At 51.2% G+C, this 896,071-nt stretch overlaps 332 protein-coding genes across 332 annotated transcripts; 169 read left to right on the forward strand and 163 right to left on the reverse strand.

Moving 5' to 3' along the window:
* Positions 1–1,168: 1,168 nt before the first annotated feature.
* On the forward strand, positions 1,169–3,249 carry NUU61_002607 (FAD binding domain protein; the record flags this gene model as incomplete). The annotated part of the gene is made up of 3 exons (XM_056653189.1): positions 1,169–1,172; positions 1,252–3,167; positions 3,238–3,249. 3 exons carry the CDS (start codon positions 1,169–1,171, stop codon positions 3,247–3,249), a joined length of 1,932 nt encoding a protein of 643 aa, XP_056514256.1.
* A 1,810-nt stretch (positions 3,250–5,059) lies between these two features.
* Positions 5,060–6,474, forward strand: NUU61_002608 (uncharacterized protein; the record flags this gene model as incomplete). The annotated part of the gene is made up of 4 exons (XM_056653190.1): positions 5,060–5,257; positions 5,341–5,445; positions 5,545–5,921; positions 5,991–6,474. The coding sequence occupies 4 exons, from the start codon at positions 5,060–5,062 to the stop codon at positions 6,472–6,474; spliced, it is 1,164 nt and encodes a 387-aa protein (XP_056514257.1).
* Positions 6,475–7,284: 810 nt separating this feature from the next.
* Positions 7,285–7,792, forward strand: NUU61_002609 (DUF3716 domain-containing protein; the record flags this gene model as incomplete). Its single annotated transcript, XM_056653191.1, is given in 2 exon segments — positions 7,285–7,638; positions 7,652–7,792. The coding sequence occupies 2 exon segments, from the start codon at positions 7,285–7,287 to the stop codon at positions 7,790–7,792; spliced, it is 495 nt and encodes a 164-aa protein (XP_056514258.1).
* Positions 7,793–7,983: 191 nt separating this feature from the next.
* NUU61_002610 (alpha/beta fold hydrolase) lies at positions 7,984–9,223 on the reverse strand (the record flags this gene model as incomplete). The annotated part of the gene is made up of 2 exons (XM_056653192.1): positions 7,984–8,830; positions 8,898–9,223. 2 exons carry the CDS (start codon positions 9,221–9,223, stop codon positions 7,984–7,986), a joined length of 1,173 nt encoding a protein of 390 aa, XP_056514259.1.
* Positions 9,224–13,203: 3,980 nt separating this feature from the next.
* On the forward strand, positions 13,204–14,291 carry NUU61_002611 (homeobox domain-containing protein; the record flags this gene model as incomplete). Its single annotated transcript, XM_056653193.1, has 3 exons — positions 13,204–13,305; positions 13,363–14,088; positions 14,145–14,291. The coding sequence occupies 3 exons, from the start codon at positions 13,204–13,206 to the stop codon at positions 14,289–14,291; spliced, it is 975 nt and encodes a 324-aa protein (XP_056514260.1).
* An 8,576-nt stretch (positions 14,292–22,867) lies between these two features.
* Positions 22,868–23,881, reverse strand: NUU61_002612 (uncharacterized protein; the record flags this gene model as incomplete). Its single annotated transcript, XM_056653194.1, has 1 exon — positions 22,868–23,881. The coding sequence occupies one exon, from the start codon at positions 23,879–23,881 to the stop codon at positions 22,868–22,870; it is 1,014 nt and encodes a 337-aa protein (XP_056514261.1).
* Positions 23,882–24,682: 801 nt separating this feature from the next.
* Positions 24,683–25,179, forward strand: NUU61_002613 (uncharacterized protein; the record flags this gene model as incomplete). The annotated part of the gene is made up of 2 exons (XM_056653195.1): positions 24,683–24,819; positions 24,894–25,179. 2 exons carry the CDS (start codon positions 24,683–24,685, stop codon positions 25,177–25,179), a joined length of 423 nt encoding a protein of 140 aa, XP_056514262.1.
* Positions 25,180–26,301: 1,122 nt separating this feature from the next.
* Positions 26,302–27,516, reverse strand: NUU61_002614 (SDR family NAD(P)-dependent oxidoreductase; the record flags this gene model as incomplete). Its single annotated transcript, XM_056653196.1, has 4 exons — positions 26,302–26,525; positions 26,589–26,808; positions 26,861–27,340; positions 27,460–27,516. The coding sequence occupies 4 exons, from the start codon at positions 27,514–27,516 to the stop codon at positions 26,302–26,304; spliced, it is 981 nt and encodes a 326-aa protein (XP_056514263.1).
* A 3,003-nt stretch (positions 27,517–30,519) lies between these two features.
* Positions 30,520–31,443, reverse strand: NUU61_002615 (uncharacterized protein; the record flags this gene model as incomplete). The annotated part of the gene is made up of 1 exon (XM_056653197.1): positions 30,520–31,443. The coding sequence occupies one exon, from the start codon at positions 31,441–31,443 to the stop codon at positions 30,520–30,522; it is 924 nt and encodes a 307-aa protein (XP_056514264.1).
* Positions 31,444–36,430: 4,987 nt separating this feature from the next.
* Positions 36,431–38,676, forward strand: NUU61_002616 (uncharacterized protein; the record flags this gene model as incomplete). Its single annotated transcript, XM_056653198.1, has 5 exons — positions 36,431–36,651; positions 36,785–37,186; positions 37,254–37,667; positions 37,717–37,946; positions 38,012–38,676. The coding sequence occupies 5 exons, from the start codon at positions 36,431–36,433 to the stop codon at positions 38,674–38,676; spliced, it is 1,932 nt and encodes a 643-aa protein (XP_056514265.1).
* Positions 38,677–39,417: 741 nt separating this feature from the next.
* NUU61_002617 (alpha-amylase) lies at positions 39,418–41,474 on the reverse strand (the record flags this gene model as incomplete). The annotated part of the gene is made up of 9 exons (XM_056653199.1): positions 39,418–39,699; positions 39,775–40,015; positions 40,101–40,247; positions 40,310–40,472; positions 40,552–40,780; positions 40,857–40,965; positions 41,031–41,146; positions 41,201–41,239; positions 41,316–41,474. The coding sequence occupies 9 exons, from the start codon at positions 41,472–41,474 to the stop codon at positions 39,418–39,420; spliced, it is 1,485 nt and encodes a 494-aa protein (XP_056514266.1).
* A 1,252-nt stretch (positions 41,475–42,726) lies between these two features.
* On the reverse strand, positions 42,727–45,849 carry NUU61_002618 (glycoside hydrolase family 31 protein; the record flags this gene model as incomplete). The annotated part of the gene is made up of 5 exons (XM_056653200.1): positions 42,727–43,917; positions 43,962–44,406; positions 44,460–44,630; positions 44,686–45,093; positions 45,152–45,849. 5 exons carry the CDS (start codon positions 45,847–45,849, stop codon positions 42,727–42,729), a joined length of 2,913 nt encoding a protein of 970 aa, XP_056514267.1.
* A 1,509-nt stretch (positions 45,850–47,358) lies between these two features.
* Positions 47,359–49,303, forward strand: NUU61_002619 (putative C6 transcription factor (AmyR); the record flags this gene model as incomplete). Its single annotated transcript, XM_056653201.1, has 3 exons — positions 47,359–48,308; positions 48,365–48,815; positions 48,881–49,303. The coding sequence occupies 3 exons, from the start codon at positions 47,359–47,361 to the stop codon at positions 49,301–49,303; spliced, it is 1,824 nt and encodes a 607-aa protein (XP_056514268.1).
* A 434-nt stretch (positions 49,304–49,737) lies between these two features.
* On the forward strand, positions 49,738–50,832 carry NUU61_002620 (3-demethylubiquinone-9 3-methyltransferase; the record flags this gene model as incomplete). Its single annotated transcript, XM_056653202.1, has 1 exon — positions 49,738–50,832. The coding sequence occupies one exon, from the start codon at positions 49,738–49,740 to the stop codon at positions 50,830–50,832; it is 1,095 nt and encodes a 364-aa protein (XP_056514269.1).
* A 1,063-nt stretch (positions 50,833–51,895) lies between these two features.
* NUU61_002621 (putative RING and UBP finger domain protein) lies at positions 51,896–54,251 on the reverse strand (the record flags this gene model as incomplete). Its single annotated transcript, XM_056653203.1, has 2 exons — positions 51,896–53,140; positions 53,199–54,251. The coding sequence occupies 2 exons, from the start codon at positions 54,249–54,251 to the stop codon at positions 51,896–51,898; spliced, it is 2,298 nt and encodes a 765-aa protein (XP_056514270.1).
* Positions 54,252–57,656: 3,405 nt separating this feature from the next.
* Positions 57,657–60,052, reverse strand: NUU61_002622 (Zn(II)2Cys6 transcription factor domain-containing protein; the record flags this gene model as incomplete). The annotated part of the gene is made up of 2 exons (XM_056653204.1): positions 57,657–57,757; positions 57,823–60,052. 2 exons carry the CDS (start codon positions 60,050–60,052, stop codon positions 57,657–57,659), a joined length of 2,331 nt encoding a protein of 776 aa, XP_056514271.1.
* A 1,546-nt stretch (positions 60,053–61,598) lies between these two features.
* On the forward strand, positions 61,599–63,636 carry NUU61_002623 (CAAX farnesyltransferase subunit beta RAM1; the record flags this gene model as incomplete). Its single annotated transcript, XM_056653205.1, has 7 exons — positions 61,599–62,080; positions 62,259–62,414; positions 62,498–62,572; positions 62,653–62,780; positions 62,849–62,966; positions 63,021–63,296; positions 63,375–63,636. The coding sequence occupies 7 exons, from the start codon at positions 61,599–61,601 to the stop codon at positions 63,634–63,636; spliced, it is 1,497 nt and encodes a 498-aa protein (XP_056514272.1).
* A 2,445-nt stretch (positions 63,637–66,081) lies between these two features.
* NUU61_002624 (uncharacterized protein) lies at positions 66,082–66,626 on the forward strand (the record flags this gene model as incomplete). The annotated part of the gene is made up of 2 exons (XM_056653206.1): positions 66,082–66,106; positions 66,211–66,626. 2 exons carry the CDS (start codon positions 66,082–66,084, stop codon positions 66,624–66,626), a joined length of 441 nt encoding a protein of 146 aa, XP_056514273.1.
* Positions 66,627–67,556: 930 nt separating this feature from the next.
* On the forward strand, positions 67,557–67,799 carry NUU61_002625 (uncharacterized protein; the record flags this gene model as incomplete). The annotated part of the gene is made up of 1 exon (XM_056653207.1): positions 67,557–67,799. One exon carries the CDS (start codon positions 67,557–67,559, stop codon positions 67,797–67,799), a length of 243 nt encoding a protein of 80 aa, XP_056514274.1.
* An 84-nt stretch (positions 67,800–67,883) lies between these two features.
* Positions 67,884–68,384, reverse strand: NUU61_002626 (alpha/beta hydrolase; the record flags this gene model as incomplete). The annotated part of the gene is made up of 1 exon (XM_056653208.1): positions 67,884–68,384. One exon carries the CDS (start codon positions 68,382–68,384, stop codon positions 67,884–67,886), a length of 501 nt encoding a protein of 166 aa, XP_056514275.1.
* An 881-nt stretch (positions 68,385–69,265) lies between these two features.
* NUU61_002627 (uncharacterized protein) lies at positions 69,266–69,978 on the reverse strand (the record flags this gene model as incomplete). The annotated part of the gene is made up of 2 exons (XM_056653209.1): positions 69,266–69,592; positions 69,664–69,978. Coding segments are annotated over 2 exons (642 nt in total), but the record flags the coding sequence as incomplete, so codon positions are not given.
* A 5,960-nt stretch (positions 69,979–75,938) lies between these two features.
* Positions 75,939–76,889, forward strand: NUU61_002628 (uncharacterized protein; the record flags this gene model as incomplete). Its single annotated transcript, XM_056653210.1, has 1 exon — positions 75,939–76,889. One exon carries the CDS (start codon positions 75,939–75,941, stop codon positions 76,887–76,889), a length of 951 nt encoding a protein of 316 aa, XP_056514277.1.
* Positions 76,890–77,323: 434 nt separating this feature from the next.
* NUU61_002629 (phosphotransferase family protein) lies at positions 77,324–78,813 on the reverse strand (the record flags this gene model as incomplete). Its single annotated transcript, XM_056653211.1, has 2 exons — positions 77,324–77,603; positions 77,690–78,813. 2 exons carry the CDS (start codon positions 78,811–78,813, stop codon positions 77,324–77,326), a joined length of 1,404 nt encoding a protein of 467 aa, XP_056514278.1.
* A 2,205-nt stretch (positions 78,814–81,018) lies between these two features.
* Positions 81,019–82,590, forward strand: NUU61_002630 (uncharacterized protein; the record flags this gene model as incomplete). Its single annotated transcript, XM_056653212.1, has 4 exons — positions 81,019–81,361; positions 81,411–81,491; positions 81,547–81,790; positions 81,846–82,590. 4 exons carry the CDS (start codon positions 81,019–81,021, stop codon positions 82,588–82,590), a joined length of 1,413 nt encoding a protein of 470 aa, XP_056514279.1.
* A 217-nt stretch (positions 82,591–82,807) lies between these two features.
* Positions 82,808–83,540, reverse strand: NUU61_002631 (uncharacterized protein; the record flags this gene model as incomplete). Its single annotated transcript, XM_056653213.1, has 3 exons — positions 82,808–82,887; positions 82,990–83,302; positions 83,439–83,540. The coding sequence occupies 3 exons, from the start codon at positions 83,538–83,540 to the stop codon at positions 82,808–82,810; spliced, it is 495 nt and encodes a 164-aa protein (XP_056514280.1).
* A 3,498-nt stretch (positions 83,541–87,038) lies between these two features.
* NUU61_002632 (Hpt domain-containing protein) lies at positions 87,039–87,727 on the reverse strand (the record flags this gene model as incomplete). The annotated part of the gene is made up of 3 exons (XM_056653214.1): positions 87,039–87,384; positions 87,461–87,633; positions 87,692–87,727. 3 exons carry the CDS (start codon positions 87,725–87,727, stop codon positions 87,039–87,041), a joined length of 555 nt encoding a protein of 184 aa, XP_056514281.1.
* A 3,579-nt stretch (positions 87,728–91,306) lies between these two features.
* Positions 91,307–92,150, forward strand: NUU61_002633 (protein tyrosine phosphatase-like domain-containing protein; the record flags this gene model as incomplete). The annotated part of the gene is made up of 3 exons (XM_056653215.1): positions 91,307–91,794; positions 91,855–91,994; positions 92,077–92,150. The coding sequence occupies 3 exons, from the start codon at positions 91,307–91,309 to the stop codon at positions 92,148–92,150; spliced, it is 702 nt and encodes a 233-aa protein (XP_056514282.1).
* A 265-nt stretch (positions 92,151–92,415) lies between these two features.
* Positions 92,416–93,837, reverse strand: NUU61_002634 (adaptin-binding domain-containing protein; the record flags this gene model as incomplete). Its single annotated transcript, XM_056653216.1, has 3 exons — positions 92,416–92,495; positions 92,560–92,877; positions 92,946–93,837. The coding sequence occupies 3 exons, from the start codon at positions 93,835–93,837 to the stop codon at positions 92,416–92,418; spliced, it is 1,290 nt and encodes a 429-aa protein (XP_056514283.1).
* Positions 93,838–94,414: 577 nt separating this feature from the next.
* Positions 94,415–95,100, reverse strand: NUU61_002635 (putative small nuclear ribonucleoprotein SmD3; the record flags this gene model as incomplete). Its single annotated transcript, XM_056653217.1, has 4 exons — positions 94,415–94,517; positions 94,613–94,742; positions 94,870–94,930; positions 95,044–95,100. The coding sequence occupies 4 exons, from the start codon at positions 95,098–95,100 to the stop codon at positions 94,415–94,417; spliced, it is 351 nt and encodes a 116-aa protein (XP_056514284.1).
* Positions 95,101–95,459: 359 nt separating this feature from the next.
* NUU61_002636 (phosphatidylglycerophosphatase) lies at positions 95,460–96,230 on the forward strand (the record flags this gene model as incomplete). Its single annotated transcript, XM_056653218.1, has 1 exon — positions 95,460–96,230. The coding sequence occupies one exon, from the start codon at positions 95,460–95,462 to the stop codon at positions 96,228–96,230; it is 771 nt and encodes a 256-aa protein (XP_056514285.1).
* A 992-nt stretch (positions 96,231–97,222) lies between these two features.
* NUU61_002637 (homeobox domain-containing protein) lies at positions 97,223–99,163 on the reverse strand (the record flags this gene model as incomplete). The annotated part of the gene is made up of 3 exons (XM_056653219.1): positions 97,223–98,532; positions 98,592–98,791; positions 98,844–99,163. 3 exons carry the CDS (start codon positions 99,161–99,163, stop codon positions 97,223–97,225), a joined length of 1,830 nt encoding a protein of 609 aa, XP_056514286.1.
* Positions 99,164–101,307: 2,144 nt separating this feature from the next.
* Positions 101,308–102,712, reverse strand: NUU61_002638 (transcriptional regulator family TF; the record flags this gene model as incomplete). The annotated part of the gene is made up of 3 exons (XM_056653220.1): positions 101,308–102,488; positions 102,555–102,619; positions 102,669–102,712. 3 exons carry the CDS (start codon positions 102,710–102,712, stop codon positions 101,308–101,310), a joined length of 1,290 nt encoding a protein of 429 aa, XP_056514287.1.
* A 1,138-nt stretch (positions 102,713–103,850) lies between these two features.
* On the forward strand, positions 103,851–104,520 carry NUU61_002639 (C40 family peptidase; the record flags this gene model as incomplete). Its single annotated transcript, XM_056653221.1, has 3 exons — positions 103,851–104,173; positions 104,248–104,349; positions 104,403–104,520. 3 exons carry the CDS (start codon positions 103,851–103,853, stop codon positions 104,518–104,520), a joined length of 543 nt encoding a protein of 180 aa, XP_056514288.1.
* A 1,092-nt stretch (positions 104,521–105,612) lies between these two features.
* NUU61_002640 (uncharacterized protein) lies at positions 105,613–105,997 on the forward strand (the record flags this gene model as incomplete). The annotated part of the gene is made up of 2 exons (XM_056653222.1): positions 105,613–105,715; positions 105,741–105,997. The coding sequence occupies 2 exons, from the start codon at positions 105,613–105,615 to the stop codon at positions 105,995–105,997; spliced, it is 360 nt and encodes a 119-aa protein (XP_056514289.1).
* A 394-nt stretch (positions 105,998–106,391) lies between these two features.
* Positions 106,392–107,300, reverse strand: NUU61_002641 (SDR family NAD(P)-dependent oxidoreductase; the record flags this gene model as incomplete). Its single annotated transcript, XM_056653223.1, has 1 exon — positions 106,392–107,300. The coding sequence occupies one exon, from the start codon at positions 107,298–107,300 to the stop codon at positions 106,392–106,394; it is 909 nt and encodes a 302-aa protein (XP_056514290.1).
* Positions 107,301–107,944: 644 nt separating this feature from the next.
* On the reverse strand, positions 107,945–109,548 carry NUU61_002642 (uncharacterized protein; the record flags this gene model as incomplete). Its single annotated transcript, XM_056653224.1, has 4 exons — positions 107,945–108,187; positions 108,241–108,686; positions 108,773–109,114; positions 109,248–109,548. The coding sequence occupies 4 exons, from the start codon at positions 109,546–109,548 to the stop codon at positions 107,945–107,947; spliced, it is 1,332 nt and encodes a 443-aa protein (XP_056514291.1).
* A 668-nt stretch (positions 109,549–110,216) lies between these two features.
* NUU61_002643 (SDR family NAD(P)-dependent oxidoreductase) lies at positions 110,217–111,192 on the reverse strand (the record flags this gene model as incomplete). Its single annotated transcript, XM_056653225.1, has 2 exons — positions 110,217–110,404; positions 110,463–111,192. The coding sequence occupies 2 exons, from the start codon at positions 111,190–111,192 to the stop codon at positions 110,217–110,219; spliced, it is 918 nt and encodes a 305-aa protein (XP_056514292.1).
* Positions 111,193–113,005: 1,813 nt separating this feature from the next.
* NUU61_002644 (NAD(P)/FAD-dependent oxidoreductase) lies at positions 113,006–114,431 on the reverse strand (the record flags this gene model as incomplete). Its single annotated transcript, XM_056653226.1, has 3 exons — positions 113,006–113,270; positions 113,334–113,577; positions 113,627–114,431. 3 exons carry the CDS (start codon positions 114,429–114,431, stop codon positions 113,006–113,008), a joined length of 1,314 nt encoding a protein of 437 aa, XP_056514293.1.
* A 1,656-nt stretch (positions 114,432–116,087) lies between these two features.
* On the forward strand, positions 116,088–116,669 carry NUU61_002645 (uncharacterized protein; the record flags this gene model as incomplete). The annotated part of the gene is made up of 1 exon (XM_056653227.1): positions 116,088–116,669. The coding sequence occupies one exon, from the start codon at positions 116,088–116,090 to the stop codon at positions 116,667–116,669; it is 582 nt and encodes a 193-aa protein (XP_056514294.1).
* Positions 116,670–122,873: 6,204 nt separating this feature from the next.
* NUU61_002646 (oleate hydratase) lies at positions 122,874–124,558 on the reverse strand (the record flags this gene model as incomplete). Its single annotated transcript, XM_056653228.1, has 2 exons — positions 122,874–123,936; positions 124,011–124,558. The coding sequence occupies 2 exons, from the start codon at positions 124,556–124,558 to the stop codon at positions 122,874–122,876; spliced, it is 1,611 nt and encodes a 536-aa protein (XP_056514295.1).
* A 1,226-nt stretch (positions 124,559–125,784) lies between these two features.
* NUU61_002647 (uncharacterized protein) lies at positions 125,785–127,193 on the forward strand (the record flags this gene model as incomplete). The annotated part of the gene is made up of 5 exons (XM_056653229.1): positions 125,785–125,869; positions 125,930–126,115; positions 126,176–126,265; positions 126,321–126,841; positions 126,957–127,193. The coding sequence occupies 5 exons, from the start codon at positions 125,785–125,787 to the stop codon at positions 127,191–127,193; spliced, it is 1,119 nt and encodes a 372-aa protein (XP_056514296.1).
* Positions 127,194–127,629: 436 nt separating this feature from the next.
* NUU61_002648 (Zn(II)2Cys6 transcription factor domain-containing protein) lies at positions 127,630–128,805 on the forward strand (the record flags this gene model as incomplete). The annotated part of the gene is made up of 1 exon (XM_056653230.1): positions 127,630–128,805. One exon carries the CDS (start codon positions 127,630–127,632, stop codon positions 128,803–128,805), a length of 1,176 nt encoding a protein of 391 aa, XP_056514297.1.
* A 2,053-nt stretch (positions 128,806–130,858) lies between these two features.
* On the forward strand, positions 130,859–133,524 carry NUU61_002649 (uncharacterized protein; the record flags this gene model as incomplete). Its single annotated transcript, XM_056653231.1, has 3 exons — positions 130,859–131,270; positions 131,327–133,340; positions 133,398–133,524. 3 exons carry the CDS (start codon positions 130,859–130,861, stop codon positions 133,522–133,524), a joined length of 2,553 nt encoding a protein of 850 aa, XP_056514298.1.
* Positions 133,525–138,439: 4,915 nt separating this feature from the next.
* On the forward strand, positions 138,440–139,460 carry NUU61_002650 (uncharacterized protein; the record flags this gene model as incomplete). Its single annotated transcript, XM_056653232.1, has 4 exons — positions 138,440–138,545; positions 138,638–138,738; positions 138,795–139,055; positions 139,245–139,460. The coding sequence occupies 4 exons, from the start codon at positions 138,440–138,442 to the stop codon at positions 139,458–139,460; spliced, it is 684 nt and encodes a 227-aa protein (XP_056514299.1).
* Positions 139,461–139,901: 441 nt separating this feature from the next.
* NUU61_002651 (reverse transcriptase) lies at positions 139,902–142,586 on the reverse strand (the record flags this gene model as incomplete). The annotated part of the gene is made up of 1 exon (XM_056653233.1): positions 139,902–142,586. One exon carries the CDS (start codon positions 142,584–142,586, stop codon positions 139,902–139,904), a length of 2,685 nt encoding a protein of 894 aa, XP_056514300.1.
* Positions 142,587–143,003: 417 nt separating this feature from the next.
* NUU61_002652 (uncharacterized protein) lies at positions 143,004–143,977 on the reverse strand (the record flags this gene model as incomplete). Its single annotated transcript, XM_056653234.1, has 2 exons — positions 143,004–143,683; positions 143,755–143,977. 2 exons carry the CDS (start codon positions 143,975–143,977, stop codon positions 143,004–143,006), a joined length of 903 nt encoding a protein of 300 aa, XP_056514301.1.
* A 552-nt stretch (positions 143,978–144,529) lies between these two features.
* On the forward strand, positions 144,530–145,447 carry NUU61_002653 (NmrA/HSCARG family protein; the record flags this gene model as incomplete). The annotated part of the gene is made up of 1 exon (XM_056653235.1): positions 144,530–145,447. The coding sequence occupies one exon, from the start codon at positions 144,530–144,532 to the stop codon at positions 145,445–145,447; it is 918 nt and encodes a 305-aa protein (XP_056514302.1).
* A 1,219-nt stretch (positions 145,448–146,666) lies between these two features.
* NUU61_002654 (DUF563 domain protein) lies at positions 146,667–148,229 on the forward strand (the record flags this gene model as incomplete). The annotated part of the gene is made up of 1 exon (XM_056653236.1): positions 146,667–148,229. The coding sequence occupies one exon, from the start codon at positions 146,667–146,669 to the stop codon at positions 148,227–148,229; it is 1,563 nt and encodes a 520-aa protein (XP_056514303.1).
* Positions 148,230–148,425: 196 nt separating this feature from the next.
* On the reverse strand, positions 148,426–149,442 carry NUU61_002655 (alpha/beta hydrolase family protein; the record flags this gene model as incomplete). Its single annotated transcript, XM_056653237.1, has 1 exon — positions 148,426–149,442. One exon carries the CDS (start codon positions 149,440–149,442, stop codon positions 148,426–148,428), a length of 1,017 nt encoding a protein of 338 aa, XP_056514304.1.
* Positions 149,443–150,265: 823 nt separating this feature from the next.
* Positions 150,266–152,810, reverse strand: NUU61_002656 (uncharacterized protein; the record flags this gene model as incomplete). The annotated part of the gene is made up of 5 exons (XM_056653238.1): positions 150,266–150,670; positions 150,733–151,128; positions 151,224–152,213; positions 152,259–152,360; positions 152,451–152,810. 5 exons carry the CDS (start codon positions 152,808–152,810, stop codon positions 150,266–150,268), a joined length of 2,253 nt encoding a protein of 750 aa, XP_056514305.1.
* A 972-nt stretch (positions 152,811–153,782) lies between these two features.
* Positions 153,783–158,720, reverse strand: NUU61_002657 (aminophospholipid-translocating P4-type ATPase DNF3; the record flags this gene model as incomplete). The annotated part of the gene is made up of 1 exon (XM_056653239.1): positions 153,783–158,720. The coding sequence occupies one exon, from the start codon at positions 158,718–158,720 to the stop codon at positions 153,783–153,785; it is 4,938 nt and encodes a 1,645-aa protein (XP_056514306.1).
* Positions 158,721–159,849: 1,129 nt separating this feature from the next.
* On the reverse strand, positions 159,850–161,736 carry rfeF (uncharacterized protein; the record flags this gene model as incomplete). The annotated part of the gene is made up of 5 exons (XM_056653240.1): positions 159,850–160,051; positions 160,150–160,295; positions 160,367–160,434; positions 160,497–161,382; positions 161,509–161,736. 5 exons carry the CDS (start codon positions 161,734–161,736, stop codon positions 159,850–159,852), a joined length of 1,530 nt encoding a protein of 509 aa, XP_056514307.1.
* Positions 161,737–163,073: 1,337 nt separating this feature from the next.
* On the forward strand, positions 163,074–164,405 carry NUU61_002659 (Gfo/Idh/MocA family protein; the record flags this gene model as incomplete). The annotated part of the gene is made up of 1 exon (XM_056653241.1): positions 163,074–164,405. The coding sequence occupies one exon, from the start codon at positions 163,074–163,076 to the stop codon at positions 164,403–164,405; it is 1,332 nt and encodes a 443-aa protein (XP_056514308.1).
* Positions 164,406–164,709: 304 nt separating this feature from the next.
* On the reverse strand, positions 164,710–166,838 carry NUU61_002660 (signal recognition particle subunit SRP72; the record flags this gene model as incomplete). Its single annotated transcript, XM_056653242.1, has 5 exons — positions 164,710–165,249; positions 165,303–165,918; positions 165,989–166,133; positions 166,193–166,457; positions 166,518–166,838. The coding sequence occupies 5 exons, from the start codon at positions 166,836–166,838 to the stop codon at positions 164,710–164,712; spliced, it is 1,887 nt and encodes a 628-aa protein (XP_056514309.1).
* Positions 166,839–168,401: 1,563 nt separating this feature from the next.
* Positions 168,402–169,841, forward strand: NUU61_002661 (glycosyltransferase family 31 protein; the record flags this gene model as incomplete). The annotated part of the gene is made up of 1 exon (XM_056653243.1): positions 168,402–169,841. The coding sequence occupies one exon, from the start codon at positions 168,402–168,404 to the stop codon at positions 169,839–169,841; it is 1,440 nt and encodes a 479-aa protein (XP_056514310.1).
* Positions 169,842–174,117: 4,276 nt separating this feature from the next.
* Positions 174,118–175,498, forward strand: NUU61_002662 (putative C2H2 finger domain protein; the record flags this gene model as incomplete). Its single annotated transcript, XM_056653244.1, has 4 exons — positions 174,118–174,395; positions 174,466–174,527; positions 174,586–174,725; positions 174,785–175,498. The coding sequence occupies 4 exons, from the start codon at positions 174,118–174,120 to the stop codon at positions 175,496–175,498; spliced, it is 1,194 nt and encodes a 397-aa protein (XP_056514311.1).
* A 2,446-nt stretch (positions 175,499–177,944) lies between these two features.
* Positions 177,945–178,453, forward strand: NUU61_002663 (uncharacterized protein; the record flags this gene model as incomplete). The annotated part of the gene is made up of 3 exons (XM_056653245.1): positions 177,945–177,996; positions 178,060–178,188; positions 178,221–178,453. 3 exons carry the CDS (start codon positions 177,945–177,947, stop codon positions 178,451–178,453), a joined length of 414 nt encoding a protein of 137 aa, XP_056514312.1.
* Positions 178,454–180,686: 2,233 nt separating this feature from the next.
* Positions 180,687–182,813, forward strand: NUU61_002664 (uncharacterized protein; the record flags this gene model as incomplete). The annotated part of the gene is made up of 1 exon (XM_056653246.1): positions 180,687–182,813. The coding sequence occupies one exon, from the start codon at positions 180,687–180,689 to the stop codon at positions 182,811–182,813; it is 2,127 nt and encodes a 708-aa protein (XP_056514313.1).
* An 808-nt stretch (positions 182,814–183,621) lies between these two features.
* On the forward strand, positions 183,622–186,069 carry NUU61_002665 (RMD1 family protein; the record flags this gene model as incomplete). The annotated part of the gene is made up of 4 exons (XM_056653247.1): positions 183,622–183,675; positions 183,776–185,459; positions 185,519–185,704; positions 185,795–186,069. 4 exons carry the CDS (start codon positions 183,622–183,624, stop codon positions 186,067–186,069), a joined length of 2,199 nt encoding a protein of 732 aa, XP_056514314.1.
* An 815-nt stretch (positions 186,070–186,884) lies between these two features.
* Positions 186,885–187,199, reverse strand: NUU61_002666 (uncharacterized protein; the record flags this gene model as incomplete). Its single annotated transcript, XM_056653248.1, has 1 exon — positions 186,885–187,199. One exon carries the CDS (start codon positions 187,197–187,199, stop codon positions 186,885–186,887), a length of 315 nt encoding a protein of 104 aa, XP_056514315.1.
* A 4,867-nt stretch (positions 187,200–192,066) lies between these two features.
* NUU61_002667 (uncharacterized protein) lies at positions 192,067–193,709 on the reverse strand (the record flags this gene model as incomplete). The annotated part of the gene is made up of 6 exons (XM_056653249.1): positions 192,067–192,168; positions 192,227–192,286; positions 192,354–192,641; positions 192,729–193,369; positions 193,438–193,516; positions 193,590–193,709. The coding sequence occupies 6 exons, from the start codon at positions 193,707–193,709 to the stop codon at positions 192,067–192,069; spliced, it is 1,290 nt and encodes a 429-aa protein (XP_056514316.1).
* An 870-nt stretch (positions 193,710–194,579) lies between these two features.
* Positions 194,580–196,601, reverse strand: NUU61_002668 (U4/U6-U5 snRNP complex subunit SNU66; the record flags this gene model as incomplete). Its single annotated transcript, XM_056653250.1, has 1 exon — positions 194,580–196,601. One exon carries the CDS (start codon positions 196,599–196,601, stop codon positions 194,580–194,582), a length of 2,022 nt encoding a protein of 673 aa, XP_056514317.1.
* Positions 196,602–197,366: 765 nt separating this feature from the next.
* NUU61_002669 (aminoacyl-tRNA hydrolase PTH2) lies at positions 197,367–198,082 on the reverse strand (the record flags this gene model as incomplete). Its single annotated transcript, XM_056653251.1, has 2 exons — positions 197,367–197,671; positions 197,755–198,082. 2 exons carry the CDS (start codon positions 198,080–198,082, stop codon positions 197,367–197,369), a joined length of 633 nt encoding a protein of 210 aa, XP_056514318.1.
* Positions 198,083–198,805: 723 nt separating this feature from the next.
* NUU61_002670 (uncharacterized protein) lies at positions 198,806–199,727 on the reverse strand (the record flags this gene model as incomplete). The annotated part of the gene is made up of 3 exons (XM_056653252.1): positions 198,806–198,878; positions 198,948–199,345; positions 199,422–199,727. 3 exons carry the CDS (start codon positions 199,725–199,727, stop codon positions 198,806–198,808), a joined length of 777 nt encoding a protein of 258 aa, XP_056514319.1.
* A 1,476-nt stretch (positions 199,728–201,203) lies between these two features.
* NUU61_002671 (uncharacterized protein) lies at positions 201,204–201,877 on the forward strand (the record flags this gene model as incomplete). The annotated part of the gene is made up of 2 exons (XM_056653253.1): positions 201,204–201,330; positions 201,543–201,877. 2 exons carry the CDS (start codon positions 201,204–201,206, stop codon positions 201,875–201,877), a joined length of 462 nt encoding a protein of 153 aa, XP_056514320.1.
* Positions 201,878–202,633: 756 nt separating this feature from the next.
* On the forward strand, positions 202,634–204,288 carry hcsA (homocitrate synthase; the record flags this gene model as incomplete). Its single annotated transcript, XM_056653254.1, has 5 exons — positions 202,634–202,688; positions 202,742–202,977; positions 203,050–203,130; positions 203,200–203,267; positions 203,319–204,288. 5 exons carry the CDS (start codon positions 202,634–202,636, stop codon positions 204,286–204,288), a joined length of 1,410 nt encoding a protein of 469 aa, XP_056514321.1.
* Positions 204,289–204,845: 557 nt separating this feature from the next.
* NUU61_002673 (sphinganine-1-phosphate aldolase DPL1) lies at positions 204,846–206,779 on the forward strand (the record flags this gene model as incomplete). The annotated part of the gene is made up of 4 exons (XM_056653255.1): positions 204,846–204,940; positions 205,033–205,510; positions 205,578–205,711; positions 205,768–206,779. The coding sequence occupies 4 exons, from the start codon at positions 204,846–204,848 to the stop codon at positions 206,777–206,779; spliced, it is 1,719 nt and encodes a 572-aa protein (XP_056514322.1).
* Positions 206,780–207,406: 627 nt separating this feature from the next.
* On the reverse strand, positions 207,407–207,691 carry NUU61_002674 (mitochondrial 54S ribosomal protein uL30m; the record flags this gene model as incomplete). The annotated part of the gene is made up of 1 exon (XM_056653256.1): positions 207,407–207,691. One exon carries the CDS (start codon positions 207,689–207,691, stop codon positions 207,407–207,409), a length of 285 nt encoding a protein of 94 aa, XP_056514323.1.
* A 632-nt stretch (positions 207,692–208,323) lies between these two features.
* On the forward strand, positions 208,324–210,600 carry NUU61_002675 (SNARE-binding exocyst subunit SEC6; the record flags this gene model as incomplete). The annotated part of the gene is made up of 1 exon (XM_056653257.1): positions 208,324–210,600. The coding sequence occupies one exon, from the start codon at positions 208,324–208,326 to the stop codon at positions 210,598–210,600; it is 2,277 nt and encodes a 758-aa protein (XP_056514324.1).
* A 611-nt stretch (positions 210,601–211,211) lies between these two features.
* Positions 211,212–212,786, reverse strand: NUU61_002676 (uncharacterized protein; the record flags this gene model as incomplete). Its single annotated transcript, XM_056653258.1, has 1 exon — positions 211,212–212,786. One exon carries the CDS (start codon positions 212,784–212,786, stop codon positions 211,212–211,214), a length of 1,575 nt encoding a protein of 524 aa, XP_056514325.1.
* A 318-nt stretch (positions 212,787–213,104) lies between these two features.
* Positions 213,105–214,076, forward strand: NUU61_002677 (uncharacterized protein; the record flags this gene model as incomplete). The annotated part of the gene is made up of 1 exon (XM_056653259.1): positions 213,105–214,076. The coding sequence occupies one exon, from the start codon at positions 213,105–213,107 to the stop codon at positions 214,074–214,076; it is 972 nt and encodes a 323-aa protein (XP_056514326.1).
* A 1,498-nt stretch (positions 214,077–215,574) lies between these two features.
* Positions 215,575–217,286, reverse strand: NUU61_002678 (uncharacterized protein; the record flags this gene model as incomplete). The annotated part of the gene is made up of 2 exons (XM_056653260.1): positions 215,575–217,063; positions 217,141–217,286. 2 exons carry the CDS (start codon positions 217,284–217,286, stop codon positions 215,575–215,577), a joined length of 1,635 nt encoding a protein of 544 aa, XP_056514327.1.
* Positions 217,287–217,931: 645 nt separating this feature from the next.
* NUU61_002679 (putative ubiquitin-protein ligase E3 component (UBR1)) lies at positions 217,932–224,470 on the reverse strand (the record flags this gene model as incomplete). The annotated part of the gene is made up of 2 exons (XM_056653261.1): positions 217,932–218,199; positions 218,292–224,470. 2 exons carry the CDS (start codon positions 224,468–224,470, stop codon positions 217,932–217,934), a joined length of 6,447 nt encoding a protein of 2,148 aa, XP_056514328.1.
* A 676-nt stretch (positions 224,471–225,146) lies between these two features.
* Positions 225,147–225,646, reverse strand: NUU61_002680 (cytochrome b-c1 complex subunit 9; the record flags this gene model as incomplete). The annotated part of the gene is made up of 5 exons (XM_056653262.1): positions 225,147–225,206; positions 225,295–225,343; positions 225,408–225,473; positions 225,546–225,565; positions 225,635–225,646. The coding sequence occupies 5 exons, from the start codon at positions 225,644–225,646 to the stop codon at positions 225,147–225,149; spliced, it is 207 nt and encodes a 68-aa protein (XP_056514329.1).
* A 258-nt stretch (positions 225,647–225,904) lies between these two features.
* NUU61_002681 (putative RNA binding protein Pym) lies at positions 225,905–226,531 on the forward strand (the record flags this gene model as incomplete). The annotated part of the gene is made up of 1 exon (XM_056653263.1): positions 225,905–226,531. The coding sequence occupies one exon, from the start codon at positions 225,905–225,907 to the stop codon at positions 226,529–226,531; it is 627 nt and encodes a 208-aa protein (XP_056514330.1).
* Positions 226,532–227,156: 625 nt separating this feature from the next.
* hem14 (oxygen-dependent protoporphyrinogen oxidase) lies at positions 227,157–229,079 on the reverse strand (the record flags this gene model as incomplete). Its single annotated transcript, XM_056653264.1, has 3 exons — positions 227,157–227,997; positions 228,124–228,716; positions 228,774–229,079. The coding sequence occupies 3 exons, from the start codon at positions 229,077–229,079 to the stop codon at positions 227,157–227,159; spliced, it is 1,740 nt and encodes a 579-aa protein (XP_056514331.1).
* A 366-nt stretch (positions 229,080–229,445) lies between these two features.
* Positions 229,446–230,979, reverse strand: NUU61_002683 (mRNA-binding protein NAB2; the record flags this gene model as incomplete). The annotated part of the gene is made up of 2 exons (XM_056653265.1): positions 229,446–230,499; positions 230,561–230,979. The coding sequence occupies 2 exons, from the start codon at positions 230,977–230,979 to the stop codon at positions 229,446–229,448; spliced, it is 1,473 nt and encodes a 490-aa protein (XP_056514332.1).
* Positions 230,980–233,307: 2,328 nt separating this feature from the next.
* gprI (putative cAMP receptor (Car4)) lies at positions 233,308–234,623 on the forward strand (the record flags this gene model as incomplete). Its single annotated transcript, XM_056653266.1, has 3 exons — positions 233,308–233,585; positions 233,638–233,817; positions 234,023–234,623. The coding sequence occupies 3 exons, from the start codon at positions 233,308–233,310 to the stop codon at positions 234,621–234,623; spliced, it is 1,059 nt and encodes a 352-aa protein (XP_056514333.1).
* A 230-nt stretch (positions 234,624–234,853) lies between these two features.
* Positions 234,854–235,423, reverse strand: NUU61_002685 (Transcriptional activator protein acu-15; the record flags this gene model as incomplete). The annotated part of the gene is made up of 3 exons (XM_056653267.1): positions 234,854–235,070; positions 235,123–235,197; positions 235,314–235,423. 3 exons carry the CDS (start codon positions 235,421–235,423, stop codon positions 234,854–234,856), a joined length of 402 nt encoding a protein of 133 aa, XP_056514334.1.
* Positions 235,424–236,177: 754 nt separating this feature from the next.
* On the forward strand, positions 236,178–236,492 carry NUU61_002686 (uncharacterized protein; the record flags this gene model as incomplete). Its single annotated transcript, XM_056653268.1, has 1 exon — positions 236,178–236,492. One exon carries the CDS (start codon positions 236,178–236,180, stop codon positions 236,490–236,492), a length of 315 nt encoding a protein of 104 aa, XP_056514335.1.
* A 713-nt stretch (positions 236,493–237,205) lies between these two features.
* NUU61_002687 (uncharacterized protein) lies at positions 237,206–237,659 on the forward strand (the record flags this gene model as incomplete). The annotated part of the gene is made up of 2 exons (XM_056653269.1): positions 237,206–237,272; positions 237,364–237,659. 2 exons carry the CDS (start codon positions 237,206–237,208, stop codon positions 237,657–237,659), a joined length of 363 nt encoding a protein of 120 aa, XP_056514336.1.
* An 833-nt stretch (positions 237,660–238,492) lies between these two features.
* On the forward strand, positions 238,493–239,455 carry NUU61_002688 (short-chain dehydrogenase; the record flags this gene model as incomplete). The annotated part of the gene is made up of 3 exons (XM_056653270.1): positions 238,493–238,616; positions 238,805–239,134; positions 239,313–239,455. 3 exons carry the CDS (start codon positions 238,493–238,495, stop codon positions 239,453–239,455), a joined length of 597 nt encoding a protein of 198 aa, XP_056514337.1.
* A 1,198-nt stretch (positions 239,456–240,653) lies between these two features.
* Positions 240,654–241,771, forward strand: NUU61_002689 (uncharacterized protein; the record flags this gene model as incomplete). The annotated part of the gene is made up of 2 exons (XM_056653271.1): positions 240,654–241,076; positions 241,139–241,771. The coding sequence occupies 2 exons, from the start codon at positions 240,654–240,656 to the stop codon at positions 241,769–241,771; spliced, it is 1,056 nt and encodes a 351-aa protein (XP_056514338.1).
* Positions 241,772–242,719: 948 nt separating this feature from the next.
* On the forward strand, positions 242,720–244,486 carry NUU61_002690 (cytochrome P450; the record flags this gene model as incomplete). Its single annotated transcript, XM_056653272.1, has 3 exons — positions 242,720–242,879; positions 242,932–243,496; positions 243,586–244,486. The coding sequence occupies 3 exons, from the start codon at positions 242,720–242,722 to the stop codon at positions 244,484–244,486; spliced, it is 1,626 nt and encodes a 541-aa protein (XP_056514339.1).
* A 248-nt stretch (positions 244,487–244,734) lies between these two features.
* NUU61_002691 (glycerol kinase) lies at positions 244,735–246,817 on the reverse strand (the record flags this gene model as incomplete). The annotated part of the gene is made up of 4 exons (XM_056653273.1): positions 244,735–245,316; positions 245,375–245,541; positions 245,609–246,594; positions 246,666–246,817. Coding segments are annotated over 4 exons (1,887 nt in total), but the record flags the coding sequence as incomplete, so codon positions are not given.
* A 1,890-nt stretch (positions 246,818–248,707) lies between these two features.
* NUU61_002692 (MIP/aquaporin family protein) lies at positions 248,708–249,882 on the forward strand (the record flags this gene model as incomplete). Its single annotated transcript, XM_056653274.1, has 3 exons — positions 248,708–249,036; positions 249,104–249,650; positions 249,718–249,882. The coding sequence occupies 3 exons, from the start codon at positions 248,708–248,710 to the stop codon at positions 249,880–249,882; spliced, it is 1,041 nt and encodes a 346-aa protein (XP_056514341.1).
* Positions 249,883–250,938: 1,056 nt separating this feature from the next.
* Positions 250,939–251,984, forward strand: NUU61_002693 (phosphoglycerate mutase family protein; the record flags this gene model as incomplete). Its single annotated transcript, XM_056653275.1, has 3 exons — positions 250,939–251,123; positions 251,221–251,517; positions 251,603–251,984. The coding sequence occupies 3 exons, from the start codon at positions 250,939–250,941 to the stop codon at positions 251,982–251,984; spliced, it is 864 nt and encodes a 287-aa protein (XP_056514342.1).
* A 170-nt stretch (positions 251,985–252,154) lies between these two features.
* On the reverse strand, positions 252,155–253,501 carry NUU61_002694 (putative inorganic diphosphatase; the record flags this gene model as incomplete). Its single annotated transcript, XM_056653276.1, has 5 exons — positions 252,155–252,320; positions 252,390–252,490; positions 252,548–252,892; positions 252,987–253,106; positions 253,307–253,501. The coding sequence occupies 5 exons, from the start codon at positions 253,499–253,501 to the stop codon at positions 252,155–252,157; spliced, it is 927 nt and encodes a 308-aa protein (XP_056514343.1).
* A 517-nt stretch (positions 253,502–254,018) lies between these two features.
* On the reverse strand, positions 254,019–255,508 carry NUU61_002695 (glycoside hydrolase family 16 protein; the record flags this gene model as incomplete). Its single annotated transcript, XM_056653277.1, has 3 exons — positions 254,019–254,749; positions 254,806–255,366; positions 255,415–255,508. The coding sequence occupies 3 exons, from the start codon at positions 255,506–255,508 to the stop codon at positions 254,019–254,021; spliced, it is 1,386 nt and encodes a 461-aa protein (XP_056514344.1).
* A 1,362-nt stretch (positions 255,509–256,870) lies between these two features.
* Positions 256,871–257,979, forward strand: NUU61_002696 (uncharacterized protein; the record flags this gene model as incomplete). The annotated part of the gene is made up of 4 exons (XM_056653278.1): positions 256,871–256,924; positions 256,963–257,257; positions 257,360–257,810; positions 257,853–257,979. The coding sequence occupies 4 exons, from the start codon at positions 256,871–256,873 to the stop codon at positions 257,977–257,979; spliced, it is 927 nt and encodes a 308-aa protein (XP_056514345.1).
* Positions 257,980–258,951: 972 nt separating this feature from the next.
* Positions 258,952–265,545, forward strand: acyA (adenylate cyclase acyA; the record flags this gene model as incomplete). The annotated part of the gene is made up of 3 exons (XM_056653279.1): positions 258,952–259,124; positions 259,223–265,157; positions 265,219–265,545. The coding sequence occupies 3 exons, from the start codon at positions 258,952–258,954 to the stop codon at positions 265,543–265,545; spliced, it is 6,435 nt and encodes a 2,144-aa protein (XP_056514346.1).
* Positions 265,546–267,758: 2,213 nt separating this feature from the next.
* Positions 267,759–270,117, forward strand: NUU61_002698 (putative sister chromatid separation protein (Src1); the record flags this gene model as incomplete). The annotated part of the gene is made up of 2 exons (XM_056653280.1): positions 267,759–269,326; positions 269,484–270,117. 2 exons carry the CDS (start codon positions 267,759–267,761, stop codon positions 270,115–270,117), a joined length of 2,202 nt encoding a protein of 733 aa, XP_056514347.1.
* Positions 270,118–273,882: 3,765 nt separating this feature from the next.
* Positions 273,883–274,563, forward strand: NUU61_002699 (Zn(II)2Cys6 transcription factor domain-containing protein; the record flags this gene model as incomplete). The annotated part of the gene is made up of 2 exons (XM_056653281.1): positions 273,883–274,035; positions 274,216–274,563. The coding sequence occupies 2 exons, from the start codon at positions 273,883–273,885 to the stop codon at positions 274,561–274,563; spliced, it is 501 nt and encodes a 166-aa protein (XP_056514348.1).
* Positions 274,564–276,008: 1,445 nt separating this feature from the next.
* On the forward strand, positions 276,009–278,469 carry NUU61_002700 (Zn(II)2Cys6 transcription factor; the record flags this gene model as incomplete). The annotated part of the gene is made up of 4 exons (XM_056653282.1): positions 276,009–276,901; positions 276,968–277,402; positions 277,465–278,365; positions 278,425–278,469. The coding sequence occupies 4 exons, from the start codon at positions 276,009–276,011 to the stop codon at positions 278,467–278,469; spliced, it is 2,274 nt and encodes a 757-aa protein (XP_056514349.1).
* A 119-nt stretch (positions 278,470–278,588) lies between these two features.
* NUU61_002701 (ATP-binding protein) lies at positions 278,589–281,314 on the reverse strand (the record flags this gene model as incomplete). The annotated part of the gene is made up of 3 exons (XM_056653283.1): positions 278,589–279,011; positions 279,078–279,677; positions 279,752–281,314. The coding sequence occupies 3 exons, from the start codon at positions 281,312–281,314 to the stop codon at positions 278,589–278,591; spliced, it is 2,586 nt and encodes an 861-aa protein (XP_056514350.1).
* Positions 281,315–282,143: 829 nt separating this feature from the next.
* On the forward strand, positions 282,144–285,407 carry NUU61_002702 (putative NRPS-like enzyme; the record flags this gene model as incomplete). Its single annotated transcript, XM_056653284.1, has 3 exons — positions 282,144–283,174; positions 283,238–284,237; positions 284,295–285,407. The coding sequence occupies 3 exons, from the start codon at positions 282,144–282,146 to the stop codon at positions 285,405–285,407; spliced, it is 3,144 nt and encodes a 1,047-aa protein (XP_056514351.1).
* Positions 285,408–285,757: 350 nt separating this feature from the next.
* NUU61_002703 (FKBP-type peptidyl-prolyl cis-trans isomerase) lies at positions 285,758–287,304 on the reverse strand (the record flags this gene model as incomplete). The annotated part of the gene is made up of 3 exons (XM_056653285.1): positions 285,758–286,666; positions 286,727–287,164; positions 287,218–287,304. The coding sequence occupies 3 exons, from the start codon at positions 287,302–287,304 to the stop codon at positions 285,758–285,760; spliced, it is 1,434 nt and encodes a 477-aa protein (XP_056514352.1).
* Positions 287,305–287,691: 387 nt separating this feature from the next.
* Positions 287,692–291,239, forward strand: NUU61_002704 (putative DNA damage repair protein Mus42; the record flags this gene model as incomplete). Its single annotated transcript, XM_056653286.1, has 3 exons — positions 287,692–287,746; positions 287,801–288,806; positions 288,848–291,239. The coding sequence occupies 3 exons, from the start codon at positions 287,692–287,694 to the stop codon at positions 291,237–291,239; spliced, it is 3,453 nt and encodes a 1,150-aa protein (XP_056514353.1).
* Positions 291,240–292,078: 839 nt separating this feature from the next.
* NUU61_002705 (uncharacterized protein) lies at positions 292,079–294,474 on the forward strand (the record flags this gene model as incomplete). The annotated part of the gene is made up of 5 exons (XM_056653287.1): positions 292,079–292,172; positions 292,273–293,003; positions 293,069–293,873; positions 293,938–294,057; positions 294,110–294,474. The coding sequence occupies 5 exons, from the start codon at positions 292,079–292,081 to the stop codon at positions 294,472–294,474; spliced, it is 2,115 nt and encodes a 704-aa protein (XP_056514354.1).
* A 292-nt stretch (positions 294,475–294,766) lies between these two features.
* On the reverse strand, positions 294,767–295,669 carry NUU61_002706 (uncharacterized protein; the record flags this gene model as incomplete). The annotated part of the gene is made up of 3 exons (XM_056653288.1): positions 294,767–295,012; positions 295,078–295,310; positions 295,378–295,669. The coding sequence occupies 3 exons, from the start codon at positions 295,667–295,669 to the stop codon at positions 294,767–294,769; spliced, it is 771 nt and encodes a 256-aa protein (XP_056514355.1).
* A 461-nt stretch (positions 295,670–296,130) lies between these two features.
* On the forward strand, positions 296,131–299,243 carry NUU61_002707 (serine/threonine-protein kinase; the record flags this gene model as incomplete). Its single annotated transcript, XM_056653289.1, has 4 exons — positions 296,131–296,374; positions 296,432–298,311; positions 298,368–298,430; positions 298,488–299,243. 4 exons carry the CDS (start codon positions 296,131–296,133, stop codon positions 299,241–299,243), a joined length of 2,943 nt encoding a protein of 980 aa, XP_056514356.1.
* Positions 299,244–299,980: 737 nt separating this feature from the next.
* On the reverse strand, positions 299,981–303,319 carry NUU61_002708 (DUF3591 domain-containing protein; the record flags this gene model as incomplete). The annotated part of the gene is made up of 1 exon (XM_056653290.1): positions 299,981–303,319. The coding sequence occupies one exon, from the start codon at positions 303,317–303,319 to the stop codon at positions 299,981–299,983; it is 3,339 nt and encodes a 1,112-aa protein (XP_056514357.1).
* A 418-nt stretch (positions 303,320–303,737) lies between these two features.
* NUU61_002709 (RNA methyltransferase) lies at positions 303,738–304,634 on the reverse strand (the record flags this gene model as incomplete). The annotated part of the gene is made up of 4 exons (XM_056653291.1): positions 303,738–303,982; positions 304,049–304,341; positions 304,415–304,513; positions 304,561–304,634. The coding sequence occupies 4 exons, from the start codon at positions 304,632–304,634 to the stop codon at positions 303,738–303,740; spliced, it is 711 nt and encodes a 236-aa protein (XP_056514358.1).
* A 157-nt stretch (positions 304,635–304,791) lies between these two features.
* NUU61_002710 (uncharacterized protein) lies at positions 304,792–305,986 on the forward strand (the record flags this gene model as incomplete). Its single annotated transcript, XM_056653292.1, has 3 exons — positions 304,792–304,965; positions 305,021–305,104; positions 305,171–305,986. The coding sequence occupies 3 exons, from the start codon at positions 304,792–304,794 to the stop codon at positions 305,984–305,986; spliced, it is 1,074 nt and encodes a 357-aa protein (XP_056514359.1).
* Positions 305,987–306,237: 251 nt separating this feature from the next.
* On the reverse strand, positions 306,238–307,139 carry NUU61_002711 (MICOS complex subunit MIC26/MIC27; the record flags this gene model as incomplete). The annotated part of the gene is made up of 3 exons (XM_056653293.1): positions 306,238–306,864; positions 306,953–307,045; positions 307,113–307,139. 3 exons carry the CDS (start codon positions 307,137–307,139, stop codon positions 306,238–306,240), a joined length of 747 nt encoding a protein of 248 aa, XP_056514360.1.
* Positions 307,140–307,379: 240 nt separating this feature from the next.
* Positions 307,380–309,761, forward strand: NUU61_002712 (mitochondrial intermediate peptidase; the record flags this gene model as incomplete). The annotated part of the gene is made up of 1 exon (XM_056653294.1): positions 307,380–309,761. One exon carries the CDS (start codon positions 307,380–307,382, stop codon positions 309,759–309,761), a length of 2,382 nt encoding a protein of 793 aa, XP_056514361.1.
* Positions 309,762–313,990: 4,229 nt separating this feature from the next.
* NUU61_002713 (M protein repeat protein) lies at positions 313,991–317,957 on the reverse strand (the record flags this gene model as incomplete). Its single annotated transcript, XM_056653295.1, has 3 exons — positions 313,991–314,138; positions 314,210–314,280; positions 314,394–317,957. 3 exons carry the CDS (start codon positions 317,955–317,957, stop codon positions 313,991–313,993), a joined length of 3,783 nt encoding a protein of 1,260 aa, XP_056514362.1.
* A 1,220-nt stretch (positions 317,958–319,177) lies between these two features.
* NUU61_002714 (uncharacterized protein) lies at positions 319,178–320,822 on the reverse strand (the record flags this gene model as incomplete). Its single annotated transcript, XM_056653296.1, has 2 exons — positions 319,178–319,275; positions 319,349–320,822. 2 exons carry the CDS (start codon positions 320,820–320,822, stop codon positions 319,178–319,180), a joined length of 1,572 nt encoding a protein of 523 aa, XP_056514363.1.
* Positions 320,823–320,995: 173 nt separating this feature from the next.
* NUU61_002715 (serine/threonine-protein phosphatase 2A activator) lies at positions 320,996–322,569 on the forward strand (the record flags this gene model as incomplete). The annotated part of the gene is made up of 3 exons (XM_056653297.1): positions 320,996–321,627; positions 321,688–322,039; positions 322,099–322,569. The coding sequence occupies 3 exons, from the start codon at positions 320,996–320,998 to the stop codon at positions 322,567–322,569; spliced, it is 1,455 nt and encodes a 484-aa protein (XP_056514364.1).
* Positions 322,570–322,869: 300 nt separating this feature from the next.
* Positions 322,870–324,184, reverse strand: NUU61_002716 (Saf4/Yju2 family protein; the record flags this gene model as incomplete). Its single annotated transcript, XM_056653298.1, has 3 exons — positions 322,870–324,031; positions 324,094–324,103; positions 324,172–324,184. 3 exons carry the CDS (start codon positions 324,182–324,184, stop codon positions 322,870–322,872), a joined length of 1,185 nt encoding a protein of 394 aa, XP_056514365.1.
* Positions 324,185–324,541: 357 nt separating this feature from the next.
* NUU61_002717 (uncharacterized protein) lies at positions 324,542–325,342 on the reverse strand (the record flags this gene model as incomplete). The annotated part of the gene is made up of 1 exon (XM_056653299.1): positions 324,542–325,342. The coding sequence occupies one exon, from the start codon at positions 325,340–325,342 to the stop codon at positions 324,542–324,544; it is 801 nt and encodes a 266-aa protein (XP_056514366.1).
* Positions 325,343–325,605: 263 nt separating this feature from the next.
* Positions 325,606–326,343, forward strand: NUU61_002718 (uncharacterized protein; the record flags this gene model as incomplete). The annotated part of the gene is made up of 2 exons (XM_056653300.1): positions 325,606–325,974; positions 326,014–326,343. The coding sequence occupies 2 exons, from the start codon at positions 325,606–325,608 to the stop codon at positions 326,341–326,343; spliced, it is 699 nt and encodes a 232-aa protein (XP_056514367.1).
* Positions 326,344–327,513: 1,170 nt separating this feature from the next.
* NUU61_002719 (pyrroline-5-carboxylate reductase family protein) lies at positions 327,514–328,434 on the forward strand (the record flags this gene model as incomplete). The annotated part of the gene is made up of 1 exon (XM_056653301.1): positions 327,514–328,434. The coding sequence occupies one exon, from the start codon at positions 327,514–327,516 to the stop codon at positions 328,432–328,434; it is 921 nt and encodes a 306-aa protein (XP_056514368.1).
* A 93-nt stretch (positions 328,435–328,527) lies between these two features.
* On the reverse strand, positions 328,528–329,648 carry NUU61_002720 (D-isomer specific 2-hydroxyacid dehydrogenase family protein; the record flags this gene model as incomplete). Its single annotated transcript, XM_056653302.1, has 2 exons — positions 328,528–329,048; positions 329,135–329,648. The coding sequence occupies 2 exons, from the start codon at positions 329,646–329,648 to the stop codon at positions 328,528–328,530; spliced, it is 1,035 nt and encodes a 344-aa protein (XP_056514369.1).
* A 737-nt stretch (positions 329,649–330,385) lies between these two features.
* Positions 330,386–330,826, reverse strand: NUU61_002721 (YjgH family protein; the record flags this gene model as incomplete). The annotated part of the gene is made up of 1 exon (XM_056653303.1): positions 330,386–330,826. The coding sequence occupies one exon, from the start codon at positions 330,824–330,826 to the stop codon at positions 330,386–330,388; it is 441 nt and encodes a 146-aa protein (XP_056514370.1).
* A 2,161-nt stretch (positions 330,827–332,987) lies between these two features.
* On the forward strand, positions 332,988–333,602 carry NUU61_002722 (uncharacterized protein; the record flags this gene model as incomplete). Its single annotated transcript, XM_056653304.1, has 1 exon — positions 332,988–333,602. One exon carries the CDS (start codon positions 332,988–332,990, stop codon positions 333,600–333,602), a length of 615 nt encoding a protein of 204 aa, XP_056514371.1.
* A 586-nt stretch (positions 333,603–334,188) lies between these two features.
* NUU61_002723 (uncharacterized protein) lies at positions 334,189–335,878 on the reverse strand (the record flags this gene model as incomplete). Its single annotated transcript, XM_056653305.1, has 2 exons — positions 334,189–335,630; positions 335,692–335,878. The coding sequence occupies 2 exons, from the start codon at positions 335,876–335,878 to the stop codon at positions 334,189–334,191; spliced, it is 1,629 nt and encodes a 542-aa protein (XP_056514372.1).
* A 942-nt stretch (positions 335,879–336,820) lies between these two features.
* NUU61_002724 (uncharacterized protein) lies at positions 336,821–337,477 on the reverse strand (the record flags this gene model as incomplete). The annotated part of the gene is made up of 1 exon (XM_056653306.1): positions 336,821–337,477. The coding sequence occupies one exon, from the start codon at positions 337,475–337,477 to the stop codon at positions 336,821–336,823; it is 657 nt and encodes a 218-aa protein (XP_056514373.1).
* Positions 337,478–338,065: 588 nt separating this feature from the next.
* On the forward strand, positions 338,066–340,259 carry NUU61_002725 (uncharacterized protein; the record flags this gene model as incomplete). The annotated part of the gene is made up of 2 exons (XM_056653307.1): positions 338,066–339,963; positions 340,100–340,259. 2 exons carry the CDS (start codon positions 338,066–338,068, stop codon positions 340,257–340,259), a joined length of 2,058 nt encoding a protein of 685 aa, XP_056514374.1.
* Positions 340,260–340,361: 102 nt separating this feature from the next.
* NUU61_002726 (uncharacterized protein) lies at positions 340,362–342,230 on the reverse strand (the record flags this gene model as incomplete). Its single annotated transcript, XM_056653308.1, has 1 exon — positions 340,362–342,230. The coding sequence occupies one exon, from the start codon at positions 342,228–342,230 to the stop codon at positions 340,362–340,364; it is 1,869 nt and encodes a 622-aa protein (XP_056514375.1).
* Positions 342,231–345,609: 3,379 nt separating this feature from the next.
* On the forward strand, positions 345,610–347,380 carry NUU61_002727 (S-adenosyl-L-methionine-dependent methyltransferase; the record flags this gene model as incomplete). Its single annotated transcript, XM_056653309.1, has 4 exons — positions 345,610–345,714; positions 345,795–346,284; positions 346,371–347,122; positions 347,267–347,380. 4 exons carry the CDS (start codon positions 345,610–345,612, stop codon positions 347,378–347,380), a joined length of 1,461 nt encoding a protein of 486 aa, XP_056514376.1.
* Positions 347,381–347,609: 229 nt separating this feature from the next.
* On the forward strand, positions 347,610–348,239 carry NUU61_002728 (uncharacterized protein; the record flags this gene model as incomplete). Its single annotated transcript, XM_056653310.1, has 1 exon — positions 347,610–348,239. The coding sequence occupies one exon, from the start codon at positions 347,610–347,612 to the stop codon at positions 348,237–348,239; it is 630 nt and encodes a 209-aa protein (XP_056514377.1).
* Positions 348,240–348,502: 263 nt separating this feature from the next.
* Positions 348,503–351,228, reverse strand: NUU61_002729 (beta-glucosidase; the record flags this gene model as incomplete). Its single annotated transcript, XM_056653311.1, has 3 exons — positions 348,503–350,083; positions 350,161–350,391; positions 350,443–351,228. 3 exons carry the CDS (start codon positions 351,226–351,228, stop codon positions 348,503–348,505), a joined length of 2,598 nt encoding a protein of 865 aa, XP_056514378.1.
* Positions 351,229–351,822: 594 nt separating this feature from the next.
* NUU61_002730 (peroxiredoxin) lies at positions 351,823–352,735 on the reverse strand (the record flags this gene model as incomplete). The annotated part of the gene is made up of 3 exons (XM_056653312.1): positions 351,823–352,260; positions 352,333–352,514; positions 352,573–352,735. The coding sequence occupies 3 exons, from the start codon at positions 352,733–352,735 to the stop codon at positions 351,823–351,825; spliced, it is 783 nt and encodes a 260-aa protein (XP_056514379.1).
* A 323-nt stretch (positions 352,736–353,058) lies between these two features.
* NUU61_002731 (uncharacterized protein) lies at positions 353,059–353,684 on the reverse strand (the record flags this gene model as incomplete). Its single annotated transcript, XM_056653313.1, has 2 exons — positions 353,059–353,563; positions 353,611–353,684. 2 exons carry the CDS (start codon positions 353,682–353,684, stop codon positions 353,059–353,061), a joined length of 579 nt encoding a protein of 192 aa, XP_056514380.1.
* A 794-nt stretch (positions 353,685–354,478) lies between these two features.
* NUU61_002732 (FAD-dependent oxidoreductase) lies at positions 354,479–356,387 on the forward strand (the record flags this gene model as incomplete). Its single annotated transcript, XM_056653314.1, has 3 exons — positions 354,479–354,734; positions 354,799–355,328; positions 355,419–356,387. The coding sequence occupies 3 exons, from the start codon at positions 354,479–354,481 to the stop codon at positions 356,385–356,387; spliced, it is 1,755 nt and encodes a 584-aa protein (XP_056514381.1).
* Positions 356,388–356,858: 471 nt separating this feature from the next.
* On the reverse strand, positions 356,859–360,611 carry NUU61_002733 (glutamine amidotransferase subunit DUG2; the record flags this gene model as incomplete). Its single annotated transcript, XM_056653315.1, has 8 exons — positions 356,859–358,576; positions 358,627–358,813; positions 358,869–359,414; positions 359,465–359,596; positions 359,657–359,782; positions 359,833–359,984; positions 360,343–360,362; positions 360,559–360,611. 8 exons carry the CDS (start codon positions 360,609–360,611, stop codon positions 356,859–356,861), a joined length of 2,934 nt encoding a protein of 977 aa, XP_056514382.1.
* A 1,240-nt stretch (positions 360,612–361,851) lies between these two features.
* Positions 361,852–363,273, forward strand: NUU61_002734 (uncharacterized protein; the record flags this gene model as incomplete). Its single annotated transcript, XM_056653316.1, has 1 exon — positions 361,852–363,273. One exon carries the CDS (start codon positions 361,852–361,854, stop codon positions 363,271–363,273), a length of 1,422 nt encoding a protein of 473 aa, XP_056514383.1.
* A 430-nt stretch (positions 363,274–363,703) lies between these two features.
* NUU61_002735 (argininosuccinate synthase) lies at positions 363,704–365,483 on the reverse strand (the record flags this gene model as incomplete). The annotated part of the gene is made up of 9 exons (XM_056653317.1): positions 363,704–363,991; positions 364,046–364,201; positions 364,254–364,742; positions 364,804–364,856; positions 364,911–365,054; positions 365,107–365,127; positions 365,186–365,227; positions 365,287–365,329; positions 365,469–365,483. The coding sequence occupies 9 exons, from the start codon at positions 365,481–365,483 to the stop codon at positions 363,704–363,706; spliced, it is 1,251 nt and encodes a 416-aa protein (XP_056514384.1).
* Positions 365,484–366,103: 620 nt separating this feature from the next.
* On the forward strand, positions 366,104–367,402 carry NUU61_002736 (uncharacterized protein; the record flags this gene model as incomplete). The annotated part of the gene is made up of 3 exons (XM_056653318.1): positions 366,104–366,663; positions 366,732–367,297; positions 367,365–367,402. 3 exons carry the CDS (start codon positions 366,104–366,106, stop codon positions 367,400–367,402), a joined length of 1,164 nt encoding a protein of 387 aa, XP_056514385.1.
* A 2,485-nt stretch (positions 367,403–369,887) lies between these two features.
* On the forward strand, positions 369,888–371,753 carry NUU61_002737 (uncharacterized protein; the record flags this gene model as incomplete). The annotated part of the gene is made up of 3 exons (XM_056653319.1): positions 369,888–370,075; positions 370,182–370,608; positions 370,662–371,753. The coding sequence occupies 3 exons, from the start codon at positions 369,888–369,890 to the stop codon at positions 371,751–371,753; spliced, it is 1,707 nt and encodes a 568-aa protein (XP_056514386.1).
* Positions 371,754–372,264: 511 nt separating this feature from the next.
* NUU61_002738 (uncharacterized protein) lies at positions 372,265–373,719 on the forward strand (the record flags this gene model as incomplete). The annotated part of the gene is made up of 4 exons (XM_056653320.1): positions 372,265–372,519; positions 372,592–372,805; positions 372,867–373,536; positions 373,605–373,719. The coding sequence occupies 4 exons, from the start codon at positions 372,265–372,267 to the stop codon at positions 373,717–373,719; spliced, it is 1,254 nt and encodes a 417-aa protein (XP_056514387.1).
* A 77-nt stretch (positions 373,720–373,796) lies between these two features.
* Positions 373,797–374,675, forward strand: NUU61_002739 (uncharacterized protein; the record flags this gene model as incomplete). Its single annotated transcript, XM_056653321.1, has 1 exon — positions 373,797–374,675. The coding sequence occupies one exon, from the start codon at positions 373,797–373,799 to the stop codon at positions 374,673–374,675; it is 879 nt and encodes a 292-aa protein (XP_056514388.1).
* A 1,036-nt stretch (positions 374,676–375,711) lies between these two features.
* NUU61_002740 (putative C2H2 finger domain protein) lies at positions 375,712–377,176 on the reverse strand (the record flags this gene model as incomplete). The annotated part of the gene is made up of 3 exons (XM_056653322.1): positions 375,712–375,729; positions 375,798–376,992; positions 377,058–377,176. 3 exons carry the CDS (start codon positions 377,174–377,176, stop codon positions 375,712–375,714), a joined length of 1,332 nt encoding a protein of 443 aa, XP_056514389.1.
* Positions 377,177–377,718: 542 nt separating this feature from the next.
* Positions 377,719–381,914, forward strand: NUU61_002741 (HECT domain protein; the record flags this gene model as incomplete). Its single annotated transcript, XM_056653323.1, has 4 exons — positions 377,719–377,927; positions 378,009–380,137; positions 380,176–381,719; positions 381,792–381,914. 4 exons carry the CDS (start codon positions 377,719–377,721, stop codon positions 381,912–381,914), a joined length of 4,005 nt encoding a protein of 1,334 aa, XP_056514390.1.
* Positions 381,915–382,478: 564 nt separating this feature from the next.
* NUU61_002742 (uncharacterized protein) lies at positions 382,479–383,614 on the forward strand (the record flags this gene model as incomplete). The annotated part of the gene is made up of 4 exons (XM_056653324.1): positions 382,479–382,514; positions 382,656–382,994; positions 383,098–383,257; positions 383,325–383,614. 4 exons carry the CDS (start codon positions 382,479–382,481, stop codon positions 383,612–383,614), a joined length of 825 nt encoding a protein of 274 aa, XP_056514391.1.
* A 1,910-nt stretch (positions 383,615–385,524) lies between these two features.
* NUU61_002743 (uncharacterized protein) lies at positions 385,525–387,150 on the forward strand (the record flags this gene model as incomplete). Its single annotated transcript, XM_056653325.1, has 1 exon — positions 385,525–387,150. One exon carries the CDS (start codon positions 385,525–385,527, stop codon positions 387,148–387,150), a length of 1,626 nt encoding a protein of 541 aa, XP_056514392.1.
* Positions 387,151–388,070: 920 nt separating this feature from the next.
* On the reverse strand, positions 388,071–389,986 carry NUU61_002744 (uncharacterized protein; the record flags this gene model as incomplete). Its single annotated transcript, XM_056653326.1, has 3 exons — positions 388,071–389,392; positions 389,463–389,678; positions 389,734–389,986. The coding sequence occupies 3 exons, from the start codon at positions 389,984–389,986 to the stop codon at positions 388,071–388,073; spliced, it is 1,791 nt and encodes a 596-aa protein (XP_056514393.1).
* A 730-nt stretch (positions 389,987–390,716) lies between these two features.
* Positions 390,717–392,442, forward strand: NUU61_002745 (Zn(II)2Cys6 transcription factor; the record flags this gene model as incomplete). Its single annotated transcript, XM_056653327.1, has 2 exons — positions 390,717–390,773; positions 390,853–392,442. 2 exons carry the CDS (start codon positions 390,717–390,719, stop codon positions 392,440–392,442), a joined length of 1,647 nt encoding a protein of 548 aa, XP_056514394.1.
* A 602-nt stretch (positions 392,443–393,044) lies between these two features.
* NUU61_002746 (hydroxyacid-oxoacid transhydrogenase) lies at positions 393,045–394,650 on the reverse strand (the record flags this gene model as incomplete). Its single annotated transcript, XM_056653328.1, has 3 exons — positions 393,045–394,051; positions 394,107–394,165; positions 394,229–394,650. The coding sequence occupies 3 exons, from the start codon at positions 394,648–394,650 to the stop codon at positions 393,045–393,047; spliced, it is 1,488 nt and encodes a 495-aa protein (XP_056514395.1).
* A 477-nt stretch (positions 394,651–395,127) lies between these two features.
* Positions 395,128–397,809, reverse strand: NUU61_002747 (SGNH/GDSL hydrolase family protein; the record flags this gene model as incomplete). Its single annotated transcript, XM_056653329.1, has 7 exons — positions 395,128–395,651; positions 395,842–396,206; positions 396,270–396,509; positions 396,570–396,781; positions 396,841–396,916; positions 396,990–397,269; positions 397,374–397,809. 7 exons carry the CDS (start codon positions 397,807–397,809, stop codon positions 395,128–395,130), a joined length of 2,133 nt encoding a protein of 710 aa, XP_056514396.1.
* Positions 397,810–399,881: 2,072 nt separating this feature from the next.
* On the reverse strand, positions 399,882–400,745 carry NUU61_002748 (NAD(P)-dependent oxidoreductase; the record flags this gene model as incomplete). The annotated part of the gene is made up of 1 exon (XM_056653330.1): positions 399,882–400,745. The coding sequence occupies one exon, from the start codon at positions 400,743–400,745 to the stop codon at positions 399,882–399,884; it is 864 nt and encodes a 287-aa protein (XP_056514397.1).
* A 918-nt stretch (positions 400,746–401,663) lies between these two features.
* Positions 401,664–402,248, reverse strand: NUU61_002749 (Bys1 family protein; the record flags this gene model as incomplete). Its single annotated transcript, XM_056653331.1, has 1 exon — positions 401,664–402,248. The coding sequence occupies one exon, from the start codon at positions 402,246–402,248 to the stop codon at positions 401,664–401,666; it is 585 nt and encodes a 194-aa protein (XP_056514398.1).
* An 803-nt stretch (positions 402,249–403,051) lies between these two features.
* On the reverse strand, positions 403,052–403,762 carry NUU61_002750 (uncharacterized protein; the record flags this gene model as incomplete). The annotated part of the gene is made up of 1 exon (XM_056653332.1): positions 403,052–403,762. One exon carries the CDS (start codon positions 403,760–403,762, stop codon positions 403,052–403,054), a length of 711 nt encoding a protein of 236 aa, XP_056514399.1.
* Positions 403,763–405,620: 1,858 nt separating this feature from the next.
* NUU61_002751 (uncharacterized protein) lies at positions 405,621–406,789 on the forward strand (the record flags this gene model as incomplete). The annotated part of the gene is made up of 4 exons (XM_056653333.1): positions 405,621–405,779; positions 405,875–406,161; positions 406,217–406,430; positions 406,523–406,789. 4 exons carry the CDS (start codon positions 405,621–405,623, stop codon positions 406,787–406,789), a joined length of 927 nt encoding a protein of 308 aa, XP_056514400.1.
* A 682-nt stretch (positions 406,790–407,471) lies between these two features.
* NUU61_002752 (zinc-dependent alcohol dehydrogenase) lies at positions 407,472–408,740 on the forward strand (the record flags this gene model as incomplete). The annotated part of the gene is made up of 3 exons (XM_056653334.1): positions 407,472–407,607; positions 407,697–408,070; positions 408,105–408,740. 3 exons carry the CDS (start codon positions 407,472–407,474, stop codon positions 408,738–408,740), a joined length of 1,146 nt encoding a protein of 381 aa, XP_056514401.1.
* Positions 408,741–408,792: 52 nt separating this feature from the next.
* Positions 408,793–410,572, reverse strand: NUU61_002753 (putative C6 transcription factor; the record flags this gene model as incomplete). The annotated part of the gene is made up of 3 exons (XM_056653335.1): positions 408,793–409,173; positions 409,232–409,679; positions 409,731–410,572. Coding segments are annotated over 3 exons (1,671 nt in total), but the record flags the coding sequence as incomplete, so codon positions are not given.
* A 471-nt stretch (positions 410,573–411,043) lies between these two features.
* Positions 411,044–411,703, forward strand: NUU61_002754 (DUF967 domain protein; the record flags this gene model as incomplete). Its single annotated transcript, XM_056653336.1, has 1 exon — positions 411,044–411,703. The coding sequence occupies one exon, from the start codon at positions 411,044–411,046 to the stop codon at positions 411,701–411,703; it is 660 nt and encodes a 219-aa protein (XP_056514403.1).
* A 185-nt stretch (positions 411,704–411,888) lies between these two features.
* bipA (Hsp70 family ATPase KAR2) lies at positions 411,889–414,037 on the reverse strand (the record flags this gene model as incomplete). Its single annotated transcript, XM_056653337.1, has 3 exons — positions 411,889–413,566; positions 413,625–413,789; positions 413,856–414,037. The coding sequence occupies 3 exons, from the start codon at positions 414,035–414,037 to the stop codon at positions 411,889–411,891; spliced, it is 2,025 nt and encodes a 674-aa protein (XP_056514404.1).
* Positions 414,038–415,144: 1,107 nt separating this feature from the next.
* Positions 415,145–418,027, reverse strand: NUU61_002756 (putative translation elongation factor EF-1 subunit; the record flags this gene model as incomplete). The annotated part of the gene is made up of 5 exons (XM_056653338.1): positions 415,145–416,352; positions 416,406–416,588; positions 416,639–417,334; positions 417,618–417,686; positions 417,799–418,027. The coding sequence occupies 5 exons, from the start codon at positions 418,025–418,027 to the stop codon at positions 415,145–415,147; spliced, it is 2,385 nt and encodes a 794-aa protein (XP_056514405.1).
* A 370-nt stretch (positions 418,028–418,397) lies between these two features.
* Positions 418,398–422,110, reverse strand: pan2n2 (poly(A)-specific ribonuclease; the record flags this gene model as incomplete). Its single annotated transcript, XM_056653339.1, has 4 exons — positions 418,398–419,373; positions 419,442–420,557; positions 420,617–421,914; positions 421,982–422,110. The coding sequence occupies 4 exons, from the start codon at positions 422,108–422,110 to the stop codon at positions 418,398–418,400; spliced, it is 3,519 nt and encodes a 1,172-aa protein (XP_056514406.1).
* A 541-nt stretch (positions 422,111–422,651) lies between these two features.
* NUU61_002758 (DUF3632 domain-containing protein) lies at positions 422,652–423,687 on the reverse strand (the record flags this gene model as incomplete). Its single annotated transcript, XM_056653340.1, has 3 exons — positions 422,652–423,046; positions 423,153–423,207; positions 423,292–423,687. The coding sequence occupies 3 exons, from the start codon at positions 423,685–423,687 to the stop codon at positions 422,652–422,654; spliced, it is 846 nt and encodes a 281-aa protein (XP_056514407.1).
* Positions 423,688–424,368: 681 nt separating this feature from the next.
* NUU61_002759 (ESCRT-0 subunit protein HSE1) lies at positions 424,369–426,931 on the reverse strand (the record flags this gene model as incomplete). The annotated part of the gene is made up of 9 exons (XM_056653341.1): positions 424,369–425,009; positions 425,066–425,266; positions 425,320–425,979; positions 426,041–426,161; positions 426,224–426,322; positions 426,382–426,475; positions 426,560–426,594; positions 426,691–426,740; positions 426,892–426,931. 9 exons carry the CDS (start codon positions 426,929–426,931, stop codon positions 424,369–424,371), a joined length of 1,941 nt encoding a protein of 646 aa, XP_056514408.1.
* A 1,165-nt stretch (positions 426,932–428,096) lies between these two features.
* pakA (mitogen-activated protein kinase kinase kinase kinase STE20) lies at positions 428,097–430,722 on the reverse strand (the record flags this gene model as incomplete). Its single annotated transcript, XM_056653342.1, has 4 exons — positions 428,097–428,201; positions 428,257–428,591; positions 428,649–428,748; positions 428,821–430,722. The coding sequence occupies 4 exons, from the start codon at positions 430,720–430,722 to the stop codon at positions 428,097–428,099; spliced, it is 2,442 nt and encodes an 813-aa protein (XP_056514409.1).
* A 1,479-nt stretch (positions 430,723–432,201) lies between these two features.
* Positions 432,202–434,149, forward strand: NUU61_002761 (Zn(II)2Cys6 transcription factor domain-containing protein; the record flags this gene model as incomplete). Its single annotated transcript, XM_056653343.1, has 3 exons — positions 432,202–432,314; positions 432,368–432,412; positions 432,466–434,149. 3 exons carry the CDS (start codon positions 432,202–432,204, stop codon positions 434,147–434,149), a joined length of 1,842 nt encoding a protein of 613 aa, XP_056514410.1.
* Positions 434,150–435,096: 947 nt separating this feature from the next.
* Positions 435,097–435,306, forward strand: NUU61_002762 (uncharacterized protein; the record flags this gene model as incomplete). Its single annotated transcript, XM_056653344.1, has 1 exon — positions 435,097–435,306. One exon carries the CDS (start codon positions 435,097–435,099, stop codon positions 435,304–435,306), a length of 210 nt encoding a protein of 69 aa, XP_056514411.1.
* Positions 435,307–436,858: 1,552 nt separating this feature from the next.
* On the forward strand, positions 436,859–438,008 carry NUU61_002763 (putative extracellular arabinanase; the record flags this gene model as incomplete). Its single annotated transcript, XM_056653345.1, has 4 exons — positions 436,859–437,119; positions 437,181–437,651; positions 437,714–437,799; positions 437,855–438,008. The coding sequence occupies 4 exons, from the start codon at positions 436,859–436,861 to the stop codon at positions 438,006–438,008; spliced, it is 972 nt and encodes a 323-aa protein (XP_056514412.1).
* A 2,064-nt stretch (positions 438,009–440,072) lies between these two features.
* Positions 440,073–444,154, forward strand: NUU61_002764 (putative RNA binding effector protein Scp160; the record flags this gene model as incomplete). Its single annotated transcript, XM_056653346.1, has 4 exons — positions 440,073–440,472; positions 440,537–440,784; positions 440,848–443,125; positions 443,178–444,154. The coding sequence occupies 4 exons, from the start codon at positions 440,073–440,075 to the stop codon at positions 444,152–444,154; spliced, it is 3,903 nt and encodes a 1,300-aa protein (XP_056514413.1).
* A 941-nt stretch (positions 444,155–445,095) lies between these two features.
* On the reverse strand, positions 445,096–445,766 carry NUU61_002765 (cytochrome b5-like heme/steroid binding domain-containing protein; the record flags this gene model as incomplete). Its single annotated transcript, XM_056653347.1, has 3 exons — positions 445,096–445,260; positions 445,354–445,480; positions 445,648–445,766. 3 exons carry the CDS (start codon positions 445,764–445,766, stop codon positions 445,096–445,098), a joined length of 411 nt encoding a protein of 136 aa, XP_056514414.1.
* Positions 445,767–447,456: 1,690 nt separating this feature from the next.
* Positions 447,457–448,263, reverse strand: NUU61_002766 (enoyl-CoA hydratase/isomerase family protein; the record flags this gene model as incomplete). The annotated part of the gene is made up of 1 exon (XM_056653348.1): positions 447,457–448,263. The coding sequence occupies one exon, from the start codon at positions 448,261–448,263 to the stop codon at positions 447,457–447,459; it is 807 nt and encodes a 268-aa protein (XP_056514415.1).
* Positions 448,264–449,462: 1,199 nt separating this feature from the next.
* NUU61_002767 (NAD(P)-binding protein) lies at positions 449,463–450,510 on the reverse strand (the record flags this gene model as incomplete). The annotated part of the gene is made up of 2 exons (XM_056653349.1): positions 449,463–450,097; positions 450,156–450,510. The coding sequence occupies 2 exons, from the start codon at positions 450,508–450,510 to the stop codon at positions 449,463–449,465; spliced, it is 990 nt and encodes a 329-aa protein (XP_056514416.1).
* A 1,566-nt stretch (positions 450,511–452,076) lies between these two features.
* Positions 452,077–455,510, reverse strand: NUU61_002768 (putative ubiquitin C-terminal hydrolase; the record flags this gene model as incomplete). Its single annotated transcript, XM_056653350.1, has 3 exons — positions 452,077–454,932; positions 455,030–455,227; positions 455,286–455,510. 3 exons carry the CDS (start codon positions 455,508–455,510, stop codon positions 452,077–452,079), a joined length of 3,279 nt encoding a protein of 1,092 aa, XP_056514417.1.
* Positions 455,511–455,940: 430 nt separating this feature from the next.
* Positions 455,941–458,302, forward strand: vps27 (ESCRT-0 subunit protein VPS27; the record flags this gene model as incomplete). The annotated part of the gene is made up of 5 exons (XM_056653351.1): positions 455,941–456,008; positions 456,111–456,243; positions 456,308–456,589; positions 456,647–457,415; positions 457,470–458,302. 5 exons carry the CDS (start codon positions 455,941–455,943, stop codon positions 458,300–458,302), a joined length of 2,085 nt encoding a protein of 694 aa, XP_056514418.1.
* An 830-nt stretch (positions 458,303–459,132) lies between these two features.
* NUU61_002770 (uncharacterized protein) lies at positions 459,133–460,995 on the forward strand (the record flags this gene model as incomplete). The annotated part of the gene is made up of 1 exon (XM_056653352.1): positions 459,133–460,995. The coding sequence occupies one exon, from the start codon at positions 459,133–459,135 to the stop codon at positions 460,993–460,995; it is 1,863 nt and encodes a 620-aa protein (XP_056514419.1).
* Positions 460,996–461,456: 461 nt separating this feature from the next.
* NUU61_002771 (cytochrome P450) lies at positions 461,457–463,180 on the forward strand (the record flags this gene model as incomplete). Its single annotated transcript, XM_056653353.1, has 4 exons — positions 461,457–461,675; positions 461,736–461,933; positions 461,991–463,058; positions 463,115–463,180. The coding sequence occupies 4 exons, from the start codon at positions 461,457–461,459 to the stop codon at positions 463,178–463,180; spliced, it is 1,551 nt and encodes a 516-aa protein (XP_056514420.1).
* Positions 463,181–463,792: 612 nt separating this feature from the next.
* NUU61_002772 (AAA-ATPase Vps4-associated 1 family protein) lies at positions 463,793–464,627 on the reverse strand (the record flags this gene model as incomplete). The annotated part of the gene is made up of 3 exons (XM_056653354.1): positions 463,793–463,894; positions 464,099–464,407; positions 464,517–464,627. The coding sequence occupies 3 exons, from the start codon at positions 464,625–464,627 to the stop codon at positions 463,793–463,795; spliced, it is 522 nt and encodes a 173-aa protein (XP_056514421.1).
* Positions 464,628–465,034: 407 nt separating this feature from the next.
* Positions 465,035–467,155, reverse strand: NUU61_002773 (nucleoporin NDC1; the record flags this gene model as incomplete). The annotated part of the gene is made up of 3 exons (XM_056653355.1): positions 465,035–466,604; positions 466,659–466,926; positions 467,023–467,155. 3 exons carry the CDS (start codon positions 467,153–467,155, stop codon positions 465,035–465,037), a joined length of 1,971 nt encoding a protein of 656 aa, XP_056514422.1.
* A 462-nt stretch (positions 467,156–467,617) lies between these two features.
* NUU61_002774 (SNAP receptor PEP12) lies at positions 467,618–468,494 on the forward strand (the record flags this gene model as incomplete). The annotated part of the gene is made up of 2 exons (XM_056653356.1): positions 467,618–467,914; positions 467,976–468,494. 2 exons carry the CDS (start codon positions 467,618–467,620, stop codon positions 468,492–468,494), a joined length of 816 nt encoding a protein of 271 aa, XP_056514423.1.
* A 388-nt stretch (positions 468,495–468,882) lies between these two features.
* Positions 468,883–469,364, reverse strand: NUU61_002775 (uncharacterized protein; the record flags this gene model as incomplete). Its single annotated transcript, XM_056653357.1, is given in 2 exon segments — positions 468,883–469,267; positions 469,285–469,364. 2 exon segments carry the CDS (start codon positions 469,362–469,364, stop codon positions 468,883–468,885), a joined length of 465 nt encoding a protein of 154 aa, XP_056514424.1.
* A 10-nt stretch (positions 469,365–469,374) lies between these two features.
* NUU61_002776 (uncharacterized protein) lies at positions 469,375–469,649 on the reverse strand (the record flags this gene model as incomplete). Its single annotated transcript, XM_056653358.1, has 2 exons — positions 469,375–469,408; positions 469,465–469,649. Coding segments are annotated over 2 exons (219 nt in total), but the record flags the coding sequence as incomplete, so codon positions are not given.
* A 560-nt stretch (positions 469,650–470,209) lies between these two features.
* NUU61_002777 (cytochrome c1 heme lyase CYT2) lies at positions 470,210–471,058 on the reverse strand (the record flags this gene model as incomplete). The annotated part of the gene is made up of 1 exon (XM_056653359.1): positions 470,210–471,058. The coding sequence occupies one exon, from the start codon at positions 471,056–471,058 to the stop codon at positions 470,210–470,212; it is 849 nt and encodes a 282-aa protein (XP_056514426.1).
* A 194-nt stretch (positions 471,059–471,252) lies between these two features.
* Positions 471,253–472,536, forward strand: mvd1 (diphosphomevalonate decarboxylase MVD1; the record flags this gene model as incomplete). Its single annotated transcript, XM_056653360.1, has 2 exons — positions 471,253–471,323; positions 471,393–472,536. 2 exons carry the CDS (start codon positions 471,253–471,255, stop codon positions 472,534–472,536), a joined length of 1,215 nt encoding a protein of 404 aa, XP_056514427.1.
* Positions 472,537–473,920: 1,384 nt separating this feature from the next.
* NUU61_002779 (Elongator subunit IKI3) lies at positions 473,921–478,331 on the reverse strand (the record flags this gene model as incomplete). The annotated part of the gene is made up of 9 exons (XM_056653361.1): positions 473,921–474,936; positions 474,995–475,274; positions 475,329–475,462; positions 475,521–475,789; positions 475,841–476,183; positions 476,235–476,388; positions 476,439–476,998; positions 477,049–477,141; positions 477,194–478,331. The coding sequence occupies 9 exons, from the start codon at positions 478,329–478,331 to the stop codon at positions 473,921–473,923; spliced, it is 3,987 nt and encodes a 1,328-aa protein (XP_056514428.1).
* A 423-nt stretch (positions 478,332–478,754) lies between these two features.
* On the reverse strand, positions 478,755–479,109 carry NUU61_002780 (cytochrome c oxidase VIIc family protein; the record flags this gene model as incomplete). The annotated part of the gene is made up of 3 exons (XM_056653362.1): positions 478,755–478,780; positions 478,845–478,877; positions 478,938–479,109. The coding sequence occupies 3 exons, from the start codon at positions 479,107–479,109 to the stop codon at positions 478,755–478,757; spliced, it is 231 nt and encodes a 76-aa protein (XP_056514429.1).
* Positions 479,110–479,417: 308 nt separating this feature from the next.
* Positions 479,418–482,761, forward strand: NUU61_002781 (ATP-dependent RNA helicase MTR4; the record flags this gene model as incomplete). Its single annotated transcript, XM_056653363.1, has 3 exons — positions 479,418–481,895; positions 481,956–482,521; positions 482,581–482,761. 3 exons carry the CDS (start codon positions 479,418–479,420, stop codon positions 482,759–482,761), a joined length of 3,225 nt encoding a protein of 1,074 aa, XP_056514430.1.
* Positions 482,762–483,212: 451 nt separating this feature from the next.
* NUU61_002782 (cut8/STS1 family protein) lies at positions 483,213–484,238 on the forward strand (the record flags this gene model as incomplete). The annotated part of the gene is made up of 3 exons (XM_056653364.1): positions 483,213–483,288; positions 483,380–483,771; positions 483,849–484,238. The coding sequence occupies 3 exons, from the start codon at positions 483,213–483,215 to the stop codon at positions 484,236–484,238; spliced, it is 858 nt and encodes a 285-aa protein (XP_056514431.1).
* A 1,078-nt stretch (positions 484,239–485,316) lies between these two features.
* Positions 485,317–486,778, reverse strand: NUU61_002783 (DUF3984 domain-containing protein; the record flags this gene model as incomplete). The annotated part of the gene is made up of 2 exons (XM_056653365.1): positions 485,317–486,720; positions 486,773–486,778. The coding sequence occupies 2 exons, from the start codon at positions 486,776–486,778 to the stop codon at positions 485,317–485,319; spliced, it is 1,410 nt and encodes a 469-aa protein (XP_056514432.1).
* Positions 486,779–488,005: 1,227 nt separating this feature from the next.
* NUU61_002784 (SDR family NAD(P)-dependent oxidoreductase) lies at positions 488,006–488,945 on the reverse strand (the record flags this gene model as incomplete). Its single annotated transcript, XM_056653366.1, has 3 exons — positions 488,006–488,754; positions 488,808–488,828; positions 488,882–488,945. The coding sequence occupies 3 exons, from the start codon at positions 488,943–488,945 to the stop codon at positions 488,006–488,008; spliced, it is 834 nt and encodes a 277-aa protein (XP_056514433.1).
* A 1,960-nt stretch (positions 488,946–490,905) lies between these two features.
* NUU61_002785 (uncharacterized protein) lies at positions 490,906–492,325 on the reverse strand (the record flags this gene model as incomplete). The annotated part of the gene is made up of 2 exons (XM_056653367.1): positions 490,906–491,170; positions 491,289–492,325. The coding sequence occupies 2 exons, from the start codon at positions 492,323–492,325 to the stop codon at positions 490,906–490,908; spliced, it is 1,302 nt and encodes a 433-aa protein (XP_056514434.1).
* A 182-nt stretch (positions 492,326–492,507) lies between these two features.
* Positions 492,508–493,125, reverse strand: NUU61_002786 (uncharacterized protein; the record flags this gene model as incomplete). The annotated part of the gene is made up of 3 exons (XM_056653368.1): positions 492,508–492,633; positions 492,682–493,056; positions 493,111–493,125. The coding sequence occupies 3 exons, from the start codon at positions 493,123–493,125 to the stop codon at positions 492,508–492,510; spliced, it is 516 nt and encodes a 171-aa protein (XP_056514435.1).
* Positions 493,126–496,396: 3,271 nt separating this feature from the next.
* On the reverse strand, positions 496,397–499,540 carry NUU61_002787 (uncharacterized protein; the record flags this gene model as incomplete). The annotated part of the gene is made up of 4 exons (XM_056653369.1): positions 496,397–496,707; positions 496,771–497,862; positions 498,391–499,006; positions 499,073–499,540. 4 exons carry the CDS (start codon positions 499,538–499,540, stop codon positions 496,397–496,399), a joined length of 2,487 nt encoding a protein of 828 aa, XP_056514436.1.
* A 588-nt stretch (positions 499,541–500,128) lies between these two features.
* Positions 500,129–501,271, reverse strand: argB (ornithine carbamoyltransferase; the record flags this gene model as incomplete). The annotated part of the gene is made up of 1 exon (XM_056653370.1): positions 500,129–501,271. One exon carries the CDS (start codon positions 501,269–501,271, stop codon positions 500,129–500,131), a length of 1,143 nt encoding a protein of 380 aa, XP_056514437.1.
* A 288-nt stretch (positions 501,272–501,559) lies between these two features.
* NUU61_002789 (uncharacterized protein) lies at positions 501,560–504,435 on the forward strand (the record flags this gene model as incomplete). Its single annotated transcript, XM_056653371.1, has 5 exons — positions 501,560–502,364; positions 502,424–503,368; positions 503,441–503,755; positions 503,816–503,994; positions 504,094–504,435. The coding sequence occupies 5 exons, from the start codon at positions 501,560–501,562 to the stop codon at positions 504,433–504,435; spliced, it is 2,586 nt and encodes an 861-aa protein (XP_056514438.1).
* Positions 504,436–504,958: 523 nt separating this feature from the next.
* NUU61_002790 (acetolactate synthase regulatory subunit) lies at positions 504,959–505,989 on the reverse strand (the record flags this gene model as incomplete). Its single annotated transcript, XM_056653372.1, has 2 exons — positions 504,959–505,136; positions 505,193–505,989. 2 exons carry the CDS (start codon positions 505,987–505,989, stop codon positions 504,959–504,961), a joined length of 975 nt encoding a protein of 324 aa, XP_056514439.1.
* Positions 505,990–506,407: 418 nt separating this feature from the next.
* Positions 506,408–508,418, forward strand: NUU61_002791 (KH domain-containing protein; the record flags this gene model as incomplete). Its single annotated transcript, XM_056653373.1, has 9 exons — positions 506,408–506,618; positions 506,686–506,765; positions 506,822–506,983; positions 507,179–507,200; positions 507,263–507,315; positions 507,370–507,534; positions 507,592–507,800; positions 507,854–508,331; positions 508,395–508,418. 9 exons carry the CDS (start codon positions 506,408–506,410, stop codon positions 508,416–508,418), a joined length of 1,404 nt encoding a protein of 467 aa, XP_056514440.1.
* Positions 508,419–508,998: 580 nt separating this feature from the next.
* On the forward strand, positions 508,999–510,582 carry NUU61_002792 (FAD-dependent oxidoreductase; the record flags this gene model as incomplete). Its single annotated transcript, XM_056653374.1, has 3 exons — positions 508,999–509,630; positions 509,705–510,423; positions 510,482–510,582. 3 exons carry the CDS (start codon positions 508,999–509,001, stop codon positions 510,580–510,582), a joined length of 1,452 nt encoding a protein of 483 aa, XP_056514441.1.
* A 982-nt stretch (positions 510,583–511,564) lies between these two features.
* On the forward strand, positions 511,565–511,966 carry NUU61_002793 (uncharacterized protein; the record flags this gene model as incomplete). The annotated part of the gene is made up of 2 exons (XM_056653375.1): positions 511,565–511,717; positions 511,838–511,966. 2 exons carry the CDS (start codon positions 511,565–511,567, stop codon positions 511,964–511,966), a joined length of 282 nt encoding a protein of 93 aa, XP_056514442.1.
* Positions 511,967–512,528: 562 nt separating this feature from the next.
* NUU61_002794 (putative RecQ family helicase RecQ) lies at positions 512,529–515,441 on the reverse strand (the record flags this gene model as incomplete). The annotated part of the gene is made up of 7 exons (XM_056653376.1): positions 512,529–513,908; positions 513,968–514,002; positions 514,087–514,205; positions 514,267–514,376; positions 514,629–514,685; positions 514,836–515,110; positions 515,177–515,441. 7 exons carry the CDS (start codon positions 515,439–515,441, stop codon positions 512,529–512,531), a joined length of 2,241 nt encoding a protein of 746 aa, XP_056514443.1.
* Positions 515,442–516,578: 1,137 nt separating this feature from the next.
* On the reverse strand, positions 516,579–519,014 carry NUU61_002795 (pentatricopeptide repeat protein; the record flags this gene model as incomplete). The annotated part of the gene is made up of 1 exon (XM_056653377.1): positions 516,579–519,014. The coding sequence occupies one exon, from the start codon at positions 519,012–519,014 to the stop codon at positions 516,579–516,581; it is 2,436 nt and encodes an 811-aa protein (XP_056514444.1).
* Positions 519,015–519,374: 360 nt separating this feature from the next.
* Positions 519,375–520,247, forward strand: rsm25 (mitochondrial 37S ribosomal protein mS23; the record flags this gene model as incomplete). The annotated part of the gene is made up of 2 exons (XM_056653378.1): positions 519,375–519,799; positions 519,896–520,247. The coding sequence occupies 2 exons, from the start codon at positions 519,375–519,377 to the stop codon at positions 520,245–520,247; spliced, it is 777 nt and encodes a 258-aa protein (XP_056514445.1).
* Positions 520,248–521,042: 795 nt separating this feature from the next.
* On the forward strand, positions 521,043–524,230 carry NUU61_002797 (uncharacterized protein; the record flags this gene model as incomplete). The annotated part of the gene is made up of 5 exons (XM_056653379.1): positions 521,043–521,247; positions 521,298–521,451; positions 521,529–521,640; positions 521,692–522,041; positions 522,115–524,230. The coding sequence occupies 5 exons, from the start codon at positions 521,043–521,045 to the stop codon at positions 524,228–524,230; spliced, it is 2,937 nt and encodes a 978-aa protein (XP_056514446.1).
* Positions 524,231–526,576: 2,346 nt separating this feature from the next.
* Positions 526,577–527,432, forward strand: NUU61_002798 (uncharacterized protein; the record flags this gene model as incomplete). Its single annotated transcript, XM_056653380.1, has 2 exons — positions 526,577–526,607; positions 526,705–527,432. The coding sequence occupies 2 exons, from the start codon at positions 526,577–526,579 to the stop codon at positions 527,430–527,432; spliced, it is 759 nt and encodes a 252-aa protein (XP_056514447.1).
* A 274-nt stretch (positions 527,433–527,706) lies between these two features.
* Positions 527,707–529,359, reverse strand: cp9 (putative serine carboxypeptidase; the record flags this gene model as incomplete). Its single annotated transcript, XM_056653381.1, has 2 exons — positions 527,707–529,064; positions 529,119–529,359. The coding sequence occupies 2 exons, from the start codon at positions 529,357–529,359 to the stop codon at positions 527,707–527,709; spliced, it is 1,599 nt and encodes a 532-aa protein (XP_056514448.1).
* A 1,416-nt stretch (positions 529,360–530,775) lies between these two features.
* On the forward strand, positions 530,776–532,732 carry NUU61_002800 (TCP11 family protein; the record flags this gene model as incomplete). Its single annotated transcript, XM_056653382.1, has 2 exons — positions 530,776–531,690; positions 531,749–532,732. 2 exons carry the CDS (start codon positions 530,776–530,778, stop codon positions 532,730–532,732), a joined length of 1,899 nt encoding a protein of 632 aa, XP_056514449.1.
* A 500-nt stretch (positions 532,733–533,232) lies between these two features.
* On the forward strand, positions 533,233–534,540 carry NUU61_002801 (uncharacterized protein; the record flags this gene model as incomplete). The annotated part of the gene is made up of 1 exon (XM_056653383.1): positions 533,233–534,540. One exon carries the CDS (start codon positions 533,233–533,235, stop codon positions 534,538–534,540), a length of 1,308 nt encoding a protein of 435 aa, XP_056514450.1.
* A 132-nt stretch (positions 534,541–534,672) lies between these two features.
* On the reverse strand, positions 534,673–536,139 carry NUU61_002802 (uncharacterized protein; the record flags this gene model as incomplete). The annotated part of the gene is made up of 1 exon (XM_056653384.1): positions 534,673–536,139. The coding sequence occupies one exon, from the start codon at positions 536,137–536,139 to the stop codon at positions 534,673–534,675; it is 1,467 nt and encodes a 488-aa protein (XP_056514451.1).
* A 1,709-nt stretch (positions 536,140–537,848) lies between these two features.
* Positions 537,849–539,173, reverse strand: NUU61_002803 (uncharacterized protein; the record flags this gene model as incomplete). Its single annotated transcript, XM_056653385.1, has 3 exons — positions 537,849–538,202; positions 538,254–538,460; positions 538,511–539,173. 3 exons carry the CDS (start codon positions 539,171–539,173, stop codon positions 537,849–537,851), a joined length of 1,224 nt encoding a protein of 407 aa, XP_056514452.1.
* Positions 539,174–540,715: 1,542 nt separating this feature from the next.
* Positions 540,716–541,579, forward strand: NUU61_002804 (nicotinate-nicotinamide nucleotide adenylyltransferase; the record flags this gene model as incomplete). The annotated part of the gene is made up of 1 exon (XM_056653386.1): positions 540,716–541,579. One exon carries the CDS (start codon positions 540,716–540,718, stop codon positions 541,577–541,579), a length of 864 nt encoding a protein of 287 aa, XP_056514453.1.
* Positions 541,580–541,846: 267 nt separating this feature from the next.
* On the reverse strand, positions 541,847–542,324 carry NUU61_002805 (uncharacterized protein; the record flags this gene model as incomplete). The annotated part of the gene is made up of 2 exons (XM_056653387.1): positions 541,847–542,178; positions 542,258–542,324. 2 exons carry the CDS (start codon positions 542,322–542,324, stop codon positions 541,847–541,849), a joined length of 399 nt encoding a protein of 132 aa, XP_056514454.1.
* A 492-nt stretch (positions 542,325–542,816) lies between these two features.
* Positions 542,817–543,991, forward strand: NUU61_002806 (J domain-containing protein; the record flags this gene model as incomplete). The annotated part of the gene is made up of 3 exons (XM_056653388.1): positions 542,817–543,087; positions 543,145–543,399; positions 543,453–543,991. 3 exons carry the CDS (start codon positions 542,817–542,819, stop codon positions 543,989–543,991), a joined length of 1,065 nt encoding a protein of 354 aa, XP_056514455.1.
* Positions 543,992–544,702: 711 nt separating this feature from the next.
* Positions 544,703–548,266, forward strand: NUU61_002807 (ubiquitin-ubiquitin ligase UFD2; the record flags this gene model as incomplete). The annotated part of the gene is made up of 7 exons (XM_056653389.1): positions 544,703–544,732; positions 544,828–545,471; positions 545,538–545,748; positions 545,813–546,268; positions 546,325–547,912; positions 547,969–548,118; positions 548,172–548,266. 7 exons carry the CDS (start codon positions 544,703–544,705, stop codon positions 548,264–548,266), a joined length of 3,174 nt encoding a protein of 1,057 aa, XP_056514456.1.
* A 162-nt stretch (positions 548,267–548,428) lies between these two features.
* Positions 548,429–549,856, forward strand: NUU61_002808 (3-oxo-5-alpha-steroid 4-dehydrogenase family protein; the record flags this gene model as incomplete). Its single annotated transcript, XM_056653390.1, has 4 exons — positions 548,429–548,542; positions 548,627–549,581; positions 549,663–549,703; positions 549,836–549,856. 4 exons carry the CDS (start codon positions 548,429–548,431, stop codon positions 549,854–549,856), a joined length of 1,131 nt encoding a protein of 376 aa, XP_056514457.1.
* A 218-nt stretch (positions 549,857–550,074) lies between these two features.
* On the reverse strand, positions 550,075–551,903 carry NUU61_002809 (uncharacterized protein; the record flags this gene model as incomplete). Its single annotated transcript, XM_056653391.1, has 7 exons — positions 550,075–550,636; positions 550,739–550,837; positions 550,935–550,997; positions 551,062–551,116; positions 551,190–551,295; positions 551,351–551,385; positions 551,495–551,903. 7 exons carry the CDS (start codon positions 551,901–551,903, stop codon positions 550,075–550,077), a joined length of 1,329 nt encoding a protein of 442 aa, XP_056514458.1.
* Positions 551,904–552,980: 1,077 nt separating this feature from the next.
* On the forward strand, positions 552,981–554,344 carry NUU61_002810 (tyrosinase family protein; the record flags this gene model as incomplete). Its single annotated transcript, XM_056653392.1, has 3 exons — positions 552,981–553,400; positions 553,462–553,547; positions 553,615–554,344. The coding sequence occupies 3 exons, from the start codon at positions 552,981–552,983 to the stop codon at positions 554,342–554,344; spliced, it is 1,236 nt and encodes a 411-aa protein (XP_056514459.1).
* Positions 554,345–554,576: 232 nt separating this feature from the next.
* On the reverse strand, positions 554,577–556,011 carry NUU61_002811 (metallophosphoesterase family protein; the record flags this gene model as incomplete). The annotated part of the gene is made up of 4 exons (XM_056653393.1): positions 554,577–554,871; positions 554,984–555,267; positions 555,343–555,791; positions 555,879–556,011. Coding segments are annotated over 4 exons (1,161 nt in total), but the record flags the coding sequence as incomplete, so codon positions are not given.
* A 937-nt stretch (positions 556,012–556,948) lies between these two features.
* NUU61_002812 (uncharacterized protein) lies at positions 556,949–558,127 on the forward strand (the record flags this gene model as incomplete). The annotated part of the gene is made up of 3 exons (XM_056653394.1): positions 556,949–557,840; positions 557,900–558,018; positions 558,071–558,127. 3 exons carry the CDS (start codon positions 556,949–556,951, stop codon positions 558,125–558,127), a joined length of 1,068 nt encoding a protein of 355 aa, XP_056514461.1.
* A 449-nt stretch (positions 558,128–558,576) lies between these two features.
* NUU61_002813 (5-methyltetrahydropteroyltriglutamate--homocysteine S-methyltransferase) lies at positions 558,577–561,069 on the reverse strand (the record flags this gene model as incomplete). The annotated part of the gene is made up of 4 exons (XM_056653395.1): positions 558,577–559,332; positions 559,392–560,609; positions 560,677–561,004; positions 561,059–561,069. 4 exons carry the CDS (start codon positions 561,067–561,069, stop codon positions 558,577–558,579), a joined length of 2,313 nt encoding a protein of 770 aa, XP_056514462.1.
* Positions 561,070–562,024: 955 nt separating this feature from the next.
* On the forward strand, positions 562,025–564,127 carry NUU61_002814 (uncharacterized protein; the record flags this gene model as incomplete). Its single annotated transcript, XM_056653396.1, has 1 exon — positions 562,025–564,127. One exon carries the CDS (start codon positions 562,025–562,027, stop codon positions 564,125–564,127), a length of 2,103 nt encoding a protein of 700 aa, XP_056514463.1.
* A 264-nt stretch (positions 564,128–564,391) lies between these two features.
* On the reverse strand, positions 564,392–566,283 carry NUU61_002815 (SANT/Myb-like DNA-binding domain-containing protein; the record flags this gene model as incomplete). The annotated part of the gene is made up of 3 exons (XM_056653397.1): positions 564,392–565,946; positions 566,012–566,129; positions 566,190–566,283. The coding sequence occupies 3 exons, from the start codon at positions 566,281–566,283 to the stop codon at positions 564,392–564,394; spliced, it is 1,767 nt and encodes a 588-aa protein (XP_056514464.1).
* Positions 566,284–566,548: 265 nt separating this feature from the next.
* NUU61_002816 (p24 family protein) lies at positions 566,549–567,455 on the forward strand (the record flags this gene model as incomplete). Its single annotated transcript, XM_056653398.1, has 3 exons — positions 566,549–566,744; positions 566,842–567,224; positions 567,306–567,455. Coding segments are annotated over 3 exons (729 nt in total), but the record flags the coding sequence as incomplete, so codon positions are not given.
* Positions 567,456–568,463: 1,008 nt separating this feature from the next.
* On the reverse strand, positions 568,464–571,349 carry NUU61_002817 (ATP-binding response regulator; the record flags this gene model as incomplete). The annotated part of the gene is made up of 1 exon (XM_056653399.1): positions 568,464–571,349. One exon carries the CDS (start codon positions 571,347–571,349, stop codon positions 568,464–568,466), a length of 2,886 nt encoding a protein of 961 aa, XP_056514466.1.
* A 1,631-nt stretch (positions 571,350–572,980) lies between these two features.
* Positions 572,981–573,456, reverse strand: NUU61_002818 (uncharacterized protein; the record flags this gene model as incomplete). Its single annotated transcript, XM_056653400.1, has 2 exons — positions 572,981–573,318; positions 573,393–573,456. 2 exons carry the CDS (start codon positions 573,454–573,456, stop codon positions 572,981–572,983), a joined length of 402 nt encoding a protein of 133 aa, XP_056514467.1.
* Positions 573,457–576,207: 2,751 nt separating this feature from the next.
* On the forward strand, positions 576,208–577,707 carry NUU61_002819 (epoxide hydrolase; the record flags this gene model as incomplete). Its single annotated transcript, XM_056653401.1, has 4 exons — positions 576,208–576,529; positions 576,600–576,727; positions 576,806–576,864; positions 577,002–577,707. 4 exons carry the CDS (start codon positions 576,208–576,210, stop codon positions 577,705–577,707), a joined length of 1,215 nt encoding a protein of 404 aa, XP_056514468.1.
* A 252-nt stretch (positions 577,708–577,959) lies between these two features.
* pup3 (proteasome core particle subunit beta 3) lies at positions 577,960–578,787 on the reverse strand (the record flags this gene model as incomplete). Its single annotated transcript, XM_056653402.1, has 4 exons — positions 577,960–578,103; positions 578,179–578,633; positions 578,692–578,710; positions 578,785–578,787. The coding sequence occupies 4 exons, from the start codon at positions 578,785–578,787 to the stop codon at positions 577,960–577,962; spliced, it is 621 nt and encodes a 206-aa protein (XP_056514469.1).
* Positions 578,788–579,127: 340 nt separating this feature from the next.
* NUU61_002821 (putative UBX domain protein) lies at positions 579,128–580,719 on the forward strand (the record flags this gene model as incomplete). The annotated part of the gene is made up of 2 exons (XM_056653403.1): positions 579,128–579,264; positions 579,330–580,719. The coding sequence occupies 2 exons, from the start codon at positions 579,128–579,130 to the stop codon at positions 580,717–580,719; spliced, it is 1,527 nt and encodes a 508-aa protein (XP_056514470.1).
* Positions 580,720–581,391: 672 nt separating this feature from the next.
* NUU61_002822 (60S ribosomal protein eL36) lies at positions 581,392–582,360 on the reverse strand (the record flags this gene model as incomplete). Its single annotated transcript, XM_056653404.1, has 3 exons — positions 581,392–581,475; positions 581,749–581,934; positions 582,313–582,360. The coding sequence occupies 3 exons, from the start codon at positions 582,358–582,360 to the stop codon at positions 581,392–581,394; spliced, it is 318 nt and encodes a 105-aa protein (XP_056514471.1).
* Positions 582,361–582,700: 340 nt separating this feature from the next.
* Positions 582,701–587,292, reverse strand: NUU61_002823 (MDM20/NAA25 family protein; the record flags this gene model as incomplete). The annotated part of the gene is made up of 13 exons (XM_056653405.1): positions 582,701–583,453; positions 583,507–583,619; positions 583,689–584,448; positions 584,500–584,776; positions 584,840–585,180; positions 585,284–585,460; positions 585,549–585,824; positions 585,893–586,016; positions 586,093–586,248; positions 586,745–586,772; positions 586,823–586,839; positions 586,885–586,992; positions 587,222–587,292. 13 exons carry the CDS (start codon positions 587,290–587,292, stop codon positions 582,701–582,703), a joined length of 3,201 nt encoding a protein of 1,066 aa, XP_056514472.1.
* Positions 587,293–588,099: 807 nt separating this feature from the next.
* NUU61_002824 (uncharacterized protein) lies at positions 588,100–589,193 on the reverse strand (the record flags this gene model as incomplete). Its single annotated transcript, XM_056653406.1, has 4 exons — positions 588,100–588,203; positions 588,260–588,442; positions 588,517–588,924; positions 589,010–589,193. 4 exons carry the CDS (start codon positions 589,191–589,193, stop codon positions 588,100–588,102), a joined length of 879 nt encoding a protein of 292 aa, XP_056514473.1.
* Positions 589,194–590,597: 1,404 nt separating this feature from the next.
* NUU61_002825 (uncharacterized protein) lies at positions 590,598–592,096 on the forward strand (the record flags this gene model as incomplete). The annotated part of the gene is made up of 4 exons (XM_056653407.1): positions 590,598–590,636; positions 590,700–590,799; positions 590,876–590,967; positions 591,029–592,096. The coding sequence occupies 4 exons, from the start codon at positions 590,598–590,600 to the stop codon at positions 592,094–592,096; spliced, it is 1,299 nt and encodes a 432-aa protein (XP_056514474.1).
* Positions 592,097–592,999: 903 nt separating this feature from the next.
* Positions 593,000–593,287, forward strand: NUU61_002826 (uncharacterized protein; the record flags this gene model as incomplete). The annotated part of the gene is made up of 1 exon (XM_056653408.1): positions 593,000–593,287. One exon carries the CDS (start codon positions 593,000–593,002, stop codon positions 593,285–593,287), a length of 288 nt encoding a protein of 95 aa, XP_056514475.1.
* Positions 593,288–594,763: 1,476 nt separating this feature from the next.
* On the forward strand, positions 594,764–595,540 carry NUU61_002827 (FMN-binding negative transcriptional regulator; the record flags this gene model as incomplete). Its single annotated transcript, XM_056653409.1, has 1 exon — positions 594,764–595,540. The coding sequence occupies one exon, from the start codon at positions 594,764–594,766 to the stop codon at positions 595,538–595,540; it is 777 nt and encodes a 258-aa protein (XP_056514476.1).
* Positions 595,541–596,721: 1,181 nt separating this feature from the next.
* Positions 596,722–598,649, reverse strand: NUU61_002828 (ribosomal RNA-processing protein RRP9; the record flags this gene model as incomplete). Its single annotated transcript, XM_056653410.1, has 2 exons — positions 596,722–598,230; positions 598,287–598,649. The coding sequence occupies 2 exons, from the start codon at positions 598,647–598,649 to the stop codon at positions 596,722–596,724; spliced, it is 1,872 nt and encodes a 623-aa protein (XP_056514477.1).
* A 391-nt stretch (positions 598,650–599,040) lies between these two features.
* Positions 599,041–599,756, forward strand: pre1 (proteasome core particle subunit beta 4; the record flags this gene model as incomplete). Its single annotated transcript, XM_056653411.1, has 4 exons — positions 599,041–599,137; positions 599,204–599,453; positions 599,503–599,626; positions 599,679–599,756. 4 exons carry the CDS (start codon positions 599,041–599,043, stop codon positions 599,754–599,756), a joined length of 549 nt encoding a protein of 182 aa, XP_056514478.1.
* Positions 599,757–600,011: 255 nt separating this feature from the next.
* Positions 600,012–601,965, forward strand: NUU61_002830 (ubiquitin carboxyl-terminal hydrolase family protein; the record flags this gene model as incomplete). Its single annotated transcript, XM_056653412.1, has 2 exons — positions 600,012–600,735; positions 600,791–601,965. 2 exons carry the CDS (start codon positions 600,012–600,014, stop codon positions 601,963–601,965), a joined length of 1,899 nt encoding a protein of 632 aa, XP_056514479.1.
* Positions 601,966–602,221: 256 nt separating this feature from the next.
* On the reverse strand, positions 602,222–605,137 carry NUU61_002831 (uncharacterized protein; the record flags this gene model as incomplete). Its single annotated transcript, XM_056653413.1, has 4 exons — positions 602,222–604,118; positions 604,170–604,414; positions 604,481–604,837; positions 605,102–605,137. 4 exons carry the CDS (start codon positions 605,135–605,137, stop codon positions 602,222–602,224), a joined length of 2,535 nt encoding a protein of 844 aa, XP_056514480.1.
* Positions 605,138–605,442: 305 nt separating this feature from the next.
* NUU61_002832 (U3 snoRNA-associated protein UTP13) lies at positions 605,443–608,460 on the forward strand (the record flags this gene model as incomplete). Its single annotated transcript, XM_056653414.1, has 3 exons — positions 605,443–605,616; positions 605,681–605,708; positions 605,762–608,460. The coding sequence occupies 3 exons, from the start codon at positions 605,443–605,445 to the stop codon at positions 608,458–608,460; spliced, it is 2,901 nt and encodes a 966-aa protein (XP_056514481.1).
* Positions 608,461–608,821: 361 nt separating this feature from the next.
* spp2 (spliceosome ATPase-activating subunit SPP2) lies at positions 608,822–610,483 on the reverse strand (the record flags this gene model as incomplete). Its single annotated transcript, XM_056653415.1, has 1 exon — positions 608,822–610,483. One exon carries the CDS (start codon positions 610,481–610,483, stop codon positions 608,822–608,824), a length of 1,662 nt encoding a protein of 553 aa, XP_056514482.1.
* Positions 610,484–611,259: 776 nt separating this feature from the next.
* On the reverse strand, positions 611,260–615,773 carry eaf1 (MYB and HSA domain protein; the record flags this gene model as incomplete). Its single annotated transcript, XM_056653416.1, has 5 exons — positions 611,260–612,381; positions 612,433–612,590; positions 612,673–615,428; positions 615,528–615,659; positions 615,730–615,773. The coding sequence occupies 5 exons, from the start codon at positions 615,771–615,773 to the stop codon at positions 611,260–611,262; spliced, it is 4,212 nt and encodes a 1,403-aa protein (XP_056514483.1).
* An 851-nt stretch (positions 615,774–616,624) lies between these two features.
* Positions 616,625–618,188, forward strand: NUU61_002835 (putative 60S ribosome biogenesis protein Mak11; the record flags this gene model as incomplete). The annotated part of the gene is made up of 2 exons (XM_056653417.1): positions 616,625–617,548; positions 617,619–618,188. 2 exons carry the CDS (start codon positions 616,625–616,627, stop codon positions 618,186–618,188), a joined length of 1,494 nt encoding a protein of 497 aa, XP_056514484.1.
* A 3,168-nt stretch (positions 618,189–621,356) lies between these two features.
* On the forward strand, positions 621,357–621,764 carry NUU61_002836 (uncharacterized protein; the record flags this gene model as incomplete). Its single annotated transcript, XM_056653418.1, has 1 exon — positions 621,357–621,764. One exon carries the CDS (start codon positions 621,357–621,359, stop codon positions 621,762–621,764), a length of 408 nt encoding a protein of 135 aa, XP_056514485.1.
* An 830-nt stretch (positions 621,765–622,594) lies between these two features.
* Positions 622,595–624,485, forward strand: NUU61_002837 (translation initiation factor eIF2 subunit gamma; the record flags this gene model as incomplete). The annotated part of the gene is made up of 5 exons (XM_056653419.1): positions 622,595–622,868; positions 623,035–623,056; positions 623,112–623,376; positions 623,435–624,393; positions 624,455–624,485. 5 exons carry the CDS (start codon positions 622,595–622,597, stop codon positions 624,483–624,485), a joined length of 1,551 nt encoding a protein of 516 aa, XP_056514486.1.
* Positions 624,486–625,149: 664 nt separating this feature from the next.
* On the forward strand, positions 625,150–626,797 carry NUU61_002838 (zinc metalloprotease; the record flags this gene model as incomplete). The annotated part of the gene is made up of 5 exons (XM_056653420.1): positions 625,150–625,164; positions 625,241–625,423; positions 625,487–626,233; positions 626,314–626,506; positions 626,565–626,797. 5 exons carry the CDS (start codon positions 625,150–625,152, stop codon positions 626,795–626,797), a joined length of 1,371 nt encoding a protein of 456 aa, XP_056514487.1.
* A 375-nt stretch (positions 626,798–627,172) lies between these two features.
* On the reverse strand, positions 627,173–627,736 carry NUU61_002839 (uncharacterized protein; the record flags this gene model as incomplete). The annotated part of the gene is made up of 1 exon (XM_056653421.1): positions 627,173–627,736. The coding sequence occupies one exon, from the start codon at positions 627,734–627,736 to the stop codon at positions 627,173–627,175; it is 564 nt and encodes a 187-aa protein (XP_056514488.1).
* A 555-nt stretch (positions 627,737–628,291) lies between these two features.
* On the forward strand, positions 628,292–628,879 carry NUU61_002840 (mitochondrial 54S ribosomal protein bL34m; the record flags this gene model as incomplete). Its single annotated transcript, XM_056653422.1, has 2 exons — positions 628,292–628,362; positions 628,534–628,879. 2 exons carry the CDS (start codon positions 628,292–628,294, stop codon positions 628,877–628,879), a joined length of 417 nt encoding a protein of 138 aa, XP_056514489.1.
* Positions 628,880–629,275: 396 nt separating this feature from the next.
* On the reverse strand, positions 629,276–632,534 carry NUU61_002841 (putative zinc metalloprotease; the record flags this gene model as incomplete). The annotated part of the gene is made up of 3 exons (XM_056653423.1): positions 629,276–629,446; positions 629,513–631,584; positions 631,640–632,534. The coding sequence occupies 3 exons, from the start codon at positions 632,532–632,534 to the stop codon at positions 629,276–629,278; spliced, it is 3,138 nt and encodes a 1,045-aa protein (XP_056514490.1).
* Positions 632,535–633,316: 782 nt separating this feature from the next.
* On the forward strand, positions 633,317–637,749 carry NUU61_002842 (uncharacterized protein; the record flags this gene model as incomplete). The annotated part of the gene is made up of 5 exons (XM_056653424.1): positions 633,317–633,472; positions 633,545–635,076; positions 635,140–635,948; positions 636,145–636,333; positions 636,407–637,749. 5 exons carry the CDS (start codon positions 633,317–633,319, stop codon positions 637,747–637,749), a joined length of 4,029 nt encoding a protein of 1,342 aa, XP_056514491.1.
* Positions 637,750–638,138: 389 nt separating this feature from the next.
* NUU61_002843 (mitochondrial 37S ribosomal protein uS13m) lies at positions 638,139–638,800 on the reverse strand (the record flags this gene model as incomplete). The annotated part of the gene is made up of 3 exons (XM_056653425.1): positions 638,139–638,183; positions 638,322–638,588; positions 638,798–638,800. 3 exons carry the CDS (start codon positions 638,798–638,800, stop codon positions 638,139–638,141), a joined length of 315 nt encoding a protein of 104 aa, XP_056514492.1.
* A 314-nt stretch (positions 638,801–639,114) lies between these two features.
* On the forward strand, positions 639,115–640,307 carry NUU61_002844 (peptidylprolyl isomerase; the record flags this gene model as incomplete). The annotated part of the gene is made up of 7 exons (XM_056653426.1): positions 639,115–639,228; positions 639,288–639,365; positions 639,428–639,444; positions 639,516–639,619; positions 639,672–639,752; positions 639,807–640,049; positions 640,135–640,307. 7 exons carry the CDS (start codon positions 639,115–639,117, stop codon positions 640,305–640,307), a joined length of 810 nt encoding a protein of 269 aa, XP_056514493.1.
* Positions 640,308–641,138: 831 nt separating this feature from the next.
* NUU61_002845 (DEAD/DEAH box helicase) lies at positions 641,139–643,216 on the forward strand (the record flags this gene model as incomplete). The annotated part of the gene is made up of 2 exons (XM_056653427.1): positions 641,139–641,311; positions 641,383–643,216. The coding sequence occupies 2 exons, from the start codon at positions 641,139–641,141 to the stop codon at positions 643,214–643,216; spliced, it is 2,007 nt and encodes a 668-aa protein (XP_056514494.1).
* A 1,754-nt stretch (positions 643,217–644,970) lies between these two features.
* NUU61_002846 (uncharacterized protein) lies at positions 644,971–647,446 on the forward strand (the record flags this gene model as incomplete). Its single annotated transcript, XM_056653428.1, has 4 exons — positions 644,971–645,397; positions 645,486–646,025; positions 646,089–646,142; positions 646,221–647,446. 4 exons carry the CDS (start codon positions 644,971–644,973, stop codon positions 647,444–647,446), a joined length of 2,247 nt encoding a protein of 748 aa, XP_056514495.1.
* An 853-nt stretch (positions 647,447–648,299) lies between these two features.
* On the forward strand, positions 648,300–649,513 carry NUU61_002847 (INSIG family protein; the record flags this gene model as incomplete). Its single annotated transcript, XM_056653429.1, has 2 exons — positions 648,300–649,037; positions 649,145–649,513. 2 exons carry the CDS (start codon positions 648,300–648,302, stop codon positions 649,511–649,513), a joined length of 1,107 nt encoding a protein of 368 aa, XP_056514496.1.
* Positions 649,514–650,270: 757 nt separating this feature from the next.
* NUU61_002848 (phosphoribosylaminoimidazolecarboxamide formyltransferase/IMP cyclohydrolase) lies at positions 650,271–652,377 on the forward strand (the record flags this gene model as incomplete). The annotated part of the gene is made up of 5 exons (XM_056653430.1): positions 650,271–650,289; positions 650,399–650,525; positions 650,659–651,721; positions 651,756–652,145; positions 652,222–652,377. The coding sequence occupies 5 exons, from the start codon at positions 650,271–650,273 to the stop codon at positions 652,375–652,377; spliced, it is 1,755 nt and encodes a 584-aa protein (XP_056514497.1).
* A 1,079-nt stretch (positions 652,378–653,456) lies between these two features.
* On the reverse strand, positions 653,457–654,222 carry NUU61_002849 (uncharacterized protein; the record flags this gene model as incomplete). Its single annotated transcript, XM_056653431.1, has 2 exons — positions 653,457–653,514; positions 653,585–654,222. 2 exons carry the CDS (start codon positions 654,220–654,222, stop codon positions 653,457–653,459), a joined length of 696 nt encoding a protein of 231 aa, XP_056514498.1.
* A 3,849-nt stretch (positions 654,223–658,071) lies between these two features.
* Positions 658,072–658,884, forward strand: NUU61_002850 (uncharacterized protein; the record flags this gene model as incomplete). Its single annotated transcript, XM_056653432.1, has 1 exon — positions 658,072–658,884. One exon carries the CDS (start codon positions 658,072–658,074, stop codon positions 658,882–658,884), a length of 813 nt encoding a protein of 270 aa, XP_056514499.1.
* A 1,789-nt stretch (positions 658,885–660,673) lies between these two features.
* On the forward strand, positions 660,674–662,215 carry NUU61_002851 (universal stress protein; the record flags this gene model as incomplete). Its single annotated transcript, XM_056653433.1, has 4 exons — positions 660,674–660,987; positions 661,052–661,442; positions 661,497–661,847; positions 661,871–662,215. 4 exons carry the CDS (start codon positions 660,674–660,676, stop codon positions 662,213–662,215), a joined length of 1,401 nt encoding a protein of 466 aa, XP_056514500.1.
* Positions 662,216–663,443: 1,228 nt separating this feature from the next.
* Positions 663,444–668,280, reverse strand: NUU61_002852 (putative eukaryotic translation initiation factor subunit eIF-4F; the record flags this gene model as incomplete). The annotated part of the gene is made up of 5 exons (XM_056653434.1): positions 663,444–663,591; positions 663,652–664,037; positions 664,097–664,180; positions 664,240–667,458; positions 667,621–668,280. 5 exons carry the CDS (start codon positions 668,278–668,280, stop codon positions 663,444–663,446), a joined length of 4,497 nt encoding a protein of 1,498 aa, XP_056514501.1.
* A 1,051-nt stretch (positions 668,281–669,331) lies between these two features.
* On the reverse strand, positions 669,332–670,435 carry NUU61_002853 (HVA22/TB2/DP1 family protein; the record flags this gene model as incomplete). The annotated part of the gene is made up of 3 exons (XM_056653435.1): positions 669,332–670,195; positions 670,255–670,351; positions 670,407–670,435. 3 exons carry the CDS (start codon positions 670,433–670,435, stop codon positions 669,332–669,334), a joined length of 990 nt encoding a protein of 329 aa, XP_056514502.1.
* A 614-nt stretch (positions 670,436–671,049) lies between these two features.
* On the forward strand, positions 671,050–672,066 carry NUU61_002854 (NRDE family protein; the record flags this gene model as incomplete). The annotated part of the gene is given in 3 exon segments (XM_056653436.1): positions 671,050–671,115; positions 671,171–671,593; positions 671,608–672,066. 3 exon segments carry the CDS (start codon positions 671,050–671,052, stop codon positions 672,064–672,066), a joined length of 948 nt encoding a protein of 315 aa, XP_056514503.1.
* Positions 672,067–675,290: 3,224 nt separating this feature from the next.
* On the reverse strand, positions 675,291–676,941 carry NUU61_002855 (cytochrome P450; the record flags this gene model as incomplete). Its single annotated transcript, XM_056653437.1, has 2 exons — positions 675,291–676,457; positions 676,537–676,941. The coding sequence occupies 2 exons, from the start codon at positions 676,939–676,941 to the stop codon at positions 675,291–675,293; spliced, it is 1,572 nt and encodes a 523-aa protein (XP_056514504.1).
* Positions 676,942–677,609: 668 nt separating this feature from the next.
* Positions 677,610–679,303, forward strand: NUU61_002856 (bZIP transcription factor; the record flags this gene model as incomplete). Its single annotated transcript, XM_056653438.1, has 3 exons — positions 677,610–677,930; positions 677,995–679,147; positions 679,200–679,303. 3 exons carry the CDS (start codon positions 677,610–677,612, stop codon positions 679,301–679,303), a joined length of 1,578 nt encoding a protein of 525 aa, XP_056514505.1.
* A 265-nt stretch (positions 679,304–679,568) lies between these two features.
* On the reverse strand, positions 679,569–679,933 carry NUU61_002857 (uncharacterized protein; the record flags this gene model as incomplete). Its single annotated transcript, XM_056653439.1, has 3 exons — positions 679,569–679,614; positions 679,675–679,736; positions 679,793–679,933. The coding sequence occupies 3 exons, from the start codon at positions 679,931–679,933 to the stop codon at positions 679,569–679,571; spliced, it is 249 nt and encodes an 82-aa protein (XP_056514506.1).
* A 981-nt stretch (positions 679,934–680,914) lies between these two features.
* NUU61_002858 (alpha-hydroxy acid oxidase) lies at positions 680,915–681,861 on the reverse strand (the record flags this gene model as incomplete). The annotated part of the gene is made up of 4 exons (XM_056653440.1): positions 680,915–681,159; positions 681,221–681,301; positions 681,349–681,501; positions 681,573–681,861. Coding segments are annotated over 4 exons (768 nt in total), but the record flags the coding sequence as incomplete, so codon positions are not given.
* Positions 681,862–684,618: 2,757 nt separating this feature from the next.
* On the reverse strand, positions 684,619–685,033 carry NUU61_002859 (uncharacterized protein; the record flags this gene model as incomplete). The annotated part of the gene is made up of 2 exons (XM_056653441.1): positions 684,619–684,828; positions 684,914–685,033. The coding sequence occupies 2 exons, from the start codon at positions 685,031–685,033 to the stop codon at positions 684,619–684,621; spliced, it is 330 nt and encodes a 109-aa protein (XP_056514508.1).
* Positions 685,034–686,325: 1,292 nt separating this feature from the next.
* NUU61_002860 (uncharacterized protein) lies at positions 686,326–689,402 on the reverse strand (the record flags this gene model as incomplete). The annotated part of the gene is made up of 2 exons (XM_056653442.1): positions 686,326–689,190; positions 689,247–689,402. The coding sequence occupies 2 exons, from the start codon at positions 689,400–689,402 to the stop codon at positions 686,326–686,328; spliced, it is 3,021 nt and encodes a 1,006-aa protein (XP_056514509.1).
* Positions 689,403–691,679: 2,277 nt separating this feature from the next.
* Positions 691,680–693,538, forward strand: NUU61_002861 (GMC family oxidoreductase; the record flags this gene model as incomplete). The annotated part of the gene is made up of 2 exons (XM_056653443.1): positions 691,680–691,898; positions 691,946–693,538. The coding sequence occupies 2 exons, from the start codon at positions 691,680–691,682 to the stop codon at positions 693,536–693,538; spliced, it is 1,812 nt and encodes a 603-aa protein (XP_056514510.1).
* Positions 693,539–693,971: 433 nt separating this feature from the next.
* NUU61_002862 (UbiA family prenyltransferase) lies at positions 693,972–695,006 on the reverse strand (the record flags this gene model as incomplete). Its single annotated transcript, XM_056653444.1, has 1 exon — positions 693,972–695,006. One exon carries the CDS (start codon positions 695,004–695,006, stop codon positions 693,972–693,974), a length of 1,035 nt encoding a protein of 344 aa, XP_056514511.1.
* Positions 695,007–695,505: 499 nt separating this feature from the next.
* On the forward strand, positions 695,506–697,340 carry NUU61_002863 (cytochrome P450; the record flags this gene model as incomplete). Its single annotated transcript, XM_056653445.1, has 5 exons — positions 695,506–696,342; positions 696,421–696,539; positions 696,603–696,886; positions 696,943–697,044; positions 697,132–697,340. The coding sequence occupies 5 exons, from the start codon at positions 695,506–695,508 to the stop codon at positions 697,338–697,340; spliced, it is 1,551 nt and encodes a 516-aa protein (XP_056514512.1).
* A 532-nt stretch (positions 697,341–697,872) lies between these two features.
* On the forward strand, positions 697,873–699,565 carry NUU61_002864 (uncharacterized protein; the record flags this gene model as incomplete). Its single annotated transcript, XM_056653446.1, has 5 exons — positions 697,873–698,066; positions 698,123–698,529; positions 698,750–698,964; positions 699,044–699,199; positions 699,482–699,565. 5 exons carry the CDS (start codon positions 697,873–697,875, stop codon positions 699,563–699,565), a joined length of 1,056 nt encoding a protein of 351 aa, XP_056514513.1.
* Positions 699,566–700,022: 457 nt separating this feature from the next.
* On the reverse strand, positions 700,023–700,384 carry NUU61_002865 (uncharacterized protein; the record flags this gene model as incomplete). The annotated part of the gene is given in 2 exon segments (XM_056653447.1): positions 700,023–700,051; positions 700,063–700,384. The coding sequence occupies 2 exon segments, from the start codon at positions 700,382–700,384 to the stop codon at positions 700,023–700,025; spliced, it is 351 nt and encodes a 116-aa protein (XP_056514514.1).
* An 853-nt stretch (positions 700,385–701,237) lies between these two features.
* Positions 701,238–703,513, reverse strand: NUU61_002866 (sugar porter family MFS transporter; the record flags this gene model as incomplete). Its single annotated transcript, XM_056653448.1, has 8 exons — positions 701,238–701,398; positions 701,473–701,759; positions 701,822–701,916; positions 701,975–702,132; positions 702,184–702,564; positions 702,624–702,880; positions 702,939–703,315; positions 703,382–703,513. 8 exons carry the CDS (start codon positions 703,511–703,513, stop codon positions 701,238–701,240), a joined length of 1,848 nt encoding a protein of 615 aa, XP_056514515.1.
* A 2,784-nt stretch (positions 703,514–706,297) lies between these two features.
* Positions 706,298–708,295, forward strand: NUU61_002867 (uncharacterized protein; the record flags this gene model as incomplete). The annotated part of the gene is made up of 7 exons (XM_056653449.1): positions 706,298–706,579; positions 706,644–706,737; positions 706,810–707,009; positions 707,057–707,130; positions 707,183–707,847; positions 707,905–707,978; positions 708,032–708,295. The coding sequence occupies 7 exons, from the start codon at positions 706,298–706,300 to the stop codon at positions 708,293–708,295; spliced, it is 1,653 nt and encodes a 550-aa protein (XP_056514516.1).
* A 102-nt stretch (positions 708,296–708,397) lies between these two features.
* Positions 708,398–710,053, reverse strand: NUU61_002868 (MmgE/PrpD family protein; the record flags this gene model as incomplete). Its single annotated transcript, XM_056653450.1, has 4 exons — positions 708,398–708,539; positions 708,600–709,378; positions 709,471–709,608; positions 709,694–710,053. The coding sequence occupies 4 exons, from the start codon at positions 710,051–710,053 to the stop codon at positions 708,398–708,400; spliced, it is 1,419 nt and encodes a 472-aa protein (XP_056514517.1).
* Positions 710,054–710,468: 415 nt separating this feature from the next.
* Positions 710,469–711,503, reverse strand: NUU61_002869 (uncharacterized protein; the record flags this gene model as incomplete). Its single annotated transcript, XM_056653451.1, has 2 exons — positions 710,469–711,238; positions 711,284–711,503. 2 exons carry the CDS (start codon positions 711,501–711,503, stop codon positions 710,469–710,471), a joined length of 990 nt encoding a protein of 329 aa, XP_056514518.1.
* Positions 711,504–715,007: 3,504 nt separating this feature from the next.
* On the forward strand, positions 715,008–715,763 carry NUU61_002870 (uncharacterized protein; the record flags this gene model as incomplete). Its single annotated transcript, XM_056653452.1, has 2 exons — positions 715,008–715,233; positions 715,312–715,763. 2 exons carry the CDS (start codon positions 715,008–715,010, stop codon positions 715,761–715,763), a joined length of 678 nt encoding a protein of 225 aa, XP_056514519.1.
* A 157-nt stretch (positions 715,764–715,920) lies between these two features.
* Positions 715,921–718,190, reverse strand: NUU61_002871 (biotin--[acetyl-CoA-carboxylase] ligase BPL1; the record flags this gene model as incomplete). Its single annotated transcript, XM_056653453.1, has 4 exons — positions 715,921–716,420; positions 716,489–716,760; positions 716,809–717,375; positions 717,427–718,190. 4 exons carry the CDS (start codon positions 718,188–718,190, stop codon positions 715,921–715,923), a joined length of 2,103 nt encoding a protein of 700 aa, XP_056514520.1.
* Positions 718,191–718,975: 785 nt separating this feature from the next.
* Positions 718,976–719,988, forward strand: NUU61_002872 (putative mitochondrial genome maintenance protein Mgm101; the record flags this gene model as incomplete). Its single annotated transcript, XM_056653454.1, has 2 exons — positions 718,976–719,634; positions 719,715–719,988. 2 exons carry the CDS (start codon positions 718,976–718,978, stop codon positions 719,986–719,988), a joined length of 933 nt encoding a protein of 310 aa, XP_056514521.1.
* A 442-nt stretch (positions 719,989–720,430) lies between these two features.
* On the reverse strand, positions 720,431–723,614 carry NUU61_002873 (serine/threonine protein kinase; the record flags this gene model as incomplete). The annotated part of the gene is made up of 2 exons (XM_056653455.1): positions 720,431–722,914; positions 722,979–723,614. 2 exons carry the CDS (start codon positions 723,612–723,614, stop codon positions 720,431–720,433), a joined length of 3,120 nt encoding a protein of 1,039 aa, XP_056514522.1.
* A 973-nt stretch (positions 723,615–724,587) lies between these two features.
* On the reverse strand, positions 724,588–725,838 carry NUU61_002874 (phytanoyl-CoA dioxygenase family protein; the record flags this gene model as incomplete). Its single annotated transcript, XM_056653456.1, has 1 exon — positions 724,588–725,838. The coding sequence occupies one exon, from the start codon at positions 725,836–725,838 to the stop codon at positions 724,588–724,590; it is 1,251 nt and encodes a 416-aa protein (XP_056514523.1).
* Positions 725,839–726,394: 556 nt separating this feature from the next.
* NUU61_002875 (uncharacterized protein) lies at positions 726,395–728,419 on the reverse strand (the record flags this gene model as incomplete). The annotated part of the gene is made up of 4 exons (XM_056653457.1): positions 726,395–727,230; positions 727,305–727,893; positions 727,959–728,280; positions 728,361–728,419. 4 exons carry the CDS (start codon positions 728,417–728,419, stop codon positions 726,395–726,397), a joined length of 1,806 nt encoding a protein of 601 aa, XP_056514524.1.
* A 1,085-nt stretch (positions 728,420–729,504) lies between these two features.
* On the forward strand, positions 729,505–731,340 carry NUU61_002876 (RING-H2 finger protein; the record flags this gene model as incomplete). The annotated part of the gene is made up of 4 exons (XM_056653458.1): positions 729,505–729,705; positions 729,770–730,172; positions 730,227–730,767; positions 730,833–731,340. The coding sequence occupies 4 exons, from the start codon at positions 729,505–729,507 to the stop codon at positions 731,338–731,340; spliced, it is 1,653 nt and encodes a 550-aa protein (XP_056514525.1).
* Positions 731,341–731,988: 648 nt separating this feature from the next.
* NUU61_002877 (uncharacterized protein) lies at positions 731,989–732,923 on the forward strand (the record flags this gene model as incomplete). The annotated part of the gene is made up of 2 exons (XM_056653459.1): positions 731,989–732,052; positions 732,130–732,923. The coding sequence occupies 2 exons, from the start codon at positions 731,989–731,991 to the stop codon at positions 732,921–732,923; spliced, it is 858 nt and encodes a 285-aa protein (XP_056514526.1).
* Positions 732,924–732,970: 47 nt separating this feature from the next.
* Positions 732,971–733,288, forward strand: NUU61_002878 (uncharacterized protein; the record flags this gene model as incomplete). The annotated part of the gene is made up of 1 exon (XM_056653460.1): positions 732,971–733,288. One exon carries the CDS (start codon positions 732,971–732,973, stop codon positions 733,286–733,288), a length of 318 nt encoding a protein of 105 aa, XP_056514527.1.
* Positions 733,289–734,364: 1,076 nt separating this feature from the next.
* On the forward strand, positions 734,365–735,926 carry NUU61_002879 (aspartate aminotransferase; the record flags this gene model as incomplete). The annotated part of the gene is made up of 4 exons (XM_056653461.1): positions 734,365–734,595; positions 734,679–734,810; positions 734,883–735,725; positions 735,831–735,926. The coding sequence occupies 4 exons, from the start codon at positions 734,365–734,367 to the stop codon at positions 735,924–735,926; spliced, it is 1,302 nt and encodes a 433-aa protein (XP_056514528.1).
* Positions 735,927–736,340: 414 nt separating this feature from the next.
* NUU61_002880 (uncharacterized protein) lies at positions 736,341–737,738 on the reverse strand (the record flags this gene model as incomplete). Its single annotated transcript, XM_056653462.1, has 3 exons — positions 736,341–736,581; positions 736,649–737,514; positions 737,610–737,738. The coding sequence occupies 3 exons, from the start codon at positions 737,736–737,738 to the stop codon at positions 736,341–736,343; spliced, it is 1,236 nt and encodes a 411-aa protein (XP_056514529.1).
* A 586-nt stretch (positions 737,739–738,324) lies between these two features.
* Positions 738,325–740,291, reverse strand: NUU61_002881 (putative PB1 domain protein; the record flags this gene model as incomplete). Its single annotated transcript, XM_056653463.1, has 5 exons — positions 738,325–738,354; positions 738,426–739,562; positions 739,615–739,950; positions 740,006–740,155; positions 740,217–740,291. The coding sequence occupies 5 exons, from the start codon at positions 740,289–740,291 to the stop codon at positions 738,325–738,327; spliced, it is 1,728 nt and encodes a 575-aa protein (XP_056514530.1).
* A 4,399-nt stretch (positions 740,292–744,690) lies between these two features.
* On the forward strand, positions 744,691–745,330 carry NUU61_002882 (PaaI family thioesterase; the record flags this gene model as incomplete). Its single annotated transcript, XM_056653464.1, has 2 exons — positions 744,691–744,780; positions 744,842–745,330. 2 exons carry the CDS (start codon positions 744,691–744,693, stop codon positions 745,328–745,330), a joined length of 579 nt encoding a protein of 192 aa, XP_056514531.1.
* Positions 745,331–745,829: 499 nt separating this feature from the next.
* NUU61_002883 (copper chaperone CCS1) lies at positions 745,830–746,821 on the reverse strand (the record flags this gene model as incomplete). Its single annotated transcript, XM_056653465.1, has 4 exons — positions 745,830–746,362; positions 746,452–746,601; positions 746,665–746,737; positions 746,804–746,821. The coding sequence occupies 4 exons, from the start codon at positions 746,819–746,821 to the stop codon at positions 745,830–745,832; spliced, it is 774 nt and encodes a 257-aa protein (XP_056514532.1).
* Positions 746,822–747,158: 337 nt separating this feature from the next.
* Positions 747,159–748,658, forward strand: NUU61_002884 (uncharacterized protein; the record flags this gene model as incomplete). Its single annotated transcript, XM_056653466.1, has 2 exons — positions 747,159–747,709; positions 747,791–748,658. The coding sequence occupies 2 exons, from the start codon at positions 747,159–747,161 to the stop codon at positions 748,656–748,658; spliced, it is 1,419 nt and encodes a 472-aa protein (XP_056514533.1).
* Positions 748,659–748,974: 316 nt separating this feature from the next.
* NUU61_002885 (uncharacterized protein) lies at positions 748,975–751,335 on the reverse strand (the record flags this gene model as incomplete). Its single annotated transcript, XM_056653467.1, has 3 exons — positions 748,975–749,523; positions 749,582–751,169; positions 751,232–751,335. The coding sequence occupies 3 exons, from the start codon at positions 751,333–751,335 to the stop codon at positions 748,975–748,977; spliced, it is 2,241 nt and encodes a 746-aa protein (XP_056514534.1).
* Positions 751,336–751,911: 576 nt separating this feature from the next.
* Positions 751,912–752,973, forward strand: NUU61_002886 (uncharacterized protein; the record flags this gene model as incomplete). The annotated part of the gene is made up of 3 exons (XM_056653468.1): positions 751,912–751,957; positions 752,035–752,648; positions 752,710–752,973. 3 exons carry the CDS (start codon positions 751,912–751,914, stop codon positions 752,971–752,973), a joined length of 924 nt encoding a protein of 307 aa, XP_056514535.1.
* Positions 752,974–753,553: 580 nt separating this feature from the next.
* NUU61_002887 (uncharacterized protein) lies at positions 753,554–755,312 on the forward strand (the record flags this gene model as incomplete). Its single annotated transcript, XM_056653469.1, has 4 exons — positions 753,554–753,703; positions 753,777–754,040; positions 754,092–754,317; positions 754,387–755,312. The coding sequence occupies 4 exons, from the start codon at positions 753,554–753,556 to the stop codon at positions 755,310–755,312; spliced, it is 1,566 nt and encodes a 521-aa protein (XP_056514536.1).
* A 309-nt stretch (positions 755,313–755,621) lies between these two features.
* NUU61_002888 (phosphatase YCH1) lies at positions 755,622–756,103 on the reverse strand (the record flags this gene model as incomplete). Its single annotated transcript, XM_056653470.1, has 2 exons — positions 755,622–755,932; positions 755,992–756,103. The coding sequence occupies 2 exons, from the start codon at positions 756,101–756,103 to the stop codon at positions 755,622–755,624; spliced, it is 423 nt and encodes a 140-aa protein (XP_056514537.1).
* Positions 756,104–756,391: 288 nt separating this feature from the next.
* On the forward strand, positions 756,392–757,060 carry NUU61_002889 (mitochondrial 37S ribosomal protein bS21m; the record flags this gene model as incomplete). The annotated part of the gene is made up of 1 exon (XM_056653471.1): positions 756,392–757,060. One exon carries the CDS (start codon positions 756,392–756,394, stop codon positions 757,058–757,060), a length of 669 nt encoding a protein of 222 aa, XP_056514538.1.
* A 279-nt stretch (positions 757,061–757,339) lies between these two features.
* NUU61_002890 (glucose-6-phosphate isomerase) lies at positions 757,340–760,760 on the reverse strand (the record flags this gene model as incomplete). Its single annotated transcript, XM_056653472.1, has 4 exons — positions 757,340–758,414; positions 758,525–758,674; positions 759,049–760,206; positions 760,261–760,760. The coding sequence occupies 4 exons, from the start codon at positions 760,758–760,760 to the stop codon at positions 757,340–757,342; spliced, it is 2,883 nt and encodes a 960-aa protein (XP_056514539.1).
* An 861-nt stretch (positions 760,761–761,621) lies between these two features.
* Positions 761,622–764,142, forward strand: NUU61_002891 (uncharacterized protein; the record flags this gene model as incomplete). Its single annotated transcript, XM_056653473.1, has 5 exons — positions 761,622–761,640; positions 761,699–761,758; positions 761,813–762,408; positions 762,480–763,991; positions 764,050–764,142. The coding sequence occupies 5 exons, from the start codon at positions 761,622–761,624 to the stop codon at positions 764,140–764,142; spliced, it is 2,280 nt and encodes a 759-aa protein (XP_056514540.1).
* Positions 764,143–764,736: 594 nt separating this feature from the next.
* NUU61_002892 (L-fuconate dehydratase) lies at positions 764,737–766,321 on the forward strand (the record flags this gene model as incomplete). Its single annotated transcript, XM_056653474.1, has 4 exons — positions 764,737–764,781; positions 764,849–764,953; positions 765,047–765,652; positions 765,719–766,321. The coding sequence occupies 4 exons, from the start codon at positions 764,737–764,739 to the stop codon at positions 766,319–766,321; spliced, it is 1,359 nt and encodes a 452-aa protein (XP_056514541.1).
* Positions 766,322–766,712: 391 nt separating this feature from the next.
* tim21 lies at positions 766,713–767,597 on the reverse strand (the record flags this gene model as incomplete). Its single annotated transcript, XM_056653475.1, has 4 exons — positions 766,713–766,898; positions 766,968–767,022; positions 767,079–767,263; positions 767,328–767,597. 4 exons carry the CDS (start codon positions 767,595–767,597, stop codon positions 766,713–766,715), a joined length of 696 nt encoding a protein of 231 aa, XP_056514542.1.
* A 307-nt stretch (positions 767,598–767,904) lies between these two features.
* NUU61_002894 (ADP-ribosylation factor GTPase-activating protein) lies at positions 767,905–769,700 on the forward strand (the record flags this gene model as incomplete). The annotated part of the gene is made up of 6 exons (XM_056653476.1): positions 767,905–767,970; positions 768,050–768,185; positions 768,260–768,443; positions 768,506–769,230; positions 769,299–769,616; positions 769,672–769,700. 6 exons carry the CDS (start codon positions 767,905–767,907, stop codon positions 769,698–769,700), a joined length of 1,458 nt encoding a protein of 485 aa, XP_056514543.1.
* A 654-nt stretch (positions 769,701–770,354) lies between these two features.
* On the reverse strand, positions 770,355–771,856 carry NUU61_002895 (folic acid synthesis protein; the record flags this gene model as incomplete). Its single annotated transcript, XM_056653477.1, has 3 exons — positions 770,355–771,311; positions 771,382–771,603; positions 771,653–771,856. The coding sequence occupies 3 exons, from the start codon at positions 771,854–771,856 to the stop codon at positions 770,355–770,357; spliced, it is 1,383 nt and encodes a 460-aa protein (XP_056514544.1).
* Positions 771,857–772,812: 956 nt separating this feature from the next.
* Positions 772,813–774,112, forward strand: NUU61_002896 (nitronate monooxygenase; the record flags this gene model as incomplete). The annotated part of the gene is made up of 4 exons (XM_056653478.1): positions 772,813–772,825; positions 772,929–773,190; positions 773,257–773,758; positions 773,822–774,112. The coding sequence occupies 4 exons, from the start codon at positions 772,813–772,815 to the stop codon at positions 774,110–774,112; spliced, it is 1,068 nt and encodes a 355-aa protein (XP_056514545.1).
* Positions 774,113–774,270: 158 nt separating this feature from the next.
* On the reverse strand, positions 774,271–776,094 carry NUU61_002897 (uncharacterized protein; the record flags this gene model as incomplete). The annotated part of the gene is made up of 1 exon (XM_056653479.1): positions 774,271–776,094. One exon carries the CDS (start codon positions 776,092–776,094, stop codon positions 774,271–774,273), a length of 1,824 nt encoding a protein of 607 aa, XP_056514546.1.
* Positions 776,095–779,750: 3,656 nt separating this feature from the next.
* Positions 779,751–781,455, forward strand: NUU61_002898 (cytosine permease; the record flags this gene model as incomplete). Its single annotated transcript, XM_056653480.1, has 3 exons — positions 779,751–780,017; positions 780,081–780,297; positions 780,353–781,455. The coding sequence occupies 3 exons, from the start codon at positions 779,751–779,753 to the stop codon at positions 781,453–781,455; spliced, it is 1,587 nt and encodes a 528-aa protein (XP_056514547.1).
* Positions 781,456–781,939: 484 nt separating this feature from the next.
* On the forward strand, positions 781,940–782,935 carry NUU61_002899 (Hsp70 family protein; the record flags this gene model as incomplete). Its single annotated transcript, XM_056653481.1, has 3 exons — positions 781,940–782,050; positions 782,100–782,256; positions 782,475–782,935. Coding segments are annotated over 3 exons (729 nt in total), but the record flags the coding sequence as incomplete, so codon positions are not given.
* A 30-nt stretch (positions 782,936–782,965) lies between these two features.
* On the forward strand, positions 782,966–783,861 carry NUU61_002900 (uncharacterized protein; the record flags this gene model as incomplete). Its single annotated transcript, XM_056653482.1, has 4 exons — positions 782,966–783,358; positions 783,475–783,533; positions 783,590–783,622; positions 783,711–783,861. The coding sequence occupies 4 exons, from the start codon at positions 782,966–782,968 to the stop codon at positions 783,859–783,861; spliced, it is 636 nt and encodes a 211-aa protein (XP_056514549.1).
* A 753-nt stretch (positions 783,862–784,614) lies between these two features.
* tif35 (translation initiation factor eIF3 core subunit g) lies at positions 784,615–785,681 on the forward strand (the record flags this gene model as incomplete). Its single annotated transcript, XM_056653483.1, has 4 exons — positions 784,615–784,631; positions 784,697–785,318; positions 785,389–785,560; positions 785,629–785,681. 4 exons carry the CDS (start codon positions 784,615–784,617, stop codon positions 785,679–785,681), a joined length of 864 nt encoding a protein of 287 aa, XP_056514550.1.
* A 6,608-nt stretch (positions 785,682–792,289) lies between these two features.
* NUU61_002902 (uncharacterized protein) lies at positions 792,290–794,559 on the forward strand (the record flags this gene model as incomplete). The annotated part of the gene is made up of 3 exons (XM_056653484.1): positions 792,290–792,444; positions 792,973–793,063; positions 793,147–794,559. The coding sequence occupies 3 exons, from the start codon at positions 792,290–792,292 to the stop codon at positions 794,557–794,559; spliced, it is 1,659 nt and encodes a 552-aa protein (XP_056514551.1).
* Positions 794,560–798,398: 3,839 nt separating this feature from the next.
* NUU61_002903 (uncharacterized protein) lies at positions 798,399–798,723 on the reverse strand (the record flags this gene model as incomplete). Its single annotated transcript, XM_056653485.1, has 2 exons — positions 798,399–798,603; positions 798,710–798,723. The coding sequence occupies 2 exons, from the start codon at positions 798,721–798,723 to the stop codon at positions 798,399–798,401; spliced, it is 219 nt and encodes a 72-aa protein (XP_056514552.1).
* Positions 798,724–799,206: 483 nt separating this feature from the next.
* faa4 (long-chain fatty acid-CoA ligase FAA1) lies at positions 799,207–801,565 on the reverse strand (the record flags this gene model as incomplete). The annotated part of the gene is made up of 5 exons (XM_056653486.1): positions 799,207–799,296; positions 799,368–800,512; positions 800,569–800,964; positions 801,017–801,042; positions 801,126–801,565. 5 exons carry the CDS (start codon positions 801,563–801,565, stop codon positions 799,207–799,209), a joined length of 2,097 nt encoding a protein of 698 aa, XP_056514553.1.
* Positions 801,566–802,239: 674 nt separating this feature from the next.
* Positions 802,240–803,886, forward strand: NUU61_002905 (S-adenosylmethionine-dependent methyltransferase; the record flags this gene model as incomplete). Its single annotated transcript, XM_056653487.1, has 3 exons — positions 802,240–802,525; positions 802,841–803,585; positions 803,802–803,886. The coding sequence occupies 3 exons, from the start codon at positions 802,240–802,242 to the stop codon at positions 803,884–803,886; spliced, it is 1,116 nt and encodes a 371-aa protein (XP_056514554.1).
* A 465-nt stretch (positions 803,887–804,351) lies between these two features.
* Positions 804,352–805,675, reverse strand: NUU61_002906 (uncharacterized protein; the record flags this gene model as incomplete). Its single annotated transcript, XM_056653488.1, has 2 exons — positions 804,352–805,236; positions 805,307–805,675. 2 exons carry the CDS (start codon positions 805,673–805,675, stop codon positions 804,352–804,354), a joined length of 1,254 nt encoding a protein of 417 aa, XP_056514555.1.
* A 3,111-nt stretch (positions 805,676–808,786) lies between these two features.
* Positions 808,787–811,049, reverse strand: NUU61_002907 (Hsp70 family protein; the record flags this gene model as incomplete). The annotated part of the gene is made up of 5 exons (XM_056653489.1): positions 808,787–809,269; positions 809,305–810,572; positions 810,698–810,763; positions 810,821–810,944; positions 811,023–811,049. The coding sequence occupies 5 exons, from the start codon at positions 811,047–811,049 to the stop codon at positions 808,787–808,789; spliced, it is 1,968 nt and encodes a 655-aa protein (XP_056514556.1).
* A 1,026-nt stretch (positions 811,050–812,075) lies between these two features.
* On the forward strand, positions 812,076–814,563 carry NUU61_002908 (uncharacterized protein; the record flags this gene model as incomplete). Its single annotated transcript, XM_056653490.1, has 5 exons — positions 812,076–812,098; positions 812,160–812,228; positions 812,305–812,781; positions 812,837–814,429; positions 814,479–814,563. The coding sequence occupies 5 exons, from the start codon at positions 812,076–812,078 to the stop codon at positions 814,561–814,563; spliced, it is 2,247 nt and encodes a 748-aa protein (XP_056514557.1).
* Positions 814,564–815,384: 821 nt separating this feature from the next.
* NUU61_002909 (SKI complex RNA helicase subunit SKI2) lies at positions 815,385–819,530 on the forward strand (the record flags this gene model as incomplete). Its single annotated transcript, XM_056653491.1, has 5 exons — positions 815,385–815,614; positions 815,682–818,205; positions 818,269–818,548; positions 818,608–818,795; positions 818,850–819,530. The coding sequence occupies 5 exons, from the start codon at positions 815,385–815,387 to the stop codon at positions 819,528–819,530; spliced, it is 3,903 nt and encodes a 1,300-aa protein (XP_056514558.1).
* Positions 819,531–819,944: 414 nt separating this feature from the next.
* On the forward strand, positions 819,945–823,649 carry NUU61_002910 (putative nonsense-mediated mRNA decay protein (Nmd5); the record flags this gene model as incomplete). The annotated part of the gene is made up of 10 exons (XM_056653492.1): positions 819,945–820,034; positions 820,100–820,178; positions 820,293–820,753; positions 820,825–821,009; positions 821,082–822,117; positions 822,165–822,273; positions 822,328–822,459; positions 822,522–823,067; positions 823,131–823,424; positions 823,477–823,649. The coding sequence occupies 10 exons, from the start codon at positions 819,945–819,947 to the stop codon at positions 823,647–823,649; spliced, it is 3,105 nt and encodes a 1,034-aa protein (XP_056514559.1).
* Positions 823,650–824,541: 892 nt separating this feature from the next.
* NUU61_002911 (uncharacterized protein) lies at positions 824,542–824,757 on the forward strand (the record flags this gene model as incomplete). Its single annotated transcript, XM_056653493.1, has 1 exon — positions 824,542–824,757. The coding sequence occupies one exon, from the start codon at positions 824,542–824,544 to the stop codon at positions 824,755–824,757; it is 216 nt and encodes a 71-aa protein (XP_056514560.1).
* Positions 824,758–825,216: 459 nt separating this feature from the next.
* vip1 (putative actin cytoskeleton protein (VIP1)) lies at positions 825,217–826,151 on the reverse strand (the record flags this gene model as incomplete). Its single annotated transcript, XM_056653494.1, has 3 exons — positions 825,217–825,844; positions 825,932–826,018; positions 826,072–826,151. 3 exons carry the CDS (start codon positions 826,149–826,151, stop codon positions 825,217–825,219), a joined length of 795 nt encoding a protein of 264 aa, XP_056514561.1.
* Positions 826,152–826,373: 222 nt separating this feature from the next.
* NUU61_002913 (uncharacterized protein) lies at positions 826,374–827,385 on the reverse strand (the record flags this gene model as incomplete). Its single annotated transcript, XM_056653495.1, has 3 exons — positions 826,374–826,997; positions 827,067–827,140; positions 827,202–827,385. 3 exons carry the CDS (start codon positions 827,383–827,385, stop codon positions 826,374–826,376), a joined length of 882 nt encoding a protein of 293 aa, XP_056514562.1.
* Positions 827,386–828,226: 841 nt separating this feature from the next.
* On the forward strand, positions 828,227–829,861 carry NUU61_002914 (uncharacterized protein; the record flags this gene model as incomplete). Its single annotated transcript, XM_056653496.1, has 1 exon — positions 828,227–829,861. One exon carries the CDS (start codon positions 828,227–828,229, stop codon positions 829,859–829,861), a length of 1,635 nt encoding a protein of 544 aa, XP_056514563.1.
* Positions 829,862–830,733: 872 nt separating this feature from the next.
* NUU61_002915 (carbamoyl-phosphate synthase (glutamine-hydrolyzing) CPA2) lies at positions 830,734–834,484 on the forward strand (the record flags this gene model as incomplete). The annotated part of the gene is made up of 4 exons (XM_056653497.1): positions 830,734–831,076; positions 831,238–833,504; positions 833,531–834,292; positions 834,377–834,484. The coding sequence occupies 4 exons, from the start codon at positions 830,734–830,736 to the stop codon at positions 834,482–834,484; spliced, it is 3,480 nt and encodes a 1,159-aa protein (XP_056514564.1).
* A 538-nt stretch (positions 834,485–835,022) lies between these two features.
* On the forward strand, positions 835,023–836,661 carry NUU61_002916 (S-adenosylmethionine-dependent methyltransferase; the record flags this gene model as incomplete). The annotated part of the gene is made up of 3 exons (XM_056653498.1): positions 835,023–835,286; positions 835,380–835,676; positions 835,738–836,661. The coding sequence occupies 3 exons, from the start codon at positions 835,023–835,025 to the stop codon at positions 836,659–836,661; spliced, it is 1,485 nt and encodes a 494-aa protein (XP_056514565.1).
* A 239-nt stretch (positions 836,662–836,900) lies between these two features.
* NUU61_002917 (uncharacterized protein) lies at positions 836,901–838,448 on the forward strand (the record flags this gene model as incomplete). The annotated part of the gene is made up of 3 exons (XM_056653499.1): positions 836,901–836,937; positions 837,028–837,282; positions 837,937–838,448. 3 exons carry the CDS (start codon positions 836,901–836,903, stop codon positions 838,446–838,448), a joined length of 804 nt encoding a protein of 267 aa, XP_056514566.1.
* Positions 838,449–838,796: 348 nt separating this feature from the next.
* pex1 (AAA family ATPase peroxin 1) lies at positions 838,797–842,674 on the reverse strand (the record flags this gene model as incomplete). Its single annotated transcript, XM_056653500.1, has 4 exons — positions 838,797–842,026; positions 842,081–842,159; positions 842,217–842,450; positions 842,507–842,674. Coding segments are annotated over 4 exons (3,711 nt in total), but the record flags the coding sequence as incomplete, so codon positions are not given.
* A 242-nt stretch (positions 842,675–842,916) lies between these two features.
* Positions 842,917–845,552, forward strand: NUU61_002919 (DNA replication licensing factor MCM7; the record flags this gene model as incomplete). The annotated part of the gene is made up of 4 exons (XM_056653501.1): positions 842,917–843,234; positions 843,299–843,429; positions 843,487–845,404; positions 845,481–845,552. 4 exons carry the CDS (start codon positions 842,917–842,919, stop codon positions 845,550–845,552), a joined length of 2,439 nt encoding a protein of 812 aa, XP_056514568.1.
* A 383-nt stretch (positions 845,553–845,935) lies between these two features.
* Positions 845,936–846,286, reverse strand: NUU61_002920 (putative adhesin; the record flags this gene model as incomplete). The annotated part of the gene is made up of 1 exon (XM_056653502.1): positions 845,936–846,286. The coding sequence occupies one exon, from the start codon at positions 846,284–846,286 to the stop codon at positions 845,936–845,938; it is 351 nt and encodes a 116-aa protein (XP_056514569.1).
* Positions 846,287–847,824: 1,538 nt separating this feature from the next.
* On the reverse strand, positions 847,825–849,205 carry NUU61_002921 (ATP-dependent (S)-NAD(P)H-hydrate dehydratase; the record flags this gene model as incomplete). Its single annotated transcript, XM_056653503.1, has 6 exons — positions 847,825–848,706; positions 848,772–848,804; positions 848,855–848,865; positions 848,921–848,967; positions 849,016–849,055; positions 849,112–849,205. The coding sequence occupies 6 exons, from the start codon at positions 849,203–849,205 to the stop codon at positions 847,825–847,827; spliced, it is 1,107 nt and encodes a 368-aa protein (XP_056514570.1).
* A 361-nt stretch (positions 849,206–849,566) lies between these two features.
* Positions 849,567–850,650, reverse strand: NUU61_002922 (uncharacterized protein; the record flags this gene model as incomplete). The annotated part of the gene is made up of 2 exons (XM_056653504.1): positions 849,567–850,583; positions 850,645–850,650. 2 exons carry the CDS (start codon positions 850,648–850,650, stop codon positions 849,567–849,569), a joined length of 1,023 nt encoding a protein of 340 aa, XP_056514571.1.
* A 610-nt stretch (positions 850,651–851,260) lies between these two features.
* On the forward strand, positions 851,261–851,641 carry aspf8 (ribosomal protein P2; the record flags this gene model as incomplete). The annotated part of the gene is made up of 2 exons (XM_056653505.1): positions 851,261–851,419; positions 851,477–851,641. 2 exons carry the CDS (start codon positions 851,261–851,263, stop codon positions 851,639–851,641), a joined length of 324 nt encoding a protein of 107 aa, XP_056514572.1.
* Positions 851,642–852,332: 691 nt separating this feature from the next.
* Positions 852,333–853,333, forward strand: NUU61_002924 (40S ribosomal protein uS19; the record flags this gene model as incomplete). Its single annotated transcript, XM_056653506.1, has 5 exons — positions 852,333–852,350; positions 852,412–852,430; positions 852,649–852,706; positions 852,915–853,211; positions 853,264–853,333. The coding sequence occupies 5 exons, from the start codon at positions 852,333–852,335 to the stop codon at positions 853,331–853,333; spliced, it is 462 nt and encodes a 153-aa protein (XP_056514573.1).
* Positions 853,334–855,615: 2,282 nt separating this feature from the next.
* On the forward strand, positions 855,616–856,840 carry NUU61_002925 (uncharacterized protein; the record flags this gene model as incomplete). Its single annotated transcript, XM_056653507.1, has 2 exons — positions 855,616–856,263; positions 856,328–856,840. The coding sequence occupies 2 exons, from the start codon at positions 855,616–855,618 to the stop codon at positions 856,838–856,840; spliced, it is 1,161 nt and encodes a 386-aa protein (XP_056514574.1).
* Positions 856,841–857,442: 602 nt separating this feature from the next.
* Positions 857,443–859,269, forward strand: NUU61_002926 (acyl--CoA ligase; the record flags this gene model as incomplete). The annotated part of the gene is made up of 3 exons (XM_056653508.1): positions 857,443–857,542; positions 857,622–858,257; positions 858,320–859,269. 3 exons carry the CDS (start codon positions 857,443–857,445, stop codon positions 859,267–859,269), a joined length of 1,686 nt encoding a protein of 561 aa, XP_056514575.1.
* A 152-nt stretch (positions 859,270–859,421) lies between these two features.
* NUU61_002927 (uncharacterized protein) lies at positions 859,422–860,389 on the reverse strand (the record flags this gene model as incomplete). The annotated part of the gene is made up of 2 exons (XM_056653509.1): positions 859,422–859,993; positions 860,140–860,389. The coding sequence occupies 2 exons, from the start codon at positions 860,387–860,389 to the stop codon at positions 859,422–859,424; spliced, it is 822 nt and encodes a 273-aa protein (XP_056514576.1).
* Positions 860,390–860,602: 213 nt separating this feature from the next.
* On the reverse strand, positions 860,603–861,283 carry NUU61_002928 (uncharacterized protein; the record flags this gene model as incomplete). Its single annotated transcript, XM_056653510.1, has 2 exons — positions 860,603–861,061; positions 861,131–861,283. Coding segments are annotated over 2 exons (612 nt in total), but the record flags the coding sequence as incomplete, so codon positions are not given.
* A 1,844-nt stretch (positions 861,284–863,127) lies between these two features.
* Positions 863,128–865,120, reverse strand: NUU61_002929 (uncharacterized protein; the record flags this gene model as incomplete). Its single annotated transcript, XM_056653511.1, has 3 exons — positions 863,128–863,905; positions 863,979–864,664; positions 864,716–865,120. 3 exons carry the CDS (start codon positions 865,118–865,120, stop codon positions 863,128–863,130), a joined length of 1,869 nt encoding a protein of 622 aa, XP_056514578.1.
* Positions 865,121–866,643: 1,523 nt separating this feature from the next.
* On the forward strand, positions 866,644–868,898 carry NUU61_002930 (flavin-containing monooxygenase; the record flags this gene model as incomplete). The annotated part of the gene is made up of 10 exons (XM_056653512.1): positions 866,644–866,812; positions 866,876–867,283; positions 867,338–867,402; positions 867,461–867,680; positions 867,754–867,800; positions 867,852–867,947; positions 868,055–868,257; positions 868,334–868,481; positions 868,542–868,649; positions 868,725–868,898. The coding sequence occupies 10 exons, from the start codon at positions 866,644–866,646 to the stop codon at positions 868,896–868,898; spliced, it is 1,638 nt and encodes a 545-aa protein (XP_056514579.1).
* Positions 868,899–869,711: 813 nt separating this feature from the next.
* On the forward strand, positions 869,712–871,001 carry NUU61_002931 (uncharacterized protein; the record flags this gene model as incomplete). The annotated part of the gene is made up of 2 exons (XM_056653513.1): positions 869,712–870,555; positions 870,643–871,001. The coding sequence occupies 2 exons, from the start codon at positions 869,712–869,714 to the stop codon at positions 870,999–871,001; spliced, it is 1,203 nt and encodes a 400-aa protein (XP_056514580.1).
* A 1,815-nt stretch (positions 871,002–872,816) lies between these two features.
* On the reverse strand, positions 872,817–873,357 carry NUU61_002932 (uncharacterized protein; the record flags this gene model as incomplete). The annotated part of the gene is made up of 2 exons (XM_056653514.1): positions 872,817–873,071; positions 873,130–873,357. The coding sequence occupies 2 exons, from the start codon at positions 873,355–873,357 to the stop codon at positions 872,817–872,819; spliced, it is 483 nt and encodes a 160-aa protein (XP_056514581.1).
* Positions 873,358–874,190: 833 nt separating this feature from the next.
* On the reverse strand, positions 874,191–874,583 carry NUU61_002933 (EthD domain-containing protein; the record flags this gene model as incomplete). The annotated part of the gene is made up of 1 exon (XM_056653515.1): positions 874,191–874,583. One exon carries the CDS (start codon positions 874,581–874,583, stop codon positions 874,191–874,193), a length of 393 nt encoding a protein of 130 aa, XP_056514582.1.
* A 909-nt stretch (positions 874,584–875,492) lies between these two features.
* NUU61_002934 (zinc-binding alcohol dehydrogenase family protein) lies at positions 875,493–876,542 on the forward strand (the record flags this gene model as incomplete). Its single annotated transcript, XM_056653516.1, has 1 exon — positions 875,493–876,542. One exon carries the CDS (start codon positions 875,493–875,495, stop codon positions 876,540–876,542), a length of 1,050 nt encoding a protein of 349 aa, XP_056514583.1.
* Positions 876,543–876,837: 295 nt separating this feature from the next.
* Positions 876,838–877,592, forward strand: NUU61_002935 (uncharacterized protein; the record flags this gene model as incomplete). The annotated part of the gene is made up of 3 exons (XM_056653517.1): positions 876,838–877,000; positions 877,070–877,161; positions 877,218–877,592. 3 exons carry the CDS (start codon positions 876,838–876,840, stop codon positions 877,590–877,592), a joined length of 630 nt encoding a protein of 209 aa, XP_056514584.1.
* A 124-nt stretch (positions 877,593–877,716) lies between these two features.
* On the forward strand, positions 877,717–880,184 carry NUU61_002936 (general substrate transporter; the record flags this gene model as incomplete). Its single annotated transcript, XM_056653518.1, has 3 exons — positions 877,717–878,432; positions 878,610–879,393; positions 879,453–880,184. 3 exons carry the CDS (start codon positions 877,717–877,719, stop codon positions 880,182–880,184), a joined length of 2,232 nt encoding a protein of 743 aa, XP_056514585.1.
* Positions 880,185–880,662: 478 nt separating this feature from the next.
* On the reverse strand, positions 880,663–882,000 carry NUU61_002937 (uncharacterized protein; the record flags this gene model as incomplete). The annotated part of the gene is made up of 4 exons (XM_056653519.1): positions 880,663–880,964; positions 881,058–881,327; positions 881,434–881,586; positions 881,658–882,000. 4 exons carry the CDS (start codon positions 881,998–882,000, stop codon positions 880,663–880,665), a joined length of 1,068 nt encoding a protein of 355 aa, XP_056514586.1.
* A 2,855-nt stretch (positions 882,001–884,855) lies between these two features.
* flbA (developmental regulator FlbA) lies at positions 884,856–886,979 on the reverse strand (the record flags this gene model as incomplete). Its single annotated transcript, XM_056653520.1, has 4 exons — positions 884,856–885,002; positions 885,059–885,246; positions 885,300–886,425; positions 886,488–886,979. The coding sequence occupies 4 exons, from the start codon at positions 886,977–886,979 to the stop codon at positions 884,856–884,858; spliced, it is 1,953 nt and encodes a 650-aa protein (XP_056514587.1).
* Between the last annotated feature and the right edge of the window lie 9,092 nt (positions 886,980–896,071).

The raw sequence follows: 896,071 nt of genomic DNA on the forward strand, positions 1-896,071 counted from the left end.
AGGAATCACCGATCTGGGTTATTCTAGAATGACCCACCGGACTTCCTTTCTTCCCCGGTGGCTGGGAATGATTCTTGAACGGGTGATGAACGGGCAATAAAAGTACCCAGTCAATATAGACATCTACGAACCCGGAGGACCGGCATGTGGAGGTATCTGTTCAGCTGGGCGCAGCTGTTCAGCTTTCCAGAAAGGCCTTGGTCAGGGGCGCTTCCTTTTTTTTTTTTTTTTTTTTTGACATTGAAGTAGATCCTCCATATATAGACTTGACGTATCCTCTGTATACAATATGTCGATGTGTTGAAAATATGGGACCTTTAATCATCTTCTGGGTAAGCTGACTGTGCATCCATGGATAACCACAGTAGCACGGCATAGGGAATACCGATGTTGAAACGGGCAGCCTTGGAATAATCAAATCTCTCGCAAGGGAGGGTCCGTGCGATCCGGTATCTGATTGATTGATATGATAACCCGGTAATTTACACGCCAAGCCCCAGCCGCGTTTGCGACATCGGCCTTTTCCGGAACATAGAAAGGAGTGTCGGCAAGGTCCCCCTGCAAAGATGCCCGAATGTAAATTGTAAATTGCTTTCGGTGATTATCTGCCCAAGGTGTGCTGCAGTTATACACCTCAAGTAGTCCCCTTATCTCCAACTTCTGGTAATACTTTCCCGATGGATCCGGGTCAGAAACTAGCGGCAATAGGCGTCGGCTACGCGCCAGTCAAATGATGATTATTCCGAATAACCCGAGGAAGTCCTTAGCTGCAGTCATGCACCGTCGATCTGGGGGGAGGTTTTCACAAATGGATACGATTCCCCGAAACCGCAGAAGTCAGCACCGTATCCAGTAGTTAATTCCATGCCAAGTCCCGGAATGTGGCAAAATCTGATAGCGAAAAAAAGAGTTCGAATTTTGGTATCTGATTGTAAGGCCTTGTCCCGTCATTTTGGACCCCAGCGAAATTCCTCGGGCCCACGCCCTCCATCCTCATCCCACTCTTCCAGTTTTCCCTCGCTTGCGACCCTTTGCACTAGTTTTCAAAAAGGGGCCATTGTTTCCTACAAATACGTTGCACGCCGTCACGATCGCCTCTCGAACAGAGTCTGCCGTTTTCTCCTCGCGGTCCCCGATCATCCGGACTACCCTCGGCCCACTCCACTCCATGGGTATGTGATTTCCCTCGGCAATCACCCATCCATGACTTCCATGCCCTCGACAAAACTCACCCATCTCTCGATTCTATAGTCCACGCCGTTCCTAACATGCCATCGGCGACGATCACCTCGGGCTCGCGTGCCCGCAAGGGCACTCACCAAGAGATCCCCGTGTCGGTCACCTCCCATCCCGATAACCCCATTCCCGAAGAGCCGCGCGGCGTGCGGTCTCTGTCGGTGACCGACATCAACTTCAGTGGTAATAGCACGGCCAGTTCCCAAGAAACCGACTCGACCTCGTCCGAATCCCCCTCCACCCCACTGACGCCACCGAGCGACGGTCCCCCCGAGGAAGAATACCATCTGAACAAATCCGACCATGGCCGGCAGCGACGGGCATCGACGGTCCTCATCTCGCAGAATTCGGCGGATATGCGACGGGTGCTAGAGAATGTTGGCACAGGTGGCACACAGAAGATCCAATCGCTCTGCTGTGGCGGGGGATGCTGCCGAGGTCAAGCGTTGCGGCCCGTAGACGGGCCTGTTTCCGGATTCAATTCTATCACGCCGCCCTCGGATAACCACGCCTTTGACAGCCTGCAGTTGAACCTGAATCTCCTCACGCTGGACAGTAAGCTTTCCAACATCGCCCCGATCCCAGAGAAGACTGTCTCGTTCTCTCCGGCCCCCACTTCTGTTGTCGATACCCCGCTGGGACCGGCGGATCACCCTCCTCAATTCGTGCAGCCGCATCCCCCGTATGAGGTCTATAGGGCACCGCTTCACCATGCGCGGGAGTTGACCAAGGGCGGCGCCGAGAAGCGCACCTATCACTTTGATATCGACGTCACCGATTACCCCGCCGAGAGCGGGATGGTGGATTTCGTGGTCGGTGGTGCCATTGGCGTGTGCCCGAAGAACAAGGACGAAGAGGTCGAGGATATCCTAGATAAACTGGGTGTGCCCAAGTCGATGCGTGATAAAAAGATCTTGATGCGGACCAGCAAGGGCCGGTGGCCCACCATCTGGGGCGACGATAAGCCGCGCGAGCTGATCACGACGCGCCGCGAGGTGCTGAGCTGGTGCTCTGATATCCAGAGTTATGCTCCGACCAAGCCTCTATTCCGACTACTGGCTGAGTACGCGAGTGAACAGAACGAGAAGAAGATCCTGGAGTACCTCTCCTCGGCACAGGGTCAAGGCGCCTTTTGTGATCTGCGGACGAGCCTGCACATTAGCCTCTCGCAGCTCCTGCACGCCTTCCCCTCCACCCAACCCCCGCTCGACCACCTGCTCTCTGTACTTAACACCTTGATGCCGCGATTTTACTCGCTGTCCCAAGATCCCCTAATCTCGTGCCAGTTCAAGGGCACCGAGTGTCGCCGGTTGATCGAAGTCGCCGTGACGGTCGCCGAGTCCGACGACTGGAAGCGTGGCTCACGCACCGGCGTGGGATCCGGATACCTGGAGCGGTTGGCTCGGCAAGCCATTGACGCCGAAGCAGCCGGCAAGGACCTCCAGCTCTACGTGCCCATGTTCCGTGGCCTGATGGCCAACCCGCTGGCCACGCGATTCGCTTCGGACGGGCCCATGCTCCTGATCGGCGCCGGCGTCGGTATCGCCCCGTTCCGTGGCTTTGTGCAGCGTCGCCTGCAGTCGGCCAATTGCGCCAACAAGGTCTGGGTGCTTCAGGGCGTGCGCGACTCGCTCCTCGACGAGCTCTACAGCGGGGAGTGGGGTGTCCACGAGGACAAGGTGCGCACCGTCGTACAGAGCCGTCGTGGCGAGAGCCGTTATGTCCAAGAGGAGGTCCGCCACCAGGCTGATCTTGTTTGGTTCGTGATCAATGCCTTGGATGGCCGGGTTTTCGTCTGCGGCAGTGGCAAGGGCATGGGCGAGGGCGTCGAGGCTGCTCTGGTTGATGTCGCCATGGCCAAGGGGAACCTGAACTCCAAGGAGGCGGAGCTGTTCTGGCAGCGCAAGAAAGAGGCGGGGCAATACATTGCCGTAAGTTCTATACCCTTGTTCATTCTTATTCTTATTATCTTTGCCGAATTTCTGGCTGACATGCTGCTAGGAAACCTGGTAATGCATTGATTGCATTCCACTATTGCTTCTCACCCACTGGCATTCTTTTGTTCTCGGCTTCGACTGTATATAGTGTCATGATCTGCATCTGTGTCTTGAAGGTTTGCATTCGTTTCTGTCTTCTTCATGGGCTTTGGGAAAAGACCGAGACCAAACTCGTTCAGAAGGTCCTCGACTAGTCTTCTTCCTCAGTCTCTTTTGTCTTTTTTAGCGGGGTGGTCTTCTGTCTTCTGTCTATTGTTCTGATGCATTGCTTTCTCATTTCTGGGTTAACCCCGAGTTTTGCCTTTTGTGGTTTTTCCTTTATAACTTCGTGCAAAGCCTGTCGATGTATCGGGCGATCCTTCGTCTTCATTTACAGCTCCAGGTTATGTTAGGCATCCCGAGCGTCTGGTCCGCTACTCTTTCTTTTCCTTTCTTGGTGCTGGAATCCTGTGGGGGTCTGTAGACGCGTCCATACTCCGCATGCTGTCAGCTTTCCCCGCATGAGAAATTCTGCCGGTAGACTGACACGTTTCGCAGCGGAGATGGATACTTCTTCCACCTAATATAAACGAACTCCCCCTTTTTTGCGAATGGGTGGTGGAATATGTCAGACAACAGGCGAACAACATCATTCTAATGTTCAAGATATCCAACCCCTTAGTGCACAGTATTGAGCAATTTGCTCTCCACTTCAGCACCGATCCGATCGCCAAGAGATACCCAGGGGCCGCTGGAATATCTCGTGTCTCCACTGTGGCTTTTCCCACGAACCCTCCTCTCGGATGGAGCTAAGCATAAAGGCATTGATCTGAGCGGTCTTTCTTTTCTTTTTCTTTATTGTCTATTGTCTATTGTCTAGTAGTTGTGCCCTATCAATAACCCCCACAAACCTCCCTTGTCGACAGTACATATATGTATGTGGGTCGTGGAATATAGGGCACGAATGACACATTCTCCCGCCTATTAAAAAGCCCTGTCAAAACCAGGGACCCAAAAAAAAAGGCTCTTGACGGCCCCAACGGGTCTGCATTGACAGTTGTGTAATCCTTATAATGTGAAAAAAACGCCCAGACAAATAATAATAGCTGTTCCTTCGCTTAACCCTGGCTCGAGAGTGTTTTTGATCGACGGATTCCACGGGGGCCGAAATCTCACGCTTGCGAAGTGCAGCTTGCAGCTTGTTCCTTCAGCAGTGGATCTGCTCTTGTTATTAATTCCCAGATTCTCGGGACTCGGTTCGATTTCGGATTCCGATTGATCGATCTCACCACCGAGTGTGTATATGATCTATATTATGGCATTCCAATAACTTTTTGCGAAGAGTTAGACTGATATATCACTGATGTGTATAAGATAAAGTGATTGATAGTTTCCTCGACGCTTAAGATGCAAGAGCCCTTGAAGTGCGATCGAACCAACTCCAATAATGCAACAACAATAGTGTCCAGTTCACGGCCCACGTCTCCACCACAGTGGAGACGGCTATTGACAATTCTCCAACCACGCGCGCCCCAACAGGCCCCAGGAACAATATCCCAGCATTTACGCCCCGTTAAAACTTGCACGCCGGAAAATCCCCGCAGCTGCACCAACTCGAAATGAAATGAATCCCACACACGAGACCCAGAGGGGGCGCGAAGAAGGAATGAAGACCCTTGTTCCAGACCCAGGCAATTGAAACCCTGAACGCAAGACCCGATGCCATCCTTTAGGGAAAGAAAAGTACCTCCTTGGCTACTCGCTGGCAATCGGTCCCTTTTCTTTTCGATGATTGTGCTGGCATGTTCTCACTTTTCGCAAGTGGCCTGCTCTCTTGATCTTGGACCATGAGCGCCGTCGAGAAAGTCTTTGGTCCGCCGCCACCGGGCATCAATCTGGCCGATGATCGCCTGCCTCGGAATAATGCCGTGGTGATTGCTATGTTCATCTTGTCTATTGTCACGGTGATTCTCCGGTTCGTGGCGCGACTCCGTATCCAGAAGGCCAGGGTCGAGGCTGATGACTGGACAATTACGGCTGCGCTGGTGGGTGGTCTCAATCTTTCTTGTCAAGTTGTTCTTTTTTTTGGCCGGGATTCGTATCAATTAACACGGGGTTTCGCGCGCAGATACCAGTCATTGCACTATTTGTGTCGACAATCACGGGCGGGTATTATGGCTTGGGCAAGCATGTGTGGGCCGCAACGATGGCCGATGTTGTGGGCATGGAGAAGGTAAGCGTGCACGATGTTGAGAATATGCTGGCTTAGGTTCCATTTCTATGACACTTTTGAGTCATTCAATGGGTAGACTAATCTCATCCTGGATCTTAGATTCTGTTCATCTATGGATTAATCTACTTGTTTTGCCTGCCCGTGATCAAAGTCTCGATCATCCTCTTCTACCGGCGAGTATTCGGCATGAACTGGCAGATGTGGGTGTGTCTCTTCCTCTCCGTTGGCTGGGGAATAGGCTGCATCATTGCGTTTTTGGTGGCATGCCAACCACTATCCTACTTCTGGACGCAATACACCGACCCGCAGAGCGGGAAATGCGTCTACAATTTATATGGGTTCTATATCGGGAACGCCGCCGTCAACGTGTTCACGGATTTCCTGATCCTCCTGGTCCCGATCCCGATCGTCTGGAGGCTGCAAATGCGCAATGCGCAAAAGATGCTGGTGTGTGGTATCTTCTTCCTGGGCGGGTTGTAAGTGTATCAGCATGACACCCATCCAGCAGCCCAAAGAAAGTTAAACTAACCGCTTCTCTCGCTCAGTGTCTGTGTCGCCAGTATCATCCGTATCTACTTTATGACCTTCCTCGCCCGCTCGCCCGACATCACCTGGATCATGGGCGACGTGTACCTGTGGTCCGAGATCGAGGTGTGCGTCGCCGTTGTCTGCGCCTGTCTGCCGACCCTGCAACCCCTGCTGCGGGTTACGCTAACAACCCTGATCGGATCTTCGCGCGCCCGCGGCTTCGGGAGCTCGTCGCGCCGCTTCGGTCGTCATGGACACAGTCGCAGCAAGGATGGTAACGGGCCCTTCCAGCAGCTGTCGGCTGAAGAACGCCGTGCTGCCAGTCGGGGTGCTCGCTTGCGGACGGATGATGACGACGAGGCGGAGCTGACGGCTGGCGGGGCGCGCGTTGAGATGGATTCGTTGCGCAGAGGCGAGAGTGATCTGGAGGAGCATGATCCTGGGAATGTGCCTATCCAGGTGAAGGGGGATGTCCAGGTCCAAGAGCAGCGCGTTAAATAACGGGGTATGAGTTTATTTTTATTGCCTTGCGTAAACAAGATGAAGAGGATGATGGTGAAGTATGTAAATTATATATACCCAAATCATATCCGGCCTGCTATGGTTAGTGTATTTAATAAATTCAAGGCAGTGTGTACTGCGCTTGGATATAAGAAAACTGCAATTTCAATATCCCAAGATGAAGTAAAGGTCTAGGCACCTAGAGCAAACCAGGAACTAGTGTGTGCCCTAGAAGAAAATCGACTAAGCTATCTTCTTGGTTTATTGAAAGTTAGAAAGCCTAACCTCGTTATAAAATAGCATTCAATGTCTTTGATATGTACTTAAGTACCAAAGTCAAGCTTCAACACTTAAGTCGTAAGCTCTAAACATGTGCCAATCGACTTCCTTTTAGCGGTAAGCTCCAAGTCTGATAAAATTCATGGAGATCTCCGGGGACTCAATCATTTAAGAGTGGGCTGTCTTCGATTGCAAGAGGTATTGTTGGGCCTTGACCCTTTCTCACCTATATATAATCTTCTCTTACTCTGCCTCACTATCATTTACTCACCCTGCTATAATTTACTCTTCTCTATATTATTCACTTCTCCCTCGATCATTGCCATGTCATCTACCGTCACAGACCCAGCCAAGAACCCGCCGGCTCTTCTGGCCAACAGACCCCAAAGGCTCCGGGTCATGTCAGAGCTCCTACATCATCTGAAGGGGCTGCCATCTTGACGGGAGTCCGTCGCCCAAATCAACCAGGACTGAGATGACGAGACCCAGCATCAGGCCGTCAACAAATTAACCCAGAAGATTTACTCGATCATGATCCAAGTTGACGGCAAGCGGTCCGAGAACCCTTGCACCTCATGCCGTGCCCACCACGGGCCCTGGGATAAATGCATGCTCTTGGACGACTTTCTCGGGTTCCAGTGCTGCGCCAATTGCCACTGGCGCAGCCAGGAAGATCGATGCAAATCCACAAGCAATACTCCGCCGCTGAAAAGAAAAGAAAAAAAAAAAAACATTTCGCCTGCCTACCCGGGTCGTCCTGCTCAACTGTCCCCCATCCCGTTGCAGGATTTGACCCCGGTGGAGCGCCGTCAGGCCCGTGTCCAGGCTCGACGCCAGGAGATGGAGGTGCTGGATCGCCTGGAGACCGAGTCAGAATGGCTGACTGTTATATTTCAAGAAAGGCACGCCGGAGTTGTCTCCGCTGGCCAAGGCCTCGCAGCTGCAATTTGGACGGCTGGTGGTCTTGTTACGGACCAGGGCGCTGGACCAGCGTCGGCGCCATTCGACTCGAAGAACATACAACTTCCAACACGATTAATGCAAAGATCTATACAAATAAGCGGAACGAGCATTTGTTTCTCGTCATGGTTACGCTATTAAACTCGAAAGAGCATTATATCCAAAGAATGTAAAGTCCATATAAGACCAGGATCTATAACTATTGATCCCCAGTTCGAGTCATTTCAAACCTGAAGGCTTGACTCTAATCCCCCAGTGGTTTCTGCACACTTATTTCTTCTCAGCCGCAAGGCCGTGGGCACCCAAGAAGTCGGAAATGTACTTGTAGCCCGCCGTAGCATTGTAGTGCATGTTAAGGCCATGGCCAGTGTTCGGCTGGATGTGAGCCGCGAAGGGCTTCGCAGCCGGGAAAGCCAGCTTAGCCTCAGCAGGGATGGAAGGCGCGGCGCCGCCGGTAGCGAGACAGTCACCACCACAAAAGGGGAGGTCACTGGAGCCGGTAAGGACAAGGACAGGGCCCGAGAACTTGCTCTGCATGGGCAGGCTGCCGACAGTCAAGAGCTCGCCGACAGCGACGGGGTGCTTGTTCTGCTCGGCGAAGAGCAGCAGACCGGGGTCGAAGTAGGGGGGCTGGAAGAAAAGGAACTCGTTGTTACTGGTGTCGGCGCTGGTCAGGTAGCCGAGGCTGTAGTCCAGGCCCTTGCGGCTGGTCAGGTTGCCGGGGGACTGGCGGTTGAGGCGGGCCTGCTGGAAGCTGGCGCCGGCGAGGAAGTAAGGAATGTAGGTGGCGTTGGTCGAGAAACCTGTCAGGACCAGGCCGTCGGAGATGTCCGGGTACTTGGCGCTCAGGGCGTAGCTCTGCGTCGAGCCGAACGAATGGCCGACGTGCACGATCTTAGCGGGCTTCTCGTGGATCTGGGGCACGGTGCCCTTGCGCAGCTGGCGGGTGAGCTCGGCCAGCGCCTCGATTTCCAGGAAGGCCTGGATCTCGTTCTTCGGTTCGCCGTGCGACGACTTGCCGATGCCCAGTCGGTCGTAAGAGAAGGTGTGGTAGCCGCGCGACAGTGCATGGTCCACGTAAGAGTAGTTGTAGTTGTTGTAGGGCAGGTCCCAGTATCTATATTCCACAGCATTAGCGGACTAGTCCGACGATATTGCAAAATATAAGTAAGGGTGCAACTCACGTCTTGTCAAATCCAATACCGTGAGTGAGGATCTGAAGCGTGTGGCCATTGCCCTTGGCCTGCTTGGGCACGCAATACTGGGCCGAGATGTTGTAGTGGCCAGAGACGGTGTGGTATCCCGACAAGGCGGCCTGGGTTCCATTGCCACCCTGCTTGGTCGCGGAAATGGCAAATGCGGTGGCCTCGCTGTTCGTCTTGGGGGTTTGCACCTTGTCGAACAGACCGTTCCGTGCGGTGACCGGGACCTCCACGGTGATGTTGTGGCAGGTCTTCGCAGAGACGGCACCGGCCGTCAGGGCCCAGAGGAAAATTCCAGAAACCAGCATAGTTGGAAAAGGATCTTAAGGAGAGTGGCTGGTGGCAAAAACTTGGGATTTTGACTTTGATAGTTTTGGATGGAGATGGCACGGTTCCTTTATATCGACCTGTGCACACCCCTTTTAAGGTGTGCTGTTGACACGGCATTGGGTGATTGGAGGGCACCATGATTCGTGGACGATCTTAGGAGTCCGCAGATGTGATATTTGTCAAAGCCCCAGGTTTTAACCTTAGTTTTTGGACTTAGTAGTCCTTAGTTTGAGGGGCGGGTGGAGTGCAAATGGGGTGGGCTCCATTGGGGTCCGAAGGCATTAGGGGGAATTAAGATCCGCAAGAGATTCGATAGGTTCGCTCTCAAAGTCTTGATAACTTCGATTGAGACGCTACAATCATGATTCGGCATTCGGGATGATCGACGTCGGTCACCGATCACGGAAGACTGGCGGAAGTTCAATCTAGTCCTATCCGACATTGCGTCAGTAGAAAAGTAGGTTACGGCGTGCCGAGAAAATCACCGGGAATTAACCTTGAAGAAACCATGGAAGTCATGAACTAGAAAATACGATGGGTTTGAATCATGCCAGACCCCGAGGCTGCATATGGGTGCATCAATGGATCATGTTGGATCAATAGCGTCTCCACTGCCAGTCGTGGGGTGCTAGGGTGCTGACAGGTTATGGATGCAATCCTATCACGAAGACTGGACAACACTGTAACAGGAGATGATTTGGACTTCATCGCCAAATAATGCGTTAGAGGTGTCCGAGAATCGTAATAATTGAAGAAGAATTTGGTAATGGCCTACGATGGTCACCGTCTGCTCAAATACTTGGCCAGGTGTCTGCGATATACTATCGCTGCCTAATGGACGTTGGACTTGGTTTGCTAGGGGATACACCCCCCACCAGTTCATGAGAAAAGCAGGGATGGCAGGATGGCAGCGCATATTTGCTTTTTCCACGCCTTGCCCGGAAATTAAGATTCCTCCCCGGGGTAAAAAAGAAAAAGAAAAAGTGGTGATGGGGATCGATGGTAACCCCCTAATTAGGGCATTTAGGGCTAAGTGGGAGAGCGACCGGGAGGTTGAGATCTCAACTTTACCCAACTTTTTTCGCCCTTCACTTTTTCTATTTTGTTTCCATTTTTTCTCAGTTCTTCTCCACGGATTCTCCACGGAAGTAAATAAGGTTCTTTTGAAAGCCCCCCAAAAATGAGGATTCAAAACCCAGGGACCGGGAAAAGGGGGGATTGAGAAATGACAAATTAGTGCATGGCGCATTGCGCTATGTATTCCCATGGGTGTGAAGTAATTCCTCCGTTTACGCGGTACCCATTCCCCGGTCAAGAAGAGACACGGAGCGATCTCTGCGAGATCCGATGATCTGCATTCCTCCATTTTCATGCACGATCGGGGATCTGAATTGGACCTTGTTGGGGCGTGGCACGTATGACGATCCCGCCAGGATTGCAATTCTGCATATCCCTGGAACTTCGAGTTGTGATTGTGTTGAGTCTGATCTGATGAATATTTGTACAGAGTACCTTGGCAGTTTAGTGGTTTTATTCTCTAGTTCTATTTGAAGAGAAATAGATGTTCGGTTTTATCTTCGGCTTTGTCTTCGGCATGCTCTGTATGTTTCATTGACTATGCTCCAGGGAAACGTCACGGCGCAAGGAGCAACCTGCCAGATCAGCTTTAAGCGCTGAACTCCTAGAATGATGAGCCAATCCTGGCGGATCCAAAGCTTCCACGAGGCTGGTTCCGAATTCCAGGACCGAAGGGGATTAAAAAAAGGTGGATCACCAGAATCTTAGCCTCAGTTTTACTTCTCCCGTTGGTCCAACATCGCCAGTGAAACCAGAACCCAGAGAACCAGGAACCCTCTGCCCTGTTCAGTCTAGTGAACCGATCTTTTTGACAGACACCCTCAAAATTGGAAGTTGGGGTTGCCTGACCGAGTAGTTCATGCGAGATTGCCCGATGTCACGGCAATCAGGGTCGGGACATGATGGGTGTCAGATGAATTAGACCGGCGTCCTATCCTGACTCCTCTTTTCAAGTTTCTTTTCTTTTCTTTTTTTTTTTTTTCTTCTTCTTCTTTGTCGTTTTTCATTTTCCCCTTTGCTCTCGTGATAGAAGTTAACCTAGGTATAACACCCCTGTCATCACCAGTCAACACCCCCATAATATGACTTGAATCACACATCAAAATTGTTCAGCTTGCATCGGAAGGGGCCCCACATGGATCTCCGATCACAGACAGGAAGGTTCTGCGCCATTATTGTCAGAATATGCTCCACTCTCCTGCGGGTCTCGACGCCCGTCTTGTTTTTGGAATGGGGGCGAACTAGTCACTCTCACTCTCTGTGGGAAAAAGGGCCGAAGGATGGGAAGATCAACCTAGCAGGGCCACAAAAGACTGTCACATCGAGGGGTAAGCAAATCCCGCTCCCACGTCACCTCCCCCCCTCCTCCTCCCCCTTCTCGTGTGCCATTTTCGAGATATCATATGCACCAACACTGCATTCACCCCCCCGGATCACAATCATTCGGTTGGGGTTTCTTGTTCAGTCTGTGGCAGCATCACCATATCCTGCATCCATACTCTCGGATCAATGAAAGTGAAAATGCCACCATGGAAGAACCTCTCTCCCTAGGATCTGTTCATCCCTGTCCGATGTGTGCCAAGCCTACCATACCACGGATCCCACCTCGAGTTCGCTCCCTTTCATGTTTGGTCGATCGATCTCCGGGCTCTCCGATCAGAGGCGACATCTGGGATCGAGCCGAGGTGGACATTGGGTCTCTTTATGTATTACCCTAGGTACACCCTAGCATTACCCACCCAGATACCCATACCAATCGGGTTAAGCTCTCCTTGGGCCACAAGTGGATCTTTCTTTCCCTCCCCAAGACCGGCGATCTTTTCCCTGGGATTTGGAGAGACCGGATGATCCATGATTTTCTGGTTTGACTTTTACCATACGAGGGCGGTTCCATGATCCTTTGAAGACCCACTGGAAAAAAGAATTCATTCATTCATTCAGAAAAAGAAAAGAGAAAAGAGAAAAACATCGAACGGCAAAAAGCAACTGCGATTTGATTTTATTAACTTTGGACTGACTCAGGTGAACCTGGGTGGCAAATCGCCAACCCCCTGCCTGTGATCTCCTTCCCCAGCTTCCCGGCATGCAAAGGGCTGCCATGATACTCGATAATTTCGATGCCTGGCATCAACCATGAGACCTCGGGTCCTGAAAATAGGAATCGTGAATTGGGATCTGCTTTTTCCGATTCCCCCCATTTGACCCAAAAAATAGCAGACCGGGGTCAAGTTCCTGGCTGGATAGATCCGGGCGCTAGGCCGACGAACTATGTTGACAGGAACCAGAAAAGAGATCCCTTGGCGCTATCTGTCAAAGGTCAACCTTAAGAACCGTAGGCTTCTTTTTTACATACCTCGGAACAGCGCTGGATAGTTTGTGGGCTCGTCGTCCCCACTTCACTACGATCGCCATTTTTTCGGTGGCCCCTGTTCTTCCCTTTCCATGGACATGTAACAGCTGGGTCGGATGTCTCTTTTTTTTCTTTTGTCCATTTTTCCTCTTTGGAATAAATTTTTTCTTTTCTTTTTTTTTTTTTTTTTAATTTCTGGTTTAAAATAAAATGTACGGGCCCTGCATTATTTGGAAGACAGTTCCTCATTCCTCCAACCTTGCATATCATCTTGGCCTTGGGAGATTCGGGGCCATGACAACGTAAAATCAGACTGTCCCCAGGTAAGTTTGCCCGTCTTTCCTCCCCTCTCCCCCCCTCAATGATCTTCATCTGGATGTGTGGCTGTGAGATCTGGTTTCTGACTGTGTCGCGAATGCTATAGTTCCCTTCTCTCTTCTTTTCCCCCTCCATTTCTTTTTCTTTTCTTTTGGTTCTTCTTTTCCCTTTTTTGGTGTTTTACTCTTGTGCCCTCCCCGCAATACCTTGTCTATGTCACAGTCCCAAAGCTTGGACGAAGACACCGATATGGCCATTTCATACGCAAGCCGGCCACCGACTGGCCACTCGCAAACGCTGCCGTCATTCCGAGAGGTGAGACATGGACAGAGAGGTTGGCTTCTCGGGATCGAGTACTGATGCAATACCTAGCTTCTCCCTCCACACCTCCACGATGAAATCGAGTCGACATCCTATTACACGTCACCGCGGCATCAGTCACAGGAGCGCCCGGGATCAGGCCACGAGATGGCCGACCCGCGGTCTATCCCGGGGTATCCGTCTCCTGCGCCACCAAAGATGGCATATGGGGAGACACACCGCGAATATACCGTATCGCGACCAGGCGACCAGCGGCCCATGGAGCAGGGCCATCTGCCCATGCGATTGTCCGAAGGAGCCTCGCGAGGCCCGAGCCCGATCCTGCCGCCGATCCGCGACCTGCAATCCGTGTCCGAGCGAGGCATGACCACGCCCACCAAAGCCGCCTACCCGGATAGTCGCATGGCGCCGCGGTCCGACCCGTTCGTCGCACAAGAGTACCACGCGGGCCAACCATCCCCATTGTCCGGCATGGACCGTCGCAGCGACCACTACCCGCCAGCCCTGATGCATCCCCAGTCGCCCTACGGCCATCCCATGGCCTACGCCGGTGACCCGGAACAGATCTCGCCGCAGATGCTGACGCATCCCCATCAAGCCAATTTCGGCATCATGGGCGACCCGATCGATCCGAAAACCAAGCGTCGCCGCGGCAACCTCCCCAAACCTGTCACTGATATCCTGCGCGCCTGGTTCCATGAGCATTTGGATCATCCGTATCCCAGTGAGGAGGATAAGCAGATGTTCATGACCCGGACCGGTCTATCTATCAGCCAGGTAGGCTTACAAAACCAACTCGTATTTCTTGGGGAATTGTCTCTAATACCACACAGATCAGCAATTGGTTTATCAATGCGCGCCGAAGACAGTTGCCCGCTCTACGGAATCAAATGCGCAGTGGCGGCACTGACTCCGAGTCTGGACGGCACTCTCCCTTTAGCGATGTCGACCAGGGCTCCGAGTCTCTCTCGCACCCATAGACGCCGATCGATCATGAGCATTGCTGGGTTTCGCTTTTGCGTCCGGAACCCAACGTTACACTGCATTGGCAACGTCAAGCGTTTTCTTCTAATCACGACTGGGAACGTTCGGGGAACTCCTCGCTCTTCTACCATTATCATGAGTTTACGGGGCTGATTATACGTCTGGATAGACTGGCATTCTGTGGCATTTTCTCTTGAGTCTTTTTTTTTCTTCCCTTCTTCCAAGTCTTACGAACTTTCATGTGTCCCAATGCCCGCAGGCACGGAGACCTTGATCAGATATCATTTTTGATACCCTTCTTTCTTGTGATTATCTCTTTTCCTTTCTCTTTTCTTTTATTTCCTTTTTTTATTTCTTCGACTAAGCGGGCTGTTTTGGAATGGAATGGGGCAACAGGGGTCTATGGGAATTTCTGGGAATTGGGACTTTTGTTACTTTGGGTGGTCATGGTTCTGATCTCAATCTGTCGGGCGCGCTTGTCGCAGCGCATTGCATGGCGTCGCGCCCTGCCGATTTACCTGCGACATTTTGCATTACCAGGTGTTTTCTGTGAGGTTTTATTAGCATATACGTGTTTTTTTTTTTTTTTGGACTTGATTACACTTTACAATTTAAATTCGCTTATACAACTCATACAATGACTCAAGGTTATAGTTTCTTTCCTGATACTACTTATACATACTACCTATGTGCTATACTGCCTATCCCTGGAATACATAAACCAAGACTTGATATGCACGCTATACCTTCCTTGCCTTTCCCCACCAACATGGGCCACACTGGTCGATCCCTATGATTGCACGCATCATGGAGAAACGTGGATCTGGCCTTACCAGTGAGTGGCACCGGGCACCACTTTTTGTGCCGATCCGCGGTCACGGCGATCCTATGGCCCGTCAGTCTACAGTGTATTACTAGTGGAGAGATATCGAGTCTACACGTAGGGAAAATTTGGTTAAGGTGTTATATTGTTATATTGTTATAATGATCATTGTATTTGGCAGTTCCTTTAGGGAGTGTGTCGATCATTCGCGAACTTGCACCTTTTTTTTTCTAGGGGATCGGAAAAGACTTGCCCGCCCCCAAAAATGCAAATGCAAATCCGCATTAAAAGTAAAATTAAAAGTAAAAGAAATCGATGAGGGTAATTTGCCGGTCTTCCGCTGTCGGACCCAATAATTGGGGTCGAAGCCTTGATTCGTTCATGACGTGTTCTCAGGGCAACTTCTGTAGCATCGTCGGAAGTGTACGATATCCATGGATGGGGGTCCCTCTCCCTATCTCTCCTTTGAGACTCAGATTCGTCCGCCCGGGGAGGACGGGTCCATGGGAATAATTAGATGGAGTGCTTGCAATTTGCAATTTCCAATATTTAATCCTTTTTTTTTTCTTCTCGTTTTCCACCTGCCAGTTTCTCCATCAGACCCACTACATCCACGGATTTGCACACGCTGATTGACCCGAAAATTCCAGCTGAGATCGAGATTGCCAACTATTTTCTTTTCTTTTCTTTTCTTTTCTTTTTTACATGACGTCGCGCTCTAACTTTACTCCCCCCCTCCTTTCCTTTTTTTTTTTTTTTTCTGACAGCGCTTAGTGTTCAGCCCGCGCGGTTAGGGTGACGGGAGTCATTTGCCGAAACCCTCAGGGCTCAGGAGAGGCTTCTCTTTCGGAGAGATTCCATTCTTGTGAACCCACTCGCCTGTCTTGTCTGTGTGTGTGCGTAGATGGGTTTTGTTGCCCGTTCGCCACTTTCTTCGATTCAACAAGAAAACAAGAAAATTGAATACAGTCGGGGCAACGCTAGACCTCCATTGCTGCCTATTGCCTTATACTACTATCCTTACCTACTGTAGTAGGCAGTAACTATGCCTACACAGGCAGGAGACAGCTGGGATGCTCATCCTGCGCGACTTCAAGATGATGTTTTTTAGGACCCTGACACGGGGCGCAGGCACACACCGGGGGGGGAATTTTCTAAAGTTTACAGAGGATTCGTATGTCGTATTCCTTCGTAGATCATAAGAAGGGTGTGTTTCCCCACCCCCAAATCCTACCGTACATTGGATTGTATTGTATACCCAACATTAATCCTGTTGTTAACAAGATAGGTATGGTACGATGTGAACACCCTTGGAGGAACCATGGAGGGACCATTCGCCACGTGAATCCTCCGGATTTCTGGGATCGGAGGCAGATATCGGGGGAAGGATGGGTGATCTACTGCCGAGACGGAGGAACCTCGGAGACTTTTCTTTTTTTTTTTTAATGACAACTCGGAATTTGAGGCCAATCCACTCTTGTGTACAATAGCTTGGGCCCGGCGGGGGCCCCTTTTTTTTCAACATTCAGCTGCTGTTCCTCGCTGTTCTGAGACATGTTGGGCTGAAAGGTACACGTACCTTTTTTTTTTTCTCTCTCTTTTTCAGCTCTTTCTCTTTTCGTATTAGACACACTCTTCTTCTCTGCACTTTATGAACTCCCCTCCTCGGTGACAGAAAAATTGTCGATCGTTGGAGTTTGGCCGAGCACCCGAACAGGATCATTAGGGTTAGACACACGTCTCGGAAGAGAGAAATCGGAATGCTCCAACAATTCAGGGTTGGACATGTCCAGTTTTCAACTTTGAGACTCCGTGCCTATTACTATGTACCATACTCGTACTGGATGTACTGAATGTATGGACATTGGGTACCCAGTCGTATATACTTCATGCCCTAAACTCTTCAGAGTTTAGGACCTACTTACTTAGGCAGGAGTTCCTCGCCCAGCCCCAGACTGCGGCTATGCAGCCCCTAGCACGAGCCGCCGATCTCCTCTGCCACTACAGATATATCCATTGTCAATGTATGCAGGCTGCCGTAGTGCCGAATCACCCGGTGTGGAAAAGCATGATCCCTTCCTCGATCGACGTGCCCAACCCTGGGTGGTGCGATTGATTCAGCCCTGCATCGGATGATCCGATCGATCATATAGCGGTGAAATTAGCATAAGAAAAAAAAAATAAACATATCAATAATCAAACTCAATCCACAAAATCCACAAAATCCACAAATAAACAAAGTACAATTGAAAAAAAAAAAGCAATCCATTTTATATGCTGCTCGATGATGTTGAGGCGCATGATGCGACGTTACCGCTGATGCGAGGGGGTGTTTTTTTTTGGTTTTCCAGTCGGAGCTGTCATCTGCGCGAGTTTGCGAGGTGTCTCATGTCAGGTTGCTGTCGATCGGGTGGGGCGATTGGGCGTTCGTCTGTGCATTCTTTGTGTTTAGATGGAGTACACGGAGAAGCCGTCGCATACACTCTAGATACATTTCACCCTCGCATCGTATATTCGAAAGAACGTGAATGTCCCCAATGAAAAGGGAACAATACATGATATGAGATCAGATTCTCATCTCAGATGCACACTTGTACTTATGAGGTAGGTGCACAACGCCCCCTATAAAAGCTTTGTACAAGACTATTGATTCATGATAGTGACAGGCCCACCGTTCTCTTTTTATGCAGTCTAGCAGAATCACAAATCACTAGTGTCGAGTAGCACGCCTATAGCCCAACCTCTTCTGGAATACTGGCCCATCACATCCCCAGGAATGCAGGCTGGTGTCACGTCCAACAGTACCCGGAAGGGGAAGATACTCGCCGGGTGGGTAATGTTGTCTATGCAGCATTAACTTTGTATCAACCTTGACAGTTGGCTATTGGTGACTCAGATTCCTCGGCTCTGTACTTCTGCGAGCCACTGTACCTCGGGATTCCGACTACGTACTTTGGGCTGGATATTGTCGCTTACAGCGGGAAAGGGATGGTGTTGCTTAAACTAAATGCAGAATGATTAACTTGCAACCACAGTTCGAATCGTCAAACTCGAAGTTACAGGTCTTCCATGCATGATTTCTAGTTTCGGGCCAGCACTAAGGACCTCTTATACAGCTCAGTAATCTGTACATAATGCATTTACCTAATCCACTATTATTCTATTTTTGCTGCTTTGTTTTCACACAAAGGCATTAAATCTGCATGATAGTAAAAGAATGCAGCAAAGGACACAGGAATTGGTATCTGCACTGACGAAAGGGGGCGTTGGCATTTGGCCTGCAGATCAATCTGTTGTACTACCTACCAACTCTTTCAAGCTTTGAACGATCTTTAAGATATAATATCAAATATGAACATTTCTTTTTTTTTTCTGAAAGGGGGCCATATTAAGGTTATATCCACCCAGGACCAAGCTTACAAATGACAGCCTGACAGGCCATGGCGCGGATGGCGCCATCTACTGCAGACCCGAGGCGGAGTGGCGTCGATAAACCCTGGTAGCTATTTAGATCTAGGGTTATCTGTGGATTTCTGGAAGGTGGATGATTCTATGGGGTTTCCTGTTTAGGTAATAGTCATCATGCGTGGCTGGATTATAGGGTTTGATTTTATTATAACGTCTTTGAGATGATACTGAAGCTTCTTTTAAAGAGACTAAGTAATCTGAAGATCAAGAATAGCTTTAAATTATTTATTCAAATTCACCCTATTAGGTTAACAAGAATAGCAGCGGTGTGAATATATAAAGGGTCTACCAAGATGGTGAGGCATGAGGTTATTCCCAACTAACGGAAGGGGTGAATCAGGTAACATCATATGATCCTGAGGGAAGTCAGAACTTATTACTTGATCCACTCTATAGTAGAATGATCACGATATATAATAGAGACCTAGTCGTTTATATTATCGATAATACGTGGAGTTACAAAGATATTGTATAATAAATTAATACTCTTATATCTAGCTAGTAAGATAAGATTTAGTCTTAATAGTAATAAAGATATATTAAATTTTCTTACTCTCTCTCTCTCTTATTTCTTTATCTAATCGATAGGCCTTATACCTTACTAAGTATATTCTTTATAATTCTAAATCTTCTTTTTCGATTACCTAAAGAAATAAGATAACCCCACGAACCTAATCTATTATAATACGCTAGAATTATACCCCTAAAGAGATATCGTAAACCCCTCTATCCGAAACTAACTAAACCTAACTAGATAAAGACCTATAGATTACCTAAGAAATAATTAAAAAACTTTAATATCTATAAGAGTTATAATAAATAGTCTAATAAATAAGAAATTAGATTAAATAAAAGAATATTACTAAATCTTTGATAAATTAATAATAAAATTAGGGTTTATCTTCTATAGAAGATAAAAATAAGATGAGGATTTAAAATATTCTAATATTCTCGATTTATTCCTCTTTTTAATAAAAAAAATAGCTTTTAAACCTCTCTTTTATTAAAGATACTATAACTCTTAAAATCGATATTATAGAGTAACTATAAAGGGCTTATTAACGCCTAAAATAGAATCCGTAAGAGTTTTATATCCTTTTAGATTTATTAGAGCGATATTTCCCTTATTAAAATAAGAAAAAAAAGGTATTTATAATATTCTTAAAATTTACTTATAACCTTAGATAATATATATAGAAATATATATATAAACTATCTAAAAACCAAGATAAGATAATATCCCTAGCTATATATTACTAAAGATTACTATAATTGATATAAAAACGAAAAGGCCCTAAAATCCTTAAAAAACCTATAAATAAGTAATTTCGGATAAATTAATATTAATTAAACTATAAACCTTAAAGACCTAAAAAAAGGATCTAAAAAAAGGAAAGGAACCTAATTGGAAAGAATAAAAAAACCTTCGATATTATATTTATTAAAATAAAACCTTTCTTATTAATTATTACCTTAATAAATTAAATAAGAAAGCTAGTATATAAATAGCTACTTAGATTAAATTAGAAAATAATAATAAGTTGGTCTAAATCTTACATAGCTAACTCTATTACTCTAAATAAGAACTATAATTTATTTTTATATTCTAGTATTACTATAGAAAAAAATTAAAATATATATATATCTACGTTAAAATTAATATTATTAATTAAATTTGTAGAAAAATATAAATTATAAAGAGTAAAATTATTATTAATATTATTTAGAATAATAGATAATTAAGAAATCTTTTTATATAATACATAGAAGATATTTATTATATTTATTAACTCTTAAGAGACTACTAAATTACTAATTCGCTTTTATCTCGCGATTAATAAAGATTTTTATAAATAAAGAAATCTAATCTTACTCTTGATAATAATATTTATTAAATATCGCGTCTATATTTTATTATAAAACTAAGTTAGTAATTTAAAGCTACTAATATTAAATTAGTACTAGTTTAGAAACTTATAAAAAAATATTATAATGCGTTATTATCTATATTATTATAAAACTTCTAAAGGAAGTCTAATTACTCTATAAAAAAATAGAGAACTAACTATTTATCCTTTAGAAATACTACCGGAACTATATTAATTTATTGATATCTTCTTAGCGAAATAATTATAAATCCTTTAATCTAATAACTTATAAAATTATATTATTAAGCTAGAAAATAACTATTTATTATTTTATAGACTAATATACTTTTAGAAGTAAAATACTTTAATAAGATTAATATCTAGAATATCTACTACTATATTTATATCTAAGAGAGTAAAGAATAAAAAACTATATTTTATATATATTATAGTTACTTTAAGTATGTAATTATATTATTTAGTTTAACTAATACTCTTATTACCTTCTAGAATTATATTTATACTATTTTATAAGGATTATTTAATATCTCCTATCTTATATATTTAGACAATATTCTAATATTCTTATTAAACCACGAGTTATATACTCGTTATATCTAGTAAATCCTTAAAAAAATAAAAGAAATAGGACTTTATAAAACCTTTAAAATATATATTTTACTAAAAAAGAGTAGAATTTCTTAGATTTATTATAAATTTAGATAGTATATCGATAGACTAATAATAGATTAATACTATTATTTTATAGCTAGAACCTAAGAGCTACTATAATATCTAAATCTTTATTAGGTTCTATAACTTCTATTAATAATTTATCTATAACTTCTCTTATATTATAGTATCTTTAACTATATTACTTAAAAAGAGTAAAAATAGTAAAAAACCTAGAAATTACTATTATTAAGTACTATTTTCGTTCTAATATAAGTTATAATTATAACTCTTATACTTTATAAAAAGAATATTATATAGTAATAATATATTTAGAATATATAATATATTAATTTATTAATTTAAGACTTTAAGGTAAAAATTATATTATATAGTAGGTATATATAGGCGAAAAAAGATATTAGCTAACCCTTTCTTATACTAAACCTAAAAATATATATTTAAAGTCTATAGTAGTACATACAAGAGTGGTCCACACTTGGCGAACCAATCAGTTGCGGGCGTAAATAACGGGTCCATTTCCTCGACACCTATCGTTATAACTTGGCATCGTACCAACACACTGCCAAGAGAGTATTTTGGGACCAGGGTAACGGCGATAGGTATAGAGTTCTCTTAATCTAGAATTGCAGAATTATTCGAAGGTAAATGAAGTAGGTAAACTAATCTCGAGTAGATCTGTACAGCTCCCACTATGTGAAGATCATTCCAACTGATCTGGTGCCCTGGGGCGACATTTTCACTTCGCCATCGTAATCATTGAATTAATATTCTAGTCAAATCATTCATGCCATTGTGAGCTTTCTTTCAAATGATGAAGATCAAAAAATAGGGGAGAGCGGCGCAAAATTATACTTTCTGATAATGTTTACAGACAGCCCTTGTGCCACCATTTGTGGTATTCATTGTCATAATCGGAGTGCCGGTTGGCGGAGTACAAGCCAGTGGCTCGACACGAAGACAGATGGTAGCCCTCTGATAGGTAGATATAGATCTTCAAATTCACGATGAAAGGAAGCGGCTTTGATGAGCGTAACGTGCCACTTCTCCCTTTGTATGGGGTCAACATAGAGGAAAATCCAGTGTCGTGGCAGCCTGCGAAAAAGATGTGTCGGCATTGATTGAGATCTCCGAATAGCCGGAATATTCTGCATTCAGAAACGTAATTAGCGCACAGTGGATGAATAAAAGCAAGGATGCGTGAAGAGAGCTGGTTTTACCCCAAAACGAACCCTTGAACGTAGCCTAGGCAAACCGCGAGATTTATGATGGCAGAGTCTGACCTTTCATATCTTGCATCATCATCACAAAATAGAGGTGCTTTTAGTCCTTTACTGCGAACAATTCTGTTACTACAGTGCCTTGGTATTGAATTTCCGCTACCTAGTTTACGATTTCCCCATATCATCCAGGGGTTGGTAACTTGCTACCTTGGCGGAACCAGGACCGTCATTTTCCCAGCCATTTAGACGCCCACCCCAACCATGTAGCGAATGTCATCAAGTAGGGCCTAAAGAAACGCAATATCTTAATAGATCTAATGGATGGAAATCTCAACGTAATGGCATTCATGGTTTAGATTGCACAAAACATGATGAACAGTCTTGATTACGTATAAAAAGGTCAGGACGGGGACGGGAACTTTAACAAATTGGGCTATACACGGTGATGAAATAAGCACCCTGACCCAATCTGCTTGACATGCAAGGTGGCCATACGCCTATGCGGTTAGCACAGTCTTGCCCGATGTGACACCCTCGAGAATATCCTTCATTGCTCTGTGGGCGTCTGATAGTGGGACAACAGCACCGATCATGGGAGAAATCCTTTTGCTAATGACAAATTGAATGAGATCCTTGAACTCCCTCAGTGTCCCTGCATATACTCCATGGATGCTGATTTGATCATTGAAAATACGGAGTAGATCCATCGAGACCTTAAATCCCCTATGGGCACCACAAGTGACAATCGAGCCCCCTGGCTTCACGGATGCCAGCGAATGTTCCCAAGTAGCCGCGCCGGATGTATCGAACACTGCATCGACTTGGGAAGGAAGGGGCTCACCCGGGGCGAATGTTCGCTCTGCCCCAAGCTTCACAGCAAGATCTCTTTTTTCCGCTGACCGACCGGTGCACCAGACGCGTATTCCAGCGGCGGCACCTAATTGAATCAGCGCTGTGGAAACCCCGCCGGATGAGCCCTGGACAAGCATTGTCTGACCTGGCCGGAGACCAGACTTTGTAAAGATCATGCGGTACGCGGTAAGCCAAGAAATGCCTAGCACCGCACCGTGCGTGGCATCAAGGTCAGATGGCCGCGGGAGTACGTTTCGTGAAGGTGCAATGACATATTCAGCCAGAGTACCCTCGGTGATCTCATGAAAGACATGTCTGTGGGGATCTAAGGTCTCGTCGCCTAGGTAGTCCGGATCGTTCATGACGGGATACAAGATAACCGGCGTGCCATCATCAAGGGTCCCGCAACCTTCACATCCCAGGATTCGTGGAAATTTGAGAGGATGAACTGCAACTCCCTGAAGTGTAAAAATATCATGGTAGTTGAGTGCAGCAGCAGACAATCTCACTCGAACCCAACCCTTAGGGACTTTTGGGAGAGGAACGCGGTCAATTTTTAATCCTAATAGTGGATTCTCAGCATTGGGTGCCGTGGCAGAAACGGCCAACATTGTCTTTGGTTCATGCGAGTCAACGGAGCAGGTTCCGGTTGGAGGCATATTTTAGATAGATAAGGTATGAAAACTGCAAACCGAAATTGCAGAGAGTAAATGCAGAGACAAGAAATAAATCGAAAAAGAAGAATCACACGATGATTGCTAGCTGTAGAAGATGACTTGGTCTGCTATACGCTTTTTATACGTGAGCATACTGCTCTCCCTGGCTAACGTTCCTTTCGTGCAGAATCTCTGCGGAAGACGTCGCTCGGCCCTATGTACTACGTTAATTAACTAGTAGATAATCCCGTCCTTATTCGTCGCCAAGATTTCCTGGCACCCGTGGCGCGATGTGGCACTTCCGACCATCCCTGATTGGCTTCGAATCCAGTTTGTGGAACACCTGGCGGAACTCCTGGCGGGACTTTGTAACAGAAAAGGGCAAGCACCTGGTCATTGGTTCTTTTTCCAGTGTTTGTTGACTAATCCTCTGCTCCTCACGCAGAGCTCCGCAAGCACATCGAAAGAGGCTCTTCCACAGTCCCCACCCAAGTCCGCTGCGGTAATTACTTATGACGTCATATTACAGTCTTCCACAGTAGAGATGGCACCCACTGAATTGTTACGGTTGCACTTCCGCAGCCTTGCAGATCGAGTCGTGTATTGAACAACCGGAGGAACTGTCTTCCGCTGCTGGCAGACCTTGCCATAGGGACGTTATGATGAGACTTATTGTAAAGGCTAATATACTCATGGGTATATATAGTTTGATCTTAACTACAGTTTTCCTTCCTGTAATTTTCCAGATTCAATATTTAAGCGTCTGTACCAGTTTTCTCAGGTTCACAACAAACACGGCACAAAATGTCCTCACCATCACAAAACACCACTCCTTTGGGTGAATGGGTTGATCATATCCTCCATCTCGCATTTTTTCAGCCCGATGACGAACTATCCGAACAGACGATTGAAACCAGCTTCAGTCGTGATCTTAAAGTAAGGTATGTGAATTTTTCCCAGCCCCCAGAGCATCTTCGTTGGTCCATGGTTTAAGGCCTCCTAACGGTGACATTAGGATCAACGGCACCGCCCTGGCCTACGAGGACTACAAAAATGCCATCGCCAGGAACCGTGCACAGTATGAACTTTCACTCGAAAGCAACCGGGAACTGCTTGCAACTCGCGAGGCAAGTGAGGCTGTCAATAGCGGGGGCTCGGTTGCACATATATCTACATTCATTTTGAAGGATAAGCAAAATGGTCTAGAGAAGCGGGAATCAACTGTTACCTTGGCGACTGTGGCCATTGTTGATGGAAAGAAGTTACTGATGGAGTTAACTGAAGTTTTCCGTTCAGCTTAGAATAATGATGGTCGCAGTCTAAGTGAACTGTCAATTCGTTATGAGGCTGATGTCGCAACCTGTTTGGTAGCCTAGTTGCCTAAGGCTCAGGCTCGACTACATGATATGTCTCACTCACTCTCACACACACTCTTCCCCATGTTCAATATTAGTTGTTAGCCACCACATCGTACAATCACTAAAATGAATATGCATAAATTAAGTTTGCCCCATACGACTGCTGTCTTGTTTGAAAATCAAGGGTACCTGCATGATTAATTGACTGTGAACGTTGGAGGCATTTGGCTGAATGAGGTCAAGAACGGGTTCTTTGAAGGAAAGCTGCTTTTCAATGCGCAGGGCTCACCCCCAATTGGTATATTTGAATATTTCATGGCCCTCTTGAATTGTCCAGCACCATTTCTTGACAAATGCTTCGGACAGTTTCCAGTCCTTTAACCTCCATGGTTGGCCCCAGACCATCAGTGCCGACTCATCCTTATCGGAATGCCAGAAGCCCATGATATCAATACAGAGCTGCTAATCGTCAAAATTGTCGCCAGTAAAATTAATTGATCGCGCATCGTAGAGTGAGGGAAAGGTCTAACCGGGGGTGATGCGGCACAGCACGCTATATCGTGGTTGGTTGTAGCTAGGCTGAAATGACCCAATCGAATACCATTGGCTGAAATGTGCAAAAAGGAGAGATTGAATCAGTGTGCATCCATGTCTTCAGCCAATGCACGCTATACATTATGCTTAACCGCTGTGATTAGATGGTCAGCTTGAGGTGTACCCTGAATATAATCGCGGTTTACGGCCATTTCAGTTGAGGGCCTCATTTTCGCTCATGAGAGGGCGCGGGACGGCAGGAAATTTCCTTCATGCAGAATGAAGTTTGGGGAAAGAATTGCTATTGAGGTGTCTAGATCGTAATGGAGACATATCATGTTCTTCAACGGCGACTCGGGCAGGCAGCATCTGAACAGAACTGTGTCCTAAGGAAGCATCTTAAATCAAAACAGAATACTGAGGCCGACTAGCATTAACTTATGTGATCGTCATCCTCACAAAAAGCAATATTGGGAAAATATCCTGCTAGGGAGAGGGAAGTAGTATAAAATTGCCATCAGATGCCACCACCTAGACGGTGGATTTCTCCTTTTCAATAACCTTCTGGAAGATGTTTCGTATGTCAACATACTCAGCACCTTGTAATCCGATCTTCAGCATTCCGGCTTGACTGCAGATCTCAGTGTTCCTTGCCATCAACTCATCCACATCCCAATTTGCCCACACAAATCGGCCATGCAAAAATGCAGCTGCTTTCGTAGATGCCCAAACACAAAAATCTCCTGGCAGATTTTCTTTAATGATAAAATTAGCTTTCGGGTCTTTATTTAAAGTACCATTCACATTTAGCAACATACCATCATCCCAAGGAAATGAATCTTCAGTCATGCCCACTGAACGGGCTGCGTCAGTTAAGATGGCTCCCGGGTGGACATTGATGATTTGTGCATCAATAGCTGGGATCTCCTCCGCAAGATGCTGGAGCAAATTTGCCAACGCTGCTTTTGAGGCGGAGTATGCACCTTGTCCAGGAGCCGGGTTGGAATGCGCCATAAATGAGGAGATTGAGATAAGTGCCTAAATTTGTTAGTGTTCAATCTCCACTTTTCAAGGCATGTTTTGATCTTACATGGCCTTGTTTGTTTCCCATCTGATCAACAAAGCCTTGCACCATTCTGAGATTTCCCAGTACTGTCGTCTCAAATACCCCCCAAATCTCTCTCCATCCTGTCTTTAAACTTCCAACAATAGATGCCGCCGCTGCATTTAATATCAGCGTGTCCACGTGAATGCCATCCTGCTTTAAGCTGTTCCAAAGCCCTTCCACGCTCTCAAGGGATGATATGTCGCACACACGCGCCTCAGCATTGGGGATTGTGAGAGCAGCTTTCTCTAAGGTAGCCAGCGTACGACCAACTAGAATAGTCCGAGCTGCTCCAGCAGCCGCGAAAGAGCGAGAAATAGACCGGCCGATTCCAGTGGAGGCACCCGCTATAAGAACGGTTCTGCCAGATTGGGAATTAGGAAGTGCGGAGGGGGAAATCGCTGAATAAGAATGACGGTGGTAGATTTTCGTGAAGTCGGCCATCGTTCCAGTCTTCAAGAATGTCTTTGTGGCACAGTAATCTGTATCGGGGTAAAGAGCGAGTGATATATGTAGGAGGGGAAGTTCAGGAAATTATAATTCTACTATCTGGATAATATTTTAGGCATTCCATTGTTACAAACCTCTGCAGCGGCTGCTGCAGAAGGTTCGGCGGAAGACTTTGCGGAAGCTTTGCTCATCCTTGGCAGACCGACTGGTGGAAGCTTATATCCCTTACTCGTAGTAATATTGTACCGTAGTTACGAAATCGGCCAACTCATTACGACATATTGAACATTTGTTTAGCAAAAAATCAAATACAGTAGTTTTCGAATTCAGTTTGACCCCAAACTCTTTGGATTGATTCCCGGAAAATAAATCAGAAATACGCTAATCCCGTTTGGGTCACTGCTCTATTAGTTAGGCAGAACTGTGGTGGTAAGACTTTACCGTAGTGCAAGAATTATGGTAATAATACTGTAATGTCCATTAAATCACACTGGAATCTTGTGTAAAATACATCCATCCATCCTGGTCCTAACGACGTACCGTAATGTACACGGATCATTATAGAAAGCGGTCTGGATGAAAGTGCTTAAAACCTAGCCGTCCCCTCGAGTCGGACCCACAGCATTTTCAGCTGTTGGTCCTCCCCACCGATACGCAAATTCCCACCGATACGCAAATTTTTCTCTTTATTCATCAATTATTCAACAATTTCACCAACTGAATCAAAAAAAAATAGCGGAGGGTCCTCAGTAGTCAATTCGCCTTCTTCTGATACCAATATCTCCCTATTCTGATCTCGTTGTGGGATGTGGGGTGGCTGCGAAACTGCCTGCTTTCTCGCTTGTCGAATATTCTGGTGTATCTCTTTTGTCGTACGGTCCGTAATTCGATGATTTGTATCTTTTACTAAGAGAGGTCCTAATGTAGGGATTCGTCTACAACTTTTAGGTGTCTTTTTGGGTTAAATTTGACGAAGATATTAGGCGAGAACCGACTGCGAATGCGAGGCGAGTTCAGTAGCTTCGATAGAGGTTTTGAATAGACAATCAAGGCGACGTCGATAGCTATTATTTAGCTGCGGACTCTCATCGATTTGACCCTTCGCTTTATTAATATTTCGCCGTATACGACGAATTGATAAAGGAGGCGAGTTTGTTAAACTAGAGGGAGGTGGGGGAGTTATATTCTTATTATCGAAAGGCTCTAGACCTTCGATGATTGGCGAGTCTAATTTTAGGAGTCTATCGAAGACTTTCTGAGGATTGAAAGGGTAAATACCTCGATCCTTAAAAGCATCTCGAATCGTCCGAGGGGTAAAGGCTTGCTGTCGAATTCGGGGCAGTTCTCGAAGAAAATCTGCTTTATTATCCACGCTGCTACCCTATCTCGAAAGATCACTATTTCGACTTCGAAAATAGTGTTTTAATGCTTAAAAGGGTGTTCTATCGAGCGGCTGAGCAAAATGAGTAGTATAAGAGATAAAACAGATCGGAATAATATCGAATTGTTGACAAAAATCGATAAATTCGTACGTTAAATGCGATCTGTAATTATCCATCAAAAGTAGCCGTTTTTGACCCTTCGCGCGAGAAGCAGTATGAATTTGAAACTATTGAAGCCAGTCGTATACGATTTTGTTATTTATATATCTTTTTAGGCTTGTAGCGATGCGATAATCGTCTAGGAGCGAAGTCGTTATATACCATCGTTCAAGATAATATTCGCCGCGAAAAACGAGATAAGGAGGGAGAACGAAGCCGTCAGCAGCGATACATTCGATAGATATAAGAGATTCGCCTTTCTCTATCGAAGGATTACCTCGTTGTGCTCGCTGTGGGTTGGCTGTAACGACCTTTTGCGTTTTACCTTGACCAAGTTAGAAACTAGTTTCATCGAAGTTATAGATGTTTTTTGCCCCAGTTTCAGCTATATACAGCTCTAGACGATCGAACCAAGCTACTAAATACCTAATATCCTCTACTTATAGACGGCTTCTCTCGATTGGTTTTTGTTTTATTAGCTGTAGGTCTGGTGGGAGACGTTCGATAAAGCGATATATCCAGTTCTTCGAAACGCGTGGTATAGGGAACGCGTCGTTCGTAGAATTCCGTTTCAAAATTTGATTCGCACAATCCTCAATCATACTAATTGTAGGCGAAACTTGTAGAGAGTCAAGATGTCGAATCCAGCGAATAATTGCCTTTTCTTACGAATCGTCAAGTGTTTTATTAGTAGGAGTAGTGGCTGTTCTTAGTGGACGACCATGAATTCTAACGCGAAGTCGATGATAGGGAACGTCGAATTCGCGCGCCAGCGACGCGATTTTTGGTTTTTTATCGCGTTTTGCTACTTCGTAGGCCTGATTAAGGCGATTTTCGGTATTTTTGTCGAATTTTGGCATACTGAGTATATAATGAAGAAGATGAATAAAAAGAAAAATTTACGTATCGGTGGGAATTTACGTATCGGTGGGGAGGACCAACAGCTGAAAATGCTGTGGGTCCGACTCGAGGGGACGGCTACCCTATATAGGAACTTCGCTAGAAGGTGGAAGAAAGCCTCCTAGAGTTGATCAATACGTGACCAGAGCTGCAATGCAGCTGAATAACGACAGTATCACTTGCTTCAGCATCATTTGAAGTGTGGAGCCTTGTTTTGTAGTATTCAAGACGATGGCCGTAGCAGGGAATTCGGTGGGAAAGGTGGAAGGCGCCTCTTGTGATGTACACCCGGAACGTTGCGTGGCTACAGAGGGGGTGGTGAACTCTGCAAAAAAAAAAAAGACACAGAGCTTGAATGAACTTTGAATCTTGACATTACAAATAACAAAGCACAGATAGACTGAAAAAAAAAAATAGATATAGGTAAAACACAGAGGCATGGAAGAATCTGGTATCGCAAAGTAGAGACAAAATCATAAAAACCGCTCGATAATGATGAAATTGTCCTATCAGCTGGGGGGGATATTCGGTCGACGTCCCGACAATGAGAAAATAAATCAAGAATCACAAGTCAAGGCCGAGACGCCGACTATATTGGTGACCTGCCCAGCGCAAGCAGAAATCAACCCCTTTCATCAACACCATCATCATCATGCCTAGGTCGTCCACATCAGTTGGTCTCACATCTCTGAAATCGGTATCCCAGCTCAGAAACCTAACAGGAAATGAGGGACAGCTTTGCAGGGCGGTCTGCTATTGATAATCTGAAGAGGCATCCCACAGAGCTTTTTGAGTGTAGAAAGATAGACATTTGAACTCATTGTGCGAGTTATCCCACCCATTTTTGAGATAGCTGTACATCCCTTGTAGTGTATAACAGGTAATAACTGTGCGTCGCACACTTTCATCCAGTAGCCAGTTCTGCCAACGGTCGTTGTTTTTCTCCACAGCTGGACAATCCTCTGCTTGCAGATCACTATCAGCAGGGTTCATATAGAGCTGGAGCTGCTTGATCCAGCTACTCATGGTTCGGTCTGCTCTTTCAGCTTCTGCCCTCTGACGAATATCACCATCAAACAACCTGATGATCTGATACAATATCAACGCTTGTACGGCGGCCAGCTGCTCAAGTACCAGCTGTGGACTTTGCGCTAATCTGTCCAGTAGACTGGCCGTCTTTGAATTGATACAGCGGAAAACCCACGCCTCGTTGGCCTCATTCTTTTCCTTGTAGAGAGCGCAAAGCATCATAGCGTCTTGAATGGACTCAGGAAGAGAGTCGTGGTATAGATCTGGATGGATAAAGGGTGTTTTGCCTTCCCGTACAAACAGGTCAGGGTATGCCTTTAAACGCTTGACTGCATTCACGATCCGTTCTTGAAATATCTCGCCTGCCAGCACGGTATTGTCCGGGGAATTACCCAGATCGATCCGATCGGGAACGCGGAAGACATCGATATCTCTCATGATATCCGCCCAGTCGAGGTTGTAATCTGGGAATGGCGGGAGACAGGACGCCTCGTCTATCAGGTAATCATTAATGCTGACGTCGATATCCCCCTCCGCCATCTGACCGGGTCTTCCGAGGTTATGCCCTGAGGCCAGTCCCGGAGGGGTAGTACTGATGGCTCCTCCTGGCATCGCATCCTGGGCGGTCATGGAGAGAGGCGGCGTCATAGCTTGCAATGGAGCACCGGCTGACTGGGGCTGGTGGTATTGACATTGTAAGGATCGGACCCGGCAGCGGTAACAACTGGGCAAGGACAGGTCGCATCTTCGTTTTGACCTGACACAGTTGGAGCAGGCTTTGCGATAAGGAGCGGGCATTCTGTGGTACCACGATGGCGGACGACGTGCAGGGACAACAGCAAAACAGCCTGAGTATCGTAATGAAATATGAACTTCCGCTCCGCATTTATTAGTAATACAGAATGTACAGTAACCATCGGGACATTGATTGGTCGAGACCCATCTTCAGCTCTGTCATCAGTCCTTTGGCCTAACGAGCTAGATATGTATAAGGTCCACCAGAAGTTCCGCCAGTTTTCGCAGGAGGGGATTGGGAGCCGATAAGGTGTGGTCGGAAAGGCCCCGTCGCCCCCTCCCCTCTTTTTCTGCTGTTCCACCCTCTGCTTTCACCACCCAAACCCCCACCCAGGTTGGCTGTGTCTCGTCAATCACTTGGTTCTACCGGGAGATGAAGCTGCAATTGGACGTTCTTCTGAGATTGGCGCCGCTTTTGGGGAACTACACGTTGAATCCATGCCGTTGATATTCAAGGTGTTCGCTCCACGGCTCCTCCGGAATCCCTAGACCGAACGGCCCAGTCGACCTGGCCAAACTCATCATAACCGTTGAATCGTGCTATGTTCTGAACTCTGAGAAATTCCTCGGGCGCTAGGGAAGTGGGATCAAAGTCAACGACACAGAGAGTGGTACTGGCAATAGCGTACTGGCTTCAAGGCCGATGGGATGAGGCCGAGAAGCTCCTTGTGCAGTTGATGGAGAGACACAAGACCGAACTCGGCGAGGACCATCCCTCCACGCTGACGAGCACGGTCAACCCGACGATGACCTATATGGACCGGGCTCCATCGTTACGAAACATGCCGCTCACCGGACTGTAGGGTTCAGTGGAAGAGGTGCACAGCTCCTAGCGACTGCAACGGATTGTATTATAGGATCTGCAAGCGTTGTTCTGCTCACCCTGGAGGTATCCCGGAGGATTGGATGTCAACAAGCGATATTCCACGTGGTGAAACTTCGTAAGACTGTGTGGCAGGAAAGGGGTCGATCAGAACTCCATAGCGCGCCAAAAAGATAGATAGGTATATATAAGAACTTATGCTTAGCCAGTTAGGTATCTTGTTACCCAATTTTATTGAGCCAAGATTTAATTTAAGCTTTATTTTGTCCGCCAAGTTTTTAAGTCTCGTTATTATCAGCAGGGTCCGCTTCTATGTCACTTTCCTCCCAAATTTCCTAAAAACCTTGCGATGCATACCCACACCTGTCATCAGGCCGTTATCAGCCCGTTCGTCAATCGATAGGTGGCGGTGGGATTATGGCATGGTTTTCGCAGTCGCAGTCCCGACACGGACCAGAAGGTGCAGCATCGGCCGAGGTCAGGGGCGTGTGCGGTATTTCGCTATTGGCCCACATCACTGGGCTTGGATTTCGAAGATTCATCGACTGGGTGTAGAGGAACCAGAGAAACCGACGATGACGACAACTGCGCACCACGGTATTTGCGACCATGCAACCGCGAGCCATTCTGCGACGCCGGGGCTGTGCAATGTAACCTCAGATGAGCGGGGCATGCGGCATCGAATGCATATTGGCACATTGCAGATGCGAAGGAGGGCGGCGGGCTCAGAGACGAGCAAGGCGTACTATCGGGGGGAGACTTAGATAGCTTCGTAGCATGATGGTTTGGGAAGAACTAGGAGTATCGACACGAAATCACACCAATGCGGCTGCGAGCTAGATCATCCCAGCGATTCTGCTCCTGGGCGACTGCTCCATTCCAGGGGCGAGAACGAGCTAGGCGTCGGATCGAGCGGCATCTCCGGTAAAATGAAAGGGGCAGTGCGTCGGGCTGAAAGCCAAGGGGCAGCGGTCGGTGGGGGCCAGAGTGAAAGAAAGGCGCCGGCGATGAGTGCAAGATAGAGGAGTTGAAGGGAGGGAAAAGAAGGGGAGAAGGGGACGAGAGGGCAGGTCGGGTCTTTTATGTCGAGGCGACGGAGGGAGAGGTGACAAGACGATGTATTGGGGCGCTAGGCCAGGAACGGCAAAACTAACCGGATGTAGTAAATCACAGGTCCCAATATTACATTATACATATACTTGCTATTGACCAACTTGCTATGGAAATCTCAAGGAATAGTTGGGCTTTATTAGGTCTAAGTGTTGTCTAATACCAATCATTAACAGGGCATACTGTTTGATGCCTATTGATTTTTCTCGGGTTGCTTATATCAAAGCCCTTGACATAAAATTCAGTCCTTAATCCTACTTCAGCAAATCTATAGCGAGGAACTTTAACCCCTAAGATACTGGAATGCATAACATCAGGCAAAAGACCAAGGAGAAAAGGAAAAACGCATATATTACAAATATTCAAGCACGAGGAAAAGATTATTGATGATAAATGAGCTTTGATTAAGCTCTTGGAGTCCAAATTGGTAGTTTCGGTTGGTTTATTATAAGGTGTTACAATAGACTTGACTGAAAAGAAAAGAAGAAGAAGAAAAAGAAGAAGAAGAAAAAGAAGAAGAAGAAAAAGAAGAAGATCAACTACGAAAAGTATAGAAAAGTAAAATCTCAAAGCTTACTCTGTTCACCTCTTTATCCACACTTTGTCGCTAAAGTCTCATGGGTCACTATGGAAGATCGGTTTTATTTTACTTGATTCTTTATCCGCTAGATAGGTCTCTCTTTCTTTTATTCTTATCAGAGCAAGGATTCTGTAAATGAAAGAAACGTAATACCCAAATGCGTTGGCACCAAGAACGACAGTGTTGGCCTAACCAAGTGACAACTCTCTACATGCCAAGAATCTATATACGCTCCGCTCTAAGCATAACAGTCTATGCCCAAGCCTGCGCGAGTCAGTTCCCAAATACCAAGAGCGACTTCGGGTGATTGAAAGTGCCAATTTCACACCCGGTCTTATCTCTGAGACATACAGGGCTTGGTCCGCCAGTGGGATTGCCGTATCCACCCAAGGCTAAATTGAACGTCCTGGGGTGCCGGGAACTGAATCAAAACGGCAGACAAAGGGCCTTCGGTCATTGGAAGACTCGATGACCAAAACATTCTTGCCAACACAAAGACCCAGTCTATGGAATATTTGCTGGATCCAGAGCCCCTTTTAACCCTAGAGATAATTCTCATTGATTGGGGACGGCAACTACTGAACAAAGATGTTGACTAAATCCAGAGTGTCATGATCTCCAGGGACTTCTGCTTATCCCGATGTGTTTGTTTGGTCTTGTCGCGGAGCTAATCAATGGCGAGGACACATTCACACGCTACGAAATCTTCTCTTTTGTGTCATCGCAAATGCTATCCGCCTAAACGTACAACGCGTGATCAAGATCACTTATCTAGATTCACTGACTGCCACACGGCTAGGCATATCCGATGTTGACCGTGATACATTTAAGCAGGTGATATCCTGTATTGCAAACACAGAGGGGACAGCGAACTCATTTTTGAGTGGTGGATGCACACTAGATCCTTCGACCTGGATAATGGGTGTGCCCATGGCTTGACTACCCCAGAATTCAGCGAGAAAGCCAAGGCACTACGATAAGCCACCGAGATGGGCCCTGACCGCTGTTTTAATCTTCAGAGGAAGACAAATAAATGAAGAAATAATAACACGCCGCGGTTGGGTCCGAAATTGGAAGGTGATGATACTATATGTTGGCTTGAGGCCCAAGTGGAGACCAGGGAACAGAGTGGAGATGGGCCCATCAGCCTCGGGGAGGCCGTTATAATTTCCTCTGTGGGCCAGTCAGCGTGCGAGTCGGGCGTTTTATTGATATTGGCTATGCATGGCGGAATCAACCCGACCAGAATAAATGCAAGTGATTCGAGCGATCGGCACTTGTCATACGATAACCCCGATAATGCGAGGGAAAAGAAAAACATCGCATAGAGCGGAACACTTCTACGAAGCGGGGGAGAGCCTGGGTATTTTCAAGCTCGATATCAAGCAGGACAAGACTAGGGGGACGCTATGCATTAAGCGGCAACATATCCGTTGTTAACCGGGTCTAGAAAAGTTTCAATGTCACATTGTTTTGCATCCTCAGGTCCAATAGGCGATTGTTCGTCTGGGAAAATGGCCGATTCTTGCACATGCCAACTTGCTCTCCCCCTTCTGCCCGAATCCCTCTATCCAGGGGGCCCACTTGATGCATGATATGATTTTGTCTCCCCCACTTGACTCTGGTGAATCTGCTCCGACAGTGGTAAAACCAATGGCTTGAAAATCTGACCTGCATACAACCCCCTTTTATACAGAGGGGGAGAGGCAACGGATATCTCCGAAGCATAGAGACCCTGGGCGTAGGAACCTATCCGTGATGGACGAGATAGGGGATCTCCTAGGGGTTTTCTAATTCTCACGATAACGAAAGAGCTAGTGTCAGTGCATTCACCTAAAGAGTCCAGGTTTCGAAAATCCCCTCTTCTTTCAGTCGGCTTACGCCGGGGGGAATACCGTGCAGGGACCAGGGGGAAGCCAATGCGCGACACTATCAACCCCTCCTTCTCCCTCTTTCCTCTCTTTTGCTGAAATCTGCAGACCCGGTTAGCTTTCTAGAAGAGAGACCCTCGGGAAGACTTCAGATTGGTGGACTCCTCTACAATTACCCCAGGTCCACGGGTGACCGCAATCACGTACCTGCGCAGCTGGCATGGGTTGATATCGTCAGTCATCCGCGGCCTGTCGCAATTGCCCGAGATCCGCTACTATAAGGCTGGATCTCCTCTCGAATGATCTCCATGCGTTAAAATCTCCTTGGCTTGTTCAGGGTCCAGGTGTTGATCAGTGATCAGCTTCGACTCTGCCCATCTTTCCCTGTCGATCTTCCTGTCTACTTGTCTACTTGTAAATGATTGTTATGCCCAGTGCTCAACCCCTACCAATGCCATGACGAGAACCGGCCCTGCCAATGGTACATCCTCGTGGGAGACTGCCAGTGTCGCTCCCGATGATGGCAGTCGAATTGACTCGGTCGTCAGCCACGACGCTGCTCGGCCTCGAGGTCGTATTCGTCGGTCAATGACTGCGTGCAATACCTGCCGCAAGCTCAAGACTCGGTGCGATCTGGATCCTCGTGGCCATGCCTGTCGCCGCTGTTTGTCGCTCAGGTTCGTCTCTCAGCTTTTATGAATTTCCTGTGGTTGAGGCTGTCACTTCTTGATTACTTGAGCCAGCCCTATCTTTGATCGTCCGCATTTTCTCTGGTCCTGAACTATGCGCTGACAATCAGTTCTTTCACAGGCTTGATTGCGAGCTGCCAGAGACTCCGGAGCGGTTCCAGGATAGCGCGTCCATATGGTCTGACGCAAACGCAGCCATTCCCTCCATCGAAGAGCGGCTTGTCTCCCTCGAACGGGGCATGGGGGAAATGATCAACCTCATGCGACAGATAGTGAACCAATCTCCCAATTTGTCCAGCAGCCCGACCTCGCAACTCCTACGCAACAACAGTATAGACGATACATCGTCGTGCGATAGCGGGCTCACTTCGCTATTCACACTGAAACCCGCACAGTTGATCCAAGATCTGCAGGCCGAATGCTTCGGGGAGAGAAATCATTTCTCCACCGATGCCGATCTCCTGGGTGACCTAGTGACTCAAGGTGTCGTAGACTATAAATTCTCTTTGAAATTGATTGAACTGTGGGTTCTGCACCCGAGTAGTTCTGTGCTCTCTTTATCTATTGCCCTTGCTAACAGTACGCGAAAGCTTTGAGGAATATTTTGGTCCCTGGGTCTCAATAAACCATGCGTCTAGTCTTCAGCCGACCAACACTCTTCTATTCAATACCGCGTGCCTCTTGGCATCTCGATATCTGCCCGGCATACCTCCGCAGACAGTCCGTGATATATCTCTCCGGGTCCAGCACGCCGTCGCCAAGACGTTGTGGAAGCCGCCGCCTTTAACAACCGATATGCTTCAGGCACTGACACTTTTATGTCTCTATTCTACCTCAGTCCACAAAGAAGGGCCCATGGATGGCTGGTTACTGAGCGGGATCTCAGTCAACCATGCTCTCCTCTCTTTTGGGTTTCTAAACATCGCACCCACTGAGCTTGTCATGACCGAGAAGGTGGTTGCCCAGCTACGATTGTGGAATACTCTATGCTTGACTCATTTGCAGTAAGTCTTGACATTCTGTTTTTGGCTCAGTCTTAATAACGACGAATAGTTCCGCGCTTGGGAATGGCCGCGCCATCAATATCCAACCGCAATACCTTGACCACTGCCCTCGCATCTTGGACCATGCGGGCGCCACACAAGAAGACGGGAAAATAGTCGCAGAGATCCAACTGCACCGGATTATGTCAAAACTCCAGAACAGTCAACAGCGACTACAATTCGGCGAAGCCGAGTACGAAGAGATCGAGCGATGGAAAATGGAATGGGCCCATCTTCTTAGTACAACACCTTGATTCCCTAGCGCACACCCTTGGAAGTTACCTCTCTAACAACATTTATCACAGCCAACGACGAGCAACCCACATTAGAGCTCAGCCTCTGGTTCTGCCAGCTCCTCCTGCAGCGCACAGCCACGCGTCTCCAACCAGACTCAGACCGACTGGAACCAGAGATCTGCAGCAACGCACGCCTGATCATCACCAAGTTCCTGCAGACGAGGTTCTCAGCTGCACCGGGGCTGATCGATCATGTCTATTTTATGGTTTGCTACGCTGCCCTCACGCTCTGCGACTACAACCTCTCCGACCCCCTCATCGACCAAGTGCGCGCCTTCCTGCTCCAACTCGCCCCAGGCGGCGACCATCTTGCTTACCGGATTGCGTGCATTGTCACCGAGGTCCAGCGCCGGTACTCCGAGGCGACAGCCGTGCATGCCTCATCGCCAACCACGGAAGTGCCAAAGAACAGTCTCTTTGCAACATCGCACCAGAACCAGCACCAGCACCATAATCCTCGGGCAACCAGTCTCGATATGGCCCAGCTTATGCCCACTGCGGGGGTTATGGATACCCTCATCGATGGGTACGGATGTCTCGATCAGCTTCTGCCGGGCTATGTATCTCCCCAGCCTGCTTTCGAGGCGCCTTCTTTGTTTCAGCAGCACCCTGTGCCGGTCACAGGCGGCGCAATGCCTATCGGCCTGGTACCGCGTGCTCTACATGATTGGTAATGTGGTGCATACCTGGGGTTTACGTTGATGGTGACGATGATAACGATTCTGTGTATGGGTTTCTCATGGGGTGTTGGTCTGGGTTGGGTTGGTGGGACCGAGGCAAGTTCGGTGCAGCTCAGAAAAGCCGGGATACGTAGTTTATTCATTACTGCGGGTTATATAAAGATTCGGGGATGGTCGAAAGCAATGACAGATATTGTGGATTGAGCAGCTGTGATTGGATTTTATGAAGTCCCATCGAGAATCTCAGTTTCACCACAAAATCGTGATACATATGGATTTTGTTGAATCTCTCATTGAAAATTTCCCGGCGGAAGATGAATTGATTCAATAGACTGTGGTCGTCTCGCGAATTTTGCCGTTTTCTGCCCATCCAAACCCCCAACCAACCAACCTGAGCATATTGCTGCTGACTTGAGCTGCAGGCGCTTGTCATCAAAGTCGCTTTCATTCGGCCAGACTCGGATGAATTGGTAACACTTATCATAATAGCCGGAAATAGCCAGCTGCAGTCAGAAGACCTACTATCTCGACAAGAAATCAGTAGTATAAGCCTAACTGGGCTATTTATCCTCGCTTATATTGCTTTAAAGCCGTCGCGCATGGTGAGGAAAACCCTTGGGCATAGTAACGTATTACTATTGCCATCCACCCCAAGCAGAACCATCGAAGGATAAATTCCATGTGAGAACGTTCATCCAAAATCATAGACACATTAACCATCATTTCCCACAGAAATCACGAGCAAACCTTGGAGCCCTTCAGCTCAGAACTCGGATACAAGATGCGCGGCTCGCCCCCAGCCATTGGAACAGGTACCTTCCCACTCTCATCCACGGTAATGCTAGCACAGGTATAGATCTCAGTCAACTTTGTGCCAGCATCGAAGCCCGTGTCGGAGAGAGAAAGCGTGTATTTGTTTCCCTGGACACCGAGGTTCGAAAGGATGGTGACGGTCTGCGTGCCCTTGTAGCCCTTGCGCATGGCCAGAGTGGATTTGTCTTGGTAGATGGGGTAGTTCTGTGCATATTTTATTAGAATGAGATGAGAAAGAAAAACAGCATAGGGTTGGGTATATGTAGTTCAGAATCATACCTTGTAGTCCAAATATTTATCGTTGTGGTTGATGGCATGGTTTCGGATCGCGTTCGTCGCTGCAATCAGCTTGTACAGCTTGCTGTCCTTGTTGTATCCGGACAGCCAGACGGCCTCGCGGTTGGCTGGGTCGCTGTTGCCGCTGTAGTGCTGTTCTTGACCGGCATAGATGATGGGGATTCCGTCGTCCATGATGGTGAAGGCGGCGGCGTTTTTGGCGAGGGAGATATCGTCGGTGTATCTAGACTGAGTCAGTGGGTGTGCTTGTAGAATAGTAGAATGGACTGGGAATGCCACGGATGATGGCAGTAAAAAGAAACACTTACGAGGCAAACCGAGGATTGTCGTGGTTCTCAATGAAAGAGCCCAGCAGGGTTGAATCAGCGCACTTCGATTTCACGGTGTTGATCATGTCGTAGAGGTCGCTGATACTGCCACTCGTCGACTGGAAGGCTTTCAGGAGAGGGAAATAACTGTTCTCGCAGTCAGCCTTGGTTCTATAGGATGTCACAACAGAGAGAAAAAGAAATCTCACATCGGGTAGTTGAGCACCCCGTCCATAACCTTTTGGTAAGGACAGGTATAGTCTGCATCGCCTTCAAAGACCTCGCCAACACAGTAGACCCCGGCAGCCTTGTTAAAGTCTGGCCAAAAGTCCTTTTGGACGTGTCTGACAGTGTCGATACGTAGACCATCGACTAGTTGCGACAATCAACAAATCAGTTTTTCGTCCCCATGAGAAAAGAACCACTGGATAACAGGGTAGATATCACTTACTGGAATATTTGGAAACAAGAGATTTAACCCAGTCGTACCACATTTTCTTTACATCTTCTCTTTCCGTGTTCAGGTCTGCCAGGGCAACCGTCGAGTCGCCGAGCCAGCAGTCCTGGACTTCGGTTTGGTTGTCATAGTTCGAGACCTTGCAGTAGGGGTGGAAATATTTCTGGGAGTCGAATGGCTTGAACACACTGTAATCGACATTGTCACCGGAGCCGGCATATCCCTATTTGGAGAACGCGTTAGTTGATTCGGGCTATGTGGAAATAGACAGAGCTATATATATCATTGGAATGACAAACCATATGGTTGGCCACGACATCGACCATCAAATACATTCCACGGTCGTGCAGGGCCGAGGCCAGATCTTTGAGGTCATCTTCGGTGCCGTAGTTCGAATTCAGAGAATCGCTGTTGAATAGATTAGTTCAGCTGGATCTTGGGTATACGCATTCCCCTTGAATTACTGGACTTACATATCCTGCTGCCAGTAGCCGTGGTACGCATCCCCATATTTGGTTGTCTTGGAGATTTGCTTGGTCACAGGTGTGATCCAGATGGCCGTGAATCCCATGTCCTGGATATAGTCGAGCTATCATGGTGTCAGTAAATACAACTCAAACTGGCAATGAGACAGAGCCTTTACCTTGTTGATAATGCCTCTCCAAGTACCACCGCAATATTTCTGCCCAAAGTAAAAGCCAGAGCATTAGCCATACACTTTTTCTTCCCAAGATCAGTATCTACGGGAGCGGGCCCACCGATTGACTAGTATCGCAAGGAGAGGTCGTCGACCCATCCGTCCTCGCGAACCGATCCGTGAGCATGAAGTAAATCGACTGCGAGCGCCATTGCTCCGGAGAAGTGGCGATCGCCGAGCCAGCCAGACATGCAAGCCACGACAAGCGCGAGAGCAACATTGTGTTGGTCTTTTTCTCTTTTTCCTTTGAGTCTCGGTCCAGGAAATACTCAAGTCTCACAAGCGACCGACACCGGGCTTATATAAATAACAGCCAAGAGAGATCTAACTCGACAGTTCAATTCAACGGTTGTTTGGAATTCTGGTGATCAGTGCTTCGCAGAGGGACACGAGCCAATAAATCCAACGGCTGGACGTGGACCTGACGATCAGATGGAGCGATCAGCGTGCACTTCCCTGACAATCTCCGTCCCTGGTCACGGACAGAGCAGGGCATACAAGCAAGACAAGAATGGAACCGGCTAAGAAGGGGGCGAAAATCAAAACCAACTAAAAGTCGAGCGGATAGAACCGCACCTGGGCAACTGCGATGTCTCGAAACCCTAATGCGAGCGGCGCGCGGAGATCGCGAACTCAGATTGATTAAATAAGAATGCTTCAGGGGGATTAATTCGGTGAGATCCCGATCCCTGCACGCTTTGACTCTGCAGGCCGTTTAGATTTAAAGATATTGCAGGACCAAAGAGAAAACAAAACAGGGTATCTAAACGCATGTTGACTGGGGGCGGGGGCCAAGAGAGCCACGACTCATGACAATAAGAAAAAAAAAAATAATAATATCCTGGTCTGCAGGGCCCTTTCAGCTGCGCTGGGATCTGAGCAATCAGCACCCAGATTCGCAGACGCCAACGGGCCCAGCTGCATGACGTCGCAGCAAGACATCGCGGGGGCGAAAAAACAAAAAGCTATCGATCGGGACCTGACCGAGGGACCTGGCAGGATTTATAGCCTTACCTGAACTCGGAAATTCATTTGAGGAACAATGAGGAATAGCCAACCAATGCTTGTTATCTTTACGCCCGGGATACATGTTGAGTATCGTAGACACATCTACATCGAGTTACCTGCCTCGGTCGTGATTCGGCCTGAGCCTGAACCCCTCTGATCGTCAATAGATCGGGATTCGTGGATGCTGCGACGGGCTCTTTTTGAACAGGTCTAGTTCGTTATGGCGAGAGATCTGAGAATGTGGGACTTGTTGAATCCAGGTCTGAGACAATATGCGAAACCATGGTCCGAATGTTTTTCATATATCTAGGGACCTACTGGGTCACTAGGGATAAGAAAAGAAAAGCATAGATCCGTCTGATCGACCAACCATTTTAATGTCAACTATATAAAATCTGGGCTCAGAAGCATACTCAAGCACCAGAAGCCAAAGTCCCGAAAATCTACCTCAGCAATCTAGGAATCTACCACTTCAGAATCCACTTGTTGCTCCACGCCCCCTCACTGGTCAAGTTTTGCAACCCACCAACGGACAGCACACGCGAAGTGGCATTGTACTGAACAGATGAGGCTGGGACCTTCTTGCCATTCAGAGTGACAGAGAGAGGTTTTTTAGCCACGCCCAACACAGTGACATTCGCCAGCGAGTTCTTCTCCTTCCAAGTGCCGCGAGGCGAGGCACTAAGACTGGAGTCCGAGGCCTTGAAGTCGACCTTGAGCGTGTCTGTGGGCGACACACTCTCACCGTCGTCGAGATAAAGATTCCCAGATGCGGTGCCGTTGCCGCTGAGCGCAGTGAGCAGCGACCACGGGCTCTTGCGGGCTTTCTGGGTAGTCAGGGCAGGCTCCTGCATCGGGAGGACGCTGCCACCGCGCACGTAGACGGGGATGTGACCCAGCGGAGCCGGGACGGTTGTGTTAATGCCGGGTTTCGCGTTGACGGCCTTTTGCGTGTGCCAGTCGTACCAGACCTCGCCGTGCTTGACGCCCGGGAAGACACCCTTCACGGTGTCCACCTGCGGCGCGAGGACGGGGATCACCATGATCGAGGGCCCCAACAGGAACTGGGTGTGGACGCCAGCCAGCAGTGGCTCATGCGGGAACTCCCAGGCTAGAGCGCGCATGACGGTCGATCCGGTGGTGTGTGCCTCGTGGAACAGGGTGTAGATGTATGGCAGGATGGCGTACCGGATCTTCATTGCCGCCTTGGACGCGCCGATAACCGACGCCCAGCGATACGGTTCCTGCGAGAGCGCTGACAGGGTGTTGTGGTTGCGGTAGAATGGGAAGAAAGCTGACAGCTGCATCCAGCGGTTGCAGAGCTCCTCGTCTGTGTTGCCGTTGAACCCGCAGGTGTCCACGCCAAACATGGGAATCCCGTAAAGCGAGAACGACAGCGCCTGTGAGATCGAGAAGTACATGTTCGCCCACTTGGAATAATTGTCGCCGCCCCAGTGGCCTGCCCATTTCCCGGACCCCGCAAAGGTTGAGCGCCCAATGATGAACGGCCGCTTGTCGGGAATAGCCTGGAGCAGGCCGTTGTAGGTGGCGTTGATCGTTTGGTGGCCGTAGAGATTGTGCACATCATACTCCTTGACATTGCCAACATGGGTGGCATTCGGAGATACGGCGTGGATAGCAAGGTCATGGCCTTCCTGGACGTTGTTGATCACGTACGGGGGTGGTTGATGTTCCGCACTCCCGGGGTGGGAGTCGTACGCAGGTAGGATGTGGACGAGCTGGATGTTGCGGAGCTGGAGGCCGCCGCTTGGCTAGATGAAGCCGCCGAAGCCGAGGCAGCCTCGGTTTTGTTGGTAATGTTGAATCCCTCCGGGTAGTCGAGGATGAGGTTGGTGGGTTCTCCGGGCAGCGCAAATGGAGGATGGGCCGGATTCATGGAAAGATTGTGAGACCCGCAACTGCCGACGCAAAACGACGAAACCTCGTTCATATCTACCCAGATGCCGTCGTACGCCAGCTTCTTTCGGTAAGTCACAAGTTCATTCGACCAAAAGTCAGCTGCCTTGGGGTGCAGCCAGTCTGTGAACACGGTGTAGCCGGGCCAGACGGCGCCAATGTAGAGGCTGCCATCGGGGTTCTTCAGGAAAACATCGTCTTTCGCACCGCGGGTGTAGGTGTCATAACTATATGGGTATTAGCAAGCTGCCTGTAAAAGATTCATGGAAGGACGACTTACGCATCCGAGGCGTTGTGCGGGTTCGGGATGTATAGAGCAGCATCCACAATGGGTACATAGTGGCGGCCACTCCCATGCAACTTGTCCAGGAATTTCTCACCCTCGTCATAACCAAACCTGACGGGATCATTCTCGAAATCTCGGTAGGCATGCATCCAATCAATATCGGTCCTAGAAGAGGGTTAGAAATGATACTTGGATCTCAAATGTCAACGACTTCACTGACCAGATAGTCTCCAACGGAATTTGGAATTTATCGAAATTGGCGACAACTTCTTCAAGCACCGTCCAGTTCTCGTACCCCCAGCGACACTGGTGGAAGCCGAATGTGAAATACTGCTGCAGCGCTGGCAGTCCAATTGTGCTGACTTGGTAGTTCTTGGAGACGTCGCGCTGAGTCGGACCCGAATAGAAAGTAAGGTCGACGCTACCACCCAGGGTGCGCCAGGTCAGGCTTTTAGGCTTTGTGATAACCTCCTGCCCGTGGGCATTTCTCAAGAAGACACCATGCGAGTAAGATTTGTACTCCTTGGAGGGGTCCGCCTTGTCACTCGCGACGAGGGTATGAGCCCCGTGCGAATCAACTTCATAGTAGCGGGTATCCAAATAAAAGGGATGCGACCCATAGATATTGCTGAAGACATCGACTATTAGTATGTATTAAAACCGCCACGTATGATAAAGCGACGCACCTGTCAATTGGATCACCACTGTCCGCCGCATAGAGGGTCAGGGTGAGATTATCAAGGAGTCGCAGCTGCTGAAAGTGCTCCCCAAGCCCGTACAGGTTGTAGTCCTTGGGCAAGGCGGTCACAAACTCAATAAATTGGTTCTCATACACCAACACAGTGCCTGTGGTATCGAACAGCACGTCGCCAGTAGCCTTGCGGGTCACCTTGAAGCTAAAGCTCGGGTCATTGGACCACGAGACCTCGAGATCGCCGTGCGTACGCGACACGCCCTTGTCGGCCTTAGCCCGAGGAACCCGATCCTCGGGGAGCAGGTACCACGACGCGTTCGAAGCATCGACATGGGTTGGCGTGATTTGGATGTTCAGTCGGTCCTTTGCGAGGTGCTCAACAGCCAGATCCAACGAGTCGACGTCTGTTCCGTACGCGTTGCACGGCTTGCCAGCCAGCTTCAGGGTGGCCGAGAACCCGCGAGTCGAGTTTTTCACATTGGACGCCTTGTACCCGGGACAGACTGATTGAGCATTCACAGCTTGGTGGTCATCGATGTTGGCGATCAACTGGGCACCGACGTCTGCAGAGGCAGGGATGGTGAACTGGGTGTGTGCTGCACTGGCCGAGGAGGTAGCTGCGGGTGTTGAACTCGCTCCGTAAACTGCCGGCAATAGCCACGCGCCGACAAGAAGATTGGCGAAGCCCATTATGACGACTGTCTTCGTGCTAAGGTTGTTGGGCGAGTGTGGCGTTGAAGACTTCCAATCAACCAAACATTCCAGGGGGAAGTTCTACGATGGTCGCTTTTATAGTCTACGGGGGGTTGACGCACTGGCTATGGTGGTACGGCAGGACCGGTTCCTCGTAAAATCAGGACTGAAGATATTCGCGTATCCAAAGCGCCAAATCTCCGTTGAATGTCCGGGGCAGGCAAAGTGGAACATCCATGGATAGATCCGACTGAATGTTTTTGCGGGGCTGGGGATGCGAAAACTGGGGGAGCATTGCGGAGACGGAGGCCCTTACGTCTCGGGGGCATTCTGGAGGAGAGAGTCTCTTTCTCTTTCTTGCTTTCTCCAGCTCCACTGCAGAACCCAAATCGATGCAGAACGAAAGGTCCATCGCGATTGGCCTGTCGTCCGATAAATGGCCGAGATGACCATACCATACACACTATCACCCTGGTCGACACAGCCAAAGGTGTGACGTATCGTACGGGATATACCGGGCCGGTGACTGCATTCTTCCTAGCAAAGACCGTGCTCTCTCTCAACACGCGAGAAACAGCTTCGGGCCGCAAGAACTTCGGGGTTTTTGGATCCTGGGGAGCGGTGCCCTCCGACAAGTATTCTGCGTCGAACAATGTGCATTGATGGCACAATGATGGAATGTTATGCGGGGTTTCTTGTTCCACGCTCTCGGCTTCCCGAGCCAAGGGATGCGTCTATACAAATCACGGGGCGAGATCGCCAGGCACTTTGGATCTCATGCATGTCCCGGGAAGTATTTTGGCGCAAGAAGGGCCATGGAAGGTTGTTGGATTGGACCAGCCATGATGCTACCCTGAACAATGGACAGTCCTGAAAGACTGCGGAGAAGGCCAGTCCAGGGGTGTCCACTGCTGAGATGAATCCGAGAAAATCGCGCATCCCCGCTAGACCCCCAGCTGCAATTCGAGTGGAGTGTCCACCGGGGCTCAGGCGCTTGGCGAAAGTCCGTCATTGCTCTGTGGCCCAATGCTGGCAAATGCGCGGTCCATATCCGCCCAGGTGTATTGCACGGGGACTCACCGGGACCTCGCTTAGGTGCCGACTGAACTCTGGATGATCCTGGTGAACTGACATCATCCCGATCATTCTCTTTCCAGAATGATTGTAGAGTTATGGCTGGCATAGCGTGGAGACTAAAGATGAGCATGGACGGGGAAATCATACCGATATCAAGGTAGCCTGCAACAAGTAGAATGTAAGGGCCTAGGGCCTTGTAGATGTCAATGGCAAAGCAAAGTAGTCGTGCTGACACGAGATGAAATGGCCTAAGTCGATGTCTTTGCGGGGTTTACACCCGGCGCTTCCCCAGGTTCTGTTTCTTCTGGTTTCTTGCCTCCTAATCTTTTCCTTGAAACTTGCCCTGGACTGTCTATCTTGTCCACGACAATTGAACCCATATCTTTCTAACATGCGCCCTCTCGTGTCAATTTAGCCCTCAATTTCATCATGGACCTTGCCTCACCCCCTAAACCATCGAAACAGGCGTGCGACAACTGTCGCCGACGAAAGATCAAATGCTCGCGCGAGCTGCCCTGCGACAAATGCCAACATCTGCTACTCTCCTGCTCCTATAGCGACGTATTGCGCCGAAAAGGTCCCAAGTTCCGCACTCTCTATCCCCTGGCTCCCATCCATCCGCTGTCTCGGCGTGATGCAGTCCCCGAGCAGGTCCATCCCGACAAAGACATCACCGATCCACCCGCATGCCGGATCAGCTCACCCACCTCACCGGCTTTCACCGTGCCCGACCCGCAATACTCGACGCCCGACTTGTCGGAAACATTCTCGCAATTGCCGCCGGATCTGGTCTCGTCGCCAGACTCAACCGATTCAACCGTGGAATCGACCAATGGATATGCCCTGCCACATGCGCGGCGTCTCTCGCCTCAGATTCTACTAGCGCACGTCAATGTCTACCTCAAGTACCTATTCCCGATTATGCCTGTCGTGCGCAGTGAGCAGCTGCGATTGGACAGCCATCAGCCCGGGCGGCTATCGGCGCGACGATATGCCTTTCTGGCATCTCTGTGTGCGGCCACGCATATTCAATTGAAGCTAGATGGAGCGACGCCAGTTCCGGACCCGATCCGACTGCAGAAATTGGGCAGCGCTCATTCGGCGATGTCAGGAGAAGAGCTACTATCAGAAGCTGTGCGGGCGCAGCGCGAATGCGATGTGGTGGAGGATCTGAGCCTCGAAACTCTTTTGACTTCCTTCTTTCTTTTCGCTGCCTATGGGAATCTTGACAAGCAGGACCATGCGTGGTTTTACTTGTGTCAGGCTACCTCGATGGTGTTTACCCTGGGCCTCCATCGCGAATCCACATATGCGAGATACGGTGCGGAAGAAGCGGAGGAGAGGCGGCGCGTGTTCTGGCTGTTGTTTATTACAGAAAGGTGAGTATCCCATCATCTGGTACTTTCCCACCATAGTCCCCTAATCATCGCCGCAGAGGATATGCGCTCCAACAATCCAAGCCAGTCATGCTCCGCAGCTCCATCCACAAGCCGCATGTGCTTTGCTCCGAAGATCCTATTCTAGCCTACGGCTTCATCAACCTGATCAACATATTCGAGCAACTGACTGTCAACCTCTATGACTGGGTCTCAGCCGGCGGCGGCGATGGGATCCTGGAGCGACCACCCACATCCGCCATCCAATCGAGTCTGTGCAAAACAATTTCACTAGACGGGGTCCTTGAGATTCAGCAAGTTGATATCTTGATCACGCAACAGTGGCTGCAGGCGATGATGTGGAAGTTATCGATGAACCATGCCACACAACCCGGCTCGCGCGACGACGCAGTCCTTCCCTTCCATCTACCAGTGCTGGTTGGCAAAGCCGTAATGAGCGTCATCGGAGCCGCATCCCAAGGGGCGGTCGATGCGCACGGCATTGGTATGGTAAGTGATTGCCCAGCGGCCGAGCGCCAGACTCACATGCTGACCGTGGTATTCTTGAACCACAGGAACAAAAGCTGTTTGACATGGGCACCTCCGTCGCCGATGTGACACGGTCCCTGGGGTCGAAATCAGTCCACCGACTGGCCGAGTCGGCTATCGACCCTCACGAGCTACTCTGGGGAATCCTGCAAACCCTCTCTCAAATCCGCGGCTCGCCCTCCTACCTGTTTCCGTCATTACTGGAGCGCTGTAAAACTGTTCTAGGATTGGACTGCACTATCACAATAGGCAATTTCCTTCCGACTCTGGGGGCTGCCGAGCTTGACTACCTGGCCTCGTGGTCTGGCGAGCATCAGTGGCCTTTGTCGGCTGCCGGCCCTGATGACATGGATATTCCCATTGATCAAGAAAGGGCTCGAGGACCTCATTTGCCCGCTGCGCCAGAAAGTTCGCCAGGCATGGGGTTTCAAGCCTGTCTGCTGAAATGAGCAGTCAGTGTTTCGATGTTGTTTTTGTGTTATGATACCACCCGGAGTTTATATAGACCTGATTTTTGTACATGGCATTGGAGATCGAAGATGCATCGAGGGCATTTCCTTGGGTACTTCAATCAAGTGCCAATTCAAACAAATTCGAGCAAATAGATGTGCAGTTGACGATCGATCTTGAGGATGCGGTAGCTGCGAGATCAAACGGGCTTGGCGTGTTTGTCTCGGCATCGGAGATTCTAGCTTCATCTTTTGAACTTCCGCCATGGTCCAAGTGTGGTAGGAATTGCCTTGACATTTTTTTAAATTCATTAGCTTTGCTGACTAGGAAAGTTACAGAGACCAATTTCGAGAAGTCCGTTACAACAACGTCCCAGCAGGCCAATTCTGCTCTGAGGCTTCATTGCTCACCCCGATCTCTTCCTGGCTCCGAAATGGCCTCCCTGCGACTTCGGTCCCTGCCTCTGCGGGCACGTCGCTCTGCGCCAATAGTCGCAGCAACTCGATCCTCATTATGCCGACCTCGACCTTCAATGACAACCAGCACCTCAAGCACCCGCACCCACTCCACATCCTCCGTTTCCGCCGATGAACTCTCCCACTTCTCCGCGCTCGCCAGCTCCTGGTGGGACCCAATGGGCCCCTCGCGCATTTTGCATCTGATGAACCCACTCCGGCATGAATTCATCGCCTCCTGTCTCGCAGACGGCTCGCCTGCGCCTCCCAGCTCTGATTCCAACTCCACCAATCCGGCAGACCTCCACTACCTAGACGTTGGCTGCGGCGGCGGCATCTTCGCCGAATCACTCGCGCGCACCATTCCCCTCGACTCCTCTGCTTCCGCACCGACAGCAACGCGCGCCGCCTCCATGACCGCTGTCGACCCCTCCACAACACTCATCCAGATCGCGCGCGACCACGCGCGAACCGACCCGGCGGTCGATGCGCACCTGCGCAGCGGCCGATTCCAGTATCTGAACACAACACTGGAAGATGTTATTGCACCGCAATCTTCCACGTCTGCATCTACACCCGGCGCACCTTCACCACAATCCTCTTCTTCATCTCCGTCCTCACCCTCACCCCAATTCGACATAGTCACCCTCTTCGAAGTCCTCGAACACATCGACCCCACGACCTCGTCGCCCCTCGGCTTCCTAACCAACTGTCTGCGCACCCTCAAACCAGGCGGTTGGCTAATCGGCTCGACCATCTCGCGCACCTTCCCTTCCTTTGTCTTGAACCAGGTCATCGCCGAGGCGCCCTGGCCCATCGGCGTCGTGCCGCGCGGGACCCATGAGTGGAACAAGTTTGTGAACCCGCCCGAGGTGCATGGCTGGGTGCAAGAGGGACTGATGCGTGCGGCGGATACGTCGACAAGGCGCGGTGGTCCCAGTGACCTGGAGGGTATGCAATGGAAGTGTGTAGGTGCCGTGTATGTGCCTGGCTTGGGGTGGAAGATGGTGCCCGGGGCTGAGGAGTGGGGGAATTATTTCTGGGCTGTGAGGAAGGGCGATGCTCCTGTATAAATAGCTGGATATCTCAATATCTCATACTTTGTCTTTTTTAGGTTAATTAGCATAGACGCGCATAAAATTCCGCATTTACTATCAGAAACCATTGGATATTTGAGCATCACACATAGCCTATAGAACTGCATCTGGCCATCCCCAAACTCCACTCACAAAGCCCAGCCCAGTAACCCAGCCTGAAGCATTCACCACGAACTGTTCAGCGAGTGGAACTGAAGTAAAAGTCCAAGTCAAGGCACCCAGCGACACAGCAACACCAACATATCATTACGCTGGTGATGATGCACTGGATCAGGGGGCCACGCCTGGCTTGCGCTTCTATCGAGAAGCCCTTGGGCGTGGCATGTGCGAGGCAGAGAAGACATTTGAAACGTACGTGTCGACTCCCACGGGGTTCAGTATGTATGCGAAAGAGCAGCTGCACGTTAAGTACCCTTGTCAGGGCTTAAATGTCTTGCGAGAGTTTTGACTGATTACATCTAGTGTTCTTGTGACTAGGCTGCACAGGCGGCCAACATTCAGTACTGGCAAGAGCACGAGAAAGGCGGACATTTCTCGTCTTTGGAGAGACCGGACCTGTTTGTGGTTGATCTTCGGCAATTTTTCTCTTCGCCTGTGGTTCTCAAGGCTCTTTACCGCAAGTAGATTGATTAAACTGTACTGAAATAGTTATTTGAATAGACAACATTGAAGTGCCTTCTCATGTTGAATGTAGGGGTTGATTATATTGCATTTCTCAACGACTTCTAACTGCTATGGCATCACATTTGATAATGCCATATATCTTGGGGCCAATCTCGGAAGCACGACTATATACTGGATTGTTGGAGAGATAAACTGTAGATGGCAAGGGAAAGAGAGGATAGAATGCATGATGATTTTTTCCTGTCCATAATTCATAAACTATTTTAAAACAAAGAACAGTGATACCCCCAGTGCTAAACTCCAATCAACGCCCGAGCCCATCCCAGCACCATGAACATAAAACAACTCATGCCAACAGTAAAAGATGCAAAAAGGTTCTACCAACGTAGGTTGACATACCCCCCCTTCCCTCCATCTAGTCCTGGTTCTCACTCTCCGCAGGCTTCTTTTTCTTCTTCTTGTTGTTATTCTTCTTCTTCCCACCCGCAGGAGGCTGCGGCACACTGAGCGTGCCCTGCACAACATCATCGCCTTGACCCTGCAGACGCTGCGACCCGCTAATGAAAAAGGTCAAGTCGCGATTCTGCTCAACCAAGTCCGCATGCGCGGCATTGAGCTTATCAGCCTCAACGGTAAGTGTTTTAATCCGGTCCAGCATGCTTTGGTTCATGGTCTTTTCCTCGTTCCAGTTCCTTTCCATCTGGCGCGCTAGCGACTCGAACTTGTCGGCACGCTTCTGGGCGCGGTCTCGTTGGCGCTCCAGCGCAGGAACAGTATCCGTGGTCAGAGTGTCGTATTGGGACTGTAGATCTGTGAGCTGCGAGCTGGCGGCGCTGGCGGCGTCCTCGGCGGCGGTGGCAGCGGCGCTGGCTTGAGATGCTTTGTCGGCGGCGCGCTCAACGATCTCTTCGAAATAGGCGCGCTGGCTTTCCAGTTGGTTGGTGAGGAGGTGGGTGTATTCAACGCTCATGTTCTCGAGTTTCTCGCGCGGGACGGCGTCGGCCCAGTCGGGTGGGTCGAGGGCGCTGTGGTCGGCGGCTGGGAGTTCCACGAGCTTGCCGTCGGTTTTGCTCTGGATGATGCGGTGCACGTAGGCGTCGCCGACATAGTCCCATACTCGTTGCGAGTTCAGGTCCATTGCGAACGCGTGTGTGGTTTCTTTCCAGTGTTCGAAGGCGTGCGCTCCGTCATATCGACCGCAGCCGACTTTCCCGCAGATGAGGCATGCCCATAGATTTGCTTCTGAGTGGCATACGCTGCACTCGGCAGGTTCATCCTCAGGCTGGATGCCGGCGCTGCTTTTCCGGAAGTCGTCCTGCGTGTACCGGCACACGGGACAGCCGCTTCCTTTCCATTTTTGAAGACATGTGCAATGAAAAACGTGTTGGCAAATAATCGTCAAGAGCCCCGTCGTCTCGTCCATGCGCTCAAGGCAGACAGGACAGGTGGGTAGCTCGATCAATGCGGGGGTGGGTGGCGCAAGAGGTTTCATAGACAGAGTGGCCTGTCCTGTCCCCGAGACCGATGGGCGTGGCCCCGGTGGCTGGTTCTGGGAGGGAGGAAGAGTACCCAGTTCAGCGGGTGACAAAGCAGACGGAGATCCGGGGTCAACGACCTGGATCTCAACCGTTTTGACGAACACCACATGGCAGGTTTCAGGCTAGCCGAGTCAGTAAAAAAAGAAGACAGCGAAGAGTGCGGGAATTCTCAAAGCTTACCTCCATACTGTTGAACACCTTACCATTCCACTCTTTCTGCCAGTCTTGAGCCTTCCGCGCACTCCGAAATTTCATCAAAACCATATACCGATTGGCGCGCGCAGTCCTGATCATACGGAAATGGCTAACATCGTCCATCGTTCGCTCGCCCATAAACCCCAAAAAGTCCGACGGAGAGAGATACGAGGGCACAGCGAGGATGCATAGCGTCGTGCAATCAGCATTCTCCGAATGAGCAGACGATGCCACAGTGGCAGGAAACGGGTACGCCGCACGACCAGAAGTATTATTATTCCCCACATGAGACAGCCCGCTGCTCGCGCCACCAGCCGGGGCAGTAATCTGCTGCTGCTGCTCACCCGGATGCCGAGCGGCCGCAGCAGAGCCCTTCAGGTACGTGGGGTAGTCGTCATCGTTGCCGGCAAGGTAAGGCGATTCCTCCGCATCGCGGTACAGATGCACGATGCCCCAGATACTGTCGGCGACTTTCTGGTCGAGCGGGATATAGCGGCCCTTGGTGCGCAGGCCACCCAGGATATCTGTGCCGATGCCCGCGGCGACCAGGTTATCTACCTCGACGGCAGCGGGCGCATTGCCGCATCTGGGGTTGCGTTTCGGGGGTCCAGCGTCCGGGGCGACCATGTCAATGCATTCGATGGAGATGGCGTCGAAGCGGTGGTCGGTCTCTATGGTGCCAGAGCTAGTTGAGGGTCGAGTGGATGGGGAGGAGGATGAGGAATCTGTGTCGGAGGGAGCGGGGGTGGGATAGTTGGTGTGGGGAACGGTGGTATGAGAAGAGTGTCGCGTGCGCTGCTGCTGCTGCTGCGACAGATGGGTTGCTGCGCCAGAAGGAATATAGCTCTGAGTGGGAGTATGCGGTTCGCGTCCCGTTCCTGGCGGGGCACGACTGGAGCGAAATTGGATCGGCGTCTGGAATGGCAGCAGAGCTTCCCTTGCGGAGTCTAAGGCCAGAGACAGGGAGTTTGCGGCGCTCGTGTGGTCAGATGGACGGAGAAGGAGTTCAAGGCTGAGATGATAGAAGTAAGCGGGCATCCCGGGCGATGGCTCACATTATTCCCCCAGAAAAGCCCGGAGGGTATGAAAGCCAAAAGTGTCGAAAAGTGTCCCGGTTGACCCACCGATAGGCGATAAGCAGTGTACTTAGCTAAGCCGTTGTAGCCTTCCCAGAAAGGAAGTCGGTTGGTGGCGAGAGGCAAAACTAGGGTGGCATTTATAATATGAGATGTAAAAGCGTGCTTGTTGTACCACAAAAAGACTACGTGATATATTGATTTTTGAGTTTCTTGGTGTATACGTGACGTTCATTTATTAAGTAACCCTGAGTATTCTCTTTGGAAAGCGCACCCCCCAAATCGCTCTAGCAAAAATATTAGAAAGAATATCTAGAGAAACAATTAGAGAAATTCTCTAAAAAAAGAACTTTAAAGAATAAGCCTATAGTATTTAACTCTTACTCTCTATCATGCCTCCTACAGCTACCCGAGCGAAGTGAGGGTCAACGGCTTATATGAGGGCCTATTCTGTTGTGGCGTTTAGATGTAACCACAGAAGCCCATGATATGCCCGAATATTGAGGCTACAGAAGCCAACTACAAATTACGAGGGAAGAACGCAAATGACTAGCAACTGGGCCTTGAGTCAATTCGTAGATAAGAAAACTATGGAATACCACATTCGGTGGCAAGAAAGAGAAGTATGCCCAAGGTCAACCGTGTTGAAAAAGAAAAGAGAAGCCTTGGCTTCGAAACCGACCAAACGCCATGCAGGTCATGTAGAACCCATCGTAGTCGAGAGAAGCATCGTAAATCAGATCAGGAGTTTAGTGACCGCCACGCAGACGGAGCACCAGGTGGAGCGTGCTCTCCTTCTGAATGTTGTAGTCAGAGAGCGTGCGCCCATCCTCCAGCTGCTTACCAGCGAAGATAAGACGCTGCTGGTCCGGGGGGATACCCTCCTTATCTTGGATCTTCGACTTGACGTTGTCGATGGTGTCGGAGCTCTCCACTTCCAGAGTGATGGTTTTGCCGGTCAGGGTCTTGACAAAAATCTGCATACCACCACGGAGACGCAGGACAAGGTGCAGAGTGGATTCCTTCTGGATGTTGTAGTCGGACAAGGTGCGGCCATCCTCCAGTTGCTTGCCAGCAAAGATGAGACGCTGCTGGTCAGGGGGAATCCCCTCCTTGTCTTGGATCTTGGACTTCACGTTGTCGATCGTGTCGGAACTCTCAACCTCTAGAGTGATCGTCTTGCCAGTGAGGGTCTTGACGAAGATCTGCATACCACCGCGCAGGCGAAGAACCAGGTGCAGGGTAGACTCCTTCTGGATGTTGTAGTCGGACAGAGTACGGCCATCCTCCAGCTGCTTACCAGCGAAGATAAGACGCTGCTGGTCAGGCGGGATACCCTCCTTGTCCTGAATCTTCGACTTGACGTTGTCAATGGTGTCGGAGGACTCAACCTCGAGGGTGATGGTCTTGCCGGTGAGAGTCTTGACGACTGTGGCAAAAGTCAGTATGAACCAAATAATAGAGGTGGATAGCTGGGAAACGTACAGATCTGCATGCCACCGCGCAGGCGCAGGACCAGGTGCAGGGTAGACTCCTTCTGGATGTTGTAGTCGGACAGAGTACGGCCGTCCTCCAGCTGCTTACCCGCGAAAATCAGGCGCTGCTGGTCAGGCGGGATACCCTCCTTGTCCTGAATCTTCGACTTGACGTTGTCGATGGTATCGCTGGACTCGACCTCGAGGGTGATGGTCTTGCCAGTAACTGAGGGAGAAAGTCAGAAAGGGGAACAGGTGTCAAAGAAAGATGGGAGACTCCTGATTCGGAGGCTCATCCAGGCTGGAGATAAAACTCACGAGTCTTGACGAAGATCTGCATGATGGCGAGATGAAGAGTGATTCGGAGTTGATGGAGTTGGCAGGTTAGAAGAGTGGGAAGGGTGAAAGGAATTGCGGATAGTCGCAAAGAAGGGGGAAAGAGAAAAGCCGGTGGCAGGAAGAGAGGGGGAAATGAGGTTTAAGTACGGATGAGGGGGCGAAGGGTCTTAGTCAGAAGAGTGACGCGAGATGGGCTGGCGATGGGAAACTGCTAGAAACCCGGATGAGTCAAGGTGCCTGGCCTTTCCGGCTTCTACCTATCTTTCATTGACGCCACCACTGAAAACTCCGACAACCCAATCAGAAAAATAAAATAATTATAATGAATATGGCGGTGCCTTTCAAGTACTATTATTATCCATCCGCCACTGTTCCTGCTAAATTAACTATGGATGGCCATAATGATCTCGGGAGCCTGGTTGCAGCCTTCCCCATTCCAAGACGATGACGTGTGAGCGGCTTATCGCAAAAAGAGGGGGGTGGACCTTGATGGAGCGCGCTAACGAGGTACCTGTACGGGGCTGGACACGGCCGCCGCCCTGCGCCCCTTTGTACCCGTACTTGGCCTGTACTCATCAGGTGACCCGGTGATCACCAGATCCGGCACTCGGGCAAACCTGCCTAATTGGTACCTCAGGCACAAGAGTACACCCTGCCTCGATCTGTGCCAGTCTACTGATGGGCTACCATATTCTCCCAAAGACCTCATCGCATAAGTCGAAAAACAATTGAGGTATTGGCTATGCACGGTCAAGACGGAAAGTATATCACAAAAAAAGATCGGCAAATCCTCCCTGGTCCGACGCCGGGTTCCCTCCAGCGCTCCGGATCCAAAACATTCAAGATCAACCACAGAGAATGTGACAACCGGTGCAGGAAACAACAACCTGTCTTCGGCTCTGAGGCTCGTCATCTTTTTTTGGGCTTTCTGTGTCTTTTTTGGGGGGATTTTCTGGTTTGGTTTCGGCGGTTGTTGATTTGGTTTTTTTTTTTTGAAATTCTTCTGCCCGGGATATGGCTGGGTCTCAAGAGGCGCAAGTGAAAAACATTGCAAACAAAACAGAAAACAACACCTTCGGCCGTACACAGTCATAAGTCGTGATCCTCGTTCATCGCTGGTGTAAAACTATGCGAGAAAGAGAAAAAGAATATACCACAAAAAAACAAGATAGAAAACAACTCGGCTCAGAAATAAAACACCAGATCGAACACACAAGAGATATGGAAAAGGAAAACAGTAAAGAGTAACGAAAAAAAAAATAAAAGAAAGTCGGTTCCACAGGAACCATGCAGACAACACTCGCGCAAAACACATAGACACAGACATAAGGGAGATATCGCTCGGAGTCTCGTCCTGGAAATCATAAGGACCGGAACAGACGCGCTCGCGCATCGTCACGACCATGCATTCGCATTTTTCTCATCCAGATCGTACGAAGGAATTTCAATTGCTGGAAGAGGCACTCGCTGTGAGAAAACACTGGAAGTGATAGACCGTGGAAAGTATCATCGTCATCATCATGCGCATGCGCATGCGCATCGTGGGATCGTCTCTAGTTCGCGCGAATCACAAGTCGAGACACAAATTTATTGGATAAACAGTCAAAGTCGTTACGGTTGAATTTGGAGTTGGTGCGGCCACGCAGGTAGCTCTCTGTGAGATGGTCAGCCTTGAACGGGAACAACATGAAACAAAAGTGTCGTTGTAATAGAACCTACCATGTTGTTCGACATGCTGGCGGACCTCGGTCATGGTGTTGCACACATCGGGGTTCGAGTACAGCAGCTGGTGGTGCTTCTGCGAGTCCCACTCGGTGAAGGGAGGCAGCTTCTGTGAGATAGCCTGGAATAGGCCAACAATTACACCGACGGGCGTAGTCTCCATGTCATTACAGAACTTCTCCACGGCAGACTGGTCTGGCGTGCGGTAGTGGCAGTCGAACTGCATCTCCTCCCACACGGCCAACAGAATCGAAGCCAAGATAAAGATAGTCGGCCAGTTCTTCAGCTTGTCACCGCTGTACACGCTGGAGTAGAGCGATGAGAGCTCCTCCAGCACATCCTTCTGCAGCTCACGCCACATGCTCGCCATGGCGCACTTGATCTGGAAGTTGATCATCACCGGGGCCATGGTCTTGCCCCTGAATTTGGAGCTGGCGCTATTGATCTTGCCCAGGAAGCCTTCTTCCTCGCCAATCCCTTCCACCATCGTCACATGCAGGGTCAGATTGTAAGCGATGATGAGCTTGAGTGCTTTGCGAATAACGGGCAGCTTGGTGCGGTAGTAGTATCGGAAGGCGGTCTTGAGCATCTGGGTCAGGAAGGGAGTGCCCTCGAAGTAGTCATCGACAAACTTTTCAAAGGTGCCGTTGCCATCGATGTGGCGGTCCAGATAGTCCGACAGGGTCGCGTGTGAGATGCCCTCCATGCCTGCGGAGAGCTTGGCTGTCTCGACATCGTACTGCGTCGGCTCGCGGTGCATGCTCTCGACCCAGTCAATGCTGAAGCATTGCTCGTCACGCACGTAGACCTCACGAGCGTTGATGGGCAGGACCTGTCCGTACCCATGGGTGATAAAGAGGGTGCGCTCCTGGTCCGAGAATCCCTTGATGTTGCCCACCGAGAAGCCCATCGAGATGTGGCGCTCATAGTCCGCTTTCCAATCCTTCATAAAGTACCCGATTTCCTTGATATCAATCCGGGTACACGGCACCTGCCATAGCCGAGCATGGGACGGCTGGCATCCCCCACACGGCTCACCCTTGTCACAAGTCTTCTTGAGGAACTTGCAGCGCAGACATGCCCGCAGCTTTCGAATCTCGCTGGCTTGCTTCCGCTGGTCGGGCTTGAGGGGACCCTTGCGTTTCCCGACGCGCTTCTCGGAGTCGGGCTTTCCGACTTGAGACTGCTTGCGAACCTTGGTCTCGGCGGTTTTGGCGGCAATGGGGCTCTTACGGGAGGGTTTGCGGCTGGGAGGTGATGCGGAAGATGCGTGAGAAGAGCCAGACGAGCGAGTGGGCGAGGTGGACTTCTTGAGGGGAACCGGGATCGGCCGCACCATGGCACTGGGGCTGACGGCTGACGGGGAGCGAGACCCTGAGGACGAGTGCTCGTCCGGCACATGCCGCGGCATTGAGCTGGCTGTGGGAGGTGTGCCTGTCAGACCGACGGGGTGGTGGTTATAGGGCAAGTCCAGGTTGGTATCCGAGATGGGCGAACTGCTGGGGTTGGCGATATCCACAAAACTGCCATAGGAGGTCGAGTAGGACGACTCGGAGAGACTCCGGTCATGCAGCGTCTGGGTGGGGTTGACAAAGACGCCTTGTTCGGGGAAGCCGAAATCCAGCGAGCGACGGTGGTCGACAGTGCTCCAGCCATTGTCGCTGCTGGAGCTAGTGAGGGAACGGACCTCCAGATAGGTATCGGTGGGCGAGCTGCTTTCCAGGACCGGGTGCGGGGCACCATAGGGCGACACGTCGGGCAGGTCACTGGGAGGGAAAGCCATCAGATCGGCCTGGAAGTCCTGATAGGTGAAGGGCACCATGTCGACTGGCGCAGACAGCGGCAGATAGGGACCATCGAGCAGACCGGCGCTCATCTGGCCCTGGGGCCCGGACATGAGATCCACGGGCGACGACTGGATAGGCATGCCATAGCTGGCGTTGGTGAACTGAGGAGCTGACGAGGGGTCCTCAGGCGAATAAGACAGATGCTGATGTTGCTGAGTCTGTTGCAATGGTTGGAATTGCCAGTCGACCATGAGGTTCGGGTCCTGGGCCACCGACTGTTCCAGGGTGTGACCGCTGGTTTGCAACGGCGAGAGACCGTGGCCTTCTTCAGACCGTGGGGCTTGGTCTACGGCCACTGGCCATGTTTGAGGCTGGAGATAGCCTCTGGAGTCATAATCGACGCCAATGAGGCCGTCACTTGATATATCGACATTGGACATTGCGTTTCGTGATGAAAGGGAAGGGAAAAGGCAAAAGGGCCTGGATGAAAGGGCCTTCTTCAGAGAAGAGTCACACAGGCCATGGAGAAAGAGGAGACTGTGAGGCGGTGGGGGGGGACAAAGCAGCGGTGAGCCGGCGCTAGGGGAGTTGATCGTGTGGAGAGTGGAGGCTGGCTGTTTAGTGCTGTTACTGTTAGTGCCACGCTCTTTTTCTTGCTTTTTCCCAACGACTACTAGGAATGTCTTTAGCGGGTCATCTCGGCTTTTTCTTTGTTGGGATTTTGTGAGTCTGAGTCCAAGGGATCCAAGGAATCCAAGGAGTCCAAGGTAGTTCAAGGTTCTGACCGAGATGTTCAAGTTATGTCTAATCTAATGTTGTTTGTTTACATTTAGGCAGTAGTATACCCATAGATCCAAGTGTAAAGACACAAGATACCAAGGTACAATCTCAATATTGAGAACCACGGAACTGGCGAGACATACGGGAAGACGGGGAGATCAGTGGAGCCGAAAAAGAGAAAAAAAGTGTTATCGCCTAGACAGGCCGTGGCAATAAGCGCGATCGGATGATGTGATGCCTGGACAGTCCTGTCCATACTGTAATCAGATCCAATCATATCGGAGGCTGCCGACCCCCAGTCCCGTGATTCGCTGAGTGTTGGGTTCGTGCTGACCAGGCGGGGGAGTGCAGGGATTGCCTGGTTTGCCTGGCATCTGCCCTTCATTTCCTGAGCATCTCGACAATCTCAACTATTCCTCGAAATAAAAATAAAAAATCGAATATAAACAAATCGACAGGTCATGGCCTTTGTTCACATTGCCACATGCAATGAGCAGCAAGGGAGAACAGGGTGCCCGCTAGCTCATCGTGTGCATGGCAGTGTGGGATCTATCACATCGCATCTCCGCTGTGGGACTTGACATGCAGAACCCTCGGGCAGACATTTGCTGCCATGATATAGACAGCTAGCTAGGTGGCATCTATCTTAGTTTTATTTTTCTTGTAAATAACCTTGGAAGTTCTCGACCTAGAAACTAATCACGGACCATCTTTCCCAATAGTGTGACCAACTATATATTCCCGGATATATATAATCGACCATTTTGCCTCGAAGACCACACTACGACTTTCAGATCGAATCTCCGATAACCAAAAATTCCCTCAAACTAAACATAAGACAGACACTTGCAATTAGATCTGTCCTGCATCTGACCCAGAGCCATGATTGCGTCTGTGCTCCTCCACAACTAGCTATATCTGGAGCAAAAAACAAGCAGGAAAAAAGAAAAGAAAAGAAAAGTAAGCGCATGGAGATGCAAAACATCCATCTTTCCATGGATAGTACTATGTCTAGTAGCTCTAGTATCCATGGGTGCCAGAAAATGTCGAGGCAAAAAAGCACACAAAGACCCCGCAGAGTGGGGGAAGAACAATAGCAACAATATCATCCCCAATGCATTGATGCCATCAAAGAAAAAAAATCCTGCCTGCCATCAACATAAAACCTCAAGGAATCTCAAAGGCACTCCTTTCTCTCTCCAATTCATGCCACCTATCGCCGCAACGGGCCATCGACGAAAAGTTCGGTTCCCAACCACCAACCTCCCAGCAAAATCATCCATCGCCACCGCGCACAAGACGCGTCCCGTCAACCGTGCCACCTCATCTCCCTCGATCGGCAAAATGGCAAGCCCCAGCCAAGATCCGCGCCCGGGGGTCCCGGCCTTGTTCACGCAGCCGCCGCCCCTCCGCGACCCGCTGGTCACCGAGACCATCGATCTGCAGGACGCGACGCGGGAGAAATGTTTGCCGTTCCTCAAGGGCATCCATAGTAGCCAGAAGGAGCCCTTCAATGCATGTGGGGTGCCTACCCTTCAACGCGACGATCATGTAGGCTATCTCTATGACTCCCTCGAGGACTATCCCGCCGGCTTCGTGGCCATGGACTCGAGTCGCCCGTGGATGGTGTACTGGGCGCTGGCGGGGTTGTCTCTGCTCGGAGAAGATGCTACGCGATTTCGAGAACGGTGAGTTTGTATTCTGTGTTGACTTTCCCCCCCCCCTTCTCCTATCTCTTATTTCTTGCTTTTTACCTTTTACTTCTACTTTGTCCCTGTTCATGATCTCAATCGGGTATATATCCCTCGCAGCATCTATTGACCCTCCGACATGACACTAACAAGCATCCATTTTAAATCGTCCCAGCGTGATTGTAACCCTTCGGCCGATGCAGAACCCTACAGGCGGCTTTGGCGGCGGCCATGGCCAGATATCGCACTGCGCCGGCAGTTATGCAGCCGTTTTGGCGCTGGCCATGATTGGAGGCGAGGACGCATTTACCTTGATCGATCGCCAAGCAATGTGAGTTGTCGACAGTTTTGTTGTTGTTGCTTGGTTGCAGAATGCATATGCAAGACACGGTGCGTCTGACCGACTTACCCCAGGTGGCGATGGCTGGGCCGGTTGAAGCAGGCCGACGGAGGATTTCGTGTTTGCGAGGGTGGGGAGGAAGACGTGCGGTAAGTAATGCCCCGTGCATTCTGCCTCCCATGTGAGCCATCTAGTGGACTATGGAACTGACGTTTGGGGGCTGGGTCAGTGGTGCATATTGCGCGATGACCATCATCTCGCTCCTCGATCTGCCGCTGTCTCTGCCTCATGATGCCGAGGCGCGCAACGCTGGACTGGAGAGCTTCAACAGTGGTCTTGCTGAATATTTATCAAGATGTGAGGAAATTCGATCATCTTTTTGCATAAGATCATCCTACATTCGAGTCGTGCTGACGGCGCTGCAGGCCAAACCTTTGAAGGAGGCATCTCCGGGAGTCCCGGGACCGAGGCGCATGGGGCGTACGCTTTTTGCGCACTGGCATGTCTGTCAATCTTGGGACCTCCCGAGGAGACAATTATCCGGTGCGAATCGCGTCTGATCAGTATAAGCTCGCAATGCTGACCATCTTTCGCCAGGCACATGAATATTCCTCTACTCCTGTCCTGGTTATCTGCCCGGCAGTATGCCCCCGAGGGAGGATTGTCCGGACGAACGAACAAGCTAGTCGACGGCTGCTACAGCCACTGGGTCGGTGGCTGCTGGCCCCTACTCCAGTCGGCTCTCGATGGGCGGCCACAGACGGGTGCTCCCGAGACCTCCGTAGGCAGTCTCTTTAGCCGTGAGGGACTGACCCGCTATATCCTGGGATGCTGCCAATCGCACCACGGGGGGCTTCGTGACAAACCGGGAAAGTAAGTTTTATCTCCCTTCTCTCCTGGCCCCGTGGCACGTTGCTTGGGCGTTGCAGATGTCGCTGACCGGGAACCTAGGCATGCCGATTCATATCACACCTGCTACGTGCTGACAGGCTTGAGCGCAACACAGCACCACCACTACCGCACCAACTCGAGTGTCTCCTCCAGCAAGACATTCTCCTCGGCCTTCTCCTGGCGGTCGTCGCCGATCCGCGCTGAAGACAATGTCTTCGAGAAGAACGATCGGCTGTCCCCGGTTCATCCGCTGTATGTGATCCCACACCGAGCAGTGGAGAACATGCGGCTCTGGTCTGAAGCCCGGCCCCTCCGTGTCTAGTGAGCGGAAGGGGCGTGAGACTGCTACAATGAGCAGAGTCTGAGACAAGGCAAGAAATGCCACGACGTGCCCGATTGCTATGAGTGGCTAGAAGCGTAGTAGAGCAAAGCTCGGCCGGAGTCGGCAGGATTTGTAGTGAACAGACTCTAAGCGAGCCTTCAAGCTACTTTCAGGTACAGCTGGATATGCGATCAGGAGGTCCAGAGCGAACTGTGGAGCTCTGTGTGGGCATTGCATTTTTTTCTCCGATCGGTAGGGCCCACCGTGGCCATGCTGATGAGTTGTTCTGGAGCGTGGAGAAGACGCAAGGGGTTGATACCTTGGTCTAGAGCTAGTCAGAGAGAGAGAGAGAGAGAGAGAGAGAGAGAGAGAGAGAAAACAATGGAAAGCGATAGAGCGAATGGCTAGGTGCTGGGATATGGTGTTTCTGGAATATAGTTTCTTCACCGATCTTGGTTCAAGCTCGAGTGGATGAATCTCAACTTGTCTGCTTCTTGTCGATCTTGATTTCCCGGACAAGACTGACTTGCTGCAGCACGCCCAACGGGGCAAGCGTCAGTGAACTCATAGAAAACGCCCTTTTGGACCCCCCCCCACATCTGCCAACTCATCCTTGCGTCTGCGTAACTTTGGTCTTACATTGTAGGGTTCCTGTTATTGTGATTATCATTGTTATTGTATATTCCTATACTTGAATGAATTGATATTGTCTATTTCGTTGTTTTTCTTTACTTTTTCTCTATAGATAATATTTTCTTTCCAATAGCTATGATATAGAGACAGCCCTAAGCCCTGCCGAGCTTTCCCAACCTCCCCGACGCGTTCTGCACAATATGAACAGCCCAGCTTGGCACCAATCAGGCTGCAGATGTAGTGGATTCCTGCAGCGCGCCTCCAGGAGATTGAGGGCGGCAATTTCACTTCTCCTTCTGTTTAGAGGTAAGTAACATGTTTTTCTTTTTGGCGATATCTGCGGGGCACAGAACAAAGGATCATGGCCAAAACACCAGCCTAAACTCAAAACCACCAAAAGAGTAACGATGCAGCAACTAAGTCAATCCAACGACTCCTCCCAGGATACTGCTAGGATCCGTTCTCTTCTTCTGCAGCGCTTGTGCATGAGCGTGCCCGTTTTTAGTTCAGCGGGCCCTTTATTGTCTCTGAATCGATCGGCGAATTGCAGGCGGGGGAAGAGAAAAAGAGAAACTAAGCAGAAACTAAACGCAAACGCAAGAACAGCCTGGCTTCTTACCTCTCTACACGGAAAAAAAAAAGAAAAGGCTCAATTCGGTTGAATTCGACTGGCGGCGAGAGATGCCAGCGCAGCAAGTCCATCAAACCTGCCGAGATGCTCCCCTCTCCCCTCTTCCCCCTCTCTCTTCCTAACCAGCTAGGTATTGATCAGAGTAACCTGTCCAGGTAGGCGGGGCTTTTTCTCTTTTTCCTCTGATCCTTCCTTGAGCCAATCTCCTGCCAGCGTGTCCGGGCAATTCCTTTCGGTCTGTACGCTCTATACCAGATGTACCTCCGCAGGATGTAGTCTCTACCCAGACCCATGTCCCAGGGTCTGTGAAAGCTTTGGTTTCCCTTCCAATACCCTGTTGAGGAAACCAAACGGTTCATTATTCTTTTTTCTTTTCGGTGCTGTCATCTCCCTGCCCTGGTCCAGAGACTAGTGATACCGGCGTGAGACCCTTTGAAGCGAGTCATTACTCTAGTTTTTATTTTAATTGTGAAATCCCATGCTTTTTATTCGCTCGATCCTCGTCTCAACTTCAATTGACCTCCCTTCGACGTGTCATGGTACTTACCATCTGTGTACAAATGGCCAGCGCACGGTATGACTCTGGCTTGTATCGCAAAGCCCCACCGGTTTTCCTCGAAAAGAATAATGGGCATTGAGAGCTCGACAGCATCTGGCACATTGCCCCCCGCTCATTGATTTTCTGCAATTTTGATTTTTCGGGAGATTCTTTCGGATTCCGCACGGGAAGGGAATGGGGTGTATTTCAAGCTGGTGGATGCGGGCTGTTCCATTTTATTCTTGGTTTTCAATCTTTTCTTTCTACTTCTTCTTTTCCTCGCTTGTCTCTCTAACTATACTGCCTTGGTATTTTTTTTTTAACAATTCCCCCCAAAGCATCTAGCGAGGAAACCAAAAACGCGAGCAGAATATACCGATATATCTCGAACCGTCCATTGCCAGCATTCAAGCAAAGGCAACCACTTGACTAGTCGAGACACTCGTTGGGCATCGCAATCCGCATAATTGACCATCTGCACCTCCGCCTCAGCCCTACCCGCTCCCTCGTCGCACACCCAACCAATCCATTCAATGGTGCCGGCGTAGCCACGATTCGGTACGAGTCGACAGCGGGGCCAGTTGGTCATTCTTTTCTTTTTGCTGCACCTTCTTGGGAATCCAGAGCGGGGGTCTCTCCAAGGATGTACTATATCCTGTACCTGGCAAGTATGTATTGCCACGATATTATCGTGCATAGCACAATCCCAGAGAACGATCACGCACTCCAATGACCCAAATCAATTGCAATTAACAATTTTGTTTTATGATAGGCCTCTGTCGCCGGCGCCGCTGGCCAGAACCCTCCTACGAATCCAGTCCCAGCACAGCAGGCTATACCTGCGTCGTGCGCGTCAACAACCGCGAGTACCAGACCGACGCCATCTGTCCCTCCGAGACTCTGGCCCGCGAGAGCGCCGCCATGCGCGCGTACCTGATCTGCCGCAATTTCTCCGTCAACGATGGCATGTACCCTACGGGCCATGCGCACGGCGGCCCCGTGCAGGGCATTCCCGTGGCGATTGGCACGGGCCGCAAGTCGAGTCGCGACGACGATACCGATGCCTCGGTTAGTAGTGGCAGTCGTGGTAGCTGGAGTGGGGGGAGTAGTCCTGAGAGTCGGGACCGCGTTGGTGTTGTGGAGAGGCCTGGTGTCGGTGACGATTACTGTTTTTCCGGGGGTGCTTGATTACGCTGGGCATGATGTCTAGAATGCCTTGTGTGGAAGGAGGGAAACAATTGCAAGATGGGGGGGGGGCATTGTACTCTTGCAATATTTGTGGGGTATATCTTGGGGGGAGATGCTTACGACTTACGACTTACGACTTACGACTATGACTGTGACATGACTGTGACGGACTGTGACTCCATCCTGTACCTTTGAGACATGGCTTGGATTTGATAGATGGGATTGCGGCAGCCCGGATGTTTATAACTGTCGATGATGGGCTATGACCAGAATTCTGATGCATAGAGGGTGGGAGTGGGTCGAACCCCAGATTGTGCTTGTGAGCTTTTGTGTCTTTCTAGCGGAGGTCAGCGATCTACCTATGTCCTTGCATTGTTATTCTTGGAAAATTGGAAGGGATTTGACCACTATGAGTGGAATGACTTCGGCTCTTAGTTCTGGTAGTATATCCAGAAGTATTTCCGTATCTTCTTCAGCAATATCCTGACTCTGATACATTAGACACCCAGTGCTGGAATATTGATCTACGTCTAGAGCCATCAAAAGCTTCATCAAGAGAGGTGGACAAAAGAATACAGCAGAATACTTGGTAAATGGTAAGTCGACACTCCCCGGTCAATGGTCATTCTTGGGCTTTAGTACCACAGCGTTGAGAATACTATCAGATATATGGCCCTGTTGTTCTTGGAGCTAGAGACGAGAGTTCAAGTTGACTGTAATTACTTAATATCATTTATATGCATTGGATAATACCAGCGAGGTCAATCGGATATCAAGGCCATCAAACATCCCCCCCAGAAATCAGATCAAAACACCAAAGTATTGACACAACAGTAAGGAAAAGGCAGATTAGGTAAACAGCTTCTTCAAAAAGGCTAACTGTCCCTCCATATTCTTTTTAAAGCCAACTCCCCCGGCATAAAGATCAAAATGCCCACCCGGGACCCGAAGTCCCTCCCCAAGCGGCGCCAACCGAACAGCATCCTGGGCCTTGTTCAAAGGAGCTTCATTATCCCACGTCGGCAGCACCACCAGGATGGGCTTCACGCTTCAATGGACCCTCGACACGGGACGGGAAAACGGAAGAGTCAGCAGCGTGCGGGCGGTGATCTTGTTGGGGAAATATGCGTCCGAGTCCATGGTAAGTCTATGCCATCCCTCCACGACCTCTGATCCGGTCATGATAGCTGGCGGCGATTTAGGATTTCCGTCAACGAGTGAGAGGTAGATAGGGCTGAAAGAGAAGAAAGATAAGAGCTAGTCACCCAATATAAACGGTAGCATTCGGAGAGTCCTCCACAAAGACACCTTCATGACTGCCGCAAGACCATCCACACAGGGACACTGCATGATTCCAGCAGCAAGGCCGTGGTCCTCGGCCATCAACGCGGTGATGTGCATGCCACCGAAACTCGTTCCCCAGACAATAAGACGGTTTACGTCCCATTGATTGTCTTGCTGACGAGCCCAGGCTACCACGTCCAGGAAATCCTGCAGCTCGCGCGGAATCGACATGAGGTTTGCTGGTTTGCCTTCACTCTCGCCGAAGAAGAGGTAATCGAACCTCAAAGTGGCGTAGCCAGCAGCAACAAATCTCTCAGCAAATGGAAGTGGTCCTGCAGCTTTGACAGCTCCAATACCAAGGCCCATGATAATAAGAGGTGGCTTTGGATGTGCATTCTCGGGAATCAGATATGTTGCTGATATGCGGAGGTCGACTCCTGAAGCTGGGATCATTACGTTCTCACTTCGCACCATGATGTGTCGAGTTTTGGGTGGTTAGAGGTTTTCGATGGAGAATTGCTGTGGGTGTTTTTCTTAATTTTTTCCTAGGTTTATAATATCCAGTAGAAGTAACTTGAGGTGAGCTCCATTGTTCCGAAAGTGGAAATTACCGAGGTACGGCGAACGGGGTAATTAATCGGCCCCTTGATCATCGAAATGAAGATCAATTGCAAGGCTTGTATTGACCCACAAACTGGTCTCCCGATATCGAGGTAAAGAGATCGAGGTTCCAATACTGCTGCTCGGTCGCTTCAGGATCTGCACGCGATTTCGGGGTCTGCATGCAATCTCCTTCCCGAGAACATTGGTTTTGAACTAGCCGGATAGAATATTGTTGATATTTTTATTGCGTTTAGTTCATTTTGGAAAGTTTCTTTAACGTGTAATTTGAAACAAGTTCCACAAGGCCTCCGTGAAGAGTGCTTTTGACCCGACAGACAACACTCGCACGTAAGTCGGAGATCTATCCCACACCCCGTTTATTGCCAGGTCTCACGGCCAGGAGATCTTTTTAAATGACAATCAGCTCTTTTCTTCTGGATCCTTTAGTTTCTTGGAAGCCACAAGGACTAGCCGGATTGTTGGGTGGTTTAGTCATTGCTGAGGCTTTCGATCCTTTTCCTGGCCTCTATCCTAGGGCGGTTGAATGGGTGGTGGCGGCTTGATCAATCAAAACGACCTGGCGACGAAGACCTTCACGCTTTTGTGCTTTGGAGCCGCTTCTTTTCTTCTGCTAGCAGGCTCATGCCGTGTTCACTCTTCTCTCGGCAGACCGTGCATCTACAATAGACGCGGGATTCGTGAACACCGTTCTTCCGAAGTAAGTTTGAGTGTCTTCAATTACTGCAAGCTTTTCATGACGTTCGGCCTCGTTTGCGTGTATCATCATTTTCTTGCTCGTGTGGTCGCTTAGCGTGTTCGTTGACAATTTTAGAACCAGTTCCATCTAGTTTATCCGAGGCATGCGCCGGAAGTTGGTTGTCCAATAATGCAGTCCAAATTCGGTTCTGGAAGGTCTCAAAGGGTCTGAACGGGATTTCCCTCCTCCGAATGGTAGGAAACTTTGTTTGGATTGTGGCCTTCATCGGGTTGTCAAGCATTCCAAGGAAACTGGAGGTGATTTGGGCCTCGTAAATATGGATGAATTCTCGATCTATAGGGCTTGCAACGATAAGACGAGTCTTGAGAATGTGAGCCATGGCAAAACAGAGACGATGAAAGTATAGACAGGCTCGATCAGCGAGGAACTTACCAAATGGCTGGTTGGCGTTGATTGCTTTATAAGGCGCTCCTGGAGTTGAGCAAGAGACAGTAGAACACACACAAAGTAGGGGTCCTCTTTCCATTCATTTGGAGTGACCCGGGCGAGCTTTTTCTTGGAAATTCGCAAAACCGCGGAATTATCACCTCTACCACGATGCGGACGAGGTTGAAACTTGTGCCAACGAGGACCACTAACGTTTGTGTAGTTCAAAAAACCAACCACGGGCAGTGGATCTTGACAGGCAGATTGATTGGGTTGGTCGCTGCGATAGAACACGGTGTAATCCGGTCGGTGAACAGACTGGCCTGCGAAAAAAAATCTAGGTCCCTTGCTGTTGACATAATATGTCAGTGATCCCCGTGGACCTAATATGTTTAACGGGAGGTCGGGCTGTATCTTACCTGCGTTTGTCGAATATGCTTCCTTTGGTCAGCAGAATATTTGTTAAAGCTTTCAACTTCACGTCGAGCGAAAAGCTCCTGGCTAGTGACTGCACTTCGGTCACTGCTTCATCAGGTAGGTCTCCAGAGGGTCGTTGATCATGGATCTGCTCCATTGAACGAGCATTGTCAATGTGCTGGAACTGACATCCCATAATTTCCAGGTGATGAGATGTCCACAATAATGGATCCACTAAAAGCCCACGATGATTTCTCATGAGCTCAGCGAGCGATATTATACCGTCGCTGGCCGGCATGCTGGAAGTCATGGCATGGAGAGAAGGCAAGGAATCGCGGCCCGGTTTAATAATGCCGGCAACTTTGAAGTTTGGTTAGACCGCCCTTCCGACCGCTTTTCATATTAGGTTTGTTGTGTTTGCACGTATATTGCTGACTGGTTTCTAAGGCGCTCAATTTCCCTACATTTCAACCCGCCAACGCGTCTTCATCCTCCTTTTTCTAGGGTTTATTGAGTCTTAGCTACAAAGGGCATGTGTCTGGCAATGTATCATGCTACTCCAATTTCTGCTATCTTAATACATCAAGATTGGCCACGATGCTCTCCACTAGACCTGGACAGACCCGCGGACAACCCATATGGGTCGACCCGTGGGTCAGCCCATGGGCGGGTCGTGGGTCAGACCTCTTGACCCGTGGGCGGGTCAAGATTTTTTTGACCCGTCCCGCGGGTCAATAGGTCAACCTATTTAACCTATTTAGGTAGATACTTTATTAACTATATAACTTTTATAAATTATATTGTTCTTAGCTATATTTTTAGGTATTATATTTATTTTAGTTAAATAATTTTTTATAGTAATTAGGAGAATAATTCTTAAAAAATAATTCTAGAGAATATTATTTTAAATATTAATCGATTTCAATTTTAAAGCTTATAATTATTAAGTACTCGTGGGCGTTTACGAACCCTACTAGAAATCCGCGGGAGGCTATAATTATCTTTATAATCACTCCTTAATTTTTCTTACTATAATTAATAAGATATATCGACTATAATTATTAGATCTATAGTATTCTCCTCCTTATTATTATTAATTAGTATAATCTCTTTATAAATCTTTTAGGTCTCTTTTTCCTTCTATATAATTTCTAACTTATCCTACTCCTAAAGCTCTTAAATAAATATAAGCTACTTCTTCTCGACTTCGAATTTAGTAATATATATAAATATTATTAGATTCTATATAGTAGATATATTTAGCGTCTCTTATCGATAATAATAAATATTACACGCGGAATTAAATAATCGCTTAACGCTAGCGTTAATAGCTAGGATTAAGAGGAGATTATAGACAAGGCTTATAAATATAGGAAATTTATACTAATGATCCTTCTAGAACTAATAAGGTAGGATTAGGATAGTATCTAGATAGAAGACGGATTATAATAATTAATATAATATTTAGATAGATTAGAACTAACACTTTTATTAAAACCGGGGTTCTAAGATAGGCCTTAAAACCCTAGTTCTAATAAAAATAGAAAGATAGAAACTTAATAGATTAGAACTAGGGTTTTAAGCGATTACTTAGAACCCTAGTTTTAATAGGGATATATATAGAAATTTACCTCTTTTAATATACTATATTACCTTAGATTAGGAGCTTAAGATAGAAGAATTAGCTATTAAAAATATATTAAGCTTATTAGTTTAATAGGACTATTTTATTTTAGATAGTGATTAAGAGCTTAGAATATTACTAGTTTAGTAGCTTAGAAACTGACCCTTAAGACTTCGTTAGTATTAGATACTATAATCTATCTAAGGGTAGTCCTAGTTTTTAGTTTAAAAAAATTTAATCTTATACTAAGGGGCTAAGATAGTACTAATTATATAGATATTACTAAGCTTTTTATTATCTATTATAAAGTAATACTTATAGAGTTTATCTTTAGCTAATTTAAGGGCTTAATATATCTATTACTTCTATCTAACCTTTTTTTTACTAAGCTATCTAATTAACCTTTTAAGATGATTAAATAGCTTATTATAGATAGTAAAGATAGTATAAATAGTAATATCCTTTATTTTTAAGAGGACTATAGTAAATTAGAAAAATAGCTAAGTAATATTAAGAAGGTAGTCGATCTAGCGCTATTTATCTATATCGATTTTAAGATAAGGATAATTATATTTAGAGCAAAATCGATTAAAGACTAATTATAACCGCTTTATACGCTAGAGTATTAAAAAGGTTAAATTCTATCTAGTTCGGATATTTTGAATTAGAACTAATCGAGGGTGGTTAGGCTAGAGACTAAGGAAGGACTCCCGACGTTAAGGGCTTATATTAATAAAGATTGTAAGGTTTCTAATCTAAAATATAAAATAGGTTAGTATTTTAACTAATAAATAAGGAGTATAGATATATACCTTTATAAGAGTTATCGTAATATCTCGTTTTTATATTTTTCGATAGATATATTAGGTATATTCCTCGGACTAAATAGTCTTAGTTATCTTATTCTAAGGGTTTACTTTTATCTAGCTAAATAGTTACTTTAAACTTAATTAAATTATATATATAATATATAGAACCTAAATAATTATTACTTTAGAGTTAATATCTAATAATTAAATAGAATCTTAGATATTTAAAATAAGGGTAGAGTTATTTAATATATTATTAATCGTTACTATAAATACTTAGTCTTCGATCTAATACTTCTAGAGGATATCAAGAAGGGTTATATTAAGATTCTATCTAGAGTATATACTAGAAATAGGTTCAAAGCTAAGTAAAACCTCTCGATAATTCTAGTTTATATTAATAAAATAGCTAGAGATAGCTATAAATACTTATTAAAATAGTGATATCTAATAGTTAAGACTAATAGAGAGCTTAGCCTTAGGCGGAAGCTTCTAAAGTAAATCTTTCTATTAATCTTAGGTTATTCCCTAGATTTAACGCTATATAGTTTAATAAGAAGGGAAACTAGGGATAAACAATAATAATTAGGTTATTTAAAGAAGGGCTTAAAATTTAGGATACTCGATAGTTTAAAAAAGAAGCCGTAGGGTAATTATTATAGTAATTAACTATTGCTCCTATAGCTCTTAGGTAACTAGCTAGGCTATTTAAAAAGAGTTCTTAGCCTAAGAAAGATTAGCCTATAAATTAAATAATAGCTATATAATATACTATATATTCTATAAGACGTTAGATTATTAAATATTTAGTAGTACTTTAGCCTTTCTAGTATATACTCCGATTCTAGTAATGTTAGAGACCTATTATCCTATTCTTAGTATAGACTAGATAGTCTATAACCTTACTATATCGCTTATATAGGAGCTTTAGCTCTCCTATTACTAAATATATAATTTAATTAAAATATAACTATATATTAGTCTATCGTGGACCCTCTTAGTTTATCTTCTTTATAGTATTATAAAAACCACTAATTTAGGTATTAAGCTACTAGTTTAAAAACTCTGTTTTATTTATACTATTAAAAATCACCTAGATCTTTTTCCGATTATCGGATCGTTTTAGTATTAGTAATATAATAGGAGGGAGGCTTTTCTTAGTTTACTGGCTTTCTAGTGGTTCTAAAAAGGTATCGAGAAGTTGATCAGAATAGAAAATAGATGATTTAAACCCCTTACTCTTAATAAGAGAGGGAAGGTACAAGATAGATAATTAAGATATAGAAGAGATATAGTAATAGTATATTAAAATAAAGGACTCGAGATATAGAAAAATAATCTAAGATAAATCATTGTAGATTTAGGGGAATATATAAGTCTAATACTTATTTTTTATTAGTAAGTAAGATTCGGTACTATTCTAGTACTAAATTTTATAACTAATCAGAAGATACTCTACTAATATATATAAAGCTTATTAGATAGTAAGAAATAGATTAATAGATCAACCTATAGGCTAATCTGTTAACCTAAATAATTAAGTAAGAGTAATACCCTAAGATTTTTCTTTTTATCCCCAAAAAATTTCAACCTAATCAGCCAACCTTTTTACGTAGGTATATTAGAACCGGGGCTATAAATAAACGCGTAGATAGATTAAAACCAGGGTTTTAAGTAATCGCGTAGATAGATTAAAACCCCGATTTTAATAGAGATAGAAAGATTACTATAAAAAGATATATATTTTATTATATCTAGTAAAAGAGGGACTATATAATCCTTTTATAGCGAGAGACTCGAGATATAGAAAAATAATCTAAGGTAAATCATCGTAGATTTAGGGGAATATATAGGTCTAATACTTATTTCTTATTAATAGGTAGAATTCAGCACTATCCTAGTGCTGAATTTTATAACCAATCAGAATAGTGTTACGAACCAAGCCACCTCACTCGCGCCAACAGGGGTACGAGAGGAAACCAGAGCCAACCAACCCCGCGGTGATGATGCAGGACAACAAGGGTATAAGTCACGTGACAATATACCACGATCCATCGCCAAGGAATGGTATATCGGATGGTATATCAATGGGACTACTACATGCCTGCATGCAGTATACCACAAACGAGGGCGTGGAATACTGGGCAAGGGATATATAAGGACAGTCTTTACCACATGTATTTAGTTCTTCGTGATCAATCCCATCATTGTTACTTGGAACCACCCTTTGGTACTTCACAGTTCGAACATAGCGACAACCCTCCAACGGTCTTGGGAGCTTACTTAGTGATCCTCGATCCCTAAGTGACTGACTTGACCGGCGCTCTAACTGGCACACCTTGCAAGCACCCTAGAGACCCGAGCCCATAGAAGGCCCCCGAGGCATTGGTACGGTTGCGGATACGCTTGAGGCCTGCAGTACTCCTAGAGAAGTATCACCTTTGCGGACGTTACTCACCGTGACCAGTTAGCAGTTCGTAACAAATAGGCTCTACTAATATATATAAAGTTTATTAGATAGTAAGAAATAGGTTAACGGGTTAACCTATAGGCTAATCCGTTGACCCAAATAATTAGATAAGAGCAATACCCTAAGATTTTTCTTTTTATCCCCAAAAAATTTCAACCTAACCAGCCAATATTATTATTTTATATAAATTCAGAAAAAATATTTAAAATAATTCTTTTATATAAATAAGACTATAATATACTTATATATTAATAAAGAAATATTAGATATTAGATTTATATCTATTTTATTATTTCTAATATATATAGTTTATTTATATAAAAAGTAGAAGTACTACTATAGACTTTAAATATATATTTTCAGGTTTAGTATAAGAAATAGTTAACTAATATCTTCTTTCGCCTATATCTACCTATTATAAAATATAATTCTTACCTTAAAGTATTAAATTATTAAATTAATATATTATATATTCTAAATATATTATTACTATATAATATTCTTTTTATAAAGAGTTAGAATTATAAGTTATATTAGAACAAAAACAGTATTTAACAATAGTGTATTATTAAAAAAGGTAAGCAAATTATCTATCCTAATTAAGAAATTTATGCTAAAATGGGTCAAAAATGGGTTGACCCGTTAACCCACGGGTCAACCCATGGGCGGGTCAGGATTTTATTGACCCGACCCATGGGTCGTGGGTTTGGGTCATGGGTCAAGATCTTTGACCCATGGGACGGGTCTGTCCATGTCTACTCTCCACTATGAGTTCAGAAATGTTCCCGATCCTCCACCTCATGCGCTACTCGAGCAGTCGGCATGGAAAAAGAGACTCTTCAAGTGGCATGTGGCTCAGCTATTAGCGTCTTGGGTGCCTGTAGTAACTATGGGCCCCACTCATCCCCCCGCCTTCGGGTCCTCATCACCCTCACGTATTCTCTACAGGTACCTATACACTATGGCTGACTCATATTTCAACAGTATAATCAACGAATCAACCTTCCAGGCATACTTTCAACACGATAATGGGAAACTTTTTTCTGATCTTGAACTGGTCGCCGCGAGCGAATGGGGGAGAGATCATCTATTTGCATGTCGTGTGATCCGACGACAGACGCAGCGCCCTATTCTTCCGATCTTGTCAGACTATACACAGCCTTCGGATTTGAAGTCTTCAGCGGAAATTATCAACTTCGTGAACGGGCCACCCGGCCCGATGTATATGGCTCAAAGTGAGCATCGACTTGTACGAAGCTCTGGCCATGGGATGTCTCTTGGACAGATCTGGGCGGCGTTGGCAATGTTTAAAGGTGGACAGGAGCGTCGCGGAAAAGAACTAAAAGCCGGCTCTGATGATGAAGTGGATGAAAGGGAAGAAAGAGCAAAGCGGCCCCGGCGAAGCACTCTTCAAGAAAGCTTCATGGATTCCCGCACGATTCAAGTTGGCTCAAGCAGTCCCCAGGATACAAGTTCTCCGGGGATATCTTCTATCGGCTATGTCGACCCCGAGTCACATAGGCTCTTGGCCTCGCCGGAAGATGAAACGTTACGTCTGGCATCGTGCGTCATTCGACATATCCTGTACTTTGGTGCCCCTCAGGACTCGGTGGACTTGCCGACCGTTGTCGAATTCCGAGATGCTAAAGTGAGACTTGCCGGATACACCCCTATACTTAATCGAAAGCTAGTAGCCATCGACGACGGAGGCCTTTGTTTACGGAAGCAATCAAACGGCCGTTTTGCACTTTTCAAAAATCATCTGGCGATCCTTGAGGGTAAAAGACATTTTCAGTGCCTGAAGAATGGGCAGCCGATCATTTCGGATGGCTGTCTTGCCCAGATGACTTGCGAAGCTCTGGTTGCCAGCATTGCCGATCCATTCGATGAATTGCGGCCAAATGGGTACTAGACACATTTGCTATATCTAAAATCTCACCCTTTTCTAATAAAGGTCATACGTATACTGACAATGGTATATAGAGTCATCGTGATTAATGCTACGCAGCACTATATGTGCTTCCTACACTTTGAGATCAGTGAAGAATATCTTTTGGATTTTGAATCACCTTCTCCTAGGTCATATTTATATGTGAACACCACTCCTTGGTTTGACCTGGATTCTTCGTCTGGGAGGAGGCAGGTGGTGTCAAACCTGTGTGCCTTGATGCGCCGGGAGCTTTACATATAATTCCTTCTATTTATTCTTTTCCCCAACCCTTCTCTACTTTTGATTTTCACAAATACATGTCATTCTAAACAATCAATTTCTCAATAGGCGTCATGTAGAGAAGGACTAAGTCACATCTGATGATGCTCCGCCAGAGACGGCCTCGGTCTCATGGATCACTTTAACTCATCATTCTCGACCTTCGCATTCTCTTCATTTGCCTTTTGCTCTCGACCCTTCAGCTGTTGACGAAAAGCCAAGGTATAGTCATCCGGATCCCATGACAAAACTCTAGTGTTCATCTCTTTCAGTTTCTGAGCCACTAGTATTTCCATCTCACTCCTTTCCTTCTCATCCAGTAAATGAAGTCTCTCTCTCCATGCTTCCTCGGGATTTTTAGTGGATCCAAAAAAGCGCGGGTCAATCTTTTGCCAGTAGATTGCATCAAAGGCAAAGCTGTGCGTTGCCGCATACATGACCCAGAAACCCCCATTCTTCCAACTCTCGTGCATATGACCAGAGAGTCGCTGGTCTTCTCTAACCGACCATTCTGGATGACTGAGTCCTCGCAACCCTTCATCGCCTTGAGGAAGGTTTTCAGACGATAATCGAACACCCTTGTCCAGTCCTCGAGGCCCTTTGACCAAAGCTCAGGTTTTTCAATAAGAAGCCACCAAGGCGGCGCGTGGGAAAATTCAACGGGTGCGGCGTATGTAAACTCCCAATCTACGACGCCGGTAATTTGCTCATTCTTATTGAGCAGCACATTGGCCGGCCGTAGATCATCACACCAGAGTTTGAAAGGGCCTTTCTCGAATAAGGGGTTTGTGAGTCGCTTATCCCTGGCAAGCTTGCGAAAAAGATACCGCGCCACGAGTTTTCGCCGGCAGTCATCTGCTGATTCCACAGAGTCGTTTCTTTGGTGGACCAAATGCTCCATATGAAGACTCGCAAGCATTTCAAGATATGATGAAGACGTGTCGAATGTAGTATATAAATCAGGTAGTCTTGACCGAGACAAACCTCCTAGTCGGACAAGTTCGTTCATATTCATTGACAAAGGCCGACGTGTGACTTCCCAGGTAAAGTCATCTACCTGGTTGAGAGATCCGATGCGAGGCAGAGAGGGGGTATAGAGTTGAAGCAGAATATCTGCGAGCTGCTGATAAAGCATTTCAAGCCTGTTTTCGTCGATAGTGGGATTCAGAACCCCGCGTTGCTCTTTCGGACATCCCGGCGTATTGAGAGCATCGTACATTTTCGTTTCATACTCGATATAATCCATCATAATGAATGGGCTAAGCTCGAGGGGGCTGTCCTTTTTCGTCCCCGAGTGAAGAATGAAAGGAACAGGTATCGACGTCTGATCCAAGAGAAATCGCATGATAGCAACCTCATTCGCGACTTTTTCCTCAGGGAAAAGGGTGGCACCGGGCTGCGATAGCCGGATCACAGTAGCACTGCTTCGGTATTTTAAACGCAGGGAGATATTGTAAGAGCCTTTTCCGAGTATAGCGAACTCGGTACCATTGCCTCTGTTATGACTAAGGATGAAGTCTGCAATTGGTCTCAAAATATCGAGTTCAAGGAATTGAGCCAGCCAGTTATCCGATGTTTCCTCGGCTTGCTCCCAGGCCATATCGTCAGGGCACATTTTTGTTTGCATTTTTGCCGCTCCTTGTCAATTGGTGGGCAAATTTCCGATGGGAGAAAAGAACACTCCTTATATGCAGGTTTTATTTATTTCGGGAGGAGAGACGCTGGAGTAAACAGGCGGTGTGAACCTCCGTATTCTTGTTTTTACTGTATAGTAGCTGGTCTAGCTATTTTCACGCCGCTAGACAGTCCAAAATGACTGATAAGACGTTGCCCCCCAAAGTTCAAGTGACAACCGAGAATATTTATTCAATTTAACTGAGCCACGCTAACAACTGTTAGTACCATGTTTCAGGGTTTGTGTCTACTATGGAACGTGATGTCCAGGAACTATCTCAAGACGTTGAGAATACAAACAGTAAAAATAATAAATAAATAAAAGTATGTAGACCTGGGATATTTGCTGTTCTAAGCAAGTAGATTTTCTCTTTTCTATATAAATAAGCTAGAAGCAATTGGAAGACTACAGTGTACAGTATTTCCATAAGTCATTTAAGTCTATTCATGAGTGAGAGGTATGTAATATATACCACACCTCAGATTCACGCCCTTATTTCGGGCCCCATTCTCTCATCCAGTCTGACGCAACAGCCGCGCTTGCAGTGATGCGTTTCGAAGGTTCATAAGCTAGTATGTCCTTCAACAAACCCTCCAAAGAAGCCATTTCAAGTCGACCAACTCGCAGGTCTCGGGATCCTTTCCTCTGCCCATTATGCGCAACCGCTCTGCAAGTGGCCGAAAATACGGTGCATGGCTGCGATGCGTGTCCTTTTTCCATGACCCGTCTTCCAGAAAAAAGTCCGATCTTTTGAGCCATCGGTTCCACCAACGTGTAGGTGGGTGTCCTAGTGTACTGATCATCTCTGCGACGACGTGGTCTTTGTCGGGCATGAAGCCCTCGAACAAGGGGCTCTCGCCGAGAACCTCGTAAAGGGTACAGCTCAAAGTCCATACGTCGACGAATTGTCCTAGGGACTCATGAAAGACCAATTATGGTGGGATAAGGAGAATTGGTGTATGGAGGTCCTCTGGTTCTTCGTTGCGCATGAACGCTTCGCCAAATTCGGAGATGATCAGTCGAGGAGATGTCACGTCCTCACTTGATTTACAAATTAAGGCAGGTGGCACACAATATCGAGGCACCTCTGGTCCATTTTCCTTTTGATAAAGCTCATCGACAGTCAATTTGTCAAAGCCCTGAGATTCGAAGAGAATGTTGTTAGAGTGTAGATCTAATCAGCCCCTAATGGTCAAAATCTGTCACAAAAACAAGGGCGTAATTTCCGAGACCTACCGCCATGTACCACTTCATAAGCGTGAATGTACTCTTGGTAATGACATTTGTTCAGACATTTGTTCAAATATTTGGGTTTGCCCTTTCTCCTCACAAACGAACGAGGTCGGCTCCTCAAAGGAAGCAACACTGTCACCGAGAAAAGGCGGGGTGTAACTGACGAGAGGTTTCAGATCTATAGCTTGTTGGGAAAGTATGTAATTATCACTGCCGGTATTGAGATAAGAGGACTATGTATTGAGGCTCTCCTGAAGGACACGGCTGAATTCGTCGTTACTTGGGCGCGCGGCATCGCCCATCCTCGTACACACTGGACGATGAAGCTGGCAGGTGTTCAAAATCCTCAGGAGAAAGTGATGCAAAAGAACAATTCAATATCTGTTATAGGTCCTGTTCGGATTAAGGTGAAAAGAGATGAAGTCACCGACAACTGCCCGTTTGTTTATCGAGTGGCGCAGTCGCTATGTTTCTGTGGCGCGTGTGGCTTCGCTTCTTTGCTTCTTCACCGCCTCCATTCTGCCCGATCACTAGATCGCTGCGCCTCAGTGACGTCAGACCGATCTGTCAAGCAGGGAAATTGAAGACTGCAATGACCGCTCTTGGATTTTAACGAATTACGACTGTCATCAAACGCCCCAAGCTTGCTAGACATGGACAGTCTATTCTTAGTTCAGACACGTTATCCCCAGTCCACTCCACAATAATCCAGACTCGCCGTTGCGTCATGTGTTGAACCCCCTGCCTTTTGGTTTCCTTCCTCTGGACGATACCTCTGCTCTTCGATGTTCAGAAAGCGAATTCCGACTGGAAAATAACATGATGCGCCTTTCGACGTGCCATTCTGCCCCCTTCGTGCCAATGGGATCTCATCGGGCGTTGGATAGATTGAGGTCATGCACGCTATCACGACAAGTGGGATCTATGGGATCAAGCTTCCGTGGTTCTCCTCGGTGCAGCTCAAATTCCTTCATCAATCGCAAGGGGCAGTGGTCACCTCCAATTACGAATTCCGCAATTGAACCGGGCTCTCGCCAGCAAGTTGCTGGTCCCCGACAGTGGTGTGGGTGGAAACAGACACGGAGCTTTACAAAGGCCAATCGACCATCTACCAGTAACAAGGAGAAGACAGAAGAGCTACTGGAGAGTTTCGAGGTCAGGGAGGATGAGCACGATACTCAGCCTCAGCGCCAGGTGCTTGAGGAGGGTAGGCGGCGGTCTCAGTCGGGGACCCAGACAGATCAATGGTCAGAAGGGATAACACAAGGTATGAGACTATCTAGTGCGCAGAGAACACAACGTCTAACTTCAAACAGGGAAGATGTTGACGACGCCTTCCCGGCTCTTTAAATTGATTATCCCCTTGACCATTGTCAGCAATCAAGGCCAAGATAAGGGTAAGAACCCTTAACCAGTTTGCATAACTGTGCAGTACACTGACCAACCCCACAGGCATCGAGCCTATTGCCATACTGGTTCACCCGCAGCAGCCACTCTCATATCTGGAGCGGTTGATCCAGTCAGAATTGCCGCCCATCGAAGGAGAAAGGGAGAGGCTTCGGCCACCAGCAGTGTCATTTATCGCGCTGCAACATGAGGACAATGCAATCAAGCCCAAAAAGCGAATTGAAGATGACCATGAGCTGGAAGGCGATAAAGAGCCCCACCTCAGCGGGCCAGCTAGCGAGAACCACGGGTCCCCGGTGGGAAAGGCGGCGACGGTCGCGAGAAGAAGACGTCGAGACATACAGCTACCCGCGGCGGGCCGACCCAGATGTGGATTCCAGTGACGCAAATGCTGATCGATTCGTGCGGTGGTCCCAGGCCACGGAGGTGGGCGATTTCATCCGCGACGCAGCTCGCACGCGCGAGTTCATTGTGACGATCGAGGGCGCGCCGTCTGGACTCGGACATATCCGTGTGGCGGTGCCGTCGTTCAATGAGCGCACGTATTTCCTGCGGATGCGGCTGCGCAAGCTTTCGCGCCGAATTCAGCGCATCGCCGAGGTCAAACAAACCTGCGATTCTCTCGCCCACCGCGGCGCGCAACGTGTGGCTATTGGCGGTTTCGGCATTCTGTCCACGTGGTGGTTCACAGTCTACAAACTCACATTCGAGACGGACCTCGGTTGGGATACCATGGAGCCGGTGACGTACCTAGTCAGTTTGTCGACGCTGATGGGCGGTTACTTGTGGTTCCTGTACCACAATCGTGAGATCTCATACCGGTCCGCGCTGGACTTTACTATCAGCGCACGCCAAAAGAAGCTCTACCAGCTCCATCACGTCGATCTTCACATGTGGGAGTCACTCATTGACGAGGGGAACCTGCTGCGCCGCGAGATCAAGAGCATTGCCGCTGAATACGACGCCGAGTGGGACGAGCGTGCCGACGAGCAGGATGACCGGGTGACCAAAGTGCTCAGGTCGGAGCGTCGTCAGAAGAATGGCAAGGGCCAGCGCGGGGAAGATAAAGATGGCCATGATGACGATTAATGGTCTGGTTGGATATTCTACCATGTCTGCTGCATGACTTATGTAGGCACAGGGCTGGCTGAGATTCAGATTTGCATTACATTTTGGGCGTGTCATACCTCGGCGATGATCATCTTACATTGGAAACAAAAAGGGATACAGGAAACAAAATGCAATAGACAAACTCCACATCAAAAAAAAAAAAAAGAAAGGAAATACAACATAGCAGATGTGTCATCTAGAGCGTCCCATTTCGCACCGGGTCATAGTAACCCTTCTTCGGCGGCGCCGTCTCCTCGACCTGCTTTGTTCGTCTGTCTATAGAGAATCAATTCTTGATCCAAGCAACAAACCAGAGCAGTAGAAAGAGGAAGAAAGAAAAGAAAAAGAAAAAGAAAAAGAAAAAGAAAAAGAACATACCGTCAGTAACACCCCCATTCTCCCCCTTCCTTCGATTCCGATTATTGCGCACATCCCGCGACCGAAACACACTGTAGAGCAACCACCCGGAAACCCAGTTCGGCCCGTACTCGCCATTCGTGCCGCCGCGGTCAAACAGCGGGCGGGTCAGCGGGCCGGCATTGCGCCAGATCTCCAGGACAGCCCAGCGCTGGTGGTCCGGGCGGATGTGGTGCCAGAAGAACGGGGGGCGGGTGCTGGGGTCGGTGTGGATGCTGTCGAGGAGGTGCGAGGTGTCTTGGTTTAGGATGTTGTAGACCATGATTGCTTCGTCCTGGTTTGTGTTAGTTATATAGCAATGGATGTATTCATAGATTTATCCATAGATATATAATTGTTGTTGGTTGGTTGGATTGGGGTGTGGAAAGGAAAGGCTTGGTGGTTAGGGCAAGGGGAAAGGGCCGTCTTACTCGCATAGCGCGATAGTACTGTTCATGCTGGGGGTCGTGTGGATTCAGCCCCAAGGCGTGCATGAATTCTTCCTTGGACACGCGTGGACCGACGGGTGCCATGGTCTTGTGAGGAATAACTGAGTATATATAGATGGGTAATAGATAAGTGGTGGTGATATAAGACTGCTGCGATGCAGAACACAAATTAAAAGAAATTAAAGACAAGTCTCAACAAATATATGGGAAAAGGTACTCGAGTCAATAAACTCCGAGTATGAAGAATCCACGAAAGACAATTGTGCCAGGCAAAGCCAACGGGCAGGAAAGCCCGGCTTTATATCTCTCTTTTGAAGGCACGGACGAAAGAGAGATCCAACGGCCACTAACCTCTTTTCTGCGTTCTTGCACGAGGGGTAAGGGGACTGTTGCTGTCGACAGAGCCGATGCAATCAGATGCGCTTTAGCACGCCGGGACGAAGCAGGACCGAGAGCGAACGAACGAGGGAAAGAAACAATCGCAGACGGACGCAGGCAATCCGTAATCCATCCAGGTGGGCAAGCAAAGACTTGACTGACACAGAACCCATGAAATTAAAATGGTCGAGGTCAGTCGATGACCAGCAGACTATCCGGTTCTTGTTTTATCTTTTTACTCTTCGCATGCGCGCATGTGTACACCGGGAAGTAGAGGATCGGGGTGCTGAGACGGAGCCGAGAGGGTATGTGTGGGGGCGAGGACCTCCAGGTGGCTCGTGTGTGTTTTCAGATACTCCATTTCCCAAGATACTTAGACCAAGAGAGACGGAAGTACGGTACTGATCCTTGGGGTTTGCGGTTCACTGGGCACTGGGGCTTGGTTTGAAATAGGTAGTACAAGGTATCTCTTATTCGGCCACCTCTTGCCTCTCCCTGCCCATTAACCACCCCAGAGAGATCCAACCCCGGATTACATGTACCTCAAACCGTGTCGCGGGCCGGGGAGGGTTGCGCAGATGAGAGGGTTCTGAGTGGATAGGAGTATATGGACTGTACTTCTTCTGGTAGAATGAAATAAGACATAAAAGATAGTAATAAGATTAAAGTAATGAAAAAATAAAATAAAAGATTTGAGTAGAAGGCAAACGGTAGCACGGGTTACGTTACAGGAAGATACGCGGTTGTACACTGTCGCTGGCGAGATAGAAGTGATTCTATCCGAAAGACAAACAGACTCCGTAAGATTGTTGGGGAAGGGTCGAGGACTGAGCGTCGATCATCGAGGGAGGGAAGAGAAGATATTTTTGATGTCGAGTCTGCTATCCGAGACAGACGGGTAGGAGATATATGTAGTAAAGGTATAGGTGCATTGCATGAACAAAAGGAGGGAGAGTAGTCTTCGAGGCCAACCGATATACCTCGGATCGCTAAGTGAGAAAAAGTGGCTGGAGGCCATAGCTAGTTCCCCACATCGATGTGTGTATCCGGAGCCTAGAATAGCAAGTTCAATATATAAGAATCTGGACTTGCGAAAGTACTTCCAAGTTGACATTCAAGTAAACAAAGCATGTCACTACCGCGCGGCTATTACGGGGCACAAATCTGGGGAGCATTTGGAGAGTAAACTCGACATCTCGAGGATCACTGAACTCCCCCAGGAATAAATTGAATCGTTCGTTTCTTTTCATGGAGAAAGGGATATGTACCTGCCCGCCGGCCCGAGGGTAAGAAAGACTCGTTGGCAATGCCGTGCGACACGCCAGGCCGGAAAGCCCAGGCCAGGATGCAATGGGTAGGCAATTTGTAAAAAACGACCAGCGTACTTGCGTCTGCATTAACAGTCTGCATGCTGCTATATTGCGATCAACGAGGAGTTGCATCCGTTGCGGGGGAAAAGTCTTGTTCGTCGCAAGGGACTGCTGGACTCGATGCTGATTCCCTCGTTTGCATATCCCCAGAGGTTACAAAGAGGTATCTGTGAAAAAGAGAAAGTAATTTTGGAAACCGGTCATGATTTGAAATCGAAGCTACCATTAGAAGAGATATGTAGTTACTACAAGATCCATCATCTCGAGTTCGTGCAAAGGATATAGTCCCGGGTTCCTGAAACACGGTGACTACACGTGCGAAAAAACCTAGATTGCAACAGAGTAAGAAGGACAAGGAAGAAATGGAAGTATAATTTAAATCAACTTAACTAATAATAATAAAAACAAGGAATAATGAAAGCATGGAGAGGGTAACGCGAACCAGTCTTCCCCCCCGGCTAATCTCCGTGTCGGAGCTTTTCCTCGTTCGCTGTGCCTTCGGTTACTCTTCGAAGACGGATGACACCGGGAAGCGTGCACGAGGCACGGATGAAATAAATGCACGTCATCTATGAAGTTTCTGATTCTGCACGATCCCACGAAGAGGGGGGAGATATTGTGGCTGCGGCATATCATCTGCCAATATCGATCCAGAGAGATATTTGTAAAAAAAAAAAAGGAACGCAAAACCAAAATATCATGGGAGTGCCTTCGGAAAAAATACAGAGTCTCTCCTATCTGAAAGAAAGTCAGAGTTGGATTTCTACTTTATTTCAATCCGTGTCACATTGTCTCCCAAACAAGCTTGCCGCTGCAGGTTCTCGATGCGCGTTTTCAATCTCTTCTCCCCGATGCCACTGCAAGGCTGGATCGCAGCTGCAGTATTTCCCCAGCCTCTCCTCACTAACAGCGGCTATTCGTTCGTCGTTCTCGGCGGTGTTGCGTTTGACTGAGGCTCGGGGGCGTGTACATCGGATACTGGGTGGAGAAATGATGTTGAGAATGGGGAAGGTGATCTTTGAAGGATTTGCCAGGGGAGTTTTATAAATGCTCTCTCAAATTATCTTGGCCGAATAGATAAATTGGTATAACCTAAAGTTCCCGCAAGAATTATAATTCTCGCAACCAACGCCAAAGTGGAATAGGGCAGATAGATCAATTCAAGCTTATCGACTACTGCCAATGGCGATGCATGTGGCTGAAGGAGGCTTTTTAAGACGCCAATAGCTGGCTCAGAAACAGCGGGTTTCATCCACAGGTTGTAAGTATACATCCCAGGTCGAAAATAGCCCCAAAGCATCATTCGAGCACGGTTTTAGGAGAGGCTGAAGCCTAGACGGCGTAGGTAAAAGACGGCACCGGAAGGCTTGTCTAGTTCTTGAATTCTGCCTGGTCTCTTATCACTTCGAATCGGGAATGGAGGATTTAGGCCTGGATAAAGTATCATGGCAATCTCATGACTACAGCTACGTGTCCAGAACCAGGTAAATCCGTTCATGCAAAGACCCAGCCCCAGCCCGAGGGGGAACGGAAGCGAGGGGATGAGGGCAGAGGGGAAAGAGGCGGAGGGGGAAGGATTTTATGTACGTCATATGGGGAAACAGAAGAGCCCAGAGGGAGAAGGAAAGCAAAGGGAATAAGAAGGGGGGGGGGGGGAAGAAAAGAAAAGAGCCCCATTGCAATGCTCCATCCGTCGCTAAGAGAAAATAAAAAAGAAAAAAAAGCAAAATAAGAGAAATAAACAAAAAGAGAAAAAAAAAAACCGCTAGAATGGGCGCATATCATATCATGCAGCTACGCCCTCACACATCCATGGATAAACTCGCACTCGCGTTTATTTCGAGTCCTTAGACTCAGCCTTCGGCTTGGCCTCCTTGGTCTCCTTAGTTTCTTTGGTTTCCTTGGCCTCCTCTTCCACTGGCTTGATATCCTCGCCATAGAGGCGGCGCAGGAAGTTCTCGACCTTGGCGTACTCGACTTTCACTTCTTTGAGGGTGGTGTCGATGTTCTTGAGTGACACCTCGTCGTCGGGCTCGTCGACGGCGCCCGTCTCGTCCTTGCCGGCGCCGTAGTGCTGGATCTTCTCGCAGCCGTCCTTGACGTTGGTCAGGCCCAGGGTGGCGGACGATCCCTTGAGGAAGTGGCCCAGAGACGAGAGCTCGTCGAGCTTCTTGTCCTTGCTGTATTGGGAGTTAGTAATAGATTCAGTATGAGATATGAAGGAGGAGAAGAAGAAGAAACTATCGGTGCACGTACATTGCCTTCTCAATTTTGTTAAAGGTGTTCTCGGCCTGGTCGAAAAACCCGTAGACGATGCCCTTGCTGAAGTCGCGGTCGTCGTCATCGTCCATTTCCAGGATTTGCTCGAACGTGCTCGCATCAATCAGCTCCTTGACATCCGAGAGCTGGGGAGGGCCCTCGGTCTTGGCCTGGTATGGATAGTCAGAGCTTATGGACAAGTTGATGACGGGCTGCAAAGGTCCTCACAGGTTCTGCCGCCTTCTTGGGGTCGGTGGGTGCCATGGCGGGGTATGTGAATGTGGGGGAGATGAGAGAGAAAAGGGAAAAGAAGAGATAGTGAGGAAGAGATCTGGATCCCAGTGCAGACTATCGGATGATGGTTGGATTGAACGGACCCGGTCTGATGCCTAGACAGTCCAACAGTAAGATGGCTCGAGGGATCTGCTTGCAAGTCCAGTTAGCCCGAGAGTCCATGGAAATATCACGTCTTCATTGGAAACAGCGCAGCGAAAGCAATTTGCACGACACAGCCCAAACCAGCAAAAAGCAAAGATGATGAGAATTATAGCACCGGTGTCTGTGCTTCTGGAAGAACCGCACACAATCCACGGATCCGGTGCCTTACAAAAGAGCCAAGGGTGGTAGGTGGATTACAGATCAAGGCACCAATGCAAGACGGAGGGGTTGAGAGGCTGTCGAGAGATCAAGGGCAAAAGATCTCGATCTATGCCACGGGGAGGTGAGTTGCTGTACGCCACAACACCCAGGTCAGGATCAGACCGTCATGCCTGGGCTCATTGGTGGGGAAGTATGCAAGCGACAATCATATCCAGAAAAAGGGAATCATATCACACACAAGAGGTTCAAACACACCGCGTGGAAGTCGACCCAGGGAGAGCAGAGAAGGGGTAGATGCCAAAACCGCTTACGGTGCGATGCCAGGGAGAGAAAGAAAGGGGATGTGGGAAGAAAGTAGGGCTCCGATCAAATAAATCTTGGGGCCCATCCACCTTTCATTTTTGGCGTATACTCGACCAGACTAGGCGGAGGAGAAGGCAATGAACGCACTGCTGCAGCCGGGTTCCACTTCCGCAACAGCAAGAAACCAAAAAAAATGGCAAGAAAAGATAAAAACGATAGATATGCTGCCTATCAATCGGGTATCGCGTGTAGGGGGATTTATATCGGCAAAACAACAAAAAAAAATGGAGGGGCAGAAAGAATGCGTCTCGGGGTTGGGTTCATCCCACCTTTTTTTTTCGACCTGTCCTTCTCGAAGCTCTTGGCTTCAAGGTCACCACCAGAGTAAGGGAAGAAAGAAGAAGAAAACGAAGAAAAAGAAGCGAATCCCAAGGGAGATCAAAGACAACAAGAAAGAAAAGACGGAGACTCCGAAGGGGGAAGAAGAGGAAGAGAGAGGAACGGAGGGGCGGAGAACGGTTGGTGGGTAAAGTCGATGGAGACGAGCATCGGCACTCACGGCCAAATCAAACGGGGACCTGACCCCGAAGGAACAAGTGGAGAGATGACAATCGCAGAAAAAAAAAAAACAAATCTCAAATAAAAAACTCTTCAAATGGTTAAGAAAAAGAAATAGCAAAACTATTCCCACAGCTTCAAAAAAAAAAAAAAGCGACACTTTCACCGATTTTGCTTGCGAGGGGAAAGCATGGAATGGGTCTGTGATGGAGTCCGATGATACAATATCCCTACACATTGGGGCCATTGAAGTCGGATAGAGAGAAAAATCTATTTCTATATTTTTTTTTCTGCCAAGGATGTCTCCCAGTTAATACTGTAGCAGTCACAATCCGTATCACAAATGTCTGTATAGTTAGTTACTTTGCTCCTCTTGACATGTAGATTTTTACACCCCAAGACCCCAGACCCAGGCAATGCTTTTGTGCTCGAGCTGTCGGGCACTGAAATCATTGCTGAATCATATCTGGTCAGCTGCAACCGTGGCAGAAACTCCGGGAATCTCCACAACGCTTGAGCGCATCGGGACTGCCTTCCAGGCGGATTCTGTGCAGGTGTACTAAAAGGGAGATGAGTAGTGGAGAGGGGGGGGGATAACAGTCAGAGAATAATAGAAGGAAAGAAAAGAGAACACGTATTTTTGACCGCAAGTGACCGACCAAGCTAGACCAAGACACGAGATCTGGCAGGGCGAGCCGCGAAACGACATCATCGGGGCGCCGATCCCAGTGCCAGGGACGTCATCTGTCTCCCCTTTTTCCCGAGTGTGCGACTTTTTTCTTTTCCAGCCGCGCGTGGAACCGTCGTGTCCAGACCCAGTCGAACCTGTGGTAAGCCCAGGCGAACAAGAAAGAAAAAAGACATCTCCACTTGGAAGTCTGTTGGATTGGGACTTGAGAGACATCGTGTAAGACAAGGATTGTAAATCTTCGGCGTCGGCACCCAGTCAATGGTCTGGCCCCTCGCGCACCAACATAATGAATCCAAGAGAGTCAGACTGCATATAATCTGCGTTCCTGGTTCTGGAATTCTAAGCCGAGTGGGTTTGAGCTTGCTGTTGCGGGGGCAGTAAAAAAAAAGGCGAGGGTCAGGGGGGTTTCGCGCTCCGAGGGATTATGCTGTCACCGATGACGATTGCTGAGAGACAACTTTTTTTTTCTGTCTAGGTCTGACCAGAGGGGAAACCTCGAAAACATAATAGACAAAGAAACAAAAAGGGGAAACCGTCTAAATAATTCGATCCCAAGGAATCCCTCTCGACATGCGGGTGTTTATATAGCGAGATGGGCATTTTGTGTGTGGTTGGTTCTGAGTTTTCTCCGCCAATCAATAGAAATGACATCACCGGTGATGTCATGTATTCACGTTGACAATACCGTGTAATTTGTAGACTGTCCAGTTGACGGGTCTGGCAAGGGGTAAGGGTAATTGTATCTCTGCTTAATGATGTCACCTCGCATACGGCATCTACAAGGCAGTTGGGGGCTGAGATGTGTGACCTCGGCGGTGATACAGGCTCGGAGTCTGCTCTTCGGCAGATATCCAACCATTTGTTACTTACAGTTAGATATTGCCGATCAATCTACTAGAGATTACCATACTACGTATACAGAGAAATAGTAGTAGTAGTAGTAGTAGTAGAGAAGGAGAGAGGAGCATTCCACCTGACTCGAGCTGTGGACGCCTTGGACGCCCGCTAAATCTCGCCCTAAATCGTGGCCCGAGTGGACCCACCATGCAGATGTTTGCTATCAGCACGCCATGGAAGTGACAGGCCCTGCGTTTCTGCAGGGATTGGATATTGGGTGAGACACTATAGCGGGGCTTTCTTATCTTTTATGTCGAGGCTATGCGAGAAGTAGGTTGTCCTTGTAAGGCAGTCGGTTATTTCTTTCGTGCCGTCACCACAAAGCTTCGAATCATTTAGATTAGCACGCAGTGCTGCCCGGATCAGTGGAGAAATACGTCGCGTTGTTGGCAACCAGGACCATGGACTCGGCTTCGTCTTGTTCCCCTGCAGGAGTGAGATTTGGAGAGAGAACCAAGCGAGGCGCCACATTGAGCCCACGAATTAGCACATGATGTATACGCTAGTGGTCCCAATGGAGTCCATGCAACGCAAAAGCCAGAGAATAATAAGAAGAACCGCAGACATACCCGTGGACAGCGGCGTAGGTGATCTATCGATGTTTAACTTCAAAGCTTCGACGGGCCTTCTGGAATGCTGAGTCATCCACCGAGGTCCCTTTTTCCTCTGGGGAAACTGCATAGCTCCTGTGCACCTCGATCCCGTCGCCAATTGGCATCCAAGCCAAGCAATCCCCAGACTCGATCTCTAAACCACACGCTAAGCTCAATTACCACCATCACACACTTCTCAAGATGGCCCCGTCAACAACCACCGCCACAACGCGGTCCTCCGCCCCGACAGGCCCAACAAAGGCCTACCTCTTCGCCTACAACACGCTGAACCTCGTGCTCTGGGGATCCTGCGTGGTCTACACCGCGAGCCAGATCCCCTTCGCCCTCGGCCTCAACAATCTGCCCGCCGTCTTCAAGCGTACCTTCTCGCCTCTGTTGCTGGCAACGCAGTCACTGGCCACGCTGGAGGTCCTGCACAGCCTGGTGCGCCTCGTGCGCGCACCATTCCTGACTACCGCTATGCAGGTGGCCAGTCGGCTGCTGCTGGTGTGGGGCATTATGGCGCCGTTCGGCGGCGAGATTGTTGGACGGGAGGGGAGCGCGCAGCTGGGTGATTATGCGTACTTGGGGTGTGTGGGTGCGTGGGGGATTACGGAAGTCATTCGTTATGGGTTCTTTGCGATTACGTTGTCGGGGAATTCGGTACCTGCGTGGTGGACTTGGTTGCGGTATGTTGTTGACATTCTTCTTTCTCAGATCAGTATCAAGAACCAGCTAACATCTAGCAGGTACAACACCTTTTACGTCCTCTACCCCATTGGCATTTCCAGCGAGTGCACCCTTATCTTGCAAGCCCTCGGTCCCGCTGCGGAGCTCAACCCGCTGTTCCAGTATGCCCTGATTGCCATCCTTGTGATCTATGTGCCTGGTATGTCTTCCTATTTCGTGGATTGATGCATGTCCATGAATATCGACTTATCTGAGGATATGGAATCCACTGACTTTTCTAGGCTCGTATATCCTGTACACACACATGATTGCGCAGAGGCGCAAGGTCATGCGCGGCAAGCAGCGCGCCGATTAATGGTGGTAGTGGTAGTCTATGGGCGATGAACTGGTGAGGGAGTGCCAGCAGGTGTGTTGATTGCAGACGATAGGGCCAAAAGACATAATATGTCTCCTGTAATTATATGCTCAGCTACTTTTATAGATACTAAATACAATATGCACTCGACGAATTTAATGTCTTAATGATGTCTAGTTTGGGCTGAATATAAGTCTAAGATGTCTTTCTAATTATCATCGTGCCTGCGTAAAAACGCAACATATGTTGAGATGTAAGCCAGTTACTATATTTCTCGCATAATATCTTGCACAGCTTTGGCTGCGAACCTCTTGCGCTCGCTTTCCGGCAGTTCAAAGCTCATATCTAGGGAGTGTCAGCCGATCACCACCCCATCCATGGATAGGTAAACCAAAGGGGAACAACGTACCTCGAATTGCTTGCATCCGCATCATCAGCCCTTCCATAGACTCAACCTTGATCTCGTCATCGCCCCCGGCCTGATCCTCCTCGCCGTCCCCTCCACCCCGCTCAATAGCCATGCGCAAACCGAGCATTTCACGCTCAAGCTCATGCACCTCGTCATTAAAGCCGCGTGTATGTGTAGAGCCACCAAAACCCAGCAATTCTGTTTCGAGGTCATCGTCGATATCAGCTCCAGCATCGGGGTCCAGATGGGGATCGTCGCTGGAAGCAGTCCAGTCGTGTGTTTCGAGGACCTCTTTGATGCGCGGCATGCCCTCGAGTTCTGCAATGGGTCAGCAATGAAATAACATAGTAAGGAAATGGCAAATGACTCCAGAGAACAAAACTCACCCCCAGACTGATTCCGCCTCGTCTCTGTACTCTGCTCCTTCGGGTTCCACTCCACAACCTCCCACCCCAACAACCCCATATCAAACAACCGGTCCTCCCACCACCCCACTGAGAGCGGCGCATCCTCTGCACCACCCCCGAGATCCGTGTCATCCACCCCAAGATCCAGATCCGGCTGCGTTTGCGCCGACCCACTCGACGGTGTTTGCTGGGACCGCGACACAGCGCCATTCCCACCCCCAACAAGCACAAACACACTAGGCACATCACCGACGCCCCCACGCTCCTCGTCGATGCGCTCCTTGACGGCGCCGACGCCGCGCACTAGCTCGCACAGCGCGCGCACATCCGGCCGGTTGGCTACCGAGTCTGCGGTGGTCGTCCCGCCACTCGGATCTGGATCTGGATTCTGTGGATTGTGCGCGCACACAACTAGTGCACCGACGGCATCGCGCACGATATCTGCTTCCTCGCTCAGGAATTCGGTTTGCCACTGCTGCACCGTGGGGTTTGTAGATGCATTTGTCTTGGTGGCGGTGGTACTGGTAGTCGTAGTGGTAGGTTGCTCGGTCTCGAGTGGGATTTCGTCGACCCAGACTGGGACCTCGGCGCTGTAGTATTTTGTCTCGATGCGGAATGGGCTGTGTGTTGTGTACCCGGCGAACGTGGTGGTTGTAGGCGTGGACTGGGGCGGGGCGGTTGGCTCTGAGGAAGAGGAGTGAGTCTTTTGTTGCTGGGGAGGGTCTTGGACTGAGACGCCGGTGAGGGAGTGTAGAAGGGGAGGGATTATCGATATTGATTGCGAAGTTGGCGAGAGGATGAGCAGGCGGCGTGGCTTGGTGATGTGTCGCACTTTTGCGGGGGATGTTGTGGCCTTTGCGGGAGAAGCCATCGCGAGGATCTGTTTTTATGGAAGAAAGCAGGGAAGCTTAAGATTGCTGTTCCGTGGGTGCTGTCCTGGCTGAGGCAATGGCTGGCATTGGGTGGGTTGAGGTGTGGAAGTGGGCAGTTGGAATTCGGTCCCGCATCGCAGAATCGGAGGCCTGGATCGCGTCTCTCTTGTCCTTTTTACGTCGGATTCAAGAAAAGCCGATTTTTACAATCAGTTTCATGCTGGAGGTCTATTGCAACACAATTTACTGGCCAATTGATACTTATGAGCCCTCGTAGTGGGATTGGAGACCCGATTTAACGTCCAGCCTCAATATAGTACAATATCTTGATCCTTTCCGGAATACACTGAGCCGGGTATTGATTCATGATCTAGAGTGGTACGACACAAGCTCCAAGGAGAAATGCTAATATGTAGCCACGGCCCAGCAAGCCACAAAAGCCCGGGACATTTTTGTTCTCCATTGACCAAGTAAAAAAAAGCAGAATGAACGCCAACCACTGGAATTTGCCGGGTCTTGAGAAAGAAAAAAGAATCATACCCTTGCCCCATTCGTCTCCGCTTCATCCTCTTATATTCAGCCCCTCCGCTGGCCGCGCGCCCGCTGCACCGTGGCTTTACCACGCGCCAAACCGACACCGCGCCCGCGCTGGCCTCGTGAACGGAACATGGGAGCGTTCCTATAAAAAGAAGAGTGGTCAGAGGTACTCATAGAAAATGCGCGACTTGGCATAGGGGGTAGATAAGAATTGTGGAGAGGAAAAGTCCAACGCACCTCAGCATGTCCGGCACGATGAAGAATCGCACATGACTTCCCCGGATGTAGACCTGGTCGAGATGCGACACACGGCCGTCGCGTGCGGTCACGGTGATATCCTTGAGCTGGACGTTCATGTTGTCTTCGGCTGTAGGGGAGAAAATCAGCCCAAAATATCGGAGAAATGGTTGACTCGGCCAGATAGCATCGAAATTGTCTTCGAAGTCAAGCCAAGGTGGAAGCGCAAGAGAAGAAGAGATCCAGATATCACGCACCTTCAAGCAGTTTCCCTCGGTAGACAACACCCGATGTAATCTCGAGCGTCACGACATGGCCCTGTTCGAGGAAGAATTAGCGATCTGCCCAACGAACGACCTTATCCATTCCCTCATAACGATCCTGTATCCACGGTGTGTCCCTGTCAGAATACTGGGAAGATCCAAGCGCACCTGTGCCTCGTTGAGGAGCTTGATCGGGATGCCGATGGTGCTGGTGAGCTTGCCCATCTTGAGTGTGCGACACGAATCGAGTGTCGAAAGGAGGCAGACGATATGAACGGAATCACAGCGGCAATCTGCTCATCAAAGAAAAGTCTAGCAGAGGCAGCCCAAGGAATTGAGGGGTGAGGTGGTTTAGCGGGAGAGTCGAGGGGAGAAGAAAGGTGAAGTTTGCGAAGCTCCTTCTCCGCCTTCGGCCAAGATATGGTCTCCGCCTTACTCGACTCTCGTGGTTTTTATGGACGCATTGTTTTTCGCATCTGCGCTTCTTGGATTTTGTTTTTATAATGCATTTTCCATAGCATATAGCCTCGGTCTTTTTTTTTTCCCCTCTTCCTCTCTCCCCAAATACCAGACACTCGTTCACCATGGCCGGCTCCCCCAACACCAACCTACGCGGCTTCAACCACGCAGTCCACACGCTCCTCAAACAGCCCACCCAATTCCTTCCACACCTCACCATCCCAACCTTCACGCACCTGCCCGAGGATCTTGGACCCCACCTCGTATCAACAGGGTCAACGCGCAATAACACCACCCCACCGAACCCGGAAAAGCACCCTCAAACCCCATCAGCGCGAACACCCACAATCCGAGCCCTAGTCCTCGACAAAGACAACACCCTGTGCCCCCCAAAAACAACCACCTTCCCACCCAAGATCCTCACAAAACTTCACGAACTGCGCACCTCCCCAACATCCCCCTTCCATGCCACGCGGCACCCACACTCAATCCTAATCGTCTCCAACCGTGCCGGAAGCCACCCGGCCTACGACGCCGAGGTGCGCGACCTCGAGGCGCAGCTGGCACACCTGTGCATCCCTGTATTCCGGCTGCCGGCCGGCGCGGAAAAGAAGCCGTTCTGCGGTGACGAGGTCGTGCGCTGGTTTCAGGAGCGCGAGGTTATCGGGTCGGCCGGTGAGATTGCGGTTGTGGGTGATCGCTTGGGCACGGATGTGTTGATGGCTGGTATGATGGGGTCTTGGAGTGTTTGGTGTAAGGAGGGGGTATTTGAGCCGGGCGAGGAAGGGAAGCCTGAGCGCAATATACTGGAGAAGATGGAGGTTTGGGTTGAGCGATATTTGCGTGAGAGGAAGGGGTATTCGGCGCCGGCGCCAAGGGGGTGGGATACTGACTGATTATTATCACTTTTGGGGAATGCCTATGGGCATATGGTTGTGTCGATAATGTGTAGTCTATGGACATATCGAGGTAGGCATCCTACTCAGATGTCACCCTGTATAATTATGCATCTACTGAAATCTATTGAAATCAAGAACTACGAATCATCTCCGCGGAAGTTTGCGATACAAAATGAATTGTTTCAGGCCTAGTGTCAGTCCCCCACGCTCGTTTACCGTCAGACCAGCGCCTTCATCCGGCTTCTGCTCCCACCCAGAGGATATCACAACCCTGAGCAGACAGCAGAAGCAACGCCAGTAGAATAGCAGACCCAAACAGGTGCCGGTAGGACACTGCGCGCAGACCGACTCCAGACCCATGGCAAGAAGGATGGCCATCGCAACGAGGTGGTGGGATCCAAGTAGTGTGTGCGTGAACCAACCACCTCAAAAGTAAATCACAAAAAAGAGAGCACGAGAAGAAAAATTGAGGGGAATGGAGTCGCCGTCCAAGTCGATCTGTTTGGCATAAGCACGTAAAAAGAAAAACAGACAAACAAAAGCCAAAAAAAAAGCCAGGGCACTGCAAGACAAAACAGTGCTCCCAGCCAATAATCTCCGAATCGAGAACACTGACAAGAAACAAAGAAAGAGCTCAATATTCAACCGGAACATCCAGGAACCCATGAGCATGAATGTCAAAACAACAAAACGCGTCAGGACCCGCCCCAGAATGAAAAGGGTATTAGTACAGCAAGGCAGAAGGGATATATAAAACAGAAACACAAGAACGAATCCCATCGGTACAGCTTTCCTGGCCAATGCTAGCGAACTTCTCAGAGAACCTTGATCAGGCCCAGGCTGAGAGTTCACCCACTGGGCAACGGTTTCCGCCAGGGTATCAAAAAAGCAACCATTAACCAGCTCTAGCGCCAAAAAGCGCCACCAGCACGCCAAAAGCCGTAAAACATCAAAATCAAGAGGAACGCATAGCCTTCACCGGCAAAAACTCAGGGCCCAGATGGCAAACCGTGAGAATTCATCTCGTCGAGGTTGGCCATACCATGCGAGTAGTCACCCAACCCTGGTGAGGGGTGGCCCGGCAAGCCATGCATAGGCAATTCGAAGCTGGGGCCATCGTGCGAAACTCCAAATTGGACGTGATGCTTGGGGTACATCTCATTCATCGACATGCCATCCTCAACAAAGGCAGACTGGGGATCGTGAGCGAACCCATACATGTCCGATGGAGCATGCGACATATTCGACAGCGGAGGCGAGTGATCGGCGATCAATGGATCGGCCGGGCCGACGTTAGAGTACGGCGATGCGGCATGCGATCCCATCGTGGATGCATCCGTCGAGCCTCCCGGGACGAAGGGGACATTGAATTGAGGAGTCATGCTAGCAACTGGGGTTGACTCTCCCTGAGCGGCACTGCTGAACATGGATGGGCTAGCAAAGTCCGACGGTGATCCGGCCGTGGCCGCAGACATAGAGTTTGTGCGGAAGTCTAGTCCATATCCTTCGGTATCAATGCGGAGATCCGTGGGAAGAGCATGGGTCGATTGCGGGACAGGCGCATAAATGCCCGAGTCGGCACTGCTGAACGGCCCCGAGGGCGATGGGCCGTGGAAAGAGGGCATTGGAGCCTGCAACGTCGAGATGTCAACAGCGGCAGGCACGGAGCGACTCCGCTGGCGTTTGTGTCCACGTGGTGGAGGCATGTTCAGTCCCAGGTGATTGTTGTCCTGATACAGTCCCATGTAGGCGGGAGGGGCAAAGTGATTGGGCTGGGAGGCTGAGCGCTGGATAAAAGGCGGTGACATCGCGGGGGTGGCCGACATGGCGAAATTGTTGTTGGCGGCGTTGTTGTCGTTGTTGTACGCCAGGCGATTCTGGAAAGACTCCAAGGACACCAGCTTGGCGAGTTGAACACTCAAAACCTTGGGATGGCCTCCCAGGTGATGAACCATCATTTGGCTCGCCTGCTGCTCCTCAGTGAAGTCTCCACACTGGTAAAAGCCGCCGGAGTTGGAGGAGTCCATGTAAAACATCGGTGGGCGGTTCAGTTCCACAACAAGGCCACCAGGGCGAGGCGGGGCGCCGTTCGGCCCAGGAGTCGGATCACCAGTCTCCAGAGAGATGTTCTTGATGTAGGAGAAGGGATACTCGATCTTATAGCCGGCTGCGTCATTGTTGATGTAGTAAGTCATGCAGGCCTTGTCGGGCGAGTAGAAGACCACCAGGTCCATCGCGTTTTGCCCAATGCGCCGCCAGCTACCGATGGTCAAGGAACGGCAGGTGAAATGGGAGATCACTATCAAAGTTAGTATTTTCACCCAACACCTGGCTTTCCGGTGAACCCAAGAAACATACCAACTTTGCTGGACGGGTTTGCGTCGTTTGCATACATGCTGGGAGCCCCGTAGCTAGGTGTGCGGCTGAAGGAATCCCTCGAGGCAGGCTTGTTGGGGTCAATCTGCATCGCAAGGTAATGGCGCATAGACTCGGGGATTGAATCGCAGCCCTCGCCCGTTTCAATACTCTTCTTCGCAAGCATCTTAATTTTGGCACGGCTGCTAAAATCAGCAAAAAGAACGCGGCACAAACCACTCTAGAAACGCCTACCGATTCTGAAACCAGATCTGGACGGATCGCTCGGTCATATTAATGTCCTGTGCGATTCGCTCTCTGGTAGCCGCTGTGGGGGTGGGGTTCTTGTTGAATTCAACTTCGAGGGTAACCAGTTGATCCTGGGTCGCCCGCTGTCGCTTATTGTTTTTCTGCTGTTGAGTCAACGTGCTTTTGCGAGGAGGGCGACGAGTGGCCGACGAGGGCGCCGTATTCGCACTCGAAGTCGACGGCGAAGGAGTGGAGGTCGGGGGCGAGGACGATGCCGTCGTCACCGCGCCGGCCGAGAGGTCAGGCGTTTGGATGAATGCCGACATCGTTCAAGCGCGGATATATATACCAGAATACAGCGAATTTGCAAAGATCTTTCTGGGAGTTGTTCGATATGTTTCTGTTCAAATGTACGTTCTTCGGAAGAGAAGGCGACGATATGACGATCCGGTCGACGGGTGATGGATGCGATGCGGGGGATGCAGAAAGAAAAAGAAAAAATGGTCGGGTAGTCTCCAGAACCCAATTCTCTCAAAGCAGCGTCAAGCGCGAGAGGACTGGAATGGGTCAAAGAACGAAAGCGCTCTGGCGTAAGGGTCGACTCGCGTTGGAAGCCGTCCACGTCAGAAACTGAGGGGGTTGGGTGGTAAGGGCGCGTCGCAGAGGCGCCCAGGGAAAAAAACGAGAGAATATGTATAGAAAAAAAAAAGGCTGGCCTAAGCAGCTCAAATCAAAGGGCAAATCGATTGTCCCCGAGTATACGAGTCGATCAAATCGCGATCCCGGGGTTGAATCGATCAACGGAGAACGGTGCCAAGATAATACCGTTCGAGAAAGCGAAAGGACGGGACAGAAAGAGCGAGATGGTCGTCGCGAAAGAGTGAAACGATCGACCTGGCAAAAAAGAAAAAAGAATGAGATAACAAGGAATGAAGAGACACACAGAGAAAGAGAGGGAAGAGGAAGAGGAAGAAGAGGAGATCAGGAGATGCTGACTACGCACGGAGAAGCGCACCTGGCCTCGTGGGGCGCTTCCGGCCAAACACCGGGCCTCGATTCTTACTTGGGCTTCATTCATTCTCTCTTTCTGTCTACACATATACACACACTCTCTCTACTCGTGTCTATCATTTCTTATTGTTCCGGTAACCGTGGCAATGCATCATGTCGTAATTCAAACACCTCGAGGGCGCGTTGTTTTCCACAGAACCAGAGAGGCTGACCATCCTGGTTATTTTGGCCCCTGCATCGGCCTGCATGCGCCCAAGCACCTTCAGAATCCCAAGCCTCTCGGTCAGTCTCTCTCCTTGCGCGCTGTACTCGCCCACCAAGTCTGTCCCACACTGGAAATTGTGCGACACGCAGAGAGAAAAAGTGGGCATTGGAGAGACCCGGGCAAAGGGCATCGTGGCGTCGACAAAACGCAAACTCTTTTCACGCATCCCACAGCCGTCTGATCGTCGCCAAATGCCGCCGAACGGCAACCTCCACGTGAGATCCGTGGGGATCTGAAACACCGGCACTCCTGTCCACCGGAACATGGTCAGGCATTGATTTTTTTTTCTTCCCCCAACCCTGACTACTAATTATCTATTCCATTTGCTAATTGCTAATGACTTGTTACTTCTCCCCTATCCTGAGGCGATTCGAATTCTTCCAGTCTTTCCAGTCTCAACTCCTGGTTTTTCAGGAACCTCTTATGGTCCAAGGTTCCAGGGGGCTGAACCACTCTGCGCAGGCCAATAAGCGGACCGTGACACCGAGACCCACGGAACCCCCCGAGGGTGTGGACTGTCAGGAGAGACAAGAACCACCCCATTCAGGTACCCGCCCTGGCGCTGGTTATGATTGGCGCTGCCAGCATGACAGGTCATTCCAGACCGGTTGCAATCCGGTCTCAGGCATTCAGGCGGGCCCGGCCGACCCCCCGGGTTTGGGTAGTCTTGGATCTTGCGCTTTTTTTTTCTTTTTTGCTCCGTCTGATTGGTCGCGTCAGAGTCGTTCAGGGGACACGGCAATCCTGGGTTCCTGTCCGCACGTCACACAATGGCCACCGTGCACACCTCCGTAACATCCGAATGATCTTCGACGGTTCGAATTCAAAACACAATCTCACAATGTCAAGGTCGCTCCCGTTCAACAATAGTTCGAACAGCAACGGAAAGCTCCGAAGAAACTCCGCAGTGGGAGTCGAGTCTTCACTCAGGGCAAGTTTTGGACTACAGTAAACACGCATGATTTCATACTTCCAGGGTCTTTGTCCGGCTGCCTATCTGGGAATGGTGTTCCTAGCAGGGTAAGTTGATTCACATGGAAGGGTCTTGCCCTCACGTCAATTCCTAAAAGTGGTTTTTAGTTTCCAGGGGTGCTTTAGTTGCCGACTAAACCCGGACTAAAAAAAAGAAATGGTGACTTGAGACGGCGAGGACTACAACGACTCAGTAAGAAAAGGTCACAGAAAAATTATGTGTCAGAAGATAAACAAACAGGACTCCCTGTCCAGCGCTTTAATATACCCATCCGCCATAGAAAGCGCACTTTCATCATTTGCCGTCACCGCATCAGGTCCCAGTCCTCGTAACCCATCAGTCGTGTCCCAGATCCTTTCCGTAAGCTCCATCGCCAGATTGCGCTGCGGCTCTCGATAGTACGCGGTCATCGACGCGTGTTTGCGACGCACCCAATTGCGATCTTGGAGCGTAATAGCTTCTCGCGCTGCAAGATAAAAAGGCTGCGGCAGCGAAGAATCCGGACCACAGCCGGTAGACAAATGATCCATGAGTCCGAAGCAGGTGTGAGCCAGGTGTTGGACTCGAAGGGAGCAGGTTGCGTCTCGAAAGACGCGGCGCGCGAGCAACAGATGCGCGGTCCAGTAAAAGCACTCGGTGAGAATATCTAGCGGCGCGCGCAATTCGTCTTGGGGGATATTCCCCGTGTATTGACAGCCCCATGCACGCAGTTCACTGTCAAGACGCAATGCTTCAGTTAAAATGTCGTTCGTGGCCGTACCGTGCTCATGTCGCTCGTCCACGTCGCATGCTAGATGGGATATCCGCACGAGAAAACACATCAACGGCTGGGGGCATCCGGTCATTTTGTGGAAGGATGGCTCGATGGTGTCCCACCGCGTCGGGTCCGGCTGGTAGATGATGAAGTCGCCAGGCGCATAGGGCCGGCGTTGTCGGGAGATGGCCAGCATCAAGTCGACCATGGCAAAGCGCTGCACAGCCATGCGAGTAAGAGGGTTTTGTGGGATGTTCTGGAAGAAACCCAGTGTCTGAAGAAGGAATGACGCGCACTTGACATGAGGCTCCAGTACACCATCCGGGGTCTGGGCAACTACGATACCCTGCAGGACCACTGCAGCGAGTAGAGCCTCGTGTTCATGGTTGTGGTAGTCGACGATAGCCCCTGCATTGGGATCTCCGGCGTGAACTCCCAACAGTTTCTGTCCAATTGTTCTCAGCATGCGCTGTTGCCGTTTTGCTGCTAGAGAAACGCTGCCGAATCCAAAATTGAGCATGTGCTCTGTGGCTATACATAGAATAGTGTGCAGCAAAACCGGCGACGAGAGGGCCGTGATCGACAGCTGTCGGTAAGGATTATCAGGGCCATCCAATGCAGGCACATTCGACGAAACGAGCCTGACATCTGAGTATGCGAAAAGCAATTTTGATCAGTCAAGTTCTCGAACTCGGATATAGTGTCAACACCTACAGTATTCCCAGGCCGATTGCTCCTCCGCACATCCAAATACAGAATCCACAAAAAGTGTTGGCAATCTGCCGATCTGGTCAGTATCAGACCAGGCTTCGCGGGCCTCTTTAGAACGAGGCCTGTGTCTCGAGAGCATCGGCTCCGTCTGCCGGATCCATTTCAGGCCCGAGGGATATCTGCAGTCTACGTCCCGCAATACGCAGAATGAACATGCGGGGCGGATCTCATCGCACTTGTGGTGCTTCTTGCGGCACTGAAGACACCCTGTTCGCACCCCCCACCTCCAAATATCAGTGCCTGCTTTCTTCTGCTTTCTTGCTGGGTCGAGCCGTCATACCAGTCCGCGAGCGTGAGAATCCTTCTCCGCGAGGCATGCTATCTACGCCGTTTCCTGTAGAGAGACATCGAATGAGAGCTTTCAGAGACTTGTCTTCGAGGATCCGCAGAGGAAGATACTCTGGACTCCCCGCAGGTCTACTTGAAGAGAATCACATGATGGATGTGTCCGCCAATGAAAAGAAGCCCGAGTAGCATTTCCTCTTTGGGCTAGCGTGGATATTAGGTTGGGTTCTTCTGCCTGAGGCACAAATATCACGTGCATTATATGCAGCGAGGGATGCACGTCTGATTTCTCCTGATTTCCAGATTTCCCGATCGAGTGGCATTCGACGAGTCTAAGGACGAGCGGGGCATCGGCTGCCAAGCCTGCTGGAAAGGGACAAGTTTCAAAAGAGCGAAGGTGCTAAAATTATCGGAGAGAACACGAATGCCGATCCCCAAGCCTTCAGCCACACTTTATTCCCAGAGAATGCCGGCTGTGATTGACCGAAGCGATCTTGGCCCTCCACTTCTCGTGTTCATTGCCCCTTGGTCGGTTGACTTTGTTCCTCCTTCGATGCTCAATAATGTGTTCACGAGGTACTGAACCTCGTGATCTATACTCGGCGCTGTCAGTCTGCATCATCTGCGATACTCAAGAGATGGCAGTGCACATGTGTGATCGAAGTGTTTTAATCAATTTCATTTGCACAGACGATACGTCGGACTCTGTCCCTACTTTTGCAGACGCTGATCGACTCTCTTGGCTTCCCGGCCACTGGATCTGAATACGATGTTGCATAGCCTTAGATCGACAAGTTCCCAACTCCACAATGTATCTTTTTCAAGATCTCCACAACACTCAACTCGAACATAAATAACGCCCATTGCACCCAGATATCTGGATTAAAGGACATCTCAAACACATCTTCCATCTTTACATTCTCTCAAAAGTCAAAAGTCTTCCGATAGACAACCATGAAGTTCTTCGCCGCCGCTCTCCTGACCAGCCTGGTCTCCGGTGCCATTGCCGCCCCATCAAACAACACGGCCTCGGACGTCGGCCAAAAGATCCTTTCGACCGCCATGACGGCCAAGGACACTCCCTACGCCTGGGGTGGTGGCTCCTGCAAAGGTCCCAGTCATGACCAGCCCCCTTACCAGTACGGCGATGTGGGCTACGACTGCTCAGGACTGGTGTGCTGGGCCGTCTGCAAGGTGACGGGCCGGGACCTGTTCAGCGAGGAGCTGCGCGTCACGTCGTCCATGTACTGTGCTTCGGAGAAGAAGTTGGGGTACAAGTGCGTGGTTTTTTTTTTTTTTTTTTTTTTCCAGTTTGAATCGAGTCTCGAGTACTGACGAACTGACTTTATAGGAAATACCCCTACTCGCAGCGCAAGGCCGGAGACGCCGTTTTCTTTGGTGGCAAATGTGACTGCAAGGACACCGAAAGCATCCACCATGTTGGGCTGATGATGTGAGTTTCTTCAGTGCAAATGCTGCGTTCGAAGAATTGCTAACACTCAACAGGGACTCGGGCGATCGTATGTGGAATGCTCCTAACGATCGCGTCAACAAGGTCCAGGAGAATAGCATCAAGGGGTTCGGGGAGCAGCCGTGTCCCTACGTTATTCGCTTCACCCAGTAAGATGGGGTGGTTGTTGAGAGGATGAATAGGTGCCTGGAGCTGAAAAGCTGCTCTTGGCTTCTTTTGGCCTCATAGTCTTGCCAAGGCTGTGCTATCTTGGGTGAATGAGGGTTTAAAATTACATTTCTCGCATGTTTGCTGCTATGACGAAACTGTCTGTTGCAGCATTCTGGAATCATAGGAGGTTGTATTCCCAAGGCCTCTCTTTTGTGGGCGTCAATATAAATCCATTTTTTGGGTCAAATTATTCAACAACATAGAGACATGATATCAACAAGGGCCTCCACGTCAATGATGGAGAGTCTTAGTGAGTCCATATTTCTGACTAGCGGACATGCTCATTCTAGAAGTATATATTTGGAGAACGCTCGACCGAATTTCCGCCTTTCTGTGCTCCCTACAAGTTCCGTGCGTGATAAGACCCCTTTAGATTCTGAATGTTCCTTTTTGTTGTTCTATTTTATTTTATTTATTTCAATGAAGAACGCCTGCCTCATTCAGTTGGCCTGTGGTGGCCGAGTAAAATTGAGCTCGCGTCTAGCGCCCACAGGGTTGACTCGTTCCCCTCCAGCTGAACTCGTGTCTTCTTCGCTCCCCCAACCCAAACAAAGCAAAAGGAACCTCCCCTTGAAATCATGTCACAAACGTGTCTGGCCTTTTCATGAGATGACCGTTGGTACTTAGCGACTAATGAGCACCAGATCAACAGCAAGCATCGAAGACGCTATTTTGTTCAGCAAACTGCTGGTGAAGGCCCAACACAGTTGCAAGGCCCCTTAAATCATTGTGACGAATCTCTCCTCAAGCAGGTAGCAGGATCTGCTTCCGTTGCTGGGATTTAATGTCTCCTCGACCGCATCTCCCCTAGCTGACCAGCCGCGGAGCAGATTGTCATGGTAGATAGAGCCGACTTTATAACGCCAATTCGCAAAGACAAAAGTTTTTGGGGAGAACCGAGAAAGAACGCCGATTTGAGTGGACCTTAGATCCCTCGGCTATTGATAGCCGCTAGGAGAGCATATCTGGGATTGGACCTTTTTTCCACCATCAATCGACTTGTCATTCTGGGAATGGTTCACTTGCCTCTCCAACATGCAGCTCAACGCGGATATCCTCCTTGTCAGTGCGCAGGCTGTCTCGATTGCCGCAAGCGCTTCTGATGAATACTCTCTAGCCGCCAATGCTCGTGTCGAATGTGTTTCTAATAGCCCCTCGACTAGGCCCCGGTGCTCCCGCCCTGGACAAGCGATCCACCGAGTCGCCTGGCTGCAAACTGATGAATGGCGGCGATTACGTGGCACGGGCCTCGTGCAAGGAGGGCAGGATCACTGCTGATGACTACAATGAGGGTGACTATTGGTGCTGGATGACCCACGAGACTGATGACAACTGGGCCATCTGTGATCCTGATAGCAAAAGCACCCCGCTTGGCCCCTGTGCCGCTGCTGGGCGGCCTCACGGAGGATGCAACAAATAATGAATCATGGAAGTTGTTGTATGGAGCGAGTGGTTGATTCCAGGCTTGCGAAGGCGAGAGAATGTTTTGAGCAGTGGATCTAAACGACAAATTGGTTTTTCTGCCTATTTAATCATAATCCTTAGGGCTCTATCTGGAACTGGTCTTGTTGCCACCAAGACGGGAAAAATCCCTTGTAGTATGCGATATCTACAGAAAGAAAAAGTGGTAGATGAAAGCCGACTGAGATAGTATTTACGGGTCCAAGCCACACCTCACCGGTATCTCTTCATGGCTATGATGATTATGTGTGTTTTAAAGACTCCTCGAATAATGATACATTGCTATATCCAAAAGCAATATTTCTCATTGCAAAGGCGAGCAGACATCCTGCACACCCAAATCTAGACCTCGCTTAGACGGTGATGCGGAATTTGAACAAATCCCGGTCGACAACCTCATTCTTCTTGCCCTCCAGCTCCTCCATGTCCCAAGTCGCACAAACAAATCGACCATTCAGCCACTCCCGCCGCTCTTTAGCAAGCCAGATAATGGCATCGGCGGGGAGGGCCGGCTCGTCAACCAGAGCAGAATGGAGCATCTCGGGGAAGTTGTCGCGCATATCGGTCTTGATCCCACCGGGATGCACCGAGATAGCAATAAGATTCTCGTCCTCGTGGTCTCGGGCCAGAAACTCGGTCAACCGACAATTTGCAAAACGCGACGCCTGGTACGACGACCCGCCATATGTCAAGGTATGAGCCCCGACCGACGACAGATTGATAACAAGCTTCGTTTCCGATTTCAAGACGAATGGAAGGAAGTAATGGCAGCATAAGAAGGTTCCTTTGACGTTGACATCCCAGCCTTTCACCCACTCGGCTGGGTCCGATTCAATCACGGTCTTGAATTCGGGTAGATAACCTGCGTTGTTGACTAGAATATCCAGCTTGCCTCCGAATGCCTCATCGACAACCTTGGCGGCGGCACGGACGGATTCATCCGAGGTCACGTCGACTTGCAGTGGCAGGATATGGGGTGTCTCGAGGTTGGATTTACGAGCCTCTTCCTCGATCTCCTTCACCACATCGCCCAGGCCGGGCTGGGAGCGGGCTGCGATCACAATCCTCGAGCATCCGGCCTTGGTGCATCGAATTGCCGTGGTGCGCCCGATGCCCTTGGAGGCACCGGTGATCAGAATAGATTTGCCGGATAGCTCTGATCCTGTGGGTGTGATGTAGGGGTAAGTGTCGTGGTGGTCTGCAACAAAGGACAGGTGTGCCGGTGCATTGTTCAGACGGACAAATTCGGCAATGTCAGGCATCTCAATTCGAAGAATGGAAGGCTGTTCGTCGAAATCGGGTGTGTGTTCGAGGTCGACCTGATCGGGCTCGGTGAAGATTCTTTGGTATTTTTGGCTGACTTTTTGATCACCTCGTGAAATAAAAGGCTCTAATGTTTGTGATGTTCTCTGGTATAGTATAGCTTGTTTACTTTTATATATAGAGTTGTGGGTCAAGACTGTCTCCCAAAGGACCCTCGGATGTAAATGGAGTTAAGAAGGCGACCGTATTGCTTCACGTATCTCCGGAGCGCGCCAACAGTATCTACTATTGGAAACCCCACATCTTTTGTATATCTCTTTCCTATTTAGTTGCTACAGCCTTGCCTAAAATACACTGCTTGGCCTCCATTGTTGTTCTAGTTATTGTTATACTAGAAAATAGCTATCTGCCCCCCGTTATTTACATTTTTTTTGACATCGAGTTATAAGGTGGAGTGCCACGGGGTTAAGAAACAGTTGTCGGTTTTAGGAGTTTATGAATAAAAAAAATATCCTTCCACCAATCTTTTGAGAAGGATCTTTCGCATTCAGACATACCAAGATCCATCGGCTATATCCATTCCCTTGTCATTAAACTCACAGAGACTTGATTGGATTGACAATAGCAGTCTTTAAAAAGACTCTCATCCTAAAACCTCTTGAATGACACGAGCCGTCCGATCAACGATCAAATCCACTTCAGCACGCGTCGTGGTATATGGTGGCGCCAGAATAATATGATCACCATTAATACCATCGGCACCACCATTGCCAGGCATCAGGGAGATTGAATGCTGTGGTTTCAACCCGGTAGTATGAAGAGCCCAAGCCAATGCCCTAGAAGGAGGGAACGGCTGCTTCGTATTCTTATCCTGAACAAATTCAAGCTTGGAGAAAATAAGCGATAGTCCAAATTAATCCAATAGAGGAGAAGACTTACAGCCCAAAACAGACCACGGCCACGAATATCGCCCACATGGGGATGGTTGGCTAGTCGCTCGTGCAGAAGCTGACCAAGATACTCCCCCATTGCACGCACATTTTCCAGGAGATTATCTTCCTGTATGATCCTCTGCACTTTGTATGCTGCGGCACACGAAACGGGATGGCCTTGATATGTTTGGCCGTGAGCAAATGCTCCCGTTCCCTTGGTCAATGTGTCAACGACATGCCGGTTGATCAGCAGCCCTGCGATCGGGGCATATCCTGCTCCGAGGCCTTTTGCAATGGTTTGCAGGTCTGGAACAACGTCTTCTTGCTCCCAGGCATGGAGCGTTCCCGTTCTTCCCATTCCAGACATGACTTCATCGAGGATAAACAAGGCTCCGTGTCTGTCGCAGACTTCTTTCATGGCCTTGAGATATCCAGGCAAAGGAGGAACAGATCCTAATGTCTATTTTATGTTAGTAAACATGGAATTTCAAACTCAAAGTAATCAGTCCAATCAAGCTTTCTGGGTATACTCACAGCACCCGCCATAGTCTCTGCGACAAAGGCACACACAGTATCGGGGCCAAGGCGTTGAAATTCGTCTTCCAACTCTTGTGCTAATCTACCAACATAGCTCTTAACACTTTCGTTCGCCATCATTCCACGATAGGGGTAGCATTGAGAGACGTGGTGGATGTTCTTCGACATAATCCCTTCATAGATGGCTCGGCGGGCAACGTGATGACCAACAGCGAGAGATCCGAGCGTATTGCCATGGTAGGACTGCTTGCGAGAAATAAAGTTGATCCGTTTAGGTTGTGGGACTGGCACCTCCGTAAAATATTGAATTGCCATCTTAATCGCCGCCTCCACGGCTTCGGTTCCTATCGATAGAAACTGTTAGTCGTCGACATCTTCAAAATACACAAAGCCCTTTACCTGAGCTGACAATAAATGCGCGGGACATCTTTCCCCCCGTAGACTCAACCAAATACCTGGAAAGATCTTCTGCGGCACTGTTGGTGAAATACAACGAGTAGCAATAGGGGATCTTCTTCAGCTGTTCCAGGATGGCCGCATGCACACGCTCATCGCTGTGGCCCAGACAAGAGACAGCTGCCCCGCAAGTTGCATCGAGGATTTCAAGCCCATCATCTGTAAGTAGGTAGCTTCCTCTGCCCCCGACAATGTTCAGAGGCTTCTGGCGAAGCTGGCGATAGAGGACGCCACTCTGTGCCTCGGCAACCGTGGGCTCGGCTGCCTTTTCGACCGTGGCTGTTGCCAGTGGAGCGATAATTTCTGGCTGGTAGTCGCCCATAATGGTGGTAGACTCAATATTGAAGTAGCTTTGGAATTGTGATGTTTAAAGCGAAGTTCAGTGAGAATAGAAGGAACTATGAAGAGCGGATGCGGATTCTGAGAGCGTGGATGGAGCTGAATTTATACCATGGAACCCTGCCAAGCTACCAAGACCAAGCTAGATGTTTTGAAAAGAGATGTGATCATTCCAGCAAGCTGTATCCCAAGGACTTCGCCGTGATTGGTGACCATCGCCTTGTCCTACACTCGGGATCGCGATAGTTATCGATGGAGATCCATACTCGAAGGGGAAATGTTAGTCGGACCCACCTAACTTGACGGAAATGCGGACCTGATAGGCTTCTGGCTTGTTCATAATCAATGCCAATGGCGATAAGCCGAGTCTATCGGGGATCATGAGATACATGGTTCTCAAGTGTTTGTTGTTGGAAGGATGAATCGACATGTCAGTGCGAGTTGAGGGCATCCGTGCATCGGCTCTACCTACAATCATTTACAAATGTTTTAAGTAAGAGGAATTTTGGCAGCAATGACTGTTCATGGTCTTTCCCGAGACATACGCATTCCCCCGCAGTGCCCTGAGGTCATATTATCTCTGCCCAGTCGGCCAAAGGGTGTATCCAAGAAGAAAGCAATGTCGGTTTACGCACAGGGCAACCCAACGCCTCAATCGACAGCAACCCGGAGTCTCAGCAGATCCTTCTCCAGGATCTCGTCGAATCTGGTTTCCAATTCAGTCACATCCCATTTGCAGGAAAGAAAACGGCCATTCAAGACTTCTTTCTGTCGCGATCCGCCGGTTTTTGTCAGCCAGACAGCAAAGGCACCAACTAAATCCGGGCTATCACACAAGACTATTTAATTTGAAAGTTAGCGCTGTGAAGGAGAATCCTGTTATGAGGAAGTACTTACAATGCAAGAAAGCCTTCGGCACGTCCTTCGAGAGTTCACTCCGCAAGCCTCCGGGGTGGACGCTGGCACAGAAAACTCCCCGACTCGCATACTGCTCGTTGATAAGCTCCACCAATCGCGCTTGCGCTGCTTTACTGGCACAATAATGAGAGTGAGCAGCAAACCCAGTCACGATGGGGACAGCCATGGAGCTGATCGCAACGAAGCTCCGTGCTCCAGACTCGGTCTGTAGAAGCAACGGCAGCAGAAAATGAGCCGCATGGAAAGCACCCACGGTGTTTACGTTGAAAGCCGTCTGAAAGTCCGAGGGTGACTCTTCCACGACGTCAGTGATTGGACCCGTGTAGCCGGCATTGACTACCACGACATCGAGATGTCCGTCGAACTCGGCTTTGGTGGTGTGGGCCAACGCCTCGACGGCATCACTTGAGGTAATATCGCATTCGGCAACGATGACTTTGGTCGCCGGGTTGATTGAGCGGATTTCGTTGGCAGTCTCTTCGAGTGCGGAGCGATTTCGGGCGGCGAGGACGAGTCCGGAGGTGCCTGCACGGGCGTAGGCGCGAGCAAGACCGCCGCCAGCGGCGCCTCGGCCTCCGATGATACACACCACAAATGGAGAGGGGAGTTTCACTTGCGAGGGGTCGATGGCGGTATATGGTGTCGTGTGGAGAGTAGAGACGAATTCTCGACAGCGCTGAGCGTTGAGCTGACTTGGAGTTGGTGGCATCTTTTTATAACGATTTTATTGCAATATAAAGGAGCTGTCTCTCAGATTAAGATGGGACTTTTATTCTGGGGCGTCCTGCGTGGGTTTGAAGCGTCATTATTCATGGTGATAGAGATCGGAGTTAACTGGAGATTGGCTTATCAGCGAGGCTTCCCTCGAGCATCCGCCCGGCATCTGAGCATCCTACGACTCATACACCCTCGGCCTAGTAGGTCATACAGTGTGTGTGTGTGTGTGTGTGTGCGTGCTTGGAATCATTGAGAGTGCCATGGTGTAAAGAGATTCAAAAAAATAGAGAAGAGAATCAACCGACGATATTTCAATACTGTGGTTGCAGTGATTATAAATAACTCGTACATCTATAGATACGACCCAAGGGTATAGAGAAGAAGACTTCCCGTTCAAAAACGGAAATACTGGGTTGGGAGCCAAAGAAGATGAAGACAAAAGAGCGAAGTGAGAGAGAGCCTCCCTGGGAAGCAAGTACACGAAATTTCCGGGCTCACTCCCACGTCCAGTCCATGAATGTTGTCACAAGGTGCTATATCCGACAGGCGAAAAGCAAAACGAGAGCAAATGGCAACAGAGTCTGAGCTTTTAAGCTGCGAAGCAAAAGGCACGACCCATAATAACCCCCATACCCTAACTCGTTTGGTTGATATTCCTAGAAGCTCTAGTAGTTGCATTGCAGACCATGCGGAACGACCTATGAGGAACATCAAGTTAGTTATTGAGAGGCGGAATTTGCGGGATTTGTTTACCTTGAGCTTTTTCGCGCTTCCCTTCAAATCACGCAGCCGCTGCCGAGTAAAATTTGACAGCGAGTGTTGCGGTGGTCGTCCGGAGACCAGCAGAGGTTTACATCATCGTCACCATCAAACTACAAATGATCAGGACTGGTATCAAATCCAAAACACTGGCCCGACAGGGTAATCATCGTGTGTATGAGACGAACCCATGCAGTTGGCGAGCATTTTAAAGGTTCCATCTGCCGACACAAGGGCGGAGAAGAGAGCGATCGGGATGAGGAATCGCATGATGTCTTGATAGTGACGTGTAGTTGGTAAGATAGATTGAGGGGTATTTGGTGAACCGGTCGCTGATCTCGTCAAACAGTGGCCAGCTAGCGAATAGATTAGTCCCACGGATTGTTTTGAGGGGGAAATATGGCTTAAGGATCTAGTAGCATCGCCTAAAGTCGAGACGACAATTCGCGTTGGTATACAGAGTAAAGACTGGCAGTTTCGGATGAACACCTGTTGATCATTATAATTATATCACATGGAAACTATATATAGCATCCACACTAGCTCTCTCTAACTTTACCCTTTTGGAATCTTCCAACGTCGATGAAAAGGGATGTCGATCAGTTTCATTGACTTCCTCGACAGGCATAGTGGTAGTGTCGATCCCACAGTATCCCAAATGCCCGGATAGCTTCAACCTTCTCACTTCATTGAATCCTATGCAGAATTCAACTTTTTAGTATTATGTTACACCCCCACGTGCTTCAGCCTTCATGGTACTGCGGTTACCTTTCGGCAATGATCCGCAAGTGATATATGCAGATATTAGACTGTTTAGGTATTATTAAGATATATGGGCAGGATATCTCATCATTACTATAAGATGGTCTCACAGTATTGCGAGGCCCCTTTGAGAGAATCTCTTCTCAAGCTCTTCGGCAGATCCGACCTCAGGGGCTCATTCCTGATATAAACAAAGTCGACCATGGATTCTGACTGCATTCATGCTTTCAATAACAAGATGATTGAGATCTAAATTACTAAAGTAAGAGTCCCTTGGAGCTTCCCTACAGCTTCGCTGTAACCCCCAAGAGATGCTTCATCTCCGAATTCGGATACTCGACATTTTGGGACGAATCAGATCGCTGTCTATCCCAAGCCCACTTCTCCACCAATTCAGGCTCCAGTTCTCCCTCAAGCATCTGTGTGATGTACTTGCCAAGAACGGGGAAGAACTTAAAGCCGTGGAATGAACCGCAGGTTGCAACGTAGAGTCCCTTGGAGGCAGAATGAGGCGAAATGATAAAGTCAGATGAGGTGGTGAAAGCGTCCCTTGTGAGTGTTAGATTTCGATTGTTATATTATTCAGCTGTTATTTTATTGAGCAGTACTCACCAGCAAATCCGATGTTTCGTCATCTCCCAATCCGCACTCTCTGGTCCGTACCATAGATTTCTAGACTCAATAATGTCCTGCTTAAGGGGACCCGGTACCTTCCATTGATTGTAGTCGTGTGTAGGTGGAGGAGAAGAAAGGTAGCGGCCAGGAAGTACTTCTCGAGTGTTTTTGAAGATCTTGGACCCCCACCACTTGAGCTCCCCATCCTTGGTAGGCGGGAGGCTACCAATAAATGGCTTGCCTGGGAAAAGGTTAGTACGGCGTTCATGCAAATATCTCACGCTACTTACCCTCATCGGGTGTGTAACCCTGAAAGCCAACAGGCATATCCTTAAACTGTTCATATTGCTCCCTCTTCAGCTGTGCCATTCCCGTCGTGATGCCAGCGGCCAAAATTCGTTCGCCCGCACGGAGACCGGTATTTCCGCTCTTTGCAGCGCTCCATTCCAGCAATGTAGGCGTGAAAGCGCCAGCAGCGACGATAACATGTGTGGCCGACAAGATCTCACCGGATTTTGTCTTGACACCCGTGCAACTGCGGCCATCAAATTCGAGCGTGGCAACATCAGCTGCCACGTACTTGACGCCCAGTTCCAGACACTTCTTTGTGACCGCTCGAAGAACATCTCCCGCGGCGGCCCAACCACTAGCTCTGTTGATGAGAACCTCTTTGACGCCGGTATAGTCCGCATGGTCGAAAAGTCCACCGTACAGCTTTCGGGCCTCAGAAACAGGTAAGGCAATAATATCATCATTGCGGCCGAGCTCCTTGTGGTTCGTGATCACATTTTGGGCGTAGTTGCTGCGGCACGTCCAGTAGACGCCAGTCTGGTGGAAATAAGGCTGCCACAAAGGATCCGACTTGAAAATGTCTTGTGCCTCAAGAGCGAGTCTGCAGTAGACCTTGTCGTCGTAGTCTGCGCGAACAACTTTATTCCAATCCCATGATGCAGCCACGCGAGACTCGGCATCATATGCATCTCGGTCAACCAGCGTCACCGATGCATTGGGATACTTCTGGATGAGATAGTAGGCAGTTGACACACCGAAGACTCCGGCGCCGATAATGAGGTATGAGGGGTTATGTGGGGCCATCTCGAGAACGTGGACAAGTTTTTGCTGGAGCAAGAAAGTAAGTCTCGGCAGCTGCTCAATGGAACAGTCTCTGTGAGGCTCTGGGTAGGAAGAATATAGATGGTGATAAATATGCTGAGGTTTTATTTGCACTTGGAGCAAAATACCAGCTTATCAGTCAATTGAGACTTGGACTATATATGCATCGTGGACGGTCCGGTTGGCGGACCGTGTCCGAACCGACCCGATCACGTGGAACTAGCAGTCTTTCATATCTCGTTCTCAATGGCCTAGAGAGCTTTCAGATATTTTTTTCTATGGCCTCATTTGATCTTGTATATAAGGTAGTGGCTACATAAGGATTCCAAGATACTGAAGTGCATTGGCAGTGATCTCACTTAGCTTGATCACTACGTAAACCATTTAGATGTGATTTCCAGTACATACGACCATAGGGTGAGTATAGGTAATATAAATAAGAAATTTAAGGACTAAGATAATAGAGATAAGAATAGGGTAAGAATTATTACTCTCTAAAAGTAAGAGGTAAATCCTTCTCTATTCAAAAAGATAAATTTATATACTAGAGCCTTTTATTTACTTATTTATATTCTATCAATCCTATAAAAAATATCTACTAAGTTAAAGATATAAAAAGCCCTTAAAGAGTATATTATATATATTATATCTAGACCTAACGATTCAAGCTCTCGATACCTTGCCTTTCCTGGACGCATGTCTCAAAGAAGGGTTGCGGCTCTCCGGCTCTCCTCCCCTATTCAATGTCGGCTTCCACGAGAAGTCCCTACTGGCGGCTGGACTTTCAAAAGGGCGTTCTGTTCCACCGGGAGTAAGCTCTGCGTTTTCCCTCTGCGTATCCTCCTTGAAGGGGCTGATACTAAATCACCCATAGGCGGACGTCTGTACGTCCCCGTGGTATTTTCACCACAACGACGACGTTTTTCCCAATCCGGCAGTGTACAAACCTTACAGATGGCTGGTTGAGGGTGAGCAGAGAAAGAAGATGATGGCTTACTTCCAGCCATTTTCAAAGGGCAAGCGACAATGCATAGGACAGAAGTAAGAGCCGCCCTACATATTTTCTCTGATTTCACCGAACATTTCTAATAGCCTGTCGCTTGTGGAGCAAAAAATTGTACTGGCGCTATTTGTGCGACGATTCAACCCTGCTGCAGTACTCAAAAGGAAAAATTAGATAGGTAGGTTAGGTGGGTAGAGAGAGAAGGTAAGTTGGTTTTGGTGTGGTAATACCAAGAAGTAATTTTTAATTGCACCATTTTATTTCCTTCCCTATTCAAACCACCCACTATGCCACCAGTTCGCGCTCAAACGAGGTGGAAGGCCAAAATGTTAACTGAATGATGATTAGACTGTGGAAGGCCCGACTGTAGGGGGCGGGTATTCATATTCCTTTATTCCTTTTGCAGCCCTCTTTCTGGATATGCATATCAAGCGGCGACCTTATTGGCTGGGGGCGAAGACGCATGTGGATCATCTCAATCCAATAGATGACACAAATTCCATCCTTCTCTGCTGACATGGATTACTAGTTTCAAGGATATAAATGCCTTTGGGTTGTACCGAGACCCCATTCCCTGACCATTCCAATCCATCTCTCAGATATTGAAAAGCTTATACCTTGGTCTATTTCCAAATATGCCTCCCATCACGAAATTCTGGCTTAGTACTCTCAAGGATAAGAAATCCACAGACTCCCCCGAATTCACTCAACTCCTCGCAGACATCCTCACATTATGTTCATCTTACACAAACCCGGACACCGCATCACCTCGGATGCATGCATTGTATCAAGATATCAATAACCCGGCTCAACTTGTGATGATCACTGGTTATCCGTCACAGGAGCTGAACACCGAAGCGGACAAGTTCTACGCCGCAAAGTACCTTCCTCGAATGTTTGAGCATGTCCAGCACGTTTGGCTCAAACAATTGGACATTGATGTGACAACGCTGCACCTTGACGACGACAGGCTAGTCGTGACCCATGGGACAGCACCGTCGACCTGGAAGGATGGCAAAAGTCCAGGTGGTTTGGACGTTTGGCAAAAAACAAGACAAGCACTGGATAACGAAAATGGCGCGAGAGGTGTTGAAATTCTTGACAACCCTGTTGACGCGGACTGGCTTCAGGTTTCAACATGGGACGGAGGTGCCCAAAATGCGGCAAAGCCAGAGGCGGGAGGTGTCTTTTACCCCAGAAAGGTAATGGGACGCTAGGCCATGTGGCATCTTGGGCATGTGGTTTGTGTTCTATGTGTGGAATGATGAATTCGTGTTGCGTATAAAAGATTAGTTAGTAGCCATCGTCCTTGCTCCGAAGCTCTAATGAATCCAACGTCAGCACAATTTTGCCTATAAATTCGCCGAATACTGGGTCCCCAATCAGAAGGCCAGCATTGCTGCACGACGCATAGGAAAGTGTTCGTCCCCACTGATACCGTCCCTATACACTTCACTCATCAATGTATGATGAGAGGTTGAACGAAGGAGAGAATATGAAATCTGGCCAGATAGCCTGACCAGGCAGGCGCCCCTCTTGTTTGGCATGTTTACAAAAATCTGTTCTGGATACCCAAACACATCATACAAGGCTAATACGATATATTTTTATACTGTTATTTATAAATGTACTTCAATACTACCAAGAAGTTAGCGCGTTTCTGGAGAGGGTTCCAGAAAGAATTATGAGAGTAAAGCGGTGAAAAACCTCGCGGAGAAGACTACAATGACAATTCTGAATTTTCTTTGTTATAACTGAGACATCGCGTATCGGATCAGAACTTGATTAAACATAGTGCAAATGAAACTCGGCGAACAATACAGTCAGTTTCTATAAAGATATGTTACTCCGGTTTTGTGAGGAGCCATTCCGCGTTTTTGAAATAGATTTTGTCCCGCAACTCCAGGACCAGAGAGAAGTCGTCCAAAATTTGCTTGAGGCCAAGTACGACGTAGGGGGGGGGGGCCTAAGAGTGGTCAGATCCTGTTCACAGCATCAGCGACAATAAGAACAACGCCTGGTTGCCAGCAGCATACCGTAAAGAATAAGCAGTGTCGGGCAGGCGGTCGGTGGTGGCAGAGAAACGGTGCAATAGGAGCCGTTTCTGGCGCCCCGCTCACCGTGTCAAACATTACTACGAACTCCTATCTTAATACTCTTAAAGAAGGTCTTTTACTAATATATAAACTATAATCGATATTCTAATAAGATAATACGAGGATTTATATAGCAGAAACCTTGTAAGAATAGTTCGAAAATTATAGGATTTAGGTAATCGGCTAGCCTCCGTATTCGTCTGACAATCATCCTATCGAACTAGTATAACGACTTTTAAAAATCAAAATTCTTTAATTATACCCTTAGCTAGATAATAGAAGGTCTAAATTAGATTAGGAGGTCTTTAAAAAGGCTATATATGAAGCATAGGAACAGCTTGATTAAAACGTGATTAATAGCTTGATTCAATCTGTGTGTAAAGAATATACTTGGCAGGCTATAAAACCTGGTGAGAATTGTCACTCCTAAGGTTAAGGGCAGTTAGTCTGATCTCTATTTTAGTTAAGAAAAACCCCAAAATTTAAGTACCAAAGTCTTTTAATCGCTTTAGCGATACTCCACCAATTCTGCAAACACGACGATATCTATAGATTAAAAGAGCTCTTGAAGAGTGCATTATACATATTTCATAAATTCACACAAGATGTAGGGAATATACTTTCTTGAATTGAAGTGGGGTAGTAGAAGCAGTATGAAGGAGTTTCCATAACTTAGTTAATTACGTATTACGACAGATTGCTCTGACTGGTCACAAATGGCAGGGATAAATTCTCCCCCTTGTCTTCGAGCTGTCAGCTATGTATATCCCTAGCTTACACCTATCAATAAAAATGTGCAGGATGAATACTCAATGATCGTCTGTATATTCCTCAAGCCACCACCATATCTAGGGTCATTCGATAATATTTCTAGGTCTTGACTAGTATTGGCCGAATATTTTGATCAGTCTTTTCATGCTTTTGCTTTGTTGATATTGTATGCATTCCAACATAGCAGCTTAGGAGCCCCGCATAGCCTTCTATCGCACCAACTAAGTTATGATTACGGGTCGCCTGAGATATGCTTTTAGTGGATCATATCTCATATATCTCTACTGCTAGATATGGCCTTGGATCTGATTTATTATTAATGACCACTCAGCTTGTTGGTTAAAACTATGCGAATGACATTAGATCTTTACGCACACTATGAGTCCAAAAAGCACTAATAATACTTTTTAACATTAAGCTAAAAATTGAGCAACTTTCGCGTATATATATAGATCGGACTGTTTAGTTAATCAGAAGACCTACCCAGATAATATATAAATGTATAATGATTCTGACAATTGATATATTGTTTATCCAGCAAGCTTTCTTAGGTATAGAACCAAAGACTACCCTCATTGGTTCCTTCGCAGTTGGCCTCGGCTGTCAAATATTGTACTTTCAATACTGACACATCGTATTCTGTCATACCAGGATATCTATTTTGATTGGTCGGGCTATGAGCCACCTATAAAATTGTGGAGAAGATCATTCTTGAGGTTGTAAAATTTTGTTTCTACTTCTATCTTGTTGCCATGTTGAGGTATAAATATAGACATGCAATATACCCCAAACAGTGAGTTTTCGATTAATTGTATAACGTATAGCTAGTGATAACAATAGTAGAGAAAGAATAGGAAAGGACGATAGAGGGATTTGTGAGGTAATACTTCTTGGTGAAAGCTTCTGCCTATTAATTTTCGCCTACGTAGAAACTAATACACCCACTTGTTCGTAGATACATAGTGTTGAAAAATGCGTCCTGTCTACCAAGATTAGGTACTCTATTATGCCAAGTATACATACAATGAGAATCAAGTACCTTGGTATGAGACCTTCTTGAATCTTGGAGGCTATTTCGGTACTATCATTCTCAAACTAAGCCTAAGTTGAAATGAATAGGAGCAACGCTAACGGGATCAGCATTCCTGGACTCGTAAACAGCAAGCCACGTGATACAATGGGATATACAACTTAATAGATTAATTTAATCTAAATCATGTTGGTTATTTCGATATTTCACTTTAGAAGAGGGCCTTGTCGCTTGGTTATTTCACTCATTTCTCCCTGGGCATACTTGAATGAGCTTTCTGAAGCCCACCACTGGTATGATATAGACTCTCGTTCACACAACCCCAACTCTCTAAGGTAGCCACAGGTGTAGATGCTCCTGCACTCTCCTTGGTGGTTTTCATACCAAATATCACTAAAACCGTCCTTCATCGTGATGGTAGTTGAGATATGCTAACGCTTATAATTCTTCCTACCTACAGAAAAGGGTTTCTTATTCGACGGCACAAACAGACCCAACAATCATATAACCGTTAATGCGAACCTCGATTTTCGAAAATTACATTGCCAACAAGCAATTGCCTAGTCAATGGACTCAGGTTTCCCCACCACCCAGGAGACTATGACTAGTCAACCCTCCTTGTCTCCAGCCACAAGCGAGGACGCAAGCATAACAGAGGCATTAAGCATGCTTCCACCGCCACCAGCCAGACCAGAATCACCAGACAAGCTATATATTTACGCTATACTTGGTATCACGTTGATCACATGTGGGATGGCAGCATGTGTTCTTGTTTGGCTGCTCAAATAGAAAAAGAAAAGAGCAAGACAATACTACGCGTGCCTAAACAAGTAACCGAAGGGAGTATAGCAGAACATCAAAATAAGAAGCAGGGCATCATTTAAGACAGCCAGTGAGGGCATCAAGAAAATCATGTGATAATTGTGAGTCCAGATCCATTATTTGATCGATGGCGGATCTGAGGAGCAGTTTAAAACGTAGCTAGCTCAAAGCTGCAAACCTTAAAAAGAGAAAATAAAACCAGGCACTGATTTAAATAAGCCAAAGTAGCCTGTATGACTTTTCCCCCTTGATCAAAGGCTGCCCAAATCCGGATATAACGAAATATTGCCATCGACCACTAATAATAATGTTAATGTGATTGTCTCTTTTTTTCTACAGCCTAACTTCGAAAAGCAATGCTCATTGTATATATCAACAAATCCAAGCTCCTGTATTGACAATCTTACCAATGCAACCACACCCCTCGGATCCTATTTGTTTCAAGGACATTCTATTAGGCCAAGTGAATGAGTGTAGTCTCTTAAATAGTCAAACTTCCTACAAGGTGAATAGGATCTTCACTATGTCGACCCATCAGGATTGAAAAGTCCAAACAAGAATAAAAGAATATCCTTTTACCAACAGCTGAAATGCTGTAGGCCCAACTACCGGGCTCAGATTCCGCCCAATGTTATTAAGGACAGATACTAACCACTTACTCGACTATGATGGTTGTCAAAATATATTCCAGGCTTTATTAGACTAACTCAAAAAGGGAATTATTTCATTGCAGAAATATGGGTCGAAGCAAGTACCGTAAGACAACATTGCCACCATCTGACCTTTTAATCATAGGAAATATTTTCCCGCTTTTCTTTGTATACTTGCGTAGCTCTTTAACGCTCGGAAATATGTGCACCTGACCACTCTCGTTATGACGAGCCCATTCAATAAGATCAACAATATTTACGTGGATATCTCGAACAGCCTATGAGTCCGAGTTAGCCACAACGTATATTTAAAGACTTTTCAAGCATAATACCTTTTTGAACTCGGAGGATGTGGTCGGGAGAGGCTCAACCCGCACAGCGCGACAAAGTGAATGCCACGAATCGAGATCATCGGCGGATCCAAACCACAAATTGATTTCTTCCATAAGGGCTATCTGATAATTTTTCCAAGCATAATCGGCTTCCCGGTCACCTTTGTGCCATCCATGGAAATTTTGTAAACGGGCATAAGATTCCGATGGATGCAAGGTTCGGTCAAACGGGAATCTTGGGAATGACTGGAAGAACCTGTCTACAGGCGTTTTAGGTTGTGGAACGTGGGCCGGTGAGTCTCGGTTATGCTGCCTGAGAGCTTCCTGGCTGTTGAAAAATCGGTTACACTGGTCACAGCTGAAAGAAATGTTATGAGTTGGCGAATCTCGGGTATGCTGTTTGAGAGCTTTCTGGCTGTTGAAGGTTCTGTGGCAAAGATCACAACACGCCATAACTAGACACAATAGTAAACCATTAATGACTTGGGATACTGAATAGAATGTCTAAGTTATTATAAGAGATGACTGGTGGCTTATATATAATAGTACAGTTGGGTAGAGGTGTTGGCAGTGCTAATGAAACCCCTGTAAACGAAAGCAGCAATAATGCCCAACACAGCTGCACATCCCCAAGAATGGCTAAATATGACGTTATTAAATCTATGTTAGCTTAAAACCGTTATTAGATCGTGTAATTAACAAAAAGATTCCTAGTATATAACTAACTTAGTGGATTACTGCTTACTCAAACTTATTGCTTAGGCCTTCACGCGCAAAGCAAATTATGACGCAAAGTTTATTTAAAATGAAACATAACGTATTATCTCTATCTAACTAAGCTAGAAGTGGGCTGCCATATAAAATATTTCCTCTTACCAGGGCGGGGGGCTTGTCCTATTCTAGGTGCCACCGCTTTAATATACTGAGCTACTCGGTACGCTGTATTGATCATGTGATATATCCGTAAAATAGCGTACTAACCCGCAAGAGAGTCGGCTATATACATAACTAAAGCGTACCCTGGTCTCTCTGGCCGCATATATGCCTCCCGCATCATGCATGTAAACGTGGCATATATGTGGCATAAGTCGTTTGGCTCTTAACTTTGTCTATGAATCGGAACCATTATAGAATTTTAGAAATCTCAACAAAGAACTAAGATATAAAATATAATATACAGCTAAACATAATGTCGAACTGACTGATCCGACGAACGGATGATCTACCCTAATATCAATACTGCGAGCAGCTACATAGGACAGTCCTTAATTCTCGAAATTCTACCACATAAATACTGTACATAGACCCCACAGTCTCGCTTAATTTACCTTATAACTATGGACTTCGCGCGTAGCTGATTCATGAATCCGATCGGCCTTCGCATCTGCCCCGATAGGTATCGAGGCATGCCGGTCGACACATAACTTTCGGCAGAGTGGTATAACCATGCCTATAGCAGAGGTCCTCCACAATCTTGTAATATGATCCAACTTCCCAGTGGCTCAAAAATATGGAGGGTAGCTAAGATAACATGCTTTGGATGACAAGCCGATAAAACCCTCGTCCAATTTCAAGTAAGTTCTCTCGGAGGTTTCCGGCTGGAAGTCCAACCCACAAAATCAGTCCTACAAAATAGGAAAGGAAAGTTTTAAAAAGACGTGTTACCCTAGTTGTTCTGGTAATAAAAGTTCAGAAGGTAATCTGTGCCTTACCAGGCGAATCAATCCCAGAACAAAACCCTGAGAATATCGAAGATCAATGGTTTCTTCGATTCATCACGCTGTCGGTGCAAGCCCATGAGTTGGGACACAGCTAACTGTGCGGTCCGAACACCATAACTGACGTCCACACAAGAATACCTCGGAATTTCCACGAATGGTCCAATTAAACCAAGGTTGCAAGTTTCCTGAGGAATAACCCCAGGGCGGTCGTTCGACGAACGCGCAAGTAAGCCAGCGCTCATTCGTGGCATCACACGTGGAATGGTGATTGTGTGGTGAACTAAGGAAGGGTAGTTGAGATGTCCAAGAAGTTCAATCGTCACCTCCATACCCGAGCAATCCGTCATCGGCTTTTTGACGAATTTCCCTTTGCGCCTAGGTTCGAGGGCACTTCCCCAGAGAACGCGAATGTCGCTTGGTTGTTGGTCGAAAACTGGTTGCCAAGGGATACACAAGTTTAGCCTCCACGGGCTCTCTGGGAGAGTTATGAATGCTCCAGCCTGGTTGCTGTGAGATATTGATTGTAAGTGATCGAACAGGGTAAGGTCCGCGGTAGTGATTGTGAACGACTGTAGTGTTGATTCGGCCTGACGAGTGCAGAAATTATAAGGATTACCAAACGCATGACTCTTAGTGCCGATTTCCAACCAAAGGGACCAGTTTTCGTCGAGCTTGTCATTTGGCTCTATCGATTGTCCATCAGGTGGACTATTATTTGTTCCCCTGGTTGCGCCTGAGATAGTGGATCCTATTGAGATGATAACAATATCATGCTGGCCAATTTTTTGCTGCACTGGGAATCCATTTTGAATCAGATTCAGCTGGGAAACTGCCTTGTTATTGTTTTCGCCAGATGTCAAAATATCCGTAACTGTTGTGTCGAAGTGGAAATCCACACCGAGGCTTTGAAGATAAACGTATAATGGGAGGAATATCGACTCGAACTGGTAGTATCCCGTGATGTCCAGACATGTTATAATACTCAAAGTGTGAAACTCGCGTAGGTATTCGCGGACAGCACGTTTGAACTCTGCTGCGCTATGCCAGGGTTGAAAGCCAAACCTGATTGCACAAAATTTTGTTCTTTTTAGAAACCAATGCCAAAAGTTTTCATAACAGGGCAGAAATATACATACTGTGCGCTCCAGATGGCCCAAAATGGACTCTGAAAGAACGAATTAGGCAAAAAGTCTCGTATTTGATTTCGTCCTAGACGTTTCTCGCCCTTAAACATGAGAGACACCAATCTTAGTCGGTGCCTAGTGCTCATGCCCAGCTTTGTTGTAGCAATATCCTTCAGATAGCCATCTTTTTGGACGAGAAAACGGGTATCGTTCCCATGTTTTGTAGAGACATGCTTGGCTTCTGCCGATTGAATTTCTTCCCAAAGACTCTTTCCTTGGCCTCTGACAGAGGGAACCAAATCGAAAAGTTGCTTTATAGGCTCCCCTGATGGAACGGGCAAGCATGCTGCAAATTGATCGTATCCATTGACAGGATCTCCATTGTGGTACACAGCTTGACCCATTGAAATGTGGGAATCCAAAATATGTACCTTGGATGGAGGTAACTTGGCCTCAAACACCAAATGAAGCGCTGATGCGAACGAAGCTGTTCCTGTTCCAAGGATCCAGGCTTCGGTCAGCTCCGGGGAGCGGTTTACTTGAGCTTTGGGTTCACTCATGGTGATTTAGAAAGGGGACGGGGTGAGCTAGCATGCTTGAGCTCTGGATCGATTCGTTGCATTATATAGCACCGAAGGACAGGAATTGATAGCAAGAATAAGAGTAATCTAGAACCTCTCAGACATTGCATTTCGAAGTGATGACGATACCAGTTCCTATTGAGCTTAAATGGACCAATCCGACCAATCAGGATGTATCTTTATATCCAATGCCCAGGGAAAATATATTGTCAACCATGGTTCCCGATGAAATATAACATCATCTGGGTCTTACTCGCCTGTGGATTAGGTTGGTTAATACCGTGCCACTGTGTCAGCCTATATTTGATCTAGATTCCTTCCTTGAAATAGCGGCACCCCTGCCAAAAATAGTCAGCCCCTATAGTGTAATCCACAAGCGAGTGCCTCACTATATCGATTATATCGAATCCGAATTAATCTACTCTTATTACAATACCTTTATAAAAAAAATGCATTTCACCACCTACCCGGCCACACCCCCAGCCACCCAAATATATTCACCATAACGCCTATATACAAAAAGAAAAGAAACTAAGATTGACCTCGCTTAGGAATTGGTTTCTTTTATGCCCCAACTCAAAGCACTCACTACACCGCGTCGCTTGTATGATCAGCTCGCTTGTGGATTACGTTAAATCGCTTTCGTTTCTGCTCGTTTCTTCTCGTTCTCGCTCGGTCTCGCTCGGTCTCGCTCGTTTAATTAACATCTTGATTGGGCAGAAGCTCACATATGACCCACTTCTCAAGAACTATGAAGATCGGGGGTTTATCAACATGCAGCCGGAAGGCCGGCTACTTGACTGAACCTTAGTTAAAGCTTTCCGGAGTGAGCTATCGCCATCTTTTCTCCGCATGCCAAGGTTGCCGAAGGTTCATTACTCGTGGAAGTTGCAGCATCTCCACATTTTCATACAGCTATCACCTCGATCTAGCAGTTCCCCTCTCTCGACCCTGTTTGCAAGGTCACTAGATCGAGTAATTCCATTGTAGATCGCTATATCCGGTATGTTATCCATAGGAATCAGACGACAGAACCATAAGAAAGTCCGGAAATGAAGGGAGGGAAAGGAAAGACACAGCTCGGCACCATGACAAATAGCTCTGACGCCTCTTATAAAAGGCTCGGTTAGCCCGTCCTGAAATGCATCCCAAAACTGAATTTTCTCTTTGCTATTCTACAATATTTTCTCCGTCTTCCCTACAAGATGAAGCTATCCCACGTTACTGTCCTCGGTGCGATCACCGGCCTTGCCCAAGCCACTCCCATGGCCAAGCGCGCAGTCACCAATGGTATGTTATTGTGACTCAAGAAACTATGTAACAGCACACTGACGCCTTTTCCTTTACTAGCGGACATTCTCAACTATGCCTTAACCCTTGAACACCTGGAAGCCACTTTCTATGAGCAAGGCCTGAAGAATTATACTCAGGAAGCCTTCATGAAAGCTGGCTACAAGGATCCCTTCTACTCCAATCTGAAGCAGGTTGGCAGTGACGAGAAAATGCATGAGGAATTCTTGACCAAGGCCTTGAAGGGTATGTGTGGGAGACAAGCCTATCTTTAGATCTGGATGTTGATTGTGTTTTTCCTCCTAGCTGCTGGTGCCCACCCCGTGGAGCGATGCACCTACTCGTTCCCCGCAACGGACCCCAAGAGCTTCTTGGCCCTGGCCAGTGTCTTGGAAGGTAAGCGATACTTGAGTCCTGTGTACCTGTCTACTAGACGCTTACTGTGTATAAGGTGTTGGAGTTAGTGCCTACCTAGGTGCCGCCGGCGAAATCATGAACAAGACCTACCTGACTGCTGCCGGCAGCATCTTGACCGATGAGGCCCGCCACAGCGCCTACCTGCGCGCCGCCCTGAAAAAGGTGCCTTTTGCCCAGCCGTTCGACAACCCCCTGGATCTGAACGAAGTCTACACTGTGGCATCTCCCTTCATTGCCTCCTGCCCGTCCAGCAACGGGAAGCTTCCTGTCAAGGCCTTCCCAGCACTGACCATGGACTCTGACAAGTCTCTCATGACTGGATCGATGGTTCAGCTCATGGCTGACAAGTCATTCGATGGCTCGAGTGCCAAGGACATCCATGCCGCCTTCATTACCGTCACCGGCCCGGTTTGGGCGGAACTCAAAGACAACGGCGATAACAAATACTCGGTGACCATTCCCAAGGGTGTTGCCGGCCAGTCCTATGTTGTTCTCACCAAGGACAACACCAAGGCTACCGATGACAACATTGTGGCGGGCCCTGCTATAGTCGAGGTAAATTAAAACGAAACAAAAAGTTTCCTGGCCATCTTGAGGATGCTTGTTTTTTTTTTTTTTTTTTTTTTTTTTTGTGTTATTTCTAAAAGCTCTAACTTGCTTAATTCAACAGATTGGCCAAGAGCAGAAGATGGGTGGAATGGGGGAAATGGATGGTATGTCAAGCATGAGCATGCCTAGCACGGCCATGTCCACCTCGTCGATGCCATCGGGCTCTATGACCTCTGGCTCTATGACTTCTAGCTCTATGATGCCATCCTCCTCCTTCAATGGAGCCCCAGGGAAGAGATCAGACATGATGACCAGTGTTTTGGGGGGTGTCTTCATGGCCGCTGCTATGCTGGTTTAATTGTTACAAGTGCCTGAGATTACAGCTCGCCATTTCCTGGACATTGATATTTTTCGGGGTGGGTTTGGATGTATCTTTCTATTCTCTATATTTTGTCGGCATTTCTCTGTACATTGCCTTCTTTGCATAATTTATGAAGATTTATCGGTGTTGGTTTCGCGGTCTGTCACAGAAGATGTACTTCAAGGCTTTAATACAAAACAATCTTGTGAAAAGCAGAATGAAAATAAGATAAGAATCCATCAAACTAGAGCTTTCAGTACCCATATGTATATTTACTTTATGATTTATTCATCTCTTAATCTACTTACGATTCTTTTTTTCTCTTATGTTCCAAGTCACTTGCCCCCCGCACGACGGAGCATGTATCATGTGACTTGGCATATTGAGTCTCTTTGGACTTCTCTGAACAGCTTCATCTCAAATTGATCCTACAATGTCTGTTCGTAAACCCCACACCAAGTCTCGTTACGGCTGCGATAATTGTCGGAAGAGACGGGTCAAGTGCGATGAAACCGGTCCCCCGTGCACTAATTGCATTTTGCGGGGACTGGATGGCTGCACCTTCTCCAGAGTTCCACCCGCGCGTCTTCTGGCAAATACCCGACGCGCAAATCCAGAGGACCCCGTTTCTCCCTCCAAAGAACGCTTCAAATCCGCAGCCGTTTTAGAAAATATTTCACCAAGCACTTCAAATTCGCCCAGCAGTGGCACTGTTGACCCCCTCGAGCTGATGCACAAGTTCTCCACAGAGACTTATCGAAGCCTCTGCGTCAGTGAATCGGAAATCCATGTCTGGCAAATGATTGTGCCGCGTCTTGCGCTTGATTACCGGTACCTAATGAACGGAATTCTGGCACTGGCGTCTCTGCATATCGCCACGACGCTCGAGGCGCCGCCCAAGGCACTGGTCTATATTGACACAGGCCTGCGGTACCACAACCAAAGTTTCACCCCCTTTCGGACGGCAATAGCCAATATCGCTCCACAGAACTGCGATGCCATCTTTGCACAGTCTGTCATAACCATCGCGATTAGCATCGCTTTGCCACAGCTAACGGCCACGAGGAACACCAGTCCTAAGATGACCGAGAACATCATCACGGTGTTTGAGCTCCTCCAAGGCGTGAAGAAAATTCTTTCCGTTGGCCAGTTGTGGATCAACCTCGAGCTTTTCTCTCAGGGTGAATTCTGGAAAGGAATTTCTACAAAGCTCGATGCTGACACAGAGACGGCATTCAACCAGCTCACAATATTGAACGATAAGGTGGTTGGCAAGGTTGATGCTAGTCAGTATTGCATCAACCAAGAGGTCATTTCTCATTTGCGGCACTGTTTCATGAAGTTCGGTCACTCCGCCGATCCTGCTCCGGTGCTGGCGTGGCTTGCTGCCGTGAATAAGAATTTTGTGAATAGCCTACAATGTCGCCAACCGTTCTCGTTGCTGGTTCTTATGTACTGGGGTGTCCTTCTTGGTGAGCTGGATGGGAGCCACTGGTGGGCTCGGAACTCCGGTCGAGCTTTGGTATCAGAGTTACTGGATGAACTAGGGACCATGGATCCTTTGTGGGAGGATTGTCAGCTATGGGTGCGACGAAAAATGTCGCTATGATAGTTTGATAAAAATGGCAGCGAATATCTGTCTTCGACTATATAAAGCGGGAGAGTATTGTAACTTTAAAGGTCAAGCTGATTTTCGATCATTAAGAAGAAGAGGAAAAGGAAGAAGAAATACCCACAAAGTAATCCGGATTACCCCGCTCCAAATAAGAAATTGCCTCAGGACTCCATTTACCCCTGAAAAAAACGCCATTCAAAAGCCTTCTTTATATCGTTTAAAAAACTAGTCTATTTGAAAAGAAGAATTAATGTAATAGTTCAAAATGCAACCTTTTTGGTGTTGAATTTCCTGCTGCAGCAGAAATTTCTATTTTCTCTGAAGGATTATTCTTATTTTACGATCTTCGATAAAGGATTCAGCCATTCCACCCTTAGGCCCCTCTTCCCACTCTAATATCACATTAGACAGTATATATAAGAGATTTAAATAACAACCACAACAACAACAATGATAATAATAGATATAGCAGAGGAAACCGTTAATGGAGTGTTATCCTTAGAAGGGCCGTGCCCAGGTGAAAACACCTACTTGCTAAAAATAAAAATTGAAAATAAAAATGACAAGAAAACATACCTAAGGGAGTGTAATCTTCCAAGGGTGGAGGGTTCCTGCGTACTACACATACCAGAAAATTTTTAAGAGTTTAATTTAATTTCACGTTCTTTTCACTATAATACTGAAATATATGGAATCAGCATTTAAGAATCTTACTAGAGCTCACACAATAATTAATATTAAAAGGCCCAACTAGAATTCCTTAATATAGAAGCTGTGGGCTACAGGTCATTTTGAGGGGATAGGTTTGCCTTTTGCCCTCGCCTCGGGGATCTTGCGTTAAATCCATCTTAAAATGCTATTTTTTCCTACTCACGGCGTAGAATCGAGCACGTTCCTGAGCGGCCTCACCAGATGGGTAATAACCTCGAAGCATCACCTGATCGCGAGCTTAGCATCTGCGCGTCCTGATCCCCCCACACAGCCCTCATACCTGTGAACAGCCCCCAAGCTTCTTACGTGGAACTCTGCACTCCATATTTAGATATTAGCACTCGTGCAATCAAAGCAACTCAGCTCTATTGTGGGAATTCTTGGCTGTCTAGCCACAGGACATGGATAGAATTAAAAATAAATCGGAGTATTTTGTGCAACTTATAAATCTGTATATTCTAAGAAATGCAAGGGTCAGGTAAGACGACTATGGTCATACTTGTCCCGTGGGTCAATGGGAATTATTATCACTCTGGGACCTAAAGCGCAGATGCTAAACACATGCACGATATTATTTCAAAAACCAGATCAAGGATGTTTCTCACTAGCGTAGTGGATACTTTTTTTAGTTTTGTGCTATACATTAATTACTAGGGTTTCTGGCCTATTAAAGGGCCCGAGCGAGTTTAGACTACCCTAGTATTACCCTAAAATAGTATCAACCAATCATAGCTGGGGACACGAGGCTGGATAAGTGGATTTTGCATTAAAAACACGTCAGGCTCTTGGGTCACTTTGATTCCATTGTCTTGATATACCGTCTACAGCCTGTGGTGCATTCGGTGACGAGGTCGGATCCATCATTCACCCTTCAGACACGTTTCTCCAGAAATTCGTCAATAGGCAGGATATTTTCAGATGAGCCCACATTCCAAGTCGAGTTGGCCCCCAGTGGCCCCCGGTGGCCCCCGGTGGCCCCCTAAACGTACTCTAATCGACGTGGGGGCCTGCGAGCAAGCAAACTTTGGAAAGTTGTACGCTAATAAGTCACTAAGTATAGGCTAGTGTTGTTGTGGGAGAAAGCGCAGGCCGATCACTACTATTTATCGCATGAGAAGATGCTGAGGTCGTATATCATGCTGTAAATGGATAAAGACGAAATTTGGTACCTGATACCCGAAAAATTGAGCCCCATTCCCAAGGACCGTGCATGGTGCTTGAAATAAAGCCAAGCAAAATCCGTTTTGATCCTTTTTTGTTACTTTGTAGTGTCTTATAGTCTTCTGTCGACTACCGAATATCCCAACCCATCGTCAAGGGACGTCCAAGTCGGATCATGAGGGTTTCAGTGGCTCTTTTGTTCCTAGCCAGCGAGGCATTCGCTCTCGCTGGGGACACATATCTCACGACTGCCGGCAGGTTCACAACGATCTCTGATAGCCAGGCTACCGGCGCCAACTCGGCTGGCAATAGCGGATCAGTTCCCCTTCCATCGGCCTCTGCGAATGCCCACACTGGGAATGCTTCCTCAACACCCACGGCGAATCCTCACAGTGGTCCACAATCAAATGGCCCTGTTAACCCTGCCAGCACTGGACGAGCTGGCACTCAGTCCGGTGGAAAACCTGGTACTCAACCACCCGGCCCGGGAGGCACCCCTTCGAACGCACCAACTGGCCCTCCCAAGGCTACTTCCAACCCCCTAGCTGGTGCCGGTGCGCACACGTCCAACCCGCCCAAGCCCCACAGTAAGATCTGGTCAATCTGGTTTTCATAACCAAGTCGGATACTAACATTGCTGCAGGCACCAATGCCGCTGGTGCCGCAGGATCATCAAGGGGCCCTAGCCCTAACAACCCCAACGATCACAGCACCTCCCAGAACGGGCCCAAACCATCAGGCAATTCTGTCTCCGGCTCGAGCACCCCGAATGGACCTAAGCCATCGAACAACGATGGCTTCGCCTCGGCCACTAAGAGTGGATCTAAACCCTCGGACAGTGGTGTTTCCGCCTCGGGCACGCAGAAGGGATCTCAATCGTCGGACAATGCTGCTGCTGCCTCGGCACGCCAGACAATTCACACCAGCACGATCAAAACCATCGACGGCACCACTACGGCAATTCCAACTGTGATCACCCAGGCAGGCGATCACAATCCTTCGACAATCACCTCTTCTGCAGTGGCTGCCGCGGCAACTGGACCCAAGCACGACCTCGACATGCTCGTGGCCTTTGGATCCAAGGCTAGCTCCGCTTCGCAGCTGTTCGCGAAGTTCAAAGACAGCCCAACGAAACAAAACGCCCAAAAGGTGAAAGACTACGTGGAGAAGAACCTGAAGAAAGACGACAGCGGCGGTGATAATCACGATGGTGGTGGTATCTTGGCCGGCGTCCTCAACTTGGGCAAAAATGCTCTCAAGGGATCCGCAGGCATCGATGCCATTAGCAAGGCCAAGGATATTGGTAACACCATCAGCGGTTGGACCGACAACATTTCCAAAGGCATCAGCGGTGGAGGCGGCACTCTCGGAAGCATCGCGAACACAATCGGTGGCGGTCTCGGCAGCCTTGGAAAGACTCTGGCGGGTCTGGGTTCTAGCACCACAGAAGCGAAGAAGAATCCTGAGAACGAAAAAAATGATGAAAATGATAATGACAGCAGCAGCGATTCGTCCTCGTCATCGACAGAGTCGGAGTCGAGCAGCTCTTCATCATCCGAGTCCAGTAGCTCGTCATCCTCTAAATCTTCCAGCCAGTCCACATCATCTACATCGTCCAGCAAGTCGTCGTCATCTACATCGTCCAGCAAGTCGTCGTCTTCTCGCTCATCCACATCATCGACCTCGACACCCAGCTCGTCCGTGCAAGCATGCACTCGCCGTCCTACCTCGAGCCCCCCTACCCTCAACCTGTCAGGGACATACACGCCACCCCATACATCCAACCCTTCAAAGACTTCAAAGGCATCGGAGACATCAAAAACCCCCAAATCTTCGACGACCGGTCCTCCTTCATCGGCGAGTGCAAGCTCCCGTCGTGTCAAGTCTGGTTCGCTCAGTCTCGCTACCGGCTCGATGACCAGTGACATGAGCGATCTCAGCAGTACAGGTAGCCAAAAAAGGACGTCGACCTTCAAGACTGTGCCCAAGACGTCCCAGTCTTCGAGCTCCACATCGAGTGCTAGCCCTAGCCCCAGTTCCACGTGGCTCCCTCCTTGCGATTACAACGGAGGGCCAACCGACTTTTTGCACCAGGGCAGTCCTGGCCAGGGAAGCTGCCAGTGCTCCTTGGTGACTTCAACAACCTTTGGGGATAGGACCGACACACAAACCATGTTCACTTCGGTCTCCGCCAGCGAGGGACATTGCGAACAGTACAAGACATACCCCGGCTCGATCACCTGGACCACACCCTACGCAACCTCGACTGTATTCAAGCCCACCGCTGTGTCGGCTGATAGCCTGGCCAAGATCATCTACTACACGGCCCAAACCACCAACGGGTTAGGGTCGCTCACGCCGGCTGGTAAATCCACCGTTGTGCAGGAGGAACTGCCTATGGAAACCCCGGACACAAACCCTGATGGGTCCAGCATGTGTGACGAGGTCCAGCCAGATGCCTGCAAAAGGGCTGCGGGTAATTTGCCTGTTATGAAAGCGCTTGGCGGCGTAGGCAACAACGACAAGTGGTTGCGGTGGACTTCAACCGTCTATGGCCATTCTGGCAATGGCAGCCCTCACCCTGGATCGTGTCTACTCAAATACTGGTGTGACAACAGTAACGTATTCGGGTTCACTAGACAACAGATCGAATACTAGTAAGTGACTCCCATTGATATCCTCGCACTTTTGGTCCATCACTTACAAAATGATAGTGCCGATTGGACGTATGACGAGGATGTCCACAACGGAATTGGGCATTGTGGAACACTGGATTTCGAAAATGGCTGCCATATGAAATTCGACTACTGCGATACTGACTGTCACGAGGATGGGACATGAACGAGATAGACACGAAACGAGTTATGGTTTGATAGATGTATTTACTTTATTTTCTGATAATATACAAATGCTTATCTATTACAAGTCGCTTATTTCTTACTTTGTCCCCCCTCAACTCGGTTGGTTCTAGGGAAAGAATTCAGTCATTCAAATCTCTATTCCCAAGTCAATCCTTCATCCTTTATTCCACGTTTCCCAGAAATCGAAAATTGAGGCCTCGTCCATCACAGCATTGATAAAGTCTTCCGATATTGCAGGACAGACACACAGCTTCATCCTGCCCCATGCGGTTGTTGGCAGGAACTGAGTTATCGGTTAAGTGGCTCACGGCAAGCCCAGCTGCAGCATCATCCGTAGTGTCAGTCTGGATTGACTCGGCCGTGCTTATCTGATACCCAGGACAGGTTTGCTGGATGACTTTTGAGAAGATTGCAAGATAGATCGACGCGATAGTGTACATCTTTTGCAGCTCTTCCAATATCAACATACACATGTCAAGTTTGTTAAGTCGGAGGCGCTTGGAAATCAGTTCGATCAAGATGATCCAAAACTCTGTGCTAGTCTCGGCAGATCGCTGGGGACATACTCAGCCAGCGAGGATTCGGATATGCGATCAATGTCATTGAGAATATCCGTCACCAGCGGCCTTGGGGTATCGCAATGACTCAGGTTAATCCGCAGCGGTCTCCCCAGGCTGAGACTCAGCCAACGATCCCGAGGACCGGGCATTCACCGGGGTCACCCTGCTTTGAATATTGAATATATTTGTTATATTTATGCGTCAACAGCTGTAGCTAGGACAAAATAAAGAGTACTAAAGAGTAAAGGGCAACTGCGGTAATAGTATCAGGCTAAATTCGAGCACCTATTCTACACATAGCATTGTGGTTGATGTTATGAGTCCAAAGAAAGTGGTGCAACTTTATAGATTGACTTCAAAAGTTGTTTTGGTCTATCATATTATGTTAGCAAAGTTTTTTCATCCTTAGTCAGTGTGGCCGAGTGGTTAAGGCGATAGACTAGAAATCTATTCCGTTCGCGGGCACAGGTTCGAATCCTGTCGCTGACGTTCTTTTTGTTCTGAATTTTTATTAATTATTTTTATTAGAACAATATTACCAGTATTAGTATATCTATTAACGAAATACTAGCTTTGTCTGGTATTTAGAGCTTAAAAGTATAATTAATAGTGGTGGTTACTATAGATTTATAATAATAAAGAAAAAGTTCAAGGTTATTGTCACTAAGGGTTCCTATTGACTATCCAGATAGCGCGAACACTGATTTATTATTAATTGTATTAATTGGTTGATAGAACACAAAGTTAACTCAACAATGTATTAGTCAGTGTGGCCGAGTGGTTAAGGCGATAGACTCGAAATCTATTTCGTTCGCGAGCACAGGTTCGAATCCTGTCGCTGACGATGAATTCTTGAATTTTTGCCAGACACTTCTAGGCAGGTGTCCTAGACCGTCTGAATTTTCTTCTTTATCTGGGTAGACTCATATCCTTCCTTATATGGCTAGACTTTTAGCTAACCTATCACAAGTCAGTGTGGCCGAGTGGTTAAGGCGATAGACTAGAAATCTATTCCGTTCGCGGGCACAGGTTCGAATCCTGTCGCTGACGTTTTTTTATTCTCTTTTATTTCTTTAAAAGAAATAGTTCAATTAACTTAATAATTTCGTAATTTTAACTACCTAAGACTTGCTACCTTTACTCAGGTTACCAGCCCTAATCCTAGATTCTGCCTGCACGCGCACTACACTGACAGGCCAGCGAACATCACCTTGACCGAGAGGTCTGGAGCAGTAATTATTACCTTCTTATAAATGCCTAAACATATTAGGAACCTCTACCTAGGCAAGCACTCTGTTTCCTAATTATTTATATCAAAGATTCATGAAGATGGCAAGGTATGAATATCTTGCTTTCTTTACCTAATTGCGACTTGTATGTCTCCCCATCAACAATATATTGCACATAGTAATTCCCTGATCATATTACTCTTTTTACTGACCTTGGCTGTATACAGTAACTTGGGTAATGTGCTCTGCTCCGTTTAATACGTATACCTAGTCGGTTCTCAGCAGCGAGAATCTTCACTACCTTGTACATTCTTCTATCATCCCTCGGTTTTTATTCCCCGCTGTAAATGTAGTAGCCGCTTCAACAACTCAATCCTTATCTTAACTTTTGAGGTGCGTTGCTATTCACCACCGCGTGGAGCAATAGAGGACACATGACGCTGCTTCGCGTTCAACGACACAAAACGACACAAGAAAACACAAAGATCACTATCACTCTAGTCAATCCGGTGAAGATAACCCCTAAGCCTAGCGTGACCCGTTCCGAGTCAATATGGCCAGGCGGGGCTTTCGTACTCTACCCCGTGACCAGGTACTGTGGCTTCTCTTTCCGTGTGGAGGTTCGCCGCAATACTCGTTTTGGGTGCGTATAGGACAACTAATATCGGTGCGTTAACGCCGCAATAATTCGGCAGCCATCTTCTATAGACGAAAATACCAACGTAATTAGTGTCCTTCTTTTGCAGCCGGAGCCGGGCGATGTAATAGCGAGAGGAAAAAGAAAACAAAGGCCACCAGAATATAGTGGTGATTGCTGTCTGGGCAAAGTATTTGAGTGATGTTTACGATGCGGAGATAATCGCATCAGAACTGAAATACGATGTTCCGGATTCGCACCCTCGACAACAATTTCGAAACTATTACGGCGAGTATCTCGCCGACGGGGATATTGCGGTTCTATACCGCATTCTAGCACTATTTGAAGGTGGGGGTCGTCTTCGAGGTGTGATTTTTGAAGGTCCTTAGTATAGAATCGAAACGGCAATCCCCAGCGAATATTCCGTAGGAAAAGGTGAAAGTCCACTGAAGGATCTCGAGAATGAAATATACAATCGTACTACACAATGCTATGATCTTTGGCGGGATCAGCTTGTGAAATCGATCAGTGGTTTATTTTCTATATCGTTCCAGTTTTCTTATACGAATAGCATTGTTTGTTAAGCAGTGTTGGGCCATTTTATTCAAACCCAGGATACGGAGGCAGCGGCTCACATTCAGTCTTTGGTTTTCCTCCAAAAGAGAAGACCCACAAGAGCTCTTTAAGAAGAGGATACCAAGCCGTCATGCAATTCATCTCCCCTTTTGCGTAGAGGAATTTCTGGCCCATTGGGCGGAACTTGTTGATAATCATCCCGGGTAGCCCAGCGTTCAACGCAAAGAACTCGGCATCCTTTCGTGCACCCCTGCAGATTGTGCGACTTCTCTCTTTCACTCTTCGAATTTTTTTGAGGACATCTATTTCGAAATCATCCTCCATTTCCACTCATATATTTTTGATACTGTTATGCTCCAGTAGCATTCGGTGACAGACAAAACGCATCGCTTCAGCGCAGGTTTTGATAAAATTGGACCGGCTGTTCATGCCTGCAGCTTTATATTGGTCCCACTTGGCGTATAGATGAAGATCCCCGATACCGACGGTAAGTGCTATCTGCTGCCAATAATAATCATTATCCCATCTCTCAGGGTCAACGAAATCAATTTTCATAATGGTCACACCATCACGATATTTCTGCGATACTAGATATTAATGAGAATATTTAAAGTCTTTCTCAGGATCGTGTGCCGTCTGGTGAATTTTATTTTCGGTTCGAAAGCAGGCTTGTGTGCCTCCGTATTTGTCTAATCTTAACCCTATTGAACTAGTATAGCGACTTCTGAAGATTAAAGCTCTTCAATTATACCCTTAGCTAGGTAATAGAAGGTCTAAATTAGACTAAAAGATCTTTAAAAATGCTATATACGAAGTATAGGAACTACTTAATCAAACCGTTATTAATAGCTTAATTCGATCTATGCCTCGCAGAATAGTTACTATATGCGTAGCGAAGGGTTGGTATACTAGATATTGACCTATTTTCTTTGTATATTTAGTATAAATTTATATTAATTAATATTAGGGGAGTTATTCAGTTTTTAATATGGTGGGGTAAATCTGAATTATAGAGTGTACCCAGACTTTTGGCCGCGTAGTGTACCTCAGCCACAATTCCGCCTGACTATCCAGAGCCGAGGCCGAGTGCCGTCGAAGCTCCTTATGACCCACTTCCTATAGCGCCCGGCCCTTATCCCGTATCTATATTGCCGTAACCCGGATATCGAAGCAAGCGTCTTAGATGCGGTGTTGTGATGAAAAAGGCGAAATAACAAAATTTTTAAATACATAGGAGAGGGAAGAAAAGAAAACAAAAACAAACGACCGTCAGCGACAGGATTCGAACCTGTGCTCGCGAACGAAATAGATTTCGAGTCTATCGCCTTAACCACTCGGCCACACTGACTAAGATACCGGGTACCAAACTTCCTTTCTCTTAAACCAAAGTAACTGCCTTGGATAGTAAGAAAAAGAATATTTACCTCAACCAAAAAACCATCAAAACGTTAGCGACAGGATTCGAACCTGTGCCCGCGAACGGAATAGATTTCTAGTCTATCGCCTTAACCACTCGGCCACACTAACCTAATATGGCTAGGGCCGTTGGGAGTTCCTGTCCATGAATAAAAAATCTTTCATTATAAGCCAAGAGAATTAACATATATTGATATCGTAAAGCAATACTTAGAGAGATATCAGTAAGTGATTTATAGGGGTTCTTAAATAGAAGAACTGTGGAATACTAGGTAATATATGGTTATAGTGCCGGGTATTAATAATTTTGTTCTGCCACTATGTTTAGGGCCTGAATCGCGTACGCCACGATATCGCGTCTCCCCTGACGATCATTAATGACGTTACGCGAAACAAAATCCTCCGTCTAACGTCTTAAACTGCCGACTCGCTGCTTTCCACGCTCACATTTGTTTTGCTGCGCAATCAATCTTCACCATGCCTCCTAAACGCAAGTCGGATACAGGGTCCGGCGGCGCGCCTAAGAAGTCCAAAACCGATGGTGACGACACTGTAGCCCTAGCAGCGCGTTATCGGATCGCTCGTTGAGAAAAGATATCTGCCTCTGGAAACGCAGACGCAGAATATCGGATGGCGACGGGCGATCCAGAGGAGGCTTAGTATCTCTGTGTGCAGGACCTTCCGCAATCTGCCCACGCTATCGCCCTGCATCTGAGGCCGAAGAGGAAGAGGAACAAGAAGATGGTGGTGCAGGAAAGGCCAGCGACCCGCAGAAGGTTAGTAATGAACATTCCATCAATCATTTTTATCTGGACGCTAAGCCCCACAAAAGAATGCTATTTGGACTCGCAATAGCGGCAAGCCTTGTGTCTGCATGAAGCCATCGGCCGAAAACCCCGAGCATATTTGGGTCATGACCTCGGCAAGCCTCAAGAAGTTTGTCGCGTTGCAAAACCAGACGTTCTTTCGTGATCCGGACAACTTCGGCATATATGTCTACAACGACTTCTACGCCTACGGTATCACCGAGTTGGTGCAAAACGTGCTGCTGGATTTCGACGAGGCCAAGTACAACTGGAAAGAGCAGTGGGCTGTCTGTGAGGGGACAGGGACAGTCATGTTCTTCCTCCGTGGATTGGCCGACCCAATGTATATGTGTTTCCCCCACTCCCCCTTTTTTTTTCCATGTCTACCTCTTCGTCTTAATATCACCGGAAGATGTCCATCCGGAATTGAATCACCCAGGTCTGAGGATGGCGACCATGTGATGTTCCTTTGCTAGCTGCTTGGAACCACGTTCCTCGCTATTTTGGCCACTCTGGAACGCAACGATCTCCTGAAGCCGGACTCGGAAATCAAGAGTCTCCGCGCAACCATGGCGTCTTGGATCCAGCTTGCAAATGATTCGACGTGGGAGGACGGCTTTGATAATGCCGATGCTCGGGTCTATGCCTATGCCACTAAGCACGGCATTGACTTGTCCGGATCGGGCATGTAAGGCCGCCTTGAGGAATTGCAGGCAAACGTAGGCAAGGTCCAGCTCCCTGCACCTGAGGCTAGAAATAATGACCCCTGGCAATGAACAAAGAACTTCAGGGGTTACAAATGCATGTACACACCGGTCCCCGGTGCTATCGGGGGTAATAGTTACGATACCACGACCTGGTCCAGTGCTGAACGCAAGAAGCAAAGCTTCAACAAGAAGGATCCCCTGGATAAGAAGGCAATTGCTTGCCTGAAGGAGGGCTTGGTTATGAGCCCAGCATGGGAGGGAATCGGGTGGAAATGTATGCATCCATTGTTTATATATACTTACAGATACTTTCTCTTTCCCATATGTATTTCTATTTGTGAATAGGGCCCCGGATGCGTGAATTATATTTCCATTATAAGAAGCTGTTCCTTCGGGGATTCGAGCATAGATCAAACCGAGCCACTGCTACAGGACCATCTGCCACTTCACCTTCTTTCCCTTGATCATATCCAACACCCCCATAGGCAAAAACTGCTTGTCGACCAAGTTCAACCCTCCGAAGCGGGACAGCAAATCCTCCCCATACAGATATAAAATCCACCTCATTTCCGGGTCCTCATTCTTGAGACGGAACCGCCTACGAATGTCCCTCACCGCCATGGGAACCCTGTCCGAGTCATTCAGTTCAACACCATTTGGCTCTGGCACTTGAAGGAGATGTTGATAGAGCTTGGTAAATTGCGGACTTGTTTCCTCACGGAACCGGGTGTATTCTTCAAAGCTCATGAAGGTGTCCATCTCTCGTTGGCTGACAACTGGCTTGACGTTGACAGCGCCGTGGGGATGGATATTATCAAGCCGTTTCCAGCGTGCTTGTTTGGAGAGGTCGTCGAACAGTTTCTTTTCAATGGCGTATTCATGACGCTCCTCGGCCACGAAATCCTTGATCAATTTGAGAGGCGGGTCTCTCAATTGGTTGCTCACTAACAGGACCGAGATGAACGGATTGCGCAAGCCCAGCCCGCCCAGCTCCTCGGGCAGGAAGAAGAATGCGTCGGGGATATCGGATACATCGAAACGGGCCTGAATCATCTCTCGGAGATGCTGTGTCAAGGTTTGTTGGGTGTGTGTGCCGTTAGTGTCAAGAATAGTCTTTTGCATATCTTCATACGCGGCAAGAATCGCGTCGACGTGCGGTCGCCCGAAACAGTATGCAGGTTGGCCAAAGGTGTTCTTGAAAAACCGTCCGATACAGCTGTTCCAGGTGCGGACCCACGAGATCACACTGTCGCAGTGCTCGAGCTGCGTCTTGAGCTGCTGCACATGCGCATTTACCTGAGAGTGGTCGATTGCCCAGCGCCCCGATGCGGCATCCAGCATCAAGAACCCGATTCTAACGGGGCCTTCAGGCAGCAGAGACAGAACATGGGGATCAATCGAATCTCCTAGACAGACTGATCCAGACTTGCTCTTGTTGAACTGTAGGCCAGTGACCCTGGCATACGTCTGCATGACCTGCCATGCCTGCGCACATCTGGCTGGGTCGCCAGAGAGCCACACATCATCATGAAGCCGGTACAAAAGCATGCCCGTCTCGCGATTGACTGCAAGGTCCATAAAGAACAGAATCAATTCACCAATGACTTTCTCCGACGCGTGCGCGATGGGGATACCCGTTCGACGCTTGCGAGGTCCCGTCTGTTCATGGCCCTCGAAGGACTTGTCCATATTCAACGGGGTCTCCAGGTACTTGCGGAAGAAATCGACCCATTCAGGGGGAAAACCGAGGAATTGTAAGATGGTGAAGACAGTGCTGTGTGGAAGAGACGTGGCGTACCACTGCAGATCCGACTGCACTACTGCTGCCTGTCCATGGAGTCGATGCTGGAGAAGGGTCTCAGTGACAATCTTCCTCAGAAGCTCCTGCTTGACACTTCGCCGCGCCTCTGGCGGAGTGCTCTGGTCTCCGACCTCGTTGTCTTCGTCGTACCCACCTCCACGATCTGCCAACGAAGTCTCGTCGGATGGCAGCTGCGAGAGGAAATAGGTGTCGATGAATTCATCCCGGCGGAGATTTTTCACATTCTGACTCGGGCCGCTATAGCCGCAGTAGTATTGCCGTCGAAGGCGATCATTCGAGTCCATCTGCTGCCGCTGATGAAACGTCCACACCGAGCGTGTCCGGATGAAGTCCTTGAGGACTTCTTTGAGCATGCCGCAGAGCCGCATACAGATATGCTCCATGAAAATAGTTTGAAGCACATCCTCATCCATCCAAATTCGGTATTTGCCGTTCAGTTGCTGCCGGGGCAGCACAGGGACACCGTCTGGTCCTGCATGCCAATCCCAGTTCCGTAGGTCGGCATACCGCATGTTCAGGACGTCGGCGATTTCAGTTAGAGCAACATTGCTGTTGAGAAACAGCTTGAGGGTTTCTTGCTTCTCCTCGCTAAGGATATCTTCATTTCTAAGACCCTTAATACATTGGGAGAGCGACGCGATGTCGAAAGGTTCTTTGTCCTCCCAGATATTCGTCATGCGAGTCCGAATAGTTTCCCGCATCTCTTCAAGTGGCTTGAGGCTCTCTTCACTTGGGAAAAGACCATTGAGAAACGTAGTAATTTCCGTAGGATCAGCCTCACGCGGCTCGAAGACAGTCGCCTCAAACCGATCGCACAGCTGCTTCAGCCTCTCCTTCTGGCGCTCATCCACAACCAGAAAATCCTCCTCATCGCTTGGACTGCCAGCTGTATTCTCCTTTTCCTTCGAAGGCGGACTTATCCACTCGGTCAGGAGACGCGAATAGAGGTCCGCCATGCTCATTTTGCGACTGTGGGCATCGAGCCGGCCAAGCAAGTGTGCCTCGAAGCCATCCAGCTTCTCGGGTGTGATGGTCGAGTCATAGCGAGCCTGGTCGACCCAACGCTCGATGCTTCGAACGGACTCGTCCCACCTGGCCCGCGGGAACAGTCGTTTTGTGCCTGCCAGGATCTGCGCCACGCGGTCCCGTTGGCTGTGACACTGTGCGGCAGCTGCGAGGATTTCTGCTTTCTGCGATTCGTATGCATCGCATTGCTTGCCCAGCTCGTGGATCTTGCTCTGGGTTAGCGATTGGAGGGTTCGTGATAGGTAGGAGTCGGCGGGCGGCATTGTTTATTGTGCCCACCTCCAATGCTAGATTGTCTTGTCAGAAGAAAGAAAATAGGAAGAGTCAAAACAAAATAAAATTTAGGATGTCACGTAAAAACGAGAATCGACTGCCAATTTATGGACGATGACTCTGCAGCCTCGCGCAAGAGCCTCAGTGGAGCTGTTGCCTGCGATCGGCCTTGTAGCGGTCTATCGTGGAAGTGCCCATCTTTGCCCCGCAGGTTGATGGATCATTCTCGAACCGAGCGCAGTATGATTTGAGCCTCTGGGTACTTGGACTGTTCTGTGGGAGACTTGAGAAATATTGCATATGATGGGTTGAGTCTATACTTCATTCTCGCTCATAGCAACAGTGCCTATGTGTTATTGATCTTTCTATTTAATACCACTCAATTAGATGATAAGTTCTTTTCAATCTCACAATAGAGCCCCTCGTGAATAAAACCAAGCTTTGGCCTCGTCAATGCCTAGAAGAGTAACCAACCACATCCGACCAAACACATCCACATCACTCGGCTGCGCATCGCACAACACGCTCGAGAAATCCGCATCATAAACCACAAAATGTGGTTTCTCCATCCAGGCGATTGCAAAGTCAAACGCACTCTGAGAATTCCACAAATGCGCGGAAAGGTACCACGCGTGGGTGAGTCCCAGTTTCCCATCACAGACCGTCGGTATCCTCCCCTGCAGCACATTATATACTTGATGGAAATAAAGTGTGAGCAGGACAGTCCGCCACGCGGATTCTTGGAAGATCCATGTGTCCCAGAAGTTCATAATTGGTTCCATGGATGTCGGGAAGAGTTGTGTCGGGTGAGAGGGATCGGGGAAATGAAGATAGCCGTGAAGTGACATTGCTGAGGAGTCTAATGCTGCAGAGAGCGATTCAATAGCGAAATGGGACCGGGTATTGCCATCGAACAGATGCATAATCTTATAAAGGATAATCGCCTGCGTGCGGGCGAGGATGTCGAGTGGGGATGTTGGGATCGGTGATGATAGAAGATCGCGGGTGCGGGACTCCAGTATCGACATGACCACCGGCGCATTCATTTCATTCTTGTTGAGATGGAGAGAACAGCATGTATAGGCATCTAGCGAGGATTAGTTTTGAAAGAGATCTGACGGTGGATTGGTCTCCCCGAGTATACTGTGACGGGCTGACCTTGCATCACTCTCGGCATGCCGTTTTTATACAGCTGACGATGGCACCACGGAGTTTGATTCTCGGCGACCATCATCCGCGGGGCATCCTTGATCAAATCAATGGCGAATTGCAGCCGCGAAGCTATGATACCCGAAAGTGACTTCGGCGGGGCCGCCCTTGGCACGGTCAATTCAAAGCTGGGTGATATTTCTAGATCTAGGGTTGGTTCTGTCGCTAGCATTTGGAGCGGGTCAAGATGATTTAATTGTGCCTCGATGCCCCCAGAAATTAGGTCGGCTTCGGCGGTGCACTCAACTAAATCTAGAGGTGGGAGCTCTCCGGGACAGTCGAGAATTGAGGAAATCTCGGTGATCATATCCAGGTTAGGTTGAGGCTGTCTTCCAGGATAGACGCACGGCACGTTCCTATGAGTGCATCGCGAACATGTGGGAAATGCGAGGTCGCAGCGCCGCTTGGCCGTCTTGCATGCTTCACAGGACTTCCGCCGTGGCGGGGCTGTGGTTTGATGCAGTGGGTCATACATGGCGGGTGGATGGAGAAGAGCAAAACCGTGCGACGAGCAAAGTCGAGGAGGCGTTGCGGTGGATCCAGATCGGCTAGCGGAATTCCGCACGCTAAAAGAATATCCCGGTCGGGAAGGTGGAGTTCCGCTCGTAGATACAACTTGCGTCGGACTTAACGAAAGATATAAAGGACCTTGGTCTTGTATAGACAAGACTTTGAGTACCGTCGCTTTGTGTTTCATTTATCTTCACTATTTTACCATTTCGTAATGTCTTCGCCAACCGTTTTTGTCTGCGGTGCCACCGGCACCCAGGGAGGCGCCCTCACCTACAATTTGCTTAAGCAGGGCGCCCAAGTGCATACCATCACCCGCAATCTGAATTCGCCTGCCGCCCAAAAGCTGAAGTCCCTTGGGGCCTCCATCGCCGAAGGCGACTTCGACAACGAAGAATGCTTGACGCGCAGCATGACCAACTGCACAACCCTCTTCCTCAACCTGATGCCCAGCTTCACCGATTCTACCAAGGAAGTTAGACAAGCACAGATGATTCTCTCTGTGGCCAAAAAAGCCGGAATCAAGCATGTCATCTATTCCACCGCGCTGGCCGTCAACGACCCCGAGCGTCTCGCACACTGGGATCCCAACAGCGCCCTAGGCATGGTTGTTTTGTCCAAGCAGGTCATTGAAAGAGAAGTCCGAGAGGGTGGATTCAAATACTGGACAATTCTTCGCCCAGGTAACTTCATGACCAACCACCTGGCTCCCCATGTCCAAATGTATCAGGGACTTGCCGAGACCGGCCAATTCACCACTTCTTTGACGCCGGGGTCCCTGATTCCCATGGTGGACCCCAATGTCATCGGTCAATTTGGGGCCGCTGCCACCTTGGACCCAGTCAAATTTCATCAGGAGGAGGTTGAGATCGTGTCGGAGCTTCTGACAGTGGACGAGGTGATGCAGGGACTGTCGCGTGCGACGGGACGCGAATTCAAGGCGACTTTCTTGTCGGATGAGGAAATCAAGGAGCAAGGTCAGACAAACCCATTTATCTGGATGCAGCTTGCGCTGCGCGACATGTCGAAGTTTGTTGATATGGAGAGGATCAAGGCGTGGGGCTTGGAGCTGGGAAGTTTCGAGCGGTTTTTGGGGAGAGAGAAAGAAAGGGTTGAACAGACATACTTGTGAATAAACTCAGACGGTGACCAGTCTTCCATGGAGGATAATTCAGGAAATATAGGGTCAGATGTGTTGATTGAATTTGGCCCTGTTCTTTCGGGAGGGATCATCTCTACTGGCAAATGAACCAACTTCAGATCAATAATATTATTCAATAGGTATGTCAGGTCACTCTCTCTGAAAATATACCTTTTTTCATGGATTCCTTTATTTAGTAGTAGTGCATCATGGGGTCGAAATTTCCCTGTAGCGAGATGTATACACTCGGTGGAAAAGCAAGTTGGATGGGGCGTCACTGCGTTAGCTAAATTTAACTCTGGTGTGTACAAGTTGTTTCCAACCGACAGACTATCTAGTTTTTGTTGTCTGGCAACCTGTGATGGGTTCAATAACATGCCTGCTACGCGGATCAACCCACGTTCCGACATCCTCACCTCACCTCCCCAGAATCCATCGTCTTTACAACCGACGCGAGTCCACATTGATTTAATGTGAATATGGCCAAGCGGTCCTTACAGTCTCTGTTTTCAAGCTTCCATTCGCCAGCAAGCACCGCACAACTTTCTACGGTGCTGGGACGGAGCTTCCCACGGGAATTCCCATTGAAGAAGAGACAGTGCCCGGCTATAAAGCGAGGTCCTATTTTCCGGTCAAGCCAGGGCATGTTTTCAATCGAAAGACCCAGTGATAGAGATCAACGTTTCGACTTCGCGGGATCGTTGTGTTTATGCGGCTCTTTCCTTTTGGGGTCTCGGGGGGTTGAGTACTTTCAACATCTCCCAGACAACCCTAAAAGAAACCAGCATTAAAAGCTGGCCACATTTCTTGTAAGCTTGGCTGCTTTCTTTTTATTTTTTTCTTCTTACATCCCCTTTTTTCTTCAACCTATATGTGCTCACCCCCACGCCCTTAAATAGCTGACATGGGGTAAGTGTCTACCTAAGTACATATAAGGATTCAGGCTGCTGACCCTTGCTACTTCCCTGCTAGTTGCAGCTGGGGAGAAAAACAACTGATGACACTAAACCACATCACGCTTCGAGCGTTCCAAAGGGGGCATCCTTGTGCGCATACCTAGGTAAGTTGGAAGGGGCCTTGAGCCAACAGCGCCCCTTGTTCTCCAGGGCAGACATAAATACACGGACGCCTCCGTACTCTTCTCGATTCGAGATTACTTTCTCGCACCTTCAGACCGGGTTGAGGAGGTGTCTTTGTGTCTTTGGTCAAAATGTGGAGTTGTGCATCATGGCGATTGCGGGCCACCCTGATCGGCATGATTTTCCTTGTCATCTTCTGGTTGCTCAGCCCTACCTCACCACAGAACGCCGGTTCTCCCGACTTATCTCCTGACTTGTCCACATTCGATTCGAAGGTCCAGTTTGATTTGAAGTCCCAGGACTCTGTGTTTGAACACCTCCCCGATCTCCCCGCCCCTCAGGAGCCCCTGGACCCCCCAGATCGACATACAATCGTTCCAACCGCGGTCGCCCAGCCGTTGGTGGCGTCGCATCCGCCTCTGCCCCAGGAATATACGACAGTGGCCAAACAAGTGCGGTTCTGTGCCGATCGCTTTAGCGTTCGATACCTGGAGAACCTGCGTGATTCCGCGACCGAGTACTGTACGCCCAATTCCTCTTCGCCCTTGACGTGTTTCCACAGCCAGACCGCCGGTGAGCGCGTGGACACCATGTGCATCGGCCAGAACGCCATGTTCTCGCCGACCAAGACGTTATTCCGCATGGATTGCAAGTTGGGTGATCTGGCTCACCCGGAAACTCCTGTGGCGCCGCCGCCATTTGGTTCATTCCACAATTACTGGTATGACACCGGCCCGGAGGAGGTGCTGTATCGGTATGTGTATGTAGCAGCAGACCCCGGCAACTCCGTGCCGTCCCAGACGCCGAATTATACTATCCTCGTCAAGCGAGAGGGCGTGGATAATCTCTGGCATTGCCTCATGGAGGTTTTCTCCGTGGCTCTGACCATGGGCGTGTTGAAGATGAGCTCGCGGCCAGGCGACAGTCGTCCGTTTTTTACTTCGGCCGACAAGGGTAATACCCAGGCCATTCTGCTCGATGATCATGCCGATGGCCCGTATATCGACCTGTGGTCTATCTTTGGCGATAAGCCCACCGTGCGCATGCACGATCTACCTCCCAATACCACTTTTGAAAACATCATCGTCCCGCTGGCCGGCGCCAGCAATCCACTGTGGCAGGGGGACTGGGAATCCCTTCCGTGCGAAGGCTCAGCTCTTCTCAACGCGTTCTCACATCAGGTTATCGGGGTGTATGGCCTGGGAGAGACCCAACCACGACCAGGCCTTGAGATCAACATCACCTTTATCGACCGCGCTGGTTCGCGGAAGCTCCTCCGCCAGACCCAATATCTGCAGGAGTTACAACAGGCTTACCCGCAGGCCGCTATTAAATCCTTTGACCTGGCCGCCCTTTCCTTGAAAAAGCAGCTGGAAATTATCCAACACACCGACGTCCTCGTCGGGGTTCACGGTGCCGGGTTGACTCATGGCATTTTTCTTCCACCGTTGTCCACCATGGTGGAGATTCTGCCGTTTGGTGTCAACCACAAGGGATTTCGCAACGTGGCCTCTCTTATGGGACATTCCTATTTCCCTATTCATGGAGCCGAGCCGTCTGAAGCAACTGTGGACGCCACGAGTGATTGGCATAACCAGGATGTCTTTTTGGCTCAAGACAAGTTCATGAATCTCATGGGCATGGTGATGAAGTCTATTGAGATTAAGAGAAAGGGGAGTAGTGCGGTTTTTTGAAATGCTGTTCCTGGTGCGATGCTGTGAAGTTATATGATACCCTGTACGTCGAGCTATTTTCTTAACTTGCGAATATTACCAATTATATCATTTGATCAAGGTTTAGTATACCTAGATTGACACTCGCTAACCTTCTAGCGGCTGTATCTGTGTTGTAGCTATAACACCCCAATTCACAATCCCCCAATCAAGACCATCACTTGCTTTCAACCTTTCCCAAAGCAGGCAGCGATTCCAAAGCACCACAAGCAACCGACCAAGCCTGATCCCCGGAATAAAGAGTACTGCGAAGATATGCCCAAGTCAAACGCAGCACCATCGCCAACCGCTGCGGACTCTCATCATCCGTCGCCTCAGCGGTATCATAACCCGAAACACCACCCAGCCCATGACATCCCCCCGCAACAGTCAACAGCGCCTTGGGACCCCTGCTACGGTAATAAGCATCGGCATGGTACTCAGCGCCACGGGTAGACAAATACGCCGAGGCATCGCTATCACCAACAACCACAAGCGCAGGCCCCGCCATCTCTGCATGGCTGTGCTCCGCGAGGAAAGTATAATTCTCACGCACGAGCGGCGTCAGTCCCTCGCCGCCGTTCCCGTCTCCGGGTGGAGCGAGCAACACGCCGGTCTTGATGCGCGGATCTGACAGATCGAGTCCCTCTGGGCCGGTGGTAGAATTGATCTTGCGTGCGCCGAGGAGCATGCTCGCCGTGTGCCCGCCCATCGAATGGCCGACAACAGCAACGCGGTCGTGGTCAAGACGCGTCTTGAGGACTGGGAAGCCCGCCTCAATATCGTCGAGTCGGTCGAGGATGAGCTTCATGTCGAGGACACGCGAGTGCCAGAAGAGAGGGGCGTCGACGCCAGCTTCGGGGCCGAGATTTAGGGTCTTGGAGCTGAGGTGCGTTGGCTGGATGACGACGAAGCCGTGGGCGGCGAGGAAGTTCGCCACGGGGCTGTAGCCGTTTAGGGACGAGAGGTTGTTCGATTGGCCCTGGCCGTGGGATAGCAGGATTATCGGAAGGTTGGTTCCTGTGCTTGGGACTGAGACGCGGATGTGAAGGTCGATGATACGGTCTGGGGCTGGGAGCACGAGTGGGTTGATGGAGATGACGGGTGTTGCTGGGCTGATGGGGATTTTGTCGGCATCGCCGATTAAGGCGTGGTCTTTGAGGTTGGGGAGACGGGCGGTGGTGTTGGTGGACATGGCGATGGATTGTTGGAGTGGTCGTTGTTGGTTGTTGATATGACAACATGAGAAGAGAGCCCTTATTTATGTCATTTGCATATGGATGTTGAGGTCGATCTCCGAGATCTATATTCCGACATTTGTAAGAATCTCTGTTTGAATTGTAAGCATGCTGTCGTAGAAACGCAAGACGCAAGTCGAGGCGGCGGATTTAACCGAAGTCCAAAAACCGAGCGCAAGTCAAGGACTAACAAAGCGCAGACTGACTCGTGTTGCAGAACACAAGAGACTATTTTCGAAATTAAAATTTCACCGCAACCAAAATAAAACGGGGCGCATCAATCATTTGCCAAAACCCGGGGGAGGGCAGTACTCGGACTTTAGAAGCATCTCTGGGGCTAGGGTTTTGGACCGGAGATACACAGCATCAACAATCTAACTTGTGGAATGGGACGTCCCAGTAACTTTTTTTTTTTGACTTTTGATGCAACAAACGGGATTCAGCCAAATTATCTAGACGCACATGCATAGCTACAGGGCAGGGATCGAGGCAACGCCGAGCAACAACTGAACAAATTCCCCGAAACTCGCTGCGAACTCAATTTCACTTTCAATTAGCGAACACCGAGTCCAGTATCTTGGAAGTACTTATCTTGCGCAACTGGTTTTGACGCTTGTTGGCGCTCCCGGCAGTCAAAAACCCATAGCTGGAAGGCGCTTGCCATAGACCCAGGTGATCAACAGACTTGGAATCAGGCTTCCACTTGTCAACAGGCTCGAATGAAGCCTGCGACTAGGTCTTCTCGGCCTTGAGTTGGTCGCTATCTCTAGGCAATAGCTCCTAGTACACATGCGGCGCCTTAGCCCGGCCGCCGTTGCGCTGGAAGGCACGCTTTAGCAGCTCCGTGTGCTGCACGGCGATTGACCCCATCTCGGCCGACGAGATGCCATCGTGCGCGTGGGCTAGCTGACGCAGTGCTTTCTCATGCACTGCCATTGCGCTTGTGTAGTTGCCCGTCACCGTGTACAGTTCCGACAACAGCGCGGTCAGCTCCAGTGCAATCCGATCGAAGGATCCCCACACGCGCCCGATGTTGTAGCAAAGGTCGCTGCACAGCCGGATGGCTTGCTCCTTGCGGCCACAGGAGAAGCGCACTTCCACAAGGCGTCGCCTAATCCAGATGATTGTGTCGGAAGACCAGGTCTTTTGAACGATACGGGAGGACCAGAGGTCTGTGAGAACAAGCTGGAGAGTGGGTTAGTACTGAATTCAAAGCTTGAATGAGGAGGAAATATCGGATTACATACCTCCAGATCCTCAAAGTTCTTCTGCTCGCCCAGCAGCAACGTCACTTCGCTGACATCGTTCACGTCCAGGTCCGTGAACCGGACGCCGGTGACCCGGTACACATACAGAATATCCTGCAGCACCGCGCGCAACAGTTCCGACATTGCCTTCGCCAGCTTAGCATCAGGCGACTTCTTGATACCATGACCAAGCAAATATTTGGCGAGCTGGATGCCTTCCCGGGTATTGATGTGTGTGCGGAAGCCATCAACATGCTGAATAAACCTGTGTAGGATACTAGCAAGCTCATAGGCCTCGGCGAAATGGCCCTGCTCAACCTCTTGGTGCACAGTCCGAACAGTCTTGCCAATGATGTGCACGCCATAGTCACGTTTGGATATCTCAGCGAGACAGATCTGTTAGAAGGCCTGCACGCTGCCCTTTTTGGTCTGGTTGCTGACGGAGAAGTGCTCGAAGAACAGGCGGAAGAGCTCGGCGTCGGTCTCTGCACTTCTTCGGTGGCGTTGCGCGTGCGCTGGAAGTTGAGCAGACGGACACCGCTGACGAAGATCGCGAAAAACCCCCTTTTCTCCTTGGCTCCATAGAACGACACGTACAGGTTGATTTCGGAGACGAGCTCCGTCATGATCGACGTATACGTCCGTTTCTGGTACAAATTCTCCTCGAAGGCCACAATAAACACGGTCACCTTGCGCGAAAGTGCTGATTCCTTCTGGCTGCCAGGTGTCTCGCGGATTAGCCGGATCCGCAGAGACTGCATCAAAGTCCAGGCAATGTCCGACTGGCCTAGCGTGGTGTACAGATGGGCCAGTGACTGTGCAGCCTTGTGCAGGTGCTGAGAGTTGGTCTCTTTCTCAAATACTGATACAGTGGCCGACTGTAGAGTTTGCACAGCCTCGGTTGTTGAAGATGCCGTGTTCTGTTTGTGATACGAGTGCACCAGCTCCTGCAGCGCCGAGAGGGTGGTCTGGGATGCGATGCCCTCCTGCTTGACCAAACTCTGGTAGTCTTCTTGGTAACAGGAGAGATACTTGGTAACCGTCTTACTGTTGCTGGAATACAGCTTAGCAAGATGCTGCTTGATGACGCTGGTAGTCGATGTAGTTGTGGTCGTACTGCTCTTAACAACCTCGCGCGTCAAAACAGACGAGGAGAACTTCTCGTTCATTTTCAACACCGCCTCGTACAGACTCAGCGACTCCTCTTTGTATTTCTCGCTTAAGTATCTGATCTCCGCCAGTCTCATCGTGGCCTTGTAGGTGGTGACATGCGAGGCACCATACACTCGCACACAGACTTCGTGGTAGCTGGCAGCCCGGTCGTGGATTACGCTTATGTCGGCCTTGGCCTTGTGCTCCAGGAGGGCCGAGTATTGTGAGTAGATAGCCTCGATCTCCTGACTATCCACGGACCCGTCCTGGCCGTGCTGCACAAAGGTCTTCCACAGGACCTCGTACACCTGCTGGGCCTTCTTCCAACGCTAGCTATCTTCATAGATAGTACACAACTGGCGGGCGGCACAGACTGCTCGAGATTCCAGTGTTTCCTTCTTGCTCAAGGCCATAAATATCTGGTAATAAGCCGTCTCGGCCTCCTCCACCTGGTGGTACTTGGTGGCCCGGTCGCCCTAGGCATACAATGCCTGGATAGCCTGGTCGTCGGTCTGGCCAAGCTGGGCCGACAGGGTGCTGTACAGCCGACGGTATGTCTCTATCACCTTCGTAAACTGGTAGGTCGTTTCGTAGAACGACACGAGCTCCTGCGTCGCGGTCATGACCAGCTCGTCCTTGGCAGATACCGAAGAGAAGACGGATTTGAAAGCGTTCTGGTATACGGTCGAAGCCTTCTCAATCTGTAGACTCTTGAAGTGACACTGGGCGAGGCTCAAAGCTTGATGCACAACACGAGGAGTGTCTTTGGTAAACTTGATGACCGAGGGCTTGGTCTCAATACCAGACCAGGTACTTTGCAGGGCACGCTGGTGGGTCTCGATGGTGATTGGGTTGCGTTGATTATTGCGGCTTGAGAATATTCTTGTTTCTTTGGTGGGGTGATGTCCTGACTTTTTGAGGATCATGGTGTTCTATAAATCTTTATACAATTGACCCTTCGATCGAATATCCCATGCATCTGAATAACAAAGATGAAAATCAAGAAAAATAAAAATCATGGAATAGAGGAATAGAAGGGTCAAGAAAAAGTAATTATCTACACGTAGATACCTCAATTTTGCATACACCTACATAATTTAGAGAAATCCCAGTAAATGATTATTAGCATGGCAGCAAAATAAGCTAGTCAAATCCATACACCCATAGAACCTTATGCACACAGTAATTCTGCAATTCAAAAAATAGAAGAAAAGAAGAATAGTAGTAAGGGCAACAATAATGTTGATATTAATTTAGTGAAGGAAAAAAAGATAGGTAGACACATGCCCCCGACGAGATTTGAACTCGCGATCTCCGGTTTACACTTCAACCACAATCAGCTGGATGTCCATCGCGCAGATGAAACTCGGAGACACCGTATTACTTACAGACCGATGCCATAACCACTAGGCCACAAGGGCTGGCTAACATGCTCAAGGACGTATTTGCATACTCCAGCTACTAGGCATCAATCTTCCCTGGGAAATGAATATCTCCACCTCACAAATTGACTGAACAGCCAAAAACCTACCCTAAATTATTCGAAATCTTGTTGAATTTGAATTTGATCAATTCTGCAATAATGCAAAAACAGAAACCGGACTGCCAACTGAGTCGGGGTATCTATGTATGTGAAAAGGACCGAGCAAGCTGGAAAAAGAGACAAGAAAAAAAAAAAAACACCAACGCCTTTTAGCCCTCGCTGCTGCACCGAAGGAATGATCAAGCACATGGAGATGGATATCAAGGGAGGAAAACCAAGTGCAAAACAAAAAGGGAGAGAACAGACGCTATGAGGGAAAAGACAACACAAACAAAAAAAAAGCACAAGTCCACACCATAATACATATACATAATAACACACAGGCAAACTCGGGACCGTAACATATAGGAGGCGATTATTTAAGTTGGCCCTTTCGGATAGCACCGAAGCCCTTGCTGAACAGCTCGTGGATCTCGACTGAGCGGCGGCGCGCCGAGGCGCCTTCATCGGGGGACATCGGTTCGGCAGCCGCAGGACGAGTATACTGGACTGCACCAAGAGCACTGGCACTGGCATTGGCACTAGCACTGGCACTGGTGCTGGTATAGCCGTCCATCTCAATCTCTTGGGTGGCGGGCTTGGCATCGGTCATGACACGCGGGCGAGCAAGCAGTTCCTGGACATGGCGCTCGCGGGCATCCATCTCGGCAGTTTCACGATCGACCTCGAAGCTCGACTTCTTATTGCCGTGGTCCCAGCCCTGCTGCAGCTCGGCGGCAGCGGCTTCCTCGAAACGCATGCGGATGTCGAGATTCTGCTCGTATTCCTGGAAGATGTCGACGTCGGTGGGGAACAGATTCGCGCGACAGGTGCTGACAGTAAATTCAAAGAGAACCACCGCCATGATGGCAATCAAGAGAACGACCCAGAAAAGAAGGTTGTCTCCGGTGTGGTGCAGGAAGTTGTCCGGGACATCGTACACGCCTTTGCCCGCGCCGAGGTTGTAGCGTTGGGATAAAATCATGTTCCACAGGAACCAGCCACCGACCGAGATGATGATCACCACAAGCGATAGCCAGGTCTTGTTGTGGACCTCGAGCGCCTGCAGCTTCAGGTTGATCACCGTGACACACGCCGAGAACGTCAACAGACCAAGCGCATAGGTTCCATTGTCACTGGGGTTGATCTTGGCCATGCCGAACAGACCATACATCGTAAAGTAGATGATCATGGCCTCGCAAGTCGCCATAAACGTCCAGCCCAGGTACAGCTTGATATTGAACCCGCCGTGTCGCTGGCCCTTCGTATATAGCTCTGGCACGGCCAGCAACGTCGACGCCGCAAGATCTTTGGTAAAGATACCCAGGAAGATCACGGGCAGCGAGGTGAACAGCGTGTTGAACATACTCAAACTCCACGGCTCGTACAAACTGGTTCCTGTGTAGCCGTTCCATCGCTGGAAGAGCGCCTGGGTGAGATAGAACAGCATCTCCTTCCAGAACGTGCCAAGCGTGTACTTGCACGCACGCATGTAGTTCCAGCGGCCGTGGACGAGAAGCAGTTTGAGAAGGAACCGGAACTGCGCGATCGAGTAGTCCGAGATACGCGCCGCCTGAAGACCCTCCTTGCCAGTGATGCCAATGCCCACGTGGGCCTCCTGAATCATGGCGATATCGTTGGCGCCGTCGCCAATGGCCAGAGTGATCGAGTCGTTGACATACTTGCGGATGGATCGCACCAGGAAAGCTTTCTGCTTAGGGCTTGCGCGGCAGCAAATAACCGAATCCACGCGGACGGCGAGCTGGAAAAACCGCTCCCGAACTGGCTCGTCCGCTTCAATATTCGCCATAGTCTGGCCATCGACAACCACCACAGAGTGGGCCACACGGCCACGACGGATATCCGCAATGAGGCGCACGATTGTCTGTTCCACGTCGCCGTTTTCATGGTCAAGGATAGTCAGAGTCGAATAGTCCTTGACCAACCGGCAGGAGTGGCCAACATTGATAGCAGTCTCGCGCTTGTCGCCAGTCAACATCCACATCTTGATGTTGGCCCGCCGCAACTTGTCAATGGCCTCGGGCACGCCCTTCTGCAGCTTGTCTTCGATAGCAGTGGCGCCAGTCAGCTCAAGCTGCTGCTCGATCTGTTCGCCCGCCTGCTCAATCTTGAGTTGCCGGTCAACAATGCTGATGGAGGCATCATGGTACGCTGCCTTCCAGGTCTGGTACGTCGTTTCATCCAAGTAGCGATGGCCATAGAGCAAGGTTCGCAATCCATCCGTGGCAAAGTCATTCAGGTGCTGGAAACACCGCTCGAAAACAGCGGCCTCATTCACCACCAGGGCCTCCTCGACCAGTTCGTCCTCCTCCTCGCCGTTGGTCGAGCTTCCAGAGTCCGACAAGGCCCCTGAAACCCGTCCCATTTGCGCCGAGGGCCGGGGACTGTAGTACGCGCTGTCGGCCTCTTTCTTCAAGATGCCGCCGTCCGTTTCGCGGTCACGCAACCAGAAATCAATGCTGTCCCGCAGCGTCGACGACTGGTGGCCAGAGACAGATGAGCGCCGACGATTCAAGCTGGGCCGGCCGATGCTGCTTCGGACTCCACTGTCCTTCCGGCTCTGGTACTCGCTGTTGCGCCGAATAACCTGGTTTGCCTCGGCGGCTTTGCGCCGGCTCGCGCGACGCTCAATTTCACTCGACTTCTCCTGCGCCAGTGAAGCTTGCTTCAAAAGACGCATGAGCGTCGTGTCGGCACCCTTGCAGAATAGGCAGATGCGCTGATCGGGCATACGAACCACCACAGACATGCGCTTCCGTGCACTCGAGAACTCGATGACGTCCAATATCTCGTAGACCTCGTCGCAAGCGGCCTGCTTAGGGCCATTCGGGTATGTGCGGATAGTCAAGGTGTTCGGCTGTCGGTCCAGGACCAGGTATCCCAATTCCTGAGCCGCAAGAACTAAGGCCAGCTCGTCCGGCGAGGCGGCCTGGAAGGAGGTAGAGCCAGTCTCATCCTCCTCGGGGATACAGGTGTGACATAGTGCCATGGCCAGAATGAAAAGCTTGGCCTTGCGAGCGAAGACTGTGTAGGGCTTGCGCTGGATAAATTCAAGCATTTCAGTGGTGCGACAGGAAGTGTTGGAGCGACCCAGTCCGCGCACGCCATCCATGCCCGTGGAGACATTCGAAGGCCGCGGGCCCATGCGAACCTCGGATACGTTAGATTTGCGGGACAGGGCTTTCTTTCCCTTGACGCTTCGCTTCTTGTGAATCAACTTGCTGTGATCAGGCTCGCGAGCGGCTTCCTCTTGAATATCGGAGTCGTGGAGCCAAGCAGTCCCGGCCACACTCATCTTGCGGAAGCGCATGGAGTTGTTCGTCAAAGTACCGGTCTTGTCGGAGAAGATGTAGCTCACTTGACCGAGCTCCTCGTTGATGGTCGAGGTTCGGGCTTCAAGCGGGGTGTCGGTTTCAGGATCGTACATGTCGATGTCGTTCAGCAGGAGCATCTGCGCAACCTTCACAATCTCCATACTCACGTAGAGTGAGATGGGGATCATGGTGTTGAACATAATCAAGAACGAAGTGAACACAGGGCCGTATTCCACCTTGGCATCAACGAGATACCATGAGTATTGTTCCACGTCCTGCGACCAATACTTGTAGGCGATAGTGCATGCAACAGCCAGGACGACTACCAGGACCACAATCAACATGACAACACGGTTGACCTTGTCCTGAAGGGCAGGCTTTTTGATCCGCGGGTTCTTGTTGGCGTTCATGCGGATCTTGCACTCCTCGCCTGTGTAAATGACCATTCCGACGGCGCGCTCGGTGTTGCGCACAATACTTCCTCGGTAAACAATCTCATTGTTGGTCAAGGGAAGCTTCTCCTGGGCGTTGACCGTGACATGGCCGTCGAATTTGTAAAGATCGATATTCGGATCCTCCAACACAAAGTGCAGGGAGTTTCTGTTGATGTCCTCCACGGTGGAGCACGCTTTGGAGACGGGCTGAGACGGCTGCTTGTTCTTGAGGTTGGTCTCCCCATCGAGGGCCATAGTTTCGATGTAAGCCACACCGTTCGGGCCGTTGGCATGCAGCAATGCAATATCGGCAGGGACTGGTTGATCACGGTGAAGCTTGATGACGTCTCCAACTCGAATGTCTTTCCACTTGACATCGACCCAATCTTGGCAGTTGCTGGCCACGGAGGTGCCATCGGAGGGAGTGCCCTGACCCGGGCGAAGCACCGAGGCATACCGGTTGTTCTCTTCTTTGTCCAAGCGATACCGACGCCAGTCATCGAACCCTTCTTTGCCCATAGAGATGCCAACGAAGATCAAAAGCGGAACAATGGTAGTATACGTTCCTGTGGTACTCAGACCAGGAATCATCTGCAAAACGGCAACGATCAGGAAGTAAAAGTTGGCCAATTTCGTGAACTGCGCAAACAGCTGGCGGGGGAAGAAACTCCAGAAACTATATCGGCTCGAGCGAATGGAATTGCCAATGTAGGGCTTGCCAGTGCGTTCATCAGTCAAAGTATCCACCAAAGACGGATTCAAATCAAGATGGCGTCCGTCCTTTGTAGGCGGGATCTCCTTGATGCGCAAAATCACCTTCCGAACCGCAGCGAGAGCACCCTCGATGCGACCGACGATCATTGCCGAAGTCGCTTTACGCCTCAGCCATCGGTCATGCGCAACAGACATGGAAAAGCGGTCTTTGAACCCTTTTTCCGACGGCTCGGACGAAAAATAGGTCGACACCTCTTCTCGGGAGGTCGATTCGACGGTCGCCGTCGAAGCAACCGTCAACTCGTGCTTCTCATCCACGGGACTGGGCGCATGCGGAACAGCAGGTGCTGGCTCCAGCGCCTCGTCTGTGGACGGGCCCTGGGCCTCACCCCGTTCCGCAGTCTCATCATCCTGTTCGGCCTGCGATTGGATATTTTTGTTGAAGAGCGAGCGTCGAAGCGAATACCCACGGTTCCGCGATCGGGATCGACCGCCCGCATCCGGACTCGGCGGAGAAATGGGGGAGAGGGTGGCACTGGCGGCGCGCGGGGAGAGCGGAGAGGTAGGCGATCGACCGGCAGGCGAACCACTGGGAGGTGCAAGCGTTGTATCGATAGTTAGGCCTCGTGAACTGGGCCGTCGACCGTCCCGGTTCGTGCGGCGGTGGTCGTCGGCGGACGGGTGGTCGAGATCGGTTGAGAAGCGCACATGTTGTTGAGAGGTTCGCCGCCCAGCGTCGGAAAAGGTGCGCGACGAGATAAGAGACGGCCGGCGCACGACGTCGGGCTGCTCTGGGCGATTTGCATCGATGGATTCATCGTGGTTCGACATGGCGACCGGGCCAAAATCTTTGCGCGGAATGTGTCTGTGCGGGATAGACCCCGACAATCACTTTTTTCTTTCCCTCTCTGGTCTCACAATAGAATGAGATGATCAATCGAACGAGGCGAAACAATCAGGCGAGAATTCATTCTTCGCTGAAAATTCAAGACATCTGTCCGGGAAGTGTGTGGGAGGCGAGTATTCCCATTCAAACGAAGGACGTCCAAGGCGGGTTGCAAAGCGAAAGGAATCCCGTATAGATGCAAGGATAAGAAGCTCAAACGAGGGGGGTAATCAAGGATCCCAACGGGGGGGAGTATAGAACCGTGGCAGGGCGTCGAGGTGTCCTTGATTTTGAAAGTGATTTTGAAAGGGGAGAGGGAGAGAGTAGGCGAGGGAAAAGAAACTGAAGAAAGCTAGAATTGGAGATGGAGGCGAAACCACCGAATCCGGCAAGGTGGCCGCCTGACTATAGCCTCTTTATCTTTTTCTTTTCTTTTTTTTTTAAATCTTTTTATGGAATCAGAATAGAATTGTGTTCAGCGATTATGAGAGGGCCACCAAGCTCAGAAAACTGGGGGGGGGATTCTCCAGGAAATGTCAGGGTACGCGCAATTCGATGCAACCAGACACACAGCCACGCGCAGAACACTGCGCTTTTAAATAGCCATTCAAATAGCCACTCGCCCCACACCCTCAGGCAACGTGCAGACGGGCGAAAACCCTGTGCGAATGAAAGAAAGTTTAATAGAAGGTTGAAATAAAATAAAATAAATCCGTGCCCTGGACATCCCCAACCGTACTGCGCCCGTGGGGTCCAAACTACTCATACGCCCTTGGGCCACTGGACAGCCTTGGGTGCCGTGGGCGAAGACCAGGCGATGCCGATCCCTTCCCATGGCTACGATCTAACCGTCCACAAAGTTTCCCCGGGTCCGTTTCAAAAAATGCTATGGAGTGGAGAAGGGAGTTAAAGATACAGTTCCAGTTTCCCCGTCCATTCTATCGTATGAATGCAGAAAAAAAAATCGTAAAAAAGAGAAAGGAATCAAAGAAAGAGAAACAGAGAACAAAAGAAAAACCACCTGCAAGACCACCCGCAATCGAGGGAAAACAATCTGACGTCATGTTCCAACGGCTAATAACGTGGCGGTGGATGCCCATATGGTCCAGACGGCGGATAGCCTCCTGGTCCACCGGGTGGCGGGTGCGGTGACGAAGTGCCATACCCATACGGCGGTTGTCCATAGGCAAGCCCGCGGTTCGCCATTGGGTAAGGGGGATGCGGCTGGTAGCCGGGCTGCGGACTGTAGGTACCCGGTCCCGGGGGTAGCCCGGGCCTGGCGGTGCGTTATAGGGCCCAGGTGGTCCAGGTGGTCCAGGTGGTCCCGGGGGTGCATTGTAAGATCCAGGCGGGCCCGGCGGAGGCTGGCCATACCCACCGTAAGGGCCAGACGGGGGTGCTCCCGGGGGTGCTCCCATCGGTGGTCCAGGCGGGGGACCGCCGCCAGGGCGCCGCCCGCTATCTTTCTCGTCCTTGGTGTCATAAGAAGCATCAATCGCACCCAACATCAATTTGGCACACTACAAAAGCAGTCAGCCGAGCTCCTGCTGGCAAAGAAAGACAAGAAGAGAAGAATGTCAAATCAACTTACCCAAAGCTCCCGGGTCAAGTGCACTGGTGGATTGGCACGCGACATCTCATCCTGCTCAACCTCGAAATCTAATGAACCCCAGATGATTAGCTCCAAATACAGACTGTAGACCATGACGCACACAACTTACTCGAAGTGCAGTCAATCAGATGGCCAATATGAGGATCCTCGTCCAGCGCCGACAGGAAATCACGAGCACGCGTATCAGATCCCACCTGGGTGAACTGGAAAGAGACGGCGCCACGACCGTACCGGGTGCGCGAAACCTCCTCCACGGCGAAGCGGATGGAGTCGCCCACGGCACCGTGAGGCTCGCCAGCCGGCTGTCCGTCGGTGATGGTGATGACTAGCACGGGCTTGTCAAGGCGGTTGGCACGGGCCGGGCCCAGCACCATCGGATCGAGGACCTTGTTCCGCAGACTAGTACCCAGCGGAGTCAGGCCCGAGAAACGGACGCGGGAGACCAGTCGGTCTACGTCTTCAGCGTTACGGATCCCGTCTCCCAACTCCATGGAGTTCATGAACCGCACCGAGATTCCATCCTGATCAAAGGTCGAGGCCGCAGTAGCCACGATGCCCAGAATCTGTCGCAGCTGGTCCTTTCGGAGCCCCTTCTCCTCAAACTCAATGGACCCGCTGTCATCCACGTAGAGAATCACGTCGAACAGCGAGAGCTTCATGACATCGGTCGCAACCTCCATGGGGACGGACCACTCGTGTGTCAGCTTGTTGAGCCTGCCCGGTGCATCGTTGGCAAGCGACTGGACGAGTCGGTCCAACCGTTCCAAAGGATAGAAGCTCTGGAGGTTCTTCTCTTGGATGGTACTAATCAACAGCTGTCGGTAGGCGGCAACCTGTTGTGGGGTGGCAGGAGGAGCTGGGGGCGCAGGCGCACCACCGGGCGGGCCGTACGGGCCAGGCGGTGGCCGATATTGGTCGGGAGGAGCTCCAGGTGAGGGTCCGGGGCGTCCCTGTGGTCCAGGATAAGGAGACCCCTGAGGCGGATAAAGCGGTGCCTGGCCCTTGTTTAATTGTCAGCCTTTTATTCTTCATCATTTCACAAACGCAAACTCCGAGACGCGCTCAAAACACGAAACAAAGCACAATGCAGCAGTACAAAACACGTGGGACAAGTATAATACATAAGGTGGCTGTTGTCCAGGGTATGGCGATCCCGAGACACCATAGGGCTGTCCCTGAGGTGGGGGCGGCGGGGGACGCGAGTAGCCCTGCTGGGCTCCGGGGTAAGGCGAAGGTTGTTGCGGGGGAGGTCTGGAGTAAGGCGCAGACGCAGGAGACGGCGATGAGTTGCATGGCTGGTACGGGTGAGGTGAGCCGCCGTACGGAGGATAGCCCGGGTACCCGGACATTGTCGATGAAGGCCTCGAGAAAGCCGAAGGCAGAAAACCGTGTGGAGGGGTAAAACAAAAAGGAAAACAAAAAGAAAATAAAGCCAAAAGCTCAAAAGAATCAAGCGAAGGCTAGATACACAAGGCAGCTTACCGATCCCTGAGATGGAGAAGGGGAGCCTGGGTAATCCTGGTATTGTTGCTAGAGAGTTGCTGGTGAGTGTTGTTCTTTTCTTCGTATGACGTCGGGCTTCTTGGAAGTGGGCAGGTGATCGCACTTACGTATCCACCAGGCTGCAGTGATGCAGGAGGACCCCCAGGGTATCCCGAGGAAGGCGCGCCTCCCGGAGTGCCAGAGTTGGTCATATTCTGGTTTTGGCTGGCGGCGAGCTTCGAAGCAAACTGGGGATGAGGTTAGAGAAAGACAGAGTCTTGGGGGGTGTTCGTGGAGGGGCAGAGGTAAGACACTTACACCCATATTCTTTCGGTGGGAAGTACAAGAAGAAAGAATGAGAGAAAGAGTAGAAAGAGTAGAAACGGAGAGAAAAAGAAAAGGAGCCGCAGTCAGCACCTTCGTCACTGGTGGATGCCGCCAGTCCCAACCCGGCAAGGCTGAGGCTGTACCTGTACTTTCCACACTGCCGGGGCCCCCACCACAGCGGATGTACCGTGCCGTACTATACTTATACTTAGTGTTGTACTACCAGAGCACGTATACTGGTAGTATTTGCTACAAATACCAATGTAGAATGTACTCAGGAATATTCAGAAGAATCTCATATCAAGAATTAATTCTTGCAGAGATACGCCGATCCCAGCATCGAGTCCACCTGACATCGAACACGAACCCCCAGACTCCACCCACCACCTGAACACGATCGACGAGCAACTGCATACTTCAGCAATGCCACCAACTTGGTTTCCCTCTTCTGGCCCATGGATCCTGTCTGGGGAAAGTTTGGACCCAACCCTTTTGGTCCCTGGACCAAGCCGGGCCTTAGGGGGGCCGCTGATGTCACGGCCTGGCATGTTGGCCCTTGACAGGGAACGGCTGGGCAACGAGCAAGGGCCTGAGCGAGTATCTGCTTTCTTTTCTTGCCCATCACGACCTAACACAATCAACAGGATGAGGGCAGCTCGGAAACGTTGATCTCTTTTTCTGGAAGCTACGTTCGCAAACCCTGGAACCGACCTTGCTTCCCTTGTACTCTATACACATACATCCAAGTGCCCTTGATCGCGGTGCGCCACACAAGAACGTCAGTGTCAAGTATATCACGCATCGCTTCTCCCTCTGCGTCTATCCGCATCAGGGTTGACAGCTCTCTCTATACTTGTTACCCCTGACAGCTGTCACTATGTCCACCCCGGTCCTTCGCGTCGGCATCCTCGGCGCCACTGACACGGCCCAAGCCACCTACCTACCCATCCTACACTCCGATCCAACCCACTTCCATCTCTCCATCATCTATGACCCCAACCCCGAGGTCACGCAGCACTGCCAGGCCCAGTTCAAGATCCCATACCGCACAAGCGTCGCAGACGACGTCTTGCGCCATGCAGGGATCGATCTAGTCCTGAACCTCCTACCCATGGAAGACCGCGAGCAATACACCGTGGCAGCCCTAAAGGCAGGCAAGCATGTGATGGTAGAAGCGCCTCTGAGCCTCAGCATCCCGGGCTGGCAGCACATCCGCGGCGCAATCAAAAAGAGAAATGCCACCACCGCCACCGGTGTCACCACCCAGTCCAATGGGGATACCAACAACAGCGTCGAGAGCAAGAACAATCCCAAGATCTTCGTCAGCTGTGCGTACCGCTACGCACCATGTTTCACAGAAGTATTCAAGAAAGAGCTCGCCAGTCTGGACCGAATATACTACGCACGATGTCGCAACATCGCAGGCGCGCCGAGTATCAACCCAAGACCAACCACGAACGGCAATAAACCCACCAAGAACGGCACCAACGGAGCAGCCACAAACCCAAACACAACCGCCCAATTCCGCGCACTCCTCGCAGACGTCTTCGGTGGACCCGAAGAAGACCTCACCCCCGACCGCGCAGCATTCTGCCGTTTCCTCGGGACACGCGGCGGCCACGACCTATCGCTGATGCGCGAGTGTCTCGGGCTGCCAGACGCCGTGTCCAGCGTCTCGATTACAGTCCCGTTCTACTCGGTTGTGTTCCACTACACCGATACCGCGGGACAAGGACAAGGGCACCCGTTTACGCTTCTCTATGAAGCCGGTGTGGACGGCGTGCCGCGCTGCGATGCGCATCTTACTATCTACGGCGCAAACAAGACTATCAGCGTGCAGTATGATTTTCCGTGTCCTGGTGAGGTGGGGTCGATTGAGGGGTTGTGTGTGCGGGTTGTTGTTGAGGAGGCCGAACCTGATACTGCTGTGTGCAGTGGTCATGGCCATATTAATGGCAATGGACATGGCAATGGTATTGCCAGCAGCTGGTACACCGACAGCTGTGCCCGTGTCAAGAGAACCGAGATAGTGAGCAGTGCCGACGACGCGTATCGACAGGAACTTGCTGCCCTGTATTCGTATCTGGTGGAGGGGAACACGGCGGGGAAGACGGATGCCGGGGATGCCCTGATGGATTTGAGGTTGCTGCGCTTGATCTTTGAGCATTATAATCGGCAGTGCGGGACGATTCGCACGCCGTTGGGTTAGTGGACTTGCTAGTCGCTTGGTGAACGCGGGACGATATTTGGTGCTGGGATTGCTTTGGCACAGTGTGGCTCTATCCATGGATGTGTCTATTGTGGGTAGAAATCGGCCACACTAACTCTACCATGTAACTGTAAGAACCTTGAAACTACTGTTAAAGCAGTGGACGAGAATGCACTGTGTTATTCTGCACTCAGTGCAGGCATTCAGCCATAAGGCTTTTATTTCTTGATGGATGCGAACCATCCATGGATATAAAGATCCATCCATTCCACCATATATTCCCCGCCCATTGTCCAAAGCAAGATCACCGCTTGCCCTTCTTCTTATTCTTTTTGGAGCTGGCCCCTCCGCCACCAGAGGACTTCTGTTGTTGGCTCGCAGCCTCCTCGGTCTTTTCCGTGACGACACCACCCTGGGTGCGTTCAGCAGCGCGCTGCTTGCCCTTCTTGCCCTTGGGGCGGTAGGACGAGCGGTCACGCAGAGGAAGCCAGCGCTCGGGGTCGGGTTTCTTGTTGGGGTCATAATCCTTGGGCAGACGGGACTTGCGCACGCGCTTGGCAGCGCGGTCTTCCTTGCCGGCTGCCGTGCGCTTCCGAGCCCCAGCGAAAGCGGCGGCTGCAGCGGCAGCCGAGGAGGCGGAAGGAGAAATACCCGCGGACTCCAAGGCAGAGATGTCGACGCCAGCGATAAGCTCGCTGACGGCAGGAAGTTGGTCGATCTGCGACTCCACCTGCGAGTAGTCCAGCGTGGCCTGCGACGCGACGTAGCCGGCGACTGCAATACGGTCCTTAGGATCCTTCTGGTGCAAGGAGCGGAAGAGATCGCGGGCGGTGGCCAGGTCAGACTGGTCCTCCGAGTACAAAAAAGGGAAGCAGCCGCGGCGCGCAGGAGAGATGCCGGCGGCTCGGGCTTGGTGCGCCAGTACGAGGCCGCTTGGGCGAGGGTGGAGCGGATCTGGACCTTGCGGCCCTCAAGCTGATACAATGACACCAGAACACTGAGAAGGCCTGGGTTAAAGCGAGCGTCTTGGTCGGCTTCGGAGATGGATTCCTCGAGGCTGTGCAGCGAGCGCTCCACAGCTGTGATGGCAGAGGTGGTGTTGCCCACGCTGACGTAAAGTTGGACCACCGTCAGGAGCAGGCCCAAATCTTTAGGCCTCCGTTCCAACAGTGGCAGGATCTGTTTCAAAGCTTTCGGGCCGGTTTGCCCTTGTGCGTGGGCCGCGGCGTTGTAGACGGACAGGAGGTTGGGGGTGGCCTCGACGGAGGGACATGGGCTTTGTGCAAGGCCCTTAGCTGTGGACCGGATCATACCGTCGTATTTCTGCACAAAAAGATCCGCAGCGTGTGAGTTACCCGCCAGATCATGACTCTGGAAATCAAATAGCCGGTCATTGTTGATGGCATCTGGGGTCTCGTGGAGGGCCTTGTAGAGGATGTAAGGGTTAATCGTCGTCTGGCGAGCCAAAAAAATGTTATTCCGCGCAATCTTCTTCGTCGAGAGTTCGGGGATACTAAACACATCAAAGTTAGTCCGCGATTTATTTTTGACGACTCCACGAAAGAAATGTCAATTAAACTTACTCCTCCACACTGATTTCCTGAAGGACTGACTCGGCCTCCTCCGTCTTCCCCAGTCGGTTCAGGACATACAACTGCTGGACAGCGATAGGCAAAAGCTCGGCAGCTCGGTCTTCGGGGGTGAGGTCCTCCGATGTCCGGCAAACGTCTATACAGTGCAATCAGTCAAACATGATTCTTGCAAAACGTATGCAGTGGGTTTCTGACTTTTAGCGCGTGACAGGAGCACTTCGGCTTGTCCAAGGGCCCCCTTGGCAATATTCAAGCAGGCGGCATTATAGGCCGTCTCGAATGACTCCAGCTCTTCCCTTGACAGTCGGTCATGGCGCACAAATTCCGGTTGTCCCTTCCACTGCAGCTGGGCATCGGTAGCCCACGCGTTGATATTCAAGTCATTTTGCTCATCGCTCCTATCTTGTGACAAGGTTTCGTAGATCTCGGCGGCTCGGTGGAACTGTTCGGCGCGGTAGCTCTGTGACGAGGAAAGTCAGCGCAGGGCCTCGAAAGAATATCAACGAAAATCATCCCATACCACTTGTGCCTTCAGATGGCTGGTCCCTCTGCTAGCAGCTGCTCGAGCCACGGCGGCAGTGGCCTCCTCCAACTTTCCAATTTTGTACAAGGCGTATGCATATTCCAGACCGGCTCTCTTCTTGAGTGCATCGCCTCCTGCCTCCACCACGCGCACACAATCCTCAAAGCGATCCAATTTTAGGAGGGCAACCACTTTGATGTGCTGGGCATCCAGATCAGATTGGGACTTGGACAGGACGGCATTGCAGGATTGAAGCACTTCTTCATGATCGTCAATCGTCGCCTGCTGCAACAGCGAGGCCAACGACTGCGCAACCATGGTGGGGAATGGAATCAAAGGCTGAGATCAGACTGGCGTAGTCTGGCACTCCAAACTCGGTCCCGGGGGGGAAACAAGGCGCAATTGCTGAGATGTGTCCCGCTCCAGTGTGTGGAAATGGTCTTTCCCCATTGGGGAATTTCTGCGTGTAGGGGCCACATGGTCTGCCGTAGTAGTCACGTGGATATTCTTGCCTTTCCGCCTCAGGTATCACAGCCTACCATTCTCGGAAACTCCCTCGGGGTATCCGTGGATCAGAATGCATTGCCTGGTGGGTTCCCTGGGAGATCTTGGATCACCCACTCTGGCTCAACCAGACAATGATTGTTTCAACCAAGTCTCATGTTGGAAAGCCTACGTGTTGTGATACTCGATCTCTCACACTCACCGACATAGACTTCCATCAGCGGGGTCTTGGGTTTCACCCTGTCCACCCTGTCCACCCTATAGCTGCCAAGTCCCACGACCATGTGCCTTACTGTGGGATGACGTGAGGCTATAATGTGACTCGAATATCCCATTTACGCATGGATTTCAAGCTGGGACCGTCCTCGCATGACTATAATTAGTCCGGTGCAGAAGGGCCCTGTCGAACCCCTTATGTCCTCGGGGCGCCTGAGGCTCAACTTACAGCTGTACACAGCCCACCCGATCGGCACTTCCAGAGGCAAATTTGATGCGGTGCAGGTGATCTGTCGCGGCGGCCTAAGATGATCTGTGTACATCCGAACAGGCCAGTTTCAACTTGAACCCTGAAAAGCCTATTCGCCTGTGGGGCCGGATACAAAGTATCAGAATCCCAGATCATCGACAGGGGGTGATCGGTCCTTGCAAAGTCGAACGAGGTGTTGTGGAACCAGAAAATGAGATGCTCTCTTGCCTGGAGATATCCGGGGATGAAGAATCGGGGAAATGGTCAAAACCCCTGGATTTTTGCCTGCACATGAAGGCTGAAGGCAGTGTAAGGATGGGTGACGCGCGGACGTGGAGCAGGCGGAGAGGCTGACGAGGCCGAGCATTGGCTGAGCGATACGCAGGACGTGGCGTTTGGTAGAGTTTGGGGAAGATCGCAGGAATCAGATATTAGAGAGTATACGATTATACTATGATACTATGATACTCAGATAATAATAGAATAATAAATAATAAATAATTGGCTATATACTATATACTACATAAATAAGTATCAAGTAACTAATAATATAGAGTAATCATATCCATAGAGGCACACGTGAGTTCACGTCATGGCCATCTGGAAAACCATGATCGTCGCTGTCCCGTCCCTTTTTTCGCTTTGGCCTGCACTCCACGGGAGAGTCCCTTTTCTTCTCTCTCCACTTCTCTGCCTCGTCCCAATTTCTTGGATTTCTTGGATTTCTCCTTTATATTTTCCCATATACTCTCCCTTCCCTCCTCCTCCCTCCTCCCTTCAAATCACCCCTGTTCGCCCATCTTCAACCCCTCGAACTGCTCCAGTCCAGCGCAGGAGTGCCTGTCTCAGCAATGAGGTAGTAGCCGAAAAAAGAAACAAAACAGCCGTGGATGACATTAGACAAGTGGAGGATGCTGAACGGTCGCGAAGGGTCGCTCTTAGGTGCCTCCTGGGCATGCAGGAGGATGCTGCGATTCGTGCTCATCATTGTGGTGAGCGCGACATTCGTCGCTCTCCTCTGGCCGTCGTCCGAGCCACAAAACACCGTGTTGGGCCGAGCCAACATCACGATATCGTCAGACATCAAATGCGAACTCAACCTCGACATGTTACACAAGCTGCACGTTCGCAAAGTGGGCCAATACATTCGCCGTGAAATTGTGGTGGACGTGACCGACGACCCCGTGCCCATGACACAACGACTGGACCAGGCCTTTATGGACTTGAAGCCTCCCAAGGAGCCCATTACCGACATGCAGGATGGGCCGCACGACAGCTGCTCGATCCCTATCCCCGTCGCGGTCCAGGTCCCCAAGCCCCCGAAAATGGTGGATGCCTCCCACATCGACTTTGGCGTCGCAACGTCCGTAGAACGGTTGAACGAATCCCTCGACCAGATGGCTCACTGGGCCGGGTACACCAGGACTCGGATTTTCGCGTTAGTCGAGCCCGAGGAAACCCCCAACGCAATCGAGCGGGTTCGCGCCAAGGCCGACGCGCTGGGGATCAATCTCATTGTCACCGAGTCCGACGACGACTTTCTCACGCGATACTTTGCTCTGATCTCACTTTTGGAAAGTCACACCCGAGAGCAGACCAAGTGGGCATGCATGATCGACGATGACACGTTTTTCCTGTCCATGTCGGACCTGGTCGAAACGCTGAGCCACTACGACCACACCAAGTCGATCTACATGGGCGGCGTGTCTGAGGGCGTGCCGCAGATCTCCGTGTTCGGGCTGATCGCGTTCGGTGGCGGCGGTATCTTCCTGTCGCGACCGCTCCTGCGCGAGTTAGACTCGGTGTCCGGAGAGTGCCAGCAAATGCCGCTGACGGGCGACCGCCGCGTCGCCAACTGTGTTTACCAATACACCACCACGCGCCTGACTATCGAGCACCGACTCCACCAGCTGGATCTGATGCGCGATGCCTCGGGCTTTTTCGAGTCGGGCCGCGAGCCGCCGCTCTCCGTGCACCACTGGAAGTCGTGGTTCAAGGCCGACATGCCCAAGCTGGGCGTGATCTCAGAAATCTGTGGTGATACCTGTCTGTTGCGCCGGTGGCATTTCAGCGACGGCTGGATCTTGACCAACGGATACTCCATCATCCACTACTCGTGGGATCCAGAGCCCGGCGATGTGACCATGGAGAAGACATGGGAGTCCCACAACGGCGCCACCAACGAAAACTACCTCCATGAACTGGGCCCGCTGCGCAACAAGGACGTCGATAAGGTCACCTACCAGCTCCGGGATGCAGTGCTCGAACCCAATGGCCGGGTCACTCAGTGGTATGTCCGCCCTCATTACAAGGGTGATCGGGTTTTGGAGCTATCTTGGCGCAAACGGTGAGAAAACAAGACGAAAAGACTAAAAAAAATGGGGGGGAGGAAAGGCCGTGTATTATTTCTGTCTTGTATCGGCTCGCTTTATATTCATTGGGGAGGACTCGGGGGTTTCTTCGCTGGCTATACCCCGTCCTCTCTCATCACGGCGCATGGGCATCTATCTGGGCGTAAGCACTTTGCTTGGGGTTTTGGGGTTGTTTATAGATCGGAGATACACCTTTACGCATACTTGATATTAATGCCGTGGGATGATTGATTCCTCATGTGACATGGAATTCTTTAGTATCTCGTAGCTGTATGCTCTTGATATAAGTATTCTTCTCTCCACGTGGTAGTGATTGATGCTTACCATTGTAGATAAAGTGTCTAGTATAGGTATTTGTCATTGCACGATCAACCCACCTACTCAGATCAGTCTCTTGCATACTAGGTATATTCAAATACTTCGTCCACCTCGCCTGCATTTTATCCTTCCCATATCTTGACCCCAGTAATAGAGTGCAATGATCCACTAGTCTCGGTGGTTCTACCGCAACCGCAAAGGAGCAGGATTGACCGATCTTCGCTAAGACTTCAGGATGAACATCAATGGGCCAGTGCTCAATTTCCCGGGGAGATGGCGGCAGCAGGATCGGAGTGGAAAGTAGGTCATAGCTTTGCTTGTTGACAATTATTTTGTGCATTGTCTGCGCTGTCTGGTTATTTGTAAACATATCCCAGTAAAGAAAAAGCCAAGGGATACAATCTCGGGGAGTATACAAATTCCCTAATAAGTACGAGCAGTAGCTGGGCAGTATATAACCCTAACTACTAACATAAAGTTAGAACCCTTACAAAAGAACAAAACAGATTAAACCATGTGGCAAATTGCCCCATACTCTATCCGTATAGTACTGTGCATCCAACGTGGGTTCCACCACCTCCTTTCTTTCTCTTTCTATCTTTCCCCCCTTTTTGCCCATGTGTGACTCGGTGATACATCCAATCATCAGACAATAGGCGATTATTCCCGATGATTGGCTCGCCGAAAAAAACCTGAGACACAATGAGATTATGAGCAAGTGGAAACTATCCGGCCAACGGATTTACAGCCGCAGATAATCTCCGCAAACCCCCGCAGACACGCCCCGAGATGAGCAACGACCATATAATATATTAATTATACACTATGATATGCACTCCGGATGATGTCGTCACAACTAGGGGGAGGGGGTGGAGGTTTATTCCAAGGAGGGAATGAGAACAAGACGATCACGACAAACAATAGGAGTAAAAACAATCTGGTAACTATACTTACTCTACAACTATACTAGGGAGTCTACAGTACTCCCCGGGTACCCAACCTCTCTTACCCCCTTTTAGGCATCTTCCATCCATCATTGGGCACTAAATAAATAAATAAATGATAAATCTTCGCTTTGATCGCTCACGGGTCAATAGTGACTTGATCTCTGATATAGTTGCATATATGCTCGGGCTCGGCTCGAGAACAATAGGTACGTACCCAAGTACCCAAGGAATATCCATAGTACAGGGCGCAGGCGCAGCTGCATTAGGCAACCGGTATCTTGGCCCTTTTCTATTTTCACGCAATCCTTCTGGAAGGCCACCAGAAGGTCAGGAGAAAGGCTTGGCGGACCCAGTTCTGAGCGATCGCGAACCCATCCCGTGTGGCAGTGGGATTCTTGTGGTTTTTTTTCTCGGAGGCTGAAATCCTGCCGGCGTCTGCTAGTGTCTTCCAAGAAACGAAAAAAAAGGGGGTGGAGGAGTAAGAAATAGACCCGATAGCAGACCAGGGGGTGGAGGGCCCACTCGTGGGATCGTCGTCATCAAGATGGCGTTGTTGACATACCTGCATTTATTTACTTTAGGGGAAGAACATGAAAAAAGCAAGAAATCATCATAGTTAGGATTGCCTACATCCAGCTACAGTGGAATGGCTGTACAGACATTTGCAACATGAAGGATTTCATGTTTCAGCCCAACTCTGGGAATGTCTGGAAATCGAATTCTTCATCCTTCTAGAAACGATCATCGGGGATTTAGCCTTCCGCCGTTTGGGATCGGCTAGCAATAGTCGGAACAGACTATCGAGATGGTGAAGCAACTCCGCACCGGGGGGTAGATCCAGAGACAATAATGCCTCTCAACATACTGTATATACTCTGTAGACCTAGTGTCGCACCATTCCATCTTGTATTTGGACCGATTTCCTCCAGTTGCCCTGCCCTTTCTTTATATAAATATAAATATATATGATAATAATAATCGAATGTAAAAATCAAAACAGAAAAATAACTCGGGCGTCTGGTCACACCTCTTTTTATTATCTTCCTCAGGGGCGTCTTTCGGGCAACCCCCTTTTATGCATCTGGGAAACCGATTTCCCGGAGTCCACTTGGTTTTTTTTATTTATTTATTTATTTATTTTTTGGCCCGATCACATCTCCTGAAGGAAATGCGACTTGCGTCATATTCTCGAATCATTTTTCTTTCTATTTGCACTAGGTTCATTTGGGGAGGGAGATTGGGCAGTGAAGATCAGGCAAGTAGAGAGAGCGAGATATTCGAACTATAATCTACAAGCGTGGTTTTTCTCGGGTTTCCTCCGTGTTCAAGGCTTTTTTTTTTAATTCAAAAATGAATCCAGAGAAGGAATAAAAAAGAAAAAGAAATAAATTCTCGTTCGGATCGGCGTCACCCTCTCGTATCCATCGAGTTTTCGCACGGCCACAGGGAGGCAGGCGCACGTTGTGGAGCCGGCATTGCTGACGGGGCTTCTGGTGCCAGGTTTTCCCTTCTAGCGGGCTTCGCTGGGTCCGACTAGGAGAACTAGGCTGAAGTGTACGGTTGGACCTTGCAGGGACATGGCTTTAGTGCGACTATTCTTGTCTCTTGGGCAAAAAGGTGTTTGGGGGTACACTTGGCAGGAAAAGTGAGTCCTGGATATGAGTTGTGAGTATTCAATTTGATAAATTTGATAGATGCACAGAGTAAAAAAACATGCTATCCATGGATATATGAATAGAAGAGTTGCAAAGCCGAGAGAAAAACAACAGGAAATGTAAATAATGATGTATGTAGACGGCCCGACACGAGTGGCACCTACCACACCTAAATAGAATAATAATATTATGATTTTATGATTTTATTATTATTGACTATTTATGATTTATATTTCTGATCTAATTTATATATTTATTAAATCACAATCATAAAACTACATCATCTCCCCTTTCTCGCAAATCTCCGCGCACTTTTTTTCTGCCGGCACGACTCGGCTCCCCACCGACTTTGTTTGCGCGATTTCCCTTTCCCTCTTCATCTACTCTTCTCGCCAGTCCCTGGGTTGCCTGCAGGCGGGAGTCTTGGTTTTCTGTGAAGGTATGTCCGTGTCTGTCTTTTGGTACGATCTTGGTGATTTCCCATGGAATCGTCATGACGAAAATGCTATCCCCAAGCCGGCCTTCTCTTGGTGGTTGCCATTGATTTCAGGCAAGCCCTCATGGGCGTCTTGTCTTCCGTGATGTCCTCTGGAACCCCGTGGGTAGATGGCCCAGCATCCCAAAGACTGCGGAGTACCAGGGGCGACAAGGTCACCTTGCGATTAACAATCGCAGCATCACTCAGCTGGGCTCGGGCAATCTCACCGGGGCAAGGTCTTTGCCATTCCAAGTTGATTTTTGGGGCTGACTGTTTCTTGTGTCTGCCAGAATCCCCGCCCAATCGACCCGACATACCTCTCCTTTCCCAAGACCCCGTCGCGCGGTTCCCCTCGAGCCGACTGTTCTATCGAATCCTACTTGATTTCCGCGAGAATCGTGACCCAAGAAGCTCCCAAGGGTTCTCCGAGACGAGAAAGCACGTGTACAATTCTGCCGCCCAACCCTCATCCTGGCAGAATACCCTAAACAATCGCGAAACCAGGTGTTGGAACCTGTGGCAAACTTTTGCTTCCTGCCACAACACAGTGAGCTGGATCTGTGTTTCGGCGTTGGCCCAAAACCTGAGAATCCTCCGCTACCGACGCGTCTCCATCCTCGGGCTGATCGACAGTCAAGTGGCGAAAACCTCGATACAGCAGGATCGCAGTGGTTGGCAATCTATCTGGAACGACTGAAATTGCCCTGGAACCAATCATTGCGCGTACCGACCATACGGTGGATGAATCGGTCGACAGTCAACATTCAAGAGTGATCTACTCTAAGCTACAATCTTCCAACGGTCTGCTTGAGAGCAGTCCTTGACTACCGTCTCTCGGCTGTTCGCTGGGTCGGGTCATGGACATCACGACCATCCTGAACAGGAAGAACTCTGTCGCCGCAGCCGCAGCCGCCGAAGCGCAACTCCAACAACACTACATGCAGCGGAGTGCACAGTTGCACCCCCAGGCCTCTCCAACCATGAAGGCCGAACCGGGTGCCTCGGACACTCCTGTCAACACATATCCTCCTCATGCTCCGCCCCCCGTCCACATGGACTCGGGGATGCCCGATCCCTTCTACTATGCACAGCCTCCGGGTTCCACGCCCCGGAATATGGCCTATGTCCCTGGGGGGTACGCTGGCGATACTCCGATACATCAGGGGCCTCCTCCGGGGAGCGCCAGTGCTGATCCACCGCCGAAGACCTTTCATTGCTCAACATGCAACAAAGGGATTCGCTCGACGTAGCGACCTTGCACGGCATGGTAAGTGTCTCGCCCAATACATTGGAGACTCGAAGCCACTAACCTTGGACGCTTGTAGAGCGAATCCACACTGGAATCAGGCCCCACGCCTGCGACTGGCCTGGATGTGGGAAGCAGTTTATCCAACGCTCAGCATTGACGGTACACTCTCGCGTACATACCGGAGAAAAGCCGCACATGTGCGAGCGATGCGGCAAGGTATGCTCTCCCAGTGCCTAAAATTTGTATAATCGAGTCTAACACGGTGTTCCATCTAGCCCTTCAGTGATTCTTCATCGTTGGCCAGACATCGCCGCATTCATTCCGGGAAGCGACCCTACAAGTGCCCGTACGCCAATTGCCAGAAAACTTTCACTCGACGCACGACATTAACACGGCATCAAAACCATCACACTGGGACAATCGAGGAAGCGGCCGCTGAAACTGAGGCTCAGCTACGCCAAAACAAGGATCGGGGGCGAGGACAGGAGGGCATGTTCCCGGATCATGGCTCAATCCAATCGACTCCGTCTCCTGCACACCACCCGTCCTTGTCGCCCGGCGGTGACCTTCCTCCACTGAATATGCACCGGTCAGGCGGAGACTACTATATGGGCAGTGGTCCTATCCCGCCGCACGTGCGAGGTGATTTCTCACAAGGCAGTCCTCGGGCATCTCCCACGACAACTTCGCCCTCTCTTTCAAGTTTCGGCAGTGCACCCCACTCCCGGCCAGCCATGACCTCGCATCCTTATGCTCCGCCGCAGCCTCTCGAGCCGCCGGCCAACAATGACCACCGGCCGAACAGTGTGAGCGGAAGCCCTCACATGACTAGTTTGGGATGGGCCTCGCCATCTCATGCCGGCATGCCTTCGCCGGGATCGGCCAACGACTTCACCTATCCCGAGCCGAGTGGCCCGGCCTACCCAACGTCCATGCCCCCCACACATGTATTTCCCCAACTCCACCATCCGTCGACCGACCAGCACTGAGCCAGAGAACTACGAAACGAGGCCCAGAATGGGTGACCACACTTGGTCGACCCCGGTATGATGCGGGGCCACATGGACGAATTTCACTTTGTTTTTTTGTTCAATTTCCTTTGTTAAGTTGTTTCGATGCAATTCCCTCCCCTTGATTCCCATGGAAGCAAGTTTTTTTTCCTTCCGTTTTGGCTTGTTTTGTGCATTTTTAATGTTTGTTTGTACTTATATCGATGGGAAGGAGTCGGGACTGTCTGATCGTGTCCCAGGTATTTGGAAAGGAGGGGTTATGGGTTTTGATTCGGATTGTCATCCCAGCTGTCCTCGCACATTTGATTTTCGATTTGCTTGCGTGCGGATGACATGGCTTACCGAGACACGACCAGACGAGAAAACAGCATAGATAGAGCGTGGGAACCGGATCTTCATGGGGCTAACATTGTATGGATATGGATATGGGATCAGGGAATGGGTTTTCTTTTCGTTGCTTTGCTTTGTCTTTTCTGCTTTTCTCCATTATGGTGTCTGGTTGGTATCTTTTTTTTTGGTTTCCTTTGTCTCTTGGTTTGTTTCATACCGCTTACCCCTAATATCTGTTTCTTTTCTCTGTTGCTAACCTTCTTTCTTGTGTTTTATTTGCTTTTTTTCTTTGCTGTGCTTGCTTTGTTCTGAGTTTTTTTTCCTTTCGTGTTTTGCACCGAATACCACCGTGTAAATGAGGTTGTTTTACTGATCAGTGTACGATAGAACTCTAATATACAATCAAGTCCAATCAAATCAAATAAAATATGAAGCTATAATTAAAGAAGCAATTCAAAGAGGATTGACTATTGTCAGTGACAATCTAACCGTAGTTCCTCAGACTCAAGACCCGAAATCTGGAATCCCATAGCCACAGCTCAATAACCCACAATCCATGGTTCTTGCTCCTAGCTACCAGGGTATATACATATATACCATTCACTTTCTAGACAATGGTCTTTGTTCTATAATTAGTATTAATGAGGATCTACCGAGCAGGCATCAGCATGGTTACTAGTGTGGTTAGTATACAATATGTACACAACAATCCGTTGTATTTATTGTAGTTAGTAACTCGAATACAACAAAGTCGAAAAGCTGAAGGATCCCAAGACGTGGTCTGAGCCGGTGTTTCAGAGTCAAAGGAAGCCGCTAGCTCCAGCTCGAATCTGTGTTTTAGTGCTAGATCCACGGGGGGCCGAAAACTAGTTATTGGAATGAATTATCAGGTTGTGGATGAACCTTGCTTCTAATTACCATTGAATAAGACTTGGAAGATATGCCTGGGATATATAATACATATATGATTCTTCCGGGATGTGCTATTAAATATGATAGCTTCCATGGGTAGAAGACTATAGTTACAGTATGTGCAGTGAGAGTGGAGTTATTTATAGAGCCCGATAGGGCGGGAATCGGCTTCCTTCCCGTGTCTAAGCCCCACGAGGCTGGGCGTGGATCGGTGCCTACGAACAGGATTTTTTTATATGGGTATAAATATGTTAGCAATAATTATGGTCAATTCTATTGATTTCATTAGTGTCAATTTTGTATACTTTTGTATATGTATTGACTTGGACAATTGAGATAGTAAAAGTTGTTAGATTTCAAGCTCTTAAAAATGAATCATGCGAAAATACATAGCCCCCAATATATAGAAAATGGCCCCTATCAGAACAAATTTGATGGATTTTTTTACAATTGGACTCTCTCTGTAATACACAGAGGCTCTTATCTTTAACATGGTTTTTGTTGAACTATCATGTATGCCGGGTTAGGCGACCAAGGATAGATAGTCGAGCGCCTAGACAGAATCCGGGGTTGACCCAATGGAGAATAGGTGTGGATTATACATAGAGGTGAGCTCTTTGTATTTGTTTTTTAGGTCTGTATTTGCTGTAGTTGAAAATGCCCTCGTTGTGCTCCTATGCATCAAGGAGATATACTATATAACTTGAACCGGTTCATACTCAAGCTGGTGTCTACTATACCCAACAAATACTTCTAAATATACCTCCATTCCCACTCCTATCCCGTCTGGTCAATGTCTCAAAAAATTGCCAATAGAGCCATGGCACGCCTATCTAGTTCGTGTCACGCCCCGTATTCCCGTGGCGAGAGATGGCAGTGACCGCGGTTGGATATCTTCTCCCTCCCGCGAACGGCAAACAACATACCCCAGCACTAGGTATGCCCAGCCAAAAGCAGTGTGGTGATGTATTGCAGCTTCGTATTTGGCTCATCTGCTTTCGGTTCCACTGCTGGTATCTTGGTGGTTATTTTGATGTGTATGAGGAATCGATGGGTATATATATAGTCCTGAACCTACAGATGTTGATGGGAATATTGATTACACATAACTCAACAATCTGAGAATCAGTCACCTTGTACACCTACGGTAACTCAAAAAAAGCTTGGAATTATTCTCGTCGCTATGCATTTCTCAACGCCTTTGGCTCTTCTCCTTTCTCAGGTCGCCCTGGGCTGTCTGTATCTACTATACTCATTCCTCTCCCTCAACTCAGGATCCTAACTGACATCTCTCGTAGCGGCCGCTGGATGCGGTGATGCCGATGCCTGTGTCGGTACCGAGTTCTGCACCACGGCTGTCTTCACGACGCCTACGTCCACGACTCTGACCACCTGTGTGCCTACCGCTACCTGTCTCGGGGTCTATGGTAAGTCATGCTGATTTCTCCGGAAGGGATAGAGTTTGTCTATCTACAGATGTTTTTCCTGCTTCATCTCCTTCTGACCACACCAGAAAACTGCGAGTCCGGTGGCTCCGGCCAAAGCTGCTGCTCGGGCTACTGCGCTGCCACCAAGTGCCGGTCGACCGACTCGGACTGGCCTGGCTGCAGGGAGGACAAGGGGCCGTGCCTTGTTGATGAGAACTGCTGTTATGGGAACAAGTGTGTTGATGGGCTTTGCACTCGGCCATAGGGTGGGTACATACACGCTGTGCTGTTGGGCAATCGATTGATTTAGCAAATGTTCAGACTAGTAGTAGTATGGATTGGATTTGAGTGTTAGGCTATTCATCCTAAGCAATAATTCCTCCCTGCTACTTATTTACCTACATCTGTGGATAACACCAAGGGCTCTACGAAGCCAACAACGGCTTGGTCTGCTCCCTAGATGTCCTCCCGCACTCAATGTCGCCCCCCTCATAAGCCAGCACGTCTGTACAAACATTGACCACAAAACCCCACCACCAACCGCCGCTCTAATGATCCGCACGCGCCTCTTCTCCATGTCCTCGGTGTGCCATCCCACTGCAGCAAGCGCAATGACTTCCTTGACCGTGGTCGCTAGTTCGGCAGCAGTGTCGCCGTCCCCGTCTGGCAGATTAACGGTCAACGGTTTGGATGGCTGCGACCGCTGTGAGGTTCTAGGGTTTGGGCGAGGGCGGACTCTGGGATAGCCGAGGGTGGAGGCGGTTGTGAGAATGCGGGCGGGAAGCGCGGCGATGATTGACGCAAAGGGGGGGGTGTCGTGGACGGTGACGAGGAGTGGGTTGCTGGGTGGAGCGAGTGGTGGTTCACGAGGGTGTTTTGGGTGGACATTGTTCTTGATTTTGGTTTTTCTTCTACGGTAATTTACCTAGGTAGTATAGGAGAGATGGTTGATTAATGGGGTTCTATTTATTTTCTATTCAAATATCCAGTCTACCGATCCGAATTGCTCTCGATATCACGATCGATCAAGCCACCGAGGGTTGTACGCACCATTGGCAGTGGACACAATAAATGAAGCAAGCCAAGCACGGCCAATGTCTGTCTCAGCACTATCAATCCAATGGTTGGGTTGCAGCAAGGGGATCCACGGGCCCCCTCTCTAGTTTCCGTGAACGGACACTGGAAGTCAGAATAATATAACCCCTAATGCTCTAGTTCACAGAACATGATCTGTCTGTAAGAAAGAAAAAGAAAAAGAAAAAGAAAAAAAAAAAAAGAAACGAAGCCCGTGAAAGCGGCCAAGCCAATCAAAAGTGCCCGACTCAAACCAGGTGCGACTCCCGGCGAGACACATCATCGCGCTAGTGGTGGCCCTTTTTTAATTGTTTTGTTACATACTGATAATACTGCATAGATTTAGAATATAAGTATTAGTATATTAGTAGTAGTAATAGTATAGTAAAAAGATAATACCAATCACTTTGCCACTCAAGGAACATTCCGCAGTCTGGATGATCGGCTGTCACTGGTATGTTCATACCAGGTTTGGGCTCTTTTCTTTCTTTTTAGGCTAACATGCACTCTCGATATAATAATCCTGTAATAATTCCATATCATACAATATTCTATAATATCATAATATAATTATATGAGGGGAACATCCCGGCCACACCCGTTTTGCCGAACGTCTCGACTCGGGCCTCATTCTTGGAGACTCAGCTACGGTATTGTTGCGGTACATCCATGGATCTCCATAGTAATATATTATAATATTATAAATGTATGATACATCCCCAGGTGTAATCTACCAAGGTAGTCCCCATAGACTGTGAGTACCTTTGAGATCTCTTTGTTTCTTCTACTCTAGCTATAATCAGAACAAAAGAACTGAACTTGCTAATTTTATAGCCTTGGGGCCAAGGGGAGAGAGAGATCCTCCAAGACAACCCGGATCGCTTCTCCGACTGTAAGAACAAAAGGGCAGAGTCGCCACCAAGCAACGGGAAAATCCCTGTAATTTAAGGGAATCAAAGAATTAGGGAATAATCGAATAATTTAAGCCATGTTTTTTTTTTACTAGAAGAAACCCGACCTTAATTATTATAAGATTTATAATATTAGAATTATTCGAAACGAAAAACACCGGGAATCCCCTGTAATTTTACGGGCATCGCCCGTCCAGCTCTCCCCACTCCTCCCTCCGCCTTGCTCATCCTCTTCCTTTCTCCTCATTCCTCTCTCACTTCCATTTTCATTTTGACTTACACTCTCTTTTGCTCCCCAATATTCTTATTTTGTCTTGTCTTGTCTATATCCTGTCTAGAACCCTTCTCTCTGAGTGTTTTCTTCTTCCCGCCTGATCTTATGGCGTATGGTTCTACCTCGCTTCCTCGTGCAGTTGGCCGCCTGACCCGCAGCTCTCACGCTGCCATCCGACCCTGCTCACAACCTCGAAACCTTCTCCCTCCCTCCTTATCCTCTCCTTTGTCTGATTCACCATGACGATGGCTCTGGATATCCCCAAGGCCGGGCTGTCTCTCCGTCCTGGAGATCAGTCCGGTGCGGCCTCCGCCAAGCCTTCCCAGATCATGCGGCTGAATCTGGTTCAGCACACCCTTGATGAGCTGATCCAGGACCTCCGAAATGACCAGCCCGTTCGAGTTCGATTGGGCAAACACCCGGCTCTTCACTACGGGGGCAAGTCCCAGTCCTTCCACACCTACCCCGAAACACACCGCTCCGAGATCTACCATAGCTCGCCCGATAAACAAACCCTCTACTTCACCGGTGTTCTGAGCCACAGCTTAGAGGTAGAAAAGGCCAAGGAGGCGACCGCGTCCACCGATCAAGCACTGGCTAATTTGGAGGAGAGCCTCAATGCATTCGAGAGAGGGAAGGAGTCGAAGAAGACTCACATCATCTCACACCCGGATGAATTGAAGGCTCTCCGAGGAGGCAGATCCTCTCATCGAGGTCCTGCGAGTAAGGTGGAGTTAGAGAAAGATCGATTCCTCAAGTCTGCCAACCGACCTCTCACTTCGAGCCCAACTCTCGGTGCTCCCAAGTCTCCTGTCCCCATCCCCACTCCGACCTCGGTTCCCCTCCCTCAAAACAAAGATCGCATTCGCCTCGAGGCTCTTAGGACACCCTTTATTCACTTGCTTGCCGTCCGGGCCGTGTCTACCAAGTTCCTCGCTCGCCAGACTCGTGCCTCGGTTGACGACTGCCACTCCCTCGCCCAGAAATACGGGATCGAAAACCGCCTCAACCGAGAGAAGTTTGATCTCAAAGACAAAACCTACAAAGACCTTGACGTCTGGAGTTTTCCATACCCGACGCCGGAGGACCGACAAGAGGCGATTGAGAACGCGATCTCCGCTTACGATCGCATGCGAATCTCTCGCACCGACAAACTCTGGCAGTCACTTCTTCCCAAGGAGGAACGCGGCAAAGGGAAGTGCCTGTCACGACTCAACCTCAGCACTGGTCCAATCAAGAAACCTCTCACTCCGCGAATCCAAGCACACGGGTCAGAGGACCCAAGCAAAGACGACTCGACCACCAGCAACGAGACCGATCGAGCGAGTGGTTCCAGCATGAAGCAAAAGGGTTCGGAGGCCCCCGCGCCTCGGTCCAACGCGACCACCCAAAAGCCACGAGCGACCGACAAGGATGCGACCAAGCGATCGGCCAAAGCCAAGAACACCAACAGCACGCTGACGGGACGGGTCACAAAGAAAGCAGAGCGGAAGCCCGCCGCCAAAACCGATGGCAAGTTCAAATCTGCGGAATTCGTTCATGAATCGGACGATGAAGACGATGAAATGCCCGATGCCGCACCTGCTCCCGCGCCGGCCAACCCGCCGGCCAAACAAGCTCCAGCCAAGTCTCAGGCGCCGGCTAAGGCTCGATCGACCGACACGCCGCCTGCACCTACGCCCAAGGTCCCCAAGGCTGAAGCACCTACTCCGAAACTCGAGCCATCCCAGCCATCTGCCAAGAATGCAACTTCCAAACGGCCTTCCTCTCGTCCCTCCACTTCTCCCCAGAAGCCATCACCGCTCGGCTCCTCACCTCCAACCAACGCTTCCGAGGTTCTTGGCCGCAACCGTTCCGATAGCCAGAACAACTCCTCGAGCTCGTCCTCGTCCTCTCCGCTCATTTCCCAACTCTCGCGGACGAACAAGGCTGGTGCCAAGGCACCTCGCGCCGCGAAACCGCCTGTCCAGACCAATGGGGTTTCCAAGCCCGCGTCCACCGTGAACCCCTTGAAGCGCAAGGCCGAACTCGATCGCCTGTCTGTGCCGCAACCCTCAGCGGGGCGCTCGACAGGGAACTTGGAGCACAAGCGACGCCGAGCGGTGAGCACCTCGAGCGGAGGCAGCACGGGGAGTGCGTCTCCACCCATGAGCCATGCACTCCTGCGGCAGCAGCTGCGCGAGAAGTCGCAGAAATTCAAGCAGTATTACGCCAAGTACCGCTCCTTGCATGATACCCTGGAGGCCCATGCCGATCCCCCACAGGCCGATCTGGATCGACTGCAGCGCCAGCACACCCGGCTGCAACGCATGAAAAAGGAGATCTGGGATGAAGATCGCCGACTGCAGAGTGGTCTTCTCTCTTAATCTTGTGTTCTCCAACATGGCGACGACTTGAACAGGTTGTTTTCGGAATGGACGGTGACAAATCTTCCCACAATATCTCGGAGTTTTATGGTTTCTTTTTCCCCCTTGCACATCTCGTGCATATTTCCTGCATGGTGACGGCCTGGAGTGGTCGCCCTCGAGACTGACAAAGGCCCCGTGGATGGGTCCATGGATAAAACCTTCTCGGCGTTTTATGGATATCTTTTCTGATTCTTGCATGCATTTCACTGTCCCCCCATTCGAAACATTCGTACATGATCTCTTTTTTTTCTTGTTGGTATAGACCTGCGTTCGACTTTCGACTCGGGACATAGTTATGAACCCCGTACACAAGCATCAGCTCCTTCTAAATAGGACAAATTAAACCAAATATGACAAGCAAATCCAATCAATCCGAGATAAAAGTAGCTCTTGTTTTTGTTTTTATTCATTTATTATTTATTTTACCGAGTTTCCCTCGGTTACAACCACCGTACCAGCCCAACCAGGCGATCACCCGGGTTACCCCGGATCCGCGGTGGCTCTTTCCGTCTGCGCTGATTGGTGCACAGACACGTGGCCCGGTCACGGGATCCAAGAGGATGACAGCTTCTATCACGTGATATATTTCACGTCATCGGGCTATTCCGTCTTGGGCGTAGGGGCGGTCGATGGTGGCTCGATTCGAGACAAGTAACCCCATCTGCCGCCAGCATCAACGCAACAATTGCCCTCGCCACTTTTTGAACCGACTGTTTCTCTGGGGGAATTTTCTTTGAAGGCTCAGCTGGGCTGAGTCTCTCTAACCATGACGCCCCCCGCGCGCGGACGGGGGACTAGCCAGCGCAGCCCGACCGTATTGGTAAGATATTGATTTGACGTTGTGGAACCAATTGGCGCAAAACAAAACATAAAGGGACAAAAGGAAACTCAAATTCTAATCCAAATGGCAATGAGTGTAGGTCACAGACTCGCGCGACCAGCAACCTCCCTCGACACCCCGCCGACGTCGATCGCCTGCGACCCGGTTCATCACCGTCGATAACGTCCTGCAGTATGCCTCGGACATCCCTTCAATGCAGCAGCGCCATCCGCCGCCCACCTCCCGCTCGCGCCGGCTTGCTTCTGCTGCTGGCGGGCTCATAGGGAGCTCGGGCGGCACCAGTAGCGGCACCGCAGCCAATGCGGCGGGCACGATTGGACGATTGGCGGCGCAGCCACGGCTTCCACCTCGAACAACAAAAGTCAGCGAGAAGCTAGTTCTTTTGCCCGACACTGGAGGGGTTGGCGAGCCGGATACCGGGGAAGAGGACGAGGACGAGGATAATGATGTGGACGGCCGTCTGGGTGGCGAACTCGTGGACGAAGAGCTTGTTGCGCGGCTGGCTAAGGAGAAGGATCTGGACCCGGATATGGTGCGACAGCAGTTGCTGATCCAGAAGCGGCTGGGCGGCGATTTCGGGGTCGATAATGACCTTGCCCCGTTGCTGGCTGAGGAGGAATTGCTGCGTAGGCGCCGCGTCGGGCCTGAGCGGGCTAAGAGCTATGCTGAGCGCCTGCCCAAGGCCCGTCGCACTGAAAAGCTGGCGCGCGTCACTGCTTATTGTACGGCCCAGGCGTACAAGATGGGCTCTGTTGCGGCATTTGTGAAGGAACGGCATGGTGCTCGGACGAAATTGTATGATGACTGCCTCTACACGGCTTATCACCTGCCTTTACTACCCGGCCACGAAGGGTATCGCTTGCGCAGCAGTCCAGTTTTGAAATACCCCGGTGGGAAATCGCTGCTGGATGAGGAGATTGAGCGGAACGAGCTCCGTGATCACCACGACGACTACATGGGCGAGGCGGAGGAGCACTCCGTCGGTGGTCACAACCGTCCGGAAGACGATCATCACCACGAGGCGTCACCTCGAGACTCTGGCGATCACAGCCCGCGGGAGCATGGTCATGAGGAGTTTCTGAATCGCATCTCTGAGGAACACCCAGAAGAGCACGAGCATGCCGCAAGCTCGAACGAGAGCGATGGGATGCATGTCCCGCAATCAGATACCCGCGAAGAGAAAGAAACCCCCGACCCTCCCCCTCGTCGTCGCCGACACAGTACAGATGACAGCCATGCACTGCTGCGCGACCGCCCTTCTCTGCCGTCGCCGCAACCCTCGTCCGCGCAACTCCCAGCCCGGACCCTGTACAACGTCGCTGAGATGTTTGTGTTCAGCTACGGAGTGGTGGTCTTCTGGAACTTTACAGAAAGGCAGGAAAAGGATCTTTTGGCGGATTTGGCGTTTGCCACGTCGTCCGCGACTGGCACGCCAATCCCGCTGGCCACGATGCCTCTTCACGAGGAAGATTTCGAGACCGAGGAGTTCCACTTTGAGTACTCGACTGAGATCTCGCGTCCGCGCGTCTACAACGACATGATCACCCTGCGCAGCGGCGACCACATGATCAAGCTCGCGATCAGCCACGGCATCTCGCAGAGCACCAAGCTCTGTTTCTTTGAAGAGGTCATGGCCCGCCAGATGGCAGACGCCAAAGACGTTCCGCGGCGGCTCGCCATGACAGGGCAGCTCGGCATGAAGCGGGAAGAGGTCTTCCGGATCTTAGGGCGGCTGTTCAAGAGTCGTGTCGAGGTGAATCTCTGTATGTTGTTCATCGATTTGTCTTACTTCTTGCTTCGACCTTTGCTGATTCTTTTGCAGCTTCCAATATGCTCGATGTCCCGAATTTCTTTTGGGAAAGCGAGCCGACTCTCTACCCGCTGTACATTGCTGTGCGCGAGTACCTGGAGATCAAGCCGCGCATCCAGGTCTTGAATGAGCGGTGCCGCGTGTTTTTGGATCTGGCGGAGATTCTGTCCGACTCGATTGCGGACAACCGGACATCTCGTACGTGTTTTCTTTTTCCCTACATTGCTCTCATCCCACATAGCATTACAACACCAGTGGAATTCCACTCACTAACGTTTTTTTGTATAGATCAAACCTGGATCATCATCGTCCTCATCCTCATCTCCATCATCGTCACCATCTCCGAAGTCTTCCTCCGCTTCGGCCTGCTGCACACCCGTGAAGGCGCCACCGCTACACCATCGCGTCTTCTCGCCCGTGCTTTCGGTCGCGGCGTCGCCCCGTCCCCGTCTTCTGGTTGGTATCCGTACTCACCGGCCAATGCTCCGCCGGGGTGTCTGTGTCCGTCTTTGGGTCCGGCTGCGGGCGGGTCTGGTATGGGAGTCAGTGGAATGGGGATATGATGGCTTCTCGTTTCTTTTTGGGGGGTGGGAGCCTGGTCTAGGGCTTCAGAGGTTCTTCTCTTGTACAGCAAAACGGCGGGCTGGCGTGGGGTGTCTGTGGGTTACTTGGACAAAGTCTTTTTTTGTTTCTTATGGATATTTTCTTACCCTGGTGTGGGCTCTAATATAACATCATCATCATCATCATTTTATCTTGATTATCATTACGTTGGAATAGCATATAAGTCATTATCTTTCAATTTTCGATTCTCGGGTACACTATTCAAGGGTAGACAGCCCTGTCCAATACATCTTCAAACCACCGCTCACTCCCCGAATCCAGAAGACTGCATTTAGGCCATCTGATCCAGATCCGGGATATAGCTGTGATTTCTATAGCCTGTAGTCGTATGTACCTGATACTATAAAGACACATGACATGTATAGTTAAGTTGGTCATGGGACAGCCAGGTAAGGATCATCCTATGAGACACTCAGATGAATTGAAATCAAATGCAATGGATGAGATGGTGCCCCTTAGTCTGAATCTCTCCGTTTCTTAGTATCTCCACACAACATGATTTATGATGTTCAATGAGGATACAGCTGATCTTGAGCTGGTTTGGGAGGATGGCAGCAAGGCCTCAAGCAATCAGGAAGTGAAATCAAGCAGAATCAGTCAACAAAAATATCATATATTGAGTAGAGCGAAGATACTCAACCTACATAATGAGTGGATGCAGGCCAAAGCCTACAATCTTCAGCTTGAAAACATGGCAGACAGGAACGGAAAAAGGAAAAAACATCAATCCAACATCGGCGGATCCAATTCTAATTCACAACTCCTTTTCCATAGATTCCTGGTCCTGTAGGCTCTCCGGATTCTCAAGCACCGCATAACCCTTGCAGCTGATTTCGTGTCCGACGGTATCAGGCTCGTTGATCCATCTGTGCGCAATGGCCGGGTGAACTACAATTAAGACTCGACGACCATCTAATTCGGTGCTGCCTTCCCGGAGGAAGTGCAGGGTGTGTGACTCGATCTTGTCCTGGGCGAAGTAATAAGTCTCGGGGAGACGATCCAGCGCATAGAACTCAAAGTGGCCTCGGCATATTTTCCTGGGCTGTCGCTCGATCGGCGGCCAGTTCATAGAGCTCGTATAGCTCTTCGCGCTGTTTGGTTTCCTCTTCCTTGTTTGACGGCTTCTTTATCAGCCACTGAATCGGCTGGAGGGAGAGAGTCTCGTCAACTATCTGGTTGAGGTATCTGGTTGAGAAACTTGCGCCACTCACGATGGTAACGCCCAATCTTGGTGTTCGGGGCCTGGTTTCTATCGACAGAATTTGCAAGATGGAAGGTTTCGGATCTCCAAAGTGCCGCGCTATATGGGTTGGCTATATGTAGTTGGAATATTTCGAAGCTATGGGTATTCTAAACGCTGTCTAGTATTGTCTCTGGGTAGGAACGGCCTTTTTCTTAAGACGAGGGGCAAAAAAGAGAGCTGGAGACCTATCAACCGAGAATAGGTCAAATTCGATGAACTGTTATTTGACCGGCTCTGCTGGACACTTGGGCTCTTTTCGAGTCACGTAGATTGTGAACGTTGCAGCCTTTTTTTTCAAGTCGCCGGACGAGTAGATGATGTGACTGAAATACAGTTGAGAGGGTAGGAAGCCTGGTTCGCCACACCTTATAACTTGTATGTAAGTGGCATCTCAAAGACATAAGAACATGATGTATATAGTCTAATTGTATGGCACAAATAGATAGGCCTCCGGCGGGGGTGTGGACCCCCGTCGCTACCAAAAGGCCCCCTCTTTTTTTGTGTGCCCTCCTCTGCATCTTTTCTTTGTCTCTTTCCTGTGTCCCTGCTTTTTCTCTTCGGTTGTTTGCTGCCATATGGTTTGCCGTACTCGAATTCGTCGACTCCAGACTTTGCAAACAGAAGAGCAGGGCCCTCCTCTTGACTGGAAATTAACCTGCGGCGTTCAAGCCCTGAGTTTCCACAGAATCCTGACCATGAAACCAGCAACCCGAAGAAAGGGAAAAGAAGACACATCACCCATGCCCTCGACACAGAATACCAGAGAACCAACGAAGACACCACCACACAAACAAATTTACCACTTTTCACCGTAACACACTGCAGGCACCCTGACACTCCCGACAGGGGTATTGATAGGGGCACCCCAAAATTTTCGCTATTGGCACCCCAAAAAAGATTACATAATTTTTTCTTATGTAATCTTTTTTTTTCTCCCACTTCCATCACCATAGCAACCATATACTACATATATACTCTATCTTCTGCTTCATCTCTTTTTCTACTCTACTATTACCCTACTAGTTTGATATGCAGCGAATCTATGCTAGTAGGGTTACCCTAGAGGCCCCGCTTGGTATATGCACCAATTATTGGACGAGTACTATGGGGTTACCATGCAAGCATCGAATTGCTGATTTGCTCGCAAAAAAAGAAGCAATCCCATTGGCTGATATTCATCCATTCTGGCGAATTAGGGTTGAAGATTCATCTGATATCGCCTGGCAGCCACTGCTAAATCCCCGAATTCAGCCTGCTGCTTTCCCAAAAAGGCAATCTACGCAGATATCAGATGGGAGCGAGGGGGCTAGACCAATCAAAAAAAGGAAGGCCCCCCAAAGTGTTCGAATTGCGGCGAAATTGGGCATACATATCGAAGTTGCCCTATTGCCAAATAGGGTAATCTGTTTTTGGTGGTTAGGATAAGAGGATCATGTGATTAGAGATGTGGTTGAAAATTATCATGTGATTAGAAAATAGATCAAAAAAGATTACATAAGCGTTTTGGGGTGCCAGGGAATTGATCCGGACACATCAACTTTTCGGCTATTGGCACATCATTTTCTGACATAATCAACTTTTTGACTTATGTAATCAAATTTTACTAATCACATGACTCTCTTATCCCAACCGCCCAAAACAGATTACCCTATTTGGCAACAGGGCAACTTCGACATGTATGCCCAATTTCGCCGCAATTCGAACACTTCGGTAGGGCCTTCTTTTTTTTGATTGGCCCAGCCCCCTCGCTACTATCTGATACCTGCGTAGATTGCCTTTTTGGGAGAGCAGCAGGCTGAATTCGGGGATTCAGCAAGGGCCGCCAGGCAATATCAGCTGAATCTTTAAACCCAATTCGCCAGAAAGGATGAATATCAGCCAATGGGATTGCTTCATTTTTTGCGATCAAATCAGCAATTCGATGCTTGCATAGCAGCCCCATAGTACTCGTCCAGTAATTAGTGTATATACCAAGCGGGGCGTGGGGGGTAGCTTGACTAGCATAAAATCGCTGCATATCAATACAATTAAGCGAATATCGAGATGTTCGCTTATTTATATAGACATATAGCCAATCAGATACAAGCAAAGTAAGCTGGGTTATCTGATCAAGATTGATCTGGCGATCAACCTCATCATACTAGCAGCCAATAGAATCATGAATAGACTTCCATACAGTAAATAAATCACTAGTAGAGCCACTCATATATCTTTTTAAGGCTGAATGGCCACCTTCCACACGTGATGATGCATTATTACCAAAATAGGTATAATTTTTGGTCCATGCATAGACGAATCTCTGCTTATAGATTAGCCATGTGTCTTCAAGATAGCGCATTATTAGTAGATGAGACTTCCCGTAGGTCTGATTAAGCTTATTCAAATTAAGCTTATATTCATCCTCAGTAGATGATTGGACCAATTAGTTCCATACGCGCATAAATTCAGCAAATTGAGGCTTCATAAAAGGATTATCTTTGTCTGATTGGCTGATATCTCGTTTTGCCCTCGCTAAAACTGCTTTGTTGATATGCCAAATACATAGTAAATGCGGGGTATCATATCCCCAGATACTATATATAGCATTCATCAAAGCTAATTCGCGATCAGTTACAAAAATTGGACGAAAATTGGGAGGGAGACTTAACCAATCAAAAACAGTTCGAAGCACCCATATATAGCTTATTTCAACCTTATCTGGCATAAAACATAGAGCTACAGTAAATATATGGTTCGACGGCGTCATACCTACTATATGAAATAGAGGCATACCAAACTGATTTGTTTTATATGTGCAATCCATGATAAAAACCCTATAAAATTTATTAGCTAATTGAATTGCGCGAGGATGAGAGAAAATAAAAAATCTGATATAGCCTGTATTATCTTGATTGAATAAATACTTATAACCTTCCTTTTTAAGTAATTTTTGAAGATATTCAAGAACACTCTGCTCCCCTACCTTATTTCGTCGAATTCGTGCTCGTATATTATAGACATCGCGCGATATAATTGGCTGGCAGGCTGGGGCCTCACTGCGTAGCGCACCAATAATATGCCGAGGTCTGATATTAGTAGCAGATAGATGTTGAATTAAGGTATTCTACGGTAGGGTAAATTGACGTACGATTGGGTGTGCTATCATATTAGTATCAGCTGTATGATTATACGCGGGGTTCTTTACCCGAAGCAGCCAATCAGAACTCCTCTGGCGACTCCCATATACTAAAAATGGACAATTTTGCCGCCGAGTACTCGTTCTGCGCCGTTTAGCGCCAGCAGGTGCCTGGATTCGGTCCGAATATACCCCAGATCTATCGCAGTGTATATAGATCTGCCTATCAGCTGATGAGCTTTTGATAGTGGCAGCATACCCCTGCGCTATACCCCATTGGCGCACGAATTCGACCAATCCATCCCGATTAGGGAAGGTTCGTTGTGGTGGGGGCAGCAGACCGGGGGCAGCAGGCGAATCAGCAGGCAAATCGGCATGTAAATCGGCAGTAGCAGCAGTAGGCAAAGCGGGGGGTCTAGCAGGCGAATCAGCAGGCAAATCGGCAGTAGCAGCAGTAGGCAAAGCGGGGGGTCTAGCAGGCGAATCAGCAGGCAAATCAGTATATAAATCAGTATACAACTCGACGGCAGCAGCAGACGTGTTGGGGGTAGGCATGGCGAGGTTGGTTTGCATGGTATGCATGGTATGGTAGACGAAGCAGACAGTGTAGGCAGAAAGCGAAGAACTAGCAGGGTAGTGGTAGAAGAGAAGAAGAGAAGTAGTCGAATATTTAGCATATATGCAGTATATGGTTGCTATAGTGATAGAAGTTGGATGAAAATCGATTATATCAGCGATTTTGCTTATGTCAGAAAATGATGTGCCAATAGCCGAAAAGTTGATGTGTCCGGATCAATTCCCGGGGTGCCAATAGCGAAAATTTTGGGGTGCCCCTATCAATACCCTCCCGACAGACGTGGATCACATAATCAGGCGGTACAATTCTGCCACATGTTAGGGTATATCAACAACTTTAACAGAAGTCCAAGTGCCCTTCGGGGCATTTGGTCAAATGAAAATATACAGAGAAGATTAGCATGGCCCCTGCACTAAGGATGACACGCTCAATCAAAGAGAAGCTACCAGTTTTTTTTCCCCTTACACAAGCCTCTTCGAGGTGTTGGTGTCATTGCCTCTGTTTTGGGGTGTTGTTGTCGATGGCAGGTTCGAATCTCACTGGTGACGTTTTTTTTTTTTTTCGTCATTTTTGTTTTTCCATGGTTGGCAACATCTGTAGTCTACAACTTATAGGCATTATTTAATTTTATTTTCTGTATGGCATGATAGAATAAAAGTTATTTTTGCCTACACAATATCGTTATATTGAATTATAAATGCTTGCGTGGTTCTTCGCATAGGCAGGTGGTCGAGGTATATATATCTTAAGCCTGGGACAACATATCTTTCCACACCTACTCCAACCAAGAATCCCTACGAGCAGCTGTCTACAACTGAAACAAAATCAAGCCAATCCGATCTCCGTTTGATGCTAATTATAAAACACAAGAGACACTAGATATCAGTACAGATGCACCGGTCCAAAAGCACGCAGTCTAGCGCGAGCCCCGTTTCTTTTCCTTGCTCCATTCTTGTTCACGTATCTTCCAATTCCCCAGTCGCTTCGTTTTCGCATGGCCTTTAACCGGTCACCTTGAAGATGGACTCGGCCAGGCGCTGGACGTTGCCGGAGGTGATACCGGCGACCGAGATACGGCCGTCCTTGGTGGCGTAGACGGAGTGCTGCGGAAGTTAGCCACTGCGCTCGAAACATCAGAGGATGAAATATCACAAAGCTTACCTCCTTGGCAAGAGAATCCATCTGCTCGGGCTTCAGGCCAGTGTAGGCGAACATGCCGATCTACGCAGAAGTCAGTAACCGTTATACACCCTTCCCCCCCAAAAAAAACCTATGCGAGATCTCTCACCTGGCTGGTAATGTGGGACCAGTCGTGCTTGCTGCCGAGCTGCTCGAGGTTCTTGCGCAGCAGGGCGCGCATCTCGATAATGCGGTCGGCCATGCCCTTGACCTCGCCGAGCCATTGCTCGTTGAGCGCGGGGTCGTTCATAATGGCCGAAGCGACGCGCGCACCGTGGATGGGCGGGTTCGAGTAGAAGGGGCGAATGAGGATCTTGATCTGCGACTCGACGCGCTTCTTCTCTTCGGCCGACTCGCACACCAGCGAGAAGGCACCGACACGCTCGCCGTACAGACCCTACCGAGCAATACTGTTAGCGATGTGCTCCTTCGTAACCCGCCATGCTCTCTTGCACCATATCCCTCGCCCCAAAGCTCAACTTACCATGTTCTTGGCAAAACTCTGGCACAGAGCAATGTTGTGGCCCTCCTTGACAAAGTGGCGAGGAGCGAACGCATCCTTGTCAGCGTTACCGCTAGCAAAGCCCTGGTAGGCCATGTCGAAGAAGGCAAAGTGGCCCTTCTGCTTCATGACATCGCTGATCTGGCGCCACTGGTCCTCGGTTGGGTCGACACCGGTGGGGTTGTGGGCGCAAGCGTGCAGCAGGATAATGCTGTTGTCCGGGGCGGCCTTGATGTCGGCGACCAGACCCTCAAAGTCCAGACCAATGGTGTCCTTGTTGTAGTAGCGGTACTTCTCGACCTCGATGCCCGCGTCCTTGAAGACGGCATTGTGGTTGGCCCAGCTCGGGGTTGGGAGGTAGATCTTCTTGGCGTGGGGGTAGAAACGCTGCAGGAAGGCTCCGCCGATTCTCAGCGCGCCGGTACCGGAGATGGTCTGCGTGATGACGAGACGGTTGTCCTTGATGGCGGGCGAGTCGGAGCCGTAGGCCAGCTCGGCGGCCGCGTTGGTGAAGGCCGGGACACCGGTGATGCCGGCGTACTCCTTGTCGAAGCGCGACGCAACGACCTTGTCCTCGGCGGCCCGGACCGAGGGCAGAACGTAGGGCTTGCCCTTGTCATCACCTGCCGCGACGCAGCTGCATTAGAATCGTCCGCGATTATGGTGTGCCAATGTCAAGGTTAGGACTCACGGTAGGCGCCCACGCCCAGGTTGATCTTCTCCTTGAACGAGTCGGCCTTGAAGGCCTCAGTGATACCGAGGATCGCATCCTGTCAAGTCCAATTGATTAGCATTGGCCCTTCCATTCTCCCAATCCATGACACTGCTTAATTGCAAGCTTACCGGAGGACCCTGGGGAACGTTGGACCAGGCCGAGGCGTGTCGCGCGCCGATGACCACAGTGCGCAGGTTGGCCTCACGGGGGGCAGCCGAGCGGCCGGCGACTCTCAGAGTGGAGAGCATAGTGACTGATGGAAATGGAATTGAAGATCAAAGCGACCGAACCTGATCTTAGGGACCGCAATGGGTGGATTGCTGGGGAAGGGGATGGGTAGGGAGGAACTCCAGGTGAGGTCGGAGATGTTTGGCTTTTGACTCATGTGATACCGGTACTGAGTACTTGGGGGTTGGTATGGCGAGTGGCGGTGGGACAGGTACCGGGTACCTCGACGCCCGGCGAGAAGTGCGACCGGGTCGGATTGGCTGCTTGCTCCGCACGAAATTGGGGCGAAAGCAGGGCAAATTTGGGAATTTGACGATGTGGGTATTTATTTCTTTACTAGGAGTTGGAGATAGTGTAGCTAAGCTTTGTGTTATGGCGGGAAGCCGTATACTTGAGGTGCTTCGAAAGAGCACCATATCAATCTGTTCTGTATCTACTTGACAGCCCGACATTGCGCGACATCGGGATGCAAGGCTTCGGTGAACTGATTCAGCCAGCTCCACTTGACATTTTCCCCTCACGCACAGTTGGGGAAAGCTGGAGTCGGTTAGTTTTTGATATACACATACTTGGGTACTCTGAGGGCACCTAGCACTGGTCTATCAACGTAAGAATTAGCCAGGAACCTCGTAGGTATACTTCTACTGTCCTGAAGGCTTCAATTTCCTTCTTCGAATTCCAACCAAACCGTGCGACCCGAAAATGGGCGTCGGTTAAATACCTCACCCCCACACGCGGAGATCTTTTCGTGTTTTTTACGTGACATTGGCAGGACATGACCGAAACAGCTAGCAGAACCATGCAGAAATATGAAGCAATAATAATTTTTTTAAAAAAAAAATTAATTGGAGAATGTTGTCAAATGAATTCCATGGCTCTATACAGGAATATTAGCCCAGCCGCACACCAGCCTGGCGGTTTTTGCGGGCCGTGGCGCCCATGGCATTGTTCATGCCTGTGTGCTGGCTGCTGTCCAAGGTGCTCATAGACTCGCGCTTCTTCTCCTCCTCAATCTTCTTGAGACGCTTCTCGGTCTTCATCTTGCCACTGCCCTTGCCGTGGAACTGGTGACTGAGTTGCTTGAACGCCTCTTTCTGGTTCATCGAGCGACCATACTCGTCCACATACTTGAGTTGCACGTCGGGCCTGTACTCGCGGTTGAACACCTCGGCCATCTGCCGCGCCTCCTGTTGGTCGCGCTGCTTGTTCTCCCAGCGTGCGTACTCCTCGCGCTCACGGGCCGACATGCGGTCGAGCTTGCCGGACGCGCGGTCTCGCTCGCGCTGTTGTCGTGCGCGTCGCTCGGCGTCGGTCTCGCGGTGTGACTTCTCCTGCAAGAAGCGTTGGCGATCGCGGTGCAGCGCGTTTTGATCACCGTTGTCGGCTCCTTTGACCAGCCCACGCTGCTTCAGCATTGACAACGTAGCTCCCAGACCCTGATCCAGAGTGGTCTCCTCTTCCAGCCCGGTACCGGTAAGCTCTTGCTTGGCCTGGGATGATTCCTCCCGCTGGATGCGCTCTTTCAGATCCTCTTCATCTTCAATGTCGTTGTATGTTCGCTCCATATCCACATCCACACCCTCTTCCTCGGGCTCCGGCTTGACAGCCTCTTCGGCCGAGGTTTCTGTCTGGCGTTTGTCCCTCTCGGGAAGTGTAGGTTTCTGCAGATTGGAGACAAATTCCGATGTTTCGTCGATGACCAGGCCGGGTTCCTCTGCACCCTCTTCGGGAGTTTCCACCTCCATGGGGGTTTGTGATTCTTCTTCTCGAAGTTGCCGAGCAAGATCCTCGGGGCGCATCTTCTTGCGCTTCTTAAACGCTGCGCGCCGCTGGACGGCAAGAGAGGCTTGGAGGTCGTCGTCATCCACAAAGGAAACATCTTGGTTGGCAGGTTTGCGAGGCGCGGGGGCAGGTGCTCCGTTCGCCGAGTCAATGTCCATGGACGAGGCTCCATTGGGGGTACCTGCCGATTCCGCCACGGGGAAAATATCCTCGTCGTCCATGACGGCTCTTTGCTTAGTCGCCTTCGCCTTCTTCTTCTTTGGCTTCTTGATCTTCACCTCACTGATATCCATGTAATCCGAAGCCGGAACCTCCGGCTCAAAATCGAGGTTGATGATATTTGTCTTCAGCCGACCCGACACTTCTTGTCGCTTTGCTTCTCTTTCCTCAGCAGTTGAGCCCTGAGTATCTAGCGTAAAGCGTTTTCGTTTTTTGCCCTCGATCTCTTCGTCGTAGTGGGAGAGAATGCCCTGATTCTCGGCCGTAGGGTCGTAGACGGGCTTGCGCTTTTTCAGCTCGAGCTTTTCCTCGGTTTTCTCTTTCTCGACCAAGTTGATGTCCTGGAGTTCATCGCCCTCCTCGTCATCCACGGTCGCATCTTTAAGCGTAAGAATATGATCCTCGCCGCCCTCAAAATCAGTCACTCCGTGTCCAACCTTGACTCCAGCCAAGTCCGCCGCCGTGTACTCGGTAGCCGCCGCACGTTCCCGCTCCTCCAGTTCTTCGGCGAGTTTGCGCGCGCGCTCCTTCTCGATTTTCTTCTGGCGTTTCTTCGACTGCATCAACCAACTCTTGGTGTCGAGTTCGGGGCCGGCAGAGTCGCCCAGCGTAGTCCCCTCCAGCTTCACTTTTCGTTGAGCGGCATCGCGCGCCTTCTTGATGGCGGCGTTCTTTTCTTCTCGCCTGCGCTTCGCATCGGCGTCATCCTGCAGTTTCTTCCAGTTGTTGTATCCTTGCGCTTGTCGGGTCTCGAGGGTGCTGGCGGGGTCTTCTTCTTCGGATGCGCTCTCGTCGTCTTCCTTGAAGACGGGTCCGGTGGCGTCGGGCTCGGCACCGGGAACCTGGAGCGGCTTGAGGCCGAGAGCCACTCGAATTTTGTTATTTTGCTCAACGGAGAGAGCATCCGCCATAGTGACGGCTCGAACAGGGAAAAGGAAGGTGGGTGGGAGAGCAGTTAAGAGATGGGACAGCGCCAGCGATATCTGAATCTCCGATACCAAGACAGGATCACATGACCATTCCCCATGCGGCCTAGCGCCACAAACTCTGACCCGCCCATAAATACGTCGCGCGCCGGCTTTCCTCTTCTCTTTTTTTTTTCTTTTCTTTCTTCAGAACATAACCACGGATCTGTGTCCAGCACTCCTGTTCATGGTATTCCAGTCTGACTGGGATGTCTGTGTTTCGGTTGAGAGCTGGGCAATTCGACGATAAACGGAGCCATGCACTTTTCAACATGTGTGGTACCTTGCGGTTTCCGGTCGACAGATCTCAGAAGAAAGGTCTGCGCTGGGCGATCTCGGGTCTTGAGCTCCCATCTTGGTGAGCTCGACTTGAGGGCCTGGTTTGCAGACGGCGTCATATTCCTGATCTCTTTGCCGAATGGCCGTTGGCCGGTGAGGCTAGGGAAAAACCATGACTGGCCAACATACTTTTGATTATAGCTTTATATATGTAGTGATTTAAGATGTAGAGAGTCGGATTTGTGATCATTGTGATCCGTACAGGCAGAAAACTGTCTGCTACATTGCTATGGAAGAATCTTCCATATAAGCTGTTGGAATACTTGCGCCGCAAGTACGTCTTCACGGCGCTGGATGCTGGTTGAGCGTCAAGATCATGGTCATCATTGCCTATTCTTATACACACAAACACATGAAGGGTATGCCAAAACCCTAGAGCAGCTTTAGGTGCCCCGTCACGCTGTCCACGACGCTCTTCGGCCCTAACACTCCCAGTACTGTCTGGCTGCCGCTGGCAATCTGAGTCCGTCCTGCATCCTGGATGACACGCGCACACAGCCCGAGGCTGATCGCCTGCGCCTGCATCACTAGCAGCTCGTCCTCCGACTTGACCTGCAGCGCGATCTTGGCCTGGCCACCGCGTTCCCATTTCCGGAGGATGGGCGAATCGGGCGAGTGAGCGAGGAAATATTTGTAGCAAGCGAGGGTGGCATGGGAGCATTGGGCGGCGATTTTGCCTGAAGAGAAAACTCGTTAGCTTTGAACAAGCAAATGAAGTCCAGAGATCTTATTAGAAGGATAATAAAAGTCAGAAGCATACCCTTGGTCATGCCCAGGTCCATCCGAACAACCAACACCAGCTTCACCTCCTCGGTGTTATCCTTGAAAGAGGCCAGCTCCTCGCCATTCCCTTCGTCTTCCTCGCTCTCGTCGCCAGACTCCTCCCCTTCCTCATATTCTTCGTCCGATGAATCCCGGTGCACCTTCACATTGTAGCTATTGGGCCAGCCCTCTTTTTCACTTGAGAATAGTTTGAGCGATGCGCCTTGGCCGATGAAGTATCCAGTGACGCCAGCAACAATAGCCGTCGCAACCACGTAGGCGGTTGTCGTGGGGGGTATGCGATCCAATGGTACTGGAGCGGCCATGTTTTTGTTCTTGCTGGAGGGTGGGGAGAGGAGAGGAAGGTGGGTTGAAGCTGAATTGTTTTATGCGATTGACTTGCGATTTGGATTTTGGGCCGATAGCTTTGGTTTCCCGTTTTGGTGGTTATCTCTCGCCGCTTTTGCGTACTGGCATTGAACATTGACAGAGCTCGTTTCTATGTTACTGATTTTTTATTTATTATTTGTATATACCGTTGAAGATATATTTGAAGAATACCTTTTGGTATGTCAGGATTTTTGGTCGCTTTTACCACACCGACGCTTCTGCTCTTCTCTCAGAAAATCCACTGCTTGGGTAGTAGATGGCAAGAACTATTCGAATTGCATCTACTGCTATCAAGCCCGACAACAGTTTCTTTGTCCGTGCAATGTAATATTGTAATCTAAATGCAGTACAAATATTATAGACCGCCATATAACGCTTGAATGTTGTTATGTCTCCGGGGCAGAGGTTAGAGGTTAGCTAATATATGCCCACTCGGCACGCATCAGTGGATATATCAGACCCATAGAGAGAATAGAACCACTATGAAGATTGCAAGAGCAATTTTTGGGAGAGTTGATTAAATTAGGCAGCTAACGCCATAGATCCATAACCATCGTCTTCCACCAAGCCAAGTGCACAAGCCAAGTCGAGTGCAGGGACCCATCACCATAAACTACCGCTCATTATATACAACCCAAAAATACACCCATGATACACCTCTAGTTCGCACTGCCGGTGGCAGCAGCAGGGCGGCCTTGCGGGGCAGCTCCAACGTTGCCCATGCGGCGGCTCCTATTCATCGAGGTCAGAATGACGATAGACTTCAAATGAAGAAAAACACGAGAGTATTAGAGCACTTACATCACGGTGCGGCTGAAGAAGCTGATAAGGACCATGAACAGCCAGCTGGGGATGGAACTCAGGGCCCAGATGCCGTAGCCCACAGGGACGTTCAGGTTGTACTTAGCCAGCCAGCCATCAGTCGGGTGCAGGACACCCTCGTAGACTGGAACCTTCTCCCAGAGCTTCTTGGAGTGGATCTGGTAGATCTGCTCCGGGGTGATGGTGGTGGAGTTCAAGTAGACAATATGGAGAGGAGTCGGGGGACGCTCTTCGCCGAGCTGCGCCTGAGGCACCTGGTAGTGGTAGACCGTGGGAGCACCAGACGACCAGATGGCGCACAGAACCGGGTTGGACTCGCAGTCCAGGCGACCCAGGTTGGGAGCAGTCGGGTCAGCCGAGAACAGCAGCACGGATTCCTAGGGAGAAGAAATATGTTAGTGTTTGTTTTTATGTTTCTAGGCTGATGGTGCGGCAAAGTTGCGCCACACTTACAGTAAAGGCCTTGTCAGCTCGCTCGCAGCGGCCAAAGCAGGTCTTGTTGCCACCGGTCACAAAGACAAACCAATCCTGCTGCTTGTCACCAGGGGTCAGGATGGATTGCCAGTTACCCAGGTTGAGCTGGGTGACGCGCTTCTCGGTGACCTTCTCCGCCATCTTCTCAATAGGGGCGGCAGGGGCAGCAGTCGGCAGGTACTCCTTGGCCTTGTTGAACCAGCCCTGCACACGGTCGGCGAGGGGTGCCTGTTCCTGGGCCAGGGCCAGGGCAGGGAGAAGAGCGACGATTGACGTGAGACGCATCGTGGTAACTGCGACGCGTATCGTACGGGATTAGTTGAGTAAATGATGGCAATGCAAATACAAAAGCAAACGCGTCAGAAACAAGCCCAGATCAAACGCGCAACACGTACCTTTGACTGAATGCTGCAATGGCTAAGGGAATGGAAGAAAGGAGGAAATGGATGAGCCGGGGGACAGCTGGCCTAAGCGTTCCACCAACCACATTGCTGCAAATTGCACATTTCGCGGGGAGATCTACTGCTGGTTACCACATCTCTGCTACTTTTAATATGCCTAGTGATAATACTAGATTTCCTAGGACTGATATTCACTATTCTGAATTACCAATGGTTAAATTCCTATATTCAACACTACCGGGTACAGTGGAGGCCAGGAAGCTTTCTCCACACTTCAACTACAGACCTAACGTGCACAACGCGCGGCAATTTCCCTCTTGCCAGCTGGATTGATCAAGTACAGACTCTAACTATGAGTGAACATATCTACTTTTAACTATGATCAATTGGAAGCGATAAATATTTACCTCCAGCTGCTACCTATCCTAATAGTGGCCTTGCTAGAAGCAGCAGCATATCTCATATCCTATTCTGTCTTGTTTAGTCTGGTGCCATTCCTTTAGAAATAACTTTCTGGTAAGCCCTCACTGGGTTGGGATCAGAGAAATTCCCGGAATATATGCAGCATGGCTGATATGTTCTAGACCTGACTATGATATCCCACCCAGGAGCCCGTCAATATGGCCAAGGATAAATTATTTGCTATTGCCTGGTAGAGGTAATTTATTGAATGCCTCAAATCTTGATATCTAGGCTGTTCGTCCACAAACCCTATGATCGAGGTCTGGGGTCTGGTCCTAAATCATTCCCTTCCTATCAGATATCACATTGAAGCTAACCAAAAACATAGAGAAAAGAATTCAGTTCTTCCATCTGCCAATGGACCTAGCAGCCTGAGAGCATATGGCCTACCACAACCCTATTACTATGATGAATGGATATCAACCTGCTCTACTTGTCTCCTTGATGTAGCTCTGCTGTGGCTTCATTTATAGGACCATTCACGCAGTTTTCCATGGATTCATGCACGCAAAATGAGATCATAAAAAATAAGAAACTAGATGATTTAAGTACTAAAGTTCTAGACATCGAACACAATCTTTATAGTTGCCCTGTATACTAAGTCATTATTCACGTAAATCATTCACGCAAATGATTCACGAAAAATAAGAAAATTTAAAAGATAGAAAACTAGATGATTTGAATACTGAGATTCTAGGCATCAAGTATACCTTCATGGGTGCCCTACATGCTGAGTCGTCGCACGACTCAGCATGTAGCCAGCGACTCATTAGGGCGTGAACCCCGATCTCCCACGAATAAGATAAGTATTTTATTCTGATGCATCCCATCTTCTATTTCATACCCTCCTACTCCTCTCAATCTCCCCCCTCGTCTGCGCGTTGCCGCCGTTTCCAAAATGAAGGGAACCAACGCCTGCCAGATCGGGTTTGCGGTGGTTGTGTTTGTCCTGCTTCTTGCTGGAAGCATACTGTCTGTGTCCGGCGTGGCCCTGCCCGCCAATTCTCTCATCCCCACCGGCCTGAGTAAGTGCTAAATGACGTGGATCTGCGAGCAAAGAGAGGACTGGCATGCTTTCAAACCGAGAGGATGATCAACGAGCTGATATGCGAGTAAAGCTATCTCCCCCATCGCCACCAAGGTCGGCCGTGACTCGGTGCCGGGTGCCCCGGCCAAAGGTAAGCATCAAATGAAGCATCCCCGGTTTACTTCCGAGGGTTAACTAAGCTGGGATTAGACGCCATTCCCCGGCAGAAGAGGACGTCGACCACGGACATCGCCGGCTATATCACATGGGCAGTCTTTGCCTGTGTATATGTCGGCGTGTTCGTGACCCTCGCCTTTCGGGCACAGATTCGAGAGTTTTCCGGCCGCTGGAAGGGATCTCTCGTCTCTGCTGCCCGCTGCCTGGGGGAAGCTGTCGTTGCTGCTCCTCGCCGCTTGACGGAAGCTATCGCCGCCGCCCCCCGCCGCCTGAAGGAAGCCTTTGCCGCCAGCTGGGACTGGTGCCGCCGACGACCACCGCGTGTGGTGCTCGAGGGGGTTGAGCTGGATGCTCTCCCCCTTGTGTGATGTTGGGCCTGGGGTGGAAGGGAAGGGGGAGTCTGGGATTGTTTGTGCCGGGGCGATTTCAACCCGTCCTATAGATGGTGGAATACCAACCGCGCGGATTGTGTTTCTGGGCGTGTTCCTTTGTAGAAAATATAGTCCCGGGCCACTAGTGTAGAGTAAACAGGGTTGACGTAGATCGGACTATAAGAAAGCATCTCATAGATGCTGAGTATGATTATCACTCTAGAACCAATCCCACATGATAGAAGAGTATAGAGAGATGCGTAGACATTGATTATCAATCGCAGGGGCTGGCCCATCGGTCCGGTTGAGTCGAGTGAGGGCCGATGTCGGGTCCCTCTGTACTTCTCACGAACTACAAGAAATGCGCTGAACATGCCACTGAGTCATAAGAAAAATAAGAAAAAGCAAAGTTAGCTGTAAATGCAAGTTGACATACTCAAGAGAATCCGGCAATGATAATCGCCCTTGAGTCATTGGCGTTCTGCAGCGCAATTTGGCTTGAGCGAACATCGGCCTTCCCCACCGGCGAAAATTTTTCGTCTTGCCCGACAGGGAGCGACGATTACTACGCACCGAACCACACCGCCCACTCTACTTATGACTCTTTCTTTTCTTTTCTCCTCCAGAAATCATATTTAACGATACTTTGCCGTTTCTCGCTTCCAATAACCTGACCACTCCGTCACGGGCCTGTTTCGTCGATCCGACCTTGGAATACTGACTCTACCCCTCCAACCCCACCATCTGCGCACAATGTGTCCCGGTGCCGACTCGGAGCCCAATGGGCAAACCAATGGTGCCAATGGTCGTATGTTGACCCGTGACAAGCAACATAATGGGATTTCATACTAATGTCTAAAGTAGAGGGTGAACACCCCGGCTTCACTGGCATCGAGACCCGCCAGAACCCCCACCCATCCGTTTCGAGGAATCCCTACGGCCACAACGTCGGCGTCACCGACTTCCTGAGCAATGTCTCGCGCTTCCAGATCATCGAGAGTACCCTGCGCGAGGGCGAGCAGTTCGCGAATGCCTTTTTTGATACCCAGAAGAAGATCGAGATCGCCAAGGCTCTGGACGAGTTTGGCGTGGACTACGTGAGTCATAACGGGCAACTCGGGAAAATTCCACATCGTCAACAGGGAGCTGACCCTTGCTTCTCTCTATAGATCGAGCTTACTAGCCCCTGCGCCTCGGAGCAGTCGCGCCTGGACTGCGAGGCCATCTGCAAGCTCGGCCTGAAGGCCAAGGTACGTTTTCTTGGTCTACATAGTTTTGCGCCATGTTTTGTTGGATCAAGGCTGATGGTGTTGTTCTAGATTCTTACTCACATTCGTTGCCATATGGATGATGCCCGGATCGCTGTTGAGACTGGTGTTGACGGAGTGTGAGTTATACGGGACCATTTCACCGGAGTTCGTGGACTGATTGTGTGTAGCGACGTTGTCATCGGCACTTCTTCTTATCTCCGTGATCACTCCCACGGCAAGGACATGACCTACATCAAGAACGCCGCGATCGAGGTCATCGAGTTCGTCAAGTCCAAGGGCATTGAGATTCGCTTCTCCAGCGAGGACTCGTTCCGCTCTGACCTGGTCGACCTTCTGTCGATCTACTCCGCCGTGGACAAGGTTGGCGTGAACCGTGTTGGTATCGCCGACACCGTGGGCTGCGCTTCTCCTCGCCAAGTCTACGAGCTCGTCCGTGTCCTGCGTGGTGTTGTGGGCTGTGACATTGAGACTCACTTCCACAACGACACCGGCTGCGCCATCGCCAACGCCTATTGTGCTCTGGAGGCGGGTGCCACCCACATCGATACCTCGGTTCTGGGTATTGGCGAGCGTAATGGTATCACCCCGCTGGGTGGTCTGATGGCCCGCATGATGGTCGCCGACCCCGACTACGTCAAGAGCAAGTACCGCCTGGAGAAGATCAAGGACATTGAGGATCTCGTGGCCGAGGCCGTCGAGGTCAACATCCCCTTCAACAACTACATTACCGGATTCTGTGCCTTCACCCACAAGGCCGGTATTCACGCCAAGGCCATTCTCAACAACCCCAGCACCTACGAGATCATCAACCCGGCCGACTTCGGCATGACCCGTTACGTGCACTTTGCCTCGCGCCTGACTGGCTGGAACGCCATCAAATCCCGGTCGCAGCAGCTCAACATTGAGATGACCGACGACCAGTACAAGGAGTGCACGTCCAAGATCAAGGCTCTGGCCGACATCCGCCCCATTGCTGTCGACGATGCCGACAGCATTATCCGTGCCTACCACCGCAACCTCAAGTCGGGCGAGGACAAGCCTTTGATGGACCTGACTGCCGAGGAGCAGGCCCAGTTTGCCGCCAAGGAAAAGGAGCTGGCAATTGAGGCCCAGGCCCAAGCTAGCAAGATCGCCTAAGTGGCTCGCAAATTGGGCGCTATTTGACTGATTTTCTGTGCGCAATAGCGTGCTTATTGTTCCAGATCATTTCCCGCCACCCGCATACTATCTGCTCTGTGGTTTCCGCGGAAAGATACATACAGTGGAATTTCTGATGATTTGATGTTTTTACGTGTTTGGGACATTGCTTTTTTTATTGGGTTTGAAAAAAAAGTCTTCGCTCTCTCTGGAAACCAAAAAGAACTGGTGTTAGGAGAGAGTTCTCTCTATGTATATAAGTGCAGAAGACAGAAGCCCCTTAGGAGGTGGCAGCAGATTTCGTTTCTTTGAGCATTTCATGTTTTTCAAGTTTCTTGCAGGTGTCGTGTCCACAAACTAAATTATGTAGAATATCTCTAAGGGAAGTAGAGTAGGAAGCGTAGATAAGTGGAGTTGATGTAGAGCGGGTTCCTTCTGCATGTGGCGGCCGAGGCACGCTAACGGACTCCACGTCGGATTGCCGCGCCTCCGACCTTTTCCCACTCCCATTCCTGGTCCCTTCTCATTCGTTATTTCTAGACCATCCCTAGGGCATCATGAGCTCTTCGACACTGCCAGTAGCTCTACAGAGCAAGCTGCTGGGCTTCGGCAGAGCGTCCAGCGCGCATCTGTCCGCCTTCAATCTGGACCTGTGAGTCTTTATCCTTCCCCCCGCAAAATCTCTCCCCCCCCATCCCGATCATCGTTGACCCATCCCGGGAAAAAAAAACCCCTGGCATACAGACTCCGCAATATTGTATTTATAATCTTTGTTCTTCGGTATACGCGCAAGACTTTCTATTCCCTTCGCGGATATGGCTTGGTCGGCACCGTTCGCAATATCTACATTGCCGCCCGTTTGTTCTGCTACTCCATCTTCCTGCGCACCCCCGGCGTGCGCGGCCAGGTTGATAAGCAGGTCTCTACTGCTATCGAGAACCTCCAGTCGAAACTCGTCTCCAGCGGCCCGGATGTGAATCGGTACCTCACCCTCCCCAAGGAGGGCTGGTCGCCGGAGCAGGTTCGCGCCGAGCTTGATAAGTTGGCTGGCTTGAAGCATACTCGCTGGGAAGACGGTCGCGTTAGCGGTGCTGTTTATCATGGAGGCGAGGATCTTTTGAAGCTGCAGGCCGAGGCCTTTGGACAATTTGGTGTCGCAAACCCCATCCATCCGGATGTTTTCCCGGGAGTCCGGAAAATGGAGGCTGAGGTGGTTGCTATGGTAGGGGGGTTTTTTTGATATTTTTGGTGTTTTCTTTAGGGTTCATTGGCACTAATTTTCGCTATAGGTTTTGGCTCTGTTCAATGCCCCTTCGGATGGCGCTGGTGTGACCACCAGCGGTGGTACCGAATCCATTCTTATGGCTTGCTTGGCTGCCCGACAAAAGGCATTTTTGGAGCGGGGAGTGACGGAGCCCGAGATGTAAGCTCTCAATTTATCGTGTGATGGTTGCATGAACTGGCTGACAAGTCTGGTAGGATCATTCCTGATACGGCACACGCCGCATTCATCAAGGCCTGCAATTACTTTAAGATCAAGCTACACCGAGTACCCTGCCCGGAACCCGATTACAAGGTCGACGTTCAGGCCGTGCGCCGCTTGATCAACCCCAACACCGTGCTGCTTGTGGGCTCATCGCCAAATTTCCCCCACGGCATCGTTGATGACATCCCCGCCTTGTCGCGCCTTGCAACCAAGTACAAGATCCCTCTCCACGTTGACTGCTGTCTGGGATCTTTTGTCGTGGCTCTCTTGAAGAAGGCCGGCTTCGCTTCGCCGTACGAGGAGGAGGGTGGCTTCGATTTCCGCCAGCCCGGTGTCACCAGCATCAGTGTCGACACCCACAAGTATGGATTTGCGCCCAAGGGTAACTCGGTTCTGCTCTACCGCAACAAGGCGTACCGCAGTCACCAGTACTTTATCTACCCGGATTGGTCCGGTGGTGTCTACGCCTCTCCCTCCGTGGCCGGCTCGCGTCCCGGTGCTTTGATTGCCGGTTGCTGGGCCAGTCTGATGAGTGTGGGCGAGGACGGCTACATCAACAGCTGCACAGAAATTATGAACGCCGCACGCAAATTCGAAGCTTCTATTCGAGAGCACCCGCTGATCTCGCAAAATCTCGAGGTCCTGGGTAACCCCATGGTCAGCGTTGTCGCTTTCCACAGCAAGAACGGTGCCATTGATATCTACGATATCGCTGATGACCTCTCTGTCAAGGGCTGGCATCTCAATGCCCTCCAGTCCCCTGCTGCCATCCATTGTGCCTTTACCATCCCCACTGCCAAGGCAGTCGACCAGCTGACCTGTGATGTGGTCGAGGTCGTCCAGAAGGAGCTCGACAAGGCCGAGGAGCGCCGGCGACAGGGCAAGGCGTATATCCTGGAGCGTGGCGATACTTCGGCGCTCTACGGTGTCGCCGGCAGCATCCCTGACAAGAGCATTGTCAGTCGTCTGGCAGAAGGTTTCCTCGACACCCTGTACAAAGCCTAAACCCACAGTCTATTCATTTCTTGTTTTGTTTGTACATCATCAGCGGCTTCGACCTCTCTTTTTTGGGGCCTGAGCGTGTTTAATCCACGATGGAGATTCACCATCTTCTACCTGACCACCTCTTGTTGGTGCAGTGGCGTTTTGCGGTGTGTTGCCGAGGGCTTCCCTATGCATTGTATGCATGTGGAGCTGATTGGAGAGTGTTTAGCGTGTTTATTCTTACCGAGTTTTCAAATTGCACATATTTTGATTTGATCTTTGGCTTCTGGTCAGTAGATTGGAAGCTGTCCCATATAATACAGTAGTGCAAGAAAAAGACAAGCCCACCATCGGGGAAGTCCATGTGGGCGTAGAGTACATTGCCATGGAAGAAAACAGGGAAAGAAAATAAAATCGCTCCATGCAAAACAAAAGGAAACCCAATGACAAAAATAAAAACACCAATGCCACTCAGGTGCATCGAGAGCAAGGCAAGGTAAGCAAAGAAACCCTCCCACAGAACCGAGTGCAATGGATACAACAATGCACCATGTAGGAGGAGCCTTGTAGGAGTCCATCATATCCCATGACTGCCCTCGTTTTCTTGAGGGAAATGGAAGTAGATTATATCACCCCTTTCCTCTCATCTTACTGCCCCCGCAACTCCGTCCGTTCAGCAACACAGCTCTTCTCCAGGTAATACCCCGGATCGGGCTTGCGCTCCAGATGCACCTCCTGTTTCGTGAGTCGCCGGTCCACCTCTTCGACCGAGACCAGCTCTTTGACTTTCATGATCTGACCGGCCACTGATGGCGACACGGCGTGGAAGACAGTGCCCATGCGCTTTTTGAGTCCTAGGGCTTTGAGGACGTCTGTCGAGCGGCGTGGGAGTCCGATTGCGGAGCGGAGGAGGGTGATGCGGAAGAAGCTCATTGTGTTGGATTCAGAGTGTGAGAGAGGATGTGGTGTTAAGCTGGGAAAGAACTCTCGGGAGAGGTCTGACAGGAGATAGAATGGAATGGGATCGATCGGGTTGGAGATAGAAGGTTGCGTTTTTCTTCTTTTTTTCTTGGTCTTCGGCTTGTGGAGGGATTGCCCGATTGGGGTTTCGCGATGGCCGTAGTGATTGCGGTCGAAGGCTATAGACCAATTGGGGGGTATATGAACCAAAAAGAAGGGTCAAGGAACACTGGATCTGCAGCGCAATGCTGATTTGCGCGAGTCTCCGTCGCGGTGGTGGATTGGAGTCCCGCAAAACCACGGGCGGTATATCACGTGGGAATTCTGCCAGGAAGCGACAGGATGATCCACAACAGCTGGAGGACCTGGAGTCTTCTGCATTCGACGACTTGGGATGATGAGGTGCTTTGTGTGGATGTGACAGCCTGGTCATCTCATTGTTTAGGCTGTTCTACTCCCGTGTACAGCTCGACCTTGTCTTATGCCCGTGTTGTTGACACCTCTCAACGGGGCATTCCGATAACCGCGCTAGACTGGGGTGCTACTCCCCAACTAACCCCGATAATTATCGACGTTATTTGATCGTCGAAACACATACCGCTATTATGGAGCAAGCCAGTAACACGGAGGCGACGGTGGCCATGCCGCGGCTCGAGGATATCCTGCGACATCCGGAAGACCTGGACAAGATCGGCGGCTTGAAGGCCGAATACCTGCGCAAGAAGGCGGCCGTCGATTCACGGCTTCGAGAAGGTCTGCGGGATCAGCTGGAGGCTGTGCAACGCAGCATTGGGACTCTGACCGAGGGCCAGCGACAGGTCTCAAAAACTAAAGACGAGCTCCAGGGCATCGACAAGCTGTGCGCTGAGTCCCAAGATAGCGTCGAAGATTTCGCGCAGATTGATCAGCTGGCCCGGATCCAGCGTCATTTCGAAGCCACTTTGATGATGAAGAAGGGCCTGGAGAGCTTCAGCTCAGATATCCAGGAGGTGGAGGAACTATTGAAAGAAGACGACGAGGACCCAGAGAACCAGCCGAATCTGCTTCGAGCTCACATGCAGATCTCACGGCTGCGCGACTTCCGGGACGAGGCTATTGATCAGATTCGCAAGGCCAAGGACGCTAGCAGCGAGCAGACCTTGACGGAGTATTTCCAAGGGCTGGACTCGGTGATCGATTGGTTCGATGAGCACCTGGGAACCGCGTGCATGAACCTCATTCCGCTGGTACAATCTGATAATAGGAGCATGGTTGTGCGACTCGCAGTTGTGGTGATGAACGAGGAAAAGAACGACGATACGGTGCGGGCACTACAGGAGGCCCAGAAGGATCACAAGGACCTGGCCAGCCGCTTCAAGTCTATGAACATTGGTCCCAAGACCGTCCGTGGATACAAAGAGAAGCTCATCCAGGCGATCGAGCTCTACGCAGAGGAGCAGTTCGAGAATACCAAGGAGGAGTTCCTCGAGGACCCGGAGCATCTGGAGAAGAGCTTCCGGTGGTTTTTCAACGATTTGTTCACCGTCCAGCAAGGCATGCAAAATCTGGTTCCGAAGAAATGGAAGATCTACAAGACCTACACAAATATCTATCATCGGATGATGCACGATTTCCTCGTCAACATGATCGATGATCCGGACGTGCCTGCCGACAACCTGTTGACCATAATCCACTGGAGCGAGAAGTACTACAAGAAGATGAAGAAACTTGGCTGGACGCCGACCGACCTCCACCCCAACATCTTGGACGACCGCGAGCCCGAGCTCGTCCGCCAGTGGCAGAGTGTGATCATCAATGCGGTCGAGGAGTGGATGGACCGGATCTTCGAAGCCGACAAAAAGGGGCTCGTCGAGCGGCTGCCCGATTCCCTGGACACCAACGCCGATGGCTATTTCCGGACGAAGACGCTGGCCGATATGTGGCGCATGCTCCACGAGCAGGTGATGGCATCCGGGGCGTCGGATCGGGCGGACGTCGTCGAAGGCGTGATCGATGCTATGTTCCGAGCCCTCAAGGGCCGGCAAAGCGCGTGGCTGGCGCTGATCGACGAGGAATGCGCCAAGCACAAGGCGGGCGGCGATCACGCCGAGGGAGTCCAGATGTTGCAGGACTATCTGGTGGGAGTGGCCAACGACCAGATTGCGTGTATCGACGACAACGAGGAGACCGGGCAGTTGGGGTACTTGTCGCGGTTCAGACAGGACCTCGAGCCTCTGGTAACACCCAAGTATATGGCAACGCGAGCCCAATCGGAGCTGGATGCGATTCGCGACGGATACGTCGATCTGAGCACGCATTGTCTGGCACAGTTTGTGGCCGTGGTTTTCAGCGTGGATTTGAGCTCGGTAATTCCAGACTTCTTCACGCCCAGGTGGTACGGCGAGTACGCCTCCAAGCGCATCACATCCACCTTCGAGGACTACATGGCCGACTACACGCCAGTGCTGCACCCGTCGCTGGCAGATATCCTTGTCGAGGAGCTGTCCGACGAGCTGCTGGTGCGGTATCTGTCGGCCGTGCGCAACAAAGGCGTCAAGTTCCGTCGCCACGTCGACCCATACACAGACAAATTCAAGGACGACGTCCTCACCGTCTTTGCCTTCTTTCAGAAATACCCGGATTCCTTTGCCGGCACCATCAAACAGAAGTGGCGGCTGGTGGATTGGCTGGTGCGGCTGCTCGAGGCCGAGAAGGGCCCGCCATTGGTCAATGTCTACGAGTCGTTCAAGATCGAGTACTGGGATCTGCAGCTCTCGTGGGTCGAGGCTGTGTTGCGTACTCGAGACGACTTTGAGCGCAGTATGGTCAGCTCTATTAAGGCCAAGGCTGCTGAGTTGTCGGTTGAACGGGGCATGGAGACTATTATGAGCCGAATGCGGTGATTTTGTCGCTGTTTTATGAAACCTGCTCGACTCGTTTACTATTTGTCATGCCCCCATGCCATGTAGCTTCGATTGTTCAGTGTCAATCCGCAAGAATGGCTCTCATGGTGAAGTGACTGGTCATTGCGTCACTACTCTTCGAGGTTATTCGCAATGCGAATTGGGTGACTTGCTCGCTCAGTCCCTTACCACCAGATTCCCCCAGTCAAGATATTAGGAGCGAGTTATCATTTCGCTCCACAATCTTGAAGATACCGAGACAAGACATCTTGGCAAAAAGCAGCAGCGGGACAATGACCGAGGTTAACGATGCCTGTTTCAACGCAAGAGTTTGCTGCTGAGACTGGTAGCCATTCTGATGACTATACATAATGCATGTGTTTGGAATCCCAAGCAGGCTTGGGATACAAGATTTGATTTGTTTGATCAGCGAGGTAGCAGTAGAGCCACGTAATGTCATGAGCTTCCAAGTTTATTCAAAGAACCAGGTACCTAGGCACCACCAGTTTGGAAATTCATGCTCCATAAACACTCACGTAGTGTCATCGACATTGTCATAAATCTCACCATACAACCAACAGCCTCATGAACACAGTTTCTATTGATACACCTCAGCCCAGATGTACACCCCCATCCACACTGCCCTCAGTCAACCCACTCGAAGCCGATGACACCGGACGAGGCGACCCCCGCGAGAAATCCAGACTCCGTTGCACGACGACGGTATACTTTTCTCCCAGTCGGGCATTCAGCTCGTGACTTTGGGAGAGACCATCATCACCATTGTTGGGGTTTGACTCGGTGCTCAGCTTCTTCGCCCCCATTTCACAGATACACACCGAGTCCAGTAGGATATCCTTTGCCCAGACGAATGGATATTGCGGGGGTGTTGAGGATGGGGCTTTGCGCTTGGAGCCGGTTCCCTCGCAGGATTCGGTAGAGATGGATGGAGACCCCGATGGAGAATCGTTATTCAAGGGTTCGTGCTCTGTTGCTTCTATCGTCTCAGCCTCGCCAATAGTATCAGCATCAGAAGAAGAAGCGGCTATGAACCCAGCCGCACGAGGCGTCGTCCGTTCCTCGTCGGCATAGTAGTCCCGATACCGAGAAAGCAGATCGCGAGCATCGAAGAAAAGACGCTTGGAGCCATTATTTGGCTGTTGTTTGCGGGGCCCGTTCGTTTTTCCGGGGTTGCTTCCGTCTTCGCCGCGCCGTCGTCCTCGGACGTAGATTGTATTCACGAGCGTGGCGTGCAGCAAAAGCGGGCGCGGTTTCGGTTTGCGCATCAGCGCTGCTGTGTAAGGATCTAATAGCTTTGGCTGAGCTGGCGCATGTTGTTGAGCGTGGGAGGAGGGTCGAGATGTGACTATTTGTGCTGCTGCTGCCTCTTCGGCAAGGTGTGTTGGGAGCTCCTCGAGCAGAGGGTGAGTTTCTGCTACCGGCTCGTTGTAGTGGGTTATTGCTTGCGATTTGTTGGGGTTGACATGTAATTCATCTTGGGAACCTTGTGGAATTTCAGAATGTTTATTGTCTGGCTGCTTGTCTTTCGACTCGCCTTCCAAATACCCTGCCTCGAGGAACTTGTCTCGCAGCATCACGCAGAACGGGTATAAGCGTGCTGTGGTATCCACGGGAGACGCATGCAAGACTGTTGCGGCTTTGGCGCGTGGAAGCGCATGCAATGATTCGAGGGAGACGGTGAGCGGTTGCGTCGTATCTGACCCAGGGTGGGCGAGATGCTGGCCATCGTGATGACCAGGTTTCGAAGCAGCAGGTGAAGGCTGTGAGCGCGTTGATTTCGCTCGCTTCTGAGCAGCGACTCGCTCCGCCTCGTGCATAAGGCCAGCAAGATCCAGCGAGTGGAAAAAGGCCACTGCCTCAGCGAGCCGCTCCCGCGTCGGAAGACTCATCACCCCGAGGGTGAGATGAAGCGTGCCGACAGGTCGCACGGCACCATCCGGAATAAGCGCACTCGGTGCATCTTCGGGCTGCGTTCCTGCAGGTGCCGAGCCATGGACCGGGGGATGAGTCCTTTTGAATGCCACAAGCGACTGTTCCAGCTGCGGCAGCGAAGAGGCGTTCACCAGCGGCAGACAGAGGAAATGCGTGAGCGGTGTGCGTTTTTCTCCCCTCAGCGCTGGTTTCCGAGGCTGCAGCCGAGGCGCGTTGGGTTTGGAGTCTGTCATGATTGACCGGGACTCGTTGGGATGAGGTGCGCTCATCAGTTTGGACGTGCGGAGAGGCCCGCCTGGCCAGCGGAGTTTCATGAAATAAGACCCTGGAACATACAGAGACTAATTACTGGATTTAGATGCGACCAGGGGTCTCTGGGCCTGTTGTCGGTGGTTCAATTGGATGCTCCGTATACTCTAGGAGGCCTCACCTATGTACCTCCAGTAGCCAAGACCCATTACAATACGTTACGCCCGGTATCATTTGGACCGGTGGCCAGAAGAGAAAACAGTAACATCCCACCCTTTCCCTTCCAAATATTTCACCACCGCATGCTACTTGGGCAGATTATGTTGTCCACCACTACAAAACTCATCGGAAGAAATCCAAAGGCTCTCAAATCGGCTTTTACAATTGCAAACATCGCGACTGGCTCCCCAATTAAATCCTCTCCACCCCTTACACAGAGATACCACTGGCAGTTTCGAAAAATGGCTTCGAACTCCTCGGAAAGCACGCATGAAAAAGCACTAGCGGCACTTGCGAGGTTGACTAGGCGCGATCCACCTCGAAATCCGTCTAAACGGACCGCTAACAAGGAATCTCGTAATAATATCGCTGATCGCATCGAGAAAGCTCAACAAGAAGCTGGCCTGCACACATGGGGATTCCCTATTTACCGATGTACCTACCAGAATGACGCCAATTGGACCGAATTTTTGCGTAGGTACCAATGGCATGTCTCTCACTCGCTGGAATACTATAATGGCCTAGATATGCTTGATAGCTACCAGGCAACAGTTTTTGAGGACAGATCTCTATTTGAGGGTGCGAGTACAGCGACTATCCGAGACCATTTCCAAAAATGGGCAATGAACGCGATTCAGGAGTCAGGGGGTTCACCTGATATGATTCGGACGTTTAATGTCAGAGTTGCCCGTTATCGATTCTGTCTCTTTGTGAACGAAGAATCTTTGCAGAGTGTTCTCCGAGCACCGATTGATGATTGTATCAATAAAGATGCATTTGTGAATATGTTGTACGGTTGGTGGAAGCCAGAGTCTATTGAAGATTTCAGTCAAGAAGAACTTGAGGATGTTGATCAGCCAGAGGACTTACTTGACGACGGCTATGATTCCGTCGAAGGGTGTACTTTGAAGGATGTCGGGTGGATGAAAGTGGCTTTATGTGACGCGGGGCTAGAAGGATATCAACAGATGGGCGAGGGGGGCGAGTGGCAACGGCTATATGAGCGTCCTCATGGGATTTGCTATCATATATCGAACTTCCATGCTCGGCGGTGAATCAATCATGTTTATGTTGAGTCCAAAACGAAAAGACTTGCATAATCTTGGCGCCCAAGTAGTACGAAATACGCCTAAATATTATGATTATTCTACTACAGGGTAGATTAGGTAATAAGGCCTAATTTCCTATTTTTCGTAAGGTTATATAATATTACCTAGTCATCTCACCTGTGCACTTGCAGGTATATATGCAAGTGATTGAGAAGAGCCATGATGCAGAAATTCTGAAAAAGCGGAAAAGAAGCCGTGTCCTAGAGCAGAGGAACCAAAGTGACCCTGCGTCAGCATTTGCTGGTGAGGAAACCACTGTCTTCGCGATGCAATGCCAAAACAGAGAGGAGAAAGGGAAATAGAGAAAGCAAAGAAAAAGGAAAGAGGAGAGAGTAGGACGGGAAAGAAGAAACAAAATATGCAGAAAAGGAGAAGAGAAGAAAAGGATCGGAGGGTCGGAGGTCAGAAAAGAAGAGAGTGGACACATTCCTATATTCAGTAAAGAAGAGTGAAAAGGAAGAGGGGGAAGAAAAGGAGGAAGGGAGGGAAACGGGAAAAGATAAAACAGCAGGAGTTGGGTAGAAAAGAGAAGAGGAGCGAAGAGGCGAAGAAGCTCAAGCTTTGGTCTGACATGAACTTGGAATCGCTCGAGCCATCTCACCTGAATGTGAAGCAGGCCAGATAGTCCTGGCACAGCTCCTTGAAGACACAAGTGCCCAAGAGATGTCATCATGCATTAAGAGCATGGAAGAAGTCATCTTGTTGTGTTGTGTGGATGTTGGAACCTGGAAGGGAAAAGAAGTATCCATCAGCCGGGGCCCTCAGCTGAGCGAGACTCATCATCGTGATGGCAGCGAAAATACGGTCTACAAGAGAGAGGAGAGGGAGAAAAAACCACTAGAGTACTCGCCTGTGATGTGACAACAGAGTGACGAATCTCAGAAGGTAGGTCAAGCAAAGATGGAAAAGAAAATCAAGAAGGCCTATAAGTGGGAAAGAGAAGACAAGAGGGAAGATGCATGATGGAAAGTCCAAGGTGGAGTGGGTGGGGAGGATGAAGAAAAGAAAAAAAAGTTGGGGGAAGAAGAGATGGGAAGGGGAAGAAGGGTATTTATAGTGTGGGAGAAGTCTCAGGGAATCAGGCCGCTGCCTATTGAGGAAGGCAGCGATTGAGGGCTAGGGCTCCTTCCGAATTAGGAAGGCGTGATCTGACGAGACTTCTCGCCTCACGACGGGATTGGCTAATCACCGGAAAAATCGCTAATCAGGCAAACACCAGCCTCCCGGATCACAATGAGACTCGCTAATCGCCAGGAGAATCGCTAATCAGGCAGACGCCGACGCCAGATCGGGTTGCGGAGGGGATGCAGCAGAGGATCGCCGACGATATATTGGGAATAGGCTACCATGGTATGGGTGGAGAGGGTCTATGGTTGATATTATTGCGTAGTATGGGGTATCCAGAGCAGCTTCAGGATGAACTAGAAAATAAGAGCAGCCTAGATCAGTTTGCCTCCTTCTTTCGTCCTTCGACCACCCGCATAACATCTGCCGCGCTGTCCTTGTCGCCCTTTTTCTTCTTCGGCCCGCGCTTCCTCTTCTTGCCGCCGCGCTGGTCTTCGAATTCCAACAGTACACCCTCCTCCTCCGCCTCGTCCTCGTTTCGACTGCCGCCGAACCCGAGATCCATGTCCGCTGCGTCCTGAGCATCCCGTCGCCGGGCCTCTTCGAGGAAGCGCTTGCCTCGAAGGTCCGCATCGGAAGACTGGCCCTCTTCATCACCGGCCGATGGAGACGCTTGTCGCAATGCCGCCGCTCGCTTGAGCGCAGCCAATATCGTGGGGTCCTTGGTGAGGGGATTGGAGCGGTCCTCTGGTTCTTCAGCGACTGTAGAGGAAGCACCCGAAGCGAAGTAGTCGCGCGGCTTGGCAGGAGCGGCGTCGGGAGCAGGTGGTTGCTGAATTGCTTCGCTGATGGGAGCTTGCTCGCGTTTGGCAGTGGCATCGCCAATCTCGCTGTCCTCGTCAGAAGATGACCCGTCATCTTCCTCAAGCCCGGCGAGAGGGTTGTAGTCGCCAACTCCGGCAAAGATATCATCGTCTTCTTCCTCAGCCGCGGCATCGGCAGCGGCTCGGGCGGCGATCTCGGCCGGCACTTCCATGCCCAGCGGCTTGGCAGCCTTACCTGGCATTGGCATGGTAGTAGCAGCGGAGCCACTTGCCTCGCCCGGCTTATCAAGCCAGCGCACCTTTCGCTTGGTTTTCCCTGCGGCGTCCGTGATAAGCAGCACTTCTCGCCGGCGGCCATTCTCGTCCTGCTCGACGAAACGCTTCTTTTCGGGTTTGCCATCTCCAAGCTTTTTGAATCTCGAGCCTAGCGTCGACTCGGGCAGTGGTGCTGGAGCTTCCACAGCTGCAGCACGGGCAGCTTTCAACTCCCGTAGGATCTCATCCCGGGTCTTTTTCGGGGGAGGCGGCGGGGCCATCGTGCCTTTCTTCTTTTCCTTGGTCTGTTTAGGTACTGCATGAATCTCCTCCAGTCCCTTTTCTTCCATCAGACGCTCAAATTCCTCATCGTCATCTTTCTCGGTTGGTGCTTCTTCTGTAGGCGGCGGAGCCGACTTCTCCGGTGTCTGCGAAACATCCTCGCCAGCCTTGACACGCTTTAGAAGCTTCCAATCGAGTCCCTTGATCATATGCGTGCTTGAAGTATCACCTCCCACCCCAAGTTCCGCGCGGAGCTTCTCAAAGGTCGCCTGGTCGATTTGTCCCAGCTTCACCATCTCCTCCAGCGCCTTGATGCGGGCCTGGAGATCTTCCCCGGGCTGATTATCTGCCTCGGCATTGCGCTGCTGAGCGCGATCTTGGTATCCGGAAGGCAGCTTGGTGCCTTTGGGCGCGGCCGAAGACTTAAATCGCTTGGAGGGTCGCTGGTCGCCTTCGCGGCGGTGCTCTGCGAGCTGGCGCGCAAAATCTAACCCGGTAACTGAGCGCCTGCATTTTTCAGATGTTAGCTGGTGCTGAAAATGTAAGACAAGAGATTGTGGATGTACGCGAAAAGGGGACCGTACGGAGTCATGGGAATGCTGGAGCGCATCCGCGAGCCCAGCGCGCTGGGCGTTGCGCCCCCAGGAGCGGCATTTCGGGGTGTGGCGCTCTCCTTGGAGCCTGAGGGCGACTTTTCCACCAGCAGGCGCCGGAACTGTTCGTTATTCATGGTTGCGGGTCAGGAATGAGGTTGGAAGAGGCTCAGGCGTTGAGGTGCAGATCCGGCTTGGCACCGATAAGATACATCCAGGACCCACTCTTTCTCGAGGGGTCTGCAGTCGAGAATCGATCAGTGCTGTGATTGCAATTCAACAGTTTTCATCTCAATAAGTCACAGAATAAAATGTGCCGAGCTGCAACCTTTGCGCTGGATGATCGACCCCAGCAACAGTCACCGGGACCGCGACGCGTCATTCATGAATTGCCACGAGACGTGAATGTCTTCTAGATGGCCCTTGGCATCTCTCTCGGCCCAGGGATCGTTACACTTCCAAATGAGGAGAGACTTTAATCTTTTGGCAGTTGCAAACTTTGGGTAGGCTAAGAAATGATCAAGTGGTAGTCAGATGAAAACCGCTCTCGATGGGGGCAAAGCTGCAACTAATGCTATATCGGAGAGCAGCTGCTTATAGATCCAACATGCCCAAGTGAAAGATACACACAAGAGACGAAAAAAGAAGAAAAATAAAGACAATAAATCAAGGTCGCCGTTTTCATATTCGCCTGCGAAAGCAAAACAAAACAAAGAGAAAGTCTAATACCCCGGCCATGAATTCTCTTTCCCTTTTGGTTTTTGGTTTTTGTGTCGAGTTCATCAGATAGTCTCCCAGCCGCCGTTATTGATCTCAGATTCGAGCTTGCGGCTGATCGTCGCCGGGACGGCGTGCGAGAGCCAGACATCTCGTAGCAACCGATCATATCGCTTCTGGTTGAGGATGAGCTGGCGGTTGCGTCGCAGGCCTGGGTCGACCTCGCCGTGGCGGTCCAGGTATGGGGCATAGTGCCAGGAGCCGTTGCGGTTGTGCAGGTAGAGAACGGTGCACTTGCGGATGTTGATGAAGAGACCAATGTCCTTGCCGCACCTATTGTGGGGTGAAAAGCGGGTTTGTTAGCAATGTTGCTACAGATAGGATTGGATGAGAAAAGGGAAGGTGGGGTGGAGGGGTGGACAAACTTTTGAACATGCTGGTTACAGCCGCCCAGCTTGTTGTGCATGCAACATACTGCCTGCGAGCAAAAGATATCTCCACAGAAAAGACAGATACTGGGATCGCTGAGCTCCTTCTTGGAGTTGGGACAGCGGCGTCGGTTTGCCTCTTCGATCAGACTGTCAAAGTACTTGGGCAAGCCGACCAGCTCATAAATTGCGGGGTGGGACAGGCTTGGCCACAGTCGATGGTCTTCGACACGAACCCCAGAGCGCGACGCGTTCCAGTGGAAGATCCATCCCGAGATGACGGCGTCGAAGGGGCTGTTGCTCTTCCGCGCGGGGTTGATCGACGTGAAGATCTCATCGAGCGAAGGCAGGTGCAGCGCTGCTGTGAGTCGGTCGAGCTCCGACGTACCCACATCGGTGAACCCTGTGTTGGGAAATTCAACGCCGTGCTGGACGCGAAGAAGAATAGTGGTCTTTCGCAGGAAGGTCAAAGCGTAGCTCGAAACGAGTCGTCGTAGCGCAATGATTATACCGGGGGTGGCGGATTCCTCTCCATCTTTCACGAAGCCACTCTCAGCAGGGAATGAGGAGCCCTCGGCACGTCCCACTGAGTTTGCCTTGAGCTCGGCGACGACCGAGTCGAAGAAATGTCTTGTCGCCGTATAGCGTTCCTCTGAAAGTTCAGACCCAGACAGATATCTCTCACCCTGACCAGCAAGTTCTTCCTTAAGCCCCAGCGGCCAGAGAATGAAGGTGACCGCGACCTTGACAATTTCAGCCACGTAGCACATCTGGACGAGATGGCGCACATCGATCCGAAGCACCGGCAACAAGGAAAGCGAACACTCCGCCAGGAAGACAAAGGTGTCTACGGCAAGCAGGGGCTCGATGTTCCGGACATCGTTCAGCAGTGGCGTGCCACTCAAGCAAGGATGACCGACAAGCAGCTGACAGATCCTCTGGCGGTGCATCTCCTGGAATTCGTGCGTCGCGCGGTTCTTGGGTGCGCCAGAAGAATGAAGGCAGCCGACCGCGGCATATGTCAGTGCCGTCTCCGCCAAGACACGTAGATGTGTTAGCGTCAGCGGAGGTATCTTGTCCAGCAAAGTAGATCCGGGCTCCGATTCAACACCACGCTGCGCGATTTCAACAGCAGCGATGCTAAACCCAAAACTCCGGATCAAAGAGTCTGTATGTATGAGGTCATCATTGTGAATGACCTCAGGGCCGGCGTTGAAAATCGAACCGATGTGGTTCATTTTGAGTGTCTTCTTCAGCCGGTTGTAGATCTGGACAAGCTCCGACATAGGGCTGTCCGTAGGGCTAGACACCTGTTGAAGAGGGCTAGATGGCGAGATGTCGTCGGCGGTAGGGAAAAGACCCGGCATCGCCATCCGCGATGACGAAAGATAATGCGCGGTGGTAGTTGAGGGAAGCGAGGAAGCCATGAGTTGATCAATCTTAGTGGAAAGGGGAGGGACCAAAGTCTTGGAGAGATAGTCGATGAAGAGATCGGAATATGGCTGCTGATGAGCCTTTTCTTTCTCCATGAGCACAGGGAAATTTTGCGGCTGATTCAAAGCGTTCCTGAGACCGGTAGTGATCCACTGGTCAAATGAAACGGTGGTGTTCAGTGGTCCGGGATAGGACTCTTCTTTGCCCTTCCAGGTGATGGGAAGGAATGCATTCCCCAGAGCCTTGCACAATGGACACACAAATTCCTTGAGCATCGTGTTCTCGGGATGGTTGCGAGCGATTTGTTGACTGTGCCGCCTTTGAGTGGCAGTATAATAGACCTCAAAACAGGAGTAGTGCATAATGTGTCCGCAGCCGGTGGTCACCGGTCCACGCAGGGTACTCTTTGGATTGAAGCCTTTGCTCAACCCAATTTTTTCGCTGATGACTTCACCCCCGGAAGAGTCCAGTCGCCGGATTGTGGTATGGTTCTCCCCGGCCACACCAAATGGCCGCACCTCCTCAGCAGATCTGTCCAGGCTTGAGGGTGTCTTCAGAGCCTCACGGATTCGATCGGGGTCCCTGATGTCCGTCTGTCGCAAGATCGTACTCTCCTGAACCAACGCAAAAGTGCCAAAGAGCCTCGAATCATTCGTCTCCTCCTGACAAAGAATGCAGGTTCCACTGGGATACTTCCAGATTTTCGTCTCAGGGGTGGCTTCCCCTTCAGATTCGAGGTCGCTGAAGTCTTCCTCGCCCCAGTCGATATCGCCTTGGCTGTTCAGGAAGTTTTGCTGTTGCTGCTGGAACTGTGCCATCACCTTCGCCTGTCTTTCCAGAGCTTGCTTCTTCTTGCTCTCCTTTTCATTTTCCACGTCAATGGCAGGGGAATTGGTGTCGATCCGGTCGAAGGGAAATTTGAGAGAGGCAGTTGCTGAGGTATAGGTTTGAGGGCGCTTCTGCCAGAGACGTTTGAGAATATGGCGAATCTTAGGGCCGCAGGCAGCAAACTCGTTCATAACAGAGATCTTTTCCAACAGACCAACTATAGTCAAGTTGCCCGCTTTGATTTCTCGGGTCTTTGACAAGGCATGCCAGTTGAATGACTGACTCGAGTCTTCAGTCATTTCTCCTTCCTGGGAGTTGTCTTCCAAAACTGAGGCAAGGATTAGATGCAGGATGACCTGAAGGAAAGTCTCAACACGTGTCGGAGGAATACTTGGAGTACATTCCTGGCATGAGAGAGCATACTCCAGGCATTGGTGAACTATTTGGGCAAAGAGCATAGTCCCCGTGAAGCTAGGCAGATTAGAAAAGAAGCCGGAGCTGATGGGTCGCAGCTTCGGCTCAAAAACAATGTCGGAAGCCTTCTTGCCAGTCTTTTTGGCCACCCATTCTTTATATATGTTCTCTGCCTCGTCCCGCTGGTTCTTTGTATAGTGCGCACTGTACGGATCAATGAGATCGAGGTATTCAGGTTTCAACTCAAAGGTGCCCGAGTCGCTCAGGCCCTCTGGCGGACGGAAATTGGCGATCTCCTCCAACACATCCTGGAACATGTCCGAATCCAGCAACTTGTCACTCAGACGAGTTGAAAGATCAGAGAAAGAAAGTGGCTTGAAGCACAAGACATGAGCAATGTCACGGCTGATGTTGTCATGCGTCAAGTGCGTGCTGTCATCGATCGCAGTCAAAGAGGTTCGATCCGTGAGCAGAATAACCAACAAATGAACGAACTCCTCAGCAACATCGACAATTTGGGCATCCTCGTAGCCAGGACGAGGCAGATAGTTGCGAGACATCCAATCAACCACGCCGAATCGATGCGCAATGGATGCAAGGACTCTGCTGGGATCACACGTCACCAGCGCAGTCTGCAACAAGAAGATGTCCCGGTAGTAGGCAAAGTCACGGGAGGAGACCCCGCGGTACTGCGACATCTGATGTCGAAGACTGAGACCATTGCGAACCCACATACCGGCCTTCATCTGTGCTAACCAAGCACAAACTCTCAAGGGGTAGTCAAACATGACCAGGAGCAGATCCTCCGGCCCGAGAGCAAGCAGGTTATCATCAACGGGCTTGTTTGCAATTTTGGCAGCGTGAATCTCGTTCCTGGCCGACCAGGCGGCTTCAAAGAGAACATTGCGCATCAACGCAGCGTTGACATTGCGGCCGCACTCCACAAGCCAGGACAGAGTGTAGTGCAGGGCATGGTGGAAACTGATCGACCCGCGCTCAACAACGAATTCGACCACCCGGTGACATGGGACCTGACCAGAGGGACCAACTTCAAAGTCGAATGGTGGCAACGTTTTGAACCTGACTTCCTCTTTGATTTCTGCCTGCTCGAAGCGCTTACGCTCCACACCCGCGGAGTGAAGAATAGCAGTCATCGTTGTGGTTCTGATTGCTCTCACAAGATTATGACCGTTATCACGCTCAGGGTCGCGGAAAGATTCACAGAACTGTCGACAGAGCCGGTTGATCTCCCGCATTAGGATTGAAGCACTGATCCAAGCGTCGGTCTCATATTCAACATGCTCACCAACGGCGCGCACGTTGGGGCAGATACCTTGAGACAACTTGACTAGGTCTAGGAATTGGGGGAGATACTGCTCCTCGGTTCGCACACGATGCTGAACATACTCGGACTGCAGGAGGTAGCGGAGGTCTAGGAAGAAGTGGAAGAGACGTCTGTTGGTCACAGAGCCAGCATCGAATGCCAGCGTGGCGTTTGGATTGACGACTTGCGGTTCACCAACTTGCCTGGTGGTTAGGAATGTATATAGAATGGCCATGACTTTAGTGAGGAAGTTTCCTCGCAGCACAATCTCTTCGGTGATGGAAGGTGTCGTGAGAAGCTGCAGAGAGAGATTGACAATAGAGTGATCTGGCTCACGATCTGCAATGAGATAGAGCTGAGCCAGAGCCGTATACAGGGCGGACAGACGAAGACCCATGATGCGCTTGAACTGAGGAACATTGACGACGGTGCTGATATAAAGATCGCGCAGATCGGTACGCGTCTTCTTCCACAATCTCAGATCAAAGAGAACCAGCCAGTCCAAGCGAGTTCGCTGCCAGAGGTCTTCGTATGGAGGAACCTTTTCGCCTGCAGCTGGCATGGGTGGACGTACTTGCCAGTGACCTTCCGTTCTCGCAGGTGACGGTTTTCGTACAAGCGAAGGTGTTCGGGGGATGGGGATGTAACCGGGAGGTTCAGATGGCTGGGTACTGAGCTCGCGAGAGGGCGTAGCACTGGCCCGTTCTGGTTGAGCCGGTAGCTGCTCCGTGGCCTCAGGTGGTGGGGCGGGAGACGGCGGTTGTGGACGAGTAAGCCCTGCCAGAATACGCTCGGCCAGAGCGAGTTCATCGTCGTCATTGCCCATATCCATATCTTCGTCTTCCTCTGCCTCAGCCTGAAGACGGGTGAGCTCGATTTCCATTTCATCATCTTCATCATCCGCATCATCGTGCGCTTCGACATAGTCCTCATCGTCATCCTGTTCGTTGGTATCGTCGACCGCATCATCTTCATCATCGTCGTCGTCATCAGTCGCCAAAAGCACCTGACCATGGACAGGCAAATTGAGCATAAGTGTTCGGCCCGTAATATTCTCAGTCCTTTGGTGATCATCAATGCCCTTGGCTCCAATATCCGCATTGAAGCCGCCGCTGCCCTTTCGCCAGGGAGTGAGCAATTCTTCGCAAATGACCTGTCGGAAGATCTCGTTGTCTTCGAGAATACTGCATCCGGCAATATCGGCCAGCCATTCCACGATCGTCCCGCACATCTGCTCACGGAATGTGTCGCGTGCAGAGCGCACGGTGACGGTGACCCTGATCTCCTCGATGATCTTGGACACGGCCAGCAGCCGATGCAGATCCTTCGACCACTTGACCACACTGCGTCCAATATCATTTGTCTCGTGTGCCCGGTGCACACCGAAGCTGTCCCGCTCGCGACAAGCGCGAGTGACCTGGCGGGCGACATCCCGGATGGTATGCTTCTCATCGTTCCACAGCATGAGCGCAAACTCAGGCTCTTCCTCGGCTTGGTCGCCCGCTCCATACCAATCTGGACGTAGTCGAGATGCCTCCTCATCTTGTTTGATACCTTCGATGGTCTTCGGCAGGCGCAATTGCTCCGGGGAGCACGAAATGACATCACAGAAATAGTCCAACACGCGCGAGATGGTCAGTCGGACCGAGGCCACCAATTCTGAGGGCAGCTCTCGTCGTTCGCGCTCTTTCCCCTTGGCCTGGTCGCTGTCGGTGTGGATGGCGCAGAAGAGTGGGAGGCGCCAAGCCTCGTCATCGCCGCAGTCACAGCAGCCACAGTTCCCCGAAGATAGCGAGATCTGATACTGGTGTCCGGTGTGGTCGGAGGAATCGAAGCATCGGCTGCATAGCACACAGGTATCGTCGGCGGCGCAGGTGACGCATCGGTATGTGGCCTCCCCCGCTCGGAAGATGTGACCACATCGCTTGCCCCGCGCTGCCTCGCTATATTCCGCTCCTTCTCTGGCACCCTGGGCCTCAGCTAGCTTCCATGCACCTGCTGGTGTGCCATCAGGGAACAAGTGATGTACCAGCTCTTCGTTGTGTGCCACCAGCGACCGGAACAGAAGTTCTAAGAGGTCTCTTTCAGCCTGTGGGCTGTATCGGTAGTTGTGTTGCGAGGGCAAACGGAGAAGACCATCACCGAGTATCCTCTCGCATTCTGTGAGCATGTGCATGACTTCTTAGTTGAGGAAGATGCAAGATGTGTCCGCGGCCGCTCGGCTGTCACAGGTGACGGGGAGGCCGTTGGCGACAAGGCGCTAATGGGGCGAGGAACGAGCGTGTGGGATCGCCCCAGTTATGCAGTCGCCAAGTAAAAGCCCGAGCAGAGTTAATCGCGATAGGGCAGCCAAATGGTTGGTGTGGGAGCTATTCTCGGCTCAGGTTCACGGACGATTCTCGTGGTGGGGGGAGAGAAAAGTGACGGGCGAAAAAGAGATCGACCTCGAAGATCAGAAGGGACAATCATAAATCGGCTACAATGCCATAGGAAAGAAAAGAAAGGGCTCTGCCAATCCTGAAGACCAGAGATGGAAAGAGTGAAGAAATCACCAAGATCGGAGTCGAGGGATTGAGCATTTTTACTATGACATCGATGGAACCAGCGGTCTCCAGCGGTCTCCAGCGCCACACCGATCCTCGCTACGCCTCAGCCCACCTTCAAGCAAATCAACCACGCAAATAGAGAGATCTGAGATCTTGTGTGTGAAAATATAGATGTCCAAATTCTATCGCATACAAGCCCTCAAGTGGGGAGAGGGATAATAACATGGAGTCCATCGCACCCATTCGGTTCCATCGCACCCCCCTGGTACCAGCGTAGATCTACACCACAGCAAAACCGGGGTTCCTTTACTCTTCCTCCTCCTCGTCTTTGTTCAGATAACGGTACTTGATGTCCTTCCATTGCCGCTGTAGGTCGAAATAGTGGTTAGCGAGGGTTCTGTCCGGAGCAGCCGTGGGTCCGACCAGGGGTAAAAGGTGCGGGAGAGCAACATACGCCGCGGTTGACGGAATCCCAGATCTTGTTGGAAGTGGTATCGAAGGCACTGTTTCGCAATTGCATGGTCAGGGCTTCTGTATGACTCGAGAGAGGGTCCGAATGTAACGCACAGCTCAAACGCGAAAGCACTCGCGAAGATGGTCGTTAGGAAAACGGCATTCCTGCGAATGAAGGTCCTAGAAGTAGTGAAAAGCGGCGGTTAGAATCCAATGGCGCCATTGCGATCACGGTCGGAAGGGAAGACGGACTGGTAGATCACGTTGGAGATCTGTCATGAGAGGGTCAGTTCCTGCGAGCATCGAGACTCGAATGAGGTAGGAAAGGAATAGCAACATACTGAGCCAGCCATTGTGGGCAATTCAGAGAGGGAGATTGGCACGGGGGGTGGGATGAGGTCGAGGCGAGAGTGAGAGAAGAGTGGAATCTGCGAAGTTGCGTTGAAAAGCTGCGGGAATTCCCGGCGCCCTGATTGGCCCACCCGCCCCCGGGCTTCCGCGACGTCCACTGTGAATTTACATTTGTTTTCCTTTTGGATTTCCCTTTTCCCTCAGCATCGCACGGCTCTCTTCAGCAGTTGGTGTCTTTGATTCCGCTGCGCTTGCCTACCATGGCTTCAAACGTTTCCTCCTCGGGGATTACCACCGATTCTGCGACCGGGGAACGGTACATTCCCTCCTCGGTCCGCGCTGATGGGACCAAGCGTCGCGAAATCCGCGTGCGCCCAGGATACAAGCCGCCGGAAGATGTCGAACTCTACAAGAACCGTGCTGCCGCTGCATTCAAGAATCGCGGGAAAGGTGGGGTGCCTGGTGCAGAAGCACTGAGCAGTGGGGAGGACAAGACTACGCCGGGAGCCGGGACTGCCGCAAGCAACAAGAACGCCAAGCGCCGGGAGGCGAAGAAGAAAGCCAAGGAGGAAGGGGAAGAACCTGCTGCCGCCGAGAAGAAGGGCTTCGAGTCAGAGAACTGGCGTGCGTCGGCTGGTAAGAAGGACGAAGAGCCTGCCGACGAACCCGTGGATATCGAAGCCGAGAAGGAGAAAAAGGCCCGAAACCTCAAGAAGAAGCTGAGACAGGCGCGGGACCTTCGCGACAAGAAGCATCAGGGCGAGGCCTTGCTGCCCGAGCAACTGGAGAAGATCATCAAGATCCAAGAACTGGTTCGTCAGCTGGATTCGCTGGGCTTTGACGCCAATGGCGACAAGAAAGACACCAACGGTAAAGAGAACGCCTGAATGAACCATGGGATGTCTTGGTTTCTACTTGGAGGTTACTGGAGTCGAGCCCAATTCCCCTTAGAGAATCTCTCGATGGTTGTTCCATACAGCAAGACGCAGACCGGATCTTCTATACATGCTGGAAGCTTTTTTGCCGCTAGACTCAATTGGTTCGATGTCGCCTGGAGTCAGTTCGAGTGTTCAGCTGCAACGTTCACTACCCAACTGCGGCGGCCCATCACAGTCCCATGCCCATCCACTCCCAAGGCGAGCAATGGTGTTGCGAACTATCCACGCAATGAGAAGCGGCGACTCGATGGTGTTTCGACATGCATGACTTGTGGAGGATGGGCACCACTTGGTTCGTTTGCGCCAAATGCTTGGTCGTGGGTTGATAGCAAGGGCTTCATCAATTTGTTACTAGCAGCGCAGAAACAGAGAACCATTGCCAGCCTGTACTTTGCAGAAAATGGGGTCTGGAAAATAAACAAGATTGTCGCAACATGTGGCGATCTATTTACACACTCGAGGCTTCTACTATCTAATGCATACATACTTGAGAACAATCATCCCATCTGTTGTACACCAAACCACTCCCTGGCAAGATATGTACCATTCAGATAGAGGGAACCGTATCCACCAATCAAGCGAAATCCTTTTTAGTGCTTTCAAAAAGTCGCACGGGGGGCATGGTGATGCCACCCTCCAATTCCCAGTTGTGGTAATCATACTCCTTCCACGGAGAGTTCCCATCGCCAATATTAGTTCGGAGCTGACGCTGGCCCACACCGTACGTAGCAGCCAAGATGCCTTGCCGGACACATTCGCCCACACCCACGCCGTTGTACCAGTTTCCACCGAGAACGAGCCGGTGGTCAAATTCCGATCGCACAGCGTCGGACAGCTCGTACATGCGATCCAGATGGCCCACAGTATACTGTGGGATAGCATTGTGCTGCAGACGGGTTCGAACGACCTTCGGGGCCTGGGTGATGCCGATATGCCTTCGAAGCATGGCGCGAGCCATGTCCACGGCCGTGTCATGGTCTGGGTAATCATTCTCCTTGAACCCATCCCAATAGTGGCCGCCCAGCATCACAGTGAGCTTGGTGCCTGGCGCGCTGTCTTGACTGACCGAGAGCGATGGCATTGAGGGGTGTTGGCCGGTACTAGACGACGAAGCGAAAATAACACCCAGCCCGCATTCCGGGTTTTGTTCGAACGGGATGGATCGTGGGATCAAATATCCAAAGCCCTCCGCGGGCAGGATATTGGGGTCAGAGTAATACAGGTTGACCACCATCACAGTTGTGGCATAATTATGTTGCTGTAGTAGTGCCATAGACTTCTGCGGGTTCACGTTGGTTGGGTGGTTTGTAGGAGCAATGAGTTTGGCCAAAGCAGGTGCGGGGATAGCAGAAATAACCCGGTCGTACGTCGCGCGGCGCTTGTCTTCAGTAATGATCTGGCCCAAATTAGCATCACTGTCTTCAGGGGAATAGTAGGGCCCGGTTGAATCAATGAATCAACGTACATCAAGATTAGAAGCATTTTCCCTCTTGCTCAAAGCTCGGATATTCGTGCTTTGCCTGATATTGACCTTGCCAGACTGTTTTAACCCAGCGACCAAAGCCTCGATAAGCTGGCGAACCCCTCTCTTGAACGTGAAAGTACTTGACTCCTTAGCGACTCTATGAATGGCGTCCTCATGGTCTAGCACATCGCGGGACCGTGGAGCAGCATCCAGTGCCATAAAGTCATCCATCAACCTGGTACTCGAGCCGGTGAAGGCCTTGAGGCCGAGGCCAGCCAGAATCCCGGTACCTTCGAGATTGCGGATACCACCCATGAGAGTCTGAGCACTTAATTGATCAATATCACCGGCATAAATGCCATGATAGACCGATGAAACCAGATTGTCGGCGACGTGGGAGTTGAATCGGCGCGATATAAAGCTTGCGACAGACTCATCTTGAGCCCATTCCGACGGGTCTCGGGCTGGTTGGGCATGCTCCCAGAGGAGTCCCTGTAAGAACCCTTCAAATACCGGTTCTTTCAAAGTGCTGCGGAGGTTGCGGAGACCCTCGCGGTCTAGCGAGGGGAGGCGCACAAGACGATCGGGATAGTAGATGAAGCGATTGCGCGCTGCGGGGCTAAGCTTCGATGTCGCGATCAAGTCGTCAAATATACCTAAATTCACAATCTTTGACATATGATTAGCCTTACGCGATCATTGCGCACGGGCGGTGTGTGCACTTACCAAGGAAAGAAAGGGAATGGATGCGGGTGAAGCGCTTCTGAGAGTCCGTGGCCCATACTCGAACACCACTTCTCCCCCGTCGACGGGGATGACTTCAGAGTCCAGCCAGCCACCAAGCCGAGAAGACTTCTCGTACAATGTTACCTGGGAGCATTGGGGGTCTTGCGCCAATTGCCAAGCAGCCGTGAGTCCGGTGATGCCAGCTCCGATCACCGCGGTGTTGTACGTGCGATGTTGGCCATGAAGAACGGACACCAATGGCCGCCGACCTGCGCGAAGTCCACTAGCGACACATGGTAACCGCATTTCAGCGACCGACAATTGAATGAGTGAATTGAATCAAGCGTGGGTTCTCTGAGGACGAAGCTCCCGAGGTCGGATCCAAGGAAGATCCGGGGGGGGGGGGGGGGTCCTCGGCCTCTTACTTAATCCCGAGGATCGACCATGTCCCCAAGGTTGACGGATTTAAATCTCATCTTCAAGCGAGCTGTTTCGCTTTGCATTCTTGCCAGAGGGGATATCTATGTACACATTCAAAACATCGAAAAGATACAAGCAAATGCATGAAATAATATCCAACGCCCTCCCCGACCAGCTGAGCTATTCGTCGTCATCCTCAGATCAAATTGTACACATTATTCCTTTTCAAAATGGGCTTCAAAGCAGGCGGAGTCAGGCAGTCAACTCCTGGCCTTGTGAGCCCTCGTTGTTGTCCTCGGGCTTGATCAATTCCTCGGGAGCGTTCTCGTCCACGAATTTGCGCTCGCTGACATGGCCACCCGACTGTGGTGTCCACACCTTGTCGGAGAAAGCACCCCGCTGGCCCTCGGCATGTCTGTACGGGCAGCTAGGGTTAAGACAGGGGGTGAACTTGCAAGCCGTTTGGAGGTGAGTGAACTTGCACCCCTCGGTGGAACAATCGGCTCCATTGCGGCAGAGCGGCATGTCGGGGTGTTTGAATGTGCAATGGGGGTTGGTGCAGTTGGGGAAGAACCGGCACATCGCCTCTGCCTGGTGAGCAGACTTCACTGCTGGGGACGGGTGACGCCCAGTACATTTTCGGTTCTTGCAAGCCGCTCCGAACGAGCAGATGTCGGCCACGTCAATCCCCGTGCCTTCCGGGGCAGCAGGAGACTGATGGGCGTACGGGCAGTCCTTTCGAGTGCAACGAAGATTGAAGCGACAGGTACTGTCGGTGTTGTTCTCGTCTTGTTCACCATCCATCGCCGTGTCCATATCCACGTCCGCTCCATTTGCGTTCTTGTTTCTCTGTTGCAACCCACGTTTGGAAAAATGGCCTTGTCCTCCACGATGGCCCTGGCGTTCAACCCGATCGAAGAGCGAACGACCGTTCTGCTGACCATTTTGCTGGAAAGCGGGGTTGATGGCTGGAGGCACAAAGCCAGGCATGAGTTGGGACATCATTCTTGCCTGCTCCTCCAACATCGACATAATCTGCATCTGGTTCTCGGGGCTCATTTGGCCCATCCCGGGGCCCATGTTGCCGTGCATTCCCATGCCGCCCATATTTCTACCTCCGCGACCACCCATGTTCTGGGACCGGGGTCCTTTCATTTGATCTCGACCAATGCGACCACTGCCTTGTTGTCCGCGAACACGATGAAGGGGTCCGTCGCCCGCGCGGTCCATGTTCCTATTGATTTGGTTGAGCATTCTTCCTCGACCGCCCGGTCCTCCGTTGCGCATCGCTTTGGGTCCCGTTGGTCTATCGACGAACAGGGTCAGTATTCCGAGTATCTCCAGAAGAGAGGAAAAAAGAAACTCACATCCCGTCGTTGGTAACAGTCGCATCACCCATCTCCGCATCCTGCCCATCTCCCTGGAATCCCGATGCGGGGCCGACAGACTCCTGGCCTGTGAATGAAGGTACTTGTTGTTCCACGATCGGGCCGTTTGATACAGGCACACCGTTGATTTGCTGGTTGAGAATCTCGACCTGCCCAAAAAGCCATCTGGAAAACTCGAGAGCTTGTGTGTCGCCTTCCTCCAAACCCAGGAAATCACTTGACAGCTCAGTTGCAAGCTGCTCTTGGGTCTTTCCGTTGGCGAGCATCAAGACAATGTAATCGATGAGCGCCGACTCTTGACCATCCTCCGTGCTCCAGCCCATCTCCACCAACTTGGGTCGAATGGTATTTGCCACCGCCAGCGCGAGCGGCGAATTTGGGGAGATTTCAGGAAGCATGTTGAGGAGGTGACTTGCGAAGACGATGTGCGACAAAGGATAACGTATCGGCAGTGAAAAAAAGGGCCGGTGTCGCGCGCCACCGGAAGAAAGACGTTGTGTTGAGTGATTCGGCTCGACTAAAGATGAATGTAGGAGGGGTTAAAAATGGAATATGGTAAGGATTCCGGGAGGTGACTGTTTTGTGGACCAGATCTCGTTGTGGTAGCGAGATATGATCTAGGTAAGAAGTTGATGCGATGAATGCGACGGAGACCAAAATGGAAATGTCACATGACTGTGCCTTGTTTCCGTGCAAACAACACAAACGTCCGTTTAAAATAGCATGGCTCTGCCTCGTGGTTTAATGATTTGTGAGATCAATATCCTTCGAGTAATTTTCAATATTGCACTGGTGTAGTTCAAGGGAGTTGACCGCTGGATTAGTATATTCGTCCACTGAATATTTCTAATGATACTTCTAGTCTTCAAGAACCTACGACCTGAGAAGTTATGGAATGTCAAGCGCAGGCAGATATCGCTGCGTAAAAAAACACATAGAGATTTCGGGCGCCATCACCATTATTCGTCAAGTATGTTATACCCATATCACTTTCTCCACGTCAGACTCCCTTGTTTCTATGCTCCACGGAAGAACATATCCCCGCTGGTTGCTCACAACCCTCATGCCATTTCCCCTGCACTCGGTTGAGTAGTGTGTGTGCCCAAACACCCCGACCTTGACCCTTTTCCACTTCTCTGACAACAGATCCGTTCCAAAGGCAACACTCCAAGGATTCTGGGAATGTTGTGTGCTTGAGGTACCGCGAAGAGAAGGCGCATGATGGGTGACCAGCACAATAGATCGGGTATCGGCCTTGAGAGTATTTTGGGCATTTTCTTGGCTGACCTTCTCTACCTCACTCCACAGCCAGGCCAGATCTGAGTCGTGAGCCGCATTGTGTTGATCAGTTGTCCAGTTATCGATTTTTCTTAAAATCCTGGATTTTGGATTCGACAATTTCCTTTGATTCCTCTGTAATTTGGGACTATAGAGTGCAGCCTAGCACTGTGATCGGCGAGTCTGGGATATCATATCTACGTCGATGAAGTAGAACGAGCCGTCCGTGTAACAAAGGTTCCTGCTCTAGCTGCTTTGCTTTCTCGACTGCTGTTTCGTAGGACGCATTGTAGAGCTCGTGATTCCGAGTACTAGAAAGGCGAGTTCAAAGTTGCTTATTTGTTTTTCGAGAAAAGCAAGGTAGTCGTTATAACCATGTAGTCGACCAATGTCGCCTGCTAAAATGAGGTGTTTTGAGGAGGCAGGTACCTCAAATGAAGAGTATTGTTGATTTATTTCGAGATTGAGGATCAGACAGAATCTGGAAAGAGGTTGAGTGCTTCTGGAACAAGGATCGAATGGTCTGAAGCTTCATTGAGAAAGCCCTGTGCGTGGCAGGATGGAAAAGCAGCTAACCGACTTGCTGGCATCGAGGACGAAGTTAAGAAAGAAGCTAGCAATGTGTTGCAGCGGAGCATCAACAACATTGCATGGATCATGTGACACGTTTTCTTTGTTGGCTGTCGTAGACTGTGATAAGATGATGAAGAAACAGGTCAATATGGTAAGTCATATATCGTCATCGAGAAGAGAAATCGACTGCCCTTGAATGATTGGTACTCGCGGCTTTATGAAAATTGTCCTATCGCTAGATATATGGGTATCCGAACACACGACTGAGAATTATCTTTCATGCCGCGGCAAGCGCGGTCAATTAGGCAATTTATCATGTGCATGGTTGCAAGTGGAACGCATTGCTTGCTTTTTCCTACAAGATCGGTTGGAGCCGAAGGAGCATTAGGTATTCTTCATCTACGTATGCATTATGATGCTGTAAATGCCAGGCCCAAGGCTAAGACAGAGAGAAGCAAGTAGTTATACAAAAGTTAGACTCATCAGTATGTCTTTTTTAGTAGAAATAAACATAGATCGAGGGCAAGGAGGGCGGTTGTGTTTCTGGTTGAGACTGCGGTAGAAGAACCCTAGAACTTCCGGTCAGCTCTCAGATGATGCCACGGTGGATACGCATCTGCGAACACGAGAGTGATTGGGGCTCACAACTCAGGCGATCGACAGATGGCACGATTGACTGTTGTTCCTGAGCGATCTCTCGCTGCCGCAGGCTCCGCTTCACATAATCACGCCATTTGGGCTAAGCAATTGCCATCATGCACGGCCATGAGATCGTGGTTTCTTTTCTTTTGGCTTGTGGATAAAACACCTCTGAATCCGGACTTCGATCTTTTGATAATGGCATTATTCCTCCACGGAGGCCACCATCCTGCACCATGTCGCTCTCTCATAAGCAGCTCAGCACGATAGGCACCGTGGGGCGAGTCTGCTCGGTGCTCTCTATTCTAGGTATTTTTACGATTATCGGTGGCTTTATTTTCTCACGACATTTTCGCAGCCCCATACATCGTATTATCTTTTTTAATTCCTTTTACAACCTGGCCGATTCCATTGCGACCATGATATCTGTCAGTGGGCCGGAAGCTGGAGGCAGTTCATCACTGTGTCAATTCCAGGGTTTTGCCCTTCAAATGTATGAGATCGACACTTATTCGTTTGTTTTTTTATGGCTGGCTATGAGCTAGTATCGTTGACAACCACTACAGGTTTCCACTAGCGGATGTGCTCTGGACATTTGCTATGGCCTTGGACACGTATCTTGTTGTCTTTCATCACTTCGATGCTGAGTCTCTGCGCAAGCTAGAGATTAAATATGTTGGAATCATTACCGGACTTACATTCATTCCTGCCTTGGTGTTTCTCTTTATCCACACTTCCGACAGAGGGTATATCTATGGCAGTGAGATAGTAAGTACTTTTCCTTAACTAGATGTCATATGAGCGAAGGAACTAATCTGGGCTTTCTGACAGATCTGGTGCTCAATATCTCAGGACTGGATGTTCATCCGTCTAGCCTTCTACTACGGTCCTATATGGTTCGTGCTGTCCACACTTTTATAACGCCCTTCCCTAACATTTACTTTCCAACAGGTTCATCATCGCCATTTCCATGTTATTCTACTGCCTAATCGGCATCGAGATCTCAAGGCTCCGCGACGAGTTCAAATTAACCGAAGACGACCACATTGCCCTAACCTCCGCCATTTCCGGCAACAATCCCTCCCTCGACAACTCCAACGCCACCACAACGACAAATATTGAAGCAAATCCCCAAAAGAACCCTGGCCACATCTCTGAGTCCAACATGGCAAGTGATTCTTCCACCGGGCGCATTACCACCACCACCCGCGCTCCTCCGTTCAACTCCAATCCTATCCCCTTAACACACAAGCCCCCGAAACAGCGGCGTGTGTCGTTTAAGCAATATATACTTATGCCCTCGCTCTTTTTCCTGGCCTTGTTGGCCACCTGGGTCACGCCGACAATCAACCGCGTGTCGTCATTTATTCGCCATGATCACCTGTCGTATTCGCTGCTCGTTGCTGTCAGTGCGTTGGGGTCGTTGCGAGGGCTGTGGAATGGGATTATTTTTATTACTATTGGCATGAAAGGGTGGAGGAGACGGGCGTGGGAGTGGAGAATTGCGAGTAGGAAGGTAAGTCAAACGCTCCGTATATCTACGGCTGAATAGGCGCTAACTTTCTGCCATAGCATTGAATTATCGCTGGTTTCAATTAAAGCGAGTTATATAACTCAATGCCTGGAAATACACTTTGTACAACATGACTAAATTATCAGCGGCGTTAGCCCTCATACCTTGAACGGTATTTGCGGCTTGTAGATCCCGCTCATGATGCAAGAGTAAGATCAGGAAATGTGATAACTTCATTTCTATCAAAAGTAATCGTAGCCATGCATTAATTACCTTTGTATCGTTACAATATTTGCCTGCAACATTTTCTTCTTATTCTGAATAGCACCAAGCATCAAAGTCATCGCCTCGATGCAAGAGCCCAGAAAGGCCCAACGCCCCATCGTAGAGATAGCAAACTTTTGAAGGTCTTCAATGTCTGGAACATGCCCCACCAGCCAGGGGTTGAGAGCGGCGATGGTGATGATAACCGTAGAGGCAAAGACCCTGCCATTGTAAGTTGGAGCTCTTGAATCAAGTGGTATGAACCAGGACTCACGAGTGTATCACAATCTCCGTCGACGCAGACTGCTCACTCAGCCTAATCGCAGCAAACCGAACATACTGGTGACGGCTGTACACTGTAGTGTGGCATATCTCCAGAAGGGACTGTGGAGGCAGCACAGTAGGCGGAAGACAAACGCAAAGAGCAGAAACGGCCGAAAGATTATATCCTTTGATGAATGGTACCGTAGGACCATTAGAGTATCTCGGATAGTGCCAGGCGTCTGCATCAAGTCGGGCTTGATCACCTGCGGAATCAAGTCATACCAGTTGTTCAGCTGGGCGTCGAGTTCCATTGAGACATTTAGACTGGGGCTCATCAGTCTCTGGATAGCCTCTTCTTCTCTTCCGTCGGAACCGTGCTTGATCACATAATCTACATCAAGCAGGTACTCTTGATCATTGGCGTATATGGCGTGGTGCACTCAGTTCAGTAGTCGAAGGGCAGACAGTTCGGCTAGCCAGGCAAGTAGAGAGAGACTGGGTGGATCGCCGCAGGCTGGAAGATGTAATCGATCCACGAGATTCTCGATCCCACTTCTCGGTAAATGATGTTTTGCGATGAGGTCGCTTCCCTGGGGTCAGCTACAAATGTACCAAGAGCGATTGGGGGACTCACCGTTCAAGAAAGGAAATAGCCCAGCATAGCCGGATCAAGAACTGGGTTTGGGCTTCACTTGTGTCGGAAGATGGCTTAGACCTGGAGTCAGAAATCATGAGATGCTGTCACATTGAATAAAACCAGGGAATTTCACCTAATCCACAGTCGTTGGAAGGAATCGCTAGTGAATCTGCCTCGCTTGCCGGCCATTTGAAGCTTGGCAACTGGGTGTGCATTTATCTGATCATTCCTCTGAGCGGTGGCTTCCTCAACTTTGCCAGCTATGCTACAGGGGCAATCCGGCTTGCCGCATTGAGCCGGCTTCGGGTGATTCATATCGCTACACACGATTCCATTGCTCTAGGCCAAGATGGCTCCACGCACCAACCGATCGAAATACTTGCTCATTTCCGCGCTCTTCCCAACTGCTTGCTCTTACGCACCAGAAGATGTCTCAGCTTCAGGGTTCTTCTGTGGAGAAGGCTTTGAAAGGGGGCTATGTTGTCCTGGATACGCCGAACGCTGCCATTAGCCTCGTTTCCACTGGATCTGAGGTCGGACTTTGTCTTCAAGCGGCTGCTAGCCTCGAACGACAGAACCTCCCTCACCAGCAATTCGGGATCAACCGTGTTGGGGCTTCGGGACCTTGTGATGAGGTTTTCCAGATGCTCGAGCGGACACCGGAAGGTGTCACCAGTTTGGCGTGCATTTGTGCACATTGTTTGATTCATGAGATGGCAATATGTATTAATGGCCGCTACTAGGGGAAAGGGCAAAATTTAAAACAAGCCCTGATATAAAGGGTTGGGAATGACAGAATCATTTTTGGCAAGATGTTTTATTTTCATGGCTATTTAACTGAGATCGCAATGCGCAGTCGTGCTATGCCCGTAAAACGCATAAACCCATAGCCGTCGCCTCGCTCGGGCGGCTTTGATGACGTGGCAAGGGATGGAACGGATTTTTTTTGTAAGGCGTCTATGTATAGTCTTAGCCTATATTGACTGGAAGAGTTGGACACACCCTACGATGAACGTAGCGAATTACATATGCTACGCATGGTTGAGTTTATTGTCAAATGGATAAACCAAGGCCATAAATATTCTCTTATCATTGGCTGTTCCATTTCCTAACGTAACAGGATGACGGAGCGCTAGTGAAAGAATTGCCACAATCGTGGAAGGCGACCTAAGAAAGACGTTAAGTGTCAGGAAAGCAGAGTATTCTTCTGACTGCTGCTTTACTCGCTTAGAAGCGTGCTGCCAATCAAACATAAATTCGATGGGCAACGGGAGGATATTCATTAGAAATTTCCATAAATAGAAGATATTGTGGATCCGGTTCTATAGGCTCGACGCAATAGTTTGCATAAATATGGGGGCTGATCCTCGTGGACTTTTTAGTGTCTGACACTTTTATCTGGATGCAACTTCCTTGCCTAATTCCTTTGTTCTTCCCCAAATAAATTGCGATCAACATGAAACTCAACTTGACCACCCTTCTTGGCATCGCTTTCTTGACTGTCGGCACTGTTTCAGCCGTCGGTAAGTACACACACACACAGAATATCTCAATAGGCCCCTATCATTTGCTCTTCGTTTTCTAGTCAATGTTCTGTGCTAACTGGTGGCCCAGGCTTGTTGGACAACGCCCCTGGTTGCGGAAGTGCCAGCGTGGACCAACCGAAGATGTGCTGGATGCCGTGTGAGGCCGACGGCGAGAAAGTAATCCCGGGCACATATTGGAAACCGGACACGCCGTGGTGTTATGCCGTATCAAATGACGAGGGCGTCCCTATCAGTTGCCAGACCCCCGAGCAGTGCAAGGCTCGGCTGACCACCACTGGTCTTTCTTGTGTACCTTGGTTTATGAAGGGCTCACAAGGCCACACCCCGCGTGGGGGGTGCTATCCCGGCAATTTCCACCCCTGAAAGTTGCCTTTGGAAGAACTCTTGGGGAAAATCATTTTATTTCATTCATCTTTGTATCTCGATCAGACTACTCTGTGTTTTACTTTGTTTTGACGGAGCGAACAACTCGCATGGCGCTTGAGCAGGTTTAGGGAGCATACGTTGAGTTCAGCTGCAATATCAATTAAGCTTATTTCTTGGGCATTAAGGCTTCAACGCAGACATAACAACGTGACCGCGCATTTTTCCAGGCTATACATAAGATAATGGTTATTGATGGAAAGTGAGACAATCTCAACGCTGATTGGTCTTTTCGAGGTAAAACAATGCAGCATTTAAATAAAACCAGAGAAATGGATTAAGGGGCATGCGAAAAAATGCCACGCGAGGTCACGTGATGCTTGATCCAACCTGGTGAGCGAAGGTCACATGATAGGTTCGAATCAATGCAAACACGGGGATAATTGAAATCCAGCAACCATAGGAAAAATGAGAGCTGATTCTACTCCACCTATTTCTTGCCCCACAGACAATTGCATACCAGCAGATTGAATACCCCTCCTTCCTGAGCGACGTAGAAGCCGCTGCAGCGTGAGTGCACCGTCGGGCCACCAGCCGCCGATGACTCCGTGGGCTCCACTGGGCCCACAACAAGACTATATGGCGGGCCGCCTACCCGTCAGAACTTCCAGGCAGTGTTCGTTCGAGCAAGGTGGAATGCATGCTGTCTGAAGCTTCCTCGGGGAAAGCCACCACCCCACATTGTTTTTCAAATATGAAGCCGTCCCTAGAGACACCAAGATCTTGCATACCTCCTGACTTTTTAGACAAGCCGAACACTTAAACCGTTCACAATGAGTCACCAACGAAGCGATGGCAATGTACACGGCCTCGATGTGAGAGAGGCGAAGCCATCACAGGGTGATCGCCCACGGCCCGTGTCAGAGCTTTTTAGGCTTGACAACCGCACGATCATCAGTCAGTTTCGCCCAGCCGCACAATCGCAGAATCAAACTAACAAGCAGTGACGCGGTCACCGGCGCCACTGGATTCTTTGGAACAGCTCTTGCAATCGCAATCATTGAGAGCGGCGCTGATGTGGTCTGTCTGGATCTTCCTCCCACCCCCCACAGCCGCGAACTGGGGTAAGTCTGCTGATTGAACAGGCGAGGTCGAGCATGCAGCGAAGAAATACGACCGTCGGCTCACCTATTGCTCTCCCGATGCGACAAACGAGGACGCTGTCCGCGAAACCTTTGCGAAGTTTATGCCCGCCCTGCGATTGCCCTTAAAGGGACTGGTTGCTTGCGCCGGCCTGTCACGAAACGGCCCAGCCACCGAATTCCCAATCGGGGACTTTCGACGAGTACCGAATACTAATGTGGGTGGCGGGGATATTCCTCATTGCTCGAGCTCCGGCCAACGAGTTGATCAAAACCAACACAACCGGCAGCATGGTGCTGGTGGCCAGTATGAGTGGATTCGTATCCAACAAGGTATGCTTCTACCATCCCATAATATATCTCAATCCATTTTAATGTGCCGACCACTATTAGGGCGTGGATACTGCAGGATACAACGCCTCGAAGGCAGCTGTTTACCAATTGACCCTCACTTGAGAAGGCGGCACTGCGGCACGTCGAACTTTCCTGACGCCACTTCATTCACTGGCAGCCGAGTCCGGGGAAGGCCGGCGGGCCGACCTCCGCTTCAAAGCATACATGCCGATTCACCGGAGCACTCGCCAAGTTTTCTCCACGCCGATCGATAATATGAACTCGGAGAAACGTCGAAATATTGTCGATCCTGTTACTTAATATCACAGCTTAGGGTAGCGGGAGAATTGAGAAGGACGGGAAAGACAGGAAGGCCATGGCTAGCTATATATCTCAAATGCACAAACAATCTAAATAAAGCGGTATACCGCTTCCCCGCCAAGAATAAGTCACGCATAAAACTGTTTGTCGTCAGTACAAAGAGCCCGAGTCTTATGCGAATGTTAGAGAACGATATAGGGTGAAAAAGAGATAGAAGGTTTATTCCTACGTTTAGATGCTGAGGGTGAGCTCAACAACCCCTAAGTATACAGGCAACGGTGTACGGATAGGTGTGTATGTATGTAAAAGAAGTTCAAACAAAATATCATCTCTCCTTGAGCTAGGCAATCTGCTACTCAGACCCTCTTAGTGGTCCTACCTCGTGTTGAAAAATATGATTTCATAGGACCCTAGTCATGCATCCTCAGCCTTATTCACTCTTTATCTCTATGAGCCCTTAGAATCCAGACATGCTGTGTATTATATTTTTTGAGTGGGTATATCCAACTACATCTTTCATACAGGGCAAAGAATTTTTAAGAGCCTAATCAGTCCTGGGCCTTGATAGTCCTTGGATCGTAGCCAAGGGAGAGTCATTTGCGAGCCCAAAGAAATATTGCCGCTCCCCGGATCAAGAGCCCTGTCAACACCATCTAATTTGATTCATATACAGAAAGGGCGCAATTAGACCTTGGCAACAGGGTCCACTGTTTGGGTGTTTGAAAGAGCCTCTTTGACGTCGAGGTCAGATGAGGGAGAGAAGTGATTCCCTGGGCTATTGAACCCCGTTCCCGGACATGGCGTCGGCCGCAAGCGCGGAAGCGCGAAAGAATCCACGGGGCTTATTGATGGCAGCTTTGGGATGTGGTGGTGTAAACACTTGCGAAACAAAGAAGGGTTCGAGGATGCCCGGACGCCAGTGAGATATTGGTCTTTGTTATAAACACCCGAAGATCGGGTATTCACCTGTCAAGACTCCATGATCTCCCGGATACTGGAAATGAACAATGAATGTGATGCTAAAAATGGCTTTTGCTGTGTTTTACATCAACACCACCCCTGTCATCAAACGTCCCTCGAGGAGTATGCGCCGCTCACCCTAATCATGCCCTCCATCGCTGGATGGTTTCGGAAATGCATATAAAGGCATATTCCTACGTTCAAGAAAGATGTTTATATTCATGTGCATCTTTGCAAAATGGAGCTCATTCAACTGTTCACCTTCTTCACCCTCTTGCTGATCTCTGCAACGGCTGACCCGTTGAACGACATCTATGATTCTGCTTACAATACCTCAATCGAGGAACACAACATTACACAGATAGCGACCAGAGATTCCGACTGCCACTCCTACACTGTGCAGGGTACGGATTCCTGCAAAAGCATCGCCGAGGCAAACAAGATCACCGTCAAGAACATCGAGGACTACAACGCTAAGGCTTACGACTGGCGTGGCTGTGACAAACTCAAGCAAGGTACCTTTATCTGTTTGAGCGCCGGTGTACCTCCGATGCCAGTTGCTCTGCCAAATGCAGTCTGCGGTCCCCAGGTGCCGGGCACAGCCAGGCCTCACAATTATTCGGATATGGCCAAGCTCAACCCGTGCCCTAAGGATCAATGCGTGAGTCCCGACCACAAAATCAATTTCTTTTTTGTCTGACAGGATTTGACACGTCTGTATAGTGCGGCCCATCAGGACAGTGTGGCACGACGGCCGAATTCTGTGAAGCAGGCAAGGGCTGCATCTCCAACTGCGACAAGGGCAAGGAAGCTGCCAAAGAGAAACCCAAAATGAAGACAACCACGCGAGACGACACCACAAAGCCAGCCAAGACCGAAGAAAAGGCAAACGAGACCACAACCACAGAGTCAGAACATACGATAGAAGTCACGCTCGTCACCAAAACGACGGAGGTCACAAAAACCACCGAAATTGCCCCCATTCCGACCTGGCAGTTCACCATCTACCAGGACAAGAAGTGTTCGGGCAACTACTACTTGCTCGAGGGCCACACCAAGGACCGGTCAGAGTGTATTGACCTTCACGGGGATATCACCGACAAGCTTTCCGAAAAGGGCTCCTCGTGCCGATGGTATACTAATGGGGGTTCCTCGTGGACTAGATGTTCTGAGGCTAAGCTTTGGAAGCCCAAGTCGTATTATATCAATGCTGGGCAGTGCTGGATCTTCAAGGATCGGAAGTGCTCGAAGCTGGAGGGCACTGTGTTTCGGCCTTCTCTCAAATGTCAGCGACCGTGGCTTACGACTTGGTCTCCGATCAATTTTGGGTCGATTGCGTGTGGCAGTATGCAGTAGAATGAGTTTTGCAAGGACGTGAGAGGGGTGGGGATTAGTTGGTTGTAGCTGTGGAGGGTGGTTATACTTCAGAGGACTATACTCGAGAACTACGTTGATGGGACAGCAATTGATAATGAAGTTCTGTTCATGGGTTTGGTTGGCAATTTGAGCAAGTGCAGCTGTTGATATGCACTTTCTTGTAGAGTCTCAATATGGTATACAGTAGGGGTGCGTGGTGTGGTTGAATGGAATCATGCTATCGTTCTCCCCCGAGCAGAGAAACTCGACTGCTCACCATGTGATGAAAAGTTGAAGACGATCAATCAATGTATCGTGACTAATAGTAGTTGGTCAACGGTGCCAAGCAGAAGAGATATTTATGAATGTCGATCATCGAGGCATGCTAGTCTATGCACAAGGTGAATGCACTATACGTGCCAACACAATCATATGCACCGCAACCGAGGTTCCCCGGCTACCACAAGACCTCTTCCCCGGAATGTCAACACTGGCGGTATAGGCGACAGTGAGGGTATTCGAGATACACAGTAGACCAGAAATATATCGGAGTCGGGATCTGCGGGTTCCAAGGGACACTGCGCAGAAATACTGGGCATCACAGTAGTCACAAAAGAATCACAATCACCAAGGCAGAGGTGGATCTCGGATACAGAAAGTGGAGGCCCAGCAAATGAAGTCATACCCAAGCGGGGCTCGCAAGAATGCCTCGATGGAGCTCATCCGCACAAACATCACTGGTCGCGAGGGTGTTTCTGGGGGAGCCGGAGGGATGGTCGTTCCGATTGTTAAAACCCACGTCACGAGAGGTGTATACCTCAAGTCGACCATATTCAAGTCTCTCGCTGGCATTCTCTCCTTCTTCAGACCTGCTGTAAATGTCCCACGTTGATTGAGCACCCGACTGCACACAGACAGAATCGATATTTGTGTATCAGTCTGGTCAACATGATTGAAGACCTGCTCGCTGGGATGACGCCCGGCCAGGTGTCTTTATGGCTCCTGGCACTCCTCTCCCTGGTGTGTGTGTTGCGCAAGATTCAGGTGTCTACTCAAATTGCGCGACTCGGTGCCAGAGCCCCGAAGATCTCGTTCCGACTCCCATATGGTATGTTGTTCAGTCTTGTGCGAAATAAAACAATGTTGACAATGATGTACAGCTCTCGACTTCATCTCCAAAGGCCACCAGGCCAACCTGGAAAGCCGGGACCTTGAATTTTGGCAGCATTCTATCGCCGGCGCCGGAGGACTCAGCAATGTGAAGACTGCAGAGCTCGACGCGGGTATCTCGTCTCGGATCATCCTGACCACCGACCCGGAGAACATCAAGGCGCTACTCACAGGGCAGTTTGCCGACTACGGCAAGGGTGAGCCCTTCCATCGCGAGTGGAAAGAGTTCCTCGGCGACAGCATCTTTGCCACCGACGGCGAGTTGTGGTCACGCTCGCGCCAGCTCATCCGGCCCATGTTTGTGCGCGAGCGCATCGTCGACACCGAGATCTTCGAGAAGCATGTCCAGAAACTCATCCCTCTCCTCGGCGGGAGTCGGTCGGCGACTGGCAGCAAGGTGGTCGATGTCGGGTCGCTCTTCTTCCGCTACACCCTCGATGCCGCCACTGACTACCTGCTCGGCCATGGGACTGACAGTCTCGAGAACCCGGCGACGAACTTTGCTGAGGCTTTTAGATTCGTGCAGCAGCGCCAGGCTGAGCTGTTCCGGTTCGGGTAAGCATATTCCTGGGATCTTGGGCGACGCAGACGCTTTGTCGCCATCGGCTTCAAAAGCTTGAGCTAATCGAGTTTGTCCCACCAAGCGTTTTTAATGTGTTCATGTCGCGGACGGACTTCCGCCGGAACCTGAAGGTCATGGATGATTTTATCCAGCCGTACATCGAAACCGTGCTATCGCTTTCGACCGCCGAGCTCGATCAGAAGCTGTCGAAGCGCGAGACATTCTTGGATGCCCTGGCGCGCTTCACGCGCGACCCCCGGGTTCTGCGTGACCAGCTCGTTGCAGTTCTACTGGCGGGTCGCGATACAACCGCCGGCACCCTGTCCTTCTGTTTGTTTGAGCTGTCCCGCCACCCAGAAGTAGTAGCCAAGCTGCGCGAAGAGATCCATTCTCGACTAGGAGTTGGCGCAGATGCGCAAAGGCCGAGCTACGTCGACCTCAAGGAAATGAAATACCTCAACGCTGTGATCAACGAAACCATGCGCGTCTACCCCGTCGTACCATTCAACGTGCGCTACTCGCTGCGCGATACTACCCTCCCTCGCGGCGGTGGCCCAGACGGTCTGACTCCCGTCGGTGTGCGCGCAAACTCGCGTATCATCTACTCGACCATGCTAATGCAACGCGATCCGGATCTCTATGACGGTCCCGACTCGAAGAACTACCTTGATCCCGGGAAATGGATCCCCGAACGCTGGGTTGCCGGCTGGCAGCCGCGTCCCTGGCATTTTATTCCCTTCAATGGTGGTCCGCGTATCTGTATTGGGCAGCAGTTTGCGACCATCGAGATGGGGTATACCATTATTCGCATTTTGCAGGCGTATGAGCGCATCGTTGCATTGCCGGTCAGTGGGAAGGATAAGGTCGAAGACCCTGTGTTGAGGTTCGAGGTTACGCTCAGCCCGGGCTCCGAGTTGAACTGTGTCTTTGTCAAGGATGGTGAAGATGCCGCGCGGAAAGCCTCTACAGAAGGTGCTGTCTAAGGGAAAATTGAATTGGATATGATTTTTTTATGGTGGGTTTGAGCTTGAATTCTGAACGTGATGTCTTGCGAGGCCGCCCTATGTATATGAGACCAATGAACTGCTCACTCTACGATTAATTGTTACCTTCGCTGATGATACATAGACTTGGAGTTATTTCAAAGGCCTGAGAAGTAACTCGGAGACATCATTATATGAATCTCATAACCCTCAACACCGGGAAAGGCCACATCACCAGCAATAATACATCAGTAGTAGCTCAACTTGAGCTTTTGCAGCTTCTTTAGCTTCTGCAGGATCTCCACCTTGCGAAGCTCCAGAAACAAATCCTCTTCATCAGCACCATCCAGCTCCCCCGAAATACTTATCATCGGCATCTTGGCCGGCGGGAACTCGCCGTCTCCATTCGACGCCTGCGCTATCACTTTCACCGTCGTCGCGGCGGCGTGACCATTTTTGACAACCTCGGACACCAAGGGCATCTGGTCCAGATGCCTGACAGCTTTGAGCGTGGAAGCTCCACGACTCTCGGGTAATGAAGTAGCCGGCCCATTAGTCGGCGAGTCTCTTTTCTCTTCTTGCGCAAGCCCAGAATCAACCCAGCCCTTGCTCATCCGCACAGCCTTCTCCCACTCCCTGAACTTTGATGCGCTCTCCTCGCGCGTGATCCGGGGCTCGAAGACGGCTCCGCCGGATCGGTTGATGTCTCGCAGTTCGGCGAAGTTCCTCCATAATCCGACGGCGAGACCTGCTGCGATCGCGGCGCCGAGCGCGGTGGTTTCGCGCATCCCTGGTCGGTAAACGGGGATTGAGATGAGATCTGCTTGTGTCTATAAAAGATTGGTGTTAGCTACATTTGACTTTTGAGCAGGGTTTAATACTCCATACCTGCATTGCCAACTCCGAGTTGCTCATGCCCCCGTCGACGGCTAGTTCGGATAGCGCGTGGCCGCTGTCTTTCTCCATTGCGTCGAGGATTGCTTTAGTTTGGAAACAGGTTGCTTCCAATGTTGCGCGCGCGATATGACCTTTCTGGGTGTATTGAGTGATGCCAACTGCCAATGAAGCTATTAGATTTGCCAGAGAGAGGGGGCTGGGGGGTTGAATTAGAGTGGGAAGTACATATAGTTCCTTTTGCATCGTCAATCCAGTAGGGTGCAAAGAGGCCACTGAACGCAGTCACGAAGACACATCCGCCATTGTCCTCCACAGAAAGAGCGAGATCGTTGACCTCCTTGGGCTCTTGGAAGAAGTCCAAGTTATTCTGCAGGAACATAACCCCTGACCCTGCAACGGCAATACTGCCCTCCAGCGCATAGACAGCCTTGCCACCAAAATTGTATGCCACCGTGGCTAGCAGGCCATGCGTCGAGAAAACGGGTTTCTCGCCGACGTTGTAAAGCAGGAAGCACCCCGTGCCATACGTATTCTTCGCCATTCCAGGCGAAAATCCCTTCTGCCCAACCAGAGCAGACGACTGATCCCCCAGACATCCCATGATCGGAACTTCAGCCAGGGCCCCCGAGGCAATAGCGCCGTACGCTTTGGCGTCTGACGAGGGAACAATAGCCGGGAGATGGATCTTGCCCCTGATCCCAAAAAATTCCAGGAGAGTATCATCGTATTGCAACGACTCCAGATTGACAAACATCGTGCGCGAGGCGTTTGTCGAATCCGAGACAAAGACGTTGGCGCGCGCGCCACCGTTCAAACGATATACGAGCCAGGCATCGACAGTCCCAAACGCCAAGGTGCCCCGTTCATACACCTCCTTCACTTTGGGCACATGCGCCAGCATCCAGAGCAGCTTCGTGGCGGAGGAGTATGTCGCTAGCGGCAGGCCACAGATTCCCTGGAGCTGCGATACCCCCGGTTTGCATTTCAGCTCGGCCACGATGGACTGCGAGCGCGTGTCTGTCCAGACAATGGCATTGTGGAGGGGTTCGCCGGTTTCGTGGTCCCATACCACTGTTGTTTCGCGCTGGTTCGTGATTCCGACGGCTTTGATGCTTGAACGGGTGTATCCGCTGTCTTCGAATTGCTTGACGGCTTCGCCAATGCATGTTTCCACGGAGCTGACCAGCTCAAGTGGGTCGTGTTCGTGCCAGCTGTTTACCAGAGATAGTCAGGATGTAAGATTTTTATTGTATGATGATAGGTCCTGTAGTCCTATACTTACCCCGGATGCGGGTATATCTGACGGAACTCCACCTGGTGTGAGGCTACCGGCTCACCGTCACGGTTGAAGATGAGGAACCTGGTACTGGTCGTTCCTTGGTCGATGGATCCCACAAAGATCTCGGAGGGCTGCATGGCTTTACGCTGAGGTCTCCTCGCGGTAAACAGAACACAGGTTTAACAGTTTATTGGTTCATCGAGTAGGATACAGAGAGGAAGGAAAGAAAGACCAAAAGTAGAGATCAAGAAAAAAATGAAAAGAAAGTAGCAACAACTACCTGCGCAGTGCATCGAGGTCAGGGGAACCCTCCGTGTTGTCTTAAATATCACGCCGTGACACCATCCTCCCGCGCGGGGGAGCAGAAGACATGGGAAGATTGGTGGGATTTCCCCGGGCCCGATCCAGAGGACCAGGAGTGAGCATCTCGCGGAGGGCTTGGAAGAGACTGGGCCAATGCACCTTGCTTTGAGGCTATGGCGACTCGAGGGGATTTTATACTTGGTGTTGCATTCACTTTTTTGAAGCTATTCGACTCGCAGCAAAGTAGCAGCCTTCCCTGTATGCATGTTTGAGTATCAAAAGAGTATATCGATATGTTTGGGGCTTTTGCCGACCTCTCTCAACAGACAGGAGGCTCCCTCTTCAGAAGAACCCCATTGTGTGACCACGTCGCATCATCGTTGCCGAACGGTCCCCCACCGTCGACCCGCTCATTTGCTTAGCGCGTCAACTAATGCCGGCGTGACATTGCGTGGACGCTGACGGACGACTCGGCTGCGTTGACGAAGGGCTCTAGCGCCAAGTGCACGCCTGCCAGTGGAGGGTTGACACGACTCCACCCGAATGCGATCGATCTGACATATGTGCGAAGAGTCTATATCCCGGGATCGTCATGTCCCCAGGAGCCAGCAGTGCGTACGAGATGTCGGCTTCTCAACTACTCCCAGTCGAAATTGCAATCGAGTCTGGTTGGAATCAAAACCCTGCACCTTCTTGGCTGGTCCTTGGTTGTCGGTGAATCTGGTTGCTGCGGCGGTAACCGAGAGATTCGCCGTGGAAAACCACAATCTTCCGTTTCCCATCTCTGCCCTTGACCGACACAAAGTCCAGTACACAATTTCCCACTCTCCCGTCTACCATGACCCTGGCGACGCTACAAATATATGGCTGGTGGTCACACGAAGAGCCAGGTGTGCCATCGCCGCGTCGATAGGCGTAACCACAAGACACGAAAACTGCTACCGTCAGCGCTGGATATCATCGCACAGATTGAGGGCCACCAATCCTCTTCTCTCCACCATGACGCCTGTCCTCCTGCCAGCTTTCTCTCCGCAATAACCTCCCCCAGGTTCGAGGTTGCACGACTTGAGCTTCTAGAAACTGCAGTCGGGTCTGTGGATGTGGAGAGTTTCCCGACAGTCTGACAGCGAGTAACAGAAGCCATGAAAGCTTCTCTGTCTGCTGCCAGTGCCCATTCCCAAATGGCGGTCTTACGGGATGGACACCATGAGGAAATTGCGGTGACACTTTAGACAGTTTTGGGCAGGGAATAAAAAAAGAAGAAGAATGGGCCGGTGTTTTCCGTCTGCCCCAGCTCAAACACGCTTTTTCTTTGATGCAAACGAAACCACCACTATGAGCCAAGGGAATCAAGAAAAGGTCTGGTCATATTGCTCTCGCAAGAGAAAAAGGGGACTCCATCCAGTCTGAGCATCTGGGGCAGTCTGGCACTCTGGGCACATCTTGGCTTCATTCTCGGGCTTTTCCGGCTTTGTGTCAAGCAAGCTGCTCCCTGCAAGCGAGAACACGCGCCTTTTGACAGAGAGAGGGGAAAGGCACCGTCTCTTCCGAGGACCCTGCATTATCCAATCCCACTGCCTGTTTCTGGAAAAGAGAAGCGGCGCAAAATCGGGTGGACAAGGGTTACACGGCGGCATCTGGTTACCACTCACTGATATATCCGGTTGAAGACCTCGCTGTGGTCATCGCCTGTCCTTTATATGTCTCGGGAGGCAATTCATACCTCCAGTCAGGTCCTTTTCATGGCCTCCTGGCAGCCGGACTCGATCAATATGATGTCAATCACACCCAAGGAGATGGGACCACCGGGCAGCCAGAATAGTGGGTGTGCTTCCACGTGTCTCGGGACCAAACATGAACCATCTCTGCACGATATTACCTTAGAGACTGAAGACGCTCCGTCCACTCCACAGCCACTGTCTTGGTTCAAGTTGAGGGAATACTGCCGCGATGCCTTCTCCGAGCTCTTCGGGACCATGATCCTCATTCTGTTTGGCGACGGGGTGGTCGCCCAGGTGCTGCTCAACCACGGCCAGAAAGGCGACTATCAGTCGATATCTTGGGGCTGGGGGTGAGTGTGTTTTATCTGTGCTGTTATGCCTCTGTCCTCTGCCTAATGACCAGTCCATTTTCTTCAGGCTAGGCGTCATGCTCGGGGTCTATGCTAGCGGCACCTCTGGAGCACACATCAACCCCGCCGTGACCTTTGCCAACTGTGTATTTCGTGGCTTTCCCTGGCGCAAGCTGCCTGTTTATGCACTGGCCCAGCTCCTCGGTGCCATGTGTGGTGCCGCCATCGTCTACGGGAACTACAAATCCGCCATCGATGTCTTCGAGGGCGGGCCGGGCATTCGCACTGTGCCGGGGTACTCGACGACAGCAACAGCGGGGATCTTTTGCACATACCCGGCTGAGTTCATGACCAAAACGGGCCAGTTCTTTTCAGAGTTTCTGGCTAGTGCCGTGCTGATGTTCATGATCTTTGCTCTCAAGGATGATGTTAATTTCGGCGCAGGGCCACTGACGCCCCTGGCTCTGTTCTTTGTGATTTTTGGTATTGGTGCTTGTTTTGGGTGGGAGACCGGGTATGCCATTAACTTGGCACGCGACTTTGGGCCCCGGCTGGTGTCGTACATGCTGGGGTATGGAAGTGAGGTATGGAAAGCGGGCAATTATTACTTCTGGGTATGTTTTTTCTGTCTTTTGGTGCTCATGCATACTGTTATTTGTGCTGATTTATATCTTTGGTCAGATCCCCATGGTTGCACCGTTCCTGGGCTGTACATTTGGGGGTTGGGTCTATGATGTGTTTTTGTATAGCGGGTTGGACAGTCCAATCAACACGCCCTGGATGGGAATCAAGCGGCTGCTAGGGCCATTGCACCGGAAGCACGTAGTATTACAGAACCCAGTCTGACAGGGTATTCTGGAAAATAAACAAGCCAAAAAGTGTTATTTTACTTTTACTCTGAACAGTGCCCCATGAACAAGGGGGAAAAGTATGTAAATGGGAGTATCGCTCCAGTATCATTTTCCCCCCTTTTGGTACGTAGCTCCCTCCTTTGTCTTATGCAGTCCTCAAATTGCCCATGAGACTTGGCTTGCATGGTTTCGACAGTGGCATAGCCTCTCGAACACAAACGACGTAATTCTATTCGAGACCGACCTGCATCAACCGCGCCCACCACTCAGGAAATTAGGGATTTCCTCGTTTTCCGTCAAAACAGCAGTAGTTCCATGCGGTTTATGCTGTAGTATTTGTACCGTGTACTCATTTCCCTTGTATCACTCATACCATTCAACTCAAGGCACTCTGTCTGTCTACTCGGGTTGCACTCGAAAACTGAGTACAGCATCTACCAGTCGAAAACTCCCACTGGCACATGACAGAGAGTCTATAGTTTCTGCAGTGATAATAACCATTGCATAGCCCTACGCGACAGCAATCGGGTCGCCCGAGACGTAATCCAGTCTGTGCTTGCTGGGCTCACAACTTCAATCACGAGGCCATAGTCGGAGTTTCAAGGAGGCAGTGAACGGTGTTATACTCTTCATTGAACGATTGCTCTCCACACATCATAAAATCATTTTATTTTGGCTTAATGCACCACCAGTACTATGTATTCAGTCCAAAAATGGGAAATCAGCTGATGGTCCTGTGGAGAGGAATAATGTTCCGCATCTTGTCAGTCGCTCCCACCATACTGACCTCAACATTAGGTATGTACAGTTAGTTCTTCTGCCAACACAACAGCGCCATGACGCAACCCCATAATGATGCGCGGGTGAAATCACTCGCCGAAATACCGTCGACATTCACCCAAGAGAAATCTTCGCTCACCCGACATATTACCCAGCCAGCGTCGCAGCGTGGCTGTTTCTAGTGATTGAACTACTTCGGCTCTCGTCGAGGGATCTTATCTCCAAGCCCTATTCTCATTCTGTTGCTTCTATTTTTTTTTCTTCTTAGCAAATGGCATCGGCCTCGGCTCGCATCTTCCTCGTCCGCCACGGCGAAACGGACTGGATAGTAGGCGGCAAGCACAACAGTCGCACCGAAGTGCCACTCTCCAAGACCGGCGAGAGAGAGGTGGACCGGATCCAGCAGTTTCTCGTGGGCCCAGATGCTCTGATTGATCCTCAAAACGTGGCGAGGGTGTATGTTTCTTCTATCACAGAACCCCAACCGCCCCCTTATATTCGCATTGTCTTCGATCAGTCCATATACCGATAATAAGCTGCTTGTTTGGTATAGATACTGCTCGCCCCGATGCAGCGCCCGTCGTACGGTCGAGCTGCTCGAACTCGGCATCCACAATCATCAGCACTTCTACGACCGCGAGAGCAATTCCCGCGAGACGACTGGGTCCAAAATGCGAGTCGAGACGGCGGAGCCTAACATCCAGGTGACACCCTGTCTCCAGGAATGGGATTACGGCGATTATGAGGGTTTGACGCTGAGGGATATCCACCAACTGCGCCAGAAACAGGCACAGGAGCAGGAAAGGCAGGAATGGAATATCTGGAGGGATGGATGCCCTGGGGGGAGTATGTATATCTTTTCTTTTCTCGCTCTCTGTTCTTTTTCCCTGGTCCTCCAATCCTTTGGCTAACAAGTTTTTTTTTTTTTAAACTAGGTCTCCCAAGCAGGTCAGCGATCGCCTGGACTCGCTCATCCAAGAAATCAAATCCTTCATCGAGAAAAGCTCAACCACCTGGCCAAGCGGGCAAATTGAAGGCGCCCGCAGCCAGCAGGCGCAGGATATTGTCTGCGTCGGGCATGGCCATGTTCTGGCTGCGCTGGCGCTGCGCTGGGTCGGGTCGTCGTTGATGGCCGGGCATATGCGGCTCATTTTCGAGCCGGGAGGTGTGGCTGTTTTGGGGTATGAACCATTATTTCATATAATCAATACCTGGCATTTCACTAACTTATACAATTCTAGTTTCGAGCACGATAATCCCAATCATCCGGCGATCTTAGTAGGCCGGAAGCCGGGCAAGTCGGATCGGACGCTGTAGAACTGCAGAGAAATACGCGAAGATGGGAGAGGAGTTATTGGGGATCATTTCAGCTGAGTTAATAATAGATCTATTTTCATCGAACTCTTAATTCGTTGAAATCCCGTTCATTATCGCCGGTTTTTTAAAGAATAGAGAGCAAGTAGAAGCAACAGAAAAGCACGACATGCCTAAACCTCCATAGCCCGGTTCGGGCACGATGCTGCGAGCGGCCAATTCGGCGAGAGGAAGTGGTATTTCTCCACTTCTGTCCGGTCTGCCAGCTGCAGTCTGTCGCTGTGTGATTCGTCTTGGAGCTGTCGGGCGAGATTGATGTCTTTGATGTCAATATCGGACCTGTCAGTTTGGGATTAGCAAATGCCAAACACAATACAATTAAATATCAGTGAAAAGGATATAACTCACATTGACACCTTGGTCTCCATACCAGGTTCTGCCAGGATTTTCTTCCAGCTGCCGTGGCACCTGGTGATAAGGGCCAGCGTGAAACTGATAGATATAATCAGCTTGCATTCAACCCAACACGCCAGAGACCAACAATATAGGAAAAGGAAAATACTCACTCCCTCCCCTTCAACTCCCCCCCCAAACGCCACAACATTCTCCCCCTTCCCCTCGGGAATCTTATAAACCCGAAACCACTCCTTCATCGTCGCCAAATACCCCGGCATATGCGTCTCAACATCTTCGATACCATGCAGCATCGCTGTGAGCGGGCTCGCCACATCTACCACAATCACCTTCCAGTCCGTCTGCCCGTTATCCAGCACGGCAAAGGCACCCAGCACCTTCACCTGCTTGATGATCCCCGGTTTCTCGACTGCGCCGGCAAGCTCGCATACATCTAGCGGGCCGCCGTCGCCGGGGACTTGGGTGTGGGGGTCTGGGAGGTTGGGGTCTTGCCATGTCTATTGAGTATTGTCAGTGGTTATTGTTAGAGGATGTAATGTTTCTTTTGAATGGTAATTCAAGGATGTTGCAGAGGAGAAAAAAATATCTTACCTGAGGAAGACAGCCATAGTTCCAGGGATATCCCTTATGCGGAAAGATATTAGGGATATACTGGAGATGGTCATTCTGAATGGCCTGGCGGATAGGAGTCAAGAACTCCTCTTTGGCGATCTGCATGCCACAGAAAAGTATCAGTCAATGTCCAAACCAGAAAGGAAAAAGGGTCACAAAATCATTGTAATCCAATGGCCCAAGGAAGGAATATGGTGATTGATGTCCGCATCCCATGCGAGATAATGCACAGTGGATCCCGGTCAGCGATCATCACGTCTGATATCCGCTTCTCCACAGGCGTGGTGTACTCGACCCACCTCCAGCCTGACGTTGCTCCACCGCGGGATCTGCACCAGCATGCTGACCACATGAGGCTTGGCCGCCGATGGAAATAGCGGCACACCGTGCCAGGGCGAGATCAGCTCGTCGCCTGTTGCCAGGTAGATGCGGAAGTCCTTGGTGCAGGGCTCGCCGGTTTTGCGGGCGTTGTAGCTGGACAATGGAGGGGACATGGTGGGTCTGAAGGGATCTGAATTGGAGAGTTGCATGGAACTAAGAAAGAGCTAATGGTGTGTAGGGTGTTTCTTTGCTTGAGCCGACCCCAATCTTCGGTGAGGCTGTTGGTGCCAGTCACCGTGACGTGTTGACATCCACAGACTATATCTAGGTATACAATTACAACTGGTAGATACCAATCACAGGCCGATGCTACATAGAGAAATTCAGTGATCCTCGTTTCTTCATAATTTGTTCAATGTCACCGCCAAGGATCAATGCAGGAACAAAAGTGGCCGTTCGAGCACTCTCGCGAACACCCGAGGAAAGCCCCACTGTGCATGTCCATCGTAAGAATATACCATTCACAAGAAAGAGAAAGAAAAAAAAGTCATAAGCGCCAATATGCTGTGGCCCTGTATCATCGCAGGCCATAAAAAGTCATTGCTCATGCGCCGTCATGTCCAAGGAGTAACACGCCGTGTCCTGCCCGTCTGGTCATCAATAAAAATACAAGTAAACAAAGATGCGACATCACAGCAAAGCAAAAACACTGCAGAGAAGTGCCCAGAAAGCCCCAACGAATGAAAGTTCGTTGATGCTACCCCCACTGGCAGCCGAAGGTGCCACACGGGCCGTGGAACTTGTAGAGCTCGCCTCCATGGTGAAAGTGCCGGCTAGGTCGGCCGTAGCCTGGGTGGCTTCCGAAGTGGTGCTGGTCGTCAGGCGAGTAGTGTTTCTCCACGGCGACTCAATGCCAGAACGGGAGAAGACAGCCGAGGAGGAAGCCGAACGTGCTGAGGTAGAGCGGGAGGAAGACTGTGAAGAGATTCCGGTCTTAGCGATTGAGGCCAGGGGGGTGCTGCAAAAAGATGTAGGGGTGGGCTCACTCATTGAGCCCCCGCTAGGCGGCTGAATGCGATGAGAGCTAGACTCCCAGTCCATGGAAGTGGCCGTCGGCGAGCCGGTGGGAACCCAGGGCCAGACATTGGGAGTGACCCAGCTCGAAGTCTCTTTGTGTGTGCCACTCCAGGGCATGGGCATACTATCGGCGGTTTCCGTCACGGTGGGTGCAGACTCGGTCGACTTGGGCTCGGCAGCACTGTTTCCATTGATCTTGCCGTCCTTGGCCTTGATCGACTCCCATGAGCCCGATTTGTCGCCGTAGCTGTATGAAGATCCGGTGGAGTAGTCGGTGACCGTCATCGACTTCAGATACATGGTGAAGGGTCCTTGGCTGTAGTCCACCTCGCCACCAGCCCAATCTGCGTTGACAGTTAGCCACCGCCGAGGATTTCTTTTGATATTCTTTTTCACTCACCAATTGTGCCCTGGGCATTATTGGGATCCCCGCCCGCCCATGACCCGACCTTGATCATCATCGGGGTCTGGGGGTACTTGTTGGCGTCCGCAGTCTCCGGGGTGAGAACACGGACAGTTTTACCGTTGATGGACCACACAAGCTGGGTACTGGTCCAGTCAATTGAGTAAGTGTGAAAGTCATCGTGGTTTCCAGTGTCGTCATGGTACGCGCCACGGCTGTAGGAACTGGTGTCTCCTTTGCCGAAGTAGTTGCTCTGCACCTGGGCATTGTTGCCACCCAGCCATTCCCAGTCAATCTCATCGAGAGTATCAGACTGCAAAACGGCACTGCTGACAATCCCCTTGCCGGGTGCTGCCTTGATGGTGAACTCGACCTTGCCGAACATGATGTACCAGCCGGACTGGATCAGGGGCCCATCGCCCTGCTTGGCAATGGTGAAAGCCGCACCGTTGTTGTCATCGTAATCAATGTTCCCGGTGGCTTTGAAATCCGTCGAGCCCCCCTTGGTGAAGTCAAAGGTATGATCGGACTTGCCAAAGGCAGGATCCGCCGGGCAGGCTGGGGGAAGTTAGCGAGATGCACGACACCCGGATGATGTTCTCTTACATTTCTCCATTGGGTTGCAGTCGGTGTACGTCTGGGCCGCAACCAGGCCAGTCGACGACAAGAGGCCCAAGGCCAGGCCGAAGCCGAATCGCATAGTTGCTGAAGAAAGAAATGCGGTAAAGTTGCGATATGAAGAATATACGGGAATGGAATACAGAGCAGATGGAAGAATGAGACGAGAAGAAGGAGGAGAGAAAAAGAAAAGACGAAAAGAGGAAAAGAGGAAAAGAGCAAGAAAAGAAAAGAAAAAAGAAGGCGCCAACCTCCTCCGTTTCGTGCCTTCCCAATTGGGCTCCGTGGGACCCGCCCACTGTCATTGGGCGCCATAGTATACTACAGTCACTTAGTATACTTCTATCTTTAATATACACACTGTTAAGTATTTAACTGAAATAGTACTATTTATTGGTTTATTCTCATTCTCTTCAGATTTTGATATTGTTCTGCGAACTCGATCAAAAGTTGTCAACACACTGCGATCACCAGTGGAGCCCCGCCCCCCAGCCTCCTCGGTTTTGACCTCTAGACAACACAATTCTATTCTGGGCACATCCGGGCACACCTGAGCAGCCTGGTTTTGGATGCGCTCACATGACAGACATCTTTTTTTTTACCCCTGAAACATTCACTCCTCTCTTTTTTTTTGGCTGGGGTGACCTGGAACGAACGGGGATTCATCGACAAGCCACGTCTTGGCCGGGGACACCAGATCCAGTATTTTTCCAGAGCTTTGCTCACAGTCGCCCGGTTGATTGAACAAAGTCGATCCCCATGTCGATGCATGGCAGATCACCATGGCCACATGGTTGCCCGATGACTGACCGTACGATTGGGTCGGCAGAGGTGCTGGCGTCAATTCAACTGCGGGCGCATCCAGAAGGAATGAATGGAAGAACATGATCTTCTCGAAGCTGCAAAGCAGTTCCCGTTCGGGGCTTTCCAGAGCCCATTACACGGCATCCTCCATGCACAGATCGGACGCGACACAGCATCTCTCGGGACTCGAGATCTCCCCCACTCAAACACTGTCTTTGCTGGTTTTTCCAGGGTTATCTATAGAATTGCTGTTAGCTAGCGGATTCAAGAATCATACCCATCTGGGACTGGGCAAGCAACTGGCTGTTTGTTACAGTCTTTAGTTTAAAATACCAATCTAGGATCATTCGCTGTAGACTATCAATCACATCGTATATATTTTTTGTTCATCACTTGAGATGAGGCGAACAGGTGTTGCGGGTCCAAGTCAACCAGCCCATTTCGGGGGTTGATCAGAGAGCCTCGATCCTTCGTCTGACTCAACCCTTTGCCATCATGCTCTGCCACGGTGTCCATAAAACATCGACCCTCATTTGATTCTTCCAATTTCCATTTTTTTTTTTTTTCACTCCGGAGAGAATTGCAAAATTGTTGGTCCACACACCCAACCCTCCCGTCCTCTCACCCCGAGCTGTTCACCATGCGAAAGCCCGTCCTCCCGATCCCCCCGAACACAAATCTCGCGGGCAAGACGGTGATTGTGACCGGGGGAATTCGGGATTGGGGTTCGAGGTTGCACGCCAATCCTTAGTCTTCAAAGCGTCGCGCGTAATCATCACCACTCGCTCTCCTGCCAAGGGCAGGGCTGCCATTGCAGCGCTGTTGGCCGATCCCGAGGTCAATACGAATAACCCAATTGCGAGGGTGGAATTCTTTGATCTGGACCTCGACGACTATGAATCTGGGATGCGATTTGTGCGCAGAGTCAAGCACGATGTGCCAGAACTTGATCTACTCCTGTGCAATGGCGGCGTCACTTTCTTCCAATATCAGACGAGTAAAAGCGGTCATGAGAGAATCATGCAAGGTGCGTCCATCCGGTTATTATAAGTCAACCATATTGATTTTCTGCTTTCTTGTTGTGGAATTAACCCTCCCACAGTCAATTGCTATACCCACTTTCTCATAGTCTTGGGTCTTCTGTCCCTGCTGCGGGCCACTGCAGCAACCCGTGGATCCCCCACGCGCGTTACATTTGTCGGATCTTATAGTCACCACCAGCATAGTCTGCAAGGAACCCCCATCGCTACAAGCGAAAGTGTGCTGGGCCACCATGACGACCCCAAGGCTTGTCGGGGACGGCGGCGCTACCAAAACAGCAAGCTGGTCATCAATGCCTTTGTGCAACGCCTGGCGACCGTTCTACTTCCTTCCGAGGTCATCGTGAATAACGTCTGTCCGGGCTTGGTGGCCACCGACATTCTGCGCAACCTCCCGCTGTGGCTCAAGCCGGGAATGTATATTTTCTTCAAACTCAAGGCTCGCACTATCCAGGAGGGTGGCCGGGTAATTATCCGCGCCGCTATTGTCGCTGGGCAAGAAAGCCATGGCAAATTTGTCCAGAATGGCAAGATGGATCGGTGGGTTTCCTGTCCAACGAGGCTTTTAACTTGATGCCCCAGACTGATGGTCAGCAGCGGTGCACCATTCCTCGGCGAGCCAGCTGGCAAAGAATACACCGAGAAGCTCTGGGCTGAAATCATTGCCGACACTATCAAGGTATATCCCGAGCTGGAAGGGTTTGTTTAGGATGACCTGGTGTTATTTTATTCTGTTTTATTTTCACTTTGTTTACGGGGAAGCAGCTCGATACCCTCCATCACTTCAAGTTCTTTGTGTCATCTCAAGTCCACAGCGCAGGCGTTCGGAGTCGGTCTTTGTGATATTCCTATATGGCGACTTGGTTCTTGGTCTGGGGATATATTATTTCCGAGACATTATCATAGCCTAGACAGCAGCTATTCCACATTTTAAATATATGTATACAAAACAAAAGAAAGATGAAACATCCCACTCAAAGCAACATACTGCGACAAGGGTCAGACCACTTGAAATCGATCCAGAAACAGGGATTCTCTTTGTTGCCCATCCCCGATCTCACACATCTAAGACGCAAGGCGCCAAGGCAAAAAAAGTATCGAAATGCCCAGAGCTCCACCCCAAAAGCACGGACAACCTCACGGACCATATTTGCCCCAAAACTCCCCATAAACCCGCGAAACTGGAAGCCCGTTTCAGAAATAACCTCTTGTTTCTTTTTCCCTGATCCTCTCTCTGTTCATCTTTCCCAAGAGTTCCAGAGTTCCAGAGTTCCACGGCTTCCACGGCTTCCAAGAGTGTTGCTCGTCAGTCTCCCATCCCCCACCCTTTTCTTCGACTGCGACCGCTTTCCGATCGAATGCATCATTCACACTTCTGCAGCGCCCGACGCTAGAACCCCTCAACTTCCTTCCTTTAGCTTCCGGATTTCTGCGCATCACACTGCGGGATCCGATCTCCATCCTGCACCGCTGCTACTGCCCACGTCACCGAGTCAGCCTCCGCACGGTGGCGTCCCCGAAAACCCGCGACCTCAACCCCTCACAACTCTTCCCTCCCCGTCCTCGATGCGCCTCTGATCATACTGCGGGAGTATTGATGGTACACGACTCGGCTTCCCGACACACTCAGGTCGCCACTTGATCCAGGTCGGCGCGGCGGGTTTCGGCCGAGTCTGTGGCCATGCCAGTGCGGGACCGCGAGCAACCCGACCGGCGACAGGGCTCCGAGAGCTCTGGAAACAGCAGTCTGGTATCCCAAAAGACCGTCCGGAACGAGGATCCACGTCGAGCTCAAAACCAACAGCCTTCCAATGGTCTCGCTGACCCGTTCCCGGGTCGCTTGAGCATGGATAAGTAAGGACTCCTGTTCCAAAGAGCCGAGGGATGGTTCTGTTCAGTACCGGCCCTGCCTTGTGACTGCAATGATGCTAAATTACCTTCTCCTCTTCCAGGCCTGACGCGTCGCAGCCCCCCAAGATCGACTGGGGAACCTCCATGTGGTCATGGAGCTCCCCGGATAACTCTCCCGTTGAGAAGCGCAAAAGCTCTGGCTTAAGCAACCATCGCAAAGCTTTGGCGGTCTTAGGCAACGAAGATAATCCGTCCCAGTCGTCCTCGTCGAGCCCCCGACCCCAGCCCCTCAACCCGTCTCGCCCCGACCCGGATGACTTGGAGTCGATTGCCCCATGGGCTACAGCCCCCGGCACAGGCGCATCGGATGGCCCCGGTACGTTTTATAATGATTTTTCCGAGCACGAGCCGTCCCCTGCGTCAGCTACATTTCGCCCCGCAACTGGTCGCACGATATCCAGCGAACCAGCCGAGTTGGATTACAACGGGGAACATCGAAGACCGTCTGTCGCAAGTGCAACCACGGTGAGCAGCCAAGGGTCAAGGTCCAGCATTGGCCAGAAGCTTCGCAAGAAAAAATTGCAGGGCTTTTTTGGTGATGAGTACTCCTCTCCTGGTGAACATCGACCGGAGCCCGAGGAAGGTTCCCAGACCAGGCGCGGGGGTCCGGTCGATCAGTTAAAGGCGCGTGAACGAGCCAACTCGGACAGTTCACGTCACGGATCAGAAAGTTCGGAGGGAGGGTCGTCGCAGCGCCAGTCTCGGCCACGCGCCAAGGGCCCGTTTCCTTCGAGTGACGTCGCTCCGTGGGTGTATCAAAGCTTCAATGATATTCCTCAGTACGGAGAAGCGCCCGTGCGACAAGTACCCATCGGCCCCGACGGCCAGCGACTCGCTCCACAGGAAACAGACAGCTCTTCCCGCAGAGACTCAAGTCGCAGGGCGCATAATGGCCATCGCTATTCCCGAAGCAAAGAGGAAAAGCCGACCCTTGCCGGGGATCTCGCCGGATACCAATCTCAAACCGGCAACGGCCGAGATGACACGTCTCTTAGTTTACGGCCATTCAATGAGACCTATCTAAACTCGTCGACGGCCATGAGCTCGTCCACGACCCTCGGCGGTCGGTCAACGAGCCCAACCCCCAGCGTACAGAGTGCTATTTTTCGCGACGGCGCTCATAACTCTCCTGGGGGTCCGCCGCACAAGCGGAGTCTTTTGCACAAAATCCGACATCATCTGCCAGGGTCCAACAAGCCCCACGACAAATCAAAACGGGACAGCTCTCCAGCTCGACGAGGCAGGCAAGGCAGCATCGAGGACTCGGGAGACTCGGACCGAAAGAAAGAATCTGGGAAAGGTCTTGGTATTGGACCGGGCAAGTTTCGCAACCGTCGGGGTTTCAGCAATCTGGCCGGGGACCTTCATGGTCCCAAGGATGAACGGGCCCAGGAAGAAGGCAAACACGTTTGGACGCTTGACACCGACCTCGGCGATATGCAGGACATCGTTCGCACGACTTCCCAAGGACATATACCGACTGGGCCAGACGGGACAGTCACCCCTCACGAAGATGCGATGAGGCCCGATTCTTCAGGACCGGGGAATTGGAACGCCCCCGAGAGTTGGCATGTCAAAAGGCATCACGATCTTGTTCTGGAAGCCCCAGGAGCAGTTCCAAAGCCTACTTCTGGGCTTCGCGACCGCGATGGAACCTCTTACTTTATACGAGTCTTCCGGATTGATTCAACTTTTGCAACGCTATCTGCTGGGGTGAATGCGAGTGTTTCAGAGATACTGCTCATGCTTGGTCGCAAATCGTTTCTGCAAGATCATCTCAACAACTACGAGATTGTCCTGCGGACAAATGATCTTTCGCGACAACTTGACCACAAAGAGCGCCCCATTTTGATGCAGAAGCAGCTCCTCGAGCAAGTCGGTTACACCGAGAAAGATCACATTGAGGACATTGGTCGTGAAGACCACAGCTACCTCTGTCGTTTTATCTTCTTACCGACCAAGCTCAGCGGCTACACTAGCCTTGAGAGTGACCCGGGGTTTAATAAGATGCAAAAGTTCAGCCATGTGGACTTGCAAGGGCGGAGTCTGGTCACGATTCCAATCACCCTGTACAAGAAGGCCTCGGAAATTATCTCACTGAATCTCTCACGGAACTTGTCGTTGGACGTGCCCAAGGACTTCATTCAAAGCTGCATCAACCTGCGGGAGATCAAATTCATTGGGAACGAGGCGTTGCGTCTTCCCGCGAGTTTCAGTCTCGCTAGCCGGCTGACCTACCTGGATGTGTCGAACAATCGCTTGGAGCAATTGGATCATGCGAACCTCGACCAACTTACGGGTCTCGTCAGCATCAAAATGGCGAATAACCGATTAACAAAACTGCCCAGCTATTTTGCGAACTTCCAGTCTCTGAGAAGCCTGAACATGTCATCGAATGGGTTCAAGGTCTTCCCCGAGTTTCTGTGCAAACTGAAGAGTCTCGTCGATCTCGACTTCAGCTTCAACAGTATCGAAAAGCTTCCTAATATTGGTCGTTTGACTACCCTCGAGCGGATTTGGATGACGAACAACAACCTGAGAGGAGCCCTTGACGAGTCTTTCGGAAATCTCGCCAATCTCCGGGAAATTGACGGACGTTTTAACGAGATCACTAATATCGATCACCTCTCTCGCCTGCCACGCCTCGAACAACTGTTTTTCGGCCACAATCTCATCTCGCGCTTCCGTGGTGCCTTCCCAAAGTTGCGCAGCCTGCACATGGATCACTGTCCCCTGACCCAATTCGATATCGATGCTCCGATGCCAACGCTGACCTCACTCAACGTCGCCTCTGCCAAGCTCTCGCAGGTCCGGGATACCATGTTCGAGAACTTGCCGAATGTCACAAAGCTCGTTCTTGACAAAAACCATCTGTCGTCGGTTTCAACACTGATCGGCAAACTCCGGCGACTGGAACATTTCAGCGTCATCAAGAACCCCCTTTCCTCCTTACCCATCACTATTGGATGCCTCGCGGAGCTCAAGTATCTCAATTTGAGAGAATGTAACTTGACTTCCTTGCCGTCGGAGATCTGGCATTGCGCCAAGCTGGAAACTCTCAACGTCTCTTCTAATCTTCTGTCCAGCTTTCCAAAGCATGGTGCACCGGTTCCTCAGTTCCCTGGTGAACCATCCACTACACCTATGAACACCCCAGGCATTTCAGAGATCCCCAATTATGAGGAACTTGGCCCGCTCGACGAACCCGAGTTTCGCCGCCCTAGTCAAACGTCAACCGGTGTCACAAGCTCCGGATCACCAAGCGACTCTTATCGAAACCCCTCGATCACACCATCACATCCAGGCGGACGAAAGGTGTCTACGGCGTCGCGATCAGCTACTGAAGTTAGCTCCGCTTCTCGGAAGGATTCAAACTTTTCTCAACATGTGGCAATGACCTTTGCGGGATCTCTTCGAAGCCTCTTCCTTGCTGATAATCGACTCGAGGACGACGTTTTCCGTGAACTGTCCTTAATACCAGAGCTGCGCATTGTCAATCTTTCCTACAATGAATTGACCGAGTTGCCCCAGGGTCTCCTCAAGCGATGGCCCTTCCTTTCAGAGCTCTACCTCTCGGGCAATGAGCTTACTTCGCTCCCATCCGACGATTTGGAAGAGGGAAGCAATCTTAAAGTCCTCCACATCAACGCCAATCGATTTCAAGTTCTTCCGGCAGAGCTCTGCAAGGTCAGCAAGCTCTCTATTTTGGACGTGGGGAGCAACGGATTGAAGTACAACGTGTCGAACTGGCCCTATGACTGGAATTGGAATTGGAACCGAAACCTCAAATACCTGAATTTCTCCGGCAACAAACGCCTGGAAATCAAACCCAACATAGCCTCTTTGGGGCCTCCAGTCAGCAGTGGTGCTGATTTGACCGACTTCAACTCCTTAACTCATCTTCGCGTTTTGGGGTTGATGGACGTGACTCTCACGATTCCAACGATCCCGGAGGAGACAGAAGACCGCCGTGTGAGAACTTCGGCCTCGCTGGCTGGGTCGCTCGCCTATGGAATGGCTGACACGCTTGGGCGGACCGAGCATCTATCCATTATTGACATGATCGTCCCCCGTTTGAGACCGGATAATGTGGAAACCCTGATGGGTATGTTCGATGGCCAGACTTTGTCCAGTGACGGCTCCCGAGTCGCGAAGTACCTGCACGAGAACTTTACCTCAACATTCTCCTATGAGCTGAAGAGGCTCCAGCCAGAACAAGATGAGACGCCGCTTGACGCACTCCGGCGGACGTTTTTGGCGCTGAACAAAAACATGGCGGGGTCTGCCTACCGGTCTATTGATGACCGCGAGGTCAGGCAGTACCAGCGTGGGTCGAATGCAGCGAAGATGCTCAATCAGGACGACATCCAGTCAGGAGGTGTTGCGACCGTGTTGTATCTGAACAATATGGATCTGTATGCCGCGAATGTGGGTGATGCTCAGGCTATTCTCGTGAAATCGAATGGTTCTCTGCGTTACTTAACGCAGAACCATGACCCTGCCGAGGACAATGAGCGAGCGCGCATTCGCGCTGCGGGAGGATTCGTATCTCGCAACGGCAAGCTCAATGATATTCTTACTGTGTCGCGGTGCTTTGGGCACTTCCCCATGATGCCTGCCGTCATTGCAGCTCCTAGCACCATGCACGCCACCCTAACCGAGCAAGATGAAATGATTGTCTTGGCTTCGAAGGAACTGTGGGATTACGTGTCACCTGAGTTGGTGGTCGATATCACACGGGGCGAACACCCGGATTTGATGATCGCTTCTCAAAAACTGCGGGATCTGGCCATCTCTTTTGGTGCCACCAATAAACTCATGGTGATGATCCTTGGTGTCGGAGAGCTTCAAAAGCGACAGAAGAAGTGGTTGCGTCCCAGTATGCAGCTCGGCCCATCTGCGTTCCCCGAAGAGCAGATCATTCCAAGCACCAAGCGCACCAAGAAGACTCGTGATTACCCAGGTGATTCTAGGCTGGCTCGTTTCGACTATGTCGATGCCCCGACCGGCGAACTGGCTATCATCTTCACTGACATCAAAAAGTCAACGGGCCTGTGGGAGATGTGTCCAGATGCAATGCGCTCTGCCATCCAGATTCATAATGATATCTTGCGCCGACAACTTGGGATCATCGGTGGTTACGAGGTCAAGACAGAAGGTGACGCCTTCATGGTGGCCTTCGCAACCACTACCGCTGCCTTGCTCTGGTGTTTTAATTGCCAGAATCAGCTCCTCGAGGCCGAATGGCCGACGGAGATTCTGGAACAACCGCAGTGTCGGGTTGTGTATGACATGGAAAACAACGTCATCTTCCGTGGGTTATCCGTCCGCATGGGTGGCCATTGGGGCGAGCCTGTCTGTGAGAAAGATCCCGTCACCAACCGTATGGATTACTTCGGTCCCATGGTGAATCGGGCGTCTCGAATTTCCGCTGTTGCCGACGGAGGACAGATCTTTGTCTCGTCAGACTTCATGAGCGACGTCCATCGCAACCTTGAGTTCTTCGCTGGTAGCGAACGTTCTGCATCTACCAGTTCGACTGACAGCCATCCCCGTGGCGATAGCCTTGGTCACCATATCCGCCGCGAGCTGCAGCAGCTCAACAGTCAGGGTTTCGTCATCAAGGACCAGGGCGAGCGCAAGTTGAAGGGCCTGGAAAATCCTGAGCCACTTTACCTTGTCTTCCCTCATTCGCTTGCCGGTCGCTTAACCACATTGGAGGAAGAGCAAGACAAGGAAGGTCCCGAGGCGTTCCTGAGCCGGAACACGCAACTGGAGATTCGAACTGAGGCGATTTGGCGCCTTTGGGAGGTTACGCTTCGTCTTGAACGCATCTGCGGCGCTCTGGAGAACCCCGGTGAAGCGCGACTGCGGGAGCCAAATGTCGCTCTCTTCAACACGGTTAAAAAGTACGGAGGCGAGCTGAATGACTCAACGGTCCTGAGCCTGGTTGACCAGCAGGTTACTCGTATTGAAGTTCGTACCTCTCAACTATCCTTTACTTGGTTCTCGTTTCTAACAGATCGATCTCTCTTAGGTCACCATCAACACACTCTCTCTGCGACACATGATGCGTCCCTTCAAGTCAGGCAATACTCTCCAAGACCACGCCGTCCCCATTGGCGAAGTGATGCAGCAGCTCCAAACCCAACTCGCCGAGTACCGGGCTCTCAAAGAGCAGATTGCCGTCGGCGCCGTCGGTCCCAATGTTGGTCCTCCCCCCGCTCAATACGGCGGCGTCTCTATGCACTCGTCTGGCAGCCTGGACAGCAATCTCGCTTCTTCTGCCTCGTCTTCTTTCTTGCAACTTCCCGGCCCTTCTGATACCCCCCGCTCGTTCGACTTGGCCCGCAGTGGTCATTGATTCTGTTATGCTCTCTATACATACATACATCCTAATAATGACCTTGATCTTTTCTTTTTGGCCGCGTTGGCTATTTTTGTCATTTTCTTGCCTGTTTTCTTGTGCGCTTTGTTTCTCCTTTTGATTTTTTGACGGCGTTTCTTTTTTTTTTCCGCGTGGGGGGAGTTTTGTTTTTCTGATCTATGAAGCATCAGGACATGGAGCCACGGTGGTCTTTCCTGTTTCTGTTTTTTTTTTCCCCTTGGATTTTCTGCCTGTATTTTGTGTCTCCGGTGGATTTCTTCGGCTTTGTATCTGGTGTGAGTTGTGAATATATTGTGTAGTCTAAGTGAGGGTAACAATGCCGCCTCGGGAAGCGATCAGCTCCCGGAGCGCAACCTAAGTTAGTCTCCCCGTCACCCTGAGCGCTTCCGGAGTGCTCCCAGAGCCGGTCCCTGAGCATGGTGATTGCTTGCCCCCTAATGCTCCGGCTGGCCTATGTCACGCTTCTTTTTGTCTCACTTCATTTGATGATAAGCGCTTTGCTGCCTAGAGCCGTTCCTAGGAACTTAGAGCAAAAAATGTTCTAGTCTTGTATTCTACCTTTTTCGAATGTTTATCTACTCGAACTTATTCCTAATAACGGTAATCCGCCGCTGCAAGAGATAAGGTTTCCCCCTAATTAATTAGTATCCGTTGTTTTTTTTTTCTTTCTATTATCTACAATATTGATAAATAATTTAATTAGCAGAATTCTAAACACAAAATCCGTCTCTATACTCGATATTAGTACAATCTAGGAATCTTATCTATCACTATTCACTATAGCTAGATATAGAGTATAATTTATAGGCTGTATTATGTCTATATAAAGAAGCTATCCAGGTGAAAATAGACTATTAAAGTTTAGGGACTATCTAATCGCTAATAACGCGTATATTTTAGAACCAAGTTTCTAGGAGCACCTTCTTTCGCTTATAAATTCAGCGAAAATTGTAAAGAATATACTAGGCAGGGTATAAAACCTGTCGATTAGGTAAAGAAAACAAATAGAATAGTGATAGACTAAAAGGTATATCCTTCTTGCTGTCAAGACTGAATCTTGTCTTTCCAGCTTGATGCGAGAGTATCAATTTATCATACAATATCTTTATAACTCCACGTATCATCGATAATATAAACGACTAGGTCTCTGCCGAGTATCGTGATTATTCTATCGTAGGGTGGGCCAGATAACAGGGTCCAACTTTCTATCTCTATTGAGATCATGTGATATCACCTGATCCACCCCTTCCGTCAGTTGGGAATAGCTTCATGCCTCACCATCTCTGTAAACACTTTATATTGGTATAATTAATATTCGATATTATCGGGATATTGAAATTTAGGGGTATTTTAGATAAATAAATAAATTCGGTAGAATTTAGGCGAATTTAGTATTAAAAATCTTTTAATATCTATTTTTTATTTACTACGAACCGGGCTTATAATTATCGAACTAACAAATTAGGTGATTTACCCTAATATCAATACTAGAAGTATATATATAAAACAGTCCTTGATTCTCGAAAATTTACTATACAAATACTACATATAGACCCTAAAATCTCGTTTATTATACCTTATTCGGACTTCGTTGCTGATTGATCTGGCCGATCGGCCTCGTGTCTACCCCGATAGGTATGGCGGCATGCTGGTTGACATCATACTCTAGTTGTACTCACAGGGACACGCATGCTCAGTGGCAAGACAGTCACGTGTTGATAGAGCTGTTTGTTTTGTTCGTCATCCTTTCACTCTCTCCCTCGCTTGATCTTCTGTTTTGGATTCTTGATCAGGCGAAGTGCGTCTAAAAAATTAGTCCAAGTCAATCCTGTGTCCATTTCCTTCTTATTCGGCCTATAGACTGGGTTGGCCTTATTATTCGGATCCCTCGCCCCGCCTGTTGCCCTGGCTACCGACTTGACCAACTTGCCCCGGTTAAGTAGGAAGTGAGAAAAAACAATCACCCAGGTTTTCTCCAAGCAGAGGCCGAAAGAAAGGCGTGATCATCGCTCATCCCCGTCATTTTAAAACCGAACTGGATACTTTGCGCAGAAGATCCTGATACCACTTCTCTTCAGGACCTTGTCGCCAAACCTTGCGGTGACGATCTCGGTCGCGCGGTGTGCGTGTGTTGGCAAGGTTAAATTTTCCACCGCAACCCAGGAAAACCTGCAACAATACATTACAACATGGCCGACGAACTGGATTATTTGAATCCAGACTTCGACCTCAATTCCCTCACCGTCCCTCGCTTGCGCTCTATTCTCGTCAACCACGATGTGCCGTACCCTGCCTCAGCCAAGAAGGCTCAGCTGATCGGCATCCTGCAAGACGAGGTTCTCCCCCAGGCGCGGAAGCTTCTACGGGACCGCGAACGGGTCAGGAGGACGAGCGCGGGTATCACGGATATGGGAAGTCGAGCGACGTCCGTTGCGAGTGACGCGGACGATCGCGAGTCCATGCCTCCTCCGCCCGCCACACCCTCGACGGTGTCCTCGTCGACGGGGCCGCGACGCACGGGGACTAGACGCAGTACTCGAGCCTCGACTGCCGACACGGATGACAGCCATGCTCCTGCTACACCCGCTACGGCCTCGAAACGGCGGAGCGTGGCGCGATCGGTGGGCAAGCACCCGCGTGCCTCGGATACGGAAACCGGTGATGATTTGGCCGCAACGCCCGTTGCGGCTGTTGGATCCACGGCGCGGAAGTCTACCTCTCGAAAGCTGCGGCGCAGTGAGGTGCTCCCATCGACTGAGGTCGAAGAATACACGCCATCGACCAAGACAGAATCCCGGGATGAAAGTGTTTTCACCTACGACAATCCCTTCCAGAGTGGTAGTCCCTCTGAGTTCCCGGGGAGTAGAGCTGCTAGCCATGATGGGAAGCGCAAGAGCGGGTCGCGGTTGTCGACTGAGAGCCCGGCTTTGAAGAGAGGGTTACGATCGCGCAAGTCGGCTACTCCTACCAGCGTCAGGCAAGATGATGGATACAAGGCTCCTGCGAGAGACTCGTTTGACTTTGCCTCTAAGCTGAGGCCCACCAAGGAGGAACCAGAAGAAGAATCCGATGACGATCATGAAGACGACGAGAGTGATATTGCTGGCGAGGAGTTCACTCCGGAAGAGCAGCTTGCCCTGGAGAGCGAGCACTACGCGCCGGAAACTACAGTACGACGACGGCCGCAGAAGCCCAGTGCTTTTGGCCGCATTGCTCCTTGGCTGGTAATCCTCTCTATATTCGGAAGTTTTGGCGCCTGGTGGCGCAAGGAGAAGATCGAGATTGGGTTCTGTGGTCTGGGCAAGCCCACCTGGTCGTTGGCTGAGACGAAAGTACCCGAGTGGGCCAACGTCCTCGAGCCGCGGTGCGAGCCGTGTCCACCCCATGCCTTTTGTTACCCGGAGTTCGAGGCTCGTTGCGAGCATGACTTTATTCTCAAGCCCCACCCTCTTGCCGTTGGTGGTCTGGTTCCCCTGCCACCGACCTGTGAACCCGACAGCGAGAAGGCTCGTCGTGTGAAGGCTGTTGCAGATAAAGCAGTGGAAGAACTTCGAAGCCGGCGTGCTAAGTGGGAATGCGGGCAGCTGAAGAAAGATGGGAAAGATGCTCGCTCCCCTGATATCAGCGAACCAGACCTGAAGGAAGAGGTTGCAAAGAGACGTCGCAAGGGCATGAGTGACAGCGAATTCGAGGATCTCTGGAAAGGTGCCATCGGCGAGGTTATTGACAAGGACGAGGTCGTCAGCAAAGTCCAGCAGTAAGTGATCTCTCATCCTCTTCGTCCTTTGGACATTTCCGTATCTCCTTGGTTACGCTTATGGCTCTGGACTTGGCGTTCAGCAGCGAATTTTCTTTAAGATTCTTGGTTCTGACATTGTGTACCGGAACTAACAGAGACGCCCTGGCAATCACAGACCATCCGCCGTCCTCGTCCTCAGTTCCACCTCCATCGCCCGACTCCCCCTCACCTGCGCCGTCCGCCGATACGTTCGACTCGCTCTCCTCGCGTATCGACTCCCTCTTTCACTTCTAATTCTGACTGCCGCCGCCCTTGTGTATGCTCGGGCCCGTGTACGTGCCCGCCGCTCAGACATCGCCCGCGTGCCCGAGCTCGTTGCCACGACTCTCGACCGGCTCGCCACGCAGGCCGCCCTGCATGCCCGCAACGGCGCCCGAGAGCCGTACATCCCCATCGGCCAGCTCCGCGACGACGTCCTGCGCTTCGAGCTCCAGGGCAAGCGACGCGAGGAGCTCTGGCGCCGCGTCCGCCGCGTCGTCGAGGGCAACGCTAATGTGCGCGCCGCCGTCCGTGAAGGCCGCAGCGGCGACGTCGCCCGGGTCTGGGAGTGGATCGGCGGTATTGGCAGTGTTGGCGGCACTAGCGCCGATCTTGAGGGTAGTGCGCGCCGCGACAGTGCTCGATTCTCTCTGCCTTCTCCCTCGAGTCCCGGGGCCCTGGAGTATATGACTGCCGACGACACTAAGCCCGACCCTGCTACCAGCCCGAGACAGTCTCGTCGCTGGGACGAGGGACGTCCGATTTACTGATGCGCCTGGGATCGTTGGGGGTTGGACTTGGGACTTGCTTTTGCTTTGATATCCTTCCCTTAGCTCTCAGGTATGAGATATGCCATGCCTTTGCCGTCTTGCTCTTTCTCCTTTGGTCTCTGTACATATTTCTATCCCTGTCTATATCCATTCTTCTTCATGTGCAATACCCTTGTCAGAACTTGATTTACTTGGTTTTACAATCCTTTCTTCCTTTATAATTTCTTTTTCCCCGTTCTGGTCGTGTGTTGTTTTCTCCTGTAGCGCCCCCAAAGAAATGGATGGATGGATTCCCCGTCTATGTACGATGATCGACAAACTCGACTCAAATCGCTTCAGGTGCGATCCAGAAACCCGGCATTCTCGTCCGAATCTCGGGCCCTACATGCATCGTGCATGGGAAAGATGCATGCATGCTGTGTGTTGTTGTGAGATCGAATTCATCAGTTTTGGGTCTGCGTGCCGCGAGGATCGTCGTCGGGGACGGGGATCGACAACTTGGGCCAGGGTGTGTCAAAGGCTGAGTGTGGTAGGATTCGCTCTTTGTGAAAAAGATTGGAGAGAGTGAGGAAATAGTGGCTATCAACCGTACATGTATATTGACAGGGGTCATCCTCGAACCGAGCATTGATTGTCGGGCGAACTATCCAGTAATGGTTGTATACTTCTTGGGGTTGTCGTAGGCAAACCTACATTCTCTCGTTTCTTTTATTTCTCTTCTTTTTATTCATTCGTTATCTACAGCTATAGTATTTGGTAATTGTTTTTCTTCTTCTTCTTCTTCTTCTTCTTTTTCTTTTGTCCAATATCTATCAACAAGGATAGCTATGACCGTAAGCCCTAATCTCTAGTCTCTACCACAACCACCCGAGGCACTGGGCATATTTGACCGCTTCTTCCATGCCCCGCCCCCTCATCCTTGACATTCGCCACCCACCTAAAGCTGCTTATAGTAATTCACCTCAACAAAGAGAATCTGTTTGGCTACTGTATGTATGTCTCCCCTCGATGGCCGATCCCGCGGATCCAGGCTTGAGCTGCGATCCGCCGGAACCACGTAGGCAGAGCTGGTGGCGAGAAACGACGATCAACGGAACAAAGCTGCGGGCTGGACTAATTGGTGTTGGTTGGGGTTGCATCTGTCTTTCTCTCTCTCTCTCTCTCTCTCTCTCTGTGTGTGTGTGTGTGTGTGTGACTCGGAGAGGAATCTGTGATTAGGATACACTGACATCGATCTGCCCATTCTTTTTATTTTTTTTTACTGCTTTGCATGACTCAAGATACTATTGCCCTAGAGAAAATTGTATGTATAGAGGTTCGTTAGGTAGACATGGGTCGCTGCTAATCCCTGTTTTTGTACTACTCAGTACTATAACCATCTAACCCTAACCCTAAGATCTTGTGTTTCTGAAGCTGTACGTTTTTTGATGTGTATGCTTACCCTGACCCCAAAAGGCATGCTTCTCGAAGCTGTCCGGCAAACAGTATCTCAAAGAGAGAAAGCTTTGGGGGATCAACTTGTCAAGCTTGGGCGCTAACTTACCCTAAGGTTGGCAGATGCACGTTCCCCTTTGGACTTCACCACATCTCTGAAAGGTGGAATCGAGATTTTTTTTTTTCTTGGAGACATGGAACCCATCGCCGACACCACTCAGAGCCCTCAGAAGGGATCCACTGGGCTCCGGTACTTGGTATTACTATTTTACTGTTCAGGAACTAAACCCGGGGAGGTACAGTAGTTTGGTAAACAATTGAGACCATATTCAGAGACATGCCGCTATTCTTTTGGGTCTTGATATTTTAGATAGCATATTCCAAATATTTACATTTACACCCTGATCGGTTACACTATTTGATATGATTACTAAAAATCACCCCCAAGGTTGGAGCATATTGAGTGTCCCGCGCAGGGCAAAGGATGAGCAGAAAAACTTTGATAGACCACATGTCCATCCGCGTTGAGAAGAGCCCAGTCCCCGGTAGATTGTCGGATAATTCCACCCTTTCAAACACGTTGGAGCACTCGGTGGCGACTCAGTGGCGACTGTCTCTTGGCCCCCCCTCTCTCTCCCTCTCTTTCTCTTCTCTCCTCCATTCGCCAAACTCCATCGGAGCAAGTATCCGGCCAACGAGAGAGAGCGGAGAAGCTGTGCGTAGCCCAAGTCAGGCCCCCGAGGGCATGGTGTCCACCTAACATACCAGCCTGCTGGGTGTTTTCTGTTTATATGTCTTTAAGACACCCCTATACTACTGTTTTCTGTCTCCGGTGCTCAGTTGAGATACTTCACCAATATGGAGATCAAGCAGTCGGGCATGGATGCTTCGCACAGAGTCTCTCGTCTCTCGTCTCTCTGCATGCGATTCTCATCGTCTAGCCCGGTGGCAAAATCTCCAAAGAGGAGAAAGGGGGCTGCAGATGGAGATTGTCCAGACTCTCGCCTAGCTGCACTGTCCATTGGAGAGGGACCCCCCTTTTCATCCCTAGTGCCGTGCGCGCCGGGTATGCAGATAATGGGGATTGCAATGCAGCGGTTAACCTGTCAAGGTTTTCCCGGTACGGCGGGGCCCGCGGCATGATCATCCACCAGGGATGGGTTTATATGAGTATATCTTGTGCTGCAACCTGAATGAGAGGGATCGTATATTGAAGTTGTTCACTACTGTTAACCATTATCACTGACAGCAAGTGAAATGACGCGATTACCAGTACACTATCCAACTAAACCACAGTCGAAGCAGCGGGGCGGGGGGGCAGCCTCGGGACGACAAAGTGAGAAGCTCTTAGGTCGACCAATCGATATTGGGGCCCTGGTGGGTTGTGGAGATTATCGAGCGTGAATACCTCAATGGCGGTACCGGCTACAGCCTATCAGTTCTGCCGGAACAAATATCCGAGCCAATCCTTCCTGTTTCTTTTTGTCCACCTTCATGATCTTTGGGCCTTTTGCCTGATGACAGTTGGGTTGGGCTGATCACAGTATGAGTCATGATCTCGAGGTAAATCAGAGCTAATCTGGTGCCATGATTTTATTATTTAATATTTTTTTCTTCTTAGGAAATCCCGATTATCGATCTCTCGTGCCTACGTTCGGGCTCCACTTTGATGTCCGAGGAAAGAAATAGACTGGAATGGATGTATACAGGGTATACAAGCTATCACCGAGGCTTGCTTCTCCATGGGATTAGTTGTTGGAGGTGCCAATTCATGGGATTCTTGCTTTTTCTTTTGCCATGGAAATCACTCCAGACCTTCCACGTACTCCAATAGATCGACCAAAATGGATAAAATGAGAAATGGCAAATAGTCAAGCGCAGAAGAACAGGATAATTTAATCAGAGAATGATATAATAGTATAATATCATCAGCAACCCAACACGAAATCTACATTTGATTTTTTTCGAGGAATGTCAGTGCCAGGCCCACCTTCTGCGCCACCCACGCAGCTCTCTCTCAATCCTTGCCCGCCCCCTCTCTCTCCTTCTTTTCTCGCGATCTTTCTCTGCTCCACCTTCTCTCTGCTCGGTCTCGGCAGGGCGTGCAGAATTCATTGACGTGACTAGCGTCCCAGACTACCTATTCTCTCGTAGGCTCCCCTCGAAGTGATTTGCATTGAACCAAAAAAATAATAGCTTTCCACATAGTGGCTACTCGAATAGAGGCTCCGCTGGGGGATCCAGCTTTTTGATCTGCTTTGCCCACTTTCTTTCGCTTCCTTTCTATTTTTGTTCTTTTCCCTGCCTGTGGTGCTTTATGCAGCTCCGGGCATGGGCGACCAAGGGACAATGCCTTTCAGGCCCATTGCCCCTCGTCTGGCACCAGGGGGCAATGGAGGTTCAAATTCAGGGCCACCACCAGAGGATGGTCGCATGAGAAGGGCTTCGACGGCCTGCAAAGAGTGCCAACGACGTCGGACAAGGGTATATACAAACACTCCCATCTACCCCTCACACTCAATCTTCCTCTCTCTCTCTCTCTCTCTCTTTCCCTCCCCCACCAGGGTGTTCTGAACCCCCACCCCCTCCACCTCAATTTCATTGCCGAGATAGTTTCTGACCGTTTGTTTTCCATGCTTGGTTGCTTTCTTTTCACCAATCCAGTGCAGCGGAGTTCCTTGTACAGAATGTCTGGCTCATGGCCGCGAATGCGTCTTCGATGAATCCTCCGACAGACGCCGCAAAGCATCAGCCCGAAGAACCCAGGAAGAGCTGATGGGTCTCCGAGATTTCGTGGATCAGATGCTGGCTGTGCTTCGATATAGTACTTACCCAGGCATCGAACATCTCCTCCATACCATCCGGTCCGGCGCCTCGCAGGACGACATCCGCGCCACCGTCTCCCACCTGTTAGCTCAAATCCCCAACCCTCCCGTCCCGGACGCCCAGAACCCCGAGATGGACCCGAATATCATGAGCAGAGCCATGGGCAATTTCTTTGATCCGCGCTAAGAGAAAAAGGGAAAAGGACTTGTTTTTCTTTCGAGGGTGGGAACAGATCCCCATCCTGCTGCTGCATCTTCCCTGGAGTCATATTGGACTACACGCACATCAAGCGAGATTCGGACATCGAATTCTTTTCAATGACCTCTGGTTGGTTGTTTAAGAGCCTGTTGCCTTTCTTTTAATATTATCTTCTGTTCCGTTCCTGCTCTATTTCCACATTCTCCTCTGCTCTGCTCTTTTATATCCTTGGCCAGGAGCGCCCGGGCAAGGTCAACATGAATTCTTGACTGACTCGTGCGTCCTGGTATGCCAACGGTGACGTTTGCAATCTTCCTACTGAGAGCCTGCAAACAAATTTTCTTTTTCTTTCTTCCTTCCAGGATGGCACTAGTCATGTATTATCTTTTTGCATATTCTCACGCGCCCCCGTCTGTGGACCAGTGTGCTACCAGAAGACAAGCCCTCCAGAATGGCCCGAAACGACCCCGATCCTCTGCGCAGGTATACGAGACTATCCGGTAGTACCACATCTGGGCCGACTGCTGTTCTCTTCTTTTTCTTGTCTTGCATTTCTATCCCCTGGGCGCGGGTGCCGGATTGGTCCTCGCAAGGTGGTCATGAACTGTCCACAGAATACCAGAATGCGACTTCAACCTTGAGCCCGTGAAGCCGGGTTTGGTTCGATGGAAACCCCCGCTCTTGCGGTCCTCGGCTGAGGTGGAAAAGTTCACTTGTCAGAAGATGTTTGATTCCAATGTCACCTGCCATGAAGTTCACCAAGGCTCTCTCGATTGAAATCTGATCGGGCTCATGATGTCCGGGCTTTTTTATTTGCGGCCGAGATGTTGGCAAAACCGCCCTCTGTGAGAGGTATGGCACACTGTCGCTAGGTCCCTTTGCTGTGGCACCGATATCTCGGCCTCCCGTTCATGCCCGTAGCAAGGACAATGGCCGTCCTCATTTTACCGACCTGGATCCTCCGGTATCGCAGACCTATCCAGGCTTACTCTTGCAAAGAAATACCTAATTGCAAAAGATAAACAATTGGATAAAAAAAAATCTCAGTGTATTAGCGGGGTCTCTTTCGTACAGTTTATACTTCTACCAGAAGTCTTGTTTTTCTGGTATCGCTTCTGGCAGCCTCAACTTCTTTCAACGACTGCTTCGTCTTTGCCTTCCATGGAAATCCACCTAACAATGCTTTGCAGTGTTGATCGATGTTATCGCCTTCGCTGGAAATCCGGGGAGTGGACCAAAACCCCGCGGCCGGAATTAGCCCGAGGACTCCACTCTCCAAAGATCTCGGATATTTATCCTGCCCTGTCTCCTCTGACTGCCAGGACTCCCCTCCACACACACACCACTTGCCATCGAGACGGAAAACCTATGCCCAAGGGGGTTTTTTTTTTATTTTTTTCCATGTGTTGCTTGGCATTGGTCCGATCCTGGACATGGTAACTACAAGCGTGGCCACGCAAGGGTCTACGCGGTCCGGAATGCGGGCCGTGATAGACGACGATGCAGTAGCCAGTCGCAAGAGAAAGGCATCAGAGCTGTCGAATAAACCAGCCACGGCCCGTCAGAAAATCACCCGAGCCTGTGACTCGTGCAAACTCAAGAAAACGCGGTGCAACGGCACCTTGCCCTGCACGCGATGTACGCGGCTGTCGCTGCCCTGCAAATACAACGCTGCCTACTCCAGAGGACTGCCGCCAGAACCTCCACCGGCATCCTCGCGCTCTTTCTCAACTTCGGCTGTGCGTCGGGAATCCGGAGATGCTCGCCAGTCCAACAGTCCTCGTTCCCGCAGCATCAGGGCTTCGACCCAGGACGATCAGCATCAGTCGCTCCTCCGCCAGCGTCCTGCAGTATCATCACCCCGGACATCGCCCGAGCCTGGGTCCACCGATTTCGAGGGCAATTATCTCGGCCCGGCGTCCGGTGTGTCGTTCATCAACCGGGTCTGGAGTCGTCTGCACCAGGACGAGACAACTCACATCCCCGACGAGCTGCAGCGGGAGTCCTCGCGGAACACGGCTGTGTTCATGTTTGGCGATAAGCCATACTCTGACTACCAGGAAGCTGAATTCACGCTTCCGTCCTTTGACAAGTCTTTGGAGCTTGTGGGCATCTACTTCGACTTTTCTATTGTGACGTACCGCTTCTTGCACCGTGGGAGTGTCGAGGAATGGGTCAAGTATGTCTATCGGAACAATATCTCGCTTGCGAATCCGCCGGTTGGGAACATGGTTGCTAGGACGGCTATTGTTCTGATGGTCTTCGCTGTGAGCACGCTGTATGAAGAGCTGCAGCCGGGTGAGACAGTAGACGAGCGGAGCAAAAGGTAAGTAAACATGTCAAACCCAATGTCAAGAAAGAGCTCCATTTTGACTCAAACAAGCCACCATAGTGAACGATGGTACGCGGCTTCGAAGTACATGTCGTCCCTTGAATCAGGTCCCCCGCGACTTGAAACTATTCAAGCTCGACTCGGCCAATGTCTGTACTTGCTGTCATCTTCGCGCGCCAATGAATGTTGGTATTCGTTTGGCACCGCCCTGCAGGTCGTCACAGCTCTTGGATTGCACCGCAAGTGGCCGGCCAAACTCTCAAAGAACGAATGCTCGTACCTTGAATTGGAACTCCGCAAGCGAATCTTCTGGAGCGCCTACACCCTGGATAAATACCTCAGCATCATGTTTGGACGGTCTCGGCTGCTCCGTGACGAGGATCTCGATCAAGAGCTGCCGGACGAGATGAACGACGAGGATCTGTTGGAGGAGGATCCGGCAAGACGCACTGGCTCTGCAGATAGCATGATGATTGCTTCGGCCCTGCATTACCGGTTTGTTTCTTCCTTCCCTATCCTTTTCGATATGCAATGATTAACACTAACCATTGCCGCAGGCTTGGTCGCATTCTAGGCGACATCTCCCGGCAACTATACAGCATCAACCCGTTTTCTCGAGACTCAGCCCTAGAAACCGCCGTGCGCCTCACCTCAGAACTAGAGAGATGGAAAGAGAGCGTGCCCCCACTCTTCAACAGCGTCCGACCCTCGAGCTTAATCCCGCCGCTCTGTCGCCAAAGCCAGGTCCTGCAGCTAGCCTACTCGCACGCCATGATCCACGTAACACGCTCGTTTCTTCTAAACGACTTTACAGATCTCAGCCGGCGCCCGACAATCCCGCACCACCCGACAGTCAGCACGCACGTGCAGAAGTGCATCGAGGCCGCCCAGGATGTCATGACCCTAGTCGACAGCTTGGCCCAGCAAGGCATTCTAATCCAGTCGTTCTGGTTCACGCACTACGTGACCTTCTGCGCTATCCTCGTCGTCTATATCCATACTATCCAGCAACACCGCCAATCCCTGGCTCCGAGTCCTGGGGATGATGCCGATGATGCCCGGCAGCAGCAGCGCTACCTCTTCTCGCTGGCGGAGACTTGCCAGCAGCATCTTGCGGAGGCTACGCGCAAGAACTGTCCGAGTCGTCGGTATAGTATTATTCTTGAGGAGCTGCGCCGCGAGGTTCGACGCCAGATCGGCTCGGACGATACTGCTTCTGCGACTGGACAGGCGCGTGCTGTCCGGCTTGGCATTGAAGACCCTGCGGCGCAGAATGCCGGTTCGCCGAATGGTCCTGATCGACCCCTCGCTCTTGATCCTGGTGCTATGGCTCTCCCTCCCATACCCGGTATCCTTCAGCCAGCTGAGCTGGGTGAGTCGCCCATCGATCGCGGCGATGATATAGGGTTTCTTGAGAGCCTTGAGGGTTCGATCTGGTGGACGCAACTTGACTCATGGGTAAGAGTGAAGCTGAAACCACTCGTTATTGTTTCTGCATTGCTAACTTCTATCTACAGGCTTTGTCTAGTTTCCCGAATGATCCATCCACGTTTACATTCTGAGACCAGCAGGATGGTTGCGATCCACGGGTGTTTCAAAATATCACCTATATTCATTCCTTGAGAACTCGCGTTCATTTACGAAATCACCATACCGGTATACTTATCATATCTCAGATCACTTAATCTTGAACCTCATCGCTATTAAGCCGGTCAAGGTAGGTATCAAACCGCCCCGACACGTCGATAACATCCTTGAGGTATTCGTACGTGAGAGTGTTCTTCTTCCACCGCGCATACTGGCGAGCGGTGGTGATGACATTCCGGATCTGGCGACCGTTCAACTTCTCTTTCTTGAGCAAGTCCAGGTGCGCCCGCAGATCGGCCACGTCAATCGCCTCGCCGTCGACAGATTCTAGGCGCGAGATGAACGTCTCCCAGATCATAAGGCGCTGTTCCTCGCCGAGACTGGGGTAATGCAGCGCCAGCTGGATTCGCGACTTGAATGCCTCGTCGAAGGTGCCGACCCGGTTGCTGGTCAGGATCAGGATCCCGTCGTAGTATTCCAGGGCGCGCAGGAAAACAGAGACCAGTGCGTTCCGACGCTTTCATTGTATAGTCAGCAATATTTCTTTCACAATCTTTCTCGAGATCGGGGGAGGAATTCCTACCAGGTCTTCGAGGCTGCGCTGTTCCAGGAACACGTCCGCCTCGTCGAGCAGCACCACGCAATTCCAAATCTTGCCTAAATGCAGCACCGACTCCAGATACGTCTCCACCTCTTCTGGCTTGGTGCCCACGTCACCGCAGGTCACTCGATAGAGAGGCTTCTCGGCAATCTCCGCCACGCTCTCCGCTGTCAGCGTCTTGCCGGTCCCGGGCCCGCCGTGCAACAGCAGGATCAGCCCGTTGCCCTTACCGGCAATCAGGTCGGCCGAGTACTCAGACTCGAGGTGGTTGCTAACCAGGGCCTGGATTAGATCCCGCGATTTGGGGTCGATCGCCAGGCTCTGGAAGGCCTCTTTGTTCCACGTGACATCCGAAATGCGGTCCGTGGCAAGATCAAACCATTTCTTTAACCGGAGACTGTATCCTATCACTTTTGTTGGCATCAGTAACCGGAACTTCTCGTCCGGTGGCTGTTCCCGGTCCATTTCTTGCTCAGTGAGAGTCTCGGGGCCGTTTTGGTTTATGGGGTAAGCCACATTTGGCCAGGGATGGGGGTGCAGTCTCTTATACGTTTTCATGTCAATCATGTATCGATCCTCGGCCTGGTGGCAGTGGTTAGCTTTGCTTGTGCTATGCCAATGAATATTGATGGAGCGTGATTTGCAGAACAACATACCATAGCCTGGAAGCTTTCCTGTTCGATGGCGTGGTATGAAACAAACCCTTGCTTGCGGATCTTCCAGAAGGTATCTCCACGCCGCCGCAGCTTGTTGACAAGCTCGTCCGACGCATATTTAATGGGTAACACGGTAAGCTCTGTGATGGATATCTCATCCGGCTGTTCACCAACGTCACCGCCTTGGTCTGCTCGCGCGCGATAGAAGCTTTGCGGCTCTCGGTCAAAGTCATCGAGCTTTTCTCGCTGATTCGGAGCCCGTGCATCAGGTATCTGGAACGTGAGGGTCTCCTCTTCCCTGTGAAAGCCGCCATCGAATTTCCACGTCCAGCCTCTGACCGTCCATGTCGACTTCTGTGCGCCAAGTTTTATCTGGTCTCGAGTTGGCCACGACGCCGCAACGTATCCTGTGTGCTCGTTGTTTTTGTTTGATACCAGGACATCGCCTGGCTTGAATAGGTAATCCACATACTCCGGGCGAATCTTGTTTCTGTCGAACAAGGCGTCTGCGGCCGCGTAATGTGCGCCGTGGCTTTCCTCTACGTACTGGATGAAGAGATGCAGCTGTTTCTCTGCCGGCGTCACCGGGCCCTGTTGGCTGTCGGGTAATTTCCCACGGCTGTGGTAGATGAACAGATACGGCGCAGCGAGCTCCTGCGTCCGATTATACGCATGAGTGATTTCCTTGAACTCGGTGTTGTTGTTCAAGATTTTTCGCAAGGCGGCCTTCAGATCGTTGGACACCGGGCGAACCGTCTCACTGATGGGCCGCGGCTTGTGCGAGGTCACAGCAGAATCCGAAACCGCACTTTCGGGACGAGAGCTGTCGAGATCTACGGTTCTGCTGAAGTTCTTGAACACCACAAACGAGATGTCCGGGTTGACGGCGAGGTACAGCTCAAAGTTCGTCAGGGGTGCATTGCATCGCAACTGCAGTGCGCCTTTCTGACCATGGATTATTTCCGGGGGATCCAAGAACGGGCCGGTCCAATGGTCGGTGTCGTCGTCGTTGCTCTGGATGCGGTAGAGAACCTGAAGCCTCGAGGGCACCACGTTGCCGGAGCGAGCTTCCAGCCGGCGCACCTTGTCCTGCAACAAGGCAACGTGGGCGCGCAGCTGGTCCGTTTCTGATACGAAAGGCCCGCCAGCTGATGCGTGACGAGACGCCTCAGCCGACGGGAATTCCGAGTTGCCAGGCGTACCGGAATCGATGTTCTCCTGTACAATGGACTGATCGCTGGGCCCTGGCGAGGACGATTGCCCCGCGAGCCGGTCTTCCTCCTGTCGGGCTATCATGAGGCGTCGCTTGTTTCGCTGCTCCAGCAGCATCATTTGCATTTGATAGTCTTGCAGTGCGGAATTGTCATGCGGCGGTGCGGGAGCCATTGGCGTCCCGTGGCCGGCTTCACGCAGGGCCAGCAGCTTGCGCTGCGGGTCTGAACTCGCCGCGCTGCGGTCCTCGGAGATTGTTTTGGGGTTGTAGATCTCAGAGTCTGGGGAGTTGACCGGGTCGCCCGGTGGGTTGGGTGGTCCCGCCGGGGGCTGGTTTGGCACGTTGGACATGCTGGGCACTGATTCTTTTCTCAATCACCCTCACTTAACTCTAAAGCGCAGATAAAATGGATAGACTACACCGACTGGACAACTCGATCCGGTGCTTGGTGGAGGGAGAAGAGGTAACAGCTGCAGGCAGCAGGTGGGGGGATTTAAAAGCCGACTACGGAGCATTTTTAGTCAACTTGAGCCTCACGAGGCTAAACGACCAAAACCCATCTGATAAAACATACACCAATGGCTAGACAATCTATAGAGAAAAAAAGGGCACAAAATCTGTTATGTCGTGAGGTTTTCTCAAATATTTGACATATTTGATGTTCTAGTGACTTAACAACTACTGATCTCGCGGCACTCGGGAAACAAGGAATACATGAAAAGAATAAAAGAAATAAACATCCAGACAAAGTATCCAGTGACTGCTGGAAGATTGTTTGCCTCAAATAGATACTCTTATATCTTGGCAGTTTGGTACTTGCAATACTCGACGGCTCAGGACTCACTGGTCGCGGGAGGTTTTCCGGCTGACTTCTTACTCCCACAGGGAACCTTGGAAAATACAAAGGATGCCTCCACATGTTATTTTCCGACCAATGCACAATCATGAAGATCTCATTCCAGTTCAGATGTGGTTCGCAGTGTTCTTTTCCGATCGGATTCATATCCGCATCCCCGCACTCTGGTCCGTCTGACGCGGAGGCGGAGGTGCCAGACACGCAATTTAAACCTCGCTGCTCTAATAGATGACGAGGGGGCCTTCCTGAAGATTCAGCAGATTGCTTGAATCTCACATTTTCTCAGAGAAAGAAGTCGAAATATATGCCCCTTTCACTCTACCATGTTGGCCACTCTACCCGCTCAGCCAAACCCTATCCCGTTGGCCAAATCGGCCGACAACACCAGCCATGGGGTTCTGGTAGAAGGGACCCCGGCCGAGCCACGCACAATAGATGAGTTTGTCCGGCAAAGGGCCTCTCTGGATGAGTCTCAACAGCCGATCATCTCTTACCCCAAGACGGGCATTGAATATGTCGACTATTCCATGCACCAGCTCGATATATTCGCTTTCCGAGCAGCCCAGCACCTGGCAAAGCACATCCCTCCACGCACGTCTTCATCAGAAACACCTGCGGTGATTGGACTCCTCGGACTATCAGATCTCAACTACCTCGTGACAGTTCTGGCCCTGGCCAAGCTCGGTCACACAGGACTACTACTCTCGACGCGCATCTCCATCGAGGCCTACCTCTCCCTCCTGGAGAATACTAAGTCCTCCAATATCATCACTCAGCCGAGTCTTCGTGGTACAGCCGAGGAGCTGCAGAAACACCGCCCCCATCTTCAGATCGACGAGATCCCCTCGCAAGATGTTTACAACCATCCCATCGTCGACCAGGTCGACACAAATCTCACTCCGCACCTAGACCCTGAACTGGAGTCCAAATATATTGCATGGATCATTCACTCCAGTGGTTCGACGGGTCTGCCCAAGCCGATCTTTCATACCCACTTCGCGGCTCTGAAGAACTACGTCGGGAGCATGAATATGAACGGGTTTATCACTCTGCCGCTGTATCATAATCATGGCATGAGCGTCTTGTTTCGCACGATCTACTCTTGCAAGAAGCTGCATCTTTATAATGCTGAGCTGCCGCTCACCAAACGGTATTTGATCGACATTATGAGATCGCACGACTTTGAGATTTTCTACGGAGTGCCCTACGCTTTGAAGTTGCTAGCAGAGACCCAGGAAGGGGTTGACGTCTTGCTTAAATTCAAAGCTGTCATGTTCGGGGGCTCAGCGTGCCCTGACTCACTGGGTGATCGGCTGGTCAATAACGGTGTCCATTTGATCGGCCACTATGGGTCGTAAGTGCTGGTTGATCTATTTTGCTTCGGCTTTTTCTGCATTTCATTTGCTGACCTCTATAGAACCGAAACCGGTCAGCTCATGATGTCAACGAGACCTCGAGATGACAAAGGCTGGGACTGGCTGCGGCCCACAGACACCGTGAAGAAATATTTACAGTTCGAGGAACGGAGCCCCGGCCTCTATGAGCTGCTCTGTCTCGATGGATGGCCGTCCAAGGTGATATCCAATCGACCGGATGGCTCCTATGCCACCAAGGATCTCTTCATTAAGCATCCGACTGTGGAGGCCTACAAGTACTACGCGCGACTCGATGACACTATCGTCCTTCTGAACGGGGAGAAGGTCAACCCGCTAGACCTGGAAGGAAGTGTCCGGCAGCACGACGCCGTCTCCGAGGCTATTGTTTTCGGTGCTGGAAAGGCCTGCATTGGGCTAGCAGTCATCCGTTCTCCTGCCGCGGAGAGTCACACTGACGAGGCGCTCCTTGATAATATCTGGCCGGCCGTGGAACAGGCTCATGAAGTACTGCCCGCCTTTGGACAGCTTTCCCGGTGTATGGTGAAGATACTTCCTGCAGCCACGCAGTACCCTCGCACAGATAAGGGGACTGTCATCAGACAGGCTTTCTACCGAGAGTTCCGTGATCTTATCGAAGAGGCGTATGAGGCAGCAGAGGCTGTTACTGGGTCTCTCAACTTGTCGGAAGACGAGATGAAGGTGTTCCTGCGCGAGAATCTCCGGAAGATGTTGCCCCTCAAAGATCCGTCTGCTTTAACGGATAATGCGGACTTTTTTTGCCTGGGGATGGACTCACTACATGCTACACAGCTCCGGTCTCTGTTGGTGAAGAACATCAATACGAACGGGCAGAAACTTGGATTGAACGTCGCTTTTGAGCACCCTTCGATCAATAAGCTCGCTCGTCACCTATGCTCCTTGGCATGTGGTGTCACCGATGGGGCTTATGCCGTGGAGGACCAGATGCAGGCGCTTATAGACAAGTACAGCCAGTTTGAAACGCACCGGCCCATGGCGAACGGTCTGGGCGGCAAATGTATTGTGCGGTCTAGAATTTAATTGTGAACAACAGATGATCAGTGAATTGACAATATCCAGGTTCTCACCGGTGCCACCGGTTCTCTCGGTAGCCACATTGCTGCGCAGCTCTCATCGCACGAAGAGGTCCGGAAGGTCTACTGTCTTGTGCGAGCTGCTTCCACCATCGAAGCCTACGATCGGCTGCTTGATTCCATGCGGACCCGCCGCGTGTACGATAGTATTTCCTCCTCGGCGCGCAATAAACTGATCCCTCTCCCGTCCGACTTGTCGCAGCCCACACTAGGGCTAGACGCCTCAACGTACAACACCCTCGCTTCAGAAATCACGGATATCGTCCATAGCGCCTGGTCCGTGAACTTCAACCTGCACCTCAGCAGTTTTGAGCGCGACAGCATCGCAGGACTCAAGCACCTACTCGATCTAAGTCTCAAAGCGCAGCGTTCAGCCCCGGCCTCGTTCAACTTCTGCTCGTCCATCAGCGCCGTCGCGCACACAGCCACCTATACCGTCCCCGAGACGCTCCCAGCGAAGCTAAGCTACGCCCAAGACATGGGCTACGCACAGGCCAAGCTGGTCGGCGAGCACCTGTGCATGCGAGCCGCCGCACAGACGGGGGTAGCCGCACGCGTGCTGCGCATTGGTCAAGTCATCGGCGACACGCAGCACGGCATCTGGAATGCCACCGAGGCCATCCCACTAATGCTGCAATGCGCCACAACTATCGGTGTATTGCCCCGGCTCGACGAGTCGCTGCTGTGGCTTCCGGTCGATTTGGTCGCCGGCACCATCATCGACCTCTCCCTCTCGTCAACGGTTATCTCCGGCGCCGATCCTGCGGCGAGTCTCATCTTCAATGTTGTTAGCCAGCATCCTTTCCACTGGACCCGCGACTTGCTCCCGTATTTGCGTGCGGCCGGGTTGCAGTTTGAGGAACTTGATCAGCGCGAGTGGTTGCGGCGGCTGCGCTCGTCAAATCCTGACCCTGCGACCAACCCGCCAATTAAACTGGTTGATTTCTTTGCTGGTAAGTATGACTCAGATTTGCCGAGGAAGAGCTTCACATGGCAGACAGAAAAGGCGCGCTCTTCGTCTACTCTGGCAAATGCTCTACCACTGGACCAGGGCCTTGTGGAGAAGCTGGTGCGGTATTTCCGGCAAGAATGTTGGTGAATATCAAATGATCATTCACTGTTTCTTGCATTTTAGGCTTTTTAAAATTACAGCTACTCATCGTGGTTGGGTAGATCTAGGACATTGATACCTTTGGTTTAAGTATGTCAAACGCCATGTAGCAGTAGATTCAGTGCAACGCGGATACAAAATACAATCTCGACATTCACATAACAAAGAACACCTTTTTTCTTACATGAAGGGCCACGAATGCCTCGTGATAACCTTCATCTCTGTTGAATGCATCGTGCAGAAAAGACACAAGTCGGTATCACGGGAATCATGCAAGCAAAACCGGTAGACCCTTAAAAAAATACCCCGGCTGAACCAAACACAAACAGAAATGCTATCTATTTGATTTCCAGCAGCTTCACGTCGAAGATCAGCTTGGAGTTGGCGGGGATGCCGGGCAGCGCCTTCTTGCCATAGGCGAGGTTGGCAGGGATCGTGATGCGGCGCTCGCCACCGACAGCCATACCGGCGACACCGATGTCCCAGCCCTTGATGACCTCACCCTTGCCGAGCTTGAAGGAGAAGGGCTTGCCCTTCTTGTTGGCATCGAAGACCTTGCCGTCCTCGAGCTTGCCGATGTAGCGCATGGCGACGTTGTTGCCGCTCTTGGCGGCAACGCCCTTGCCGAGCTTCTTGTCGTCAATCTTCACGCCCTTGACCTCCTTGACGCCCAGGCTGCCCGTGGGCTTGTCACCGGACGGCGTGGGGCCCTGCTCCAGGTTCTTGGCGAACTGGACCTTCTTGTCGGTCTTGGCCTCCTTCTTGGGCTCCGGGGCGGCCGCGTCACCATTGTTCTTCTTGAGCTTCTTCTGCTGGGCCTTGGTCAAGGTCGGCTCCTCACCCTTGGCGGCCTTGGCATCCTTGCTCTTGGCCATCAGGTCATCGAGGCTGAGCTCCTCATCCGCGGCGCGCTTGTTCTTGCCTTTACCCTTAGCCTCAACGAGCTTGGGGGCGTCAGCCTCCTCGTCGCTAGAAACCTCGGTGATTCGGGGGTCATCCATTCCATCCAGATCATCGCTCTCGTCGTCCTCCATGGCCATGATATCGTCCATGTCCAGCTCATCCTCGTCGGGCGACAGATCGTAGTCGCCCTCTTCATCATCTTCCTCATCCTCGTCGAAAGGAGGGCGACCCTCATCGACACCAATGACGTAGTTACCAGTGAGGAAAACAGTGTGATTGCCGGTGACCTTGAAGAAGACACGCTCACCCTCGCAGACAGTAATATCCAGAGGCTGCTGGTAGTGCTGTTTCGGGAATTAGCCAATTGATATTTTGAGCTGGATGTTTTGAATTGCAGGGCTTACCTTCTCAGGGTTCAAGGTACAGATGACATTCTCATCCAGATCAAGACCCTCCTCGGACTCATCGTCCTCGTCATCGTCAGTAGCGGGAGCCTTGCCCTTAATGAGCTTGGAGATGGCAGCCTTCAAGTCAAACCCTTCATCATCGTCATCGTCCTCCTCATCGTCGTCTTCCATCGCGTCTTCCAGGTCCTTCTTGGCGGCGGCCGCCTTCAGTTTGCGGGCCTTCTCCTTATCGCTAGGACCACCATTGACCTCCTCGTCGTCCTCGGAGTCCTCATCATCGTCCTCATCACTGTAGTCCTCATCGGACTCATCGAGATCCAGACCCGGAGGGGGACGAACGATCTTCAGAGTTGCGCGCGAAGGCTTGCTCGACTCGGCATCGTCCTCATACTCGGGAGCCTCGTCGGGGTCAATCGCAGCCATGCTCACACGGAACTATAAATGGAGTCAGCATAAGCGTTTTGATTATGGTCAGTAGCGGTTCTCACCGAAGCGGCCGCATTGGGCACGGCGGGAATCATGGCCCCGGGAGGAACCCGGAGGGCATAAACTGCGACAGGCTGCACAGCAGACATTTTGAGAAATTGAAGAGAGGAAAAAAACGCAAGAAATAAAATACAGCAGAAAAAGAGGGAATGGGATCAACCACAAGGAAAGCAAGGTGTGGATGAGGAAAGGAAAAATGAGAGAGGATGCGACCTGAGGAAGCAACAAGATCGTCGGAGCTCTACTTTTTTTTTTTTTTTTTGCCTCGAGGTGACTTCGACCAATCACAGATGATATTTAGCGTTCACCGCCTATTGTTCTTGCCATCACTGACCGATTTGTTCACCGCCCGTCGGCCACCTGACTTTTGCCCGGCGACGCGTGATTGCGCGAATTGCCTCATCTCCGCTTGACATTGTCCGAGGTCTGTCTTGCGCTGATTGCCACGTCGGTCATGATGGTCCTGCTGGCCCATAATGGGCTCTCGTCTTGATGCCAATGCCAGTGCGGTTCGTAAACGCATCGAAAATCGTAGGTTCCCTTCATTTATTTGATCAGCCCTCGTCCTAACCCGACCATATCTAGATGATTTCAATAATGAAGCTGGGGAGGAATATGAAGCGTCCAGCTTCGGCGGGTTCGGAGACTATATGCGGCGCAAGAAAATCAAGCTTCAGAATTTAGACGCTGAAATTCGAGCAACGGCTGTCGATTGTCCACCGATCTTCCGCGGGGTTGTCGCGCACGTTAACGGATACACCCAGCCCTCCCTGCAAGATCTCCACCGCATGATTGTTAGTCATGGCGGTGGTTTTCTTCAATATCTTGATGGGAAAACGGCTGCAACTCATATCATTGCAAGTTCTCTTACGCCTAAGAAACGAGAGGAGTTCCGTCGGTACCGGATTGTAAAGCCGGCATGGGTGACGGAAAGCATCCGGGCTGGACGCCTGCTGCCCTGGGATGAGTTCCGGGTGGTAGATGAAGGACAATCCCAGAAGGTTCTCAAGTTCAACGATGGGCGTTTTGTGAGCCAGACCAACAGTCCCCAGTTGGGCTACAAAGAAGAGTCTCGCGCGAGTTGGTACAACACTCAGTTGAAAGTAATGGCTGGCACTGATGGGAGTCCTGACTCTTTTCCAAGCCCTGCTACTACACCTGCTCCGGCCAAAGGCTCCAACAGATTGCCAAGTCAGCCGTCTCAGTCGGACTATGGCGACTTTCCTAGTTTTACCACATTCGAAGGAAAGGAGGAGAAGGCTCCGTCTCCACGCCCAGAAGCAGAGACTTTGCTTAGTTCTGAGGCACAATCTCTGGCTACCCATTATGATCCATCACGGCCTTCCGTGGCGCCACTGATGGACACCGCCGAGGTATCGTATAATTCGAAGCAGCCGGGCTCTCCCAAAACCGAAATGACCTCAGAGGATCACAACGCACAACTTCTCTCCGATCCTCGGATGAGAAAGTCGAGTGTTGTCAACCCAGAATTCCTTCAGCAATACTACAAAGAGTCTCGTCTCCACCACTTGTCGACATGGAAAGCCGACCTCAAAGCCCAACTTCAAGCAGCAACCAAGGAAAAGACGCAGTCTTGCATTTTCCAAAAAGACCGGTGTCTGGCGGTAGAAGATACATCCTTCATGTTGACTTTGACTCATTCTTTGCGGCCGTATCCCTTCTCAAATACCCAGAGCTCCGCGATAAGCCAGTCGCCGTCGCCCATAGTCCGGGCTCGGGCTCTGAAATAGCTAGCTGCAACTACGCTGCGCGAGCACGAGGTGTAAAGAATGGGATGTGGATGAAGGGCGCTTTGCAATCGTGCCCGGAACTGAAAGTTTTGCAGTATGATTTTCCGGCCTACGAAGATGCAAGCCGCAAGTTCTACAGCTCCATTCTTTCCATCGACGGGATGGTGCAAAGTGTGAGCATTGATGAAGCCTTAATTGACATCACCAACCAGTGCTTGGAAGCTGGTGGCTCAGATGGCAGAGGTGTCTCAGAGGGCTCGATTTACCGTGAACAGGCTAGGGCTGATCAAATCGCCCAACACTTGCGTGACTCGATCAAGGAGAAAACGGGATGTGCAGTATCTGTTGGTATTGGCGGCAACATCCTGCTTGCTAAGATTGCTTTGCGAAAGGCCAAGCCTGCCGGGCAGTTTCAATTGAAACCAGAGGCTGCTTTGGATTTCATTGGAAACCTCACCGTTCAAGATTTACCGGGGTGGGGGCATAGCCTTGGAGCCAAGTTGGAAGAGATCGGTGTCAGGTTCGTCAAGGACGTCAGAGATCTTTCACAGGAGAAACTCATCTCCAGCTTGGGGCCCAAGACCGGTGCTCGAATGCGGGAATATGCTCGGGGCATCGACAAAACTGAAGTTGGCAACCAAGTCATTAGGAAATCAGTTTCAGCAGAGGTAAATTGGGGCATTCGATTTGTCAACCAGGCTCAAGCTGAAGACTTCGTGCGGTCATTGTGCGAGGAACTCAATCGGCGGCTGGTGGAAAACCTGGTGAAGGGCAAGCAACTCACACTCAAAGTCATGCGACGGTCGATGGATGCGCCACTAGAGCCGGTCAAGCATCTTGGTCATGGCAAGTGTGATGTTTTCAACAAGAGCATTGCTATTGGCGTTGCTACTAATGCAACAGATGTTCTTGCCAAGGAGGCGAACTCGATGTTGCGGAGTTTCAATTTCTCTCCTGGCGATCTGCGAGGACTGGGTGTGCAAATGACCAAGCTCGAGCCGCTCAAAGCTGGGCCATCGGAAAACCTCGAGAGCAGTCAGCGGCAGCTCAACTTTCAGAAATCGCCGGCTCGCAAGAAGCCAGTGGCCGCTGCAGATCCTGATGAACTGGAGAGTCCATGCAAAGGCGATTCTACTCGTATCCAAGTCGACCCAGTGCTCAGCAATAGTGCCCACAAGCCGCTGAACATCTCTGGCTCCCAATTCATTATGCCCACCCAAGCAGACCCCGATGTCGTGTCTGAGTTACCGGGGGATATCAGATCAAAGCTTGTTGCTCAAGCCAAACCCAGACTGGATTTTCGCTCTGGCTCTCCATGTCCTCCACGCCGACCCCAGCCTACCACAGCGGACCTGCCCCCACAATCACAGTTGGATCCGGACACGTTGGCTGCGTTGCCAGAAGACGTGCGGAACGAGGTCTTAGGTTATTATAACCAGCCAGATTCCAATTCTGCACCATCTGCACCACCATCTGTACCTTTAGCCACGGCATCACGTCCAGCCTCGGCTGGGTCTCTCCAATTCAAGAGACCAACCTCCCCACCGAAGAAAAGGCGAGGCCGTCCGCCCAAGAACGCAAGCACTGGAAACAAGACCCTGACCCAGTCATTTGTCCTCTCACGACCGGCGACTACCGCTCCAACCCCCTCTGCTTCTGAAGAACGGAACGCGACCGGGGACCCATCCCCTCCCGTGGAAGATTCGCCAGAAGTCTCTGCAGAATTCCTAGCTGCATTGCCAGAAGATATCCGACAGGAGGTTCTCGAAGAGCAGAAGCGCACCCGCATGCTCCAGCGTCCACGGGTAGTTGCTCCATCAGGACCGAGACCCACGTCCCAACCACAGGCTTCGGGATCTGCTTCTGCCCCCGCGCCACCCGTCGAGAAACGTCTCCCTCTTTCTCCACTACCCCAGCGCCCTGTTCTCACCTCTCAACGACTCTCCAAATTACCTGACTTACGAGATGCCGTCAGCGCATGGCACTCGGCTTTTGCGGGCGATGGCCCTTACAGTGAAGATGTCACGACTTTATGCACATACCTTGAACGCGTAATTGGCGAGGAGAGGGACATGGACAAGGCGGTGTCGGTGGTACGCTGGCTGATGTGGCTCGTTGGCGAGGACGCCTGTCAACAAGGGCCGGCTCGGCATAGCCCACCGTCTGGGCAAGCCGAAGGCATTTCTACTTGGGTGGAGGCGATTGGATCGATGCAGGGGAGTATTCAGGCTGCACTAGAGGCGAGAGGGCTAGCGCCCGTGGATTTTGACTGAGAGTGTATATTCTTGTACTGCAATGATACCCATTTTAGCGCGATCCATCTACTTAACCCTGGGGAGATGGAGATATAGATCAATGGCCCGTTCCTTTTCTTGTATTATTATGCCTGCCCTCGGTCTGTAGATCTTTGGTTGGGTTTTCAAAATTTGCGCTTAGAATTTCGGTAAGATCAATCACAATTAGCAAAGAGCTTGTTCAGGGGGGTGACGAAATTTCCCAAGGTTGCTTCCTTGCTATGACTACAAGGCGAAGATATATATGTCCAACATTTTGAGACTCAGAGACACTTTCCCATCGTTTTAGCTGTAGAATCATTCTAGGGTCTTACTTTTCGGACCATCGGGCTTTTCATTTAGCAGTATAATTACCAGTCCACTAGAAAACAATTACTTAATTCTACTGTATGCGATCCGAGGTGAAATGTCAAAATAAGATCATTTTGGTGTGATTTCGCTGTTGAGACACATTTCTCAGGCACCCACGACGCAATTGGGCTTGTGGTTTAGTGGTATAATACCCCCTTAGCATGGGGGTGGTCCGGGGTTCGATTCCCCGCGAGTCCATTTTTGTAAACTTTTTTTTTTTTTCATTTCAAGTTACTCAACATTTCCTCTGAAAACGAGGAAACACACTCGTATTTGTTAAGGCCCAAGCGCCATGGCGCGACGATCTCTCTGCCATGACCAATCGCTCAGTTTTGGCTGCGCCATGCTCGCCACAAGTACCATCGCCCCCTGATGTTGGCCTGTTTTTCTGGTCAACATGTCCATGTATTTCATAAGTGAGCTCTCTTGTGGGCAGACTGTCTCCTACAGCGGCAAACCAACACCTCATGGCGTCCAAGGTGTCAAAAGAACTTGAAGAATTCGACTTTGATACTTTCCTCACGGGAGACCCCGTGGTGATCCACCCCCAAAACCTCCAAGGTATGTCAATGTTTGACGTGACAGCTCCTGAGATCCTCATTTCTGACCTCCCCTTATAGCAACAATTCCATGGCTGAACTACGAGCTAAATATGCTGAAGTACGAGGGCATCTCGAGCAGAATCGTGTCGATGATGCCCACGCCACGATCAAAGAGTTCTTCGAGGCGCGCAGGCGGTTCTATAACGAGCGACATGACCGACTCAATAGCTTCATTAGTCCGCTTCTCAGGTCATTCTGCTTGGCCTGGAAAGAGTCGATTACCAAAGAAGAGGGCAAATTCGATGCACAAAAAGTCAATTTTATGAATGACTTCCTCGAGTTCTGTATCGCTTCGCAAAAATACGATGAGTTGGAGGTTGTGCTGCAGGAATGCCGCTGTCCCATCAAAGAGACCAGAGCAAATTCACCGGACGATATCTTTCGGGGGTTTGACCCTGAGGAAACAGGTGCACAGGGCCAACTGGCTAATGTGGGTGCACCGGAAACTTCGGCCTACTGGGAGGATAGCCGCACGTACTGTCGAACATGGGACGCTGTGACCATGAAGAGAGTATACCCCACTGATCCGATGTTCTCTCTACCTTTTGCTGTGACTGTGCACCCAGATCGGATCGAGTTCGCAGATGTCGATCAAGAGCAGGCTTTGAGTAGCACCGAATTCATGGTCGTGTTGCGTCGACTTCATGCGGCTAATGATTGGAGAATCCTCTCGGCGTGGGGGGATCAACAATACGATCTGCGTGCGCAGGCAATGGCCCGGGGTTCCAAGACACACCGTCTATGGATTTTCCCCGATGATATTGTTGATACCAAAGGGGAATTTGTGTTGGTGGGTGAAAAGTACCTCTACGGTATAGGTTTTCCTTCCAGCTGATCATGATCTCCTTCGAACAGAGTCTAGCCCACTCTGTTTCTCTGCCAGAGGACATGTACAGGTTCCAGAATCTACGTCGCAGTCATTCGGAATGGATGGTGGTCCGTCTGCCATGCCGGTATCTCACCAAAGAGACAGCCGACCGGCCCAATGAACCACACGAGAATGCAGCAGATGGGACAACAAAGTATCATTGCCTTAGTCCCTACAGTGTGGAATATGTCGGAAACGAGCGAAAAGTTCGAAAGCAGGCCTACACAATCAGAGCAACCGGACCGCATTCCATAAAAATGACTGTCCCATTTATCCCATGGGACACCTTCGCAGCCTCCACCGCATACCAAGTCGGACTGACCTTCCGAGACTACATGGCAGCTATCAAAGATGGCCTGTGCGGTAACTACAACTACCTGGATCTGCGTGCGAACCTGTGCCGGGATGAAATTCACGAAAACCCGCCGGACTGGAAACTTCCAGATAGCCTTGCCAACACCAAGTCACGGCCTGGGTTCGTGGGTAGCACGCCGTCTGGCCAGTCTCTTGTTGTGCAAAACGACTCTTTCGGTGGTTTGAATCTCGTCTCAAGTCGATGGTGTGACTGGAAGCATTTCTCTTCGAAGCCGGCCGCGTCGCAACTGGTTCTTCCATCGGGGACTTTTCCATGTCTTGGGTCGATTAGGGGTACCTGGGCATTTGAGGATGCGGTCGATGCGCAATGGCAGGCCGAGTTTTTCGTCGTTGATACTTCCTTTAGTGGTGGCTCGAAGCAGATATTCAACTTTGTGTTGTCCGACTCGGCGCTTCCGATGAACCAGGCTAAGATGTGTATGTGATGAACGTCGAAGCAGCTCACACGTTTCCACTGCTAATGAACCATGAGGTTTACTAGTGACGAGCCACGAGATGCGACTCTTTAGTGCCAGCGTGAGCCCATATCTGTTCCGATATATAGGAGATTCGATTGTGATGGGATCGAAATGGAAACGATTTGACCAAATTGGACCTACTGGTAAAATTCTATCAGCATGAGGTCAAACCCAAGGCTCTAACTTTTGGGATAGCTACTTTTGATGATGAGACGGCTCAGTGGCAAGAAACTAACCGACGGGACAATTGGGATCGCAGCTACGAGAGGCGTCTTCGTCTTTGCCGGATGCAGCCTGAAAATACTGTCGCTTTAGATGCACTCCAGGTGGAGTACGAGCGAGAGCATAGAAGCCGCCAGGACTGGGACAGTAAGCACCAAAGGCCACCTAATTCCAGTTCATCGAGCGTACCCATATCATCGACCAATTCTCCTGCCACCCCTAGTCCCGCCAACGCGTCCTCGGTCGACGGATCGGTTGGTACTTCAACTTCAGCGGCGGACAAGACAAGTGGTCTCAAGAGAGAAGCATTCAAGAAGTTTCTGGGTAAGAAAGGGTAGGAGTTTTACTCGGGGAATCATGCCATGAGGATCCACCGTAGAATTGTTGGACAATGTGTGTCGAGCAGGAGATATAAGACTGTTAGGTCAAAAGCCAACTGACCCAAACTCTAGATTGAGATATTCAATGAAGTGTCGATTGATCCGTTGATAACTTTCAAATCCAGAAATTTGTACAAAGCCGGTCATCCTGGCACTGGGTTCCCACCTACAAAAACCACTTGAACCGCGGCATATCTAAAAGGCAATTAATTAGCTCTGGGAGATTGAGTTGATTCAACGGTGGCATTCCTTACGCCGCAGTGACAGCCATAATCTCAGAATTCTTTGCACTGCTCAAAGTCGCAAGAGCCGTTGAACACAGCGCAGAAAACACGACAATCATGCCCAGACGGACCTGCTCGTTTTTGATGACATACAGGACCACAATCGAGAGGATGGGCAGAACCGATGAGATCAAGATCGCCAGCAGTCTGACCACAGACCGGATGCGCTGGTTCGAGAAGATCAACATTTCGCCTCCTTGGCTGGCAATACGCTATTAAACGAGAATATTAGAACCACAATATCAGAATAGAAATCGAGATGTAAATCAGGGGCTACCCTGTTTTCAAATGCCCTGTATAAGTATTTCTCCATATATTCGGAGAGCACTTCTTTCTCCTCCCAGGAGACCGTCACTAAATCCTCCTGGAAACGATCATCCAGGATAAAACTGGCATCCATTTGCGACATGTCGGATCGGTGAGCGTCCAAGAAGCCGCGTAGATTGTTGCGAGCCCGAGTAGCGGGGCCTTTTTGGTTGAGAAGCCACGATTGTGCCTGTAGCGCTTTATCTGAAAGGATATGAGCATAAAAGGCCGAAAAGAAAAAAAAATAATGGAAATTAAACGTTATACGTACAATATTCCTTGGATGTTTGTCTCAGTCGGTGCACACATTCCAAATACTCGTCACCTCGATTCTTCACGGCGCGCCAGCTCCTCGGCACACTCCATGAATCATTGCCTTTCGTCCGATCATTGTGAATCTCATCTAAGTCTTGCAATGTCTCTTCGAGCTCTGCCAGCTCTGACTGAAGATAGAGGATGTTTCGTGTGTTCAGCGCTTTGAAGCCGCGGAAGATACCCAAATCGGCGTCGGAGGCCATCAAGCTGGATACCCGGCTGTAGCCAATCTTGGAGTCGGCCGTCATCTCTGTTGGGAGTCGGAGTGGTTGAACTCAGATATCGCCAGGAATTCGCATCAACGCGCATCGTTGTCGTGTCGGTGCAGAGAGGAGGCTGTGCCGATCATCGATGGTGCAGGGCCAAGGCGCCATGGCTTTTTTTAGTTCTCATTGGCAAGTTAGGGCTTGGACAGTCAATATACTAGATACTAGACACTAGATACTCTTTTGTTGCTTCATTTCCGTGTCGATGATGATCCGATTCCCTTTTTGTCGGCAGCCAAAAGTCTCAACCTCCATGGCGCCTGCCTCTGCTGGTTGTCTGATTCTCTGAGAACACCCTCACAAGTCATCCATCATGCGATCCCAACCACGTCGATTTCCAAGCGCACCATTCTTTATCGTTAACGGGCTCGCAAAGCATTCAAATTCTCACTCCAGCTACAGCTTACATCCATTCCCTTGATTGTTTAGCGACCCGTTGGACGATGCCTGCATTTTTTGAACCGAAACAGAGACGCCGACGGAGTCTGTTTGGTCTTTGGATTCCAGCAAAACCCGTCGTGTTCTCCAACAAAGTCAATACATCGCCGAAAAATTCGGCAGCATCTGACAGCCCGGCATCTGATCCCATTGCTATCCCCGAAGAGAGTAGAGACCGACTCAGGGTTCGTTTGAACCGCAGTCGCTCCAAGGTCCTATTTTTATTCGGCTTGCGAAGCTTTTCCAACAGTACGCTATTCCTTCATTTGGGGTTGCTTCTGGATATTCAAACTGACCTCCATGTAGGAAACAAAGGATCAAACACCGAGTCTGTGTCCTGTGAGAGTGCCCCCAGTCCCGACATCTCCCCAGATGCATCATCTCCTGGCGCAGAAGATGGCCGCCTTGTATTTATCACCGGCTCTTCACCCCCGAATGATGAACCTCCAGTGGCGACATGCTCTGAGTACTTACAGCCGGAAGATGTGCATATTCTACCTGAACCCTTGGCAAGTCCGGAACCCATAACACAGCAGGAAGAAAACTCAGAGGAGGATCGGCAACATGAACAGAAACACGTCGAGAATAGCGACGACGTAAAGAGTACGCCTGCAGAAGAATTCCAGACTCTGCAGAATCCAGGATTTGTCGATCGCTTTTCGCAAAGAATCTCCTTGACCTTCGGCCACCCCACAGTCATCCGTCGGGCGCACTTGCGCTCGAGACCGAGCGTTCTTGTCATCGACTCTCCTGTACTCGCCAGTCTGAACAAGCAGGTGGACGGCACGGATGACAGCTCGGATCCTTCAACGATACCAAGCAGCGGCAGTTCTCCCATCGGTGGACGGTCGACACCCCCGACGCCTGTGACATCTGGAGAACCATCTCCTTCTACGACCAAATATGAACCCATAGCCGGACCACTATCACCAGCCATTGAATGGTCTTCCCGGTCTCAGCCTGACAAAGAGGCGAGCCTCGTGCCGGACCCAAACCGTGCCATTTCTCCATCTATCTTGACGGTAGAAGCAGCATCCACGGCGAAGGTGTTCTTGGAACTCTACTTCAACTCGATTTTTCAGAATGTAGACCCCCGTCTGCTGCGCCAACACGAGTTGGAGCAACACATCTATGCGTTTCAACTCACCCCTGAGGAACAGGCGGTTGCCCGGCAGAACTGGGCCTTGCAAGAAAACGAACACCTGCGTCGGTGCCGTGTCCTCAAGACCAACAGATGCTGCTCTCGGAGTGAGGATGCAGTTTCACTGGCGGGATTTGAAGTTATCAAAGTTCTGGGGAAAGGCAGCTTTGGCGTGGTGCGTTTGGTCCGAGAAAAGGGAAGTGGAGATATGGAGCTTGATGAGGATGAATTCATGCTCTTGGACAGGGATAGTCCCAGTGGTAGGGCAAGACATCTCAGCCTTCTGAGGTCAGCCATGGAGGGGAATAGGAGCAGTCGACGCAAGCTGATGTCCGGGGAAAGGAAGGAAGTCTACGCAATGAAGGCCATTCGAAAATCAAATATGATCCGAAACTGTCAAGAAGGCCACATTCGAGCCGAGAGAGACTTCCTGGTTGCGTCAGAAAAGTCCCGCTGGATCGTCCCTTTGATTACCAGCTTCCAGGATGCCAACCATCTTTATCTCGTCATGGACTACATGGTGGGCGGAGACTTCCTCGGACTGTTGATTCGCCGTGATATTCTGCGTGAAGACTGGGCGAGATTTTACGTCGCTGAAATGGTCCTTTGCATCGAGGAGGCCCATCGACTATGCTGGATCCACCGCGATATCAAGCCGGACAACTTCCTCATCTCGGCGTCGGGGCACTTGAAGATTTCCGATTTTGGTCTTGCCTTCAATGGGCATTGGTCTCATGATCAAGTGTACTACAACAATCATCGTTATTCCCTTCTGGAAAGACTCGGCATCGATGTGCAGGGGGATTCTACGGATCAAAAGGAAGCTGCAAAGAATCAGAAAGAGCCCACACCCGACGGCCTTAACGTATCTCAGCATCCCCATGTACCGTTGCCGTCTCTTCTAAGTTGGCGTGACAGTAAGGAGAGGCGGCGATTTGCAAAAAGTGTTGTGGGAACCAGCCAATACATGGCGCCTGAAGTCATTCGTGGTGAGATATATGACGGGCGATGCGACTGGTGGAGTTTGGGGATCATTTTGTACGAGGTGAGTGCCAGAGCCTGTCTTTTTGGATGAAGTATCTCTAAGAACAGACCTTGCAGTGCCTGTATGGCTTTACTCCTTTCGCCTGTGAAAACCGACGGGATACTAAGATCAGGATTCTGGTAAGTACCACTCTCCGAGCCCGCCTTGGGATTGTCTTCTAATAACCACGACTTAAGCATCATGTTCGAGCCTTGCAATTCCCGAAAGCAAAGCCATCAGATAAACTGATATCACCAGAAGCCAAAGACCTGATCACCCGGATCCTGCAAGAGCGCGAGTTTCGCCTGTGCTCACAACAGTACCAGGCCAACGATATCTTGGGTGCTCGACCAATTCCAATCCAATTTTTGTACTCCATGGATCCGCGGTACAGGGACGTCCCCAGCTACTATGTGTACCCCAACGACGCAACAGACATCAAAGCCCATCCTTTCTTCAGAGGCATTCCGTGGAACGACCTCCACTTGATGCAGCCGCCACTCATCCCGAGAGTCAAGAGCTGGGAAGACACCCGATATTTTGATGATTGGAAGGCTGTCGGAAACCTCGACCAACCCTCGGAAGAAAGCGAGCCGGGAGAGGACGCGGAAGATGCTAACGAGGAGCATAATCCTGCAACTTCCGAGCCTCAGGAACCTGGCCCAGCACCCAATGTGTCCCCTGAGCCGGTTGTGCCCTCCACAGATCCCAAAGCCGCAGCAGAGGCGCAAAAAGCAGCTGCGCAGAAGCAAAAGGAGCAAGAGAAGAAAAGGCCGCGAGACAAAATTCTGCGTGATAAGGACATGGGCAAGACAGTCTTGGAAATGCGCAAGAAGGGCGCCTTTTTGGGATATACCTATCGTCGCCCAAAGGGCGCTGTCATGGCACTTACCGCTGAGCGTGGACGCCAGCCATTTGCCCGCGGTCAGCTGGTTGATCTGTATGCACCGTGAGAGCGTTGCTGGAAGGAAACGCCAGCCGATGTCTTGACTTGGAAGAGAACAGTCGAGTCTTGTCCCTCCGAGGATACCATCTCTCATTCGAACCACCCTATTCATACACAAACCTTCTTTGTCTCGTCGGGAGACCTCTGCCCCATTGAGGCGGTCCCCAATCCTCTTCCGACTGCTGTCGGAATGCCCTACCCTCTTTCTCGTGTAGCTATTCTTAATAACGATATCACATATCAATCCTGTCTTTGACATGTTAATTTTGATCGTCGTAGTATGAAGTTGCAGTATGAAAGAAAAGAGGGAGATAATTTCCATAGCCAGCAAACTCACGTTAGTTACCTGGTTAGGAATGCCGATAGCATGATAGTATGCTCCATACACATAGACGTTCCCTACGTAGACTCATACTCGGCTCCATCGATGTGATTGTCATTCCAGTCTTGCTGATGAGAACAGGGTATTATAATGTACATGAACAGAGATACCAAGCGGTGGGTAGTTGACACATAGTGATCTGCTCCAGTGCCGAAACCAATAAATGCCAAAAATAAACCTCACATCAATTTGATAAGAGACGAGAAAAAAGACTGTACCCAGACCAGCGCCGTGGCAAAAATTGAGTATTCAAATTGGACGGAGGAATGCATGCATTAAGAGAGGGTATCAAATGAAGAGAAATGTTGCGAGAAAAAAAAGACCATCCGAAAGAAGACATGACAGTGGCAGCGATTCCCAAGCTAGAGGACCGGAGCGCTCATGGAGAAGGCAGAGTCGGTGACATGGTCCTCGGGCTTCATGGTCCCGTTGAGCAAGGGACACAGCTTCTTGTTGGTCTTGATGTGGCCCACTTGGCCACAGTTGGCACACTTGCGCTGTGTGCCCGCGGGCTTGCCGTCTGCGGGAGAGTCGCCGGGAGCACGCGAGATGCCCTTCTGCTTCTCGCGGGCGAAGCGGCGTTCCTTGTTGCGATTCAGTCGGCTCAGTTCGTTCTCGATCAGCTTGCGGTTGCGCGCGTCCACCTCCGGATCGCCGGTGGGCTGGAGGGACTCCAGCTTGGTAGTGAGGGCTGCCGTGCGGTGGCGGTGCTGCATGTAGTGTCTGATCACCCGCGGATCCCGAATGATCTGTTCCTTTGGTACAATTTCGCCACTGGGGTCCTTGACCTGGCGGGTGATGCGCAGGGCCTTGCCGCGTTGGCTCGAAAAACTCATTCGGCTGAACTGACTGGCTGACTCGTCATCGCGACGGCTCGGGCCCGGTGTGGGTGCCTCGGACCGTGGTGTAGGTTTGTTAAATACCTCTTCCTCTTCCTGGTCGACATCGCTTTCCTGGTCCGAGTGTTCAATCGTAGAAGACAAGCTGGCTTTCTGGGCGTCCCAGATCCGACGGATGGACGTCTCGTAGGATTTCTGTTGACGTGCGACGTTGTAACTGTGTCCGCCGAGCTCCTTGAGCCGTTGTGCATCCAATTTGTCTTCCACACTTTCACCAATGGCTTTGAACCCGCCCTTCATGGACGTTTTGATGAAGTTAAAACCTTCACCGCGACCGGTTGGATCACCCTCGCCATGAAGCTTCAACATAGCCTTGCCCTGGGAAGCCAGCAAAAAGTTGCGAGTGGCTTTCCAAGGGGCCATCTGCTGCTCGAAGCTCTCGCTCTCCTCGTCTTCCTCGTTATCACCACCAGTCTCAGCATCATTTCCAAAACCTGTGTCGTGCAGATGTTGCTGGCCAATTTGCATCGATTCTAGAAGACACACATCTTCAGGTTGCACCCAGGATCGAATAGTGTCTTGGTCTGGCAGGACAGGATCAAGGGGCTTCCAGTACTTGGTATCCTTGTCGTGCTGGAGAAAGTCCTTGACCTTTTGCCGATTCTGCATATCCGTAGTGTTGGGGATATGGGCTGTCACATCGCTGATTGACAATCGCTCGTCGGGACTCTTTTTGAGCAAGCGGTATACCAGCATCTTCATACGATTCTTGGCGACCGTGGTGACCTTCCGTGAATGCGGCCCGGGGATGTCGACCGAGGGAAATTGCTGTCCAGCCACAAAGAGGTTCTCAATGTTGCGCAGATAATAGCTGCTGCCTCCAGAGCCAGTGCTGCTGCGCACCACAAGAAAATCGGTTTGTTTGGACTGATGTGGGTACAGCGGTGCTCGGTACATAGAATTGGAGATTGCAGGTGTAATCTCACCCGGATCCACATGACCAAAAATAGAGAATGGGCTTTTGTCTTGAGGCAGCAAGACGACTGTTTCCCCAATCTCCGCCTTGGGACGAGTGGGGTCCTCCATGCTCTTCCGCCGGTAGTAATTGATGAACCGGTTGCACATCCCAAAATTGGCAAGGGACATAGGGACTTCTTCCGAATACTCCACCAGCAGAACATTTGAGTTATCTGACAGGGACAACGCCTTGGTGGAGTCGTAAACAGTCTTGGCGTCTTTGCCCCTTTGATGCTTGCGTTTGAGAAGGGAAGTATTCTTGAACCAGGAGGTTTGCCCAGGGCGGAAAGCCATAGCTGGTCGGTGAAAAGATCTAGCTTCAGCCTTAGCCAACTCCGTTTTGTAGTAAGGCCACTGCAAGCGCAGGGCGGGCAGCGCATGCTCCAGAGTCACATTGCCAAGAGTGCTCCGAATCTTATTTTGGTGATTTTGTTTAAGCATGTCATAAGCTGAATCGTTTGAGATATTGTATCGCTGCGTGAGTCGGCGTGTGAGGTTCAGGTCGACTTCATCCCGGGTGCGAGGGGCCGCGTGCTTCGGCTTGTGAGCAACCGCATCTGGTCTCAATTCGTCGACGAGGATGTTGGGGTCATTCATGTCAATAGTGACCTTCTTTGCGTGTTGCATGGCAACTTGCTCGGGGTCGTCCAGAAGAGGGATATCAAGATGAGACAGCGCAATAACATCCATGGCAGTCGGGCCGGTCTTGCGCTTCTTCGCAGGGTGAGTGGCATCGATAAGCCAATCAGCCTCATCTTCCTCGAATAGTCCACCCTCGGTCTGCGCTGGTGGTTTCGCCTCGTGTGTGGGTGTGACTTCATCGTGAATGTCCCAGTCTGCACAAATGGTTCGAAGATCCTGTATGGTGAACCCCCCTGGCAGTACTTCGTCCACATCCATGTCTCCCACTTCAAAATCTTCGCTAGGCTCCTCTTCCTCCTGAGCTGCCTCGGTGATCATCACTAGGCCCAGAGAATCCTGATCAAGAGTTCGCTTATTGGGTTGACCCGTTCGGAAGACTCGTTCTTGATCAGGTGCCAGTTCGATGTTGACCTTTGTGGGTAGAACAGGCTTGGGGGGTTTCAAGGGTTGCTTGCCCAGATAGAACGCCTTTTTGTGCGGAATGAGCTCAAGCCAACGTGGAAGAGTGTTGCGATCAAAGGTTGGGAACAGAGACTGAAGAAGTTCTTCGTGATTCTCAGGTGGTGCCGGTGGATTATCCATCCCGACCCCGGACATGGCGAACAGGGATTGCTGAAGCTTCCATGCACGGAGGGTCACCGGGTCCATCTCTTCGGAAATCACACTGTCATCGTCCGGAAAATCATTTTCCTCTTCCACTACCATCGGCTGGGGTTGTGATTCAGGCGCCGGTGGGATCGGCGGTAGCTCAACCGGTTCACTCGTCAACGGCGGTTCGTCATCTTCGAAGAGATCTTTTGTGTGGTCCACCTGTCCAGCAGGGGGCGGCGAGAGCGGCCCTTCACCGAAGAGATCATCAAGATTGTCCTCTGGAGCTTGGAGTCCATTTTCCGGACCCCCAAAAATATCATCGCCAGTCGGGAAAGAATCTGCTTCTTCAGCACCAAGGTTCGCGAAAGGATCCTGAGTCGAGTCCTCCGGTGGAAGCAGGCCTGGTGCTGACGCCAGCTCCTCCTCGGGCAGATCGTCATCCTCGAAATCTTCATAGTCGATCGCATCGTCCGCCTTCTCGCCTACATCCAAGTCGCGCGACAAAAAGTCCAAGTTTGGGCCACTTTCGTAGTTATTCAGTTGGCGCATCACATTATCAAAGTCCGCATCCTCCTCGCCCTCGAGGGCTGGGTTCTGTGTCGCGTGAGGCATCTTCAGCGAAGAAACACGGGCGGAAATCACGGGCGTGGATCACGAATATGGTAGGACAACGCCTTAGGGCCTGCGAAAAAGGGTGTTCTGAAAGGCGTGGGCGCTGGCCAGACAGGCGACGACACGGTATTAGGATGCGCTCATGGGATGAGATGGTACTTCTATCGATGGCTAGAAAAGGGGCGTGGCGACGAAATCGTAGAAAGCACAAAGAAAAGAGAGTCGAGGGGTGGGATGGCGGAGAGCGAGACAGAGAGATGAGACTTGAGTCGTGCGGGTTCCAAGTTCCAAGGTTGCCCCCGAACCGCGCTAACCCGATCAGGAAATCAGCTTTACTGAGGCAGAAACGAGGTCCAACTTGGGCGTTTTCAATAGCTCGTTACATTTGCTTTTATGTGATAATAGAACAAGGGAACAATCATGAGACATTAAAGTTGCCGTAAAAGATACACAGAGCCTTGCTGGCCCCTTCCATGCAGTAGTGCATCACCGTCGCCGGTTGCTCGTCCGGGACCAACTTCGCCAGTTGCTTGACATTTGAGGTTCGGGGGAGGTATAGAACCATGTGTTTACTGAATGCAGAGTATTCGCGATATAATGTTGCGAGGGAATATGGCTCCATGGTGCTGAGGTTGAACACTGTGTCGGAGCGGTACCCAGGGCCTGATTATTTAGATCAGTCATGTCCTCGGACGATCTGGAAATCATAAGGGGGGAAAAACAACATACCGCCCCACGGAGGACTCGCAAATATAATGCTGTAAGGAGCCAAAGCACTGAGCTGGTTCTTCAAGATCTCGAAACAGTTACCCTCGAACCAACTGATCTTGTTCTCGACACCGTAGATCTTCGCATTGTGCTTGGCACATTGGAGCACGGCTGGATCCTTCTCAATCGCGTAGATGCGCTTCCATTTCCCCGTCTTAGCAAATGCAATTGTATTACCCCCAGCTCCGGCAAAAGCGTCAACCAGAATGCTGCGCTCGGCGGGCGCTCCATCGGCGATATGTTTTGCGATTTGACTAGAAAATTGCACAGGTTAATTTGATATCTACCAGCGTAAGTGAGAACAGGAGAGAGAGAATTTTCACATACTCGGCTACCGGCTCTGGAGTAACCCCAAACCACGCATCGTCCGTCAACCAGACCCCATCGTCATACTTGGAGAAAATCCGGTAGCGCTGGGCCCAGTAGCTAGTGGCAGGTTAGCACTGGTTGATTCCCGAGAGTAAGTGCCTTACTTCTGGATATCCCAGGGGACCTCCTGGAGACTGTTGTAGTGATGCACCTCAGGAGGCGCTTCCTCATCGGCCATGGCGCATTGAAAGCAGAGCAGACTGGGTTCATCGAGATGCGCGCGATAACCGATAAACGGGTGTTTGTCCCGTTTGCATCCCCATCCGGCCAGCTCTACTCATCAACACCACGCCACCTTCAACTTCGTTTGGCTTCACTGAATATCGGCTGACACAATGTTTGGCGCATTGAATCGCTTTATTGGCCGGTTGGATGGGGAGCCGGACCAACAGCCTCGAAATGGGCCCAGCGACAACGCCTTTGGGTTTCAGGTCCTCCGCAACAAGGACCCTGAGCTGCCGCTGGAGCCGTGGTTCGACTTTATCGTGGGAATTAATGGCCATATGATTGTGAGTTGCGCAGAGATACTTCTAAGTCTGAATTTGCTCTAACCTCTGCCCATAGGAAGACCCAGACCCCAATCTCTTCGTGACAGAAGTCCGCAATTGCGCCGGGTCAAGCCTGACCCTCGAAATATGGAGCGCAAAGGTATGAGAAAGGCTACACGATCAGCCATTGCGAGGCCAAGAGCTAATTTTGAACTCCAATACATAGGGCCAAAGAACCCATACAGTTGCCGTTCCTGTACCGGCAGGAAGTACGTCGCTCGGCCTTGCGCTGCAGTTGGCACCCCTCACCTCCACTCAGCATATCTGGCACGTCCTGTCGATTCCCTCCCCGCTGAGCCCGGCATATCGTGCGGGCCTGCTTCCTCACTCAGATTATATCATCGGCACTCCGAGCGGGACGTTACGCGGGGAATCGGCACTCGGGGAATTGGTAGAGGACCATTTGGACCGGACTTTGGTACTTTGGGTCTACAACAGCGAGTTCGATGTAGTGCGTGAGGTGGAACTTATCCCGACGAGAGGATGGGGCGGCGCGGGTGCAGTCGGCGCCGAATTGGGATACGGTGCGCTGCACCGGCTACCTGTTGGCCTTGGAGAGGAAGTGGAAGGACCTGGCGAGGTTGTCTTTGAAACCCGCGATGACGGGACATATGCGCCGGCCGGGGCGCCTACAACTGCTGTTCCATATATGGGAGCGCCGTCAGGGAACTTTTTGGTCCCTGCCAACATGGCATCGCCGCCACCTCTTGCTCCTCCACAGACAGGGATTTCCCCGTCCCCAGAGGGTAAATCACCAGCGGGCCGTCGTGGAGGGAAACCTCGGAATGCTGGCGTCTCGCCTCACCGAGCCTTTGACGAATACTTTGCTGAGGGCGAGCAGAAGAGTCGAGAGCAGGACTATGCTCCCTCGCGGAAGGGCACTCCTTTGCCCCCGCCGCCCAAACTGGGGGTTTCACCATCCGATGAGGGGAGTCCGGGACCTGCAACCGAAGCAACAGAGGGGGCGACAGCCCAAGGATGAGGAATTGATTGTTGTCAAGGCTTATTTTGTAGAGTATCACGAGTTCCATTATACCACTTGCAGTGTCTTTAAGCCGTTTCCCTTGTACTGTAATTCGCACATAGTTGGTTGGTCCTAGGGTTGGAACTGGCTCTGGCAAACAAAGGAACTGGTCCGGGTTATGTCTTCGGATCTACGAGTTCTAAACGTACATATGCAACAGATGAAAGTCCGACTGTCGTCCAAGTGGTAGACATCAAAACAAGTCACTTCTAATGGCCCTTGCTCACCAGCTCCTCAAGCTTCTTCCGGGTGTCACCGATCTTCTCTTCCATCATCTGGCGAGCCATACCACTGTGCGCGATACCAGTGTACCAGATGTGCTCCGCCCGTTCCCGAATAGCCAGGTGCTTCTCCGCGACAGCCGGCACCTTCTTCTCGTACTCCCACGCCAGGTCAGAGACATTCCGCATAGTGACAGGCAGAAGGCTCCAAGCGGCCACCGTGCCGAACGCGAGCGGTGAGGCAGTGCGGAGGAAAATACCGCGGTTGCGCGAGACGATCGAGCCAGCCATGGCAGCCACAGCAACGTACACACCTCCGGGGAGCAGACGCTCACCAGATTCGGCCGAGGGTGCGAGGGAGGCCACGGTGTTGGTGAAGGCGTTTTCGATGTGCAGGGCCCGGGACAGGAAGGCGTTGAAGCTGTTCTCTGCGGCAAGGGAGTTCGAGTACAAGACGAGCCGGGCTTGTCGGACCTGGGCGGTCAGGATTTCTGTAGGGGTCGGCGAAGAAGGTGCCAATGGCGTCGACGGCAGAGAGATCGGCTCGGGAGTCGGGGAAGCGGGTTGGGAGGGTTCGGGGATGTCGGTTGGGAAGTCGTCATAGATGGGTTTCCTCTATATCGGGATAGCAGTCGTGTGTCAGAGAAATACAACTGGGGCAGCTTTGCTGTATCCATGGGATCATGGGACGAATTGGTCATACAAGGTCTCGGGGCTCTTCCGCAAAGGCCGTCTGCTTGGGGTACAGGGCCATGCCTCCCGCGAGGAGGGTGGCTGCGATCGGAGCCACAGCCCGCTAGACATCAGTCAGCACCGGGAATTGAACGATCATCCTGCAATTGAACAGCAGAACAAGCACATACCTGCTGCAACATCGGCCGGAAGGACATGTTGGGGTGTGTGGGGGAGAGGAAGGGGAGAGGTGAGGAAGCAAAGTCGTGTCGAGGCCAAGACGGGAATTCTTCGGCTCGGCGGAACCCCAAGAAAACTCCGTCATCGCCCGTCCTCAGCTTTGGTGCTCCAATATACCTTTTGTTTCTATATGGGCGGTTCTTTGTGATTTTTAATTGTTCGTTATTGGGTCGGCTTTTCTTGACGGTTTTGCTTCCTGGTCTCATTCATCCTCAGATATGCTCCGCCCGTTGCGGCGGCCCTGGACTTGCCACAAATGTCTCCAACTGCAATTCCGGGCATTCGAAAGCGCTGCATCTTCTGCTCCTCGAACGCCCTTCGAATACGTCCCCGCAAACAATAGCGCGCCGCAGAAGAAATCCGACGATGAAACTTTGCGCCGCGTGTTCGACTCCCAGCCATTCTGGAGAGACTTCTCTCAGCGGACCGCGACAGCTCCCAAGCGCGCCGGATTAGTCCAGAACCAATACCTGACCAGTCCCGATGGTTTTAGGGCATTTGCCAGTGTGTCGCTTCAGAAATGCCAGGCGGTCGTGGCCAAGGTGCTGCAGGCGTCAACACTGGAAGAATACAGGGCAATGGCCCGGAATTTGGACCGGCTCAGCGACCTCCTGTGTCGCGTTATCGATCTGTCAGATTTCATTCGCACGATTCACCCAGATCCTCAGCTTCAGGAAGCAGCGACGCAGGCGTACGCTCTTATGTTTGAATATATGAACGTCCTTAATACAACCACCGGGCTTCATGACCAACTCAACACGGCCATGGCCAATCCCGAAGTAACATCACATTGGACCGAAGGGGAAATGATCGTGGCCCAGATTTTGATCAAGGACTTTTCCAACTCTGCGATTCATATGCCGCCCGCGGAGAGACAGCGATTCGTGAACCTTTCCAATGACGTGAGCCAGATTGGCTCCGACTTCATGAATGGCGCGGAGCCGGCCAGGTCCCAGGTTGTTTTTAGCGCCAACAATCTTCAAGGCATGGATCCCCTTGTGGTCAGACAGATCAAAAGATGGAACAACAAAGCGCCAGTACCCACTATGGGTATCATTCCTCGGCTTGCACTACGGTCTGTCCGTGATGAAGCGGTGCGCAAGGAGGTCTATCTTGCGACTCGGACATCCAGCACACGTCAAATACACCGGCTTGAGAGACTCTTGATGAAGAGGGCCGAGCTCGCGCAACTTTCGGGCTACAGTAGTTTCGCCAACATGGCCCTCAGCGACAAGATGGCCAAGACTCCCGAAGCAGTCTCAAACTTTTTGACATCGCTTGTGTCAAGCAACCAAGGACCTGTACGTGAAGAGCTATTGCAACTTCAGCAGATGAAAGGAAGCTCGTCGCTTCAGCCGTGGGACCACGCCTATTATGTGCACAAACGAGTCATGGAGTATTCGCAATCTCGCCGGTCTCGGCAACTGAGTGCCATTCCTGAGTTTTTTTCTCTCGGTACGGTTATCCAAGGTCTCTCGCGGCTTTTTGATCGTCTCTACGGTGTGCGTCTCGTCCCACAAGAAACATCACTGGGCGAGACATGGCATCCGGACGTTCGTCGCCTGGATGTGGTGGACGAATCAGAACAGCACATTGCAGTCGTTTACTGTGACCTTTTCACCCGGCCCAGTAAACACCCGAACCCAGCCCACTTTACGCTGCGCTGCTCTCGGGAGATCTCGGCAGAAGAGATCGCCGAGTGCGCGTCGATGAACCAGTCTGCTCACCCGAATGATGGTATGGCGACAGCGATGGACCCGCACACGAAAACTCTGCGACAGTTGCCCACCATTGCCCTCGTCTGTGACTTCCAGGAGCCTCGAGCGGATGGCACAGACCGGCCCACTCTTCTGAGTGAGCACAGCGTGCGCACTCTGTTCCACGAAATGGGCCATGCCGTCCATTCTATCCTCGGGCAGACGCCTCTGCAGTCAATCTCTGGGACTCGGTGTGCCACCGACTTTGCCGAACTCCCTTCAGTGCTGATGGAAAGCTTTGCAACTGCGCCAGAGGTGCTTGCTCTATACGCACGTCACTGGAAGACGGACGAGCCCCTGTCTCATGAAATGATGTGTAGCATGGCGCTGGACCGAACTGCACACGGTTCTATCTATGGGGCCGTGGAGAACGAGGCCCAGATCCTGATGGCTCTTGTCGACCAGGCCTACCACTCAATCCCTGCCAACGCTCTGGCAAATGGTATTGATACCACGGATATCTACCACCGAGTCTTCTCTCGACATTCCAGTCTGCCGGACCCAGACGATGTTCGGCCTCGCACCTCGTGGCAAGGCTTCTTCGGTCATCTCTATGGATACGGTGCCACATACTACAGCTACATTTTCGACCGCGCCATCGCCAACAAGCTTTGGCAGGACGTTTTTCAGTCTGGCAACGCAGCTGTTGATCGCGCCGCCGGTGAGCGATACAAGAATGAAGTTCTCCGCTGGGGTGGTGGCCGAAATGGCTGGCAATGTGTTGCCGGTGTGCTGGGCAACGATAACCCATCGAATGCAGACGGGCGTCTGGTCGAGGGAGGCGATGAAGCCATGCGCGAGGTTGGCCGCTGGGGCTTAGGCCGAGATGGAGTGTCTGGATGAGGTGTCATGTCTGTAATTTTACTGCAATATCATGTTTCTATACCTTTTCTTTTCTTTTCTTTTTTTTTTTTTTTTTTCTGAGTGGTAAGTTGACGTGAATCCATGTATCGATGATTTGACTAATAATACCCCTTCTTGCTCTTTTGCAATCAATTTACAACAAGCGTAGTCTAGCAATCATGTATTCCTTGAAATGTCAGAAATACTCATAAGCTAAGGAAATATAAAATCCTTTAGGACCAATCAATGGACAAAATTGTGCCTCCGCGCTGTGGACAGAATGTCTCAGGCTAGCTAACTCCTAGGGACGCCTCCATCCATGGCGGATGGAAGGTGACCTCGATGTCTCATCTTCCCTTCGACCCTGTCTTAGCGGTTCACGATTGAATCAGACATGAAAGAGAGCACTCTACCTAGGGTTCTATATGAATTTCTAATTCAAGAGCCCATTATGTATTGTTCTTCGACCTCACCTACTAGAGCCGGTAGAGAAAATATATTGACAGTCCCCTAGAGATATCTAACCCCCTTCTAGAGTCCTTTATGTGGCACACCATCCAATAGCAGTGCCTCTTACGTACTCGAAGTTGCATCGTGCATGTGGCTTGCTGCGGTGGTACGCCCTCAGCTACCAACGGCCAAGTGGGCAACCGTTCGTGGTACTTGTGTGTCTGGGCAGAGCACATGTCCTTTGTCTGAGGAGAAGGCCGTATTACACTTGATGCTGTGTCTTAGTTGTACCTCTGATCTCTTCCAAGGCTATTGTTGTTGCATGGGTGCCGGTATACATAAGAGAGAGACCTGTCGCCTGACTCTCGAAGCCCTAATTTTTGCTGCCCCTCTGTTGTGGTAGACCACCTGCTATTTCAATAGGGACCCCAGCATTTTTATTTTCACTTCTGAGTCTGTCTTGAATCCAAATATGTATTCTTTCACCTGAAAAAGGAACAAAGGAGCGACTGTGCTACGTACTCCTTGGAGCAGGATATATCTTAAGAGTATCTACTCCACCTGACTTCAGGCAACTTTTTATCGAAGATGCCCGATATCCTGATCATCAATGACAGTGCATCTTTTACCTCCAGCAATTCTTCCTCTACAGCAAAATACTCCCTAGAGCGACCAGCACATCGACTACGCCGACAAAAGACCGCGTCACAGTTGACAAGATGGGTCTCAAAAAGGATCTCGCGAGCATCACTGCAGCAGACACCTCAAGGGAGTAACTTGAGTGAGAAAAATCTGCATGACCTAAACACTATAACAACTTCAGACCTCAAAAACCCATCCCTTTTCAGCAAGGGTGCCAGTGTGGAGAAGGAAAGCAACAAAAATAGGACGACGTTTGAGTCAGTCCAAGAGGACGTTGAAGCCGCGAAACCAGCTGCAGTTGCACCGCAACAGCAAACCTGCCTTTATGAGTCCTATAATGCATACTGTCAAGATTTCACCCTGACTGGGCCTCAAAGACCAAAGCGAATGTTCGATATGAGGATGTGCTTCGATCGAGACACTCAGGTGGACGTGGAAGAGCCTGCCACAAGTGGAATCGACGGATACCAAGGCAACTCGATAAATTTGAACCCATGTGAATGCAAAGCACAATCACATTCAATATGGACACGGTCAATGTCTACAGCCAATGTTTTCGCCAGTTCGGAATCGGTATCATCAGCTACCAGTTCTATTGACAACGCATCGCAAGAGTCTGCCTCGAGAAATAGCCATACAGAAGAGAGGGCTAGCTTAGTTTCAGAGTTGGCAGATTCCGATAAAAATAATCCTACGATACTAGACCCCGGTGCAGACGGCACATACTCAGCATGTACCTCGCCTCGGCCACCTCCACAGATCCTCGGCCCTTCTGTCTGGATGGAGAGACACCGAGCCCAACAAGAACGCAAAAGGGTTAAGCAGTAAAGAGTCTGGGGGCAATCCAGTCGTGGTTTTGGAAGATCCAGGGGCTGCGGAAGAGCTATCGGATTGAATAATAGCTAATGATTCAGATAAGGAATGCTCAACGTACCATCACGGAAAACTCATATCACATAGACACCAACAAGGCCAAAATAAGACAACATGTCCTCATACTCCTAAAATACGAATATTCACTTCTTTCCTCCCTTGCAATGCACCTCCCCGTTTTAAAGAATCGTATCAGGGAGGTGCATTCGATTGTTCGCGTCACCACACGAGGCCTCCAATTCCGCAATCATCATTGCTTTCCTCGGGTTTATCTTGATTGCACCGACCCCGAGTTTGTCATACATGTATTCTTCAAAACTGTTTTTCTCAAATCTCAACTTCTCCCGAAGAAAGAAAGAGATAGCCTCAGTCTCCGGGATGGTCAACGAACCGGAATACGCATCAGTTCCATACTGGAACATGTTTCATGCACTCTGGCTGCCTCTCATAGATGCGACTGCATCTCTCGCGCCTTTCTCCCCCTCCTCGCTGTCAAGCTTTATCATAATCGTCATCAAAGGCACCTTTATTATCCCTCCCCCTCCACGGCGCTGACGGAAGCGTGCCTGTCTCCAGATAATTGCTAGAGCATGGGCAAAAGCAGCTATGCGATCGGAATCACCATTGAGCAGCCCCCGTGTCAGAATCACAGTGGCATCTGAGGCCGAACCAAACCCAAGCAGATCCGGAAGCGGGGGATTGACTCCCATGGCTCTCCTTTCAGACTGATCGGGCGTTAATCCGAGTTGTCGAACCGTTCTCGTATTCGGTGGGAACGTCGCCAGGTCGTCGCCGGCGGCCTCAAGCAGAGAGATGTATCTGGACACGGCACGGTCTTCTGGAGTCATCCATTTTTTTAGGGCCGGATCTCCCAGGCTATAATAATCCGGTTGCTGCGCGTCCCCCAAATCGTCGAGGTAATGCCCCGGTTGATTGCAATCTCTGACGATCTTCTTGCCCCTTTTTCACTTGCCAGCTCCATGAGAATCCGCGTATCTCTAGCTGGGTTATTTCCTGCTGAGATTGTTCGATTCCTGTCTTTTTTTTTTCTTCACAAATGAGTTAACATATCCACCCCGTGGCTTTGCAACGGGAAGGGTTATCATTTGTAGGGGACTTAATGTACCAGGCAGAGGTCTCGATTGCACTCCTAGAATGATCTCCGAATGGTCTTGCAACAAGGGAGAATCAAAGTGAAAGAAAAATATATATATAATAAAACAAATACGAACAGAAAAATCAATCAAAAAAGGAGCCAAAGATATAACCAAGTCAAATATGCGGTTTGGACAGCCCGTGCCGATTCTTATATAAACCAAGCCCGTTTCGTTAATTCCATAGAAAACTCGGACGAGGGCTTATCTTCTGAGTGAACCAGAACCGCCGAACGAGAAGAAACCAACCAAAGAAAAGAACCAGGAGGAGGCCGAGTCCTGGAGAAAGTTCTGATAACCAAGCCGCAAATGCAAATCCTTAAAAGCTTCTTGTTGCTTTGGTCTACTGTAGTTACTCATGAACTAGCCTTATAATTTGCTCCGTCCAGTAAGTTCAGTGTAGTATAGTGTAGCCTTTTATTCTTCCCCCTTTTTTTTTCTCCTTCTCAGCTTCTTGGATTATTTCTCTTGCTACAATCACAGCAACGGCATGGTTTCATTTAGCCCCAGGTCTGCATAACTTAGATCACCCCCATCACTTGTGACAATCGGTTGTCAGACAGGATTTATGCTCATGATTCGTATTCTTTTGAGGATTATCATGACTCATCACGTTTATACTCTATTGTAGGGTATTTATGTAGGATGCTTGGCAGGATTCCTGGGATTTGAAGCGCGTGTAACTCTTCCCTCCCTATGTATGTCATATCACCCTCATCTTAAATGAAATCTCTGATTTCGAAAAGAAAATCGCGCATTTCTGAGGGATAAAATCATAAGCCTTACCTGCGTCGAAATTAGGTATATACTGGAGTCCTCCAGCTAAGCGTTTACTGTTCTCTCGAGTGTCTACATCGGGCTGGTGGCTTCAAAAATCGGAAACTCGTATAATTGTATGAAAGGCAAAAAAGTAAACGGTATTAAACATGAAAGGCCGGAAAATCCCGACCGAGTAAAAAACAGGGTATCCTGGGTCTTATTACATACAGTAGAATGACAATACAACAAAAAGCGAGTGAAACAGGATCCGACAAAGGAGAATCATGCTGCACCGGCTATCAAATAGCTGGCGCAGGGAGAGGTTGATATTCGCTGCAACTATAAATGGCTTTAATGGGCGGCGGGCACCTCGTCAGAGCGGCTGTGGCCACTTTCCGATCCGTGGGCTGATGCCGTGGTCTCGGGATGGGGAGTCGATGAGAGGCTGCGAGGATCGGGAGTGGCTCGTCGTGAGAGGTTGGCAAGTTCACCAATGAGTCTGGAACGCAACATGGATTAGTATACTTGTGTGCTTTTCTTCCACCTAAGCCACAGTGATCTAGAACTCACCTGTGATGCTCTTGGAACCATTCATCGTTGACTCCTTGGAGGTTCTTAAGCTGTTGATGAATGCTGGCCATCTACGGAAACCGATCAGTTTCTGTCTGAAGGAATTGTACATTGAAGTTCATGTGAATGGGTGAAAAGCAGGGAGGTCTGAGGAGTAGGAAGATTTTAAACGGGGATCTCCCACCGTTCCCTCAATGGATGAACCAAGGTCCTCACCTTCCGTTGCGGCTGGACCTCCATCTTCAGCTTTCTCGCTTTCCTCATCGGCCGTCGCCCAACGGCTGGCGTCCAAGCCAGATGAACTGCTCTTTTGCTCGTTGTCGGCCTTCAAAACCGCCAGCTCAGCCTCGAGCTCGCGAACCCGTTTACGACTGGCGGAAACTGCCGAGTCGACATCACCAAGTTGGTTGAGGAGCGACATGTTCTTGTCGATCTGGTCGTTCAAGTCCCGCTCACCAGCGGCCAATTTCTCTTCGATTGTCTTTTTCTGGATTCGAAAATTCTCTAGTTCCTCACTGGTGTTGGTGTTCTTGGTTTTCAGCGCCTCAATTTCTTCCCGAGACTCCGAAAGTTGCCTCATAATAGACTCGAGTTCCGATTTGTTGTTGCCAGAGGCAGTGACTGATTTTTGAAGCTCTTCAACCTGAGCGAGGGCCGCCTGGTGCTTCTCCGAAAGCTCGCCGTGTTCGGACTGGATCTTTGACAGCTCAGAACCGTGCTTTTCCTCGAGGTCCCGCGAAGCTGTCGTGGCAGATTCTTGGACGGCGGCGTGGGCCTTCTCGGAGTCGGCCAATTTTTGCTCAAGCTCTGCAATCATTGCCTTCAAGGCATCGAGAACAGAGGTATCCTGAACGGCTGACTTCGCCTGGGCGAGCTCCTCATTAACCGTGGCGAGGGCAGCATCGTGGGCTTTCTGCAAGTCGTCAAGCTTGGCTTTGTTCGACGCCTCCAGCTCATCCCTCAGCCCAGACAGCTTGGTTTCTTGAAGTGTGAGCAATTCCTCGATCGCCTTTCCGTGCTCGGCATCAGCATCGGCCGCCTTGGAGGCCTGGGAGGCCTCGAGCTCAGTCTGCAACTTGGCCTTTGTTTGCTCAAACTCATTTTGGAGTTCCGAGATAGCCTTCTCGTGAAGCTCTGCATCGGCCTTGGTGGAAGCTTGTAAAGCTTCGAGGTCAGCTTGCAGCTTTGCTTTGACTTCCCCAAACTGTTGTTGAAGTTCGGCGGTTTCCTTCTCACGAGATTCATGGTGACCGGCGATTTCACCGGAATGACGCTCCAAGGTCGACTTCAATTCAGCCTCAAGGGCCTCAACGCGAGTTGCGTGGCCGGACTCCAGTTCCTGGATCTTGGCGACAAGCTCGTCGTGCTTCAGCTGAAGGTCGCCCAATGCGCTTTCGTGAGAGCCTGAAGCATCGGCCTTGACCTTCTCCAACTCGGCGGCATGCTCGGCCTTTAACGCCTCCAGGGATTGCTTATGCTTCTCTGAGACACCGACTGCCTGAGCTGTGTGTTCTTCAAGGAGACGAGTCGCTTCCGCAGCCTTGTCCTCCAACGCCTTCAGTTTGCCATCTTGCTCGACATCCTTGGATTTGGAGATATCCTCGACATTTCTCAAACTGTGGTGCAGTGCCTCGGCCTCGGCCTGCTTGCTGCGCACTTCCTCTTGAAGGGCCTTGATTTCTCCAGTGCCAGTGGACAACTGTGACTCAAGGAATTCGACCTTCTGGCGGAGGGCCTCGATCTCCTGAATAGCCACCTCCTGCGCGGAAGCATGGCCCTCATCTAGGGCCTGGCGAGATTCGCCAAGAGACTTTTCCGAGGCATCAAGCTTCTCCTGCAGGGACTTCAATTCTGCTTCGTGTGCTGCTTTCAATTCGGCAAGAGCGTCATCCTGGCCTTTCTGGGCAGTGGCCTTGGATGCATCCAGTGCATCACGAAGCTCTTGAAGCTGCTGAGAATGTTCCGTCCCCGTGGATTCCGCCGCGGCCTTGGCGATAGTAAGCTCCTCTGCATGCGAGGTCGAAAGGGAGCTCAAAGCAGCATCGTGCTCCCCCTTAAGGTTGGCAATGGCGATTTCATGAGCAGACTGGAGATCCTTGACCTTGCCATCCAGGTCATTTGCGGCGGCGTCGCGTGCTTCCTGAAGCTCGCTTTGCAGTTTCTCGGCGGCCTGTTTAAGGTCGACGATCTCCTGGTCCTTATCCGCGAGGGATGTGGTGGTTTGCTCGGAGCTTTGCTGGGTGGCAGATTCAGCCTCCGCCAGTTTTGCCTCCAGGGATGTGATCTTCTCCTCAAGCCCAGAAACGGACTGCCTCGCAGATTCCTCGGCCGCTTGAACGGCTTGCTCCTTGGAAGCATTCAACTTGGTCATCTCCGTGTTGAGATTCTCAATTACTTGGTCACGTCCCTTCAGCTCTCGTTCAATATTGTTCACGGCAGTGTCCTTTTCCTCTTCCAGACCAGACTTTTGAGATTCAAGCTCCGTCTTCAAGGCGTTGATATGTTCCTGGAAAGAAGCTGCAGCGGTTTTGTGCTCCGACAGTTCCTTCTCGAGGGCTTCCAGCTCGACCCTGTGCGATTCCTTGAGTTTGTCGAGCACCGCCGCCGTCTTGTCGTCTCCTTGGGCCACGGCAGACTGTTTGGCGTCCTCGAGGTCTTTGTTGGACTTTTCTTCCAGCTCTTTCCGCTGAGCCTCGGCCTCCTCCAGTCGGGCCTGCAGGGACTGGAGCTCCTCTGTATGAGAAGCGGTCAAGTTCTCGATCTCAGCGGCGTGCTCCGCGCGGATGGTTTCACTGGGAGTGCCATCTTTGGCCGAATCCCCGCCAGACACAGAAACTTGGCCAAGCTTCTCAGTGACAGTCTCCAGCTCGGCCTTGAGGTTGGAAATGGTTTCCTCGCTCTCCGAGAGCTTCGTCTGGAGGGATTGCAACTTTTCTGAACCCTCCGCACTGCGCGCAGCTGAAGAAGCACCGAGAGTGCTCAATCGCTTTTTCGGATCCGATGCAGACGCGGTAGAAGGCCTGGCAGCAGAGGTGGTTGACGTCGGCCGAGTGGCAGTCCGGCTAGTGGTGGACGTAGTCGTTCGGCTAGCGGGCGTCGCCGACAAAGTTGGCTTGCTCACCGGCCTGGTGGTGGACGTTGTGGCGCGGGAAGTAGTGGTAGGGGTCGTCTTTTTCTCGGTGGCGGAACCGGCCACACTTGATCTCCGGTCAAGCGTAGACGCCGACTTCAACGGGGCGCGAGTGGAAGTCGTTCCCGCCATCGACATGCGTTTGGCCGTGCTCGAAATTCCACGCTTCTCATCCCCGGAGCTTGCCAAGGATCGCTTCTCGTCCGCGGAGCTGCTGACGGAGGCCCGGGACCGATGAGACGAAGTAGTCGAGGTGCTCAAAGGCTTCCGCGTAGCCGATGTAGTTGTCGGGCGCGTGGGAGGCTTGCTCAGCGTGCTGGAACTAGTCGTGCTACGTGTGGTTGAGGAGGCCGGGGTCTTGGACGTAGTCGACGAAGACGTGGGCCGTTTCGCAGTTGCCGTCCCCGATCCTGGCCGCTTGGAGGTCGTAGTAGCGCCGGGGCTAGTCTTGGAAGGAGAGGTCTTTACATTTTCCTTCGAAGCCTCCGGGCTGGACCTGGCGACGTCTTCACTACCGGAGAGCACGGTTGACTCCACCGGAGTTGCCGGGGGCGCGTTTTCGACATCATCGGCGGGGATGTCAGCAGGGACAGGGACAGGTTCCTCAGTGGATGCCATGCTGATCAAGTCCAATTAATGTATGCGGCCAGGGAGAGAAACACCGAGTGCTGACTATAGGGCAAAGTATAGGCAAATGAGGTGTATAGAAAAGGGGCCTGGGAGGGGAAAAAATCCATTAGCGTTCCGCCGGTCAAATATATGAGGTTCGCGCATGATATTGCAAGTCCAAATTGCAACCCTTGAAAGCGAGCAACAGTATCGAGTGCATGAACAGCTGCTTTATGCCAATCCATTGACTCCGTGGTGGGAGCTCGATGCGACAAAGTGCCAACGCGCGGCAAGCTACGGCAGTCTCCTGCACGCATGAGACAATCCAACTGCAAGCATGGCAGAGACGACCAATTGGATTACACAGATGCCACAGCAATGTCTCTTGGGAGATGGGAAATGTTCTTTTGTCTATGAAGTATTGAGCGGAGAACCGGGGTTGTACTCACGCGTCGCGTAGAGCTGCAGGAGAGCTTCAGGGGCTTGAACACGGAGACGTCGAGGCGTCGAAGCTCACCCAACAATTTGCACCGTCGGAGGGAATTATAAAATAGAAGAAGCAGAAAAATAAAGAGGGAAAAGCAGAGGGAAAGAACCGCGGCAAAGCAGAGGGGAGCCGAAGAGAAAAGGAGGAAGGAAAAAGAGAAAGCGGTGTCGTGGAGGGGGAGATCGTCGCTGCTCCATGGCCCACGGGGTGTAGAACGTGTCTAACACCCTGTCTGACCAGCTTGGATAGAGGCTGGAGAAACCTATCTTGTTCGTTTATTTATTTTTTCTTTTTTCAAAAGAATGTTGGTACCCGAGGTTCTTCGATGGTGCATATAATCTTGTTTTTGGTGTGCTGTCCCTGTCCCGTATACTACAAAAACTATAAAACTACACAACTACACAACGACACAAAAAGAATGCATTTGGCCGAGTCAATCAGGACTCAAACTTGATCGGTTGGGCTCAAAATATTGCCTTGTATGATCTACATGAAATGTAATGCCATGGAACGAACCCTCTTAAGTTCTTTGCAGCTTCAGAGGATCACCGAACCCGCGTCCACCAAAACAAGCGCATCCATGGTTCGGCTGCCGCGAACCACAAGAAACCTGCCACATCCAAGTCAAAGAAAGTGCCCAGCGTCGAGAAAAAGGGTATAATGCCGTCGGAGCCACCGTGATCGCCAGAAAGAAGTAACGCCAGTTCCACGCCCATCAGTAAAACAAAAACCTCTCTTGCTCTTATCGGAATTCCTCTGCTTTGTGCTGGAGATCTGACAGAGTCCACCGCGTTAGTCGAAGACCATAGTAACGCTTGATTTTGACCCATCGGTTAGACCCTACATGAACCGTCAATGCTGGGGCTTAGGAAAGTAGGCGTGGTGTGCCCCATAAGAACAAGAAAGCGCTCACCTCGAAACTCCCTTAGCCCAGCAATGAGTGCATGTTCCTCGCTTTGTGTCCACCTTGGTTGTGTCGGCAAAGTACTTGGAAGGCGTTCTATGAGAGATTCCGCCTTGACATCCTGTTCGCGTGGGTCGTCCAACTCGCCAGCGTCTAGGGCCGCCATGATGCGTCTCAGAGGTAGCCGAAGGGACCGAGATGTAGCCAGGGTATTGGGACAGCCCTGATACCGAATAAGACATTTTGACTTCTGTAGATCAAGGACTCGATCGCAGCATTTCAAGAGCATGTCCAGAGCTACCCGTAAATGACGCTTTCCCGGTTGTCCCAACAATTTGAAGGCTTTGAAGGCGACCATGACCACAGTAATGATTTTTGTGATGACATAGGCCTCATATTGATTGATCAAGTCCGAACCATTCTCATCATCGGCCACCTCGGCCGCATATTCGAAAATACGGCGGGATTCAGTGTAGATTGCTTCGCCGAGGCTGACAAAATCGGGTAGCATACTGCCTATTCGCCGCGACTCCGAGGGTAATAGATCGGCCAGGTTCTTGTAGAGTCTCCGCCATTCCTTGATTATTATGGTGCAACCTTGAAAGTGCCTCTTCATCCGTTTTCGAACGCGCCGTCGCAACGTCTTTGATTTTTCAGGGAGCTCTTTCCAGTTGCTCTCTTGCTGAGAGCCGGAGATGGCCTCCAGGAACCATGCGTGAATGGAGTTATCTGGCCCTTCGGGGTTAGTTGGAGATAGTTGGGTCTGCGGTGCCTCTGGGACATGGGGTTCTAGACTGTGGTTTGCGCTGGGCCATTGGTTACGACTGGGAGTCGGCGAAGACAGCTGCGAGTGCCTCGTATCGTTGTCCACCGGGTTCTGTGTATTTCCACTATCCTTCTGGTAGTCCCGAGTTGAGTTTGAAATGACAACTTCCACTTGGCCGATGGCGGGAGCGTGCTGCCTCTGAGAATCGGGCGAACCGTGAGGTAAGGATTGCGAGGCTCCGTCCGAGAAGAGATTCAATGGCGACGAATCCTCTGAATTTTTGGCCCTGTCGTTGTCTACCTCCTCGTGGGATTCCCCTTGTCCATTGTCATCATTGTCATCATTATGGGTTGCTAAGGGTTCCTCCTCTGAGACACCTGATTGTCCTGATTCTTCCTGTTCCCCCTCATCTGGTTCCTCTGAGTCCTCTGACTCCTCGTGTGGTTCATCACCGGAAGACTGCGCGTCGCTTTCCCCGTCGGACTCGTTCTGCTGCCGCGTTAATTGATTGTTGACCGTGTGTGGCGAGCTGGCACTGAGAGGCTTAAGATCACTCGGCCGGGGCCTCAGGGAGCGTTTTGCTGGCGGGTCTGGCGTAGTGTTCACGGTCGTGTCGTGGGTAGTATGTCTCCTTTTCTGCACGCCAGGTCTGTTCAGGTCATTGAGGAGATCGACGGCGTGCGAGGTAGATTGAAGAGTCTTTCGCTTGCGGGCCATTTTTGCAATTGAACAGTCAAGGAAAAGTGAAGCAAGAGAAGTGGTCGATCTCGTTGCGTCACTTAGGAGGTTTGGAGGAGCTAAGGTCGGCCCCACCGCGTCCCGCGTCGCTTTGCAGCCGCCCTCTGGCCTGCCTCACCTTGCTTTTCTTTTCTCCAGTATACCTTGCCAGAATGACCACACAAAGCAATACAGTTCGGATTCTACCTACAATGGACTTGCCTGTCGGGCATCGCTTCGTCGAACCTAGCAAGAAGATCAACGAATCGCACGATGTGTCCGCCTTCTTGACTTCACGAGCTTATACCGATATTATGACCTTTTTATTACAACTAAATCGATCGATGTTTCCTACAAAACTCCCCGATGGATCTACACAAACCTGGCCCTTGAATACCGATGCGGTGCAGTTTTCTACACCGGTCCGCCAGCTGCAACAGCTGCTTGCGAAACTTGAGGATATGATGAAGGAAGCCCCGCCCGACACCGGTCCACGACGGTTCGGAAATATCAGTTTTCGTCGATGGTATGAGATTGTGGAGGATCGGGTGTCTGATCTGCTGAAAGAGACCCTCTCGACTGAAGTTTTGCAAGCGCGGACAGCAGATGCAGAGGGTCTCACAGCGGAGGCGGAACTGAAGGCATATTTCCTCGGCAGTTGGGGCAGTGCACAAAGGTTGGATTATGGGACAGGACATGAACTGAGCTTTTTGGCTTTTCTGGGTGCTCTCTGGAAACTAAATGGGTTTTCAAAGAGCGAGCCTGGTGTCGAGGAGAGAGCTATCGTGCTCGGGGTAATCCAACCGTATGTATATTGGAACCCCCTCCCTCCTTGTTGCTAATTATTTCTGACGCCGCTATCTAGGTATTTGAACCTCGTGAGATCTCTAATCAAAACGTACACTCTCGAGCCTGCAGGCTCACACGGAGTCTGGGGACTCGATGATCACTCCTTTGTCCCATACATCTTCGGTTCTGCGCAGTTTTCCCCGGCGATCAACGACACCGACCTTACCCCAGAAGAGGGCTCATTACCCGATGCACCTGACCCGGGCGGAGTCGTCAAAGCCAACATCGTGGAACGAGAGAGGGAAACGAACCTCTACTTCTCAGCCATCGGATTTATCAATGATGTGAAAAAGGGGCCCTTTTGGGAGCACAGTCCCATGCTGTATGATATCTCGGGCATTCGAGCCGGATGGGGGAAAATCAATAAAGTTGGTGATTGATCGAGCAAGAGTGATAAATGTACAGGGCTGATTTTGGATACTACCAGGGAATGCTTAAAATGTACAATGCAGAGGTTCTGTCCAAGTTCCCTGTTGTGCAGCACTTCCCATTCGGGTCACTTTTCAGCTGGGAGCAGGATCCCAGCGCCATACGTCCTCCGGCAACCGCCCATACAAAATCCGGCCCACAGGCGCGGCCTGTTGCCCCAGAATCCGGTCCCGCATCAGCTACCCCACGGCCTGTGCCCGGTGCTGGAACCAAAGCTCCCTGGACAAGTGCAGGACCCGAGACACGAGCAGCTCCTCCGATGGGACCAACTGCCGCCCCCTGGGCTGCCACTAGACGAGAAGGCCCTCCGACATCTACCTTAGGTGGTCCAGCAAGGACACCCACAGGGATTTCAAGGCCACAGCCCGGGCCCCTGGGTTCTACCAAAGCTCCTCGGGCATCAGCGACAGCCCCGGCTGGATCGACTGGTGATTTGCACACCAATGCGCCGTGGACGAAACCAGGATAAATGACCAAACTGATCATGTCTTAGGTACTTGAAAAATGTAAGTTGTTATTATCACCATGTCAAAACTGCTTGACCGAGCAATTTGTTGTGTTCGGCCCCATAAAATGACGGATGAGCGGAAGTCTAAATGAGAAAGCTGGTCTTGTTCTTGTTCTTGTGTATGGTATATAGTATATTCAAAATGCGAGACCAACCTGGGGACAGCTCGGTGGATGTCACCTCCAGAGAGGAATCAGCAGTTGCCAATGCGGGTATCATAAAATATCAACATAAACGTAGAAAAAGTATGGAAGCGTGCAGTCAATCGGTATCAGAAGTATAGTCCACCAGTGCTGTTGGTGTTGCCGCAGTCGACGACCCTTTAGTACCATCGGCCAGTCCCACGTCTGGTGAATTCAATACGGAGGTATTTCCTGTCGATGAATCGGTAGCAGTGGTGTTGGCAGTGAGATTCTTGAGATCCCTAGCAGAGCCAGTGATCAGAGGAGAATCTGTCTTCCTCCTTTTTATCTCCGGCTGCCATGCATTTTGCTCATCGGCCACATCCGCCAGGAAAGGGTCAACTGCCGCGCGAGTATTCCCAGCCAGCTCATGGCGAAGGCTGGCTTTGCGCCGTGCGATCAAACCCTCTGTGCGATGTACCCGGGAAGAGCTTTTGTGCTTGTCGCGTGATCGGGAATCGGGGATAGCTGTCTGAGTCCGTTGCTCAAACATGGGCCGAACGCGAGTAGTCCGCGCAGCCTGCTCTCCCGCGGCAGTCTGATCATCCCCGAAATCAACCAGCCCAGCTCGCTGGCGATCCTCCTCAGTCTCATCGACCAAATCAATCCCTAGGCTCATTTTGTCCTTCAAGGCCTCACGGTTGGCATCCGCCTTCTCGAGACCTTTTCTCTCAGTACGAAACGCGCGCCGCAAACGCCTGGACTTCTCGTAGGGGTCGTCCCAGTCCCGATTCTGGCGTTTCTGCAATTCCAAAATCCGAGTGGTTTCCGTCTCCGCACGACGCTTATCAACGACCTTGCCCTCGAGCTTAGAAAACGCGTCCTTTTCGGCGGGGCCTTGCTCTCCCATGCCATAGGGTCGGATGGCAATCTCCCCCGGCTGCAACTCCTTCGTCTCCCCGGTATCTCGTTTCCTCCCGCCCTCGAAAACCACATACGCCGTGTTTTGCGGGTCCGTTCGGATCTCAATCCACCCGCCACACGCGGTGTGCTTCATGCGGAAGCTGTATACGGGGGTGGAATAGTAGTTCCCGACTTTCTTTTTCTCGGCGTTGAACCGCACGCCCTGCCCGATCAGCGTCTCGTGTGGCTTGCATGTTGTGCACCACACGGCGAATGGCATCTCGAACCGGACGATCAGCGCGCCGGTTGTATGGAGGTGGCGGGCCCGCGCTCCGAGCGCGTGCTTGCCGGCGAGCTTGTTGGCCGACGTCAGGCCTTCTTGGTCCGGGGGGACATAGCTGCACAATGTGTCAGTATCTGGATGGCATGTACGGAGTTGAAGCGTTTTGTTGTGACTAACCGTCCCATATCTGTCAAGTCAGAATGTTAGCCTCTTGTTACCAGGGAGTGCTCTCGAGCGAAATAGGGGAGCACTTACTGAACCCCTGCATCTTGAATCACTGGAATATTGCCCCTTGGCTAAGAGCAGCGTAGGAAATGAAGACGCAGGGTTGTTGCGGGCCGTAAGGCTTGACACAGTGCAGTGCAGAAGTCAAGTGTCATTGAATCGTCGAATTTGTGGCGGGACGGAGATAGCGGATGTAAGACAGATTACTCAGCACTCTATCCCTCCAGGGCCGGGTAGGAGCGAAACACGCAAAAATAGTCAAGCTGATCACGTCCAGCTCATCGACTGTCCAAAAACCTGGCAAGGCCTTCTCCATTGTGGCATATAATCTGGTTGGTACATTGATTGGACATGGATAGATATATATAATAGCTTCAACCCATCCCCCTCATGTCAGCTCCTAAACCAAGTACGTGCCTCCATTCACATCAACAACACTACCCGTGGCAAACTCGGTTTTCATGAGGTAGAGATAGCTCTCTGCCAGATCCTCTGGGCGACCAATAGTGCCGGTCGTTGAATTCTTGCGGAAATGCTCCCGAATCTGTTCGGCTTCACTGCCGAAGTGCGAGAATAGCTCAGTTTCCACCGCACCAGGAGATACGATATTGACCCGCACGGGCTTCAGATCCAGTCCCAATCCGCGGACCAGGCCTTCCCCTGCCGTGGCCCACGCAGAGATCACGGCCCAGCCGGGCGCAGGCTTGTGGCCGCGCGCACCGTTCGTCAAGGTGAAAGAGCTGGCGGGCGATTGTTCCACATATTGTGGGATGTACTTGGCCACCATCATCGGGGCCACAATTCGCACGGTACCAGCTGCGTAGATACCTTCTGGCGTCATCTCGGACAGCGGCTGGATTTGCAAGGCGTCGCCGGCGGTAGTGACAATGTGGTTGAGCTTGGTTGTGCCGCCCGCGGTGGCCTTCTCGAACAGCGCTTTCAGATTAGCGTCGAGGTTGGCAGTGTCGGAGAGATCGCAGACGTGGGTTGTGATGCTTTGCTTTGCTGTCTGCGACGGATATGCCTCGCGCAGTCGAGTTACGGTCTTGTCGAGTTTGGCGGCATTGGAGCCGGAGATGGTGACGTGAGCGCCATGCTCCAAAGCACCTTCGGCGACGGCGTATCCTATCCCTGAGGTTCCTCCCAAAATCAGAACCCGCTTGTCGGCGAGCTTCGAGAGGTATTTGGATTGGGTGGCCATTGTGATCAATTTCTTTGCATTCAATGTTCTGGTGGGAGTGTAGTCCATGTCTCCTGCGGTTATGTTAAGGTTTATATAGTTCGGGTCGTCGGAGATAGCCTCATTCACGGAACCCTTATCACCGACCATCTTAGTCCCTAACATGGTTTTATTTGCGTTGTGATCCATTGATTTATAATATCAGCCGATCTGCATGGTCCTTCCAAGCCTCGCAACTCGCAACTCGGGATTGGGAGGTCCGATTGTACCGACCGGGGGCCGGCATGGTTCGACCGAAAGTCGACCCAAAGCTTTTGCGGGGATGCCGTTTCCCCACCCCACGCATTCCAGACGGCGCGTCATCTGGGCCCGACAGGATGACCCAAGCGGTAGCGACGGCGTCACGCCTGAAACCTGAAGTGCGACTGGCGCAGGTCGTCTCGCACTTTAAAGCAGACCTGTCCTCTAGGCAAAAGGCGGGCTTCGGTGCTGACAGATCCAAGGCACTGGAATCCCTTCCTGGTATTCAAGATGTCATGCAGCTGACGGCTGAGATCGACCGTATGACCAGAAAAGGGAGCCGGTGTTTGGGACCCCGGGTCACAAACCTACTACAGGCCGCCCAGCAGTTCGCTGTCTTGGGGAATATCATTGTTGGAGGCTCACAGAATCTCCTGGCATGCGGCGTGTAGGCCATCGTGCGACTCTCGCTGCTCTTGGCTACGAAATTCTTCTCTTACCTGGAGAAACTGTCGACGCTGCTCATGGCCGTGGGTCGTCATGCCCCTCGCCACGAGAAACTGGCCTTGCTGTATCCTCGATCCCGCGATCTGCAGTCGTCCTTATGTGAATACTTCATAGTGGTCGTCCGCCTGTGTCATGACATGTTGAAGTTTACCCAAAAGTCCACATTGGGCAAAGTCGGGTCTACCCTCAGTGACTCCGACCCGAAATCCTACCAGACAGAGCTTGACACCTGGGCAAACACGATCAACGATGAAGTCAGCTTCCTGATAGCATAAAGAATTGCAAACGAATCCGACGCCAAGTCCCGATTCCGGCCAGTTTCAACAAAGTTTGTCAAATCCACTTCATATGCTCAGCAGATTCAGACTAAGCAGCGCGTGCTAGACTTCTGCTCCGCTTATAACTACACGGCGACGTGGAAACAAATCTGAAAAGCTGGAAATGCAGATATCTTTCGCAAATGCCCTGGGTACGTGGAATGGAAGACTCAGACCCGCCAGTCCTGCACACTCATCTATACTGGCAAGCTCAGGTCTGGGAAATTTGTTTTGCTGGCAAACATGATTGACGACTTGCTCCTTTATGTTCAAGATGGAGCTATTCTCGTTGCCTACTTCTTCTGCAGACACGACCCTCTCTGAAAGCCCGAAGGCGCGAACCGTGATCGGGTCTTTGACTCGACATTGCTGCAGCCGATTTCTGATTTCTCAACTGTAGCAGAGCACCTGCCAGGGTCTTACTGGAAGAGGGCTATGCTGATGCCGACCTTGAAGATAAATATGGCTTAACTCCGCTGTACTGTGCAGAGAGCATTGCACATCATGCGGCTGTTCGATTACTCCTTGAACATGGTGCAAGAAAATCATGACAGAGCCACGGATACTCGGCTACATAGGTACCCTCTCCAGTGCCATTTTTGATATTTATGGGCCCGATCACCAGCTTTCTGCTTCGATGAAGGGATGTTGGTCTATCGGGGCACGGTAACTTGAGCGGCGCAACGAGGAGCTGGGTTGAATGTTCAACTCTATATTCTGTATAAAAAGTCCTACTCTCACCCAGCTACGGTCAAGAATCTTTACATTGTATGTATTTTCGGGTTCTCTTTATCCCTACTACATTGGCGTGCCATGCCGAGCAAAACCCTCATGGAATAATGGGGTTTCAACGCATTTCTTTGCTAGAAGCACATACAGAGACAATGGCCTCCAGTGGCCTCCACGTTTTGCAATGTTTTTATTCTTTTATCTCGAACAGTATAAAACTAGCAATGAAAGTAGACCGGCGATAGCCCACCCGGAAGAGTGACCGGCCCGGTCTCCGAGCTCGGGGCTGCCCCGCCTCCCATCAACGCGGGGTGGGAACTTCTTTTTTATTTCAGCCCGCGATCCCCTCTCCCTCCCCTCGAGCTTCTCTCTAACAATTGAATCACTCTCGTCGACACAATGCCCGCCCTTCAAGATAGCAAGCTCGCCTTCATTGGCGGCGGCAACATGGCCTCGGCGATCATCGGCGGCCTCGCCAGCCGCGGCGTCAACAAACAGAACATCTACGTGTCGGAGCCGTGGGACGTTAACCGCGAGAAGATGGCCGCGCTCGGCGTGCGCACCACCACGTCGAATATCGAGGCGGGCGGCAATGCCGATCTGGTGATTCTCGCCGTCAAGCCGCAGGTCACCAAGGGCGTTTGTGAGGAGCTCGGCGCGGCGTGGTCGCAGCGCGCGACGTTGCCCGTTGTTGTTAGCATTGCGGCGGGTATTACTCTTGGAAGCTTGAAGGAGTGGCTGCGGACGGGTGATGGCCGGTCCGCGCATATTGTTCGTGTTATGCCGAATACACCTGCGCTCGTTGGCGAGGGCGCGTCGGGTGTGTTTGCGGGCGAGGATGTTACGGCCGAGGACAAGGAGCTTGTTAATGCGCTGCTTAGCAGTGTTAGCAAGGCGACTGAGTGGGTTGACAAAGAAGATCTGCTGGATGTTGTTACAGGGTTGTCTGGTGAGTTTGCGGCCTCGAGTTTTATGGTCTCGGCTATGAAGAGATCACTAACCAAAACCCTTCCAGGATCTGGTCCCGCATACTTCTTCGCCATGGTCGAGCATCTGGTCGCCAGCGCCACTGCTTTGGGATTGCCCGCCGAGCAGGCCACTCGATTGGCGACACAAACCTGCCAGGGTGCTGGCCGGATGCTGGTTGAATCGTCCGATAGCCCGGGTCAGCTGCGCAAGAACGTGACCAGCCCCAACGGAACCACGCATGCCGCTCTTCAAACATTCGAGTCGCTCGGCTTTCAAGAAACCGTGAACAAGGCCGTGCAGGCGGCAACAGCCCGAGCCGCGGAGCTCGGCAACACCCTTGGAAAGTCATGAACAAGGCCACAAAACGAAATTATAGAATCTTTCCTCTTTGCTTTATTTCTTGTCTAATATAAAATAAAAAAATGCGGGCGCAGAGCGGTCCCTTTATACAACTATATTTGTTTCCTTCCCTTCACACCAGTGCTCGATATTTTGCTTGAAGGCGCGCAGGTACCCGTTGATAGTTGAGGTTGTGTACCACGCCACATGCGGTGTCACCACTAGATTCAAATCGTCTGCTTCGGCTGCATCGAGTTTCAGAAGAGGACTGTCCCCTTCCTGCCAATGCTGTCCTGCACCGGAGGGCTCGCGCAAGAACACATCAGTAGCGGCCCCCGAGAGTTTCCCTTCTCTCAGAGCCTGAAGGAGGGCGATTTCGTCCACAATGCCTCCTCGAGAGACATTGATGAGAATCGTCTTGGGTGACATGGCAGCAAATTCAGCAGTGGAGAGCAGGCCTACGGTGTCTGGGTTTCGCGGGACGCATAGAACCAGGACGGTAGACCGAGCAAGAACCTCAGTAAATGAGACTCTGCCATCCGCATTGCTGGCATCTGTTGCGCCCTTTCGAGAGGAAATCATGACGGTCATCCCAAGACCGCGGCACAGCGCAGCAACCCGTTGGCCTGCCGGCAGAGAAACGACAATATAATATTAGCAAGAACAGAGATATCTTTATAACTGGAGTCAAAGAGAATAAGGTCAATCTTACCAACAGCACCATTCCCAACAACCCCAACAACCTCATCCCTACACGTCAACGGCAACTGCCCATCGACAGAATTCATCAAATGGGTCAGCGTCCCCCGCTTGGGCCACTCATCGGACCCAAGGACAGAATTATGCACTCGCAGCAATCGGCGCCGCGACGCAAAATACAACGCCAGCACATGCTCGGCCACGCTATCCGAGTTCGCATTCGGCGAGTTCAGTACGCGGATGCCTCGCTCTTTGCATTTTTGCTTGTCAATGGGGTCTGTCCCCGACGCCACGGCGAGCACCAGGCGCAGGTTGGGCGTACACTCCGGTGACAAGGTTTCTGCGTCCAGTGGGGACACGGTGATTGCGATGATGGTGGCATCTTTGACGCTGGCTTGGATATCTTTCGTCGATGTCGGCCGCGTGTGGTGGCTTTTTAATTCGTATGTGTCGCCATTCAGCAATTGGACTAAGTCTGCGGGGATCGGGACGTGCCAGGCGTCCAGGGCGACGATTTTGTGGTGCATTTTTTTTTTCTTTTCTTTTTGGTGGACGAGATTGAATTGGTGGGAGCGACAAAAGGGCGCTGGTGGGTGGTCGTGTCTGGTGAGATTGGGTGCGCCGACGCCAGCCGCGGTGGGGGCCTGTTGATGGTAGGCGGCCAATATGCGATGGAGTATAGTGGGGATGTCGTACCCTCTCTATATCTTTGATTCAGAGACTAACTGAAACATGCTGAAAATGGGGCTACTATTGGGATTTGTATCTTGGTATGACTTGCTTTATATTCTACCAATGCCTTCAGGAATTCAACGATGCTGCCAGAACTATACAGAAGCAAAGTACGCTGAGCGGTCCTCGGATTGTCGCTCAGAGTTGTATTCTAGACATTAAATCCGAGATTTGCCATGCATGTAGCATGCGAGCATGAGCTCCTATCCAGAGATATAGTCGCAATAATCAACCGTGCTCGGCTATACATTTCGTGATCCACATCCTGTCTGAAAAATGCAGATATCGCTGCTTTTCACCAAGTCGCACTTAAGTGGTGCTCTTCGGTAGAGGACACACGTCACAACTTGGATGACGGATCAATACTTGGCTGGGGATAGTGCCATGTATGAAATGCAAGCTGAAGATCCACATGCGAGATCGATGGAGGTGTGGATCTTACGTGCTCAGCATTCGGACCCACATCATGAAGATGCGCACTAAATGGAGGCAAAGACAAGGTAGTTCATTCGAAGATTGAATGCCATACATTCTAGCTAGACTCATCAGCGATAGCATCCACCTCCAGCTCGACCAACATTTCTTTGTTGATGAACCCATCTTGTACCACAATCATGGTAGCCGCCGCGCCGACAAGGTCATTTTCGCCTTGGTTCTGCTTCCCTAGTATGTCCTTGAATCCCTCTCCAACAGCAGCACAATGCTCATGGTGACTGACGAACATCCTGACCCGAGCGATACTCTGGGCTCCTTTGCCACCTAGGGCTTGAACGGCCTTGATGCATTCCTCAAGCGCCACTCGGGTTTGTTGCTTTGCATCGCCCGGGAAGAGGATCTGGGGTGCTTTTGTTGATGAAGATGGATCGACGGCTGTAGTCCCAGAGACGAAGATCTGGTTGTGGTGACGAACGGCGCGATAGTAGCCAATGGACTCTTCGTACGGAGAGGAAGTGGAATAGAATGTCTTGGACATGACGGGGAGGATCCTGAGGAAAAAGAGCACTAGCGATCATATGTTTGGAATGCAGAAAGTCGACCGGTGAACATATTAAAGGCAAGCCCCTCGTGATATTTTGTGACTCACCAGCCAGGATCTCCATAACAGTATTTATCCTATTCTGTTTCTAGACCAAATGCTTTCTTTTCTTTTGTGTTTTTTTTTTAATTGTGTTCATATGTCTCTTTTTAAACACTCTTCTCCTTCTGGCATTTGTTTTGTAAAATGATACCATTATAAGGCAGCTACTTTCGTACCACTTCCTAAATCGATAGCGCCGTATGTATATAGAGCGCCAGTGTGCTAAGAAACTTCTTTCAAGTGCGATTCAAATGCAATTTTCAACTGAATAGTATTCACACGTCCTCTGAGGGGTATTTTCCGAAATCCAACATTACAAAAAGAGCAGGTGCCTTGAGGCTGATCCCGAGGCTAGCCAATCTGTTTTCCATCTTGAAGAGTCTGATCCGGCACCTAGGAAAAGACCTCTGAATTGACAGTGCGTGCATGTGTCTCCCAGATTTCTACTCTTAGTATATTAGCAAATCACCGTTCTTCTTGCGGAGAGTCTGGGTCATGTAGTGAAAGACATACTGTTGTAGTGTTGTCTTGAATCACCTAAAGCAGCCTTGCCACTTTTGATTGCGTTCACCCTTCATCGATATGGTTCTTGATCGATGCGGTGGAGCTATAAGCATTCCGGTAGGTTCTGATAAGAGAAAGTCGACCTTCAGCAGTACTAGACAGCAATGTCAGTAATAGTAAATAAGAACTGACCAACAGCAAAGTAAAGAGAAAGTTAGAGAGAAGTTAATATAGAGAAACTCATATCTACATACCTCCCTGCAGCCTCACCCCTATACAACTGCCAATCTAGCAAGCTCCAGGTGGATTTCAACCGTGTCGTTGTTGAGGTTTTGGTGCCTGTATCTCACAAAGGCTTGATGAGCTATGCCGTTGTTATCAGCTCGTGTCTTTTACTCGTTATAGGTAGCTTGCACATTTGGCTCCCAGGGGAGCTCTCGACGATAGGCTTTGGGATCCACGGTTTTCAACCAATTTCGAAGGTTCTGTACAAGTCTGTCATCTGCAAAGAGCTCGTCGCTGATGTTGCTCAAGATTGATGACCGTGTGTGAACTAAGTTGATGGTAGCCACGGATTCGATTGAAATCAAAGAAGCGTTCGAAGGGCTTGAAGTGGATGGCAACACTGGAAGCCTGGTTCTCTGTGATTGACCACGGTTTCTATTGACTCCAGTGGTACTGCTCTCCAAAGAAACCTACTAAAGATGAGGATTCCAAGTCAAAGTAAATGATTGCATAGCAGTCACTTACTGGACGGGAGTCTACACAACAAAACTAGCTTTCAAGGACCTAAAAAACAGGATTGAAAGTTGATATGGCACTGATAGAAGGTATCGATAGACTTCCTCATAAAGAGGTTGATTAGTATCGACCTACGATAAAAGCCCATGAAAAACTCACTATCTGCGTTGAAACTGCCCATAGAGATAGTTAGGACTGGGCTAAACAACAGTTATTGTAGTGACGTCAATCGAGGGGACTAAAAGAAAGGAAGTAGTTCTCAACACTAGAAATCAAAATCAAAATCAATTAGAATAAAAAGAATAGAATGGCAATCAAACGAAGACATTAAGCAAGCTTTAACAGAAAATTAATCAACTAAGGGGGTAGGGTAAACTTGAGGTCAAGTGTCCCCGTGAAACCTTCACCTGTGGTCATCTACCTCTCGCCAGAACTTTGATCTTCTCCCCTACACCGGACATTCCCGGCTCTGGTCACCCCAGATGCAAATTCACTTTGATCACTGGCTTACCTTCTAACCTCTCCATTCCTCAGCCTGGTTATTGTTTTACCTGTCACGCCATCATCGCCTTCATCAATCAATCCTTTAATTACCCAAGATGCTTGGAATCAACAAGTTTCTAGCTAAACTCAAAGATTTGTCTAAGCGGCTGTCAATAGTCTCCAAGGCATATTCAGCAACTTATCCTCTCACACCTCTCACAGCAACACCAGCAGCTAGTCTTGAACCGCCCCGAGCTCCAACCCATCCGAACAGACCAGCACCAGTTCCCAGATCAGGGAGTGCACAGCCAAAGAGAAAACTCCAATAATGAATATGCTACTGGAAAACCTCCCTCCAGAAATCCGCCTTCTTCTTTCTGCCTTGAATCTTCAAGAACTAAAGGCCCTGATTCGTGCGTCTCCTGTCTTCTACCAGCAATATCTGCTCGATCGTCGATTCCTCCTCCGTGCATGCCTCCAGGAAACCTTGCACATCGTCTCTGTTGACGCTCTTGCTGCTTACAGGTCTGGCATGAAAGACTTTTCCAAACAGCACACTAGTGCAACTGTCACGGAATTTATTCATTCTTACCAGTACCAGCACTCCTTGGACGAGTTTCCAATTCTCGACAAGCGAGTTACAGAGGAAGATATTGCGAGCATGGTGGAATTCCACTCTTCGATTATTGAACCTCTCGCTCGGCAGTATACTGACTGGGCCTTGACAAATCTCGCTCAAGAGTCTGTTAGCCCGCTCACTCGTGACACTCTGAGCAAGGCGGAAGAGACGCGGGTAGTTCGCGCCCTGTATCGTCTGCAGATTCATGGCAACCTTTTTGGGCCTGATGCCCCCTGGGATGTAAATGAGAATAATCCCAAGTTCGATGGGCAGCGACCGCCAACCCCCGACGGCGCTTTCAATTTTGACAATAGCTGTGAGTGAGCATCCTTACGCATCATCATACCCGTCACCATTTCCATCCCACTCATTGTATATTCAAAATTCCACAGGGGGTAGCCATAAATTTGCACAAGGAACCATTGCGCGTGGTCTCGGGGTGTTGCACACCGTCCTTTTCAACATCAAAGACCACGACCAGCTTGTCTCGACAATGCAACAGTACATTTCATATCCCCACAGCGCCGCTCTGGATGACGATTCCCTGTCTGAAAGTGCCCAACACAAGCGTCGTCGGATACCTCTGTCGGCTTGAAACGAAAAGGAGCAACGGCGAGATCCTCTGCCTTTCCAGGGAGATGTGGACCCTAGTTCCGGCGTGGCTCTTCCACCCCTGGCGTAGACACTGATGTGGAAAGACACATATAGCAATGTCCATGGATATTACTTGCAGGATAAATCTCAGAACTGGGGGTATGTGATGTGGGATGCGTCTCGACTCGAGCGCACGGGCGCGAAGGAGATGTTGGTCCGGCAGTGGGAGGAGGCTAAACTTTATGAGGACCTCGATCCTAGAGATTTTCTGTGATGCTGATTTGCCTTTGAAGTCACGTACTTCATTTAATGTCTTCTATTCGTTTTCAAATTCATGGCGTCCCGTGTCAATATCAGCTTCCAGAGGCTGCACAAACATCGGCCGGAAAACCACTTTGTGCCCGATATATAACACAGTGAACAAAATGAGACTGAGGTAGTTGATAAAGAAGTCCGTGATACTAAACCTTGGAATAAAGGCCGTGAATCCCTGCGTGATGATGATCAAGATGTTGAAGAAAAGACCATACCACGACAGATAGGGCTGCCAGGTTGCCTTGTATGGCAGGATATTGCGAGAGATTCCACGGGCGTTCAACGCCCTCATAAATGCCAGATGGCAGATATTCAGCGACGACCAAGTGATAAACCCGGCCAAACCAGCAATCTGGAGCAGCCAGTTGAAGACCGTGCTGCCAGCATTTGACACATTCAAGAAGCCTAGCAACCCGAAAAGAGAGGTAAATGCAACGCTCCAATAAGGGACACCTTGTTTGGTTGTTCGCACGAAGAAAGGCGGCGCGAAGCCCTCGTGGGCTAATCCGACCAAAATGCGGCTGCCGCTGTAGACATTGGAGTTAGCAGCAGAAAGAACGACAGTCAACAGCACGGCATTAATTATGCTCGATAGCACATTGACGCCGGCACGTTTTGCAGCGATAACGAAGGGTGACGAATTCGCATTGTTGGCACTGGCACCGCTGCCTTCACTGGCGGTAAGACGCTCATCCGAGGATGGGACGACGATTCCGATAAAGAAAATCGTCAAAATAAAGAAAAACACAATTCGAAAGAATGTTTTGCGGATCGCCGACGGAATAGCTTTGCCCGGATTCTCGGTTTCACCCGCAGCTATACCGACGAGCTCGGTGCCCTGGTATGAGAACCCGGCTTTGATCAGAACAGCCCAAAATCCAACAAATTTGGCGATGGCAGTCTTGCTCTCATCCTCAATCAGATATGCGTTGAATGGGCCGGGATGCACCCAATACCGAAACCCGATATACCCTTCCTTGCCCGTTCCTGCGTTCATGCAAATAGCGAAAATCATGAATCCAATGACAGTGATAACCTTGATGGCTGACATCCAGAACTCTGCTTCGCCAAAGAAGCTGACCGGTAGCATATTCAGAATGATAATGAGCACCCAGAAGATAGCAATGAAGATCGCAATCGGAATGGTCTCGTTCCAGTATTGTATAATGAGACCGGTCGCGGTTAATTCTAGAGCAAAGGTCGATGCCCACGAGAACCAGTATATCCAGCCCATCGCGAATCCGAGGCTGGGATCGACCAATCGTGCGGCATATGAAGCAAAAGCTCCCGGGATGGGAAGATATGTCGCGACTTCTCCCAGCGCGGTCATGACTGAATAGACAAGGGAGCCGACAAAAATATATGCAATGAGAGCGCCGACGGGACCTGCGTTGGCGATTGCTGTCTCACTGCCAATGAAGAGGCCGGTTCCTATGGTACCCCCTATATAGAAGTCAGTAAGGGCGTGGCTGATATATTGATTGCTGTGGTTGATCCGCCTTACCAATTGCAATCATCTGCAGGTGTCGGCTTTTGAGCCTCCTTTTCAAGTCTGGCAATTCGTTCGGTTCATGACCGGCGTGCTTTTCGGCATCAACGTCACGCTCATTTTGGCGGCTGTGCCTTGGACTCCCCGAATGAGAATCTTCAATATGATTGTGTGTACTGGTGACCTCATCGTCGGGGCCCATCTCTGGTTATTTGGCGAAGGAAAAAGATGATCCGGAAAGAACGAGATAGTGGAAGGGCAAGACGAAAGAATAAAAGCAAGTCTTGCTTGCATGGCATCATTTAAGATGTATAGCTTCAGCATGTAAACACGCTTCCCTCCCCCGGCTTTTCTCCGTGGGGTCCCCGCAATTCGCCGGGCCGGTACAGAGCCCCTCCCCCGCGTTGTTCATATCCACAGCGAGTGCAAGAGAAAATGTGAGCGAATTGCTGTGTGGGGTTTGGTGGAGTGGGAATCGCACAGAGAACACCTTTGACCCGCCCGAGACTGAAGCTTGGAAAATATGGAGCCGAATGACGAAAGCTGTTGATGAGCAGGAAAACTCCCGGGCCGGTACCTACACCACGTAGAAATTATTGGGTAATGCGTGGATTGAATCCCCACGGATACTCCTCCATCGGCCAGACCTTCCTGAAGCAGAATAGCTCGCCATTACTCGGAACAAAGTCTCAACGTGTGTTTTTGACCGCACCAGCACCACACTCATGAGCTTCTTGGCTTTATGCCACGCCGCGTTGAGCATTGTTTCATCAAACGGCTGATCCATATAGAATTCTCATGCAATGTGCAACGTACATGAGACCACTCATTCTATGCCAAACACAAATCCAGTCGCCCAATGGCCACCCCCCAAGGGTCTTGGTTGCATCAAGTCCTCGATATCCTGACCATTTCCATCTTTCAACACACCCGATGGCCTGTCGCTGCTCTGGTAATCAAAAAATTTCCTGTATAGCTTGTCATAAACGACAACGTGTCCGTTTCCATCATTCCGCATATACCCCACCCCCAGCAATCGATCGGGCGAGGGAATCTTGTGCTCGAGGTCGGTCCGAGTGTCACCAGATTCAATCTCCTCGTACCTGTGCGTCAAGTCTAGAGTCAGCCATCCGCGGAAAGAGACTCACGAAGCGGAAAGGGCCAATGTGAGGACATACCAAGTCATAAAGTTTCCGTGCAATCTGATTTCACTCAAAGCTTGCTTGAGTTCAGTTGTGCTGATGCCATGGTCGGCGTTTTGCATCATGCCAATCATGTTCAAGAAAGGGTGTAAACCCATGTTCATCAGCTTGGCCATTGTGACAAAGGCGCAATTGCTGTCGAGGTGGTATGGATTCATGCTGTTGGCCAGAACGTATGGATGCGGCGAGGTGTACATTTGCGCGTGCGCGGCCACGTTCCAGTTATAATTGTATGCGGAGCCGAACAGAGTCACGGACCCCAAGTTCACTGCATCGACGGAGATGGTTGGCGTCGCTGCCGGATCGGTGTTTTCCACTGTTTTGGCAACTGGTTGAAGCGTGGTGGCCGTGGTCACTGGCGTGAATGTTACCGTGACTGGGTGGTCAATGCCGTCAATGTTCATGGTCTGCGGCGGCGCGGATACGGTCATGGTGGTCGTGATAGCCGAAAACCGTATCTCGCACGGTGAATCACATTTACTGGCGATGATAGCAGTGTCATCACGCTTTGCTCGTGGAGCGACATGATGATTGGAATCTGGAAAGGGGACCGCGAGTGCAAGCCCCGCGAGAGACACCAGGATAGTATGTGCCAGCATGATTGTAAGGAGTTGACACCTTCAGGTGCACACCCAGCAGGGGGGATTATAGAAGATGAACCCGGTGATAATAAAACAATCGAAAAGAAGCGACCACTATCAGAATCGGAACCATTTTTTTTTTAGATCAATCAGCCATATACTCAACCGGTCACCGAATACACCGCAGGTTCGGTCAAGTCCCGTGGGTGATGCAAGGGTGTCTCGGCATCGAAGAATCTACTCAGCCAGACTCCAGCATTTCGACTACGTGAGTGGCCCAGCGTGAGAAAGATGGCAGATGAAGGGTCCACTAGCAACGGCCCCCATCCGGCATGCCGGTTTTAGGGCCAGGAACCACAGCCTCAGCTCCACTATTCCTCGGCCCGAAGGCACATGGTTGGCTGGTGCCCCGCGATCGTCGTTACTCGAATGGGCAAATGGATCCATGAATATTGATTGTCACGAACGTTCTCCACGGCTCTAAATCCTCTGTACGCGGGATGATCTTTCGCCGCTGAAGACTTACTGTTAACTGCCTGTCGTCCTTGACTTGTTTCCTGGACTGCAAGTATACTCTCTGTTACAATCTCCTTTTCTATTTCGAGTATGACCTGGGTATCCGTGGCTTTGTGTAGCGCTCTGCTTTTGCAAGCGTTGCCTTCAAGTGCAGCAAGTTTTATTTCTTCGAATCGACGGCTGCCCGGGCCCAGCTCTGTGCAGTCGATTCCACCTCCAGGATACTCTGCGTCAAGAACTACTCAACCTGTAGTTCCTGTTGCCGCTGGTTCCTCGACGACATCCAAAGCCCCGGGGCAGAATCGCAGCACGGGTACAAAATCGCCCTCTGCAATCCCCGTGGCAAATTCCCAAAGGCTAGTGAATTCGGAGTATTTATCTAGGGGCTTTTCCAGCTCTTCAGAATCTCCTGCAAATCCTCCTATCACAGATAATGCGTCGTCCTCATCGTCCCCGGGCCGTTCTTCCGCAGGCGGTGCAAACAGCCCCTCCGCAGACAATACGTCGTCTGCACTCTCATCGGGTTCATCTTCAGGTTATTCATCGAATAGGCCTGCTACGGGCAATGCATCCAACTCCTCTTGGGGCAACTCAGCAGCTCCAACCGGGAGCCCAGGTTCGCTCACGCCCGCCTCAGAGTCTGTCGCATCAACTACTGTGACCGCGACCTCGGTTTCAATCGATACACTATCTACACCAACGGATAGCTCCGCCAAGGGAGTGGTCAGCAACCCCCAGGACTCCTCGGAATCGGTGACCTTCGTCAAGCAAGATATCCCGTCGGATCTGAAAGGTCACCTGCCGTCCGTCCCAGAAGGCAGTCTGCTCCCGATGACCTTGAACATTGGAGGTGTTCAAACCCCGGTGGTAGTTGACTCGACAGGTGGTATGGTGATTCCTCTGGGTGACGTGCCAGCCTGGTTGACGCCAGACCTTTTCCCTGCACCTGATAAAATTTCGAAAATGGATGATGGCAAAGATGACGATGAGAAAGGCGATGATGACCCGTCCTCTTCACATTCATCTTCCCCATCCTCTGCTTTGTTGTCTTCTAAATCGTCCGCATCTTCGTCGTGGTCTTCCTCGCCACCCCTGTCTCAGTCTCCGTCACAGACGTCGGCATCATCATCTTTTTCTAGCCAGTCAAGGAGTCGTTCCGCGAAGACGTCTATCTCCATTACAATCACCTACGATGTTGGCACTTTGACTGCTAATACTGTCGGCGGTTTGACGACCAATCCACCTTTATCTGGGTCTCTCCCTGTGTCCGCCAAGCTAAGTAAATCCTCCACGCGGGTCAAGGATACGCCAACCACCTCACCATTACCTACCCCTTCAAGCTCTTTTTCAGCTTCCTCTATGTCGTCGGCAGCATCTTCGGCCTCATCATCCTCTTTTGCCTCCAGTCCGACTCTGAACTGCCAGCAGAACATCCCAACAGATGGACCACTGCCATCTGACGTGGTGAATGCGCTCAACGCGAAAAACACCCTCCGATATGCCTGCAATGGAACTTTCAACAGTGGCTCCGGCGACTCCACCCACCAGGTGTTCAGTCATGGCGACTTGGCAGTCACCGTTATCCGAAGCAGCAGTGCCGTAGCCCTGACCCACTGCAAGAAGGCCTTCCAAGCCATCCAGGATACCTGTATCAACCAGAATCGAAACTACGGTGGTACCTACACCCAAGGCGACCAGACCTATATCATTGAGAATGGCAAATACCCCGAAAACCCACTTATCCTCGGCGAAGACAATGGTGCGACTACGCCTACACCCAAGGCACCACCCATGCCACACGAGACCGACGGCAACAACAAGGGTTCTTCGCTCTGCAAGAATCTCTCGGGGGCTTGTAAACGGGCATATCGGCAGTATGTGGATGACTTCCTGTACAAGGGCGAAACATCCTACGTCGCCTCGGCCGGCGACGCCGACCCTGTCAATTGGCTGCCTTTCGCAAACAATGGCTGCACCGCGATGTTCCGGTGCGACAATTACAACATTGGTCTCACGGGTGGCCAAATCAAGCAAGCGCAAGTTCTCTCTCTTTTCCTTTTGCTTTTCCTTTTTTGGCTTGTATGTGATCTTTTCCGGGAATTCTTTTGCTAATCTTCCGTGCAGTGTTGAGAATATGTACCAGACTGATCATGTTGAAGAGTGCGGCTCGACTTACCTTGATAATGGGTGTCATATCACCTTGAACGGGTGTCAGGATTGCAGGAGTCGTATTCCCTGCGATGTTATTCCGGAGGGAGGCACTCGCTATGGCTGCTATCATTGAAATGGGTGGGATTGAAATAGATCTGTGGTTATTATCGCAGTATAGACTGCCCCCCGAGGTCATTTTCGTACTTTTCGTCTTAGTGACCTAATAATGTTTTCTTCAATCTGTCTTCTGTCTCTTGCTTGGTTTCTTCCCCTGATTTTCACTGTTATCCAGCCACCCGAACCTTTCTTTCCATGCACCACTCTTCACTTCCTCATCGTCTCCGTGCAAGCCAACGTCATATGCATTCTTCATGCTGTCGAGACATATCTGCCGCCGCTTATCAAAATCAAACATCGGCTTCGGATATACCTTCCCATGCTGGACCGAGTCGGTGCCATCCCCAGTCACACGACATCCCCATTTCTTCTGGTCTGCTATGGGGGCTTTCCAGGGCTCATAGATATACTTCTTGTCAAACTGAGATAGCTCCGGGCAGTGATGCCGGATGAAAAGACCCTCGGGATCCCACTTTTTGCCGAATGCCACTGGTGAGTAGCAGCGATAGAACTGGGAAAAGAATGCTGTGCAAGACAGCCACATCCAATTGCCCACATTACAGGCAGTTTCATCTGGTTTCTCTGTTAAATTATGAATACCCACTGTCAATGCAAAAGAAAACTCACGGTCCAGAAGTAGTTCCTCGAATACTTCGGCGCCTCGCTCCCAGCTCACGTAGCAACCTCCCCGAGTTAAGAAGCATGCCACGCTATGTCTTCCGAGATGATGAATCCACCCCTCGCGTCTTAGCTGCCGCATTAATGCATCAATCCATGGAAATCCTGTTCGTCCTTCCTTCCAGCGTTGGAACCAGATTTCCGCTTCGTCTGAGTCTTTGTGGTAATTCTCATTCTCTGAATCATTGCCTTGGGGATCGCTTGATTGCAAGTGCCAGTCAATAAATCTGATAACTGGGTTTCCATACGTCCGAGCAAAACGATGGCCAATAGCTGCCTGGGCGGCAAAGTACATGTCGCGGAACAGCAGCTGGCCTGGGATATTGGTGGGAATTGACGAATTGTTTTTCTTTTGCTTCTTTCGCTTTTCCAGAACGGATTGCACATCCCACCAAAACTTCCGCACTGACAAGGATCCAAAGTGTAAATGTGGAGAGAGCAGTGTCGTGGACTGCGGTTCAAAGGCTGCCGGGGAGGTATTGGGTTTCTCGAATGTACCGACATACTCCTCGTTCTGGATGTGGCTGCCCAGAAGATTCAGTGCCGCTGTCTCTCCACCCCGATGGGGTGATTCAGCCTGCGAAGGATCAATGCCAATTTCCTCCATCGTGGGAACCGAAAAGTTCTTTTGTGGTCCCATGATATGTGAATACTGCTTGTCGCTGGTTGTGCGGTGAACGGCATTAAGATCTAGGTTGGCGTCCGCCATGTCCTGCTGAAGATTGCTGAGGTCCATCTTGCCCTCGTCCCAGGGATCGGGAATGCTGGTAGGCGACTCAAGCGGCTTTTCCGGCTGTCCGTTGTTGATTTTCTCAGCGGCCTTTTGGACTTGCGTCATACTCATAGTTGGCTTGCCGCCATTCTTTCGAACAAGATGATCAGGATCGAATAGGTTGCGACCCATTCTGACAATGACTTCGACGCCTGCATCTTCGGCCAGACGGGCTACTTCATTGTCGCGATCTCGGGCGTAGGCGTCGGTGTCATTCTCGAACACGAGATGGGTCACTTGCCATTGTTTCCAGAGCTTGGGCAAGACTGTTTGCGGTGCCTCGCGCACAAGCCAGAGCTTTTGTTTCGGGTTCAGTTTGCTATAGGACTGAGACAGATCACTCTGGCATTCAAGAAGAAACTTCCAGCGATTCGGCCCAACGCGAGCCCGGTAAACATAGTGAGGATCCCAGGTCCAGACCGGAATAAAAACGGCAGGCTTCAAGGCCAATGCAGCGTGGAGTGCTGGTGAATCGTGGAGGCGCAGATCGGTTCGGTGCCAGTATAGGACCACGGGGTTGGAAGGAGAAGGTTTCATATGGAATATTGTGACTAGAACAGAGATGCCTGCCCAAAACAGCTTGAGATCGGATTCCTGGGCTTTTGTAGCAATCGGTTCTTGGTCAATTCCTGATTTTGAAAATCTCAATAATCGCAACCATCTTCGATCCCAAATCGCGTGACGTCACCACATGAGATCTCCGATGCAAGGGTCTACTCATTCCACGCGATGAATTAATAAACCAACCTCTGAATATTCACGCTGCTAATTAAACCATATACTTGGAAATTAGTTTAATTATACTCTCCATCGTCAGGTTGCCGAGACGATTAAGAGTCTATAGCACAACAAATCTCATCTCATGATTAAGCTCTTGACCAAATATACTTGAAGAGAGCCTCAACAACAAAGAAAAATTTTGGGGCAAAATCTGGGAAGATAGGACGTCAAGCAGAAACTCCAACTACAATGTGGTAATGAATATTTATCAAAGGAAGATAAACGTTAATGCTACTAATTGCGGCGTTGGGTGTCCAAGGCATCCTTGAAGTATAACGCCAGTTTGGCAATTCTCATCCTCGTCTTGTGCCATTTTCTAATATAAGAAAGCGAGTGACAAATGAATTCATTCAACATATTTCCTAACAGGTCTTGGACTACACTTTTATAAAACTAGCCTGTCTCGCATGACTCGTGGACACATACAGGCGAACATCGTTGCCAAAATAGGGCAGATCAAGCTCGATCTAAGACCCAATCTAACGATAGCCAGCAGTCGTCAAAATTGGCCCCATTAAAGGCAGATCGTCCTTGTCAGTCCACGCTTGAACGTTTCATATCAGCCCTCTGCCCAAAGGTCAAGCTCAGTATACGGGAGGTGCATTGACTCAATGAAGATTCTACAAGGCATTTCCGTCCCCAGAGATCTAGTTACCTCAAGACAACTGGATATACACATATAAGGAAATGGTTCATTCAAAGAAAAAGACACTGCCACCGTATATACAAAATATGTAACAAGAAACCCAATATCGGAACAAAAGAGGCGTTGTCGAGCGAGATTTGTAAAAGTCTTCTGTTTATCCAACACCTTGTGATAGCTTTATAAACACATCGCATGGTAGGGTCCTGGCTTTCTAGCTAGTGCAGTGAGGGTCATCAGCGGGCCAGCATCCTCCATCTTTGACACATCCATGAGGACACCACTAATTTCTATATGGTTAGCATCTTGTGCAATGGACATTCTCCCAGGAAGAAGGAAGGAGTAATGCTTACGTCTTGAGGCTCAGCCACGGGGTTGGCAGCGGCCATTGCAAACAGAGCAACGACCATGGTGGAGAGAGTAGCGAAGACCTTCATGCTGTTGAAGTTGCTAGTTTCTTGGGAGTAACTGTATTTGGAAGATTTGGGACAGTGAATATAATAGAGAAAGGCTGATTTGGTCCTGAGGGAGTGAGATTGGCGAGGATTTCTCGTACTCTTTATACCTCAAGCATAGGTTTGCGAGGATAGACTAAGAACGAAGCAATTCATCCCCAATTGCTTACATCGTAAGATGATGTCAACAAGGCTCTCATCCCCCAGGTTCTACATGATACTTTTGTATAGAATGCGCGTCACGTCGTCTTCACAGTGTCGGGTAACTTACTTTGTAAACTTTGCGATAGAGTCAAACAAAGTCCTGGTCCAACTACGTAGCTATGTTCTCCACCATGATCCTTGTGTGCCCTGTCGAAGTTAGTTGATCCCCATCGACGAGCCGATCCTTTCGCCCCATCTCACCCCTTCATATACGAGAAAAGGCAACGATGATACGGGGCAATGGGAATACCGGGGCAATGACGCGGCGGCAGTGGCTGAGTCGCACTAAATTAGGCACACCTGAGATTCTCAGACTGGCAGGCTAAGCTGTCCAAAGCGTTGATCTCAACAGTGCAGAGTGTTTTCTTGGTTACTAATGTCTGACCCTGGGCCCCGTTGGGGCCCTCTCCACGGGGCGCACCCCATGGAGAAGGTCTCGCGAAAAGGATCCTGGGGTAAGAAATAGAGAGTGAGTTAGTTTGAGACTTAATGATAATGACAGCAAGTCAACGGAAAAAGTATAGGCATTCTGGAGCTCCATCCCCAGTTGTCTTGCCCCCTCGTTAAGCCGTTTCTGCTTGAACAAGAGAATCCTCGGCACGTTCCCCAATTCTGACCCCGTACAGGAATATCACACAGCATGAGATTTTCCACGCCAAGAATGAGGCATTTGCTGTTGTCATGCTGATCGGATAGCAGGTCCAAGTAGAAGGCTACTAGATGTGATGCGAGTGCCCACGTCAGCATCGTCATTCCGTGGATACTTGCTTAGTCTTCACTTCATTTCCAACAAATGGAGGGACTAGGTGATGAAATATGCGTTCATTCATAGTAGCTAAGAATCTGTATTAGTTCTTGGTTTGTGCATTGCGGAGATAGAGTTGAGCTTACTGACTTACTACGAGTCATGCTTAGTCTACTAGTACAAAAGCACCCCACTAATAAGCTGGTATATTGGTTATGGTTTGAATTCAATTTAATACCCTATAAACCACTATCCACAATGCATATTATTGCATAAAGCCAAGCATAGGTGTCTCTGTGTTGTTGGGTTTAGAAACGGACGCTCTTATTAGTCTCCAACTCAAGAATCTATAGAATTCAAAGTCCGAAGCCACCTCCCTCTGACTGAACTTGGAGGACAATACTCCTTAGCTACTTCGCTCTTTAAATGGGCCATCCCATCGCTATTCAATTCATTTCCCCTCTTAACTGGGAGTAAATGCGATTTCCTAAGGAGAGCTAAAGAATGTTGATCATTCGCTTTCTTTCAACACATGATCCCACCCAAGATCGCAAACCGGCCCAACCGCTATCTAGTGGCCATGGGGAAAAAGTAGAGCGCGAAGATATTAAACATGAGGGGGTCAGTGAGAAGAAACACGAAGGAATGCATCAGTTACCGAGCCGAATGAAGCTAAGAAAATGGATATAAGAAAAAGGTTGCGCGAGCTGTTGAAGCCAGCTTTCAATATGTTGTTGAGAAAACCTAGCTCCGCTGGCAATTTTTCTGGAGCCGAGAGTCAAAATTGCACGTCAAAGAAAAAAAGAAAGAAAAACAAACATGGGAAGCAGGCTGATCGCTTAGAGAGGGCCTCAGTGCGCGGGACCCGCGGCCACCGAGAGGCTGATCTATTGCCCTATTCAGGAAAATATAGATGCGTGTGATTGGGGTTCACGACAAGAATGAGATATACCATTGGTACGCTCCAGTGGATTCCAATGCTCGTTTAAATTGTCGATCATGAAGAAACTTATATCTGCTCAGGGTCCCAAACCGTGGATTGTTTGAGAAAGAAATTGCCTGAACTTCAATTTACATTATACTCTCACCATGTCTCAAAAGCACCCCGAGTCGCCTCCTTTCTTCGACTTCATAGTGACCCCAGAAGCCTTGCAAGCTCCTGCGAGCAAGGATTGCGGAGTTCGAACTACCACGGTAAGTAAAGTTGGTTATCTTTATTATCTTTACCCCGGGGAGCATACTTCTCATGCTTTTCATGGCGCACTCGTTTACAGTCTCCCGCCATCAAAAATGCCCCGTTGCCTGCAGATGGCCCCGGCAATGACTCGTGGTCCAATACTCTACTTCTATTCCTGTTGACCTCCATTCCGTGGTTCATATCCTACTGTCTGGGTGGCGGTCTATACGTCACCGTACTCGTCGCGCTATGCACTGCTATCCCAATCCTCATGGCTTTCTGGACAATCTTCTCTTCCATGTCTCCCCGAATGAACGAAAAAGCAAAGCTTCCGGGTCGGCCTGTGGAGCATTACATCCATTTCCACAGGGAAAGCGATCGCGCCAGATACAGCGGTAGCAAGAAAATCCCCATCGAAGTATTCTACGAAAAGTACTTTAGATGCGAGGTGGAATTCAAGAACGGGGACTGTCTAGAGAGTCTCGAATACCGACACGATTGGGCAAGCTTCAGTTTCTCCTGGGGCGTATTCCGCCACTTTTTGCTGGGGTTTGTTCCCGAGCTTCTTGTTCATTCCCGCTCTCAAGGTAACGCTTACCACATGTGGACCCCATTCATGACCCTGTTTATTCAAGGAAACAACAAAAACCAAATGGCTAACATATATGACCAGACGAGGAACAGGTGAGCGGCAATTACGACCGAGGCGACGACTTCTACGCGTGGTTCCTCGGCCCTCGCATGATCTACACTTCTGGTATCATCGGCGACATCAACCAGGAGGAATCCCTCGAAGACCTTCAAGATAACAAATTAACGGCTGTCTGTGAGAAGATTGGCCTGCAACCGGGAGATTCTATGTTGGACATTGGCTGTGGATGGGGAACTCTGGCTACTTTTGCCAGCGTTCATTACAAGGCCCATGTCACTGGCGTAACCCTTGGCCGCAACCAGACAAAATGGGGCAACACGACTCTTCAAAATGCCGGTATCCCCGAGTCTCAGAGTAGGATACTTCGCATGGACTACCGTGACTCACCTCGTAACCCAGGAGGATACAAGAGAATCACCAGTCTGGAGATGTCGGAACATGTGGGCATTCGCCATTTCCGTGGATTTTTGAGACAAGTTCATGATATGTTGGATGATGACGGTGTCTTCTATTTGCAATACTCTGGTCTACGCAAGTACTGGCAGTACGAGGATTTGATCTGGGGCCTGTTCATGAACAAATATGTGTTCCCTGGTGCAGATGCAAGCACGCCCCTTGGCTGGGTTGTGGATCAGCTCGAAGCAACCGGCTTTGAAGTCAAGGGTATTGATACCGTGGGTGTGCACTATTCTGCAACTCTTTGGCGCTGGTATCGCAACTGGCTTGGCAATCGCGAGAAGGTGGAGGCCACTTACGGGCCGAAATGGTATCGGGTGAGTATCTCGTCTTGGAATTCGTGGTGGAGCTTGCTAATGTGTGAGCTAATGTGTGAATAGATCTGGGAATTCTTCCTTTCTTGGGCTACTATTGTTTCTCGTCAAGGTGGGGCAACATGCTACCAGATCGTGCTGGTCAAGAATATCAATTCTACTCATCGTGTGGAGGGCATTCCCAGCCAATTTGGCATTTCGGGTGCCATTCGATCGGCCGTTGAGAAAATGGGCAAGATGCCTCGAGCATTTATTCCTTAGGTAATTGCTCGCAGAGCATCGTGGTCTGCTTGAGATTGAAAACGCTCAGCAGAATTTCTAATTGGATTGTTGAGGGGGGAAGTGCGTTTGATATTGATTGAAACATCTCCAACGAAACAGGGTCAAGTTATATAGAGGATGTGTACACCCCAACAGGGACGTGATCTTTGCATTTGTGCGCTCAGGACTCCTAACCCTGCCCATCGTCCTCGCCGAGGCATTTGCCGGCATGATTACGGGCGCCACAATCCACCACACCGGACGATATCTCGAGCTAATCTGGCTGGGGCTGATCATGATGGCCATCGGCAATGGGCTATACATCAACTTCAACAGCTCCTCGTCACTTGGAGAAATCGTCGGTTACCAGCTACTCAGCGGCTTCGGCGCTGGGTTCGTCTTCCAGACCCCCATCATTGCCATCCAGGCCATGGTATCGCAAGAAGAAACCGCCACGGCAACGGCGACTCTCGGCTTTATTCGGAATATGGCGACCGCGTCGTCGATTGTTATCGGTGGTGTCGTGTTTCAGAATAGTATGGGGCGTATGCATTCGAAGCTACTGGCCACTGGGATGTCTGAGGCCTTGGCAGCGCAGCTTTCTGGTGACTCGGCAGCGGCGAATGTTGAGACTATCAAGACGATCATGGACCCGGCTCAGCTGGGCGCTGTGAAAGAGGCTTTCTCGTGGAGTTTGCGGAATATGTGGGTTATGTATACGTGCATGTCCGCCGTGGGGATCTTGTTTTCTGGTTTTATTCTCAAGACGCAGTTGAACAAGGAGCATGTGGAAACTCGGACGGGGCTCAATCTTGAGAAGCAGCCTGTTGTGGAGAATGTGCAGTCTCCTTCGGTCTGAAACTGTGATTGTTATCGTTGAGGCGAGCCAAACATGCAAGACTTGGGCTAGATTTTAAAATAAGAATACTTGTTCAATAAATGAATTGAAGGTTATATGTACAGTATGAACAATAAAGGATTATCATGTGTGTGGATGGCAGAAGTCGGTGCTGACCACGGAATCAAGGAAATATAGGCAAAAGACGATAACAGAAAAGGATATTAAACACGATAAAAGAAAAAGAAAAAGAAAAAGAAAAGATGGTAAGTAGAAGCCTCCACTTACTGCGTCGAGCAACGACCACCAACCTCACAAACGACAGAAAGATCCCCGACGCTGTGACCCACCCAGACCTTGATACCCTTGCCGTGCACAGGAGCTTTCCAGTCCTGCACCTTGGTATCCCACACACTGACATCCTTGCGAGAGATATCCAGGGTGAGAGTCTCACTCTGTCCGGGAGCCAGCTCTTTCGTCTTCTCGAACTGGCGCAGCTGCAGCGAAGGTGTATCGAGTCCCAAGTCCTTGGGCAATTCAACGTAAAGCTGCGCAACAGCTCGGCCACGGCGTTTGCCTGTATTTTGAACCTGCACCTTCACGGAGAAGGCGACATCGAACAGTGCGGGATTACCTCCTTGGCCACCACCGGCGCGGGGGGCAGGCTGGGGTGTGGTGGTATAGCCATCCGGGTAAGGGTACTTGTCTTTAGCGGAGATGGACTCTGGGTGGTCCAGGTATGGGTAGAGATAGCGCCAGATGCGGGTAAAATGAGTGGACGACCACGAGACTTCGGAGGCATCTGGGATCTTGGTACTGTATGTCGGTGTTGCGCCCTTGGACGGTCGTGCTGAAGGGTAGGCGCTGTCCAAGGGGGTGACCTTGGACAATGTTGGTTTAGAGAAGTTGAATGTGGTGTACGAGAGCCCATGGCCGAAGTGGTATCGAGGCGTTACATTGGCCTTGAGGAAGTGTCGATAGTCCACATAGAGTCCCTCGGTATAAGTGTCTTGAATTTGCCCGAAAGGCTGTTTGATCAAGCTCACGCTGTCCGGATAGTCGGATTCGCTGCGTGGGATCGTGTAGGGTAAGTGACCGCTCGGACTGTAGGCGCCAAATAATACATCGACGAGCGAGTTGCCCGCTTCCTGACCCGGCAGATACGCGACGACAACCGCTTTGACGGATTTCAGGTCGATCCATTCATCCATAATAATAGGGCCGACTGTGTGCACGACGACCACGACATTGGAGAATTTCTCGGCGGCCGCCTTGACGAGTTTGTCGCCGTCATGCCAGGCATATAGGCCAGCTTTAGTGCGGTCGCCAGGGTTGTCTTCCACAGTGATGTAGTTTTCGCCGGAGTCCGCATTGATGAACACAACAGCGATGTCGTTGGCGTTTGCCGTGACGTCCGACGGAAACGAGTCGGTGATATAGAACTGGGCATTCTTGGAGACGTTGGCAATGGCCTTCTGCGGTGTAATGAGATACGGTAGCCTTGCGGTGCCACTGCCCCATCCCATCGTCAGAACACCCTTGTCGCATCCTTGGTCGCTGCATTTGTTGAGGCCGTCTGGGTTGCCACCAGCGTCTTGGCCAAATATCTTTAAGGAGTCGTTTCGTCGCAGCGGGAGAAGATTCTTCTCGTTCTTCAGCAACGTGATGGCCTCGCGGGCCACAGCTCGTACTGTGACATTGTGGTTGCCCTGTACATCAACATATTGGTTGACGACCCCTGAAGGAGAGACAAGAGCGCCAGGGTACAGGGAACCAGTCCGGTCTTGAGTGTTAGTAGAGAAATTCGGGAGGGGGTAGTCTTTGTCCTGGCCCAACTTGTACCATGTCGCAAGGATTCGAGTGACCTTGAGTCTAGTCAGTTTTGCCGTTGAACAGTTGAAACGGCGTGGATGTCACTTGCCATATCATTCAAACGGCTGACCGGTACACTGCCATTTAGAACAGACTTCGACAGCTCGGATGCCCAGTAGCTGTCCCCGAAGAGAGGGACGGCACCGTCACCCGGCATGCTCATGTCGAGGCCAGCTAGCGCGGATCCCACGCCACTGTAGTGACCCAGCCAATCGGTCATGACAAATCCTTGGAAGCCGAGCTCATCCTTGAGGATCCCATTCAGAAGCTTGCTGTTTTGGCTGCACGCAGAGCTGTTCACCTACTTTATATCAGCAAGAGTCCTCACAGAGAACAAGAAGACGACACTCACATCATTATAGGCGGTCATCAAAGAGCCGACACCTGCTCGGACGCCTTCGGCAAACGGCCAGAGGTACAACTCATGCAAAGTCCGATCATCGATGTTCGAGGAATACCCCTTGGAAACAACGCTGCTCATGCGGTACATTTCTTGCTCGTTGCCAATGAAATGCTTCAGAGCCGCAATTGCCCCGGTGCTCTGCATACCCTTAATGGTCTGCGCACCACCAATAGCCTGCAGCGTAGGATCCACGCCAAACGTCTCCCAACTGCGTCCCCCACGCGGCTTGCGTCCGATCGGTCCCACCGCCGGACCCAGAAGTACATTAACACCTTTTCCCCGAGCCTCTTCGCCTAGCCCCACTCCACGGGCATACATGAGCTCCTTGTTAAATGTGGCGCCCACGGTAATTCCCGGAGGAAACGCGGTGTTATGATCCGAGTTCCGTATCCCCAGCGGCGAATCCTGGAGACAGATATTGGGGATCCCGAACCGAGGCGCGCTGCCGGTTTGGCCGACACAGGGGCCCATGAAGAAACCCGTGCCGCTGGTCATGTTGACCTTCTCTGCCAGGGTCATGTTGCTGACCACTTTCTGGGCCTTTTCATACGCGTCGCTCCAGTCGGACAGCCACCCGCCCGGCGGCGTGGGATAATAGGGGGGCGATGCATAGTCCCTGGAGTCTGAGTCTCGTTGATCCAGGTGTACAGAGCTGTGGTCGCCATCCGGCACGGGGGATGCGAGTGCGACCTGCGCCAACAAGGGGACTAGGGCCAGACGGGTCCAGTGTGCCATTGTTGTGACTGGAGAAGTCCCAATGCCTGGTCAGAAGGATGCAGAAAGACAGAGCCTCATTCTAATTGAAGAATTCACCGCTCAGTCCGTTTAAATGACCGAGGGACAGTGCCCGAAGAGGAGAACAACGGAGAAGATGCCGTGTCCACGTGCTTTATTTGGGTGAATTCTTGACATCGCAGGCCGATCCCTGTGGGAAACTAACGATAGTCATGGGCTCGCTTGCATAGCCGAGTGACAATTGCTCGGAATTCGCAATGCTCATAGGGCACCGGCAAAAGTCTGGCGCGCAGGATTCAAAGTTGTGCAAGTGTTCGCGGCATCGTCTGTGAGCGACTCCCCACCGAGGATTATCCCTGCCTCATAAGGGAATCCGTCAGGGGTAGCAACACCCAAAATTGGCAAAGGCGCCGATGAGGAATTCCCCTGAATCATTGACATCACTTGGAAGACCGAGGATTACCCGGTTCCACCATCGCAGTCTATGAGGACATCACCACGCATCAGGAACATAAGAGTCTACAGGGGGTTCACGGTATCCGTATAATCCAATTGAATTGTATACAAGTGTCGATCACTTCATGTCCGCATCCTTTAGGCCTTGGTGTATCTCAGGTACGGCTTCACCTCGCGCACCTCGCCAAACTTCTTCTTGGCGTCAGGGGTCGACACGGAGGGGGGCACGATGACGTCGTCGCCCACCTGCCAGTCGATCGGGGTCGTGACACCCTTCTTGTCACCGGTCTGCAGCGAGTCAATCACGCGCAGAACCTCAGCAGAGTTGCGGCCCGTTGAGGCAGGGTACATCATGGTGAGGCGGATTTTCTTGCTGGGGTCGATGATGAACACGGAGCGGATGGTGAAGGCAATGCCCTTCTGGGCGATGTTGTCCAAGTCCTGCTGGTCGATCATGTCGTAGAGGAAGGCGACCTTGCGGTCGGCGTCGGCGATGATGGGGAATTGGACGTCCGTGGAGGCGACTTCGTTGATGTCCTTGATCCAGTCGCCGTGGGAACCGATGTCGTTGGCGCTCTGGAGTGACGCGGGGTCAGCTACGCCATTTCGCGCAATGCAAGACCAAACAAAGGGGTATTAGGCACGAACCAGTCCAATCATCTTGACACCACGCTTCTCAAATTCATTTTTCAGCTTCGCAAAGGCGCCGAGTTCGGTGGTACACACGGGGGTGAAATCGGCCGGGTGCGAGAACAGGATGGTCCAGCTGTCGCCGATGAAGTCGTGGAAATCGATCTCGCCCTTGGTGGTCAGTGCCTTGAAGTTGGGAGCTATGCAATTGAATTAGCATTGGGATCATGCAACAGCTTTCTGTCTTCGGGACTATACCGGTCGACCCCAAGCGCAGACGCGGCTGCTCTTGGGCGGGCGCGGCAAAGAACCGACGGAATGCGGGCTGGGTACGGGGCAGGGAGAGACGGGCCCATGGCGCAGCCTTCGGGGCCGCTGTGAATGCACGGAAAGCCATCTGGGGGGCGATCATGGAAGCCATGGTGAGTGTTGAAAGGACAAAAATGCAAAGGCCGAGGGGAGATGACTTCATCGAAGTATCCACTAGTTCACCGCATACGGTAACCACAACAGAAGTATAAGAGACGAAAAGTAGCATACCCTTGAGCATCCTCAGTACCTCAGTTTCCATTCTATGCTGCACTAAAGATAGCAGGGGTTATATGTATAAGCCGACAAAGTCGGCAGATGACATTGTACTAGAAACTCGACAAGCATAGGTTACATTATTATGTCCAAGGAAGGCATTCAGGACATCAGACCATATTCTTTCATCTCAGCCATGCGACAATCATGCCTCATACTTTACAGCGCAAACAGAGCGGCCGCAACAGCAACGCCTCCAATCACAGCGCCCTCAGCCGTGGCAATGGGCATGGCGGCATTGGTAGACCAGCGGTCGCCAGAGTCCGTGGCGGTGGGGTTGGCATCGTTGGTCGAGGGGCTCGTGCGGCGAGCCGAGGACGACGCAGCCGAAACGCGGCTAGAATAGTCGCTGGCCGACAGAGGGACCTTGTCGATGCAGGAAGAGATGGCCGAGGTGTGGGCATTGTGGGCGGCAGTGCGCACGCTGCTGGCAGCGGTACGGACGTCGTTGACACCAGTCGATCCGCTGCAGAATGGGAAGCAGTCCGAGAAGGTGGGCACGGCATCGGGGATGGTGTCAGTCACAGCGTCGGCGACTTCGTGGTCAACAACGCAGCAGTGGGGATCGTCGGTGTCGAGGTACAGAGTGCCGTAGCAGCAGTTCCGGACTCCACGGTAGTCGGTGGGACGCCAGTCGACGGGGCATCGGTGGTCGTCCTGGAGGCTATTAGTTGTGTACTATATTTAAGCACAATGAAGGGTTGGGAGCACACATTTGTGTCGGCCCGCGCGGTTGTCGCAAGGCAGATGGCAGCGGAGAGGAGGAAAGCCTGGTAGAACTGCATTTTGATGTTTCGGAAGCAGTAGGAGGATATTTCAAGGGCTTCAAGGTAGTTTGGTAGTTTGGTAGTTTAGACTGCGGCTTGGTACCCTCATTCTGCGGTGCAATGCCAGATCTTTATACTTGGGCGTTCCCAACGACTTCTCTAGTCTGATGTCAATGCGTTTCACTTTCTTCCGGACAATTGCTACCTGAATAGATGTATCAACATTGCACATCTTGGACAAGACATGACGAGTCATCAACTACCAAAGCACCCAATCACCACTGCACTCGAATTGTGGTCGAGAGAGCTCCCCAGCTTCATGGGCGTTGATCATTGCCGCATCGATAGTATTGTCGATCACAGATGCGAGGGTGTTGCTGCAGGTACAGTAAGGGGCCGAGGGACAATGGACAGCGGCTAAATAAAACAGAAATACTTTCCAAGTCCTTGCTGATTGAATAATTGTCTGAACTAAAGTACGATGCTCCACCAGTCTGTGAGGGGATCGCCGAACTAAGCCGGGGTGCATGAAGTATAGATTGACATCGGTCAACGCCGATGCAAAGAACCGGAAGATGATTCGGGATATTCAAATCAACAGCTCATCGTTGGCTAAAATCCATGATCTGAATCCTCTAGATGCTTGTCGCTGGAATTCCCGATGTCGCTGGCCACTGTAGCAATGATCGTCCACTCTACATTCTTCGCGGGAGCGGAGTAAACAATTGAATGGTGTTGATTAAAATTCAATCCTGGAGAATATCTGAGAGTCAAGTAGTAAATTTAAAGCAGTTCTGTTGCTCACATTCAAAATGAAGACCTGGCTCTGGGGTATCAGCCTCGTCGCAGGGGGCCTTCCAGTGGACGCGACATTCTGTCGCTGCCAACCAGGACAATCTTGCTGGCCAAGTGAAACCAATTGGGCTGCTTTGAATAAAACAATCGGGGGAAGCCTAGTCGCTGTCAAGCCATTCGCATCGCCATGCCACAACACCACTTTCAACGCGGCCGACTGTGCCATCGTCCAGGACCATGCTCGCAACTCCTCTTACCGGTCATCTCAGCCAGGTGAGCATTCTCGCACTGCAAAGGTACCAATCCATCTTTGGCAACATTCACTAATTAATGCTAGGTGCACTTCAATGGGAAAACTGGGAAGCATGGCCTCAAGCCGAGGAGCAGTGCTACATCAACGCACCACAATCAGCCCCATGCCGGCAGGGCCGCGTATCCCTCTTTTCAGCAGAGGTGCGCTCATCCCAGCACATCCAAGCGGCCGTCAAGTTCGCCGCGCATCACAACCTCAAGCTCGTCATCAAGAACACGGGCCATGACTTCCTGGGTCGGTCGTCGGCGCCAAACTCATTGCAGATTATGACCCATTGGATGAAGAACATCTCTATTGTGGACGATTTTGTGCCCACTGTGCCGACTGGAGTTGATGCCCCTGGCGGTGTCAAGGCTGTCACTCTCGGTGCAGGGGTACAGTTGCACGACGTGTACGTGTATCTGAGATCCAAGGGCGTCATGATCGTCGGCGGATCGTCTAGCACGGTTGGCGCTGCCGGCGGGTATATCCAAGGAGGCGGGCACTCGGTGCTGGGCCAGCTGCATGGAATGGCGAGTGACAATGCACTCGAGTTCGAAGTTGTTCTGGCGGATGTAAGTGTCTCCTAGGAGATCCATCCACCCATCCAACCATCGATTTGTTCTACTTATCATCCGGGTTACTCACCCCATCTCCCTTATCAGGGCTCACTCGCCATCGCCAACGCCCACCAAAACACAGACCTCTTCTTCGCCCTCCGTGGTGGCGGCGGCGGCAGCTTCAGCGTCGTCGTAAGCGTTACCGTCAAAGCACACCCGGACTACCCGGTGGTCTACGCAACAGCAAACTTCACCACCAGCCCCGACGATCCTTTCTGGGCCGGCGTCGATGCATTCCATCGGCACGTTCCGCGGTTGAATGACAACGGAGGCAGCGGCTACTACAGCGCGATCCCGCTCACACCGGTATCCGAGAACCAGACCGTGTCGACGTTCCTGCTGTACATGATGTTCGTCAACCAGACGAGCACGAGCGCCGTGAACGCAAGTTTCGTACCATTACTGGCTGATCTGAAGAATGCGACGGGCGTAGCGCCGGCGTACCATGTCGCCGCTTTCCCCACGTTGTCGAGCCTGTATACGACGCTGTTCCAGGGGAGTGATGTCACAGGCTCGCAAGTGCTCCTTGGCTCACATCTTATCTCGCGCTCTCTCTTTGATTCCGGAGATTCATCGAAACTCACGAGCGCCATGTCTGAGATGCAGCTCGGTCTGGGAGAGCTTGTCGTGGGGATGCTTCTGTCCGGAGGCCAAGTATCTCGAAACCGCGACATTGAGTCCGCGCTCAATCCTGCCTGGAGAGACACACTGCTCCATGTGGTTTCTGTCCGGTTGCTGAGCGCAAATATGACCTTTGCAGAACAGAAGGCCGTCGCCGCGAACATCACTCAACGCGACGTGCCGCGGCTCAAGGCGCTGGAGCCGGGCAAGATGGGCGCGTACTTGAACGAGGCGGATGCCAATGAGGCGGATTTCCAGACATCGTTCTGGGGATCGAATTATCCGCGTCTGAGAGCTATTAAGCACAAGAGGGATCCGCATGATTTGTTTATTACGCGCAAGGGGGTTGGGAGTGACCGGTGGGATGAAAGTGGATTGTGTCGGGTGGATTAAGGACTTCGATTGTTTTAGAATTGAATCGTAAATAGAATTCCAAGTCCTAATTTTTGGTTATAACCCGATGTTCCTGTGTCTTAACTTGGTGGTCGAGCTTGGTGTTTATGCTCGGGTGTATATCTGGGCAATACGTGCTGCCTTGATCCCAACTTAATATGAAGGTTCCGAGACTGACTGCAGATACTGTGACCGGGCGATGGAGTCACAGGCCCGAGATTGCGCCGAAGCATTGTCTTATTGTTGGAGTCGTACATCTACTGCCATCGAGGAAGGCTATCCACCCTCATGCTGCAACCAAACCATGGACTTCAAAACGAGATTCATGCTTAAGTGTTCATCAGGAGAGTCATGGAAACCCAAAATGCATCAGATGCTAATAAAACTATACTTTTACAGCAATGACACCAAAAATATTCCAAAAAAAAAAAAAAAAAAAGAAGAAACAGCCGCCGATGCTCCAGATTCATTCTATGCTTTGTCAACCAAATTGGCAAACACATACCGAAAGATCTCCCGGCTCTTGTACAGATTCTCTACGCGCATGCGCTCATTATCCAAGTGGGCATTGTCACTGGCTTGTCCACACGGTAAGTTGGCAGCAGGCGCCGAAAACTCCTTCTCCAAGAACCGAATCGTCGGGATGGACCCGCCCTCGCGGATGAAGATTGGCTTGACGGGGGATTGTGATCCTGTTGGGGATGGAGAGGCTCGTCCAGAGCCAGCGGGTTCGGTTTGAGCGTCCGACCTTCCTCTCAGAGGGAGGAGGGCCGGTTGCTCGGGGGTCGTTGGGGCCGTTTGTGCCAGGGTGGATGATGTCGGAATGGTGGCGGGGGGTTGGGCAGATCGCCTGCGGGCGGCTTCTTTTCCGGCCGAGGAGGTGGTTGTGGAAGTGATGACTCGGTCGACGTGAGATGCAAGACTGTCGGACGAATCTTTGCGCAAAAGCTTGGGTCCAGGACTGCCGGTGAGTTTGGGCTTGACTGGGGGTTGTCCATTTGCAATCTGGGGTACCGGAGGGTAAAGATGACTTGGGGCTTGCTGGTCTGGTGACCAGGCGACAGTAATGGCTTCGGACAGAGTTGCGAAGATCTCGTTGTCTGGGTCTCCCAGCCAGGCATCGGATTTCCCAGTGATCTCCACGGTGAGATCGTTCTGGGATTCCAGCAATGCAAACTGGTCTTGTGCATACGCTGTCAGGTTTGCCGCAACATCGTCCGCCTGCTGATCAGGGACGATGCGGATCGAGAGGCTCGCCTTGGCCCGGCGGGCGATGGTGGTGGCCCCGCTCTTGTTCCCGGGAACATCCAGTGAGTGGATGGTAAGGGACGGCTCACGCCAACGGTACATGAGGGACTTGATTAATGACTGGCTGTCGGGAATCTGCGGGTGTTGCGGGAGGAGCACATCTGCAATGGCCTCGAACCGTTTCTGTTCTGCGTCGGTGAGAGGGCGGACAGCGTCGTGGAAGCCAGGCAGATTGATCCGGCCCTTGCGCCCAACAAGGGTAGAGACAAGCATGGAGAGATCTTTGACGGGTTCATCCAACAACGCGCTGCCATCAATACCACTGTGCAGATCCGGGTGATCGCTCGTCACGACCAGGTTGGCATGCACCACGCCGCGCAGTCCGTAGGTCAAGCACGGGTTGTAGTCATTCAACCAGTAGCTGTTGGCCAACAAGACCCAATCCACGGGACCAATTTGGTCCTTGTAGTCTCGCACGGTTTGGTGGAATCCCTGGGATCCAGACTCTTCTTCACCCTCAATTATGAAAACGACATTACACCGTAAAGACTTTGACCGGGCAAGATCTGCTGCGGCATACAATGACGCCAGAATCGGGCCTTTGTTGTCCGAGACACCACGCCCGTACAAAAACCCGTTGATGGAGGTGAGCTGATAAGGATCCGTTTTCCACTTGGGCCGGTTGGTGTCGGCTCCCACGACATCGTAGTGACCATAGAAGAGAATCGTCTTCTCGACCTTGTCAATGGAGGTAGCATTGAACCTGGCATAGACAATTGGATTTGTGTCTTCGCCCGTAGTCCACAGCTTTGTCTTCGCACCGAGGTAGTTGCAGTGCCGGCGCAGGAACGCCGCTCCCTGATTGCACTCTCCGGAGAATTTCGGGCTTGCCGAGATTGTCTTGAAGGAGACAAATTTGGCAAGGCTGTTGACCATTTCATCTGTGATGAATGAGCTAGCGTTCATTATCGGGAAGTCAAGGACGGCGTACCGTTGCTGATGGGAGGCAGGTCTTCTTGAACGAGGAAGAACTCGGTCAAATCCCAGATTCCTACGCTGTTGTCATTTCCTCCAGTGGCATAGATCCACCTGTTCTTGAACCGACCTGCCGCGGAAGCGAGCATCGTGCCTTTATGGGCCACCCAGCCGCCGAGCTCTTCAAACCGAGAATTGAATTTCTGGGTACGTTAGCATCAAGAGTAACAAAAATCGGCAAAGCCAAGCCGAAAATACCTTAACTGATCCACTGGAGTCGCCACATATCGCGACACCCTGGATGACTTGGACTGCCCACAGGTCCCCGGTGTGTCGGACAATCCGCTTGACCAACTGTTGGGAGTCGAGATTCCAAATATTGAGGGCACCGCCAGACAGACCGCAGTAGAGCAATGACCCCTCGACTGCAATCGAGAGCACCGGGTCTCCATTCTGAAGCTTGGAGATCTGGGTTGGTGTCGCTCCCGGCTCCTGGCCCAGGCGCCACAGCTTGACTACTCCATCTCCTGCGCCGGTCAATAAAGCCTCCTCTGACGGAGCCGATTCGATCAGGCCCTTGACGAGAAGCATCGCATACACGTAGCCATGATGGCCAAAACGCTTATGATGGTCCCGCTTGAAGGTTAACACGCGACTTCCGGGGGATACTGGCTCGCCATCCGATGGTCTTGGAGCACGAGAACCATCAGGGCCCCGGGAATCGAAAAATCGATGTGCCCGCTTGGATGGATGGGCAGCCGAAATCTGATTCAGGGTCGCCCCCTCTTCAGATAGATCACACCACTGTGACACGTTAGAAGTCTGCACCAGAACCAGGACTTCAAGGACCATACCTGAATACTGGTGTTCTGTGCGCCACAGTAGATAGTACGATTGCTCGACGAGTACACTGTCGTGAAAATATCCCCAACGTCATGGTGGGAGTAAATCGAGTAGAGCAATTCAAATGTCCTTGTGGACCACACCTGCCCAACTGAATTAGCTCCACTCGGGTTTCTGTTTCTAAATTGGAGGAATTGACTTACATTGACGACAGAATCTCCTCCACTGGAAAACAGCAGATTGCCGTCTTTTGACAGGTAGAGGCTCAGCACGCTCTCTTTGTGGGCGTGTACTGACAAGACGAGATCATACGTCTCGAGAGACCATGCCTTGACACTGACAGTTAGACCGAACCAGACTAAAAATGCAGCAGACTTACGACAATGTCTCCGCCTTGGAGACCAGCAAAGACGCAATGCTCATCAACGACCAGAGCCAGCACGGAGCGGCTCGCTAGAACGCGGTGGCCAATGCCGCAGTCACTCTGCGGATGAGCGCTGCTGGCGTCGTCGACCCCCGGACAACAACGGGCTGAGAATCAGAACCCCATCGCTTGGTCTGATCTTCGACGTCGGAGGTGTTTTCTGAATCCACTATGTCCATTGCAGGCGATCGACAGTCAGCCACAGTGAAGATAAAAAAAAGCTATTCTGCGCAGTCTTCAGATCCCCCACACGCCAAGCAATTGAGCCACGGAATGGATGATTTTCTCTGTAAGTTCACTCCATCTGTTTTTGTCGAAGTTGGAGAGAGAGAGAAAAAAAAAGCAAAGAATCACAGAGATTCACGGAGATTCAGAGTGAGATGTGAATCATCGAGGGGGCGGAACGGGCAAAAATAGAAAAAAAGAGAAAACCACATTGCACCATCGAGGAAATATTCGACTCACCCCTGGCATCCTTCTGGCACCTGAATGCTGGTCAGTTGGATTGTGAGATGAATTTGAAGTGATTATGTTCTTTGCTTTGCTTTCTCTCTTTCTCATTTTGACAATTGAAAAAAAAATAAAAATAAAAATAAAAATAAATAACAAAAATAACAAAACATGGCAAGTATTGTATATGGCAATGACACCGGTCGCACATTCGATCTCTCTTATACTCACCTGGGCTCCCACAGCAATCGCGCCAAAGGGGGTTTGGATCGATCAAAGGCCATGACGGTCCAAATCCAGGGCTGTGACCCCAATGCGACTCGATTCAAGCAGATTTTTGAACTGCAATGTGCATCGGCTCACTGGGGCGTTGGAAGGATGTCGGCTCACCGATCCTGATCCCCTCGCGTGCATCGGAAAAAAGATAAGACTGACAATCTGTGCCATGACTTCACCTGTCTTTTCAAAAATGCCTCTTGGGCCTACACCGTGCGCTCTTGACTCTCTCGGCGCTTGGGCTCTGGACTAGGGAGATCCGGCTGCAGACACGCCACAGTCATTTTTCCTTGTCTGGGGGGAAGTCCATCTTCCTGGCAGTCGATTTCATCGGACTCGGGTGGTACCGCAGGAGATCGCGCCATCTACCGTCATTGCCAGCCATCCAGCTGAAGAGAAACCCCCGTTTCTTCCGTGCCGAATCCCAACCTCTGCTCTTCTCAGTGTAGTTCCGCTTCGGTCAACCGGCAAGTTCAGTGCGACAGGATGAGCACAGCCACAGTACCAGCCACAGTGGCGGTCACCAGCTTGGCCAATCACGTGGGCCATCGGCAGTCACCGCTGGTTTGCCTGGGGCCAAGCGGCATCCAGAAAGTGGTGGCCTTGTGGCCTTGTGGCCTTGAGAGTCTGGGTGTTTGAGCTATTTTCCCTTTTGTATCTAGTGAATTCCATGTCTGGCACTGCCAGTATTATCAGTCTCACTAGCAAGGGCTTTCTTCTTCCTCTGACCTCAATCCCAGCAATCAGAGCTCGACAACAACTTGCCCCACGGATCAGCTGTCTTCGCGCCCAACCGATCAAAGCTCAAGCCGAGACTCGATTTGTGGCTGCCTTCGCATCACCGGCACCCAACCTCTCTGCCCTACGGGTCCTTGAGCTTACGGCTCCTGCGGTCTTCCCTGTGCCCAACTCTCGTGTGTGCCTGGCTATGCCCTGCCAGCCTCTCTTTCGCTGGGGCATCACTTTTCCACAAGTTCTCCCAAGTCCCCCCGATCGGACTTTTCCGCTGATCACTCTTTTTTACTGGGGTTAAAAAAAGAAGTCCCCTTAATCATCCTGCCGTTGCTTTTAAAATTCTTTCATTCTCTCTCTCTCCCTTTTTTCTATGGTCCCGCTTTGATGTTTCATGATCTATATACCCACCCTCCATCGACAATTTGATACTTCTACACCGCTACCTCACCCTCGATTCCCACATATTTGATGATTGATTTTGATCTGGTCGTGTAGACGACTTTTTTCTTGGGCATGGCGCCATTTGGTCAGACGATCGCCGTGATTGACAAGTCCGGCAAAGTTGTGAGCACGGTATGGACTCCTCTATCTCCTTGTCATCAAAGTCTCATTCTCACTTTTGGCCAGAGTAAACAACTATTCGGCGTCTTCAACCAAGCCAAAACCGCCTACCGCGAACGCAAGTCCCAGTATGAATCAGAGCGCAGTGCCAAAATCGCCGAGCAGCAGGCGCTGCAGGGGCTCGCCAACTACCAGATCGATGATTCGCCGTCGGTAGCGTCCCGTCGAAGCCGCGGCACCAAGTCCCGGCATCATTCTAGCCGCAGTCACCACCACCGCCATCGTGCCTCCTCTCACTATGAACAGGATTTGCATTCGGTCGCCTCACGGCCGCAGTCGTACTATGGGATCCCCGCAGATGCTGTTGCCCGCCGTCACACGCATCACGATATCACACTCCGCCAGCCGCCCGCCCGCCCCACAACGGCCCGGTCTAGGTCCGACGCTCATATTGACATGGACTTGGCGTACGGCGACGCCCATCCCGCAGCGCTGTCTCGCTATAACCCCGGCGAGCAGCAGCAGCAGCCAGTCTCCGATCAAAAACAGCTCGATGGTCTGGTCCACCGCGCGCAGTGGCTCCTCGAGGAAGCCCACTGTGTGCAGCACGGTGCCACGGCGACGATCTCCCACTTGCAAAAGAACCCCGATGCCATGGCCGCCGTCGCATTAACCCTGGCCGAGATCAGCAATCTCGCCCGTAAGATGGCGCCCTCGGCCCTGACAGCGCTCAAATCCGCCGCGCCCACTGTCTTCGCACTCCTCTCCAGCCCGCAGTTCCTCATCGCCGCCGGCGTCGGGCTGGGCGTGACCGTGGTCATGTTCGGCGGCTACAAGATCGTCAAGCAGATCCAGTCCGGCAACGCCGACGCCGAGAAACAGTCCGCCGGCATGGATGACATGATGGAACTGAACGTCGAGGAGCTGAGCAGTGTGGAGCGGTGGCGACGCGGCGTCGCTGACATGGAAGCCGTCAGCGTCGGCACTTCGGTCGATGGCGAGTTCATCACCCCGACGGCCGCCGCCATGTCTGGCATCGACGTCACCACGGCCCGGGCTGCCAAAGACCCCCGATTCAAATACGAGGACGATGTCTCTGTCGCATCTTCCCGTCGTTCGCGCCGCTCGCGCTCATCCCGCGCCCCGACTCGTACTCACTCCAAACGCGAACCAGAGGCTCCCTCTAAGGCTCCATCGAGCTTCTTTTCCCGGTCGTCTTCCAAAGCTCCCTCCAAGGCCCCCAGTAGGGCTCCCAGTAGAGCACCTAGTAGTCGAGCGTCGTCCAAGACCCCGACGCAGGTGACTCACTCGGAGAAACGGCCCAAGGAAAAGAAGAAGGGGCCCAGTCGTTTGCGGCTTATGTTCACACCCTGAACACCACTTCCTCCTTCAATACAGATTGTATATACATATGTTACCAGGATTCGATACTGGCATAATATGGCGTTGGCTGGAATTCTTTCTTGTGTTTCATTTCATTACTGGCGCGCTGCTTGGCATGACTTTGTTTTGTTAAAGACTAAAAGTTGTTAATATTATCCAAGTGGTTCACTCGCCAATCTTTTGTCCCCCTCGGGTCCTTGGGCTTACCTGAGGATGCCAGACTCTTTCTTTTCTCTGGCTTTCATTCAAAATACAATTTAAATCAGAAGAGAAGAAAGAACCTACTAGACAACTTGAACACACGTATTGAGATATCCATCGTGGCAACTTTTTTCTATTTCATTATACAATCATTCAAAATCCGAGCACATTCCAATCACATCAAATCAAAATAGAAGAATCGTTGCATGGTCATCACCGCTTACATCTTCTCACCAGCGGCGGCCTTCATCTGGCCGTACTTCTTGAGACGGATGGCAGAGACGTTGATGAAACCGGTGGTCTCGGCGGGCGAGAAGTCACCGATTTCGTCCATGCTGGACTCGGTCATGTCGTACAGCTTCTCGGTCTCGGAGGAGCGGCCGAGGACGGAGACGGTGCCCTTGTAGGCACGGCAACGGACCTGGCCGTTGACGGACTTCTGGGAAGCGGTGATGGAGCCCTCGAGGAACTCACGCTCGGGAGAGAAGTACAGACCGTTGTAGAGGAGCTACACGATGTTAGATCAGGTTTGCTAACTGGGGTCAAAACATATGGCACTGACCTTGGAGTAGTTGAAGGTGACAAACTGGTCACGTAGAGCACGGACTTCACGGTCCATCACAAGACCCTCGAGGTCAATGTGGGCAGCGCGCAGGCAAGTAAGACCAGGAGTCTCGTAGCAGCCACGCGACTTGATACCGATGAAACGGTTCTCAACCTATCGATGAATTAATATTTGATTTTCGGCAAACGGTGGAAGAACGCCTTACAATATCAATACGACCAACACCGTTTCGGCGAGCAATGGCGTTGGCAGTCAGAAAAACGTCAACTGAGTCGGTGACGGTCTTCTTCGCGCCACCCTCGGTGAACTCCAGCTTGACCGGGACACCCTTCTCGAAGTGGACGATGAAGTCATCGGGCTGGTCAGGAGCAGCCAGAGGGTCCTGGGTCAGCTTCCACATGTCGGTGGGGGGAGTGGTGTCGGGGTCCTCCAGAATACCGGCCTCGTACGAGCAGTGGGCCAGGTTCTCGTCCATACTCCAGGGCTTGGACTTGGTCGAGGTGACGGGAATGCCCTTCTCGGCAGCGTAGGCAAGGAGGTCGTTGCGGCCGGCGAAGCGCTCGTAGAAGACAGGGTCGCGCCATGGGGCAATGACCTTAATGTTGGGCTGCAGGGCGAAGAACGCAAGCTCGAAGCGAACCTGGTCGTTACCCTTGCCAGTGCAGCCGTGCGAGACAGCGAAGCAGCCCTCGTTCTATTTATCAACCAAAGTTAGCCGGCGCATATTCCTCACGGACGCCACTGTTTTCACTAACCTGGGCAACGGCAATCTGGGCACGAGCAATGACGGGGCGGGCCAGAGAAGTTCCTAGAACTTGAGTCAATAGCCGGGACAACGCGTATCAGCGAAGCTGCCACATACCCAGCAGGTAAACGTTCTCGTACACGGCGTTGCAAGCAATGGCGGGGAAGCAGAGCTCCTCAATGAATTCACGGCGGAGATCGACAATCTCGCACTTGAGAGCGCCGATCTTCACGGCCTTCTCACGCGCAGCCTCGAAGTCCTCTGCAAACAGCGATTAGATACCGAGTTGTGTCGCGAATATTCCGAACTATACCTTCCTGGCCAACATCGGCCACTGAATATTGGTTAGCATGAACACTCAGTTGTTGGGTCATCACTGGGGCGCAACTTACTGAAGCAGACGACCTCATAGCCCTCTTCAATGAGGTATTTCACTGAACTCGCTATCAGCACCCACCACGATTCAAGAATGGCTATACTTGAGGGTTCATACGAATGCAGCTGGTGTCCAGACCGCCCGAGTAGGCGAGACAAACCTGTGCGACTCAATTGTTAGAGGTTCCGGACAGGCAATTGAAAGTGCGGTGGGGTTGAAATAGCGGTCTCGGGTGGAGAGGGGGATTGTAGCACTGAAACACGCATTGGGACGAGCGCTGAGCAATTGAGAAGACTTACCTTGCCCTTGGCCATTGTGAAGATTGTATGGAATTGAAAATGTAGGAACTGGGAGCGATGGGAGCGAGTGGAGAGGAGAAGATTGAGTCACCGAAAAAAAGGCGCAGGGCGCTTTTTTGGTGCGGGCCGGGGAAGTCACGCTTCTTGGCGCCGACACCGGGTGATAAGAGATAAGGAGGATTTTATGGTGTGAGGGGAGATTGGATTGCACCGGGCTTCTTTTTATACCTCGATTTCTCTGAAACTGAGGACCAAACTACGCTGCTTTCAACGAGTGGTTTAATATTCTCCCAGCCGAGTACAATATATGGCTGTAGAAAGAAGCAATATATAAATAATTGCGCCCTTGCCTATCATACCTATGCACTCTGCGCATTGAAAAAACCAACCAGCAAAAAAGTAGACCAGTAATGGCATGTTTGTGCTACTCCAGAATCGACTCATCGAATATCCTCGCCTGGTTGACGCCTGCGACCTGAGACCTTCGAAAATCGCCCACTCCGTCATAGTGTTTGGTCTGTTTGCACCCTCGGTTATTCGCGGTGTTCCCCCCGCAATGCGATGGAACGACTTTAAAAGAGCACCACCCCTGCGGCGACGAAAGCCGTAGATGGTTTATTCGCGACCTCTCAGTAATGGCTCTTGCGCGTGCTCCGTTACGGGGTCTCACCCAGATTTCTCGCCGCTTCTACTCGGGAGCACCCTCGCCCGCGGCCAAACTAAACCTGCCGATTGACTACAAATCCACACCGATTTTGCATCACACACCGTCTTCATTATCCGAAATCTCCGAGTTCCCAGCAGCCGCCACGAGCAAACGATTGAATTTCTTTCAGGCTATTAACTCAGCCCTCCGAACTGCTCTATCCACCTCCGATAAGGTCTTGCTCTTCGGCGAAGATGTCGCGTTCGGGGGAGTATTCCGATGCTCGATGGATCTGCAATCCGAGTTCGGGTCAGATCGAGTTTTCAATACCCCTTTGACAGAACAGGGAATCGCTGGGTTTGCCATTGGTGCTGCTGCAGAAGGCATGAAGCCCGTGGCCGAGATCCAATTTGCCGACTATGTCTTCCCTGCATTCGACCAGATCGTGAACGAAGCTGCCAAGTTTCGGTATAGAGAAGGTGGAACGGGGATCAACGCGGGTGGCTTGGTGATTCGAATGCCATGCGGCGCGGTGGGACACGGCGCATTGTATGTTCCCGTGAACTGTCTCCGAGATATTCTTGAAATAACAGGTTCTAATCCCATGACCAACGCAGATACCATTCTCAATCACCTGAATCTCTTTTCGCACACATCCCCGGCCTGCGGGTTGTCATACCCAGATCACCATCTCAAGCTAAAGGGCTGCTTCTTTCATCCATTTTCGACCACAATGATCCCGTCATCTTCATGGAACCCAAGATCCTCTACCGAGCAGCAGTGGAGCACGTCCCGAACGAATATTATACCATTCCCTTGAGCAAAGCCGAGGTCATCAAGCCCGGCAAAGACATCACAATCATCTCGTACGGCCAGCCGCTCTATCTTTGCTCCGCGGCCATCTCCGCCATCGAAAAGACCATGAAAGGGGTGAACGTGGAGCTGATCGATCTTCGCACCATCTACCCCTGGGATCGTCAGGCAGTGCTCGAAAGTGTGCGAAAGACAGGGAGGGCCATTGTGGTGCACGAGAGTATGATCAACTACGGCGTGGGTGCCGAGGTTGCATCAACCATCCAAGAGGGAGCCTTCCTACGTCTCGAGGCCCCTGTCAAGCGGGTTGCAGGATGGAGCACACATACGGGATTGTCATATGAGCAGTTCATTTTGCCTGACGTGGCGAGTAAGTCAATCCCTGATTATCCCCGTAGTTCCCTTTGCGAAGAATTTAACGTTGGTGGTTCATTAAGGGATTTACGACGCGATCAAACAAACCCTTGAATATTGAACCCAAGGATTCATGGAATTGATATTATAGACGAACCTACACCGCGCTGTTCCCAAAGTCTCGCTTCTTCAGAAAGTCCGAAGATAATTTCCAAGGGGCTTGCTCTGGGGAGGACCGATTAATATTCCTTGGTAGAATTTATCTTGCATTTTATAAATTTAGCGGGCTTGTCTTGACACCATTTCTCCCCCTTTCATCTTAGTGGTAGAGGGAAAAAGAATCATTGTCCAAGGGTACAACTGTTACAAAGGAAATAACCTAAAGAAAAATTGTGGCTTGTGGGGTGTCTGCCATAGTCTTTTTCCCCCTCTCGTTCATCTTTGTGGCGATATATATATCCTGGCAGACACCGGACGGCGGTTTTGTGGAGACATGCCTTCAAATACAGTGCATAGATTCTCTCTACCAGCATTCAAAAACTTAGATATCTTGCGACTTGCGATGAGTACTAGGATAAGGCATATTCAACTTCTATTTTCATAAAAAAAAAAAAAAAAAAAGAAAAAGATTCAAAGATTGAAAGACAATCGTCAACGGAGGCCCCGACGCAAGGGAGTTTGCCTCGTCACGGTTGAGCAATAAGTAACTCACGGGATTAACAGAAGCAGCAGTATATTGCAGTGTACAGAATTGAAAGTTCCCTTTCAGCGTTGGACTCGATGGTGAATTGTATAAACGCGATGCTAACTTGGCATGCCGCTAACTACCTGTCGAGTAGTACGCAAAAACACCACGAGACAAAGCATTTTCTCGTTATGGATTGCAACAAACAGTGCGACGATAGGCTCAAGGCGTGCCTTGACTACAATCTACCGCCCGAGTCGAAGGACGTAGGGACGGTTCCGGGCACTTAAGATCGCGTGACAAGACGCTCGCATGACTACTGAGTTTTTGTCAAACTCGTAGCCTGCAAACAGAGTCAGTGAGCGAGAGTCTGAGGAACCCTGCAGTGTGTATGGTGGCCATTGAGTAGTGTATCCGTTGGTCGAAGCGCTGCGGCAAGAACCCACAGCGTAGGTGTTCTTTCCACGCCCGAAAGAAATATCGAAGCTTTGTGGATCTGAGCCAAGGGATTTTTGGGCCGCTACAAGACGACAATGGAGGATCGATTGGTCGGGCGTGTGGGTTATAGGAATATTGGCTCTGTCTGCTCGATGGTAACGCAGAATACAGCAATGAGCATGGGATTTTTGGAGCCTGTCACAACAATGACCAAAGGAAGGCTTACCCTGATCAGGATGCTGCACGGCCGATTGACGTGGGATTTAGTCAAAGGCCGTAGCTGCCAAGAGGCCACTGTACTGAGACGGCAGGGACAAAATCTGTTGCCGGCCCTCGAACAGAAGCAGCAGAGAATTTGAGGAAGTGCCCTTCGCTGTAGGAGTTGCACGTTCGGAGAAAGGGCCCATTTTTGCGACCGTTATGCCCAGATGGAGTGGTTGGATGGTTCAGACGGGACCAAGATCGCCGTCGGCAGTATCAACGGACAAGCACCCGACCGGGGCGATCGTAAATAAAAACCTGTATGTGCCCGTTCAATCAGTATTCTGTACTCGTATCATGAGAAAAAGAGGGTTGCACTTGAAGAAGCAGCCATTGCATCCATCGGAAGACAGGTCCCGACCGAAGATATGCTGTGGTCCGTCCGCGCGACTCGCTCTGTAGTTTCTTCTTCATAACGAAAACTGTCGATCCATGACCCGCCCAAATAAAAACGGGGAATGGCAGTGGAAAGAAAGAAAAAGAAAAGAAATAAGCGAATTATTTCAATGTATCGACAATTAGAAGGAACCCAAAAAAGGTACAGAAATAAAGTTGACGTGCCAAGACGCGGAGAATGACAGATCTGCGCGGCTCCACAAAGCTTGGCAGGGCTGAAGTATCCGACACATTCCGATCAGCGAGTACCACGGGCCATTCAATGTTGATAAATGATATTAAATAATTGCTTTAGCAATTGATTTCATTGAAGCTACTATAATTATCAGAATTGGATACTGTGTGGCACCTCTAGTTGGTTGCCAGATCGAGTCACATCTCGCTTACTGGTGTGATCTGGGGTCATACGGAAAATCAAATCAACGTGGTGGAATCAGTCAAAAGTTAGGCGAGGGGAGAGGCCCCAATTGGATGCGCTGATCTAAGAGGTTTTGATCTGGAAGGCGTTGATTTGGAGAAGAGTGTTGACAACATTCTGTTTTGGGAAGTCTAGGCTAGTCACTTGGAGGATCAAGGGCTTCAATGGGAGGATCAACTTGGACGTAGGCAAACAGGCAGCGATTCGATTAGCGAATCAAGCGAGTCGAAGTGAATCAAATCAACGAGGGTTGCCTAGGCCACCTGACACCTCCCACTAAAAAAGCCCTCTTCCCACCCCCCAAACAACTTTCTTCCTCTTCCAACCGTTCGTTGACTTTTTCCCCCGCTTTCTTTCAGTTCGTTTTACAAACCTCTTTCGAGAGATTTTTCTTTTGTTACCTGAAAGATGGATTTCTGTTCCTTCCTCCTGCGCGTCCTTTGGGACGTTTTCGAAACCCTGTTTTGTCCTAACGTGGACATCGAGGATATGGATGACGATGATCATCCATACCTGTTTTTCGCCCTTGCCCTCGCGGTGGCTTTTGCCATCGACTCCGCTGCCAAGTGGTGGAGTGAGAAGTCCACCCAGAAGGGGTAAGTTTTTCGAGATCCAACCTCACTCACCTATCTCATCTCACATCACATCACCTCACCTTACCCCACCTTGCTTTCTTATACACCAAGCTGACCTGTAACATAGTGGCACGTCGATTCACCTGTCCAATGGGACACTGCCTGCCGGGTTGATCCCGTCTTCCTCCGAGGCACGTTTGCTGGCCGCTCACCGTCAACTGGAAGCCGAGCTCGCCAAGGAGAAGTCCGAGAGGTTGGCCCAGGCCCAAGAGCTCGACAAGACCAAGAAGGATCTCGCCCAATTCCAAGCTTACGCCAAGCACCTGGAGCAGAATGCCAAGCCCAATGGTTGGCATCAAGACGGGGAGCGGCTCTCGAGCGCTCTGCAGTCAGAAGTTGAGCGGAAGAACCGGTTGATCCGGGATTACGCTGTGTCTCTGGAGAAGGCGAAGCAAGAGGCTCGTTCTGCCCGCGCTTGCCACCGAAACTGCCTGCTCGCTGCCCCCAAACCTGCCCAGATCGAGGAATCCGAGCCTTCGCTGCCGGCCCCGCGCGTCGACCAAGAGCTTACCAAAATGCTCCGACAACCGAAATCGCGCGCGATGAGGCGCTGGCAATGGTCGGTACCCTGACGAAGAAGCTGGAAACGGCTAATTCGTCTTGGCTGAAGCACTTCGACGATTATGAGGCTGGCTTTGTTGAACAACACGACGCCAAATCGTCCGAGTGCGATGAGCTCTACAACCGTCTTTCTTCGACCTTTCCACAGGTCGATGCCCTCATGGAAGCCCGCCCCTTTTTGGAGTTCGCCCAGGAACTCGAGGAACAGGCAGTCCGTTACTGCGAGACTACCTTGGCGGAGCGAATGACCTTCATGACTGAAGCTCATGAGGCGCGTATGGCCTCTGCGCTGGCACAGCAGCGCGAGGCCCTCCAGGCAGAAAAGGAAATCGCCCTCCGTGACCTGCGATCCGCTTTGACCGAAGACCACGAGCGCATCGTGGAGGAGGTCAAGGCTAAGGTCACCGAGGATGCCGCCGCCGCGAAGGGTCAGGCCATGATGGGAATGTCCACCGCGCACGCAAAAACCCTTGACCAAATCAAGAGTGATTACGAGCGCGAACACAACCGGATCCTTGTTCAAGTCAAGGAAGAAGCCTACTACGAGCGCAAGCAGGCTCTGGACAATCTCGAGGCGCAGTGGAAACAGGGCCACCGCGAGTCACTCGAGGCTTTGAAGGAGCACTGCGATCGCCAGATGGCCGAGGTTGTGAAGGACAAGGACGCGATCACCCAAGAACTCCACAATTACCGCCAGGAAGTTGCTCAGAACTTTGACAAGGGCGAATGGATCGTCGACGACGGGCTCCCTTCGTATGAGACCATGCGAGTTGAGGAGCTCGAGATCGAGACCAAGGCCCTTCAGAGTCAGAACAAGCACCTGGAGGAACAAGTGGAGGACCTCAAGATTCGCTTGGACGAACAGAAGTTCGAGACTGCGGTCCAGAGTGCCAAGCATGGCAAGTGGAAGCAGCGATTCCGCATAGAGAGTTTTGATAAGGAATGCGTTGAGCAGGAAAAAGAACACGTCGAGGTGTTCCAAAAAATCCTGATCGACGTTATCAAGCAATTCTCCCAAGCGGTGCCGGATCCCCCTGATGAGGTCGCAGTGCTGATGAAGGGGCTCAACTTGGAGTGATCGTGATGACGGTCTGCTGGGCAGTGTCCCATCGGTTCTGAAACCGTGCAGGGCAAGGAGTTTGGCAGTGAGCGGTGTTCCACGCCGGCCAACTCTGCGATCGACCTTGCTTCAGAAGGTGTTGGGTGATGGAGAGACAAGTGAGAGAAACATTCCGACTAACAGTTGGATCTACATCGAAAAGGAACGACATACTTTTTCCAGCCAGGGAAGCGATCCCAGCTTTCGATTTCCGCCTCCGGTCATCAAGCTGGGGCTTTTTGAGACCGAGGGTTGGGTGTGCGGGGTGCCTCAGGCAACCGACGCACGTGGATTTCCGCGCGAAACCCAATTCTTTTTTAGCGTTTCATCTTCTCCCCTCGGACTGTCGTGGCGCTGCCTATTGTTCCCTCATCGCATTCTCCTTGCGTTTGATAGTGCGTTCTCTCTGATTTTGCCTCCCCGATTCCCTCGTGTCTCGACGTCGGCATGGCTTGAATACTACTTCGCTTTGTTCCGCTTTCGCCCGGTGATGAGTTCGCCCTCGAGCCGCCTGTTCGCCGCCCGGCCTGCGATGCTGGGGCTGGCCAAGCTCCTCGTTCTCGCGTTCTCTCACCTACCAATTACGACTGCCGCTCCCGTGTTCTCACCATTTGTTCTTTCCTCGCGGTCAGAATCGCCAACCGGATCTGATGAGCCGAGTTTATGGCTTTACTTGGGAGTGTCGGCTGCCCTCGTTTTGAGTGGAGGAGCATTTGCCGGATTAACGATCGCATTGATGGGCCAGGTGGGTTTGAACCCCGCCTTCGCTGATCCCGAGAAGAAATGAGAAACTAACCATTTCGGCTGCAAATTTTAGGATGAGGTGTACTTGCAAGTGATTCAGACGTCTGGCGAGGGTTCCGAGAAAAGGAACGCCGCCAGTGTCCTGAACCTTCTAAAGCGAGGGAAACATTGGGTTCTCGTCACTCTCCTGCTCAGCAATGTGATCACAAATGAAACATTACCCATCGTGCTGGATCGGACGCTCGGTGGTGGTTGGCCGGCGGTGCTGGGTAGTACGGCCCTGATTGGTATGGCTTGTCCTCCTTTCTATTCCGACCTGGCCCTGAACAATTCCTGACACACCCTTAGTTATCTTTGGCGAAGTCGTCCCCCAATCAATCTGTGTTCGCTACGGTCTTCCCATCGGAGCCTGGATGGCACCCTGTGTGTTGGCTCTGATGTACATTATGTCCCCTGTCGCGTGGCCAGTTGCGAAGCTTCTCGACAAGCTTCTCGGAAAAGACCATGGCACCATCTACAAGAAAGCGGGATTGAAGACGCTAGTCACCCTTCACAAGACGCTGGGGGAGGCCGGAGAGCAATTGAATTCGGACGAAGTCACTATCATTAGTGCCGTCCTGGACCTGAAGGAAAAGTCCGTTGGAAGCATTATGACACCGATGGAGGATGTCTTTACCATGTCCGCCGACACTGTGCTGGACGATAGCACCATGGACCTTATTCTCTCACAAGGGTACTCCCGCATTCCTATTCATGCTCCCGATAACCAGATGAACTTTGTCGGCATGCTTCTCGTCAAAATGCTTATCACATACGATCCCGAGGACTGCAAACGGGTCCGCGATTTTGCCTTGGCCACACTACCCGAAACTCGCCCAGAAACCAGCTGCCTGGATATTGTCAACTTCTTTCAGGAAGGGAAATCCCACATGGTGCTTGTTTCGGAGTATCCAAGTGAAGACCGTGGTGTTCTCGGAGTAGTCACCTTGGAAGATGTTATTGAAGAGTTGATTGGCGAGTATGTTTCCTGGTCAACACCACACCTTGAGCCCCTTGGAATCTTGTCACTGACCATGCATGCTACAGAGAAATCATTGATGAATCCGACGTCTTCGTTGATGTTCATAAAGCCATTCGCCGGATGGCGCCTGCGCCACGAGCTCGCGTCCCAAAGGGCAAGATTGTTGAAGAACCCCCTTGACCGCCCCTGTCACAGAGGGCGAGTTGATTGATGTGGATGGGTCACAACCTTCTTCTACCCCCAGGGATTCTGAAACCATGCGACGACGCAGCTCCGTGGAGGCGCCTCCGCCCCGGTTTCAGCTTCGGAAACAGAACACCGACAATAACTCACCTTCAACTGACGGATGGATTACCCAACGCGGTACCACTGACGAAATTCGCCAGCATCTCAAGCATCTGGGTCCATCGAACTTGGCGAGTCGACCACGACAAACCCGCTATAGCACAGTCAAAATCAAGCGCAGCAACACTTCTCCGTCGCGATCTGCGCAGACAGACTTTGAATCCGGGCAAAGTACATCGGATTCCCAACCCCCTCCTCAAGCTGTCGGTTACCAGGGTGGAATCGGCGCAGGTCTTCTCAACTCCGCTGGAACAGACGCAAAAGATGGCGCGCATGCGCTAAAGGTCGGCTATGGCGCCCTTGCTTCCAATGACAATATCAGCAAGAGCACAACTGCTCAGCAATACAAAGACCTTCCCCAAGTTTCGATCCCTGAAGCTGTTCATGAAGAGCATGAAGACCAACCGCGCTCTGGCTCGACGCGGAAGGCCGGCAGTGTCTCTGGCAGCATCCACTCCACCGATTCTCCGGCTGAGCTCTCCTACCAAAATCCTGTACCGGCTCGCAGTGGGAGTATCACTGAACAAATTGTGGATGTTAATGGCATCCGCAAAGTGGTACTTCACACAAATGGTACAAGCTCCTCTGAGGGCGAAGCTCAAGGTCCTCATCACCTCCGCAAATCCTCTGGCCACTCTGATGGGGTCCTTGTCGGCAATGACTACAAAAAACCCGACCATTCCGACTCTAACCCCTCAAACTCGAAGAAACGTCGCCGCCGCAAGAAGCGCGGCCAGCAATCAAAATCCACCGACGATGGTCCCTCTGAAGACCAGCCTCTCCTACAATGAAATTTCGAGTGACATGCCGTTTACTATGCCCATGAAGAGTCGGCATTCTCTCCCTGGCTTTCCGAGGTTTCTTTTCCACTTTGATCATTTTTCCATAATGATTTCCTCATTGTTTTTGTTTCAATTTGTTAATTTTTATATTCATTTGATGGTGTTTATTCTTGTTTCATTCATTTATCTCTGCGTTGCCTTGGCCCTGCGTCCTCAATATGGACACACCGGCGCGCACGACCTCGTTCTGTTTTCGGCATACTGCACAGCAGTGGGGTCCTGGGGCGAGAATTTCATTGCATTTTTCTTGCCAATTCGAACTTGTAGATTCGTAGACTTGAAGAATCTCGCGGTGACTGCGCTACTTGAGAAACCACTGGAAGGAGGCCTGCTGCTCTATGATGCCCTACGAATGTACTTTGACTACAAAAAAAAAAAAAACGGCTGCTGCGATATGGATGGATGAACCGCTCAGCCGGTGTGGACAGGGTCTACGACTGTTACAATACTACGATGTAGTGGCTCGTAGGACGACAGGAACAAAATTTGAATTTGGGTTTGAAGATAAGGGGACATGAAACACCAAAGCCAGAATACAGAAAATGGCCGTGGAACATGATAACATCAAGACATGGATGGCGATAGTTGGTTTGTTGCCGTGACACAGTCATCAAAAAATGGAAAGAAATTCGTCGTCCATTGGCGTGGCGTATGGCGTCGGAAGCGGGAACGATGAGGCCTCGTTAAAACCGACCAGGTTGGAAAACTCCGCAGAGAAAATGGCCCAGTACGGGAAAAGAGTACCCCATTTGTCGAAGTCGCGTCCAATCGGGGGGGGAGTGCTGCTGGCATCCCACGAAAGTCGATAAGCCGGGGGGCTCTTCAGCCTGAACGTTGACTCGGTTGTCGATAGTCCGGACGCGCTTCTTCAGACGGTTGTCGAACGAAATGGTACCCAAGACGTGGAGGCTGCCTTCTCCAGTAGTGATTGTCGTATATATGCGAAAAGGCGGAACTGAACAATAGACGTGGCAGTTGGAAGCGATCACTGCAGGAGAGGGTCCTGTTGAGAGGGTTAGCATGAAAGAAAATGGAGAAAATAATGACCACCGAAACAGAAAGGACGCATACCCGCCAATGCTTTTGGTGGTTGTTGGCGCGCTGGATGCGGGCAGTGTATCGGTTTTCTTGTCGAAGAGCGCGGGTGCGCTCACGGCGCTCGGAGGTAACAGCAGTGTGCTTCTGGGCCTCGGTGGCACCGATCATGCCTGTGCCGCCATTGCCACGGGAAATGAGAGCGCGGTTGGCATTGCGACCGCGGGGCTTCTCTTCGTCTTCTTGGATCTCTCCGTTTTCAATGGCAAGCTGGCGGGAAACTCGTTCGTCGGCAGACGGATAGTTGTGAAGGTTCTGGCGGTAGTACTTGGCGAGAGAACGGTGGCCGACACTCTTTCCAGACGGGAGGTGCAGTTCGTACTCGTCCTGGTAGATGGCGGGTGCTTTTCGGTGGGAGTCGATTTCGTCGTCGTCCACAGATGAGGCCGAGGTTTCAGTTTCCCATCCCTCGTCGTCGCCCTCCGAGTTGTTCACTTTGACGCCACTGATCTCGGGCGCGGATTCTTCTTCATCGTCGGAGTAGGTGCTGCGGAAATCGTAGTATTGACCAATTTCGATTTGTTCCTCTTCGGCCTCAAAGGCAATCATGCAGTGGCCCTTGTCGCGCATGTGGGTTCGGGCGCCGGGAGCGTTATTGCGAATGGCATGGCAGTAGAGACACTCATTGTTCTCGGTAATCTTGCGATAGAGATAGTGGATGAGGCCATCAAGATCGACCAGGTAATCTCTTTCAGGAATGAACATTCCGTGGTTCTTGGACATATGCTCGACGTTGGTGTGGATATCAGATGAATCGACCCGGCAGAAGAGGCAGCGGGATGCGGAGTATTCGTCCTTGTCGGTAGGCATGTCATTGTTTTCGTCCTCTTCCTCGATGGTGGCAGTTTTGAGGTCATCGGTGACCTTATAGAGGTCGTTTTCATGTGGTTTGTTGACAGGTTCTCCGAAAGAGAAGGTGGAGCTCAACACCGAGGCGTCATCGCCGTCTTTGCTTAGACGGGCCTCACGTTGCTTATGCTTGGAGCTCTTAATGTGGTTCTGGTAAGAGTTTTCGCTGTAGAAGGTCTTTTGGCATGGATCGCAGGTCTTCTCGAAGGATGCCTTGGCAGCTGCTTCGCTGGATGTGGCTTTGGCAGCAAGAACCTTTTCGTTGAAAATTTCGAGGGCGACTGGAGGCAGGGAAGCAACGCGGCGCTTCATGTTGTACAGACTGCAGTATTAGATTAGTTATCGTCCCAGAACTATGGGAGAAACATTAGGCCATAAACCACGTACTGCCAGTCTTTGCGCATATGATCTCTTTGGGCATCGCTGCGGTGGAAGGCAACAAGACAGGTGTTGCAGGTGTAGGGAAGAGAGGAGGCGGATGCAATCTGCCCTGTGGTCGAGGACATGGTCGTCGGTATTTCGCGAGAAACTTTTATGTTCAAAGGTGGGGTCTTCCCTAAGAAAAAGAGGAAGTCGGCTGTGGGATGTGTCGCAGGCGGGGTATGGAAAGGTGTGTTGATAGTCGATTTTTTTTTCTGATAGAGGGGAGGATGAGAAGATGAGAAAGAAGGATAGAGGGGGAGATGAGGAAAAGAAGGTTTGAGAGGGCCGAAAACTAAAAGAGCGTAGGCTGATGAACGAGTCGACCTTGGAACAAAAAAAGTTGACCTGAGGGACGCTTATCGACCAAACCACACAAAATATCTAACTACAGCGCTCAGCCCAATTACGTCAGCCGTGGAGACTGTCCACCGGGATAACCTTTCTCCTGGGTTCCGGAGACTGGCGCCTGAGGCAACGATCACCCCGATGATATCAGGTAAGCTGAGCCTGTGGTGTTCGCATGCATCTTGCAAGGTCAACATTCTGATACTGGCCCCAAACCCCCTTTTTTTCCCGACCCAAATTCGCCCTTCTCTTTCCCGGGAATGGGCCTGAAATTTCCAGCATGACCAGGCTCCGAGGAGCTTCGATGGATTCTCCGGATGTCGCGCGATCTTCCGGAGGCAGTGAACGACATCGATTCTACCGGTCCAAGATTCCGCTGAACGCGCCTGATATCATTGTTCAAAATACCATTGACGTTCCTGATACCGCTCGAGTGCTACCGCTGTATCGAGATGAGCGCAGACGGCGTTTCAACTTGTTGGTACGACGGTGAGTTGCCATCCTGCGCACTTTACCCCAATATTTCCCTCTCTGTCGCCAGCGTCGCTAATCGATGGACTCCTGAGTCAGGTACAAGAATCAACTCCTTTATGGCTGTGAAGATCCTGGATGCCGCACTCCAACTTGCGCCAGTCGTCGCAAACGAACCAGTGAAGGACCGTACCGCCGGTACACAGAACTAAGCGCGCGAACCCTAGCCTGCTACCTTGCCAGCTTGGATGATGCGGAGAGTGGTCTATGCTGCAATACCCCGAAGTCTTCGCCCGAGTTGACGATATATGATTATCATCGAATTTCCTTGCAACGAACTCGTGCGTACCAGGCGCAAGCGGCGGCGGCAAAAACCAACAGCCCTCCGCAGATGGACCAAAACCAGATTGAGAGGAATACCGAGAATGCGTTGGACTCAGTCACCACAGCCGATCCTTTGGCAATGGAAAACGGGGAGACTCGCCACATCGCATCGGCAGACCTGCAACCGAGTGTCCAGGACTTTCAGGAGCTTGATTTCGCTGTCGAGCAGCAACTGAAGGATCCCAAGTCTTTCACACAAAGCCTTTTTGATACAATATCCCTACGCATGGTAGAATGGCTTCCGCTTCGTCGGGCATCGGATCCGTCTCAACCGAAGAATAAGACCGCACCGATTGGCTCTGCAGCGGAACCGTTGAAAAAGGAAAACCGCAATAGCCGGGACTATGCAGTGGTTGAAAGGCCTGAAAGAGGTCATGGTCAGTTCGTACAGTCGAATCAACCAAATCCCCATCCCCGTACGCCATCGTCGCGTACCACAGGCACCAATCACTCCGCGGTAGAACTGAAATTTCAGAACCGCAATGTCAAACGACTGTCAGTCACCGAAGTCGAGCACCGCCGTCAAAACTCACAGCTAAGCTTTGAGGACAAATCACGCCCCGAGTACAAGAACAAGAAGTTGCCAGCTAGCTCTCATCCAACCCCCAATGAGTGCAGCCTGCCTTCTCCGCCAGTCTTGAAACACCGCCCACAAAAGCATCGCGGGAGAACGGCAAATGCGGATAGCGTCTATACGAAAGAGCAACCCAAAAATCAACGCCGCGTTTCTTGGGACGGGGAGAAGATTTTGAACCACGCCGCTGTTGGGGGAAGTCCAATGAAGCAACCTCCTCTGTCTCATCGAGTTTCACTGGATACTGAACCCACGAGGGATTGCAAAATAGTCAAGAGTTCCCTTCGTCCGCCACGAGAGCCGGCCCCGTCGGTACAGACCGTCACCCATCTCACGCCTGAGATAATTGATGGACTAAGCCAGATCATAGTCGAGTCCGAAGAGGAAGCTGAAAGCTGGAAAGAGGAAATCGATCGAATCCAATTTACTGGGAGTTTCGAGAACCCCGATTGGCGATATGCGACTCTTCGCCAACGCGAGGTATTCCCGTTCATTGCCCAAAGTGTCTTTTTTGTGTTCAGCAGCACGAAGGAAATTCTGCATTCTTTTGAAATGGACCGCACATTTTTTGGTCCATCAACGCAAAGCCTGATGGATATTCGTCTGGATATCCCGCGACTGCGCATATCCCTACAACGGCTGTTCACTGTTTGCCCATGGGACATCGCTTTACATAGTCTGTGGGGCGCCTTGGAAAAGTTATTTGCTCCCCCGGAGGATTTCATATCCTCTACTCGGGCCTCGCGTCGTTCATCTCGTAGTTCGACCATGATCGGGCCCGCTGCTTCCCCAGTCGTTCGACGACTGTCTGAATCCGTTCCCGATGAGCATCTGTCGGACGCCGAGGCTGCTCATATTGCTACCATTGCTCTTTTCGTTTTGGTCAGCTCTGTACCCAATCTTGACATAGGTACTTGGCGAAGTATCCTTCAAATGCGTGCCGCGGGCACTGCTGCTGCACCCGCGGATATGTGCAAATTCCCTCCCGAACATGCCCAGCAAGTTGTCGAGGTTACCGACAAGCTCGAACATGAACTGGGCCTTCGCTTGGTTAATCGACTTGTTCGTGCCCTTACTGCGCGTCTTGCTTATCATGAGATATCAAAGGCGCGCCAAGCCTACAATATGGACATACCTAAACAACGACGGCTGAACGTGCTCGACCTTGTGTTGGAAAACCTCAGTCAGCATCACAATTTTGTGGATTCTAGTACTCAAGACACAGAATTTCACTCAGCTGGCCCGGCCTCTCTCATCGTCGAATGGCTCCGTACGCTCTTCTTGCGTGAATGGGACGGCAAACCGGAGATGCCACGCAGCAGCCCCCCGGGGGCGCCGTACAGATCCTTGCTTCAATGTACAAGGAGCGAAACCGGCTCGGCCTTGTTCCTGAAGACTTCCACACCCCCCTTCTCGCAGAGCGGCTGGACCCTCTGGAAACGCCCGTGGCATGGGTGGGTCGCTTATCAAACAACCGAACCATGCATCTACTGTCATACTCGTTTCTGTTTCCTCCGTCATCCCTTGTCATCTACTTCCGTGCCTTGAATTACTCCGCCATGTCCAAATATTACGAGTCTGCCATGACGACCACTAGGCATGTCACCCAGACCGCTTTCGGGGCCATCCACATTGCCGACGATGGCGGACTTCTGGCCCGCATGAAAACCTCCATGTCTACATACCTCGTCCTTGTGGTCCGTCGCGATAATGTTCTCATGGATGCTTTGAATCAGCTATGGCGGCGAGAGAAGCGAGAGTTGATGCGTCCGCTGAAAGTACAGATGGGGATGGACGAAGGAGAAGAGGGGCTGGACCACGGTGGAGTTCAACAGGAATTCTTCCGTGTGCTCATGGCTGAAGCCCTCGATCCCTTCTTCGGCATGTTCACCATGGATACTCGCCATCGTGTGTCTTGGTTCCGCCCTTGTTCCTGGGAGCCTCTTTACAAATTCGAACTCTTGGGTCTTCTGATGTCAATCGCGGTGTACAATGGACTCACCCTCCCGATCAACTTCCCGATGGCGTTCTACCGAAAGCTGCTGGGGCTTAAGGTGAAGCACTTGGACCATATTCGAGACGGATGGCCGGAACTTACACAAGGTCTCGAGGCGCTACTTGGATGGGAAGAGGGCGACGTTGGGGATGTTTTTATGCGGACTTACGAGTTCAGTTTCCAAGGGTTTGGCCGCATCGAGACCATCGACATGCAGAAAGTCGGCCGTGATGCCGTTGGGCCACTCCTCGCTAAGGTGGTTGATCAGGGTCCGATTGAATCTTCCGGTGCCTGGTCCGACGTGTCTCATTATCGTGACCCTGCAGCGGTGAGCCCACCGTCGTCCATGGCGGCCGGGGCAGCCGACGTTACTCCCTCCCATTCTGTCTCAGGAGAAACAGCTAAATCGATGCCGGACTCTTTGTCTCTGCAATCTCCAACACCACCTGCCGACGAGGCCGCCTTCGTGACCAACCACAACCGACAACAATTTGTCAAGGACTATATTTTCTGGCTCACAGATAAATCCATCAGACCACAGTTTGATGCCTTTGCGCGAGGGTTTAGTACATGCCTTGACCGCTCGGCTCTGTCAATCTTCACTCCCGAAGCGTTAAAGACCGTTGTCGAGGGCATTCAGACCATCGACGTGCAAGAGCTCGAGAGCCATGCGCGGTACGAAGGTGGTTTTGGTCCTGACCATCGCGTCATCCGTGACTTCTGGAGTGTTGTACAGCAGTATCCGGCCGAGAAGAGGGCGCAGCTCCTGGAATTCGTCACCGCCAGTGACCGGGTCCCAGTCAATGGGATTTCGAGTATTATGTTCGTGATCCAGAAAAACGGCGTCGGCGATCTGGTCAGTGATACCATCTACTTGTCCATGGGGTTTTGTTTTGTGTTCATCATACTGACAACTGTCTACTTCTAGCGTCTCCCGACTAGTTTGACGTGTTTCGGGCGCTTGCTTCTCCCGGAGTACTCGTCCAAAGAAGCGTTGGCCGAGAAGCTGGACAAGGCACTAGAAAATGCTCGGGGGTTTGGCGTTGCATGAGGGTTCTTAAGGGGTTCTAGGGACTGGACTGGTCTATACGTATCCATTTTCCTGTGCTATAGCACTCTGGCAGGACCAGAGTAGGAAATAAAAATGTTTTTTTTTCTGTATATTTGATATTCAACCTTTCGGCCCGCAACATGCTAGAAGTGTAACCCCGGTCAGACTGCGTGCGGGCCCCGTCTATTGCGTCGAGCCAGTCAGACGGGAGAAATTGCCATGAACTGGCACAGCAGAAATGTGGTTCGCCCTGACATCGCGGGTGTGGCGACGCCCAGGGACTCGGGCTGCTGACGTCCGACCTCGATGACTCTTTTCTGATTTTTTCTTTTGGTCTTTCTTTTTCTGTACGATTTATTGATTCTCTATATTTCATCTTACTGGGGAAAAGGTGTTCGTCTACTGCGCCCTCTACTTCTTATCCTTCGGTACGCCAACTGCCCGCCTTTTTCCCCGCCGCCCCACGTTTCCCCGACCAAAGCCTCCTCGGGGGTCATCCTTCTGCAAGTGTCACTGATAACCCTGCACGCATAGTTCAGATCTGGGGAATTCGTGCTGTTGATCATGCCTCCGATCATCCACTGTGTTCGCCACGCCCAAGTACGTCCATGCATTTCTCTTTCAATATATTCCTGCGGGAATGCCATAGGCTACTCAGACCGGCACTTGATTCCGCAAGCCCCACGCCTCTATTTTCTGTCGAAGAAAAAAAAAACCCCATTCTGATCTTGTCTCTACCAGGGCGTGCACAACCTCACCACCGCCAACCACGTCATCCCAGACCCGCTCCTCACAGACCTCGGCCATGAACAATGCCGCAAGCTGCGCGAGAACTTCCCCCACCACGCCCAGGTTGAGCTGGTGACCGCGTCGCCGCTCCGGCGCACCATCTACACGGCGCTTGAGAGCTTCGAGCCTGTGTTTGAGGTACACCCGGATTTGAAGCTGATCGCCCTGCCCGATGTGCAGGAGACTTCGGACGTGGCGTGCGATACGGGGAGTGAGCCTTCGGCTTTGCGACGGGAGTTTGAGGGGCAGCCGGTTGATTTGGAGCTGGTACAGGAGGGCTGGAATAACAATGTGCGTTTTTGTCTTCTCATGGATCGGATCCTTTCCGTTCATTGTCAGGAGAGTCTGTCTTTCAGTGGTTCTTCTGGGTGGCTAATTCTCCGTGCGACTACAGAAAGATCGCTATGCACCCACCAACAAGGCTCTTAAACTTCGTGCTCGCGCAGCGCGCCGCTGGCTGAAAGCTCGGCCCGAGAAGGAGATTGTCGTAGTGACGCACGGCGGCTTCTTGCACTATTTCACCGAGGACTGGGAAGACAGCAGTCAATACCAGGGTGGGTAACTACTATTCTCTCAATGTAAAGACATTGCCAGGCTAAGTTCTTTTTTTCATACTTGCAGGCACCGGCTGGACCAACACCGAATACCGCACTTTTGAATTCTCGGACGAGGTCCACAAGGACGATCTGGAAGGCTTTGAGCTGGACGACGACAATGCCTCGCTCGTTGAGACCATCGAGTCACGACACCGCCGCGGCAAGGACGGGCCCACCCCGAACCGCGAGCAGCAGAGATCGCTGTACAAACTCGGCACCCAGGGCTGGGATGATCAGGGCTTGCAGCTCAGCACGGCGGACCGCGAGGCCGCCAAGGTGCCGGCCGGCAAGGAGGTCGAGGGTGTGCGGGTATGAGACGGGTCTTTGACGGACATTGCCATTGTGTCCTTGTTTTTTGGTTTGTCGCATGTCTCGACCGGGCTATACAGATAGAACATCGAGATAGATAGACTCGTTGGATGCAAATAAATGATTTTAAAACGGCTCAAGGCACCTGGGGCTTTGTTTTCTCTTTGTCTGGTCTGCCAGATGTGAACAAGGGCTATTGTCCACCACTGTCCCTTGCTGTTTCAGGGCTGGAAATAGAACAAAAATGGACCCTCCCTGTCTTTGAGGGACCCGTGTTAACTTAGCAGGTGGATATATCGAAGGCTTTGAGTCTTTTTGTCTCTCGTGTACAATTTCCATTCACTCGTCTCGAAATCGAACCAGACTGTGACAGCCTTCGACCGGGGTCTTGACAAAGGGCTTGTGCAAAAACTGTAAACATCGTAGCTTTCTTTCCTGGGGTCTCTGAAGAATATAAAGACCACCTCGATACCCTCGTCCAGTAGACATCATCCAGCTCAGTTCGATTCAATCCGAGCCTGTATATCATTCCTCACGACTTAAGATATTGCATGGCATTGTCTTCTGAGATTAAGCACACTAGCTCTGGCTGAGTACCCTAGCTTTTCATCAGCAAAAGTATCGAGCTAACAGTGCACCCAGGACTGTCATCCATACAAACCATCGACCTCGCGGAGATCTATATATCAGTTGTTGTACACTGGCGCCAAGTCGGCTGGGCCGCCTTCCCTGGGCTAACTACTACTAACGACTGCTTTGCTAGGGCTAGTTTATCGACAGAGACAGATCCTGCCACGGGGCTATACACGAATAATTAGATGAGCTCTTTGATCATCTCCCCTCTATGACTATCTCAGAGTTCTACTAACGACATTCTAGGTGCATCGAGGTTCTTTCTCTGCCGAAGCCCACTGCTCAGGTAGGTCTTTGTCTCAGTCCTCGGTTGAACTAATGGAAACAGCAAGATTGGAGCGGTTGCATAAAAAGCCCACATCCAGAAGATATATTTGCCCTTTAACAGAGCTTTAACAACGGGACGACCATGCTTGGTCTACGGTAAGTGACCCTTCACTCTGTCGAATGCCAATGGGAGCCAGGACACGGTTTCGCAGCAACCATTTCCATGGAAAGTCTCGTCGCGCACCCAGGTACGTCAACCCGTCCCAATGGTCTTGCTGATTCCGCAAATTCGCAGATCGATTGCCCCGCAATCAATCGAAGACTGACCGGACAATTGTGCCATCGCTTGGCAGAGGCGTGGCCAGGAAAAGCCGAGTGGAGGATGGTGGCTTATGATCTCCTCAGAATTGGTGAGTGGTCCATTCCCCATGCAAGAAATCATTCAATCCATCCAAACTTCATGCTGACTGCCGGTGATATGCAGGGTGATCGCCTTTTCCTCCGACGTGACTAGATATAAGTTATTCAGACGGACCGTTCGGGGATTTTCCAGCCAGATATAAGTAGAAATAAGTTAAGTAGACAAGCAGCGGGGAGCTCACCGAGCTTGCGCGGCTGGGACGCGCAGACAGGCAGCGAGATTCCCGGGTTCCTGGTGGAATGGAGATGCCTTGAACTGGGGGGGTTGGAGGTATTTTGGCGGGGAATCCTGGTGCCTTAGCGAGTCGGAATAATAATAAGCAAACTAGTTTATTCTGAAGGCCTTGCAATCTCGGAATAGCTCTGACAGTCTGCAGGAGCAAGGACGGGGGCAGAACGAGTGCACGATTAAGACGGGCGGCTTCACTATTTTTAGGCGCCGATCACCGCGTGGCGCAGACCTCAGGCCATCGCCGATGCTTTTCTGATTTTCGTGTTTCTTATAAAACCGCCATTCCACGGAACCATTTCTTGTGCCTGAAAGCTCTGGGAGTATTTCTCACTGGGCCGTGGAAAAAAAAAAAAAAAACACCAAAATGATCGATGAGAATTTGCCCAGTAAGGATATATGCCCGTCCCCTGTCCCCTACGTCATCGTCCCTGCTTCGAGTCTTTGCACTTTCACAACGCGACAGCTTACTGACTCGTGTCCAGCGTTCTTTTTGAAGAACACCTCGCAGTCGCAGCAACAACCTACCATCTACCAACGCCACCATGGCAACGACCCCGAGCCCGCGTACTCGCTGCGCTACCTCGACCCCGACGCCCCGACCTCACAGAACCGCTACGGCGTCGCCCTATACGACCCCTACGTGACGGGCGTGGTGTACGGCGAGGTTGCCGTAATTCCAGAATGGACCCAGCCCAGCTTGTCGGCCGACTCGATTCGTGCCAACGGCGGCGCAGCACCCCCGCCTGAACCTATCCTCCCCACGCAGTTTACCATCCAGTTGTATAATCCGGACCAGCAGATCGTTGTGCGGCACAAGCCCAAAACGTGGAATACTCCAGCACGCTGGGAATTTGAGATGCCGCAAAACACCTTTCGCGTTCCATCGGCCTCGACCCTCGACCGCACCCAGAGCGACCCCGCCGCGGCGGACATCACGCCCAAGTTGCGGTTCAGCTGGCGCAAGGATGGCAAGCTCTCAAAGGATCTGTCGTGTCTCTTGCATGGAAAGTCTTCTACGATCCCAGACACACGCACGAAGAGTCGCGAGCCTGATATTACCGTCGCCCTATTCCAGGGCCTGCGCGAGCTCACCCTCTACGAACCCAATATGTACCGTGTTGAGATGGAGGACTTTAAGGGTCTCGAGGTCGCTCTACTGCTTGCAGCCGTTGCTATTCGAGATATCTTCTTTGGTCCAGCCAAAGAGGCCTTCCATATCTCTGCGAGCGGACCCTCCCCGACCAGTAGTAAACCACCTGCCAGCGCCGGCGCTACGCCGATGAACAGCAGACCTGGCAATAGCCCCCAGCCCCAAAAAGCGCCTGTGGCTTCGGGAGCTGCATTAAGTAACGGCAACCCATCGCCGCCCCGCCTCAGTATTCCATTTGCCGGGACCCCGGCGCCAGAGGAGCGCCGACGACAAGACGAGCGCGCGAAACGTGAAGAAGAGCGACGGACACAAGAGCTCCTCGCGGCGGAAGAAAAATCACGGCGCCGCCGCGAAGCCGAGGTCGAACAGGAAACCAAGCGCCTGCAGCAGATCTACGGCAGAGAAGAGCAGCAAGCGCGCGCGCAGCGTCCCAACCCGGCGTCATCCCTTCGACCAAATCTCCCGCCCCGACACAGCGGACCCTCTCGTCCATACGGCCACCAGCACACCCAGTCTGCCGTCCATCTCCCGCCTCAAAAACAGCAGTCCCCGCGTCCGCCACACCTCTCTCGCCCGGTCCCCACCTTCGGAAACAGCCCCTACCTCAACCCCTCCGCCGCCGTGGACCCGCGTGCTCAATCCACCGCGCAGCTTATGCAGCCTCGTCCGCAGTCTACTGTCGGGTTTTCTCCCCAGCCTACCAGTACCGGTGCCCTCCAGCCGGGATCTCGGCCCACTGCCCAGGTGCAGCCGAAGAAGAGCAGTTTCTTTGGGTTCCGTCGAAGCAAAGAGGAGAGCAATGCCACCAAGCTGGAGAAAAAGCGTAGTTCTATGTTTTGATTTTCTTTTTCTGTTCTTCTCTTGTTGGGCTCTGGCTCTGCGATACCCTGGTGCATCGGTGTTTATCCTATCTCATAGCGTCTTCTTCTCGGATATGATTATCATGATTTCCCTTCATCTTTCCGAAAAATGCTTTTCTCTCTGCCAGGAAAGCACAGTCAAGATGACGCTTCCTCCAAGAACAAATAAACTAAATGCAGAATGCATACCAAATGACCAGTGGAAAGGTGGTTTGCATAGTTAAGAGTCAGAAGACACCGAGTATTTACACGTTGGGGAGAAGCGTGGTTGGCTTCATCAGATTAAGACATACGTGGATGGATAATGCACGAAGAAAAGCTCGCTCTTGCCGGAGCCAAGCACACTCTGATGACACGTACAAATTTGAGAGCTCGATGTCCTCCACTAGGGAATTAGCATCGAGGTGGGTCGACAGTCGTATCAAGCATGATTCAATTAGCTCGGAAGGTCATTTGAGCATTAAAGCTCTGAATGGTTTTAGATCAGATGGAATCGTTTGATTTCTTCTCTACTCGCATACAACATGATCAGGCATAGACAGGAGGCGGTACTGGCTGAAACCTCATAAGATACCTATAGATCTAGAAGTGACTGCTTTCTCCAACTTCCTGCTCATTGAGGTCGGGTTAGATGCATAAAATGACAGAAGTGATAGAATGAAAACTGTAAATCAATTGGATGGATCTGTCTGAAGTATGAGATCACCGCATTCTCCGTGTTATTATTCAAAAATCCTGATCCAGTCAGGCCTGATATTCTGCCATGGTTGAAAAGCAGAGTGTCCGAAAATTATGCCGCATCGTTGAGCATGAAGAATGAGATCCCGGCCCGCCCTTCGTGAAGTAGTGCATTGCCACGTTAAAGAAATAAAGGAGAAGAGAAGAACAAAAGAAGGGTCATCATAGGGTTACGGCAGAGGCACTAAGAATGCCTCCTTCCTTTACCAAGTCTGCAGTGACATGCAAAGAAACCCCTCTGTCAACCCCTAAAATCATTAGGGCTTCCTTCGAACCAGGATCGTCCTGGATACTGGAGTCAATAGTGTCGTCCCTGCCATGTTTAGGATCGGTCGATCCAACCGCTGAGAGCTTGACTGACACAGGGGCAACGGTCATGAAGTTGATATTCACCCCTTCGTGGCCCAGTATGCTGCCCACGACACCAATCTTCCCCGGGGAATCATAGTTTTCACAGATTAGCAGGGTTCCCTCAGGCTCAAAAGATGCCTCGAATCGACCCAGACGAGTGATCAAAAGCCGATCACCGGAGCAAGTACCCGAAATGATTCGCTGGTGTTGGGTCGAAGGAGTCCCGGTGGACGAATCGCTTACACCAGGAGCCTGAGATGATGCTCGAGAGGGAGGACGTGCAACGAGAGTCACCAACGACGAATAGGAGGAATGGTCAGCTGGGTCGCGCGAGTGCTGCTCCGAGACAAAGACACCTCGCTCGCGAGCCACCAGTTCCGCATTGACAATGTTGATATTGATCCCCTCGGCGCTACTGATTGGCGACAGAAGGCCTTTAATCAATGCGGCAAACAGCGGTTTAGTGTTGTTAATGCTTGCCACTTCACCCTGATAGATGAGGTCAAAAGTATTACGGGCCATGGATCCGCCCGGCGAGGCCACATAGTGCTGTGTATAAAAGCTCCCAAGCTTCTCAACCAGCCGTACAAATGGTTGCAACTTGTGGTATTCTTCGGGCAATATAAGTGGTGCGTTCACTGCACTGCGCGGCAGCGATCCCTTGAGGATTTCGACCACCTGCTCGCACACATCAACCGACACATTCTCCTGAGCTTCGACGGTAGACGCTCCTAGGTGCGGTGTGACCACGGCTCGTGGATGTGCGATCAGTCGTGCCGCCGTCGTTTCAGGCGTTGGGGGCTCTGAGGTGAACACATCGATGGCTGCGCCAGCTAGCTGGCCTGATTCCAGGGCGGCAAGTAGTGCACTCTCGTCGATTGTGCCTCCCCGGGCAACATTCAGGATACGGGCACCAGGCTTCATCTGGGCCAACTCGGTCTCTGCAATCATGCCACGAGTCGAGGCAATGAGTGGCGTGTGGATAGTCAGGAAATCCGCCGACGCAAGTAGCTCCGAAAGCGACGTGACAAGGGTAACCGAAGCCGAGGCGGCAACAGCTGGCGATGCATAGGGATCCAACGCGTTGACCGTCATTCCCAGGCCCTTGGCCAGACGGGCCACCGTTAATCCCACTGAGAACAGCCATCAGATCTTCTCTGATGCAGAGGGAACATCAATCCAGCGCGAATGAGAAAGGGTTACCTTTGCCCAAACCGATGATGGCCAGCGTCTTTCCCTTAACTTCGATCCCGACAAACTGACTTCGTTCCCACTTCCCTGCCTTCAAGGACGCACAGCCTTCAGGGATCTTCCGCGCCATCGCCATCATCAGGGCGATGGTATGTTCAGCGGCCGCACCAATATTGCCTGACGGCGAATTAACCACCACGATTCCCAACTTAGTCGCCTCTTCCACATCTAGCTTGGAGGTGAGCAATCGCCATGTCATCTGCCATGTTTCTCAGGCACATACCAACATTGTCGACCCCGACCCCGGCCCGGGCCACCACCTTCAATCGTCGAGCAGCGCGAAGAATCGTCGCAGTGACCTTTGTTTCCGATCGCACGAGCAGAGCATCGTAGTTCGGGATGATCTGAAGGAGATCGTCGGCACTCAGACCTTTTTGCTCATCTACATCCAGTGAAGTACGCAAGAGAGCTAACCCATCCGAGGACAGCTTCTCAGGCACCAGGACCCTCGGACGATGATCTTTGAGCAAAGGCATGGCTAAGGATTTGAACGAGATTGAAAGAAGAAGATAACGAGATGTGTTCAACCCAAAAGAAAGCCCCGAGGGGTTCCCCTCCTCGCGGCAGGCGCGCTCATCGACGACCAATAGCCCCGGATGACACTGGCTGCACAAAGCGCGGGGTAGAAGATCTTCTCCTGAAGGGAACTTGTTCCTCAAGGTACTCTGCAGATACATCGAAGAAGAAGGGGGGTTTTCCGCAACCCTAACCACCTCCCCGTCCCATCGAGATCGGCGCTCGAGTCGAGTGGACCAAGACACTGCCCCCCGGATTATACGATCAAGATCGCGGATCTCCCGTATTCCGAGTGGATTCCGCACAGCCGCAACGTCTGCACCGTTAGGGAGTTCCACCCCTGAAGCCTCATTTATTTTGCATCTTGTCTCTCCGCTCCAACAGAGCGTGGACCGCGCCAATTTACGCCGCTCGCTTGGCGTCCGATTACTGTCAGCCCTGTCGTGTGTGCCCTGAAGATGTCGTAACTCACACTCATTTTCTGACTCCACGGCTGAGGCTTGTTCTTCTTTCAACACCCTTGGCGACCTCGGTTGTTTTTAGCTACGCGATTGTTGCAACTTGTCCAGACGGCCGGTACTAATCCACCGTACATGCATAAGACCCCGGGCGCGTGTGGTGGACTGAGTATTCCTGCGACTTTGCCCCTCTTCTGCGACCGCCATGCCCCTCTGAAGACATACGACGACGATGGTGGGGGTTCCGCATAGTACTGGCTGTGCTCTCTGTCGCGAGAGACATATCAAGGTGAGTCAGGGGAAGTAATCATGACCGATACTTGGGGCGGAGTAGCGACTAGTTGGCTAACCATGTTTCCCGACTCCAGTGCGACGAGACGGTCCCCGAGTGCACTCAATGTCAAAGATATGGCCGCACCTGTCCTGGCTATCGTCGCACGTTCCGATTTCAAGATGAGGGTCCAACCCTGGCGATGCGACACCGTGGGCCACGCCAAAGAGGGAGAAGTGCAAGGAGAGCCAGGGCATCGGGAACGACTTCCACTGCTGCAGCCTCGTCGGCACAAATCGAGCCCATCGAACCCGCTACTCCTTCTAGTGAGTATGGAGGCGCGGCGTCTGTCGTACGCGAACACGCAGTCGCGCTCATCAAACGACACAAGGCGTTGACGGCATTGGACGAGAGCGTGTCGCCGTCGCTCGTGCGCAAGTCCTTCAAAGCGGCACAGCCGCAGCTCTTCTTGGATTTTATTAGCGCATCTTTCCCTACGCTTTACTTCCACAATCGGTTCCGGGCGGGCAATGAACCAGGCTTCGCGGAGAATATCATCATGAACTTTGGCATGGACTCTTTTCTCGACTCGGCCATCTGTTGCTTGAGCTCTGTCTACCTGGCCCATCTGACTCAGGATCAGGCCCTACTCAAGACAAGTCGGCATATGTATGCGATGTCTCTGGGCGAGGTGATTCGCGCTCTCTCCAAGCCCAAACATGCAACGTCCGACAACATGCTCTGCACAGCTATGATGCTCAGCGTCTATGAAATGTACGCGCAGACTACTCCAGACGCCTGGGTCGTACATTCGGACGGGGTGAAGCGGCTGATGATCAGTCGCGGCACTGCACTCCATGAATCCGGGTTTGGGAGGTCATGTTGGATCGCATTTCGGGGATTTTTAATCGCGACCGCAGTATACGAGGGCAAGCCTTGTTTTCTCGATGAGGACGAATGGCAGCGGTTTGCCTCCAAGGTGAAAGTCGAGGACGCCCAGAAGCCCGGCGAGTGGTCCGACTATGCAGACATCTCTGACCTGGCATTTATGGAGATCACCAAATGCCCGCGATATCTCAGCGAGGCGCGTGAGGTCCTCTCGGGTACAGCGGAAACCAATCAGGCGGCTATTACAGACCTCATTAATCGTATCCAAGATACTTCTACTCGACTGTCGGCCCTGAGCATCGAGCTCCGCGCCTGCATCGGCTCTCACAACCAGCGCCAACAAGGCATCGTCCAGCGCCCCGCCAGCTTCGTCGGACCCGTCCCAGAAATCTTCCCAGACACCGGCCCCTCGCTGCTCCTTCGCGGCGCAGAGAACATCCTCGAGACTCTCGACCAGCTACGCGACCGTCTCGACGACCGGCTGCGCTGCCGCGTGATTGAGGAGCTCTCTCCAGAGTCACTCGTCGACACGCCTGGCAGCGAAGGCAGCGTCAATTCCGCTTCTCAGCCATCTGCAGCCTCCAGCCCAGGGCCACTCACCTTGCCCTTCCGCATCCACTCCGAGCTCGGCCGTGGTCCCTCGGGGACTTCGGATCGCAATGACCCGCGGGCGGTTATCTGGTTGGACCGTGTTGCCTCCTCCATGGGCGTGCTAGGAACGAGGGTTCTTCCAGTCGAAGAGGGCTCCAGTGGCAGTGTTGACGCGGGTGGTTCTCCGGAAACATCGAGCTCGTATTGATGGACCCGCCTGGTATAGATCGGCACGTGTAAATCCTAGCTGGCTCTAGAGCTGCACTTGTGGTTAAGATACTATACAATGGGACATGCAATGATGATTCTCCTCGTTAGACCATATTTGTATTCCTTGTCAGACTTGCTACTATGTTTCAGAGTTAAACATCCGCTAGTGACAGGGCTGTGTACTTTGGAGGCGGAGCTTCGGTGGCATTCGAGATCACCCAAGCCTTGTGGGGCTGGGCTGTGTAAGTCGCTTGAATGCTGTGCTGGTGAAGATGATCTTTGAGAAAGGATGACTCACTTTCTCTGGGAAAATTGCAGGTGTAGCACTGATATTTGTGAATGACCGGACACAGAACAGACAATTTGCCAAGATGCCTTTAGCGCTGATATATCTTTCCACTTCCGTTTTCTCGGTATAGAACCCAAGCAAAAAAAAAAAAAAAAAAAAAAAAAAAAAAAAAAAGAAAAGAAAAAAAAGAAAACAGAAAAGAAATGACTTCACGAAATTCTTGTTCACCATTGAGTATCCAATTTTTCAAATTCATATCGACGTAGGCAGCATATATAAATACAAAATGCTATGCTTCGGAGAACGTAAGCCTAGTAATCCAAAGACTCTTCAAGAAGACGTCTCAACTCGCCCTTCTCTGCCTGCAACTCCTCACTAAGGTTAGGTGCCAGCATGAGCACACGCTTCTGCGGGATAGTGCCCTCAACGAGCCCATCCACGTCCGAAGCCTTGAACCCCAGATCCTTCAACCCGCGCGGCTGGCCACCCAGCTTAACCAGGAAGTCGGCCAGCGCGGCGCCCAGCACCTCACCCGCACTTTCACGTTTCACGTTGGAGATATCGACACCAAAGGCCTCGGCGGCAGCCAAGTGCCGGTCCGGGTTCGACGCAGCCGTGAAGCGGAAAACAGCCGGGGCGGTGACGGCGACGGAGACGCCGTGCGGGATGATCGGGTGGTCGACTGCATAGCCAGCGTGCTGGTAGCCCGGGTTCTGGCTGGAGATCGGGTAGCTCATGCCGTGGCAGAGATGCACGCCGGCGTTGCCGAAGCCCACGCCGGCTAGTGTTGCTGCTAGTAGCATCTGTGACTGCGCTTCGTGGTCGTCTGGATCTCGCACCGCCCGTGGGAGGTACTTGACTGTGCTGCGCAGCGCTTGCAGGGAGAAGATGTCGGAGATCGGGTTGGCGCCCTGGTAGGCGGGACGGTTGATCGGGTTGGTGGGTCGCGGCGTGCGCTCATTGTATGGGATTGCTGTCCACGATTCCAGGGAGTGGCACAGCACGTCCAGCCCGGACGCTGCGTGTACTGCTGATGGCATTGTGCGTGTGTTCAGTGGGTCGCAGATACCCAGTGTTGGTTTTAGGTTGCGGTGCGCGATCCCGGTCTTGGCTTTCTTCGAGACCAGGTCGAAGATTGCAGTTCCTGTCGTCTCAGACCCGGTGCCGGCCGTGGTGGGCACGGCTACGAGCGGGCGCAGCGGCTTGCTCACGGGGAGACCCTTACCCAATGGAGCATTGACGAAGTCCAAGAAGTCGGCCTCGGGGAAGACCGTGTAGAGGTTCATGAGTTTGGCGGTATCGATGACGGAACCACCACCTGGTCAATTGATGTCAGCGAGAGCGCCTTGCTCCAAAAGGGCTCCAATACATACCGACGGCAAGAAAGGCGTCGGGGTTGTACGGTTTGGCATAGGCAATGGCTTCTTTGACACTAGATTGCAGAATTTCAGGTCAGCAGATGTGCCTATTTCCAGCCTTTCAAGGTTCCACGTACGAGCTATCCTTGGGTTCGATCCGGACCTTGTCGAAGATGGTAAACTCAATTCCTTCGCGGGTGAGGCCCTCGACTGCCTGTTTCATGGCATCCAGCTTAGTGACGTTGGAGTCGGTGACGATGCACACGCGCTTGGCACCCATGTTCTTGAAGTCCATGCCGACCTCTTTGGTCGAGCCGGGTCCGAACCGGACGCTGGACGCCGCCATCTCAAAAGCATACTCTTTCTCGCGCGACGGGTCCACCGGGGTGGCCAGATGGCGGTGCACATTGTTCATCATGGACGGGTTCCGATGATGGTGGTGGTGGTTGGGGTTGGAATGGCAGGGGCAATTAGGCGGGTGCGTGTACTGGACGGTGCGCAACAGGTTCAGGGCTCTATTGGCGGCCGAGGGGGCCACCCGGATTGTTGGGGCCACCATTTCTTTCAGTCGATGAAAAAAAAAAGAGTAGCTGGGGGGGAAATAGATGAGAGAGAAGGGTGAAATAAAGAGAGGCCGAGTGGGCGAAAGTCCGGAGTCGAGGGAGGTGGGACGGTTGGAGAAGTGCGGGGATCGTCGGACTTGTGGCCGAACACTGCATGGGAGATCCTCGCTGAGAATGGCGGGATCACGAATTACCGAGAGATTCTAGATCGAACTGATGTACGGTAGGCAGTCAGATCGTCACATTTTCGGGTCTCTGTACAATGCGCCAGAGCCGAGGTCCAACACGAATGACATCAGTGTCTCCACTGTCTCTCATAGCCGTTCGCCAATTCATTTCCAATTGATCTTCATAGTCTCCTGGCAGACTGGCTGATACATTGGCTCATAGCTCGATTCTATATACTCTGACCCACCGACGGCCTTCACCTCATGCAGCGTGAAACAGCAAGGAAAAGTAAGTAAAAACAAAACTCATGCAGGATCGCCGAACTCTTTCAAGCTGGCGTCAGCTTCATGAGCGGCGAACTCATACTTCAAGCAGCCCACTTCGTACCACCCTCCATACCCATCATTTTCGCCCTCACACATCTTGTAGGCGTAGCGGAGCAGCGACCAGCAATTATTCTTCTCGTCCCGGCCAAGCGGATATCCCACGTTGACCTCGTCAACCGTGCTCTTGCAGTTGTCCATCCAGCTGATGCTGTAGTAATACTGGCCCTCTTCGAGTCCAAGTTCGAGGGTATCGTCGCCGGCCTTGAGTTTCTTGTCTTTGACCTTGTCGCACATCCGCTCAATCAAAATATTTTGGATCTTGTCATTTGTGTTGTGCTCTTTGTCGCCCCATTCCTTGACATCGTAGCACTTGCGTTTCACATCCTTGGCGTCCTTCTTGTCCGGGCTGTCTGGGCCGGTGATTTCGTAGCTGTATTTGCCGCAGCCCACCGAGACTTCAGCCTCTGCTGCCATAGATTCTCCTTCTCCAGCGGTATGGCCACCTGTGGTCGTCACGAGTCGTTGCTTAGAATTGTACCTTCATGCACATCCATCAAAAAGAGATTGTCGCACTTACAGGCCTTGGATATCTCCTGATATGCCTCCTTGCAGCTGGCCTCACAGCCCGTTCTGCGCGGCTGGAGTCCAGAGTCCCGCTTGGAGGACTGTTCTGGCTCCCACTTCAATGCAAACTTGACGCCCTTGGCATCATCGGGGCCCGGGGAGGGGTTCGAGCCTCAAGGTCTCGTTTCTTGTCCGAGATTTTCTTGCCCTTGGAATCGACAGTCCAATTCAGCGACTTCTCTGGCTTCTTGTCGACTTGCTTGCAGAAGTCGCCGTAGACGTCGGCAAAGATCTTGTACGAGACACCGGACGTAAGCGACTGCTCGCATTTAGGCTTGACTTCCGGGTGAAGCGGGCAGGTCCAGTCAAACTTCACGTCAATCTCCTTGGGCTTGGCCTCTTTCTTGTGTTTGGCGCCATTTTCCAGGACGATGTTGTAGACGAGGTATGAGGCGATGTCTTTGTGGGCGGAGATTGTCGGGTGGAAGATACGCCTGGAAAAATCATGTGAGCAAAAGTAAACAACAACCTTATGTTCGGTTCAGTCGCAGACATACCCATAGCCATCGGGCAGCGGATTTGTCGCCCTTGTTCTGCCCGACTTGTCTTTCTCTTCGCCCATCTTCTCGTCCGGCAATGCATCGTCCTTGAGCTTCGAGCCGACAGTCCGCGCAAGCAGTCCAAACCGGTTGATATCGTTCTCAAAGGTGCCTTCGTAAATGTCACTGCCGTCTCTCTTGAAGGGACTCGTTCCCTGTGGGTTTTTGATGTCCAACTCGTAAAACTTCAATCCCTCCCTGTGTCAAGTCAGTTTCTCTGTCACCTGCTAGCTTTTTTTATTTCTGAGAAATACCCACCGACTGGGATTGGGCTCTTTGACGCCCTTTTTACAAAACTGCCCACCACTTGAACGAATGTACCAGTCGTAATCAACAAACACAACCTGAGGACCGGCCCTTTCCACGGCCTCGGAGATCTTCTTGTTGACTAGCGACACCAAATCATTCATCTTCTTTCGTCGATCCACGGTGAGCTTCACAGGCTCTTGGAATGACCATTTGTCCATGTGCTACCACTGATCAGCGACCTGGGATCTCTAGCTAGCAGAACAAAACAGAAACAACTTACCGACATGAGGACAGACCAATCGGTCTTGCTGCATTGGTCGCCATCGGACATATCGGCGTCCCAGAATTGGGCATATCTTTGCATCGCATCAGCTTTCCCCTTCCGCTTGTCTTTTTAGTGGTGTGTTCGTTAAGTCAACGGCAACTTACCCTGTATAGTAGATGGTACCTTTATCGCCGAGTTTCTTCTTGGTTTTGCTAAGCAGAGAATCAAGTTGCTTTGAAAAGCCCCCGTCCTCGATTGTCTTCTGTGAGTCTGCCAGGGTTTCCTCGCAACTGCGGGCATACTTGTTGAGATCGCCCCCGGAGAGCCATTCAATGGCTTTGATGGCTGGGAAGGCCTGCATAAGGCCTGCAGTCACCTTATTCGGCGCAAAGATCTGGAAGACACACTGGTTGAGAATATCGGCGAGCCCAGCATCATTGCCGCCTGCAAAGGAAAGACAGGTGAAAGTCAGCCAACTCCATTTGACCGAATCGCCAGGGGCCCCATAAAAAGAGAGGAAAGAAACAAGAAACAACTCGATTGCTCACCAGCTGAAAGCATAATAACGTCTTGTCCATCTTCAATCTCACCGACCTGCTCATCCTCCACCTCCTTCGACAGGGCTCCGGAACAGGACAAGAATTGGAACTTTCTCTTGGAAGAATCGCCCAAGGCAGAGTCTTTGTTGACCAGGTAGGGATAGGAATGGTCATAGCGACTGCATTCTTTTGCTTTTGGATCATCTTCCTCGCTGATCCGCGTGCCAGCTCCAATCCCCGCTGAATACGAGTCTCCAATGGCTGCGATCTTCTTGATCGACGAGAGATCCCACGGGTCGAAGTCGTCGTCGGCCCGCCTATTGAAAATTTGCAGGGGATTTCCATTTTCCCCTAGCATCTCCAAATCTGCGTGCGCTGGAATCGCGAGTGCTGGGCATATTGATAGTGCCAAAGCTGCAAAAATGGCAGGTCGTGCTTTACCCATAATGAAAGAAGAGAACAGAAAATGGAAGATATTCCAGATTGGCAAACAGGTACCCAGCTAATGAAGGCAGTAACTGAACTGGAATAACAAACGAGCAGCGATGCTATTCTGCTCAATACGATGCCCCGACGCCCTTTATATATACCCCCTTTGCCCAGCACGCGGACAGGATTGCCAAGCAGCATCACACATCACCATGCTACAAATAACCTTCGCGACTGCACCTCTTTCGATCTAGCTATACATAGCACCCCGATCCGATCCCCCAAGGACCCTGAATCCCATCAAAATCCGGTTGAGGCGAGCCAAAGAAAACATGCCCAGCACGGGAAGAAGGCCATTTGGCGTCTATTTTCGGCGTCAGCCCTAACTATTTTTGGCGGGATGGTGCGCCGTGGAAACTTGGCGCTACGCCTAAAAAGCCCTGGACAAGGTCCCTGCGCACGGCTAATGCACGGTGATCCACCTTTTTGTGGGGTGTGCGTGTCAGGAGCTGAATATCAAGGGTTCAAGAAACTTTCGGGTAGGATTAGCATCTGCGCACCAAGGAATCCAAGGAATAAAACAGCGCCGGGTATTTCGATAATAGGAAGGGATCGGTGAGGGATCATGGAAAAGTTAGCCGTAATATGGCGCCAATTGCATATATACCGGACTGGCTCGCTTGTAGGATGCACCGCCAAGCTTTAGGCGAGAAACAGCAGGGTCAATGCGCAAGTCAATCTTATTTTCTAATCTGGAGAGCTGGATCTCGATTACAGAAAACTTTCAGTGCGTGGGTGAATCCTGAAAAGACAATTGGCTCCCCTAGCTGGGTGGCCTGAGTAGTTGTTCGGAATTTTGCTAGTCAGTTTTCAAGTCCTGGAAGTTGCCTCGCAGGCCCGAGTCGACCGAGGGGACTCTGGACTAGACCTAGACTATCCTTCGCAGAAATGCAGGTGGACTATGACACGGCGCCGGGTGCAGTTTTGGCCGAATAAGGAAAGACTTGCCCTGGGAGGATGTTAGAGGATGCGGCCCCCTCAGAGGATGTGAAGATGCGAGGTAGTGTCTCGAGACCCGGCGTTCCCGACGCTTGGCCCTGGAAGGTAGGAAGATCAGGGACATTTCCCTGAAAATATGGCATTTTGAGGCCCTGTCACTGGTTGCAGTTGATGGGAGATATGACAATGGATTCGCGACTTATTTCGGATATACCACGCGGTGCGGAACGTGGGATGCCTAACAGCTCTTGGCGGAGGAGTGTCTGAGACCCCCAAAATAGCATCAAAATGTCCAAACCAAAAATCTTTTCCTCGAGCTATGGCCCCCATATGGTCCTTGTCAGATCTGGGTTGTGGCAGATCTCTTAGTGTGCCGGAGATGTAGTGACCTAGAATAGAATTCTGAAGTCGGACATACTCATGTGCAAAGTATCCGACTGGAACCATACACCTTTTTTTTTTATTGACTGGGAATAAACCAAAAATGTAATTACCGAGAGTCGGATGTCATATCTTTCAGCTAAAAATCGAAAAACTGGTTGTCGGAAGTGTGCCATTTGATCCATTGAGGGCGGCTCATAATCTGATGGGTTGGTTTCTCCAGATGTAAGGCTATGCTATCAGATCAGTTATAAGTGATGGTACCAAGGGGCAATTTAAACACTTGGATTTGAAGCCTTGGAGAGCTGGCATGTGTGGGTGCCTGCGTTGCTGGGTGTCAGTTAAAATCTGGGGTAAAAACTCTAAAAGGCGCTAGCCATGCAGCTAAGTTTTAGCGTGGCAATTTCGCGATTCATTTTGTTGAAGACACTTCTAAAGTAAGCTAGTGACGCGTGTATAAGACGCGTCTTGTTGTTGCCTGCTTTCTACAGTATTCAAGCTGGGCGCTGCCTCCCTATACAGGCAGGCACACTAGATGTCAGTGATCACGATTGTATGGACAACAACTCGAGATTCACCAAATTCCATACGGCCCACAATGACTGGTATTCCGATCCTCCCACGCGTTTTTGAATTGCTATCTCTGGGGAAATCACGCAGCTGGAATAATAAGTTGCTTATATTGAAATAATGGAAATGAAGGACGGATTATGTTTGATGACTTGCTATCTGCTTAGCGACTGAAATCATGTCCTCCTCGCCCATGCCCGTGCCCATCGCTTTGGCGTACAGCTCTCCGCATACTGCCGTAAGAGGTGACCGGCTGTTCGCCGCAACTGCAGCAGACTGGATCAGCTGCGTGCTGTTGTAACAGTCCTTGGTTGCGGCCTGGGGAGACCAATCCTGGTTCAGCATCTTGCCAACTCTGATCTTGGAATAGGGCGACGCCATCGGACAGGCATCCAAGACCTTTGCGAAGGCCTCAAAATTAAGACCTTGGGCTTGAGCCAGATTCATTGACTCGGCCAGCCCAACAGTCAGAGTGATAAGCAAAGTGTTTACCGCGTACTTTGCTTTGAGACCGGAGCCTATAGGGTCACAATAGATCGCCGAGAAGCTGAGAGGTTCGACAAAGGGCTCAACGAGCTTGGCGAGATCCGGGTCACCAGACATCATTGCAACCAGCTGGCCCTGTTCAACAGGGATTTTGCTGCCGCTCACGGGCATCTCAAGAAATTGTCCGCTAGCTTCCCGAACCTCTTCATCAAAAGACTTGCTGAATTCGACAGTCACCAAGCTAGTATTGACCAGGATTTTGCCACGGATGTCTTTTTTCAAATCTTTGCTGAGGATTGAACTGGTTGCCGCAGCGTTGAAAAGCATCATGAAGATAATGTCTAAGTTTTCAACCACCTTTGTATGTGTTTCTCCAATCGAAACTTTGCCTCTATCTTTTTTGAGGGCCACATATTTGGTAGGACTTTGATTCCAGACAATAAGAGGAAACCTTCTTGAGAGAATGCGGGCCATAGGAACTCCCATGAACCCAAGGCCTAAAAAGCCGAGGCGCATATTTGATGGGGCCGAAACGGGGAATGGAACGAATCGATGAAGTTGAACCCGGAGGGTAGATTGAAGATAGACAATGGAGAATGCTCTGGGAAGAACCAAGAGTTGATATGGGAAATCCCTGTTGTAATTGCGAAGGAGCTGCTATCCACCAAACGCTCAACGAGTGTCAACAAAGTTCTCGACAATAACCGCCGGCTTTTCAGACACTGGTCATAAACTAACCATTCTTGGCATCTGGATTCGTGATTCAGGTCCCATGCTTATTCATTGCTTTTTGTGGTACGGGTATACGGTGGTCATCAGTGCCAGAGCTGGATGGTGTATCATTTGCATGCGGACCTGGATGCTCTGTGCAGAATCAGGCGAGTGAAAACGTGGGAAAATTGTGGAATGAAATTGTCGACAATGGAGAGAAGAACAGTCTCCGATGGGTGCGGTTGGAGTTTGTGGACGGAGGTGGTTAAGCAGGCTGCGAATGCGGGCTTTCAACGAGGCAAGATCCTCGGAGACGCATATCAAGAGTGGAAGGTTCATGGATAAAAAGATCTTCACGTACCTGGGCCATGCTGTAGAGAAGGCAATGCACTGGGACTGTCAAGTCACTTGCCGGAGATACCCAGTGAAGACGGGAGGGTGTGCTTGAAATTCAAGAACAGAACAGGCGCGAGGGAAAAGGTTGCGGTGCAATTTAAGGCCTTGGGCCAAGGGGCAAGTACATTTTCAGGCAGAAAGCAATTCAAAAATTTGCAGGTCATTGTGAAGGCCATAGCTACAATCTCAAACAATGAAAGGAAGCGCCCAAGATTATGATTATCATACGGATTCCCGGTATCCAGAAAAGTCCTAAAAATCACCCCACCTTTCTTCATTCTCGTCCTCCTTGTCAGATTCCCATTGTATCCGATGCAACTCGCCCAATCAACACAGCGTCAGCACTAAATCCACCGACGCATCCCGCACACGAACCTGGCTCCCAGCAGGCGGCACCCCATCACGCCAGTAAATCTGCGGCTCAGCCGGCTGCAAGCGGACGGGGTGGCCGCGGAACGGATCTCCAAAGATATCCGACAGATCATACCACACCTGTTCGTTGGAAAGATTGTAGGCAAAGACGGTCATGGGCGCGCTGCTATACAGGCCGTGGCGCACGGTACTGATTTTGATGGCGATACCGCCTGTGCCCGTATCCTGACGGAAGGTTTCGTAGTATCTTCCATACGGCTGAACTATAGCCTCTGGCCGCACAGTTGTGCCGACGGACCATAGGTACACTGGATGCGAGCATTGGTTGACAATCACGGCTCGGCCGCGGCGTGGAGCGAGAAGAGATGCTGAGGCTGAGGCTGGCTTAGACGTGGAGGATGGGAGCATTGCGCTGGATACCGTAGGAAATGCTCCGAATGAGACATTGTCGACGTGGTCTCTTGCTCGAGTGGGTGGCCGGGAGAGCGCGAGTGTGGCAAAGGAAAGAAGAGAAACGGAGAGGAAGTTGTCAATGAGCATGTTGGACGGTGTTTTTTCTTTTTGTTTTTTTTGTTGTCTGGTTAAACTTGGCTCACTTGGAATATTTCTTGATATTCGATGTACCCTTTTCCAACATCCCTGCCATCGCCTGGTATTTATACTCTTGCCCAAGTTTGCAGCCCCGACTCCAACAGACGCCCATTCCATCTCCCCCATCCGATACGACCCGGGTCACCAGATGCAACATTCTGGCCGCGACATGCACTTGCCCTAGAGACGCTGCAGTAGAAAGCACAGATGGTGTACAATGAAGGGATACCCAAGTCCCACAATGTCACCGCCAAATAGCGGGGACCCAATCGCTGATTGAAAACATCCGAAGAATGTAACACCCTGAGCAATCTCCAACTGGAGATGGGGACATGTAAGCCGATGGTTGTCGGCTTGAGCTCCCTTGATTCCACATCTTGCGACAATCAAGAATGTGAGCGCCACATCCATGTTGGAACAGCCTGGCCAAGCCAAACATTTCTATAGGAGTTGATACGGCTATGGTATGTTGATTTCAATATAGTCGTTGCTAACTCGGATATGGTCAAGTGGAAATTTCTCCCGAGAGAGCGACCATTAGTTAGGATAGTGGACTAGATCTGGCGGCTACCAAGACAGTAGGAACATTGGTATGATATCTCTGGAAGTAGTCTTGTCACTAAGCTTGTGCTATGGCAAAGCCTGTATTGCAAGGTTGGAGCATTAGCCCTATCCAGCACTGTAATGCAAATTGCCATTTTCAGATGGCAGCTTCCTTGAGATACTCCTGGAATCCAATTTTTTTAACGCCCCTAGAAAGAAACAACTTCCGATTTGGACAAAACAGTCTCTCCTTGGCGAGCAACAACTTGAATGTAATGTGAAGACACATCCGTCAAAGTGACAGTAATCTCAAAGCCAGTACGTGAAACAGTCCTGATCCATCGGCCCTCGACAGATTTCTCCGAGATAACAGAGTATACAGCCCAGTTGTCATAATTCGTGACACCATTCCAGCCCATAGACACGTTTGCCCCGGTGTCAGTGCGTCGCACAACCAGGGAGGGCTTCCAAAACGGAGCGGCATGCCACTGGCAACGGTAGCCACGGTAGGAGGCGACCGCATTATGGTCGCCGAACTGCGCACTGCAGACCACATTGCCGTCGCCGTCAAACTCCTTGACTTTAGCAATGGATCCGTAGTCCATGAGGACATGGCCGTTCGTCCCACTCAAGAGTTGATAATTACCTTGGCTGACGGAATGGATCAAATTGTTTGGATTGAATAGTGAGCGGAGTTTGGTCACCGTGCGATTCACAAGGTCGATGGCTAGGCCAAGGCCCGTAGTGGCAGGCCCGGCTGCTATCTCATTGTTGGCGTTGTTGAATAGTGTTAGAACCAGGCTTTGCTCCGTCTCGTTGTGCACTCGCATATCATGCTGCCACGAGAAGCCGGTGTAGCCAATTTGCGTGAATTCCCCGCCATGAGTGGAGAATCTGACTGTTGGTGATGTTGATTTCATAGGACTCGCTATCCACTATCCAGTTTGAGGCATCGCCGCCCGCAGATGAGAGGTCGTGCTGGGTGATATCGTATGCTGGCACCAGCAGCGTGTTGTTCGGAGTGATGTAGCTCTCATGCATATCGATATAGGATTCCCTCGGTGAGCTGTCTGGCGTATCAAAATCCCGGGTCAAGGTAATATTGTAAATTTCCTTGTAGGTGTTATCCAGAATGTGCACTGTGCCATAGTCAACCTCAAATTCAGAACATCCCCTGCCCAGTAGATAATCACGTCTTGACCGAATAGTTGTTGGACTTTGAAATTGGCTGTTACCGTATCAGATCTTTTGTATACCAGGCTGCCTGCATCATCATAATGAGCGCCGCCTGATCTGTAAACTGAGAAGCTGCGTGGGGGGCAATGAAGATGTAGCCAGGGGCATTTGTGCCTATTTTGTTGACTTTTAGCTTGGGTGGCTGGATGTCGGTCGAGGTGAAAATCGAAGATGGCCACGCAAGACCTCCGAGCGACAAAAGCAGAGAGACGCCAGCTGAGGGCCACCATGAAGACATGGTAGCTTATCGAATGGAAATAAAAGGAATGAGCTTTAGAAGCCAGGGTCGAAAGCCAAGGACACGAAAATATGTGGCGGTGGAAAAGATCAATACCAAAGACAACGCCAGTAAGAGGGCCTGAGCTTCCCGTGGCTTCCTCCGCGGATTTGTCGTTTTTGAAGAAGCCCCCGAGCCTTCAGCAAGCATGGTAGTACCGTGGAGCGAAATTGCCCAAGTCAATTCACTCCTGTCGGGTCCTGTGAAGCCCACGGTGGCAACCGTTCAACACTCTTGGTCGTATTTACGCTGGTTCCTCGAACGCAGCCGCAGTGAGGGGCCGAGAATATGCATCGCCAAATAGTACTTCTGAGGCCGTGTAGTTTCAGTTCTCTGGCGCGACGCACTTTTGGACTGCTTCTTATCTTAGCTCAGTCTGCACGAACGACTCTGCTGACCGTCAAAATTCCGTATTCTCGGGAGGTTTCACACACGCCACGCGATTGCAGGGTTAGGGATCAACGTTGCAACGGCCCTAAATCCCTGAAATTCCATCATGGTGAGAAGTACATGGTGCTAAAGATGCAACTGCTCGGATAGTTTGGTTGCTCATTGACATCGGCAGGTCTAAGGGAAACGCGCTGGGGCAAGAGAAAGGACGCAAGTCACGGAAACGGGTGCGCAGCAGGGAGAAAATTGAGGAGCTGAAAGAAGGATTCAAGGTAAGCCTCGAGTCAAGTCAAGTCGAACCTCACACATAGGAAGATACTGGTCCTCGCTGATGGATATCGGCTTTTCATGGCGCTCCACAGCAGTTTGAACAAACCTAGCGCTTTTCTTTATGTAGGTATTTTCTTGTACATTCTTTGTTGGATCTTGCTTTGATTATTTCATTTATATCCTCCGTACTATGCGGGCTTATAATGTGGTATCCAGGACAACTTCAGGCGACCAAGTACAACGTCTGGCTGTATATTGCGATAGAGGCAACTAATTGGTGGCCTTGATCCAAGCTGACGACCTGATCAGCCTTCTTCCCACGTGTTGATTCAATATTTCTTGTACTTCAATCCTATAATAGTCAATCGGGTATTTTGTTCCTCCCAAATTCCTGGGATGTGAGGCCCTACTGCTGCGGGTGTGCAACCGAGTAGATAATCGGCATATTTTGCATGAACACCACCCTCTGCCCGGTCAGATTCCCCTTTTTCTTTCTTTGCACAATTCATCAAATCCTTGGCCTGCATTTGAGCTAGCTTCTTGGGCCTCTGTGTGTATTCGTCGATCTCATCTCATCCTCTATGGTATGCACTAAACCCTGAACAATGTCCTCCGACCGCGTTGCTCGGCCTGTCGATCCAAAGGGACTTGTCCTCGAGGCTTGGGGCCAAGGCTTAATGATTGGCAGTCTGGTCATCATGGCAGCGATCACACTTTCCAACATGAAGAAGCACATTGCGCTGCATAAACTGATCTTGGCCGAGGTATGCTGGACTTGACGCGAAGTCTTCAAGGATATCCCATCCCATAGATAGACAAATCAGCAGGGTAGCAAAGCAACTAACTCCTCTCTTCATAGCTCATCCTGGCTATGCCACATGGCACCTTCATCTTTGCACACGAGCCAGCCTACGGATGGTATCTCTCAGCCACGGCGATCGGACTGAATATCTCCTGGGCGCTGCACAATCTCATCGCGTGGATGAAGAATCGCCCATTCTTGTCACGCAAGGTGTCAATGATTTATATCACCACTGTAGTGCTCTGCTGGCCCTACTGGGTGGTGGAGATCTACGCCAATTTCGCCTACTTCAACAATATCAACCGCGTCTTTCTCATCACCCGGCCTTTGGAGCCTCTATTTCGGTACTGATTATTTTAATAACATTTCTCCTTTCGCTTTTGTGCTGACTTGTCCAAGGGACCCGTGGTGGGTCTTCACGACTATCTCCCTTTTCTATACTATAAAACGCGAATACAACTTCGGTCTCTGGGAATTAGTCCTCGTCAGCCCACGCTTCGGGATCATGCTTGCTTCCATGTGTCTCTCAATTGCATTTATCATCGTTGATACATGCAGTGTGCTGAATGCCTTCAGTGATGCACTGCCTACGGGCATCGAACCATTCTGGAAGGTATATTTACATTATCTCCGGTCATATATCGCAATATTTGTCAATACTTATGACCTTGAAATTATCTACCGCAACTAACCTACTGGAAATAGCTATCATTTATCTTCAAATGCCTATGCGATACAGTCATTCTGGACGACTTCAAGACCGCCCTCGATGGCTTGCGCACATACTGGCTAAGCAAACGGGCGACTGATCAAATCCCACTTACCAGCCCTGGTAGCCCACCTATTCACCAGCGAGATCGAAGCCCTGGTTACGATGTCGAGGCAGCACCTGCGCCAGTCGTCAGTCATCAACTAGTGCAATCGGACAAGTCCTTCTCGGTGCCGAGGATCTTGGTCCGGCAAACTCTTTGAATTGTGGATGTTATTTTTATATTACGGTCTTATGACTTTGAGCTTATGAGCTGTGCATAGCGTTACTTTGGGAGGGCTCATATGGTGTATGAGTGAATGATGTCGGAGTTAGGGCTGCCATGAATCCATATTTAAGATGACAAATGATGCAAACCTTGTACGTTGGATTTGCACAACAAGGCTTTTCTTTTTCTTTATTTTCTCGTCTCTGATTTGTTCAAGTCCCCCCCCAGGTAGATGGATCTGCAGTGCCAGTGCCAGCCAGAGATGGCCATCTCCACTCCGGAGAATTGGCTCGGAGAAATAGCGCGACGATCAACATAATTCCCCAGGCTATCCAGCAGTGAAAATGGCGTGACTCTGGAGAAATGCAGTATTTCTCCGAGTCTGACCACGATGACTACGGCAACACTTACTTCATCGCACATCTCCACCACTGCATTGCCTCCACTTCCAGTACCTCCGGGACTATACATCAGGGCATTTCAAATACCAAACACAAAGACAAGTAGTTATGCGGAGTAGAAGCTATGGGAGGTGGATTGCATCCGGTACACTAAATAATATTCGACGACGAAGATATAAGGAGGCACTTGAATCCCGTCTCGTGTCATTCATTTCACTCTTTTATCCGTGAATATTTCCGCCAATATTCTTTGAGATCCTTTGAAGTACCTTAAAAATGGGCTCTCTCGACATACCTCAAACCCAAACCGTCGCTTTGGTCCGCGACCTTGGCGGCCAGGTCGAGTTCAAGACAGACTACCCCGTACCGGTACCAGGTAGCAATGAAGTCCTGGCAAAGGTGCTATACACAGGTGTTTGTCAGAGTGGCAAGTTTCCTCCTTCCTTGTATTCCACAAACCCAACGAGTCTCAGTCTAACACACAATCGAATATTCCCATAGACCTGCACACCAAATCCGGCACGGCCGCCGGACCAGACGGAAACCCCATCACGAAGATCAAGCTGCCTCATGTAGGCGGACACGAAGGAATCGGCAGGATTATAGCGCTAGGTCCAGGCATCACGCATAACACAGGACTTAAAATCGGAGGCCTCGTTGGGATTCGGTTCTCGAGTCGCATCTGTCGGCGGTGCGAGTTCTGTCTTGCGGGAACGGAGCAGTACTGTGTGCAGAGTACGAATCATCTGCACCACGAAGACGGCAGCTTTCAGGAGTATATTGCGCTCGATGCGGATTACTTGACTGTGTTGCCGGATGATGTCGATCCCAAGGTTATGGGGCCGGTTTTGTGTGCTGGCTTGACGGCATACAAGGTGAGTCTTCTTTTCATTCGTAGCCTGGTAGTAGATGCTGAGGGTCATGCAGGCAGTGCTGAACGCCAATGTTCGTCCTGGAAATTGGCTCGTGGTTGTCGGGGCCGGGGGTGGTCTGGGACATTTGGCAGGTAATACCCCCTATAATAAAATGACTGAAAAAACTAAGACTAATGACTGGTCAGTCCAATATGCAAGAGCACAAGGTGCCCTCGTCATCGGCATTGACACGGGTCCCGGCAAGACAGACTTTGTTCTTGGTCTCGGGGCGCAGAAGTTCATTGACTTCGCAGTCGAAGACCCCATCAAAACGGTGCAGGAGATCACAGGCCTCGGTGCACACGCCGTGGTTGTCACAGCCGGTAATGCGAAAGCGTTTGCGCATGCTTGCGAGATGCTGCGGGTTGGAGGCACCTTGAGTTGTGTAGGCATCCCACCAGGTCGGCCTTGCTTGGAGACTCCGATCTGCACAATCGTGATCAAGGGTCTACGGATCACAGGTAACTTGGTTGGGTCGTTGAAGGAATGCATGGAGGCGGTCGACTTGGTGCGGCGGGGTGTGGTCAAACCCGAAATCAAGGTGCGCCCATTCAAGGAGTTGCCCCAGGTGTATGAAGATTTGGAAAAAGGCGATATTGCTGGACGGATTGTGCTCCAGGTCGCCGAATGAAAGCACCATGTATGTATGATCTCTTGCTACTGATTCACATCCTTTATATACTTGGCTGCAGTATCCAATTTGGGTTGGCGATAGGTAATAGCAATCCTTCTTCCAGATCGTCCCACGATAGAGCCTTTAGAGCCGGGGTCTCTGTGTAGTGGTTATTATTCTCCCCATCAATTGCATGGGGCCTAGGCCACCGCAATCCTGTGTAACCAAGCTCAGTTGTAAGGAGTCGAGCGGGAGCCATAACAAGAATCTCGGCGGTTTTAGCTCGGAGAATTGACTTGAGCACGCTGTCTTGCTCCAAGAAAGGTAAAAGTTTCTGGTACAGCGCATGCAGGAAGTCCTGTGGTCCCAGTTCAAACCCAGAATGACACGTAGCAGAAGTGAAGAGAACCGTATCTGCCAGCGAGTTGGCGACCTCAAAACACTTGAGCAGCTGGTGGATATATTGGTTAACACCTTGAATAGTTCAAAACTATCAAGGTCACACCTACCTGATCTCGCCCCAACGGCAGCAAATCTGTTTCCGAGAAATGTCGCAACGCTCGCAGCAAATCTCGACTGACTTGCGCAGGGAACCCGAATGTCATCACGGCAGTTCCAGACCCTGAAGACAGCAAACCCAAGGATAAAGCCTCTTGCCAAAGAATAGTCCGCATCCATTCCCGAGTTATATGGCAGTCGGCCGTTCTCGTAGAAATATGCTCAGTTATAGTCAGCAGCACGGAAGAGAGCGCTTCTTCGGTGGCTATCAGGTCTGTGATAGAAGCATTCCCTACGCGTGCTTTGCGGCTGACTGAGATTCGGTCAAAGGCAGTGAAAAGTTTGACCAGATCCAGCAAGCCTTGAACGTGCACATCAGTGATCGAGTCGTTGCCAAGCTCAGGTAACAACACTGGGTCAGTATAGGATGGTGAAAGGCCCAAGTGTAGAGCGTAACCTCTTGAAACACATCAGCACCCAATTGTGGTAAATAGGCAGAACCCAGCTGACCTTTCCGAAACCCAAAGCAACGGGAAAACCAATTCTTTGTTGGCAATAGTATGGTCTTGCGGCGGAAACCCGGATATACTCCCCTGCTGGCACGATAATTCATCCAGTCGCAGAACCCGAGCCCCTGCAATAGCCTCTTGTATGAACATCATTGCCGAGTTCCGCTGGTTGACCTTGGCGTGATAGACATGCAGAAAAAAAGAGACCAAGACACTTTTCAAGTCGAGATGTTCATTGTGGTTATCGCGATTTCCCCGCATCTGGACGCACGCCTTCGCCATTATTGAACTATCCACTGCTCGGGGACCATCCATGAACGGCTGGAGATGCAACTGAGCCATCGTTGCGGCACAAAGAGCCGTAATCAAACAGGCTGTATTCTCATCATCTTTTCCAACCTTGCCTGGGTCTATATCCTCGAGGTTTGGTAGAACGGCGTCTGCACTGACAACTGGCCACACGCTGAAGGAATACTGCTGATAGAGGCGTATAACTGATGCAAGAATGGTTTTTGGGATGCGCTGAGAAAAGCATGATTCGACAGATTGTCGGTCAAATGAGCCCTCGCCATGGCTATCCACGTTGTCCCCTTGTTCCTTTTGTTGGTCGACCAGTCTTGAAACAGTATCTGGGCTCGATCTTGGTTGCCGTCGGACCTTGGGGCCTCGCTTGCGCGCAGGCCTCAAGTAGGTACAGGGGATCCGTTTGTTCGCATCGCGGCAGGTATCGCAAGGCCAAGTGCCATTGCATTTGACTTTGCGGGAGGTGCAAGAATCGCAGGCTCGTTTGGGGGACATGGAGGCGGAGGAGGGTTGGAGTCTTGGATGCGGAGACGCGAGCATCGGAGCGGAGGGCTTTCGGCAGGTTTACCAATGCACTGTACTTACATCCATTATTTTTCTGTCCCTCGAATCGCTGTCTGTGGCAAAGTGATATTCTTTCAATTGAGTCCCGAAACGAGCTAGAGAGCCCCTGGGTATTGTAGCTTAACTAGTACTTGAAGAGTGGGTGCTACAGGTGCGTATACAAGGATGCTCTGTGCTGCCATACTAGCATCTATGAAGTGTGAGATGGCCCCTTGAGGTATCCTGGGTGAATAATCATGGCGACTCCAAAATGACTCCAAGACTTTCTTCGAATTGTCGAGTCTCCACAAGCCTTCAGGCTGGACCTTCCCGACGTCACCGGTGAACGGCCGAGCTCCACATCTCTGCTCGAGTATTTAGGAAGCATTCCCCAGATCCAACATATACCTTCCGCTTCTATCTTTCAAGCTTTCTTTATCTCTTCCAACAAACACATCAACCTTCACCATGGCAGAGAAAAGCCTCTCATCCCCAAGCACGGACGTACGTCTCTCCAACTCTGCGCCGCATCAACTACTCACTCCCCCCACTAACTCGGAACAAATGCAACAGCCCCAAATCCTAATCACCCAAGAAACCAGCCACGAACACATCTTCTGCACCTTCACAACCAACACTGCCTGGACCCTCGGCACCGCACTGCGCACCCGCATCCTCTCGCTACCAGCCGGACAACGCAAGCCCGCGCTCATCTCAATCGCACACGCCACAGCCACCACAGGCGGCGGCCCACTGCACGTAGTCTTCCAGTGCGCAACCGAGAGCGGGACGATCCCCGACAACGAGAACTGGGTGCGACGCAAGCGCAACACCGTGCTGCGCTGGGGCGTGTCCAGCTGGGCGATGCGCCAGAAGACCGTGGCGGGGTTGTCGGCGGATGCGACGGCTGCGGATATCGAGAGCGCGTTTGTGAAGAAGTATGCGCTGGCGAGTGCCAATGGGGGTGCCGTTGCGGATGAGTATGCTATCCATGGTGGTGCGTACCCAATCCGCGTGCGTGGGGTCGAGGGGATTGTTGCTGTTGTGGTGGTTAGCGGGCTGAAGCAGGAGGATGATCATCAGGTTGTTGCGGAGACGGTGCGTGAAATTGTTGGGCAGGGGCATTAAGTCTATAGTATCTACACTACAGAATCTTACAATTGGTTGAGTGGTCCTGAGTATAGGTATCATAGTATTCTCTTGAGCCAGTTAAGCCAAGCTCTTTGAGGGACACCGCCCCGTTTAAGACAACAGACACAGGGGGGAAAACTAAAAAAAAAAAAGAACTCCATGGGTAATGCCTCGAGATAATTTTACAGTTCGTCGTGCTCGACGGGCTCCTCTTCCTCGCCCTCGGGAGGAGCGCCAGAGCCGTAAAGCTTGCTGGTGATCGGGTAGGCGACACCAGAGAGCTGCTCCTTCTGCTCCTCGAGGTCCTCGGTGGTGGCAGTGGCGCCATTCTCCTCGAGCCAGTCGGTAACCTCCTTGACAGCGTCCAGGATAGTCTGCTTGTCGTCCTCGTCGATCTGGCCACCAAGACCCTTCTCGTCGGTGACCTGGTTCTTCAGGCTGAAGGCGTAGTTCTCCAGTCCGTTGCGGGCCTCGATCTTGGTCTTGATCGCCTTGTCCTCCTCGGCGAACTGCTCGGCCTCGGCCACCATGCGGTCGATCTCCTCCTGGGACAGACGGCCCTTGTCGTTGGTAATGGTGATGGACTCGGCCTTGCCGGTTCCCTTGTCACTAGCGCTAACCTTGAGGATACCGTTGGCATCCAGGTCGAAGGCGACCTCAATCTGAGGAACGCCACGGGGTGCGGGTGGGATACTTGTCAGCTCGAACTTGCCGAGCAGGTTGTTGTCCTTGGTCATCGAGCGCTCACCCTCGAACACCTGGATCAGCACCGTCGGCTGGTTGTCGGCGGCAGTCGAGAAGATCTGGGACTTGCGGGTAGGGATGACAGTGTTACGGGGGATGAGCTTGGTCATCACACCACCGGTGGTTTCAATACCCAGGGTGAGGGGGTTAACATCCATGAGAACGACGTCACGGAGGTTGGCATCGCCAGACAGAACACCACCCTGAACGGCAGCACCGAAGGCAACGGCCTCATCGGGGTTGATACCCTTGCTGGCCTTCTTGCCACCGAAGAACTCCTCCAGGATAGCCTGGACCTTGGGGATACGGGTGGAGCCACCAACGAGAACGATGTCGTCCACGTCGGACTTCTTGGCCTTGGCGTCCTTGAGCACCTGCTCGACGGGCTTGAGGGTCTTCTTGAACAGATCCATGTTCAGCTCTTCGAACTTGGCGCGGGTCAGGGTCTCGGAGAAGTCCTCGCCGTTGTGGAAGGCCTCAATCTCAATGCGGGTGGACATCTGCGAAGAGAGCGTACGCTTGGCCTTCTCGACCTCGCGCTTGAGCTTACCCATCGCCTTCAGGTCCTTCGTAACATCGACGCTGTTCTTCTTGTTGTACTGTTTCACGAAGTAGTCCATGACACGGTGGTCAAAGTCCTCACCACCCAGGTGGGTGTCACCAGCAGTAGCCAGGACCTCGAAGACACCGTCATCAATCGACAGGAGGGAAACATCGAAAGTACCACCACCCAGATCGTACACAATAACCTGGCGCTCGCCACCAGTCTTGTCCAAACCGTAGGCGATAGCCGCGGCGGTGGGTTCGTTAACGACACGGAGGACGTTGAGACCGGCGATAGTACCGGCATCCTTGGTGGCCTGACGCTGAGCGTCGTTGAAGTAGGCGGGAACAGTGACAACGGCGTGGGTAACGCCCTTGCCAAGGTATCCCTCGGCGATCTCCTTCATCTTGCCCAGAACCATAGCGGACACCTCCTCTGGAGTCAGGACCTTGGGGGTCTGGTTGACATCGACCTTGACGTGCGGCTTGCCATCCTTGTTGACAATCTTGAAGGGAAAGTTCTTGGCGTCCTTCTGGGTGTCCTTGTCCTCGAACTTGCGACCGATCAATCGCCTGGAAGTTGTTAGTGACTGGGCTTCTTTTGTTGTCCAATTGACCAGATCACACTTACTTAACATCGAAGATGGTACGGGTAGGGTTGGCGGCGTATTGGTTCTTGGCGGCGTCACCGACCAGACGCTCCTCATCAGTGAAGGCGACGTAGGACGGGGTGATACGGTTTCCTTGGTCGTTGACGAGAATCTCGACCTTGCCATTCTGCATCACACCAACACAACTGCACTGCAAGTTAGCCACCCAGCTTTTTCAGGGATCACACGAGAAAATAACACGAGTCACGTACGAGTAGGTGGTACCCAAGTCAATACCGATAACGTTTCCATAGTTCTCAGCGGCAGTCTCCTCCTCGGCGTGGGCCGTGGTGCCAAAAAACGCCAGGGGCGCAATGAAGACCAGGAGAAGGTAGAAGACGGTGGTCCAAGTGAAGGACTTGGACGCGCCGTCGCGGTTCAATAGACGCGCCATGGCGAAAGGGAAAAAATATATGTATGTGAAAGATTTATCAGACGTCTTCACTCCAGGACAACCAAGGAGAGGAAGGAAAAAAAGAAGCTATCGAAGCTTCAACGCGTGCCGTCCGGGGCAAGAAAAAAAGTGTAAAACACCAGAGTGGATTACTCTAGGCCTGAGACTCTATGAGGCGAGGGTCAGGAAGCGGGACGGACACACCCGAAAGGAGATGAAAGAAGAAACGATCGAGGAAGAAGAGGAAAGAAGGCGAAGGAGTTCTTGTATGGCGGGATTAAGCGCAGCGGCCATGCTGGCCTTTTCGCCTTTCCCAGTTCAGGTCACTCCTCGGCTGCTGATTGGCTGGCAGGAGTTCAGCAACGGATTACTCATACACGCCTCTGCAGAATCACCGCCTGCTGCTGTTGGTAAGGTGCCGGCCTAATTTGGGCGCCCTTGGCCAAATCAGGTGTGGTGGCTGGGGGCCAACCGTGGCTGCGCTGCAAGGTCCACCAATCAGAAGTCGCCATCCGATCGAATTTGCTAGAAAGGGGCCACGAGCCCCTGTTCCGTTCCTTTTTTTTAGATCGCGCTATTGCTCTCAGGTGTTAAGGCCACGTATCTTCTCTGAGCTACTTACTCCAACGCTAGCTGTTTTAGTGGCGTGCTTTAACCCAGTCCTTGCTACGAGCTGATCGCCAGCGATTATTAGGTGGCCTGTCCATCGATGCTAATCCAGTGATCGGCATGATCGTAGGTATGGGCATGGAACAAGGATCAACAGGGCTCGCAGCCATACACCTCGACTGGCGTTCTCGTGACTATATCTACCCAGATGAAGAAGAGATGACCGCGGATGTTCCTCTAGAATAGAAGGCGGATGTTTATTAGAACCTCTCGTATTAAATCGGCCGGTTGAAGGCTATATATAGCTTTTTCATACCTAAAAGACCCTCTGATCGTCTCCAGACCATGGACTTCTACTACAGAGTTTCGATATACGTCACAGTAAACGATAGGGAATCACTCTAATCCTTTTTCTCTAAATCAACTACACTCCTAACAGACATTATACGACCGGGACAAGTGATCTGGCATTGCCACAGAGCTCCGGTCTTTTCATCATTACTCCAACAGTCCTGCCGCCACCGTCGAACCACTCGCGCGCAAGACGACGCGAGTCGGTGCCTCCAATGGCACAGCCTGCTCCATCTCGACCACGACACGGGCCACGGTCCCGGGGGCCACGATCTTGGGTCGTTTCTTGATGGGCGCACCTGAGGCCTTGTCCAGAGAGGCGACCAGCTTGCTGATGCGGCCAGGGACATGAAGCCGGCCACGGTGAACGTCCACCAGCATGGGCATCAGGTGCTCAAAAGCCAGGACCTTGGCAGTAAAGGTCGTAATGTTGGGGATCGGCGAAGATGCTCGGCAGACGACATCACCCGAGCGAAGGTGCACGGGATCAATGTTGGCCAGGTTCAGCACGACGTTCTGACCCGCCACGGCCCAGTCGCTGGGCTCGCTGTCCACTTCGACGCTGCGAACTGTGGCCGTCTCTCCGCTGGGCATGGTGAGGATCGGGTCGCCTGTTTGTAAGCTGCCGGAGTCTAGACGACCAGAGATTGCCAGCGGGTTCTGCACGCCACCCCGGAAGACGTCGCCAATGGTCATACGCAGTGGCTTCTCGAGGGCATGGGTGTACGGCTCCGAGGTCTCCAGCTCTTCGATGAGCGTTCGACCCGTGTACCAGGAGGCGTGAGAGTCGTCGCTGCGTCGAGTGATATTATCGCCCAAGACCCCGGAGCATGGCACGAACGAAATATTCTTAGCCTGGAAGCCCGCGGTGGTCAAAAACGATGAGATTTGCTGCTCGATCTCTTCAAAGCGTCCCTGGTCCCATTGCACTGCGTCCATTTTGTTAACAGCCACAATAATCTTCTGAACGCCCATGCTGCGCACCAACAAGGCATGCTCCTTTGTCTGGCCCTTCAAGCCGGACTCGAACTTGCCCACGCTCGAGTCGATCACCAGTACTGCAAAGTCTGCTTGACTGGCGCCGGCAATCATGTTCGGCACAAAGTCACGATGACCTGGCGCATCGACAATCGTAAAGGCCGTCGTATCCGTCTCGAACTTGTTGGTAGCGATGTCTATCGTCACACCTCGCGCTCGCTCTTCCGACCCCTGGTCGAGTACCCAAGCCAGAGCAAACGAGCCCTTCCCGATTTTCTCAGCCTCTCGCCGGTACTTGTCCAACGTCCGTTGATCTATTGCCCCCTGGTCCGCCAGCAATCGCCCCATAAGAGTACTCTTCCCAGCGTCGACATGACCTGAGATTAATCAGTAAGTAGGGGTAGATGATGTCCGGCTCAGTATGCCTCACCGATCACCACAAAATTCGCAGACTTCTTCCGGGTTGACTTCTTGTACTCTGCCAGAACGTCTAGATTCTTACTTTTGACAGTCACCTTCTCCTCTACGGACAAACCATTCACCCCGTTGGCCAATTCGGCGTGGGCCTTTTTATCTCCAGCCGATTTCGAAGCAGCCAGCTTTGACTTGAACCCTGCACATTATTAGGTGGGCAGCTTTAAACCTTTCTGCGAATCGCCAAACCTTTCGCGGTATTTTGTGCATTGATGACGACATCGTCGGGGCTGGGGCCTGCAAAGTCAAAGGGTTCAGCATGGTTCTGTCCGTAGATCCCGAGCAGATCTACGCTATTGGAGTGCAAATGGCTGGGCTCGGCTGATGTTGGAGCTGCGGCCTCGCCTACAATCGCGCTAGCAAATGTAGACGGCGAAGCGCGAATGTCGAGTGCCGGCTGCTGGTCCTCTGGTGTTTCTTTGGGTTCGGCAACGATTGGTTGTGTTAACTCGGACATTGATGGCCCAGTGGGTTTCTCGGGCCCAGGAGACGGCTGATTCTGAGCTGGAGATGGTGCAGACAAGCCCGGTTTTCCTAAGCTTCGAAGACGATCATTGCTCTCGGATGGTTTCGATGGCTTGCCACTCGCTGCGAGTCTCTCCCGTAGTGATAATGGGGCCCCTCGTGGCTCGGGTGGTGTCGTCTCTGGCCTCTCCTGTTGGGAAGTTGACGAGACTTCCGGTCCTGATGTGGCTTTCTCTCCCTCTTTCTTCTTGCGGGCGGCTGCCAAGGCTGCGAGCTTGGATACCTTCCCGCCGCCATCGGGTGCACCACCCAGAAGCCCGAGTCGTGGGTAGAGCGGCTCGACCAGAATATCAGCTTTGCGCTGGGCAGGGACATTGAGCCAAGGACAGTCGCGAAAGAAGTCGGCAGCGGAGAAATGTGCTCTAGGGGGGAGCAGGGAGCAGGATATACTGGCACTGGTAGACCTGTTAGAACATTGCCCAAGCTTCCAAACGGCGTCAGTTTCGAGTCTTGAGAGATTGAGGAGCAGTCATTGCAGCGCTTTGGAAGCTTGGATAACACACCTTGCAGAAATTGTAAAAAAAATAGAAGTAAAAGCAGCCCTCGCTAAGACGCGCACGGGGGCTTGATTCGAATATGAAGCCCGAGCCCAGCCACGACACGCCCATTCAACCGACACCCTCCTCAAACAATAGTTGCTTACCGACTTGATCCTTCGGCTTCTGCGATGCAGCAGACGCCTGCTGTTTCTTAACCTCCTTCTCGCGTTTACCTAACCCAAGCAACCACAATTCCAGTGTCAGTCTTTGCAGGAGAGGTCCTTCGACACGACAGAGAGTCCTTGGACGATCCATGGGATAAAAAGAGAAGTTGAATTCATGTACCTCGTAGGTAATTCACCGATTTTTCCACATCGTTATAGTAGTGCCATAGCGAGTCCTGGACTTCTTCCTTCGTGGCCGTCACCGACGGATGTCCCGCGCGGAGCCGTTGCAGGACCGCGGCGGTACACTGCTGCAGGAACTCCTGCTCTTCAGGATCGGGCGAGTCATAGCCGTCATCTTCATAATCATCGTCATCATAGCTGACATTCTTCATGCGGTGTTTCGACATTGTGCCGGGGTGACGGTATATAGGAAGGGGAAGAAGAAGAAAAGGACGCGACTTGGCGGGGCGGGGTTGATAGGTGCTAGCGGGGGTTAGGGAAGGGAAAGAAAAGAGGCTCAAAGACTTGAATTGAGAAAGAAAATTTAAAAAAAAAAAAAAAAAAAGACGAAATACTCTGGAAGCTGTGAGAATCCAAAGCAGAAGTCGAGTGGGATGAAGGAAGAGCAGTTTGTTGGTGGGGGACCACGTCATTCTCCACTTGGAGATGGGTGAGTCAACCCTACTAGCTACATTCTATGAGGATCGAGCTAAACAGTCATCTAGGTCATGTTTGAAAAAGAAAATTAAAAAAGCAACAGAAATATCGAATGCCTATCTATTGTAGCGGACTTCCTCCAAAGAAATCACCCGCCCCGGGTCCAGTGAAGCTCCCATTACTCGGAGTCAAAGCAATAGATCGCCGGAAAGCCTGGCGTGGGGTAGTAGGAGCACTGGTGGGTGCCGCATTTGCAACTGCTGTAGCTGTAGCCGCCGCTGTCGTAGCAGCCCCAGCATCGGGTGTGCTGGGCGTATTGCGACCACTATTGTTCTGCATTGTAACGGCAGTGCCCGGGCGGGAGAGGACGGTCGCGACGCCTCCATTCCGCGGCGGGGGACGGAAGCCCAATTTGGAGCCTTCACGGAAGATCTCCTCGAGCATCTGAGCAACGATACCCGCGTCTTCGTATTCCTGGAACTTCTTCCAGAGACGTAAGGCCATGCGGGCATCCTCAATCGAGTCGTGGCCATGGACCGTGTCTGGAGTGGGATCCTCCTGGATGTACTCCTTGAATACGGCCCATGCAAGATACCGAAGACTCAAGCGACGGTTCTTGCTCGGGTGGAAGAATAGGTACTGGGTGTCCACGGTCTGGGACTTGGGTACTTGGATGTTGATCTTGCGGAAATCCGACGCCAGACCGTGGCCAACGAACACACAGCCAAGGTTTAGAAGCAGCCACAGCTTCTTGTAGGCGGCCTTCAAGGGGACCAGATTGTGTTCGCTCGTTCGCGGGTCCAAGTCGCCAGGTTTGATGCCAGAATATTGCGTAACATAATCAACAATTGGCTCCCGAATCGTGATGTAGTCGTCGATGAACGGGACACCCTCGGAAACACCCGATCCACGCAGAACTGAAACACGGGCCAGCCCGCTTTTGCTAGGCCGTACAATCTCCTGTGATCCGTCTGCCTTGACATCGATTTCGGCCTTTTCGAGGTCGACGAATTCGGTATCCAGGGCAAGAGGGGTACCGGGCTGTGGTTTTTCCTCTTCGTTGAGGGTCCGACACGACTCGGCCTGACGGCCACCACTGAGATAACCAAACCGTGTTAATATTCACATATATAGTAAAATAATGGGTCCCCGCGAGAAACTTACTTCAATGACCACTCGCGGAACAACAAAGTGGTATCAAGGAGCTTTTTCCAGGAGTCGTCGACGGCATGGCGCGCATCTCTCACCTGATACGCCAGCACGCAAGGTTGTTTCCAAGGCTGCGTGAAGCGGAGTGCTTCATCTCTGTCCAACTCCGTAACTAAGAAGTCGTTGAACAGATGCCATCTGCTCTGTTCCTGGGCTTCACGAGCCGATATAGAAACATTGATGAAAGACACCAAATGTGGTTTTTGATGCTCAGGGATATCGATCTCTGACACAACACCAACCAGATCATACACCAACAGACCTGGCGTGTTATTCTGCAATCTGAATCGAAGATCCTCACCTTCAAAGCACAACACCTGGCCTCCATCAATGAGAATGCCAACAACCTCAGGAAGCCACCCGGGAATCGTCCACAACCGGCGGCAAATTGGGTTGGTCAGGGCTGCGTTGAGCATGAGAACGAGCGGCATTCGGTGGATGGTCTTCCGCATTATCACCTGCTGGTAGCGACGGCAGTAATTGCACCATCCCCGGTTCTGTGTTTCCCGCTCAATACTCGCACGCAAGATGTTCGAGAATCGGAATGCCGGGTTGCGTCGAGCATGTTTGATATCGATGTTTGGGTAGATGAGCTCGTTAGCGAGCGAATTACCCGGACGAACAGTCTCATTTTGGCAGAAGATGCACCGAATGGACTCGGACGCAATCGTGGCTAGGCAGTGGTCCAGATCCTCCGCGCTGGGCTGGATCATGCGGAAGTCGTGAGCTATCTGTGTGAGGAAAAACCGGTTGACAGCTTGGATGGCAGTGGAAAGAGACTTGTTGGTGAGATTCTCTTCCAGAAGGCCTAAATTGGACGCTTCTCGAAAGCTGCTGAAAGTTTTCAACAAGTTGGTCGCCTGGCAATTCTGACCGTTGGCCTTTTCCAACATGTCAAACAAGTAGCCCAGTTCACACAGGAGACACTGCTCAAAAATACAAGATCCAGCCGCATGTTGCAGCGCTAGATTTCGGAACAGCGGGATGAACTTGAAAAGTTGAAGGAGGGAGTTGGTGAAGGAGTTGGCGATATGGGTTTCAAGGCCAGAAAATGTGGTTTGGTTATAGAACCTGCGGTTCCACAATTAGCTAAGACCATTAGCTCCGTTGAAATGGGATTGACTGCGTACCGGAAATCAAAATCATCGACGCCAAATCGGCTATACTTGATCTCGACGTTGCTATACTTGAGGAGGGGATCATCGTCACTCTCCCCATTAATCTTCGCACCTGCCAGGGCCTCGGCCGTATCACCGACCGAGCCCTCTGATTTGGCTTTGCTTTGTTCCCGAGCCTTCTCACTCAGGAACTTCGGCGCAATGAGAGCCGGCTCTGCCGTAGCCAATGCGCGTGTATTCTCGATCTGGTACCGGCGTGTCTTGCGTGAGTTGGGGGCGTAGTGGCCCACTTCTGCGGGGCGTAGATATGGAAGGATAGATTGGTCAAAGGGAGCAGGCGGGCTGCCAACTTCGAAGACAAGATGACTCGGCCACGCCGAGTATAGGCGTTCATGGTAATAAGGCATTCCCACCATATTCAGGGGTGTCTCCGGAGACCATTCTATCAGGGGTGGCCGCGTAGGAACGTCTGCGAACTCGGTCTCCTTGCTCATCTCGTTGAAATGAATCTTGGTCGGTGAGCCCCAAAGGTGAATGGAGCATTCAGCATCAATAATGGCCAAAGCCTCTCCAGAAGGCGACAGGTCAATGCCGAGCATCACGTTCACGTTGGCTTGTCGCAGGTTAATCGCATTCGGGTTCATGAGGTCCACTACCTGGACCTGGCCGCTCTGCGAAGCCACGAAACTAGTGGTGTGGAGCTTGGGATGCATGCGCACATAAGCGGCTCCGGCATGGAAGGGAATCGGAGGCAACGGGGACAATGTCTTCAAGTCATACACATTGGCCAAGGGGTCGACAATCGGGGAGCCGCCATGCCGAACGGAAAAGCCACAGGTGACCAGCAAGTCATTGCGCGCATCCATATCGTTCACAGCGGCTCCATGGGCCTTCCATGTCTTCACAATACTGAAATCTGACAGACTGAGGGCATTTACCAGCCCTGTATCTGTTCCACCGCAGAGATACCGGCTCTTCTTCATGGTCGTGTAATTGGATTCGGTGGGCAGCTTGTCGACAACGGTGCCCTTGTCAATGTCCACCGTAAACATCAGCCGCTGACAGCCAGCCACTAGAATTCGGTTGGTTTGTGCCGTGAAACTCATGCAGCGGAGATCAATCATTTCGTCGTGGGTAAGATGCCATTGCGTCAGGCCACGCCGAGTAATCATGTGCACGCTGTTCCCGGACAGGGAGATCACCCCTCTCTCGTGAAAGAGAATCTGTCGTATTGGGCCCTCGGAGACTGGATGGGCTCGGACTGAGGTATATCGTTGTAGCTCTGGTCCGTAGAACGAGGTAAGTCGGCCCTGGCAACAGATGACAACACAAGTCAGCATAGCATCCTCGCAATCGACATTTTATCTTAACACGAACATATTCATTTCCAGTCCACAGAAGTTCCATGACATCGTCAAAGGCCACTGCTGTCGCATTTGTTGGGAGCGCATGCGAACTGGGCGGAGGCATTGGGATGCGCGACAGCTCTTCCCAATCGGCCTCCATGGTTGCAATGGCCTACCTGGGCAGATGCCCAGTACGTCAAGTAGGTTTGGTCCCAAGTTGTGTGAGATGATTCAAGATCGGCTGTCTTCACCCGCGCGGGAAGACACCGAAGTCGGGCATCGTCCGGAGGGGTGAGGACGCGACTGCGGGGAAGCTATCGAAAGGCGCTGGGGCGAAAAGCAGGCGTGATGTCGGACACCAGATCGAAGATCAGAGCAGAGGTGAGATAGAAGTGATTAGATGAATGGACTGAAGATGCGAAGCTCCAAAGGAACTGCCCAGCTCCGACCGAAAGAGGTCTGCTGTCGGCCGCCGACAGATGTGCCGATGGTATCACGTGATATGATACAACACCTACAGCAAGAAGCAGGGAGAATAACAATAATCATTTAAAATGATAAAATAAGATAAAATGAAGCATTTTCAATTATAACAGGTTTAGGATAACTGGCTTTTTCTTAAGAGATCTCTCATCTTAGCTGATGTGTCCGTTGAGGACGGATAAAGCATGAAACATATATATTCGGGTATATCTAGAATGTCATTCTTCAATAGCATCCATCAACACCACCGCTTTCCTTGATACCTCCCTACATTCCTCATCCACTCCACTATCACCAGCCGTAATCCTCTCAAACTTCTTCTTCCAAAACCGCCACCTTTCCAAAGTAAGCCCATGCTCACCAATACAAAGCAGGCCAGGTTTCCAATCCCCTCTCCCATCGTTAGGGTAAGGGCATAAAGCATGCTTGAACAACCCCTGACCATCCCAGAGAATATACTGAGCCGCAGTAATGATCTCTAATTTTCGATCAGCCAAAGTCTCGCCGTCAAGAGGGGTTTCCAGGGCATTCTGCATGGTCATCAAGGCATCACTTGGATCATGGCGTCCAATATGCGCGGATGATACATGGGCCAGAAAGGCGCTGAAATTTCCTACTCCATTTTATGATCAGAGTATGGACCTGGGTCTGTTATTGTTAGTATATGGGAAAATATATATGGAATGAGAAGAAAAAGAGATAAATATTGATCAACTCACCCTCAAATCGAATCTCTCGTTCTCGGTCGAAGCGCTGACTGCGCTGATAGAGGCCCTACCATATCAGCCATTAATTCAATATATATCTATACTCTCTGAACGCAGTTCCGTGTATATATAGATGAGGATGCAGAGTCACATTTAGTCCAGGCCCACTCATAAACTTAGGCGAAATACTCGGCTCTTCCAGCACACGAGCAAGTTTGACATGAGCTGGATGATAATACGGTATCTGCTCCGCAATTTCCAAGATGACTTGGCCGACATTCGAAACTTCCTGTAATAACGGCACCCCGTCAGGAACAAGCCTGAGAATCGACCTGACTGCCGAGTCATGGCTTGTTTCTGTGTTGTTGTTGTTGGACTGGAGGAAGTCGTCAAGAATGGCAAAGAGTCTTGTATCGCTGTACTCTGCAGTACCGGCGAACTGTGGCTGGGTTTCAAAGCCCGGCATGGTATTGAACTCGGTGGCGATTTCTGTAGCGGGAGCATTGCGAGATTCTGGGTCTTGTAGTTTGAGATTTTGGGGAGACATGGGGGTAGATGATAGATGATGAAAGATGAATGGTGGATTAGAGCATCGAGGGATGGAAGTTCTATGAGAGCTTTTTGTAATTGCCTGGTCCTAACAATGAGGAATGGGCTATTTTGACGCCCGGGCATCAGTGAAGCCTGGCGCTTATGCAAGTATTCATTCTCTGCTTATTGTGGAAGCCAAATAAATGCGGTTGTACAACATCTCGCGGTGGTTTAGCCGCCTCAAGTGCCGCCGACAGTGTTGAGCGCTGAGGATGAGCTCTAAATTGCACACACAGTACCAGACTTGATACCAACCTTGTCTCGAGTCTGCTGTGTAGATATGTTATCATCCATGGCAACTTTGTTTGGGATAACAGGCCAGATATATCCAAGCCCATTAGTCTAACCCACGAATATTTGCACAATTCAGATAGAAACCCAGGTACAAGAAGCATATGTACTGGCATAGAACTGGCACTGGGGCCTCCGGCATTGGCTAAATACAAGACAGACACAAGCAATCATGGGCAGCTAAGCAAGGAACAAGAACAAAAATAAGAAACCAAAAGAAAAAAAAATATCCAGAAAGCAGGAAAAGACGGCATGTCTGGGGGTTTCTGGTCATCGCTTTGAACCTTGAAACTACCTAAGTTGATAGCCCTATCCTTGTCCTTGACAAAATCCAGCCCTCTCCACATCACCTATAAAATGAAGCAGGGTTCGAGGCAGGTGCACCGCTTTGTGGGGGCTGGTATGCTTGATATTCTCCAGAGGGTGGTGCAGCTGGCGGGCTGAAGGCGGTATACTGCCCAGGCTGCGCCCCGGAGCCAGGAATCGGGGGCGGCTGGTGCGACGGGGGGTTTTGGTGGATGGCAGGCGAGTCGGGGTAGGGGGCTTGGTGTTGGGCGAAATGGTGCGGAGTTTGCTGAGGAGCCACCGGCGCAGACGGGACATTGGCCGTATCGTCGGTAGAATAAACTGAAGGAGAGTACTCCTGTTGTTGCTGCTGCTGTTGCTGCTGGAACTGCTGATGAGCTGCAGGAGGGGGCACTTGAGCACCCGGCTGGTAGGGAAGACGTTGACCGTGGCCAGCATGTTCGATAGGTGAATCATAGACGGATGTCCCGAGTTCTTGAGGATGTTCATATGTAGACTGCGGACGATGGTGTATGGGCGGATAAGAGTCAGAGGGAGGTGGCTGCTGCGGCTGCTGCTGTACAGGTGGGCCACCAGGAGGCACCTGGTTGCGAGGATCTGGGGAGTGAGAGGCCGGGCGGTATGGCATCGTCTGCTCTGCGCCGTAATACGCTGATGCATTCGCCTGCGCATTTTGTGACTCTGAGATGAAGGAATCAGAACTTTGTCAAATGAGAGAGAATTTGCGCTCTACAAACCGTGCGGCTGCGGTCTGAAATATCGCTGATCTGGGGAGGGACCCGAAGGATATCCAACAGGTGCAGCACCAGGATACCCGTACTGCGGCTGGCCAGGTATTCCATACTGGGGCTGTGCTGGATGAGCCATCGAGGCTTCCAAGAGCGACTCGTAATCACGGCGGGCTTTGATGAACTTCTCGTTGAGCTGGGTAAACTCATCTGAGAGCTTGTGAGCAGCGATCGAAAGGAAAAGAAACACTAGAACCACGAACCTTTCTTCTGTGAGTACTTCCCAATCAACTCAATAAGTTTTGGTCGAATCGAAAGTGTAGAGTGGTAAAGGGCGGTGATTTCCTCATTCTCTTGGACATTAAGATCCGAGCTCCGGGTGCTCAGCAGCGTCAGTAGCTTTTCGACGTTCTTGATTTGACCGAACACATCTCCTTCCATCTGCGCCTCCCGCTGCAGTTCCTCCACAGTTGGGTCAGGAAGTTTCTCCACATAGTTGAGCGGGAAAATGCCCGTCTGGCCTCTCAAGGAGCCCTTCCACCAGTCTTTGTAAACGGATTCCAATACAGCAATAATGTCACCTCTCCGGAATTGGAGCTCGCCAGGTTCAGAAGGCTGGAAGTCGAACAAGGCTCTCACGCGCGACACAGTGGCCGCCGAAGTGCCCGAGGGAACGGGTTGAGACACGGCGGGCTGTGCTTGATTCGCTGCAGCTGCGGTTGTGGCAGCTGCTGGTATGGCCGAAGATGATGCGGCGGCCGCTGAAGAAGACCCAGCCTGAGGTGCAGGGCCTGCGGGGCCCGCGGGAGTTTTGTCCTTGACCGAGAGCGCCAGAGCCATCTGCAATTCCTCCTCCTCTTTCTGACGATCAACTTCTGTGATAGCACTCTTGCCCGGCTTGGATGGCGGTTGGAGATTCGGATCTGGAAGAGATTAGTCCAGCCCGGACGAACTTGTTTCTGGCGAGAAACCCCGTGTGCTCACTTTGTGTCTTCAGCGTCATATAAGCCGCCTCCATAATACCAAAATCGGGATTCGATGCAAACATTTCCGTCCATTCCTGCATTCGCTCCAAGATCTTCGACTTGACTTGTTGATGCGTGTTCTGGTCCATATATCGTTAGCCATTGCAATGGTAAGTCAGACCATGAAGCCCACACTACTTACGCGATCGTTTGCCAGACGCAGAAGTGCATCGGTGAAACTTCTCGATGCCAACTCGCGGTGAATCTTGGGACCACAGTTCTGCGCCAACGAGTTGCCGAGCTACCATCCCAAGTCAGCAGAATGCATATAAAAAACAATTCGTTGCGCTCCAGGCGCACGGAGGGCAAGTCGCGAACCTCGAGTGTATAGAGCTGCACATTGGCGTTGCGGTGAGCCAACCTCTTAATCATGGCAGCGACCGCCTCTTTGGCACTATATGACCCAAGTGGGAGTTAGCATCGAGTCGAGCTTCTTCGGATGTAGTGATAGCATCTCGGGCTGGAGAAAGCAACATACCCCGACTCTTCCGCAGAAACCTTATCACAAACATCCTGTACAACAAATCCGATTCAAATCAGTTCCCTGTGTCGCAACCACCAAGCTTGATTGTGCAAAAAAGTATCGGTGTGTATTTTGGAACGACGCACCAGAATGTATTCCCAGTTTTCGGAGGTCAGGTTCTCGTCCGTCGCCTTAGCTGTAAGAGAGAAGGCAGGGGTCAGCAATCGCAGATCGTAAACCACGCCACGGCTTGTGGTGGGCCACTCGGCGGATTGCCCAGAGTAAAGTAAGACCAGCTCGCAGGGCACATGGTGAATTCACCAGATGGAGGGACCGAGAGAGCTTACCGACGGCATCGTCGAAAGCGTTCTGCTGTACACGAAACATCACCAGTGTGTTCCCTTCCAAGGTCCCAAATAGTCAGGGCGATACAAATAAACGAGGAACGCCGGGGCGGCACTGTTTTCCGGGTTTAGACAAGCGGGTCGCTCACTCAGTCTCCGGGCAATTATAATCCCGGGGAGTGAAATATTGGAGCAAGTCGAATGGAAGTAGCGAAAAGATCCAGCTGTCCAGTGTGTAACTTGGTGGTCGAGCACCCAAATGCGGGGAGTCGATGGAGGTCACCGGTGCGGGCTGAGCAAAGGGGCGGGTATTTCGAGGTGCTAAGGGCGAGGAAATCAAAGTGAACAACTATTCGAGCAAGCTGGACTTATTGCAGGACCGGCTTTGCAGCAACCAAGGGAATATTAGGGTGATGAACAGGGAAGAGCTGAGCAGTTGTGAACGGGCGGAAACGGCCTGAGTCAGCACACGATGACGACGGTGGAGTCCAGCTATAAATGGGTTGTCAGACTGCCCGAGGATCGCGTCTGCCTTGGATATGATTTCGACGGCCTTATTCTTTTTTTGGCCCCGATCCAGAGGAATTGTCAGAAAGATTTAGGCAAGATTGTCCACTCTGCAGGCTGCTGTTTTCTTGACCCTCTCCGCCTGCAGAGCCTCCAAGATGAGCTTATACCCTGAAAGACGAGAAAGACGAGAACTCATTCAGTACAACGTATTGAAGATGCTATCAGAACGAGAGTTGAATAAAGAGGTCCTGCATAGTAACCCAAACGCCGAATGCGACGACTCCGCATTCCCAATTTCATCGTCAATCCAACAAGCAGTATAAAATAGGGTCAACAAAGCTCGGTAGCTCATCACCGGAAGCTACCAACCAGCACAGAGAAACAGGCAGGGTAAGACTACAGAAGGCTACATCAAGACATCCACGGGAAAAGGCAAAACTGGGAAACAGCATATCGAGGAAAACCGGGTCGTAAGATCAGATCATTTTTCATCGCGAAATGGATGTTCGTCAAGGAATAAAAAAAAAAGGGGGGGGGGGGGGGGGGGGTCGGAGCGGAACATAAACAGGAATCCAACGACATGAGATACGTTGCATGTCGAAATCTAGAAGAAACATCGGGTGTGACTGGGTATCTGAACGAGACGTGAAGAGAGATCAAGCAGAAAAGAAAACCAAACAGAAAACGTGTCGAATCGTCTAGGCGCCGCCCTTTTGCGCTTTTTCCTGGGCTCTGCTGATTCGAGCAGCCTTAACCAGAGGAGCGAGGTGCGACAGGGGCGCGCAGAAGGTCATGAAAGAGTGCTAGAAATTCATGAGTGATGGGAATCACAGAACAAGCAGCGTCAAGGAAACTTACCTTCAATAAGTCGTGCGCCGAGGCCCGCTTCTCCGGGTCGACCTTGAGTGCCAAGTGAAGGAAGTCGCGGAAAATTGGCGACAGGTTGTGCTCATCTTTGATGGTAGGTGTGCCGTTCGTGGCAATCAAGTATAGTGCCCGGAGCGGGGATTCCGTCAAATATGGCGGCTCGCCCTCGATCATTTCAATGGCCATGATACCTAAACTCCAGATGTCGACTTTGCGGCCGTACTCCTTGCGAGTGACCACTTCAGGGGCCATCCAATAGGGGGTGCCGACCATGGTGTTCCGCTTGTTGTGTGAATCGTTGATTTGGGCACAGAAACCAAAGTCGGCTGGAATCGGTCAGCATGGCTTGATCAGCTTGAGAATACAAGGCGAGGAAAACTTACTCAGCTTGATATTGCCTTCCATGGACAGCAGAATGTTGTCGGACTTGATGTCTCGGTGGATGACACCTTTCGAGTGCAGATGCTGCAAGCCGTTCAAAGTCTGGTTGAAAAGACACCAAGGTCAGCACAACTGATCCAATCGAGTCACAAGAGTCATGGGATAACACCTTACCTCTCGACAAACCGCTGCAATCTGTCCTTCGCTCATGATGTTGAAGGTGACCACGTCCGTTAGACTGCCACCTTCCATATATTCCATCACCACCCACAGATCCAGACCATGCAGATAGCTCTCCAGGAAGTTCACAATGTTCTTGTGTTTACTGTCCTTCATCACAAGGATCTCATTGATGATCAGATCTTTTTTGGGTTGCAAATCCAGGTTCATTTGCTTGATGGCCACGCAATTATTGTTGCCCGATTCGTAGGCCGTGAACACACCACCGGAAGCACCCTGGCCAATCTTGTTGAGATTGTAGTAGATCAGAGTGGGGTCGCCTGGGTGGCAGATCGACAGTAGTCGTGTCCTGATATCCGTCGCATTGCTTTGGCGCTGGCGCGGCTGGCGGGGCCGGGCGGCCGGCGGGGCCCGAGCGGCCGGCGACACCGTCGCAGAGGGATCGACGGCAGCAGCCCCGACATTCGTCGAGATCGGTGGTGGTTGTGGTGGTTGCTGTGCTGGCTGCCGTTGGCTGTTGCTGCGATCCAGTTGCTTGGATGCAATCGCTTGCTGGGCGAACGCCATCACCTGCTCCTGGTGCTGCTGGTATTGCGTCGGAGAAGCAATCATATTCGGCGCCTTGGGCGCGGGAGTGCCATTCCGAGAGGTAGACGGGCTGCGATGCGGCGATACGGGGAGCGCCTCTGTTTCGGGGATGGGCGGCGTGCTGAAGGGAGAACCATAGGCATCCTGCACCGGGCGTTGCGGGACAGCACCGTACGGACTCGACACAGGGGGTTGTGGGGGAGGACGCGACGGTGTCATGCTGGTGGGGGGTTTCGGAGGTGCACGATGAGGCACCAGACTCCCCACGGGCGGCGACATACCTTGCGGGGCTGGTGCTGGCCGAGGAACCGGGGGCGGCGACCGTGGATTTTCGAAACTGCCTTCATGATTCTGGGGGAATCGTGGGCTCCCCGGTGGCGAGTTGCGCGCCCCGGTCGGGCTATGGGCATGGTCGAACTTGTGCCAGACTTCGTCATCGCTGTCGCCCCGGGTATTCTTCTCATAGAATCGCATGATATCCATCATCGTTTGTGGGTGTTCCTCCTGCTCCTTCTTAGAAATACCATTCTCCTGTAGCAGTCGCTGCCACTCCTTGGGAAGACCGGTAAATTGACCGGTCTGGTTGTCGTAGCCGACATGGGTGACATGGACGGGGTTCTCGGGGGCCGAGATTTTGATGTTGCGGGGGGCACCCAGCATGCTATCGACGAATCTGGAGAAACTAGCCTTTTTGCTTCTCCCCGTTCGCGGGGTTACGCCGTTGCCCTCATCGGAGTAGCGCTGGGTGGGCGAGGGCCGCTCGGTCTCACGGTGGGCAAAGGGATCCATCCGGTGGGCGAGAGCTGTGAAGCTGGCAGACTGACGAAGGGAGTGGCGGGCGCGATGATCGGGGCTCTGATGCGATCGCAAAGTCGGAAGCTGCTGGGGGCGGGGATCAGTCTCGGCGCTGTTCTCATCCAACGCACTGAGCATGCCCCGCGTTTCGTAGGGGGTGGTCAGTTCATCCGAATGGTGTTCACCGTAGGAGAAGCGGTGGGAACTGCGAGAGCGGGAGCGGGAGGAGTTGTAGCTGGGGAAATAACTCGATTCGTCGTGGCTGGGGGAGGGACCACCGCTGTGTTGTTCGAGCGATGAGGAAGAGGAGCCGAAAGCTGCGTTGGAGCGCGATCGAAAATGCTCGCGACTGCCACTGGGAGAGGAACGTGGGTAGACGGGGGCAGAGGGGTGTCGTTTCAGCGAGGTGGTGCTTTGATGGCTGCGAAGAATGCGCGAACTGAAACTAGGGGCTTCCTTGTGCAGTTTGCTGGACGGTCGCCGGAATTTCAACGGGAAATTGTCCGGGTTCATGATGGGCAGAATCTGCCTCTACACGAGACAGATTGAAATTGGGCCGAAGAAGTTGGTTTGCCCAATGGATTTGAAAAGAGAACCTGACGAAAAGACGAAAAGAAAAGACGAGAATGGTGAAACACAAGAAATGAAGGAGTTGGGGAAAGCAGAAATGCCACACGTGGAATGAAAAAGGAGTGGCTGGTTGACATGGGGCGATGACGGAGAAACGGCTGAAGGGTGGGTATACTCGAGGCCATTTGGACTCTTTGCCAAATATTTATATTTATACTTATATTTATATATTTATATATTTAACTAATTAAATATTTAAATATTTGGGTATCTCTACACCCGGACACATCAGAATAGAATCCAGCGAGGTCTTCTCGGGACTATTCTCATCAATACATGGCTTGATTAATGCATGAATAGAGGGTATATTTCGACCAGAATCAATGGTTACTTCCCTCTCTAATAAAACACAAATGAACAGGCTCCGATATAGCATCATCAGCAAAGAGAAAGAGAAAATAGAACACTGTGTTTCAAATCCCTCGGGTGACTGGTCTTTCAGGCCCATCACCGTTTTTCGCCCCATAATTCCTGGACCCAACTCTCCCAAGACAATCCTTCCTCACCTCTCTCAAATGATTCTCTCCATGGCTCTGAAATTTGACCGTCTTTTCTCAACGCCGTCTACCGCATGATCAAACAGACGATCTGCACAAACCAATGCTGTTTCCATCCGGTACGGGCCCATCCAGCAGAGAGGCAGACAACCGGCACGGGCTGGGAATGACAATCGGCAGACCCACGCGATTGTTGCCAAAGCTTATCACCTCCCGCTCACACTTGACTCCGATGTCTGGAAAAAATGTGGCAGGAGACAGGAGACACTGGATTCAAGATCCCATGGAATTACCCTCAAGCCAAGAAACCTCTTTGTGCCGTATCGCCCTCCAGGGATATATACCTGACTCCTGAGCCTTGTCCTGGCTGGATAGGTTGATCATGGGAATTTTCTTGCGAATACTGTCCTGAGTCTCGAACATCTATTTCCTTCTGTCTAGATTGTACTGGACGTGCTACGTTAAAAATACAATGCGAGAGAAAATAGGACTATATATCGGCCAAGCACTCAACAAGGGTATTTAACGTAGAAGCTGGGCATATTAACAATTCAGAATCATGGGTAACAAATATATCTGATTCTATCTGATTCTCAACCCCTGAAAAGCATCAATAGTGAAAAACCATCTAGCAACTTCCATGTTATTTAGCCCTGCTAATCTCCATGAGTTGACCAGTTGGCTTTTGCAAGGAGATTTTCCCCATACCCACTCGGTCGCCCCACAGGCCTCTTTCGCCCCCAACGGCATTTTGGGCCTTTGACCAATTTTCAACGACACAAGGCTGAGTACAGGCTGAGTACATGTACTGGTTTGAACATTGACAAAGAAAAAGAAAAGCCCTCAGGGATGAAGCCCCGATGGCATGGATGCGTCGTTGAAGGATTCGACTGCCATGGTCCCTGAGAGCCTCTCCAAAGCCGCAAAGCAAACTCGCGCCAGTCGGCCCAAAGTTCGGACGGGCTGCCTCACTTGCAAGTTGGTTGATTCCTAAAGTCACTGTTATGCTCAGATGGCTAACCAACGTTCAGGGCTCGGAAGATCAAGTGTGACGAGGGTAAGCCAGCATGTACTCGGTATGGATTGCATGCCTCTCTATCCTAGACCCTTTTGCTAATCTGCTGTCCAGATGTATCAATGCTGGGAGAGTATGCGATGGCTATTCGCCGCTGAAGTCGTCCGTGGTGATGCCCAAACCAGTGACCCCGGTTACTGCGCCCACGTCTCCCATGGAGCCGCGGGTCCTGGAATTCTTCTTTCAAAAGTCGGCGCCTCAACTCGCTGGCTTTTTGGAGGGTGGGTTCTTCCAAGGAACTGTCTTGCAGCTGAGTCTGGCGGAGCCCGCCATTCGGCAAGCGATTGCTGCCATAGGCGCTCTCCATGAACAGGGGCCATTTGGTCTACAATCAGCTTCTTCGGGCATGAACAGATGGCCGTTAGAGCTCCCTATCCAGCTGTATAACCGAGCCATCCGTTCTATTATTGACAAGGCCGCATCAGACCCCAATCATTCAACTCCCGTGATTGCCACGGCAAGTATTCTGTTCACTTGCTTCGAATGCTTCCAGGGCAATGCAGCGGCCTCGGTCGCGCACATCCAAAACGGCATCAAGCTCTTGCAAGCCTGGCGAGCTGGTCACGGAGGAGAGCCCGCAGGACCGTGGGGCCAGCGATATTCATCCTTTGAATCACAGTTCATGGAAACCGAAGTCGCGCCACTCCTCAGTCTCTTCAATGCCAACTCAGCCGAGTTTAGTCCAGGCCGGCGCCCTAGGATTCTTCTTAACGCCATGGATGACCAGGACGGGGTCCATCTGGCAGATCATTTTGAGACCCTGCGAGAGGCCCGCATCGCACTCGTCGATCTGATCACGGCGGCATCCTGTTTCGTCGTGCGATATGACAGCGATCTCCGCAACGGCCGATTGCCCGAGCTGGACATTTTCAGAGTTTGTAATTTGATGCAGAACAACTTCATTTGCTGGAAAGCCAACTTCGAGGACATGGTCCGTCGGTGTGCAGGCAGCTGGAACAAGCAGCAGCAACACGCCGCCGATGTGATTCGCATCATGTCACTGAGCGCCGATATTGGACTGCGGTTCTACCAGGTGAACAACGAGAGCGATTGGGATCATTACCGGCCAGATTTCGAGTGCCTCTTCCGACTCGTCGAGTCCATCATCTCAGACCCCGACCGTTACCCCGACGAGCTGTCCAAGACACTAAGCCTCGACTTTGGGGTCATCTTCCCCTTTCACGGGGTCGCCTGGAAATGCCGCTGGCCGCATCTCCGCCGCAGGGCCCTAGACCTGTTACAGCGCGTCCCCAAGCGTGAATGGATGCTCGATACGGAGCACTACCACGCGATCTTCTCCCGGATCATGGAGATCGAAGAGGAACACCTCCATCTCGCACCCGGTACAGTCCCCGACGAGAACGTTCTGCCACCTGAGTCAGTCCGCATCCATGATTTCGAGGTTACTCCTCTGCCTGCGCCGCCTGGGGGCTCCTCTCTCTATGCGCTTACGTTCTGGAGCAAGCCCCATGGTCCTGATGGTGCGTGGCGGTGTCAAACCGAGCATATGCGACTCACGTCTTCCCTGCCCGGTGAAGCCGCTGTGCCGATCAACTTGATCTCCTGCAAGCAATGGGCGATGCCGGAACTGATCAACTCTTCGACGGTGGATACATTGAAGTCTGTTCTGTGCGGGCCGGAAGTGAACCGTCGAAGCCCAAATCCTGATCCGATTGCCCCCGATGCCGTTTATGATAATGATGCCTATATCTTTGGTCCTGGCGGTAACTTGGATTGAGCTTGAAATTTGTCTCCACCTGGATGTTCTCCGCGCTTATTGCATTTTTGCATGTGTATGTGTATGTGGGCTCATCAATGCCAATTTCTTTTTTTGCCTGCCGAGTTCAATTTCAACTGACCAGCACAAAAAATCGCACATTCAGTGGATGACCAGGCGAAATAATGCTTTAGCATATTTGGACTTCATACCTGCACTCACATACGCTTTACAGTTACTACTTGAGCCCATCCGGTCCGAGATAGGATCAGATGCGGTGCATAGAGCAACGCCTAGTAGTGCCTATCCATGGATGCATTCTACCAACGATAATATTTTATTTCAATTAATTGCACACCCTCGAAGAAAAGCTAGTTACAACAGACAGTCAATCCGGCAAGTTTTCAAACGTCTTATGGATAACCCTACTCCCCAGTATGATCATGAAACGGCTAGGCCTCTTCCCACAGCACTCTTTCTCGTCCGTTGGCTGCTTTCCGAGCCAGAAACCTCTGATTTGCCGCCGTCAACCTCTTACCTACTTCATCATAAACATGAGGAGACATCGCCCCATGCCAGCCGGTTTCAAATGGCGAGCATGAGAGATAACTCTCACTTATGATCAGCCACAGTAGTGTCCTTACGATTACTATCTTAGGACTGTATCACTATATGGCTAGCTAGCTGCTAGTGATTCTAGTTCTGACTTGACCCTTCCTTTCAATGCTGATACTTTTTGTTTCAACTCGACACAACATTGGCGGAATGGGACCGTGGAGATCGACAGACCATCGGGGGGTTCACGATCTCGCAGCTCCACATCCATCGAGGTTTGCAGAGAGGTGGATTTTCTGACATCATTTGAATCAAATGTAGCCAACCTTTTTTTTTTCTTCTTCTTCTTCTTCTTCTTCGATCTGTCTATTACCAAAGGGGAGCCTTTTCTCATCAACTGGCGTGTTTTCGCTATGCCCGGGACCGGTATCCCCGATGGAATCAAGCTGGACATGGACGGGAATGTGTATGCTGGATGTGGCCATGGGATCAACGTCTGGTCCCCCCGGGGCATCCCCTTGGGGAAGATTTTCATTCAAACGGGCACTTCTACCTTCTCGTTGGGCCGCAATGGTCGGATGTTCATCTTGAAGGAGAACAAGCTCTGGGCGGCGCAAAATTGAGTCGCCGGCTCCGTGGTTCATTGTTGGGCATTTGAATACTGGGACTGAGTGGCAGCATGGCTTGTCTCTCAGCCGTACAGTGAGATTTTCTTTCTTCTTCGATGTACATACTATGAACTCGGCTTCTCTCTTGGGCCTCGCAACTTCGCAGGAGCCTAGATACTGTATCGTGGGCTATATCTGCAAATAATATACCCAGTGATCTTGGAAATGGATTCCTTGTACAAGAATTCTCGTATTGTCTAGCGTCAGAATGTCGGGTTGGGCCGCGTTCGCAGACGTGGCATGGCCAGCCCTACGTGGAGACCAAAAACCCAAGACGCTACACAAAGATGCAGACGCATTGGACAGGCTATCAAATCACACCTGTGCCGTGGGATCCGATGTGATCCAAATGCTTCAGCCAAGGCCATGGGAGTAACAGTGCCATAATTCTTGATTACCACCCCAGGCTGATACCAAAGGCTGAAGAATGTCGATGTCCATGGATTGTGCACTGTCCAGTTCCTTTTCCTTTTGGCCCCTTCATTCTTTGGTTCTCGCTCTTTTTTTTTTTTTTTTTTTGTTATTGTCTCGATCCAGCAAGGATTGATTTTGAGTCCTTGCCTGGGAATTAGCCAAGCGAGCCCCACAGGATCTCCCCGAGAAGTCAAAATTGTCAAGAGTCGATTTGCAGTTCCTGGTCGATGTCGGATGACGGCGTGTGCAGCTCAGCCCAAGATGGGATCCACATGGCGCGAATAACGCCAACTGCAGTCATCATCATCATCCTCGCTTGGATCAAAGAACCAAAGAAAGACGCGTCAAAGTGGATGTCCATCAACCAGGGGGGGGCTAAGTCGTTGGAGGGGAAACAGCTGTGGTTCGGTGTCAACACTTCTTCCTCTCTCCGAATTATTGAGAACCTGACCCGATGCGCAATCAATGGTCCAAGGAATCGTTAGTGTCCCAAGGACCCGATGCACCCCTTGCCTGGGTCCTGCATGTCGTGGACTCGATTCCCCTGGCAGCCGAGAGAGGGCCATAGGCACACAGCAGATCATCCGAGTGGAGCTGTGGGGAAAAGACAGGATCGAACCTCCGAGGCGAGACATCACAAAAGGGATACCGATGCCCCTGATTCGTCCCCCAACATGACTCTGTTTTGGAATTTCCTGTCGAGGACCCACTGGAAAATATGCAATCAACGCCGGTCCCAGAACCCACTGCTCCTCGCGATCTGGTTGGGGCCAAGAGCCAAGTCGTTGTCGACCTACTACGGCGATATACCTTACATTCAAAAGACATGACTTGCAGGGAGGGTGAGCCCATGATTGGGCCATCCTATACTTCCATCCTTTCCCAGGCTGCGACCACATTGACACCGCCGTGAGGGGTGGATGAGATTCAGGTACCGAACGAAATCAATATAAATTCGGGCATTCTCGCCATCATAGTTCATTATTCAACTCAGGAATTCGCTCCTTGCCCTCTCTCCTTCCCTTTTCTTTCTTTTCCGTTCCTTCTCTCTCTCTCTCTCTCTCTCTCTCTCACTCTCCCCCCTCCCTTAACTATGTTTGCTCTCCTCTTCCTCTTCATAGCGCTGGCTTGCGCCTACCCCAACCGGGGTCCTTGTACAGGCAATTGCTTTGCCCATGACCCGGGCATGATCCAGCGGGCCTCGGATGGCAAATACTTCCGCTTTTCCACGGGGAATGGCATTTCAATCATGACCTCCAACTCGCTCCGAGGGCCGTGGGAAGCTGACGGTGTTGTCCTGCCCGATGGCACCAAGATCCACCTGGACGGCGTCGACAACAAGAAGGACCTTTGGGTAAGAACCCATAGAAACAAGAATCTCGTGGGATCACAAAACTGACTAGTATCCACGGCAGGCTCCCGATGTGCACTATCAGGATGACACCTACTACATGTACTATGTGACCTCGCAGATCGGCACCCGCAACTCGCAGATTGGCGTGGCCACCTCCAAGACCATGGAGAAGGGCTCCTGGACCGACCATGGTGCCGTGGGCATCCCCGCCAACGACGCCTACAACCGCATTGACCCCAACTGGATCACCATCAACGGCAAGCAGTACCTCAACTTCGGCTCCTTCTGGAACGACCTCTACCAGGTCGAGATGGAGAGCCCCCTCAAGATCGGCTCCGCTACTCCCCACCAGATCGCCTTCAACGAGACCCTCAACCACCGCGAGGAGGCTGCTTTCATGTTCCAGCACGGTGACTTCTACTACCTCACCTACTCGTCTGGCCTGGCTGGTGGCTACACGGCTGACTACCCGGCCACCGGCGCCGAGTACGAGATCAAGGTGTGCCGGTCGAAGACTGGAACGGGTGAATTTGTATGTTGTCACATCTTGGAAGCACTCAGTGGAGCGAGACTAATCAGCTTTGTCACATATAGGTCGACAAGGAGGGTACTTCCTGCCAGAAGAGCGGTGGCTCGAACCTGCTCTCGAGCCACGGCCAAGTCTACGCACCCGGTGGACAGTATGTGTCATCTTATACTTCGTTCCGTTGAACACCACTCACACATTCTATTTAGGGGCGTCATCCAAGACCAGCACCTTGGCCCAGTCCTGTACTACCACTACTACCCCCTGAACAAGAAGAACGAGAACAAGCAGCCCGACACCTCCGGCTACGCGTACGGCTGGAACGAGCTGGCTTGGGAGAACGGATGGCCCGTGGTGAAATAAATGAAATATTCAGTCATTGTTTCCTTCGGGTGGTCGCAATCTGACATGCATCTGCCACCGATCCATCATCATTGCCTGGATTTGATCAGATCTCTTTATACATATTCTCGTGGCAGGGCTGCGAGGCCGATCTTTTCGCTTCTTTCTGTGTCAATGGTTGGTTTCTCATACTTATTTTTGAGCCCTCGGCTCGTTCGTTCGATACCCATGCCGCTTGGCTGCTGTCATGCATCTTGGATCGCTTGTGGCTAGTCTGGTATATTAATGATAATTCAGGAAACTGGTTAATTTTGGATTTCTGGCTTGTAGAAATGGCCTCTGCCGTTGTTGGTCAAGTAATGGAAGTGTAGCGGGTATTGAGTCTAATTGTTCGAACAAACTCGCACGATGTATCAGATTAGATCGATCAAACAGTTGATAGTCATTGTTGACTCGCCCCAGCCTCAATCCCCTGCCTGGGTCTTTGTTCTTCATCTCATATCTAAACCATCAACCATGACCACCATCAACCTCCCATTCTATGCGAGGGATAATGATTGGTGTCTCTGGGTGAATCAGGTGTTGGAACCATTTGTCGCCGAAGCTGCCTGGATTCAAGCATTGCGTTTAGAGTTGTGATCTTAGTTCTTAATAAAGGTTGAAGTAGCTTATGTTTATTAGCCGACGCCTATATAAAGGCCATAGTAAGTACGTTGGGTGATTTGGTATCTATTTTCTGGTTTGGAACTTCCTCATAGCAGTGGATTTTATTATTAACGCAGTTCAACTATATCGAGGTTGACAGTGACATTCATAGCATTAATATGAATTCAACTAAATCCAGTATTATGAAGCATGGGCCTCGAGTGTTCAGGTTGCATCTATTAGCATGCGCAGTATTTAATCTGAACCATGTTGTCTCAACTCCTATAAGGGTCATAGAGATCACCCCGGAAAAAATTCTTTGTCAGGTGGGGTTGGTTAAGGAGTGGAAAAGGATTCGATCGTGTTTATATGACAACTTTATTCCTCGAATGTAAATCCTTTCTTTCCAGGAACATGGACGGATGAGGCATTGATTACCGACTGGCCTGTGGATACTTCCAAGTAAACAAATCAACATCTCTGTCGATATGTGAACTGGACGTATACTGTGCTGATAACATCCATGCAGATGTATTTATCTCATTCCTCGTCTATTAACCACCTGGTGGCGAATTTGGTGCAGGGGGCACTCATCGGCTCAGTTGGGCTCAGTTGATATCAGTTGACCAAAAATAAGTGAATTCTGAAGCACACATGGTGTTTTTAGAACCCTGGCTCCAGCAACGAAACAACTTACCTATTACTATTGCTCCATTCAAAGATTGCCGGTTGTGTTTTGTGGGATTCAACGGTCGCCCATGGGGATCTCGCATGTGCCCGGCACGCCCCGGTGCCATTGAGATCACCACGGACCTCTTGAAGAAAGGCAGAATTAGCATTTAGAGTATATAAGCATGATCCTAAGGTGAAGGCAATCTTTACCCAATTCAGAAAGCATTGTGGTGGAAGAAAAGAAGATCTTGAAATTGTCTCGGCCTCGGAGAAAACCCCCCCGGAGCCCTCGAGCTGGCCTTTTGGTGTACTTCCTTCTGCTTGACTTCACCTTCTCTTTCTTTCGGACTATCGCTCTCTTTTCTCTCTCTCCCCCCCCCCTCCTCTCTTCCTCCCTTTCATCTTCTCCTTTCCCCGCTGTGATCATTTGTCTCCCCCCGGGGTTTGCGTGGTGTTTTTGTCCCCGCTTGGCGCTTGCTTATCCCGCGCCGTTGCATTTTTCAGATTCCATTGCACCATCTCTGGGTCCATTGAACCTCGCAGAGCCTCAATTCGGATAAATCAATTCTCTCCCGTCTCTATTCAAAAGGGTTGTCTGTGATTCTGTGCGTTCAACACTCCAGTACTCTCCCGATCCTCCCCAATACACGGTGATCTGTCCATATTACATACTAATTCCAACCAGCCCTGATTGCAGGCTTCTCGTGTGTCGCCCGTCTTCTCCTGTCCCCGATCTTGTCCAATCCCATCGATTCCCACCGGTTCATCATGGCTGCTGAAGCGTCGACCTCTGCCAATCGCGGGCAGTCTCTCGCTGCCATGTTGGAGGCACAGCATTCCCATGATGAGGCCCACAAGGCCACTGTCGAGGATGTTGTGGATGAAGAAGACCTCAAACACCCTCCTCCGTCCTCCCTGCCAAAGACCGAACCCACCCCAGCTGCGGCCTCTGCCCCCGGGCCTCCGACCCCCGCGGCCACCGCAACCCCCGCGCCTGCTCCGAAGCCTGCCCCGAAAAAGTCTCCGGCATTCGATGTGCGGTCTGAAGAACTGTTTCCGGCATTGGGCAGCGGACCGAAGCCCGCCGCTCCGGCTGCAGCCACGTGGGGTGCGAAGAAGCCCTCTGCGGCGGCCGCGGTTACGAATGGCTTGGCGCCCCAGCCAATGGGTATGTCAATGATCTCTATGCAAATTACTCAATGGGAGGAAGGCTTTTGACTAAATTGCGACAGATGTCCCTCGAGTCATGACCCTTCCCGGCAAGCACATGGAACAGCTCCGTTTAGCGCCATCTCAGATGCTTCCGCGTGGGCAACTGAAGAAGCCTCTCCGGGATATTCTCCGAGATATTTCCCGCAGATCTAAAGCCAATGTCGATATGCGAGGTGGCCCTGGTGGCTCTATCATCTTCGAAGGAAAGGGATCCGTGGATGCGGTCCGACAGGCGCTCAAGGAAGTGGCACAACAAGTTGGATCCAAGGTGCGTGATGTGTATTATTGCTCTTGGGTCTCTGGCCTAACCCGACTTTTTGTCTTTTTCTAGCAATCGGTTCGCGTCCCCATCCCGACTTCTGCACGACCCCACATCATTGGTCGCCAGGGTGCTGTTGTTCAGGATATCCAGACCCGCACAAACGCCCGCGTGCAAGTCCCTCGGGCAGAGGAGAATGCTGCTGCCGACGATGACGACAGTGACACCATTGACGTTTTGATTGAGGGTGATGCCGTTGCAGCCGAGATGGCTCGCCGTGAAATCGAGGCAATTGTGAAGGAGCGAGGCGCGAACATGAGCCTGCGGCTAAAAACAATTCCCCCGGAGTTCTTCCCGTTCATTGCAGGTGCACACGATGCCAATCTGCGAGGCATTGAAGAGCGTACCAAGGCCCAGGTTCATGTCCCAAGATATGATACCTGGTCGACCCAACCGCCGCCACAGGAAGCCCACCCGGGTCAAGTGCAGTTTGTGCCTGTGTCGGACAAGCATATTCTCATCTCTGGCGAGCGCGCTGCGGCCCAGGAGGCTCGTGCAGAGATTGAGCGAGTGGCTGCGGAATTGCAACGCCAGCTGACCCTCCGCCAGCTGGCGATTAGCCGCGGCCAGCACCAATTCATTCTGGGCAACGAGGCCGATGCATTGCACCAATTCCTCGCACAGACCGGATGCGCCATCGTCCTTCCTCCTTCATCAGATGATAGCGAGTTCCTCACCATCACCGGCCCGCTCAGCCAGATTGAGACCGGCATTAACCACGCCATGGACCTTGCCACCAGCATGCAGATGGCCAGCATTGATTTGTCTCGTCAACACCCCGGTGCCCCTGCCGGCCCCCATGCCCATGCACGCGCTCTGACTCAGTACCTCCGACGACGCCAAATCATTCAGGACCTTGAATCGACATACGACGCAAGGATTGCTATCCCACCCAGTGCGGAAGGACCCGTGACTTGGGAAGTGTATTCCCGTGATGGAAAGAACACTATCCGCGCTCGCTCCGACATTATGAATCTGATTCAAGCTCATCCCCCATCCAGACTTCGTCACGTTCCTGTTGATCCCTACTTCCACTCCTATCTCCGCTCCCGAGGTGCGGGTACGCTCCAGGATGATTACGGGGTCCATCTTCTGGTCCCAGACGATGTCAACAGCCCCGATGTTGTCCTTGTGTATGAGGGTCCGTCCGCAACGGCTTCCCGCTTCGAAGTCCCCAGACAACGCCCCTCGCCAGCGGAGGTTTCGGCATTCGAGAAGGCACTGCAAGAGGCGCAGCAGTATCTCCTTGGTGTATTGGGAGACCAGCAGAACATTGTTGCGAAGTCGGTCTCGGTCCCTTCCAAGTACCAGGAGAAGGCACGCAAGTTTATCATCCGCGAGCAAGATGCCAAGGGCGAGGATACGATTCCTGTGCGTGCAATTGTTGGTGATGCCAAGGGCTCTCAGTCCGAAATTGCGCTCCGAGGCCCGACTGGCTTGGTGGCAGACCTCGTCTCTAAGATCGATTCATTCGTTGTGGAGCAGGAGAAGGATGACCTGGAGCGTGGCTACACGAACACCTTTGATTTCCCTCAGAAGTACGCCAATTTCCTAATCGGCAAGCGCGGGGAGAACATCAACAAGCTTCGGGAAGAGTTTGATGTCGATATCAAGGTTGAAAATGGCAAGGTTGAAGTCAAGGGGCCCAAGGCCAAGGCCGACGCTGCCCGCATGCGCATCATCAACCTGGGGAAGAAGCTTGAGGATGAGACCACCCACATCTTGAAGGTCCCAGCTCAGTACCACCGCGAGCTTATCGGACAACGAGGAAACCAGGTCAACCGACTCCAGGATCGGTATTCCGTTCGCGTGCAGTTCCCCCGTGTGACTGTCGCTGGCGATGACCAGTCGGTCGGAGACACTGGCAGCGATGCTGGTGGAGTTCGGCCTAGCCGTCCCCAGCAAGCCGCTGACGAGGTTCTGGTGAAGGGCCCTAGCAAGGGTGCTGACTCCGCTCGCGACGAGCTCCTCAGCCTGCTGCAGTGGGTCATTGACCACTCGAACAGTGCTACCATCTCCGTGGCTCAGAGTCAGGTTGCATCACTGATCGGTCAGCGCGGCCGTGAAATGGACAAGCTTCGCGCGGACACCGGTGCTCAAATCGATGTTCCCAGTGCGAACGATGCACCGGATGCATCGGGACGTGTGCAAATTCGAGTCAAGGGCACGAAGCAGCAGGTCAACGAGGCCAAGAAGATTCTCCAGCAGCGGACTACCGAGTTTGACGCAACTGTCACGAAGTCCATTGATGTCGACAAGAAGTACCACAAGGCACTGATTGGTGGAGGTGGTAAGTTTTATCTGCTTTTTCTTTTCTGACTCCTATATACTGATTTCTTTAGGTGCCAACATTCGTAAGATTGTGGTTGATGCCGGTGGTCCCAACGATGGCAGTGCTGCCCGGATGGTCCGATTCCCGCGCCCTGAGAGCACTGAGTCGACCATTCGCCTGGAAGGCAATGGCAAGATTGTCGAGAGCATCATTGCGGCTATCCAGGAATTTGTCAAGGAGCGTGAGGATCAGGTCATGGAAACGATCGACGTGCCCACGGCCCAGCATCGGCTGCTGATTGGCCGCGGCGGCGAAACGCGACGGGGTATTGAGTCCCAGTTCAACGTCACCCTGGACATTCCGAAGCAGGGCTCGGGCCGCACCGACGTCAAGCTCAAGGGACCTAGCAATGCCGTCCAGGGCGCCAAGGAGCACGTGCAGTCCATGCTCAAGGAACAACATGCCGAGACTGTCAACGTCCCGCGCCATCTGCACCATGTTGTGGCCGACAACGGCGCCTTCTTCCGTCGTCTGCGCAACGACCACCAGGTCACTGTCGACCATGCCGGCCAGAATGTGCCATCGAACCTGGCCGCCAAGCAGACTCGCTCCGCCGCTAACGGGAGCTCCGCCTTGCCCTTGATTACTGATGACCCCAGCGAGGCCACGGACGCCCACTCGTGGAAGGTGATTGATAACAGCTCTTCTGCTGCTCCCGACGCCACCCCGTTCCCCTGGGTGCTTACCGGCTCTCCCGAGAGCGTCGCCAAGGCCCGGGCCGCTATTGAGAAGTCCATCGCCTCGGCGTCTCAGCAGTCCGCCACAGGATACTTGATCTTGCCTGATCCCAAGACCTACCGCTACGTCGTGGGCCAGGGTGGCAGCCAGATCAACGCCATCCGCAAAAAGACCGGCTGCCGCATCAACGTGCCCAAGGACCAAGCCCGTGGCGAAGCCATCGAGGTTCGTGGCAGCTCCGCCGGTCTGGAGGAGGCCAAGGAGATGATCCTCGAAGCGGTACGAAACGGGCTGAGCGGGGCTCGGTGATTTGAATCTGGTTTCTTTTTTCTCTTATTCTTTTTTGTTTCCATTTCCTTTTTGAGCGGAGGATGATCCCAGAATATAGGAGCCGACATACACTTTTTTTCCCTTTTGGAATTGATTTTCCATATTCATCTTGGTATTTTCTATTGTTTTTATCGGTGATTTATTCCAAAAAGAATGTTTTTTTTTTCTCCTCTCCCATTCTGCATTGGATTCCAGAGACCTCATGTAACTGTTTCCCCCTCGACTATTTTATGAGATACATGAACCTTGCTTCTCTTCTTTCTAGATGGTCATAGTTGAATAATAACTCCACCTCGCGCCAACACTTGTCCGACTGGGAAATACGCCCCCAAAAGAGAAAAGAAGTCCGCGACCACTATCAGCTTGGCGGTTGTCTATGTAGTTATCGCCGCTTTGTGGGAGTGAGTCAAGTGTAACCGAAGGCGAATCAACTCGATATTCATGATTTTCAACAGTGTCAAGCCAGGGAAGATAGTGAACTCTCCATACGGGAATCAAATTTGAAATCTTGTGTATACCGTAGTGAAGTAGTAGAGTCAAAAGCGGCGAGAGGTGCGCCCCAAAAAGGAAAGACATCCCAGATCCACAAACTGCCCATTCACGGTGATAATGGGATTCTGATATTGGTGTTATCTATGCCATCTACGACAGGTGCTACTACTATAGTACTGTAGTACTGTAGTGCTTGGTACTATCAGGTAGTCTTGGAAGAAGATATATTCGGACAATAAAATAATAATACCCAAGAATCAGGACATCCAAATCCCGGGCCTCGCTGTCTCTAAATTCGAAGGCCAAGAATTCAATAAAATAATAATAAAAAAAAAGGAACAAGTTGGATATGATCTTTCTCTCCGAATGGCGCCCGTTTTTGCCCTCTCTCTCTCTCTCTTTCCCCACATACTCCTTCCAATACAAAACTACTGCTGCTGCTGCTGGGCCTGGAGGTAGTTGTATGCGCCGTAGGCGAGAGCACCGCCAATGAGAACAACCGCGTACAGACCGACGCCGAAGCCGGCGGCATCGGTCGAGGACGAGGACGAAGTGGTGGTGGCAGCCTGGGCGCGGGGTTCGGGGTCGCCGGGCTATTGAAGGGGGGTTAGTTGGATATTCGATTATAATGGAAATTCAACATAAAAAAAAAGTAATCAGTAGAATGAATTAGGGCTGGTACATACCATGCGCTTGACCGTGCCGACCAGCAGACCATCTAGGATCTCGCGCGCCTCGTCGCTGTGGCCGACATCCTCGAAGGCCTCGGTGGCGTCTTGGCCTGCGACGTCCAGAATCACTTCCTCACCACCACTGTTATGCGGGAAATATACTGGTTAGCATTCGGCGTGGTCTTGTGTGTTCGGGGTGGACTGGTGGATCGAGGGGGGGGTTGTGGGTTGTGGGGACTGCGACAGCGATAGCCACAGTCCGATAAAGGGGGATTGACGACAGATAATCAGATTCAGGGATAAACGTACGGGTGCTCATCCACGAAGCTGGTGCAATCGTAGACCTTGTCGTGCACAACGAGGTACGCATCCTTCTTGGTATTGTGGGCCTCGACCTCCTGGAGGGTGAATTCCTTCGATGCAGACATTGTGTAGGTCCTGGGAGCAAGAAGAAACGAGTCAGCGGGGGAGTCATCCAGGGGTCAGTTCTGGTGTGGCTGCAGAAAAGGACAATTGAGGGAAAGCGACAGGCCTCAACAAAAAAGGCGATAGGAGAAAAAAAAAAAGGAAACTCAAAAACTCACCTTGAGAAGCAGACGCTAACAGGAGTAATTCAATAGACGATCTCAAAAAAAAAAAAAAAGAGAGAGAGAGTATGCGAGGAATGGAGTATTCGGACAGCCAAAAAAAAAAGAAAAAGTTGGGGAGAAGAAGAGAGAAAGAGAAAGATGGGAATGAAGAGTGAGGAGAGATCCGGTGAAATGTACCTGGTACGTGCGGCCAGGTGGTCTCGCCGCAGTGTGGGCCAGGTACCAGGGACTGCGGATGCCGTGACTGCCACCCGGGCCAGGAATGTGCGGGGTTGGGAGATCTAACGTGAGAGAGATGTTGCTTGACTATATACTTCTAAATTTATTTTTGTCCAGGTATCTTTCCACCGAGATTCAGAGCAAAACATACGAATCCCAAGGGACAAAAGGTGTACTCGGCCATGGGCGAATCAGCGGCTGCTTATTTGGGGGGGCCTCGGCGCATATGAAGATTCGGCAAAGAGACATGGTATACAAATGTATAGAAAGTCCGCAGGAGAGAAGATTCGAATATCCATGACACTGAGATTATCACACCCCTAACACCTAGGATATCCCTGCAATTCCAATATACAGATCCGATCGGAATCCTTGCGTCTGATCCCGCCCTCGTTGCCTGAATAGCCGTAACCTCGGGGGATGTGCCACGCTCGGGTAGCGCCGTCGGGATCCGCTTTCCGCGGAATTGGAGCGTGGCAGAATATGTGGATAGTCCCGACCTCGGATGAGGTGATCTTTGATCGTAAGCACGGGGGTGTGATTGACATGAAGAACTGTGGGGTGACACGTCTCCGCATATCGTCTCCAACGTGGGTGAATCCGTAGAAATGATTATTTCCCTAGAAGCAGCCCTAACTACAATCCTGACTTCTGATCTCTTTCATACTGTTGCTGCCCCTCTGTGATCCTCCCCATGTCCCAGTACAGGCCGATTAAACCAAGCTTTTGGCTTTCTAGTTTACACTTCTATGTTCTACTTCGCATTATGAACAATGATCCTCTTACATACCGTCATCACATCAGGAGCTGGAATGGCTGGAATCGGGACGTAACAATTGCACGGATCCCGACTGCATGAACTGTTAGACATTTCATTTCAGATGACCTCGAGATCGTGGATTCGACATCAGCGGCGTGGGCGTCGTTCTGGGAGGGAGATCGTCAGGATGAGGGAGGCGAGAGAAGATCCTGGAGCCTCCCGACAAGGTGATCTCGAGATCAAGATCTATTTTCGGATTCAGGAGTGTCGCCGAGGTGGAGCTAGAGCCAGGCGCTGGGGCGTTGTTCATATCGAAGGATCGAAGCTCATCGTCAAGGTAAACACTTGATCATGGTATGAGGCAAGTTAATCAAAGGAACACACAAACGATGAGGGTTATAGTTGGGTTGCATGTGAAAAAGAGTGATACACATTTGATCCAGTAGTTGTTAAGCGTTGAAAATATCTAATCTGCTCAAAGGGCTTATAAGTATCTCCAATAATACTCGATCTCAAATTCTGAATTGAAGATTACTGCTGCGAGCCATCTCACAGTGACGCCTTGACCTCCTGTCTCTCCCGGCGTTTTCGGCCTCGTTCAATCTTGAATTGCTCCTTTGCATATTTGACATTATCACTGGACATTCTCTCTTCCTGAAGCAGACGGCATTCACGATCATTTGTGTCCAGCAAATCCTTCACGAGTGGGTGTTTCATCAATCGCTTTGTTGCTTGGAGAGAGCCACCAGGCGAACGGTCGATACTATCTGCAATTGCTAGGACCTGTCCTAGGAAGTTCTCAGATAGAAGAACTCTGCTGACAAGGCCCAACCGTTCTGCCTCCGGGGCGAAGATGCGCTCCCCTGTCAGAAACAATGATGATGCTCTCTGGTGGCCCATCATTCTCCCAAAGCTGAAGCTTGCAGTGGCCTCCGGAAGAAATCCCCATTTGATAAATGGAAGGAAGAAGTAAGCCTCTGGGACGGAATAGACCAGATCAAATAACGCAAGGCAGGTGGTACCATATCCTACAGCAGGGCCATTTACCGCAGCGATTAAGATCTTCTCAGATAAGATCAGCTCCTTATTAAGTTGATGGAAGTCTGCACCTAGTGCAAAGGAGATCTCCTCATCACTTATTAATTCCATGCCGGTACAGAAGAAAGGGCCATTTCCAGTCAAAACAATAATTTGGACGGTGTTTTGTTGATTTGCCCATTGAATGACTTGACGTAAATCGGCAAGGAGAACGGGGTGTAAAGAATTCCCTGACTGTGGTTTGTTGAGTTTGATTAATAGGACCCCGTTCTTTAGGTCTTGTAGCTGGACAAGGTTCGTTCCAAGATCGTCTGCCATATTGATCTATGTCGATTATTTGTTTTAGCTGCTGGCTTCTTTTGTACGAACAAGAAGCACATTTTCGAATGCGTACCAAGCGTTTAAATTTTGTGAAGGATGATGGAAGACGGTCGTCCGCTGATGGTAGCGCGCCAATTGGGTACTGGTGGCACTTAAATCCCTAACTAAGTACAGTATAATATACCTTTGACCCAAGAACGATATGCCGATGCTAACTGCGTCACCGCTTCATAGCGCAACATGGACACGTCAACCTTCAACCTAAGCCTGAGATCAGAATAAGAAAGGATGCTCACTACGTTGAAGTAGTGCTCAAGTCGTGTAACGCAACTAATGCAACGAAATCCGTATTTGGACGACCCTAGGACTCAAATAGCGAGATCTCTTCATACAAACCTCACGAGCAGCTAGACAAGAGAAGATCTACACTGTGTCACAAACTAGTCACGCGAGGAGTAAGCCCTGCAGATCTATCTAGATTAGTAATTAAGGATGACGCTTGGATGATCGGGGCTAGAGCAAAAAAGGTACTGTAGGTCCGGGCAGTATGTTTTAACAATTGCTTTGATTGACGTAAAGATTCCAAGTTTGGAGCCAGCTGCAGGACACGACATCACCCTTGCATACCTACCAACCAACTACGACAGCAAAGACTCAGCGGTTGTCAAATTTGAACCCATCGTTCTCGTTTAAAGGTTTGTACTTTGGTTGGGTTTCGCGCTGTTGTGTAACTCTTTTATCTAGATCCAAGACACCACCCTTGTCATCTGCTAGCGTGTTTTCAAATATCAACGACCAAGGTTTAAATTTCGACATGGCGTCATGGGCTCTCTTAATTTTTTTCGATTTCTATTTTTCATTCTGAGTCTCTGATGCTGGATAGCTTTAATAACTGGTAACAGCAACTGTGGGGATCCTTCAATGTTTCTAATAATGTTGCAATGTCGTCGATATTTCCCGAACCTGACCAACAACTCAGGACAAGTCAAAAATGGGGGGTTAGAGAATCTCGGAAACAATGCGACTGGTACACAGGGCATGTTAGGCATATATACGTTTTGACCGTTCCCTCCGTGGATACTCGTGAGACATATAGCACGCTTAGTTCGAGTTAAGTTGTTCAGTAAATATATAAACATTTTCTGTTCGTTGCCACAGTGAATGCACGTAGTTTACAGTGAAACTGGGACAACTAATTAAACATATGGTCGGATCATCTCTACCGTCATCTGCCAGATAATTTCTCCACCATTTAGATTATGCAGCTTCGCCATAATCTTCTCCTGCTGCAGTTCTTTGAGCTTGTCGTTGACCAAAAACAGCGATCCTGTTTCGGTGGTCTTTGCCATGTTCAAGCCTTGGCTCTGGCCCGCAGTCAACGGCACGCCAATCCCGCCATATTTCGCACTGGTCATCATGTAGATGATCTTCTCGGCCGCATCCATGGGCGAAGTTGCAGCTAGGCGCATTAGCAGGTTGAGCGCCGGAAAGAACCACTTGTCACCCCACGCCTTTCTAAAGACGCCCGTGTCAACTCCACCGGGACTGTGATGGATGAACACGACACGCGGATTTTCTTTCGCCAGACGTGACATGGACAGGGTCGTGTAGGTCGCCCCCGCTTTTATAAGCTCAGTTAGGGTGAAACGACCGGGCTGCTTCAAGTCGAGATCATCGAGGTGGATGGAAGGCGACTCGTAGCCCGTGGCCAAAATCGAGATGATGCGCGGGCTCCTCGGCGAGGCATTGAGCAGGGGCAGGAGTCGGGTGATCATCAACATGCGGCCAGAGTAGGTCAGCGATAGCCAGATCGTGTTGCCCTCGGACGTCTCTGTTGACGAGTGAGTGGCCGTGGTCCGGCGTGACCGCGGGTAAGTGTAAGTACATACCGATTCGCTCTCCCGATGCAATGAAGCCCGCGCTCATATACAAGACGTCGATGTGCTGCTCGCGAGATTGGATCTCATCACAGAGCCTCCGAGTATCTGCAAGGAGCGACAGTTGGCCCTCGAGCCAGATGATCTGTGCAAGCTTGTTGGATCCCCGGAGCTGATCCAGGAATGCGTTGTGCTTCTCGCCATTGCGGCCAATAACATAAACCTTCACCGGCACCTTGGTCGCAATCAACCGAATGAGCGTGGCTTTTCCAATCCCATCGGTGGCTCCAGTCATCACCACCGTTTGAGGCGCCGTCTCGTCCGAGATTCGGACATTGGATGCCTTCACTTCGGAGATCGCAGTCATTGCATAGAATTGGGAGGGTGCAAAAAATGACCAGGAATAACTAGATAGAGAGCGATAAAAGACGAAGAGGGAATGGGTAGGCCCTCATCCCGTTTTCTCCGAAGACGCCCGTCCTCTTCGCCCCCTTTTTCCGGTCGGAGTTCGCGACTACGTCCTTTTCCTGCTCTCCAACCAAAGCTGATTAACGCGTTGTGTATGATGCATACCCTACACATCCTCCCGTTTTCGTCCGGTCGCCCGTCCTACATCTTCGTCTTCCCCCCCGTTTTCGTGCCCGGCCATGCTGATCTCACGTAATGTGAGTTACGATTAGAATGTCTCTGTGTAGAGTCCGGAAACGACAAAAAACGGAAGCCGAAGAACTCGGGCATGATAGACCCACCAGATGGATTCCGAGGATAGACGCACTCAAGCAGCTACCTTAGCCGCTTTTATCGATCACGTTCTCATAGAATTCCGTGCCCATTGGCGCTGTCTGGTACCCAAATGCTCCGGCTGAAACCCCGCGACGACTGGTTATCCATTTCCACCCAAGTGCCTAAGTAATCTTTGGTCCACGTCCCTCCGATGGTGCTAGCACGGGCTGCAATAAATTTAGTGAAGTATCTGGATGGCCATTACTTTCTATTCAGTACCGCCTCTCTCGGGACGAGAATATGACATTCCCAGCAGCACTTCAAGGTAGACTCACTACTTACGTCTATGCTCTAGAGACACTTCAGATCCAAGCTTCTCAGATTGTGCTCGGTGGTGAGTCAGCAGGCGGTACTCTTGATTTTGTGATGCTCTGATAAATTAAGGAAGAGGACCCGGCGCTTCCTTTGCCTCGCTGTATACTTCTATTATTAGCATGGGTTGATATGAGCAGGAAGGCCAGAGAAGATCTGCCTAAAAACCATAATTATAACACAGATTATGTCAAATACGACTTTCTTAACTAGGGCCAGAGCGCCTTCATTCCCTCTCGCTGGAATAGCAACAATCCCTACTTCACTCCTCTTGGGAACCAATATCACCTGGGTGTTCCCGTCTTTGTCTACGCTTTTACGTCGGGAGTCTATGATAGTCTTATTGAGTTGTCTGGCTTGAAAAACAAATCAAGTTGCGCACGGTGCTGGAGACAGAATATGGTATGAAAGACCCCTGAGAAGGCGAGAAGGAGAGTGTAGAGGCGCAGGCAGGAACGCTGTAGTTGGCAGGTAATTACAGGAATCGGGGAGGGACGAGAAGAACTTGGGATAGAAAGTGTATATATATTGAGATTGGAATATCTGAATCGTGAATATCGGTTGTGGATCTGCCGATAGCTCGCTCTATTTGGCGGTGGTTTTGGGCTCGCAGATGCGCATTTGCAAGGAATATCTCGCCAATCCAGTCTACACAAGGTCTAGTAGTAGTCTTTCCAACGGGATAACCAAGAGTGTCATATGTCAAAGTGTTCGTTATATCGTACGCTGGCATCGCAACATTGCTAGTATATATCCAACACGCCCAATGCGCCCCAATCTCTCTATCCAGTATCCAATCGTGGCTATCGTGAGATGCAGAAAGAAAACATGGAAACGCTTATTTCGCTGGCACTCGCTCATAAAACACAATGTAGGCCTGCTCGTTCTGCATCCGGTCTCGCGCTCGCAGATCTCGTGGATTGAAGTCAGTGGTTCGTTCATCATCAAATCGCCGCCAGCACAGGCGCTCTGCATCGCGCACGAGCGAGATGTAGTGCCCGCTGCCCATCGACGATCCAATGTGTCGGAGTACTGCAAAAGCATCGTAGGTGAACGGCGGCACGGTGGCGCCCGTAGTGGGTGGAGCAGCCCCGGCGTCCGGGGGTGGAGCCGCGTTAGGGTATGAGATGATAAAGTCGTCCATACGCAGCCCGTGTAAGGGGAACTCGATGGGGGTGTGGATCTTGCGCGCACTCTGGGTCTTGGATGCGGAGAAGCGCTTGAAGTGGACCACCAGGATTTGTGGCGCACGCGTGATGATGATCTGCTTGGTGGCCATGCGTTTGCATTTGCAGTGCGGGCATTTCCACACCTCGTCGCCGCTGAGCATCTCCTCCTGGCAGTAGCTGCGGAGACACTGATATAGGTCCCCCGTGCCGGAGGGTGGGATTTCCACACTGATGCTATAAAATGCTTCGTAGGTTGTCGATGTTTGGCGGCACGTTGTGCAGCGCAGCCGACTGGCATGTTGCCCGGCAAACAGGGACGAAATGAAGGATTCCTCCCGGTGACAGTATCGGTCCCATTCGATTCTCGACACGCGGGGGACAGGCATTCGCTCCCGCTGCATTTCCTCCGCAAAGGTCAAGGGCCGTAGCGGTGTGCGTTGCCAGTTGATGTTAAGGTCCTCGTGCAGGCAATCCACCACAAAGTCAAAGAATTCTTTGGCATCTTGCTGTCGGTCAATGGCCCATTCCCGGTTCAAACGGCCGCAGAAATTTCGGAACGAGGTGGGCATGATCACCTCGACATCATTTCTCCACAACGATCGGATCAGATTCGCATAGAGTCCGGGCATGACACCTTGTGACCCCTTCCAATTCTTCTGTACATAGTACCGGAACCGGTCGTCGATGAAGAACTTGCTGAGCATCACCGTCGCACTGAGACACTGTAGGGTGGAGTTCATGTAGCACGTCACACCAAAATTGGTAAGCCCTGTCCGCGGAAGTTTCAAGCGAGCCAGGGCCGAGCTTGACGGGTACAAAGCAGTACGGGAGGCCGAATTCTGACGTTCCAGGTGAGGCTGGATCTGGCGGCCATCTGAGACCCCACTGTAACTGGGCCGTGGAACGGCGGGAGGAGGCCGCGAGGGAGGTGCTGGCATAGGGGCAGCATAACTGGGGACAGGTGCCGAAGCTGGGCGAAAGCCAGGATGCATCATCGACTGCTGGATGTGATGTGGCTCAGGGAAGCGGCGCAGGAAGTCCTCGTATGTATGAACAAAAGGACTAGAGGGCTCTGCCCCGACAACCTCCTGCGGTTCTTCTGTAAGTGCTCCTTCTTCCACGTAGGTACTGGTGTCAATCTCCTCGTTTTTAGACTTTTCCATCCATTCCGAAAGCTCCTTGGAATCCAACGGCGTGAACTCGCGAAGCCTTCTTTTGCGCACTTCCAGGCTCGAGTTTGCGCTAGCCATGGTAGGAACTCTTCCGAGAGGGCGCCCTGGCTTCGGAACAGGTTTCTTGGTTTGAAGGGATCCCATAACTGCTGTGGTCGAAGACGTGGCAAGCGAATGCTGCCCAAGAAGATCAATCCAAGCATCAAGGCCACCGAGAAGAAGTGCCGGAGGGCGTCCGGCTTTGAGCGGTTTGTATGCATTGAATTCGTACAAAGTATCATGCAAAGCTCTCAAGTGCGGCGCCGAGGTCCCTACGGGGGAACCCGCAAGATAGCTGACAGAATCCGTGCTCTGATCATAGTAAACAACGAGATCGAACTCATTGCGTTTCTCGAACAAGGCTTGTTCATGTTCAGGTGACACCACGAGTCGCTCCTCGAGCTCCTCCGCGGACACGTTTTCTTTCAAGACAACAGGCTCAATGCAAATGATGGATTTTGCATAAACATGACCGCTGTCATACTGATCGCGAGGGCGAATGTCAATCAGCAACACGTTGAATTTACGGAGATATTCGAGGAGACTCTGGGCAGTAATCGCCGAATGGTAAGGCAAGTCGGGCGAATTGCTTCGTGTCTCTCGCACCGAATGAACACCGTTGGGGGTTAGTGATCTATACGGATTGTCATCCAAACCACCCCGACTTGGACTACCACGAGGGGAGTTGGTAAATTGGGAGTATCGAGGGTTGACAGATCGTGTGCTTTCGGTCGAGGTCCGGGGTGGATTTGGCGGGGGTTGTGAGGGCACTGTGAATATAGGGCTGTACGCTGGATCTGGAGCGCGAGGCAGGGACGAAGTTAGAGGAATCTTCGGAGGAAGGGTCGGTACACTTGGCGAAGACTCCATGCTGCGAGGCCCTAGCGGACGCCTTGACGGAGGGGAACTATACGGTCCCTGTGGCGGGTGGGTTGATAGTTGAGAAGGGACCTGCCCTGCAGATCCCATAGTGGAGCCGTCGGGACCAGCCATATCGGAACTCGACTCATATTCGCGAGGAGGCTGAGATGCCTTGAGCTTGGCAAAACGTTGCGCAAGCATATCTTCTGCGGGGCTCGAGAATCGTTTGGGTTGTGCTTGGAGCTCAGCAGTCCGATGGAACTGTGTCGGACTCGGCATTCTAACCGAGTTGGTCCCTGATCCACCATTTTCCTGTCCCCTTAGACTGGGGGAAGCTTGATGTTCTGGGGACCTCGCAGCAAACAAACCAGTGGGTTGTGTGTTGTTGACCAAATTATCCTCGATAATCTGTCGTTTGATGGCGTCCATTGATCCTTGTTTGGTCCTGACAGCCTAGTTTACCAATGCCAAATTAGCCAGCATGCCCATAAAGAAGAGAACAATTAATCCAGCACCGGTCCCGGGCAAGGCCTGTCGGAGAACAACGTACCATCATCAAATCCGCAAACTCTTTATACCATCCCGGTCGCTGAGTAATGGTTGTGCGGTATTCCGGATGATGAGGAATGGTATTTACTGTGATTTCGGAGGCTCGCAGGTACTGGACATAGGCCTTGTCCGGTTGGCCATCTACAAGGTACTTGGCTTGTTCGATCGCCTCGGCTGCTGTCTTCAGCAAAACACTGGGCTATGTTTGAAATGAGCAAGCGTAAACTTCAAAGCCCACAATTAAACCTATTACTTACCGAAGTAGTGTCATTCACATTCAATCCTGCGGCCTGATCCTGCAGGTCCTTGATGTTGGGGAACCGGGCTCGTCGCGAGAGTGTAGGGGTGCCATTTGGAAAGGAATCGGGGCTGGAGCCTGGTCCGTTAGATTTCATGTTGCTTCCCACCGAGTAAGGACGTCTGGCACCCTTCCACGGTGGTATATCTGGTGGAGATGGCAACGTCGTCGCATCGGAGGACATGGTAGATCCGGAGGGAAGGTGGGGGGGGGGCTCAGCGCATGGCTCACTCCGTCCCGACGCGGGGAACAACAACTTTGGGAGCTGTGTGTCTGCAGCAAGTCAAGAAATAGTGCCGCCTATGGATCACACAGCAGGCAATCCTGAAAGAATAGAATCATAAGGGAATGGGAGAAGGACAACATCCAGGAGCGCCCATGCGCCGTATCGAAACACGGTGACCATACATCCTCACCGCCCTCGGCCTATGACGCCAGGGGCTTAGTCATTGGTGCCTGGAGCTAACTATCCAAGGCTCACCTTGCGTATCTTGCGATGCTTAACTTCCCTTCACAGAGCGAGTTTCCTGTCCTTTCATCACTAGCTGTGTGGATTTGATCGCCTTGCTCCCTCACACTGCCTTTTACTATTGGATGTCTCCCTGGCCGTTACTATGGCAGGCTGGTTCTCCTCTACCTCGCCGCTCGATGAGCAGGTCGAGCGGGCAACCTCTTCTTCCCTGTATGTTGTGCGCGCCCGTCGGTATATACCCTCGGATTGGGGTCATATACAATAGTCCGGCTTTTTCTGAGATTACCGGGCTAGTGACTGACACATCCCTAGGGAAGATATCGCCCTCAACCTGGAGATATCCGACCTCGTCCGATCAAAGAGTGTCCAGCCCAAAGACGCGATGAAGTCTCTGAAACGCCGATTGGAGAACCGGAATCCCAATATCCAGCTGGCAACACTGAAGGTAGGCACCTTGATTAGGAATCGTGGTTTCGGGTCAGATGCTGATAAGCTCGATTGCCCATCAGTTGACCGATACATGCGTGAAGAATGGCGGCACCCACTTTCTGGCAGAGATTGCCTCTCGTGAATTCATGGATAACCTTGTGTCGCTGCTCAAGGCCGAAGGCGCGCCCCTCAATCCAGACGTCCAGCGGAAGATCTTGGAACTAGTCCAAAGTTGGGCCATGGCTGCTCAGGGCCGGATTGATCTGTCGTACCTGGGGGAGACGTATCGCAAATTACAGGGCGAAGGTTTTCAATTTCCACCGAAGACTGAAATGAGCGGCAGCATGCTAGAAAGCAGCGCGGTGAGTGTATCTACACCAGATTTGCGAAAGCGGTGCTAACCTCTAGGCCTGTATCAGCCACCGGAGTGGATCGATTCCGATGTTTGCATGCGATGCCGTACTCTGTTTAGCTTTATGAACCGCAAGCACCACTGCCGGAACTGTGGTAATGTTTTCGATGCTCAGTGTTCCAGCAAGACCCTGCCATTACCGCATCTTGGGATCCTGCAGCCGGTTCGAGTGGACGACGGGTGCTACACTAAGTTAACATCGAAGCCCTTAACGTCGGGTCTCTCCGACAGGTCTTCATTCAAGAATCACTCTATTACCAAATCCAGCGCCATGGAACCTCGCGGGGCCAAGGCAGATACAGGGTTCGATGAAGATCTGCGCCGGGCGCTGCAGATGAGCCTCGAAGAAGCTGAAGGGAAAGGTCCTTCAGGTTTTGTGCCGCAAACTGGCAATGTTCCAGATACGACCAAGACCGATTCAGGGCCAGCAAACGTGGAGGAAGAGGATGCCGATCTCAAGGCTGCGATCGAGGCGTCCTTGCGGGATATGGAAGAGCACAAGCAAAACCATGCGGCTGCGTTAAAGAATGCCCCTAACCCAAGCTCTCCATTGCGTGATTCCTCCAGCACCCCGACTCCCTTACCTAAGAATCCATACGAGCTCAGTCCGGTAGAGGCAGAGAACATCCATCTCTTTTCTTCCCTGGTCGATCGGTTACAGCATCAGCCTCCCGGCACTATTCTCCGAGAGCCCCAGATACAGGAGCTTTATGATAGTATCGGGGCATTGCGGCCCAAATTGGCTCGCAGCTATGGAGAGACTATGAGCAAGCACGGTAAGTCTAGTGCTCCTTGTCGCCGATGGGCTCGTGTCAATACTGATTCTGTAGACACTTTGCTGGATCTGCATTCAAAACTCTCCACTGTGGTTCGCTACTACGATCGAATGCTAGAAGAACGCCTATCCAGTGCCTATTCTATCGGATATGGTGCCGTTCCTGGAGCACCGCAGTATCCGACTGTGCAAGCTTCCTTGCCTTCACACGCACCAGATGCAAGGACCGGTGCCGAAAATTTTTACTACGGAAACCCGACAGACAACTCTCGCCCGCCCACTACTGTTTATGCGCCACCGCGAGTAAACAGCGGTGGCTTCGAAGGGACACCGAGCGGCGTCGTGAGCCCTGCATATTCAGGCCAGGCGCCCCACGGAGCTCCTCCGGGTGCTCCAAATGAACCACACCATACTGCCTGGGCAAGAAATTTATACCCGTCTCTGGGATCGCCTCCACCCAGCAGTGCCATCCCCAGCAACCATGTTCCAGCTCCAGCGCAGTACTACACAGCCCAACCCGATCAAGACCCAACCAAATCACCGTTTACGGAACCACCATATCAGCCATCACCGATCATGCAGCGAGACTCGCAATACCAGCCCAGCGCCCCGCCAGGCGTCCCAGCCCCAAGTGCGCCCGAACCGCCCACGCCCACCGAGTATGTGCAATCACCTACATATTCAATGCCTCCGCCCGGCCCGGGATCCCATCAGCAAGCACCTGGAGCTTCTCCACAATCCTACTACTATCAACCGCAACAACCACAGACGCCCACAACATACCCGCAGATGGCGACTGCCCCACCGGGCACGCATGCACCGCAAAGCGGACAGATTCCGGCCTATCAGCCCACACGGCCGGTGGAGGAGAGCTTGATTGAACTATAGCCTTGTCTTTTTTTTAATTTGGGATCTGCATTTATATGTACTGGCTCTTCCCTTTCAAGTGGGACTTTCTGAAGGCGTTTAGGCCTAGGCTTACTGAATAACATTGGGAATTTTACCTGGGCATCACAGACTTAGCTTTAATGATTGATAAACTTTGCTTAGTCTATTGAGTGGTTAGGAAATGGTAGAGTCATCGTCCTAATTAATCAGAGACAGTGAAGGGGCCCAAAGACGACGGCAGGACCTTGAAAATAGCAACCCTATGAATGTCCAAGTATATGGTCATCGCCTGGTGAAGTATGAATTGATATTCACTCCTTCCGTCTACTTCCTGACCCTCTATTTTCTTCTATTCTTTTGGGCTATATATCTTAGCGGAGACTTTGCCGCTATCGAGGTGGGCTTGCAAGAGCTGTATAACTCGAGAAACAAGTTGTGCAGTGCTACCTTACTTCAGCGTGCTCGACTAGTGGGAAAGAGATTAAACCATGCCCTTTTTCTTTTCACGTCTTTTGGATTGATGCTTGGTGTTTCATACTGCTTTCTCTGCTCTCGAAGAGTGTTGTTACGCGCAATACCACGATACTTCATGAAATAGCATATTCGATATAGCTCCAGCGTGGTAATGACCGTATTGTGACGCCCGGGGACATTCTGCCACTTCGCCCCAAATCTCCGTTTCTTTCGTGCGGAACGCCGCATGCGATTTGGGCGACTTTGCTTTTTGGCCTGCATGACTTCCGACCTGCTGTGATACTCTTGCCTTGGCCAATCCCCACCTTTCGATGCCCCGTGTTGGTCGCTGATTACCTGGCTCTGGCTTTGCCGCTATGCCGACAAATACCTCATCCCCCGTCAAGCGCCCCGGTCTCGGGCGTCGCGCTGTGTCCTCTCACGCGGTCGTCACGCGGGCCAATCCTAATGACCTGTCGGAGTCTCATACCCAAAAGGCCCCCGTGCATCATAAGCCGCATCGCGCCCATGTCGTGGGTGGCCACCGCAACCACCACCGCAACCCCTCCTTTGGAAAGAACCTGAACAAACTCCAGCGATTTCAATTTGGCGCCGAGTCTACCGGGCGACATCACCAGCGCAAGAAGTCTGCCCCAGCAACTCCCGTGGCGAGTCCCAAGGGAACCGGTCACATTCGCTGGGATGGTGCTTTGGATGACCACCAGACCGCTCCTTCGATGAAACGCAATAACTCGACCCCTGCGCTACGCCGGAGTACTACGGGTCTTGGGAAGAAGGCGCCGGTGGTCGACCGGCCTCAGTCAAGCGCGGGAAAGAAGAAAACTGTCGGATTCGAGTTTGGTGAGGTTGAAAACGATGACGCTGATTGGGAGGACACCACCCAGTCACCCGAAAGCACACGGCGCAACTCCGTCGTGCCCTCGAACCACAGCCTGGATAATACCAACAACGCTGTCTTGGTCGACCCGCTCACCTTTGTGAAGCGTCCGTGGCCTCAAATGCCGCGAGCTACTAGCCTTCCGGAATCGATTACCAGCAAACTAGTCCGAGAGAATACCGAGGAGGACGAGGACGAACAGGGAGAACACAACTCTGCCGATGAAGTGCGCGACGAGTCCGGTCAACCGCTTGAACAAGGCGATATCACCAGCCGCCTTCTCAGTCCCTCACATTCTGCTAAGGCACCTCCCGCAATGTCGTCGATCTCCGCTATGGTGAAACCATCAGTCGCAGACCCTGCATCGCGCAGTGCCTTGAATCTGGCTGCTGACCAGGATGGTACTCGGCGAACTTTTTCTACATCCAATCTTGGGTTGTCAAGCATGCCTGGCAATCAACCCCAAGCTACCTCGTCCTCCATCGAAGGCGGTGTTTCTAGATTCATCGTCAACAACAAATCTGGCGCACAGGCGTCTCCTCGAACCGATTCAGATCCGAACACACCCTCCTCATTTCTTCCCCACTACCATCCGCAAACCCCTCCATCACCAAACCGTGGCGCTGGTAAACCTGCTGCGTCACCTGCGCGACCACGCGGCGCCGAGCTCCCCTCCCGGACTCAGCAGAAGCTCTGGCTTCAACGCACCGCCACACTGAATAATTCTCCTCCCGATACACATGGTGTGTCGGCGACTGTATCTCCAGCGGCGATCGACCCGGCTCATGCACGCCCGGGTCCTGTCACTTACGATGCAGGCCGTGGACTGAATGGTGGGGGCCGGGTCGGCGCCGTCGGGCATGACAGTGAAGCCCGGCATGTCCGCAAGGCTTACGAAAAGATGTCGCTGGAACTTATGGTTGTGCGACGGTTTCAGTCCCCCAGCGCCGACAGCTTCGCTCGACTTCGATCGATTGCGCGGGCATCTAAGACCGCCCCCGATGGACCCGAGCAGCCATCGTTACTGAGCAAAACCGTCAAATCAGCCCCATCGTTGCCTCTTCTCCAACATGGAAAACGTCCCAGTCGCTCAGTCAACTCCAAGTCTCAGTTGGCTGACCAGAATTCCTCCGCTTCCGAAAACCCCACAACCAATAGCGAGTCGACCGATGCCGCGCAGGCTGCCAAGTCGCCTCATCCATCTCATCGTATCCTCTCCACTTCATACGATGGCCCCAGTGGAATCAGCGGGGACGCCGATCTCGAGGATTACCGAGTTAACGAGAACGAGATGATGATCCGCCGGATGTGGGAGACACGAGAGGTGGCCACCTCGGGCTAACGACGATCTTTTCTTTTCCTTTTTCGTTTCGACTTTCACGTTAATGACTGTCTTTCTGCGTTTTGGTATAGTTACTTCCACAGTTTTGGGTGTTGGTGGCATTTGTTTATAGCGTTGGTTTCACTGAGTTTTCCTGTCTTGCACATTGCATTTGTCGGACATAGCTCCCCCTAATATTCGAGTTCGAATGCTACATAATCCCCTACATAGCTCGAAGGATGCCTGTCCCACCCCAGAGGGGCTCTTTCTAACCCAACCAGAGTCGTGGCATAGCAATATTGTGTTGGGTGCCTGTCGGAAGCCGGGGACTGCAGTGGCGTGACCCCCGGAGCCCTGAGATGATTAATGCCGCGCTTCTGATTTGAAGTACAAATGGCCCTACCCATCTCTTTTAGTATGTGTGTATAGAGTTGTCTGATTGAGCAAATTATTGAGTTTTTTTTTACTCCAATTCTGTTAAAATGGAGCTCCTCGTGCAACTGGTTACGGGCCAACTGCTACGCATCGCCTGCTACGCCGCCGCCATTGTTTTTATCTCGGTTCTCCTCAATGTACTCAACCAGTTCCTCTTCTACAAGAAGAATGAGCCCCCAGTTGTGTTTCACTGGTTTCCCATCGTGGGCAGCACCGTGAGCTATGGCATGGATCCCTACCGGTTCTTTTTCACCTGTCGGAAAAAGGTGTGTGTTGGTGTTGCGAATAAACAAGGGCTTCTTGGAAGAACTCACATTTGCCTTTAGTACGGAGACATCTTTACTTTTATTCTGCTGGGCAAAAAGACCACTGTCTATCTCGGCGTCGAGGGGAACGAGTTCATTCTCAATGGGAAACTCAGGGATGTCAATGCCGAAGAGGTCTATGGCAAGCTGACCACCCCGGTGTTTGGCTCTGACGTGGTATACGACTGTTCAAACAGCAAGCTGATGGAGCAGAAGAAGGTGATTTCTCTCTTTCTCTCTTCCTACATCACACTAATCTCAACTCGGGATGTATAGTTCATCAAATTCGGCCTCAGCCAAGAAGCCCTGGAATCCTACGTCCCCCTAATCGAAGAAGAAGTCAACCAATACATCAAAACATCCGGCAAATTCAAAGGCCCGTCCGGAACCATCGACCTAGCAGCCGCCATGGCCGAGATCACGATCTTCACAGCCGGCCGCACCCTCCAGGGTGACGAAGTGCGCGCAAAGCTCACCTCGGAGTTCGCAGAGCTCTACCACGACCTGGATGGGGGGTTCACGCCCATCAACTTCATGCTCCCCTGGGCGCCGCTGCCACGTAATCGCAAGCGCGACGCCGCGCACGCCCGTATGAAGGAGATATACCTGGGGATCATCCAAGCGCGGCGACAAGCCAGTGCTCAACCCGAGCAAAACAAAAAGGACATGATCGGGAACCTGATGCGGTGTGTGTACCGCGACGGCACGCCCATCCCGGACAAGGAGATCGCGCACATGATGATCACGCTGTTGATGGCTGGTCAGCACTCGTCGTCGGCGATCAGCTGCTGGATTCTGCTGCGGCTGGCGGCGCAGCCGGAGGTAGTGAATGAACTCTACGAGGAGCAAGTCACTCAGCTGGGCGCTGATCTGCCGCCGCTGCAATACTCGCATCTCGACAAGCTGTCTCTGCATCAGCATGTCGTCCGCGAGACCCTGCGCATCCACTCGTCTATCCACACCCTTATGCGCAAGGTCAAGAACCCGCTCCCCGTTCCTGGCTCTGACTTCGTCGTCCCTACCTCCCACACCCTGCTCTCATCGCCTGGAGTCACGGCCCGCGACGACCGCTACTTCCCAAATCCCTTGACCTGGGACCCGCACCGCTGGGAGGCCCGGCCTGCGGAAGTCGAGGACGACGGAACCGACACTATCGATTACGGGTATGGTGCTGTCTCCAAGGGCACCAAGAGCCCCTATCTGCCCTTCGGCGCGGGCCGCCACCGCTGCATTGGGGAGAAGTTTGCGTATTTAAACCTCGAGGTAATTGTTGCGACGTTGGTTCGTGAATTCCGTTTCTATAACCCCGAGGACCGGACGGGGGTGCCGGAGACTGACTATTCGGTATTTTTTTTCTCCGTGTTTTTCTATGCTATGAGCTTAACTGACCCTTCCTACAGTCTCTCTTTTCGCGGGCAATGGAGCCAGCCACGGTCCGGTGGGAACGTCGGACGGAGTGCGCGTGAATACGAATATTCAAGTTAGTATAAGCTAGAATTCATAATATAAGGATATATGGCAATCACTAATAGCTTAAGATAGAGGAATAAATATTATTATTAAGAAAATATAGAACAAAAAGAGACAAAAAACGGGTTCAAAAAACAGTTCAAAAAAGCAGTGAAAAGTAGTAGTTAGGTATTCATATTCGTAGAACTATAGCTCTCTATCTAAATAATAGAATTTTTAAAGCAGAGGAGAATTTAGGCAGTAGAGCTGTAGGAATTATATCTTGATAATGAGACCTAAAGCTGTATAAGAGCAAGTGTCATCAGCTTATATATAAGTAAAATAGCATTCATAATCATAGTATTCGAAACCCTTTTACTCAATTTCTCTCTGCTTGACTGATTCTCTCAGACCTCTCTATCTGGTCCCAAACGTTCTGTGCCAGCTCCTCCGGAGCGATTTTGGGGATGACGATGTCAGTCTCGCGTTTTTGTAGGTTCCGGAGAAAAAGAAGCTCGAAAGGAATCGTCAGGTCATCACTGGCAGTAACTGATGATGAGTCAGTTCTCCAAACCAGCACGTCCTGGCGAAGCTGCGGATCGCCCTTTTTATAGAGGTAGATCGAGAGTCTAAAGATCGCCAGATGGAGCAGAAGGGAACAATGACGGGTTCTTGAACCGCTCCTGGTTTCTCTTGGCCATTTCGATGTTCCGTAGCCGGTCGATTCGCATCTGATAAAAGTTCCTGCGTACTCATCAGGACTTACCGCACTTAACAATAAGTAGAAAGACCCGAGGGGCGCATACTTGTGTAAAGAGAATACTCGGGGTGAATCATCAGCTTTGGTTTCTGACCCGGTCTTCCGAATAGCATCGATCTGTGAATCAGATTCATTAGCGAGGTATTCAGATCAAGGATGTTAACTGGGAATATACCTTATCATCTCTCTCCTTCTCTTCGGTAGATTTGAACCCCGTGGCATCGGCTTCTTTGGTCTTTTCCTTGTCTGTTTTTTCATTCTCTTTCTCCTTCTCTGTGTCTTTGTCTTTGTTATTGTCGTCCTTATTGGATTCCTTCTCGCGCTCCTTTTTGCGGCGCTGCTTTTCCTCGTACTCCTTTTTCACCTTCTCAATCTCCTGCGCCATGGCCTCTTCTTTGGCGCGCGCAGCCTGGCCCTCGGTGTCGACAATAGGAGAGCAGAAGTGGCGGTCTTGTAGGTGTGCGAGGCACACGTAGAAGAAGTCCTGCGGGGGATTGGTGAGCCATTGCATGTATAAAAAGTCGAGTTGAAGTACTAGCCGCAATATACGCAACATAATCAGATAGTTGGGCTATCCCTCTGGTGGATTTTACCTTGTTGTCTGGCGTGATCAACACGCTGGTCGACGGCTTGTAGCAGATGAAACATGCTTTTGCGCTGGTATCTGCGACCCGCCGGAGATGATAGACGTTGGTCAAGGACATGGTGAATCTCTTGAAACAGTATACACCACGAGGGATCGTGGAAAATCCACTGCGGTCTATCTGGGGTTTGTGATCGAGTGCTGCTTCTTGAGTGGCTTGGATTGCAACGATGGGCTCAACCGTTATCGCCAGCCTGTTGTCATGTGATCCAAGTATGGATCACATCAGATTTCCGATGAAAGGGCGGTTGTTTTTTTAAAAGTACTAGCAGGGTCTACTGGATGGGAAGAATCTCGCTACAATTCCAGGCGATACCCACGCCAATTGCACTGTAACGCCGAACCATGCATTTGTCCGAGACCAACCCTGGCAGGATATGAGAATAGCAATACAAAAACGTGTTGTTCAAGAAACCATTATTCATCGGTTGCTTGAACAAAACAAAACAGATTGGGATCATTAGTAGATCATGATGAATCTTCCTCCTCGACACCAGCGGCCTCCTTGGCCAACCGCAATTCCTTACCGACGAGGCCGATATCCCGCAAGTAGGGCTTGAAAGCCGCCAGCAGGTCCCCAAGACCACTCTTTAATGACCCCAGCACCAGCTCAACGTCGGGAACTTGACGTGCTTCGGCCTGTGCTTCGGGGTAACTGGAAGGTGGGAAGTAAACATCGGTCCAGTGGGCATCCAAGCCACCTTTGTGGACAAACGCCTCCAGAACGATGATAGTTTGTGTAAAAAGATGCACCACGGCTGGCACGTCTGCTTGCACTTTGCCGTACTGATCCTCTGTCAGACTAGCAATCAGGAGTCGGGTCAGCGATTCGACAGCGTCAACAATTGGACAGAGCGATGCATCGGGCGAGCCGAGAACAATGCCCGACGCTCGCCGGGCATATGTCTGCCGAATAGGCTGGCCGATCGGCGAACGGAGGATTTGTGCGATGATCGGGTGGACGTTCTCCGGTTTATGGGTCGTTGAGGGACCCCCGGTGAGCAACTTCAGCTCCTGAGACGAGGCAAGGAGTTTCTGCTTGCGCTCAGGACTCAACATGGCTGACGAGGCCCGATCAAAGACATCACGAGCCCGAGCCCGCGCGGTCGGTGTCCAGTCCGCAGACTGCCCATATGATTTGGCTGTCGAACCGAAAGCCTCACCGAACTTAGCCTGGCGTGAGGTGGCCTTGGGGGCAGCCGCGAAGACATTGTCGTCCTTGGGAGGCTCGGTCAACTTCGGCAGGGTCTGGAGGACCGGTTTGGATGCTTCGGGCTGCGCCACCTTCACGCCTGGCGGAGGGTTTTTGCTCTCTTCGATGCGAGTATTGATGTCCTTAATTACATCAGTGACGCAATCAACAAGCTGAGACCACGTAGAACCATTGTCACGATCAATTTCGTTGAAAATGGCTTTTCGACGCTCGGGCAAGCGCTGACTGATAAGACTGAGTTCCCAGAATGCAAAAGCTTTTACCACCTCTTTCTTGGCCTTCAAGCCAGTGAGCAAACTGCCGTTGGGGTCCTTGGCCTCCGATGTGAGTGGCTGTCCTCGCTTGAGAGGCTCCTTGCCAATGAAGATAGAGAAGAACAGGTTGGCAGTTTGCCAGCAAAGGACCAGTAACGCTCCGGAGAAGAAACACTGGATAACCAAGCCGATGAAGCCCGGAGGGAGAAATGTATCAGGCTCGGCAGAAGACCTTGAAAAGTTCCAAAAGAGCTTCGCAAAGTACAAGGACCAGCTCCATGCAGCCCGCCTGAGGAATACTTTGTATACCACGGGAGTGACTCCAGCAAGAATAATGCTTCTTGTGAGACCGCTCACAAGGGCTGCGGGCAGAGTGTCTTGAAGGTATTTAGAAACCGCAGGTACTGTATGTGTGCGCTCGTCGGCAGACTTGTGAACTCGGTTTGCGACAGGCACGGGGATACGGTCGTAGTCATAATAGAGGTGAACCACCGCTTGCACACAAGCCAGGAGGATGTGGTATGTATGGAGATAGATCGGTCTCTCATTCAAAGTTGGTCGTTCGTGGGATCTTATGCTCAAATAATTAGCTCAATCTTAATATTATTCCGAATACACCACATACCTGCCCCGATTCACCAATTCCAGGTGTGCACTTGCCGATGACGACCACAAATAGATCTCAGTGAACCACCAAGCTGAAAAAAGATACCAGCCAAAGGTTTGAGCAATATTCAGAGGAAAGAGGTATCGGAATGTGCCGAGTGAGGATTGAGTTGTCCTTGAGCCGATGTGCATTTGACCAACGCGGAGGACGAAGACGGCGAGGGACGAAACAAAGAGTAAGAGGGTGCGAATTCCACATGTTCCGATTGGAAACCATGACCAAAGTACTAGAGACATCGAAATTTTAGCTTCTGGGACTTGCTCGATTAAAAACAAGAAGGAACGCGAAACTCTAGGACCACACGACACGACGATAGACTTACAGGACGACTTGTCCCCAATCGCAATTGCGACGACATAGCAGACTAGAAGCGCAAGCGCGGAGGCGTGAACAAAGCGTCGGTGCAGCGCCGAAGTCAAAATTCGCCTGTACGGTCTAGGTTGCGCAGCAGCCATGATGCGAACTGAGGGTGGGGATGGGAGCTTTCGAAAGAAAATGACAAAGATTATAGCATGATCAGAGTAAGCATCCCAGAGCACTTGCGAGACCTGTAAAGTGCAATTGAAAGACCAGCGGCAATTTTGACAAGAAGTCACAGCCTAAGAAGAGCCGGTGCTGAGCCGAGAGAGGGTCAAGGTTAATGGCGCAGTTCATGATGGAATATTTTGAGGTATCAAAACACACCAGCCGCATAAAGTCAGGTGACCGCTATGGCGCAAGCTTCTTGTGGCGCGAGGGACGCTAGCCTATTTTAGACTGGTGTTGCAAGGTACGTCATGTGAGGGCGGCCTGCTGTTCCGGGCATCCACGCGGTTATCGAAGGCAACAGCTGACGGGTGATAACCTTGGAACTGTTCTGCTCCAGTCTTTTTCTTTCTCAATTGTTTACTCATTCACGTCGCGTCAACATTCCCATCATGTCTTTCGATCGGTTGAACTCGTTAGAGGCCCAGCCCACCACCATGCGACGGTCCGAGGACCCGCAGTACCGCGATGATCCTGGCTTCGACCATCTGGCCGAGGGTCTCTCGGATCAGTTGTTCACCTTGACTTCCAGCATCTCCAGCCTGTCCAACCAGATTGCCCTTCTAGGCACTAAGAGAGATACAGAGCGTGTGCGCGAACGTGTCCATAACCTCCTGGAAGAGACACGTGCGGGTTTCAAGGACGTCGGAGAAGGGATCAAGAAGATCCAGACATGGGAGGACGTCAATGTAAGCTTGCAGCTCCATTTCTTCCTTGACAATATTGATTACTGACGAGCGACTCGCTCAGCCCTCCCAAAAATGGACCCAGCAGAAACTCTCCTCCGAGTTCAGGGCAAACCTGGATGAGTTCCAGACTATCCAGCGTCGTGCACTAGAGAAACAGCGTGCATCCGCAGTCGCTGCTCGCACTGCCATCGAAGACGGTGAGCCCACAACAGCCGAGGCCGAGGGCCAGCTGCAACAGCTGCAGTTGCAGGAGCAGGGCCGCCTGGCAAACCAGGGCGAGGTGGATTTCCAAGAGACGCTTATCATCGAACGCGAGACGGAAATTCGCAATATCGAGCAGAGTGTCGGCGAACTGAATGAGTTGTTCCGAGACGTTGCGCATATCGTGCATGAACAAGGAGGGCAACTGGACATCATCAGCGAGAACGTGCATAACGTCACCCAGGACACCCGGGGCGCCAACGTTGAGCTGCGCGGTGCCAGTCGATACCAGAAAAATGCCCGCAACAAGGCATGCTGCCTGCTCGTGATTCTCGCTGTGATTCTCGCTATTATCGTGCTCGCGGTTGTTCTTGGATAGATGGCCTTGCTTGGACTTATCTTGTTGTTTCTCTCGACTCGCGGTTTCTGTTCTTTCCCACTCTCTGTCATATGTGTGCATGATATCCCTTTTGTATGATCGATTCTGTTCCCTTAATTAGCAGCACAGTCTTTTTGCCTACCTCGCCGGAGTTTCATGGAATCGAAGAACGGCACCTTAGCTATTTGGAATAGGTCTGAATATATTCAATCTCCCATTGCCTGGTCAGCACTTACATTAGTACACCTTAAAAAGAAGAAAAAGAATTGATCTCTCGAGGTTTCATTTACAAAATTTTATGTTGGGGCTTGCGGAAGTCCATGTCCCCATGTCCCCAGGCGGCATATTCAGTTCGGGAGATCTTGACAATCAATCAAAACGAAGTTCATCATAAATAAACTGGCAACCTGGAAGCATGTACATAACTGATGGCATAAGGTGCCATAGCTAATACCCTAACATTCCCGTGGTTTCTTTTCGAATCTGCCCATCTGCGCATTGTATCACTGTGATTTCTGACGTCGAGGATGTTCAAATCTACCCCTTCGCTGAGAAGGTAATGAATAACATCCAGCTTGCGAAGAAACACAGCCTTGTGGAGAGGAGTTTCTCCCATAAAGAAATTCATGTTCCAAGAAGGTTGGTGGTTCTGGTACAAGAGGGCGTTAATTGGAGTACCCCGAGCAATGAGAAGCTTCAAGACATCGACTGCGTCGGAATCTCTATTGACTGCATGGTGCAAAATTTGTCCCTGTGTGACATTGCCGCCACGACTAGGCAGAAGATTGACGACAGGTAGAGAGGCGTGTTCGACGGCGCGAGAGAACGGCGTGAAATCGATGTCACATCGGCGGTTGGGATCGGCTCCATGATCGAGTAGTCAGGTTGTCATCTCAATGTTGTCGAGGGTATTGCTATAAAGACCATTTGTCACTAGGAAGTAACTTTGAACAGTGGCAGTTCGACTCACCTGAGAATCGGAGGATGCATTGAGCCCATCGGCTTGTTGATATCCCATCCGTTTTCAAATAACGTCACCAAAACATCCTTTGCGTTTGCATTGATGGCCTCATAGACATAGAGTGGCGCTATAGGCAGTTCCTGATAGAGCAGCTCTTTTACAAAGCATATGCTGCCCAAGTAGATAAGTAGATGGCTTGAACCATCACTCTCGATAATCCGAATATGGCGGAGTTTTCAGAGCCAGAGGCGATAGAGTTGCCATTCAAGCAGTCTCTAAATCTTTCGACGTCGCCTTGGATTCAAAACTGTTCCAATTCTCGGAATGTTTGAATGGGCGCCTGTAGTGGAGCCCGGGGGATGGGATATTCTCCCAGCTCTGGGAAAGTTTTCACTGGCGGAATATATGATCATTCTGTGAAATAGCGGGTAGCCATGGAAGTGATCAAGAGGGTGGCAAAGGGAGGGGCTTTAGGTAGAGGCGAGAGCCAAGACCACATCTGCACGTCGAGTCTAGGTGACTTCGGGGGGTATATACTCCCGTTAAATAAATGCCGTGGAAGGGAGAAGAATGTTTCTTTGGTCGTCGTCCCCTCGCATAGTATCGTACATTCTGTTATACTACCATTATACATCTGATTTGAATCCCATGCCTTGCCGATGCTCCGTTGTCGCTTGTGAGGTGTCGTGTGTGATGTGTCGAGTGAAATGCAAAAGCATTGCGCCCAAAATCCGGTTTTGAATGAATGCTGCAATCACAGGCCAGTAAAATGATTGAATCTCATCCTCCAGCCTTCGTAGCTATTCAGCTTTGGTCGAACGTCCAGATAGAAGCTGAGCTTGCCCGGTCCGGCGTTGGCTGCCAATCCTGATGGGTTGCCGTGGCCACCCGAAGACTTCCCCTGGTAGAAATCGATCACATACTCGACTTTCTCCCCGCTACAGCGTTCAACGACCCAGTCGTGTCGATCAAACGGGAGCTGGTAACCGAGCCACCCATTGATCCGCGCGCGTGGACTGAGATACTGCGGGTCGACCCCGAGTCCGCGAAAGGAATATAACTTGGGCCCTCCACATTTCTTGCTCCCAGGATCTGATGATGGTGCCGTTTGCTCCCAGTCCTGGATTTGCTTCCACGCGCGCTCGTTAACGGCGTTGTGGATCGGGATGATCGAGGCAACCGATGTCGCCAGCTCGGAGGCTGAGGATGTGGATGTTGGTGTGTTACCTTTGCGCATTAAAGCTTCGAAAAATTGTTTCTCGGATGGATAAACCCAATTCCCTGTTGTCTGGTCTTGGCCAGTTTCGGATTCGGCGTTCGACGGACAGCCGTGCGAGGCGGCATAGGGGGATGGAGGCTCCTTGCCAGTTTCTGGGCAGGTATTCGCTGCACCTGGGTCACCGGCCCGGGGTATACTGCTTACTTCGCGATCTGATGACAGCGGCCGTTGTGATTTTGTTCGGGATTGCGGTTGCTCGGAGGCTGCGCCAGACGTAGGATGAGGTGAATTTCCATGTTGCTGCAACCAAACCTCACGGGTTTTATGGTCGACCGGACAGGAAGCCGACGGCTCTGCAGAGGGAGTGCTGGCTCCGGCACCCATAGTCGAGGGAGTCGATAACGGAGAAAGATGGATTGGAGGATCGGCGTGTCAGCAAGACAATTTTGCCCTCACCGCCTGCTCCACCAACGGTCTTTCCGTTCCCCCCCTCCCTAGGAAATCCCCCTCCTCTTCCCTCCCATTGTCGCTGGGAATATCGTTCAAAACATCTTCATCCCGCATAACCAGCAGCTGAAATGGCATCCTCGTCCTCCCAACCTGTTTACCGGGCCACTACCACCGCCCCGGTGAACATTGCTGTCATTAAGTATGTCGTTCCTGATTTGCCCCTCATCGCATACCCAAAACTTGGTCCCTGACTGTAGCATTTGACTAGGTACTGGGGCAAGCGGGATGTCACTCTCAACTTGCCTACCAATTCTTCGCTCTCTGTCACCCTCTCTCAGCGCTCTCTTCGCACCCTGACCACCGCCTCCTGCTCTGCCAACTACCCGACTGCAGACACCCTCAGCCTTAACGGCAAGCCCCAGGATATTCAATCCTCAAAGCGGACTCTCGCCTGTCTCTCCAATCTGCGTGCTCTCCGCCAGGCTATTGAAGATGCCGATTCATCGCTCTCCAAACTCTCCGCTCTGCCTCTCCGGATCGTTTCCGAGAACAACTTCCCCACTGCAGCCGGTCTTGCCAGCTCGGCCGCCGGCTTTGCTGCCCTGGTGCGTGCAGTGGCGAACCTTTACCAGCTGCCACAATCCCCGCGGGATCTGAGTCGGATTGCTCGTCAAGGCTCCGGCTCGGCTTGCCGTTCTCTCATGGGCGGCTATGTCGCCTGGCGCACAGGTGAGCTGGCTGACGGCAGCGACAGCCTGGCGGAGGAAGTCGCACCCGCATCGCACTGGCCGGAGATGCGTGCCTTGGTTCTGGTTGTAAGCGCCGAGAAGAAGGATGTTCCCAGCACGGAGGGTATGCAAACCACTGTTGAAACCTCGAGTCTGTTCGCGACGCGGGCCCAGGCCGTTGTCCCCGAGCGCATGACCGCCATTGAAGAGGCTATCCAGAACCGGGACTTCCCTCGATTTGCCGAGATCACCATGCGGGACTCTAACACCTTCCACGCCACGTGCTTAGACTCGTGGCCCCCGATCTTCTACATGAATGACGTCTCGCGTGCTGCTGTCCGTCTCGTGCACGACATCAACCGGGCAGTAGGCCGGACTGTCTGTGCTTACACCTTTGACGCCGGTCCAAATGCCGTGATCTACTACGAGGAGAAGGACTCAGCTCTTGTTGCTGGCACCGTCAAGGCCATTCTGGGCGCGGATACTGAGGGCTGGGATGGCCCCTTCAACGAGAGTGTGGCCAATGTCACTGCTCCCGGTGTTGCTTTGGATCAAGTTGACTCTCGCATCCTGAATGTCCTCAAGGATGGCGTAAGCCGTGTCATCTTGACCGGTGTTGGCGAGGGCCCCATCAGCGTGAAGGAGCATCTGGTCACTGAGACGGGTGAGGCCATCATCCACTAGGAGGATCAGAGTCTGAGGACTATGGTATAAGATGCCATCTCTACCACGGCTAGACGACTCAAATGATACCCCATACTTCTATGTTTTGTCCAGGGCCAATCCACCAGGGCCTTCTCGGTGCACATATCTTTCTCTTATATATAATTCCCATGCTTCGTGAATATGAAAATGCAGCATTATGTGTGCTTCCATTGCGATTACCTTCCTTCCCAATCCCCCATTATACCCTTCGTATAGAGTAAGTCTCCGCCGCTTCATACTCCCGGTTCTCGCCGATATATATCCCACTTCAACTACTTCGGCGTGCGGTCTTTCCTCCAAACACCAGGATCGACTCGAGAATCTGCCCCGCTCAACAAGTCGGACAATCATCACAACGCTTGAAGCCAAACCCAAGCGTCCTACACATATCGATAAATCGTCTCTGCTGATTTCCCGGGTAGACACAACACCCCGTGAACCCGCACCCGTATACCCCGTACTTAGCCCCGATCTGGTCACAGGCTCGGCGCGAGTTGGCCGTTCCTCCGTTACAGGCGCATTTGACGGCCTCTGCTGAAGGAAGTGCACCTAGGCCCAGGAGAAGGAGGTTTAGGATGCTGGTAAGAGGGAACTGCATGGCCTGGGAGAATAGGGCTCGGTGAGAATCTAGTTACTTGTGGGAACCAGTGCCAAAAGATGACTCACGATGTTATGCTATTTGGGATAGGTTGCACAGACAGCTAATTTAGGGGGGGGTTCCCTTTTCCTTCATTTGAGCTGGACCCGGTGGTTTGGGTGTGGTATTCTACAGTCTTTTTATATTACGACCCATGCGGGGAGTTGAGGCATCGGGTATACAGAGCTGAAGCCTATATTTACTCGGATTCGGCTATTGTATTGTCATTATTGTGCAACAAATGAATGTGGCATCTTATTGTCCACATGAGAAATAACTAGGTCGTCTGTATCACCTTATATCTACTTAGTGCATACTACGTCCGGGTGAGGGAAACCCACACCCGCGATTTGGAATAGCCTCAAAATGTGCACTCCGTCATGAATCAGTGTAACAAAAGCTTCGATGTTTCAAGACGGGGCGGCTTGGTTGCAAGAGGTTGCAGTAGAGAACTTGGCATTGCTGGTGTCATGGTCAACATGCAAGTGGGCAAGTAGATGTCTACAGTCCAAGTCGTAGAATCCCTGTGTCCTCGGATATTATCATGCATGGCCCAGTCTTTTATTTCCAGAGAAAAAAAAGAAGAAAAGGAGTTTCTGTGCTATAAGAGACTCGAGATAGGAGTAACGAATCATAAGGTTACTCTATCCAACATAAAGTTTCATGCATCTCATGGCAAACACAAACTGCCGCAAACAACACACAAAACTCTCGACCGAAACAACTTCAAACAAGCAACGAGGACTTTTTGATCTCTTTAACGGTAGGCAAATCCTTCCCACGTCCAGGCGCAGTACCGCCCACAATGGCAGCGCTCTCCGCGAGAACAGCAGAGCCGCCATGTAGCGGGATCGTCTCTTCAGGATGTAATCTTTCCTCCATGGTATCGGGATTCTGCTCCGTTGGAGCCTCAGGGACCTCGAAAATCTCGTCACGGCAGTCGGCACACATGGCCGAAACCTCTTCAAGCGCTTTACCAATAGCCGCAGCTCGCTCGCGCATGCCGCGACGCAACAGTGCATCAACCAGAGACTCGACTTCAGGGACACTGGAGTTGATCCGCTCGATCAGCCGACGGATACTGTTGACAAGATACTCCTCCTCGTAGACAGTGCCCTTCTTGCCGCGAGCACGCTTGCGCTCCTCGCGGCGGCGCGTGCGCGATGTCTGCCGCGACATGCCTGTTTTATTGGTGTAGCGCGTGAACATGGTGCGGCCGGCCAGCGTCGACGTCTCGGTTGGGGCTAGAGATACGTTGTCGGGGATGTCGGCGCCGGCCTCGCCGGCTGTTGGGTCGCCGCCGTAAAAGGCGAGTGGGTCGGCGGCACGAAGCTGGCGCAGCTCGCGGACTCGCGGGACCTGGGCGTTCACCTGTGACTTGCAGTCGGCGAGTAAGTCGGTCATGGAGCCCATTGCCTCGGCAAGTCCTGTGTCCACGATATCTGCTACCAAATCCTGTTTTTTGTGCAGTGTGAGGAGCCGTGCGGCATCGGCGAACTTCGAGCCCCGGCACAGGAGACGTGCGGCTGTGACGACGTCGTACAAATGCTCTGCGTGGATGGTCGCTGCGGACACGTAGTCTCGGGACTCGTCGACTAGCGTCGATGCCAGGTTGGTGATATGCGCAACCAGGTCCTCCTCCGAGAGAGAGGCCATCATAGCGCAGTACAGGGACTCGCGCCACATGTGGGCCAGGTTATAGCACCTGTAGGCCTCGTGGTATATGGCAAGAGACTCGTACGCTGGCAACGGTTAGTTTTCTGTATTTGGTTTTAACGTGCGTGTTAGGTAGCTACCTACCGACTGCTGCATCCTTGTAGTTTGACTGCGTTTGGAGATAGTCGGCATAGAGATGTGTGATTTCCTGTTGTTGCTCGGCCTGGTACTTGTAGATCTCAAGAGCCTCCTTGTACAGAATATGCTTGGTGACATATGGCTGGATCTCGTCATGTGCGTTGAGAGCATACAGGTGTTTCAAAGCCTTAGCAAAACGGGCGAGGTGATTATCGATCTCGAATTGACGCCGAAGCTCCGGCAGCTGCTGCAACTTGCGGAGGAACGGAAGATACTCGCGGGGGTCCTAGATCAAACAATTATTAGTTGATGCCGCTACAAGAATCATGAAATTTCTTACCATCTGCGCTTGTTGGGCAACCAGCAGAGTAAGCTCCAAATCGTATAGGCCCAGGGCATGTGAGTAGAGCTGATGGGCGTCAGTCAAGAAGCACATATGCTCAATGGCATCTTCTGCCTGTTCCGCATTTTGGGCTAAATTTTAGTTAGCAGTTGTTCAGTGCTTGTGTATGCTGAATGGCGCGCGACATACTTCGGAGACCTGCGACCAGTTCCAGGCCCGCCTCCAGGTCGGGGGGCGATTTGCACACATGTGCCGTCACCAGATTCTGCAAGTTGGTGTCCACGCGACCTTGAAGGACCGCGAGGAATGAGTCGCAAATTTGGTTGACCTTGCTCTCTTTCTTGGTAGTCTTGGGCAGCAAGGGTGCCGCTTGGGTTTCCAATTGAGTAGCAGCTGCAGATTCAGTCTTGGAGATCTTGAGAGTGTCTTTGTAGAGCGTTTGGGAAACATCGTCCTCTCTGGATCCAGGTTAGCTAGCGAAACCAGACATGATCGGTGAGGCCACGTACATTAAGCGAGAGAGAAAATCGTCAATGTAGTCGATCTTCTTTACTTGGTCAATAAACAGTTGAATATTCTCCATGAACTGCTGGGGAGCATAATCATGGAGAATGTTCAGATCAACCATCTGGCTTCGGCAAGCCAGGAACGCGGCCCGGTAGTTCTTCTGGTCGATAAAGGTGCGGATTCCAGCCAGCACCAACGCGCGTGGGAAGATAGTTTCGATATTTCCTCGAGGCGCCTGAAGAACCACGGCGAAGATCGATGGCATCACCGAGACCAATTTCGAACCACGTTCGATGCTTCTGCACCGCTCATCCGTTTCTGGGGTATCACCCGGCACTTCCATTTCTATGATAATCTTAGCCTAGCCCAAAGGAAATGGCAATAGAAGTTCGTTACCTTCGACCCGATTGAGATGAACAAATTTCAGTAAGTGCTGAGACGTGGTGAACAGGAGATGAGCGGGAGTCACGAGGAACGATGTGCAGTTCTTCGCAATCACTCGCTTGTTCGCATACAAGGCTCCAGTTCTTGTCATTGTCACCAGTATCCGCTGATAGAGTCAGCACCTGTGTAAGAAGCCGGAAAATTTTGGGGATATACCTCATTTTCGGAAATCGAAACGGCACGGGCCCAGTGTGTCTCAACGTTGGGACTCTCGGCCCACAAAGAAACTTCAACCTCCTCGCCTGCTGGCGCACTAATGTTCGAGTAGGCGACAGGGCGTCCCGCCTGGCGAGCATGTGAGAACCACAGAGCTTGATGCCCAATGCCTGGGAAGATCGAAGAAAGTTGCTGTGCATCGGAAGCTTGGTAAACGACTTGAGTCACCCGTATCTCCAGCATCGTCCGCTCAATATGACTCGTGCTCGGTGCACTGTCCTTGAGCACGTAAACTTCGTTGTCGTTCAGAAAAGCAATTTGTCTGGGCCGGCTGGCCGGCGCATCTGATAGTGGATAGCTGGATTCGAGAATGGGCACAGCGACTGGACGACTCTTCAAAGACCACAGGAAAACGGAAAACCTGTCGCTCATCAAAACAGCAATGCGAGTGCCTGACTTGCTGAATGCAACGTCAATGATGTTAGAGTCGAGCGTCAGTTCATTATGTGCCATTGGAGGTGGAACCCCAGCCAGTCGCAACGGTGAAAGCTTGAGAATCCCTATATATGTCAGAATTGAAGTAAGCCAGCTCTGTTCCAGATAGACTTACTCCCATCAATGACAGCGACAGCTCCTACATCATCTGGAATCACAGTGGACCCGTGGCTAATGTCGAAGACATAGCCCAAATCCAATATCGAGCCTTGATATATTTAGCCTTTCATCCTAAGAAAAAAAATTGAAATGTGGCACACCTGAAGAACCGGCGACTACGCGCAATGCTTTCTCTTGGTGCCATTCAAAAGAGAACGGAAACGGGTATTCGGGGTCTACCACAATCGGGATCTCTTGTTTGAGATAGTAGTGATAGTTGCCCACGGTCCAGAATTGGACTCGGTCCTTGAACCGAACGGCAAGCACAGTGGAGTCGATGTTCCAAGCCAAGTGAATCTGCGAGGCCCAGGACTGTCGCTCGGCCTCAGTCAGACGCAGAGAAAATTGGCCATGGCGTAGGCCATTTCGTTCGAAGAACACCACATCGATGCGGTCGTCCAGGCGTTGAATTCCTGCGATCAGGTTTCCATATGGCCGCCAACTGAGAGCACCTTCTAGCCCGTCGACCGGCTCACTCACACTGTCCAGAGTGCCTTCTCTGGAGTACACTCTGATGACACGGCGGATTCCCGTCTCAACACTGTTAACTGCGACATAGGCACCATCGCCCCGCCAGCTGATCGTCGTGCTGGCATCATCATAACTGCTCAATTTGCCCTCGTCGATTTTCTCCGGGACCGTTGGGTCTCGCAGAGCTTTGGCTCGCTTTCCTTGGAACTGCGTCTCTTTCTTTCCCCAGCCCACAGATACATGCTGCGAGGCCCGCATATCATTTGGCGTGAAAGTAATCTCGGCCACATTCTCAAACTCTCGGGTCATGTACAGGAATGTGCGGGCTCTAGTCGTGAGAGCCAGTAGTTCCTCGTCCGGGGACCATGCAGCAGCGGTGATTCCCACATCGACAGAGCCGACAATCTCAATTTTGTCCTCACCGGGGAGGGGCTCCTCGCGCACAACGACGATATCACCGCCCTCTAGCACCAAGCAGGCAGTCAGGTTATCCGCAAAATAATGCAGCGACAGTACTCGATCATAAGCAAGGTCTGGTAGCGGGCTTGGAGCATCCCAGGACGCAATGCATTCGAAGGCATCGAGAGTCAGCGGTTCCGCAGACGTGACCTCGGGACGCTTCCTTCGCAGCTCGATGACTGCATTGTTCTCTGTAGGCCCGAAGGTGCCCACTACTGCATCTGACGAAGTGTCCCAGGCAGTGGCAGTCAGAGGGAGGTCGCTCTGGACTTGAGTCTCCGTAAGACGCACATTTCTTAGGTTGCGCATATTGCACGGATGGGGTATCTTTTTTTTCTCGATATGTCCGGGTTTTTTCTTTACCCCGCCATGAAGCAACGAGGCCGTCGATATATGAAAAAGCGAGAAAGAAAGAAAGAAAAGACCAGGCAATTGACAGAGGTCAACTCTCTGCCCAGCAATAATCGGGCTGGTTGCCGCGGGTGGTGGTGGTGGTGTATCAACGCCAACCCAAAGATTTTTGATTTTCCACCCGCTCAGCCAATGACTTCATTCAGATTTCAACGTCCTTCAAGCTACATGAATTGCCTCCCTACGCTGGTTACAATGAAATTGACGGAATCAACCATAATATTCTCTAGCTTTGTACATGATATCCTGCTTTGAACCCGATCCAGAGTTGCGACCTGGTCGCCCAGACTGCTATCGCGGAGAAAATATAGGGTGGGCGGCTTAGCGGGTCTTGTAGGTTTGCCAGACTAGACCAGAAAGTTAGAATTGTACAGCCGGAAGAAAGAGAAGGCTTGGAGAGTCGAAACATACCGGCAATGGCAAAAGGGCTACCGAAACCGGTGACTGTATGATCCTCCCTAGTTAGTCTTGTTACCACGCGATGAGCCACTGGGGAATACTGACTCATGAAAGCCCAGTACCTCCAGAAGAAGTGCTTGGTCAGAGGGTTGAAGGGAATGTTGGTGCGAGGGCCCTCAGCGTAGTGGTAGGGACTACCGAGCTGGGCACGAGTGGTGGAGAAGCCACGACGGGCAGCGAGGGTGGCCATTCTGGCCCGGATAGCAGTGGCGTACATCTTGGGATCGATTATTAGCCGTGGTAAGTTACAACAAGGACAACTGCGGCAGGAGACACCAACCTTGAGGTACAGAGGGGAAGGAGTGGATGATCGGGGTTGGACGGACGAGGCTAAAGCGAACATTGCAAGATGCGCCGAGTTATCTTGTCACATGACATAAATGTCACGTGAAATCATTTCATCGGCGAGGGTTCTCTCACAGCACCTCACCGCCTGCCTTATCTGGAACTCTGAAATTTCCCCGAAAAAAGAAAGTCCAGACCTTTTCACATTTCACTTCAGTCCTTCAGTGCCATTCACAGAAGATGGATGAGCTCTTTGACGTCTTTGAGGACAAGCCTCAGGCGGTCAAACCCTCAGAGGTTGTCCCTAAGCGGGCTAAGAAAGATAAGAGCAAGAAGCGCCAGGCCAATGGAGATTTAAAAACGAATGGAAATGCGCCTGAGAAAGAGGATGAGGTTTTAACAGATGCGCCTGCTGTGAATCCCGAGTCAGCCCCCGAGACCCCCGCAGAAAGCGAGCAGCCGGAAATAAAGCGACTTCGACTCGACCAGGAACCCAAGCCTGTGCTCGCCGACTCGTTCGAAACAGAACAAGAGCGCGAAATTGCAGGATCATCTGGGTTGCAAGCAACAAAAGACCCGTCATCAGTGGTGGTGTCGCATCAAGTGCGCCACCAAGTCGCGATCCCCCCCAACTACAACTACGTGCCCATCTCGGAGCACAAGCAACCCGACGACCCGGCTAAAACATGGCCCTTTACACTCGATCCTTTTCAACAGGTTGCCGTCGCCTCGATTCAGCGAGAAGAGAGTGTTTTGGTTTCGGCGCATACCAGTGCAGGAAAGACCGTGGTTGCCGAATATGCGATTGCGCAAAGTTTGAAGTACAACCAGCGAGTGATCTACACCAGTCCGATCAAGGCGCTGAGCAACCAAAAGTACCGAGAGTTTGCGGCCGAGTTTGGCGACGTCGGTCTGATGACCGGTGATGTGACCATCAATCCCACTGCCACCTGTCTCGTCATGACCACCGAGATTCTTCGGTCTATGTTGTATCGTGGTTCGGAAATCATGCGCGAAGTTGGATGGGTCGTGTTTGACGAGATTCACTATATGCGCGATCAGAATCGAGGTGTGGTCTGGGAGGAGACCATTATTCTCCTGCCCGACAAGGTTCGATACGTTTTCTTGTCTGCCACCATCCCCAACGCCATGCAGTTCGCCCAATGGGTTACGCAGATGCACAACCAGCCCTGCCATGTTGTCTACACCGATTTCAGACCGACTCCCCTCCAACACTATTTCTTCCCGGCCGGTGGCGAGGGTATTCATCTCATCGTCGACGAGAAGGGCGTGTTCCGCGAGGAGAATTTCCAAAACGCTATGGGTAAAATTGCGGACAAGAAGGGTGATGACCCGGCTGATGCTCTGGCAAAGCGGAAGGGTAAGGGCAAGGACAAGAAGTTGAACAAGGGCGGAACCAAGGGCCCGTCGGATATTTACAAGATCGTGAAGATGATCATGCTGAAGAGCTATAACCCTGTCATTGTCTTCAGTTTCAGCAAGCGTGAATGTGAATCAGGTGCTCTCAATATGAGCACGTTGGCCTTCAACGACGACTCCGAGAAAGAGATGGTGTCCAAAGTCTTCAACAGCGCCATCGAGATGCTGTCCGATGAAGACAGGCAACTGCCCCAGATTCAGAACATTTTGCCCCTTTTGAGGAGAGGTATCGGTGTCCACCACTCTGGTCTGTTACCCATTCTCAAGGAGACCATTGAGATTCTCTTCCAAGAAGGTCTCATCAAGGTTCTTTTTGCTACCGAAACATTTTCCATCGGTCTCAACATGCCTGCAAAGACGGTCGTGTTTACTAGCGTCCGGAAATTTGATGGAACAAGCCAGCGCTGGGTAACTCCATCTGAATTCATCCAGATGTCTGGTCGCGCGGGTCGAAGAGGTCTCGATGACCGAGGTATTGTGATCATGATGGTTGGTGAAGAGATGGATCCTGCAGTGGCCAAGGAGATTGTGCGTGGCGAACAGGACCGGCTCAACTCTGCATTCCACCTGGGCTACAACATGATTCTCAACCTGATGCGCGTGGAAGGTATCTCGCCCGAGTTCATGCTCGAGAGATGCTTCAAGCAATTCCAAAACACGGGAAATGTTGCCGGCATGGAAACCGAGGTGCAGGAGCTGAAAGAAAAGCAAGCCAATATCAACATCCCCGACGAAGGGACTATCCGGGAATACTACGACCTCAAGAAACAGCTGGATGGGTTCTCTGAGGATGTCCAGGCCGTCATCACCCACCCCAATTACTCTCTGCACTACCTTCAGGCGGGCCGGCTTGTCCATGTCAAGCATGAGGGTTATGATTTTGGCTGGGGTGTTGTGGTTGCCAATAAAAAGAAGGCACCAAAAAATTCCACCCAAGAGCTTCCTCCACACAAATCATACTACGTCGAAGTGCTTCTCAAGATTGCCGAGGGACCAGCAGTGGGCACCAAGACCTTCGATGACATCCCGAAGGGCGTTCGACCGGCGGCGGAGGGCGAACCGTCCCGCATGGAAAATGTTCCTCTTACGCTCAACTGCATTCGCGCGATCTCCCACGTCCGAATCTTCTTGCCGAAAGACACTTCGTCCGCTGACTCGCGAAACGGCGTGAGGAAGTCTTTGGATGAGGTTCAGAAACGATTCCCGGATGGCCTTGCGGTCCTCGACCCGATTGAGAACATGGGGATTAAAGATGAGTCTTTCAAGAAGCTGCTACGGGTAAGTGGACTTGAATCTATAAGTCGTACGTGCAAGTAGTCTTTGCTAACTCCAGTGCAGAAAATGGAGGTTTTGGAATCTCGCCTTTTGGGTAACCCTCTGCACAACTCACCCCGGTTGCCCGAGCTGTACGAACAATATGCCGCGAAAGTGGATTTGGGCACAGAGATCAAAACGATAAAGAAAAAGATCTCCGAAGCTACATCCGTCTTGCAGCTCGACGAGCTCAAGTGCCGCAAACGTGTGCTTCGTCGTTTCGGGTTCATCAACGATGCAGAGGTTGTTCAGTTGAAAGCTCGAGTCGCCTGTGAGATTAGTACCGGTGACGAACTGATGCTTAGCGAGCTCCTGTTCAACGGTTTCTTCAACAACCTGACCCCTGAGCAGGTCGCGGCTGTCATCAGTGTCTTCGTGTTCGAGGAGAAGACGAAGGAGACCCCTGCTTTGACCCGCGACGAACTTGCCAAGCCGCTCAAGGAGATCCAATCACAGGCTCGGATTGTTGCCAAGGTCTCGCAAGAGTCTAAGATGGCAGTCAACGAGGATGAGTATGTCCAGAGCTTCCACTGGGAGCTAATGGAGGTGATCTACGAGTGGGCCCATGGCAAGGCTTTTGCCGACATCTGGTAAGCATCTTCTTTCTGGCTTCGATTTTGTCTTGATTAAAACTAACATTCAACCCCAGCCAAATGACCGATGTCTACGAGGGTAGCTTAATCCGTGTGTTCCGGCGGCTGGAGGAGTGTCTACGTCAGATGGCGCAAGCTGCCAAGGTGATGGGCAGCGAGGACCTGGAGAGCAAGTTCGAGGAGGCACTCACCAAGGTGCGACGTGATATTGTTGCAGCCCAGTCCCTGTACCTGTAGATACTATGTTCAAGACTCCAAAAAAATACCCTGTTCAAGTTTGGTCAAGCTGGATTTCTCTCGGGAGAGCTTTGCGTCTCCGACAACAGCCGGGTGTAGTTGGCCATATTGAACTGGACGATTCGAGCAGATAATAATGACAATAGTAATTACTCTAGTCATTATTTTTATTATTCTCCCAGTTATTGTAATAGAAATTTTGGTTCCATCCAGGTACATGAAATGTTCGGTAACATCAACCTGCGCAGCCGGACTGCGTTGCCGCCCGCAACGCCTTTTTCCTTTCTCCACCGCTTCTCTGCTTCTCTAAACTTCTTCTCCCCACCTCAGCCTGTTGGGCACTTTTTATTCCTGCCCTTTTGGCTCTTCTCCTTCTCCCCCTCCCTCCATCTACTGTCCTCTTCAGCTTCAGAACCTTTGGACTCCTATCCTTTGCCATCCGGCTGTCATCATGAACAGCCTGGTGGCCACGCCTCCTGTCCCTCCCCATTTCTACGAGCCCCCTCGACTTTCTCCCTCCCGTATAAGTAAGATATCCCTTTTTTGATGCTATGCTCCTTTTCTCCAAAGGAAGCTCTCTGTTCTGGTACAGAGAATAAATACTAATCGATGCCATAGTGTCGACACCATCTTCCTACACCAGCCGCAAACGGAAAGCCGACGATGATGGCAATGACCACGATGGACGCATGTCTGCCTCCCCGACCAACTCACCTGCTTTCACTCCTCGCCAGCTCCCTGCCTTCCGCAATGTGAAGCGTACCCGACCAAACGTTTCAGGCCGACCGCTTTCCCTACCACGCCTCCTTGAGACCCTCGACACAGATGCGCTCCGATCGGTAGTCCGCACCATGTGCGAGCGCCACCCCCAGCTCGTCGACGAGGTCGTGCACACATCGCCACGGCCCAACGTCTCGTCGACCCTCCAGGTGCTACGAAATTACCAGGCCACCCTGCACTCGTCGTTTCCGCTGGGTGGCAACACTGCCTCCGACTACGCCTACAACCGAGTCCGGCAGCCGCTCAGCAACTTGCTCGATGCCCTGAGCGACTTCACCCCTAACTTCCTTCCCCCAACGAATCTCAGGCTTCGATTTCCCTGAGCTATTTGGACGGTGCCACAGACATCATCCACGCCCTGCCACGCTGGAACACGCCACAGAACAACATTGAACGTGACTCGGCCTATGACGAGATCTGCAAAGCCTGGATCCTGGTGATCCGCGAGGCTGCCAAGCGCGGCGGTGGCATCCAGCTGCAGTACGGAGGTTGGGACCAGAAGCTGGCCAAGCACAATCAGTCTTCTGGGGGCAAGCTCCAGGCTGCGGTCAACGAGCTGGGCTCGAGCCTTGGATGGATGGGTGGATCGGACACTCAGTCTCACGGTGCTGGCGGCAGTGAACTGGGTTCCATACGGGACCAGCTTCTGTCGGGAACGTACGGGCTTGGAACGCCCGTCAAGGTTGGACCGTGGTGATGACATGGCCCTCCCAACTCGAAGGCTTCTCGAGATAATCTCCACCGACACCCTTGCCACCGCACCTCCCGCGGCCCGTTCTCGCATTTCACCCACCTTGACACGGATTGCGCTGTGCACTTTACCGACGGGCCCGGCCCTTTCGAATCGCACCAAATTCGACGTATGCCACGATCACGATACCTCCTGCATGACCTCTAGAGAATCCACATGGTCTCAGATTGGCGTTTATAGTATGCAAAGGCGAACAAAGCCGACTTGGATTTCTTTTTTCTTTTTCTGCTTCTTTCGTGCTACTCGACTTCCAATGAACCCATTCAGTACAACTAAGGCTCTATTGTCCTTGTGTGTGCTTTTCTGATTTACTTGCCTCCGGGCGTGTCCCAAATTGCTGGAATTTTCTTCGGCTTCCAATCTTGTCCTGCTTCTTCACTTTTTTTTTCCTTTGTGACTTCATTCCTGTCTCGATGGCGTACTCTGTCGGCGCTTTGGAGCTGTGTACATCTCTGCCTTTTTTTCCTTTGCTTTCTTTTTGCCCCCTTTGTCTCTTTTTCAACATGACTACTTTTCCTATCTTTTTCCTTATCCCTTCTTTCTTCTCGATTTCTTTCTTTCTCGTGTGGCTTGGATTCCGAGCCCCTTCCATTAGTTTACCATCGCCGAGCATCTTCAGCTGTGCCTTTGGTTGTCTGCTTGCCAGGAGGTGATCTCTCCTTTGATTAGAACTCCACGCTACGGCAGAGTCACTTGCTATCACTCAGTGCCAGCTCCCACAATCGATTATCATGACCGACTGATAGGAAAGGGAACTAGCCTGGGCACGGTTTGCATAGGAATTGAAATAGATATTCGATTACTCCAGATTTCGTTGAAACGTTTCACTGGGTTGTAAATCCCGAGAAATGTATTATATCCTCTGGTAGGGAGTGGCCATTCCCAATGATACCCGGGAACAGGAGTAGGGAGGGGAATGCCAACGAGCAGAAAAACAACGAAAACAGAAAACTATGTACATCCATGGATAAATCCCAATGAGAAATGATATGCTTTTTGTCCCAATCGTAGCCATCAAATTAAATCAAATCAGCGTGCGCTTCATCACCCGGAACAACCACCCAGCATCCTCCCAGCCGCCCTGCACACCCGGTTTCTCCACCGAGCCAGCCGACTCAGCATCCGTGTGCGAATGGTCATCGGGATGGTCATCCTCCGCAGACACCAAAGACAGGGTCTCATGGGGCTGGGAGTCCCACTCGGGGCGGAGAACGGGTTCCTCGAATGTAACCGTCGTGGTAGTAGCCGCCGTACCGATCTGAGCAGGGCCGCCTGCGGCTGTAATAGCAGACGCAGCAGCGGTAGAAGTAGCGGGAGCCGGTAACTCCTCGACTCCAAATAGTGTCCACTCGACCAGCCGGTCGATCCAACTCCCCAGCCCGAACCCGCGCTCGCGCGTCAAGCGCTGCAGATCGGCCTCGTCGAAGTCGTCGCGGCTGTCGTCGGAGAACGAGTCATATTCTGAGTCTGAACCGCCGTCTTCTTCCCCATCCCCATCCCTGTCCCAGTACTCCGACTGGTCGTCGGAGAATCCCCGCTCCCGCTGCTGCAGCGAGGCCATCTCCGCGCGGATCTGTTCGTCGACGAAGTCTGGTACGAATGCGGTACTCCGGCCGCGGACTTCGGGACTCGTAGTCCCAGCCCCAGGACTGGGATCCTTCCCAGCTTCTTCCTCTGAGGCGGAAATGGCCGATGCGGGCGGGATGGTCGTCATAGTCAGCCCGGCTCGACTACCACGCCTGCTTGTGCCGCGGGGGCGTGAGCTCCGGCGGGATACAGCGCCGGGGGTGGACGCACCCGAGTGAGACTTGCGCGACGAAGCACCGGATTTGGTGCGGTGATGGTGGCGGTTGGGATGGGATGCCGGAGGAGTTTCGTTGAAGGAGACCAAGCTCGTCGAGCTCTCGCGCTTGGATAGCCAGCTCTGGCCCTTTTCCTCGCGCGTCGACGATGCCAGGGCAATTCCAGCGCGGAGCATCCATTCAGTGTCGGACTTGGAGGAAGCATGGGTGTTTCCAGGTTCCGCAAAGCGGCGCCGAATATGCGTCGCGCTAGATTGTTTCTTATGGCTAGCTTGTTGGTGGTGATGATGGTGTAGCGGGTGCGAAAGGTCCCGGCTGTGCAGATTGGTGTCACTCAGGGGTCCGGCCCGGCTGGAGCTCTTGCTCCGCGAGTGTCGAGTGCGGGACGCGCTGCGCGAGTGCGAGAGAATCGGCGGCGTGCTGGGCACCGAGACGCTGGAGAAATATGACATTCTCGGTGGGGTTCTGGTGCCGTTTCCGGATACTTCGCCATCGCCGCGCGGGCTGAAGTAGTCTACTGGTTCTGGGTCATCGTCGATGGGGAATCGCGGGGTCAGAGGAGCGAGCGAGACTGGGTGCAGAGATGGATAGGAGCGGCGGGATCGAGAGCTCGAGGATGTATTGGCCTGGTCGATCAGAGCGATGGTCCTTTTGCACTTGAGATCCAATAGCACTTACCTCCATCGTGGATACTCTCCGTCAGGTTGAAGAAGGCGAAAGTCGACCAGCGCCAAAGGGAAAATGCGGAGGTGCTGCACGTGCATGTGAAAGTGGAGCACGAATTCGCGCAGGTTTGCTTGATCGTGGATTTACAACTATACAACTACAATCTGAGGACCTATGAATTGACGAAAATGACCGCTTTGGCGGAAGTGAGTGTATAGATTGCTTAACCGATCTCATTTGTTTCAAGGCTTCCATGATGGTTCTCAATTAGTAAGGTTAAATAGCACTCTTTTCAACACTTTGTCGAACTGACAAATCAGGTGATTCACCCTAATATACTAGGTATACTCTATAATTCAGATTTACCCCACTATATTAAAACTAAATAACTCCCCTGATATTAAATATGAGAACTTCATATTAAAATATACTAAAAAAAGGGATTAATATCCAGTATATCAAACCTTCGCCACGCGTATAGTAGTAAGCCTACGCGATATAGACTGAATTAGACTATTAATAGCGTTTTAATCAAGCTGATCCTAAATGTTGTATATAGCCTTTTTTTTTAATAACTCCAAATCTAATTTAGATCTACTATTATCTAGCTAAGGATATAATTAAAGGATTTTACGCTTTAAAAACTATTATACTAGTTTAATAGAGTTAAGGTTAAACAAATAAAGAGGCTAGTTTATTACCTAAATTCTATAATTTTCGAACTACTCTTATAAAATATCAACTATATAGATTCTTATAATATTTTACTAGAATATTAAACTTAGTTTATAGACTAGCAAAAGACCCTTTTAAGAGTATTAAGATAGAAGTTTGTATTATAACCTTACTAAGATATATTTTTATCGCAATTTATAATTATTATCTTTATTCTGCTACTAATCTAGATTCTAGCCTAATTATCTATAAAATACCCTTTCTATAACTGATAAGATTGATAAGATCACTTTAGTAGCCGTTAGAGATAAATTAAAAGATAATCTAGAATTTAGAATTCGATCTTTGTTAGTAGACCTAGACAGACCCGCGGACAACCTATATAAGTCAACCCACGGGTTAGCCCATAGATAGACCGTAGGTCAGACCTCTTAATCCGTAGGCGGGTTAAGAAAAGTGCCGTTGGGAGTATGAGAATTTGGAGATTTGGAACAAAAAAAACCGATGAACAGCTCTCAAGCATAGGCGTGGTCAAGACACGATACTCCCATGAAATTGTATAGGGACTATCTAGACAGAGCCAGTTGCCAGCAAATATCCACCATCAACCACAATAGTCTGCCCATTGAGGTACTGGTTCGATGTAGTAAAGAGAATGGCCCCGGCCATATCTTCGTCTTTGCCTGGGCGTCCAGCTGGAACTTTGCCCTCAAACTTCTCCTTGGGGATATTGCTCTTCTGTTTTTCATCGCTACCCTCGGTGGTCATTTCCGATGGAAAGACACCCGGGGCAATATTATTGACACGAATCTTGAGATTGGATGTGACCACCTCGTGCGCAAGCATTTTAGTTAGATGCACAGCGGCCGCTTTGCTCGAGTTATACGCGAAATGATGCTGAGAGGACTTGACAAGACCAGAAATCGAGGAGATATTCACGACCGTGCTGGACCAACCGTGCTCCTCGACAGTGCCCTTGTTAAGCAATGGAAGAAACGCGGTCGTTGTGAAGAACAGTTGCGTCACATTTGTCCGCATTACTTCTTCCCATTCTTCAATGGAGTCTTCGTTCTTGAATAGCTCTTGTTGGAGCTGCTTGGGATCTTCCAGCTCTGTGTTCCGAGTCGAAGAGCTGATACCAGCGTTGTTGACCAAGATGTGCAATTTGCTCTCCTTGGCCGAGATTTCATCCACTAATCGCTGGATAGACTGTTTTGAGGTGACATCGGCAGCAATGGGAATAATCTGTCCCGGGATGTCTTTGGAATACAGCTCCGCAACACGGCCAAGTTTCTCGCCGGTGCGACCGGTAATGTAGACTTTGCACCATTCACAGCGAGTGCTTGGGTTGCCATTAAGCCAATCCCGGAACCGCCGCCGGTGACAAGAGCAACTATAATTCATTAGCACTGTTCAAAGAGCCTTTTTAAGCCAAATGTCCCCTACCTCTATTCCTGACGCTGAAGACATTCTCCAGCTTAAAGTTCTCGTTATGATCTTGCGCAGACATCTTTTGCAGTGACGTTCAGGAAGAAAATTTTAATAGTATTTCTTTTAATAATTAGATGGCATTGTCGATGGGAAATTTGGCTTTTTAAATCTCAGCCAGGCCGCCTCCGACCCTACTGGTGCTGCAGGTAACTCTAGCGAGGTTTGACAGAAAGGTGGAATGAATTTTGACATCATATTGATCGCAAGGTGATATTGCGACTTTGCGTTTGTTCCAAGATCCATGGGTTTCTTGCTTAAGAGGGTTTCAAAGGTTAGCTAACGCTCGAATCGATCGAACCAGGCTTTGGCAAGATCCTGGAGATTACAAACTCATCATGATGTAAGGCCACGGTTCAGCGGGGCAAAGAGGTCAGCTATTGTGTGACTATCATCTTATTATAAGAAAGGAGCCCGTCGTTGCCTCTATTCTTGATTAGCTCGACGATTTGCGTGTTGAGGTCTTGCGTTCCCCTTTTCCGAATCGCATCCATGATCCCCGGTACTGTCGTGGGTTCGGTTATGTGGACGACATGGCTAAGCGTCCCCCAGAGGTAGTATTGGGCTTGAGATTCGAATAGAAAGGTGTGAGTGCTGCACACGATCGGTCGAGAGTCTCTCGAACCAAACATTCCTCTCAGCATGACGCCACAACCCGCACGACCATACCAGGTGGTATTGGCACTCACCTGGGCTGGGTCGCTGGTCCAGCTTGACGATGGATTCTATTGTAAACGTAAGTTTGGGGATACATTGGATTTGGGCATGCACCCACTATAACCGAGTCCCATGGCTTTTGATTTGGACCTAATGGGTTGCTTTGGCGTTTGGGGTCGATCTATGGAGGCTGCCATATTTGTTCTTCCTGCTTGGACGTCATTCGCTTTCCATTGTTGGATTCAAAGATCCCCAAGTCGATCCCACGGTACATACATATGGATAGTTTGATTGGAGCGAGCGATCGCCCGCTGAGAAAAGTGCAGGAGTCTCTGCTAATCATATCCATAGTTCAAAAGCTGCCATCTGAGAGCAGCGATTCCGATATCGAAATGTTTATATCATCCCCAATCGGTTTCGCAATCCGGTTATTTCACCTTTGCTTGTTAACCTTGCTCTGCGTTCGTACAGTATAGATAACTTATTCTTTCTGGCTCCTGTCGTGAGCTGCTCCCCCAGTAATTTCTTCTGTAATATCGCAGAACCGGTAAATAAATATACTTTGACCAATCAAGTTGTATAAACCACCAACTTCGAATCCCAATGGCGCTGCTGATTGGCAACTCGAATGCCAACTTCCTGAACCCAGACGCCCGTTCGTACGCCCGTTCTTCCCGATCCGAATCCACTCTGGCTCAGTCCAGTCAATTGATCCCAGAGTGATAAAGATGCCTTCATGAAGATATTGCGCGAGCAAAGAACAAGAACTAGCATGGAGGTTGACCAAGGCCATAACGACATATTCCCCTTGTAGCCCCTCTGAAAGCCTCGCCCATCGTCCAAGCGACGGTGTCAGCCCAGACAGAGCTAGTCACCTCGAACGGAAAAGAAGAAGAATGCAAAAATACAAAGCATCCTGAACGACAAAACGGCCAGGCGGCAAATGCTCTTGGCCGAGGTCAATATGCTCAAGGAAGAGTTGTGGTATCTCAAAAACATGATCTTTATATACGCGAATTGCGACAATCAAACACGCAGCTTGAGTTAATGAGCCAAAACCTTCTTGGAGCGAACAATATACTGAGCTGCCCATCCCCAGTAAACGTCATCATCGGATATGTAAAAAATAGTTCGTTGCTAACAAGGCACAGCGTGCTTGTCTGGTCCGGGCCAGCTAATTATATGGACAACCGTCCGTGCGGAATCCGTTGAAGCTTTCAAGGCGCGTCCTAATGTCTATCCAGCAGGGAGCAAATTCGGCATCAAGTTCTGGTCTTACGAGGTAATGATGTCCACAGGAAAGTCTCATTTTCATGCTACTTCTTTTACCGCGATGACCCAACGAAGATCGAGAAATAATTATCCAAACCAGCCACATCCTCCATGCTTCCTACCCATGCCACATGCTGATCCGGTCGACAGAGTACTAGACACCCTGGGTCTTGCTTGTCAATACCGTATCCTGTGTATGCTTGATCCCGATCATCGGCAAACACCTTCCAGTAGTCCCATCCCAGGAAGTCATCATACGGGTGGAAAGGCTCCGGAAGATCCAGCAGATTCAATAGTCGGGCAGCGCCACCCCCGAGACTGAATCTTCTGTAAGTGACCGAGATGAGAGCGATTGCGGAAGGTTTCCGCGAAACGAGTCAAACCGTGCATCGTCTCTGGTTGACGTAGATCACCCGGAAAAACCAGTAGTCTCCACGCCCCATCACTCACAAGCCTCTGAGCCAGTTGTACAGGGGCTCCATCACAGTGAAAAACAACAAGAAATGACGGTAACCGTGCGCCAAGCTTGATATTGCGCGCAAGGTTTGGGTCGACAGTCTCCTTTCCAGTCACCAAAATGCTATCGGAATAGGTGACATCGACACCAGCCATGAACCCAGCATACCGGTTTCGAATCTCGTAGATTCCACTCGAGGTATCTTTCTCCTCCATCTCGTACGCTTGTACAAGACGGGAGTCTAGATCCATCAGTGTCTTAGCAACCGGACGCCGTTCACTATCGTACGTTGCCAAGATCATGGCGTCAGCACCATTGGTAACGACCGCAGCCAATTTCCATATCAGGTTGTAGGTGTCTTGGATCGATACGTTCATACCCTGGCCTCCCTTCGGCGAATGTGTGTGGGCCGCATCTCCGGCGAGAAACACGCTAAACCATATATATATATATAAGCCGTCGGTGTGCATGGAATTAAGATTGCTCCTTACCACTCTTGAGGTCTGTAATGTCTGACCAGGCGTCGGCTGATCTTTGATATCATAATTAGCATAGAGTTCTTGTAATATCATGCGCTGTCTTACTGGGTAAGTAGACCACCAGTCACAATGTTTATATGTCAAGTCATACGGTTTCATGATCGCCTTGGCAATTTCGACCATAGCCTGGGGAGAGCAGCCGGGATGCTGCATGGCAGTTTCTTCAAGCTCGCGGAGATGGATATAAAACCGAACGAGTCGATTTTCTCTCGGTACTGTCATGATGCTTCCGTGAGGCTGAGAGTTGATCGAGCAGGATCGCCGGATATCAGCTAAATTCCGGTCAGTTTCAGTCGCCTGAACGGGAAGGTATAGCATACGAAAGTCAGTGATTGGGATTATGTCCAACACACCCCAGGTTGAGTCTTCCGATATTGTGTCGGCCAGGATGTTCAGTTTGTCTCTGGTCCAGCTATGCGCGCCATCACAAGCAACGAGGTACCGTGCGTGTATTCTTTCTGTTAGATTGAAATTCATTGTTAGCCCACCAGAACACTCACAATTAATGACCAAGGAGAGACTTCATACCATATTCTTCGGCACCTTTCACTCCAACAGTAATTGGTGATAACTGCGTATTGTCATCCGGAGCTGCCGAGATAAGTAAGGATTCAGCCTCTTTATTCCATTCCACAAGCACGATCCCTTTGCTGATCAGGTTAATCATTGAGCACTCGCTCGATAGCGCCTTGGTTTAGCAACATTCGCCCAAATCTTGAAGCTCCCCCAGGGTCTGAGCCACATATTTTCTGTCGCTCGATAAACCCTTCGTTGTTTTTGGTTGCCTAGCAAGTCAGTTACGAACCCAAGTCTGGATTGTGCCTATTATTTACCCAGTGGCATGTGTCGGCATCGTGAACACCCTGCTTTAAGATGGAATCGACAATGCCGAAGCTCTCTAGTATTTCTAAGGTTCGGCTTTGTAGCCCATCGGCATGGCCTGTCTTCGTTGGACCCCTTTTTCGATCAATGATACGTGTCGACATATCGTACTGAGCTGCCCAACATGCTGCCATGAGCCCTGCAGGTCCTGCCCCGATGATTAAAACGTCCACGCTCTCATCTTTCTCAATGGTAGCGGCTTGCTTTGCGGTGCTTCCTAAGCGGTCATGCCTCACGTTGGAGCCCTTCGCAGCATTCTTAGTGATGCCATTTGCACCCTCGTTGGCGATACCCTTATCAAAGTCGGAGACGCAACTCGCAGTGTTCTAGAGTCAAGTTATAAGTCTAGGATAACATAATGGTAGTATGTTTCCGCTTACTCTGAAGGTATTCATAAGGGATGAAGGCGTCTAATAGATGTATATGATCAGACTTCCATGAGTAATTTGTAGGGTTTCCGCGAGCTATTTGTATCCTCGCGCATGAGGCTCGAACCTGAGCCATTCACCACCTTACAAGACATATTGATTGCGTCATTTATCGCGTCACACGCCTTGATAGAATAACTTGGCTACTATGTTGCAGCCAATTGGTGCCGAGGTAATGCCGGTGTCGCATTCATGGCGGCGATAGTGCTATTCGGGATTTTGTGATTTATATTTGACGAAGATCAAGATAAAGTGCTCTTGGAAGAAATTTCACGGCGGGGATACTCCAGTGAACTGGCTTTACAGGTGGCTAGGCGCCGATGAGTTCAACACTGTGCTGGCTCCCGAATCCGTGATCAGGCGTGCAAGTTGAACATAGGGTTTAAATGTTATCCCTAATACAAAAGCGGAACAGAATATGCTCAAGTCCAACAAAGAACTATTCTCGTATGTGCATATCATATGAAATCAAGTTGGGTCACGGCCCTTTAGCAGAAACAAATGTTGTGGATGAATTTCCAACTTCTCGAGACCTAAGATACAACGCTCTGCTCCCGGGCGTTTAAGGCCTTGGATCAAGACGCATCTCAGAAACCAATCTGTATTACGTGGATTCCATGTAAACTGGAATTTTTAGCATTCAAAAATACGTGGCTTGCTAGGAGGTCCATACCCTAGTGAATACGTCAGTCTGATGTATTAGCCCGACTTAATGCCATTGAAATACAACTACGGGTTTTGTCTTCTTATATTAGCCTCCTCAGTGGAAAACAACGAGTCTTTGTCTTTAGGAGATGCAAGCTGATGATATACGCGACAAACATGGCAACCCTATTCATAAAGGGGATTACGTGTTTACCAGAATACGTGGAGGATCGCACGAGGGCAAGGTTTGTTAACCCCCATGATCCCGTCGGTCTCCGAGTTGCAGACAGTCATATACGTTATTTTACGCTTATCATTTCTTTTTAATCAAGGTCGAAGAGATCATTGTAGATGAAGATCTAGCTGCCGAAAAATCCGTAAAGCATCCTCCAAAGGTAAGGCTACCAAGTATTGAACTCAGTATTTTCAAAGTCATACTGACGACGCTCGCATGCAGATACTATTCAATAACAAAGATGGCAGAATAGTAGCACACAACCCAGGGACTTTGGAAATACGTAACGGCTCTGAGTGATAGAAGGATGGACTTGTCAGTCGAGGTTGGAAGCGAACAGCAGTCTACTTATTGTGAAAAGAGCAAAATTCAAAGGAGAGTACATTCGTTTTTGCCTTATGTCTACAACAGTTGTAGCCCAATGAACCTGTTGATAGCTTCAATCAGCCGAACGCAATTAAAGATGTACGTCTGTCGCTAAGTTGTCGACTCGGCTCTGGGTTCCCGGTGGGTGATATAAATAGATATCGAGTTGATATCCCTCCCTGTAAGACTCTCCCCTCCCCCCCTCACTATTTCCCACCTATTTTTTATTCCCCATTTTTTATTCCCCATTTTTTATTCCCCATTTTTTATTCCCCATTTTTTATTCCCCATTTTTTATTCCCCATATTAATCTACCCGCTTAGGTATACTCTTAAAAACCGAGACGATTAGTCTCTTAGAGCCTTAGCTTTTAACAGCCGGAGTACGATCATTCTACCTCTCTAGGAGTCGATTTTCCTTTCTTTCTCTAAGAAGCTCTCGAGTTAAAGAGAGCTACCTCTTAGGAATTTTAGGCTGTTGATTAGGTACAGAAATAACGTTAAAGAGAGAGCAATTGTTAAGCAAGACTTGTTTATCAGAAGACAGAGTCTTAATCAAAAACAGAGACTACTAAATAAATAAATAGACAAATAGACAAATAGACAAATAGCAGTAGTTCTCCTTAGGTTCTTATGGTATAGGGAAACCCGGAAATTCTTTACATCTAGAATAGTATACTAGAAGACAGGCCTAATAGGTTAAATAAGAAATCTGTAGAAAGTAAAAAGGCTGAGAAATAGGCCTACCGCTAGTATCCACCAAAAGTAACTCGATATGCCCAGTGTTCCATGCCATTTGGAAAAGATAAGCATTTTCCAGAACTCTCTTGGGGTTCTAGCTCATTAGAGAATCCAAAAATGAATGTCCTCCTCGAGCCAAAGGTGGGGATAAGGGAATGGACATTAGAGTCAAAAGATCCGTCCAATTGATCATCATCCCCATGTTCAATATGGCCAAGGGGCTTGGTACAATCATGATCGCTATACCAAGTAAGTGTCCAATTAGCCACTGTAAAGGAAGGAGCAAGTGCAACAAGTGCAAGAAAAAGTGTAAGGCCACGCATTGTACAGGTGGTTTAAATAAAGAGACTGGAAGTAGGAGGAGGGAAGATAATAAGAAGAATAACCCATTTTGTTAAGGGGAACCCTAAGGTCTTATATATCTACAGTGGCTGATCAAAAGTATTTGCCCACCCCCACAGTCGACCTACCTAATATTTTTCACCGCATTTTCTTGACCGCTTGCCTATTAATATAGCTGCCTACCTCACGCGAGTCGACACGCTAGTATATACGCGCTATATCGACGCGTTTAACCCCTGAACATCATACTGATATAGAATAGATATAATATTAATATAAGATATACTGCTTTGCCAGTTCGCTGCATACTCGCCTTACCAATGCCTCGCGGTAAAGAACTCGACCCAATCCTTCGCGCTCGTATTTGCGAGCTTTATTCAACTGCCAAATGGAGCTATAGGCAGATTCATAAGGCCTACCCTTCAATCCCATTATCGACTATCAGATATACGATCAATAAAGAGAGCGAAAGGGTCAATAATCATTCAAAATATCGCTCCGGAGCACCTCGCAAACTTGATGAAGATGATCGCGATCGAATATATAAGAGAGCTACTACTGACCCTCACGTACGCCACCAAGACCTGCTCGCTGATGTCGATTATACAGTCAAAACGATATCAATTCGACGGCTTCTGAATGAGATGGAGCTTCGAAAATGGAGGCAGCTTGATCGACCTGCTTTGGATGATACAACTGCAGCAAAAGGACCTCATTAGGCAAGAACATATCAACATTTTACCCCTAAAGATTGGGCTCGCGTCTATTGGTCTGATGAATGTACTTATACAACTCCCAACAACATCCGGCTCAGCCCGAGACTCGTCTGCCACCATTTTTGACTCGAATTCTCTTTGTAAATTTGGAAATCATATACAAATATATACAGTCGTTTGACAAACATCCATTATCACAATCGCGAACCCTGGAAATCCAAGAACTCCGCACCTTTGGCCCGTAGATCATCCAGCACATTATACTCCATAATCCACTTCATCCGCTCCATCAGCGCCTGGGGATTGAAGTTATTCGTCAGTTGATCCGGTGTATCTGAGCTGGCCAGCCTGCCCGCTTCAGAACTCGTCTGTGTGACCCGGTCGGTTCGGGGCTTGCGCAGGTCTTGATAGAAGCGGAAAGCGGCCTCCAAGTCGTCGGACTTCCAGTGCTTGAGGATGGTTGCAAGAGCGATACCAGATTCAATAGCCATGCATGTTCCTTGGCCTGGAAGATACGAGTCAGTAGGCGTGGCTAGCACATGAGAAAACATAATCTCAAAACACTTACCTTGGTGTGGAAGCGTCGAATGCGCCGAGTCACCCAGAAGAATAATCCCTGCACCTTTCTGGCCCTCTTTCATCTCATACCACTTGTCGAGCGGGTCACGCACATACAGCGCCTGCTTGAGCATGCGGCCATCCGGCGAGCTCTTGCGCAGCCCGGCGATGATATCCTGGACCTGCGGGCACCAGTCGCGGACATGTTCCTGCAGGCTGTAGATATCCGAGCGCGACATCCAACTCTCCGAGTCCCAGGCCTCCAGCGGCTCCGACATAAATCCAATAATTGCTGCACGGTCGGTGTCCGTCTCCTTGTTGCCAATGGGCAAGATCAAGACATGGCGCTTGGGGCCTCGGAAATTAACCGTCCTGCGCAGCAACTGCGCCGTATCCGGCGGCAGGTTTTTATAATCAACAAACCCACGGTACACCACCTGGCCCGAGTAATTGGGTGTATCGGATAAATCCATACTGTCGCGGACATTCGACTTGATCCCGTCGCAGCCGATCACGATATCGGCCTCGGCAGAGCTGCCATCCTCAAAGTGCAATGTGTAGGGTGCTGTGTCGGTGCCGTTGTTCCGGTCAATCGATGCTAATCGCTTCCCCAGGTTCAGGCTCGATTGCGGCACGCGCTCCTTGAGCGATTCCAGGAGATGGGCGCGGTGCAAGAGCCGTGCGGATGGCTGTGAGAACTCGTCGATATGCCCCAGATATTCTCCCGTGCGGTAGCTGTGGTACTCCATGTAGCAGGGCAGCTTGCGTGAAGACCGACGTGTCATGCTTTCTTTCAGCCCAAAGGCATCTAGCACTCGATTGGCGTTCGAGGTGATGTTCACCCCGGCGCCGACCTCGGCGAACTGCGGCGCCTGCTCGTACAGTTGCACCTTCTTTAGTCCGGCGTAGAGGGCAGCATTCAAGAAAGACATGCCGCCCAGGCCGCCGCCAACAATGGCGACTCGTTTGTCGTCGAAGCCCATGCTGCCAGAGGAGAGATTCCGGTTCTGTCGGGTGTAATCTATGCTGTTTGTCGGCCAGTATGTACCGCAAGGCAGAATTGTAGAGAATGTCAAGAGAGAAAGATAGTCTGTCCAGCGCACTATAAGTATGCAGAGGCTTACCGGGTTCTCCCCGCTGCAAGAATGACGGATCCGATCGATCGTCAGACAGTCGGAGTGTGGAGAGAGAAAGTGTGGGGAGTCTTCCGAGTTCTGCGGATATCCCGACTGTCTCAAGTGGATCTGCTCCCGGAAACTCGATCGCGGGATCTGCATGGCTTTCGGATGCAAATCGTCTTCCCCACTGTAATTTGAATTGTTTTTTTTTGTTGTCGTTCCTTCACTAGTGACGCATCGGATATTGCCTGCTACTATATCATAGAATCTTCGCATCGCAACAGAGGTCTTGCTCGTTCTGCTCTATCGATTGCTATAGAATTCGACTGTACTCGTGCACAAACCCTTGGATCTGCTGAAGAAGTTGGTTGATCAACGCATCGGTGTGTTAGAGGTTCAACGAGATAAACCCCCGGCGTCCGGTCATAATACCCCGGCTCAGGAGATAGAAGTAAAATGCATCTCGTAGCATCGATCCCTCATTCCTATAGAAATGCACTCAACTGTACTACCATAACCAGTCAACTCCATCTGACCAAATCCCGCTTTCTGCACTATCTCATTTCCACTCATGCGAAGTTGGTCTCCCAATGCATTTATTGGACCCAGCGATTCCTCCGTCACCAACGGCGCCGCCGCTACCGCTGCCGTCATAGTAAAGATGTTATTGTTGAATGTCCCCGAGTGACTGAGACTCTGACTCCCACTTGCCGAGGGATCAAGCAAGTCCATTATATGGCGCGAGCCACCAAAGTCACCAAAGGGAATGCCACCGCCGAGATATTTGCCCAAAGTGGTCATGTCGGGAATCACATTCCAGGCACCTTGCAAACCATGGAAATGGAAACGAGAGGTCACCACCTCGTCGAAGATGAGCACCGCACCGCTGCGACCGGCCATTTGGCGTAGAAATTGGAGGAACTCTTGAGATGCTGGCCTCATGCCGCCAACGGCCTGCATTGGCTCGACCAATATGGCTCCGATACTGTCGTCGATCAATGGCGCTGTAGCTTGGTCATCGTTGTATTTGCCAAGTATGAACTCGTATGGCAGGTTAAGGGGGTTTGCTTGTCCTGCGATTGAAAAGCTGATTGTGCCACCATGATATCCATTCTCAAAGACAAGTGCCTGTGGTCGAGATGTTAATCAAAAGAGAACGATCATTGTCCCTGATAATGCTATTGTATAAGGCACCTTTTCCCGCTTGGGAAAGGCCAAAGCTGTGGCCACCGCAAAGGTAATGGCCTCGGTTCCCGAGTTACAGAACCGCACTCGTTCAATACTCGGAAGCCTGTTGCAGAGGATCTCGCCCAGCCGTGCTTCCTTCGTGGTGACTCGACCAAGGCTAAGCCCCGTCGGTAATGAGTCCGAAACAGCTTGGCTGATGCTCGGATACGAGTGCCCTTTGATCCCAGCCAAGTAGTCGGATACAAAATCGATATACTTGCGCCTATCCACCGATGTAACCGAGTACACCTCTCCGGATTTCAAATCCAGAGGAAACGGGGCTGAGTTGAGGACTGACCGTGTGTTGCTGGCTGGGAGGACCTCTTGGGCTTGTTTGGCTGCGGCTTTGGAGAGCGGCTTTGCATTGATAAATCCATCGATTAAGGCATTGAGTCTTGTTTGAAGAGTAGATGTTTGGGAATCGCTTGAGGCCATGGTGTTTTGAGGTGCAATAAGTAAGAAAGACACAGAGAACCGGGGGTGTCTTCTTTATCCCCTCTCGCCTCCCCGCTGTTTATCAGCCTGCAACACGCCTCCTCACTACTATCTTATTCTACTCATTGGCTTAATAGACTGTTAGCAAGCTATTCTACTTGACTCTCCTTGAATATAGCTGTCAGTCGGAGTTCCCGGTCCCTAAAGAGGGTTCTATTTTTTGCGAAACAAGTTAAGATAGCAGAGAACGGTTAACAAGATCAGCCATGTATATACTGCATAATTATATACCATTTTCCATAGCCCTCTCATCCCCATAGACGCATTGCAATCGGAAGACCCCGCCATTTCAGCATCCGAAGGCCCCACCGAGCGTCGGGTGGCGTATCTTATCAAGGCCCTGGCATGCCGAGTCTGCCGGGAGAATCATCACAGTCGTCATTGGCTAGCATAAGTGTAATAGTAGTGTAGTATACGGCACCTCATCTTTGGACAGAGTGGAAATTGGGCTTTTTGAATTATTTTCTGTTTCTGAAATCATATACACAATGGATTGGATATATCCCCGAGACTCCTTGTAGTTCTTTTTTACTCCACGATTTTCCCCTTGTTAACGACAAAGCCCTCCAAGGCCGCGATAGCAGCCCACAACCGGTTCTCGGCCTCGGGGAAGACCAGCGAGCGCGGGCTGTAAAAGACCTCGTCGCTCACCTCCTCCGGATGTCGGGGCAGACAATGCATGAATTTCCAGCCCCCGTTGGCACCTCCGCGCTGGGCCAGTTCTGGGGTGATTTGGAAGCCCTTGAAGGCTTGCATCCGCTTGATCTTCTCCTCCTCTTGGCCCATTGACACCCACGTGTCCGTCACCAGGAGGTCGGCGCCCTTAACAGCCTCCTCGGGGACATTGGTCTGAGTGAGCTTGCCCGGCCTCGAAACACCTTCGCCGGCACGCTGGATAATCTCGAGCATGTCCGCCGGAATCTCGTAGCCCGCGGGCGTCGCCACGACCATATCCACACCCATCTTCGTGGCGCCAATGGCCAGGTCGAACAGGACGTTATTTGCGTCACCCACCCAGGCGATCTTGAGTCCCTCCAGTCCCAGGCTTGAAAGGTGGTGCGCCTTGGGCGGGAAGGCCTCGTAAATGGTCAAGAAGTCGGCAATAATCTGCAGCGGGTGGAAAGAGTCACACAGCGCATTGATCACCGGAACCGAAGAGTGCTTAGCCAGGTCCGCTACGTCCGAGTGCTTCGAAACTCGTGCGACAAGGCACGACACCATGGACGAAATCACCACCGAGGTGTCGTATAGTGACTCATTGACGCCGAGCTGGATATCCTCCTTGCCCAGGAACATCGGGTGGCCGCCCATTTGCACGGCGGCGGCCTCGGTCGACACGCGGGTGCGCGTGCTGCGCTTGTTGAACATCATGGCCACGGTCTTGCCGGACAACGATCCCAGCAGGCTTTGCGGGATGGCCCCGGACTTGATCGCGCGCTTGTGCGACGCGGCATTGCGGACCAGGGTGGCGAACTCGGCCGGGGTCAAGTCCGCAATGGAAAGAAGGTGACGGGGGGCGAAGGGTGAAGTAGGAGGGGAGGTTTGTGTCTGGTGGGCAAATCGTCGGAGACCATTAGCCTGGATTGTTCGACGCAGGGAAGAAGTGGAGCCGGCCAATTGAGTTACACTTTGGGCGCCATGACGGGCGGCAGCTTGTAAACCACTAGCCATGATGGGCTGGCAGGGATGTGAAAGGAATTGGGTGAGGGGGAGGTGAAGTGGGGGGCAAGGGAATTGAAGAGTGAAAAGAGACCTGGATGAGTCAAGAAAATCCAGCGGGTATGTGGATGCCTTGGTGCCTTACTCCCCAACACTTCAGGTGTCAATCTCCACAGTCCATCGTCCGTTATCAGCGGCTTATCGTCATCAAGGCCATCTCTTCCTCCTGTCATTGCTGGGTCACCTCTGCGCCATCAGTATACTGCGTGGTCATCTGCTTTTTCTCATAAACTAGTCGTGATGGCTGACGAGGCGAATCGGCCCCTGCTGGGTGGGGAGTCCAGATCGTCTTCTCCTGACCCATCTCGAGGATCTCGTCATAGTCGCCCTACGCCACCCTTCGAATTATCGTCCGAATCTACTCCTCTTCTTCATCGTCGTGATGATGACCTGGCAAACTATGGTACACAAACAAGGGGATCTCGATCACCATCTACTGCATCGGAAAATGCCTCGCCGGATCGAGGCTCCACTAAGACCAGCCGAGTCCGATGGCCGACGTTGGTTGCACTCGCTCTCCTCCTGACAGCCATCATGGTGATTTTGGCCATCGCTTTTGCTACCCCTGCCGTGGTGAAAGATTATACACAGCAAGCCGCCGTTTTCAAGCCAGCGGCACTCTCGATTGACTCGACAACCCCCAAAGGTGTTCGCGCCAGGGTCCAGGGAGACTTCGTCATTGACTCGGGCCGCGTGAACAGCAAACCAGTTCGTGATATCGGCCGGTTTGTCACTTGGCTTGCCAAGGATATTGAAACAGGTCCGTCGGAAGTTGAGGTATACCTGCCAGAGTACGGCAATGTTGCGGTTGGCAACGCGACGCTACCGTCTCTGAAAATGGATATTCGCAATGGCCACCATAATCACATCGACTTATTGACAGACATCACAGCGGGTGATATTCATGGAATTAAAGCGATTGCTATGGATTGGATAGAGGGGAGGCTGGGCCGCCTCAGTGTCAAGGGCAAGGCAATCATGCATCCCACGTCGGGCTTGATCGGCCTGGGAACTCAAATACTAACAGACACCATAATATTCGAAGGTTTGTCTATACCATCAGATGGTAAAATGTCTTGAATCCGGCACTAACACCCCTGACAGAAAGCGATTTTCCAGCTCTACCTGACATTAGTGTCACCAGGTTGAATGTGCATGACACGGAGAAAGAAGGAATGGCGGTCGATGTGTCGCTGGCGGCGTGGATTGACTCCCCTGTTTCTCTTAAAGCTCCGGGTCTTGGGTTTGAGATCCTCGTACCAAATTGCTCGCCTGGCGACCCCTACATTTTGGTTGCCAATGCGAAGACAGCCGAGGTTCAGATCCAACCTGGCCAAGCGAGCAATGTCAGCGTTGGCGGTATTATTCGAAAACTACCTGAAGAATTGACCAGTACTTGTCCTGGAGAAGAAGGCTCTCCTTTGGACTTCCTGGTATCAAGCTACATCCAGGGCCGCGAGACGACGATCTACGTCCGCGGAGCGGACGCACCGTTATTCAACACTCCGGCGTGGATAGTGGATCTTCTGCGCAGAGTCACGGTACCACTTCCAGTCACGGGACATGCCCTGGACAATCTCGTGAAAAACTTTACCATGTCCGACACGCATTTCTCTCTCCCGGATCCATTTGCGGAGCCAGATACTCCGGAAGCGCAACCCAGAGTGTCCGCTTTGGTCAAAGTCTTGATCAGATTGCCCAAGCAGATGAACTTCAGTGTCGATGTCCCGCGTGTTCGAGCCACTGCGGATGTCTTTTATAAGGAAAAGCGCCTTGGAGTCTTGAAACTCGACAAATGGCAAAACGCCAACTCGACCCACGTGGAGGACCATGATGGCTCGTCGGCACTTCTAGTGGAGTTTGCCATGAAAGATGCACCGCTGCAGGTCACGGACAATGACTTGTTGACGGAAGTCATTCAAGCGATGGTGTTTGGTAGCGAAGGAGTGGAGCTGCGGATCGCTGCCACCGTAGACACGAAGGTCTTAACAGGCTTGGGTCGCTTCGCTGTGCACAGCATCCCAGCCGAAGGGCAGGTCCGTGTCAAGAGTATGTTTTCGTGATATTAGGTTGTTAGTTATAAATCCAGTGTTCTGCTCTTTGATTGACTCTTGGTCTTAGCTCCGTCCGGCACATTTGACCAACTGCATCCCCGGCTTGTGTCTTTGGCACTAGGCAATACTACTGAATCCTCAATAGTTGTGCTTGCTCGACTGAATTTTACCAATCCAACTTCGTATGCGGCGACGGTGCCTTTTGTTGATCTTCTTGTGCTCCACAACGACACAGCCGTCGCTCATGTCGTCGCTCGAAATATATCTGTGGTGCCCGGGAACAATACCGACGTGTCTGTTGACTTTCTATGGAGTCCACTCAACACCGGTGGATCTCATGGCGTGGAAGCTGGAAGAGCACTGCTCTCGGCATATGTGTCAGGTCAGTCGACATACAATATGTCATTATAAACAGAGGATCCATTCTCATGCTCTATTTCAGGATCCAACACAACGGTGACGATTCGAAGCCACCGGGAAACCATCCCAGCCCTCCCTGAATTAGGCGAAGCATTGTCTCGAATTTCTCTTGAAATCCCAGTTCCTCGATTATCACTTCCTGGTTCCCCGAAAGATGACAAAAAAGATGGCCAGCGCTCTCATTTCATCCAAGATGCAACGGTACTATCTGTCCCAGAGCTGTTTGGTTCTACCTCATTGCTCAGGAGCCACGTCTACCCCAACAATAATCCTCTTGCTAAGTCTTGTTTTTTTTTCTAGCTCTATCTCTGGTCCTCCACGGCAGATTTCATCCTCTCTTCTCCCCTCCCAAAAACCAGCATCTTCATCACCACCATAGACGCAGCCGCCTTCCACGAAAAGGACGAGCCCGTGGGCCGGATCCACTACAGACTGCCCTTTGAAGTGCCACCGGGTCTCTCGCAAACTCCACGCCTACCAGTCGATCTAGCTCTTGGAGGGGTCGGGCGTGAGGCTTTACGCAAGGCACTGGGACAATCCTTGGAACTGGATGCGGTGGCTAGGGTTGGGGTAAGGATTCTTAATTATGTGGATGTGGTGCTTTACCGAGGAAAGGGCATTGCGGCCAAAGTGCGGATTTAGATTTTGCCTTTGTCTTTTTCTGCGGTCATCCTCGAGGGAAGAAGTCCAGAGTTGAAGGGTCTTCTGGGGGCGTTGGCATTGGCTACTTTCTGTTGCCGCTGGATCGGCATAGAATATTCAAACCCATGGGCGTTTATGGGGTTTGGTTTGGAGTATAATCGAGGAAGATGGGGTGTATTCAGCATTCCATTGGCTTGTTTTTCTTTTCTTTTCCAGGGTCATCATCGCAATGGAAGATCGTTGATATAGAGCTCACCGCTACTTACTTTTCGTAGACCCATATCGGCCTACAGCTCACACAAAATAAAGGCAACCAATCCACCCGAGACCGTATATCCAGCCAAATTGAGAACTTTTACATAGATTTAATAAACACCAAGATGAAAACACTCGTTAAATTCAACTCCGGAGGAATTTAGAAGAAAAAAAAAACTGAAAACTGAAAACTGAAAACTGAAACAAATAAACCAATTTACTCGTATTGGGTGTGTACGATTTTTGGATTAGGCTTCCCTAGTAGAGTTTAGCCAGGGGGCAGAGTACTGGCGTCGACAACGTCGGCGGCGTCCTTCTCTATCTCCTCGCTGGGCTCGGACAGAGGAGAACGGGGCAGAGCCATCAAGCCGGTCCGGGTGGACTCGAGGATACCGAAGGGACTGATCAGCTTCAGGAAGGAGTCGATACGGGAGGGTTTGGCGGAGCTTTAAGGAGACGTTAGTAGGAACCCTCAGTTTTGGTTGATAAATCAAAAACTTACACCTCCACAATGCAGTTGTTGGTGCTGATATCCAGAACCTTGCCGCCGAACTGGTGGGCAAGACGGGTGATCGCATCCAAGTGCTCGTGCTTGTGGCGCAGAGCCTGGCTCTGGGGCAGGTGACGGGGGTGATATTCAGTCTTGTGCTGGGCAGCATGGGCCTCAGAAGCCTTGTTCTTTTGGCCGAGAGCTTCGGCCGGGGTGATGATCTCGCGGTGGTGCTGGAGCAGCTCCTCGAAGAACTCCGGGCCGAGGATAGAGACCTTGGCCAGGAGGAGCTCCCGCTGCACCAGAGCCGAGTCGGTGTAGTCCAGCACAGCCCAGACGGGGACGAGGTCGTCCAGCTGGCGGCGAGCCTGCTCAACGACACCGTCCTGACCCTGCAGCACAATGGTCATGCGCGAGAGGTCCTCCACCTCGGTGTTGCACACCACCAGACTGTCAATGTTGAAGCCACGGGCAGCCAGAATTCCAGAGACCCGTGACAGCACACCGGGCTCGTTCTGGACCAGGCAGTTCAGGACGTGCCGCTTCGGTGGGTTGCTCGGGGGCACCGGTGTCTCATACAGAATCGACGAGACAGCCGTCGGGGCGTCCCATTGTGGAGAGGCGTCCGAGACAGGCAGTGGCAGCGGAGAGCGGCGGTGCAATGCCTTGTAAGCCAGAGCGGAAGTCGAACTGGACGATGAACGGGTGCTGAATCGAGGCATCGAAGTAACGGCCCGCGACCGAGCAGCCGCTGTAGACAGCAGCGACGCTGACGAGGCAGCCAGCGTCAATGGTCGCCGGAAAGCCATGAGGAAGGTGGGAATGCGATGAATCACTGGGGCTCCAACTTTCTCTTTTTATCTTTCCGACCTCGGCGAGTGCTGACTCAGAACAGACTAAACCCAATGCAGGCTGGCACCTCAACAACCACGTGACCGCCAATGCGACTTGAAAATGGGCTGCGCGACTTGAGAGAAGGAGATTTAACTCGCAGTTTTGTTTTACATTCACTTCACTGCATTGGGATTAGACACAAGGGTTCTGCTCTCATTTTATGCCTTGTTGTGCCATTCAGGATCGCAAAGCCCGTTTGGCCCCTTCCTGTGCTCCGCTAAAAAAAAGTCTCCGCTTGTGATCGACTAAATCTCCTTCCCGCAATTGACCTCGCCCTTCCCCAAGGTGCCTTCTTGTTGCTCTACACCACCTCCTCTTCCTGTGCCCTTCACCATGGCGGACGACGATCGCCGACCCAAGCGCTCGCGCTTTGACCAAACAGAACCCGAACCCCGTCGCTCTCGATTTGACCGCCGGTCTCGGTCTCCATCGGCCAAACAGTCGGAGTCAACTCGGACACGCAGCCCACTCAGTCGCGAGCCGCGCAGCCCTGGCGCTGATTCTGGAGGAAAACCAATCGCGTCTGACCCTGCTGCCGCTGCGGGTATGTGTCACTTTTGTGGCTTTTTTGTGTCGAGGAACAAGTGGTCAACCTAACCATCGAGGAACAGCTGCCGCTGCGGCCAAGATCAATGCTCAGTTGCAAGCAAAGAAAGGCATTCAGCATGTCGACGTCCCTCCAATTCGCTCGGTAAATACACATTGGCCCCCTGGTTTTGTCCAATTCGGCTAACGTGCTCTGAATAGGCCGCGAGCCCTGCCATGAACACCGAGTCGCCGTCGAACGCAGATGCGTCAGGCAAGCTGAACCCCGAGATTTATGTCGATGATGGTGATTACATTCGCGATATCGAGATCAATGACTTGCGCAACCGCTATACCTTGACCAAGGGGTCAACTCAAAAGATGGTAATTACTCCTGTCATTTGCTGATACTCCAGAAGGATCAGACAAGGTCCATCTTGCTTGGAATCACCCTTGTTACATCCTTCTTCTTTTTTGACATTTCCTTTTGTGTGACTGGACGAAGCTTACCCAAAGCGAAACTAAATCCATAGCCTTCCCCTCTGTTGCATCTGCTGACCTCGGCTGCGTGACTTCTAGATCAAAGATGAAACTGGCGCTGGTACGCCTTCTTTTCGTGTCCTCTGCTATTGACGAAGAAGCTCATGACTTACTCTTTTTAAGATGTCACCACCCGAGGAAATTATTACCCGGACAAGAACATGGCGACTGCTGCTGTGAGTGATGTCTCTTTCGGTTCTGGTTCCTAGATACTGATCCACTCGATTTAGAACCCCCCTCTTTATCTTCATGTGACGAGCACCAACAAGGAAGGGCTCGAGAAAGCTGTGGAGTTGATCGACGACTTGATGCAGAAAGAACTCCCAAATCTAGTCGACGAGCGTCGATTCCGTCGCCGGGAGCCTGAGCCCGTGGAACGGGATGAATATGGTCGTGTATGAGTCCGCACCTTGAACTTTGACACAAGGAGCTCCCCCGCTAATTTCATGTAGCGTAAATGGCCTGAGGAACGCATCCCAATTGATCTTGAATCCCTCCCCGGGTTTAATCTTCGCGCGCAGGTTGTCGGACAGGGTGGAGCTTACGTGAAGCACATTCAACAGCAGACCCGCTGTCGTGTTCAGATCAAAGGTCGCGGCTCCGGCTTTATCGAAACCAGCACGGGACGAGAAAGCGATGATCCGATGTTCTTGCACGTCGCGTGAGTCGCCTTCATTACTTCCATTCTTTCTTCCAACTAACCGTTTGATGCAGTGGTCCGGACCCCAACGACGTCAAAGCGGCCAAGGAACTCTGCGAAGATCTTTTAGCCAATGTGCGGCAACAGCACCAGCGCTTCAAGGAGAATCCGCCGCAGCAAAATTATGGCGGCTACGGTCAACGTGGCGATCGCTACCACGGGGGCGGCAGCTACGGCGGTGGCTATAGTCGCCACCAGCAATCGCCCGGGACCTCCGCCAGCCCTGCCCCTGCCTCTGCTGGAGCAGGCAGCCAGGCTGACTACAGCGCACAGTATGCCCAGTACTATGGGTCTGACCCGTACGCCGCCTACGGTGGATACCAGAACTACGTCGCCTACTACCAGTATTACCAGCAAGTTGCCGCCGCCCAGCAGCAGCAACAACAACAGCCTCAAAGCCCTGCTCCCCCGCCCCCTCCCAGCGAGGCTCCTCCGCCTTCGGGATCTGGGTCTCCTCCACCACCGCCGCCTGGTGGAGGCGGCTACAGCGCGGTATGATCAATAGCTTATCTGATAAAATTGGGTCTCATCACTAACAGCTTTTTTCTCTTCTAGGTTCCTCCCCCGCCCGGTCTGTAGTGCAAATACAGCCAAGAAATGGTAATCTATGCTGTGATTCTAATCGAAAAGGAACCCTAAAAGTAGGAAAGGGTAATAGCAAGTTCAAAAAAGGAGGAAACTTTGGGAGATACACTGACTGAGGGCCTTTCTGGGCCATCTTGTTTTATGGGATTGGTCTTTGCTGAATGGGAGTTTGTCCGCTGATTCTGTGTAGATTCCATGGCCTGACTTGGCCATTTATGTCCGTATGTATTTCTATGCCGAGTCCCTGGACACGTTAAGTTGTATTCTTGATTGAATGAACCGCGCTCGCTTCTGCCTTGTATAAAAACCTGCAGAGTCAGCATCTTCACCGTGTAGTCAAAACCCTTGGATCTACTAGGTTGAGTTTTTGGGGTCATTTTCAATAATTGTTTCGCCCATCTTTGTATATCGGGGCGTGAATATTTTCACGCATTGCGAGTGGGTGGCAGCATCGGGTTAGTCATGCACCGGAGACCCACCATCGTATATACTCGGCCTTGGCTGAGTAGACACTTTCGCCTCTTCATCTCTCCTTTCTTCCGTGATTTCTGCAGGGCCTATCTCATTAGTCGCAATGAAGATTGCAATTATCGGCGCTGGTATCGCGGGATGCACCGCATACCTGGAGCTGCAGAAACACCTCCCGGAAGCCACCGGGGACCATGAGATCATCATCTACGAAGCCTACAAGGATATAGACCCAAGCTCGGAACAGCGCGATGGAGATGAGGAAGAGCACTCTGATCCCTCAACACTCTTAGTAGGTGGCGGCCTCGGCATCGCACCCAACGGACTGAATGTTCTACGGCGCCTGGATCCAGATCTACTGAAGAGTGTCGTGCGCGGCGGATACGTCGTGTCCACCTCCAACCTCAAGAACAAGCATGGCTCGCTGCTTATGTCTCTGAAATCCCATGTCTCGAGTGCATCTGAAGAGAATATTGACACCCAAAAGATGCATATGGTGGCGAGCAGCCGCCACGCGTTCTGGAAGGCTCTGCGTGCTCGAATCCCGGATGCCCAGATCATCAACAAGCGGGTGCGGGAGGTCGTCCCTGACGCAGAAAAAAGGAATATCGTTCATTTTGTCGACGACAGTGCCCCCGTCGAGGCAGACTTGGTGATTGGCGCAGATGGAGTGCGCAGTACTACCAAACGGGCGATTTTCGCAGACGCCGAAGAAGATTCATATCTGCCTCATTATGAGTGAGTTCAAACCGACACCAGAAGATTCGTATCTTCTTATTCTTCAGGACACCCCATTCTAATCGCCTCAACAGGGGCCTCGTCGGCGTCGGAGGCTTCATCCCCACGACCGAAGTGCGCGATCTCGTAGAAAAAGGGTCGATGAACTTCATCTTCGGAGGCAACGGGTTCTTCGGGTACTTTTTCGCCGACAGCGCAGTGGCAGCAGCAAACCGCGACTCACCATACCACATCTCCGAGCCCGGAGAATTACTCGCATGGTGGTCGACCTACGCGATTGAAGAATGCCCTAACGGCAAAACCCTCGACATGGCAGATGTGACACGCCAGCTGCGCGAGCGCCATGCTTACTGGAAGGATCCCGTTGTGCAGAAGGTTATTCAGTCCATCCGTGTGCAGAACATGTATCCCACATGGACGTCGCCGCCGCTCCGGACGTGGGAGCGCGATGGTGTTGTTCTTGTCGGGGATGCGGCCCATGCATTACCTTCGAGTTCGGGACAGGGTTCGTCGCAGGCTTTGGAGGATGTGGAGGCGTTGGCACTGTTTTTGGCCCACTATCTTCGTGCAGAATGCCAGGACAAAGAGCACCAACGAAAAGATGACGAAGAAAATGAAGATTGTGTGGCAAAAGCTCAAAAGCGCGCTATCATGACGGCAGCGAAACAATACATAAATTTGCGCCAGCCACGCGTCACCGAGATATTGGAAAATGCACAAAAAATGCAAAGCACAAAGCGCGATATGGGCTTGCTCCAGGAGTACTCGATGTACGCTGTTATGAAAATCATAGGTGAGTGTTGTCCGACAAGATCATGGGATAGTATCAAACATACTGATCATAGTAATAGGATGGTTCCCTAGTCTAATGACGGATCAAATCCGAAGGGTGAATGAGTATAACGTCGCAGATCATGTTGCTCAAGTCCTCAGCGAACTCGGCTCGAATTGAAGCTTGTCATGGTAGGTCGGGTTGCCCGTACAAAAGGGTTTGGTATATGATCTTGAGCGTTCATTTCAAGTCTGAATTTATTCCACTCATCTACTTCTTCGATTACTCCTGCCTATGCTGGGACTGTGGTAAAATGCTCTTTTGTCTATGGGGTGAGTGGAGAGCAGTTCCCTAGATTGCTTGGTATCGGTGTAGCCCTAGAGAGGCCTGCGCAAGTAAGATGCCATGTGAACGAATCGAACCCATATGCCATTCTAAGCAAAAGTGAGTAGATGAGGGACAAAAGGCGTCCCCATCATCAACTCCGGGTGTATATTCGAGCTGGCAAGTCGTGCCTGGGCCTCCTACCCTGAATAGGAGACCTGGGTTGACCGAAATAGACCTTGCTCAGGGGGTTCGAAACTCGTCCTACCCATTGGGGGTCTACTGGTAAAGGACTATTTCATAGCCTCTGGCGAACTTGTTTGTCTTTTTTGATTTTATTATGATTATGATCATGATCATGATCATTTTTATTTTCATCTCAACTAACCTGAGTTTCTCTGATGCCTCCGAAGTGTTTCCCAAGAATTATAAGAAGGCTTTAAAGGGAAGAAGTAAGGTGAGGAGACCAGCAAGAGCCGCATTCACCGCAGCTATAAAACCCCCTGTCGCCCACAACCGAACCGATTTCCCACATCCCATCCAAAACTCACAGACTCAACACCGATTTCAATTTCATCCTCGAATGCCAGAGATCACCTTTGATAAAGACCTCAAGTTGCTCGACATACCAACCAAGCAAGTCAGATGGCTAAAGAAGCTAGTCCTCAAGCATCTGGGCAGCGCCGTGAAGCTAGTCAACCGGCCTCCTATGCAGGGAATGTTCAGCCGGACCCTATTCTTGACTCTGGTAGATGGCCGTGAGATAGTGTAACAGTTTCACACCGAACGACTCGACCTAAACACATTCAAGCTCGTAGGCAAAGTGCTGGGCCCTATTATGCTCGAAGCCACAGCACTAGAAGACGACGAGCTTCTCAACGCAGGCGTCTGGGCCTACTCTTTCAATCGTTTGCAAGGCAATATGTGGGTGCACAGGATTGCAGGCAAAGGCGCCGAGGGTCACATCACCATCAGTATATCCCTCGGCCGCGTTCTATCCAAGGGCTGTCTCGCAGACACCAGCTAGGACGCCGTAGATGGCCGAGTGCGAGCCCATCTCGAAGCCCTCTTAGCGTCACCGCTAGAGGAAATCAATCCCTATAGGAATCAGCTCCAGGGCTTCCTGGGTAAGCAGGACGAGCTGAAAAGGCTGCCGTTATGGGTTGCCCACTATGACCTGAACCAAGTCAACGTCCTCATCGACGACGACTGCAATGTCACCGGCTTGATCGACTGGTAATTTTCCACTCCACTTCCATTTGGTGTGAACTTCGGCCGTATTCACACCTACGCCGGTGAATACATAGGCGGCGAGTTCTGGGTTCCCGATGAGTTCTAGGATGCAGAACGCGCATTTTAGAATGGGCTGTTTGATGGGATGCCAGAGGAGACTCGCAAAAACTTGATGGAACACATCAACCTTATCCAGGATGCGGTTATTCTTGGGACTCTTCTTGATTGTCTTGCTTTTGAGAACGGGGAGGGACCACCATACAGAGATTAAAGTTGTTGAGCTAATTGATGCTGGGAATACATATACTGTCCTTTGTATCATCCGGGGACCTTAAATCAAGCATAAATTCATCACTCGTTGATTCAATTTTCATGCCCACCCCAACATAGAGTTCGCATGAAACCTCTTCTATGACGCCTTCATCGAATGCCCTGCTCTATACGCCAGAATCCAAACACCCGAGTAAGAACCACTGAAAAACAGAAAATGCAGTCCGAACATGCCAGAACAGAATCCCTCCCCACTTAATACATTCAATAATAGTGGGAGTAAAGAGCACACGTTTTGATCAGGGAACCGTACGCCTAATCATGTCATGTACGATGATCGGCACCATAGAGTCCGCCATATACTCCAGTGGCACTTCCGAGACCATTTTCGCCTTGCGCTTGGCGAGGCTCGCGCGGCCTTCTTTGCAGAAATCACAAGCAAAGTCACACGGAGACGCGGTCAAGGAGCCAGAGATCTCTGCATGCGCCGGTGCCTGCGAGGAAGGCGGCATCTGGGAACCCATTTCCTCGAGCTCAAAGTCACCAAAGAGATCCTTGATCAGCTCGTGTCGGCACCGGGTAATAGACTCGCAGTATCGTATGACTTTGTTAAAACTCTCCAGCCGAGCCTGCTGGTTTTGGATAAGGCCATTAATGTAGTGCTTCGGTCCACCGCGGTGGCGGACGTTTTCTGCATCGCGACTGATCCGCTCGGAGATGCGGTCACGCTCTTGGGTATTGTAGTAAACAAGGGACGCGGCAGCGCGGCCGTCACGGCCTGCTCGGCCTGATTCTTGGACGAAACCCTCGAAGGAGCGGGGTGGCGTCCAGTGAACAACGAAGCGGACGTGCGGGTTATCGATACCCATTCCGAATGCGTTGGTGGCGACGATGATTGAGAATGCTAGTGGGAGTTTGCCGTCAGTTGGTTGTTGGGTTGGTTGCGAGGATGTCCATTTGGCTTGGATGCTAGTGCGTTCTTGTGGGGCCAGCCCGGCATGGTAGGCTACTGCTGAGATACTTTCGTCTGCTGAAAGCTGGCTTGCGAGGTGTTCGGAGATTGCGCGCAGCCCAACGTAAATGATACCCGACATTGGTGGAAGGCGCGCTGCTGCTTCTGCGCCGATGCGAGCTTCTCGTCGAGTTCGGATTGACTTGAGCCAGCGCAGGAGGTTTCGCACTTGAAAATCTTCACAGCAAGTTGCGTCACTTGCAGAATCCTCGAGGTAGCGCACCTCGTAGTGGATATTTGGCCTGGCAGAGGGCGTGTTGAAGAGTCTCAGCTGGGAGGGGTCCAGTCCCAGCATATTAATGATATCTGAGCGAACTCGAGGCGTGGCGGTGGCCGTGAGGGCGGTGATAGGCACAGCGGGATCCGCAAGGTTTTTCTTAAACCAACCGAGTTCTTGATAGGCTGGACGAAAATCATGACCCCATTCACTAATACAATGGGCCTCATCAATCGCCACACGGGTGAGTTGGCCCTGCCGATGGACGATCTGGAGATTGCGTCGAAAGCTGTCTGTTTGGCACAGCTCAGGGGTCACGTAGAGGAGACGTGTGCGCGGATGCCCGGAAAGCATGTCTTCCATAATGAGACGCCTCTCCGCTATTGGCGTATTGGAGTTGATGGTGGACACTGCTACACCGATGGCTTGAAGAGCATTGACTTGGTCCATCTATCGATGTCAGTTTTGGTATTGACTGGTAAACACCAGATCATGACTAGCCCACTTACCATCAATGCAAGCAGAGGACATATGACAATAGTCACTGTTTATCCAGAAGGAACGAAAATCAGTAACCCGACTTGTGATGGGTGTATCAGGAAGTGTAACCATTCATAGGGTCACTCACGCCCGTTGCTGATGACCGCGGGCAGTTGAAAACACAAGCTCTTTCCAAACGAAGTCGACGCTTGTAAAAATACATCGTGCCCCTCAACAACTGCGCTGATCACCTCTCGTTGCAGCGGACTGGTCGATATCAAGTCAGCGCATCGCCTCGGTCTCGAAAGCTTCTCGTCCGCCGACTGACCGAAAAGACGTTTTCCGGAAGACGCGGTGAAGGTAGAATTCCAGGTCTACCCTGCGCCGTAGAATTCCTCCTCTGCTGGCCATGGGGAAACATGCCAATCGAGAACGAGGCTGAACACAGAGAGGTGAATTTCAAGTTGAAGTTGTCAGTTCGAACGCGTCTTTGCGGGGCGACGCGGTGTCACGTGAGTATCTACTTACTTCCTATTTGGGTGACATAGGACTACTGCTGCATGGAATGGAGGCAGATCATCGTAAGAGTCAAAGACGGGGCTATATAATTTCCTTTCCATGTCAGATAATAGCTTAGAAGACTGTCGCCTTGTATGCTCTAACCTATAGATTATCGGAAGCTTCTCTCACCGGCAGGTTGACTTTTGCCTTGAGAAACCACAATATGTCGTCAATCTCGTCAGGGACCTTGTACCAATGTCCAAAACCATCGTAATTCATTCATGTCACATTCATATTAAAATTTTCTGACAGCATCTGCACCATTTTCTTCCCAAGCTCAACTGATACTTTCGGATCAGCTGAGCCATGACCAAGAAAGACACGAGTTCGGCATACGTCATCCAGAGACCGGTCGGAAGACATGGGTGCAAGGTCAAGCATATCTTGAACATGATTCAGAGCTTGGATAGCCAGGAGGGCATTCTCGCTCTCTTCGAATGGATTGAAACCATCCTGCTCTGGACTGGTTCTGGCAAATGAATCATTGTCGTCTGAGAAAGCGGTCTCTGAATCCTCGTCATTAATGTCTTCTTCGCTGTCACTGTGGTTTTTTATCTCATTGCGGGAGTCATTCTCATTCTCGGTGTCATTATTGCTGGTTTCTGACTTGACTGGGCCCTGGGACTTGAGATCACATTAGAGAATCGCGCGGAGCCGCTGCTCAGAGGGCAGCCAACCACTCATCCCAACAAATGCTCCTGGCGCATTGCCCTCGTTTCCATCTATATCGCCACCCAGCAGCGCGAAGATAGCTGCAGCGCAGCCTTGGCTGAGCCCACCGATGACAACCCTGCGATGGCCATCGTCGCCCAATATCCGGGCTTCTTGCTCGACCAGGACTCGAAGAAACTTTGCTGTCTCGCTGAGACCCTCCGCTTGCAAATCCGTCTGCTGTCCCGGATCTTCGAGCGAGTAGTTGTCGAACCACTCCTTGATGGGCATCGTTTTGCGTACCGTTGAGCGGCGCTTGCACGTGGTGGGAAACACGAATTTCGTGGTCGGAAGTCAAGACTGTAGCTTTGTGGAGCTGAGAAGTTCGTGGCCAAAACGCTCGTCGTTGCTTCCTCGGCCATGGAGAAAAATCATGGTATGTGTATGCTCGGTTCCCAGCGGTGGGATGGTCAATGGGGTAGGATAGGGCGTGTTCGGCATATCGGTGTGGGGGAGACAGGAGGGATAGGATACAGAAAAACAGGCCAGATTCAAGAGAGAGAAAGAATCCTAATTGAGTAATTAAGAGAATTAGTGGCTTAAGCCAATTTTCAGCTGCTGGTTTCGACCTTGCTGTGCCGAAGCGCCGTGCTCCACTGAGTCACAGCGCCAACATCAAGCTACTGCGGCAGGGGATTTACTGCCCTTTTTCAAAGTTTCTGGCAGTGTTGATGCCTTCAAACCCAAGAACACTGTATACGTAAAATATAAGTAAAGATATTGGGAATATTATCTATTTGTGATATAATGAGAGCATATCGGTGGCCGGTCATTGCGGCTTTGATATCATTCATATATGCTCGCCCTGCCCACGCCAGAGACAAAACTAAGTAAATATCGTATTTCAAGGGCTATGAAAGAGGTAATAGTTAGGCAAAAGTCCAAAAGAACCTTGGAATCCAGGCTGACTATTGGTGGCCTGTCTCATGAGGCCTCCTTCCTAATTAGGCAATTATTTGCTTCTGCTCCCTTATACTCTCGATAATCTTCCTCCAGTTACGAACCAGGGACTAGTAGCCTAGCGGAAATGGTGCACCACCATTCCCCAAAGGGGTAACCGGTACACCAAGCTCACGCAGGCCGAGGGTCCCTGGTTCGAACCCAAGAGGGGGTGAGGGGCCTAGAGGCGCTGAGCCTCTAGGGCCCTCCCCTTTTTGTTTCTTTGTTTCTTTTTACAAAATACAAATATTCCAATCCACATCACTGTCAGTTGTCTCCACAGCTGTTGATATTGATCACAGGGAAGAGCTAGACCACATTAATAACGTCAAATGATCTCGCTAAGTATTGTTCGGTATATGGGAAATCTATGAAATAATGTACAAGCATCGAAGCTATCTTCATCGCCGAGCTCCCTCCAATCTCATCTTACATCCGAGGGGGATTCCTCGACATCTGGTTATCAAGCTCCTCCTTGACAGCGAGAACATCCACAGCCTTGCGTCGGTGAGGATGCCAAAGCCGTTCCAGCTGCAGCCACACTTCCAGAACTTCTTTGGGACCGCAGCAGGCGCCAAACGCGCGCAAGATGACCACAATCATTCGACGACCGATGAAAACGCCGTTCTCGACCCGACGCTCGAGGTGATCGAGTTCCGGTTCAGCTTGGTGCGCGGGGGTCGATTCGGGGTTGAAGATCTCGTCGAGGTCTAGCTCCTCCCCTTCCTCGCGTTGGTCGTATTCGTTTTCTTCGATATCATGGTTTTGCTCGTGGTGAAAGCCGTGAGTGGTCGTGCTATCCATTGCAGTTCGCGGGGAATTTCCCGAATTACCCTCAAAGTCGGGATTTGTTTTAGTGTCTGCAGATGGCAAAGGCATGTACAGCCCATCAGGTGCATCAGTCACCGGGAGCTCTGTATCGGCATCGGTGGCGACGCTGGCAGCGAGTGGGTTTTCCCAAACCATCTCTGGGGCGTGAAGGTAGAGGCCGTCAAGTCTGGCCCGTGAGTCGTGCAATGCCCGAAGGTACGCATGCCATGTCAGTCGGAGTCTTTCCGCGGACCAGGACTTCTTCCTTCGGCCATGAAGAGCGAATCCCTCAAACAGGAAGAGATAGATGATACCACGAGGTGGCACAGAGAAGGTCCGTTCCATGTCACGCAGCACGGCCATGAAACTATCGAGCTGGCCACTTTGGTATGCATAATGTCGAAGAAAAACGTGAAAGGTTCTTGTGTCGGGAGCCATGGGGAGGGAATCTTGAAGAGCGCGGTGATATTCCGGCAGCCGTTCCTTGAGCGCCGCAGATTTCTTTAGCAACCGGCCCAGCTCTCTGGTCCTGGTGCGGTAGGCCGTGAATTCAGACGTCAGGTTTGGGCGGATGGGTGAATCAGGGTCATTGCTCGATGGGTGTGGCGCATTGGCTTGCGCCTCGAGCATGCGTGCATATAGCTGCTCTGCGGTTTGGGCGTCACCGGCCCGAAGAAATGCGGCATTCAAGCAATTCAAAACAACCGTGTCAACAAGCTCCCCTGACCTCACAAAATCATCGAATGTTTCCCGGATTCCTTCCACGTCCTTCCGCAGCCCATGATAGTAGATCTTTGAAACTTTACCGCAGCGCGAAAAACTGATGCCACGTCTCCGCATCTCTTCTTGCAAACGATCGGCAACCGTAAATTGGCCAGCTTTGATAGAGATGTCGAACAAGATGTTGAAAACGACATCGTCCGCTTGAACTTTGGCAACGTGTTCCATCTGTTGCCAGAGACCAATTGATCGAATCAAATCACGTTTTAAAACGGGCCCACTTGCCCGGCCCGAAAGATGAATTGCAGACGCCCAAAGAGAACGAGATATCGGGAGACCAGCAGTGACCATATCTTCTACCAACGCTAGATAGCGACGAGCGTCGACCCACCGACGATTTTGGGGGTTTGCAAATCGGCGCAACATAGCACCGCGAGAGCGTTTGGAAAGCTGTGCGACCCCTGGAGAGGAAATATCACGGTAGAGCCGAAAGAGGTATTGGGTGGATGGTTCATAGGGCCCCCATAACGTTTCAACAAGCTTGGCGACGGACGGACTTTCAACTGCATCTCGCGATGTGCTTGGTACTTTGACCACCTTCTCGTGCGGAACCACGGCCTTCACTGCTTCTGTCCAATCATAGTTGTCACCTAACGTCCTCTGGTACAACCTCGACGTGGAGATGTAGGCTTCGTCGTCGGGTGAAATCCACGGAGAGCGCAGTAATTTCGAAGAACTCGAATTGCCTTTCCGGCTCAACTCGGTAAATTTCCTTTTCCCTAGCTCAATAGCATGGAGAGATCCAGGTATTGAGCTGTGCTTTGCATTTTCTGTGGGATCGAACGTACTGTCGCCGTCAGTGCCAGCTGCAGTGTTGCCCCAGAACCCAAAAAAATTATTTTTCTCGTCCATAGAAGTGTTTTCAGGGCGTGCAAATCCCTCCCCAACCAACCGCTGGGACGGTGAAAGATGCACCATGGAGCCCAAGTACTCCAAACGTCTCCCCGGTGGCAGCTCCCTGCGATCAGCCACAGATTTGTCCCGAACCCTCCGCAACCGATTCTCCGACGCCCCCAAGGAAATTGTAGAAAGCCCCCGAGCATGCGGCGAATGTTCATGGCAGAAGCTTGCCAGAACCAGCGAGCCGACAAAGGCGTCCGCTATTGAAGCGACGGAGGGTCGAGGCCGGCGGGAGAGTCGTCGGATTGAGGCATTAGACGGAGAAGGGTTCGAAGAAGACATGGACTGAGTGCGGGAAAAGACGAGCTCATCCCATGCCTGCTTGGGGAGATTTCGCAGGCTCGGCGAGCTGGAGGACCTATTGGGATCAGACATGAGACGACAGACATTGTGGCATCGGGCCAGCCATTCATGTCCAGAAGCAGGGCCCGAGCCACTTGCAAAGCAAAACGTCCACTTCTGGGCCCAAGAAGCAGACAAAAAGAACGAAACGTGAGGGTAGTCGCCGACGCAAGAGAAGAGCTGGTGTGTTTTTCTGAAGGCGAACGGACTTTCTGGCTTTCGAAGCGGAGCCCGCACCAGCCAATCGGGGCCGGGCGTTGCCCATCCCAGCTTTTTTCACCTCCAGATCTCCCTTCCTCCCCTTCGCAATCCGCGACACGCGACGGCTGGTTTCGAGGTGTCGGATCTGGCTCGGGTCTGGCTTTTCTGTCTATAGACATTGTCTCCTCCACTATGACCAAAATCAACCTCACAGCCCTACGGGTGCGACAGGCCGCGATCAACCAAAAGGCCACTGGAAAGACCGGTGTACTACCAAATTGGGTCGCTGCACTGCGCGACCTTCCTCCGGCCGAAGTTCTCGTTCGTAATCGTCCTCCTCAGCACCAGCTCGTTCGGCAACGAGTGAAGACAATTGAGAACAAGTCGCAAGTCGTCTTCGAGGTCGAAGAGAAGCCCCGGAAGCCCAAGAAGCCTAGCCGCCTGTTCCAGCCCGTCGAGATCAAATACGAGGAAGATCAACTACGAAAGGAATTCTTTCGCGACCACCCATGGGAACTTGCCCGGCCTCGTGTTCTCGTTGAGAGCATGGGCAAGGACTTTGAAAATTACGACTGGCGTCGTCTTCAGCAGCCTGGAAAGCGATTGGATGGTGAAAGGTACGTTTCCTCTGCCTTCTATTATACCCAACTCCCTGGTTCTCCTCGATGATTTTGTTGTTCTCGGATCTAACATCCCACCTTCTACTCCCTTAGTGTCGTACAACGACAACTCTGGCTTTTAAACAACGTCAAGAATATGACCAAGAGCAATGCATACGACATTGCTCGCCGAGAATTCTATCGACTTCGGTTGCAGGAAGACATTGAACGCCGAGTTGCCGCAGAAGAGGCCGAAGCGACTGGTGCGAACTTCGGCCCGTCGTACTTGGACATTGGAATGGAGCTGGAGAACAAGAATTTCGAGCAATGGAAGGATTGGGCTCGGAAAGAAGCTCAGCTTCTTGACCAGCGGACAGCAGCCTTCGTTGGAGCCCCAGAACTTGTGCAGCCAGAAGAAGGCGACGCCGCGGAGACAGAGAGCGAACCCCCGGAGGCCGGCCAGTAGAAGGACTTGGCTTGGAATATTTGGTTTTTGAGTGGCCTAAGAGCAGGGTCCATGTATAGTATTTGAATCATCCAGCTGTATTCCCCGAACTCTATGTTACATGACTGATATCCATATTGAACGTAGATGCGAATGCTGTCGGAATTCCTCGAGCAATGCATGTGAATAGATTTGTAAATTTGTTACTATCTGTAAATATCTATTCAAATAGATATATCTACAAGGCAATATTCATATATTCATAGAATGGACAATCCCCGGCAGATCGCCAAATCGTTGCTGACGCAGTAATCGTCTTGGCGTGTCGCCCAATCACGTTGTCAGGCGGGCTAACGGTCCTCTCCATTCCTGATGCAATTCCCTCCAACATCCCTCGATCAACGCTTTATCGGACTCGATTTCCCTTCGATAACCACATTCTTCGAGTGGCCGATTCGCCATCTCCGGTCGTGAGAGCTGCGTTGCACCGAATTTCCCTCCGGTGCCACTTGATTGTTCCGAGTGAGACAAATCCAGGGTGCTCGATTAGTCCCACGAATTCGATCCCTTCTCTTCGACCTCGCTGTCTGACCCGTCTCTGCACGCCCGCTTGCGTCGGATTTTAAATCGAAATAACCCAACTCCCCTCGCGATTGCGACGTGCCCAAGGATGTGTTGCCCCGGTTCGCGCCCCATTTTGAGCTGGTAGTGGTTAAAGCATTGGGGAATCTTGGGGGCGCATCTGCAATTCGCGGGAACCGACATTCCGGTGCGCCAATTGCCAATGCCTGATGTGTATCGATTATGATTTCCACAATGAGCCGTCCTGAAGACACAATACGCGGGCCCCGCCCTTACCGTGGCGAGGCGGACGAAGACGATGCGGAAAAAGGCCCGTCCGATTCACTTGTACCACCTCCACTTTCGCATAACGATGGCTTTTCTCACCCGGAGGACGATGGGTCGAGGCCGAACACAGCTATGGAGGACGCTCCGAGTGGCAACAGCAGACCGGCGGTCGGTCCGAAGATGCTCTCCCCGAGGAAACGATTGAGCTCGCGCGGAATGCAGTGGACAGCGGGATTCAAGACACCAAACGCTCTTTGGCTGGAAGCGAGGCCGTCACCGATGTGGTCAAGCCGAAGCTCACGATTGATCTGGGCCATTCTCACATTGGGCGAATTCCGGAGCCAGTGGTAGACATCATCAAGGATGAAGTGGAACGGTATGTAGTAGCCTCCCGAGGCTCAAATTGGGAGATCTGTATGCTTTCTTTTGGGACTCGATTAACCTTTCTCGAAGGCTATCTCTGTCAAACAACCATCTTGTTCATATCCCCTATCGCTTTGCCGAATGCTCCCACCTTCGATATCTCAACATCCGAGCAAACAACTTCCGTGAATTTCCTAAGGGAGTATGTAGAGATATCGCTCCCTGCCTTTAGCTGGTGCTGACTCTCCCCTAGGTCTATAAGTTACCGTTGCTGGAGATCCTCGATCTAAGCCGGAACAAAATCAGCGCTTTGCCCGAAGAAATCAGCAAATTGAAATCGCTGCGAGTGCTCTCTGTGATGCAAAATCGCCTCGATGACCTCCCTCTCGGTCTCTCTGATATGAATAAGCTTCAAATTCTCAAGATCGCTGGCAATCCATTGCGGTATCCACTGCGCCGCGTTTTGGAGTCCTCGGAGTCCGAAATGACACCATCTACCATGACGGACAATGAGAAGGAAGTCGAGGTTACTGCGGAACTAAAGAGATTTCTGAAAACCCGGCAAGCCGCCACAACCCCGGAGCCAGAAAGTAATGATGCAAGGTATGTTAATTATGTTGATCACACTCCACATATCAGTGCTATAGGAATAAGCTAATTCTCAGCCCAACTACAGCGAGAGTCCTGTTGAGATTCCCCGACCCGCACCTACCAAACGCAAGCTTAGCAGTCGGTTTCCCGTTATCCCCAGCACTGGCGACAGCTCGGCGGCTTCTTCTAGAAATCCGTCGATATCCCGGCCACCGCCGGTTCCAGTAAAGTCACACTATCGCATGACATCCGGGCATCAGAGTGGCAATTACCACATGGGCAGTTCTCAATGGTCCAGTGTGACTCCTCACACGGTCAATGAACGCAACCGAAGTAACAGCGAAGGCATTATCCAGGCGTCTTTTGCTGCCCGCAGCAAGCGCATGGGGGTTATCACTCGAAAGAATACAGATCTAGGCACGCTGGATGAGACCCGCCCATATCGAAACAGTCATTTGCGAGGTTTGAGTCATGGGTCTGTTCTTCGAGCTCGGCCGTCTGGGGTAAACCCTACTAGCGGTAGTAGTTCTTCGAGTCCGAGCAGCCCGAGGGAACGTCGGCGATTGCGAGATGGCTGGGTTAATCGGATGTCGAGTCTTCCCGAACACAAGGGTGAACGAGGATCAGATGAACCGATTATTGAGAGTGCCAAAGGGATTCTCTTCGCGCTTTTCCAGATCCACTCCCACATTTCCACACTGATAAATGTCATCAAGCGTGACGATACCCGACGACACAGCCTTGAGCTCGTCTTCTACAATGCTTCCACACACGTGGATCGGCTTAATGAAGCACTGGAGCATGCGGAAACCTCTTTGTCTGATGATCCAGATTCGATACGGGCGGTCACTGAGACGGTCAAGCGCGAATGCGAAACATGCATCATAGCTTATACCCACGTGGGTACACAACTACGCAACGGTGCTGCCAAGATTGTCTCCAATGGTGATTCCCGCTATGTACGATCGCTCATGTTGATGATGTACGGCAGTCTGGTGGAGTTGCGGAATGCCTGTGCCGGTCTTAACATTCCTCTTCGACCGGCACACAAGCGGCTTTCCGCTGCCAAGCCGTCTCTGCCAGAAGCCAACAAGGCTCCTTCGGCTCCGGAACGACCCCAACTTTCCATGGTCACCCCCACAAGGGACCGGACACCGCCAACTCGACGCCTGCGAAGTGATACTACAATTCGGCATCCTCAGTTCCCCATGGGTGGGCCTTTGCCATTGACAGCAGCCAACCAGACTCCTACCACCTCGCCTGGCTTTACAACACCGTCCTTCAACTACTCGCGAAGTCGATCGAGCAGTCGGTCCAATCTGATCAACACCTCAGTGCCATCATCGATGACCACACCTCGCTCCGGGGAGACGTTTCCTCCCATTACTTCCTCAGGTGCTCCTCGTATCAACCCGTTGACCGGGTTGGATGAAATTGAAGAGGAGCGCATCTTTGAAAAGATTTTCTATCAACTCACCTCCGCTTATACCGCAGCACTGCAGGCGCTGCCATTGGCGCGCCGACAATTTGCTCGCTGTTTCGAGGTGGCAGAGCAGTCGCGGGAGTCTGAGGGAGTTCAGATGCTCTGGAGCAATCTCATTCGGCGCTGTCGTTTCTGCTTGGAAGTATCCGAGGCGCTGGGGGTGCGCCTTTCCACGATGAAAGTCAAAGAGCCGGGTGGCGGGCTGCGGAACCAGCGCGAATTCTGGCTACTTTGCAAGACATTCATGCAATCATTCGTGGATTTGGTGACCGACATGCGCGAAGTGCGAAGTATGCAGCTTCTTCCGGGGGATATCATCATCATCCTGCGCCCCGTTCAGAAAGCCAGCCGCGAGGCAGGCCGTCTGATCGAGGCCTCCCCCTGGTCCTATCTCGCAGATATGGCCGCGACGCATGCACCCGGAAATCTGTATGGGCCTCCGTTGCAAACTCCGCACTCGCAGCACCAAACATCGGCCTCGACGTCCGCCCTCGCCTCTCCTCCAAACGGATTCTCACTCACCATGGGCATGTCTCCCCAATCCATCACTGTTCCTTCCACCCCGTTGAGCGCGGCGCTCGGCCCTGCTGCGCAGGCCACCGTGCCCACCACGCCAGCGAGCGCGTACAGCGACAAGTTTTTTGAAGGCGACGTTTTCCAGCGCGCCGATTCCCTGCTATCGATGGGGAGCCAGGCACCAATCTACTCTCGTCGGTAAGCGAGGGAAGAGCCGGTATTCTCTGTGAGGTTCTGATCCTCAATTCCTCCATGTATCATGACTGTTTCAGCGTCTCCTTTCTGCTCCGTGTCGTTCTCGTTATGATGGAAACGAACCATGTCACGCACACCCACGGCCCGGATCTATGTGTAGATAGATGTCTTTGTTCTTTGTTGTTTATTGCGGGTCTATCTGGTCACTGAATTTTCTGGTCTGGGCACTTGTTTTGAATTAGCGAGAAATCTTGTTCTCCTTTGGAAGAAACTCAGAATATGACACAATAGATACAGCGTGGCTAACCCTGCTTGCCAATTTGTTTTTTCAAATGTTTTTTAAAAAAGCTACTTTCTCTTGACGATAGCCTTGGCCCGATAGTCTTTCCGTCTATAGTGCTGTTGTAAGTAAATATCTCGTCCATGGAATACCAGCGAGGGGAATCTTAGATCAAAATCCTATATTACTCTTGCTCTCCTCTCCACATTTGACTCCATCTGGCAATCAACCCACCCCACCTGGATATACCTGTAGACATCCATCTTGATGCATCATGACTCATCCTGGCTCACCCTGATCCTATTTTCTTCTGTCATGGACAATAGTGACATCGTATGAGCATAATTTGTAGTCTTGATTACTCTATCTGTGTCAATGATAAGTTATGAGTATGGATGATTGTATGGCCGTGCCACTCTATGGAGTTATCGCAACTACAGATCCAGCCGGTTGGGATAGCAAGGATTTCAATATTCAATATTCTATTAATTATTGCGAATGTAATTGGGGTGGTTATTATTCTGGCAAGTATATAAATACTTCTAGCTGCCATCAAGAGAGATATATAAACATTAGAAATCAAATTGAGTACCATGAGGAATTACTAGATCCTTCCGTGGAAAGCGACAATTTTAAATGCCTAAACACAGGAGTAGAACAGTAAGCAATTTCTCTCTCTCTCTCTTTTTTTTTTTTTTAAAAAAAAAAGATTAATTGTTGCTCCAGCAAGGAAAATACAGCATGGGAAAAAGGGCGATGAAGAAAACCCAATCTCTGAATCCAGAAACTATTTTCAAATTCTGGTCTTTTTCCTACTCTAATTGATGCAAGATTCTTGTCGACATCGTCCGAACCCTTCCTGTCCCCCTCTTTTTTTTTTTTTTTTTTTTTTTTTTTTTGGGAGCGGGGGGTATTTGTTTTCTATATGAATAGGAGTTGCCGATGAAAACTATCGGAGGATGGCAGGTGATGTGCATGGGTCATCAGGGATGCCGCCGTACCCGCGCCTTGCCTTTCTTTGTGGCTGGATATATATAATATTGATATCTACCTTTTCTTCTCTAATATATTTTGCTTTTTTTTTGTTGCTTTGTATCCGTCAGTAATTGGGTTTGTCGACAAGTTATCTGTGGGGGTCAAACCCTACCTTGGCGGTTCAAGCCTAAAGACAGTTAACCAGAGCCTGGTTTTGGTCTACGAGTAACATGCCTTGTAATGCGAAGATAACTAATAGGCATGTGGATACTTGTCTTATTTATCACCATTCCTGTCTTGGCTTATTGTACAGAAGTGACACCGCTATTCGCAACGCTTTGATCTTCTGTCGTCTAGAGGTTGATTATCTACAATCCACTTGAGGTAGATGGGTGCTTGGCTGTTGGAGGGCAATTTTCAATTCTTCGAACTGAACTAATATAAAACAAGAAGTTGTGGACATTATTTTCTGACGGCATTTAGAAAGTGGGACTCTCTAACCCCTGACCCCTGAGTCCATCATTCTATCAGATCCTTCGGGTAGATAAGCTAAACCACAAACCTGACAAGCCCTTTTCCCTCTCCGTGTATCTACCGAAGCCCACATGATTCAGTAATACCATTCATAAGTGCCGGACCCAGATATTTGGGCCCCGTCAGTCCAATAATCAAACGATAAAATAGCACGGGACCTTGAGTGATTTCAAATCCTACGTGTCATTGCGGATCATATAACCGGCAGTGGAGACCGTTTATTACTAGGGCTACCAGGCACATCCGAGTGACTGGCAACGGGCCCTAGTGAGCGGGGCAGAGGATGTCACTCTTTTAGTTGTGACACATCATATGTGATGGCGGAGATTGCAGAACTATTTAATGGCGCAATGTTTTGGTTCACTGAGAATACTTCAATGGGATTCCTCCTGGTGACACTTGCTAGGAAATCTCTTCTGTTGTGTTGAAGCACGTCGAAATTGAAGATTACGAGTCAGACAACTAGGCCCTTGATTATCGACCCCCACTACCAATTCGTCCTTAATAGTCTCCCAATATTCAGCTATTCTGCTACAGATACTCTGTGTTCCTCGTGCGTGCAAGATGTCTGACTCGACAATCGTCCTCATCACCGGTAAGACCAAGCCCTAACAAACCTGAACCATCCAAGATTTATATGTCGGGATGTGTGCTACATGCACAAAAACTAATCTATAAAAAAACAAACATAGGAGCCAACTCTGGCATCGGCTACGCCACCACCCAACTGCTAGCCTCTCAGCCCAAGCACCATGTTATTATGGCCTGCCGCGATGTCTCCAAGGGCCAGCAAGCCCTAACCGAGATCCAAAACAGCAGCGACAAAATCCAAGGCACACTATCAGTGCTCCAGCTCGACGTAACCGACGACTCCTCCATCGCCGCCGCCGTAGAGACCGTGCGCCAGCAATTCGGACGAGTCGACGCCTTCATCAGCAATGCCGGCACGCTAGCCCTGCAGAGCAGCGGCCGCGCCCAGCTGCGCGAGATGTTCGACGCGAATGTCTTCGGCGCGTTGCTCGTGTCAGAGGCTTTTATTCCGCTTCTGTTGCAGTCGGCCCGGCCCTACCTCGTGCAGGTCTCCAGCGCCTTGGGCTCTGTTGGGTTGGCGTCTGACCCGAATGATACATGGTATGCCACTGCTTGGTATGAGTACCGCATGACCAAGGCTGCGTTGAATATGGCGACGATCCAGTTCCATAAACGACTCAGTGCGCAGAACGTGCGTGTCTTTGCGTTCTGTCCTGGTTTGGTGCGGTCGAAGATTCGGGGGGACTCTGAGGAGGCGATTACTGCGCAGGGCGCGGCTGGGGATCCGATCGACTCGGCGAAAGGGCTTGTGGATATCGTGCAGGGGAGAAGAGATGCCGAAGCGGGCCAGTTTTTGCGCACTGATGGCTCTGGCTCATGGCCGTGGTAGTTTCTTGTTTTGTTTTCGAGTCCGTATATACCAGATCCCAACAACAGTGATATATGACCGAGAAAGCTATAAATCCACACAAAGAGAGCCGAAGCATTTTGTCCACTTTTTGTAAATATGATTCTAACTAAAAAGTCATGCTTTCAGAGGGAAATCAGACTGCGAAACAAGAAAATGAGAATTCAAATGCAAAGGTATTAGTCCAGTGAGTAACACCCAGCTACTGATCTACACCAAACACCAGCCAGTCACTCCATCATCAAATCGCCCAATTTCAGTCCTTCTTCGGTGCAACCACCACATCCCGCACGAAGGCAAAGACCTCACGCGGCTTATTGACGAACACGCTGTGACCGGCCTCCCAGAAATGGTGATATGAGACTCCTCGCTCTGCAGCCCAGGTGCCCGCAGCGGTGTCCGTGGCCGTGGCAGCTGTGAGCGTAGTAGCGGCTGTGTGCTTGGAAGAACTCTTCGTCGATGCTGGAGCGGCATTGTCGGCATAAAACAGCTGGTGAGGCTTCTCTGAGAACCCCTGCGCGCCACCCCAGGTCATGTTCTGGATAGAAAGTTCCGTGCCGATGTGGTTGATCAGCATATCCCACTCGCCGTTGTAGATGTGCAGCGAAATATTGTGCGTGGTAACCAGCTTCGGAAGGATCGAGTACTCTGGTGGGACTGGCGGTGGTGCTGCCACAAGGGTAGCGAGGATGGTTGCATTGCAGGCGCTGTAGGCGTCGCTGTCGCGGACGTGCAGAGCGGCCCGGACGTCAGCGCGACTGAAATACGTTCCTAGGAGCGGGAGCGGGCTGACGGTGCTGCAGTCATTGTGAATATCGTAGATATCAAAGCACTCAGGTCCTGACCCTGCCGCAGATACCGTATACATGTAGTCTGATGCGGTGGAGAAGGTGGCGCAGGGGCCGTAGCAGGTGGAATTGAAGATAGATGAGTGGACCGTGGCCGGCGTTGATGGCGCAATATTGCAGTCGTCGTTGAGAGCACTTGTCAGATCCCGGTGTTGTTTTCGGCGGTAGTTGATGTTCTCTGGATTCCCGGGGATCTGGATTCGGCCCCGAGGAGGATAGATGGCGGCTTGGTCCAGGACGTTGTCGAAGCCACAGGTGCGGTCTGCCTCGCTAAATGTGGACTGGATATCCTGGGGGACTTTGAGGAGCTTCAACTGTGAGTGGATGTAGGCGCCCATTGCGACGGAAGACATGGCCGCCGCATTGCCCCAGGAACCATCACCGAGTGACATCGAGCGTATATCCAACGGAAGCGAATATTTGCCCTCCATCAGAGCCTCTGCAAAGTAAGGTACGTATATTCCTGCATACGACTCGCCCATGAGATGGATCTGTTTGGACTGGAGGTGTGGGAAATAGACCAAGAAGGAATGCAGCCACCGGACTAAGTCGGCTGTCACTCGCTCGTTGTCTTTCACCGGGTAAGGGTTGCTGGCAGTCGAAAAGCCGGTACCCACGGGCTGATCCACATACAGCACATTCCCAAGCCGTGTCCATGAATACGGATTGCGCTCGAGCCGAGTAGAATTTCCGGCAAAGGAGATGGGCCCGTTGCCGGTTATCAGCCCTATGAGCGAGGAGCAGCCAGGACCGCCATTGAACCAGACTATCCACAGATTTAGTTAGTATTACCCAAGCCAATTTTAGACTCTATACTGACTTATAAGATTGTCGTTGTACTTTGCATCTTCTGCTTCGAAAAGCCAGAAAAAGATCTCATTCCCGTCTTGTGTTTCGGGCACTGGCAGTCGCCCAGCCCAGCTGGGCGGCAGAGTAGGACTGTCCGGCAGGCCGTGGACTTTGAATTGGGAGATATTTGAGGATTGTGTTACTGGCAAAAAGAAGTATCGTGGTATTGCCCAGACCACATGAAAGAAGTATAAAATTGCGGCGATATCCATAGTCGACAAAGCAGAACCAGCACGACTTTCGAATTCAACCACGATCAAGTCGCAATCTCACGAAATACCAAATAGAAAGATTCGAGAAAAGTAGCAGGATGCTTTGGAAGTTATTCCCACATGGCGACGGCCCTTTTTGACTGTTCGCCGTCGTTGGCTGATGATCTTATTGAAGTTTCCCGATTCTGGTGTCAATAGGCCCACTCCCGTGATTGAGATTATTGAGAGCAAGACACCGGCTTATAGACAATCCCGGCCATGAGACGCAGCTATAAGCAGCTGAGTCTCTGTTTAATTGTAATTAAACCTTGGGGATGCTGGCCTGGTGGTCTTTTCAGGGTTTGGCAGCATTGGAAATAGAGTGAATTGATGCCTGATTGGCACCTGATATATCAGGCGCCAAGGCCACCACCCGACAACCCGACCGCGTCGACCAGGGCGAACATCTTCAATCGCCAACCAGACTGCATCATCGCTGGGTCAGTGGTTCCCCGATCAATTCGGGGGAGCAAGTCCCTCACGTGGGTGGCCAGTGCGTTGATCCTGCCTTTTTTTGGCCCTTCTTTTTTCAAAGTGAGGCGCCGCTGGGGGCATGCCAGTTGAGAGAAACGCCCCCTGTGCCGGGGATCGGATACCTCCAACCACTCTCGAAACAGATCGTGTGCCATCTGGAGTTTGGAGACGGGAATCGATCGCGGTGTTTGTACCATCGAGGTCTGTGTTCATCCGGGTACCAGCATTGGAATGTGAGCCCGACTGAAGACCTGGTTGCGTCCACCCGGATCCGGTGTATCTCGAAAACGATCTGGAGACTCAACCTGAGCTATATCAGCGCAACCCGGTCGCTTTCCCAATCTTCTTCTCCTTTTTGATTTCCTTCCTTTTTTTCCCTCTCTTGATTTGTTCCCCTGCACCATCGACCTGGGCGGTTTTGTGTTGTTTGCCCGTGTTTTTTCTTTCTCTCTTCTCTATACGGCTCTCTCTCCTGAGTCCCCCATGTGGACTTTGTTCTTTGTGATTTCAGTGGCTGAGAGTGTCTGACACAATTTTCATTATTATTATTATTATTTAATTCGGATTTACTATTCTTTTTCTGTTTCAGCTCCTTTTTCTGATCTCCGGGCCTCCCTGACCAAACCACGAGGCAATCAGGTGCAGATCCAATCATCCGGGGCGGCTCCACCGCAATTGACAGCTCACTTGCATCACTTGTGGTTGCGGATTGGCCGCCTTCCCCAGGCGAACCAGGGGGAGATCCATTTGGTGAGTTGCAACGGGGGAATTGGAGGGCATTTGCGATTCTTTCCCCGGTGAAGGCTATGGCGTAGAACCCTCGCCATCGCCTAACCATCCCTGAGGTTTCCTTATCTAACAGTGTGAGTAGAAGGAAGACGGTCAGATCGCATTCAGCTGGTGATGGATCTCCAGGGCACTAAGGAACCCCGGGCCCAAGACGAGGGCGCCGAAGGTCCGCTTGAGGCCTACGGAGCTGGGGGCAGCCGGTCCAAAGAGTATCCCAAGAAGGAGGGGCAAGATTCCCACAACCATGGCGACCCCAACAACGTGCGCCCTCTTCGTCACCGACAGCCGCCATTCGCATATCCCCATGGGACTCAACAACCGGCATCGTCGGCGACAACTGCAGCATCGCACCCCCGACAGCCATCGCCGTCGCCCGAGGCTATCCGCATTCCGCAGGTCTTAGGTCTGAGCTCCCGCAACCAGCGGCTGCTGCAAAAAGCCAAACGACATCCCCCAGTGACGAAGAAGACGCTTAGTGAGCTCGATCTCCCGTGTATCATGAACAACATCAACCTCCGCATGGATGCCAACTTTGACCGTGACCTACACTTCAAGCCAGATCTGGACGGCGAAAAGGGCAAACGCAAACGGAAAGAAGCCGCCGACTACTGGGATGCAATGGCGGCGGAGATTGCCGTTTACTCGTTCCGCGCTGCTCACTCGAATGACGACACTGGAGAAGATGCCTCGAATGAAAGCGCTCGACGCACATTTGAGCCCCGTTTGCCCGCCATGTTCGAGACCCTCCAGGATGTTATCAAGACCCTTGTTCCAGAGCGCGATCACCCGAGTGTCATGCATAACCTGGAAGTGCCCCTGCTCATGCAGCAGATCCGGAAAGGCGTTTTGGACATGCTAGCGCTAGCGACGTGGTTGGCCGCACTTCTCAAAACACATTGTGCCCCGATGCGCGATGAGTGGGTGGATCGGATGGTCGAGCAAATCACCGAAGGATCGCAGTCACAAGAGCCGCAGGAGATTGTCAATGGTTTACAGACATTATTTGCCATCCTGGAGGCTATGAAGCTGGTAAGTAGCAACTCCATTCCTTGACTGTTATGGTCCGAAACTCATTCTTTTTCTCTAGGATGTCGCCAATCACCAGATTCGCGCATTTCGGGTACTTCTCATCGAAGACACTGTGCCTTTCCTGCAGGAATATTTCCAGGGCAAAACTAGCCGCGGCTCTTTCCAGGTCGAGCCTGCACGGCTCTGGTACCTGGCAGCACGAGACCAGGCGCGAGAGGAAGATGCAGAGAAGAACCCGACAACGACAGACACCGAAGACACGTTCAAGCCTTTGGAAGCACTGTTCCGTGGGATATCCGAGCAGCTGCTTCAATTTCATCCGCCTGACGACTTCCCCGAGACTTTCCTGTTCGACTCCGACCGGCTGTGGCAGTTGCGGGCAACCGTGCAGAACTTGATAAACCTCGAGATCGCCTGGTATATCTTCGAGTCGTATGTGCACACCCAGAAACGGTATTTGTCGGCTCGTGACGAGACCAGCTCCACTTTCCGGGCGCGGATCTGGTCGCTCATGGAGGACGGCATGGATCCTGACAGCCGAGTTGCAGGCGACGACGATGCCGGTCTCCGGAATGGCTCGCGCTGGTTGCGAAATGTGCGCTGCATCGCTCTGGAGGTTGCTCGGTTTGCGTGTGCCGCCTGCTGTTTGGATGTCGTCGTCGCCGACGAGGTCATGGTTCCCATTGAGGCCGCCCTCGAATGGCACCTGTCCCATGACTCAGACCTCTTCCGCTACTTTCAGAACAGCATGCGCGACAGAATCCTCACCGCCACTATTGGTTATGCTCACAAATACCTGCCGCTCTCACCTCTGGCCATTTGTGAGTCGCAGCGCACAGCTCCGTCCACGACGAGCCAGTCTTCCTCGGCAAATCCATCCCCGTCTCAGTCTCAATCTCAGACTCCCTACCCTCAACAATACGATATCGAGCGCATCAGCATGCGTCTTGCCCACATGGGAATCCTGCATTGGCGCGTGTGGGCACCTCTGCTGTATCTCCGCGACGAGATCGCGGAGCTCGATCAGCCGGCGTTAGTATAATCTAGATTTGATTATTTTTGTCTGTGTTTCTCAATTTTTCTCTTCATATCGAATTGCTCTTCAGCGCCCTGCATTGTGTCTTTGTTTTGACCAGACTCGGCGTTTACTGTGAGAACCCCGGCGTTGTGAGTTGTGGGAATGGGGGTATTTGGTCAGAAAAATAGAAGGCGTTCTTGTCGGTTTCACTCTTTGATAGTAGACCGTATAGCATAATCCATTATTTTGCTTAAGACTGAGTGAAGCGCGGAGAGTAAGAGTGAAGCGTAGAAAACCCTCGACGCGAGCGGACACGGGTCCGTGCATCGATCAGCGCGATCGACATCAACACCTCTCCATGCAAATCTCCAAACCCAGCACTTCCATTAATTTCGTCCCTCAATGCATCCAGCATGATCAGCACCTGGGGTATCGCATTCCCGTGAGCCTTGTAAGGATTCGGGGAAGAACCCCCCCCCCACCCCCAAAACAGCAAAAGATCTATATGCTTGGGACGCGTCCCAATGCGTCTCTCGGCGGCTCTCTATGGGCCGCGCGCCCCCTGGCTCCCGTTGTTGAAATCGGCACAGTTGCAGCGCCTCGCGCGTGCAACGGGGGTCCAGTCGTCTGGCACGAAGAAGATCCTTGTCGATCGTATCGAAAATGAGTTGCTCTTGCAGCCGGGGAGTCGGGAGCAGCGCCAACAGCCGCCATCAGAACGGGGATACGGCCTACTCAAGACAGGACACGCAAGGCCATCCGAGCCATGGAGTATCCTCAGCATTGACATGGGGATTCAGAACCTCGCATTCGCTCATCTGCGAGTTCATCCCCCTTCCTCTAGGTGGAATGGTGGTAGTGGTAGTGGCCCTCCCCCAACCCCGGAATTAACGGCGTGGCACCGACTCGCTGTCTCGGAGATTGCGAGTCTCAATCTAAACACAGATTCAGGGTCTACGGGTATTGATGATGATGCTGTTCCCGGTGCTGGATCTACTCTCCCACAATCGACACCAATCACTCCGACAATAGACATCCACCCCAATTCGCCAAGCACTACTACATCCTCGAATAAGGAAAAGGACTCCTCGTCTACAAAAGACTCTTTCTCTCCAAAGCTGTATGCGGCCAATGCATACACCCTCCTCACAACCCTCCTCTCTGCCTACCGCCCCACCCACATCCTGATCGAGCGCCAGCGCTTCCGCTCAGGAGGGGCCAGTACCGTGCTGGAGTGGACGCTGCGAGTCGGGGTCTTAGAAGGCATGCTGTACGCCGTCCTGCACACACTGCGCCAGGAGCGCGGCGGCGAGCTGGCGTCTGTTCAGGTCCACGGGATCGAGCCGCGGCGGGTAGTACGGTACTGGACCGAGAGTGAGGCCCCGGCTGATGCTAATACGACGGAGAGCAAGAAGAAGAAGAAGAATCTGACAGCGAGAGAAGTCAAAAAGGCCAAGATTGATCTGGTGGGACGCTGGTTGGCGGCGTCTTTGCCGGTACCAGGGGGTGAAGAGACCACAGAAACAGATGAGAAAAGCGCTGGATCGGCCTTTGTGGCTGAGCCCTTGAAAATCTCGCTGGCTGAAGACAAGCCTGTCTTGCATGATCTTGCCCGCGCGTATCTTCGGAAATGGCAGGGACAGTCGCAGAAGCGGAAGGGTTCCCGTTCTTTGAAGACGGCGTCTGCTGGGGATGCTCTGTTGGTTGATCCGGGCAAGCTGGATGATCTTGCGGATTGTCTGTTGCAGGGAGTAACTTGGTTTGAATGGCAGGTCATGCGGGAGCGCATTGCCCGGGAGGGCGTTGAGGCGCTGGACTCAAGCGTGGCATGACGTCTGTGGGAGTGGTTTTGTATATATCGTCTACATTTCATGAGCGCCAAACTCGAAGCTTTTCCTAAGGAATTCTAAAAGAAAAGGGAAAAAAAGAAAAACGTAAAAACACATATATCCAATAAAAGTTGATCATGGCCCTGGTCCAAACCTATCTTGAATGTGCTTCAACCGTCCATCATGGGCATGTTTTTCCAGCATATCCCTCTTCCACACTTCCCAGTACGTATTCTTCTCAATCCCAAACGCAGTCCAAATGCCACGAATCAAAGGCAATGTCTCCTCCCAAGGGAAATCAACATCAAGCCCAAAGAAGAATCTCCGAAGTCTCTCATCCTTGCCCATGATATCAGCCAAGTCCTCCGCCCCTTTCGCTCTCAAGAAGCAAGCCAGTGCTTGGTCATGAGCAGTCAAGGATGACATGCCATCATAAATATCACCCATTTCGGCCGTCACCAAAGACGGCCCGAATGCTTCACTTGCGGGGACTACTCGAGCCATTTGCCAATCGATAATCCCGATGATATTCAGCTCGTCGTCGACCATGAGGTGATCACCCTTATCATCCACATGCTTGAGATAGAACTGCTCTGTAGTATCCACGGAATGAGGCTTTGGTGATGTCGTTGCAAGAGCCTGGACCTGGGATTTCAGGAACGCAAACACCAAGTACGCATTCACAGGAAACGAAGTAAAAAGCTGTCCATCAGCAATGAGAGCCATATTCCGCTCCACAAATGAAGTATAATAGTCAACAGCTGTATCAAAAGGCCCGACTGGACTCTGGACGAGGAATCGTTCACTGGCGACAGCAGAGACGACGGGCTCTGAAGGCGTAGGACCAGGAAGAAGAGATCCAGCCTTGGGAAAAGGATGGTGCTGCAGCTCAATCATAATATCTGCCAGGTCCTTCCACACCCTCTCCTTGTCTTTCTCGTCTGCAAAGCGCTTCCCGTGTGGTCCTTGCATGTTCCAGGGTTGACCGGGCATTTGCTCGATGAGCAGATAGCTCACACCAACCTTGTTGCTCTTGTCGCTAGCAATGCCATAGTCAAAGACTCGAGGCGCGGGCACCTTAGTCGTCTCGAGGAATTTGAGGGTGGCGTATTCGCTGCGAATGAGGTAGTCGATGAGTGGTTGCGGGATACTTCCATTCAGTCGTGGTACTCGGATCAGCCAGACGGTGGAGGCATCGTCCATAAAACGAACCCCAGCATGATAGTTGGCGCAGCCCATGAGGCATCCACGCCCCCATGCGGGCGGGTGCTCGATCGTGCATTTGTGGCCGCCGTTTAATTCTGAGGCACGCTCGCACAATGCCTTTTCGTTGATTTTGGAACGCAGATCTTTTACTTCCGCGTGGATATTGACTTCGAATTGCTCTTCTGGGAGGGGCTTTTTCGTTGTTAGGTCTGAGTTGAGTGGAGTTGAGTAGATAGACAGCAGGTTCATGGACTGTACCGTGTCATCGCATGTATGAAATGGTAGGCGACGGTGGGTTGCGCAGAGGTGGCGGTTGCATTTCTCACAGGGTCCGAACCCCCGCACACTTGGGAGTATGCAGTCTGCGAATTCACAATCAAAGAATCTATCGAGCATCGTGGTCATTTCGAGTGAAAAGGGAGAGTGTATAGTGCGGGGTTCATCTTACAGCTCTCAATCACCCGAGTTAAGCTGATCACATCAACACATCACTGAAAATAGCTAATAGACCATATACTGGTGGTATGAAGTATGTGATTTCCAATAAACCGTCCAAAATACTTCTTAGCTCTGGACTGCGAAATAATAAATTAAGCTGTCACAGAATATGGGAGTAAATAGACCAATGTTGCTTCGAGGATATCAATGCAGGGTATGCTTATTTGCAATAGTATAGACACAATATAAAAAGACATAGTCGCTCACATATGCAAAGCAAAGCAAGAAAGAGAAAGTCAGAGAGGGGTCTAAGGAGTTGTGCCAGCTGATTGGCGCTGAACACAAGGTCTGCCAGCAAAATGGGCTCGGCAAGCTTGTACCACCACTTGCAGACATGTAACCAGCAGGCCTCTTGTTTTCGGAGTTGTTTACTGCCCACAAACCGAAGGATCATGCAAAGAATCCCGGGGGGCAGGACTTCCAATGGCATCTCAATTACACAATTTCAAGTATTTTTTTTTTCAACTTTTTTTTTGGCTGCCAAATTTCACTAAGCTTTACCTAGTCACATGACTTGCCCGTCTTTCGAGGACGGGGTATACTTTTGGCGAGAGGGTTGGATATGGTGATACAACTATTGTGCTATGTAGTGGTGTCTTTATCTGACCGGATAATTGTATTGGTGTTGGGTCTGTGGTGTGGCTCCCTGTAAAAAAAAGCCATTATAGATGCTAGCTTGCACTTGCTCGATTATGTAGCTCAAGTGGCGGGTGGAAGAAAGTTCAAGATTTTTACTATTGGAGCCCTACAAGGAGCATATTTACAGATTTTGTTCTAATGAGGCAGAGGTTTTTATATCCTTGGTTCTGTCAACTGAACCATGGTTCCACATGATCCACCCGTTGACAGGTCCACTCTAACCTGACAGCTTCGGATCAACATTCTCACCTATACTCCCGCCTCGCAAACGAGCCAATCTACGTAGTGTATATTTACTGAAAAACTGCAAGTCAAACGAATTCATTTGATTTCGTGACATGAACACCCGAGTCATCGCCGGCCCATCCAGGAAAAAACCGATCCCTGGGCAATTGAAAACAAATCGACGTGAAGATCCGAATTTTGTACATATCGTGTGCGTCCTCCCACGCACTTAAGAATAGAGAAAGAAAGAGAAAGAAAAAAAAGGACGAAGGAAAAGGCCCCCATTCCCCGTAGAAGACACCGCGTCAAAACCCGTCAGAAGATACGATAGAGAACTCCGAGTCCAATAGAGATTGACGAAAGGATTGGATCAATATCTCATTGGAGAATGAAATTAAAAAAAAAGGCAAATGGAGTATCTCGCCGAGAGGCTAGATAAATTTGGCCAGGTCCAGCTTGCAGCAGCGTAGCACAGGGCAAGCCGGAAGCAAATCGCGCGAGAAAAACCATTGCAAGAAGAAAAAAGAAGTGAAAAATGGCAGGAAAAAAGGGGGTTAATCAGAAATGAAGTTAGAAAAAAGAAGGTCCGTTTGTACCAAGACTTGGCAAATCGGCACAGCACCAGCGCACAAAGTGCACGGAAAGAAGAAAGTCGGAATGTTTCTCTCAGGTCAACGACACGGTCGCATCACGAGCTTCAGATGGCAACTGGGGCCTTCCTCGTTCTAAGAGTTGCCTCGTCTTTAGATGAAGCGGCGGCGCCAGTGGTTGAGGTAGGAAACTTGACTGCTGGGAGCGCCAGTGGGAACGGGCTTGCCGCCAGTGGGCTTGAAGCCAATGGAGGTCGGGTGGTGCAGTTTGCTGGTTGCAAAGCTCGTGGGGCGGGCTGCACCGGTGCCAAAAGGCTTGTTGCCCGTGCCGTAAGGAGGACGGCCAGTGGGGATGGTGGGGATGGTGGCGCCAGTGGTCGAGGACGTCTCGGTGGAGGTAGTGTTCTGCTCGCCATCACCGTTACCCTGGCCGTTGTGCTCACCCTGGCCATTGCTGGGGTGTCCCTGGTGGTGGTCACCACCCGGAGCAGAGGTGGCGCCGGCGTTCTAGATAGGGTTAGTTCTGTGCAGCATAGATTGACGATGAGGAGAACATACGACAGTCACGGTCTGGGTGGCGGTCACAGTCACAGTAGCTTGGTTGCAAGCACCCTCGCCATTTCCGTTGCCCGCAGGTTGAGAGGCAGACACAGTGGGAGTCTCAACCACGGTGACAGTCTGAGTGGCAGTCGAAGTGGAGTGGATAGTGGTGGTCTGCTCAGATTCCTCGCCACCAGGGATTTTACCAGGGTTGGTACTCTCAGTCTAGAGTTCAGTTAGATTGTGTGTTTGAAGATGCCCAAGTCGATACGTACCTGGTAGACAGTGTGGTGGTCAGTGGTGGTCTTGTGGATGGTGGTGGTGACAACACTGGCCGAGGTGCCAGAGCCCAAAGTGTAGGTGACAACCACATCACCAGTGTTGGTGCTTCCAGCCGAGGGCGAGACAACCGAGGAGTGGATGCCAGAAGGCTTGATGCCAGAGGCGCTGATACCCGAGGGCTTGAATCCAGAGGGCTTGAATCCAGAGGGCTTGAATCCAGAGGGCTTGAATCCAGAGGGCTTGAATCCAGAGGGCTTGAATCCCGATGGCTTGAAGACAGAGGGCTTGGTTCCAGCAGGACCAGTTCCAGAAGGCTTCACACCAGAGGGCTTGGCAGTACCAGAGAGGGCAACAGAAGACGAGGCACCCGAGGGAGTGGCAACAGAGGGCGAGGCACCCGAGGGTACAACACTGTGCACACCAGTCGAAACAGCACCAGTGGGAACAACACTGAAAGCCACATTGGTGGGAGCAGCATCAGAGGTCTGGTCTGCGGGGGACTGAGTAGCCGACCAGGTCAACCCAGTAGTGGCAGCCTCGGGCTCCGGGTGTCCACGAGCGAGATTGACGCGACGAGCATGGAGACCCTGGTGGTTGGCCTCAGCCATCGCAGCCATCGAGGCCACCAGAGCAACAGAGATCTTGTTGACATGCATTGTGGGGTGAGGATTGGGCTTGCTTTTCAATGACAGTCAATGTCAGGAAGAGAATGGAGATGGAACGATGAAGAGAAATAGCAAGATGCTTGAAAGTGAGTGAAGGGTGCGAAGTCGATTCGCAGGAAAAGAATGACTGAAAGAAAGAAAGTCTCTGGCACAGCGAGGACGAAGTGAAGGTGAGCTACAAGCCTGAAGAGAAGAAGAAAAGAAAGAAAGGAAAAGAGTGAGAGAAGAGAGGCAGACAAATAGTCGATTCAGTTGCCCTCGGGTACCTGACCAGGCACTTGTTGATCGAATTAATCTAATTATTGAATTATTGAATTATTGAATTACTTCGTTATTTAATTACATTATTATTTAATTAATTCACTAAATGATTCATCTATTGGAAGCTCAGACTCTGCAAGACCGAGTGGATATCCGGTGCCTGAGTAGATGAAGGACCCGCTGTCTCAGGCACCACGTTATTGGCAGCAATCCACTTCTCTCCACCCACGACTCTGCTTAAGATTGCCATTTCTGCTGTTTCTGCTGTTTCATCTACAGCATGATGGCTCTCCCATCACCTTTGTGTGGCGTGCATAGCCTCGGCGATTATCTCCATCCTCCATGGTCATTGGGGGAGAACACAGAGTCAGCAAAACAGTTGCTGGAGATACCTGTGGACAGAGCGAAAATATCCGACACCGTTACCCGTGTGGTGCGACACTGGATTCCAAACCCCAAACCCTCTGGCCCGTCCAGACTGCAGTGGAGACGATAATTCCCAAAATCTCTACAGCCGGGATCAGAATCCATCAACCCATACTTCATCCATGCCGATCAGAAGGTGATCATTGCTTGTTCCAGCCACGGCCGCACATCCGGGACTTTTTGGCAGATCCTCTGGTGCAACCACCGTTTCATCTCCTGGCAAAATGCCTCCTGGTGCCGGTTGTTGCAGTCTACCGTTTCACATAAAACACCTCTGCGCCACCCACGTCCCGCTCCCCACTTTGTTCTCGGCTCATATATTGTGGTCGCATTTTTTTGGATTCCTTCAGTCATCACAAGGGCCGAGACTCTGCATTTTATCAAGTAGATGAAGTTCCATCTCTCGACTTGATCTCAGTCCCGGGTTCGTGGAGATGACTGAAAATGCAGCTGAATTCTGCGCCCGTTTGCATAGGAGCATATCCAGCCTGGAAGATGACACTCGTGCCTCAATCTGACTCAATTGCTGCACCCAAAGCCTTGCAAGCCAGATCCTGTGAGAGCCGGGGCAGATTTTATCATCGACAGGGTCCATATGGAGAAGCTTTTCCTGAAACACAGCCGGGTTGAGTCAGGGTGTTTACCTATCTAGGTAGGTGGTCAACTGATTTCCCTTTTCGACTTACATTTTCTAGCTGTAGTTCTTGTGGTTGAACTCGGAGTCTACCTGATTCTTGAGAATTGGTGATGGGTAAGGAGCGTGGAAAGTTTGAGGGCGGTGGCTCCCCACTCTCTTATCGCGATGCTCGGGCTATCACCTCCTGTCATTGCGACAACTTGCCAAGCATGTCCTTCCACGCTCTTCGAGCCCAATATGCCTCGCTTCTGAAGCAGTTTATTGCATCCACAAAAGAATTCGAGGTCCTCACCAGCATCCCCACCGATCCCTCCCCGCCTGCAGAGACACTCTATGTCCTAGACTCGTCCTTTAACCCGCCGACTCTCGCTCATCTCCGCATTGCGAGCTCCGCTCTCCAGGAACGGCTGCAGCCAACCTCGCGCCTGCTTTTGCTTCTGGCTACACAGAATGCTGATAAGCCATCCAAGCCCGCCTCGTTCGAGGATCGGCTCATCATGATGGAGCTGTTCGCACACGATTTGCGCTCACACTTGGCCACGACAGCAACCTCTACATCATCGGGACATGCACACCCCACTACACATCTTCCCTCGATTGACATAGGCGTAACGAAAAAGCCGTATTTCGTCGACAAAGCTGCGGCGATCGAGGCAGCTGGGACCTATCCCACCCCACTCGAGCAGGTCCATCTAACGGGCTACGATACCCTGATCCGCATTCTCAATCCCAAGTACTACCCGCCCGAGTATAATCTGCAGCCTCTCAATGTGCTCTTCTCGCGACATCGACTGCGCGTCAGAATGCGGCCGGATGACGAGTGGGGCAGCCCGGAAGACCAGCAGGAGTTTGTGGCTGCTCTGGCGCGCGGTGACCGCGAGAACGAGGGTGGTCGGCGGGAGTGGGCTGAACGCATCCACCTCGTCCCCGGCAAGACACCCGGGGAACCGCCTGTGAGCTCCACCAAAGCACGGGAGGCGGTGCAGGCGACGTCCCAGGACCTCGACTGGCTGGTCCCAGATCGTGTCCGGGACTTTATGCGCTCAGAGCAACCGTATTCCAGGGACCGCTGAGCCATCTCTGGTTTGGACAGGGTGTCTCGTATATGGAGAGCCACTAGCAACGTAAATGGACGTCGATGCTCTACAGATATCTGGTATCTGGGCACAGACACCACATTCAACTTTTCTGATGATACATGAACCCATCAAGAATTTATACCGACGCCGAGTCCCTGCTCCAAGCATGTAACGAATTCGAGTTTCCAAGACATAGATCGTACACCCCAAGGCACAGCACGAGTCGCCCTGCCTTCTGTTTTATTTTTCAGTCGATGGCCATCAAGACTCATCGTCTTCCTCCTCCCGCTTCCCTAACGTGTATGCAAGCCCACCCCCAATCATATTGACCAAGCAGAGACCCATTGTCGCCCCGCGCACAATCCCCCGGGCCCCCAGCTTCTTCATGAACGGTTGCCGTCGCCGCCCGGCCAGAAGCAGATACAAGCCGGACCATGCCGCGCTGATGCCGGCACTGTCGGTCTTGAAGCCTTGTAGGTTCGCGTAACTGGTGAAGAGAAGAACAGGCGGGAACATCATTGGGAAGAATTGGAAGGGCCGCATGTGTTGCGCGGTGATGAGCGAGGCGAGCAGAGTCGGTGGGAAGGAGTTTTCTAGTACGGAGAGCAATTAGTCTCATTTCATTGAGGGCTAACATGGGCAGCAATAATTTGGAAAGTTCTGAGTGCATACCTCCCCAGGCCCGGAAGCGCTGCACCAGCGTCTGCTTCGTTTGTTCAACGGTCGAGTCCTTCGCCATGATGGGTGATAGTCCGCGCTCGAGATAGTGAGGGTGTACGAGAGTGGCCGAGTTTCCTTCGCGAGGTGTCATGTTAGCAAAATAGATTTACATACAGATAAATGTCTCAAAACCTACCTCTCAATATTGATTTCAAAGCGGGACAATTCCCAAGGCGACGTGGGGGAGTTGTTGCGTATGCATCCCGAACGGCGCGCGGATGTTCCAACGCTTGGCAAAGACACCTAAGACTATGCTTTTCCCCCCAGTTAACACTTCCTCCCCTCGAGTCAGCCACGCCTGTCACCGCCCGTTCATCCACCGCCCGGCATTCGCTTGTTTCGATACGTTTGCCTGATCGCGACAGACTTGGTTCTGTCTGCTCGATCTTTTGCGGGACGGAGTGCCCCCTTCGCGATTCCACCACCTTCCCACCCAGACGCTATCGCCTCCCTCTCTGTCCTCGAACCACTCTTCCCCGCGGTCTACGAGACCGTTTGATACTTTATCACCATGCCGTCAGCCACGGCGTCAGGATCCGATGCCAATGGCGGAGGCGCGCGATCGCGTGAGCATAACCAGGGCAACCAGGACCGCAAATATACGCCAGAGCAAGAGGCCGCCGTGATCCGGATCCGAAAATGCTCGGCGACTGCATTCTACGAGATTCTGTCGGTAGAAAAGACTGCGACGGACAATGAGATTAAAAAGGCATACCGGAAGCAAAGTCTGTTGACACATCCAGACAAGAACGGGTACGATGGTGCGGACGAGGCATTCAAGAGTGAGTTGGAGATGACCCTGGGGTTGTTTCCCATCTTTTTGGTCTGACAACTGGCAGTGGTCTCGCGTGCTTTCCAGATCCTCTCCGACTCCGATAAGAAGTCTCGTTACGACAAGTTCGGCGGAGACCCCGACAGCCGATTCAACCCCGGGGCAAGCGCCTCAAGTGGCGCGTCCCCATTCAGTGGCTTTGGTGGAGGAGGATTCCCGCGATCAGGGGCCGCTGGTCCAGGGTTTGATGAAGAGATCTCCCCGGAGGAGCTGTTCAACCGGTTCTTCAATGGTGGCTTTGGGGGGATGGGCAGTCCATTTGGTATGATCAACCCTTATCGAGGCATGGGTCTCGTTCATTGCTAATTTTGTCAGGCGGTCCGCAATTTGTCTTCAATATGGGAGGAGGCCCAGGGTTCCGGGTACATCAATTCGGCGGGCCCATGCCACGCCGACGCCCCCGTACGAACACCGATGGCCAGCCGGAGCCTGCCCTGGATGGCTGGACTTTCCTACGACAACTATTGCCTCTTATTCTTCTCTTCGTCCTCCCACTTCTCTCGTCTCTTTTCTCTGGTCCGTCGGCTCCCACGGGGCCGTCATATCGCTTTGATACTCCTGCTCCGCCGCACACTCAGCACCGCACGACTCCCAGGCTCAATATTAATTACTACGTAAACCCGGTCGACGTGGAGGATTACAGCGCCCGGAAACTACGCCAGCTCGATCAACGTGTGGAGGTGGATTATGTTTCATCACTGCGGTATGAGTGCGAGAATGAAGTCCAGGCGCGGGAACGAAAGATGCAGGAAGCACAGGGCTGGTTCTTCCCGGATGTCGAGAAGATGAAGGAAGCCCGGGCCATGGAGCTGACCAACTGCCGGCGGTTAGACAAGTTGAAGGGGAGATATTGAGCTTGTGGAATAAGTGGGATGGGGAGCGCCATGCGGATTCGGTTGTGTGAAGCCCTCGGACATTGTTCCTTACCTTGAGAATCATCTCGAAAGTGCGCTTCTATGTCAATCGACCGTGCGACAGGCGTCTGTTGGGTGTTTTGGTTTTTTTTTTTTCCCCTTCTGTACATGACCTTGGATTCTTAATGCATCCCATTTCTCGCGATGTCACTGGCGAGGTGATGAAGCCGTATATATTGAGAGTTTGATGTTTTCTATGGATTTTCGACGTCTACGAGCGCCAGATGTGCATATATACCCGTGGTAATCTTGGACCAAGCAACTCAGTTTTCAGTGACTTCCCTGTAACAACCATAGTAGCTGATCGCTGTATGTCATATATCCCGTATCTTCCAGGTACCGCAGGTGTACAAGCTGCTTAGTCAATCACCATCATACCCCAAAATCAGAACAGCGAGAGAATCCCAGCGATCAGGACCGAATCTCCCTGTACTTTTCTTTTCTTCGACTCCGTCATCCGGGTTTGGTCCATCTTGCTGCCTCCACTTCACATTGTTTGGCCAGCAAACAACCTCACCGGGTAGCCCCTCCTGTCTGCTTCGGCCCTCCGACATTGTCCCCGATACTGTGCCTATCCGCCTCCCACCACATTAGGAGTGGAGCTATCTCTCCCGCGTGGTGGTCAAGCCCTTAATTTTCTCCAAGGCAAAGATGTCGGACTCCCTTTCTGACGCGGACAAGGTTAGTATCCTCGTCCTCACCACCACACAGTCATCTTGCCTCTATTCCGCAGCACCTCATTAACCTGGTCCCATTTTGCTGTGTGTGGTGTGTAGATCCGCAACAAGCGTCTGGCAAAGCTCTCAAACCCGACTCCATCTTCCTCAACCGATGATGCCTCCGAATCGCCATCGCAGAACCCTCCCTCCCCCTCCCCCTCACAGTCGCCATTGCCCCCTCAGCCGCAGCAGAGCGCCCCAGAACCCGCCGCTCCGACACCCCCGCAGACCGAAGGGAAACGGATCAAGATCAACCCAGCCGCACCAACGCCCGAGCGACCCCGCTCTACCGCGCTGTCCGCCTCGGGTACCCCGCCGCCGCAGAAGACCGAGAGCATCGAGGCGTTCGAGGACCGAACATTGAGCGCTGTGTTCAAGCTGACTCTGAAGGAGGAGGGCCAGCGCGATGCCTACGGACAGCGGACCTACCTCCCCGGGTTGCGGGGTGAGTTGGAGAGCGAGGGCCAGGAGCTGCGCATCCAGACGGCTGTCTTGGACCAGGCGTTGCTAGAAGCCGCCTCCAAGGCTGAGCGACAGCGCCCGCTCGATTATCTTCTCCCGTGTTGGAAGCGCATCACGAAGCTTCACAAGGGGTTCCGCCGGGCTCGAGATGACGATCCTAAGTTCCTGGTGCTGTGTGAGGCACGACGCCTGTGCATGAGTTATGCTGTGTTTGCCATTACAATGCCGGAAATGTTTGGGTGTGTTGTTTTTCCCCGGGAGAAATCTCTCGTTGAGAAGGCGCATCCCAACTAACTAATTCCTAGGCTCGACTCCCCTGAGCGATCACCGTTGGCTCCGTATCTGCTGCTGGACCCTGAAGATGACAAGGGGGTTGATTTCGAGTTTATCAGCGAGGCTGTTCGGAGATTCGACGAAGACGAAAGCATCAAGCCCGCTTTTATTACGGCTGTTGAGGAACTAAGCACCGAGCTCTCTTCCAAGGACATTAATGACGACTACAAGCCCTATGCAACAGTTAGTGGATTTCAAGTGCAGAGCTAAAACTTGTTGTGTATATAAGTACTAATGATTTCTTCAGGCACTGCGAAACCTTGTTCGCCATGCATCCATTGCGGCCGCTATCACAGAGTCGTCTATCTTCAATGCGTCAAGAGACCCTGCCCAGTTTGAAAAGGCCACGCTTTTGGGTCCCTGGTTCCGCCTGTCGCCGCTGCAGGGCAACGTGACCATGTCGTATTTCTCGAGCCCCAAGACCCGCGACCAAGCATATATTCTGAACGCGCAACGCTCCCTTCGCATGACCCAACAGATCCTCAGTTCCGACCTTCTTGATGTTATCAACCACATGATCCGAGCCTCGAAAGAAGCGCGGGACAGGGTCCTTGACTGGTTTGCAGCGGCTCTGAACATTAACCACAAGCGACGTGCGATGCAGGTCGATCCAGAGCAGGTATCGTCGGACGGATTCATGTTTAATCTTACGACGTGTCTGGACCAGCTTTGTGAGCCTTTCATGGACGCAACATTCACCAAGGTGTGTTTGATTCAATGGATGTTCTGATTAATTCAATCTAATTGGGCATTATTTAGATCGACAGGATCGACTCCGAATATCTCCATCGGGACTCGCGGGTGGACATGCGGGACGAGACAAAGATCAACGCGGATCAGCATGCTTCGGACAAGTTTTATTCCAAAAAAGTCGACGGGGCCTCTAATTTTATTACTGAAATCTTCTTCTTAACTGTTGCCGCTCATCACTATGGCAGCGAATCATTGACCTCCAAAATGGAGCAACTGGAGAAGGATCTGCGCCACATGGAATCAACAATCAACAAGTTCGAGCTGGAGCGGCACCGGTGGGCTGGCAACCCGATGCAGCTTCGGGTGTTTGAACAGGCGCTCAAGAAATACAAAGACAAGCTAGACCTGGGCCTGGCCTTGAAGTACAGTCTTCAGGGTGTGCTGTTTGATGATCAATGGCAGGCTCGTTCGATGATGTTCATGCGATATGTCACCGTCTGGCTGCTTCGGCTCGTCTCCGGGGTGAATTTCCCCAAGGAACAGATCAAGCTGCCTCTCCCCGAGCAGCAGCCGGAGGTGTTCCAATGTCTACCAGAGTATTTCCTGGATGACATTGTTAGCAACTTCAAGTTTATCATGTGGTGCATGCCGCAAATCATTACCGCCACCCAGGGTGATGAGTTGGTTATGCTGTGCATCACGTTCCTGGAGAGCTCCAGCTACATCAAGAACCCGTATCTTAAAGCTGGTCTTGTGTCCATCCTCTTCCGAGGAACATGGAATCGCCCTGGCGGCGCCCGCGGTGTTCTGGTGGACCTGCTCAACTCGATGCCTTTTGCCAACGACCATCTCCTCCACGCGGTCATGAAATTCTATATCGAGGCAGAATACATGGGCACGCACACCCAGTTCTACGACAAGTTCAACATCCGGTTCGAAATCTTCCAGATCATCAAGTGCATCTGGCCAAATCCCCTTTACCGAGAGAAGTTGTCCAACCAAGCCAACCAGAACCTAGACTTCTTCGTCCGGTTCGTCAACCTGCTTCTGAATGATGTGACCTATGTGCTGGATGAGTCTTTCGGCGCGTTCAAAACTATCAACAACACGCAGCTGGAGCTCAGCCGCGAGGGCAGCTCGATGGATCCCAACACACGTCAACAACGAGAGGAGCATTTGTCGTCGGCCCAGCGCAGTGCCAAATCCTACATGCAGCTGACCAATGAAACCGTGGCCATGCTCAAGCTCTTTACTCACGCCCTGGCCGACTCTTTTACAATGCCGGAGATTGTTCAGCGTCTGGCCGATATGTTGGACTACAACCTGGATGCCATGGTGGGGCCCAAGAGCTCCAGCCTGCGGGTCAACAACCTGCAGGAGTATGGGTTCAACCCGCGAGCGCTTCTTAGTGAGATCACAGATGTGTATCTCAATCTGATGAACAAGGAAAATTTCGTCCTCGCGGTTGCGCGTGACGGGCGGTCTTATAAACCGGCTAATTTCGAAAAAGCCGCGGAGATCCTGCGCAAGTGGTCGTTGAAATCCCCCGAGGAATTCCAGCGCTGGGGTCAGTTGCGGAAGAAGGTTGAGGAGGCCAAGGCGGCTGACGAACAGGCCGAGGAGGATCTCGGCGAGGTGCCGGATGATTTCCTGGGTATGTTTTGTTATGCACACGGTCACTCTGCTATATTGATTGCTAATTTCTTTCAGATCCTCTGATGTACACCCTGATGGAAGACCCGGTCATTCTCCCCAACTCGCGGATGTCCATCGACCGCGCCACTATTCGCTCGCATCTTCTCAGCGACCCGCATGACCCGTTTAACCGTGTTCCATTGAAGATGGAAGACGTGGTGCCCGGTAAGATCGGCCCATTATTGTTTCACTAGTACATCGCTAACTGTTGAGTGTAGACACCGAGCTCAAAGCCAAGATCGAAGCCTTTAAAGCGGAGCGAACGAGCGGTAGGAAAGAAATGGCACCAGCGGACGCGATGGACACAAGTTGAATGTAGCTATATTCGCGTATAGAAGACTGATAGAGTCGCTGTACTTAATCTCTTATCGGCTGACCGCCCACGGTTCTCCCCGGTTACATCAACTTTCTTGTGTTTCCTTCTCCCCACGTCTGTCTCCATTCTACACTCTTCAATCTTCACTTCTCATCCGCCATGGGTGCAACCATCTCCACGGTCTGGGGCGCACTGCCCGCTAGTGCAGACTTCTTCTCTCCCACCCCTGACGCCTACACAGCTCTGCTCAATATCTTCCAGTATTTCCCTCTGGTAAGCTCAGCCCAAGCCTAGCTTCTAGTTTACAAATATCCAACCACCATGGACATAGTCACCCATCTAACACCCTCTGAACAGGTCACAATCCTGCAATGGGTTCTCTCCTGGCACCCAGCAGGCAAAACCTCCCTGAAGAGCTCCATCTTCAACATCCCCGGCCGACTCGCCTGGTGCGCAATGGAGATCGTCGGCCCTATCAACCTAATCTACAACCTGGCCCTGCCATCCCCGACATCGCCATCGGTTTTTGATCTCCCGTGCCCCAACCAGCTGGTGGCAGCGCTCTACTGCATCCACTACTTAAACCGCGCCGTCATCTCGCCTTTCTTCTCGGCGCCCAGCATGTCCCCGATCCACTTCTTTGTCATGTCGTCGGCCATGCTGTTTAACTGGTTCAACTCTTCTTGTTTGGTTGGCTGGATGCGCGGGTATACTCTGCCTGTTGTGCCGGGGTTCAAGACTGATGGCTCCTCGTCGTCATCAATCTCCACGGTGGCAGAACTGCTCCCTGCAGCGGGAGTGGCGCTTTTTGTAATCGGGATGGTTGGCAACATCTACTCTGAGACGGCGCTATTCCGACTCCGGCGCGAAGAGGCCGAGCGCCGAGTTTCAAAGAAGACTGACGACACCACCAACACTAACACCGGCGGCAACAAGTTCCACAAAGTCTACGTGATCCCGCCCCAGCGCGGCGTCTTCCGCGCAATCCTCTACCCGCACTACGCATTCGAGTGGCTGGAATGGGTCGGGTTTGCGCTCGCTGGCACGGCCGTCTTCCCTGCTACTTCTACTCTCTCGACCTCCGCCTCGTCCGCGGGTTCCTCCGTTGCCCCTCCACTCCGTCTTGCGCCCTGGCTGGTTCCCGCTGCGTGGGCTGCGGATCGCTGGGCGGTGCCGCTGCCGCTGCCGGCTGTGCTGTTTGTTATTAATGCTGTTACTAATATGCTGCCTCATGCGCGCTGGGGCCGGAAGTGGTATGTTGAGAGGTTTGGAGAGGGGGCTGTTGCTGGCAGGGGGGCGGTTGTGCCGTGGTGTTCGTGGTTGTGAGAGACTGTTGGTCTCTAGGTTTAGGCTTGCGAGCTGTTATTGCAGTGTGTCCTATGACTTCGTTTAGGTGCCATGTCGAGCAAGGGCTCTGATGAAAATGTTATTGCAGTATGTTGCGAGGACATGGTCGATCAACGATGCTATTAGTTATTTCTACTTGTCTTTCCAATATTGGAATATTCAACGCTAAAAGATGGTTCATCTTGGTCCAATGTGTATATGCTAGGCTTAACATCCCAGTTCTGCAAATGCCAACAGTAGCTATTCTCATAGGAATAGCATATTATTCCTATAGACACTTTGAAAAGACTGTTCATGTCACTGATTCCCATTTATTCACAAGACCCTAATGATATGATACACCCGGTCCAAATCCCATTTATCAAATATACATAACCTCATGAACACATATACATCCCCCTTCCCAACGCAATCCGATATATATGCAAAGACATGATCCTCTCTCTGTTGAAAGAACCTCAAACCCGATCATCAACATCCAAATATGTCCCCTGAAACGTTCTCGCCCTCTCCCTCTCCCTCTCCTCCCCGTCATCCCCCGAATGCGCAATCCCTATTCCCTCCGCCGCCTCCAAAGACCGCAACACCGACACCTCAGTCGTACACACAATCCCCGCCGAGTCCGCAGGTGGCAGAATCCGCTCCTCACTGGAATTGTTCCCAGACTGGCCCTGGTACGACGTCATAGTCGTGGCCTCGGCGTAGTGCGCCTGCGGGCCCTTGCGGTCATCATCGGTTTCGTGGCCCAGCGCGCTGCGGTTGCCGCTGCGTGATAATGATACTGCGCCGTGTGCGCCGCTGCTGCTGCCGCCGCCGCCTCCACCTTCGCCTCCACCTCTTCCGCCGAAGGATTGCTGTTTGCCGTGTTGCGAGCGTGTGAGCGAGCGGAGACGGTAGTGCTTGCTGCCGTAGCCGTACTGGCGAGTTTTGGAGCGCGAGCCATATGTGTTGAGGATGGTTTTAAAGAGGGGTTTTAGGGCTGGGAGGCTGCCGGCCATGATTCCGGTGTTGCATTCCGCGCTAAAAAGAGTCAGTTCTGAGGGCTCTCGAGAAGAAGAAAAATAGAAAAATAAAATAATAAAGACTTGTTTGATATAGTCTTGGATGCGGTGGAGTGCTTACACAACCCAGATGGTCAGGTTTGTATAGTCCCAGAGCAAATCGCCCGTCTTGCCGTAGTCTGTTAGGATGGAGATCTTGACACAGCCAGCGACACAGGCGCTAAATATCAGGAGGTCGAGGGTTAGAAAAGGGGTTTTCTTCGTTTTGAAAACAACCGTTTGGTCGTAGAGAATATCCATGGCAATGGTTCACTTACAACAACCCCAGCCCCAGAATACAGATCAGCGAGGCCTTCACTCGTTTGTTGACTTGAAGATGGCTGACCACAAACCAAACATTAGCACGGGCCCGAAAATTCGGTAGTCAAGTTGAGCATGACATACCGCAGCATAAATATTGGTAGAATTGCAAAAACCACGTCGGTCAGGACATTGAACCCTGTCGAGGTCAGTCAATGCCACAAGCACATAAACTAGCATCATAAACCATTAAGAATCCAGAGCAATCATACCGGCATTCACATAGCTCAGCTCCAGTAGCTGCTTCGGCGTAAAGCATTTTGATTTCACCGTCATGTCCCAGATGGCCCGGATGTCCTTGCATTGGAAGATTTCCGTCTGCGTGTATTATTAGCGCTGGAAGACATTGGAAAGCGGGAACATAAACACTTACAAAGAAACAGATAGTTGTGTATAGCATCATAAACACTATCAAGGACCTCATCGTTTAGTATCATGTCAAACACATACCGAGGCTCTATGGCCACCTCGGGCACAAGGTCGGACCCACACAGATCGAGGGACTAGGTCAACGTACCGATCACGGACCAGATGAAGATCCTGTAGCCTCGCCGCGGGGCAAAGCGCAACAGAAACAGCCCAATGGCCACCTTGACCAACCCAACCCCCCATAGATAGATCACCTGCGTCGCAAAGTTGAGCTGAATAGCCTTGGTGGCCGTGTCCTGGACATAGACTGTGTGTCGACCAGCGCCGTAATTGACCTCGGGAATGATAATGGCGAAGCCGCACAGCGACAGCAGCATGGTAAAGGCCATTGTATAATCGTCGAGACCGACATTGCGAATCACAAAGAAGCGGACGTACAAACGGGCCAGCACCGACAGCAGGGCTAATCCTGTAGTGATCGCCGTACCCACGATAATGCGTGGGCCGTGGTTGATGTCGGGCAGGCCAGCGCCGCCGGGATGAGCGCTGTCCGACATGATCAGAGTTAGGAAGTCATGAAGGAGAGAACGGAAGTGTGAAAGGAAAGAAGAAAAGGAAGAAGACGAAGTGAATGTCCCCAGCAAAAGAAAAAAAGAAGAAAAAGGTTGATCTCCAAAAGACTTTGGACCTTTTTGGCCCGGCAATGCCTTGCGATTTTCTTCTTGGAATCCCCCTCGATGATCGACGGTCCCTGGCCGGGGTCTTTCCCTCTTTCTCTCTCTTCAGGTCCTCGGGTCGGCCCCCAATTCATAGTAGAGTGGCCCCAAATTTGGCCACTCGCTGCTTTGGTCCCACGGGTTGAACCACGCAACTTGAATCATACCGATGCGAGGCCCGAAATGGACCCTTGGAATGCAATCACCGTTTCTCTGGTTCGGCGATCCTTCTGGGGCCGAGTAATTCCGTTAACCAATAAACAGGCTGAGTACATTGGGCGCATGCAACCTCACCTCTTAGTGTCTGCCGATGGCTGAGCTTGCGAGTCCGCGTTAGGACTGATAGGGGGGAGGTTGAGATTATGATCGCACCCCCGTGAACACAAACGCCACAAAACACTGTTTATTCACACGGACAATTCAAGGCTGCTATGTTTTCTCATTAATTCCCAGGCCGGGGGATACCCGAATGCAAGATCCGATCGAGCGGACCCAAGGGTCGTAAGGGTCTGGTTAAACTTCGATGGGAAAGTGATCCACAGCCTCACGCCGATCAAATCTTGTTCGGGGTGTCCGAAGCTGACTAGCTGCTCGCCAATGGAGAGACATGCGGTGGAGAGTGCAGTTGGAGACTTGGTGCCCCGAAGAACAGGTGGGTCTTTTCCCTCTTGCTCTCCACAGTGATTTGAGAAGGGAAAATATCTCCAATTGCAGGCATCTTCAAAGGCAAAGCGGCACGTTAGCCGAGCCCTAGTTCCAGATTTGATTAGGGTCTTTCCAAGTACTCGTTCAAATTGACGGCAAGCCCCGAGAGTCTTTCTCTCCTTTTTCTGCCATTGCTTCGGATTTCCCCTCAGTTCGACAGTTGAGGCTGGTACTATTGAGAAAGAGAGAGAGAGAGAGAGAGCATTCTTCGCCATGGTCGCGTTCAAGGTTCTCACGCTGGGACTTATAGTCTCACAGGCCTACGCCACGTTCACCCTGCAAAAGCCCTCAAACGCCCATTTGCAAGGCCTGCCCACGTCTGCCTCGCCCTCGTGGCCAGCCGCATCGCACCAACTCGACCTTCTGCACGAGGCCGCGCTCCGTGTCGCCAACCACACCATCGGCCAAGATTCCGTGAGCCACAATCGCGGGACCTGCACCGCCAAGAACCTGCGCGTTCGTCGCGATTGGCGCGCATTCTCCGCGCCCGACAAGAAGGCCTTTATCAAGTCGGTGCGCTGTCTGCAACAACTGCCGGCCCGCACGCCCAAGCATGTGGCGCCGGGGGCGCGGACTCGTTATGATGACTTTTTGGCTACGCATATCAACCAGACTCAGCAGATTCACTACACGGTATGTATCCCGGCATTGGCTCTCATGTGGGAATTGAACTGGTAGCTGACTTTCTAAATAGGGTACCTTCTTGGCCTGGCACCGTTACTTCATTTTCGAGTTTGAACAGGCGCTGCGCAGCGAGTGCCACTACACCGGTGATTACCCGTGAGTGTGTCCTATTCTGTATGATATTCGTCATGAATCACCGACTAACGGCTCTGCCTTTCTCTAGGTACTGGGTGTGGGGCGCTGATGCCGGTGGGATGGAAAAGTCCGAGGTATTCGATGGCAGCAACACGTCAATGTCGGGCAACGGAGCCTACATCCCAAACCAGAAGCACGTCAAGCTCCTTCTGGGCAAGTACGCACCGATCGACCTGCCACCGGGCACCGGCGGCGGGTGCGTAACCAGCGGCCCATTCAAGGACTACAAGGTCAACATGGGACCCGCGGCACTGTCGTTGCCCGGCGGGAACGTGTCCACCTCGAAGAACCCGCTCGCCTACAACCCGCGATGCCTGAAGCGGTCTCTGACCACCGAGCTGCTGCAGCGGTACGCGAACTACACGTCGACGGTGCGCCTGATTACCGAGAATGACAACGTGTGGAACTTCGAGATGGCTATGCAGGGCATCCCCGGTAGCGGATCGATTGGCGTGCACGGCGGCGGCCACTACTCCATGGGCGGCGACCCCGGCCGCGACGTCTACACCAGCCCCGGCGACCCCGCGTTCTGGCACCACCACGGCATGATCGACCGCGTGTGGTGGATCTGGCAGAACCTTGATCGGAAGCACCGTCTGCATGACATCTCGGGTACTGGCACTTTCATGAACAACCCGCCCTCACCCAACACTACGCTCGACACGGTGATTGATATCGGCCATGCTAATGGCGGGCCTATTGCCATGCGCGAGCTGATGAGCACGACTGATGGACCTTTCTGTTACGTGTATATTTAAATTGTGGGATATAAGGGCTAATCAATAGACTACCATTTACCGTACCTATCTGGATGTGTATAATGACAGAAATGAAGGGATTGTACACTATCTCCGAAATACGGTATCTTTATTCTCTCTCCTTTTTTTAAAAAAAAAAAGTTCATGAGTTTATTGTATAAGAGCATCTATATCCGCAAATAAGGTATATCAACTATATACAAAATAGCAGAAGAACAGCCCACATATACACCATGGAAACCAAGGGGCTTGCAGCTCCCATCGGGGACGAGGCAGCGCTGTACCCTGGCGTATCAATGCGATGCAAGCTATGGGTACTCAAGTTACTCGGCGAGGAGATCGAGTCATCCTCCAAACGCACCCACGTCTGCAACCCCTTAGTGACTTGTCCCTGCTGAAGCAGGATCTGCCGTGCACCTCGGGCTGCATTGCCGTAGCCGCCGTACCCCGAGTGCCGGCCATAGCACATGTGTATGCCATTGCCGGGGAAGGGCACGCCGGGGAGTTGATCGTCCCATTTAAAGCACCTAAAATGGACATCAGCATCGTCTTTCCGGGGATATTCCGAGAAGAAGAGAAAGGAGAGGAAGAATAAGCAGCCCGGGATATCTGAGCTTCTCCTACTTCTTGAATCCATACCAATCATTATCATGGTCGTGTCCGCTAAAGGTCGCCATCAGCCCCGTCGTGTTCAGGAGCGCCTCCATGAACCGGCGATCCTGACCGTCATAGGGGAATCCCCCCTTATAACCCTGCTGGTTAACCCGCTCGCCATTGATTCCGCGCACGGGACGCGAGCCCAGCCGCGATTCTTGGTGCGCAAGCATTGCGTTGGCGGGGATGTGGAAGAAGGCCAGGGACGGAATGGTCTTGCCGTAGTGGGCTGTCAGGTTGGCATTTGTTGCTGTGAACCAGTCGACAACCTGAACACACACAAAAACGCATTGCAAGATCAGCCAAGTACCTAATAGATAATGAAAAGACTCTGCAATTCTTACCGACTCATCAATCCAATTCGGCCTCGCCCCCGAATCATGCTCTGAATCGCGGGCATAGCTTCCACCTTTGCTATCGAAAAACCACAAAATGAGCTCCGGGGTGCTCTTGCTCGTCCCGTTCGAGGCCAGCACCGGCAGATAGTAATTGGTGATGCCGGCATCGGGCGCTGAGACCATGCTGCGCGTGTGGCTGTTGGGGTAGTTTCTGTCGCGCTTGTATATGGCCCACGGGTCGAGGTTGGTCTCGCTGTCATGGTTGCCGTACGTCGTTGCCCATGACAGATCGCGATCAACCAGCGGCGCGACAACATCGTCGAAGTACTGGTCTGACACGGTTGAGTTGGTCGCTTCGCCGGATATCAGGTCGCCGTTTAGCACGACTAGTTGGGCGTCTTCTTTTGAGAGGACCTTGTTCATGACTCTGCTTGACTTGGTGTCGGCGCTTGCATCTGATATGAAGTTAGAATATCGCCCGCAGATATATGTATATATCTTGTAGGGATACATTGTCCTCAACAAAAGAGATGCATACACACCTTCGCCAAAGTGCAAGTCCTCAAAAACAGAGATCTGGAACGTGCCCTTCTTCGTGAAGCGCAGCATTGAGTCACCGGGTGTTCTCAGAACCTGTTGAACTCGCCCCCTTGAACGTTGATCCAAGCCGGTCATATTATTATTTTCTTGTCGCCCAGGCTTTAATTAAAGCCGGCGCAGCCGACGCGACCTGGAATCCTTTGCAATTCTTATATGTTGGCCCATCGTGAGCAAGCTGTTCACGGGGCGGAAAAGAGCTGCGTCATCGAGTCCCGGCGGAGTTTGTCTAGAACTTGTTATTTCCGTCGATCTACCGGGGCACATGGCCTTGACGGCTTCTCCTATTCACCGGTTTTTCATGGCCGGAGACTGGCATGCCAAGGGCGGGGGGGGGGGGGGGGGGATATGCCAATGCGAAAATCGTTACCTTGGAAGGAGAGTTCCTTTCATTCTGCCTTTCGGTTAGTCTGGATGACCCTTTGCTGACATGTAATCTAAGCCCTAAGCCCGAGACTAAGCCCGAGATTTTACTAATTTACAGTAGTTCAATATATGGGGTAATGTAGGGCTGGGAGAAAATAGGATCGGCACGATCTCTTAAAGCATCTACGCACAGAAGACTAGCCAGTCCATGATGTGGTGATCCGCCGTCAACCGGATTGTCGGCTCGGCATCCCGTCTTGCCCATGGCTCCCGTACTCGTTCCCGAGTCTGGAGATACGGTCGTGAGTCATGATGGGGCCGAAACACGCTGAAAGATGTAGGGCTTCACATTGGCTATTTTGATAACCTTGAATAGATAACATACTGCTTGTTTTTTTTTAAAAAAAAAAATCTGCTTCTACAGTATTCCCATGGCCTTGTCTCGCGAATTTGTATTTGGTATTAAGAAAAAGGCTTTCAATCCCCGCATATCTACACCTAAATTAGCCCACTGAACAATTGGCCCCCAGTGTCAGATGACATGATTCATGCATGCTCGATGCTCACCTGAATTCTTTAGACAGTATTTAACCCTGCGCTGCCCCTCTGTCCGCGCAGCATAGTAAAAAAAACCCTTCAATTTTCCATCATGAGCAGCCCAATTTCCGGATATGCCCATGAGGCACCATTCGACCAGGGCATGCTGCCCGTCAGCGCCATCCACAAGCTACACTACGAACAATATGGCAAGAAGGACGGCAAACCGGGTAAGCTACCAATCTTACTTTCATACCTACTCTCTCCCTCCCCTCCAACCCCCATCGTGATTCTAACATCCAGAACAGCCCTCTACCTTCACGGAGGCCCAGGCGGCCAAACCTCCAAAGCCAACACCGCCTACTTCGACCCAGCCATCTACCGCGTCGTCCTCTTCGACCAACGTGGCGCAGGCCGCTCAACACCCTCCGCCGAGCTCCGCGAAAACACCAGCGCGCACCTGGTCGCCGACATCGAAGTCCTGCGCCAGCACCTGCAAATCCCACAATGGCACCTGATCTTCGGCGGATCCTGGGGGTCGACGCTCGCCCTGCTCTACGCGCAGGCCCACCCGGATGCCATCGGCGGCGCGCTCGTCATGCGCGGCATCTTTACGGCGCGGCGCGCCGAGCTGGAGTGGTCGCGTGGTCCGACGGGCGCGTCACAGCTGTTCCCGGATGCCTATGAGGCGTATCTGAATTTCCTGAAGGGAGAAGAAGAAGAAGAAGAAGATCGTGCGGATGATATTGCGGCATATTATAGGATTCTTGCGCAGGATGAGGACTCGGCGCAGCGGCGGGCGGCGGCGCGTGAGTGGAATCGGTGGAATTCTTGGATTGGAACGCTTCGCACGGGGCCGGAGAGTTTTGCTTGGTTGGAAGAGGATGAGCAGTTGTCGTTGGTGCATGCGCGGCTAGAGGCGCATTATTTTGTGCATGGGGTTTGGTTGGAGGAGGGCCAGATCTTGCGCGAAGAGAATCTGGAGCGCATTCGGCATATTCCTGGTATTTCTCTCTTCCCTGTCTTTGCTGTTGAACTGCCAGCTTCTGACTCAAATGTCTAGTCACTCTGGTTCAAGGTCGCTACGACCTCGTCTGCCCGCCTCAAACGGCTTGGGAGCTTCACAAGGGCTTGCCCAAGTCGCGGTTGATTTGGATCCCAGCTGCAGGCCATAGTGGAACGGTGAGTGCCAGGCAGATCAATCAGACAAACCATGAGCTCACTCTTCATCCAGGAACCGGGCACCCAACCGAAGCTCATCGAGGCGTGTGACGAGTACGCCAAGCTGTAGCATCCGATATCTTAATAGTTTATATCCACGAAATGCATCTACGTCTACTGTTATCCTTCTATCTTTCATTCTTCGAACAGTCAGAGAACAATATATTCACAGCTGATGCTACACATAAGAAATAGATGGAATCCATCCACGGCAGTCCTCACCTCAGTGAGAAAACCACCCAAATTGTTGAAATGGGATACCGACGCCACCCATCATCCCCAGGGCGTGGCGCCGATGTTGAAGTCCCCTCATTCATGTTGAAACTCCAGTAACCCACTTTTGGTGCTCTCTAGATTCGCAAAACCCGTTGAAACCCATATGTTGAACTTTTGGTATCATCGTCGTAACTCATCAAAAATCAAAACTCCCCATGCCAGAGGCGACAGGTTGAGAATGCCAGCCTCTCTCAATTAACACCCATTAATAAAAGGGAAATAAATGGTGGGTGGAGAAAGTGTTTAAGAAGAGTACTTCTGGCGGAAGTACTTGGCCGCGTTGTTCATGTTGGTGATGGCAGCCTTGGTCTCGGGCCACTGGCGCGTCTTCAGACCGCAGTCAGGGTTGACCCAGAGCTGGTCGGGGCGCAGGTACTGCAGCATCTCCTCGATGCGGTCCTTGATCTCCTGCTCGCTGGGGACACGCGGCGAGTGGATGTCGTAGACACCGGGGCCGATGTGACGGGGGTAGGCCTCGTCAATGAACACCTTGAGCAGCTTGGCGTCCGACTTGCTGTTCTCAATGGACAGAACATCAGCATCCAGCGCGGCAATGGCGTGGAAGAAGTCCTGGAACTCCGAGTAGCAGAAGTGGGAGTGGACCTGGGTGTTGTCGGTGACACCGGCGGTGGCCAGGCGGAAAGCGTCGACAGCCCACTTGAGGTAGGCCTCACGCTCAGCACCGGCACGGAGGGGCAGACCCTCACGCAGAGCGGGCTCGTCTACCTGGATGACCTGGATACCAGCCGCCTCGAGGTCAACGACCTCGTCGCGGAGAGCCAGGGCCAGCTGCTGGGCCTGGACAGACTGGTGGACGTCGTCACGGGGGAACGACCACCGCAGGCAAGTGACGGGTCCAGTGATCATACCCTTGCAGGGCTTCTTGGAGATCGAGACAGCGTACTTCGACTCCTTGACGGTCATGGGAGCGGGACGCGAGACGTCACCCACGATGATGGGGGGACGCACGCAACGAGAGCCGTAAGATTGCACCCAGGCCTGTGTGATAATTCGTCAGTATCTGGACAGCCCATCAATAGGTTTAGGATAAAACTTACGTGAGTGGTGAAAACGTAGCCGGTCAGGCGCTCACCGAAGTACTGCACCATGTCGTTACGCTCAGGCTCACCGTGGACGAAGACATCTAGGTCGAGCTCCTCCTGGATCTTGATGACGTCCTGGATCTCCTTCTCGATGAACTTCTCGTACTCCTCAGGGGTGATCTCGCCCTTGGTGAACTTGTTGCGCTGAATACGGATCTCCTTGGTCTGAGGGAAGGAGCCGATGGTGGTCGTGGGGAAGAGAGGAAGGTTGATGGACTTTCCTTGCTCAGCGTGGCGGACAGGGAAGGGAGACTTGCGGTTGTGCTGCTCCGGGGTGACCGAGGCCTGGCGGGCCTTGACAGCAGGGTCGTTGGTGCGCTTGGACGAGGCACGAGACTGGACCGACTTGGCGTTGGCCTCCAGCTGCTCCTTGACGGAGGCAGGACCCTCGGTCACAGCCTTGGCAATGATGACCACCTCAGCGGTCTTCTCGACAGCAAAGCTGAACCAGTCACGGATCTCAGCATCGAGGTTCTTCTCGCTGGCAAGAGTGTGGGGAACGTGCAGGAGGGAGCTAGAGGTGGCCACGATGACGCGGTCCTTGCCCAGCTTCTGGATGGCAAGCTCAACCTTCTCGATGGCGGCCTGGAAATTGGTCTTCCAGATGTTACGGCCGTCAACGACACCGGCCGAGAGGACCTGGTTGGGGCCCAGAGCACCAATGACAGTGTCGAGCTGCTCGGGGTTGCGGACCAGGTCAACGTGGATGCCGTGGAGGTTCTGCAGGGAAGAGAGGACGTCGATGTTGTGGACAATGTCACCGAAGTAGGTGGCGAGGGTCAGACGAGGAGCCTGGGCACCCAGGTTGCCCAGCTTCTCGTAGGCCGGCTTGAAGGCAGCCTTGGCCTTGGCGGCAAGGTCGAAGACGAGGATAGGCTCGTCAATCTGGACATCCTCAACACCAGCGGCCTTCAGCTTGTTCAGAAGCTCCACATAGACGGGGAGGAGGTTGTCCAGCTGAGTGATGGGATCAACGCTCTGGCCACGGTCGGCCTTGGCGAGGACGAGGAAGCTGACGGGACCCAGGATGACGGGGCGGGTCACCACACCGGCCTCCTTGGCCTCCAGGAACTCAACCACAGGCTTGGGGTTGGCAGCCAGCTTGAAGGTCTGGTTGTCCTGCAGGGTAGGCTTGACGTAGTGGTAGTTGGAGTCAAACCATTTCACCATTTCCTAGTCGGCATTAGCATCAATTCCTACCAATTCTGATGAAAAGGGGATGTTGGTAACAGTGACTTACCAAGCTGGGAACATCGACACCCTCGTCGGGCTTCTGCAGACCACGGCCCATGGCGAAGTACTCATCGACGGGGTGGAGGTTGTACTTGCTGTAGCGCTCGGGAATGACACCGAAGAGCTGGATGTGGTCGAGGACCTGGTCGTAGAAGGCAAAGTCGTTGCTGGGGATGATGTCGACACCGGCATCCTTCTGGATCTTCCAGTGCTCCTGGCGGAGGCGCTTACCCTCGGCCAGCAAGTCATCACGGGAAATCTTGCCACCCCAGTAGGCTTCAGTGGCCTTCTTCAGGTCACGAAGCTTTCCCATACGAGGGAAACCCAGAACGGAACTAAGAATGAGGGGTTAGCACCGCAAAAGAGAAGATGTAGGGTAGCACACATACGATTGAACCATTCTGACGGATGTGTGGGAAAGAAGGGGGAAAAAAAGAAAGGATAAATAAGACTGATGAGAACAGATAGAAGAAAGAACCTGCCCTTGGGGGAGAAGAAGAAGAAGAGAAAAGGAGCGGGCGAAAACTGAGAAGAAAAATGGAGGGGAAAAAGCGACTAAGCCACGTTGGGGGGAGGGGGGGCATCGGAGGGGCAGTACGGTACCATACCGGTACCTGGCGCCAACGCCTGCGCCCCGTGGCCCGGCATGTACTGACCGGGTACTGACATCCCCGTACTGATGGGCTCCGTGATCGGCGGGCAATCACGCCATTGGCGATAAGCCCGTAAGTATAGAAAAAAAAAATGTATAGAGAAGAAACTGCACTAGAAAACACTAATGAATAGATCGAGTATCGAGGTTAATGCTCGAGCATCATGCTGGAATGTCATTGTCTCTTGGTATTTTGTGTGTCGAATGCCCATTAAAAGAAAAGCACAGGAAGGCACGTCGAGTGCCCTTTCCACACAAAATGCATGAGACGCTCCTTGGGAAGAAGACAGCCCCAGGACTGTTCAACACCTTTGCCAACCACTCCCAATGGTGATTCTTTTCTGTCCTCGTCTCCGAAGAGATCGGTCGACCTCGCCGGCCTCCATTGCTCGGTCCTACCAATGTAGTCAGGTAGAGGAAGTGACAGCGGGGGAGTGTGCGCCAGGTACGATGAGTCCCTAGGCCAAGAAGATTTTCTTTAACACCAAGGATACACACAGAGAGGCCGCCGCCAGTGATTCCTTTGCCATCTCAAAATCAACTCGACAGTTTGTCGCACAGGCTGCGACGTCGATTCTCCCGAGAAACAAAACCCTGGGGGGAGCACCGCGCTATATTCCCGTTCCCTTTCAGGTCATCAAGATCCAGCACTTCGAGAGGAAATACGGAGTTGTCGGTCCTTGAGAACTTCGGGGGCAGTTTGATGAGTGCGAGGGGGTACGACAGCGACGCACAGTGCATTGTCACACCCACACACATGGATCGATTCGCCGGATCACCTGCTGCTCGAGGTTTCCGTCGGTTAGGGCTAGGTAATTTGATCGAACAGAGTCACGATATGCCGAGCTCTGGGTTTGGGGCGAACGAGAGAAACCACATGATCTCGGAGACCCGCGAGGCACCCCCGGGAATGTGCTTCACACCACCAGGCAGTCTGAATCTTCCTCTGAGCATGCGTGGTACCGGTACCCCTTGTGCAACAGACGAAGGAACTCGGTCTCTGCCTTCACTCGGGGAAGGACGACTCGAGGATCATCCCGGTAACAGACCTGACTTTGCGAGATCTCTCCCGAGCTTGCCCCTCAGTCAAGGCGGATCAAATCCTTCACATCTGGAGCGATTCCCGACCATTGAGGTCCCAGTTGGTTTTAATGGACAAAACCTCATGGCTGACTGGGTCCAATTTCTCAAGACGAAAGGTCAAAACCACAGTATGACGTCGTCGGGGTCTTTGACCAACCAAGCAGCGGATATCACAGTGCCCAAAAGCCGACAGTCAAACACATCTCCCAGATCATTCTCAGGAACTCGATCGCTCCATCTGGGCGACCTAGGGATTTCGCACATGCTGGCCGCCCCATCAATGTCGTCAGAACTTTTGTCCGGCAATCCATCAACAGTAGATTTGGTGCGCGCAAATAGATATGGCATGCTACTATCCTCATCGAACGAGAAGAATCGCCCTCACCAAAAGTCAGAAACGTCCGCCAATGCCGGGTCGGGATCTCAAAGCCAGGCTTTTCCCCATAAACGAGACGCATCTTCGATCTACTCACGTCCAAGCAGTCCGTTCTCGGCAGGTGCACCCACTAATCCTCAGTCGCCCAAGGTCCACGCGGTCAATATTCTCAAAAGCACGCTAGGAAGCAAAGATAACTTATTGGGTGAAAGTGCCATCGTGGAGAATAACCCGGACCAGCGAATTGATTTCTTGCAAAGCAAGTTCGTTGAGCGTTTTGATTCTGCAAGCGCTGAGGCATACCGCGTCCGCGCCGTCTCCAGTGAAGCAAGTGAACTAGGGTCCCCACGCAAAGTCAGCATCGGCTGGATGTCGGGGGGTCGACGTGTGGGCTATGGTTATACCATGGTTTCTGGGGCTGAAGAGGGGTCAGAGCATCCACGTTTAAAGGATACTTCGAATGAGAATCAAACATCAAACGAGAAAATGCAGGAAGTGCCAGCCGTCGACCGGAACGAGGAAACTAAAGATTGCCAGCTTGCAAAGCATTCAAACAACACACTGAAACCAGCAGAAACTTCGACTGTCCAACATGGTTCCAGCATGACCGCTGATGAGCCTGACTGCCAGGCACTATCTGGAGCAGACACTCTCTCCAAGAGAAACACCGTGGCTGACATCACTCGCGAAACCACTGTCTCAGCTTCTTTGTGGGCGAGACTGAGGAATCGCTCCAGCAGAGATCACGATCACGCACTCACGACCAATGAACCGAGCCCCCAGGTAATACCCCCAAGCGATCAAGGTGATGTTCCCCCCAACGCCGGTATCACAGGTATCATGACCGACACGCTCGTCAACCGATGGTCGCGTATGAGCCGCAATCCAAGTATACAGCCACGACCCCGGAAGGACAGGGAAGATACCCACCACGGGCGCAAGACATGGGTCCTGGGAGCTTCACGACCCGACAAGGGACAAGACACCTCGATCTCAATCGAGCAACCGGGGAGCCTTCAGCCCGAAGAATGTCGTGTGACGGCGCAAGACGACAAGAACGCATCCAAGGTGCACAACTCACCTCCCAGCGCCCCCCGAAGCAATCGATGGGGATTTATGTTCTTCAGGCACAGGCAAAGTAGGAGAATATCAACTGCACACCCAAAAGGTCCATCTCAGGCCTCCTCGGGGCAGTATCAAGACTGCACATCGAACAGCCTGGACCGGGCCGACTCTACAAGAAGCAATCGGGCCGAGGACTTGGCGAGCATGTACCAGGAATGCATCGAGATGCCTGGGTCGTTCGAAGGCAGCCAGTGGGCAAGCCGACTGAGTCGGGTTTTGTAGTCGAGATGAAAGGAGGAAGATTTGAGCTGCGACGGGTGAGTTGAGTATTGGTTGGATTGGCGTACAAAGTATACGAGGTCTGGAATGACCCAGTTATAGTGAGTCAGGATTGTGCTATTATTGTTACCCGCAGGAAAAGGGGAATGGGATTATGAGTGTAGCTTCCAGCAGAGTCATTAATCGTACAGAGGTATCAAAAATGCAAAGAGTGCCACGGATCCTGAGGTACAGAGGGAGATGCCATAAGACGCATGCCAATGTCATCTACCGCCGCTGCCGCTTGGAACTCTTGTCGCTGACACCACTGAGCACACTGGCAGACCGCTTGTGATTCCCTTCTACCTCCTTGGCAGGAGTTTCTTCTGTGGGCGCATCGACGCTTCCATCACCTTGAGCCTGGTCTGCAGCATTCCCGCCTTGGGAGGAGTTGGGGGGTGCAGAAGCAGCAGCGTCACCAGTAGACGGTGCCAGCACGCCGGCAGCGCCATCTTCGGCTTCCATCTTGACTTCTGGGTGCCCGGGGTTGGGGGCAGAGGAGCCAGGAGCCGTGGCTTCCTTGGACTTGCGCTCGCGCTCTGTCTTGGCCGACTCGAGAACGCGGATCTCGTTCTCGACCTTCTCTGCAACCTTACGAGTGTCGAGAAGCAGGTTGACAGATTGGATGAGTTTCTCGAAGTCCTTGCAGACGCGCTCGGTGGGCATGAAGAGGCGCACGGGGATTTCGAGCTCGGCCAGGGCGTGGGCCAGCTTCTGGGTCTGGACGTTGGACTTGGCCTGTGTAAGTTTCTGGGCGCGGTCGCTGCGGAACTGCACACCGGCCGTGAGGCGTTCGTGGTGCTGCACGCCATACCTGGCCTCTTCGGCCGGGGAGAGCGTGCGCACTGGCTGTTGCGCTTCGCGAGCGGCAGCAGCGGCGCCCTTCTTGTGAGAGATGGAGGGGGCGGCGCCCGGAGTGTCACCGGGGGCGCCGGCTTGTGTCGGGGTCTGGCCGGCGGGGCTGGGCGCGGCACCCTCGCCGCCGAGGATGGAACGGCGCTTCTTGGTCTTATCGGCTTGTAAAAGGGTTTGCAGGAGTTGCGAAAGACCCTGGCTGGATTGGTACATGGCGGTGTTCCCAACGCTGATGGGCACTTCCAACCGAGAGTAGAGCTCGCGGCGCTCGGAGATGAAATTCTGCTCGTTGCTGGTGATGCGTTTCAATTCCTCCAGCAGCATTGCCTCTTCGCGCACCTCGTCTGCTGTCCGGTTGAGCTGCAATGCGGCCAGTTCTTTGCGGTCCCGTTCTCGATCGGCGTCAAACTTCAGCATCTTCTCATGCAGCTCGAACTCAGCTTCGGACATCTCGGAGGGAGGGTGCTCAAAGGCCAAGATCGTCGCAGCAACGTAATAGTAGCGAGCCTTCATCTGTTCCATGGTCCGGTATTGCTTGGCCGGGACAAGCGCGTTCGCATCCGGCTCGGTTTCCATCCGCGGTTGGTAGTCGTAGCGGTCTGCGATCACCACCCAGCGGAGGTCATATTCCGTAACCAAGTCAACCAGGTAGTCTGTCTCTTCGCGTGTCCAGTCATCGCTTCGCAGGTGTCGATTGTATTCCTCGTCCGTGTAGCGGCGAGGCACCCGTGCCTTGATGTTGTACTTGGCAAATGTATACTCCTGCTCCAACGGCTTGGGCGCCTCCTCCTTCCCTTCTTCCTTGTTTTCATCCACCTCCATCTGAGACCTCTCGGGTGCAGGTGGCCGGGTTGATTCATGTTTTCGTTGCCAGTGTTTGAGGACAAGGCCGTCGGAACGAGCATTATTTGTGAACGGTGACATGCGCCTGTGGGGATTCAAATCAGCACGAGTCAACCCTTCGGAGATACAAGCAAAACACCCAAGACCTACCATGGTCGGACTCGGAGCTTGTTCATCAATTTCGGGCGCCCCTTGTATTTGTTCTCATTGATCGCGATCGGTGGCGCCCGTTCGCCCAGCAGCGCGAACAATTCGCGGGTGATGCCCTCTGCGACAGAACTGTCAGCGACAACTTAAGGGAAGATATCCAGATAACAGGGATGCGAACCTGGACGCTTCTCGACCACCTTCTGCTTCTTGTGCGGTCTGGGCTGCCCTTCTGCGGGCAGATCCAGCATGTCGCGAACATCGGCGGCCGCCATGGCGATTCGGTCGGAAGTCTCCTCGGGCGCGATGCGATAAATATAGACGTTCCACCAGTGTTTCTTCCTGTCAGTGATATCAAAACGTAGTCCCGGAATTACCGACTTCTCAATTTCCGAGAAGCCGTGCAACTCGATAAAAAAGCGATGAAAGGGACGATGAAAATCGATGGGCGGCGCGGGTTCCCACGGTTGGTTTGGAAGGGATGAAGACGGCAGGCGGTGAGGGATGGTGCCAGATGGTCCATAAACACCATCGACCAAGGAGAAAGCTGAGTCTCCCTCAATTGACTGTTTCGCCATGGCTCTGTCGCGAGCATCTACGCCGTCATGGCTGTCGGCCTTGACTCTGCTCTCCCTGCTCTCACTTCTCGTCCCCGCCAATGCCCTGTACTTCTACATGGATGGCCGGGAAACAAAGTGCTTCTACGAAGACCTGCCGAAGGACACTCTGGTGGCCGGTATGAGCGACCTACCTCTCCAGACGATTCTGTTGTTCATGATCACCCAAAAGAACATTTGATTGACAACCCGGATTTTTCTTAAAAAAATAAACAGGCAGCTTTGAAACTGAAGTCATCGACACGCAATCCCACACCTACCACATCGACCACCTCCTCAAGGTGCTCATCACCGTCGACGAGACCTTCGACAACGACCACCGCGTCGTGTCTAAGCGCGACAGTCACTCCGGCCGCTTCACCTTCTCGGCCGCGGACTCGGGCCAGCACAAGATCTGCTTTACGCCCGAGACCGACGTCACCACAAACGGCCTATTTAGTGGATCCAAGGGCGCCGTCAAGATGGTGGTGGACCTGGCCATTGGCGAGACCAGCAAGATCGAGACCGAAGACAAGGACAAGATGAAGGATATCGTTCAGCGCGTCAAGGACCTGAACGGCCGCTTGCACGATATCCGCCGTGAGCAGGTGTACCAGCGGGTAAGAGCTGAACCCTTCCTTCTGTGTTATATTAAGTTTCATTCAAGGGCATCCCGCTAATGTGTTCACCACTTAATCCAGGAGCGCGAGGCCGAGTTCCGTGACCAGTCCGAGATCACCAACGGCCGTGTCGTGCGCTGGACCCTGATCCAGCTGGCCGTTCTGTCCGCCGCCTGCGCTTGGCAGCTCTCGCACCTGCGGTCATTCTTCATCAAGCAAAAGCTGACGTGAGAAAATGGGGGTGGGGGTGCTCGTCGAGAAGAAGAGAAACAGACAGGTGTCTTTCTACGTCTACTTCTTCTCTTGTATCTTTGGAGGCCTCAACCGGCATCTTTCTCATGTCTCTGCATCTTGCACGTATCTCTTGTTGTGACCCGCATATGCACGCCAGTTTACGCGAATATTGATCACTTGGTTTTTGTTTTATGGGGACGCTTTAAGCTTTTTTAAGGAAGAAGAAAAGCATTGTATGTGTACCTGCTTCTAGGTAGATTCTTGACTTGAAGATGTTTTCTCTGGTTCTGGATTGGCAAAGCCAGTGTGGGCAAGCACTTGGTTTGCATGTCGGTGGAGGGAGGAACAAGGGGGTGTGGAGTGCTTGAATCCTCGTGGTTAGAACGATATCGATCTTGATAATGGATGTAATGACAGCTTCTCCTTGCATTACTTGGTCCGTTCTCGAATTTGTAACTGGACTTTCCAGGAGATATTCAACCAGGTGTAACAGCTAGAGTTGAGCCAGAGTGCTGCTAAGAACCACTGGGTCAAAATCAACGTTAGTTTTTGGGTCCATCCATATATATATCACAACAATTTTATCGAATCTTATGTATGGGTGCATCATGAACAGTATGAATGTCGGTAACGAGTGTTCATTGGTGAGGTTTCATCATCAATCATTATATACAAGGTAATAAAAAACAATAGGTCTTGAAATGCCGCAGATCGTATATGGCAGGCAAGTAAAGAAGAGACCGAAAGCAAGGGGGCGCCAGATCGAGGGCGTAAACCAACCCACAACTGGTTTCACCATCGGGTTATATATGCTATCTCTCAGGACATCACGGTGACCGCCGAGCCGAAAGAAGATGAAGAAGAAGAAGAAAAACACAGGTCTTGCTCAACAAGAGAAGAGGCCCGGTCTATAGGGGGAATATGAAAAGTCCTGGGGTATCCCAAGGCATGGGTGCATAGAAAAAAAAATAAGTAGCAGCAGCAGGCTCAGTCAAAAACTACAGCTTATGCTGCTGCTGCAAAAGTCTGGTCATTGGGTCCACCGCAGAATTCCAGGATCAATCGCTCCAGATCAGAAAGCTTGTAAGGCTTTGTCATGTAGCCTTTAATTCCCACTTTGGAGGCGCGGCTTAGTGCCTCGTCGGTGACATCCGCACTGACGGCCAAAACAGTAGGATGCGGAGGTGCACAGAGGGTGTTTGGAGTGGGATCCACCTCCATTGAATCAAGGCTGTCAGTAGGCTCCGGGTGATACGAGTCACTCTCCGGGCCAGAGGGCTGACCTCGGTGGTCGTGAACCATCTGCAGGATCCGAGCGGTGGCCTCATATCCATCCATCTCGGGCATCCAGAGATCCATGAGAACGACGTCAATTGGTTTGATCTTTGTGACAGAGCCCCGTGGGTCGGTCACGTCATTTGTTTCTTTCGTAGCGTTGGGGTCGATAACCGGCTCATCGGAGGACGTCGATGCGGAAAGAATTCCATGAACAATCTGGACGGCCTCTTTGCCGTCGGCAGCTTCGAGGACATCACGGTAGCCCAGTTTGCGAAGCATATTGACCAGCACGCGCCGATTGATTCGGTTGTCTTCTGCAACGAGGAATCGCAGCGGGTGTTTCTCCCCGAGCTTCTTGTCGTAAGCGTCTCTTGAAATAGGTGTTCGGCTAGGCGGGGCTTGTGCGAGAGGTCGTGGGGGTGTTGAGCTTTGAGATCTGTTCTCGTCGCTGAGGCCTGGTGTCGGCTGTTGCAACTGGTGGTTCTGGGGGAGGATGGAAGGGGAGATAGAAGTTGAGGGTTCGAATATGAAGCTGCTCGCACTGCCCTGTCGAGATGGGTCGTTGATACTGGGCGGGGTCAAAGTCCTCTCGCCTGGGGTCCCGGGACGACTATTGGGCTCGCGCTGATTCACGGGAACTCGGATCTGAAACTCGGATCCGTGACCCGGGCCCGAGGTTGATGAATGCACACAGACCAAATCACCTCCCATCTTGCGGGACAAGCCTTTGGCCACCAGAAGACCCAGCCCCAGGCCATCTTTACTTCTGGTTGTGGAAGCATCCTCACGGGCAAAGGGTTTGAAAAGATTTGGTAGGAAGGCTGCTGGAATTCCCGGGCCTGTGTCACGAACAAGGATCAAGACATCGTTGGTCTTGGAGTCGATGGTGGCATACACGGTGATGGTGCCGTTATTAGTGAATTTGATGGCGTTGAGAAAGACGCAAGAAATCAGTTTAGCCAAGTCCCGGTCGTCGGCAAGGAGAGACTCAGGCAGCGCTGGGTCAACAGACCAATCGACAGTCTTGGTAAACAATCCCCCATTTGAGGACCGCGATCGAATCTCAATTCTCTCGCCAAATTCGGTCGCGTTACCGACTGCCGAATCTGGGCGGCCACCGACATGAAGAGACTCGTTGATCACTAGGCGAAGAAGGTCTCGTAGCTTGGTGAACCGCAGAGCGGATCCCCTGAGATTCATGTTGATGCCCTCCAGGAGAAGGTGAGGAGCGGACCGTCGAACAGCCAGGGACGGTCGAGGATCCACCATGTTGGCCATAACGGCTTCAATTTGGCGAGCTGGAGTGGCGTGGACAATCTGGTCACTTTCGTGAACAGCATTCTTGACCTCTTCGCTGCGGGGCGAGAGCTCCTGTCGCGATGATGTGCGTACTCGTTGCTTTCGTGGGCCAGAAGTGACATCCAGTGGGTGGCTTCGTCGTCTTTTGTATGGATTCACAGCGATATTGTTTCCTTCGATGAAAACGCTCGGGCGACGTTCGGCAACATCAGTCGGAGGAATTGGGTCTGGTATTGGGTCTCCGAGAATTTCATTTTCTTGTTCCCGTTGCGGTGTTTTGGGGACTTGCATGTTAAGATCGTAGGCGTGAACGACGTTATCTGCCGCTTCGACGGCTCGCCTTGCGCTATCCTGTACCATTTCAATGCCTTCTTTGAGGGCCTGAAAGACCCCACCCGATTTCACCGGAGTCTTGCTTTCCATCGCTTCCCGCACGGTTGCATGCATGACATCGAGCATGCCCACTACTCCTTGCATCGGAGTCCGCAACTCATGGGATAGACTGCGGGCGTACGGTTTTAGCGGCTGGGAGGTGAAATCGGAGGGGTCGTCGAGGGGAACGGTTTGCGTGTTCGGAACAATCGATGGGCTGGTAGAGGGGGGCTCGCAGCTGAGGGGGGCTGTCAGGGCTTCCCCGGGCAACAGTCGCTGAACAATCAAGTCCTCCAAAGAATGAAGGATCATCTCGAGAAAAGACCAAGACATATTTCGGTTCAGCAGACCTTCTTTGCTCCACATCAACCCGAGGTGCGCCAGGCACTTGCCAGCCGAGAAGAGGGGAATCGCCAGGTAAGCTTCGGCACCGAAGGGCAGGAGGTCATCACCGAACGACAGCAGGGACTTGAGGTTTTCGGGGATGAGGCAGGGCCGCTCATGGTCCATGTGCAACAGTGGATTTCCGCCGGCGAAATAGCGGTTTCGCTGCAGGCCGACGGTTTGGTAGCCATCGTTGTAGTAAAACACGGCCCCAAACAGCGATGGTCGACGGCCACCGAGTTCGGGCATTGGATCTTCGCCGTGCACCCGGCGGGCCACAAAACCATACTGGGATTTTGTGATCGATGTGATATCCTCCATCAACCTTTTCCAAAACAGTTCGGTATCCGAAGTTCTCAGCCCCTGCTTCAACGTCACCAACTGCTCCATGGCGGTAGTCTGGGCGCCATCGCTCCATCCCCCCGAGGTGTCGAGATGCACATCGTCAGGGACAGTCGTCAATCCGTCGGCTGGGATACACTCGGCCTTGCAGGAAGGGAACATGTTGGGACGGGGTTGCACAAGATTTGAGGCATCGGGTTCGGGCGTGTCGGGCATAGTCCATGTGGAAGGGCAACGGAGGGTGACAAGTGAGTTTTGAGACGTCTTTCTTGCTCTAGAGTTATCTAGGCACAGCCACCATGGCCAGTGTCAAGAGTCAAGGAGTGAAGCGATGGGCATATACATGCCGTCAATGGAAGTGAGGAGGGGAGAGAGAGGGATTTTCCCTTCGATGGGGGCGGTCTAGACGCGGGCTGAAACAGGAGTTCGTGGGTCAAGTAATTTTGATGTAGTGGCCGTATAGGCGTGGATATACCGTAGTAAAATCTCTAGGTAAATGTCGAAGCAGAAAACAAGAAGTAGAAATTGTCTGCGTCTCCCATCTCCATTCTCTCGCTTCTCCGGGTTTTTTTTTTTTGGAGGCGCACGGAGGACACGATCGGCGGGTCGAGACCATAACAAAATGGGTACCGGGGACCTCTGCTTGGTGCGCCAAGCATTGGAAGAGACAAGTACCGGGTACCTGTTTTTAATTCCCCTTACCTCGAGTGAGGCCTTTTGAATTGTTTGTCTTGTTTTTCTTTTTTTCTTTTTTTTCTTTTTTCTTTTTTCTTCTTTAATATATATCTATGTATCTATGTCTATACTAATTACGAATATTTAGAATGATATGAAAAGAAGCATGGGTATATATAGTGAACACCCCCCAAGTACAAGGACACTCATCAGATTACAAAACCAGAATAGAAAAAAGAAAACACCAATCCAAGATAATCGAAACCCAAATGACTTTTTTTAATAGGACTCAAGCACGCTCATGATTTCAGGGCCACGCCAGTCCTAGTTGCTTTCCAAGGCCTCAAGGTTGTGACTTCACCTTGGATCTATGGAACATCTCGTCAGTTAGAATGAAAAAAATGAAAGATCCTGTGTGCGGGGATTAATAATTGACGCCCCGCACTGCTACCCTATACTCTACCGGTTTCTAGTTGAGTATAGCCCCACGGTCTCGTTTCCCTCTCTGAGCGTCCTGCATCGACACATCTAAATTACTCACTGACCTCATAATCTATGTAGAATTGTTATATTGCCTTTTTGCCGGTAATTCTTTAGCATCTAATCGTTGGTGACAAACTATTGGTATTCTAATTATCCACAGTCTTTTTAGTGCCATTAGCTACATTCGTGGACAGGGGTATGGAATGGTTTCCTTTTCTGCTTTAGTGCTTACTCTTAGACTACGCTTTCAAGGTTATATAAACTAGAATCAAGTGTCCTCGCGTAGCTCTCTATGTGGAATTTAGAACATCAACCAGAGCCGAGTTAAAAATGTAGATGTAGTAGCTAGGAGCTAGGAGCTACTAATTCTCAACTTTGAGCTGACAGATGTTGCCTTTATTAGGGCTCGGGTCACTCCGAGAGGGGTTTGCTGATCCTCTAGATTCTACTCTGTGCCTTGACAAAGAAAACCCTTGAGACGAGAAGATATTTCATTGTATACTTCCAGCTCTGAGACTGCTGTTCTTGCTTCATAGCTCAGATCCCAGTTCTTCTTGTACCCCCTAAACCCGAGTGTGAGAAATATTTTCACTGATATCTGTTCAATATCAAGCATGAGAAATCACCTCTCCCTTAGCTTTGGAACACGTGTTCTGTATCCATTCATTTGGATTGTCGACCATGTAATCCTAATAAGTGTCCTTTGAGCAGCCACCGCGAGGGGACATTTCCTTGGTAGCGCAAGCTGATTCCTGAATGGCCCAGTCAACGATTTCATGAGAGCCACCACACTTTTGCCAGTTGCTGTTTTTATCAACAAGCCAGCACCATGGCTGACCCTCGAGCCAGTCACCTGCACTGGCCAACTCATCCTTCCCGTTAGGCTCGGTGGAAGGCACACATCTGGACCAGACATAAGCATAGCTCGCGCCATCATCGCGTTCACACCCGGGGGTCCTGTAGACCCTCTGTCCATCGAACGAATTCTTCCAGTTCGATCTCTTGTCAACAATGGCGGCAGAGGAATCTAAATAATGGATGGGTTAGCAACTAGAATCAGCTTGGGCGATGGTAGATTCAAGAGGCAAAGGAAAAACCAACCAGACGCGCTGGCTTCTGCAGAGATAGCCAGGGCAACCAGGGCGACGGTCGCAGTAAGCTTCATTATAGATAGGTATAGAATGGTGATAATAATTGAGAGAAGCTTGTGTGTCTGTGACTGGTTGGAGGCAATGGAAGAGAAGTTGAGTGACAGATCTTTATGCCTACTCAACAACACGTTTTAGGGGTTAGATTCACAGCCTTGTAGGAAGATCGACATCCTGTTGATTAAGTATTTCCAAGCCAGCTACTAAATATGTAACAACACATGGATTGTGTTGAGCCTCCAACTTTCGGCAATAACCTGCCCGCAATTGATCCACGTTGTGGCCTACAATCTGGTTTGACATCCGACAAATATAGACCAAGTCAACTACTTCTGGGTATTAAGTTATTAAGTTTATAGGCCACCTTGATAAGGGAGCAATAAAGAGGTCCCGTAAGTATATCATTCCTTTAGGGCACTAAGAATCCATCTGACCGGGTCTAAGCCTACCTATACATACACTGAAAGAAACAATAACATTGGGCTCTGTCCTTTTTCCATATTAAATAAAGGTAATATTAAAGATCCACCGATGGCTCGCAAATATCAATGAATCCAAGCTAACTTGACCCCCAACGAACTAAGCGCAGCCTCGCCCAGCAAAAAGCCACTAACATTGTCCTTGAGACAACAAGATCCGAGACCAAGTAGAACCTCAGGACCCACAGACTCACAGCCTTAGCTGCTCGCAACTATCACCGAGCCGAGCATTGAAAAAAGAGACTCCCCCCACTCATAAGGCTTCAACCAGACAACGGATGCCACAGCGTGGCCAAGCCAGCTCGGAGCAACCGGCAACGCGGTCAATACCGTAGCCGATTGATTTAATTCAATGGGGGGATCTCGCCTATAAATACCAATTCTTCTGCTCTAAAGAACCTACCTCTTTCCCCTCCGTAACTTCAGCTGTGCTTTTTCTTTCCTTTTATCTACTCTTACTTTCTACCGCCAAATTATCAATCATGCGCTTCCAACTTGCTTCCCTTCTAGGACTCGCTACGTCCATCTTCGCGTTGGGGACAATTCAAACCTTCCAAACTGGGGACTGTACAGGCTCGAGTGTCTCCAATGGATTCAATGACATTGGGCATTGTCTCGATCTTCCCTCCTACAAATCCTTTTCCTGGACCGTCGATGAAGGTCAATCACTTGAGATCCAAAAGGATCCTGGCTGTAACCTTGGCGATGAGGGTATGATTGTAAACTCTGATACAGCCAATAACTGTGTCACATCGACAAAGTGGAAATCAGTCAAACTTGCCGAAAGCTCCTCCTAGAGCTAGTAAGTCCATTCGAATCTTCCATCTCAACCCAGTACTGGAATTCACCCTTACCTGTTGCAGGTTGGGGCAGATAGCTTCGCCTACCGAGAAAGAGGGCTCTTACTGCGAACCCCCGGTAGAACAGGGAAGAGATGAGAGATGGCAAGGTCGTTATGTTAACCGTTGTGGTCTTGTTTGGATTTAAACCCTGGCAGTTTCTCTAGCCTTACTTCTCCGGAATCACCTTTTCCATTTTTATCCTGCCCTGGTATCCTTCAGTAACCTCATCAAAGCCTCGGCAGAAGATGAGGGAATATACCTACTCTAACTGTCGAGTATCTGGCCATGGATAAACTCACTGTGGGATCCTCACATCCTTGGACAAAGTTCTTAACCTACAAGGCAGACAGCGCCTAAGAGATCGACAAACTTTGTCAATGGCTTGAACGTTGCCAGCTTGAGGAGCCGAATCGAATCCAATACTACAGTCCTCCTGCCTTCGACAACAATATCTCGTATTAGCTGCTCGAGTCTTTGATTCAGAAATATTCTATTTTATTTCTCATTCTAAGCGTACATAGCAGGGTAATTGAAACCAGCACATCGGGTTCCAAAAGAATTAAGGTAGGTAGACATGTATATCGAGACAGGTTGAGATTCGGTCGATTTCTTCGAACCCATCCTTGGATTGCTCATAATAGAGCAAGGGAGAAAAGAGATGGTTATAAAAACAGATTAAAAGAGGACTAGAAAAGGGATTGGAAAATAGATAGAAAATAGATATAGAAAATGAAGAGAATTAATTAATTAATTTAAGAGAGAAAAAAATATCAATCAAATAATAATAGTAGTAGTAGTAGTAGTAGTAGTAAAATAGCTATCTATATATTTAATAAAGAATAAATCCTCTTAAATAGGATACAATGTAATTAATAAGTCATTTCAATGTAGTTAATTCTTATTCTCTACTATCTCTTTCAAAGTCTCCCGAGCGAAGCGAAGGTTAGCGACTTGTCAATCTTTATAGATGCTCCCGAGAATGGAATGCTCCCCGTCTGAATATGGCTTTGTCTTTTTTACTAAGAGAAAAAGGAGCTTAAATAATAGATAAGCTTACTATGAAACTCAGAAATTGGTATAGACATTCCGTCAATACCTCGGTCTATCCACAAGATGCGAGTGGCCAGTAGACTTGTGTTTGCAGTTTTCTTCTAGAAAATCACCAAATGAAGCAAAATCTCTATTTTTGTTCCCTGTACAATTCAATAAGCCTAAAAGTGACGGATCCACCGACATGCTCATCCAGTGGAATGTGCACACCGTGAAACCGAGGCTGTGGATCATCTCCGCCGATCACCCTAAGCAATGGCCATCGCAGTGAACCACGGCTTCTCAACCAACACTCAACACTCAGCGTGGAAAACTATTGAGAACAACTCGTCCCAAATATACCCCAAGATCATCAAAAAACAAAGGCAAGAGGACGGAAGAATTCGATGGAGCAAAAATGAGCACCGTCAACCCCTTCAGCATCGCCGTCCCCGACCTCAAACTCCACCAGCTCCACCAGAAGCTCGAGCAGACGACCTTCCCAGATGAGCTTGATGCAGCTGACTGGGATATGGGTGTGCCCCTGAGTGAGATCCAGCGACTTGTCACCGTGTGGCGGGAGAAGTTTGACTGGCGTGCGCAAGAGAAGAAGCTCAACCAGCAACTCCAACAAGTCAGTGTTCGGGTGCCAGTTGCTGGATTCGAGGATTTGGATCTACATGTTGTCCATCATCGCAGTGGGAATCCGCGTGCTATACCATTGCTGTTTATCCATGGGTGTATGTATTGCTCTACGCTTCCGAGGCCGATGACCCTTACTATGGTCCGTTCACTAATTACGCTGAGCAGGGCCGGGTAGCTTCCTCGAAGCCACCAAGCTGATTCCACTGCTCACCCAAGAGAACGGCAAAGGCCCCGTCTTTGATGTTGTGGTGCCCTCGCTGCCCAATTTCGGGTTTTCACAGGGTGTCAAGAAGGTATGTCGGTTCAGCTTGGCCAACCCTATATGAAAAGGAGGTCACATTAATGTTCTAACACTGAAACCAAATGCACAGCGAGGATTTGGACTGGCGCAGTACGCAGAAGCCCTTCACAACGTGATGATTACCCTCGGGTACGAGAATTATGGCAAGTGATACCTCCACGCAAAAAAAAAAAAAACTCTTCCACAAAGCCACGACAGCCAGTATCTGACTTCTCCCGCTTTGCAGTCATCCAAGGCGGCGATTGGGGCAGCATGATTGCACGCAGCATGTCACAACTCTACCCGGAACACACCCAAGCCATCCACCTAAACTTCATCCCCGTCATTCCACCCTATCCATGGCGGAACCCACTCCGCTTCCTGCAGTCCTTGCTAACGGTGCCCTTCTCAGCCAAAGACCGCGGGTACATCGCCCGCTCCTTGCACTACCTTACTCGCGGCAATGCGTATATGAAGCAGCAGGAGACGCGGCCCCAGACCTTGGGGTACGGGCTACACGATAGCCCCGTTGCGCTGCTGGCCTGGATCTATGATAAGCTTCATTCCTGGACAGACAAGTATCCGTGGACCGACGAGGAGATCTTGACCTGGGTGAGTGTTTATTGGTTCTCGACTGCGGGCCCGATGGCTTCGACGAGGATCTATTACGAGGCTTCAGCGCCGAAAGATGAGGGGTCTGGAACTACGGGAGACCAGGGAACACAGACGAACTACATTTCCCTTGTCCAAGTGCTAGGAGCCTGCGCACCGCAGAATGTGCGGTTTGCGGTGGCGCAATTCCGGGAAGAGCTGGTCATGTGGCCCCTGGCATGGTATCGGGCTATTGGGAATGTGGTGAGAGAGACCGAGTTCGACTGTGGTGGTCACTTTGCTGCCTGGGAGGTACCGGAGATGTTGGCGGCAGACGTCAAGAAATTCCTGGGGAAGAATGGCCCAGCTTATGGGGCGGTGGCTGGCAAGGAAGGCTATTAATAAATTCCTGAATATACGGAAGGCAATACTGTGACGTGATAACGGGGCTTGTATTATCGTGATAGGATTCAGACAATATAGAGAAATGCATCCTTCAGTCTACACGTCGACCGCACTCGCGCCACGGTTGTGCTATCACATTAGAGGTAGTGACTGTAGACAGCACATATCATCCAGTGAAGACCGCAGACGCCGAAATCTGTCCCCCAAACCAACAGAAAGCCCAAAACAACCATGTCTGCTCGGCCCACTCTAATCCTGTCGTCCCTTCAGTAGCCGCTGGGTGACCTTGTCCTTCTCGATGATATAAACCTGTGCACCCCAACCGGACAGGGCGTCTCGGTCGACACCACTCAGCAGTGCTTGTGAGATGGTCTCAAAGAGGTCCTCGGGGGACTGAGGGTGAAATCAGCATGAGAAAGACAGGGTAGAAGATAAAGATTAAAAAAAAAAAAGAACAGGGCTTCATACCAAATCCGGCTCCCACAGACCCTCACATGTACCAAACAACTGGTCGCTGGCAGTTCCACTGACAATGAAGTCCTTGGCCAAGTCGATACAGCCGATGCTGTCAAACCCGCAAATGAACGGCTTCCCCGATGTGTGGTTGATACCCGCGATGACGGGACTGATAAAGAAGGGACCGAAGCGCTTCTCGTACAGCGATGAGCTGACTAGGTTGGCGAGGGTCTGCGGTGCAATGTGGCGCTCCTCGCGCAGGCGGTACATGTTGACCTTGTAGCGGAAAAGGTCGGAGACAGTGTTGACATCAGTGGCCAAACCAGTCAGGCCGAGGTAGGTGGAGGGAGCGTAATTGAAGATCTTGGGGAAGTTGTTCGAAACGGTCAAGGATTGCATGCCCAGGCGGAGGTCGCAAGCAATGGCGACGCAGTCCTTGCCCACCATGGCGACACAGGCACCGCCATCTACATACAAGTTAGCATCTCGATCGATTGTCGATCAGGGGGGCAAGTTCCGGCATACTGATGTCGAAGGGGTTGGCCTAGCGATGGGAGGTGGTCAGCTTGGAGTTCCAGCGCCCATTGACGACCGGGGGACAGGGACGCCATTCCATACCATTATTGAGGTCTTTTGCAGCAAACCAGTCGGAAACAAATTCTCTGGAGCTTCCGAAGATGATTCAAGAAGAGACGAGTGAGCTGCGGCGGGGGGAGTTGGGGGATGGGGGGAGGAGAGGTGATGACGGAGAGCTGGGAAGTACGCGAGAGCTCGGATGACGCCGCACCGCTGCCTGTTTGTTCCGCCTCGACCTTCGACTACTTTCTTCTTTAGAGCTCTTGGATTTTGACGTCTCGGCCATTTTATTATCATCTTTACGATCTGATTTCTTCTGTGGCTACTTTTTACATACCCTCCCCGTCTTTTCACTATCCAGAGCGAGTTCCATCTGGTTGTGACGATGAGCGCCCACGTCGTGGTGATCGACGCGACGGCTAGAAGGGCAACCATCAAGACAACGCCCGCCAAACACTTGACAGATGTTTTGCAAGAGGCATGCTCGAAGCTTGGATACAATCCCAATCAATATGGATTAAAGTGAGTTGGTCCACCCCGCCCTAGTAAGCCTGGCAATACTGACTCGGCTTGCCCGCATCTCAAAGGCACAATCGAAAACAGCTAGACCTCTCCCTCTCATTTCGCCTCTCTGGTCTCAGCTCTGGCGCGAAACTGGAGCTTGTTCAACTTTCTCGTTCGCCTTCAGTTGTAACCGTCGCCCTGCAAATACCCGAATCTGAAGCCCGTGGCGCCCCGAACGGCCGTATACTGGACAAATTCCCCAGCACAACCACACTTTGGCTGGTTCTGCGCAAGTTCGAGGCTGGAGTAGCTGGTGGTGGACAGACCAGGAATCTCACGGCGCGTGGTGTGCCCACCACCAGCGGCGGCACTGGAGCGGGGCGCCTTTACTATGAGAGCCCAGTGCTTCAAATCCTGGAGCGCGAGTTATCAAGTTTTACGGATCTGCAGAAGTCGCTTGCGCAGCTGGGTTTCAACGGTGGAAATGTGCTTATTCGACTCAGCTTCCGGCGCACAGACGAGCCCCTCGAAGAGGCGATGACCAAGATCGGCGAATACTTCCAGTCATTTGAGGATGCCGAGCCTGTCTCAGCACCTAATCCAGCACCCACAGCGCCTCCAGTTGCAGCAACGGAGGAGCCGTTTGCACAGCAAGCTCCCAGTTCTTTGCACCCCGAGCCCACCACCGCGCCCACCGCGCCGTCAGTCCCAGATCAGGATGGAGCACCCCCACCAGCGCTTGAGGCGTCTGATTCAGCTCCGGGCTCTTCCCGGCCCATAACCGTCTTCTCCCCTCCCACCGCCAGTACTCCATCGTCCGCCCAAATCCCTTATAACGAAAATGATTATGTCCCCTCAATCGAGCACGCAAAAGCCCACCAGCGACAGCTCAACCAGTCCTCCCGCCCAATCCGCCTGCCCACCGACGCCGAGATTGCCGCCAAAGCAGCTGCAGAGGAGAAGCGACGCTCCGAGATCCGTGAAGTGGACGTAAAAGTTCGCTTCCCAGACCAAAGCCAAGTGGTAGCCAAGTTCGGGCCACCCGACACGGGGCAGTCGCTGTATGACTTTGTGCGCAGCTGCCTGTCCCCATTGTTTATAAGCGAGAAGTTCGTCCTCAATGCCTTTGTGCATGCGGCACCACGTAACCCGAATGCGAACGTGATCCCAGATTCTAGCCAAACGCTTCTGATCAAGGACCTGGGACTGGTGGGCCGCGTGCTGGTCAATTTCTCCTGGCCCGATAGTGCCGCCGCCTTTGTTCACCAGCGCCGCGCAGATCTTCTTCGTCCGGAGCTCCGGAGCCAGGCCCGCGAGCTGAAGGTTGAACAGCCACCGGAATTTGTGGAAGAACCGGCGACGTCGGTGTCGCAGGGGGCTGGACCGCGTGGGACTCGTGAGGGCGAGAAGTCCAGTGGTCTTCGGAAGAGCGGTGGTATGCCTAAGTGGCTGAAGCTTCCGGGAAAGAAATGAACTATATCGTAACGACGAATTGGAGATCTCTTTTTGATGATCATGACTTGATTTCATCCGGCGAATGTCTTGTGTATGCAGATAGACTTGAATTTGCATACTCGTGGACATCTTGGCCTATACCTTTGGTAGCTGCATGCCAACCTTTTGAGATTGGCCTGCTTTACATATTCACGTAGACTGGAGACTGCCCAGCCAAGACGATTGGATGATCGCTTAGTAGATCCCCGGAGTATGAGCCAGAAGCCTCGACCAGTGCTTGTTTCTCGAACAACTGGCAGGTCCCTTCATGTGGTGAGAGGAAGAAAGGTAGCAACCCCAAAACCGCAGCACACCCACTACGAGCACGAAACAAGAAAATTGAAGAAAAAATTGTTTTCATTATGGATTCTCTTCCACACAAAACGGGAAAGCGATTCCACTTTTGCCATCGCCAACATGCAAAGCCCCAGATGTAGTCACAAAACAGCCGGCCCCCTCATTCCGATCCGCAAGCCAGACGCTTTTTTTTTGCATGGCCGTAGAGACCAGCCAGCGTGGGAGATATAAAAGAAAACCAGGCTTGCGGTAGATCTTGTTTTTCTTTTCCATTCGTACTTCCCGTCGCGAGCGCCAGGTAATCAAGTCGTCATAACGAAAGAGAGAGAAAAAATTCGGAACGGATCGGTTCGTTTAGTGACCCTGGACACGGCGGGCCTCGGCGATGACGCGCTGCATGTCCTCGACCTTTCGCTTGCCACGGCCGAAGGTGCCGAGCTGGAATGGGGTGTTAGCGTTTGTGGCTGTGAGGAAATTTGGAGATGATTAGGGTGTTTAGTTGTTTTTGCCCGTCTGTGTCTCAATTGGTCTTGTGTTGGATTCGAGAGTGAATGGCGGGCGAAACCCTGTAAAAAGTGGTTTCTTTTTCCGGAACAAGCGGATGTTGTGTGCAATAGTCATCCAAGCCCGGAACCACCGACATCACGCCGACTCCCACGACCAATTCAAGCCAGAAGACGAGCACAACCAAAAGACTCAAGGGTGACGTACTCTCTTCTTAGCGAGCTTACGGGCACGCTTGTCCTGGGTGTTCCTCAACAGTTCGATGATGCGGCGCTCATAGGGGGCAAGACCGACGACCTCGCGGGCGATGTCGCGAACGAAGGCAGTGCGGCGGGAAGACTGGCCCTTGGTGCGGCTGATCTTGTTCTTGGGGGTGTTGAGGGGGGTGGTTTTCTGTATTGAAAAAAAAAGCCACTCGTCAGTTCCAAGCCCAGAAAATCGTGTAGAAAATAACCATGCCAAATCTCTCCATTCTGTCTTTACATCGGTACGCTTTGAATTCGAAGCAGAGTCAGGGTTCAGCGGTGGAGGTCGAATGTCCGTGTCACGATTGAAGATCGAAATATTTTTTTTGTCCGACATGACCCAAATTGGTTTCCTCCTCTTCAATATTTCTTCCCTTCGCTTGAACAGGATGCAAGTATCATGCTGTGCCCAATATTCCAGACCGAATATCCACGAGAACCCTAGCTTGGCTTGATTCAAAGCGTACCGACAGATCGACGGAAAAGAAGAGACCCGGACGGCAGGGAGAGGAGGATCTCAACATACCCGGCCACTGTTGATGCCGACCACGATTCCGGAGCGTTCTTGCGCCATCTCGACGGTTGGTGACTGGAGGGGTTGGCGGTGGTTGTCGAAAAGAGAGGGAATGAAGGCGTGAGGAAATCACCGCTTTGCCGGTAACCGCACAATCGGAGGCTTGGCGCCCCCGTTGGTGCGTAGGCGAGTCACTAGGGCTTAGGGCAACCACCAAATCAGGCTAGTGGAATCATACTAATGCCTCAGGCATGAATACTCTACAAAGTTTGCACGTGACTTAAACTGCCCTGACTCGCGCCAGTGTCTGTTAGATAGCGAGGTAGATAGATGTGTGTATGTCATTTCATGTCCTATGATGATTTTTTTTTCTACAACATACAAGTCTACTCACTCATAATCACAGCTTCACACTCATCACTCCGTCAAGTGCTTCCTCCCAGCTCTCCATCAAGGAAGCACAGAACAGCTCGACCGCGGGCATGTCCAGATGCTTTGTGTGAGCAGTACGGTACTGCTCCCCGTACTTACCAGTCTGGTCACCCTCCGTCACCAGGTCTGTCAAGGATCCGAGAAGACCCGATCCAGAGACGCGCAGCTTCAGCTCTCGCGTGTTGGCACGAACACTCTCAAAAACCTCCGGCACAAGAGCAGCCAATCGATCCACGCGTTCCTTGGGCAGCTTCACAATCTTGGAGGCTTTTCGTGAAGCCAATGTAACTAGCTGAGATAGGGCCTTGAGAGTTTCAAGGAGCGTGAAAATGAAATGGAAGTATCGCCACGTCGGTGCAGTGGGGGTGTCTGCTTGCAGGCAAAGCGCTGTGTTGGCAATAATGGGCGAGACTTTAGCTTCGTTGAGGGCCAGAGCCTTCTTCTTAGAAACCATCCAGTCCTCCACCTCTCCCAGGGCACGATCAGCCTGTTCCGGGGCAATGGTCTTCGACCCAGCCATGAACAATGCCACGTTGAGGAGCTCTCCATGGATTTTGGCCACATCCTTCTCCGCGTCGGTCCGATCCTCTTCAGTTCTTGAAAGCGACAATCCATCCAAAGCCGGCAGCTCGATCTCCGGAGTCAATGGCTTTTGGATCGAGATACCTCTGATGATACCGAAAAGACGATCGGTAAGTCTAGCCGAGGCCAGCCAATTTTCCTAAAAATAAAACATTAGTGTTTGGACCAAAAGAAAGGAGAAAAGAATCTCACTTTAGGAAGCGGTCCTAGACGAAGCCGCTCTTCGACTGAGGGCATATCCTTGAATTCGCAGCTCACAAACGCACTAGGACTCCGCCCATCAACGGCGGGGGAACATTCCTGGGCTAAACAATGGTCAGTAAGAAATCAACACATAGTTACGATAAATTAAAGCCAAATGACTCGATACTGACCAAGCCCATCGTAACGTGACATCGGGTCTCCTCCCACGAGTCTCTGCATGCGTCGCACGTCCAGGGCGTACATTCTGCGACAGATACTGTTTTGCAAGCGTCTCCGGAGCTCGATTGTCTCCTCCACATTCAAGTAGCTTCCATGATCCAAGCCACTCGTTCTGTATTTCATGCAGGTGACTTCCGCGTTGCGATAGAAGTTGAGAGCCTGAACGAATGCTGATTGTGGGTGGAAGTCCCTAAGCTCTGCGCCTTCAATTGGCGGTGCCGATTGAGGATGGATGGTAGCGAGGCGGGTGAAAAGTTGATGAGCAACGCTTTCATACTGCAATTGCTTGATATTCATCTTGCTGAACGTGCTCAATGCAAGTGAGCCCACGCCCAGACGAAGATAGATGCGAACCAAGAGCAGAAGGGCCTCATAATTGTGGGGCGAATCGAGGAGAAGGCGTTCCAGAATTCCAGCAGCGCGAACGAGAGCAGCATCGGGGATCTGGGAATTGACATCATTAGGTTGTGCGCCGTAAGGGCAAAGCAGGCTTGTCGCTGCTAGAACACATAGATCATCCCGGGGCTGGCTCTCAATTGTAGAAGAAGTCGTTGGCTTCTTCTCCGTTTCGTCAGTGTGGGCGGGCTGTTGATAAAGCAACAAGCACTTGGCGACAAACTCCTCGATCTTTTCCCTAGAAACATTGCTTTCATTTCTTGAGATGTTCAAACAGTAGTCGAGCTTGAGTGCATTGATCGTGGGAACCATCGTCTGGTTGAATAATCAGCACTTGAGCAAAACGCCAAGGGAGACCAATCTTACCGTCTGCTCATCTTGAGAACATTTCAAGCTATGATCAACCATGTTGGATAACATAGCCCTATTGCCCTCGAAGGCTCTCCGGATATCGTCGAAAGCATAAAGCTTATGCTTGTGGACAGAAAAGTATTCCTGGCAAGCTGAGAGCAGGTCGTTTTGTGTGAGATCCCCCAAGGCGATCCTCGTCTGGATTGTGTCCATGCGGGCCAGATGGGCATTCCGAGACTTTGGGCTGAATTCAATGAACTTCTCAATGAATTTCTGTGTTTCAGCCGCGATTCTACAAATCCAAAACAAAAACAAGGTTAGTTAAGTTCTGGACTGTGGGACTTGGATGACTGACTCAGGATTTCCCAATTCTCGTGTGGCCCGACTCAGGAGATTCCAGGTTGACCAGTCATCGCGCTCCTGGAGTGCCTTTTGCTCGTTCGGGTCATCAGGAACGGCAAGAAGACTTTGTGCAAAGGATATCCCTTCTTCCCACAGCTTGGCCGCTCCCAGGTTGTTGAGTTTGAGGGAGACGAAGGTCTGATCGTTCTGCACAATGCTAGAGCTAAGACCGACATTTTCACGTTCAAGAGCCTTCACAGCTTCGTCATAGCGGCCTTGGGATTCAAAGATCTTAATGAGCAAGAGAACTTCCTCGGCTGTTTGAATGGCTCTGGGGTGGCTGAGCAAATCGGTCTGCGTGAATCATGCACCCCGATGGAATCTGTCAGTTCACACTATCGTTTAAAAGGTTGGACCAAGAATGTGGTGTATAGATCCACACATAGCAGAGACGTACCGAGTTGGTTGGAACATCATCTGCCGCCTTTGAAATCATGCGATATGCCAACGTTCCAAATAGCTTACGCTCTCCGTCCGAGCTTGCATCGTCGGTTGCCACGAGATGACTGAGGAAGATGGCCCAGAAGTAATACTTGCGGTCCCGGGGAAAGTTCTTTTGCAGGCTCATGGCCGCCTAACATCCGTTGGAGGCGAGTGTTAGCAAGTGGCTCTCGATTCGGGGCCTGAGCCCTAGGGTACAGTTGTTGATCCAAGCCACTGACCTTTTGCGCGGACTTCCAATCATTGTTTTCAAACGCATAGCCAAACCATCTCATCTGGATATCCACATCTTGCGGCATTTCCTTTGCTGCCTTCTCCCATAGACTGTTCCTCGCGTGCGTGTGCTCATCCATCTGTTGCAGCGTCTGATGAAGCATGTCTAGGGTGTCTATATCGGTTATGACTGGCTCTGTATTACACAATTCAAGTGTCTCTGCCACCCCACGCTTGTGATGGGTTTTGTCTGCATGTCGGGAGAGGATTTGCGCTTTCCATGCCTGTTGTACACATTCAGTACATAAATGAGTGCGGCTTATGTTTCCTGCAACAGATGAAAGCCCCTTACCTTCATGTAAACGTTGTCCTCGCCCTTCTTCATACGTTTCTCAATCAGCTGGAGGGCCTGCTTCAAATTCTGCCCGTCAATGGCATCTTGGATTTGGTTGTTGCGCCGGTAGAACACCGCGTCGCTAATAGGAGGCATAGTGCAGGGCTTAGTTTGGGCAGGAATGCTTCAGCACAGGAAAATTGAGGTAATTCCTTTACTGTGCCAGGCACAGCACCTGCTGGAAATCGTCGAGGGAGATCTGAAGCGGATCTGAGTACCGGCGGGACTTTTTTATTTGGCGGGGAAGCAAGTCGATTGGAAGGCGGTGAGTGTTGCCCACATCAACGTCAGGGCCAGCTGCATTGCCTAGGTAGCTGTCACGTGAATCAATAATATGCCTAACAATTGGCTTCATGTCTGTGATATTTCCCAAGTTGATTGAGATCAGATTGAAGATTTAGAGTACAAGTAGCTTGGTGAAGAAAGAAGAAATAACGGACCAGATAAAACCAACAATTTAGTATACAGAGCCTCCAAAATACAGACTGCCAGGACCAGGAAACCTAGTACGCCAAGATTAAAAAAAAAAAAAAGCTTGAAAGCTGCAGATGCTAGATATCGGACGATGCACAATGCTGAGGTAATTCCAAATTGAATGGACAAAGAATAGTGGATGTGGCGCAATTATCCTGGCTCATTCGGATGAGCATGTCGAAGCAGCCTTAGTTGGACTGGGATGGACCAAGCTTCTTTTGAGTCAACTGTTATATATGTCAACAAAGTGCAATATATGGCACGAGATGTCTATTCTGGATAATCAAATTGAAACCTGGGTCAAGAAACAGACCCCGGGAAAGGAATTATGCTTACCCAATTCTTCTTGCAATCACGATAAGCTCTAGTGAAAGAAAGTCAGTGATGGAGTCATAAACACCAGATCAATCATACCAATAGCAAGATAACCACTAAGTAACTATTAGGGGTGCGCAGTTCATCTGGACTCAACATACTGGAAGTAGTCGTGGCACATCTCACGGTCGAAGCCATTCCGCTTCATGCATTTGAGACTTCGATCAGCGAAATCCTGGCACGGGTCGTAATATTGACTGGCGTTTTTGCTAAACCCATCGAGTCAGTCACTGACAGGAAGACATGATAGATTCCCATGAACACGAAATATTGGTCTATGGCTATCATCCACATATCCATGGATGGATTGGTCACGTGGAGCTGATTCGCGTCTTCCAGTCAAGAGGGGCCATCAAAGAGGAATGACAGCGTTGCAATTCCAGGCCCAAAGTATATGAGATATTGAGCACATGAGGGGGAAAGAAACACAATACTCACTGGCTGAACTTCTTCTCGGCCTTCTCCCACGCCCGCTCGTGGTTGTCATCTTGGGTGGACTCGGCCGCCATGGATGCGGTATATCCAATGGATAACGTGGCCTTAGAAATAACAAGAATGAAAGGGCGGTTGTGGTGGAAAGAAATCAAATGCCCAACCGATCAGACACAGACTGGAGGACAGCGCGAGGTTGATTGGAGATGCAGCAGAGGTAGTTGGTCCACAAAGAATTGGGGATCCGCAGAATCTTGGCGAGATCCACCCCCTCCAGAGAGTCCAGCACACCTTTCATCAGTTACGTGTTAATAATTTCTATTTTAATGTTATTTTTGAAAGGTTTTTTTTTTTTTTTTTTCTGCTAATAATTTATTTATTCCATGTATTTGCACTGGGTTAATGCAAATATGCTGATAAATTGAATATGTCTGGACATCGGTATAGTTCCTGTTCTATAAATCCCGAAGACTTCACCTAAAAAGATGAGATCTCAGGGCCAGGGGATGTGGATGATATAAGTAATATTTTATATCTTTCTTTTTTTTAAATCCTTATATGGTAAAAAGACATCAAATCCCAGTCAGAGTAAACAAGATGATGGAAAATGATTGTTCTATATGGTTTGGGGTTATTAGGTCTTCTTTTCAACTTCTTTAGACTGCCTGCTATAAGTAGTCAACTACAAAACTAGCCAAAAATACCTAGGGAGAGTTGAGCCCTTTAAAAACGTCTAATTAGTGCAAGTAAATAAATAGTCAACACGGGGAAGCTGCTCCCCTATTAAAACTCGTTGAAGCATTTGGCCTGGACGCGATTATCCTCGTTCCAGGGCAATGCATTCCCGGAACAAATCTCTCAAAGTGACTCCATCGCAATTCAATTCACTGAATGCAGCAATCAGCATCGTCACTGCCCTCATCACAGGATTCCTTATCTGGGATTTGAGCTTCTCCAGTCCACCAAGACCATTTATGCAGGTACATCGCTGCTTTACCATCAGTATGCTGTCCAGATGGTAGAATGAATGGTGTATGGACGTACCAGCGGCGTACAGGGCGACACTATCCGCATTGTTCATGGCTTTGTCAGGGAAGCTCTCGGCAAAAATGGGAACCGCCACTTGGCCATAAGCTGGAATTGCCTCCTCTTCTTCGTCTTCGTTGCTTTTGTCGTTGCTATTCCCTACAAAAATGGACTCCCCCGTATGGACATTATAATCTTCCACTAAGCTGCTATCAGTACCATGAAAACAGGAGAGAGTGGGAGTGGTGGGATAAAACCACTGAATGTGGACTTACAATAACCGGCCGCCTGCGAGTGTAGCAACTCGTGGAAAAGGGTCAGAGCGACATATTCCGAGACATCATCCAGTTCCACTTTTTGACGGATGACCTCTTGCACACCCTTAGACCTTAATTGGCTGAGAGTATCTGGCTTTCCAAAGCCACTAGGACATATGACGAGTCTCTCTGCAGTTCCTGGGTTCTCGTCAGGATTTTCCTTGAAGCTCATATAGCCATCAAGGTCCGACATTGATTTGCAGGTGGGCGCCACACTCCATAATTTCCATATTGTATCCCAGTATGCTTTTTCCCCATTGATTTTGTGTTCCTGGTTGTTTGGGCCTTTATCGGTGCGAAAATCATCGTTGCAGAATGTGGGAAGATCAGATTTCTTGATTAATTGTTTTGGCACCGCAAGAATCTCTGGTCATAGAGCAGTGTGTATGTGTTAGACTCGATATAGCTTCATAACAAATCAATAAAGGGATGCTTGAGAGTCGGAGCTTACTCTGCAATTTCTTGAGCTTTTTCTTGTTTGCTGAATTAAAGCCATCTTTATCGAGATCAATCGCTAAGAATGACAGCAGGGTTTGGCTGATGCGCCTTCGTTTTTTGCGAGAGCTTGAAAGTGGATTCTTGCGATTCCAAGTCCTCGAGATCCATTTCACTGAATCAACACCAGCGTCGCTCATGTCAGAGATAGTGGTTTTTAGGTCGTTTAATTTCTGGGATTGGCTCGAGCATGATGATTGATCGAACGCAACACGTCGGTCTAAGGGATTGGGAACGACTGCAGAGGTGAAAGAGAAGAGTTGGGTAAAGACCAGCAAGGCTCTTAGGAGATTCATCTTTTGTGAGAGGCGTTCCTCTTTTGCAAGCCAATTGGGTCGTCTTCTTGGACCAGAGGCCTCCCTGGCTGGTCTTAAGCAGAGAAGGATGTGATATATTCAGCTAAGTATCCGTATAGCATTGTGGGTTGCCCGTTTTATTGTCCCTCCTTATTACCGATAATGGAGCCAGGAGCCATTACGCAATTTCCTTACTGGAAGGCTCGTCCCTAATAAGGTGGGGCCAGAGGATTTCTTGATCCTCTGATTATGCAGTATCATGACTCGCACAGTTCGCACCTCATGTACCGCGCTCATGATTCTGTCGGCAATTGGTTGACCCACCACTCAGGTGCTGGCATTAATGGGCGGTGGGTCTGAAACAGGGAAGCGGTGAATGTAGGTACATACAAAGGAGCATATCGGCTCTACAGTAGTGTGGATGGTTCTTAGAAGCTATGGCCCCTAACCCAGAGGAGATGCCCACAATCTGATTCAACGTGTTTCAAAATCCGTGGGATGCCGTATTGACTTGGGAAAAGTATGTATGTTAGACCGAATACCCTAAACTAAAAGCAGTGTCTTATGACGCAGAGCCAGGTTTCAGTTCGCGAGGCTTGGCTTGGCATTTCGGAGCAGCAGTCAGATGTCCTCAATTGGTATGTAGTTTCGTTTAAACTTGATTCCATGGATAACTGACCAGACTGAATTCATGGCCCTGAGGGCAGGGTTGACTTCCTGGTTGTTAAGAATTTCCACAAGGGGTTTAGTGTCCTGGAAATAGTTTGGAATGGCTCTGAATAGCCCTGGGTGTTTTATTCCTCTTTAATTATCATTTACTGGCCATTTGAGATCCAGAATTGGTCAATGTTGGTAGAGAAACAGAAGAAATAGAAGATACTCATCTCATTCTGGCGGAATTCCAGTAAGCCAAAATGAGGATTACATAAATTTATGCCTGAGGCCGCTAAACAACACTGTTCTTGCCATCAAAGCGCGAGTAGAACTGCGACAACATCCTCCTCGCTCCCCATCTTTCCTCGGGAGGCTTGGTGGTGCCCTTCGGTATTTGTGTTTTGTTTCTTTCTTTCAACTGCCCGACCCTCTACGCCTTACCACTCTGGAAAGCTTGTTACCAGGTGACGCCCCACCGCATCTTTTTCTCCGGATCTTGTGCCTCCACGCAAGACGGACTCAAACGCGTTTTGATCGAGGGTTGCACTGCGCGCATAATCACCGAAACACTCAGTCAATTCCCGCACAAGAATCATGGTAGATGGGAGTGGCGCAGACATCGAGGCGGCGGGGGTAAGCCCAACTTCACAGTTTTGCTTGAGACGATCGAGGGCGCAACTGAGACATGAAATTTAGCTCGTCAACACTCTTCAAGGACACGTCGATGGAATCCGGAATTTGATACACTGTGGGATTTGCATCCGGCCCCTGTACGAGCCGTTCACCCTTGCCTGCGGTCATACTTTCTGCTATTCAGTAAAGCCACCCCCTCTCTCTTTCCTCCTCTCTGAACAAAATCTAATCCCGCCCAGTGCTTGACATCATGGTTTTCCGGGGGAAGTCAAAAAGAACATGTCCCGATTGTCGAGCGCCTGTGAAAACCCAGCCTGCGCCGGCGTATCTGGTAAGTGTGCTAGACATCTGGCCTTCGAACAAGGTTCCCTGACGCGTCATGTCTACACTAGGTTCGTGCCATCGTACAGCTGTTTACTAGTCGCGCGGAACTTTTGGATAAAGGCGAGACCACTGCGGAGCATACGAAAAACCAGCGCGAAGAGGCGGAACGGCTAGAAAAGGACAAGGCAAACCTCCATCCAAGCACGGGTGGTTTGTTTGGGGGGCTTTTTAAGCCGAAGATTGCCCAACCCAGGCCTTTAATGGACCCAGAAGACGGGGTGGTCCGTTGTCCGAATTGTCAGTGGGAGCTCTCGGAAAGCGACGAGTGCGAGGGATGTGGCTATGTATATCAGGCGGAGTCAGAAGACACGGACTACAGCGATTCGGACTTCAGTGATACAGATCTGAGCAGCCTTACTAGGAGAGTCGAAGGTCATGACAGAGATTTCGAAGATATGGAACCCCAGGCTGGTATGCTGTGGGGTGTGCCGGCAGGGAGCAGGGCTCTCCAAGATTTTCTGGGGTATCCGTCACAATCGTTCGATTTTTACCCTCCCATGGGTTTTCCCAGTGGTGACTATGACGAAGAAGAAGAGGAAGATGACGATGACTATGATGATATGGACTCATTCATTGACGATGAGCAAGAGGACGGAGAGCCTGAATCGCAATCAGATCACTCCACTGTGGTGGGAGGCGCTCGGCGTAATAGGACCCATCCTACGTTCGCGCCCGCTTATGTCGATACGGACGATTCCGATGATGAAGTGGAGGAAATTGACGGTCATCACTCGGACAGTGACGCTGAATCATCATCGTCCGCGGAATCCAATAGCACTGCACCCCACGGCACGAGATCATCTCCAATGGAATCCTCCGGGCCTGAGGTCCCAGACAACTCTTCTTTTCTGGTGCCCGGCTACCGCTATGCACGCTCCACCGTCAGTCCCGTAAGTGGCGACGACAGCGAATCGATGGATTCCAGCTCGCCTCCGAGACCCATGGGCCGCCTTCGGGATACAGGATCCAATGCTCGTAACGCGATTACCATCGATGATTCCGAAGAAGACGACCAACCCATTGCGCCTGTGAGAAGAAGACCTCAACGGCGCTATGCCCGATACTCCCCATACTAGAAAGGGACATCCGATCATCTTCGTTCCATTGCTCCTTCTTCCCCCTCTTCTATCAGCATTTTCGGTGTTATGTTTTGGTCTCAAAAAGCGCGGCGCTTTGAAAAAATGGATAGACAAATGGCTTGGCGCTTTGCTCACTGCATTCTTTCTTATTTGTTTGTGTGCTGAAGGGGGAATCCTCATCTATGGCTGGTGCAGTGACCTCGAAGACGAGGTGTTTATTTGCAACTTGTCCTGTCCTGATCATCTCCCTATTCTGCGAATACCCATAGTCTCTTTGTTTGATTTGACCTTGTCTTCCATCTTTCAAGGTCATAGGCGAGATTGGATCCCCAGTGCAGGTGTTTTGAATGTCCATGAACCATATAATTCAATCCCAGCATATCTGGCTCTTTTCAAATCGCAACAGAGTATGAACTGGCTATATTCGCCATGTCCAAGTGATAAAACCGCCTTTGCAAACCATTCATGGTCCTACATTGTTCCCCAGTCAACCCACCGTGTTATAAGATTGGGTTGGTCCCTGGGGCGAGCAACTACTGCCCACCTACCTGAGGCTAGATGTAACTAAAGTAAATATAGACTTGCAGTGTCCTAAGTGGGCCCTTCAGCACCCCCAATTTTCAGACCACGCTTAAACGAGATACAATCTGCTTCTCTAATTGACCGACTTACCCGCATATCTTTCGCCCCCATGAACGCCCACCCCCCTCCTGCTTAGCGTGCCCATAGCTCAGAAGAATATTCAATCGTGAAGCAGGTTCTCGCAAGCTATTTCTAGACGATTGCCGCGAGTATAAAAGGGGAGCTAGTAGTCTTCCCACACGTACTCAGCCTGACTCTTTTTTACTCTTTCTTTTTCTCTTTCTCTCCATATCTTGCCTACTTCTCCTCTCCACTACAATGCGCTTCGACTTTTCCTTCCTCTTCGGCCTCGTGGCCTGCACCTCCGCGTCGTCCGTCACCGTCTTCGACAACAACTCCTGCGCGGGCTCCGGAGACTTCACGACTGTGACGAATTTAAAGTGCCAGGATCTGCCCGAGCACCAGACCTTCAAGAGCACTTTGGACTCTGGCGTGAAGATCAGTTTCTACACCCAGCCTGGTTGCAAGGGGGACGCTTTCACTCCTCCCCAGGGATGCTGGGGTGATCCTAGCCAGGGCACCTATGTGTCGTTCCTAGCTGTTTAGAAATAATTGGTTATTGTACGACCTTGCTTGATATTTATGTATATCTTTTCTTCTGGGGTGTTGCTGCTAATGGCTTTTCGTTTGTCCGCTCCAGGTCTGAAATAGTGCCGATTCCGTTGGAAATCAACCGTCTACAAAGTTTCCTCATGGAAGGGCTAGAGGGTTGAGGTGCATTTTCTCCGACACCACCAAATTTGTTGGCTCCCATTGTACACATGTTTACATATAGGGGTAATATTTGATATAACAAAGTCTATAGCCTCAGTTCGAATATTAAAAACTCCCAGAGTGCTCATTACGCCAGATTAGCTAAGTACGAGTTAGCAACTACATTTTCAGTTGATATCTGGGTTGGCTGTGATATTCATCGATCACTCTATGTATCTAAGTATTTTTAAGGAAAGAATCAACAAAGCTTAAATTAGAAATAGATAAGTAAACCATCTACGCCGATCTGGCTATGTTAGTCTGAGCCTTATTTCGACACCACTGTTTGGATGATATCAAATAACCCCCCAACGTGCTCACTCTTGCATCCAATTTAACGGAGATTATTCTAATATCTCAACGCTATCCGTAGTTTTTGAGTCGTATCGAGCAATCCCTTTGTAAATATCATCTTTAAACACCATTTTCCTCGCGATACCATTTTATAGTTGAGGATACGCTTAAAGGGAAAGATTGTGGTTGCTCTGCTCATGAAACACCCCCCTTTGTTGAACTGAATAAATAAAATATGTTAAGTAATTAGCCATAGATAATATAATTATCAAATATACATCTGTTACCAAATAATCTTGCTCTGTGTATAGATGAATCTAACATGACCGCAAATCAACGAATATCATAGACCGTCGGATGTGCATACCATCTAAGGTAAAGATCACCCAGAACAATGACTGTTGGAGTGTGGATCTATACCTGGACTCTATTTCAGTATCCATGGATGGTTGTTGCTACGGACATTCTTATTCGCTGACTCTGCGAAAGAAAAAGAAGAAGAAAAAGACTTCCCTTTGGTACTTTCGGTCGACATGGATGTGGATCTGTTCGTATGTTCCTTAGCAATGAATATCAGCCTTGTCACCGGGATTTGCATCCATTGCCCCCACTCCTAACTAAATTGGGTGCGCGAGAACGATGCTTGTTGCACTGCCAACCCCGCTGTATCTTCCATGGAGTTTGGAATATCAATTAGTTAATTTTAACTGGGCGCCCTTGGGCTTGGACGGAGACACAGTAGTAAAACTCGACCCAATACCCAGGAATCAGCGGGCTTGTCGGGATTTGCTTCTCCTCGGCGCAAGTCTTCATGGGAAGAGCCAGTCAGATGGGAGACATTTTCAAGTATATTTTATCGAGGACGATGACTCAAGAGGTTGCACTGCCCATATAAATCTGCACCAGTGCCTCGAATTGCAGATGTCAAGATTTTCCTCTGTTCCGTTATTTTCCTCCAAGTGAATCACCTCGAAAATGTTTCTTCCCAGTGTGCACGCCGAAACAGACCAGGGAGTGCTCCTCCAATTCATCAGTGAGAACCCGCTGGGTATCTTGATCACGGGCATTGAGTCCGCCCAACAAGATTTCCTACAATGCACGCACATCCCCTGGGTAATTGACCTACCAAATGAAACCAACACAGCAGAGCCACCACGCCTCCGCGCCCACATCGCCAAGCAGAACCCGCAAGTAAAGGCGATGATGGACCAGGTGGACAACAAGCCCCCGAACGTGCTGGAGCTCGACGACGACGTACTGGTCCTCTTCAACGCCAAGCACAACCACTACGTAACCCCGAAATACTATACCGAGACCAAGCCCGACACGGGCAAGGTCGTGCCGACATGGAACTACTCCGCCGTCCAGGTCTATGGCAAGCTCTCGCTGTACTACGACTCCAAAACACCCGAGGCCGGCGCTTTCCTGGCGAAGCAGCTGCGGGACCTGTCGCAGCATACCGAGACGTCGATTATGGGGTATACGGGCGGCGATCGGCCGGGGCCTTGGAAGGTGGATGATGCGCCGGACCGCTATATCGAGCTGATGCAGAGGAATATCGTTGGGATTGAGATCCGCGTGCATAAGGTGCAGGGCAAGTTTAAGATGAGTCAGGAGATGCGTCCTGGGGATCGGGAGGGCGTGGTGAAGGGGTTTGCGGGGCTGGGAAGTGAGACTGGGACTGCTATCTCGGCTTTGGTGAAGGAGCGAGGGGAGTTACATGACCGGAAGAAGGAGGGAGCGAAGAAATAGACAGAAGGATTGACCGGCTCCTCCAGCATGAAGAGATAAAAAGCAATGCACTAGCTTATATTCTGTCTCATCAGTCAATATATCCGATATCAAAATAATTAGACTGCTTGGGTGGTCGAATAGGAACCATGCTTGATTTGCATCATCTATCAGATGCTCACGGATATTGATAGTGGCACCTCATTTTCTTATATGATGCCTATTCTGACTTACGTGTTTTTTTTCGACTTTACCTCTATCCGTATGATATTTTTATCTTATAACTATTTTCACTGATTAAAGCCCTTATTTTAACTAGTAATAATATATCGTTTTTATTATTATTATATTTTTTTATTATTTAATACTTATTTTTAAAATGTTTTTTTTTACCCCTTCTATGCTTGTAGAAATATCGTAATCTCTTCGCTGCGAGAAAATAATCATATAATCTACATGACCTTTGGGAGTGCGCTTGTGGTCTATCTCGGCCCTTGTATTTCAGCTCGCGCAGCAGACTAAATATTGATATTTTATAAGCCCCTATTAAGATATATATATAATTATTGTGTCTTATGAAAAGAGAGAGTATAAAGTATAGATATAGTATGCCTAGTATCACAATAAATCTTATAGATATGATTAAAAGTGTAAATCAAAATATAATATTTGGAAAGATAATTTGCGTATGTCAGAAAATGAGGTGCCAATAGCGAAAAAGTTGAGGTGCCCCTCTCAATACCCGATGCTCACAAGTATAGGGTTTAAAGCTGCTAGCCATGAGAACAGATAGAAACATTTTCTTGTATACAACTGCCATAGAATAGATAGCCACCTGCATCATGAGAAGGAGGATTCGAGGATCTTTTCTAGGAGCATGCATTGATCAACACTTAAAGTCTCGGGCAGATTGGGCGATGGCCATGACGGTGTTTTACTGAAGTCTTGTCATTTTTGGTCTTTGTTTTCCAGCCAATATCACTTAAAACCTGTAAATCCAAACAGTGCCCAATATATGCAAAAAAAAAAAAAAAAAAAGATGTTTTGAACCCTTAAACCATAAGTTGACACCCTAGGTACATACACAAATCCGACTCCGGAGACACCTCATCCTAAACAACGCATTTCCCCCACGGCCAATGAAGATCGAGGAAAGAGCTTCAAATCGAAGTGAGGCTATGGTAAATCAAGGATGAAGAATTTTATACATCGGTCTCGACGTCGAGAGAGGTAAATGGAACTTCGAACACAATGGCGCCATTGCGGCCACCGGCAGTGTTCCCTTCGAAGTAATTATTGGCGTAGCACTGCCAGCGACCTAGTCTGTGTTCCTTACCCACGGCGGCAACAATACACAGACCACGCGGCTCTGGTTGGGAGTTCGACTGCGACTTGGATGCCGACTTGGATTTGGGTTGACTTGCCGAGTTGCTGTCCGGGCGGCGTTCAAAGACCGCGATGTCATTAACAACACCCTTGACCAAAGGCCCAGGCTCTTGTTTCTGAGACTGAGAGTTGCTGTCTACAGCTATCTGTTCCGATTCCGGAGTGGCGTCGAGCGCAAGCGATTGGTTTAACTGCTGTGAAGGTGTGTCAGGCGTCGATTGCCCCGAAAGCCCTGTGCCCACAGGGCCTAATGAGATGATCGTTTTCTTATCCTCTGAAATACGCCATGCGCGAATCCAGCCGTCCCAGCTACCACTGAGGACGATGTCCGTACCCGGAAGAGTGGTCAGGGCCGTGATCCAGCGAGGCGTGCGGCGCATGTGCCGCGCGTTGTGAGCGGCGGTCTCTTCGTCCAGCTCTGGAGACAATTCGTCCAGGGGCGGGATGGGATCCAGGCCGTGTGCGAGAGGAATAGTGTACAGTGGCTTCTTTTTGTGAATCGACCAAAGTGAGATGGAGCCAGAGTCAGAACCAGTGACGAAGTGGTTGGGTGGAAGTGGCGCGACACAATCGAGGTTGTTCTCGTGGTACTGAGCGTTCCTGGAAGCGCCGCCGCGGAATACGAGCTGTGTTTCGTCGACAACCTTCCACACTCGGGCAGTCCGATCCCGGGCTCCCACACTAACGCATTGGTCGATGGTCATGGCTGCCACCGAAGCAACGTTATCCTGGTGGCCAAACAACGTTTCGACATACGCATGACCCGCTCCGCTTATAGACCATGTTTTGATCGTGCGATCAGACGATCCAGAAAACAGCTGCTCTCCGGAGCTCATGGTAGAGATATGCCGCGCGAAAGAGAGACCACAGACCGAGTCGCGGTGCTGTGTGAATGTTTTGACAGGCGTTAGGTTCTCCGCATTCCAGATAATCAGCTTCTTGTCTGCTCCTCCCGTTGCCACAAACCGCCCCGAGGGTGAGACGGCAACCGATAGAATGCTCCCCGTGTGCCCATGCTCTTCGCCGGTTTCAGGAATTTTGCGCACACCTCGAGCATACCTCACCCGCCTAGGATTCTTGCGCTGGGGTCGTGGAGGCCGTTTTGAAGATTCAATAGAAACATTTGCCTCGGCAGGCACCTGTGCACTGGGGGTTGCCAATTCCCATTTGATCAAAGTCCTGTCCTTCGATACTGTGTAGGCATACGGTGCATGAATCGCGATAGAGGTAGTCGTCTGGGTATCTGAGCGGAAGAATGAGGAGGAACTTGTGCGAAAAGACAATTTTGAGGCGATTTGGCGAAAAGTTCGTCCTTTGAACTCGTCCTGAAAAATGTCTGTTAATTGTCGGCAATTGCAACGACGGCAAAATGTGCACATACCACATCCTCCTTTAATCTCTCCGCAATTAGATCTCGGTCGATATCCGCAGCATCAAATCCGTAATCATCGACCTCGTCCCGGACATTTTCCAGGTACCGCTCGGCAAGTTTCAATCGTCGGTCTGCGGCCGTTTCGCCTTCGTCCGAATCTGACCCAGTCTCTTCCCCGGACCCTCCCGATGCAATCTCGTCATCTTCATCCAAGTCGCTACCAGAGATCGATTCCTCTCTTTCCCGGGTCCGTTGACCACCTGCGCCGTCACTTTTGGCACCCACGCCTCGTTTCTTTGACGTCGGAGCGGCGGCGCGGTCTTCTCTCTTCCGCTTGCGCTGTGAAGCGGGCACAGTGAAGAAGGATGACATGGCGATCTTCAGATAAGAAGATCTGTCAGACCCTAATTCCTGTGGAAAAAAGCTGGCGTGACTGAAATGGCTCGAGCAGAGAAGTTGATCAACTTTTTTTCGTCGAAAAAAAAAGCGGACTAAGCGGCGGCTGAGTCATCAGCGTAGCTGACCGGAGCTCCAGGCGTCAAGCTCGCCGCGCGGTCATCATTTCACCACTCTCTTCGTCTCGTCGAACCTCTCTTTACTCTTGTTTTTCTTGACTTCTTTATACTGCAAACATGTAAGTCTGCCGTGGCTACTAACAGTTGATGTGTACGACTCGGTTCATTGACTAACTTCGGTTGCTAGGGAGGTTCTCTTGGGAATCACCGGAAAGGACTTCGTCATTGTTGCCGCATCCAAGGCTACAATGAGAGGTCCGACGATTATCAAGGCTGAGGATGATAAGACGCGACAGCTGAACAAGCACACGCTCATGGCCTTCTCGGGAGAGGCTGGAGACACCGGTTCGTAGCTCCTGCGATGGGAATCGGTCTGCATAAGGCAGCATACTGACGAGACACCATGACTAGTCCAATTTGCCGAATACATCCAAGCGAATATTCAACTGTACACGATGCGCAATGACACCGAACTCAGCCCGTCTGCCGTTTCCAGCTTCGTCCGGGGGGAATTGGCTCGCAGTTTGAGGTCACGGAGTCCCTACACCGTCAACCTGCTGTTGGGCGGAATGGATCCAATCACTGAAAAACCGCACCTGTACTGGGTTGACTACCTGGCATCTTTGGCGCCAGTACCATATGCCGCACACGGCTATGCCCAGTACGTTGGATGCTCAGAGCGATGAGCGGACTCGAGCTGACCCCTCCAGATTCTACTGCCTCTCCATCCTCGACAAGCACCACAACCCCAACATTTCTCTTGACGAGGGAATCAAGCTTCTTGGAATGTGTACAGACGAACTCAAGCGCCGACTACCAATTGACTACAAGGGGGTAAGTGGAACTTTGTCCTTGTCGCATACTGCCGTACTGACTCGATTCACAGGTCCTGGTGAAGGTGGTGACCAAGGAAGGCGTCAAGGTGGTGGACTTTGATAACGATAGAATCGTCCGCAGTGCGTAATGGTCGACATGCAACGGCTTTTGTTGTATCATATCCGATGACGTTTTAGTTTTGATGACGGGATAATCTTCAACTGGTCGGCAAATCTCCGAGCTTGACTCCAGGACGTACAGACACCGTAGTGCATAAATGTGTGAAGCGAGGAATTCTTATAAGTTAATGGCCTCGCATATTCCAAGGCATGGACGGCCCCGGGGTGCTCATGGACGCCAGGTGCCGCCTCGTTGTGTAGCTATGTTTGTCTTGTTTGCATTCATGTCTCATCGCAAGTGCGGAAACCCCGTTGTCCTCGTCTCCTTCTCTAACCGCCCTATCATGTCGAAAAGGCAAGCAGAGCTCCCCTTGGAGGACAATTTCCCTGGATCACCAGCCTCCAAAAAAGTGCGCGTGGAGGAAGACCCCGAAAGCGACCCCCGCAATGGCGCAGTACCCGCGCAACGAGCCAGCAGCCAGGAATTAGAGCAGGATGACCGCAACGGCTCGAACATTCTGGCCGCTGCCGACATAGAGGGGGAGGGATTGCGGGAAGGCGAGGAAGACAATGCCGGGTCTTCGGACATCGATGAAGACGCACCCGCCATCAGCGCGCCGAAGCGGCAGAGCGCGCCCATGGAAGGCTACGGCGATCTCTACCTGGACACAATCAACCGAGGAGTGCTGGATTTCGATTTCGAGAAGCTATGCTCGGTCAGCTTATCAAACATCAACGTTTATGCGTGTCTCGTCTGCGGCAAATATTTCCAAGGGCGCGGTCCCAAGTCGCATGCTTATTTTCACGCTCTCGAGGTCGGACACCATGTCTTCATCAATATGGGAATAAAGAAGGTTTTCGTCTTACCGGAAGGATACGAAGCCAAGAACCAGAGCTTGGACGACATCAAGTATGTGGTAGATCCACACTATACCAAGGACCAGGTGGTGAAACTCGATAAAGAGGTCCATGACGCCTGGGATCTCTCTGGGTCCCGGTACAGACCAGGTAAAATACCTCAGTACCACCGAGACTATTACTAGGCAAATACTAACTAGCGCAGGGTTTGTTGGTATGAACAACATCAAGGCCAATGACTATCTCAACGTTGTCGTTCAGCTTTTGGCGCATGTCCACCCCATCCGGAACTTTTTCCTCTTGCACGAATTCCCAACACCCGGCACGCCACAGCTGGCTCTTCGGTTCAGCACCCTCGTGCGCAAGCTCTGGAACCCTAAGGCATTCCGGTCCCATGTATCTCCCCATGAGTTGCTACAGGAGATTGCTCTACGGTCCTCAAAGCGATTTACGCTTACGCAGCAATCGGACCCGGTAGACTTCATGTCGTGGTTCCTGAACAACCTGCATCTCTCGCTTGGTGGCTCCAAGAAGCCGTCATCGACACCCACCAGCATCGTCCAAGCCGCTTTCCAGGGTCAGCTCCGAATCGAAAGCCAGGCCATTACTGCGCATTCGGACACCCAGAACGCCCGTTTGGTATTCACGGAGTCTGGCACGATCAATAGTCAAGTCACACCATTCCTCATCCTCACCTTGGATCTGCCCCCAACACCGCTTTTCCAATCCACAAACCGGGAATCTATCATCCCGCAGATCCCTCTCACCACCCTCCTCAACAAATACAACGGCATCACGGCCTCCGAAAAACTAGCTCATCGTGTCCGGCATCGCCTCCTCCACCCTCTTCCTCCCTACCTCCTCTTCCACATCAAACGCTTCAGTAAGAACCGCTTCGTCTCCGAGCGGAATCCTACCATCGTCACTTTCCCCTCGCCCCGCTCCCTCGACATGTCTCCCTACGTCGAACCCAACCCACAGATATGGCCTCCGGGCGAGCCCATCATGTATGACCTCGTTGCAAACATCATCCTTGATCCTACCGTCGCCGCGCCCGGTGCCACCGAAGACGCCGCCGATAAGGGTGTCAGCGCGGCATCGGGGGCAGGCGGTGCGCCTTCCACCAGTGCCGGTGCCGGTGCCGGAAGCGAGAAAGTGTCTTGGCTGGTCCAGCTGCATGACAAGGCTATGTCCGCTGAGAATACCCGCCACCAACCAAGCGAGGCTACAGAGCCGCAACAGCGCGGTCCTGAGTGGCTCGAGGTTCAGGATTTGTTTGTCAAGCGTGCCGAGAGTGAAACCCTGTTCACACGCGAGGGCTACCTGATGGTTTGGGAGCGCCGCAAGACTCCGGGAAAGAAGGGGAAGGGCCGGGCGTAGTGCGGATCGGAGCCGTTTGAGAAATATGCCCCAAAAAGCGAAACTTGCGGAGACGGTTTGCCGATTCTTTTTTTTATACAGGCTCATCTTTGGATACTCCAACTCATCTATCTACCTGGAGGTGGCGAATCTGTTGTAACAATGGGATAATGACGAATTCATGTTTGATTTCGCTGAGATTAGGCACTGGACTTGTGAATTCGAGCCCGAGTATTAAAAGATACATCCATAAATAAACACAGTATTGAGCCGCAGGTCACAGCTTCCCCCAACCACAAAACTTCCTCCCAATCCTCATAGTCGAGCCAACCAAAAACCCCCAGGCACCTGCTCGCAGCGCAGTCTGCATGCCTCTCATGAGCACCACTCGCCCAGAATACGCCAGCGCATCGGACCAAGTGTAGCCGCCAAACCACAAACCCAGAGGAATAAGGTCTGGGAGCTGAGCCACAGAAGAAGGGTGCGACGCGATGTAGGAGTGGGCCAGCGAGCGGAGCGATAGGGACTCGAGCGGGCAGAGGATGATACTGCTGATGATAGCAGCAAGGTGAGACGCAAGGGAATCCACTGGGTAAGCGGACAGAAGGGTTACTCGATGGGCGAGAGAGTGGTCTGCTGTTGGCTGCCCTTGGATAGGTTCTTCGACTGGTCTCTGTGGGCGGATCAGGGGCTCTTCGGGCTGAGGTGCGGCATTGTGGTCTACTCTTGTGGTGGGAGGCGGGTTGCTGCGAGTGTCTTCGTCGTATGGTTCTTCCACGCCATCGGGGAGAATGTTTGGAACATTGTTGGGTTCTGGAGCATTGTCGATAGGGTGGAGAGTTGGATGATCCGCAGCTTGGAGGTCTTGAACCACATTTGGGGGCTCTGACTCGGCGACTGCTGCATTGGGCACATCGACAGTTGCATTGAGCACGTTGTTATCTGTGTCTGGTTGTGGGATTAGTCCTTGGCGCTGGGCCTGGCTCAAGACCAGAGCCTCAAGGAACTCGGTGATCGTTCGGCGATCGGCTGGTTCTGACCCTCGACGAGAGTGAGAAGAATCATTGTTGAGTCCGGCTAGCGGATGAGATAGGGCTGAAGTTGGGTTCAGCGCAGTGCGGTTGCGGTTTCCCAGAAGTTCGAGCTGCATCGTAATGATGTCAGAACTCTGGTGAATTAAGGACGCCCTGACACGGGGCGATGTGGGCGGAGACGTCTCCGGGGACGAGGGACGCGAGAATAGCGTATTCGAACGAGAATCATGTCGATCTGTGCTCATGTTTTCGCCTTGTGGTGGCTCTGTCGGCTGGTCCGGTGGGTTGGAGGCAGCAGAGGGCGCGCTCGTCCGTCCAAGCGTGGCCATTTCGGAGAAAAAGTCGCTACTCATCTCACCGGGGGACTCAACCATGCGATGCTCATTTAGAAGTACCCGGTTCATCCCAAAGCCTGCATCTGCTTGATTTCCCTGTGTGGATCCATCTGTGCCTGAGTCTGGCAATTCAGGCTGGGCCAACTCAGCAGCGGGAGCATTGCCTGAGGGCTGGGCTCTAGAGCTTTCTGGCTCGTCGTCGGCTATATTATTGTAGAGCTGTGCTTCCTCGAGCTCGTTTTGCAGCGTCTCGATTGAATTTCGCAGACTTTCAATCTTCTCTTCTCGAGAAGGCTCGAGGGCTGTGTCTGACGCTTGTCTTGACCTCAGGCCGAAAAAGGAGAGCAGCCATCCTCGAAGAACAACCAACTCGCACTTGAGATCTTCGAGGAGTGAGAGTTTGGAGCGGTGAGTCTCTTCCTCCGACCTGCGTCCAAGTGTGGGCACCACCCATTCGATCAGATTCTCTTCAAAGGCCACCCGGATAGAAAGCTCATCTGCAACAATGGGCTTTGGCAGACGTCGGCGGATTAACCGATAAATACGCTCCTCTAGCTCCGGGCGAAGGTAGTATGCGTACAAGAAAACCAGAACGCCGGGCGATGTGAGCAGACCCGCGAGCGAGTTCCCTATAGATTGAATAGATAAATCGGTAGGGAATGGCGGTAGCTGAATCAAGGATTGCTCGCCAAAGGGAATCAAAAGCCGGGCGCTGGGGATGGAGTTCGCAGGGACTATTGAAATGGATTGGAGCAGGGAGTACATGTAGGCCTCGACGGACAACATAAGAACCGAGCTCCTCGCTCTATATGAAATCAGTGTCTGCAGTTTGTGTTTGTATGATAAGAGTACTCACACCGAGAATGCAAGTCCAAAGAAAGATCGGGTGCCAAGTGAAAGTCCGCCATCACCAGTAAAAGATAGAACATAGTCTCGAGCAGAGACGAAGAGACGCTTCAGCGGATTGTCGCGAGCGATTGCCAAGCTGCTAGAAACTGCCCATGCCGGGATCCCGGCACAATAGAATCCAAGGATTCCTGTTGATCCACGCTCCGAGCGGATCACATCAAACAATGCAGCATGGGTGTAATTTCTATAGGTCTATACCACGAAAGCCACGTGTCAGCCAAGCAAGAATAAAAATCCAAAGTTCGGGCATGGTCCCACCTGTATTCGGCCTGTGAGAGAAGAAGTCCACCAGGTCCCGAAGAATACAAATAGCTGATCAAGAGTAGTGATCACCAAGCCAAAGTCATTTTCGGCCGCGATCTGGTTGATCTTCTGCTGTTGGTTGGGGCTGCCGGCATTACGGTCTTCTCCACTGACGACAACCCCCATGGTAGAGAGAATGTCATTCTTCGCTCTCCGAAGTTCTCGGCCCAGAGTTTTGGACTCGAGATTGACTGGGTGGCCCCGTGCATCATACTGCTGCATGTAGTTGTCGGCATGGACGTTGGAGACCCGCCGTACTGGATTCGAGGGGTCCACCGCATCAATTTCGGGGGCTTCGTAAGGTGATCGGCCCTTGGAGATGGTTAAAACCTCAAGATATCTTTAAAAAGCAAGCAACAAAAAAGATAATCAAAATAAAACATAGCGTTCTGCTGTTTCTTGGGCGCGAGCTTATTGTACAGGAATGGTCGAACACGAATCATGGGATCATGTCATGGGCATCCACAAGTATGATACCCCTTGCGTAGCCAATAAAGCCAGTCAAGACGGTTCCGAATAACGGAAATACTTCCATGGAAAGGTGCGAAAACAACATGACCAAGGGCGAAGGCTTACCAAAGCGAGCCGATTCAGATAAGCTTGACGACCCATTGCGCGCGATGACACCAAGTGTTCGAGGTAGCTACATGTCAAGGCACCTGGGTTTAGCAATCATAAGTCGAGATAGATGAGCCTCGGCGTCGAGAGAGAAAATGGTGGCAAGCTGAGGTGTAGCTGAGCCACCAACGTAGGACGTCCACGTGCGGCTGCGGCGGCTGCGGCGGTTGAAGCACGGGCCACATCTTATCGCCGGACAAACGGTGCAAACTCGAAAAAAAGTTGCGGGCTTCTTTTTTGATGTGAAAGCTCCGACTTGTTTCTCTGGGTATGGTGTGCTGAACATTTGGTCTATAATCATGTCGAAAGCCATAGTAAAAACTACGTTTGAGGCGACACGCACTCTTCGCCCCATTTACACGGGCGGAAGCACCGCGCTGGATGCCAGTGGCCGCATCTTACTGTCATGCGTGGGCGAGGATGCCCTGATTCTGGATATGGAGACTGGAGATCAGCTGGCCAGTCTTGAAGGGGTAGGTTTTGTCGCTGTCTTTCAAACAATTGCACCATGCTAACGGAAGTCCAAAAAATCTACAGGATGGAGAAATAATTACTAGTTTGGCGAGTACGTGGTTGTTGAGCTCTCTCGGAAGAGCCGATACTAACCAATGTTTCTAGTTACGCCATCTGCATCACACGCGATCGTCTGCTCGCGCTCAATGTCCATGCGCATTTACTCCCTGTCACTCTTCGACGATTCCTCTCAAACCATTGAAACCGAACTACTCCGAACGGTCAAACCCCACACAGCTCCCGTGGTGACCACGGCCGTTGATCCTACGGGGACATTACTCGCGACTGGTGGTGCCGACGGGGCGATCAAGGTCTGGGATATCAGAGGCGGCTATGTCACACACACCTTCCATGGTCATGGCGGTGTCATCTCCGCGCTCTGCTTTTTCGAGGTGTCTACTTTCGACGAAAAGTCTAGCTCCAAAAAGAACAAGTCCAAGCGCAAGTCTTTGGGTGACGAGGATGAAGAGATGGGCGATGTTACTTCAGCTTCCACAGACTCGACGGCCGGGTTCCGGCTAGCGTCTGGTAGCGAAGAGGGGAGAGTGCGCGTATGGGATCTGCACAAGAGAAAATCCATTGCCTCGCTCGAGTCGCATGTCTCTCTTGTGCGAAGCCTTTCGTACTCCCTCTCAGAAAACGCATTGCTTTCGGCAAGTCGGGACAAAACCGTCATCGTCTGGGATGCGCGCACCTGGAAGATTCGCAGGATCATTCCTGTGCTTGAAAGTGTCGAAGCCGCGGCTTTTCTTGCCCACACTGAGCTCTGTGTTATTGGTGGAGAGAACGGCAAATTGCGAGTTTTCGATTGCAATCGAGGCAGTGAGGTCACGCAAGAACAGGAGGCGGGCGAGGAGTTTGAGACCATTGTCGCAATTCAGTACTCGCTTGGTTTGTCCTTCGTGATGACCGTCCACGCGGACCAAACACTCAGACTGCACTCGCTGGACACCCTGTCCGACTATAAACCGGGCTCGAGTTTGGAGCCGTTGATAGTTACCCGGCGCATTTCTGGGAACGACGACGAGATCATCGATTTGGCTTATGTTGGGCCTGATCGTTCGATGCTTGCCTTGGCCACAAACACGGAAAGTATTCGAGTGGTCTCGGTTGCCCCGTCAGAGCATCGGCGGTCAGAGAAGGTCGAGGAGTACTTTGGTGCCGATGTGACGCACCTGGAAGGCCATGACGATATCATCATTTGCATTGATGTCGACTGGTCAGGGCACTGGTTAGCAACCGGCGCAAAGGATAACAGCGCTCGTCTGTGGCGACTCGATCCTCAAAAATCGTCGTATTCTTGTTTTGCAGTCTTCACCGGCCATGCCGAGTCTTTGGGAGCGATTGCCCTCCCACGAGTGCCACCACCGGTTGGCAGCTCTGCATACAACGACCCTGTGAACCACCCGCCATCGTTCCTGGTTACTGGCTCGCAAGACCGCACCATTAAGCGATGGGATATTGCCAAACTGGCTCCGCTCGAGGGGTCCAAGCCGCACACTCCTAAGGCGATCTACACTCGCAAGGCGCATGAGAAAGATATCAATGCCATCGATATCGACTCATCACTCTCCCTGTTTGCATCAGCATCACAGGATCGCACGGTTAAGATCTGGTCCACCGAAGAAGGATCCGCAGTGGGTGTTCTCCGTGGTCATAAAAGAGGTGTCTGGTCTGTACGATTCGCTCCGCCAAACACGCCAGTGGTCAATTCAGAGTCGGGCACTAGCACTAGCCGGGGGCTGGCTGTCACTGCTTCAGGCGATAAGACGGTCAAGCTGTGGAGCCTTTCCGACTATAGCTGCCTTCTCACTTTCGAAGGACACACAAATAGCGTTTTGAAAGTTCTTTGGCTCCCTCCTCCACAGGTCTCCAACCCAGCCGGGGACGACGACGACGAAGAAGCCGCATCGGCAAGTCACACCGCAACTCAAACCCGCCCTCTCATCGCCTCTGCCGCCGCCGACGGTCTGGTGAAGATCTGGTCTCCTTACACAGGCGAGGTCGAAACGACCCTTGACAACCACACCGACCGAGTCTGGGCCCTGGCCAGTCCAACGCCCTCCGGCTCCCGCTCCGACATCAAACCCACCTCCTCCAAACTCAACACCACCCCCTACGCGCTTGCCTCGGGCTCCGCCGACGCAACGGTCTCGTTCTGGGCTGACACTACCTCAGCAACGTACACGGCCAGCGTGAACGCCAACTCGGCGCGCGTGGAGCACGACCAGCAACTCCAGAACTACATCCGCGCCGGCGCCTACCGCGAAGCCATCACCCTAGCCCTGCAACTCAACCACCCAGGCCGGCTACTCTCTCTCTTCAAGACGGCCATCGACGCCGCCGACGACCCGACTCTGCCGGTCGAGGACCGCGAGCTCGCGGCCAATAGTCTCTCAGGTAACCCGTCCATCGACGAGGTCCTGCAGAGTCTCGATGCCACGAACCTACGCACGCTTCTGCTCCGTCTTCGCGACTGGAACACCAACGCACGCAACTCGCGCGTCGCGCAGCGTATCTTGTTCGCGCTGTTCCGCTCCTATCCGGCCTCGACCTTCGTCGAGCTGGCTACCCAGTCTGTGCGCGGGAAGAACGGCCGCGCTGCTGCTGGCATGAAGGATATCCTGCAGGCGCTGACCATGTACACGGAGCGGCATTATCGCCGGGTCGAGGAGCTGGTCGATGATAGCTATCTGGTCGAGTGGGTGCTCGGTGAGATGGATGGTGGTGTTGCACTCGGCGGACTGGGTGCTGTCAACGGCGACGCCGAGCATGAAAAGGACGTGATTATGTTGGAGGCATAAGCTAAGCAGTTTCTGGTCTGTCTTGTATATTCATTGGCGCTTTCTTTCTTTCTTTCTTTCTTTCCTTTCCTTTCCTTTCTATGTTTCTGGGAGTCTTCTTGGGCGGGAAAGGATAAAAAGCTATCTATCTGCTTCACCTGCCAGACCGGCACCTGAGTATAGAATTTGAAGTGGACAATGTATTATCCGTGCATCATGAATTCATGAAAGCTTGGTTTCTATTCTAATGAGGGATTTGGGCGTCCATCGGGGTATCTCTATTGCACACCAGTCTCATACATGGGGTTTGAGATGGAAATGAATGCTGCTTTGCAGCATTCCAATTCGTCATTTACATCATATTGACAAGTCCAGCAAATCTCTAGTCATTCCGCCGGTTGCGGTGGGAATCGCGGTCGCGATCATGGCGAGAAGAGTGAGACGAGTGCCGCGAGCTGCTATACCGGTCATCCGCATATCGATGACTGCGGTCCCGGTCCCGGTCTCTGTCTCTGCGGCGGTCCCGATCCCCATCGCGATCCCTCCGACGCTCCCGGTCACGGTCCCGATGTTCCCGGTGCGACCGATCGTCTCGGCGGCCGTCATCATCATCCTCATACCGTGAGCGCCGAGAAGAATGGCGGCCACTAGACAGACTTCGATCACGGCGCGAAGACCCATTCCGCCTATGAGAGCGATCCTCCTCGTCATCATAGTCGCGCCTGCGGTATTCACGATCTCTATCGCGATGTCGGTCTTGGTCACTATCTTGATACCTGTCACGGCCGCTTTTCTCCAGATTGCGATCCCGTCTCTCGCGCCAGTCGTCCTCCTTGGCGGCGGGCTTGGACTTGGCCTCTTTCTGAAGGGCCGCAAGTTCGTCCTCGGTGATATTCTCGCCCGTTTTCTTGTTCCGCATCATCACCGGCATGTAGACGCCTTCTGTTTTGACGCCGTTGGCACTCTCCTCGCCCTGCTTCCTCGACGCCTTGCGCATTGCTGATTTGCCCCACGCGCCGAATTCGGCCTCGGCGCCCTTACCGCCAGACGTGTCTTTAGCTCCAATACCAAGGAATCCAGGGCGTCGCTCGGGCACACGCGGTTTGTTCGCTTGATCCCGGTCCGCCGTGGCAGAGGTGCCGTATTGGCCTCGTCCGATGGGTTGGCCATCCTTCCAACCCATGCCTCGTAGTAGCGCGGCTCCAAATTCCTCCACTGGAATGGCATTGTATGCATCCAAGGTAGCAGATTCCGGGCGCGAGGCTACATCCGTACGGAAAGAGCCCGCCTCGTCGGGGCGCGCGGGCCCTTCCTCTTCTTCGTCATGCGCTTTTCCTTGAGCATATTTAATCACAAGATCCGATCGTCTCTCCACATCATCTTTACTCTCCCGAATCAAAGCCTGCAGAGCAATCTGGTCGTCTGTGAGAGGCTTGTTATCTTCGACAGGAGGCGGCAGAAGGGGTTTCGCATCCGCCATAGCTTGATCATTGTCCCTTGCATCATTATCTGTCTTCGTTTCATCGGCAGACTTCTGCGCAAAGCTCAATCCGTATGCCATGCTGGGCCCTTCCGTCTCCATGGCGCTTTCGCTGCCGGGTACTTGCCCATTTTTCTGTGCTTCCTGGAGAGCCTGCACCTCGCGAGGCAGCAGGTTCTTCTTCCCCTTCTTGACATTGACGCCGGCTCGTTCCCGCCAATTATTCTTGCTGGAGACGGGAATCACCAGCGGCTGCTTGGCGTCACTGATAGTTTGTCCGTCGGCGGCCAGGGCGCCACCGGTATGCGTATCGAAGCCCGAGATCTCCTCATAGACTGGGGCGCGGTCTTCTTCATCAGAGGAGTCATCGCCATGACCGAGTTGGTGGGGCCGCCGCGGAAGAGAGCGGTTTGGGCCTGCTGGGGAGTTGGTGGGACGACTGCGACTTGAGGATTGGAGGTTGAAGGCGGGTTTTTTAGAGGGACCCGAACTGGATTTTGACATAGAGAATGGTCGTGAAGAATCGGTACCGTTGCGGTCGCGCGGTGCCCGTGATGAAGACATCACGACGATCCTAAGAGTCTGAGGGCGTGGAGTGTAGACTCGAGATGCAGTGAGGCTGACAGAAATGGATCATGAGCTCCAGAGGCGGTGGCGAATGCGGAACTAAGCGCGCGCCTACCTTTCGGTATACCAACAATGGCTCGCTCCCAGCCCTACATGGACTTGCAATTGGTGTCAGAGTGAATTTGTTGTGATTGAAAGACCTAAAGAGCTTCATAGATGACTATTTCATCTCCAAGTAAAAATATCTTTTACATTAGTATATGAAAAGCCGCCATCTTCGACTTGACTTCAACTAGGCTTGGCCAGTTAACACTCTCAGTAACTAGAGAGCATGTCTCCGGATCATCTTCTAACCAAGGCTATACAATGAATGAAAGACTCTTGTGTTACGGTAGATTCCAAACTAATCATACATTTCATATTCGTCGAGTCCGAAGTTTTCGCCCATCCCATCAATAATACAGGTCCAACCAAATAGTTCTCCGGGCACTGGTAGAAGGGAGCCAGTGCGTTGCTGATTCATTAGATGAGTGAACAGGGCGGGAAGCTCGAACAGGTGAGAAATAAAAAGAGACACGACACGAGGTAGTAAAGGGGTCGAGGGGGAAAGAAGTGAGTAAGACAAGAAGCGGCACGGTATGCGAAAACCAGGGGTAATAGAAGGGCAGAGGGTCAATAAACTAGTGTAGAGGGTGATGTCGGGACAAATATGTACAATCGAAGAAAAGGTAGAGTGGCAGGATTAGGTCCGAACGACGTGGTCATGTCAGCCTTTAGCTGCTGGCTGTCTGAGCCGCCGGTGGATGCGGACTCTTGTTGGAGCCCTGCACGGCGCCACCCTGAGCGCTGCCACTGCGCTGGGTCTGGGGGGTTCCACTCCGGCTGGGTTGAGGGACTGCACCATTCATGGCTGGTGAGCTGGTGACGCCAACCCGATTCTGCTGACCAGGCTGAGGAACCCGCATCATCGGTGAGAATCCTTGGTTTTGAGGAACCTGCATCGCGGGGCCTCCGTTAGGCATTCCGGGCTGCGAGGGCGTCTGGAAACCTCCATCATGCGGGACTTGGTAATTGTTCTGAACCGCGTTCATGCCACCGGCAGCCGCGTTCATTGCTGCCTGCTGCGACATGCGCTGCTGCTGGTATTGATTGAGACGCTCGGTGGCCAACTTGTTCACCTGCTCTGGGGGCAGGTTCGGATTGCTCCGCTGAATCTGGCTTTGGATGTTGCTGATAGTCGGCACAACACCGCTCGAAAGCGGATTGGGCTGACCCATGCGAGGCGACGGGGTCGAAACACCCTGCGGCGTACCGCTATGGAATGATGGGCTTTGCATGTTTCCTTGTGCCTGCATTGCGGCCATCATGGCAGGATTATTGGGCCCCCCGTTGACGTTGGGCATATTCAAGCTTGGCGAGCTGGTTCCCTGGCCAAACTGTTGTTGGTTGTGAAATTGCTGCTGGGCTTGCTGGGGCTGACCCTGCTGGTGCGGATGCTGTTGCTGCTGCTGCCGAGATTGCAGGATGCGTTGTTGTTCTTGCAGTCGATTCGCTTCTCGGATGACGCGCGCGTTATCTGGGGATGTTTGCATCGGCATCCCAGGTCGAGCCCCAGCGGGCTGTTGCGTTTGAGCTTGCGGCATCATTTTCATCGCCATGGCGTTGGGCGGCATCTGGCCGTTGGCTTGGGCCCCCGCAGGCATGTTCGGAATAGGGTGAGGGCGGCTTTGGTTGACGCCAACCCCAGCTGGCACGCCATTAGGCACCCCGTTGGATGTAGCGCCAGACATGCCGGGATTGCCAGAGTTGGCGGGCAAGTTGGGGTTTCGTCCAGACGCATTCGCCAGTTGCTGCTGGTTAGGCGCTTGACCGGTACGCTGAGCATTGAGACTAGCCTGAATTGATGTTAGAGAGAAAACAATAAAGTAGAACAATGGAACACTAACCCTTTGCTGGGCGATCATTTGCTGCCGGTACTGTTCTTGTCTTTCCTGCAGCTTCATTTCACGGTCATACTTGAGTCGACTGAATTCCGCCGGTGATGAGATCGGTGGTTTGGGTTGATTGGCCTCGTTGGCCTTTCTCAGAGAAGCGAGATGAGAAGCTGGAAGATACAATATCAGTATTCAAAGTCTTCACAAAGACCATACTATTCCTGGACCGTATTGCCCAGTCGCCGAACGTACCGTGCTGCTGCTTTTGAAGCATTGTCTCCCGCTTCTTGGCCAATTTCCGCATAGCATCAAGCAATGCAAGATGCTTCGAGGATCTTCGGCGGTCAACACGTAATGGCTGGGTCGTCCTCCGACGAATCGGCGGCTGCGGCTGGGCCGCATTGCCTTGCTGCTGCTGCTGTTGCTGCTGCTGTTGCTGAGCAGCCTGTTGCTGGGCCACAACAGTGCGCTGGGCCGTTTCAAGTCGTTGATGGTAAGCCCGGAAGTACTGGGTCTTCGACATATCAGCCGGAAGACCCTCCAGCCCCACCCAGCGTTCAAAACATTCCCATGGCGTCCGCCTCTCAGCTCCAGAAGTGAACAACGATGACGGAGTCAGGCAGCTAGAAATCAGAGACCAATTGTAAGAATATTCCTTCACCAAGCAGCGCAACTCATCATCTTCTGCGGGAGTCCATTGCGACGACTGCCGCGACTCAAAGAACCCGACAGACGGCATTGGATGCTCAGTTGGCGGTCTGAAAGAGTGACCAGGATGGATTCTGTCACGGATGTGTTTGTTTTCAGGGCGGAAAAGTGCGACGTTGCTCTGCTCAGGAGGTAATTCAGTAACGCGGTGCTCAGATCCGGTGTCATACTGCGAGTAGTCATATCTACTCCGCTTGCGAGGAGGCTCCTCATCTTGGAAAGCGACCTTCGTCGTAGCAAACTTCGATACGGGCAGAATTTCGGTCTTCCAAACCGAATCTGGGCATTCCTTGAAAACAGGCGCGTTCGTCTTTGACGGAACCTGTAACGGTGTGTAGATAGGCAATTCGTCAAGCAACTTTTCAGCGGCAGGAGTCATGTCCACGGAGAAGTTGAACTCATCGGAGCCGAGAGAGAAGATGGCAGCAGGGGCGACCGTGTCACGGATATCATGCCGTGGCTCATCATTGAATCCATCGCTGACCGATTCTTCCTCGGCAGATGGCACAAGATCCGGAGTAGGATGGGAGGCACCGAACGCTTCGTCGCCCATGTCTTCGGAGGGGGAGGCCACGCCTGTCTTCTGAGCAGCTTTCTCCCCCGGATCCGGCGTAGGGATCTTCGCATTAACACGAAGCAAAGTGCGGTGTTCCTCGTCACTATTGACATACTCCGCACACCAATCGGCACAGCTTTTGGCGGCGGCAAGCTTCCATTTTCGTTCTTCACGGAAGTCAGTGCGCATCCACTTCATATGATCCAAAATCACATCCCAATGGGTCCCCTGGCGTGGGGGCTCCACCGAGCGCTTGAGTTGCCGCAGGGGCCATCTATTCGCATTTTGGAGCGCATAAATCCGCCGAAGGGTTCGACAGTCCATCTGCTCCTGATATTCAAGCAGATGGTTCCCCGTGCTCAGGGTTTTATGGGCGGAGGTAAGGAGTGTGCTCAGGTTGGTTCCGCGCGGTGGAGCATAGGCGCGATTCAAAAACAGTGTGAACAGATAATCTTGCTCCTCGTTCAACTTAGCCACCGCATCACCAGTATCTCGGTGGATGAGATCCATGGAATCAACCTTGTCTTGCTGAGGCGGCTGCTTCGGGAAGACAACGGTTGAGAGTCTGGTTCTTTCCTTCTCTCGGTCCTTGCGGTCTTTGAATCGCAGTCTTGCCACAGCATCAGGTGATCCTTGATCGGCGACGACAATAGCATGGCCTTTCTCATGCACGAGTGTTCTCGGGGCCTCGCCCAGGATCTCAGAAACTGACTTGTGTCGAATAGCACCAGAGGACACTCGAGTCGTCATGCGTTCCGGTTGCGAGACTTCAGGTTGAGTGGGCGGAATGGATACGAGCTTCCTCGCGGACGCGTCTGCGGGCTGGCTTTCTTCGGGCAAGCGCGCAGTTGGCGACAATGCATCAGCCGCTGCGGCAACTGTCCCATCAGGCAGCCGCGCTTCAGCAGTCTCCACTGTCGGTTCTTGATCAACCTCCATCTGATCTTGGTCTGCCGCTGCGCCCACGCTTTCCTGGATCACCTGGCTCAATGAAGGATACCCCGCAGTTTCCGTCCCATCGCCAGATTTTTGTTGAATCGATTGTGCTTCCTCCATCCGCAACTGCTCATCGGGGGTCGAGGGAACCAAGCTTGGGCGAGCCTGCACGGATCGATCATGTTTAGGACTTGGGACTTCGATCTTCCCAACATCGGCAACTTCTTCCGCGGGGCTGGTGTCGGGGGAGGCGGCCACAGGGACAGGGGTATTGTTAGAGTAAGGATCGGCAGACGAGGCAGGGGAGATTGGTTGTTCAGGGTGCGAGTGTCCGAGAGTAAGAGATGATCGCATGTCGGGTTTCTTGCGGGGGAAGGGGTCGGGAGGAATCTCCAGTGACTGCGCAGTGCCTGTGGCGAGTGGAACTTTCTTCTCTCCATCGCGATTCTGGGCGCTGGGCGTCGTCTGTGGTACGGGTGCAGTTGCTTTCTGGGCGCGTGGGGATGGAATCGAGGGTGCAGTCGGAGTCGGGACGTCAAGGCCATGCGATGCCTTTGGACTAGTGGCGGATGACAGATTTGACCCTGTCGCATCCACTGGAGTCGATGCGACATCTGGCGTAGCAGTTCCAGTTTGAGTTAAGGCAGACGTCCCACGAGAGTGAGCTTCGGTTGGAGGGGCACCACCATCAACAGTTGGTGGTGGCGTGATGCCGGCGACAGGCTGTGCTTTTGAATCAGGAGCTCCTGTTGAACGCGCTCGCGCATGGGCGGGCACAGGCAGAGTGGCTTCATTGAAGTAACGACCTCTTCATTGGAGATTAGCATTGGCACATAAAATATATTTAAATTGATTTTTCTCGGTGGTCCAAGAGCAAGGGAGAAAATAATTCAGTAAAGAAACTTACTTGGAGAGATCGTTGGCGTCGAGAAATGCCTGTTCTTTCTGCTGGTACAGCGAGTCACCGGTCGCGCCGCCAACTGTCACGGTCGCAAAGTACAACTCTGAAAGCTTTCGCTTTCGACGCAGCAAGCAGCTTCTACACCAAAAAATAATCAAGGAATCAGTCAGTCACCATAAGACCAAGCCTTTGCAAAATTAATACTCACGCGATCTCATCGTTCTTAGACTGAAGGAGCTCGTCGCGGAGCATGGAGTCTAATATGGGAACGAAGCATCCGATTTACGCGGCGAAAAGGGGAGGGCATGAAACGAAGTCGCCCGGGTCAGAAAAATCGGTGCAAATGATAAAAAAGGTTGATGGTGGACTGAGACGCGATGGAAAGATGTCCTGTCCGTCCAAGGGGGAAGAGGTTTTTGTTACGACGGAGTGTACCGGAGACGAGATGTTTTGGAGTGGACGGTGCGTTACGCCCCAGTAACTGAGCAGATTCCGCCAAGGAGATTCATGGAAAAGCCCTTGGAAAACTACCAGAATTCGAAGATCAGAAGAAACCACTGCGGGATACTGTAGGTCATCTATTTGATCTATAGGTGCTTTTATATAAAACAGCAGGTTAGTGAAGGTTGGAAACCAGGCCTTAGCATCACCAATACACGTTATCCTCGCTTGGTGGACACTCCGACCTGGGCAAACTATCTGGTACTTTGTCGTGACCACTATCAATAATTGAAAATTGATTGCGATTTCATGCTTAGTAGGCGACTGATTGTTTTTCGTCTTGTAATATATTCAAGTATCATTCAAATATAAAGGTACTGACAATAAAGATAAAGAACCTTGGACATCGGAGGCATCACGACAATTGGTAATTTATAACAAGCAAATACCAGGGAGAGGGAAAAATGCACATTCCGCTTGCAGGAAACAAACACCTCAGGCGTAAAACTCTAGGCACCAAGGCATCAACCGATCCAGGCAGCAAGGCACCACTCCTATCAGGCGGACGATAAACCGCCGGCAGAAAATCAGAAAAAAAGTTGTCCGCCCTTCAGTTTGCGGTCGATATTTGCAGACTACAAACCAGCTGATTACTCGAAATCATGGGCAAGCGAAAGAGAAATGATGTTCCCAAGGAGGGTAAATTGGCAGAGGCCCCTTCAAAAACTGCCAAGTCCACCCCTACCCCGTCGGAAACTCCCGATGCAGCTGTGATAGTGCAAGTGGTAACTGGCTCCTACGAGAGAGTGCTGCATGGCTTCACGGCTGGCATCCCAGCTTCCACTCTGAATTCAGTTGCTGGTGAGACAAAGCCTGACTTCACTGCTGTCCAATGTATCGACAATTTCTTGTTTGAGGCGCATGGATCTGCAATTCGCTGTCTGGCGCTCTCCCCACTCCCCAAAGCTACCGACTCCCCCGAAGCTCAAAAGGTTATCCTCGCCAGTGGAAGTACTGATGAGCGTATCAACCTGTACTCGATATCTGTCGCACCACCTGCCGTGAACGACGATTATCCTTCAGTCCCGACGCTGGCCGGGAATAAGATTCTCGAGAACCCCAGAAATCGTGAGCTGGGATCTTTGTTGCACCACTCCGCCAGCATCTCGGCCCTGAGTTTTCCCTCGCGCAGCAAGTTGCTTGCAGGTGCAGAAGACAACACCATCTCTGTGTCTAAAACCCGTGATTGGTCCGTCGTTTCGACTATCAAAGCGCCGCGCCCCAAGGTCCAGGGCAGACCCAGCGGTGATACAGCGCCCCCCGGCGCTGCACCATCCGGGGTCAATCATTTTGCAGTACATCCCAGCATGAAGCTTATGCTAAGTGTAGGCCGGGGCGAGAGATGTATGCGGTTGTGGAATCTGGTGACTGGCAAAAAAGCAGGTGTGCTGAACTTTGGGAAGAATGTGCTACAAAGTGTCAAGGAAGGCAAATGGAGCAGCGGAGAAGGACGGCGCATTGCATGGAATCCCGAGGGTGAGGAGTTTGCTGTAGCTTTCGAATGGGGTGCCGTGGTATTTGGCATTGTAAGTTGTTTGTGCTTTCACGTTGAAATGGTTTCACCTTCTGACTGTTGTACAGGACTCGTCCCCAAAGTGCAGACTCGTCCCGGGTCCGCGGAGCAAGATTCACCAGATGAAATATGTTTCTCTGTCTACGGGCGATGATCGTCAAGATGACATCCTTGCCCTCTCCACAGAGGATGGCCGAGTCATCTTTTATTCGACCAAGACATTGCAAGAGGTCGAGGATGATTCTGAATCCCCGATTCCCCATGCTACCGCTGTCGCCCAGATTGGTGGTAAACAGGCTGAACTACCCGGGCGCATCAAGGACTTTGAAATTCTGAGCCTTGAAGCGCAGGCTAAGGAATTCCGAGATCACTTCTTGGCTGTGACTGGCAACAGTGACGGGACAGTTCGCATCTGGAAGGTTGCCAGGAAAGACATTGTGCCCACAACACAGGCCACGACTGGGAAGGAGAAGGAGAAGAAAGACTCAATTTCTCAAATTGGGAAGATCTTGACCACTTATGAGACCGGTAATCGGATCACCTGCTTAGCATCTTTTGTCATGTCACCGGCAGAGGATCCGTCCATGCTTGTGGATTCCGAGGAGGACGAGGACGAGGGCGAGGAGGAGTCCTCAAGTGAATCCGATGCTTGATTTTCAAATTTGACCAATCAGGTAGCTTAGGAGTCATCCTTGGGTTACTTGAATCAATCATTAATGCCTGTATGTCCACAGCTACCTAGGTAGGGAATATGCATTAGTATACTTTGTATATAAGCTACATACATTAAGATCGATGTTTTTGTCTTGTATTTTATTCCAAAAAGTCTAATCCTACTTTCCATTTGCATTTATTTCCAGCATGCGTACCGCATAACACAGGTTACTGGTGGAACTTGGGGACCATATGCCGAGAACAATATATTTCTTTGAGCGGCAAAGACTGAGTCACGCATGTACAGCTCTTCCAGGGTTACCTGCAACCATGAGCCACAGCTAACAATTCAAATCAGTGGGACTGTCGGGGTTGATAGCACCCAAGAACCGCTACAGTACCTTGCTGCCTCTGGCTACTGTGGCGGTGACAGGACTGGTTAATCAGTTGGTGCTGCGGCCCTTGACGGTCAATGTGATGCGCGAGCGGAGGCATCAAGGTATGTCAAGTTGATCAGAAGTCTTTTTTTTGTTTTCCCTGGTTCCTTGAGGTTTTTGTTATACCATTTGCTTTCCCCGAATCTTCTGGAAATACATGCCTGAACTAACTCGACACAGAAACACGGGATGGGAAGAAGAGTCACGATGCTGGTCCTCACTCGAAAGAGATGCAGGCCCTGAACAAGAGGGTTGGGCGTTTGCATGGCGTGTCCAGCTTGATGATTGCCACTGTCTACTATGGCGCTGTCCTGAGTAAAAAGCTGCCGTGATCTAGCATTCAGAGACTCGTGAGGACAAATTGAGCGAATAGGATTTTACTCGCCTCTTGCGATTTCTATTTTTCTTAAGGGACGCGTGACAAATGAGCACGTCAGGACAGTTTAGCAATATTTTACACTGTTTGCCTTACTTGCTTATGTTTGTTTCTTAATGTCTAAGACGCCAATTCTTTCCCAAGATGCGCCTCTACTCGGATGGGTAGTATAGTTCGAGGAGTCTTACACATAGTATCCTCATAGAGTAGGCCACATGCTGCAGGGAGATTTTCTGGCTTCGGCCAGCAATCGTGTTCAAAATAGTCATAATAGAAGAATCGTCAGGCTGCGATAGGGTAGATGATACATCCAACCCCGAGCATGTCGACTCGTGACAATGGATCTTTTGCGCGGATATCTTCCATATCAGCAGTCGCAGATCGATGGGGTCGTTGACTGGAGTTTGCGGGAGCCAATGACAATGGAACAACCCGATATTTCCAAGTGTCTTGCTCTGGCCTGTCCACTAGACTATGTAGGATCGTGGCGAGGGTGAGATCTCACCCATTCTCACTCGGCTCACCCTAACTTGTTTCAATATCAAGTCCATCAATTAGGGCTATAATTATTTTCTATCAATACTTCAGTACATACGACCACAGGGTGTGGAGAACAGGGCTTCCCGTCCGCTCAGCCGTACTTAAGCCACACGCCGGCCAGTCAGTAGTTGGGTGGGTGACCACCAGCGAATCCTGGCTGTTGTATGTTTTTGCTTTTCTTTTTATCACCTTTTGATTTGTCGGGTCTCTTAAAATAATCAATAAATATCGAGACATACGGAGTATATAAAATACAAATATGAAGGGGAATTCTCTAGTCTATCAGAACATTGCTATCTAACATCCATGGATGAGCTTATATATCGTCCTTGGTAAGCACCCATTTACCCCTGGGCCATTCCCGGAATGTTTCAACCCACACTCTTCATTCGTGGCAACTACACTTCCAAGTGCCGATCCCTTGATCCTCCATATCAGCATCTCGTGGGGTGAGACGTGAATGCGTCGCAGTTTGTGGCAGCTTATCGACAATGGCCCAACCACTCCCGGACCAACCAGCTAGCGCAGGCAGGGAACCCACACCCAGCTTGCGTAGCTGTTAGACATGCAATCGGAAAAAGATCCGATGTAACAAAACCCAGCCATGCGATACTTGACTCAAGCTTGGAGTGGAGTGTGTGTTCCCCGGTCCGGGCCGTGCACCGCGGCGAAGAAAACGGCCCTTGAAGGCTGAACTTGTTTCCCGATTGAACCGCCTGGAACAAGAAATCTAGGAGATCGAGGGAAGACCTAGGGCAGCCGAGCTCCCCGGTCAAGGTGCTAGTGATTCCGTCATTTCTCGTGGACTAGACAAGGACGACTCCCACACAGTAGACCCGATCTCGCCCGAGGTGGGCTACGCAGACAGCGGGCGCGGGAGGTTGGTTGTCGGTCGAGGGTCCAGTCGCTCTCATAAGGCGCTAGTCAGTCTCGGGGATCAGGTAAGAGATTCCGAAAGGATTCTAACATGGCCCTGGCCACTGCAGCCCCTGCTAACGCTTCCCGTGGCCAAGATCAAAGAGCTATAGGACCTGTTGGATTCGGCGGATTACCCAATAGAAGGCTCATATATACCGGAAGAGTCAGAACTAGATTACCTAGAAAGTGGTAATTTCTTTCTTTTTGGATACTCCTCCGGGGTATCTTCTCTGCACGATTATCACCCTAGTCGGATCAGTAGCTAGTTCCTATAGAACTCCTACGAGGAAATCTGGTACCTATAGTAATGATCTTTTATAAACCCACGCTCTGTAGGCTTACATATAGGGCGTTAACCAACTTCGAGCATCTCGATCGACGCTCCGAGACAGTCGTCTTTGCCATGTATTTTGTAGCCGTTACTAGTATAAAGCTATAGTAGTGCCGGGATTATTTCGGGGAAGACTACCCTACAATCAGAAGGGAGGGATGATGCTGAGACCCATATCATCTCTTATGCAGCGAGCTGCCAGAGCGCAAGGCCGCCAAGAAGCCGCACTGGAGGACATGCTCGGCCAGAATGACGCTCATGAGCCATTCTCATGGAAGGTTCCAACTGGCTCTATATGTGATGCCACCAGGGTTCCTCTGGATGCCGAGGTTCCTCCGCTGCTGGACTTTGTTTCAACATAGTTGATTTTGAGCACTGGTCCATCCTTATCCAGTGCTCTTTATTGGCTCGGGTTATCCATGCAGCCACCGGTGATGATATCCGCAGTCTGACAGCGTGACGCAAATATATTGTCAGAGCTGGCACCAATATCTACGGGTATCTAACTCCCACCTTCCTTCTACGCTCCTCCATAACCAAACCCCCACACTGGGTCGGCCAGCCGATGTCATACACCGCCGAGAGAGCCTCCATCGACCCCGTTTCCTCTCACACCCAGCTCTGTTTCCGGGACGATGACCACGTCAACAAACGTCCCCAAGCTGCCATCAACGTCAAGTCCATCGGTGCCGAGTCTCGACTCGTGGTGTGGTTCAATCATAACTTCTCGCACCCAGTGACCCAGGAGCTAGAGCAGCTCGAATCTGGCTTTCAGTTGCTCGGGCGAAGCAGCGGCCACCGCAACAACAACAGAAACCGTAACAACAATATCCCCGACGATTTGTCGTCCAGGCTAACTAGACTCGATTTCCTGCGCACCAAGGGCCTTCTGCAGCTCGAGACTGGCCGGGTGCTCCCGCACGACATCCCCGGCCCGAGAAACGATGTGCTGGATGAGATGGAGCCGACCTGAAGAATGCGATCGACAAGGAGGCGACCATGTACATATGTACATATTCGGGTCTTCGTATGGCTCGGGGATAGACGTTGTCATTGATGCAGGATATGAACGACGTGAGTCAACAGTCCGTGTCATAATACTTGGCGAGGTGCGGGTAGCCAACCATATTGCAAAGTACAGGGAGAAACCACCAGGCTAAGAGCACGATGTGCATATGAACCAGGGGAGTCTGCCGCGCTTCGATAATGAGGTTAAGTTAACGAGGATGGGGCGCTGCTGTTCCGCTTTGACGACGGGCATTGAGAGGCAGTGGTTTTGGCGTTTGCGTCGCAGCGCATTCCCACGGATGACCAGACCGGGGAGGCGAAGGGGGGGGGGGAGCAAGTCACTGGGGCAGATTATAGGCACTGATTGATGTCCTGGGGGATCATCTCTATCGCAGACGGCTTTCCTCTCAGAGGCATCCACTGAGATAGCCGAGCTGGAAACACGCCGTGATTCAGAAACTATTGAAGGCAACATCAAAGACAGTAGAGAGGCCACAATCAAATTGAAAACAAAATGATACCCAGAAATCAAATAAACAATTTTCAAATCAATCAAAAACCTCATAGATCCCAATCCTGGCAACTGGTCGAGTGCTGCCATCCAGACACCGCCCTCTCTCGCTCCACTGCACAAACCCCCCCCCCCCACTTACATTCTTCCATTATCATATCGTCGCCCACTTCCGAGCAAATTTCATCCGTCACCTCTCAGCCTCCCATCTCCTTGAACCCACACTCGCCTCGACTGATCTGACTGTCGCCGAGCCCCGATTCGGATTTTTTTGTTCCGCAACCATGGCTACCAACGGCGATTTCTCCGACGAGGAGTCCCAGCCCGGCTCGCCCATGCTCGACGCCAACAATGCCCAAGGTGACGTTGAGGGGTTGGAGCCGCTTGAACAGGGAGAGAAGCCGATCAAGTCGGCGATGAAGAAGTCCACCGAGCCCTCGCTGCTCCAGCCGAAGCGACCAGAACTCCCCGAACAACCCAACCCCGAAACCCTCGACCTGTCGAAATTGACGCCCTTGTCGCCTGAGATTATTGCCCGACAAGCTACTCAGAATATCGGTATGTGGATTTGCCTGGAGGATTAATAGCAGAAATGCAGATCCCAGCCAGCCTGGGCTCTTCATAATTGCGTCTGCACCACACATCCACCTATCTCTCCTTCTGCCCGACCTTTTCCCAAAATCTTCCCGGATCCAATATTTTGCTAACTCGTCTAATCACCCAGGCACCATCGGCCATGTGGCACAGTTCGTCTTACCCAAACCTTGAATCTCGTGGAATTTTTTGCTGATTGTGACATAGCGGGAAATCAACCGTGGTCAAGGCGATTTCGGAGGTGCAAACCGTTCGTTTCAAGAACGAGCTGGAGCGAAACATTACAATCAAGCTGGGTTACGCCAATGCCAAGATCTATAAGTGCGACAACTCCGCCTGTCCCCGCCCGACATGCTACAAGAGTTTCAAGAGCGAGAAGGAGATCGATCCGCCCTGCGAGCGCGATGGATGCGGAGGACGATACCGGCTGCTTCGCCATGTGTCCTTCATCGATTGCCCGGGTCACGATATTGTAAAAAACCCCCAATTGGTTTCTTTTCTGGATGGTCTTGCTAACCAATGTCCTATAGCTCATGTCTACGATGTTGTCTGGTGCCGCAGTCATGGATGCCGCCCTCCTCTTGATTGCCGGAAACGAAGTCTGCCCGCAGCCTCAAACCTCGGAGCATCTGGCGGCTATTGAGATCATGAAGCTTAGCCACATTATTATTCTGCAGAACAAGGTGGATTTGATGCGCGAAGATGGCGCCCTGCAGCACTACCAGTCCATTCTCAAGTTCATCCGTGGTACCGTTGCCGATGGCTCGCCCATTATTCCCATCTCTGCTCAGCTTAAATACAACATCGATGCCGTCAACGAGTACCTCGTGTCGCACATCCCGGTTCCTATTCGTGACTTCACCGCTTCGCCTCACATGATGGTTATCCGTTCATTCGATGTGAACAAGCCTGGTGCGGAGATTGACGAGCTGAAGGGAGGTGTTGCCGGTGGTTCCATTCTGACCGGTGTGGTGAAGCTGAATGATGAGATCGAGATCCGCCCGGGTCTTGTCACCAAGGACGAGCACGGCAAGATCCAGTGCCGCCCGATTTTCTCCCGTGTTGTGTCCCTGTTCGCCGAGCACAACGACCTCAAGTTCGCCGTTCCCGGTGGTCTGATCGGTGTGGGAACTCGGGTCGACCCTACGCTTTGCCGTGCGGACCGTCTGGTTGGTTTCGTCCTGGGTCACCGCGGCCGCCTGCCCGCCATCTACACGGAGATTGAGGTCAACTACTTCTTGCTGCGCCGCTTGTTGGGTGTCAAGACTGCCGATGGCAAGCAGGCCAGAGTTGCCAAGCTGGCAAAGAACGAAGTGCTGATGGTCAACATTGGCTCGACAGCCACCGGTGCCAAGGTCCTGGGTGTCAAGGCCGATGCCGCCAAGCTCAGTCTGACCAGCCCGGCTTGCACGGAAGTTGGTGAGAAGATTGCCATCAGTCGGAGAATTGAGAAGCACTGGCGTCTCATTGGGTGGGCCAACATTGTTGCGTAAGTTGATGTCTTTATCGTGCCGCTGATGGATATTTTACTAACCGTACCCCGTATATAGTGGTAACACCCTCGAGCCCGTTCAGCAGTAAATAGGTCCACACCGGACGATGTCCCAGCTCGGAGTACGGAGGCTCTAGAAAGAGGCCTGTTGAATCGGCGGGAGCTCTACTATACTCGCCAACGACCCCGAACCACCGACCTTTGGGCATGACTTCGGCGATCAATCGCAGAAAAAGTTTTACGGTCACGACGAGTCACCAACAAAAGTGAAGTTATGATATTACAGATTCCCCCTGTTGAATAGAGAGAGAGAAAGAGGGAGAGAGGTGACGAGTCCTACTGCATTCTCTTGGCCAACGACCTGCCTCAAGTATGCCTGCGATCTTTTGGTTCGCGCATGGAGTGCTGTCAGTTTTAGCCAGAGGAATGGAGACTGCCTAGGTAGTGGGATACGAGTGACGTTGAAGACGAAGTGCTTTTTTTTTTCTTATTTCTTTCATGTGTTCTAGGGAGTTGTATTGAAGAGATTTCCTACTGTTGACTGGACTGTACCTGGGATATGTAGATATAGATCTGATGCGAAGAGAAAAAGCAGAGCGTTAGAAGTCCGAGCAATCCAAGTGCTTGAAAGAGCCCGGAGCGCCGATCATCCCGAGGTGCCTGAGATCTGACTAAGGCGCCCGGCAATAACAAAGTAGCTTCTTCTGTCTTTCAACAAAGTACCCCCCTCCCTTCGCTTTGTCGCGCCCAGTCATGTATATTCTCGAAGTATGTTGGCCATTCGTCTTGGTGTTTTTGGATTGTACCAAAGTTGAGGCAAGAAATGAACTGACTTGTTTGCTAGCAACTTGCGCGTCTTCTTGACCGGCCGCTCTTCCCATGGAAGAACGTGCTCGTGGGATTCTCGCTGGGGCAGTTTGTCCTGGAGGGTCTGCTGTCGCTTCGCCAGTACAAGGTCCTGCAGCGAACGAAGACCCCTCAGGTTCTGGCGGGAGAAGTCACGCAAAAGGTCTTTGACCAGAGTCAGGTACGGCAATACAAGCACCCCCCAAAATACTCGATGGACGCTGATTGCTTCCAATACATACAGGCATACGGTCGCGCCAAGGCCAAGTTTAGTTTCGTTTCCGGTTTGTATGGTCAGATCCAGAATCTCGCGTTCGTCTATGGCGATGTCCTGCCCAAGCTCTGGAGCATCGGCGGTCTCCTGCTTGCGCGGTACTTCCCCAGTCGGTTTCAAGGCGAAGTTTCGCAGACACTTGTGTTCCTCTTCGGCTTCAACATCATCAGTACCATTCTCTCGCTTCCCGTTTCGTACTATCAGCATTTTGTCCTGGAGGAAGAATTCGGGTTCAACAAGCAGACGCTCAAGCTCTGGGTCACGGATATGCTCAAGGGTCAGCTCCTGGGAATTGTTCTGGGAGCACCCATCATTAGCGCTGTTCTCAAGATCATCCAGAAAACCGGCAACTCGTTCTTCTACTATCTGTGGCTCTTCGGCATGTTCGTTCAGGTGTTCGCCATCACCATTTACCCGATTGTGATCCTGCCGCTGTTCAACAAGCTCTCGCCGCTCGAACCTGGTCCTCTCAAGACTGGTGTCGAGAAACTTGCCGAGAGACTTAACTTCCCGCTCCAGGAGCTGCATGTCATTGACGGCAGCAAGCGCAGTGCTCACAGCAATGCCTACTTTTATGGTTTGCCGTGGAAGAAGCACATCGTCCTCTACGATACTCTGGTTGAGAAGAGCGAGCCAGAGGAGGTTGTCGCTGTGCTGGGCCACGAGCTGGGCCACTGGAGTCTGAGCCACACCACGAAGCTCTTCGGTATTGCGCAGGTATGGCTGATTCAGTTCAGTTCCACTGTTACGATGTCTTCATCTCCATCAACGCAGAACCCACTGACCCTCCAATTTAGTTCCACATGTTCTACATCTTTGCGCTGTTCTCTGTCTTCGTCAACAACAAGTCTCTGTACCAGTCGTTCGGATTTATCAAGGAGCAGCCCATCATGATCGGATTCATCCTGTTCTCGGACGCCTTGGCCCCGATGGACGCCATCGTCAAGCTCCTGATGAACATCCTCAGCCGCAAGTTCGAGTTTGAAGCGGGTATGTGCTGTTCCTACCACTTTTCTGTTCATGCTACTGACGCACCATGTGCTTGCAGATTCCTTCGCCCAGAATCTCGGATACTCCAAGGAGCTTGCTTCCTCGCTCCTCAAGCTCCAGATCCAGAACCTGAGCACCATGGATGCCGACTGGATGTACGCCAGCTACCACTACTCGCACCCCATCCTTACGGAGCGCCTCAGTGCGCTCGGCTGGAAGGGCGGCAATGTCACTGGCCTCAAGGAGCAGGACAGTGATCAGCCGGTCAAGGCGGCTGACCGCGAGCTGTAGAGTTGTGTCGTGTGGGCTTGAAGATTCTCTTTTTATCTTCATGGTGTCTTTATATATTTGGTATCTCGAGCGATGATTTTCTTTATGTCCGAGTGAAGGAGTGGACGGGATAGAGCGGGGAGATTGGGGAGCAAAGGAGAAAAGGGACTGCAATGTTTCCAACGTTCTACGGAATGGCCAGGATGGAATCAAAATCCAAGCGGCTCTCAACGACCCTTTTTTTTTTTATCCAGACATGAAAATGCAAGCGTATATCCAGAAAAAAAAAAGACAAAACCAGCCTGGCAGAGCAACCAAGAATATAGAAGATTAAACATAAAAGACTCCGACCCAATGCAACAATAGAATCCATGCACAACCCCCGTCGAATACCTTTTAATTGTCATCACCATCCTTCTTCGCCTTAGCCTTCTTCTCAGCCTGCCGCCGCTCCTTCTTCTTCCTCTTCCTCTCCTCCTTATCCAAAACCGCCTGTTTCCCTTCCTGCTCTGCAAAGGCCTCCGCCTCGCCCTGCAGCTCCGTATCCCCATTCACAAAGTCACCGCCATCACCACCATGCATCATAGCCTGGTCACCATCCGCATCCGTAGCCTGGCCTTGACCGTCAGCCGCGGCGGTGTCCGGCACAGCAGCCCCGGTCCCGACATCCAGGTAGTCTTCGCCGGGGTTCTGCTTGGCGACGGTCAAGTCGCGGCCCAGCGTCTCGCCGCCCAAACCGGCTTGCACGCGCTTCAGATTGTGCAGGATGAGGTTCGGCGCCGCGGCGGTCGTGCGCGAGACTGGGCCGTGCTCGCTGATGCTGGCGTTCGGCTGCAGTGCTGGGTCGTTGGTTGCTCGGTCGAGGTAGGCGGCTAGGAAATCGTGTGCGGCGGCCTGGCTGATTGTCTGGGTCGACTGGATTGTCGTGGGTGGGATCGGGGTTGGGCCTTGGGTTGTCATTTTTTTTTTTTGGTTGGTTGGTGGTTTTTGCCCGCAAGACGCGGGGCTGGAGAGGAATGGGTGGTGGCTAGTGTCACCGGAGTGTAGGATTGTGTTTGTAGTACTCCCGGGACACAGAGGGAGTCTTGGACTCAAGGTTGTTTGCGAATTGGCGTGAGAAAAAGAGAGAGCAAAAGAACGAGCCAGTTCGAGTCGCATCAAAAAATGTTTCGGTGACGCTAACCCAATCGGGTAATCTGGACTGGCAGTCAAATGTGCTATGGATCTGCTGTTGCTCTTGGGTGAAATTGGTCAAGTTAAATAAATTAATTCAAAATGAGTAGAATTGAGAATCCAGTGCATCCAAATCTTCTCAGATATCTTTGTATAAGATCAGGCCTTCAACTTCACTGCCTCGACCAGCGGGTCCGCGCCTCGGCGGCTCCGCGCTTAATTTTCTTTTCGACTCCGACACGTCTTGTCCGCAAGCTACACCTCTCTATCCCCCGGGCCCGCAACTCTTCCGAGAGCCAATTCTTTCCTTGGGGGCATTTTCTCTGTTCCAGCACTCCAACCATGCTCTGTCTACGCTGCAGGGCCCTGCCCTCCACCCGGACCACCATGTCCATGCGAACCCCGATGAACCGGTACGCAACACCTAACCCCGGGGAAGAAGACCCTCCTCTTCTTTGCGTCTTCCCCTGCCAGCGAGAAACAGTTTCAAACCAATATACTAACTGTGTATTTTCCCAATGATATAGAATCTCTCCATTCACCCAGCCAACCACCCGCACACCCTCCGCCGTTCTCACATCCAGACCCTTCTCCTCAACCCTCCTCTCCACGCCAACCCGCCACCAACCAACTCAGCCCCTCTTCTCGTCCCGGCTCATCCCGTCTTCTGTATCATCGTTCGTCTCTTCTTCTTCTTCTTCTTCTGTCTCTTCCTGGGGTACATCACTCCTGTCGTCGCAGCAGCAGCAGCCCCAGCAGACCCGCGCGTTCTCGGCTAGTGCCGCCCTCGCCGGCCGTCGCGTGACCTTCCGGCCGTCGCGTCGGGTACAGAAGCGGCGCCATGGGTACCTGGCGCGAGCCAAGGCACGGACTGGGCGGAAGATTATTTCGCGGCGGAGATCGAATGGGAGGAAGGAGATGAGCTGGTGATGGGAGATTCTTTTGCTGAGGCAAGGTACGGATATATCTCCCCGATATATATTCTCCTCAAAGCCAAAAATTGTATGGGAAAATCTTCAGTTCCCTTGAGTCCTGAGCCAAGGACTCTTGCTATGCATCTCTTCGAGAACAGACAGTGTTGGCTGATGTGAGACTGGACTTGTCGGATCTTGTCCGCGCGTGTGTACCATAATACCTCTTGGATATGGAGGGTGTGTGAATTATTCAAGTCAATTCAGCAGTGCTTTTCTTTTCTTTTAATTTGTTGCTATTCCTGTTTTTTCATATAGGATAAATACCTACTGAACACTTAAGAAGTGGTAGATACATCCCCCTATCATCAACTCTAGCATTTAGTGATCTACCAGGTCTACCGCTCGTTACACATCACTCGTCATCCTCGTCGCTCTCCTCAGAGCCACTTTCATACTCTTCGTCATCGTCGTCATCATCTTCTTCCTCGTCCCCGTCGAGCTTGAGGCCGTAGTCGTCCTCGAATTCCTTGAGGAGTCGAACTGTCGGGGTGAACCCGGACGCTTCGAAGCCCTGCTTGATAGTCTACACACAGGCAAGCAGCATTAGTTAACTGAAACCACAACACAAAGAACACAGAAAGTCACTTACATCCTCCATGACAGTTGCACACGTCACAACCAGGTTCGCCGTCTTCGGCGCAAACAGCGGCAGGATGATCTCACGCAGGGCGCCCTTGACCTCGTCGACGTTGATATCCCGCACCTTCTTGAGCATTCGCTCCTTGTAGTCGGCGGGCAGGTTTCGCACGACCTGGCGAATGAAGCTGCCCTGGGCGGCGCTGGCGGCGGTCATCTGCTCGTTAGCAAAGCTGACGACAATGCTACTAATCGCTCCCTCCAGCATCAGCGGGTCAAACGGCGTGGCATCCGATAAGTGGTCCTCGACAATCTGCTTGCTAGACTCAAACGCCTTGTGCGCGTTCGGAGACCGGTACACATCGAAGTTGACAAAGCCCGTGTCGATGTTGTAGGCGAAGTTGGTGCCGTACGCCAATCCCGTGCCGCGGACTGCAACCCAGAGCGGGCCCTCGACGGCGTTCATATACGCGATTGCAACCAGCAAGGCCGGCAACTTCGGGTGGTCGTACGAGTCGAGACCGCGGCCGGTGGCGTAGGCGAATGACGAGTCGACTGTCGGCATGGGCACGATATAGGACTTGTCGCCCACGGTCTGGCCTGCATCGCTCAGCAGGGCTCGGCGGCTAGTGATGGGCTTCAGAGTCTCGCTGGTGCCGAGGCGCTCGGCGAATGGCTTCCACGACGAAACGGGTCGAGGAAGCTTCTCCAGGTCGCCAATCACCACCACCCGGATGTTTTCCGGCTGGAAAAGCGACTGGCGGATTTCCTCCATCCGGCCCACGATGACTTCGGGCTGTTCCGCAAGAAGGCGCTTGACACGCTTGAGGTAGCGGGCCTTGACCAGAGTGCAGCGAGCCCGGACGATGGACTCCTCTGCATAGTGGACCATCACATGCACTGCGGCGAGCATATCGTCGCCGCTGCGCTTGGACTCCGGGACGTCGGCCAAGAGGCGCAAGGTAATGGCCCGGAGACGGTCCACATCAAAGACCGAGCTCCAGGACAGCTCTTGGAGCCATGCGATGGCAGTCTCGTATTTCTCTAGCTCTACCTGGAACGAAACGCGCAGCATCTCCGAGTTCCCGAGGCTTCGGGCTCCCTCCAGCCCATAGCCAACAGTGTCTCTTTCAAGCTCGACGACCACTTGTTCAAAGTCAATCGTCTTGCCATCGCGCTGGACGGGGATGTTGAAGAACGCTTCGGTGTACACCGACAACAGAGGACGAAGCTGGACGGGGACGGACTGGGCGGAGATGAGAACCGACAGCTGAACAAAGCTGCTGGGGATGTGCTCGAAGTGGATGAAAAGAGGCAGTCCAGACTCGTCAGCATCGACGATTTTTTGGATCTTATGGTCAGGGTGCCCGGCCTTCAGTGCAGTACCGGAGCGGGCCGTCGTGGTATCCATGAAATGGATCGATTCCGTTCCGGGGATGCAGAATTCTTCCAATATCTCTTTCGGAATCTCCTTATCGTTCTCTGCTTTGGCCTTTTCAAGCTTATCGGCAAGCTCCTTTAAGCCCTTTTCACCGAGGCGCTGCTTCTGTGCAGCAACACGAGCCTCTTCCTCTTTCTTCAACGTCTCGGACACCTTCTGGGATGGCACACCCAAGATAGTGACATGGGGCGCATCGGCGATCCATTTCTTGATGAAAGCCTGCCAATCACCCTGAGTCCATTTCTCGATCACGTCGTATTCCCTCAGAGACGCAACATCCAGCATGGTCGATCCATCCCGCTTTCCGAACAGGAAATCAGAGATGACGTACTCTGCGAACGATGAAGCTGAGCTCTCCGTCGAGAACTTCCAGGTGCGACGCTGTCGGTCAATGCACTCTTGCAGATACTGCATGTCCAAGTCCTTAGCCATGGCATCCTTCAAAATCTCGAAGAATCTCTGCTCCACTTGAGCCAGCTTCTCGGTTTCAACGCTGGTCAGCGTGAACCGGATCTCAATGCTAGGATGGTCTTCGGTCGCGTAGTAGACTGCGCTGGCGATTTGCTCCTTTTCGACAATGATATTTTCCAGCAGAGACGCAGACGAGCCCGCCAAATACAAAAGTGCCACATTCAATGCCCCGGCTGTGAACGAGTGAGCATTTGTTTTCAAAGAGTAGACATGCAGGGGAATGCATACATTGAATAGGATCAGTGCAATCCGGTCCCACAAACCGGATCTCTATTTCTCCAAAAGACTCATCCTCCTCGGGGAACTCCACCGTCTTGATGATGGACTTCTCCAGCGGCGGTGCCTGCTCAGAATCCACCCAGGGTCGTTTAAAGGGTGAATCTGGGCTTGGGATGACATCCAAGATGGTATCTTCAAACTTATCCAAGATCTCCAGCATGTTTTGCTGGTCCACCTCTCCGGTGATGATCAAGCACAAGTTCTTGGGCTGATACATCTCGCGATGGAACTCACGGATGCGCTCCGCACTGAGAACGCGGAGTTGTTCCATCATACCTCCAGTCTCATACCGGAAGCCTACACCGTGGGGGTAGGTCAAGCGGCGAGCTGTCAGGTCAATCAACTCGGCCGCGTTGTTCTGCACTCCCTGCATCTCGGAATACACGACACCAGCGTCATCACCAGAGCCATCAACGTGATGCACTTCAGTGTAGCAACCCTCATCAGTCAAGGTTGGAGCAATCACATGCTCCAGGTAGACCGGTAAGATACGTGCGAAGCCTTCCCAGCCCGCTGTGTCCAGCGTGTAGGCTGTGTGGTCGGTCGCTGTCCAGGCATTGGTGTTGGAATACACCCGGGTCGCCAGCTTGTCCAAGAAGCCCTTATATCGGTAGTTCCGAGAGCCCATGAAGCATAGATGCTCCAATGTATGCGGGGCTCCCGAATCATCCAGGATCTCGGTGGCCAGTACAAAGTACCCCTGCACTTTGGGACCCTTCTGGTCGATGACGACCACTCTCATCCCAGTGCGCTCGGATTCATACTGTGTGAACTCGCTAGGCGAGTAGTCTGGCTTGAACTGCTGCAGTAGTTTGAAATGACTCTGCTGCACCGCGGGCGACATATTGGTCAATGGGACTGGCCCAGTGAGAATATCTCGCCGAAAGATCAAGGTTCTGTCTGTTCATTAGCCTTTCTCGTTCAACCTTAGGTGGTTGTTTTACATCATATAGCGACAACGTCGCTGGGAGGCGACCTGTCTTTCTCGTCCATCACCTCCCACAAGCCGTTATGGAGGCTAGGTATATGCACCGAGTCCATAGCTGACTGAGAAAAACAGGACAAAAAGACAGAAATAGGAAGACAATGGAATGTGACAGCGAAGCATGCTCCTGCTGGGAAATCTGAGGATTACACCGCGACATGGCAGTCAGGAAGAAGTGACATCGGCGGGGCAGGCAAAAATGTGGGATTTGATGTCATGGGAGAACGGCGGACCGAAAACAAAGAGACACTTCACTCACAAGGACCAAGAAGTATGCGCCCGACTCAGGCCTCGCAACAGAAACCGAGACACGGTGGGTTCAAGATGCGAGGAAACGGGTGTGCTGGATCCAGGCGGAGTTTGGGTCCCGTTCCTTACAAAGCGGGCGGGTGTTCTGGCGTTGATAGTTGAGTCGAAGTGGCTTGTCGCTAAATTATTTCGCGCCAGTCATATTGGAGAATCTATAACTTCCTTGGGTTTATTTTATTTTCTTTCTTCTTGAGCTCTTCGCTCTTACAAAATCGCCCAAAAGCCAAGACGAGCGCATACATCCACGTGGGGCGGTGACCAGGTCACGGGTTGTTGACAGCGTTGCTTTCCGCGTCTGCCCTGCTCACTTTTGCGATTCGAATTACCCTGCAATGCCTCAGACGTCTGAGGAAGAAGTATGCCAGGCGGTGCTGGGATTTGTCGCCGACGGCACTTATCCCGAGGAGAAGGTCGTTGCTGCCGAATTCCCAGCTGCAGCTCTTGCGAAGGAGCTGGCGCTCATTTCGAAGGCACGAGAACAGGCCGAGGTGAGAGAAAGCAGGACCTCCGAAATTTGACCACCGTTGTGTTTATTGACTATTGTTGCTTTTCTGTGGTAGAATGAAATCAGCTCCCTCAGTCGCGAGAACACCTTCGACGCCGACGATTGGATTGTCCAGGCCAAACAACTCCACGCAGACATTGAACGCTCGAGGCTGACAGCGCGGGAAATTGTTGCGCAGCATGAGCATACCCACCCTCTCCAGGCGAAGGTGGACGACGCGAGTGCGAAAGTTGGGTTAATTGAGACGGAGATCGCCTTCAACCAGGCTGTAGCTGGGACATTGGAGCAAGTCCAGCGACTATGCCAGCAACTGGATACTGGACGAACCGCACTTGGTAATGGCCAGATCACCGCTGCTATTGAGCAACTGGAGTCGACTACGGCAGCTATCAGCGAGGATACGTTCTTCACCAATACCAATGTGATGAGCATCCTCACAGCCGAAGTGGCACGGTTGCGACAAGAGATCGTAGAAGCTCTGCGTTTGCGCTGGGGAGATCTGTTAAAGATTGACCGACAGAAAGGCGAATTTCAAGTTTCCAGGGTCGAGGGCGCAGACTCTCTGGAGAATATCATTACGTCGCTTTCGCGACTCGACGTGCTCGCACCTGCCAATGCCAAGTTCCAAAAAAATTTCATTCTTGCAATAATCGACCCAATCCTGTTAGCTCGTCCCGACGGGACCAGCTATGGTGTTGTGGTGACGGACTCTGGAGTCCGAGTGGATTCTGAGCCTTCAAAGGCGACGATCGCCGAGACTTTGGACCGTATCACCAACGTCCTTGGCTACTTACGCCAAAATCTGCCTTCTTCCATCACAGCCACCTTTCCCGAGTCCCTGATTCCGGGCATCGCTTCGAAAGCGATCTCGGCATGGCTGTCCCCTGCGATCCCTACCGACCTGGACGGTTTGGGTAGATTTGAGAAGACCCTGGAAAATGTTCTTCAATTTACTCAGACGATCGTGTCCTGGGGATGGAATGGCCAGGAAGAGCTTGTTTCTTGGGTAAACCAAGCTCCACGCCTGTGGTTGACACGGCGTCGGGTCGACTCGTTGGACAGTGTTCGCAAGGTGCTATCGGCCAGCCAGGGTACTACGAGACAAGTTGAGCGAATTGAGAAAGAGAAGGTTTCTCAGGCTGATGGGGCTCTCTTGGAGAATACCACTGACGATTGGGATGCTGACTGGGATTACGAGAAGGAAGATGCACCGGAGCAAGCAACGACCGCGCAGCCCGACGATGATGACGAAGATGTGAGTGCGTGGGGTCTCGATGAAGAGACACAAGAGGAGGCCACACAGGAGGAGGCCAAGCCCGATGCAGCCACATCAACCGAAGAAGAAGATGATGATGCCGGTGATGCCTGGGGCTGGGGTGATGAGGACGATCAACAGAGCAATGGCAGTCCTTCAAAGCCCAAGGCCGCTGCAGCTTCGAAGCCAACGAACGAAGAGAGCACAGCCCCATCTGCCTCTCCCAAAGAAGTCACGCTAAAAGAAGTGTACACGGTGACGGATATCCCGGGTTCGATCCTCCAAATTCTGCGGCAGCAAATCGCCGATTCAAAGGATATATCACAGCCTGCGTACGCTGTGGTCCCTCGAGTACCCTGCTCAGTTGGTGTTTTATCACGCTAACAAAATTCCAGACACTCCACCTCACGCGTTGCTTCCTCCGGCCCGGGGCTTCTCGCTTTGCCTGCATTAATTCTGGCCATGTTCAAGGCGACATCGTCTTCCTTCTACTCGCTGAAGTTCCACGCAGGACAAATGTTCCTCTACAATGACAGCCTGTACCTTGCCAACCAGGTTCGAGAGCTGGTAGAGGAGCACAGCCTTTTCCGACTCAATGCCGATGTTGAGGCTCTGGAGAAGTTCGGTAAATTGGCCTACAGCAAGGAAATGCAGACTCAGCGCACCATCGTCACCGATTTGCTCGACGGTGCCCAGGGGTTCGGACAGTGCTCCGAGCAGCCCTTCCGAACAGAGTGCGAGAATGCAGTCAGCGCCACTGTCGACCGCATCCGCGACGTCTACAAAGAATGGCAACCCATTCTATCGCACTCAGCGCTCCTCCAGTCCATAGGGTCTCTCTTGTCTACTGTGATCAATAAAATCATCGTCGACATTGAGGATCTGGGTGATATCTCGGAGGATCAGTCGCAGCAGCTGGTTTCATTCTGCAATCAGGTATCCAAGTTGGAGGATCTCTTCAAACCCGAGACCGCAAGCGATGTCGAGGCCGTGCCAGTGACTGCTGTGTACGTTCCGAACTGGCTTCGTTTCCAATACCTGGTCAACATCCTGGAGAGCTCATTGGCCGACATCAAGTTCCTGTGGCTTGAAGGAGAATTGCGTTTGGAGTTCTCCCCCGAGGAGGTGGTGGATTTGATCGAGGCCTTGTTTGCCGAGTCGGACTACCGGCGCCGGGCCATTGCGGAGATTCGAAGGGCCCCCGGTGCGTAGAAAATCATCGACTGAACCAACCATAGTAAATATTCATATTCTCAAGCCAAGTTCAAGACAGTGTGAGTAGTTAGTAGCATTCAAGAGTCTCTCGGGACGCGGGGCCATCTCCGCGCTTTGCACGGGTGTGCCGCACCGGTCACCGTATTTTTTTCCTCACCTGCGCCGGTTGCTTCAAAATGCGACAGCCACCAGCGCAGACCCCGTCGACCACGGTGACGCCCATTTTCGACCCAATTTCGCCATCATGAGCGGAGATCAGGCAAGTTCTGCTGCTGCTGCTGAGGCGGCGCAGAGACAAGTTCGTGTGCATCTCACCAGCAAGCAAGAAGATATTGCTCTGCCCGAAAGCACCGGTCCAATTCTCGTTCCTACCGGTAAGAATGACTTCTTCTTTTGAATTGTTAAAGATTTAGAAATTTTTAAATGCTGATTCTCATCTTAAAACAGGCCTCCGAAGATATGCGCTCTCGACGCTGGTGAACAATCTGCTGGGGAGTGAGAAGCCGGTCCCGTTCGATTTTTTGATCAACGGAACATTTCTGCGGACCTCGATCGATGAATATCTGACTGCGAATGGCATCTCTGCGGAAACAACCCTGGAGATTGAATATGTCCGCGCTCTCATTCCGCCGCTGCATATCGCATCTTTCCAGCACGATGACTGGGTCAGCTCGGCAGATGTTCTGTCCACTACGTCGCCAGCTGCATGTTGGGCTTCGGGTGCGACAGTTGCCAATGGCCATGAGAGGATCTTGTCGGGAAGCTACGATGGCCTGCTTCGGGTATGGAATATGTCTTCTGAAACGATTGCGACCTCGCCCGCAGTCACGGAGGGTGGCCACAGCGCGTCCATCAAAGCCGCCAAATTCGTTTCCCCGAACCAGATTGCATCGGCGGGTCTGGATCGCACGGTGCGTCTGTGGAAGTACACCGAAGAAGACGGCGGGTTCGCCGGCAAGATCTCTCCTCAGTTGGAGTTATACGGGCACAAGGCGGGCATCGAGTCGCTCGCGGTGCATGGCTCGTCAAACCGTCTTTTGACTGCGTCCTCAGACCACAGCGTTGGGTTCTGGTCGACCAAGAAGAGTGATGCGCCTGCTGCCCCCGAAAACCTGCTTCCGTCTAGCGTCGCCCGGACGTCGAAGCGACGGAAGCTGAACTCGTCCGTGAGCACGCCCCAACGCGGTCTGCTCGCGCTGCTGTCATCACACACGGGACCGGTCTCTTCTGCTATCTTTGATGCGAGAGACTCGACGGTGGGCTACTCGGCCTCTTGGGACCACTCGTTGCGCACCTGGGACCTGGTGACTGCGTCTCTGGTCGACACTCGCACCACATCACACTCGCTTCTCTCTCTTGAGCATCTCCCCGACCTCCATCTCCTCGCAGCAGGCACTTCTGCACGCCACATCACACTGATCGACCCGCGAACCTCCGCCACAACGTTGGCCGCAATGACCCTGCGCGGTCACACGAACGCCGTCGTGAGCTTAGCACGAGACCCGCATAGCACCTACGGCCTCATCAGTGGTAGCCATGACGGCACGTGCCGGATCTGGGATATCCGGTCGACCAAGACTGACAAAGACGGCGTCGTGGGCGACAGCGTGTACTCGATCTCACGTAAGAGCCTCGAGGAGGAAGGCAAGTCAGAGAGCAAGCGCGTTGGCGGCGAGGGTGTCAAGGTATTCAGCGTCGGCTGGGACCAGACGGTGGGCATTGTGAGTGCGGGTGAGGATAAGCGCATCCAAATCAACCGCGGCGAGGGTGTGCTCTCTTCGACAAAGTAGAGCACACCTACGACACATCTTATATGAGTTTGGCGTTTTGCATGTGGTCGAGGGTTGAAAAGTTACTATTGCCTTTTGCTTTTTTATTCAAATGTTGATATTGGGACCTCGCTCAGTTGGATAGATCAGTCAATTATCTACATGTGGTCGAATGGTGGATTTAGATTCTTCTTTTTGATTTAAATAAACAATTTGCATATTGCTCCAACTTCATGTCTAGCCTATAATACATCCATAGAGCGGGTTGCGTTCACATACAAGCTGGCAGAGAAAAAGAAGAGTGCCAGAGATATCCAGAAATCAAAACGCCGTGCCCATGCCTCTCTCCCACTTCGGTGAGATTTCCCCCATGAGAATAAAAAACAGAAGTTTAAATCCCACCATCGAATTTAAAGACGGCGCTCCATGCGGTTCAGCTTGACAGGAGTTTTGTTCTGTTGCGGTTTCGTTAACCCCAAACTCTTCCAACACCGGGGGGGGGGGGTGTATAGTTGTGCCGCCCAATGCCTATAGCAGGACCTTTTGTAGGGCTTTGTATGAAAAGGAAGCGCAGCAACAAAAGCAAAACTCACCTGGTTCCTTGTCCGCTGTCCCCTCACCGGCAAACCCAAGGCATGGCGTCGGCCGCGGTACGTGCCCGTCTCCTTCAGGCGCTTGATATCATTCACAACTTCTCTTCGCAGTTCATTCTCGATCTTCATATCCGACAGCACGGCAGTAAGGTCCAGGACCTGTTTGTTGGCCAGCTCGCCGACGCGGCAGGTCGGGTGAATGTTGAAGCGGGCGAGGAGGCGGGACGAGGTGTGGTGGCCAATTCCGAAGAAGCTCTCGAGGGATTTCTGTGTCCGCGGTCAGTCCAGAGAAAAAACACCTTCCCATCAATTGGGTCGAGACGCAGTGTTGGGTGCGGGCGTTGAAAGGGAAGGCTTGCCTTGAGCAGGTTCCGCTCGGAGAAATTGACGCCCATGAGGAAAACCTGCAGGAAGTAATGTTAGCGTGACATTCTCAAATTGGAGTTGATGGTATTGAAGAAAGTGTGCAATCGTACCATCTTGGCCTGTGTGTATTGCGGCTGCTCCGATGCTCTGACTTTGAAGCGAGTCGCAATGCGCAATGGAAATCCGGGAGAAATCGACCGGCAACAATGTTTTTCCGGTATGTAATTTCATCTCAGCACTCAAATTTGCAGCGACTGACAATGTATTTAATGTAAATATTGCTGCAACTCCAACTATTTCCCTTAACCATAACCTGAAAATTACCGGGTGGAGTGAAAGTGTCCTCTCCGCACGCCATTGCAAGCTGGCCTCCCCTCTCGATTTCTCCCCTTCCACTGCATCCCTGAGCAGGCCCAATTCACCAACCATGAATTTCCGCAACTTTTTCCTGTCCATCTTCCTGGTCTTGGCTGTCGGCTTCGCGCTGGCCCAGGCCCAGGATGCTAAGAGAGAGCCTCGTGGTCCCAAGATCACTAACAAGGTGATTCGATGCTTGGTGCTGGGGCCCTGCATGCAGCCAAAGCTGATTGATCGTATCAGGTCTACTTCGACATCCAGCATGGAGATGAGTCTCTTGGCCGAGTTGTTCTTGGCTTGTACGGCAAGACTGTCCCCAAGGTGAGTTTGTGTTACCTATCCAATAAGCAATTGCGAGCTAGGATTGACATTCTTCCTTCCAGACTGCTGAGAACTTCCGGTATGGCAATTGCTCCGATCCACGAGCGACAATTACAAAATTCTTGTCTTTTGTACTGACCCAATTGCAAGTGCTCTAGCCACCGGCGAAAAGGGCTTCGGCTATGAAGGCTCTACCTTCCACCGAGTCATCAAGGACTTCATGATCCAGGGTGGTGACTTCACCCGGGGTGATGGTTCGTGTCGTGGTCTGCCCGCACAGAGTGCCTCAATACTAACTACTCACAGGCACTGGTGGCAAGTCGATCTACGGCAACAAGTTCGAGGATGAGAACTTCAAGCTGAGACACACCCGCCCGGGTCTCCTGAGTATGCAATTGATCCAGGCTTGAGTCTCATTGGATAAAACTAATTCCTCTCCAGGCATGGCGAACGCCGGCAAGGACACCAACGGCTCCCAGTTCTTCATCACCACCGTTATCACCTCGTGGCTCGATGGCAAGCACGTTGTCTTCGGTGAGGTGCTTGAGGGCTACGACATTGTCGACAAGATCCAAAATCTTCCCATGAGCGGCTCCCAGCCCAAGCCTGCGGTCAAGATCCTGAAGAGTGGAGAGCTGGAGTTCGACTCAGAGTCTGAGAACAAATCGGAATCCGAGGACAAAGGTAGCCGCGACGAGCTTTAAACTGGCTGTTTTGTATGCCGCCGCTGGTCGAAGGTGGGCTGATGATGCTCGATTTTTTCCCCAAGAACCCGTCGTCAACCCGGACATCGCCCACGAAACCCCGGTGGCCCCCCAGGCCGCCACGCCATTCGCTTCGTTCCAGCCGGTCGTGATCTTGGTGGTTGGAGGGGCTTTGATTGGCTTCTGGATCCGTCGCCGTCGCCAAAGCCAGCTGAATGATAAGGAGTTTAGTGCGTAGGAGCTGCGCAGAATCAGACATAAACTGTGATTTGGAGTGACCAAGACTATATTCTAAGGTTATAAGTTATCCATGGGTGTACCTGTGGACTATACCTAGCCTGCCCCAATGAATTACAGTTGAGCACTTCCCAAAATTATCCAGTCAGATCGCGTGCCTCTGTCCTTAGTCAGAGAGGCAACAAGGCCCAGACTTCCACACCAACTGGCGAGTAAATAAAAAAAAATTCCTCGCGGTAAATACATGGTAATTGCCTTCATCCACACCAGTTTGCCACTGTCAATCTCCCCGTCCCTGTGTGCCAGGTATTACCTTGGTTCTGCTCTGCCCCGACACATAGGCGGTACCCAGCAAGTACTGCAACTTGGACGATTTGCCTCCTTCCCACAACCATCTTCCTTAATTTAATCTCGTCCATCATCCCTTTTCTTTTTTTCTCTTCACCACCCATCCCTCTTTCTCTTTTCTTCTCTCTCTACCCATAGAGTTTCTAGAATTGGGGGATCTGCATTTTTCATCCTTTCTTGTGCGCTCGGTTCTCGTTTTCTTGTTCGCCACTTGACCTTTTTTTTTTCAAGTGGAAAAGAGAGCGACACGTTCTTCCTTACATTCCTTCTCTTTTTACGTCAAATATCTCTTAGGTGGGGTTTTTCTTTGCGAGCTCTCTTTTTTTGGGATCGCTTGCGCCTTATCGACGACCTGAGAAACATCTTTGGTGAAGCAGACAAAAAAACTGTCCGTTTACGACTCGCCCCTGTGTCAAACCCGTCACAACACAGCCACTGACTTTTGGTGCCTTGAACACGTTCCAGAAATCCTTCAACTGCAATCATGGCCGACGGTCTGCAAATGGGAAACCTTTCCCTCAACGAATCCCAGCACGCGCCCCAGGCTCCCACCGGGCGTGCTGCCTACATCCCTCCGCACCTCCGCCAGCAGCGTAACGCCGGTGCCAACATGGACGGTGCTGCCCCTCCCCCGGGCCCTGGCTACGGTGGTCCTCGGTACAGTGTCCATTTTAATTCTGTGTTTATAATTTCCAAGGTCTTCCGCTAACTCCAAGCTGGTTCTCTAGGGGTGGTCCTCGCGGCAACTGGGCCAACGCCAACGCTCCTGACTTCAGCCCTCGCGGTCCCGCCAATGGTAACCCAAACTGGAACTCTACTGGTCAAAACCGGCCCTTCAACCCATATGCTTACGGACACCCAGGACACGGAGGCGGCTCGTACGGTGGTGGACATGGTGGCTCTCCCCGAGGCTCGGGTGATGGCCAATGGCGCGATGGCAAGCACATCCCCGGTCCTGCCAATGCCCGTGTGGAGCGTGACCTGTTCGGAGTTCCCAACGACCCCGCAAAGCAACAAACCGGCATCAACTTTGCCAACTACGATGACATCCCCGTGGAGGCGTCCGGTAACCATGTCCCGGAGCCCGTCAACGCCTTCACCAACCCGCCGCTTGACGACCACCTGATCTCGAACATCAAGCTCGCTAGCTATGTCACTCCCACTCCTGTCCAGAAGTACTCGATTCCCATTGTTATGAACGGCCGTGATCTGATGGCTTGCGCCCAGACCGGTTCGGGTAAGACCGGTGGTTTCCTCTTCCCCATCCTCTCCCAGGCCTTCCAGAATGGCCCGTCTGTGGTCCCCCCACAGGCTTCCGGCCAGTTCAGCTACGGTCGTCAGCGCAAGGCTTACCCCACCTCGCTCATCCTTGCCCCGACCCGTGAGCTGGTCTCTCAGATCTTCGACGAGGCCCGCAAGTTCGCTTACCGCTCGTGGGTTCGCCCCTGTGTCGTGTACGGTGGTGCCGACATTGGCTCCCAACTGCGCCAGATCGAGCGTGGCTGTGACCTTCTGGTTGCAACCCCCGGTCGTCTGGTCGACTTGATTGAGCGTGGCCGTATCTCCCTGGTCAACATCAAGTACCTCGTCCTGGATGAGGCTGACCGCATGCTGGACATGGGTTTCGAGCCCCAGATTCGCCGCATTGTTGAGGGTGAAGACATGCCGCGTGTGGAGGACCGCCAGACTCTCATGTTTTCGGCCACCTTCCCCCGCGACATCCAGATGCTGGCCCGAGACTTCCTCAAGGACTACGTTTTCTTGTCAGTTGGTCGTGTCGGTTCCACGTCGGAGAACATCACCCAGAAGGTGGAATACGTTGAGGACCACGACAAGCGCTCGGTCCTGCTGGATATCCTCCACACTCACGGCACCAGCGGTCTGACCTTGATCTTCGTTGAGACCAAGCGTATGGCGGACTCACTCTCCGACTTCCTTATCAACCAGCGTTTCCCGGCCACCGCCATCCACGGTGACCGTACCCAACGCGAGCGTGAGCGTGCTCTGGAGTTCTTCCGTAACGGTCGCTGCCCCATCCTGGTTGCCACTGCTGTTGCTGCCCGTGGTCTGGATATCCCCAATGTCACCCACGTCATCAACTACGACCTGCCTACCGACATTGACGACTATGTTCACCGTATTGGCCGTACCGGCCGTGCTGGTAACACTGGTATTGCCACTGCCTTCTTCAACCGTGGCAACCGTGGTGTGGTCCGTGACCTGCTCGACCTCCTGAAGGAGGCCCACCAGGAGGTTCCTGCTTTCCTGGAGAGCATTGCTCGTGAAGGTAGCGGATACGGTGGTCGTGGTGGTCGTGGTGGCGGCCGTGGCCGTGGTGCCAATGCCACCCGTGACATGCGTCGTTACGGTGGCATGGGTGGTCCCCCGTCTTCCTTCGGCGGTGGTGGTAGCGGTTACGCACCCGCTCCGTCGTCCTACGGCGGCGGCGGTGGTGGTGGCTATGGAGGTACCCCCTCCTATGGCGGCGGCGGCTACGGTGGTGGCTACGGCGGCGGCTACGGCAACCCGTCTGGCCCTACCGGCCCGTCTTCCTGGTGGTAAATCGGTCGTGGTCTCGTGACGAGGCCGTCGGGTCTGATTGGCTCCCACATCTTATTTTCTTTTGTCTCTCGTTGACGGATACGATCAGAACGAGTCCCTGGGTTCTTTTCTCTTGTCGTTTCTCAGGGACGGCTTTGTCATGACTGCCACGACTTTCCTGTGCTTGTTTTAGATTCATGTTTTGCTGCGTGTTCGATTTGCTATCTTGTTTCCATCCCCTTTGACTTTTCTCATTTCGTTATTTACTGCTTGATTCGACGCAGGGGCGTTCGAGCAGTCCGATTCTCTCTTCATTGCTCCTGGTCCTTGACATTTCTCTTGGAGCAATCCATGGTCGGCACTGCATGAACATGATAGAATGCGTTGTCTTTGTTTTTTTTTTTTTTTATCTGTGTCCGCTCTCACCAGATACCCCCTTATGTTCGAGCGTCCCAGGGTTAGGGGCCACGTTCGAATGACGCGCGCCGAGCGAAGAATGCCGGCTTTTTCATCACCCCGGAAAAGTGCTTTTTTCATTGTCGCATCCATCTCTCGGTGTTGTCATGGCTGCATCAGTCGGGCCTTGCAGCATAGACTATGACAGCGTCGGTATCTCATGGCGGACCTTTTTTTTCCATGCTTATGCTTATGTTTATGTTTCATCTTGTTTAATTTGCTGTTGCCCTTGTGCGTTCTGCAGTTGAATTGTCGAAACAACCAAAAATCACGCTTTCTTTCTCCGGGCTTGACTGCAAGTGGTTTTATTTTCGAATGGGAAGGGATTCTTTGCATTCTGTATGGCGTTGGCTTGACTTGCATCCACCATGTCCTCTCAACAACCGGGTCCGCGGAGGCTGATTGCTGATTGTCTCCGAAGGGGAGCTCTCGATTTCTTTATTTCACTTCATTTTTCTCGGATCCGTGGAGGATGGGACGCTGTCGCCGGCGCTGCATGAATCACTCGCAGGGGTTGCTCATGGGGTTAGGTTAAGAGGCTGAAGAGACAGCCAGAAAAAGGGGATCGCGCCGTGAGAAGGAAAGCCCTCTTATCCAATGCAATTTCAAAAAGTGTTTCCAGTCTGATTTTGTGTGGGTTGCTGGATCTTGGGTAGATTTGAAGAGTTGATAAACTGGGGAACCATGTAGTGCTTTTCTACACTTCTCCCTTGCAGTAGACATGTAGATGCAGTTCAATCAAAAGTGAACTATCCATCAATAATTTCTGGACAGTCAAGTAAAATAAAAGACAGAAAGATAGAAAAAATCAATGAGCAGGCTATATTCATATTTTTGGTCAAGACTTCGCAGGTATAGGAATGGTGTTTGTATGTGTACCTCGCGTATATCTCCAAATCCTTAATATTCTTAGCTTCAGTATTCATAAGACTGAATGAATAGGCATGCACTTGATCGAATTAATTCCTAATCTTTTCATAAAAGACCAAGTGATTCCCCCCATAAAAGAACAGCCCTGCGTGCCAAGGCATCGCGGGTGCCCGGGTAGCTATCACCACAAGGCGATACCTTCACACATAATGCCCGGCGAATAATCCCTCGCCCATTTTCCCTCCAGTCTCCCCTTTTTCCCCAATCAGTTTGCCCTCCCTTTCCTTTGTTTTTTTCCATCCCCACCCTCTTTTGTCTTCTTGAATTCTTGACTCGCGCGCTTCTTTCATCAGCTGCCTCCTAGGGGGCGACAACACACCCCCATCCGATCCTTCGGCTCCGAGAGCTTTCGCAAACGGTGACATCGTCGATTACCACCGTCATCCACCATGACCGAGATCGACAACTCCATCATGGAGGACTCCTTCGCCGTGTCCGAGGCCGCAGACGACAACCCCGGCACGGCCAGCGCAACGGTCGGTACGAGACGCCAGGCGAACGGCACGATTGGGTCAGTCTACTCGGGCAATAAGATTCGACATCTCAAAAAGGAGGATGGCATCCCTCTCTGGCGCAAAGATATCCAATACCAGTTCCTCAAACTCGTCTTCGAGGACAAGACCCCGGTTTTCACGCGATACCCCGATGGACAAAAGAACATGGACTTCGCCGACGTCTATATCGACGCAATGGCCCGGAGCAGCAAAACCAGCAAGATCCTGAAGGATAAATTGCAGAATGATAAGCCCGCCGCTATCAGTATGGCCATGGTCTGTCTATTGGTGAACTTCGGTCGCATGAACACGACTCTGAACTGTATGCCTTCTTTTTCGACTCCCTCCACCCCCTTTGTTATGGCTAGGGCGTTTGCAGGACTAACTCGTTCGCCTTTTCTCTTGTCTAGTCTTCCCTGAAATGCGTGCCCAACTTCGAACCTACCACTCAATCCCCTCGCTCCAGGCGCACCAGGACTCCAATGCCTACAAACAACTACAAGATGCCCCTCGCCTGAAATCCATCCTCAAGGGCGCATCAGAGGACGTCGATCAGCCAAATACCTTGGAAAAGATCAAGCGGCAGGCCGTACCACGGACAAACCCGGTGAACCTCATCTTTGTGCTGGCGCAGTATGCGCCCAAGGTCTCGGAAATGCATTTCTTCCCTCCGCGGGACTTCTTCGATCTGGTCATGAGGTCTACACTGAGCAGCCAAAGTCGTGCTCGAGCGTTTCTTTGGCTCATGTGGTGGTATCTGGAGAGTGATTTCAGCCGCGAGGCGGCTCTCAGTAACCCGTTCGGCCCCGGTCTGGAAGGCGACGGTGCCGAGGGCTTGCCTCTGAAAGTACCTGCTTTTGAGAGCTTGACAGAAGAACAGGCCAACGAAGAGAATGTGGATACACAAGAGGAACTCGAATATGGAGAGTCCAAGAGACTGGAGCGCAAGCGTGAGTTTTCGTCAATCATTCTAGCCATGTCCGGTAATAGCACGGCTGACATACTGTTCACAGGAATCCTGGACGAGGAGGAACCCATGCCCCGTATTCCTAAACGCTTCAAGAAAGGTATGTTGGTTTGTCCTGATGACTCCCGCAGTCTTATATTCTACCAATGCTAATGTTTTATCTTCCGGTGCAATACAGATTATCCCTTCGAAGAAGACTCATTTACTGGAGATTACTCAGGCTTGGGAGGCCGCGGCTCTGCCATGTCTACCCCCCTCCATCCTTCCGCGAAACTAAGCCTAGATGATGACGATGATGACGGTCAATCATCACGGCCACGTAATAAGCAGGCCAAGCGCGAGTCCTCGCTCAATCGAGCCATGGGTCAACAGCGACTCATTCTGAAGACACGGATGGACCATACCCCAGACGCTTCTCCCGGTCCTCCAGGATCTAATCATCCATTGATGAACCGTTTCATTCCCGAGCCTTCGCTCTCTCAAGCACCCAGCCGTCGACCGCGGCCACTGACGCAGCACCAGATTGCTGTTGAACAAAATCGCCGGCAGCGAATCGATTACCTGCTGTCCAAGCGGAAATCCAACGCATTTCGTGTGCTGCGCGCCAAGCGGGAAAGCGAGATTCCTTTTGGCCGTTACGGGCGCCTGCTTCAAAGCCTGCCCGAGGGATATGATACCGAGGATGAGGAGAATTCGTGGGGCAAGGGTGGCCTCTTCCCCAACCCGGATGAAGATGATGATTTTGGCGAGTGCGCCAGTTTCTTCCTCTCCGTGGTGCGCAAAGCGACTCGGCGACTCGACCGTTGGGACTATGAGGATTCCAATGGGCCTAAGAAGGATCGCAAGAAGGATCGTGAAGACCGACAGAGGGCTCGAACTCTTCTCGAAGCGGATATCCGGGCCCCCGGCAGCCGGTCTCGCCCACGCCCCTCTCGTCCTAGCGCCGCGAAGCGCAAGTTTACCGGCCCTACCGCTACTCCGGATGCTTCAAAAAAACCCGCGGGGTCCTCTCGGTCCAAGGGCAACCGCAGCCGTCCCTCCGGCATCGGCGGCGGAACATCAGCCATGGACACCCCATCTTGGTACTCGGGGCCGGCGGCAGCAGACGAGGACATGGAGGGCGAGCTGGACGACCTCGACCGCGAGCTGCTGGGCGAGGGCTCCGATGACGACGGCCACGCGCCACGTCGCGCTGAGCCAGGCCTGGAAGAAAGCTACATGGGGCACGAAGGAGAGTTCTCGGACGACCAGGAAGAGGACGACGATGATGTGGACGATGAGCATTCATCCACCTACGACGGACCCAATGGCTATGCCCGACATGGGAGCTCGTCGCCTGCTCCCGAGGGCCACCCCGCTGATCGACGTCGGGAAGACGACGGTGACGAGATGATGGAAGGTTGATTGGAGTCGGCGTTGTTTTCTTTTCGTTTCACCTGTGTATCATGATCTATACTCCGTACGAGTGGTTTTTTCTTTTTTTTTTTTTTTTTTTTTTCTATGTCTTTCCCGGGTCCAGGAGATGTCTATGTCATTTCTGATTTTTAATATGGCTACGTCTTGAGTAATGCATGTCTTGCTCTCTCTCTCCACGCTCTCGTAAACAATCCGAGGCTCAACATGTGAAGTCTCCCCCCTCTGTCTTGGCTCTCACTTTGCAGATACAAGACCAATTGGCATCTAGGAAGGTATACGGCTATTGAATGTCAAGCAAAAAGGCCGCAGGAAACACTGCATTGTGCATTGTCCAGAAGATCCAGTTGGTGATCCCGACGATCCAACAGCGGCGAGCGGATTGCTAAGACCCGAAACTACTGAGCACTCGCAGGGACTGACGTATTTCCAATTTCCCCCCAACATTTACACTTCATCCTCTTCAATCCTCAGGCCCAACAGTCCTGACGTCTTCTAAGTCTTTTCATTTCTTCTCTCTTTGAGTCGTCTTCGGCATTACAGCAGCTCGACCAAAAGGCCATCCACCGCATCTCCCGACCTAATTCGGATCCTTGATCTTTACTTCTCCCCGTCATTCCTTTCTTCTTGACACCTACAACCGAGTTTTCATCCGCCTCTTACCAACCTTCTCTTGGGAAAATTTTTCGGGCCGCCCGCACGGGGAGCACGGACTCAGCCTGGTTCTGACTCACCGACGATCGGAGGCTCTAATCTTTCTTTCTCCAAATCATCCGGAAGGCTGAGGTCGCCAGACATTTGAGCGACGAGCGTGAACACGAAACCAGAACACCATCTGTGGATGATGGCCGATCAACCTCGTCTCCTTCGTCCGCGCCCGCGACGACCGTTCGATATCCCGCCCGCGTCCGCCGAGTCGTCCGGACCACCCACACCAGCCGAATCAGCCAACCCCGACCTGCTGACCCCCAATGGCGTGAACATGGGGTCGAACTCGCCGAGCGTCAGCCGGACGGGGTCAGTCATGAATCTGACCTCGTCGACGCTGTACGGCATCTACTCGCCCACGGCCTTCGATGGGTTCCGCGACGAGTCCAGCCCCTGGGGCACCGAGGCCAACACGCCTGCCGCGGAGCACCCGCCAGAGCCGTCGCAGGGTGCCGCCGTCAAGTCGGCGACCGAGCCACGGCAGTTTGCGCTGCGGCGAACACGGTCCCGGCTCAGTCAGGGGTTGTTCCGCGGCGTCATCCTGCCGCAGGCTATGAGCAGCATTCTGCTGTTTGGCTTCGGCGTTGTCTACGGGGTGATCACTGTCCATCTCCATGATAACCATTGGATCACCCCTGTCAAGCTAGAGAACATCCATTACTACGACTCTTGGCAATACTTGGGTTTCTGGGGGCTGGCTGGCGTTGCGCTGGGCAATGTGCTTCCTTGGCTCGATAGCTGGCGCGACGACAAATTGGAACAGGTCAATCGATCCAAGCACGCAGCCACCGACGACGAGACTGGGGATCGCACCCCATCGTGGGTGACTGTTGCTCGCAGCGTCGGAGCATTTGTCGGGATCGCCTTTGCCATGGTAAGTAAAATCAAAAAAAAAAAAAGAAAGAAAGAAAAAAAAGACAAGAAAGAACCCCCCCAACTTCTACGCGGGCTCGAATACTAATGTGTGAATTTTTTTTTTAGCGCCGACTCCCCTGGGAATCCACCACCCAAGCATCGCTCACCCTTGCCCTCGCCAACCCCGTTCTGTGGTACCTGATCGATCGCACCACCACCGGCTTCCTCCTCTCCACCACAATTGGCTTGACCGGCATGGGAGTGGTGTTGGGCTTGAAGCCCGAACTGGTGCCCGCATCGACCGGCTCGTCAGTGGGTGCCACCCTCCTGAATGGGACCGGGTGGGAGAATGCGTTGGGGACGGGAATCACCCAGGAGAGTATGGCGGTCCGCACATGGATCGCCAGTGTAATCTTCTGCGCGTGCGTCTGCTTTGGCAACATTGGCCGCCAGCTGGCCATCGGGGCCGGCAACAGAGATACCCTGAAGCCGTGAAGACAATCTAAAAGGAATTTTATGGTCGAGGGCTGCCGCGTCGAGATTCTACGGAGGAATTCTTAGGACGGAATATACAGCATTCCCATGCATCCATGGTAAAATGGCAATCAACTTGGCTACCAAGCGATCACTCCTGTTTAATGTAATAAGAAGGACAGCTATATCTATGAGGCATAGGTATATAGCACGGGTTTGTAGAATCAATCATTGCAATTCCTACCACTTGACCGATGGTCAGGCAGGCACTGCACCCAAGATCGACCCTGTGCGGTCAAGCCACACTCGATCTCCATTCTCTATGACGATTTCCGTACTTCATGAGACGAATCCTCGTAGGAACGCTTTTTGAGAAGAATGTTGATTTTGCGTTGTTCATGAAGAAGAAAAAGAAAAGAGGAAACGGGATCCCCAAACAGAAACTTTTTGAAGGTCTTGGTCAGGTGACTTGCTGAATCATCTTTCTGCTGATCGGATGTCCATGTCATGTGATTTGTATGTTATTTTGGTCATTTTGGTAATATAACCATAATGTGACGCCGATTGCGGTGCCCCGCGGCGGGACAGAAAGATTTCTTCGCGAGAGGATGACCCTTCGTGATATCTGCCATCCTCTGCGGATTGTCTCTTGGAATCAGGTATGTGGTCGTTTTGTTTGGCTGTTCTACTTGCCTTGCGCAATGGCGGCCTGTGCCAGTGGCCTCGCTCTCGCTCTCGCTCTCTCTAACGGCGCTGGTTATCGACAGTCGGATCCATCATGTCTCAACAAAAGTCCGGTAGGTTTGCTTCTTGGCTCTTGATATCGGGCATTCCCCGGGTTTTGGCCGCCGGTTTTCCCTCCCAGCTGTTTCCGCAGCCAATGCTTATCGTTGGATTTCTAAACAGCTATCATCTCCGTCTATGACAAGACTGGGCTGCTGGACCTGGCCAAAGGTCTGGTGAAGCAGAATGTTCGTCTGCTCGCGTCCGGTGGCACGGCCAAGATGATCCGTGAGGCTGGATTCCCCGTCGAGTGAGTCTATCCTGCGTGTGTGCGTGGTGGTTGTGTGGTTACGCACGAGAGAGGCGAGGAAAACACATGGGGAGGGAAAGGATCTATACAACCATGTCATTGCCAACTTCGAAATACTGACGATCCACGACAGCGATGTCTCGGCCATCACACACGCCCCCGAGATGCTGGGCGGCCGTGTCAAGACCCTTCACCCGGCGGTGCACGGCGGTATTCTGGCGCGCAACATCGAGGCCGACGAGAAGGATCTCGCAGAGCAGAAGATCGCCAAGGTCGACTACGTGGTGTGCAACCTGTACCCGTTTAAGGAGACAGTGGCCAAGGTCAACGTCACCATCGACGAGGCCGTGGAGGAGATCGACATCGGCGGCGTGACGCTGCTGCGCGCCGCGGCCAAGAACCACAAGCGCGTCACGATCCTGTCGGACCCGCTTGACTACCCGGAGTTCCTCAAGGAGCTCGAGGCCGGCGAGATCACCGAGCCCAGCCGGAAGCAGTATGCGCTCAAGGCCTTTGAGCAGACCGCCGACTACGACTCGGCCATCTCGGGCTTCTTCCGCAAGGAGTACGCCGGTAACGGCGTGCAGCAGCTCTCGCTGCGCTACGGCACCAACCCGCACCAGAAGCCCGCTTCTGCCTACGTCGAACAGGGCAAGCTGCCGTTCAAGGTGCGCAATGGCTCCCCCGGCTATGTCAACCTGCTTGACGCCCTCAACGCATGGCCCCTAGTCAAGGAACTCAAGCAGGCGCTGGGCTTCCCCGCGGCGGCCAGCTTCAAGCATGTATCGCCGGCTGGTGCGGCCATCGGCGTGCCACTGACCGAGAAGGAGCGCAAGGTGTACATGGTGAACGACATTGCGGGTATTGAGTCGTCGGGCCTGGCACAGGCGTACGCTCGTGCCCGTGGCGCCGACCGCATGTCCAGCTTCGGCGACATCCTGGCGCTCAGTGACGTCGTCGACGTGCCGACGGCCAAGATCATCTCGCGCGAGGTATCAGACGGAGTGATTGCGGCAGGCTACGAGCCCGAAGCGCTGGAGATCCTGTCCAAGAAGAAGGGCGGCAAGTACCTGGTCCTGGAGATGGACGAGGACTACACGCCACCGGCCGAGGAGACGCGCACGCTGTACGGTGTGCAGCTCACGCAGCACCGCAACGACATCGTCATCTCGCCCAGCAAGACCTTCAGCACGATCGTCACGCCCAAGGACCTCCCCCTCTCTGCCCGAGGCGGCCCTGCGCGACCTGACCGTCGCAACCATCGCGCTCAAGTTCACCCAGTCCAACTCGGTCTGCTACGCGCTTAATGGCCAGGTTATCGGCCTCGGCGCTGGCCAGCAGAGCCGTATCCACTGCACCCGTCTGGCCGGTGACAAGGCCGACAACTGGTGGATGCGCTTCCACGACCGTGTCCTCAACATCAAGTGGAAGCAGGGCACCAAGCGTGCCGACAAGAGCAACGCTATCGACCTGCTCTGCTCGGGCCAGAACCCGCGCAACGATGCTGAGAAGGCCGAGTACGAGCGCGTCTTCGAGGAGGTGCCTGCTCCGTTCACGCAGGAGGAGCGCGAGTCCTGGCTGCAGAAGCTGGGCGAGGTTGCCGTTTCGTCGGATGCTTTCGTATGTCTTCCTTCCTTCCTTTCTTCTTTTTTGTCCTTTTTGTTGGCTTTTTCAATACTAACTTCATTCCTTACAGTTCCCCTTCATCGACAACGTCTTCCGCGCCGCTCGCTCCGGCGTCAAGTACATCGCCGCCCCCAGCGGCAGCCAGAACGATGGCCCCGTCTTTGAGACCGCCGAGAAGCTGGGCATTGTGTTTGTCGAGCAGGGCATCCGTCTGTTCCACCACTAGGGGGAACATTTGAAACTTTTTTCTTTGTATCCATGCCTCTCTTTCTCTATCCCTCACCCCCGGTTAGAGTAAAGAGAACGACTGCCAAAGAAAAATTTTAATTTGAATTAAATGCCCTGTTCAAGAATGGTTCGGTTCTTGGGTTATGATGATGATATCAACTTTTTCTTTTCTTGTTGATCGCTTTCGAATCACAAAATATCAGCTTTTTATATAGTTCAAGGACAGTGAGACCTGATGCCTAGCTAATTGTAGTGGTAAATATAGAGCATCCGAGGCGGGGGATGATGCATTGATACCAGGATTCTGCTGCTGCTGCTGAGAAGTCAACCGAAAGTTATTCAAATATCCCGAAAAGCAGGCTATATCGAAATACCGAGAATGAATCGACCTGACCTGTACGACAACCACTGAGTCTAGGAAATATGTCCTCGGGTTTAGGGACCTGAAGTCCTAGGGGGGTCCGACAAATGGCATGTTGCGTCCATGGTGCATTTGAGGAAATATCCCCAGCGGCTGACCTGAGGACTCGGAGATGATTTGCACATGTTATATATTGTGTGGGTTAGGTGGAATCGGTGGTTTTGCTGGTAGCGACAGATGGGTGCTTAGCCATATATATCTCGGTGATTAACAAGTATTTTTTTAGCATGCGAACAAAATCCCTACACAAATGCCAGATATTCAGTATACTTAGACTCAACCCTAACAAAATACCAGGGATATAACCGTCGGGAAACCTTTCCATGGATATCCCTCTGGTTAAGCCTGCTGTATATGGGCTGATTGTGCATGGGGGTGCCTACTACCCGGGTACTTCTATCAAACATACATGAGAAGGCACTGGGGAAAGTTGAAAAGAAGAAAAGAAAAGAAGAAAAAAAAGGGCTTTCCTGGATGTTCAAATCACTACTAAAACCGCTAATAAGTTCATGAGTATTTCCCTCGAAAATGCCCGGGGCTGCGATAAGCATTCGAAGATGCAGAGAGATAACAGTACACAAACCACGCAGAGAGACAGAGAAGGAGACAGGAAAGGAAGGAAAAAAAAAAAAAAGATAGAACGACAAGCATGCTTGCTAGTAGAGTACTGGTGTATCAGAACACAGGGTTTCATCAACCCTCTCAATATCCTCACTGTCATTCATGACCACCAGTTAGTATAAATACTGCCCAGCACCCGAAAGAGAGAGAGAGAGAAACACACCTCATCCAACGCATATTTCTACTCAGCCATTTCAGCCGACCCCAATAGAAAAGTCCATCCCGCAGCCGCCCAATCTCAATGCGCTCCATGTGGTACGGACTGTAAACAAAAGGATCAGGCCGCAACCACCCAGGAACAGATCTGGGCATGTAAGGAAATCGAAGCAGGGAGTCCAAGTCTGTTCCAGGGGCATGTTTCTCGATCTGCCAGCGAATACACGCAGCCCAGCGGTCTCGCAGGTACCAGTAGAGAACAAAGGTGAAGATATCGTGGTCGTAGTCACGGTCAAACTGAAACGAACCCGTGTTGGCGAAGCGAAGCATCAGGCTGTTGACAATCGCGTGGCGGAGTTTCTGCTGATCTGGGTCCTCTTGGTCCACGGTTGGAGGGAGGAGGTTGCGGTTCATGTTTAGTTGGAATTTTCCCACGAAGAAGCGGATCAGAGGATCGAGGACGAGCTCGAATGAGGTGAAGAAGCTGGGGAAGGTTTGCTTGAAAAGTCCCACGGCGTTTGCTGCGTCATCTGCGAAGTCGTGGGGTGTGGTTTCTTCTGGCTTCATTTTGGACTCGGGTTGGGGTTTTGAGGATGGACTGGAGAAGGTGGTCCGGTGGTCTGGTGAGACGGCGAGCCTGGTCATCGGTGATGGATGGGAAATTAATGGGGGTATGAGAGAAAAAGAGTATGTATGGGGAATGAAAGAGGGGTTCGAGGATAAGAAAGAGAAAGAGAAGAGGCAAGCAAACAAAGATATGATTCTCAAGGACTCTTTGTGAACTTGTTGCTTTCTCTTGATGCTAGACAGTGGATGACTATAACCACCTTTGTCCTTCTACCTAAATGGCTTCTGCCCGTAAGTGGCGTACACATTCTGGGCAGTTGGCTTCCATTAATATCTGGGTATACTACTTAGGTCCTGTATAGCTGAATCAATAGTGTTTAGCTTCAATATCTACTTAATGTTGTAGATAAAGTAAAGTACTTGATACCTTGCCACACAGAGCTTGAATTTTAGTCTAACAACCATTTCTGTTATCTTCTTATGTACTATTTAATCGCTATTATAAGGAAAACATGATAAGTAGTCATTAATTCCCTATAGGAGCCATAAACCAGAGTTTGTAGATCACTTAGTTTACATAGTGAATCTGTATACGAGATGCAGAATTGCATAAAAAATACAAGTTGTTGCCATTCATTCATAATCACCCGCTGGTCGTCTAGTTGGTTTATGGCGCTAGACTGTAATAGACTTTGCTATCTAGTTGTCGCTGGTTCGACTCCAGCCCAGCGGATCTTTTTTTGCCAATGAAAATTTCATTCGAATTTTTAATTCGGTTTAATCATTTTAACAACCAAGATGTTGCTAATTTTCATGATGTATCTATCCTATCACATTAAGTCGCATAATTAATCTAACGACAATTCCCTAGGATAACGTTCCCTATTCATCAGGCATCCAGCTTCGGAGAACTGAGGTTATAAGGTGAGTGAGTCATGGTCAGCTTCTAGAAAAGATCGAGATAGTCGCTAAAGCCAAGTCAAAAATATTTCCATCAGCACTAATACCAACACTATACCCTGGCCCAAGTGGAAAACACTGAGTACTTGGACAGAGCAGAGGAACCCAGCTCCACAACAATAAGCCGAGTGCCGGCCCCAGTCATACTGAAAATAGCATGTGAGTCACATTGGGAAAATAGGGTATTCACGATTTCCTCAATGCGGAATAGACAGCTCCATCCACTCCGACTAGCAGTGGCAGTACTGGCGTGATAACCAACCTTGGGAGTCATGATGCTGCACACTCTTATCACAAGCCCGAGTTTCGGAGCAACCAGGCCGAAGCAGCCGAGATCGTCGGTATGTTTTTCATCCGCTGATCATCAGTCCTCAAAACACATGGCAGGTGAAATCAGCCCTATGGACAGGGTACGGGTAGAACAAGCACATCACAAAGAAAGGGAAAGAAGAAAATTATGCACCGAGGACCCACCCTTCATACACCCGTGGACGGATCAGTCGGAGTTACCGCGGGTGGCCTCGGCATCGGAGGATTTTGCGCGCGGCCGAAGTTCCGGGAGCCGTTGAGTCATCGTGTTTTGTGTGGGGCCATTGTTTTTTTTTTTTTCTTCCTCTTCTTTTCTTTTTATCCTTGTTGGGACTAGTGAGCACTTTATGCTTTTGTGTGTAAGCTGATCGGAATGAAGTGGACTAAGGAGCTAACCGTGTAAGGAAGTGAAGGAGGCTCTTAGCGTTGAAGAGGGAGGAATGAATGGTGATAAATTGGTGAATAACTCCTAATTTTGATAGAACTTAAATTGGCCACTTGATCTTCAACACCCGCGGGTAGCTCAGCTGGTTTAGAGCGTCTGACTGTAATAGCACTTTCATCAGAAGGTCGGCGGTTCGACTCCGCCCCAGCGGAATTTTTTCTTTTTCAGTTTTTCTCAACCAACCGCCTACATACAGTACATGCATTTTGTGTATACAAGATCACATTATTTTCTTTCCCCTATTCAATCCATCTTATTTTCTTTCTAATTCCTACCGGGTTTGACTAATGACTGTCTTGATGTCATCCACCTATCACCGGATGGATCCTCGGGGGTTGGCTAAACGCCGATCGCCGCGAACCATGGAGTCCCTGGTGATGACTGATCTTGATATACTTTGGACGTGGCTTGGCCTGGGCCTATCGATTGTTGATTCTTTCGTTCGCTATCTTTTAAAAAGAAAGTTGATCAATAATCCGAGCATAACCATATAATCGGGCAATGCCGACATGTGATATTCTTAGTATGATATGATATTAGGTAGAAACTGGTTCCAAGGATATCCCAATACACTCGTATTACTCGTTTAGGGGGGGGTAGGGCTGCCCCAGCAACTATAACTCCCTAGAAAGGATAAATAGTGGAATTAGGGGGGGGCTACACAGGGAGGAAACCCACTGCGAGGGCCCCAGCAAAGCCACACCAAGGCTCATCTGGCTTGGCTGTCTCGGCACGATAAGCTGATTTGGGAAATTCGCCAACTCGCCCCAAGACAAGACTTTGTTCGAAGTGTTGACGTCTGCCATTTTGTAGTGGTAGGCATGATTCGCCTTGCAGGCTTGGCTTACCAAGGTATACCCTGTATACAATCCCATTGCCTTGTTCCACCTCATTCCAAAGTGAGACACAACCCATTGGGTTTCCTCACCCCACAAAATAGGCGGAGTATGCAAAAAAAAAATCCAGTCAGAGCCTGCGCCCTGCAAGGAGCAACGTGGATATACATAGAAGGAGAAAGAAAAAAAAGGCAGCAAGCATTCGAGGAATGAGACGCGTCAATCATGTATATAACCCAATCAAATAAGCAAATAATCGAGATAAGAACTGCGTTGCCTTTGTGGAGGCTGAAAACCAACCGTGCACAGCCCATTATAATAATGATAATTTTATCATAATTATTATAATTATTATTATGCATCCTGTGCCAATCCCAATTCCTGGGGAATGTTACCGGCCAAGACTTGGCCGTACTCGCCTTATCACCGTGCTCGATGGATGCACACGCCCTTGGAAGAGCGGTCATGAGGAGATCATGCAGCTTGGTATTACACACGAATACGAATATCCATGATATTACCTGTAGTAACCTGTAGTAACTATGATACGAGGCATATATCCATGGAAGTAAGTGATTAGAGATGATTAGATGAATAATGATGAAGGTGCTTGGAAATCATGAGGTGATAGATTGCTGAGTAAATACTCCCCAGGACCCTTCCAAGGATCTGATCGAAAGGGGAAAAAAAAAAAAAAAGTCATCAAGGTGATCGGAGGATTGGGGGTCCGATCCGGTCCCGTCGGTCCTTTGCTTGATGTCTCCGAAGGGAGCGGTGAGTTTGGGTCCGTGACTCACCTTGTAAACAATATTACATGGAGCAGGGAGATGGGAATTGATGTATACTTATAGAAATATAGAGATATAGAAGTATAGAAATATATAGTCATATACAAATAGACTGATATACTAATAGAGATATACAGAATATAGTAATATAGGCAGCCAGATGGTTAAAAAAAAACGTGAAAAATAAAAATAAAAATACATTACATTACAATACGGTATGAAATGCATTAATCATAATTCGGGCTCGGCATCCATTCGGTGGGGACTCTCGTCCGTCCGTCTAAGTCCGGGTGATCGGAGCTTACAAAAAAAAACGAAAAAAAAAGAGACTGCCTCTGAGGGCCAAGGCATCATATTAAATCTCGCCAGATCCCCTGGAAAAGCATTTTGTTTTGACTTTAATCACACATCGAACATTATACAGCACTCACCATTATTGATATTCTCGATATCATTGATTATCCCTTCCTACTATCTCTCCAAGTCCTTGTTGTTATCAATCACAGATCTACTTCCTCACCGCCTGTGAATGACGCGACCCTTGAGTCACTTGAGTCACACCCCCAGCTCAAAACAAGCTCCTCCCGCCATGGATTCTTCCGTCACTCCTCAATCATCCTCCCTCGCCGCTGCTGCCAGCCCCTACTTCGATTCTCTCTTCCGGAGGCGTCAACAAAAGAAAATGAGCATCACCCAGACCTACTACCTGGCCCACACTGCTCGGAAGAAGCTCACCCGTGAGGCTTCCCGCGCAGACCATGACCTGCGATTACTCGTGGGCCACGCCAACTTCCTGGATTCATTGATGCTGGACCTCGCCGATGCCGAGCGAGAGCAAGAGCGGTGGTTTAACCAGACGGTCAGCGGCGCCACCAAGGCATCGCAGGACGAGCCCCGGCACATCCAGTGGGCCTCCACCGTGGTCGAGGACCCCGAAGAAGACTGGGACCCGGAGGACGCCTCGGACGGCGACTCCGAAACCAGCGACAGCGACGAGGAAGACGACTCCGACTTCGACGAGAATGATTTTGTCATCAACGCACCCCCGGTGCGTCGCCGCGCTCCCTCGCCCGTGGCGCCCATGCCCGAGCAGGTGCTGATGGAGGACGACGACACCGACACCGACTCGGACTTTGAGTACGACGATGCCGAGGACCTGGATGAACTTTGCCTGACCCGGTCCTCCTCACATCAGTCCCCGCCCGAGTTGCTGGCCGACTCGGACGACGAATCCGAGGACGATGCCCTCCCGCCCTCGCCGCCTCAACCAACCTTGGAGGCCTTCGATGAGAAGGCGCCCGCCACCACCGCCCTCCCACTGGCCAGCTCGGACCAGCCCCATCTGTTTGAGCAAGGGTATTACGTTTCACAGGAGCAGAGCACCCTCATCGAGGCATATTGATCTCGATTGAGCCCCTTGTGTACCATTATTTCTTTTCGATACATACTGTGATACCCTGACGCCTTACGATGAAACTATTTGGGAGCGAGCCTGTGGATTTTTCTTTTTTGCTTCTTGTCTGGAGTTTGGACCCGGTCGCATGTGATGGCAAAAACCGTTATATAACCCTGATCTGTTTCTTATTTTTTTTTGTTCTTATCATCTCATCTCTGACCCTACGGGTTTGCATTCTGGGACATTGGGCAGTTCTCCGTCTGGTCGAGACTCCCAATGGAGGGGAGAGGCAAAATGCATTGTGATCCCAACCGCATCTTACATCTGTACATAGACGAAAAATGTCTTATGCGAAATTTCCACCTTTTCTACTACATACAATACATAGTGTACACTTGACCGTAAGATTTTTGAATACTGTACTTCCCCTGTCGCTCCATGCAATTTTCGTCCATTCCGACCCTCCGGGCCAGCTGACCCCCCGCCTCGTCGATCGCGACCCGAGCACATCGTCTCTGCATTGGTGTCCAGCGCACCCGGGCCCGTCACCGCTAAATGGAGGGTGTATTGTGTTGGATGTGTCAGAAAGCCAAGGGGGGTTACCTGGGTAATAGTCTCTCCGATCTTCGCGGCTAAGTCGGCATGGTCAGGGGACACTATCGTTCATAGCGTCGCCCCGGGGTAGGTTTATCCTTGTGGAGGGAAACCCCGCGGAGCGGTTGGCGCAAGGAGATCCTTCGGGATGATCGTGGATCGATATCAGCGAGGGCGTTGAATTTTCGGTGAGTCCACAGTGGTGCATGTTTTTTTTACGTATACTTCAGTATGCTATATTATATACGGCATATACACATTGTATATGTATATGTATACAACATACCTCTGGTATCAATGTTTATTTCTTTTATTTATCTTTCGGAGAACAGACCCTATCCGTGATCGGCGCTGATCGGCCAAGAGCTGCGGTTCGTGGGTTAGGGCTACGTGCTGTAGGTGCTTGGGTACTTGCGCATCTGGCGGAAGATGAATTACTTGGTCGAGATTCTTGTTCGAGACCTTCTGCAGACTCGAGATTTCATCCTTCTTTTTACTTGTACTTTTGGTTTTATTTTATATACTTCCCCGCCATCTTGTCTTGGGATTTGATATTTCGTGGCTTCATTTTATGTTTTGGGAATTTTACAGATCCAGGTGCCAGTGGTCAGAGCATAATTTGACCAGACGTGTTGAAGTTTCTTCTATTTAGTCTTACACAATGTAGTTCCCCATGAAGCGTCAGGAGTAGTTCGCTCTTGATGGATAAATACTGGATTCTTCAAGAACCCACCGCCTGCGCTTTTAGGCGAACCCCGCGCCGCATCCGGTTCTCGTGCTTTCCTTCGCTCTGCACGAGACTAGCACTTATACCATTGGACTTGATCATTGACCTCTCGAGACTCGTCCGAGTTATTGCGACGACCACCCTTTCCCTGAAATCTAACGCGCTCAAAACCATGTTCTGGGCTGCCCTGCTTCGAGGAATCTCCAGCGTCCCCGCCTGAGATGCGCGTCTGAGCAGATCACTCGCATGTCTCGTGCTCTAGCGATTGCCATTGCGCATCCTTGATTCGGAATCATCTGATTACCAGCCATTTGCAAACCATACACACCTACATACCCCAAGCATTCCTTTCCCTAGTGCGGCCCGCACCGTTACATACCTCCCCTCCCGCCCGAGGAAACCTGTTGAATCACAAACCACCCGCCAGATTCGCAATTTGCCTGTTTCTATATCTCCATCGATCGTCGCCGCATAATGTCGGCCCCGACGTCTCCCAAATCCTCGTTCGAGTCTGACCGACGCCCCCAACCTCGTGCTCAGAGCCCCGCACTTCCTGCAGGGTCCAGCCCGACGCACAACTCCTCCTCGGACGACAGACCCCGAAACCGCAGTCCGCGCCGGCGATCCATTCAATTCAATGTGGAGTTTGCTCAGGCCCAATTACCTACCCGCTCGCACAGCTTCAAGGACAAGCGGCGATCCTATGGTGATCCGCTGTCCAGGGAAGTAGACGAGAAGGACCATCGGCCTGCCCTGACACCTCGCGGGCCATCGCCACCGCCGCCAAAGTGCGTTTATCCGTGGAAATGCATACTTTGATGATGAAGTGTGCTATGTGCTGACTGATGGCAGGACCTACGAACGCGGTGTCTCGTTTGATACCTTCGACAACCGTGACGCGGCGGATTTCTCTCTCACCCTCAACTATAAACACAAAGGCTACCAGAGCACACGTCGCAGCAGGACTTTTCTGTGCGGAACCGATCAGAATGATTACTCTGAGTTTGCCCTCGAGTGGCTGATCGATGAACTCGTGGACGATGGCGACGAGATTGTCTGTCTTCGAGCTGTGGAGAAGGACTCGCGCATGGCCAGCGATGCTGCTATTGAAGAAGGAAAGTATCGCAAGGAGGCCGAAAGATTGTTTGAGCAGGTGATACAAAAGAACAGCCAAGATGAGAAGGCTATCAGCTTGGTGCTTGAACTCGCCGTGGGCAAAGTCGAGAATATTATCCAGCGCATGGTAAGTCTTCTTTTGGTGTATCACCAGCAATTTCCCCGTCCTGACATGATTCAGATCCGTATATACGAACCCGCAATGCTTGTTGTGGGCACGCGTGGCCGCAACCTTAAGGGCGTACACAGCCTCCTACCCGGCTCAGTCTCCAAGTATTGTCTCCAGCAATCGCCGATCCCCGTTATTGTCGTCCGGCCGACCCTCAAACGCGAGAAGAAGAAGAAAAAACGCCGCGCAGACCCTACGCGGCGGAGCTACAACCATATTCTTGAAATGAGCGAGCAGCGCGGCAGCCGCATCTTTGACGCCAGCTCCAGTACCGAGAGCAGTATCTCGCGGCTCCCCGACGAGGAAGCAGCTGTTGCTGAGGCCCTGGGCCTTCCCCCTCATACTCAAATGCCAACTCGCGCAGTTCGCTGTCAGTGTCTGATCAGAGTAGCCTCAGCCATGACGACTCCGACTCCACCTTCCCGGCTCGGCATCCACATGACACGGTCCTCATGAAGAGTCCGACGGGAAGCAGTCCCGCTAGCTCCCAGGAGAGCGTTGTCGTCAGTGATGATACCCGCAGGCCGCCGTCCCCAGCGATCCCTGTCCACATGTCGCCCCCCGTTGACCAGGATTCGTCTGATGAGGGCCAGCCATCTAACCAGGAGGCTGATCAACAGGAGTCGACCAAAGAGGAATCCGACACAGCGCAGCAACGAGCATCGATTCCTTTGATCGAAGTTTCTAACGACAATGACGACAAGGGGAAGACAGAAGAACCACAGCCGTGACAGAACTCCGTGAGAACTTTGTTTTTCCTCTTTTTTTTTTTTTTCTTTCTTTCTTTTTTTTCTATATCCATGGCCTTGCGTCGGTCACCACCAGCATCCGAATTGGCACTAGTGTTATTGTCATGCATTGCCTTTGGGATTGCTTCTTTCATATCACGTTGCACACGAAGCCGAGTTTACGACACCGTTACATACATCTGCTTTTTCTTTCATGTACAGCAGCCAGGGCCATCCCATTCCTGGCAAATTATACCCCCCTTCACTACGGTACAAAACCATTTTTTCGGAAAATGACTGTTTGTTCGCATGCAATGGCGTCTGTCTTGAGAGAGCCATGTCTCACCTGGGAATACAACCTCGACCGATGTCTTGACCTTGGGTGGTTTTAGATTAGATGATCGTGATGCAATACACAAGTTATTTTTATCTGTATGACATCTTTGTGGCCATAAATAGTCTCGTACGAGGCGGACTGCTGGTAGTTACAATCCTCCGTAGTTTAATCTTGGTATGCAGATACCTATAGGCCGATAAATAGTCTGGGTATGCAAAGCTACAAAACCAAGTCCAAGGTAAGAATCTTCATTCTAAATAGTAGGGGGAACGGAAAGAGAGACAAGAGAAAGCAAACCCATTTCCTTCCTATCATCCTCTTTTCTGTCTGATTCTGTATACCGTTCATTCCCCTCATCGTATAGATTCCCTCTCTTGGCAGGATAGATAGATGGAGATGAATGATATGTCCTCAAAGACCCCGCCTCCTTCTCACTACCCTGTCGAAACTTACGAATTGCAATGAAGCCGGAAATAAGAAGAAGAAAGTATTTCCTCCCAGCTAGCTAGGTGCAATGTTCGCTACATTCTTCTTCCCCCCCTCTCTCCATTGAACCAGAGCAAAAGGGACAGAAGAAGAAGAATCAAGAATAGGTAAGAGAAAAGGAGAAAGAGGAGAAACAGCGGGAAAGAAGAAAAGAGGAAGAAGAAGAGTTGGAAGAGAAAAAAATAAGTGTGAAAATTGTACACTATGAAGAAAGTCCCATGAACCGACCAGTCGGAAAATGCAAGGAACAGGACTGGTAAAAAAGCAGATGAAAAGAACAAACGCATGGGTGAGAAAGCAAGATGGGGACAAAGGGAGGAAGATGGGAGAAAAAAAAAACAAGAAACTCTTTTGTCGGAAACAAGAAAAAAAAAGAAATGAAAGCGTTGATCATTACTCCTAAGGAATCTATGCTGCGTTCTCGCCATCCTTCGACGGGGTTTTGGAGGGTCGGCGCTCAGCGGCGGCCGGTTGGGACTTGGTGAGCATGGGGGAGGTAGGGTTCGACGGGGGCGAGGTGGCCAGGTTGTCCCGGTCTTCCAGACTGGCGAGGGCACTGGATACGACAAAATGAGTATAAACCCATCACCAACCACCATTCAACGAGACAACATACCTGAAAGCATTGATCGACGAGGCGGCCTCCTTGTCTTCCTTCTTGCCGGCAGGGGGTGTGCCGGTGCGGCTGCTGGCTGCGCTGTCATCGCTGCCCCGGACCAGATTGCCGCCGGGACCCAGGTTCTTGCGGCCGCTGCTGCTGCGCGAGCCAAGCAGGCTCGACGGGCCGAATGACATGGGCTGGTTGGTGTTGCGGGTGGCTCGCAGGCGGCGGAGGTCATCGCTGCCGACCTTGCTCGAGGCGTAGTCTGGCGGAGGCGCCTGGTGGCCGTAACCACTGAAGCTGCGCGCATCGCCACGGCCCATCTGGGGGCGGCCACCGCCTCCACGGTTGGCCTGCTGGCGCATCCGCTCCATGTCGGCTTCTTGCTGGGCACGAGCAGCCTATTTCAATGGTTAGAATCAACTGCCACAGCGAGACAACAAAAAAAAAGAGTGCTTACTGCTTCACGAATCTCGTGGATGGTCTTGGGACCTTTGTCGGAGTCCTTGGAAACCCAACGAGAAGCACGGAGATCGATGATATCCTGTAAGAAATCAAGTTAGTTGTGGTGTGCAGGAATCTCAACCAGAAGAATTTGCGTACCATCAACATAAACCTCATACGGCTGGGCAGTCCAGGAGTTTCAACCATGAGATTGATACGGGCGAAGTATGCGTCCATCATGGCAGGACCCTTCTCCGACGCATCCAGGCTGGAACCAATCGTGCGCAGGAGACTGGTCAAGCTTTCGACTTCAGCCTCATCGGGAATGCCCTCGTAGTCGACCAGCTTCTTGACACACTCGTGCATGATTCGCTCAGTCAACATGCCGAGCTTGTACAGCTCACCAATGAACTTGACAAGACCGAGACCACGGCGCTTGGCCGCAGCTGCCTGGTAATACTCGTCTGACATCATGGCCACCTCTTCTGTGACACCCTCGGGCTTCTCGGGCAGGTTGATCTTCCAGCCGCGTTCGAATTCCTCCTGACAGCGGTTGAGTAGATACTTTCGGAAGAGACTGCCGCCGGTAACGACGTTGCCGTTCTTGTCACGAATGTTCTCGTCCTGGATCTCAACGCTCATGCTTTCCAGCATACGCTTGCAGAACTTGGCGTACATTGGAGCCCAGTGAGCTTCGTCGGTCGCCTTCTCAAATGTGAGTTGGATAACCTGGCGAAGGGTACGACCGTCGGACTCGTCCTTTGACTGAGAAACAATTTCCAGAATCTGGGCGGCAATACGTTCGAACTTCTCCGGAGTCATCTTGTTGAGAGCGGCCTTAACCTTGCGCTGCACCACATCCGGTGCCATGTAAGTGTCACCGCCGGGAGCGGGGCCAGTAGTCGCCTGTCCGATACTGCGAGGTTTCCAGCCAGTGGATGAGGTAGTCAGGGCCTTCAGGTCCATGCCGGCTGTCAGAGGCATCGACTTGTTACCCTCCTCTTCCTTCTTAGCAGAGTGCTTGTCGCGCTTGCTGCCCGCACGCGCGCCACCCTTGCTTGAGGCCACACGAGGAGACATGGGCATACCAGAAGAGTTGGTGCGGCTCATGGCAGGGCCCATACCCATACCTGGTCGGGGGAAAGGTCCGAAGGGGTGTGCGTTGCGACCGCCCAGCGAGGGGTTGACAGGCGGCATGCTGTGGCGAGACTGCGGCTGGCCGAAGTTGCCCATTCCCATGGGGAAGCTGGTGGCGGGGGCATTGCGCGAGCCAGCGCGGCCACCCATGCTAGGGGTCCGAGCTGACTGAGGGCGCGAAGAGGCTTCACTGTCACCGACAGTCTCCCGCACGCGCGAGTCCCAGTCCACGGAAGGCTTATCCTTAAATGCGGTCTGGAACTGGAGCAAGAAGTCTCTGTCGTAGTGGAATTGGCGGCCGGCGGGGGCGGCGGCATTCAGGGCCGGGTTAGGAGCAGTGATTGAGGACGGGTAAGTAACCTTGCTGAGGTCCTCCAGGAACTTGGCACTGTGTAGCGATTTCATAGCGGCGCTCGGCTGCGGCGGTTCGGTGGGATTGGGAGTGTCGAGCTTCAGGCCGGCGGGCTTCTTGGCAGCACTGGCAGGCTTCGCCGGTGGGCCCATGGACACATCCGAGGAAACCGGAGTAGCAGCGCCGCTGTCGGCAGGCGTGGAGGACTCTGTGGCCTGGAATCCACCTTTTTTGAGCGAGGCGAACAGGTCTTCGCGCTCCTTGCGGCTACTCTCGTCCTCGACAACTTCGGTTTTTTGCGTGCGAGCAGTCTCACGGGCGATCTCGCGTTCTTCAGCCTCTCGCTCGGCATTCTTCATGTTGGCCTCGTAAGATTCGCGTTCTTCACGCTCCTTCCGTGCTTCCTCGTCTTTCTTAGCCTGTTTCTTGCGGTTGTAGTCCTGCTCCGCAGCAAGTTCCTTGGCTTCAATCTCAGCCATCTCACGCTCAATGGCGTCGAAGTCGATCTCATCATCGTTGGCGGGAGCAGGAGCCGGAGTCTTCTTCGGCTCCTCGGGGGGCGCAGGTTTGTCTTTCAGGCTAAGATCTTCGAGCGCAGCACGGGCAGACTCAGTCTCTCCTTCCTTCGCCTTGGCCGGCTCGGTTTCGTCAGTAGTCTTGCGAGTAGACTCGGCCTGGCGCTTCTGCGCCGCCTCATCTTCTTGGATCTTCTGGCGCACAGCGTCTTTCAGCTCTTGCTTTTTCTCCTCGTCCGTCTTCGCAGCAGTCGCCTTGCTGTCTGATCGAGTGTGCTCTGTTGCACTTGCTGTCCGCGGTGGCGGGGTCGACGTAGGGGTGGCGATCTTCACAGGCGAAGGAGTGGCACGCGCCGGAGAGGCAGGAGTCTTGTCGAACGTCTTAACCACACCACTGCCGGGGTCTTTGATGACAATCGGGCTCTTTTTAGCGGAGGGAATGATGAAGTGCGGTTTGGCCGGCGCGGGACTGTTGGACGATCGGCTGGCAGAGTGGGCGTGACCAGGGGCCGGGGGTCCTGCCGGGGCGGGTCCCTGACCGAGACTTGATCCTGGACGGTCAGTAGAAACCTGGGAGGGGGTGCGCGAAAGCGGGGTGGACTGGGGCGGCGGCTGGACGTTGTACTGCCCGGGCATATACCCAGCCTGAGGATTGTAGGGCATGCCCGGACGAGGCTGGGGCGATGGCGGGGTCATGTACTGCATCTGCTGCATGCCATAGGCCGGGTTGTAGTAGCCGTAGTTGGGATCATACCCAGGGGGATAGGCCTGGTGGGATTTCATCATTGTTAGATATCGTTCAAACTGGCCGCTCTCAGGCGCAAGATCCGGGATGGGAAAATTGAGTGACACGGCCGATTTTGCTCTATGTCTGGAAAAATTGCCACGCCGGGCGGGTTTGTTGGAGGGATTACGAGAAAAAGATGGATATCTCACAGTTTGGGGGCCCATGTGCTGACCATACGCGCCGTAGGGCTGCGGGGGCATCTGCGGGTGGGCCATGGGGACCTGGTTCATTTGAGGCGTCGCAGGGTGTGCGTTGGCCAGGGCGGGACTGCGGTTGGCTTGGTGCGGCGAGTTGGGGAAGGGAGCCAGCGGCCGGCCTTGGTTAGGACCGTGGAATTGCGGGCCCATGTTGGGACCACCACGAGGCTGGTTAGGGGTCTGTCGGAAGTTGGGACCGGGCGAGTATGGCATCTGTCCTTGGTAGCCAGACTGAGAGTATCCACGACCGCGACCGCCCTGGTGTGGATACCCACCACGGCCAGGGCCACTACCCATGTGGCTGCTCATGTCGCTGTGCGTCGACTGGGAAGATTCGCGGCGCAAATGTTGGGGACCGGGACCGAGAGGTGCCTGTGGTGTGGGGCGCGTCTATTTGTGAGCAGCAGGTTAAAAAACCGTGGGGGACTTGAGGGAGTGCAAGATGGAAAAAAAGGGAAGGGGGTGGGGAGGTCGTGCGCGCGGTCGCGTCTCACGTTTCACACGCGATCGCGTGCCCCAGTTTCGATCAAGGCACCGAGGAAGAGTACTTACGTTGGCATCGCCAGCATCACCGAAGCTTCCAAAGTTGGGCACGTTACCCTGCGCTTGGTAAGTGGATGGCGGAGGACGGCCACCGCTGGAAGCCGGCTGAGGAATGGGAGACGGAGAAGTCTGCGGAGAGGTGACACGCGGGTTCGTCGACGGGGCACCCAGACCAGACTGCGACTGGTTGGACGCGGGCACGGCATGGTTGCCCATGCTGGGCGAACTCTGCTGGTTGGCGAAACCGAACTGAAGGCTATTGGGACGACTGGCAGGCCCACCGTTGGGCATGTAGCCCGAGGTGCCGGCGGAGGTGATGGTCACGGAGGGCTTCCGAGAGTGATCGCCTTGAGATGCAGCAGGGGCCGTCGGGGCGCCATTGACAATGGTCACGCCCGGCGACGCGGATTGCTGGGGTTCTTGGGGTTGCATGGGTTTGCCGCTCACAGGAGATACCGAAGTCGACTTCCCATGTTGTGCCGAGCCACCCACGGTGACGGGAGCGGCGGTCGAGTCCGTCGCGGACTTCTTCGTGGCGTTGGCGTAGGACCTGGCCGGCGCCGGAGCAGTGGCAGCCAGGGGGGTAGAGGTGGCGGGCTGGGAGGAAGCGGTGGTCGCGGTGCTCTGTCCTTGAGGTTGAGGGCCCGACTGAGGAGGGATCGAGCTCATTAGACAGGTAGTGTCCTCGTCAGACGTGCAGAGAGGATTTTTTTTTGGCGAGAGAGAGTGACGGGTGATGTCAAGGCGTGGAAGAGGCTCGACAAGGCCACATCCAAACCTGAAATCTGCACACTGGGGATTAGATCAAAGGGAGAAGAAGGGGTTGAAGGAAATCCTTGATGAAGACCGACGCAGCAAGGAAAAGCAGCGTGTGGTCCACAGGATGTTGATAAAAAAGAAAAAGAAGATTTGTGTGGGTGGAAGGAAGAAGAAATCCCAAGGGAAAAAAAAAGTCGGGAAGAAAATTCGTTGTGGAGGAACAAAAAAAAACGACAGGGAAGTCCGCGTCTGGAGGGGTTTTTCTCGCCCAACTCACCTCGGGAATCGAAAGAGAGAAAGCACTCGAAGAATGCGAGAGATCTGAAGAAGATCAGAAAAAGATCAAATTTCGAAGGGGAAGAAAAAAAAGAAAAGATTCCGCATCTACAGCCGCCACCATGACATCGCGCGCATACAATCCAAGTATTGTCCTCGAACAATGAAAGTACCTCGGATTTACTGGACGGGCCATTACTGCTGTAGTTACTCACATTATTAAAAGCAACAGGTACCAACTCTGATTGTCTGTATTCATGTATTAGTGAATGGACAATGCATTCGACTCCCAATCTAATCTCCATCCCCAGACACCCGGCATACAAACAGCGTCACAAACAGCGTCTACCAATCCTGTTTCTCTTTGTCTCGCTTCTCTACGCGTCCCTGGTATCTCTCCTTTCCACCCCTGGCCTCAAACCCCGGTGGCATTCTTGCGATCGACTCCTGTCCCGAGTGCCCGACACCTTGCAGCGGGAACTCGGATATGCACGTAATTCTTCCGACGGTCCCATCTGACCCATCTACACACTGACGCACAGGTCGCTTGGAGCAAGTTGGATTGGATTCAGCGATCAGAAATAGCAAAGGCCGAGTTTCTACTTTCCTTTCCCCTTTTTCTTTTTCTTCCTTTCTTCTTTGCCCGAACACGACTCGGCCCGGCGATGGATCTCCCCCATACAGATTAGTAGCGATCATGACCGGTGGTCCGCGACCGAGCAATCTCATCGACGGCGCGCGCCGCGAAATCGGTGCCAGATGAGCCCGAAGAATCATGGTCGTTGCCAAACCATCCAGATGCCCATCGGCCACTGGTTTGTCGGGTCTTGCCCAGGTCTTCGTCGTCGACCACATCGAAGGAGTTGTCGCTACGGTTCTTCCGCAGCGGTGCACCGTACGCCAGGTCGTCAGTTTCGGGGTCATCGCGGCTCAGGGTCTGCTCCTCACGAGCCAGAGTTGATCGCAGGAAATCCAGTAGCTCCCGCTGGGATGATATATACTGCGCCTTCTCTGCGCCCGACATGGACTGGATCTGTCGTTGGAGCAGACTGCCACTGGCCGACAGCTCCTCAGCTCGTGCCTCACGAGATTTGCCTGTGGCGGTAACAGACCCCACAGCGGAACTCAAAACCGAGTACCAGTCATTGGCAGCGGGCGTAGCTGGTGCGCCGGCGGCACCAGCGGCGGGGAGGTTGAACCGGGAAAGGAGAGATTGTGCGTAGGCCGCGGGTCCCGTCGGTGGCGGTGGCGCCGATTTCTGTGGAGGGAGACCAAGGACTTTCTCTCGGACCAGATCGATTGCCTGGTAGAAGTATAGCAGGCCCAGGGCCTTGGCTCGCTCATGGGTGCGGCCGATCATCTCTTCGATCTCCCGCTCATGGTGGGTCAGAAACGGATCCACGTAGTCCTGGTATAGCAGACGAGCCCCTTGCGTCTGGGGAAGAACGAGATAGCACAGGAAGAAGAGTCGGATCCAACTGTAGAAGGGGAACCTGCAGATGTCATCGGCCATTAGTGTGTGGCTCGGGGAGATGGACAAGGGGCCAGACTATACCATCCGATTATGAAAACGGTCCAGGATTCAGCCAGCAAGACGACCGACAGTACCACCCAATACATCAGCCATGGAGCCAGTTGTGAGGGGTCGGAGGAACGAAGGGCCTTGTAGGACGCGAAGACGGGGAACAGGATGGTGATCACCGAGCTGTCAGCAGAGGTGGGATTAGCCTGGTATTGCACCTGGGATAGAAAGCACTTACGACATCAAGTCCGCAAAGATTCCAAACATGATGGCGAGATTGGGTGAGATGAGCAGCTAGGACTGAGGGAGCCTCTACTCTCCAGAGGCCAGATGGGAGTGGGTTATAGCTGATTTTTTTGGATCCTAGGGGCCCCGCAGGGGATTTGTGTGGGGGGGCACCGGAAACACTGATCTTGCAGAAGACAAAGCCCAGTGGGTCAGAGGAAAAAACAGACAATGAAGACAGCGGCCGGCCGCTGAGAGACTTCTAAGCTGAGGGCAAAAAAAGCGAGGTGTGCGATAACGATAGTCGGGGGAACAACTTGGGGGCCGATCAACGGTTCGTCTTGACGTCACGCGAGACCAGACTTAAAGCAGCTGGGGATAGCTCGTGGCTTGGAGGGAGCCCTGGAGCTACAGGTACGTGGACTATCCACATCTTTGCAACATCCAGCCGTGGACTCTCATTTACCAACTCTCCTACTTCATAGCCAACTGGCGGAGACGGGATCGGCCCAACCACCCGGTGCCCAAGGGAGGTTTGTAGGACGGGAGATCTGTGGGTTTTTGGTTTTCTGTTCTTTCTTTCTAACCCGGGAAACCCCTCACTACATTTCGTTTCGTATGTCTTCAGTTCTTGAGGGGACCTTGGAAACAACACAATGTGCATCGCCTTGATCTCGACTGCGCACCCTTCCTACTCTTTGATCATCATCGACAACCGAGATGTACTGCGTGCCCTCCCCAGACCATGAATCGCTGCTTGTAACTGACTACAGCCAGGAATTCCTCCATCGACCAACATCCTCGCCCGACTGGTGGCCTGAACCAAACTCACATGTCCTCGGCTCACGCGACCTGGCCCGAGCCACGCACGGCACCTGGATGGGTGTGACCAAGCAGGGCAAGGTGGCGGTGCTCACCAACTATCGTGAAGACAAAGCCAGCGAGGCCGTCGGGGTATATAGTCGAGGGGTCATCGTCAACAGTTGGTTGACAGGGCCTGTGGACAAACAGCAGGCCACCCGCGACTTTGTCCAAGCGCTGGTCGCCAGCCCAGAGGCCAAGCAGGTGGGCGGATTCAGTCTGGTTTGCGGCCACATCAACGAGCCACTAGCTATTGTCTCCAACCGCTCCTCCGATATGGACCACATCACCTGGGTGGCGACGGAGAAGAACCAGACGCGCGGACTCAGCAATACCAGTGTGGACGATCGCAGCTGGCCGAAGATCCTGGGGGAGAAAAGTTCATGCAGGAAGAGATCGAGAAACATGTGCGTGATGGACAGGACGAGGATGCCCTAATCAAGCGCTTGCTCGATGTGCTCAGTATCGATACCCTGCCACGACTAGCGGAAGAGAGCGCCAGCATCGACACGTATATTCACCACCTGCGCAAGAGCATTTTTATTCCTGTGATTGGTGCCCCCGATGATGCCGATCACACCGCTGAAGAAATCGCAGCAGCACGCGTCGAGGACGAGACGAAGACCTCGACCAACGGGGCGTTCGATCAGACCTACACCAGTGGGGTCTATGGCACCCAGAAGCAGACGATCCTTCTGGCTCGGCCCGATGGGCGAGTGCGATACTTTGAGCGGACGCTTTACGATAACCAGGCCAAGGCTGTGCCCATGGGGCAAGGCGACCGGTCGTTTGAATTCGACATCACACAATAACCCCGGACCCCAGCCTTGACGTGAACAGATGGAATGGATGGCGTTAAGTGAATGTCAATTGTAGATTTGATGCGTCACGAGATGATGACTTGATTTGGCCTGAATTTATGGCGCGATGAAGTACAGGATTCCATTGCAGACCTGTTGGATGACTCTGACCAGAGCCCATGTCCTTGATATTCTTCATTCCGTATACCTTGAGTTATTCAGTCATGTTATTTTATGACTTAATTTGTTCGCAAAGATATCCCCCGAGAGCAATCCAGACAAAGTGGGTTGGGATAGGGTACTAACACTAATGATCAGCCACTGTATCTTACACAGCTGACTATCAACAAAAAGCTGTCAAGTTGTCACCGACAGCAAGAGCTATACCGTTCTGAATCCTCAAAACTGGAGAAGACGGCAAGTAGTCTATTAGACAAGTGGTGACATAGATTGTATGTATCTCGGGGAGTACCACAACAGTATCTCTAGACGTTCTGGAAAACGAGTAGTAAGACTTCCCCCGACTTTCACTTCAGATACCCATACCAAATAATGCCCGACAATTCTTGGCTCCCTATGTCGGCTTGAATTCTCGGTTCACCAAGGAGCACTGAGCAAGGCTTTGAGCGGCCTTTGTATGTAGCTGCTTGGGGGCGGGACCGAGGGGGTGCATTGATCTACCCACTGTATGCAGCCTTGTTCCCATTATTCTCTGAATAGCTACAGAGTACTGGCCCTCGCCGTTGCCCCCAACTCCTTTGGTCCCATCGAAATCCTTCAACTCGCACATCGTGTTTACTTACTACTTACTATATCAGGAATATCATAGAAGAAAATCAATCTAGGCCTTCGATACATAGTGATGTACTAGTGGAAACTGCGACTATAGGGGGTCTCAAATCAAGAGGCTTAACCCGACTCGGCTATAGAAATCTCCCTGTAACAGTCCCCAAATACATAATGAACAAAATATGCCTCAGATGTTGTCTATTTACATAGGTTATCCTTCACTTTCCCTCCTGACCCCCTCACCTTTCTGGAATCTCATCTTCCGATGACTCTACATCATGACCGACTTGAGCTGGATACTACAGATCTCTTTTCTTTTGACAATTCTGCTTAGTATCTGGACACATGGCACGGCCGGGGCGTTTGACAAGAAGAGGACCAGGGGAACCTTTTACGCTCTCCAGGGAGATACTGGAGTGGGAGTCGCTCAGCAGCAGCCACGCTGGAAGGATGTTTACGGTAAGGAAGATTCTTTTCCCTTTTTATTTCTTCTTCATTTCTTATTCTTTTCTCCCCCTTCATACCTGGCTAAGCATGGATGATATCTTATAGATAGTGTGATAAAACTCTACTCCATTCTTCAGAGACGTCGCAAAGCATCGCCCAAAATTTATTGCGGAGATAATATCTTATACGCTATGACGTGCTCAGAAATAGACAAATATTCCCAACACCAGCGCCTAAAGAATACAAAGACCAAATTGTGACTTTTCAATATCGAGGTATGTCTTGGAAATGTTTTGGCCACGCTAAAGTAAAATCTTTGGTGTTGTTAAGACGGAGCTCAAACAGCCATCTTAGACGTTCCTCTCCTCGAAGCGGCGGGGAGAGGTGCATGATCTGAGGAAGATGGACATGTGTGCGCAGATCCAGCAAGGCATGCTAATAGTATGGACGACGTTTACATCATCGTCTGTAGGCGGACAATTGATTCTCCTAAAGGGGAGATTAAGATTGGCAACAAGCGATTGATCGACTGGAACTCTTCTACTGTTCCAGAATTTCGGAACCTAGACGATCATTGGAGATGGTACCTTAGCGTTGTTCTTCAGCACGAGTTGCTTCATTTGATTCTACACTGTGAGTCTTGCCTACTAGCGAGATGGCCACTACCATAACTATAGCTGATTGAATCCTTTTTTTATTTAACAGATGACGACCACTTGCTTAGCAAAAGCCCAAGAGCAGTGGCATATAGTTTCAGCAAATCTTCCGAGCTAGTTTTCAGAAAGCCACATTTAGTGGACACTAATGACGACAACCTTAGTATACTGCTGTTGTGTAAGTTGAGAATATCGCCCAAGGCAATTATTGGAGCAGCGCAAGTGGTATTATGGATAGCTGATCAGAGTCGATGCAATACATCTAGCATGGTTCATGAAGGCTAATGATTGGAGCAAGGGCTACGCCCCAAACGAGAGAGATATCTATTGAGGATGTTGACAAGTCAACTTGTTTGTGCTGTTACCAAAGCACACCAAACTACACAGTTCCCATTCAATTCGCCAATACATGATTCTAATATGCCCGGGATCAAAACCATCGGACAAAGAACAATTAAAGAGCAACAAGGGCTTGAACTGGCGAGTTTACCGTCGTAAACCAGGACTTCATTACCTGCCTATCCTGAAGAAAGACGTCGTGGTAGGTGGATCGTGTTCTCGAGTTCTGTCTCTGCGGACTTTGGCTTTTTCCCATAAGTCTACTACCACCCTTTGATACCCTTCCCCCTCCGGGCCCCTTCATGACCAGAGCTCTGGACAGCAATGGCCGCGTCGAAGCAGCTGCACGGTCGTTTGGCTTGTTCAGCTCGTCTTCTAACTAACCCTCTGCTAGCGCGGGTGGCCTTGCTGATACGCTGACTTCTATTTCGTCCTTGGCATCCATGCCTTATTCTAATGACCTTTGTTAGGGCTTCGTCACTGGGATAGTCTCCTGCAACTTGCCTATTTGCAGGTGAATGCGTTACGGCGCAGTATTAAAAAAACGAGTTTTGTTACTGCTGTGTTTTGGAGATTGGTGGTCCAGTGGGAAGAGAACAAGGAAGTAAAGGGGAAAGAGAGAAAAGAAGGGACAAAGGGGGTTGAAATAATGGATTAGTATATTTTTAGCGGGAAGTGTTTTTTTTTTACTTTATTTGTATCCCTTCGTTGGGCTAATTTTGACAACTTACTACTCAAGCCGTCGAAGGGTGAACACAAGATAAAATTAAGGGTGATCTACTTCAAGGACGGCAAAGTAGATGTTGACTTGGAACAAGAGTATAAAGAGAGATGGAATACAAGTTTATTCAAGACAGACACTTGTAATTTGATTGAGCAGGGTATGCATAAAGATACATTCATAAGTGAAGAAGATTTCATTGTCGTCATTATCGTGAACCGCACTCTCCCAGACTATCCGAACGGTGACGTTCAAGTAATCCACCCTTAACGAGCACACCAAGTTTAGTTGGCATCCTCAGCCTGGTGCATGCGGACGGTAACCAGATCCGCAGGGGCGCTGGTCAAGCTCAAGTTCCAGCGGATCTCACGATCGGGATGGACATCCTCGATCTGGTCAAAGCGCTGCAGCAGACGGGCGAGCACATAGCCAGCCTCGGTGAGAGCAAACTGCTGGCCGATGCAGATGCGCGGTCCGCCATTGAACGGCAGGTACTCCCAGCCCACCTTGCGGGTGGCCCAGCGCTCGGGCTTGAACTCCTCGACGTCGGCCCCCCAGATGTCCTTGCGGCGGTGCATGACATGCGTGCTGTAGAGGACGGACTGGCCCTTGGGCAGGTAGATGGGCGATTGGCCGTCGGGCCCGCCACCGCGCGGCAGGGTGGTGTCGCGGGTGGCGATGCGGCGGTTGAATGGGACGACCGGGTACAGGCGCAGCGACTCGTTCATGCAGTACTGCAGGTACTGGCAGGCCTTGAGCGCGGCGAAGGACAGATTCTGGGGGGACGAGTACGAGCCAAAGGTGTCGACGATCGTCTCGCGCAGCTTGCGGAACACTTCCGGGTGGCGGGCGAGCAGCAGGACAGTCCAGCTGAGCAGCGACGCTGTGGTGTCGCGGCCCGCCAGCAGGATGTTGAGGGATTGCGAGCGCAGCTCGATCGGGTCACGCGTGACGGCGACCAGCGCGTCCAGGAACACGTACTGCGAGGTTTTCTCCTCGTCGGGGAGCTTCTTCTCGGTCTCGGCTGTGCGCAGCGCCTTGTCGACGAACTTGTCCACAAACGCATGTACTTGCTTGGTCATGTGTCGGGTTTCCTTGTTTTCGGCGAGGAATGCCAGTTTCTCCAGCCGCGTCCGCTGTGCTGCCACCGCCTGCGATCGGTCGAAGTAGCTGGCGAACGAGTCCTCCGGTCGGTTCAGGCCGTTCAGCGCGCCCAGCTGGCTCTCGACACTTTCGCCAAAGAGAAACTCGGTCGCCGAGTCGATCGTCAGCCGGAAGAAGATGGTTTGGATGTCGGTCGCGTCGGTCCACCCATTGGCGCCGGCGGGGAGCGCATGCATGGCCTTTTGGACATGTTGTTCCTCCAGATCCAACTGACTGATTTGTTCACGGGTAAACTGGGGTCGCAGCAAGGATCGCGACCGCGACCATTCCTCTCCGTCGGCGGTGAACTGCGTATATGTTAGTTGTCGAGCCCATCTCAATCGGGGCGCACAAAAAAAATAAAAATAAAAATAACACGAAACTCACGATTCCAGTGCCCAGCAGGGGATGGATGCTGCGGCGACGGGCCTCGCCCAGCTCAAATTCCTTGAATTGAGTGGCCAGCACCGCTTGGATGTTTTTAGGGTCGACGGTGAAGATGTGCATGCGGCCTAGATTACGGATGCGATATGTTGTGACGTAACGGTTCTCCTGGTCGCTGATGACCCGCAAACGTCTTTCTCCCAGTTCAGGGAGACGTTTCTCCCCGACGGCGGCGAGCGTCTCCTTCAGGTTATCGACGCCGAAGGGATCCTTGCATGGAAATAGAGGCAGGCTGCCACAGCCCAATTCGCGAGCCTTGCGAGCATGGATCCAGGAGGTGACCAGCACACGGACGAAATGCAGCACGACGGCCGCGACAGCGAAACCCAAGATGAAGGAGACCGTCATGATGCCGACTAAAATGTGCTGATATTTTTTTTGGATAATTTTTTCCCTCAAATTTCACTGTTGGGGCGCCGGCGTATATTTATGTCGTCCACAGCTTCCCAACCTCGGCCCGTCAAGTGGAGAAAACATCTGGTTGCAGCGCAGGATCATCCATGCAGCGCCAATAGGAGCCCCGACGGTCGTGATTATCGATCGCAGCCGGAGGCTCGGGGCAATTCGCACTGGTTTCGTCATTTGGTGCTTCTTGGGGGCCGCATTCCATGACTTTGATCGGACTGGCCGTCTCCACTGTGAACTGCGTATCAGCATCAGCAGAAGGATTCTCGGGATCGGTGATCCCCCAGATCCGGTGAGACAGAGTTTTTGCCTAAACCGGAGAGGTTGTCATTCCTGAAAAAAGGCCAGAACTGCCATGTCGAGTGAGACCTCACTGAGATGAAAAATACAAAAATAAACATGAATCTGCGTGATGGCCCCTCGGTCCAACCGAGGCAGAGCCGATTAGTGATCAGCAAAGTTCCAAGGTTGGAGGGGATTCTGGATAGCTGCTTGCTGTTAATGAGCTCAGTCAATCTTTGACTCCTATCGATGTTTCTCTCTCTTTTTTTTCCCTGTAGCATTGTCTTCCATTTTCAACCAGTTGAAAGCTGCATCGCTGCATAGTCCCGATGCCAGCATCCGAGGGCCCACGGTCTGACCAGACCTTGTCGGACATGCTGTCCGCACGATCCTATTTTGAAACACCGCGCGAAGGGTCTCAAAAGGACGACGAGGAGACAGTGTTGAGGGCACGGGAGCCACAATCGAGAGAGTCCAACGCCGAGATCGAGGGCAACCGGCGGCTAAGGCCACGGAAAAGACCACCGCCAGGAGACCCGAAGACTCCCGAACAAGCCCCCGAGAGCAAGACCCCAGACTCACCGGATCGACCCGTGCGGAAACGGGGGCGGCCGAAGTTGGATACGGCGAAGGATGCCACTGCGCTAGAGGTAAACAAAAAAACGTGCCGATGACTGATCCCCCCCACATACATGCCTGACCCGAGAGTGACAGGAACGGCGGCTGCAAATCCGACGGGCACAACGGACCTATCGTCTGAAGAAAGAGACAACCATCCAGACCCTCAAGACTCGTGTAGCGGTGCTGGAGCATACGCTGCAGAATGTGTCTGACTTGCTGGACGTGGCTCACCAGGACGGTGGCAATACTACGAGAATAGCACCGGATTATATGGCTCGCACGAGAGAGCTGGTGCTAGCGGAGATCGACAAAACGCGACATCCCCGAGAACACAACCAGATTGAGCGGGCTGGCGGGGGCCTTGATGATGATGATGATGTATTCGGATACCACGTCTTGCAAGCGGCGAACAGTGCCGACACAAAACACACACACGTCTACTATCATCATCATCATAATAACCCACAAAAACACCCAGCCTTCTTGCGAGCCCGATCTCCCTCCCCACTAATCAACCGCCTCCTCCCAACCTCAACCATTTACACCTACAGCCACCAAGAGCGCGATCTCTCCCACCGACTGCACCGCTTCAGCCTTGAACACATCTACCGCTGGCTCACAGACCCAGGCTCAGACCCGGCGCTGTTGAGCCGCGTCTTCGGACTGTTCCCCTGCATCCACGACATGCCAGGCGTCAAGCGCAGCCTCCGGCGTGTATTGCAATCCGAGATTGGCAGCGCCCTGGAAATGGCCAAGTTGCCCTTCTACACTCTCGGAGGCGCGGGCACGCATTTCCCGCGCCGTGACCAGGACGGCCAGCCGGTTTACCCGGATAATATGCGGCGGCCGGGGAAGATCCTACGGCGGCTGGCGAGGATTCTGTGTCGGGGTGGGATTCAGGATTGGGATGAGGATTGGAGTGGTGATAAGGAGCCCTGGTGTGGGGAGGAAAAGGGAAAGAGGGTCAGTGAGGAAGATCGACTCCGTTCTTTGGATCTAGATGGAGACTGGTTCGATTGTCATGATGTGCAGGGGTATCTTGAGCATCGGGGCATTGTTCTGGATGGCTCGTCGCTGCGGCTGGAGGTTCCTGCTGCGACGGTGGGTGCGTTGTATGGGTTCTCGCTGGACCGCGCTGTCTCTTTTCCATACTCTTCTCCCGAGGAAATTTCTCCCGATGATAGTATCAAGGAGCAATCCTCGACCCCGTCGACACATGTTCTGGATGTGGAGTGTTTCTTTAATTGTGAGCCATCCGAGTCCTTTGTGTTTATGATCATCGCTAACACTATAACCAGTGCTTCTGGTCAATCTCCGCATTCTGGGCCGCGCTCCTGGGTTTCGGCTCTGGGATGTCGATGCTGCTCTGCGAGGCGCAATTCACCGTCGGCCTTTTGGCTGATAGAGCCAGAGATTGGATACTATGAGTTATGACGGGAATGATAGAAGACTTGGAAACCAATATAAAACCATGAATGTAAAATGCAATCCGTCACTGGTATTGTTCTTGGGTATATCGTAAAAAAGAAAAGTCTGATATGAATCACAGCATCACAGATCGCAATTAAAGAGAAAGGATCAATAGGCTTCGCAGATCGCTAGCTCATTATGCCGGTATTAAACGCGCCTCTGCCATGGTCCAATCGATTCGAGGGGGGGTGACACATCTAGCAGCAGATCTCACAGCACTCGAAGCAAGCGATACCGGCGCAACTGGAGACAAGTCAGTTAGGAATTTGTGAGGTTCAAGATACTCGTGGGATTCAGTCATACATTCCACAGCAGATACCGCCGCCATTTCCACCACCGCGTAGCTGCATCTGTTCCTGGCTGGTCTGATGGGGTGTTAGTTTTGGTTATGTGCTGATAGAGAATAAAATATGTCGCATACTGGCTGATCGGTCACAACGTTCTGGTTGCTCGAGGGCGCCGCAGGGCTGGAGGGCTGCTGCATGGTGAGGGTGTCGGGGTTCCAGTTGGACTCGGAGTGAGCCTCGGGGACGGGGGACTTGAAGAAGTTGAAGTTGAACATGGTATCGCGTCGGAAAGAGGGACGTGAAAGAAAAGAGTAGTAAATAAAGAAGAAGTAGAGGAATAAGTAGAATTAGAGTGGACAAGAGCTAAGGAAAGAAAAGGGGGAAAAGGGAGAAAGGAGACTATATATACCGGTGGTTAATTTCCAATGTGGAGGATCGGCTCCTAATTGCCTTCATTAGCGCCCAACAAATTTAGTCCATCTATTTTTTTTTTTTCTTTCTTTTTTTCTCGCATTCCAATCGGCTGTCGTCGGTTCAAAGTGACGGGGATGCTAAGTATAGCTAGTGTCAACACTAGTCGGAATCATGCTGCCTGCTGACTGCGGCATCTGACGCGACTCACACCGCCACAGGGCTTTTTGTGTAGGATGGAGATGGATGCGATGGGCAAGGAGTCGCTGGCTATAATTATACATGCTAGATTCTAAAATAGAGATTCCAGGGTTCAAGATTCTTCTGATTGTCTGGTAGAACAAAGTCGCAAATTTGAAGACGGCTCAGCCCTAAACTCAGCCCTGGGCGACGCGCCAAGGGGGCTTGGCGGCCCACGTTTTTTGCAATTGATTTGTGATAAGAGTTAGCTTGTCAGACTCTTCTTTTGCTGGTAGATGCACAGTGGATAGGTGAAAAGGGTCATATTTCAACTCGATATATCTCGACCCTCGTCAAAGCTTGGACAAAACACCGTCCGCGTGCAGAACCGACAAGTAACACCTCTGGATCTCGCCGATTGTCCGGCACCTGCTGTCCGGTCAGATGATGGACCACATACCACCGCACAAGAAGAGGATACTCACCCCGCCAATGCCATGGTGATGCGAAGTTCCTGCTGCAGAGTCTTGATCCAAAGCTCCACCCCTTCCTGTCCGTTATACTGCATCATTGGTTAGTGGAAGTCTCTCATACTCACGGACAATACCCGACATGTGGCATAGTAAACAACCACAAGAAAAAAAAAAGAAACATGCCGCCAGCCCTCAGATTGGAATCCTTCCAATAGAACAGTAACTCGCCCCTAACGCCAGGGCCTTGAAGATGTCCGAGCCACGCCGAATCCCTCCGTCAATCGTAAGCGGGATCCGCCCTCGTGCAACGGGGGCGCAGGCTCGAAGTGCATCCAGTGTCGACGGCCCACCGTCCAGCTGGCGGCCTCCGTGATTCGAAATGACAATGCCATCGACACCGTACCGGATGGACAGCTCTACATCTTCGGGCGAGCTCACTGCCATGGCATGTCAATTAAAATCAAATCAAATAAAATAAAGGGGGTACTTTGTATAGACTCATAACCCCCTTGAGCCAGATTTTCAGCGAGGTGTGCTCCCTCAACCATGGGATGATGCTCTCACAGTCCAGGCTTGCATCTAGCAAAGTCAGTTTAAATCAGAGACATTGTCGCTGCCAGACTAACCATAATCTGTGCGGACGGAGGTATCGCTGCCGTGGCTGAGAATGTTGGGCCATGGCATATCCTCGGGGATGCGGAATTCATTGCGATATTCGTGCAGTCGTTTCCCTACTACGGGGACATCTACTGAGAGAAATAGTGCCTTGTAACAAGCCTCTGCTCTCGAGAAAGGTGTAAGCTTCAGCCAAGAGCCTAAAAAAAGAAAACAAAGGAAAAGGGTGGTATACTTTCCGCGCGATCCAGTAGTTGCAGCGTAAAAGACCGATCTCGCAACGCACACATCTGGATCACATATGGGTTGCCGAGTCCTTGAGCAGCGACATCTTCGAGAGAGTAATTCGAATAAGATGACAATCCCATGCAGATCCCGAATTTCGCGGCAGCCTGGGAGGTAGCCACTTCGCCGTCAGGGTGGGCTAGTTTGTGGGAGGCGGCGGGACTGAATCCGAATGGAAGAGATACCTGATCGCAATTAACATGCCTGGGACTGGTTGCGTGGACAAGAGTTGACAAACCCTACTAGATACATTTATGAAGCCATAAGGGATTAGGGGTGAAATAATTAGTTTTGAGAGTGACCAGGGGCTATTCGACAGGAACATTCTAGGTTGATTTATATTGCACTGGAGAGCCCACTCGTTTGGTTTTTCCGTACTTGGGAAGATCAAAAGGCCTACTACAGGATTCAACAAGCTAGAATCATGACCTTAAAAGTACACTAGTGGTCTATCTCGGTTCCTGTACTTCAGCTCGCGCAGGTAGACCTTATATTTGGATTTTATAAGCTCCGATTATAATACATATATATAATATTCTCGTTTGAAAATAGAGTATTTGATTATATATTTAGTAGAGCTGCTTATAAAAAATCCTATAAATATGATTATAAAATATAAATTAAGAAATAATGGAAGATAATTTGTTTATATAAGCGTTTTGGGGTGCCAATAGCGAAAAAGTTGGGATGTCCCTATCAATACCCGGCGGCAAGGGCATTCATTACGTCGAAAGAACAAGCCAAAATAAAGTAAGAAACAAAAAACATACAACAGCCAGGATTCGCTGGTGGTCACCCACCCAACTACTAACTGGCCGGCGTGTGGCTTAAGTACGGCTGAGCGGACGGGAAGCCCTGTTCTCCACACCCTGTGGTCGTATGTACTGGAATATTAAACCCAACTAACACGTATAGATAGGGTATTCCCACTTTTCTGGTACCTTTGTGCAGGGTCTCTTGGCTATATACTGTTTCGATGCAAGCTGCTTCATAACGCGAAGACTGTGACTGGCTACCATAATTTGCGAAAGGATCCCATGATTTCTCTGAGATGCTGTATATCGGAAATCTTGGACCTGTCCAAGACCGGCGTCAGGTACGTGAGACACGTCTAAAATATCTGGGTATAGAAAGGTATTTCAAGGAAAAAAAAGTCAAAGTACATGTATAGCTGTACTCTGTAGTTCAGCCTTTTTCTTGCTTCTTGTCTAGAGAGTGGTTATTGCTCATGACTCAAAGGGGGGGGAGAAATGATTTCAATTAAGGCCCAGTTACTCTTCCACCATTTTATGTCAAAGCGGGAATATTCCAGAAAGCTATTCAAGCCAGCTTCGACGACTTTCTTTTGCTGTGTGGATAACTGAACTGTCCTCTTCGACCAGAGATACCCCACAGGGTGCTGAGCATCGCGGGCGTCTTTCATGCGTTTCCCGAGGCAGTGGTGGATCTTAAAGACAAGGAGATCTAGTGCAGACATGTATGGCAGATCAGTAGCCCATCGAGTTTCTGCAACTGTTAATGCTCCCTCGGGGGGCATAAGGTGACTTGGGCCAATAAGTTAGCATGTTGTTTGCTTTCTTTTTTTTCTTTTTGTTCACAATCATGCATATAAAATAGGAATCCATAGCTCACTCACTATCTCTTTCGGGGTAAAGCCTGTAGACACATCACCACCATCCCCATGTTCAGACATTCGGGGTTCAAATTGCTTGGCCATTGTTCGGAATTCACCGGGATGCATTAGAAATAGACCCAGTTTGAAGTGCTCTGGGGGTCCCGAGGGGGAAGTTCGAATATCCTGTCATCGAATCCGTCCCCTAGATCGATAAGGAAGTCCACATCCTAATTAAGGGGGGAGGGTTAGATATTTTTGCTCGCAATGATAGGCTAGGAAGTGAGCACAAACCAGAGTCCCTCTGCTAGAGGGTAGGACTCGCCAGAGAGCAGGCCCCCCAATGATGACTATTCGAACGTTTTGAAATGCAAGAAAGTGTTGGAGCCGACGTATCACATTCTTAGCTGTGGCCTCTAAGAGAGGAAAACTAGGTTTGGGCATGATCAAAAATCAGCATAGATCTTGGGGGAGGGGAATTTGATCTAGCTGGTTGGTTTATAAAGCTATTCCCGTTCCTTCTCTCTGAAGCCCAGGATCTTCTGAAACTCTCCTGACTGTCAGAGAAACAGACTTACCACAAAGAGGGCAGGAAATAGCCGTATATCAAATCTGAGATCGATTGCATCACTAGGACTAGTGTAGTCCACTTAAGATGCCATTGTATATCGAACGAACTTATTTCCACTTGCTTTAGTTGATCGTTTCGGAGCGAGTCATGTGTAGCTTGATATGTTGAATATGATTTAAAGAGTATAGTCAAATCGGGACGGTAATTGGTCCAGCAAAGAATCTAAACAGAATAAAACAAAACAAAGAAAAGAGAGAGAGAGAGAGAGAGAGAGAGAGAGAAAAGAAAAAGAGAATAAAACAAGAAAGAAAAAGGCCCAATACAATAACAGCAAAAACTCTGCGTTCAGGGAATATAAGTACACATCCTTTGAGCAAGCTCAATTGTTCCATACAAATTGTAAGCCGGCGGAGCAGGGAGCTCGTTGTTAGCGATTAAGTCATCTCGAAGCTGATATATAGGATCCCAAACAGTTTTCCCCGTCGGTCTCAGACTATTATATTCGCTCCAGAAATGCTGAAACCGAGGATGCAAAGTTTTCGGAACTACCGTCTCGGGGTCCTCCTGGCCCCCCGATAGACCAAAAAGCATATCTTTCCCAGCAACCATCAAGACCAGTAGCGTGATGCCAATCTCGACAAAGAAGTAAGATCGCCGCCTCGGTAAATGAGTCTGGGTTCAGGATCTTGATCGGATAGAGATCAGACCACGGGCCGTGCTGCCGTAAAAGATGCGGCGTGGAAGCCGGGGATCATCGGAGAGCACCAAGTTCGGGTCATGTGTAGGTGGAGCGTTGAGCGGGAAATCAGGAAGTCACCAGAGCGTGACCGGCTTGGCTAGGAGGGAGAGAACTGTGCAGTCCGGGTATCTCAATTCAATGTGGAAATGTATGTCCGGAACCGGACGCGCTCGACCATACCCCAGATTGATACGGTTGGGATTGGTGCAGCGCGGGAATCCAGCCGTGGAGAGCGTGTTGGTGGCAGACTCGAGATGGTCATCGGGAATCACGAATTCAATTTCCTAGAGTGAGTGTGTTAAGGGGGTGTCTCTTCTAGGAATATTTGTTTCCAGGGTTCACTTACCTGCTCCGGTAAAACTGCCCAACCAAGCCAAATGCCAACCGACCCCAGAGAACATGGGGAACTTGCGCATTGTCGAGGATACGGGCCACATCGGCCGTTGGCTCCGCGCCGGTAACTCGGTCCTTGGTGCTGGAGACTGGCATAGTGGTAGGAATCAATAAGGAACGAAAAGGCGTAGAAAGGATATCAGGGCTAACAGAGGATAGTCTCTCTCAAGAGATATTGTAGCTAGAATTATATTAGTGAGAGTATATCTCTTGGATTCCCCGGTTTATCTATTTTTAATCACTTCTTTGACTCGAGGGACTGAGCGCTAGAAGAAGATGAAATATTTTGTTTAGAATAAAGAGCGCGCTACTTACTTATGCAGGGAAGGGTCTTCGAAATAGTACTCGAGGAGAAAGCAACAAAGGATTCATGGGTAGATCTTTTATTTTCGCTAGAGTTCTTTGTCGAGTTCCAAGAAGCATCTTTAGATATCCAGAATAGGACCATCATTTGAACAAAGAGGCCAACTAGAGAGTATTTCAGCTCGAACCGACGATGTCTTTGATAACAATACTAACGTCAAAAGAATCGAAAAAAAAAATAGCTATAAGAGTCTTCTTGCCCTTTCTTTTTTGTTTCTAAAATTAATCATTCCCTTCCATCCAGGTAAAGCTATCAAGGAAATCCCGATAAGAATATAGAGCAACTTCCATGACCAGGAATGCTGACACCCGGGCCATAGAATTTCATCTTAAAGACCCCGAAGATACAATGGTACTTCTGCACTTCCACGATTCTGTGGAGACATGACTTTCGGGGCTGGATGGAGCCTCTATAGACAACACCCTGACATTTGACTATCGCACGCCACAATACTAATTCTGGAGCTTCGGGGGAAGGGGGTTCACTGAAACAATTTAGGGCTTACGTAGTGGATGAGTGGAGTACATGGCTTGGGCGATGACCACCAGTGAATGTTGATCTATCGAGCCAAAATAGATCATGCTATCCCGGCTTTCTATCTCGGGATGTTCATGCAGGAAACTATTAGGGAGAGGCGCAGTGACATGATTAACCGAAGTCTCGCACTTGCCGCGCATATTTCTTTTATGTTATTGTCTTCATAGAAAGGGGGGTTTGAACTAACCCCATAGGAAGAGGAAGAGGACTGAGTCAACCCAGGAAAAAGATGTGTCTAGGGTAGGTAAGCATTTATGCAGCCTTAATATGTCACTCGAGGAATTTACCTTCTGCCGAGGGATAAAATACCTAAAGGGTTACTGAACTACCTGTACAAAGCTATACAGAGAGAATAAACTCCATTCAAAACTCAATATCGACAATCCCTCAGATGCTTCCCAGTAATAAATTATATTTAATCATAAAGTCATTATAAACTGCCGTAAAGCAAGAGCAACAAACCCGCCCCCCACCAAGATTAGCCAAATCAAGTCCATTGCTGACACCACTTGCGCAACAGATTCAGGTCCAGCGGCTCCAACTGGGCCATGGTCGGACTCGCCGCCTGAGCATTGTGAAGCGCAAAGTGCGGGAATTCGCAACCGACGACGGACTGGAAGAACGGCAGGATGCGGATCTTCTCGGCCTCGGCATTCTTGGACAGCGAGTTTGGAGGCAGATTGGAGAGCAGCTCAACCCATTTGGAGAACGGTACCTGGCGGCCGGAGGAGATGCATCCCTGCAGCGCATCGGCAAAGGTCGTGAATGGGATCGGCCTGGGGTGGACGAGATTGTACAGACGGGCGCCAGCGGCGCTGGGGTCCTGTCGGGTTTGGAGGGTGATGTCGCGAACGACGCGCGAGACCATGTCGACGGGGATCCAGTCCACGCTGCCCATGTCGTTCGGGATCAGCCCGCTGGCCTTGGACATGATGGCGAGCGAGTGCATCCAGTCGTTGCTTTCCCACTTGCCGGCGTTGCCCATCGAGGTTGGGCCGGCCACTTGGCCTAGTCGGAGAATAGAGATTGGGATTTGGAGCCGTTCGCCTGCGATGTCTAGCAGTCGCTCTGCGACGTGCTTGGACTGCGCGTAGCCCGTCAGCGTTGCGACTTCGGGGCTCCGGATCACTTCTTCGGGCACGGCGACATTCGGGCTGATGGCCGAAGCCCATCCCTGCACGGCCCCTACGCTTGACATGAAAACAAGGCGGGGCCGAGACGCGGCATTATTTGCAATTTTGATCGTGGTGGAGAGACTCTGAAGAATCTCCGGCCCAAAGGACGGCAACGAGAGCGCAAAATTGACAGCCCAGACATTGTGGATGATCACGTTGGTATTCTTGGAGATGTCGTTTAGTTGCTCTTGCGGAAGATTGAGATCAGGTTTGGAGATATCCACAGACACAAACTCCAGCCGTGGATCATCAAGATTGATCTGAAGATCGAGCACATTGGCCTGTCGCTGGAAGGCGCTCCGGCCATTGTTCCCACGGTCCAGGCATTTGAGACTGGTTACTTGAGGATCATCGAGGAAGTCCTTGACCATAAACGGCCCCAGGCGTCCCCGAGATCCAAGCAGCACAACCCTGACACCGTCGGAGGGAGAGGGCGGCTGTGCACGCGGGGTGGCGGGTTCAGGGAGGTCGGCTGTCAGATCTTCGAGTAGTTGCTCCATTCCATGTGTTTTTCTGTACCCAAATTCACTCTGGCCCTGACCAAACGTGATGTCAAGAGTGGCTTTGCTCAGGCTGTCGATGGATGGATTTTCGAATATTGTGCGCAGCCAGAAGTTGAGCGTGTTGCTCTCTCTCTTCATGCGTCGCACCAGCCCCAATCTCAGCTTCTGACCAAGCTCGACCACGGTAAGAGAGTCCATGGCCTTGGCAACAAAGAAGTCATCCGTATCTTCAAGTGGGTTGTCAGAATGGATATCGTGGACGATTGACCGGATGAAGTTTTTGGTCTCGTTCATCCAGTGATTCTCCAAAATCCCGATCTCGCTCTGCTCGTCGGAGACGCCATCAATGAAAGCCGTAGCAATGTATTCCGCATACAAAGACTCGGTCGGTTTGCGCGAAATGGTACCCTTGGGAGTTCTGAAAAAGCCGAGGTTGGGATCGCTGAGAAGGATTCGCGATCGTCGAACCTTGCCATAATCAGGCGCAATGGAGTTTGCTTTGACGATCGACGGCCAGATGGCGTCGATGAATTCTTTCTTGCTCATCTTTTGCTGTTCGGGGGACTTGCGAGGTTCAATGAGCAGCAGCACTTCCGGGCGACCATTGCCCACCATCAAGGCGCCCGCGACCAAAGGGTCCCCTTGCAAGACCATTTCCATGGGAATGGGCCACACCTTGTGGCTACTCGCCAGGACCAGAATGTCATCGGTGCGGGAATGGAACCGCCACAACCCCGGTTTCGTGGGATGAGGAACAAACAAGTCCTTTGTGCGCCACGTCTTAACATCGGGATAGGTATGTGAAAGCGACCGTCGGTTCTTGAACTTTTCATCTTGGTGCAACACCATTTCAAAGACACCGTCATCCACCTCCTGCATATCACACTCCTCGGCTGGGTTGGGCTCGAGGTATTCCCACTCCCCTGCCTGCGGCACGAGCATCTGCACCTGGCCAATCTCCAAAGAACCATACATTTGGCATACGTCGGTGACTTGGCTCAATTTGTTCCCGACGCTTGGTGCCAGTGGCCCTCCACCAAAAAGGACAAAGTTCAAGCGTTCGGCTTGGTGAAAGGCGTTGGGACCCGATGTCCACTGCTCGATGATAGACGGGGGAATGAACATGGCGCGCAAATCTTGTTGTTTAATGATGGCATCCACCATGAAACCGCTCGGTGGTGTCGACGGAGGGCCCATGACAATCGTGGCCGTGTGCGCCAATGTGGGCAAGATGATATAGGCTTGGACACCAGCTAGGTGATAGGGAGGGAAGCAGGAATAGAAACGCCCCGGCGGAGAGAAGTCGAATTGGGCGGCATTCTGTGGACGGCGTCCCTCGGGGACGGGGACAGAGGGGTCACTATCGGTGCAGGAAAATGTGCCATGTGTGAGGGCCACAAGCTTGGGCTGACCCGTTGACCCCGAGGAATGGAGGATGAGACATTTTTCGTCTTTGACTTCGGCAAAGGAGTGTTCAAATCGGTATGGAGGGGGTTGCGACTCGAGGACTTCGGCCAACGGCGGCACCTGCGTGAAAATAATAGAAGAGTCGAATTGGCGAAGATTCTTGGCCACGGGCCACATCGCCTCGCCGTAAAGCAGCACAGACACATCTGCCTGTTGGAGCAGGCCAAGGTTCTGGATGGTGGGGTTTCGTGGAGAGACGAACATAGTCTAGGGAAGATCAGTGATTCAGCCCGAGACTATTTGTTCGGGTGGAGATCACTTACCTTCCACCCAGTTTTGATGCCCGCGAACAAGATGATGGGATAGAGCAGGTCGGCCGTGCCGATGTAGGCCAGCGTGCGTTTTTGCTTGGAGACGTTGGCGAACGTGCGATCAATCCACCACGCGACCGAATCGACCGCGGCGGCCATTGTCTTCATGTCTACATCTTGGAAGCCGTCGGCGATCTGTTCTGACTTGGCGATCGCAGCGAACACGCGATCGGGCTCTTTGCGGGCGTAATAGTCGATAATGTGGGGGAGCAATCGTCGCCCCCTGTATTTCTCCCTCCTTCTATCCAAGGCTCGGTGCCATTGGAGATCGCCATGGTGGATGAGGCGCACAAGGGGGAAGAACACACCAAGAGAAAGAAAGAAAAAGAAAGTCACAAAGGCTCCAGGAAGGACCAAGAGGGGTGGAGTTTGAGAAGGGGAAAAAGGATCAAGAGGTGGTTTACCTCTCAAGTACCTGGAAGACTTCACAAGGGAATCACTCAGCTCAATTGGGAGTCATGACATGGATCCTCGACAAGGGTTTGATTCCCTGTCGAGTCAAGAAAGAAAGCAAGAGAAATGCCGTGCAACCCGCTGCGGGTCAAAAGATGAGAATGGTTCGTACGCTAATGCGCCTCCCGCCTTGTTCCCTCCCCGAGAGAGAGAGAGCGAGCTATAAGACGCGCGTGAGAAAAAAAAAAAAAAAAAAAAGAAAAAGAGCTGCCACACGATACGAAGGCTGGTTCCTTTGTGATTGACCCCTTGGAAGATACGTTCGGCTGTTTTTCTTTTCTTTTTTGACAAGATTTATAATTATGGTTTGGGAGTATCCATTGATCTGCCTCTTTTGGCCCCTGTTTTGGAGACTGGATGATATCATGCGCGATGGTCGCGACGCATTCCATGCGACTTGGCACGGATTCAAGGCTCTAATACCAGCTAGTGGCACCGTGGGCTTGTTGGCCCCACCGCATTTCCGCTTCCCCCGATCCCTAGCTATTCCACAATTTTCGGCCCTCCTGGTAAGATTGATCGACAGTAATATGAGCTGGAATTATGAGCGATCTCGCTGTCTCTTTCTTTCTCCAGGAGCCCTACTCGTCCCGTGCCGTAGGATCCCTTTTTGACAGCCGGGGCAAAGCGGATACTTGCCCCCCGGTCCCCCCGGGGTTGGTTGCGAACCAACCAGAGAACATACAATTCACATAAAAAAAAAAGTGGATTTCGGCCAGATCGAGGCATACACTAAGACAAAAAACCAATCCAACAAATTCAAATTCTAAAAAAGATCCCCTCTTTCAGACAGTTCCTCTCCCAGGCCCTATCGACGAGCGGGTGTCGGCTGGCACTTGGTTCTTGCCCATTCCGGAACACTCGGTTGGAGATATGAACCTTGGCCCCGGAAAAACTCCGACGAACCCTGGACAAACGTCTCCTGGGGATCGGCAAGGCGTCTTGAAAATTTTCAAACTTTCAAATTTTCACTCGGGACTCGGGGTTAGATGTGCACGCGTGTACTCAGCAAGGGGGGGGCGCTTGTCCCCTACAGTAAGTACAGTACTGTAGGCCATCGGGATTTCGATGGCTATCGCCATGCTCTCCTGTCTTCCGTACCCTACGTATCGCTAGCGGATGACAGATTCCCATCCAACAAGCCCGTCGAACGTCTGGGGGAATCAAACCGCGCGAGTCAAGCCATCGCAGACCCCATCTCGACAGGGTTTGGCAGATCACGTGTCACACAATCCATCCATGGATGGCGACCGTCTGGCACAATTTGAGGAATATGTGTAAGTTCACATGGGGGCCACCGTGAGTGAGAGTGGCGACACTTTTTGAATTTAAGTTGCGTCTTTCCTGGAGGGGGATGATTGTAAGATCGAAGAACGTCTGAAGGATGTGATTATTACTGTGATTACGGGGGCGACGGGAGAGAGTTGGGGCCAAGGGAGCAGTGGGGCGCAGAATTAGAAGAGCGAAGAGAGAGAGAGAGAGAGAGAGAGAGAGAGAGAGAGAGAACCCTGGTCATGATCATAACGATCATGCATGTGGCGTCAAGGGATCCCAGGCCCAAACCAGGACCTGCAGGTGTGCCCTGAAAGGAAGAGCGGCTGATGGCCATGTGCCAACCACAAGAGATAACACCCGGAGATAACTGCATTTACAGTAAGCAGCGGTCGAAGCGGAGCTGGGTCCGTCACGGTCAGCATTGCTTGATTATTCCAAGGTTGAACGTTTGCAAGATAACACGGTGGTTCCCTGGATCTGACTCGGAGTTTACCAGAGTCGGGGGGTTGAAAAGAGACAAGACTGGTGAGCACATCGAGGAGTGGAGCAAATTGAAGATTCACCATATAAACGGCACGGGATGGCCTAGTCATTAGGAGATGCTCTCCACTCTAATCTGTTTCTTTCTGCTCTGTTTTGCCCATAGGCGCATCCATTATGGCTGAAAGTCATTCATTGGAAGCAGACTATGTCATTGTAGGCGGGGGCACGGCTGGCCTTGTCCTCGCCTCTCGACTGTCCGAGGACCCAAGCAAAACGGTCGTGGTGCTAGAAGCCGGCAAAAATATGATTGATGATCCGAGAGTTCGGATTCCAGGACTGTGGACGACACTGATGGGATCAGAGGCAGATTGGCAGCTGGAGTCCGTCCCTCAGGTGCGTGGAGTTGCCCCGCGCAGAGTTGGAGTCCATTCTCACGGCAGCAGGCCGCATTGGGAAACCGAGTGATCAAGATGACGCAGGCAAAATTGCTGGGAGGCGGTTCAGGGATCAACGGCCAGGCTTTTATTGCCGCGACTCGCGAGGGCATTGATGCCTGGTCGAAGTTGGGTGCCACTGGTTGGACGTGGGAGATCCTCCACGACTACTACAAGAAATCATACACGCTCCAACTGCCCGATCCGGCTACGCGCGAGCATATCGGGGTCAGTTGGATAGACGACCGCAATCATGGATCGTCGGGTCCTCTCAAGATCTCGTTCCCCGCGACCATACAGAATCCATTGGCGCGGGCTTGGGTGGACACCTTTCAGAAGATCGGCCGCGGCATTTCCGCCGACCCTTTTTCTGGCAGCTCCATTGGTGGTTACAGTAACATGGCTGCAGTCGATGGCGAGGCCAAAACTCGGAGCTATGCGGCCACAGAGTATGGTCTTCCGGCCATGCAGCGACCGGGCGTGCATATCGTGACCGAAGCCTTGGTACACAGGATTTTATTCGATCCCCCCGACCAGACTGGCGTGACGGCCACTGGAGTGGAGGCCGTTGTTCAAGGCCAAATGCTCACGGTGAAAGCCACGAAAGAGGTGATCGTCACGGCTGGCGCGCTCAACACGCCTAAGATTTTGGAGCTTTCGGGAATTGGAAACGAAACCATCCTGGCGCAGCACAACATCCCTGTCGTGGTCCACAACTCGAACGTTGGCGAGAATCTCCAGGATCATTTGATGACAGGCATTAGCTTTGAGACCGTCGACGGTGTCCCCACGGCTGATCCTTTGCTGCGGCAAGAGCCTGAAGCCATGCAAGCCGCCGTAAAGATGCATGCCGAGCATAACGCGGGTCCGATGACGATTGGAGGCGTCCAATCGAGCGCCTATATGCCTGTTCAAGATTATCATGGCATCAAGAAACAGGGGTCCATGCGCGAGCACATGGATCGCTTTCTATCAAACCCGACTGGACGAGACCAGGCGATCCGCGATATTCTCGCACAGCCGGACTCACCCACCTGCTCTATGTTTATGTTCCTCGCCCAGGCCAACCTACATGAAAACGGAAAGAGCTTTGTTGGCCATGATCACCTTCCTGGGAATTATTTCAGCCTGGGTCTCATTCAGAGTATGCCGTTCTCCCGGGGTAGCGTGCACATTTCTTCGGCCAACCCTGAGGACCAGCAGACGGTAGATCCCTGCTTTTTCTCGCACCCGTTAGACCAGGATATCATGGCACGCAATCTGATGGACGTGGAAAGAATGCACCGGCACGAACCACTAGCCCAATACGTCAAGCCGAATGGGCGCCGGAACCATCCCGATGCATTTCTCACAGATCTCGAGTCTGCCAAGAAGTATCTTCGAGACACGGCGACCACCACTTATCACCCGTCTGGCACTGCGGCAATGCTTCCTCTCGAGAGTGGGGGCGTGGTGGATGACAGTCTTCGCGTGTACGGGACAACTAACGTGCGGGTCTGTGACGCCAGCATCATGCCGCTGATCCCAGCGGCGAATATCATGACCACGGTGTATGCGGTAGCTGAAAGAACGGCCGATATCATCAAGTCCGGTTTGTAAAGTTGGCGCAGTTGCATTGCCGACTCTTGAGGACCCACTGGCCCCCTCCCCATATATAAACACAGGCTGGTAGAGAGAGAGAGAGATAAAGGAATGAATCAACAAGAGTGGATGCATCTCAAGATCAGATCTACAATTACCAGTTCTAGAAAATAAAAGCCCAGATCAACGGGGGGCCTTGGGTGAAGTGACCTCGTGGTCAACCTGGTCACAGCCGCGGTGTGTTAAGGTACTTTTGGGACTTTTGGGACTTCTTTCATATTTTCCTGGCGCAAGGGCCTGCATTACGGCGTGCAGTAGATCGAACCACTAGCATCCACGTGATATTACTATGTATCGCCCAACGTCACAAAAGGAAACCCCGAGAGATGCACCTTGCAGATCCCCAACTCGATGTCCTTGGATTTAAGCTTGATCCGTCAAACACCGCAGCTCACACAGCCACGTCAACCCCACCTGCTCTTCTGAGAGCTGCACAGACTGGCAATCCATATTGACTGACCAGCCACAGATTCCACAGCGCAAAGGTCCTCTTATCGGAGGCCACGCTGCGAAGGAACAGGGTGCGGATCGCGATGACACCAGCTAACCCAGCAAGGCCAAAACCGGCGCAGCGCAGAATCCCGCTCTCCCCGTTACCTTGCAGCCAGCCCCAGTACCAGGGATCGAACAGGCCCCAAACCACCATCCATGCAGCTGTCACCCAGCGGGCGTTAGCGTCGCCAATGACCAAGGGCAGGGTCTTCCGTCCTCGAGCGCTGTCTCCAACCTGGTCACTCATATCCTGTGTCTGCACCGTGGTAAACACGATGGCGCCAATGATGGCCAGCCATTGCAGTCCAGGGCCCTCGGGGTTGGTAAAAGATTGCCACTGAGACGGACTCAGCTCAACCTGCAAGGCGCCAGAAGTGTAGCAGAGGAACCCCGCGCTATTGATCAAATTCCGAATGACGCAGCTCACATCCGCGCCCCTCGCATCGTTGTACCACACCCCGAGCCCAATCAAGGCCACGCATTGCATCAGTCCACCGATCTGACTGCTGGTACCCAATGCGATGAGGTAAAAGATGTACATGACCAGCTTGGCGTGCTCGGACGTCATTCGTCTGCACGGCATCGTTCTCCACGGTTTGTTGATGGAATCCTCCATGATGGCATCTGGTTGGCGCTGATTGTCGATCGTAAAAGGAAGGAGGTTCAGCCATGCCCACAGCAGGACTAGTGGTATCCGTTGAACGCACAAGGTCCATGCAGGTGAAGGGTGGATGCCAAAGGAGACGGCTCCCAATGCCGACAACAAGCCGAATCCAAAGCTGGTGGCGATGATGGTCTTGAGATCGCTGTATGTGAACAGCCATATGGAATATGCAAATCGCCCCGGCTGCTGCGCAATCGTATGTATCAGATCCACGAACCGTTGAATCCTTAGGGGCTTGGCCGCATGACAGGGAGAAGTTAAGGCAGACATCGTTTTAGGTACCCCTTTTTCGGGCTATGCACGAAGTGGAATTTCCCACAAGATACTGGTCCAAGCCAAGGGTGCTGGCCCAATTTATATCCATTCGAGTCGTCTTGAGGGTCTCCCTTGACTAGCCGTGCTCAACCCTGATTTCATCTGGATGGCCCCGGTTCCAAGCCGATACATGTGCTGACTCGAACCACGTCACCCGGCCCCTATTTATCTACTACCGGCATCATTTCTTTGCCACTTGTGCTCAGAAAGACGACGTCGGTCTCTTATTTGTGGCGAGCCGTAGTCCGGTGGCCCACCATCTGCACCAAGACCTAAATCAGTCGAGGTATACATCTCCCCTGCTTTCTTTTCCATGGATCAGATTCTGGAAAAGTCCTCGCTTGCATCCACTATGGAGTATATTGTAGAAAGACCTTTGCTCATGAGATGTGCTCTGTTGAGTGTTTTCGGGGTCTTAGTCCACCATACTGTATTCAAACAGAATGAGTGGCACATGCAAGGGCCACGGATTCTCAAGTTCACCGCTGCAGCCTATGTGGTCTTGGCCCTCCTGGAGGGAAGAAAGAGTCTGGAGATAGCTGCTTTGGGCCATGCTGCCCTCCTCCTGGGAAGTTTCATCCTGTCCCTGTTCTTGAGCATTGCCTTCTATCGTGCCTTTGGGCACCGCACTCGTCACTTCCCAGGTCCTCGTCTGGCTGGAGTGTCGAAGCTCTGGCATATGTACCAATGTCGCAATGGACAGAACCACCTGGTACTGGACAACCTCTATCGCCAGTACGGTGACTTTGTTCGGACGGGACCCAGTGAAGTCACTGTGTTCCACCCGGAGGTGCTAGCTCGACTCGATGGTCCTGGAAACAAAACCCAAAAGTCGGACTGGTATGATTTCCTTCTCCCCCATGTTGGTGTCACCACCACTCGCGATCGCCCTTTTCATGACCAGCGCCGGCGCCTCTGGGTCAAGGGATTTTCGAGCAAATCCATGGAGCACTATGAGGAGCACATCCGGGGACACGCAAGAGACCTGGAAGGCCTCATTGCTGCCGATTGCAAAAGGAATGCCATCTCCAGCCTCTCGACATATTTCTATTGGTTTTCCTTTGATATCATGGGCCTCTTCACCTTTTCCCGCTCCTTTGATATGCTGAGCAAGGAGGACTGGCATTACGCCGTTCGGGATCTGCGTCGTGCAATGAAAATCCTGGGCCCCCTCTCTTCAGTTCCCTGGCTGGCTCAGATCGGATTCTGGCTGCTCAAGGGCTACTGGATTGTCAAGGACTGGCATACAATGATCTCGTGGTGTGCCGGCCAGATGAAACACCGCATTCACGTAAGTACCCTACCCCGGGTCCTTTTCCACAATCTGGTCGGTTGCACTGGTGAATGCTAACGTCTCAACATCCAACAGGAACCCAAATCCCACGACGTGTCGCAGGCGATTATCGACGATTTCCAAAAGAAGAACGAGCTTGACAGCAACCACCCCGCACTGATCGGTGATGCGGTTGTGGCCATCGTTGCTGGCAGGTAAGCAGCCCCCCCTCCTAGATGGAAGCCTTTTGTGTACTAAGCTCGAACCTTGGTGATTAGTGACACGGTTGCCCCGACCTTGGTCTTCACTTTCTATGAGTTGGCTTTGAACCCGGAGAAAGCAGATAAGCTCTATGAGGAGGTTCGTGACATCGACATCAACGATACAAAGTCTCTCAGGAAACTGTCATACCTGAATGCGATTATCATGGAGACTCTGCGTCTGCATCCTGCGGTCCCGACAGGTGGCTATCGTGATACTCCGCCAGAGGGAATGACAATTGGTGGAACTTTTATCCCTGGAAAGACCACGATCGTTGCACCGCGATATACTCTGGGTCGGCGTAAGTGATTCTCTTTGAAGTTATTGGTTGCAGAGCAATATACTAACCCTGATCAGTGGAGAGCTGCTATGAAAGACCCAATGAATGGCTCCCAGAGAGATGGGATACGGAGCCCGAGCTGGTCAAGGACAGCCGGTCTTTTCTCCCCTTTGCCCAGGGTAGGTGTTATACTTGACTATCACTATCTTTCGTCTTTTTATCGACATTTATTCTGGTACATGATCTAATGGTTGTTGTATTTACAGGTCGCTACACCTGCTTGGGCAAGGATGTCGCCATGGCCGAGATGCTCACTGTCATCGCCCTTCTTGTTTCCAAGTACCGGCTTAGCTTCCCCCTGGACCAAGGCAAGGACAGTATTCGACAGGTCGAGCAGATGATGAGAGACCAATTTACTGCGACTCCGGGTTCATTGGGCCTGATATTCACCAAGCGAGAGAAGGAAGTTGTCTAACGAAAGAGAAGAGGAAAGGAAAGCAAAGGACATCGGCCTACCTAGGTAATGATGTATTGAATTGGATTTGATGCGATAATATGATGGATGCCCAGCCCACCCAGTTTCTGTCCTTACCGGCCCCTGCTAGTTACTTTAGACAAATCAACTGCTGTTTTCAATATGAGACTACAAGGAAGGACTTTCCTTATAAACGCGCCCTAAGCGGGACTAGGAAGCCAGCGGCGGGCACCACTTGGATATATACCCGGCGTATTTAACCAGCTCTCGTTGACTCTGAGCAGCAGCATGCTATGTTCTTCAAACGACATGGATCTTTTTGTTGATATTATCACTCCTAACGGGCACAGCTACAAGCAGCCCACCGGCCTCTTTATCAACAATGAGTTTGAGCCTGCGACCATTCAGACTATCTAAATACTTCCCCCGCATTTTGCAGATGTCAGGGGGAGTCCTGTCATTTCTTTTTATTCCGCTTGGTTCGGCTGCTTGTGCGTGGACAGCTCTCATGTCTATCTTTCCTTATTTCACAATGAGACGATATAGCATGAGATCACAAATTATTGGAATTACCCCTACAAATCTCGAACTAAGCAGAGAGCCTCAGCATACAACTGAGTCCCCAGAAGATGTGGAAGACAGGCCCGATCTCACGGGCGAGCAACGCCAGGATGCCTTTGGAGACAAGCGATTCGCAGAAGTCAAGTACAGAACACTGAGTTGGTGGTGCGTGCACAATTATCTGTATCTATTTTTATTGTGTATTCTGGCTATATTTCCAGGCAAGGAGGCCTTCTGATGGTCGCTGAGACTATCTCCCTGGGCATCCTCTCCCTCCCAGCTGCCGTGGCCGGGCTGAGCTTAGTCCCAGCAAGTATCATTCTGGTCGGGTTAGGGCTGTTAGCCAGCTACACAGGCTATGTGGTTGGACGATTCAAATGGAGATACCACCATACCTCCAGCATGGCTGATGCTGGCGAGGTGCTGATGGGCCGGAGAGCTGTTTGGGACTGCGCAGCTGCTTTTCCTTGTTTTTCTCATGGCGAGTCATATCCTCACTTTTACTGTGGCCCTAAACACCATCACTCGGCATGCCATCTGCTCCACTGTCTTTGGCATTGTGGGGTTGGTCGTTTCGTTGCTCATGTCACTACCTCGGACTTTGGAGAAGTTGTCCTGGCTTTCCTTGGTGTGCGAGATTCATTCCCTCCCCCATTTTCGTTGGTTCTCTTGCAAAATTCTTGAATTTGACTATAAAAAGCATTTCCTAGTATCCTTGCAGCCAACTATACAAACCAATCTTGTAACATGTTTCACCTCGGCAGCCAAGATTGCTTTCTCATACGGTATTCCTCTACACAGAATGCAAAGAAATAACTCCAATGCAATGACATGCTAATGGTGCACAGTCAGCCACAACACGCTCTTCACCTTCATGGCCGAGCTGAAAGATCCGAAAGATTCTCCGAAAGCTCTAGCAGTTTTACAAACCATCGATATTTCCCTCTATATCATCGCTTCCATCGTCATCTATCGGTATACCAGGGCCGACGTTGCCTCTCCTGCATTGGGATCCGCTGGTCCGTTGATCTCAAGGATAGCCTATGGAATTGCCCTTCTCACTGTACGTCCTTTCTTTCTGTCTGCCATATGCCGCATGGAGCTTCTGGAATTGACTGATAACTAATATCGCGTTAAAATAGATTCTTCTTGCTGGAGTCATCAACACCCACGTTGCCGCCAATTCTATCTATATCCGGCTCTTCGCTGGCACGGATCGCATGCACAAGCGGAACTGGGTGATTGCATGGATCATTGTATCTGCTATTCCAGTGTTTAACAATCTCCTCAGTTTGATTGTATATTTCTTGTATATTTCTTTCTTGTCTTTACAGACCTCGAAGCATATTTCTAACCCGTTATTTCTCTTTTTTCCCTGACACAGGCAGTGTTATTCGGCAGCTGGTTTACCTTCGGCTTCACCGGCATTTTCTGGCCGTATATGAACAAAGGGTCTGTGGTTTTCATCAACGCGCAAGTTTCTCTTGACATTCGTCAATACGTTTTCCATCTGTGTTGGTATCATTCTGGTAAGCAGGACCCGGACTGATAATATCGATATAACGTTAATGGTGACACAGTGCGGTCTTGGTCTTTATAGCTCCGGGAAGGCGATTCATGATAACCCCGGCAGTGGCAGTTTCTTATGTGCGAACAATGTGTAAACTGAGTTATATGGAGAAAGCTATTATATATTGCAATAGGTATAGCGATTGAAAAAAAAGTCGAGGTAGAACAAGAAAGCAAAGAACCAAATAACCTTTCGCTTTTATTCTGGTAAACTGCTAGCTATTAATCAGAACTGTCTATGCGATTCTGGTTGTATCATATCAATTTGCTTGCAAGTAATATTGGAACTACATACGGATGCCAGAACCATCTATTCGATCCAGCAAGTCCACCCAAATCGTTTGATCTAGCAACCGATGTCGAGTCCGGATGGTATCAGAGCCGATATAGCTGGATGTCGGAGTGAAAGCCCTGATCTAAAACCCAATAGCCCATATATCAAACGAGGACAGTGAGCCTGAGCCATGCCAATAGTCCATATTATATCAAGTGTCCCACAACAAAAAGAAACCCCAGCCCCCTCAAAGCCAGAGCAACCCTCAAGCAAACCTCCTAGCCCGAGTCCTCACAGGTCTGGGAATCTGCAAATCACAATATGTTTTCGAATTTGCCAACGGAATCTTTCTCTTCATGGGAGTAGTAGCAGTAGCAATAGCAGAAGCAGCATCTTCCATCTCGGCGCTGAAACTATTGCTACTTTTTCCAGAGCGAGCAGCATCAAACCCACACCCACGGTTCATTTTCACAGCTTCGAGATCAAGATCACAAGAGTCATGGTAATATTGTTGTTGCTGCTTTGCAGAGCGCCACGAGGCGCGCCATTTCTTGAAGAGCGAATGTGCGCACGCGCCTATAATCACTCCAAAAGCCCATGCGGTCCATATGCCGCCGGTGCTGTGTTCTTCGGTGCTCATGGGGGATTGATCAGGGAGAGAAGGGGTACTGGAATTGGAAATAGAATAGAACATGAAAATTATACCGAGAGCAAACATGAGGGAGCCCATAGCAGTGGTGTGTAAAAGGGAAACGGAGGTAGTAGCGGGGCGAGTAGGAGCATACAAAAGGAAATAACCTCCTGAGGACTTTCATGAATTTGGTCATTATGAGCTATACATTATATGCCCGTGACATACATACCCTTAGAAGGACCAAAGCACCCCTTCTGATCCGTGGCTCCTCTACTAGGACAACCAGTCCCGGGGCTTGGAGGTTAAATCCGGTATTTAAGTGTTTTCGCTTTCCCCCCCCCCCCTCTTTTTTCTCTTTATCCGTGGGTTGGACGAGGGTTGGGGGTTATTTGTTGTGTTGTCTTGCTCGTAGAGCTTTTGCTTGCAGGCTTTTAGTTATATGTAACCCTACCCACGTTCATCTTCGTAGGTATACCGGGGGGGTATAGCGTTGCACGGATGAAGACCATACCTTTTGAGGAGATGGACATGGCTGTCCAAGATATCTTCGTAGGAATCATGCTTCAAGGCAATCAAGCAAACGCTACTAAATACATGCCCTTCAAGAACAGGGTTCGCTACGAATCTGCAAGTGAGGAACAGTTGAATTGAGATTCATTGCCCGTGGCCTCATTGCCCTACCATAATCCTCATCACTCGGTGTCTAAAGCAGATACATTTCACCACCGCTTCCTCATAACTCTGCACCTTCGACTCATCTATCAACCGCTATTTCCAAGAAAAAGCGGTTGCGTTTTCTCACATTTTCCATACCAAACTCCTGTGTGCATTCAGCCTCTTTCTCACACACGCAAAAAGTCTAAACACCCTTGATGTGGATGCTCTCGGCCTTCTCAGCAGTGGCGATAATCGGCGGAGGGCGGGGAATGTTCTGTCGGAAGATGTATCGCTTGATGAACCAAGGAAGCCACACGGTCAATTCGTAGTGGATGAAATTTTTTGTCGGAACGGAGAAGACCTCTGCAAGAAAGAAAGATGCGTTAGTGGTGTGCCATATATCGACTATCATATCTAAGCTGGATGGGTTCACTTACGGTCCAGCTCTTCCAAAGTCAGCTGTTTGGTTTCTCTGACGAAACAGAAAATCATGCACCAAGCGAGCAGATTGAGTCCAGCATAGAAGCCGAAGGCACCAGTCGGTGTCATGACAGTCTTCATGCGAGGGAATGTGAAGCTTAGCACACCGGCAAAGGTGTTGTTGATGCACACGGCCCAAGCCATGCCCTGCTCACGCTGGATGGTGGGGAAGACCTCGGCGGAGTACTGGAATGCGACGGGTCCTTCACCCAGCGAGTAGCAGATAGTGAACAGGTAGACGAACCTAGATAAAGAAACGGATTAGCTTAGTGCATGTAGGTTGGTAAATCTTCGGAAGCAACGCACAGAACAACAGGTCCAATTTGAGCACCACGACTCCCGCTGTCGTTCAACAAAGAAAGACCTGCAGCAAGCAGGAAAATACACATGCCGGGGAAAGTCTATAGAGAAAGGTGGTTAGCTGTATATTCTTGCGCGCAAAGCTTCAAGTCAACTCACAATTAACGTCAGCGTTCGTCGACCCTTGGTGTCAATAAGGAACAACGTCGGGATAGTCGCAACAACTTGGATGGCACCGTATCCAAGAGATGCGTACAAAGACTCGGTTGCGGAGTAGCCGACATTTTCAAAAATGGTGGAGCTGTAAAACGAGATGACTGGAATATGTCGGTTAGGTACTAGTCATCAGCACGGGTCGAGCAACTTACTGTTGATACCACACATCTGCTGCGCAATCATGACCGTTGAGGCACCGTAGTTGGCCCGGCGAATCCGAGGCACGGCGAAGCAGTCCCACAGACGAGCGAAATAGCCAGCACCACGAGCCTCCTTCAATTCCTCCTCATAGATGATGTACGAGTAGTAGAAGTCCCTGGCGGCGATAATGGGATGGGATCGCAGGCGCATCATCGATTTGAATGCGTCGGAGTGTCTGCCGTTCTTCATGAGCCAGCGAGGAGACTCGGGGCAGAAGTAGATGCCAACGGCGAGAATAAAGGAGGGGATGAATGCCGAGCCGAGTTGCAGACGCCACGAGATGGCACCGGTGTCCTTGACAATGACATTGGCGCAGAAGCCGAGGAAAATACCTACGACGAAGGTTAGCAAGGTATAGAAAAGGCAGCAGAAAAGTCCAAGACCGACGTACCTGCGACAACCCAAAGCTGCCAGAACATCACGAGAGCACCCCGAATGCGAGCGGGAGCCATCTCAGCCGAGTAAATTGGTACAGTCGCATTCTTAGCCCCGATACCAATACCCATGACAAAACGCGCAGCAAACAGTCCCTGCCAGGACTGGGCAAAAGCTGATCCAATTGGAGTGGCAGTAAGACAGAGGGCTGTGAGAAAGATCTCGCCGCGTCGGCCCAGGTAGTGGTTCAGTGGGTCGACGATAAAAGCACCACTATGGCACAAGTCAATACCAGGGGAAGGGAAGGGGATTACATTGTCAAGATACTCACACAAGGCCAGCAGTCAAGAAGATGATGGCATTGACAATTCCCACAATCCACTCATCTCTGCCCTTACCCGTCAAACCAAATTCCTGGGGGAAAGACAAGTTGGCACCATTGGAACCAGTCTGATCCCAACCTTGAGTGGCGGCTCCGACGGCACACAGACCGATGGAGTACCAGAGCATCTTCGGGCCGTGCCATTTGTGATCCCTCTCGTAGGCGAGGGCGTGCCGCTCCTGATCATCGAGCTCGGTAATTGACTCGAATCGATGGGGGTCACGGGCGACCAGAGCGGCCCGACCAAACAGATCGACATGCTCGGACATGTTGTGTGACTCGGCGAAAGTCCGGGCATTGAAGACGGCCTGCTCTCTGGTGCTGCGCTGGAGGGGGGGTAACAATTGTCAGGTTCAACCCTGGTGAAAGGCCAGAAATGGAGAAGCTCTCACCATCAGAGGGTTTTCGATCAGGTTGACCGCCAGCGACTGACGGCGCTCAGTCTCCTCGACCAGCTCTTCCTTGGTGGGTGGAACCACATTCTCATCGTGAGAGATCACGTCCACAGACGCCTTCTCAGTCATGGTAGGCAACAGTGGAAAGTGTTTAGGGAAGTGAAGACGAGAAAGAAGTGAAGCTGAAAGGAAAATGAGGGAGGGGGAAGTAGAAGTAAGAGAAGTGAGAGATGGCACACACAATGAAGCTCCCAGAAGTTTGACAGGACCCCCGTGGGGATTAAATTGGGTCAAATAACCCACACCGTTCCGAGCTCCCCATGGGGGAACAGACAGGAAGAAACAACCGAAGGATCCTGGTAAGCACTAGAAAAGAGAGATCTGAGCCCTGGTACGCTTCATCCTGGTACGCGCTAGTACGGCACATGGATAGGTGAGCCCATGGCGTCGAATGAAAGATTACTCTATAGTAGAAACATGGAAGCAAGAAGAAAAAAGAAAAAAGAACTAAATGAAACGCCGGGCTGACCGGCAGCCTGTTCTCGGCAGTGTATTTACACGGATACCCCTACTAACAAGAGTCAAAGAGAGTCCAAGTGCGCGATTAACTCTTTGACGTTCAAAACGCCACAGGAGAAGGATTAAGGATTCGAAGATTCTGTCCATGTTGCTTGTAATATGTATATTTGGACAGGGATCTTTGCCCGACTCACATGGGAGAGTCGCGTGGAATGTACAGAATCTATAGGAAGCTAATCGATAACTTTATCTCCGGACCCACGGGGTAACATGTCTGGCTATAGTCCAGAATGATAATGACCGGCAAACTGAGATATTTCTGATAGCTTGAAGAGATCAGAAATCCCTCACAATTTAATTAGGAGACTCTTTCTTTCTTTCTTTCTTTTTCTTTCTTGGATATTTCCCATGGTTCAGTCCCCCGGACGCTTGGACGGAGAGCGGGGGACACTCGTCCGGATAATACGCCAATTTCTAATTAAGTCTTTCAACCGTGCACTAGTTTCTTGGCACAATAGGAGAAATGTTGGCCCAAAATTACCTCAAACCACTCCCCTGAATTTCCCTCGCTTGAGTCGATCGAGTCACACTGGCTTCGATCGACCGAGCACGACTCGCCAACACTGGCCAGAACGGCCGAGCAGTCAACTGCCACCAACTGACACATGCGCATCACGCTAGATCCTCCAGTGCCCGAGGGGCGGTGGGGGCGACAGCCAAAAACGGGGGGTTGTGGAAAGGAGAGGAAAAGAGGGAAAGAGGAGAAAAAGTATGTCCGGGGTACAGATGACCGGGGGCCTGGGGCTAACGCTAGGGCTGAATGGGACACGGTGAAGCCCTCTATTCTCCAAGAGGGAAAGGGGTGGCCTCGGGCAAGGCTGTCAATGCATTCGAGAGAAACTGAGGACGAGGCCGTGCCTTGGTGACCATAGTCCATGCGTGACATCGAGCGTTGTGTTGGTCCGCGACAACTCCAATCTAAGAAACCTTGTTGGGGCCTCGGCGGACTGAGCAGAACACGCTAGAAAGAATGCGTATTTTACCAATTTGAAACCGATATCTTTCCCATTCATTACGCCCTCTTTTGGGCCCTACCAACCTCTTCTTTTCGCTGGTCGATTCTACTACTTTCTAAGCCTGGCTGGAAATCTCATCGTTATCCATAATATAGGCTTGACATAAACCAATGTTCAACCCTTAGCTCACAATATATACAGCTCTTTTATTTCACCGATTATATGATTGATACACTTGAGCATACTGACTTCTAAGCTCGGGTACGAGTTTCATCGCCATCTCGAACATAAAAAAACAAACAGATGCTTGTTTTTAACCGAATTCCGACAATGAGCAAGAAGAAAAGAGTCATCCAAGCGACTACTTTTCTATTAAATGATTTCACAAAATTCACAAGGCCATGCTATATTTCCACACACCATAAGACTTGATTTGCTTTAAGTCATTCAAATCAAGTTTCGTCAACTCCCTAAAGTGTCCAATCACGCATCCGAGAAATTTCCGATTATCATAGAGAGTAGCGAGGCTTCCCCCAACAGAGGATAAAATAAAGGATCAGCAGACAGGGAGACATTCAAGCTTGGGAGCTGAATCTCTCTATCGCGGCTTATTTAAGGTTTTCGTTCCCTAGACTCGAAGCTTCCATAACACATTACGCTTATGGATCTCCTCACTCTCTTTATTAAACGTGGGTATAGAATATCTTTCCAGGTAGTATATTTAGCACTTTAACCTATATTCTACTTCTGATCTCCCTCTAATCTGCTCATTCTATCCCTAAGATAATTAGTTGTATAACTAGAAGTAGCCTATCTCTCGTTAGACGTTCAGCCGAGCATGATGTGATCACGCTATGTTCTGCCGCAATTTTGCTTTTCTGGATACATAGATTCCCCTTGCTTCAATACATGGTTAAGCTTCCATCGTACCGGCGAAGGCAGTAATGCTTTAACTCTATCTTCTTAGCAGGATAAGATAGCAGAAAGACACCTAGACCCTTAATAACGAGAAGAAATTATCGTCAATTTGGTTTAAAAAGAGACATGAATGATTCAAATGCAAAAGGCTATAGATTCTCACATCTGGCTATGCGGGGATGGCTTTCCTTCTGTAGTCATGGAGCACGCAATTCACATCATGAATTAGAACTGCTACATCTCAATATTCGTTATCACCGTTGCCAATTAGGGATCCTATTACGCCGCTGCAGCAATCCTCATTAGGTTCTTTTGTGCTAAACGCCATACTTACTAGACCGAGTTCTGAGGGGTTCCTCTGCCGTTGTGTTGATAACATCATGGCCTTATAAGTAGCATTCCGCCCAGACATCGAAATCAGGTACAACTAATATTCTGAGTGCCTTACAAAAATTCAGCCATGGGCAATACCGAGCCAAAAACCACTGCGGTAACAACGCTAAGTGAAGCGACCTCGAAAGATCACTCAAAGTACTATGGCACTTGGGAGTCGAACGACGACACTGCCATCCCAAATGACCAAAACCCCTTTCTCGACCCTGAGATTGCAGAGTACTGGAGTGGAGTGTATGAAAAGGCGCAGTATGAGTGTCGCCATGTGTTTGACCCTGCCTTGACGTGGTCCGCAGAAGAAGAAAAGCAATTGATACGCAAACTTGACTGGAGGATTTGTTTATGGGCGGTATGTACTATGTCTCTCTTATTCTTGCGCTTCAAATGCTTATCTTTGTTGCTGTCTGTTTTAGTGTGTCATGTTCTTCGCTCTCCAGGTCGATCGAGGAAACCTCGTTCAGGCGGTTTCTGACACGCTTCTCGAGGATTTGGGACTGAACACAAATGGTATGTTCTAGTTTTATATACGAGCACTGCCCAAGCAAGTAGCAGAAAGGGCTTCCGGTACTAACATTACAGACTACAACTATGGCAACATTGTCTTCCGGGTCTCGTTTCTCCTGGCAGAGCTGCCATCGCAATTAGTGTCCAAGAAAATCGGACCAGACCGGTGGATACCCACTCAAATCGTGCTATGGTCAGTGGTGGCTGTATCACAATGCGCCCTGGCCGATCGAAGGTCATTCTTGATTACTCGGAGTCTGTTGGGTATCTTAGAGGTTAGTGACATCCTAAATATTGCTTTGATTGTTATTAACTTCTGCAGGGTGGCTTCATCCCCGACATCGTCCTCTGGCTCTCGTACTTTTATACTTCTCGCGAGCTGCCAGTGCGTCTAAGGTATGAGTAGCGTCAGTGAGAGAACTCCGTACGAGTGCTGACCTACCATCAGTTTTTTCTGGACGTCGCTCTCCGTCACAACCATCGTGACCTCCCTCCTAGCCTTCGCAGTCTTCCATCTCGGAGGCGTCCACGGCATGGCCGGGTGGCGATGGCTGTTCCTCATCGAAGGCGTGATCACGCTGAGCATCGGGCTCGCCTCATTCTTCATGATGCCCGCCTCCGTCGTGCAAACCAAGACATGGTTCCGACCCAACGGGTGGTTCACGGACCGCGAGGTCGCCATCGTCGCCAACCGCGTCCTCCGCGACGATCCCTCCAAGGGCGACATGCACAACCGCCAAGCCATCACGCCGTCCAGGCTCTGGGATGCCGTCAAGGACTACCATATGTGGCCGATATATTTTATCGGAGTGGTCGCATATATCCCTCAGTCGCCGCCAAACTCGTATCTCACGCTGACTCTTCGCTCGGTGGGGTTCAACAAGTTCAATACGAATTTGCTCACTATCCCGTCGAGTGTGTTTCATATTTTCAACTTGTTGCTGCTCACTAAGATATCTAGCTGGCTTAACCAGTGGGCTTTGGTTGCTATGTTCCAGGCTATTTGGACACTGCCGTGCTTGCTTGCTTTGCGCTTCTGGAGTGAGGTTATTAGCAATGCTTGGGGAACATATGCCCTGGTGACTGTCTTGCTGAGCTATCCCTATTGCCATGGTAAGTACAAAACAGCCTTCTCTGCGACGAGTTGCAAAATGCTGAGCTTTATTACAGCAATCGTGGTCGCCTGGGTGTCTAGAAATGCCAATAATGTCGGCAATCGCTCGGTGTCGGCTGCACTATACAATGTAGGTGGCCATGCAAAAACCCTCGACCACATCATCACTAACCATCTTCACAGATGTCAGTCCAGGCAGGAGATATCGCTGCCTATTTCATTTACAGAGAAGATGACAAGCCGAAATACCGACGCGGGAATACCGATCTCATCGCTATCAATGTCCTGGCTATCGTGTTGTTCCTGGCAGCCAAAGCATACTATGTGTTCCAAAATCGGAGAAGAGAAAAGGCTTGGAATGCCATGACTGAACAGGAGCGGGCCAACTATCTCAGGTCTACGAAGGTACAAGGAAGCAAGAGACTGGATTTCAGGTTTGCGCATTAAATTTCCAGCTTGTTTTTGAGCCGGCTGTGGTTGGGAATTGACATTGCAGGAGGTCATGATGGACATGGCACGATTTCGAAGAGAAAAACCCAAGAATGCACCTTATCTCTGCGTAATGGAAAATCCATGTAGGTCATTCTTACGGTCAAGGTTCCATGATCTCTGGATCAAGCGGTCGATTGTCTCATGCTCATGGAAATCTCCATATGCGAAAAGGGATCGTGCTTTGCTTTCGAGTTCGGATCTTCCGGGTAATTGTCAGCCTTATAAGATAACATCACATTATCAGAGAGACATATCATACCTTGTCAGAGGAAATTCTGGATCTCCTTTCGCAAAGTAAACGGACTCCGTAAACTTTCTCCCAGACTTGCAGGTGACAATAACCGTGCCTTGCCATCTCTCCGGAAACTTCTCATCGATCTCCTTGTCATATTCCATTGATACTCGACTCTGGAAGTCACGTAGAGAAGCATTCCTCAGATCTTCCTCTGTGAAATCAGTAATCATAGCCTGGCCCTTTTTAGCCGCCACAGCGAGAACAAATCCCATTGAGAATTTGCTCTGATGAACCGTCTCGCCACTGCCACTCAAGCCCAATACATTGATAGCAGCCTGATATGTGCGAGCAACAACAGACTCAATATCATCAAACGCAACCGCATGCTTGTGCATCAAACTCAAGAGAGCGTCAACACTGGGGTGGGTGTGACGACAAGACGCATGCCACTTGAAACTGGAGCTCAGAATGGCAAAGTCCGTGCCGAGGTTTCGATCAATGGCCTCGGGAATTGTGCTTCCTGGAGCCAATGCCACTCCCATCGCGCGCGGTCCCTCGAGAATATCTCGAGGGCCCAGCAGTCCGTCTTTGGTTGAATAGGCCGCGAATATGCCATCGAAGCATGCCTTTGCGGTATGTACTTGCTTTGAATGCGTTGCATCCAGTAAGAACTGCCAGAGACCAGCCGCTTGAGTTCCTGCTGTCCCGATCGCCGACAAGGTCTGGTCTTCGTTGAGCTTTAGCAGACGAGCTATGGCGGCTACAACCCCGAGAACGCCGGCCGTTCCAGTAGTGTGGAATTTCTGGGCTTGGGTTAGCATCTTTCAGCGGCGTAGGAAATAATTGATTTTGAAAACTGCTTCTGCAAGAAAGCACCACAAGCCATGCTGCGTACCTCATAGTGACCCTTCCCAAGATACTCTCCTGCCCGACAGCCGACCTCATAACCCACGACGCAGGCCGTGATGAATTCCTGGCCATTGGCACTAATATCTTGAGCCACAGCTAACGCGGCAGGAAAGATAACAGTTGCCTGAGTAAGTCAACCTCGTGTTTTTGAAACAAATAGCAGATTGTCTCAGGAGCAATCTAAATATTCAAGCTTCTGGAGTACCCACTGGATGCATGATACTTCGGTTGTGCAGGTCATCCTGCTCAACGACATGAGAAGAAGCACCGTTAATCAGACTCGCAAATGCCGGACTAGTTCCGGAAACGATGGATCCATCGACAAGCTCGCTTCTGCCACTGGAAGGCCCCATTTGGACAGCAAACTGTCGGATCGCAGAAACAGCAGGATGGTGGCGTCCTGCGACAGTGCAGCCAAACCAATCCAAGAATAGCTCTTTTGTTCGTTCCACGACGTCAGTTGGGATATCGCAGAACTGCAGATTCGCGGCCCAGCGAGCTAGATGCTCGGTTCGCGTCTCATTGGGAGGCGGTCCTTTAGGGTTTGTCGATGAAGCCGGCTGAGACATTGCTCTCTAGAATTTGATGACTATGAATATGTTCAAGATGTCTGTGAATTTGAATGAACTTGATAGGGAAGGATTTCTGGGATGACTGACACCTGGGGTTTCTCCGCTTGTCACTCCCGAGGTAAATCGGCTGCGAGTCGCCTACTGCGGTTACTCAGTCCCACTGCAAGGCATCTTCATCAACAATCTCTATGAATTACGTGCTTGTTCCGATAATCCTGATCTGGACGAAACAGAAACGAGCTGTGCAGCAAAGCAAAAGCAGTGCTCTTGAGCAGTGTGCGCCAAATTAGTATATCTATATCATATCGGGTAACTTTTTATTGTATCTTTTATGGTGTTCCTCATCTTTCTACTCGCTCAGCCTTGTAGCCTAGCCTCGGCATCAACAAGAGCTAAGTGGTTTTTTTTTGTTCTACGATGAATTCCAGCTCCGCTCAAAGTCCAGTAAACACCATTTAGCCATCCATTCCGACCTCAGGACCTCCTCAGCGGTAGGTCGGTCTTCCGGCCGGAACGTGAGCATTCGCCGCATCAAGTCCAGAATCGCAATCGATTCCTCGCTCCAATATTCACCAACCTGGCGCACTCGTCGATGATTTTGGATACCTTCTTCAAAGGCCTGCTCTATCGGAGGCCACACATAACGACCCTTGGTTGGGCGCCCGTCAGCGTGAAAGAATTCGCTTCTTTCGGGCCATTGCTCCCACCAGTCTCGGGGCAAAGGGCCCAAAATATCAATTTGCTGAGAAGCTAGTTCATCTGACGAATAGTGTTCGCTGCTGAAGATAGCTTTCATGCCGAGGATCTCCCAGATAGATTTGGCGAGACTCCAAATGTCTGCTGAGAATAAGAGCGGAGCTTGCGGGGCAAAGAGGGCTTCTGGAGGTCGCGCTGCTAGTGGCGTATGGCAATCTTCACTCCGACGAGGTTCTGAGGTCGGATTAAAGGACTCGCCAAAGTCGCTCAAAAGCACATGAGTGTCATCGAGCGTAAATTCTTCTGCAATTTTGCCCAAATAGAGTGGAACTACTGCCTTCGCTGGAATATTGGAAGGGGGTGGGCTTCGATCTCGTTTGGTGATTTGTACAGTGTCTGGATCACCATACAACTCGTAGAATTCGTCGATTGAGAGCTGATCAATTGCAAAGTGGAGCTTGACTAGAGTGTTGCGAATATAAACATCTAGACAAGATATCTCAATGTAAGCCATAGACACTCAGAGTATACCGAGATATACTTCCCGCGACAAAACTCTATGAAGATAACCCCGTGACTGGATGTATGCAATAGCTAGTGTGAGACTGTAAGAGAGTGCCCGAGTGACTTCGAGGGGAAAGAGATGATTGAAGGAAACTTCTTTGAGGTTGCATTGTACTGGGATCATTGTATAGCACTGGTGTGTTCCGTTTAGGCCAATGACTTCGAATTCGTCTAGGGGAAATGGCATTGTGTCGCGTCTGAGACGTAAGACTGATGACGATGATTGGTGTTCAAAAAGTGCTCGAAAAATTTTCGTTTCGTTCAAAGACGAATCTGCAATGCCAACTTTAACGGCGACATGGCGCTTGGACCAAGTGTCCTGAGCGAGCCATACAGTCGAGTAGCCCCCCATAATCTAGTTTATCGACAATGCGGTATCGACCGCGTAGTATGTCGCCAATCATGTGTACTTTTCCAGTGTCTCCACGCCATCAATCCAATTGTACTTGAAGCAAGGCTCCTTAGTATCATGACTCTGCAACATGGCGTATGAGGAAAAACAAGATGGCTGCAAACGAGATATGAGCGTCTTATGGAAATACAAAATGTATATCCGATGGAATCTCGTCCAGAATAAAGGATTAGTCCGAAATGCCTTCAGGTCACAGCTCATGGTCGGGGGAGCTGTGGATGACATTCGATGGTTGCTCAGGGACGAAGCATCGCTAAGACCAAGTAAGATGTCACGTGAGATAATGGTAACATTTATTGTCGTATTTAGCCTCAGGCTCCAAACATAAGTTAATCGAAAAATTGCTTAAACGGCTTCCAAATACGCCGTTGATATGGTGAAGTTGCATCGAGTGGTTCCCTGGACCAAGAGCTTGAGTCCTCCCATTCCCTGTTCGTTTTCGGTACTCCATGAGATTTTGAGGTTGGCCATACAAAGGTACAATGCAGGGGCCAACAGCATGTGGGGAACGAAGTATAACTTTTCTCACTGTTTTCAAGGGGAGGCTAGGAACTAGGTATACCTAGCTACAATCACTGAAGCGAGGTTGACATCAATCTCATTTTTTTTTTCATAAATTCAAGAGAGCGAATGACCTGGATGACATGAGTGTATACTCAAAGGAGAGGCCCCGGGGGCGATTTGAAGGTGTAGGTCGGGTAGGCTTCAGAGAATACGTCAAGGTAAATTCGTTCAAAGACCAAATATCAAAATCGTGATAAAGAACTGAATAATGATTGAGGTATAACGAACAATCAATCCAACACTGACACGAGCTTTCCTCCACTCAACTCAGCCCCCGTAACTATCACAGATTTCCCAGTGGGTCATAATCGCCCCAAAAAGCGCTTTGACATTTATCCGTCGAAAATAAATGTTTTTAACTGCCCGATTTGCCCTAGCAACATGATGTGGCTGGGGTATTGGTTCAGAGAAGCGATATTCGATCAACGAAATACAGTTATTGAGCAGCTCTAGCCTCAAGCATAATAACCAGAATACAAGAAACTGCCTACCAGCAGGTTTCTTGTGGGGCAAGGCTACTCCATGATCGTCATCATAGATGCGATAATGGGTTTAGCGGGACACTCTCTTTCTCACCCTCGCTCCTGAAGGATATACTTAGGGCCAAAGGGGGCGGAACAAGATTTAAATCGTTGCCCCATAGCCAAAGCACCTGGGGAAATGACTATCACAACGCCCTGGAACATTTGAATTCCTCTTTATGACTTCGACGCTTCCTGATATAGGCGTTTTCATGCTTGAAGCGCTTCTCTCATTTGTACAATGAAACGACCTCTCCTGTTACTACTACTGCTTCTGTCTTTCCAATCATTGGCGTCGGCTGATCCTTTCGATTTTTTCGATTTTCCCGACGTGTCCGATAGTTTTTATTTCTCTGATGCCCCCGAAACCTCCGACGCATCTTTCCTTTCTCCGCGCGATGGATCCAATCGAATGAGGATTCACTCCTCCTGCGGCAACCTAAAGAAGTCTCATGAATACAACCGGGGTTTTATGACAGACGCATATGGTGGCGCCCTCGATTTCTCCACCAAAGTGACAAACCGCCTTGAATGGTTTGTGAACGCAGATAAAAAAGCCAAAGCAGATTCAATGTACCGCGTGATGGAAAAAGGGTTGGATGCCATGTTTGGGCTCACTCGCAGCACGAGGCTCACTAGCAGCACGAAGTCGTTCAAAAGACGCACAGAGGATATATTAAGTGAGCCTTCATAGGGGAGATACTTCTCTTTCTCCCCCGCCCCCTTTCCTTCCTCTACGTAAAAGGCACTGGGCTGATTTGTTTGTTTCAAATTTCATTTGTGAGCAATTAGATACGTTTAAGGGCTTCTCGGATGCTTTGCGTTCGGACATCTTGGTTTATTGCGACGCCAGCTTTGCGAATGCCACCCACAAAGGCAAAAGCTATGAGCAAGACACAGGGAAGAAGCTGACCACTGAGCCTGCTTATAAAATGATGTGGATTCCTGGCAGCCATGAATGGGGGTGGGTGCCTGATCCACCCTGCCCGTCGGGAGAACGATTAGGAGTCTGCTTCTTTACGTGGAATCCGCAAATTATCCTCCTCTGCAAGAGCGAGATAAACAAACCATATTTCCAAGCCCTTCTGGAGCCTATCTGGCTTAACGGTGAAACGGATATGAATCATTTGCTGATGTCTTGGACTGGAATATTGTCGCATGAGACTTTGCATAGCAGACAAGCCGGTGAATGTATGTCTTGCGTCCTCCTTTATGCTAAAACTGCCCTTTAACAGGCTAATGTTTTTTCATAGTGAAGGATCTTAGAACCGAGTGGAGGGGCAAAACAGTAGAGGCATACGAGTACCTGCCAACAAAAGCCCTTGCTGCTAGGGACATAAATAAGGCTCGTAAAAATGTCAATAACCACTTATTTTTTGGGCTTGGTGAGTGATAATGGTTCTTTTCTTGAAATGCTACCATTACTAACGATTTATAGGAGTGTATATGGCAATGCATGGTTGGACAGTTTCTTGGGCTAATGGTGCTATGCGTTTAGAAAACTGCTGAAAGCGTACATAGATAGATACCTATGATGTCCACGATTCACCGGCTTAACGGATGTAATTGCTTGATCTTTTGCCTGTCATACCCCTTATCTTATTATTGTATTTCTCATTGCTCACTTCCTTGAAGCTTCGGCCAAACAAGAGACCTTTCTCTAATACCGCCCTATCCTGGCAAGGCTATGGGAGTGAAGGATATAGAACATTATTAGTTGTAATAAAACCGCATGGACAGTTTTCCACATTAAGCCTTACCGATGAATAAATATGTAGACTCTGGATGGGGGTCAGTTAGGTGAGAGTGTAAATTAGCCAGCCACACGATATAGATGATCTTGTTTGAGTGTGGGCTTGGATATATTTATTCACCTGCAATATTGTCTTCTATCCAAACTATTTCTCAAGTTAGCCTCCACAGATATGGATCTAACTAGCATGACCTTTCATATCAGGCTTTAATTGGGACTGATCTATCCGCCCAGAACTCAACAGAAAAAGGATTCAAGTGATCACCATTCATAGCGCTTAGCAGGCCAAAATTAGAAAGAAAGAAAAACATTTCCGTAGGCCTATGATCACTAGAACTTGAACCTAGTCAGTTCTCCGAGCAAGACCACGCCAGCAAGAATAAATTATCTCGAGAAACTATCTCCCGTTGAAAAACACATCTATCACTCATCCACTTCACCATGAGGGAATCCACGCCAAATCTTGCCGAACTCCCGAAAGAGCCAAAATTCATACCAAAGAGCGAGCTCGAGGACTTGTCGCAAGAGATCGGCCAGGAGAAAGGATACTACCGAATTCGAAGTGGCAACCGCGTGTATCACTTGACAATTGATTGCGATGTTTACGATGAAGACACCATGGGTATCCCATTTCTATTGATCCCACGTCTCCCAGCACTCCCCGAGGGTACATGGACAAGCATGAAGATTTTTCGTGGCGAGAATGGCATCCCCGTTCCAAGAATGTCAAACGAATAGCTACCAGGTATTGAGCCGGTATGGCATCCCCAATGTGTGGATGTTCTTTCTTTACGAAAACCCAAGCGCTATCGATCGGGTGTCCACGAAGTATTGTTCAATAGCGGCCCTGCATTTGCCAACATCGCCTGCTGGGCCCATGAGATCCCGCGACTGGGAAACGAGACCTACGTTTACCAGCTGCTTGCTGAGCAAGACACCCGCGATGAAATCTCTCCCATTGCTCCCGGGTTTCTGGCACACCTCACAGAGAATGGTTGCGTGATGGGATTTTTGATGGAGGAGGTTGAGGGGCGGTTTGCGTCTATCGATGACCTGGCTGCGTGCGAGAGGGCTCTAGGTCGCTTTCATGGCGATGTCAATCGGTATAATTTTCTGGTTGATCGTGCTAGTGGCGAGGTCCGCTTGCTTGATTTTAAACAGACAAGGATATTTGATCCTGAGAAGGCAGCGCAATAGATGGCCAGTCTGGCGCTGGAATTGTCCGAAGACACCAAGAGAGGTGCACCTGGTATTATAAATATACAAGTAGGGGGTTACAGCGGGAGAGAGATGTGCGTTGATATTTCGTTGAGAATACATCATATGCTCTATATGTCCTAAGTAGAGACCCGCGTTAAATTTTTCGCTTTACCAGCCCGCGGAAGAAGTCGAAGCTATTGCTGTCACTCTGCAACTGCCACACTCGCCCTGTAGGCCGGTCATTCCACCCCAGCTCCTCAGCCAGCAACAGGCCATAGTCGCGCGTAATACCCTGGATACGGGCGCGCACGCCGCCCTCTTCTTCGAGTGTCACGATCTGGTGCATGTGGAGCCAGTCCTCGTAGTACATGCCCTCGAAGCCGCGGTCAAAGCCCGTGCGCAGGAACCGGGTATACAAATCCTCAAAGGTTGTCAGGATGCGCGCCAGCAACTTTTCAAGAAGTACGGGTGCAGCACCGGGAGTGGCATAGCGTGCTGCTAGAGTGGTGAGAGCAGTTGTCGGAGATGCGTTTGTGGCGTTGATGCCGATGCCGACGACGGAGATGTACTCGTTTGCCATGAAGTGAGAGTTGATCAGGATCCCGCAGATCTTGGTGTAGCGTTTCTGCTCTTGGTCGTCGGGGTCCAACGCATCTGCAAGAATGTGTAAGCAATGTGCGGTAACTCATAATATCAATATCAATGGGTCAACTCCCACGCACAAATGTCGTTCGGCCACTTCAGCTTGACCGGAATCTTCTCGTAGCCCTTGGCATAGCTCTTGATGCCCTTCACTACAGCCATCGCCGATAAATACTGAATGAACACCACTGGAGCCGACTGGATCTTCTCGACTGGATGTCGCACCACTGTAGAGAAGATTAGTGCACCAGACGGTGACACCCAGACGTTAGATCCTCTCCCGCGGCCGGCAACCTGGATGGTGGCCGTGGCCGTGAAGCCGTGTGGTAGGCGACGCAGGAGTTGTGTGTTCCTAAACAGTCAGCGATGGCAAAATTCAACCGACAGCGGTAGGGCTTACTTCTCCAGAATGGTGTTGGTGCTGGTCACTACCTCGCCGTACAAGAGATTAGAACCAAATTCCGACGAACCTTCCCGGGATTTAGACTGATACTGTCGGAGGTTGGCATAGAATGCATGGTGGTTGAAGTATGGGGTCAGCTTTGAAGAGGGCAGGTCATCATGAATAACAAGACGTTTGACAATAGCTTTATAGTCGATGATTCCTTCGCTAGGCTCCGAAGATTCCCCAGGCAATGAGTCCTCCAAATCGCTCAGGTTCCATGCACCAGGTCGTTCAATACGGAAGGTATCGTTCTCATCTTTGAGATACTCGTTTTGCCCTTCCTGCGTGAATGACTCGCCTAGCGAGGACAGAATCTCCAAAGGGCGCTCGGCGTCGACTCCAGAAAGATGCAGAGACGACAGCGAAGGCACCGAAGCAGTGTCTTGTGCGACCTGCAGACCGAGTTTCAGAAGACAGGCTTTCAGAAAATCCGTGCGTTCTTTGTCGTCGGCAGCCAGAGCATCAACTAGCTCTGCAAACTCAGGCCCACCGGCTTTCCGGTCGAGATTCACGGCTGCAAATCTAGGTAGAGTCAGTCAGACTGCTGTCAGTCCATGCACAACTCATACATACTCCGGATGTGGCCCCGTCAGAATTGCAGCCCCGTCGCCCACTTTGCAGTAGACAACAGCGGCCTGCCCTTCCCCCGGGTCGACATTGAGCTTCTCACTATAGTTTGCCAGCACCTCGACTCCTCGATCGGCAAACGAGGGCGCATCGACAAAGACCCCGCCGCCATTGTAGTACGAGCGAAAGTTCGTGGGTATCGAGCCCTGATTCAAGGCATCCTTGGTGACATCCAGCGCGGCAGCCCGAGACCCGGCTTCACTGTGGTAAACAAAACCGGGGAACGCGCCGCCGCGACAAGTGCCAGGGAAAAACGCGAGTTCCCGATCACCAATGACCTCCATTGTCTTGTCCCCAACCTCGAACTCGCAGCGCTTGCATCCATAATAGCCTCCAGCACAGAACCCTAGGTAGCGGCCGCCGCGGCGCACGAATTGGGCGATGCGCCGGTTGCCCGCACCGTTGAGCGTGCGGCCATAGCCCAGGTCAGCACCGCCGGGGATAACCAGCAGGGCGCACGTGGTGGTCCACGGCTCCTTGAGGAGCATGTCGCCCGTCACGGGGATGACGGCATAGTAGGGGGCGAGCAGCCGGCGCAGAGTGTAGAGACAGTGTCGCACCGAGTCGACGGTGGTTCCGTTTCCTGTGGCGAAATCGTCGGTCAGAAAACGGCTGAGTTGCCAGGCGGAGTAGGTGAGCGAACCGGAGTACACGAGGACATTGAGCTTCTTGCCCGTTGTATTGGCATTGTTGCCTGTCGGCGTGGCCATGGTGGGTTGGTCAAGGGAGAAAATCGTCCGGGGTCGGAGGGCCGATAAGATAAAAAATTCCGAGGCAAACCGCGTTGTTCCATTTCTCCTTCCGTCATACTTCTAGCCATGTCGAACAACGCTGAGCAGTCTCGCACAGTGCCAGAGGATGATGATGAGCCTGATGAGTGGTAATTGGCCTGTTTTGCCCGTATTTGTATGAGCTTGGAGGTGCTGACTCGAAATGATAGGGACAAGCGCATCTTCAGCACCGGCTGCGCAGGTGAGTTCTAGAGTTCTGATACTCGGAGAACGCCGTTCTGATGTGCTGTAGTTGAGCAAGATAAAATGAACGACTGCTATTTTACCAAGAAGGACTGGCGCGCATGCAAGAAGGAGGTAGGTGGACTTGCTATTTGTTTGAGACGACGCGACTTGGAGCCACTCGAAGCTCTTATCCTCTCTCCATCTGACTACACCCAAAGCATGACTGTGCTGAATGCTTCCGAGGACATTTCACGTTTGAAGACTGACTACTAGCATAGATGGAAGCCTTCCGCGAGTGTTGGAAGCGGCAGGGCAACAACCAGCGAACACAGACAAAGGATGCATGAGGTTTCCTTGTAGAGGAAGACCGCATTTGAAACCAATTTTATTAGCTGGATGCTATATAGTCCAATCTCATCTCAATGGCCATGGGCATCTCATACCCCAATTGAGTACTTGTACATGTTAATATCACGTGATTCATACACCCAATGACTTCACAGCTGCTTTTCTCCGTCCAAACGACATCCCATCTCACCATGGCCGCTCCACTCCGATGCCGCCCCTGGCGCGCAGCTGAAGTACTTCAGCATGCAGCAACAGCAACCCGCTCATCTCAAGCTCCGCGCGCTCGGGTGATTCCCAGAACCGAGCTTGCGCAGCCCATCACCAAACGAGGAATAAGCTACACCGCGACACGGCAACAGACCAACGGCAGCAACAACAACTACAGCAGGGCCCAATCGACAACGATTCCAACCCCGAAACCCGCTACGCCACCCCCAGCCCCAAGAACCACCACGACCACAACACCTACAACAGCACCCTCCAACGACAACCGAGCCACTGCACCAACCCCAAGCCGACCGACAACAGACAATATCTCCAAAAGCGGGCTGGCCGACAAACCCCTCGAGCTGGAAGTCTCGCCCGAAGAGAAGATCGATTGGACGCGCTCGTTCCACGGACTGTCGGCAGCGCCGTTCCCCAAAGAAGCAGCAGACATCCTGCTGGCGGAGCTGGATCCCGCCGAAGTCGAGATCAAGCCCGACGGCATCGTCTACTTGCCGGAGATCAAGTACCGACGGATTCTGAACCGCGCGTTTGGGCCTGGCGCTTGGGGGCTTGTGCCGCGCGGGGAGAGTATCGTGACGCCCAAGGCTGTGACGCGGGAGTATGCTCTTGTTTGTAACGGGCGGTGAGTTGAATTGAGCTATTTTGTTTCTATTTTGTTTCTATCCTTTTTTTCCGTGGAATGCTAATCATAATGCTGAATAGGTTGGTCTCCGTCGCCCGCGGCGAACAAGACTACTTCTCCCCCGACGGCATCCCCACCGCCACCGAGGGCTGCCGCTCCAACGCGCTGGTGCGCTGCTGCAAGGATCTGGGCATTGCCAGCGAGCTGTGGGATCCACGCTGGATCCGCCGCTTCAAGGCCAAGTACACGCGGGATGTATTTGTCGAGCACGTCGTGAACAAGAAGAAGTCCAAGATCTGGGTGCGCAAGGACGATGAGGTGACGTATCCGTGGAAGGAGACGGGGAGTCGATAGATAGATGGATTGTGCTTGAATCTGCTCTTTTTTCTTGTATGATACTCTGTCGGATTGTTTTGTTCTTGAGATCTATGAAAGAGCCAGTGACAATCGCTAGATATTTGACTAATAATTGCATCTCAGCTCGATTGGCTTGTATGACTTTGGTAGATCATTATTGAAAAACTAAGCAAGACAACCTCGGTATAAATTCAATTAACCCAGTCTTCATATTGGAGAAAAGAACCACATCATTCAACAAATGAATATTGGTACAAAGCAAAAGACAAAAAAATCCCCCCCCAGTCGGCGCCACCACAATTTCAACATAGATCATATCATCTATCGACATTCCCACAGCAATTAATATATCAACAACACCAAAAAGGAAACCCAAATTCTTTTGTTTAAAACAACGACACAAAGCCTCAAATCCACTCAAAAACCAATACAATCAACCTTAATGCTCCGCATAAGGTTTCCTGCTAAGATCCCTCCGAAGAGCCTTCGCTAGGAACGATGAGCGACGATTCACAGCCTCGGACTGCGGCGGCGATGTCGGGCCCGGAGCCGGAGCAGTAGCGGCAGGGGCCGGGGCGGGCGGCGGCGGTGGGGAGTGCAGCGAAGATGGCGAGACGGGGTCATAGCGATCGTGGAAATCGTAGTTGCTGCTGGCGGTGATGCCGGAGATGGGCGGGCCGGAGTCGAAGCGGTGGTTGCGCATGGGGGTGTGCTCGGCGCTGACGCCGGTTACGTGGACGGGATCGTAGGCGTTGGCGGGCGAGTAGGTGTTGTAGGCGGCCGGATTCGGGGAGACGATGCCCTGGTTGTTGCTGTTGTTGTTGTTGTAGGGGAGTTGAGGTGCCTGTGCCTGGGATTGGGGCTGAGATAGAGGCCGGGGCTCGTAGCGGGCGCTACCGCGGGAGGGAGGAGTCGGCGCGCCGAGGATCGGGACGTCGCTGGTTGACGGGGTCAGGCCTGAGTGCACGGGGGACAGGGGCGATGGCGCGGGCAGGGACGGGACGCCATGCTCATTGTATGAGGTGCGTGTGCCTTCTTTTCGCCGGCCCGTCGACAGGCCGCGCGAGGGGGCGTTGGTGTTGTCTCCGGCGCCGCCTCCCTGTGCGTTGGGCTGCTGGCCTTGGGTGGAGTTAGTCGCGGTGCGGTAGAGACCCTGTTCGCGCTCGTCGCGAGTAGCATCAACTGTTGGCGCGCGCGAGTTGAGCTGCTCAGCGTATGCGGCTTCCCGCTGGGATTGCGCCGCGGCGCCAGATCCGCGCTGGTACACAGATCCAGATCGGCCGTGGTCAAAGCCTGTCGATTGGGCCGAGTTGGGGGTGGTCGAGTCGATTTTCATCATGCCTCCGGTTGCCGCAGCGGCAGCGGCAGTCAGTCCCATCTGTCCAGAGTCGTCGTTCCGGGATGAGGGTTGGTCGGCGCCTCTGCCCTGGGTGGACTTGCGGTTGCCAGTGAACTTTGTGTCGGCATTATCGCCGTTGTCGTCGCCATCATCGTCATCAGACTTGGTTTCCTCTTCGGCGGCAACACCCGGAGCCCGCATCGGGATCTTCCGCACGGCCAGCACAAGCGCACACATGAACTTGGACCTGCGCGACGCGCGAACCGTCTCGTTGGACCAGTTGGACTTGTGGCGAATGTCGACGCGCAGCTCGAGCTTGTCCATGTCGCCGACGCCAACGACTTCAATGTCAATGTTTTCCTGGAAGTCACGGCAGTTGTCCTTGTCACGGACGAAACGCTCCATCTCCTCGCGCAACATCTGGATGTCGGCGAAGGTGGTGTCGAAGCTGACCGGGACCGTCAGCTGCTCATGCATGGCATTGGCCCGAGTGAAGTTGTCGATCCAGAGACTGTTCAGAATGTTGTTGGGCACTTGGGTGATCCGGTGGTCGGTGACGCTGCGGAACACAGTGAAAAGCAGCGAGATGCGTTCCACAATGTAGGATTTGTCGCTGATGTCCACGCGGTCACCGATATCGAAGGGGTGCTTGGAGAACAGAAAGATGCAAGATCCCAGCACTTCTTGAGCGGTGGTTGCGAAGACGAAACTCAGCGAAAGGAACGTGGTTGCTCCAGCGGCAATAACAGTGCCAAATCCACTGGTGACGAAGGAGATGAAAACCAGAACAGCAATGATGAAGGCAACACCAAGAAGTAGGTTGTCCAGCACATGGATAGCCTGGTCGACGTCATGCATGCTGTGGTTCAGGGACTTCCTCATGCGACCAAACTCAGTGATGGCCAGGATCGTCTCATCCAAGCTGATATCGCCATTCCCGTCCTTGTCCAGAGAAGCAAAGCACTCCTCAGCCTCGGCCTCATGGTCGGGACCAAGCACTTCGACAATGTCCTCCAGATACAGAGCCTCGCGGCCCTCGACAACAAATGACATCCAGATACGGCGCGCCAGCGCCTCAGAGCACCGCTTGCGCTCCAGCGCCTGGACCACGACCGAGTGCGTTGCATTCGGGTTGAACACTTGCTTGCCGGTCAGCTCAGAGGCCACATTCCCGAATGCTGCAGTGACTTTGTCGCCAATGCGGCCGACGTTGTGCCCGACCTGGCGCATCATCCGCAACGGCATGGTAGAGCCGCGCTTGCCGCCCTTCTGGCCACCTTGGGCCAAGAGCGAATCGAAGATAATGGCATCCTCATCACGGAACTCGGGGCAATACGCGGGAAACATATTCCGGGAGGCTTCGAAGAGCAGGCCGACCAGGTAAACGTTGCGCTTGGACTCTTTGATCTTGGTGTCGAACTGCTTGCGGTGGTAGCTGATCGAAATGAGCTGGACGATGGCTTTCTCGCCAAGCAGGATCAGGCTGCACACAAGCAGCGCGAACAGAATGTTCTTGATACTCTTCTCCCAGGACTTGACGTCGGTGTCATTGTTCTCTTTCTTTCCAGGGGTCAAGGTCATAATCTGTAATTCATTAGCCATTGCCCGTTCACATCGAATATTGACAATCTCGGACGGCTAGACATACCGGAAGAAACGTGACTAACGAAATAACCGACCACAGCACCAGGCTGATGGGCGTTTCCAGGGCGCGCAAAATAAGCGCATACTTGCGCGTGCCAGAGCTGACAATCCCACAGAGAAACTGAAAGACATAAGGCAGAAAATGAGCAAAGATCTTAGCGACCCACAAGCTCAGCCAGACGACCTCGATCCACGCAAAGAACCAGTAGATATGAACGCCGCCGATACGGGCCTCCTTGGCAGCCGTCGCACCGACAATGATCGGAATCGCAATCAGCACGGCGATCGGAGTGACATAGATGAGGTAGCGAGTGACGATGGAGAAATTCAGAATAGCCTGGTAGATGCGGCCCATGCGGTTCAGCGTGCCGTCCTCGGGCGACTCGGCAGGTTTGCCCATCGCCTCGGTGATGGTGTTGTCGGAAGCAGAGGTGTCTTCACGGCGACGGCGGCGGCGGCCGGGGCCTCGCGTCGTGACCAGGCCGGCCTTCTCGCTGACAATGGTCTCGTCGGGGGTTTGGTTGTGCGAGCTCCATTTGCGGGCGTCTGAGGAGGAGAGGTTGCCGCCTCGACTGGGAGCGTCATTCAAGGGAATGTCAATGATCACGTCGTGGGGATTCCCCATCCCGTCGGCCGGCATGTCGGGGATTTGCTCGAATCGGTGCGTTGTTGTCAATCGGCTGGGTACGAACCCCGGACGACCTCCCATGGCCGCGGGTGCGGGAGCCGCCCTCTTTTATAGGTTTATCTTTTTTTTTTTGGCAGCTGTAGATCGGGAGGGCTTGTCTCTCCCCTTGAGCGTCCGTGGTTGGCTCGGCTGAGGCCCCTCCTGGTGGAGAAGGAGGAAACCCCTAACGGTTCCTTTCGTGTTTCTTTCTTTTTCCCCCTCTTCGTCGCCAGGTACCAATAACACGTCCAATGATTGTGTCTTTTCCCTGTCCGTGCCACTGATGAGCCGTGTCGCTAGTGACTCTGGCTCTGGGACCAGTTTTCGTGGGTTGGTGGGTGCCGATCGACTGTGCTGGCGTTAGCTCTCGGTGGAGACGGTGATCGGCAAATGCCCGAGGGGTCTATGGACAATTGGAGAATCAGGAATCAGGAATCAGGAATTGCGAATTGAATGAACGACAGTGGGATGCTCGGAGATATACGAAGTACAAAAAAGAAAAGGAAAGAGAGGGAGCACAGGGAGAAAAAGTTGAAACGACCGGCCACAAGAATGAGGACGCTATGTTTCACCGCGTCTGTTGGGGGGGAGCAAGAAAAATGTGAGCAGCGTGGAATCCACGATCCCTTCTACATTCTACAGCCCTGGGAAGATGGCATTCTGCTCATGTCAGTCTCCAATCTCTGCAATACAGCTACCTATGTATATATGGATATACACAGCTACAATCGAATTGCCATCGTGTCTCACCAATGTCCTCGGTCCTCGCCGTAACTTCTGACATCCCATGGATACAGGTCCACCCGTCTCCACCGGTGGTTATTAGTGATGCGCCAATCGCGTCGTCCGATCACAATGACTAGCGAGATCTTGAAGGGGCAACTGCTAGCGTCGATACAAAAATGCCTGGGAATCCTCCAGGGCCCCATCGGGGGCAACTCCTTAATTACGGCCGCGAGTCCTGATGCATCTGCTGCAGCGCGGCGACCACCTCAGCGCGACTCCACCCGGTCTCGAGTCCTCGAACAACAATATCCTGCTCACTCTCGGGGGCCATGCCACTCGGTGCAGGAGTTCGACGGTCCAGATTCGTTGGGAATGGATACCCTTCCGCGACAGCTTGAATGAACGCCCTGATCTCGCGCGCCGCGAGTGACGACCGCACAGGGTCAAGGTCAGGGTCCGCCAGCTGTTTCCCAGCGGCGTGGTACCGCTGCACCAGCAGCTCCCAGCAGCGGTCGACCAGAGGCACCGAATCCACCATCTCCATGGGCTTCCCGAAGGCACTGCTCACCTGCAGGAGATTGGCGACTCGTCGGAATCCCCCCGCAGCCGCGTCCATCTCGTTGGCACCGGCGGCATGGAACAACGCCGGGTTAAAGAAGACACCATCGCCCAGACGCAACGGCAGCGCGACGTAGTGATCCTGGAAGAAGGCGCGAAACTCAGGGCGTCGGTACGCCAGATACCCCGGGTCGTATCTCTGGCTGAAGGGCAGGAAACGAGTAGGTCCGCTGGCGACGGGCATCTCGGTGTGGGCGACGGCTCCCTGCAGCGTCAGGAACTGGGATGCCAGCTGCGTGGGCGCCGGGAACCGCGCGCAGCCATCCGCCTCCTGGAACCCCAGGTGGTAGTCGCGATGACTCTCCTGGGCCGCACCGCCCGGATGCACGGCGTTCACTTGGGCCGTGACTCGATACCCCGGGCCCAGCCAGCTGGCACAGACGGCCGCCAGCCAGGGGTTGGCATAGTAGTCCACGAAGGAGGCCGGGTCGTCCAGCGCGTGCTTGGAGAAGGCATTCCAGATGCGGTCGTTGCTCCCGCTGGCGGCGAAGTGGTCGCCTTTGGAGGAAGTCGACTGCTGTCGCTCCTTGGCTATGATCCGATCAAAGGCCTCGTTGGTGGCCGAGAGCACGTCGCCATACCGCGCGGGAGCGTACATGTCTCGCAGCACGTAGACTCCGGGCCCCTTGTGGAGGATGTGGTGCCATTCATCCTGCAGGTGCGAGATGGTCTCAGCCGTCACGGTGTGTGCCTCCAGGGCTGTGATGTCGTAGATGGGGACATTGTGCTCGACCGCGCAAGCGAGCGGATAGACGGATGGGTCTACCGTGCGCGAGCAAATCTGTTGAAACTCGGCGAGCTGCGGAGACTCTGGATCGTAGAGTCGCGAGGTAACCACCGAATGGCCATTCATGGTGTTATGGATCTATATACATGAGTGTGGGTGGTTGAACATGACCGTCCTTTTAAATATGTGTCGGGCGGAAACCAATCTCCATCTGCTCCCCGCATTATTCACTGCCGAGTTCAGACCCGCCTTGACGTCGCCATCGCCATGGTTTTTGTCTTCTTTTTCCTTCTCTTCGTTTTTGCTCACGGAAAATGGTTCCCGACACATTCACACAGCAAGTTCATCTAGCCCCAAGGGTATCACAGCGTTCAGGCAGTATCGTACAGATCTACTAGGCACAGCTGAATCAGGACATGGCCATTCCAGGACGCCGACAGAAACAAATAGCACAAGCGAACGCCAGGAAAACACATTCGAGGTATCGAGTCAACACGCCATGCACAAAAGTAATCAAATCAGAGAAAAAGCAAAATATCTTCAGTACCAGATCCCTTAAATCCAATCCATATCCAAATATCCCAGACGTGTACATTCATGCTCGAATCAATCGTCATTTCAGGCCCGAGTAAATACCAAAATAAGGGAGATTCGTACAAACGGGGGGGGGGCGCCATCTGGCTCATGCATTCATCATCACCACGCCGAGGTCCGAAGTGAGGACCGGGTCAGACGCGGACTGGTCTGTCTGGTTGGACTCGGTCAGGGTAAGGTGGTTTTCCGACATCGTATCCACCAGTGCACTGGGCCTTCCGGCAACAGTAAAGAGCACCTTGAATAAAGCCACTGGGCCCTGGTTGTCATCCGCCTGCGGCTGGTGCCGAGTGTGTGTGAGCAGAACACGAAGCAAATCGCGAAGCCCAGCATCCGTGGATGCGTCCTCGATTGTGTCAAGGCCATCGATCGCACATATGAGCAGGGGTGGCGAGAAATGTAGGAGCGTGTCCACCAGCGACAGGGCCGCTTTCCAGCTGGAAATGGTTCCATCTAGCTGACGGAATCGCTCTGCACTCAGGTCCAGCAGGGAGTCGCTGTCCACCACAGGAGGAAGACAATCGATCAATTGCCGGATAATGCTGTATGTGAGGGCGATTAATCCTTGTTCATGCGGATTCAGTCCTGGGGTTGTTTGAGCAGGGAGCGCGCAGAAGTGGGATACAACTGGGAGTCGAGCCTGGCGGGCGAAGGAGGCATAGCAGGTGGAGATTAGGGCCACGGGGCTGGGAAAGACGGTGGATTGAGACCCGCCCACTGCCAGAGCTTGAGACCTCGTGCTGGTGACCCATTGCCGTAAAGACGTGATCACACTATTCTCGGCGATCACTTGGATATCCGGTTCCAGGTCGGCAATCTGATCGTCACTGTCGAAGAAAGCCTGGAGGTGCTTGGACGCACTTTGCAGCTCCAGACGGGCGAGGCGGCGCTTGGACCCCCGGGACCATTCAAACTGAGAGGTGACTGGAACAGAGTTAGTTTGTTTTTTTATTGCGCGGCGGGCTGCAGGTGGATTGATTTTTTTTTTGGCTCCATACCAAGGTCTGGGGCGGCCGTCGTTATACAGACAATGCCGCTGCTCTGCTCGCTGATTGGCTGGAGTTGCTGGCTGACGGAATTCAGCATCTGGGTCAATAGCTGGTCCCGAACTTGTCGAATTCGATCGCGCTCCTCGGCATCCTGTTGGATCTCCCAAATGAGGCGGCGGGTGATGGTATTCTGGGCGGCGATTCGGCGATCCGTGCCCTGGCGCCCGACTTGACTCAGTTGAGACTCTTCCCAGAGCACTTGCGGGCTGGACGAGGGTTCGGGCTGATTGTCTTCGTCCATTGCCATGTCGGTTTGCCCGGGGAGAGCCCGAGCCTGGCGATGGATTTGGAAGATGAGGTGGTGGAACTCGGCATAGACATCCTGGCAGTGGCCCTTCAAGAGCTGGCACGTCGACTGTCGCACATACCAATCCATAAACTCAGTCAGAAAGAAAAAGGTGAGCGTGTAGATTTTCGCAATGGGCTCGACTGCATTCCGATGGGAGAGGCGGCTGTCGTCTGGGACACTCAGGGCACTATGGATATTCAGTAACGCCGTGACCAAGCCTTCCATCACTCTCGGGTAGTTTGAGGAAGCCTAGAAGTCCGACAACCACCAGGTTAGCCAACTGGTACCCCTATCGAGCAGGGACCTGTACCGACCTTGATCACCGACTGGAGAACCCCGAAGAAGAGGGGGGTATAGTAGCGGTCGGATAGTGGCAAGGCAGAGAGCAAGGCCACATGGGTATCGATGGTCGGGAGGAGTTGATCACAGAGAGACATGGAGTGACCGAAGACGCGTTGTCTCGGGCGGGACACCCACCATGTCTGGATGTTGCGCACGAGAGCCAGAACATCCTGGGCGGTTGCTGGGCGATTTTCCCATTCCACTTGATCTTCCGGAAGTAAATATCCGATGAACCGTTTCCATGCCTGGGCCAGTTCATTGCGTTCGATGTCCAGTTCCGCAATCACGGGGGTGCTAACGGGGGGTGAGATGAAAGTGAGAAACCAAGAAGCGAGACCACTTTACCGACTCGGGGGGAAACCAGTTACACTTACGACGAGATGGGCTTGACATCAAAGCGCCCTCCCCAGTTTGGGAGACGATCCGAGGACATATTGGACAAGAAGTGATTAGGGACTCAGGGCTATCATGGCAGGCTGGTGGAGTTGCAGAGTGGAGTGCCGATCGGAGAAGAGATGGAGAGAAGGTAGAGATTTTTTTTTTCTTTTCTTTTTTTTTTATTTATTATTATTGCAGGGTGGCCTGAGGGGGATTCGCATTTAGTGTCGTTTTGTTCTCGCTTTTCCTCTCTCTTTTTTTTTTCTTTTTTTCTTTTCTTTTTTGTTCCACAGTCGATGAGAGCCTCGACCTTTGGGGGGATCCACTGGGAGTCAACGGACAGATAGGTGAATAGGTAATAGTATGGAGAGTATTATATGTAAGAATATTACTTTAATCTTAAGAGTGTAGAAGTGTAAGAGTATAGAGTAAAGAGTATAGATTCTACAAAACATGAGGTAGAGTATAGAATCTCCAGACTATAAAATAAGTGCGGACTCGATATCCTGTGACCCGGGTTACTTTCTCTTTTTCTCTTTTCTGCTTCACTTCCCTTTGCCACTGCGGATCATCGATCGGGGAAGTTGGCCCCTTCAGATCATTCACAGCCATCAACCTGATGTAAGTCACGTCACAGTTCTTGGAAATACCTCGGGCGCAGTCCGTACCCGAGGGTTCGGGGACAATGTGATATCAACCATTGCGATCATCGAACCATCCCCGCAACTCCCGTGGGAAGAAAAAAAAAAAAAAAGAACAATCTGATTATGTCCAGACTCTCTTTGAAGAATCATGATCATCAATCTCAAGAATTGTCTCTGCCAGAATTGGCTCTGCCAATCCCTGCCAATCCCCATGGAGGCCTCGAGGTCGTCATCGTCATCAGATCGCCCTTCTCCACGGGGGATCCATACTGCGATCGGCCTTAGTGCTCCCCTCATCTTCCTTGTTTCCCATTTTTTTCTTCTTCTGCCCTGCTCCACTCCCCTCCACTTCCTTTTCTCGTTTTTCCCCTTTTTTTTTCTTTTTCTTTGCTTCTCCCAGGGCGCTTCTCGACCTCCAAATCTTGCCCTGACTAATGATCCGCAAGAACCCCCACACATCCCAACTCCGCCGCCTCCCGGCTATTCGCTCTCGGGCATGGAGTTCTCACTCCTTTTCCTCTTCCTGTTCCTTTTCTCCCCTGTCCACGGTCTCACGGTCCTCCCATCCAACAACACCCACGACCTGGACTGGTCGCAATCGGTGCGGTTTCGTCTCCAGGCTTCCGGCCCGTTGAACGGCCTCTCGCTTGCCCCGTGGTCCAAGTCCCTCGCCCAGTTTACTCAGAGTCAACTCAGGGTCCCGTCCCCCATCCCTAATTTGCTTCGTCAATGGACCATTCTCGCTAATTGGGATCATATAGACCTTTAAAGTCCGTGGCAATCTCACCAAGGTCGATCCCGCCGATTCCGTTGACCTCCATAATTCCCAGATTGCCTGCATTATCTGCGATCCTGAGGACTATCCGGGCGAGGTCACGGTTGACGAGACCGTCAATAACGTCATCCAAAGCCAGCAGGCCTCGGCAATTCTGCTGTATAGTGCCTCGTCGGGCCACTGCAACTTCTCGGCGGATGACCAGACCACAGCTCGGTATCCCAACATCTTCACCTTTGTGGGATCGAATGCCACTTCGGCCCTGCAGCACACCTTCAGTGACTCGGACAGTGATTCTGTAACCATTGTCTCTGCCATGTCTTTCATGTCAGGCTCGTCCGGCGCGGATACCGGGGATAGCGGGGGTTCCAGCAACGGTCCCAATACGGGTGAGTTTTTCGTCTTCATTGGAGCCACGGGCTCGCTCGGTTAACATTTATCAGCCATGATCATCCTCTATAGTATCACGGGAATCATCACGGCTTTGTTTTTGGGCATCATCATCACGGGCGCTCTCCGCGCCCACCGCCATCCCGAACGGTATGGGCCCCGCCGCGTCGCAGGACGACCTCGGCAAAGTCGAGCGAGAGGGATAGCTCGAGCCATGCTAGATACGCTCCCAATCGTCAAATATGGCGACAACAACGATGGCGTCGACCCCGCCAAACGGGACATCGAGATGTCCATAGGTCCCGAAGATCCAGCCCGCGATCATTCGCCGCCTCGTTCGGAGAGCGTCACTGGTCAAACTACTCCCCGGGAAACTGAATTGCCAAGCAAAGTAGTAACCGAGAATCATACTACCACGGCCGCCTCTGAATCTCGACCCGAGCCAGTTCCTGATGCAGGCAACTTTTCCTGTCCAATCTGTACGGATGACTTCACTAAGGGCCAGGACCTGCGGGTTCTGCCCTGCAACCACCAGTTCCATCCCGACTGCATTGATCCCTGGCTTGTTAACGTCTCGGGGACCTGTCCTCTCTGGTATGTTTATCGACCCGTTACCGCAGGATTGCGCATGCAGAGAATCTGGCTAACTCCCGCACTAGTCGTATCGATCTTAACCCTCCCAAGTCTGAGGAAAATGCCGAACCCGGCGAGAATGGCGAGCATGGCGAGCATACTGAGGAGACGCAGCCAGACAGCACGGCCACTCCGGCAACTGATGCACAGACTGGGCCTCACCGCCGCTTGACCAACTACTTGCATGGTTCTCTGAACGCGCGGCGGATGCGTGATGCTTCCGTTGAAGAGCGCCTGGCTGCGATCCGCCGCGTGCGCGCCGAGATTCGAGATGACGCTGTGACGGGCGACGATGCGACACGGCCCAGCCGTACTCGCCTCACGACGCGACTCCGGGACCGATTCCGGATCCGCACTCGTGCCCATGGCGTGGAAGAGCCTAGCACCGATGGCGAAAACACCCCAATCCCTCCGGCGGCTTCGACACCGGCTCCCACCACTGCACCAGCATCCAATGAGGGCGAGAGCACTCCAACTACTCCGGCTGCCCCCGCTGCAACTCATACGGCTGGACCGCCGGCATCAAATACCTAAGATCCTTTTCTTTTCTTTTCTTTTGAACTGCCATTTACGACCAGATGATTTTTAACTCTTGAAGCGAGGGCGAGGCCCTGCACGGCGTTGGGATTGATTCATGACACGATTTTCTTTTCTTTTTTTTTTGGATCTCTTTGTGGATATGTTGGCATTGGCGTTTTGTACAAGGAAAAGAGACTGTATTTTCTTCTCTGTGACCTATTATCTTTTGTTGCATATACAAGATGTGTATAGTTGAGGTATAGGGTTGTAGACACATATCATTCCGATCATTCCATGTACTCCCTTAACCTGTTTCCAGCTGTAATCGCTGTGCTGTTCCGTCCATTTCTGCGCCCTGGATTTGGACCGAATCTTGGCGAGGCAACTCATATTCTTCCACGAACGAATCAGCTAAAAACTCACGCTTGGCAGGCATCCGATGACTTCACTGGCGTTGGGGCGGTTGGGGGCTGAAACCCCCGGATCACCGGTAGGCCCCGAGTATGTAACGTGGGGTATCCATTGTCTTGTTCACAGGCTGAGGTTCTTTTGAACCGGCTGTTATCGAATATCGGGTGTTTATTTTGTTCAATTTTGTGTTTAGGTATTTGCTAAGTGACTACAAGACGCTCATACTACACACTATCCACCCGGCCCCGAGTGATGCATTTGTTGTGCGCTAGTATCCTACTGAGCCCTCTGCTCATAGACCTGACCAGAGCCGATTGTAAGTAACACACACGCTCTCTCAGGCCGCTGCGCCCAATACCAACCAACAACCTGACTTTTGAAATCGATGACAAGACTGCCAGAATGCCGGAGTATCAGTATCAACCCAGTCCCAAGCCAACCACTACAAAGCATGCAAAACCTTCCCCGGCAGCATCGCCATCGACCCCAACTTCCAGGGCTCGATCAACCTCGACGGCATCGAAGAGATCCAGGGTTCACTGACCTGCGGCGACGGCGAAGACGAAACCGCCCTCAAATCGAAGAACGGGAGCATCCCCGCAATCTCCTCGTCCACACTACGAACAATAGGCCGCAGCTTCCGACTCAGCGGCCTCACCTCGCTCGACAAGCTCCACTTCCCGGCCCTGCGCAGCGTCGGCGAGATCCAATGGGCGCAGCTGCCGAATCTGCACGGGTTCGATCTGGGCGCCGGGCTCGACAGGGTCGGCAATGTTAGTGTCATGTACACGGGGCTCGGCGATGTCGCGGGGCTGGGGACTAGGTCTGTGGATGGGTGGGCGCTTGTCGGGAATGAGAACTTGGCTCGGGCAGATCTTGCTGCTCTGACGACGTATAAGTCGTTTCGCGTTGATGGCAATAGTCCGCGCTTGGCGGTGGATCTCTCGGGCGTGACGGCGGCCGGTGAGTCTCGGTTTGCGGCGCTGAAGAGCGTGAATCTGTCGTCGTTGGAGACTACTACCGGGGATCTTGCGCTCCGGCGTGTCTTTTCGTCTACTATGGCTTTCCCGGCTCTGCGCCGGGCTTCGGGTATCAGTCTGCAAATATACCAGGGGATGTCGGTTCATTTCCCGTCTCTGCGGACGGTCCATGGGGATTTTGTGGTCAGCGGCAATGTCACAAAGTAGGTTGTTTCTTGCTGTATAGCTGCTGCATTATATTGTCCTCGACTAACATGATCCCTTGCAGCATCACCATACCAGCACTGGAAGGTGTAGACGGCAGTCTCGAAGTAACCAGCGACGCCAATATCAACTGCTCCATCTTCGAAGATATCAAGATCTCGCGATCTGCATCCTGCAAAAGCAACGGCAAGGCCACCAAACTCGACAGTGCTTCTGGTTACTCGAATGCTGAACCCACGGCTTCAGTGGGCAATCCTGCTTCCATGACTTTTGCTCCCGACAAGGACAATTCGGGGGTCCGGCCTGGGCTGGAATGGGGGGGAAGGATGGGTATTCCGCTGCTGGCGGCGGTTGTCCTTACTTTGTAAGTGCATGGTATTGCAGAAGATTGCCTGCTGGTGTTAGTTTTGATGTTTACTTTTCTTTTTTATTAGCGAGTTGTTGTATGGAAGTATGTGTTATGATGGGATGAGAGTATGTAAATTGCTGGATTTTAGTACCTTGATCAATCGGATATATTATTTCTATATTTACAGAAGAATTAGCATGCATTCGATGTTACAATATATATGCAGCAGTAGTTGACCAGACATCTTGGCCAGTCTCTGCATATACATAGCATACAGTGTACAGTGTACAGTATACATCAACGGGTAAAACCCCAATCGCCTTGGGGTCAAGAATTAGCCGGGGAAAACGGTTGGAGTCGGACCAAGTCCGTTCGAATCTGCGGAGTCCCAAGATCGTCGTGTACCTGACTGTTTTCTCCTCATGTGGAGAAGGAAAAGAAATGAAAAAAAAAGTGTACTCCGCATGAAACGGGGAGTATATTAGGGTATTGTTGGGAATAATCTATTAGGATCATGCAATCTTGCGGTACATCAATGCCCAGCCACTACTTCCTACTAACAGGCTAAAGGAAGCAAGGATACGGTCGGAACACCTTACGATATCGTCCAGGGCATTCCAGAATGGCTCCACTTTGCGCCTTTTTTGTGTACTTTGTATGACACACGGGATTCAGTCGGCGTGGGCAGCCTGTCGGAGAACAGGATGAGTTGGGGTCTGGTTCTGAATTCTGTGTTTATTATTATATTATTACTATTGTTCAATTTTCGAGGAAAAGTCCAGGAGAATCATACAAAATCAACAAGATATACATACAAGGTAAAGTAATGTAGTTTCATGTGAATCGCGAAGACACACGGAGCTCCTCGGCTGCGATGGCCGAGGTATGAATTCACATCATATAAAAAGGGAATAACAAGACTCAGTTTATATATTCTAAGATCTATCTCATATCTAATATTACTTTCACCCAACTCTCACTGGCCTGCATCCTGATTCCCACCGGGCTCCACCCCCTCATTCCTCCATCCGGTGAACGCAAGCAGCAAGTTTTGAAATTCCGGGGTCTTCCCAGGTTTTATTTATATAACTCGCCATGTCCCCCTCTTCCGCCCGCGACCGCCTCGCCTCCCTTTCATCACATATCATGGCTTCCTCCAGCTCGTCTGTCTTTACGGCGGCCACGGTCGCCGCGGCCCCCGAAGACCCGCTGTTTGGCTTGATGAAGGCCTATCGCGAAGACCCCTCTGATAAGAAGGTTGATCTGGGCATTGGCGCCTACCGGGATAACAACGCGAAGCCTTGGATTCTGCCTGTTGTCAAGAAGGTATACAATCACCCAGCGTGTCCCTTTTCTCTTTTGTTCTTATACATTCTATTTATTATTTCCCTTCAAGGCTAACTCCTCAGGCTGATAACGCCATCCACAATGACCCCAATCTCAACCACGAATACCTCTCCATCGGCGGTCTGGCCGAGTTCACGGCGGCAGCGCAGAAGCTGATCGCGGGCGGCGACAGCCCTGCCATTCAAGAGAAGCGGGTATGTTCTTGATTTCTGGCGCCACGCGTTATGTTTCTCTGATGTAGTTTTGGTCTGACACTCTCTGAACAGGTCTGCTCCCTGCAAACCATCTCCGGAACAGGCGCCGTCCACCTGGGCGGCCTCTTCCTAGCCAAGTTCCACCCCCAGAAGCCCACCATCTACGTCTCGAACCCAACCTGGGCCAACCACAACCAGATCTTCACCAATGTCGGTCTCAAACTCGCCCAGTACCCGTACTTCTCCGCGCAGACGAAGGGGCTCGACATCGACGGCATGCTCCAGACGCTCCGAACCGCACCAACGGGATCCGTAATTGTGCTCCACGCCTGCGCGCACAACCCAACAGGCGTCGACCCGACGCAAGAACAGTGGCGCCAGATCGCGGCCGTGATGCGCGAACGCCAACACTTCCCCTTCTTCGACACTGCCTACCAGGGCTTCGCATCAGGCGATCTGGCCCGCGACGCCTGGGCCATCCGCTACTTCATCGCGCAAGGGTTCGAGCTGTGCGTCGCGCAGTCGTTCGCCAAGAACTTTGGATTGTACGGCGAGCGCACCGGCGCGTTCCATTTCGTGTCGGCGCCCGGTCCCGACGCCGCCACCGCCTCGTCCCACATCGCGAGCCAGCTGGCTATCCTGCAGCGCTCCGAGATCTCGAATCCGCCTGCGTACGGCGCCCGCATTGCCGGCCGCGTCCTCAATGACCCCGCTCTCTTTGCGGAGTGGGAGGTCGACTTGCGTACGATGAGTGGCCGGATCCAGGAGATGCGGACGGGTCTGCGCGAGCGTCTTGAGGCCCGCGGGACGCCCGGTTCGTGGGACCATATCACGTCTCAGATTGGCATGTTTAGTTTTACGGGCTTGACGGAGGGCCAGGTTAAGATCTTGCGTGACAAGTGGCATGTGTATATGGTATGTCCTCTCCTCTTTTTTTTTTTTTTTTTTTTTTTTATCCATTCATTTCCCTTTCTCCCTCCCCCTCCCTCTGTCCATTCAATGCTAATAATAATTTAACAGACTAAGAACGGCCGCATCTCCATGGCAGGCCTCAACACAAATAACCTGGACTACTTCGCCGAGGCAGTCGACAGCGTCGTCCGCGAGACCTCATAGGCTCTGGAGGTCTATGGGTCTATTTCTGTGTCGTTCAACCAACATGGACCGGGCGTTTTTCTTTCTCTTTTTCTTTCTCTTCTTCACTCTTTGTCCTTTTAAAACATTGTGTATCATTTTTCTCTCCCCACGGCTGTCATGAATGAATTTTTGAGGATCCCCGGACTAGTTCTCCAGAGCTATTCCGGGTAGACTAGTGGACTCTTCTGTGTAGATCATAGCATTGGATGCAATTTATCATCGAGTTATTATACCTCATACTAAATCATAAGAGGGAGTCACTTGAGTGCATGTTTTTCATAAGCTGACCATGGATGAATACCACTGAATGTAAACACCGAGTATGAAGATGATGATGCGATATATACAGACTCGGAGGGAATCCCTGTCTAGACAATAGAAACACCATGCTAATCAAAAAACCAAGTCCCACACCACCAGCCACGTACACAGACCCACGGTCCCCCAGAACACCGCCTGCGCCGTACTCCGCCGCTCGGTGGCACGCTTGAGCTCACGATTGCCGCGGCCGACATTCGTCTGCGTGGTATCTGCGTCCGTGACGAGCTGCGCGATGTACTCTTCCTGGGTGGCCAGGTGCGAGACGAGGGTTTCTTGGAGCGAAGAGATTTCGACGAGAGATTTCTCGGCGTTTCTAAATAATATAGTTAGTATCATGACATCCAAAAGAAAATAGAAGGGTGGAAAAAGGAATAACATACTGGACTTTCCCCAACGTATCCTGGTAATGCCGTAGCATGGAATCATTCTCCTCAGCAAACAGCTGCAACTGCTCCGGCGAGAGCTGCGACTCGATCTGTGCGGTATCGGCATCACTGAGAACCGCCGCATCAGGAGCAGATAAAGGCGGCGACGCAGCTCCTGCACCCGAACGCCGGCGACCAGCCTCGGCCGGGCCCACGGATTCCTTCCTTGACCGTGCAGCCGCAGAAGAAGGGGGAAGACCGCCAGCAGTAGCCTTATAAAGCACACTCTTCTCCTTCTCCCGCACACGCTCAATACGCTTCTCAACCATCTCGCGCTGCACACTCGCCGCACCCTCGAGCCCCCGGCGCAAAAACCACAACACGCTTTCCCTCACCGTGCGGACCGAGCGCGCGCGCTCTTCCGCCTGCATCTGCTCCACGGATTTGCCATCGGGGGCAGTCTCGGCCCCGCTGTCACCCAGGGCGCCTGAGCCGCCGGCCCAGCGCCAGAGCAGCGCGCCGGCGGCGCTGTGGCCGTACTGCTTGCGGAGGACGGTGGACTCGGTTTCTTGGCGCAGGGATTCTGCGGAGGCGAGGTTGGCGATGGAGGCGGCGAGGTCGCGGAGGAGGAGGGCGGTTGAGGAGTCGACGGCGTCGCGCTCGGGGTCGGTGAGGTGGGTTTGGGTTTTGGAGGGGGTGTGCTGGTGCTGTGGTGGGAGGGTTCCCTTTCCGGTGGGAGTAAATGACGGTGAGGAGAAAGATGGAGAGGTTTTGTGGGTTCGGGCATTGCTTGCGCGGCGTTGCGATGCTGCTGTTGTTGTGGACAGGTAGGCGTGTCGGATGGATTGGAGGTATTGGAGTAGAGAGTGGATGTGGGAGTTCTGGGGGAGATATTGTTAGCATATTAAACTCTCTTCTTTTCGTTTCACTCTGTACTATCTTCTCCCGAAGGCATTGGTGTGCCTCGCAGACTCACAATTCGATATGCTTCTTTCAGGAACTCGTCGGCGGTCTCGGTGGAGGGCCGCCGGGTCTTCGGGCTCGGAATTGAAGAGCCATGTTTGGTGGACAGAAGCTGGTTCAGGGCTGGTGTGAGGTCCGTCATGGTGAACAGGCTTGGGTCATAGTTCTGGTGGTGATCAAGAGAGGTGGGTTGTCAACAAGACAACGTCACTGCACTCTTGGTCTGTGCCGCACCCTGCACTCCTTCCTATTCAGGGAACCCTGTATCTACCAGGCTGCTGGATGTGGTAGCTTCTGGTTCAACCCGCAGTTATACAATAAAACAGAGCAGTAAGATTAAGATGAAAATTTCTGGCAGATTCCAAATGAGGCTTCTTAATACAGGGAGCCTATTTCTGCTATCGAATATGACAGAAGATGAATATATTTATTCGAGTTGAAGAATAATTATACCATTTGGTTGGGTATTGGATTGTTACTTCCAAACAACCCAAAACATGTGTAATTAGAGTCGAAACTGAATATTGTTATGACTAAAATCAAAACATATATGGCTACTTGAACGCCGTAATGGATGATACACCATGCCTATAAGTAGGTGCCCATTCATGCTTATGAGTATTCTCAAAATCCAAGATATTTCAATATATTCGTGTATCTAAGCAAACAGGGTATAGACAATCGAAAGGCTAATATCAAACGTCATAAATGCAGCATCTCGTCACGTATCAGATCATGGACCGCTCTTCCACCCAGACCTAGATTCAGAAAGAAAAAAACGTCAGTATAAGGCATTGCTAAGAAACTCCCGGGGTTGAATCTCATTCACCTCCATCTTCCCCATCTCGGTGCCTTCTCGATGGGCAACCTCACGAGCCGAGCTCAAGAGCAGATCCAAATCCTCCTGGTCCACCATGGTAATCATATCACCATCATCCTGAACCTTCAACTTCAACGCACAGCGAAATCCAAACTTCTCCCGGATGCGGGCCTCGAACTCGGCGAATTCTACCGTCTCCCCGATCATGATATACCGTGTGTCATCCGGGGCATGCACTTTGGTGCGGAATTTGCGGATCTCAGGTCTTCGCGGCGCCGGCGCTGGCGACCGTGGCCGCCGTTGCTGGGGTGCGAGTGGTGCTGGCACCGGCGGCGGCATGCCTACCATCTCGAAGCCTCCGTCGTGCAGGGGCTCGCCGTCGCAAACGTCGCTGTCGTATTCCTCTTCTTCTTCGATGAATTGTGGTGGCTGGTGTCGGGGTAATCGACCCCAGCCGGTGTTGGTCGGGCGGTAGTGGTTGGCGTACGGATCGTATGCGTTTGCATTACTCCCATAGTCCGACTCAGGCGGAAAGTTCGTGTCGCTGAGGTTTCTTCGATGACCAGCCCGCTCGCGAGAATATGCTTCTCGACTCGGCTCCTGGCCAAAGCCCCGCATGTTTTGGCGCGATGGCGGGCCTCGAGGTTCTGATGCGGTCCGTGTAGTCCCGATGCGCGGTTTCTCGGCTGCTACTGCTTCCGGGGCCCCAAACCGGCATTCTAGCCCAGCCCCCATCCGATCGAGGTCTAGTCGAGGCGGGCGGGCGGCTCGAACAGATGATGAGCGCTGATGCGTAGAAGAACCCTCCTGTCCTCCAATCATTGAGCCATCGTTGGCTGTTCGGTCCTCAGGCGGCGGCGTCGGCGGGAAGACGTTGCGGTTTAATGGCGGTTCTGACTGCTGGCGACTGCGACTGTTGGGGTTCTTGTGGACGAGATGTGTGGCGGCAAATGACACTCCTTCACGGCCCTCGAGGGCCGCTGGGTCAATGATCAATGGCTTCCATCGAGGGTCTGGACCTTGCTTGCGATCTGATGCGGCAACTAGTCGGGCCTTGCCCAGGTAGTCCTTCGTTTTGAGGTTCTTGACTTTGGCTGCGCTTGGGCGATATACAACCCCCACAGGAATTGAGAACACGGTATAACCCTGATGGCATGTTAACCACACAATCACAGGTATGTGAATCGAGCCGACCTACCTCTGCGTTTTCCCGAATTGCATCGTTGATCACATCATGGTCCGGTGTGACCTTCTCCTTGGCCGCATACTCGATGTCCTGCATGCCCGGGCCCAGCTGCCGCAGATAGACATAGCACAGTCCGCGATTAAACAACACCTCACACGAAAACAGTCGGAATGCCAGGCCTAGCTGCTCATAGTCGATTGACGTGTTCCCCCGAAGGTAGAGTAGAGTGTCGTTGAAGTTAGCCAATGCTTCTTCAAAATCCCCGAGTAGAAAATTCGACACGCCCTGCTGAAAGTAGGCAATGGCAAGATATCGGTCCAACCCAACCGCGCGTTGATAGCATTCCACCTACACCGACACCTTAGTTTAGAAATCAAATCATCCTGCCTCCAATGGTACGTACTGCCTGCTCATGTTCGCCGAGTGTCGCATAGATGACTCCACAGTTGAACAGAATCTTGGATGTGTCGGCAATCAAATCGAAAAACCGCAGTGATTCTTCAAATTCCTGGTTATCATAGGCATCTAGAGCGTGGACCCAAATCTCGATCTCCTGTACCGGCGATTGTCGTCAGCGTTGAGATTCCAAGATGTCGCAGTTTACTTTTTCTGACCTGTTTCAAGGACATGGCGCCCGGGTCGGGCGTTGTCTGCTCAACGAAGCCTCCTGCGCCGAATTGAGGAGGCATATTGAATGGTACAAGGATTTCACAGTCGACAAATTCTGTCCATCCAAACTCCAACGGCAAAGAGGGGATGTTCCTGATTCAAGTACCGTGGTTTCCGTGGGGGCGAGGTGAACTACGACTCAGCGCAAGCCGTACCAGAGTTCAGTTGTCAGACTCGGGGAAAGTGACCGGATAACGGATATGAAGTGGACAGAAGACCACGGAGAAGTGCCAAGGCTGAATCAGAAATCGTACGAGGCTGGATAGAATCCAGGGCCGAGCTGGTGCGGGGGATACTCGAGATCAGAGAGAGTTGTCGCAAGCCTGGAGCCCCTTCGGTTTCGAGAACAAAAGCCTCGGTCGCTTAGAGAGTGACAGGGAGTGACAGCTCGAGGGCAAATTGAACCGAGGGATATATTTATAGAAAAGAAAGTGGATGCGATCGAGAATATTTGCACACGGATGACTTCACTGTTGATCTGCGGGCACTGGACCGTGGAAAGACCCCAGGAGAGGGTGCGCATGGATCGGAGAGAAAGGAGAGAAAAGGAGAGAAAGGAGAGAAAAGGAGAGAAAGAATATAGCAAGCAGTAAGTCACAGGGAGCAAGAAGCAGAGAAAGAAGAAAAGAAGAAAATGGAGGGGCAGGGAAGCTCCCAAGCGCCCAGGGGTGATGGGCCCAAAAATAGCCCGTGCTGCAGCATTTATGCGCTGTGATGGGCCTGTGATGGGCTTTTCTGACTTGGGGCAATCCAGACATCTGGACTTTTCTTCCCGACATCTTGATTTTTCGACTTCATCGAGTCAGCCAGACCTTGAAGTGGGCCTCGAGACCCATCAACAAGCCGTTTGGGAGACTGGGTACGGACGGGCCGCGTCTGGGATCCGAGAATGCGGGGGATCTATCACCATGGCCAATTTGCCTGAGAGATTACATGGTGCGACATGATCAGCCTAATATTCATTTCTTTTTCCTTCTTTTGTCAGTCAGGGGCACTCGCTAGGATTGCCTGAATCGGTTCAGGGGAAAGGGATCACTTCCGATTCCCACATGTTGCAAGGATAATAAAAAAAGGAAAAAAAAAAGTTGCAATTTCCGGGGAGATCTCACCGTCATTTATACCCCAGGCGACTTTGGTAGGTACAGGGGGGCAGTTCCTGATGACAGTTATTCCTTTGCCATACTGATAATGATAATCATAATGATAATCAAACAGATATTAGCACCTCGGCAGTTGGCTGGCTTCAAGACCCGCAGAGACTAGCAATATATATCGCAATATTGGTAGTGAAATCCTGCGGCCCCTGCGTTGGATACATCTATAGCCAAAGCCGATCAACTGTCACCCCACAAGATAATCAGTCGTAAGACCCCTCATTACTATTATGTTAATAGTCATATAATAATGATGATGATCAGAATGACGGGCTCAGTATTATAGGTTTCAAGGCTATACCTATCCCTGCTCTACATACTGTCTTAGGGCTACGAGGGCCGAAGAGAACGAAGTGTGCCCCTCTTATAAGCAAATGCCGCAGTCCACGCCAATCATGTCCCACTTATTCCTGCTTGCGTAGAAAAAAGAAACCACAATAATAAAATAATAATAATAATAAGCAAAAAGTAAGAGCGGTGTAGATCAGATCTCCCAAGCATAACCACCCGGGAAGTATACCTAGGCAGCCAGAGGCAGGTACAATAGCCCTGAACCAGTTCCTGCATATCTCATGCAATCTTGGGTCATCATTGCTTGTCGTCCTTGGCAATACTACCTGGGTAGAATCCCAATATTGAGGCTCATCCTTCGACGTCCAACCCGGTCCTGGGTATGAAGCATGTGAGAAAGAGAAAGACACTGCCTAGGTGGTGTCAGGCACCGATGTGGATCACACCATTTCTCTAGGGAATCCTGCAAATGCAGTGAAGATTTTTTTTTTTGGTTGCCTTCTGGGTCTACGAATAATGGACACGGTGCCTATCACACCATTTATTGCCCAGCAAGTTAGTGCTCCCAATATCTCATATGATGTACATGTAGATACTTTTGTTCACATACACTCGTAGGCACACAAAAACCATATCTAATAATAGGACTTTATCTATCCATGTGGCCATGATTTTGAATTTGGATACCATGTAAGCTTTGTTCTCCCCCGCCATCCCAATTCCCTGGGGCCAATCCTGGATGAAGTTAGCTGAGAGATGATCAGTTCAAATCAAATTTTGCATGAGCCCTGCCAGGACTACATGCCTCCATTTGGTCATAGTGTACTTAAGAGAGAGTCAGGCCCTCAAACCACGCCAAACAGGAAGCTAGAAGGGGAATTCCCGACCATGAACTGCTTGCTTTAGGATGATCGTCCCGGCGTGTATTCTAGACTTGGTCGCTATCTCTCAATAAATGCACCCAATACCAGTCATAAAGCGGGAACACAATCCCTGGTACCAGTCAAGTCGAAAAATCCAGACGAACCCACGCCATTTCTTCTATGAACGGCCAGGGAGGGATTGACCCAGAGACAAGTGGAGACAAGAAATAATAATAATAATAATAATGATAATAATAATGGCGTTTGGTCCCTGGATTGTCGATCGCTGCCAATGCGCTGCAGCCAAGAAAACGAGGTTCCAAAGTTTGCTGGAATCTTGGACGAACTTAATCGACTATCAATTGCTGGTTTTTGGGTTACGCTGACAGGCTGCTTATTTGGAATGACACTCTATCATGTCTTCACTATCACTATCTATAGATGTAGAGGTAGAATGCTTGATCACCCCTGGAGATAGTCTGGAGATAAGAATTGCTCACTTCTATCTTGTATAGACTGTGAGTACACACCACCAGCCCCCAAGAAATGGTGGACCGTATGGTATAGTTTAAATAGCTTAATTGCACTAATTGTCCAAGGCCTATGGCCCCGGCCCCCTTTTCCGTTGAATCCTTCCAAACTCATTTTTATTTTTTTGGTTTCTTTTCTCCCCGTTCGATTGCAATGGATTGATAACGTGCGCGCATGTCGGGGGGGGGGTCCTCAGTAGTTTTGGCCCCTACATAACTATGAACCGTCTCTCCCCACTTTTCCTTTGGAAACATGCGATGCTCGGCCCTCTTCCGTCTCTCTCTCTCTCTCTCTCTCTCTCTCTCTCTCTTCTCTAGTGACAAACGTCCCAAATCCATATGCATGCACCCTGAGTCGTGGCCTCGCAACGCGGACAAATCCGGATCATCGATATCAATACCCGTGGACGCCACAGGCACTGCTTACCCTGCAATCGCAGATTAAAATTTAGATTTTATTTTCTTTCTCTTCTATTTTTCTTCTCATCATTCTCACTGAATCTCCAAAGTTTGAGCCTATTTCATTCACGGAATATTTCGCTCATCGAGTAATTTGAAATCCTTCCAAGGTTCCCAGATGGTGCGGATGAAGGCGTGTTTATACGCCACAAGTCGACTATCATCCAGCTTCAGCGCGCGCCCCCCACTTTCTCAGTGAGGATTTAACGCCGGGAGATTTACCCAACATAGGGCCTGGGCTCCAGGAACTCCTTCTCTGGCCCCCGTGGTAGTATCTTTTGTTCAAGTTGAGTGAACAAGGGGGGGGCACGGGCTTGAGGGGGGGGGCCGCGCTAGTGAGAGAAACCGGCTTGTGTTGGACCGGCCCCCAATGGCGATCGAAATGGCATGCCGAAAGTCGGGCTGATGGTCAACGGGTGCCAAAGGATCGGCCTGCATTTTCGAAGATTTTGATTATTTTGTGGGACCTGATGATTTGTTTCGGGGGTTTTTGCTCTTCTGTTTCTTGCACATTTACTATGAGAAAAAAGAAGAAGACTAACAGAACAATAGAAAAATCGGAACAAAGCAAGTCAATGACTCGAGACCTGATAAGATCAGCAGCTGCGACAGTTTCAAGCCAATGAGCCTGTGCTCTCATTTTATGCCACAAGTGGAGCCCGTCTTCAACCTTGAAGGATTTGGCACGAAGTGGGATACTGCAGCTATGGCCGCCGCGCTAAGGAAACGTGTACAGCGGACCCGGATCCTTCGAGGCTGTCCCAGGAATCTGGTTGCATATGCATTGTCTCATTGCTGCTCTTCGAGGCCTTTTTTTTTTCCCATGTGGATCATTTGGGTCAATTGCTTATCAGACCAATTTCCTCGACTCCGGGGTATTTCTAGTCTGCAGGACCCCCCTGGTTCATGAAGTGATTCAGTGGTATGGCATCCATTCATCTGAAACTCTCCTCTCTACTATATTCCTGTTTGCTTTGAGCTTCGAGTCAAAGCTTCGTGACGACACTCGTTTCGTTGGTCACTTCTATATCAATCCTCTTTTATACTTCCCACATACTTCACCATCTTAATTTCTACTTTTTTTATTCCATCATGGCCTCCATCTTCAGATATATGTCCCGCATGGGCCAGCAGCTGGGCCTGATGCGCTCCTACGGCGCTGCTCTGCAGACCCCAGGCCGCCGCAGCTACATGAAGAGCATTCTGGTCGAGGTATGTTATTCTACTTCTACTTCTTTCTTTGTGCAAAATCGCTAACATATCTCATGTATAGCCCTGGCTCCAGGCCCCTCCCCCACCACCAACCACCAACACCGTGTCCGCCGCCGTGCCCCCCACCGTCCCCCCAACAGAAGACCGCCCCAAGACGCTCTCTCTGCGCCAGGGCCTGCTGCACGGCTACCGCCCGGACATCCGCACCAACGGCAGCGGCCGCGAAGCCAACGCCGCCCTGACCCTGGCCCCGCATCAGAAGATCTGCTACTACCCGGGCAAGCTGCACGGCGGATACCAGGCCTTCCTGATGGACCAGCTGTTCGCCGACTGCTGCTCGCCGGCCCTGACGGCCAACCTCAGCATCGACTACATGCGGCCCATTGTCCCCGAGACCACTCTGCTGCTGGATGTGTGGCCGGCTAAGATCGAGGGCCGCAAGATCTTTATGGAGGGCTCGATTATGGTCCCTGAGGAGACGACTGGCGAGATGGTGCCTGCTGCTAAAGCGAAGGCGCTGTTTATTCTTCCCAAGAACAAGGTTGTCTAAAGATATACCCTGATGGTCTTGGGTGATTGCTTGGATTCTTTGCATATTTTTCTTTCTCTTTCTACCTTTCTTTCCTTCTACCCTTTTTTTTTTTTTTTCTTTTCTTTTTCTTTTTCTTTTTATGATGGGTTTGGCTTTTGGCGTTTTCTTGGGTGGTGGTTTGTTTGACTCGGTGTTTCTTGGGAGTTCTTTTTATACCTCTGCTTTTCTGGGATACGTTTAATGACTTGAAGAGAGAGACGAGATCCTTGAATTGGACTTTGAGAATCAAGACATTATATGATATATGCAGAATACTATTACAAAGTATTAAATCTTTACAAGATCTTAAGTTGTTCCATACCAAAGATGATCCACACATAGGCAGACAGTCAATATTGCAAACTAGAAGATATCGCCAACTCATGCTAGGGTATTGAAGCACGCTACACCTCCACCAACCTCGAACACCACCCCACCCCATATCACACAAAACCTCAATCACAAAAAGAAAAAGAAACTAAACCATCCCCTGCCCAACCTGCTCCTGTCTCTCCTGCCAAACGTTCTTCCCAGAACACGAGCACACCATCTTATCATTATCCCACACGCCCGCACTGCGCGCAATAACTCCAACGAGGGTATTCTCGTCCTCGCGACGAAACGGTCCCTCAGTACTCTTCGAGACAACCATACTCCGCCCAATAAGCTCCCAGATGGCCACGGGCCGGTCGAGGAAGACATTGCCCATTCCCTTCTCGTCGACATCGACACTCCCAAAGATTCCGCGGGGCGTCTTTCCTGTCGGCGGTGCAATGGCATCGCCGCCGAACACCTTCGCCTTCAAAGAATCCCAGATGCCGCCTGTTGACGCGGCGCCCTGCGAGATGTCGCCGGCTTCGCGCACAGTGGCGGTGTACTGGCCCGGAGAGAGGCCATTAATCGTTAGATCGACGAGGGTCATGGTCGAAGACACTTGCACCATGCGGGCTAGGCCGCGGATCTTATTGGAGACGCTGGGGGAGTGTGTTTCGAGGATGCAGACAGCTGAGCCTGGGAAGCGAGCGAGAATTAGATTTAGCATTTCAAGAATAGTTGATCAAGTAGAGAAAGAAAGTAGAAAGTAGAATGGTGAGACACACTGTTAGTTGTGCCGCTGCCGCGGAGGATCGCATCCCGGCCGGTGCTCTGGATCGCGGATACAATGGAACTCGGCGGCGCGGTGCCTTCGATGAAGACAAGCTGGTCTTTGAGACTCGCCTCGACCTTGTTAATGCCTATGTTGCGAACCACTTTTTGTCAGATTGTTGTTTGAGGAAAGCAGAGGTACTGATCTATCGGCATTGGTAACGGACCTTCGACCTTGTGTAGGGAGCTGGAGATGTCCTTTACGCAGCCGCCGCAGGTCATTGGGACCGCAAAGGTCGTCTATATGCAGAATTATTCATGAGTATCTGGTGTCGCGAACGAATCTCTAGTCCGGGACCAGCTCACCTGGAATGGCTCAATCATGGCGGGGGGATAGGGAATAGATCCGCTGTTGGGTTATGTCGGGAAATGAAGGGGGAAAGAGGAAGAAGAAATGAGAGTATAACGATAGGAGAAGAGACAAGAGCAATGAAACCCAGGAATTGTCTGCTATACGCGTATAGTCGTGGTCAAGAAAAGGCGGGGGCAATTTGGATTTCAAATCGGCGATGGACTTCGGCCCGTTTCTTCCCCAGAAGAAACGTCATCCCGAAATCTCTCCCCTGCCGACCCTCGATCCTCTCAGCACGGAGGCCCTGAGAGGCAACACACAAGTAACTACCTCTCAAAAAAGATAGAGAGGGGCAGAAAGAGAAAAAAAATGTCGGCCAAATCTCGATGGGCCGACGACGACCCAGAGACCGAAGCCATCGTCGCGCAACAAAAACGCGAAAAGGAGGAAAAGCGACGCGCCAAAGCCGAGAAACAACGCCAGCTGGAAGAGAAGGAGAAGAAGAAGAAGAATAATGACGAGAACACCCAGGCAGCAATCAATGGAGAGTCAGGGCCCCCGAAGAAGCGCCTCCGTCTATCCAATGACCCCGATGCGCCCCCGACCACCGCCGAGGTCGACCAGCAGGACCGCAAGAAACAGTCGAGCTTGTTGCGGTTCCCCGTGCGTGAATGGGGGCCCTGCAGACATGTGGATAACTTCGAGCGCTTGAATCATATCGAGGAGGGCTCTTATGGATGGGTGTCGCGCGCCAAGGATATCAACACGGGCGAGGTCGTCGCGCTGAAGAAGCTGAAGATCGAGAACTCGCCGGACGGGTTCCCTGTCACGGGGCTACGGGAGATACAAACGCTTTTGGAGGCGCGACATTCGAATGTGGTTTATTTACGGGAAGTGGTCATGGGGAATAAAATGGACGAGTGAGTGAGATTTGGCGCTGTTAGGTGCTTATCACATTTTGGGTATCGCTAGGGATTGCTGACCCGCTTCGTTCTGATCAGTGTGTTTCTGGTAATGGATTTCCTGGAGCACGACCTCAAGACCCTCCTCGACGAAATGCGCGAGCCCTTCCTCCCATCCGAGATCAAGACCCTGTTGTTGCAGGTAGTCGGAGGATTGGAGTTTCTGCATGCGCAATGGATCATGCACCGCGACCTCAAAACCTCCAACCTCCTCATGAACAACCGCGGCGAGATCAAGATTGCAGATTTCGGCATGGCTCGCTACTACGGCGACCCGCCACCCAAACTCACCCAGCTGGTCGTCACGCTGTGGTACCGATCACCGGAGCTGCTGCTAGGCGCCGACAAGTACGGGACCGAGGTCGACATGTGGAGCATTGGCTGCATCTTCGGCGAGCTCCTCACCAAGGAGCCCCTGCTGCAGGGCAAGAACGAGGTCGACCAGGTCTCGCAGATCTTTGCGTTGACGGGGCCTCCGAACTCCCAGTCCTGGCCCGGCTTCCGGTCCCTGCCCAATGCTAAATCCCTGCGTTTTCCGCCGTCCGCGCCGGCCCCGTCATCATCGGGTTCCTTGCCTCTGTTGCCTCGCTCTCGTTTTCCCTACCTCACTAATGCCGGCCTCGGCTTGCTCTCTTCGCTGCTGGCGCTGAATCCCGCTGCCCGGCCCTCGGCTCAGCAGTGCCTCGCTCACCCGTACTTCCGGGAAGATCCGCGCCCGAAACCGCGCGAGATGTTCCCAACCTTCCCGTCCAAGGCGGGCATGGAGAAGCGTCGTCGCCACCACACCCCCGAGGCCCCCAGACGCGGCCAAGAAGCTCCCGAGCTGGACTTTGCCGGCGTTTTCGGAGGTGCCCCCGGCGGGGATACCGGCGAGGTGGGAGCAGGGTTTACGCTTCGTTTAGGGTAGAGGATTATAACCCTAGTCGGCTTCTAGCTACGGCGCTTTGAGCCCACGCACCATCAGAAACATCTATGGATAATTCCCGCGCTGATTGGGATTTGACAGAATGAACCTGCTGTTCAAATTGGATTCTTCAAAAGAATGGCTTGCGCGGACAGCGCCCCCATCCTCAGCATTGGTCCGCTGAGATACATAAAGCATACACCACTAGCGATACAGATAGAGACTCTGGGCATACAGACAAGGGGGTGGTCTCCCTGGAAACTGTCCCGAAGACAGCACATCAAAAAACGACTCTAGTGTCCATGGCAGTCACACGCCATCAATGAAGATGCCTCGGTTGCGCGCGGTATGTAGGAATATATTCGTCGTTTGATTCACTCTCCTCCCTTTCCCTTTCAAAATTGGATTCGTTGCTCGACTGCAATATGCCCCTGAGCGAAACCATCGGAGACATCAGTTCGGTCACCTCCCGGATTCTGCTCGACGGGGTCCGGTCTAGTCCAGGCCCACCGTGAATGCTGCCGTCGCAAATGGTACGTTGGCCTGCTTTGACGGGCTGATCACCTCGATCAGGATGATTTCCGCTAGCCTTGCCGTCGACGAGATAATATTCGTCCCTGAATGATCCTGAGAAACGGATCTCCCCGTCGACTGGGGACCATGGACCGATGGACATAGACGTCCTTGATGTGACTTCTGCAGAAGTAGTGTCGTCCCAAGTAAAATGGCTTGACGATTCAGTTTCATCACCTGGGGATCTGATCATATCACGCTCCCTGACAAGAGAATAATTCCGGACCTCGTCGGGGATCTGGTGCTCAAGCATTTTCTCGCTCGGTCCAGTCTGCCTAGTCCCGACCCCAATTTTCTGAACAAAATTTCAGTTAGCATGTACAAAATATCTCTGTTTCAAGGCTTCAACTTACGTCGTTCAAAGACATATGCAACCCAAACGAGTGGCGTGTTTTGGCGCTTGACTCGGTCGTCGTCGGTGATGTGCATATCACCAATTGTTCATCAGACACGTCGCTAGAACTCGTTTCTGCTGGATGAACATTTGCATCTTGCGAAATTGTACTCGGACCACTTGCTGCGGTCGATTGATTGAACGATCGAAGTGGTTCCAAGTCAAGACCAGGATTCTGGTCTTCGGTCTGTGCGGAGTTGGATTGTTCTATGCCCTCTCCCAAAACAAGCATCTCACGGGTTGGAAGTAGGTTATTAGATGGCGTGCCTGGTGTCTCGATAACTTCCTGGGCCGATACTGTGACTGCTTCTGTTTGGGAAGGGCTGGGTGTTGCACCCGTGCCGTCATTGGCGCAGTTATTATGCGATTGTCGTATCCACTGGTCGAGCAACTCATGGTACAACCCCGGAAAGGCAAACCTGACCTCCGCAGAGCAGTTTCTCGAGACCGGTACAGAAGACGCCGCCGTATGAAAGCTCATAGAGTGTCTGTCGTCAAGCCCTGACCGAGTGATCAGTGGCTTCAGTTTTGTCATAGGAGAAGCTCGGTGATAAGAGATGCTTGAGCTGGAGGTACTACTCAGCGAATCCGAATCTGCTCGCACATTGTCCTCTCGAGATTCCATGGGCTCATCACTTGATGGCAAGGAAATGGATGGCAAGGAAATGAAAGGGACCTCTGACAAGTTGGGAACTTGATTCTGTTCTGGAATAACAGACCGAGGGCCATCCAGCTGACAAGAGCATCTGCCAACCGGACTCGTGGTACTGGCAACTTCCTCGGGCGATTCAATTACTCCCCAATCTGTTGACAGGGGATAGTGAGCAAGACGGTTGTTGGTTGCAACATTTGACTCAGTGCTGTTCGATGGTTCTGCCTCAGCATCCAACTTCATCTCATTGGAGAGCTGAATATTGCGGGTGCCATTATGGCCATTATGGCCCAAACCATGCATATGCGGTTCATCAAAGGGTAGACTCACTGGGTGAACCAAGACCGACCCTGGAACGTGTCTCTCTGCATAGGGCAAGCCAGGAAAGGCATCACGGTGACTTTCGAGCACCCCAGGTGCAGAAATCGAGTTTGTCAATGGATTGGCCAGGGTCTCATCGTCCACCTCATTCAAAGAAGGCCAAGGCCTGCCAGTTCGATACAGCGGAGCCCCGAAGTTCAAGTCTTCTTGGGTGGTAGCAGTTGAGAATCCCGATAAGAGGTGACCATGTCGACCATGTTGACCATGTCCCAGATCTACCAGTCCCACTGGAGCAACAGGTCCAGGGTTCTCTTCAATGGCGCTGTCCTGTGTATTTGAGCGGCGAAGCATTCCTGATCTCAAGGCCAGCAAACCCGATCGTGCCTTGTGAAATGACCGTCGGGGAAGGCTCTGGGTCTCAAGAGTCTGGGGAGGTGTAGATGGTGCAGTCTGGGGTTCACAGTGCCATATGGGGGTAAGTCCCGGGTTATGTCGAGGATCATGAGGATTGAAGACAGGGTAATGTATTTTCTCTTCGCAGGTTGGAGGTGACTCTGATAGATCGGCTATGGTGCTATTCATGTATCAGCTATGCCCATTCTCACTCTTCTCCCCACAGAGCTTCTTGGAGTGTACCTGGTCCTCTTTCGTGTTGAGCCCCGGAAAACAAACGACAGGGAAAAGGCCTGGCTACGACGTGTAGGGCCTAATCCAGTATTGGTGTTCTTGACTGGACTCATCGCCTTTTGAACTGAGATGCACGAGCAAGAGGTATGGATCAGTCAACGTGATATGGAAGTAGTTTACAGGCGAATGGTCTTTCAGAAGGACAGGGGTGCAGGTCGGATTGAATGAGAGAAAAAGATTGAAGCGAAAGAGACCAACCGGCCGATGAGGGAAAGAGCAAGGCGACTGTATTTTCCTTTGATTGTACGGCTACTGCTACTGCCTACTCCGAAGTCTACAGATCTACGCTGTCCAACTTAGCTACTTGCATGTTGTGTCAGTAATATAAGCAGTAAAGGGATCAAATAATATTTTTGTATATAAGCATGGATACAGTATCTACTCTAAGAATAAATAAATAGTGGTTTGTTAACAAAAGAAGACTATAACAATGTAGGGTTCATAGTCAAGTGTCAACTGGGCGTCCCGATAGCCCCGATAGCAGCTGCCCCGAGCTTCCTTTTCTCATTCTCTCCCTTGCTCACCCGAACCCGCTCTGACTGCAGTGACATCCTCCTTATAAATCTTTCTATCGCTGAATTTTTGTTCCTTTCTTTTTTGCCTCTGGAATTCCCGCTACCGCTTGAACCATGCCGGACAAGCAGCCCGTCTCGTTCGACCAGATCATTCAATCTGGTAAGCACTCAGCGCTCTCCGCATTCTTCACTTCTGCTCCCCGAGAAACCCCCTTAACATTCAATTCACCATTGCAGATCGTCAGAAGAAGAAGCATGAGCAGCTTGCAAGCCAGCTTCTCGGCAAAAACAGACGATCCAGCGCACCGGGGTCGAGCGCAGCCAGCAAGCCACAGGCCGCAAAGCCGGGGAGCCTCGCAAGTCGCATCGGGGTAGCCAAGGTAAGAACCGGCCCATGCATGCGATTGCGCATATGCGCCTGTGATACTTTAAACCAACGGCCTCTAACAACCCGCGATGTCCAGCGCTCTGCCTCTGCCTCCTTCAAACCCAACCAGAAGAACCCTGCCCCAGCGACTGCCCCATCCACTCGGCCACGTAACAAAAACACCAATAAACGTCCCCATGCCGAACGCCTTTTGTCTGCTCTCAGTTCAAATAGCGACCAGGCTACCGTTCGAGGCTCTGGGGGCGGCCTGTCTATCAAGGGTGCTTCTGGTCCCTTCATAGTTGTGGGAAGCAACTTTGCCTCTGGCACGACTGCTGCAGACATCCAGTCAGCCCTCGAGCCTGTCTCTGGTCCCATGATTGGCTGTCGGGTAGTTTCGCATCATCCGACGGTTACTGCTGAATTCGAGTTTGCGGACAAGTGGACGGCAGAAAATGTGGTTGCCAACTTCCATAACCAACGGGTATGTCCAATCTGCATTACCGTGTATGTGGTATTGAAAGAGAAGTGCTGACACAACATAGGCCGATGGGAGGGTTCTGTCGATGAAGCTCAAGCCTGCCGGATCTAATGCCTCCAACAACAACTTCTTCAGCCAGCACCGAGAACAAGCTGATCGGCAAAGGCGCAATCGCCGGGCGAATCCAGAAGGCCAAGACGGCCGATTTGGATTTGGGATCCAGAACGACCTGCTACGGAATGGAAAACAAGGTCAGCCCAGTGGCCTGTACAGTGATCAGATGATGGTGGATGCTCCGCAGAAACCACAGAACCGGAAGAGACGGTAGATCTTCGTTCCTCATGCTGCCACTTTAGGTCAGCTGGCAGGTCTGAGTGTGGCTTTTGAGCGGGTTGGGATTCAAAGCCCATGTATTATTTCCAGCTAATATCATGACATGTACGATTGTTCATACGCCATAGGAATCGCGTGAATCAATTAGCCACAAGCTGCTGACCTTCGCTTCGCTCCGGCAGCTTGAGGAGACGTAGTACAGAATAAAAAAAAATAGATATTCAAACTTATCAACTCAATTTTATCTTAAGAGGTTTCAACGTCTATTCAATGTACAGATAGCCATTTTACTACTATCAGTGTTTCACTAATACATTTTCATCTATCTCTTAATCCTTTTTCTGATCATTTTTCTAGTTATTTTTCTACTTATAGTCACATATTCCCATCTTAGAAATGGCATCTATGATAATCATCGTTGTTGATATCACGTGAAGCGGAGCTTTTGTGGAGGTTTTGGAGAAGCACCACGACATGGCGCGAGGCCATTGACTGCACTTTGGACCTGGCAATCGGACATATAGTCCACGTTTTCTCTAATTGGGTCATCTTGAGACTCATAAATGCAATAGAAAATGAACCCGGTCGCCAGGCGCACAGCGTCGCATCTTCTCCGAAGATCTCACTCCTCAGGACTTGCGACAGGATGCCGACGATGGAACTCGACATTTGAGCAGAGACAATGGTCGACTCCGCTTGCGCGGACACTGGCACAGGCCATGAAAGTATGTAATTTCAAACCACCCCACCCATGTTTTTTTTTTTTTTTTCAATCCCTGACTGTTTTAACGAGTTTAGGTTACCGGTCCTATCCCGATTGCAGCCTTCATGCGCCAGGTCTTGACCTCCCCAGAAGGCGGATATTACACGTCACGAGAGAGCGGCTCGGTCTTTGGCAAACACGGTGATTTCGTCACGTCACCAGAGATCTCGCAGGTCTTTGGGGAGTTGGTTGGCATATGGACGATAGCGGAATGGATGGCCCAGGGCCGGAAAAAGACCGGTGTTCAGCTGATGGAGGTTGGACCGGGGAAGGGCACTTTGATGGATGATATGCTTCGGGTGAGTGGTTTGCGCGAGACTATACTTGATGATCAACAATGGCTGACCTAGAGGGCTGTGGCTGTGGAACAGACTTTCCGGAACTTCAAAAGCTTCTCTTCCAGTGTCGAGGCGATTTATTTGGTTGAAGCAAGTGCATCACTAAGAGAGGTGCAGAAGCAGCTTCTGTGTGGAGACCGGGCTGCTATGGAGGAAACGGATATCGGTCATCGCAGTGTATGCAAGTTCTTTGATGTGCCGGTTATCTGGGTCGAGGATATTCGCCTGCTGCCACATGGTAAGGGAGCAATATCTAAATCCCCGACAATGATTGGACAGTACTGATCAAAGCAATTGTCCTATAAAGAGGAAGGCAAGACGCCCTTTATATTCGCGCATGAGTTCTTTGATGCCCTTCCAATCAACGCCTTCGAGTCTATCCCCCCGGCACCCGAGAACCAAACCCCAGACCAGCCGCAGCAGATCATGACTCCCACGGGGCCAGCCAAGCTGCACAACCCACCCAAGCCTGCCAACACGCCGCAATGGCGGGAATTGCTCGTCACGCTGAACCCAATGGCAGTGGACGAGAACATCGAAGGAGAGCCCGAGTTCGCATTAACCAAAGCCAAAGCATCCACGCCTTCATCTCTAGTGATCCCCGAGATCTCAACGCGCTACCGCGCGCTCAAATCGCAGCCGGGATCCGCCATCGAAGTCAGTCCCGAGAGCCGGATCTACGCCGCGGACTTCGCCCGCCGCATTGGCGGTGACACTGCCCCGTCGCAGCCATCTCAATCCACCTCCACTTCTACTTCTACTTCTACTTCTACTTCCAGTATAACCACGCCGCCGACGAAGAAAACCCCGTCCGGTGCAGCCCTGATCATGGACTACGGGACACAATCCACGATCCCCATCAACTCGCTCCGTGGAATCAAGAATCATGAGAAAGTGCCCCCGCTCTCGGAACCGGGCCGCGTCGACGTCAGTGCAGACGTGGACTTTACGTCGCTGGCTGAAGCTGCTATTGAAGGTAGCGAGGGCGTTGAGGTGCATGGCCCCGTGGAGCAGGGTGATTTCCTGGGGACACTTGGTATCGCGGAGCGCATGCAGCAGCTTCTGCGTGGAGTTGAAGACGAGGAGCGACGTAAGAACCTCGAGACAGGGTGGAAGCGGCTGGTCGAGAAGGGTGGTGGGTCTATGGGACGGATTTACAAGGTAATGGCTATCGTGCCGGAGAATGGTGGGCGGAGACGTCCTGTTGGGTTTGGTGGTAGTGTCCTGGGATGAAGGAAGTCCTGTGTATAAATAGTTCATGTGGTTCCAGATTGATCACTCTAAGTGTATCATCGAGGTCACTCTCTGTACACTAGATGCAATAATAAGTACATACATGCTAATAGTCCTCGAAATTAAGAAAGAAAAAGAAAAAGAAGTGAAAAAGAAGTAGAAAAAGGAGGAAAAAACCAAGAAATTGTTCAATACTCTGTGGTATCGCTGATCTAGAATCATGGCTTCATCAAGTACAGGCCGCAGCATGAAATGTGCAAAACGCCAGCAGAAATGCCCCCGGTTCGCCCCCCCTAAGAGAATGCGAGTTTAATCCTCACGCCAGATATCCTCAGCATAAGCCTCAGTCAGGCGATTATCCTTCCCATATTTCTCCTGCCATTTCACAAACCCACCGTCCAAAACATACACCTTCTGCTTGAGGCTCTCGCCCGGGCCATAGACGCGTTCGCACTCACGGGCATAGCGCAGAGCTGCAGAGGGCCCACGCTGCTGGCTGAGTGCACAGTGAAAAACCACCTTCTCCTTATCTTGGAGCGTGCGCACGAGCTCAGGCATGCGGAAGTCGAGAGTTGAGGTGGGGACCCAGGTAGAAGAGCGTATGTGGCCGCCGACGTGGTCTAGGGTTTTGTTAGTAATGCATGGAGCTGCATAAAATAGACAGGGGACTTGTACGCACCATTGTCCCGCACATCAATGACTGCCAACTTGCTAGACGTGCTAGAAAGCAGCAGCTCCGAGAGAGTATCGCGGGTCATGCGAGGGAGGGTGGCAATGGTGATCGAGGACATGGTGGAGGTTGCCAGTTAGGTTGGAGATATTTCCCAAACCCAAGTGGCAGGCAATATTTAAAAGAAATCTATGACCACGGAGGAGGTAGAAAGGAAGTTGAGTTGTGTTCCATCCTGCTGTAGAATTGCGGATGGTGCACGTGATATACAATTTCCATTGGCGATGGGGTCGTTTTTTCCGCCTCGGACATAGTTTGACCATCTCCCTGTCCACGTCGCCCACCCACAAACACGACCGTCTGGCGGTTTTTCATCTAGACTGGAAAGTCTGGTACAATTGTCCTGACAATGGACGCCCGCTTCCTGTCCCGAGGCTTTCATACCAGGCCGACGCCATGGCTGCTCAAAGCCACTCGACAGCAACCTTCGATGCTGCAACAGCCCTCCACCTCTTTCCTCTCCAGCGCATTCCGATACTCTTCTTCCATATCCACACCTCCACCCTCAACATCAAACAAGAGCAACGATGGCAACAACAGCGGACCCCCTAAGCAAGCACCAACACAAGCAACCACTAGCAGCTTCACATCCGACTTCGACGAGATCCTCAACAAACTCGAGCTGAGCACAGGCACAAGGAGCGGCAGCGAAGATGCCCTCTCCAGACCCTCAAAGAGCCGCAGCCGCTTGATCTTCAACGGCACCCGGGCCGGCGGCGGCACGGCCATTCAGTCGCGACAGCCGCGGACTAAGCTCCACATGAAACTGAAGCCGGCACTGGGCCGGATGATCTTCGTGCAGCCGGAACGCGGTATGGATCTCGGCAACAGTATTCGCAACCTGGAGATGCTCTGCACCAGTAACAGGGTTCGTGCCGCTGTCTATGAGCAGAAGTATCATGTGCGGAGGGGTGTGCAGCGCAAGATGCTTCGGATGAAGCGGTGGCGGTCACTTTTCCGGACTTCTTTTGGGGAGACTGTGCGCAAGATTCAGCGTATGCAGTCGCAGGGGTGGTGAAAGGGGGGATTCGGGTCTTGTTGTATATCCACTGGGACTTTGCTGGTGATTTGAGCATCTTGACTTGATGATGGGAGTGGAAAGGGGAGGTCTCCTCTTCTCCTCTATTATTTGTACAACTATCAGTTGATGTCTTTCTAGAGTTTGTTTTGCATTGAAAACGGAATGCATTTTGTTTAATTGAAGATCACCGTCGGAAATCTGGAAGGCTATACACGCCATATAAACAAGACGGTATACAGTGCCTATGTACTCCCTACTACCCCCGGACGTACACAATCAATCCTTCTTCCCACCGGCAAATCCTCCATACCCAAAATAACCCCCGCCAGCCGCAGGACTGGTCGTGGCCGCCGAATAGCCTCCATAGCCATTGATTTTTCCGCCATTCCCAAATGTGACCCCAGACCCTTTCCCTCGACCAGATGGCACACCCAAAATGCCATCGCCATACCAGGCAGGACCCCTGCTCCAACGGCCCCCATTGCGCTCCCAGTACAGGGCAAACAAAGCGCCCACGGAAGCCGCCAGCACAAAGAACACCAGCTTCGAGAACAGCGATCCAGCTGACGAGCCCTTGCCAACAGGCAGAAACGACTCGGACGCCGAACGCGCCGGCCACCCGATACTAGCGCCACCCTCCACCCAGGCAACATGGAACGTAAAAGCCAGCGGCTCGCCGCGCACGACCTTGGTCCCATGGCCGGCCGTCCAGGGCTCCCGCGCAGCCTGCACAAGCGCCACGGCGCGGTCATCCTCATTGAGCTTCTTGTTCTGCAGGGCAGTCTCGAGCTCGGGAAGAGAGTACGCCGTCCCTGCCACCGCGAAGCCCGGCTGTCCTGTCTGGCCACGCTGAGGCCGCGGTTGCTGCGCCGCGGCATCCGACGCCATGTTGTGCATCAGCACGTTCATATCCGTCCAGACGTGCAGGTGGCTCAGCTGTAGTGTGCCCTGGAGCGCGACGGTCAGCGGCGTGAACGCCGGCCCGTTGTCGCTCAGCGCGGCCAGCGAATCTGCCCCTTCGCCGGCCTCGGAGGACTCGCCATTCTGTTCTTTCACGGCGCTGCTGCCGGGTCCTGTGAGAGGCGCTGTCGGCACGCGGCAGGTGACGGGGACGTCGGAGTGCACGTAGAATTCGAGGAGGTGGTAGAGCGAGTCGGTCAGCGCCGGGATGGTGCAGGTGATGGTCTCGGACACGCCGTAGTGGAGCGCAAACGGGCCCGAGGTCTCATTGCAGGTTGCGAATGGAATGTATTCAAGCTTGCCGAGACTGTCGGTGATCTGATTGCGATTGTTTGTGTTAGCCCTTTCTTTGTCTTTGCCCGTGTGGTCGAGGATGTTGTTTTCGTCTTCGCTCAGGAGATAAGGCTGTGCATACATGTTCTCCTTCCCTGTACGATCCACTGTGATTAGCACTGCTCCCAATACCCGAGGACCACTCGGTTTCATCCGCAAGACACTCACATCGTCCGGTTCAGACACGACACCGGGATCTCATCGCCCAGTTTGTATCCCTCCCCGCCGCTTGTCCCCGCCGCGAAGCCAACTGGCCACAACGCGCCCAGGGAAAGGAGCACGGCAGGGAATCGAGCCAATTGGCGTACAGGAGACATTCTCATGAATCTCATGGCTGTGGGAGAGGGTAGCCGCCCCGCGTCGGCGAGTAGGTGGAAAGCAGGAGATTTGCGCAGGGGCACACGGAGGTCTCAGCCACGGCATCGGCAACTCCGCAACGTTGGCCCTTTGACGCTCCCTTCCTTGCATGCGCTTACTTCGGACATTCGCCTACCATGACGCCTGAGCCATAGCAAGGTATACCTGATCGCATCGAACTAATTTGCATGCTACAGATCTACTCTGGAATGAATCCAAAAAAAGGACTTTCTTTTATGGACAGAAAGATAATCACATGAAGTATCATTCATTGCTCGTCAAATCCGCCTATTTCACCATTTTCCTTTGCAAAAAAGAAACATACAAACATTTACGACAGGTTGGCCTTCTGCTTGAATGCATACAGCAGTCCACTAGTCGAGGCGTCGTGGTCAGCGCCGTCGCCCGAGGTCTCCAGCTCCTTCTGGATCTTCTTGGCGAGGACCTTGCCCAGCTCCACACCCCACTGGTCGAAGGAGTTGATATTCCAGATGGCACCCTCAGTGAAGGTGAGGTGCTCGTAGTAGGTGATCAGAGCACCCAGCGTGGACGGAGTGATCTTCTGGGCCAGGATCGAGGTCGTGGGGCGGTTGCCCAGGAAGGTCTTGTGGGCGACGAGGTGGTCAGGGGCACCCTCGGCCTTGACCTGCTCGGGGGTCTTGCCAACCATCAGAGCTTCGGACTGGGCGAGGAAGTTGGATGCCAGCATACGCTGGTGCTTGCCGTTCTCAACGGGGTTGTGCGACTCGGCCGCCATGAGGAAATCGGCAGGGATGAGCTTGGTGCCCTGGTGCAGCAGCTGGAAGAAGCTGTGCTGCGCGTTGGTGGCCGGCTCACCGAAGAGGATCGGGCCCGTGGTGTACTTGACATAGTCGCCTGAGCGCGTGATCGCCTTACCATTGCTCTCCATGGACAGCTGCTGCAGGTAGGCCGGGAACCGGTGCAGGTACTGGTCGAACGGAGCCACCAGGTGAGTTTGGGCTCCGAAGAAGTCGCTGTACCAGACGCTCAGCAGACCACCAATCGCGGGGATGTTCTGCTCCAGGGGTGCTTCGCGGAAGTGCTTGTCCATGGCGTGGGCACCAGCCAGGAACTGATGGAAGTTGTCGAAGCCGATGTACAGAGCCACCGACAGACCGATGGCGCTCCATACCGAGTAGCGGCCACCCACCCACGACTCGAATCCGAACATATTCTTACTGTCAATGCCGAACTTGGTGACCTCAGGCTCGTTGGTCGAGAGGGCGACGAAGTGCTTGGCGATGTGCGACTCATCTTTGGCCGACTCCAGGAACCAGGCCTTCGCGCTGTTGGCGTTGGTGGTGGTCTCAGCGGTGGTGAAAGTCTTGGAGGCGATCAGGAAGAGGGTGGTCTCCGGGTCCGAGTTCTTCAGGGCTTCGGCGATGTGGGTACCGTCAATGTTGGAGACGAAGTGGAGCGTGAAGTCAGGGTGTCCGTATGGCTTCAGCGCCTCAGTGACCATAACAGGGCCGCTGGTTAGAGGTCAGCTGCATTCCTTCCATGACAAGGGACCGTGGGAAACCTACAGATCGGAACCACCGATACCAATGTTGATGATGGTGTTGATCTTCTTGCCCGTGTAACCCTTCCACTCGCCGCTGCGCACCTGCTCGGAAAATTCCTTCATGTGCTCCAGGACTGAGTTGACATCCTCGACGACACTCTTGCCATCCACCTGCATGGGCTCATTGGAGACATTGCGCAGGGCGGCGTGGTAGACGGCACGGTCCTCGGTGAAGTTGATGTGCTCACCCTTGAACATGGCATCCCGCAGCTGTTCGACATTGGCCTCCTTGGCCAGCTGAACCAGCAGGCTCAAGGTCTCCTCGGTGAGGAAGTTTTTGGAGTAGTCGAAGAGAATCTCCGAGTTGTCCACGGGGTTGGCGAACTTGCGGCTGAACTTCTCGAAGCGCTGGGGGTCCTTCTGGAAGTACTCCTTGAGCACAATGTTGCGACCCAGGGTGGTATGGTGCTCCTGGAGCTTCTTCCAAGCGCTGAGATCCGAAGCCTGCGAGAAACCGGGCATGATGGCGGTTATGGGACTATGAGCGCAGACGTCAGTGCGGGGCAGCGGGCGTGGATGGATTCGAAGCAGGGAAAGCCTGGGGACAAGACAGAAAACGAGGGTGAAGAATTACCTAGAAGAACAATCGAACAAGAAATGAGGGTATCACGAACGAAAGAGAAAAGAAGAAGAAAGTAAACGGGCTTTTGACTCCGGCGCGTTGGGGTCCGGTGGAGGGGCCGTGGGGCATCATCATCATTGCCGCATTCGACGTGCCGGGCCTGGCGAATTATTACCGGAATTACTCTCACAGGCAGGACTCACTGGTTATGGATTGTATTACCTTAGCCAGAGACAGTATGTATGGCCATGAAATCTATAGACCAAGTCGAGAATAGATTGTAATTGCAAGATTTCCATTCGAAACCCAACGTATATCGCATTGCCGACCACAGACTTATCCGCTGCATATTCGTTGCTTCCGAATGATGCCGTGTTCTATAGGCATCCTATCTTGGTGCCTCAGGTCACCGAGTACTTCCACGCACCGCAGTATATGCATGGATATATCCACAGTACCTGGCTCTGACTCGGCGATATTCGACCCGGATAAATTCCAGGAAATTACCCAGCGACAGAGAAGAAAAAACCACGATTAACCAGACTCGCGGACCCAGGCCGATCAGTTGCCGGTGAGCCGGAGTGAAAGCTGCTGCGAAGCTCGGCGCGCTAAGGCTGTACCGCCTTTCTTTTTGGTTCATCCGCGCCGACTGCTTTTACTCTTGCGCTTCTGACTGGACTCTGTGGACCAGTGTGACCTGCAACCAGGGCCTTTGCAGCTTCTTTTTTCCGAGATCCAATCCTGGTCTCATCGTTCTCGTCATGTACAATCCTTACCAGCGTGAGTGCTCCGATCACCCTCGGTCTGGAAACCTTGGATGGCAACTGATTATCTGCAGCTCCCGGAATTTATGGGAGACCGCCTGACTATGGCGCATATGGCGCACCTCCGGGGATGGGTGAGTGACCGTATTCATTGATTTCATTTTGCAATATTGGCTGACCAGCTCCAGCGCCTCCTCCAGGGATGGCCGCGCCCGGAACCGCTCCCCCCTCGGGCATGCAACAGGCAAACAACCAGCAGCCTGGTCGCCCCGGGGGCTTCCCCGCGAATTTCCAGCCCCCGCCGAATATGCCAAACATCAATTTCTCCGCGCCGGTCATTCGACTGGGCACCTCGGGCCCTGCGAAACCCGCAGCGCCAGAGATGGGCCGGGAGCGTGGACCGGAGGGCCCTGGCCGGCGTGGGGGTCTTGGGTCGGCAAGCATGGAGGGTCAGCGCCACCACCCTCGCGATGCCATGGTGCAGCTCCAGCCCCCGACGCGGGACGAGATTGTGCGCACGCTTTTCGTCGGTGGCATCACCGAGGGTGTGGGTGGAGACGAGGGCATTGAGCGAATCATGGGATCGGCGGGACATTTACGGCGATGGATTCGTGCAACGGATGCCGATGAGAAGCCCTGCCGGTTTGGCTTTGCCGAGTACGACGACCCCGAGAGTCTGGAGACGGCGGTGGAGGTGTTGAAGGACGTCGAAGTGCCAGTGAAGAGACAGACACCGCGCGCAGAGGGCGAAGAGGAACAGGAAGTTGAAAAGAGCACGCTTCTGGTGCGTATCTGCGTATCTATGTGATCTTGCATGTGGCTTGGAAAAGACTAACATAACATCATTTTCCATAGGTTGTCGTAGACGAGAGCACGACCAACTACCTGGAGCAGTTCAATGCCAGCCGAGGCGAGCAAGATCCCGAAGAGCGCCAGTCGCGCTTTGATCTCTCCCGCAGTACCCTACAAACCGTCCTAGCGGGACTCTTCCACCCGGCTACCCAGACCCAAAAAGAGGATGTATCGGCGGTTGATCGGGAAGGGGACGTCGAGATGAAGGAGGGCGAGGTGACACAGGACGGAGAGGTGGTCACCATCCCCATCACCATCGAAGACGAACTGGCCGATATCCCACCTGAAATGCGTGCCAACGTGGCCAAGGAAATTGCGGCGTTCCGCGAGCGAAGCAATCGTCGGGACATCGAACGACTGCGGCGCGAGGAGGAGATCGAGTCCATGGAGCGTGCGCGCAATGCGGGCTCTCGTATCAACCGGCTTGCCTCCCCACCTGCGTCGGCTCCTAGCGGCCCCGCTGGCGATGCCAACGGCATTCCCTTGGGCGCGCGTGACCGGGGCATGCCCAACGCACCGGCCGGTCCGAAAGGATTCGGGGTGCAGATTCCTAAGGACTACCAGAAAGGGGTGTCATTTGTCAATGGCGGGTCGACAAACGGAGCTACAGGCTACATTGATCGTGAAGGTGAAGAATCCGATGCTAGTGACGAGGAGCTGGAACGCCGGCACCAAGCGAAGAAAGACGCCGAAAAAGAAAAGCAATACCTGGATCAGGAGCGCCGTTGGCTCAATCGCGAACGAAGCCGAACTGCAGCTCTTGAGCGAGAGAAGAAGCGGGACAAGGAGGAAGACGGGAAATTGCAGGCAGCGCATGACGAGATGGAAGATCGGCTCCGCAATTGGAACGACGACAACGAGGCCAGCCGGAAAGCCTCCGAGTACTACGCTGACCGTGGGGCCTGGCTCCGGAGTCGGGCAGCCTTCCGGGCTCGCGAGGCGAACCTGGACGAGACTGACCGTGCTGCCGAGGAGCGCGAACGGGCCCGTGCGGCGCACCAACAGGAACAGGCCCGCGGCATGGCCGATGACTTCCTTGCCCGCCAAGCAGAGGAACTGGAGGCCCGCACCCAGGCTCCCCGCGAGCCCCAGCGCTTCAAGTTGTCACTGGGTGCTGCCGCACAAAAGGCCCAAGCCGCAACCTCGCGCCGTACCGTGGCCGAGGTCGAAGGCCTGCTGGAGGACGAGGAGGAGCCCGCCGCAACCACGCGCCGACCACTCATCCCGATCAAATTCGACTCTGCTGCCGAAGCCGCCGGCCTGTCGGAAGAGGAACGAGCCCAGGCCGCGCGCCAACTCGCCGCAGAGATCCCGGCGGACAAGGAGGGATTGTGGAAGTGGGAGGTCAAATGGGAGTTTGTTGACGAAGCCGTCCTCAGTGACCAGATCAAGCCGTTTGTGGAGAAGAAGATCGTCGAATATCTGGGTGTGCAGGAACAGATGCTCGTGGACGTGGTGGAGGAACATGTGCGCAAGCATGGGTCTCCTCAGGAACTGGTGGAACAGCTGGAAGAGGTGAGTTACGCATTCTGGATCAAGCCGAAATTGATCATACTGACTTTGGTGTTTCTAGGCTTTGGACGAGGAGGCCGAGGTGCTGGTCCGGAAGCTCTGGCGGATGATCATCTTCTTCTCGGAGAGCGAGAAACGAGGGCTGTCGGCGTAACAGCGTGCAGCCTGTCGAATCGTGGATTGTCCATGTTCCTAGGATTGCATCGGTCAATTAGGCGTCTAGTATTCATCTCAATTTCACCGAGTGGTGTTCAATGAGTTCTTTTCCACCATTTGTAGTTATTTTGTCGTTCTACTGGCGTGAGGCTGTTTCTCTTGACGGGAATGTTCTTAGGGCTACCGGAGGTCCTCCGATGACCTGTGATTGGCGGACAAACCCAATTCCCCGGCGCAGCCAATTGCCCACCAACCAGCGGCCGTTGCGGGGGAGAATTGCGAGGTGCCGAGGGGCGTGGGGCGAGGCGGATTTGCTGTATATACTGCGCTGGGGGGACACGCGGGGGGCATTTTCATTTCTTCTTTTGTTTCTGTTTTTCATCGGTGACGGGCAAATTGTTGGTTGTATACTTCTTCTCTATTAACTTCTTATACTTCCCGGATTGGGAGGTTTGTCTTGCATCTACTTCTGCCTCCTACCCCACCTTATTTCATCTTGCTCGGCGGTTTCTTGGAGATTCCGAATCTGCGTGAATAGCCTGCAATTGACACCGTACAGACCTTTGGGAGCATCTACTATCGACTGCCTACAATGGTCAAGATCACAGACTTCACCACGCGAGACGTGAGGTTTCCGGTATGTTGGATTCTCTACTTTGGGAAGTGGTTAGTCTTACAACGTATGCATGCTGATAATCCTCCAGACTTCCCTCGATAAAACAGGCTCAGATGCCATGAATGCAGCAGGCGATTACTCTGCCGCCTACTGCATCATCTACACGGACTCGCCCTACGCCGGACACGGCATGGTATGTCGACCCTAACCGTGTCGATTTCTCATGAATGAATTTACTTCGGCGCCAAAAGATAGCCAAAAGAATGACATTGACAATTCAAGTTAGACCTTCACTATCGGCCGCGGCAACGAAATCGTCTGCTCGGCCATCTCCCTCCTCACCCCGCTCGTCATCGGCAAAGACCTGGATGAGCTAACCACCGACTGGGGCAAGACCTGGCGGTACCTGGTCTCAGACAGCCAGCTGCGGTGGATCGGGCCCGAAAAGGGCGTGATCCACCTAGCACTAGGGGCGGTCGTCAATGCGCTCTGGGACCTGTGGGCCAAAACCCTGGGCAAGCCCGTGTGGCGCATCGTCGCCGACATGAGCCCCGAGGAGTTTGTGCGCTGCATTGACTTCCGCTATATCACGGACGCCATTACGCCGGAGGAAGCAATTAGCCTGCTCAAGGAGGTCGAGGCCGGGAAGCAGGACCGGATCCGGGAGGCGGAGGCGAGCAAGGCTGTCCCTGCTTACACGACAAGTGCGGGCTGGTTGGGATATAATGAGGAGAAGCTGAAGACACTGTTAGATGAGAGCGTTGCGCAGGGGTACAGGCATTTCAAGTTGAAGGTTGGGGGTAATCTTGAGGACGATAAGAAGCGGTTGAGCATTGCCCGGCAGGCGATTGGGTATGACAAGGGGAATATCCTGATGGTGGATGCCAACCAGGTATGTGATTGCTCCTAAACATGGGTGGCGCCATCAATGATCTATAATTAACAACGCGGTGCGCAGGTCTGGTCCGTCCCCGAGGCAATCACCTGGATGCAGGAACTAGCCGAGTTCAAGCCCTGGTTCATCGAAGAGCCAACCTCCCCCGACGACATCCTCGGACACGCGGCGATCCGCAAGGCCCTGTCAAACACGCCACACGGCCCCGTCGGCGTCGCCACGGGCGAGATGTGCCAGAACCGAGTCATCTTCAAGCAGCTGCTGCAGGCGGGCGCTTTGACCGTGCTCCAACCCGACGCATGCCGCGTCGGCGGCGTGAACGAGGTGATGGCCATTCTGCTGCTGGCGCGCAAGTTTGGCGTCCCGATTGTGCCACACTCGGGCGGTGTTGGGTTGCCTGAGTACACGCAACACCTGAGCACCATTGATTACGTGGTCGTCACAGGCAAGAAGAGCGTGCTGGAGTATGTGGATCACCTGCATGAGCACTTTGTGCACCCATCTAGCGTCAAAGAAGGGTACTACGTGACTCCCATGGAGCCTGGGTATAGTGTGGAGATGAAGGTTGAGAGTATGGATGCGTTTGCGTTCCCTGGCGAGGAAGGGAATAGCTGGTGGACGTCGCAGGAGGCGAAGAGTATCCTGAATGGGCCTCGGGTGATATAAAGTGTTTCATATTATTGAGCTGGGTCGATTTTCTTCCGGGTGATTGTCAATAACTACAAAAGTGTGGCTGTGGTCATTTGTATTTCGCCGGTTTCCCGGGTTGCTAAAACATCGGCATCGATCCGAAATTGCAGCACGATGTATAATACAAGTAGGTTGTAATTACAACCTTAGTTGGACGGCTCATGGCCGATCCTGACATAGTACGGGGAGCCCTCGCTCAGCTGGCACTTGATGGACCAGTTTCTGAACAGGTTATCATAGGAACAGTCATGTGGAGGGTTTCGGTTTCTTTGTGGTAGAAACCCTTCCACGGACGTGGCGCTGGAGGCTGGGAGCCGCAGACGCCATGGGTAGAGATGGAAGAGGAGACTTCGAGTGTAAACCCGAATCAACGCCATTGAATTCCAAAGAGCTTCAGGGAGCTTGCCACGCTGGGCTTGTCGGATGCCTTTTCGAGAATAATTCGAGAGTGTCCTTTGACATCCAGCGCAAGAAGCTGGTATTCCAGGTCGCTCTTGTCCAAGGGCTTCATCATATGAACGATGACCACACCGGAATTCAAAGGCCCCTCGACCTAGAAAAAAGTCTCAGTACATTTCTTTCCCATCAATTAAACATAGTTGTCAAAAGCGAGGTGCCATACGTGAAAGTTCATCCGCAGATGCTCGCGACCCAATCGATCTTTCTCAACAGTCGTTCTGGTGATTATCAGTACCCCAGTCCCAAGTTTTGTTGTCCAATTCATAGCACATACGCAATAGGCCTACTCCGTGCCCAACGACTCCATGTATTTTCACCGTATGCTTTGATCTCCCGTCGGTCACCGAGGAGCTTTGTACATCGAGGATCGTCTTTGATGCGTTCTACGGCCTTTTCAAACTGCCATGTCCGGCTGTTGGGCGAGAAGACCTCGAGATAGAGAAGTGTGAAGACTCCGCCCTGTTCGAATCATCAGCCCAATAGTCCATAACTCCGAGTATGCAAGTGGGGATTAGGTCCATACCGTCAGCACGGCCCCAGCCAGCACGATCACGAAGTTAAACGATTGCTGTGTTGCGCGCGACACTTTCTCTCTCCCACTCAGTTCACCCCACTGAAGTTGTCCATCGTCTGATAGCACCGTGATATTCTTCTTTCTTGGGGTCGGCCACGGGCCTCGGCCTAGATCGCTGTGTGTGGCATATAGCCGGGTGATCTCTGGGCGAGTACCTGGAAGAAAGGCGGCAAACGCCGTGGGTGGTGCGCGAGGAAGAGCTCGGTAGAGGGATTTCATGGCGCACTCAGGTCCTCATAGACGCTCGGAGGTGTCGCACCTCGATCGTCTCGGCGATCGTCATTTCCAGAGGGTCACGTGCTGTGGCATTTTGCCTGAAATTTACGGTACGGTAAGTTTGCACTTTGGTTGCGCCATCAGTCACCCAGTTTCACTTGTCCCAAACTGCAAATTACAGGCCCAGCGTCTCTCAGTCCGACCACGTTCGCCGCATTTTGGCCTCTTTCCCTCCTCGAGACCTTTCCCTTTCGCACCACCCCTTTCTGGTTTCTCTCTTCCACCCATTGAATCCTGCCGCTTCTTCACCATGAGTGCCTCGAAGGCGCAGTCTCAAAAGATCTTTGAGAAACTCAAGCTGAAGCCCGCAAACAAGGTGCGCAAGCCCCGCCCCCCCGTGTGGTTTTTTGCGTGATTTGGTCCCTGTGCTCTAACAGCCCTTTTTCTGCTGGCAGGTATGCTTTGATTGCGGTTCTAAGAATCCGACCTGGTCGTCGGTTCCCTTTGGAATCTACCTCTGTCTGGATTGCTCGTCCAACCACCGCAATCTCGGTGTCCACATCTCCTTTGTCCGCTCCACAAATCTCGACCGTATGTATACCCCGAAGCCATTTTCCGGTAATTTGGACCTGGCGATGGGCCAAACACTAATACTTGTTACACAGAATGGCAATGGGAACAGCTGCGGGTGATGAAGGTCGGTGGAAACGAATCCGCCACCAAGTATTTCCAATCGCACGGAGGATCTGCCGCGCTCGCGAGCAAGGATTCCAAGGTCAAATACACGAGCAATGCGGCTGTCAAGTATAAGGAAGAACTCAAGAAGCGGGCCGCGGTGGATGCACAACAGTTAGTGAATCTTCGGTTCTTTTGTGTGGACAATGAGTTGAGGGTACTCATGGCTTTTCTAGATATCCCGAGGAAGTTGTCATCACGGATGTCCCTGCTGGCACCCCGTCGGATGGTTCTAATACCCCTGCTGGGGATCAAGACGATGACTTCTTCTCTTCCTGGGACAAGCCCTCGATCAAGCGCCCCAGCAACCCCCCGTCTCGCACCGGCACGCCGCCTGTCGTGAACCGCACTGGCTCTCCATTCTTGAATGCCGGCACCAACGGGTCTCGATCCAAATCGCCTCTGTCTGCCTCCGAAGACAAGAGCTCGTCTCCCGCGCCGACCGCCATCCGACCAAGCTCTTCTACTCGAAAGACCTCCACGACCACCGCTGCGAAGAAGGGCAGTGTGCTTGGGGCGAAGAAGGCACCGAAGCTTGGGGCCAAGAAGGTTGCGGCGGCAGATGTGATTGATTTCGACGAGGCCGAGCGAAAGGCCAAGGAAGAGGCTGAGCGCATCGAGAAGCTTGGATACGACCCTGAGGCTGAGCAGGCCGAAGCCGACTCCAAGGCCAAGGCCAAGACGGCGTCTTCCGCCACACCAATCACTTCACCCACCCCGATCAGCCCCAACCGGGGAGGTTTCGGGGCCACCAGCAAGCCAAGCGAACGGAGTGCCAGCGACGTGGAGCGATTGGGTATGGGAATGGGCCGGCTTGGATTCGGCCAGGTGTCCAAGCCCGCAGCGGCCCCGAAAAAGGCAGGCTTTGGTGCTGTTGGCCCTGCCAGGTCCGCTGCCGATGGTAATTTTTTTTTTTTTTGTTCTTGTCTCTTTCTTGAACATTCCAACACGAGCTAACATTCGCTTTAGATGAGGAACTTAGCCAGACCAAATCCCGATTCGGCACCCAAAAAGGTATCTCCTCGGACGAATTCTTCGGGCGAGAGCGGTTCGACTCCAACGCCCAGGCGGAGGCTAAGGAACGACTCCGGAACTTCGATGGAGCTACCTCGATCTCCAGCAACAGTTACTTCGGCCGGCCCGAGGATGAGCTCCCCCAGATTGATGACGGCTACGGGGATATCGAGGCCGCAGCCAAGGACTTTGTTCGCCGCTTTGGCATTACCGCTGGAGATGATATCGAGAACCTGTCTCATCTTGTTGGTGAGGGCGCGACCAAGTTACAGGGTGAGCTACTTCGTCTGACATTATACTGGGGATGATCTTGCTAACTTTCCATCAGGTGCTATTCGTAACTATCTGAACAGCTGATTCTGCCATTCATTTCCCCTCGATATTCACACGTTGTATCACATCGAATACCTTAGCAAGCCCCATTTGATCTCCTTCCCCTGATGCGTGACGTATATTTCGTCTCTTTTGCCCCCTCCCCGCCAGCATATTGTTTGATTTCCTTTCTGTGTCCTTTCCATCTGAAAGTCCCGTGAGCAAGCAGTCCGCAAAAATTGGGTTCCACATTATCGAAAATGCAGCCTGGCGTGGTGATTTGATGGTTGTTCAACGGTATCTTCAGTAGCAGGCGGATGGCTCTAGGGATTTCCTGTTGTTTTCTTGTTTTCATTTGTCGGTATGGCTCGAGATAATTGAGAAATTCATGAATTGATATATTTCCGTAAGCTTGTTGATGCCAACAAGTCTATAGTCGTGGAAGAACCTATTTCTCAATGATCTGCTAGTATGCGAATCGACCTCAGGCCATGCAAAATATTGCAGGTCTACCGTATTCGGTGAAGTGCCAAAGAACCCAACTCCTTTTTGATAATCCCGAGCCTCATGAACTCCCATGATGAATGAAGAGACATAGTACAAGCCAAATGCAATGTTGAAATCAGACAACCCCCTTATCTGAAGGGGAAAATCATAAAATATACCAAGGATGCCAGAAACGACGCCGAAAGAATGTTCTCAGTCCACGCGGTAAATGGCGTCGGCAACCTTGGCCACCTGCCACATCTCATGAACATCATGCACCCGTACGATATCCGCGCCGCCAGCAACGCTCGCCGTGACCGTCGCCGCGGTACCCCAAACCCGCTCACGCGGCGTCTTGACCCCAGTCAGATTGCCAATAAACCGCTTCCGACTGGGACCCATCAACCACGGCAGGCCGTCCAGACCATCGGCAGCGCGCAGCCGCGGTAGATCACGTAGGATCTCCAGATCCTGGGGCTGATGCTTCGCAAAGCCCAGTCCGGGGTCGAGAATAATACGCCAGCGGCGAATGCCGGCGTCCTCGGCGGCAGCCAGACGAGCGCGGAGCTCGGCGCCGACTTCGGGAATGACGCCGGCCGGGTAGTCGTGGAGCGAAGTCATAGTCTGCGGGGAGCCGCGCATGTGCATGAGAATCACGGATTTGCCCGTGCGCGCCATGGTGGGGAGCATGTCTGGATCGAGCAGCCCCGCGGAGATGTCGTTGATGATGTCTGCGCCGGCGGCGCAGGCGGCTTCGGCGACGCGCGCGCGGTACGTGTCAATGCTGATGGCTACGTGTGCGGCTTCTGGGATTGAGGTTCGGATGTGTTGGATCGCTGGGATCACGCGCGCGAGTTCCTCATCGGCGCCGACAGGCGTGGAGCCTGGTCGAGAGCTTTCGCCGCCGATGTCAATGATCGTGGCGCCGGCGGCGATGAAGTCGCGTACTGTTGCGCTGAGCTGCGTGAAGTCTATTGGTGAGTGCGCGCCGCCATCGGAGAAGGAGTCGGGCGTCAGGTTGAGAATTGCCATGACGTGTGTGCTGCGCTTGGGGTCTGTTGCGTGCAGGGGTGGGAACTGCGGTGATATCGGTGTTGTCGACAGGGGCGTTGGCTCTGGTGGGGGCAAAGCAGCCAGGTATGTATTGTATGTTTGTGCATCTTTCCCTAGCTGAGGGGGCGCTCATGGGGGATTAATCTGGGTGGGCATTAGTCTCATTTTCTTCTTCGCTTGGGAGAACCTGCGCCACATACTGGCAAAGAGGCCGAAGCACAAAGTCTCGCTCCAGCATCAGATTGTGCGGAATGTTCAGACGCTCGTGCGAAAAGACCTCCTGGTCATACAGAAGAATGTCCAGGTCAATTGACCGTGGGCCTTTTTCGATAAGTTTCTTCCTGCCCAGCGCGATCTCGATTGACTGGAGAGTATTCAGAAGATCCAGTGGCGCGAGAGTTGTTTCTACCTAATAGCAGTCAGCATTTACCCATCTATCTAGATCAAATGATACATACTTCGCATACACCGTTAATAAATGTGCCCTGTTCAAGCATATACATGGGCGTGGTCTCGAAGAGCGAGCTAGTCCTCTTGACTTTGATATTGGCTTGGTCCAATTCGAGACACGCTTTCTCGATCATCTCCACCCGGTCTCCGACATTACTACCCAGGGCAATGAAAGCCCGGTGGATCGATTGGTTGTCTTGGACCAAGGGCATCTTGGGGTTCAACCGGGCGGTCCGCCCGCTCGAGAAATTCCTCGCGTGCGCTGTCAATGTAGTCACACGACTTGAACGGCCATTTCTGAGGGATGGGCTCGTAAGTGCCGAACTAGAAAAAGACAATTTTCCTGGGTGGCCTTAGTATTTGTGGCGCCGATGCAGCAAAAGAAAGAAGAAAAAAAAATTGCGGGACAGTGATGCATGATTTGCATGATACAGATAATGGCCGATAAGGCTGACACGAAGATCGAGGACAGCACCTACTTGAAATTGTCTTGGAGATGCCTCTGGATTGATTTATATATGTCAGACTCTGTCTGATCACTCTGCGCCAGCTCGGGACCTGCCTCTTTGTCCAGGATTCTTCTGAATGTGTCTTGCACCGCCCCGAGGTGTCCGGAGGCCCCGGCAACGGCGGGAATCGAACCGCACTCGAGAATTGCCATAAAGGGGATGAACGAGGGACACTGTGAATACACAGGCCTATTGTAGAAGCCCCGCGACCGCCGACTCTGAGGGAACCCATTGTTGCGCAGAAACACCAATGAAGCAGACGCGCATGGGCACGACATCAGGTGACTGCTATATTGGTGCCTTGATGCCTGCTGATGTAATATCTGGCCTCAGGCAGTGATAATACACCCAACATACTTCACTGTTGGGTTGGTTTTATGAACAATTTCAATTTGGATTAAACATCTCTACTGGTCAAGATAAAATGAATAGAAATAGTGGTAGAAATAGGATATCATAATTCATAGTCATGTGTCGAGTTATGCGGACCCCGCCCACTCGGTAGTTTTACCTGGGGAAGACCCAAGCTGCGACTGCCTCGGCTCATCTGGAGACTGTGAACCGGCCTCGGTTGCCTCCCTTTATAGGCGCCGCTCCTCCTTCCCCAGGTTCTTCTCTTCATCATCCTCCATCTCTTTGGCACGGACATCATATTCACTATGGCTTCTCCTCGTAAGCATTTCCCCTGCCCCCGGCTTGATAGAATATCAAGCCACTCTTCCCACGTGTGGACATCTCTTTTTTCTGCGGAGAACTCACCATGCCCGTGACACAGAGCAAATCCGTACTCCGATCACTGATCTGCTCAAGATCAACCACCCCGTCCTGCTGGCAGGCATGAACGTGGCCGCGGGCCCTAAACTCGCCGCCGCTGTCACCAACGCGGGTGGCCTGGGTGTGATTGGCGGTGTTGGCTACACTCCCGACATGCTCCGGGAACAGATCGCCGAGCTCAAGGGATATCTGACCGACAAGAATGCTCCGTTTGGTGTCGACCTGCTGCTTCCTCAGGTCGGAGGCAGTGCCCGCAAGACCAAGTAAGTTCCCGCTGCTGCTCTTGCGGTGGGTCGTCACAAAAGCTAATCGGTCTCGTCGCAAACCAGCTACGACTACACCAAGGGCAAGCTCAACGAACTCGTTGATATCATCATTGAGAGCGGCGCCAAGCTCTTCGTCTCCGCCGTCGGTGTTCCCCCCAATGCTGTGGTCGAGAGACTCCACAAGGCGGGTATTCTCTGCATGAACATGATCGGCCACCCCAAGCACGTTCAGAAGGCCCTCGATGCCGGCATCGATATCATCTGCGCCCAGGGTGGTGAGGGTGGTGGCCACACGGGTGATGTGCCGACCACCGTCCTCATTCCCACTGTTGCCAAGTTGGTCCAGGGCCGCAAGAGCCCCCTGACCGGCCTGCCGGTGCAGGTCATCGCGGCTGGCGGCTTGTACAACGGCAACTCTGTGGCCGCCGCATTGATGCTCGGTGCCTCTGCAGTCTGGATTGGCACCCGCTTCATCCTGTCTGATGAAGCTGGTGCTCCTGCGGCGCACCAGGAGGCTGTCCGCACCTCCGGCTTCGAGGACAACATCCGCACAATCATCTTCACCGTATGTTTCTGTTTTTCACTGTCAAGAGTTTTTAAGCACTTGACGCTAACGTGTGTGCTATAGGGCCGACCTCTACGTGTGCGCAAGAACGCTTACATCCTGAATTGGGAGGAGAACCGGGCCGAGGAGATCAAGCAACTCACGGCCAAGGGTGTCATCCCGGTTGAACACGACTTCGAGAACCTGCCGGATGATGTTGACGACGACACCCTCGACAATGCCCGTCCCTACCTGATGGGCAAGGTCGCCGCCGTAGTCAACGAGAAGAAGTCCGCCAAGGCTATTGTTGATGAGCTCGTTTCAGATGCTGCTGCACTCCTGCAGAAGGGCAACAAGATGCTCGCCAAGCTGTAAATCAATGATTCTCTACTTGTGTTCTATATAAATAGTCATGTCTAGCGTTGAATAGTCGAATACGATTATCGAGATTCCCTCTTGGTATTTCAGAAGTCCGTAGTCATAGGCCAAGAAGATGCCTTGCCTTTCGCAAGGCGATAATGAGTGTCATTCAGCTACTCTCCATCTTCATTTCCGTCGTCATTTTCATCCTCATCGTCATCGTCGTCATCAAAGAGCTCTGGTGATGGCCAGTCAGGTCTCCGAAATGACTTTGCCCCTTCACCACACTCATCGATGCCCATGTTAGCAATATCCAGATTAATTTTGTCAAGGTGCGCATCTCGGGCAGCAACGCGCGTGTATCTGAATCCCTTCATGGTGGGACTAGGAAGGTATTGGAGAAGTTCCTGCTCCCGGCTGCCATGGTACCATTTCGCATCCACCAAGATGACCGTCTGATCGACAGCCGACTGCTGGTCCACACAAGCAAAAGTGCCACAATTGCCAGCCCGACCCTCGGATGTCCAGACCTTCCACACAATCTCCCAGATGTCCTCGATCGTGCCGTCGACGTCGCCTTCGGGGCCGCTCTTCCAGGGAATCACGCCGATTTCTTTGACCCATTCGAAGTCCTCGTCAATATCGTTTTTGGTTTTGAGCTCTGTTTGGATGGATTCATCTTGTTCTTTGGTCAATTGGTTGGTGAGATAGAACGCAGCCAGCCACTCGAATTCTGTCTCTTCCTCTTCCTGCGACCCGGACGGCATCCAGGGCGGAGGGTTGTAATAGAACGGCTCGTCAGGGTGCGAGAGATTCTCAGCGCTGTTGATGTCCAAGGTTTCCGACTCTTCGTCAGGATTATCGTCCGATGTCCAGTTTTTTGTGACAAGCCCTTCCAGGGAATTCTGTCTCACGAACGGGAACAGTTCGTAGCGTGAAAACACACTCCCAAATTGAGCCGAGTCAATGCCGCGGATGGGCTCGCGCAGAAAATGGAGCGGCCGGTCCATCCTCGTGTTGGGGTCAACCCAGTGTCGGTATTCATTGTAGAAAGTCGCTAGCTTCCGTCGAGATGCGAGACGATGCCGCTCCCATGGAATCAGTTCTACCGTGGTGTTCTGGCGATTTGGCTTTTTGGTTGCAGCGTGCTTTCGCACTGCATCCTGGATTATCGACTGGGTTTTGTGCAGCTTGTCTTCGCTGGCGGGGAAGAAGAGAAAGATAACCAAATGCTGATAGCTCATGGCGCGTTCCCATACCGGCATTTGGACCAGTTCTGTCATGCTGTCGCTGTCTGCTCGTGAGACGATATCCGTGACCAGCTCCACGGGTAGGCCTCGACGGGATGTGGACAATGCCTCGGCCACGGCGCCCGAGTATTTCTCTCGACCCAGTGACGACGCTGTGTCGGCAGTAAGCACAGCTCGATCCGGATCGTGAAGCGCCAATCCACACGAGGTCCGTAGGAACATCTCGATATCGCGAGCCTGTGGATTGATGCTCAGGGGTTCCAGCGGCATTTCAAGTAGCTTTTGAATCTCTTTGCCATCACCATTGGTACGCTTGGCGACAATGATAACTTCATCATCTTGCTTCGCGGCTGTCGATGGTTGCGGCTTGGTCGATATCATCACCACCGAGATCGAATCGCTTTCGCCCACGCGGCGCTCCCCCGTCAGTTGACGCCTGGTCAGCTCGTCTGCGACCAGGAAGGCTGATCGCTCAGACCGGTAGGCCAGGACTGCCAGTGCATACAAATTGGCCTGGCTGTCCAGGTGGGGGCCTTGCTTGGCGATGGATTGCAGCAATGATCGCGATGGCTTCCATGTGTGGATCTTGATGCTGTCGCCCAATATCTCTTGAAAGTGCTGGACGAGCTCTGCCTCGCTGGCCTCATCGAGATATGTTAAGATGGCGATCACTAGTGTGTTCTTGTCTGTGTTTCCCTTGGTCAACACTGGGTCGGGGGTGATGCGACCGCTGAGTTGCTCGGTCATTATGTAAGGTTTCTTCTGTGTGAGGTTGTTGTATAAGAAGAAATAAAGAGGATTGCCGCGAGAAGTGTTATTCCTGTACTTTCTTTTCCACTCTGGCAGCTTCCTAAATCATGTCGTTGAGTGGTTAGTGGAGCCCTCTGAGATCAGCCTCCCAGGCAGCCGTGGGGGAAGGATTGCGATATTGTTGTTTCATAGGGCCAGCCAGTCCAGCAGCCTTGCCCTAACTGTCGATCCATGAGCCTCGGTGGCGTGCAACCCAATTTGATCCTTGGCTAAGGATGGAGATTTAGGCAGACAACCCGTGACTGGGGCACTCTTATACTTGCAAGGTTATAACTATAGCCAAGAATATCTCTCGGTGATTTCCTCTAATGTCAGCCCTCTCTCATATGCAGCCAAAACATCTACTGTGTTCTATTTATCTACTATTCGCCACTATCTTTCTAGGCTATCAATAATTGTAAGACTACCCATACTAAGAGAGCCTGAATACTATGCTTACTGTCTCTACTAAACTTCTTTGTTTTCTGTATTATAATATATCTCTATGAACACGATCCCTAATATAGTAAGATAGACGGAGATAGAGTAGAATCAAAAATTTCTCTATCCTCACACTATATAGTAGGGTGTTTTCACTATGGGATGGCAAGATCATTCTCAAAGTTTCATAGACGATAAACACGAGCATAATTTGAAAAAGAAATCAATTCTTCGAATCTGCTTAAGGGTTCTGGCAAGAGTACACCTCAAAGATTTCTCTGTAAACACAACCCCATTCAATCTATGCCATGGTCATCGGTACTGCCCAAGAATTTTGAACACAGGAATTGGCCTGTTTTCTTCTTCTTTCAACACATTCGACACAAATTCATCACGCCGGTGACGAGCAAAACGTCGACGTCGGGCCCCTTGGAGACCCACTCTTCGAGCAGACATTGTTGCCGCAGCAGTCTTCGTCTGAGTTGCAGCCTGGTTTCCCGTCTGTAGCCATGTAGCAAAACCATTTAGTATTCCGTCTATCTAGTTCTGGTCTTTCTTTTTCTTTCTCTCTTTTCACCTGGAGTATTGTAAAGGGCACATACCGGCTATACAGGCCTCGGCGGACAGGGCAGTCATAAGACCGAGGAGCATAAGACTAAGGATCTTCATGGTTTTGTTGGAATGGGTTTCCTAAGGTGTTATTGAGAAGGGGAAGAAATGTAGAAAATTATCACCAATGCACACCAGTGGGACGCGGGGAATCATCGTCTTATTTATCTCCAGCTGAATTTGTCCCAGCCGTTATTTCCGCCCCCAATATTGGCATGTAGATCGGACTTAGAGAGAGAAGAGAGAAGCACCCTATACCGAGTGTAACTCAGCTTATCCTCAAGGCTCTTTCTGGGCTATTAATAGCTATAAGACTATACTCTTATTATACTTACTCCCTCTACAAAGATTCTTCATTGACTATATTCTAATATATTTCTGTAGATTTCACTTATTTGCCTTTGCAAAGTGCGGCGGCCCCTGGGAAGGTCAAGAGCTAGTGATTTGCCCGAGTTCAAAATTAGTCCACGAATACCTGTTTAATGACTAATAGTGCCGTGGACACGATTCCTAATAGAGTAAATTAGATGTAGCCCATAGAGTAAAAGTAGATTATTATCTCTCTATTTATATTATACAGTAGGGGTGTTCTCATTATAGGATTTTAAGGCCATTATTATAATTCATAGACGATAGATACGTGAATATAAGTTGGAAAAGAAACTAAAAAATTGAAAAAGATATCAACTCGTCGCACCTGCTGAGGGCTCTACTAAGAGCACACCTAAAAGACATCTTTTTAAACACATTCCCATTTAATTCATAATGTAACCGTCGGTGATGCATTTTGAACATCAGAATTATTCTGCCTTCTCTCTTTTCTCGACACAAATTAATCACTACTATGACATGCAAAACGTCGACGGCGGGCCATTTGGAGACGAACTCCCCGAGCAGATACTGCTGCCGCAGCAGTCTTGGTTCGAGTTGCAGCCTGGTTTCCCGTCTATGTAGCCATATAACAAAACTGGTTAGTATCCTTACTATCTAGCTCGGGGGTTTATATATATATATATATATTAGAGTATCATAAGGGGCACATACCGGCTATGCAGGCCTCTGCGGATAAGGCGGTCATAAGACCCAGGAGCATAAGGCTGAGGACCTTCATGGTTTTGTGGGCTGCCATAATAGGTTTCCTGAGCTGTTCGTGAACAGGAGAAGAGCAAGAAGGAGGGAGGAAAATAGGATAGTCGGTAGAGAAAGAAACAAAAATCACTAATGCTCCTACACGCGGGGAACCAGCGTCTTAAATAATTTATCTTTAGCTGAATGTGTCTCAACCGTTGTTTCCGGCCCCAATATAGACACATAAAGTAGATCGGATCTGACCTCTGATAGGGGGTTAGAGAGAGAGAGAGATGAGAAGTACCCTATACCGAGTCTTAGGGCTCTTTCTAGACCATTAATAACCGCAAGACTAATGACTTATTATACTTACTACATCTACTAAAATTCTTTATTTAACACAATATATTTCTCTAGACTTAACGCCTTTTCCTATATATTACCGGCCCCCCGAGACCTGTTTGCGGGGCCATGCGGCATGGCCCCGGGGAAGGACTGAAGGGCTGCCAGTCGCTTGCCCCGGTTGAACTTGACACGAGCGGGCTGATCGACCGATCCGGGGTATTTTGTGATCTCCGCTGCGCAATGAGGCCTCAAGCCCAGCAGATGAAGTTCCGGAGAAAGCCACCGCTGTGTGTCTTCAGCGTCCGCATGAACCTTCTGTATTGAGAGGTGCATTGATGGACAGCCGTCCCTCGCCATCACCTTCCTCGCCAGTGTCCAGCTGAGGCCTTGACAGCAACCAGGAGTTAGCAGCCGAGAAATAATGTTCCTCCTGCAAGAACCCTATCTGAGCATTGACCATTGTGACTCCCTGCATGAGCTCTGCAAACAACATCCGCAAGGGGTCGAAGCACCAGGAAAATGGCTGAGGGCGAGGCGAAAACCGCAACTTTTCCACTCGAGATTCCCGCACATCGGCGTCTCCCGTCTCAGAAAATCTTGACTTAGTAAAGATCCGAAGGTTGCACTAGATTGATTGAAATTCTGTGCCAATAAGCCGACTGAGAACCCCCTGTCGGCGATAAGAGGGTTCTTATCCTTTTAGGTACCAGACACACGCCAGATACACACGGCAGGGCGCACAGTACCGGCTACTTCCCACCGTCTCTTATCATCTCGGCCAATGCGCCCGGCTCAAGCGAGTGATAAGCCAAGACCAACCCGACTGTTTATTGGCCAACAAGCCCCGCGAGATGGGGGCAAAAAGGCTTGTCATTTGCTTCTTTTCTGGAAGTGTTCCAACGGGCCCACGCTGGAGATCGCGAGTGGACCGACGCGCACTCGAGGATTTGGGCGTCGCAAAGATATAAAGAGCGCGCTCCCAAGGAAAAGAGAAAATGGGACTGTGCATTTTCTTTTGCTGGTTTGCATCCGGAAAATCATCACCTTTTTTTTTTTTTAACTCGACGTGAGCCCTGGGGATTTTCTTCTCTTACTTGCTTGCTCTCTACCCCGATCGGACTGCCTCTATCGTGGAGTGCGGCTTTCCAACGATGGCCTCAAAATCCAGTACGATACCTATTGGGGCAGACGAGGACTTGGAGAAGGCTCCTCAGGTGGACAATGCCTATGCTACCAATAGTAACGAAGAAGACCACATCAGCGACCATGCTGTCCCCGGCGAGAGCTTCGAGTACGGCAACTCGCTTTATGCAAAGGTCCAGCGCCTGGCCGGCAAGTTCAACATCGAACAGCGAGGTATCGAGCGAGTGCCGGAGAGCGAGAGGACAGATACATCCTATTTCAATATTGGCAGCATGGTGGGTTCTTCAGACCTGAGCTCAGGATTTCACTGCAAGACCTATCCCACTGACTGGACCTAGTGGTTGGCGGCAAACATGGTCGTCAGTTCGTTCGCCATCGGCGTTCTCGGCAAATCCCTCTTTTACCTGGGATTTGTGGACGCGATCCTGGTGTGTCTCTTCTTTAACCTGCTGGGTGTCTTGACGGTCTGCTTCTTCTCGTGCTTTGGGCCGGCCTTTGGATTGCGTCAGATGGTGCTGTCGCGGTTCTGGTTTGGATGGTGGGCTGTGAAATTCAGTAGGTGTTCTGAGCAAGTTGCTGCGAGCGACGCTAACCCTGGACTTCTCTGCAGTCGCCATCCTCAACGTCTTGGCCTGTATTGGTTGGTCGGCTGCCAATGCCATCGTGGGTGCCCAGCTGCTCAACGCGGTCAACACGGACGTCCCCGGTTTCGCTGGCATTCTCATCATCACCTTCTGCACCCTTTTTATCACTTTCGCCGGGTATAAGGTCGTGCATATTTATGAGTACTGGAGCTGGATCCCGACCTTCATTGTCTTCATCATTGTCATGGGCACATTTGCTCATTCGGGAGATTTCCTCAACCTCCCCATGAGTGCTGGGACATCGGAGCTGGGCAATTGCCTCTCCTTCGGGTCAACGGTGTATGGCTTCGCAACAGGATGGACCAGTTACGCCGCCGACTACACAGTTTACCAACCGTCAGACCGAAGCCGTCGCAAGGTATTCCTCGCGACCTGGCTCGGCCTAATTCCCCCACTGCTCTTCACGCAGTTCCTCGGCATCGCCGTCATGACAGCCACTGATCTCAACGACGGGCACAACAAGTACGCAGCCGGCTACGCAGCCTCCGTCAACGGGGGCCTACTCGGCGCCGTCCTCGAGCCGCTGGGTGGCTTCGGCAAGTTTTGTCTGGTGATCCTGGCGCTGTCAATCATTGCCAACAACTGCCCCAACATCTACTCGGTCTCGCTGACTCTGCAAGTCATGAGCCGGTACACGCAGCGCGTGCCGCGGTTCATCTGGGTGTTCCTGGCGTCATGCGTCTCTCTCGCCATCGCCATCCCGGGATACTCGCATTTCGAAACTGTTCTCCAGAACTTTATGAACTTCATTGCCTACTGGCTAGCCATTTACTCCGGCATTGCTGTCGCCGACCACTTTGTCTTCAAGCGTGGGTTCGGTGGATACTGCCCGGAGCTGTATGATCAGCGCGGCAAGTTGCCTATGGGTCTTGCTGCGTCTGTTGCTTTCTGTTTTGGTGTCGCTGGTATGGTCACTGGTATGAGTCAGTCGTGGTGGGTTGGGCCTATTGCCCAACACGCGGGCGAGCTTCCGTTTGGTGGAGACGTGGGTTTTGAGCTGGGGTTCTCGTTTGCGGCTGTCTCGTATTGTATATTGAGGCCGATTGAGATCCGGATGGTGGGTAGGTAGATCTAATTGGTTGTTATATGCTGTTACAATATATAATAGTGGAATGTTTTCAAGTACCACTATCTCATGGGAATACTTATTTTCTTCTGATCTTGGATTGATTGTGCCTCGGTTGGTGTCCATGTATTCACATTAGTAGTAGCCGAAGAATTCATAATACATCCCCTTCGCCATGTAAAAATAGTCAGAGTTAACCATGACCAAATTCTAGTTCGAGGACTTTCTAAGAAACTGCTTAGAAATGCCAGCATGGCCGCGTTGGATGTTGCCATTGAGGTTGTCTTGATCTGGCATTCCGAGTTTTCGGAAACACGATGCTCTGATTGGCAGAGACCCAATAAAGTGGGTCTGATATCCAGGGTTACTGGGATCTATGAAAAAAAGAAATCCAGCGGAAATCAATTGCACCGAGTTCCGCTGCGCTACCCCTGAAAAGATATGTAGATGTCAAAGAATCCATCTTGGGGTCTTTTCTCACACAGTTCTTCTCTTATTTTCTTCCAAAAAAAAAAAACAAACAACCGCGTGCATTATTGTTGTGGCACTAGACTTCGGGACCACCTTTTCGGGTGTAGCATGGGCCCAAGTGACCAACGTGAGTTATGTCCCCTTAATATTTGCCATCACTAACATAAGTGGTTTAGCCAAATGAGCACTACATCATCAATCAATGGCCTAGCAGCGTGTCTAGCTTCATCGATGGAATGACAAGCGAGAAGGTGCCAACCGAAGTCGCCTTCACTTATGATGGCGTTACGCCCAAAGTCATCTGGGGCTTCCAAATTCCCGAGGCTATGCCACGTCTCCAGTGGATCAAGCTGTATCTTGAGCCTGAACAAAAGCCCCACCTAAGAACCTCTCTGTCCGTCAAACACCACGATTCCAGGTGAATGGAATATCCTCATCACGCAACCCCAGAGACTGTTGTCACTGATTACCTTCGTGCTCTACTGCAGCATGTCTCACAGGTTCTCAACTCCCAGGTCGGCTGGTTTTTGACTCGATGACATTTACCTTAGACAAGGCAAAAGCTCAAACCCTTACATGTGCAGAAGAGGCAGGCTTGGGGGCAGCGTCTAATATTCGCATCATCTCTGAGCCGGAGGCTACGGTCATTCATGTGCTAAAGGCTAGCAATCCGCATGGCCTGGAGATTGATGATACAATCGTTCTTTGTGATGCAAGGGTGGGAATGGTGGACTTGATCACCTTCACGATTGTTGAGCTTCGACCGACTCTCCGCCTCCAGGAAGCGGCCCCGGGTGCAGGAGGACTTAGCGACAGTACTTTCCTGGACAAACGATTTGAAGATTTCCTTCAAAGGCGATTGTCTTACTGTGAAGGCTGGGAAAGTGACACCATAGAGCAAGCCATGCTGGATTTTGAAACAGTTGCCAAGCGAAGATTTGCTGGGGATCTCATCGATGACTTTGTGTTCCCGGTTCCAGGAATTGCTGACAACAAAGACCTTGGCGTCTGACGGGGTTATCTTCGCGTCACAGGGAAAGAGATGCATGATCTGTTTCTCCCAGTCCTGCAAGAGATTCGCGACCTGGTGGACCTTCAGATCATGATATCAAAGAACCGTGTCAAATCAGTCTTCCTGATTGGTGGCTTCGGGCAAAATCCATTTCTCTGCCGGTATCTCCGGAAGATTGTCTCTGTGATCACCGTTATTGCGCTTGTTGATGGCTGGACAGCTGTTGCCAGAGACGCTCTGGCGAAAACTCTGGCAGAAACTTGTTCTATAGTCCCCCAAGTTTCTGTTGACTCTGGTGTTGCCCGGAAGAATTATGGAATAATTGCGTCCAGTCCTTTCGATCTATCCATCCATGACCAGGCAAAAAAAGTAACTATCATATTTCCAGGTGTGATCCCTCGGCTGAAACATCTAGATACTGGAGTGAGTTCTACGGGAAGTACTACATCAATGCGACCAAGTGGTTTATGAAAAGGCGAGGGCCCTTTACCTCCTTCTATGATACAGAATATAAAAATAAAAGTGCTGATGACAACCAGGGCGACGACATCAAAGAAGCACAGCCCATCATCACTTTCTGGTTGCAGCAACAGCTCAAGTAATACGGTCAATTCAAATCAATCTACGTTACTCTCTATGAGCTGGACGCAACAGATGGGACCACGGCGCCGCTGTACTTCAATCGTCGTAAGTAGGGCGCTCGATATTTTCAAACCCATATTCCTAACCATTGGTGTTGCCAGATATGAAGCAACATGCTGTACTTCATTCTCAGCAGCCGCATTCCGGTTGTTCGCGGCCAAGATAGAGAGGACTACTACGAAGTGTCCTTTCAGATCCATGCAACTTACTACTCAGCACATTGTGAATATTCACTCTGGTTTGAGGGCAAAAATCACGGAGGCGTCAAGGTCGAATACGTCTGAAGATGTTCAGTCAGGCATTCTCGTTTCCGGCGGAGCACTGGTGTTTCGACACTGGCAAGTTTGAGCAAGGGAGAAAGATGAGATGGCGAATGGAACATGTTTCTTAGGAGAGTTTTGCACAAAAGAACAAAAGAAAACAGAGAGAGAAAAAAAGGAGCTGAGAGAAATGAGAGAATACAGAAACACGCGTCTGACCTTCGCTTCGCTCAGGCGGCTTTGAAAGATGTAGTAGAGAATAAAAGTTAGATTTAAAAGGCTTATTCTATGTTGTATCCTATTTCAGAGGTCCTATTCTTTATTAGATATATAGATGTTTATTTACTACTGCTATTTTATTATTATTATTATTGTTGTTTCCCTCTCTTAAGATAATTTATTCCTTTTCTTATTCCTTTTCTAATCTATTTTTATAATTACCTCTTCTCTCACTCTCTCTTTTTTTCCCTTTCTTTCTTTTGTAACACATATTAAAGGTCGAGGGGTCACGTAGCCCTAGGGTAGCCAAGTCGAATTTTCCCAGATTTTCTGCAACCCACACTTCACATCTTCTTATATTATTGAATGGAATTCGAATATGAGCTGTTCTCAATCGCAGATGGATAGAAGCGGAAAGGAACAATTTCACGTGACTGTATAGGGAACCAGCCACAGCTGCGCCACACGTAAAATGGCGGCGAGGAAATCCACAACGGATTCGCCTTTCAAAGAAATCCAGAAATTCTGCTGCAGTTTACACCAGCAACCCCCAACACCATGTCTCGACTCGGAAAGTCAGTATCTACCTCAGTAAAACCTCCGTGAAATTTTGAACTAACAAAAATCCTCGAAATTCTAGCCGTGCCGACTGGGCCGACGATGAGGAGTTCGACGACCCCTCCGCACTCCCCGCGCAACAAGTGATCACCAACAAAGACGGCACCAAGACGGTCATCTCTTACCGGTTTAACGACGAGAACAAGAAAGTCAAGGTCACCCGCCGCATCAAGACCACCGTTGTGCGCGAAAATGTTAACCCGCAGGTCGCCGAGCGCCGGTCGTGGGCCAAGTTCGGGCTCGAGAAGGGCCACGCCGCGGGACCCTCGTTCGACACCACCTCGGTCGGCGAGAACATCATTTTCCGGCCCAGCATCAACTGGAAGGCGCAGGCTAAGGAGGCCGAGAAGGATGGCGGCGAGAAGGGCAGCATGAAGGACCAGCTCAAGGACAAGAAGGTCAAGTGTCGTATTTGCAGTGGCGAGCACTTTACGGCCCGCTGTCCCTTCAAGGACACCATGGCCCCCGTCGAGGAGCCTACGAGCGGTGCTGGCGGAGATGCGGACGAAGACAAGGCTGGCGCTCTGGGGAGCGGCTCGTCCAGCTACGTGCCGCCTCACCTGCGGAAGGGTGGTGCTGGTGGTGGCGAGAAGATGGGTGGCCGTTTCGAGAAGGACGATCTGGCGACTTTGCGAGTTACAAACGTACGTTTACTCCTACTTGACTTGGTCTTGGATTCCATTTTTCTAATCTCTTTTCTCTTTCGACGCACAGGTCAGCGAGTTGGCAGAGGAACAGGAATTGCGGGATCTCTTCGAGCGGTTCGGCCGTGTCACCAGAGTCTTCCTGGCCCGGGACAGAGAAACCCAGCGGGCCAAGGGCTTCGCATTTATCAGCTATGCGGATCGGGGCGATGCGGCGCTGGCCTGCGAGAAAGTGGACGGCTGTAAGTTTTTGTCCTTGATATCAAGTTGGCTCCTGAGTACTGACACTTTTTTTTTTCTTTTCTTGCAGTTGGTTACCGACACCTGATTCTTCGCGTCGAGTTTGCCAAGCGGTCGACCTAGACATCGTCTTTCGAATTTCATTTTCTCTTTTACGACATCTTTGGCTGGATTCTTTTCTTCTCATCAGGCGGGCCTCATGTTTGGCTCTAGCTCTTTTCTTTTGTACTGTATGACCTGATTAATGATGATTTCTGAAAAGACATCCATGTCATTTACTTGCATTCGTCAGTCTTATACAAAAGCAATGGTTTTAGAGATGTGCATCGCTGGTTTAAGATCAGCCATACTCCGTAGGGGAATCAACCCACTGAATTCGGGATTGTTGGTCAAAAGAGTAGCTTTGCATGGTCGACCTTGATCAATTACTCTTTACTCCACACCGTCTTTGTCTATCTGTCCAATGCACCCTCGGTACCACATTCACTCACCGAGAATATCCGGATCCCCCAACGGCGCTGCATCCGAAGGGCCCCCAAACTATGGTTGCTCGATGGAGTCGCCATGAGGCTGGTCGGATCTATAGAGTCCCGAGGCTGGAGAATCCTTCTTCTTCCTGGACTAAAAACACACTCCCACATGGTTTACTTGGCATAGTCCCACTCCTAGAATCCTGCTGTCCCAGAATCGGGATGACCATGGGGGCAGAAAGAAAAAGAAAACTTCGTGTCCAGCATGACTCCTGTCATCTGGCAAATTGATTGCGGACAAGCAGAATAAGGGGGGAAAAAAAGAAAAGAAAAGAAAAGAGAGATGGTATGGCCATAGAATCTGCTCCACGGTCAGATGCACCCCTACGAATTTTAGTTTTATTTTTCATTCAACATTCAATTTTTGTTGAATATTATTCAATTGAGAGAGAAATATCGTCCTTTTCGCCTGACAAAGACCGCGATGGAACCATAACCCTAGTCCCTGCGCCCTGGTACATCGAACGCCCCAGATCAACATGAGAGCCTCCACAACAGCCGATCTATTGAAATGGGGGCCCTCCACCTAAAGGAATAACAAAGTTTCCCTCCTTTTCTCCTTAATTTCCCACCAAATCGGGTTGCATAGCGTAGCATCAACGTTTCATTTAGAGCAGGGAAAAAAAAAGGCCAGCCTTGCAAAGCTTACCCTAGTTTTCCGGCATTTGGTCCTCCGGGTGATCCACTGATTGACAAGGGCCAAATTGGTAAAATTGATAATAATAAAAAGGAAAAGAATAAAAGAATGTATGTATGATTTCTGATCTCTGATTTCATGATTTCCCTCGAAATATCACTAGGTCACCACTCTTTTTTTTTTTTTTTTTTGTTCCGCCACTGCGGCTGCCAGTATGACAGCCATCCACACATCCACACATGTGAAAGGCGTTCGTGACTTGTTCCCGATGTCCCTCTCTCCAAGTGACATGGTCTAGAGAAAGATCATCTCCCAGTAAAAAAAAGTCATACCGGAAGAGTAGAGAGAGAGGGATGGTGAGACAATCGAGACAATTCCACCGAGAAAGGCAAGTCTTCATCAGCAAACGTCACGGCTTCGTTGCTGGGAAAGCATGCTTTGGTTGCTTTGGTTGCTTTGGTTGGCTCTTCTTTTCTTCCGTGCTACTCGGGGATGAGCCCGGGTTGGTCGGTTCGGCTGTCAGGGAGTCAGGGATTGTTCCGGCAGCAGGCTGAGGGAATTGGTAGCTGCAAAGGAAAAAACAGAGACAGAGAGGGAGGGAGAGATAGACTCCACCCCCTCCAAAGAAACAAACACATGGCTGGGAAATGAAATTAAAAAAAAAAAAAAGGCGTTGAAGGAAGCGGGTCTTGCATGGTTCTTGCATTCAGGCCATGTCTATACCACCCAGCCAACAAAGCTTCCTTCCGAGAATTCGGCCGGTATTGGGACTAGCGGTGGATCATTTGCCCTCCGAAAAAAAAGCCTTGCGAGACTTTTCCTCCGCCCCTGGTCTGGTTGTGGGGATTCTTTCTCTGTTTCTTTGTCAGCGAAAGTCTCCTGTCTTGGTCGTAATCCAATCGGCGCTACAGTATCGAGGGTACCGGGTTGTAGATCCAGGTTGATCAAGGTTTGGAGTGACAGGACGGCTCTGGCTGCCAATGAAAACTTCCCTCCAGCCCCTGGAACAGGGAGGAGAGACAGAAAAGACAGGGGAGGCTGAGGAGGCGAAATTGATCTCGTTTCGGCAAGGACCATCTAGTCCATTGCAGCGGGACTAACAGCAGTCAGGTCAACCGTCACAGGAGGTAACCGTCATCCGGCGCAATACGTTATACACAGGTAACAACCACTCAACCTTGTGTTCGGGCCCGCCAACACCATGAGTCACGCTGTAGATGGAATTAGCATTGAATCTCGAAGGATGAACTGACCACTCAATGTGAATACGAGAAGGAACGTGGATACCCTTCTCTAGCATATATCCATATAGCCAACGCGAACGAGATCGTCGGGGGTATAAACTCGCGTGAAAACAAGAGGTCGAGACATGTAGAGTGTGATCGGCTGGGCCTTTGCAAAAGTCAATTGCCAGGGACCAGGTTCTCGAGTGCCGTGGGTTTCCCCGGTGGATCAACGGAACCAGAAGTAGAAGGTCAACGGCTCGAGCCCCCAAGCTGGAGAAGCTTGGGTAGGAATCCTTTCAGATGCCGACACGAAGAGAATCCGGGCCCGGGAATTGCACTTGACTCGCGTAGGGGTGTAGTTGGGCGTGCTTTGCAGACATCGGATGTCGGACCCATCGTATGGTCAATGAAAAGTGAAAAAGTCAAAACAAATCATAATCAAAAAAAAAAAAAAAAAAAAGATCCTAGGTCAACGGGCATACCGGGGCTGGAATCATCAAGAAAGACCAGGGTACAAATGACAGTCTAGAATATCGCACCCTGGTAGTCCTCTCGACGGCCAATGGATTGGCATTGTATGCGCCCGAAGGCAAAATAAATGAGGGTCAAGTCTCTTCCCGATCTCCCCGATGAAGACATTTCTGTCGCCTGACAGTTGCAGGTCAGGTTGTCTTTCTTTTCCCGGTCAGAGTTTGGGGAGGTCTTCCGGCCAGGTGCATTCCAGGCATGGACGCTGCGGGATGGACCACGATTTGTTGTGCGAATGGGTCGGGAGTCGTACAAAGGTCTTCTCGCGTCGAGATATCAATCATCCCCCGCCACTGACAGGCAGCCAGATCTCTCTGACAAGAGAAAGCAAGAGCATGTGTCTTAAGACAGACTGGGGTTGTTGTTTTTCCAAAGTTGGTTCGAAGTCAAGAATTGTCTTAGACATGGGGGCTTTGCTTTTTCTTGCATTCCCATGGTAGCATGGACAGAGCTGCATGCAAGAAAGCAAAGGAAACCATGGTTAGGCTAATGAGCTCCTGCATTTCTGCTCAACTCCTCTTCACTAGGAAACTCAAATCAGGATATTATTAGTGCATCGAAAAGGAATTACACTTCAGGATGAGAGGTACCTGCAGTGACAAGCGGCCGGGTACCTGATAGGGCTTGTTGGACTCCCCGCACGAAGTCGGACATTTTGTGTTCAAGGCCTTCTTCTCTTTTTATGTATCTCATGCCATTGGCATCAACATCTCGGGGGAGTGTGATAGATCAAACAAGTGTGGGGCCGGAGAGGGTGGAGACCGTCACGGGTCGATCTCAAGGTCATGTATGTACTGGCCCCGATAATTCCATATAGATCAGACTCTCATCTACCATCCACGCAACCATATTATGACTATGATGATAGTTACCAAAGATGTAAATTAAAGTACTGGTATCTATAGAAATGTCTCCAGTACTTGCCATATACAAGGTCCAGCAACAATGTAAGCACCTGCTCACCGCCTGGTGCACGTGCCACCGCGGGAATGGAGATCATCGCCCTTTGATCAAATCCACACCATGCCATCATTGTCACTTCCTCCCCGATAGCCTTAATCAACTCCATTGAGTGGTTTTTCTCTGTGGTCGAGCCAGAAATGGATATTAATCCTACATCTAGGATTATCTTTGGTGCAAGCACGGCCTTTTCCATGGGAGGGGAGCTGCACAACATACCATCCCCGTCACCCTTGGTCTCCAGTACAAATCGATCTTGGCCTTGATCAACCAATTAGGAGCTGGAGAGTACATTTCCAGTGTGCGCTTCACCATCTGAGCCGACTAGCTTCCTGCAGGATGGCCGATCACCCAGCCACTAATGCGGTTCCCGACACGATCAGGACTGGGGCCCACTCATGGTGACTGGGATCTTTGGATCTATGATTCCAGAGCCCTCCTCCCCCCCCCCCCCTTCGATGTTTCAATTTCGCTGTGGGTCCTAAATCTCCATTCTGGAAGCACTTGCCGGTCGACACACCTTTTTTTTTTTTTTTTTTTTTTTTTCACTTTCTGTTGCAGTTGTTTTTAGGCATCCATGTGGAGCCCCTTTTTTTTTCTTACTCGGGGCATTATTACCTGGATTCCAAATGAGCGCCCGGTGCGATCAGAGCTTGCCCATACTGTGGAATTCGATGACCCCGGTACAATTATCAACTCGCAGTTACTGCCTTATTGCCTGCTGGATTTTGTCGGTGAATGCATGGCCAACACTGTCAATGCAGCATGGATGAAAAAAATTGCCGATCGCTTGCTCTGCAATATTTTTCTCATGCAAGCACCATTGCTCGTGCCTCGAGCCTCCTAGAGGAAGGAGGGTGGGGGGAAAGGCAATAATATTCAATATTCCATAACATTCACTGCCGGGACCACTCCGACAGGCCTCCCAGTCTATGACCACGGACCACTCCCAGGACATTCTATTCCCTGTCTTGTTCCCACTCGACATCGATTTCCCTTGGGTTGGCTGACCATTGGCCTGGGGATCTGACAAAAAAAGTCTGATACATCAACCACCTTTTGTGATGCGACTAGGGGGGGGAGAGACTCTGCACGGATATCCCGGTTGATCATCTCCTCTATCCTTTCTAGTTTCATCTTATTTGGTTTTTCCTGCAGCGTCCCGTCTGTCGGGTGTTCACGCCGGGACATCTGACTTCATCGGCGTGTAATGGAAAATACATCCAGAGGGTCGTTGCAGTACCCACAGTCCGTGCAGCCCGGCATCGGGTTCTCCCAGGGCACGTAACATGGGGAGTTCAACCAATGCCATGCTCCTTGAACAATCAAACTGTTTGGAGCTTGGACCAATGATTCGATGCTACTATGGAGTCTTTGCCCCCCCCCCCCCCCTCCTTTCCAGTGCTTTATTGCCTTCCGGAACAGGCCCAGGGGCCAAAAGGGGAGGAAAAGAGAAAAAGAAAAGAAAAGAAAATAACAAATCCAAGATCGCCCCAAAGGAAGATGGATCTTGCCCGGATCATTATGGTTGGACCCCTATGCAAAGTGGCTGCTGCCACCCATTGTCGCCTTGCCGAATACAACGTATTTCGTCCCTGGCAGGGCTCCCACCAACTCGTGGCGAAATTAAACGGTATACTTCTGGGGGGTATTGGGGAAAATCAACCAGGATCTCTGGATACTAACCCTGAGATCCAATATCAATTCCATGCAGGATCTATTTCTTTTTCTTTTTTTTTTCTTTCTATTTCTCAACATCAGCCCAGCCACAACCTCCCCGACCTGCAATAGAAATTATTCCATTTTCCTTTGCATTGGCACTTCATGCCCTAAGTCCACGGTTGGCAAAGCTTGGGGATCTTCTGCAATACATGCAAGAAACTCTGCCCATCAATGCCCGCGCCGGCTTGATTTGTTCACACTGTCACACTGGATTACATCAGTAAGTTTTCTTCTTTTCCCTTTTGGTTTATTATTTCTTTTGGGATCTTTTTCCTCTTGTGATTTGTTTGATTGTATTCGTCTCTTTTTTTTCTTTTTCTTATTTTCTTTCTTTTTGCTTTTCTTATTCCGGAGCCCCAATGTCATCTTAAGCTCTGCAGACTCTTGAGATCTCTAGGCTATGGTGCACTCAGATCCCCGATTGCTGCCAATGACGCCGAGAACAGAGCCCATGACCCACCTGTGAGGATCCCTAAATAGGATGTCATGTCTACCAACCGGTGACGCATCCTTTTTTTCGCCGAGTCAGCGTCGCGCGACGCTCTAGCGCTGTCAATAAGGCAGAGACCTCACTTGAAACATGCTCTTCTTCTTCTACTCATCCCCTCTTGGTGACTTTCTTCCACCCCCATCTTTTTTGTCCTTGTTCCCCATCCTGTTTTCAAAATTTCCTACTTGACAAGACTTCTCTCCTTCCGGACAAGCTCCCTGGGTGATATCCCGGCGCGACTCCACCAGCTTGTCTCTCTCTTGCCGCCTCCAAACCCACTGCCTCAACAAGACCACAGACACTCTCTGGAGACCTCCACAGCACGGCGAGTGTTGTGAGCAGCACGCATAGCCCGCCTGAAGAGACTGGTCACTAACTTGACTGTTCTAGACAATCTACCCTTGCCATACTCAATACGACAAGGCCAGACAGCTTTGACGCCTCGTTGGTGTTACCTCTGTTGACCACGCCTCAGGGTCCTCGAGGCACCTAGCATCAGCACAATCAAGATGAATCCCTGTAAGTATCTTTGTGGGCTCGCGCTGTTCTGCCGTCATCATTGCGGATGGCTCTGCTGCTTTCGTGGACTTGGTTTTTAACCACTGCATCCCCTAGCCCCCTTTCTGCCCGAGACCTTTATGGATTGTCCTGTCACATCAGATGGAAGCTATATCAGTTCCCATGTGACAGGATTTCCGACAGAGGACGATAACCAGCGAGTCGGGGCACTTGCCTCTATGCCTGTCACCAACGGCGTGAGGTACCATGCACAGCCTGCTATGCATGATTTGCAGTAAGTGATTTTTTCTTATTTATTTTTATCTTTTTTTTTATTCCCTTTCAATCTGAACTGCCCTCTCCACTCGGGCAGCCTCTCCACCCCTTGTCGCTGCGCTTCCTCCGGGTCCGGGCAGCTTGGACTTTAGTCCAGCCGGTTTCTGTACCTTCCATACCGATCCGCCGCCTGCATACGTTTCTTCCGATGTTCTGTCCTTTTTTATTATCTGTGCTCGTGTGCTTGGGGCTATTGCCTGTTTTTGCTGTCCTCTTTTCCGTTCCTTTCTCCCGCATCATGGTCTCCGTGCTGCATCTCCACTCAAATGACCCTGCCTTTATTGTTTTGAGGCTGCTTTTTATCTCCGGCCATCGCGCAGGGAGGATTTTTAGTGATATGCCTTGCTGAATTCTCTTGTGTGTCCCTCTAGGTTTTCTGGCTCAAGTGCTCTTGCAATGACTCCCCCAGATTCCTGCCCTGGTATGTCCTCTCTCTGTCAAACGAAATGCGAGTCATCTGTCCTCTGACAATTGTGATCATAACCAGATTCATTCTCTCCCACCACTGGCCCCATGTACTCGCATTTGCATCAGCAACCCTTCGACAGACTTCCGGATTTCCGGCGTGCTCCAGATCTGTAAGTCTTGTCCTATCTCCTCTTTTTCTTTTCTACCTTTCAAGTATGGAAGCTAATGGGAAATGGTTGGAGTCTTTAGCCAGCCCCCAGTTGGGATGTCCAACGCAATGCAGATGCCAAGTCACACCGTAAACTCCGTTCCGGACTTGATTGCTCGAAACCACGCATATTCGACCTCATCATATGCTGTTCGTCGAGGCATGGCCCCACTGACGGGCATGAATGATGTCTCTCGCAGTTATCACTACTCGGGCACGCCCCGTATCCTTGAAAACGCTGTGGATCGGGGCCACAATGGTCTGTTCCAGCATCCCGTCTCGGAGACCCCCCAACGCTCGCAGCAGACACAGGTCGAGGCTCCTCCTTTTGAAGAAACGAGCGTCCTTGAGTCAATTGTTGCGGAACTAGGAGGAGCACAGCAGACTATCAAGCCTGAGCTCCTTGCCAAAATGGGCCGGGGTTTCTTCCCTTTCGAGGGCCGGTGGACCTGCTACCGCCGCAACTACTTTTCCGTCAACTGCAGCTTCCTTCTTCACCCGTTTCTTTCGAACGTCCCTCTCTACATCCGCATGAATGATCAGAGCCTCGAGAGAATCTTCCGTTTTTCCATGGCTATCTCTGCCATTGTGAACGGCCAGTATGGAGAGACCCGTGAACTTGTGCAGCACACCCCGAAGCGAGACAAGCAGTCTGAGCGGAAGCCCGAGCGAGTCATTCTTCAGCCTTCTCCTCCCGCTTCGCTGACCGCCAACTCGACTGGCAATGGAACTCACACCGGCTTCTCACTTGGCTCGCAGTCCCTGGACTACAACTCTTCTTTCGCGGGGGCACCACAGCCCTGCCAGCCGCCCACCTCCCACATGTTCGAGCGGATCCAGTTCCAGAAGGCCACGGCCAACAACGGCAAGCGCCGTGCCCAGCAGCAGTGCTTCAACGTGGTGGTGGAACTCCATGCCGAGATTGCCGGCCCGGTTGCCGGCGAGACGCAGTGGGTGCAGGTCGCACGTCGCCTCTCTCACCCCATGGTCGTGCGTGGCCGCTCGCCCGGCCACTACAAGGATTCGCGCCGCGACAGCACCGCCAGCATGGGCCCCGACGGCAGCAGCGGCGATGGAAGTGCGGGCAACCTCCCTCCGGTGCTGGGCCAGCCGGGCCCCCCTTCGCACCTTTTCATGTACGACTCTTCTTCGCACCGCAGTGGCGTCCCCTATGGAAGGGCGGACTACCGCCAGATGGCCGCTGCCGAGCACTCGCCCCTGAGCGATAGCCCACTGATCTCGTCTGCTTCGTCGTCCGGATTCGACTACACCATGATGAATGAAACCATGGATCCCATGGACACTATCAAACCCACCTCTACTACGGATCCGTACCAAGACCCGACATTTGCGGGAATTACCAGCTCCCAGCCCCGTCACTCGGGTTCTGGTGGATATCACCCGGTCTACTCGACCTATGGCCGTTACGACCCTATTCAGCACAGTCTGTGCACCTAGATGGTTTCACTTCTCCATATTTCCATCTTCGCTTCTCTTCTTTACTTTTCTTTTTCATCTTTTTTTTTTCATTTTATCTTCATTTCAATCTGCAATATTTTCAATTTGCTTTTGTCTGAGTTTGAGGATCTCGTTTAGCAATGGGAAATCATGGGACGGATGGGGTTATGGGACCGGTGCAGGAAGGCGTGAGCAATGGTTGATAGCTTTTCTTCTTCTTTTTTCCAAGGTTCTTTTCTATGTTCTTTATTGATATTTTCCGAGACATTCGGCTTTGACTCTTTCTATGCTTATGTCTTAATCTTATTTTCACGTCATTTTTTTCTTGTCTCTTTCTTACCTTTTTTTAAGTTCTGTTTGCACGTCACTTGCACGTCGGATTGCACCGATTTCCACGTTCGATGGTGTTGAGAAGGTGGCTGCTGGCATTGGCATATACTGCGTGCAGCGAAAAATAGCACAGCAGTTTTTGGTTCTCTTTGGGTATCTACTTCTTTTTTTTTTTATCCGGAGCATACAGAATGCCATGGGAAACAATGCCATTACGAGAAGTAAACCAGTTACTTACTTAGCTTTCATTTTTTTTGGTCATTCTAATGTTCTGTTCATTTCCAACATAATCTATTCAAGATAATCCAAGGATCATGATCCTACTAGATACTAAATCCCCGATTCGCCCTGCTCGCCGACCAGAAACCGTTTTTTTCTGTGCGGCGGTCCTGGTCCTAGTCGAGATTGCGTTGCAGGGCTTGTTGGTTGGGATTGTAATGGGCGGGTGTTTATGCAGTTTTTGCTTTCTTCGATAATAATAAAAATAACAATTTAATGAAATTATTTATTTTATTTTATTTATTTTTTCTTGGTAAATGCTCTATGTGGGCTTCTTCTTTCTTTGATGGACAAACCACTGCTCTTTTTTTTTTCACATCTGCAGAGACAAATCTCAGCATGCTTTTGTAGTCTGCTGTCTAGTGTCTGCTGTCATGCTAGAGAGCGGCTGTCAAGGATTGCAAGTGGCTGGTTTGGCTTTTCTCTGTTTATAAATTATTATTATTATTATTATTATTATTATTATTATTATTATTATTATTATTATTATTATTATTATTATTATTATTATTATTATTATTATTATTATTATTATTATTATTATTTCTGATTTCTATTTTATATTTTTCTAGTTAATAAAGGTCGCAGAATCAACAGACACGCCGCCCATCCAGCTTAGGGCTCTAGGCAGCACGATAATAAGTGCATGTGCCTCGAAATTACACTTTGATACTTGAACCTGCTGATTTAAAATCTCAAATACAAATACTTCTAGCAGGTACAGTACATTGGGGGTATGTCGTTGCAGTATGGCATGTCGATCCCGATCGCCGTGATCGACAGTACATCAACACATCACATCCATGGAATTCCTCAGCTCAGCTCAGCCTTGTGATGACGACATGTGCAGGTGGTCCTGGCGATGCAATACTGATATTGACAAATTATTTTATTTCACTTTATTTCTTATTGGGTATCTTGTCAAGACCTTTAAGAGATCATTCTAATAGAAACTAAACTTGGAAGTATGCAACTACATACTGTTTAAGTACTGTATACCTCGAGGCTGTCAAAGTGTACTGTCAGTACTGTCCATATAGACTCAATGTAACCAACCCTATCCTGTACTTTTCTAAATCAGAATAAAGAAACATTCTACTAATGCATTCTTTCTTTCTTTTTCTTTTTTTCTATTTCTTTTCTTGTATATTCATTTACATGGTATATCTTCTGCTTTTTCTTAGCCACCTGATCGGAAGAGCACTTCGGCTCGTCGCACAAGACTTCCGCTCGGACAGCCACCTCATCTTTCCATGCAACTGCGCTTCTGATTTCTTTTCTTTTATTTTCTTTTCTTTTTCATTATCATTCTATGTCAGCGTCTCGCCGGGGATGGTATATGTCTCAAACAGGTTCCAAGCAATCCAAGCAAAATAGTGAGTCCATGCCCGGGTCTCTGCCTCGACCGTTGCGACAAGGAAGTCGGGTTCCGAGAGCGTGTTGCACGACAGGTGTGAGGCGAAGAAAAGGACCCCGAAGTGAAAATGATTCATTGTCAATCAATTATTTGCGCTAGTCTTCTCTTTCTTGTTTCTGAACGGGGGAGGGCGACATTATCATCTTATTTCTATCCAATGTTCACTATATATAGAACTTTGAGATGCAGTTGAGACAATTGCACTAGATACCTCAAGAACCATACAAACAAAACAGGAGCAAAAAAAAAAAACATCATAACAGTGACCGGGTACATGTGCCCAAATCCTGGTCGACGCCCGAGCAGCATGTGTGTACCAGGATCCGAGATGTGTGTCTCTGGACCCTGGGTTGTTGGTACGACCAAGGAAGATCGGATGCTGGTTGCTGATGGGTTTGATGCTTGTCTGCATAGATGCCTCTTTGCTCAGTAGTGATCATCCATGGATGTATGTAGACAGGGCCTTAACTAGACTGATTTCCAGAGATATCCTTGAAGAAACTAAGGCTGCCTGGCTGGATTGGCTAGCTATAGACACCCCAAGGGTCTCCTTTCTACTCTAATCTATTCGGACTATCTCTACATGTCTTGCTTTCAGTCTGCGCGAGACAATGGCCGTGGTTGGTCATGTTTTTGGGGCACATCATGTATAACGCCAATTCCAAATCGGAATCTGTCCGATTCCTCGTTCTTGCAGCCCTGGTTTTATTGCATTGCCGCCGATGATTGCATTGTGTTCCACGTCAACGGCTTCCGAGACTTGAGTCTTGTCTTCCTTTCTTTTCTTCGGGGTAGAGATCCTCCTGAGCACAAACGTGGGGATGAGTATGACATGAACCTGATCAGTCTTAAGATATTATGGGTTACCCGGGCAGTAACGAGAGATTCAAAATGCTATGAATTAAGGATTGTTGATTGCATAACATCTGCGAGCATCTCCAAGTACATAACATCAAGATAAATCATCTGCCCATCTGCCTCTCGCATCATTTCCCTCATTCCGACACACTCCAGCCTGAGATTAGAGCCGACCAGAATTCAGCGATTGGCTCCTCGGCCCCGAGACCATCACGATCCGGACCGGGCTGCCATCTGCCCGCGCGGCTGTCTGTTCTGTCTGTTCTCAGCCGCAAGGATCTTCCGATAGAGCAGGGGTGTCTGTCTGCCTGCCTGTCTGTATGTCTGTCTGTGTATGCATGGGTAAGTGACGTGCCATATCCAAGACAACCGGGCAAATCAGATAGTCGTAGGCAAAACCCTGACCTTGATCTGAACTTATTTTTAGGATTGAACCTCAGTACTGATCGCCAACAGGGAAGAGTCCTCCCTCCGATAATTAAGTGCAATGTGTGCACGACAGACAACTTGCTCGCCCTGCCCTGGTTGGCATGGTCCAGAGATGAATTTCCCTTACCGGAAGGAAAAAGGCGAAAAGAAAAAGAAGGAATGCAGACCAGCTGGGCTATGACCTCATATGAGGTCTTGATCCTCCCCGAATCCGAGCCCCCTTCTGAATCCCGGTCCGAATGCCACGGGCTCGAAGTACTTTTGAAAGGAAGAGGAGGAAAATGGGGAGGGGATGCAATCACATCACTTCCGGCTGATGGGGTTCAGACGAAAGTACTGCAGAGTCGACGTCAAGCTGAGTATTTCAGTCCCTCTGATAGTCGAGTCGAGTGTAAGTGCCGCGTGTTGCAATGGAGTCCAAAACAGACACCCTTCGTCGGACGATAACCACATTTGCCAATTGACTCATGAACCCATGAACCCATGAACCCTCAGATCCATAGATTCTCAGAATATAGATACCACCTCAATTAGCACGCCCCTCCTTCTCCTCCCCAACACGCGACACCCGCACCGCCATCTTCCGCTCCAGCGCGTCCTGCTCCTCCTTCGACGCCTGCATACCCAACGCATTCTCCACCTGCGGCGCCGTCCACAGTCCAATGCTGGCCCAGGCCATGACGCCAATTCCGAACAGGGCCCGGGTTTTGGGGGTGAGGGATCGGTAGGAGCTGGAGTGTGTGTTGCGGTGGGTTAGATAGAGACGGACACGAGGGTGACAGGGGATAATAGTTGGGGTTGTAGTGTGAATTGCGGATAGGTGGATTTGGTACGTACTTCCAGAGAGACATTGTATTGTGTTTGTCTTCTGTTCTTTTCTTGTTTCTGCTTTTCTGTTTTCTTGAGAGAGGCAGACGTCCATGTGTTGGTTTGCTTTGCGACGGGGTCATGTGATTTGATTTAGCCATTGTAACTATGCAGTCAACTGTCCAGTCCATCGAGTTATGCTCCCCAGATATGAGATGGATCAACCATTGGAACTGAAACGATGGCTCATTTGGCTCTTTGTTGGCACGGCCAGGTATAATAAGTAATCTCTTGCGCACTACAAAATATCGGCACATCATGTCCGCATTCATCACCGTCTCGTCTACATCATGGCAAGGCAACAAACAGGCATGCCGAGTCCATCAGGAACTACATCAGCTTCGAGCGCAACGCAAATCCAACACAGAGGGTACCAGAGCGATATCACATAAGTAGAATAGGTGAAGGAAAAGGGAAAAGAAAACAAGAGCAGAGATCAGATCCACCACAGAAAAAAAGCAGGCTGCTTATTTCTTGCCATACGCCTTGTCAATGTCGGACTTGTACTTGTTGACGATCTTCTTGCGCTGGAGCTTCTGCGCCGCGGTCATGTAGCCCTGTAACGCGTCATTTTAGTCTCGATAAGTCTACCAATGCCTTGAAAGTTTTGCAGATGTCTGTTACTCACGTTTTGCGGGGTCCACTCCTCGTCCGATAGTACAACGCCGTTGATGATCTCGATGCCCTTGAGACCACCGGCGCGGCCGGCGGTCTGCAGCTGCTGCAGGACAATAGACTTGAGCTTCTCGTTGTGGACGAGTGACTCGAGCGTGTCGCCCTCAATGCCGTTGTCGCTGGCGATCTTCTTCAGCGCCACCTCCACGGGCACAATAATCGCAATGGGCTTGTCCTGGTCCTGTGCAGCGTAGGCGCAGATGTTGCCAACCACGGGGGACGAGCGGTAGACAGACTCGAGCTTCTCCAGGGCAATGTACTCGCCGTTCAGGGTCTTGACCAGGTTCTTCTTGCGGTCGATGATCTTGAGATGGCCGTTCGCGTCGAACTCGCCAATGTCGCCGGTCATGAACCACCCTTCGCCGGCGACGGCGCCCTTGGTTTCTTCCTCGTTCTCGTAGTAGCCCGATGTCACACTGCCACCCCGGATGAAGATCTCACCTTGCGGCGGAGTGTTCTTGGTCAGGTACCCGGCATCCGGGAAGTCCACAAGCTTAACCTCGACCGACGCAGGCACCTCACCCAGGGCCTCAGGGTTCCAGGCCATTGGGTCGTTCAGGGCACCCATGGCCGAAGTCTCCGTCAGTCCGTAGCCACCAATCATCGGGGCGATTGCCATCGACAGGAACTTCTGCGTGTCCTTTGAGATCGGGCCACCACCGTTCATCATGATGCGGAGCTGACCGCCAGTGGCATCCTTAAGCTTGCGGAAGACCACGGTATCCAAGAGCCAAGCACCAAGGTTAGCACCCGGGAAACCAGTAGCCATCAAAAAGTTCTTGGCCGACATGGCACCCCAGAACATGCCCTTCACCAGGAAGTTGTTCTTGTTCAGATTGTTCAACACACCCTTCTTCACCGACTCCCACACGGCCGGGACACCGACCAGGATAGTAGGCTTGAGTTCGCGAATGTCACCCTTGCAGTTGCGCATCGACGCGTCGGACAACGTGCGGGGGTTGCCGTACCCCATGGTGCCACCCCAGAACAAACAGAGGTTCTCGAACATGAACTCGAGAATATGAGCTTGCGGGAGGTAGGTCAGCAGCGAGTCCTTGGGGCCGATATAAGGACCCACGATCTCGTTGACACCAGCGGCTGTGAAGAATCAAATTAGCGCAGTTCCCAAAGATCAAGTTAAAAACCCATCATACTGGCAGCAATCACGTTGGCATGTGTCAGGGGAACACCCTTGGGCGGGCCCGTCGATCCCGACGTGTACATAATGCAGCAGAGATCCTCCGGCTTGGGCGGGACCGGGTCCACGGGGTTCTCCTCGCCCAGCTTGCGCAGCTCCTCGATGCTCAGCACCGTGATGTGGCCAAAATCATTCTTCAGCGTGTCCAGGTCCTCCTGCTTGGCCTCGGAATCGGTGTTGTAGATGACATGCTTGATCGACGGGGCGTCTTTCAGGACCTTGGTCAGAGACTTGATCAGGCCCGGGTCGAGGAAGATGGCAGAGCTGGAGGTTTGGACAATTGAGTGCTTCAGACCCTCCTCGCCCAGGGTATCGTATGCGGTCACAATAGTTACGGATTGAGAAGCAGCGCCTGTGAAAATTAGTCGGGAGATACTTTCAGTCATACAGGAGGGTAATCGAACCGTGTGACATGGCCAGCCAGTTAGCGCTGTTGAAAGACCCTGGTTAGTATATTGTTCTGGGGCACTCTTGGTCGCTCTCCCGAGAGCTGAGCTCGAGGGGGTGTCTCACCTTGTCGCGCCATACAAGTGCACGCGGTCGTCCTTCTCCAGGCCCAGCTTGCGCAAACCGCAGCCGAGCTCCAGGCACAGCTTCTCATATTCGAGGAAGCTCTTGAAAGTGTAGCCGCTCAATTCAAAGTACGTCCACTGCTTGTCGACTTCCTTCTCGACGCCATCCACAATCTTCTTGACCTTCTTGTTCTCGACGTGCGTCTTGATCAAACGACGACTGCCAACAGCTTTGGCATTGCCGAACAAGCGAGCAGATCGGCGAAAGTTATCGTAGGTGGTGGCGACGTCCTCTGAAGGGCGCAGAATGAGACCGTCCTTGGCTGCTGGGTGTCGGCGCGGGATCGTCTCTCCGGGGACGGGTTCAGCGCCAGGGGCCTCCACAGAGAAGGGGCCCTTCTTGACCATGCGCGGCTGGATGTGGAGGTCGCGCTTCGACATCTTGAGGGTAGGGCTCGCTCAAGGAACGGTAGAGAGGGTGGGAGGGTCGAGGCAAATGGGGGTAAATCCTCTGGTCGGGGGGTGACGTTGCCAAGGAGAGAATAAAAGCGGAGATTAGGCCGATATTCCGTGCCAGTCGAGCTAGGAAAAGGGAAATAGGAATGCAAAAGAGGAGGGTGCTGGCAATAAGAGAAAAGGGGAGAAGTGCGCAGAGCTTACTTGGAGTGGCTGGGAGCAATGACGCAGCAAGGCCCTGGGATGGTTTGCTTGGTTTCGGGGTTTTCCTGTTCCTAAATTACTGTTTACTATTATTTCCTATTTACTCCAATCGCTCTCTTTTTCTTTCTTTCTTTCTTTCTTTTCTTTCTCTCTCTCGGTCTCTCCAGCTGATCGCAGCCATTCCAAGGTTTACTTTCTGTTGGGGCCCGAGCCCAACACATTGCGGAGAAGCCTCCGATCGACGGTGACTTAAGCATAAGCTATGGAGCTGGGTGGGATGCTCAAGATGCAAAATACAAAATGTCTTCGCGTTGTTTTTCGGCCGAAATCATGCAAATGGGCATTTTGATTGATTTTGATATCTCCACAGTCCCGTGATTGCGTAGAATCCTGAGGACACCACGCATCCACTCTATCTATGGAGGTGACAACACCTACAACCTAAAGACAACACCATGTCCATCCCCACGTTCCTCGCCTCGATCGGCGACGAGGTCACTGATGCAGATGAGGGTACGCACACAGGTCCCTGCACGACCCCTGGGACCTCCCCTCCCGCTAAACAAGCTCTCATCCTAGAATTCTTCCTGCTCTTCGCCCAGGACATCACAACCGCCAATCTGGGCTTTGTCGACTCGCGCGCAACCACCGTAGACATTATCATCCATGATACCGAATATTGCATCCATCAGTCGCCGTCATTACTTTCGTCTTCGCGAGCTGGAGGAACAACTGGCGCCGGTAGGTTTTTTGTTCTTTCTGTGTTTAGTGTTTCCTACCCTGCATGATCTGCACTCCAGCGCCCCCTCATCCCATAACCCACATCCCACAGAAGAAGTCCCTAGTTCGGCCCCAGAGCAGAACTGAAAAAAAAAAAGCACGGACTTCTTCTCGTGTTTATCCCCGCAGTTGGCGTCTATCATCCGAGGCGAGGGGGGGGCGCCTGAGAGCCTCGGTTTATGGGGTGTGGCGTTTGCATTTGACTAGATATCATCACACTTAGTACGCTATACTATGTTTACTACACTGTACTACTGTGTCTAACTCTCGAATCAGTCCTCTGGAAAATCACCCCCCTCCTCGCCGAATGGCTCACAGCCCCCTCCAACCCCCTGCGCACCCACAACATACTCACCCCGTCCTCCGTTGTCGCCGAGCTCGGCTGCGGCATCTCGGCCCTCGTGGCGCTGGCGCTGGCGCCCTCGGTGCGCCACTACATCGCAACAGACCAGGAATACGTGCACCGCCTGTTCCGGACGAATGTCGACGCCAATGCCGGGATGAATACGGGTGTGAAAGCGGCCAAGCCCGCTAGGTCATCCAGGAAAAAGGCTGCTGGTACTATTACCGGCACTAATACTACTACTACCACTACGACTACTAATCAAAGTAATCAGAACAACATCCGGAATATCACATTTACCAGTCTGGACTGGGAACTTGATCAGCCGGGGTTATTGCGAGATTGTATTGGATATGATGATGATGATGATGATGACCAAAAAGACCGAGGCGTCGACCTCCTCCTCTCCTGCGACTGCATCTACAACGAAGCCCTCGTCGCCCCCTTCGTGCGCACCTGCGCCGAGATCTGTCGGCTGCGGCCCGCCTATGAGTCCTCGGCCTCGCCAGAAAACGAGCACGGGGCGCAGTCAAGGCGCCGGCCCACCGTCTGCATTGTCGCGCAGCAGCAACGCTCGCCCGAGGTGTTCGATGTGTGGTTGCGCGAGACGCTGCGCGAGTTCCGGGTGTGGAGGGTTCGGGATGAGGTTTTGGGGGGTGGGTTGGGGGGTGGGACGGGGTATGTGGTTCATTTGCTTATGGTGAAGAAGTAGACATAGATATAGACTTCTATTTTTTTTTTTTTTTTTTTTTTTTTTGGTATTGTCGAGGGGAGACAGGTGGTATATAGATATAGACTGTCTGATTTCCCTTTCTTAAGCTTAACTTGGTTGACATGGTATATCAAATGGTCATTGCACAATACGTGTATGTTCCTTACATTATAATCTTGCAGGAGGATGCTCATACAATTAATTATGGACGAGTTCCGCGATTCTAATGGTAGGATCAAGATCCGCGGCGCAGAGACATCCAAGTAGGAAGAGGGAAGGAAAGAGGGAAGAGAGAGAGAGAGAGAGAGACTGCAGACCACCCAGGTACAAAACAAAGGGTATTGAAGGAAAACCAGAAATGCTCGAACATGGGAAATGAGGACATGACAGAAGTCGAGCCAAGGTCTAAAATCAAAATCGAGACCAGACCTCTGGCTCTGGATTATATCCAAGGATATACACAATTATATATATAACACACACACAAAAAAAAAGCAGAATCAAGTTAGCGTGGAGAACCTTCTCTGGGCTCTGTGTTTTCTTTCTCCGCAGCCGGCGGCGAATACTCATATTTGCGTTTCGAAGGCACAGACGAGGTCAAAGGAGCGGGAGGAGGTGGAAGAGGCCCTTGGGCCAGAGACTCGGATGAAGGAAGAGAGGCGAGAGCCTCCCGGGAATCGGGTTCAGGGATGCGGTCGATAATGGACGAGATGGATTGTTTGGTGGAGCCGTTCACAACAGGTTTGGGGGAGTCAGGGTAGCAGGAGGGGCAGGCGTGACAGACGAGTCGACGGCGTCGGGCATCGGTCGATCTGTAGCCTCGGTCTTGACGCGCAACGAATCCTCGCGCAGTCGATCGCCGTCCTCGGACTCGGAGTCTAGCTCGCCTTCTTGCGCGTCCGCGTCTGCATCCAGTGGCGCCGACTCGAGCGGGCTGCCCTCCGTCGACGCGCGGTTGGATCTTGTCACTGGCGGCAGCGGCGCATTCGGGTCGAAGACTACGCCGCAGACTTCAAGTGCGCGCGACTGGCTGCCCAGTGTTCGGTCCTTGTGTTTCTTGGTCAGATGGCACATGAACCCGTGCAGTGTGACAAAGTCTGCCTTGCCGCAGCCCTGCATCGGGCACGTCAGATACACCAGACTCCCGTCCGATGGCCGCTTCCATAGAGCCCGCCCTGAGGGATCATGCGCCGCTGGCCGGCCGTGACGTTCGCCCCAGGCTTCGACATTCTTGATCGTGTACTTTTGCTTGCGCCGGATGGTGCCGTTGATCGTATCATGCGGTAGAATAGGGTGCTGCGCCGGGGGCAGAGGCGTATGAGGCGTATGAGGTGTATGAGGTGTATGAGGCGGGTGAGGTGGGTGAGGCGCATGATGCGGTTGCGGATGAAGATGAGGCGGCGGCATCGCAGGCGGCGGCCCCTGCGATGCAGGAGGAAGAGGAACTTGGCGGGGTTCGGGCGGACTCTGCTGTTTGAAGAAAGCCAGGGTAGTTGCGGCGTTGGTCTCGGACAGTCTCCGCGGTGGTGTGGGCCGTAATGGCGGCGAGTCGGCAGCAGCATTAAGTCCCAAGCCCATCGATTCTCTCTTGAGCCTCTTGCGTTGTCTCCTCAGATCCTGTAGAATGAACAGTTAGTCGATCCCTATCTTGCGTCTAGATCTATAGTTTATAGTTAAAAGGGTTCACCTCTTCCTCGGCCTCGGCACTCTCGGTCATCCGCCGAAAATCCTCGTCTTCGCGCTTGCGGACGGCAAGAAGGTGAGTGCGGGCAGCCATGCGAGTCATTTCTTCATGCTCGAGCTGCCGGAGACGAGCTTCGATGTGGTCAATCGATGATGGGCTATGAGCCGGTGGGGGGGCCGGGTGAGTTTCATGCAGAGGAACAAAAGGACGGAAATGAGGGTTGGGCAGCATCTGATCTGGCGGAGGCATCTGGTGCGGAGGCGGATTGGGATTCATGGCAATGGGATGATAACGAGTCAGATTGGGAAGATGCCCGGGGGGGCCATTCACACTGTCATGGACAGGGTGAGGCACCGGAGGTGCAATAGTCATGGCGGAGGGGTGACAAGCCCAACAGTGTGTAAGTGAATAAGTGTGTGGAATATAAGGGACCTCAAGATAGCCCTATGATGCACCTCGACTGACAACAGGCACAACACAAGTAAACACAAGTCAAGGGAAGGCAGAGGGAAGAGAGTGAAAACAGAAAGAAAAGGCCCATTTCCGATCTATGGGTCGACGGTTAGGGTACGATTGACATTTGGGCCCGTTGAAATGATCCCCTCTAATAATTATAAGAATTTTAATTATTTTTAATATTTTTAATATTTTTAATAATTTAATTATATGTAATAATAGTAAGAAAAAAAAACAAAATATCCACACTAGCGCGAGCCTGCTGCAGCCCCGTTTATGAAATTTCCCGGTAACGGCCAGGTAAGGGGATCAGGGGCTAAGTGTAGATATGGAGAGCGGAGCCATGGATTGACTCGGCGCTAGTAGATGCAATTAAATCACAATTGTGCTACAGAGCAGTAGTCAATAGGCATAGCATATATATAGCATATATATAGCATAGCATTATAATAATGGCTATAAGAGGGGCTTATTCGGCCTCCTTCACATTCATAGTATCCACAGAAATCCTTATGCTCACGTCGATCTAGTGTGAAATTGGGATCAGGGGGATTCGACGTGACGAGTCTCATGCAAGCTCCCCATGACAGTGATTGGCTATCTTGCCAGGATTCCAGGATGATCGATCATTTTCCCGTTTGTGGAGATATGGACGATATACAGTACATTTAAACAATACATAGTTATACAGTAAATAAAAAATCAAATCAAAACACAAAGGAACCATAGATCAAGGTCAAGATTATCCAAAGCAAATCACACTGGCCATGATTGGAGCTCATCATAAATTTCAATAGATCTACAGTCATGACTGCCAAGCCCATAGGAGATCATTATGTAACACAGGGGCTGGGATTTTGATCCATGGGAAGGTTAAAAAAATAATTTTAAAAAGGGGAGCAAAAAAAAAAACCAATCAATTTTGATTTGTATATCCAATAATGCCATGCATTGAGATTCCTGATGTTAGGGGTGTTACAGTGTGACATCCAAACCCTCAATCTCGGCAAACTGTACGACTCGGTTTATTGAACTATTAGCACATTCTCTTTGATAGCCCCTGGAATGGCTTCTATTTCTTGTTTTTCTTAGAAATGGACCCCAATCTATTTTTTTCCCTCTAACCCAGAAGTTTCTTCACTCCCAAAAAAGAGAAATGTCAAAAAAAGACAAAAAAAAGAAAACAAAAACACGAGTTGACTCCATCCGAGTTCGGGAAATTGGCCAGGTGGCCCCAGCACTAACTTTAGACCAAACAAAAAGAAAGAAAAAACAATATATATCAGCCCTGAAAGGCAGGATGAAGTCTTCCTTTCGATCGAGTGACCTCAGGATCAGGAGTCCAACTGGATATGGAGTATATAAACGGGTCTGGAGCAGACGCCAGGGCTTAGTTTTGTAATAAAAAAAAAAAAAAAAAAAAGAACACACCAAGTACAGCAGAAACCGGCATTGCGGGTGGAGACATGGAAAACAAAATCATCATAATCATACAAGTCCACAGTCTCTTGACTAGCGGCCACGCTAAAGTGGATGGCTTCACAAAACAAAAAAAGTGATCAGCGAATGATCTCAGGAGAGGTGGATGTATGAAAATTTTCTAGCGTGACCATTGAATTTTTTTTTTAATTTTAAGGAACAAAATCCTAATCCTGAGGGAATGTGGTTATTATTATATTATTATGTTACCCTCACGCCAATCCTAAACCCATAACCCTGATCCATCTTTCTTTTTCTCTCCTTTTACAGTATGTATGTATTTTGGAGTGGATCAGGGGGGGAAACCCCCTCCTTTTCCAGGATCTCAAGTCCTCGTAATCAAGAATCCACAGGTATCATTGCTAATGCCCCACTGTTGAAGCCCAACTGGTGTGTGTACAACGGTGATTTGCTGGCCGACAGCCGCAGGGAAGGGTCCTGCAAAATGGCTTGATGCTGTCACTGACGCCTCGAGTCCAGATTGGTCAGAGCATCAGTTGGCTCGTGTGTATCCCTGTTGGCAGCAGAAGCTAATATCCTGCTTTGATTTCGGTTGACATGGAAAAAGTACTACATCACTCATAGGGGATGTTCTGATGTGCTTATTGTTAGGGAAGAGGAAAGACCTGGAAAATATATCCCCACCATCCATACACATACACATACACATACACTGTTTCTCTTTCTTTCTTTCTCTCTCTCTGCTGAAAATAGTCTGGATGTATGCGTTGGTCTAGTGCGTAATTAACATCTACTATTTCTAGCCCCGACAAACGCAAGGACTCGAGCTGATAGGGACGATTGGCCCGGCCACTTCTCTTATGATAGCAAGCTTTCTGTTTTTCTTCTATGTCGCAATCATACATACACTGGACTCTTAAGGTTTCAGACTATAGAGGCCCCAGCATGGATAGCCTAGGCGAAACCAAACAGCCACGGACAAGACGAGCTCCCCTGACCTATCGTCTTTGTCGCAGATCGAAGCCCTGCAACGTAAGAGTCGCTTACTGGATCTGGGTGGCTTTGTTGCTCAGGGTGTTATTGAGAGGGGGTGCAACCTGCATCTAATGCAGCGTACTTTTACTTGTTACCGCCGTTGGTCTGCGAGATTGGCGCCCTAACTCAGAATCAACAAAATCAAGCTCAATGAGAGGAGAATGGTCCGATTTCTATTGTCACATGCACCAAATTGCCAAAGCCCACCGCATCCCTTTTGTGGCCCTTCATGCCGTAATGTCATTAGATACAAGGGTAGACAATCCCGGCATACACTCTGACAGAGGTATAAGGGCAAAGAGAAAGAAAAAAAAGTAGATCATACAAAAGTTGGTAATCAAACACCGATACACCAGAATAAGAAGGGGATCAAGGGCCTTGAAGTATGTGTACAGTTAATGCGAACAAGGGTAAATGCGAACAGGGAAAAAAAAAAAAAAACCAAGATAAAAGGGAGTCTAACACACAAAAGAAAAAACAAAGGAAAATAGAAAAATACAGAGCTTATTCAGAGCAATACTCAGATGGTGCAACCAAGTCGAGGAAAAGCATTTACTGCTTGTTCTCACCCTGCTGCTCGCCACCGGGCTGCTGCTGCTGCTGCTCGGACTGAGCCTTGTGCATCTTGTCGAACAGGCTCAAGCTAGCAGTCTGGAGCTCGTCGGTCTTCTGCTTCAGCTCCTCGGCGGTAGCGGTGCCCTCGCCAGACTGATTCTTGACAACGAACTCACGGAGAGCGGCAATCTTCTCGCGGATCTGGTCGGCCTCAGCCTTGTCCAGACGGTCCTCGAAGTCCTTGAGAGCCTTCTCGGTGTCGTTCAGGACGCTGTCGGCGCGGTTGGCAGCCTCAATGGCGGACTTGCGCTCCTTGTCCTGCTCACCATACTTCTCGGCGTCATCAACCATCGACTGGATCTCAGCGTCAGACAGACCGGAGCCAGAAGCGATGGTGATGGACTGGTCCTTGTTGGTGGACTTGTCCTTGGCGTGGACGTGGACAATGGAGTCGGCGTCAATGTCGAAGGTAACCTCGACCTGAGGAACACCGCGGTGGGCCGGGGGATACCAACCAACTGGAAGTTGCCCAGCATCTTGTTGTCCTTGACGAGCTCACGCTCACCCTGGTAGACCTTGATCTCCACGGCAGTCTGGAAGTCGGCAGCGGTAGAGAAGGTCTGAGATTTCTTGGTGGGGATGGTGGTGTTACGGTTGATCAGGCGGGTGAAGACACCGCCCAGGGTCTCGATACCGAGGGAAAGGGGAGTAACATCGAGCAGCAGGACGTCAGTAACCTCACCAGCCAGGACGGCACCCTGGATGGCGGCACCAATGGCGACGGCCTCGTCAGGGTTGACCGACTTGGCGGCGTCACGGCCGAAGATAGACTTGACCGACTCGGTAACCTTGGGCATACGGGTCATACCACCGACCAGGATGATGTCCTGGATCTCGCTGGACGAGAGGTTGGCATCCTTCAGGGCCTTGCGCACGGGGTCGATAGTGCGGTTGATCAGGGGGTCAACCAGAGACTCGAGCTGAGCGCGAGTCATCTTCAAGTTGATGTGCTTGGCACCGGAGGCATCGGCAGTGATGAAGGGCAGGTTGATCTCAGTCTGGAGCGAAGACGACAGCTCGATCTTGGCCTTCTCAGCGGCCTCACGGATACGCTGGATGGCCATGCGGTCACCAGAGAGGTCCAGGCCAGACTCCTTCTTGAACTGCTCCACGATGTGGCGGACCAGGTTGATATCGAAGTCCTCACCACCAAGGTGGGTGTCACCGTTGGTCGACTTAACCTCGAACACACCCTTCTGGATCTCGAGGACCGAGATATCGAAGGTGCCACCACCCAGGTCATACACGGCGACCACACGGTCGTTCTCCTTCTCCAGACCGTAGGCAAGGGCAGCTGCGGTAGGCTCGTTAACAACACGCAGGACGTTCAGACCAGCGATCTGACCAGCATCCTTGGTGGCCTGACGCTGCGAGTCGTTGAAGTACGCGGGCACAGTCACGACGGCGTTTTTAACGGGCTTGCTGAGGTAGGACTCGGCAGTCTCCTTCATCTTGTTGAGGACGAAACCACCGATCTGCGAGGGCGAGTACTTCTGGCCACGGGCCTCAACCCAGGCATCGCCGTTGGTGTGCTGGACAATCTTGTAGGGGACCTCCTTAATGTCACGCTGAACCTCAGCATCGGTGAACTTGCGACCGATGAGACGCTTGGTAGCGAACAGAGTGTTCTCGGGATTGACCACGGCCTGACGCTTAGCGGCAATACCGACTAACCGCTCGCCATCCTGGGCGAAACCAACGACCGAGGGGGTGGTACGGGCACCTATTAAAGGTATATGTTAGTCAACAAGTTCAATTCATCAGAGCCGAGTGTCAGAGAGCCTCCGTGGGCTTTGTTTTGGAAGCTCTGGCCACTTGGCCCAAAGGCGAAAAATTTTTTTCACATACCTTCGGAGTTCTCAATGATCTTGGGAGCCTTGCCCTCCATCACGGCAACGGCAGAGTTGGTGGTACCTAAGGGCAAAAATGTTAATGACCTGCTCTAAATGTCGAGATGGACACATCACTTACCAAGGTCAATACCGATGACCTGGCCCTTAACCTTCTCCTCGCCACCCTCTGTCGAGTTCCATCTCCGGAACGATGCACCGGGGATTCTGCTGGCAGGGGTGCGGGCGAAAGCAGTGCGCGGGAGCTGTAGGGGGAAAACGAGTCAGTGACGGTGCGACGCGTGATTTTTTTTTCCCTGCTTTCCCTCGGGAAAAAGACTTACCGCGCGAGAAATGCGAGAAGCAAGCATTGTGAGGTAAATTAATTAATACAGATATGAGAAAAGGGGGTTACACTCCAACGAGTCAACCGCAGAGTGATGGGAGAAGGGAGGAAGGAGAGATGGAGATGAGATAGAAAGCAGAAAGGAAGAGAAGGGAAAAGGGTAGAAATTGCACGGAGAGCTTCGGCCCGTCGAAGCTGGTGGAATCACGGGACTGAGCCAATCATTAGCCGTAGGGCTCACCGCCCAGTTTGACCTGGAAGATACCTAGGGGATACCCGAGGTCTCTGCCACTGCCCGAGTATCGCAGAGGTACATAGCCAGTTGTATACATCTATGGTTGCTTTGCGGCACTGTTCATACACGCAGCATTCTATGAATCATTTTTTTTGGTCTCCAAGGGGTTCTGGGACCAATTGAGCTGGCAATGTTGCGTGACCTCACCAAATTCCCCGAGCTCGATTTGCCCGACCTCAGACAGTCGGAACCAGACCATTGCCAGTTGAGATATTGATCGCGGTATGACTTTCTTCTCTGGGTGGGAGCACAACAATGCCCGAGGGGGCGCAAAAGCAATGCCCTCGGTACTAACTACCTTGGCTCCTAATGGTAAAAGCGCGCAATTCATGGCCTACTAAAATCGGGCGGACATGAACTAGAGATGAAATCAGAGTTCTTTTCTGACTTTCATTTGTCCTTCATATTATTATTATTATTATTATTACTTTTATTATTTCTTCCATTTGCCTCCGGCCATCATAATGCATTCATGAGGCGCTGGTTCCGGCCTCTTGAGTTGGACCGCATTCGTGGATGTGCTGGTTCCCCGGCTTTTCACTCCAGTTCTCTTACGTCATCCAGTCGAGCGCTGGACCTTGGGCGCTTGACTGAGTAACGTCCAAATCGCCCTTCGAGTTTCAGTCCTTCAGCGACATCTACACGGCGTGGAACTGCTTATCCCAAGTTCAAGCCAACCGGGGGTGGTTCGATCCCCCAGTGTCTCCGTTCGCGCTTCCCCGCTCGAACAATGCCACCTCGGGGTCCACGCTCACCATGACCTCGGATTCGACCCTGCTGTGAGTCGCTTTAGTTCGATGTGTTGTCTCTCACATTCTGACCGCCATTTCCCGGTCTTAGACATCGCCCGACCGAGTCTCTCATCCTTCCGACCAAGCGACGGTTCATCCCCTTCAAAATCCCCAACTTGTCTGTGAACCCGACACCTTATCTATTGCTTCCCCTTTTACCTCTTCACGACTGACGCAAGTGCATGTTCTTGTAGCCATACACAGCTCCGTCACTATATCAGTACCGCCGATCCCGATCGCATCTATGTTATTGTGGAGAGAATCGTGTACTCCATCCACATATCGGCGCAGAAACGAGAGAGCATAGCGGTCATCCCCTTCGAGCCACGATGTCTAGCCGCTGGATTCGGTTGGATTGGCGTGGGTGGCCCAGAGAATGGCGAGTGCGCGTTTATCAAGATTGGTGATGGAGACATGCGCGTCCGTGGCGAAACTCCCTCTTTCCAGACCTCCGATGTGGACAGTGCGCTCCCTCTGCACCTCGAGTCGTCATCAAGGTTGGCGTCGCCGAGTCATATCAGCAGAGATTCAGCGTCTGGGCGTCGTTTTTCCAGAACATCCATGCCCGAGGTCGAGCTGCATAAATTTGGAGGAAGTATTGTCAATTCAGTGACCATCCATCGTTTCCCTGGGGAGCAGGACTTGTCAAGTGAAGATATGATGGTTCTGAGGTATCTTTCAAGGTGGTAGATTGGCTTGACCTCCAATGCTGACCCTCGTGTACAGCAACAATGATCGGACAATTACCGTCTATTCTCTAACGCGTTCGAGAGTTCTCAAGATCCTGCACCATCCAACTTGCATGAACTATGCGATCATATCCCCGGACTCGACGCTGCTTGCGGCAGTGGGGGACGAGAACCGCGCCTATTTTTATGGAATTACGCGCGACTGGGAGTCGCGCGGGACCACGGAATCTGGCGAGAAGCTCACGGGATGGAAATGGGACCTTGTCCGGTGCGTGGAGATGGAAATCGGCTTGCGAGCGGATGATGCATGCTGCTTCACTATCGCATTTTCTCCGTCCAGTCACCTGTGTGCCATCGGCTCACAATCTGGGATTGTCACCGTCTTAGACGTTGGGGTCATTCAAAAACCTGTCGATGACTCAGAAAACGAAACCCCTCTCCTTTGTCAATTTCCGGCTTCGAGGTCTTGTTCAGAGGGTGGTGCGGTCCGTTGCATGACGTTCTCACCTGAGCCATGGGATCTGCTGGTGTGGTTGGAGGGCCACGGCAGAGCCGGGGTCGCAGATATCCGCCAGGCATTTTTGCGCAGACAAATACTTCATTTGGAGGTCGACGAGCCGCAGTTGGAGGAGGTCCATACCGAGCCTATGTTGGAAGATTATGAGGACGAACGCTTTGAGGACGATGTCCTTACACGACGAGCGAGGCTTGATCCCGAAGAACCCTTGAATGAGCCAAGTGGAGGGGATCCGGAGCGCACTTCATTGCGCGAGACTCTCATTCAGGACCTCACAGAGAGAGAGAGGCTTATCATGGAGTTTTTGAACACTGCGCGTTGGACATCGCGGTTGGAAGAAGGTTTGACTGAGCGGCCAGAACGGCCAGCGAGACCTCACACTGCCGCTCGAACGCGGCATCATGGTTCCACAGAGACCGGGTATCGAGCTTCCCGCCCTATCACACCTTTGCATTTACATCACGGTGACAGCTCGCGGGATATCCACCCAGGCCGGACGGAAACGAACGATAGTACATCCAGCACAATGCGGCCCAGCTCGGTGGTGCTGTCCCACGGCAGCCGGTCCTCTGAATCGGGCACGCCGAATAATGATCGCCAGCCAAGCATGACCCTTAGTTGGACAACCTCGCCATCTGAGATCAATTCCACTGCAGATGACGTTGTTCCTCAAGCGAGTGACCCTGACATCGTCAGAAATGTCACTGGACTCCCTCATGATGTAACGGGACGATCTCCACCAAATCAACCAGTTGATCCATTGACGCGCCGGTCTCAACGGTCGAGTTCTACTCCCCGACGCTCTGAGCGATTGCCAACTGGCACCGAACGGAGATATGACCCGTCGCGTCTCACAAACTACGAAATCCGAGCCAATGTTGCCGCCGATCGGCTTCGGCGCCAGCGTCAAATTGCCAATGAGGTACATAACCGTTCCTTTGAACGAGAACAGCGGCATCGCCAGCAGCTTCTTGGTTTTGAGCAGACGCGCTCGCCCAGGTGGATCAGAAATATTATCAATGATCTCCCCGATCGGAGCATTATTCAGGGCCCCGGGGCTGAGGAACCTGACTCGACTGCTGGGGTTGGCTGGGGTGCCGATGGGAGAACCTTGTAAGTCGAAGCCTGGCAAACCGAACAAGTCCCATGCTAATTTCGATAGGTACATTGCGACCCTGGAAGGTATCTTCGAGTTCCAGCTTAACGTACATGACCGGAAAACCTTCCCCGTTTTCTCTTACCGATGAGGTCCTGGACCTGGTGTCCTAGGGCTTGTCGAGGCGTTGGGCCTAGTACGCAACTTGGATTCCTTTCACTCTAATATTTCTTCCGCGTTGAAATAATTCAGCTTTTGCAGAACTCTTCGGATGACATGGGAAAATTGTCTATGAAGGTATCATGGTGGAGGGCCATTGAATTCTTCGAGAATCTTGTTGGCTTGTTCCTCCGGTTCATCACTGCCAGGGTAGTTGCCAGCTTTGGTCCTTTGAATTTTCTTTTGTGTATTCCTTGCGTTGCATATCTTTCCGGCGCTTTGGGGCGTACTTGGCCCATTTGATGGACAGTTCATCATTTGTCTCTTGTTCGAGGTACAAAAAGTTCCACCATATGGGATAGTCTAGTATCATGTCGCATGAAATTGTAACTCTAGGCCTCATGCATGGGCTTTTCTTGTCATATTATGTCGTGCTGAAATTGCATCGGATCTTTTAAGTCCACTAGGGCTCTCAGGATAGAAGAGATGCCGCGAAGCCTCCCAGTACTATACCATCAGGGCAGCTCGAATACTGCCTTGATATTCCGCCTCCCGGCTTCCCACCCAGCAGGGCTCAATGATCTTCCAGTCCAAATCTGCCTCCCTCAAAATTCCCCTGTTGCCTCAAGGCGACATCTGTGAAATACAGAAAATAGTGGCAAGTGGTTTGCTATCCACAAGTGTCACGGAGCGCCCCCGCAGTCGCTGTATTGTCTTAGGCACACGTCGGTGTGGGGTGGGCTATTTGCCGAGTTCAACATTTGACACAACTCACAACACGCTTGTAGGCCCATTGAACGGCTTGCAGCGACAATGGCAGACTCAATCGCCTCGTCGATGGACCAGTTGAGTCTCAATGCCAAAAACATTGACTCCTCAGCCTTCGACACGCGACTCGCCGCTGAGGAAGACGGCTCAATCGACGACCTCCAGCCTCGGAAACGAACACGCCAAAATACAGATGACCTCCTGGCAGAGTTGGAGAGTGAATATATGGCCCCTTCGGCTGAGTTCAGTCCTAAGTGGCTGAACCATTTACAAAAGTGTGTCTTTAATCCCGTGGGCTCCGATGTCAGATTGGAAGGTGGATTTGGCTAATGCCTTGAGTAGACGATGGGATGTATCAACGGAGTACACAGATCTCTTCGAGCTGGCTCCTACGCAAACACGAACCGTTACTCGATTCACACGTGAAGGGCTGGAAGGACGGGTCACTGGCTACCACGAAGTCACAGTCCCCGCTGCGAGTGCGAACGCTAAGAACTCAACGTCGCTTCTTCGAAGACCTGCTGGTCGTGCCGATTTTGTTAGAGGAGCAGCGGGATTTTTCCCATTTGCCCCCGGGGGTCTGGATGGCGTCGAGGCGCTTGCTGAGATGGAAACCGATGCCCTGTCAGCAGAGCAATCACGCGGCAATGGAAAACAATCGGGCCTTGACCGGATTATCAACTTTGGTTCTGAAGGCGGTCTTCTGACTACTCCTCCAGGTTTCAGCCATGGTCTCAATTTCGAGGAAGCTAAATCCAAAGATACTGCTGAAGGTGACAAGGAAGTTGAGCATGCGCTTCTGCAAGAGGAGAGCCATCTCACGGTGGATCAAGCTGAACCAGTCCCGGAAACCGATGCACGGACAAAATTCGAGGTCGACGGCGACGATAGTGATCCAGAAGAGGAAGACATGGATGCTTTATTACCGAACGAGTTCCCGGCATTAGAACCGCACGGTCAATTGCTTGCGGGAGTCCAGAAGCAGAAGGGGAAAGAATGGGCACATGTTGTGGACGTGAACAAGGATATCACCAATTTCAACGAGTTGGTGCCCGACATGGCCAGAGAATGGCCGTTCGAGTTGGACACCTTCCAGAAGGAGGCTGTCTATCATCTTGAAGGCGGCGATTCGGTATTTGTTGCCGCACATACGTCGGCAGGCAAGACAGTGGTGGCTGAATACGCAATTGCCTTGGCGGCTAAACACATGACCAAAGCAATCTACACATCACCCATCAAGGCACTCAGTAACCAGAAGTACCGCGATTTCCGAAACACCTTTGACGATGTGGGAATTCTGACAGGAGACGTTCAAATCAACCCAGAAGCTAGTTGTCTGATCATGACGACTGAAATCTTGCGCAGTATGTTGTACCGGGGTGCTGATCTCATTCGCGATGTCGAATTCGTCATCTTCGACGAGGTGCATTACGTGAATGACCTTGAGAGAGGGGTTGTGTGGGAAGAGGTCATTATCATGCTTCCGGAACATGTCACCCTGATTCTTCTGTCTGCCACTGTACCCAACACCTACGAATTCGCATCATGGGTGGGTCGTACCAAAAAGAAGGACATTTACGTGATTTCGACTCCTAAACGTCCCGTTCCACTGGAACACTACCTCTGGGCCGGGAAAGGCAAGCATAAGATCGTCGATTCTAACAAGCGATTCCTGGAGAGCGGTTGGAAGGAAGCGAATGATATTATGTCCGGAAAAGATAAAATCAAGGCTCAAAAAGAGGCGGAGGCCCAGGCCCAGGCTCAAGCACAAAGGGGAGGACATCAAGGGCGGGGACGAGGTCAGCCTGCAGGCAGAGGGGGGGGCCGAGGCAACTCGCAGCGTGGAGGAGCTCCACAGAGAGGCAGAGGTCAGCCTGGTGGTAGAGGACAACCCTCTAACCGGGGATCGGGCAACATCGCCCGCACTGGGCGTGGAGGAGGTCGGACGACTGCTGCCCAAGATAAGAATATCTGGGTTCATCTTGTTTCGCATCTTCGCAAAGAGGATTTGCTGCCAGGGTGCATATTCGTTTTCTCCAAAAAGCGATGTGAGGAGAATGCGGATTCACTCTCCAACCAGGACTTCTGCACTGCTTCTGAAAAAAGTCTGGTTCATATGTTCATCGAGAAGTCGCTTACTCGGCTGAAGCCTGAAGATCGGACACTTCCCCAGATCCTTCGGCTTCGTGACCTGCTCAGCAGGGGTGTCGCCGTGCACCACGGTGGTCTTTTGCCCATTATGAAGGAGATTGTGGAGATTCTCTTCGCGAAGTCTTTGGTCAAGGTTCTGTTTGCCACGGAGACTTTCGCCATGGGTCTTAACCTCCCAACTCGGACGGTTGTGTTTTCTGGATTCCGCAAACATGACGGCAAAGGCTTCCGAGATCTTTTGCCCGGAGAGTACACACAGATGGCTGGACGTGCAGGACGCCGAGGTCTTGACACTGTGGGGTATGTCCTCATTGCCACTACCGGACGAGATGAAGCACCACCCGCAGGCGCTCTGAGGAAGATGATACTGGGAGACCCGACCAAGCTCAGATCACAGTTCCGGCTCACATACAATATGATACTCAACTTGCTCCGGGTGGAGGCACTCAAGATTGAGGAGATGATCAAACGGAGCTTCAGTGAGAATGCCACGCAAGCTCTACTTCCGGAACACGAAAAGCAAGTCCAGCTTTCCGAGGCTAGTCTCGCCAAAATCAAGCGGGAGCCATGTGAAATCTGTGACTTGGATCTGGCGACGTGTCACGATGCAGCAATGGAATATGAGAGACTCACGACCGAAATGCATGCGGGACTGTTATCCTCTCCTGTGGGAAAGCGTCTCTTTACGCTCAAGAGATTAGTGGTTTACCGGAAGGTAAGTTGCTCTATTTTGCTGGCGGTGGTCCTTGTTGGGATTATACTGACTTTGTATTTCTAGGATGGATTGCGCACAGCCGGAATCCTCGTACGAGAAGGTGTCACTGGTGGTGCTGTACCTTGTCTCCAGGTTTTAGAGATTGGGACATTGAGTAATAAGCGCCATCCTAGCGACATTCTCCCATTTCTGCCCAAATTCCGCCAGTTTTTCCAGTCATTGCCTGCTGTTTCAGCAAAGATGCATCTCAGGGTATGCAAAATCCCGCTTTCTGACCTTGAATGTGTCACGAACACGCAAGTCAAACTCGGAGGGCCGATCTGGTACTTGAACATCAAAAAGGGTGAGGTCGAAAATCAATCATGTCCTAGCCAATTCAAGCACTACTAACGTTTTGAACAGAGGCGGTCAAGTTTGGGGACAAGGAATTGTCCAAATATTGCTCCTCCTGGGTCAAGGACTCTTGGGATGAGATGGACTGGCGGCGTATCAAAGAGCTACAAGTGCGAGATATTCTCGATCAGCGGCAGGCTCAGGCCGATATTGCCCAGTCGTGTCACTGCCTGAAATGCCCAAACTTCTTGAAACATGTAAGCATTATAAGCCCTGTGAGTGAACATACCTTGTGCTAATCTCTGTGGCAGTTCGAAATGCAACATGACGAATGGCAAGTCAAGGAGAACATCTCACAACTGAAACAATTGATGTCGGATCAAAACCTTCAACTCCTACCAGATTATGAACAACGCATTCAGGTGCTGAAGGAACTGGGCTTCGTGGATGAGCAATCCCGCGTGCAGCTCAAAGGCAAGGTGGCATGCGAGATCCACTCCGCCGACGAGCTTGTTCTGACCGAGTTGATTCTCGAGAACGTCCTGGCCGAATACGAGCCAGAAGAGATCGTTGCGCTCCTATCTGCATTTGTATTCCAGGAGAAGACCGCACACGTTCCGGTCCTGACCCCTCGTTTGGAAAAGGGCCATGAAGCAATCGTCCGCATCGCGAACAAGGTGAACGACTTCCAGATCCTACACCAAGTCATTCAGTCCAGCGAGGACTCGAACGACTTCGCCAGCACGCCACGATTCGGTCTTGCCGAAGTTGTGTATGAGTGGGCCAAGGGCATGTCCTTCAACCGCATCACGGACCTCACCGACGTGATGGAGGGGACTATTGTTCGGACTATCACTCGACTAGACGAGACCTGTCGGGAGGTGAAAAATGCAGCCAAACTGGTCGGCGACCCGTCGCTGTACACCAAGATGCAGCAGGCGCAGGAATTGATCAAGCGCGATGTCATCTTCGCCGCGTCGCTGTACATGTAAAGATGTCTAATTCGGTTATTGTCTCTGTACCGATTGCCCACACATTAGAGTCTGTGGTATGAATAGCAATGTCGAGTAGATTACGAATGCACAAAATACCGGTTTCCAAATAAATAAAGAAATAAGCATAGAACAAGAGAAAGTAGACAATCAACAAAGAATAAGAATGCGAACCCGCATACAAAATTAGTGTGCGCTGATTAGCCGCTGGGCGACCGCCCGAAAATCCGCAATTCCTTCCCCTCTGCACTTTTTTTTTCCCCAAGATCCACAAGATCTCGTGGACACCCTCGTCCTCGCCCTTTATTGTTTCATCTCTTTCTCTTTCTCTTACTCTCGTCGGCCCCGGTCCGTTTCCGGTTTATCGCCTCCTCGGAGTTTTGTGGTCTTTGTTGGCGCCGGGGTTGGTACGAGATGGATGTCACTGCCCTCCGAGACCGCATTCAGTCTACTTTAGACGCGAATGCGGGCACTCGCCAGCAAGCGGAGCTGGACTTGAAATATGTACGTGCTGGACATTGTTGGCGGGGCAGATGCGTGAGACTCACACGTGGTTTTTCATCGTCCAGGCCGAAACACAGCCTGGCTTTATCAATGCGCTTCTGGATATTCTCCAGGGCGAGCAGAATAATGCCGTTCAGCTCTCCGGTGAGTTTTTCCTTTCTCTTCTTTTTCTTTGGAACTCGCTTCTTCTTGCTCTCTTTCCGAGGTGGTGTTTGATTTTGTCGCTGATTGACCCCGCTCTCTCTCTCTCTCTCTCAGCCGGTGTTTACCTGAAGAACCGTATCAACCGAGGATGGGCCCCTGTTGAGGATAACCCGCAGCGCACGCCAATTCCTGAATCCGAAAAGCCAAGCTTCAGAGAGAGACTCATTCCCGCCCTGGCATCGACGCCGCCCAATGTCCGCGCCCAGCTGGTTCCCCTCCTCCAGAAGATCCTGCAGAATGACTTCCCCGAGAAGTGGCCCGGGTTTCTGGACCTTACTCTGCGGTTGCTCGGTACCAATGACGCAAATACAGTTTACGCGGGTCTTCAGTGCTTGTTGGCCATTTGCCGCGTGTACCGGTTCAAGGGTGGGGAGAAGAGGGAGGAGTTCGATAAGATTGTGGAGCATTCATTCCCGCAGCTGCTCAGCATCGGGTCGAGGCTTGTGGATGAGGATAGTCTGGAGGCAGCGGAGATGCTCCGCATCGTGGTGAAGTCTTATAAACATGCCATTTACGTGGGTGGTCCTCGTTCCGGGTCCAGGGGCAACCAAGAAAACAAACGAAGGCTGACAGACTGCGGGTATAGTTCGAACTCTCGCCGGCTTTGCAAACCCACCAGGCCACCGTGGACTGGTGTACGTTGTTCCTGCGGATCATTTCCAAAACTCCTCCCCCGAGTGCCATGGGAGACTCCAAGGAAGAAAGGGAACTCAACCACTGGTGGAAGTGCAAGAAGTGGTCATACGCGAACTTGAACCGTCTCTTTATTAGGTGAGACATCCTTGGTACATTTCGAGTGTCAACTACCTTTGGGCTTACACTGAATGTTTTCTCTGTCGCTAGATACGGCAACCCCACCACGATCACGAAATCCTCCACCCCCGACTACACGCAGTACGCCAAGACCTTTATCAGCACTTTTGCGCCGGAAATTCTCAAGGGCTATTTGCAGGAGATCGACAAATGGGTATCCAAGACCCAATGGCTCAGCAATCCCGCGCTGTCCTATACCCTGGCCTTCATGGAGGAATGTGTCAAGCCGAAGGCGATGTGGGATCACCTGAAGCCGCATATGGACAACCTGATCGCTCATTTTGTCTTCCCCATTCTGTGCCAGTCGGATGAAGATATCGAGTTGTTCGAGGAGGACCCTTCGGAGTACCTCCACCGCAAGTTGAACTTCTACGAGGAGGTGTCGGCTCCCGATGTTGCCGCTACGAACTTCCTGGTTTCCCTTACCAAGAACCGGAAGAAGCAGACATTTTCGATCCTCACTTTTGTCAACGGCGTTGTCAGCAAGTATGAGGCTGCTCCAGACGACCAGAAGCAGCCGCGGGAGAAGGAGGGTGCTTTGCGAATGATTGGCTCGCTCGCTTCTGTTATTCTGGGCAAGAAGAGCCCGATTGCGGACCAGGTCGAATATTTCTTCGTTCGTCATGTCTTCCCTGAATTCCGCAGTCCTCATGGCTTCCTTCGTGCTCGTGCTTGCGATACTCTCGAGAAATTCGAGCAGCTCGACTTCAAGGACCCCAACAACCTCATGGTGATCTACCGAAACATCCTCGAGTCTATGACCGATCCGGAATTGCCCGTCCGTGTCGAGGCTGCCCTTGCCCTGCAGCCCCTGATCCGTCACAACATCATCCGGACATCGATGCAGCAGAACATCCCGCAAATCATGCAGCAGCTTCTGAAGCTGGCCAACGAAGTCGACGTGGATGCCCTCGCCAATGTCATGGAGGACTTTGTGGAGGTCTTCTCTGCCGAGCTCACGCCATTCGCCGTGGCATTGAGCGAGCAGCTGCGCGATACCTATATGCGTATCGTCGGCGAGCTTTTGAAAGGAACGCCACCAAGGGTGGGGACGAAGATGGCTACGGTGACTTTTTGGATGACAAGAGCATCACCGCATTGGGTGTGTTGCAGACCATTGGTACCCTCATTCTTACGCTTGAGAGCACTCCCGATGTGCTTCTGCACCTTGAGACCATCCTGATGCCCGTCATCAGCATCACGCTGGAGAATAAACTCTATGGTAAATGTGCTCCGCTCTAATTGTTTTTAAAACCAAAACTTACCATCATCCCAGATCTCTACAACGAAGTTTTCGAGATTATTGACAGCTGCACCTTTGCGTCCAAGTCCATCTCTCCTACGATGTGGCAGGCATTTGAACTGATTCACAAGACGTTCAAGGCTGGCGCTGAGCTGTACTTGGAAGGTAAGAACCATCGTGCATCAGATTGTACAACCGAAATATTCTGACATTTTTTTGCCTTCTAGACATGCTTCCTGCGCTTGACAACTACGTTGCCTACGGTTCTGACATGCTGGTTCAAAATCCGGTGTACCTTGGCGCCGTTGTGGGCATGGTGGAAGACATCTTCCGAGACGACAAGGTCGGTGGAGTGGACCGGATCTGTGGGTGCAAGCTCGCGGAGACTCTGATGCTCAACCTGCGCGGCCACATTGACTCGTACATCCCGCTCTTCATTGAATTGGCCATGAAAGTCATCGACGCTGGAGAGGCGCCCACCAAGTCGTACCGGATCCACCTCATGGAGATGATCATCAACGCCATCTACTACAACCCGGTTCTCAGTCTCCAGGTTCTGGAAGCCAAGGGCTGGACCAACAAGTTTTTCAGCACCTGGTTCTCCAGCATCGATAGCTTCCGCCGCGTTCATGACAAGAAACTGTCTATTGTGGCTATCAGCTCGCTCCTGACTTTGAAGGGAGCCGACGTTCCCACCAGTGTTCAGCAGGGATGGCCCAGGTTATTACAGGGGGTGACAAGACTTTTCCAGACTCTGCCTGCTGCCCTGAAGCGTACGTCCTCCCTGGCCCTTTCGTTTTTGAATTTGCTATTATTGGATGCTGACAAGAACACAGAACGTGAGGATGCTACCCAAGAGTCCGATTTCACATTTGATGATGAGGGCGACGAAGATGACGAGGAGAATGACTGGGATGGTGAAGTTGAGTGGAACGAGGAGGAAGTTGGGGAGACCCTTGACGGTGATGTTGCCGACGAGAGCGCCGCGTACCTCGAGTTCCTCAACCAGGAGGCCCAGAAGTTCGGCTCGTTTGCCGACGATGACGATGACGATATGGATGAGGAGAGTCTGCTGGAGACTCCCCTGGACAAGGTGGAGCCATACGGCATGTTCAAGCACGTTCTGCTGGGTATGTTGTTGTTCCTCTTTGCTGCCAGAATCGCGACTAACATTAGCTTCAGGTCTTCAACAAGAGCAGCCCCAACTCTACGACAACCTGACCAAGGTCCTGGGCCCTGAGGAGCAGCAGGTTCTCCAGGCTGTCTTCCACGAAGCCGACGCCAAGGCCATGGTGGCAGCTGCCAACGCAGAAGCCGCCGTTGCCGCGGGCATGCAGGCCAATGGAAACCAATAGACCACAGCTTCTGGCTCTGCGGGTCGCTGTGTCTTTTCTGTGTTGTGTTTTTCCATCTCTTTTTCCTTTCTCATCCTCACGAGACACATGCCCGTTTCATGTCTTCCCCATTTGTTTAGATCATGCCCCCAACCCCTGTGTTGTTTTTCCTCAATGTTTTTCTTTTCTCTTTACTTTTCATGCCCCGGCTGATGTGCTCTCAAAAGTCCTACCTTCCTACCCAATTCCTAATTCTCCAATGCGCAGCTTCCCCCGAAAACATCCCTCCCCCATGACATAGTACATCAGCCATGTTAGAAATGCTGCATCCCAAGCCTTGAAGATTTGCGTAGATACTGGATCTGGCGACAATGACCAATGTTTTTTGCCATGTCAATGGATTAAGTGCAGACCTGCAGATGATGTCATATCCGTCATGTCAGTTCTGTTGCGATACCTTAAAAGATCGCAAATAGAAGCTGAGGTAATAACCAGAGTTGCTCTCTGAGTGGACAGGCCTATGACCCGCAAGTGTTTTGGTGATTGCGCGACTGGTTCCCAACGTCATCATGATGAACGCCCTCTCTCCCGTGAGCGAGTTGTCCGGTTTAGAGGACAGTCACGTCAACCAGATCTGACTAGGCGTATTTCTTATTTAGAGTCTGATAGAGCATACAGACTCCTTCTCTCTTCTTCATCTGAATTCAATTCAATTCGAATCATCGAGAGTATCTATTTTCATTGGATCTATATCAACAAACTATATCGGGTGTCAGTGATATCACAATATATCCTTTGGAGCAACCCTAACTAAGACAATATTTCTTAACAACATAGCAGCCAGCCATTTACCAATTGAACCACGAAATAAAACCTCCTATATTGCCTCGATTTCTTCCTCTTGACATATACAATGTCCGCCCCCAGATCCGGCCGCCAATCCCCACCCGAGGAGCGCCAATCCGGCGCCCAGCAGCGCGACCCGCCCGGCAGCGGCAAGGCCAACCTCGACGGACACCCGCCGCCGGCGGAGTTCCCGCAGCAAAGATCTGATGAGGAGAAGAGTCGGCTGCCGAGTAACCCGGAGCATCCGTTGGAGAAGATTGAGGCGGCGAAGTTTGCTAAGTGATGTGCATCTTGATGTGGGGATCAGAATCAGACAGGAGGCTTGAAGTCAATGTTTGAAATAGTTGTATTAAGTGAGAATGGATCAACATGAATATCTATTTCATGGGTTCATCTATTCATGGCTATTTCTATAGTCAGTAGATGGCGTGCTGTTGTATCTGATCATTCCTTTTTCTGGGCTTGCTGTCAAGGAATAAACGTGGTACTGTCTACATATGGGTTGGTGGACATCTATGTGCATTCGCTCGTGTATTACCTAGGTCAATATCGAGAATCACTTCGGCTTGCGGCAGAGACTAATCACATCGCAATCGTAAACTCGTTCCAGAGAGAGCCCAGAAGAAACCAAACCAGGCTCGGCTATGGACAATGGGCATGGCATCGTGAAAGCCGAGAAGAGAAAAAGCAATTGACAAGAATGAAAGGAAAACAACATTCTCAGGGTAATAGCATCGACCATTTACGCCTTGGGCTCGGCCTGGGGAGCCGCACCCGCCGGCTCGGAAGACGGAGCAGTGCTAGGCGTGACATTGGCAGCCTCGCCGCCGGGAGGTGCAATGCCCTGGGTCTCGCCACCCTTGCCCTGCTTCAGATCAGCCAGACGGCGGGCCTCGGTGTGAATGTCGCGGACCTGCTTATCGGTCTGGACGTAAAAGTCGCGCAGCTTCTGGCCGGAGGGGTGGCCAAGGGCCTTCTCGAAGTACGAGTTGAGACCGCGCCAGCCGGACGCAGCCTTGTTGGAGATCTGGTAGCTCTCGTCCAGGCCGCGAGCACGCTCGGTAGCATTGAACTTCTGGTTGAAGTTGGAGAGCGTCGACGTGAACGTGCTCGAGAATCCGTGCTTCTGGTCCAGCGCGATCGCTCTCTGGATGGCGTTGTCGCTCACCACGTAACCATGCGCCAGGTACTCGGCGATAATGCGCGACCGCGGCTTATCCTCCTGTGCGATGTCATGCTCTTCCTCCTTGGCTTCGCCGGCGCCAGTAGCCTGCGGACCGGCAATCTCTTCGATGTTCTGGGCGGCCTCGACGTGCACGGACGAGCCTCCCAGTTGAGTCTGGTCCAGGAGCAGAGCGGTTTTGGCAGCACTAGAGTGTTGGCGATGATGTTAGTACGGAGACAGGTAATCATCCTCACAACGACCTGAGCAAGTGGCGTGGTGCGGGGTAGCTTACGCCTCCTTCTCGAACGTTACGCTGGCGGACTTGGGTGCATCGGCCTCAGCCGAGATGGAGGTGATGGTCAGCGAGACGATCTTTCCACTGTGAGCAGGCCGAGTTAGCTATGTTTTGCCCATCGCGGGGTTCCCACCTACCAGAAGCTGAAGAAGTCGCGGACCTCCTTCTCCGAAGTGGCGGACGCGATGCCCGAGACGTGAACGGTGTTGCCCGACATGGTGTAGGTGAAATAAAAAGTAGCGATAAGAGATCTGAAATAACGGAGGAAGGGGGGATGAGAAGAAAAGGAGGCAACAGAAGCGCAGCTCCAAGTTGCTTTAAAGGCCGCGCCACTGGTGACGTAGCTGCACCGCCCGATCTACAATTGCCATGTTTTGCCGTCAAAAAAAGTGTTTGCCTGCAAACTACCTAACTGCGCCTGGCAGTCCATATTGTCTAATTACAAGCTCAAATCTGATGCTCCTGTTTCGCTCATAGACTCTCCCTTGGACTTCTTCAACACATCTTCCAAGTCTCGTACCCGCTTGCGCAATTGCTCGTTCTCCCGTTTGATGGAGTCCAACTCCGACTTATGATGCGCTGTCTCCTCATATCGTGACATGGAGCTTGCTGGAGAGTACACCAGCTGGGTCTGAGACACCGAATTTCGGTTAGGGTAGAGAGACGGGCTCTTGGAATAGGGGTGGTCATGATGCGGATGCTGCGAGAACGAGGATAACGATCCGAAGGACGGACGACGAGAAGTCAGAGAGGATTCTCGGCTCCGTAGACCCCGCGTGTGCTCTGCAGGTCGTGAAGAAGACAGTCCTCGATCCCGCGAGAGAGCAATCCCTGTCACACTCGCTGCTTGGGGCCCTTGGGCTGCTGATGCATGTGCACTGAGGCTCGAAGAAGAACGCTGCCGTCGGGAGGTGTGAGAATGGGGGTGTGTTGAGCTGGTGAGGGATGGGGATGCATGGGCCATATCCGCGGGATCGTTGAATGTCGAGGTCGAGGAGGTCGTTGATGCCACCGAGGTCGTCTGCTGGCGGAGAAGCGACAGCTCCCGAGTCAATCGATTCACCTAGAGGCACATGGGGTTATTTCTTGATCTCGACCCGTGTAATTTAACACATGATATGATCTCACTTACCATGGCCTCCTGCTCTTTCTCTAGCACCAAATGAAGGTCCGAGGGGGTCAACGGTTTGGGGTGACGCAATGGCCCTGGACCTTGTCAGTCCCGGGGATCTATAGGCCAACCCAGTCTCTCAATGCTCTCGCTTACCCTGTGCAGTACTGGTGATGCCCTCCCCGGACCCTACCGGCGGGCTGCCCTGGGGAATGATTGGGCTTGTTGTATTGTATTGTCGTGATTGAGGAGAAGGTGGTGGCATCGCCGGGAGCACCGTAGTTGCGGCCCGAGGCCTTTGTGGCGTGTGGAAAGATGCGGCACTTAGGTCGGGCGCCATGGCCACTAGATAATGTTTCGATGATGATACTCAGGATATGCACGCATATGGGGGTCTCGAGGGCCCGCCGTGAACTATAACTGTTCGACTGGTCTAAAGGGAGGAAAGGCAACATCAGATCGGCGGGGGCTCAGCAATCAAAACACTCCTTGATGCACATTCCAGGGCGGTTTTTGAAACATACCGGCTATGGAGGGGTGCCTTGGGCGTGGAGATTGCAAATCTCGTGTGGCTCGCTGATGAAGAGTGGAATTGTTTATTTTCTTCTTCGTCTTGATCTTCCTGATGATCTTCCTGAGATAGTAGAAGGAAACTTGGGACGCCAAGTGAGCCCCCTGTTTCTGTTGGGCAGTTGCGGTCTTTGTTCGATTGGGCCGTGTCCGTATGGTGTTCACAGTGGCATTCTGCCCAACCCACGAAACTCGGAGAGACTGGGATAGAAGAGCCTGGTAATGCCTGGCAATGCTGAAATGACCTCGTGAGTCAGGCAATCCTGACATATCACGATCTACATCCAGGTGGCGGATCCTCCTTACCGGACGGCGTTGGGTGCCCTGGTGATATTGGATATATCCACTGGGGCTGTGTCACAGGAGTATCAGACCCGATAAATCAAATAGATCAGACGTGCCAGATGCTTCATCGTAATCTTGTAAATATTGTAAACACCAAACTTGCAACACTTCAAGCTCCACCGATTCCCACCGATCTACGGGTTACATAAGCGCCCCCCCCCCCAAAACAGCAAAACAACAACCTTGCGAGGAGCAGATCTGTCACAGTCTTACGGAGAAGCCGAAGGAGACATCTGCACAGCTCTCCAGTCACAACCAATGAAACCATGGCCCGACCCCACGACTTGGATCCCACCCACATTCCAGCTTTTGTGAAACCGCTAGCTCCTTACGTCAAGCCCCGTCAGGAAGCTCTGCGGATCCGACAAGCCCTGACAGCTTATCTGCGGTCATTCATTGTGTTTGCGGACGATGCAAACCAGTCGAACCATCTTGCCCAGTCCCACCTGGCCCTCTGCGCCCCAACCGACGCCGTCGTCGACGTCAAACGTTTCCCCGCCGACCTCCCCGGAATCCGAAAGGAATATTTGAAGGCGCTGCAGGCCAATGTCGCGGCCCGGAAGAACCTTCGCACGGTGTCCCAGAATGTTGCCTCGCTGAGACAGGAGAGAGTGTCTCGAACTCGTCCGTCGAACGAGGACAGCCCGCAAGAACCCGGCGCCGACCTGCGAGGCTACCTGTTGTTGTTGCGCGATCGACGCCGTCATACCAAACTACAGGTGTTTCAACACTACCTCGAGGATATCAAGACGCAGGATGGAGTCGATGAGGCAGCCATTGGCACGGGGGAGGACCTGAGCCAAGAATTGTTGCCAGATGATCCCAAGGCAGACGGATCGGATCGAAATGGTACCGGCGGTCTGGAAGAACTGGTGCACCAACTCGAGCGTGCGGTAGTGCGTGCCAGGACTCAATTGGATCGGGAGAAGCAATTATTCGAGCAGGTCAAGACACGGCACGACTCCCGTACAACACCTGCGGGGAATGAGGTGCCACCCGCCGTCAAAGTCCAAGCCCTGCAGCGTACCCGTGATGAACTCGTGCAGTGGGTCGAGGAACGGCTAGTCAGCGAAGGCGATCCCGAGGAGAGCCTCCTGCAAGATTTGCCTTCGGAAGGGATTGAAGAGGCCCAGCGTTTACTGGAAGAGTGCAAATCACAAATTCAAGAGCAATATACCGCCTATCTCCAGGCTCGGCGAGAGCTGCTAGATGCTGCATCCCGCGCCTGTCAACCTGTGACCGTGACCACAAAACCATCAACCCGATCAACTCATCAACCTGAACTTCTTACAGAAGAAGCACCGCCGCCGAACCCCCTGGACGTACTCTCGTACACCAGCGAAACCCTCATGCCACTCTCCAAGAGTCACAAGGCACTAGCCCTACAGAAATCCTATCTCGCCGGCCTGCTGGCCAAAGAAAAATCCACTACCCTACGCGTCTTGAACCGGCTGAGCGACGAGAGCCATCTTCTTCCCGAATATCCGTTGCTCGCACGCCAGCCGCGCTTCAAGCACGCCGTTGCTGCCCTCAATACTCGCCAGCAGACCGAGCAACCGGACCAGAACCGCGCAGACGAGGTAGTAGCTCTTGCAGACGCGTGGGCATTTGCGTCTGGTGTGGCCGCTGCGAATGAGCGTGACTACGTACAACAGAAGGTCACTCTGGGCGTTGAGGTTGCTCACGATGCACGGAAGACATTGGGCGAGATCTACAGCACACTCTATCAGGATTTGGAGGAGGCCATGCAGGAAAACGCGGGGCAGCAGCAGGAAGTCTCTGATATCTGGGCGTCCGAAGCTCGCTCGACTCGGCCAAGGAAACCCAGTGGGTCTCGGACGGAGCGACGACCCAAGGGCCCATGGTCGGGCTTGAATGCTAAAGTGGGAGTGGGCGAGTGATGGACGGGCTATTGATATTATGCCTTGCCATGAACGAGAATTGTCGAGGTTGAGGAATACCTCACCAAGAACAGGCTCTCGGACTAGTTCTTTTCCTTCTCCCTCTTCCCCTTTGATGCTATGTGCACTTGCATCCACATGGCAATTAGGGCTAATAGTTAGATTTCAACGTAGGCCTGTGCTTCATATAGTGAGATATCAGAAAAATACGGGAAATATCCATATTCGAATAAGAGAGTATATATTTTCAAATCCAACCCAGGAAGAATGATAGTCTCAAGCTACAGTATACAGTAAGTGAACATTCAAGGCTTGACATCATCGAGATAAGAGATAAGTTCATTTCTGTAGGGCGTTGGGGTCCGGCATCGGCGATCGCCCTCTAATCTCTCTCTCTCTCTTGATCTTTCTTGTTCTTTACTCTTTACTCTTTACTCTTCTGTCTATTTCAATTGTGATCTTTAATTCATTTGACTACTCGTAATTCTTCCAATTATCCTCGCAGAATACTACTGTCACGTAGAGTCGATGTTCCTGGACCCATTTTACCCACTTGAGCAGTTAATTTTCGCATTGAGTCATAGTTTTGGAAAAAGGAACGAGAAGATCCTCCCAAATTAAATAAGAAAATAAGAACCTCTTCTATTTATCTCTCTCTCATTAGTACTAGTATTATAGTAAGCTCCCAACATCGCATCTCGTGTGACCCGTTCCTTCGAAAAAAAGTGGACCATACGGTGAGCCAGCGAACCAATTAGCGACGCGGTGGGGAGAAAAAAAAGAAATCCAGAGACGTCCGTCTCTTGTGCAATTCCCACCTTCGAGCAATTGAACCCCCCCATTACCTTCTCTCTCGTGCGGCGGAGTGCGCAATGGTTCTTGCTGCTCGTTGTGGCCAGGCGGCGTCCCTGCTGCGCCAGCGCTGCCTCGTTGAGGCTCGCCCGGCTCTCTCCCTGCGCGCCTTCTCCTCTTCCGTCCGCTCGACGGCCTCGACCCTGCGCCTGCAGAAGCTGCCCTCGCCCGCGCGCTCCCAGCAGCTGCGTTCATTCTCCAGCACTCTGCACCGTCTGGCCGCCGAGGCTCCTCCGTCGTCCGAGTCTTATCTCGCCAGCGGTGTGGTGAAACCCAGCAGTAACCTCGTCGATGTAAAGAAGGTGCTGGTCATCGGTAGTGGTGGTCTGAGTATTGGTCAGGCCGGAGAGTTCGATTATTCCGGTATGTGGGCCATGATTTGAAAATGCTCGTGGATTTCGACCCATCACATTTCCTTTACGGGGTTGCCAGCACGAGCTCCCCTGCGGGGAATGCACAGGGCTTCTCAATCCCGGGCAAATCACGCCAATTCTGTCAACTAACATCTGGTCAATTCAAAATAGGCTCCCAGGCCCTCAAGGCCCTCAAGGAGGCCAATGTCCAGTCCGTTCTCATCAACCCCAACATTGCCACCATCCAGACCGACCACAAGCTTGCGGACGAAGTCTACTATCTGCCCGTCACCCCCGAATATGTTACCCACGTCATTGAGCGGGAGCGCCCTGACGGTATTCTGCTCAGCTTCGGTGGCCAGACTGCTCTGAACCTGGGTGTGCAGATGAACCGCATGGGTATCTTTGAGCGCTACGGCGTCCAGGTTCTTGGCACCAGCATCAAGACTCTGGAGACCAGTGAGGACCGTGAGCTTTTTGCCCAGGCCCTGAAGGAGATCAATATTCCCATTGCCGAATCGATTGCTGTCGGCACCGTCGACGAAGCCTTGGACGCTGCCGAGCAAGTCGGGTACCCCGTTATTGTGCGATCCGCCTACGCTCTGGGTGGTCTGGGTTCTGGATTTGCAGCCAACCCGGAAGAGCTGAAGAACTTGTCGTCCCGTTCCCTGTCTCTCGCTCCCCAGATCCTGGTGGAAAAGTCCCTCAAGGGCTGGAAGGAGCTCGAATACGAAGTCGTTCGCGATGCGGCCAACAACTGCATCACGGTCTGCAACATGGAGAACTTCGACCCGCTGGGTATTCACACTGGTGACAGTATCGTCGTGGCCCCGAGTCAGACACTGTCCGATGAAGAGTACCACATGCTCCGCACGGCCGCCATCAAGATCATCCGCCATTTGGGTGTCGTTGGCGAGTGCAACGTCCAGTACGCCCTGCAGCCCGATGGCCTTGACTACCGTGTCATCGAGGTCAATGCCCGACTTTCTCGCTCGTCGGCTTTGGCCTCCAAGGCCACCGGTTACCCTCTTGCCTACACCGCGGCCAAGATCGGCCTGGGTCACACCCTGCCCGAGCTTCCTAATGCCGTCACCAAGACAACCACCGCCAACTTCGAGCCCAGTCTGGACTACATCGTCACCAAGATGCCTCGATGGGATTTGAGCAAGTTCCAGCACGTCAACCGGGACATTGGAAGTGCTATGAAGTCGGTTGGAGAGGTCATGGCTATTGGCCGTACCTTTGAGGAGTCGCTGCAGAAGGCCATCCGCCAGGTCGACCCCAGATACGTTGGCTTCCAGGGTGACCACTTCGAGAACCTCGACGAGGTCCTGCAGAACCCAACCGACCGTCGCTGGTTGGCTGTCGGCCAGGCCATGCTCCACGAGAACTACTCGGTGGACAAGGTTCACGAGCTGACCAAGATCGACAAGTGGTTCTTGTACAAGCTCCAGAACATCGTGGACTGCCACCACGAACTCAAGGAGATCGGCAGTCTCTTCGGTATCAAGAAGGAAATCATGCTGCAGTCGAAGAAGCTTGGTTTCTCGGACAAGCAGATCGCCCTCCTGGTCGGATCCACCGAGGATGACGTCCGTGCCCGTCGTAAGTCCTTCGGTATCACTCCCTGGGTGAAGAAGATCGATACGCTGGCTGCCGAGTTCCCCGCGGACACCAACTACCTCTACACTACGTACAACGCCTCCTCGCACGATGTCACCTTCGACGACCACGGCACTCTCATCCTGGGAAGTGGTGTGTACCGTATTGGCAGTTCAGTCGAGTTTGACTGGTGTGCTGTTAACGCTACCCTGTCTCTCCGAAACATGGGCAAGAAGACCGTTATGATCAACTACAACCCCGAGACGTACTCCACTGACTTCGATACCGCCGACAAGCTGTACTTCGAAGAGTTGAGCTACGAGCGCGTTATGGATATCTACGAGCTCGAGAGTGCTAGTGGTGTTGTTGTCTCTGTCGGTGGTCAGCTACCGCAGAACATTGCCCTGCGCCTGCAGGAGACTGGCGGTGCTCACATTCTGGGCACCGACCCCGCCGACATTGACAAGGCCGAGGACCGTCACAAGTTCTCCCAGATCCTGGACAGCATCGGTGTCGACCAGCCCGCCTGGAAGGAATTGACGTCCGTTGCTGAGGCTGAGCGCTTTGCCGAGTCTGTCGGCTACCCTGTCCTGGTTCGCCCTAGTTACGTCCTGTCCGGTGCCGCTATGAATGTTATCTACAGTGTTGATGAGCTCAAGGAGAAGCTTCTCAACGCCAGTGCTGTCTCCCCCGACCACCCCGTTGTTATTACCAAGTTCATCGAGGGTGCCCAGGAGATTGACGTGGACGCTGTCGCCTCCGGCGGCAAGCTCCTGCTTCACGCCGTCAGTGAGCACGTCGAGCCTGCTGGTGTCCACTCCGGCGATGCTACCCTGGTCCTCCCCCGGCTGACTTGGACGAGTCCATCATGGGCCGCGTGAAGGAGATCGCCGAGAAGGTTGCCAATGCCTGGAACATCACCGGTCCGTTCAACATGCAGATCATCAAGGCCGACCAGGAGGGTGCTGCTCCTCAGCTCAAGGTGATCGAGTGCAACCTCCGTGCGTCCCGCTCGTTCCCCTTCGTCAGCAAGGTTCTGGGCACCAACTTCATCGACGTCGCCACCAAGGCGCTCGTCGGCCGTGACATTCCCGAGCCCGTTGACCTCATGAAGACCAAGCGTGACTACGTGGCCACCAAGGTGCCCCAGTTCAGCTGGACCCGTCTGGCCGGTGCCGACCCGTTCCTGGGCGTCGAGATGTCCAGTACTGGTGAGATTGCTTGCTTCGGTAAGGACCTGGTCGAGGCCTACTGGTCCTCCCTCCAGTCGACCATGAACTTCCGCCTGCCGGAGCCCGGTGAGGGTATCTTGCTTGGTGGCGACATCACTCAGCCCCACCTGGCCAAGGTTGTTGAGTACTTGAACCCTCTGGGTTACAAGTTCTTTGCCGCCAGTCCCGACGTCAAGGCCCACATCGAGTCCACCGCCAAGGACAACGTCTCGGTGCAGGTGATCGAGTTCCCCAAGACCGACAAGCGTGCCCTCCGTGAGGTGTTCCAAAAGTACGACATCCGTGGAGTTTTCAACCTTGCCAAGACCCGTGGCAAGACCCAGCTGGACGAGGACTACGTGATGCGCCGCAACGCGGTCGACTTCAGCGTGCCCCTCTTCATGGAGCCTAAGGTATGCCTTTACCGAGTCTAGTCCACTGGACTATGTCATACATGAATCTGGTCAATCAACATGCTAACTATTCCTTCTCTATAGACTGCCCAGCTCTTCGCTCAGTGCATGAACGAGAAGCTGCCCCGTGGTGAGGGTATCCCCTCTGAGGTCCGCACCTGGTCCAACTTTGTCGGTGGCAAGCTGCTGTAAATCTGGGTTCCTTGCACAAAATGACAGAACCGCCCCCTACTCAAGGAAAGAGAGCGAGACTTTTGCTATCTCTCTGTCTTTCCTTGGCCTCTATAGCCCCCTCTCCCTTGCCAAGGCCCTTCCATCTGGACTCCACTGTAGGGCTTGGTTTCTGTATGGTGTAGTGGATAGGGCATTTTTGTTGATAGATGGCGTGCCATTTCTTTTCTCTGTTTCATTTATAGTTATCTGTTTCGGGCTTGAGTCTTGCGGCTGTTCCATTGTGATCTAGTCTCCCTTGGTCAAATTTGGTCTACTTGGAGGGATGATCTGTTTGTAGTCAATTGCGTGTTTGAGCGATAAAAGAATTTTCAGGATTTCCAAGTTTCTTTCTTCAAGTTTATGGATGAATCTCTTCTGTCATTCTTATACTTGCAAGCCAAGAAATTGAAGATGACTAATCACACGATGCACTCCCAATTCATCCACAAGTTGTTTTCATCTGGCTGCATCCAAATCCCCTCCCTGGTATACAGATATCGAGAAGAATAGTTTGATCATGTCTTCTCAAACTCCTCTGCCCTCAGTCTTTACCCGGACAGTTCCGCGCCTGGCCCCGGATGGTATGGGCAAGGGTTTGTTTGCATCGACAGACATCAAGACCGGTGAGGATGTGGTGTATATCAAAGTGCCTTTTGTGGCGGTGCTTGATAAGCCTCGTCTTGATGATACGTGCTCGGGCTGCTTTGGAAAGAAGCAGCTGGAGAGCGAGACAGATTTAAAGGCTTGTACGGGGTGTCGGGTTGTGAAGTATTGTGATAGGGTGTGTACTTCCTCGAATGTTGTCCATGATGTTTTTAACATGCCCTCCTTACCTCCTCTTATAAGGTGATTGCTAACTTGACCTTTAATCTAGGCTTGCCAGTCCAAAGATTGGAAATTTGCCCATTCCCTTGAATGCCCGATCTTTCAGAAGGTCAAGCCTATGGTGCTTCCTAACAATGCTCGAGCTATCTTGCGTATGGTCCTAAGGACAGGACGTAATAAATACAGCACCCAGGAGCTTGATGTCTTCTCAGGTCTAGAGACTCATATGCAGCAGATCGAACAAAGCCAAGCCCAACTGGACAGGGTCACTTTAACAGCGCGAGCAATCAAAAACTATTCGGAAACCGACATGAACGAGGTGTCTATCGCTGAATATGCAGCAAAGGTTAGTATTTTTTAGGATCATTCCTTTTTTCTTTATAATCTTCTGCTAAATGGTGATATAGCTGGACTTGAATTCATTCAATCTCACTACCGCACTCTATGACCGTATCGGTCTATACCTTCACCCCTATGCTGCTCTGATCAACCACAGTTGTAACTTCAACTCCACTGTTGGGTTCGATGGCGAAGAGCTCTTTGTCAAGGCCGTCCGGCCTATCAAAAAGGACGAGCAGATTTTTATTTCCTACATCGACACCACCACACCGCACGAGATCCGACGCACAGAACTGTCTGAACGATACTTCTTTGACTGCCGGTGCACGAGATGTGCCAAGGGCACCGATACCCCAGAAGACCGGTTCTCGGGCACACCGGAAGATACGTCCGTGCTGGAGACGGCTGAGCGAAAAGCCCTAGAACTGATGCAGTCCGCCTCTGCCTCGGAGACCAAGCCCGAAGAGAGCATTGCAGAGCTTGAATCCGCCCTCCACATTCTCCACAAGACCGGCGTGTGGCCACTTACCCGCCAACCCTATGCCTCGCTCCGCGACCAACTGATTGTGTCTCTGCTCTCTGCCGGCAACTTCGGCCGGGCATTCATCCAAGCCGCCATCCGGTATCTGCGTGTCGATCCCGCTTTATACAGCTCAGCACATCCAATCCGCCATATGCATGCCTGGATTCTGGTCAAGCTTTCTATTTACGCGTCTCAGAGTCTCGACCCAAACTCTAAGGAATCAGCCTTCCTACAAAAGTTTGAGATAAACTTCTATTTCATCCTCTGGTATATCCTTGCCGACCTGGCCAGCAAGCAGATGGAGAGCTGTACAGTGCCGAGTTTCAAGAACCTTGTGGGGTCTCATTTCGCTCAGGTACATAACGAGTTCAAAGTCTATGGGGTTGACCCTAGTACTTCACGGCCGCTTTTTGCTGCTGAGTGGAAAAAGCTGGAGCGGCTTGTTAGTCTGGCTTTAGAGAAGGAGTAGTTAATAAGGCTAAATTGAGAGCTGCTTCCTAATACATTGCCTGATTATCGCCTTACTATCGCTTTGTTGTTGTTGTAGTCGCTACTGGATGCATGTTCTATTCACTACTTTAGCCTCATTCACTCCTTCATTCACTTACGCACAGCCCTCTTGACGCGCATAAATCCTTAATCTCGCATCCTTGACTCCCGCCTCCTACACCATCACCACTACCAAGCCATTGGTTCCCCGAACAGAGCATGGCCGATGATAGAAAAGAAAAGACCACTCAAAAGAGTGAGTGCTACTAGTACCACCAGCTCCCCCTCTACCTCTTTCTCTCTATGATTGACAGTCTTGACTAACAATAACTTCTTTACCACCCAGCCACCAGCGCTAGCCAATCCTCTGCTGTGGTCCCAGTTGGGTATCGCGAGATACAAGGCTACGACCGCCACCGCCGGGACGTCGAAGAGCGGCGGCGACGCGGCCCTATTTGGGCCCGTCGTGGCCTGCCGGCCCCAAGGCCGATCGAGATCCCGGGGTGCGAGACGGCGGTCCTGGAGCAGGCCGCGGAGTCTAGTACTCCGCGGCCTTGTGTCCAGGACGCGCCGTGTTCGGACCCGTTTGACCTGACTGTGAGTTTGTTTGACCCTTTGGTTTCTTTGATTCCTTTGATTCCTTCAATCTCTACAACCCTTTTGTGTCCTGTCTTGCTCTGCCTGGTTTAACTAATGGTGTCTTTCTTCTTGTGTTTAGCTACCGCCTGAGTAAAGCAGGTCTGCGGTTGTCGAGGGGTGTGGAGAGGGAGAGGGAAGGCCGATCGATCCCGTTTGAAACGAGGTTTGGGAGTTGGCAGGGAGAATGTGTGAATAGGCGTGGAGGGAGGGAGAGAGGGTGTGACTGGGGACATGTACATAAATCAGAAAGCCTGCAAGTGGTTTGTCCGTCTTCAGGTCGCTTTCTCATAAAACGTGGACACAGGATCCTCGGCGTGGTTTATCGATGCCCGCTGGCCAATTCATCATTTGAAGGACCCATTCAGAGCTCTTGTAGGATTCTAGTATATAGAATAAATTTTATGTGGTACCTTGATCCGTGGCCATGATATTATATTATTTTTATTGTGTCCCCAATCTGTGACCTCCTAACTCGGTTCAACGATGCTGTGATCCGTCCTGCCCGTAGTGCTATTCAGATATGTGTAGATGTAATGATGGTGTCTCCAGTAGCGTTGCAGTCTTACCCCTATCTTCTGGCTGTTACACTTACCTTCTCCTAATCTAATAATTTGAGCTTGCCCGGTTATTCACTTTCCTTGCTCCCAAACGCCCCGCACCGAGGAGCTGTTCGAGGCGTGGGAGTCCTGCCCCGACAAAGAGGACCGCTACCCGGGGTACGCGCACTGGAAGATGCACATGGTGCACGAGCAGTCGATCGTGACGGAGGTTCTGCGCTTCGATTTTGCAGCCCATCTTCGGCTCATCGACAGCCAAGAGGGGAATGGGTATCCGCAGAAGGAAGATGATTGCAAGGGCGAGCTCGTTCAGTACTACTGGCCAGATAAGTGGCGGATTGGGGATGGTGTCAAAGGGAGTATTGCGCAGTATCTTTGGCCGCTTATGCATTCTGCTATTCTGCGGTCTCGACATACTCTCGTGGTTGATGTGAACAATCCTGGTGCGGAGAAGGCTGTTAAGGCGACTGAGGAAGAAGCAAGAAAGGCAGCTGGAGAAGAGAACGAGAGTTTTTCTATAAGAAAAGAAAAAGAAAAGAAAGAGCATGATAAGAACGAAGAAGATGGTTGAAGGTGAGAAAGTGAATGGAGAGAATGGTCAAGAGGATCAAGGTTAAACTCGGGAATGGTAAACGGAACTCATGGATTAAGAATATTTCCATAGCATTCATGATTAGCGACAAGATAGCCTTGTTCATATGTACTGTTGGAGAGTAGATCTCACAGCGATGCAGTGTACAAGCCAAACTCTACAGTTCCTATTTGCCCTGTCCAAGGCTGTGCTTTAATTATCCATCCGTGGCTCTAATTGAATAAAAAAGAGGCTAACCCTAAATCTCTACATGTTTAGCAGCAAGAGCGCCCACGGGTCATATATTCCTAGGTATACTACATCGTACATACATCAAAACTCAGCAGATCACATCAAGCTCGTCCGGCCCCCGATCTCATTCCCCGCTTCGCCGTTGGGCATTTCGCCATTGCGACCCACCACGAACTCGCGGTATATCGCCTGGAAGCGACGACGTTCTGCCTGGCTGAGGGACGAGCGCGTCGACGCCAGCGAGCGCTCGACATGCTCCCAGCGAACAACAATCTCGTCCCGCAGCTCGTCCGCGGCCGGCTCGGTCCCGTTCGTCACCGGGACTGCGGGCGGACCGCCAGTTCCCTGCTCAAGCTGACGCTGGCGCCGGCGCGAATTCTTGATCGATTCGAGCTTGGACGCGATTACCGCAGGCGGCGGCATGGAGACCGACCCAGATGCCTCCTCGGAGGATGAGTACAGGAACTGGATAAAGGAGCGGCTGGACGAGCTTGTAGAAGAGTTCTTGGTGGTGGTGGTGGACTTCGCGCCGGGCTTGTCGGTCCCGGTCGAGCGGTCGCCTAGGGCGTCGTGGACGGCCTCCAGATGGGCATTGTACACCACGGCCTGCAGGTCGGCTCCAGAGAGACCCTCGGTGCGGGCGGCGATCTCGTCCAGACGAGTGGCAACTTCGTTGCTCATTTTCAGTTTCTCGCTGACTGCGCGGATGATGTCGGTGCGGTCGGCGTGAGATGGCATGTCGCAGAGCAGAGACTTGTCCAGACGACCGGGACGCAGCAGGGCCGGGTCAATCAGATCCGGCCGCGACGTGGCTGCTAGTACATAGACACCCGACAGTCCCTCTGCACCGTCCATCTGCGTCAACAGCTGGTTGACTACTCGGTCGGTAACGCCTGTAGAATCATGGCCACGCTTCGGCGCAATACTATCAAACTCGTCGAAAAAGAGGATGCAGGGGCGCGCAGCCTGGGCTCTCTCGAACAGATCCCGGACACTCTTTTCACTGGCGCCGATATACTTGTTCAGAATCTCGGGACCCTTTACGCTGATGAAATTCAATCCACATTCACCGGCCACCGCACTGGCTAGAAGTGTCTTGCCGCAACCAGGAAACCCATAGAGAAGGAGACCTGACCGCAATCGCAACGGACATTGTGCGAAGATCGGTGCGTACTTGGTAGGATATTGGAGGGTTTCCAGCAGGGTCTTGCGGGTTTCAAACAAGCCGCCAATTGCCGAAAAGGTGGTCGTCGACGAAGTTAGAGTGACATTGCGGAGGGAGGCTGGGGTGAATCCCTTCAAAGCACTGTCAAAATCTTCGTTGCCCAGAGAGATCATTTTCGAAGAGGCAGATAAATCCTGTACCGAGCGAATGAGGGCTTCGTTGCGAGCACGAGCAACAAGAAGCACAAGATCGCCGGGCATGTACCCATCAGTCTTACCCGCCAATTCAAGGAAGTCGACATCTCTGTCGAGGATGAACCCATCTCCACCAGAAGAGCTTGGGCGGCTGCCAGGATTCGAAGGATCCAACCACGAGTCTTGTGTCGAAGAGCTGATCGTCCGCACATGACCATTCAGAGACTCAGTACCTTTGTCTTGGCTGGTGAGCTTCTCCAAGACCTTTCGACGCCCTTCTTTGTCTGGGGCTTTCATGCTGATGATTTCACGGACTACATGGCCGCCGATAATGACATTGTTCAGGGACTCCTTGGCTTGGGCCGTAGCCAGCAGAACGATGGACGAGTTCATCGAGCAATATTCGCGGACCATGGAGCAGATAACCTCGCTGTTCTGGCGACTGCGACCATTGTCCCCGCCAACTTGTAGTTCCGTTTCGACGGGGCAGAGCTTATCAAGGTCGTCAAGAATCACAACTGCCTCGCCACCGAGACGAGCACACCAAGAAGCGGACATAAAGAGACGGTTCAGGACCTCTTTGATGTTGGAGATTCGCGTCTCGTCTGTGACAAGCTTGCGACAAGAAAAGTACTTCACATTAAACAAATGCTCCCTTCTCAAGCGGTGAGCCAAAAGATGGGTGAGCGCGGTCTTTCCAGCTCCAAGGCCACCCGTAAGCAAAATAGATGATGACTTGGTCAGGTTTGTCAAAGACTGTGAGATAATTGAGTCGATTCCCACCATTTGAGGGACGGCCTCTGGGATTGGATCATCGGTAGGCAGAGCAGACGAGCTTGTGTCGAGCGGTCTGGGGATTTCGGCTTGCACGTCCAGGTTCAACTTGGCTTCGGAGCCTAGGAGCCATCCAAACATCGGCTTGACTTCATCAGGGCCACCTTTCAATGGAGGATCAAACCGGATGATGGCACCATCGAATGAAGAGACCGAAGGATGGTTCTCGGACTTGGGCAGAACCATTCCATCCGTCAAAGGCCCGGAGAACAAGCCAATATCCGAGCCGGTGCTGCCGTAAATCAGCCTGAGTCGCTCTGCTAAAGCATCCCGAGACGCCGCAGTATCGGCACCAAATTTGAGCCCATCTTTCTTCTTGGAGGCATCTGCCATGAAAGGATAGAGCTTGAGCGTCTTAACAGCCGAGCGATGCAGTTGCGGAGGCGCTGCTTCGACTCGTACGATTCCCCCAACCATGTTCTCGGTGCCAAGGGCCGTGCACAATAAAGTGGACATCGCCACATGCCGACTGTCCGGTGCATCTTCCCACGGAAGTAGTTTTGCCACGAGCTTGGTTGCTGGGGAGCCAGCATCACTGGACTTTTGTTGCTCTGATTGGGCAATTTGTTGTTGGGGATCCGGTGGGGGTTTGAGGCCGGATGGCTGAACAATCGAGATGCATACCCAGCTTGCCCCTCGAAGTTCATGGGTCGCCAGCAGATCGGGGTCAACCCAAACACGGAGACTTTCGTTCACGTCTTCTTCCATCTCATCATCAAACCACTGGCTGGCCGCCTGCCGGTCTAGGCCCCTGAGATACAATGCGCCTCGGGTGCTCCAATCGGACCGGCTACTTTTCGGTCGCACGGTGCTCGAAGTGCTTCGGCCCCCGGCACTTCTCCTACTGCTCCCAGCTGCACTTCGGCTGTCAGCTCGTGAGCCTTTGCCTGCCTTTGACCGGACTTTGGGAGCGACAATGACCTCGGCATCTGACGCAATTTTTGCAAATGGGGACGCCGTTGGTGGAGCCGGTGTCAGGGAAGTGACGATGATATTAGCAGTGGATGTCGGCGAAAGATGCAATGCGAGTGGGTGCATATGCTCCGTTTGTGCCTCATTGTATGTAGGATTTGGCAGGGCGCGGATCTGCGACAGGAGGTTGAGTTCCAGGAATGTGGCATGGAGTTCGATGACTATGGCGCAAGTGGTCAGTTACTGTATAGAAACGCCATTTAATGGACACATACTCTCCCAGTCTTCCGGAGTCAATGGTTCAATATTGATAGTATGCGCAACTGGGGGATCGAGGTGTATGAACAATCCGACCTGCAAGGTGTTAGAACCCCACGTGGACCATGATGCATGGCGCGGGACGGGGTTTACCTTTTGTCCTTCGGTCAGACCGAGGAGTCGCCCGAACGTGGTATCGAGCTCGACAGTAGAGACTTCCTGTTCTCTGGAAAAGCCGCTGCCGATTCCCTCTCTTCCGACGACTGGCGCAAGCTTTCGCTTGCTCGGCATGCCTGTCCATCCCAAGAAGCATGACCGCTGCGGGGGAGCTCCACCGGCCTCCCCGGTCGATTTATATTGGAATTCAATGATCACATTTTGAGCAGTCTGGAATAGTCAGCGATCAGCTCCAAAGGCTACATGGCTTCAGCCAACCAACTGACCGTATTTGCATTGACCAGCAAGGCGACTAGTGACGGCGGTAGATTGACGAGACAATTCTTGAGGGGCACGAGGGCGACTTCGGCCGTTGTGGCGGGCTTTTTGGGCGCCATTTTCAGGCGCAGAGTCGCACGCGCACAAGGAAAGAGGAGTGGGATGTGTGATCCCCGAGCTGTGTGAGAGAAGGCAATCCCCGGACTCCACACTACGAGAAGGCCGACATGGCACGCGGCGGTGGCCGAGGCTCGGACCGAGGCTTAATCCGCTCCGAACCACACTAGTCCCAGAGAAGCTAGCTGCATTCTGGCGCGTGTTTTTCGCGTCGCGCGTTGCCCAGGCGGAGCTCAGCGTCTCTACCCGCTCTTCCTCCTTGTGAGAAACTTCAACCTTGCGTTTCCAAGCTCATCCCACCATGGCTCTGCTTCAATACCCCCCACCGGTTGACTATGCCAAGCAATTGGATGGCTTCAAGGACTTCTTGAAGCACTTCAAAACTTTCCAGTCTTCATCGGAAGCGGCTGCGACCGAGGCCTTAGAGGATTTGAACATCGATGGAGGCCGCACCAGCGACGAATATGATTTCATGGACGATGTCGAGGACAATGAGGGGACCGAAACTCGCGCAGCAAGACGACGTCGGGAGCCAAAGCTCAAGTATATGCAGGTTTTGCAGGACATTGCGAACCGGGAAAAGGCGGACCTAGTGATTGAACTGGATGACCTGTCAGTGGTAAGTTGGTCTCTTGAGTGTCGTTATTTGTCTAGCTCATGCTCATCACGAATTGGAATGGCAGTTTGAAAAGGACCTTCCAGAAGGCGAGGATCTGAGACTGGTCGAGTCCATCGAGAAGAACACCAAGCGCTACATCGACGTTGTATCCCAGGCCGTCGACAGTGTGATGCCCAAGGAGACCAAAGATATCACGTAGGTCATATGGATCGCGGGATGGGTTTTGTGGACATGCGACTAATCCCAGAGCAGATTCAAGGATGATGTGTTGGACGTGATTATGTCGCAGCGTGAGAAGCGCAATGAGACCATGGAAATGGCGATGGAAGCCGACATGGACACTGCTGCGACTCCGACGATGTTCCCCCCGGAGCTTACGCGCCGATACACTCTCAATTTCAAGCCGTTGACAGCCTCCGGGTCGAGTAGCGAACGCGACTCGAAAGCGCTTGCTGTGCGCAATGTGCGTGGTGAACACTTGGGAAGTCTGATTACCGTTCGTGGAATTACAACCCGGGTTTCCGATGTCAAGCCCGCTGTCCAAATCAATGCCTACACGTGCGATCGCTGTGGATGCGAAGTCTTCCAGCCCATCACCACAAAGCAATTCCTTCCCCTCTCCGAGTGTATGTCGGATGAGTGCAAGAAAAACAACTCAAAGGGCCAGCTGTTCCTCTCAACCCGCGCATCGAAATTCGTGCCCTTCCAGGAAGTGAAAATTCAGGAGATGGCAGACCAAGTTCCAGTGGGGCATATTCCTCGGACTTTGACCGTTCACTGCCATGGAGCTCTGACGCGGCAACTGAACCCCGGTGATGTGGTTGACATTGCCGGTATCTTCCTGCCGACTCCCTACACTGGTTTCCGGGCCATTCGCGCCGGCCTGCTGACCGACACCTACTTGGAGGCTCAGCACATTACGCAGCACAAGAAGTCCTACAATGACATGGGAATGGACAGCCGGACCATGCGTAAGATCGAGCAGTATCAAAGTTCGGGCAATATGTACGAATATCTTTCTCGATCTATCGCCCCGGAAATCTACGGACATCTCGATGTGAAGAAGGCATTGCTGTTGCTCTTGATTGGAGGTGTGACGAAGGATATGGGTGACGGCTTGCACATTCGTGGTGACCTTAACATTTGCCTGATGGGTGACCCTGGTGTGGCCAAATCCCAGCTGCTACGATACATCAGCAAGGTTGCTCCGCGCGGCGTGTACACCACTGGACGAGGTAGCAGTGGCGTTGGTTTGACTGCGGCTGTCATGAGAGACCCGGTCACCGACGAAATGATGCTGGAAGGAGGTGCTCTTGTTCTCGCGGACAACGGAATCTGCTGCATTGATGAATTCGACAAGATGGAAGATGGTGATCGAACCGCCATCCACGAAGTCATGGAACAGCAAACCATTTCAATTTCCAAGGCGGGCATCACCACTACTCTTAATGCACGCACTTCGATCCTGGCCGCGGCTAACCCGCTGTATGGTCGCTATAACCCACGGGTGTCGCCCGTGGAGAACATCAACCTTCCTGCCGCTCTGCTCTCGCGTTTTGATGTTATGTTCCTGCTTCTGGACACGCCCTCGCGCGATTCCGACGAGGAATTGGCCAACCACGTCACCTACGTCCACATGCACAACAAGCACCCGGAGACGGAAGATTCTGGTGTCATGTTCACCCCTCATGAGGTCCGTCAGTACATCGCCAAGGCGCGGACATTCCGGCCTGTCGTACCCTCCAATGTCTCCGACTACATGGTAGGTGCGTACGTGTCGATGCGCAAGAAGCAGAAGCTGGATGAAGCCAAGCGGAAGCAGTTTGCCCATGTGACGCCTCGTACTCTGCTGGGTATTGTGCGTCTGTCCCAGGCGTTGGCCCGCCTCCGTTTTAGCGAGGAAGTGGTGCGCGAGGATGTCGATGAGGCGCTGCGTCTCATTGAAGTCAGCAAGGCTTCTCTTTACAATGACGGAGAGTCTGGTGCCGACTACACTCCCAGCAGCAAGATCTACACTTTGATCCGCAGCCTGATGGAGAGTGGTGCTGCCGCGGTGGGCGATGGTGATGAGGGTGAACTCAGCATGAGACGGATTCGGGAGCGGGTGCTGGCCAAGGGCTTCACCGAGGATCAGCTTACTATGGCTATTAACGAGTATGCCGAATTATCGGTGAGTTTCTTTCCCTGCCAATTTGGCTGTTTCGCCAGGGTCTTTCTCAGCATGACTGACTTTTTTTCCCCTGCAGGTCTGGCAAGTGATCGGTAATGGCACTCGTCTTGTGTTTATTGGCGCCGATGATGATGAGATGGGCATGTAATTGCGGTTGTCTTTTTTTCGTGTTCTGTTTTATCTGGTTTTCTTCTGCTGTCAGCTGTGAGAATGCATTAGGGGTCACTGGAACTGGTAGAATCTAGGGCAACGGGTGTTTCGGTGTCTTGGGGGAACAGGTAGCCGGGTGTGATTTGTATGATCAAAAGATCTTATTTTCAATCAAAGCTAATCCTCAATGGATCGGGTCTGTGTGAAGTGTGCTCTCAAATAAAACAAATTCATTCTGAAGGAGTGACATGCCTCTATACGGCTCAACATCATTATAACTAAAACGCATCAACCTCAACCTGGCCCATCTACTACCCCCTCTACCGCCAATCCCCCTCTCCATACAGAGCAATAGGGCCATACACAACAACAACAACCTTCTTAAACAACGCACTTCTCATACAAGTGCACCTCCTTGCAGATATCCGAAGCCTTAGCATACGGGTCATCACACAGCGTATCGCACTTGGTTTTCTCCGGCACAAAGACCAGGAACTCGTAGTTGGGCATGGGCAGCCGGAACTGCTGTGCGATGTCGCCGTTGTGGCGGGACGCCTTGTAGCCCGCGCGGCACGCGCAGTGGAAAGTCGAGCCGGTGTTGATGCACGATGTGGTCGGGTCGCAGCTGTTCTGGCCCGAGATGGGGTTGCAGGTTCCGCACTTGGGCGGGATGGCTCCGGCGATGGCCACGGAGGCAGTGGCCAGGACGGCGGCGAGGACGGTGAGCTGCATTTTGTTTGGAGTTTGTGTTGGGGTTTTGATGCTGGAAGATGCTGGTTGGTATGAGAGATTGCAAGACACAGAGTTTTGGAGATTGGTCTGATTTGCTTGTGGGATGTTGGCGTCTTGTTGAGTGGGAGGGTGACCAGCTTTTATATCCTCCACTCTCTTGTGAGAGAGTAAGATGGTGATAGACTTGCGTTTCTCTGCCTGCCGGGCTATCCAGGCCTCCCGGAACAGCTTATTCCCTGCGCCGAGTTCACGAGGTATCACGGGGCCCAGCCAGGTCTCAGTACCCCAGGATCAAGGAAGGTACCCATGGTACACGATGGTATGACTTGGGCGTTGAGTCTTTTCAGCTCTCGGAGATTGTCTTTTGGAGGGGGGGAACTTCGGCTCGTCGCCGGATAGGATGACCCGGGGATTGGGCGAGTCTCGAATACGAGAATCTGGAACAAGGCCTCGAGACATCACCAATGTCTTTCTGTGGCGTCCTGGAAAAGCTGATGTCAACGACTTGCCAGCTCAGAACAGAGCAAGCAGTGGTAGAAGGTTAGAAGAGAGACGGATGCTGCGGGGGTAGAATGTCTCAGCCCAGCCCAGCCCTAACTATATCCGGGTCCCAATCACGCCCTTCCTGGGGATTTATCTATAGAAACCAATGCGGGGAGAGCTTCTCTCATGTATTTTATGCCGCATTTATTTTGTCTATTTTTCATTTGTGAGGCTTCATTATCCGGGTTTAGGGTGTCTGTCCTGTGGTCATGTCCGGCTTCATGCTCTCGATGAACTATACTACAAGAGACATCCAGGCTTTACCTTGGACTGCATATTCGGTCTAAAAATGGGATTTTAAGCGAGAGGAAGATACTGGAAGTTGAATACTCAAACCTTATTTTTATTTTTATTCCCGTTCTTCATTTTCCTTCAGCCCGCCATCGCACGGTGTGACAAGTACCTCGCCTGTATTTTTGGGTCCATTCAGAAAAAAATAAAACAAGATTAAAATTAAAATTAACCATTAAAAGGCCTCCCTGAATGGGAAAGTATGAGCTAGTTATTCTGACAGCCCGATGTTTCAGCCAGAGCCTCACGTTGGCACTCGGCAGTCCCGCCACTCTATAGGACGCCTTACCTACCCAAGACCGGCTACCGGCTATCCAAGACCAAGAGATATGGCTTAAATCTACTGGAAACCAGGCAAATAGGATCGAGGACAATGTGAGATTGGAACAGCTGGGATGTTTGGTAACGTCATCAGAAGCTATTATCTACTCTTTTTGAACAAGATTTGATTCAGGGTCTTTTGTGCGACCATCTAGAACATCTGCAATTTAAATACCGTCGGGATCGAACATTAACAGAGAGCTACAGATGTAGGCTCCGGTTCCCTTGTACGCAGGATCCGTCCATGGATGTAATTTCGGGGTCAGAATATATTCCTAGGATCAGCCAGAAGCCGACATAGTGTGAATGGGACATGTCTTTGGCCGTAAAAATGATTCTGACTGTACATTAAGGCCCGTGAGCAAGCCTCCAGGCCAGGAAGTCTAGAGGTGCGTCTTGGGTACCTCAGGCTCTCCGACTAGCCGCAGAAAACTCCCATGCACCTCGTCGGTCAGATCGCTAGCCTGCATACTGCGCCCCTTGGCTTCAAAGGCGTGCCGCGAGCAGTCCCTGGTGATTGCACTGCCCGCCCACGCGATCAGGAGCAGGGTCGTTGACGGAGACATGCGCTTGTCCTCGGACTCGAGCTCTGCCCGAACATCCTCCTTGGTCTGCGCCTCCCTCTCGTTATCTTTTTCGCCAGAGTCCCACATCCGGTTGAGGTACGCAGCGCGCCAGGCCAGCAGCGTCCCCAATGACCCCGTCAGCGTGTCTCCTTGACCGCCACTCCGCTTCAGTCCGCCACGAATATCGGAAATGATACTGGTGACTCCGTTCGAGATCACATCGTGAGGACCCTTTTGGATAATCGTCACACCACCCAGCGCTTTTGACAGCTGCTCGCACGCCTCCGACTCGCGGCTAGTTCGATCGCCATCCTGGCTCTTGGCGATGGCGCTCTGGCTAGCGATTTTGAGGCCCAGTCCCTTGGCTAGACGTCCAAACTCCACCACGTTGGGGGTCAGGATGCAGTCCCTGTACCCCTTCACCAGCCCCGGGTCCTCGGTGACGATCAGTAGGCCGTCTGCATCCAGCACAAATGGGATTGACCGTGATCGCGCCTCTTTGATCACCTCTGCGACGATCTTTAGTGTGACGTCGTCGCGACCGAGACCGGGCCCAATCACGAGAGTGTGTAAGCGAGAGAGCATATTGATAATTGGGGTTGCGAGGGAGTGGGCATCAATTGACTTGGGGTCCTTGACGGTGTCGGTACTCGGGAGTAACGGATGCACCATCAAATTCGGTGAATATCCCTTGATAACCTGATGATGTATCGTATTTAGCTTATAAGGAACTTTTTCTCCGTATGGGAAATGGCCGGACTTACGGGTGCTGCTGATCGTTCACAGAGGACATGGCTCTGGCCATCGTCAGTACCTCCCAATCAAGCAAAGTGGCATTTAAACACACCATGTCACATCCTGCATTCTCGAGTCAATAATGAAGTGTGCGGTTTGTTCAATGACAACTACATACCCAGTCTCGCCGAAGCTATGGCCGAGAAATACGGTGCTCCCGTATAGCTTGACGCCGGTCAGCCAAATGCGCGACACTCAATATGAACAACCTACTCGGCACAGCCTCCAATGACCGCAACACGTCCAAGTTGTCCTGGATTCAAATCATGAGCTGCCATTCATCCTACACGCACCGCGATGTCAACAAACCTTTGTGGAACTTCTCCAGCATGGGAGGCACGATTCTGCGCACCTTGCCGAAGAGGATCTTCGACGAGGTCGACACATGGTGAGCGGACTCCATAGTGAACGTCGGGAGGGCAAAATTGGAGAATGGCACGAGTGGAAGAGAAGACAGTTCCTATCTTTAAATGGTGGTGAGCGGGTGATGTCACCGCCAAGTGGGGCCCAGCCAGGACATTTGCAGGTGGATGCACTCTCAGAATTACTTCACTACTCAAGGAGAGATGATGCCCAAGTGAGAACAAGTAGATATTTAAATGACGCCGGCTATGAATTTTGCAGAGTATAATATCAAGAAAACAAGAATCAGGGGTGTCCGCCATCTATCGACACCCGAAACGCTCAATGATGCCCGGTAAAAAAAAGCCCATACCCACGATAAATGAAACCCGAAACCATATGTAGCCGCGTTCTGTATGAATTCATCGCTTGCCTCGGGATGCAAGAGCTGCCAGCTTCTTCTGACGGTTGATCTTCTCTTGCTTGGCGGCCATTTCCTGGCGCAGTTCCTCTTCATCTTCTCTCTTTGCATTCTTCAATGCGACGGCCTCTTCATTCTCCACGTCATCCAGGCCAGCCTCCATGTCAGACGAAGCATCCGAGTAGTAGTCGTCGTAATCGCCGTAATCGCCTTCGTCCTCTTCGTCGGTTCCAAGGTATTCATTCACACGGGACCGTTTGCCATTTTGACGATCATTGGCGCCACGTTTGGATGGCAAACCCGCTGTCCCGCGGTAGGCGGGCATGTCAAGAGACTGAGATGGTTTGGCCGTACCCTTGTACGAGGGTGCCTCGGTGTCCCGTTTCTTTGGAGAAGGCTTGCCTGGGGGAGCGGTCCCAGGGGTGGCTTTCTTGCCAGTACGGGCCTCCTTTTCCTTAGCCTGAGCCTCAATCATTCGCTTTTTGCGCTCCACTTTGCTAAGCTTCTCTTTGGGCACTGCCTGATGTCGCAGCATGCCGGCCTGGGTGGGAGCCTTGTCTTGCAGGGCCTTCGCCTTCATCATGATCTCAGCAAATGATCCTTTTGGCGGCGGCTTTGATGGCACGGGCGCTGGCTTCGAGGGTGCTGCCTTCGCAGGCGCAGTCTTGGTGCCGGCAGAGGGGCCATTTCTGGGTGCAGGCTTCGGGAAAACGGGCGTGGTCTTGTTTTCTGCTGGCCTGCGCGCAAGTTTGGGTGTAGCGGAGGAAACCGCTGGTCTGATCCCAGTGGCTTTGCTAGCTGGTTGAGCATCGGGCCGTGAGGGACGAGGCAACTGGTCTTCGGCCTTTCGTTTCATTCCACTGGTATTGCCGCCCGCCACAGGTGCTCGTGAGTTTGTTTCCGGCTTCCGGACATCCTTTCTCGTCGTCGAAGATGGCGCAGGAGGTGCCGGTGGCTGGGATAGCGAGGTCTGAGAGGGCTTTCCAGTCTGGAGAGACGAGAGAACAGAATCGAGGAACTGTGCTAGGTGTCAGAAAGTGTCAAATAAGAAAACGGGAGACAAGAGTTTTGATCCATACACTCATCTTGGAGTTGCAGAAGAAAGATACGCCAAGTTTGCTATAGTTGAAAAGGTGAAAGAGGGACAGAGGCAAGAAGGAACGTTCACCGTCGATGGTTGGTTCGACGAGGTAGCTTCATGACTCCGAGTAGGATACCATGAGAACGGATCTCTGGTTGGATAGATGGCGATGCTCTTCTGGTACTTGAGAATCAGAGGTACTAGAGAAAACAGCCACGGCTTCACCAGCACTCTTTCTTGGCGAGGGCTTAGAGCAAAGATAAGAGGGGGCAGGCTGAGAGGGACTATCAACTGTCACCGTCGAGCTGGCGACAATATGACACGTGACTCTGCGCCACAGCTACTCGCTTAGATATTTCTGCCGGGCGGTGTAAACAGCCACACCCGCCGCACCGCACTTTTCCCACGATTTTGGCGCTTCGGTTCTCTTCGTCAACCACCTTCTTCCTCCAGAACTCGACGTTGCAGTCTCCGCTCAATCCGCGGTTAAATCGATTGTTTCTCTTGTTCCAGATACAACAAAACTTCTGTAAGTTTTTACTCATGATTTATCTGAACAATCATATTTGAAATAATTCCAGCTGCTAATTGCCAAATTCATGCGCAGATTCACAATGAAGCACCTTGCCGCTTACCTTCTGCTCGCCCTCGCCGGCAACGAGTCCCCCTCGGCCGCCGACATCAAGGGTGTCCTCTCCTCTGTCGGCATTGACGCTGACTCCGAGCGCCTCGACAAGCTCATTGCCGAGCTCCAGGGCAAGGACCTCCAGGAGGTTAGTGATTTGCGCCATTTTTGATTGGGATACACCCGACTGACTCGCTTTACACAGCTGATTGCTGAGGGTACCACCAAGCTCGCCTCCGTCCCCTCGGGCGGTGGTGCCGCCGCTGCCGCCCCCGCTGCCGGTGGTGAGGCTGCCCCCGCTGAGGAGAAGAAGGAGGAGAAGGCCGAGGAGGAGTCCGACGAGGACATGGGCTTCGGTCTCTTCGACTAAGCGCATTCGTCTCTGAGCACTCAAAAATTATGACATGGAGGAACAGACGTCTGACTGGTACCTCCGGCTCAGGAGCAATCTTGGCCGGCTGGATTCTCAAGCGTGGATGGTTCAGGCTGTTCTGACGCAGTTACGAATTTCTCATGTGTGAGCTGGAATGAGCTCCTAGCCAATACAGATCACCTGGCCTCCTCCATTACTGGCTCTCGTAAGATGTAGTGGCTTTAGCGTAGTCTGTCTGGGGTTGGTGCTCTCCAAGGCTATTTCAATTTGCCTTTTTGGTACTAGAGAAGTGCTATCTATCATCTTCTATAGGTTGTATGTATGAGCACTTGTATAAGATGGTTTACATACAATTTGGAGGAAAGCAGCTCGTCATTATGATACCAGATTCTCAACTTGACAGGTACAGGATTTTGCGGGGCTGAAGTGTGGCAGATGCCGTACATTGAAAGTAGCTTTTGTGTAATTTACAAAATTGTGACCATATGTGACAAAAAAATACCAACCTCCCAAAGTGGCTTAGTGGGCTAGGGCTTGAACCTACCCGTCGCTTAAGCCAACACTTGCCCACTCCCCAACTCGTAGTGTGAGCGGTACCCGTCCAGCGACACGACAATCCCGACAACCCATCTTCCTTCGCTTTTCGAGATCCCGATCGAAAAGCGAGCGCAGAGGAAACACCTGCAAAATGGCTGACCACGAATACGTGAGTGCCACTTCGATCAAACCCCCCGCGAGTCTGGCGCTAACATCAAGTTTTCATTCAGAACGCCGAGGAGGCTGCCGGTACGTTTGCATCAACCCTTTTATCCACCAGTGGCCCGAATCAACCACTGGATACAAGAGGAGGGTTTATTCGAGATGGAACACCGATGAATGCGATGATCTTGCGATGATCTGTGATGAAATTTGAATGGGAATTCGAAATGGCTTGGATGCTGGAGACGCGCGCGCACACACCAGAAGACGAGATCGCAGACACTGACAGTGCTTTCGCCACACAGAGCTCAAGAAGAGAAGACAGTTCCGCAAGTTTTCTTACCGCGGCATTGACCTCGACCAGTACGTTCAACCCAACCACTTTCGCTCTTGGAATCCATCCACAGTCTGTCCACGGTAACCAAGGGGTACACTGGTACATCGCAACACTGCTATCGCGGTGGCTGTCACTATTTCTGAGTTACCTGCTGTGTACCGAACTGTGGATGGATATTCAATACCCCGCGATGGTGAAAAATATGAAAGGAAAAAAGTCTAACAGATCTTATAGGCTCCTCGACCTCTCCTCGGAGCAGCTCCGCGATGTCGTCCACGCCCGTGCCCGCCGTCGCTTCAACCGTGGCCTGAAGCGCAAGCCCATGGGTCTGATCAAGAAGCTCCGCAAGGCCAAGCAGGAGGCCAAGCCCAACGAGAAGCCCGACCTCGTCAAGACCCACCTCCGTGACATGATTGTTGTTCCCGAGATGATCGGCAGCGTCATCGGTATCTACTCCGGCAAGGAGTTCAACCAGGTTGAGATCAAGCCCGAGATGGTTGGCCACTACCTGGCTGAGTTCTCGATCTCCTAGTATGTGTTGATTTCCAGCCTTGATTCTCGAGCAGTGCTAACAACCCCGCAGCAAGCCCGTCAAGCACGGTCGCCCCGGTATCGGTGCCACCCACTCTTCCCGTTTCATTCCCCTCAAGTAAACAACTTCAAAACGATTCCCCTTGGAGTGGCGTGTGGAGGAAAGGGCGCAAGGAAAGAAGCATGGAATCCAGCACATTCGTCAACTGGGTTCATTTATTCGGCTTGTATTTCCCGTGCGGGTCAGCTGTTTCCATCTCAATATAAGATCTTGTCGGCATGCAAACACATGGGACCTGGCATATTCCCCGCCTTTGGACGAACTCGACAAGGCCAAAAAATAACGCTCTGCCCTAGTTTCGTTGTATCACTAGGGAAGGGAGTCCAATTAACGACCTGACAACTTCAATTGTGTAAGTTCTGTAGATCTCGGGCTGTAGCCTGGTTGTGGTATCCGTAGATGTACATCATGGTAGACAGGATCGCTGCGTATTGGCCTAGTGATCCATGAATATTCTTGCCAGGCTCTACGTCTACTTGGTGGGATCATATCACGATTCACGGGCTCATGTGCGCCTCATAAGAATCTATCGCGTCTGCCAATTGATCGCTCGGGCTGGTTTGGCTCTTCATGGTATATTGCCAGGCTCTGCGGAGTCCAAGACAAGTGCCCCGTGTGCCACCGTCAAGATAGAACATGAGCAACTTGAAATCAACGGCGTGGGACCGACTTTTCACGCACCACTTAAGAGCTCTTACGAGAGACCAATCTGTCCAAATTTCTCGGCGCTATTCAACTGTTGCCCAGGGAAAGCTCTTCTGGTATGACGATATACGGCCGACTCTCCAAAGTTCAAGATCTTTGGCGATGCTCATGACGAACTGGTCGAGCTCCTGGATTTCTTCAAAGAACCCGAAGAAGACTCAAACTCATAAATGCTCTGCCAATTTGAAACCCCTGTTTTTGACGCTGGTGAAGCTCAAGGATCTCATTCATCCTCAATAAATCATATAGTAGTCAGGGCCAGTAGTGCAATGGGAGCTGAAAATGGCGCCTGGATCACCGTGCCATTGTTCTTGATATCGTCAAAGATTTTATTTTTCTAAGATAGTTTCGAATCTAGAGGACGACCAATAGAAACCTTCCATTCGTTCTGAGTGACATAGAGAAAAATGCATCAGAGCACTTGACCCACAGACGTATACAAGAGCTCAACAAAAGTCAGATCAAAGGAATTGTTCGACTTGGCCCTGGAAGCATGTATCGCATCCTCCCTTATCTTATACTACAGAAACCAGTTTATTCAGACTTCGAGAAAGAGCTTATTTCAGCCATGTCGAATGATAAAGTGACGATCGTCGATGACCCTGATGTGCCTAGCCATTGATTGAGAGCAATACGCCCCCAACGTTCGAAGCCCTGTGTTTCAGCGTGGCAGGGGATTATTATTAGAAAAGACCTTACAACCGGCTCCACTGCGGGGAATCTATAGGGTACACCACGTTGTACTAATGCAAATCCTAGCCCTGGGATTTTCTGGGGCCACGGGGGCTGGCGAGATTGTGATAGCCACCATGGGATTTTCTGCTTCGTTGGGGGCGATTTGCAACAGTGCGAATTAAGGGGTTACAGGGACTGACCCGCCTTGATTATTTCGAGACATTGTTGTTTCGACGAGGTCATAGAGGTAGCTCTCAATTTGGCTATTATTCCTATCTGCACTCGTTGGCTTTTAGGTAGAATCTGCAGAGTATACAGCGGATAAACCCAAAATTGGGCTTCGAATTAGAGTACACTTGGCAAAGCCAAACAGGATCTTAGCGAGTATAAAAAAAAACTTAGACCAAAAAAAAAACTTTGTACATCGCGTGGAATGCATAGACTTTCGGGACCCCAGCTTGCCCTGCTTCTTGGACACGGTTTCTTCACCGAAAATTCTGGTAGTGTAGATCCATGCCTCTTCAGACACAGAAATAACAAAGTGAGATCAAATCTTTCATGGTTTGTCTGCCCTCGGCACAAGATATCTTTTCTATATGTCTGTGGTGATTGATTAAGTAGAAAAGCTGCTCCTCGCTTCTTCAGAGACTCACAGGGAATAACTTTAACAGAATATGCACGCGACTCTTCCTCAACGCTTGGGCTGATTTTCAAGGGCTGCGTGGCGCCAGGATGCCCCAGGATCCTTCAGAGCGGATCTCTGGATTTCACGCAAATCCGATTGGCGGCTGCCTTCAACCGTTCTCTACGACAGGTGGAGTGGACTGTTCCTGATCTCCTATTTTAGGTCTGTGCCCTTTGCGAGGTGAGGATTTAAAGCCCCCCGTTTCACGCAACCGCACCCGCGGTCGACGGACGTTTCCTGGGTTTTTCGTGCCCTCCGCCCGTCTGAGGACCGCCAAAATGACTCCAATCAGTGACTGGGTCTTGCATCGGTGGACCAAGACTGTGTTCATTGTCTCGCTGGTTTTGTGGTTGTTCTTGTCGTCGAACTACCACTCAAGGCATCCACAACCGGGTCTGGTAGAACGTCAATCCGGGGAGAGACCAGTTGATTTGGTCCAAAACGACCCCAAAGACCAACCGGGCGAACCTGTTGAGTCTCAACTCGAAGATCAGCGGCTGGATTCGCCTCATCATGAAATAAGAGACGAGTCCACGGATCTAGTACAACATGAACCGAGAAAAAAGCGCCGTGCTCTCGCACCTCGCGATGACTGGAATGGCCGACCCATCACCTGGTCGGTATCTTTGTCGACGGGGAAAATGCTGGATTGCGCAATGAATGCCGATGAGCAGCAGGAAATCTCCAAGTGCTTCCAAGGGAAACCGGTGCAGGCCACCAGCCCTTATACTCAATACGAGCAATTAAATCAATGGGGTTGGGATCAAAGCTCCCTTCCGCAGCAAGATTATCTAGAGGAACTGTCAGAGGCGACCAACCGACTTGACGAAGTTCAGAGCTGGTTGGGGCACAATTTGAAACAAAAGAGCAGATTGATTATATGGGACCACTCTAAGACCGTGACCAAAGGAGGCAAGACCTACGATGTAAGTGTGTTTCAGGCCCAAACATAATCTCTGCTATTTGTTTCTTTCTCTAACATGACCACAGGCTACCCGAGGTATCTATAAGGGTCTCTACAATGCTGTCTTTGGGTTCATCATCGTCCTCGATGTTTCCAGTCCCCGACATGCCGTTTCCAAGATGTCATGTCCGCCTGAAAATGTGGTCGAGCTGGAAAAATGGTCAGATGTCACTGCACTGCAATGGGGGCAGCTGCTCGAGACGTTAAAAGATGCCGTCAGTTTGAAAAACTTGATCTATGCCCCCGTCACCAATACGGATTCCGTGAGAACCATGCGCGAAGCCCTTGGAGTCGAAGCGAGTTTCTCCGAGTGGCAGAACTATGCCGAAAAACGCAATTTCAAGAAGTTTTCCAGGGCTTCGAATGATAAACGATTCTTTGCGTTGTTGGGATCGCCAAGCGTCCGAGGAGCTGCGTGGATGCTCATTCAACATCGGCCGATCTTTGGCCATTGGAGAGTTGCCAGTATTACAATTTTTGGCAACCAAGTTGGAGTGTGGAAGCCAGGGCTGATCGTGGAACTTGAACCGGTGAAATAGCCCTAATGCCGACCATGTACATTATCTTCCATTGACATTCCTGGTTATAGACAGGTCAAAATAATTGAAAAATTGCATGTATATAGTATGAAGTATTATGAAATTCATACACAATCCATCCATTCATACCAAGTGAAAAAGGATTACTAATCAGCATTGCGGCCGTTACGGGGAAAACGCCGAGAGGGCCGAGGTGCCGATCACCGAAGTACATCGATGAATATCTGCATTCAAAGGACATCCCTAGACAGAGGAAAAATTCTCATTGAATGGCTCAACAAACAAGAAATAACAATAACATTAGCCGATCCCATGGCTCAAAAACCGCCTTCTTAACGCCCGCGGGGAGGATCTCTCGGGTATGCTGGAGAAGTAAATGGGCCGAGGCAACCCGCTCAAGTACCGAGACTGCGGAGAGAGAACCCTGTCCTATCAATAAGCACGCTCGCTCTTGGGATCCTTACATCTTTACATCTTTATATATTTTTCTTTGTATGAATACTCAAGGTTCTTGACGACTCTACTGTTTACTGTGCTAGAGCTCCCCCACAGTCCGTTTGACATCCCCGGATCGATCGCTTGGCTTCTTTTCTCCCCGCAACATGCCCGTCTCCTCCAACTACCCTCCGGTGGACATCCCCAATGTTGACCTCTGGACCTTTCTTTTCGAGCGAAATGACCGGCCCTTTCCAGATGATAAGAGTGAGTAACTGGCTCCCAGACCTGGAGACCCCAGGGTCGATACACGCGCATGCCCTGGACGCTAACCAACACCGCTCAGTCCTCTACCAGGATGCCGAAACTCAGCGATACTACACGTACAAGACGCTAAGAGACGCCTCTCTCGAATTCGGAAAGGGTCTTAAGGCCAACTATGACTGGCGCAAGGGCGATGTCCTGGCCCTATTCACACCAAACAGCATCGACACCCCCGTACTGATGTGGGGTACGCACTGGGCGGGTGGCATCGTATCCCCGGCCAACCCAGCCTACACAGCCGAGGAGCTGGCCTTCCAGCTGAAGAACTCCGGGGCCAAGGTCCTAGCGACGCAGGCCTCGGTGTTGCCCGTGGCCACAGAGGCCGCAAAGAAGGTCGGCATCCCCACAGACCGCATTATTTTGCTGGGCGACCAGCGCGACCCGGATGCCCGCTTCAAGCACTTCACCTCAGTCCTGAATATCTCTCGCGCGACTCGGTATCGCAAGCAGAAAATTGACCCGGAGACAGACGTGGCCTTCTTGGTGTATTCCTCCGGGACCACGGGCGTGCCCAAGGGGGTGATGCTGTCGCACCGCAATATCGTCGCCAATATCGCGCAGCAGGCGTGTGCTGAGGGTGCGAATCTGAGCTGGGATGGGGGTCCTGATGGCAAGGGAGATCGACTTCTCGCATTCCTGCCATTTTACCACATCTACGGTATGGCTGGGTCGATTTCATTTTAAATAAGAAGAAAGCTGTGCTGACTCCCCAATGTCTAGGATTGACTTGTCTGATTACCCAGTCGCTCTACAAAGGGTACCATCTCGTGGTGATGTCCAAGTTCGACATCGAGAGGTGGTGCGCGCATGTACAGAACTACCGCGCATCATTCAGCTACGTCGTGCCTCCAGTGGTGCTCCTGCTGGGCAAGCACCCAGTTGTGGACAAGTACGATCTGTCGAGTCTGCGCATGATGAACTCAGGAGCGGCGCCACTCACACAAGAGCTGGTGGAGGCGGTCTACTCGCGAATCAAGGTCGGAATCAAACAGGGCTACGGGCTCAGCGAGACCAGCCCAACCACGCACACGCAACAGTGGGGTGACTGGCGCGAGGCGATCGGCTCCGTCGGCCGGCTAATGCCCAACATGGAAGCCAAGTACATGACCATGCCCGAGGACGGCTCCGACGCGCGCGAGGTCTCGGCCGGCGAGGTCGGCGAGCTGTATGTGCGCGGGCCCAACGTCTTCATGGGCTACCACCAGAACCCGGCGGCAACCAAAGAATGTCTTTCGCCGGATGGCTGGTTCCGCACTGGTGATGTCGGCTACCAGGACGCCAAGGGCCATTTCTATATCACGGACCGCGTCAAGGAGCTCATCAAGTACAAGGGCTTCCAGGTTCCTCCGGCAGAGCTGGAGGGCCTGCTGGTGGATAACGAAGCTATTGATGATGTGGCGGTGATTGGTGTCGAGAGCGAGGCCCATGGCTCGGAAGTACCCTTGGCGTGTGTCGTAAGAAGCGCAAAGAGCAAGGCCTCGGGTGCGAGTGAGGAGGATGAAGCGGCCAGCATTATCCGGTGGCTCGACAGCAAGGTTGCCCACCACAAGCGGCTGCGGGGTGGCGTGCACTTTGTGGATCAAATCCCCAAGAATCCGAGTGGGAAGATCTTGCGTCGTCTGCTGAAGCAGAAGTTCAAGGAGATCAAAACGCCCAAGGCCAAATTGTAGATATCTTGTTTTGGAGCTGTAGAAGCAATTATATATCGTCATGATAGACTTTCTTTCGTTCATTTCTGGTAAATGTGCAGACATGTAAATATGTATCACCCGAAACTTGTAAGAGGTTTGTATCGAGAACCTCGACACTCTAAAAAAAGGCTCTAAGGGAAGAACCTCTTCACAAGCCCATCAACATCCTCCCCCTCAACGGCATCAATCTTCTCCTTCGCAACCCGCTCAACAGCCTGCTCAACCGGCAAATCCCCATTAACAAGATCATACCAACCCTCCGTATCCGCCCGAGCAAGCAACTGATCCGCAACAATAGCAACATCCTCCCTCGACACATGGCCGCGACCACGGGGGGTCTTGCCTAGCTCGACATTGCGCGTAGCAGGCTCGTCGGTCAAGATACCGGGGCGCAGGTTTATCGCCTGGAAGGAGCGAGCCGACGCGGCCGGGTCGCGCTTGCGGCGAGCGGCCAGCGCGGTCATGTACTCGTCGGCCTCGAGCTTGGCCTTGGCGTAGGTTGGCAGCACCTCGGTGTTGGTGCGCACCAGCCCGGCCCATTGGTCGTCGGGCATCCAGCTCGGCTGGGTGCGGCGGCTGCCCATGTATGAGACCATGAGGAATTTGCTCACGCGCGACGAGGCGAAGGAGGCGGTTAGGAAGTGTTTCGCTGCGTCTTGGTCGATGGCGATTGTGCTTGCTGGGCCACCTTTGCCGCCGGCGCCTGGTTCGAGAAAGATGTGTTAGCCGGTAATCAATCAACTCGCGAAATTCTATATATGGCGTGCGTTGGGTTGCAACGAGTTGGGATATTGGTATGTTGAAACCATGTTCGTAGGTAGGAGGGGTGGTGGGGAGAGAAAGACAAACCAGCAGACCACACCACATAATCGGGCGACACCGTGTCCAGGATCTTCTGGGCATCCGTGGTGCTCTTCACATCCTCCAGACTGGAGAGCAGCACATCCAGCTTGCCCTTGCGGCCCTTGCCCAGCGCCAGGATCTCGTTCTCGTGGTCGGGGTTGCGCACCACGCTGGTGACATTCCAGGCGCGGTTGAGGAGCAGCGGGGTCAAGTGCAGGGCGACCTTGCCGTGGCCACCGAGGAGAAGGACTTGCATTTTCTTGAGACGGGCTGTGAATGTACTTCTGCAGAGAGAGTTGAAGGAAATACAAAATTGGGAGATGCTCGAGCTTGGACCCCGCGGGTGGCGTCATCGACCCGGCTGATCGTCGATCCACACTTCCTTCACTGTTCAACCATGGATGCCTGGATCAACATACTATAGATGCCGTTTCTATCTATGTCCACTAGAGATAATCTGTTCATCAATCTAGCACAAAGCACCAGACGGCACATTCTGGCACTTCTCGCTGCTCTTCCCTCCACTGACACTGACCCCGGACCAAGTCCAGTCCGAGCAGCTACCATCGCCGCACAAGATCAAGATGTTGGTCGCGTTACTCTTCACCATATCAGTGACCTTCTCCACCGTCAGATCTGTGACCGGCACTCCGGTCGTGGGCGTCCTGGTCGGGCTGCCGTTCTCATAGTCCTGCTCGATGACCACGCCGTACTTGGAGATGTTGGATAGCTCGATGTTGGAGTATGTGACGCCCGAAACAGAGCCTGTCGCCTCGTAGACGGTCTTGATGCGCACGTCGTTGGCCGAGTTGGTGACGGTCGAGTCGGAGATCGTCACGTTCTTCACGGTGTTGTTGTCGCGTCCGCCGACTGAACCGATTGAGAGGCCGTGACCGCCGGAGCAGTAGCCGCCAGTGAAGAGGATATTCTGGTATGGTTAGCTGGGCATGACTGTCAACAAGAAGAAAGAAGAAGAAGAATCTTTGCCAAAATTTACCGCCAGGCAATCGTCCTGGTTCTTCACTACCGCGTTGCTGATGGTGATATAGGTACTCGCGCCGACATCAAAGGCATCCGTATTGTGGCCGCCGTTGTCACAATCCGAGTTGTCGATATATATATTTATCTTTATTCCAAAGAAGATATCCTTCCTACCGGTCAAGTACAATAACACCCAGCGATCTCGAAACTGCACGATAGTTAAACGCAGCAACAATGTAAAGAATATACTTGGCAGGGTATAAAACCTGTCGATCAGGTAGAGAAACAAGTAGAAGAAGAGAAGGGAAATCAGTATATATTCGTTGCTGTCAAGACTGAATCTTGTCTTGCCAGCTGGATGCGAGAGTATCAATTTATCGTATAACATCTTTATAGCTCCACATATCATCGATAATATAAATGACTAGGTCTCTGCTAAGTATCGTGATCATTCCACCGTAGGGTAGGACAGGTAACAAGGTCCAACTTCCTATCTTTCTCGAGATCATATAATATCACCTGATCCACCCCTTCCGTTAGTTGGGAATAGCTTCATATCTCACCCTCTCTGTAGACCCTTTACAATTTTATATAGAACTAAAGTTAGTAATTTAAAGCTACTAGAATTAAGCTAGTACTAATTTAGGAATTTATAAAAGCATACTTTAATATTTTAAAAGTATATAATATCTTAGTATTTTATCTTCTCGAGAGTATTATCTATATAGTAGAGCGATCTTGTGTGTCCCTGAAGCCTCGCTTTCTAACCATGTAAATAAAATAACCAGTAAGCGAGCGAGCCATTTAACATGATCCGCGTCACCCATACGCAACCTTTTTCAACTACCCACTATGCCACCAATTTGCCCCGAAAAATCCAGAAAATCCACCCAGCAAGAGGATAGGATCTTGTTAGCTATCGAAGCTATTCAGAAGCAAGAAATCCCTATTACTTGTGAAGCAGGGCGCTGTTTTAATGTGCCACTTTTAACCCTACGGCGCTGCTTAGCTGGCCCCATCTATCGAGCCTACATATGCACCAACAGCTATAAATTGTCCCAAACTGAGGAATCGCTTCTACAATGGATTCTTTCTATGGATAGGCGTGGAGCAGCACCTAGGCCAGCAGCGGTGCGAGAAATGGCCAATATTCTACTCGCGAAGCGTGAATCTACCTCGATTTAACTAGTCGGCAAAAAATGGGTCTGTGACTTTCTTTAAGTGCCACAATGAGATCAACTCACGGTTCTCGCGCCGATACGATTATCATTGTGCCAAAAATGAAGACCCAAAGGTCACACGCGAATGGTTCGACTGCGTACAACAGATTATTATCCAATATGGTATTGCGCCTGAGAATATACACCTTGACGAGGCTGGCTTCGCAATGGGTCTAAATTGCGACCGCAAAAATTGTGACAAGAGCTGAATATATTGTGATCGGCGCTCTATTCTACAGCTTGGAGGTCGCGAATAGGTGACTGCGATCGAGACAATGCTTCTGGTTGGACTTTGCCGCCATGCATTGTTTTCAAATGCAAGATCTATATCGAAGCTTGGCTTGACGACCTCCAGGGAGGACGAAGAATTCTTTCCAGGTACCATTAGAGCAAATATTGTTGATCCGGTACTCACACCCGGGAGGCACAGAATCAGCTGTGCCAGTAGTAGTTTCGCCATCAGTCCTATGGGCCGGATAGCTTATGTAGTAGAGATCCTTAGGCAAAGGCCTGGAGATCCAAACTGCCTGACCCTGACCATGTTGGGGGCGGATCTAGCCCTCTTTGTGATGTTTAAGGAGCAGTATGGGAGTACCTAATTTTCTGCTGCCAAAAAAAAAAAAAAAAAAAAAAAAAAAACAACAACAAGCAGTCTTTTGCTTAGTATAAAATCGAAAACCCTCATTATGATTGACTCAATTATACCCACCCATACACGATAAAAAAAAACGGCAAACATTGTTTATCCCCATAACACAACAAGCAAGCACAATGTCCGCGGTACCGCGCGCCATTAGAGTCCGTCACCCCACGCAAAAGGATTCAGGTAGTACTTGCCTACATATTTGGTCAACATAGCCCAGCCCCCATACACGAGCGCTCCAACCGATGGTGTGACTAAATATCTACTATTAGTAAGGACAGAGCCTAATCGCCAGCTCTGCACAAAAGCAGCCAGCAGATGCAACAGGAGGTAGACGACCACCGTGGTAAGAGAAATATAACAGAGCATCACAGCAGCCTGAGACTCGACCGGGAGCTTATTAGCCAGTAGGTGATGTATTACCGCTTTTTGATACTCTCTTTGCATTTGCTGGGACTGAGACCAGTAGCAGAAGCTATCCATGAACGTCTCATTATTGCTTCCCCGTAGCCATGCGATGACGCCCTTGGAAATGGTGAGCCTCAACGGCCGTTGTGGATCATCTCTAGTAAAAGCACTCTTCAACTCGGGGATGGCGGGCGCAGTGGCTGTCAGTAAATGATCCAGGGCTGACATGTCTGAGACCCATAAGAAGCAAGACAAGTGATCTGCGCTAGTAGGATGGGATTTTGCCATCGCGGGGAATGCTTCTCGAACATCGCGATATTGCGCAATGCGGGTGTAGAACCGAGGGGTCAGAGGCTGAACGGTGACCTCGGTTCTGGGGGAGGACGTCGGGGGAACTGGGGATTGGAACGTGAGGCGATTGAAATGCAACGATCGGGGCGGAGCGTAAACCACAGTTACGGGATATTGGCAACGCGAAGTTATGTGAGATAAATACTCGCGGAATACTCGCTCCAGCGCTCTGAAAGGGACAAAGTAGAAACGAGTGATCAGCAAGCCTTCCAGACATGGAAAAGGAGGGAACCTGTCTATACCGTTCAACCACCGTCTGGTTACGTGGAATACTTCCCGGTCTAACTTCAGGTCTCTTGTGATATTCCATCATTCCTCTGAAGCGGATACGCAGCGCTTCTTTGATGATGCGAGGAGATGAGATGGCGCCGACATGCGTCCAGCGTAGGATGATGTGAGTGACGTCCCTCCAGGATGCCGAGATTGGGTTTACCGGTTTTGACCAGGATGACAGTCGACTATTAACCTTTACTCGGCCCTCTGCGCTCACTGAAGTGAGAGTGGACTGAAGCGTACCTCTAGGATTTGGCTCCGAGGGCAGCGGGTCCACAAAAGTATTGGTAAAAACGCCTTCCATTTTCTCAAACGGGGATGCGAAAATGCGTTTTGTCCACGTCCCTTTATAGATCTTCGATGTAGGGGCTGACGAGACAAAGCGCACCGCTTGCCTCTCGGACATCTCTTTCATAGTGGCCAGGCACACCGTCTCTGTGGGCGGGGGTGTATTCATTCCCAGTCCTATGTCACCACTGATCCGGAAAAACACGTTCCTTTTCTCGAAGAAGGAGTTATTGATCTCCATAATCATAGCTGTTAGCTCTCGCGACGACGAGTAGAGATACCAGTAGCTAATGGCGCTCTTTTGCCACCACAAGAATCGTGGGGTGCTAATCAGGTATGCATATGGAAAGCTTCGAGGATCCTCGTCCTAGAGCTTAATCAGAACCGTTTAGCTGCGGTTGCTTTACCTCCCACTTACTAGCGACTCAAGGAAGATATCCAGCTTCTCCCGTAGACATAGATCACCACTTCCGCGGTCTAAGTAATATGCCGGGTCGATGGTGAACCAGCACTTCTCCCGGTGGCTCTCGTGTGCAGGGAGGTTATCAATGGAGAGAAGATTCCCAATCCGACCACGAAGGCCAACTGGAATGCCGACCACGAAGTAGTCGTACCAGTAGTTATATCGTTCAATGTCTGGAAACCGACGAGCGTGGGCGAGCTTCGCCGGGAAGAGAAGAGGCTGCCCCAAAAACGATTTTGGTCCATCCGTATTGAGGAGAATCAAATCCTCCCTAGTGCAGGCAGCCATGACAAGCCACAAAAGCATATACCCGATGGCACCCGCGCACAGAAGTGCGATGAGCATAATAACTTGTAGCATGCTCAGCTGTGCCAAATAGAGCAGGAATATAGTAACAACGGAGCAAACATATTGATAGGTGGCTTTGGAAATATTCGAGGGCATCGTGACAACCAACTTGAAATCCAAAATGATAAGAGTACGTGCACTGATAGAATTCACGAAATGCTAGTTATTCACGAGTACAAGAATTGGAAGGTGGTACAATCAGAAGTTATAATTCTGTTTTGCCTATCTATTTCCCCTTTCATCCAGCTAGAAACTCCATCGAGGATTGGTTCTGAGACTTGCAAAAACACCGAAAGAGGCTGCATGCATGTAACTTGCATGTAGCCTCTTTCGGTGTTTAAGTTACATGCATGCAGCCTCTTTCGGTGTTTATGCAAGTTACATGCATGCAGCCAACATGATGGAGGCCATCTCCGAGTATTCTCTAACGGGCGAGTTGGCGAATGTACTAAAGGTTAGGTAGCCCTATAGCTTTACGGCAACTGCGCCAGCGGCGTACTCCAGAAAAATCGCATGAGGGCCAGCGAACAAAGTGCTGCGGTCTAGGAAATGATTCTGACGAATAATACAAGATAAACCTGTCATGGCTTGCATAATCCAAGTAGTAGGTCATGTATATCGCCCGAATCTTCAGGCGTTGCACATTAACTAGTGTAGGCTCCGCACGATCCTGTCAAAGGGTACTGCTGGATATTTTTGGGAGGTGGTGTCGCAACCTGATTTCAACCCTAATAACTTAGGATAGGGGGTATATCCCTTTTGGTTTTCTTTTTTCTTTTTTCTTTTTCTTTCCAGGTGGAAAAGAGATCTAAGCATTCCCGGGTGGGGATGACGTATAACTATTGAAGATCGGATAGACCTATTGCTATTTTAACTGACTAGTAGTCCATAGAATGATTCCATTTGCTGCTAGCTAAATGCGATAAAGGATGAATGTCGCGGAGTATGATGGCAAGGGACATTGCAAACGATGGTGATTTATTTCTCCAAGGAAGTCGAGATTCGTAGCTAATGCCGAGAACTCATTTATCGAATAGCTGTAAAATGCATCCACCCAACTCGAGCGAACTCCTAATAGTTGAGCAAAAATGTCTCACACCCTTTTCCATTACACCATGTCTTGCTTATACTTTCAAGTCCGTCTTGTGTCCCCAATTAGAGGCATTATCTAGAGATATGATAACCCTTTTTGCGTTGCTGCATCTCCTGGTGGAGAGGCCATTCAATGCATCCCCCTTAATTTGGAAAGCAGTCTTCCATGGTAGACAGATGAGGCATGGACGCTTGACCGAACTTTCTATGAAGCCAATTTTCCATAGTATCTTTGCGTCTGGTATCTGCCAGGGTGCGAGATCCCAAGCCGTAGACGTAATCGTGGTTTGATATCGTCACGGCTATCTACTTGTGCGGAATGGACAATCAACACTTTGATATATTACGACATATAAAGCGCGCATATGAACTTAGGAGCAACCCACCTCACACCGAGAACCCTCACCTGAATATACATCGTCAGACGAATCATATTTTCCCTTATGATGACTTCAATAAAAACATCTCTTCCCTTCAAAAAGGTCATCATTGTGGGCGCCGGGTTCTCAGGCGTAGCAATGGCTTACCAGCTGCGACATACCTTGAAGTGTGATGACTTTGTGATATATGACCGAGGTGCTGGATTCGGCGGGACCTGGCTGGCAAACACGTGTGAGATTTATATAGTACTATCCGAATATTCTTCAAACCAACACAGACTGACAAGGACCCCAGACCCAGGATGCGGAGTTGACATTCCAGCCGTGTTCTATAGTCTATCGTACGCGCCGAACCCAGACTTCTCGAATCTCTTCCCTAAGCAGGATGAGGTCCTCCAATACATAGACAGAGTGGCATCCCGATTTAACTTGACCCGTCATCTGGTGGGCAATACCGAGTGGGTGGGAGCGTCCTGGCAAGATGACACCAAGACGTGGCTGGTCAAGCTGAGGGACTTGTCCACCGGCCAGGAATATATCCATGGCTGCAACATAGTGATTTCAGCGGTTGGGGCGTTGACGAACCCCAACCTGCTTACTGTGCCGGGCACCAACTGCTTCCAGGGGGATATAATTCACACCAGCAGGTGGGATCATGATGTTTCTCTTCGAGATAAACGTGTAGTAGTCATTGGGAATGGAGGTAGCTGTCCTTGCAGTTGATATGCATTTTGACAAAGACTAAGAAGGATTACAGCATCGGCAACACAATTAATACCGGCAGTGGCCGCGGAAGTTCGCTCGATCACCCAGTTTATCCGGGTTGGTTCTGCCATTCACAGCTGGTTTGTGGTATCTAGCTAACAATTTATCTTGATAGTCAACACAATACTTCCTCCCCGGAAGAGCCAATAACACCATAAGTCCATTATGGCAAAACGCGTTTCGCTATGTACCTGGGTTGCTGCGCCTGGTCAGACTACTCACCTTTTCATATCTCGAGACCGCCACTCCGCAGTTTAGCCTTACGGAGACTGGTGAAAAAATGAGAAAACAGACTTCAGAAGTCAGCAGATGCTACATCATGGATAATGCACCGGGTGAGCAGTTTCCAACAACCCGAACCCACTATTGTCCGCAGGTCCACTACTGACAGTCATCAATGGACCGTAGCACAATACTGGCCGCTCTTAATGCCCAAGTTCGAAGTCGGATGCCGGGTATTTTATCCTCTCGAATATGCACACATATGATAGACTAAAGAAATATAGCGACGAGTGTTTGACAACGACAACTACGTCCGATGCCTAAAACGAGACAACGTCCATCTAACCAACGACCCAGTGGTGGCTCTGCACGAACGCTCGGTATTGACAAAATCTGGAACTCAATACTCCGCAGATGTGATTGTACAGACTATCCACCAGCGCAAAATTCCTCTATGACTAACGAATCTCCACTCCTCTGCACACAGGTTCTAGCCAACGGCTTTGCCCTAACCCAGTATGACACCGACGTCCACGGTCGCGGCGGGCGCAGCCGCAGTAAACACTGGAAGGACATGGGTGGCATCGAGGCGTTCAATACCATCGGCATGTCCGAATTTCCCAATTTCTTCTACGTCCTGGGCCCGAATTCCGGGCGGGGACACACCTCCGTCGTGTATTCCATTGAGAGGTAATTCACAGTTATACTCTATAACCCTGCTCAGATTTACACTAGCTCAGCGAGGATATGACTGACACTTGAAAAGCTATACGGGCCTCATAGCCCGAGTCATCAAACCCATCTTAGAGGGGTCAGCCCTCTGCGCAGAACCCAAACTCTCTAGCGAGAAAGCCTACAATAAGCGTTTGCATGATGCATTATGCAAGACAGTCTTCACTAATTCATGTGGTAGCGTAAGCCCACATTCTCCCCCTCCCTTCCTTGGACCCTGAGTTAACGTAGTTGATGCCCAGTGGTTTATCGACCCTCAAACGGGCAAAAACTGGGCCGTCTACCCCTGGAGCTCATTCCACATGTGGTGGACTACACAGGTGGCAGGGCTAGAGGATTGGGTGTACGAGGTGAGATATTCATTATTTCATTAACTTGTCTTTATCAAGCATTTTCGACTGCGAATGGATTAACCAGATCTCTAGTTACCAAAGATGAACCCACGAGGCAGAAATCGATCGTTTCTAGCGTGTCTTGCCATGTCGACTCTGGTAGCAGCTTTGTCGCTGTGGTGGGTGTACTCCAGCCTATATCCTGGTACCGAACGACTCTGGATCGCAGTCGAGTTCCCCGCCCATCCGTTGTTCTGCCGCGTTTAATCCCTGCTCCCACTGGTGTGTGGCCCGGTGTAGAGAGAATATTACATCTAGCATTTATAATCACCCTCATTTCCCTTCCAGGTTCGAGAGCTAAATATAGGGTAAATAGTAGACTTCATGTAATGTTGAACCGATGGGCGTGGCGATTCTAGTACAAGTGTGACCTCGAAACGGCAATATCTAGCATGGCTTTAACTGCCTAGATGGTGTTACGAGCCCAGTTCGACTATAGCTTAGATAGAAGATCCAGCGTAGAGAGTGGTATTCAACGAAGACACAAAGCTAAAGGAAAGAGAGAAGAAGCTTGTAGCTCTTCTTTACTATCCTTCTTAGCTATAAACTAATTATATATATCAAACCAAAAAAACTAATAGATCTCCTATTTCCTAGGACGTCAAAGCTACTTGGATCGTGATATTCCCCCTCCGTGAAAAAGACGGCTATCCTTAGTCGTCTATAGGTTTATCGTTGTCGGTTATTGATAGGGGCAACCCAAAATTTTCGCTATTGGCACCCCCTTAGCTGCGTGCCCAGTGAGAATGCAAGGATGGACACTTTCTGAAGGATGTTAGTAATGTTTATAATGACCCTGGCAGGCAGGCTGCTTGTGACACTGGACTTTTGTGGACTTGTCTGAAAACTAAATTTTACCCCTTTTTTAATCAGTTTCAACTGTCCCCTTAACGATCCAATGATTCTTAAACTGCGCATAAATCCCTAGTGTGCCGCCGACCTACTATCAATATCCGCAGCGGAAATTTCCCCAACAATGTTCGCCTTACAGTCGCTACTTCTTACCTCCTTTCTCCATATATGGGTATCTTTGGTTGCTCTTGGGACGAAATCCTGGGCGGCAGCAATCCCGTTGATGCCGTCGACTGGGTCGCTATTGTCTATATCTCTATATTCAACGACCCAACGTACCATCACGGCACCCTAGAGGAACGCGACTTAGTTAAAGGCGAACAAGATCTCTACGACCTAAGCGAACACGATCTCACGCGAATTCTGAAGACTAATTACCCTGAAGCAGAAGCCCGCGCAGATGGGTATGGATTTACTAGTGCCAATTCATGCGAGGAGAAAACTGTGGGCTTTACTGGACCATTGAAAGCATCGACATTGCAGGTGGCTCTGGCCGTGCTGGAAACCGTGGGGCAGCCCCAAGACCATCAAAATGTCGTGGTGAAGAACACGTCAGTACCAGCGGACTCGATGGCGGATGCAGCCGAACGATGGGACATGCTGCAAGATGGCGTGAGCATGCTACAGGGCGCTGAATATCAACGGCAGGTATACGAGCTGCCAGGCGGTCCTAAATACTTCGTGAATGCGGTTGATTGGTACTTCTACCTGCCACTGAGGGTTGCTGCCCTACTCACGCCGCGGTACCCAACAGGCGATCTTGAACAGGTGCTGGACAGAACCTGGCCCGACGGGTTTTATTACCGGAATTGGGAAGCATTCAGGGATTTTCTGGTTGGAGTGCAAATATTACACGATAAGCTGGGCATCACTCATCGGGACTTGAAGCCTGCCAACCCTTTAGTGAAAGAAAATCACGGCGGGTATCTTATTACCGACTTTGATTTCGCTACCACGAAACGGACCATATCTGGTCAGCAGCACGTGGGATCGCCGATATATAAGGCTCCAGGTAAATATCTATCTCTTTAATCCTACGTCTAGGCATCTGCCCCTTGGTTAGAAGCCTTTACTGATCAGTGAGCTCCTTCATTTTCAGAGGCCGACTTGAAGGAGAAGAACGCTGTTTCTGAAAAGATGGATGTATTTTCCGTGACACAGATTATGCTCAAGGTTCTGGGCCTCTGCCCTCCTGAGAGTAGGGTGAAAAAGGGTAACGATCCAGCGAAGCAAGTATGGAAGGCAGCGAAGAGACTCGAGTCACCAATGGGTACAAAATCGGCAATCTCAGGTATCTTAAAGGCCCAAAGGGACAATGTGCCAGGAATGAATGTCGCTCATCTGAATGAATGGGTGCAACTTGCTTCCAAAGGTCTGTGCCGGCCACAAGACCGTCTAAATATTAACCAATTCATCGAGGAGTTTGACAAGACATTGAAGGTCACGGCGGGTATGTGAAGGTAGCAGTATCGCTCCTGTATTCCATGACCTCTGACTATGAATTAATGCCGGATATCTAAGGCACACTGCTACCTCAGTGATACACAAAGCCCTCATGTATAAACATGCTGATGAGTGGGGTAACGGGCCTGTATATAAATACCTCGCTAGCACCATGTTCCAGGGCCAAGCGATCAGTCTCAGAATCTCAAATGAGTCGCTCCGAAAGCTTATCCACGAGTCTCTATTGCCTGAATCTGTAACCCCTATAGCTCAGGTGCATCGTGAGACACCCCTAACAATACAAAAGTTTCTAAATATCTATATTATCCAGAATCTTAAAGAGCCTCTATCACGTGGAGCACTGGATCGGTGGAAGCAATTGTCAACGTGAGATTTCTATTAAGGGATATAGTTGGACTAAATATGATATTAGTGCTCCCACTACTTTGCACTCAATTTCTGCGCTGGCATCTTGGCAATAGGGCCCAGAATGAATCAAGCAGTGTAAGATTATGCGACTGATTTTGCACTTCTCTATACTTATAGGCATCAGCTCTGGGGTTCATGGACCTGTGTGTTATGCCTAACTAGTCACTATAACTAGTCACTATGAGTCTTTCCGCGAAGGTAATGCTTCTCTAGAAGACCGCGAGCCTTAAGCCTATCCTTAATCGTATTAAAGCCGTATTAGGCCTTATATAGGGGGATCCTATTATATGCTTAATGACTCGCAACTCATTCATGATTTCATCGCTATCTCTCCGGATAGTGTCTTCTCGTTTCTTATGGGGGTTCTGAGGCGATTCCGGAGTCTCCTAGGAATCTTCCTAAGGTTCTAACGCTCCTAGTACTTCGATCAGTGTACTCAGAATACTATATCCCTAGTCAGACTTAAACATATCGTGTTGAGCACAAATGAAATTCTCCGAGGATTTTGTGAAGGGCTACGGCCAAACTTATTCAATTTAACGGTACCACGATCTGTTTACATAAAAGCTTAAGGGAAGAAGAAGATGTATATATATGTTGGATCACGGCTGAAAAGTAGGCGATTCGGTTACTTTAATACATGTGACCCCATCGGGCCCAGCCCGTGACAGATTTTTTGAGCCCGATTATCTACTAGATCAAAAAGTCAGAGGGTTTTAGGCGCCAAAGAGAAAAGCCCACCACACAGGGGGTCGCGTGATCAACTCGAGCGCTTGAGCTTTGGTTTACATACCTTGCGTTGATGTTACCGAGAGACACAATTTAACTAAAGTTTAAATTAAACTAGGTCCTACAGCCGGACGTCAAAATATATTATGATAGTTCAAATTTTGATTTTTGGTTTAGATTTCCTTGCAAGCATTCCAGATAAATACGTTAGGATATACAGAGTAGGGTTTAGGTCTCTCAGCCCTATCCCCTTTAATATTTTCCCACGTTCCGTAAAACCTCATTTCTTAAGTTACGCTATTGTATTCAAACTAGCTTCCAACATCAAATTATAATTGTGTTTTTACCGTATCATGAAGCTTGCGACAGTACTTATCCTGCGCTACGCTATAGGTTTCCCGGTCTTAGACTGGTTCATGCTAAGTTCTTGCGCTCACATTAGGCCTACGACACATTCTGTCCTACGCCATACCACGGTTTTCCTAGTTCTTACTAATCTAGACTATCTTGCGTAACTATCTTTTTTCTTACGTTAAAATAAGACATACGACATATTCTGTCCCACGCCATCCCACGGTTTATTTCTCTTCCACTAAGCGTCTAATAGCTTGCTTCTAACGCCACACGATCGAGTTTCCTATTATTGATGCGGTCCAAGATGAGATTGTCCGCCTACACGCTAAATGCCTGGACCGGGGTGTTAGTCACATTCAAGCCTGTAATGGTCGAGTCATCTAGGCCGTGCGCGTAAAAGAACTTGGGCTTCGTCTTGCCGCCATTCGTGCTCTTGGTGTCCCACCACCGCGCACCACCGCCGTTGATAATGTGGTCCGACGAGCCCGAAACGGCAATGTTCGATCCCGGCATGCGGATGAGCGGGCCCTTCCATTCCTTGTATCCGAAGGTGGTTTCGCCTTGAAAAATCACCTGTACATGGCAAGAACGTTGGTTCTGGATTCACTATAACACGGACTGCTGCTTCTACCTCGGTGCCGGACTTCAGGTTCGATAAGTCCAGGGTCTCGCCGGCAGGGACTTCGATGTTGTCCAGCACAATTGTCGAACACGACTTTTTGCTAGCGCTGACGCTGGCGGCCGAGCTGAAGGTGCATGAGGTGGCTTTCTTGACCAGGTTTGACACGCGAGATGGAGCCGGGACAGCAAAGACGAGTGCTGCGCTGAAGGCCAGCATTGATACCAAAGATGAACGCATGGTGGACGAAGAATGAAACTATCTGATCAGCAGATAAGGAACGAGTGGATGACGAACGCCGAGCTCAATAAAATAAACAATCGCGAACGAGAGAAAACAAAAAAGAATGACTTGATCGATTCCAAGTCGGCTGAGGGACTCTCGGCTTCATATATACCTGAGCCGACGCCTCTTCACACTAGCCGTAGCAAGATGAAACGCCTAGTGAGTGTCCTTGCCAGCCCCTCAATATCCGCGGATAATTTGATCCCTGCCACACATGGAGTAGTTTAATGAAGCTTAGATTAAAGTCCAGGAACAAAAGCTCCACAGAAATACATCATATCTGGTTTAGGGCTGACCTGTCTCCTCCCGAAAGGGCAATGCTCCGAAATGTCCCACATCGAGTCTGTTTGATATCTTTGGTGGAAAAAAGCACCGTTTCTGAATGGATAGCCACCATGGAATCTCGGTGTTTGGTCCGCATCGGCCTCGGTTTCGCTTAGCTCTAGTGGCCTTATGTTTGAAACCATCAAGAAGTAGAAGGTGGAGCTTAGGGAAGCTTTGTTTCATGCTTAGCCTAGAACTAGATTATCAACTTCAAACAGGTCCATCTGTAGGGCTGCTGTGGGTGGAACTAGGTTTTTTCATAGTATCCAGAGACTCCACTCAAGAGGTTTGCGAAGCTTGGAATTAAGGAAAGGGCCGCTCTGATATGAACGCAATCTTCTCAACAGAAACAGTCCAGCTATACATGGAGCACAGAAACCACTCAGAACCCCAACCTTCTATATGTCCCAACAAAAGCTATTCCTAGAGGGAACAACATAGAGGTAGGGCGGGGCAGAAGGACATCACTTCGTCTCAAGACAGTCCCCTATCACAACCACGCTCAGCTTCTCCCTCACCAAAAACAACTCCTCATCCTCCTCAAGCAACTTCTTCGCCTCCGGCGCAGTCAGCTTTGCAAAGAACCTCTGCTTCGCCTCCTGGTCACTAAAGACCACTTCGGTGACCGCGTCGTACCCAAATTCCTCTTGGCTGCCGAACAAGACAGTCGCTGGGTACTCGCCGTCGCTGTTGGGCTCGGTGCTTCGCGCGAGATACCGGCGAATGTGTGTCGCAGGAAAGTCCGCGCCGGCGAGACGCTGAATCAGAGGGACGTGGTTGTTTTCGTAGTGGGCTTTGAACTCGGCGGGGGTGAGGGTGGGTTTGCGGGTGGCGAAGAGGAGGATGCGGATGGACATTTTGACTGGAATTGGAATTGGATTGGAATGAATTGTTTCTGGTTGTGTGTCTTTTTGGTGTATCACTTTGATCTTTATATTTCTTGGTCGTTGAGCTTCGCGTTCGACTCGGTCCGGTCAACCCCCGACTCTCCGTCTTCTGTTTCAGTGGTGAGTGTCGCAATCCTTTCTCGGCCCCAATTGTACCCGAAGTCCCGCTTGAGATGTGTAACTCGCATGCCTAGGGATTCTATATGATTGATAATCTTGAACTCAACTGGACTGGATTGTTAATAGGGTGCTGAGGTGCCTCGGGCTAGCAGGGACCCACGGCATGTCTCAATAGCTTCATCCTTCACACCTATCATCTCTCTGTCTCTTCTTTCTCTCACCAGGTGACTCTCATTCCCTTCTATACTAACAACATAATAGGCTACCGGGCTTATATCCTAGTTCTTTTTTCCAGTCCACTGTGGCGGGTCCACCTGAAAAGGTCCATGCGGCCTATGGGTTGTATTTGAGCCCTGTTGTTCCTCCGTTTTAATTCCCAAGATCTCGACAACGATTTCATGCTGAAGTCAACAAAAGCTCTAGCATATATGGGTTCTTTTATCTGAGATATGCCGTGAGCCGGGCTATTGACTTGGCAGGCTCAGCCTCTCGAGAATAGTGGAGTTTTGGCAGAGTAGCGTATGGCTCGTCTAGATTGACTCCATGGCGCTTTGGGGGCGATTCCGCACAGGCAATTCCAGAAAAGGATGTTGCCTCGAGGCCAAAGAGTTCTGAGTGGGCAGTGGATTCCGAACTCCATGGAACCATTTTATACAAAGCAACCTGCTCTTGAGCGAAAACCCATTTTTACCCGTCTGAACACATACCTTAATCTTTCTAGTTCATCATAAAGCCCTTGTTCGCCCAAGAACCGGAGAGATGACCGAGCAAAAGTCCATTGTCGTCGCCGCCCCATTCCAAGCAGTCCTGGTAACTGATCGTCCCGTGCCAATACCCCGCGACGACGACGTCCTCGTTCAAACCGTCGCCGTGGCGCTCAACCCCACCGACTGGAAGAATGCCGACACCATGGCCACGACCGGGGTCTTGCTCGGCTGCGACTATGCAGGCATCGTCACGAAAGTTGGGCCTGGCGTAAGGAAATGCCTCCGCAAAGGAGACCGAATCTGCGGAATGGCGCATGGCGCCAACGTGGTCCGGCCAGAGACAGGCGCCTTCGCCGAGCAGATCGTGGTAAAAGGCGACGTGCAGATCCGTATCTGCGAGCATCTCTCGTTCGACGAGGCCGCCACCCTCGGCGTGGGGGTGGTGACCGTTGGATTGGGCTTGTATCAGCACCTTCAGCTTGCATGGCCCACCAATCCACTGTCAAACTCCATTCCGATCTTGATCTATGGCGGATCCACGGCGACGGGAACGTTGGCCATCCAGTATGCGAAACGGTCAGGGTATGTCGTCTACACGACCTGCTCGCCGCATAACTTCCCCCTGGTCTCACGATTGGGCGCGGACGCTGTGTTCGACTACCGGGACCCCGGCGCTGCTGCAGAAATCCGGCGGCAGACGCATAACCGTCTCGAGATGGCTTTTGATTGCATTTCCATTGAGTCGAGCGCCACATTCTGTGAACAGGCACTCTCGACCGATGGCGGTCAGTACTGTGCCGTGCTTTTTCGCACCGTGGCTCGCGAGAACGTCCGTTCGAGCTCCGTAGGTGCTTTCAAGATCTTTGGTGATGCTTTTTGGTACGGGGATACGTGGTTTCCAGCCTGCATGGAAGACCGAGCCTTTGCAGAGGAATTTCTAGCCATGACGGAGTCTCTTTTAGAAGAGCGCAGTCTGTTGGCCCATCCAGTAGAGATCGGGGAGAATGGCTTGCTGGGCATTTTTGACGGCTTGCAACGCATGAGAGACGGGCGAGTCAGTGGGAGAAAATTGGTGTACCGCATCAAAGAGACGCCAGAGTAATTTTCCTATATCAATTTGATTACTCCATCTCTTCAGAAAAAGCAGAGATGCTTAGTACAGGCGATTGTTGACGGACTTCATGTCATACCTGTAGTGAGAAAGAGAAAACAAGGTCACACCACGATAATGAATCATCCCACCAAGTCCCAAATTGAGACAAGCCTTCGATCTATCAAACACATACAATGGTTGGTCTATTTCGTACCCCACGATCGGGTGACTAATTATGGGAGAAATGAGGAGTGAGAGCACGCGAGCAACTTGAATCCTGCAACCACCACCAGAACTCACCAACATGGCGACCTCCGAGCGTAGCCCTTCTATTCGGGACCAGATCCAGTTATCTCCACATGGAAATGCACCTGAAATCGAACAGCCGGCGCTGCCCCCGACAGATCGAGGCAAAGTTGCCTGGCTGATGCTGGCGTCGTGCTGTCTGATCCAGCTGCCCGTGTGGGGTATGTGAGCCCTAGACCGTCGTAAGCACGAAGAACATCACTGATGCTGATTGTGTGTAGGGTTTTCAGTGGTCTTTGGTGTCTTCCAGGAGTACTACTCAACTCACGATGTGCTGCGGGGTAGCAAAGGCGATCTGGCGACTGTGGGAACCACCTGCACCGTATGGAACGAAATCCACAATTGGCTGGAAGAGGGTCATCTAAAGCGTTGACTTAGGGCATCCTGTATCTTCTTTCGCCCGTCACCTTCACACTCTTGACACGATATCCGCGTCTGCAGTCCTGGTGTGCCCCCGTTGGTCTGGTCATCACCGTGGTGGGCTCTCTGCTGTCCTCGTTCTCCATGGACGTGTGGCATTTGATTGCAACCCAAGGAGTCATGTGTGCCATCGGTAATGGGCTCCTGTTCAGCCCGTCCACTATGTATCTCGATCAGTGGTTCGTGCGAAGAAAGGGGCTCGCACTCGGCATCATGTGGGCTGCAAAGAGTGTCACTGGAGTGGCTCTGCCCTTTGTTGCCAGTATTTGTTTGAATCGATTTGGCTCGAGTACTACGCTGAGAGCATGGACTGTCACCACGGTACGGTGCTAGCAGACTCGTGGGATAGTTGCTTCTTGTCAAGAACAGCCCTTTTCACCTGTCCAGATCCTGTGCCTCTTCTCTGAATTTTAATGCAATTGCTGATGGAACTTAGCTGGTATCTACTCTCATGGCCATGCCGTTCATGAAGCCTCGGATCCCCGTGTCGCCGTCTGCATCAGCCCGTCGTCTGGACCTCAGCTTCCTCAAGTTGGTGACTTTCTGGATGCTGCAAGCCGGCAACATCATCCAGAGCTTTGGGTATTTCTTGCCGAGCACATATCTGCCCTCGTACTCGACGACGACAGTCGGACTGTCTCAGACAACAGGCACGATGTTAGTTTCACTCTTTAATGCGACCGCCGTGTTCGGCGGAATCGCTCTTGGGGCACTCTGCGACCGCTTCGCTGTTACGAACATCATGCTTCTGTCCTCTGTAGGGTCTGCGTTGTCGGTACTTCTTTTCTGGGGTCTGGCCTCGTCATCAGATCCGGGTTCATCCCGAGCAGCTGTCGCTTTGCTCACGCTTTTTTCTATTTCCTATGGCTTCTTTGCGGGTGGATTTAGCTCCACTTGGTCTGGAATCATCACACAGATCAAGAGTGACTCTTCCTCGTCCTTGGAGACTGGGCTAGTCTTTGGTCTCCTGGCCGGTGGACGAGGGATTGGAAATGTGATCAGTGGGCCATTGAGTACGGTGTTGCTGCGTCAGGGATCTCTTAGTGTCTCCCACGGCCACAACAGTGGGACAGGGTACGGTACAGAGTATGGAACCCTGATTCTCTTCACTGGCATCACGGCCTTTTTCGGGGCGTGGAGTTGGATGTGGCGCTATATCAGCTCTGCCCTCCGGTGTGTCAATTGAGAGGTTCGGCCAGATATTTCAAAGTGATAAGAAGGGACTGGATTAAAATATTTTGAAGAATTAGCCAATACCATCCAAATTTCCAAACTCAAGATTGTTGTAGACGCCTACTGAACAGAATGAAGTTGATGGAAGCCAGATCACGTGGTCACAGGTCCGCAGAGCTTCGACTTGAACGCCGAAGCCACCGCTCCGATTGACTCCCAATTTCTTGCATCTCATCTCTCTCCCGGGCCGCTGCCCATCCTCATAATAATGGCTGCGGTTGACCCTACCATCCAAGATCCTCTCCTTTCGCTCCGGCGCGCCATTGCGTCCGGCAACCTCCCGACGCCTACGACCTCGTCCGAGCTCACAGACCAGCCCGCCACCGACGACCTGGCCCAGGCCACACACTTGTACTTCCCTCAGCCCACACCCCAGGTGATTCCCCTGACGACACCGACGCGATTCGTGTCCGCATCCACCGAGTCGGCCGTCGACCTGCGCAGCATCTTCTTCGCATGGCAGAAAAAAGATGTCGCCATCCCAGAATACATCGCCTCGGCGCAGGAGCTGAATGAAGCGCTCAAGAAGAAGGGGCCGCAGGAGGCTGGCCGAGAGGAGCAGGTCCAGAATCTCGTTTTTGTCGAGCGTCTCGATCTCATTACTTGGCTCGAGGGAGCTTCCGACGAGAGTGAATACATTAAGCCTCTCGAGGGTGCTGCTGCCGCTGCTGAGGCGGCGGCCGCCGCCGCCGGTGCCGCCCAAGCAGATGCCTCGGCAGGCATTGCCTCCGGTGCGACGGGGGGTATTTCCTCAGTGCCCAGTGGTGCGCCTGGCGCGGCGCAGGCAGGGGCTCAGGCCGGTCGCGCTCAGAAGCCGATTGACCCCAGGCTGCAGGAGATTTACAATGGGGAACGCAAGACGGGAGACCGGAATACAGTACTTCGGGGGATCAAGCCAACGGTGAGTCCGGCCATAAGACAACTTGTTGACTCAACGGCTGGCTAAATATGCAACCACAGGATTTCTCGCATGTCCGTAAAAGCGCTGAATTATTCCTCGACCGCAATCGCACGCGCCCTGGTCAGCCAAGCGCCAGACCGGGCAGCAAGACCCAAGGCGCGGTGCCCGCGCCGTCTGCAGGGTTGCCGATGCCCTCTTCCCGAAAATCCAGCTCCCGCCTCGAACCGATCATCCTGCTCTCTCCATCCGCATCCTCTCTTATCCGCATGTCGAACGTCAAGTCCTTTCTTGAGGATGGCGTGTTCGTGCCGCCTGACCACCCCACGTTGAGCATGTCCACCGAGGCCAATCTTGTCACTTTGTCCCGCCCGCTCCGCATCAAGGCGGACCCGTCCAACCCAACGGAGAATGCAATCGGCTCCGGAAACCGGTCAATCAAGCCCACAAGGTTCATCCTTGTCGACGGCACCACCAACTTCAAGCCTGAGTACTGGCAGCGCATCGTCGCCGTGTTCACCACCGGCCAAACCTGGCAATTCAAGTCTTACAAGTGGTCCTCGCCTCCTGAGCTCTTCAAGCATGCAACGGGTATCTATGTAGGCTGGCGGGGCGAACTGCCTCCTCCACAAGTGACGAGCTGGGGCCGTGGTGTTCAGAGCTTTGCCGTAGAGCGCTGGGACGAAAGGAATGGGACGAATGGCTTGGGTCGCTGGAGGGATCGTGAGGTGGTTGAAGGTATTTGGACGGTGATTGAGGAGGGCATGAGACTTCGCGGCTGGGGCTCGAAATAAGACGATGAAATTGGGTTCTTTTTTTTTTCTTCTACATCTGGTTTCTCTTTGTTATACCCTCCTACTGTCTCTTTCCATTTTCCTCTCGAGGTGTCTGCCTTGTGTTTCTTCTAAAATCCAATTTGATGGCATACGACACGAGGAGCGCGGTTCGGCGTTGTGTGTATTCTAGGGCTGCCTGTCCACGGGTGTATTATCAAGATTCTCTGATTCCTTCAAATCTTTTATGGTGGCTGCATTGCATAGTATAGGACGGCAGGTGAAGACAGAAAATCACCTAGATGGCAAGATTCAAGTCATCTCTAAAATGAGACTGATTCTCGAGACTCATACCAGCAGTCTTAAATCTTTCTGGCAGTATTCCACTCTTCAATGTTAACACACCAGTCAGTTCCAGACTAAAAACAGGGCTAATCTACACCAAGCTCCTCCCCCAACATCTTGTCGGTATAGATAGGACAGACATTCTCTGCCCATCTCACGAAGTCTGCTTGCATCTCATAGTCGACCAGTCACACTGGCGAATATACATAGCCGTCGCAAACCACCGGTAACTATCGGCGTTTTTGATCGCCATGTACGGGTACTTCCTGGCCAGCAGCCCACAGAGCCGGGGCGTGTAGGCGACGTATTGAGATTTCCCGCAATCCTTGTTGTCGTCTTTGTCGTTGTCATTGTCGCTGTCGCTCATGTCGTCGTCCGAGGTCTCGTCGATGGGCGCTTCGTCCCAGTCGTAGTCTTCCCACCAGGTGACTTTTTCGTCGACGATGTGGTCGTCGCCTATGCAGTTTTTACTTGTTAGTCTTTTGTTCTATACAAGTAGACAAGTAGAGAAATGACCAATTAGAAGTAAATGAGAATGTATGCACTCACCATGCGTCAACAAATGTGTCAACTCATGCAAAAATGTCCCCGGTATCGACAGCGCCGCCACCAACGGGGCGTTATCTTTGACCTTGACATCGCCCGAGTGCCATGCCGACAGCGACTCCTTCTTCTTGGGCATGTTCCGGCTGTAGGGGCAGATGGTAATCGACGAGGCATCGCCCTGGAATGCGAAGGCCAGTTTCTGGTCCTTGCAGCCCTCTTTGGTCCCCGTGTATGCCTTGAAGAAGGGAGCCCAGAACATGGTGGATTCTGGTTCTGTTGGTAGGAGTTAACGATGATGTCTAGCAGAGTTGCTCCCCAACACTTATTATAATTTCTTATAACAACAATAGAGGGTGGTAGGGGTAGGATGGCAACTTACTCCCTGTTTCCTCTAGGGTTTTGTCCGTCTTCTCTCCGGTCTTCTCGTCGTAGAGCCATGTCGTGGCGAAGCGCCAGTCACTATCGCAGAACAGGGACGGGGTTTTATCGTCGTGTTTCTGTTTGGCGTCGCTGAGGATAGTTTCGAATATCTCTGTAGGTGGTAAAATTTTCTTTGATCAGCATCTTTGTCCCAGTAGTATTAATGGGAGAGGAGAAGCTTACTCTTGACAAAGTCAAACCGGTCCTGGCCGTTTTTGATATGGTGGTCCCCGTCTTCGATGATGCCGAAGTAGTTCTTGAGCATCTTCCGGGCCTTTTCGTCCTGCGAGTAGTTGTCCATGGCATCCTTAGCCACCTGGGCCATGTCAATGGTCTCCTTGTACATGGCATTCAGATCCAAGTCCACGTCCTTGCAGGTCCCTCCATAGTAGTCCTTTTGCCCTTTCTCGCCCTTTTCCACGCGGAATCGGGACTCGATATCCACGTCTTGGAGACAGGTTACTAGCTGCAGCAAAGCTGTCAGCCAGACCAGGATGAAGGCAAGTCTTTGGGAGTCAAGATGCATAGTTGTTGGGTATGGATTATTGTCTCCTGGCCTTTTTCTTTTCTTTTCTTTTTCTTTTCTCCGGGATCAAGAGGTTACTCCCCCCTGGCAATTAAATATAAAATTCTTTGCACTGTTCACGCTGTATTCCGCAGCTCGTTGGCCCCCATATTGCCATGGCCCGGATTTAGATCAATGAGGCGCCTCGATGTCGATAGAGTCGTCCTCTGTCCACTGAGAGTCCTCAACAGTGCTGGTAATTTCCCATCCCAGGTGCACAAATCCACTGTTTGACAGGGGGTGTGGTCAGCGAACAACAGCGCCGAGTCGACTGAGACCGCCTGACAGGACGCCTGAGGGCTTGTACTGAGGTGAGAAGATCTCTGCCTACATTGTGTTCCTGGAAGTACTGAAGATGATTGAGATGATCAGCAGCAAAGTACTGTCTATTTGTTCTCTTGTTCTGCTGTATAAAACAATAGAAATCTCGATGTATAGACATCTCACCATCTCGCAGGATTCAAACCCACGCAGGACTCGGGCAGACCCACCTTCAGATCTGCACCACACTTAATGATCCTTGGACTACTATTTTTGACTGCAGTCCGTGGTGATGGGAGGCCTCTTGATTCAGAATCCTTGTCCTCTCAATCAGCAGGCATCACTTGGAGAGCCGATCGTGTGAGGATCGAGTGATGTTCAGGCATCTTGAGAAAAAGCGTTGATTGCGGCTTCATCGCCTGTCCACCTTCTTCATCCACTTGTCCCCATCAAACAGAGAGAGAGAGAGAGAGAGAGAGGGAGGGAGGGGAGAGGGAGAAACGACTCACAAAAGAATCCCACCCGAGATCCTCCATCCTCCAAGCCATCCTGCTCGAAATCAACGACTGCAGACCCTCTTCTTGGCCCAGTGAACCTACCGCTATTGGGCGCAATGTATCCGAGAGTCATCAGCGCTCCAGCAGGCCTTAATTCTTCCAGCCTGCCACAGCTCAGCCGCACACCAACAACCGGCAAATCAACCCCCTTCTGGCTGACTGTTTCCCTCTCTGGTTCATCCTCAAAAGGCCTCATCCCAACACGAGCGTTTGGGCCGAGCGTCATTCAGTGTTTGCTAACTGACTGGGAGAAGGATAATAAGAAGGCTATCGTTCTCCAGCCCGGCGCAACCTGACGCCACATGTCACATGTTCGTCCAGCATCCCCTCCCCCCCCGTTCAGTCCTATGGCTGGGTGGAGCGCTCCGAGTCCGTGCCGGGTCTGATCACCATGCATCGATGGACTCTCCCTATCAACGCGAGCCCCGAACCGGGACTGTGTATGAATGTATTATATGACCTGACTGTGGGACCTGCGTTCCTTAAAGAGGAGAAGAAGACCGGGATTCTCACTTGCGCCACTCTCGTCTCTTGCCGGTGCCGAGCTTGGATTCATCTGGTGCCCCCGCGTATCTCGACACTCTGGAGGAGAGGGCTCTGAAGTCTCTCGTGAAGTAGTGATTGATACGTGGGATTCAGTTTCGAATTATGCTCATGCCGACGGTGATTCCATGCTACCGTTCCAGTTTCCAGCCCTTTTTTTGGCTTGCGGAGAGAATAATCAAGAGGGAGAAAGTAGTTATGGAGAAGACACCGATGAGCTGTACAGCCCCGTTCAGGACCCTGATTGACGAGGAAAGATGTGGATCTATGAAGTGGTCATCAATCTGTCGTTTGCTCTCTGGCGACAAATAGCCACACAAAGAGAGAGAGAGCCATGACCATCATATCCAAGGTCTGAGGATTTCTTTTATCTACAAAAGTCTGAGAGTCTGCATCAATTAGTAGCCCATCCACCCCCAGACATCGACCATGGCTTCCCCCCTTCGAGAGGGCATTGAAGCATTCTCAAGGTATACAAACCCATCTACTCCCAGGCTGTAAATTGCAAAGCTACAAATCCCACTGCTTCAGATATACCTATAATCGATGGGGGGAAAAAGATATCGTCATGCCTAATTGCAGTTCCCTATAGGAACTGGAAGAATAATATGACATACACAAGCAGACCAGAACTCACTCGCTGTGCCCAGAACAAAGAGAAGATGCAGGGTGAAGAACAATAACAAAAAGAGGAAAGAAAGAAATAAGGGAAATAAGGGAAATGCTTCTGACAATGAGATGCACGGATGAAAAGTGTATAGGAGAATAGAAAGTGTAAGGAAGAAACAGAAAAAATAGAACAGATCAAATAAAATGAAACACAGAGAACGCCAGCCGGATGCTCGAGAAGATAAAGAAAAAAAAAAGGCAGGAAACTCCAATGCATAGCCCATGTAGGCCGTGAATTTGTCATTTCCTGTGGTCTTTTCTTTTCTTACTTTCTTCCCTTTTTGAGTGCTCCTGTCCCAGCTCCTTTCAAGAAGGAATCAATGGGATGGGGTGTATAGATGATGTCAATTGAGGAGAAGCGAGGAGAGTGAGAGAGAGAAAGGGGACGGGAAAAGAAAAATGCCCCAAATATTACAAATGTCCCCAACCGGCCTTCTCTATAACATGAGCCGTCGATCATAACGTCTTTCGTCTGGAGAGGAATCCTGTGACGAGTGAGATTAAGCAAGGTGGTGGTAGCCAAGCCAGTCTCGGGGAACTGTGTGCCACATCAAAAAAGAATTCGGGGAGGGGGGGGGGTCGGAGGCGATCATGAGGATGGTGAAACAGGCGCAAGGGCTGTTCACAGCTTCGAGGGGCGAGAGATCACCACGCTGTAGTCACATAGGCACCCGAGTGTTGTTCGAGTGATCTGTTTTAGGCACTGATGGATGTCTGAGGGACGTTCGTATTACGGAGCGAACGGTATTTGCGGGTCGACTTGCGAGGTAGATCCATCGATGATTGTCAAGCGCGGTTAGATCGACTCATGGTGCGTTCTGGAACTACCGTGCTTGGAGTCGGCGAGTATGAGCGCGATACACCAACATCCACGTCATGTTCTTGTAGAACAACTGAGTACTTGGGATCACGGAGGAACTTGGGGACAGAGTCCTGGAAAAGACGTCAGTACTGTTTGGGGGGTCTTTCAAAGCCTCAAGAGAACTTACGCTGGACATCAGCTTAAATACAGAGGTTTGGGCCATCTCAAAGAGATTCACCACCTCCTGAAGACTCTTGAACATGGACTCGTCATCACCCACAGCTTTGGTCATCCGGCCCGCCAGGCTGTTGCGCAGAGCATGATCGATGTTCAGCTCGCAAGGGGATCCAGGGGCCAAAAAGGCGTTGTATAACCCTAAGAAATGTAAGTAACATACTGAGACAGATAAAAGGATCACGGCGACCCACCGTAGGCGGCAGCCAAGGTTTCTCGGATAGAGTCAACCTTGTTGAACGTCCCCAACTTCTCTGCTTTGTGGTAATTGGCCGTGAACTCGGAAACATCGAGGTAAAATGACAGGTTTTCTTCGCAGAGCGAGTAACGAAGGAATTCTCGGAAGAGGAGACGGAGGGCCGGATCCTGAAGGATGTGGGTCAATCGGGCGTTGTTGGAATCCCGCGGGATACCACGACTGTCGTAGGTAGGCGTATCCCGATTCTTGTCGCGGGCAATCCAACCGCACACCCGCTGCCCTCGCTCGGTGATGCTGTAGATGGCATGCTTGGAGGGCTGGAAAAGCGCACTCCCCATATCTGGAAACGACTTGTCATCCTGGATCATCGTAATCATGCCGTACTTCAAAAACAATTCTGCGATCAAGGAGGTCTCCCGGCGCTCGATTGTCGTTGAGCAGTCCATCAGCCAGTCGACGGCACCCTTTCCGGTAAAGGTGTTGTTGTAAATCTTGCCATCCTGCAATTTCCGTTCCCGGGCCATTTTCACTCCAACCAGGCCATTCGAATAATCACTTAATGAATCCGAGTCCGAGGTCGAGATGCTGCTCTTGATGTTGGGACCATCCTGCCCGGCAAACCGGCGGAAGATGACTTCGATCGTCGCGCGATCATGCGACAACTTGTCGGTGTCGGTATCGCGTTCCAAATTCACCAGTTGCATGGTGTTGCGTGGCGAATCCAGCACTTCCATCACGTGACGGGCGGTGATACCGTTCCGCTGGCAGAACCGCTGTAGGATGTTGATACCTTTCGGGGTGAGCTGAAAGAGAGCGCCCTTGAGCGGGAAAATGGCGATTGCTTTGCCATCGACTGATTCAATGAAGCGGGCGTCGACGAATCGCTGGCAGACCGAGCGCGCCATTTCCTTGGCCATGGAGAAGGTGGTGGTTGTGGTGGTTGTGACGATGCGAGACGGGTCCTTGGGGTCGGGCATGCGATTGGACTGCGAGAACTTGAGCGATCCCAGATTGTTAATGGCCTCCTCCGAAGTGAACGTGTGATCATATCTCGTAAAGCGGACGCGGTGCGAATCCAATTTCAAGCTGACCATCAACGTCGCGAACAAGTCCATAAAATCCTATGCGCTTCCAGTCAATGGCTTCGTTCTTTGCGAAGGTGGGGAGCAGTGACACAACCTACCTTGGTAAAAGGACGCTCATCCTCGGTCATGCGCAACAACCTCGACGATGTCTGATGCATTTTAGGAGAGGCACCGGGCAGTTGAGTGAAATCTTGGGGAGGTGTAGCCACGCGCTGGAGGGTGAGGCGACGCTTGCGAAAGGAATTGGAGGGCGGATCGGCCAATGCCGGGGAGCAGGCACGCGACAATTGCTCAGTGCTATTGTTGTCGGACAATGGTGGGGTCAAGGGGGTCGCACTCCGCGAGGGCTTGGAAGAATTCCTGAGGCTGGTGGAGGAGGGCGACGAGCGAAGCGATGGGGCTCCACTAATGGAGAGATTGGCGAGGGCGTTGGAGGTTCTTTGAGCCAAGGCAGTAAAAGAACGACGATTGCGAGAGATGGAGCCGACAACAGACCCAGTGAAGGGAGAAGATGAAAGGGAATATGAAGGGTCAGGAACTGAAAGAGGGAGAGAATCTTCTCGGCTGTGGCTCCCGGTAGATTTTGGCATTGAAATGGGTTGGCGATTTGGGGGTGAACCGCAGTTTGGGAAAAAAGTGGGTAAGGTCAAACAATACCAAACCTGTACATGGGGGGGGGATGAGAGGGATAAGAGAAATCAAAAGAAAAATCAGAGCGAAAATACTAAACCAGATCAGATCAAGAGAGGTAGGACAACAAAAAGAAAATGAGAAAAAGAAAGAGAGAGAGAGAGGGGAGAGGGGCGGGAATGGAGATTATACACTATCACGCTTTCTCTCTGTAGGGCACTCTCCAATCTTTATTTCTTCAATAGAAAATAAAAAGAGAAGAAAAGAAAAAAAAAGGGAAAGGGACTAAGGAAAAAATACAAATATTAAAAATATTAAAAAAAAAAAAAGAAAAAGAAAAAAAGAAAAGGTATTGTGATATTCCCCCTGTGAAGAATCACAGCCATTCGGCCTGTCATCCATTTGACCCACAGCCCACGCGTGAGCCCCGGAAGGAGTATGGTGCATCCAAACAACGTGGGCCAAGGGATTGCCTCATGGTGAAGATCGGTGGGTTCCCGGCTGTAATTACCGGCTAGCTGCGTGTATTTGGTATTTTCATTATTATTTTTTTTTTGTCTACCTTGCGAGTTCCACTAGATTATTGATTCAGGGTGGGTTCTATATTGTCTCTATAGCAGACATAGTAGTTGATAATTCTTCTTTCTTTTTCTTGGTAAGTCCAAATTTCCTATATTAGAGGGACTGCTGATAAGAATTCCCAGTCAATGATTTCACCATTTCCAATGGTTTTATTTTATTATTTCTAACGAGGTCCTTGACCCAAGCGTGGTCGACCCAAGGAACCAATTCCCATCGCCGAACAGATCCGCCTGGTGATCGGGGTATTGGTATTACCACATTCTGAACACGGTCATGTAACCTACGCTATTCCATTCAAGATCGTCATCGACTTGATTCAGTTTGAGCCCGGGAAATCCCCTTACCGGAAGGAGCAACTTCCCCCTATTGCAGGCTTACCCATGTTGAGCTTGGAGTCAACAGTAAATCATTCAAAATCAGAAGAAAAAGAAAAGGGAAAAAAAGAAAGAAAGAAATACTTACTATCTATTTCACTGGAAGATCTAGAGAGCGGGTTCCGTTTGTCCAGGGTGTAGGCAGTGAGATACCAAACCAGTCTCCACTTTACTCCGGACTTCTCCCCCTCTCTTTGCTATTTAATAGAATAATTAAATAATTAAATAATGAATTATGTGGGCCCTGGACTAAAAAGGCAAAAGCGAGTGCCGATGAGCGTAACCGATAATCGAAGCTTGAGCCCACGTGGCAATCCCTGATTCCCCCCAACCCAAACTGACCTTATCACAGTGGCGATACTGTACAATATTTTTTTTTTTTTTTTTCTTTTTATGTTTATTATGTCCGACAATACAATGCCATATTTTGGGTCTCCGCATTTGGGAGACCCCCGAATGATTTCCCAGTCTCAGATTTTATTTTATTTATTCTGTTACTTGATTTTGATGCTACAGTATACACTGATCACCGATCGATACTCGTATCACATGTTTCACGGCCCTTTCAAAAACCGAAGCTCCGAAGTGGACCACGGAGTAGAACAAGATACAGCAGTTATACACAGCAAGAGTCTCGGGAAGCCCAATGTTTCAAGCCTTCCCCTGGGCGTTGCCGAATACGGGGCTTGTCTGTCGCATAGAGATGAATCCAAGACCCAACCAGAATCCCAGGGTGAGACATCTTGACACCGGGTTAGACACATGAAAATCATTAAATCATATGGTACACGTACTAAGGGACTAGGGGCCGGAGATATTTCCATAGATTTTTCTTTTTCTTTTCTGGCCTGCGTGGCTGAGCTCAAGAGCCAACCGGTTTGAGGGTTTCGCTTTCCCGCCTAATTGTCCACGCTCTTTCCACGCGGCTTCTTTTTTTCCCCTCATCCATGTGGTTCCACGTGGGCACACGTGGAGTGTCTGAGCGTACTTGTATACGATACTTTTTACGATATACTCTCGCTAGCACAATCTGGCTTTTTGCTTTCTATCTGTAGTTTCCATCGATCAACTGGGGAAATTGACGGGATTTGACTGGTTCTGGGACTGTGTTCCCGGTTCCTGGGCCCAAGCTGTCAACCTTGACGCCACGTTGTTTTGTCTGGTCTCACCAGTAACGTCTTTTGAGATATATGAAAATCATAGTAATAGAGACCACAAAAATAATCATATTTGGAGTCAGACACGTTTACATAGTTCGTATACACACACAAGCATACAAGGGAAGAGGGGGCAAAATGCCGATCCTGATGCCTATAGTCAACTACAGGCGTATACACCCAGTAACCCAAGTAACCCAGTAAGCCGGACCCAATTAACGGTTCAACGACATCAGCCTCACCGGTTTCCTAATCAACCACCCCTCGCCCCAGGATTTTTCATGTATGAACCACTGTTGGATCAATGGAGAAAGATACAATAGACAAGACAGAGAAGGAAAAAGATGAGCTGTCCGAACACGTCAGCTAGGCTCCTCTCCCGGGGGCAGTGCTCGAGGAATTTAGACTCGCCAACCACACGCCATCACGGTCACGCGAACCAACAAAAAAAAAAAAGTGTCAGTGCGAGATCGGGTGTGGGCGAGTAGGGCGACTTGCGCGGCATTCGGTCTTCGGGGATAACGTCTGACCGTCGAATGCTTGGAACTTAGCTTACAGTAGAAAAGTAGGTTCCAAGATTGGAATAAACTACAGTATAGTCGTACTAAACAAGGCATTTTTTGGAATCAACCTCTCCACAATAGAATAAACTCTACGCTCCAATCTATGGGTTCCGTGACCCTTGCGGCCACGTGGATTAAGGTAGAGAGAACTACACAGGGAATATAGATTGCCTATCTACCGACATATACCTCGTCCAGAGTCTCGGGTTTCACGGCATCCACGGATTAACAAAATAAAAAAAATGAAATAAAAAGGTTACTTTGTATGGAGTGTTTGCTATTCAAGCTATTGTAATAATCATACAAGAAAAACTAGGCAACCAAGAGAAAATATTGATTCTTGGGGGCCAAACAGGGGGCCAACAAGAGAGAGAGAATACAAACACGATCTTGGCTCAGCCCTGCTCACTATGGGAACACAAGGGAAAAAAAAAAAAAAAGTAAGCTCGGAGGGAGTCCGACGCCCCCAAATTTCCATCTATGCGGCTGTCTCTCTCTCTGTTCCAACAGTCAAAATAAAAGCAAGTTAAGAAGTGCGAGCAACAATCCATGGATGGGGATTGTGACCAGCCGAACTAGAGATGATTGGCGTTGAATAGTGGGAAACTTTAGTCCCACCGACAAACTGCCTGCCTATAAAATAATAGAGGCAAAAGGTAGGGTAGAGCCGATGGTTTTTTACGGGATTGCATGTCGCTTGATCCCGCCCAGTCTAGCTATTCCCGTCGATAAAAGTGGGCCTTGACTTGAAAATTGGGGCTTGCTTGCCATGGTTACTGTTGGTGGAGGAAGAACATGTAACTCTATATCTGTATAGCTCAACCCATAGTAAAATCATCATGATGATCACGATAATCATGACGATAATAAGTCCATCGATGGTTCTACTTAATCATTATACTCTTTTCAAAATCGGGAGGTGCAAGCTAAACTTGCGGTCAGATGTTCAACGGTGATTCACGCAATCGACTAGAGGTATGTATGGTAATATGTATCGTACACCATCCCTGACTGCCACGCGACAGAATTTCTGCAGGCCAATCGATGCTATCCGAGACAGGGGCAGAATCATCTCGATCCTTTTGCTGCTCAGGATTTGCTTCCCTAACCTGGCGAGTCAGACCTACTTTGAATATCTATAGGTTTGGTTTGTTTCTCTCCCTTTTAGAAATGTAACCAGGAACTCCCAAGTCCTTGACAGCCTCAAATATGTGAGGCTGGCCAAAGTATTTGGAAAAAAAAGGACTGTCAAGCTGGACCGACGATCACTATTCTCATACATTCTCTCCTTACACTCCAACTCCACAGAGTATGTAAAAAGAGTCTGGAATATACTGTACATACAAATATACAATGTAGGATCAATCAGGAAGTATGGGTAAATACTGGTTTGGGTACTCCGATGAGAGTGTCGTACAAGGACTATCCTAGTCAGACATATTCCCTGTCTCTCCCTTGCCTCCCGGTGTCGCCTGTACTGGAGGTTGCAAAACATACATACTTCCAAACGCAATGGATGCAGATCCCGGAATTCCAGGATTCAACATCCGAGAAAAACATTCTTGCCCCTATTGCAATTTGGCCTAGCATGCCAAACTCTAATAGCCTGGTGATGGATATTTCAATCTGATCCGAGTGGCGGTGTCTCGTCTCGTGGAAGGGCCCTATCTGCAGGAAATGAATCGCCTCTATTCCTATACTTATATGTATACCATTTATGAGATACTTTATGAGAGCTATCATTATATTATAAAATTCTGTGTTTATGTATAGATATCCGTAGCAAACCGATATATCCGGTGCGGAGAATCGCGTGTGGGGACACACTGCCACGTGGAATCCAGATATACACATGGCCCCAAGCTCCTCGAAAATCCTGTAAGATTAGACAAAATCTATTTCTATCCAGAGCTTTCGGTGTATGATGTGAACTTGCGTGATAACTACCAATCCCATCATAAATTGATCCGCCCCCCTTGGCAGGGATCCCCATCCTCACACGAGGGAGGGGGCCTTAAAAATCTATTGAAAAATCCTTACATAGTTGTCGGTCATAAGCCGCATCGGATGTTGGATCCTTCTGGGAGGGGAGGGGAGGGGGGAGGGGCCAATCTTGTCCGTTTTAAGTTAAAAAAATAAAATCAAATCAAATCATGGTAAATCATCTTCCAGTGGTTATAGGATTCGCGCATGAATCATTGTCCGACCCCCATGCTCGAATTTGATAGACATCACTCCATTAGGTGCGTATATCCGCAAGGCTGTCGAACGGTCTCACCGAAGCAGGGGAGGATTATGTTGATGTTGGATTTTTAACTTTTCTTTTTTCTTTTTTCTGTTGGTGACCAAGTCACTCGAAGGAATCTCAAGTCTGCCCCCTTCCCCCCCCTACCCCCCCCCCCCGATTATCCTACTGTACTGTATTTAAGTCTACCTACTAGGTAGGTAAGCATGGCACCATGCGTAACACATAATAGGCAGACATAGTGGGGACACAAGAATGTATGTATTTGCCCATTCTATGGACCTTGAGTTATTGCCATTTATCAAAACTGGCATGTTAGGGTTAGGGTAAGGGATACAGTATATAGGGTAGACGAATACTACAACATACTTTTGCCCTACCTACAGTACTAACTTTCTCTAACTCGAAGGTTATTCCTCGGAAAATCCGAAATAAAAAAACTGTAACAATCTTTTCACCTGCTTAAAGCAGACATTGACCGCGACCTCCCCGGAGATCATAAATACGTGTCATAGACTCTGGTTCAACTCGGAGCAGACCACCAAATCGAGCATCAACAATATCCACTTTTTTTTTTTCCCTCCTTCTCCTCTTTAGTATGTCACAGATTTCTCACCCATGGTTTTTTCGGGCCATGGCATTGCGGCCCCCCGTCTAGGTCAGCCCCGACCGAGATCTGCTGTGTGGGAGAGCCGTGCTTCTAATACGCGTGGCAAAGATTTCCGCCCTAGAACCATTCTAGAAAATTTCTAGAAGACGCTAAGAATCCTGTGTTCCGGGTCCATCTCTCTCTCTCTCTCTCTCTCTGGTACTTTTCATCCTTTGCATCCTCTATTCTTCTCTGCTCCACATCGGATCGGAAGGATTCCGGGTACTCTGGATTGACAGCCTTAATATTTGAATTTCTTCTTCTTTTTCTTGGTTAATACTTGGCAGCGACCTATAGCTGATGGACACTATAGCCGATAGATGAGTGGGCTAATAATTGCGGTCTATTGAACCATAATAGTATTATAATGATAATCGTTTAGAATCATTATATATACTAATAACAATACAATAATTATAATAATCATAACATCTGATCCTGTGACAATGCTCCTCGCCTCCCGGAGGAGACCTCTCCGATCCGACCTGTCATCTACAAGTGGTGGTTCCTTGTACCTGAATCTAGTGCGCCCCGTATATAAACACATCAGGGAAAAGAAAGAAAGAAAAGGGGGCGGAAGACATCAATTCCACGTGGCCTCTCTGCGAGTCGTCCTAACGGGCAACAATCGTTACATCGGGCCCCCTTAGGCATAGATCCATAGGTCTATAAGTGTGGGTGTATGATGCTCAAGCCCGTGTGTCCTGCAGCTAGCAGTTGCCCGCCAAAAGACTAAGAACGAATCCTTCTAACAGCTTGCCGATGATATGCATTAAACCCGTCGACTGTGGAGAACATCTCTTGCGCCCATGTGGTTCTGGAGGATTTGCTTGACGTTGTTTTACTTGCTCGGGTAGCGAATATGTAGGAGAATTCATTCCTACAGGATTCTTTTTACGGTACTTAGCAGGTATATACTGTAAAAGTCTTTTTTTTTTTTTTTTTTTTTTTTTTTTTGGCGAGAATTGGCTCAGGCAAAGCAGCAATTATCATATCCTCTGAAGACTTATAGTGATGCCTGTTACATTATTATCATTATGAACATACACGTTCCCTAGACTTAACACTCGGTCGGGCGCGTCTCGGCTGAGAAGGATTCGGTCGACGAGTCGGGCAGGATCGGATCTGCATTGTAACCTTGATGTGATGAACGATCCTGTCAAAACCCCATAGACCCTGAATCTCCATCACCACTTCGACACTGTTAGCATACATATCCCATACTGTACTCGGCAAACACCCCACTAGACCGAGAAAACTCCGCTTTATGTTCCCGTCCTCGATTGTCTCTACCAAGGCATCTAGTATACTTTACATACATCGGGGTCACATTTATGCATGAGGCCATGATTTACCGAGAATAAGAAGAAATATATATATATGTATGATCATCCATGTTTGCAGACATTAGCATCTTCAACCAGATGAATCCGGTAATCTAGACGAGCCCCAACGATCTCGGCACGAGAAGAGGCACCATAATTCATCTGAAACGGCTCGGCATGCACCTTCTGTTTCTTCAGTGGCCCCTCGCTTTCTTCTGATCATAGACTTAAAAAGGTTCTGACGTACGGAAGTTACCCGGTGGCTCCCTGCTCCGTGTCTTTTGACTACTGCACAGTAGCGGAGAAGGCGGAAGGCCGATGGGTCGATGAGAATCGTCATAGCACTTTGCTCTTCAGATTGATTACTCGCACTCTTTTCTGTGTTTTTCTGTCTATTCTATCTACCTCGATATATTTAACTATATCTGTACTATATACTGTATACTTTTCTAATTAGCCACTTCTTCACTTCTACTTCTCTCTTGTAAATACCCTGATCTCTTCCCCCCGACACCGTTGATCTTAGCGTAGACGATCACCATAACACACCATCCAAACTTGCGAGCTGCATCGGGGGACACGGGAAAGCGGGGTTTGGGGGCTACAGTTCGGCATGCTGATCGTCTCCCCAATTTGTGGTTTCTTCTCCTCCCCGAGAATATCACAGTCATTTATTGTTTGGTTTATTCAGCATACAGTATGCATTCAAACATTCAAACAGACGGGGAAAAACAACATACAACAGTACAGCAAGGATCAAAGGATCAACCCGGGCATGTGTACTACCCCAGCCTTGTTGTCTTCTCTGTCTTCTCTTGTCTTCCCGTCTCTCTCTCCTCTTTTCAGGGCTCTGGGCAAAGTCACACAAGGCCGGTTTCTTGATTGTCGCACAAAGCACGGTCTTGATTTCTCCGCGGCTGGATGCAGTTACTCGGGCCCTCGCTGGACTCTTTCTCAAGGGGAAGGAAAGTGATGTGTGGGCCGTACTCGGATCCTGGCGGTTATGTTTCTCATGGAGAGGGAGAGGGAGAGGGGGAGAGGGGGATTTGCGGGCTGCAGCAGGTAGCTCATGATTGTCTTACCGGGGAGACCAGAATGCCGATCTGCGCCCTGCAGTATGGACTGGATGGATTCCCAACGGCCGAAGCCTGGGCCTATAGATCCTGGTATTATGGGGTGGAGTTTCAACATGGATTAGGATATACAAGCTGGAGATTCTACCACACTCTAGTATAATAATAAATTAAGAAGAAAGAGATGAATAGTATAAGCATGATGTGAGGACTTGATATATATCCGAGGGATATATACACATACTGAATACATTGAATGTAGGGAGGCATCTTGAAACAGAAAAAAAAAAAAGGAATAAATAATAAACCAATCGCCCTCGCAGCCCCATGCAGCACAGAAGCCACATGAGAGGCATGCTTGCATCCTCGCATGGAACCCTGGTCTGCCTGCATACACACCCATCCCTGCGCGGTATTTGCCGTTTGTGGGCAAAGCCGGGAGAATCGACATGTCACTTCCGACACATGGCGAGCACACGTCTGCCGCGTGTTGGCCACCCAATCACACTTTCATTTTGCTGGTTCCTCCCGTGGCAACTCTTGAGAGTCTTCAAATATTCAAACGCTAGATAGACTTCTTGGCTCGAAGGGGGAGAGACCCTGAACAACTGCGTTGGGAGTACATATATAGGTGGGTTTACCTCCTTGCTTATAGACTGAGGTTGTCTACTCTACCTACAGTAGGTATGCTTGTATGTATATACAGTACTTCAGTATTCTTCCTTCCTAGGTATTACTAGGCCTATCATAGGTATACATGGATATCCAATATAGGTACACAGCTATATACCTAAATACCTACTAGGTATATACTATAGACATTGTAAGTATAATATGCATGAATCCATCCAGCCATATGCCCAAGTATAAACAAAAATTTAACTTACAATTTAACTTCCATCCTCCAAGTAACAACGGTAAGTTCTCTTCTCTTTTATATTTCTACAGACCCAATCACACTCCTGAAGTAGATGTCTGTCTCTGTACATAGTGGACCTCCTATATAGTTTGCTGATCATCCCTTAACAAGTCAGTCACACTTCACGCCTGCAGTTGCCACTCAACCGGCCCCCTCTCAGGATCT

Source organism: Penicillium alfredii (genome assembly GCF_028826965.1).
Source record: "Penicillium alfredii strain IBT 34128 chromosome Unknown utg000004l_segment0_segment0, whole genome shotgun sequence".
NCBI lineage: Eukaryota > Fungi > Ascomycota > Eurotiomycetes > Eurotiales > Aspergillaceae > Penicillium > Penicillium alfredii.